This window comes from Bos indicus x Bos taurus, chromosome 22 (genome assembly GCF_003369695.1).
Source record: "Bos indicus x Bos taurus breed Angus x Brahman F1 hybrid chromosome 22, Bos_hybrid_MaternalHap_v2.0, whole genome shotgun sequence".
Classification (NCBI taxonomy): domain Eukaryota; kingdom Metazoa; phylum Chordata; class Mammalia; order Artiodactyla; family Bovidae; genus Bos; species Bos indicus x Bos taurus.
The window spans coordinates 13922245-15075677 of record NC_040097.1 but is presented as its reverse complement, the minus strand read 5'-3'; the positions used below and the strand labels follow the sequence as shown (position 1 = coordinate 15075677).

The 1153433-nt window shown below is 42.0% G+C and overlaps 2 protein-coding genes, 2 long non-coding RNA genes, 1 other non-coding gene and 1 pseudogene across 10 annotated transcripts; 3 read left to right on the top strand and 3 right to left on the bottom strand.

Annotated features, from left to right (window-relative positions):
• Positions 1-72653: 72653 nt before the first annotated feature.
• LOC113880944 lies at positions 72654-81862 on the bottom strand. Its single transcript, XR_003507889.1, has 3 exons — positions 81705-81862; positions 73823-74010; positions 72654-72973 (listed from the first exon to the last, which is right to left on the bottom strand). It is a non-coding gene; the product is annotated as an uncharacterized LOC113880944 (long non-coding RNA).
• A 117245-nt stretch (positions 81863-199107) lies between these two features.
• CACNA2D3 (calcium voltage-gated channel auxiliary subunit alpha2delta 3) lies at positions 199108-1103054 on the bottom strand. 3 transcript variants are annotated; one of them, XM_027522771.1, is made up of 38 exons: positions 1102818-1103054; positions 1102065-1102146; positions 919548-919664; positions 822786-822845; positions 702587-702749; positions 650590-650721; positions 644795-644855; positions 644550-644700; positions 630241-630315; positions 601075-601164; positions 592752-592865; positions 495457-495535; positions 480717-480850; positions 440068-440085; positions 417746-417817; positions 416416-416496; positions 408992-409066; positions 382060-382143; positions 377115-377186; positions 376792-376853; positions 375351-375418; positions 371596-371641; positions 371340-371437; positions 369128-369221; positions 366119-366214; positions 362672-362793; positions 358500-358580; positions 295252-295313; positions 293953-293997; positions 287773-287835; positions 284495-284565; positions 268385-268460; positions 265790-265842; positions 264077-264132; positions 256272-256383; positions 214102-214214; positions 213804-213886; positions 199108-199288 (listed from the first exon to the last, which is right to left on the bottom strand). In XM_027522771.1, the coding sequence occupies exons 1-38, from the start codon at positions 1102937-1102939 to the stop codon at positions 199268-199270; spliced, it is 3204 nt and encodes a 1067-aa protein (XP_027378572.1). In that variant the 5' UTR covers positions 1102940-1103054; the 3' UTR covers positions 199108-199267. The 3 variants fall into 3 exon arrangements, with proteins under 3 accessions (XP_027378572.1, XP_027378570.1, XP_027378571.1); XM_027522769.1 differs by lacking the exon at positions 199108-199288 and adding an exon at positions 205290-205702; XM_027522770.1 differs by lacking the exons at positions 199108-199288; positions 440068-440085 and adding an exon at positions 205290-205702 and having other exon boundaries at positions 1102818-1103050.
• On the top strand, positions 333933-343537 carry LRTM1 (leucine rich repeats and transmembrane domains 1). 2 transcript variants are annotated; one of them, XM_027522772.1, is made up of 3 exons: positions 333933-334650; positions 337085-337681; positions 342974-343537. In XM_027522772.1, the coding sequence occupies exons 1-3, from the start codon at positions 334590-334592 to the stop codon at positions 343405-343407; spliced, it is 1092 nt and encodes a 363-aa protein (XP_027378573.1). In that variant the 5' UTR covers positions 333933-334589; the 3' UTR covers positions 343408-343537. The 2 variants fall into 2 exon arrangements, with proteins under 2 accessions (XP_027378573.1, XP_027378574.1); XM_027522773.1 differs by having other exon boundaries at positions 333936-334699.
• Positions 511068-511171, top strand: LOC113881066 (annotated as a pseudogene).
• LOC113881071 lies at positions 991026-991132 on the bottom strand. Its single transcript, XR_003507926.1, has one exon. It is a non-coding gene; the product is annotated as a U6 spliceosomal RNA (small nuclear RNA).
• Positions 1103055-1106566: 3512 nt separating the features above from the next.
• Positions 1106567-1151777, top strand: LOC113880744. 3 transcript variants are annotated; one of them, XR_003507813.1, is made up of 8 exons: positions 1106567-1107354; positions 1118443-1118641; positions 1119349-1119571; positions 1122281-1122397; positions 1123367-1123436; positions 1125610-1125810; positions 1145515-1145713; positions 1151662-1151777. It is a non-coding gene; the product is annotated as an uncharacterized LOC113880744 (long non-coding RNA). The 3 variants fall into 3 exon arrangements; XR_003507815.1 differs by lacking the exon at positions 1123367-1123436; XR_003507814.1 differs by lacking the exons at positions 1145515-1145713; positions 1151662-1151777 and adding an exon at positions 1134435-1135118.
• The last annotated feature ends 1656 nt before the right edge of the window (positions 1151778-1153433 follow it).

Genomic DNA, 1153433 nt, shown 5'->3' with positions numbered 1-1153433 from the left:
CCTCCCTGTCCATCACCAACTCCCGGAGTTCACTCAGACTCACGTCCATCGAGTCAGTGATGCCATCCAGCCATCTCATCCTCTGTCATCCCCTTCTGCTCCTGCCCCCAATCCCTCCCAGCATCAGAGTCTTTTCCAATGAGCCAACTCTTCGCATGAGGTGGCCAAAGTACTGGAGTTTCAGCTTTAGCATCATTCCCTCCAAAGAAATCTCAGGGCTGATCTCCTTCAGAATGGACTGGTTGGATCTTCTTGCAGTCCAAGGGACTCTCAAGAGTCTTCTCCAACACCACAGTCCAAAAGCATCAATTCTTTGGTGCTCAGCCTTCTTCACAGTTCAACTCTCACATCCATACATGACCACAGGAAAAACCATAGCCTTGACTAGACGAACCTTTGTTGCCAAAGTAACGTCTCTGCTTTTGAATATGCTATCTAGGTTGGTCATAACTTTTCTTCCAAGGAGTAAGCGTCTTTTAATTTCATGGCTGCAGTCACCATCTGCAGTGATTTTGGAGCCCCAAAAAATAAAGGCTGCTTAGGAGCTCACTAAACTCCCTCTGTTCCAACCAATACAAAGTAACCCAGTGTGCATGTACACATCAGCCAAGGAGTGCTTGAAATGCAGATCTCCAGGCTCCACATGGGGATTTTGATTCTGTAGGTCTGGCAGGGTCTGGGAATCTCGAATCCCTCGGATCCTGCAGGGATTCCTGTGTAAGTGGTCACCAGATCCCCACTGGGTGGGTCATGAAAACCATGACATCATGAAAGTCACAATACCTCCCTTCAAGGACTGCCATGAGCATTAAATGATGTAATGTGCATTAAACCCTTCACATAGTAACTAGCACTTGGTACCTAGTAAATGCTAAAGTCATGTCAGAGGCTGCATGTCAGTAACATTACTATATCGATGAGGAGATACTTTGATTATTTCCTCTCAGCCCTAGATCACCTTAATTTGAAAACACACTCCCTCTCACTCCCAGCATTCCTTTATTTCCTTCTGTTTCTTTAGGATTCATTAGTATTGCTCACCTCCTAAAACAGCCTTGCTACCAATTATTTTTGCGTGGGTTCCCTGCTTCATCTCTAAAAGGTTTATCACAGCTTATCTTCACTGAGCCCTTTCTAGAACATCAGTTGGCTGGGGGCACGGACTTGTGTGATACACACAGAAACTGAGTCGACCAGCCTCTCCGTTTTCCTCACCTGAGGCCAGGACTTTGCCTTTGACTCAAGCCGAAGACTGATCCTGACGCTTCCCAGGCATCTACTGCTTGCTCTAATCCCCACTGCCTGCAGTGGGTGACTGTGTCCACAGCTGCCTAAATTAGGGTACAGGTGGGAATAGCTCAAGACTTGATGACATCCCCCAATTCCAAAGCTGAGTGTGTGACAGCACCTCCTGCCTCCATCTGTCTGTTGGCTTCTGGAGGGAGTGGTTGGTTTCTCTGTCTAAGCAAGGGTCCAGATAGCGGCTGTGGGGGGTCCCACAGATCCAACCTAGAGCTCTCCCATCCTCCTCAGCTTCCACAAGTGGGTGTCCCATTGATGGGGACCTTCGCATCCACACACCCTCCCTTATCCTCTGCCCTTTGTTCCTGGCGCCTGCGCTGCTTCTTTCACTGAAGTGCCAACATTAGTCCCAAGGTTTAGCCTTTCCAGCAGATTGCTGTTTGTCCATTTAGACAGACCCACTCTAGGGGTTTTTCTCAGAACTCAGACTAACTCTTGAGGACTCTGTATTGAATCTGGAGACCAGAGATTCCAAAGAGTAGGGCTGATTTGTTTTGCTCTCTGTGGTTGTAAGTAAACTTGCACTTTCCACCCTCCTACCTCTGTCCTTTATGCTCCATCTCATTTACCGTGAAGTGAAAGTTGCTCAGTGGCGTCCGACTCTTTGAGATCCCACTGACTGTATAGTCCACGGCATTCTCCAGGTCAGAATACTGGAGTGGGTAGCCATTCCCTTCTCCAGGGGATCTTCCCAAACCAGGGATGGAACCCAGGTCTCCCACATTGCAGGCGGATTCTTTACCGTCTGAGACAACAGGGAAGCCCCTATATAAATGATCATGCTCTTCTATTTGTATGCTTGTTTAATGCTTCTCTTCCCTCACAAAGCTGTGCACTCCATGAGAACTTTTGCTTTTTTATTTTGCTGCTGTTTTACCACACAGAACTGGACAACACACACACATACATGCACTTATTCATTCATTTGCTTATTAATTTTGAATAAATAAGTTGGTGAAGCAAGAAGGCAGGATTATACATCTATGAATTCCCTGGCCAAATGCCTCACCTACACTAATATCCTACTATTCCTTTCCTACAGGGATTTTATGCAAACAACCTCCCAGAATGAGCTGTGAGGACACCCCAGTCTTCCCAGGTAGATACACCCACTTCCCCCGGACATAGAGAACCGTGTGTTCAGGGGTGAAGCTGGTGTGATTGGAGGAACACCAGGAAATGTAGTTGATCCTCAGAATAACTTCCCAACCTTTCTGAAAAGGGGAAACCCTTTCAACTACAGACGGAGAGAAAACCTTATCAGGAAGAAACTTCACAGACTTGAATTTCCACCACCGAACGGGCGATGGAGGGCGGTTTTGAGATGGAACATCTTGGACAGCCAGATTTTCAGAGCTCATGGATGACAAGGAGAGGGTAGTGTTCTACTCGGCAGCGGCTGGAAAAGCGCCCCCGGTGTGAGAGGTCTCTCCGCACTTCACATGCTGCTTGTGTGACAGAACCATCCCTCGCATGAGCCTGCTGACTAAACTTTGAATTTACATTCCAGGCAAGCAAGAGGCCCAGGGTCAGACCCTGGCTTGGCTCCAGCCAGCAGCCGGTTTGGGCACTGGCTGCGAGTGTGGGAAACTGGGTGCCGGGGATCTCAGACGGTCCTGGGGGCCCCCAGGTGCAGCGCTGGGATGTGCTCCACTTCCCCACACCAGGGTCAGTGCGGAGGCTTGGGCTCCATTCTAAGAGATGGTGCCCAGGGGTGGGGCGACAGGAAGGAGGCTTCCCCCAGGCCTGCAATGGGGGGCTCAGTTTATGGGGCGCCTGTGGCTTCGCTTGTGGGTGGAGAGGGAGCCGTTAAAAGCACTGAGCTGATGTGGACAAAGAAAGATTTCTTTCTGAGGCTCCTTGTGTGTTCTTCGTCCCCAGCAAGACCACCTCCCCTGGGTGAGCCTCCTCCTTGCCCCACAGCGGCCACTGCGGGGTTCTGAGCACAGAAAGCGCTTGCTGTAGAGGTGGGCATCCCACGGGCTCCATGCGCCACCTGTGACCCCTGCCCAGCTGCAGAGATGAACGGCCTGAACACACGGAGCTAAGCACAGCGGTGGTGGAAACCCCGCAGCGGTGTCGGGTGTGCAAAGGGAGCCGCGTTTGCTGGCGCGCACAGCCCAAGACCCATGTTTTACAAGGTCGAGCTGGGCTGAGAGGGGCCTCCGTGTTTTCCTACTTCGCCTCTCCCACACTTGCTGCGGCCTGGTGGGCGGCTTTCACTTTAAAGTCAGAAAACATTCCAGCCGGTGCCCGTTCGTGTGACTCCTGATACGCCTCATAAACTATTCACAGAACGATTCCTGCCCAAGGTGCTACCCCATCTTCCTCCTCAAGGTTTAATTCCCACTCACCCAAGCCCCCAACTCCTTGTGCCTGTTCCACCTTCGCGGTTAATCAACGGGGCCAGGCAGCCTGATGCGGGTACTGTGGACCCAGCTCCACGCCTTCACGTCGGCCCTCCCGCCTCCTCCCCTGTGACTTCTGTCCTTCCGTACAAGCTCTGGATCCTCCCCTGCCCCTGTTCTTCAGCAGCAAGGGCATCTGAGAGGCTTTTTAGCAGGACTGCCTTTCACTCTGCCTCCGTGTCCCAGACATTTAGGGCCTGGGAAGGCAGCCGGCTGTGTGTCCCAGGCCCCTCCTCTGCCCACGGAGACAGATAGTGACTTTTAGAGAAAGGTCACTGGTGATGACTCCTGCAACTGACACATCTCCCTTGAAGCAGCTGTAATTTGGTGATGGGAGACTTTGCAGCAGAACCCGGGCTCAGAGCCTGGCTTGGCTACATCCTTGCTGGATGGCCTCCCTCAACCTTAGCTTCCCATCCACGCCCCTCCTCTTCCATCCCCTCACCCATCCACCTGATAATTAATGAACACCTATGATGGGCCAGGCCTTGTTTTAGACCCTGAGGACTTGCAGGGGATCAGCTGATGAGTTTCTGTCCTCATGGAATTAGCAGCCTAATGAACGAGGAATACTGAGAGAACCTACCTCACAGATAGTAAGCATAAAGTATCGTTAGGCTGAGCCATACGAAACTGCATTTTGGGTAGTAACCGTTCTCCATGAATGAAGTCAACAGTGAAGTATCTAGCACATAGTGGGTCCTCAATAAAGGGGCAGGAAGTGAACATCTCACGCACATGGGGGTTAGGTATTCTTCAGTGAGAACAAAACCATCTTCCCAATGTCTAGCTCATTTGATGAAAAGTGCAGTTGACATCAGTTATTATTTACAGCTGATGTTTTTTTATTAAGTGTTATGAGCCCATGAAGTCTTGAGAAGCAGCTGACAGGAAGTAGCTTGTTGAGTTTTGCCATGTTTTAATGCTCCCGTCTGCCAGACCATATGACCAATATTTCAAAATATGCTGATCCTTTTCTTGAGTAAATCAGCAGAGCTTAAAACAGACTTTGCATTATTCAAAGCATCCGCAGGGGACGAGCGGGGGAGGAAGAAGACCCTGTGTTAAACATTTATGTCTCACCACTGAATCACAAACGTCACCCATCTTTACTAAAACCTCTCCAAATGGCTGAAATAAATTTCATACAGTCTATTTTTCCACCTCCAGAAAATATACAAAAGCAGGTGTCTAGACTTCCTGGTGTGTAGAAAAATCTTGGTTTTTAATGTTTACTTGTTTTCAGGTGCAGTTAGGATTATTAAGAAAACACTGACAAAGCTTCCCAGGGACTCATGCTGCTGTGGTGTTTGGCTTTCCAGGACTTTGAGACAGTCACCAACTGTTACTCCTATGACTCAGTGATTAAGAGCACGGGGCCTACAAGCTCTCCAGCCAGAGGACCTGCCTTGGACTCTCAACTCGCACATTTTCTTCTTTGACGAAGTTCTAAGCATCATTCTTTTCATTTGTAAGCTGAACATACTGATAACACCACTGTTGGATTGGCTTTGAAGAACAAGTGGGAAGGGGCTTGTAAAGTATTTATGAAAGCAATGGACACACACTAAACAATCAACTATCGATAGCATTAATAATGGTACTAGGACCAGTGATAGGAACTCTGTTAGTATTTGGGATGGGCATTTTTTAGCATCCACCTCTCTCATCAAGACTCAAAAGCTATGTAATAGATACAGAACGTTTCCAGGACTCTGGATGGTTCCATTGGATGGTCCACTTCCTAATCAGTACTCTTCCTAGTAACCACTCTTCTAGTTTTATCACCATTGATCAATTTTGCTTGAGTGTGAATTTCTTACAAATAGAGTAATAAAACAGGTACTCTCATATCTGGTTCTTATTCACCATAAACTGTGTTGTATAATTGTAATTTGTCCTCTTTTATTGCTGTGTAATATTATTTGTATGAACGTCTGACAAACTTTGTCTATTCTCCTGTTGGGTGCCATTTCAACTGTCTACAGTTCGGGGCATTTATAAATAGAGTAGTTGTATTTATAAATACAGTAGTTCAACTGTATCTCGTACGTATTTCTGGTGGACATATATTTTTATTTCTCTTGGATTATACACCTAGGAATAGAATTGTTGAGTCATAAGTTAGACTTAGGAGAAATCATGAAATCTTTTTTTTTTTTCCTAAAATACTCCATGAACTTATGCTTTCATCAATATTCTGTGGGTTTTACTTGTTCTGTATCATTATCAACACTTATCATTGTCAGGCTTTTATTTTTTAGCCATTTTGGTAGGCTGATGGTATCTCACAGGAGTTTTATTTTGCATTTCCTGAACAGAAATGATGCTGGGATTCTTTTCACATGCTTTATTGGCCATCTGGATGTCATTTCATGTGAAGTCCCTGTTCAATTCTTGCCTATTTTGCCTTATTCTGCTTTCTGACTTTTTCTTATTGATTTGAGGAGTTACTCTACATGCTGAATGTAAGTCCTCTATTAGATTTCTTTATTTTGTATATATTTCCCAATTTTTTTTCACTATCTTGGTGGTATCTTTTGATGAACAAACATTCCTATTTTCAGTAAAATCTAGTGTATCAATGTTTTTATTTTACATTTAGTGCTTTTTGTGACCTGGAGAAGGAAATGGCAGCCCACTCCAGTGTTCTTGCCTGGAGAATCCCATGGACGGAGAAGCCTGGTAGGCTGCAGTCCATGGGGTCGCACAGAGTCGGATATGACTGAAGTGACTTGGTAGCAGAAGCAGCGTTTTGTGACCAGTTTAAGAAATCTTTGCCTATTCTAACAATTTAATATTTCATAACTTTCTGTCTTGCTACCCTCCAGAGGGATCACAACTATAACAGATTACACATTTTTCACACTATACAGATTCTATCACAGGTCCAGACCCTTTGAAAGACCCCACGGTCAATGATTAGAAAGAATTACATTTAGAGAAGATGATAGAGAGAGGCATGTCCATAGGCAGAATGGAATAGAGTGTATTAACCCAGACTCTGTCAGCTGTGTGTGATGGGACTTGCATACAACTTTTTAAAGAAACAGGGTATTAGTTTAGACGGCTATACTGTGTTAGGGGCAGGAATGGAGCTGGCTGGCCTCAGAGACTATTGGAGTCAAGGATTTAGATGACCTAGAACTGTCTGATCTTTTTTTCTTTCACTCTGCATGTTAGCTCTCTCCTTCTGGCAATTTGGAGGAAGGAGGGATGGAAAGATATGGTGCTTATTTCCCTGTGTTAACATCCTCACAGCTCAATGAACAGGAAGAAAATTCTGGGAATAACTCTAGCCTGACTCGGGTCATGAGATCACAGAAAAACCAATCACTGCAGTTGGAATGCTCGAGTAACACGACTGGCTCAGCCTGGTCATGACCTCACCTCTGTGGCCAAGGAGGGAGGCTCTGTTCCAGAGGAAGAGGCACTGAGCAGACTGAAGTGATACCATGGGTAGAGCTTTCAAGAAAGAGAAGCCTAGTCTGGGCACTGAAATGCTGAGCTATCCCATTTTTCTTTTAATGGGCCAGTGACTTAAATTCCTGAACAGAGTTTTAGATTTCCCTTGGATGACCAGTCCATCCCTCCATCTTGTCCACCCATCCATCCAGTTAGAGCCTCATTGATTCCTTATATTATTTGTAGCTTAATACATAAATGCATACAAAGAGATAATTATCAAATAAAAGCAAAAATAGGTAATCAGGTCCAGGAACAATCTGAAGAGACAAATGATAATGGTTAAGTACATAGGAGACTCAATTCGTCAAGGACAAGTAAGGCATCTTTTCGTCTTAATTCCTGGGCAGAGCCTGGTGCCCTGTGAGAATTTATCTCTAAGTGAAAAATTAAAATAACTAGAATCTGTCAAAAGCCTCCTTCATCCTAGGTATTTCACATACATCATTTTTCATGATATTTCCAGTATTTTCTTTAGGGAAATTTTCAAATGTTTGGAAATGTTGAAAACATAGTATAGTGATCAACATAGTCACTGACTATGATAAATAACTGGTAAGAGTGTTCATGTTTGACTTTATGTTATACATGCCATTTTTAATCAATGCAATAATTTGTTTTGTGGCAGAGACTATTACTCCCATTTGACATATGGAGAAATAGAGACTCTGCAGAAAAAAAAAGTCATACTGCTGTAAGTTGCATCAGAGGGATTTGAATTGAGGTTTCTTCAACTCCTGACCTGTGCATTCTCCATATGCAATATTGCCTTTCACTGAATAAGCAAACATAGATTCCGCCCCTGGCCAGTGATCCTTTTGCCACATCTGCCACCTGGCTCCAGGCTTAACTTCCTTTTCCCTCTCATCCTCCACACTCATATTCTCAGAAGAGAAATATGAGTCCTGGAATATTCTGGAGTTTAGAAAAGGCCACTGAATATAAATTGGTGCAGCCACTATAGAAAACAGAATGGAGGCGCCTCACAAAACTAAAAATAGAGTTTCCATATGATCCAGCAAGCCCACTCTTGGGCATACACTCAGATAAAACTATAATTCAAAAAGATACATGCACCCCTACATTCACAGCAGCATTATTCACAATAGTCAAGACATGTGAACAACCTAAATGTCCATCAACAGATGAATGGATAAAGATGATGTGGTACATATATCCAATGGAATACTACCCAGCCATAAAAAAGAATGAAATCATGCCATTTGCAGCAACGTGAATGGACATAGATATTATTATACTAAGTGAAGTGAGTCAGAAAGACCATCCCATCCCATACTCTATGGTATCACTTATAGTGAAAGAAAGTGAAAGTCACTCAGTCGTGCCTGCCTCTTTGCGACCCCATGGACTAAACAGTCCATGGAATTCTCCAGGCCAGAATATTAGAATGGGTAGCTGTTTCCTTCTCCAGGGGATCTTCCTAACCCAGGAATCGAACCAGGGTCTCCTGCATTACAGGCAGATCCTTTACCAGCTGAGCTACCAGGGGAGTCCTATCACTTACGTGTAGAATCTAAAATATAACACAAATGAACATATCTATGAAATAGACTCATAGATACAAAGAATAGACTTGTAGTTGCCAGGGGATTGTGGAGTAAGGGAGGGGAGGACAGGGCGTTTGGATTTAGCAGGTGCAAACTATTTTATATAAAGTGGATAAACAACAAGGCCCTACCATATAGCACAGGGAACTATATTCAGTATCCTGTGATAAACCACATTGAAAGAATATTTATATACATAACTGAATCACTTTTTTTGTACAGCAGAAATTAACACAACATTGTAAATCAACTATACTTCAATAAAATAAAATTTAAAAAAGGCTACTATGCCAATCTTTTATCAACAGTGTCATTAGGACCTCAAGCTAATTTGAACCCAAAGGCAATTTCTCTGTCTCCCCTAGTGCCTATCACATAGCAGGCCCTCCTAGACGTTTGTTTGCTGAAAGGAACAAATCTGGTCCCAGACAGGACCACCGCTAAGTCTCCACTGTGTGTCTGACGACTTCCTGCAGTGTCTCAGGCACCACGATATGTGCCCCATCACCTGAATCTTCATCTAGGCTTTAATCTACATGTCACTTCTTTGAACAGCCTTCACTTTGGCCTCATCACTTAATTCTTTCACCTTTCCTTATTTTTTGCCACAATTTTGCAAAGTATATATATTTAGTCTACTTGTTTTTATCTTTCTACACCCCCACACATACTATAAAGTACCAGAGCAGAAACGTCATTTGTCTATCCCAAATGCCTACAGAAGTAACCATAAACAATAGGTGCTCAATAAATATTTGGATTGTTTATATAGTTGGACTATTCAGATTTTCTCTGAACTGGTAATGTGGAACCCAGAGTCCTCTGCTAAGCACTTATTATATGCTAGGCACTGTGCATTTACTACATGCTACATACTAAGCAAATGTAGGTTATCTGATTTGTAGCTCAAGATAACCAATGAAGGTAGGAATTATCATGCTTCACATTTTGTACTTTAGGAAAATAAGACACAGAAAGGGTAAGTAATGTGCTCGAGCTTGCACAGCTAGAAGTACCAGAGATGAAGCATAAGACAGGCTTGTACACTCTCTACCCACATGGACTCTGGCTTCTGTTCCTCAAAGCTCTCGATCAGGTAAGCCAAATATGGCTAGTTGAATGCCAAGAGAAGTTCCCACTGCATGATTTGTGGGCCACTGTCTTTCCTAACGTTTGAGGAGAAGACAGGTCAAGAGGAGTCACCATTTGTGATCATTCTAGGACATCCTGGCAAGAGGCCCAAATCAACAGGAATATAGTAGGGAACAGAGCAAAGGCAAGGACACCAAGTAAGCCCAAGGATGGCCACTGGGGGCCCTTTCCAGGTGCCATTTGAAGAGAGAACCCCTGCAGGAGCTGGAGAGCTTGGGCTTGACTTCATCATTTTATTCCTGTGAACCAGGGCCAGGTTCCTCACATGTCTAAGCTTCAGGTTCCTCATCTATACAATGCAGTGTAATAATCCCTGCTACATGATTATCACTCAGTATCAGTCCTTATCTTCAATGTTACTACATGAGTTTAACTACTGATACTAGTGATATTATGCCTGTAACAATGCTTAGTTGCTAAGTCGTGTCCGACTCTGTGCGACCCCATGGATTGTAGCCCACCAGGCTCCTCTGCCCGTGGAATTCTCCAGGCAAGAATACTAGAGTGGGTTGCCATGCCCTCCTCCAGGGGATCTTCCAACCCAGGGATCAAGCCCAAGTCTTCCGCATTGCAGGAGGACTGTTTACCAGCTGAGCTACCACGGAAGCCAATTATTATGCCAACAATACTAATAAGGAGCATTGGATAGGAGACGAAATCTTGGCCCTGGGCCTTTATGTTAATGCTTAACCTCTTGAAGCCTAAGAGGCTTTATCTGAAATCTGGGCTAATCAGCACCTGCCGTGTAGGCCAACCTTACAGGATTTCAAAGGTGCTGAAGGTATTTCGATGAGGGAAAAGGGAGAAATACACGGAAAGCTTGTTCTTTTAAGCATAGTTGATACGCAGGATGGGGAGAAGGCAAGAGAGGACAGGGTCTGGAAGCTCTTTGCTTTGGTGGACTTACCCTTGGCTGCTTGGTGACCTGTTGGGACCTGTCGCCATTGGAAGGGAGCAAGTCATGATCCTGTGTATCAAGGAGCATTGCCTGAGGGGAGTGACTTGAATTTCGTGATCTCTGGTAGAACCAGCCAGTTCTGAGAGGCTGCCTGCTGGATGTAGATTATTTTTGTTCTGGCAGTCCCAGGCCTGGATTGATAAGGCAAACAACAGATGAGCCTTTGGACCAGTACCGGAAGAACTTCTGATTGAGAAGATGGCGTGGAGTGGAGCTGGCACCACCGGTGCAGAATTTTTCTTTAACATCCAGTATACCTCTTGTTCAAAATAGTAATTGAAATATATGCTGTTTATTACACTTGCATATGTTTGTAATCAAGGTACAACTCCCGTGGATGAGAAGCAAAAAGCTATAATTTGCTGCTTAGCATCATAGCTGTCGTACATTCATTTAAATAGCTTTATTTATCTTCTTCTCCATAAAGAACCTTCCATATTGCAAATTTATTGAATGGTTAATGGCCTAAAAGTATGGGGTTCATTACAGAATGATGTATTTATTGCAGTGTTAATTAAATAAAAGCATTGTAATCTTTCCAAATTGAACAATTATGTTCATTTAAACATTTTAAACAGAAAAATCTTTTATATACTAATTGAGTTGCATAATGAAAAGCATGTGTAATGGAAATTTAAATCAAAACAAATACTGAAATAATTTGAACAATTTTTTTTTAACAATATAAAATGTCTACCTCTATCTTTATTAGAGATACTCTAACGGCCAGCTTGCTTTCAGAACTCGTGACCTCTGAGCAGAGTATATGGTTTCAGAGCCCATTGGCCACCCTCACGAGCTGGCCAACCCTTCGACATCAAAGTTCTGGTTGGCTACCAGCCGCAGCCCCTGACACTCTGGCTGTTAGCCTGGATCCTGACAGGCTGGCTTGAGGCCTGTAGGCTGAGCTGACAGCCTTTTCTGCAGAGTCTGATGAATGGTTTCTGGCAACGGATAGCTATGTTCTGACTGCCTACGAGAGCAGTACCCCATCTGAAAAATGTATACTGTCTCTTCGGCTTGCCTGGGGTCGAGGCTTCACAAGTGCCTGGGGCTGATGATTTTTTACACCCAAGAGGGGTCTTTATTTGGTCTTGAAATTCCCACCAACTCCCCATCTCTGTCAGGCTCTGAGAGGGTGGTGACAAAAATGGTGCCATCGTCAGCATTAAAGGGATTAGCTTGATTCGGGTGCTCCAGCAACGATTTTTCGCTGCCTATATTTTGTGGCTCTATCCCATGCTTCAGTTATTTAGGGCTAAGTCTTAAAGTAACATTGAGATGGTAGGAAGGGGTGTGGAGAGAGAAAAACAGGCACATTTTTCAACTAGATGCTCATTTCCTGGTTCCAGAGAAAGATTTATGTGGGATCCTTGGTTTGCCCACGTCTTATTCTCCCGTTTTGAAATGGCCTTTAGTTTAGCTAACTTCCATTAATGCAATGTCTTGGATATACGGCAAAATGCAGGCGGCTTGCCTTCCATTTTCTGACACCTAGAGTTGCTGGGATTATCGAGAGGCTTAAGAATAAATCACTGTACTAAAACCTTCAATTATTAAAAGGTAGAAACAGTAAGTTGCTTTGGAAGCAAATTCCTGCTTGCCTTATCCTTAGGATAAAGTTTAGAAACAGTAATATCTAATAATAATCCTCATACTGATGAAATACATTAATAAAAAAGGCTTATGGCAGCATAAATGAAAAAATATGTATACTCTGATTAGGCATGTGATTCAGGCATATTTACCACTTGTCTCATTCACGAAAACTTGCTCAGAGTGTCACTCAAGCTGAAAAGATTTAAGTGGATCCCAAAAGAATGGAAAAAATTCCTAAGGTCAGCTTACTATGGCCAAGGTTATAGTGGTGATGTTGATTAAAAGTGTGTGATACCGGGAGATTCATCTCTGGCTGAGTCAAAAAGTATCTCAAGGTTGGAGCCTGTTCCTTAAGAAAATCTAGTCACTGGCCTTGACTCCAAAGATGGGAAGAAAGAGACCATTTAAAGAAGAATCGCCTAAGCACGTCCTCTCATGCTCCCCTCTCAAGCGAGGGTCAGCCAGGTTCAAACTTCTAGTGTCATCTTGGGGAGGGAGTGAGGTCTGTCTTGTTGACTGGTGGGAGTGCTGCCACTTAGAAAAAAGGTTTCTATCCTTTGACTAACTTCTTCATGTTTTTCACAGACCAACTGCTGATGCCTTGAGCTCACTTTGTACATAACTTCTTTTCATATATTTTGGTCAGATTCCTAAAAATCATTGAAAGAAACAGTTGGGCAGAAAGTGATACAGAACCAGCTCCCGGTTGAAGATGGTTTAGAGGAAAGGTCCTGAGATATTTAATCAGAATCTGACCCATATTTTATCCCCAGTGGCATCCCCATTTCAGCTGTGAGATTATGCCTGAAATTTGCAGAGAAAGCTCTCAGGGGGCGTGAGGAGTAAAACTAGTGACAACTGTAGTGATAAAAGCAACAATCACAACCTACCTCAGGTCAGACAGCTAGTAAACGGCAGAACTGGGATTTGTGCTTTGCTAGTTTAGCTCCCAAATTCACACTCTGCACTATTCTATGCTAGTCCTATATCATGCTAGTTATTTGAACACCAACTCTGTCCTGAAGTTATTATTATTGATGATGCTGATGATGACATGAACAGCTCCTTACGGACCTACAGTGTGTCATACTTTACACATTCTGGCTCATATCTCGTGGTAGTCTCAAAACAGTTCAGGAAGGTTGATATTTGTGTTGCTTTTTAATGAATGGGCACACTTAGGCTTGAGGAAATTACTGGATTTATTCCCAGGTCATATAACCAGTAAGCGGTAGGTTCAAGCTCGGGTCTGAGATTCATAATGTGTGTAATGTTCCCCTAACCATGCCTAATTCCTCTCCTTTCAAAGGGAGAATGGATGGATTTAGTAAAACTGAAACCCACCCCCATTGGTAAAGATCATTGGTCACAGCTACATAGGAGTCGGTGATTTTCATCCAAACAGAATGGGTGTCTGAACTATTTGCATTCAGGATTTCCAGAGCAAGAGCAGTCCTCTATTGAAAGAATAACTGGAATATGACCATATGATTCTGAGAAACAATATAGACGCAGGTTCCTTATGAATGTAGTCATGCTTACTATGTACCTTCTAACTCTAGAATACAGTCAGAAACACCTACCTCTAAGGCTAAGGACATCCATTCACCCGTTTGTTCAGTCACTCAGCACATTTTCCTGAGCTCTCACTAGGTGCTAGGCACTGCTCAGGGTGCTGTTGACACTATGGTGTCCAAAGCAGGATGAAAATGGCAACTGGCGTCTGAGGGCTCACACTCCAGTTGGGGACACAGACTCTAAATCAACCAAAACTACAGCAAAAGAATATTAGTAGCCTCCAGTGAAACCACTCAGGCACAAATACATTTCCATCTTGAGAACAGGAGTAGTGATCCCTGCTTAGTCTGAGTAATGTATCTAATCTGTGTGCCAGGCAATGCACTCAGTGTTGGGGATAAAACAGACAAGATCCTTCATACCTGGACTCACACTTTGAGTGACAATAATAATACATGGGTAGTGTAGAAAATAATTATAGACTGTGATCAATCTATGGAATAGTAGCAAACATCTCCTCTAAAGGGCCAGGTAGTAAATATTTTCGACTTTGGAGGCCATATGATCTCTCTCCCATTGCAGAGTGAGAGCAACCACAGATGATGAGTAATCGGCATGGCTGTGTTCCAATAAAACTTTATTTACAAAAGCAGGTGGCCCACCAGACTTCACCCTTGGGCCATAATTTGTTGAGCCTGCTCTAGAAGATAGCAAGGTGGGCACCACTCAAGACAGTCTCCAGGGATGTGTTCTCTGTGAGAGCTGCCATTTAAATGGAGCACCGAGAGAGAAGCTGGTCATGAGACAAAACATTCGAGGTAGAGGAACAGCGAACCCAAAAGTGCTGAGGTGGGAAAGAGGAAAAGGTCTGGGGAGTGGCTGAAGGCTGAGTGGTAGGTTTGCCACAGGTGTGAGAGGAAGAGGGATGTGAAGTGACTGAAGACGCGTGCAAGGACCCAAGAACAGGGAGCTTTTACGCCCCCCATCAAAGGCAGAGACCTCTTATATGTCTATGTAGATTGGGAGATGGGGTATGAGCATCTCCTTCCAGAAAGGGGATCCCCCCAGAGCAGTCATTCTGTTTGTCTGAGGTTGGTGGGGCATCTCCTTTACTCTTTACAAAGGTGATGATGCAGAAGAGGATGCCCAGGGTCAACCACATGAAGCTGACTTCACCCACAAATCCTTGCAAAAACCCCAATCAGTGTTTTGGGCCGCTTTCCTTTCAACGACGGCTGTTACTTAGAGCCGGTAATTGTGCACAGCTATTATTACCCAGGATGGGGAAGCCTTAGCAGTTCACAAGTTCAGCTCAGATAAGCTGTTTAATAGTTGGTTGCTTAACCTTCCCTTATGAGTCAACACGATACCCTCCCCTCCCACCTTCCCTAGAGCCCAGGGCCTGACCTGCAATCCCCCAGCCTCTGGACGCTGATGTGGCCACTTCTGTGGTATATTTCCCACTGTAGCTGCTCACCAGGAGAGCTTCTGCAAGACCCCAGATGGTTTGGTCCTCCCCCTGCCACCCTCCCTTGAGCTTGCTTTTCTACAGGTAGCTTCCTGCTGTGGGGAGTGGTTTCTAATCATGGGATCACAGGGAGAGGTGTTTAGAGCAATACAGAAGGTCTCAAAGCCTCTGAGAACTTCCTTTATGCCTTGGATACCGCCAAGATTTTGCTTTCCTGCCTTTATGGAATTTCAGGGGACGATGAAGATGCTTTCAGCGAACCTTTTCCAGCCTCACGTGTCCCATGATCGTGACATCTGTCTTCTGTTGCCTGTGTATATTTTTTCTGGATTGGATAAAATTTTCAACGAAGATTTCTGCTTTTATTTCTGGAAATCTTGTGCGTCACTGTAAATCATATGTAATTATGTGTATAAGAACCAAAAAAGCAATATTTGCGTTGGAACTCTGAAGCTTTGATTTGGCTACTTTAACCAGTTATATCCAATTGAATGGAGTCATTTTCAATATTCCCCTAAAGGTAGTTAAGTAATAGTAATGGGGCTTTCCCAAGGGGATCTAGTGAGAGTCAGTTCATTAGCAAAACAAACTCATTATCTTTAGTGGATGGATTGGTCCATGATAGCATGATGCAAAAAACTTTCGTTTTTGATGAAATGGTCGAAGTAGTTGCTGTGTGTGTGTGTGTGTGGAGGGGGTGGATATTTTCATTTGAGTCATCTTTTAAACTGTTTGCAAGGAGATACCCCACACAACAGGCAGGCGATGTTGGGAGGTGACTAGATTCAGGCTGGCAGGAGGGCAAGTTTTCCCTAAAGACATAACCTACCACCAGTTTTTGCCACCGACGAGACTGGTTATCAGCTCCACGATGTTGTCTGCAGTGGTTGAAACTATCTCAGTGCATGTGGAATCAGAGCATGTACAGAACATTTCTTTCTGAAGCCTCTCAGTTAGAAGTATTGGTTGCTAGCAATGTAAACTGGTTTTGGCTAACTGAAACCTTGGGGCATTTATTCAGAGGCTACTGGGGACTCACAGAAAGAAGACTGGGAAGCTGTCAAGGTGGACAGGCACCAAGGGCCGGTGGGAGGGTCAGGAAGATGGGAGCAGGAAGGGAACTGAAGCCACAGTCAGGTCAGCCTGGTCAAACAGGGTTGCTAGTCTGAGGCCTGACCCCTGAGAACAAGGTTCAAGGTCCAAGAAAAGAGCCTGGCCCAGTCTATGCTGGATCTGGGAAAGGTGGGCCTGGCTCTGGCACCTTAGACTTCCACAAAGGAAGGTGGTGATGGAATTTCACGTAATTGAAGGCACCATAATGTGCCCATAGGAAGTAGTGACTTCTTGGTAGAATACTAGTTTTATTTTCTTGGACTCCAAAATCACTGCAGACAGTGACTGCAGCCATAAAATGAAAAGATGCTTGCTCCTTGCAAGGAAAGCTATGACAAACCTAGACAGTGTATTAAAAAGCAAAGACGTCACTTTGCCAATAAAGACATCTAGTCAAAGCTATGGTTTTTCCAGTAGTAAGGTACGGAAGTGGATGTGAGAGCTGGACCATAAAGAAGGCTAGACACCAAAGAATTGATGCTTTCACAATGTGGTGCTGGAGAAGACTCTTGCGAGTCCCTTGGACTGCAAGGAGATCAAACCCATCAATCCTAAAGGAAATCAATCCTGACTATTCACTGGAAGGACTGATGCTGAAGCTGAAGCTCCACTACTTTGGCCACCTGATGTGAAGAGCTGACTCATTGGAAAAGACCCTGATGCTGGCAAAGATTGAAAGCAAAAGAAGAGGGCGGCAGAGGATGAGATGGTTAGATAGCATCACTGACTCAACTGACATGAATTTAAGCAAACTCTGAGAGATAGCAGAGGGCAGAGGAGCCTGGCGTGTTGCAGTCCATGGGGTTGCAGAGAGTCAGACAGGACTTAGCAACTAAACAACAACAATAGGATATCAGAGTAATTTGTAAATTAGAAAGAACATAGACAGTGAGCAAGCAGGGAAACGAAGAGTAAGAAGGGAGAGAGTGCAGAGGGTGGCTTTGGCACTCTCTTTTTGTTAAGAGAAAAAGTAATAGGTAGGAGCTACTGACTGAAAATCTCCCATCTCTACCAGGACCAGATTCCAAATTCCAAGTTTCTTATTTCCTTTGTCACTCAAGGGTTTTCCCTTCTGCCTTGTGATACTGGCAGTTGGAATTAGGGGATTAAAAGGAGAGGCTGGGGGACACAGACAGGAATAGTTTGGTCACATTAAATCCTTGAAAGATAAATGCATTTCATGCTAATATAGCTAGTATTTTCACACATATATTTTTTCTCACAGCTCTCTGGTTCATACACATTAATGAAATCACTTATTCTTCACTTTTATTTTCTATGGAAGATGTACTGAACTCCGACTTTGTAAAAGGTGATTTTCTGATGTTCTTGAAAATGGGGTCACTAGGGATCCATGAGTCATGTCCTAAGTAGGATGTCAGATCTCCAGTCACTGTGATAATAAAAAGCAAAGTAGAAGACACAGCAGAAGTCATAAGAGGAAGGAGAGATCATGCTGGTTGTAGAGAAGCAGGAGAGGTTCCCCAGGAGAGGTAGCGTTGGAACCAGGCTTTGGAGGATATATAAACATACCCTTAAAGCTAAGGCGTCCAGACATAATACTGACGCTACCACAATAGAGAGGTAAATATGGGCAGGCCTGTGTGCCTGTGCATTTGGAGAGTGACAGTTAAAATTTTAAACTGGTACAGCAGGGCACTTTGAGTACTGACCAGTTAGAACCTCCACTGGCCAGCCAAGAACCCCAATCTGTAAGAGTAACCAACAGCCTTGCCTATGAGCGTATCAATGGGATCCCCCTTGTGCATGCTCAGTGTAGTCAAATGGAACCAAACCCACCCAGATCAATTCTGGGTACCATTTTCTTCAGCTGGGTTATTCCTTGAATGGTCATGCATTGGGAAAAAGGAATCTGGTGTTTCCTTTCTCTGTTCTAGTTCCCTAGTGTATCTCCTGGTACAAGCATCTGCCTATTTAAAAATACAGCAATTCTGCTATTGAAGTATCTATATTGTTTGAACAACATGGCCCTTAAATCCAAGCCAAGCACTTTCTGGGGTGCTCCACTGAAGGAATGGACACTTCTTTCCTTACTGGTGGGCAGGCTGGTGTGCTTCCCTCACTGACAGAGGGACAGTCTGCATGTGTCAGCTTCACGGACGCAAAGGGCAAGGTCAAGTCTGGTCATGTCTGGCCTTGCAGACTTTAGAACTAAGCCCCCTGACGCAAGCCTTACCGTATAAAGTGATATCCAGGCACGCGCGTAGACATAGAACAGGACCTGAGTATGAAAGAAATGCAAAAAAGCAAAATGGCTGTCTGGGAGGCCTTACAAATAGCTGTGAAAAGAAGAGAAGCGAAAAGCAAAGGACAAAAGGAAAGATATAAGCATCTGAATGCAGAGTTCCAAAGAATAGCAAGAAGAGATAAGAAAGCCTTCCTCAGCGATCAATGCAAAGAAATAGAGGAAAACAACAGAATGGGAAAGACTAGAGATCTCTTCAAGAAAATTAGAGATACCAAGGGAATGTTTCATGCAAAGATGGGCTCGATAAAGGACAGAAATGGCATGGACCTAACAGAAGCAGAAGATATTAAGAAGAGGTGGCAAGAATACACAGAAGAAGTGTACAAAAAAGATCTTCACGACGAAGATAATAACAATGGTGTGATCACTCACCTAGAGCCAGATATTCTGGAATGTGAAGCCAAGTGGGCCTTAGAAAGCATCACTACGAACAAAGCTAGTGGAGGTGATGGAATTCCAGTTGAGCTATTCCAAATCCTGAAAGATGATGCTGTGAAAGTGCTGCACTCAATATGCCAGCAAATTTGGAAAACTCAGCAGTGGCCACAGGACTGGAAAAGGTCAGTTTTCATTCCAATCCCAAAGAAAGGCAATGCCAAAGAATGCTCAAACTACCACACAATTGCACTCATCTCACACACTAGTAAAGTAATGCTCAAAATTCTCCAAGCCAGGCTTCAGTAATATGTGAACCGTGAACTTCCTGATGTTCAAGCTGGTTTTAGAAAAGGCAGAGGAACCAGAGATCAAACTGCCAACATCCGCTTGATCATGGAAAAAGCAAGAAAGTTCCAGAAAAACATCTATTTCTGCTTTATTGACTATGCCAAAGCCTTTGACTGTGTGGATCACAATAAACTGTGGAAAATTCTGAAAGAGATGGGACTACCAGACCACCTGATCTGCCTCTTGAGAAACCTGTATGCAGGTCAGGAAGCAACAGTTAGAACTGGACATGGAACAACAGATTGGTTCCAAATAGGAAAAGGAGTACGTCAAGGCTGTATATTGTCACCGTGTTTATTTAACTTCTATGCAGAGTACATCATGAGAAACGCTGGGCTGGAAGAAGCACAAGCTGGAATCAAGATTGCCAGGAGAAATATCAATAACCTCAAATATGCAGATGATACCACCCTTATGGCAGAAAGTGAAGAGGAACTACAAGCCTCTTGATGAAAGTGAAAGAGGAGAGTGAAAAAGTTGGCTTAAAGCTCAACATTCAGAAAACTAAGATCATGGCATCTGGTACCATCATCTCATGGGAAACAGATGGGGAAACAGTGGAAACAGTGTCAGACTTTATTTTTGGGGGGTCCAAAATCACTGCAGATGGTGACTGCAGCCATGAAATTAAAAGACGCTTACTCCTTGGAAGAAAAGTTATGACCAACCTAGATAGCATATTCAAAAGCAGAGACATTACTTTGCCAACAAAGGTTCGTCTACTCAAGGCTATGGTTTTTCCTGTGGTCATGTATGGATGTGAGAGTTGGACTGTGAAGAAAGCTGAGTGCCGAAGAATTGATGCTTTTGAACTGTGGTGTTGGAGAAGACTCTTGAGAGTCCCTTGGACTGCAAGGAGATCCAACCAGTCCATTCTAAAGGAGATCAGCCCTGGGATTTCTTTGGAAGGAATGATGCTAAAGCTGAAACTCCAGTACTTTGGCCACCTCATGCCAATAGTTGACTCATTGGAAAAGACTCTGATGCTGGGAGGGATTGGGGGCAGGAGGAGAAGGAAAGACAGAGGATGAAATGGCTGGATGGCATCACCAACTCGATGGACGTGAGTCTGAGTGAACTCTGGGAGTTGGTGATGGACAGGGCGGCCTGGCGTGCTGCAGTTCATGGGGTCGCAAAGAGTCAGACATGACTGAGCGACTGAACTGAACTGAGTATGTAAAAAGGAACAGTCTCCAACTTATGCCCCCCATTCGGTTGTGAGCCATTCTGGACACTCTGGCTGCAGCTGAGTGGAATCACATGGCATCCCCGCTTTGTCTTCTCATTCCTCACAGTCTGGAATCACCCTTTGGCTTCTACCAAACCCTCCTCTTCAGTGATCCCATGACACCTTGCCATGTTGGTGGCAGACAAAGACGAGAAGCTGACCTTCTGTGGCTCTTCTTCAGGGCTGAGTCCATGGCAGTCTCTGGCTCTCCTCCCTTCTACACCTTCTGGCTGCCTTCTCAAACTCCAAGTCCTATCAACTGAATGGGTGTTCCCTATTGTCTTGACTGCATATTTGCATCAGTAAGTGAAATTTAAAAATTGGTCAAGATTCTTAAGATATATAGGTATGTTTGTTTGTTTGTGTGTGCATTTCTTTTCTCATTGCTCAGTGGAGTCAAGTGGTAAGAGCTTGGACTCAGAGCTGGGATTTGAGTACTGGTTCCATACTTTACTGGCTGGCACCACAAGCAAACTAAAAAATACAAGCCCCCCCCCCCAAAAAAAACAAAAACAAAAACAAAAAAGCAAACCTGTGTCGGGTTCCTCAGTGATGACAAGTGTAGAATTATAGCATCTACGTAAAAGGACTGTTTTGCAGATGTAATAAATCACTATTTGTGAAGTGCCTGGTACAAAATCAATGCTAATAGGTCTTGCTTTATTATTTAAGTCATGGTGGGGTTCACTGCCAATGATTAGGAAACTGGGGCGTCACTGGTGCCAGAGGTTTGGGACAGCATGTTTCTGGTAATGTTGTGATACTGGAAAATTCATCCCAAAGAAGTCCCAGTGAATATTCTCATGGAGACCTTGTGATGAATGGAGGTTAAGTGCCAGCACTCTCCACCCACCAGATTTTGTGGAGATATGGAGTGGGAACCCAGACAACTCTGGCCATTTTTCCTGGAAAAATGTACTTCACACTCTGCCAATCAGCCTACCAGGCAAGACATAGTGTGACCTCAACTATGGTCTCACCTGGGAAGGTGTTTCTAGAGATCCAGAATCAGGGTGTAGGAAGCAAAGAAAGTATTGATAAAACCTTCTGTCTGAGTTGGCAGCAGTCAGACCTGGGTTCTCAGGCCTGCCCAGAGACCCTGGCTTGAAGTGAGCATGACCTGGACAGAGAGAGCGTATCCTCTGAGAACTGTTATTTGGATAAAGTGAGAGACAGTAATGAACGGGCCAAGCACAGAGCTGGGGACAGTAGCCTGACTCCACCGCCCAGTACGGCATCTGGAAACGGGGGGTAGGCAGTCTGGGAATTCACTGACACTAGAAGCAACTTATTTGCACGTTTGGGTCGCACCTCTCAAAAATGGTTAAAATCTATTGTTGAGGAAAACTGCAAATTTAAGGCAGGGCTCTCTTTTAAGGCTTAATTTTTTAATCTGTAGAGATTAGAATTTATTTTTAAATTATAAAATAACTTTGGAATATTGTCACCCAGAAGTGAAATTTTAAATTTTGCACAGAAAATGTAAAAGACCCTTAATAGCCAAAGTAATCTTGAGAAAGAAAAATGGAACTGGAGGAATCAGGCTCCCTGACTTCAGACTACACGAAAAGTTACAATTATCAAAACAGTACAGGACTGGCACAAAAATAGAAATGTAGATCAATGCAACGGTATAGGAAGCTCAGAAATAAACTCACACATATGGTCAAATAATCTGACAAAGGAGGCAAGAATATACAATGGACAAAAGTCTATTGAGTATGTGGCACTGGGAAAATGAACGTGTGAAAGTGAAAGTAGAACATTCTCTAATATCTCACACACACACACACACACACACACACACACACACACACAACAGCAAAGGAAACCATACATAAAAACACAACCTATAGAATGGGAGAAAATATTGGAAATGAAGAAACTGACAAGGGGTTAATCTCCAAAATATACAATCAGCTCATATGACTCAACATAAAAAACCAAACAACCCAATCAAAAACATGGGGAGAAGATCTGAAAAGACTTACTCCAAAGACATACAGGCAGCCAAAAAAATTCACCACATCGCTAATTATTAGAGAAATGCAAATCAAACCTACAATGAAGTACCATCTCACACTAGTCAGAATGGCCAACATCAAAACGTCTACAAACAATAAATGCTTGAGAGGGTGTGGGAAAAAAGGAGCCCTCCTACACTACTGTTGGGAATATAATTTGACATAGCCACTATGGAGAACAGTATGGAAGTTCCTTTGAAAATTAAAAATAGAGCTACTGAATGATGCAGCAATTCCACCTCTGGGAATATTCCAGAGAAAACCATAATTTGAAAAGATACACACACCCCAGTGTCTCTGTAGCATTATTTATGATAGTCAAGACATGTACCCCAAAGTTCACAGCAGCACTATTTACAATGGCCAAGACATGAAGGCAACCTAGGAGTGGCTATCAAAAGATAAATGGATAAACAAGATGTGGTTTGGGTATACACACACACACACACACACACACACACACACACACACACACACAATGGAGTATTACTCAGCCATAAAAAAGAATGAAATAATGCCATTTGCAGCAACATGAATGGATCTAGAGATAATCATACTAAATGAAGTAAATTAGAGAGAGGAAGACACATATATGATGCTATTTATATGTAGAATCTAAAAAATGATACAAATGAGCTTATATACAAAACAGAAATAGACTCACAGACAGAAAAAAACCTTATGGTTACCAAAGGGGTGGAAGGGAGAGGGATGTATTAGGAGTCTTGCATTAAAATAGACAAACTATTATATATAAAATACAAAACCAACAAGGACCTACTGATAACACAGGAACTATACTCAATATCTTGTAATAAACTCTAATGGAAGAGAATGTAAAAACATATATATAAATATAGTCTTATATATATATATACACACACATAGCTGAATGACTTTGCTATATATCTGAAACACGACATTGTATCTCAACCATATTTCAACAAAAACTAAAAACAAACCCCAAACTCCACCAAGCCCCAATTTTTTTGCTAAAAATACAAGAAAAAAAGGTACATACTTTAGGAATTAAATAGTGTCATCTCAATATTGTTCAGGCTATCATACACCAGTCTTCAATCATATACCAGATAGTGTGTTCTTCTGGCATAGAAGAAAAATGTGTCAGTTCCTATGTTGCAATTTCTTCTGGAATTCAGCTTTAAAAGACAAGCATTTATCTTATTGGACTATTAACACCATTTATCTCCAATTTATGAAATGTTTTCCTTTATCTAACTCCCTTCAACAGTCATAGCTTTCACCCCACAAAAGCACACATATCACAAGCTGAGCTGCTAAATACAGTGAGACAAAAAATGTCTGGGAGTTACAGGGTATTTTATCGGAACACTTCCCCATTGCCTCTTGAGCATTTCTTACTATCTGGTTATTATATTTAGTGGTCATCTAAAATGACAGATCACTAGAATTGAAGTAATTGCCTACACAGAAAAAAATCAGAAATCATTAGGAGGTTTCAAATTTCATTTGTATCCATGTAATTGAGTGAAGTCATATGAAAACAGAGACTAATTGTATGTCCTCTGCCCCTCAGTGTGAACACAGCTCTGGTTTCCAAATAGAAAAGTCCTGCTTCAGAAACAAGTCAATGGTTTGATAAATACTTGATTCAGAAGCTCAGCTTGAACCTCAAAGGGACTGAGTGTACTGAACAATTCTGATGTATTCAGCATGTCTCCAGGTCACCCCAGGGACAAGCTGTGTCCCTCGCAGGGAGGCTGACCATCAGGCTTCCAAGTTCAGCTCTCATCTCTCTCTGTGAGCAATCTGGCTTTCCTGTGTTTGCCACAAAGTATTATTCCCTTTCTCAAATGCAAATTCACACTGTTTCGAATCCAGGTGAATACTCAGCACACCGAATCACTGATTCCAAGGCCAGGCACAGAGTAGCAACCTACCAAGTGATGACATTTTTTAGATGTATTGGGTCCTGAAAAGGTGTTTGAAACAAGAATCAAATTAAAAAATGAGTGGTTACATATGTGTAACCGACTCTGTTGCAAGCCATTAAAATGGAATGTGTTGAGGATGCCATTTCCCTCAATTCCAGAGACCCTTTCTCTGCGAGCTTGAATGGAGGCTGGGCCATTTTCCTGACTGTTCGGGGAGGTTACTGCCTGCTCTGTTTGAACTGGGGGCAGGACTCACCTTGGGATCCCAGTCCAGGGTTCCCATTTGTGAGAAACATGATCGCAGGGGTAATGATTTGACTGCTGAAATATTGCTTTTCAAACACAAGACCTGCCCCCTCTTTAAAAAAAAAAAAAAAAATCTATATCTATTGTATCTGAACCAGCAGTAGTCCTAACAGCCATCTCTCTTCTCAGGGAGAAACGAGCTCTCAGCTTTTCTCAGGCTTGAGCATTCTCCCACCTGTCCTCAATTTAATGCACAAATGAAAGCACATAAATCTTTGTGACATTTTGGCATAAAGCACCTACTTCAGATGACTCCTTTAGGAAACTCTGAACCCAGGTGTTTGGTTTTTGCATAAACTTTGCAAAATGAGAATTGTAACGCGACTGTGTGTACACACACACATACACGCACACCTCCCCCCGAAAGGTGGCTGCATATGAAATGTGGAGGTGAGTGGGGGTAGGAGAATAACATGTGTGCAAACCTAATATATCTTTTCCTCACCTTACGTTGGGCCCAGACAGTTAAATTATAATTACAGCCCCATCTGGAGGGGGAGCAAGTACAGTACGCCAGAGCGCCAAACCTTTCAGCCATGGGTACTTTGTCAGGTAAAATAAACACACGTCCTGTGTTCAGCCTGGGGTCAAACTCAACAAAAGCTCTGAAAGATGGGACACTCATCAAGAACCAAGCTGTGAAACGGTCAGGGCAACAGCAACAACAGGAAGAAGGAATGAAATGGTTGGTTACTTCCCTCCGGCCAGAGGGCTCAAGAAGGCTGCTCAGGGCTTACCTTCAAGGGATACAAATCCTCAGCAAGACTTGCGGTGGGCTGGTGCCGCTGCCGAGTGTGGCGGGAGAGTGGGAAGCAGCCCTCCTCTGGCCAGAGAAACTGGTCCCAAGGAAGGCAACGATGCAGGCCGGGCCTTGCCCATCCGTGGAGTGCTTCAGGGCAGCGAATCATCTCTCTGGTTGCAAGGTGGTGAGGCTGTACAAGTAGAAGCACTTGGTGCCTGTGTTCCCTGACCAATGAAAGAAGCTCGTCTTGTTGGCTAAGAGAACGCAGGTGATGCAGGAGGCGGACAGAGAGTGAGGGTCCTGAGTGCATTTGAGGCCCTGGTTGCTTTCATTCTTGACGCCGATTCATGCTATCTTTTCCAGTTTGTTCCACACACAAGTAGTTTCTCTCCTTTTTGCCTAATCTAGCTCTGAGATTCTGTCACTTGCTATCAAAAGGGTTCCATCTGACATATCAATTGTAAAATGAAATTTATAAATGGTTTACTTTGAATGGTATCAATGCTATTAATAATTGATAACATTTATTTAGGACTATGTGCCATGCCCTGTCCTAAGAATGTTCTGTATATATTTTCTTCCATTTAATCCTCACAACCCCATGAGGCAGGAGCAGTTCTTGTTTCCCTTTTAACAGATAAGAAAATTGAGGCACAGAAAGGTATAGAGACTTTACCAATATCTCTCAGCTAAACCCAGAGCCCAGCGTTTTTATGACCCTTATTCTTCCAGTATAGGTTCTGATAACTGTTCTTGAGTGAGAAAGTAGAGTTAAAGCCAACGTGTTTAGAGTTTATGCCCAAGTCTATAAACAGTTGTATTCATACCCCTGCGAAGAAGACAATTGTTAGGTAAAGCCCAGATGGCTGTTTCTGACTTGGTTTCTGATCTGATGGGTGTGAACGAGACAGCATGCCTTTCTAACAAGTTTACAGGTGATGCTCATGTTTAGGTCTCAGTGCCTTTACCATTGCCATCAACTTGTTTGTAAGCACCTATGAGGCATCCAGTCAATTCAATAAACTAAATCAGCCCAAACTGATGACTTAGCCACAATGCTAATAGATTAGCTTGACTGGTCTGCGTTCCAAAATGGCCAAATCAAAGTCAACACAATTTAGAGGCTCTGAAATTAATAAAATGGCACACAGAAATATCATAACTTTTCCAGGCAAGGAAATAGCAAACTACAATCTTTTTTAAAATAGTATATTATATAAAAATAACTTGAAGTGATGTGTTACTCGTTGTCTAAAACCATCACAGCTCTTTATCACTAGGATTCGTTGCCTAATGGGACAAGTATGCCTCGATGAAAGTGTATGCTTGCTTTTACCTTAAACTTATCACGAGGATACAACGAGGGGGTACTTCCCTGGTGGTCCAGTGGTTAAGAGTCTGCATTCTAATGCAGGGGACACGGGTTCAAACCCTGGTGCCAGAAGATTCCACACGTCTCAGGGCAACTAAGCTCGTGTGCCACGACTGCTGAGCCCACGTGCTGCAACTACGAAAGCCTGCGTGCTCAGAGTCCCTGCTCCCCAACGAGAGAGGCCGCTGCAATGAGACACCCGCGCACTGCAGCTGGAGAGTAGCCCCCGCCTGCCACAGCTAGAGAAAGCCCGCATGCAACAACAACATCCCAGCACAGCCAAAAAAAGGATACGACTGGGAATGACCTCACTGTTATCATCATTTATGTTAGCAGAGATCTGTCACGCAAGTAAGTTCTGAGCTGGGCTGATGTCATTGTACTCTCTTAATTTTAATTCTTTTCTTCTTTTTTTTTTTTTTTTAAAAAAAATGTCTGCCACAGCTCACCGTCGCCCGGGCCGCCATTTGGCGCCCGCCATCTTGAACCCACAGCTCTCTGTCAATTCTTTTCTTTAAATAGACCAAAAGATAGGTTTGTTCTACAAAGAGGAATTACGGTTAATTTTGTTCTCGGGTCACAAATATATTCTTTGGTGGAACTGGGTAAATTGTAGACACCTTCTCTTTTTATGCAAGATTTCAGTTTAAAAAACTGAAATATTTCTTAGAGTCATTATATGTACTTACAAATTAGTCTAACTGAACAAAATAGATAGGAACCCATGAAATTTCTTAGAAAATTTTTGCTTTTTTAAAGAAATAATAATCATTTTTTCTTTATGAGAAAGACTGGCTGAAAGTTTTCTTTTCTCGTCGTGGCTTTGTAGTGTTTTGGTGTCACAGTTATGTTGACCTCACAGAATGCATTTAAAATTTTCCCCTTTCTGTAAACTCTGAAAGGGTTTAGGTAAGATTGCTATTATTTCTTCTTAAATGTTTAGAAGACTTCACCAATGAAAGCATTTGTGATTGGGGTTTACTTTGTGTGTGGGTGTGGGGGAAGGTATTTAGTTTGAAAATGAAAAGATTTCATTTTAAACAACTTATTTTTTCTTGTTAGGTTTTTTTTTTTTTGCTTCTAATTATAGCTTTATTCAATAGTCAATTCAAAAAGTTATTCTACACATCATTGAACTCATCCTTGCATCTTTACAGACTGGTTTTTTTTTTCTTGTGTTAGTTTTAATAAGTTGTGTTTTATAGAGGATGTACCCATTTCATCTAAGTTGTTTAATTAATTGCATAAAGATGTGTGGATCAAAACAAACTGGAAAATTCTTAAAGAGATGGAAATAACAGACCACTTGACCTACCTCCTCAGAAATCCATATGCAGGTCAAGAAGCAACAGTTTGAACTGGACACAGAACAACAGACTGGTTCCAAATCGGGAAAGGAGAACGTCAAGGCTGTATATTGTCACCCTGCTTATTTGACTTATATGCAGAGTACATCATGGGAAATGCTGGACTGGATGAAGCACAAGCTGGAATCAAGATGGCTGGGAGAAATATCAATATCCTCAGATATGCAGATGGCACCACCCTTATGGCAGAAAGTGAAGAGGAACTAAAGAGCCTCTTGATGAAAATGAAAGTGGAGAGTGAAAAAGTTGGCTTAAAGCTCAACATTCAGAAAACGAAGATCATGGCATCCGGTCCCATCACTTCATGGCAAATAGATGAGGAAACAATGGAAACAGTGAGAGTATTCTTTTGGGCTCCAAACTCACTGCAGATGGTGACAGCAGCCATGAAATTAAAAGATGCTTGCTCCTTGGAAGAAAAGCTATGACCAACCTAGACAGCATATTGAAAAGCATATATGTATTTATATGTATAAATACATATAAAAGAAAAGAATATATGTATTCTCATATATGTATTTAAAGCTACCAATTTGCCTCTAAATACTGCTCGAGCTGCATCCCACACATTTTGATACGTCATATCTCATTTTTGTACAGTTCAAAAAATTTCATCTTTTCCATTTAGTTATTTCAACTCATAGATTATATAGAAGTAGGTTATTTAATTTCTAAGCATTTCAAATTATTTTCTAGTTATTTTTCTATTATTGATTTCTACTTTGATTCTACTGAGTTGAAAAACATATATACTCCTTTAAAATTCATTGAGATTTGCTGATTGGTCTAAGCATATGGTCTATTTTGGCAAATGTTTGACATACACTTTTTTTTTTTAATTTTTGGCTGTGCTGGGTCTTCACTGCTGTGTGCAGGCTTTTTCTAGATGTGGAGGGCAGGGGCTACTCTCCAGCTACAGCGCATGGCCTCTCATTGTAGTGGCTTCTCTGGTCACAGAGAACAGGCTCTAGGCTGCACGGGCCTCGGTAGTTGCTGCATGTGGGCTCAACAGTTGCTGCTCCCAGGCTCTAGAACGCAGGCTCGGGAGTTGTGGCACATGGGCCTAGCTGCCCCACAGCAGGTGCGATCTTCCCAGACCAGAGATTCAACTGGTGTCCCCTGCACTGCAAGGCAGATAACCAATCACTGGGCCACTAGGGAAGCCCACAGATACTTTTACAACATTTTTATTCAGTGATTATGGAATGTAGAAATCTAGATATGTTCAAGCAGTCATGTTAGTAAGAAATTATTTTTTCAGAGAAAAAAAAAATGAAGTACTTTTCAAAGTTTAAAGGGTAAGAGTACCACATTTAACTAAGTGCTTTCTTCTGGAATTTTGACTTTTAACTCCTCAGTAACAATTTGTCTCGCCTCCATATGACTATTCAGCATCTCTATTTGGATGTGTAAGGAGTATTTCAAATTCATATGCCCCGAAAGGAACTCCTGGTTTCCCCTTCAAATCTGCTCCTTTTCCCATCCTTTCATCTCAGTAAGTGCACCTCAGTGGTCATGTTGAAAATATTAGAAGTTGTCTCCAATTTCTCTTTTCCTCATATTTATATCTTTTCCACCTGAAAAGTTCTATTCCCACTATCTTAAAATATGTCCTAATCTGACTGCTTCTCACATCCCTTCTACTACTTCTCTGACCTAAGAGCCTGTCACTTCTTTCAAGGGCACTATTTAGTCACTTCTTAATGGATCTGTCTGCTTTTCCCTTTATTCCTTCTCTCCCTCCTCCATCTCTAGACTCTGCCTTCTACTGCAACAGGGCACACAGATTTTGCTCCTCTCATAACAGAGTCATTAAAAAAATCAGATCAAATCATTACCTCATTAAGAAACAAAATAACTCAAAGGCTATCTCTCACACTTGGAATATATTATAAAATTCTCAGTATGATCTCAGAGGCCCTTGGTGATCTGGCCCTTCCCCCCTCATGAATCTCCGTGTTCATACTTGTCCCCTTGCCCACTGCTCCAGCCACAGTGGCCCTCACTATGTTTGGAAAGTGTCTAGTTCATTCTTGTCTCTGGGTCCTGGAACTTGCTGATCCCTCTGCCTAGAAAGCCCCTCTTCCAGATCGTTACACAACCCACTCTTTCATTTCATCTCAATTCACATGTCATCTCCTCAGAGAGGCGGTTGTGACCATCCCATTTAATATCCCATCTTACCTCCACTGTGCTATCCCTTGTCAACTTATCTTGAGTAAAATGTCTTCACAGCACTCACCAATATCTCATACTACTTATAAATTCATTAATTGTGTTTAATCTGTCTTCTGCCCTGGAGTATGGGTTCCATACGCACTTGGTACGGTTCATTGCTGAATTCCAACCAGGTAAACCAGGGCCTGGAACACAGAAAACACTCAATAAATATTTCTTAGTTGAATGGATGTATAGATTGACGCAGAATGGATGAATGTTTAACTGAACAAAAACAATTGTTTTACATCCATTTATATGAACCAAGTAAGTTCATTCTTTCTAGGCAGTACTATGCTGTTTTACTTTTAATTAGAAGGTTGGTTTACACATTATGAAAGGTTGCTGCTGCTACTGCTGCTGCTAAGTCACTTCAGTCGTGTCCGACTCTGTGTGACCCCATGGACTGCAGCCTACCAGGCTCCTCCATCCATGGGATTTTCCAGGCAACAGTATTGGAGTGGGGTGCCATTGCCTTCTCCCTATGAAAGGTTAAGCTTCTCAAAATAACCTGTAGATTCTAATGTCACTAACTTGGAATGGAGTTGTCACCAGTTACTGGCGTTGGTTTGAGAATGCAGAAACTCCATGCACAGACACGGCATAAACAGCAATACAGAATCACTCCATGTAGCACCTAGATTCTGTGGTCATTCACTGGAATTTGCTAGTCAAGCTGAGGATCAGGTCCCTACTCTGACATGTGTTTTATTTTTTATTTTTTTAATTTTTTTACTTTACAATATTGCATTGGCTTTGCCATACATCAACATGAATCTGCCATGGGTATACATGTGTTCCCCATCCTGAACCCCCCTTCCACCTCCCTCCTCATACCACCCCTCTGGGTCATCCCGGTGCACCAGCCCTAAGCATCCTGTATTCTGCATTGAACCTGGACTGGCGATTCGTTTCACATATGATATTATACATGTTTCAATGACATTCTCCCAAGTCATCCCACCCTCACCCTCTCCGACAGAGTCCAAAAGACTGTTCTATACATCAGTGTCTCTTTTGCTGTCTTGCATACAGGGTTATCATTACGATCTTTCTAAATTCCATATATATGCATTAGTATACTGTATTGGTGTTTTCCTTTCTGGCTTGCTTCACTGTATAATAGGCCCCAGTTTCATCCACCTCATTAGAACTGATTCAAATGTATTATTTTTAATGGCTGAGTAATACTCCATTGTGTATATGTACCACAGCTTTCTTATCCATTCGTCTGCTGATGGACATCTAGGTTGCTTCCATGTCCTGGCTATTATAAACAGTGCTGCAACGAACATTGGGGTACACGTGTCTCTTTCAATTCTGGTTTCCTCAGTATGTATGCCCAGCAGTGGGATTGCTGGGTCATATGGCAGTTCTATTTCCAGTTTTTTAAGGAATCTCCACACTGTTTCCATAGTGGCTGTACTAGTTTGCGTTCCCACCAACAGTGTAAGAGGGTTCCCTTTTCCCCGCACCCTCTCCAGCACTTATTGTTTGTAGATTTTTGGATAGCAGCCATTCTGACTGGAATGAAATGGTACCTCTTGATTTGCATTTCTCTGATAATGAGTGATGTTGAGCATCTTTTCATGTGTTTGTTAGCCATCTGTATGTCTTCTTTGGAGAAATGTCTGTTTAGTTCTTTGGCCCATTTTTTGATGGGGTCATTTATTTTTCTGGAATTGAGCTGCAGGAGTTGCTTATATATTTTTGAGATTAATTCTTTGTCAGTTGCTTCATTTGCTATTATTTTCTCCCACTCTGAAGGCTGTCTTTTCACCTTGCTTATAGTTTCCTTTGTTGTGCAGAAGCTTTTAAGTTTAATTAGGTCCCATTTGTTTATTTTTGCTTTTATATCCAATATTCTGGGAGGTGGGTCATAGAGGATCCTGCTGTGATTTATGTTGGGAGAGTGTTTTGCCTATGTTCTCCTCTAGGAGTTTTATAGTTTCTGGTTTTACGTTTAGATCTTTAATTCCATTTTGAGTTTATTTTTGTGTATGGTGTTAGAAAGTGTTCTAGTTTCATCCTTTTAAAGTGGTTGACCAGTTTTCCCAGCACCACTGGTTAAAGAGATTGTCTTTTCTCCATTGTATATTCTTGCCTACTTTGTCAAAGATAAAGTGTCCATAGGTGCATGGATTTATCTCTGGACTTTCTATTTTGTTCCATTGATCTATATTTCTGTCTTTGACTTGCATTTTAAATATTGGTTCTTAGGAATGTCAGAATAGGTTACACGATTCTCACACTTGGCTTCTACCAATTGCTGGTGTTTGACAGAGGCAGACCTAAGAAATGCCTAGAAATGACCATCTCTAAAGTGCTGTGATGGTGCTTTCCTTCCAACACAGAGGATGAAATGACATTGTGAAATAGACTTTTCTTAACTGCTATGGTAGGGCTTTCCTGATTGCTCAGGGGTAAAGAATCCACCTGCAATGTAGAAGACAGAGGAGTCGTGGGTTCGATCACCACATCAGGAACATCCCCTGGAGTGAGAAATGTAACATCCTCCAGTATTCTTGCTTGGAGAATCCCATGGACAGAGGAGCTACAGCCCATGGAGCTGCAAAGAGTCGGACACGACTGAGCGTGCACGCGCACACCTAACTGCTGTGTGACGCATCCCCTCTCCCAGGATCTCCTTTTAAAATCGATGGTGCTGCCTGTCTTACTAACAGAGTCAAAAGTAGCAAGGGAATTTGCTGGAGAAACTCCAAAGTGACCAGGCACATGCATTTTGACTACCTGCTGTTTCTGACCATGCTTATTTAGGTCCTAGAAAGGCAGCCATGAATAAGATCAAGTCCTTGCTCTCATAGAGATGCCTTTAATCTTGTCTGAGAAAAAGACTGTTTTCAAAAAGAAAAGTATAATATTTAGGGTTAAGCTGTTAAATCGTATATTCTTACATAGCCATAGTTTTAGCTAGAGAACTTGTTCCTAGGTCATGTGCTGGAAAAAATGGTATCAGTGTTTCCTGGGGTTATCCAGAGAGAACATAACTTCCAGATGTTCTTTCAAGGTGCATGTTGGGGAGCATTCATGTTAGGAATGGGGGTCCCCTAAGCCCCGGCCTCCAGTCTGAGCCTGGTGGTTGGAATCCATGATGTCTACCCCACTATGGATATTTTACCTACAAATTCCACCAGCCCCCTGTTGCATGTGTTCGTTTACTCAGCCTGTAATAAATAGCTTCACATACAGAGATTCCATCTGAACACAAACAGTCCCAGCCTTTAGAAGCCTCTCCAGCAAAGCTCTTTGGGAGTGCGTGTGTGTTTCGGGGTAATCAGCTCCAGGCAACCCTGGTCGGTCATAGAAGTTGTCATTGCTGTCATCTTCCTATGAAATTCTTCATCCTTTTGAATGCTCATAAATGGGTATTTTCATGCAGAGTTCATAATTTTGAAATGAATTTCAATAACTCCTCCAGTGGCTGCCTGCCAGCCTGACAATGTCCGTCCTTGTGAAACTAGCCTCATGAGTGTGTTTGGAAGCATGCTGGCTTTGGTTTTAGCAACAGACGAGGCCGAGTCCAGAAAATATTTTGTGATATTTATTTTTATAGCATGAATGAGCAAAACATTCAAGAAAGTGCTGATGGGTCTCCAAATCTCAAACTCCAACTTAGAAAATAGAAATTTGAATTTCCTATTCCACCTCTCAACCCCACCCCCATTCTCCCTTTTTTCCAGTGGGGGCTGACCTTGCTGGCTTTGGCAGAAGCAGGGATGTGTTGAAATGTTGTAAATTACAGTTAATGTGATATGATTCTGTTTATCCTTGTCCAACACTGTTGAACCTACCAATTTTTCCCTTCTTGGCTTTCCATGAATTAAGGCAACCAGAGAATAGCCAGTTGGAAGACTGGACCATTTTCCTTTTCAGTCAGAGTAAAAGACAGGCACAGCTGATGAATGCTGGCCCTAAAGAAAAGGTTTTGTGCTTTGACAAGACATTCAGAAAAAGCCCAAGATACTGCCCTATGTACTGCTGAAGACAAAAGGATTATATTCTGGGATGTAAGAAATACAAAACATGATTCAATTTCCTAAAGGAGAGTCACACCAACAATGTTTAAATGAAAAATGTCATGAATTTCATAAGAACTGAGTATTAAAGAGGCAGCTGCCATCTTTTGGTTTCTCTTTCAGAGCTGGAAAGGTTACCTCAAGGATATAGTTTCTGAAAGGGTCTTATTGTCCTAACCATGACTCACTCAAGGGTATCTTCACAGGCAAGCCTCTTAGATGCAAGGGACTCAGGCAGCCTGGCTATTATGGTGCAAAATGACCATAATATGGTGCAACGAAATTGTTCATGGATTTGTTGGGAAAATATGGTAAAGATGATGCTGTGAAAGTGCTGCACTCAATATGCCAGCAAATTTGGAAAACTCAGCAGTGGACACAGGACTGGAAAAGGTCAGTTTTCATTCCAATCCCAAAGAAAGGCAATGCCAAAGAATGCTCAAACTACCACACAATTGCACTCATCTCACACACTAGTAAAGTAATGCTCAAAATTCTCCAAGCCAGGCTTCAGCAATATGTGAACCGTGAACTTCCAGATGTTCAAGCTGGTTTTAGAAAAGGCAGAGGAACCAGAGATCAAATTGCCAACATTCGCTGGATCATGGACAAAGCAAGAGAGTTCCAGAAAAACATCTATTTCTGCTTTATTGACTATGCCAAAGCCTTTGACTATGTGGATCACAAGAAACTGTGGAAAATTCTTCAAGAGATGGGAATACCAGACCACCTGACCTGCCTCTTGAGAAACCTATATGCAGGTCAGGAAGCAACAGTTAGAACTGGACATGGAACAATAGACTGGTTCCAAATAGGAAAAGGAGTACGTCAAGGCTGTATATTGTCACCCTGCTTACTTAACTTCTATGTGGAGTACATCAAGAGAAACGCTGGGCTGGAAGAAGCACAAGCTGGAATCAAGATTGAGGGGAGAAATATCAATAATCTCAGATATACAGATGACACCACTCTTATGGCAGACAGTGAAGAGGAACTCAAAAGCCTCTTGATGAAAGTGAAAGAGGAGAGTGAAAAAGTTGGCTTAAAGCTCAACATTCAGAAAATGAAGATCATGGCATCCGGTCCCATCACTTCATGGGAAATAGATGGGGAAACAGTGGAAACAGTGTCAGACTTTATTTTTGGGGGGTCCAAAATCACTGCAGATGGTGACTGCAGCCATGAAATCAAAAGACACTTACTCCTTGGAAGGAAAGTTATGACCAACCTAGATAGCATATTCAAAAGCAGAGACATTACTTTGGCAACAAAGGTTCATCTAGTCAAGGCTATGGTTTTTCCTGTAGTCATGTATGGATGTGAGAGTTGGACTGTGAAGAAGGCTGAGTGCTGAAGAATTGATGCTTTTGAACTGTGGTGTTGGAGAAGACTCTTGAGAGTCCCTTGGACTGCAAGGAGGTCCTACCAGAACATTCTAAAGGAGATCAGTCCTCGGTGTTCTTTGGAAGGACTGATGCTAAAGCTGAAACTCCAGTACTTTGGCCACCTCATGCGAAGAGTTGACTCATTGGAAAAGACTCTGATGCTGGGAGGGATTGGGGGCAGGAGGAGAAGGGGACCACAGAGGATGAGATGGCTGGATGGCATTACCGACTCAATGGACATGAATTTGAGTGAACTCCATGAGTTGGTGATGGACAGGGAGGCCTGGTTTGCTGCAATTCATGGGTTGCAAAGAGTCGGACACGACTGAGAGACTGAACTGAACTGAACTGATGGTGTCTGCCAGATTTCTATTAGAAGTCCAAAAATTAACAGGGTTTTCTTTTCAAGTAAGTTGAGGTTTTAAGAAGAGAATGTATTAGGGGTGTGGAGTTCTTTAGGGAGGAATTTTTAAAAATCCACACACATGGTTAGAAATAATAATCATGAATAATTGGGAAAAAAGGTCCAAATTGACCTTTTTCTGATCTGGCTTGTTTTGAATATTGCACAATCCAATTTTGCTTTGGTTAGATGAGCCAGAGTGCCAAGTAAAGGCTTTAAAGAACGGTAGAGAGCAATTTAAAAAAAATCCATTTTATCTCACAGTTTATAACTGATCTTAAGCAATGCATAGAAGATGATTAGGAAAAATGTGATGTGAACTTAAAACAGAGATTGATGAGCATTTTGTTTTCTAAAGCAGACACAGATGATGTCTTATGTTCATGTAGAGTGAAATGACCCCTCGACAACTCTCTTCTACCCTACATTCAGTGATGAAGCTAATAACTCAATTCCTTACATTTGCCTAGAGTGTTGTATATTTGTATATATTCAATTAAAAGTCAGAGAACTTAAGTGATTTGCCAGATACTATTCTAAGCATTTTGCAAACATTAATCTGGCTAAACCGTCAAGACTAGCCCATGAGTTAGATACTCAGATTTTCTCCTTTTCACATGGGGAAATGGAAGCATCTGGAGGTGAGATAATTTCATTCATCCATTTAACTTTTCATTGACTCACCACACACTTACTGGGCCCTTACCCACATGGACGCTGTCCCAGAAGTTGGAGAAACAAAAAGGCTGTGCGTAGTCCCCACCTTCAAGGCATTTTTGGAAAGGTAGAGAAGACAGACATCTAAATAAGAATTCACAATAGAAAATGGTAAGCAGAGTGACAGAATGATGTATAAAAAGCTCTCCCTCACACAGCATTACCTCATTTCACCCTGAGACCAATCCTACAGTGCATTCATTTCTTCAACTAATACCCACTGAATGTCAGTCCTAGGAGGGGTACAGTGCCCACTGCTCTGAGATTAGAGTCAATGAGACTGACACTCATTAAAAATATTACAGGGACTTCTCAGATGTCCAGTTAAGACACTGGTTAAGACATTGCGATTCCAATCCAGGTTTGATCCCTGGTGGGGGAGCTAAGATCCCACATGTCATGTGGCATGATCCCCCCCCCCAAAAATTACAAAATACAAGTGAGATAGTACAACTATTGCAAGTGGTATTAAAAAGTGATACAGAGCTGGAGGAGTGAAGAGTGGGGGGATGTGACCTCATTGAAGAAATCAGGAGAGGCTTCTTGAGAATGTAGCCACATGAGGATGAAGAGGAATTAAGCAGGTGAGACAGTAAGTATTCCAGCCAAAGGGAGCAGGATGGTGTATGGAGAATTGGATGAGCTCACTGAAAGCAAATCAGGAGAACGAAGTGTGATATGAGCAAGGAGAGGTCAGACCCAGAAGGTCCTTACAGACCACGTGGGGTGGAAGGCCCTCCTCACTATGGCCCTGAGAAGCCACCCTGAGAGCATGTAGCATCTGATGGGTCATAGAGCTAAGTGGCATTTCCTAAGATGACTTTGATTGCTTTGCAGAGGATACATTATGTGGCCCAAAGGTGGGAGCCAGGAGCTCAGATTTCCAGGAAAGAGATACCAGAGGGCTGGTTGTGGAGCAGAAAGGTAAAGAAGGAGAGGTACTGCAGGGCTTAAGCTAACATGATTGTGTGTGGTGGATACGGTAATGGTTAGAGAGTGCCCCATTTTACAGATGGGAAGACAATGGTCAGAAAGAAGTTGAGTAAACTCTTCCAGGGCCTCGTGGTTGGTAAGAGAATCCATCTTTCTTACACCTCTTTGAGTGTTGAGCAAGCACTTTTACCCTCTGTTCCAGGAGAACAAAGAAAGAACTAGGAACCTTGGTTGAAGAAACTGAACATAATTCTAAGAAGGAAGAAAAATCGGGTTTTGCAGAATGGGTGGGAGACAAGAAACAGGGACACTTTGGACAGAGGAAGTTGTGTAAAAGTGAGCAAGATATGGAGACTTTGATGGGTAAAGGAAACTGCCTATCTTGACTGTGGTGGTAGTTACAAAAGTTCATACATTCATCTAAGTGCATTTAAAACGGGTCCATTTTAACGAGCATACCTGGTTCCCAGGTCTTGATCTCTGGTGCCTTTGCCCACCAAGAGGAACAGGGCTCCTCAAAGAAATGGTTGCTTCTGGGGCTGCAGCAGGTTTGCACAAGATGAGCCGGGAACATTTTGTTGTGCCAGAAAATAAAGAAGTGACAATGATAACAACTACAAAAAGACAAGCACATCACAAGGAAATAATAACCAACTTGAAGGGGTTCCCATTGGCCAAATCTTGGAAAATGTGGGTATCAAAAAATAGTGAAAGTGAAAGTCGCTCAGTTGTGTCCGACTCTTTGTGACCCCATGGACTGTAGCCTTCCAGGCTCCTCCGTCCGTGGGATTCTCCAGGCAAGAATACTGGAGTGGGTTGCCGTTTCAAAAAATAGTAATAAATTATAAATCATTGAGGAAAAACAAATTATGAGTCTATACTAATAATAAATGCAAAAATGGGGGAGAAGAAGAGATCTTCATTCTTCTGTAAAAGGCTAAATGTGGACTGGTAAATGCGGAAGGAGTGCTACAGTTGGAAAATTATCATTTTTGCATTCATTGTAATAAATGGTGGATAATGTTATTACTTATAATATTACAAATATAAATATTGAAAAATGATATGATATTATAAAATATTTAATATAGTCTAAGTCTCAGGTAAATCCATGAGAATAGTTTAATAAGGGCCAGGATACCTGAATGATCTCAGAGAACCTTCCCATAAATTAGTTGCAAGGGACAAAGTAGTAACTAAACAGTGGAGAAACTGGGCAATACTTTGTGTGATCAGCATCACCAATGGGCAGGATGGCCACAGTGTATCTCCAAATGTAATATTCTTGTCTGTACTTCCAGTTGTTAAAATAGGATTAAAGCAAAGGATATCGAGAGGTTAAGTCTTAGAGAAAGAGGAAAAACATGGCTAATAGGTTTATAAAGAAAAAACCAAAAAACTCACCTAACAATCAGGAAAATGCAATCAAAGAAAGGCAGTATTTTGATTTATCAGACTGATATTATTAAAATGATCAATGATTTGGCAAGGGCATTGAGAGAACCAGACAGTTTTATACTGCAGTTATCTCCTGCTACATAGCAAATTACTGCAAAGCAGCAGGTGATTACTGCAGCTCAGGTGGGCCCTCTGCTTCTGGGTCTTTAACTTGAAGGTCATCTGAGACTCCAGTGGGGAAGGATTCACTTCCAAACTCGCGTGGTGGCCTGGTGGTTAGAGGCTGCCCTTAGGTCCCTGCCACAAAAGGCTTTCTTTGGGTAGCCAGAGAAAGAATCCACTAGCAAGAGGCAAAGTTACACTCTCCTGAAGCTAATCACAGAAGTGACATCTCATCATCTCTGCTTTATTCTTTTGGTTAGAAATGAATCATCAAGCCACACCCAGGGTGAGGCAAATATATGGGGGCATGAATACCAGGAGGTAGAGATCACTGCAGACTGTCTTAGAGTCAGCCAGCCATGGCGACCCACATGTTATTAGAAGGACAAGGCTGAATAATTTACAGTATCAGCACACCATGGTAAAGACCTCAGTAGTTAATGAAAAATGATGTACACACGTGTGTGCATGGACTTGGGACCATTTCTGAAACTATTTCACTATTGTTGAATGAATAAAGCAAACAAGGGTATTCTGCAAACAAATGTGACACCATTTATGTAGAAACAGAATATTTTTCCAAAATGGAATACATTTATGCATATACATACACATTCAAATACAAAGGAAAAGGCGTGGGAAGAGACACAGCCAATCCACTGATGGCAGTTACCACCGGGAAGAGATGCAGGTTCAGGGTGGTGGTGGGGAATGATGAGCAACTTTCTCATTTTATTCATCATACTTATTCTTTGCTGTTATTTTTTTTTAACAGTGGGAATAGATTTATGTACTGTACATTTGTTTTTTAAAATAGGACTTGAACAGGGAAACGGGGCTGTGTCCAAGAGTGTTAGCTTTTGAAAGTGTAGCATGGTATCCATAAATGTGTCCCAACAGGGCCTTCTCATTGTCCATGTTTTAAAGGTCCACTTGGTTTTCCATCCCAGCTTTTTCTCAGATGTTTGTAACTGTGCTTGGAACAAGGAAGCTGCAAGGGCTCTGTAGTCCCAGACCCAGGAGCTGCTCTGCACACACACAAGGAGGGCTGCGGGGAGCTGGCAGCTGGATCCTATCGAATGCTGGTCTTTCTCAGACACAAAAGAAGAACCTCAGTAGTAGCCACCCAGAGCGGAGCCTGGTGCTGCAGGGCGCTTCAGGGAGGCCACGGGATGGGATGTGGCACAAACAGGCCCTTTTGTGGTCTTTTTGTCAGTTGCATGGCCCACTTTATAATCAAAAATGAGCCCAGGTTCCCATGGCTGGAGGTGCAGTTCAAGATCCCCCACTGGCCAGTGAGCTTGGGCCAGCGGCCTCGTCTGTGACATGGTGATGGTGATCACACTGCTATCGGGGGCTTCCTGTGGGGATTAAATGAGCTGATATGTCTGAGGCACTTGGCTTAGTGCCTGGGACATATTAAGCCCTCCAGGAGCTTAGCAGCTACTGCTGTTGTTGATGTTATTTATTGTTATCCACAAAAGTTGGCGTTCACTAAACCCTTAACAGTTTCCTGATCCTGGCTTTGTGATAAGTGCTTTATATTCGTCATCTCATTGAGTTTGCTCAACTTTGCAGAGTGGAAATTATTCCTAATCTTCCCATTTCATGGACAGGAACTCTGCGGCTCAGAGAGGTCAGGTTTGCTCTCCAAGTTCATAAACTGGGAAATGATGGCCGAGATTTGAAATCAGGTTTGTGTGTCTCTGAAGTTTCTACTCTAACGATACTCACTTGCTTCCTGGGCCTTCACACCATGTTATTTTGCTCTCAGGCTGTGAGGAAAGTATTGTCAGGCTTTAGAGGACTTGGCAATGGACCAGAACACCCAGGAGAGGATGAGACCGTAGTTTCTGCTGTAAAGACACTACAGAAATGGATGAATAGACAGTCAGTGTGGGAAAGTGTCCACGACTTCCTCAGAAACCAACCAACCAAGGAGATCAAAAAATAAATATGTGAAGATAAATTGCATCTGACATACTTTTAACATGCTTGACGTGAGTGTATATAAAAATCCTTATACTCAACAGAGTTCATCTATTCTTGTCACACGTGTGGAATATTTATAAAAATTAATCAAGAATTCCCATTCATCTGCTGGTGGACCTGGAGGCACGGCCACAAAAGTACAAGACTTCTGGGAGAACCATTTAAAAGAAACTTTCTAGAAAGTCTGTTGCTTTCATTCCACATAAGCTTCTAGACAGGTTCACATACACGTGCCTCATTTCATTTAAGGAATAAGAGAAATACCTTTTACCTATGAGGCAATGAAGGGTCAGACAATAACCTGCCAAAGGTGCATCATCTGTAAAGCAAGGAGCTAAAAAGGAAACCACAGGGGCTTCATCATTCTCAGGCTCGGCAGCGTCTTCCCGCTAAGATGCTGTGTTTGTTCAGAACCTCGAGGTTCAATGAGAGCTTTAAGGAAAAAGTTTCTTGAGATAAGTTTTCTAGATACTCTTCTTTTCTTCCAACTTGTTTTCTGAAATAAAGCTTCAGATTAAGGATGAAAGCCTGAAAAGCAAAAAGACAGACAATGACAAGTGTTGGCAAGGATATGCAGAAATTGAAACCTTTTCACATTGTTGGTGGTATTGGTGCAGCCATTTTGGAAAACAGTTTGGCAGTTCCTCAAAATGCTAAAGTTACCATATGACCCAGAAAGTCCACTCCCAGGTCCTCAAGAGAAACGAAAACACACGACTGTGCAAACACACGCACATCAATGTTCACAGCAACATTATCCACCATGGCCGAAAAGGAACCAACGCAGATGTCCAGCAACTTATAAATGGATAACAAAGGGAGGGACATGCACGCAGAAGATAGAAAGGAGTGAGGGCCTGCTACGCTAGAACATGGAGGAGCTTGAAAATATTAGGCTAAGTAAGAGAAGTCAGTCACAAAAAGTCATATACTGTACAATTACATTCATGTGAAGTATCCAGAATAGGCAAATTCATAGAGTCTGAAGTAGATTATATGGTTGCCTAGGGTTTGAGGATGGGTGGGAGGGGTGGCTGCTCGTGTGTGCTGGGTATGGGGTTTCTTTGTGGGGTAATGGAAATCTTCTAAAATTAGGCTATGATGATGGTTAGACAACAGTAAATACATTAAAAGGGACTGAATTATTCATTTAAAAGGAGTAAATTTCAGTATATGTGAACTACATCTTAAGAAAACTGTTTAAAAAAAGAGTCCAAGTCTGAATTGCCAAGATGCTCTATTTTGAAAACTAAATGAACCTGATATTTGTTATTTCTCACATGAAGGTGAGAAGAACCGGGGGAGAAGACCTTCAGTAGAGAAGTAAAGAAAGACTGGAGAATGAGGCACTTAAACCTTAAAGGTTGAGAGCCTTCAACTGTGCCTTAAGGAATGAAACAGACTCAGCATATATAGGAAGGTTATTATTCTAGATGAAAGGAACAGTGTGAGCCAAGCTCCAAGAGTTGAAGAGGCAGGCAGGGAAAACACTGACCAACATTGTTTGAATTAAACAAAGAAATCATACTGTACTTTTTAGCCATGCTAACAAATACTCTCATATATATATATAGCTTTTGGATAACAGAGTAGAAGTGAAAAGAAAACAAAACAGTTCATTGAAGTTCACTTTACAAGATATGTTGGTAGGTAACCTTTATTCTTGCAAGCAGAATGCATCAATCATGGCTTCCATTAAGAAATTAAACATGGACCTGGTAACATTGGTAGCTGCTAGTAACACTTTATAAAACATTAACTGAAAACTTAAGCCTAGCACAGACCCATTTTCAGTAATCATCCGACCTCTCTCTTCAGTTGGATGGCTGGTGCAGGGTGGTCACAAGCCAGCCAGACTTCGGCTGATAAAATGGCAGGTAGGGTTTTTATTACTAATAGTAGACATTTCCCTCTCAGTGGAGAACCTCCCCATGGGCAAGTAGCAGGAACGATGACTGTCTTAGAGTCTTTGGTGGAGATGATTCATTTCAAGCCCAGGGCAAACCAGACCCTTTTACAGACAGATATATTAATCTGCTTTCCAGATCTTCTCGACAGACATGTATTGGCAAGCCTAATGTGCTATACATTTTCTGCTTTTGATCCTCTGCTCAAAAATTGAATGGTTTTCTTTGTTGACTCACTAAAGGCAGTGATGAGGAGTATATCTCACATTCTCCTTAAATTCCTACGTCTACATAAGACAAGATTAAAGTAAGGAATGAATTCAAGTTCATCATGGATGAGTCCTCTTCTTTCAGAGACTGAATCCGGAGCGAGACACAGATACAGCCACCAGTGAAAAAGACATCGGAAGGTAACTGAGGAGATAATGAATGATAATAAGCTTCCAACCTGTTATCCTTGAGGTCCCCTGGGGTGCTCCAGGCAGAAAAGCGTGAAGATATTCCAGGAGTGCAGGCAAAGTGAGAGCACTGGGGCATGTAGATGGAGGCGGAGAACAACAACAGAAGACCCACAGCTTTTCACAGTCAGTCTTCGCGGGAGCAGAGGTGTATGTGAGCACGTGTGCGTGTGGGAGGTGTGCATGTGTGTGTGTGTGTGTGGGGGCGGTCAACAGAATACCACGTCCTTGTTACTGCTTAGGGTTTCTAAAAGTCACCGTGTGCCTGGAGATTCCGCTTCTGGTGCTGCTCTGTGAGCAACATCACGACTGCCGCTACCACCACCAGCAGTGACAATCTGCACTAACAGGGATCTCCCCAAGCCCAGTCCCGCTCACACATCATCTCAGAACATCAGAACCAGCCACCAGCTCACACTGGCTGTAAAAACCCAATTCACAGCTAAGGAACATGAGATTTCTGGCCCCCACTGTCGTGGGGCTGCAATTATTCACACCCAGTGATGCCGGACACCAAAACCCCACTCCACGCCGGGCACCGGGACACGATGGCAGAAGGGTTTACTGAGTTCTTTGATGGTAGAGAGGTGAAGGGGACCCTCAGCCAGGAAAGGCTTGAAGAGCCATATTGGATGGGAAATCTGTACTAAAGGAGTTCTATTTGTTCTGTGCTTGAGTTCCACAGCTGGGCCAGTGGGCTTGAGAGTTCCTTCTTTCACAGTAGCTCAACTGCCCAGAGCACATAATAGGGAAGAGGAACGAGGGAGGCAAAGTCCTCCTCAAGCTCACAAATGAGAGAAAGATGGTTTTTCCTGACTCACACAGACAGGTTCCCGGGGCTATCTGGGGATGGAGCCTCCAGGCAGGCTGATTTGAAATGCTTCCAAACGGATATCATGCTTCAAAGAGTTGGCCCCCATGGGGCAGGAGCTGAACCTGAGTGTGGGAAGGGGATGGGAGGTCTGGAATTCATGCTGTCCTCCCACCCCCACCCCAGGCCCGGGAGGGTTTGTTTAACCCCTCAGGGGTGCTGTGTGCCTTCCTTGTCGAGCTGGTTTGTGGCTTAGTGAAGCGATATTTATAGAGTGCTCTGTGATTCTTGGGCGAACACTCGTTTTATAAATGAATGATCAAATTTATTAGCAATGAGTAACTAACCCTTCTACATTTATTTTGTTGATAATACAAATTTACAAGGTTTTAATTGCCAGTTTTAAAACCCCCAAAACCCATACATAAATACATCGGTAATAAAATATCTTCTCGCTGTGCCTTTGACTTCTGTAGTTACATTATGGCTTATGAGGAGGGTCTGAAGGTTTTAGATGGAATCACGAAACTTGCCTAAAAGGATTTGGGGCCAGAAAGAGTCTAATTCAAACCTGGTTGGTGGTAATTTCATGAGTTTTAATCAAAATGCTCTTCCCGATAATAATTATTAATACTTTTCTTTATAATGCTTATTAACACTGCTGCTGCTGCTGCTGCTAAGTCGCGTCAAGTCATGTCCAACTCTGTGCGACCCCATAGATGGCAGCCCAACAGGCTCCTCTGTCCCTGGGATTCTCCAGGCAAGAATACTGGAGTGGGTTGCCATTTCCTTCTCCAATGCATGAAAGTGAAAAGTGAAAGTGAAGTCGCTCAGTCGTGTCCGACTCTTAGCGACCCCATGGACTGCAGCCTACCAGGCTCCTCCATCCATGGGATTCTCCAGGCAAGAGTTCTGGAGTGGGGTGCCATCGCCTTCTCCGTAATCATCTTTTATTTCGATTGTTATCTTATATAATTCCCCATGAACTTACTACTCTGACTGCGGTCCCCAAACAGCAGCATCATGTCACCTGGTAGCTCACCAGAAATGCGTGATCTCAGGCCTCATCCCAGACTTGCCGTCAGAACTCACATCTTAACAGGATCCCAGGCGATTTGTCTGCACATCTGACTTTGCTGTTGGCCATGTCCCGAGGCGGTTACGGCTTCTCCCATTTCACAGTCGAAGAAACTGAGCTTCTGAGAAGTTCAGTGTGCCGCCCACAGTCCCACGGTCAGGCCGAATGTGAATCTGGCCTGCGGCGGTCAGCCGTGAGCCAGATGCCGCAGGTGTGCAGAGTCCACACAAGCATCCAGAAGCACGGACCTGCGAGGACAGTGATGACAGTTCTGGGCCCCAGAAGCAGTGACTTCACTGGGCTCTGGTCCACGACTTGTATTCTCAGCTGTTGGTGCCTCATCCTGTAGACCTGGTGTGGGGGGAGCTTGTGATGTCCAGTGTTTGCACGATGCACCTGAGAGAGACCAAGAGTCATCTCGAGGTTGGGACCAAGGTGGTCTCACATAACACTTCCTTTCAATGGCAGAAATGACGGTTGACTTACTGCTTAAGAAAAATAATCTATTTTAGAACAGTGATTTGAATCCCAGAAAGTCAGGGAATGTCTGAGGCCAAAGTGGAGTGGTATATTCATTAACAGTAATTTCACAAATACACACAGCTCTCTGTATTCACAGATGCAGGACCATGAGGGCAGACTCTAGGACTTCCACTTCTATAGACTTTGGTGTCCAGGGTAGGTCCTGGAAGCACAATCCCCCATGGATACAAGGGATGACTGTATTAAATGAGTGTTTACTAGGTGTCAGAAACTATTCTGGATGCTATGAAGAGAGTGAGGCAGAGAGGAAAATGGTTAACAATGAAAATGATTTGAGCCATCCCTGGATCTAAAAGGAAATCAAGTAACTTTTCTGCCTTAAATTTTGAGCTGATAGATGCAAAAGTCAACTAGAGCAGGATTCATGCATCTTACCCAAAGTACTTGTGCTGTCTCACTCTTTCCCTTTATTATGGTGGTCACAACTTAATCTGCTCTCACTCTGAATGCATCTATTTTATCTAAGACAAGAAGTCTCCATTTGTTGGGCTGAGCACCTTTGATGTTGGTCAGTCTCAGATTCTGAGCATAGAGAGAAAGAGCAAATATTGGGGTCCATGGAGCCTGGCCAGTTGGGCATCTCACTTACAAGGTACTCCCCTGCACTGTATTCACCAGACTCAAGTGTGCCTATCTGTCAAATAGGTAGATAAACATCCTCTCTACTGATGCAAAAAGGTATATGACTTGGGTGACCGGAAAATATGTGGGTGGTTTAGGAAGTAAATTGGCCTGTATTCCTGCATAGACCTCTTCTTTCTGAAATCTCTGGTGGAACATTTTAAAAATAACCATCTCCTTCTGTACTTTATTGAAATCATTCAGAGTACCTTCTGAGACCAGGGCCTTCTAAATTTATGACCTGTCATCTGGAACTTTCCCCTAAGGGCAAAGTTCCTCAGCAAGGAACGCCCTTCACTGAGTGCCATTTTCAAAGAGCTGCATGAGGGGCTGGAGGAAGAAACCCACTCTCCCAATGGAACCACAAACAATGGGATTTACATGGGCCAAACCTCATCCAAAGCTCCGAAAACTGCCCCTGGAGCTTGTCTTTGGTGGGGGTGGGGCAGACAAAGACCCTTTACAATTGTCCTTTGTTTCTAACTTTATTAGAAATTATCTCAGGATTATTGAATGAATAAGCATTTAGGGAAGTAGTTTCATCTTTCTGGGTGTCCCCTTATTAGATTCCTAGAGCCTAAACCAAATGCAGGCCACCCAAAGAACAAAACCTGGATGCGTGAGTCACTTCCTAGTTCTGTCCATTCACAGATTTCAAACAGCCACTAATCACAGTTGCTGGATTCAAAAATGGGCAAGTCCATGGGATTCCGCCCTCAAGATACCCTGGATAAGACAACTGATGGCAAATATTAAGCTCAGACAGTGAGGATGGACTGTGAGGATGGTTCAAACAAGGCCATCTGGTCTACACTCAGGCATGGTGGTTCATTCAGCATGTACATGGATTACCTGGGAAAAGGAACCACTGGGACAAAGTAGATGCCACAAAGGCTGTCTAAGAATATGGTTTAGAATTTTTCACACAAAGAAAACAGATACTTGGTTTTTTGTATGTCTTTTTTTCTCAAGCAGTGACAAGACATTGTCCATACTCCCAGTAGAGCTTTACCACATTTAGGTAAGAGAAGTGGCATAAAAACAAAAAATAACACATTGTGAAATTTCCTGGAAATGACCATGATACTGTTTTCATGAATGTTTCCTTGTTTTTTTTTTTTACTGAAAGTTGCAACTTCCATGTATGTAAATTCCCAGTAAGTCCACATCTTCAGAGAGAAAATACACTCAGAGAAATAGGGGCATCAGTGTGACAGAGAAGAAGGCAGTTGAAGAAAACAGAGAGGAAGACCTCTCTGAGGAGGTGGCCATTTGGTTGTGACCCTAAAACTCAGATCTTAGTCATGAGGATCATGGGCAGCAGACTGACAGGTCTACAACAAAACAAATCTGAAGGCCTTAAGTGGAGCCAAGGCCCAGATGTTGTCCAAGAACTGAAAGGTCAATGAAGCTGTAGTGCACTGCAGGGAGCGAAGGAGAATGAGTTGAGCTGATACTGGAAGGGAAGGGCTAGATCCTGCAGGTTATGTGGCCCATCAGTGAGCCACTGACATGATTTGTTTGAAGGTTTAACAACAGTCCTCTGGTATCTGTATGGGTGACAGAGCTTAGTAAGCACTTCAAAAACAATTGAAACAGTTGAGACCAAAGATGGCCCAGGTCCATAATGATGGAGCTGAAAAGAAGAAATTCTGGGCATTAGAGTTCATAGAGTTTGTTGACTGGTTAGCTATTAGTGTATTTTTCAAGCATTCTATCACATTTTTAGTTTGAGTTCTTGAGTGGATATGTGGATCAGTTTTCTAAGGTTAGCTAAGATTAAAGGAGGATCTGATTTAGGGGGAAGAGGCAAAATAATAACTGAGGAACCACCATCCTGGAGGCATGACTACATAGAAAAGCTGCCCCTGCCAAGATGTTACTGTTGCTCTGTTTTGGGTCATCAGGAAAATCCCAGCCTGAGTGATGACTGATGCTTGCATGACCACGGTGGAGGAGTTATGTCCATTTGTTGGATGTTTGTCATTCCAGCCTTACCAGATATAGGACAATGCCCAGCTCACAGGGCTCGGCCCGTTGGCAGATCTGTGCTGAAGCTCTTGCCAGGCACTGTTCTAGACCTTGTCATGGCATGCTGAATGACGAGCTGACAAGAACCAATTATAATGCTTTCCTTCAAGTTTTAGTGCGAGTATAATCAATGGATTATACAAAAATCCATTATTTAAAAAAAAGCATTTTGTCTCTTTCAGAGTAATGAATGTATACTATTCTTAGATGATACACAGATGTCCTCAGGTGGGAAGACTAGGCTTTACTCTAGAGTCTGAAATTTTATACACCTGGCAACTTCCAGTTGAATGGATGGCCATGAAAATTTGCAACAACAGGATAAATATTCTATTCACAAATCTATTTTTTTCACCATTTTAAAACATGACCAAAAAAAAGTCCTGATTTTTGCAGGTTTAAGGTCTTAGCTGTGGAGGACTAAGGTCACTGCTGTTTCTGATGAGAACAGGACCTCAATTCCAGAGTTCACTGCACATAACATTGGGTCCAAGGCCAAGTGTCTTGTGTCACTGGCCGGTCAAACCAAACTGAGAATGCCCATTACAGAAAGATCTTTATTGCGTTTTATCTCTTTAAAGCAACAACCCTTTTCTGGCAGCTGGAGCTGCCTTCTCTGGATCCAGTTAGTTCTGTGAAGGAGGCTCAGGTTTCTGGCAGGCAATCAGAACACAGGTGGAGCTGGCCTGTGGACCCCAAGAGCTTCCTGGCCTGTGGACCCTGACAGCCTCCTGGCCTGGGCTAAATGGGGATTTAAGCGAACCCCCTTGGGATTCATCAGGAGGGAAAAAAAATCACGTTTCGAGTGGGAAGAAATAAATCCAGAATCAAGGAAGGGAGAGGCAGCTTATAATAATAGTCTCTTATCTCTGTACTGGGTTCCACAGTTCACAAAATATATGCATTATTTTATTTTCTTCCCCCTCCAACAAATACTGTGAATTATATATTGTTAGCCTCATTTTACTGATTTGGATACCTAGGCTTATAAAGAAACTAAAATTTATCACATTTTACCTTGGGCCAGGCACAGTGCAATCCTGGGGCTGAGGGAAGAATTAAATACGTCTTACAACTTCATTTGTTATAGCTGATGCTATTTAAGGCATGATGCTTAAAACAAACAAATAAATATAAACCAATGTCACAGGGATTGAAATGGATCCTGGAATTTACATGTGGCTCCTTCATATTCAGTGAAAATACGAGAATGATTTAGAGCTCTAAATCAGGGGGTCAGCAGACTACAGCCCACAGGCCATATCTGGCCTCCTGCCTGTTTTTATAAATCACAGCTTATTGGAACACAGCCACGCCCATTCGTATGTAGTGTCCACAGCTGCTTTTGTGCTTCAAGGTCGGGACTGAGTAGTTGCATCTGAGACCCAAGCAGCCTAAAAAGTTCACTATCTGGCCCTTTATGCAGGGAAAAAAAATGCTGACCTCTGATTTAGAAAACTTTTCTCATCTTGACTTGAATCATGGACTCATTCTTTAAAGGCCTTTTAAGACAGGAATTATAGTGAAAGGGTAGATTACAAACTGGCTAAAATATATAAATTTAGTAGTAAAGTACTTGGATAAGATCTCTGGATGTCCTCTGGACATGAAGTGAGGGATACCAGGGGACACGGCATATGTGTTTGAGGACAGGATAAGATAATTTACCCACAGGCTATTTCATTAGAGTTACCTGCCTAGTGGTAACTAGGTAGGTAACTAGGTAACCATTCCATCCATGGAGCAAAGAAGTTGCTATAGACTGTGTGTGTCTCCACTGAATTCCATAGGTTGAAATCCTAATCCCCAGGGTGATGGTGTCTGGAGGTGGGGCCTTTGGGAGGTGATGAGGTCACAAGAGCAGAACCTGCATGAACTGGATCAGTGCCCTTATAAATGAGACTTCAGAGGGCTCCCTCATGCCCTCTGCCACATGAGGACACAGTGAAAAGATGGTCACCAGGTCACCAATGAATCAATAAGGGAGCTCTCCTCGACACTACATCTGCCACGCCTTGACCTTGGACTTTCCAGCCTGCAGAATTTTGAGAAGTAAATATTTGTTGTTTAACCCACGTAGCCTGTGGTATCCTGTTATAGCAACCCTAAGAGACCAAGACAGGAGTGTGTCATTTAGGACTGGTTTACTGTGTAGAAACAGCCCATGTGTGTATCGGTTCTTACCTTTCTTTCTCGTGCCAGTACGGGGAGCACCATGCTCCACAGAGTCGTGCAGGAGTCCAGTTGTCTGCATCACGTGGCTCCACCGTCTTTGGTGCCTCACAGACCTCCACTTGGGCTACACAGGTAGCCAGCGGGAAGGCAAGGAGCAAACGTGGGTAACAGGGCAGGTTTTAGGGCCATTTCTGGAAGTGATGCACATCCCCTCTGCCCACATTCTACGGGGTGCTCCTCGCACGTCCTTACGTGAAATGCGAAGTGCACTTTAGGAGCAAGCCGAAGATGAAGCGAAGAGGGATACTGTGGAGAACTAATCAGATTCTGCCTCATGATCTATTTAGACCAGATACAGCATTTTTGTCTACAAGCCCCTGGGCTACAGAGTCTCCTTCCTTCCTCTTTTTCCTTCTTCCCTCCCTTTATTATTTGTTTATAGTCTTACATGTATAGCTCAGTCTTTGGTCATCACATCTACAAAAGAAATGTTAGGAACCAGTCCTTATCCTGTGATCTATGCTTTTAATTCCACCGAAATTGATAATGGAAAAAATTAGCAACCAGTAAAATGCAGGAATCTTATCACCATCACAGAACAGGGATGGAAGGGAAAGCTTGGACACCAGGTTTAAGAGCGGACTGGATTGGGAACATTTGGCTTCTGCATGTGTGAGTTTAAAGTGGTATTTAATTAAAAAGTTGCAAGCTCATGAAACAAAGGGTTTTGTTTGGCTCTCCTTTGTATAATCCCAGTTTCTAGGAAACAATAACTTGTGATTTATGGGCTCCCTTTTCACAGAAGTATGGAAGTTATATGTAGCTCATGTTCAAATGAGGAAAAAAGAAATTCCCTGATGGTAACTCATTATCTGTCTAGCTAACAAAGGACAAAGGACAAACCCTGGAACATCTTTCTTTGCCATTTCATATTTACGACACATCCTGTTGGTAAAACGTTATCCTCAAGGCAGTCTCTGGAGTTTATTATTTTTTGTCTTCTCATTCTTCATGACTGCATCATTTTTTAAAAATGCCAGGCCAGATGGAAGTTTTCTTCCTTTTGGGTCAGGGGTGGAAAAGAGACTGTGTGAAACTGGATGATGATTCCTACAGTATGTGACCCACTTTTAAGAGGAAGAAAGTTGTCACAATTCATGGGCTTTGCATGACCTTGTTGGAGTTTATTCTGAGGAATGTTCCAGTCAGGAGGACACATCGTTGTAGAGGTACTTGGAGCTCCTCGGAGAGTCACTTTACCACCTTGTGGCTATTTCACCATCTGAAATTCTTATCCGTGGTGTTGGGCAGTGTGGTTGTCTGCATCTCCTCCAATGAACCTGTGAACTCTAACCTCTGATAACCTGGCTCATCCACTGATGCCTTCCCAGTGCCTAAAATAAGACTTGGTGCATCACGTCTGCTGCCATGTTAGAGGAGAGGGAGAAGGAATGAATGAGCGAGTTCACAGTGGTAGGGGATGGATGACAGGCACTTCTTACCTACCACACCACTGAATCTAGAGGTGGAGACAGATACACCCTAAGACCTTGTGCCTTCCCTTGGCCAAGTGCAGTCACCTCCCACTGATTGGAGTCCATGGATTTGTCTTCACTAATCATTCTGGAAAATTCCCACCAGGGTCAAAATGGTGTTCTATTGACCAAAACACTAATGAGGAGAAGCATCAATAAATTCCTAATTTGTCTCTCAGAGAGAAAGTGCATTAAATTATTTTTTCAGAGGCCTTTGTTACTATAATCCAATTCTAGTTGCAGGACATTGGATCTCTTTCTTGGAGTGCTGTGGGGAAGAAAATATTTTCAGAAAAGTATTTGTTCTTCCAGATTTCACTTGTGAGATTTCCTTCTTAACAGGAACCAAATCAATAAAACGCCTGAGAACAAACATTTCACTACCCTCCCAGCTGCTTTTAGGAATATTAATTCATCCCGGCACTGATCTGGTTTCTGGGAAGCACTCAGAAGAGGAATGAAAATCTTTTCCTGCTCCTGGGAGTTGGTGATGCTCTGCTTGGCCTCCCTGTGCTCATTCCTGGATGTGGGTTACCAACTCAGTTCATGGCAAGAGGCCTCCAGATTGGAGGAATTTCAACACATACCAGCTGTAGGACCTTGAGCAGAATTCTTAACCTATGATGTTGGTTTTCTCATCGAGAAAGTGAGGATAATGGTAGCCTTGAACCTCGTAGATTGCTGAGAGAATTAGGTAAGATAGTGCTTTGTGAAGAGCTTAGCATAACATGTAGCACACGGTAGGAGACTTGCCCATGTTACTTACCATTGCCATAGTCATTATTCCAGCCCCGTGAGGAATCCCAATGATGGCTGGATTCTTCACAGACTATTTTAGAAGAAGCTGAAGTATCGCATCATAGGTTGAACTAGATAAACTAGGGTTTCTTCAATCTATAGACGTCTTTTTGATTTCCTGTCCCACTTTAGACACGATTTTACTAAAAATTATGCAATTTAAAAATCCCTTTTCTTGCCAAGTCTGAACACACATGACTTATTATATCTATTACACCCAAAGGCATTCTTGTAAATCTCTGCAATTTAGAGGGTCATCATGGCCTAGGGAGGACAAGAGATCTAGTGCGCGGTAGCTGACACCACACATGCAAAGCACAGAGCAGGGATTATGAATGGATCCGGGCACTCGCACTGCCAAGCCTAGACTCAGCCATGCATTTGACCACATCACCCCAGACTCTCAGTTGACTAGATAATGACACGTGTTTCCTTCCTAAGGAAGAAGGCCATGACAAGCACAGGCTCTGGTTCTGCTTGAACCATTTACCAGCTATATGGCATTTAACTTTGTTTCACTATGTTATAAAGCTCAAACATTTCACTAAAGTGCAAACATTTTATTAAAGCTCAAACATTTTTCCATACCCCTTACTTTGGGAGATTGATGGAAAGGAACAAAGTTTTACAGCAACTTAACTCGCATGGAAGTGTCCTTTAAGCTCTAAAGAGAATTGGCTCAATATCCTCTCATGACTTATGTGTCTACTCCTCAGTTCAGTTCAGTTCAGTTCAGTCGCCCAGTCGTGTCTGACTCTGCGACCCCATGAATCGCAGCACGCCAGGCCTCCCTGTCCATCACCAACTCCCAGAGTTCACTCAAACTCACGTCCATTGAGTCAGTGATGCCATCCAGCCATCTCATCCTCCGTCGTCCCCTTCTCCTCCTGCCCCCAATCCTTCCCAGCATCAGAGTCTTTTCCAATGAGTCAACTCTTTGCATGAGGTGGCCAAAGTACTGGAGTTTCAGCTTTAGCATCAGTCCTTCCAAAGAAATCCCAGGGCTGGTCTCCTTCAGAATGGACTGGTTGGATCTTCTTGCAGTCCAAGGGACTCTCAAGAGTCTTCTCCAACACCACAGTTCAAAAGCATCAGTTCTTTGGCGCTCAGCTTTCTTCACAGTCCAACTCTCACATCCATACATGACCACTGGAAAAACCATAGCCTTGACTAGACAGACCTTTGTTGGCAAAGTAATGTCTCTGCTTTTCAATATGCTATCTAGGTTGGTCATAACTTTTCTTCCAAGGAGTAAGCGTCTTTTAATTTCATGGCTGCAGTCACCATCTGCTGTGATTTTGGAGCCCCCCAAAATAAAGTTGACACCGTTTCCACTGTTTTAAGAGCCTCCAAAATGTCTGTGATTCATGGCAAGTCTTTTATTCTCAGTCACATTTATCTCACTGCTGCTTCCACTTCATGTTCACGTCCACTGCCCCACGTGGGGCCCACTGACTGGCTAAGAATCCTCCTAGCCTTTTTTTCTAGAGGAACACCCTCTTCCCATGGCACATGGCCTTTGTGAATGTAGTAAGTTTGGGCAGGGGCAGGTGAGTGTATATATTGGCCATTCTTGCTCTATAATACAAATCCATTTGGCTCCTTTATCATTTATGTATTTTTTTCTATCCTTCCATTCTCTTCCCTTTCCCTCCTTCCCCATCTCTCTGAGTTTTCTGGCCCCTTCACATATTATTTTTGCCTATCTTCTCCTCACTTATTGTCTTCTTTCTTGGGCACAGCAACAAAAGTCAGAATCTTCTCATTTGAAATTCAGTCCTACTTCACACCTGCCTTCTTTCTCTAGATCCTGACTTAAGCCCTATCTTCTCATACCCAAGTAATGTGTCAGGGTACTTAGTAGTAGCAGTCCCTTCTCTAAGAATAATTTGGTAACAGTTATTAAAATTATGTACGCCTGTGCTAGTGTGTGCTTCTGTGTTGCCTCCTAATATCCTATCCATTCTCCCTATTAATAAGGACTGTGATTTAGCTGGCTCATTACCACCTGGGAAAAAATTACAAAACAAACAAAAACCCTGCTTCCTTGAGCTTGAAAGTGTGAAAGTGTTTGTCAAGCAGTCATGTCTAACTCTCTGCAACCTCAGGGACTATAGCTTGCCAGGCTCCTCTATCCATGGAATCCTCTAGGCAAGAATACTGGAGTGGGTAACCATTCCCTTCTCCAAGGGATCTTCCCAACCCAGGGACTGCACCCGGTTCTCCTGCATTGCAGGTAGATTCTTATCATCTGAACCACCAAGGAAGCAACTTATCTTGTCGTTTTTGGAAGCCAATGACTAAACTGGAATTTAGACAGCAGTATTGTGTGGCTTTGCAAGGAAGTGTCCAAACAAGGGAGGAAAAGTTTTTCTCTTCTCCTTCTTTTAATGCTATTTGGAATGTTAATCAGATGGTTAGAACTCCAGCAGTCTTCTTGTACCATGAGGACAAGAGCGTATCCTAGGGTAGGGTTGACAGAATAGTGTCTCATAACTTTGTCAAGGTGCCTAGACTCTCTAGCTTGCAATTTCTTATTTAGAAGCTCCTTTTATGCAGGTTTAACTGTTACATTAGAATACAATTCATCGCTTTTACAGTTTGTTTCCTCATGCCTCTCTCAACTTTTACTCCAAAGCATCAATGGAACATATCCCTCCTAAACACCCTCTTTTTTATTTATGAATGGGGGAGCTCTATCATAACAGACAGACGGGTTGAATGTGAGGCCTTTGCTTTCCGATCGTAGAACAGAGGTGCTCCGGTGGGGCACAGGGACATGGGTGCTGCCGAGATTCTTCTGCCCTGAGCCACACTGCTGACCCAAGCCAAGTAGCTTCAGATGGTTTCCAGAAGACAGTGGCGGGCAGGGATTCCAGCACTAACGTCAACCTTATAAAGAAGACAAATGAATGTGGTACTGGGGAAGGCGATGAACACCATTATTCCCATGATGGGCTCCTGGGGAAGCCGCAGACAGTTTTGCGGTTCAAATGACAGACGTCACCCAAAAGTTGAGGAGTTCACATTAACTGAAGTGCCCATGTAAGAATAATCAAAACATAAAACAGATGTCAATATCAAAATACCGAGTGTGTAGTCCCCAAATTAAAGTCAAACATGAAAAATAAGTTGCACTAAAGCACGCATTCTTTTCTTGTTCAAATATTTTACTGCTTTTTCAAATGAGAAGAGGTTTGGAAAACCTAAGAAATTTCCAATATTGTGGTAGAGTTACCACCACCTGGAGCCACACAGGAGTTTCCTGTTGGCTCTTTCATCTCTGAGAAATTCTGACCATTTAATGCCTCATAAGAACTGTAGTTAATTGATTTTGTATTTCTCTTTGGATAATGAAAACTCAGAACAACTTTCTGGATTTGTTAAATCTAGACATGTCACTTTGTGAGTTTTTGGGCATTTATATGAACAAGCTTACTGTTCTTATTTTAAGTTTGATAAACACTGATAATATATTGATCATAATCATACCACTGCAATCTGAATAATGCAAATTCTACCTTTATTTTCTAGCACCCCCTTAAATGTCAATTATACCATGCCCTCAACCACAGATCATTTCAACATTTTTCAGAAAATAACTTTTCCTGATTAAAATAATCAGATATATCCATATTAAAATTTCAAACAGTACAGAAAAATAAAGAAGAAAGTAGAAATTTCCCTAAGTCATATTAAATACAGACGACTCCTATTCATACACAGTGACCGTCTTCCTTTGTCATGTTAACTGATTACTGCTGTTCAGTAGTTCAGTCACGTCTGACTCTCTGCGACCCTGTGAACTGATTAGTGGTGGTTTAACTTTTGTTCCAATGTCTATGAGGGCGGGAACTTTTTCCACTTTATTTACTGCTTCCAACCACATAGTCTAGATGGGTGTCTGGCATTAAGTAGGTATTCAAATACCTTATTTTGAATTTATAATTTCGCATTTACATGATTCTTTTTGCATAACATATTGTAGACATCTTTTCAAGTCAGTTACAACATATTTTTTTTAAAGGCATGCATTTCACTGGACATAAAATATGTTTTGCTGTTTGTGCCATACGCATGAATGCGTGTGTCTGATTATCTACTTAGAACATATCTCCGTGCGTGAATCTATTTGGTCAAAGGCTACACACACTCAAAAGTTTGACAAAGATTACCAAGATGCTTTTCCAGGAAGTATGTATGAATTTCCACACTCATCAAGTCCAGAAAAAGAGCCGTTATCCCCCATCTTCCCCTAAGCTGAACGGAGACATGTCTTTGCCAGTCTCATGGCTATAAATACTATCTCAGTGTTGCTTTGAAATCAGAATTAATGTAGTTATTTGTTAGCATGAATATCTTTCCATATGCTTGTTGATTCACAATAGTCTAAATTTGTGGTTGATTTTTCTTTCTCATTACTCCTTACTAATTAGTAATTCTCATTACTAATTTTGAGTATTGAGCAGTCTTGCTTTTGGTCATGGATTAGACCAGCTACTGATTTATCTGTTTTACTATGTTTTCAAAGAACCAAAGTCCTTCAGTCTTTTTCTTTCTGTTTTCTATTTCATCCATCTCTGTTACCTTTATGGGCTTCACAGGCGGCACTAGCAGTAAAGAACCCACCTGCCAATGCAGGAGACCTGGGTTCGACCCCTGGGTTGGAGAGATTCCTTGGAGGAGAGCATGGCACCCCACTCCAGTATTCTTGCCTGGAGATTCCCATGGATAGAGGAGCCTGGCGGGCTGTAGTCCACAGGGTCGCAAAGAGCCAAACACAACTGAGAGACTTAGCATGTAAATACACGCTACCTTTATGACTTCCTCCCTTCAGCTTCCTTATTTTTGAGTGTTTTCACTAGATTTTTTTTTGAGAAAATGATCATCTTACTATTGCTACACTTCTATTTTAGTAACAAATGTGTGTGAAGGTGAATCTGTACCTTGTTAGTTTGTGCCATATCCTAGAGATTTTGGGGTGAAATATTCTCATTTAGTTTTCCATATGTTTTGCATTTGCGGTTTCGATTTCTCTTTAGCATTAGAAATGTCGAGATTCTTTTTTTTTAATTTTCGTTTGCTGGGCAGGGAGTTTGCTGGTAGCATTTGTTCTTTTATGTATTTTGTGTTTTGCTGCACATGTGATTAAAGCGTTCAGCCTGTACTATTTTTACTTATTGGAATTATTTTTGAAGTAGTTTGGAACATTTTCGTAAATGCCTCTTAAACTCACTAATATATATTCTTGGTTGTGAGACATAAAACAGATATTTACTTAACTGATTATGTAATTTAAAGCCACTTCTGCCTTGTTGACTTCATTTTCTATTTGACCTAACGAGGACTAGAAAGGTAAATAAAGTCACCATCCCCATTATGTTTCTCAGAAATTCTTCTTGTAGCTTCTTACATTGTATATTATGGTGCCTTGGAGGTGATTTCTTTGACTTTCATATTTTGATAGGTGTTCTGTCTTATTCCTCTTCCTGACCTCTCTGGAGTTAGAAAAGCATGCAGTGGTTAATTTTATGACAGGGTCCTCTTTCCATAGAAATGAGGAAACTGAGAACCAGAAAGTTTAAATAACCGGCACTAGGACAAGGTCACACAGCAAAAGAATGGCCAGGCCAGGCGTGCCTTCCTTAAAGCCCCTTAACCTATGGCTATCATTATGTTCTGGTCACTAATGCTATGAGAAATCCAACCTGGCCCGTCTTATTTTCTTAAGTAACTTGCCTATTTTATGTAGATACTTGCAGAATGCTCTCTTTATCACTGTAGTACAGTATTTTTACTGATTTTCTCTCAGCACTGCTTGATGCTTATTGATTTTTTTTCAGGCTCTGTGAGCCCTTGTAGTGTGTAGACTCAGGACTTCCTCATCTGAATATTTGCTTTCTTCTAATAGAAATCTTAATTTTCTTTATGATCACCAATTATCCATTTGTCAGATTAGAAGTTCATATAACATTAAAGTATTATTCAACATAATATATGATATAGAATACACGTATCTATATATATATTGTCTTTATCTCCACATCTACCACTCTTGCTTTTTACATTATTAATTTGTCATGATATGCTACATTTCATGTATTTTTCAAATCTTGTTTCCTGTGGCAATGGTTCTGCTCCGTGCTTTGATCAATGCAGCTTTATGTTTCTAAAAGCATTGCTTTTCTCCTCAATTGCTTTCCTAAGTTCTGCTAAATCTCCATTCCTTGTATCATGTTTTCTTACCATATTTTGGCCATCTTTTTGTCCATGTGCTTTAGAATTTGAGAATTCAGTACAGTTGTCATGTTTGTTTTCAGTTGAGATTCTTTTAAAATGAGCCTTCTTCTCTCACTCTTCCCCCTACCTGTCCACCCTTTCTCACCCCTTCTTTCTGGTGGTGGGGGAGGGAAAAAAGGACTGGGGACAGAATTTTCATGCTTGAAACATGCCAATTCTCTTGCCTTCTTCTTTCTCTTGTTCATTTTTTTAAGGTAGTCTGTCTTCCTGAAATAATGTCTACCTCAAATGTAGACATTATGACATGTCTCTTACAATGTGAGATTTGCAGTGAGACGATAATCTCTCAGCTTCCCAAGAAAGGCAGCCAAGGCCATTTGCCAGTTTGCTTCTGTTTAATTCATCTCCAGTATTGTTGGAACTTCAGTGGAACTTCCAAAAAACATCTCAATGAAGCGGGAGAGGATTCCATCTCCATGGGTGGGTATCCTTCAGATTTCAGGTCTTCCTGTCTGGTGTGAGTGGACTCCTGTATAGATTTCTAGTTTTGGAGACACCCCCTAGCTAGCAAGCACTGGGTTTGGTGTGGCTACAGGCATGGTCCTCCTTTGAATCTACCTCATTTGTCGCCAGGCCTTGGTTGAGACACTTGCTGCTAGGCTATCATTACTTACTTGCCTTCTGCAGTCCGCTAGACTACAGAAAACCATTATCAAATTTATTTACCCCACCTCAGCTCTGTGGCATCAGAACATTGTTTATCTGGTGAAGAAAGATAGCTCTAGCAGGAACACGGAGCAACTTACTCTGGGGTCTCCCATGTCCGCAGAACCAATCCTTCTCTGGTCTGAGGCGTTTTTGTAGTTTTGAGAATCTCTGGCTTGTTTTCAACCATTCTGTTCATTTCTTCCAGAAACTCTGTTTAGATTTCCAGATCTTCTATACGTTTGGTCCCAAGTTTCATACCTAAATGATATCTCTGTATATTTAAAGTATGACAAAGTTTAGTTCATCATTCATCATAAGGAGATTATTTTTCCTCGTAGTGTCAATAATAATTTGTTTCTTTTTTTAGTTTGATGAATTTTGTTCAGTTTGGAAAGGGGAAATTTGTGACTTCTCAGGCTTTCTGTGCTTTGGCACCCATCTCTTTCAGGATCTTCCTCCTCCTATTTGTGAAAGTGAAAGTGTTAGTTGCTCAGTCATGTCTGACTCTTTGCAACCCCATGAACTGTGGCCTGCCAGGCTCCTCTGTCCACGGAATTCTCTAGTAAGAATACTGGAGTGGATACCCATTCCCTTCTCTAGGGAACCTTCCTGACCAAGGGATCAAACCCAGCTCTTCTGCATTGCAGGCAGATTCTTTAACCATCTGAGCCACAAAGGAAGTCCCCCTCTTTAACATTAAAGTATTTCAGCTTTTTCATACATTTATCCTTGCCTGTCTTATATTAATAGTTTAGTCATGTGTATACATTTTACCAGTGCTGCTGAAACTGTAAACAGTTAAGGACAAGTTGTTTTTTAGTTTTTGACCTGTTGTAGATCCTTACATTTATATAACATAATTAGTACTGAAAACGAATTAAAAATGAGACATAAAATGCAATTTGACTTATATCAGATTCAACAGACATGACATTATTTGCTGTACAAGTTTACTTTTTCCTTCTTGTCCATTTGGAGGGTCACAAACAACCCCTGGGTCAGGCACAGTCCATGTAGCCCCCTCTGAGTAGCTTCAGAGTAAGCCCCTCGGGGTCAAGGGCAAGGTCTCGTTAACCTGTGTGTCCTCCTTAAAGCCCACCTAGCACTATGCCCCCAAAACAGCATCTACTGAGAAATAACTGTTGACTATATGAGTAAGACAATAATACTCTAAGTAGCAAGTGCCTCTTGAGGTCAAAACTCTTAAGTTGGTTCCTGACCATCACAACTTCCTCTCGCATTGGAAACATGCAGGTGCTATTATTTGGATTTATAGCAAAGGTTCAGAGAAGAATGGGTCTACACACAGGAGGACTTTTTATCCATGCTGTTTTATTTGACCCAAGGCATTTTGCCTCATATGCTGTTTCATGTCTCTATAGGGAGTACAAAGCGTGGTGTGAAAGACGAGGCAGGATATTAACCGGACTGGGGCCTGGACCAGGTGTGAGCATTCTGTCTTCTGTCCGTCACTTTATTTATCATCCTTCTCTTGAGGACTGTGTGAGGACCCTCTGATTCCCAGTCACACCAACAGACTCTATGCTTGAGGAGCGTGTTATGATGAAATGCGTATTAGGATTAATACTGGCCCTGAACTAAGAAATGATGGTCGAGCTTATATCTTCTACTGTATTCCCCTCCAGGGCACTGATTTACCAATTTAGAGAATGGCTGAGGAACTACCCTAGTTAGGATGGAAGCTGAGAGGCAAAGACCATCAGTGGGAAAACCACAGTGAATACGATGCATAAAAGGTGTCTTACCTACTGGTGACATGGAGCCTGACACTAGTCCTGAGCATTGGTAAGTGTGCAGAGAGTAGAACTGCCCCTGGGGATGTGCAGAGATGGGTAAACAAGGGCCCACTCTTGACCAGTGGGGAAGAAAAACACAAAGAAAGCTCTTGGTTGGGAAACGCAGCATGTGTAAAGGCCACAGAAGACGTGCCTAAAGTGCTAACATGATGCAGAAGAAGGAAAGAGTAATTCTTAAGGGCAAAGGGTCACTTCCCAGATTATTCAAATTTACTATCACCCTAAATTGTAGATGTGTCCTCTACATATGTCATCGGTTGACCTCCTCTGACTATTTAACATCTGTCCTTTGCCTTCCCAGGTGGCCATCTCATTCTGCGTGTATTTCTCTTGTATTTTGCATGATTACATTTACAGTTTCCTTGCCTATGTCTAATGTTATCTTTGGATCAAAATCGCTGCTGGTGTGTTGCTCGTGCAGAAGAGAATCTGGCAAACCACAGGCCTTCCATCAGTGATCTGTCCTTGTTTCTGGTTTTTGGATGCCGCTATCTGGGGAAAGGCTGTCAGTGATGATAACTGCAAAGCATCAAGGTGAGTTCCTGTTAATACAGAGATGAGGAAGCGAAGCCCTAAACAGGCAGGATAATTGGGTCTTGATTAAACTGTCCAGAAACAGTCCAGAAGTTGGCAGTTTAAAAGCATCATTACACTTTTTCTTTTCTTTGAGACAGAAAAGGGATTTTACCTCATGAGAAACTTCAGGAAAATCTCTCCAAATTCTATGATCTGGCATATTGTTTAATAAATATTTGTTGATTTAATGAACAAACCTGAAGAAGTTGTTCTCATGTATGTCAATATTTCCCCCAGGGAGCCCTTGGGGTGGTTGGATTCCATGAGTTTGGATAGTTGAGAATGAGTTGCTGAACTGGCATCAGGATTAGGGTACCCATTTCAAGTCTTTTGAAAGCACAGCTAGCCTGGAGAGCATCAAGGTAGCTTAAACTGTATTTGAAGAAGGTTTCATTTTATAGCTAGACATGTGAGTTACCACCAGTGGCTGGGGGTGATTGTGCTCCCCACAGAACATCTGGAGACATTTTTGATTGTCACAGCTGGGAGGAAGAGGGTGATGCTACTGGCATCTAGGAGATAAAAGCCAGGGAGACAGCCAAACACCCCAGGATGCATGGGAGAGCCCCTGCAACAAAGCATTTGCTGAGAGTTTGAGAAAATCTTCCTTAGACAGATTTTCTAATTAAAAGGGCAGCTGCAGGGAAGTTATTCCAAGAGGCTTTCCATTGACAGTTATCAGTTCAAAAACCCTTTGGACTCAATTACCTATGGGGTTAGAGGCCCCGTGGACCTTCCAAATACATCTTTGTTACTGTACTTGCAGAGCTGTAGGACCCAGATTCTAAGCCCCTCCTCCACAAACAAAGCGGGTTCAGGTCAAGTTCTTCAAGTCTCCTGCCCTAATGCTGCTGCTGTTCAGATGTTGCTGAGCCTGGTGTGGTAATGAGAGCCCTGATCTGATTGGTCCCTACTCTGGGGGTGTGTGGCGGTAAAGCAGACAGTGAGAGGGCAGCAGGTACATTGTAGGAGGAGCCTGTTCTCTTCACCAACAGTGCTTAGCTCTCCTTCCCCGCCCACTTTGCCGCCTTTTGACAAGGGATTAGTACCCAGGGATTCTACAGCACAGCTGCTCCAATAGAAGCTTGGAGGTTTCACTTTTGCCAACTTGCAGAGTTCCTGGCCTTGGCAGACCAGCTGGACAGGAGCCCTGGGAGCTCCAAGAAGACTTGCATAAACAGATTTGGGGCTTTCCACAACCGTCTCTGGGATGTGCGCTTCAATTTTGCTCGAACTGAACTGATTCACAACACGGCAAGCAAAAGACAGATTTTCACAATCACTGTAGCTATTCTGAGACACGACAAAGGTATCACCAGGACGTACTTTAACCGGTGTGCTGGTGTCAGTTGCATATACTGGGATGATGTGAGGTCATCCCCAGGAGTATATACCCTTCAGTTTACACCCTCGGTGTGTGAGAAGCGTGGAACCTTTTAGCGGTTCTAGTTCAGCAGACACTGATGGGCCTTCTGCCACTTGGCAGGAACTCACAGATCCAGCCTGGTGGGCAGCACAAAGCATGGCAGAACCCACAGAGCAAAGGAGGGGCACTGTGCTCAGCCTGCGGCAGACGCAGGAGGCGGGAGAAAACTTGCCTGTGAAGAGTCCGACTGGCTCTGCTTTCCCCTTTGTACCTTCGCCCTTCCCCTTTCTCCCTTCTTTTTGCTCTACTTTCTCATCTTCTTTCTTCTTGTTGGATTTAGGAGATGTTTGGAATTAGGAGATGTCCGCACCAGCAAGACCCAAGCCTCCTCTGTTCTAATTCTCGGTAACAGAAGTGGTGTGGATGTAAATCCTAGATCATCAAATATACAGAACCTGTAAAATAACAGACACAATTCAGTGAAATAATTATCAACTAAACAGGACAGCTTCCCCAAGTAAAGGAAAGACACATGCATTAATATTCTTGTCAACATTGCAATTCCAAGTGCGTATCATGGACCAGGCTCTAAAGGAGACATTTATGGACGTCACCTTTGACTGTCACGCCACTCTTTAAGACACAGCCGATTCTTTCCATTTAACGATAAGACACTGAAACTAAGAGATTAGGCACAAGAAAGAACTAGAGAGACACTGGCCCTGAAATGTCTGGAATGGAATATTTGGTAATAGAATTAAGATAAAACATTTTAATACATTTATTTGCAGCTTTAAGGGTGATTGTCATAAAAAGAGAAAATTTTGATAATAACTGATACCATTATAGCTGCATAAATCACATATCTTGCATGTGAAAGCTTCATATATCTCATCCATCTCTTTGCTTAAAAAAATGTATTATAGCCCAGGAGAGGAAAGGAGACAAGAGATAAGGAAGAGTCATAAGACAGAAGATCCAAAGACTGCAGTAGCTGTAGCAGCCAGATGAATTTCTTCCTGTGGAATTTTCCAATATAATCAAGTGACCTAGGGTCTCACAGTCAGTATTTGTCTTTAAAGTTGGACTTGGATGAGTTGGAAACTTCTTACATGGTCTCCCTCAGCTATTCCTATTGTTATTAATTATCCTTAGTATTAGTTATTATTAAATATGTAATTTGGGGGATTATACTTAACTTTCTGAGCCTTATTTCTCTATTATGAAGAAATATAGACGAAAAGTATAGTGACTTTATAGATTTGACATAAAGACTAGATAAGAATGGACATAAAAATGCTTAGCATTTTGGCTGGCATAAATTTTCCATGTATATAGATATTATTACTGAAGCTTGTCCTTTAGTAACTTGCTCACACCAAGAGAAATATATTTTCTCTCTCCATGCAGGAAATTCTTTAATTTCTTTCAGAAAGGTAAAAGTCATACAATTCCAAGTTATACTCAGCTATAGATTTGAAATTTCCCCCTTCCAGCAAATTCAAATCAATTTTAACATTAAAAAAATAGATTATTCTGATAATTAATATCACTGCCTGCCTTTCTATGTCCCTCCTCCTTGAACTCACCTATCCTGCCTCCTACCACTTCCACAGGTTTACTGTGGTTTTCTGATTATTCAGATATAAAAGTATTTTATTCCTGTTTTGTTGGCATAGAATTCTTTTTTTTTTTTTTTGCAAATAAAGTCTTTTTCAGAGAGCTAATATGTAAAACAGACCAACACAGATCTGCTCTATTTGTAATGGGGTCAGGGCCTGCTTGTATGCCCTCCCCTCATGTTGATATTTGTCCCTCTGCATTCCAGGGGAATCCTGAGATATTCCCAAAGGAACCTTAGGATTGCACTGAATGTATCTTTTCTTAAGAAAAACTCATCCATATGAATGACATCACAGTTTTCTCCCCTTCCCAGGAGGATTGTAGAAACAGTCCTGGCTTAGCTGAGGGTGGAGGGAGGAAGTGGAAAAGGATGAACTTCCACGTGGTCCCTGTAGTACCCACATGTAACGCATGAGATAACATTCCCCGGCCTGGATCAGGCTGTACGGGACTCCAAACATCTATGTGGAAGCAGAGCATGTAATTTGGTCACCCATATGTCTCCAAATATTTTGATACTTTGGTAATTTGACATCATCCCAACTGTCCAGCCATTCAATTCCCCTTACCAAATACAGAGCACATTTTCCATCACCATGCCTTTGTACTCAACGTTTCCTCCTCCTGGAATAATGCCCATCCTTCCATTTCTGCCTGGCTTTCTGACTCAGCCCTCCTCCAAAGCCTTCACCATGAGCTCCTCCCCAATTCCTAGGGCCAGAATTCACCTCTTTGGTGCATTTCTTCACTGTTGCCTCCCCCACATTCTTCTATCTCCCTCACATTCTCATCTTGCCTGGGGCACTGTCTTACACAGAACAGACAGGGGAAATGCTCACTGCATCAAACTGAATAGATGCTGTGTTGATCAGGTCTCAGGTCAGCCGCCTGTGTTTTCCACTTGGAATCACTTCATTAACACTCCCTTCAAAGTCCAACTAGGGAAGGATCATTTCCAAAGAAAAGCCAAACCTTTTCATTTCTAATTTCCTTCCCTTTTGGTGTCAAATGGAAACTGGGCAAGATATATCATCCAGTTCACTCCTTCAACAACCCTACTTTCCCTCTTGATCTTGAACTTCAGCTGGCGTCTGTAAAATTTCTCCTTTGAGTGAGACCATTTTCTTCTTGGTTCTCAGTAATAGTAATAAACTCTTGGCCATCTGTTTGTTCCCTGAAAATCAAACTAGCTGGTTTTGGTGACTCTTACCTATTCACAATCCTGCAGATTTTTAAACCCAATATTTCCTGTGCAAATACTTTGTTTTGGATATTTCAACGCCTCTTGCTTGAGTGACTGCAGAACTGATGCAGAACTGTTGTTTTAATCAGGGGCGGTGCTCATAGAAACTATTTTAGTGGGATAAATTATATCCACAAACAGTTATTGGTAAGCACTGCAATATACTGCATACAATGCTGAGTATTAAGACAAATACAAAAACAAATACTATGTTCTAATTAGGGAGACAGAAACCTTGTCCTCAAGTAGCTAATCAAGTTCAAGGCAAAAAAATGCTGGCACATGACTAACTAGAAACATTCTTTTGTTGTTTATAACCAGCTCTGTGTTAGGAATTTGTGGCATCTTACAAAGAAACATATAGTATGTAAAAAAAAAGAAAACACGAGGATGAAAGATCAGGGAAATGGAAAACAAAGCTAACTAGCACCACAGTGGAGGTCAGTTCACAAAATATACCCCCTGGAAACTGCAGAAAAGCAACAGCCATCTCTGCTGTGTGCACAAGGATATTTCCAACGAACGGCACAGTACCTGGCGCATGGGAGATATTGCGTAAACAAAGGATATCATGGACACGTCTTCCATTTTTAAGGTGGTTTTTTTTTTTTTTTTTTTTTTGTAGTACCTCTATTAACTACACTAAAACCACATTTGAAAAATCCAAAATTTGGATTTACTGGCTCAGTGGTAAAGAACCTGCCTGCCAAAGCAGGAGACACAAGAGATGTGAGTTCAATCCCTGAGTTGGGAAGATCCCCTGGAGTAGGAAATGACAACCCACTCCAGTATTCTTGCCTGGGAAATCCCCTGGGTTAGAGGAGCCTGGTGGGCTACAGTCCATGGATTTGCAAAGAGTTGGACTTGACTTAGTGACTAAACAACAACATATCAAAAAGTCTGAAGCTGCCATATTGACAGCTGCACACCGATGGCTAGGCAGGTTCAGAAAGCCAGCATAAAGAAAAGTCAGCACGGGGTGTGTTGTCTTATCATTCCATCAGAGTTCTGTGGCAACGTGAATCTAGATTTCTGTCATACCAGATTTGGACTTTGGGTAGTGGAAATAAAGACCAGAGTATCAGGAGAAAAGGGGATGTGATATAAAAGTCAAGGATTAAGAGGATGCTGGGTACAGTTTTTGATGGAGAATATGGAAGGAGAGAGAAAAGGGAGAGGGAGGGAGTTTTCAAGCAACCAGGGGTAAAAAAGAACCGTAAGCAGGATAATGTTAAAAGTAAAAGCACAGAGTATACATTAGATCTTAAACATGTTCTTTAAGAGAGACAAAGTCAGATACACGTTTTAAAAACTGTTGTTAATTTTGGTCTTGTATCATGTTTGTTCAAACAAGAAATCACGTTAGGATTAGATCACATGTGACCAAGGAACTAGTCAGGTGACAAAAAGTGATGCCTTTTTACTTCAAAACACACACTCTTGGTTACACCAGCCACAATTACACACACAGTGATTCAGGAAACCATGTACCAGGAAGGAGTAGAACAAAGAAAAACTCTTCACACATTTATTTTTTTTTTAAAGTAACTTTAAAGATTTCCCTGTTGGTTCAGTGATTAAGAATCCGCCTTTCAATGCAGGAGATGTGGGTTCCATCTCTGGTGGGGGAACTAAGACTGCACATGCCACAGGGCAGCTAAGCCCACATGCCGCAACTACGGAGTGCGTGCTCCAAGACTACAGAGCCCGAGCACAGAGCCCCATGCTCTAGAGCGTGAAGCAGAGACCACGCACCCAGCGGAGACCCAGCACAGCTGGAAAACTCTAACTTTAAAGCCTAAAAAGTAATATGTTTCATTAGTAATTAAAAAAGTGATGGGAGAGAATTTTCATCAAGCAAAGCAGCTAATATTTTAGAAAGTATCTATCTACACATAGGAAGTGAATTCTGGGTTGCTCCCCAAATTTAAAAATCTATAAATTACTTGGTGGGACTATAAACTGAGTCAGAGTTTTTGGAAAATAACATAGCAACATGTATCAAGAGCCTTAAAATTTTTTGTACCCTTTGGTGGAATAATTACCTTAAAGGAACAATCAGAAATGGATTCAGGATATGGCATATTATATACTTATTAAAATCAGGTTTTAATAAATATGTAAAAAAGTATATATCCATATCTATAAAATGACTTCGATTGTGTAAAAATATGTATACTATACACTCACACAGACAAAAGCCTGGAAGGAAATACTCCAAATGTCAAGCGTTATAGAACTGTTAGAGGTAGGAATGAGTTTGTTTTTTTTTTTTAATGTTACTTTTAAAAATGAAACTTCTATGGGTGGGCGTGGGTTTAATAATGTGACAAAAATAAACACTTATGGGAAAAAAAAAAACTAGTTCATAACCTAAGCCAGTCTCTTTCACTTTGCCTAGCAAAGGATTTTGCTAAATTTTCTACCAAAAAAACTTGACATGCAGACCTATCAAATAGATTTGTCACTGTCTCTTCAAAGGAGGAAATTCTGTTTCAAATTCATCCTTAGCCCAGAGCAGCTAATTTGATTTTATCAGTCATCAGCAAAGCCCTTACATTAAATAATTTATGCATTTTTTAGCTCCATCCCTACAGGGCAAGATTCAGGGCTTAATGGAAACCATCACACCATTAGACTGTTAGGGCTCATCTAACATGTTGGCTTTGAGAAGCCTCAAGCCTGAAGTATTGAGTGGTCACTTAGAGCATGTTTATTTGATCTGACAGCACTCGAGAGGAATGCAGAGGTGGAAATGAGACAAAGAAATCACGAAGTGCACGTCCCAGCCATGGGATAGAAGGTCTGGGAAAAGATGCAATCACATGAGTGGCAGAAGCAGGTGTAAAGACGCTTTTCCAGCGAATGTCCATGGAGGGGATGTTTTCACAAAAAAATTAACTAATTGCCAGCACCGAAGTACTCTCCTGGCTGCAAGACATTCCCGGATCAGCCTTCTTCTCCCGGGCATCTGCTGTCTGCAAAAGCCTTCCACTATCTGTTTTTCATTAACAAACTCATCTCCAGCCTTATCTAAAATCATACCTGGGCTCACTCTTCTGCACCTCTTCATTTTGCCTTCTTTCTGTTCCTGGCATTAGAACTGAATTTAATTTGTTCATCGTTAAAGGGCTTTTCATCACTAGATTTCTCGGGAAGTTCCGACACTTGGTATTTATTCCCCTGACAAGTCGGTTTTGAGGATGAATCGGATGTAGCTTGTCAGGCGCTTTGAAAACAAATCTCCTTGCAGCTAGGGAGTTGCCATGAGTGGTGTTCCCGGCTTTGTTTCAGGATTCAGTATAATTCTGAGACAGGTAGCGAAACAAGGAGCCATTTTATTTCTAGAAATATCATTTTGGTTTCAAATCTGTTGGCGACAGTAATAACAGTAAACACACCACAGGGATACCTTAGAAATACAAGGGCTCCAAGGATTCAGGCGATGGTTTGTATTAAGAGAGATTTATAAGAAGCTGGGATAAAATACAGATGCTGGAATAAAACCTTTCTACAGAAATGGCAGAGAGGAAAGGGTCCATTAGATTCCTTAAAAAGTCATTTCTCCGGTTCATCTAAACTCTGTTCATCTACACTTACCAGGAAGTAAAAAATCAATGAAGGAGAGGATACAGGCTTCTAGATGGAAGATGAAGCTCTGGGAATCTAACATAGAGCGTGGTGATTATAGTTAGCAATAACATATTATATTCTTGACAGCTGTTAACTGAGTAGAACTGGAATGTCTCTAACACAAAAAAAGGAAATGGTAATTATGTGACATGATGGAAGTATCTTGCTTACAGTGGTAATCATTTTGCAATGTATTAATTATATCAAATCAACATACTGTACATCTTAAACATGTACAATGTTGTATGTCAATTATATCTTAGTATAGCTGGAAAAAAATTTAAGTGAAGAAGGTGAAATCCAGTGCTCTACAGCTTTTATCTAGCTAGAACAGGCAGAGACGGCAGGCTACAATCTCATGAGCAACTTACCACTTCTTGAACAGCCTGTACCAGAAGTCACACTGTATGTAGAATATGAACAAAAGCCACACCCAACAGGTAGAGATGAAAAAAAAAAAAAGCACAGAATCTTTTCTGTTCTAGAAATCCTCAACTTTCAGACATCTTCAGGTGTTTCTGAAATTGACAATCCACCCGGCCTTCCCTATGGCTTTGCCTACTGCTGGCGGAACACGCACTGCCCTCTAGTTCTGTGATCCAGCTGTGGATGCTCAGCAGAGCATTCATCTCCACCCCATGCAGCTTCACCCAGGGAGACCAGCCCAGGGGCACATGTTGGTAGCTTATATTATGTCTTATTCATTCATTCATTCATTTGCTTGGTTGTTTAGGGTGGAGTGAGGGAACCACCTTATTCATGATCTTTAAGAACAATTTTACCCAAGCCATGGATTTGGGCCAGATAAGTAGTTGATGGGCTCTCTAGTGAGCTAACCTTAGTGATGGTGCTACTCAAACATACTCCGTCACCATGGCCATTACTACAGGTGGGTGGCATCCTCTGCTCACATCTCAGTGCAGAAGCTTTCTCCAGCTTTGGTGTGCAGCTCAGTCAATGGAGGCGTGTTAACAATGTCTGAAGTCAGGTGCAATGATCTGGACTGTGACAGGATTCCCAGGTGATTCTAATGATCTCCTTAATTCATTCCAGCACTGGCAGAGTGGTTTTAAAGTCAAAGAACAGGGGATCTACCTTCCATGGTTCTTATTGTTTCATTCTGAGTGCATCTCTCACACTCTAACTTTGGTGCCTCAGTCCTCCAGGGCACTTTCAGCAATCACTGTGCTCCTCAATCCTTGGGAAAGAGCTGTCTTTTCCCTCATCTGCAAGTGGCATTTGTCAAGACAGGTTGTGCCCTATATCTCCTTTCTAGTACCACCATGGCCCTTCAGATTTCTTATATTAAAGGCAAGAAAATTAGGATCAGAGAGTCCTGAAATCAAAATCCAGCTTACAAATTATTTTCTAGCCATGTGATTTGGGCAAGTTCCATAAGCTTTTCCTGCTTCCCTGTCTGTAAAATGGATGGTAACATCATGGAGTTGCAGTGACCTATAGAAAGAGTGTGTGTGTGTGTGTGTGTGTGTGTGTGTGTGTTCAGTTGCATCCGACTTTTTGCGACCCCATGGACTGTAGCCCGCTAGGCTCCTCTGTCCATGGAATTCTCCAGGCAAGAATACTGGAGTGGGTTGCCATTCCCTTCTCCAGGGGACCTTCCTGATCCAGGGCCTGAACTCACATCTCCTGTGTCTTCTGCACTGTAGGCAGATTCTTTACTGCTGGCCACTGGGGAAGCCCATAAAAGAGTTAGTGCATGCTTATATTTGCTGAATGAATACAAGTTTGGCACAAGGAAGACTCCATATGCTAACTAATCATTTTCAATATTCTTGTTGTTTAATTCAATAGGTGTGCATTGTACTTTCACTATGCTTATTATTGCTTTTGAATTGCCCTTTAGGGGAATTTTTCATTTTCTTCCCAGACAGAAGTGTTTTTAGCTTACATTAACATTTCCTCTTGCCTTAATGTCTCCCTTTTGGATCATTGTAAGTTGTTTCCATCTTCTCTCATAGCTTTTCCTTTAAACTATTTTGCTAATATTTTTGCCTTTTTTTTTTTCTTCTTCCAATTCGACATATCCCAATTCTTGCCACAGGTGCTGGAAAGAGAACAGTAACCTTTAGTAAGCAAGTGACTGTGACGTGTATAAGGTACATTCTTTCCTTTCAATTAAAGGGCACTCAGCTAGGGCCTCCTTCTAATAGGGAGGTAAATCAGCCTCGTTTCTGAGAAACAATTAGTTACACTTACATTTTCATTGAATTTTCACTCCTCCAGGTTCATATACGTTGTCTGCCACTTTCTTTTTTGTTATCTTGTGCTTATGTAATTCCCCCCACCCCCTTTCACTGTTACCTTCTCTATTGATTAACATTAAGCTTGGTTGGTATTTCTTTGAAAAGAAAACACAAGCTTGCTGGGTTGGGAGGTTTTTCCAAGGCCTCTCTGCTCTAGTAAAATCCTATATATGTAGGTTCTGCAAACCAACATTATTTTTGCTGTACAAACACCACGCGCGTGTTCTAAGACATGAGCCCTCTGTGTAAGATCTTTTCGCACATGCAAAAACAGCTGACATGTCAGCACTTCCACAGAGTGAAAACAAGAGGATCCTGGTTCAGAAAGGTCAGGGCTGTTCTCTGCAGCCGGTGCCCCGTGTACCTTGACCTTCATCCCCAGCAAGAGCAGTATGATGCTGGGTGTTCCAATTTTATACATTCTTATTCATAGTCCGCTCCCAAGAGTTTCCTCAAATTCTGAATTCCTCCAATGGGACAAGTGTTAGTTTTCTATTGTTATGTAATTATACCACCGCAAACTTAATGGCTCAAAACAACAAATGTATCCTGAAGTTTCTGTTTGCCAAGACTTCAGGCATGGCTTTAGATGGATCTTCTGATTAGAGTCTCAAAAGACTTCAGAGTTTTGGCTGGGGCTGTGATCTCACCTGGGAATTGTCTGGGTAAGGATTCACTTCTAAGCTCACTTAAGTTGTTGGCAGAATTCAATTCCTTCCTCTGATAAGACTGCACGCTTCTTGCTGGCTGTCAGTCAAGAATGTCATCAGTTTCAGGAGACTGCCCACAGTTCCCTGCCATGTGCAGTTCCCCAGCAAGGTCTCCTAACTCTTCAAAGCTAGTGAGGCAGAGACAGAGAAAGAGAGGCAGAGAGAATAAATGAGCTGTATGCTAACAGAAGCATATACAACTCAAATGCTGTATGATTTCATCAAAGTGTGTTTCAGCAGAAAGGAAATACGAATAGAAGATCATACTTTCAGTACTAACAGTGTGGACATATCTGGGTGATAAAGTATGAATAATCTTGTTTAAATTTTTACATATTTTTACATTCTAAATGTTTCCAGGAAACATGCAAAAGTTTTGATTTTAAGTTTAACATTCAAACTAATAGATGCACATATTTTAAAAAGTAAAACAGCACCCCAAGGTTTTAAGATAAAGACAGTAGGCTTTTGCAGCTCCCCATCTCATCCCCAAATCCCACTTGCCACAGAAATAATTTCTTCTGGTGTTCTAAATAAGATAAATATAAAGCTATTTTTTTTTCCATGCTGCATATTATCCATTGAGTTTTTAGAGAGATGAAGATTTAGTTCTCCTTTTCCAGTCACCCCATTTACATGCATATATTTCTCTTCTCCCCAAATCTCTAATACAGTGTAAATACTTATGCACAAATACATTTATTATATTATTAATGTTATTAAGTGCTCCTCATTGATAGCACATGCGGTACTATGATTATGTGTTTTATTTTCTAGAGAATTCTGTTTTTCTTAGAATTGAAAAGCACCTCACTTTTATCTGTTGTTTCTTATCTACCTAGCAACAATTAATCCTCAAACTCTCTAAAAGAACACTTTACCTTCTCTCAACGTGGCCATGCATATCAGCTAAATTGATACCTAATCCTCCAATGCTGCTTTCAGAAGACCAATGCCATTCTGATGCCTGAATCTTGACATAAGACCCATTATTCTGTCCAGAAGCTTGTAGGATGTTTTCTTTATTGTAATGTTTGAAACTTCATGATAATATCCCTTGTTATGAGTTATTTTGTACTCGTTTGGTTGAACACCAGATGTCCCTTTCAATCCGAAAACTCATTATACAGATCTAAGAATTTTTTCATATTGTTTTGAAAATTTCCCCTCTTACTTCTCTCATCAACAGGCCATAAGAGTTTTTGTTTATTTAGTTGGTTTGATTTAGCTTTGTTTTTACTCTTATAGAAATGTGATAATGAACAACCTTGGCCATACTTCCTTGTACTCATTTGTAAATTTTTTTGTACAGTAAATACTGAGATGCAAAGTAAAATTTCTAGATTATAGAACATATATTTTCAAAGTTCTTGCAAGAAATGTACACTTCCAATATGGATAATTAGATCATTTTTTTCATAAATGAATATTTTCAGTGCTTAATTACAATATGTCCACATGACAATATCACATTTTGCTTTTAATAATGCTCACAACTTCAGTTTTTATACCCTCCCCAGCCAGTTTCTGAGTCTCTCTTGTATGGAAGAAAAAACACATAGAACCAGTTCATAATCTCAGCTTTACAACTCTGTAGTTGCAGGACTTCTCAGCAAGACCCTCTCTGGCCTCAATTTCCTCATGTGTAAAATAAGGAATAATATCTACTTCCTAGTAATATGGAAGGATTAAGTGAAATGCAAAAGCACAGTGCCAAGCACACGAAAGATAATAAAAACAATATTACCCCCTCCCCTTAATTATCATCCTATGCATTTAGAGACAATGAGATACAACTTAAATCCACAGCATAACTATAACTGGAATTTATAATGATTCTGACTATACTCAAGTCTACATTTCAAAATCCAGATATTCCTCGAAGGTTATCTGGGGCCTGCCCCAAACCCTATCCTAAGAAGTAGAGCCTGGCCAAGTCTTTTAATGTGGACATCCCACTTTGTATATCCTAGCACCCTCCTACTCCTGGGAGGGGTTTGACATTGCTCCTTTTCTACATTGATAGACCTACATATATTTTAGATGCAGAACAGGGGCTCATAGATAGGAAGAATGACTTACATTCCATAATTTCTTTTCCTGTCTCATTATCCAATCCATTTTTTATGAAGTTTCATGGCATAAAGTCACAGTGAACTAAATGATTCTTGCGTCTTTGATTATACCACAACTCAGGTAACAATCATTGCTTGAGTACATTACTTGAGCTTGACTTTGTAATAGTGGGTTTCCCTTCCTCCCCGCTTTTTCCTCCTTTCCCCACCTTATGCTATTTATTGAATGGCATGCATCCTTTGCTTTGACTCTAGCTCTCTGTCCCATGCCAGTGACAGGGGACAAAGCCAAGAGAGCCAAGAGAGTACGGGGGCTTTTTGTCTATTCACTACTCATGTCTCTGTATCCTTCCCTTGACCTTGCCACCCCAGAATGTCCGTATGGAGTCTGGCAAAGAAGCCAGCTGCCCAGTCCTGCATTACGACCTTCATTACTGACTTATCCTCATGCTCAGGAAGTCTGACATAAACAGGCCAAATCAGAGCAATCCCTGCAGGAGCTTTGGGCAAGATCACAGGTTACATAGTGAGAAGGGGTGCACAGTGACATTCTAGAACTGATTTGATCATATCCCAATGTTCCAGAATGTCTTTTTGTTCACTTGTGTTTTTTGGTTTGACAAGAACAGTGGGATAACCTTACTATTTCTACTGGGTATTTCAGAAAGCAGTCAAAAAACATTTGGCAAGTGAAGATCAGTCTCAGCTCATTGAACTGAAACACCTGATCTTTGTGATTCATCCCTTGAGAGAAATTCACCGAACACCTCTTACGTGTCACGTGTTGCCCATGGGCTTGAGAGACTCTTGTCCATGATACATTCCCCTCCCTGTCTTTCTCAAATCCCACAGACATGCCTATTTCTACTCCAGGGATAAAGCTTGAAGTTCTAGTTTATAAACTAATAAAAGTTATCATTCATTGAGCATTTAGAATATTCTAGACACTATACCGAGTACTTTGTCCACTTAACATACATTATTTCTTTGAATCTCCATTTAAGCCCCTTGAGATGGGTACTTTATCTTCATTTTGAAAGATGCAGAAAATGGAATATAGAGAGGTTGAATAACTTGCCCACAGACACACAAGGAGCAAGTGAAGATGCTAGGAAACGTGCATTCAGCTTATCCCTGTGACTAGCACCTCATTCTCCTGTATCAGGGGTTGCATCTCTCTTCAATACTGAAATAATAAGGATCCTCTTAATCTTAGGAATTCTCATCTCTTTCTAAGTTCTTCCTGAGAGACACATTTCTTTCAGAATCCTGATGTTTCTAGATTTCTTCTTAGATCCTTTTCCCATCCTTGAGTTCCTTCTCCAAACCATCTCTTTGCTAAAACACGATGCATTTTAGTAACTCATGGGTAATCTTTTCCTTAACAAATACCAGGATGGTTCTTAATATAGGATTTCCAGGAACTGAAGAACATTCTTTTGCTAATCAACTTCTTGACCACAACTGGTTGTGTAGATATGCATTTTTAAACAATGAATTGTCAGTTCAAAAAGAGCTTAAATCAAATCCCATACAAGCAAGTATAGTTTTAACTCTAGAATCATTCTTTTGGGGTCTGTCCTCTCTTGGAACCTCAAGCTTGGGGTCAGTCAGTCAGTTCAGCCACTCAGTCATGCCTGACTCTTTGCGGCCCCATGGACTGCAGCACGCCAGGCTTTCATGTCCATCACCAACTCCCGGAGCTTGCTCAAACTCACCCTCACACAAAAGGACGACACCTGAATATCACTCTGCTTCTTCTTCATCCTCTACCTTGCTTTCCAGGTAAAGAGGGTGAGAAAAGAAGAGGAAATCATCATTGATCCACTGATTTGTTTCAATGCATGTAGGCAGAAAGGCTGGACTCCGCCCAAGTATGGGACAGACTTAAATCTGAAGCCTAATCTTAAATCTGATAAAATGGCACTTCTACACTCATCTGTTTGTGAGGATAACAGTCCATCGAGATGCCCCAAGGAGGTGCACAAATTCTCTGAGGCTGAAAGTAAGAGAGAGTTTTTTTTTTTTTTTTCCCCCTGTCTAGCCTAGCCTACCCTGCCCTCCCATCAAAAAACAAAAGAAAACCTCACAACAGTTCACTTGCTATTCCTGGCTCCATTTATTTATAGGACAGCTTGTAGCAAAGACAAGTTTTGCCTGGTTAATCATATAAAGGCTACTATATTATTTTCTTTATGAATTTAGTTTTAAAGCACTTGTCCATCTCCGTGGAGCCTCTCACTTTGTCTAATAGCTTTTGATAGTTCCAGGTCACAAGGCATTTTATTTCCAATTTTTTGCATTATTCTTCCATCATGGTATAGGAGGGACATCTATAGTCTTTGGAAATTAGCTGCCTAATGGAATTCCAAAGTGTGTGTGTGTGTGTCTGTGTGTGAGGATGTGTGTGAGTGAGTGAAAATGATTTTCTCCACCCAATAGCATAACATCTTAGTTTAATGTTACCCATGGAGGGAAACAGGAAAGAAATTAATGGATGAATTTATTATCATAGTTATTATCAAGCAACCACAAACCTAGGTCTAGTTTCATGACCAGTACTGAATCTATACTTGGCAGGGCTTCATCACTAATGGGAAATCTGACAAGCAGGCAGAGAGACCAATAGGATTCTAAAATGTTTTTTGAAATACCTTCTCAATATTCAAAAACGAGTTTATCTAAAACATAGCAAATCTTATCTTCTGTGCAAACTTGTACTCATGACTTATTGCCCATACACGTGGTGAATTAGCAAAGCATGCTCTACATTCGCTGACCTTTAATAAAGATAAATTCTCCAGGGGGGATAGATTGAGCCCTCCTTTGAAAATCTACTCCTGGGTTACTCCTGACCTGGGTGCCTCTCACATTTACAGGCAGTTGTTTGTGAGGGCCCCTAATCATGAAAATAAATCAAAGGAGGAAGTCTTATATCTTTATAGAGAGACCACTGAATTAACATAATGCTATACTTACTAGGAAAGGAAAACATATTTTTCCTAATTTTATATGTGTACGTGTGTGTATATATACACATGTATATATATATATTTCTTCCCCCCAACCCCATTGAAGTCTGGCTGAAAGATCTCCTTACACATTGAGTGAATCAAGTGGGGAATTAGTCCAGCTGGAATGCTTGCTAGAGTTTTGATAATGAAACCACTGCTGTGGCAGCGTTTTGCGAGTTTCATGTTGGGTTTTCAAACTCACAATAGGCCACCTAAAGAATTAACTTCAGGGCTAGTAAAGTTCAAGAACCAAAGGGCCCACAAAAGGACTCAGAGCTTGAAATCTGCAGGATATACTTGCACTAGTTGTTACGTTTGAGTTTTATGTCACCTCTCCGATGCAGATGCCACAGGAATTGTTTTTCATGTTTTACAAGGGAGGAAACTGGCTGCTAGGGGTCGACTGGCTTGCTCCAGGCCAACTATACCAGTGGTGACAGAATGACAGTTAGAACCTTGGTCTCACATCACAGATGTTTCGAACACACAGAAGAGGTCTTCGCAATTCAGCAAGAGGGACAATCACCTGTCTAATGCATCTTAGTGTCCCCAGCTTGCAGTCTGGAATAAGTTACCAGAAAACCAGTTGCTCAATAAATGAAAGCAGCAGCAATTTGCAAAAAGGAGAATAAAGTAGTTATGGCCATGGTGTGCCATGTTCTTAAGTCTCTCCCCCACCTATTGCAATGTAACTCATCGTCACTCACATGGCCAGTATTAGGAAAGCATGACCGCCCTGGTGTGTTATGGGCTCTGTCATAAGTCATAGGCCGGCAGTTTCTAAACTTCCTTCCAAAGTCCAATTCTCAGGCTTCAGGCACTCACTCATGTGTACTGCAAGTGAACCATCAGCGACACTGATGGGGGCCAAGCTGGGAGCTGTAATACTCATCAGCAGTTACTTCCAACAGTATTAGCATTCAGCCAAACAGAAGTGCTAAAACACGTTCGCACCTAAGTGACTATAAGTCCATCAGTTAAATGTCAACAGGAAGTATCTGACAGGGATTAACATATTACAAACCCTAAGCAAAAAAATCACTCAGATTTCAAGAGACCTCAAGGTGGGAGACACAATAGCTATTCTCTATTTTTACATACAGCTCAAGAATATGTGATACATGGTGCCATTTCTTGAAAGGGCCTCAGGTCAAACACTCTGGAAACTGAACTCGGTGCAGCAGGCACTGTCAGTCAGTTCAGTTCAGTTCAGTCACTCAGTCGTGTCCGACTCTTTGTGACCCCATGAATCGCAGCATGCCAGGCCTCCCTGTCCATCACCAACTCCCGGAGTTCACCCAGACTCACGTCCATCGAGTCAGAGATGCCATCCAGCCATCTCATCCTCTGTCGTCCCCTTCTCCTCTTGCCCCCAATCCCTCCCAGCATCAGAGTCTTTTCCAATGAGTCAACTCTTCTCATGAGGTGGCCAAAGTACTGGAGTTTCAGCTTTAGCATCATTCCTTCCAAAGAACAGCACTGTAATTGGCCAGAATTTTCTTTACTAATTATTTCACGTGACAGGATGGAAGTTTGAAGCTCTTTACCTAACGCTGGTTCATTTACATCATTAGTATATCGCTAACCCCATTACCTAAGGGTAATGCTATTAGCTAATAAACTATAAGGTAAAGGCGGGTTGTACAAATACAGAAAGGTATCCTGGGATGAACTATTCTTACGTTTAAATATAAACTGAAACAATCCACTTCTTTTTCCAACCTCTAGACCATAGTCAAACTTTTTTTTAAAATGACTTGTAACAAAGATTATTTTTAATAAGCATGTCGTTTCTCGTCAGTCAAAAGCTTTGACTGTACCACCCATACATGCTCAGGCCCCAAATTCCAGGCATGAGCTAAGAAAATTATAACTCACAGACAAACCTCTCCCTTGCCCACCATTAGAATTTTAAGTCCCAGGCGAAGACTAGGTCTCTAGTTGAGTACAAATTTCAGTGGGATTTGGAAAAATCCTTTAAATAGATTTTTATTGGTTTTTAAGAACAGGGTTATTTTGTGTTAATAATGGGCATACATTAGGCTTTAGATAATTGCTTTATGTAACTTGGAGTTTTGGCTTTCAGCTAAATAAACACGCTATGTGTTCACAGGTGTATTGTCCTCAAGGGCACTCCGCTTTTAAGGGTGGCAGCTGTTGCCAAGGTGTTGCTGATACAACTCTGCGTATAATTTATTGGAAACAGGTGCTAGCTCATGATGAAGATAGACAGGAAACTAAAGCAGACAACATGTTTAACCACCATTAAAAAAGTTCAGGTTCAGAGAGACAATGTGTCTGAGATATTTGGGGGATGTTGCCAGCATCCCAGAGCAAGTTTAAAAGCTCCTGCGGATCAGCATAAGGAAGAAATTGTACATGAATTTCAAGCAGCCCAGCCTAATGAGTGCCTGATGCTATGCTGCCAGATTTAATTGATTACATGAAAAATTTTGAGTTTGTGTAAGGCTAGCAAAAAATTATGAAATACTTTCCTAAGCTAATTGTTAAAAATTACTTTCAAATGAGGTAATAACTGTTAGTTTTCAATGATCTGGACAGTGGATTAGGCTGTAATGTGTTTTCTTTATGCTCTGAGTATTTACTTTGGATTCTGTGTGGAGATCCTGCAGTGTTGGGACGAGCCCAGCATTCGTGTCCACGGGGCACTGGTACAGGTTAGGGCAATGAGACGGGAGACAGGATTTAGAACCGTGAGGTACAGATGCTCACCCTCCTTCTTTGGACGTTACTTGGCTATGGAGTCAGTCAGCAGGCTTGGGGACAGCTCCCATCTTCAGTCTTCTAGCACCGTGGATGAGTGGGAATAGCTGAAGTGGCCTCACTTCAGGACAGAGCCCTGGTGACCGAGTGTGCCGCGGGCTACCTTTTACTCCCTAGTAAAAAGAGGAGACATATCAACTCATGCTCTGAGAGACATTCTCCTCCTGTGAAGAGGCGTTTGTATATTTTCCCAACTAATCTCCAGTCTAATCGGTGTGCTACATAATACACATGTGAGATAAATATGCATACTAAGTGTAGCTGAAAAAGAAGTTGTTAAGAGTGCATGCACGGTTCTTCAACCTCAAAAACCTAAATATCTTGGCCATTTACATGTTTAAAAAATACCCACAGGCATTAGACCACATTACGGACTAATGGCCTGCCAAATTTCATTTTTGGGAAAAGATTCGATGTTTGAGTTACAACACACGAGTGCAAAAAAAGCAACTGAAACAACAAAGTTTGGTTAAAAACATTTCTTGACCCCCAGGCTCAGACCTCGTGTGCCAAAAATGCTGACAAAAATTTATACCAACACCAGCGGGCATGCACAGTTTAATATCTACTTTATGTGAAAAATCATTGACAATTTAATGCTTGCATTAATTTGAAAGAATTTTATGCAGTAGGTAGAAACTTTTACATTACCATTCCTAATCTCTACCAGCCGTCTTGTTCCCTTCTCAAAGGTAAAGTGAATGACAGGGCTGGAAAAACCAAATCTGCTGAAGGGCCTGAGCTGCTGCTTTTATCACCCTCCAACAGCTCCATCCCGACCAGAAAAGCAGGAATTCGGCTTGTACGCTGCTCAGAGCCTTCAACTGAGGTTTTAGCTTAGGAAAGCAAATAGCTGATGTGAAAATAAACCTTTATTAAAAAAAAAAAAACTTTATAAGGCCCCTTTATTTAGAGGGAGAGTCATTCAAATAAATACACCGTTAACAAACTCCTATACTGAATAATAATATATACTGTAGCAAGTGATGAAACGGAATCCCACAAAACAAGTGCTGAAATCCGATGATTGATTATCAAACCTACAAGATAAATAAACTTTCTTCAATTAATAGCTAGTCTCAGGGATGAGTTTCCAAAGAAAGGTCCTGCAAGGAAAAGCATCAGTTGCAGAGAGTCAAATTCTGAATTCAGCCAGACTGGCTTGAAACACAGCTCTTTCCAGTGTCTTTATGAGCTTGAGGTCATAGGGAGATGAGTAAAACTCACTGAAGGAGAAATATGCTTTCTCCATCTGAGCTAATGAATTATCCTGGCCATTTGGGACCCATGGGTCTAAGTATCAGAAGAAGCTATTTTTCATTTATGAAAAAGGGAATTGAGAATCAACCTTGTTTCCTTGAATGCGTTTCTTGCCAACAAACCAATGAAAGCGCCCATTCAGAAAGTTTTATTCTCTAGCTTTGGTTTTCTAAGTTTGCATCCTTATTCTTCTTTCCAAGTAGATACAGATAGCCCAGTCAAAAGTCTCTTATTGATTTCGGAAGGAAGCTGACTTCTTGTTTGTAACCAGCCATGCTCTGGTGTCTCAGTGGCAGAGTTACAGGGAATAACAAGTAATGCGAAATCCCAGATGACCCGCCGTGCTCCTATAATCTCCGTCCATATTATTTGTCAGGGTCTTCATTTTGAAACAGTGAAAGAAATATCTATCCAAGGGTTGCATGAATGCTGCTTTGTGACTGTGCTTTATCCCTGATCTTCAATAGAGACATTTCCACGGAAACAACCATACTGCTAGACTAGAGTCATGGGCGTCAGGAGACTAAAGCTTACATGTCTATTGGTCCATCTGATCATCCATCCATCCATCCATCCACCCATCCATTCACCAAACTGTGCTCTCTTTGCTCAGTTTCATCTTACAAGGACACGCTTAAGTCTACTCTCTTCTAAGGTGGTGTATTAGGCATGCCTTTTAATTTTGATTCTCTCACATCTTGGGGCCTCGTTGACACTGGAACAGACTGCTCCTCCATGGGTTAGATAATCCCTAGATACTTTAAACAACTCATAAGGACACCTTTATATGCAAACCAACCAGTGTGAAGCCCTTACTTCAACCACTTCTGTCACACTATCCTCCTGCCCTAATCACCCCAGGGCCAAGTACCAGACAACTAGGGGCAGTCCCAGGGCCCTAGGGCTAAACCAGAATTATTCAAACCCACTTAGCTTCCTTACCGTGCTTCACCCACTCCTTCCCATGGACACCAATCAGGTTTCTTGCCCACTTTTTCTTCTTCCTCCTTCTGTCTCCTGACGGACTCCAGTGCTTCCCCGTGTGACCCTGCATGGTGTGGGATGTCCCTCCTCTTGGGAACTATAAGTAACAAACTATCTTTTCAATGGAAGCTGTATCCTGATCTGTTTGATTCGTTATACCTGAATAATAATGAAATCTATATTCCTAAACAGGGGGGATAAATAAGTATATTTACGTAAATATATGAGCTTCCTTTGGAGCCTCAAGGAATTCTATTAGAATAAAACTAGCCCTGGAATCAGAGGTCAAGAAACCTAGTCCTGGCCACATCATATGCATCACTGAGTGGTTTGGGCCAATGGACAGGGAAGCCTGGTGTGCTGCAGTTTACGAGGCTGCAGAGTCGGACACGACTGAATGACTGAACTTGGGCCAAACCCTGTGACCTTGGCTGAGGTTTGGTTTCCACTGTCATCAACGTGGACAATTTCTATTTTTCTGGAGTCTTACAAATGTCACACAGATATGCATACATGAAAGATGCAAGTATGTGATAGGAACAGAGTTGAATCTGTTACTATTCCCTTACATAACCTGTCCTTTCTTGGTTAAGTTTTATATACACTGCCTCCCCACTGAAGACACTCCCTGAGCATGATCCCCATGTTGCTGGTGGGGATCACAAGGAGGCCCATTTTCATGCTCTGAGTAAGTGGTAGTTGAGGGTAGTGGCTGAAAGCAAAGACAGTCCAGACAGATTCCTTGAGGTGACTGCTCACCTCACTGACTGGTGATCATCGAAAAGTTACTACGGTTTTCTGTGCCTTGGTTTCCTGATTTGTAAAATGAAGATAAAATTCTCTACTTCAGGGAACTGTTTTGAAGATAAAGTGAGTCACACAAGGAGCAAATAGTTGGTGTTCTTTGAATACGAGTCTTTATTTTTCGGGGCTCCAAAATCACTGCAGATGGTGACTGCAGCCATGAAATTAAAAGACGCTTACTTCTTGGAAGGAAAGTTATGACCAACCTAGATAGCATATTCAAAAGCAGAGACATTACTTTGCCAACAAAGGTCCATCTAGTCAAGGCTATGGTTTTTCCTGTGGTCATGTATGGATGTGAGAGTTGGACTGTGAAGAAAGCTGAGTGTGGAAGAATTGATGCTTTTGAACTGTGGTGTTGGAGAAGACTCTTGAGAGTCCCTTAAACTGCAAGGAGATCCAACCAGTCCATCCTAAAGGAGATCAGTCCTGGGTGTTCATTGGAAGGACTGGTGCTAAAGCTGAAACTCCAGTACTTTGGTCACCTTATGTGAGGAGTTGACTCATTGGAAAAGACTCTGATGCTGGGAGGGATTGGGGGCAGGAGGAGAAGGGGACGACAGAGGATGAGATGGCTGGATGGCATCACCGACTTGATGATGAGTCAAACTCACTGACATGAGTTTGAGTAAACTCTGGGAGTTGATGATGGACAGGGAGGCTTGGAGTGCTACGATTCATGGGGTTGCAAAGAGTCAGACATGACTGAGCAACTGAACTGAACTGAACTGAAGTTAGGAATAGGAGCAGGTATGGAGTAGTAACAGTCCCTCAGGTAAAAGTACTAGCAGAATGCTCATGATGGTAAATCTGGAGGCACCATCATAGTATGCTCCTGTTGTAGCCAAGATGTTGTGGGTCAACTGACTTCCAAGGAACCGGGCAGCTAGTTTAACCAGGCTACTTTTGACATAGACAAGACACACCTCTTAGCTAGAACTAGACCTCAAAGATCATATGGTGACACAACTTCAAACCTCAACAATTTTACTGTTATGAATGAGATTTAAAAAAAACAGTACTAAGTCCTGTAGGTTTATGAAAGGATGACACTGGAACATATGAACAAGTTTTAAAAGAAAAGCAAAAATGTGATATCTGAGCTGACTTTAACTGAGGCTACTTTGAGCCAGACTGTCCTTCCATTTGATTATGAAAGCTGAATGGCTTTTCCTTTGTGCACTGCTCAATTCCTTCTTTACCCTGTCAAGAAACTTTCTCCTGGCAGACATTTTCAATTATGATGGGCAAAATGATAAATAGTTCTCACAGACACTAGAATAATAACCAACAGATAAACGACTGAAACGTGTACATGCTGATATAACAGAAGCACTTGGACTTCAGAGTTAATCTGACCTGCATTTGGATTTAAACTGGTGGTGCTTCTGAACATTTGCCTTCCCTAAGCATTGTGTCTACATCAATAGGACAGTGGTGGCTTGCAGGGTTCTAACCTCTGGCTACATAAGAACAGCAACCATGACAGTTAATATTCACAGAGCACTTACCACTAGCCAGACACTGTAATCTCATTTTAACCCAAGCAACAACCCTAAGGTGGTTGTTGTTATGTTATTACTATTACTATCATCGCAGTTTACAGTGGAAGTTCTTGAAGCACAGAGAGCTAAGGTGACAACTGCAGCCAGGATTTGAAGCCAGGAGGCCTGGTCTGGAGCCTGTGTCCTTATCTAAATTTTGTGGTCTCCCAGGAATATCTCTCAGAGCGGTCAGTGCACATTTTTATTGATTGCAATTTTCTTTGGGGCCCCTCTAGCACAGGGAGTGTGAAGACCCCTCCTATCCCATCCCAACCTTTTCCTCTCATGGCTCCACTGCTGCCCACCCTCACTGCTAAGCCCCTTCTGTCACCAGCTCATATCTCTGGAAACACAACACTCCCTACACTTTCAAATTCAGACTTCAGGAGCTGGTGGAAATGGGGGACTCCGAAAGGGCAGAGAGGGGGCCGGCTGCCTAGTGAAGGGGCCCAGGGAAACTTGGAAGCAAGGCCAGTATGAGTCAATCAGTCAGCAAGTATTTATTTAGTGCTAGGCAGCTTGGGGGATACAGAGAAATTATAAGACGCCATCCGGTCCCTGGCTGGATTTCTGGCTGGGTTCCCCGAATAAGAACCAGGCCCGGAGCTGGGGCCTGCTCAGCCCATGGAAGGCTGCCATGGCCTGTGGGGCGGTTTGCCCTGCAGAGCAGCCCCCAGTGAAGGTGAGAGCAGGAGCTGGGAAGAGAGGGCCAAGGAGTCCCTGCCCCTGCAATGCCACACACCAGGAGCGAGTCATCTCACCACTCAGGACCTCAGTTTCCACAGATGTAAAATGAGAACAACATCAGTACCTGCCCAGTCAGGTGTGGCCAGGTGTGAACAAACTGATGCATAAGAAGGGCCTGGCATTGGGTTGGGCACACAGCATGCTCAACACAGGCAGATTCCTACTGAGAGGCAGGGATTGCATGAGACAGTACCAGTCAGTGCCATGGCAGCCACTCAACCAAGGTGTGCCTGACAGCGCTTCTCTCTGGGGGCTCCCCTGACAAGACAAGGATGTTAGTGGCACAGACTTTAAACGTTTGGGAACCCTTAACCAGCCGGGGACAGAGCTGGTAAAGAAACACTCCCCCTTCCATTTTTCAGGCAGACAATCCTGAGGTGTGTTCAGCACGACAGCTCTAGGGGTTGGACTGAATGGGATCAAGCCCTGCCATGCAGGCAGCTGGAACACACCCTCTGGTTTGCTTTTCCCCTGCCCTGGTGTACTCTCTCTGCTCCTTGCGCATTTCCCAGGACCACTCTTCACAATGAATCCTTTTCTTCAGACACTGCTTTGTGTGGGGGAAGATGGAGGGGAGTGGCTGTGACTTCACAGTACAGCAAAATGGTCAAGAGCTGGGATGGATATGGGCGGGGCCAGACCTGCCTCTCCTCGGCACTGGCTGTGTGACAGAAACCAAATGTCCCTGATCCTGTGTTTTGCCATTGGTAAAATGCAGCTATGGGTAGTCCTGACCTCAAGCCATTATTCTGAGGGTTGGAGGAAAGAATGCATAGAAGTGCTTAGCCTATGCCTGCTGCAGAGAGCTGGGTTCCCATTCTGTCTGGGTTTCCAGGAGCAGAACTTGAGACCAGGTCTCATGGGAAAGTGATCATCAGGAGCAAACAACATAGGAACGTGGAAGAGGGAGGGAAAGGAAGCTGAGCAAAGACATCAAGCAGAGCTGCATCAAGGGTAATATTGACCAGATCCCTCGCGGAGCTCTGGAGACAATGTGGACACGCCTCAGAGGGAGGCGGCATCTTAGTGCAAGTGGCCAAGCGCTGAAGTGGAAGGTAGCGTTGACAAAGAGGCTTGAGTGCAGGTTTGGGGATGTACACGGGACACTGTGTACAGAATTAATAAAAGGAAGGGATGATAACAGGATCCAAGGAAAAATGGTGGACACCGATCATGTCTGCCACAGCATACTAGCGGTGGTGATGTCAGGGTTATTATACTCCTGTTTTTTGTAGAAAAGCCTTCTGGATTAACAACAGAAAAGCCAGGCTTTAGAGCATGCGCAGTGCCAGTTTCCCTCAGGCCTTTTCTTCCTGGAACTCATCTTCCCTAAAGTTCACAGAGTAATGGCCTGTCCTCTGAAGCACCAGCCTTCTGTATGGGTCTCCTGCCATATGTCAATGGAAGCTCAAAGATTTCCCTGTTCCCCAAAGCATGAGGAGGGCTGCCTCGAGATGCCTGAGGATGGGAGCAGTCATGCTTTCTCTCTCTCTGAAGCTTCACACACTCAGGATTCTCTCTATGTCTCTGCTGAAAACTGGGTGGGAGGTGGGGAGAGGGAACGGGCAGGAAGTGCAGCAGGGAGACCAGGCTGGAGCTGGAGGGTGGCTGCAGTCTTTCAGAGAAGAAGTGATATGGTCTGGACACAGGCAGAGGTGGGAGGAAGTCAAGTGGGCAGACCTGAAAGTTATTCACTGATTGGCTTGGTAGGAGGGGATGAAGCCGACAGGAGGTATTGAGACGGATGCCCTGGCCACCATGTTTTACATTTGAGTAACTGAGTGACATTCACCAGGATGGGAAACCAGAGGATAAGCAGATTTAGGGTTGAAAGGCAAGACCAGTTTGGGGCCCTTTTCACTTGAAACGTATGAGACACACAGGCAAATAAAACTTTCGTTAGACAGTTTTATAGTTTTATAGCTCTGTAGGTCAGCAGCTTAGGGAAGACAACTTGGTAAAACTACAGATTAGAGTTCTGAAAAGAGTCTGGGCTGGGCCCTACCACCACAGAAGAGCAAGTGAGTGGTGTGGCCCGGCCCATAGTGGGACCTAAGGGATGAGCACACCTGCAACATGTCCCATCTCTGTAGGTGAGAGCTTGGACTTGCTCTGCATTGCTCCCTTCAAAGTCCTTCCACAATCTTAATGCTCCTGGCAATGGAGTATCTGAAAACTATTGCTGACAAGACATCCCTTTGGGAGAACATGCTCAGGGAAGGGTGGGGGGCTACTGCTCTTCCTGCTCCCCAAATTCTCCCTCCACCACCCTCCCCCTGACATTGCTGGGGAGAACAGCCCTTCTCGGGTCTCTCTGGCAGAGAGCTCAGGTACTGCTTCCCTTCATGGAATGAATGCTTTCAAATTCTTTAGTATCTCCATGATTCTCAAGACCCAGTCAACCTCTTTTGTTGCTCTCTTGAAACTCTAGTACTTTCTTAAAATCACTGATCTCAGCTCATGCTTAATACTTTCCTTCATCTCATGACTTGCCCACCTTGACTACCAAATTCAAAACTCTGCATTTGTTCACCATCAGATCCCCAAGGCCTTACGTGGTGCTTTCTGGCATGGGAGAAATTCAATAACTATTTATTGAATGAACGAGTCTCTCCTCAGTCCTTCTCTACTCTTGAAAACTTAGGTCCCAAACTAAGAATAAGTATTCTCAACAGTATAAACCATCCTGCTTCCTTATTCTTCTAATTAAAATCATACGAAGCGCATCTACTACTTCTCTTCCCTGTTTCTCTGTTCAGCTGTATGTGCCGGGCCATTCTTGGTTTCCAGCGTGTTCCAAGTTTCCCGTTGGGTAGCTCTGAGGTCCACCTCTCCTCAGGCAGCATTATTAAGCCTGTGGGATTTCTCAGTAGCTTCAGATATGGACAGTCAAAAGTTAATCCACTGCTCAGGTGTGTCAGAGCCTGAAGAAACTTTAATTACAGAAAACATGAAGATTACCGAAGGTGTTTCTAAGTTTTCCAAATGATGTATCTCATCTGGAAAATTTCAAAAAGGCTGTCCACGTGGTATATTCCATGTTACATAACCCATGTCCAACACCCTTGCTCATGTTCCCAGATACTCTACAGAAAAAATGTTCCAGGACATTTTTACCCCAAAGTATCTGGAGTCCTTATGGAAAATCTTCTCAAAATGTTCGTGTTTATGCCCAAATTTGACATGTGAACCTTTTCCTTCGCTTCACTCTTCAAACATGCTTAGGCTTATGCTGTCTGAAGATTCCTTTAGTCATTGGCCTGCCCCATGTCAGGTGGTAATCACTACTTTAAAACATTGAGATTAGTGCAGTAAAAAAGATTTATGAATATTAATTCATTTTATAGCAGGTCATAATGTGAGCCGGAGAACAAACAGAGTATGGTTTCATTCCAATGTTTTACTGCAAACAAGAATGAGATTGCGTGTTGTGGAAAATATTAGCTGGAGATGCTGGTTTGAAAACCAATTTGTTTAGAGGCTTTGGCTGTAACTTGCCAGACACCCTGAATTTGTGGAGAGTCTGTTCTGGAGAGTAAGGATCGTGAATTTTATAGCTGTCATGTTTTTCATAATCAGCAGCATTATCCAAAGAATTTAAAATATATATATTCTTACACTGCAAGCCACAGAACACTGAAGTGGCTGGGATTAAAGGAAAGTCCTTTCCAAAGTTTCTAGAGCTGTAGTGTACAAGACTGCGTTGTCTTGCTAGCTGATCACTTCTCCACAAGTCAGCACACCTCCACTACCAAAGTACTTGCAAACGTCACTGAAGTGTTGCATTCAATGGTCTCTCCTCACCCTTGCAGTACCTGACATCCTTGGCTCTTTTTTCCCCTAACTTGCTTCCCTTGGCATCAGCAAGGGAAATCCTAAAAAGCTGTGTAACCACAGTTAAGGGAATAGATTTTGGATTTGGCCAGGTTATCAGGGTTAAAATCCCAGCTCTACCCTTTACCAGCTACATGACTTTAGACAAGTTTACTAACCCAGTGTCCTCATCTGTAAAATGGGTTAAAAATAGTACTCAAGACGAGTGAATGATTCAAGGTATATAAAGTACTCAGAACAGTGCCTGATACATAGTAACTGCTCAATTAACAGTGCCACTGTTTAACTGATGATATCACAGGGGCAAGAGTAAGTCTGACCCCTGCCTGATAACTCTGTCTGTGATGTAATTTCGAGGGGAAATCCTTCATTCAGGGCCATGGATTTATCTCTTTAGGGTTTATGTGTTGGAATCTGGATTAAGAAGCTTCTCCTAACTCAAGGTTGTAAAGATTTTGTCTACATTTCCTTCATTAATTCTATACTTTTAACATTCAGTTTAGTTCTTCCTCCATGTACAGATTATTTTATTTGGTGTGAGGAAATAATTTAAAGTAAAATTTCCGTGGAGTGATGCTACTTTTCCCATGCTCTTTACTGAATACTCAGTCTTTTCTCCCAGTGTTTTGTAATGCTTCTCTGTAATATGATGCCCTCTGTCCCAAGGGTTTCAGGAGTCCATGGGATGCTCTAATCTCCTCCCTTGGTCTACTCTTCTGCTCCTGTTTTATTGCCATACTGTCTTAATTACCATACTGTCTTAATTACTATTGCTTTTTAATATGTCTTAATAGAGGAGAGTGAAATAGTTGGCTTTAATCTCAACATTCAGAAAATGAAGATCATGGCATCTGGTCCCATCACTTCATGGGAAATAGATGGGGAAACAGTGGAAACAGTGTCAGACTTTATTTTTGGGGGCTCCACAACTACTGCAGATGGTGATTGCAGCCATGAAATTAAAAGACGCTTACTTCTTGGAAGGAAAGTTATGACCAACCTAGATAGCATATTCAAAAGCAGAGACATTACTTTGCCAACAAAGGTCCATCTAGTCAAGGCTATGGTTTTTCCTGTGGTCATGTATGGATGCGAGAGTTGGACTGTGAAGAAAGCTGAGCACCGAAGAATTGATGCTTTTGAAGTGTGGTGTTGGAGAAGACTCTTGAGAGTCCCTTGGACTGCAAGGAGATCTAACCAGTCCATCCTAAAGGAGATCAGTCCTGGGTGTTCATTGGAAGGACTGATGCTAAAGCTGAAACTGCAATACTTTGGCCACCTCATGTGAAGACTTGACTCATTGGAAAAGACTCTGATGCTGGGAGGGATTGGAGGCAAGAGAAGAAGGGGACGCTGATGCTGGGAGGGATTGGAGGCAAGAGAAGAAGGGGACGACAGAGGATGAGATGGCTGGATGTCATCACCAACTCGATGGAAATGAGTTTGAATGAACTCTGGGGGTTGGTGATGGACAGGGAGGCCTGGTGTGCTATGATTCATGGGATCACAAAGAGTCAGACATGACTGAGCGACTGAACTGAACTGAATATGTGGCAAGAAGAATCTTCCTACCCTCCTATTTGAAAATATTCTTTGTCATTCAAGAAATTTTACTCATCCATATATATCTTAGAGAGTATTTTCAAAAAAATGCTTGAATTTTTTTATTGGAATTTCATTTATTTTCAAACTAATTCAGTGTATATTGATTGGTATCATTTCAATATTTACTTGACCCAAACCTTAGGCATGATATACATTGACATAGGTCATTGTTACCATCTTAGAATAAAATTTAAAATCTTTCCAGAAAGAGCCTATGCAATCTTTATTGTATTAGCTAGTAGATAATTCACAGTTTTAGTTGCCATTATAAATTTTCTTATTGCATTTTCTAATAGGAATTTGCTTTAGTAGGTGCCCACTAAGGGTTTTTATAATTTAATCTTGTTTCTGGAAAGCTTGCTGAACTCTCTCACAAATTCTAAAGGTTTTCTTCTGGTTCCTGTGGATTTCTATGTAAAGAATATTTTTTCTTGTCCTTTCCAATTCAATATTTTTGTTACTCATTTATCTTATTGCTTTTCCAAATACTTGGAGTAGCAGCTGTTACAGAGGTAAGTTTTATCTTGTTCCTGACTTTAAAAAGTGCTTATAAAATTTCTTTATTAAAATGATGTTTTTCAATGGATTTTTGGATGATAAACTTTATCACATCATTTCTAGTTTTCTAAGATTTTTTTTTTCAGAAGTGGATGTTGGTCTTTATCACATGCTTTTTCTATTTCTATTGTGACCCTGCAGTCTTTTATTCTGTTTTTTAGAGTGAATTATATAGCTAGTTTTTCTTATGTTGGGCCATCCTTGGATCATCTTAATATACTTTTGGAAATAAATAGGTAATATTTTATTTAAGATTTTCAAAATTAAGTTCGGATGTTAAATTGAATTATAGTACTTTTTTTTTACTCTTGAACTCTTTTCATCTGGTTTAGCTATTAAAATTATACTCGCCTCATGAAATGAGCTGCCCAGACTGCCCCTATTTTCAAATTTCTAAGATAATGTGTATAAGTTAGGAATTGTGTATTCCTTGCCTCATCTATACAGCTTTCTGCAGCTGCCATTTATCTTCATATTGCCATGTTACTTGTTTCGTTGAAACAGCTCTGTTGTCCTTTTCCTCCCGTCTTTAGAGGATCATTTAGCTTATTTATTTTTCAATCTTCTTTATTTTCAGAAGGTATTCAGAGCTAGACTTTGCATTCTCAGAACTGTGTTAGCAACACCCAGCAAGTGTTGGCATGCGCTACTTCCATTTTATTTACTATAGAGTTACCCCTTTTGTTTCCCTGTTTCCCCAAGTTCTACCTGACAGTAAATTTTCTGTCTCAGTTTTTCTTACTTTATAAATACACTGATTCATATTTTTAGCTAACTCAGTTTTACTTATTTTAAATTTTATTACATTGTAGTTAGAGAACATTGTCTGATAATAAGAATTAGAAATATATTGACATTTTCTTTTTGTCTCTAGTATGTGATTTCTTTTAATGACCAATCTGTTCTTTAAAAAGTATGCAGTCTATGTTGGGGTGCAAACTTTAATATAAATTTATATGCATGTCAATTATTTTATTACTGTCTTGTATATTTTAAATATTTTACATTTATTTTTTATATTCTAGTCCATTCTTATTGAATTCAATGATCAGTTTCTGTGAGCAGTAATTTTTAAATCTCCAAAAACTTTTTAACTCTCTCATTTTTGTCATCTTTGCCTTATGTACTTTGCATGATTGCATTTTGCTGCTGGATATATAAATTGTGGTGCTGGAGAAGACTCTTTGAGAGTCCCTTGGACTGAAAGGAGATCAAACCAGCAATCCTAAAGGAAATGAATCTTGAATATTAATTGGAAGGAAAGATCCTGAAGCTGCTCCTCCAACACTTTGGCCACCTGATGTCAAGAGCCTGCTCACTGGAAAAGACCCCGATCCCAGTAAAGATTGAAAGCAAAAGGAGAAGGGGCCAGTAGAGAATGAGATAGATAGCATCACCACCTAAATGGACAGGAATTTGAACAAACGCCAGGGATGGTGGAGGACAGAGGAGCCTGGCATCCTACAGCCCATGAGGTTGCACAGAGTCAGACAGGACTTAGCAACTGAACAATGACAACAACAATATATCTATATCTATATAAATGCAATCTCTCTCTCTCTTCTTTATGATTTAAAAAACCTTATATTGTTTCTATTACACTAGGAGATAAATCCAAAAGATACTGCTATGATTTTATGTCAAGGAGTGTTCTGCCTGTTTTCCTTTAGGAGTTTTATAGTATCTGGTCTTACACTTCGGTCTCTAATCCTCTTTGAATTGACTATGCCAAAGCCTTTGACTGTGTGGATCACAATAAACTGTGGAAAATTCTGAAAGAAATGGGAATACGAGACCACCTGACCTCCCTCTTGAGAAACCTATATGCAGGTCAGGAAACAACAGTTAGAACTGGACATGGAACAGCAGACTGGTTCCAAATAGGAAAAGGAGCACATCAAGGCTGTATATTGTCACCCTGCTTATTTAACTTCTATGCAGAGTACATCATGAGAAACGCTGGGCTGGAAGAAGCACAAGCTGGAATCAAGATTGCCAGGAGAAATATCAATAACCTCAGATATGCAGATGACACCACCCTGATGGCAGAAAGTGAAGAGGAACTAAAAAGCCTCTTGATGAAAGTTAAAGAGGAGAGTGAAAAAGTTGGCTTAAAGCTCAACATTCAGAAGATGAAGATCATGGCATCTGGTCCCATCACTTCATAGCAAATAGATGGGGAAACAGTGGAAACAGTGTCAGACTTTATTTTTGGGGGGTCCAAAATCACTGCAGATGGTGATTGCAGCCATGAAATTTAAAGATGCTTACTCCTTGGAAGGAAAGTTATGACCAACCTAGATAGCATATTGAAAAGCAGAGACATTACTTTGGCAACAAAGGTCCATCTAGTCAAGGCTATGGTTTTTCCAGTGGTCATGTATGGATATGAGAGTTGCACTTTGAAGAAAGCTGAGCACCGAAGAATTGATGCTTTTGAACTGTGGTGTTGGAGAAGACTCTTGAGAGTCCCTTGGACTGCAAGGAGATCTAACCAGTCCATCCTAAAGGAGATCAGTCCTGGGTGTTTATTGGAAGGACTGATGCTAAAGCTGAAACTCCAGTACTTTGGCCACCTCATGCAAAGAGTTGACTCATTGGAAAAGACTCTGATGCTGGGAGGGATTGGGGGCAGGAGGAGAAGGGGATGACAGAGGATGAAATGGCTGGATGGCATCACTGACTCGATGGACATGAGTTTGAGTGGACTCCGGGAGTTGGTGATGGACAGGGAGGCCTGGCATGCTGCGATTCAGGGGGTCTCAAAGACTGAGTGACTGAACTGAACTGAACTGATGGTGTTAGAGAATGTTTTTATTTTCACTCTTTTATAGGCATCTGCTCAGTTTTCCCCAAACCACTTTTTGAAGAGAATGTCTTTTCTTCATTGCATGTTCTTGCCTCCCTTGTTATAGATTAATTGACCATATGTGTGTGCATTTATTTATGGGCTTTCTATCCTATTACATTGATCTAAATGTTTGTTTTTTGTGCCAGTACTGTATGGTTTTGCCTACTGTAGTTTTGTAATATATCTGAAGTCAGGGGGCCTAATTCCTCAGCTCTGTTTTTCTTTCTCAAGATTGCTTTGGCAATGGGTCTTTTGTGTTTCCATACACATTTTAAGGTCTTTGTTCTAGTTTTGTGAAAAATGCCATTGGTAATTTGATAGGAATTGCACTCTGTAGATTGCCTTGGGTAGTATAGTAATTTTCACAATACTGATTCTTCCAACTGAAGAACATTGTAATCTTTCCATTTGTCTGTGTCATCTTCGATTTCTTTCATCAGTGTCTTATTAGTTTTTGGGATACAGGTCTTTTGCTTCCTTACGTAAGGTTATTCCTAGATATTTTATTCTTTTTGATGCAATAGTAAATGGGGTTGCTTTCTTCATTTCTCTTTTTGAACTTTCATTGTTAGCATATAGAAAGCAACAGGTATCTGTGTATTCACTGTGTATCCGACAATGTTACTGAATTCATAGATGAGCTCTAGTAGTTTTTTGGTGGATTTTCAATGCAAAGTATCAGGTCATCTACAAGCCATGATGGTTCTACTTCTTATTTTCCAATTTCAATTCTGTTTCTTTCTTTTTCTTCTCTAACTGCTGTGCCTAGGTCTTTCAAAATGATGTTGAATAAAAGGGGTAAGAGTGGATATTCTTGTCTTGTTCCTGATCTTAGAGAAAACATTTTCAGCTTTTCAACACCGAGTATGATGCTAGTTTAAAAGATGTTCAACATCACTGATTATTAAAATAAATGCAAATTAAAGCTACAATGAGGTATCACCTCATACCATTCAGAATTGCCAACATCAAAAAGTGTACAAATAATAAACGGTAGAGATGATATAGAGAAAAAGGACCCCTGCTACACTGCTGGTGGGAATGTAAACTGGAACAGCCACTAGGAAGAACAATATGGAGGCTCCTTAAAAAATTAAAAACAGAGCTGCCATATTTGGCTTTGTTTTACTAAATAATTTACCTGGACTGAATTGGTTGGTTAAGACATATGGGTTCACCCAGACTTGCTATATTTCCCCCACTATGCTTTTCAGGAAAGGGCTGCCCAGCCACTTGCACACTGCCCTGCCCAGCAGGCCTGGTTAGACCTCATGATTCAGCTCTCAGAGCTTTATTTCCTGAGTCATTTTACAGTGGAAGGCAGTCTGGAAGAGACCACCCATCCATAATGACTGTCTTACCCATTTAATTTAAGATAATTAAGGACAGACACAATCTAATTTCATAAATTTGAAAGGGTAAAGGAGTCATACTATCTTCAATGATGACGAAATACAAGAAACAGAGAAGAAACACTAGTTTACTCAACTACAGAAATGACAGACAAGTAACCTTAGGATAAAATGCAATGTAACGATCCATTAAAAATTGTGGTGTGGTGAAATATTGCTAAGACCCACCATTAGAAAGGAGAACTTTCAGGAACACTTATACAGAATAATCATTTGTGACTAGAAAGAAAAAAAAAAAACTGGCTGCAAAAAATGAGTTGAATCTTCCTCACATTCCTATGGTCTGCCTGTCTCTTGAAGTTAGCCTTGTGATAGAGTCATGAACCTCATACCACTTTTTGATGGTTTCAAATTCATTATGTTTTAAGTGTGAGATTCATTTCAAGCAGGGTTTTTACTGAAATCTTGCTCCTAGGTGACAGACCATTTATAGGTCACTGGAATCCCTAAGTTTCCTGCCTTTACACATATGATCACATAGCACCTCTGGCATGAAAACAATTGGCTGTGAGATCTGGTGAGCAGATTTTCTCAACCACAGCATGACATTTTGGGTATGTGCAAGTGAAAGTTAACTTTGAAGGAAGATCAATAAAAAAGTCCTGATAAACTCATATGTTAATTTATAATCAGTGTTTTGTTTATAAAAATTGAATAGATTCCCTAAAGCACTTACCTTTGTCTTCACTCCATTAATAGAGAATTACTTAAATTTGTCTAAAATTTATATTTAATTACAAAAAGGAATATATATAACACTAATATGTATAATTTTATATACATTAGTGTATATTATACTAATCTATAGTATACAGAGTGGAGAAGGCAATGGCACTCCACTCTAGTACTCTTGCCTGGAAAATCCCATGGATGGAGGAGCCTGGTAGGCTGCAGTCCATGGGGTCGCTAAGAGTCGGACACGACTGAGCGACTTCACTTTCACTTTTCGCTTTCATGCATTGGAGAAGGAAATGGCAACCCACTCCAGTGTTCTTGCCTGGAGAATCCCAGGGACGGGGCAGCCTGGTGGGCTACTGTCTATGGGGTCACACAGAGTCGGACACGACTGAAGTGACTTAGCATAGCATAGTATACAGAGAGGGAGGCCTGGCATGCTGCAGTCCACAGGGTTGCAAAGAGTCAGACACAACTGGGTGACTGAACAACAACATAGTATATGGAAAATACTTCAATACACACAAATTATTTATTGATCCAGTATCTATATATTCTTATAAAGTCAAATTGAAATACAACTTATACTAATGCTGTACCTTGACCTTGTTATCAACATAACGTATTTACTGTTAGAAAACCTTAAATATCATAGAGCATATGTAAGAAAGTGAGAGGGAGAAAAATTGATTTACATACTCTCCAGAAAATCATATTCACATCCTTTCTTGGAGGTCCTTGATCTCTACAAACCCATGTTATCTGTCCTCTGTCCTCCAAGCATGTGGTCACTGGCTGTGGGCGGGGTCTATACTCTGGGTTTGTTTTGATGAATAAAGAGTTGACTCAGATTCCACATGTGACCTGGCTGAGACTGAGCCCTAGAACCTCTGAAATTGTTAGGGTGGAGTGAGGGGTATTGCTAGGCGTGGAGAAAAGCAGCCATAAGTTGCCAAAAGGTTTCTATTTCTATTGTTGAAACTATTAATTCATATTTGGTAGATTGTATTTTCTGGAGGGTGTGGATTAATGGAGATGGAATCATTTCTGAGTGCTGCTGATTCTTTGAAATTTGCTGAGTTGTTTCAGGAAATAAAGAACGAATTAGAGGTCCAGGTAGCTGAGGAGAGTCATTTCTCCTAATCGCCTCCAGAACCCAGCTCCATTGCGTCACCTCAGGGAGCAATGACAAGGGGACATCAGGGCCAGCACCTCTGGCTTGGGCTCTGGTGACTTAATAAAGAGCACACTGTGCAGTGACGGTGAAGGGCAGGAAAACACGGTGAACACTACAAAACAGAGGCTGCTTCCTAGAGACGGTCTCAGTCGGACCATGTTGTGAACCAAAGGACAGCAACTGGGGAAACTTGGAAGCACTTCGGGGATTCCAGAGGGGCAGAACTGGCACCCAGGTGCTACACTACTTGGAGTCAGGATCGTGGGCATTTGGGAATGAAACAAAATTATGACCCCACTTTATCATCATTGGCTGATGAGTTTTGATAATCTGGTGTAAGACTACATACGGTTAACTATTTTTCTAGTAGCCACAGTATTTTCAGAACTTTACAAGCAGTAACTGTAATCCTTATAAAACCTTACAGAATAGATATTGTTCCCATTCTAAAAATAGAACTATGGAGGGAGGCTTTGCATGAAGTTACTCAGCTACTTACATGGCAGGTCTCTCTGTTTTCAAAGGCTGGACTTCACTGCCTCACTAGTTCTACACCAGATTTCCATTTCTGGGCTTGATTTGAAGGAACACGGGAATCTGCAAATCAATGGGCATATCACACTTTGAATCTCACTTAGATGTTCACCCAAGGGATGGCTCTTGACTCAAGCTGGCCAGTCATCACATCTCATGATGTGATGGCTAAGAGGGTAAGGCTAAAGAGAGGAGCTCTTCTATGAAGTGAGGGAGGAAGAGTTTCCTAAGGATGGTGATGGTTTGGGCAGACAAATTTATACCTGTCCACTGTATCTTCCTACCCGAGGAGAAGTGACATGTGAGCTGGGACTGGTGGGGTGGGTGGGGCGGGGTCTTATGGGTAAGGAAGACTTCACTGCACCCATGCAGAAGCTTCTGCAGGCTTGCCTTGAAAATGATTCATTGCAACTATTTCCAGAGTGTGAACCCTTGAGATGGAGATCACCGTTTCCCTGACAGGAATAGATAAAAACCTTGCTTCTCTCCAGACCTGACACCTGAGACCCATTCAAACTGACCATTCCTTTCTTCCCCTGACCTGGAAAACAGTCCTCATTGATGGATAATGTGATTGCCAATTTCAAGGACACTGATTCTAATCTGCCTTGTCAGTTTAACCCAGACCAATTTCTTTGTACAAGAGCTGCTCAGAAAATTGATTTCTTCCAACAATTGTGTAGCAAGCATTTTCTATTCCCTTAAAAGAAAATGCAATAATAGAAGTCAGCGAATGGGGATCTACATAATTTTTACTCCCCCTGTTGTAGGCAGTAAGAGACAGAGATTGGGCTGGGGTGATATACACTGTTCATTGCCTATGTAGAAGTGGCAAATTTCATTTAGCTTGAAATAAACGGTTAGCATTTATAATTAAACTTTCAAAGGGTTGTCCGCTGATTGAAAAACATTATCCCCTGCTCTTATTTCCAGCTGTATTTGGAGCTGATTGGCTAATTTAGGGGCAATATGCCTTTGATATTTGAGTCTGTCCTTCACTCTAACCTGAAACAGACATGCTGAGAAGAGGAAGTTGGGTTGGTGATGTGTTAATTCTTGTTTGTGATTTACCCCGAGGTTCTATAAGGAACCTGCAACTCGTACATTAAGGAATGAAACTAGAGACAGTCACATCTGGTTTGGTGGAAGCCCTCCTCCCCTTAAAAGAAAATAAAGCAGTAACCAAAAATGCTTAGGCTAGATAGTTTGCTTATGATGGATAGTTTATCATGGATAGAAGGTTGGAGACTCAAGTGTCGCAGAAAGAAAAGCCGAGGAGATTTCAAGAGGGGTTATAAGCATCAGTGAGTCACTGGAAATAGAAAATGATACATAATGGAGTTTCTCAGAAACAATGTAGCAAGATAAAGCTTTTACAATTCATTCATGTTTTGCAGTTGAAAGGCCAAGTGGCTATGAACTGCTGTTGGACACCCTGTTTGGTCCTGAGGGAGAAGCGGAGATGTGTTGGAGGTAGGAAGTAATCAGCTTCATAAGGGCCGTGTCGTGACATTCATGGGCCTCCTTCTCTGTTAAAAAATATTTTAAAATATGTTTTTGTCTATGTTGGTATAAAGACAACATTAAAAAAAAAAAAAAGACAGCGCTAAGCCGTGTCCGACTCTTGTGATCCCATGAGCTGTAACCTGCCAAGGCTTCTCCGTCCATGGAATTCTCCAGGCAAGAATACTGAAGTGGGTTGCCATTTCCTTCTCCAGAGGAACGTCCCAACCCAGGAATTGAACCCAGGTCTCCTGCATTGCATATTTATATATTAAAACATTTAAATACATTTAATAATCAAAACACACACTATTTTCATGTAATATTTGTTAAAGAATCAAGACTAATGCCTAAAGCATCCATAATGAACAAAATACCAACATGTTAAAGAACGACAGGATCGGTTGTACCTTCAAGCTTTCTGGAGCTCCCTGTTGCATCCCCGGACTTCTAGGCAACATGGATGAGGTGCAGGAGGGAGGCCGGTGGTGTGGAGGGCAAGGTCTGGAGTGGAATCCTCAAGTCCGGGTCAGAGTCCTGCCTCTATCCAACACTCAGAGGTGTTGGATACGGTCCAATCTCTTTCTGCCTCATTAATAAGCAACATTTCTGAGCAGTGATGGAGGACTATATTCTTACCACTGGCAGAGCATAAAAGTTAATGGTAGGTGGCACACAGATGAATTTTTTTTTTATTGTATCATTTTTTTCATTTATTTTAATGTGTGTTTAGTTTCTTATATATTAAAAAATCTGAAACTAGCACATCAAAATCATAGTTTCACAGATATGACAGTTGAGGATAAGAGTAAATAAAAGGAGAAGACAAAAAGTGAGTTAAAACAATTAACAAATCAATATCTCTTAACAAAATTACTGTCAGAAACTCTCAGAGCATTCTCCTAATGACTGCTCAGTAAGAACTGCCTGGATGGGACAATGACTGAGGCAGGCAGGTTAAGTCACACCTCTGGCGTCCGAGCCTGGCTCCCTCTCTAATAACTTTGTAGCCTAGAACATGTATATGTAACATGGGAGGGGGGGGTGCGGGGCTCAGCGTCCTCACATGTAAAAGGAGATCCCAATTGATGGTACCTACACTGTGGAGCTGTAAAGATGAAATAGCTCCTCCAAGGCATGTTGCCCAGACCTGGCACAAGGAAGGAGCACAACTCATGTGAGCTCTGTTATCATCACTGCACCAACATATGTACGGACTTTGCTTGAGTGAACCTAAATTTGCCCTTATAGGGAGAAATGGAAATAAAGCTGTTTTTAACCCCTTTCTCCACTACTAAAAATTGAAATGCATAAATGGTAAGCCAAGGCAGTGGGTTAGATTAGAAAGAACATGGGCTTTGGAATCAGAAGTGTTTGGTCTTGACTCTGCCATTTGCTAGTGGGTGTCCTTAGATGAGACAGATAATTTAGCTTCTGTGACCATCTAGAAACTAAGCAAAGCACCAGTGCCTAAAAGAGACCTCTGAATATTGCTGATGTAAACCAAGTTCACTCCGTGTGGTCAACTTGACAAATTCGTATTTCCCTCCTTTCTCTGCCCTTCCCTCCTCTGCCCCTCCCCTCCCCACTGCCACCTCTCCTCTCCCATCATCTTCCCTTTCCTTTCCTAGGTTTTGGTTTTGTTTTTCTATAACATTCTACACAGTTTCTTATCCCAGCCACCTCAATGTCTTGTCTGCTTTATTTTTTTCTGTTGCCTTTGAGATGCTCCTTTGACTTTAATTAAACTTGTGAGCCTGGAAAATGTATTCAGTTCGGAAAAAACAAACAAACAAACAAAAAACCCCACATAGACAAGGCCATTTTTTTCCCTTCAGTTTCTATACTTTTTTCAAGCTCTCAATGACATAATCTCTTATTTCATACACTTTTTCCCCCCATAGTCAATCAACTTGGCCTCTAGTCAATTTGACATTGATTTTTTTTTTTTTAATGCTACGGATGAAGAGGCTGATCAGAATGAAAAGTATCCAGTGCCCATCACAATGAATGGCCCTACATTTTAGCCCTTCTGAAAATGATTTTTCATTTAAGAGATGCTTTTGACTCTAGTCCAGAACAAAACAAAGCAAGGTCAAAATTTCCTGAGAATCACCATGTAGTGAAGCCTGGGAATTATCGGGAAAAATCTCTCATGATGAGATTTCCAGTTCATATTTCCAGGTGTGGAAAGCATTTTCCCAGAAGTTTAATGACAGAGCCAACAGGGTAGATGCTTGCCTGATTCAAACAGGTAAATAGATTTGTGGTCTCCCATCACACGTGGGTTTTATTGATTCTACTGTTGTTAGTGACATGGGATTAAGAAGATGTTGAAATGAACTCACCATGCGCAGATCCTAGAGAGAAAATCTATGACTCACATGGATGAGTCTTGGTGAATGTGCTTGGCTACAGGATTGTGTACCTCCTGGGAGCCTCAGAGCTTGGAAAAGAAGTCATTCCTAAAGAATGGGGCAAACCATTGATGAAAACCCCAGCCTTCATAGGAGCACAGGGGGAGACGGTGAGGAATAATGAGAAACAAAATGGATAGCAAAGGGAAGTGAGTTTCCACTGCGTGCCGGGCACATCACAAACAGCATCTCATTTAATCACTTCCAGAGGTCTCCAAGGAAGGTATTTTCTCTCCTCATGACCTACCACAACCACCAGCCATTTCACAGATAAGGAAACTGAGACAGCGAGTCTAAACATTAACTTGCCCAAGTTATACACACCATCTAGCTAGATGGTGATGGCTACATTTGAGACCAGGGTCTGAGGCTTAATAAATGTATCTTTCTACCATCTAATGCAATATACATATATACTGAAAAAATATGTTTTTAATTATTGAAGGTTTTTTTCTGTTTAAGGTCAGGAAATAAAAACAAGACAAATTGGAACTTACAATTTTACAAAGCATTTTGATTATAATCTGGGTGGAAGATACTGTAGACTAAGGCAAACTCTGGTTCAGTTGGGGTTGTGCCACTTAGGAGTTCTGTGACCTTGGATAAGACAGTGACCTTCATGAAGCTCTGTCTCCTCATGCACCCTTCTCGGTTCAGCATCACAACTGGCATAGCAAAGTCCTTCAAGGGGACTTAGCAACATAGAGATGACATCCATCACCCCTTAAATGAAAATAAACCAGGGAGAATTATTAACTATGGCAATATCACGTGTGTTGTATCTAATTTAGAATTCACCAGAGACTAAAACCACTGTTTATAAAAATACTGTCTGGGTGCCAAGTACTTTCAATGAGATTCTGTATGTGCAGGAAAAATACAAAAAGCATGTTTTTCCATTTGAATGCCAAACTGGAGAGTTACCTTGTTAAGAATCCCAGTTCCCTTGTTTATATAAATGTCAGGTGTTTATAAATATAATAATCCATAAATATTGTTTCTACTGTAATCATCTCTTGCTCTGCCGATGTCTTTAACATGGTACCAGGAAAAGTGTCAGAACTTGCAAAAACATTTTGAATCTAGGATAAAATATGGGCATATTTTTTAACCAATATAAACACGTCTGAGAACAATGGAGACAAGCCAGAAAAATGGACTTGTCTTTTTAGGAGCTTCCAGTGAGAAGGAGAATCCCCCAGAGGGGCTCTGAACTGGGAGAAAAATGGTTGAAAATGGAACCAAAGATTAATTGCTTCTCCAGGAGCCAAGCCAAGGCCTGGAGGCAGTCTTTGAATCTGAGCATCTACTCCAAAGGCCCCTCAAGACGTGTGAGCTAGTGTGATCCTCTCCCCTCCTGGAGTGTGTCTGCACTTCCTGTGTCTCCCATTCCCCTCACCCCAACTCTAAATGCACCTGTGGAGTGGGACAGGGGACTCCCTTTCAGAGCCAAGTTTTGGCCCCAAGAATAAAACTGTGTAAGAAGAAGATAATTCTAGACTTGTCTCATTAACAACCTAATGGGGTTCCCAGGTGGCACTAGTGGTAAAGAATCAGCCTGCCAATGCATGAGTCATACGAGATGTGGGTTCAGTCCCTGGATCGGGAAGATCCCCAGGAGGAGGAAATGACAACCCACTCCAGTATTCTTGCCTGGGAAATTCTATGGAGAGAGGAGCCTGGTGGGCTGCAGTCCATGAGGCTGCACAGAGTTGGACATGACTGAGCACAAGCAATAGTTAGAACTGGACATGGAACAACAGACTGGTTCCAAATAGGAAAAGGAGTTTGTCAAGGCTGTATATTGTCACCATGCTTATTTAACTTATATGCAGAGTACATCATGAGAAACGCTGGACTGGAAGAAGCACAAGCTGGAATCAAGATTGCCGGGAGAAATATCAATAACCTCAGATATGCAGATGACACCACTCTTATGGCAGAAAGTGAAGAGGAACTCAAAAGCCTCTTGATGAAAGTGAAAGTGGAGAGTGAAAAAGTTGGCTTAAAGCAGAACATTCAGAAAACGAAGATCATGGCATCCGGTCCCATCACTTCATGGCAAATAGATGGGGAAACAGTGTCAGACTTTATTTTTTGGGGTTCTAAAATCACGGCAGATGGTGACTGCAGCCATGAAATTAAAAGACACTTACTCCTTGGAAGGAAAGTTATGACCAACCTAGATAGCATATTCAAAAGCAGAGACATTACTTTGCCAACAAAGGTTCGTCTAGTCAAGGCTATGGTTTTTCCTGTGGTCATGTATGGATGTGAGAGTTGGACTGTGAAGAAGGCTGAGCACCGAAGAATTGATGCTTTTGAACTGTGGTGTTGGAGAAGACTCTTGAGAGTCCCTTGGACTGCAAGGAGATCCAACCAGTCCATCCTAAAGGAGATCAGCCCTGGGATTACTTTGGAAGGAATGATGCTAAAGCTGAAACTCCAGTATTTTGGCCACCTCATGCGAAGAGTTGACTCATTGGAAAAGACTCTGATGCTGGGAGGGATTGGGGGCAGGAGGAGAAGGGGACGTCAGAGGATGAGATGGCTGGATGGCATCACCGACTCGATGGACGTGAGTCTGGGTGAACTCTGGGAGTTGGTGATGGACAGGGAGGCCTGGCGTGCTGCGATTCATGGGGTGGCAAAGAGTCGGACACGACTGAGCGACTGAACTGAACTGAACTGAGCACAAACACATTAACAGTCTGCAAACTAAGCCTGATCCTGTCTTCCAGAATAGAGAAAAAACTGGAGGGGAGACTGAACACCAACCTAGTTCAATGGTTCTCAAAGTGTGGTCCCTGGACGAGCAGTACTGACATCATTTGGGAGTTTGTTAGAAATACAAAATAGGGGGCCTCAGACTTAGTGAATCAGATACTCTTGCGTGGGGTCCCACAACTGTGTGGTGAGAAGCACTCCAGATTATGTGATGATGCTGATGCCACTGAAGTCTGAGAACCACTGGCCTGCTTCATTGGGTAAACCCCAGGGCCGTTCCTGACTGACCCTATGTTTCCATTTATGGAATGCTTACTACCCTTTATGTACTTCATTTAGTCCTTTCTGCAACTTTTGTGGTTGGCACTAACATTTTTCCCGTTTTACAAATGAGGAAACTGACATCACAGAGGTTAAAGAGATGACTCAAGATCACTCAGCTAGGAAGTGGGAGGGTCAAGGTTTAAATCTACATTTGTCTAGACTACTCCTCACATGCATTATGGTCCACTCAGCACTGTAACTCCCGTCCCATTAGAAATACCCACCTTGTAAAAGGGAACTGGAAGAATAAAGTAAAGCCTAACAGAACATCAGATTGCAGACATAAAACTTCAGTACTCACCCTTAAACTTATGTATAAACTCTTGACAGCAGTGTTCTCCAAAGTGTGTCCTAGCAACCACTGGTTTCACAGAGTATTAATAGGTAGTTTTAGTTCCACAGCAGTTAAGTTTAGTAAATAGTGGTTTAAATTTTCCCAAATCAGTTTCTTAGCAGCAGGGCTTAGTACTGCTGAAGAATGTGGTTAGGTACAAGGTGACTCTCCAAGGACACAGAGTCTATGGCATGTCTTGTTCAATTAGGTATGGAATTCTTTTCTGCTGGAGCATTTCTTGGGTCTAGAAGGTCACACAACAAGACATCAGAAGCCCCACTGTGCAGTATGCTTTGGAAAGCAGCATCCAGGTGACTCTTGCCTGCAGGTTCTCACGGCCGAGTGGAAACCCCCCCTCACTGGCTTTCTGCCATTGCTACCGATGCTTTCTTTGGCAGGACTGAGAGACACCAGTCCCTCTTCCACATCTTTGCTGTCTGGAGATAGGAAGACCAGTTCTACATTCCCTACAAAGACTTGTTTCTCCAGGATTCAATTCCCAGGGCTTCCAGACATGCATCCATGGCTCTACTGCCATCCCCTTTAAGCTGGACTGGTGCAGTAGCCTTAGAGCTGGCCTTTCCCCTTCTGATCTGGTTCTTCCTCTAACTCCACAGCAGCCAAAGCAAAGATACAGATGCTTGTTCTCTACATCTGTGTCTCCATTCCCACTTTGTAAATAAGACTGTGTACACAAATTCTTTCAGCTTTCACATACATGTACTAATATATAATATTTGTTTTTTTCTTGCCTATTTACTTCACTCTGTGTAACAGTCTCTGTGGTGGCCTAAATGGGAAGGAAATCCAAAAAAAAAGAGGGAATACATGTAGACATAGAGCTGATTCACTTTGCTATACAGTAGAAATAACATAACACTGAAAAGCAACTATACTCCAATGAAAACTTAAAATATATATAACAAAATATGTATATATATAATAAAATATGTATATATATGTGTATGATAAAATGCCTTTAAAGCCAGAAAAAAAGTAAAGATACAGAATGACCCTATCTTGTCTTGGCTTAAAGTCCTTCAAGGGCTCTTCACTAAGCCTGGATTGAAATCCAGTCCCTAAACTGGCCTAAATGCCCTGCGGCCTCTTTCTCCTCTTTACTCCAGGCCTCTGCCTTTCCTGTTCCCTCTGCCTTGATTGCTCTTCGTCTCAGTTGAAAGGCTGCTTCCCACTGACCTCTCAGGTCTGAGTTTCAAGTTTCTTTCTCATAGGCCATTTCAGAGATCCAGTCTAACCTAAGAATCCTGTTATAATCTACATCATCACTGTGTCCTTTCCCCTCATGGCACAGGCCTGATTCCATGTTTGTGTAATCATTGATTTGGTGTTCGTATACCCTGCTCAAAAGTAAAACCATTTGCATATCCAACAAAGACCATTATGCCCTGTACATGGTAGGTTCTTAAAATGTTTGGATCAGCTGTTGATCTCCAGACCTTTCATATCCTTTATTTCCACCTTCTCAGATCCTGGTGTGTTCTTCCTGGGGTGGGTTAAATGGAACTGTCACCTCCCATGCTCTGGATATCATACTTCCAACTAATGTGAAGCCAAAGACCAAATTAGCTTTTCCAGTGGCCGTCTCCACACTTGGGCTCACATCAGACTTACATTAAGTCTTCAGACACACCCTGCTCTTTCCATATGTGTTCTCCTGTGGTATGATGTTCCCAGGCTAAACATATGCTCTAAATCCCGAGGCCTCAGCATATGTCCTCCATCTCAACAGCTGTCATGCACTTCTCTTTTTTTCAAGCATGAAGTCAGGGCTCACACCTATCAGAGTCACTGATAACTTGCACAGAAGTAGGTTGAGGACTGGGCACTAGGGCCCTGTGACCTAGGTCCTCGGAGGCATCCCGCGAGCTCAGCACCATCCTTTGGTGATAGTTCTTCTTTCAGCTGAGGGCTAATGGTGGTGTTTCAGACATTGTGTGGTCTGATGAAAGGCGAGCTATTAGGGCAGACCATCTGCATAGACAGACACTGACGGGCCTGGTTTGAACTGAGAAACAACATCCCTCCACCATCACTGGCACTTTCATTTCACCCATTTTGGGTCACACATCTCCTTTTCTGCTGCCTATCTTGGGACATATATCCTGATCTGGACCTTTCTGAACTAAGTGGATTTTCTTCTTTCTCATAATCTTTTTTTAAATTTAAAATACTCTCTGCATTGCCTTTAGTATTTATCATAGGAACTGGATTAAACGGAAAAGGAGAAATATAGTATGATAGCTAATGATTCATACTTAAAATTGTCATTTTTAGATCCAAACAGAACTGGGTTAGAATTCTGGCTTCATCAATCATGACATGTGACTCCAGGGAAGGTATTTAACCTCCTTCAAGCCTCAGGATCCTTATATACAAAACTATCAGTTCAAATGTACCTTTCAGAATTGAGGCAAGGATTGAATTGGCACTGTGCTTGGTGGGATAAAAGGAGGCTGGAACTGTTGTTGTTTCTTCTTATTATTCCTGATTGATCTTGGATATGTCTGTCTTCCATGGCTATGCTAAGAGTCAATAAACTTTCTGTGGAAGTCAAGGGCTAGTAAATATTTTAGGTTTTATGGGCTATACTGTCTCTGTTGAAACTACTCAACTCAGCCAGTACAAGACAAAGACTTCTACACACATCACATAAACAAATGAACATGTCTGTGTTTCAGTAAAACTTTCCTCACAAAAGCAGGATGCAGGAGGAATTCGGTCTGCAGGTTGCCAATCCCTTGCCCCAGGACATGACTTTAGTTGCCTATCTGATTGCTTTGGAGACTGGGACTCCCAGCTTCCACACGGCTTGACCTTTGGCGTGGGGGGAGGCAGGAATCCCTGTCACCATGATCATGCAATTTTCAGTTTTAACAGATGAAAGCTCTGTGCTGTTGGTGGCAAAGCATGCAGATAGTCCAGGAAGAATGACTCCAGTCAGCCAAGAAAATACCCTTCTTGGGAAATATCACAGAGGCAACAAAACCAGTCTGTGGAAGGAGGATAAGAAATCTGTCCACTCGGTTGAAATGATAAGGTCTTGCAGCAAATGCAAATTAGAAGATACTCTAACAAGTAGCAGTTTGTGAAGAGGAAGAAGTCTGATGTAGCTTGTTAGGTTTCTTGGTGGCTCTAAATTCTCTTTATTAATAATGAGGGTTACCTTTGGCTGTTTGTAGCTGAAATCTGATTATAGCAGCTGAATTGAATAGAGATTTAATGCTGATAACCTAATGGGAAGTCTGGATGTGGCAGCCCAGGGAGGTATAGCTGGACAAAATTTCAAATATCTTGGCTCCTCCTAGCTTCCTGTCCTGTGATCCTTAGAATAATGACTTCATAGTCACAAGAAGGCTGCTGTGCCTCTAGGCATCAACTGAAAATTCTAGGCTGGAGAAAGGAAAAAGAGCAAGGAGCAAAGGCCTGTTAGAGCTGTCTGCCCCAGGGGCCTTGTGCATGCGGCAAGGGAGTCTGGAGCAGTGGCGGATTCTAACTAGATGCGCTGATACCTCAAACAACTCTAGGATTCGCCTAATGAGGAGAAGAGAAGGGTGAATTTGGGGAAGACAACAGCAGATGTTTGTCAAGTTCTCCAAAATGGCAAGTCTGGGCAGCCTGGTGGCCAAGAGCATGGCTTTAAAATCAGGTTTTCTCGACCAGGTTTCCTCATTTCCGAAGGGGAATCACAGTATCTCTCTTATAAGGTTGTTCTTAGGATTAGAGAAAACAATTCATGTGAAATACCAAACATTATTATCATTATTAGTCATTTGGCTACTATCCCACTGCCCTAAAAAAATTTCATTTTTATTTGAAGTAAATTGTCTGCTTCTATCATAGCCCACCTATGAACCTATTTAAGGAGACAGTACTGTCACCACATAACCTCTTAGCTGTTATGACTTTCAATATGAAACAATAGAGAATGTCTGAAAGCACTGAGTAATTCTGTTTACAAGAGACTCAAGGAAACACTTGAAGCGGGTTCTGAAAAATGAGTAAGAACTTGCCAGGCAGAAAGGAGGGAACCAGAGAGAGCATTCCAGAGAAAAGGGAACATCATGTGCAAAAGCCTGGTATCAAAAAGAGCGTTCAACTTCATTCCATCACCAAGTGGCAACCACTTCTAACTGCAGTGTCACTGGACTTTTCCCAACGGTCCCAAAGGCATGACTAGAGGCTTATTAGGCAATTACACTGTCTCTGCGATCAAAGATGAACTCTTTATGAAAGGCTTATGTTTGTCAAATGGAGATAAGCATAAATTTGGGGCCACCCGTTCAGAAGCTTTTAGGCTGCATTTTATTCTGCACTTGTTATTCCTGTCCTGGAGTCGGTTCTCTACAATTACCTTCACGTTGCGCCATCCTGATAACTTCTGAAGTAGGTGTTATAATCCCCATTTCATGTGTGAGCAATCTGGAGTTCAGACAGGTTAAACCATTGCCCAATTCACCCAAGTAAGAGCATTTGAACCTCTGCCCATTCTCTCAACCACAGATCTGTCATCTTTCCAGGCAAGCCACCTACCCTTCTGTCATCATTTTTCTATCTTTGTGTAGGAAATGGAAGCAAGGTTTCTCAAGATTTAGAACTTCAGGGCTAGAAGAGCCCAGAGCTGCCCTCTCTAATAGGATGGCTAACTAGGTACATGTGATTACGGAGCATTTGAATGTGGCTGTGTGGCTATTCTAATTCATGAGCTCAATTTTGAATTTCATTTTAGTAAATTTTAGTTTAAAAACTGACACTCATTTCAGATACTGGAAAACTTTTAAGTTTGGAATAACCTGGGTATAGGAATCTACTTTTTCACCCATAAAATTTATGAAATTAAATATATATAAATATGACTGAAGAAAATTTAGCCTCTGAATTGAGGTGTGCTCTAAGAATAAGACACACCCTATATTTCAAAGATGTAGTGCAAAACATAATGTGTCATTAATAAATTTTACGTTGATTCCATGTTGAGATGTTAATGTTTGGATATATTGGGTTAAGCGGAATATAATATTAAAATTTTTTTATCTATTTTTTTTACTTGTTAAAATGTGACTACTAGAAAATTTAAAATTACTTACATGACTTCTACTATAATTCTATTTAGTAGTACTGTTGTAGAGAATATATCTCACTTTTCAGGTGAGGAAACCTGGCTTGTCTCTGTTTCAAAGAGAAGTTGACCCCTGGACAGGAACAAACTCCACTCACACCTTTGTCTCAAACAGCACGACCCTAGGAAAGAAACCATGCTTCCACGGACCCACTTCTCAAAAACTGATACACTCCAAGTGTCTATGATCCATGAAAATCTTTAGAGTTCCAAAGATATTAATCATCACAAGTCTACATAAAGAAAGTCAGAATTTAAGACATAATATAGAAAACTGCCTGGTAATGAGTTATGCTAGTATTACAGACTTGATTCAAAAGCTAACTCCATTATTAATTATCCTTATTTGATACACACACACACACACACACACATATACATATTACATATGACTCTATTCTTATTTCTGCATCTTAGACAGGAAAACTGATTAACTTGCCTATAGTCACTCAGATAGTAAGGGATAGGGCTGGGACTTAGGCTGTAGCTGTTTGATCCTAAAGGCTGTACTGGTACCAGATACCCTGTCATGTCAGCAAGAGATCCTACATAGCAAGCCTCTTCAAAACACCCTTTCCTTTTAGTATTCAGCTGTGCACCAAAGGACCACGACTGGGTCTGTGCCAACATGAGTCTGGATGCCCTGAAATCTGTACAACAAGGTTTCAGGGAATTTCGAGGTGGGAGGTTATGAATTAGCCTCTCAGACCAAAGGGAGGGCTGCCCATTTGTTAATTTGATTTTGTTTAGGTTACTGAGCTATGATTCATCCTTAATTGCATTGTTTCGAATGACTAAATTGTCTAAGTATTAACCAACTGCTAAGTGGTTGCCTAGCCTTAGTTTAACTAGGACATCTTCAGTTTAGGAATTATTAAAATCAAAACACAGTTGGTACTGGGTAATCTGACCACTGGCTGATGGCCCTGGAGCCTCAGGCAGCAGAGCTCCAGCAGACAAGGAATGCATCCTTTTGGTCACTTTGGGCTCCCCCCCCCTTCATCTGGGGTTGAAGATTCCCATAGAAGGAATGCCAGAGGACAAGCTTATATGATTCAACAGCTAGACCTTCCTTTGAATTGTGGACATTTGCAACATGCTTCACCAGAAACGTTTGAAACATGATAAAGCATAGCTAGAGTTCCAGATTAAAGGTACTCTCAGAACATACTCTACTGGGCCTCGGATTTCTTACTTATCAAATGGGAATAATGAAGTTAGCTCTACCATTTACGCCTCAAAGTATATGAGCAGATAAACTGAAATAATCTCTTAAAATGGGCTTCTGAAATGTTTTTCAAACAGCTTTTCGAAACAAACAAAAAATATGATTGGCTGAATACTAGTCTTCTTTAGCACCTTTGTAGATATCAGTCTTTGAACATGGAGTTCATCTATGTTCAACTCCATATCACATTTCCAGCCCTATATTTAAAACAAATAATTTCAAAGTATCCCAGCAACGTGTTAAAGACTATCAGGAACTGAGAAAGGATGTAAACTTGGGCTCCATTTATGGTTAAGTTTCCAGAACACATGGGTTAAGGGGAAAGAAGTTATCATGGGAATGATGGTACCAGATCAACAGGCAAGCTTGGCTTTAACTACAGTTTGAGAGGATGGCACACCCCACATCTTAGATTAAGGCTTCTCATACTTTATTGTTGCTGTTCAGTCACTAAGTCATGTCCAACTCTTTGCAACCCCATGGGCTGCAGCACACCAGGCTTCTCTGTCCTTTACCATCTCCTGGAGTTTGCTCAAACTCATATTCATTGAGTCAGTGATGCCATCCAACCTTTTAATGCTTTTAGCATGCATGAAGAGCACCTGGAGAACTTGATCAAACAGATTGCTGGGCTTGGTGTCTGTGAAAAAAGTCACAGACACAGAGAAAAGTCAGGATGATTATGCCATCGGTCCTCAGACTGTACCTTGGATAAGACTGTTCCAGGTGAGTTATTCTAATCAGCCTCGGACCATTTATCTACCTGGACAGCTGGCTAATGCCCCCCAAGGTGCTCTTATCCCAGAAATAGCCAAGCTCAAACTTCTCCCTTTTCATTTATCTCGAGTGAGTGCAACGGCCCCTTGAGTAATCTCCCTGTCTGTATGCTCTTACAACCACACATAAATTTACTTAAAAATAAGCACAGGCGTGAACATGCAGGAACCCATCTAACAGGAAGACTGACAGATTTCAGAATGATGCCCTTGTACTACAAATACTCCCACCCCAGTAAGGATTGTGGAGGGCTTAGAAAGGGAAGCTGGGATGGGAGTCACAGCTGTGAGCAAGAAAGGGAGACAGCCTACATCACTCCACCGGCTCACAATCTTTCGCCCGCACATTGTGAAAGGGCAGTGAACTGAACGGCGCATCTGTGAAAAGAGCCCTTTTGACTCCTTCCACATTCTGACTCCTGAGTCAGACGGCTGTGCTGCAGACACAGGACCATTCTTAAAGGTCTGAATTCTTAAAGGTCTGAATGGGGCAGGAAAGGGACTGACCACATGTCCGGGTGGCCTGCTCCAGCTGTCTCGTAGGATTGAAGAGATTTCCTTCTGGAACATCACAGCAATCTGAGCATGGTGCAAAATGAGTTTTATTTTGAATCTGAATACAAGTAAATGTCCTTAATTTAAGTTGGAAACATGACTTGCCATCAAAAGACTATGACAATAAAACTTGAGGAGGAGGATGGCATCTAGGAGACATTGCAGTAAATTATAACTGTGTTAGCAACATCAAGCAAGCTTGTGGTGGAGCATTTGGCTATTGGTTGTTTTAATCCAATAAGCACTAATATGCATATCGAAGTTCATTCACTCCCCGGATTAGTGCAGTATCGGATTAGCCTAATACAGCACTAGACTAACTTAATACAGAAGTATTAACTCAGGGGATTTCTTTCAAGGCGAGGTATATATCCATCACAATTTAATAGGTTATTGGTCTGAAACAGTGAATGTGGCACCAATGTGCTACCCTCCCAAAATGCACCCTAATAAACATGTGTTTCTTTGAGTCCTGCTATGGATGCAGGGCAGCCATTGGACAGACAGCGGATAAAGTCTTGGTCCCCCACAGATGAAATATTCTGTGTCTCCATCACTGTCAAGCCCCCTGGTATTGTGGATGATCTGTTTTGCATACCTTTCTCTCTTGCCCAAGGGGAGTCAGATGGAACGGTTAAGGTCCTTCCCAACTCCCAGAGTCTAGGATTGAAAAAAGCTGTAGTGTGCCCATTATATTCCAAGACAGGAGACGATTTCACCCTTCTGGGCTCCCTGGAATACCTGTGGGACTAGGCTTGTGTCTCAATTAAGTGGAAAAGGATAAGCATGACTGAAAGGAAAATGTTGGTCAGGGTCAAGTCAATGTCAAGGTCCTAGAAGAACGCAGGAATCCAATACAGTTTTCCTAAAACAGAAGCTTGCTGACCTGTTCCCTAGAAGGCCTCTGCCCTTCTGCCCCTATGAAAACACGGTGTGAGACTGAGCCTCAGAGAGAGGCCGTGCTGGCCTTGATGATGAGACAAGGCAGCTCCTGCAGCACCTGCCTCCTGCCGGCTTCGTCTCCCACACAGACCTCTGCACATCTCCTTCCAGGCCCCTGCCCCTGACCTTGGTCAAGCCTTCATCAACTCCTGCCCAGGCTTTTGAAGTAGCCTTTTGATTAGGTGTCTCTTCCTCCAGTGCTTTTCCTTACAACCCAGTGTCTGCCCTGCTGCATAATAACCATTTACTAAGACAGTTCTGTATTCCATATATGTGTGTTAATATATGATATTTGTTTTTCTCTTTCTTACTTCTCTCTGAATTCTCTAGGTTCATCTACCTCACCAGTGTGTGTGTGTGTGTGTGTGTGTATGCATGCTCATTTGTGTCTGACTCTTTGCGACTCCATGGACTATAGCTCACCAGGATCCTCTGTCCATGGAATTTTTCAGGCAAGAATACTGGAATGCGTTGCCTTTTCCTCCTCCAGGGGATCTTCCAGACCCAGGGATTGAACTTGCATCTCTTGTGTTTCCTATGTTGGCAGGTGGGTTCTTAACCACTGAGCCACCCGGGAAGCTCCCCCACCTCACTAGAACTGACTCAAATTCATTCTTTTTAAGGCTGAGAAATATTCCATTGTGTATATGTACCACATTTTTTCTCCATTCATCTGTTGATGGACATATAAGTTGCTTCCATGTCCTAGCTATTGTAAATAGTGCTGCTATGAACACTGGGGTACATGTCCCCTAATTAAAAATAAATGTAAAAAAAAATGAAAATATAGTTTTGAACATCTTCCTCCACTCCAAAGCTTTCCATGGCTCCCCACTGCCTATAGAATGAAATCCAAATCTTTATGATTTCTAAGGCCCCGATTATGTTTCCAGCTCCCTCCTCAGCCTCTTACCTCCCTCTAAGATACACACTTGTTCTTCCACTTTAGTAATTCCAGAGGTCTTCCAATGTGCAAACGACCTGACCCATGTCTGGGCCTTTGACTGTCTTGGTTCCAGCCACCAAAGAATTTTGTCTTGTATGCTGATGGATCACTATTCAAACTTCAAACCTAAATTCAGATTCTCTCTTCTCCAGAATATTTTCCCTATGCTGCCCTTTTAGAATTAGTCACTTTCAGCCCTCTATTCTGCTTACATATGTATTTGTCTGGCCTGCCCCATAGACTCTCTGCTGCTGCTGCTGCTAAGCCGCTTCAGTCGTGTCCGACTCTGTGAGACCCCATAGACAGAAGCCCACCAGGCTCCCCTGTCCCTGGGATTCTCCAGGCAAGAACACTGGAGTGGGTTGCCATTTCCTTCTCCAATGCATGCAAGTGAAAAGTGAAAGGGAAGTTGCTCAGTCATGTCCGACTCTTAGCGACCCTGTGGACTGCAGCCTACCAGCCTCCTCCATCCATGGGATTTTCCAAGCAAGAGTACTGGAGTGGGGTGCCATTGCCTTCTCCACTTAGACTCTCTAGTCTTATGGAAAGGGCCTTGTCTGGGTCATTTCTCAGTAAATCTAGCACATAAAAGGCTCACAGTAAATGTATGGAAGTACAAAGCCCTATATCTGCTTCCTAGAAATTATTCCTACATGCCTTGTATGGGTTTCAGTTACTTCCCATGATCTCCTGGACATCATCTGTGTTGAATATCAAAATCAATTAAGGCAGTCCCTGATGGCTGTTTAGAGGTATTCAATCATGGTTAGGCAGAATCTCTGAGATTATGAAATGAAAAGTTTTCTGTTATATAGAAAATACCTCAGGATAGCTTCCAACATGAAAAAGGCTTTATGGTCACTGTGAATTTTTATTTATTATCAAAACATTGACATTTGACTCTATATGAGACATGACGGCAGTGTAATATTGAGGCGAATACTGAAAGCTAGGTAGGTCATTCCCAATGAGACTGCCTGACGCTGAACAACTTTGCCATAGCATTCTACCTATGCGACCTTGGCCAACTTATTCTACCTCTACAAGCCTGTCTCCTCATTTTAAAAATGGGGCTATAATAGTATCTCCTTCAGGAGTTTTTCCGAGGAGTAATGACATCATGTATACATAAAACAGAAGAGGGCTTGCCACCTAGTTGATGCTAAATACTAGTTGTTGCTATTATTGATTATTACAGCTATCATCATTACTAATATTTTCAGCCCATTCTAAACTGATGCTCCACACATATACGACTATCTTAGTGTGGATAGTTACAATTAGAAACATCCCCAGTGGGCAGTTTGCTAAATATCACACCACTTGATTTATCTCTAGCCTCTCATACCACTTAATTATCTACAGTCTTAGTCTTTCATATATCTGTATCTTTGAAAAAGTTATCAGTTGTTTCCAAATAATACTTTTGCCTCCACCCATACAAGTTAAGTGAGAGGAATGTTAGCAACACTTAGTAGTGAGTGTAGGAGATGGCATCTGGCCCTGCCTCCCTCTCTGTACCCAAGGCAAATACTGATAATCAATCGTGGTGCCCTTTCCAATGACCCCACATGCAACTTTCCCATCCTTCCAGCCCAGTGCGCATCAGTCAGAACTGACATCTGTTTGCCATCCCCTTTCCAGTTCTCAGGGCTTCCCAGGTGGCGCTAGTGGTAAAGAACCCACCTGCCAATGCAGGAGACAAAAGAGATGTGGCTTTGATCCCTGGGTCGGGGAGATCCCCTGAAGGAGGGCATGGCAACCCACTCCAGTATTCCTGCCTGGAGAATGCCATGGACAGAGGAGCCTGGTGGGCTACCGTCCATAGCATTGCAAACAGCTGGACATGACTGAAGCAACCGTGCACATTCCAGTTCTCAGCCCTCACGTTCTAGTTTCCATCCCCTTCTTTTTTATGGCTGGCATTGCACAGAACTTCTACTGGTGGCCCTTGGCAAAGGACCATGATGAAGGCTGAAGTTTTCCCTTCTCTTTTAGAAGTCTTCAGTAGCTAAATATAATAGATTGGAGTTTCAACAGAAGACTGACTTTCTTCTGTTGAGATGATATATCTATTTCTCCTTTAACTCAGAAAACTCAGCTCAGAATCTAGTTCAGCCACTTTTCTTCACTAATGGGTCCAGAAGGAGATAGTTTGGGCTCATTTACAAGTTTATGAGATTGACTTGAGCCCATAAATGCCATCTTAACTCTTAAAACACTGGCGATTAGGCAGCAGAGTTTCCTCCCTGGGTATGAAATTATTATGTTTCTGATAGAGAAAGAAGCCTGTTCAGAAGACTTTTACACAAATGTTCCTTATCTTTTCTGAAAATTATATCTCCATGTGCGGAAAAGCCCAGTGCTCTGAAAGAGTCACTGATATCTCCAAGCGCCCGTCCCCACAAGTCAGAGCCACCAGGAGGGCTGGGCACACTCACTCTTGTGCTGTTGCCTCTGAAAGTCTCCATGAAGCCAAGCTCTTTCAGACAACATGATATGAGTGAGGCCAAAAAGAAATATTCTCCCAAATACAGATATGCAACCATGACCTGTGAACTGGGCTTAGACGATTCTAGAAAATGGCTTCCCTTTGCTTTGGCAAACTAGACAACCGTGAATCACACTCTGACTTCACTCTGTTGATAAACACTACGTTGATTCATGCTACTTGACCCTTTCAAAGCCGGACAAGGTTTACGTGCTGGAAATACGGCGATGATTTGCTCTAGAGAAAACCCCGTCCGTGGAGAACCATGCACTCATGGAAATGAATACATGAGTAAGTGACATTCACATTCAAGTTTTCCAGAGAAGTACAAAGATGGAGGGATTCTAAAACCACTGCAATATTGCTTCCCACTGAGGGTGAATACAGGACCTTCTCTGCAAGCACATTGGTTGGGTTCTCCCTTCCCTTCCCTTCACTCACTCTGGCTCATCTCTAAAAGTCACTCCCTTCATACCTCCTCCATGTCAACTCCTCTGTTGCTTCTTGCTTCCCAAAACTGGTAAGTGAGCTCTTTTCAGCCCTATGCTGCTTCTGCTGCTAAGTCGCTTCAGTCATGTCCAACTCTGTACGATCCCATAGACGGCAGCCCACCAGGCTCCCCCGTCCCTGGGATTCTCCAGGCAAGGAAACTGGAGTGGGTTGCCATTTCCTTCTCCAGTTTCCAGCCCTATCAGATCAGATCAGATCAGTCGCTCAGTCGTGTCTGACTCTTTGCGACCCCATGAATCGCGACACGCCAGGCCTCCCTGTCCATCACCAACTCCTGGAGTTCACTCAGACTCACGTCCGTCAAGTCAGTGATGCCATCCAGCCATCTCATCCTCTGTTGTCCCCTTCTCCTCCTGCCCCCAATCCCTCCCAGCATCAGAGTGTTTTCCAATGAGTCAACTCTTCGCATGAGGTGGCCAAAGTACTGGAGTTTCAGCTTTAGCATCAGTCCTTCCAAGGAAATCCCAGGCCTGATCTCCTTCAGAATGGACTAGTTGGATCTCCTTGCAGTCCAAGGGACTCTCAAGAGTCTTCTCCAACACCACAGTTCAAAAGCATCAATTCTTCGGTGCTCAGCCTTCTTCACAGTCCAACTCTCACATCCATACATGACCACAGGAAAAACCACAGCCTTGACTAGACGAACCTTTGTTTGGCAAAGTAATGTCTCTGCTTTTCAATATGCTATCTAGGTTGGTCATAACTTTGCTTCCAAGGAGTAAGCGCCTTTTAATTTCATGGCTGCATCACCATCTGTAGTGATTTTGGAGCCCAAAAAAATAAAGTCTGACACTGTTTCCACTGTTACCCCATCTATTTCCCATGAAGTGGTGGGACCGGATGCCATGATCTTCGTTTTCTGAATGTTGAGCTTTAAGCCAACTTTTGCACTCTCCACTTTCAGTTTCATCAAGAGGCTTTTGAGTTCCTCTTCACTTTCTGCCATAAGAGTGGTGTCATCTGCATATCTGAGGTTATTGGTATTTCTCCCGGCAATCTTGATTCCAGCTTGTGCTTCTTCCAGTCCAGCGTTTCTCATGATGTACTCTGCATATAAGTTAAATAAACAGGGTGACAATATACAGCCTTGACGTACTCCTTTTCCTATTTGGAACCAGTCTGTTGTTCCATGTCTAGTTCTAACTGTTGCTTCCTGACCTGCATACAAATTTCTCAAGAGGCAGATCAGGTGGTCTGGTAGTCCCAGCTCTTTCAGAATTTTCCACAGTTTGTTGTGATCCACACAGTCAAAGGCTTTGGCATAGTCAATAAAGCAGATGTTTTTCTGGAACTCTCTTGCTTTTTCCATGATCCAGCGGATGTTGGCAATTTGATCTCTGGTTCCTCTGCCTTTTCTAAAACCAGCTTGAACATCAGGAAGTTCACGGTTCACATATTGCTGAAGCCTGGCTTAGAGAATTTTGAGCATTACTTTACTAGCGTGTGAGATGAGTGCAATTGTGAGGTAGTTTGAGCATTCTTTGGCATTGCCTTTCTTTGGGATTGGAATGAAAACTGACCTTTTCCAGTCCTGTGGCCACTGCTGAGTTTTCCAAATGTGCTGGCATATTGAGTGCAGCACTTTCACAGCATCATCTTTCAGGATTTGGAATAGCTCCACTGGAATTCCATCACCTCCACTAGCTTTGTTCATAGTGATGCTTTCTAAGGCCCACTTGACTTCACATTCCAGGATGTCTGGCTCTAGGTCAGTGATCACACCATCGTGATTATCTGGGTCATGAAGATCTTTTTTGTACAGTTCTTCTGTGTATTCTTGCCATCTCTTCTTAATATCTTCTGCTTCTGTTAGGTCAATATCACAGTAGTCCAAGTCTATGCCCCAACCAGTAATGCTGAAGAAGCTGAAGTTTAACAGTTCTATGAAGACCTACAAGACCTTCTAGAACTAACACCCAAAAAAGATGTCCCTTTCATTATAGGGGACTGGAATGCAAAAGTAGGAAGTCAAGAAACACCTGGAGTAAAAGACAAATTTGGCCTTGGAATACGGAATGAAGCAGGGCAAAGACTAATAGAGTTTTGCCAAGAAAATGCACTGGTCATAACAAGTACCCTCTTCCAACAACGCAAGAGAAGACTCTATACATGGACATCACCAGATGGTCAACACCGAAATCAGATTAATTATATTCTTTGCAGCCAAAGATGGAGAAGCTCTATACAGTCAGCAAGAACAAGACAGGAGCTGACTGTGGCTCAGACCATGAACTCCTTATTGCCAAATTCAGACTGAAATTGAAGAAAGTAGGGAAAACCACTAGACCATTCAGGTATAACCTAAATCAAATCCCTTATAATTATACAGTGGAAGTGAGAAATAGATTTAAGGGCCTAGATCTGATAGATAGAGTGCCTGATGAACTATGGAATGAGGCTCATGACATTGTACAGGAGACAGGGATCAAGACCATCCCCATGGAAAAGAAATGCAAAAAAGCAAAATGGCTGTCTGGGGAGGCCTTACAAATAGCTGTGAAAAGAAGAGAAGCGAAAAGCAAAGGAGAAAAGGAAAGATATAAACATCTGAATGCAGAGTTCCAAAGAATAGCAAGAAGAGATAAGAAAGCCTTCCTCAGCGACCAATGCAAAGAAATAGAGGAAAACAACAGAATGGGAAAGACTAGGGATCTCTTCAAGAAAATCAGAGATACCAAAGGAACATTTCATGCAAAGGTGGGCTCGATAAAGGACAGAAATGGCATGCTTACCCCTTATCTGAAGACTCCTCACTCTCCCTGAAATAGCACCTGTGCAGCACCGGTCCTGCTGACTCTTGTCACTCCATCACTAATGTGTTGCTGCTGAAACACTGTAATTGCTCAATAAATAAACTGTTGCTGGGTGAATGACTTGAATGAAGATACTTAAAGATAACTTGAACTTTGGGGGAAAATACTAGCCGAGTGCAGATCATCAAAATATCATTCAATTCCATCTCTTTGTAAAAGAAACACAACACAGAAAAGAAAACAACTTAGAAATACTTTACTTGAAGTTCTTTCAGAACTTTACAACATGAATCTTGTCTTATTGCCCTTGGTCAGAATTATCCTTTCATCTTATACAGTTTGTCTGGTCATCTGTACCAGGTTGTGGGTTCCTCAAAGTCAGGGACTGAATATTTCATTTCACTCAGCACCCTCTGAAGCGAAATGATCACATGTCTTTGGCTACACAGTTCCTGCATCGCTCTCTCTCCCTGTCTGCACAAGGATCTCAGTTAAAAAGCAAATAAAACGTGAGCATTCAATCCTCTGGCTGGACCTGCTGACTATGTGGTGCCAGGCAAATGGCTTGGTGGTTTTTCAGATTGGTTTTGTCTTTTGTTCTCTGAATTTAGCATCATGTGAAGACAGAGCATAGCCTAAAGGTGTACTTAAAATGTCATCCTGTTCCTGAGCTTTCTCAGACAGGCAATAGAAAATGGTACCCTTGATAATTAATGCCCTTGAGGAAATTTAGCAGAGGCTAACAACTGTAAACAGTAAGTTATTAGTCAGGGAACATGCTTACAACATGAGCATGAAATTCCCATGCATCTTCAGAGGGCAGGAAAGGGAAAATGCAAGATTTTCTGGATAATTTTTATGACCATTTTTGCTTAATTATTTTATATATAAGCAGACTGTTCATCACCATCACCCCAATCTCTTTTGCTAGCTTGAATTCCTCAATTCATTTATAAAACAAAATTGGAGTGTTGACTGCAACCTTTAAATTAGGTCCACATCTTTAATTACAGATTCTGTATAAACTATTCTAGAATTACTGATGGTACATAAAGAAAGGATAAAAGATTATTATCTTATTAAAATGTCAATTAAAAAACGTTTTAAAAAATGTGCATTTATATCATGGAAAGAGACTAGGTTGTAGTTGCCCAAATTCAACAAATGTTTTAAGAATGATGCCACTGTATCTGTAGAACGAAAAAGACAAAACTGGCTGAATTTGAGTCTTAGATGTGAGTGCTTGAAATATGGCTTAATTTTTTCCCCTTCTAGCCCCTTTCCCCCTCTTTGGAAACTGATGAAAGATTTTGTATTTTCTAAAGAAATTGACCTCATTTTTAGTTTATTTTCTAGAAATAGGGATGTCTTTACATGTGTTTGAAAGCATGTCTGTCAAACTTTGGAAGACTTTTTAGAACGAAGAAACCTACAGTGCATATCCTACCAAATTGTTTGGGGATTTTCTGCTTTTATGTGTTTGGGCATTTTTCCCTCTTAAACATCAAAACTTAATAATCGTGGTGGAAGGTTAAATATTTTCCATACTTTGTTTCTGAAATTTATTCCTTACAAAGAGCATATGGAGGGGAAACGTACATACTCAATCAATTACTAATGGTTACCTTTGGGGTCAGGGAATAGGATTGGGTTTGGGGGCAATAGAGGAGGGCTCTTACTTCTTTCTCTATTTTACTAACAGTGAAAACATACACATGTGCCATGTGTATAATCTTTACAGCTCTTAAAACGAATAAAACACTGTATTTAGAGAAAAAATAATACTTACATGAGTAACTTAAAAAGTGACATGGTGTCCTAGGATTGAATACTGCATATAGGGTTCCAGGTTGGAAAGAGTAGAGAGGAATTACTATCTGCTCTGCCGGTAGCATTCACCCTCTAGAACATTTCTGTACAGACAGATTAAATAAAAATGGAGACAGGGAAGTGAGCAGAAGCAGAATGAAAAAATCTGATACCCAGAATGGAAGGTTTCTATTGGGGAAAGCTTTAAGAATTAACACTTTGATTAGTTAGACTGAGATCACATTGAATTCATTTTCCCTAATGCTCATTGGCTTTAACTCAATATCATTAAATGCCTTTATGACATCATCAGTCTGTTTCTTGCGGCTTTAAAACAGAAACTTAAAGTCAACATGTCACAACCAAAATTCTAGAGAGCACCTTATTTAAATTCCCAAATCTCTTAGGAGCTAGGAATGAAATGTAATGCTAATTTAATTTACTAACTTGTTCTCTTTCCACCAGAACACACAGTCATTGCTTGTGAACGCCTCACCCCCTTCCTTTCTCTTTTCGTCAGTCTGGGATGGGATTAAAAATTGATTTGAAGAGCAAAGTCCTAGTGGTGTCCCAGACCCTGGTTTCCAAACATTCAGGGTCAAGGGACATTTCATGACCATGGTGTACCTACCATTTTATTTTCCAAACATGATCTGTGGAGGCTGAATGGGGTGGAGCTCTTTATTCTGCCAGGACTGAAAACTATACATAAAGTAAGCAGTTGGCACAAGTCTTCTCTGTGCATGTGTGTGTTAAAGAGGAAAGGTTGGATCAAATGAGTGATTTCCTGTTCGGAGCAGGACATTTCCATGAAAGGAAATATAATTGGTTCCACTTCCAATTAGCACATCAAGAGGACAGCCGGTAACTCACTTCTTCCTGGTTCCAGCCTGGGGATGATGTGACCCAGGGGAAAGGGACCCTTCAGCAGGCCTCGGAAGGACCCTGGCTGGTAGGGAAAGCACACACCCCCATGGCCCCCTTGCCTTTCAGGGTCCCCCTGGAGCCTGTCAAAATTTGAGTTCTGTCCTTTCTCCGCTCTTGGGAGGACACACGATGTCCCTCCAGGTCCTACAGTCTGGGTTTGATTAAATAATTATAACCTCCCAGCAGCAGATCTATCATTTATGTTCCGAAACATGCCAGCATGTGTCTTTTGTGGCCATGCCAGCCAATCATCAAGCCACTCTTGTTATTGTCACTGAGAACACAGTGGTTCAATGTTTGTGCTAGTTCCTGGATTTTGGCGATAGAATGTTGCCCAGCAGTGTGCTGCTGGTGCCAACATCGCTACAGAACTTCATAATAAATCCTTTCTATATTTACTCAGTCCACCACTCTGACACTGAAATTGCCTTTTATGAGCTTACGATCAGAGGCTCCCATTTTCCACTTCTAACTCTGGGTGACTATATATTCTAATAGCAAAGACATCAAGGCCTGTTGTCTGTATGTGCAGCGTGGTGCAGTGCCTGCTGCCTGGGTGGGGAAGGTAGGAGCCTGGAAGTATGGGCTGATCGTTCGTCCCACACAAAGGAAGCACACAGACTATCTCTTTAGTCTGCTGGGTTAGCATGTCTAAAAATTTCCACTTCCTCCACAGCTAAAGTCCAAAGTAAAGCAGCAATGTTTCATATTAATATGTTATCTCCTACAAATGCACAAAGAGAGGTGGGTGACCCCTAACTGTTTTTAAAGGATGTTAAAGGAGATATTTTTGACTCTTTCCTTAATTGAGCTATAAATGATCTCTAAATTACCCTCTTTTAGAAGGTATACTATCAGCCATCACTTGAAAAATAAACACCTGATTAGGAAGTCTCTATTTTATGTATACATGAATAATTATACTAGCAATAATTTCCATGGCCAGAATTCCCTTTCTACCCCACTACTCCACCAATGATAACACAAGGAGCTTCTAGAAATGATGATGTATACAAAATTAGTGATGAGCTATGTTTTGGAAATGGAAAGATGTGTCTTCTTTCGTTTGCATAATTCTGTTCAGAGAGGTCAGAAAAACACTGATATGCATGTCTCATGGGTGTTTTCATCTTTGAAAAGTGGTCAAAGTCACTCATCTATTGAAAGGAGTACAATGAGATGAGATAATAAAGATTAGTGAGAAGAAACTGCATAAACCGAGGCAAGAGTGCCAGAATCACGAAAGCAAACTCACCCATCATGAGTCCCTCAAAACTGCTTTTCCTTTGCCTTTACATGTCCTGAAACGCCCTGGACTTGATTCGTACATACAGCAAATGTGAATCTTAAAAGAAGACTCACTTTATCCAAAGGTAGAATCGACAGAGGGTTATGTGCTTTTTGTTTTACTGCTTCCTTTTAAAGGAAGATGTTTCCATTTAACGCAGAAATATTCTGTCATCACAAGAACAGGAAATGCTTCAAGTATTTAACTTTTTCAGGGAATGGATTTTAGGAAAATATTAATACAAGATATTTTAAATATGTACATTTTAACATCATTTTCCCTAATGAAAAGTCCTATTTTAAAATATATATATTATATATATATATAAATTGTTATTGTTACTTTGTTATGAAGATTTGAAACGTAACATTTTTCAGTGATTTAATTCTTGGTGCTATCACGTTCACCTCCATGTTCCTCAGATAATGATTTAGTATTTTTGAAAATGAAGCAAATTATTCTTTTAAGTATACTTACACTTCAAAATAGATTATTTCCAAATACAACAACTTAAACTATGCTACCATTCAACAGAGGCAAACTCAGATTGGAGAAAAAGTGGATAATGAAGGCATTCCACTGTGAAATATGTAGTAATATATCATGACAAGTTCTTTGGGTGATAGTCCCTGGAGAAGAGAAAATGGTTAGGAAGAAGCAAAACCTTCAGACTAGTAGTCAAGAGAGAAACAGAAATATGGTTTTGTTCTCCCTTAGCTTTATGCAGGAGTTCTTATGTTTGTAAACACAGAAAAGACAGAATTATTAAAAGAGACTAAATATTTCAACTGTAGAAATTTCAGCCATTTATGAGAAAAACTGGTTTTTAAAAGTGCTTCTGACTAATAATAGTGCATAGATAGAAATGCAGGACTGTTTCTAGTTAAGCATTTTGGATATGCTGATGAGGGAGAAACAGAATTGGTAACTGGCCACTAGGGGGCCTTCCCAGTGGTCCTTCTTTAATACAGGGAAAGTAATTAATAATAAAACAAACTGCAGGATGTACCACCAATATTTTCTATGATACACATAGAAAAAGCTGGCTGGGAAGTAAAAAAAATCCCATAATATGGCTATTCAGATAGTATTAGACTATTGATTGATTTCCCCTTCATGGAACAGGAACAGACTTTTTTTTAATCAACTGCTGGGATTTTGTTTTTCAGGTCAAATAATGGTTGTTTTATCACACTCAGACTTTGCGGTGTCACCTGTAATGTGTGGATGTTAACAGTGTCTGCTCCTTCTGCCTCACCAGATTTTGGGAGGGTCAAATGAAGTGATTTATTCGAGAATCCTTATAAAAGGATATTCAAAAGTCATGTGATTGATTGCTCCAAACAATCAAAAAATTTTGAATGAATTCTTGACTAGAGCACTTTGATGGATAGGAGGCATTCTTGTCACCAGGTTTTAAAATATATAATGATTTAGTCTGAAAAGTGTTTCAGTAAATTAAATTTAAAAAGTTTTTGCAAAACGGTATCTTCTTTTATATTATTTGAGCAAACTCCAGGATATAGTGAAGGACAGGGGAGCCTGGCATGCTGCAGTCCATATGGGTGCAGAGAGTCGGATGTGACTTAGTGCCTGAACAACATATGCATAAGAGGGTTGGCAAAGATGCAATCCAAGGTTGCTATTGCTGTTTAAATTATGAGGATTTTAATTTTTCCCTAACTTTCTTACTTCTTCAATTTCTATGACTTCTGGTTTTCTGCAGTGATCCTGAAATATTTTACAGTAAAATAATATTGTAATAGTTAAACAAAATAGTAGAGAAAAGGAGATATTGCTAGATTGGTGGAAAAATTCCATTTTCAGCCAATGTGAAATTTTTCCTAGTAAATATTTTGTTAAACATTCATGTGAAGAGACTTTCATTAAAAATATTTAGATAATTTATAAATCCCCACCAAAAAACATTAGTATAAAAATATTTAAAATATTTAAATGGAATTATCTTTTTATAACATAAATATATCTTTCACTTGTCTATTTACTCCAAAAGGGAAATTTATAAAAATAACAAGTTATTTTCCATTTAAATATGTATCTATTTGTTGGCATCCATTTTAAAGCATATTACTTTAAGATCTGTATTTAGAATAGGTAACTCTTCCAAATGACTCTGCTTCTACATGGCATTTGGTGCACATTAGGGTGACTTCTGCTAATTTTTATCACTTTCCAGAGTACCTTTGAAAAATGCCCTCAACATTACCCTTTCCACATCTCTCTGATCTTGTTTTAAGAGGCATTTTGTGCGTTTCCACCCCGCTTTCATAAGCCATGAAACTTTGATCTATTTCATTTTCTGTTTTAATTCAATTCTTCAGATGGCTTGAGAATTCTTTGACTTTCTACTTTTTTGCTTATTTTTAAGAACATGAGTACTGAATTAATTGTTTGGTTGTTAAAAATACAAATACATCAGATAAGCTGAAGTTTATTCCCTCCATTTTATTCTCTTCCCAGAGACTGCACAGTCGTCAGTGTGTTTAATAGCCTTTAGAATGTTGCTGCTGTTGCTTTTCTGTGTATTCACATTCAGAGATATATACCTAAGGAAACAAATAATTTGGAGGTTGCTTTCTTTTTAAAACAACATAAGTGGGATCAAATTATAAATACAGTTTCACACTTCCTTTTTCTCAAGATTGTATCTTAGAGATTTGTCTCAGGACATATAGATCTACATAATTTTAAAATATTCTTACATTTTAAAGACTAAATCCTTAGCCTTCTTGGGGTAGCTCAGGTTTGTAAGGAACTTAACTATTCAGTGATCAAAACATGCTGTTTCAAATTACGTCAGAATATACTGAACTCCCTGCTTCATGCAGATCCTGAAGGGAATTAGGTACTATCTCTGCCCTTGAGAGGAATCCAGGGTATTTCTTACAAGCAGGAAAGAGGTAATAAACCCTAGAACCATTCATTCTTCTGCCAGATCATACATTTCATAGTAGAGAAATAAGTAATTCCACTGAAGAACAAAACTTAAACACGATGCTCAAAGCCCCAGAAGCTGGAAGGGACTGCAGAAGAGGATCTGCAGTCCTCTGTATTTAGACACCCAGGATGGAAAATTAAGTCTCAGGAAAAATGAACACCCAGGTGAAACTAAGCACACAGCCCACAGGAATGTAATATGTTGCCACAAAATCTGTTATTCTGTTGGTACCATGTCTTTCTTCTGTATGTGTTTGGTATCTTGAATTTTCTCCATAGCTTATGTAAAGAAGAGTCCTGTGTTTTCCAAGAAAAGGCATGGTCAATATCAACCAGTAGCAGGGAGAAGGATAGGGAGTTTGTGGAAATATCTGTTAAGAGTTAGAAGCTTTTGTGCTGAGAGGCCAGGCAGGGCAAATGCAGGGTTGAGACCTGCCTCACAGGGACTCAGCTACATGCTGCCACAGTTTTAGAGATCTGAGGTGAGTTTCCACTTATCCCTTTATCTGAGTCTTCTGTTCATCCAGGTGTTCACATTTCTCAGAATACTGGGCTTAGTTTTCACTGTGTGTGTGTGCTCAGTCATGTCCAACTCTTTGCAACTCCATGGACTATAGCCCACCAGGCTCCTCTGTCCATGGGATTCTCCAGGCAAGAATATTGGAGTGCGTAGCCATTCCTTTCTCAGGAAGATTCTTTACTGTCTGACTCACCAAGGAAGCCCTGCTGCTAAGTCACTTCAGTCGTGTCCGACTCTGTGCGACCCCATAGATGGCAGCCCACCAGGCTCCCCCATCCCTGGGATTCTCCAGGCAAGAACACTGGAGTGGGTTGCCATTTCCTTCTCCAATGCCATGAAAGTAAAAAGTGAAAGTGAAGTCACTCAGTCGTGTCCGACTCTTAGGGACCCCTTGGACTGCAGCCTACCAGGGTCCTCTGTCCGTGGGATTTTCTAGGCAAGAGTACTGGAGTGGGGTGCCACAGATGGTGTCTACAGCAACAAGTTCGGCAGAGATTTTTGAAAAATCCGTATCATTTCTCCAACAATCACTGAGCTTCAACAGAATGATGACTGGGATAAAGGAGAAAGTTTTCTCCCAGAGTCAATGAAAGCAAAGTTTTAATAAGACGGTACTATCAAATATGTTTAAAATACAGCATATCCTAGTGCATTGGATCACAAACGTCTGAATTACACAAGCATAATAAGGACTTCTATTTTTTATTATTAAATTCATTTTTGATACAAGAAGATGAGTTTTTTGGGGAAAAAAAAAAAAGAAACATCAGGAACTGATTATTGACATCACAGAAAGATCTCCCAAGGGTTGCTTTAAAACATAATATCCCACTGATGCTCTTATATTTTTATTTAACTTTTAAAAAGTCTGCGCTTTTTTTTCCAGTTGTGTTTAGGAAAATAATTTGTCCTTAGGATCTCTGAATCATAAAATATTAGGTTCTGTGGCAGGGATGTAACAGGACATCTTAATAGCCCTGGTAATTTAAGATATTTTGTTAAAACACTTGTCAACTAATAAAAAGAGGGTAGAATCCATCTCGGCTGAAAAAATTATCTGTTAATCCATTTTTGTTTTGTTTTGTTTTAATTTGGACTTTTCTATAAGCAAGCAACATTTTTAGTCAATGTCATACGATTTGTATGCATAGTTACATTTTCGTCCTACACCAGAGACATGAGAAATCCTAATAAAAACCATGCTTTAAAGCTTGCTGCGGCTCTCTTGCTTATCATGGCCCTTATTTCTGAGTGCAAATGTTACACAGACCTACTCCAGCTTCCAGTCTATTCATACATATAATATGTTTTATCAAAATCAATTACTCTAATTTACAAACAATAGTATTTTTCATTTTAATTTATAAGCAGATGGTATTTATGAATTAGTTATATGCAAATAAAGCATTACTAAAATTTTACTCAAAAGGGACAATAGTTCGGTGAATCAGAAAACTTTTACCAAAATCATGTCTGACAAATTCATTGGAAAATATGACTCTCCTTTTAACAAATCAACCCTTCAAATCAAAAATTTACAAATATGTCAGTTTGAATTTTAGCAAATTTTAGCACCTCTTACTTTGTATGTAACTCACTAAGAATTTGTTAGATACAAAACATGTTCTTGAAACAATTTAGAGTTTAATTTGAAGCAACTGAGCATTTAATCTGCATCATTTTTCAAGAGTAGGGAGTGAAGTGTTAAGTGATTTTACTCCCCAAAATGCCAATGGGGCTTTCTTTAATTTGGGCTCAGCTTACCTCTCTCCGGTAGTGACCTAAGAGTTTGGAGCACATATCTGTGCTCACACCAGCCACCCCCTGAGGAACGGCACAGAGCCTCAGTTTTCCAAACCTGAGTTGCAGCCCTTTGGAGATTCACACGGTGCAGACAACGCCCAGGGGACCTTGTCCAGCAAAGGTGTGATGGAGCCCACATGCACTGAACCGCAGTCCAGGCCAAGTGCCCTTGAGGGAGAAGGGGTAGGACAGGACTTTGATGGCTGTGGAGAATAAAGCGTCTGGAAAATGCTTTGGAAAAGAGCAAAACAGTCTACAAAGATTTGAGTTTTATGTGTGTTTAGGAAAGGCCAGACAGGATGTAATTTCACATTCAGATTTAATTCTGTTGCTGATCTGCAGCGTTGGGAACATGCATCCTGGAGCATCCAGTGTCACTGGGAGCTGGCTCTATGCGAGAGTCCTACTAGCTTAGAAGAGATGACCTAGCGAAACAATCCGCTGCGCTTTCCTACCCTGGGTCTCAATGAAAACATCATAGCAAGTTGCCCGATAAAAGACTGCAAGGTTAAAAAGTACATCAACCTCGGTTTCTGCCTTATATCTACCACTGACTAGCTGTGTGACCTTGAAGAAGAGATCTAACTTCTCTGGTCCTCTGTTTTCTCAACTACAGCATGGTATTGTTATTAATAAAAATGGCCTTTTTCATGAAGAGTTTAATACATGCCAAGCAGTGTTCTAGAAAGATATATACTAACTCAGGCTTCACAGAAAGTTTTTGAGTTTAAAATCTCTATTATCTTTTTTGTCCAGTTGAGGAAACAGGCTTGAATGGGTTAAGTAAGTGACTTCAAGGGCTTCCCTCATAGCTCAGTCGGTAAAGATGTAAAGAATCTGCCTGCAAAGCAGGAGACCCAGGTTCAATCGCTGGGTCAGGAAGATACCCTGGAGAAGGAAATGGCAACCCATTCCAGTATTCTTGCCCAGAGAATCCCATGGACAGATACAGTCCATGGGGTCGCAAGAGTCAGACACGACTTAGCAATTATATGTATGTATGTATGTAAGTGACTTCAGCTCATATAGCTGGAGTGTGCATGGTCAACCTCCAGATGAAGCTGCCTAGATCCAGAAACTGTGCTCTGAACCCCAACACTGTGAGAGGCAGGCGAGTTTCAGGTAAGGACAGGACCCTGGTCCATCAGGTCTCCATCACTTACCACCATCACCTTGCCAAGGGGCAGCCTCGCTGTGCCTCACAGCACCCTTCCCTCCCCATGTGAACAGGGAATAAGGTTTACACAGCATCTGCCTCTTGGCATTATTGTGAAGATTCAATGAGTCAGTATTTGTTAAAAACTCTGAACAGTGCATGGTAAGGACCAGATAGGTGCATGGGTGCGTGTTAAGTCACTTCAGTCGTGTCCAACTCTTTGTGATCCTATGGACTGTAGCCAGCCAGGCTCCTCTGTCCATGGGACTCTCCAGGTAAGAACACTGGAGTGGGTTACCATGCCCTCCTCCAGGGGATCTTCCCAACCCAGGGATGGAATCCAGGAGTCGAGGCTAAGTATCCTGCCCTGCAGGCAGATTCTTTATCCACTGAGCCACCTGGGAAGCTCCTCGCTAGGTAGTTTAGTGCTATTACATCAGGACGCATACTCTTCAATGATGTGGACTGGAGCAAAGATTAAACAATATGCATAAATTACCTGCCTGTACATAATAACCACCAAATCAGTATTCCTTTCAGGAGATTTAGTGCCAAGTGTGACGTGACTTAGGTGCTAGAGAGAGGTGCAGAGGGTAGGGCACATGGCCGCCTATCACAGAGCTCACAGTCTAGTGGAGGCAAAGTTTAGTTTTCTCACCTCCAGGCGTCAGAACGTTCTGTCTTTAAGCAGCTGGCTATACCTCATTTCTCACCTGTCTGTGATAATGGTTCATGTAACGGGATAAATGGGCTGAGAAGTGTTCATAGGTCCATCTTCCATCTCAGCCCAGGGGAGAGAATCCTATGGTGGGTCCTCCATTGCTCCCCACCAGGCATCCTCTACGAGAGAACAGAAATGGAGTTAGTAGGTAGAAGAAGCCGAGTCACTCTCTGTTATAAAATGCCCAGTGTAGGCGGAGGAGGGGTGAAAAGAGGTGCCCCCTCAGTGCACGGCAGGGGTGTGGACACCTGTGCGGGCTGGATGTGCGTGTGTTGTGCCCGCATGCGTGTGTCTGTGTTGTGAGTGTGTGTTTGTGTGTGTGCTGGCGTGATGGTTCTAGTGTAGCCGCAGGGCCTGGGGAGGTATAATAGAAGACAAAAAATGGGATTGTAGTAAGTCCTATAAGGACTTGCATCTTCTTATTTTCAAAATACAGGAGTAAAGGAACTCTGTTCCTTTTTTTTACTTTGGATTCATTCATTGTGTTTGTGCAGCCATGCCTCTTGGAGACCAAATGGCCATGTGGTTTTATGGGGCCTGGAGCACCTCTATTTGCCAGGAGCTGTGCTGGGTCCATCGGTTCAACAGAGGCAGTCAATTCCTGCCTGTCCTTGGACCTGCCCTCATAGCCAATATTCCAGGCCTGGCTGGCCCGGTCTCAGAGAGGCCACAGCCGGCAGCCAGAAGGACTGGCCAGGGAAGGAGGGGAAAAGCCTGACAGAAGAGCGCTCAGAGCCTACAGAGCTTTCCTTGAAAGTCAGGCTTCATCCTGTGCTGTCTGGCAAGGTCACATGGGGCTCCCTCCGGGGCACGGTTCTCCTGGTAAACGCCAAGCGGGAGTGAGGCGGCTTCTGCTGGCTCTTTCCAACAGAGACGTCACTCGGAATTGGAGCAGGCTGACCCACAGGAGCCGATGGGCTTATTACGGACAGTGGTCCGTGGAGAGGGTGGAGGCTTGAGGAGGAAAAACAAGAGGACAAAGCCAAGATAGAACCAGTCTGACTGGCTCCTGACATGACCACCTGCCACCTCAGATTGAGAGGTGAAGACTGCAGCACGATGAACGCTGCACTCGCGTGGCGCGGTGAAGACTGCAGCACGATGAACGCTGCACTCACGTGGCGTGGTGAAGACTGCAGCACGATGAACGCTGCACTCGCGTGGCGCGGTGAAGACTGTAGCACGATGAACGCTGCACTCGCGTGGCATGGTGAAGACTGCAGCACGATGAACGCTGCACTCGCGTGGCGCGGTGAAGACTGCAGCACGATGAACGCTGCACTCGCGTGGCATGGTGAAGACTGCAGCACGATGAACGCTGCACTCGCGTGGCGCGGTGAAGACTGCAGCACGATGAACGCTGCACTCGCGTGGCGCGGTGAAGACTGCAGCACGATGAACGCTGCACTCGCGTGGCATGGTGAAGACTGCAGCACGATGAACGCTGCACTCGCGTGGCGCGGTGAAGACTGCAGCACGATGAACGCTGCACTCGCGTGGCATGGTGAAGACTGCAGCACGATGAACGCTGCACTCGCGTGGCGCGGTGAAGACTGCAGCACGATGAACGCTGCACTCGCGTGGCGCGGTGAAGACTGCAGCACGATGAACGCTGCACTCGCGTGGCGCGGTGAAGACTGCAGCACGATGAACGCTGCACTCGCGTGGCGCGGTGAAGACTGCAGCACGATGAACGCTGCACTCGCGTGGTGCGGTGAAGACTGCAGCACGATGAACGCTGCACTCGCGTGGCGCGGTCGCACACTGACTGGCTCCTGACATGACCACCTGCCACCTCAGATTGAGAGGTGAAGACTGCAGCACGATGAACGCTGCACTCGCGTGGTGCGGTCGCACACTGACTGGCTCCTGACATGACCACCTGCCACCTCAGATTGAGAGGTGAAGACTGCAGCACGATGAACGCTGCACTCGCGTGGCGCGGTGAAGACTGCAGCACGATGAACGCTGCACTCGCGTGGCGCGGTGAAGACTGCAGCACGATGAACGCTGCACTCGCGTGGCGCGGTCGCACACTGACTGGCTCCTGACATGACCACCTGCCACACCACCTGCCACCTCAGATTGAGAGGTGAAGACTGCAGCACGATGGACGCTGCACTCGCGTGGCGCGGTCGCACACCTGGAAACACCCGTACCACCCTTGTCCTGTGCTATTGGCACAAGCACGCCACAGGCCTTGACCACATTCAAGGTCACAAACACCAGGAATGAGGGTCACGGGGTCACCAGATGAGTCTGTCTGTCATAGCAGTGGTGGCCAACCGGTGGGTCTGCTCAGCCCCCAAATCACAGTCTTTCTCTAAGAGCAGTCTGCCTTGGCAGCCATGTATTCCCAGGGCAGTCGTGCCCTGGGAAACGACACCCTGACAACACTGTCTGACCTGTAGGTAGAGATCTGGCTCCAGGCAAAACAATTCTATTGTTTCCAGGATTTTGACATTGGGATTTACAGACAGCCAGTGAGTCCGGCCTAGTTCCTTGCAAGGAAGAGTGAAAGTGTTAGTCACTCTGTCGTGTCTAGCTCCTTTATAACCCCATGGACTGCAGCCTGCCAGGCTTCCTTGTCCACGGAATTCTCCAAGCAAGAATACTAGAGTGGGTAGCCTTGTAGGGGATCTTCAAACCCAGGGACCAAATCTGCACTGCAGGCAGATTCTTTACCATCTGAGCCACCAGAGAAGCCCCTTCAAGGAAAGGAGAGATTTATTAATAGTTCTTGGGTGGCCTTTTTCTGACGTGTGCATCTGGGACAGAGGAGAATGAAGCTGAGCCACAGGGGGAAGAATGGAGATAGAGGTGGAGGAAAAACACTGTCTGGTTCTCCAAAAGCTATTTAGTTGCTGGTTCTTTATTTTCTCATGTCACCCAATGACTTTCAAGTTTCAGAGTTCTGCTGCTATCCTGCCCATAAATTCTCTGTTTTGTGTAAGTTTGCTCAAGTTCCCTCCTGTTACTTGTCAAGGTCAAGACCACAACCAAGTAGAGACATCAGGGTGGGTTTTGTTTATTCTTCACTCAGAACCTCTGTGTCATCCTTCCATCAACCTGCCATCCACTAAACAGTATTTCTCTGCTTTCATCATGCACTTATCATCCAGGCACTGTCCTGGGTGCTAGGCTAGACAAGCAAGCAAGATTCAGAGTCCCCACTCTCACCAAGCCACAATCCACGGAACCACTGGGCATATAAACAGTTACAGATGGGAGGTGTCGAGAAGCACCAAAAAGGGCATACACATGAGCCTGGGAAGAGGCCTTCCAGGAATGCTTCCTGGAGAAGATGTCCAAGCTGAGATCTAAGAGGTAAAGAGGAACTAACCAACTGCAGGGGAAAAGAGAGAAAACTATTCCAGACGGTGGGAGGGGCTGGGAGACTGACAAATCTGAGCATCAGAGAGCCAAGTGTATGTGTAGAGATCTTTACAGAGATGGTGAGGAAGCTAACATTTTACAGGTCTGTCCCTGAAACATTACCTTCGTGAAGCTAGGGGCTGTATTTTTAAATTATTATTTTGAAAATCCAGCTTGGCACTTGGGGATTTATTAATTAAAAATTGTGTGGGGGCACATTATTTATTTTTTATTAATATATATATTAAAAGTAACTCTATTATGTATACAGCTATGACTTTGACAAATGCACAAAGCTATGTGTCCACCACTACTGAATAGGTCCATCTTGATTAAAAATATCCTCATGCTTCCATTCTGTCATCAACACCTCTCTCTACCCTCTTCCCTTACAGGTATTCTCTATGTACAGTACTTTGTTTAATATTTGTACCCACCTACAAGATGTATATACTGATTCTTCCTTCTTTTTCCGCTTCATTCAGGAAGTTGAGCAATTCATGTGTGTGAACATAAAGCAGCCCATTCTCTCAGATCACCACGTTAAGACACTCAGGTTTCCCAGATAAGGCACAGGAAAAATCAATTCAGTCCTGAAAACCATACCCTGCTTCCCAAGACTTGGGTTCTGTGCTGAAAGGATATAAGAACAAAAAAACAGTGTTATCTGTGGGTCAGGTCTGCCTTTCCTGGCCTTTTGCTAAGGGGCGAAAGGCACAGGTTTCATGGAGCCAATAAAATGCACCTTCTCAAGAAATGTTACGACAGCTGGCTTCCAGATCCTCTGATTGTTATGTCTTTTTCAAGAGGGATTCATTAATTATTTTTAATCATGTCTTGATTTTACCAAGAAGGCCATGATTTCCATAGGCAGCTCACTGATAAACTGGGGAATGTCTTCATGCTGTGTTTTTCCTGGGGTATGGTGTAACTTTCTTTGTCATCAATGCATACGTCAAAGCAGGCTAACCAGAGTATTTCCACAGACACAGCATATGGTTGGGTCATGCACATGGCCATCATAAATCCTCAACAATGGCACCAAATGATATCATGACCTGGTCCTGTTGGAATCCAGATTTATGAAGATCTGAATGTGAAAACTGAGTGTTAGGAGCATGGATTTTTAAAAATGTGCCACGTGAATAGGTTTGTCTCTTATATGGCTACTTGCCTCCATATGTGGCAAGTGAATGAAAAAATACATGCAGAGGTAGTTGAAAAATTCTTGAGATGCCTCAATAAGCTTGCCTAGAGCCAGTGCAGAGTAAGCACCCAATAAATATTCATGAGTGAGTGGACGAACGGATGGATGAATGAAGTGGAACTGGAGTGAGTTATAAAGTCATCTCATTTTTCTAGAGAGCAGCTCGTCCTAGGAAGCCGTTGCCTTTCCAACACCTTTTTCCCTTTTCCACTTGTGACTACATGTTTTGCTTATGAAACCCCTGGAACCTCAGCCCCAGGGGCAAGTCCATCTTACTCCAGTCAATCAGAGAAAGGGACATTTCATGGAGATTGTGATTAGTCTGGTCATAGGCACATGACCTTTTTCAACCCAATCAGACTGAAAGGGATGAGTTTAAGTTCGTGGCATGGGGAGAAACTGTCCCCTTCTTTTGACAGAGATGGGTGAGGATGCATGTTACTCTATCTGCTGCCCTAGTGTCTTCCCTTCCCTGCCAGGGCTGCCCTACTTATCTTATGAACTTTTGAGGGGACTCAGCTTTGGTTTGATGCTCTACAAAACAGAATGGGCAAGCATCTCATCCTTGACAATACAGTTGAGCTCCTGGATCTTCCTGGAGAACACCCAGATTCCAGACCACCTATTATTTGATAGTCATTTCATTCTGGCCTCAGTCACCTTGAGTCAGGATTTCTTCTGCTTTCCGTTGAAAACAAAAACAAAACAAAATAAAGTAAAAGTCTGAAGTTGAGAAGAGAATAATAAAGAAGGATGGGCTATTTTGTGTTGTTTCCAAAAGCAGTTAACACCAGCCTTTGCACGCAGAGCACACGTGAAGATCACTTCTAGATCATGTCTTTCAGTGCATGTACCCTGGGGGGTAAGTATTGTGATGCTGGTTTTACTTGCTCCCTTCAGGTAAAATTTGCCCATCTGGCAAAGAAGTCCTCTTCCTTGCCCAGTTGGGGTAACTTTGCATGTTCTTTCCCTTACTGGTTTTGCCTGGTTCCTCTGGTAACACAGATACAAAGAGCTTTCTGTTGTCTCATATTCCATGACTCTCCATATTTTCAGCCATTCATACCATTGCCCTTCTCATTAGTTCATGAAATTTGGAAAACACCTTAGTGAATATTCCTTTTACAGTTACTGTAAGCAGGGTGCCAGGCAAGTTACACACATAAAATATAAAATAATTCTTGCCTCCAAAGATCTTATCCTCTAATTGGAATGCCAGAGAAGAGCATTTCAGACAGTGATAAGAGATCTGAAAAAAAGAGAAATACCAGACTGTTAATCATTATAAATAGCATGTCATTAATTCTTAGATGAGAGGTATATAATAATAGCTCTCAAACCCAAACATTTTCAGTCCCTTTCCTCAACACTATCTTTTGCCTAGAGGGTTGTGGTAGTTTCCAGATCTACCAACTTCTACCCTGTGTAACATCTGATCGAATCTCTGCATTGAAGCCGAGAGGGCTCATGTAGAAGAAAAACAGACCCTGACATTCCTCCAATCTTTGTTCGGTGCCTAGAAGACCTATTCACCCTCCTTCCAATTTCAGCTCAATGATTATGTCCTCGGAAAAGTCTTTGCTGCCTTCCTCACTGTGGTAGGAGAAAACCCACCACGGGCTCTCAGAGCACAGGACTGTTTTGTTTGTATCATCACTGAAATATCACCTGTATCCCCACACACCTCTAGGTGGGCAAGGGTTTTATCTGTGGTCACTCTCTATTGGATCTCCAGGGCTTGATAAGGTGTCTGGAATGTGGTAGGTGCTCAATAAATACTTATCGGAAAATGACCATAGGCACCATGTTATGAACCTAACCACATTGTCATTTACTTCTCAGAAACACCCTCGAGAAAAGTGCTATTGTGTTGTCCCATTATACAGTTGGAGTACATATTTAGAGAGAGAAAATAACGTGGCCAAGGTCACATACAGGTGACAACGTAGGGGTTCCAACTAGGCATGTGACATTAGAAACTGAACTCTTCATCACTGGCCACTACCATGTCTCATAGATGAAGAAAGTTCTGGAAGTTCAGAGGAGGAAGAAGCTTAGTGAGTGAGCAGGAGTCTGGGCTAGGCTCATAAGACAAGATGGCTTTGGCCAGGGAGGTAATAAGCAGGAGGACGGGCATACAGGGACACTGCTGGCATAAGGCACCTTTGAGAGAGGCCCCCCTTCTATACAGAGAGTTATGAAAAAGGGCCCTCCCTCCCTGTAGACATAGCCCAGCACCAGGAAACAAGCATGGTAAGCCATGTTGGTAAGTCAAGCACTGGCTCAGCTTCCCATCTTACTTTCTCCTCAGCTGGGCAATTTTTGTCACAGTGCACAAATCACATGGCTGTATGCAGCACCCTGTAGACTTGAAGGTTTAGAAGGAAAAAAGCAAGAGGTGAAGAAATCCATTTGGTTGGAGCAGATGCTTTTGGAGGGAAATGCAAAAGTCTAAGACTTGCCCTGTCTAATACAACTAGCTGCCTGTGATGATTTAAAACTAAACTAGTTAAAATGAAATATAATTTACAATTCTGTTTCCCAATCATACTCCTTTTTCAAGTGCTCAGTAGCTACATGTAACCAGTGGCTACCATCTTGGAGAGCACAGATAGAGAACATTTCCATTATTACATAGCACGGGTCTAGAAAGCAAGCTGGAGCCACAGTTTGTAAAAAAAAAAAAAAAAAATGCTCAGTCTTTATGCCACGGAGAGTCATGAAAGGGTTGTAATCTGGGAAGTGGTGGTGCTAGGAGTAACAGTTAACGTTTATTGAAGAATTCAGATGTGTTTGGTAGTGTACTAAGGCAATATCTCATTTAATCTTCACAAGGGTCTTACAGGGGAATAACATTCTTATTATCCCCAATTTATAGGAAAGAAAATTGAGGTCCAATGAGGTTAAATAACTCTTACAGCTTCAGGTCTGTCTGATTCAAGAGGTTTTACTTTATACCATGCTCTTTCTGCTCTATATCCAAATTAGCCTGATGATGGGAGTAAATTATTCAACAAATCACAGACTGAGGTCAGGGAGGCCCGCTCAGCAGCCTCAGAAATATTCTAGGCATGAGATGATAATGTCTGCCACTGGAGGGTCAGGAGCTTCCTTTGCAGAAGTCTTCAGAAGGTCCTTGTTCTCTGTCCCTGGCCTGCAGTTTGCCTCCCTTCCTGCCTAACCATTCATCGCAATGGGCCGCGTTTTCTTTGGAATCATCTTTGCTTATCTTTTTGCTCCTTGTGTTGGTCTTTCCAGAGAAAATTGTGTTTGCATTAGATTTTAACCTAATAAATTTTTATCCCTGGGAGGACATCTCCCGCTTCATCCTGCTGCTAGGCCTCCCTCTAGAGATCTCAGGACACAGCTGGAGAGCCTGTGTGGGCCCCACTGCAAGCCAAGCCCAGAAATCCCATCTGGAAACGTACGTGGCAGAAGTCTTCCCGCTTCTCCTCTGGTTAATGGAAATGCACCGAAGGATCCCACTTCCTGCTGGGATATGGTTTCTTTCTGCTTCTTAGGCCTCCTGGTGTTAAAGGTAAACTTTTCCTTGGAGCACTTCTGTCTACACTGTGAGCTCCAGCAGTCTGAGTCTGTGGCTGATTCAGCTTTAGGTGAAGCCTGTCAGGCGATGGAGATGAACTGACCCTCCCTCAGTCTTGTAAAGAAAACTGGTCTCCAGTATGTGGTTTCATGACTTATGGACAAGTGGACCCCCACTGACTCCCCTGAGGAAGTCTGTGAAAGAAACCAGTGACTACTGGTCTGTGTGTGGCAGCTGGGGAAACTGAGGAATGGGAGGATGGAGAGAATTTCACATGGGTCAGAATTAACTAGAACAAGAAAGAAAACCATGACAGCCAGGTTGCCTGGTCATGCTTTAACCACAACCCACACTTGCCTATTTAGTTACAACAAACACAAAAGAGATAAACATAGATGGAAGTTAGTCTAAACAGCAAATTTTAGAAGTTTTTCCTCTGATGTCTAGTCAGCCATCCTGACCTTTATTGGAGGATAAACCAGCTCACAACAGCTGTGGACAATTATTTACTGTAAGTCAGAGACGAAAGAGCTTGGATAATGAAGGGAATTCCGCATGAGAAGGAGAGCAGAGTGCTTGGTACCAGAAAGTTATCTTTTAACTCAATTCTTGAATTCCAAAGATCAAGCTACCAAGCTCACAATAGAAGAGGTCCTGGAAAAGCCTAGGGTGTGTGGGGCGGTGGGCTTTGCTCACAGTCAAGGGGTGTTATGAAAGTGCACAGCCACACCTGGCCCTTCTTCAGACTCGGACGGTCCAGGAAGATACTCCACGCAGATGCTACTGAGATGACACGTCCCTTGCCGTCCATTAAAGTGATCTATAGCTGGCTGTGGAGTCACCCAACCATCTTGGCTACTCAATAAGAAACAGATTTGGGTTCCCTCACTCAGGCTGTCAGATTTTACAGCCGCTGGATGATCTCCGGCAGTGTGGCCTCTCAGCGAGACACTGCTGAAGCAGGCTCGGAAACATTTGGCAGTCAAGAGAGGGACAAAAGCTTTGCATAATTCAGGAGTGAGTTCAAAGCCAGTAACATTTACACTCTATGCCAAGAAAGCATTTTAAAGACAGTGAGGTGCCTCTAAGCCAATAAGGTGTTATTACCTTTAAGCATATCCCTTTCAACCCTTTGATAGTAAGTGCTGTTTTAACATATTTGAAAATACCATCCTCAATTTAAAACAGGATATGTCACCTCTACACTTTGAACTTCCAAGAGGACAAGAAGCCTTGCTTGAAGATGATGCACTTTATTACAGGCGCACACACACACACTCCCTCTCTCTCTCCTTCTCACCTGTGCTGCAAAATATGGTATCTGGCCACCTTGAGCGTGACAAGATCAATGAGACTAATGAATGAATTTCCTCTCCAGGAGTCTCAGGCCTAGAGACCCACCCACAGTACAGGGGAAAATTTTCTGTAAACACTCCCATATTTTGAATGGGAGTGATGCTTTTCAGAGCAATCTCCCATCCTGAAAGAAGAAAAGCTGAAGACTCTGTGTTCTAGAATTTTAACTAAACAGACCACAAAACCCACTTGCTCCCAAACTAAATTCTAAGTCTGAATCTGAGAACAACTGCAGTCCTTAAAATACAAATTAACAACAAGCAGGGAACGTTATACTTGTCCCTGACAGAACTGTTGGGCACAAGAGCATAGAGACAAGAACAAGGCTTTAAAAAAAAATAAGAGCAAAACCTAGGACTAGATGGCTTGGGTTCAAATACTGGCTTGGCTATTTGCTCAGTATGTGACCTTGAACTTAATTTACATGGCTGGTGAATCCTTGTGGCTTGAAATTGTGACTCAGAACTGGAAGAACCCTGGAGACCATCTTGTTCAACCATCATCTCACTAGTCTTACCCAGAGACTCCAGAATTCCCAATTCTCAGTCCTTCATTACTTGTATCAGAGAAGACCACGAAGGCATCTGCAGGCAAAGGAAGAGGAAAGACAGGAGGTCTACTGAGTCTTTTGCCAAATATCTTGGTCTCCTTTGGAAAATACCTGAGAGTTGCTGAGGTTTTGAGAGTGGACAATAAAACTTAAAGCTTAGGAGCTCCGGAGGTTAACTTACAGCTAAGAAACTGCTTATTATTCTCCACTCCTCCCTCCCCCCTCAATCCAGGATTCCATCCCCTGAAATGACTCCAGGTCATCCATGCTATTCCTTCCACTTGCAGCATCCTTTCCCCCTTTCCACCTGGGAAATCTCTACTTATTACCCAAGGTCAAGGCCAAGGTTAACTCTCCTGTAAGGCTTTCTCAGACAGTATCACTAATTCTAACGATAGAAAAGTTGAGTATCTACTAAGTGCTGAACACTGTACTCAACACTTTCCATGATGATCTTATTTCATTCAGGAATCCTCACCACTATTCTATGAAGCAAATACTACTGTGACCCCCATTTTAAGATGAGGAAAGCAAGTCTCACTAGAGTTAAATAACTTGCCCAAGGACACAGAGCTTGTTAGTGGCAGGGCTAGTTTGAAGACCAGATCTGCCTGATTCCATAAGCAAGCTCTTCCCCATCTGTCAGTGCAACTTCCTCAATGAACTCATGTTTTGGCTACATCACTTTCCCCATTTAACTTCACATCTTTTTCCTTCTTTACTAGATTAAAAGTCAGGTGGTGGGTTATTCTGCTTTAAATCTCTAATAGTTAGCTCACTGCTTGGCTCACAACAGATGCTTAACATAAATGTGTATACGTGTGTTGAATGGAGAAATGGATAGATGGATGGGTGGAAGGAGGGAGGGAGGAAAGGAATCAAGGAAGACATTCCCAGCTTCCTCAAAGGTGAATATTCTAAACAAGCTAATCTCTTTCAAGTACACCAAACACTGTGTTCTATGAAGAAGAATGTTAGTGCTTTCTGAAAAATGTATCTAGTCAATACATATTTCACATTGACCCTGGGCCTTACTAATGGCAGAAAATTCAAAGGAAAGTCAAATCTCTACTCTGTACACCTATGGCCACAGAAAAGAAGCCTGTAAATGTTGGACAGAATAGAAAACATCTGGACCAGATCATAACCTTGAAGAATGAAGATATATGCTCTCTGAGTTCAGTCTTTTTACTTAAAAACAAAACAAAAAAAAAAACAAACAAAAAAACACAAACCTTACATACTTCTCATGACTTCACTGCCTTGCTTTTTGATATGTCCTCCAAGGAAGAAGTCTCACCCACAAACTTCAAATAGGTAAGCCTACAGCTGCTACAAATTCAAGTGTTTAGACTACATCAACTTGCATTTATTAGGGATGCATTAAAAAAATCTAGAGAAAATGAGAACAGATCTCAGCCTTGAGCAAAAATATATAAGGCGCCAAAAAGACACATTAGGAGAGGTTCAGAAGTCAATACTTGTGGCTCAGCATTCAAACTGGCCTGTCCAGAGTGCAAGTCTTTCCTCAGAGCACATGATCCAGGGTGGTCACCATTTGGTATTTTCAAAGCCTAAAGGATGCAACCTGAGAGGCAAACATGAGTTTCCATGTAGGAACAGAAGTAGAATCCGAATCCTGGGTGACATGTTAAAATACAGTCTCATGGTCTGCAAGGTCTAAATGCTTTGAAGCAGCATCACGGTTGGGACCTCACAGTCAGGCTGTGATGGGAGAGCATCCCAGGGCCCTCTCTCAAGGTGCTCTCAGTGCAGAGAGGCTGGCTGCTTGCATGATTGGTGGCAGAAGGAAGGTTTGGAAGCTGGATTAAGTGAAAACTTCTGCCATCTGTCTTTGATCCCAAAAGGCTAAATCCAGATGAGCTTGTACAAATAACTCAATGATTTCAGTTTTGCAACCCCTGTAGGTATCTCAGCAAAGGCTGCTTTAGTTCTAAGCAGATACTCTTGCTTTGGGTGGACATCTGAAACTGTTTTCTACGTTGATTTTGTCCAGTTTCATGTTGGAAGAAGGGGCTTTTATACATTAGGGTGATGGCCTGTATGTTTCCACATCCTAAACGTGAGAAACAATCACTGCTTCCAGTCCTGAGGTGATATTAAGTGTAAGAGACTCTGATATGACATTGTCTCATTTAATCCTCACAAGCAGTCATGAGAGAGAGGTGCAGGTTCAACTGTTCTATGGTTAGGCTCATGAACCTTTTTCTGGTTATTTCACCACAGACAGGAGAATTACTTGGGGGCTTCCTTTCACACCCAGCTCAACTCCTGTGCTGATCAGTGTGCAATGCTACCCAACTTTTCATGGGGATTCGAGTCTTCCCTAGGTTCCTGATGCCTGGAACCGTGTTTCAGTCTCTTGTGGGCATCACAAAGTGCAGTGGACATACGAACAGCTAAATGAGTTGAACAAACTTTTTTTAATGAAAAAGACACACAGAATTTTTCATGCACTGAGTCTAACAGGAATTAATTAAGAGAGGAGTGATGTCAACTGGAGAGTGGAAGACTCTTGGGTGCAGCTGAGGTTGGAGGGACCATTTCATATCAAGATAGGGTGAACCTGGGAGCCAAACAAAGGGTGTCTGTTGCTGGAAGATAAATGTTCTGTTTACTCAGGAACGAAGACCACTTCAAAGACCATTTGTTGGCTTGGTGAGAAGCTGTTGCCAAGGTGAAGAGTCCCTGTGTCCCAACTGCCCATAAACATGTCTTCGAACAGCAGGAAGGAGCTGCACAAAATGGCTGTGGTTGCCAGAGCGGGGAGCAGAGCCTCAGGAAGCGGATGCGTCTCCCTCAGTAGCACCGACAGAGGCAGGAAAGGTTCCACGTGCCAATCTGCCAAGACAAACACGGCCCAGCACTGCCGGGGGTGGGAGGGTGGCCGGGCCGAGCAGCTGAGCCACCACAGTCACGCAGCCTCTCGAAAGCCTGTGGCTGCAAGAGCGCAACCAGGGCCTGTGGTTTCCGGCCACCTCCCTGGTACACAGCTCGGGCTCTCTGTGACTCATGGCCAATGGTGTGCCAAGACTTCACGTCCCATCTCCAAGGGGGCTCGACCCATGCAGGGCCATGGCGGTTCCCACTGTTTCATCCTCTCAAGCAGCTTAGTGGGGGATTAATGATGACCAGGATGTGAGTGGACAACTTCATAGGAGCAGCCGGCTGTAAAGGCATCCTGCCCCGGCACACGAGGACACAGCAGAGGGCCAGGAGCCGTCAGCTGTGCTGAGCTAAGGCTGCTATGTCTCAACTCTGCTGGTTGAGAGTGTGTATGTGTGGGGAGCGGGGGGAGAGGACATCAGAGGGAGGAAGAGAAACTAACATTTATTGATGTCAGGCCTCTAGAGAGATGCTGTGGTTGGGTGGTTAAGAGTGTGGGCGTCGGATTGCATCTGGCTTCACCACGCACTAGATGAGTGATCTTGGAAAGCAGCTCAGTCCTCTGAACCTCAACATTCTCATCCAGAAAAGAGGGAAAATAGTAGTAATCCACCCCATCCAATGGTTCTAAAGATCAAATGGAGATTATAATTGTAAAGTTTGGGAGATATTAGCTTGGTAGACGTTAGCATTTATCATTGTGGAACTAGGTGCTGGAGCTGAAGAACAGAAAGAATTGTTTCAGAGGGAATTAGTGCCCATGAGTAAGTAAAATGCTTTGCTTATGGAGGTTGAACACTGAGCTCCAGTTCTAAGCTGCCCGTATAGGGTGCATTCTGTAGACGATGAAGCTTAAAGACCCTTCAGGATCTATATGAAGAATATCATCTATATCATGAGAAGAAGGAGACGGATCAGAGTGACCATCTTTCTCCCCTCTGGCACCATCATTAATAATCCAAACCCCAAGCAAACACAAGTCAACTATTCAATTATGCCAAAACATACTGAAGAATTGTCACATGCCAGACATTGCACTGGGCACTGAGGTGAGGGTTGGGAGTAAAACAGAGAAGAGTTGAACAACAGTCTGTTCTTGAGACACAAGTGAGAGAGACAGACATGTGTACACTCAGGTAATACTAGGGCAGGCAGATCAGCATTCTGGTGCTGAGACAAACCTCACAGAGGGCACATGCAGGAGAAATAGATGCCAAGTGGGTTACCTATGAAATCTTTGGGAGGTGTATGCTTTTATATAAATCTCAAAGGTTGATATTACGGGAAGGAAAGCTGTAGAGAGAAAGGGACCATATTTTGCAAAAGTGGTAGCTTAGAGTGAAAGGAACAGATAAACTGGAAACTAAAGTTGGAAAAGTGGGCTAAGACCACTTTTTGTAGCATTTTGACTATCAGACGGACATTTCTGTTGGGAAGCAACTTGGAAAGGGAATGTAAGCTCAGGCACTGACACTCAAATGAACTTGAGTTGTGGCTCTTCCTCTGATCCAAGATGTGACCTTGGAAAATACTTTGCCTGTGAACTTCTGTCTCCCCATTGTAAAGTGGGGATCATGGCAGTGGCTGATTCACAGTGTTGGGTTATTCACAGACTGCTCAGAACTGTGCCTCAACACAGTGCATGCATGCGTGCTAAGTCAACTCAGTCATGCCCAACTCTCTGCGACCTTTTGAACCATAGCTCTTCTGACCATAGGATTCTCCAGGCAAGAATACTGGAGTGGGTTTGCCATTTCCTCTTTCAGGGGGTCTTCCCAACCCAGGGATTGAACCTGTGTCTCTTACGTCTCCTGCATTGGCAGGTGGGTTGTTTACCACTAGTGCCGCCTGGGAAGCCTACCTCAACTAGGCTTTCATAAAAAATTAGCTATTGTTATCATTGTCAGCAATCAAAAAGCTGTGACCATAGTGAGAAATAATGAGCATCTGAACTAAGAGAGTGGAAAACAAAAGGAAGGGATATGTGTACCTTGAAGAGGCAGAATGGGGAAGTTAAGAGGGTATTGCATGTAAGAAGCAAGAGAGGAGGAGTCAGTGATGTCTCCAGGATTCGGGCCCAGGAGACGAGTTGGGATGAGTTGGGTGTTACCAAGATGGAGTCATGGAAAATGGTCTCGGTTTTGGGTGTAGTGAATTAAAAGTGGCTGGTAAGTTTTTCAGTTTGTTCTTTGTCAGAGGAGTTTCATATGCAAGGACTTAAATTTCAGTACAATTTTTAGGACAAAAGACTCAGATTAGGGGATTATGTATATCGAAGTGAAAGTCAAGCCTTTGGAATGACAGGATGGTCCTCTAAAGGTATTTATAAGCAATAAAGTTTCTAGGAAGTAGACTTTGAAATGTGTATTTACAAAAGAGGGTAGAAGAAGGGAAACAGAAGAAGAACTAAGCAGTTACTGTGTTCCAGAAACATCATTTGATGGGAGTTTCAAAAAGGTTATGGTGGTCAGCTCTGGAGACAGAGATGCAGTCACTAGTTTAATGATGACCATGACCATCTCTTGAAGTAGAAGTCCAGGCTAAATGAAATCTTAATAATCTAACCTACAAAAAGAGAATGCCCAACCCAGAGGAGAGGCTGGGCTCCAATGAGACAATCTATGGGCCTCGCTTTGTAAAACTGATTTGTAATTAACTAGAGTTTATTATTTTTCTTTATCATATTTGTTCCTAAATCTGTTTTTGGAACTTTGTCTTGAGTTCTAAAGTTTCAGAACTTTGACTTGAAGAGACAATGATGTCTATCTAGGACATGAGAAAATGGGAAGTGTGTGCTGTGATTTATTTGTGCTGTAAGTACACAGTATATATGATGTAGAAGAGACCAGGACATATCTGGAAGTCGGCCTCTGTCAAGCGCTCTGAGATGTGCCACTATAACCTTGGGGTGGGGGAGGGGTGGTTCATGGACTTTCCACTAAGAAAGGCTCCTTCTCCCTCAACTTTTTCCAGTGATGTCTCCAACATGGTTTTGAATGACTCAAGTTTTGGGCCTCCTACCACTTCCCTTGTTATGCACGTTTGCCATTTCCCAGATTTCATCATTAGGGCATTTCCTGAAATTCAGCCCAATGCGTTCTTTTTTTCTGATTTCAAAAAGGATTCTGTTTCAAGCCTCAGCTGTCAAATGGGGAACCCAACTGTGAACAGTAGCGAATTTGACTGTGACATCAGAGTTTCCAATGGGAACCCGACTTTCCACCCTGAGTTCCAATTTCCCTCTTGGTTCAGGATTTCAGAATAATGCAGTCTTCTCCAGACCTCACCGAGGTGCCACTGCTTGAGCCAATAGCAGCAGGACCCCAAATTGCCTTTGGGGCTGGCAGCCTGCAAGGACTGTCTGCCAAGAACCCCCTTGGAACCTCATCACCTTTCCAAGACCCTGTTTTTAAGCAGATCAAAGTACTTTTCTCACACTGGTGAAAGCCAGAGGTCCAGGTCAAGGTGAATGAGTGTGGGATTCTGAAGGAAGCTGGCAGAACATCAAAGAAAGTTGGGCGGGGCCTGAGTCCTTTCTTTGAAAACTCTTTTCCATTGTTTCCCAGACTTTTCCAGTTTGACACATTACTGAACTTGCCTCTCTGTTCCCACCCCAAGTCCTTTTAACTGTCCATTAGTTCAATCATCAGATGATTACATCCCTTTGGTGCTTACATGTTCCAAAAGCCAATAAACATACATATGTATTGATCTATATATGTGAATAAATGTCCATGTCCACTTACTAGTCATCTCATCTTAAACCCTGAATTCACAATTAAACTTTCTTTCTATTTCATTCTGTGCTTAGTTGTAGCCCCATAGCTCTGTGGCTCCCTGCCAGCCTGTGTACACTCTGAGGACAGCAGCGGTGTCCTCCTAGTCATCTCTGTGCTATTCCTCAGGCCTAATGCAGGGCCTGCCAAGGTTAAAATACTTGAAAATGGCCAGTGATCACCACAGGTAGTCTCAAACTTCCTCCCAATTTTAACAAGTATCTGTTTGTACCACAGCAAGGACTTTTGGGGAGCTGAATTGTCACTCTTGAAGGGCCAGAAAAAAGATATATTCAAGGTCATCCCTTCTTAACCTAGATGGATACAAAAAAACAGGCAATATGGATACAATGAACAAAATAAGAAATACAGCCCTCAGAGGTGCCATGCACTGATCACTGACTCTGTGTCACACACGTGCCTCGTGTGCTCTGCTCTGTGTCATCTCATTTGGCTCTTCACACTGGAGCATCCTGGGCTCATTCGATTTTCACCTCTTCTCTGTCGGCAGTCCCCTTGGTGATCCCACATGTCAACCATATGCCACTAACTCCCAACTTCTCCAGGCCAGACTTCTCTTCCAAACCCCAAACTCACATACCCACTGCCTTTGGATGTCACAAACTCAGCACGTCGAAAACTCTCTCCTGATCTGCCTGCAAAAGCTGCTCTACTTTCCACCTTCCCCAGATCAGCCTTCCCTTTGATCAGGCCAAAATTCTTTCAGTCACTGGAATTCGACTCCTTCTCTTGTACCCCACATCCAATACATGGGAAAGCAAATTCTGCTGACTCTCTCTTCAAGACAGATCCAAAATTCTGTAATTTCTAACTTTCCCTCCATTCTAGTCAAAGCCAAGACTAACTCTTTCTTAGGTTGGAGCTCTGGCCTCTAACCACGGCTCCCTTCTACCCTGTGCCCTATGGTGTGATCCCAACAAAGTAACCAAAGTACATACTCTGTTAGACTTCAATGACCCTCCCTCTCAGAGAAAAAGCCAGTCTTCCCATCATCTGCCGTCTATTCTCTGACCCCATGTCCTAATGCTTCCCCACTGCTCTCCTGACTTCTGCCGCATGGTGCTCCTTGCTGTTTCACAAATGTGCCAGACCCACCTCTGGGTCTTTGCTCCAGCATTCCCTCTGCCTGAAGCGTTCTTCCTGCAGGTACTCTCGTCTAATCCCTCAACCCTCTCAAGTTTCACTTAGGTTTGCCCAAGTGAAAGTGAAAGTCACTTAGTCGTGTCCAACTCTTTGCGACCCCATGGACTATACAGTCCATGGAATTCTCCAGGCCAGAATACTGAAGTGGGTAGCCTTTCCCTTCTCCAGGGGACCTTCCCAATCCGGGGATCGAACCCAGGTCTCCAGCATTGCAGGCAGATTCTTTACCAGATGGGCCACAGGGGAAGCCCAGGTTTGCCCAAACTACCTTCTGAAGGCTACCACTTGCTCACCCTCAACACTCCCAATCCCCCTCACTCTGCTCTACCTGTTTTTGTCCACAATGTTTCTCATCTTCTACGATATTACATAAAGTTGGTTACATATGACTTGGTTATCTTTCTTTTCCTTGTATAATGTAAGCCCATGAGGGTACACTTTTTGCCTCTTTAGTTTGGAAAGATCTTGTTCACAGAATAGGTACTTACTGTTGAATGAATGAGTAAGCAAAAAATAGATGCTCTTGGAATCAAGATATTCAAGCTCCCTGCCTCAGAGCTCCCAGTGGCTTTAACAGCCCAAGCAGAGTGCATTCTTACATCCATCATGCTCCATCTCAGACTCAAAGCCCTACATCCTCCAGTCCTCTAAATTCCCTCCCCGGAGCCTGACTCTCTGCCTTGAGCACCCATTTCCACTTGCCAGAGAGTGGCAAGGCACCATCCCATTTGCTTGAAACTAAATCCAAGTAAGGATGGGGAGCCTTCTTTGTGACAAATAACTTCTTGGTGAGTAGAAGCTAATAAAATATGACCACCATGGGCAGCTCCCTTGGCAAGCAGTTCCTTGAAGAGGGAATCACAGCCTGGCACAGCTCCTAGTAAGTGGTTCTCTTCAGCTCCGGATACTCACTGAAAAGCATGCTGGGACCTGGGGTGGGCTTCCAAATCTACCAGGGTCATGATGGGAAAAGGATGCTTACTTGTGGGGAGCATAAAGGAGTGTTTCCACTTTTGAAAAGAGGGACTACCCCCTATTCTAGTAACTAGAGTTCCATTAATTGGCTATAATAGTTTCTAGCAATCTTGATTAAGTCATATCAACTGAACTCAAAGACTTTAAATTCATTCGGGATGAGAATCTTCTCACAAGCTTCCCAGTAGCCTCAGAGACACTCAGCAGCCAAATTCCAAGATGAGAAAATGCCAAACCTCAAGTGGAAAATTCCGAGGTGGCTGCTATTTCTTGCTTTCTCTTCTCCTCCTACCTGCCCCTCCCCCAATCCTCCTCTTTCTCTTCTTCTTCTTCCTCTTAATACACCTAAGCATTGGATATTATCATCCCAGTACCTTTCCTGAACCACCTGGATAGACTGCAGGGGAATTATGCTGACTTTTACTAAAAAAGCCAGTTTTAAAAGTTTGCCCATTTAGTTGCACGTCACTGTGAATACACTTAGTGCCACTGAATTGCACACTTCCTAAAGAATGGTCAAGGTGGCACATTTTATGTTTTCCATATTTTACCGCAATACAAATAATTAAATGTTACATATTATATGCTTCCATTTACATATTCTTAAAATGGCAAATGTGTAGATATGCAGAGAAAATTAGCAGTTGCCAGGAGTTAGGGAAAAGGAGGAAAGGAGGGAGGTGACTGTGGCTATGAAAGGGTAGCGCCAGGGATTCTTGTCATGCTACTGCTCTTTATCTTGATTCTGGTGGTGGCCACACAAATCTCACAAGTATAAAATGTCATAGAACAAAGTAACACACGCACAAGCAAGCACAAATGAACGCGCATGCAGCTGGTGAAATCTGAATCGGATCAGTGGATTTCATCAATGCCTAGTTCCTGGCTGCGGTATTGTCTGTAGTTGAGTAAGATGCTACCACTGAGGGAAACTGGATGGCGGGTATATGGGATGTCTTTGTTCTGTTCCTTACAACTGCATGTGAATATACAATTAGCTCATAATAAAAAGTTAGGCAACAACAACAAAGGATTATGTCTCACTTGTGCCACACGTCCCACTCGGTATGGCTGGGGTTCTAGTCTATGTGGGTGGCACAGGCTGTTAGAGCTTCCACCATCTGGAATATCACCCGTCACCTTGTCAGGGGAAGGGAACATAGCAAGTCTCTCCCTGGCGCTTAAAGGTTTCCACCTGGAAGTGACACACCGTTCCCCCTCATGTCTTGTTGGCCAAAGCAAGACCTTTGATTTCACCAGCTTCCAGGAAGTAGGGAAATTCAGTTTTGCCAATTATGTGGAAAAAGGAGAGGCAAAATATTGGTGAGCAGAGTGATTCTTTAAGAATATCTAAATAGTTAAATATTCACAAAGTATTTTGCATTTACCTCAGCTTCCCCAGTGGCTCACTGGTAAAGAATCTGCCTGCAATGCAGGAGATGCGGATTTGATTCCTGGGTTGGGAAGATCCCCTGGAGGAGGGCATGGCAACCCACTCCAGTATCCTTGCCTGGAGAATCCCATGGACAGAGGAGCCTGGAGATTGGGTTGCAAAGAGTCGGACAAGACTGCAGTGACCAAGCACATACGCATCATCATGTGACCAAGGAAGTAAAGGTCTCCTGCTTGATTATAAATCAAATACAGGAAATGCAAATACAAATATTGCACAGTTCATTGTGGACAAAACTTTGCACTGGACCTGAGTTTCACTTTTTAGAAAGAGTGAGAGCTTACCGAAGGGATAATTAAAATGCTGAAGTATAATTTTAAATGCATTCATGTAATAAAAATGATTTCTCTTTGGCTTTTGTTTTATTACCAAGTATACATGGAAAATTGGAGAAGGAAATGGCAACCCACTCCAGTATTCTTGCCTGAAGAATCCCAGGGACAGAGGAGCCTGGTGGGCTGCCGTCTATGGGGTCGCACAGAGTCGGACACGACTGAAGCGACTTAGCAGCAACAGCAGCAGCAACATACATGGAAAATACCTGCCTATTAAATTTTCATGGAAGTAGTGCTTGCAAATAACCTTTAACTTTTCTATCTGAAGATACAAATAGCCAATTTAAAATGTAACTCAGGTGTGCATGAAAATTTCTGCATATTAAAGGGAGGCCATGGGGAAGGGTAGGCACAGGTGGGCAGACTGATAGATTTCAAAGGACATGAAGTGTGGGAAGAATACCAGAAGGGCCAGGAATTTGCTAAGAAACAGGATACCATTAACCAAAAAATGACCAGATTACCCAAGGAATGACCAACTGAATGTGTGGTTCTTAAAAACTAAATCAGATATTTGCTACTTGAAAATATAGAGAAGATATAGCTTTTAACTTGTACTCTGTAAGAAGATAATTATTTTGATCAGAGTTGCTTAGAAACGGAGACAAGGGTTAACCTACCCTGTTGAGCATCTATTACATGCCAGTCCTTGTCTATGCCAGTCACCTTTAAGAGCACCATGCTCTTGCACTCTTTTAACCATTATTAGCACCCTATTTTACAAATGCATAAAGAGTTAGAAATGTGAAATCATGTATCCAGAGGGGCCATTTGTGCCCAGGACTGCCTGACTGCAGAGGGTGGTTCTCTCTGGTTAACTGTACTGTATCTCTCACTCATCAGTAGCTTCCTTGGGGTGGGATGGAGTCCATCCCATGACTGGACTCCAGCCCCTTTTTCAGATTCTGTTCTACTGACAGCACAGACCCCTAAGCTCTAGCCAGAGAACATGTGTCACACCTCCCCAAGTCCAACCTTCAGTGTCCAACCTCTGTGCCTTTTCTTCCTGATCTCTGTACTCAAAATTTACCTATTCTGCAGGTGCCAGCTCATCTGCTTGATCCTTCAAGTCTTCCTAGATCATGGACTTAATATCTTTCAGATACAAGGCAAGAAAAGAATGACTACTTATATGAACTGATGAACAAATGATATCTGCTCCATTCTTTCTCTCTTTCCATTGCATTTATCATTCTTGTTATAGTTTACCAGAGGTTGGTAGCTATTTCTTTTCAATTCAGAAAACACTGAGTTCTTCATATCACAAAGTTCATGCCAAGTAGGGTGGGGAATACAACAATGGTTAAGACCCAGCCCAGCCCCAGCCCCTAGGTGCTCACAGTCATACAAATAATACAAACTGTTTGTGAAATGAACTCAGATACACACGCGTTCCCCTGCCAGACTCTCAGCTCTTTGAAGGAAGAAGCACATTTTCAGAGTGGGGGATATGACTTCATGCCTGTTCGAAGAGAAGTCTGACTCACACCAACATACTTCATCAAGAGCAAAGCCCAGTGCAGAATGATCCCGTTTCTGGCCAAGGCAAGACCCACCAGGCTCCATGATGGATGGCCTCATCAACCAGGATTGCAAATGCAGCTCCAGCTGGTCTGAAATGATAAGGTTAGGAAACCAAACGATACTGTCCTGAGCGTTCATAAAAATAAGCAGAAATTAGAGACACTTTAGAATTCTTAAGAATTATCACTTATTATTATAACCTTGTTTGTTTCAAGAGTGATCCCAGAACATTAAAAAAAGAATTATGATAAAATAAGATGGCAATATAATACTACTATTTAAAAGCATAGATTAATACCAGAAAACTCAAGACTATTCCATTTAACTTCATGTAGGGGAGTCTTTGAAATTAAGTTAAGTGACTCCAGGCTTTTTATTTACAGAAACGACTTGGATGTTGGTCTGAGAAGTGAGATATCCAAGTTTTCAAATAAACTCAAGTCATAGAGAATTGTAAATAATGAAGAACCATGAGGATGAAAAATAAATCTTTTAAATACCCTGTCTAATTGATAGGAAAAGCATTTTATATTAGATAAAACCCAATAAAAAATTTAAGGACAGGATGTAGAAATTACACACATACACACAAAGAATCACAAAATCTGCACAACCGTTCTATATCCTGAGGGGGAAAAAGGAAGAAAAAAAAGCAAATGGGAAAGACAGTTGCATTGCTACGATAAAAAGAAGGAACACCCCCTCCCCCCAAAGAGGGACTATAGAAATGAAGCCGGAGCCTGGCTGCGTGCCCGGCTAGCCAGTAGCGTTCCTTTGTTTGAATAAGCAAAAGGCGCCCCCTCTGGGTGGATGCAGCATCTTGAGCACATGACTTGGCATGTGAAGGGCCTTTGTGCTGTGGAAAGGTGCCTGGCCTCCCGAAGAATGCAGTCTCATTCAGGGACTGAATTTCAGCTCCCACTCCCTTGTGGTAGTGCATACACTGGCAGCTGACCCTACCTGCCCAGCAGCATTCTGCATAAATCGCCTGGGGAAAAGGCATTGAGTTGTAGTTCCTTCTAGTTTCTGGGCTAAACGTTACCTCTCTGAGCTCAGTTTCTTCTGCACAGAGAGAAGGCAATGCCCACTCAGACCTTTCAAGCAGGGATCAAATGAACTTACTTGTGGGGAAAGACTGGCTGAGCTGCCCCTCATCAACACAGGAATAAAACTCTCCTTACTACATAAGCAGTATCCCATGTACCTTTCAGGGAATGAAATATTTTCCCCTTTCACCTGCTAATGTATTCTTATTTGACATTTTGAAGTGTATTCATTTTCATATTTGCCTTCATTTATATTTCTTTCTTCAAGTAAAAATAATAATTATTATTATAATAGCAATGAACCAAAACCTTTAAATGAGTATCATTGACTGACTACTCTCCTGTATGCCAGGCATTGTGCCAAGCACTTCCTATACCTTTATGGTCTCATATAATCCTCACAAGTGGGAGTGTCATTTCCTCCACTGTATAGATGCAAAAACAAAGAACCAAAGGTTAAGGAATTTAAAGAAAACAAAAACAGCACAACTAGGACTTAAACCCATATATTTATGATTCAGAGCTTCTTGGCCAAACAAATAATCTCTCAATATATTTATTACAGACAATTTGAAAAGAGATAAACAAAGAAGGAAATAACAATCACCCTTCCTCTGTCACCTATCTATTAACATAATGCCATTCATTCTCGTGATGCTGCTCTGATGTTGGAGGATGAATCAATAGAAGAAATTTTTCAAACATTCAAGGATATGGCTGTTAGGAGCAGATGCAACCACCAGTTTAGGAAGAAAGGAAAAGACTAATATTGTCTGCACTATAATTGTTTGCTCTTAGCCACTCCAAGTGCCATTATAATTCCTAATATCATCCCTTGAATCATTTATTCATGTTAATAATTGCAGCAATAACCATTCAGAATCTCTACAGCTTTAGTGAAAACAGTCATGGAAATATACAGTACATTTAATTAAATCTCTATTGAGAGTAAGTGGAAGGTACTTAATCATGTTCATAGGGCTGTAACTACTCTTTCTTATCAGAGACTCCACTCAGGAGGCCCTGTAAGCTCCTTACAACTGACAGGCTGCAAAACAGGCCCTGAGCTGCACTGCTGCTGCCTTTGACAATTATCACCAGCTACTTCTGCACACCATGCCTCCAAATATGGACTGCATTTGTGGAATCCATCATGTACGGTTTGTCCTGATTTCTGAAAAATCTTCCCATTATCAGAACATTGGTATCCATCTTGAGTTGAAAATATCTGATTCCCAGAGGTGGGAGCAATGCAAAAAGCTACTCACCCAAAAGCCAAAATGCTTCTCCAGTGTTTTGTTTTGAGTGGTGACCAAGAGAATTTTTGAGAGATGATGAGGTGCCAGGTAGTGGATGCGGTATTTCAATTATCCCTTTTAATGCTCAGACTAATCCTATGAAGTAGTCAATACCCTCATTTTATAATTAGAAAACAATCAGGGTGATTAAGCATTTGTCTAGAGTTCCATTTCTCTTAAGCACATGAGAATCCTAGTTGACTTGACTCTCGCACATTTTGAAATGCTAAATACTACTACCTCCCAGGTTAGACATCAGCCCCAAAGAGAAATAAATAGCAGAGCCCCTCCTCAATCATACCCCACCCTCCAGTGAACACTTGGACTCCACTAAATAAAAAGAGCACTTTCCCAATAGCATTTTCCATAGAAATGGGATAAACAATCCTAAATACGCATGGAACTACAAAGGAACCTGAATAGTCAAAGCAATCTTGAGGGGAAAAAATAGCAGAATTGAAGGCATCTCACTTTCTGATTTAAAACTATATTACAAGGCTATCATAATCAAAACAGCATGACACTGACATAAAAACAAACAATGGAATAGATCAACAGAACAGAATAGAAAGCCCCAAAATAAAACCCCACTTTGTTGTTAATTAATTTACAACAAAGGAGATAAGAATATATAATGTGTAAAAGATAGTCTCTTCAATAAATTATGTTAGGAAAACTGTATCTCTATAGCTTAAACTTTTAAACAAAAGTCAACTCAAAATGGATTAATCACTTTTCAAGTGATTAATCATTTTGAGTTGACTTTTGCCTGAAACCATAAGACTCCAAGAAGGAAATATAAGGGGTAAGCTCTTGTCACTGTCATTGGCAATGATTTTTCAGAGTTGACACCAAACGCAAAAGCAACAAAAGCGAAAGTAAACAAATGGGACTACATCAAACTACAAAGCTTCCGTATTTGTAACCATCAAAGGAAACCATCAACAAAACAAAACGACAATCGACTTAATGGGATAAATATTTGCAAATCATGTATCTTATAATATTATGGTCAAAATATACAGAGAACGTATTCAACTCAGTAGAAAAAGAACCTGACTAAAAAGAGGTCAGAGGAGTTGAACAGCCATTTCTCCAAATATGACATAAAAATGGCCAACAGACACATGAAATGGGGCACAATATCATAATCATTTGTTGGTGGTGGTGTTCAGTTGCTAAATTGTGTCCAATTCTTTGCGACCACATGGACTGCAGCATGCCAGGCTACCCTGTTCTTCACTATCTCCCAAAGTTTGTTCAAATCCATGTCCAGTAAATCAGTGATGCTATCTAACAATCTCATCCTCTGCCACCCCCTTCTCCTTTTGCTTTCAGTCTTTCCCAGCATCAGGGTCTTTTCCAGTGAGTCAGCTCTCTAAATCAGGTGGCCAAAGTATTGGAACTTCAGCTTCAGCATCAATCCTTCCAATGAATATTCAGGGTTGATTTCCTTGAGGATTGACTGGTTTGATCTCCTTGTAGTCCAAGGGATTCTCAAAAGTCTTCTCCAGCACCATAGTTCAAAAGCATCAGTTATTTGGAGCTCAGCAAAAGAATTTGGTCCAACTCTCACATCCATACATGACAACAGGAAAAAACATAGCTTTGACTATATGTACCTTTGTTGGCAACATTCTGACTGTTTTTTAATATGCTGTTTAGGTTTGTCATAGCGTTCCTTCCAGGGAGCAAGGGTCTTTTAATTCCATGGCTGCAATCACCATCCACAGTGATTTTGGAGCCCAAGAAAATAAAATGTGTCACTGCTTCCACTTTTTCCATCTATCTGCCATGAAGTGATGGGACCAGATGCCATGATCATAGTTTTTTGGATGTTGCGTTTTAAGCCAGCTATTTCACTCTCCCTTTTCATCCTATCAAGAGGCTGTTTAGTTCCTCTTCACTTTCTGCCATTAGAGTGGTATCATCTGCCTATCTGCAGTTATTGATATTTCTCCCAGTAATCCTGCTTCCAGTTTGTGATTCATCCAGCTCAGCATTCCACATGATGTACTCTGCATATAAGTTAAATAAGCAGGGTGACAATATATAGCCTTGTTGTACTCCTTCACCAATTTTGAACCAGTCCATTGTTCCATGTCTAGTTTTTTTTTTAGTTTTGACTTTTTTTTTTAACTTTACAATATTGTATTGGTTTTGCCATATATCAACATGAATCCACCACAGGTATACACGTGTTCCCCATCCTGAACCCTCCTCCCTCCCTGTACCATCCCTCTGGGTCGTCCCAGTGCACCAGCCCCAAGCATCCAGTATCGTGCATCGAACCTGGACTGGCTACTCATTTCATATATGATATTATACATGTTTCAATGCCATTCTCCCAAATCACCCCACCCTCTCCCTCTCCCACAGAGTCCAAAAGACTGTTCTATACATCAGTGTCTCTTTTGCTGTCTCGTATACAGGGTTATTGTTACCATCTTTCTAAATTCCATATATATGCGTTAGCATACTGTATTGGTGTTTTTCTTTCTGGCTTACTTCACTCTGTATAATAGGCTCCAGTTTCATCCACTTCATTAGAACTGATTCAAATGTATTCTTTTTAATGGCTGAGTAATACTCCATTGTGTATATGTACCACAGCTTTCTTATCCATTCATCTGCTGATAGACATCTAGGTTGCTTCCATGTCCTGGCTATTATAAACAGTGCTGCGATGAACATTGGGGTACACGTGTCTCTTTCAATTCTGGTTTCCTCAGTGTGTATGCCCAGCAGTGGGATTGCTGGGTCATAAGGCAGTTCTATTTCCAGTTTTTTAAGGAATCTCCACACTGTTCTCCATAGTGACTGTACTAGTTTGCATTCCCACCAACAGTGTAAGAGGGTTCCCTTTTCTCCACACCGTCTCCAGCATTTATTGCTTGTAGACTTTTGGATCGCAGCCATTCTGACTGGCGTGAAATGGTACCTCATAGTCCAGTTTTAACTGCTACTTCTTGACTCACAAACACAATCATTAGGGAAATGCAGATCAAAACCACATTGAGATACTACTTCAGACATGTCAGAATGACTTTATCACAAAGGCAAGAAATAACAAGTGCTGGCATGGATGTGGAGAAAAGGGAAGACTTGTGCACTGCTGGGGGGAATGAAAATTGGTGCAGCCACTAAGGATAACAGTATCAAGTTTCATCAAGAAATTAGAAATAGAACTACCGTACAATCCAGCAATTCCACTTCTGGATGTTTATCCAAAGGAAAGGAAATTACTAACTTGAAAAGATATCCGTAACCCTATGTTCACTGTAGCATTATTTACAATAGCCAAGACATGGAAACAACCTGATTGTCCACTAATGGATGGATGGGTAAAGGAAACATGAAATACACACACACACACAGATACACACATACATATAGAGAATGACATATTATTCAGCCACAAAAAGAAGGAAATTGTGTTATCTGTAACAACAGGGATGGAATTTGAAGGCATTACACTGAGTGAAATAAGTCAGAGAAAGACAAATACTGTATGATATTACTTATATGTGGAATCTAAAAGAAACAAACAAACAAAAAATGAAGATCATAGATACAGAGAATAGATTGATTCCCAGAGGCAGGGGGTTGGGAGTAGGGGAAAATGTGTGAAAGTGGACAAAAGTTACAAACTTCAAACCATAAGATAAATAAATCTTGGGGATATAATACATACAGCATAGTATAACAATACTGTATTGTATATTTAATAAAGTTACTAAGAGGGTAGATCTTAACAGGTTTCATCACAAGGAAAAATGTAACTACGTGTAGTGATGGACATCAATTGAATTTATTTTGATAATAATTTTTCAAGATATACATATACCAAATTATCATGTTGTACACTTCAAACTAATACAATAACATATCAGTAGTAATTCAATTTAAAAAAAAAGTCACCAAAAAAAAAAAAAAGTCACTCTCTCCAAACACATATTACTCTATTAGTTGAGTCCATTATCTTGATATATTTCCATTCCAGATCTGAGCCATAATTCACTCTTCTGTGCCACACTCTGAAGGCATTTCAGGAAGTAAGTAGGATTCACAGAGCAATTGCAATCAACACAGCATGGGTTGTTGAACAGGTAAAGGACTTCGAAATTTGGTTTTCTGCTTCCCCTCTTCTACAGTTCTGTGCTACTTAGGAACACCTCCATAGAGCAGGTACAACTCTACTACAGAAAAGTGGCCCCTGGCACCATTTTTCACCCTGAGAAATTAGAGTTAGCTTCTGTAACATTCTCACTTGAGCTAATTCCAAAGGGGACAACTGGGAGACCAGGAGGTTTGCTCGTGCTTGCCTGGTCCTCCTAGAGGCAAGCAATGCTTGAATCCTTGCAGGGAATTCCAGTGCTTGCAATTCCAGCTGTGCAACGGATGTCATTCTCACTTTGTCTTCCATCAGTGTAGGATAGCTGAGGAAATGCTACACTCGTCATCCTTACTTTCAAGGGAAAAAATATGTCTCCGTTACAAGACCATCTATGGTTTTCCAATGTTTTCTCAAAGAAGGTAAAGGGGATGTGCTGAAAGACACGGCTGCCTGTGGACACTGCTGAGTAAATTTTGGCCAGTTTAGCATAGTCACAAGGCTCCAACAATAGTTTTTTTTTCCTGGTTCAAGAAGAGAAGGAAATAGTTCTCCCACTCTACTAAAGATGTGCTTGACTTGACAAAGGGGAAATCTATTCTTGCCCTTTGCTCTAAAGTGTTTCCATAAGCACAGTTCTGGGTGATTTTTAAGTATTATGCTTCAACTTAATTCCTTACATTCAAATTTACATAAAAAATGCCTGATCTCGGCAATGGAAAATAATTAATGCATCAAACCACTGTTGAATATTCAATAGCAAAGATCCATTAGCTTGAACGTTAATGCTTAATTACAGTATTGTTAGGTCTGCAATAATTTTTTTTTTTTTTAATTTGGAAGGTCACAAAAGAATGACCGAAATTCTAGGGATGGGATGACCAAATAAGCTCCTGTCCTATTTCACTCTTTAAGCTCCGTGCCTTTATATCCTGCCCTTCATCTTCCCTAGTACTCTTCTATCTTGTGAATGAATTGATTTTGCCAACTTTGAGGATCCTCATTAGTAATCTATTCAATATGTGCATTCCCTTTGAAAGAAAACCAGTAGTCCTGTGTGCATTTCCTATCTGCTCTTAATTTACTATACTGTGAATTATGTCATCTAGTTTTCGTGCTGTTACCTCTGGGAAAAGGCTGTCTACATCAATTTGGTCAGACTGCCTCATACCCCTAGAAACACCAGTTGGATCACCACAACGTTGACTCACACCCAAGAAGACCAACCCCAATTTCCTCTACCGTTTCTCATTGTTTAAACACTTAGCCTTCAGAAGGCTCTTGGATGAGTCATTTGACTCACAATGCTTCATCCAAGATCTAATACCACGGCGAGTCAGATCTGTACATACCTTGCAAAAGCAATGGAAACTGCTGAGATACTAAATCTAGGAGATCTATTGTGGTTATGGAGAGTGGATCTTGACCTAGGTGATATTTTGATCCTCACCCTTCTGAATTTCCTCAGGGCACCTTCAGATGAAGTAGGAAACTTGTGATGTACAGGTTGAAATAATTAGGTAAGAGGTAATATAATGCTCACATTTACAAAGCAGGGAGGAGTAAAAATACTTTCACATTAGATTACCAGGATAATTGCTTCTATTATTTAGTTTGATATCCATGGGCAAAGCACACACTATGAAGATTTTAAGAAGTATTTTAACCAAAATCTTGTACTTTTGGTAGTCTCTAGCTGAGGGGACAAAAGACTGATTTACAAAGCTTCCTCTGAATCGAATTTCCTAAGCAGGCACATTCACAAGCAGTCACACCATCCATGAGAGAAACTCTGACTGCAGGGGTATGAAGAGAGAATGTTCAGACACACTTTGGAGATGAAAAGTATTTCCTTTTCTATGTCTGTCCTACTCTGCATTAGTCATTCAGTTGTGGATAGAGGTCCATTAAACACTAGACTCATATTTTTAAGTTTTTGAAGGAGGAGGGGGAGAAACATATTTGGTTGTCCAACAGGAATTCTGGAAGCTGGTAACTGCCACTCCAGTCTGGGGAGGAGAGGCACAGATATGGCCTCTTCGTGTGCAACATGAACAGCCAGCATTCCTTACACCTCTGGTTCCCAGAGATCCAGGGATGAGAATCCTGCAATTCCTGTGCCCAGACACTCATTACAGAAGCTCCTATCAATGTTCTGGTCTCAGAAACCAAATCTAACGCAACGAACAACTATGGTCCCATTAATTTAAGGCTAAAATCTGCTTTCATCTGGAATTACTGGACAATCTTAAGTTGCACCTGTGACAAGAAAAAATAATTTGTTCCTGGACTGTTGCTGAGCTGTGATAAATGAGACCCAATGATTGAGTTATTTTACTTAATTATCCCTAACACCTAGTTCTATATACCTTCTGTTCTTGTTCTCAGAGTCTCTTGGTTACCATCAGGAATAAAGATATTCAGTGGCTAACACAGAGTTAATTCTAGAACCATCAAAGATAACTATCTGCATACACCAGATGCCCCAGTGCACATAAAAGATGTGAGGTGCCCCCATTCAGAACCATCATTGTCATTTTTTCCCCCAGTTTAATGAGCAGTTGATTTGCAATTTGCAGGATCATAATGAGTAGTGTAGAATAATAATAATATCAAAACCATTCAATATTAGGAATGAGAAAATCTTGGTCCCTGCCTGTGGTAGGCAGAATAATGCTCCCCTAAAGATGGCCACACCCTCATCCCCAGAACCTGTTAATTTGTTACTTTCACAGCATAAAGGGATTTGAGGATGTGATTAGAGCTTTGGACCTTGAGTTTTGGAAATTATGCTGGATTCTGCAGGTGGGCTTAGTCTAACCACATGAGTCCATAACAGTGCAGAGCCTTTTCCAGCTTCAGACAGAAATGAAACATGAGAAGGACTGGCATTTAGATGGAGGAAGGAGACTACTAGTCAAGAAATTTGGAAGTCTCCAGAAGCTGAGAAGACCACCAATCGAGTGATAGCCACTAGCTGTATGACCTCAGGAAACAGAATTCTGCCAACAACCCACATAAACAAGGAACAGGTTCTTCCCTGGAGCCTCTACAGTAAGGCAGACCTAGCTTAACAGTGTTAGACCAGTGAGACTCTACCAGACATCTGACCTACGAGATGCAAGGTAATGAGATCTGCGCTGTTTTCAGTCACTAAGTTTGTGATAATTTGTTACAACAGCAATAGAAAACTAATGCACTGCCCTCATGCAGTCTAAAGGGGGAGAAGAAAGAAAATTATCAGTGACAGTAGAGCAGGGTATAGCTTATGGAGTACAAATGTTTTGACCCTGGCTCAGCCTCAACTCTAAACTTGGTTTTGTTGCCCAAATGATGATATATGGCCATTGCATTACCAGTATAATTGTGTATATTAAATAAACCAATTTAAGTTTCAATGAATGATTATGTTAACATTTTGAAGCAATTCTTTTTTTTTTTTTTTTTTTTCCTTTTTTGACACACTGTAGATCTCAGACAGCATGGTCTGAGACACTCTCTTGATTTCTTGGCATCCATCACGAAGGTGTGGCTCTGAGGCATGGGAAAGGATGCAGGTTTGAAAGGAGCTGTGTGGAGGCATGTTGACAGTATCTTCCACAAGAAAGGAACGCCACATGCTAAGGTCAGTGGTAAAGACAGAAGTTATGGGCACAGAGGGTCTGAGCAGAGACCACAGCGTCTGGGGCAGTAATAGGGCAAGGAGGCCTCAAGGTGCCTGGGGAAGCAGGGAGAGCTTGTTGGTGTGGTCCTTGGGGGCTGTGCTGCGAGTTTGAATTTCACGTTATGAGCATGTTATGGGAAGTTGTGACAGGTTCAAGGAGTGAGGGGAGAGGGAGCTTATGTAACGGACACATTTAACTGTGGCCCTTTTGGCATTACTCCCCAGCTCTAAGATGTGTGTTCCCATTATCTGTCACTTTCCTCTCTGCATCTCAATCCTCTTCTGGAAAATGCTCTTATTTTTTCCAACTGTTTTGACTTTTTAAGACTCAGACAAACAGAAAAGTAGAGCATGAAATAATGAACATCCACAAACCCATTTTCTATATTTAGTAATGTTAACATTTTGTAATTTTAAGTCATTTTTTTTCCCCTGATGCTAAAGTAAATTATAGACATCAAGATGTTTTATCCTAAAATAGCTCAGTATGAATCCCAAAGAAGACCATTATTTTACACAACCGCAAGTCAGCATCACAACCAACAAGATTAATAATTGCCTGATATCATCCAAACCCAGTCTTTGTTTCCACTTGTCTCATCGTCCCCGAGTATCTTTTAAAATTTTTGGTTCAGTCAAAAATGAAAAACTCATACATTTTATTAGATTATTATTTCTTTTGAGTCTCTTTTCACAGATCAGGCCTTTATCACCATCCTTACTTTATTTCCCTAAGGCAAAGAGGCCAAGTCACTTGTCTTTTGGAATGCCCCACTTCTGGATTTAATTGGCTCCGTAGGCTGTTGATGAACTTGCTCCTCTGTCTCCTCTCCCCGTTTCCTAACCTTTGTGTTAGAATCCCAGTAGGTTTTTTTTTTTTTTTTTTGGCATGAATACTTGGTAGTCGAGGCTAGGTACTTCCCACTGCCTTCCATGAGGGACATGTCATGCCTGGTGCCACATATGTCACCACCACATATGTCAAGATCAATGTCTACTTAAGGTCATGACAGTGATAGGTTTTTATTTTATGAGCAATACATATCTGTAGGATCATATATTAGCCTCATTTGTGTATCTAGTACTTCATCAGTAGTCTGCCTAAAGATTTTTGTATTTATTCTTAATTTTTACCCAAATAGGGTTACATAGGCATTGCAAACTGGTCATTTGCTTTTTGATGCATAGAATGGCTAAACCATGAGGGTGATCAAATTATTTCATTTGGATCAACCAACATGGAAAAACTCTAGTGTCCCCTACTTCCCTTTCTGCCTCTCTGGGTGTCATCCGGAAGGGGCATGTTCAAGGCTGTCAGACCCCGTCCCTCCCTGCACCCAATGATCCCACACATATCACATACATACCAAGCCAACAAGTGAGGCTGTCTTTCAATTATTGACAGAATTGCTGTCAGACAGCCAACTTTCAAGAGCAGAAAGCGTCCGAGGTGGCAGGAAGCATGGGGCCCCCAGAGGGCCTCCTTTTGCATGCATGGCCTGTCACGAGGGTAGCCAATTGCCCATCTCCTGTTTGTTTTATGGGAATCAGCCAGCCAAGGAAGAACAGCAGTAAGACATCCATTCAGCCTCAAGGTTACAGCAAGGAAGGAGGTCCTAATTTGAGACTGGGGAGATTTCTCATGACAACTAGAAATATTTCCACTGAAAGGCAAAGAAAACTGAACTGACACTTCTTCTCTTACTGGACTCCTCACCTAGTCAATGTCCTTGCTTCTCCTCCATGACACAGGCTCTTGGCAGAGCTGCTCAGCACTTGTCTTGTGAATGGAAACTGTTAATTAAACACCGCTGTGCTTCTGGGAGACAATTTCTAGGCAATTACTGACCCCCCATTCAACCCGGTGGAAATGTCCCCACGTTCCTGGGAGACCTCCCTGAGATGCCAGCCTTTCCCCCAATCTTTTTTCGCTTTTTTTTTAACCTTCCTTGTACATTTGGATATTATACAATCCTCTAATAAAACTGAAATGAAAATAATTATGTTCCTTGGTGGTTTCAAGTATTTGTTCATTTCCAAAAGTGGAGACACTTTATAGTATTGGCTGCTTTTATCCTCTCTGTAAATTTAGATGTTGTACCTATTGGCTATTATTTTCTCTAGTCCCCAACCACTAAACAGTTAAAAATACAGGGATGCAGCTCATGGGGCTTTCATGTGGCTCTTTTCTCTGGAAAACCACTGGCTTGGCATCCACTGGCTCAGCATGTTGGTCTAATATTCTGTCTGCTAAGGTAACATTGTGGTTTAGCAAAGGGAAGGAAAAAAAAATATGGGCGGAAGTGGAATGCCACACTATGGTGTAAAGACTTGTTTTGAAAATCATTAAAGATACATCAAGGTTCAGGAGGTCTTTGATTTCAGAGCCATGAACGGGGGTCAGATGTCTCACAAACCCCTAGACATCATATACACTGTTTTGTGGGTCTTTGCATTTGTACAATTTCCTGAGAAGAACAGTCATGACTTTCACTGGATCCTTGGAGGGGTTCAGTAGTCAACAAATTAATATGATTTTCAGTGCTCAAAAAGACACAGAGAGTGGGAAGGAATTAAAGAACAAAGTGAGCCCCACCACGTGGCCTTGTCAGACACACTCTACATTTAGCCAGTTGCCCAGGCATCGTGAGTAACACATCCTTTCACTCTCTGCAGAATCCTCCTTGGGATGGTCTCCCTGTATAGAACCCTGGTCCCCATGCTGTCGGCCTAACATTCTCATTCCCCTCTGCAAACCACTGACACCCCCCTTTTCCAAGTACATCTGCTTAATGGGAGTTTTAACTAAACACAGGTCATGTCTTTTTGGCTAAAATTGCCTGTGAAATAGTGATAATGCTACAGATTATCAGATTACGAAACCTGCAGGGTGAGTTGGGCTCAGGACCTGGAGCACAGACAGGATTCTGGGAAGACTGTTGTATAATGCTGTCCTGCCCAGAAACCCTCTAGTGCTGGTGCAGGTCAGGCCTGTCTTGGAGCAAGTGAGAAGCAGGGATAGGTCAGAGGGAAATGAGGACTCTGGACAGGTCTGCTATTGTGCCACATTTAGACCTTTACCACCATTTCCAGGGATAACCTTGGAGGCTAAAAGGGAAATGCAAGGGACTCTATGATTTCCTTTGCTGTGCAAAAGCTTTTAAGTTTAACTAGGTCTCATTTGTCTATTTTTGTTTTCATTACTCTAGGAGGTGGATCAAAAAAGTCTTGCTGAGAATTCCCTGATGGTCCAGTGGTTAGGACTCTCTGCTCTCAATGCTGAGGGCCTGGGTTTGATCCCTGTTCAGGGAACTAAAATTTGACAAGCTGTGTAGTGCAGTCAAAAGAAATAATAATAATAATAATAATAATTTATGTCAGAGGGTAGTGTGCTCCCTATGTTTTCCTCTAAGAGTTTCATAGTATCTGGTTTTACATTTAGATCTTCAATGAATTTTGAGTTTATTTTTGTGTATGTTGTTTGAAACTGCTATACTTTCATTCTTTAAATGAAAAGACAACCCACAGAATGGGAGAAAATATTTTTAAACAAAGCCACTGATAAGGGATTAATCTCCAAAATATACAAACAGCTCATGCAGCTCAATATCAAAACGACAAACGATCCAATCAAAAAAATGAGCAGGAGATCTAAATAGACATTTCTCCAAAGAATATGTACAGATGGGTAAAAAGCACATGAAAAGATGCTCAACATCTTTTGCAACAAAAATGCAAATCAAAGCTACAATGAAGTATCACCTCACACTGGTCAGAATGGCCGTCATCAAAAAACCTACAAGCATAACGGGAAGCTGCTGTATAACACAGGAGCCCAGTCCAGTGCTCTCTCAATGACCTAGAGGGGTGGGATGGGGGTGCGGTGGGAGGGAGGGTCAAGAGGAAGGGGATGCATACGGCAGAAACACAACACTGTGCAGCAGTTATTCTCCAAATAAAAAATAAAGAAATAAACTTGTAAAGAAAAGGGGAAAAAAAACTACAGACAATAAATGCTGAAGAGGGTGTGAAGAAAAGAGAACCCTCCTACCGTGCTGATGGGAGTGTAAACTGGTACAGCCACTATGGAGAACAGTATGGAGTTTCCTTTAAAAACTAAAAATAGAGCTACCATATGATCCAGCAATCCTACTTCTGGGCTAAATCTGGAGAAAAATCATCATTCAAAAAGATACATGCACCCCAAATTTCATCATAGCACTATCTACAATAGCCAGGACATGGAAACAACCAAAATGTCCATCAACAGAGGAATGGATAAGGAAAATATTGCATATATACAATGGAATATTACTCAGCCATAAAAAAGAATGAAACAATGCCATTTGTAGTCACATAGATGGGCCTAGCGTGAAGTATACTGAGTGAAGTAAGTCAGACAGAGAAAGACAAATATCACATCACTTACACGTGGAATCTTAAAAAGTGGTACAAATGACACTTATTTTACAAAACAGAAATAAACTCAGAGATGAAGAAAATGAGCTTCTGGTTACCAAGAGGGATGGAGGGGGAGGGACAAATCAGGAGACTGGGACTGACACACTACTATATATAAAACAGATAACCAATAATGACTTACTGTATAGCACAGTATCTGTTCAATACTCTATAGTGACCTATATGGGAAAAGAATCTAAAAAAGAGTAGGTGTATGTATAACGGATTCACTTTGCTATACAATAGAAACTAACACAACATAAATCAGCTGTTCTCCAATAAAAATAAACTAAAGAAAAAAAAAGAGAGAGACTATGAAAAGTTCTCAGGTGCCATGACAATCTTTTTACATTTCCAATATAAATGGAATCTGAAAAAAATGAAAACATCCCAGGTAACGCTCAACCTCTGCAAAGCCCAAGACCCAAGGTATTTATTCACTTAGCCACTCAACAAATATTATTAAGCATCTATGATGTGCCAGACACTGGGATTATATTGTGAGCAAAACAGATTCTGAGTCCTCAGCCTCCCAGAATTCATGGTTTGTACTAGTACTCTTGCCTGGAAAATCCCATGGGCAGAGGAGCCTGGTAGGCTGCGGCCCATGGGGTCGCTAAGAGTCGGACACAACTGAGCGACTTCACTTTCACTTTCACACACTAGAGAAGGAAATGGCAACCCACTCCACTGTTCTTGCCTGGAGAATCCCAGGGATGGGGGGAGCCTGGTTGGCTGCTGTCTAAGGGGTCGCACAGAGTCGGACATGACTGAAGTCACTCAGCAGCAGCAGCAGCAGCAGCAGGGTGTAAAGAGGGGCTTTAGAGGTGCCTCCTGAAGCCAAGGTCCCAGAGCATTGTAGGCATTCACTAGATGGTCATTATTGACAATATGTGTTCATGAAGTTAGCACAGACTGACTCATTACTTTGAATAAACAGGCTAGTATTGTTTCTTTTATTTTTATGATCAATAATAACTGATACTTAATTACTGATGTCATACCTTTTAAATGAGAATTAGCATAGAATTACAAAGGATTGTTTTTGCAATTGCTATAATGATATATTTAACAGGCTAATTTCCATCCTTTGACTATTCGAACAAATTAGGCATTAAGAAATTTCCTTTAATACATATAAAAAGTCAACCTCAAACACACACGTACACATGCAAAACAAGAGAAAAGAAGGAAAGTCAGACACCCACAAAACATTGTTGTAATTCTCTTAAAGAATGTTACAGTTACTTAAAAGAACTGACAGCCACTATCATCAAATACAATAATTCAAGGATTTCACCCGATTTTGTTAGAAGTAACTGAGGCTGCTTAATTTACCTTCACCTTTTTAAACCAGAAGTGTCATTTTGAAAAATGGATGGACAAGGTTTTTGAGAGCATTATTCCCTGCAATTTATCTTTCTCTTTGGAAAGAGTCACTTCAATAACAAACCCAATCTGAAACGCGTTGTCTGCACTTGGTGAAAGCACTTTGGGGGGGCCACAGATTTCACAACTCTCTAATCTCCTGGAACTGCAAGATCTTTCCCAGCCCAGTGTGATAAATCAAATTAATGTCTCCAATTACAGCCCAGGAAAACAAGAGACAATTGCTTCAGAATGAGCTGGCCCCTTTGCAAATCACGACCTTTTTATTTATTGTGTATATCATGCTTGCCTTTCAGGCGTTTTTATTTGAGGTGACTGTAATTAATGATATGGTTCATTAGTTGGAGAACAGCTCGGGCAGCTTCACAGCACAGTAGTTCACAGCATTGTGGGATTTAACTGATTCCACATGGCCCCAAATAGCTCCCTAATAGGGCCGTGGTGGGAATAGCTTGATGTGTGCATGGCAAATGATGTATTTCCAACCAGGAGTACACAGCGGAGGCATGGTGTGCTGAACGGTGTTATTTTTGGCTGATACATAATTAATATCACAGGCTCCTTCTGTTCCATAGGCTTCTCCCTGCCTTTGACTTGTATCAAACTCAGTTGATACAGCATTTTAGGTTCTTGATTAGAATGGCTTTGTGCTTGAGTTTCTGGTTAATCTAATACCTGCACCAGTATGAGAGGTTTCAGTTAACTGTTTTCCTTTCTACTAAAATGTCCCCTGACCAGCAGGAGGAAAAAAAAGCCCACCCAGGTGTCATGCTGTGAAAGATCCATTTTTCTCAATGAATCCCAGCTCTGCTACACATGAGAATCACCTACAAAGTGCCCCCAAATACACCTCATCACAGAGATCCTGCTTTAACTAGTCTAGGATAGGGCCCAGGCATCGGCATGAACCATCTTTTTAAAACATTAGTTGGATTAAGCCTTGATGGCTTATCACGTGCTCCTGAGACTCTGAATAACCCAGTCCCTGACATGTCTTCTAACTTGGCTATATCTTCCATGAAAGAAAAACAATTTATTACCCTAGAGCTTTGAAGAAATTCTCGCCCCCATCTCCAGGTACCCCTGCAGTCCTGAGTCTACCTGAACATTATAGTAAAAATAAGAATTATCCTTCCTAAGAATCCATGGTTCTATCAGAAAGGTAATCCATACGCTTGTCAAGGTTTTCAGACGTGTTTGCTGACTTGCATTACCCTCCCTCAGAGCTGGTACAAGCTTCCTAGAGCCCAGTACAAGGCTGACCCTACACTAGAAGTTCACTGTTTCACAGCCTCAACTTAAACAAGTGGCGAGTAGGCTTCGGTCTTCTCCAGCTGGGAAGAAGTGAGCAACCCTAACTCTGGTCAAGTCTCCTACTCAGCTGGCACAACCATTAGCACTCACATAGTATTTATTTTTTTCAGATTTGAAATCTAGACTGCCTCTGACTCTCGTCCTTAGCACAGTAAATAAGGTTGCTTTATCACATCCTCGAGTTTCTGTGATGTCCCCACACTGGACGTGAATAGTGGTCCTCTGTTTCAAGTTTCCCCCTGGCTTGAGTATTGATAATTGTAGGGCTGCTTCTTTAGGCATTATTAATGGCGATTCGCTGTCATGGTCCCCGGTGTCATTTATGACCCGCTGGCCCTCGATGAGTCTCTCATTAATCCTGGGGCCTTTCTTTTCAGGGAACAGGGTTGCTTCCATTGCCCCTGTAGGCATGGCTTTACACCCTTGTGGGAAAGCTGGTCTTCTCTTTCCCTTTATTTTGGGGTCTTTCTCTTTCGGCGATGGTAATCCTATGATGAATATCTTCCTTTTGCTGAAGAAAACTAGCTTCTGGGCATGTAGCATTTGTCTCTGTTTCAAGGTTCCCCACCCCTTTGCAGTAATCTTTTCCAAGTGAATTGGCAATATTCTTATCGTCAATGAAAACAACAAAGATTAATCATTGGTCCCTTCGTGGTCTCTGGTCGATCATTAATCATCTGAGCTTCTGCATTGTGTAGCATCGTTGGATCCAACCTACGTATTTCCATGGGACAGATCAATCACTGCTGCTCAGTGAGAGCGTACTCGATCTTCCACAACAATGTAACTCACATGTAGCCATCTGCTCTAGGTCTGACTCTAATCTGAACAATCTCTTTCATATAAACATTCACTTGCTACCTGATATATCCAATAGAAAGAGCGTGCTTTCGGAATGAATGAATGAGACACCTTTAGTAGTGTCTGGCACATGCTGATTTAATTTGGAGTTATGTGTCATCTACGTTAGGCTTTAAGTCTTCTTAACTTTTAGACCAATTCTATTATTTTCAACAACAAGAATAAAAAGAGGTCCTAAGGCAGGGCTTGCAACCTGCCCTTCCTCTACATACACATGTTACATTTGTTTCTGTTTTTCATAGCAGTCCTATGAAATGTGCACCACTGTTGTGTCCAATCCGCCTAGGGGAAGTGAAAGTTATGAAGAGGCAACGTGATTTTCTCCAGATCATGGAATGAGTAGTGTTGTATTTAGTTGTTATTCAAACAACAGTGATTCACAAAGCATTACCACTGAAGTTGGATGTTCCGTGGATTAATCCACATGATTAAGGCAATGCAACCCACTCCAGTACTCTTGCCTGGAGAATCCCATGGATGGAGGAGCCTAGTAGGCTGCAGTCCATGGGGTCGCTAAGAGTCGGACAGGACTGAGTGACTTCACTTTTCACTTTCATGCGTTGGAGAAGGAAATGGCAACCCACTCCAATGTTCTTGCCTGGAGAATCCCAGGGACAGGGGAGCCTGGTGGGCTGCCGTCTATGGGGTCGCACAGGGTCGGGCACGACTGAAGCAACTTAGCAGCAGCAGCAGCAGCAGTGCTCTCATGTATTCCTCACCACTCCTCCCTGCTTCCTTCCTGAAGCTCATAGAAATAGCTCTTGACACTCTCCTTAGTCTTGATGGATATCACTCTTCTCAGCTAAAGATACTGACCTAGCTGATTCTGGGCCATATACTCATGAAATTTTGTCTACTGCATTGGGCAGGGAACTTACACAAAACTGTTTCTCAAGACTTTAAACTTCATAGAATGTAATGAACTTCAAGGCTCATTTAGAGCAGCTTTGATCCAACTGTTCATATACAATTAATGCTGGAAACGGGCACCAGTCCATGAGTGCTGAAAAGCTGAGAAGATGCTTATGTGGCTTTCTTTAACCCTTTTCCACTAATAAAATTTTTCATCTGTGATCAGTTTAATACTGCCATTTTTCCTTCCTTTTTTGCAAAGTAAAACTGGTAATAAAAAGCTGAAATGTCATCCAGACAATAAACTCTTTGACCAGTCTTCAAAATCACCCAGTAAGTTAAGGAAACAGTTAATGTATTAAACAGAGTGTAGGAAGTGGACATAAATTAACTAAGCTTCTGTACTTTAACTTTAAATGATATTATGAAGGCTGTAAGCACCCAGGAAAGAAAACAGCCTGGTGAGGTCCCTTCCCCTCTATCAGCTCTGAGACCTGGTCCTGGGAGAACTTAATTAAACCCTTTTGTGTGACTCTCGCAGATGCTGCTTCCACCCTGACTCTGTTGAAAGAAGTTCTGCCCCAATGGTGGGTCAAGGCATGAGCAGGCATAAATTAAAGGGTAAGCCAGCCCTGGGCTCCGGAGCCTGCATTCTTATCTCCTCCTCTGAGATCTCTACTGCTTCCCATGAAAGGCCATGGCATTCCAGGTAAAGTCAGCACCTGGAGGGGAAATATAGAGCTGGGGGACACAAAGTGTGTTTGGAAACTGGGCCTGCAAATCTAGAAAAGAATGGCAAACACCTGATATTAGGCTGCCACACTCCTTCCAGGCCACATGGCACTCTTGCTTCTGAAAAATGCATCAGTCCTAGACACCATCTCAAAACTTCCCTCCAAATAGTGCAAATCAGAAGTTATGTTATCCTAGGACTGACAGAAGTTCTTCACCTGAGTTTCAAAGATTTCCTGGGTCCATGTTTAGAGTTGATGATAAGAATATGCACTTGTACAAATGTGTCATTCTGGGGAGACATTTCATGGCTTTCATCAGACTCTCAGTAAGATCCCTGGTCTAAGGAAGATCAAAACCACTAGTTCGAAACACTGGAGAAGGTATGGTGGAGAAAAGGGACACTTCCTATACGGTTGGTGGGAACGCAAATTGGTGCAGCCACTATGGAAACCAGTATAGAGGTTCCTCAGAAAACTAAAAATAGAACTACTGTATGATCCAACAATCCTACTCCTGGGCACACATCCAAACAAAGCTATAACTCAAAAAGATACATGCACCCCTATGTTCATAGCATCACTCTTCACAACAGCCAAGACATGGAAACAACCTAAATGCCCACCAATGAATGAATAGACAAAGAAATGGTTTTGTTGCACGGGGTTGTCATGTTGTATGTCATCGTTAGGTAGTATGGTCTGTATCTGTTTTCGTCCCATAGAATGGTGTTAGCAATTGCCCGTTCCCAGAAAGATATCACATAAAATTGCAAGGTGTATGTTTTGGTTTATATCTGGGACAGGGCAATGGTTTCTTCAAATGAAATGGTGGTACCATCCAGCTGGTGAGATAAGGAACCATCTCAAGCTGAACCAAAGTCAGAATTATGGAGGCAGAAAACTCTGTTCCTTCTGAGCCAGAATGATTGCTCATGCCTATCTGCACTGAAGCATGTGAACAGAGGTTCATGCAGGCTTATGAAAGAGACGAGAGGCAATGCTTTCTGAAAATAAGTCAGCTGTCTATAGCACTAATATGAATACATAAGATGGTGGTATACTTATGAAACAGAGGAAAACATAGGAAAAACACTCTTTGATATAAATCACAGCAAGATCTTTTTGACACACTTCCTAAAATAATGAAAATAAAAACAAAAATAAACAATTGGATCTAACTAAACTTAAAAGCTTTTGCACATCAAAAGAAACCATAAACAAGATGAAAAGACAACCCTCAGAATGGGAGAAAGTATTTTCAAATGAAATAACAGACAAAGGATTAATCTCCAAAATATACAAACAGTTCATGGAGCTTAATATCAAAAAATAAACAATCAAATAAAAAAAATCGGCAGAAGACTGAAATAAGACATTTCTCCAAAGAAGACATACAGATGGCCAAGAGGCACATGAAAAGATGCTCAACATAACTAATCATTAGAGAAATGTAAATCAAAACTGTACATTTTAAATCAAAACTGTATATTTTATCAAAGGCTTTATATCCTCACCCTGCTTATTTAACTTAAATGCAGAGTACATCATGCAAAAAGGTGGGCTGGATGAAGCACAAGCTGGAATCAAGATTGACGGGAGAAATATCAATTACCTCAGATATGAAGATGGCACTACCCTTATGGCAGAAAGTGAGGAAGAACTAAAGAGCCTCTTGATGAAAGTGAAAGGGGACAGTGAAAAGTTGGCTTAAAACTAAGATCATGGCACCTGGCCCCATCATTTCATGAAAAATAGATGGGGAAATGATGGAAACAGTGATAGACTTTATTTTCTTGGGCCCCAAAATCACTGCAAATGGTGACTGCAGCCATGAAATTAAAAGACGCTTGCTCCTGGGAAGAAAAGCTATGACAGCATATTAAAAACCAGAAACATTACTTTACTGGCAAAGATCCATAAAGTTAAAACTATGTTTTTTTCAGTAGTCATGCATGGATATGAGAGTTGGACCATAAAGAAAGTTGAGTGCCAAAGAATTGATGCTTTTGAATTGTGGTATTGGAGAAGACTCTTGAGAGTCCCTTGGACAGCAAGGAGATTCAACCAGTCCATCCTAAAGGAGATCAGTCCTGGGTGTTCTTTGGAAGGAATGATGCTGAAGCTGAAACTCCAATACTTTGGCCACGTGAGATGAAGAACTGACTCACTGGAAAAGACCCTGATGCTGGGAAAGATTGAAGGTGGGAGGAGAAGGGGATGACAGAGGATGAGATGGTTGGATGGCATCACTGATCAATGGACATGAACTCCCAGAAAGCTCTGGGAGTTGGTGATGGACAGGGAAGCCTGATGTGCTGCAGTCCATGGGGCAGCAAAGAGTCGGACATGACTGAGCGACTGGACTGATCAAAATAAAAACTACAATGAGGTATCACCTTACACCAGCCAGAACAGCCATCATCAAAAATCTATAAACAATAAATGCTGGAGAGGTTGTGGAGAAAAGGAACCCTCTTACACTTTTGGTGGGACTGAAAATTGGTACAGTCACTATGGAAAACAGTATGCAGGTTCCTTAAAAAACTAAACAGAGAGCTACCATATGACCCAGCAATCTCACTACTGGGCATATACTCTGAGAAGACCATAACTCAAAAAGATACTCGTACCCCAATGTTCACTGCAGCAGCACTATTTACAACAGCTGGGGCATGGAAGCAACCCAGATGTCCACTGACATATGAATGGATAAAGAACACGTGCTACAGATACAGAATGAAATATTACTCAGCCAGGAAAAGTGGAAGTCAGTTGAAGTAATGAGTAATGAGTAAATTGAGTCAGTTGAAGTAATGTGGATGAGCTGGTCATATAGACTGAAATAAGTTAGAAAGAGAAAAGCATGTATATTAACACACACTCACATATATATACATATATATACATACATACATGGAATCTAGAAGAATAGTACTGATGAACCTATAGGCAAGACAGGAATAGAGGAGCAGATGTAGAGAACAGACTTGTGGACATGGGAGGGGGGGAAAAATGGGGCTGCAAACTGAGAGAGCAGCACTGCCATATACACACCACCAAGTGTAACACGGGCGGCTAGCAGGCAGCCGCTGTGTAGCACAGGGAGCTCAGCTCAGCGTTCTGGATCCACATGAGTGGAACGGGGGAGTGGGAGGGAGGTTCAAGAGGGAGGTGATGTATGTGTACCTATGGCTGATTCACGATGTCATATAGCAGAAATTAACAACACTGTAAAGCAATTACATTCCAACTAAAAAAAAAAAAACACTTGGCTTAGAGCAATAGTAACGATTTTTGATCAGGGTTGCATCCATTATATAGATCTTTAATATTAACCTCTGTAAATATTGAGCCATCTGATCTATAAAATGTGTATTACTCAAGTTATTTAGACCTCCTTTGACTTACGTAACATTTTATGATTTTCCACGTGGATATCTTGCCCGTTGTTTACTTCCCCTGGCGTTGGATGTTTCTTAATGCTACTATAAATGTAAAGTATTAAAAATTCCTGTAAAGATTGTTTTTGTTTGTCTGTTTTGTGGGGGTTTTTTGGCCTCTCCATGAAGCACGCAAGTTCTTAGTTCCCTGACCAGGAACTAAATCCCTGCCCCTGCAATGGAAGCGCAGTCTTAACCACTGGACTGCCAGAGAAGTCGCTATAAAAGTTTTAAATGTTTTTTTGGTAATTTTAAAAATTACTTTGCAAAGTTTTATTTTTTTCAGTATTTCAATAATTTTAGATAGAAAACAATGCATTTCTTTCCTATTTTCCTTGTATCCTGTAATCCTGATAAATTTTTCTAACAGTGTGAACAATAGGTTCTACTGGATTCTATATAAGTACACATATTTCATCCAGAAATAATAAGATTTGTTTCTCCTTTCACTCATTATACATTTTAGTTTTTAACACTGCCATTTTCCACTGACCAGGACACTGTAAAGAACAAGGATACAGATAAAGTACAGTCCATTTACAGTTTGATAGATTAATTCCCAATTACTAAAATGAGTGGGAATTAATCCTGTCTGGCTAAATCCCACTCATATTAGGACTGGTTCATGCTTCTCTACTCTCATCTTGCCAGTTATTCCTCTTTTGTAGCACTTAGCACTATTATAAATTTTAGATATATATGGGGGTTTCATTGATTAATATGCATTTTCAGTGCCACCTTTATGCATTAATACCATTTTAAAATAGGCCACAAGGATCAAGAAGGCAGCAGCTGGACTGTGGAGCCCATACTGTATCCTCTTCTAAATTAGCACATGACTTGCAAAATGTATACTAAATACCAAAGGAGTGAAAAATAAAAATGGACATATGGCCAACCATGTGAGGAAGGTACCATCATGTATTCCCATTTTTCAGATGACAAAACTGAGGCTCAGGGAGTTTATAGAGCTGGTCAGTGATAGCTCTGCTATCTGTTGTATTGTAAAACCATTGCTCTTGGCCACAGACTCCTGCTGCCATGAGGGCATTTCAGGGGTTATGTATTTGGTAAGAAGGTCTCACTGTTCAGGGTGGGCACTTTCATATTAGGCTCATTTGTGGATTGAAATTGGATCTTTATGAGAGATAAGATATTTCAACCACTGCTGACCTAACAACCACTACACAAGCCCTTTGAATGCTTCATTTTGTTTTGTGTAGGCAATACCAGCTAACAGATAAACTAGATTTATTACCTTTGTGTCACAGGGGGCAGAAAGTGGCCAATTTGTTATCTCTTTCTTCTTTTTGACTCACGAACGATTGCATGTGGCAGAGGCAGTTTACATTCAGAAATTTCCCTTTCACACCTGTCAGGTCAGTTTCTCAGGGTCATTAATCCCTACCAACCCACGGCAGGCACAGCACTGACTGCTCACTGGCTCTATTCGCAGGATAAAGTTAGTGGGGGACGCGGTGAGGATGGCCACAGTGTGGCCTGGCTGGCCAGTCAAAAGTTGATAGAGCAGCTCCCTGGCCAGGCCTGATCCGAAAGCCGCCCTGACTGAAATATTCTTTCAATGAGGTTTGGCTTTGGAGTCAAAAGACCAAGCATGAGCTGTGGCCGTGCCTTTTACCAGCCAGGAAACCTTGAGGAAAGTTACTTAATCTCTCTGAACCTCCATGTTGTCAACTGTAACACTGGGATGGATGATACCTAATCCATCAACTTCTGAGGGCTAATATACAGAATCATAAAACATTAAAGTTCTGGGTCTGAAGGACTGCTATTTTAGCCTAACAAGCATCAATTCTCTCTTCTTCAGGGAACAGTGTCCCCTATTTCCTTGGGGAGAAACACTATTCCCTGACACTCAGGCTATGGGTTTCAGGTTGGCCTCCTTCCATGGCTCCAAGGTAGAATATGTTTTGGGCCTGGCCAATCAGAAAATCCCATCAGCCTGACCACATGCTAAGGTGATTGCTTCCCAGACAGGCTTGTGACCAAGTATAATCAGAGTGAATCCCGGACTTAAAACTCAAAAGGATGGAAGTGGGGAGCTGCTGTCTGCCATCTTGTGATCATATGGACTCTGGTCATGAAACCAGGGGAGATGACAGAGAACTTGAAAATGGATGGCATCAGGTCCTGCTGAACCAATTTAAATCCCCGAATTAACTAACACCTGAAGGCAGTACCTGGACTTTGATTTAAGCCAAAAAATGCTCCTTCTCAACTAAGTAGTGCTAGTTGAAAATTTTCAAGGAAATGAACTGTTTGGTTGGATGTAAAATATCCATTTTAGAAATGACAAAATGAGGTTCAGAGATGAGACATGTATCTAAGCGTGCGGGGAAATGTAAAGTTCCATATAACAGCCGACTGCATAATAAAATTGCCTGCATGTCCAAGTACCTCTGTTCTCTCTGGCACCCTGTCTTGCTTTCCTTTTCTCTTTGTTCCTCCAGTTAAATCCACCCAGTTGTCTAAGTTCAATTCAAGTTCTATTCTCTCAGGATGTCCTCACTGACTTGACTTCATGATGTGTCTCATGCAGATCAGCCTTTTCCACAAATGCACAGCTTTCTCCCTGACCTGTCCCTCTTTTGAAGTCTTGGTGTCTCAAGGGGATGGCCAGTCTTGCTCAGATATATGAAGGAGATATGGACACTATAATTCCTGACTTTTCACGTTCACATCAGGTGCCGTTTCTTGCTGATGGATCAAAATAAATCAGTCACTAATGTTAAAGTGATTCTTCATACGTCCCTGGTGGTCCAGTGGCTAAGATTTTGTGCTCATAATGCAGGCGCCCTGGGTTTGATCTCTGGTCAGGGAAATAAATCCATATGCTGCAACTAAGACCCAACACAGCCAAATAAATAAATACATAGTTTTCTTTTTCTGCTAGAAAAAGAAATGATTGGACACTGTCTTGCCTTTTGGACTTTGAAATTCCACAGAAATTTAAGAATCTTGCCATTTTTGCACTTAAAAAAATATTAATGGCAAAAAAAAAAGACTCAGGTTAATTGAACTATAAAAAGAAAGTTTTTTCAAAGATGGAAGAGATAATGATGAACCTCTGGCCTCAGGACAAAGGAAGTTTTCCTCAGAACAGGGACATATATAGAAACTACAGAGAAATGTTGAATTACAAAGAGGTGTATATGACCTCAGATTTTTAAAAAATGCTATAAGCAGAAGTAAATGACAATTGCAAACATATGTGAAAAGTGAAGAGTATAACTTTCCAACCAATAAGTTCTCTAACAAATAGGTGAGGAAAATAAAAATGAAAACAAAATTTACAATAAAGGGAGGCTATCGATAGCCAACACACAGTCAAAACATGTTCATTTTCATGCGGATGCTGGTGAGGCAATCAGAAAGACAACGTGTAGTCTTTTTTTTTAACCTCTAAAATTGAGAAAAATATACTAAAATGACATCTTATATGAATACCAAGGAATGAACCCACAGATAAGTTCCTGGTACAAACTGTGAAGCGTAAACGTCATGATCAAAAATGTGCATTCCCTTTGATCCTATAATCCTACAGCAATTTATCCTGATAATATAACCAGAAAAGATTACTGCACAGGAATTTTACTTTCCTTACCTCAACCCTCCATAATACCAACACTTGAAAGTAACTTAGAAGTCCACCAGTTGCACAATGCTTAATTAAATCAGGATAAATGGCACGTTCAAATGACAGACACAGTTATCAGAAGTGATGAAACGGACCTATATTAATTGACTTAGAAAGATGTTCACAATACCTTAGTGAATGAAAAAAAAAATCCCCCAGTAAAACAGATAATGAATGAGAATCTACTGTATAGCACAGGGAACACTACTCAATGCTCTGTGGTGACCTAATGGGAAAGAAATTGAAAAAAAGAGTCTGCATATAGACTGATTCACTTTGCTATACAGTCAGAAACTAACACAGCGTTGTAAAGGAACTATATTCCAAAAAAATCAATTTTAAAAAGAGCCCCCAAATCTGTAGGATCTCAGAGTAAATAAAGAACAAAAAAGCCTTGTGTTAAATATTTGGAGAACAGTGGAAACAGATAACAAGATGATAATAGCATTGATCTCTGGATTGCAAGATCAAGTGGTGATTTTTTTTTTTTTTTTTTTGCTTCTGTATTTTCCAAACTTCTGTAATAAATATGTAACACAAAAAATGAGAAATATTTTAAAATTACAAACAGCATGCCTTTATACTTATCTTCACCAATGCATCTGATGCCTGTATCTGATCGACAGCATCCCCAAGAGGATTTATGTGCCATTGGGTTTGAATCATATGCCAGTATATGGACCACTTGGACCTCCTCTTTTTTACCAGGACTGGTATGTTTCGGCACAAAGAGAGATTTGTTTACTACCTACTCCATCCATTCACCAACAGGGCGCAGGCACCATAAACATTGTCATTTCCCAAATGGAAGAAGGTATGGCTTTGAAGAGCGGAGCCTTTAATCAGACAAAACATCTCACTTTGCCCCAGTCATTAAACTGACTTCAGAGACAAAGGCTCAGGGCCTTCCATCTGTTTAGTTTGTATAAAGACAGTCAAGTGATGCTGAGCACTGGGGATACCGTGTGTTTATATTAGGAGTAATGAACTGAAAGCAGGGCATCTAATCCTTTCCCTAGCCAGGAGGTACTTCCAACATTTTAAAAGTCTTTTTTAAAGAGTAATAGAACTTTATAAGCATATTGGTCCTTTCATCTCCAAGAAAGTATACTCAAGGCATAATTCAGACCTTTACATTAGATCATATTAAGCCTAATTTGGTTCTTCAGCTCAACAAAGAGCCTGGGGGTCTTTAGGAAGTCGTAAGAGTCATAGATGTTAAAGAACCTGCCGTTTTAAACAAACATACATCTTGCCCATATGATAACGAATGTGTTGAATGTGCTGCCTGGGCGGTCTTGCCAACATACAGAAGGGTGAGTAGTTCCAGCAACAAAGGGGTGGAAGGGGAAGAGCACACCCAACCGATGTCTCCCACTGAATTTCCATTCTTCTAGAAGAGCTCATCTTCCTCCTTTTAAGTTTAGTTTCTAGGCAGCGGTCATGCTGAGGCTGCTTTTGGTGAGCCAGTATAGGGAAACTGATGGCCCCCAAATCCTCATTGGCTTGCTCCAGGGACCTGACGCTTGACTCTTAAACCAGGATGCTTCCTTTCATAATTTTGGTTTTCAGCCACATCTGGGATCACAGATGATAGTCGGGATTCCATTCTTTAAAATACAAATTTGATGGCACAGACCTCACCAATCGATACATCATGTGTGGTACAGTGGGCTTGAACTCTGTTCACAGGCCTTTGTAAACCCCAGTACTACCATTACTTAGTCTGGGACAAGTTGCTAAGCCTCTCTGAGTCTCAATTTCCTAATCTCTGAGGGGAGATGGGAATACTCACTCAATGAGTCTCACAGAGTGGAGATAAACGAGATTATGAATATGGAAATACCATGTGAACTGTTAAAAGCTATGAATCATGATGAGAGTGCCTGAAAGTGTTAGTTGCTCAGTCGTGTCTGACTTTTTGTGATCCCATGGACTGTAGTCCACCAGGCTCCTCTGTCCATGGAATTCTCCAGGCAAGAATATTAGAGTGGGTTGCCATTTCCTTCTCCAGGGTATCTTCCCGACCCTGGGATCGAACCCAGATCTCCCACATTGCAGGTAGACTCTTTACTGACTGAGCCACCAGGGAAGCCCAGGTTTGTTGTTTTACCAGCTCTTATGCAGTCAGGTAGCTTCAAGTCTCAGAGGCTGGAAAGTAGCCATGAATTTGCCAGAATGATGCTCAGATCTTAAGGCTGGGAGCCCTCAAGAAGTGTCTCAAAGTATACAGTAAACCTAAATCCCACCTGCTGTTTGAAGTTATCAGTCGATTTCCAAAGCAGCAAATTCCTAGGAAAACACGCCCTGTTGCATGACCTAGAGTTTTGCTGCAGTAACTACTGGTCAAGTCCACAAAAGCCAGCTGCTCCTCTAGGACAGGGAAACCTCAGAGATATTCTGCTGGCTAGTGGGACCTTCTCAAGGGGTTTTACCAGCAGTCACCTTCCTCTGCATCCCCTCCCCAGGCTGACATGGCCTCTACCAGCATGAAGAGTGGAGAACTGACTGGGCTCATATCATCCACAAGGTAGCTTAGCTGCCTTGGATCATCTCTCTAGTGCACATATTCACAAACCCAAGGGAGGGAGGGGGGGAGGGTTGCCATTCTCTTTTCCAAGGAGGTCATCTGCCCTGTCTGCAGCTTGGACATCTGGCTGACCAGGTCTCTCACCACAGGCTGCATGGTAGCAGAGAAGATAGCTTTTCATCTAGAAGTGACAGGTCAACTTTGGGCCTTCCTTCCCAACTCTGTGTTCTGTTCTCTTGGGCTATGATCTCTGTTTAAGCCGAACCCTTAACCCCCAAAAGGAGGCACCTTTCTTGGCTCTGAGATGGTCTTCCCCTGTATGGGCCAGCAAATGTGTTTTCCTTTATAGCTCATTTTGAAGCTTTGTTTCACATGCGGTGTGGCTCACAGAAAGCTTTTCTTTCACTGATGGGGCCACCTGTGACTCTCAAATGAAAATGTAGATCTAAATGAATGGGATGGTCAGCTATGGAACCTCTGATGGTGCTACTCAAAAACAATGGGTAGAGCCTCACAGCCCCTACCCTGCATGGCTCACAGACATTGCTGGAATTTTTATTTATTCACTTAACTCACACCCACTGAACACTCTATACCGGCACACTTCCACATCCTGGGATATACAAAGCATTGAACAAAAGACTAAGTTTCAGCAGAAATGAACATGCAATCACACACACACAGAAAATTTCAGGTGCTAGTTGGGGCTGTTTGATAGGAAAGAAGGGCAGGGTGGCACAACTCCTTCAGCTAGGGATCAAAGCTGCCTCTGAGAGGGAACAGAGATCCTAGCCCAAAGGTGAGAAGTTAACCATGCCACTGTCTACAGAAAAGCCCAGCAAACACAGAGGCTCCAGGGACTGACAGGAACAGAAAGGAGGTGTGTGGGTATGCGTGGAAGCAGGGCCCAGTGGGGAGAGCTATACTTGGAAAGGTGAGCAGAGGCCCCACCATGTTCCTGCAATCTACAGTCAGGTGCTTGCGTCCACTTCTGAGTGGGAGGGGACAGCATCTCGGGGTTTAGAGTGGACTTATCTCTTGTTCTAAAGAGATCACTCCGACCTCTGCAGGGATCATAGCTTTAGGCAGGCATAAGGGGAACAGGAACTCCAGGAAGGGATTTGGCAAACACTATGACTGAGGATTTTACACCTAATTTATACTAATTTAATTAACTTCATATTGTGAAATGCTTTTCCTTTTCCAGGACTATGTGAGTAGGAGAGATTGATAGTTTAAACCAATCTAGGCTTGCTCCTGGATTTTAGAGTTGAGTCAACTTCCCATAAGCTACTAGGCTGACAATGGGAGGGAAGTGGTTTCTCAAGGAGAAACTGGGATATTGTTTTAACAGTAAAAGGTGAATGAACTTTAGACAAAAAAGATAAAGTAGGGGTATGTTGCTGCTGCTGCTAAGTCGCTTCAGTCGTGTCCAACTCTGTGCGACCCCATGGACTGCAGCCCACCAGGCTTCTCTGTCCATGGGATTCTCCAGGCAAGAACACTGGAGTGGGTTGCCATTTCCTTCTCCAATGCATGAAAGTGGAAAGTGAAAGTGAAGTCGCTCAGTCGTGTCTGACTCTTAGTGACCCCATGCACTGCAGCCTACCAGGCTCCTCCATCCATGGGATTTTCCGGGTATGTTACATTAGGATGGATACAGATACTACTTTCAAGGAATTTACTGTATTTTTTTTAAAAAGTGTTGACGCCAGATCATGGACTGTGTCTAGCTTGTTAATGGCTGTACCTCTAGTACCTAGGAGGTATTTAGAAAACATGATGGAAAAACTAAAAGACTAGGAAAATACAAAAAATTAATATCAAAAAGTGTTAACAATCCCACGGTCCAAAGACAATCTTATTACTCTTAAAATGTTGGGATCTTACCTTCTCTTTTCTCTTCCTGTGTAAATATGCCTTCAGTCATCTATACTTGCCAGTACGTTTACTCACACGTTTTACCTTGTTTTCACTTTTCCACTGAACATTGTATCATATGGATATCTCAAGTCATCAATATCATTTGAAAACACAATTTTCAACAACCGTTTAATGTTCAATCCTAAGAATTTCATGTAATTCCTTTAAATAATCCTTGATTAAGAGGCATTTAGTTTGCTCCTAAAGTTTCACTATGATAAATAATGCTGCAAAGAACACTTACTGACTAAATCTAATGTGTGTGTGTGTGTGTGTGTGTGCATGAGTGTTTAAGAAATGATGAGTGATAGGTGTACTTTTTTGTAAGCATTCATAGCCTTGCCTTCACCTTGCATTCTAAGGTGTTCACGGCTTGATTTATTGTTCTTATGAGGATAATAGAGAAAATATTTAGAAGGAGAGAAAACAAATAAACTAATTTTTAAAAAAATTTAACTTCTGTAAAAAATAACTAAAAAAAAGAAAAGTGGCCACTCAAGAGGGAAAGTTGGGAGGAGTTGGCTGAATGGAGACATTGGTTTTTACAGAAGATTTGGGTGTGAGCTGCTAAGATGGATGCCCAAAGGGGATTCATAAGTTTTGATGTGTATTGCATAGTACAATCTCCCCTTTTCCATCTGTCCAAAAGGCTTGAAAATAGCAACACGTTACAATTCAGTGTTTTTAGAGATGAGCTTATTTTTCTTTTGGAAGTCTAAATTTGGCCAGAAATGAGTAAAAGATGAGAAATCACCCTCTCTGGCCCCACCTTTTCTAGTCTGATTTCAGTTTGGTACTGTAGGAAGGGTGTAAAGGGTGTCTCATTAGAAGAAAATAAAAGTGTGTTGTGTGCTCTTTTGATAAAAGCTCTTAACATTTTGGGAAAGCAAATACCCATGTGAATTTCTTTCCAGGCATTCTGGTGTATAGGATGGATTTTACTGATGGATGGTAAACACTACAGTAGGGCAATCACATATTTCTTCTAAGTCTCACTCATCTTGGTTTGGGCCAAGATCAAGAAGGAATGTCGAGAACATATTATGGCTTCCATAGCTGATCTGAACCTGGACTGCACTGCCTTACACACTTGGGTTCAACTACTTTTATTTCTTGGGGACATTCTGGATGCTTTCTCTAAGAAGAACCACGTGAAAGCAGCTTTGGGGAGGTTTTTCCAAGAATACAATATGGATACATTCTACCAGCTGTTCTCACAGTGAGGATGCAGGAGGAGGGCTACGGGGAAAGTCTCTCCACCTGCTCAGGGACATTGTATCATGAGTGTGCTGGAGCTTAAGAGCACAGTGCATTCTCTGAAACAAAGGCAACCACAGAAACATCCTGAAAGTTTACCTTGACTTATTTTTCTGTCATTTCCATCACCTGCTCTTAAACCCAGCACACTCAAATGGCCTGATGACACCTACATATCCTCCCATTTTTGGAAAAGGCCGAGCAAAACGATATGTTCCATTTTGCTGCCTAGAACATCTGCGTCATTAAATGTTTTTCTAAAGTAAAACCCAACTAGCAATGTATATGGCTTCTAATCTAAAACAGCTTCAACTCAAGGCTTCCATCTTGAAACAAAACGCTTTGGTGCTCCTGGAGCTCTTAATCAAGGCTCTTCTTCCTGAGTCTGCTTCTGAGCCTTGCTTACCACTAAACGCTTCTTGTAAAATATGGTAAATGTAGGGCCTCAGAAATGTGTTCCTTGGGGAGGGGAAAAAAAAAGTGTTGTGCAAGATAGACAGCTGAGCACACATAATGATTGCCATATGTCAAAGGATTTCAAACCTTTAAAATGGACTTGGGCAGTACTTTGCTAAGTGTTCCCATAAAACAACTGCTTTTATAGGTTTCTGAGGTCTTAGCAATGGAAAACGGATTCCTGGTCTTTCTGTATCTCGTTTAGTTTTACCATTCTTTTGTTTCAAGGGCTTGGGGACTATCTCCCTTTGGCATCAAGCAGAATCTGATCTGCATCTTCCAGTAATGGCTCCTGAGTTACAAGGAAGCATTTTTCTCATGATATTCTCAATTTTAGTTAGCCTTTAAAATGTAGGGAAAATAGCCCTTTAAGTGAACCTCAGAGCCCTGGGACAAAGTTTGATTAAAGTCATGAGCAAATGAACCGTTTATCTGGCTTCCCGTGTCTCTCTTCTCCTTTTAGTGGGAAAATGAAGGGATTAATTTGATAATAAGGCAAAAATCCTTAGGTAGGGGGAATGTACATGAATTAGTAACTTCCTCTGTATCTAATTCTTAATCCTAGAAAATTCCCCATGAAGGCCTACCCACAATCTAACTCAGGTGGCTTCTGTATCTTAGAAAGGAGCAAAGATTCTTTCAAAGGCCCCAAGGAAGAGGTTTAAGTTCTTCAAATCAAGGAAACTGGGCACTCGGAGTACCGCCAAGCTCTCTCCACATACCTCTTTGCCCGTGTAAAGTGCAGCTTTCCACGCAACAAAGACTAAGCCAGGTTTTGTGTGTGTAAGAGAATCGACAAAGTCCTTGTTATCCTTATGTCCTGGACTCAGAGATAGAAATCAGAAAGTAGACCAATCAGATTCTTATCTCCTTTACTAAGTGCTATTAAGGAGAAAAACTGGAGGTTGTGTAAAGGGTGATTACAGGATGATGTGGAATGGTCATTGGCAGTCCCTTTCAGAAGCTCATATTAAACTGACATCTGAAACATGAGTTAGCCACAGGAAGAACATTCAAGGCAGAAGGAACACAAGGACTGAAGTTCATAAAGGGCTTGGTGGGTATTAAAGAATGCCAGCTTGGCTATAGCAGAGTGAGCAAGGAGGAAAAGCATAAGATGAGGACAAAGATGCACAACTGTGGGGCTGCTGGTGAGACCCTGATGGACTTGCTGGCCGTAGAAACAAATCTGCATTTCACCAAACTCTAGCTAACATTAAAGGCTTCAAGGCAAACTGAATCCAGTATGGATCTCTGTGTCTGGGATTTAGAAAACCAGATGACAATAATGTAAATTTGCATCACAAGAGGTGTCAAAATTTTGAGTTTGCATAAAGAAGCAAAGGCATAACACAAAAATACCATTTAAAATTCTCCCCTCTTACACAGTGCTCTCTGTTTAACATCAGCTCCTGCCCCAACCCAACCAGTCAACATCTTTGTCGGTCTGTCTCATGTTGATTGTGCAATATAAACATTGGACAACACGAAACATATACAAGGCAAATTGATTAGAAAATGAAATTGCAAATTTGACAAAGGATGCAAAATTTCCTGGAGTCCTGGAAAGTTGAATCAAGTTAGCTATACTCAAAGCCATGGACAAAGGAGGATTGGGCAGAGTTAAACCAAAAGAGAAAATCACTGAGTATATAATTGGAGCTTTAAGTGAGAATGATTTGAATATCAAAGAGTGAGAGAAACCTTCAGAAAATTTGTAAAATCCTTGAATAATTTTGAGAGAGATAGATACTTTATGACAATATTACAGAAGTTCAAGGAAAGCTGAATTTTGCTATTAAACAATTTTGTCAGAACTGAAAAAATATTCGATTCATATTTATATTTTCTGAGAGAGTACAGTTTTAATCAAGCCCTCTCTTTTGATCTATTTTGTTAAATATTAAATAAAATAAGCTTGTTTTCATAACTGCTATCTTTGTTTTTAAAGCCTCAATGTTTTTTACAGTTTATTTTGAAAATCTAGTCCCTATTTTTGATGGATTTATGTTAAGTAGTAGTTTTCCAGCACAGCAACAATTATCTTTGGATAATGAAGACCTCCTGTGCACAGTTAGGAATGTGCTGTCTCTGCATATTAAGATGACAGCCCTGAGTCACTCACCAGTGCTCGAGTACCTTGAGTTACTTCTTAAAGAAGGAGATGACTTTCCTAAGTATTCATATTCTCCTCTGATCTTTCACCTTGTGTGAGGAGTTGTCTAGGAAAGGAAGAAGGCTGGGTCTAAGATCCTTTGGCTTCAGCCAAGTGAGTTAATCGACCATAGTCCAACCAGCAAATGAAAGCACTTACCCCCAACGGAGGGATATTTCCGCTAAGCAAGAGCTTTCAGAAGCTACATTAAAAATGTCCTTGTCCTAGGAATTTTCAGATGTCTGGATAACACTGTAAAGACTTCCAGATGGAAGATGTACCCCATTCAAGAATGACAAGTATGATACAAGTACTCAAAATTCTTTCCAACACTGCCTTTGAGAATGTCTGTCTGTGGATACCTCTTCAGAAACTTCCTCAGGCAGAGCCAAGAGCTTGCAACATCATGTCCAAGAGACTTGGAACCATATTCAGGTTTCTCTCCTTCCTATTTGTGTGATCTTGGACAAACAGATTTACCATCTTATTTATCTCAGCTATGAAGCTGGGCATAGCAATACTAACCCCCTGATAAGGCAGACGTAAGAATTAAGGTGGACAGTGCATAGAAAGTACTTAGCATTCTGCCTGGTCAAGAGTAAGCCCACAGCACATGTTCTCCAGTGGTTGCAAAGCAACAATACCTTGAAAGAAGTTAGACCTGACAATTCTAAACTCAGTGTCACATTTTGAAAAGTGAAGGTATAAAACCACATCTAGGATCTTGTGCTCACAGTAGCTTTTTCTCAGCTTATATTGCACATCATAAAGTGCCTTATGTACCAAAGAAATGCATTTCAATTTTATCCAATAGGTGAGAAAAGCCTTGGTAAAGTTTTAATTAATGGTTTAAAAAAAGACTTCAATTGCAATAATAATAGTATCTGCCACAAATGCTTATTACATTCCAGCAACTGTTTATACCATTTTACAGATAATAATTCATTTAATTCTCACACAACCCTGTGAGGCAGGGACTATTACCATTCCCTATTTTATATATGAGAAATCGAGGAACAGAGGTCAAATGAAGGATCTAGGATTTGAATTAGAAAAGCATGATTTCAGAGACAGTAGTTGTAATCATTAGTGTCTCATTAATCATTGATTTTGGACTTAGAAGGGCCAACCTAGAAGGCCAGGATATGGATCTAGCCATTAGAGGGTCCAGAATAGACTCAATGAAAACAGGATCTAGACTTTGACAGCAGATGACCAGGATTTCAAACACCTGGCTGCAAGCAGAAATGAGACATTACTTAGTTCACAAGAGGACCTGAGGTGGGTAATAGGAAAGAAGATTTAACAGCTTAGTGTCTGCCTTGGTTGACCAATTGGATGAATAGGAAAGATGTTCAAAGAAGTAGATCTGGGATAAGGGAAAAGAAGATATGAAGTTCAGTTATGGACAGGACACAAGAGGTCTGAAATTCTTGGAAACATCCACAGAGAAACAAGGAATCATTTTGTTAGCTGGACAGATGCCAGAAATTTAAGAGAGGAAACAACATAATTTACCATTTAAAAAAATTTAATACAACCCACAGATTGTGAGAAAATATTTGCAAATTATTTCTGTGAGAAAGGATTTGTATCCAGGACATATAAAGTATTACTGCAATTCAACAATGAAAAGACAAATAGTCCAATTTCAAAACTGAGCAAAGGATCTGAATAGACATTGTTTTAAAGAAAATATACAAATGGCCCATAAGCACATGAAAATATGTTCACCGTCATTAGCCATCAGGGAACTGCAAATCAAAACCACTATGAGATACCATTTCACATCTACTAGAATGGCTACAATACTATTTAAAAAAAAGATAATAATAAGCATTGGCAAGGACATGGAAAAACTGGATTACTCATCCACTGGTGAGAAAGTAACATAGTGCAACCAATTTGGAAAACAGTATGGCAGTTCCTCACAATGTTAAATGTGGTGTTACTATATGATCTACCAATTTCACTCCTAAGCATCCATCCAAGAAAAACGAAAATATATGTCCACATGAAAACTTGTACACAAATGTTCACAACAGCACTGTTCATAATAGATGAAATGAAGGAAAAAACCAAATGGCCATTAATGGATGAATGAATAAATATGGCCAAGTCACACTGGAATATTATTCACCAAAAAAAAAAAAAAAAGAAGTACTGCTACATGCTATGACGTTACTGAACCTTAGAAACAATATGCTACGTGAAAGAAGTCAGACACAAAAGATCATATATGATTCCATTTATATGAGATGATTGGAAGAGACAAATCTAGAGACAGAAAGTAGATTAGTGGGTGCCTAGAAATGGGAGCAGAAACAGGAGAAAAGAGAAGTGACTGCTAATGAATATGGGATTTCCTCTGGGGTGATTATATGGTAGTGATAATTGTACAATTCTGTGAATATACGAAAATGTACTGAATTGTACACTTTAAATGTGTGAATTGCATAGTATGTGAATTAATATTTCAATGAAGTGTTTAAAAAATATTCATCGGGTCCAAGAGTAGAACTAAAACAGCATCTACGTGTCTAACTGAATTACGGTGCTTAGACTTAAGTTTAATCAACACACCAAGGGCTAATTTTATTTCATCTTTTTTCCCTTCTATTATCACCTACAGTCAACTTTTGTTTTCAGCAACGGGTATGTTGAGTTCTACCCTATAGTTTTTCCAAATAAATCCTTTAAAAGATTCATGAATGATATGTATGATTACAGAGAAAGCTCCAACTCTCGTAAGTTGCTGGCAACTAGCAAGCAAATAAGTCAAATTAATTTTTAAACTAGCAACTTCAAATATTTACAAAGTTGGTCTAATTCCTGTCGTGTTTGGAAGTCATGTTACGAAGGACTTACTGAGTCATGATTGCATAATGGACCCAAGTTTTAGGTTACTGGTAACTGGAAAGGATTCAGTTTGAATTAATTCTAAACCCATAATCTTATAAGTTTACAAACAAAAGGTTGCATTTTAATTCTGGCAGGTTTAGGCATTTTCTTCCAAAGGCCTTGTCCTTTCAAGAATAGCAACACCTTTCACCTTCCCCACGCCAGCTGATTTTCTATCATCAGCTCTTACAATAATTTTGTCCTTTCTAAAACCAAAAGCAGTTCTAGTTCCGAACTGCAATTCATCAGGGGAGGGTCCATGGTGCTGGTCAAAGCCTGTTGCACTAGCTTTCACCCAAATGGGTTTCATACGCTTCCACAGGGCAATGTCTGCATTCACTGAAGATGCCTACCACACGGCTGGGAATTTTTACTTGAGATTTGTGAAGGGAGCAATGTGAGACTCAGACAATCGCTTTCTGCTTGCACTTGTGTCTGCAGGAAGCAGGGATGGGTAGCACAAGAGCTGCTTCTAGGGTGAATCCTGGCAGGTTAAGGTGAACGCGAACATAATTACATGCTAAGATTTTTGAGTTTTATTTGGTGAGTCCAAGGAAGTCCCTTGATGTTTTCAAACTGAATAAAATGGAATGCTCCAAGATAGTTGTTAGTAAAATTCATGTTAATTAAATCAAGTCTACACCATGACTTCAAGTAACTGATGATATTAGTGTATGCTTCCTGTTTGCCAGGAACCATCTTTACACTTGACCTACACAAAGACATTTACTGCCAACAATCACCCTTTTATTATCCCTGTTTACAGGCGAGGAGATTACATTTCAGACAGGTTAAGAAACTGACCCTTAGCTACTCAGTTGACTCTCTTTCTCTTCACCCATCAAGCCATCTTCTACTTTTATGCATTTTGAAATATGTTAGAGCTATCAGTGCACTTCCAGTGAAAAAAATAAGCAAAGTAACAAAACTTGAAATGGATCCACGGTAGGAGGTGGTGGTGAAGAGCAGCACAGAGACCTCCAAGTAGGCTACTTCAGTTGTTCTGTAAAGAGAGTCTCAAGGTTTGTACTAAGGTTAGTGATAGAGATAAAACACTGTAGGAAGATTTCAAATCTGTTTTGCAGAGCTAGTCTTCCTGGGGGACTGGATGTGGAGTGAGGAAGAGAGGAGTCAAAGTGTCCATATTATTTGGATTACACCACTGGATCACGGTGGTGGGGCTGCTGAAGCTCTTGACCAAGATGAGAAAAGAGGGAGTACAGGTTGGAGGGGAAAATACAGAGATATATTTGGAGTATATCAAGATTGAGATGCATCTAATACATCCAACTGGGATGTGAAATTAAAGTAGAACACTGTAGGTTAAGCTATATAAATACCTTTTTTTGGTTACATTTACAGCAAGCACAAAATGACTCAATCACAGATTGTCTGTTATAAGTAGTAATGTCTAAGAATTACCATCATTAAAGGTAACTTAGGATAGAATGGTATAAAGTCGTGAGCAAAAGAAAGAGTTAAAATAACCATGTCATTATCATGTTAGTCACTCAGTCGTGCCTGCGACCCCATGGACTGTAGCCCACCAGGCTCCTCTGTCCATGGAATTCTTCAGGCAAGAATATTGGAGTGGGATGCCATTCCCTTCTCCAGGGGATCTTCCCAATCCAAGGTTTGAACCCTGGTCTCTGGCATTGCAGGCAGATTTTTTACCATCTGAGCCACCAGGGAAGCCCCAAGTTACCATAAACAATATTAAAGCAGAAGAAACCAGAAGATATCAATGCAGCATAGGATAAGATGACAACTTGCTTTTATAAAACTGGTTCAAACAGTTGATAGCATATTATATAGTAATATTATTTCTAAGTAGCTTACTAGTAGTATTATTGTCAGAATTAGCATGCAGTATTAACGTAATAGTACAAATAATTAAAATAGTAGTAACTAATAATTATTCAAATCACATCATGTTTAATTCAAAGTATTCCTCATTTGGATACTGTCTCATTTAAACCTAAAGGCAATACTGTGAGTTGGGTTCTGTGATTAGTTCCTTCATACAGGTGAAAAACTTGAGGCTTGCACCTACCAGGTATTTTGAGCAAAATCACGTAAGGATTAAGTTGTGAAGCTGTAACTCAACTTTATGTGTGATTCTGACTTCAAACATTGTGCCTTATATAATAGCCACATATTCCTCTTGGTAGTGTCAGAGAAATACGCTAAATGTGACCTACTGTAGTTATAGCAACACTAAAACTAATACACTGAAAACCAAAGTAATACTGAATTTTCAGTACTTTAGTGTTATTGTTACAAGTTAAGAAACAGTACACGTTATATTTTACCGGTAGCAAACTGATGCTACATAACTGCAAAACAGCTCTGACTGTTTCTTTAACTGTTTGTTGATATACATTTTGGAGATAAGAGATTTATTATGGTATTAATGTTGGTTCTAGATCTATGGGAATAAAAGAAAACTTAGTATAGATTATTATTTACCCTGGTATTAGAAAATTATAGAACATTATAACATACCTGATAATAATGTGAAACAGTGTAGTGCTCTTAGCACGGCACAGCATTTATGCATTATTGAGCTGTGGTTACATGCACTATATCTTACATGCACTGCATCTACAATAACAAAGAATAATAATATGTGTGATGTTAAATATTGGCAGCAAAGTATATGATACTTCTTTAAAACTACAAATTACAAATATTAGGACTCACACTGTGGTGTTGGAGAAGACTCTTTGAGAGTCCCTTGGACTGCAAGGAGATCCAACCAGTCCATCCTAAAGGAAATCAGTCCTGAATATTCATTGGAAGGATGGATGCTGAAGCTGAAGCTCCAAAACTTTGGCCACCTGATGTGAAGAACTGACTCAGTGGAAAAGACCCTAATACTGGGAAAGATTGAAGGCAGGAGGAGAAGGGGCAGACAGAGGATGAGATGGTTGGATGGCATCACCGACTCAATGGACACAAGTTTGAGCAAACTCTGGGAGTTGGTGATAGAAGGGAAGCCTGGCATGCTGCAGTCCATGGGGTCTCAAAGAGTCAGACACAACTGAGCAACTGAACTGAACTGAACTGAAAATGTATGGTCTTTCAGGATATTGCTTTATTACTGTGCTAAACCAAAAGACATTATGGTACCTCAATTCTATAAATATTTGTGCAGTGTATCTCTTCAGTGAATACTTACTATTTAAGTGCTAGACTGATTGTGTACTTTGCTAAAATTATAGACATTACACACTAGTTATTGTAGTGGCAGAATTGCTTCCGAGTTGGAAACAAGTGTGACATGGCTTAGCAATAATATCATAACAATGCTAAAATTATAGTTCTACCATGTAGAGTGATGCAGCAAAGAGACTGTTCTCAATATCAGAGCTGGCACAGAACCCAAGTGGTCGCCAAGTGGGTTGGGGAAATCACAAGCTTTTAGTGATGTGAAATGAGGAACTGTGATTTCCCGAGAAGCAGGACGCTTCCTTGACTACTTCTCTGAAACCCTGGCAGTCGCAATGGCGGTTTTCCGGATGTGGGTTATAGTCCTGTATAGACCGGTTTTCCGGATGTGGGTTATAGTCCTGTATAGACCACTGGGCTCCCTATGAGCGCTTGTGTTGTTGTTGCAACTACAACTGCAGGCTGCAGCAGCTTAGGAGCTGCACCGTCGTCATAAACTACAACTGCAGGCTGCACCAGCATAGGAGCTGCACCGTCATCATAACTAGCAGCAAGGCAGGAGTATGGACAGGAGAACAGCCCTACTGTTAGAAACATACGTAGAACATAATTGTGTTACTGTGACTGAAATGACAGAAGAGTGTCACTGCTGCACCATATTGTGAAATAGCTATACTGTCAAATTTCCTGTAAAGACAGTATATGGGATGATGCAGGAGTGATGCTGGAGCCAGCATTACCAACAGCATAATGCAGTATGGCTGGTGAAACTGTTCTTTTCTGGGTCTCAAGAATAAGCATGTGGCAGGAAAAGAAGTGACAAGGGGAACGTCAACAAGGTGGCAAAGTGCACGGGGCCTTCCTTCTCCATCACCACCTGTGTGACTTAGCCAAGTCATCTCTGAACCTCACATCTGTTATATACACTGTGCCCCCTCTCACAGCATATTCTGCTTTACTACATATAATTATGGGAACAGAACTGATCATATGCTGTGCTGAACTGCATTATGTCAGCCAATACTCTCCCCTTACAATCTGAGAAGCACTAATGCTCGCACACTATCATGAGTTATGTTCTTTTATGTCTTTAGTTATATACATATAAAGGCATTAGATTATACTCAGGTACTTCCAATGTGTTAAACGGTGCTAGGCTGTGTGACGTGAACAGTCAAAAATCACGGGGGCATGTTTGTACTATAGAAGCTCCCATATTGATAGTGCTGACACCTTCTAGCATGCATGCCTGGAAGCTGCGAGGAGATTCCTGATTTATCACATTGTGAGAACCTTAAAAATTGGCAGCAGCAATCTTCTCAATCAAGGGATTGACCAACTATGGTCCATGTGTCAAATCTGGCCCACTGCCTGTTTTGTACAGCTTTCAGGCTAAGAGCGATCTTTACATTTTTAGATGCTTGAAACTTCTAAAGAATAATAACATTTTGCGACATGTGACAATATAAGAAATTCAGATTGCAGTGTCCTTTAAAGAAAGTTTTAATGGGACACAAGAGGCTTTTGTGCTATGCTGGCAGAGTTCAATAGTTGCAACAGACACAGACGACATGGCCCACAAAGTCTAAAATATTCACTCTGGTCCTTTACAGAAAAAACTTCCTGACTCCTGGTTTAAATCATCCTGCATCACCTAAAATGTGTGTATGAGTAGGAAGTACTGTATTTTCAATATACGACAGATGTAGCCATAGTGCCATATTACTCTGCTGTTTCTAACCATAGTTAACAAAAAATATCACTATAATCTACTATCATATATTGCCTTTAGTGTGTCCAAATGCTGCTGAATTATAGTATCCCAAACTAGAAACTACTGCCATCCTGACTTCGTACCTGTCTGAGGGGACCAGGGTCTGCCGCCATGTGGGACTATAATACATTGTACTGATGCATATGGTACATAGTATTGTAATGGTGAAGGCAGAAGGCCCTGCCTCTTAGTGGCTCTAGCAATCTGGGTAACTTGCTTGTCAAGTCCAGTTTCCTCATCAGTGAAATGGGAATAATAACAGGTGTAGGAAATGATGATGGAAATTCTCTGCACAGTAACTTGTAAATAGAAGCTCTCATAAACAGAATCATGGAAATGGTTTATTCATTCTGCAAACACTTGCTGGGTGTCACTGAAATTGAGAAGCAATTAAAAGCATGGGGAATTCAGACAGTTGAGCTCCCTCCTACAAGGTATAGGAGGGGAGACTTGAGAGTGAACAGGGAAAATGCCAGAGCCCTGTGAATACCTTGCTCTGAAAGAAACCGGCAGGTGGAGAGCGAGGATTCCCTGGTGTTCAGTGGAAGACTGCTGAGGCCTGAAGGACAAGAAGGACCCCATCATCTGAGTATTTTAAGATATGATATACAGGGATTGCTACTGAATTGAACCTGTACATTAGTAGCTTACACTATGTAAGGGATTCCTAGCATGGTGGAGCAAAGGTACACAATTTAGATGTCACGTGGGGATCCGGAATGTCTGTGGCATCTATTATTTTGTTTTAAACTTCCTCTTGCCTCAAACTGTGACAACCTAAAAATGTTTCCAGATATTTCCGAACGTTCTCTAGTGGGCAAAGCTGCCCAGGATTTGTAATTACTGGATTAGGAAACATATCCTAATGGAAATGATGCCTGCAAAGTCCCTAGTAGGAATTGCAGCTGCTAAGAGCTAGATATATAAAACAAAGTCACATGAGTAGAAATGCCCCTGACAGGCTCCCCAGCATATGTGTGCCAATTAGAGGCATCTTCACAAAGCTCCCGAATCACACACACTGCAAATGGCCCTCAAGGGTCTTCTAAATTATTATGACCTCTAATATTGAGAGTAATAAAACTGTGCTCTTCTGCCTATTATTTTAATATTTTATTAAACTATACAGACTCTTAAAACAAGAGAAATATTACCCTCTGCAGTGCTATACTTAGAGAATGTGGTCCACTGGAGAAGGGAATGGCAAACCACTTCAGTATTCTTGCCTTGAGAACCCCATGAACAGTATGAAAAGGCAAAATGATAGGATACTGAAAGAGGAACTCCCCAGGTCAGTAGGTGCCTAATATGCTACTGGAGATCAGTGGAGAAATAACTCCAGAAAGAATGAAGGGATGGAGCCAAAGCAAAAAGAATACCCAGCTGTGGATGTGACTGGTGATAGAAGCAAGGTCCGATGCTATGAAGAGCAATATTGCATAGGGACCTGGAATGTCAGGTCTATGAATCAAGGCAAATTGGAAGTGGTCAAATAGGAGATGGCAAGAGTGAATGTCGACATTCTAGTTATCAGCGAACTGAAATGGACTGGAATGGGTGAATTTAACTCAGATGACCATTATATCTACTACTGCGGGCAGGAATCTCTCAGAAGAAATAGAGTAGCCATCATGGTCAACAAAAGAGTCCGAAATGCAGTACTTGGATGCAATCTCAAGAACGACAGAATGATCTCTGTTCGTTTCCAAGGCAAACCATTCAATATCACAGTAATTCCCAACCAGTAACGATGAAGAAGCTGAAGTTGAATGGTTCTATGAAGACTTACAAGACCTTTTAGAACTAACACCCAAAAAAGATGTCCTTTTCATTATACGGGACTGGAATGCAAAAGTAGGAAGTCAAGAAACACCTGGAGTAACAGGCAAATTTGGCCTTGGAATACGGAATGAAGCAGGGCAAAGACTAATAGAGTTTTGCCAAGAAAACGCACTGGTCATAACAAACACCCTCTTCCAACAACACAAGAGAAGACTCTACACATGGACATCACCAGATGGTCAACACCGAAATCAGATTGATTATATTCTTTGCAGCCAAAGATGGAGAAGCTCTATACAGTCAGCAAGAACAAGACAGGAGCTGACTGTGGCTCAGACCATGAACTCCTTATTGCCAAATTCAGACTTAAATTGAAGAAAGTAGGGAAAACCACTACACCATTTAGGTATGACCTAAATCAAATCCCTTATGATTATACAGTGCAAGTGAGAAATAGATTTAAGGGCCTAGATCTGATAGACAGAGTGCCTGATGAACTATGGAATGAGGCTCATGACATTGTACAGGAGACAGGGATCAAGACCATCCCCATGGAAAAGAAATGCAAAAAAGCAAAATGGCTGTCTGAGGAGGCCTTACAAATAGCTGTGAAAAGAAGAGAAGTGAAAAGCAAAGGAGAAAAGGAAAGATATAAACATCTGAATGCAGAGTTCCAAAGAATAGCAAGAAGAGATAAGAAAGACTTCTTCAGCGATCAGTGCAAAGAAATAGAGGAAAACAACAGAATGGGAAAGACTAGGGATGTCTTCAAGAAAATCAGAGATACCAAAGGAACATTTCATGCAAAGATGGGCTGGATAAAGGACAGAAATGGTATGGACCTAACAGAAGCAGAAGATATTAAGAAGAGGTGGCAAGAATACACAGAAGAACTGTACAAAAAAGATCTTCATGACCCAGATAATCACGATGGTGTGATCACTGACCTAGAGCCAGACATCCTGGAATGTGAAGTCAAGTGGGCCTTAGAAAGCATCACTACGAACAAAGCTAGTGGAGGTGATGGAATTCCAGTTGAACTATTCCAAATCCTGAAAGATGATGCTGTGAAAGTGCTGCACTCAATATGCCAGCAAATTTGGAAAACTCAGCAGTGGCCACAGGACTGGAAAAGGTCAGTTTTCATTCCAATCCCAAAGAAAGGCAATGCCAAAGAATGCTCAAACTACAGCACAATTGCACTCATCTCACACGCTAGTAAAGTCATGTTCAACATTCTCCAGGCCAGGCTTCAGCAAATGTGAACCGTGAACTTCCTGATGTTCATGCTGATTTTAGAAAAGGCAGAGGAACCAGAGATCAAATTGCCAACATCTGCTGGATCATGGAAAAAGCAAGAGAAAACAGAAAAACATCTATTTCTGCTTTATTGACTATGCCAATGCCTTTGACTGTGTGGATCACAATTAAGTGTGGAAAATTCTGAAAGAGATGGGAATACCAGACCACCTGATCTGCCTCTTGAGAAATCTGTATGCAGGTCAGGAAGCAACAGTTAGAACTGGACATGGAACAACAGACTGGTTCCAAATAGGAAAAGGAGTATGTCAAGGCTGTATATTGTCACCCTGTTTATTTAACTTCTATGCAGAGTACATCATGAGTAATGCTGGGCTGGAAGAAACACAAGCTGGAATCAAGATTGCCGGGAGAAATATCAATAACCTCAGATATGCAGATGACACCACTCTTATGGCAGAAAGTGAAGAGGAACTCAAAAGCCTCTTGATGAAGGTGAAAGTGGAGAGTGAAAAAGTTGGCTTAAAGCTCAACATTCAGAAAACGAAGACCATGGCATCCGGTCCCACCACTTCATGGCAAATAGATGGGGAAACATTGGAAACAGTGTCAGACTTTATTTTTCTGGGCTCCAAAATCACTACAGATGGTGACTGCAGCCATGAAATTAAAAGATGCTTACTCCTTGGAAGGAAAGTTATGACCAACCTAGATAGCATATTCAAAAGCAGAGACCTTACTTTGCCAACAAAGGTTCGTCTAGTCAAGGCTATGGTTTTTCCTTGGTCATGCATGGATGTGAGATTTGGACTGTGAAGAAGGCTGATTGCTGAAGAATTGATGCTTTTGAACTGTGGTGTTGGAGAAGACTCTTGAGAGTCCCTTGGACTGCAAGGAGATCCAACCAGTCCATTCTGAAGGAGATCAGCCCTGGGATTTCTTTGGAAGGAATGATGCTAAAGCTGAAACTCCAGTACTTTGGCCACTTGATGTGAAGAGTTGACTCATTGGAAAAGACTCTGATGCTGGGAGGGATTGGGGGCAAGAGGAGAAGGGGACGACAGAGGATAAGATGGCTGGATGGCATCACTGACTCGATGGACGTGAGTCTGTGTGAACTCCGGGAGTTGGTGATGGACAGGGAGGCCTGGCATGCTGCGATTCATGGGGTCGCAAAAAGTCGGACACGACTGAGCAACTGATCTGATCTGATCTGATCTGCTGCTAAGTCATGTCTGACTCTGTGCGACCCCATATACGGCAGCCCACCAGGTCCCCCGTCCCTGGGATTCTCCAGGGAAGAACACTGGAGTGGGTTGCCATTTCCTTCTCCAATGCATGAAAGTGAAAAGTGAAAGTGAAGTTGCTCAGTCATGTTTGACTCTTAGCGACCCCATGGACTGCAGCCCACCAGGCTCCCCTGTCCCTTGGATTCTCCAGGCAAGAACACTGGAGTGGGTTGCCATTTCCTTCTCCAATGCATGAAAGTGAAAAGTGAAAGTGAAGTCGCTCAGTCGTTTCCGACCCTCAGCGACCCCATGGACTGCAGCCTACCAGGCTCCTCCGTCCATGGGATTTTCCAGGCAAGAGTACTGGAGTGGGGTGCCATTGCCTTCTCCAGAATAATAATGCTACCGTTCCTTATTTTGCAACTGCTTCATATATTGAATAGTACTTTTTACCACTGCCATTACTATCTTATTTTAGTGTCCTATGTCATCTTAGTCTAATGAAGTTATAGCATATGGAGTTGCTCTTTTGTTATTTTAGGACAGATAAAGGCATCACACAAATATTCTCATCTATACTGTGATTTATTAGTCTAACCTCAATAACTATTGCACTTGTTCTACTATATTTTTGTGAATGTTCACATATATGAAAGCTTTCTACAGTTTAGGAAGAATACTGCTACAGTTTAGGAAGAATACTGCTAGCTCCAGGTGACTTCTGAATCCATTAACTTATTATATGGAATGTCAAAGCTTATAATTTTAGTAACTGTACCATACAGTTAGATTTAACTGTATCACTTTAAAGTTTATCTTAATTATAAGTAGCAAACCAAACATTTTAATAAAACTTTCTGTGATGAGATCCCTTTGGAGACAATTGGCATCAATCATTAGTACTGTCAGTAGAAGTTTTCAAAAACTGGCAATGGCAGGATAACAGAGGATATTCTATTACTCCATGCTCTCTCTGTAACGCTGACCCTCCCACACAGCGCTATAGCATGGGGACAGGTAGACACAACCGCCCTCTATGCTGGAACCGCAACTCTTGCTACTACCGTCACTTGCTTACTTGCTTAAATGTTTACTGAGGGTCTGCTCTGAGCTGGATACTCTACTCTTCTCTCCTTGGAGACGAGAATACAGCAGTGACAAAATAAAAAACAACAAATAAAATCCTTGCCTTCTTGGTGTTTATATTCACCTGGGGAGAGACAAACACTAAACAAATCCAGTGGTGATAACTGCTATGGCAGAATATCAAGCAGGGAAGAGAGAAGGGGTGAAGGCATGTGCAAGTTACAACTATAAACAAGGAGGTCAGCGTGGACTGACACAAAAGAAGGACCTGAAGAAGGTAAGGGAGGAAAGCATGCGGGTATCTGGGAGAAAGAGCATCCCATGATGAGGGAATAGCAAGTGCAAAGACCCTGAGGCAGGTGTCCACTTAGCATGCTTGAGGAGTAGGAAGACTTTGTGGGTTGGAGAAATAGTAATTGAAAGAAGCAAAACAATGCAGTACTATTATTCTTATAAATACTAGAATCATTATAGTATAAAGTAGTATGATAACATCAGTTTTTCTAAAGTATCAATAGGATAATGCAGCCTTTAAGAGTTTGATTTCTCCACGTGACTTTTAGATGTTTGTCCTCTAAAGAAAGGCATTCTCATTTCTACCTAGGCGCAGAAATTATTCCACTTGGAATGGTTATTTTGGAATCACAATCCAGTGGAATCTATTTTCTTTGGTTCACGATCCAGTGTTTTAATGCTTACAGGTCTGAGTAGTTTCACATTCTGTAACATATAAGACCGAATTTCATCTCTTGTTTATGAGGAAAGCTAGAAGCCAAATTCTCAAGCAATAAAGTTGAGTCATTTGTAGTCACCATTCTTTCCTCCTTCAAGTCTTCTCAGAACAAATTCCTAGGGTTTATGACTTCTTTATTTCTATTCCCAAATACTTCAACACTTAAATATTATGGAAGCTTGTGTTCTCATCCAAATTATGATTTCTATTGAAGTTTTGTTCAACAAAATTCAGGGTTCTGTGCAATAAATTCTTCTGATGTAGATGATATTTTGATTTACTTCTGTAAATATTTTTAAAACAGAGTAGAGCATCTAAACAATTGTTAAATGTTTGTCTAGAATCTGCTTTAGAGTAAAGTCTCTGCCAACAACCATTATTTTCTTGCCGTCTGGAATGGGTGACTTTTTCATGCACTTTTCAGTCTGTTTTCTCAGCAATAAAATGATAACAAAACCCAAACCAGGAGATTATGATTTTAACATACTTTATTTAAAAAGTACACAGTTTTAAATTGGTTTCAATGGGTTTCAAGCAGAAGGGATGCTGCCCACTTGCAGTCCCGTTTCTGATGAAGGATGATAATAATGTAGCAAACTCACATTTGCATGACTGGCAAAGTAAAAAGATAACTTTTCTGTCAACATATTTTTAAGAGTTTGTATCACGCACAGTTTAAAATCATGAGATGCTGATGGTTGGACTATATTTCATGTCTCCTATGTCGCACCATAGTTTGGTTCACAGTTTATCCATAATTTAGCATGCCAAGAGAACATCTCCATCAGTGTCACCTTGAGAAGAGCATCAAAAGCAGAGGGAACAGGATCAGGACCATCTTGGCCTTGAGATTCGGTGCACCCCCACACTCCCTTGCATTCTCCTACAGGGAAAGGCAGGGTTGGTTAGAGCAGAGACAGATTCCAAGATGCCTTAAACTTCCCAAGGTATGTGGCGTCCCCAGATCTCTCCCTGCTCTTCAGCATATGAACAAAATCATTTGGAATCTAGATAATGTCCAGGAAATGGACTTGTGTACATTTCATCACATTAGTAAAGACAATCTCTGACTTCACTTGTCAATGCATAAAATATGCAAAATGACTTCTTGCATACTACAATGCAGAACACTCAAGAGGTAAAGGACTGTTGGTAGAGATGTCTGTTGTGATTATTTTATAAAAGCAAAATATTGACCTTCTAAGTAAATGATCACATCTCAGATCATTTCAGAGACTTGGCTATGGAAGGTTTTATTAACACGTGTGACTTCTTTTTAATTTCAGGGAAGGGAGGTTCTGTTTTACAAAAATTAAATCATATTATTTACTCCTTTCTGTACCATGATTTTCATCTACTAATTGACAGAAATTTCTCCATGTTCATTATTGTAAATTTCTTTTATTCATTCTTTTTTTTTTTTTCTTACTGATGGTTGTTCATCTTCTCAGGTGTTCTCTACTGTTACAAAGAGTGTTGAATGCAAGTCCTTCGCCAAAATTGGTATTTGTTCCTGCTCTGGCCTAAGGTAAAGATGTCCAGGAATAAGAGTGAAGAGCTAAAGGATATTTTTGCCTTCAATGGCTAGTGCCAGATACTTCATTGGTGCCTGTATTTTCTGATCATCCAATGACTTGTATCTTTCATGTCCTTGGTTAATTGTTTTTTTTTTTAAGATCTTTTTTAAATATATATAGTTCATTTTTAAAGTCTTTACTGAACTTGGTACAACATTGCTTCTGTTTCTTAAATTTTGGTTTCTTGGCCATGAGGCATGCAGGACCCCAGTTCCCCAGCCAGGGATTGAACTTGCACCCCCTGCAGTAGAAGGCAAAGTCCCAACCACTGGACCTCTAGGAAAGTCTCAGAGCTTGGTCTATTTTTAAATGCAGTTTTTCTTCATTAATTTAAAGAGCTCTTTATGCTTTCATTTATAAATGTTCTCAGGTTCTATAAATTGGATACTGACTCTCAGTTATCCTTTTTACCAAAGGTTATAATTTTTATATAGTTAAATAAATCTGTTTTTCTTCCATTTTTTCTGGTCTTGGATAGGAAGGTCTCTCCAATACCTAGAATTTTTTTTTTTCTTTTAGAAATGTCATTGGCATATAATTGATCTACAATGTTGTATTAATTTCTGTTGTACAACAAAGTGTACTATATATATATGCATATATATGGTATGCATATTTATGCACATATATGCATAAAATACCCATTTTATTTTCCATTATGGTTTATCACAGAATGAGTAAAGTTCCTTGTGCTATACAGTAGGACCTTGTTGTTTATCCACCCCATTTATAATAGCTTTCACTTGTTAACCCCAAATTTCCAATCCTTTCCCCCCACCTCTATATCTGTCATTTTGTTTCTGTTTTGTAGATATGCTCATTTGTGACATATTTTAGATTCCACATATAAGGGATATCATATGGTATTTGTCTTTCTCTTTCTGATTTAGTTCAGCTAGTATAATAATCTCTAGGTTCCTCCATGTTGCTTCAAATGGCATTATTTCATTCTTTTGTATGGCTGAGTAATATTCCATTATATATATATACACACACTACACATCTTTATAGATTCATCTGTTGGTGGACACTTAGATTGTTTCTATGTTTTGCCTACTGTAAACAGTGCTGTTGTGAAGACAGGGGCGCATATATCTTTTCAAATGATATTTTGGTCTGGATACATGCCCAGCAGTGAGATTGCTGGATCATACGGCAACCCTACTTTTACCTTTATGAGGAACATCCATATTGTTCCCGTAGCGGCTGCACTAATTTACATTCTGATCACAGTGTAGGAGGGTTCCCTTTTCTCCACATTCCCTTCAGCATTGTTATTTGTACACCTTTTAGTGATGGTCATTCTGACTGGTATAAGGTGGTGTCTCATTGTAGTGGTGATTTGCATTTCTCTAATAATTAGTGAGGAGAAGGCAATGGCACCCCACTCCAGTACTCTTGCCTGGAAAATCCCATGGACGGAGGAGCCTGGTAGGCTGCAGTCCATGGGGTCGCTAGGAGTCTAAGTGATGATGAGTATCTTTTCATGTGCCTGTTGGTCATCTGTATGTCTTCTCTGCAGAAATGTCTATTTAGGTCATCTGCTCATTTTTCAACTGGGCTCCCTGGCTTTGTTTTGTTTTTGAGTTGTATGAGCTGTTGTATATTTTGGAAATTAAGCCCTTTCAGTTGCATCATTTGCAAATATTTTCTTCTACCCCTTAGGTATTCCTTTTGTTTTGTTTATAGTTTTCTTTGCTGTATAAAAGCTTATAAGTTTGACTAGGTCTCATTTGTTTATTTTTACTTTATTTCTATTGCCTTAGGAGAATGACCTAAGAAAACACTGGTACAATTTATACCAGAGAATGTCTTGCCTATGTTTTCTTCTAGGAGTTTTATGGTGCTATGTCTTGTATTTAAACCTCTAAGGCATTGTGAATTTATTTTCGTGTATGGTGTGAGGATGTGTTCTAACTTCACTGATTTACATCTGACTGTCCAGCTTTCCCAACACCACTTGTTGAAGAGGTTATCTTTTTCCCATTGTATATTCTTGCCTCCTTTGTTGAAGATTAATTGACATAGGCGTGTGGGTTTATTTCTCGGCTTTCTATCCTGCTCCATTATCCATATGTCTGTTTTTGTGGCAACGCTATGCTGTTTTGATTACTAGAGCTTTGTAGCACTGTCTTAAGCCTGGGATGGTGATGCCTCCTGCTTTGTTCTTTTTTCTCAGATCAGCTTTGGTGATTCTGGGTCTTTCATGGTAACATATAAACTTTAAGATTATTTGCTCTAGTTCTGTGAAATGTTGTGGGTGTTTTGATAGAGAATCTATAGACTGCTTTGTATACTATGTCCATTTTAATAATGCTAATTCTTCCAATCCAGAAGTATGGGTCCAATCCCTAGAGTTTCTTATGAGACCATCATTTACCATTCAGGTCCATTCTATGTTCTCCCCTTCGAACTGAACTTCTGTCATACGTAAGAGTATCTATTCTTTTCCACTGACTTCATCCTACTGGGTCTAGAACCTTAAAGAAAAAAACAGTGTTTTTTTTTTTTTTGGTCATTGTTGTTGCTCTCTTGTTTTTTAGTGTTTATCATGTATCTAGTTTCCAAAGCAAGTTGTCTTATTAATTTTAAAAGATTTTTACTCTTGTGAATTTAATGCTAAGTATGCAGTTCCACCAGGGACGGCTGCCGGGAGGAGCAACCCAACGTCCAAGGTGCGGTGGCTGCCCGTGCGCAGGAGGGCCTAGAGGAGCTATCCAACACTGAAGGTCAGGAAGGGCAGAGGTGAGGAGATACCCCTGGCCTGAGGTAAGAAGCGGTGGCTGCGCTTTGCTGCAGCAGCCGTGAAGAGATACCCAACGCCCAAGGTAAGAGAAACCCAAGTAAGATGGTAGGTGTTGCAAGAGGGCATCAGAGGGCAGACACACTGAAACCATACTCACAGGAAACTAGTCAATCTAATTACACTAGGACCACAGCCTTGTCTAACTCAATGAAACTAAGCCATGCCCGTGGGGCAACCCAAGATGGGCAGGTCATGGTGGAGAGATCTGACAGAATGTGGTTCACTGGAGAAGGGAATGGCAAACCCTTCAGTATTCTTGCCTTGAGAACCCCATGAACAGTATGAAAAGGCAAAATTATAGGATACTGAAAGAGAAACTCCCCAGATCAGTAGGTGCCCAATACGCTACTGGAGATCAGTGGAGAAATAACTCCAGAAAGAATGAAGGGATGGAGCCAAAGCAAAAAGAATACCCAGCTGTGGATGTGACTGGTGATAGAAGCAAGGTCCGTTGCTGTAAAGAGCAATATTGCATAGGAACCTGGAATGTCAGGACCATGAATCAAGGGAAATTGGAAGTGGTCAAACAAGAGATGACAAGAGTGAATGTCGACATTCTAGGGATCAGCGAACTGAAATGGACTGGAATGGGTGAATTTAACTCAGATGACCATTATATCTACTACTGTGGACAGGAATCCGTCAGAAGAAATGAAGTAGCCATCATGGTCAATAAAAGAGTCCGAAATGCAGTACTTGGATGCGATCTCAAAAACAACAGAATGATCTCTGTTCGTTTCCAAGGCAAAACATTCACTATCACAGTAATCTAAGTCTATGCCCCAACCAGTAACGCTGAAGAAGCTGAAGTTGAATGGTTCTATGAAGACTTACAAGACCTTTTAGAACTAACACCCCAAAAAGATGTCCTTTTCATTATAGGGGACTAGAATGCAAAATTAGGAACTCAAGAAACACCTGGAGTAACAGGCAAATTTGGCCTTGGAACACGGAATGAAGCAGGGCAAAGACTAATAGAATTTTGCCAAGAAAATGCACTGGTCATAGCAAACACCCTCTTCCAACAACACAAGAGAAGACTCTATACATGGACATCACCAGATGGTCAACACCGATATCAGATTGATTATATTCTTTGCAGCCAAAGATGGAGAAGCTCTATACAGTCAACAAAACAAGACTAGGAGCTGACTGTGGCTCAGATCATGAACTTCTTATTACAAAATTCAGACTTAAATTTAAGAAAGTAGGGAAAACCACTACACCATTCAAGTATGACCTAAATCAAATCCCTTATGTTATACAGCAGAAGTGAGAAATAGATTTAAGGGCCTAGATTTGATAGATAGAGTGCCTGATGAACCATGGAATGAGGTTTGTGACATTGTACAGGAGACAGGGATCAAGACCATCCTCATGGAAAAGAAATGCAAAAAAGCAAAATGGCTGTCTGGTGAGGCCTTACAAATAGCTGTGAAAGAAGAGAAGTGAAAAACAAAGGAGAAAAGAAAGATATAAGCATCTGAATGCAGAGTTCCAAAGAATAGCAAGAAGAGATAAGAAAGCCTTCCTCAGCAATCAATGCAAAGAAATAGAGGAAAACAACAGAATGGGAAAGACTAGGGATCTCTTCAAGAAAATTAGAGATACCAAGGCAACATTTCATGCAAAGATGGGCTCGATAAAGGACAGAAATGGTATGGACCTAACAGAAGCAGAAGATATTAAGAAGAGGTAGCAAGAATACACAGAAGAACTGAACAAAAAAGATCTTCATGACCCAGATAATCACGATGGTGTGATCACTGACCTAGAGCCAGACATCCTGGAATGTGAAGTCAAGTGGGCCTTAGAAAGCATCACTACGAACAAAGCTAGTGGAGGTGATGGAATTCCAGTTGAGCTATTTCAAACCCTGAAAGTTGATGCTGTGAAAATGCTGCACTCAATATGCCAGCAAATGTGGAAAACTCAGCAGTGGCCACAGGACTGGAAAAGGTCAGTTTTAATTCCAGTCCCAAAGAAAGACAATGCCAAAGAATGCTCAAACTACCACACAATTGCACTCATCTCACATGCTAGTAAAGTCACGCTCAAAATTCTCCAGGCCAGGCTTCAGCAATACGTGCACCGTGAACTTCCTGATGTTCAAGCTGGTTTTAGAAAAGGCATAGGAACCAGCAATCAAATTGCCAACATCTGCTGGATCATGGAAAAAGCAAGAGAGTTCCAGAAAAACATCTATTTCTGCTTTATTGACTATGCCAATGCCTTTGACTGTGTGGATCACAATTAAGTGTGGAAAATTCTGAAAGAGATGGGAATACCAGACCACCTGATCTGCCTCTTGAGAAATTTGTATGCAGGTCAGGAAGCAACAGTTAGAACTGGACATGGAACAACAGACTGGTTCCAAATAGGAAAAGGAGTATGTCAAGGCTGTATATTGTCACCCTGTTTATTTAACTTCTATGCAGAGTACATCATGAGAAATGCTGGGCTGGAAGAAACACAAGCTGGAATCAAGATTGCCGGGAGAAATATCAATAACCTCAGATATGCAGATGACACCACCCTTATGGCAGAAGTGAAGAGGAACTAAAAAGCTTCTTGATGTAGTGAAAGTGGAGAGTGAAAAAGTTGGCTTAAAGCTCAACATTCAGAAAACGAAGATCATGGCATCTGATCCCATCACTTCATGGGAAATAGATGGGGAAACAGTGGAGACAGTGTCAGACTTTATTTTTCTGGGCTCCAAAATCACTACAGATGGTGACTGCAGCAATGAAATTAAAAGATGCTTACTCCTTGGAAGGAAAGTTATGACCAACCTAGATAGCATATTCAAAAGCAGAGACATTACTTTGCCAACAAAGGTCCGTCTAGTCAAGCCTATGGGTTTTCCAGTGGTCATATATGGATGTGAGAGTTGGACTATGAAGAAAGCTGAGCACCGAAGAATTGATGCTTTTGAACTGTGGTGTTGGAGAAGACTCTTGAGAGTCCCTTGGACTGCAGGGAGATCCAACCAGTCCATTCTAAAGGAGATCAGCCCTGGGTGTTCTTTGGAAGGAATGATGCTAAAGCTGAAACTCTAGTACTTTGGCCACCTCATGCGAAGAGTTGACTCATTGGAAAAGGCTCTGATGCTGGGAGGGATTGGGGGCAAGAGGAGAAGGGGACGACAGAGGATGAGATGGCTGGATGGCGTCACTGACTCGATGGACGTGAGTTTGAGTGAACTCCGGGAGTGGGTGATGGACAGGGAGGCCTCTCGTGCTGCGATTCATGGGGTCACAAAGAGTCTGACACGACTGAGCTACTGAAGTGAACTGAACTGATGCAGTTCTGGGAAGAAGGAAACAGCAACCCACTCCAGTATTCTTGCCCAGGGAATCCTGTGCACAGAGGAGCCTGGTGGGCTGTGTCTGTGGGGTCGCACAGAGTCGGACATGACTGAAGGGACTTAGAATGCATGCATGCACTGGAGAAGGAAATAGCAACCCACTCCAGTATTCTTGCCTGGAGAATCCTGGGGATGGAGGAGCCTGGTGGGCTGCCGTCTATGGGGTCGCAGAGTCAGACACAACTGAAGCAACTTAGCAGCAGCAGCACCATGCAGTTCTGGTTTCAAATGAAGTGGCTTTATTGTTTTGGGACAATCGTTCATATTTCTATTTTACATAGACCTTTTACTAGAGGTGATCATTGGATTTTATCAAAAGCCTTTACAGCATATGTTATCGAACTCTCCCTTGAACATAGAAACAAACATTCTCAATAAATTCCAAATTCTTCTTAGCAGTACACTGACTTTAAAATATTTTGTAGTATTTGGATAGTTTAAATAACATTAAAATTATTTGGTATTTACAGGTGACATTAACACTCAGTGGGCTACGGTGGCATTTTACAAAAAACAAATATCCTCTCAGTATCCCTATAATAATTGGTCTAGGCCAGTTTTCTATTTTTCAAGATGGAGGTGGAGTATTTTTAAATTGTAATTTTGTTACTATATTTAAATTTTTTTGCCTACAACTTTGAAGGACATAATTCACCTACGTCTATAAGTTTACTTTTTTACTACAAGCTTAATTTTTCCTCTGATCATCACTTTTGGTGTAAATGTAGTGCCTTTATAGTTGTGACCTCACGTGTTACAGGGAGTTTAAAGGCTTATCATCCCACATTTAGATACTGCGACTCTTGATCTGACATTAGTATTGTGACTTTTGCTTTACATGATTTTTTTATAAGTAAAAGGCTGTCTAAAAGTAAGCAAGGGAAAATAACTTTAACTACAATTTGAAATAAGTAAAACAAGATGGTCAGAGCCACTTTATGTGTAATAGTGGAAAGTGGTAAAACTATAGCACATTTGTAAAAGGGAAGATAGTAAAGAGGCTTTTAAAAATATATGTGAATATAATAAGAAAAGACTATTAAGTAAAGACTAAATAAGAAGGCATTGAGAGGCTGAATGTAGAATAGCATTAGCCTTCCAATATATTATTTCTTGGTTTGCCTGAAAGGGATGATTTTCTCAAGAGTAAACTTTTGAGCTATAGTTCTCTGATGGCTGTGAGATCCTCATGGAGAATCTGATGGTAAAAGAGTAGGAGGGGGTATCAGATTACCTCAGGATGGAAGCCATGACAAGATTCCGGACGCCTTCTGATCTTCTGGGCCTTTAAACGTTCACACTTAAGCGATTCATTATGTTGACTGTAGTTAAGGCATATTTCCAAGACGCTCCTTTTCCTTATTCTGCATTTCAGATGTCAAAACTTGGCACTTAGTTCCCTTAACACCTGCTCTCTAACAGTGGAAAGAATATCATCTCTCCCTCTCTGAGATTCCTCCCCTGGGTTTCCTACTGTTGCTCCCCCTTACCAGCTTCATCAGTCATGACTGGACTGACACACAAAAGGATATACCTGATTTCAATGGGTGCCATGGTGATGGGGGCCACAGACTCACAGAGGCAGCTGCTGTCCACCACCACCATGAACAAATTGCTGCTCGGGATCTGCTGGATGACAAAGGACCTGTTGGAACAAGAGGCAGAGAGAGAGTGAGTGGTCATTTACCATCCCCCAAGTTAATAGCCATGAGGAAAACTTCCTCCAGAGTGGGACAACTGCTATAGTATTTTGGAAAACAAATTTCAGAGACTGGTTTACTACTCAAGTTGCCTCTTTCCATGAAGCTCTTCATTTCAAATCCAAAGCTTCACTAAGAAGACAATAGCTATGTCCATACGTAGCTCACACAACTCATCTTGGAAAGACTAGACTTTATGTGCATGAAACAGGAGAGTCAGAGTTGGCTAAATTACCTCAGTTTCTAAGCTCTAAGAGGTTATGCTTTTCCAAGACTCATTTTCTCCTAGGGCTTAAAAACCATTGCAAGTTGCATTTGATGTTCTTCTGAGTGTATGTTTCTCTCCTCCTCACCTCAAGGATAGACTGAAGCCATGCCATAGTAATTATAAAAGAACATGAACTTCCTAGACCTTTCCCTCAATCACTTTGCACAATGTCTGCCCATAACAGAGGTATATTGCTTAGGATGAAATCAAGGCTAGTTGGTTAAGGAGCTCCAGTCGTCTCAGAGACCAGGTCATGCTGGCACAAAGGCCATGCTACTCATGATTTTGGTGTTCTCGCAGGGGAAGATGAGCACACACATTTCGACTCTGCCATCTTGGGCATTCCGTCCTCACTTTTTTTTTTTTAATCTTCTGGGCCCATATGTACACTTAGTCCAACATAAGTAAGTTTAATGATACCTCTTTCTCATCTGGCCCACTACACGAAATGACAATCATCATAATAATACTCCTTGAATCAGAAATACCAGCTCTTTGGAGGAACAAGTTGGAGAACAAATCCCATATTCTTCTAGAGCAAATAGATTAACTGAATATTTACCCCCAAGTCCAGAATCCTGTCACATAAACTTTTCATGATATTTTCACCAAATTCAGTTTACTCAGTTGAACTAGACTATAATCTTAAAAAAATGGCCAATTTCTCTATAAGTTATCTTTATTCATCTTCCTCTCAATAAATGTATTCTATTCTTTAGAGTATATGTAGTATAATAAGATATGAGATGAATTTTTATGATCATGATGTACAAGCTGATAGAAATACCAAAAGTATTTGATGGACACATGACTTATTTATTAATAAAATTGACAGCAAAAACTTTACAGACCTAAGTAATCCAGAATATGCTATTTTCAAATGCAGGGAACTGCAACACGTTCCAAAGAGCAGAAAGCATCAATTACATATTCTTTTAAAGTTGGATAAAATTAGAAATTAATAGCAAAAAATATAAACAACGGAAATTAATAGTTAAAAATACATCCAGTTAATCCTTGTGAATTTGAGAACAGCCCAATCTGTGCAGTGTGACCTTAAATATTTTTTATTGGGAAAAAAATCTGCAAATAAATGAACTGTGTTTTTGAAACAAGAAGCTGGAAAAGTGAGAACATAAACCTGTACCTGCATCCTACCCTCAGTCTCCCTTGTGGTATACTGGGACTGAGGACTGATGCCCCTCTCCAGAGTCCAGCCCCCAGGCTCCTGCAAGGATGTGACTGATGGACGAGGAGAGAGGTGATCATTCGTATATAAGTGGTTCCTCCTGTCTTTCTAGCCATTCTCTTCACTTTACACAAACTCCCTTAGCTTACCTTTAGCTACTACCCTGTTTCCCTGTCCTCATTTACGGTACAACTCCTAAGAAGAGGTACTGACAATCGCTCTCTCTCTCTTTCATTTTTTCTCTTTCCCTCTCTTTCAGGTTCGCTACTTCCTCACTTCTTTCCTTTCACAAATCTACTCCAATAAGGTTGTTGTCCTTACCACACTCTTGAATCGGTTCTTATCAAGGACACCAAATAAACAACCACACTGCCTTTCTTCTCAAATCTCTTTGCCTCCACTTTCTCCTTACCTGCTCACTGTCTGCCCCCTGACAGCAAAGTGTGGTTTCCATGGGAAAAAAGCTGCTTGTGTCTGCCCATGGTGATCTTTTATCCCCAGCACCTAGAGTTATGCCTGGGACAGAGCAGATGCTCAGTAAATATTCACTGAGCCAATGACAGAATGAATTTATAAAGATAAAAGAAGAAGAAAATGCAAGTAAAAATGTGAAGATAACTAGAAGAATCAAACTCAGGCTTAAAAGAACAAGGACATAAGTCTACTTCTGACACTCCTGATCAAGAAAAAGAAGTTACAAAGTTACAGTAAAACCCAAAAGAGACAGAGGCATTGTAAACCTTTGAGTATTATGTATATCATTACAAATAATTTGAAAACTTAGAGCAAACACACGTTGGAGGATAATGTATAAATTATCAACATTTGGTCAGGCTATAAAAACACAAGCAAACCAACTGCATGAAAAAAATCTGAAATGCTCATTGAGAATCTACCCACAAATCAAAACTACCAAATCACCCAAAGAACAGATATCACTGTGTTTGTAGAAAATCCATATGAACCCACTGACCAACTATTAGAACACAGAAAAGAACCAAGCAAGTTAACCAGTTACATAATCAGCATATAAAACCACAGTCTTTCCTTGACACTGGCAATAACCAATGAAAAAATACTTAAGAAATAAAGAACCATTGATAGTATCAATAATTACTGTGAAATGCCCAAGAGTAAATCTAGTAAAAGATGTTTCTCTATGAAGAAAATGATCAAACTTTACTAAACATTAAAAAAACCCTAATTGCACAGCGGTGGTGAAAGAGAACAGTTATATATTAAAGGTGTCATTCTCCTTCAAGTAATCTTTTAATTCAAAGTAATCCCAATAAAATCCCAACAGGAATTTTGATGGAATTTGAGGTGATGATCCTAAGATTTCATATAAATATAGTCTGGACAACTGTATAAAATTGAGTTTATAAGAAAAAAAGAGAGAAGAAGGAAATTGTTTGCCCCTAATTAGTATTAAAACCCATGAGATAATTTACAGAAGAGGAAACACAGATGGACAGCTGATATGTAAAAGGGGTCCAATCTCACTAAAATTAAGTATGTGTAAATTAAAATGAAATTGAAATAATCAAACTCATTTTTTACCATCAGAATGGCAAAACTTTATGGTAATATCAAATGACTGAGAGTTTGAAGAAGTGACTATTATTTTACACTGTTGGTGGGAAAGTAAACTTTTATAGGCAATATATGAATAATTTGTTACTGTTTCAGTGAAAATGATTTAGATCCTACTTTTCCAGTAGTTTTACTTCTCAGTAAGAGAAATTATTGTTCAAGAACCCAAGACGACATATAAAGATGCTCTTGGTAACCTTGTTCATGGAGAGGAGGAAAAAACAAAAGCCATCTGCAAGTCCATCAGTAGAGGAATGATTCAATAAGCAACAGTGTATCTCTTCCATGGTTTACTTGGCAACACTTGAAAGGGTAAAAGATGTCTATGTAGTGTTATAAAAGATATCCAAAACATAGTAAGTGGGAAAATGATGTTGCAAAACTATACACAAATATTTTTAGGAACATTTCAAAATACTCATCTCTCAGTATTTGATTCTGCTACAGAGAACAGGAAAAATAAATGGGATGGATAAGATTTATCATTTGCGTTAGGAATAACATGAGATAACACAGAAGGAATAAATGTTCAAAGCAAGTGGAACACGTGGGTAGAACACAAAAAAGATCAGAACATATGATGTGTCTTTCTAGTGATAAAAGAAATGTAAGGACCAAGTGAAATTAAATATTTTTTAAGGCACAAATCATGTCATCTCCAAACTGACAGCCATCATCTATGTTCTCCTTCAAGTCAACCCATTGGCAACTCCCTTTCTCTACCTGAGACACATAGATAGAAGTCATGGCTGCTCAACAGATTAGAGGTAGTTTACAAACTTGACCTTTCATCTCTCCAAAAAGCAAGCATGTATCGCGTCCATGCACGTTCTGTCTACTGAACCCCCATCCCTATCCTCAAGTTTGATCCTCCTATCATATCATCAGTGGGAGAGAGAGCAAGGGAGGAGGAGATGGTGGGGAGAGAACAGGATGGCAGTGGTGGAAAAGAGGAGAAGACTGGGAATAATTATCCATGGAAACGAACGTAATCTATAACACTGGAGTTCTCTATAAGGAGAATGTATACAGGTATTCTTCAAACATTTATAAAATGGAATATTGTGCTGGGAGCAAAGAACATTGATTTTCTTATTTCACAAAAGAGAAAACTGGGACTCAGAGAGCATAAGTAAACTTCTATAGAAGCTGTATGAAAAAAGACGTGATTGTGGTCATTTCAAAGATGGGGAAACAATAGATTAAGTGACTTCCCAGAGAAACACAGGCAGAGCTGCACACCTCTGGAGCCCAGGCCTGTTGTGGGACTGCAATCATAGGCAACCAGCTTTCTGTCTTGTACTGGAATTATTAGTGCTCAAGACCCTTGAGGGCAGACCCAGACTCAATATGGATGCTTAATGACGACCAGTATAGGACATTATTCCTTTTAACACATTACCCCATAAGGTGAAGACTTCCCAAGTGTGCTCATGAAGCTCCACAGTAAGCCCCACTTATACCTCGAGTCCTAGGAGATGAAAATCTTTGCAGGCAGCTATTACTGCAGTGGAGGAAAACAACCCCCTATGAAGGATTTGCCAGCGGAAAGATTAACTGCTTTTCCATATTTTAAAGACTTACTGTCTGCTTATTAACATGGTTCTTTGGCGGGGTCTGGCCAATGTTAGCTGTACATTTATGTGCACAATGTGTATTTATGGCCCAGGGTGCAGGGCTGAACTTCATAAAACACACCTCCATCCAGCTGGGCCCAGCAGCCAGACTGACATCACTGTGGAGAGGACTGTGGCCTGGGGGGTTGGCCTGCGGGCCAGAAAAGGCGGAAGGGAAAGGCCTCAACAGAGAACCACAGCGGTCGTTTCAGCAGAGATAGGTCAAAATGCGTGAAATAAATTAGGTCCTCAAGGGACACAGAGTAGGGAAAAGGGAAGCAGTTTTGATGTGTCCATTGCCGGAACTGAAATAACCCAGTCCTCCCTCTTCCATCCACAGCAGACAGAGAAAGAACTACAGGAAAAACGATGATGCAATTTTAAGACAGCCTTCTTTGACAAGAGGGAGTAACTATCTGCCAAGGGGGCTTTGCTACCCCGATGAGGAAAGTGGTTGCACTGCTCCCCCCCAATGCTGCCTGGACAAGTTCCCAGAGGACCCCAGGATGCACGCTTTGGGAACTTTTAATTGGGTACAAAATAATGGCTTAAAAAATAATTGGGCAGGACAGAATCTTGAAACCTTTTAAACTTTTTTTAGCCTTTATCAATTTTTATCATTTACAAATTTTCCATATTTTATCCAAAGATAAAGGACAATGAGTAAGTCACAGGGAACTGATTTGAATCTGACAATGATCATGTTCTGGGTTGTAGTATTCTCAGAGTGGATCGGGTATGGATCTCAGAGTGGCTCTCCAAAGGACCCTACTCTCTTTGGAGGTGGGGAGATGCTTGTTTCTCCCAATGTGCCCCTAAATGTCCTACACTGACCCAGGCCCATAAATTGTGGAGAGCAAGCACTGCATGACAAATGGCTTAAATTTAAACTAGAAATTAAATATGGAGGCTGTCGTCCAAATCATAGCCATGGTATCCTGTGGCATGGGAGAAGTAAAAGGGGACACCAGCGCTTACTCATGGTTCAGTTCAAACAAGGTGAAAGAATGAACAGCAGGGCCTCCCCTGCTCACACTCGGAAGTGTCGGGGAAATTTCACAGGTGAATCACATTAGCGTGTCAAGGCACATGTAGTTCTAAAACAGTTAAGCTGCTTCAGAGCACAGAGAAAGAAGAAAATACTTTGAATGCCTTTTATCAAGGGCCTTGATATAAAATCTGACCAGAAAAGAAAGGAAAGCTATAGAATAATCTCTTTTTATGAATACTGATGCAAAGATCTTACATGAAATGCAGCAAACACACTTCGGTAGGATACTCAAATATAGCACAGGGCATGAGGATTAACCCAGGAACGCAAATAAACAAGCTTATTGAGCTGTCTCAGAGTAATAGAGACAGCAACACGAAACAAATTTTTGGGCAGGGGGGGCACATGGCACATCTTGTGAGATCCTAGTTCCCTGATCATGGATCGAAGCTGGCCCTCAATGGCAAAAATGCAGAGTTCTAGCCACTAAACCACCAGGGAATTTCTGAAACAATTTTTTGTCTCTATTTTCAACCCCACTGTATTGAATTCTTATTTTCTCAACTCGAAATGATACTGTGTATAGATTCTCTAACTTTCTGACCACTTGAGGTTAATAAAATTAGTCCAATCTAGTTTACTGCTTTAATGTCGTATCTAGTTTGAAGCTCTACACTTGTCATTCCTTCAAGGTTCTATTTTCTAGCTCCTTCAGTCATTTGGGATGGGGAAATGGAGCGGCAGAGAAGCAAGCTTTTCCTACCCACCAGGCCTTGGTGCAATCTCTCACCACAGCTTTTGTAACAGTTTGGCCTTTGGTGTCCTCCATGTGGCTCAGCACCCCAGTGCTGGCTTTTTTGTGAGGTTGTCGTGGATTCCCCTGAGAACCTAGAGCTCCTCAACACAGCTCCAACACGACCATCCATACAGTTCTTGCCTTCAGCATTCGCCCGACAGCCTCTTGCCCTTAGTGTGTACCTCACCTGGAGAGCAACCCTTTGTTGAGTTTAAGCAAAATGCCGACAATCTTCCATACTGTCCACCTGGCCCCTGGGAAACAGGTATCTTTGCTGGCCCAGCCGTAGGCCACTTGCTCTTCCCCCAAGCCTAGGCCTCTCTCTCCAGATCTCTTTTGCTTAGATAGGACACATCATCACATCTGACCCAGCAGACATTTGGCCAGTGCTGGACTTGCCCTCTTTCAGATGCTCCCAAAACACAGAAGACTCTTAGAGAATTTCCCACCACCCACCTGGACCCTAGCAGGAAAAAGTATTCCCTGGAGGAAAACACCTCTTTCTATGAACCCCGATCTTGCTAGGCCCCTCACTCACTTCTTGTGGTAGACTAAAGATGGACCAGTTGTTAACCTTCAAATAAACTTGAGGGTGGGGGTTAGGGGAGGGTTTCCAATTCTAAATTCAGTTCAGTTCAGTTCAGTTCAGTCACTCAGTCGTGTCCGACTCTTTGCGACCCCATGAATCGCAGCACGCCAGGCCTCCCTGTCCATCAACAACTCCTGGAGTTCACTCAAACTCACGTCCATTGAGTCGGTGATGCCATCCAGCCATCTCATCCTCTGTTGTCCCCTTTTCCTCCTGCCCCCAATCCCTCTCAACATCAGAGTCTTTTCCAATGAGTCAACTCTTCGCATCAGGTGGCCAAAGTACTGGAGTTTCAGCTTTAGCATCATTCCTTCCAAAGAACACCCAGGGTGATCTCCTTTAGAATGGACTGGTTGGATCTTCTAGAGCCAGCTAAATGGTTTTTCCCTTTAGAAACTGTGGTGCTCACATCACTTTGTCCTCAGTCTGGGGCTACAAGAAGGCCCCACTTTACCTTTTCACATCCTTCCAGGAAATGTACTCATGTAAGACATCCTATCCAGAGTTGGAAAAGAGCCAGCACTGTGGGATCTGTCTAATAGATGCCTACAAGACATTTGACAAAAATTCCACCCCTGAAAACAGTCCTCAAGAGAACAGAAATAGGCACTTGATTGTGAACCAAATTTAGCATCGTACTGCAGGATAGAACACTCAGAGCTGTCTAGAATCAGAAGAAGTCATGGAGGTTCATTTCCCCCTTTATTATTTGCCATTGTTTGAAAAACATCAACCTCTGCAATTAAACCAGAGAAATGAGCGATGATTAAATGTTGGAACAAAGGAAGTATTCATAGGTACCTAAAACATGCCCTTATCCCCATTTTCAATAATTATTCCTCCTGGTTTCCTTTATCTCCTACTGGTGCCACCATCTAATGAGTCACACAAATTAGAGATCTTGAAGTTATTCACAGGGCTTTCCTCTTTAACGTCCCATGCCCTGATTTGACCATTTCCTCAATACCTCTCAAACCCACCCTTTCACGTCCCATCCCCAGGGCCAGCTTTATGGGCAAGTGATCAGTACAGTTACACAGGGAGAAGTGACAGAGCAGTTACACTTAGAAGGCCTGCCCACTTCGGGTTTACTGCTCTGCAGGCAGGGCTATCTTGAATTGTTTAATCTTATCTTTGAATTTGTGTTTTATAAGTGAAGTCCAAGGGAGAATGGGGCATGCGTGAGGGGTATGAAAGGTGAGAGGTCCTAGTTGCCTGGCTCCTGCCCTGGACCACCAACCCTATCACCCTCCAGCCCTGGTGAAGTGCTGGGTGCAGGAATGGGGAGCATCAAGGCCTGGAGGGTGCGGAGGGGAGGGGGCTGTACCATAGCATTCATACATAGCACCACTGCATTTTCAACCAGAGACCTAACAGGAGTAAACCTCTCACTTACCCCCTTCTCCAGGTACTAAGTGTGTCTTGATGCTAAAATGCAAAGCCACTGGGGACTGACCATCCACTATGAGATGCAGTGGTAGAGCCATGGGGGGGAGACTGAGTCCTCTTCTCTAAGCAGGACATGACAGCTCAGTCCTGTGCTTGTGGAAAGGACTCCCAGCACAAGCTGCACATCCCACTGAGCAAGAGACAGAGTCCAGGATGTCTGTGAGGACCTGCACCTACACAGTGAATGTCCCTGTGCCTGAAGGAGCAGGATATTAAATAGGTGATTAAAAGTGTCATGACAGGTCAAGAAAGACCACAGAAAAAAGGAAATGCTTTTACCTTTCAGAACTTTAGTAACACCATTTTTTTTTGAACAAGCAGCCCATATTTTCACTTTGTTCTGTGCCCCATAAATTATGCAGCTGGCCCTGCCACCCCGCTTGATTTGTAGCACACCTTCCAAGCAGTTTCCCTGACATAGCCTCTTCTCCACTCTTGAGGTGGTGGAATCCTTCCCCCTCTTCCCACCTACCATGGCCCCTCGCACTGAGTCCATGGTCTACAGTGGAGTGAAACAAAGCCCTGCTTGATCCAGTGCACTCTGTCTCCATCCCCACGTGTTCAACTGCCCTGACATGTAAGCTAGCATGCTCCTTCCCAACGACCAGGCTTGCTGACCTACCATGGGTCCTCGAATGCACTATGCTTCCTTTCCTTCAGTACTGAGACTGAAGCAAAGCTCTGTTAGGCTGGGTGGCTTGCTGGAATTTCCTGGGGGAGCTTTTCACTTCACTTTAAACGCATGCCTAGACTGCACCTAAACCAAATTACATTAGAATCCCTCAATGTAGTACCAAAGCTTCTGTATTTTTTAAGCTACTTGACTGACTCATACTGGCCTAGATAAGCATTCCTCAAACTCACCATGCTACAAATGACTTAAGGGTCTGGTTGAAATGCAGATTCTGTTCAGTAGGACTAGTATGACACCCATGATTCTGCCTTTCTCATCTGCTCCCAGATAATGCTGATGCTGCTTGCTCAGGAATCAAAAGGCTGAGTCTTCCAGTCACTTCTTTCCAAACCCCTGGAGAACCCAGATTTATTTCTAAATGACTGACTGTTATTTTTCCCATGAAGTGCTCCTTCACACAAAGAAGAAGGTCCTCCTTCGTTCTCCCATGACCTGTTGCAGGTACCTGAATAACCCATACACACACACTTCTATATGTATGTGGAGTGGAATCCCCTTTTCCCCCTCTTGTACTACCACACCCAAAAAGGCTGGAACATCAACATCAACACTCTAGGCTACATTTAGAACCATATGAACACTGTAAGTTATGGAAAATTCTCTTTTGGTAATTCTGGCAAATACATGGAATTGTTATGCTATAGAGTAAGTAAAGATGAGGTTCAACAAGAGGCCCCTCTGGGTGTTGGATAGGAGGCATTCTGGTTAAAAATGCATAACCTGGACCTAAGCATGGATAACATCAGACAAACCCAAACCCAAAAACATTCTACAAAATGCCCAGCCTGCAGATGTTAAGGAAAAGTGAGGCATCTACTCTTGATGGAAGGAGTCTGGAGAGGTGTGACAACTCAACGCAATATGTGGTCCTGAATTGGACCCTCTAGTATGAAAGTCATTCCTGAGACCATTAATGAAACTTGAATGGAGTTTTCACAGAAAGGGTATACTGGAGCTCTTTGTACTGTCCTTAAGATTTTCTGCCTTTTGAAACCATTTCGGAATAACAGTATCTGGGGTTGGCCAAAACTTAACATCTTATAGAAAAATCCAAATGAACATTTTGGCCAACGCAAGAGAAAGGAAAAACAATGAAATGTTTAAAAAAAAAAAAAAAAAAGCCATGAACAAAACAAAGAAGAAAACAAACAATGAATCCCTATTATAAGCTCAAATCAAAAGTCATGACGACAGATGCTTCAAATTAGTTGGCCAACAAGCTGCTGCTCCCCTATGGGCCCCATGATATAGTTTATTCTTTTCTAAGGTTCTCCTGGAGTAGGAAATGGAAACCCATTCCAGTATGCTTGCCTGGGAAATCCCATGGACAGAGGAGCCTTGCGGGCTACAGTCCATGGGGTCTCAGAGCTTCAGACATGATCTGAGCGACAGAGCACACACACAAACACACACAAGGTCGGTGACAGGAGGGGCTGATTTACTTAGCCATACAGTAGGTGAACAAGCCAGCCAGAGTCTTCTCTCCTTCCCTCCCTCCCTCTCCTTCCTTTTTCTCTTCCTTTCTTTCTCCCTCCCTTCCTCATTCCTCCATCTCTGTTCATAACCAAAGGTACCTATTTTTTTTTAATTTAGATAATTTGGTGTCCTAGAGTTCTGAGAGTGAGGCATAGATGTTCATTTTTGTTTTCTATGCATCAGCTCAGTACTAAAGCTTACTGACTAATGATGGAAAAAGAATGAAAGACAAAAATATAATCCAAAATAGTACAGGCTCCGAGACAAGTGAGTTCTGCAGAATAAACTACAAGGTTTAGCAGACCAGAACTGTTGATTTGAACAATTGTTCAAGATCCAAAACCCCTTTACTTCTAGCTGATTTCAGAAAAAAAAAGAGGTCCCCGCCCTACCCGCTAGAGCAGTTTTCTTTGATATTCAATCTCCCTTCTTTGGTACCAATACCCTACTCTTTGTGCAGGAATCCACCCTTCCTCCAGGCAGCCCAGGTGCTTCTGAGGAGCTAACCCTGCCCAGACATGTTACCTGGGCCTGAACTGACTGGGACAACTTCTTCCCCTGAAAAAAGTAACTGGTTCAGAGGTGGGCACTGGACCGAAGGGACTCCAATCAGACTGAAACCCTAAACGCTTTTATTTCTACTCTCAACACATAAGAACAAGGAAACTTTCAGCCTTTGGAGAAATGGGCAGCCTTCTTACGCTCATGGTTGGAAAAAAGGCAAGGAGACAACCTGGGTCTTGGTCCTAACCTGTGGGAAGCTGCAATAAGCCTATATCTTACTTTTCTGTTGAAGCTTGCTTGAGATTAATCTTCTGTTATTTGTAAATGAAAGGATAATAGATAGTACACTCTTAAATTCCTTACGATGGTCATTATGTTGCCTGATCAAATTATAATTGGAAAACTTAGGCGTTAGGGAACCGAGCCTCAGCACACTTGATGGCTTCTGCCAGGTGTTCCTCAGATGGCCTGCCAGGAGCCAGACTGGCTCAGGCCTTTCCTGCATCATTCACTAGAGTGGGAAATGTGCTGTATTTTCATAGTTAAGAGCTGAGATTAAATGGGACAAGCATATTGTCTTTGTTATACTTATTTATTCAAAAATGTATATACAATGGACATATTACGGCATTCCATTTATGAGTCGCTGATGGGAAGTGCACACAAAGAACTCAAATGATGCTTTGTCTGCAAGGCAGTGTCCCACGGTGGTATTTATTATACTGTAGACAGAATGAGTCCAAAAGACCCATAATAATGACTTTAACTCATCCTCAGCCCCACCAAGGATTTGTTGAGATTTATGGTGCCAACTCAGAGCCTGAAAATCACTTGGGCAGGAAGTGATTCTTTGGCATTATCAGCCCAAGGCAGGTGGCAAGGAAAGCTATTTTGTGTTTGAAATATGGGGGAAAGAGCCCCATAGAAAGAAAAGCAAAAAGGACTCAATTTGCTTTTCTCATCTCAGAAGAGGAAAATCTCAAAAGAGCTGACAACAAAAGATATTTTAAAAACTTGGCTATTATTTTAGCTTTTTGGTCTTTTATTTATTTATTTATTTTTTTGGTACTAGCGTCTTCAGTAAATCCTCTTAATTATGACATGAGCCATTCTCTTCTAATCCCTTAAGAAGAGTAAGGAATTTGTTAAATATTTTCACTGGAACTATTAGTGTCTTTTCTTATAAATAATGAGAATAAGGGCTAACATTTATGGAGTATTTATCTAGTGCCAAGCACTTATCTGAGCAGTTCCCTTTTAATCTTCACACTAACTCAAAGAATTATCATCTTAAAGATGAAAATATATATGCTTTGATAAGTTAGACGATTTCTCCAAATCCTAAAACCCATCACATATCCAAGTATCAAAACTCTATACAACCAAACCTATTTGACTCTAAGCCTTGATTTTAATGATTACACTTTAATCACCATCATCATCATCCCTACTGTCGCAGTCATCACCATTTACCATTTGTTGAGCCCTTACCGTAGCAGTCATTGTGTGAGCTTTTTTTTTTTTTTTTTTTAACCTAAAACTGGTTTATTTCACAACAGCTCTAGGAGGCAGGTCACACCTAAGATTTAGAGAACATGAGTAATCTGGCCCCATCTTGCTTTAAGATAGCATAAATAACAGGTATCAGAGCCCAGTTCTGGATTTAAGCTATCAGACTTTATTCCCACCATGCTGCTAAGTCACTTCAGTCGTGTCCGACTCTCTGCGACCCCATAGACGGCAGCCCAACAGGCTCTCCAGTCCCTGGGGTTCTCCAGGCAAGAACACTGGAGTGGGTTGCCATTTCCTTCTCCAATGCATGAAAGTGAAAAGTGGAAGTGAAGTCACTCAGTTGTGTCCGACTCTTAGTGACTCCATGGACTGCAGCCTACCAGGCTCCTCCATCCATGGGATTTTCCAGGCAAGAGTACTGGAGTGGGGTGCCATTGTCTTCTCCGACTCCCACCATCTTACCCTATAAAAATCAAACATTACATGGAAAAGTATATTGGGCAAATTTCACTGATAAACTGAGAACAGAGAACCTGTCTCTTGATTGAAGGATTCAAATCGACATTACCTTGGATTCATAGTTACAGTCTTCCACTTTCTAGCTTTACACACTATCTTCTACAATCTTCAGGTGAATGGCTGGTTTCATTCAGCAAAATAGAGCAACATCATAATGAACTATGAGGAGGTCTAAATAGACTCAGAAATAAAAAGAATTCATGAGGGAGTTAAACATCTAATTTTAACTGGAAAAGTCATATTTTACCATTAATAATTGCTTTCTAAAATGTTTGACATCTCACATTACATGGATAAAAAGCATCTTGTCTGCCACATTATGTTAAGAGAAAATAAAACAATGAGGCTAAGTATAAGTCTTGCATAGAAAAAAAAAGCCTGGAAGCAAATACCGTCATTGTTATTTAGTTGCTAACTTGTGTCCATCTCTTTTGTAACCCTATGGACTGTAGCCTGCCTGGCTCCTCTGTCCATGGGATTTCCCAGGGAAGAATACTAGAGTGAGTTGCCATTTCCTTCTCCAGGGGATATCCCCAACCCAGGGATCAAACCTGCATCTCCTACTTGGCAGGTAAATTCTTTACCACTGAGTCACCTAGATACTTTTACTTATCAGAGGTTTGCAGATGAAGGAACTAGGTAACTTGCCTGAAGTTACTAAACTGATAGACATGGAGCTGAGATTCAGATCCAGACTCTTTGGCTTTAAAGTGTAAGCACCAACTTCTCTGCCTCAGTTCTCAGTGGTGAAATTGCAAGTGATTTTTACTTCATTCTTTCTGAATTTCTCTACTGTTCAGTTTTCTGCAATGAGTAGAAGTTACATTTAATGGGAACCAGAACCATGGAATAATAGCTTTCTATTTTTTAGACTGCAGACATACATATTTAGAAAACTAAATCTCAGTAATCAGCATCTGCTTTACAATCTCAGTTGCTAACAGAAAAACTAAAATCAGGTGAAATTCCTCCAAAATGATTAACTGAAAGAACACAGAAGTACCTCCTTAGTGGTCTTGCCACTCTCTTCTGTGTGACCAATTTGACTATATATCCTCAAGGTAAGCTCCCATCAAAGAACCCTCTCTGAGCGACACTATAATATCATCTTTAACACTGCCTGATTTACAACTGAAACTCAATATATTTTCACGGACTGAAATAAAGGCTGAACTCATGCTTTCCTCCTCTGATGCTTTCTGAATAATATATTTTGTAGCATTGAATCAGTTTCCCAGGGAGTCAGACAAATCATGTAGTTTGGTATACTTTGAGACCTGACTTCTGGAACCAGTGTTGCCCATCAGTCCCATCACTATTAAATAGTTCCTTATCACAAAACAGCACACTTATTCATTTTGAAGAATGTAAGCACTGAAGGTAGAGCCATCGGAAAATTCCAAGAGAGAAACATGTAATTCAGAAACGTTGTAGCAAATGCAATGGTGTAGGTTTGAAAGATTAGTGTTCACATAGATTTTTGTGACTACTGGTGAGATACTCCAACACAGAAGAATAAAAAGGTGTCCCAGAATAAAAATGAGAACTATTCTCCCATATCCACATAAAAAATATCAATGTGGAATAGATATGAAGAATAAAATGAAGGAGAAGAGAAGAGCAGAGGGTACTAGAAAGCTGACTGGTTCAAAAATCAGTGGAGTTGAATCAAGCTCCCAGAATGAAATTAATAAGAAAACCACCTTGGGAATTATTCCTTTTCCTCTCTCAGCCTAGTTTTTCTATCTTAAAAGTTATTTCTAAGGTACATTCCCAATCTAACATCTGCTAAAGTATTTGGCTTTCACATCATTGATTCCTCCTTGCAGAGAAACTCTGACATTTCTCTAAGCTGATACAACAGACTTTGATTATTTGTCACTATCATCTTTTCTTTTGTTTAGTTCCCTCCACTGTAAAAACCAAAATGAATTACATCTACATTTCTTTTTTATTAAAAAGATGTTTAGTTAAAATCCAAAAATTCTAAATGCTATATTAACCTAGGGTGACACTTATGATTCTAACTAGTGCAGAGAAATTCTATACATGTTAAAGGTAAAAAATTTTAATGAATAAATACTACATTCCAGGACTAGGGGTAAAGATGAAATAGACTAACCTACTAAAACCTTAAAACCAAACCTCCCAAAGAGCAAAGTGATCCAATGGTAATAATTTACATTATAATGTACAATCAAGTTTTATTCTCCAAAGGAAGATAAGCAAACTCCAGGGCATGTACAATGTACCATCCACAATGCTGTGTGAAAAAATAACTCTCTGTGTGTGTGTGCATGTGTGTGTGTGTGTGTGTGTGTGTTTTAATTGCTCAGTCTGACTCTGCAACTGTAGCCTGACAGGCTCCTCTGTCTATGGAATTTTTCAGGCAAGAATACTGGAGTAGGTAGCCACATGAAGAAATAATAAAACATGACAAAACATTCAGGAGAAAAATCAGTTAATAAAAAGACCAAGATATGACTCAAATGTTAGAATTTATAAATGTGTAGATGCAAAAATATATTTATTTTAATGAACCTAAAACCATAGGTATATTGGGCAAAGGAATGAAGGAATTCCAATGAAATAGGAAAACTGCATAAAATCGCCAAATATAAATCCTAAAGCAGAAAGAATACAATACCTGAAATCTAAAATACAGTGAATTTTAGCTGATAAAGATGTGGTTGATATATACACATATATAAAAGAACATTAATCAGCCATAAAAATAATGGAATTTTGCCATTTGCACAACATGGATGGATGATGGACCTGGAGAGTATTACACATAGTTAAAAAAGTCAGACAAAGGCAAATACTATAGGTCATCACTTACATATGGGATCTAAAAATAAAACAAATGAAATGAATAAATATAACCAAACAAAAACAGACTCAGATATAAAGAACAAACTAGTGGTGGTTATCTGTGGCGAGACAGAAGGCAGGAGGGGCAAGATAGGGGTAGGAGACTAAAAAAGTACAAATTACTATACATAAAATAAATAAATAACAAGGTTATATTGTGCAGCACAAGGAATATAGTTGATATTTTGTAACAACTACTGAATCACTGTGTTGCATACCTGAAACTAATATTGTAAATTAATTATAGGTCACCACCTCCCCTTCACTACCATGGTGGTGGTTTAGTCACTAAGTCATGTCTGACTCTTGTGACCCCATGGACTGTAGCCCGCCAGGCTTCTCTGTCCATGGGATTCTGTCTGTCCAGTGGGCTGCCATTTCCTTCTCCAGGGGATCTTCCCAATTCAGGAATCAAATCTGGGTCCCCTGCATTGCAGGCAGACTCTTTACTGGCTGAGCTATGAGGGAAGCCAACTATACTTGAGTACAAAAATAACAAAATAAATTAAAAACTGATTAGGCACAATAGAAGAAAAGATAAATAAATGTCAAGCCAAGTTAACAGCAACCACCAAACTAGAAAACAAAAAGGGGGGAAAAAGATGCAGGCAAAAACGAATAGCACTTCAATAAGCAATGACACAATACCAAGCAGTGTAACAGACCAGAATTTGGAATCTCAGCAGAGTAAAGAGAGACTGGGCCAAAAAAATATAGATAAAAATACCAGGTTGCTTAAAATGAGAGAGAAGAATTGGGAGTTCATTTTCATAAGGTATGTACATCACACACGAAACAATATTATTTGAAGATAAACCATGACAAATTAAAGATGTATTAATGTTATAAACCTTACTATATTCATTTAAAAAATCTACTTGAAAACCATGTAATAAACCTGTAGCAGGAAAAAATGGAATCATAAAACATTAAATATAAAACAAGGTAGGAGAAAAAGAGGAGAAAAGAAACAAAGAACAATAAACAGAATACAACTAGAAGGATGGTAGCTTTTAAGCCAAACATACCGACAGCTAAATTAAAAATTAAAGACCTCAACGTTACCAATTAAAAGAAATTGACATACTGGAGAAAAAAGTGAGATACCTCTATACACTGTCTACAAGAAACCTTGTAACTATGAACACATAGATAAGCTCAAAGTAAAAATATTAAAACAGGTATACCATGAAAATACTAATTGAAAAAAGGTACAAAGACTATATTAATATAAAGAAGGATATCACAGAGAAAGTAGAAAGTTAATTCATTAAAATGTGTAATAACATATATACTAAATGCTGTTAGGTATATACACATTTAGGATTATTATGCATGAAGCAAAAACTAATACATCCTGAAAGGAAAAATAGACAAATCCACAATTATGCTTGGAGACGGAAACAGTCCTCTTTTGGTAATCATACAGATAGCAGAATAAGTGGGCAGAAAATTGTTCAGGATATAGAAACAATTTTACCTAACTGACATGTATAGAACACTGCAATTAACAAGAACAAAATATACATTTTGAAAGAATGGAAACCCTCACCAAGTTCAATCATGTTATATAGGTCATAAAGCAAATCTTTGCAAATTTAAAAGAACTGAAATTATACAAAGAATGTTCAAACCATAATGAAATTATACCCAAAATAAATTATAGAAAGATTTCTGGAAGACCCCCCAAATATTCTGAAATTGAACAACATATTTCTAAATAACCTGAGGTCAAAGAGAAAGTTCCAGAGAAAATAAAATCATTATGCTATACACCCAAAACTAATGTAATGTCATATGTCAATTATATCTCCAGTTTTAAAAATTGGCACAACAACTAAATAGACATTTCATTGAATAAAATATATGGAGGGCAAACAGGCATAAGAAAAGAAGTCTAAAATCATTATCCAGTAGAGAAATGCTAAACTATAATGACATGCCAGTGTGCTGTTCTCAGAATGGCTAAAATAAAAATAAATAAATATAAATGACAATATCAAAAGCTGGCAAGGATGAAGGGCAACTGAAACTGTCATACACTGTTGGCAAAAAGGCAAGATCGTACAGCCATTTTAAAATTTAATTTGGCAATTTCTTATACATTTAAACATACAGTCCTGAAATTCAACTCCTAGGTATGCATTCAAGTGAAATGACAACTTAAGTTCATATAAACGACGTGAATGTTTACACTGGTTTTATTCATAATCATTAAAAATCCAAACAACCCAACTGTCTGTCAACTGGAGAATGGATAAACAAACTGTGATACATATGCTGGCCTACTATTCAATAATAAAAAGGAATTAACTGCTGTTGTAAGATGTAACAGGCTTCCCAGGTGGCTCAGTGGTAAAGAACCCACCTGCCAATGCAGAAGACACAAGAAATGTGGGATTGATCCCTGGGTTCAGGAAAATGCACCGGAGGAGGAAAGGGCAACCAACTCCAGTGTTCTTCCTGGGAACACCCCATGGATAGAGGAGCCTGGGGGCTACAGTCCATGGGGTCACAAATAGCTGGACACAACTGAATGACTGAGCACACACATAAGATATAACACGACAAAATCTCAATTGTATTACATCAAGTAAAAGAAGTCAGACTTGAAAGGCTACATTCTACATGATTTAACTTATGTGATACTCTGGAAATGACCAAATCATGGGGACAGAAAACATCACTGTTTGCTAGGAACTGTGCTTTGGGGATGGTGTTGACCACAGTTGGGTATCTCAGGAAGACTTTCTAGGGTAATGGCCGCTACTGCTGCTAAGTCACTTCAGTCGTGTCCGACTCTGTGTGACCCCATAGATGGCAGCCCACCAGGCTCCCCCATCTCTGGGATTCTCCAGGCAAGAACACTGGAGTGGGTTGCCATTTCCTTCTCCAATGCATGAAAGTGAAAAGTGAAAGTGAAGTTGCTCAGTCGTGTCCGACCCTCAGCGACCCCATGGACTGCAGCCTACCAGGCTCCTCCGTCCATGGGATTTTCCAGGCAGGAGTACCAGAGTGGCGTGCCATTGCCTTCTCCGCTAGGGTAATGGAACTGCTATTAATATATCTTAACTGTGATGCTACATATACAACTATAAGTATTAGTCAAAATTGATAAGATTCTATGCCAAAAATAACAAATTTTATCATCAGTTGCAGTCTGTCAGCTTAGTCGCTCAGTCGTATTCAACTCTTTGTGACCCCATGGACTGTAGCACACCAGGCTTCCCTGTCCAATTTTATCATATATAAATTAAAAATATGAACAAATACAATGAATTATATCATAAACTTTTATGCAGAGCACATCATGTGAAATGCCAGGCTAAATGAAGCCCAAGTTGGAATCAAGATTGCTGGGAGAAATATCAATAACCTCAGATATGCAGATGACACCCCCTTACGGCAGAAAGTGAAGAGGAACTAAGAGCCTGTTGATGAAAGTGATAGAGGACAGTGAAAAAGCAGGTTTGAAATCCAACATTGAAAAAACTAAGATCATGACATCCGGTCCCATCACTTCAGGGCAAATAGATGGGGAAACAATGGAAACAGTGACGGATTTTATTTTCTTATTTTCCAAAATCACTGCAGATGGTGACTGCAGTCATGAAATTAAGACACTTGCTCCTTGGAAGAAAAGCTATGACCAACTTAGACAGCATATTAACAAGCAGAGACAATAACTTTGCCAACAAAAGTCCATCTAGTCAAAGCTATGGTTTTTCCAGTAGTCATGTATGGATGTGAGAGTTGGACCATAAAGAAAGTTGAGCACCAAAGAATTAATGCTTTTGAACTGTGGTGTTGGAGGAGACTCTTGAGAGTCCCTCGGACTGCAAGGACATCAAACCAGTCCATCCCAAAGGAAATCAGTCCTGAATATTCATTGGAAGGACTGATGCTGAAGCTGAAGCTCCAATACTTTGGCCACCTGATGTGAAGAACTGACTCACTGCAAAAGACCCTGATGCTGGGAAAGAATGAAGAAACAAGGAGAAGGGAATGACAGAGGATGCAATGGTTGGATGGCATTATCAACTTGATGGACATGAGTTTGAGCAAGCTCTGGGAGGTGGTGATGGACAGGGAAGCCTGGCATCCTGCAGTCCATGGGTCATGAAGAGTCAGACATGACTGAGTGACTGAACTGACTGATACCATAAACAACATCAAGAACAAAAAGAACTAAAAAGACCAAAAATGTATGCTGCTTCCACAAGGTGCACTTAAAAATAAACACACAGATGAGTTGAAAGTAAAAGAATGGTACAAGATACAACATGCAGAAGAAATCTGGTTTGGTACATTAATATCAGTTAAAGACTGGTAATATCACCAGGGATTAAGATAGCCATTTCCTAATAGTAAAAATAAGATAATTAATCAATAGGGCATAAAAATCCTAACTGTGTGCACCTAAAAACAGATCTCAAAATAATGAAACAAATATTTATGGAATAAAGGATTTTTATGGAATATAAACATATAAATCCACAATCATAGTTGGGAGATTTTAGCAACTCTTTCTTAGCACTTGATAAAACAATTAGACCATAAATCAGGTAGGACATAGAAGATTTCAACAACGTTATCAACATCTTGACCTGACTGACATTTATGAAGTACTCCAACCAACAAGTGCCAAATACAAACTCTTTTCAAGTGCATGTGGAATATTCACCAAGATGGCAATATATTGGGATATAAAATGTTTCAGTGCATTTAAAAGGACTTAACTCATACAGAATATGATCTCAAGCTGCAGTAGAATTGAGGTAGAAATAAAATATATTAAGTAAACCATAAGCTTTCCAAATATTTGGAAAATTAAGCCACACGCCTTCAATAACACATAAGTCAAAAAATAAATCACAATTTATATTATAAAATATTTTTAAACCAGAAAACAGTAAAAAGGCAGCATATCAAAGTTTGTGAAATATATACTATTATCATTCTTAGAAGAAAATTTATAGATTTAAATGTTTATAGAGAAGAAAAATTATTCAAAAATAATGATTGAGGCTTTTACCTTAATTAGAAAAAATATAAAACCCAAAATAAACAGAAGAAAATATAAAGTTAAAACAAAAATCTAAGAAATAGAAAATGAACAGTAAAGGAAATCTGTAACAAAAATCAAAGAATAATTCCTTGAAAAGTTAAAAGGCAAACTCCAGAAAATTATTTGCAACATGTTTTATTTAAAAAGACAGTATTTCTAAATACAGGGTTCCCCTGGTGATTCAGTGATAAAGAATGCACCTGCTAATACAGGAGATGCAGGTTAGATCTCTGAGCAATCAAAACACCTCTCAGAAGTAGAAAGTCCTGGGGATAAACTCTCATACATCCATGCAGTAGCACACCATGAAGCTGTGATAAAGAACAAAGACAATCTCAGTCCCCACTCTCCGCTGCTTACCACGGTGTCTGCCACCACATGTGTGCAGAGAACAAATAATCTCATAAATAAATGCATTGAATAAACTATACTTACTTTCATTTAAAAATAGCACTGTCATACTCCATAGTTTTTGCTTTAAAATGTATTTAATGCTAGAAGAGGAAAAAAAAGACTGCTTCAAAAGGAAAAAAGTCACATCACAGAAGACAAATTATAAAAAGAAATAGGATATATAATAAAATGAGAAGAAAAATGTATGTCATGACACACTCAACAGTTAGTTTGCCTCATTCTTTAAAAATCACTATGGTAGTAAACTGGAGAACTTCATTTCTGTTTATTTTCTCCCCTTTCTAAACTGATGGCAGTAACTTACTGCATGCATCTTAGCTTCTGTTCATAGTCTGGCACACCTTCTTACAGGGAGGTATTTATTACCTGCTTTCTCCAAAATTCTGTAACACAGGCTCTGAAATCTCTCCTCCCAAGGTACTAGTGATGCCTGGGTGGATTCTGTTCAGGTTTTCCCGAAGCCTGATTCACAGGTCATGATCACTCATCCCTTTTTAACTGTCAGTCATTTTCCATAAACTCAACTTGCAATACTGGGATAGCCATTTTTCTCTGAACCTGGTTGAATTAGAGCCACACCTCCCTGTTACAGCCCTGAATATGCAGTAGGGACACACCGCCGCGAATAACCTCTGAATCTTTGGGAAGGAGAGATGCTCAAGTAACTTCTGGCATTGCCTTAACCTCAGTTTTCTTCTCCTTTTCTTTTCTTCTTAATTATTTCTGATTTCTCCCCCAAGTTTATGCCAGTAAACTTGATGCCGAGTTTATGCTTCTGGCAATGAAGTCCAGGAAAGTCTCTCTCATCTGGAGAATCTGGCCAAAATAAAGATTCCCAGACCCTGTTCCTGGAGCCTGGGAATCAGTAGGTGCAGTGTGAGGCCCAGGAACATACATTTTCACAAGTACCACCAGCTGATTCTGATGAGCCTTGTCCTGTGTTTAAAAACAACTGCTAAATATTCTGACAGAGAAAACAAAGTAGAAAAATGACATCTTTAAAAAAAATCAAATTCCTTTGTTCTCGTTGATTATCTTAAAAATAAATCACAGGATCTTCCTGTTGGTCCAGTGGCTAAGACTATATGCTCCCAGTGCAGGGGGCGTGGGTTCAATTCGTGGTCACGGAACTGGATCCCCACATGTTGCAACTAAGAGCTCACATGCCACAACTATATTCCACATGCCACAACTAAGACCTGGCACAGCCAAAAGTAAATAAATAAATCACAAGGGATATTCTAATAATCTAAGATGGGAGGTCATCACAATATGGCTAGCTGACTACATGGTTAATAGTCTAAGTCATGGAGAAGGCGATGGCACCCCACTCCAGTACTCTTGCCTGGAAAATCCCATGGATGGAGGAGCCTGATAGGCTGCAGTTCATGGGGTCGCTAAGAGTCAGCCACGACTGAGCGACTTCCCTTTCACTTTTCACTTTCATGCATTGGAGAAGGAAATGGCAACCCACTCCAGTGTTCTTGCCTGGAGAATCCCAGGGACGGGGGAGCCTGGTGGGCTGCCGTCTCTGGGGTCGCACAGAGTCGGACACGACTGAAGTGACTTAGCAGTAGCAGTCTAAGTCAAATGGTTTAATGAAGCTGCCCACAGCACAGGTGGCAAAAGAATAGCCATTAACTTGACCCTAATTAACTTTTTAAACCAACTTGAGATCACAGTTCAGGAAACACCTGATGTGACCGATGCTGTATCTACAGAGCAAGGTTAGGTGCAGAATTTAAGCTGATATGTATTTGAGACCTTTCTTTTGAGTCAGCTCTATCACTGGCACTAACATATTTTAACCTCTACCTAACCCATCTTTAGTAGACAGTTATCTGAATTCACCACTTTACATAACATGTAGAGATCTAGCTTGAAAGTACTGTTAGAATTATCCAAAGTAACTTAACTGTACAACAATTCCTTTTCTAGCCTGCACAGTTTGAAAATATAGAAAACAAGTCTCTGGTTTTTTTCTCCTCTTTCTTAAAAAACAATTCCATTTTCAGAGCTTCAGAGGCATGCATCTGAATGGAGAAGTGGACATAAGAATAGATGAATAGGCCAGTCAGGAAATGTTTGGAATCAATAGTATTAACATAATTAACTTGAGAGATTTACTCTGGACTGAGATCAGCATTCTGGAACACACAGACCTGCTAGAGAACTGTGTGACTTTATACATCCTGAGACTTTATCCTGTTTTAATCAGCAGTCATTAATCTCAACAATTTTTCATATTGTTTTAATTTTCCTGAACAGTTATATCCAAGCTCACACATTCAAAATGTGTTTCTGAAGCTCATTTTTCTGTGACTCTCAACAAGCCCATATGATGTCATTTCAAATGTTGCTTATTATTAAGTTGAAATAATTAACTGAACTTAGGACCCTGCTAGAAACTAGCAATATCTTTTGTTAAAACTGAACTTTCAAAAATAATGTGAGGAGATTTATAAATAACTACTAACAAAAGCACTAAATGTATAAACCTATCACTAATGTATTTTCTATTTTTCTTATGTCTTAGGTTAAATTACAAACAGGCTTATCCTATCACCTGAATATGAGAAATAAAAACTCGTACCACTTAGGTTTCTACCCTCAGTTGGTGTCATATCTTCCTGAAGGAAGATTTTCTTGAAAATAATTTCTACCTATTATCTGTTCTTCATAAAAGTTATAGCTTTTGTCCAAAAATAGTCAAGAGAAAAAGGAATCAAAAGAAAAATAAACATTTTTTACTTACACTATGAAACTGATTCTTATCAAGTTTTATTTTAACAAAGAATGGTTCTGAACTATTTTATTGTACTTGTAGGAATTGATATTAGAATAAATTGTTACATAAATACATAGAGTTTTAGGAATAAAGATATTCATGTATGGTGGCATTTCTTATAAAGCAAATATTACAAACAGCCTAAGTGAGGTTGGTTTAAAAAAATAGTAAATTTATATACTGTGTGGCTATTATAAAAATTGTGTTGCAGAAATATGTAAGGGCAAGGAAATATGTCTATGATATTTCAGGAAAAAAAAAAGCTATGTCATCAGTGTTTAAAGCATAATTATGATTCCAAAAGTGTTTAAAACATAATTATGACTTTTTAATGCAATACATAGGATAAATAGTTACTCTTCTTACTATATAAGCTCAATACAAAAGAAGAGACCAACAACATAGGACTAAAAACTTAAGAGAAAAATAGAAGGGGGTGGAATTGATACATATATATATATATTGGCTGTGCTGATTGCTTGTGGGATCTTAGTTCCCCAACTAGGGATTGAACCTGGGTCCTCCACAGTGAGAGCATGAAGTCCAAATCTCTGGACTGGCAGGGAATTTTAAACAGAGGTAAGAATATACTTAGAGTGTATACAGAAAGGGAAATATAAATGGCTTTAAGACATATGGAATGTATTCAACATACATCATTAAAAGAAAACCCACAATGATATTCCATTTTTTGGGTATCAGAATGGCAAGGGGTGAAACATTTTGATAAGACACTATGTTGCTAAGAGTATAATAAACATATATTCTCCTAAACTAGTAGAAATACAAATTGGTTTAACATATCCAGAGTGCATTTTTGCAGGATCTATCAAAATTACATAAACTTTGACCCATTGATTCTTCTAATAATGTACCATACATACAAATAAATTACTTATTACCCAAGAATATTCGTTTCTACACTGTCTCAAGTAGCCAACATTTTGGAACAACCTGAAAGTTCAATGAAAGTTATATGAAAACATCCTCCAAATTGGAATCTTGGGTAACCACTAAAAAAAAAAAAAAAAAAGGCAAACCTATAAAATGACATGATGATAATTTCCAATCTAGCAAGTGAAAAAGGTGAGGTATTGTATGTGTAGTCAACACTGTCATTCCTGTAAGAAATGAATGGCGAAACATCTAAAGTACCTGTGTTTCTCTATTAGGTTGCTGCAAACGTCATTGCGGTTTTGGACTGTGAATTTTAAATCATTACAAGTAGGCGCAAACACTTCTTTATTACGCAAAACAGGAACCATTACAATCCACACATTTTTACCAACAAGAAATACGTTTGTTTATTTCTTTAGTGTAAAAATTCATCCCTCAGGATTTGAAGAACTCTTGGAAAGCATTTCCTGCCTCCTGTGATTGTGGAAGCATTTTCCCTGCAAAAAGTTGTCAAGATGCTTGAATAAGTGGTAGCTGGTTGGCGAGAGGTCAGGTGAATATGGAGGATGAGGCGAAACTTTGTAGACCAGTTCATTCAACTTTTGAAGTGTTGGCTGTGTGACATGTGGTCGGGTGTTGTCATGGAGAAGAATCGGGCCCTTCCTGTTGACCAATGCTCGCTATCGGCACTGCAGTTTTTGGTGTATCTCATTGATTCGCTGAGCATACTTCTCAGATGTAATGGTTTCACCAGGATTCAGAAAGCTATACTGGATCAGACCAGCAGCAGACCACCAAACAGTGACTATGACCATTTTTTGGTGCAAGTTTGGCTATGGTAAGTGCTTTGAAACTTCTTAGTCCAACCACTGAGCTGGTTGTCACAGGTTGTCTTATAAAAACCCACTTTTCATTGCACGTCACAGTCTGACGTGCGTGTGACATTGCACGTCACAATTCTATGCTTCATTGCTGTTGCATTGTTGCTGTTTTTTGAGGCAGGGCTTCCCTCCTGGCTCAGTGGTAAAGAATCCACCTGCCATGCAGTAGCCACAGGAGACGCAGGTTCTATCTCTGGGTGGGGAAGATCCCTTGGAGGAGAGCATGGCAACCCACTCCAGTATTCTTGACTGGAGGCTCTCTTGGACAGAGGAGCCTGGTGGGGCTACAGTCCATAGGATCATAAAGAGTCAGACACAACTGAAGCAATTTAGCACATGCAGCTCACAAGGCACCCACTTAGTCAAGCTTTTTCACCTTTCCAATTAGCTTCAGATGTCAAATGATGCTGAGTTCATCAGCAACTTCTCCTGTAGTTGTAAGAGGGTCAGCTTCGATGATGGCTCTCAATGGGTCATTGTCAACTTCCGACAGACAGCCACTATGTTCCTCATCTTCAGGGCTCTAGTCTCCTTTGCAAAACTTTCTTGAACCACCACTGCACTGTATTAGCAGTTTCTGGGCCAAATCGTTGTTGATGCTGTGAGTTATCTCTGCTGCTTTATGACCCATTTTGAACTTAAATAAGAAAATCACTCGAATTTGCTTTTTGTCTAACATCATTTCCCTGGTTTAAAATAAATATAAACAGCAAGTAGTAAGTCACTAGCCAAAAATAAATAAATAAAGCAAGAAATGTGCATTAAAATGATGTTCAACATAACCACATTTACTTATGAATATACCACAGTATCAAACAGCAAATTCAACAATGCAAAAATCGCAATTACTTTTGCACCAATCTAATATTTGCATATGATAACCCTGGAGGAATACATTAATCTCTGGAAATGACTGTCCCCTAGAAAGACTGCAAAGGGTCACTGGTGGGAGAAGATTTAATTTTCATTGCATGTCCATATGCACTATTTGATTTATTTACCAAGTTTGTGGGGACTTCCCTAGTGGATCTGTGGTAAAGAATCTGCATGTCAATGCAGGAGACATGGGTTAAATCCCTGGGTTGGGAAGATACACTGGAGAAAGAGACGGCAACCCACTCCAGTGTTCTTGCTGGAAAAATCTCATGGACAGAGGAGCCTGGCGGGCCATAGTTCTAGGGGGCTGCAAAAGAGTTAGACACTACTTAGCGACTAAACAACAACCAAGTTTGTGTATGATACTTTGTATCATTATTTATTTCACTTATGTATGTACTTAGTTAATAGTTATTTTTAAATTATCAGATATGGAGAAGAAACACTGATGGAGAGAAAGATTCCTAAAAGGATCATAGGGCTTTGAATCTGGCATCAGCAGCTCCTTCTCCGTGGGACCTTGGCAAAGGACTCTCCTTACTCTGGACCACCTTCTCTTTCCCTAAAGAGAATCACAGAGTTCACTCTTCACTTGTGGGAATCTGAGTTTCTAGTTGTTTTCAAAACACATACTTGTTTTCAAATATCACACAAAATAACAGGTGTCTCAGCTACCAGAATTACACACATCCTCTCCCCTGTCACTCACACTTTACAAGGCTATTCGCTTGGGAAACTGTCTCAAGCAACAATTTTCTGAGCACTGGTTTAAACACAAGGCTAGGTTAAGTACTAGAAATATAAGAGTATAAGACATCCCAGTTATTGAATGCCAACTAAATGCCAGGTGCTGGATGAGGTGTTTTTTATAATTGTATCTTGCGATGTTCACATCAACCCAGTACCCTGTAGGCATTATCAGTATCTTCATTTTTACAAATGAGCAGGTGACAACTAAGAGGGATAACTTACTTGCTGGCAAAGGTCACCCAATTAAGAAGCGATCCCACTGAGAGCTAAAACCCAGTCTGCGTGACACCAGGCCTGAGCTATTTTTCACCATAATTCCAGCCCATGGCACCTGATTTGCTGGGAGAGGAAGACAAACAGATGCTTGATCAGTAATGGGGTAAGTACTGTGAGAGAACCTCCAAGTAGGTTTAATAGAGATTTGCATGAAGGTGGCACTCAGGAAGCATATTGCTCTTTTCCAGTGGGATGTTTGTAGACTTCTTCCCATAGGTCAAGTGAATGGTGAAACTGCCAATTTTCAAAGCAAACCTTGACCATGAGATGAACTCAGTCTGAAACGCGGCTACACAAGTGACTTGGTACCATGACAGACAGCCACTCAACTGGATGCCACAGGAATCTTCTCTGAGGTTTCAGAGTCAGGGAGACCTTGACTCAACTCACATTTGGTACTCAGTAGCTTTGTAATACCAGTCTGGAGACTTAACTCCTCTGAGCCTCACGTTCCTACTTGGTGAAATGCATATGAAATGAAAAAATGTAAAGAAAAATAATGTGGAAAAATGAACATGAAGCTCCTGTCATAAAGTAGGCATTCAATAAACAGTCATCATATTCTCATATAGGCTTGGATCTATCAAAATAATCCAAGATTGCACAGGCGAGTACTTCAGTAGAAATGGAATCATTGCGAAATGCATAATTTGTTTCCTGAAAGTCAGTGTATCCGTGTTTTGAGAAACATCTGATATAATGCTTATAGCCTGAGAATTTCTCCCACTTCCTTCAGACTTTGATCATTTACACCTCCAATAATTACGGATCATGAGTGATTCTTAGCCTCATCTTGTACCCTCTCCACCCATTTTTCTTTCAAATGCACAAAGATGCCAGGGGATGCTGTGTTTGCTAAGGTTCTTGGGTGACCTCTTCTTAGGCATGAAAACTATATCGAGGTGAATGCCTTTCATCTTATGTCGCCAAGGGGTCTTGTCAAAATCATAAGCAATCCTAAAATGAGGGGAGTGGAGGTCACCTGAGGAAAAAGAGAAAATCCAAGTCCCAAAGAAAAGCTGATAATTAAAAAATGAATTTCCTTCTTGAGTGTACAATATGTCTCTTGAAAAAGTGATTTGTGTCTAGAAGTTTTATGTCTACATTCAATAAGCTGCATTTCAAGCAGCATTTCTTCTTCGATCCTTTGAGCTCCTTTAATACATCAGATGGGTTTTTAATACCCACAGGAATATATAAACTCTTTCCAAGCTAAACAAATGGAGGGCAAGCTGGAGAGTTAATAAACACACATCTATAGGGGTTTGGCAACTTGCTAAGCCACTTCAGGTGCAGCACTGGGAAGCCCAAGGGAGGAACACAGACAGCCCTTTGAGGTAGGGGAGGTGGGCGTCACAGCAGAGACAGCCATCAGGATGGAGACAATGCACCGCAGAAAGGCCGCTTGCAAACGTCAAGTGTGGATACAGCTCTGCACTCCTCCATTCCGCATGCAAATAAACATTCTAAAAATATTCTTTGGCTCTGATGGTCTCCTACCCTCCAGCATGGAAGAGGAAAGCCTCACTGTGCTCTGAGCCCAGACAAACTTACATGTGCTCCCACCCAGCTTTCCCACACATTAAGAAACATACAAATGGGAAATTGTTGTGAGACTAATTCACGTCAGGTAGAGACCTGCCTAGTCATTACAGACATGTGCCCCTCTCATTTTGCATCATGGACTCTTGAGGGAAAACAGTAATTTACAACATTTCCTGTACTAAAACCTCTCCAAACATGGCTTATCAAAGGGCAAGTAAAGATAGTAACATCTACACAACAATGACCGTTCTATCTGGAACCTCAAAAGTTGTAATCATTGTTGCTTTTGGAAATAGGGCACTTTTCCCTCTTTAAGTATTTAAGAAAGAGAATCAGAAGTCCTGTCTCCAGTAAAGTGATTTACTGAACTGAGACTCAGAAGAATTGGTACAAAAATCAATCAGAGGTTTTAATCCCAATTATTCTAATGTTTTGGGACCACATTTTCATCTTCTGGCAATATTTCAGAAATTCAAAATAAAGCTATCAAGATAAGCATTTATTTCTCCCTCCTCCCTTTAAAATTTTAAAGCCAAGATGTTTTTAGCAACCAAAAACATACAGCACTAACTAAGTTGTTCACTCTAAGAGCTAATATTAAATGATTCAAGCCTAGGTCCATACCGTAATATGAAAAGAAGGTAGCGCTTTATTAAAGGATGAGTGGCAGGTCATCAACATTACATGACACACTGGTGAAAACTTAGACATGATAGAGTCCTATTTTAAGTATTTGGTGATGGAAAGAATCACATCCTTTTAGAATCCAGGAGTTATTCCAATATACCACCTTCTGAGATGCATGGACTTGACACTGTAAAACTCAAAGACAGAGGAACGATTTTGATTTCGCTGATATATGTTCTGCACATTGCCAGCCAACATGGTGAGATCTAAGCGAGTAAATGACACCAAGAGAAAACCTGGAGAAAAATAAAGGGCATTACCCTCAGTCTTCAAAGGAAAGAACTTGACCCTTGGTGTTAATTTCACTGTAGAGTAGGAAAGTTGTCTTGTTTGGAACTGAATTAAAGCCTGCTTAAAAGGGTCGATGATTATTTCATGGGAAATTGAATCACATTTATTTACACATTTAAAACAAGATTGAGTACAGTAGTTTGGCAAGAATCTATAGAGCAGGAGATACAAAAATATTTCAACAAATTAGTGTATGCTTACAAATTAAGTGGTTAAAAACTGTTACATTTTAACGCCTACAAATTATATTATTCATGACACTAATGTACTCCCACTGGCAAAATCTGTATCTAATTTGTGTAATGAAGTATCTGATCACTATTGAATATGTGTAGTCCCTAATTCAGAATTCCAAATTTTTTATGAGCCGAGAGCTCAAGTAGATCCAAGAAGTGGCAAAATTCCAAGATCTACTTTATCTAGGACTGTCTCGTTGGAGCAAAAAAAAACCTCACCAACGACTTTTCCTGATTGAAACTATTAGTTTTACCTTCCAGGCTAAGAAATCTGGAAGAGGGGGCTGACTGGAGTTCTGTGGTTTTCCTACAATGCTGTCAACACAGATGGGTGTGCTATAAAAATATCTCCCATTTATGAAGCATTTACTCTGGGCTGGGCACTGTGATAAATATGGGGGCTACAATTTTTTCTTTTTTTATCCCACATACAGGTCCTGTGAGGCAGGTATCATAGCCCTTTCAGAGATGAGTGGACTGAAACCTACAATACTTATTGGTTAAAATCTTTGCATGCTTAAGTGCTGCAGCCCAGATGATATCCCAGTCCCAGAATCTATTCTCTCAGTCTTTACTCCAGGAAGACACCATGCCCCCCTTGTGCAGTGGGTGCATTTTACAGGTTGTTTCCAGAAGACCCACTTGGTAACAACACCTGCAGGGCATTGGCCGAGAACAGTCTGAAGAATTTGCGGTAAATCGCCCACCCAGCCTAAGACCTCAACAGGAAATTGGATTCGTTTGTAGGAAAATGGAATCCCTGAACTATGGTTCTCTGAACTGTAGCCCACGAAACATGTCAACACAGCTTCGAGACCAATTACTTTCTTTCAGTTTAGCGGACAAATGAAAGGCGCATGGGGAGATGTGATGAGAGAAGAAAAGTGTAGCCACAGCTTTTGGGGCTTCCAGGAAGATGAGCAAAACTTGTGTGCAGATCCGAAAGTGAAACTGATGGCAACATAATTCTTATGAAAAGCAGTGAGTAATATTACCGCATAAAAAGGACAGACACACACAGAGACACACAAAACAACAATATAAAAATCTAATTTGCCTTAGAAAGTAATATCTTGCCAGCACTGAAATGTGACAAGGGTTTTAAAGCTCTGGCATTAAATATGTGACACATGTTTAATTTCATCCTGATTAATTATTTTTTAAATTGTTAAAATATTTAACTCAGCAATTGATTCCCATTCCAAGGGAACCTTTGTGGATCCCTTTCTCATCAAAGGATGAGGGGGTATCAAGAAAAACAGCAATGTACTGGAAAATAGTTAAAACATCACATTCTTTTCGATATTCAATTTTGTTAAGCTTGTTGACAGTCACAAATGCCCAGAAAATATGGGTTGAGTTGTTTTAGATTGCTGTTTGAATAACAGATTAATTTAATAATCAGTGGGATATTGAATGACGAAAATTATTGGTTAAAGTAGCCAAACCACCAACCCTAATGACATTCTTATGTAAATTCTTATTTTCTTTTAGGCTCCTGCATTCTTAATAAACCCTATATTTTTGAAAATCCTTTTTTAAACATCACATACTGCCCCTCTGTTAAAATATATCTGTCTATGCTATAGACAGATAAATGTCCACTTTTGGAGTTGCCAATGTGATGGTTTCTATTTAGAGCAACTGAGTCACCTCTTGATGGTTTTTCCATATAAAACCAACAAGGGCTTCTGGAAACAGGACACAGAGACTGAGCTGGGAGCAGCCAGTCTTCAAAGACTGTTGGAGACCAAAAAGACTTTTATAATATGGCTAGAAGCACCTGACATGGTTTCCTGAGTTTTATCAAGATGTGTAGACACCAGGGTTATCTGATGCCTATAGTTAACGACAGCCACCAGCAGACTGCCGCATGAAGCACGATCCCGTGGGAAGCGCGCAGTGCTCTGGTTGCTCTATGGTTTGCCATTGCTTGTGGAGGAAAGTAATCGCTGCCTTGAAAATGGTTTGTAATGGACACAGTTTTGTATGTTCCATTGCGGGAGGCGAGATGTTTTTCTTTGAAAAAGATCTTAGTGCGTAATTTTTGAAATACTGTAATTTTCACCAAACTCAGTTTCCAACTCACTCGTCGCCAAATGCTGTAGAATTGTGTTATTTTTGAATGTCACTGGCGCTGACCTGAAGTTACCTACAAAGCTAGTCAAAAATTAGTAACTATTTTAGAGAACTCGTCCTGCAAAAGCTCATTCTTTCCAAGGCAAAAGTTGAGAAATTTCTACACGCATAGAATGTAAAGCAGATGGGCAAATTCAGCTGCCTGTTTGCCACCAAACCTATTGGCCATTGTACTGAAAAGTCTACCTGCTGTCACAAGGGACCGTCACCAAAAGCCAGATAACAGTGTTTCTGTCATTGACATACTGCATTTCAAGAATACAAAGCTCATACAAAATGCAAAATGCTATCTTCATTCTTTAATAAATACATACATCTTCTAATAAATTCCACTTCATAAAATGGAACAAGGAAAGACAGAGAGAATGAGACATGCAAAAACAAGAAAAAAAGAGTTTAATCCTTCAAAAGCTGTCAGTGAGACTATTCTTTATGAGTCTATTTTGATGTGATAAGAGCATTGTATCAAAAATTTGTAACAAAGCCTCACAAAAATTTTTGGATTAGGAAAAAAAAAAAAAACAGTCATGAATTGACTTTTCATTCAACTAGTCACCCCAGCCAACTTGTTAATTTCTAATCCCTAAAAAGAGGAAGAGGAGAATGAAGAGGCGGAAACAGCTGAGGCGGCTCGATGAGAACCAGGCTGTGTGTGTATGTGCTGGGGGGCTACATTCAGAGGTGCAGCACACGGCCTGTCTGAATCAGAAGTTTCTGCTTCAAAGGTTGGTCTAGCGTCACCGTTACTGTCATTTCTCCCATCATCTGAAATCTGACCATTTTTCCTCCCTTCCTTAAAGCTTCTGTGTTAGTCCACACTGGTGTCAGGGTAGCAGCTTAAGTCCTTAAAGGACTAGTGCTCTGTGACAGGGTCAAAGGGGCCACGTGACTTGGGCCTTATTTGCCTCCTCTCGTCTCACCTCTACCTCTGTGTCCCAGCTTCCCTTGTAAACATTTGTTGAACAAACCACAGTTTTTCTTGTCTCCATGAGTCTCTTCCATCTGTCTGGATACTCCTACTTGCTAACTTCTCCACACTTGGCGTTCTTACATTAGATGCTACTTTTATCCAGGAAGCCTCTCTCTCTCTTTTTAATTCTATACTTTCTTCAGGTAGCTCTCTTTTAAAAGAAATATGTATGTCTTTGGCTCCGCTGGGGCCTTGGTCGTGGCACATGGGGTCTCTCTGTTGCAGCGCATGGACCCTTTAGTTGTGGCACGTGGGTTTAGTTGTTCTGTGGCATATGGGATCTTACTTCTTTTACCAGGGATCAAACCTGCACCCAATGCACTGCAAGGCAGATTTCTAACCACTGGACCATGGGGGAAGCCCCAGGGAATCCGCTATTGACCACTCCAAGCCTCCCTTCCATGCTGCTGTGTGAAATTTACTCTCTAATCCTGGCATGAAGCATGGGGGGCTGACACTGCCTAGTTACTTCTTTGTAAACTCCATGAGGAAGGAATCATGTGTGCCTCATTCATTGCTAACTCCCCACAGTGTAGCCCAGTGTCTAGGATATAACACAGAATCAAGAAATGTTCACTGAAGTTCTAAGCTAGTTTTAATTTTTTTCCTAAAGTCCTATTTTTTTCCCCCAGGCAAATTTCTTAGAAACCTCCTTTAAGGTAATTTATGTATCAGCTCTCATATTTTCAAAACTAAATTGTCATTTCACAAATTAAGAGTTTCTTGACAGCAAGATCAAACCAGTCAATCCTACATGAAATCAACCCTGAATATTCACTGGAAGGACTGCTGCTGAAGCTGAAGCTTCAATCCTTTCACCATCTGATGTAAAGAGCTGACTCATTGGAATAGACCCTGATGGTGGGGAAGATTGAAAGCAGGAGGAGAAGGGGAAGACAGAGGATGAGATGGTTGGACGGCATCACCGACTCAATGGACATGAGTTTGACCAAGCTCCAGGAGATGGTGAAGGACAGGGAAGCCTGTGTGCTGCATTCCATGGGGTTACAAAGAGTTGGACATGACTGAGCAACTGAATAATAACAACAAACTAGATATTAGAAACAGGCAAAACCAGTCTATGATGTTAGAAATCTAGAGAGGGGTTATCATATGGTAAGTGGAGGTTGTGCACAGAAAGGGAGAGGTTTAGGACCTCCTGTGAGGCTGGTAATGTTCTTTCACTTCTTAGCCTGAGTGCTGGTTACATACATGTGTCCCCTTTGTGAGAAAACTAATCAGCTGGCAAACTTATGGTTTGTACACTTCTCTGTATTTGTTCTAGTTAATAAAATTTTTAGTTAAAAAGAAAGAAAAGGGACTTCCTTGGTTAGCCAGTGGCTAAGACACCCAATACAGGGTGCCTAGGTTCCATCCCTGGCCGGGAAACTAGATCCCACATGCTGCAACTAAGTCCACATGCCCCAACTATTAATAAAAGATCCCCATGCCACAGTGAATATTGAAGCTCCCGAGTGCTGCAACTAAGAATCCTGCTGCAGTCAAATACATAAAAAAATAATTAATTTAAAAAAGAAAAAGGAAAAGCACAAGTCCCTGTTTCTCTCCTCACTCAGACCCCAGAACCTTTACTGTGTTTTGCCTCCATAGTTTTTGACAGAGCTGCTGGGCAGTAGCCTTGAAATAAAGCTTTGAAAGCAAAATCTTATCTTTTCATTGCTACCAGCAAATTGTACATGACCTTCTCAACTTCCCAACCTCCTGTGAGTTTTCAACCCACACTCCTGCAAGTGTGGAATTTACACTGTGAAACAGACTAGTCATGGGAGGTGTCAATACCTCAGCATCTACTTCATTATCTTATCCGTCCTTGACTTTCCTAAAGCACCCTACACAGATTCCAGGATGTAGCAAGAACACATTTACCTCCCAGTGAACGAAAGGTGGTCTTCTGTTTAGTTTGAAATCTTGATTTTCATCAAGCAGCATTCATCTCCTTGGTTTCTAACTGCAAGTCAACAAGGAAAAATACTGATTGCCCTAGCAGTTGTCCATCTTGGTTCTGTTTGTTTTCTCACTTAGAATGGAAATGAGAAAGTTAACTTACTCCACTGAGTATGATCATCTATCATCTGCTAAGAGATATTGGCCACCTCATGACTGGAGAGAGGATACCGCTCTGCTCAAAAGGTTTCATGAGTATTATAAAACCAAGAGGGTCTCTTGACAGAGCCACAGAGCCATGAATAGTCAACAGTACTTAAGTTATACATGAACTGGTCATCTGAGAGACCTCTTTCTCCAGGGAATTCTATAGAAGTGAACTGATGGTAGACTATGAAAAGGCACATTCACATTTCAACAGAATGGTTTCTGGAGGTTAAACATTGTTTATACTAAGTTGGTATGGTATTATACTTGTGTTAAGTGTGGCCATGGGCTTCTCTGGTAGCTCAGCTGGTAAAGAATCCGCCTGCAATGCAGGAGACTGATTCGATTCCTGGGTTGGGAAGATCTGCTGGAGAAGGGATAGGCTACCCATTTCAGTGTTCTGACCTGGAGAATTCCATGGACTCTATAGACCATGGGGTTGCAAAGGGTCGGACACCACTGAGTGACTTTTACTTTCAGTTAAGTGTGGCCGTATATTGAGTACTTACTCTCTTCCAAGCATTATGTCAATTCACAGCATAAAATTTCCCACTTACATCTTACAAAAAGCCAATGCTATGCTCACTATTATTATCCCCCAAATTACCCAGGAAGAAGCTGAGTGTCAGAGAGTTTCGGTTTTTACTCAAGGTCACACAATTTGCATTTCATGACACTAGGGCTCACACTCTGAACCCTGTGACTCCACAGGCCCTGCACTAACCACTGTGCTTCAGGGCTTTCCTGTGATGGTTCTAAAGTCCTCGGCGGCTACAGTAGACTATAAGATGGTGCACTGGGCAAAGATAGACGCTGTTCTGTTCTAAACACTCAGAGATGCTGGATGAAGTAATAAAACAAAACAAGTGTGTTTAAATGCAAAAGAACTTACAAGAAAAGACACTAAAAGCCCACTTGCACATTTATAGGCTAAGTGTAAAATCCTGGTAATCTGCTGCTGTCCAGGACTCTGAATGGGATAAAGAATATTAGTGTGAGAAAACTTTAAGCCTAAACTACATGCTGCTTAGGAAAAATATTCATTCTAGTTATACAATGCAGGGCCACCTAAATACAAAAACTTACATAACAATTATTCCCAGGCAGTCAATACCAATAGGACACACAATCGAAGCCCAAGTGTAAGTCTATTATGAGAAGAAACCCAGGTTCTAATCTCTCCCCACAAAAATAATAAATAGCAAAGATCAGTTCACAGTCAAAAATGACAAAACACATGAGAAATGATCAACCAGGAAAGAAAGCAGACACAAGAAACAACAGGATTGGTACCCTCAGAAAGTTAACTATTAAAATAATCTTAAAAGGCCTTTACTATTGTGTGTAGAAACTTGAGATTAAGGCTCTATGTAAAAAAACACAGATTTTAGTAAAAGCAAATAAAACTTCTAGAAACAAACAAAAAACAACCTTATTAAGATTGCAATGGATTCTCTGCACACCTGAAAATAATATAAAATTGTAAATCAACTATACTTGATTTTTTTCAAAAATGCAATACTTAAAAAACAATCTCAATGGACACTTTAAGCAGCAGACTAGACACAATCAAAAGGAAATTAGTGAACTGTAATATGCTTAAGGAAATTATATAGAATAAAGTACACAAACAGAAATACATTTAAATCTAAATACACTTCAGTGATACATCAGAACATTAAAGAGACACACTTTAAAAACCATCAGAGAGGAATGAAAAGCCAGACTACTTACAAAGATGCAAAACTAAAAGTCATAAGACAATGGAATAGGATTTTTAAAGTATCAATTTAGATAGTATGAAGTTAAACTATCACTGTAGAGTACATATTAAATAAGAATTTAAATAAAGAATGAGATAATTTGTCACTCCCAGATCATTCTTGAAATCAATTTCTAATATACCGTAGAACCAAAAACAATGGTTTTAAAAAAGGCAATGGTAAGTAAACAAAGCAGTAAGCATCTCATTTACTATAGGCAGCAATAATAATAATAATATAGTTGGTAGGTTAAGAACACAGTAGAACTAAAATGTTAGAAAATACTACACGAAAGAGATGAGATATAATCCAAGTCAAAGGTCCTAAGGCCTTGTTTGCTCTGGAGGAACAGATCTTCCTGGAAGGAAGAGATCCTGACCAACTGAAACAGAATGTATACTTTACTGGAATACACTAGTATACTAATAAGGGAAACAAGGGAATGGAGAAAACAGAATGAATATAATAGGCGGCAAAAAAGAAAGAAAAAAGAAAAGAAAAAAACATGGGGAAGAAAAAACATAAAATGATAATAGAAATGCATCCAAACTTGCTGGTAAGCACAATAAATTTTAAGATTAAATCTGTCAATAATAGAGATAATAAGATTTTAAATCCAGCTACATTCTATTTATAATTGTAATGCATAATGACAGAAAAGTCGAAAATGTATGTGTGTGGGGTAAATGTGCCTAGGAAATATTATCTAAAGAAGAAGTCCTAATCCTATGCTATTAGCAAACAAAAGAGGCATTAAAGCATAAAGCACTTCCATATAAAGAGAGTTATTACACAAAAGATAAAAGGAATGGTTCATTAGGAAGCTATACCACTCTTGAACAGAAATGTCCATGGTAACATAGCTTCACAATATAGAAAGCAAAACAAAGTGAATGACATGAAAAAATGGAAAAATACATAAGCCTGGTGAGAGCTTGACATCTAAAATAGACCAAGAAAAGAAGTTTGAAACACAATAAACACACCTGATCCAATGGATACATATTAATCTCTACACTCAGCTTTTAGAGAATAAAACTTGCTTTTAAAACCACAGAGACAAATACTAGAATACAAAGCAAATCTCCACACATATTAAAACACATTTGTTATATAGACAACACTGTCATTTAGTTAGATATCAATAATAAAATAAAAGATAGCCTCAAAACCCATAGATTAGGAAATCTTAAAACACTATTTAAAAATTTACAGATCAAAAAAAAAAAAGTGAAAGTTAGAAAACTTAGAGCTGAATAACAATGAAACTATATTAAATTTACAAAGATAAGCTGGAATGTAGAGAGAAATCATATATATATATATATGTATGTTTACATACAAATGAAGCTGAAAAAGTTAAGTATCAAACTCAAAATGGTAGAAGAATTAAAAAAAAAAAGAGTAAGTCCCCAAAACATAGAAGATAATGATACACTGAAGAAGCAAAATAAATGAAACAGAAAGTCAGAGAAACAGAGAGAATGAAGCGAACTCAATGATGATTCTTTGGAAAGAAAAACAAAATAGACATATCTGTGCCAGTGTGGAGAGGGAGAGAGAGAGGAGAGGAGGAAACACAGGAGGGACCGAGGGAAGGAGACAGGGGAATGAGAGTGATTTAAAAGGGGAAAATCACAAATAAGGTAACATGTGTAATAAAAAGATACTATTTATAAATGCATGCAATAAACTTTAAGAGTAAGATGCAATAGGTGATTTTCTGAGAAATATAATCACCAAAATCATCTAAAAAACAAATGGAAATTCCAGAGAGATATCATGCAACCATTAAAGAAACTAATGAGTGAAAATGTACTCACACAAAAACAAACAAATAAGCAAAAACCCATCAATCACTGATAGTTTTATAGGTTTTACTAAATCTACAACAGGCAGATAATTTAATCTTACACAAAATGTTACAGATATTAGAGGAAGAGGATAGACTCTTCAAGTAAATTTGTGACAATAAAATGACCCTGATAGCAAAGTCAAATGAAAGGAAGGAAAAGTACAGGCCACGCTCCTTTATGAACACAGACGCAAAGGTTCACAGCACAGTATGAGCAAATGAATCTAGTGATATGAATTTTGTCCTCTGTTTTTTGTAATCAAACAATGAAAGTCAATCCTGCAAAAGCAAGTATGTTTCATATTACATAACCCACTACTATTAAAGACATTTATAACATATATGATATAGCTCATGATTTAAATTTTTAAAAAATTATATTGGTGAAACACATATTAAAAATTAAAATTATTTTAGTGATGATGCAAAAAATTTATTTTCATACATTTTATCATCCACTCAAGTTTCATACAGTAACAACCAGAGCAACAAGTACACTCGAAGAGGTTTTCTTTAACCTAATAAACGGTTACCAAAAACTCATAGCAATTTAGAAGATGGATAATAATTAAGGTTGCACAACACTGGGAATGTGCTTGATGCCCTTGAATTATATACTCAAAATAGTTACAATGGTAAATTTTATATTATTTATATTTTCCTACAATTTAAAAGCCCTATAGCAAACATCATACTTAACATGGAATTATCAGAAGTGATTCTTTTAATTAGAAACAATACACAGTTTCCTACTCTCATGGCTTCTATTCAACAAATGAATCGGAAGTCCAGCACAATAAAACAATAATTAAGTGTGGAGATTAGAAAGGAAAAATTTTACAAATGATATTAATATGTATGAGAAAAAGTCCAAAAGAACCCATACACAAACTATTAGATCTAAAAGAGCAGTTAGCAGCTGGGTACAGGATATATAATGTTCAGAAATCAGTGAGATTCTCATATGTTAGCAATTACCAATCAGATAATATCGTATTAAATATATGCCATTTCTGAAAGCAAAATCTCATAAGCTGTTTAGGTATAATTCTAACATAACATTACAAAACTGTATTGAGAAGCATGTAAATAAATAGAGATATTTAGCTTATAAGTGGGAAGGTCTAATATCATAAAAATAGCAGTTATCTACAAATTAATTTATAACTTATAGTAATTGTAATCAAAACCCTAGCATAATTCATCAAAATTAATTAGCTGGCTCTAAAATTAATATAGAAGAGTAAAGAGGCAAAAACAGTTAGGCTGACTTAAAAGAAGAGTAAGAGAAACAGATTTTTTTCCTCCTGGCTATCAAATCACATTACAAAGCTATAATAATTAAACAGATATGGTGTTGACACAAAAACCATAAAACCTAAAAGCAGAGCTGCACATAGATGGGAACCCAGCCTATAACACAGGTGTCATAATAAAGCTATTGGAAAATAAAAAAATACCAAGTAAAAAGTGCTGGTTAACAGGCCAACTATATGGAAAAGGATGAAATTAGACCTCTAAATCATGAAACTCACACAAATAAATTCCAGAGGCATTAAAGTTCTAAGTGTGAAAGGCAACTTTTTAATGTGTTCAGAATAAAAATATATGAGAATATATGTATTACATTAGGGTAGAGACTAGTTTCTGAAACAAGGCACAAAATGCACAAATCAAAGAAAAAAATAATAAATTTGACCACATGAAAATAAAAGCAAGAGAAAACTTACATGCATCTAAAGATGCCTATAAAAAGTGAAAAGACAGACCAAGGAATAAGAAGACACATACAAAGCACAGAACTGCAAAGAAATCATATCTGGAACACAAAAAGAATGTCCAAGTCAGTAAGAATAGACCCACCGCCCAAGAGAGAACTGCTAACAGGAAAGAAGAAGCCAGAGACTCCAAATGATCAATAAAACCAGTGAAAGAGGTCTAACTTCATTAATAATCAGGGACACTCATATTAAGCCACCAAGAAATAATTCCAAATATGTCAGATTTGGGTGAATCCTGAAGGCTTGGAGCCTTCAACAAAAACATCTGAGAAATTTCCCCCAATTGGTGAAATAAATTGCCAACTGTTAATTGGGATAAAAAACCAATTAGGACTTCTTCCAACCATCTACAAACTGGGCTAAAAATCTCTTATATTCTAGGACATATTTTCATACATTTGAATGCATCCCAAACTCTAAACGATCCCTCTAACAAAGCCAAGTGGTGCTCCTTCCAAGCTGATGAAAACAGTTCCTCACACAAGAGGGCAGCCATGTTTCCAGCTCTCATCGTAATCCTGGGCATGGCAGCCGCACTGGCCCATCTGGGAAAGGTCTCTACCAGACAGAAAGAGGCGGGGGGATAGGGGGAGGGGTGCTTACTTGGAGCAGTCTTCACAAGCAATGTTCCCTGAGGTTTCCTTGATGGTGCGCTCAGAGACGAACGCTGGATATTCAGTGTCACAAGGCTCCAGGGTCTGTTTCAATTTCTGGGCTGTAGGGATAAGGGGAAAAAAAAAAAAAAAGATAAAGAATACAAGGCACTGGCTTTGTTGTGACTGGCAGCCCACAGTAACTCAGAACACAGTTCCGCTCCTGCTGCTCTGTGATTTTTCTAGGCACAGCATAATGCATTATTTTCTAATTAGTCAAGTGATTTCATCTGCCAAGCAACTCTATAAGCTATAATTCCTCAAGCAGTTCTGTTGGCGTGATCAACTATCATTTATGCATCTCAAGAATTCTACTTTCTGGTACAACATCACTCACTGGGTCTCTGGCCTCAGACTTACGTGACCTTAGCAACAAAAACACACACACACGTATACATCCGAATAAATGTATAAAATATAAGCTACACTGTATTATTTAGGGTGAGATAAAGGTCATAATACAATTACACGGTTTTATTACAGAAACAAAATTGAAATACGGAATAGTAAAATACGTAATGTCTATGAAACACAGCCATGAACCTAATCCTACTATTGTGAAGTTCCTTGTGTGTAAAGATAGTACTAAATAACCCTGGTACATGGGTAAATACATAGTAGGTACTTGGTAAGGACTTGGTGGTCTACTAAATAATTTAAACAAGTTATGTCCAGTAGGCAAATTTCAAAACCTGATATTTTAAATTTTTAAATTGGGCATGATATAGTTCTTCTATTAGAGGTTGATTTGAGAACTCATTTAAACAATATATGCTGAGTACTTAGTGCAATACTTTTGTTTAAAAGACAAAAATAAAGCCAGTATTCTCATGAAGCCATTAGTGATGATGACAATGATGATAGATATCATTAGCATAGTAGTTAAAGGTAAAGTCAGAGGAGTTCGGAGTGCAAATTCCTGCTTCACTACTTTTAGCTAATCCTCAGTATTCTCACCTGTAAAATGGAGACGCTAGCAGTACAGGTACTCTTCACAAGAGGTTTACTCATGAACATTTTTCCAGTAGAACATTTACTTATAGATTCCCAAAACTCAAACTTCCTATGAAGTTAACGTGGATTCCCAGAACGCAAACTTCCTATGATGTTAATGTGGATATAAACGTATATTTGTAACAATCTCTCCAGGTATATTCCAAATGCAACTGGTTTGGATGTCAGAACCAGCATTAGATGTTTCATAGAATGTCCATCTGGGAGGCTGCCAGCACTAACAGGCATCACAGAGTTACTGAGTGCAAAACAACTGTTTGGTAACAACCAGGTAATTGTTGGGTGATCAGAAAGCTGTGTTTTAAGTGTTTATATCCTTACGTGATTCTTTTATATACAGGCCTTTTTAGTGAGCTTTAATTATTCTGAGGAAATTGATTGGGGGTTTGGAGTTGAAGCATAATACATTGTAGTTTTTCTTATTTAAAACAAAAGGAAGTAGACTCAATCAGCTTTTTGTGCCAATCGTGATTTTAGGAACTGGTCACTGACATTAAGTGGTGATTCACATACTAACTCCCAGGGCTGTTCTGAGGAATGAATAGACTGATGCATGCATAACTCTGAACAGAGTGAACACAAGCGTCTTTTCACATACATTTTTGCCCCTCTCTCCCCGCCTTCATGTTACTACCTACATACCGTCTTCCTGTTACTCTACATGCTAACTGCAGAGTAGCTAACAGCACGAATTCTGGGTGTTGTGAATTCTGCTGCTGCCGTGTGACACTAAGTGGGTTTTTAACTTCTCCACACTGTAATGTTTTCTGCAAAATGGGAAGAACAGAACCAAGTCCAAAGGGTCGTTTGGGGATCAAACAACTTCATCTATTGAAAGTGGCTGGTACACTGCCAGCGCTACTTAAGCGTACGCGCTTACAGCCACCACCACTTCTTCTGGGAATGCTATTTCACTGAATCCTGACTGTCAGCCTTACTGGGCCACCACTGTCTGGCTGGATGCCTCCCTGACCCTGACAGCAGGGAGGGTACCATGCCGGTAGCCATTGCACCTGCAAAGGGCCAAGTTCCAGACACCGCCCATCCCCTGAGCCTGCAGTACTAGCTCTCAGGAAGTGTCCTCACATGCTTGCTGAGCAAATAAGCAATTCTTTTGAATGGTGTTTTTCAGGCAAATAAAACAGACATCTGCCCCTAACGGCAAATGGCCTGCCTTGAGTGGAAGGCAAGGGGATTTCAGGTGGCGCACATGCATCAGTAACAACACAGAGGTGGTTGGTTGGAACATCATTCTCTTCCCATTTCTTTATCAATGTCCTTGATTCTTGTCAGGAAGATGACTTTGTTTGATGCTAGGCAGTTTTTACCTTTTTTTTTTTTTCTTTCTTTCATTTGTTCTTTTTCTCCTTTATTCTAGGGAGGCCAAACATGAAGCTCAGAGGAGCTAACTATAATACAGTTTATTTTCAGGGTTATTATTTTTACAATTGATTATACAGCAAACCGGAGAAGGCAATGGCACCCCACTCCAGTACTGTTGCCTGGAAAATCCCATGGACGGAGGAGCCTGGAAGGCTGCAGTCCATGGGGTCACTGAGGGTTGGACATGACTGAGAGACTTCCCTTTCACTTTTCATTTTCATGCATTGGAGAAGGAAATGGCAACCCACTCCAGTGTTCTTGCCTGGAGAATCCCAGGGACAGGGGAGCCTGGTGGGCTGCCGTCTATGGGGTCGCACAGAGTCGGACACGACTGAAGTGACTTAGCAGCAGCATACAGCAAACAGGACTAACTTTTAATTTGGGAAGCTGCATTTTAATATTTAATTTTCAAAAAGTCAGCTTACTGAAATAAAGATTAAATAAAAGCACAGATTATAAATTAATACAGTGCAAGCATGCAGATGGCATATAACGATGGTAACAGCTAAATTTATTAAGAAATTACTATATGCCAGATGTCATTCCACTTTATACATTTTTATCTAGTACTACATTACAAAATTTAAACAAATCAGACTATGAGATAGGAGAAAGTGTTCATTCTGTTTTGTAAATTAGTGAATGGAGGAGAGGATGAAGTGAACTGCCTAAATTCATCCAGTGAGTATGTGGCAGGGCCAAAATTTGAACTTGGACTATCTGGTTCCCACACATATATATTTAACTACTGTATGAAGTTTGGCCAGTGAGAGAAAGGAAGAAAGATCTCTGGGGGGCAGGCTGAGATAGGCAGCACACGTGATTTAAATAACCCTAATAACTGCACCATCTCTAATTGTCTGGGCCCAGTTACAATGGAAAGAGTCCAAATGTCTCAGTGGAGAGACTCATTTGGCTTTGATCCTTTCTGGAGATAAATTCTTATTCCTTTCATAACTCTAGGTCACCCATACTGATGTGGTAATAAGCCCTTGAGTTTATTTGAAGTAAGACTATAGATTGGCTGGAAGTTGCTTGGTGCTTTTGGGAAATACATGAATTATCATATAAAACCATGGCCACATTTAATCTAAATAGTATGGTTTATTATGAAGATGTTTGTTTGTCTGGAGTGCTACAGGAAAACATCACATATATTTGCCAGTTTTTAATGTTTATTTATGGAATTTCAAACCAATAACTAAGGCTGCCAGTCATCTGATGGGTACTGTTTTAACTCTCAGGCATTCAAAACTCATCATCTTACAAAGGTGTTGGAGCTCAGCTAGACTGATTCTTTTTTTTTTTTTTCCCAGAAGAGAAAATTGAAGTTCAGGAAGTAGACACAGCCTGCCTTGAGCCCCATAGAAAGTGACTGATCATGATCGTCATTTACCTAAACAGCAAAACCACCTTTGCAGCCAATACTCACTAAACGCCTGCATGCGTGCGTGCGTGGCTGTGTGCTAAGTGGCTTCAGTTGTGTTCAACAACTTTTTGTGACCCCATGGATGGTAGCCCGCCAGGCTCCCCTGTCCAAGGGATTCTCTAGGAAAGAAGACTAGAATGGGTTGCCATTTCCTCCTCCAGGGGATCTTCCCAACCCAGGGATCGAACCCATGTCTCTTACATCTCCTGCATCAGCAGGCAGGTTCTTTACCACTAGCGCCACCTGGGAAGTCCCACTAAGTGCCTAGTACAAGCCAAACACCACACTAGATCCTTTGACGGATTGCATTCTCACCCTCTCATGGTGCGCACGGCCCTGCTGCTACCCTGTTTTACAAATGAAGAGACTAAAACTCAGAGAAATGAAGTGAAATGCTTGCCTGTCACACCATTGTATGCTCTGAAGCCCAAATGCATATGCACGTCCTCGTCACATCCTGGAGCCTTCACTCTTGGCCATCACCCTGTCTGCTTCTCACCCCAATTACACTGGACGTCTCAGGCCGAAGCCGCCAGGACCTATCACTCACTTACAACGAGGCACCCAGTGGAGCATCCACACAATTGGATTTCTTTAATTTTCCCTTAGCAACAAATGTCCCTGATGAGAATAACTGACTTGGGTTCACAGTAATTATGTGCAGACAATCAGGAATGAATAGAGTTGCCGTTTGAAAAGCTTTCCTCTTCTTTTGTCTCTGCGAATGCACCCTCATTCATAACCGGGTGCCAGCAAGCTCCATTCTCTTTGTGCAACTTCGCCAAAATGATACCTTTGTGATAATCAAGCAGAAATGGCCTTCCACAGTCCCCTTCATTAAGGAAATGAAGCAGATAAACAGTGTAATTATGGATTCCATTTTTAGCTAAACAAAGATGTATGTCTCAGCTCAGGGTCTTTATCCAGTGAGAGAAGGGTAAATTTAGAATGCAGAAACCTCGCAAGGCAATATTGTTATGGTGCTTGGAACTTTTCCCGGCTTATACTGGGTCTGAGATTCACATCCACATCTAACAAAGATTCAGATGATAGCAGCTCTGTGGGTGAAAGCATTCACCATCGGAATCAGTTTCTTTATCTATAAAATGGAAAAAGTCATAGCCATGCCCAGCAGAGGGCTGCAGGTCCGAATGAGACAATCAATCCACGTGAGGCAGCCTGCTCCACACAGGACTCACAGAGGGCCAGCTGCGTCTCCCGATGCCCTCCAGCGGAGGTGGCCGGTTTTGGTTTACGGTTGAGCTTATTTTCTCCTAGCTGCCTTACTTAGGTACCTGGGAGAGGCTCAACGACACATTCCAGCAGTCCCCACCTCTCAGGTGTGTAAAAGGGATCTGAAGAGAACCCAGTGCTGGCACTCTGGAAGGGAAAAAGTGCTACATACAGGCACAGCACTTGCAGATGATTTAACCATCTGACAAGGCCTTTGTGCAGTCTGTCAGTGGAGTGAGACAGTTTGGAATTACCTATTAAGAGTTGTTTAAAAAGTTTCTAAGACAGAAAACACAGACCTGAAGCATTACATCATTTCTCTTAGCTAAAATTTTAGCTAAGCTGGAGGAGACAGAAGGGAGAAGAAAGGTGAAATTTCACAATGAGAACCTCCACGAGTTTCTGAGTGCAAAGATTGTGCCCCCCTTCATAATTCATCTCTCCTACCCTACACCCCTCAGTCTACATCAGGATTGCTCAATAGTGGCACTATGGACATTCTGAGTCAGATGATTCTTTGTTGTGAGGGGCTGTCCCATGTGTAATAGAGTGTTTTGTGGGCATCTCTGACTTCTATTCACTGGATGCCAGTAGCTCTCTCCCATCCCCAGTTGTGACCAAAAATGTCTTGACATTGCAATGACCCCTGGGAGGCAAAATCACCCCTACGCTGAAAGTTACTGGTCTAAGCAGATATCCTAGTTCACAGAGACTGGCACTCAGAAGTAACTCAACAACGAACTGTCCCTGTCAAGGACCAGCACAGGAGTGAGGGCAGATGCCTGTAGCAGCAGGGAAGGGAAGCCAACCAAGGTAAGACTGCGGTTAGTGGCAAGGAAGGTTGGCACTCACCACAAAAGCCTGGTGGGCAGGGTGGGCAGGCCATGTGGATATGAATAGGAAAGAGAGGAACGCCAGAAAGTGAAGCACTGAAGACCACCAGCCTGCTGCCCCAGCACTGAGCACACTCCTCAGAAGGAGCCAGACATTTAAGCCAAAAGGGACACCAGCTCCCAAAACAGGAGCCCCACCGCCCACGCATGGTGACTTGCCCTGTGCCACACCTTGCGTGTGGGCTTTGCATCATGCATGGTTGAATCCATTGCTCACAGCCGTATCACATCTTATCTCTGTTGACAAGCAAGGAAACCAAAGCTCATAATGACCAAGCAACTTGTCCAGAACTGCACAGCCCGCAAGTGGCAGAGGAAGGCTGCCTGACTCAGAAGTCAGGTGCTTCGTCTCTAGGTGAAACAGGGCTCCAAGCATGACTGGGAAAGACTGAGATCTGTCCCAAGGCACTGGTGCCGCAGGAACAGCAGCCGTCTGACCAACTACCATCCACTCGCTTGGCCTCCACTGATCATTTTCCTTCCTTTTCTCTCATTTAATTTCAGGGACCTTTTTTTCACCCCTAATAGTAAAAATCTGGACATGCTAGCCAAGTAAGAAAAGTGACTAGAAAAGAGATAACAAGTACCCATTAGGTAAGTTCCTTCCCATCTTCCTTTTTCAAACCATCTACAATTTTAAAAAAAGCAGGTTCATGTTATAGGTAAAATTTTCTTTGGGGTATCTGAGGGTCTTCTCTTCCTAATTCATATTCTGGTCCCTGTTTATTGACTCCCCAGTGCCCTGACTGCTGATCCGAGTTAATTCTATATCCTCCTTCTCCCCAGTCATTGGGGGTTTGGGGAGCATATACAATTTTGCATATTGTTTTTCTTGCTAAATATTACTAAGTTTTATAATTATTTCCTATGGCTTTCTGTGAATGGACTGTCATTTTTTGGTAACTGTAACTTTGTTTCCTATTTTCTGTTTCTGTTTTGTATATAGATTCATTTGTATTAATTTTAGATTCCACATATAAGTGATGTCATACAGTATTTGTCTTTCTCTGTCTTACTTTACTAAATATATTCTCTAGTTCCATCCATACTGCTGTAAATGGCAATATTTCATTCTTTATACAAGTCAACATCATCACCATTATCATAAATTAATTACAGCTACCTTTTTGAAGGCTTACTATATTCTAGTCCTACATTCAGTATACACCATGATTTAGCTTACCATTAAATACACACATACACACAAACAATAAATAAGAGATAAATATTATTTATTTATTATTTTCTTTATTTAGCTTACTGTGGGGAAACTGAGCCTTGAAGAGATCAGCTAACTTGACAAAGGCCAATCTCAGAGCCAGAACTTATATCCATATTAAACTAACTCTAAACTCAGGCCTCTAATAGTTTCTACTAGTTACTGATCGAATCATTGATGGCGTTTTCAGCAATGAAAATAATATGATCAGATTTATATTTTATGAAAGGTAATAGTAAAAAGGTAATGATTGTTCATTCATTCAGCCTGAGAAAGGTGATGCGTCTATGACCTTTAGATTTCAGCACTGCCCACTAGCTTCTGAAGAATTCACTTGTGCAGTGTATGACCTCAAAGCCTTAGTTAAGAAAACAGGTCAAAGTGTATATTCAACATGAGCTGTGGACTTTCTGTCAGCCTGAACGGCACTGCCCTCAGCACAAAAGATGCCTTCCGCTAACAGAAAGGAGAAATCACCACTTTGTCCTGGGTAGTCGTATGCGAGCACATCCCTGGTAAAAAGTAGCTGGTGGATCCCGGGCTCATCACTCTGAGCAAGGAAAACGAAGACAGCTGCTCCTTACCTTTAGCTGTCATATCTGAGTGCCACCAACTGCAAAGGTTAAATTCCACCAGAAACCTAAGCAGGGAATGGAAAAGCCAGGGTTACTTGGTTACCCACACCCTGAATGGAAGAGTGACATTCTGTGTTATTCAACATCACTCACCTCATTTGAAAGAATAACATCATCTGATATCTGGATATATCAACATGGTTCATTCAGTTACCACTGAATTTTCACTAGGTTTTGTCTTACTTGTAAAAGACTGTTTTATCACCATTGCCAGCCAAACCCTGAAATCAGGTTCACTTAAGACTCAGGGATTCATTTGAGAAATATCATGCTTTATAGGGAAAACTTTTTTTCTTATTATAGTCTGAGTCCACAGTAAAAAGTCCACATTCAAAGGGCTTCTCCTACCTTGGTTCAGAAATACAAACGGAATAGTCTCTACTTAGACTATGATCTGCAGTATAAAGGATACTTTCAAAATTTACACTGTCACACATGTATTTGAGTGTGTGTGTGTGCGTGTGTGTGTGTGTGTGTAGGGCAAGGTGGTGAGGACAATTGGAATAAACTCCTTTTTAGGAAATTATGTCCCAATGCAACTTCACAAAAATCATAATTTCTCAATTGCTAGTAAAGAATGCCAATGCAAGTGAAAGTTGCTCAGTCGTGTCTGACTCTTTACAATACCATTGACTACACAGTCCATTGAATTCTTCATGGCAGAATACTGGAGTGGGTTGCCATTTCCTTCTCCAGGGGATCTTCCCAACCCAGGGATCAAACCCAGGTCTCCCACATTGTAGACAGATTCTTTACCAGCTGAGCTACCAGGTAAAACCAAATGGAAGGAAATAGATCAAAATCTAGTCATTTCCTTCTCAGGCTCATGGCTGCTATCACTCGCAGCTCACAATGAAAATCCCACTATTACCTGTATCTTCTGTCTCTTATATACACAAAGAACTTACTCTCCACGTGAAGTTATACTTAATATAGGTTACATTAAAGCAATAAATAAGACATTGTCCGTTCGTGAAATAACAAGAAATCTGCCTTAAACACACAGAACTAGAAATTTAATGGGAAAATAAGAATGAGAGTCTGGTGCAGCTTGAATGAGCTGGTTTCCATGCTGGTCCATGGAATTCCTTCCTTCTGTGTGACACAGGGTTTCTGTAATGTGTCCAATATCTCATCTGGAAGTCAAGCCTTTCATCTTTGTGCCATTTCAAGTTTGACCTAAGTCACAGATGCATCCAGCAGGACTGTAATTTGACAAGGTAAACAATTAAATCACACCTGAGAAAGCCCCTGACCCATGACTGCACAGGCCCCCACGCCTGCACATGCCAAGACATCCAAAGCAGCACGGTGGACAGCCCTGGCAATTTGTTCTTCTGACCACAGCCCACCCAGGCTGCATTAAAAACAGCCAGACGTCGATGTTAAATTTAACAGTAACCACAATAAATAAATTTGGTTTGTGTACTGCAAGCTGTTAGTCTGCTAAACAGTGACATAAGGGCATAAGCAGTGGCCACGATTCACCTATTAAAAGATGATCTTTTGGACTCTACATTCAATATTTCGAGATGTTCAGTGAGTTTATCAGAGTGTGAGGAATCATCTAATGGTTATTGGAAGCATGAAGCACAATCTCTCAATTCACTTTAGAACACAGAAAAGTAATGCTTTTTTAAAAACGCAGCAAATTGTACTTACAAGACAAGTTCTGTCATTATCCATTTCACTGCAGCAAGGAAGGCATTATAAGGCTGCAGAGAAGAATTCGGTTCATTAAAAACAATGTATCACACACAAAATTTGTAGTTTAACCTAAGGCTTTACATAAAGACAATGTTATTCTTCTAGAGAGATTCATATCATGTCAAAAAACAGTGAAGCTCTCCCTTAAAGACGAAAATGGTTGGATACTATATCCCAAAACTAACATTTTAAAACTTTGAACTCCCCTGTGGTACGATGTGATTTACAAGTCAAATAAACATGATCTAATACAGGGGTTATCTCTGGGAGGAAAAAGGAAGTTCAGCAAACGATGCTTAAACCTTTACCCTCTGGGGGCTAATATTTCGCAGCCTAATGCTGAGCGGCAGGAATCATATAACTAATTTCAAATGGTAATTCTCAGGGCTGCCTTTTGGAAAGGTGATTCCCTGTTCTCCATCACTGTATGTCATTCATTGAAATAAGCAAAAATTGCACATACTTGATTTTAATGCTGCCCATGAATTATGTAGGATTTAAGCTGCCTTTTCTCACACTCACATATTCGGACTTGAAAAAAAATGATAACCATATAAACATGTGATTTTATCCTTGCAGAAAATCCCCTTCACTCTATAAAAGAAGGCATTGACAGGCTAATCTTTATTTCAGAATATTTTAATTAAAAAAAGCAGTGGGATTGTTTACCCTGTGATATTTCCTATGTGGATAATTCAATTTCCTGAATTCTGGAAAATACCAGGTCTCCCCCTCAGTCAGTTCTTTGTACCTAGGTATGCCAGATATGTGAGCGGTGGGTGGACTTGAGAGACAGGCAATGACACTGGCAAAGCCCGGGCCCCAAGCTGCAGGTCCAGAAAAGCCTCAGAACCTTTTGTGGTTCCCTTTAGGTAGCAGGGAAATGAAATACCTAATCCTGGTTTCTGATGTGATGGCTGCTTAATCCTACCTTCAAAGCATTTTGCTGATAAGGACTAGAACTAGGAATGGGAGGATTATCCAGTTTCAAATAAAACAAGAACAAATTTATATACCCCTGAACATTTTTAAAAACATCCCTATTCAAGCCAATAAGCAAATGCACAGAACAACAGTCCGTGGGGGTTACTCCCAGCCCACCCAGATGGCAGACTGAATCTCTGACTCTGACTGAGTGTGTCTTCATCACTCCCTGAACCACAGGGCTTTCAGAATTAGGGTCATCTAAGGATGTGAATTATTAACTATTTCCTAAAACCAAATGCAGCCATGCAGTCCTGTGGTTCTGCCATTACACTTCTTATGGCTTGAAAAATAACCATCTCTCTTTCAGACCATAGGACAGTTCTGGATCTTTGTACCCACTGGGATGGGTAGTGACATTTCAGTGTGGGAGGAGAGAATTAATAGAGGGATTAAGGATGTTTTGGAAGTGAGGAAGGGGAGGCACAGGGGCAGGATACTCAAGGATTCTCTGTCAGATGCTGGCTCAATGCAGGGTAAACAAAGGGATTATATAAATATGGGATTAAAATTTTAAATGCACATTAACATTCAGAAGGGCAAAGCCATTGAGCTTTTAAGCCTAATGATAAAAACATATCTTGGGAACATTTTAAGTCTGGAAATACTTATGCTAAGGTTAGGGAAACTGGGTTAGGAAATATGTGTTGATTCTCATTCTAAAAAGTGGTATTTTTCAAATCGTCCCATTTTTAGTTCCAAGTTGCCTCTCAGAAATGTCCCAGCTCAGAATCATTTCTTGCTCCTTTAGTCTAGGAGAACCGTGTTAAATATTTGGTTTTTAAATAATCCCCTTGCAAGATCTTACATCTGCAAATGAGAAGGTGTGTATTTATATTTTAAAACCAAAATGGTTCTTAAATTTTGTGTTTCAAACCAAATTTTAGGTTGACTTTTGGAATTTACAAAATGATAACATGTAAGGGTTATACTTACACCTATATGCCAGACTATGTAGAAGTATCTATGTCTGCTTTTTCTGTGTTTTCAAGTTATTGGTGGCCAAACTTACATTGCTTGCACATTGCAAATTATATTTTTAAACCAAGGGTAAATTTTAAGTTAATTTCTGGTGATCCCAGAGCCAGTTCCTAATGATACAAAGTTATGTTGATGGATGCTCAACTGTGACACCATGGATGGATCAGCTCCAGGGAAAATAATGTTAAAAGCAGCAACACAATTAGAGTGGAGAATCTGATCAAAATGTGAATTTGTTCACAGGCTAGCAGCTCTATTATAACCAAAAAGAAGGTTTCTATTGAACCAAACCAAAGTCTCTTTTATTTGAGAATAAGGAATAGACAAAACTTCTCCCCTTTTCTACCCATCAAAAGGGGGGTTGCCGCATTAATCCATCAAAGGCTTCAGGTCTGTTTGTCATTCCGGAAATCACTAGATTTGGATTTAACAGAAATAACTTTTCTTAACCGATGAAATCAGGAAGCACATTTAAATATTCATTATTTTGAAACATAAACTTGATGGGTCCAAGGAAAACTATATGCACACACAGAGACAGGAAAAAACACACAGCTGTCTTCTGAGTGACTGTACTGTACTTACATCCAGAAGACCGTGGGCGCCGTCACTGCTCTCCTTGTTGGCCCTGCACATGGCTTGATAGTCATAAAGGGTAATTCTATAGAAGAGAAGGGAAAGGAGCTTCACTAAATGGGAAGACGTGAGAACCACATGGTGCTGCGGACCAACCAGCAGGTGAAGAGTCACTAACCACCAGCCAGGGCAACAGTGAGAAACGCAAATCAAGGCAGGCCTAACAAGGGTGTTGTTTCCCAGACGGCTCAGTGGTAAGGAATCCATCTGCCGATACAGGAGACGTGGGTTTGATCCCTGGGTTGGGAAGATCCCTTGGAGAAGGAAATGACAACCCACTCCAGTATTCTTGCCTGGAGAATCCCACGGAAAGAGGAGCCTGGTGGGACTACAGTCTACGGGGTCACAAAAGAGTTGGACACGACTTAGTGACTACACAACAAGAGTGACAAGCACGGGACACAGCAAAGTCCAGGGCTACAGACACAGTCATGTCACGCTTGGAACTTAAAGAACAAGAGAACAAAGGTGATTAGCGGGATGGAAAAGGGGAGCAGAACCCTCCTCCCCAAAAAGCATGATAAAATGGTTATTTTGGCTTGAACAAGGATGACTTGCATGGACAAGGATACGCCAAAGGAATACGCTGTTTTAAACTGAATCCTGGGCCTCTGCTGGAACCCACATGGACTGTCTCCAAGGTTGAGAAGAGCTGGGAAGGGTCACTTTGGGTTAAGAAATGGCAGGATCCACTGTCTCGTTTAGGCACTAAGAAATAGGCTCAGACCAAGAGAAGGCCAGCTCCTTGACTGTTTGTTGAAAACCAGCTGACTCCTTGGTTGGAACCCCGCCCCTCCCTTTCATTCCCATAGTAGTGAGTATACCCTTACTTTTGAAAACAGTACAGTTTATGAAACAAGAAAATGGATGTTTTTTCCTGCCTTGGTGATAAAAATATAGCTCTTATTCCAGTTATGACCTTTATTCAGTTGCAATGATATTTTACTTTCAATTTTTTTCCAGACATTTTATTTTCTTATTAACACTTTTACAAAGTAAAAAGAATGGCAATTTCCAGTAGCCAGTTACGAGCTTTAAGATGGAGCAAATACTTTATCCCACACATGCATTTCATCCCTCCCCCCAGTTCCTCTTCCCACTATTCCTGGCATCCCAAAGGAGACACACTTAAAGTCCAACCTGAGTTATGTAACAGGTGCCAGATGACACGTTAACACTGTAATACATGAACTTCTAAATAACTGGAAGGAATTCTCCCTCCAGGAATCCCTTTCTGAAATCAGGCAGTGCTTAATGTGAAGCATACTTAATGTTGGGCTGGGAACGTATGCCAGAATAAAAGTTCCATACTACAGGACTGGAGTTGGATCCGTTTCACACCTAGCACAGCACCCAGCATGGAGAAGGTATTAATATTCTGACTTAAAAGGTAGAACGCATGAATGATCATCTGATTGCCTGAATCTTGAATAGTTGATGACGCAACCGAAATGGAAGAGATCAACTGCAAAATGTGATGTGAAGGCTTCCTGCTTTAGAAATAAATTAGAGAGATTACACACCCAGATTAACCAAAGAGCACCTATGCGCACCCAGAAAAAAATTGGCCACTCTGACCACAGTGAGATGGAAACCAGTTCCTGACAAGCACCACACAGGCATCCATAGGCGGCAGAGCCAAAGTGGGTACCTGTGCTGCACAATCTCCTGGCAAGTCCTCCAAAGCGCCTTCCTCTTCAGGACATTTTTAGTCTTGCTGACTGTCCCCTGACTTTTTCCCTCTCAGCAGATGCAAGCAGAATCAGTGTATATTGAGAAAGAAATGAAGCCCATGAACCATCCAAGCATCTGGCTTGGGGAACTCCCTGAATAAACTTCTCACAGAAATACTCATCAGCCACAGAATAAACCATAGGCCACAATGCTGCTGCTGCTGCTGCTAAGTCGCTTCAGTTGTGTCCAACTCTGTGCGACCGCATAGATGGCAGCCCATAAGGCTCCCCCGACCCTGGGATTCTCCAGGCAAGAACACTGGAGTGGGTCGTCATTTCCTTCTCCAAAGCATGAAAGTGAAAAGTGAAAGTGAAGTCGCTCAGTCGTATCCGACTCTTGGCGACCCCATGGACTGCAGCCTACCAGGATCCTCCGTCCATGGGATTTTCCAGGCAAGAGTACTGGAGTGGGGTGCCACTGCCTTCTCTGATAGGCCACAATGGACAATGCTAATTGGCCCCTGACTGGCCCACCACACCAGTCTGCATCCTCAACAGGGGATTTCTGCCGGTGACCCTGGAAGGGTTTTCTAGGATTTGACCAGAACTATTATTAGCTTTATCCTTTTCCTACTACCCAACTCTGTCTCTGCAGCTGGAATCTGGATCCGAGCTGGTGAAAGGCAGCATGGGTTGAGTGGAACATGGCTGTGCTTGGTGTCTTACAGACATGGATGAAGTATGGCCTTGGCTTAAAAGGTCGGTTCTGCTGTTTATCCAGGGTGCAGTCATAGCAGGTTGCTCACCTTCTTCTGAGGCTTTATTTTCTCACTTATAAATAAACTTCCAGAGATGCTCTGAGTTTAAATAATCAGGCATGTGGAAGGATACTGAAATACACCATGCATCAATGCTAGTCTCATTATGAGTCTTACAACAGAAGGCCTGATTATGTTTTGCTGGATTTTAGACTCTTCAGTTCAGTTCAGTTCAGTCGCTCAGTCGTGTCTGACTCTTTGCAACCCCATGAATTGCAGCACGCCAGGCCTCCCTGTCCATCACCAACTCCCGGAGTTCACTCAGACTCACGTCCATCGAGTCGGTGATGCCATCCAGCCATCTCATCCTCTGTCGTCCCCTTCTCCTCCTGCCCCCAATCCCTCCCAGCATCAGAGTCTTTTCCAATGAGTCAACTCTTCGCATGAGGTGGCCAAAGTACTGGAGTTTCAGCTTTAGCATCATTCCTTCCAAAGAAATCCCAGGGCTGATCTCCTTTAAAATGGACTGGTTGGATCTCCTTGCAGTCCAAGGGACTCTCAAGAGTCTTCTCCAACACTACAGTTCAAAAGCATCAATTCTTCGGTGCTCAGTTTTCTTCACAGTCCAACTCTCACATCCATACATGACCACTGGAAAAACCATAGCCTTGACTAGACAGACCTTTGTTGGCAAAGTAATGTCTCTGCTTTTCAATATGCTATCTAGGTTGGTCATAACTTTTCTTCCAAGGAGTAAGCATCTTTTAATTTCATGGCTGCAGTCACCATCTGCAGTGATATTGGAGCCCCCAAAAACTTAATGATTAACAATCTACCTTTGAAGCCAGTGACCTAAGCTCAAATCATAACTCATCTACATATTACAATGATGCTTTAATTTAACCCTCATTGTGCTTCAGTTTTCTCATCTGTAAAATAGTGAGAGCAATGGCTTCCTTATAGGGCGGTCATGAGAATTAAATGAGGTTATACACACGCACTGCCTTTAGCACAGTGCCTAGTACAGAGGAGGCATTCAGCAGAAGGCAGGGCTGCAGCTGCTGTTGTAATTTATTAGTCTGGTTTTCATTGCCATTATTAATTAATGGGGGTGGTGTTAAACGCATTGGGAATTGACTCAGGCTTTATCCAGCTGGCTGGATAGGCCTCCTGGTTTTCTTAGCTCATTGGCATGTATGATGCAGTGTAAAATTCACACTTGTTACTGCAGTAACAGACACCTTCAGAAGCCATGCAAGGGTTATCAAGGGATCATGTGGCAGCTTCTGTCCATGAGCTTTATAGCTGGAGACCAGGGTAACAATAGCTGATGTTTACTGAAGTCTGTTTAGCAACTATCAGCAAGGTACTCTTCTAAGGATGTCCCTGCGAGAGTCTAATCATCCCCATTTCACAGAGGGGCAAACCAAGTCTCAGCCAGCCTAAAAATGTGTCCAAGGTCACATACCTAACAGGTACAGAGCCAGAATTATATGGGGGCCACACTGAATCCACTTCTCTCTGCCTTCTGCTCAGCAGCAGGTTCTGACAGGTCCTAGGAAATGTTTAGAATTCAGCCCTGTGCCCCACCCCAGAGTCTTACTGGAATGTCACAGGAAAAGCTACCCAAGATAAAGTCTCATAATCAATATCCAGAATCAACTTTCATCCCAAGTTGAGGGGCTGTTATGGGGTCACCAGGCTAGGCTGGACCAACTGCCCGGGCTAGTGAGACCCCTTTTCCCTGGTAACTGCCCTGACAGGCAGATGGTTGGAAACTCAGGACTCTACTGGAATCATTTTCAAAGGCTCCAGTTTACAAGTTGGGGTCAAACTCAACTGCTCTGGGGGCAGCCTCTGGGTCAGGGTCCCTGCCTTTCATTTCATAAGGAAGCTTTCCTGATCTGATTACCATGGAGGAGGTTACAAAATAAACCTGCTCTGTCTTCTCCACACTTAAGACAGCTTTAACTAGATGTTGCAGAGAGACTTCCAGATTGTGTGATTTTGTTACTGTTTTAAATAACTCCATTTTGTGGCTACCTGTATCCTGTTCGGCTGATTATAGTTAAAGAACGTGATAACGGCCTGCTTTCATTTGGCTCTAAAATAAGCCCTGAGCGTCCTGCCCAGCCCAAGATTGGCGCTGCACTGCTGCACTCAGCAGCAGGGGTTTATTCTCATTACAGATAACATGCCTTAATCTTCATGACATCACCACCAGGCCACAGCAACCTCGGGCTGCTGGGGAGACCTTATCATTAACATCTCTGTGCTCCCCAGATGGGTCTCTTTGAAACTTTGCCGGAAGGCAGATACAGTCTCTGAGGAAGAAACTCAAAGCAACGCAAACCAAGCATGGGCAACCCTATGTGTCCTATACTGGGTGCCTGGCTTGCAACATTAGGATTTACTTAAAGCCGTTTTCCTGATTCTGCTCTTTTCCAACAAGACAAAAATTATGACCAAGAACACAATTTCTTCTAAAAAAACAAGGCTGAATTTCAAAGACATGAGTGCAGCTAATTTAAGGTCATTACTAATGGTGGACACCAGCATTTATTAAACACATACTATGTGACCGTGAGGCCAGGCACTTTACCTGCAATGACTCTAACTCACTTTGGCTAAAAATCTGCCCCCAACCCAGTCTTGAAACAGCTTAATGTTTGCAAATATGGCCCTAAAACCATAAGGACCCACTGAGGGTCATATTTAAACAATTTTCAATGAAAAAGCAGGAAAAGCCAAGTGACTCACTAGGGCAGCATGTAAAAAATATGTATTCTTTGTTGGGCTATAAAATGTGTTCTCTGGAGCAATTTTCAACTTCCAAGTGTCAGGGGAATAGAGCAGGAACATAGGAAATTCTAAACAAAGGGATTGTCACCAGGAAGCCTTACTCTTTCTTAGACCTGAACAGCCAGGAGAGGGAAAGCCCCATCTGTTGATCTGAATGCTAATATAAGATCCAAAAGGAGCTTTTCCTTCTTTCTTTTCTGCCTAGGTGGCCAACTCATCCCATAGCCTCTTCTTATAGAGACTGTACTATTCTTTAAGATCAACAGAGCACATCTAACACAGCAGAGGTGGTGAGTTGAAGCTGCCTTTGAACCCTCTGATGGAAAATCACTAAAACCTACCTAGTTAATGAGCACGCATCATCAGAAGAGAATAAGTGCCCCAAGGCTGCACCAGCCAGAAGCCCAGTGCACCAGGTATCCGGGCCCCTCGGGGTCGACAACAGAGCCCTGAGGGTGAGCCTCACTCTTTTATAGATTAAGCAGAGGGTTGATCAGCCTCAAGTGATTTTCATCAACTGGTGCTGAGACTACAAAAAGAAACAAAGTCACAGACACTGGTCACATCAGCATCTCACCCAGGTAATAAAAGCAGTAACAATAAGAAATAATAAATTACTTTGTGCCATCCAAGTGTTATCTCGGATGTTGGGGCATGGAGAGGAAACTAACGCTCGAGAGTGAAGTCCCTGTGGCTCTGGGAAGCAGCCACAGCTGCTTCAATCCTGGGCACAGGATTGCCCTGTGCCTAGTAGGTCCACCTAGCCAGTTGCTTGTCTGCTCATTCAACTGGCCCATGAAAATTAGCCTTCCCTGAAACTGAAGGGGGAAAATGCAATCGTGATTAATCCCGTGTAGAAAAGGTAAAATTTCTTTTGTTTCTTTGAGTAAGAAATAGAAGGAAATAGTTGAATTCTGCTTGTGGAATGAGTAAACGCCAAGCCCGTTTGAGGCAGGAAACCTGGATTCTAGAGGAGCACCCTTGGGCCCAGCCAGGTTCCTGGAGCCGTGTGCACATCTCCCAGCAAGGGCACCACGGTACCGCCTGGGCCGTTCTTGGCACGCCACGGGGCACATGACCGAGGCTCAGGATGTCAGAACCTAAGGATACTGGTGTTGCCAGTGTCCTTGATATTAGTCAAACCCAACATGTGTTATTGAATGCTCCTGCTTTCATTGCCTGGGGTCAGACATCATGGACAGATGTGCTACATGGTGGCTATGACCAAGTGTGTTTAGGACTGCACTGGGCATGTGGGATATGGAGAAAACTAGGAGTCAGGAATACAGCTTCATCTCTGGAAGGGCTTCAGAGTGAATATCACAGGAAGTAGGATTCAATATTTAGAGGACTTCCATACTCTTTAACCCTTTGATATTCTGGAACTTACTATTATTTCTAGTACAACCAAATAACTGATATTCTATTCCAACTCTGAAAGACTTCTTTTACTTTCTCTTGAAACAAAACAAGCAGGAAGATGAACAAATATCTTTCCAGAAAATACTTTAGTTTTCTCCAACTATGGGAAAAGATGAGTGATGAATAGGAAAACATGGCCTGGAATTTCAGAGACAAGAGTTCAAATTCCATCTCCCAACTCACAACTTTGAGCTGACTGTGGCTCAGATCATGAACTCCTTATTGCAAAATTCAGACTTAAATTGAGGAAAATATGGAAAATCACTAGACCATTCAGTTATGAATTAAATCAAATCCCTTACAATTATACAGTAGAAGTGACAAATAGATTCAAATGATTAGATCTAACAGACAGAGTGCATGAAGAACTATGGACAAAGATTCACAACACTATAAAGGAGGCAGTGATCAAAACCATCTCCAAGAAGAAGAAATACAAAAAGGCAAAATGGTTGTCTGATGAGGCCTTACAAACAGCTGAGAAGAGAAGTGAAAGGCAAAGGAGAAAAGGAAAGATATATCCATCTGAATTCAGAGTTTCAAAGAATAGCAAGGGGAGATAAGAAAGTCTTCCAGAGTGAATAAAGTGAAGAAATAGAGGAAAACAATAGAATGGGAAAGACTAGCGATATCTTCAAGAAAAGTAGAGATACCAATGGAACATTTCATGCAAAGATGGGCACAGATCAGATCAGATCAGATCAGTCTCTAAGTCATGTCCGACTCTTTGCGACCCCATGAATTGCAGCACGCCAGGCCTCCCTGTCCATCACCAACTCCCAGAGTTCACTCAGAGTCATGTGCATCAAGTCAGTGATGCCATCCAGCCATCTTATCCTCTGTCGTCCCCTTCTCCTCTTGCCCCCAATCCCTCCCAGCGTCAGAGACTTTTCCAATGAGTCAACTCTTCGCACAAGGTGGCCAAAGTACTGGAGTTTCAGCTTTAGCATCATTCCTTCCAAAGAAATCCCAGGGCTGATCTCCTTCAGAATGGACTGGTTGGATCTCCTTGCAGTCCAAGGGACTCTCAAGAGTCTTCTCCAACACCACAGTTCAAAAGCATCAATTCTTCAGTGCTCAGCCTTCTTCACAGTCCAACTCTCACACCCATACATGACCACTGGAAAAACCATAGCCTTGACTAGACGAACCTTTGTTGGCAAAGTAATGTCTCTGCTTTTGAATATGCTATCTAGGTTGGTCATAACTTTCCTTCCAAGGAGTAAGCATCTTTTAATTTCATGGCTGCAGTCACCATCTGCAGTGATTTTGGAGCCCAAAAAATAAAGTCTGACATTGTTTCCCCATCTATTTCCCATGAAGTGATGGGACCGGATGCCATGATCTTCGTTTTCTGAATGTTGAGCTTTAAGCCAACTTTTTCACTCTCCACTTTCACCTTCATCAAGAGGCTTTTGAGTTCCTCTTCACTTTCTGCCAGAAGGGTGGTGTCATCTGCATATCTGAGGTTATTGATATTTCTCCCAGCAATCTTGATTCCAGCTTGATTGAAAGATGGGCACAATAAAGGACAAAAATGGCATGGACATAACAGAAGCAGAAGATATTAAGAAGAGGTGGCAAGAATACACAGAAGGACTATACAAAAAAGATCTTCATGACCCAGATAACCACAATGGTGTGATCACTCGCCTAGAGTCAGACATTTTGGAGTGTTGAAGTCAAGTGGGTCTTAGGAAGCATCACTATGAACAAAGCTAGTGGAGGTGATGGAATCCCAGCTGAGCTACTTCAAATGATAAAATATGATGTTGTGAAAGTGCTGCACTCAATATGTCAGCAAACTTGGAAAACTCAGCAGTGGCCACTGGACTGGAAAAGGTCAGTTTTCACCCCAATCCCAAAGAAAAGCAATGCCAAAGAATGTTCAAACTATGGCACAATTGCACTCATCTCACATGCTAGCAAAGTAATACTCAAATTTCTCCAAGTGAGGCTTCAATAGTACATGAACTGAGAACTTTCAGATGTTCAAGCTGGATTTAGGAAAGGCAGAGGAAACAGTGACCGAATTGCTAACATCCACTGGATCATAGAAAAGCAAGAGAATTCCAGGAAAGCATCTACTTCTGCTTCATTAACTACGCTGAAGCCTTTGACTGTGTGGATCACAACAAACTGTGGAAAATTCTTCAAGAGATAGGAATACCAGACCACCTGACCTGCCTCCTGAGAAATCTGCAGACAGGTCAAGAAGCAACAGTTAGAACTGGACATGGAACAACAGACTGGTTCCAAATTGGGAAAGGAGTATGTCAATGCTGTATATTGTCACCCTGCTTATTTATAATTTATATGCAGAGTACATCATGTGAAATGCTGGGCTAGATGAAGTACAGGCTGGAATCAAGATTGCTGGGAGAAATATTAATAACATCAGATACGCAGATGACACCACCCTTATGACAGAAGACGAAGAGGAACTAAAGAGTCTCTTGATGAAGGTGAAAGAGAAGAGTGAAAAAGCTGGCTTAAAACCCAACATTCAAAAAACAAAGATCATGGCATCCAGTCCCTTCACTTCATAGCAAATAGATGGGGAAACGAAACAGTGACAGACTTTATTTTCTTGGGCTCCAAAATTACTGCAGATGGTGACTGCAGCCATGAAATTAAGACCCTTGTCCTTTGGAAGAAAAGCTATGGCCAACCTAGACAGTGTATTAAAAAGCAGAGACATTACTTTGCCAACAAAGGCCCGTACAGTCAAAGCTATGGTTTTTCCAGTAGTTACGTTGGATGTGAGAGTTGGACCGTAAAGAAGGCTGAATACTGAAGAACTGATGCTTTTGAACTGTGGTGTTCGAGAAGACTCTTGAGAGTCTCTTGGATTGCAAGGAAATAAGTCCTGAATATTCATTGGAAGGACTGATACTGAAGTTGAAGCTCCAATCCTTTGGCCACCTGATGCAAAGAGCTGACTCATTAGAAAAGACCCTGATATTAGCTGGGAAAGATTCAAGGCAGGAGGAGAAGGGGATGAAAGAGGACAAGATTGTTGGATGGCATCACTGACTCAATGGACACGAGTCTGAGCAAGCTCCGAGAGATGGTGAAGGCCGGGAAAGCCTGGCATGCTACGGTCCCTGGGACCGCCAAGAGTGGGACATGACTGAGTGACTAAACAACGACAACAACTCACTACTGTGGGTGAACTTGAACAAATTACTAAAACACTTAAAGCCTCCACATCCAGTTCGTCTTTTGTCAAATGACAATAGCTATTTCATGAATCTGTCACAAGGCTTAATTAAGGTAATGCATGTAAACTATCTGGAATGCCTTGCCTGTATAGTTGACCCTTGAACCATATAAGGGCTGGAAAGCTGATCCTCTCTGCAGTTGAAAATCTTAGTACAGCTTGCCCTGTGTATACAGTTTCTCCATAACTGCAGTTCCATGTCCATGGATTCAACCAACCACAGACTGTGTAATACTTAATATACTGACTATTAAAAAAAAAAATCCATGTATAAGCAGACCTGCACAATTCAAACCCGTGTTGTTCAAGGGCCAAATGCAGTTAGTACTCAATAAACAAGACATGCTGCTGTTAGGATGAAGATGAGTGGCTATTGTAATTGTTGTAATTGGGGATCCTCAAGCAGCAGCTTTGGGATTTTCAAGAGCAGTTCATTGGAATCTCCGTGTCTCTGCATTCCAGAAAATTTGGCCCAGAAACACACTTGTCCAAGCCAATGTGACTTCTTGTTCCCTTCAACGCCACCTCTGACAAACCACTTCTGTGGACATGGTCAGGTCAACAGGAAGCCAAGAAGCCATTACATTCCTAACATGAGCTGCTGAGTATCAAGACGTCGGTGGGGCAGTCGGCGCTAGGGAGCAGGCATGCAAACGTAACAGACTTCTCTTCTAACACTCTCTGGATTCTGGGGCCAGGGCATTCGCTGAAATGTAACGCAGTCACCAAAGCCAGGGAAAGTGCCAGTCGCCCACCATGGAGCCCAGAGCAGTTTCATCATATAGAGATGGGGGTAGAAACCGTATAAGTCTTCAATCTACCTGGTGGATCACCTTTTTAGAAAGGCAATTTAGAAAAAGCCACCAGAGTGAATTCTATACAAGTCAACTATGTTAATGAATGTGTGTATGTGGTGGCAGGGGCCGGGGCGAGGGGAGGAGAACATGCACCGGGCTCTACGGGGAAAGTTAAACATGGTCTTGGAGGGGTGAAATCTCGGGCGTGCTGCACTACGCACAGAAAACAAACAAAGAAACAAAACCAGAACAAAACAGAAAAGACACAACCAAGAGACTCTCCGTAGACTCAGTAGCTCCAAGGCAAAAACAAACTACTAGTGCTGTGTGCTAAGTTGCTTCAGTCATGTCCGACTCTTTGCAACCCTATGGACTGTAGCTCACCAGGCTCCTCTGTCCATGGGATTCTCCAGGCAGGAATATTGCAGTGCGTTGCCATGCCCTCGTGCAGGGGATCTTCCCAACCCAGGGAACCTGTGTCTCTTCTGTCTCCTGCATTGGTAGGCAGGTTCTTTACCACTAGAGCCACCTTCATTTCTCTGCAAGCCAAGGGCCAGGAGTGCCTACTGGTCTTCCCTTTCTTGAGCTTCCTCTAATACACAGAGAACAAAGGAAGACCCTTAAGGAAGACCCTTTGGCAGAAACCACAGGATCTTTGGTACAAGCATGCGTTTATTCCATTTAACTCTCACTGCAGGAATAAAAATCATTCTTTTGATTTCATTTTGCTGTAAAAAAAAAAAATAATAAAGCCAAAATTATGGAGCTAAATTTGCCAAGAGTCAGACAGCTTCAAAGTAGGTAGCACCTAGACTCGAACCCTGGTGCACTAAACTTAGTATTTCTTGATCCTGACAGTACCTGCAAATCACATGGATGCTCCATCCCCAGACTAGTTTAATACGAACCTCGAATCTCGCGGGGGCACAGCTGGAGCAGAGGTGTGTTCTCAAAGCTCTCCAGGGATGGTGGTGGAGTTCACGCCTACAGACCCACCCCAGTGCTGTACTGTGAGGCCACTGATGTGCAGTGACTACTTTGGGGGTAGGGGGTTATTAGTGATTTTAAAATGGAGAGGAGAATATTAGAAGAAAAAAAAATGTCAGATATCTGGAGATCTTATCCAACAGCTGATCTTTTACCTCCTACGTGTAGTAGCTTTGCAGTTTGCAAAGCATTTTTATTTCTCTTATTTTAATTGAGTCTCACAAAAGTCCCATCTCACTGAAATTCTTATTTTGCTGACGAATAAACTGAGGCTCAGAAAGTCTGAGGAATCTGTCCAAGTCCACACAGTGACCATTCTGAGGCTCAAACTGAAGTCTTCATGGTTCAAGCCCCATGTATCAAAGAAACCCTATCAGAAATCTGGACTCTCCTATGATCGGCTATATATATATTTTTCTCACTTTCCCCTAGATATTTGACACTGAGTTTGCATCACTGGGGGCAAGAAGGGGTGGAAATAAATGAATTCTAATAAAAATATTTTGAAAGCAGATATTCTTTTAGTAGTTTTGAAAAGGGCAATGTCACTGCCATGGAGTGTGGCTTCTGAGAAACAGGAATACAAGCTCTTACTGGATACGAACTTGGGTTAAAAGAAAACAGCTAAAACGAAAAGCCCTAAATGAGTCAGGGCTACTTAGGGAGTTCATTTACTCTCCATGATAAGAATAAAGAAATAAACACAAAAAGCTGACCAGGAATATGGTATCTTATGAGAAAATATGTGAAGCCTGGGAACATGACTTGGTTTAATGATTTATCAACTTCAGTTAAAAGAAATCTGGGTGATCTTATCATTCGGCTGGCCTCCCTTCCTGAAAGTTCTGCTCACCCAGATAAGTTACTGCTGAGCCAACATCCTCCTTGGCTATGCTTCACTTTGTCTCAGACAAAACTGAAGGAAGCTCCATGCACTACACAATGCTACTGTATACAGAACCAGGTAAAAAGCAGAGGCTAGAAAATTCTCCTGGTGCTTGCTTAGACTGCAGGATGTTTGAATCCAGTTCTGTTATCACTCTGTTATATGGAGACAAGTTCTTAACCTTTCCAAGCTCCACTTTATATGAAGGGAATGGCAACCCACTCCAGTATTCTTGTCTGGAGAATTCTATGGACAGAGAAGCCTGGTAGACCACAGTCCATGGGGTTGAAAAGAGTGAGACATGACTGAGCAACTCACACACACACACGTATACACATGTAGATCCAGCTTCATGGGCATGTGGCCTGTGTAACTGCACAGAACCCTACCATTTGGAAGGGCTGCATGCTTTGTTTACTGCTCTGCTCTTGCTGTCATGAAATTCTCAGTAATTTTTGAGCAAAGTCCCCCATTTTCATTTTGCACTGGACACGGCAGATTAGGCACTGGTCCTGTTTACACCTGTCTCTCGAGTTGCAGGAAAGGACTGCAAGAGTTAAGATCTGTTTGCAGCCTAGGCCTGGTATGTGGTAGGTGCTCCTGGAAGATAGCTACTGCTACCTGCATCATTCTCATATTGCTGAGGCCACGTATGTTATCTGGCCCTGAGCACTATGCTTTCTATAAGCTGAGTGGATAGAGTTGAATCAAAGACTCAGCCTAAGCAACCAAGAGAGACCACCATACCTCTTAGACTGCTTGCACGTGAAACTGAAGAACCTTCTCAAAGCTCCCTCAAGTTGGTAATTTGTTTGCACAGATCAGTGTCTTCTCTTCCTCCCACATGGCACTGCAGACCACAAGCGGATGCTCTTTCCCTCTGATGGCACCACTAAGTAGACTAGCCATCAAGACACCTGGTAAGTGGCCAAGCAACCAAAGAAAGAGTCCGTGCCAAGTAGGCAAGCATCGTTTTGCTTTAGAGAGAGAGGCAGTGACTATGGATCACTGGGGAGAGATAAAAGGAGGTTGATAAAGGGAGATGGCATTCATTCTTCACTTTGAGCTCTGCTGTTCTGAAGAAGATGGTTTGCAGGCTCTTGGGTATGAAAGGAGTTTCTTTAGGACTGGGTATGAGTAGACCAAACGAAGAAACTTTGTGCCAGGGTGCACTGTCCAAGATGCTGAGATGGCAGGTCAACTAGGTGAATGGACCTTGACCTTCACCAGGGCTCAGCCGTGTCACCAAAGCAACTCAGCCTCCATACACCCTGTATTTGGGAGTGGGGTGCAGTTAAATACGGTGCCTGACATCACACCATTATTTTCAGCTACATCCTTTCAGGGCTTCTGAAATACAGACTTTTTCTGATAAAAAGGACTGTCAACCTTATTCTCTGAGTAAGCATGCTGGAAAAGGCAAGGGCATGAATGTTTGAGTTCCAAAAGGACGGCAGTACCCCAATACTGGATGGAGACCCCATTGCCAGGTGTCATGGGAAGCCTGTTGTGAAATATGTGAATTAAAAAAAAATCATCTGGTGCAAGGTAAAAAGGAAAATCAAAGATCCATAGCAACAAAAATCATAGCAGCAGCTAGCAATTACGGAGCCTTTAATATATGCCAGGCACTGCGTCAGAACTTTATGCTTATTGTTATCTCCTTAACTCTGACAGAAACCTTTGCAAGTAATTATTATTAGCATCTTCATTTTTCATGTAAGGAAACCAAAGCTTGGGGTGGTAACATGACTGACTAACTCTGAGCCATGCAGCTAGAAAATGTCAAGAACCTGGATTTGAACCCAATCCATCTGACTTGAAATCTCAAACTCTAATTTCTGTCCTGGCCTCATGAGGGGCTTTTCAAAGAGGGCTAGGAGGTTTGTCAGGTAATTCCTGGATGACAGCACTTGCTGTTAAAATCGAAGAGAGAGTCCCAACCTTCCCCTTTTCTCAGATGTTAGCCACTTTTGTAGAAGAAAGCTCTAAATTCAAGTTGTTCATACTTCACCCACAGTAACGAGAAATCTAGGAACTTAAAATACTGCTTCAACCTTCCCTCTCTCCCACCAAACTGTTTGAAAGGAATATCCAAGAGGGAAGAGGGGGGAAAAAAGTAATTTTGTTAAAAAAAAAAAAAAGTTGAAAAATATGCTTTCAAATGAGAAACACGTGTGTGATTATTCTCCCTCTTTTGTCTCTCCCTACCCCCACCAAGTTGAAAACAAGCTAACACAACACAAATGTACACATCCATGTAAAGACACAAGAAGCCGGGGTGCCTCGGACAGCAGACAACCCAGCACGGCAACCCCAGGGCACCTCCACGCCCAATTTTCAAGCTTATGCACAATGACTCCTGGCAAAAAATGTACTTGAATTTTAAAGAGGGAATTGAGCAGGGGTGAACACTCAGGCAGGCTGGAAAGCAAGTGTGTCAGAGGTTGCAGAAGTGCTGGAGTTATGTCATTTTAACATATCATTTCTTGTTTCCCTCTTTCTGGCACAAACAAGCTACAGAATCTCAAAAATTGGGTCATCATTTTTGAATTCCCTGCTTTCAGCACAGCGCTCAGTTGGTCTTATTGACTAGCTTAAAAGTCTGATTTCCTGAGCTAAAACTTCCTGTCCATTCAGCTGCAGGGGAGTAATAAACTCGGGGACTGTCTTTCCCACTGGCAACCACTGTGCAATAGCTCTCACAGGCGAGCTGGGTTCCATCCTTGTATTTCCTGATATTATATATTTAACAGCATCAAATATGTCCGCGAAAGTACCACTTCAGAGGCCACCACTCTCCCTGGGAGGCTGAGGCGAGGAAGAATTGACTTCTGGGGGGCATCACTGGCATCCTGGTCGCGCAGGGCAACGTCCCTTCCCATCAGCTCTGGTGTTCCCACAGGTATGGCTGGCCTGCCCAAGAGGGACACGGGGCTGTGCGCTTCACTCAAGAGTCAAAAGGAGCCCTTGCAACTCAACTGAGCAGTCCCTACCATGAATTCTGAAACCTCTCGGCTGTGTTCTAGCAGCAGACTTAAACTTACCTCTATCTGGGAGCATGTTTTGTGAATTTTTACTTGCTTTCCTAAAATTGTATCGAGTCTCTAAACATCACTTTCCATCCCTGAGTTCCAGATTTCTAGCAAGTTTCACCAGTTTGTCAGTGTGAGACAAGACACTCTCTTCCTTTTTTGACCAGATGAAAATGTTTCCTACTTCTCTGCAATCACTTGCTTCAGACCAATATAATCTCCTTCCAGTGCAGGCCCTGACTTCAGGACCAGCCTCTAGTAAATGCTATGTTAGGGGAACAGGGAACGCATTGTGAGCTGAGTTTCTGAGACTCTTAACACTCATGCAAAAGGCATCAAATTTCAGGAGATCTTCTGGAGCATGAACACAGCCATGGGGTCAAGTCTGGGCTTGCTTTATTTGACCTTGGTTTGTTTTATTTTATTTAGGCAACCTTTCTCGGGAGGGAGGGGGCAAGGAACCATAAAATCCTTACCTTTTAAAGGAGCCCATTGTTAACAATTTGTTCATCACAGCTCCCTCCACCTCACCAAAAAAGTCTCCAGTCTGTGGGGAAGAAAAGACGACCCAAGAGGAAGTGTAGATAAATAATGCGCCCAAACACCAGAGAAGAAATAAAAATGGACACAGTTTGTGTCCTGGAGCTGACAAGGGCAAAAGGAGGTTTTCAGGACTACTGTTACATAAACATGGAAAAGGTCTTAATAGTCATGAGAAGTTATGGGATTACAGAGTGAACAAATAAGCAGATGCGGATGTTTCAAATACATGGCAGGGGTGGGGGGTGGGGTAAGAGTGGCATTGAATAACACGTGCTAAGTGCTGGAAATAACACACACATGCACACGTGTGCACATATGTGCACATACACGTGCATGTAGGAGCACATGCACACACACTCTTGGAAGGAGGCAGTAGGCATTAATCTGCTCTCAATTCCTTGGGAATAAAACACTACTTCATACAGACAGAAACAGACTGTGAAAGGGCTTCCTAAGCAGTAAGAAAAAGAATTGTTTGTAATTCCTAAATGACCTGTTTAGGGATATACAGAAGGGATATACATCCCTTCTTCATCGGCTCTATAAATTTGCTACAGTGGAGAAAACATCCTTTCTCTAAGTCACTTTCTGAGGAACATCTTCATTTTGTCCATAGGCAGCTAATATGTTGACCAAGAATAAAGCTGTCCAGATCTGGGAAGAGAAGGCTCGGCCAATCAGACCTCTAATGGCTGACTCCAGCTCTGGGACTATCTTCAGGGCACTCCCCCAGTGCTAAGCTTCTGCTTCTGCAAGTCTAGTTCTTGGTGTTGGCCAAGATTTGCAAACTCTGAATGGTGGAATGAAGGATTAACATCCTCGGGCATCCCTCCAGACTCCTGGAGCCAAGGGGGAAGATGTACCCAATATGGCAGAACAGAGCTTGGACCAACAACCTTCCTCTGCCAACAGACTGGAAGGGGCCAGTGCAGACCAGTAGAGAATCCCCATGTCTACTGTGGGTGCTCTCAGAATTTGTATCTTATGTGGCGGAGAGTAGAGGGCATTACACTCAGAGCCCAAATCACATAAATTCCACATGTGTGTATGTGCTCATTCATCTCCAACTCTTTGCAACCTCACAGACTGTCACCTTTCAGGCTCTCTGTCCATGGAATTTTCCCAGCAAGGATACTGGAGTGAGTTGCCATTTCCTTCTCCAGGAGATCTTCCCGACCTAAAGATTGAACCTGTGTCTCCTGCACTGGCAGGCATATTCTTCACTGCTGAGCCACTGGGGAAGCTTCTACATAAAGTCCATAGACTTTGTATTAACTAAATCCTAATTTCCTTGTAATGGTGTGACCTCAAGTAGGCTCTTAGGAGTTTTCAGGCAGAAAGGCACATACAGGCTTTGCCAAAAAGTCAGAAAAGAGGAGGAAAGAAGGAAATGACATTTCACTGATTGAAGATTGAGCATTGCCTTTTTCACTCCAGGGAAACTTGAACTTTTGGCCAACTCTGTGGGTATGTGCTGCTGTTGGGAGCAACAAGGACATGAGCATTTCCTGTGTGTAAATATGCCAGTGTCAGTGGAACTGGTTGTTAGATGAAGAAGAATTAACCTAATTGGGGTACAGAAACCAGACATTAAAGAAGCTGGGGCAGGGCAGGCTCCGTGGGCTATTCCACCCATGAGTAAAGGAGGGAGCAGAGGCCACATGTAGTGGCTATGGCTTAGGAGAGGCCACTATTCCAGTGGCTCATTGTGTTGGCTGGTCCAAGACTCACCACTTAAAGACATCTGCCATGTCGTTCCCCCCCAGGATCAGGTTCTCATCTCAGCCCTCCATGATTATGGCAGGACGACAGAGCTCGTCTTCACAGGGGATTAATTTGGGTTCTCACTCCTCCCAGACACAGGGGCACATTACCATAGGCCTATGGCCATTCCTGCTCCCATGAAACTGACCACATCTCATGTGCTTATCCTTCCTATCTAATGTCCATCAACTGTCCAACATCTAGTGACGTCCAGCATCTGAGGAGACCATTTGTGAGCAGTTTGAGTCTCAACTATGTAATTACCATCGACCAAAGGTACATTTAAAATCCCACAACATTCTCATAGATAAGAGGGAAAACTGAAGCACAATTCCACATGTTACCTGGAGCCAGAGTTCACAGATTAACAAGCCACTGAGCTCAGACCCTAAGGAGCCATACTTAAGGACAATTAACTAATTTATTAGGCATTAATGGGTCTATCACACTGCTGACTATTGAAACATTTTAAATGATGTAAATGAAACCTCATTATAAAATGCTAGCATCCTCAAGTATTAGAGTAGAAGAAGACTTCTGCAGTCAACCATCCTCCGTTCATAGACCCCACCAGGAGTCCCGGCAAGTTAAGGGATGTACCCAATATTCCAAATCGAGTTAAGGAAGAGAGCTCACATCAGAAACCATCTGCCTCCACCTCTGGTGTTTCTTTCCTATACCATATGGCTAAACTGATTTGGATTTGACTTTAACATGCTAATTTCATTAACTGCAGAGAAAGCTTTCAGGCACCAAGTTTTAAAGGAGAAACTCATGTTTCTCTATTACAATGCTATTGATTTTAACTCTTACTTTGATTTCCAAATAAAAGTGGAGCTTTCTTTGCTGAGCACCCTAGCTTGGTTTCTTTCCATCTCTCCCTCCTGCCCCGACACTGCACACGGCTGCATCAAATGAAAAACATTCTTCAACTATATGTGGATTCTTGGCCCTCAGTGTTGAGAACCCAACTTAATCCTTGGACTCAGATAACTAAATTTTAAAAAGGAAAAACCAGAAAGAAAGCCATAAAGAATAATTATGTTGACATACATATATACATATATTTGTGTGGATGTATAAATTATATATAAAGATAAAATATCAAAATATTAAAAGGAGGAAACCTCCTTAAAATTAGCCGAACTCTTTCAGGCACCTCCACACTTGAGGTAAAGAGTTCTATAAATGGAACATTTTATGTGTAAGAGAGCAGAGCCTGGGCTCGGCACCCCTCCTCTCCTCCCTGGAGGTAAAATCTCTTTAGGGCCTGCTGAGAAGTAGGCTGTGACATTCTTAAAGGGGTGGAAATAAGGTTTTATAATCTCCTGCTATTACCTCTCAAATACAGATCATTGTCTCAAAGTTTCAACACCATATTTCACTTCCCTTGACCCAAGCACAGTCTGGGATCCTTACTGTAAGTAGGTAGAAATTCCTCACTCACCTGAGTGTAGTCTTCAGATACCAGAATAAATCCATTATTGTCTATGAGGTAACAATTTACAGTCTAGAAAACAAAAACACCACAGTTTCAACTTTGGGTCCTCAGACTGCTTTTACATGCAATGATGTACTTCCAACCTGAGAGACACCTATTGTAGGCTGTTTTGGGGGAACTGGAAATGCCAGCTGGCTCTTGGAGTTAAGCACAAAGTTAGGCTGACCCCAGCACTTGTTTTGCAAAACTAACAAATAAACTTTAAACACTAAGCAAGCCTTGAACATCCCAGATTGGGATAAAAAGAAAATGCATTTAAAAATTATTCATTACAGTTTGTCTTCCTTTTTAAAAGTTTATATGACCTGAATAATATTTCCCAGGAACAAAGTGTCCAGAGGCCTCTGAACCTGTATTAACAGTGGCTGAAGTGCAGGCTGTTTTGAAAGCAAAACGACAGCACAATGCCATGACTCTAATGATGTATTAATGAAAACACCGTGTCAGCTCAGAAGACCATCAGGGGACCAGGTAATATTTTTTAATTTGTTCATAGACTTAGGCAGGGGGGAAGGGGCAGACTTCTGTTAAAGGGGCCCCTCAGGCCTCCTAAAGGTTTTCAAACTGTGTTTTTAATTGGGAGCTGGATTTGGGGGCAGGGCTGTTAGCTTTTGGTAGCTCAGACTTATAAATTGTAGCAAGGTAAGCCCAAACCTCTGCTTCCCCCACACTACTTTAATCTCAAGTGAATGATTTGCTACAGGCTAAGTTTTAATTACAGTGCTGTGGAGTTTAAATTTAAGGTTTAATTCCGTCCTTGATGTAACTCAGTTTCTATTTATTGCAGCTTTACATACCGACTGCAACATTTAATTTGTAACATATCTTTACCGTGAGCTAAAGTCCCCTAACTCCAGGCCACTGCAGGGCTGCTTTTTTTCTGGGACATTTACTTATCCACAGAGTTGATTCTAGCGAGACACAGAAGTACAGCAGTAAGCTAATTAGAAAGACGCATCCTTTATTAGTCGGCAATGGTGGAGATTCAGCAGGAAATTAAAAGCCTTGCTAGCACCTTTCAGAAAAGAACTGGCTGCTTTGGTGAGCAAGTTTCTCTCGGTTATTCAAAGGGGCCAGGTGAAGGTCACACTCTTGTTCTTCAGAGAAGCTCTTGGCTGCATGGACGCTATATTGGCCCAGCTGGGAGTCCTGACAGACGTTCCCCTTTTGTAGGAAACAGCACTGTGAAAGCACTCACAGAGCCCGGCTGTCCAATATGGCAGCCACGAGGTATGTGCAGATTTCAATTTAATTTTAAGTTAATTGGATCATATGAGACAAATTGGAGATATAGACCTTGATGCAAAGGGAGCTTAACCTCCATTCAATCAATAAAACTACCTGCTGAGCATAGGAGTGGCCTCCATATACTGACTCTCCAAATCCTTACAATTGTGTAGAGAATCCAAAGTCATCCTAACTTACCCTCCATCCCTAACTATAAAATAAATTCCTACCCAAACATCCCTAGTCAATCGGTATTACTGCTATTAGACCTATAACTTTGTGGTCAGTCTTTCTCTGCAAATATTAGACAACACAAGACAAACACAAGGCAACTGAAAATCTTGGGAAAGAAGCAATATTTCCTGAAGTCCATGAGGGTGATACTGGAGATCAGCTCCAATCACACATGAAACCACTGGCACATCAGTACCCACAAGAGATAAAACACTCAGGAAAAACAAAACATCACCACCAATAACATGAAAGATGCTTCCAGAGAGAATGATTTCAAAAGGAAGAGAATAAGAGAAGCTCCCGGGGAAACTGATTAAAGTCCACTATATGTCACCTCCCTTGTGATCACTTTGAGAAAATCAAATATAAAGTGAAGGATTAAATATTTTGATTTTTATAATTTTATCTGAAATATTATACTCCCCACTCCCAAACCAAACATGTTCTTTGTTAATAGAATCAGGATATGACTACAGTTACAAATTTATTAAGTTTAAATTTGTTAAGTAAAATAAAATATATTTCACCATTTCCACTCTATTTAGAGATGAAGCTTCAATAAAATGTTTCATAATTTGACATAAATATTTGGTTCTTTCCCCACCCTCATTTCTTGGAAATGATGACCTCAGCCCCTTATAACAGACAGCACTGCATGGAATCAACGTTGGACTGGGCATTAGGAGATTCACTTCACAGTTATCAGCCTCTGTTTCCACTCTCATCTGGTATGGAAGAAACAGAAGTGACAGTATGCAACAAAGATTGTCAACCTTGCAAGGATGTTGTGTCACTGAGGTAGAACTGGGTCCCTTAATCTGAAAGGTGTCATTTAGTTTTCATTACAGGCAATATTGTTACATTAGGGATATTCAGTCACTGTGATGACTTCATAAACATCTCCCTGCCAACAAGCACTTGGATTAAATTATTGGGAAGTACGGTGGAATGGAGTAAGGCCCCTGAAGTTAAGTGAGCAGAGTGCTGCGTTATGAAAGAATCAGAGTAGAATTAGCCAGATTCTAGTCTGGATAAATTGTTTTCTCTATGTCTCTTTACAGTAGTTAATTGCCTTCTCCATTCTCCCTCCTCCAGTAAAAGGAAATAGAAGAGATATTTTGTCAGCTTTCCCTCACTATGCTACTTCTGCCCCAAATTAAGCTGAACTTCTCAGGAGTCTGTCCATCCCTTTGTGACAAGGGCAGAATGACAGGCTGAAGGGCTTGGGCAAAGCAGGAACTCTAAGTTTGACAGACATGGCAAGCACCCATTCCACAGCCACCTGTGACAAAACATTCAAAGATGAAGTTGTCTGGAAAAGGCAGAAATAAAGAGCTGGTGACGGTTGCCTTAAAAGGCAACTTTCTTCAACTCTTTGTTGCCTCAATATTGTTCAGAAAGTCTGATTTCTGGTCTCAAAAGCAGGTTAGGTAAGATACCTGAGGTTAGAGCCCCAAACCAGGCCATGGTAGTTGGGCTGTCACAGATAGTAAGGAAAACTGGGGAGGAAGAATATGGAAGTGAGAAACATTAGCACTAAGCTGTGTTACCTGGAAGGTGGTATTAGCTCTGAGGCTAAGATACTAGCTTGAGAACCAGAGACTTGGACACTTGGAACCAGCATGACTTTGAGAAAAGCCTTTTAACACTCCCAGTCTCAGTTTCCTTATCTGCATGATGGAGACAGCAACAACTATTTCAAAGAGAAGATTAAGTAGGCCAGTGAGTGCAAATTGCTGAGCATGGTGCAAGGTGCGTTATGAGTCCCCAGAGAACCATGTTTGTGTCTCTTCAGCACCTGCTGTGTGCCCTCTTTATGAGTATCTTTTGGAGACAGAAGTTGTCACACAGTTTGTAGCAAGAGGTTGTGGAGGCAAGTCAGCTGATAAGCACATGTGCTCATCTCCCCTTCTAACCAGTTAGCTCCTGGAGGACAGGGTCTATCTCTGACTCTGCATCCCATTGACTCCTGGGGGCTGGAGGTACCAGGGATGTCAGGAGGGCTCAATAAATAGGTCCTGAAGGAAGAAGTCAGTGTGAGACAGGTTGCCTCTCAGGTTCTGAAGTTAACAGTCCCTTGGGTGGAATGAAGCTCCTTAAAGTCCTCAGTTAGGCCCATGGCCAGGCCCTCCATGAAGAGGTATCTATAAGCTTGGAAGACATCTGGCCAGACTGACTCCACCCAGGAGCCCAGGACACTCAAGTCAAGGGCCCAGGGAGGCCACTGCAGGGGGAGACAGAGGGACTGGATCAGATCCGAGGCAAAGTGTGTCTGATAAGTGTGTGGGAGTTGCGCCAGGTCTTCAGTAGAGAAGAGAAGCCAGAAGCACGTGAACTTAATGAGCCCCCACAGCTGTTTTTAATGGGGACCTGATCACTTGAGGGCAGTTGGAGGAGTGGAGGGACATGGTCTCAAAGACTTAATTAAAAGCTATGAAAGGGAATGACACATGGAAAGAGTCTGCTGAAAGGATGGAAAGGAGCCTGGCTTTTCTTTTTAAAACTATGTCAACTAGGTGCCTGAAGCCAAAACTTTAGAATCAAAATGGGAAATGGATGATAGCTTTAAAGTGCAAAATGGGGATATTTGAGCATCAGATCAAGTTCAGCGATCCAGCCTATGCCACACTTAATTTTCAAGGTATGAACCTTCAAAATGATATCTTAATGAGGCTCCATCCCCAAGGCTATTAAAGCAGATATTAGTACTGAGGAAGGTATCCTACCTTGTGCTTACTATGCCCAAGGGACTAAAGTTTGTATGTGGCTTCCACCTGAGGTTTTAGATTCAGGCGAACCAGTACATGTGTCTGCAGACATTTTCATTTGATAGCTAATGTTTATTGAGGGCTTACCACAGGACAGGAGCTGTGCTATCAAGTTTCCATATATTATCTCATTCATCCTCACCATGACTCTGGGGTGTTTCTATCCCCAGTGTATAGCTGAGGAAACTAAGGCAAGGCTTATTACTTTCAGAGCCACAGTTGGAAGCTACTCTGCCTGCACAGCCTGTACGTTTAACCGCTGTGCTAGACCACCTGTGAAATGAGTCACTGGACAACTAACATACATTGCACTTTTCTAGCTCTAAGTGGGAATCCATTTCCACTTATTTTTATGTATGAGAATGCACAGAGGCAGTATTAGGCTGTGGGAAGATGACCACCTCTGACTTTATTCATTAAATTGTTCAACCAACTGTTTGTCCATCCAATCAATCAACCAGAAACCAGTCAGTCAACCAACCGACTATCCAAAGCACCATCAGTCCCACCAGCCAACCAACCATCCATCCAGTCACGCAACCAATCAACCAACTGTCCTCCGTGCTTCTAACACAATTTGGAGTTAGTAGCTTAACACAGGGCCTCGTAACACTGATTAATCAGTGCTACTGTTGAGCTGTGTGGTCTTGAACTGAGCATTACAGTAAGACAAGTAATGCCTCAAAAACAGAGGAGAGGTTTGAAGCCACTTGACTAGCCTATGAACAGCATTCCCAAACTTACTGAAAGGGTACTGGTCATAAAACATCACAGGGTACTCTTTCCTTTGGGAAAATTATTTTTGATCTAATGGTCAGGAAAAGTCAGGCTTTTGCTTTTACTCTTTGAATAGTAGTAACTCATACAGCTATTATGATTCTTTTTTAACTGCCGGATATTTAAGGACTGAGCATTTTGTACTTTACCTTCAGCCCATACTCCCTCTTTTATATTTCTTTACTTGCCTTTTGTTTGCCTATTTTTTTTTTGAAATATACTTCTAATCCATATTTTCTGTGTTGGAATTATGTTTGGTTAGGACAGCAGCAGGATTTATTTAATCCCTGTGGTAACTAGAAGGAATGTAAATGAGTGATCATTTATAAGCTCCACTTTATGTATTGACTAATGGTTTGGCTGACTCAGAGAGAGAAGGCTGCCTGAGCCAAGGTGAAATGCTACTTCACATGTGGTTGATCTAAGATGTGGGGCAGAAGGTACATGGGACTGGATGCTATAAAAACTTAAATCTGATGGTCAAACTTGGGACAGTGGTATATCTTTTTTATTCTACTGCTCATGTGTGGAATTCAAATTTGTCCTCCCAAGACTGAGGGAGTGAGATAAGGAAAAAGAAAGAAGGGAGGGAAAGGGAGTTGTAGAAGGGAAGCAGTATGCTAGAATGCAACATGCTGAGTTTTCAACGCTTAGATTTTTAAGCTTCTTTATTACATGAAATTAAGCAAGACATTTAATTTACCTGATGCTCAGTTTCCCCCTTTGCAAAGTGGGACATATATTCCAATCCATTTTACTAGGTGGTTAAGAAGATGAAAAGAGGTACCACATTGGTAGAAAACTCTGAGAATTGTAATGAGAGTTTCAAATGTCAGTAATTTGTATTGTGTTCTATAAAACGCCAAAATCCCAACAGTGCTGTTCATGGGACATTTAAATTATACTTTCCCAGCTCTCCAAAACTATCTGATTGGGAGAAGAAAGAGAAAGAAACAAAGCAAATGTCCTTGGGTTTTTGGAGACTGGTTCACAGCAACCTCTTAGATCTGGCTCTGTGAGACATTCCCCCTGTGAGAAAGCACCCTCAGTCATTCCGCCACCACCCCACCCCCTGCCCCAACTTGATCAGAGCAGAGACAGGCCCAGGAGACCATCATACCTCGTCGTCACAGCTGATTGAGCATTTGCCATCCAGAGAGGCGCACTGTGAGGTGAGGCGGAAACAAAAGGAAACATGTCATTTGGACACACCAGCATCTGCTAAGGCCGCCATCAGGTTACTGAAGGGCAGCCCATCAGAGTCCTCGCCTGTTTCATCCGAAGGGAATGCTCCAGGATGAATCTGCCCATCCTCTCTAGGATGAGTACCAGCCCCAGACAGTAATATAAAAGCTAATCTGGGGGACTTCCTTGGCAGTCCAGTGGTTAAGACTTCGCTTTCCAATGCAGGGGTTGCGAGTTCAATCCCTAGGTGGGGAGGTAAAACCTCATATGCCTTGCAGCCAAAACACCAAAAACATAAAGCAGAGGAATACTGTAACAAGTTCAATAAAGAATTTTTTTTTTAATTTTTAAACTTTATTTTATTTTTAAACTTTACAATAGTGTATTAGTTTTGCCAAATATCGAAATGAATCCGCCACAGGTATACCTGTGTTCCCCAAAAAGACAACTTAGGAGTAACCTGGTTCTTTTTCATTTTAATTTATGTTGTCCATGTTAATTTATGCTTTATTCAATAGTGATATCTTTTTAAGACCTCAAATCTTTCTGTAACAAGAAATATAATTAAGTATTTATTTAATTTTAAATTATTTCCCACTGACTTTTTAAAAACTTCTGTGTTCTTGATGCATAAATTCCTAAAGTATTTTCATTTGAAAAACTATATACCATCTCAACATATAGACTTGGACAGATGGAAACATCTTATGTGTTGCCATTCCTGCTGAGTTACTGAACAAACACCACTGATATTACTTCGTACAGAATACACAGTGCAAGTAAAGAATGTTCCCAGATTATCCAAGGCAGAGAAGCCCTTGGCCAAAGAAAGCAGATGCATGCTTAGTATAACCCAGCTATGCAGAATCCTTCAAAAATGAAATAAAGAGACTCACAAATAATTGGGCATCATAAGATTTTTGAAAAGTCACTATGCAAATTCACAAAAGTCCCTGATATTTAGAAGAAAAAGTTCTCTTTACGGTGGTCACTATTTTGATCTCACAATTACAGCTGTTTTCAGGAGCAAACTCTCTGCTTTCTCAGCATGTGGTGTCTCACATGCTGTCAGTCCTTTACTTTGCACTGAAATGAAAGGTAACCTGAGCAGCCCAGCAGTTCATTTTACAAACATTCATCGGAAATCTGGCACTTTTAGGCTCTGGGTACTCAAATGTGAACACCTGTATAATAACAGTGTTGCTAATGCTTCAACATGCTGATTATAACTTACCTGTCTGCTGGCAGTCCAGAACTTCCTTTGGAAAAATTCAAGTTTCATCTGAATGCCTACAGCTGGGACAAATTATAAATGAAACAAGGCATTAGAGATCTCTTTACACAATTATTTAAGATTATCATAGAAAATTATCTGTCAAGGCAAGATGCTGATGTAAGCATATCAGATAAGAACACTTAAAAACTAAATTTACAGTGAAGCATACAACTAAGACATTTTATTGTTCAGGTAAGGAATGCTCAAGGTTACCTACACTCATATAACTTTTGACAGGACAGACTGAGCACAGTGCACATGGCTCTTTGGAGAGATGTTACTTGAGTGTTTCTAAAATTCATACACTTGTGGTCAACACTCTGCCCAGCACAGCTGAAAACAGGAATAGAAGTAAAAAGGATATTCAGAGGATCATGGTTTTTTCAGAGTTTCTGTTTCTGTCATTAATGCATAAACTTCTGTACCTAAAGGTATATTCTGCAAGTGTTTTGAGATATGAAATTTGAAAAGTTACTTGTCATGGGTTGATGTTTGCAAGTGAGTCCCTTGGTCATGATGTGACTTAGTTTAACTGGTCCCCAGTATCCACATCTCAATGATCTTCTCTCCCCAGGAACTCTGTGGAATTATATAGTTCTTTGCTTGTCTGTTAAAAGTTCCCTAAAGCAAGAGTGAAAGCTACTTCCAGTGAGAGAAAGGTACAGAAATGGAGGAGGTTAAGAAAGTGCTTTGAGATTTTGGGAAGAAGAATTCGAGGGAACCTTAGAACTATGCCATGAACAAGCTCACAATATTTCTCTCTATGAAGTCAAGACAAAGCAACTCTTACAACCATTAGGAAAAGTACTCAAGTCAGAGAAAAAAGTTCATCAGATGGCGAGAAAACTCTAGAGGAGATGGAAAGAAAAAATGAGATTGTCCTAGAAACACTATACTCCCCACAAGGGGCACCATTTAGCCCTGGGCAGTTATGCAAACTTCAATCCATGCACATAACCTTCCCAATTTTTGCCATATCTGCACACCACCATGGCTTCCCTGGTGGTTCAGTCAGTAAAGAATCTGCTTGCAACACAGGACACCTGGGTTTGATTCCTGGGTCAGGAAAAACCCCTGGAGAAGGAAATGGCAACCTACTCCAGTACTCTTGCCTGAAAAATCCCCTGGACAGAAAAGCCTAACGGGTCACAGTCCATGGGGTCTCAAGAGTTGGACATGACTTAGCCACTAAACCATCACCATCACAGTATTGTTATTTATCTTTCCACACTTTTTTCTTTTGCTGAAATACCTACAGTAACTTCAATCCACATAATGATATCTAGTAAAAGAAATACATGATTACCAAGCCCCCCAAAATTCACTCATATACTTTTACCTTGCCACCGTGTTAGATGCCCCCTGACACCTCCCACCTTGGGAAAACATTGCTGTGCTGGCTTCAGGAACTTGAAGATTCATGAAGACCTTGGGTTGTTACCCTTGTTATTACCAACTGCATTTCTACTTCCTAAACAAATCTTTGAAGCAAGACCTGAGAGTCATATTTAACTATGACATGTACACTTAGACTTATCTATCTTTGCACTCAGAATTTCAAGTTAAGCATAGCTGCAACACACAGAATGGAATTCTCTGAAAGGTACCATGTCAGTACTCTGGGTTCATCCTGCTTTGCCTTAAGTGACTACCTTCTGGACCATAAGCTCCCTAGGGACAGGGACACGTTCTTATTCCCCACTGGATCCCTGCCTCCAGCATGGGGCCAAGCACATAGATGGCCTATTGGTAAATGCTTGCTTTTTTAGAAAAACCATTCAGGTGATAGCATAGTCAGTACCTAGCTAGCTAGCTAGATAGAAGAGTAACATCAGTGTGAATTATAATCATACCCAAATAAAGGTTTTTCCGTGGCAGTTCTCAACACATTAGAACCATATGGGGAACTTAAAGAAAATGTTCTGATGCCTGGTGCCTTCCCCCTCCACAGTGGGGAAAAAAAAAAAAAGTGAAAGTGTTAGTCACTCAGTTGTGTCTGACTCTTTGCAACCCTATGGACTGTAGCCCACTAGACTCCTCTGTCCATGGAATCCTCCAGGCAAGAATACAGGAGTGGGTTGCCATTCTCTTCTCTAGGAGATCGCCCCGACCCAGGAATCAAACTCGGTTCTCTTGCATTGCAGGTGGATTCTCTAACATCTGAGCCACCAGGGAAGCAACCCCTGCCCTCTAGACCGTTTAAATCAGAATTCCTGGAAGTGGAGTCTAGGCACAGCTATTTTAAAAAAGCACCCCAAGTGATTTGAATGTGCAATCAAATTGAGCACGGTTACTCTACAGGTCTTACTAAAGAGAGTAAGCTGTCCATGGAGGAACTACCACAATATGGGCCATTTGGTCAGACTACAGCAGAAGCTGCTCTTCCTAACTCTGGAGAAAATCTCAGAGAATACCTGTAGGAAGCTGATATTGAAGCCTGAAGATAGTCACTGCAGTTTCAAATGAATCTTGTCTTCCAAAATGCCTGACAAGCCGTATCACTACTGGAGACGAGCCAACTGAGGAAGCTGTAAATCAAGGTGCTGGCTGGGTTTCTGGTCAGATCCACCAGCAGGCAGGGGTGAGAGTGTGCCCTGGATTTAAGAAGGGGCTTGGACCAAGTATCTCTGGTTCTACTAAAGATAGGGAGGGATGGCAGAAGGCTGACTTCCATGCAGAAGGCCTCAGGACTGTTGAAACATTCAATGACTGGTACTTAATATTTTCACAGGCCCAGGTCAGCAGTCACAGCAGGCTTCGAGACTCCACAGGATAAAAGCAGAGGCTTCCCTGAAAGAGTCACCCCACGGTGACCTTTCCATGATGTTTCTAGTCCGAGCAACCCAGAGCTGCCCCTGGCCCACCCATCGTCTACTGAGTTCCCCTGTCAGTCACCCGTGCCCTTTCTGAGCACCCTTCCCATTCTCTGAGGGAGGCCCCATTTTCACCTCTCTAATGAAGCGAGCTGCTCCCTCCTGGGTGTTTATCCATCTAACATACTTGCAGCCTGCTATCATCTGCCCCTTTCGGTCTGTACCCCAGCTCCTCAGAGTGCTTTAATCTTGCCTCATGAGTCAGTCCCTCCATCCCATTAATCATGCCTGCTGCTTCTCTCTGATCTCCCTCCAGCAGGCTGCATCCTCTCCCTGGTCCTGATGCCCTAAACTAGACATTGCTTCCCTCACTCCTCATTCACTCCCTGTCTGGGCCATGAGGTCGATGCCAAAGGACTCCCAGACAGTCCTGACTACAATGGATCTGCACTGTTTTGCCCTGGCTGTGTTTTTGTTGCCCCTTCCAGCAACTGTGGCCCATGGTTTCCCCCTTCTGAGTCTGTAGTTTGTTCACCTACAAGTTAATATACTCCAGTACTCTTGCCTGGAAAATCCCATGGATGGAGGAGCCTGGTGGGCTGCAGTCCATGGGGTCGCTACGAGTCTGACTGAGCGACTTCACTTTCACTTTTCACTTTCATGCATTGGAGAAGGAAATGGCAACCCACTCCAGTGTTCTTGCCTGGAGAATCCCAGGGATGGCGGAGCCTCGTGGGCTGCCGTATATGGGGCCGCACGGAGTCGGACACGACTGAAGAGACTTAGCAGCAGCTTGGATTAAGAGATTCACAAGCCCATGGGTGGGCCAACTTCATGACCAATTGTTCAGTGGCCTTTACACCAAGATCTAAGCTGAGTAATAAGGGGAATGAGACCACACACTCCCTCAGAGTCTACCTGGGGAGTAGTCACATGGTAAAAGCAACATCAGAGGCTTACACAGAGGACTGTGGAGCATAAAGAATGGGGCAGACTTGGCCTGGAGGAGCTGACAAGAACTTTGTATCAGATAAAGCATGGAGATCTGACTCATAGGAAAAAAACAGAGGAAAGATGGGACTCAAGTGCAGAAACAGCACAAGCAAAAGGGTAGAGCCTTTTAAAAAACCATACTGTCTTCCGAGGCTTCAAAGAATGGGAGTGGGGAACTTGGTTGTGCAGGCTGAGGTCAAATGGAAAATGTCCTTGAATGTCAGGCCAACAAACCTGAAGAGTACCCTGTAGGTCAGGAGTTGGTCCAAGGGCCAAATTCACCTCTTTTTGTCAATAAAGCTTTATTGGAACACAGACAGCCTTATTTGTTTATACACTGTCTAGTACAATGGCAGCATTGAGTGGTTGCAACAGGGGCTGAATAGCCAACATAGCCTAAAGTGCTTACTATTTGGTCGTTTACAGAAAAAGTTTGCTGGCACCTGCTTTAGGGCTGGAAGAGCCATTAAAGATATTTCAGTAGACAAGTGAAAGGATCTCAGATCCATATTTTAGAAAGTCCACAATGAACGCCTAGAACAAGAAGTACTGGGGAAATGATCTGGACAGTGGGAGATGAGAGCGAGATGAGTTGAGTTATGCAGCCACAGCCACTGGCTGCATCTGGCTAGTTATTTAAGTACAAACTGATTTAAAGCAAAAAACAACAAGCAAACAAACACCAAAAACCCTTTAAAAACCAGAATAAAAATTCCCCATCACAAACAAAAATGCTTAAGGGCATCCCATGCCAATTTTATTCAGAAAAACAAATATAAGCTTTCACAAACATAAATTTAGCTTCTCACTATTTTCATTTCTTGTTCTTTTTTTTCCTTTTTTCAACTTTTAACTTTTTCAACTTTTACCATGTGACTACTCCCCAGGTTAACTTTTTAAAAAAGAATCATAATTATTTTAGCAAGTCCCCCCCTTCCTCCACCCCCACACATCCTAAATGGAACCTGAGATATTTGTCATGCCCATCTATCCTGTTCTTTCAACATTTCAAACCATAATGGTATATTCTGATTCAAGTCAATCTTGCTAATTTAATAAGAAAAACAAGGACTGAAACGGTTTTAGCGAAACCCAAGTCCCAAAGAGAATGCAGAAAATTAAAACACCATTCCTGGAGTTTGAAATCTTTTAGACAGTCCAGAAAACCATCAACATATTTTTCCTGGAATTCATGGTGCTCCTAACTTCCATCTGATTGCAAAGGCTCCATGGTTCCCTATCAGGAACTTTCAACACAAGGATGGAGACAGAGTTCCCTTTCCATAAAAGCATCTGGTGGTTCCTTATTCACCTCCCAGGGGCAGAACACACCTAGAAAAAAAGTGTTCCTTAAGATCCTTCCCAGCACCCTAATATTGTGTAAGTGTCCTAGGTCAATGACCCTAAGATACTGGGATGGTCTTTGGAAATAACAACATAGCAAAGTCATTTTTACGAGAAATGCCACCCCAAAGAGCCCCAGAGCCTTTCACGTGAAATATTCATGCATTGACAGCACTGACATTTCATAATTTGGCTTCAATTAGTCGGTTACTATTCCTTAACACACCTCAATCCTCTAAAGAACACCTGGGTACTCATTTTCAGCTTAGCGATACAGACTACAGAGCTTCCATGTAACCTTTCCATTCAGTCTTCTTTTTTCCTCAACTTTCTAACATCCTTTCTATCTATTTTTCCCCTCCTTCTCTTCCTCCCATGTTTTTCAGAAATCAGGTACAAGCTAGGTGGTCAATGGATTGAAATGAAGACATGAGGGATGCAACAGCCAGGGATGGAGGCCTGGGGAGGGTGGTCAAATCACTGAAGAAAGGTTCACCCTTCAGGATGCTCAGAGCTGACAGACAAGAGCACAGAGCATCACTCAAACACCCGCACATACAGGCACTTCATTTGCAGAATGTCAGTGATTGTTGCTCACTCACTAAGTCACGTGTCTGGCTCTTTGCAACCCCACGGACTGCAGCATGCCAGGCTTCCCTGTCCTTCACGGTCTCTCGAAGTTTGATTAAATTCATGTCCATTGAGTCGGTGAAGCCATCCAACCATCTCATCCTCTGTTGCCTCCTTCTCCTCCTGCCTTCTGTTTCCCAGCATCAGAGTCTTTTCCAATGAGTTGGCTCTTCACATCAGGTGGCCAAGTACTGGAGTTTCAGCTTCAGCATCAGTCCTTCCAATAAATATTCAGGGTTTATTTCCTTTAGGATTGACTGGTTTGATCTCCTTGCAGTCCCAGGGGCTCTCAAGAGTCTTCTCCAACAGCACAGTTCAAAAGCATCAATTCTTCAACGCTCAGCTTTCTTTATGGTCCAACTCTCACATCTGTACATGACTACTGGAAAAACTACAGCTTTGAATATACGGACCTGTGTCGGCAAAATGATGTCTCTACTTTTTAATATGTTGTCTAGGTTTGTCATAGCTTTCTTTCCAAGGAAAAAGTGTCATTTAAATTCATGGTTGTGGTCACCATCCAGTGGTTTTGGAGCCCAAGAAAATAAAGATTGTTAATGTTTCCACTTATTCCCCATCTACTTGCCATGAAGTGATGGGACTGGATGCCATGATCTTAATTTTTTGAATATTGAGTTTGAAGCCAGCTTTTTCACTCTCCTCTTTTACTCTCATCAAGAGGCTTTTTAGTCAGTGGTTTAGTACACTGGAATTGGGACCAATTGCTGACCTCAAAGGCTCTAGTCCTAATTGTCCAAATTGGTGGCCACTAGCTACATATAGCTATTTAAATAAAAATTAAATAAAATTAATTATTTAGTTCCTAAATTGCATTAGTCACATTTTAAGTGCTAAATAGCCACAGGAGGCTAGTGGCTACTGAGTGTACTGGATCCAACAGACCCAGAACATATTCATCACCTCAGAGAGTTTAACTGGAGAGTCATCACTGATAACAGGAACACAGCAGAGGAACTGAAGACTGGTTTCCCTTGAGAATTAAACATACATTCCCCACAGATCTGTCCAAGCTACCCACTCCCTGGAGGTGGAAGAAATGAGGATGACTTATGTATGAAGGATCTAGAGCAGACAGACCTGCCCATGTGAGAAGACCTGGATTTGCAAGGGGAAGCTGGTAATTAGTTTGAGAGAAGCCCAAAGAAATCAACGCAATACGCTCAGTGTGGCTACCACCCCCAAGATTTATTTATTTTGCTTTATAAAATTTGAGAATACAAATTACATTTCCAGTGCTATTATATTCAAATGCATTCAAGATGAAATCATGCATGCATCTCATATCAGGTTAACAGACATGCATTCAAGTGTAATCCGAGACTCACCAAAGAACAATGTTACATGTAAAATTAGAAATAAAATAACTTTTTCATATTGTATTCATTTAGAAATAATTTTCTGTGGGCTTGGCCTCAACTTGCAACATACTCCTAAGAGCACAAATCTGGTTTGTAAAACAGTGCTCACCATGCTTGGCACGCAAGCTCACATAAACACCCCTACCTCCGTTTGCCCAGTTCCCCAGCCATGTGATATATTCACATACAAATCCAGGAGACAGAAAAATAATCCTACTGCCATCAACAAATTATAAACAGGAAAATATTTACCAAGAGCTCTTGTTGTGAACCCTGCTTCTAAGACAGCTAAGTACCCTTGGATACATCACTTCACTTCTCTGTCTCTACAAAGAAAGTCACATGAACAGGACTTCTGTGGGATGGGGATAAATAATACAAAATAAAATTACCTGTATCAAAACTCTAAAGGTTTGACAGTGTTGTCAACATTCATATGATGATTTAGTCCTAGTTTTAACCCTTTATGTATTTCATCATCAAGTACACTTTTCACCCCAATATATTGATACTCAACAGAAAATTCAACTACAATAAATTCATATTATCCACTACTACCAAGGTCCTTGAGGATGTAATGTTAGGGGGTAAACAGTTTTTCCAGTGGTCATGTATGGATGTGAGAGTTGGACTGTGAAGAAAGCTGAGCGCCAAAGAATTGATGCTTTTGAACTGTGGTGTTGGAGAAGACTCTTGAGAGTTCCTTGCACTGCAAGGAGATCTAACCAGTCCATTCTAAAGGAGATCAGCCCTGGGATTTCTTTGGAAGGAATGATGCTAAAGCTGAAACTCCAGTACTTGGGCCACCTCATGCGAAGAGTTGACTCATTGGAAAAGACTCTGATGCTGGGAGGGATTGGGGGCAGGAGGAGAAGGGGATGACAGAGGATGCGATGGCTGGATGGCATCACCGACTTGATGGATGTGAGTCTGAGTGAACTCCGGGAGTTGGTGATGGACAGGGAGGCCTGGCGTGCTGCGATTCATGGGGTCGCAAAGAGTTGGACACGACTGAGCGACTGAACTGAACTGAAACAGTCTACAAAATTATAATACATTTGTAGGGGGTGAAGGGGAGGGCCATGTGAGCACTGGCAAAAAGAAGCAAAAAACAGAAGGCAAGGATTCTTTTTCAGCTGAGTAAGCCTGAAATGGACTTTCTCCCTTCAGGATTAATGAAAGATGTGGTCCACTCTTCAAATACTATCACTCACCCTTTTTAGAATTGCAATTACTCGTGCATTCTCAGGACAAGGTTAGCTAGATTAGCATACAGAATCCAAAAGAGTTACTGTCCCAACACTGCCACTGTCCGCTCCATGTGCTCCTCAGCCAGGTTACCTGGTCACAAAGTTTCCCAAGCGACTTGCTACTGCTGGCAGCATGCGGCCAGTCATTTCATCCCGGTGCTCAGGCAGAACATCAGGTTCCAGAGCTTTTCTGGGCTGGCTTGGCCCACACACAGGAGTGTTTTCTCCTAACTGATTCCAATCCATGGGTAGGGATATGGTAGAGAACTATATTCTTATTAGAGAAAATAAAACTCGAATAAGTTAATAAATATGTGCTAAGGATTTCCTCTGTATTTCATCACTTGGGAGTGAAACAAGTTTTCTTAAAACCCAAATTCTATAAGTAAATACTGGCCATACATTCTCTCAACCAGAAAAAGAGCTCCTGACTGGTCGTATTCCTCAAGCAGGGTAGTGGCTCTTCTTACACGTTGTCCTCAGCCCTCCTCTGACAAAGTCCCTGATCGCCCCTTCCTTTGTGCCCCACAGCAATGATGACTAGCAGCGACAGTAACAAGGCATGGCACATTTGGATTAAAACTCGCCTTAATTAACGGTCAACTGTCATAGATGTTAGCCAAGCCACATTTGTTTAAATGTTTTCTTCTGTTTGTTTTCAAAATAGTTAATTGCAAGTAGAACTAACAATGAATCTGAATGTCATTTTTTTGGAATATTTCATGATTAAGTGGGGGTTTGGAAAAAGGCCACTGTCCTGCAGTGTTGAGGAAAAGAAGCCTAACCTTGCTTACATCAAATACAAGCCCATTCCAGGGGTCTGCTAATGTCCAGGATAAATGACTTACCACATGAATAACCATTTAAAACTGTAATGTGAATTATGACATAACTCATCTGTTAAATATTTCATGTGAAGATTTTAATGAATTGCATGATGGAATGTTGGACAAAAAAGACAACTGAAATCCTGGGACTAATTTGGGCGAAACTGAGAACAGAGTATTCTCGTGGAAATGAGGGGGAAGAAAAGGCAGCTGCATTTATGTCCCCCTGGGTGTCAGACTGGCAAGCCCAAAGGCTTTCTTATAAGATTATAGGGAACCAAGAACGATCAGCAACAACCTTTTGAAAAATATTTAGATCAAAGCCGTATTTGTTTATTATAATCTTGATAAAGCCCAAACATTAATCTCCAAGGTATGGTATTATTTCAGAAATTAGGGGGGAAAAAAACATTCTCACAGCAGCAGACACACCTCACATTTTAGCCTATGCCAAGTGAAGAAATACAATGATAAAAGGGGAGGAGGTATTTTAAATATAACCCCTAACCGATTGCATATTTCACTTCTGAAGTACACGCTGTGGTGCTGGGGTGGACGGGGGCAATCTTTCTTTTACATGCTTTTAAGTAACAAAGAGCTACATGATGTATGTCTGTGGTGAGAGAGAGGGAGGGGAAACAGGACTCATTATCACTCGATTGACAACGTGATAGCAGAGGACTGTCTTTGAAGACTCATAGCTGCAGAGGCCTATTTTAATCTGGAACCGTCCCCACCCACTGTCCGTGACTGACTTCTGGGAATGTGTGTAGGAAGGCCTGATCCTTTCGCCTACACATTTCTTTCGTAATCACTTTGTTTTTGTCCTGTCAGAGCTTCTTGGGAGCAGTCACCTTCAGTAAAGTATAATAAATGACAATTATGAATGTTTCCTCCATTTAGATTCTAATTACTTGACAGAATCAATGTTGAAAAGAATTAGCAGGGCCGTGGAATGGAATAATAATTTTCTTTTCACCCCTGAGGTAATCTGGAAGCATTTTTCCAGACCTCATCTAAAGAAACTTATATTCCCTCAGCTTTCTAAGGCCACTGGAGCTGGCATCGAATAGTTTTTGTCAGATCATTTTATGCTCACAAAACTCTTTGAATAATATTATTTCAATAAGGTTTTCAAGCCAATACATTTTTAAAGTCAATTCCCATCCTTTCAAACTTTCAGAATAAAACATTTAAGCCTCAGGCTTCATTGTATTTTAATCAGGGTTACACAAATCAATGTCCATTAAGAAAATTATAAGTTTCCAAATTATAGCTCCCTAGTTAATAATTTCTTATTAGGTCACCACCTAATAACAGTTACCAAAGAGATTATAACAAAATCAGGGGTCAGATTTCCAAACATTTCAAAACCCATAATAGAATGGTCACAGATATTTGCCAAACACCTCTGACCTGGATGTTGATGACTGTATTTAATGCAAAGCAGCACTAAAACATCCATATGGGAATGTAAATTGGTGCAGCCACCATGGAGGCTCCTTAAAAAACTAAAAATAGAGCTACCATATAATCCAGAAATTCTACTCCTGGGTACACATATGGACAAAAAAGAAAACACTAATTTGAAAAGATACATGCATGCTAATGTTCATAACAGCACTATTCACAATAGTTAAGATATAGAAACAATCCAGTCCCATCAACAGATGACTGGTTTAAGATGTGGTGTGTGTGTGTATATACACACACACATACATACATGCAATGGACTACTAGTCATAAACAGAATGAAACATTACCATTTGCAGCAACATTGGATGGACCGAGAGAATATCATACTAACTGAAGTATGTCAAACGCAAAAGACAAACATTAAATGATATCACTAATACTAGTTTTCTAGTAGAATCTAAAAGGTAATACAAATCTACATACAAAACAGAAACAGACTCACAGATATAGGAAATAAACTTATGATGACCAAAGAGGACAGGGGAGACAGGGAGGGATAAAATAGGAGCATGAGATTAACAGATACAAACTACTAAACATAGATTAAATAAGCAACAAGGATTTACTGTATACCACAGGAATTACATTCAATATCTTGTAATAAACTACAATGGAAAATAATCTGAAAAGAAATATATATAACTGAATCACTTTGCTATTCACCTGAAATTAACACAATATTATAAATTAGTTAGATGGCAATAAAAAAAAACCCACACGGATGGTTCATGGAGCTGGGTGGGGGGAGGTTTCCAGTTACTCAGATTCTCCAGCTCATGTTTTAGGGCACAGAGAAGGAAAGAGATACGTCCTGGCACACCAAGCTCATCTTAGGAAGTTCAAGTCCATTCCAGACTCCCTAAAACTCAGATCCCTTCAGGAGTGGGTGGAAACTGTGGTGAATGAGAGCCCACACGGTGCTGGTGTCAAGGAAGCAGCTCAATTCAGTTCAGCTGATGCCCTGTGGGAATATCTTCTGGATACTGCTAGTTATTCTAATGCTGCCTGAGAAGCTGAGAATCTAAATATAATACACAGACAATTCACTGAAAAATTCACAGCACTCTGATAGGGTTACCAGATAAAATATTTCTGGTTTGCTAAGTCTGGCAACCCTACACTGAGGATCACATGGCACATCCCAGGCGATGACCTGGGGTGGCCTCTGTTGCATGTTTAGACCTGAGAGCACTGAGATAGCTTGCATTCTGCACAGAAATATCAGGACCGGAAACCAAGGTTGCCTCCATCAATGAGACTTTCATGATTTTACTATTTACTTCAGAAAATTCTTGACCAGAAAGATAAGGCTGGTGCTACTGCTGTTGCTAAGTCGCTTCAGTTGTGTCCGACTCTGTGCAACCCCACAGACGGCAGCCCACCAGGATCCCCCGTCCCTGGGTTTCTCCAGGCAAGAATACTGGAGTGGGTTGCCATTTCCTTCTCCAATGCATGAAAGTGAAAAGTGAAAATGAAGTCGCTCAGTCGTGTCTGACTCTTAGTGACCCTGTGGACTGCAGCCTACCAGGCTCCTCCGTCCATCGGATTCTCCAGGCAAAAGTACTGGAGTGGGGTGCCATTGCCTTCTCTGAAAGATAAGGTTATAAACCAGTAAATGTACTTCATGATTTACTTGAGAACTTCCCCTAAATCAGCGCATCTCAACAACAGACTGATTAAGAACAAGAGAGGGCTCAACTAGGGAAACTGCTCACTTATCAAACAACTTTTTTGATTTATCAAGACTTGAGAGGTACACCATTCTTAAATTAACCCAGTCCCAATCAGATCCCCACACTGAGAGACCCACCCAGACTCCAGAACCCTATCACTTGCCCGACTTCCCTTTCTGGGATACCAGTAAGACCCTGTCAGGAAGGTGATCTTCCTGAGATAGGGAATATGGCTGATGTAGCTTGGTCCATGGACTCTTCTGATGGTCTTCTTGTCAACAGTCAAACTGACTTTATGTTGGTCAAAGCATTAATGTATATTTGGCATTAAATTATACTATGTATTATTTATTGTGTTTTATTCCTAATTGGCTAGTGTTAAGCTACTGGAGGGTAGAGACTGTTTGTTTACATCTTTATTCTTTGTAACTAGAGAAGTACCCAGCCCAGGTAGGCACTTATGATACAAGTCAAAGGTATGAACAGGCAGTTGGGTTGATGCTGTGCTGATGGTGACATCAACTATTTTCAGACACTTTTCTCTCCTAGGAGACCTACCTCTGCCATCCAGGTATCTTTGGCTCTGTTCCGAGGGAAATGAAGACCCATGAACAGCTTCTCATAAAAGCATGGACATGAGATGTGAACAGATCTGTGTGTAGGACATATCTGCAGGTGAGGGAGGTGGGCTCTATAGTTTGTGTAAGGGACTGGTTAGGAGCTGGTAGCATTCATCCAACCAGGTGAGAGATGATGGACTTCCACCCAGAAAGCAGCACCTGGGATCAGATGGTGTGGTGTATTCTTGTTTCTAATCTCTCCCGACTGAGTGAAGCCTGGAACCTTGAGTTTTTGCACTGTCACATAAACTTCATCTGTGTCTTGCCAGATACCATCCAGCTTTTCAATCTCAAGGGTCTATCATTTCAGTATGGTAAATTTCAGCATGTTTTGATTTTGCCTGTAAATGAATCATTTCATGAAACACGTTTCTCTGCTCACTAATTATGTCTTGGAATTACGGAAGACAGTATTAGGTAAGTATTCAATTAAGAGGGAGAACCTATAGGGTGAAAATCTAGTGACCTGGTGAGGGTGGGAAAAGCATTTTAGGCCACATGCAAAGTTCCAAGCTGAGAATAAGCTTGAAGTGTCTGAGATCTGCATGTCCAGTGCAAGTGAAAACAGCACATTTCCTCTATCTTTATCAGATAGCAACCAGGACCAAACAAGGAGGGTCAAACAAAATTCAGTGATCATTCTGGGGACAGCTCCTCAGAAGCAGAATTGCCCTCTTGATGGTGGGTGGGTCAATAAGACCATTATCCCAATCACTGTTCAGTGGCTCCATTTCATTTGACATGGAAAAGACAGCAACAGAAACAGTCAAGGGAAAGACCATGTGCTTATGAGCGTGCTCATGCAGGAAGGCAGCCTGGAAAGGCAAGACCAGCACACCCCTGGGCCTGGTTCCCTCTCTCTATCCAGACACCCATTCCAAAGTCAAATACGTGGGTGGCGATGTGCTCAGCCATGGCCGACCTAGACAAGGTCCTCCCACAATAGCTGCACACAAGGTGACTATGAGCAGGGAGGGAGAAGCGAATGGGAAGTATTAATGAGCAGGTTGGACAGCATTTTGGAGTAATTAAGCATTTTTTCCCCACTTCAACCTCTTGGAATCTCAAGAGCTTGGAATATTTGGGAATTAGACATGGGGTTAAGGATACCAGTTTTGTCCCATAATTTAATCAGGCAGATGTTGAGGATGGAAAAATCATCTTCTGTCATTAAATGATTGCTCTCAAACACATACTTGGCAATACTCGAGTCTCTTCTTTGGGTTCCTGAACTGGCTTTTCAGAACAGACTGCACTGATCATGTTCTGGTGCGGGGGCAGGGTGGACCATGGGGCAGGGCGGGTGCTTCCTTCTCTGACTTGGCAGGAAGTTCAAATCTGTCTCAGCAGGGTAGATACCACTGCAGAGGTCTTAAGGGTGAGCCAAGCTGCCTGACCTCAGTGCCCCTCTACTCAGGGATTTATCCCTTCTCCAAAGGTTCCTTGGCACCCAGTAGCTCTCAGTAAAGGCTGACTGACTGACTGGATGACTGAACAAGCAAATGCACTGTATTCCAGGCACTAGGCAGTTAATCAGTTGCCTCTCGTGCTTTCTTTGAGGGATAACACTTTGAAACACAGTCGTTACCAACATTCCTCCCAGAGTTTCCTGGCACCCCCTGGCTCTTCTCCATTCCCTCAGCTAAAGCATTCCATGCTTAGGGCCTCGGGGAAGGGAGGTACAGAGGAACCCAGAGAACAAAGGAGTCAATTCTGGATTTTTGAGTCCCCAAAGCTGAGGCCTAGAGGAATCTCAGAATTGAAAGGACAATATGGCAACTGCCTGGGCCAGTTCCTCCTCACCACCTGCCTCCAGCCCCTAAACTGACTGCATGGGAAAGACGATCTGACTGGAAAGTGAAGAGACTCCAAGGGAAGCCAGAGTGCTGGGGGCCCAGGGGAAAGGGCTGTGCGGGGATGTCCTCACAGGGGTCAGCCTTTCCCACTAGTACCCCGGGACACTGGAACTCAGTCACCACCACCCCTGCTACTGCCACCAGGGGCCACAGACAGAAAGCCCAGCCCAAGGCTCCCTGATGGCTCGTCAGTAAGGCCCAGAGTGCCGCAGACTGACTCCAGGGCCGCCCCGGGCGGCCATGAGGGGGTCATGCAGGGTGCTGGCCTGCAGCTGAATCTCCAAGACTGATACATTGTTCACCCCTCACCAATCTGTCTGCTAAGGAGCTGCCATCCCTCTATCAGAGGCCCCAGATTAATTTCATTTCCTTGTCTGGACTCCTTATAGAATCCAAGTTACCCGCAAGGACCCTGGGCTTCAAACCACTATAGACTGTTTCATCTTTTTTGATAAAAGTTAAAGAAGCTGGACCTGATGTAATCTTAACTACCCAGAACACTATGAGGATTTGATAAAATCCTCACAGGGAGATATTATCACTATCACCTCTGTTTCAATTCTGAGGACATGAAGGTTTCTGAGTTGTTAACCTAGAGGACATGGTAAAAATATTCTGATTTAGAAGATGGGAGGGACCCTGGGGGAATAAGATCTGAACCCAGATCTTCGTGACTTCAGAGAAGTTAAAAAAAAAAAAAAACCTAAAACAAATGACTAAAGGGAACCCCCAAAATCACTCAAAAAGAGTATGTATTTAATGAGTGTACATGCATGCTAAGTCACTTTAGTCATGTCCGACTCTTTATGACCCTGTGGACTGTAGCCCACCAGGCTCCTCTGTCCATGGGATTCTCCAGTCAAGAACACTGGAGTGGGCTGCCACGCCCTCCTCCAGGGGATCTTCCCAAACCAGGGATCGAACCCGTATCTCTTATGTCTCCTGCACTGGCAGGTCAGTTCTTTACCACTAGCGCCACCTGGGAGACCCTTAATGAGTCTATCCCTGTAGGAAAGATTAACATCTGCTTAATATGAGATTGGTAAAACTATATACTTTCTCATACATTTTACTCTATATTTTGATTTTTCTTTCTGTTTCCTGTGAACTGATCAGTTTCCTGCAGGTCAGAAAAGAGTTTCTCAGGTGCTCCTGGCAACTGTCAACACCTCCAGGTGAAGAAAGAAGACAGCAGAAGTGGCTCCTTGACAACAACTCAGTGGCCAAAGGAAACCTGTACCCACCGCAGCGTGGAGACCACAGCCTTGTTTCTTAGAAGGCTGATGATAGGAGAAATGTCCCAGGACACGCAGGGCTGCAGGAGCTGGTCCCAGTAACAGAGGACACACACTCTGAGCCAGGCACCCGACAAACATTATCCCACTTAACTTTTCAGCAATCTCAAGGAGAAGATTTTTTTTTTTTCTTCCATTTTAAAGACAAGCTGCAGGCGGTTCAGTGACTTAACTAGGGCCACACAACTGCTCGGACTTGATGGAACTGGGATTTGAGCCCACAAGCCTGACTCAGGAGCCTGCTGCCTAGTCTCCTCCAAGGTTCTCCACAGGACTACATCACCCCCTAGGGGACTGTTTTGGAAGTTTGCAGTTTGATTGTCACAATAACTGGAAGGCCTACAATTCTGGAGACAGCCTGCAACAAAAAATGGTTCCAAGCCCCTCAGACTTCAAGTGCTCTGCCTGATAAGGATGTGCTTGGAAAGCACGATCTGCAGCTGGGCCTTGAACTGAATTCTGTTTCACATCTAAACGCAAAGTATGCCTTGCACATGAACATTTTTACAAATGCAACCTCAGTCCTGTGAAAGAGAGAAATGAACACCCTCTGTCTTGCCTGAAACTTGACTATTTCAGAGAATCCCATCACCAAGGAGGCACACTTTGTAGTTAAGAGGGTCATAGAGCAGCCACTGCATTCACAAAGATTCCATGCAAGCTTCCAGCCTCTTCCTTCCATCTCTTCTTATAGTTCTGCCCAAATATTAACACACTAAAATGTATCTTATCCTCTTAGGAACTACTTTTATTTCTTGATATTATAGTGGGAACATTATATAGATTATTTGGTGGGCAGCATGTAGGAAAACAGGTTATATTCTCTATCTATCTCATTTGGGGACAGTAAAGGAATATTCCAAACTATGATAAAGAAGAATCCTTGGGTGAGATAGAACTGATACTATCCTGGCTTCCGTTTCTCCTCTGCTACTGAGTCTGGTGATTATTTCTCCTTTTCTCTGTATACTTCCCCCGCCCCCATCCAGCCACACAAACTGCTTGCTTTTGTCTGTGGCCCCCCTCTCTTGTTTTGCCTTGAAAGCATAGATTTGGCTAGGCCAAACCTCACATATCGCCGTGGCTTCCTCTGTGTTTCCCTTCCCGTTTATTTTGGCCTCGATCAAGGTGCAAGATATTGGTATCTGAGGCTCAGCTCAACGGATGAATTTCCCATCTTGGAGGCGGGCAATAAAGGAACAGTTCCTTCTGTGGGTGAGAGAATTGAGGCCCTAGATAAGGAACTGCTTCTCTTAGGGTTGCTCTGCTTGAGCCTGGAGCTGGGCGAGTGGGCTCTGTTGCTGGTAGGCTTTCTTTTATCAAGCAGAACTGTCTCTGAATTCCAGGCAGGCTGTGCAAGGGAATGAAGCCGTGCAAACTGTTCTTTCTTGCACAAAGCATCTTAATTATAATTATTGTCAGCACTTATGTCATTGCCTTGGGAGATGAAGAGGGAAGGAGGGAATACACTGCAATTTCACAGCATACACCAGTTTTCCCTAGAATGAGGAGGAGGGTTTCAGAGAGTAAAAGAGCAAGGCACAGAGTTCCCAGTAGATTAAAAGAGGCCTTTGTAGTGGCTGCATCTGTACATTAAAATAAATCTCTCCTAGCACTAAAATAACATCTACATTCATTTGGGCCGGTGCCACGTTCAGCATTGAAGAAATTTGACAAAACACTGCTTGAGCATGTTGAAGTTTGCCAGCTCACAACAACACAAGAAAGCTACCTCAGCCTCATGGAAATACTTCTCTCGGTTCCCTACTTTCACTTATGACTCCCATTTTCCGGCTGCACTTAAAAGAGAAAGACTGCCCTTTTTTCAGGTGCCAACCACTTAACGTGGCCCTGAAATGGGCAGCAAATTGCCACTGGAGGTGGTAAACTTCAAGAGGAATCTTTTTTTCTTTTCCCCTAAAGGAAAATACTAGAGAGGCTTCATGCATGATAAAGTCTTTAATAGCTAGAGAAACATTACTTGGGGTAGCCCTCAGGTAGACGAGACATGAATAAAGCCTCGTAAAAACAATTACTTCTACCCAGAGCACAGTACGGCGGATGAGCTTGGCGGGCGCCCTGTTTCCAAGAGAACTGCAGGCAAAAGAAATCTTCTATCTACGAACCATCCAACAGGATGGATTGTCTGGGGCAGAGACCACGGTTGCTTCTGTGGAGGGTGTCCCTTCAAAATCCATTCTGAATTTCTCTGAGACCCCAAACAAAACCACTGGGCCATTTTTTTCAGACTGCTTTTTGATGCTTTACAGCATACGGAGGCCTAAAATAAGGGGCCCATCCATTTGTTGAGAATGTTGCTAACAGATCCTGATCCCAGTGCAGTGGCACAGATGGGAAGATTTGCATAAATTTATAGCTGGAATGGTGGAGTGGACCATTGAACCCAACCTACTTATTACACAAATGAGTAACTGTAAGTCCAAAGAAGCTAGCAACTTGACTGAGATGATTCAGAGATGGCCCACACTGATTCTAACTCCAGCTGGGCTGGAATAACATAAAGCTGCTGCTTTTGCCAGCTGGAGATGTGTGTCCCTTTGGGGGTGAGGGGTTGCAGAGCCCCAATCCACTTACACACACCCACTCCCCTTTCCTTCAGGGACATGTCTTGCCTCCAATTTCAGTCCATATGGTTTACATAGGGATTGCTCCCCACCCCACAGACACAGGAATGCATCCTCCCCCCGACCCCTGCCACAGCGAACAGCATCCACCCAAGCTTTGCCAGTGAGAGCTAGCCCCAAGACTTTAGACTAAAACTTTTGGGAACGAGGGGCTTTTCTCCACTGAGCTTGCCAAGCTGATCAGATGTGTGCTGGAAGCACATGAGGAGGGTCTGCTTGAGAACAATACTGACACAAGGACAAGTGAAACAAGAGACTAAGAACCCTGGTGACTTCATCTGAGCCCTGGATCCAACTCTACCTGAAGCCAAGTATGTTAGTTGCTCAGTCATGTCTGACTCTTTGTGACTCCATGGACTGATGCCCGCCAGGCTCCTCCTCTGTCCATGAGATTTCCCAGACAAGAATGCTGGAGTGGGTTGCCATTGCCTTCTCCAGGGGATGCAGCCAGACACAGCTTTCAATTTTCAGTTAAAAAAACAATGAGTTTCCACCCATCCCAACCAATCAAATAATCAACTTCTTTTAATTTACTAACGTTGCTTAATGTGATACTGAGTGTGATTTTTGCTGCTTGCAATGGATGGCAGTCTGACAAATACAGCTAGAGTCTAGCTTGTTGTGTCCTTCTGATGGGAGATGGGCAACTTATCTTCATGTACAGAGATCTAGCACATAAGCACCTCCATGTAGACAGATAAATACAATCACCAACATAGAGGGCAAATCTGTGACACCTATGCTACCGTTCCTGACTTCATGTCAAGAATAACTAATGAATCCTGCTACTCCTTCCTATGGAACCTCACCGGGCACCCAGTGAAACTCCCCAGGCAACCATGGCCACCATTTGAGTGGTTCCAGGTCAGCATGACCATGCTGGAGCTTGTAGTATAACCCTTACAGGAAAACATGGTCCCTTTTCACCGACCAGTTAAACAGTCAAAGTCCTTTAACTGCTCTCAGTAACCACACTGGATAATGAAGAAGGCAAAAACATGCATGCTCACTAAAGGCCTGGTTGCTAACTTTTCAGGAGTGCCCTTCTTCTCATGGACAAGTATCAGGAATCTTGCAGTTTTAAAACTCTGCCTCAGTTGATACAGTGAGAAAACCACTCAGGTTGTTGGGCACTGAGGAGGTCACCTGGAGTGGACCCTAGGCTCACACCATACCTAAGCTTTCCCAGGTAAAAAATTTCCTATCTTACCCCATCACCAAGACAATCAAAAGAAAAAGAAAAAAGTGGGCATGTGTGTCTGGAGCCGGGGAGGGTGGTGGTACAAACAGAATGGCACTGTAACTTGAGGTCACAGGAAGGTCCAGGGTATTGACGGATGATATTCATCCATCAAGGGATGATACTTCAGTTGGCATCACCATCTCCTGCTTAGGAGGCTTGTCCTGCATTGAAGAAGAAAAGCTAAGTCTGCCTTTCCCAGAATCTCCCCCATGTGTGACTCTGGATTAGTGTTTGTCAACCAGAAAGTGAAAGCTCGGTTTAGAAGGCAGCGGAGAGACAGAGGCCAGGTGGCTTTGGAGGCAGTTGCAGGCAGATGTGCTGGAAGATGTGCAGTTTGAAGCAGCTCCCATGTGAATTCTTAGAGCCATCTGTATGGATGCTTCTTGACCCTTATCTCTCCACCCTTCAGCAATTATAAAAGCTTCTGATTCCCTGTATTCAAGTCCCTTGGACTACCTAGAGAAGCTTCTGATCCTAGGACCAAGTCCTAACTGATAGATGGAAGACTTTGTATTTTCACAGGGTACGTACAGTCAGACCTTGCACACTGCTGGGTCTCCGCCACCTCCACACCGTGAGTAGGGTCCTTCCCCAGGGCACCAGACCATTTGGGGGATACTGAGCACTCAGGACGCTAGGATCCATGCTACTATCCCATAGACACAATATTCTCCTGCATATCTTTGGCAAAAATGTCCCAGTCCTACCCTGCACGGGCAGCCCAGGCTGACTTTGCAACTCCTTTCCTTTATCTCCATCCAGCAAGTCCCAGCTACAGCCTTCGGGGCTCCTTGTCTTCTGTCTCTTAGGTTTGTCTTAGCACTGCTTGGAAGATTAGTCCACCCCTTTCCTGTTCCTTCAGTCGACTGAAAAAATCAAGAGGCAATACAGAATAATGGTGGACTCAGGGTTAGAATTCAGTGTTTAACCTCCCTCGGCTTCATTGCAAAAGCTGGGATGATAAAGTTGGATCAAGCACAGCATCTGGTGCATAGTGAGAACTCAAGAATCGTTAGCTTTGCTGTGATAATAACCCTTAGAATGGAAGATCACTCTCCTTATGGGGCTCCAAAAAGGATTAATGGTGACCTATTTGCCAACCTTTTACTGTCCTCATCCCAGCAACAGGTTCTCAGATCCACAAAGTCCCCTTTGAACTCTCTCTCTGTATCCCTCCCTCTCTCCCTCACTCTCACAGACTGATCCTATAACAAAACACTGAAATCCTGCTTGAATTGTCACTGCTTAGCGCAGGCAACAGCAAAGAGCTGCCTATTCCCTGCCTAAGGCTCTCCAGGTAACTCTAATCATCTTAAATGCTCTACGGTCACAGGCAGATTAATTTTTCACAATGCTTAACTATTTTTATCCATAGAGTATTACAATTACAGCTGAAGATCATTCACCCTAGAGCTCTGTTTCTTAGGAATAATCTCAGCTGGGGACTAAACAGTCCCAGGGAATTTTTTATAAACTGCATCTACTTCCAAAGCTGCATATCTTACCTTTTATCTGTTCCTTTCTTTCAAGTATTTAAGAAAGGATTGGATTCCTTTCATTCATCTGAGAGGACAGCAAAGCAAAGTGTTTTTTCAATGTTGGGCAGAACTCTTGAAGGGAGCCAGTTCCCTTGCAGTCACATAGCTGTTGCCATTACTTTTTTTTTTTGGTATTCTGGAGCAAGGTATCACTGCACGTGAACCTGCTATTCTTCTCTGCTAAATTACACGTTTACTTTCTCTTATCCACTGTATGACTTATGTTCCTGCTGTCAGTTGATCCTCACATTGCTTCTATCCCTTACATTGTCTATACTTTCTTCTCTTCTGTACCCCTCTTCATTCACCAGTGAGCCTTAGAGTTATTAGAATATTCCCATTTCCCAAGTTGGCTGGGTCCCATTGATTCACCCAACAGTAAAGTCCATGGTTGGGGAAATTCTCAATCCTCATTTTAGTGCCTTGCTGCTAAATGAGAATGAAGGCCACACATAATTGTGGGGAGTCTTTAACATGAAAAAAGAAAGACAAAAATTAACAGAAAAAAATGAGTTTGAGTTAATAGCACAAATAGCAGGAAAAAAACAACTTTAGACAATATACTCCAAAAGATCAAAGAAGGCACTGTGCCCTTGGACCAACAACAAAAAAAGGCTGCTGTAAAAGAGGACTCTTGGAAGTTCAAAAGTGTCAAAATAAACATTTAAGAACAAGAAATAAAAAGATGGAAAAAGAAAAATATCTCAGAAAAATAAAGGAAACAAACAGACTTGGAAAAAGAATAAAAGAAGATTTCCTAGAACTGAAGAACATTAATTTCTAAATCTAAAGAGCTTACAAAATGCCCAGCACAATGAATGTGGTGGACCCACAGCATTGAGGTATTTCAGGATACTACAGACCCAGAGGACACTCAGAAAGTTTCTAGGATGAAGGCCGGGCAAACCTGGTCATATTAAAGGAATCAGAAAGGCATCAGGCTTTCTAACAATAACACTGGAAATCAAAAGAAAATGGAGCAATGCCTTCACAATTCTGAAGGAAAATCATCTCCAGTGCAGAATTTTATACCCAGCCACATGATAATTAGGGCTTTCCAGGTGGCTCAGTGGTAAAGAATCTGCCTGCCAACACAGTAGATGAGGGTTCAATCCCAGATGAGGAAGAGCTCCTGGAGCAGGAAATGGCAATCCACTCAGCAGTGGCCACAGGAAAAGGTCAATTTTCATTCCAATCCCAAAGAAGGGCAGTGCCAAAGAATGTTCAAACTACCACACAAATTGCATTCATTTCACATGCTAGCAAAGTAATGTTCAAAATTCTCCAAGCAAGGCTTCAGCACTACATGAACTGAGAACTCCTAGATGTCCAAGCTGGATTTAGAAAAGGCAGAGGAACCAGAGATCAAATTGCCAACATCCGTTACATCATCAGAAAAGCAAGACAATTCCACAAAAGCATCTATTTCTTCTTCACTGACTATGCTAAAGCCTTTGACTATGTGGATCAAAACAAACTGTGGAAAATTCTTTAAAAGGTAGGAATACCAGACCACCTTATCTGCCTCCTGAGAAACCTGTAGGCAGGTAAAGTAGCAACAGTTACATCTGGACATAGAACAATGGACTGGTTCAAAATTGGGAAACGAGTATGTCAAAACTGTATACTGTCACCCTGCTTAAGTAACTTATATGCAGAGTACATCATGAGAAATTCTGAGCTGGATGAAGCTCAAGCTGGAATCAAGATTGCTGGGGGAAATATCAATAATTTCAGATATGCAGATGACACCACCCTTATGGCAGAAAGAGAAGAGTAGTTGAACTAAAGAGTCTCTTGATGAAAGTGAAGAGGAGAGTGAAAAAGCTGGCTTAAAACTCAACATTCAAAAACTAAGATCATGGCATCCAGTCCCATCACTTCATGGCAAACAGATGGGGAAATAATTAAAACAGTGAAAACCTTTATATTCTTAGGCTCCAAAATCATTGCAAACCGTGACTGCAGCCATGAAATTAAAAGACACTTGCTCTTTGGAAGAATAGCTATGACAAACCCAGACAGGGTATTAAAAAGCAGAGACATTACTCTACCAACAAAGGTCTGTATATTCAAAGCTATGGTTTTTCCAGTAGTCATGTATGGATGTGAGAGCTGGACCATACAGAAGGCTGAGCATCAAAGAATTGATGCTTTTGAACTGTGGTGTTGGAGAAGACTCTTGAGAGTCCCTTGGACTGCAAGGAGATCATACCAGTCAATCCTAAAGGAAATCAACCCTGAATATGCACTGAAAGGACTGATGCTGAATCTGAAGCTCTATTATTTTGGCCACCTGATATGAAGAGCTGACTCACTGGAAAAACTCTGATGGGAAAGACAGAAGGCAGGAAGAGAAGGGGACGACAGACGATAAGATGGTTGGATGGCATCACTGACTCAATGGACATGAGTCTGAGCAAGCTCCAGGAGATGGTGAAAGACAGGGAAGTCTGGCATGCTGCAGTCCATGGGGCTGCAAGTCAGACAGGCCTGAGCAACTCAACAAGTACAACAACCAAGTCATAACAGGCATTTGAGAGATCTGATGAAGCACATGGGGGAGGAAGGAATAGGAATGGGTTGAAGGAAAACTAAGCAAATAAAAAGGCACAAGGATTTTTCAAAGCAAAGTATCACACAATAACAAATAAGAAATAGTAAAAAAGAAAATAGTAAAAAAATAGTAAAAAAAGAAAACACACAATAGTAAAAAAGTCCAGAGCAAAGTATCACACAATAGCAAATAAGAAATAGTAAAAAAAGAAAATAGGAAAAAAGAAAACACACAATAGCCTATGATTTAACCTTGTAAGCAACAAACATAGATGGGCCTAATAATATAATCACTAATTAATCTGAAACTCTGAGACAGCTTTGCAGCTGTGTTGGTGGAATAGTGAGAAGGCAAGAAGAGCTGGTGTAAGAAATACAAAGTACCTACTATTAAAGGAAGTAAATGGATCAGTTCAGTTCAGTCGCTCAGTTGTGTCCGACTCTTTGCCACCCCGTGGACTGCAGCACCCCAGGCTTCCCTGTCCATCACCAACTCCCAGAGCTGACTCAAACTCATGTCCATCGAGTCAGTGTTGCCATTCAACCATCTCATCTTCTGTCGTCCCCTTCTCCTCCCACCTTCAGTCTTTCCCAGAATAATATCTGATATTAAATAAAACTCAGTAATCTCAATTTGCCAGTGAGAGCTGCTAAGAGAGGTGGAAGCCATTGTCTCTAGGAAGTGGAACTAGAAGTTGGGACTGGAGGGGGAGTGGTGAGTCAAGGGCCAGCTCTTTCTCTTTATAAGCTTCTTTTCAGTAGTATTTAATTTTTAAAAACTGTGTTCATACATGACTTTGGTATAAAACCAAATTAATTAGAAATTGAAGTGAAATGTTAAGGGGAGTAAATAATCAGCAGATATAAGCTCCTGGCACAAGTCTCAGGTCTGACCTATTTCTATCATTATTTATTCCCCTCTGTGCCCAAATAAAAAGAGGTGTGGGACTTCCATGGTGGCCCAGTGGTTAAGAACCTGCCTGCCATTAGAGAGAACATGGGTTCAGTTCCTGGTCTGAGAAGATTCCGTATAACTTGGGTCAACTACTGAGCCCACACAAGGCAACTACTGAAACTCCAGTGCTCTAGAACCTGTGCTCCACAACAAGAGAAACCACAGCAGAGAGTCCCAAGCGTGGCAACTGGAGAGTAGTCCCAGATCACTGTACCTAGGCAAAGCCTGGGCACAGGAACAAAGACCCAGTGCAGCCAAGATAAATAAATACAAAGGTTTTACTCTTAAAAAAAATAAGAGGTGTGTACATCTGGAAGGCAGAAGTGCTCTGGGAGGTGGATGGGAGAACATAGGGAGCAGTCAGTCCCTGCACCTTAGGTCAGCGTTAGAATCTTGGAGCTCTGTCTGACTCTGCTTAGCACGTCTCTGTCCAGAAAGTAAGCCTCAGACACATTATAACCTCAGAACCCATGCCCCACACATCAGGGGACTACACTGATATTGGATATATAGACATCACATGTTCAGGGGTGCATTTGCAGGTTACTGCCTGGTCACATGAAAAGAGCCTTTCCACAGATGCGCTAGAATGCCAAGCTAAGGTACAAATGATTGCTAGGCTCTTGTTAACAATCAGATGGTAAACCCCATTTGAAGTTCATACATGACCGAGGACATATTTTTTGAGAAGAAAACAGATCCCACCAATGCCACTTGTGATTGTCTCGAGGTGGAACGACTTCCAAATAAATCAAATAGGTTTGCTGAGAGACAGCTGTCTTTGCCATGGCACCAGACTGAAGTTTATCCCATGGTGAGCAGTTTCCATTTTTACTACAGCCCAAACAGGTGCAAACTGAGCTGTGGAAGCCTGTGGTGGGGAGGCCAGGGCATGTCCTTGAAGTTTCTGCCCGGGGTCCCATGGACACTTAACCCTTAGCATGAGGTCCTTCCTTCTAGATATCAAAGCCATTCATTTGAAGCTGAATCATTAAAATTCAGTTAGAACAGATCTTCTACCAAAATGCCATTAGTGGGAAGAAATTACCTTAATAAAATCTAGTCTCCTAAAGGCTCACAAGTGGTTAAACATTATGAGTTATCTCCTTTGTCACAAAACACGATGAAAACAATATGCAGTGTTGTGTGGGGAGCAATGATACATATTAAAAACTCCAAATGTCATCAAGACTTTATTTACTGCTCCCCCACATAATCCCAGCATTAAAAGAGTGATGAACAATGAATGAAGAGGGGAAAAATCCGACAGACAAAAACAGCTCTGAACGCTCTCTATCCCTGCACCAGTAGTAGTCTGAAAATAATGGCCATCAGGATCCGTATGTTTTCTGCATGTGTAAGAACACTCCTGCACAGGGGGCTTACTTCATAACTGAGATTCTTTTTCATTTAATTCAGTCATATTAGATTATGGGGCTGATTATGATCATATCCACAAATCAGTATTTTAACAGAGTTTCCATGGAAACACTATATGCCCCTGTTTTTTAACTTTTTGGACAAGGCTTTGCCTGTTTAACAACTTGAACAAGTTTGACGAGGACAACATGTTTTGTTTAAGTTACATTAACTGGGGCCAATATTTCCTAATTGCATTACCAGGAGAAACATTCACAGCATTACTCGTACCATGGAAAACCTCCCCTAGTCTCAGCGTTCGATTTGCTTTAATCACAGGAGAACAGGAAACATACCAGGATCGCCTTGTCTTATCAAGTTTTAAATGTGTTAACTGGTTTTAAATCTATGAAATAATCTCCCTTATTAAATGACAAAGTTAGTCTTGTTAAGAGGATCGGCATTTATGGCTATATCCATCAATTTTGAAAAATGCAAACATATTAGCTCTCTGCTAGAGAGCTGATCTCATTGTGCATAAATGCATACCCTTATTTGCATATGGTTTCAGAAAAATTTCATTCTCCCAAAAATGCACACCCCCTAAAATGGTGAAAACATAATAATATCAAACAGAATATACGCAAAAGTGATGTGCAGAAAACAAGAACTTTTCACAAAAGCATCTTTTTTGGTCTTTTTAGGTATTTACACTCACACAACCAGAGACGTTTACTTCTAGCAGTCCACAATTTGTGTGTAGCCTGTAGCAAAGTTTTTGAAAATGCTGTGCTATATAAAGATATGGGGGAAGGGAGCTTTACAGACTAAAGTCAGAGTTCACCCTGACAGCATATAAAACATGTGGCCTGAAGCTCTGTGAGATGTCTGCGTCTGAAATGCTGGTGGAGCTTAATAAAATATCAGGGAGGAATAGTTTAATTTTATAGCAATAGGCACCGAAGCAGTAATTTGAGTGGGGCAAACTGTATTTTAATACATCAAAGTATACTATACTACAGGGAAGTCGAATATATTTTTAAAAGACAAATGTTCCCTATTAGAATTACTTGACTTGAAAACTTTTCTTTCTGAAGGAGGGTAAGTAGAAAATAGTCCTAGTCTCCCCCAAGAGCTACCTGTCTTACTTTTTCAACTCTGGACACATCTCAGAAGTTAGCTGATCTGTTTCCAAGTGAACACCTTTTATTCGGGGTGTGGAGTTGCAGATGGACGCTGTAAACCACAGTGCTGAGTGTGTGGTTCCTTCTTGACCCTGGAAAGCCAGCTGTCCAGTGGTACAGTGGTCAGGTCCCCTTCACCCTCTCTGTGCTCTTTCTGATCTGAGTCCCAGTATCCTCTCCTCTGCATGACGACTGAGAATCCCTCAGTGTGAAGGCAGGCTGTGCTCCTCTGTGAGTCTGGATGTTTTAAAGCCAGCATGGCCCAGGAGATTTGTTCATGTGGCTGCCTAAACCATTGCCTGGTGGAGGGGCAGGAATAAGCCCATGAAATGCCATGCTTTTCTTGCTACCGGTCTAGAGATCAAAGACAGTTCTCCCCTTCCTGCCCAGTGATGAAGAGAGGGCGGGACTGTGGGGGCGGCTGCTGAACAGTGGAGCAGCCATGACAAATACGGCTGAGATCTGTCTGATAGCACGGTCCTGGGGATGGACCAGATTAGCACTAGCTCCATGCACAAAGTGCCCTGTTTTCTTCACCTCCGGCCCCAGGATGCTTTCCCAGCCCAAAGCTAGAGCAGACAGACTGGCCTCTTCTCTTGGTGGCCCTTGGCCCCAAGAAGCAATGGGCAGTAGGGAACCACAAGGGCAGAGGTCTTGCTGGGTTGGGGTGAGCAGATTATTTCTACCAAGTCCGTTGTGTCTGAGCTATGACTCTTTTAGGACCCTTCATTTGCTGATGAAGGGTAAGGGGCTGGGAAGAATGCAATTCTTTAAAGGCTTTAAAAAAAAAAAAAAAGAATTAAAAGGCTTTAAAATCAGGCAATGCAGGCTCAAGTCCCCACTCGATTACTCACATACTTATCTCTGATGAGTGATTCACCCTTGCTAAGATTTAGGTTTTCATTCAGTAAGATGCAGACGATAATAGTTTCACTCCTGGAATGGAGGAGGAATTCACGATGGTTTCCAGGTAAAGTACCCTGTGCCTGTGACTTTCTGAGTCTTCTATGAGTTTTAGATGTTTCAATTCAGCTCTGAGAATTTAGGGACTTACTGTGTCAGTCAGAGCAACCTCACTTCTAGACAGAGGAAGAACGAAACACAGAAGCAGCTGCTGATTTAAGTGTTCTGTCACCTAACGTGATAGAAAACACTGAGAAATTACAGTCACAGTTTCCTCTTGGTCCGTTTGTTGTCTGACCTTTGTTACCCTTTCAGATGGACTTCTTTAGGACCAGGTACGTCATTTTCTTGGGCACGGGACCTTCTGTGCTGGGAAAGTCTCAGCAAGATAACCCACATGAGCCCAGTCTGACCTGCCACTCCCCCAGACACTTGGCAATCACAGGGAGCTCTACCTTGGGACCACCTACATACTCAAATGGAGAAACAAAAAATGCCTGTGCCATCCCCTGGCTCAGTCATATTTCTGGTGCACACCAGAAGTTTCTGTGCAAATGCACAGAACACAGCCTAACTTTTGTTGAAGTATGCCCTAATATTTTGTCTTGAGAGATAAAATATTTTGAAGTCTCTTTTAAAAAATAAAGAACTTATTTTTATCACTGTAGAAAAATTGTTGTATTCACAAAGTCAAGAAGAAAATGTCAAATTTACAGCAAGATGTAGAAGCTGGGTAGGTGGGCCCAGTTAGTAACTTCCTACGGGGTGATTCAAATTCTCCCCTCAGCAAACTGGCCCTTGACTTTGGATTCCACACTTATCAGTCACTTCTGCACATGCAAGGCTCTGCTTCAGAAACAGTGACTAGGATTATGTTCCCAGGATGCCACTGGTTGTCTGCTGTTTGTTTCGACCACTGGGCTGGAAAGGATTCTGAGGCCACGCTGGGCTCCACGGCTTTGCTGGGTGGGACCCCACCTGGGCCCACAGATGTTAGTTGCCTCAAGTACCTATTTGCCACCCCTGGACTGCTGGCTCTCATGTCCACTTTACTCAGGAGGGAAAGTCCTGTTCCACGAGCGTGGCTTCAGCACCCTAGCAGGGCCAACTCTTCCTCGACTACTTGTGTGTGTAGCTGACGGCTCCATGCTGCAGCCCCTCAGACACGTGTGGGATGGATTCACCCACAACCACAATGTGTAAGTAAAAGATTAGGATTTGATACACATGTGCTGAGATTTCACCGCACTTGTGAAACTGCAGTCCTCTCTACCTCTTCCCAGAAGCACATGAAGGACAGCAGGAGGCATCTCTCCAGTCACAGCGAGAGGTGGATTAGACAAAGCACACAGCCTGTGAAGTGACAGCACCTCCCAACGTATGTTACAGGGCTTAGGGCTCAGTGCACAGCTCAAATCCCAACCCCAACTTCAGAAAGCACCATTCTTGCAAAGGGGTGTGTGGAGGGCAGGGAGAGAGAGCTTCTCAATATCAATACCACAGCTATAATGGGAGATGGGGGCCTGGGGGGCCACCAGCTTCTTCACCTCTTCTCCAGCACTGGCTTGCCTGAGTTTCCCCTCACCCTCTGTGCTGAGCCACACTAGGCCCCCAGTAGCTCCTAGACGGCTCCTTTGGGCTATCTGTCTGACCTGTTCGCTTTACATGTGACTTTACCTTGTCACCCCTTCTCTTTCTTTTTCAGTAAAAGTCTAGCCCACCCTTCAGATCTCAGCTGGTTAAAACATCCATAGGAACGGCTGCCCCAATCTCCAAAGTCAGGTACCCTGATGATATTCCCTTGCAATACCATGTACCTCCTCTTCCTAGCACTTTCATATATTTGAAAATATGTGTATTTCCCTGTGAGACTGTAGGGTCCATCTGGATTGTAGGACTATTTATTTTTCTGTCTTATTTTCATGTCCATAATATCCTCAAACACAGAGATTGACAGGTAATGAACACTCAATAGATGTCTCCTTAATAAATAAATAATATATAATGAAATTTACAGTGGACTTTCAGAGATGAGATACAGGGCACAGTGAGAGTCCCTCTAACATACTCTGTTTTTGTAAAAGGGTGATTTTACCTCAGGAAAATTTGAAGTGCCAAGAAGTAAAGCAAGTCCAGTCTCTAAGAAACAAGCACCTACATTGCCCATTCTCAGTAATGTCCCAGTAGATTTACCCATCTCAGCTCTTCATCACACACAGCAGCAGCATGCAGCTGTATTTCCAAATGCCTTTGTGGTAGGAGCAACTTGGGGCCATGGATAGAAACTTATAAACATCAGCTATAGCAGTGGAGAGCAGTACACTGAGTTTATTTTCTCCTTGGCCCTAATTAGAATCACAAATGAAATGCTGACAACACATGAAGGAGCCTGCTTGTTGAACACAAATGTTTCCACTCCTATCAACCTCGAAACTCTGATAGTCATGCTTCATGATGAAAGCTAAACAGCCCTGGGGAGATGACTGCATGTTTTCTCTAATTACACAAGGATGGGAAAAGGGCCTCCTGTTGAGGACAGACTGACTAGAGGAAAGATTGGTAGGTATACCTTAAAAAATAACAACACATAGTAGGTAACCCAATATGGGCTTCCTGGATGAAATGAAAGGATGAGACCACTACTGTGGCACCAGAATGGGAAATTACTATAAAAACTGACTATTATAAACATGGCTGGCTGCTGCATCAAAGTCAACGCAGGCCCTTTATTTTGTTAACAAAAGTCCCACATGAAGGTTGTAGTCACACGACATCAACAACCAACTTTCTTTTGTTTGTTGAACTATTTTGATGACAAGCAGAGATACGCAGAGCACAAATTCACTTAGATTGCAAATGATTCCAGGCAAATACACACACACACATAGATGCATGCTTTATAACCCTAAAAGATGGTGAATGCTGTCACAGAAGCACCTTTGCATTTAACTTGCTTATTTTTGGCCCAAACAGATTAGTGCAAGTAGATACAGCTTACGTGCCTAGTTGATCCATGTCATACAGACACAGTAATAGAAAATGTATTGCTATGTGCAAGGGCAATTTTTATTATGATTCTTGCATAAAAATAATATTTAACCCTCCCTGCAAATCTTCCAGTTGGGTTCCTTTGTACAGATGATGAAATTGAAGATCACAGAAATTAAATAACTCACTCATGGTCACAGAGCCAGTAAATGTAGAAGGTAGTATTTGAATCTAGATGGTTTCACTCCAGATTCCATGCTTTTAACAGGGATGCCAGAATGAAATGGTGGGACAGATGAAGGCTGGAATAATGAAAAAGATTCCTAAAGTTTGGAATCTTTAACTGGTGAGTTACAATCCTGCCTGAAACAACTGTGTTTTCCAGAACATTTTCAAGCCAACATAGAGCAAACTGTTTTAAAGAGAAAACAGCAAGAAACACTGATTCATTATTTCATCATAATATACATACACTAAACACTAACTTGAAAATATGAAGAACGGACTGTCATCTATTTCAGAAACTGGATTATTACGTTATAATAAAAGTACAAGAGCAAATAAAAATTTACCAAGAAGAGCTGCACAAAACACTCATTTTATGTGTAACATAAGTAAACAATCAAACAAGAACATAAATTTGATTCCAATTTATATTCTTGGGGCAGGGACAAAAGTAGCCAGTCAAAAGATTTAAGTAAAACAATGTGTCAGTGTGAGGCCTTGGCCAGGCTTCCCGAGCTGCCATATTTCTTGATCCTTTTGTTTCTTTCACTAGCTTTGTATCAACCAGCATCTGCCTATGTTTATTTCACCAGCTGCATGAGCTCGCTAATTACTTTTAATCATACTTATCTGAAATGCATCTTTATCTTCACATACATCCTGTATGCAGGCAAACCAAGTGCTGGGTGGCTGAGGTTGGGAAGACAGTGGGATGGAGAGTCTGTACTTCCTCTAACCTTGACAGAGCGGATGGACCAAAAAAAAGCAGCATCTAAGTCTGTCTCTGCTATTAGCCGAAGGACTTATAAGACCTGGTTCTAAGACGACTGGGCAGTGTCAGTGTCCAAGCAAGTCATACGCAATCTTTACAAAGGTATAACAGGTGCAAGGTGATGAGATGATCAGCACTGCTTTTGATAGAGTAAGTAAAAATTGCAAAACACCCTCCAAACTGCTAAGTCTTTTGAAGACCAAGAGTCAGACTGCTATGTCTTTTCCAGTTCCCATGGCCCTAGCTCAGACCCAGGCTCACTAGAGAAGTGGATGCGGAGAGGTAGTCTCGTGCATTTTGGCCTCTCTCTGTCTTCCTGAGCTTTAGGGAAGTTGGAGGTACACATTTCATATTCACTACTCCTCTGATTTTATCAATCATCTCAAGGCCAGAAGAAAGGAATTTAAACTCTATACATAGTCATATAAAGTAAACTGAATGCCCCTAGGTAGTCCTTGAACCTGAATTTTTAACTTATCCAAAAGGCAAGAAAGAATGAGGAGGTACACACATCTTTCCCACTTTTGTACTAGAGAAACCATATGGTAGCCTTGATTCTCCACTGAATGGCTCAAATGAAAACCGTATTTTTATCTTCTGAGTTAGTTAGAGCTTCCAGATGATAAAATTTGTAGCTTACCATAAAAAAGAATGGATTACATTTTAAAAAAAGATCTTAAGACATAAAATACATAAAACGATAGGTTCCCTGAATATTTTACTCAATATAGATGCTCACAATCCATGTGTTCACAATAAATACTCTGGAGACTTTGAGCAAGTTGTTTAACTTTTCTGTGCCTTAGTTTTGTCATTCATTCATTTATTCAGTATTAATTTAATATGCATACTACACAGTACTAGAGAAACTAAGGGAAGAAACAAAAGCCATCTTAAGCTTATAGACTAATGAGTTATTGTCACCTGTAGGTGACAGAATACAAATAAAATGTGGAGACTACTTATGCTCTTCAACATCTGTGAGTCCTCTTCTTACAAAACACACAGCTACATTATATTCCTCAACGTCCTTTGCTATTAGATATGATCATGTGATTTTATTCTGCCCATGGAATTCTCTAGGCCAGAATATCGGAGTGGGTAGCCTTTCTCTTCTCCAGGGGAGCTCCCCAAGCCAGGGATTGAACCCAGGTCTCCCACATTGCAGGCGGGTTCTTTACCAGCTGAGCCACAAGGGAAGCCCAAGAATACTGTAGTGGGTAGCTTATCCCTTCTCCAGCAGATCTTCCTCACCCAGGAATTGAACCAGGGTCTCCTGCATTGCAGGTGAATTCTTTACCAACTGAGCTATCAGGGAAGTCCCTTATTCTGCCCAGTGGAGTATAAATGCACTGATAAGTACCATTTCCAGGCCTGGCCAATGTCTGGTCCTCGTCTTCTTCTTTCATCAGTCAGCTGATGGACAGAACTCTGAGAACTAAGAGGAAGGTATAGTGGCAAGATAGAAGGAACCTGAGTCCCTGAGTGGCTGAATGGGTATCTGGCCCCTGTCAACCTGACCTAGACTGTGATAAGAACAACAAATGAGTAGTTGTGTTCAGCCACTGAGATCTGGAGGTTTACTTGTTACAGCACTTATTACATTAACAATTCATAAATTACCTATTATAAATCCTTACCAATATATGGCCCGCTGTAAGCACTAAATAAATGATATGATCATCATTTAAAATGTATATTCCTAATTCTCTTGTTGTATGTTTCATAAGACCAAAAAGAAAAAGAGAAACAAAGAAGGAAGGGTTAGGAAGGGAGGAAGGGAGGAAGCACAAAATAATACTGAGGTCTTTTTAAAAGCTCTGCAAAAATTTTATACCTAGGTGTAATTTGGTCATCCACAACCCTAGGGAAGTATTTTCCAAGTACCAAACCTCTCTTAATTATTAAATGAAATTTCTGCGTGGATCTGTGGTGCCAAGGGCCTCGTCCAGGCTATCCTGAGCTGCAGCTGTCCCTTGGCTTGGCTGCCTCGCCCGCATTGGAGCCCCACAGCACCTGCTTTGGATGGGGCTCACTGACAGGGAATGGGGGGGCACTTTGCCAAGATTTTACCAAAGCAGACATTAAAACTGGGAGAAATGCTCCTATGAGTTATAAGGTCTGGTCACATGTGGTGATCATTTGGCAGAGAAAGACAGGTGTCACTTTGGAGCTAATCTTCCTGGAGTGAGAGGAAGTAAACTCTAAGGATGCTCTGTTTACACACATAATACAGCTAGTTACTGGGGGATAAGCCATCTCAAACATGCCAGTAAACAAAGCGAACCTCTCCTTGCTATTTAACAAAAGTCAGCTTTTTTTTTTTTTTTTTTTTGACTGCGGTTCTGCATTGCTGGAAGGTCTTTACTTGCTGGGAGTGGGGCCTACCGTCTAGTAGAGGTGTGTGGGCCTTTCACTGTGGTGAAAGCATGGCTCTAGGGCTTTGTGGAGCATGGGCTCTAGGGCACGCGGGCTTCAGTAGCTGCAGTGCTTGGGCTTAGTTGTTGCGGCTCCCGGGCTGTAGAGCACAGGCTCAGTAGTTGTGGCACATGGGCTTAGCTGCTCTGCAGCATGTGGGATATTCCCAGACCCGGGATCGAACTCATGTATCCTGCATTGGCAGGCAGATTCTGTGCCACTGAGCTACCAGGGAAGCCAAAGTCAGCTCTTCTCCTTTGCATTTTGAAAATTACAGCTGTACTACGTGGCTGTTGTAGCAAGTTGAATATGCAGAGGTAAAAAGAGAAAAAAATTTTTCTTCTCTTTCTTCTTGAATCACCCTGTCCCCTAGATAATCAGTATTATCAATATAGTGTCTATCCATCCCCTACTTACTCAATCTTCAGACAAATCAATGCACATTTTTAATCTTCCCACCTCTCACATTTGTTGTTGTTGTTGTCATTTCAACATAAATGGGACTGTACAATGTGCATTCTTATTCAAATTGCTTTATTTAACCTAACAATTTATTATGAACATCCTCCTAGGTGGCTATATTTAGCTCTAACTTATTCTTTTAAAATAGCTGAACAATATCACCTCGGAAAAAGAGCTATTACACATTTGCTGGATTTTAAGACATCATCCATTTTGTGCTATGCTAAGTCTCTTCAACCATGCCTGACTCTTTGTTACCTCAGGGACACTGTAGCCCACCAGGCTCCCCTGTCCCTGGGATTCTCCAGGCAAGAACGCTGGAGTGGGTTTGCATTTCCTTCTCCAGGCGATGGTCCCGACCCAGGTTATCAAACTCGCATCTCTTATGTCTCCTCTTTACCACTAGCTCCATGCCACATCCATTTTAAATGTTAATTTTTTTTGGAGGAAGGTGAAATGTTAAATAGACCAATTTATATGAGGAAATTTTCTCACTTAAAACAAGCAAAAAAATATAGGGAAACATTCTGACTTAAAATGAGCAAAAAAATATAGGGAAGCACTCTCACTCAAAATGGACAAAAGTGTGTAGGAAATATATGTATATAAAAATATACAGAAACTAGGAAGTTCTTGAAATTGCAGTGTGATAGGAGCCACCATATTCCTTTGAGAGTGTGTCCGAAGCAAGTTCTGTGCAGAGAACCGGGCTCTCGACTAGATCCTGGTACCGGGAGCCCCTCAGAGTGCCTGGCCTCACCCGACCTGTGAGTCTTTTGCACACACAGTTGTCTTACCACGTTTCTGGGCTGACTTAGGGAGGGAGGGACAGAAGTCACTGCAGGCACTAGCATGCCTATCACACAGCCTCTCTGTATTCTCTGGGCTGAGGCCAGGTGGCATAAACACTCAGCCTCTGCATCCACAGCCCTTCTAGGTCCAGGAGCCCCTTCCACTCCAAGTGTGCACTGCCATTTTGAATCGCCGTTAAGAGTCAGCAGGAGTAAAACTGAACCAAAGAGCTCCTTTGGGCAATAGGCCACAGCTCCCAGGAACCCATCAGTTGTGGGGGTTTACCGTGTGTTCCCAGGGTATTCACATATATGAGCTGGGAGCAGTGAGTCAAGACCCTTTGAGGTCTGCCAAGACATACTACTTTACAGGAGACACCACTTCTGATTATCTGCTCTACCAGACCTGTGCTGTGAATGCAGCCCTTGATCCTCTCTGCATCCTGTGAGGCTGGCATTCCACAAATGAGGAAGCTGAGGCTCAGAGAAAGTGAACGATTTGCCTAAGATCATACAACCTGAGAGTACAAGCACCATGAAAGTGTGCTTCCTCATTGAGCCACACAGGCTGGCTCTAAGGTACGGTCAACTGCCTACCGTTTTCCTGGAAGTGTCCCGGTCCCTTATACCCAACTACGCCATCAATGGATACATTGTTTTCAGACCTCTGAGTCCATGAGACTTGGACCCTAGCTGGGCTCTGCAGGACACCAAATAGATCTGCTGCAACCCAAAGAGACACCCAAATTCTTTATCTGTCCAAGCTCCCCATAAGTCTGTAAGTACAAAGCCTTTCAACCCCACTCAAGCATTCTACCAGAATGACAAAGTTTTGACATAAGAGGGCGCTAAAGATCCTCCTCCTCAGCCCTCTCATTGTACAGACAAGGAAATGGTGGTGGATATGCCCAGCGGGGTGGTGGCAGTGGGAGTATGTGACAGCTAGCTGTGGTGGAGCAGTGACAGTAGTGGCTAGACAGTGGGACAGAGCAGGGTTTCACCACTATAGCCTGTGGGTCCATCCAGTCCTCCACCTGTTTTGTTTTTGTTAATAGTTTTCCTGGGGCTCGGGCACACCATTTGTTTCCAGATTGTTTGTGGTTGGTTCATGCTATAACCTCAGAGTAGTTGCAACAGACACTGCATGACGATAATGTCTTAAATATTTACCATCAGCGCTTAACAAAAAAGTTTGCTGGCCCCTGGGAAAGACAGAAGCACACAGCTTGTAAGTTATTAGAAGCTGTCCAGTTCTTAGAATGATTGTTAGGTTCACAGGTGTTTGTTGTATTATGACCCACTGGTGACTGACTGCCCCACACAGGCCACTGACAGTCCTGTATCGTACAGGAATATTATTAAATCCTGTGCGCCTGAAAGTAGACAGAGGAAAAGGAGAAAGAAAGGAACCCTTTAGTCCTTATGAAGATTTAAAGGCCTCTTTATTGCCTATGCTTGACTTGACTGCATTGCTTTTCAGATGCTCAAAGACTGTTGGAGAGAAGGACTAAAGATGACAGACTGAATGAAGCAGATTTTCAGGAAGGAGGCAAGATGAGTATCTTAGGCTCCAGGAGGCTGGAAGGAGCTTGTCCAAAGGAGCAATGGGATCCCAAACAGCAGGCCATTAAGGATAGTCTCAATCCAGTTTTTCACTTCATTCCCAAGGGTCCTCTTCCCTCGGTACCACCAGAGTGGCATGAGGGGCCAGGCCTCCGGGACTTTTGTCAGGACCCGCCTCCTGCCTCCTGAGTCAAGGGCGAGTTGAATGCTAGCAGCATAGAAACCTTGGAAAGCACTCTTGGGTAATTGTGACCGTTTATTAAGGTACAATATTAATGCATTGTTTCACGAAATCCTGAGAGCAATCTTATAAAAGAAAAACTACTGTCTTTCTTTTAGAGATGAAGACGAGGGGTTTTCAGTGGGCAAGTTACTTGCCCAGAGACATCAAGCTAGTGAATGGTGAAGCCGAATTCAAATCCAGATCCAGCTGATTTCAAACCCCAAACTCAACTGCTTTATTACACTGCTTTCGGCCAGGGACTCCACTTCATGCTGCCTCAAGAAAAGCATGGCTTTTGCCTTCTTTACATGAGTTGCTGGAGGCACGTGGGACATTTTGGCATGCTGAAGGGCAGCTTTGACACTGAAATCCCACCTCAGCAAATGGCAGGGCATTTACACATTCAAAGAAACATTCCAGTCCCTGGTGGGAAAGCTTCCAGTGGCTTCAATTACAGAACAGTCACAGTTCATTGACGCCTGATGCTCATGAGGGCAGCTTTATTGTTTTATATGTGAAAAATGAGGAAAGGGCCAGAACCTCAGCATTAGGGAAATGATGAAAGATTGAGAAGTATTTCCAAAGGCATGCAAACTGAGAGGTCAATTCAATGGGGGCGGGAGAGGGGGGACGGTGGGAGGAGAACAAGCAAAGAAGCAGCTGAGAAGTATTTGCGGCACCAGGGAGAAGAGGTTGTGATGTCCACGAAAGGAAACCATGGCTATGAATTTCAGGGCATCGAGACCCTGTCAACACAGCTAATCCCTACGGATGTTGGCTGAATAAGCCTTTGGTGACCAAACAGTGCACTGTGGAAACCGTGTCAGCCTCCAGCAGGTCAATTTGTCCTCATATTACACACTCTGCTGGCTCTGTTGCTAGAACCCCAGATCGAGGATCCACGGCGAGCATCTCCCAACTTGACATGGGTTGACACAGCATGGTTAATAAGTCAACAGAATTCAGAAAACAGGACCGGATTAAGAAGGCAGTTTTATTTTGGTGCCCTGGACTTCAAGCAGATTAAATAATCAAAAAGCCGGAGCCATCGGGGTCATGTTTGAATGCTACAGCTGTTCACTGAGGTTTGACAAACATTCTTTCTGTGGCCCCTCGTCTCAATGGGAAAGGCAGCGATGATCCTGGGAAGGGCAAGGCTTTAAGAAAGAAGGAAGGAGCACAATCAAAAGATCCTCTTACGGAAAACAATCCAGATGGAGACAGGGAAAGGGCTGCTTAAATAAGTGGTCTCCCGAAAGCGACAACTGTTCCCTGTGCTGAAGAAAAGCACTGGCAGGATTCAGAAAAAAAGTGAATGAAAACCTGGACTTGGAGTCTGCCATGGCCTCGATGTGTTGATCTGCAGATTAATAAAGGTGGGCTTCGGGTTCAGCGGGTAAGCCGGTGGAGACTCAGTCATGGAAGGTGAGCCATGATTAATCCCCTCACGCCTTAGAAAGCAGGACCCTCCCTGCCCCCCCAACTCAGGAAGGTATCTGTGGGAAGTTGTCTTTCTCAAAAGAACAAAAGATGCTAAAAATGTCTCATGTTTGTGTCATGCTGGGTCAGAGGAAGAGAGAGTGGACAAACGTACCTAGTCATGAATGGATATGCAGTTGGCCTGTTATGGGCCATTTCAGAGAAAATACAGTCCTTCAGGTTGGAGTTCATATATCATCTACTTGCGGGGGGGGGGGCGGGGGCGGAGGGTGGGAGTGGCACGATTTTCTGCAGTTAATGAATGCTTGGGTGAGGCACAGCTAAAGTGAGGGGTGGCAACTCTCCTCTGATCAGAAGCTTCTTTGGCACTGAGATGTATATTATTTGCAAAATTATAGAAAAGAAAACAAGGTTTTTCTCTTTTACATGCTGCAAGAGGGAACTGGACTGTAATGCTTTGCATCTCTTGAGCGAAACTAAACTGAGCCTCCTTCAGAAGGCTTTCCAAATATCTTCCCTCTTGCCCTAAAGAACTGTTCACAGCATCAGAGAAAGGCGGATTCATTTTGATATTTGGCAAAACTAATACAATTATGTAAAGTTTAAAAATGAAATAAAATTAAAAAAAAAAAAAAGAAAGAAAGGACAAAGGGGAAAAGGCTCCATGCATTTGACAGCCACATTGTACATTTCCCTAGTTAAGGCCAAAAACAGACAGACAAACCGAAAATCTCCTCTCAAGAACTTTCTTTACAAGTAGATAATCATCTTAAGTTTTAAATATTATTGCCTGGCCCTGTGAATTCCTCTACCAATTTAACAAAATGTCCTTGATGGGTGTTTGCCATTTTGAAATTCAAGTCTCAGGAAAAAAGAAGGGAGTGATCAAGCTCCCCTGGAGATTGACCTAGCAGTGCCTGAGAGAATATCAACTCAGCATCCTCTTCAAACCTGGCAAGGAGGCACCTATTGAATCTAGAGCCCCCGTACACATTTCTACAGAGCCAAGGAGCCCTGTGTAAGGATGCCTTCTGCTGCATCATTGGTCCCGAAAGAAACTGCAACAACTCAAATGCTCGTCAGTACAAGAGTGGCTAAATAATAAATCTGGCAAGGCCTCACCATCAAATACTCCACAGAAGCTAGAAGGAATGAATGAGCTCTCTATGCATCCCTGTGGATGGATCAGTTTTGAGTGACTAAACTGCAAAATGAAACATACCAATGATTATTTAGCTTTTTAAAAAACCACTATGCAAAACATTCTATAGTATGTGTATGTGTGTGTTATGTATGTATGTGTGTTATGTGCGTGTATGTAAAAATATTTACAGGCAGTAAAGCACAGCAAGTAAGAACCCTGATAGACTCTGAAAGCAGACTGCCTGGGTTTAAATCATGATTCTACTACTTCTGTATGACCTTGGACAAGTGATTTAGCTTCTCTGTGCCTCAGTTTTATCACCTTTAATATGTGCATAATAAAAGACCCCGAATTACAAGATTAGGTGGGCTAAATGAATTAATATATATAAAGCACTTCCAGTGGTGCCTGGCTCAAAATATGAGCTATAAGGTTATTTGTGATTTTGTTGTTTTTAAAAGGCCTGGTGGGATGCAATCGTGATGGTAGGGAAGGCGGTGGTGGGGAGCAGTTCCTGCTGGAAAACATGATGTGGGTGCTAATCAAAGGGAGTTTAACTTATCAGCATTGCACTGGTTCTTTGAGTTAAGGGAATAAAAAGAGATGAAGCAAACATGGCAACCTGTGAATAACCGACAGAACTTTGTTACAGGAACATGAGTATTTATTATGTTATTTTAATGCTTTTGTTTTAAAATCTATTGAACAAAAAAGGAGCAGAGACAATCATCACTCATGGAAGTATGACACTTGAAAGACGGACATCAATTTGTAAGAATGCTTCAGACCTGTCCCATCTAATATGCACCACTAGCACCATATGGCTATCTAAATTTTAACTGATTAAAATTAAATGGAAATAAAGATTCAGTTTCTTGACTGCAGTAGTCACATCTCAAGAGCTCTGAAGTCACATGAAGACTATCATATTAGACAGTAGATACAGATCACTCCCATCACCATAGAGTTCTATTGGACAGCATGGTCTGGAGCATACTTTTGAGAAATGTGAATATCTGAACTCCTCTCATGCTCCTGAAGTTCTGGTCCTAGATAATTCTGCTGCTTCATACAAAGGGCACATGCCCCCCCAAATATTTTTTTCACATTTTTACTTGATAACCTATGTCATCTACCTTCTGGTTACCTGTGAACTTAAAGCAGAAACAAAAGCTGATACCACTTACAAACGGGTTCCTATCTCAGGTTCTTTCTGTTTGTTGTAGGTGAACTGTTCCTGCTTTCCAGTATGATTTTCCTGCTCCCGGTGGTGTGTGGCTGCCCAGAGAGATGCCGCTGTCACTCACCTTCAAATTCTGTAGACTGCAGCCGGCAAGGTCTGGCTGAAATCCCTTCCGACTTGCCTCCTCAGACTCTAACGCTGCACTTACAAGATAACCAGATCCACCAGCTTCCGACTTCTGCATTTAAATCAGTGCCACATCTCACAACCTTGAACTTGTACAACAATTCTCTTTCAAATCTGACCCCCGGAGTTTTCCATGGACTTCAGCACTTGCAGGTCTTAAACCTAACTCAGAACTCCCTGCATTCCCTGGAAAGCAGACTATTCCATTCTCTCCCACAGCTGAGGGAGCTCGATTTGTCATCAAACAATATAAGTCACCTTCCTGCATCCCTAGGTGAGTCTTGGGAGAACCTGACCGTTCTTGCGATCCAGCAAAACCGGCTTCGGCAGCTCGATCGAGCCCTCCTAGAATCCATGCCCAGAATGAAGCGGTTATTTCTCAAAGACAACCTCTGGAAATGTAACTGTCACTTGCTCAGTCTTAAACTCTGGCTGGAGACATTTGTCTATAAAGGTCAGTAACTAATGCCTATCCCCCCATCTGTGTATGATCAACTTAGAAGAAACCTCAATGGTTCTCTGCATTAGAAGGGATGCTGAAAAGTGTTTGAGGGATCTGTGTAAGCTTTTGCACACTGATGTCATTTCACGGTATGGTAAAAGAGGCAAGTGAGTCATTAAGGGTGACCTGATTTGAAAATCAGGTATTTAAATTCATCTACAGATACGATTCATGGAAACAACTTTCCACTTTTTTCCCCTCTCCACCCCAACTTTCCACTTTTTGATTAATACCACCATTAAGTTATCTGGAAACTGTAGGCCCTTAAGAAAGAAAGAAATTCAATCCACCTAAATATTGGGTTGGCCAAATTTTCACAAGAAAAGCTTGAACGAACTTTTTGACCAATCCAATAACTACTTAACTCTGAAGTGACAACAAATTCTGATTTTCAAGTGTGATCCAACTGGGGGTATGGTATTTCTCCTTAGGACTGCCCCTCCTTCTTTCTCTGCTTCTGACCATTTGACAGCTATGAAACTTCACTGAGATTACCCATTCTGCTTTAGGAGACACCACTGTTACTAAAACTGAATACAATACGGGTCCCTCTCCAAAGGGAACAAGTATTTCTTTAACCAGATGTCAAAAACAAAGCAAGAGATTCCAGAATATTAAAGATGAGGGGTTCTGGAAATCACTCATGGGTCAGCAAACTATATAGCCTAAGAGCCAGAACTGGCCCACCTATTTTTGTAAATAAAGTTTTGTTGGAACACATTCACATCCATTTATTATTTACTGTCTGGCTGTTTTTGCATTAAAAGGGCGAGGTTGAATAGTTGGGGCAGAGACTATGGCAAGGCTTAAAAAATGAACTAACTGGCTCTTTATAGGAAAGTTTGCCAACCTCTCCTAACTCAAAGCTAGTCTATTATCAATAGGAAATGGACGCCTGAAGACGTTTAGTGACTTGATGAAGATCACAGAGTAGAAGCAAAGACAAGAGTAGAAGGAGCAGCTTTAGGTCTTGGCCCTACATTCCCTCCTCTACATCACAGTGCTTTTTTCCTCCTACCTTTTAAGTGTCATTCATTCATTCATACTAAACTTGAGTGAATTTTACATGCCATGGACATCTCAAGGTGCTGAGAAAAAATCAGTGAATAAGAAAATCCCTATCATCACGGGCATTACATTCTGACAGTAGAAACATGTTAAATAAGACAAATATATGTATCTATGTTCAGAGAGCAGTTAGTGCTAGAGGCAGCATGAAGGGAGAGAGTGATGGAATAAGGGTTACATTTCAGATGTGAAGGACAGGGAAGGCCCCTGCAAGGATGTAATATGGGGGAGCAGAACTGGAATAATGAGGGGAAATGAGCCATGAGATAACTCAGGAAAAGGACAGTAGTTGCAAAGGACCTGAGGTGGAAGTAAGCTTGGCTTCACTGAGGGACAGAAAGAGGGACAAACGAGTGGCTAGAGCAGATGAAGGGAGTGAGAGAGGCTAAGACAGCACAGTAGCCAGGTCATGTTGAAATGTGCAGAGCCGGCTGAGACATTTGGGTTTTATTTTAGGCAAGATGGAAATATCTTGAAGAATTTGTCAGGCAAACAATATGATCTCATTACATTTAAAAAGGTCACTCTGGTGACTCTAGGGAGATCAAACCAAAGGCTGCAGAAGAAGAATCAGGGGGATGAGGGAGAAAGTGATTTCAGTTTTCCAGGGAAGATGACGGTGGCCCAAACTAGGATGATGAGAAATGATCAACTTTGGGAGATATTTAGAATACTGAACTGATAGAAATTACTAATGGGTCGGAACTGGATATAAGGAAAACAGAGTGTATTACAGTAAATACAATTTTGTTTTGTCCTCCAGGAGTAAGCAGATAAACGGTGATGCCAGTAGCTGACAAGGGTCAGGCTGTGGAATGGGGGAAATGGACGAGTATGTGTGGGAGGTGGTATATCAAGAGCTCAGTGTGGGGCATGTCAAGTTTGAGATGCCCATTACATAGTCAAGGAGTGCTGTCGAGTTGATGGATGTATATCTGAGCCCATAATTTTGGAAGATATCAGAGATCCAGACATGGCTTAGTGAATCAAGAGACTCTGGATAGTTGCAGCAGTTATACAGAAGGAAGTGGAGGAGAACACATGGGTTCAAATAAACACTATTGATTTAAGAATCTATTGATTTAAGAATCTCTCTCAACAATATAATAGTCAATAACTTGTCATTAACCAGTTAATTTTCAAGTTGACCTACAACAGAGGTCATATGATCTGACAAAAGTCTTTCTTAAGGAGGCTTAAAATAAAACTGTTAACATCTAGAGGTGAAGTGGCTTTACCTACTGTGTTCTGGATGAGATAGTAAGCATAAGGCAAACCATCATAGAAAGATGCTTTTCATCAAGGGAGAGTATTTCTTGACAAAAATGGTTCTCAGGTCCAGGAAACTAGAAGCAACATAGGGAGGGATATAGCTCCCCCCTACTCTGCCACAAACTCACTGGTGATCTTTGGGCAAATTAATGATCCTCACTAGCCCTCAGTGTCACCAGGTGGAAACTGGCAGTGTTAAGCCAGGGAGTTCCTAAAACTGATTCTGGTCCTCAGGCTCCATAATGCAATTCAATACTCCCTCGTGGCACAGCTGCCCCACCCAGACAACAGCCTTTCTCTGAAAGAAGGCAAAACTGATCTGGGATAACAAGACCTGGGTGTCAAAATGACTAAATAAAACCAGCAAATAAATGCAAATGTAGGAGACAATCTGACTACTGATGCATGGAATAAAGGCAAAATAAGGTAACAGCTATTGATCAAGACCTTACTTCCCTCCGAGGGGGAACAAAATACATGGAGGATGAAGCAGGGGATTTTGTAGCCTGGAAGTGTCATTCACTGGTTCCACTGGCTAGAATTCAGTCAGGTGACTCCAATCTGACCACAAAGGCTGGGGAAATTTCATCTTCCTCTGGACCCGACAATCAAAGGAAAGAAAAAGTGCTTTGATGAGTACTTAATAATGTCTCCTTCAAGAACATGCACATAGAATTTCTAATTAGCATTCCTCTCTCTCCGTTCATAAGTTAACAAATTATCTTTATGCCAATAGTTAACTGTACTAAACATTTATTCTGGGCTAGGAACTGTGCTAAACAGTTGACATACTTTATTCAGCTGAATCCTCAGAGCAATCTTGTGAAGTAAATTTCATTATTACCCTGGTCTCTCACTTTCCAGATGAGCAAGCAGACGCACAGAATGGTCAGGTAACTTGCTTAGGGTTGCAAAGCTAAGTAGTGGTCAGACGCAGGATATGAATCTCGTTTCACCTCAAGACAGGGGTTAAGAGCTGCTAGCTGCCAGATGATGGATAATGAGAGTGTTTGGAAAGCTGAAGCTTCTTGAATTGTCAGCTTCCATGAATCCAGAAGAGATTGAGGCTCTCAAGCTGTCGTTGGCAGATCTGCTTTCTGGAGGGTGGCTGAGGAGATGGTGGAGGAAGGCTGGGAAGTGAGTCCTGGCTGAGGACACAGGACACCATGGAGCTCTTGGTGGCCACAACCCTGGCCTTCAAGCCACATCCCAGGCTCTAGTCTATGTATTCTCTTGGCTCTGGGTCCTGAGGCCATGCCTCCCACCCTAACAGTTAAAACAGGAAGCTGGTAACAGGAGAAACGAACTTAACCCTGGAGTGGCTAGGTGAACCGCCCCAGTTAGGTCTAAGTCAGCTAGTGGAATTGCTGGTTCCCCGGGTTCAGTACTGAAACACTCCCTGAGATGGAGATCTTCAATCATAGCCTGTTGGCACCTTGGGGTCATCCAGAGCAGGCACCCTGCTCCTCTGGCCTGTTGTACCTCAGCTCGAGAAAGGAGAGATTTCTATTATCATTTTGCTTTAGAGTTGAGGTTCTTGCCTCAGAGGATCACTGAAGAAGCCAGATCAGGCCCAGGAGACTCAAGGCATGAGTGTTGAATTTCGTCATGGCCACCAACCCCAGAGTGACCTGGGCCACAGCAACCCTTGAACTGCAAAATGGCCCTGTCTATCAATAGGTTATAAATTCAGTTAGAATGGATGTGAGGACATTCCCCAAGTTGTGAAGTGCTGTTATAAAGGAAGGTTCTAAACACTGAAGTGACAACCTCCTACATGGGAATTTCTGGTATAGTTTCATAACCCACCATGTACAAAGAAATCTCCAGTCTAACTAAGAGTAGTGTCACAATTCATGGAGGTAAGGATCTCCTGAGGGTCACTGTGTTAATTCCATGGATTTCACAACATTCCAGAGAGAGAGAGGATGGGAGTATAGTGGGAAAAACTGGGATCATAGGAGTGGGCCAGGTTTCAGTGTTGATCCATCCACTTTTAACCTGAATGACCCTGGACAAAAATTACCCATTTTAGCAGAGTTGTGAGGACTTGTCTAACAGTACTTTGTAATCAAAACAGATACAAGTAAGGTGTTTTTGTGAAAATTACTCAGAGAAGTTTATCTGTCTGAGGTCAAATAGCAAATTGGTGGTCAAATTTGGCCAGGATAGAATCTGTTCATCCACTGCTCTTTCTAGAAAAGGATTTCTAAAGTTCCTGAAATCCCTCCTGTAGTCCACACACCTGAGGAAATCAATCCCCTTACACAGAATGGAAATTGAGTCTTAGAAAGTTTGGTACTCAAAATACTAAATGTTTCAAGGTCTAAAGGAGGCACGTTAATTGTACTTAATCCCATGAATGTAATACATATTCCTGTCAAACCTTCAGATACACAAAAGACTCGCAGGACCGCCGACTTCCCCATTTGGCATCACTGAGAGTGTTGGTAGAGACATAGGGTCTTTGAAATTAACACATAACATCACAAGAAGAGACATTTGTTTTCATTATTTATTTCTTAGGTCTCCAGTGGTGATTTGGCACAATAGATTTCTTGTGTGGCAGGGCTCATTAGGGCGTGCGACAGTGCCCTCGGCTGGCCTCCAGCGCCCCTTCCTGTCAGCTTTTGCATTGTTTCCCTTTGGCATTTATAAGGTAACGGTGACCTGGCTTCTAATGAATTCTTGCTCATACATAATTGCCCATTTAGTGTGTGGCATTTTTAGCATGTAGCCAATTTAGAAATCTTAAAATCATAAAATATGGCTGTTAAATTCTTTGACTCCAGGGGGGGAAAAAGGTGTTTTATAAATTCCATCTGCCTAAGTTTTGCAGGCTGAGGATCTGGGAATTTGGTTACATCAGGTTCTGCTATCATTCTTTGTTTTTGTTTCTTAAAGGGGGAATAACGGACAACATCATCTGTGTGTCACCGGACGCCTGGAAGGGAAAGGACCTCCGTGAAATCCCTCACGAGCTGTACCACCCCTGCCCTTTTCCTTCTCTACACCTGCAGTCCTCACAGGTGCCGCAGCTAGGTGCTGCCCGCCGGGCTGTCCCCAGGCTCTCTGACAGCCACAGCACAGGGGAGCGAGACCACCGGGAGTGTGAGATCAAACCCAAGCCAAGGCCGGCCAATCTGCGCCACGCCGTGGCCACCATTGTCATAACAGGGGTGGTGTGTGGGATCGTGTGTCTCATGATGCTGGCGGCCGCCATCTACGGCTGCACCTACGCAGCTATCACAGCCCAGGACCACGGGGGACGCTTGGCTCAAACCAATGAGCCCACGAAGACAGAAGGAAAAGAGCTGTTTGACAGCTCACTGGCCTGAGAACTTTCATCTCAAATAGGAATAATCATTTTAAACCAGAAAACAGTTTCTGAGTAGGGCTGATGGGTCACTGTTACTGCCTCATTTTCTTTTTCCAAAAGGAAAAAAAAGATGTGTCTGTAAAAAAAAATATATATATATATATATATGCATATACATATATATTTAGACTTCCCTTGTGGCTCAGCCAGTGGGCGTCCCTTGTGGCTCAGCTGGTAAAGAATCTGCCTGCAATGCGGGAGACCTGGGTTTGATCCCTGGGTTGGGAAGATCCCCTGGAGAAGGAAATGGCAACCCACTCCAGTATTCTTGCCTGGAAAATCCTCATGGTCAGAGGGTCCTGGCAGACTACAGTTCATGGGGTCACATTTATATGTATGCATATATATATTTGTGGAAAGAAATTTATGTTGAGATTTTTAAAAAATTTATTAATACCATAGTTGAAATAGATATGATAACTTGTGCTCTGTGCCTGAGAAGTTATGACAATTATTCTACGTGGGAAAGGCTGTCCGTGGAGAAAGGGAAGGTACATCTCTTTCAAGGTACTCTTCCCCGCATTAAGTTGCTTTAACAAAGCAGCTGAAATACAAACACACACGGCAGTCAGCATGCCTGGGAGGTTTATGGTCCACTGGAAAACTGCCCAATTCTGAGTGCCTGGGAAGAAGCTGGTGATCTTACCCACGGGGCAGTGAGTGCTTCTATAATCCAAGTTCATGCTAGACCAGTGATACTTTTAGATGTTAGGTATGTTACCCATTTAGCGGGAGTGTCTGTTGGTTGGGAATTTTTGTAGCTTGCCACAAGAGTCAGATTCTATTTAATTTTCTAAATCAGAAAACCATTTGGGGCTCTCTAGGCCACAGAAGAAGAAGAGGGCTCCACGAGTGGGTAATACGACTCAGGCGCAAGGTCTGGGGAAGTTTTCTGATGCAAGGGGAAATAACACATAAACAAACACAAAGAGGACGGGGTGGCGGAATTCAGGGCACGTATCACCGTAAGGCCATATCTACCCCGCGATTGGAACCTTCCTTTTATAACTCTCACAGCAGGAACGAATTTAGGGTGGGCTGAGAGCGAGATAATGGCTTATGTGTATCTGTGTCTACGTACAGAGCGCGCAGAGTGCATAGGCTTGTTCAACCACACCCACACATAAACACAGCAATCAGTTTACCCACTAATGAAATGCAGCCGCAGCAGGGTGGAAGCCAGCAGCTGCTGACCACCACCCAGATTGTCTACTCAACACTCTGGGAGAGGAAGTCAGAGGAAGTCTGAAGAGAGTGGGAATTATCAAGAGACTTGAGATATGTGGCAGCAGCCATCCTGAACATTATTTAGGCCAGGGTTTAAAAAAAATCAGGTGTGGCTTGCTTAACTCCACAGACACGGTCCTGAAGACTTGCATGCAAAGGAAATTTTTGTAAATTGAATCATCATTTTAATGCAGTAGGGGAGCTCGCTATTTAAAGGAACCTTTCATGGAATCTTTCTGTAATGGCAATAATTGATTCCAGATTTATGTATTTTGTAAATTTGCATTTTCTCAGGCTAGGATTTCTTAAAGTAGATTCTACCTGTTCTTTCTCTTATGATGCCCCATCTCATATTTAGAGTCACCTGTTAGTATTAAAATCATTACACAGAGGAGTTAAGGACTCAGCAAAAGAAGAGAACAGGGTGAGTTGTCCCTCCAGAGGCCTTGACAGACATCACTAATCAATCCCAGCATTCCTCCCCCTGAGCCCTGATGCACCACAGATGCCTTCTTAAGACAGCACTGTAGGCAACCAGAACTAATCAACTGGAGTTGGTTCAAAGGATAAAGCATATTTGCCACTCAGGGTACTGGCTCTGCATTCACTTCTTCAGGGCATGTAACAGTGTTTTGGATCTTAAATCAGTAGTCTATTCCCTAACCTGGTACATGAATGGGAGGGCCATACAGGCTGGAATACTCTTTCCCTGTCTGATGCAGCCAAAGCCTTGCCCAGCAGTGTAAAGAGGTCAGGGGAAAGACAGATGGACCTACCCTAGCCTACCCCGTGGGACTCACACATCCCAGAGAATATCTATACCTCCTCACAGTGCTTCACAACCACTGTGCCCCCACCCCACAAGTTAAAGATGGGCCAACTCGCTGGAACAGCAATTTTGCTAAATGATTCTTCTGGGGGAAAACATTTACATTTGATGCTAAATTTTTTTCTGAATATTAAAATAAGTCTGGATATGTTAGAGTAGACTGAAAAATTACCGTGGATTTTTAAGATCAAAAGGAGATCTCAGGGAAAGCTGGCTTCTGGGATCAGCTCCATCCCAAGCCTGGTGCCCCCTTTCTGCTCTCTTCATGCACTACTTTAGTGGTGAGACTAAGCATCCCATCTAAGGATGGAGGGATTACTTTCCAGGTAGAAAAAAATCTTCCTTGCCCTGGACCATGAGTCCTTGGCCAAGAAAGCAATATGAGAAACGAAATTGAGGAGATCTTTTTATACATTGTCCTCATTTCACCAAATGTTTTGAGAGTTCGTGCTACATACCATGCATGGTGAGAGGTGTGCTCATGAACATTCATGTAATCTTGGCAACCAACCCGTGAGATACTTGAACAGATATTACATAACCTGGAAACTACTGAGACCAACATCGCGTGCTTCTTTCACTGCTGTGATTTTTTTTTAAATGTATTGATTTATTTGTTTTCACTGCTGTGATTTAAGACATCCAGTGGACTACGTTCTGCCGGAGGTCTGGTGACTGTGCAAGTCGACCCCATCCCCCTGCCCACAGCGATTACATGTCAGAGCTTCCAATCCACCGCAGAAAACCCCGAATGTGGCTAGAATCCTCACTCCTTGACACCCATGTCCTAAAAGATTTCTAGGCACAGATGATAACTTGGGCAAATAGATTCCTGCTTTACGAGATGTCTTTAAGGAAAATTATTAAAACGATACCTTCTTATATTCAGATGTCTATCTTTTGCCTACAGTTACCACAAAGAGAAGTTGGCGATGAAAATAATTACTTACCCTAAAATGTCAACAAGTCTCTCAGCACAGAAAAATATAAATCAAATTGTTTAGATTAACAAATGCAGAGTTATCATTCGTTAATAGGAGAAATGAAATGTTTTCTCTGTAAAAAACTTGCAGATGAAAGACTCAATTTGCAGGGTATCCTGTGAGAACCACAAATTATCTTTCACAACCACTACAGCTCATGAGGGGTAATTTGCAAACGCCTCATAGATTATTTTCAGCTGTTTATTGCTGCTGTCATATTTATAGATTCTCCTATAAAATGCCCTTCCATCATAGAGCCTTACTGAAGGAATACTGTGAATAAATATCACGTTTATTGTTGATTGCTCTGAGAAAATTTTGTAAAATATAGTTTTTTCATTATATTTAGTGGCACAGTATCACTATTTTTGCTTTGCCAGAGGTCACAAACTCACAATCAGTTCAGTCAGTTCAGTCGCTCAGTCATGTCTGACTCTTTGAGACCCCATAAATCGCAGCATGCCAGGCCTCCCTGTCCATCACCAACTCCCGGAGTTCACTCAGACTCACGTCCATCGAGTCCGTGATGCCATCCAGCCATCTTATCCTCTGTTGTCCCCTTCTCCTCCTGCCCGCAAACCCTCCCAGCCTCAGTCACAATAGCAGGACCCAAAAATGTGAGGCATATAATGAGGCTGTAGAAGGAATCTCTGCCACAGAGATTGTGGAGAAAGAAGACATAGTGTCAAATCTATACCTGGAAAGCTTTTAAAATTAAGGCAAATATCCCTGACCTTGCAGGAATAATCCTGTGCTTCAGATGATAAAACGTCCATGAACAATGGATGTTTCATATTTTTTCTTACAAAAATGGAAGACTTAAAAGTGAATCACAGGATTTCCTCCTGAAGGCTCTGAAATCTCATTATTCAAGTTAACCAAGTTACTCCAGAAATTAGACACTTTTATCTTAGATCTAAAATATAAAAGGAAGCAGATCAATTTCTAAAATAATCTATCTGTAGCATCGATTATCATAATTATACAACTAACTGTTAGAAATCTGTAACTTTCTATTGCAGGTCAGGAAATAACCATTTTCACTTGGGTCAAACCCACCAGTGTATCCAATGATAATGCTACTAGACAGAAACCTACCAGCAAATGATATTCCAACCCCACATGGTGTTACTGGGTGTGGCTTACACACAACTTCAGGGAAATACCCTGTTTTCCCTTATGATGAAAATTATTTATTTATTTATGTTCAAACTTTAATAAGGTCTCAAATAAACCTCCCTCCCATTGGGAGAGGCAGGACTGCAATCCCTCACTTTCCTTTCAGAGTCTTGACTGGAGTATCCACATCTAATTTTCACTCTAATGACACTGAATATTCATTTGGATGGATAGGATGTTACCCAGTTTCAAAGGCTTACCAAGAAGAGAAGATAAAGAACCAGAGGACTGGGAATTGGGAAGGTCCTTTGAGAGCAGTTAGTCTAGGTGTTGCAAATTTCAGAATAGCTGTGACCAGCTTCCCTACCTGCTTCAGACATTACTAACAGATCTCAGCAAACTTATCTATTGACCCCAGTCAAAGCCTCAGAATTCTTTTAAATCTCTTTTCTAAGTACCTACTCCTGATCAACTGGAGTTGACTTATGTTTCATATTCTTGTTTTACAAACAGGAAATAGAAGAGTGGAAAATGAAAGGAATTTTTCCAAAGTCACACAGAAAATTAATTGCAGATCTGATAAATGCAGTTACAGGAGCAAAGGGTTAGCATGTATAATACAACCCAACCTCTGCCATTATTCTCTCATTCTGGGGAACCACATTATAAGAACTACAGCATTGTTATATTAATTATTTGGATAAGAACAATAATAGCACTGCCATCAACTTTTATTAAGCACCAGGTTGTGTGCCAGTTGTTTTTAGTGTAATATTTTCATTTTTGTCTAAGTCTCAAATTAAGCAAAACATGAGAGCATTTTACTGCCATACAACAGATGAAGATAATTCATTGGGTTTGGGTAATTTGTTCAAAGTCATGTCATTAATGATTAGTGGAGAAGGAATCTGAATGAAGGATGCATGGGTTTCCTTGGGTTTCTTCTCATGCTTCTATTTACATTTGATTATATTCAGTATTATCCATAATAAACACTTTTTTTAAAAATGACTCCTAACTTTTTGGACTGAATAACCAGGTAACTACAACAAATTAAGCTTGGAGTCAATTGCATTTGATGGGCTTTTGGGAATGAGATGTTTTTGATGGGAGAGGCAGAGACACTAATCAGACAAGGAAGAGTCAAGGGAAAGAGGTCTGGCTTAGGAATCATCACCTCCTAAATGGTGTTAAAAGCCTTGCAAGTGTACAGGAGCCCTGGGGCCCTCCAACATGCATAATCAAGAGATGAACAAAATCAGCAAAGGAGACCTAGAGGGGAGGCAGTGAGGTAGGCGAAGAAGCAAATAAAGAGGTTTTCAAGGAGAGTGTGGTCAACAAGGTCAAGTGCTGCTGATAGACCAAGGAAAAAGCACATCTGAAGTTCAGTTTTGGATCTGGTAATGTGGGAGCTGCAAACAACCTTGATGAGAAATGATTCACTATGGGTGAAACCTGGCTGGAGGGGTTCCAGAAAGCATCAAAGAGAGAAAGTGAGAAGAGCGCAGAAAAATAAGAAATAACACAAAATAACGTAATAACAGAAATAAGTTTGGCTTAAAAGAATCTTACTATATCAGCAAAAACATGGAAATCGGTCGAAGGAGGCTAGTGAAGTACAAGTATATAAAATGCCATGTGCTGTGTTTTCATTCTGAGCTTTCTCTTTTATGTTTTAAGACAATTGTACACTCTAGTCTGCCTAAGCCTGGTCACATATAATTTGGTCTTGAAGTAGGAATGACATTCAGACACTGATCTTGACCTCATGCAGATCTTTTCACCCAGAATAGAATGTGGGAGTTCTTGGTGAGTGCAAACTGTGGGAGGCCATGGGAATAAAGAGCCTTTGATCAGCACTGTCCCTTTCCCACCACAGACTAGCAAAAGCATTTTCCATGCGCAAGAGTCCGCAGACTGAGCCTCCAATCATGCCCTCTCTTCCCAGAGAGGGGAAATGCATGTCAGCTCATTTATCCTCTTTAGCCCTTCACTTAGCCTGAGTCATATATATACTAGTTTTAACCAAGATCAAAATCCCATTAAGGTCACTAGGAGATTTGCCTGGATAAAGGCAGCTAAATAAATCCCCAAATCTCTCATGAGTTGTGTTGGGTGGGGGGAAATCCCAGAAAGTGTTTTCCACCAAAGCATGTGAGGGCATTTCCAATGTTCTATCAAGCATTACATTGATTACACTGTTCAGAGGTTTATAAACTAAAGTGAAGATTAAGCAAATCACTGTCTTGACTGACAGTGAGAGCATATATTTTTAGAAAGCCCAGGACCTTTGATTGCGATATCTCTATAACCACATATACAAAAATATTAGGCACAATGATGGATACCTTCTGATACAGGAACTTCTGTCTTCAACATCTACTCACACACCTTTGGTTTAAATATTTTCTTCATTTTTATAAGATAAAAATATGGCAAAATAAGTGAGTGAACAAATTAGCATTTTTGGTATTTTTTTTTAAAACAGACCACGACATATTTTTATCTAAAGCAGAAGTTGGCAAATGGTTTCTCTCAAGAGTCAGACAGTAAATATTTTTGGCTTTTTAGTCCATATGGTCTCTACCCAACTACTCAGCTCTGCCATTTGCGCAAGAAGTTGTCCACAGAAAATATGGATAGGGATGTATTTCAATAAAATATTATTTATAAACATAAGTGGTAGGTATCTGACACGGTACTTGCATCCAGTATATATAAAGAACTTATGTCTCAACAATAAAAAGACAAATAGCCTAATTTAAATACAGGCAAAAGATATGAGCAGACATTTCCCCAGTGAAGATATGCAAGGAGCTGGCATATACATGAGAAGATGCTTGGTGTAGTTAGTTATTAGGGAAATGCAAATCACTTCATTCCCACTAGGATAGCTAAATTGAAAAAGACAGAAATAGCAAGCATTCGTAAGTATGAGGAAAAACTGGAAGCCACGTACAATACTGGTGGGATTGTAAAAAGCTGCTGCTGCTTTGGAAAACAGCTTGTCAGTTCTTCAAAATATCAAATCTAGAATTACCTTATGACCCAATAATTCTATTCCACTTTCTACCCAGGAGAAACTATAACATGTACCTGAACAGAAATGTGTACTTAAATGTTCATATCAACATTGGTAATTATTACCAATGTTTTTGTTTTGTTTGATAATTATTACCAATTACCAAAATTATTACCAATGTTAATAATAGTTGAAAAGTGAGAACAACCCAGAAGTATCCACTAACTGATAAATGGATGAATGTTATACATGCACACAATGGGGTATCATTTGACAGTTTAAAATGCTAAGGTATTGATCCTTGCTACAACATGAACCTTGAAAGCATCAAGTTCAGTGAAAGAAGTGAATCACAAAAGGCCATATGTTGTATGATTCCATTTATCTGCAATGTCCAGAGTAAGCAAATCCACAGAGACAGAAAGGAGATTAGTGGGTTTCCTTGGGCTGGAGTAGCGAGTGGGATATAAAGAGTGAGAAGGGTATGTGGGTATGGGGTTTTTTTTTGGGAGAATATAAAATTGTTCTAAAGTTAGACTGTGGTGACAGTTGTACCACCTAAAAAATACCAAAACCCAATAAACTGTAGACTTGAAATGGTGAACTTTATAGTAAATGAAATATACCTCAACAAAACTCTTAGAAAAAAAAAAAGGCAGCATCCTAAATTTCGTTCTGTGGATTAGAGTTTGTCAGTCTCTGTTCTGAGGAATAGGTACAAGAAAGTGTGACTTTCAAACTTTACTATGAAACATTTAAAGATACTCTAATGATATCCCCTATGCAAGTTTTCACAGGGAACAGCACATGACAAAAAGCACTGGCTAATGAGTGTGGCCGGTGTAGCATGTATCATTCTTAACAACAGCAGTGATAATTTACCAGCTAACCATTATTGAGCACTCAGCTCTAAGTATTCACCAAGCACTTTCTTTATATAAATTATTTTTCTCAAAAGGAACTAGAGGGGTCCCCCAAAGCTAGGCTGAATCTGGGTACAAGAAATAGACCATTATTGGTTAATTCTTTTCCTTTTCTATGATGATGAAACAAATCTCTATATTTAAAAACTAGGCAATGGCACCCCACTCCAACCCTTGCCTAGAAAATCCCATGGACGGAGGAGCCTGGTGGGCTGTAATCCACGGGGTCGCGAAGAGTTGGACACAACTGAGTGACTTCACTTTCACTTTTCACTTTCCTGAATTGGAGAAGGAAATGGCAACCCACTCCAGTGTTCTTGCCTGGAGAATCCCAAGGACGGGGGAGCCTGGTGGGCTGCCATCTATTGGGTCGCACAGAGTCGGACAAGACTGAAGCGACTTAGCAGCAGCAGCAGGCTGCTAGAAATCCAACCAAAGCACCAATCAACCTCGTTTTACAAATGTGAAAATTCAATCCCAGAGCAAGAAGGGGGAAATGGCCCTGTGCTCACTGCTAAATCCTTGGCTTACACTGGCTTTAATGTCCAAATCCCACCATGACCTTGGAAAGCGGAGTTCTGCCAAAACAGAACTCAAAAACTGGGTATAAGGACCCATAACTCCAAAATTCTGCTGCTGATTTGGGGGTGGAGAATGTGTTGGGGCTTTTGGTAAGGTTTATAAAAGGACAGTGGCTCATGGGAGTGAGTGTCCTGGAGAGTGAGCACAGATTCAGTTTCTCAAAACTCTGGGCTATTTTTACTCCTGGAGCAATGATCCTCAGTGTGCCTGTCACTGTCTACTGTGGTATGCAGAGCAGCTGTTCTCTGTGGCCAACTCTAACTCAGATTCTCTTGCAGACTTGAAATAAAGCATAGTTGGTAGCTACATCACTAGTCCACGTCTCTGAAGTTTGTTATTGTCATTCCTACAGCTTAGAGCCCCTTCTGCCCCTGCAGTGCATTTGTAAGTCAACTTAAAAAAAATTAATGTCAAATACATAAAAAGCCCCATCTCATAGCTGACATGTAGACCACAACTTGCCTTGGGTTCCTCACTTCTCCCTGGAGCATCTGCCCATCAGTCATGCTTTTAGATCCTGAGAGACTCATTTGTGTCTCAGAGAAACCATCGAGACACAACATGTGTGAGGGATCTCACTCAAGATTCCTGGAGAAGTTTGTTCCCTCTGCTGGAACGTTCTTCCCACAGATCTTTGCATAATGGCTGTATCTCATCATTCCAATCTCTGATCAGGTCACCTCCTCAGGGAGGCCTTCTCTGAGTCCCCATCCTCCCTCAGTCTGGAGAAGCACTGCCTCTGCCACATGTAAGTATGAACATGAGCATTCTTCCCTGCCTTTGGTACTCCCAACCACACTTCATTTTTCACAGAGCATCAGCCGCGGCCGGAAATCCCCTCTCCCCCTCCTCCCTTCCGCCCTTCTTCCTTTCTTCCTCCCATTCCTGCAAAGCTTGTCTGCTGTCTGTACCTCCCCCACAAGTGCAGGCTCTCCCCCGTTGGCAGCAGTTTGGTCGGAATGATTCTTCACTGGTAGCTGCCACCCCAGCCTCAAGGCAGGAGAGCCAACAGTGCCCTCTCACCGCATCAAACATCATCCCCCAACTCGCTCCACAAGGCCCTCCGGGGTGCTTGTTCTCAGCTGTATCCCCGGCAACAGGAAAATGGTAGGTGCTAGATATATATACTCATTGAATGATTTAATGAAACAAATGAAGATACGAAATAAGTGCTTTTTGTAAATAAGCCTACACGGGAAAACACTGAATTTGAAAGCACCAAGAGTGAAGTTTGCCTGTCAGGGTAATCCATTTCTCCCCCCACCTCTGCTGAATTTCGGACCAGATGACACTGCATTGCTGTGGGCTGTCCCGTGTGATGTCGGACATTCTGGAGTATCCTTGATCTCTGCCTGCTGGATGTCAGCAGGACACCTCCTAACCAGTCACAGCAATCAAAAATATGTCCAGATGTTGTCAAATGTCTCCTGGGGGTCAAAACTGTCCCTGGTTGAGATCAACTAGCGTGATCAGTAAATATTAACTTCTGCTATAATAAAACATTCCCTTTGCTCACCTATAAACTAGAAGTTTATCCATGGAGACTTGACACATAATTTCTAAATACTAGTTAACTCATATATACCACATATATGAAATCCTACCAAAGAAATGTTGATGAGCTGAATATTTGCCTGTAACATTTTGGCACCATTATTTACCCAACTGTAAGGAAAGCTGTATATTAAATAGTACACTCAGTTTAAATAACACGTACCTGACAATAGCTAATGGTCAATGATGTTCAGCAACCTCTTTCTTAATCAACTGGTTAAAATGAGATCTTTTGTCCTAACATCAAGCATCCTCCTTCATTATAAGGCCCAAATTATGCAAATAAGACCACTTAACCTACATTTTCCAATTTTCCCCATGAATGGATCTAACATGATCTGTGTTCCTTGCAAAGGAATAGTCTAGGAGATCAGAATCTCCCAAAATTTACTAGAAATCCTTAAATTTTACACTTAATACAGGTAATTTTAGGTATATAAATCATTCACGTCTCAATAAACCTGTTAAAATATTCATTCCTGTAACCAATGCCTTTCTTTCTGTTGCTGAACACTTTAGCTACCCTAAGCATCAGGTTAGATGCTTGGACCTCGAAAAACTATCTGCTAATGCAGAGACAACTACTGTGCCAACAACAGTTGCCATCAAAATGGGACACCAGACAGTGTTCCTACTCCTTAAAATATCCATATTGGTCTGCATCACTTCACTGTGGTGTGGATTGGAAGTTTAGCTGCTGAGCGCCTCTCTCAGAGTTTTGGTCGAGTTCTGTGTTCCTACTATTTGGTCAGTAAACTTTGCAAGCATGTGTGCCTATAAGCGTTAGTCGCTTAGTTGTGTTCAACTCTTTGCAATCCCATGAACTGTAGCCTGCCAGGCTCTTCTGTCCATGGAATTTTCCAGGCAGGAACACTGGAGTGGGTAGTATAGAGAACAGGTAAAAATGAACCCCACCTTTCTCAAGTCACTTAGTCAATATTCTTGACATATTTACCATATCAATTCTTACCTCGGCACTGGGAATAAAAATATAATTGGGATGGCCCTTGCCTCTGCAGAGAAATTATTTAGGAAATGAAATTAGAATACCTTAGAAGAGATTTTAGATTTTGATATGTTAAAGTTTACATTTTAAAGCAAATAACTCGGAATTTATTATCTATTACTTTCAAAATTCAGAAATAAGAGCTTTTCAAAAATTGAGATTAAGTATTTTATATTTGTCAGAGGGACAGTCTAGAAGCATAGGGAAGTCAGAAAACACTCCATGGAGGGGAAGAAGTTCCTTGCCTCCTTATACCTTCCAATTTTTCTGAGCTCCTCCCATCTATGTATTTATTTTCTTCTCCTGGTCCTGTCCACCCCAGCATGATGGAAACAGTGCCTATGACTCTTGGTTTACTGGGCCTGGTCTCTTCATTGAGAGTGTAGTGTAGAATTAACACCACGATCTACGTAACTTACAGAACTCAAGTCATAACCACTAAGGGCAAAATGGCTTTCTGTAAGTTCAATCCAATTTATAGAATCCTTATTGAGTGTCTACTATACTCCAGGGACTACACTGGGTTATGCTGTGAAGGACAGAAGATGAAAAGTAGGAAGTCTGTGATCTCTAGGAGTTTCTAAATGACTGTTCAGCTTTTCAATTCACTTATCCTGTGCAGACATGGCTTTAAAAATAGCTGCTATTTTAAAGGTCTCGGGTGGGGGGCAGCGAGGATAGGGAGTAAGGGGAGAGACTGTCAATCACAGGGTCTGGTTATTATTCATTTCTATTTAGAGGGCTGGCAAAAGAAAGAGGTCAGGAAATATTTATTGAATAAATGAATGAATGCAGAAGTATATTGCCAATTTGAAGATAAAAATAGGCCACCTCAAATCCTGGTAATTTTTACTTCTTGATATTGATGTTTTTAAAATTTATTTCCTCATTTTATCCCCAAATCAACCCAGAGTAAGGTGAGGGAGATAGTAATCCCAACCTTATTTTAGATAGAACTTCAGGGACCCAAGACCACACATTTAGCAAGTTACAGAGTGACTGACAAGACTATGTGGACCTTACAATCCCAGGTTTACATTTCCAATAACAACAGAAAAATGGATTAGGGGCCTGACACACACAGCAGGTTCTAGCACTCTAGAGAGACTTGTTGGGCCAAAGAGAAAGTCCTACCACTTCTTCCTGTGCAGTGGGAAAGCAATTAAGAAAATTTAGCATGCTAGTGGCAGCTGGAGAGTTGGCAAGTTCCTCAAGAAAAGGACTGTAAGCAACGTCAAAGGCCAAGAAGATGGATGGGGCCCATTTATGCTCTGAGGCTGACGTATATATGGAACCCGGCCCAGTTTGACTGCCCTTTCTTCAAAGATGTCATTGACAGATGAGTATCTAAATGTTTTTGTTTGAAAAAGAAAACAAAAAAAGAGAGAAAGAAGAGAATAACACACACACACACACACATATAAAACCAAAACAAGAAACTCTTTCTATCGCAAACAGACACATGTAGCCGATGAACATGAGAACACCAGACCAGATCTGGGAGCACTGCAGGCTTTTCAAAGTAGTCCTTGATAATAAACTGCAAAGGTGCACACCTTTCTTTTCAGATAAATTTCAATTCAGCACAAGGATTTCACTGAAATCCCAAATTACTGCCAGTTGGCTGTATCCCATGTGCCGTTGGAGGCACACTGGTTGGGGGACAAGCCTGCTCACATATTCCTCTTCATCTGCCAAAACAAGGTTTCTTCCCCAATTAAAATGGGCTTTTTAATTTTAAAGCAGTAAACAATGTCTACTTAATTTGTCGAGAACACACAGAAGAAAGTGGCCGAACCTAATCATCCAGTGACATGACGGGTGAGTCAGAGCCAGTGAAATGTGGGGAAGTGCTGAGGAGGCCTCTCTGCTTTTGGAGACATACAGGTTCTTTTGAGGTCACTGCCTTCATGATGCTGCATCCATGTCAGCCTTCAGATCAAATATGAGCAATTCTGTTTTATCTTATGTCTACTCAATATACTTTAAAAAAGAAGGTTCATAATCACCAGATTTAAAAGGTAATGACTAAATACCATTCTCCGGATAACCTTGTTTTTCGTCTTGCTCTGTAACAGCCTCCTGAAAATGGGCACCGGCTGACACACATTGAATTGTAGTGACCAGGAGGATGTCTCTTCCACCCACTCAGGGTGGGCCAACCATGTCTCATGACTTGCCTGTGGTCTCTGGCCAACATATAAATAAACAGTAGACAAGTACACCATTTGGAAAAGTCACGGTCTTCTCCAGACTGGATACACAGTGCCCAGGCTGAGTCCACGTTTCATCCATACTCAGCCAAATAGACATTTATGAAATGTAAGTCATTTGGAAACATTTGAACATGGTTTGTTAACTTGGACAGATGTGGCTGGGATGGGCACAGCTATCTCAGAGCCAAAACAGAGCATCCTTCATGGTGACTTTATGAGAAATTCAAGGAAAACGTTTTAGAAAGAAATTTCAAACAGACAATTTGATTCAGACCATGTTATCAGCTGGTGCATGTGGCCTCAACTCCAGAGAGATAACATGCCTCCAGCACTAGCTGGCTGGGTCAGGCTGGAGGTGAGTAAGGCTGACCTTCAAACAAAAATAAATCTTACTGAGTTAAATGATCCTGTCTCCTACTTTCCTCAAGGAACATGAGACACTAAGAACAAAATGTGAAGACAGCAGCCCTGAATTTTCACAGTCTTTATCTCCTGGCTGATTAGTTATAGGTCTGCCTAGTTGAAGATGAGCTACCGGTCAGATATATATGACCGTCTTCCTTGTCATATCCAATAACCCAGGAATAACCAGGGCAATGGTCACCAAATATTTCAGTCCTGCTAATATTTAATACAATTATGATGTACAGGCTATGTCAGAAAATAAAGCCAAAGAACAACCACTTCAAACATGTCTGATCCATTTCAATTCCATCCCACAGTGTGTGGAGTCACAGAAGTAGATATTCAAAATCATCCTATGGCACAACTTACCAAAAACAAAATGACCCCCTTTGGTAAATCTAGCCAATTATTAGGATGATACTTAGACAGTCTCACCCACTCATTAACCAAAGGGTCCAATAATTATTTATCAGAAACAAACAATGTGCCAGACATACTCTTAGGCTCCATTTTCTCAGCATCTGTTCCCAAAGGAGGGTTTATGGCAGTTTCTGGCCCTATAGGCAAAATATCACCAATGAAAGCCTCCAGTCAGTCAAAAAAATCTACTGACACCCTTAAAAGTGAGAGGGATGGGGAAAGCCAGATACAGGGTTTCTTTGACAATTTAAAACTCGGTCCTGAAATGGCTTTTCCCCTGGTCCCAAACCCAGCACCTGCAGATACATCTAACTCTAATCCCCAGGGGGATTAGGGTGATTAAAATCCCAAGTTCTCCAGAGAAGGGCACATTTCAGCTTCTTTTTGCCAAAAATAAACCCACAATTTCCTTGCACGGCCCCTGTTATCCCAATGACAGAGAGTGGGAGATCTGAAGCTTACTTTAAATTGGCATGGCATCTACTGTCAAGAAATGATCTTCTGCACATACCAACAATTTCCTACTGGCTCAGATTCTATGGATAAAAGTCCTGGGAAATAGTTCTGCTTTCATGTCAAATTCAACCAGCTGTCAGAACCTTAGGCTGGAGGAGATGATGCCAAGCTGAAGAGTATATAGTTTTTTTTTTTTTTTCTTTTTTTTTAACCTTTCAAAGCCAACTTTCTGATACATGGAAGTAGCTGATGAATGATGAATGGACATCATGCTCATTTTATATTCATTGATTGAAATACATCATTTACCTGCCACCACGGGAGATTTCCGTTCATCCAGAAGCTGGATGGAGGTACTTGCTGTCACCACATTGCTTTTGTTGACTGTTCCTGTAAGAAAAAAAAAAAAAAAAGATTAGTCACCAATTCTGCACCAGTTCTCACTTCCCAGAACTCAGAGTGGATCCGCCCTGTTAGGCCCAGAGTGTGGGGTAGGCAGTCCTCTCAGCTTAAGAAATCAATGCACCGAGTTATGACACCCGCACTGGGGAACATCTAACCACTTCACATCAAAATTATTAATCACCACAGAGGGACCACATTTTAAAACATTTGTGGTTACTAATATCAGTGTCCCAAAGAAAGGCAACGCCAAAGAATGCTCAAACTACCGCACAATTGCATTCATCTCACACGCTAGTAAAATAATGCTCAAAATTCTCCAAGCCAAGCTTCAGCAATATGTGAACCATGAACTTCCAGATGTTCAGGCTGGTTTTAGAAAAGGCAGAGGAACCAGAGATCAAATTGCCAACATCCGCTGGATCATAGAAAAAGCAAGAGAGTTCCAGAAAAACATCTATTTCTGCTTTATTGACTATGCCAAAGCCTTTGACTGTGTGAATCACAATCAACTGTGGAGAATTCTGAAAGAGATGGGAATACCAGACCACCTGACCTGCCTCTTGAGAAACCCTTATGCAGGTCAGGAAGCAACAGTTAGAACTGGACATGGAACAACAGTCTGGTTCCAAACAGGAAAAGGAGTACGTCAAGGCTGTATATTGTCACCCTGCTCATTTAACTTATATGCAGAGTACATCATGAGAAATGCTGGGCTGGAAGAAGCACAAGCTGGATCAAGATTGCTGGGAGAAATATCAATAACCTCAGATATGCAGATGACACCACCCTTGTGGCAGAAAGTGAAGAGGAACTAAAAAGCCTCTTGATGAAAGTAAAAGAGGAGAGGGAAAACATTGTCTTAAAGCTCAACATTCAGAAAACGAAGATCATGGCATCTGGCCCATCACTTTATGAGAAATAGATGGAGAAACAGCGGAAACAGTGTCAGACTTTATTTTTGGGGGCTCCAAAATCACTGCAGATGGTGACTGCAGCCATGAAATTAAAAGACGCTTACTCCTTGGAAGGAAAGTTATGACCAACCTAGATAGCATATTCAAAAGCAGAGACATTACTTTGCCAACAAAGGTCCGTCTAGTCAAGGCTATGGTTTTTCCAGTGGTCATGTATGGATGTGAGATTTGGACTGTGAAGAAAGCTGAGCGCCAAATAATTGATGCTTTTGAACTGTGGTGTTGGAGAAGACTCTTGAGAGTCCCTTGGACTGCAAGGAGATCCAACCAGTCCATTCTAAAGATCAGTCCTGGATGTTCATTGGAAGGACTGATGCTAAAGCTGAAACTCCAGTACTTTGGCCATCTCATGCGAAGAGTTGACTCATTGGAAAAGACTCTGATGCTGGGAGGGATTGGGGGCAGGAGGAGAAGGGGACGACAGAGGATGAGATGGCTGGATGGCATCACCGACACAATGGACGTGAGTCTGCATGAACTCCGGGAGATGGTGATGGACAGGGAGGCCTGGCGTGCTGCGGTTCATGGGGTCGCAAAGAGTCGGACACGACTGAGCGACTGAATGGAACTGAACTGAATATCAGTGTTCACTGTGTCAGTTATCATACTTACATTGCCTTTCTAAACACAGCCATAGACAGCTGCTTGAGATAAAGTACTGAAACTATTTTACAGTGAGTTGAGAACTTTAGCTGTGATTTGTTGGTTAAAACTTTACTGAGATATAAAATTTTGATTTCAAGCCAAGTTTTTCTGAGCAAAACTATTCTAAATAGGGACAGAGCTGGAATGAAATCCTTACCCCATACTCTTATTAATGTGGTAACAATATGGTATTAGTATAAAGAGATTTTTAATTACTAGTGATGGTTCTAATACTTATGCATTAAAAGACACTGAACACAAATTCCTAATGCCCATAGTTAATAATTGTTACTCCAGTGGCTGCCTTATAAAAGGTTCAGTGAATGTGAGTTGAATGCAATCCAATTGAATTTAGAAGCAGGGAGAAGGCAGATCTGAATTTAAATATACTTATGACCAAAACAATTAAGAATTTTCTGGCCTGAGTTTAAGCCGTAATAAAAACCAGCTTCTTTCCCAGTGTGTATAGGTATTCAATACACAGGAGAAAAACTGAGAGAGCTCCACCATAACACTTGTGTGCGGTGATTTTTAACATTTTCTCCAAATCTAAAGGGGCCACAAAATCTCCTAAGATATTATGTCATCCATAACTTTATCATGAATAAGGTAAATTCCTTTTTATTATGTGATTTCATTCAAAGTTCAGTGAAAACCCCACTTGCCAAAAACCAATTAGACAACAGCCTTAATTAATCAGAATTCTTTTCCAGACATAATTCTTTATAGGAAAAATGGTGAATAACAACAAAGCAAACTGAACAGAGAAGCCATTACACACACACACACACACACACATAGACGCACACACGTGCAACAACTTCTGGGAGACGTTCTCATTACCCACAACTCCTCATCCTTGCCCAGGTTTGGGAAAATCCCCTTCTGGATAACTTAATGGATCCAGTCCAGATCTTGAAAGCTAAGTTTTATTTTTTTACTTCAGAAGACTACAAAAAAGAAAGTATCATGGAACTGCATGAAAAAATAAGACAGTATTATTGATAGGTTTGCAGAATTAGAAAGTCCACTGCTTCTTAGTTGGTATTTTCAACAATAAAATGTGATACAGATAAACATAAAGAAATTCTTAGTACCTGGAAATTTATATTTGAGAACACATACATGTGCGTAGGTGTGAGTTAACACAGACTTGTCAGCAAAGGAGTATAGACAGACCCCAAGAATCTTGCTTCTTAAAGGAATCTAACTGATAATCTCCTCTAAAATCCCACCTAGGGAGGGAATTTCTACAATAACACTCGGTCTTTTTTTTTTTTTAATATCTTCATTAATGAGGGACCCTCTTCCTAATGAGTTCATTCAACTAATTATTAGACAACTCTTATCAACATGTCTACCCAAATTTTTGAAAACTTTATTTTTATAGATGTTTCATTTATGGAAACAAGCAAGTGCCAAAACTCAGGGAGGAGCTCTGCCACTAAAGCATTAGAGAATCCCCATTAGGGGTGACAGGAATGCTTGTAAGAGATTAATACAGAAGCCTCTAATATAAAACATAAGCATATACTGAACTGTCCAGAGCAATCCAAGTTTCTAGTACTACTTTTCATCCCTGAAGCTTTTACAATGCACAATATAGAGCCTTACACAGAATGAGCACTAACAATATCAGACGCATGAAACAAGAGACGGTAGGGTGGCATCACCAACTCAATGGACGAGTCTGAGCAAGCTCCAAGAGATGGCAAAGGACAGGGAAGCCTCGTGTGTTGCAGTCCATGGGGTCGCAAAGAGTCGGACATGACTGAGTGACTGAACAACAACGAGACAAGAAAAAGCCAAGGACAACTGAAAAGCCTTTCCAGTTTCTCTTGCTTCTAAAACTGGTTGAAATAAGGTACTGTTCAGTTCTCCTTTGGAGGGAGGAGACCCTAGCATTTTTTTTAATAATATCATAAAACCTAAAGACTGGAAGGATCATTGGCTACATGCCTCTCATTGGTCACTGCAGCTCCCTGTTAGGAGAGCATGAGGCTACACAAAATCTTAGTCATTACTGTGTGTTGGTTTAAATCAACTCTGATGAGGAATTGTGAGCCTCCAAAGTGATGTGACTTGCTGAAAGTTCTGGCAAAAAATGTTATGGCTGTGTGAATTTTCTCTAAGTAGGACCGTGACCACATTTTAGATTAAAAAAAAAACATCTGCTGAGAAGTTCGTATGCAAATTCTATATGGTATAAAATAACAGCCCTGCTTCCTGGCATGTGTTTTGTAGAGTATGGTCAAGTAAAAATTTCCTCGCACTTGGGGTAGCAACACTTACGGAGCTGGTCACTCACTGGTTCAGGGCTAGACCAATATTCAGTACTGGTTCTCCTGGCTGACTTTGGCTCTCTTTAGCCTCCAGGATGCTCCCTCATACCCTGCATGCAATGCTCAGGCCAGCAGGACCAAAGGGACAGAGCCAGCCTCCAACAAGGGCACCCACCTGTGCTGAATGGGATCGAATAGACGAAGCTCCCTGGAATCTGCTCTGCAGCTCTTCGGTACCAGAGAGGGAAATGGTCTGCATTAAAGATGTTCTCCTTGTCTCCTGCTTTCAGGAAGTCCCTTGAAATAGAATAGAATAAGAGCATGGCACCACTGAACAAGGAAAAGCCAGACACAAGTACATCCCAACAACTTTTGCTGGGTAAAAACAGTGTTGCTTTTAGAACCCTGACCTGATTTTTCTCAGTATAGAGAGGACCTGTGCAACATGCATCCCAGATTACTCAGAAATATTTTGTATAACCCTGCAGTTAGACTCCCAGTAGGTGAAATGATTTTCCTAGTATACCTAGTGAACTAATAGCCTTAGCTTCTGAAGCAAGCAAATAAAGTCTCCAGAAATCCTATCAGAAGACCAAAGGCTCAGAAAGCTTTGTCTTGCCTTAAAATCCAGACACATAGATACATATTTTGAGGGGATCAACATCTTAAATAGATCTCACTCTTCTTAGAAAAAGTGTAAAGAAGGTAAACTGGGTCTATGTGAGGATATTTGCTGCTTCTTTCCTTCCCTCCCTCTGTATTGCGTGTTAATTGCTTGGTCAAGTCCAACTCTTTGCGACCCCATGAACTGTAACCTGCGAGGCTCGTCTGTCCATGGGATTTCGCAGGCAAGAACACTGGAGTGGGTTGCCATTTCCTTCTCCAGGGGATCTTCCCAACCCAGGGATCAAACCCGGGTCTCCTGCATTGCAGGCAGATTCTTTACCACCTGAACCACTGGGGAAGCCCTTCCCTCCCTATTCTCCAGCAAACAGGACTGCACCTACTTCTGGATATGAGGGACTGCTGTGGTGTTGGGTGAGACTCGTCTAAGTTTTAGGCAGAGCTGAATGATCTTGAGCGAGTTACTTGGGTTAGTTACTGAGTCTCTTAGCCCCATTTATTCATCTACAAAGTGGGAATAATAATATTACACTTACTGCAGTACTATCAGGATTATATAACACCATGTGTGAAAGGACTATGTAAGCTGAAACAATATATGGCTAATATTGGGGATGATAGCAGGTTATAGGGGCCATGAACTATAATAGATACACTTCCAAAATCAGGTGGTGGGGATAGGAGATAGAACCTCAGTGTAGGAGCCTGATGACACTACAGGTTAGCTCTAGCATGGGCACTTTATATTATCCAAACTTATTCCCAATACTTTGAACTCTCTTTAACAAAAACATAGAAATTTTAAACTCTTTCTAGCTCTGGCTAATAGTGTATCCAAATAGGGGGGTATCAACAAATACCATTTGATTGGAGGGGGTAGCAGATACAAGATCCCAAGACAATGCAAGCCAAGGTGCCTCTATATGAATCAGTGATACGTGTTTCTTGAAGACAGATATTTCATCCATCCAGATATCCAATGATCATTAACCCATTTTTCAGATGCAATGAGTGAGGTGAGCCAGACCGCAGGTGAGCCAGCAGTCTTGAGTGTGGTCCTGCCATCTTTCAAATCCATCACAATCACCTGACTATGAGATTAGCAAGGTGTTAGGGTATGTCGTTGTTAGTGCTTTCTTGTTTATCTATTTGTATCTCAAAACACATAACAGGTTTTCCTTCTGAGGATTAGAAAGTCTACTTCTGTGTTGTCCTTTGCCTCTCTGGATCCTAAAATGAGAAGAGGATGTGTATCCTGACACTTTTAGTCCTTCCGAGGAACTTGCCATCTGTTAAAGTATTTGTCTCAGGATACAGGGGCTTTCCTGGTGGCTCAGTGGTAAAGAATCTGCCTGCAATGCAGGAGATGTGGTTTCAATCCCTGGCTTGGGAAGATCCCCTGGAGTAGGAAATGGCAACCCACTCCACTATTCTTGCATGGGAAACTCCAGGGACAGAGGAGTCTGGTGGGGTGCAGTCCATGGGATCGCAGAGTGAGACACAACTCAGCGACTGAGCACGCAAGCACGCATGCATGCGTAGGTGTAGAGAGGACTTCAAAAGAGTCAAGTCATGACTATAGTCAACTTCATAAATGACAAACTGAGGAGTTGAGAAAGAAAGAGCCTTCACGTGGGAATTAAAAGCCAGTCCACAAAACAACCAAAAATCTATGGATCTGCCACTTACAGATGTGGTTTTATAAGATGACGTGGTTGGTGTCCAGGACTCATCTAAGAGACACATGAGCACAGCTCAACTGGACTTAATGGTACATAGTGCTCCTGACAGGCCAGCCCCTCTCAAATCACTGGATACCCAGTGCCTCCATTATTCCCACTGTCCCTGAAGGTCAGGATTTGTGAGGCTCCATGGTAACCTCTGGAATCACAAACACACACTTGGCAAACTGTCCCTCAGACTCCACTCATCCCTGGCTTAATAATGTCTCTTACTTCAGAGAAAAGAAATTGAGAAAATTTATTAATAGGCTCAGGAAGGACTTCCCAGGCTCATACCAGCTCTGGTCAAACACCAGTTTAAAGAGTTAAGACCCTGGGGCTCTCTGAAGATACAGGGGTTGAACAGTGTTGGTTTAAATGGCATCTGGGTACTGAAGTTGGTGACACTCAGCCCACTGTCCATCTGGTCTCTTTAGAACATGGCAACAGCATCAAAGCAAGGGCCACCAGAATGCCCAGTCCTGGCTGTGGGGCTCTACAGGCCCTCAGACTCTGAGCTGAGGCACAGAGGTTCACTAAAATGTACACAAACACGCTCAGAATTGAAACACTGCTTCTTGGACAAGCAGAAATTCCTCAGCAGAGGTGCAAGACGGCTGAAAGCCCTCTGGTCATCTGTCAGGAGTTGAGTGAGTCCTCCCTCTGGCTGCTCCCCCAGTAGCCACACTATCTCTAGCGTCCTTAAGCGACCCAGAAGGGTGGGAGAGGGCTCCAGGACAGAGGACAGATGCCAACAAGTGTGAAGAACAGAGTTGTGGAAAGGTCAACAATGAGCAGGTGAACACACACACATTTTATATTTTGCATTTAAAGTCGCACAGTTGTGTCTGGCTCTTTGCAACCTCATGGACTGTACAGTCCATGGAATTCTCCAGGCCAGAATACTGGAGTGGGTAGCTTTTCACTTCTCCAGGGGATCTTCCCAACCCAGGGATCAAACCTAGGTCTCCTGCATTGCAGGTGGATTCTTTACCAGCTGAGCCATAAGGGAAGCCCAAGAATACTGGAGTGGGTAGTCTATTCCTTCTCCAGGAGATCTTCCCAACCCAGGAATCAAACCTGGGTCTCCTGCATTGCAGGGGAATTCTTTACCAACTGAGCTATGAGGGAAGCCAAAAACACACACACTGTGGTCCCCAAAGGAGAATAGAGAGGAAAAATGTCAACAGGTCTGAGTTTTGTTTCCACCGCTGCTGGAATCAATGAATGATATAAACGCCCCTTTCATTATCCTGCTTCAGGAGCTCCCTACTTACTGATTGGTGAGCTGCTCTGCCCCAACAAACAGGTTGATTCTCGAGAGGCCTGTGCGAGTGCCAAGGAAGGCTACCTCCACGCCCTTGTCCGAATTCCTAAAACAGAGCAGCACAAGTCAGGGGGATTCTGCCAGTCAGCCAGCAGATAACAGCTTCTGCATTTTAAAACTCATGGAATGTTGTATGAAATAACAGCATTGAAGCCTGAAATTTTGGTAAAAATTATAGAAACATACACACACACAAGTACATACAGGATGCTGACTCTGATCCCTTACAAAGGTTTTCATGGTAATTTTTGCCAGAAAAACTACGAAGTCCATGACCTAGTTTGGTGGGCATAAGAAAGTGCACCCTGCAAGATAAACACACCTTTATCTCAAGCTTCTGGGTGCAAGCTCAGAAAGACCAGGCCAACTTTGAGGAGAGGAAGGAAAGCCTTAGAGCTAGCTTTCTGCACTGATGCTACCAAGTCCATTCTCGGTCCTGAGATCGTTAGTGAAATCTGCCGTTAGCAAAACCCAGCAACTTAGCCACTGATTCAAGTCTGTAGTATCCCACAGCCTGAAAATGTTTAGGACTTGAATTCTTCACCATTTAGGAGGCACCAACATGGAAGGTTTACCCTCACCATCAACCCCAGACAGATGAGTAATGAAATGACTTCTGTAAATAGTCCGACAGGAGGCCATGCACAGGAACTCTAAGGAAGGCCTTAGCAAAGAAAACTCATTTGAAGATTCACCGAAGGTTTTTTTCAACAGTCAAGGTAAATTTTATGTTTGAACATGTTCTTCAGGGTATTCTCAGGGCTTACTTCTTCAAAACAAAGCAAATAATCTTTTGCCAAATATACAGTTTTATGCTACCAAAAAAGTATGAAGAGGATACTGATTCTTGAGTTTGCTTCCCTGCCCTAGATGCCAGTAGCAATCTGATTCAAAGCTTTATCCATGTCATCTTCAATATAAGATCATTTAGTTACTTGATCTCTGATGGTTGTCAAAGTGGTCAATACTACTTCCAAGTACTTAAGGGATGAATAAAAACCAACACTATGTATTAGTTTCTGTTCATAGCCTACACCAAGTAGGAAAGCCAGGCTGCCCAATCAGTAACAGATGTGGACTACAAAGCAAGCTACCATTTCGGAAATCTCTAGCATCTGTTAGGGGTGAATCAGCAATCTTTGCACCGGATTTTAAGTTTCCCGAGAACCTAAAAGAAACATTCCCACTAGAGAATGCAATCACAGAAAAGGTTGACTCTTTCCAGATCTCCCAGGGAATAAGATGCATGCAGGTAAGCAGTCCAAGTATACCCCTCAAATATAATGAGAGTAGTTAGTCATAACTTTTGGACTCCAGATTCACATATTAAACTACCTACCTTACATTTTTTCTTAGGAGTCATTTTAACCTTAAAATGTCTAGAAAAGAATTCTGTCCATGTCTAGTCCCAAGGTTGTTCTTGCTTCCTTGTCTCCGGACCGAGGAAATAGCATGACTATCTACATAGGTATTCATGCCATAAACCTGAGAATGATTCTTGAAAGCTCAGCCTCCCTCCCCTCACACCGTGAACTCAGCACCAAGTCCTGGGGGTCTTACTTTCAAAGCATGTCTCTAGTGCATCTCTTCTCTCTGTGCCCACAGCCACTGCCTTGGTCCCAGTGACAAATCCCTTGAACTGCTACCATAGATATATATAGATAGATAGATAGATATTTACCCTCATTACACTCTACTATTTACATATCAGCAGAAGGATTTTTGTAATGCAAATTTGATCATCTACTTCTTAAAATCTTAAAATGTCCTTAAAATTCTTCAGGGATTTTCCAATATTCTGACTATAATGTCCGAAATCTTTAACCTGATTCCCAATGTTCTAAACCATCAGGGCCCAATGAACCCTTGTCTCCTGACATCTTCCAGCCTACCCTCCACAATTCAGCTCTGCTGGCCTTCTTTAAATTCCTCAACTGTCCAAATAGCCTCTTACCTCAGGGTCTTGCACATGCTGTTCCATTTCTCTGGAATTCTCCTACAGAATACTTGAACTAGTTCCTTGTCTCAAAAGCCTTTCCTTTCTTCTATCTCCACTCTAGGTCTCATTACAGTCTACATGTCTAATTTTCCCTTCATAATTATCACAATTCTCAATCACACTATATATCACAGGCACCACGATGATAAGGACTATGTTTGATTGAGTTATTTCCATTTCACCAATGTCTGGCCCAGTGCTTGTCACATAACAGACATGCAATCAATATTTGATGAATGAATGAATGAAAATGAGAGCAGAGTGAATGACAGACCCAATAGAGGAGAAGAGACAAAAGGGAAAATAAAAGAAGGAAAGGAGCGAATAAAGAATAAAAAAGGAGGGAGAACTGAATAATATATGACATGAAGGTAAAGGACAAAAGGAACTTTTTAAAAATTTTTAATCATTAACATGCTACTTAAAGTAGTAAAATAATAATAATAATAATAAGCTACTGAAGCACTTCTCACCCTAGTCTTTGACAACTTTCATTGGTTGCCCCCCTCCCCCTACATACTCCACTTCAGAAATGAAACCGCAGGGTTATATTTGACACCTTAATGAAATAGAGCTCTCACTTTCCTGTCCTCCTCACAACCTAGCCTGGCCCAGATCCCAAGTTCCCCCCAGACTGTGAAGGAGAGGGAGCCATGGCAGGGCAGGAAGCAAAATGCTCCTTCCGCCTCCCTCTCTCTCTCTCGGAAGTGTCACCCTACTTCAACAGACCAAATTTCATGTAATGTTAAAATTCAAACAAATTGTATGTCAAACCCAGGAGCTTGCCATCCAAGTCAGAGCCGCTAATCTGCTCTAGCTCTTGTGGTTTGGAGCTTTGGGGAAAATTAAAGAACTTTAACACCAGCCTCCTAAAGCAACTTTAGTTCTTTAAACCATAACTATATTTCGGACGGCTTGTGGGGAAATGGCCATGAAAAGGGGACATGTGCAACCACTTACTCAGATTTGTTGAGGGCAAGGCTGGTCCAATAGGCTTCAATGGGAGCACTCACCACGGCATCAAAAAGGACTTCCTGTATCAATTCTTTATCACCTGTTGGGAAGGACAGACTTGAAAAGATGGCTTTGGCTGGACCCCAAACTACAGCACGAGAGGTGCTCACCAGGCTCATTTTGCAGTATCTGCAGGCTACTATCTCCTATGGTGTGTTGCTGTGCTAACTGCCTACCAGGTGAGAATATGAAACAGCTCTGACACCTGATACACCATAAGACAAGGGCCCCCAAAGCATCTGGATAAGACGATAGTAAATTGAGAATGCTGGGTGTCTCACACTACAAGTTTTCACTTTCCCTCCCCATCGAGTAAGTTGATGCCATAGACCAGCAAGCCAACTCTGGGACTTGGAGACTAGAAGGCAGCACTCCTCAGAAAGTTTTCTCTTTTCATCCCCATTTCTGCCCTCTATCAAAATTTGCAATTCTTCAGGGCCCTGATCTTGATTGTAAGGGAGAAGGATATGATAGCTAATTATTTCTGGGACTCTTATTTTGTGACTTCTTCCATCTAAGCTTTTATTTATTTATTTATTTCCATCCTAAAGTGGGACATCCATCCTTATCCAGATGAGTTCTTGATAGAGCTCTGTGGAAGAGGATGAGAAATCGGGAGGGTATCATGAGTCTAGCAGAGGCATCCTAAAACACTCCTGCTTTATCACCTACAGCAGCCCAGTCCTCACCGTGGCTGGTGGCCAAGAAGATGGTGCAGCTTTGCTGTAAAAGCAAAACCTGGAAACAACTCATCATGAAATAGACAATGAATAAATTGAGACATAGTTACATAGTAGAATACCACATAGTAATTCAAGTAAATGCATCAGAGCTAAATTATCAACACAAATCTCAAAAATATAATGTATGATGAGTGAAACGTAGGTTGCAGGATAACATATACAATATATATAAATTTTATTATACAAAGTAATGAACATAATGGCGTATAATGGATATGGATACATAGGTATATATGTATATATTTGGTGTATATATATATATATATATATATATATATATATATACACACACACACACAATGCATGGGAATGATGAATAAATACAGGGTGGTAATTCTCTCTGAGAGGTAAATGGGATCACATAGGGGGCACTCAGGGTCTTCAACATTATCTTTGATATTTCATTCCTTAAAAAGTACCTGCAGCAAATATGGCAAAAAGTTTAAAATTTGACAAAGCTGGATGGTAAATGTAAGTGCTTCTTTGTATCAGTGTTCCACTTTTGTTTCTTAAATATATCACTCAAATAGGCAAATAAAATGAAAAATTGAGTCCACATGATGTCCATCTGATGCTTTCTCTACTAGAGCATATCCCAAAAAGTAAATCCATTTCATGAAGATGTGGTTTGGATGTGAATAATCTTACACCTCTCATAGGGCTGTTAGGGTTTTCTGTAAGATAAGACGTGCAAAGAACTTCTCATGTCACTAATAAGTAGTATCTGCTAGGGGTAGGGCTGAGTGCCATGCTCATTTCTGGTGAGTCCCTTGTGCCCAAACTTTCACTACTGGAATTAATCAACATAAACCTGTGTTTGTCCAGGGGACTCGTCTTACGCTTGGTGAGCATCAGGCCTGCTGCTGCTCTCTCCTTGCCCCACTCCTTCTCCCCCTGCACCAGCTACTGGCCATTTGATTCACCGAGCTCCCTGAGAGGGCACTTGGTGGGAGGAGGGGCAGCAGAATGTACACTGCAAGAGGCAACATGTCACAGTGGCAGTCCCACTCTGGACAGAAACCAGGAGACCTAGAGTATGGCCTTGGATGAGACAAGTCTTATTTTCAGCCCTTGTGCCTCATTTGCAAAATAAGGGAGTAGCTGTTGGTAGTCTCCTTCCAACTGTAACATTTTCATTCTACTCGGGTGCTTGACTAAATGGTTTGGTAATAGGACACATCCAATGTGAAGGGTTAAAATGGGATTGGGGATCTGCATGACTCTTGGCAACCCACATTCTTTCTCCTGTTCCCATAGGAAGCAGCCACTTGGCTGGATTTCTTGTGACTGATCACCTTTGCCAAAGCAAAGCTTCCCTTGAAAACTAGAGAAAGTATAGTTTTGAGTTCATCCACACCCCCCTCCACTACCCAACCGCCACGTGCACAAACATGTGCATTTGAAAGCACACTCACATTGGAGCAGAGGTTCTTTGCCTTTGAGGTAGAGTTTAATAGCTTCTAGCTGAGACAGATGACGGTGCTCTGGGTGTAGGTCAGTGTTGCAGTAGGACCTAGGAATGTGACATGGCCCAAAACAAGAATGTGTACATATTTACAGCATCACTTTCTTTTGCCTTTGAATCAGGAGAACTGGGCAAGGGAGTACAGGCAACTTGAAATCAAAGAGGACAATAAAGACCAATGCTGAGAAGGACTGTTTCATTCTTACCATTCGTCTGCCAAGGACACATCAGGGTGTTCTAAGTCATGCAGGCCTGGAGGTCAAGAAGAAGGGCGTCATGAGTATGTATCATCTGTGTGGGGCACTGACTCCCCGCATTCTCTTCTATGCTTCAAATGTTCTGGGGTTAAGGCCATGGGGATAGGGGGTTAAGAGTAGGCATCAATCCCAAAGACATCTGCCTGGGAAAAGGGACTCTGCACACAGGAAATATTTTTATCTCAGGCAGAACCTTCCCCCAACTTCCACTTCATTCAGCCACTACTGCAACTTCCCCAGAGTCTCCCAGAAACTTAACTCCTTGAAGATAAATGATGCACCAGTGAGTCCTGGGAAAGAAGCTTAGCACAACAGTGGAGACACCAACTTTGGAGGCCCATACAGTACAGCCTGAGTCAGGAATTTGAGTGAGCCCCTAAACTCCTGTGTCATGTCAGCAGGTTGCTTTACTTTTCTAAATGTCAGTTTCTTTTTGTGAAAAACATAATAATAATCGTCCCTAAGGGACAGGTGATTTTGCAGGTGAAACTATAGGTTGAATGGTATGAGACTGCAAAAACTCAACTGTTTTTAACCAGCAAAACCTGCTAGGTGATACAGGATCCTAAGTAGAAATGAGTTGTCAGTCTCTGAGAGGTAGTTAGGAGAACAGAGGCTTGCAGGGAATTGGAGAGTGTTTATAGAATGCTCGAGATGCCCTAAGTGTACGAAATCACTCTTTCTCCTTGTGTCTTTACGTGACTTCACTTTCATGGGTCATCAGCAGACACACACTTCTAAGTGACCACCTCAGCAACTCCACTAACTGAGAATGGCAGTTTCCCTCATGACCAATGATATCTTACTGCGCTCAGGATTCCAGTATCCTCCTCAAACACAAATGTACAAAATAAATAGCAAACTACTAGAACTAGCATCACATACTCCTGTTTGATTTCATAGTTAGTTGGGAATAAATTATATAGAATATCATCCTATATGACACAAGTGGCCACATCCTGGCTCCAACACCTACTGGCGGAATGAGATTGGGAATGTCACTGATAGTGCCAAAGGTCATAAACTACACCAGAGGGTTGAATGGGATAGTGATTAGTCCCTAGGGCAATCCATGCATCAATCCATGCTTTCTTCCCTTTCTTGCTTCTTCCACTCCTCCCTCCCTCCCTTCCATTCTTCCTTCAGTTTATTTATGGAGCATCAACTATGAGCCAGGTACTATTGTAAGTCTGCTGCTGCTGCTGCTAAGTCACTTCAGTCATGTCCAACTCTGTGCGACCCCATAGACAGCAGCCCACCAGGCTCCCCTGTCCCTGGGATTCTCCAGGCAAGAACACTGGAGTGGGTTGCCATTTCCTTCTCCAATGGATGAAAGTGAAAAGTTAAAGTGAAGTCACTCAGTCATGTCCAACCCTCAGCGACCCCACAGACTGCAGGATTTTCCAGGCAAGAGTACTGGAGTGGGGTGCCATTGCCTTCTTCGATTGTATGTCTACGGCCTTGAAAACATAACAGAGACCAAAAGAAAAAGCACTAATTGTCTCATGATATTTACTTTCTAGTGGCAGAAAAGAGATAAGAATATAAAGTTAAAATACATAGCTTATCACTAGTGAGGACTATGAAGTTAAGGGAGAGAATGAAGCAAGGAGAGAGGGTACCAAGATATGGGGAGGGATGAGGGGGTGTCAGTGTTAACTGTTGGAGTCCAGGATGCTTCACTGAGACAGTGACTTTAAGCAAAGACCTGCAAGAGGTGAGGGGAGAGCCAGGGAGTAACTGAGGTGCTCGCGGCAGAAGGAATCACAGGTGCAGAGGCCCTGAACTGGATCTCGCCTTCCTGGAATATTGGGTTAATGATATCAATTCTATATATATTTCTAGTTTCTGTTCTCATCAGTCTTCATCTACAAATCTCTCTGCCTAGACCCTAAAGGGAAGATCTTTTTGATTGCTTCCTCTCTGAGCTCCTAGACCACCAAGGAAATATGGCTGTTTTCTAACTCTCTCACCTCCAATTTAGAGACTCCTGACAAAATCACATCTCTCTTGATTGATAATGCTGACAATAATAACATTAGCTCTAACTGACTGAACAAGTACTGTGTACAACATATCTGTATCAAGATTGTGTGTGTGTGTGTGTGTGTGTGTGTGTGTGCGTGCATGCACAAGTGCTCAGTCATATGCTCTTGGAGACTCCATGGACTGTAGCCTGCCAGGCTCCTCTGTCCACGGAATTCTCCAGGCAAGAATATTGCAGTGGGTAGTCATTCCCCTCTCCAAGGGATTTCCTGACTAAGGGATTGAACCTACATTTCCAGCATTGCAGGCAGATTCTTTACCATCTGAGCCACCAGGGACTGTTCTGACCATAAGCTATTTCCTCACCTTGACCTCAGATGGCTTAGATGTGAATTTTCTGTCTTCATGTGCTGGACATCTACAGAGTCACACGTAGCTCATGGAGCCAGAAAATTAAAGAAATTTTTAAAAAAGACCCCTGAGAATACATCCTGTTGAGTATTTTGCTCAAATCACAAAGTTGCCTGTTTTTTTCTTGCCTGTCTTTAGGAAGAGGGAGGACATACTTGATTGCCTCTGCAGTGGGGACACTCTGAGCTTTGTCCGGGTCAAAATGACCCACATTCACTCTCCTTCCCATTCCTTAAGATCTCACCATCAGTTGAGAGATAAAACCCAAAGTCCATGAAACATCGTGGGGACACTGGGCAGTAGACAGAAGGCCATATATGGAACCTGCCATTTCAGGGATTTCCAGTCTCCTATTCCTTCTCTGCTACATCACTGGAATGAATCACAAAGTAGTCCAGCTTCTGGAAGTTCATGACACTCATTTGTAACCAGTTCTAACCCATAAAAGCTGGATTGTAACTGACCTTCCCACTCTTGGCATGCTCCCTGAGGATACCCAGGATACCCACACTCCCTGAGGATACCCAAAAAGAACACCGGTCTGGTCCAGCCCCTTCTCTGTCAAGATGCAAAATTTAACACCTGGGTAGGGCCACTCTGGGAGTGAAGCCTTTCACAGGCTAGCCCCAGCGTTCCTTATGAGCTGGTGATACTGGTAAAGATAACTTCTCTGAGCTACTGGGTTGTTGGAAGATGTAAAGGACAGTATGGGGGAGACAGCAGTTTTAAAGATTAAAGGGCTGTAACAACTGCTACCATTTCCTGGGAGTTCCCAGTGCACTGGTGCTTTATGAAGACAAGAAGAGCTAAGAACCTCAAGATGCTCCTTATTCCTTTTGACTTAGATAAATCATTTGAATGATCACATTTCCCTTGGACCTAGGCTGCCTCAAAACACAAGGGAAATTTGTAGCTCAATGTGGAGAAGACTAAGGCTTGCCTACCTTTGTTTTCCTTTTCCTGGGCTTGAGTTTTTATGCTAATTCATATTTTTCTTGGTACTGATTTTTATGTATGAGAAGAATACAGCCGGTAGATGGATGGTTCCTATGAGTTGCCTCGACAACTTTGTGGATAAAAGCATCACATAAATAAATGAAACCATAAGGAAAGCCCCCACTATCTGGGAGTCCCAGGCATCTGAAACAGTCTAAGAGAGCAAGGTAAAATCAGGGCGGGTAAATGGTTGAGTCAAACGTCCATGAGAAAAAGGGCTGGATAGCTGAGCAAATTCTTCAGCTAACCCAATGGCTTCAGGGCTTTCTTCCCACATGAAAGGATTAAGATGGATAAAGACAGCATCTTACCTTCTTCAATAGTTACATTCCCTCGGAAGAAATATTTCCCATGGCCTCTGGAGAGCGCCACACCTAAACTGTGCAGAGAAACAAAGCAGACCTTGAAATCCATAACATTGACTGGAACAGCCTTGTTGGCTAACTTTCTATTTTCCATTTTCACATTTCCATTTCATGTTCTGTAAGCAATTTTTTTTTTTTCAGAAGTTTACTTTCAAAACCCCACTGATTAGAGTTGGTGCTGGTCTTTCTTAGATTTGATCAGCTGCTTCAGTGTAATTTCTGATCGGAAGTGCAGCAGCAATGGGTGGCTCTCGAGTATGTTTAAAAGAAGTGTGGCGGCTGCTACAAGCCCTTGAGCAAGCCTTTCTCTTAGATGCTTTTGTAAGAGCTACATACCCTAATAATCTTCATTACCGCTTTATGCATCCCTACATTTAGCCACACCAGGGTCTTTCCAGACTGTAGAGTTTGAGATGAGGGAAAATTAACCCCTTTCTAATGGCAAAAATGAACACTTTTGCTGTCACTTGAATGTAGCCACATGACTGTATGGTGGGTTTCTTTGCCCAACCCTCTTCCTTGTCTGATAGATTTTTCACATTCTCACACTCAAAAGTCTTGATTTAAGCTCCTTCCTTTTTCATCTAAAGTCAGAGAATATGTTTTGATAACACAATCTCATCGTTTGGCAAACCCACTTAGCAGTCACGTGTTTCCTCAAGTGCTCTGGTTCCAAATGGAATTCACCCAAGATCCCTGGCCATATACGACACCACCACCACAGATTTTATTAAGATGGATCCAGAGTCAGTAAACTCTTTTTTCCCCTGAGCTTTGTGAGGCATCAGTTGAAGAACACAAAGAAGTCCTACCAAAATAACTTTTTACAAAAAGCATTATCACACTAAGTTAATAGCGGGAAACTTTAGAATGCTACATAAGAAAGCAGGCAAGCGGGCAAGTGCATTTTTCAAGACTTTTACAAAGAGAAATAACAGGATTGAAAGGCAGACAAGCACAGAGGAACAGTACGGAGAAATTAAAACCGAAGCACAACACGTAGGGATGAATATGCTGCCTCGAAGTGTGAAGGATTGCTTTTTGATCATGGAAATAAAGGGCAGCAAGTTAGATGGTTAAGGACCCTGGTAACCCGCTGAATTTATCTCTCCACCCTTAGTTGGAACCCCAAAGCTTATTTGCTTGATAATGAGATGCAAAGCCATGGCAAATTGAATGAGTTCTCCTAGGTGAGCCTGAACCATTTTTCCCCTTATGGAAAACAAAAACAAAAGCAGCCTGGGAAAAGCCCCTTCCTCACTCTTTCCAGCCTTTAGGCAGGATGTTTGGTTATCTTCAGATGATGAGCTCTGAGAGTGTCAGCAGGTTTTGTACAAACACAACTGATGGGTCTGATGGAATGTCCATGTATTATGGTCAGCTCTACCTGAAAGGAGTACCCTTGATGTCTGTATAATAGTAGTCATTTGTCATCACCAAAACCCGTTTCTAGATTGAAAAAACAAAAAAAGGTCGTAGAGAAAAGAAAACATGGTTAGTCTGCTAGGTGAAGTTTTCAGAAATAAATAAAAATAAATGGACACACTATGATCAGGTTAACAGTACTACATGAATCTTGTTTGAGATAAGTAAAGACAAGAGAAAAATGAGCTCAGTGAACGATATTTACTCCAGATAGAGCTTTCAAAGCTAATTTTTCACAGTGGTTTGTTTTAAATTAAGCGGCAAGAATGTTTGAGAAAAATGTACCCCTTTGTCCACTGTCTTCTTCACCTCCATGGAAAACTTCCCGGTCTTTCTATTCACCATGGCATTTCTTAACTAAAATGATAAAAAAAATTGGGGTTAGTGCTTCCCAGGGTTACCATATTGTCTTGGACACCTTTTACCATCTAGCTTGAATGCATCTTTGGTGGCTTGGGTATGCAGGGCTGGGTGTATACACAGCTTGGTGTACTTTTGCAGTAAGTCTAAATACTATTCTCAGATCTCTGAAATGGGGCTTTGGAAGAATAAACATCCAACTGCTCTTGTCTAGGGGGAGAGAGGCTAATAAAAATAAATAAAGGACCATCAACCTCAATTTGGGGTGTTCATGTAAACCTCAGGGCAACAGTGGCCAAAAAAACCTTTTCAATGTTAAATCCTGAGAGTCAGGGAACGAACCCCCAGCAAACACTAAAATACTCATGAAGCTAGGAAGTCTCAGGGCACAAGTTACATTTTCACAAAGGGTATTGGTTTGTTATGGAGAAAATCATTTTTCAAAACACAATCAAGTTAAAGATATTTTCCTATATAGTAGTTTTTTGTTTGGTTGGTTGTTTTCAAAAGCCAACCATCTGGAAGATAGGGATTAGCTTTTCACAGCATGAACCATCTTCAAATACTCTCTGAGAAATCTAGGCCACTGAAAAGCCTGGCTGAGACTGATGGGCAGTGAACGGGGCAACCCTGCATCTGATTTTTGAAGGTCTCATCTGGGAACCGTGAGCCTCCGTCCCTTCCCCCACCCCTGGCTGATCTCTGCTAATTACTTGTGGCCCTTCTGTGAGTTCAGAGAAGGACAGCAGACACAGTGATGAAAGATGTGCCATCATGGGCACCAATAGGAGACGACGGGAAGGCCATTTAATGAAATAGGAGCAAATGCTGACATGCCACAGCCTGTCAGGAAAGGCTTTTTCCCAGCCCCGTGCTTGTTTTTTTTTCTTTTAATTCTTTCCCCTCTTTCCTCCTTTGAGGAGCTTGAATAAGATCTGGCCGATAGAGAACTGCAGTGCTTGCAAGCAACCTAAATTTGATGCGGGGCCTGTCTAGATTTGGGTTCACATTCCCATCTTCTGTGCAAGAGAGTAAAAGCATAATTTTTAGCTGGAGGCATGTATAAAATAAAACATATATTTTACTCTAGATATTTTTTAACAACACATAATGGGCATTTCTGGAAATATTTTCCCATTTTAACTTTTGTGGTTTTGGATGGGGAGAGCTGGTCCTAATTAAGTCTACTTTCTAACTCTTAAGAACAGCTCGATTTATCTTTGACATGGTTTTCATTTTTCCTCTTTCTGGTGCCTGCCTAAAGCCATTTGGGACCTGCCCCTCTCACATTCCCCAGGCGAGTCAGAGATTAGGTAAGCTTCTCCATGCCTCAGCGCCGCCCCACCCCCAACTCCCAGTAGCTAAGGATGATCCGAGCCAGGACCTGGGAGGGTCCAAGGCCAGGGTCACTAATACTTTCTGAAGGCAGATGCTTAGATGATTAGTCTAGTCTTTCCCTTTCCTTTGGGCTTCCCTGCTGGGTCAGATGGTAAAGAGTCTGCCTGCAGTGCAGGAGACCTGGGTTCAATCCCTGGGTAGGGAAGATGCCCTGGAGAAGGAAATGGCAACACACTTCAGTATCCCTTGCCTGGACAATTCCAAGGAGGAGGAGTCTGGTGGGCTATCCTCCATGGAGTCACAGAGAGTCAGACATTGAGTGACTTCACTTTCTTTCTTTCCCTTTCCTTCAGTTATAATAGGGCTTCCCTGGTGGCGCAGAGGTTAAAGCGTCTGCCTGTAATGTGGGAGACCTGGGTTCAATCCCTGGGTCGGGAAGATCCCCTGGAGAAGGAAATGGTAACCTACTCCAGTATTCTTGCCTGGAGAATCCCATGGACAGAGGAGCTTGGTGGGCTACAGTCCACGGGTCTCAAAGAGTTGGACACGACTGAGTGGCTTCACTTTCACTTTCAGTTATAATGGAAACAGATTACACTTACTGAACACTGAGGCAGGACAGCACTGTAATTCAGAAATGGACTCTGGAGCCAGAAGTTTGAACAGATCACTTACCCCCACTGTGCCTCAATATCTCTGCGAAATGGTATTAATGATAGCACATGTCTCATAAAGCTGCAGTGCGAATCTGACGAGCTAGTATGTAGAAGAGTGCCTCGTACACCCTAAGCATTCATAGGTGCAAGCTGTCCTCCACGGTCATCCTCAGCAGCAGCAGCATCTTCATTATTATCCCCCTCTCTTTTCTTTCATGTCAGACTCCTCTCAATAGCTTAAAATGTTAGGATTCAAACTCAAGTTTGCTTGACACAGATATGACCTCACATCATTTTTGGAAGCACATAGGGTCTATGTTATAAATGTGGTCATGAAATTAAACAACAAGCCTAGCTGCCAAAAGAAGTAGGATGCTCCTTCCAAGAATTTCTCCACAGCTGGGCAGACACATGCTGCTTCTTCCTCGACTCTGCCTGTCTGGTGCTTTCAAGATCTTGACTTAAACTGCCCTCTGCTACATATGTGCAAACCCCATTGGCAGACACATGGGCACGTGGGATCTTGTGTAGCCTTCACAAAGATGCTTCGCATAGATTCCAGAAAAATCTAATCAAGGATGTGCAAATTTCTAGGAGAGAAATGGTAACTTGGGTTTTCACAATCAAGCACATTGAGAGTGAAGGAATTCATGTCTCAAATGTACCTTCTTTTCAAGCAGACGAGAGACCCAAATTAAACACGCACAACCAGAGACTTACTGGTGAAGAATAAGAGCACTGACTTGCTAGAGCTGTGGGAACTCTGAAGGCAGACACAGAATCCAGTTCTGGCAATCATATTAAGGTGAGGAACATGGCCAGGAAGCCAATGACAAAGGACAAAAAGGGCAAGGCAACAGAAAGCATCTGTCAAATCATTGTTAAAGGTGATATCAGCTCACGGAAAATTAACCTGGGCACAGGTGATGATGACTCGACAACTGGGGTACAGATGAGCCAAGTAATAAATCCCTTCAGGAAACCTGCAAAGGATAAGTGCAGGTGTCAGCCTAGTGTTTAACGAGCAGAAGGCCAGCTTCCTGGATGTGGGGACTCCCCAGTAAGAATGAGCGTCAAGTTTGCCTCCCGTGTCAATTAAAATGTAAAAAAAACGAAGGAAGGGATGGAGAAGCATGCTGATGACAGGGTTCAAAACTTCTTGGAAAGAAAACAAAAAGATGCAGTGAAGTCAAAATAAAACAACTGATGGAAAGGGAAGAGAAAGCAAACTAATGGAAAGCACCCTTTAAAATTACATGATACAGTTTAGCAACAGACATACATTAATAAGAAGGTTATCTGAGGGTTGATAATGCCAAGAATAATACTAGTAACAGCTACCACTCAGAATGCTCATAGTGTCTGAGCAACAATGTTGACACTTCTGTATCTTTCAATATAGTAACACACTAGCATTCACAATGGTTCTGTGAGGTACTACTGCTATCTTACTCATTTGACTGAGAAAATAGAACCTATACCAAAATTGAGATGTAGAGAAAATAATGGTTTGCCCGAGACCAACAGCCAGCAAATAGCAGAGGTGGGGCTTGAAACCAGGCAGGCAAATGCCTGAACTGCATTCCTCAGGACTGCGTAGCCTGCTTCTTGATAGGAGCAGGTTGAAAGGATAGGACATGTACGTTAGGTGCGGTATAATCAAAAGACCCAGACGTGAATTCTGATGATGATGTCTAAAGAACAAGAAGATATAAAACTATACCAGGTCACTGAGCTGACATGACGTCAGGTCACCAGCACTTGGGAAAAGAGAATGGATGAAGAAATAGACTTTTTTTTTTAATCAAACAGCAAAGATTTTGTCTGAATTGGGGTTTAAAAGAGATAGCCCAGATGAAGAAGGAAATAGGGTAAATGTCTAAAACAGATATGATTCTTGCATTTTACAAGCAAGGAATCTCAGAGATTTATGCTAGCTAAGTAATGTCCAGGTTGCAGAGGATATGAAGAGAGGAAAAGCAAGCAGCAAGGGGACCATGATCCTGGCTGCATTTCTGAAAGCACAGGAACCCAGCCTATGCGTTTCAAATGGCTCCCCTCAACATCCCTTCGGAAAGCAAAACAGAGGGAGGGGTAGAAACAATGCTAACTCAGTGATGAAGCTCAGAAAAGGACCTCAGACAAATCAGGGAGGTACAAGCAGAGAAACCCTGCCTGGGCATGAAGGCTCCAGATAGAAAGGGAAGAGCAAGTGTCCAGATGTGGACACCCGGGAAGTTAGGATTTAATTAAGGACAGTCTGCCTGGATTCACAAAAGATGGTGTGTCTAACAAATCTGATTTACTGAGGAAGGAACAAGAAGACTGCTGGGGCTAAATCGTGGGCATGAGGAAAACTTTTGATACAGTCCTGAAGGCTGAAGCTGTCTGGGAAACAAGCATGTGTTACTAAAGTGTGGCCTGGAAAGGGGAAAGGCTGGGATGGCCCTGGAAACAGGGTGGTCAACCAAAGAGGAGGAAAGTGGGTCTGCCAAGCCCTGGGTGACATCCTGATAGGTAAACTCTGGCCCTGGCTGTGCAGCTGCCCCGTTAGGCTCTGGCCAGGCTCCCCTTAGGGTCACAGGTCCCATCAATGGCACTCAGAAAGAGTTCAGATTGATCGGCTGCAGAAGGAACCAGAGCCCAAATGCAGATGGTTTTAGACTACACAAAGCAGGCAGGGTGGCTGGAAACCCATTTGCAAGTGGACCTACCAGAGGAGAGTTATAAAACCCCAAATGCATACAAGGGCGCATGGTCTCTGCATCCCTCTGATGGCCAGGTGTTTCTCTGGTGGGCCTCTCTTGACCAGCTCCCAGGCAGAGGAGGGTAAAATGGAGCGTCCATCTCACCAGGCTTGAAATCAAATTGCTTACCACATCATCGCGGTCCTCCCACTCCACCTCAGACAGGTCCACACTACTGTAGTTGGGTTTCCTCCGCTTTTTTCCTTCTTCGTACTGGCAGAAGAGGAAGAGAAAGAAAGCATATGACAAACGAAGAAAATATTTCCGTGAGACCACTGGCCAGGGCAACCTTCACCATCCGAATTCCTGATTCATGCCTGAGGACTGTGAATGGAGGGTACCAGAGAGAAGCAGAGGGGCACTCCTGGGTTTTCAAGATCAGGAAAGCTGAACTGAGTCACTAGCAAACATATGACCTTCCCAGGTGGCACAGTGGTAAAGAATCTGCCTGCCAATGCAGGAGACGCAAGAGATGCCGGTTCAATCCCTGAGTCAGGAATATTCACAGAGAAGGAAATGCCAACCCACTCCAGTGTTCTTGCCTGGAAAATTCCATGGACAGAGGAGCCTGGCAGGCTACAGTCCATGAGCTTGCAGAGTTGGACACCGCTGAGCCGATAGTGAACTGTGGTGTTGGAGAAGACTCTTGAGAGTCCCTTGGACTGCAAAGAGATCCAACCAGTCCATTCTGAAGGAGATCAGCCCTGGGATTTCTTTGGAAGGAATGATGCTAAAGCTGAAACTCCAGTACTTTGGCCACCTCATGTGAAGAGTTGACTCATTGGAAAAGACTCTGATGTTGGGAGGGATTGGGGGCAGGAGGAGAAGGGGACGGCAGAGGATGAGATGGCTGGATGGCATCACTGACTCGATGGATGTGAGTCTGAGTGAACTCCGGGAGTTGGTGATGGACAGGGAGGCCTGGTGTGCTGCAATTCATGGGGTCGCGAAGAGTCAGACACGACTGAGCAACTGAACTGAACTGAACTGAACTGAGCTGATAGAGGGGGACTAAGTATACAAGCCAATTCTTTTTTTCACATGAATTTAGCTGGTAGACTCCTTACCTCTAAACATGCCAGGTGCAAAGCAAAGTTTCCCCTCTCCTTGGACATTCTATGTGTGGAATGGAGCCTTTCTCGTCTAATCTAAAGCTTTTATAGCACATACCTTCATGATACAGGATAGGGAATCTTACATAGTCTGTATTCTGATCTCCATATTTGGCCTCAGCATCCTGGTAACATTTCTCAAACACATGGAACCTTCCACTTGCTATCACACTGGCCATAGCAGTGCTGAGATAAGCAGGGCTACTTAACCCGAAGAGCATGGAGACTGGGAATCACTGCCAGATTTAATGGCCATTAGCACATCTCTCTGGAAAAGCTGATGAGTGCATTAATATCACAGGAAGTTTTTTGAGTTTTTTTCCCCTCCTAAAGCACTGGTGTTACAGTCACCTGGCAAGCCTACTATTTTATCAGACAATCCTGTGTCTGGATATTTCTGTGTCTCGGGACTTTAATGCTGTATTTATAATGTAGGAAAGTCTGCCCTCTGCTGCAGGCTCAGGATAAGCAACCCCTTTGCCAGTTCAAAAGATATGGCTGATGGCATACTGGAAAAAATACATATGTATGTATAGCTTTTATTTTTCTTCTTTCCTTTTGTTTCTAAATTAGCCAGCTTTGGATTTAATGGGCAGGATTCTAATACAGCATCACTCTAGGTGTTTTAAGACTACCATTTTGGATGCTGCTCAGTTACTATGGAGACAGGTGCTGAAGGCACTTGGTGTGGAGGAGAAAATCACCGCTGGTGTATGGGACCAAAGAGGTCCACACTGGCCCCGCAGTGGAATCTAGGAGAGAGAGGCCAGGCAGGGCAGATCTCCCATCACTGCGGGGCCAGATGGGCTCAGCAGTTTTCCTGCTAAGTTGTTTTCCCTCTGCGCTGCATTTCAGGGACGCTGGGGTGTCCTGGGGTGTCCGCCCGTACCACCCAGGAAGGCTGCCCCAACTCTAAGGGGGAGCGGGCTCTGATCACATTGGGCCACCGGCCTTCTACTCCCTTCTCTCAGGTTTTCAATTAACAGACAGTCACGGTCAGTTTTATGACATCAGCTCCACTCCAGATGAAGAGGAAGGGAAGTGGTTCCCTCAGAAGCCGCTGTAAACGATAGCAGATTCACAGTTGGATCCTGTTATGGAAAGTTCACTATGTTTGGCCCTCGAGAGAGTCGGGCTGGGGCTGAGCGGGTGGAACAGGAAAGAAGGCTGTAGGGTGGTCGCCTCTTCTCAGGGTGAGGAGGTGGGATGCAGGAGGGGCACACGATGCTAAGAAGCCCTACAGTCAGACATTCTCGGACCTCTGTTACCTGTACTGATGGTCCCCAGGTTCCATATTGGTAAGGATAATTCCTGGGAGCCACTAGGCAGCCCAGAAGTTTCTGCAGCTCAGCTTCTGACCAATAAAGGTAAAACTTTAATGGTTTCTTGGGGAGTCTAATGCTAGGTATATTCTGTCTTTTGGAGGAAGTTCTTCCATTGATCACTTCAAAATCCTCCTTTAATCACTTTGTCAACATACAATTATTGGACACCTAGCAAGCACAAGGTCCTAAGAATATAAGTAAAGACAATTAAATGGTGCTTCATTCTTTCCCAAGGACTTGTTTGTGGTTTATCACTCTTAATTCTGCCTACCTATAGTCAATTTACTCCCCATGGTGCCTACAGCAAGTTAAATAAGATCACATAGCCAGTATATCACATACCCCCAGCCCCTGACCAAATTTTCACAGCTAAGCCTCATGCTATTTCAACTGCTACTAAAGAAATTTTAGAAAGTGAAAGTCCCTCAGTCGTGTCTGACTCTTTGCACCCCCATGGACTATACATGTCCATGTATACAGTCCATGGAATTCTCCAGGCCAGAATACTGGAGTGGGTAGCCTTTCCCTTCTCCAGTGGCTCTTCCCAACCCAGGGATCGAACCCAGGTTTCCTGCAATGCAGGTGGATTCTTTACCAGCTGAGACACGAGGGAAGCGATTTTAAAAGGCCACCAAGGTCCTTCATCCTCAGAGAAAGCGTGTCCCTGTCTTTGTTAGAAGAGGTGAGCACAGTGGTTCTGCTGCTCACTGAGCATGTGACATGAAGTAAGGCACTCAGCTGCTCCAAGCCTCCTTCCTTCCTTGCTCAACTGCAAAATTATGAAAAACAGTAATACCTCCGTAGCCAAGGTACGCTGAAACAATTAACTAGGTACTGTATGTAAGGTGGCAAGCACACCCCAAGTTCAGTATGGAATAAACCTTTAATATGCATGTGGCTAGCAGAAGTCCTGGAAAAGTAATAACCTTGGGAAGACACTAGCTCACGGCAAACACATGTCTAATACGTCATTTCCTTGACATGAAGGAGACCCACTGAATAATTTGTTGGGTCACTGTTGTGCAGACATTAGGCAGGAAGAAGATGTTTGTTGAAGATGATGGTGTCATATAGTCACCCTCATATGCCTCCTCTTCATGTGTAAGATACTTACATACTAAATAGCAGGCTGGGACTGGAGACTCTCCTGGCAGAAAAGTTCATACCTGTGCTAAAGAACCCAAGTCCTTTTAGATGATACCTGGCAAAAGTGGAATCCACAGAGATGGATCCCATGACTTTTGACCATTCCTAGATATCTTCTTTCATTGTTTTAATCAAACCATTCAAGAAATTCAGTACACTGCACTGTTAGTATTCAAGAAACTAGCAGAGACTAGAGAGTGAGGGGAGGAAAGGTTTCCCAGTGTGCTGGCCTGAAAGTCATCATATTCCAGCAAGTCTCTAATTTAACTGCATTGAAAGAAACAGACGGGACCAGGGATATACCCTTTGGAATGCTCCTCTACAATGTCTGCTAAACCAGTGAAGTAGGTATGAAACAGTCAATACTTTCTACTTGAGTCTTCATTAATGGCCGAGTCTCTTAAAATACAAACAGAAATCCATACAGTAGTGTAGCAGAGTGACTACTTTGAGTAACAAACGAAAAAGTCAACGGGCTGTTGCATAGATAAAACAGGTCAAGGACAATGAGTAAACTTCAGAATGATGACCCTAAATCCACTTTATCTTTTCTCTTGGTAAAAGAATGCTGGATTCCCTGGTGTTCCAGTGGTTAAGAATCCACCTTGCAATGCTGGAAACACGAGTTTGATCCCTGGTCCAGGAAGATCCCACATGCTGCGAGGCAACCAAGCCCGTGCAGCACAACTACTGAGCTCATGCGCTACAGCCCAAGAGTCACAACTACTGAGCCCAACACCTGCTGAAGCCCACGCACCTGGCGCTCATGCTCAGCAACAAGAGAAGCCACCGCAACGAGAAGCCCAGGCGCTGCAGCTAGAGAACAGCCCCTAACTGCCACAACTAGCGGAGAACGCGATGGCACCCCACCCCAGTACTCTTGCCTGGAAAATCCCATGGACGGAGGAGCCTGGTAGGCTGCAGTCCATGGGGTCGCACAGAGTCGGATACGACTGAAGCGACTTAGCAGCAGCAGCAGCTACTACTAGAGAAAGTCCTCACAGTAACAAAGGCCCAGTGTAGCCAAAAACATAAATACATAAATACTTTTAAAAGTTAAAAAAAAGAAAAAACTTATTACTCAGCTAGAGAATAGACCTCCATTAGGAAGATACCTGGGCTGTGGACCACCGCCACTCATCCCCCACATATTTCAGGGAAATCTCTTTGGTTTTCCTATAGGGAATCTCCATGGACCTCACACTCAGTAAATGCAGTTCCAGTGATGGCAAGACCATCCTGGTTCGGAAGGAAGCCAGTGAAGGACCCGAGTATGTGAAGGAGACCCACAACTCTCCAGGACATGGTGAGTAGCTCAGGATTGGGGACACAACTCATACCAACCCAAATGAGACTCAATCTGGATGCTTTCTTGGATTTATCTGGAAAAAGTAGCTCTCTGTCTACTAGGATCACTAAGGCAGGAGGGGAACTTGAGTTCCTCGTAGCCAACTCTGCCACTGCTTGGAGACAGCTTTCCTGAGAATGAAGCCAGTGCAGGGAAGGCAGAGAAAAGACATGAAGAGAGTCCTGAAAGCATGGTGTACGTGCCTGGATCAAGCTTCACCTGCAATCTTTATACTCTTGGGTGTTTCATGTACCAACACATTCTCTCCACATTACCCTCCTTCTCTTTTTAAAGATTTTTTTTTAAAGCTGTCTTAGGTTTCAAGCATAAGTAGTCATCAGTTTCAACCTGGATATATTTAGTGTCTTTAGTTTTTTTTTTTAATGAACCATTTTTTTAAAGTACATTTTAAATGAAGTGTTCACAAACTCTGGTACTTTAATGACTATTTAGAAACTTGTGATTTGTAGAACACCTCACTGCTAATGAAGACAGTCCACTGTGATTGAGCATTGCTGACCCTCTGTACCTGCTTTTCCCGAGAGGACATGTGCGTGGCCATGGAGTCTGAGAGTGACTAAAAAAGCACTAAACCCTCGAACCTCTGACTCCCAGGTCCGATCTCCCCTCTCCCATGGGATCTGGCCTGGGGTGGATCCCAGGTCCCCCAGCTGCACTCCTCCTTCCCCTTCGTGAGGATCTCGTTACTGGGGCTGAGGCATCGGATATGGCATTTGTTAGTGTATCTATAAACTGTAACTTCCTTTGAAAATGTGATTAACGAATTGCAAACGGTTTCCAAAGGTTTATAAACAGATACTTTGAGAGCCACGGGTAGGTTTGTAGTTTTTGGTGCCTGTTTTATGAAAAAAATATGTGGGGGAGAATTTAATAAGGAAAGATATTCTGTGCTATGAAATACTTTGAGGTGGAGTTTCAAATAAAGGCCAGATGTGGTGAACACACCAAACCAGCCTGTGGCCTAGAAGGACGGGGGAAGAAGGGCACCCATCTGAGGAGCCAGCCGGAACCACTGGGGGTCTGCCGTAAGTGCCAGAACCTTCCTGGCAGCGTTGAGCCGTCTGGACGTGAGTGCCCCTTTGTGTTACCTGCAGATAGATTGTGGAAGCAGAAAGGGACTGGCTAAGGTGATGGCCATGTTCGCGTGGGTTTGAACGAAACAAGAATGCCTTTGCTTTTCTGTGTTCTTTTGGGAAAGACTAAAGGAAGTCAGCTACACACATCCATGCAGCCTTTGTGAAACAAATATTATGTGTGCTAATAACTGATAAACAGTTCGTGCTACTCCACGCTGCCAACAGGAAGGAAGGAGATGGGGGTGAAAGGCCCACAACTGGAGCGGAAGAGGCCTTGCCCAAACCCTGCGCCATCTGGAGAAGGAGTGTGGCCAGGGCCTGGGAGCCAGCCTTGTCTGGGAAAACGTTTCTCTCCGGAGGCAGTCACGGTCCTCAGCCAGTGGATACCTTCACCACCTCCTCTGAGGCCCTGGGTTTCCTCTTGTCTTAGAGGCTAAGTGGCTGTTTGAGAAGGAAGGGCAACACGTCTTTCTCTCCTCCACGCACAAGAGAGGATGACCTAGTGGCCACTGGGCACTTCTTTCCTTTACTCCTTCCTTCATTCATTCATTTGTCCAATTCACATATCCAAAACCACTGTTCAGTTCAGTTCAGTTCCGTCGCTCAGTCGTGTCCGACTCTTTGTGACCCCGTGAACCACAGCACGCCAGGCCTCCCTGTCCATCACCAACTCCCAGAGTCCACACAAACCCATGTCCATTGAGTCGGTGATGCCATCCAACCATCTCATCCTCTGTCGTCCCCTTCTCCTCCTGTCCTCAATCTTTCCCAGAATCAGGGTCTTTTCAAAATCCTGTTGGATGCTGATTATTCATCAGGCCTCGAGCCAGGCCCAGGTGAGCCTTCGGAAAGCACTCAGTCAGAAGCTGTGTGTGAAGGATCACCTTCTGCCCTCCAATTGCAGGTCACAATTCACCAGGCCAGTTAGGAGAACAGGGAAAAGTCAGGGCCCCAGAGGGAGACTGTGGTTTGACCCAGGTCTGCACCTACAGGCTGTGTGCCCAGGGCTGGCCTGCATTTCTCCCAGCACACCATGCTCCTTTGCAGGACGGAGGGAAGATCATTCAACACACAGGGCTGCCATGAGGAACAAATGGGCATAGATTCGGTTGAGCACGGCAAACATCCTGACAAGCAGAGCTGGGACAATAAGCTACTGGGTCAGCAGTGGGAACTGCTCATGAGACACTGCAGCCCACCTCATCACGCCTGTCCCTAGAGATGACCTTCATGGGGTAAAACGGTTCTTCACAGTATAGTGAAAGTCACTCAGTTGTGTCCAACTCTTTGCAACCCCATGGACTGTATAGTCCATAGAATCCTCCAGTCCAGAATACTGGAGCGGGCAGTAGTATTCTCCATGCAATCTTCCCAACCCAGTGATCAAACCCAGGTCTCTCTCATTGCAGGTGGATTCTTTACCATCTGAGCCACCAGGGAAGCCCCTTCACAGTATGGCTGTTTACTAATTTTTCTAGTCCTTTAAAGAGGCAGTTCAACCTGGCTTCAGGGCCCAGTCTTCTCAAGGTCAAAAGGAAGGGTCTCAAACAAGGACATGGTCCCAAGGGCAGGTGGCCAGAGGGGCCTGTGACACAGTAATGGTCTCTTCCCCCTAGAATTTGCAAATCAAGGTCTCTTACTGTCATAGCATGTCCTGCCCCAGAGGAGGTGCCCCTAGGGAAAGGGAATCCCAGGGGTCTGTATCAGTCCCTGCTGTACACGCTACAGTCTAAACAGAACATTTTTTTAAGCCCCCCCTAACCCCCACCCCTTGCTGACTCGCCCTGGCTATACATGTAACAACTGTTCATTGTAGAAATTTGAAAATAATGAAAAGTGTAAGAAATGAAAAAAGATTGTCCTCGCTACTACAACCCAGGAATCACCAGGGGACACTCTATTATCTTTCCCAAAGGACAAGTATTTTGAAGCGGTTACTGTTTTCAGTTTTCTAAGTTCATTGTTTCTCCAACAAGAATTTATAAAATGTAGCAACCAATCTGTTATGCTTTCCAAGTGACTGCTTTCAGGAAAAACAAAAACAAAAACAAATTTGTTTCTTTTCTGCTGGCTAGCTTCCCCCTCAAACCCCTATCCTTCTTCCTGAAGAGGGTATGTTTCCGGTGCTAGGTATGGTGCTGAGTGCTGTACCCATCTCCTGTTAATTCTCACAACTCCACGAGAGGAGTAACACAGAGACCAGGGGTGCTGGTCACACAGTGACGTGGCTAACAGGCAGGGAAACGGGGACTCCTTCCCGACTCTTCACCACCCTCTGCACTGCCTTCCTTACGTGGTCCCTTCTCACCAACTCCAGGCAACCACGGACAGGATTCATGTAGCTGGCACGTGAATGGTTGCAGAACCGCCTCGGGAGTCCAATCCCATGGGCCATTCATGTCTCTGTTAACAGCCAACTCACAGGGGCTGCCTTGAAACTAACATTGATGGCCAGGGGTGCGAGAATCAGTTTTAGGTTAAGAACAAGTACAGTATCATGCCACATGTCCAATGTATGATATCCTATTCACATGATGCCTGACAACCAAATCCGACTCGAGGCCTCAGAGAAGCCTGGCAGTACCTGATGGTATTGATAAAGGGTTTCCATCAGAAGTGGGACCCTTTGGTCGTACAATTACACAACAGCTCAGAGAAGACACATGGCTGGATGTCATAGGCCCTGTGGCAGAAGAGAAATTCCAGTGAGCACATTCAGAGCTGAACTCCTTCCTGTTCATGGGAAGATGAGACAACCAGATATACCAAGGGAAACAGGGCCTTGGGGGTGAGTAAAGGCAGTCGGAGAGTGGGAGAGAGGCAACAAGGGCATGTCGAGACAACAAGCTTTTCCCTCTTCCTAAAAGGTACCCTGCTCTTATTAATTAATGTTTTTAAGTGTCTCAAAGATGAAAAGTTCTACATGTTCTTCTAGTGTGATTACAAAATCCTTTTGATCACTCTAAAACTGTAACAGCACTGGTATTTTTTTTAAAAAAAAAACAACAATTAGCCGGCCGCTTTGAAAACCCAGCTGACCTTTATCTTTAGTGTCCTCTGAATCACTGGGAATGAGTCACACGCTGTGTGTGGGGAGGAAGTGGCCAGCCCCACCATCATCTCTTCTGCGGGTCAAATGTGGCTTACTACCTGGTGACTGGATTTAAATTCTCCTTCTCAAAAAGCCAGTCTGTCTTGTAATAGTAAGTTAGTCATAAAAATGAACATCGTACTGAGTGCTTGGAGCGGGAAGAACATTTGTGGCCAGCAAAGGAACAGGGACTAGGGGACTCTGATGGAAAACAGAGAGGTATCTTCAGGTCCGCTGACTCAGGTGAGAGGGTGATGCTGAGGAAAGACCACCTCTCCAGAGAAGAAAGAAGGGTGTACATGAAGGCTACATACAAAATAAAGATGCATGTGGGCGCCTAGAAGATGGCTAATCTGATAGGTTAGAACATTTTTGAGACAGAATGCTCTCTAAAGCTTCCTGGGCAAAGGTTAGATGCAAGACAGGCTTAACAATGAATTTCAAAATTCAAAGACTTGCACTGAATTCTTGAGCATGAAAATGTGCCATATCCCAAACCTGATTTTACATAAAGACTTCAGAGACCACTGAGTAATTAGGAGATAACATCTTGGGTAAAAAGAGGACCTCTATAATTTGAGAATATGTCTGTGGCTTTTGACAAGCAACTTTTTTTTGGGGGTGGGGCATTTACAGAACTTTATTTGGCATTATTCCTTTGAGAAGTTAATTATATATCAAAAGACTCTTGGGTTTGTGGAACCTGTCAGACCATTTTGAACATGGGGTACAATTAGGCACCGCGAATTGATTCCAGTTTCAAAACAGCAAAGACAATGAATTTCCTTATTCACTCAAGTAATATCACAAATTAGTATCAAGCAGCACTGCCATGCAGTAATGGGTCAGTCTTCAAATGACGCTACAGCTAACTGTTCACCACGGGGTGGGTTCTCCATGGTGCTGGCTTTTCTGCTGTCCTCTGTAACATTCCTAGTATCTGTAACTAGCTCAGTCACTGTGAAAAAAAGCCCCAGTCTCATCCCTTGGTGGGGCGATGTATTCAGAACAGATATCTCTCATTTTCAAGGTCTTTGTGTTTTTTGACATGAAGGAAAATATTCTGCAAGTGAAGTAAAAAGGAGGCACAAGAGAGGGAAAGGAATCGTTCCTTCCAAGCCAGCTGCCATTGCTGTTGCCTCGGGTTCCTACGTCACACTGCTGAGCCTTCACTGTATGTGCATGTGTGAATGTTTGTGTGTAATCTGGGGAGCTGCTTGGCAGGGGAGCTTTATTTTGTTTTTGCTTTTTTTCTGCTAAAGATTTTTAAGGACACTTGTAAAGAAGGAAAAGACATGTAGAAATCCATTTTTGTGGCCACATCTTCCATGGAAGTTTCTCTGATCCTTCCAGCTAGAGTCTCTCTCTCTTCTCACTCAGGAGGGATCCTGTTCTGCACCTCCCTGAGGACACAGCGCTTTGCACCATTAAATGCACATGACCATCTTTTCCACTCACCTCCTCTCTATCTTTGCCATGTCCTAACACCAAATTCCAGAGAAGGCAATGGCACCCCACTCCAGTACTCTTGCCTGGAGAATCCCAGGGACAGGGGAGCCTGGTGGGCTGCCGTCTATGGGGTTGCACAGAGTCGGACACAACTGAAGCGACTTAGCAGCAGCAGCACCAAATTCAATAGTCTTATCCACCACTGGTCCACCCAGCCCACTGGACTGGTGACTGAGCAAAATGTTTAGTTTTAATTTTTTTGTATGTGATTCTCAATTATACTAATATATATTTTTAAAAGTGTTTCTGGATGTATGCTGGTCTGAATAAGCCCAACAGTCCTCTAATGTTGTTCATAACTTATAGGAAAACCAAAGGTCCCCTGCAAGGCTGACTGAGTCCTCTAATATTCGCCTGTGATCATGGAGACATGGGTAAAGGCTGGAATAGATGATTATCATAGAGGAAGAGGCCAGCGGGCCAGGCAAAGTAGCCAGATTCATCAAACGACTGTATCCATTGCTTCTACCAAGTGTCTCCTAGAACTGATGGCATCTTTCTATCCCTCTTGTGCTCAGCTTGGTGTCGGTCGCGGTGATACCTCTCCCTTAATGACAGTGCATGTCTCCTAAGCACCACTGCCTGGATGGACTCCATTGTTCAATACATTTTCCCAAGTCCAGCCAGGGAGGTTCGTCTGTAACCCTACATATTACCATTCAGCCTTCAATCCTTGTTACATCTCATGCCCAGCAGGATGATGTCCAACATTCCAGAATGCCGTACGTCCCCATCACACCACCTCTGCTTGCTCCTCTGGCCTCTGGCTCCGTACTCTCCAGCTAGACTGTGCTGACTCCAAAAAGTGTCATTATCATTCCTGCCATCAGGCCTCTGCACATGCCACTCCACCCGCTCCCAATACGCTCCAACCCAACTCAGAGTCGCCATTCAGCACTCAGTCAAGACATCAGCTCCTCTGGGAAGTCCACACTGGCCTGGCCCCAGTCGGTTCAGGTCCTTCTTGAGTCCTCTTCAGTTTCCCGTGGTATCTCTATCTCTGTGACTACCACACTGTACTGCTATAGTGCAAAGTTGTTCCTTCCTTGCCTGTCTCCTTCCCTCTGTCCCATGCACCTTTGGGAAAAAAGGTATTTCTTATTCAGCTAGCAAAGTAATGCTCAATTCTCCAACCCAGGCTTCAGCAGTACATGAACCGAGAACTTTCAGATGTTCAAGCTGGATTTAGAAAAGGCAGAGGAACCAGAGATCAAATTGCTAACATCCATTGGATCACAGATAAAGCAAAAGAATTCCAGAAAAACATCTACTTCTGCTTCATTTACTATGCCAAAGCCTTTGACTGTGTGGATCACAACAAACTGTGGAAAATTCTTAAAGAGATGGGAATACCAGACCACCTGACCTGCCTCTTGAGAGACCTGTAGGCAGGTCAAGAAGTAACCATCAGAACCAGACATGGAATAATGGACTGGTTCCAAATTGGGAAAGGAGAATGTCTAAGATGTATATTGTCACCCTGCTTATTTAACTTATATACAGAGTACATCATGTGAAATGCTGGGCTGGATGAAACACAAGCTGGAATCAAAATTGCCGGGAGAAATACCAATAACCCCAGATATGCAGATGACACCACCCTTATGGCAGAAAGGGAAGAGGAACTAAAAAGTCTCTCGATGAAGAGGACTGGATGGAGGATGAAGAGGATGAAAGAGGAGAGTGAAAAAGTTGGCTTAAAACTCAGCATTCACAAAAGGAAGATCATGGCATCTGGTCCTATCCCTTCATGGCAAATAGATGGGGAAACAGTGGAAATAGTGTCACTGCAGATGGTGACTGCTGCAACAAAATTAAAGGACGCTTGCTCCTTGGAAGAAAAGCTATGACCAACCTAGACAGCATATTAAAAAGCAGAGACATCACTTTGCCAACAGAGATGCACCTAGTCAAAGCTATGGTCTTTCCAGTAGTCACATATGGATGTTAGAGTTGGACTATAAAGAAAACTGAGCACTGCAGAATTGATGCTTTTGAACTGTGGTGTTGGAGAAGACTCTTGAGGGTCCCCTGGACTGCAAAGAGATCAAACCAGTCCATCAAAGGAAATCTGTCCTGAATATTCACTGGAAGGACTGATGTTGAAGCTGAAACTCCAATGCTTTCGCCACCTGTTCCAAAGAGCTGAATCAATAGAAAAGACCCTGATTCTGGGAAAGAGTGAAGGCAAGAAGAGAAGGGGATGACAGAGGATGAGACCATTGGATGGCTCACTGACTCAATGGACATGAGTTTGAGCAAGCTCTGGGAGATGGACAGGGAAGCCTAGCATGCTGCAGCCTGCGGTGTCGCAAAAGAGTCAGACATGACTGAGCAACTGGACAACTTATTCAGCATCAAACCTGCAGTGCCTAAGAGAGTACTCGTCAAAGAGTAGATTCTTCATGAATATTTGAGGAATGAGTAAACAGAGTGAATGAGCAAATTATAATGGGTCTTTACTTAATAAGCATGTACAACACCTACCATATGTCTGGCCTATTCTAGGTATTTCGTGAACATGAAGTCAGTTAATCCTCATAGTAATTCCATGCAGTAGACACTATTTTTGTCCTCATTTTTCAGTGGAGGAAACTGAATGGAAGGTTGAGTAACTTGTCCACAGTCACACAGCTGACAGCAGCAGAGCTGAAGTTGACCCTGGACACAAAGCCTCAGGCACTATTCTGCTCCACTGAGAAGTGTGTACCGGTGAACCTCCCATATACAAACCTGAGGTTGCTGCTGGGTGCCTGCCTGAGATGTGCCCTTCTAGGGTACAGTAAGTTGATGATGGCAAAGTGACCTGTGGCTGTCCTCAACGAGCTCCCTGGAACTCCACTTGAGTAGAGCTGAGTTTCAAATTATTACCTCTCAAAGGAAATTTTCCATGAAATATATATGAAAGTACAATTTATACTTGTGTTTGAACTTGGATGAAATAGGTATTAGTTAAAGGCATCCAATCCACAGTATTCTCAAACCTGCTGCAGTACTGGGAGTGAAATAAGCACTTTACCTGTCACAGTCACACCCAGATTCTCTTCCTGGAGTGTAGCAAGAAACTTAGAAACTCCAGAGGAAGCTTTTCTGGGGCAAGGAGCAGGCATCTGAGAGAAATAGAATATTTCAACTGATTGTAATACCCAGGATATACTTCTGAAATCTCTCTGGTTCTATGTTGGGGAGAGGGGACAGTACTCCGTGTGTGATGCCTGTCAGCTTCTGAATGTCCCAGATAAAGGATTTTTCTCCTCTTTCCTCTGTTTATCCTTCCCAATCCCAGGAAATTAAGCTTATCTCACTGAGCATTTCTTTCTTTTGGGGTACATTTCTGCCAAGTGGGGTCCTTGTTTATTTAAATCTGCCTTGAGCACTCCTAGCAGAAGGTTTTTCGGGCTTTTGATTTAATTTGGAGTGTGTGTGAGTGTGTGTATGTGTGTGTGTGTGTTCCTTTCAGATGTGTTCTAAATTTGTCTCCTGCAGAGTCTGGCCTCCACTGTGCCTGTGGTAAGATGTGTGCCTCTATCTGTGGGATGTTGGTTTTGTAGTCACTGGGTCCAAAAAGAAGCCACTGTGACAATGATGAATGTCCCCTGACTTGCTCCTCAGGTGGTCTCTGTCCTTCCAGGGACAGACAGGCACACAAAGCATCACATTTCAGACTTGAACCCAGAGCTCCCTGGGCTGTGGCTGGCAGGCTAGCCTGTCATTTGGGATCTCTGGCCCTGGCCAGCTGAGGCACAAAAGCACTCGATCTTATGAAATCCCCAGCCACAAGCCAAAGAAATGCCAGCTATTGGTATGCTTGTGGGAGTGGGGGTGGGGTCACCCAGGTCCTGTCCCAAAGAGAAAGGGGTAAGTGAGAATAATGATCAGCAAAAGCCCTGTCTGGTTTAGCCAAACTGAATATCTCAAATGCATTCGTGTTTCCCTTTGCCCTGAAAACATCCGCAGAGTATGTGGAAATGGCAGCTGGGAAGTGTTCAGAAACACACGTGACCTGTCACATGATTATAAAAGTTGAGTGAAGTGCATAATGGTCTGGGCACCTCCTCAAAGAAGGGCAATGGTCAGTTTAGGGGTGTGGTGGGGAGTAAATGATTGTGCCCCAAAGCCCATGCTCTCAACCTTTTTATTTGCATTCTTTGCGTCTTATCATTTAGGATTATGTAAAAATGACAGCTGCTTATAATTATTTGGAGGTTTGAGTTGCAATAATTAAAAACATCTGCCTTTATCTTACCGCTACCAGACTTAACCCCTCAAGGTTGGGTCTACTGAACTTCAAAGAGGGAAGCAAAAAATAAAAGAAAACTCCACACATTACTAACAAATTTCTAGTGATTCATTTAAATGTATAACCAGCTATTCCAACAGCCTTCAAACCTTTAATTATCTTTTAAATATATATAATTTGGGACTGCTAATTAGATAGCAATTTAATGCTCTCATGGGGATTCAGATGCACTGTCTTTCTAAAATGTAAACTCGCGGAGGCATCATCACTGGCATTCAAATGACTGAATTCTTCAGTTATTCAAATGAGTGTGGGCCCTTATACTGTTGAATCATTTGAATATTCTGCTGTCAGCTCAAGCTGCAGGTTTTACAGGGCTCCTCAGTACATTGGGGGTAAGGCTAGGTTTCTCCCAGTCCAACTATCTGGAGAGAAACCAGTCTGAGTCCTCCCCAGGGAGGCCTAACCTCACTCACCAGCCCAGTTTGGCCTTCTCTTGGATGCAGATGGCTCTGTTTGCCTGTTTGAAGGAGGAACAAACTTTCCTGGAATTTACAGTTATAAAAGCTTTAATGCTCACTTCCCAGCATTCTTCATGCTGGCCTGCCTGCTATTGTCTGGACAGTTAACATTTTAATTAATAACTCGCTCCCCACAACAGGCTGCTGCAGATGGAGGAGGTGAGGGTTTCACTCTGCCTTGAGCTTCCACTTCCTGTGTATTCCTACCCCCATGGAGATGGCCCTTTAAATTATATAAAGATGTGCATCACATGGAGAGAAGCAATTGATCAATTAGATGACACTGGACGATGATGGAAGCCAGCTCTTCCATCTCAGCCTCACAATGTGGCTAGGCTTTGCATTCCTGACTCCAGGCTAGTAGCTAGCAGCTGACACTCATTTCCCCCATGAGGGGAAGGAGGTGCAGACAAATCTATAGGAATTTTTAAGAGATCATTATTCAACACATTGCCTGTAATTACATTTTGATGAGCCTTTTATTGCTAATTCATCATCCAAGATGGGGCACTCTAGATATGAAATTAATCTAGTAAAACAAAGGTCAGAGTGTGTCCAGTGTAAAGAAAAGCTCTGTCCTCATCAAATCCTTTTGCAAAACAATAAAGTAGCAGAGAATCCTATCTCTAAACCAAATTCCCTTAAAGTGCCTTCTCCATTATTAACAGCATAAAGCTAACACTCCCTGGTGCTTCTCAGTGCAAGCAGGCTGATGTGAGGTGAACACATGCACAGCCCCCAGAAACAGAATGGGAAACGTGCCTGATCCCAACACTTTAAAGCAAAGGTCTATACGCACACAAAACTGTATTTGAAGCAAATCTATTTTTGCAGAGATGTATCAGTCCACTGGGATCGTGGCGCAACTCTCCTCTGAAGCAGATCCTAAGGCCAGGATTTAAGGGCAAAGTTTTTACTTTGCCAAGAAATGCCTGTAGGAACATGGCAAACTGACTCAGAGACAGAGACAACAGGCAGGCAGCCAACACAAGTTGCATCATGGAGCATGTGGGCACTGTGGGCACCTCAAGCTGAATCCCACTGCAGGGGTCCAGAAGCCAGTGTGCAGCAGGTGCCTCCAGGGAGCCCACCGGGAGGTGGGAGTGCTCATCAGTTTTTGGTGGAAGGATGCTAATTCCCCGGCACCCCTTGCCCACTGTGTGCTTGAAAGGAGTGAACTCCAGAAGTCACAGAAAGTCTTCACTAGGGTTTTGGCAGCTGCAAGCCAGGCTGGAACCCATGGAGGTGAGGGCTGAGGGGGCCTGGGCGGGCCATCCACAGAACTATTGCACTAAGCATATTTCCAAATAGGAATTTACCAACAAAACCTCAAGGCACTTTCCCTTGGTCTTTGGAATTCTGTTCTGAATCTACTCACAGATTCCAGACACATCTTAGGTCTCCCCGCGCCTCAGGGTCTTTGCATACATGGTTCCTCAGCCTAAACTAGTCTCCATTATCTTGGCACAGCAAGTTCTTTTCCCCCTCAGGGCTATAGAGTTCAGCGTAAAATGTCATCCCCAAGAAGGGTTCCCCTTGACCATTCAACTAAAAGTAGGGCATGACCCTAGTGTACTGTTGTCTCAGATCCTTCCTTCCTTTGGAGAGGTTATCCAAAATGGGTTAATACTTTTTATTTGCTTACTTATGAGCCTAAAACAACATATCTTATCCATGACCACATGAAGGGGGAGTTGTGTCAGTCTTGTTTTTATCCCTTGATCTCCAGCATATAAAAGAGCGCCTGGCACAGAGAGGTGTTCGATAATACATGCCAGATGAGAGAAGGAGAGGTGAGAGGGAAGGTGGGCTCCGGCAATGCACATCTAGTGTCTGAAGGGCCCTTTGTTGTTTCCAAATGTGCTGGATTGGATCACAACCTGTGAACTGAAGCTTACAGGCTGCAAACTAGCTCCCTGCAGAGTTCTCGAGCCACCCCTGTCACAGCTGGACACCACGTCCTTTTATAAATTCTTTCTTGACAGTATTCCCACTCTGGTGCTTAATAATATACTGTGTCATTGTGTAATCAATTACCTATCTGTGGGTCTTCTCTCCTGTTTATTATTCCACTTCCTCTCCTAGGTATTTTACCAGGCCCTGGATATGCAAGGGTGAACAAGACACTGATTGGTATATTCAGGCTGCCTGCAGTGCAGTGAGGGGACAGATGTGTCGAGGGATTTCTGTAATGTAGTATGGAGCCCAAACTCAAAGACCTGTGCAAGAAGTCCGGTGGGCTGAGGGCACAGAGTGGTGTGGAGAGGAAGGTTTGGGGGTGGGAGTGGGAGGCAGCGGGGGACGACAGGCTGTGTGCTCCCTGAGAGCAGGGGTTAGAGCCACACCCAGCAATGGTTCCCAGACTCGGGGATTCCACAGCTGCATCAGCCAGGCTGCTCTGGTTGTAAGCAACAGATACCAATTCTTAATCACTTGAGCAAAGAGGAATTTAATAAAAGTGTATTTGGAAGCTCTGTGTTCCCACCACAATGTGAGATTAATGAATATGAGTGAATGAATAAATAAATGAAGGACAGGATGGAGGGCCTTTTCCTCTTGCTTTTTGTTTTTCTTCCTTCCTTCCTCCATCTTTTTCCTTTTAATTCTTCCTCTTTTCTTCCATTCTTCCTTCTTCCCTTTCTTCTTTTTCCTTTATTTATCCCCCCCCCTTTTTTTTTCTAGTAAGCACTTAAGAGAAACAAACCTTCCATCTAACTCTTACCTTTGTATCAGTCAGGACCCCAGCAGGAAGCATATGGCATCGTCAAGCTGGCTAATTAAGGAAGTTTTAATAAAGGGCCTATTGTAAGAGTGGGGCAGGTGTAGGGAACTATAAGAAATGGTGTAGTGCCCTGAAGTCACAAGCAGTGGGGCCCTTCTCTTCCACTCTGCATGAAGGGACAGAGGAAGGAAGAATCACAGCAGCCCACAGAGAACAAAAGGCTAATGTGGCTTTAGACTGGGTGCAGCCAGTGCCAGGGGACACAGGGCTGAATATACAATCCACTGCACTCTCCTCTCGTTTCTTCTGGGTGTGAGTTCCCCACCAGCTAAACTCCATCCAAGGCCAAGATCAAAGATGCCACCCTGAGTGCCATGCAGGTGGTGTGCAGGAGCAGACAGCAGAAGCAAAGAGGAAAATTGTCTGCAGAAGCCAAGAGAGGCCCACCGCCCAACTCTCATTTTATAAAAGAGCCTTATAACACTGCTTCAGAATTAAGGAAGTCTGTTCAATTGAAGAGGTTTAACTTGATGGAAAACCACACTGTCCATAGTTGTCTTTTTTTTTTCCCTCTGAAGACTGAGTCAAAAAAAAAATAAATAAAAAAGACTGAGTCAAATTTGCTTTCTGATTGACACAGTCCTTGGCCTAGGCATCAGTTAATCTCTCTAAAACAAGAACTAACACACAGGATGCTACGAAGACTTAATGAGGCAAAACACACAAAGATGATAAGCACACAGCATGGTTCTTAAAACTCTACGTAACAGCTGCACTGTCACTGCTAACCCACTCTCTGCTAAATCCTATCTATGCCCTAGGTGCCCCTGTACACACCCGGCCACAGAACTTGGGGACCAAGCAGCTATAGAGTTCCTGAGGTTTGCAGGACAGAAAGTCAGGCACCCCTCTAACCTGCTTCATCCTGAAGCTCACGAGGTGTAAGCATTCCTTGCTCAGGGCTGCCAGTCTTCCACTCAAGTGTCCAGACTGGGGAGGCTCCAACCGTTGCTCTCAGCATTTCATCAAGAGAAAAGCACGCGAGGCTCTGTTTTCTCTTTCACCAAAGGATGTATTTCAAAATTACCAGGCTCGCTCCATGGGGGTCACACAGTCTTGTTTATTTTTTCTCCAAGAACACACTCCTCTGAGCAGATACATATACTAAGCATCCGATGATTCTTTCTTTTAAAATAAAACGGGATGGATTCAGACCCGACATAAAAGGATTGTGTTTTGACAATGTGCTCAGGGAGCGGGCACACGGCGGTGCCCGTGCGCCACCTACTGGCCAGTCTCGTTCAGTTCCCAGCAGTCTGAGCAGAGAACAGAGCTGAAGACTGGAGATGGGATTCCAGTCTTAGAAGCCACAGAGTTATATAAACGATGACAGGTTCCCACCCGCTACACCCCAGCAGGTTGGGGCCAGCAGAATGTATGGTTCTGAGACCAGAGACAGAAATCAAAAGCAGTGCTTGGTCCAGCATGAGGACAGAGATCTCAGGAAGTGTGTGGGACCCCTGCTGAGTCTGGAAAGAAATGTCCCTCACAGTAGGCTGTGGATGAAATTGGTGTGCACGCCACCTCTTCTGGGAAGCCCTCCAGCATCTCAGGGTGCCTTCCTCAAGAAAAGCAGATGCCTCCCCCGCGAGCACATAACTCTTCTTGGCAATGAGCTCCTTGTGGGCAGAGATGCTGTTCTACCTGCTTCTCTGTCTCCATCAGCTAGCACAGTGCCTAACGTGAGGAACATCTCATGAATGTTTGCAGTCCAGCAGAGGCAGGGGCGGAAAGAAAGGAGAACTTAACCAATTACATGAGATTTAAATTTTGCATGTGATGAAGCAAAGACTCAGTAAGTGTTTGATGGGTAAACATGTGGCACCTGCACTTCTCACTTATTGTAGAAAATTGGTACCCAGATATTTAGTCATCAGCATCCTTCAAACGCCATCAAAATCTACTGAGAAGTATCTATCAACCACTCCCTCGGTGCAGCAGCAAAGTCACAGGAATTCACAAGGGATCGTGTGGGAGAGGCTGAACACACAGACCTTTCCCAAGAGTGATAAGTGATCAGAGGAAACTGAAATATGGGGTGTGATTGGAAGTGAGGGAGGTGTGTGGCTCCTTTGGTCAGAGAGCAGGGAGGCTTCTCTGTGGAGGTGACATTGAGATGAGACATGGAAGGTGGGACAAAGGCAGTCACAGGTGTATCGGGAACAAGATTACAGGCAGAGGGAAGAGTAGGCACAAGAATCTGGACCGGAGAGGAGCTTGGGGCTTTTGAGGGATGGACAAAAGGGCTGGAGTAGACTGAAGGAGGGGTGAGCACAGCAGGCAGCCACACCACTCTGGCTGGCCAGAGAGGTCAAGTCAGATATGGTAGGGAGCTGGGGCCACGGCCCTGAGTTTGGGTTTTACTCTAGATGCCAAGAAAAGCCAGATCAACTGAGTGATGCCTGTGAAAGCCCACGTTGACTGCTAAGAGCATAATGCTGGGGTGAAGGGGGTACAAAAACAGGTGTCCAGAGCAGGGCTGAAAGGGAACGGAAGTTATCTAGGAAAGCCAAGACAGAGAGGGCCTGTCAAGAGTGACAGAGAGAGGGGAGTAGACTTGGGGTGCATTTTGGAACCAATAGGAAATGACAGTGGATGGTGTGGGGAGTGGGGCAGAAAAGGGCAGTGGTGAAGGCCACACCCACACTTGTTGAACTCAGAAGAACCCTTAGCATTTGCATTGAGCAGGAAGGAGAAATGAAGGAAGACTGAGGCATTCCTCAGTCTGCTTAGCATTTAGCATATTTACATAAGTCCATAGGATGTCCATTTCATTCCATATGAGAGGACAATGGTGTAAGAATATTTAATTTGTCAGAATGTCCATGTGTCAATCTGTGTTTTCAATGACCTTCTGCCAGAGCCAATCTATAACCCATGTTCAATAGCAAAAAGGCATGGAAAAACGAAGTGGCTGGGCATCCGTAAGAACAAAGAAATGGAATCAACGTTTGGAGTGGGATGGGGACAGTCAAGGAGTCCATAAGGACTGACTGGTGACATCAAGCAGAACTCAGCCTGTGGGAACAGCAAGAACACTGACTTCCAGAGGGAGTGGAGAGATTCTGGAACAGGAAGATGTCATTGTCATCTGCAGAATCTGGACCCGTTGGAGAGTTCACCTGAGTTTGACAGAACAACAGAAATGGCCGGGGTCTGATGGAGATAGCCTGATGGCTCAGGCTTCCCCTCCCCACACTGGCCTGGGCTGTACAGCTTGGTTACCTACTTCCTTTTTAGATGTAGCTACTAGAAAATGTTAACTTACACAGGCACCTCATGATTGTGGCTCATATGACATTCTTCCTGGACAGTACTAGTCTAGGCAGAAGCTCACTGTAATTGCCTGGTGATGACCCTGTTATTCATCCACATGGCTGCAAAGATCAGGTTCCCACTCTGCTTCCTATTTCCTGAGAATCAGCCAATATAGAAGAGTGAATTTAGCGCATCCAAACTGATGTGGGGGCTCCTGGTTCTGACTCTTTCCAGTCATTTAACCACTCGATTACTTGGTGCCTCAGATTCCTGTACGTAACATGAGGATATGCACTGCCTCACGGAGATGCTCCTGGTGCCCGTGGTTGTCCACAATCTGACTCCAGATTGCCTTCCAGACCCACCTTCCACACAGGCCTGGCGTCCGCACACCCTTTCTCTGAGCCTCTGAGCCTTTCCATTGTTTCTGCATCCTAAGCTTGCTAGTGAATTAGTTAATGATCAAAAGCTTTAACCACTTAAAACACTTTGAGCAGTGTCTGTCACATAAAAAGGGATCAACAAATGTGAAACAAAGTTTACTAAGACCTACAACAATAACAGATACAAAAATGCATTTTCCCTAGTTGGATCTATGGCTACTTCTCCACCCTACATATCAAGTCTTATCTTCCCTATTTGATTCTGAGCTCTCCGTGTTGGAGCACTTCTCCGCAGCCACTCTGGACAGCTTGCTTAGCCCTAGAACATAGTAGCCATCTAGCCAATATTGAGGGAAGGGACTGAGGGTTTTCCCCATCTCATCTACCATTAGCCCAGCGGCCCATGGGACTGGCTAATTTTTCTCCAGAATAGAAACTCTTCAGCATCCTTCCCCATCTTCTGGGCTTGCAGACACAGAGCAAACAGCTTTTGGCAAATGTCAACGTGGTTTCATGGAAACAAGTCCTAGATTTTGTCTGCCCCAGGCTCCTCTGTGGAGCCTTGCCTGTGCTGTGGCTGCTGGAAAGGAGCCTTTTTTGTGTTCTCTTGGTGGTTTGACGAGGTCCACATTCCAGGCCTCCATGGGGAAGGCAATCAACTTAGATGTCCCTTTTTTCTAAAACGGAGGGGCACATGGATTACCAAAATCTCAAAAGAAAATCAGATCATGTGAAAGGAGGTCCCTTCCTAGTTTTATTTCCCTCGATGCTTTGTCGGGCAAAAGAAAAAAGATATATTAGGGGTTCCACATTTTAAGAAAAATTCGTAAAGCTCTCAAAGAACTTTATGAGAAGAATAAAGTGCAAGAAAAATCGATCTAGACAGTAATTCTAAGTAACCATGCTTTGAAATAGTTTTAACCTGAATGTTAAAAAGGGGCAGAGACCAAGGAAAAAACTTCCAGATGTGTAATAACAACTCAAAAATCATTCCTCAAGGTCTGACTTGAATCCTTCTTGCTTCGCTATTGTCCGAGTCCCCACCCATGAGATGGCCCCAGCCCACGTGTTCCTTCAGCCCCCATTCTAACACATGGATCCCAGCATGCTGGGAACCACATAAATGTTGAATCAGCATCAGTTAGTCTACCAGAAGTCACAAGCCGGTGGCAAGGACAGAGTGACTGAGAAACACTTGGAGAAAGACTACAGACAGCCCAGCTATCAACAGAAAAGTCCTGCTTGAGCAGCTTTGCCAATTAAACCAAAGCCAGTCTGCTGAGTAAGGCTCCTACATCTGAGCTGTTTTTGGAGACACTTCATGATTCACACCCAAATCATACAAGATGAAAGAAAATACTGGATAAATCAAGCCAAATATTAAGTTTGGGGGGAAAATTTTATTGGACAAATTAGAAAAATATTGGTATTGTGCTTCAGGAAACCCACTTCTTTCCTCTGGCTGCAGGGGCAGAAACAACCTCAGTGGCAGATGGAGAGGGAATAGGAGTTATTTTAAGTGAGTCGGCTCCGTCCCCCATGCTGGCCACAATCTCCCACTCACACCCACTGTGCTAATCTGGCAGCCTCGGCCAGAACCGAGGGCAACATCCATTTGTAACAAGGATTTAACTGTATGACTGGGCTTGGAGAAGGCCTGTCAGGTTGGAGTGAGGATTCCCTGCTAGAGCTGGCCAAGCACGCTGCTGCTGCTGGTTGTCCCCAGCTGTGGGTGAGGCTCTGACTGGGTCCACAGACGTCTGGTGCAGACACCAGGTTTCTGGGGGAAGTGCCCTAATTACATAACATTATCCTGAAGGATCCAAAGTAACTGGAAATGAAACAATGACTTTGGAGGATTCTTTCATTCCTTCTCCTTCAAAGTCCCTCCTCTGTGCTGAGTGACTGGTGGTTAGGGAGAAGGAGGGAGTCAGTTTTCTGCTTTTGTTGTTCAGGTGAACAAGACAGAGACAAATAAACTACCTGTACGCGCCGAGCTGGGCTGTTCCCCCATGCGGACTGATTCTCAACTGGCATACTTTAGCTACCGCAGCTGCTAGCATATCCTCAGTGCTACTTTAAAAACAGACAGACAACAGTAACAAAACACTTAGGTTCCCTGGGCTCACACAGAACCTCCCAGTACAGCTACGGTTTGCTTTTCTTCTAGCTCAGAGCTGACCAAGAAAAATAAGGGTGTGAATGTGTGAGAGACAGACAGACAGAGAGACAGACAGAGCGAGGGGGAGAGACAGACAGGCACAGACAGGCGTAGCTGAGGTTGCACAGACTAAGTTGATGTCAAGTTGAAAGTAGAACTGCATGCAGACTGCATGATCCCAAGGACTCTGTCTGTTTACTCATGTGTGTGTGGATACAATCCCTCACTGATGTTTATCATGATAACCTGAACAAGGTGAATAATTAAAAATGTTCTTTAAATCCAGCCCCCACCCCCGCAAGCATCCACCATCACCGAGTCCTCGCAATCTTTATAGCAGTCAATAAAACATAAACAGAATGCCCACAGAACTGCCACGGTCCCCACAATATCCTGGGGCTTGATTTGTCACACAAGGCTCTTTACTTGTATTATCCCATTTACACTGACAACCCATAATATTATACTTTTTAGTTATGACAAGATTACAAGAGAAAATGATGCTCAGAAAGGCTGTGTGACTTGCCCAAAGTCACACAGCTGGTTTATGATGGGACTAGGAATCAAGGATAACCTATGTACTGCTGAAGTTGAATTCCTTCCACTTCACTGCTGTCTTTTTCCCAGCAGGAAAATACAAAACTCAGGGAGGGTTAACATCCACTATTGATTATACAGATGGGTTAGTTCACAGAATCCTCAACAGTGGGCATCACACCAAACCTCTTCTAAATATGTCATGGCCTCAGTGTCACAGATGGAAAAAATGAGATAGATGGTCCATTGACCCGGCCACTCCTGATGTTCTTATTGTGGGTCAACTTCAAAAAGCTTCATCTGGTTTGGGTCCTCAAAAGTGAGATGTGCAGCATTTGCTTGGGCCACCGCATTTATGGGAATCTGACCCTAGCTGCCATTTCCAGTGAAATCATTCATTGCAGTGTTTCAACAGAGAGAACAGAAATGACTTGGATCTGTGGGTATTTGCACTGTCAGGAGATGATCAGTGTTGACTGGTTGGCCTATTCTTCTAAGAGCCTTTCAGCTGCCCTCTCAGCGGCTACAGTTCTGAAGTCCATGAGATGGATTATTTGCAAACAGGCCATTTGCTGCATGACCAGGAGATGTGAAAGACCAGAAAGTCTCTGAAATGACTGCACAGATGGGAGCTGCTCACTTCCACATTATAGAGAAAGGGAAGGTACCCTGGTGACCCTTCTGACATCTGGTTCCATTTTATTCCTTCTTTAAAAGCTGATAAATAGGAAAGTTAATTCATTCACTGGCAGAAGATCCAGGTTTGATTACTTCATTTACTCTGATTCACTCCAACTTGGAATAAATAAGCACTAGGAGCCTACTGTCAGCCACATCAAACATATATCTCCTACCACCCTCAACAAACAACCCCAACTGCAAGACTTAGAAATGGGTACTGTGCTAAGCTTTTTAAACTTAAATACACTTTTAGACTTAAATATCCTTAAAAAGTTAGGTAGGTTTTTCAGTCAGACTTTTCAGCAATTCTGAATTAAGTTTGGAATCAGCTAACCAGTTAATTCAATCCTTTTTTGATAAAAAGCTTGTTGAAGTCAAGTATTACCTTAAGTTGCATCCTCAAGCATGCATATGGGATCCATATGATGTGGCCATGACTCCATTAATACCAGGGCGATTAGAGCAAAGTTGGATGGTGATGGAGCTAAAACACGAACTTCTTCTAAACAATGATTCAAGGGAGAAGCAAACTGGTCCGCAAGATGTTTCACAAATAAACGTTTGCATAGCAGGCACTGCTGATATTTTCTAATTTTGATGAAAGGAAAAAAGACATGTGGAGTGGATGGGTATGTGTGAGTGTGTGTGTGTGTGTGTGTGCATGTGTGCACAGCTATAGGAAATGAACTATACTTTCTTAACATTCAAAAGCAGAGTTTACTTTATTACTCTTTATACTTTTATATCTTCTTTAAAATTGGCTAACCACAGACCAAAAGGGATGTCTTTTTGTCAACACATTGCAACTAGATCAGGGGTGCAAACATGTGGTGCCCTCTCTGCCATGCCCCTCCAGAATCCACAGTGCACCAAATCTGGCTGCCCTTCAGAATCCTCCTAAACACAGTGCTCCAGGCAGCCTCTCCCCAGGGATCAGAATGGACCATGCTATTCTGGGCTGTCTTGGACTAGGCCTAACTCCACTCACTTCAAAGAGAGCTAAAACGATGCTGAAAGAAAATGGTTACATGTCAGCTCACTAAACAGTGCTACTGGATACAGCATAGGCAGGACAAGGGGGAAAATCTCAACGGTTTCAATGAAACACAAAAGATGTTGTTGAGTATCTTCAAACCAGCAGGCACCGGGCTTGGGTAATGTTCCAACTCCATCATGATGAATTTCCAGGGATCTTGACTCTTATTTGTTGTATCAAATGTAATTTTCAAGAAGTTGGTCTCAGGACTTCCCTGGTGGTCCAATGGTTAAGAATCCGCCTGCCCATGCGGGGTACACAGGTTTGACCCCTGGTCTGGGAAGACGCCACATGTCACGGGGCAACTAAGCCCGTGGGCAGCCACCACTGAAGCCTATGCACTCTACAGCCGGTGCTCCACAGCCAGAGCAGCCACTGCAACGAGAAGCCTGCGCACTGCAGCCAGAGAAAGCCTGTCCGCGGCAGTGAAGGCCTAGCAAGTTCCAAAATGAATAAATAAGTAGATAGTTTTTTCTTTAAGTTGGTTTCAGGCTGGAGGGTGAGAGATCATTTGTTTCATAAAGCTACCTATTATGATGTATATTTCAAACTGAACAGAGTTTAAAAATTTTACATATATTGGCAAACATGAAATAAATAAGTTGCAAGACATACATGGATTTATATGTAAAAACATGATAGCAAATATATTTACCCTATATTATTTGCATATGATATGTCAAAATGCTAGTTATAAACTATTAAAACAGCTTTTCACAGACAGTATTATGAATTGAGCATTTCAAGTGAAAACTGCAAAGTGTCTCCACTGTAGAACTGAAGAAAACCTTTAAAATCATAAAGGAGAAACACAGAAATAAGTATTTCTCTTACCAGTGGTCTGAGTTCTGGATGTGTCAGGATATATCCATTATTTGTGATTGCAAAGGCATAGCCATGAATCCCTAACTGTAAGAAGAAGTGAGAAAGAAACCTTCATTAGCTTGCTCCCTGGTGAATTCACAAAGCAGAAAGCAGCCCGACATTTAGTAATTTACAGCTTAAACTTGGCATTCATAACCCTTATCAGCACAATATTTCATTAAAATGAATGCAAGGCACTGATCCTTGACATTTGGTGGAAATGAAGACCTGTCACAGGATAAGCTCAGCAAATAGCACAATTTAAAATGTCACAGACCCATGTTGGCATCCAAAGACCCCACTTTGATTTATTTAAAATGAAAACAATTATAATTTTTAAAAAGCAAGTGGCTAATGTTTCTGGAGACTCTATGTCCAAGTGAACAGAATTTTGTCAACCTGGGTGTCTTTTCTCTACCTGAGATAAGTAAGGCAAGAGGGGCCTCCCTCTGATGCACCCTAGGCTCCCGACAATTCCATACCCCCAAGGCCATCTCAAGCATGCATTCTCCTAGGCAGTCATTTTCCGTAATTCTTCAAGGAGAAAAGTGTCCCCACAAGCCTATATAGGAGCCTGCCAACCCCTTTTACATCCTTTCGTCTTTAAACTGTGAGGCCGCCAAGCTTTTCCATGCATGCTTCCATCGACACAAAGCCTGGGTAATTTTCTATGCAGAGCCTCACTTAATTTATGTTTTCTGACTAAATAGGACTATGGGAAATAGTTTGAGAGCAATGAAATGTTTTATTAGCTTTAAAAAGTATGTAATCAAATTTAACACTGCACTTATTTAAATAATAATCCCAGCTTTTTGACAATATTTCTATTACACAGTTGAATGCATCCATTGGCTACAATAAATTTACCTACAAATCATTCATGTATTAAAATGGCCTCTGGCATAAAACCCATACTGATCTCTCTCTCTGAAGAAAGAAAATGTAACCCACTTTTGCCGGAGCAGTGAAAGGGGAGAAGAAAAAAAAATCCTTTTTCCCAATGAGTTATTTCATAGTCCTGAGCCCTCACTGTTATTTTCTTTAAAATTCTCTGCTGCTCGCATTCTTGAATATGATACTATTAAATGATCCAGACAACAGAGTTTACAAACCAAGAATGACCCTGTCTGCTTGTTAGCTTAACGTCAAGGTGATGTGAAATTAACTTCAGAGAATTTAACACCGGCAATTAAAAGTATTCCTTGCATTACAAAAAGCAAATACGCACGTGGTAGTCAAGGGCAACAGACATTTTCTTCTGGAGTTACCTTACACAGCAAGTCTTAATAAGATTCTACTTGATTCTAATGATAAAAGTATATTTCATTATGCTGTGAAAGATAAACCAGAGATTTCCTATCCTTTGAGATGTATATCGTCTCTTTTCATCTTGTCTCTTGGAAAAATGTCAGACACAGTCAGCACTGCATTAATTACCTTTATTATGTCCCTGTTTAATACAGACTGAGGAGTCAAAACGGACTCAGAGAGTTTGACTTTTTCCATTAAAGGCAAAAGTGGTCTTTGGTTGGAAATTCAAACTCACGATGAGACCAAACAAATGATATTTTATAGTCAACTAATATATTCAGTGGCTTCTAACGTACATTCCTTCACTTCTTGGTTTGCCTGTAGGAAGCAATACTCCAAAGAAAGTAAAACTCCATGCATATGCCCCCTCCAAGCTCTCTACTTTTCTTGTGTAGCACTTATCTAAGTGATAATCAATTATTTGTGAGGTTGACTATAAATAGTCAAGATATCAGTCAAGGCCTTTGATTATTTAAAGCCTATCTCCCTGCCAGAATATAAGTTCTGTGACAGCCAAGGTCATACCATGCAGTTATAGAGGGATGGCTAGGATGAAGGGAAGAGGGGTCAAGAAAGGAGGAAGCAGGAAAGGAGGAAGAAGGGAAGTAACAGAAGCTGAATTGAGTGCAGATCCTACAAAAGTATCCTGAACTCTCTGCTTCTTTCCTGGGATGCAGAGACTGAGGTGACCTTCCCACCCAATGTCCTCCACTCATTGTTTAGCTGCCATCTTGCTTCCTTGTTGCTCACTCACATTTCACTCTCCCAGAACCTGCCTCTGTCATGCCCCCTCGCCCACCAAAATGCCACCAGAACTCCTTTCTCTACAGTTGCCAGTGGCCTCCTAATTGCCAAACCATATAGAATGTACCCTCTTTTCCTGGTTGTCTTAGCCTACTGACCCCTCTTCCTTGACACTCTAATCCCTCAGTTTCCAGGCCCCACACTCCCGGATTCCCTCCCTTTCGTAGGATCCTCGTCCTCTACTCACCCTGGAAGCAGTAAGCTTCTGTCCCCAGTGCTCCTTGTCTGCTTTAGCTCCTTCTCCTCCAGCATGATTCATCAACCACCTGGATGCTGTTGACCTCCAGATCTGTGCTCCAGCTTTGGCCTCTCGCCTCAGTGGTAGACCCCAGGGTTCAAGTGTCTCTACCTGGACATCACACAGGTGCCCAGACTCGCCCAGTCCAACGTGGGCCCCTTCCCTTAGTGCTGCTCTCCCTGCACTTCTCTCTCAGTTGGTGGCACCACCAACCACCCACCCAACTCTCAAGTTAGAAACTAAAGAACCATCCCTAGATCCCTTTCTCTCTTTCATCCCCAACTTGTTGACCTAAGTAATCACTAAGTTTTTCTCCAGAAATCATTTAGATTCATCTCTGCTTCCCCACCTTACCATCCATGTAGATTTAATATAGCAGATTTCCACCATGGTCCTACCTGTTCTTTCTGCCTCAAAGCTTGGCCCCAACAAAGTTATCCTTCAGATTAATCAAAGTCAAAGGTAACTCTGACTCTGTTGTTCCCCTTTGTAAAACCCACTAAAGACCTCTTTTATGTGTAGAAAGTTAAAGTGAAAGTCTCTCGGTCATCTCTGACTCTTTGTGACCCCATGGACTACACAGTCCATGGAATTCTCCAGGCCGTAATACTGGAGTGGGTAGCCTTTCCCTTCTCCAAGTGATCTTCCCAACTCAGGGAGTGAACCCAGGTCTCCTGCATTGCAGGTGGATTCTTTAACAGCTGAGCCACAAGCAAAGCCCCAAGAAAACTGGAGTGGGTAGCCTGTCCTTTCTCTAGTGGATCTTCCTGATCCAGGAGTCAAACTGGGGTCTCCTGCATTGCAGGCAGATTCTTTACCAACTGAGCTAAGCCATCAGGGAAGCTCTCTTTCACTTTCATGTGTGAGATAGAATCTACGGGTCTATCCATCAGGTCTCCCTGGGGTCTGGCCCCTACCTACTTACCCAGCATTTCCTTCCTCCACTCATTGCCTCTCAAGAGCTCATGACAGCAACAATAAACCCCCTGCAGCTTTTTTCTCCCACTGAGACCTTTACTCAATGAATGCAAGCTGTCCAGAGCACTACTCCTTCCCACTTCTCCCCAGCTATGAGCTCAGCCTCATGATCTTCTCCTATAAACATGTCTCTCCTGTTGCGCCCTCCTTTCCATATCATGTCTCCATAAAACTCTGAGAATTTTTCCATTACTACCTTCACCTTAATGCATGAAAATGCCACACTTCCTTTTCTGCCCGCTTCTCAACCCTAGCTGGATGTCTTTCCTTCATCTGCCTTATTCTAGACACTCCCCCATCAGAATGGGCTCTCTGTGGGAAAGGAAGCCTCTCATTCATCTTTTGACTGTTCCAGCCTCTAGCATAATGTCTAGCACACGGCAGGTGCTCCAGTTAAGGTCTGCATGTATTTAAGATAGTCATCACTTTACCCAAATATTACCTCGTTCATCTTTAAAATTTGAGCTAGAGTAAATATCGAACGTAAGCTGAAAAGGAGAAGCTGATTTGCTATGGGTGGTACATAGTCAGTCCTCCTCAAGCCTGTACCTGAGAAAGTCTTCTTGACATTCAGAAACTATCTGGTTAAAATCCTTCCCAGGAGAACAGTGAGAAAATAACATCAGAATGTTTTGTTGGTTCGTTGACTGCAAATGGATATAACCTAATGTAGATGGAAGAAGAGAAACTTAGCAAATCTCAAAGCACACTCCCCATTCTGTGGATGAGTCTCTCAAAAAACCTAAAACTTGTAGATGGCAATGTCCAACATTTGCTTAGGGCCTCAAATCAATATACAGATGAAATCTCTAATTTTTGTTTCATCTGAAATACAACTAGCCATTCTGTCCATTCTAACATGCAGTCCCGTGCCGCAGTCAGAGAGCAGATGGGACACAAGGCCTCCCGGCACTTGGGGCTGCCAAAGGGGCCCCCATCCTGAAGCACGCTCTCCTGGTGGCCAGAGGCCTTGTGGTGCAAAAGCCTGGGGAAGGAGGTGCTTCCCTTCCAAGTGCAGAGAATCGGGACTAATGAAGTGAACCCAATTATAAAATGGCTCTTTACATTAACAGAGGCTGTGGTGTCTGGAAATTATTGCTGGGGTGTCTGGAATTCTTAATAAAAATTACAGGAAGTCTGATTGCTTGTGGGAAAATCTATGAAGCTAATGGAAAAGAAAGAATTCTATCAATATCTTCTGGGAAAACCACACGAGCCAAGAGCTGACTCATCTTTACAAGGTGTTAATCAAGAGAAAAAGGTGTGATCTGCACTCTGATCCCTGGAGCTCTCCTCTCCTAGATGAGAGAGCCCCATTCACCCACGGTTCACTCCAGCTGCCATGGACACCTCTTCCCACAGCTCTGGTGGGGACCAGAGGAAGGGCAACTTAGATTAAGGTATGCCACCTGGGTCTCGGGTTCCCAGACCCTTTGGGGAAAGCAGCTAATTTTCTTTAGCTGATCTTCTTCTTATCCCCTTATTACACTTTGTTTCCTTCATCATTTACTTGCTGAGTTATAACGAGAAATAATAAGAGTTATTTCACATATCTTCATCTAAAAATGGGACCAAGTGGTACTTGTTTCATGGGAGTGTAACGAGGATTCAGTGGGAACAGTGAATATAAAGCACTTTTACCATACTAAACACACAGTGAAAAGTTCAGTGAATGTCTTATTGTATTATTTTAGCTACTAATTTTTTTAATATATTTTAACTATTACTATTATTGTCCTTTACCGTTTCTTATGGCTCTAGGCTTCAGTTCAGTTCAGTCACTCAGTTGTGTCCAACTCTTTGCAAGCCCGTGGACTGCAGCATGCCAGGCTTCCCCCATCACCAACTCCCAGAGCTTGCTCAGACTCATGTCCATCAAGTCAGTGATGCCATCCAACCATCTCATCCTCTGTCGTCCCCTTCTCCCACCTTCAATCTTTTCCAGCATCAGGGTCTTTTCCAATGGGTCAGTTCTTCACATCAGGTGGCTCAAGTATTGGAGTTTCAGCTTCAGCATCAGTCCTCCCAGTGAATATTCAGGACTGATTTCCTTTACGATGGACTGGTTGGATCTCCTTGCAGTCCAAGGGACTCTCAAGAGTCTTCTCCAACACTACAGTTCAAAAGCATCAATTCTGCAGCACTCAGCTTTCTTTATGGTCCAACTCTCACATCCATATATGACTACTGGAAAAACACAGCCTTGACCGGATGGACCTATGTTTACAAAGTAATGTCTCTACTTTTTAATATGCTGTCTAGGTTGGTAATAGCTAAAAGCATGCACTGCTAGTTTGAGACTTGGCAAGATATTTAAATTTTCTGAGTCTCTTGTTTCTTTAGCCAAGGATAGCAGTGTCTACTGCATTAAGTGAGATAATGCTATAAAGATCTTAGTACATTGTCTAGTAGAAGAAGCTTTGAAAAACAAATTCACAGGGTAATTGTTACCATTTCCTATATGTTCTGGGCTCCCAAGGTGGCTCAGTGGTAAAGAATCCACCTGCCAATGCAGGAGACATGCATCCCAGGGTCAGGAAGATCCCCTGGAGGAGGAAATAGCAACCCACTCCAGTATTCTTGCCTGGAGAATCCCATGGACAGAGAAGCCTGGTGGGCTATACAGTCCATGGGGTCGCAGAGTTAGACACAATAGAGTGACCAAACACACACACACCACACCTGTATGTTCATCCTTTCTGGATTTACTGGGCATATATTAAATAGCGGCCCTGTATCTGGGCTTCTACATCTTATTTGATGCTAGAGGCTTAAGAGTGGTAAAGGTTGGATGCTCTTTCTTAAACAGTGAGCCAGCAATTCTGGGCCTCTAAGTCTAAGGATTTCAATAAGAGTAAAGTCCACTATCTTTATAGGCCTCAAATAGCTCCCTAACCCCCTGACTTTCCACCTCTAGGGAGCTAAACAGTTTTCAACATGTGCTTTTGTGAGTTTGGGTCAACCAGATGTCATATTACACTCTGGAAACTGAACTCCAAATGGAAAAGCCCTTTTGGTGAAAGAACCCGGCTGTCAGAGCTCCAGGGTGATAGCGGGAAGAAAGACCTTTGTCATCTCAGTAAACCCAATCAGAAAATTTATTTTGTTAATGAGGCCACCTTTTGTAGCCTGGATACCTGATTTTAGCTTAGAGTTGATTTCCTTTGATTATGAAGGTAGCTTTCTAATTTGATCACCTAAATGGAATCAGCACATGGGAACAGACACACCTTGCTTATTCAAAGAAGTTTCCTCTTCTAGGAGTGGATCAGGTCCTAAGGCCCATCTAGGAAGCACTGGGAAGAACTTGACCTTATGGGTTCTCTGAGAAGCCTGGGCCAAGAGGTAGAGGTGCAGCATGGGCTTATGGAAAGTGGTGATGTGCTGATGTCCACAGCTAAGGGGAGCCTGAGAAGGCAGGGGTTCACACCTTAAGTCCGAACAGTCCCCTATGGATCTCACTCCTCAGCTCTCTATCCAATCTTCGCATGACATATTATGCTTTCTTAGGAAAAACACCATACAGTGAAATGATTTCAGGTGGCATGTAGACCCTGTATTTAAGCTTTCCTACTGCACCCTCTCAACTGTCCCCAGAATTCAAAACAAACTTACACTTCTCTTACTGCCATAGGTTTAATGTAGCACTAGGAAAGGAATATTAATTTGTACCCCATTACCTTTCAGGATAAAGGGAATATTTATTCAGTAGAAGCAGGGACCACTTTTATTTGTGCCTCATTGGGTTTCTGTTAAGAAGCAACAGATTTTAGGGGGTCCTCAGATTGGGGTAAGTCAAGACTGGCTTAGAAAATCATCAGAGGTGTAAGACCTGTATAGTCGTCCTGCAGACTTGTGTAGACTTTCACAGGCCCATACAAACCTGGGTGGGCGCATGTAGACCTAATTAGATCTTCCTGGACTGTTATTATTCTACCAAAACAAAACAACACAGAATCCGCTAGAAAGAGTGAGTTTCCTTCAAGCTTTTCTTGTCACTATGGCAGGCTGCGAGATTATCTCGTGCATCTGGCTCTCGACTCTTAATTAAGCGATGCATTACCTTATATTTGGGGATAGTCTTCAGAAGTTCTTTCACTGGGACATCTGTGCCGACCACACCGAGAAGAATGCCTTTTGATCTCTATTGAAAAGAAACATTAAACAATAAAAACAACAGAATGTTAATTTGGCAGAATAAATATAATGTCCTGAAAAGTCACACACCATAGGCACTGTCTGGAGCCTTCTTCAAACTGAGAGAAATTGAAGCTTAATCCAGATTTGCAAGAGGTAACTTCTATTCCCCACCCAAAACATTCCTAGGACAGAATGGGAGCTTCTCAGGCCAAACATTGCCTATTATAACCCTCAACACACACCCTAAGAACCATTTCCTTTTCTCTCCTGAGAATTAAGAATCTGAAGAGGCCAAGGAGTTTCAATCATTAATCAGCTTCTCTTACAGAAACTTTTTACAGGAAACACTTAGCATGTTAACTATGTTCTCAATTTATACTGCCATCTGGCGCCCAGGAGAAAGAGACTAAATAGCCAGAGAAAGATGCAAAAACCCTAACATTTTTCCAAACAGTTGGAACCAAGGAATGGGGTAAAGGAATAGGCCTCTAAGGTTCCAGGTCCCAAGGTCAACGTGATGTGCTATACTTTCTGATGTCAGAAAGGGCCTTCTAGAATAAGATACACATTGCTACTATCCTGCCTGCTGTTTCACCCCAATGCAACTGCCCCCAGAACCTCAGGCCACGTTCCTATTTGGAAATAGGGTCTTTGTAGATGTACTTAATCAAGGATCTCAAAGTGAAATCATCCTGGATGCAGGATGGGGCCTGTATCCAACAATTTGTGTCTTTATAAGAGGAAAGGATACAGAGATAAGCAGAGAAGAGGGCCGTGTGAAGACAGAGGTGGAGACTGGAGTGGGCAAGGAAGGAGTCTCCCCTACAATTGACTTCTTAATTTTAGACTTCTGGCCCTTAGAATTGTTAAAATACACGTCTATTGTAAGCCATCCCATCTGTAACACTTCACTGTCATAGCCCTGGGGATCTAATTCAAGGTTGGGACCTATAAATGAGAGTGAGATCATCCCATCACAATCAAGGATTCTTTCTGGAGATTTCCTTCCTCTGGTCATTTAAACACTTCAGTTTTGGAAAAGTGGTGCATACTGTAAAAAGATGCCTGCTTAAATTCCTCTCATCTATTCTTGATTTCATGATTCTAACAGCAGGATTAAAAGTGAGGAAAAATTATACATCCTCCATCCTTAAATTAAATAAGTAAATAAAGGTCACCAGAACTTGAGTCAGAGAGGGTCTGAGTTAACGACCCCCTTAGCATCAAGAAGGAAATCCAGTCACTGTACTCACAGTCTCATTCTGCTTACTAAACACAGGCATGGCGACCGTGGTCATCAGGACGGGGCCCTGATCATCAGCAAGCTGGATGGAGAAAGAAAAGCCAGTTACCTGAGAATAGTCTGGAAGAAACAGTGCCAGGGGCCATACCTTTTCACTGTCTCATCCCTTCCTGACCAGGGGCTGTTGGAAATGGACCAGTGTCCACTCAAGTCTTTATAGCTTAGGTGGGAGGACAATATTCCTCTACCTGGATGTGCTGATGAGGATCCTAGCTTCTTCTCACGGGTGGGGGAAACAATGATAGCTACCATCAGTCACTCCAGCTGATCTGTTTACTGCATTCAGCCATTTGAGTTCAAATAAAGCCCTGTTTGGATCCTAGTGATTCATTTTATTTTATTACTACAGATTGATTTTATCGTTTTACTTTACAGACTTTATGTTCAATATGTGCAATATTAATGCTTCTCCTTAATGTGGAAATTGAGGATCAGAAAGCATGAACATAAGGGGTTTTATGAGTTGCCCCTGCTGCAAACAATGGAATCTGGAAGCATTTATTCTCCCCAAGGTAGCTGAGTCATGGCCCTTTTGAATCTCTACATATATCTGCATGCCAGTCCCAGATGGAAAACAAACAAAATGAAAAAATAACTTATCCATTTCATCCCTGAATCACTGGTAACTGAAGCTGAACATTCCTCCTGGAAGAACAACCCTTGAATTTGGCCCATAGTATACTTCTGTAACTCACTGAACTGCATACAAGTGCACGGAGACCCACCATCATATCTGTCTTTCACAACAGTGTCAGGAGAAAGGTATAAACCCCTACTTGCTCTGTGAGCAAATGGGGAAACTGAGTCTTAGATAACAGTAGGCTTTGGTCCAAGACAAACCTGGTTCTAGTTCTCAGCTTTGAATCTTTATCTAACCCTTCATGTTCTCATATAAAATAACACCAACTATTCCTCAGCATTGTTGCCATGAAGATAAAATGTGAAACTGTCCATCAAAGTACTTGGCATCTGCAAGTGCTCAAAGGATGTTAGTTTCCTTTCCCTGCCTTCAAGATCACATGGCTAGCAAGTAGCAGAGTCTCCAGGAAGATTAAGGCATGTGGCACTGACGACAGGGACCAAAATTGGCCAAAATTGGCCAATCAGTAGGAGAGGTTTACTTCCTGGTTTCATAGTCTATTCAAGCTTCAAATAAAGCAACCTGTGAATGAGAATCCACTATCTTCAGGCTGGAGTGTTTTCTGATGTTTGGGCACTTTTGCGTCACTTTTAATTTCACAGAAAAGAAGGTGTTGTTCCCTCAGTCTTTTTTGAAAAGACTATTATAAGCAGACGATCCTGAAATCTAGAGGGTCCTATGGACTGAGGTCCCCATGGACTGGCAGGCCTCCTGAGAACAGGTCATTAAATTTGGTCAATATTTTACCAGTCTTCTTCTTCCAATAGGTTATTTGAGCAATAGGACAGCATTTCTTGTGATGTAGTATGAAGAAGCGGCAGCATCTTCAGCATCTGAGTGCCCTGCTGCTGCTGCTGCTAAGTCGCTTCAGTCGTGTCCGACTCTGTGCGACCCCATAGACGGCAGCCCACCAGGCTCCCCCATCCCTGGGATTCTCCAGGCAAGAATACTGGAGTGGGTTGCCATTTTCTTCTCCAATGCATGAAAGTGAAAAGTGAAAGTGAAGTCGCTCAGTCGTGTCCAACTCTTAGCGACCCCATGGACTGCAGCCTACCAGGCTCCTCTGTCCATGGGATTTTCCAGGAAGAGTATTGGAGTGGGGTGCCATTGCCTTCTCCAATCTGAGTGCCCTAAAAATGCATAATTTCAAACCTCCAGATTCTCTGAATCTGAATCTTTATTCTAATAATTAGTATGCATATTAAAATTCAAGAAGCACTGTTAAAAGGAAATCCTTTCCACCATCAATAATGATGACAGTTGAAGAGAAACTTATATGAGTTGGGAAAACCCTTAACAGAGACAGAGAAAACCATGTTTTTATCCGTTTTACCTGTATGTCAAGATGGGCCTATTCCTCCATGACAAGCAAAACAATGCAAGAATCTCATGATCCCTCAAGGACTGGAAATTCATGATGTGACAGTAAATTTTATGTAGCAACCTGATTAGGCAATGGTCATTAGCTCAAACAACAGCGTAGATGCTGTAAATGTATTTTTTAAATGTAATTAACACTTAAACTAGTTGACTTTAGAGATGGCCAAAATGATGGAGTAGGAAGACTCTGAAATCACCTCCTCCCGAGGACAAACCAAAATTACAACTACTTACAGGGCAATTATCTATGAGAACAACCTGAAGACTAGCAGAAAAGATTTTCTACAACTGAAGACATAAAGAAGGAACCACAGTGTGATGCATAGGAGGGGCGGAGTCGTGATAAAGTCGAGACCCACACATCCACGCCAGCATTTACAAATGGAGGAACACCATAACTGTCGAGGCACTCCCCAAGGAGCAAGTGGTCTGAGCTCCAGGCTCCTCAGCCCAAGGGCCCTACACTGGGAAGTCAAGACCCCTGAACATGTGGCTTTGAAAATCAGCAGGACTTATCTTTAGAGGAGGCATGGAGTTATAGGACATGGAGATTCTGCTCTTAAAGAGCACTCGCAAAATCTCACACTTTTCAATTCCCAGCACAGAGGCAGTAATTTAAAAGAAACCTAAGTCAGACGTCTTACTTATCCTCGGAATCTAAAACACAAAACAAACAAGCTAAAATAAAAACAAATTCACAGATGAACAGACAGATGACTGCCGGAGGGGAGGGGTGGAGGGTGGGAGTAAAATAGGTGAAGGGGCTTAAGAGATACAAACCTCCAGCAATAAAACAAGTAAGCCATGGGGATGTAATACACAACATAAGGAATGTGGTCAGTAATATAATAATTTTGTACAGGGACAGATGGTTACTAGACATAGTGATGATCATTTCATAATGTTTGCAAATGTCAAATCACTATGTAGTACATCTGAAACTAAGATAATATTATAGGTCAACTATATTTCAATAAAAACTCAGTAGACTTTGATAAAGCAGATTACTCTCCATAATCTGTGTGTGTTTTAGCCAATCAGTCAAGGACTTAAGACAAAAACAGTTTTCCCAAGGAAAACGGAAGGAATTTTTCCCAAGGAAGAAGGAACTCTTCTTCCAGACTGTCTTCAGACCCAACACTGTAAAACCCCATTCTGCTGGAATTTCCAGCCTGCCGACCTGCCCTACAGCGTTCAGATGCGTCAGTCCCCAGCACGTACGTAAGTGGCAGTTGCTTAAAATCTCTCTCCCCCTCTCTCCTTGTGTGTGTACTTATCTTACATTTAAGGAAAAAACATACACACGCATCTCTTATGGTTTTCTTTCTCTGGAGAATCGGGAGTAATACACATTTAATCATGTAATCTATTATTTGTGGCGGCCTAATTTTGGTACTAGTATAAATAAACAAACTATATATAATATTAATAACCAAATAATATTAACTATGAGATAATACTGACAATCACTGTTGCCAGGAACCAAGGCAACCAGTATATAACAGTTTCTGGAACCATGGTTCCAATACCTTGCTAAATATACTTAAAGTATACTATGGCCAACAAGGTGGGCATGCAATGCCATTTTCAAAGGCAGAACCAAGCCACAATAAATAATTCCCCCAGAATCAGAAACCTTCCCACATTCTGACTCCTTGATTAAACCTTAATGCTACACAGAAAACTGATTTGAACTGATCCATAACCCTGGGTAACTTCCACTCTGGAGCTCAAATCAAAATTTCAAGCAATGCCAATATGTACCATGGATGAAGTAAAAACATAGCCACTGACAATAATGAGAAATGAAACTTTTTCCTGCAAACAGTAAAAATCAGTTATAAGTCACTGGTAATTGTCCTGGCCCAAATACAAGATCAGGGGAAACTAACTTCTAAATATTAAGCCAGGATATAGTATCAACTTCATTCAGGGGCTAATTCCAAATATAATTAATGTACCATTACTTAAATTAAAAAAAAAAAAACCATAATATTGCATTTGCACAGAAACCATTCATTTTTAAACAGCCACAGGTAAACAAAGGAGATGCAGTGGGCTCAGTCTAGCCACTGCTATGAGCTCACATGCTCCTCTTTCAGGGACCGTTCTGGCTCAGATGTGCATTGGTTTGGCCAGAACCCTAACCTGTAGTCCTTCCGATCATACACCAACTCATCAGTATGGCCATGAGGGCTGGCAGCACTCCGGAAATAACACTTGCACAGCGTGAAGATGCTCTTCTGCACCCACCAGTTCCACCTTTCCTACTTTCCAGTGGGTCTGGGTTCTGCGAACCTTAAACATTTCGTGGAGAAGGAACATCAAATTGAAAGTTAATATGCACAGTAAGCACCTTTCGATTGAGAAGCATTCTGTACTCCTGCCACAGGAAAAAGCAGCTTGTGGCAAAAGGTTTTTTTCTTAAGACCACCCATCAAGAGTTACGCAGCCAACCACAGCCAGACACCCTCTGTCCCCACACCACACTAGAGGGTCCCTGCTTTTCTGTGGCTCCCTAACCTGTAAAGGCCACTGAGGCAAGAACACTGCCTATGATTCATAGACACGTCTTCCAAGAAAAATGCAGACATAAAGTCAACATTCATTTTCCAAGGTTAGGAATGGGAGAGGGGGGTCGCAATGGTCCATCTGGGCAAAATCCCATTAACTTAAGTCCAAGTGTGAATCCCAAAATGAACTGCCATTCAATTACACTTGCCCAGGCTTTGAACAGGCCTCTGAAATGCTTGGTTGTGGTATTCAGCTGTATAAAAAGTGTATATTATTCCATATCCTTCATTTCCTATGCTACATAATGGAGACCATTCTGGTATCAAAGGAAATGATGAATAATAATACCGAACATCTGGTTTATAAAACACAAACTTGCTCAACAGATTGACTGCTTCCTGTCAGCTTCCCAAGTTAATCATGCATGTGGGCTCATATGAATATGCATTTAGATTCATGTGCGAGGTACATGCAGTGATGCCAGGCTTCTCCTCCTAAGGCCTGATTAGTTTCCCACTAACGGCTGTAGGGTGCGGCCCAGATAGGATAACAGCAGCGGGTTTGTGGTCTACCGATTTTGCTGCAGGTCTAGTCATTATTATTCATCGATTCCCTTGATAAACATTCCCTGAGCATCAGCTATGTGCCAAGTTTCATGCCACGTGCTGGGAAGACAACCAGGAATAAGACACAGGTCTTACCCCTGAGGAACCACAAGTCCACCAGCAGGGACAGGAAAGAATGAGGCAGAAAGGGAAGAGCTGGCTGGGCCAGGCACACTGGCTCCCATTACATGAGCAGAAGGCTATCTTCTTCATGACCAGCCTGAACAAAAATAAAAATACTCTTCCGGCCTTCTTGGACCAATTCAGAAGCTTTCTGAAAACCAGGTTAACAACACTAGCAACAAGTTATCTGCTGCACAGCAATTTCATCAATTACTTTACTTAAGAATATTTGCAAATGGAACAATGCAGGGTAGACCTTTTGAAAAAATTGCCTAGCACTTCTTTTTTTCTTCTGTTTGCAAATACCAACCCCGTCCTTTAGGGAAATATTCTTCAGCCTTTCCATACACAGTGTTTTATTGACAGTTAACTTCTCCCACCCTGCACATGTGGCTGGGCATCCAACTCAGGCTGTGCCAACCACAGCCCTTCACACACACACACACACACACACACACACTCACTCAACTCTCTCTCTCTGCCCAGGTCACACTGATTGCTTTATTAATTAGACACATGGACTCAAAGTAGGCTATTTGGGGACTTTTCCTTTTTTCCATCTGGAGTGAATAAGAAAAACTCTCTACACTGCTTTGTGTGTGGTTTTAGGAATGTAAGCCTGATAGCCATATCCCCTCTTCACAGAGAAGCAATTGAGAAAATAAAGTCAACCCAGAAAGATGAGGAGAGATGAGTGTGTGTGTGTGTGTGTGTGTGTGTGTGTAATGAGGGAAAAGCAGAAGGAGAGGGAGGGAGGGAGGAAGGGGGATAGGATGGGAAGCTACCAGTCCTAAAAGCCTTCAACCCTAAGATCAACTCCATCCATGCTTTCTTCTATTGGGATAAATTGAGGCAGTTTTTTCTCTTTGCCCAAAAGGACATGCACTGGACTTGTGACTTTTCAAGGACATCTGCTATGTTGCCTTCTTTCACGTCTCCATTCAGAGGATGCTTGCTAGGGCCAGTGGCAGAATTCTCTGTTCATCCTGTAGCTGGAGGGCCCTGGTGATGAGTGCCAAGCCCCAGAGAAAGGAGGTAAGCAGGACTCCTGGCTCTGAGAAGGCATCTGAGTGAGTCAAGGGCGTCAGGCTCGGCAGCTCATTTGAGGGTTGCCAGGTGGTTTTCAGCAGAGCCTCCTGCCATCTGCTCAGCCCTGGAGGTTTGGGCCGAAAGAGAAGGTTGTGCACAAGTGGGGAACTCAGTTTGGGAAGAGAATGGCCCTAAGCCAAGAACAAAGGCCTTCTCTCCACAAATATCATATTTCTTCTATCCTTTCTCCTATGTTTATACGTTTTACTTTCTTATTAAAGTTGATCAGCATATTGACTGTTAATAAAATACATCATACAAATGTATAACATAATACAGAAATACTTTATATATGTGTGTACATAATTTGTGAGTACACAGCTGCATCTCTTGTCTTCCTTCCAACACCTAGCATGACATGAACTTGCACTCCAGAAAAAGACACTGCCACCATCTAGAGGCACTCAGGGTGAATTGCAGGCACAAGGTCCTGGGCAATAAACCATTTACAGGCCTTACCAATAAAAACGCATTTAAATTGTAACCAGTGTCACTTAGTTTCCCATCAAACTGATATCAACTATTACTTCTGCCAATAACCTTTGGGGGAAATATGCAGCTGTGTACATCTTTAAATATCAGATGAAACATTTTGAAAGGAGAACCACTGATTCTTAAAAAAAAAAATAGTGTTCATGATCTGAGAACATGATGGGAGTATGCAGGAAAAGGGAGGGTTCTTTCCCACCCACTTTCTCAAACACATATTTAAAGATGGCAGATGTCATCCATGTTCTCCAGTTTCCACACCCCATGGTGAACAGAAAGCTGGAGAGTAGAAAGTTAACAGAATAACACTCTGTACAAATTAGTTGGTGAGATAGCACTAAGGAGAAGATCATGGAAACATAGATCTAGTAAAGAGGACATGTGTAGAGTATGGAGATATATAGAGTCCCTCCCACCCACCCCTCTGCCCCCACCGCACACACAGAGAAGATCCCTGGACCTTTCCACCTTTCCCAGACCAAAAAGGTGCTCTGCTTATTTCCCCTCCCCAGAATGTCCCTCTCTTTCTACCATCACAACATCCCTTATCGTCAATGTGAATAGAAGTAGCAGGGTAAGAACCTGGTAAGAACCATACTCAGTGATCTGTCTTAAATTTCTGTACTGGGTATACACAGAAGGACCTTTTCTTAGGAGAAACATATAGGCCCTCGTCAGAGGTAGAACATACGTGAAAAGCCACTGAAACACAGAAACTAAATCCTATTGGTGTATTTTTAAGCCTGAAAAGGAATCTAAGTATCAATCCACACTGTCTGCTTGGCTAATATTAACATTATCTGACTCTGGTTGTGAATTTTAGACTGCCACAGCTATTAGTGATGATCATGAAATTTGCTGGCTGTTTCAACACTGGCTGATTTTAAACAAGAGGATTTACATACACAGGCACAGTTAAAAATTAATTTACTCAATAATCTAAGAAGTCATTTTGAAATGAGAAGGGAAAGCAAGTATAGCTTGCTTCAGCAATAAAACCAAAAGATTCTTAAATCACTACTCTGTGTGTGTATCTTTAAGTGCTTTCTAAAGAATCTCTCTCTTTTCTGTATGATTGAAAATTTTAATAAAAAGAACATTCCATAAATTCTCACTTACAGAAAACATTTTATAAATAAAACCATTGAGTAGAATATGCTTGAAATGAATATTAATGTCTTAAACTAAGTAAAACAAATAAATAATAATAATCCTACTTAAATCCCTTTTTCCATAAAGATCAAAATAGTCCTTTATACAAACCATGGTAATACTCTGATATGGAAATGCTATCAGAATAACTTTTTATAGTCTAGGTTAAACATATTTGATTATCAGTATTTTGGATATTTTTTATAACAAGCTATTTAGAAAAAGCAAGGATTGTTATTTTTAATTGAGTTGATTCTTTCAGTGTAAGCAATATGAATTGTCTTTTATAATACTACTCAGATGATTTGTTTTCCTTTTAAAATCTAGACAAATTAAGAACACCAACCACTGTCTAGACTCCCATTTTGTACTGGCATTTTTCAATATTCTTGTAAAATGCCTGAACCCTAAATAACTTAAGGCATTAAGAAAGTAGCAGTGAAAAATAATAAAGAAGAAGCAAACCTTCTAAGTAATATTTCCACCTTGCTTTGCATTTGATTGTCTTAATTGTCATAACTCAATCCTTGAAATGCTACATAAATGACACAATGCTTTTAAGCCAAGACTTTTCCTCTTTTTACAGAATCATTATTACCTTCATCTGAGATCTGGAGATTCTGAATTTCTATGGGATTCACTGTATTTTAAGTTGCCTAAATATAAAAGTAAACAGATTTCCCTCTTTGAACTTTAACTGCATCTTGTATGAACTAAAATGTTGAATTTGTTTGTTCTCTTTTTCTCTTTTTAACAACCTGAGGACAACTTTGTGAATGATAATGCTAGATACTGTTAGAACATCTGAATGAGAATCTCAAAATAACTTTTTTCTAATAAAGTTGTCTCTACTCAGGAAAATTTTTTTGCTCTTTCTCCCCCCACCCCACCCCGCCCCAGTGTTTCAAAGATCTAAGTCATTAAGCAGGGACTACATTTTATGGGTAAACATCTAGACAGGAAGGATGCAGTCTTTGACCAGGGACATATATATAAGCAAACTCATGCACAAGAGAATATTACAGAGTAACATATCTGAAAGCTGTCTTAGGGAACTGCTTTACAGTATACAAGAGGCTTATTTCAGGAATCCTCAAAATAAGGAAACAGGAATTATTAGGGGCATTGGATTTTGGCTAATATTCATGATCAGCTATGCCACATAACTGAACACCACCACCCTCCCCCACCCCCCAACTGTGGCCAAAGATTTGTATTTTTACAAACATGGCTTAGACGTCTCCCTAATGCCTGAAAACACAGCCAACAGTCAGGGCTTCAAGGCCCTGGGACAAACTCTTTCCCCTGTTTAAAGACCCCCTGAAATGCTGCTTCCTCCATAAAACCTTCCCTAACAAAGTGGAAATGGGAAACATATGTTCTCAAACTTCACTTGTTGTTCAGTCGCTTAGTCGTGTCCAACTCTTTGCGACCCCATGGACTGCAGCACACAAGACCTCCCTGTCCTTCACTATCTCCCAGAGTTTGCTCAAGCTTATTGCCATTGAGTTGGTTATGCCATACAACCATCTTGTCCTCTGTCACCTCCTTCTTCTCCTGCTCTCAATCTGTCCCACCATCAGGGTCTTTTCCAGTGAGTCAGCTCTTTGTATCAAGTGACCAAACTATGGGAGATTCAGTTTCAGCATCACTCCTTCCAATGAATATTTCTGATTTACGATTAACTGGTTAGATCTCCTAACCAGTTAATTAACTGGTTAGGACTCTCAAGAGTCTTCTCCGGCACAATTTGAAAGCATCGATTCTTCGGCACTCAGCCTTCTTTATGGTCCAACTCTCACATCAGTACATAACTACTGGAAAAACCATAGCTTTGACTATACAGACCTTCGTTGGCAAAGTGATGTCTCTGCTTTTTAAAATGCTGTCTAGGTTTGTCATAGCATTCCTTCCAAGGAGCAAGCATCTTTTAATTTCATGGCTGCAGTCACAGTCCACAGTGATTTTAGAGCCCAAGAAAATAAAATCTGACACTGCTTCCACTTTCTCTCCAACTATTTGCCATGAAGTGATGGAAATGGATGCCAGGATCTTAAGTTTTTGAATGTTGAATTTTAAGACAGTTTTTTCACTCTCCTCTTTCACTCTCATCAAAAGGCTCTTTAGTTCCTCTTTGCTTTCTGCCATTCAGTTCAGTTCAGTTCAGTCGCTCAGTCATGTCCGACTCTTTGTGATCCCATGAACCGCAGCAAGCCAGGCCTCCCTGTCCATCACTAACTCCTGGAGTCCACACAAACCCATGTCCATCAAGTTGGTGATTCCATCCAACTATCTCATCCTCTGTCTTCCCCTTCTCCTCCTGCCCTCAATCTTTCCCAGCATCAGGGTCTTTTCAAATGAGTCAGCTCTTCGCATCAGGTGGCCAAAGTATTGGAGTTTCAGCTTCAACATCAGTCCTTCCAATGAACACCCAAGACTGATCTCCTTTAGAATGGACTGGTTGGATCTCCTTGCAGTCCAAGGGACTCTCAAGAGTCTTCTCCAACACCACAGTTCAAAAGCATCAATTCTTCAGCACTCAGCTTTCTTCACAGTCCAACTCTCACATCCACACATGACCACTGGAAAAACCATAGCCTTGACTAGATGGACCTTTGTTGGCAAAGTAATGTCTCTGCTTTTGAATATGCTATCTAGGTTGGTCATAACTTTCCTTCCAAGGAGTAAGCGTCTTTTAATTTCATGGCTGAAATCACCATCTGCAGTGATTTTGGAGCCCCCAAAAATAAAGTCTTCCACTGTTTCCACTGTTTCCCCATCTATTTCCCATGAAGTGATGGGACCAGATGCCATGATCTTAGTTTTCTGAATGTTGAGCTTTAAGCCAACTTTTTCACTCTTCTCTTTCACCTTCCTCAAGAGGCTCTTTAGCTCCTCTTCACTTTCTGCCATAAGGGTGGTGTCATCTGCATATCTGAGGTTATTGATATTTCTCCCGGTAATCTTGATTCTAGCTTGTGCTTCTTCCAGCCCAGCGTTTCTCATGATGTACTCTGCATAGAAGTTAAATAAGCAGGGTGACAATATACAACCTTGATGTACTCCTTTTCCTATTTGGAACCAGTCTGTTGTTCCATGTCCAGTTCTAACTGTTGCTTCCTGACCTGCATACATGTTTCTCAAGAGGCAGGTCAGGTGGTCTGGTATTCCCATCTCTTTCAGAATTTTCCACAGTTTATTGTGATCCACACAGTCAAAGGCTTTGGCATAGTCAATAAAGCAGAAATAGATGTTTTTCTGGAACTCTCTTGCTTTTTTAATGATCTAGTGGATGCTGGATTTCTGCCATTAGGCTGGTATCATCTGCATATTTGAGACTGTTGTTATTTTTCCCAGCAATCTTGATTCCAGCTTGTGATTCACCTAGTCCAGCATTTCACATGATGCATATAAGCTAAATAAGCAGGTTGACAATAGACAGCCTTGATGTACTCTTTTTCCAATTTTAAACCAGTCCATTGTTCCATGTATAGTTCTAACTATTGCTTCTTGACCTGCATACAGGTTTCTCAGGGGACAGGTATGTTGATTGGGTATTCCCATCTCTTTAACAAGTTTTCAGTTTGTTGTGATTCATACAGTCAAAGTTTTTCATGCAGTCAATGAAGCAGATGTTTTTCTGAAATTCCCTTGCTTTCTCTCGGATCCAACAGATGTTGGCAATTTGGCCTCTGGTTCCTCTGCCTTTTCTAAATCCAGCTTGTACATCTGGATGTTCTCAGTTCACATCCTGTTGAAGCTTAGCTTCAAGGATTTTGAGCATTACCTTCCTAGCATGTGAAGTGAGCACAACTGTATGGCAGTTTGTACATTTTTTGGTACTGCCCTTCTTTGGGATTGGAATGAAAACTGACCTTTTACAGTATGGCTACTGCTGAGTTTTCCAAATTTGCTGACATACTGAGTGCAGCACTTTAACAGCATCATCTTTTAGGATCTGAAAAAGTAGAGCTGGATTTCCATCACTTCCACTAGCTTTGTTTGTAGTAACGGTTCCTAAGGTTCACTTGACTTCGCACTTCAGGATGTCTGGCTCTAAGTGAATGATCACACCATCATGGTTATCTAGGTCATTATGACCTACCTTTTTCATATAGTTCTTCTATGTATTATTGCCACCTCTTCTTAATCTCTTCTGCTTCTGTCAGGTCCTTGCCATTTCTGTCCTTTATTGTGACCATCTTTGCATGAAATGTTCCCTTCGTATCTCCAATTTTCTTGAAGAGATCTCCAGTCTCTTCCATTCTTTTGTTTCCCTTTATTTCTTTGCACTGTTCACTTAAGTAGGCTTTCTTACTCAACTGAATGCAGAGTTTCAGAGAATAGCAAGGAGAGAAAAGAAAGTCTTCAAACTTTGCCACAAAAATAATCATAAAAGCAACCTAAGATATAATCTAAGACCAAATTCGTGCTAACGGTTAATACAGCAAAGTCACTGAACCCCAGGGCTGGAAGCAAAGCTGGGGTTTCTGTGGAGCCTGTGAACTCTAAGGGCAGAGGCTGGGAATGGTTCCTCTCTTTATCTACAGCAAGGCACAGGGAGCCTGGTATGTAAGAAGTGCTCAGCAAATGATCTTTAAATGAATTTATTCTAATCCTGACCTTTTATTTATTTTATAAATGAAGCTCAGAGAGGAGAATGAGTCACTGAGAATTGGTACCGGAATCTGAACACGACTCTGGGCTAGCGTTATCCATTTTATATTGTGCATCCTCTACTTGCTCTTGCCATCTTCTCTTAGGGTATCTTGCCTGTGATAATGAGGTCAAACTTAGACTGTAATGAGGGTCTGGGAGGCTGGTACCTGTATGCTGTTGCTGCTGATAGGGGCAAAAGTTTTATGACATCACAGAGGTAAGGGGATCAGATCAGATCAGATCAGATCAGTCACTCAGTTGTGTCCGAATCTTTGCGACCCCATGAATCACAGCACGCCAGGCCTCCCTGTCCATCACCAACGCCCGGAGTTCACTCAGACTCATGTCCATCAAGTCAGTGATGCCATCCAGCCATCTCATCCTCTGTCGTCCCCTTCTCCTCCTGCCCCCAATCCCTCCCAGCATAAGGGTCTTTTCCAATGAATCAACTCTTTGCATGAGGTGGCCAAAGTACTGGAGTTTCAGCTTTAGCATTATTCCTTCCAAAGAAATCCCAGGGCTGATCTCCTTCAGAATGGACTGGTTGGATCTCCTTGCAGTCCAAGGGACTCTCAAGAGTCTTCTCAAACACCACAGTTCAAAAGCATCAATTCTTCAGGACTCAGCTTTCTTCACAGTCCAACTCTCACATCTATACATGACCACTGGAAAAACCATAGCCTTGACTAGATGGACCTTTGTTGGCAAAGTAATGTCTCTGCTTTTCCATATGCTATCTAGGTTGGTCATAACTTTCCTTCCAAGGAGTAAACGTCTTTTAATTTCATGGCTGAAATCACCATCTGCAGTGATTTTGGAGCCCCCAAAAATAAAGTCTGCCACTGTTTCTACTGTTTCCCCATCTATTTCCCATGAAGTGATGGGACCAGATGCCATGATCTTCATTTTCTGAATGTTGAGCTTTAAGCCAACTTTTTCCCTCTCCTCTTTCACTTTCATCAAGAGGCTCTTTAGTTCTTCTTCCCTTTCTGCCATAAGGGTGGTGTCATCTACATATCTGAGGTGATTGATATTTCTCCCGGCAATCTTGATTCCAGCTTGTGTTTCTTCCAGTCCAGCATTTCTCATGATGTACTCTGCATAGAAGTTAAATAAGCAGGGTGACAATATACAGCCTTGACGAACTCCTCTTCCTATTTGGAACCAGTCTGTTGTTCCATGTCCAGTTCTAACTGTTGCTTCCTGACCTGCATACAGGTTTCTCAAGAGGCAGGTCAGGTGGTCTGGTATTCCCATCTCTTTCAGAATTTTCTACAGTTTATTGTGATCCACACAGTCAAAGGCTTTGGCATAGTCAATAAAGCAGAAACAGATGTTTTTCTGGAACTCTCTTGCTTTTTCTATGATCCAGCGGATGTTGGCAATTTGATCTCTGGTTCCTCTGCCTTTTCTAAAACCAGCTTGAACATCAGGAAGTTCACAGTTCACATGTTGCTGAAGCCTGGCTTGGAGAATTTTGAGCATTACTTTACTAGCGTGTGAGATGAGTGCAATTGTGCGGTAGTTTGAGCATTCTTTGGTATTGCCTTTCTTTGAGATTGGAATGAAAACTGACCTTTTCCAGTCCTGTGGCCACTGCTGAGCTTTCCAAATTTGCTGGCATATTGAGTGCAGCACTTTCACAGCATCATCTTTCAGGATTTGGAATAGCTCAACTGGAATTCCATCACCTCCACTAGCTTTGTTCGTAGTGAGGTAAGGGGAAAGGACTTTTAAAAAATAGTTTAGTTGAAGCCTATGATTTCCTTGAAAAGAAACACAGAGAGGAGAAATGAGCTACAGAAGCAAATAGGCCTGAATTATCTCTGAACAAATAACTCGAAATTGTTGAGTCATTTTGTATTTATTCATCCTTCCATCTATCCATCCACCTATTCACCCAGTGATGTTTTATTTCCAAACTTGTCTTGCTATTACTGAACACTGCTTTAAACATTTAACATCTCTATAGCACTAAATTTAACCCTGGTGAAGTGTCTACAAGCCATCTTACAGCTGAGTCAATTAAAGATAAAGGGGAAGGTACCTTGCTCTAGGTCACAAAAGGCAGGAGGGTGCAGGTTTGTGCCTTGGCCTACCTGAAACTACAGTCCCTGAGCAAATCATTCTGCCCTCAGCCTCCTGTTTTCAGGGTACAAAGACAAATGATATGTTTTGCCTTAAGGATCTTGGAGTGTGGTAAAAGAGGCAACCAAGCAACTCATGTCTAAAAGGAGTAACTCCAAGAGTTTGCGGGAGGATTAAATAGAATTATGGATGTAAAGCACCTAATACAGTGCCTGACACATCCAATAAGTGCAACTGATCTCATAACAACCATGCTAGGTTAGGGAGAGAAGTCCTTAAGCTTCTCTGAAATCCATCCACTGCTCTCCCAAACTTGAACGTCATCTATCTCTGCATTCAAATTACATATACAAAATTAAAAAAAAAAATTCTCCTTTATCCCATGACTTAGATAACATGCTTTAGAAAGTAGTTCAAGGTGGTGGTAGTTGGCACTGCAAATATTAAAGAAGGTAGGGAATGATGCACAATGGGAAGGAAATTGTTAGAGAGGAAGGAGGTCAGGAACGAAAGGAGAGATGCTTCAGAAGCACCCAGCCAAATCATCTAATGTGTCCCAGCCCTGGGCAAACAAGGATGGGTCCAATCCAAGCACACAGGGCTCATGATTCAGCGAGTGGTTCAATTCCATTAGTCATCTCTGGAAAAAGAAAGTCCATACCATGGCATTAGTCCTTTGCCTGACATTTTTCTACCTCATGAAACTAGGATGGGTTTTCCAAAATCCTTCCAGCTAATTTGAAGGGATAAACATCTAACTTTCTGCTTTTGGACTTCTCAGTAGTTTTGCTGTACATGATTGCACAATTGCTCCAGTTTACCCCAGAGGGTCATTTCAGTTGAATCCTTTGGCACGAGATGTGTGGAAGCTTGTACAGAGCCATCCCTCCAGTTCTCACGGAACTGGGCTGTATTGGATATATACCCATTAATTGGGGGTGTGACCTGGGACTAATGTGACAGGAAAAAGGATCAGGGGGCTGAACTATGATCAGATCAACAGATACGTGATTTTAATACAAAAAACTGAAAAGGCAAACCAGTTTTCCAACTTTAATATGCAGAAACAATAAAAGTAGACAAATTTTGTTGGTGCAAATTAGAATTGTTTCTATCAAAAAATTATGCCAAAAAAGTGACGAAGATAAAGGCTATGCCTGTGAATACACAGCGCAAGTATAGGTTTTCTCTAGAGTAAGTCATGAGAATGACCTACTACACCTGCCACTCAGGAAATCCCCTAAAGTGAAGAACTATAGAGTCAGATTAAAATCACTCATGGTGATTTGCCACTGATTTAATAAAGATTTGACTTGGATTTATATGTTGACATAGATTTAGCTTTCAAATTAATCACAGAATTATATTGATTTTGCTTAGTCCTGTGTTGAAATGCTGTTCATTGAGTGTTCCCTTTCTCTTCCTAGCCTCTCTGAGATAATGGAAACATAGTAACACAATCAGAAAAAAAAAAAAAAAAAAAGTGTTCTGGCTCAAGTTCACACATTCTAGTTTGCTTAATTCTTTACTTCATTAAGCTACTCCATACAGCTGTCCTTTAAATGATACACTTTTCCAGGGTCTTGATCAATAAAGTGTAGATTTATTTACTGATGTTTCAGGAAATACATCTCGTATATAGTGATAGACACTGGTGTTCTAAGTCTATCAATAAATACAGGGGTAACCTCAAAATGTCAGTCCAGTTTTGAGTTCAATATCAATTGAGGATCAGTAAGAATGACCTACAGAATTGCATCTAGAAGCAAGGAAATCAGAACATCCAGTGTCCAGGAATATCCTCTCTAAGATTAATATGGATTATGCTGACATTAACGGCACAATATTGCCATTCACTGGGCTTTGTAAAAGAAATTTTCTCAATCCTCTGCCTTCCTTTCTATATGGAAAGAAAGGTATATAAATTTCTTTGGGGGGGATGTAGGAACAATTTAAAATAAGTTTTAAATCCCACTATTTTTATTCAGATGTTTTTTGACTTTCAAAAGAAAAGGCAGTTTCATTTTAGCAATGTTGTGAGTAGAGTTTGCATTGTTTCAACACCTCAAGAGAATCATATTTTATAGTTGTGCTTGATTTAAATAAATGATAGAAGACATTCACATCTTAACTAAAGGAGGATTTTTTGAAAGAAGACTTTAAATTTCTAAGACACTAAAAAGTAAGTCTGGGACTAGAAAGCGCTGATATACATATGGGATTTTAAAATCAATTCTCAGGTTTTTTACTTTATAATATCTAGTCTTTTTTTAACACAAAGTATACCAGTGTTTTAAAACCATTTCTGCTTTATTTGTATCGAATGTGTCTCTATTGAACAAGGCATGGACTAGCATTAGCAGCAGTATTTCACTGAGTTAAGCGCTCATCATGGGTGGGCCCTGGAAAGTGCTGCTCATGTACTTCTCTGTTGTCACTTTGTTCTCTTCCTTATTATAAAACAGTACATAAATGCTATAAAAGTTCAAATATATCTGAAAACGGGTACAACTTGAACACTTTTTCCCAGATACACAAAAAAGATATATTATAAAGTTGTTTAAATTTAACAAATCATTTCCTCTAAATAAGAAATGCAAATAGCATCCTGCTCCCAAAATAGAGCTCTTTGGTCCCCACTTAGCCCATATGGGGCTTCAGCCAGAGCCCCAGTGCACTCTTCTGAGGGTCATCCCGCCATCAGGAAGCCATGCACTTGTAATCTGAGGGTTTTGCATTCATTTCTTTATGGTCTCAAACACACAGTTTAACAGGGCCAGTGGGAAAGGGACTGGCCATGATTCACATAAGAGCTTCCCAGGTGGCTCAGTTAAAGAATCCACCTTCAAAGCAGGAGACACAGGAGACTTGTGTTTGATCCCTGGGTGGGTAAGAGCCCCTGGAGGAGGAAATAGCAACCCACTCCAGTATTCGTGCCCTGAAAAAGACTCACATGGCTGTGAACCTTGCAAAGTTTACCTCCTGCCATAGCAACAGGGCAGCTTCTCTGGAATGCCATAGATACGCTCGTACAGAACTACCACAAAGAATAAAATGCTCAGTTCTGTGATCATCATTGTGGTGGAACAATATGTTGTAACTGAGGTCTCCACAGACTCCATCACTCTGACCACGGGGGGAGCTGAAGTGATTGAGCTTGCTCCCGTTTCTCCTTCCCTTGCCTTATCCACAAAATAAATCTACTAGTTTAAGTCATAGCTCATTGTACTGCTACCGTTTTTCCGACTCTTGGGTTTAGTCAGTTTTAACAGCCCCAGCTCGATAATGCATATAAAAGATGCCTGCATGTGTTCTTATAAGAGTAAATGATGAGGGAGAAAACAGAATCATCAAAACAAAATATAATAGCTTACACAGAAAGCCAGTCAAGGTAAAAGCAAATGAGTCATAAACCAGACCCAAACGTAAATAGCTATCACCTCTCCATTTTGCACTTCATTTGCATCCATTTAGCCGCTTATATAACTGTAATGAAACACTAAAATCACTAGACCTACAGTTCTCTGAAAACAGCAGCTTTGCAAACTTTCAATTTTCTATTTTCAACAAGTCAACATTTCAAAGTGCAGAAGTTAAATGAGACAAGGAATGATAAATGATGCTCCACAATTGCTGAAATCTGATTACACTGAGATAAGAGCTGGCCAAATTCTACTCGCATGAGTTTATACCTGAAGAACAAGAAGAAAGAAAGGAAGGAAGGAAAGAAGTCTTTAGATAAATGATTGCTTCCATTTATTCCTCCTAAATATAATATAAACAAGGATATAAAGAAAATGCAAATGGATTCAGGATCCCATTTATACTTAGGGGGAGAGATTAATAAAACAGTCCCATCCTGAAAGAAAAACCAAAAATCGACCTCCATTTAAGAAGCTAATTTATGCACTCCTGAGTCCTCATACAAGTTAAGCAGCACAGAATATCACAGCAGGCATAGAACAACAGATCTCAAACCCTGCTGTGTTTGTTCAAGAAGGCAAGTGAAGCTATTCCTAACAGGAAACAAAACACATGGTCTGGCTATTAAACAGGGATCGTTTTGCCATACTGTAGAGCTCTGACTCCATCAATTGCTGTTCCAAACAGGATTAGAGATGTGTTTTTCTTTAACTATGGTTTTGAGAAAAATGCTTATGCCTGCTCTGAATTTTCAAGCCTATATTAACTAATATGATGCCAGGCAAGACACAGAGTACCTTCAAGACCTTCAAGACACTGTCTTTGAGAAACTCCAAATTTGTGTAAAGACAACATAAAATGAAGGGAAAGGTGCACCTGTATTGAAAAGTTAAGCACATAAACAGCCAAATTTGAAATGCCCCAAAAGTGTTTATTTTCTTTTAAGTATTCAAGGCTCCATGTTACAGAGATTAAGTTAATCACACAGTGAACAACTGATGTCTAGTTCCTATAGACAGAACCTACTTAGATGAATATGCAGTTTGAAAACTGGACTGTTTTTGTGACTACTGAATATACATTTGCAAACAACTCTGGGCAATTCTGTTATTATTATAAAATGGAATCTCCCAGACATTTTCGTAGACGTCAAGAATCATATAAGAGAAAAAAGGCAAACTGTTGTACTGTTCTACAAAATATGGACCTTTCTCCATTATTGAACTCAAGAACAATGTATCCAAAGGAGAAAGTGGTTCAATTTTCACTAAAAAGAACAGATTTGTATTGGCCTGAAGGCTTCAGGTCTGTATTGCTACAAGTTTTTTAACCAAGACTTCAGAACACTGCCTATGTAATTGGTGAAAATATTTATTGATCAAGTGTATAACCAGTTAGTATACTATCACTCCTACTTTGTATTAAGGGTTAAAATTTATAGAATCTAGAAATTATCTCAGAGGTGTTTAAGAATCAAAGGAAAAATAAAACCTTTTTTTTTTTTTGGTGCACACCATTGTTCTAGAAAATAGCCAAAAGGGTTAGAATATTTGGAAAACTCTCAAATTATTAGAATCACAAAAATGATAATTTATAGACAACAATCATTAATTACTGCTACACAAAAGAGGGATATCCAAATGGGACATTTTTAGTTGTAGATCAGCCAAGAGATTAAAATAAGCATGTTTACAGAGACATAACTATTTAAAATATTTATAGAGAAAACAGTTGCAGATGATTCAAAGAGAGATTCCAACAAAAACACAGCACAAATGTAGACACCATATGGTTCAACGTATGCACTCATGACCTCATGTGAAAAGCCGGCCAAAGACACAGCAGCTGGAGATACCTCCCTTTTACCCACAGAACAACAAACTCTTGGGTTTGGAAGGGACTAATTATAATCATGTACATGGATGAGTGAAATCTATGGGTAATGTCAAAGTCTTCGGGAAGAAATCTCTCAAAACAATTGTTTCTGAAAGCCTTTGCTTTGTTGGGGTTTCAAATTCAGTCTCCCTTTCTTTCTGACTCCATCTAGGCAATTCAGGCAGGTGATACACAGTTTTAATGAAACAAGAGAAGCATCACATTCTTTCTGGGCTCTTTTGTCATATCTTGATAATTCATTAGCAAGATAATTATTTGAGGGGAACTGATGCTTGTAAGAACTTTCTATCAAAAGCCTTTGGTAACACTGGGGAGGGGAAGGGAAGGAACGTGAGGGGCAGGGATGCTCATACATCATCTACTGAGACCAGTGGTCCTGAGGGGAATGCTTTCAGTCTGCAATGTGCCTCTCCTCAAACCACCTCAGCTTCCAGCCTAGATCCCCAAGGTTTACAGTCAAACTCCTCCAAGAGCTGAACTGCCCAGAAACTATCCAAAGAGTTCTGAAATCATTTCACACAAGACCCCTCTAATTTTTTGTTTAAAATAAACACCTTTCTCTATCTTAATTGAAAGAAGACAATTTGTAGCCACAGTGAGGAAGGGAAGGCAGGGTTATTTTTTGTCATCCAGGGCTGCAGAACAAGTCTGTTGGGCAGTATAACATCTTTGGGACAGAGGAAAAGCCACTGGAGCATCTTCCTCACTTTTGAACTTTCTATGACCATAAATAATAATGTGCTTCACTTTGCAGGGCATGTAATGTGAGTCAAGATATGACGATAGAAGAAAAGAGTGATGAGCTAAGTGCTATTGAGAACTCATATGGCCCAGCAACATTTGTTATTACCATATTCTGTGCTGGTTTGTTTTGAACTTTGTTTTAAAATTCCATGGCTGATGACACTTCAAATTCATGAGGAATCTTCTATAACAGAATGCTTTTGTCTATGGATTAGTGGAAATTTGATGAACACGTACCAGTAAGTTGAGGCCAGTCCATTTTTAGATACTCAGTTTAAGTCTTTGCAAAGAAATTTCTAATGTGGGCAATTAAGCAAGCATAACCTATCAAAGATGCCAAGCCTTCCAGATAATGTGGAATTCTGACCATATATTTACCCTGGAAGCTCTTGCTCTACTCAAATACTTTAACTTTTAATGAAGTGTTCAGTCCTTTTGTGATGGCACTGAAGTGTAATCAAACATCACCACAAGCCAAGTCACACACTAGCATGTCTTGCCTTGTTTAAATATCTCAAACGTATTTGAGTAACTGTGTAATGATGTCTAGGCCTCTGGTTGTCCATATGGTCTGAACAGACTGTCTTTGGTAGAGCAGTTGTGCTATCTTAGTGAGACAAAACCAAATCATCTCTGCTCCAAAGTGGAGAGCTTAGGAGGGTCAGATTAAGTTGGTGCCTTACCTCAACTCTTGAAACCAACTCACATCATAGCCCCAGAAATTGCTCTGTTGTCTGAAAATCTTGCTTGCATTTGTGAAATACACAGGAACCACACACCAAGCATCATGTGATATGTACTCTGCCACAACTGTCCTTAGGATGCAGTGACAAGCCATGGATGATACAACAAAGCCAGCACTGCAACCACACGTAATCGTTCTGGACAGCAAACACTCTACATGGTGGCACCACTTCATCTCAGACAGATAATGAGGATCAGTGAAAGGGTCTGACTGTTGGCAAGAACTCTGCTCTAATGCTCTCTGGGTGGTATGGGTATTCAGACAAGCAAGGTAGCTGCTGATTTTTCAATTAATGAAACTTAAGGGGAGTTTTAGGGATTTGGCTTAAGAGCTCAGAAACTAAAATAATTACTGGGCCTTAATAATTATTCACATTATCTCCCGAGGAAAGTATCCCAGGGACTATCTGAAATGTTATGTTGGAAGGAATGTGACAAACTTATTCTTCAGCTATTATTTGCGAATTCTTAGCAAAATGGTTGAGCACAGATTCATCCCCAAACCAAAGGCCACCAAAGGGCTTTCTGGTGGGATTCATTTGGCAAAGGGCTAGTGGACAGTCAAGTCTGTGGGTCTTTCTGCTCCTGTCCAACTTCAGGCTCCTGAAGTCCTAAGAGGAAAACCATTTCACTGGTCATGAACAACACCGAACACACAAGACCATGGAGGCATGCATGATTCGTGAGTTCTGGGGATGACTGGAATGTGATGGAAAAGAGTTTTACCTTTTGTGCCTGAGGGAGCTGAAAAATAAGGAGAAAAAAGAAAAAAAAAATCATTATATAAGAAGTGAAGATTAACTGTAAAACTTCATTGGCAAATGGAAGGACCAAAATGGGGAGGAAAATACCAACCAAAGCCAAGTCATTTCCCCACATAAAGTTATGGTGTTGATTATTTCACCTGCTACCTTAAGTCTTAGTGTCAAGAGATAATCTGTGACTTTGACAGTGCATGTATTGGGTAGTTTTTGGTAGCCTTCTGCAAAGCTGGACCTGAGGTTCTTCTGTCCGGTGACCAAAAGCACTATGAAAGTGCTTCCATAGGAACAGAGAGCAGTTCCTTCTTCCTGTATGCCAACAGTTCCCCATTGCTGAGGACTGTCCAGAGACATGCGGGGCTGTCAAAACCTGGGGCCGGGGAGGGAATAAGAGCTACTGGCCTCTGGTGGGTAGAAACCAGGCATTCTGCTAAACTTCCTAGAATGCACAGAACAGCCCCCACTACCATATGTAGTGGTAGAATTACACGGCCCATACGCCCACCGTGCCAAAGCTGAGACGCTCTGCTGTACACAGAGGCAAGACCATTTGAAGAACGTCACTTAATTTAAAGCCAGTTTTTCTTGCTTTGCAGCACAGTAACTGTTCCCTTTATTGCTGGTTAAGGAAGCATGCACAAGAATCCACGCATATAAAGTAAGGCTGATACTCTAAGAACAATGAAAAGGCAGTCAGTCAATAAATAGAATAAGACATAATAGCTATGCCAACAGCACAGGGAAGGGACTGAGATTATAGGTATGCGGAAAAAGATTGAATACTTAGGAGACGTATTTATCTATTTTTCTACAGTGAGACTTTTAAGCTGTGGTTTAGTGTCATGGTGTTTGTAATTGCCATTACAGCGTGCAGTGTTTTGAAAAGCAATTTTCTAATCTGGAATGGAATTAACATTATCCATATATTAAATACCAAATGTAAGAATTACATCATTTTCAAGTCTTTTCATAGAGACTAACAAGTGTGAACTTTATCAAGTGTGAACTTGTCAGCCGGCACAGTGTTAAGACCTTTATTTGCATCACCCCCCTAAGTCACAATAACCCAATACTAGGTTCTCTTTATTATCCTCATTTTACAGGTGAGAAATACAATGACATTGAGACATTATGTAATTATATGATGTTCCATAGAAAGTAAATTTGAGGAGGGGCAGGTATCTGACTTTCAGTCAGTTCAGTTGCTCAGTCGTGTCCGACTCTGCGACCCCAAATACTGCAGCACACCAGGCTTCTCTGTCCATTTGACTTTAGAATGTACAAATTCAATTCAACTCACATGTTAAAAATGGCCACAAACACTTGGGAATTATGACAACAAACTCTCTATGTCTCTAGAGTTTGTAACACTGGAACTGCCAGAATATGAAAGATAACGAAACCAGGCATCCTATGGTCTGAACCTCCTTCCTGCCTTTCCCATTCTTTTGTCCCTGTGAAGAATACTCTGTCTTCACAGACACTAAGACTGGGGCTTTCTTGAACCTATCATATGGCCCTGCCCCGTGGATGGAGCCCAATAAAAGATCGAAGGGATAAACTCAAACCAACAAGGTGTCTTGTATGTCATAGATGCTCCAGAATGGTCCAGAGAATGTCCTCAAAAGGCAGACCCCACCCACCCAACAATCAATTTCCAAGCACTTTCATGCTGAAAGGTCTCTCAGTTTAGGAAGACAGAAATACGAGCATGATTTCTTGATTCCTTCCTCCTACTTATAGCTGCCACTATTAAAAAGGAAGCTCACATGTTTCTCCAGCACTTCTCAAGAGTGCAGAAATGTATCAAGAGGTGAGAAATTGAGCCTAAAATGAAGAGTCACTTAAATAAGAGTCTTAAATATTAAATATCTTTTCACAACATAAAAGAAACTTTGGAAATGCAAACATTAATAGCATGACAGATGTATGCTTCCTTGGGAAAGAATCTGTGTTGAATCACAGATGATATGAAATGCATTGGACAGTGATGAGAATTATAACTGTTTGATGAATTAAATACCAAAGTCAAGGCCTGCACAAATCGTGGGACTTGACAGGCCTCTTAAAAATGAGAGCTGCCCTTTCTCTCCCTCTCTCAGGTTTATCTTGGTGGAGCAGGAAACTCTTCATTTTGAGTCACCCATTTAAGCACAAGAGAAGAAATCCTGGGCAGGAAAATGAGAGACCAAGTTTTTGTGGTGATGTCCTCAGTTTGAGGCTGCCCTCAAGTTCTCCACAAAACATATATTTTCCTTAAGAAATAATTCATGAGAACAAAGAACAACTTTCCTACCAGAGCTTTTAAATAACATAAATTATAGCCTGCAATGCCACACACAGGTTGGACCTTGGAAAAGAAGCCTCAGAATAGAACACAGCAAATTGAGATGGGCTCCCTGGCAGCTGCAGATGCTACTGACTGGGAGTCCACGCTCTTGATGACACACGGTTCCTGCAACATTCACACTGTGCAGTGCTCTGACCCAGGAGCCAGACCAGTGGGACACTAGACTCCCTCAGCCTCTAGCTGGAGTCCTGAGGCACATGCATTTTAGCCTTTGGTCAGAGTGCTTATCTGTATAAATGGATGATCCAGGGAGGGCTGGGGAATGGGCCAGTTCTTAGATGGCAAAAAAGATTAGCTTCAAGAGTCACGTCTGACAGATTGGTAATGTATTTCCATAGGGCCATGTTGAGAGAGATTTTGAAGTTATATTTTATGGAAAGAATGTTATAACCAATTAGCAATGTCTGTAGTGGGCTCAAAAAACAAGGAACAGCAAAGGATACTCGGGGACACAATGGTCTCTAAAGGTCTCATTGTACTTTTTCTTTGTAGTTCAGAGAATATCTGCAATATCTATGTAGTTAGTTTAATGTCTCTCCTCTGCTAGTTCACAAGCTCCTTGAGGACATGAGGGAACCTGCTCTGTGTGGCAGTCTCTACGCATTTCTCTGTGACTGTGACTGGTGCCCACCTGGTTAAAGAAAGTACCTTATTACTCGGGTATGTCCAGGGTGGATGCCAGGAAAAGACAACTGGGTTAACTGACTGCAGTCTACACCTTCACAAACACATACACCACGTTGATAATCCAAGACAATGGCTTACAAGAGAAAAAGGAATATTTCTGCCAGAGGATAATCCCCATACCCTTGGTACAGACATCTGCAGATATGTACATTGTCTCACTGACCCATGGATGTGCAAAAAACTAGCCCAGGAATTTCCCATCACCACTCAGCCTGAGGCAAGGCAACTTCTCTTTCTCAAGACCTCTTCTTCTCCAAAGTCACTTTGTCAGGCACTGTCAACCAGGCTCCACCTCCCTATGTCTGTTTCTTCACTTACTATTAATACATCAGGATCTGCACAAACAGCTTCAGATTCCTTCAGACCAAATGCCCCCTAACTGTATGACTTTATAACCAACTATTCACATCCGCTAGTCATGTTTTTAAAGGAAGCATAAAGAAAGAAAGAAGTTATAGTATATGGTAGGCTCGCACATTCCCAGGGAAAATTCTTGGGATGTGGAATGCATTTGTAGAACACTTCACATTCAAATCCGGAAAGACTGAGAATGTGTCATTCAAGAGAGTGACAGAGATAAAGGGAGAGTAACAGAAACAGCCTCTCTTGAGTGACCACTCTCAATGCAGCAGTACTTGGCTAAGCACTTTACATCTTGAGCAGCTTTGGTCCCCAAAGCTTTGGGTTATATGTTAGTTATATGTTATATATATGTTATATATATATGGGTTATATGTTAGTATCAGTCTCATAGATGAGGAAATAGAGAATACTTAGTATGGCTAAGAACTTTGCCAGTGTCACCCAGTCAGGAAATGCCGGAGCTGAAAGTCAACTCAAAGTCATATCTCTCTGCAGGCCTCACTTCTGCTTTAACTGTCAGGCTCAAAGTTTTGCTTCTCATGCAGACCAAAGGTGTTAGCACCAACCCAAGATCTCGGGGGGCCTCTCAGGCCACTCCATCTGGGAGTCCCCCATATAAGGAAGGGGGAATGAGAAATTCTGGCACCACTCCTTACAGAAAAGTCTGGATGGAGAATGTAGCCTACCATGCTTCGCAGCATGTGGTGTATGATGTATGTGTGCTGGCTAAGTCACTTCAGTCATGTCCAACTCTTTGAGACCCTATGGACTGTAGCCTGCCAGGATCCTCTGTCCATGGGATTCTCCAGGCAGGAATCCTGGCGTGGGTTGCCATGCCCTCCTCCAGGGAAACTTCCTGATCCAGGGATTGAACCTGCATCTCGCGCCTCCTGCATTGGCAGGCAGGTTCTTTACCACTACTGTCACCTCAGAAGCCCATGATGTACGGTGCAGCACAAGTATTTACCTTGCCTTCTCCTATCACAGACATACTTGCCCTTCCCTCATTTCAGAATGCTCCCTCCTACCCTCCCTCCTTGTCCAGCGAACACCTGGTTGTCACTGTCACCTGGCTGTCACTGTCTCAAAGAAGACCCCGTCTGACCTCTCATATCAAATGTCATCAGCACACCACATACTGCCTATTCATAGCATAGTTAACTGCTAGTTGCAGTAACTGCCACACTGCCCTTTTTGGGTAATGGAAACCCAACTGTTAGCCAGGCTTAGCTAAATGACGCTATTAGAACTTGGTGGGATTCAATTGTGGTCAGTGAGATAGCCATGCGTGTGGCTTTTCCAGATAGTACCCTTAAAAGGACTCCTATCCTGCTGCCAGGAAGGTAGATGTCATTGCTGGCGCTTTACCCGTCATTCTGGGCCATCAGGTTGTCTTGGATGGAAACCACATGCTGCAGTGTAGACAACAGCAGCAATGGCAGTTGTAACAGCCATGACTTACTATCCCTCATTCTAAGTGCTTTGTGTTTGCTTGTGTGCATGCTCAGTTGTGTCTGACTCTTTACTGAAAACTCACGGAAACTTTATTAGGTAAGTTCTATTTTCACCCCAGTTTTCCATGAAACTACAAGGTCACATAACCAGAGAGCAGCAAAGATAGTGTTTGAGTGGGGAGGCCAGTGAGAAGACTGCTGAATAATCTGAATGAGAGATGAAAGAGTTAGTGCTGGTAGTGGAGGCAGCAGGCAGTGGTCTGATTCTAGATCTGTCTGAGACGTGGGATGATGGACTGGCTGATAATATGAGAGAAGGAGAGACATCAAGGTTGCATCTAAGACCTTTGGGCCAGGTAAATTAAAAAATAGAGCCTTAATGAGAAGATGAAAACTGTTTGAGAAGCATATTTGAGGGGGAAAAAAAAAGGTTCCGTTTTGTCTAAAACTGACAACTTGAGGATGTCTCCTGGACTTGCAAGCAGAGGTGTAGGATAGACAGCTTGAAAACGAGATTACCCAGGAAGTGAGTGCAGGGACCGAACTGTGGGGCAATTTTAGAGACCTGCATGCTAAGGTGAGCCAGGGAAAACAATTGTAAGGAGCCCTACTAGAAGTGGAAGAGATCCTAGTGGGCTTTGAGTCCCTAATGGTAAGTAAATGTATTTCAAAACCAAGTTCCTGCACTGAGGGGAAGGGGATGTTTTTGTTTTAACTTTTCTCATTTACTTCACTTACATCTCAGAATCCCACTTAAGAGCCACAGCGGCAAGTGAGGGGACATTCATCACTCCAGCTGAACGGACTTCTGGAGTTGAGTGGACTCTTTTTTCAAAAATAAAACTCAATTAAAGATCAATTGATCAAAACAACACATTTACTATGAAATATGTAAAGACCAAATGGGACATAAAGTATTTTTCTGCCAACTGTATAAAAGAAAATGAAAAAAGCCTGCATATGTTTATTTCATTTGTGAAATTGGCCCCTTGCCTGGGCTGTTATGAATGAGTGACAAATCCTTGTTTGCTGCAAAGGTTCCCTGTGTTTGCTCGCTTCCCCCTCCCCCACTCTGTGCATGATGTTTACATTTATAATCCTCCATTCTTCCTCATTAAGCAATGTTGGTAAAGATTCCTACTCTTCTACATATCCGAGGAAGTTCTGTTCACTGGTTCAAACTCCAAGACCTACATGAGAAGCAGGTCTCTGATGAGCTAGGATACAGTGGTGGAGGTTCTGTCCACTTTCGCCCATGTCTGCCACCCCACGCTAAGCCACGTTTGTTGCTCATCCATCTCAGTTATACTCCTTCCCCTGATCTTTCCTCTACACTGCGCCTAGAACAATCTAAAAGTATTATCCCGGTGCTTTGCTGGCCCTGCTGTCTAAGCCTCACTCACCTCAAAGCCTTCAACTGGTTTTCTTCTGATTGGCTGAGGCTCTCCCACCATTCAATTTCCTGACGCCCGCTATTTTTTACCCATCTGTTAGATTCCAGCTCTGAAGGCACCTCCTCTGACAGCAGTTCCTATCTCAACCCCAAGTCTTTCTATAAATGAAAAAGTGAAAGTGAAGTCGCTCAGTCGTGGCTGAGCGACCCTATGGACTGTAGCCCACCAGGCTCCTCCATTCATGAGATTTTCCAGGCAGGAATACTGGAGTGGGTTGCCATTTCCTTTTCCAGTGGATCTTCCTGGCCCAGGGATTGAACCTGGGTCTCCCACATTGCAGGCAGACTCTTTACCGTCTGAGCCACAGGGAAGTCCTGTAGTCTTTCTATGAAATCATCTTATTTATTCCAGTCTTAAGATTTATTGCATTCTATAATCTTCTTTATTATTATTTTACTTCTCTACATAAGAACCCAAGATCCATCTAGGGACCACATAAATTAAAAATTTATTCATCATCGTATCACCAGGAACTAGACCTGTACCATACCTGGCCCTTAGTAAGAATTCAGGAAGAAGTACTTTTTGGAGGAAGATAGGGAAGGAACCGGAGAAGGCAATGGCACCCCACTCCAGTACTCTTGCCTGGAAAATCCCATGGACGGAGGAGCCTGTTAAGCTGCAATCCATGGGGTCGCTAAGAGTCGGACACGACTGATCGACTTCACTTTCACTTTTCACTTTCATGCACTGGAGAAGGAAATGGCAATCCACTCCAGTGTTCTTGCCTGGAGAATCCCAGGGACGGGGGAGCCTGGTGGGCTGCTGTCTATGGGGTCGCACAGGATTGGACATGACTGAAGTGACTTAGCAGTAGCAGCAGGGAAGGAACAAGGAAAGAGAAAGGAAGGAAGGAGGGCCTTAGAGTTTAGGAGATGCGGTTTCCAATCCTACTTTTATGTCTTATGAGCCATAAGAATTTAGGCAACAATGTATCATCTCTGAGCTCTGAATTTCTCAACAGAGAAATCATAGTATGTACACGTGTACTAAGACACTTATGTCCATGTGTACTAAGACATTTTACTCGTGTCTGATTCTTTGCGACTCTAGGGACTATAGCCCTCAGTGGCTCCTCTGTCCATGGAATTCCCCAGGCAAGAATACTAGAGTTGGTTGCCATCCCTCCTCCAGGGGATCTTCCCGACCCAGGGATCAAACACACGTCTGTTACATCTTACATCTCCTGCAGTGACAGAGGGGTTCTTAACCACTAGCATCACCTGGGAAGGCCCCATGACCTTGTGAGCCCTAGAATTCTCAGGAGTGCCCCGACCTGATGGTGTGTGAGAGGTATACTAATAAACAAGGGCCTCATGGCCCACAGATAAACCCACAGACTGGAGATCACAAATCTTCTCAACTGGCCATCACCTCTTCATACTGGGTTACATGAAGAAGTGGTAAGGCCTGAATAAATGTCCTTAGGTAGTGTGTGACTCTTATGGTGGACGTGTGTCCCTTTGCTCTCACCGTTAACCTCCTTCTTTCCTAGTAGTTCCCCTAGTAGGAGGGTAAGGTTCTACTCCAAGTCCCATGATGTGGGCAGTGCCCAGATCTCAGTCAAATAATTCATCACTGGCCCCCAAAACTAGCTCAGGGTGGACATGTGACCTCGCCTAGTCTAATTAGGACTTTTCTAGAAGTAACCAAATATTACACCACCTCCATCTTTCTCTCCTCCTCCCTTTCCCCTCTCCACTAAAGTCTGAGAGGATGTGCTGCTGGGGACAGACCATCAGATGGAGCCTGAGAGTGCAGCCAGCACGGTGGAAGGCAGTGCAGTGAGACCGACAGAACTCGCCACCAGTCATGCCATGGGAGCCCATGTCCATCCACGAGATTTGGCTTCTAGAGGCTTCCAGCTCAGTATGAGCCATGGGGGCATCCTTAGTGAACTGAGTTGTTCTCATTATTCCCATAGATACTTGCAGTTAGCCATCTCCAGACATAAACCATGGCTACTCACAACTACATTTCACTCATACAAATCAAGAGATTTGTCAAAATAATTCCCTACCATTTGCTCAGCTTAAAAAATACTCAGCAATAATTTCCTCAAAAGATTTCCAAGGGTATGTATATGACAAGACTTCCCTGGTGGCTCAGACGGTAAAGTGTCTGTCTCCAATGCGGGAGACCCGGCTTTGATCCCTGGGTTGGGAAGATGCCTTGGAGAAGGAAATGGCAATCCACTCCAGTACTATTGCCTGGAAAATCACACAGGGCATCATATTTTTCCAAAGACCAAAAGCTATCTTGGCCTTTCTGAGCATATTGCATAAGTCAGAAGACAAAGGGTGTCTCTCAGAGTCTCCTTCTTAAAATCTCCCCCTCCCCAGGCTTTCTCCTGAGTGTTAATTTGTTCCTACTGCTCCATATTCTTTCTCTAGCTCCTTAAATGTGTACACTTGGTTGCTCCCTCTATAATCCCTAGTCCCACGGCTTTATCTAGTAAAACCTTGTCATAACAGTGGTGAAGGAGGATGAGGAGGAAAGAATAGGAACAGAGGTAGAGATAGGTAACCCTGCAGGGTGGAAGACAAGAAGAAAAACAGGATCAATGAAAGAAGATAAACATAAGTGACTTTTCTACTTCAAAATAATTTTTAAGTACCCAATCCAATTTTCCTATCATATCCTGTAAGTTTTTCAAACCTTGTTGGAAAGATCATGAAGAGAATGGTATGTATGTATTCCAAATTATCTTACTTTTATTAGTTTAGGTAATATCTTGCCTGACTATATATAATTTAATAGTGATTTCTCAACATCTAGTTTGGGATACAGATGGAACATTAATTTTTCTGTCCAACAGCATATTTAAAGTCAAGAAAAATAAAGACAGAAAGACCCTTCTTTGCAATAAATGTGTTGTTTAAAATGTCTCTTAAAAAAATCACACAAGAAATGCATGTTTCTTATTGTTTAGTTGCTACATCACGTCCAACTCTTTGTGACCCCATGGACTGCAGCTCTCCAGGCATCCCTGCCCTTCCATATCTCCAGGAGGTTGGTCAAATTTATGCCCACTGAATAGGTGATGCTATCTAACCATCTCATCCTTTGTCAACCCCTCTTCTTTTGCCAGCATCAGGGTCTTTTCCAACGAGTCAGCTTTTCAGATCAGCTGGCCAAAGTTTTGGAACTTCAGCTTCAGCATCAGTCCTTCCAAGGAATAGTTGGGGTTAATTTCCTTTAGGATTGACTGGTTTGATCTCCATGCAGTCCGAGAGATTCTCAAGAGTCTTCTCCAGCACCATAGTTCGAAAGCATCAATTCTCCAAGCATTCAGCCTTCTTTATGGTCCAACTCTCACATTCATACATGACTACTGGAAAAAACACCTCTGCCAGCAAAGTGATGTCTCTGATTTTAATGTGCTGTCTAGGTTTGTCATAGTTTTCCTTCCAAGGAGTGAGGGTCTTTTAATTCCATGGCTGCAGTCACTGTCCTCAGTGATTTTGGAGACCAAGAAATTAGATATCAAAGACAAGCAAAAGAAAACATCTAAAACCAATGATGGTACTAATATCCACTGTTGATTTCAGTTAATGTTAATTATTCAATTATTTGAATATAAAAATATTACTTATCAAATTCCTTATCATTAGCTATCTATCACCTTGTCACTAAATGGATGACTCTGTAATAAACATCCTACATACACTATCTACTTTTCAAGAAGTTTAATTATTGATCACAGGGCACTGCATATTCCTGATTTATACTCTGACCAGGATTCTCTCTTTCCAATGTCAGTTTCAACACTCCAAACCAACATTCTAAGTATTATCATCTTTAAAAATCTCCCAGCAATTTAAAAATACAGATTATAAGGATGAGTCTTTTCCATGTTCCAAAAGAGTTTAAGGCAGATAAAATATTAAACTGTAAAATGCCTAGAGGGTCAAGAGCTTGCTGTGTTTCAGGTTTCCAGAGAACACTGTCTTGACCACTGTATACCAGCATACTCAGGTTATTTAGTAGAAAAGATGAAGACTAATAACTGAGGGTCAGGTTTTTCAAACCTAATTTTGAATGAAAAAATCCAGTGTCTTTTTTTGCAGCAGTAGAGCTCTGATTAGATGAAAAGCAAGCCTGCATAAATTATTCATTTGATGGCAGATATTTCTGGGGACATGGAAAATGTGGATTATTAATGGGCAGACCAGAACAATTCTCACATTACATATAGCTGAGGACTATCGGCTGGGGGAAAGCCCCAGACATTTTTGCTTGTTACCAAGTTCTGAAAATTCTCACAATAAGAAGTCATTTCTCATCAGGCTTGAACCTGCATTGTACTGGAAAAATACATTCCTAATTAAAATTGTCATTCTTCAGCATTATTATGGGTGGCCATTTTGCTGAAAAATTATCTGGTGTTCTGGCAATGTGGGGAAGTCCAAGGCCCTGCTGGTTCCCTATGAGAATACGGGGTTGGTAGAATCAAAAGGAAATCTGGCAAAGTCCAGATAAAAAGCCACCACCATGATATGGATATATTTCCTGCTTGGAAACCACATTGTTCCACATGGCAGGCCAGGGATCAGTGTAGATTAAGGAGGATCTGATAGGGAAGGAAGCTCTTTTCTGCAGGATTCATTTTGGAAATATCTGAACAGGATGCAAACCCACTCAGACCTTCTCCTGAACTCCCACCCTACCAGTGTCACTTTTCAACATTGTGACTGCTTCCAGTTGGATATTCTAGGCTGCTGGTTTTAATTAAAACTTAATTTGTGAAAATGTTTCATAATTTATGCATGTCATGTAATTCCTCTGAGACTATGAACTTGTAGCCAACTCAGAGCCATATAAGGAGACACTGTACTGAGAAGGACGGGGGAGGAAAGGGATGTAGAAAGAGAAGTACCAACAGGCTCAACAGAGGAAAGTCCTAATAGTTTGCTTCAACCTCCCACCACCTAGATCTGCAGCCGCCTGGGAGAGACATGGGCCGTGATGTCTAAAAGTAGAGAGCCGTTTGGCAGGTCATAGACTCAGAGAACCAGAACAGTCATCAATGACCAGAATGGCCCTCCAAGACAGGCCTTACCAGTGGAGATGGTGAGCCAAAAAACTTGAAATCCTCCAAAATAGATGTCTCCACAGAAGGAGACAAACAAAACAAAACCCTCAGAGGAAAATTAATGAAACTCATGAGTCTGCAATGAAACCATTACTTCACTCAACAGATGTCTTCAAGAGAGCTTGCAAGGATCTGCCAAACTGCTGGACCACAAATCTGTGTAGCAACTAAACTAGAAATATCGGGCCCCCAAGAAAGACAACCTCCCCTCAACACACATCCTTTATTAATTGCAAAATGAATTATCTCAAGTTACCCTCCATGTCTACAGTGGAGAGAGTATATAGACAGTATTTAACATTAAAAAAAAAAAGAGAGGAAACAAATGGTCTGCCAGAAATAAAGGTAAACAAGTGTTCTGCATACTCACAAAGGAGAGACCATGTCAATGGTATACTTTTTAGTGGCCAATCTGTTAAGTCATACATTTCATGGATAGATTTATTTCTATCTTTATTTCTCTCTCTATCTCCATCTCAGGGGCTTCCCTCATAGCTCAGTCAGTAAAGAATCTGCCTGCAGTGCAGGAAACCCGGGTTCAATTCCTGGGCCAGGAAGATCCCTTGGAGAAGGAAATGGTAACCCACTCCAGTGTTCTTGCCTGGAGAATCCCATGGACAGAGCAGCCTGGTGGGCTACAGTCCATTGGGTCACAAAAGTCAGACACGACTTAGTAACTAAACCACCACCACCACCATCCCTATCTCAAAGGTTCAGCTTGGTCCTTTCCATTTCCTGTCACCTATGAAAAACTTAATAAGCTCTTAAGTAAAAGCAAGAGATAATACAGTTCTTTCATCCATCAAGCCTGTATCTTACAGAAGTGGATACAGTAAAGGGTAATGGTATGAGCTGTGGGTGACAGTTGAACCTGTGATGATACTGTTAGGGGATTCTTCAGGAAACCCCCAGCTCTGTGATTCTAGTCTATGAGAAGTTTATTTCTATGCAAATTTTCTTTTTCTTATATATTGCTCTCACCTTAGCCCATCAGTACATATTTTTATGTTTACCTGCACAAACAATGGCCAAAGCCACCTGTTGAATAATATTGGCTCTCTTTTTGCATATAAGCACTTCTCAAGTCAAGATTGGATCCTCTTCACTAACAATGAGAGCAGGTACAGGCTGAGCATTTATGCTAAACCAGGGCTAAGTGCTCTGAATGTGTCCTCAGGAAAAATCCTCAAGACCACTGTAGAGGCCAAATACAATCACCTACATTTTAAAGACAGGAAAACAGACTGACTCTAAACTCCATTTTGTTTGTTTGTTTGTTTGTTTTTGAAATGAGTTAATAAGTCAAATAATCCAATTAGTCTTTTTCTAAAAACTAAGAATAATCTATTAGTGCATAATTAAGAGAATATAAAGTAAACATAACAATGAAGTGGCCTGCTTGCTAATGGGGTAGAAAAGAGCTTTGTCGACTAATCAAGCCTGCTGACATACTGATCACCATACTACTTCAGGCTTCTTTTTTGCATGTTTAGAAAAGAAGATCTATTAATATACTGGGACTGCTAATCTCTCAAAATACACTTGCTCCCCATCCCCCCAAATCTGGCGTTTGGCAATCTTTAAGTACATTTTTCCAAACACATGTTCCTATAATACTGAAGTCTGTGTGTATTTCCAGTAAAGCTTTTCTTATGGTCTTGACTGACTTACAGTTAAATCATAAAACAGAGTAACTCATTGAATATCTTCATTTCCTAGCACCTTTATTGTTCCTTTTATTTTACAAAACAATTTTTGTCTTACTTAAGAAAGTCAGGTTCTATCACTGCCACTTTGGTTCAAATCTCAAAGAGCCTAATATACTTCTCAATTTCATCTTTAAGAACTGCTGCTGCTGCTGCTAAGTTACTTCAGTCGTGTCCGATTCTGTGTGACCCCAAAGTTGGCAGCCCACCAGGCTCCGCCATCCCTGGGATTCTCCGGCAAGAACACTGGAGTGGGTTGCGCTTTCCTTCTCCAATGCATGAAAGTGAAAAGTGAAAGTGAAGTCGCTCAGTCGTGTCCGACCCTCAGCGACCCCGTGGACTGCAGCCCACCAGGCCTCTCCATCCATGGGATTTTCCAGGCAAGAGTACTGGAGTGGGGTGCCATTGCCTCTCCACTTAAGAACTAGAGGAATACAAATGCCAAAAACTGACCTATAAAAGTTTGCCATTCACACCGAATACATGTCAGGCAACATAATAAAGAAATCAAGAGAAGCATAAGAAAGGCTATTTCACAATTACACTGACTTAGTATAGTATCATATTTAAATAAAAATTACCTCAATGTCATATCCAATAAACTTTCATTGTCTTTAAATGTTTATAAGATAAGCATTATTATTTGGTAAAATTAATCTAAAAGCAATATGCTTTCAGTCTTGAATATGAATAAATAAATAGAACAATTTAATTAAATAGTCTTAAAGGTAAAACAAACTAATATTCATGTCATCTCTTATTTCTATGTTTCTACTGTGGTTGAAATGGGATAACTTATACTGCATTAACCCTCCTGTCACAAACAACAAGATAACTGGATATAGTACAAAAAAGAAACAAATGTCCTTTGATATTGGTCAATAATCAGCACTGACTTTGTTTCTTCAAAGAAGGCAAAACAATAAGGTGAGACTCGTGATCACTCTAATACATTACCTGGAGTCATTTGCAAGACCCCAGAACAGGGAAGATAATGACGATTAGAAATTAGAAGTTACACCTAATTGAGGGGGAAAGAATCAAAGCTTATAGAGGCTGAGGTGGCTGGCATTTGCAAGGTAGAGCACTGGAGAGAGAAAGCATTGAGTCACTTTACAGTTAGGATACCAGATGTCCTGAAGTAAAGGGTAAGTAAGCCATTTTTGATACTCCCTGTCCAGACTCCTGACGCAGCATTCAGAGCATATGAAAATTATTGTTCCATACCACTATATTTGGGGATGTTCAGTAAGCAACAATAGTAACAGATGGTAAATATCATGATCCTTGTTTTAAAAGGAGAAAACTACCTCATGAGAGTGACTTGAACAGATTAGCGCGGGTGGCACTGACAGAGCAAAGGTATAAACCTACTTTATCTGCAAGTCACTGCACACCCTGATCTAGACAGAAGTCCCTATTATGATACCACTTCATTCACCAGGGTTCTAGCTCAGGGCTGTAAGAGGCTTTGGCCCCTTCATCACCAAAATGATGATCTGCTCCCGTAACTCTCTTCTCTCAGGAAGATACTTGAGGTCAGGGTTGATATGCATGGGTTACAGAGCCAAAACTATCTCATTACTTAAACCTTTAGCAAAGATATATACCCAACGTCTACACTTACAAAGCTCAAGCAGCTCAATCAGCCATGAATTCTGGGCATTTATACAAGAGTTGGTTGAAACGTGAGCTTAAAAAAATTCTAGCCAAACAGCTGCAAAGAACACAGGAAGTAAAGGACTAAAACCTATTAAGAGTCTTGGCTCCCCCTTTGGTGCAGTCGAGGGATTTCAGGGGGTGAACCAACAAGTATTTATGATAACAGAGCAAAAAATAATTGAATCATTTCCTTCCTAGAAAGATGACTAACTCAGGACAGTTGAGATGGGTTGGCATTTTCTACTTTCTGTTATCTTTTTTTCCCTTTATACAATACCAGTTTATTCTCTGCATAGCTATATGTCTTATCATCAGAACTGAACACTGTCTTTGCAGACGCAGAAGTGTAGCTGGATTTGCTTAGATTCGTAGGCTATAAGATCTGGAAGGAAGATGGACAGAACAGCGTTTTGTCTGAACAAAATTTGTCCCTTCTTCTGGTAATAGCACCACATTTTCCTGTGAGACAAAACCTGTCCCCTACACTCAGGTCTTGTGGCAAGACTGGGGCTGACTCCTCTTATCCTCTAAATCCAAGGGAGACATGTGACTCATGCCTGGTAAATCAGAATGCTCCATCCTGTTGACTACTGTGATTGGCTCAGAAAGAGATAACACACGACTGAAGTCATGAGAGTCGGCACTAGGGTCTCAGCTAGAATCATAGACTAAAAAGAGATTATTTTTTTCTTCTGAGGGAAAGGGGTTCCACTGGCAAAATATAAACCTGGAGCCTGTTGGTGACAGTCATCAAACCACAGGAAAGGAGAATCTCACCGGAGAATAAAGCTGCACAGAGGAAAGTGGAGCCAAGAGATGGCAAGAGGCAGACTCCTGACTGCACTTGGGCACTTGGGTCCAGCCATGCCTGAGGAGATCTACACTATGACATTTCAGTTTTATGGTTCAATAGATCCTCCTTAATCACACAAGTCTGACTGAGCTGGATTTCTGTCATAGTCAAAGAGATCTGATTCACTAAGGCAGTGTATTATCAACTGTCTACATACCAGTGGTTCATGAACTCTGCTTTGTGGAACCTCCAAATTCTGTGAACCAGAGGCCCTGACCTCAAATTAATCAAGGCCACTCTTATTTTAATATGATGGCTGCTACGATTTTATTTGAATAAATTAGTTGTGCTAATTAAGAGGAAGAAGAATAAAAGAAGCTATTCAATTCAACTACCTAATTTTAGAGGTCTAGAAAAGCCATGTGGCTTTTACAAAGCAAGTCTGTGACGGGAGTATGCCTGGTCTCTACCAATCCATCCAGAACACAACCCATTATCCCCAAATGCTGCCAGTACTTCTCACATCAGCTTTGGGTCTTGCTTCTGGAATGGAAGTGGATCTATGGCTTCCAGTCACTACACCCAAACACATGGGAGGATCCAGCATGGACTTCCAGCATTGGGTACCTGTATACCTTTAGGACAGAGCTGCATACCTGCCGTGCTCTGATCAAACAGCCCAGGTGTCACCCTTGCAGAGTGTATGAAGGGACCGTAATCATTTAGGGAGCCAGCTGCTGCTGCTGCTGCTGCTGCTAAGTCGCTTCAGTCGTGTCCGACTCTGTGCGACCCCATAGATGGCAGCCCAGCAGGCTCCCCTGTCTCTGGGATTCTCCAGGCAAGAACACTGGAGTGGGTTGCCATTTCCTTCTGCAATGCATGAAAGTGAAAAGTGAAAGTGAAGTCGCTCAGTCGTGTCCGACTCTGTGCGACCCCGTGGACTGCAGCCTCCCAGGCTCCTCCGTCCATGGGATTTTCCAGGCAAGATTTAGGGAGCTAACTAGTGAGTAAAAGACAATAACAACCTGAAGTCATGGTAGGCTTCATTGAAAGAGTCTCTTTAACTACAGTGGAAATGGTGTCCCCCAGAAAAGCACCAAGCAGGCACATGTTTTTGTATTTTTAAAGATCACAGCACTGGAGAGCTTTGTTTAGAACTATCTTCTTTGACTCATTCTGGGCTGGTGAGGAAGTCCCACTTGTTTGCCAGGGAACAAATTTATTTCTGTACCCACTGCCTGTCAGAGTAAAGGGTAGAACTTCTTTTCAGTATTCTGAAATAGTGGTTTGGTTTTTGAAAAGACTTGTGGAATCTATCATCTTTAAAACTTAAAAGAAAGCAAAATCTTGTCACTTTTAAGACAAGTCAATTAAGTCCCATCTGTCTCAATGTGGCTGCCCTCTATTTTGAAGTGGAAAAAAAGAAGAGAGAGAGAGAAAATCCAAACTGGCAGTAATGTCCTTTTTTAATTGAATAAACCAACAGTTTTCTCATTCTAATGAGCATAAACTGTTTACAGAAAAGATTTTATTTAAATTACCCAGAGTGATTACTTTAAATGCACAGTTTGGTTAAAACCTACAGTCATAAATAATTAATTTCTCTTTTTAAAAGAATTATGCAAATTTAAGCCAGAAGGCTAAAAATGGAAAATGTCTAATTGCATGTGAACTGAGCTTGCATTTCTCTTCCTTGTTTCTTCGGCCTCCATGTTTCTGTCTTTGTACTTGCTCTGAACACAAATAATACCTACCCTCACACTGCCCTGCTCATGGTCCTGAGTGTTCCTACACCCTCTAATTCTTTATATAATGAGACCAAGAAATGGGTGTGAACAGCTTTGGGTCATGCCCCAAATAATGCCATGTGCATGTGAACAGTAGCAGATTCTTGATAATGGAGAGAAGACAGAATCAATAGATCAGAACATGTTTCCTAAGCATCTATCCTATGCAGCCATTCTACTGAGTGAGCAGAGCTCGGAGGAATTAATTTCATATACGACCTATAATAATAATAAAAAAAAGTTAAATAAAACTACAAGGATAAAGATTAGATAGCAAAATCTTCAAGTGCCCAGAGGCAACGGCTGGTTAACAGTGCACAGTGAGAGACACCAAAGAAGCCAGGATTCTGAGCACTGAGTGGGAGCTTTCAAGTCAAACAACCTGAGAATCCTTGGTCCTTTTCACCTTTCCTGCCACTGTCTAGCAACGGAGACACCTCTGAACAAGCCAAGTAAGAGAAGTTCTTTCTAGACAATAGGCTGCTGTCTCAGGACCACAGGACACACAGAGCAGCGCCAGCTCAGCACAGCAGTGGGAGCACAGTGGCAGGCAACGCCAGGCTCCAGAGGTGTGAGCACTGAGGGACACGAAGGGTGGGCTGTAAGTGCAAAGCTGGAGCTGTGCTGCGCCCACTCTCACTGCCAGTCATCGTGTACAGGAAGGAGGTGCCCTCAATAATTATCTTCAATAATTTGAGGAGGATAGCAGAAAGGCAGGAGGTGAGGGGCAAAGCAAATGTTGTGAATGACATCTGTTGTTGTTCAGTTGCTCAATCATGTCCAACTCTTTGTGACTCCATGGACTGCAGCACACCAGGCTTCCCAGACCTTCACTATCTCCTGGAGTTTGTTCATACTCATGTCCATTGAGTCGGTGATGCTATCCAACCATCTCATCCTCTGTCGCCCCCTTCTCCTCCTGCCTTCAATCTTTCCCAGCATTTGGGTCTTTTCCAGTGAATGACATAGGTATAAAGAATTGCCAGCCCCTACCAGTTTATGCCCGTAGGGTATCATCTGCCCATTGGCTGTCTGTAAAGTTTTGAAATGAATACCTTCAGGTTGTACGTGCATGTTCTAGGTCACCACACTCCCCCAAACACAACCATAATTTTCTTCTACTCAGAGTTCTCTATGCACTTACTTCACCAACCCAGCTCCTGAGATCACTTATAGTTGGCATGGATGATCAATAGCACATGGATGTTAAAAGCATTGGCTTGCAGTAGCAGTGGAGAACCCTTTTTCAGCTGCCACAAAACTACCCATGAGAACGGATTAGGCAGGCGCCTGGAGAGGACACTACAGCAGTGATCCCTACGACATCCCGCTGCGGCAGAGTCTATCATTGTCCTCCTGTTATATATGGTCGAACTAGAGGCACTGGAGGGTTAAGCAAATGGTCCCAGTGACACGGCTGCTAAGTGGCAGAGCCGATCTGAACCAGCCCCTCACTCCATCCCTGTGTCTTCAACCAGCATGGCACACCCCTGCTGCTTTTGTAAGTGACACACACACTTTACAAGGAAAGAAAAAGAAGACATTGCTCATTACAGTCATCCTTCAGTATCTGCAGACAACTAGTTCCAGCCTCCAACCCCTCCTCCCACCACACTACCAAACTCCTAGGATGCTCAAGACCCACATGTAAAACGGCATAGCAATTTTGTATAACCTGCACACAACCCTACACTTTGAAACATCTCTAGATTGCTGATAATACTTCATACAAATGCAAATGCTAAGGAAAGAGCTGCTGGCATAGCAAATTCAAGTTCCGCTTTTTGAAATTTTCTAGAAAAAATAATTCCATTATTTTCAATTTGAGGTTGGTTGAATACATAGATGCAGAACTCATAGATAAGAAGGGCCAACTGTATACAAAAAAGTTTGAATCTTTCTCCAAAAGCTCCATTTTTGCAATTCTTTGGGAGAATGCATTGGGTGGATCTCAAAATGCAGAGCAACAGGCTGGGCCTGACACAGCCTCTGTGCCTTCTCCTGCTGGCCTCACTGAATGTGGGCATCACCCACTTTGGTTAGAGGAGCTTTAGAGAAAGAGCTAATAGCTCATACAGCTAGAGCTAAATAGCAATTTAATGAGCAATGAGTAAGTGAATCAGATGCACAGATGAAATTTCCATCCAAATAACCACAGGTTTCTCAATTAAGAGGAGAGAAAGCATGCTTGGCAAAACAGTTTGGCCATGGCCACGTGGATTTTCCCAGCCCACTTTCTGAATATGGCAGTGCACACAGATCCAGGGGTGATGATAATAATTTTACAGGACTCTCCACTTGCTTATCATAAAGGAATTCCAACACACCGCTAGATGTTTACATAGAAAGAAATTCAAATGAACTAGTCTCTTTATGAGAAAATAAACACAAATCTAATTTTAAAAGTAAATGTGTAATTATCTTATATTTTATAATGATAATAATGAAGGAAAAGACATAAGAAAAAAAAAAGAAAGCAATCCAGGGGGGTTCAGGCACAAGGTGAGTGTCTTAAACAGACAATAAATTCATTGGTTTTATTTTAATGCACTGCATTCTATTGAAGAATGGACAGGTGTTGTTTCTTAAAACAAATATCTCGTGTGATGTGATGGGGGTAAGGTGGCAGGACACTCCTGACTCAGGCTGCCAACCTGGAAGCTTTCCAGTAAAGCGGATTCTGGTGCCTTCTCCTCAGACCTCGTGGAGGCCAGCTTTGTTTTGGGAATGGTGCCAGTAGGGTTTTTACCCCCTAGTGCCTACTGTGTGCTGAGCACTCACGCTTCTTACCTCCAGGCCTCCCTGCACCCAGGAAGGTCCTCATACTTTTTCCATTGGAAGACACGGGCCGGGAGTCACCCAGGCATGCCAGCCTGAAGGCAAAATAGACAGGAAGGACCAGTGTCTTCCTCTTCCTTGGTTTACTTCCTTGTTTGGATGAAGAACATCCTCCAGGAGCTTCTTGAGAAAGAGTGCCTAATTCTGATTTTGCAGTTGAGCTATTTTGATTCCTAAGACTTTGAATTCATTCCTACTTTTAGGACTTTCTCTGTTATCTGTGATATAGTTAAAAAAAAAATCGCAATATATCATCATGGGTCATTTTTTATGGCACTTGAGAGGTTTTTTTAAGCTAACAGTATTTTTCAAAATTGGTCCCCAAACCAGCACCACCAGCATCACCTGTGAGAAGTGTTAGGTGTGTTAGGAATACAAATTCTAAGCCCCACTTCACATCTACTGAATCACAGACTCTGGTGATAAATCCCAGCAACCTGTACATTGTTGTTGTTTTTGCTGAGGAATAACTGACATGTAATGACTTGATATTTATATATCAAATGCACTGTGAAATGATCACCACAATAAGACTGTTAACATCAGTCACCATACATGGTAACAAAATTATTTTTCTCGTGATAAGAACTTTAAAGATCGACTATCTCAGCAACTTTCAAATATGTAATACAGAATTCTTAACTACAGTCACCATGCTGTAAGCTATATCCCCCTCACTGTTTTGTAACTGGAAGTCTGTATTTTTGACCCCTTTAACCCATTTCTCCCAACCCCCAACCCACGTCCCAGCCCCTGGCAACCACCAATCACCTCTGCATATGACCTTAGGTTTTTTCACTTTGTTTTTTAGATTCCACATGTAAGTGCAATCATACGGCAAAACCAAAACCTCCCCCTCAAAAAAAACCCCTCCGAATATCTCTATGGGTATTTTCAAAAGTTATACAACCTTTCTGCCTGGAGAATCCCAAGGACGGGGAGCCTGGTGGGCTGCCGTCTGTGGGGTCGTACAGAGTCCGACACGACTGAAGTGACTTAGTAGTAGTAGTAGTATACAACTTTTCAATGCCTCGGTTTCATCATCTACAAATTGACATATCAATAGCACCTATCTTGTAAGACTGCTATATATTTATACTTAATAATATATTTAATTTTACATTTAAATATGACAATGAACAGAGATTCCCTGGTGGCTCAGTGGTAAAGAATCTGCCTGCAATGCAGGAGACGAGAGTTTGATCCTGGGCTGGGAAGATCTTCTGGAGAAGGGAATGGCAACCCACTCTGGTATTCTTGCCTGGAGAATTCCATGGACAGAGGAGTCTGGCAGGCTATATTCCATGGGGTTGCAAAGAATTGGACACAGCTGAACTACTAACTCTTTCACTTTCACAATATCAATGATACATTATTTTCAGATAATTTGACATATGTCAAATTCTCTGTGTCAAGTTCTCTGATGTGTCAAGTTCAAGTTCTCTGATACACTGAGCCCATGGTAAGTATGTAATAAATGTGGGTGCAATTATTATCATTATTTTGGCTGCTCAAACAGTACTGCACAGACCCAGCGAATGGTATTTTTTTTTTTCACTCAACAGTACTTATTAAGTGTCCCTTTCATACCTGATACTTAGAAGTGATCAAGGAAACTTTTAAATAACTGGGCACTCTTTCCAGAGGCAAATTCAGGCTATGGAGTCATTAATGGAATGGCTATCATAATGTGACTATTTTTAATATCCACTGTAACACTTTACGGAGAAGGCAATGGTACTCCACTCCAGTACTCTTGCCTGGAAAATCCCATGGATGGAGGAGCCTGGTGGGTTACAGTCCGTGGGGTCGCTGAGAGTTGGACACACTGAGCGACTTCACTTTCACTTTTCACTCTTATGCATTGGAGAGGGAAATGGCAACCCACTCCAGTGTTCTTGCCTGGAGAATCCCAGGGACGGGGGAGCCTGGTGGGCTGCCGTCTATGGGGTCGCACAGAGTCGGACACGACTGAAGCGACTTAGCAGCAGCAGTAGTAGCAGTAGCACTTTAACTTCATGTTACACATTATAGTTTATGTAGCATATAGTCTAAACAGCAGCCAACCCTTATGAGGTTGGAAAACTGAAACTCAGGAAAGGGAAGTGATTTACATAAAGGTACATGGCCAATGAGGAGTAGAGCGACGACCTAACCCTCAGTCTTCAAATTCAAAGTTCAGTGATCTTTCCTCAATGTCCGTTCAGTTGTTAGGGGCCTCAGAAAGTTTTCAGAGTGGACTCGGGGAGCACAGTGCTGAGAAAGGCAAAGGTCAGTTCTTCAGTAACTCCAGGTTTCCCACCCCTGCTCATTTGGAGAATTTCAAGTGACTTTTTTGAGGCACACCTGATTCTCCAATGGATATTAACAGTAAGGCAGTCACTACAGAGCCACTGGAGTCTTGAGGGCAATAAAATATCTTGGCACCCCAACAAATGTGCCCCCACACTTAGACAGAGTACTTGGGTGAAGGTGGGACCTTCCTGAATCATCAGGCAGGAATAAAACTCACATCGTTCTTTCAAACAACAACGGTTTCCACAGCTCCACATTAGAAAATTTGGAAATCTAATATCATAAAAGCAAGCTGAAGTCATATATTTATGAACTAATTTACTCAGTCACACAGTGAACACTGATATGAGTACTGGGTACACAGCACACATACAAAGATAAAGAATCTACATGCTCTTTGAGATATCACTACCTTGTCCCCAGTTTTAATATTCCATACGTAAACTCAATCGGTTGCACTTTTTTTTCAAACCATGAATGGATCAGATGGATGCAAAATGAGAAATTGTTTATCCACTGGATTATAATTAAGTGATAAACTCATTACATTGATTTTTTTTTTTTTTTTGGTACTTTTAAACCTATCAGAATAAACAATGCCATTCTCTGTTTTTTATTTACCTACTAAATATCTATTAAGCATCAGCCCCTGGGCCAGGGAACATAAAAGATTTAATTATTACTCTGTGCTGGGATGCTACAAATGGGAGAGATATAGGAATTAAATAAAGATAACCACACTATATAACTGGGCTATGAAGTGAGAGCAGGAAGGAATCCCTAGAGGAGGCAGTACTTAAAAAGAGACTTTAAGAATGGAATTAAGTGTTAGGCAAACAGATTCAACCATAATCAGAATCAACTCACGTTCCTTCAAGTGGAGACTATTTTACCTGAATCAGAGTATACCACCCCGGAATATGACACCTTGGCATATGGATTATTTTGAACTTGAAGGCAATTGACAAATAGCAGATGCAGGAAAAGCTCTATACCCTCCTTCTTTGTGCTTAAAGGCGGGGTATAAATTTCCTTTTGTGAAGGTATCTCTCTTTCCTCTTCCACATCAGGAATAGGAAAACAACTCTTTATCATGGGAAATGTTCTTATCATCGCAGAGACTGCATGAGATTGAATCTGCAAAGCAGACCTTACTAAAGTAGTCCTTGTCTTCCATTAGTTTTCCTCCATAAACCTACCTTCCCACAATTTACCAGCTCTAGAAGCCCAAACTTCTGGGATCAGCCTCGCCTTTCGGCTAGGCTGCCGTGCCCTCTCTTCTCTCAGGAAGCAAGTCTGCTTTTTCACTTGTCCTATTTTCTTGTACAGAGCAATTCTGTTCTGCCCCTCTTTCATCTTAGGCTCTGCCCCTGGGCCTCTCTTTCACTTCCTAATGGTTCCAAATCTTCCCTGAGGAATTCTGATGTGAAGGGGAACATTTGGCAGTGATTGGGCCTAGAGGGAAGAGGTTAAATGTGGTTGCCTTCCCTTAAAAAAGAAAAACAGAAGTTGATTTTGGGAGGTTAGAAAAAACAGAGTTCAGTAAAGAAATGCCTGACAATGTCAACTGCTTTCCCTCCTGGCCTTGTGTAACGCAGTCTGTGAGCAAAGGTTCAGACAAGGTTTTTGAGAGAGACAAACTCTTAGCCCCAAGGCTAATTGGAGAGGCTCTTAAAAGACCTCCAGTGCAATGTAGGGTCTCCTAGATTGCTCAGTTTCCTAAATTCCAAGGTTCAAATGCCCTGTCATTGCATGCTTTCAGGACACTTTGTTTAGTTCAGTTTTGTATTTGAAGTTTTGATCTACTTAATACATCACTTAATACTCACTGCTTGGCTTGCATGACTACCCATCAAGGTGGCCAGACCTTCCATTCAAAGCCATGAATAATGCCTCTGAGGAGTTTGATTCATGTCGCTTAATTTCCTTCAGAAGAGAAGCTGTATAGATCAGGAATAGCGTATCATGATTTTTGACACAGTGACAGCAGTTGGTGTTATATAAATTATAGGATATGATTACAGCATTTGCTGTGATAACACCATCAAAATCCTTTTGTGATGTATAACACATTCAAAATGCAAATTCCAGGATATTTAAAAGCCCATCAAATAGAATTGTTATGACTCCAGATTTAAACCCAGGAATGCTGTGGTTTCTTGTACAAGTGTGATGAGCTGAGTTTTCCTTCTGTCATTTAATACAGCACAGAAAACTCTCCATGTGAGAGATACAAGTTACAAAATTTAAAGTTTCCTATCTTGGGTTGCCAAACTACGAGAACCTAATTCAGGATAAATCAGGCTCCCTGTCTTCATATTCCAAAGCGGTTCTGTGAGATTTTTAAAATTCAGTAGAAGCAATGTAACTCAAGCTTGTGGGAATGGGAAAGACATTTCTAATCTCACATCAGGCATTTTAAAGACTTTGGCATTGCCAATGTAGCCATTTGGGCTAGCTCTTCATCAGAGCACATACATACCTGTGAGATACCCCCCACCATGTCCCATCAGAGAGAAAAGGCCTTGCCAACAAGGAGGCAACCGAGTCCTGAATCCACTTGTTCCACTAATTGTCCCATCTCCTTGGGCACATTCCTCAATCTCTCTAAACCTAGGCTTCCTCACGGGGAGGATGGAGATAATAAGGTCCATCTAACCAGAATGCAAAAGCACTCAGTACAGGGTCTGGGTGCATTTTAAGTGCCCCACACCGAGGGCTCTAGAATTCCAGTTATTCTAACTGTGCTGCTCAAATAAGGCCTAGCTAACTGCACTGTTGGGGAGGATGCTCCTGGAGGTCACCATCAGTTTTCACAGCTCAGCTTTTCCTCCTGAATTTCTTGATCCATACCTGCCAGCCATAGCATGAGATTCTAGCATAGTAATTACGTCTTATTCTCATTGTTTCTAAATGACACCATCATAAAGATGTCTGAGACAGAGAGGGGCACTTTTTTTCTCTCATTCTTAAGCACAGAATGGAGCTTCCAGGCAAGACAAGCTGGACACACCACTTAAGAGTAGGGATGTCGCTGCGAAGAGTGAAGGTGACTGCCTTCTGCTGGGAAGGGAAATAAATGCATGACCAATTCTCTCCCCTTTCTTTTGGAGAATGCCAAAATTTGGCAGGTCTCAAATAAAATGAAGGAAGAGTTCATTTCATAAGACTCTATGTATGGAACAGTAAATAATGCTATTTGGAATTTCCAGATAATAATGATGACCATTTATGGAATTCCTGCTATGTATCTGACATGGTACTAAGCAGTCTTACAATTTTAATCTTCACTCTATGAGATCAGCACTATTATTATTCCCATTTCACAGAGAAGAAACCCTGATTGTATATAATATATCACTGCTATGTGGTGTGCAATTTATTTAAATTTTATTTATTTATTTTTGGCTGTGTTGGGTCTTCATTGCTGTATGGGCTTTCCTTTAGTTGCAGTGAGCAGGGGCTACTCTTGAGTTGCGGTGCTCAGGCTTCTCATTCCGGTGGATTCTCTCGTATGCAGAGCACTGGTTCCAGGACACCTGGGCTTCAGTAGCTGCAGCATGCGCTTGGTAACTGCAGCTCCTGAGCTCTAGAGCACTGGCTCAGTAGTTGTGGTACATGGGCTTAGCTGGTCTACTGCATGTGAAGTCTTCCCTGACTAGGAATCAAACTTTTTTCTCCTGCATTGACAGGTGTTTTTTTTTGTTGTTTTTTGTTTTTTTAATTATCACTGAGCCACCAGGGAAGCCCTGTGGTATATAACTTACTATAGAATACTTCAGCATAGATGGTGTGATATAAATGTGTATCTCACTGCAATCTATATCTCAGAGATAGTCAACTGCCCTAATCAGGACTATACAGTCCAGCTAGTATATAAGCAAAAAGCAATGTATCTTAGTTATTGATTTCTAATACCAGAGGTTTCGTCAATTACCATAACAGGCGTTAGAAATTATTTTATTGCTAAATTAGAGGTATCCATTCTTTGTGGATTGGTTTCATAGACTGCCAAGGCTCAGCCTTTCTCTGCTTGAACCCACATAAAGGCTTTGAGAGCTTGACAGGCTCTATCTTTAGGAATAGTGCCCCATGCCTGATTATTAAACAGTCTTGCCTCCAGTTGCTGACTCCAGCTTTTCAGTCACCTGACTCCAAACAGAAGATTAAACTGACTTATGCAAATAATGTATTTGTTCTGATGCAAGATGTCTTCAGAACATCTAAAAGGACACAGAGCTGGGACTTGAACTTTCAGAAGTTAGCTGGCTTTTGTGCATGCTTCCAATAAATGTTTCCATGGGCGGAAGAATTTGTCTGAGATCTGTTCTCACCATAACCTAGAAGATTGTGAGAGGACAAATATCCCTTGCCCTTAAATACTGAAGGTGGCTTCCCAAGTGGTATGGTAAAGAACCCGCCTGCCAATGCAGGAGACACAAGAGACGCAGGTTAAATCCCTGGGTCAGGAAGATTCCTTGGAGTAGGAAATGACAACCTGCTCCAGTATTCTTGCCTGGAAGAATTCCATGGACAGAGGAGCCCAACAGGCTACAGTCTATGGGGTTGTAAAGAGTCAGACATGACTGAGCACACCAATCACTATGAAAAATAATCTAATAAATTTTAAATTACCTAATAGACTGGGATTGTTCACTGAAGGGATTTAAGCCATATTTCCTAAAAATGAAAGCTGTGACACAGTAGTGCCCAGTATAGGGACTGGCCCTCAACTTAATAGGTGTTTAGTCAGTGAACTAGGTAACCAAATATCTGGTTCCATAAGTGTCCCTAGAATATATGGCCAGAGTAGATGCTCTTATTTGCTAACAACTACAGAGAAGGAGCAATATAACTGATAAGAGGGTGTAGGGGAGCAAAACTTGCCGTGCTAAAATGCCTCATTGGCATGAGGATTATTTTGAGCTGAAAATAATAATAATAATAATATTCATGTTAAGTCGCTTCAGTCATGTCCAACTCTGTGTGACCCCATAGACGGCAGCCCACCAGGCTCCGTTGTCCACAGGATTCTCCAGGCAAGAACTGGAGTGGGGTGCCATTTCCTCTCTAATAATCAAGCCCCAAATGACTCAGAAAGAAACTTTGACTTTCCCCCTAACTGCCAGAAAGAATTTAGATAGACAGCCTGTTTCCAGAAGAGAGCTTCATGAGAGATACAAAGAATATGGACTAGGTGTGGTGAGGAAAACTCTTCAGAGGACCGAGCTACTCTATGTCCCTTGTCTCTATGTGGCGCAGCTAACATTTATTTACCAAACGTTTCCTTTTCCATCTCCATGCTCCTTGTTTTCCTCCCCTCTGAAATCCCAAACTACTGCTCACCATCTTTTTTGTCTTTAGCTGAAGATGATATTTAAGGCGAGAATTTCAGCCATTGTGGCAAGATACTCAGTTTTCCTAGGGTCTCTCCTATGCATCCCTATTTTTAAACTTTTGTTTGATTTTCTTCTATTAATCTGTCTCATGTCTGTTTAATTCTTACACCCGCCAAAAGAACCTAAAGAAGAGAAACTTCTTCCTCCCAACAAGGGCCATAAAGTCCACACATTCTGAGTGCTCCTAATTCAGCCCTAGGTTGGCTTATCATCGCAAGAAAAATGGGAAATTGACACACTTCGTTTAGATTCCATGAAGTCTGGGGAAATCAACAGACCTTCAAAAATGTATGGTTCTGCCAATATAGCAAAGGGCCGCTGTGAACCTATGTATTATGGCCAAAGATACAGCCCTCAACACATTTTTGCATTTCCAGCCACCAATTTTCTTTTCCAAGTTTGTTCTTGTTTGCATTTAGTTGTACTTGGTTGAAAAATCTGTTCTTAATAATATTAATAGTTAAAATTAAGATTATTTTAACCTTTAAATAACTTCAGTTTAACAAAACCACTTTATTTTCGAAGTAAAATGACCCACATATTTTAATAACAAAATAGAGTCAGTAATCTCACTTTAAAAGGAGAGCTTTTTTAACGCAATACAGTTTTGTTACATATGTATTGTCATGCAGTGATCAATATTTCTTAACTTGAGAATTCCATGCTTTCACATAACAGAAAACTAAATAAGAAGCAGATTGTCAAGTGCTATGATGGCAAACAGCTGCCAAAAAGCTATGATTTTTTTCCCCCTCTCGTTCCCTTAGTATTCTGTTGCAAAAGTTAAATTGAAATACTAATTCATTAAGCATTTCTCAATGTCTTCAGAAAACATACTACCATTCTATCATATCAGACTTTCTGGGAATTTTCCTTTCCAGTCTGGCCCAGAGTAATTAACTTGGCCTGAATCAGGACAGTAATTTAAAGCAGACAGCATTTATATTTTGAAGGAGAATTGACTGTTAATGCTAAAGGAGTTCCACGGACCTGAATATTTTTGCCGGCCTCTCCCAATATCAAGTTTCTTTGGAGTCCACCTAAATTATGATGATGCCTGACCAAAAAAATCACATTCCATTCTTCATCCATAAACCATATCTTTAGCAAGAAAACCACCGTTAGGAACTTTTCCATCAGACCTAAGTAATATAGTATAAACAATATGCCTCAAGCAATCAAGCCTTTCCCCAACATATTGCTTTTAACAACACACATAGAAAGGGAGCACTGCAGAAATCTGGTTTACTCCCAGAAGCTCTCCGTTGTTCCATCTAAAGTCAGTGACTGCCACTGAGTACCTTAAGCTGGCATTCAGAAAAACCAGCTGCTTTAGACCTAAACTTGATCATTCAGCTAGGTATTCAAAAGGAAAGACAAGTATGACCACTGTATTTCACGAATAATACTTGAAACTCTGTTTTGGTACCACCATCTACTTTGTAGTCAATATTCTTTATTATTTTTCCCTAGTTCTTAGTGTCTCGTTGTACTTTAGCGTAGAATGGAAGAAACAAACTCTAGCAAGTAGTAAAAAAGAGACTGGTGGTGTGACTAAAAATAAATCTCGTATTGGTTTCCCTGAGCTAAATACTGAGTGTGTGGTCCTGTGTGCCAGGCAGAGAGCTAGGCTGCAGGGATACAAGACAGACTTTGCCCCAGTTCTTACATTATCATTGGGAATGCCAACCAAAAACAATTTTTAAAGAGGGAAAAAATGTCTAGGTGCTTACTTAAAATAATTATAATTATAAATGATCACACTTTCTATGAAGAAAATAGATAGGAATCTGAGATGGAAGGTCAATAGGCATATGATGGGGACATTTTAGCTGAGACATAGAAAACGGGAATAATTTTCCCCGCGGTAAAGGAGCAGAATGGGAAGGCAGTCTTTCCAGTTCAGAAGAAGATTGTTCAAAAGCCAAGAAAAAGGAGACAGTCTTGGGGGATTCAAACAAACAAACAAAGGCAACCAGTATGGCTGATGTTTTGAGAGTGAGGGAGAGAAGTCGGTGATGGTGGGGTTCTGTTGATAATGATCTTCATGATCAAGTGTCTTCACTTGGAGGTAATGTACAGGAAACTAAACTGAAAATCAGGAAATGCAAAACTCATGTAAGACATTATTTGTAAGGACTTCCTGAATACTCACTATATACCCAACAACCAAATATAATTCTGGCAGTGCCAAAACCTTATTTTAAAATTATTTTGCATTTTAACAGTGGGTAATGTGTAAGGACACCTCTACTCACTAAATTCTTCCATTGGAACATCACGGGAGGTCAACTGATGAATAAGCAGGGCACCTGAATCCTGTCCTTCTCAAAGGAAGGATCCTTCCCATGGAAACATGTGCTCCTTAACAGTGGGAGAGAAACAGACTGTGGGGTGAGAGTACTCAGCTTTGCTTCATCTCAGGCCACCTCTAATTTGATCACTCAGAAGAGAAATCAATTAAAAGAGTGATTAATAGTTGTTTCCACCCACCAGCAAACATGTTGATGTTCCAGATTTTTTTATTAGACATAATGGAAATTGATCTGAAAACATGTTCCTTTTGCCTGAATAAACTATTGTCTTTGCTTCACCCCCCCCCCCTCTTTCTTTGTTCAAAAGAAGAGAGAATTTCCCCTGAGGAACTAGCACAGAGCCTCATGCTTGGTCTGGACATGTAATAGGAGGGCATATCATCAGCAGGTTAAGACCGAAGGAGCTCCCAGGTGCCACATTGCTCACAAGCAGGTGTGATAGGCCAGGAAGGAATAATTTTTAATGGTAAGAGGAAACAAAATAGTGGTTTTCTGACACTATTTAACAGAAGCAGTTTAAGAGCCAAAGTCAGTTGAAATATTCTTATCTACAGTATCTCTGAGGCATGGCCTCATAGAAAATACATTTATATTTGGCACAGCAAACCTGATGTTTTAAGAGTAAAAGAATTAAATATTTTACATGGGGGAAAATCCTGTGTATAGCAAGAGAAGAGAAACTGGCAGTTAATATCAAGCCACAGGCTGACTCTCTGGGATTATTTTAATTGTTCTTCATGCTGGTAATAAGAGGAATGTGTTCATTTTAGCTTAAAGCATGAGAATCAGCTCTGAGAATCTAAGCTGCCCAAATATCTGGGCTGTGAAGGGGAAAAAAGCAGTGCAAATTTGGTTGTGGTGGCCAAAATACCCTCCTCAGCTCTCCCAAAGCACAAAGGAGAGAGGTTCCTACCACCCACATAGCAGGATGGTGGATGGAGAGAGGGCAGGGTCAAAGATGTGGGAGGCAAGAGAGGACTGGGGATATCTGTCTGGGCAACATGGGCTAAAATGAAGCCATGAGTCTAGGAATAAAAGAGGAAAGGAGACATGCTCCCAAGAGTTAGTATTAGAGCCCAGTTGGAGATGCAACTTATAGAAGACTTAGATAGAAAGACAGAAACTTAGAAATGCCAACTTTTTGACACTCCAGTAAGAAAGAGATTTCTTTTAGAATCTGCTATTCACAGCCTTGTCTGACTTGTTTCTATCACGTGACCTTTTCTCATCCCTGGTTGACTGGATGGCAGACATCTGACCTCAGTGGAACCATGGGCTAGAGTAAGTTACACCCTTTGCTCTAAAATGAACTTGGATACACAAACACAGAGCTCCTCTCTGTTGGGTTTGACCTAGGGCACCGTGTAAAGTACTACAGCTTGGAGAAGACTATGTTTCACCCATGAATGATGGTTTCCCGAAAATATGAAAATAGTATTTGGTTTTATAATAGAACCGTATTTACAACCTTCTAATCTTTCCTAACTGGACCCATCCCAGTACCCTGTTGTAAAGGCACAGTACATTTTCTACCAAAGTACTCTGTGTCTATATGCCTGACTTATCAAGGATCCATGGAAACCTTTGATTAACGTAGATAAAGGGCTTCAGTGCCTAGAAGCATGTAACCATGATGAATACCATACCACCATACCTACCAATGGGGTCGCAGAGTCGGACATGACTGAAGCGACTTAGCAGCAGCAGCAGCAGCAGCATACCAATGGGAAATGTGATCTGGTCACAGATTAGTTTTAGACTCTACAAACAAGCCACATGCAGGACTCTATTATTTCTCAGTCCTTCCAGTATCAATTCCCTTTGGGACTGTTTTCTCCCCCACTCTGTGATATTCAGACCATCAGTGAGTAGCTCCATCTCTCCTCTCAGTATGGGGTTGTGAGTCAAACAATCTCTTACAGGCTTGACACAGAAGCTGGAAGGAAAGGGACTATAAAGATGATGAAAGTTAGTGGATGGTACAGACCATCTTTGTTACCCAGTAAAGAGAGCCTGCTGGGAATAAACGAATCAGAGTCAAGGAACAAGTCAAAATAAACAGAATTGATCCCTAAATCTAGTCATGCCTCAAGAGAGAACTACATAGATATCTTGACTCTAGATCAACAAATCCCTTTATGACCTTTACTGCTTTGAGTTGGTACTGTCACTTGTAAACAAAGACTGCTGAATAATCTATCATGCTAAATTGTTATTCAGACTTAGTGATTTTGTTTAAGGGTTTATTTCCAGAAGCTATCCTTTCATTACAGATAGTTGAAAATTATTATACCATAATAGCAGAAACAACAGCAAATCTAAAAATCTAAAAAAAAAAAAAGAAAACTTGAAATCTACACAATTTTGTTTTCATTTTCAGCCCCAAACTTTTCTGCTTGTTGACAGTCATCCATACAGGGTGTTAGAACATCTTTCCTAAATAAAGAAAATAATTTTATACCTTTGGTTCATAGTTTTGTAACACCAATTCAAAGTAGAAAAAAAAAAGTTGACCTAACAACATTCTATTTAATATAAAAATTTAGAAATATATGGAAGAGAATATTTGGATGAATATAAATAGCACCAGAAATCAAGAATGCACTCATTTTTAACATCACCATCCCTAGCAAAAAAAAAAAATTATAATAGTAATCTGTTTCAATGGAAATAAAGTACTGTAATATTTATAGTCGATGCCAGAATTATAATGACTGTAGGGCCAGAAGTGAAGTGTCACAGCATGCTCTGCATGTTTTTAACACGGTTTCTAAAGGCTCTGGAGGCTATTAAATTTAATGAACCCATCTGCTATGAAATAGAGGTCCCAACGTAATCAGTTTCCTCCATGCCATGTAACGCAGATGGCATTCTCTGTTCCACAGCCCAGCAGGACGGTTTATGTTTCTCTTGACGTGTGTCTTTTTGCTTTGACGATTTGAACTTCTTTGATATGCAGTGGTGTCTTGGGAAAAACACCGTATATTCAGCTTCTAAGCCCCAATAACTTCCTTATGATGGCTTCGACCCTCCGAGTAATTGCTTCTAGGCAGTAAGATATTGTCGCCTAAAGCAATCACCCAAACGACTCCTAAATGGCCTAGGTGCCATTCTGAGATGGGAAACCAAACTAAATGTGCAATTTATCAAATGCAAAGCATTTTCTCCAAGTTGGACTTAGTAGGGGGTGAGGAGGAGGGATACATGTCCAATTTGCAAACGTAACTAAATTGGTTTGAAAGTTCCTACAAATTTCATACAGAATTGTATTACCAGCAGAGGGGAGGGACAGGGGGACTTGGTAATGAATTCTCATTATTTTAAATGGTCACTTTCCCACTGTTTTCTGAAAGATTTCTTTGCTTCCCTTCTGAGTGTCACTGTGGTCTGTGCAAACTCCCCTGGAGGGGTTCATCAGGAATGCTGATGCTTCCTCAGTCTGATGCACAGCAAGTTGGGCAGCATCCCCAAGGTGATTAGGACCCAACTGGAAAATACAAGTCATCTGCTTACAAATGGAACAAATCCCACTGTTAATGCTTTTTTGCTCTGCACCTAAGAGATAATGACTATGCCGCACAACTTGTATTCCAATGAGAAGCCCATGAATTTCAGAATTCTAGTGTTTGCTGTTTTGTCAATTAATACATGAGATCTTATTAGATTAAACATAATTAATGTTGCTAACATTAATTCATTTATTTGGGCTTTACCACGAGAGCAAATTGAACAGAACAGCCAGGCAGGAAACAGAATATTTAATCAGACCAGTGCTAACAGTCAGGGAGAATGGATCCTGAAAGGAAAATTTTGTCCATCTTGATTTTAGATCAGGCTGGATTAATTGCAACCCTGGATTCTCATGCATAAAAATCCAAACTCAGCTTCTCTTCACAAACTTTTATCTTGATCTTGTCCAGACCCAGAACTGTATAAATTCATGTATAATTAATAAGGAGGGAAAGCACTATCCTCACAGGTCATTTCAAGCTATTCACTTAAGTATTAAATCAATTATATTATTATATTTGTTGCTGCAGGGTTTTCAACCATAACCGATGAGTCAAGCAAAGAAGGAATTATTTTTGCCTTCACCATAAGATGACCAAACAGAAAGAAGATTTTTAAGACCATATTAATTAAGCAAACTTGTGGGATCGAGTGTTCAAATTTACTTGATAATCAACGAGTACCTACTTTCTTAGTATTTGGTAAAATGATAAATAAATCAGTAGGTTCACAAGTCCTAATGGAATCAAAACCACCTTCAGACTACAATGTCACAAGGAGAACCAGGCTCTTGGAGACACTGCTGTTTAGCAGAAATGTTATGATAAAGAACAGATGTAATTTTACCATAATTATATAAATTAATTCAACCTTATTGAAATTCTTATATTATGAATATAAAAAGAAAATTGTTATTCTGTGACTATGTAAATAAATGTCTTGGAAAGACTCTAAAGAAAGTTGCTAAGGTAGATAATAAATATGTTCAAATATCAAAAATAATTCCAAAGCACTTTATTAAAATGGGGTCACCAGGCCCAGCACCAAGTGCTCCTGAGTTTGGTCTCTTTTATTACCACAAGCTGGGACATTAGGGTAATCCTGGATTGAGACTGTCTTGGATGGCTCAGATGGTAATAAACTTGGAATTACTGATTCCCATACCCTCTTCATCTACTGGTTGGTTCCAAAGTTGGTGGCCTCATCTTAGAATTGACATTCTGCAGGTGAGTTTAGCATATGATTCCAATGTTGACTCCATGCAAATAACAAAGGGAATCTCCCCTTGCCCTGGTTGTTATAGGCCCAGAGGACTAGTCTGAAGAGGTATTGCTTCCTTGGCCAGAGAGGCACCTGTTGGAGCAGTAGCTGCTTTCTCCTCAACCAAACAGGCCAAGAGGAAGATGGCATTCTCAATGTCCTTCCTAGCTCAACAGGTTTCTCAAAACCACCAAGATGATAAAGAACCTTCAGAATATTCTACTAGGGGATTAATTTATCAGGGTTATTTGCAAAGAGGAAACACAGAGGCAGTGCTGAGCTATCACTTCAAGGATAAGCGTATTCTGGGGGTTTAGTTTTATGTCCATCAAAATGTTCTTGAAGAGACAGAAAAAATGAGCTCGGTCATCTTGACCTAGCATTTTAATTAATAATGAGCCACTTAAAGCATTATTTTATTTTAAAGTAAGTAAAGATGATCATGGCACAGAATGCAAGTTTCATGTAAATGTTTAACATGAAGCACAAGACTTCAAAGACAATGTCTCTGCACTGTTTGCCCAGAGCTGCTTCCAGACCTTTTTCTCTGCCTCTTCTGCCAGTTCTTTAGTGGAAAAGCAGCAGTAGCAGGGGTTTTCCCTCTCTCGTAACTGCTCCCAATATATAAACATATCAGTTCAGTTCAGTTCAGTCGCTCAGTCGTGTCCGACTCTTTGCGACCCCATGAATCACAGCACGCCAGGCCTCCCTGTCCATCACCAACTCCCGGAGTTCACTCAAACTCACGTCCATCGCGTCGGGGATGCCATCCAGCCATCTCACCCTCTGTCGTCCCCTTCTCCTCCTGCCCCCAATCCCTCCCAGCATCAGAGTCTTTTCCAATGAGTCAACTCTTTGCATGAGGTGGCCAAAGTACTGGAGTTTCAGCTTTTGCATCATTCCTTCCAAAGAACACCCAGGGCTGATCTCCTTTAGAATGGACTGGTTGGATCTCCTTGCAGTCCAAGGGACTCTCAAGAGTCTTCTCCAACACCACAGTTCAAAAGCATCAATTCTTTGGCGCTCAGCTTTCTTCACAGTCCAACTCTCACATCCATACATGACCACTGGAAAAACCATAGCCTTGACTAGATGGACCTTTGTTGGCAAAGTAATGTCTCTGCTTTTGAATACACTCTCTAGGTTGGTTGTAACTTTCCTTCCAAGGAGTAAATGTCTTTTAATTTCATGGCTGCAATCACCATCTGCAGTGATTTTGAAGCCCCCCAAAATAAAGTCTGACACTGTTTCCGCTGTTTCTCCATCTATTTCCCATGAAGTGATGGGACCAGATGCCATGATCTTCGTTTTCTGAATGTTGAGCTTTAAGCCAACTTTTTCCCTCTCCTCTTTCACTTTCATCAAGAGGCTTTTGAGTTCCTCTTCACTTTCTACCATAAGGGTAGTGTCATCTGCATATCTGAGGTTATTGATATTTCTCCCGGCAATCTTGATTCCAGCTTGTGCTTCTTCCAGCCCAGCGTTTCTCATGATGTACTCTGCATAGAAGTTAAATAAGCAGGGTGACAATATACAGCCTTGACATACTCCTTTTCCTATTTGGAACCAGTCTGTTGTTCCATGTCCAGTTCTAACTGTTGCTTCCTGACCTGCATACAGGTTTCTCAAGAGGCAGATCAGGTGGTCTGGTATTCCCATCTCTTGAAGAATTTTCCACAGTTTATTGTGATCCACACAGTCAAAGGCTTTGGCATAGTCAATAAAGCAGAAATAGATGTTTTTCTGGAATTCTCTGGCTTTTTCCATGATCCAGCGGATGTTGGCAGTTTGATTTCTGGTTCCTCTTCCTTTTCTAAAACCAGCTTGAACATCATGGTTCACGTATTGCTGAAGCCTGGCTTGGAGAATTTTGAGCGTTACTTTACTAGCATGTGAGATGAGTGCAATTGTGCGGTAGTTTGAGCATTCTTTGGCATTGCCTTTCTTTGGGATTGGAATGAAAACTGACCTTTTCCAGTCCTGTGGCCACGGCCGAGTTTTCCACATTTGCTGGCATATTGAGTGCAGCACTTTCACAGCATCATCTTTCAGGATTTGGAATAGCTCAACTGGAATTCCATCACCTCCACTAGCTTTGTTCATAGTGATACTTCCTAAGGCCCACTTGACTTCCCATTCCAGGATGTCTGGCTCTAGGTGAGTGATCACACCACCGTGATTATCTTGGTCGTGAAGATCTTTTTTGTACAGTTCTTCTATGTATTCTTTCCACCTCTTCTTAATATCTTCTGCTTCTGTTAGGTCCATACCATTTCTGTCCTTTATCTACCCCAACTTTGCATGAAATGTTCCCTTGGTATCTCTAATTTTCTTGAAGAGATCTCTAGTCTTTCCCATTCTGTTGTTTTCCTCTATTTCTTTGCATTGATCTATATATGTGTGTAACTATGTATGTAGGTATGTGATTAGTAAATCTAGAGGAATTTATTTAAATAATTAACATTATCTAAAGCTAGGTGTTACATTAAGACAAAGCTCTATCCTCTTCCTCCCCAGGATCTTCAGGTTATGTAACCCCAGCCTGGATACTCTATATGTGTGATGCGTCCTTCACCAAAGGCACGATGTCCATCAGCCTCTCATTGGTGACACTAATTTGATGACCCAACTCAAGATTTTGCTGGATTCTCTCTCACTGTTTTCCTCCCCTCCCAACAAGTCAAAAATCTCTAGGGAAGCACTTTGAAACCATGAAAATATCCCACCCATCATCAAACTTTCCCCTAGGCTTAGCATCCTTGGATGACTACTGCCCTAATCATTCTTTACTAAAATGGCTGTCCACTGGTGATTTTCAGTCTAATGACTCCCTCCCTCCACACCCACCAGGCAGCATTCCATTGCCCACTGGACACTCCACTCCTTCACACACACTTCCATCATCTATGTAATTCATCTGTCTGAAATGTGTTTATTTATCTAGAACACATGGATTTCTGTTTTATTCAGGTTATAGTCCATTATTCTACTTTTTTTTTTAATTTTGAGGTTTAAATTGTCCCGGAGCTGACTACTGAGAGCCCATTCACGCTGATTCCTGGGCCTTTTGACATGACTTTAGTGTCTGGTAGGCTTTTTTTCTGTTTTATTTTTAACAGTAAGACTCCATTACATCCATGTACCAGAGTTTATGCAATTGATCTCTTATGGTTGGGGATTTAAGTAACTTTCAATATTCTGAAAGTGAAAATCAGTCAGTCGTGTCCAACTCTTTACGACCCCATGGACTATATAAAGCCCACAGGCTCTTCTGTCCATGGAATTCCCTAGGCAAGAATACTAGAGTGGGCAGCCAATCCCTTCTCCAGGTTCAATATTTTGAAATTACAAGCAATTCTGCAGTGAACAAACTTGTGCATATGTATTTTTGGATTGTTGGAGGTTTACTTTCAGGGTTAATTCCTAGAAGTAGGATTCCTGGGTCAAAGGGTGAATGTACATCTTCCTTCCTAGAAACGCCCCATTCTATCATCCCACAAGCAACATATGAGTGTCTCTTTCCCACAGCTGCACCAACAAAGTTAAGCTTTTCATTTTTGGTACTCTGATAGGTGAAAGACATGGTATCTCACCATGCTTTTATTTGCCTTTTTCTTACTATGTATAAAGTTGCACATACTTCATATTTTAAAAAACTATTTTTATTATTTTTGTGGGAATTGTCTGCTCATGTCTTTTGTTCATTTTTTTTTCTATAGGAATTTGGGGTTTTCCCTTTAATTTTTGAAAGTTCTTTACATATTAGAATTATTCTTTATATGTGCTATACATTGCATATATTTTCTCCTATTTTACCATTTGCTTTTTGACTTTGCTTCCAGTGATTTTTTTACTTAACAAAAGTTGGGTTTTGTTTATATTAGTAGTCAAACCTATTTTTCTTTATGTTGCATCTGGATCTTGGAGTCATTGTTAAAAGCCTTTCTCTGGACTCATATTATAGAATAACTCACTAAATTTTTGTTCTACTGCTTATATTGTTTCATTTTTGACAGTTTAGGCCTCTGATCCCCTTGGACTTCTTTCCTGGGCATGATGTGAAGAAAATAACTAATTTTATCTTTTTCTCAATAGCCATCTAGTTTCCCCAAAAGCAGTTATTAAGCCCATCCTAGCCCCACTGGTTAGATATGGTGCCTTTATGACATAAAAAATTTCCATATGTAGGTAGGTCTTTTTTTTGGAACTTTGACTGACCTTTCTATGTATCCAAGTGATGGTCCCATAGAGACTCTGTTCTATATTTTTTAGATGGATGAAACAAGATGACAGACCCAACTGGCTGTTCAGAGTTTGTACAAAGAACCACTGAGTGTCTGGATCACTCTGATCCTGGCTGGCCACCCTCCTCCTCTCCTCTTCCCCGGCCTTACTCAACCACATGTACAAGGAAGAGATGAAACCATCACCATTGTTATTCTGTTATTACTGCTAGTATGATGCTGACGCAAATGGGGTGGCTTAGTTATTTCACTCTATGATTCTAAACCAAACTAGGGTCAGACTCCGGACATGATAAAATCCCACAGTCTCCCTGGTCTCTCCTACACAAGAACTATTAAATTTTTCAGCTTAAGACCCATCTCTGCTCAGGGTGATTTCTCCTTGGAGAGGGCTACCCTTTCCTGACCAGTTCATATTTCCAAGGTCCCTTTGTATGCTTTAAAGCTTTGCGGGGGGTGGGTACAGACTGCTGTGCTGTCCCCAAGGATGGGTTCTCACATGCTGCTCCTGCCCTGCATTTGCCTGCAGCTGTCAGAAAAGCAGCAGGAATGAGAGAATTCATGGAGAGAAAAACCCAGCCCACAGCAGCCGTTGAGATCACTCTTGAGGATGGCTGTGTCTGGGTTATAGTGATTGATGTGATGTTAATCCTGACACAAATGATGGGAGAGGGGCCCTCTGAGAACATTTACAATCAATAAATGAAAAAATGCTACTCCATCAGACTCATTATCACTATGAAAAATCACGCAGCAATTATACAAGAAACTCAGCCATTGAGGCATTACTTGATGATTGGCAATGCTACTTCCTTTAAACTAATTCAACATTAGAACCTTTTTTGCTTGGAATTTAGCTTTAGAATGAGCCCATGGCCACAGCTGCAATAACAATTGCTACTTATACAGTCACCAAGGAAGCATCTTCTCACTTGTCCATGGAAAGAAAAGGCAACTGTGGTCTCTACAGTGGCTCCAATTCACTATCAGAACTGAGCTTTGGTTCCACGTTCCCAAGTTGAGACCCAAGATTCATTCCTAGGACTGAGCTTCTCCGATGACGGTGAGGAACTGAATCTAACATGTTTGTTATCATTGCCACAATGACAGAATTTGTACACTTGTGAGATAGGAAACAAAGTAGAGAAGACAGAAGCCAAAAGTGAGTTTTCTGTGCTGACCAGACACCTTCCAGAAGAGCCTCCTGCATTCTCAGATATTAAGATTTGTTACCAACCTCACTTACCAAGAGACCAATGCACACTGTACAAAAAGAAAGATGTCATTAAACCTGTTATTAAGGAGAAACAATACAACCGCCAACTTTCAGAATAAACCCAAGGAAACTCTCCTATGCCAGGAGGCACCCTCCGGCTGTCCCCTGCGGCCCCCAGGTACTCACAGTGCTGTCAATGTACGCTTCAGTCCACACCACATCGTGCTCCTGGTCGATGACTTTGGGCCGGCTGAGTACATGGAGGTATTCCATGACATTTTCCTGCACGTCAGCCAAGGTGGAGATCTGGGTGAAAAATCCTGCCAATGGAGAAGCACCTTCAGTAAAGACAGGCAGATCTACAACTGAGGAGCAGGCCCACACTGTGTCTCCACAGCAGTATCATGTCTCCTCTCTACCATCGCCCACTTCAAGCACTGTGTTCATGTTAGAGAACAGTCAAGCAAAAAGAATAAAATAAAGAGCAACCACAGACTCATCTCCCAGAGTGAAAGTCACTCTTTGCCCGACTCTTGGCGATCCCATGGACTATACAGTCCATGGAATTCTCCAGGCCAGAATACTGGAGTGGGCAGCCTAACCCTTCTCCAGGGGAGCTTCCCAACCCAGGAATCGAACTGCGGTCTCCTGCACTGCAGGCAGATTCTTTACCAGCCCAGCTACCAGGGAAGCCTCTATCCCTCAGAAGAATCCCCCATTAATCCACGGAAGAATTTCTTTCTGATCTTTTCTTTTTGTTGTTGTTTAGTCAAACCACGCTCAACAGTCGCTCAGGCTGTTAGTCGCTCAGTCTATACATACATGTATACACCTTCTCTGGTAGAAACCGGAGTGAGTCCTCTTTACATAAAATTTTGTAAACCCCTTCCTAATTTCATTTTAGTGTATTTATTTCCAAATAAATTACTTACAAATTCAGGAAAAACTACAAAGCACAACACTTAAAGGCTGTTATAGTTACATGTTGTTATAAATAGTTATAAATAATAATTATAAATAATTTTTTCTTTTTTGAAAATTTTTATTGGAGTATAGTTGGTTTAAAATGTTGTGTTAGTTTCAGGTGTACAACAAAGTGAGTCAGTTATACATACACATATTTCCACTCTTTTTTAGATTCTTTTTCCATACAGATCATAACAGAGTACAGAGTAGAATTCCCTGTGCTATATAGTAGGTCTTTATTGGTTATCTATTTCATATATAGAAGTATACATATGTCAATCCCAATCTCCCAATTTATCCCTCTCCCCTATATTAATTTTCTAAGGTGCACAAAATTTGCTAAACACTTGATAAGCTTAGCCTCACTTACTCTTGACCACATGATGAAGTGTATCCACTTTAAAGATAAGAGGACTGAGGCAGACCAAGCATAGTTTTTCACCCATATTCTCACAGGTGTCAAGTGGCAAATACTGAAGGTGAATCAAGCTTAAGTCTCTTAATCTATGCCTTCTGCTTCTACAGAATTGTTCCCTTTGTGAGTTTGAGGTTGAAACTCCAGCTCAACTCTCATGTGGTACAAGACCTACCTTTTGAATAAGCTGGGTGGACATGATTTCTCAGTAACATAAAAAGTTCTAAACATGCTCTCATCCTGAGGGTGAAGAGGCCATTCTACTCAGCCACTGCTATGTCCCTGTTCAGCTAGGGATCCTGCTGGCTTTGCTAAGGGTTAGGAAATGTTAGAAGAAAAGGGCTGAACAGAGCACAGGTCTGGATCCCAGGATGGGGCCCTTCGTTCAAACGTCTTATGCAAGGCTGTCTTGGTGCCTAGCACTGGTGGAGCAGAGGTCACCTAGACGAGCCTGACCCCTGCTTCCTGGGGCCTGTGAGGTCTGTGGAAGCTGACAACTACAAAGTAGCAAAATCAACATTATAGAAAAGCACACAGAAGAGACAGAGTCAATCACTTGGCTATCCTAAGGAAGGCTTAGTGCAGCTGAACCCTGAAGGATGAGGACCAGTTAGCTAGAGAAAGGGGGGTTAAAGACTGTGTCCGGCAAAGCAAGGAATGTAAGTAAAGGCTCAAAGTCAGAGTTAGATCCATTCCAGGAAGTGAAAATAGTTCAGAAGGGCTGGAGTAAAAAGCTGGGGGAGAGTGATGAGAGGTAAGGTGGTATAAGATCAGAAGAATGGGCAGAGGGATGGTCACATAAGATCTTGGGAAGAAGTTGAGATTTTATCCGACAGGCAAGTGGTCACAGAGGCCTTTTAAGCTGGGGGACACTGGATGGACACAGAGTCATGCTTCCTCCCCATGCCTCTAAATAAAGACCCTTGTAATTAAGTTTATGCCAGCTTCTACTTGCCAACAAACAAGAGAGAATATGTGTGCCTCTGAAGCCAGATCTGTCACAGCACTGCCTATACTGTTTACAGAACCTCTTAGTGTTTAATACAGGGCTCAGGGTAAGGAAATGCCAGCCCTTTTGTTATCCAGAAAGGACCAGGACCCTCCCAGGGCATTTCCAAACAAAAACCAGCTGGTTTAAATTTGGTGTACCAACCTCAAACCAGGTTGGGACCATGTGGCTTCTGGCTTCCTGGTGACCGTTCTGAACAGTGCTAATTAACATGCATCGTCACTCCTGTCCACTCCGCCCTCCTGGCCAAGGCCAGAGACTCACCCATCCCAGTGGAAACTGAGCCCCAGTGACCGATGAGACTGTACTTTAGCTCAGGATTCTGAAGCGGGGCCCATGTGCACCGTGGCACTCCCTCAGAGTTCAGGCACTACCTACAGGGAGATCCATCCAGATCACTGTTTATGCAAGGCTTCCAGGTGGCTCCTCTTGGAGGCACAGTGGGAAAAACATGCTTTAAAGAAGATTGCTGGATGACAGCAAGCATCCACAGTTACCATCCCTCCATAAACCATGACTGTAAACAGTGTCTGAATAGGAAAGAAAACATTTCATCTCTTCTCTAGTAGATAAACCTTTGGCTCTGCATGAAGGGACTTACAGAGACAAACTCCACAGAGGACAAACCAAGAGATGTGTCGCCATGTTGAAAGGAAGAGGAGAGAACTCCATGGTTCTAGATCAAGGGGATACCCGCATGAGCAATTCACAGTATAGTACTATTCCTATTTTGGGTTCCTGTACTAAATGTGCAGTAAAGACAGCCTCTCTTGGGAGGAGTTTTTCTCGGTTGTCTGTGTTTTCATTCTGATCCTCAAAGCCAACAGTAAAAATCCCTGATTTGGGCTTTCCAAAATAGGGCCAAGAGAAGAGAGGGAATAAATAGAAAGAGGGGGATGGGAGAGACAGATTCTCAGTATAGAGGGGGAGTGAGAAGGAAAAACAGTCACACATTTGGAAGGAGATGGAGCTGAGGGATCATCCTCACTTGGCCTTGCTTATCATAATCAAAGTTCTGAAAAGTTACAAAAAGCTGGCTTCTCCCCAGAGCTACAGACTCATAGCCAACTGTATACCTGACACCTCCACAGGGATGACTAGCAGGATTCTCAGACTGAACTCATCCAAAGCCAACTCCTGATTTCCTTGGCCAAACCCATTCCTCCCCCATGGGGTCCTTTCCATTTCAGCCGATGACGCCACTGTCCAACTGGGCCAAAAACTTAAGAATTATCCTTGACAGCCATCATTTCCTCAACCCACCCCATCGCTAATCCACCAGCATGTTCTTCTGGCCCTATCTCTAAAATATGCCTCAAGTCTAATTCCCCATCTCCACTGCTCTGGCCCTATTCCAGACTCCACTCTCTCTCCCTCAGGGTACAGCAACAGGCCCTGGCTCCACAAATCCCCTTCCTTGTTATCTAGACTCCTGACAGCAGCCATAGGAGTCTCATAAAGTATAAAGCAGATCATCTCCGTGCCTAAAATTTTAAAACAGCTTCTATTTAGAGTTAGCATAAAATCCAGATTTCTTACCTGACCTCTAAGACTCTTCCTCAGCAGGCCCCCGCCTACCTGGGTGACCTCATCCCCATCTACTATCCCACACGAAGCTCATCCACTTAACCCTCCCCAGGCACTTGCACTTGCTGTACCCTCTGCCTGGCACACCATTTATCCAGTTTTCTAAGGATGGCTCCTTTGACCATTCAGGGGTCAGCTGTCTGAACTCATTTCCTCTCATATCACCTGGTCTTTACTTTCTTCTTAAGATTCATCCATATAGAATTCTGATTTATTTGTTTATTTTGTTCTCTATCACTGAAATATCGGCTCCACGAAATGTTACAAAAAGCTGGTGCCCATGTTATCCAGAGCAGTATTCCCAGAACCAGCAGACAGGTCTGTGACAGCCATCACTGAAGCGAGGACATCCACCAATGTCTTACTGAGATTCCCTTGCCTCTACACTTGGGTAAGACAACAGCTCAACGTGGGTGCACACTCACTGTATAAGGAGGAAACAGAAACAAAAGAATTCAGCTATTTGTCCTGGATCAATCTGAATCCAGATTCATTTGCTTCCGAAGTCTTTGCTCTTAGCAACTGAACACAACGCCTTTTCCTGTAAAGGGAAGGGACTTCATAGCTGCTCAGAGGCCCTCCTCTGGAAAGATACCTCTAATGGGTTGTTTGTATCTCTGTGGCTGGGACAGGTTGAGGATGGGGTAGGGAAGTATATGATTGCCCTATGAGGTTCCTGGCAAATGCACAGAAGTTAGCACCAGCAGTCTACCCAAAACAATGCCAAAGTTCTAACTTATATTTCAGTATACAGACCAGGGATGCAGATGTAGAAAAAGTAAGAAAAGCTAGAACTATACAAATAATATGAATAATGTATACTGCAAAGCTTAACGCAAATCTAATCGCCTAACCTCAACCCATTAAACTGCAAAACTTTTGTGAAAGAGTCTCTTTTGTTTTCAAATGTTTTTCATAGAAGTTTTAGTTAACAAATGTACATTTTGATGAATAACAGGAAGTCACTAAGGACTGGACTCAGGCTGTAACCAGAGATGCTTCCCTCGTTCTCCTTCTGCATTCAACTGGCCACTTTTCCTCCCCTTCCTCCACCCCTTTTTATTTCTTTTAAATCCTAGCTCTTGAATGTTTATTCTCTTCTTTAGTGCCTTTTTGGACTTCATATATCATGTAAGAAAACAGAATCAGCAATCATTTGGTAATTACCAAGGAGTAATTAATGCTGAAATTAGCCACCTATTACAAATGGTCTGCTCATTTTTCTCCATAACATCAATTTATTTACCTTATTCTCTTACAGAGCCTCCTGTGAACTCTGGGTTACAACTACTCAGTGTGATAAACCACATGCAGCCTGGTGCTTTATATTTTACTACCCTTACCTAGAGATTTCTTAAGAGTTCCACGTCTAAGAGGTGCCTCTGCATGAGATGCTACAAAAGCACATCACTGAACACTCCACTTTGCAATGACATCAGATCTGAGGGACCCCAGAGTCTGGTCCTTGGTGGGAAACCATGGCTGTCTACTTCGCCAGGTAAGGTCCTAGTTCTACCTTTGGTGTGAAGGAGTACTGCTCCCTTCGAGTCTTTTCAAAGACTCGTTTCCCCTCTGACATAAGACAGGATGAAAACAGGACCAAGTTCCAGCCTTCTCAGGGCAGTAAGGTAGGCAGTGATGTTGTTGGTGTTACCTGGTGTGCATCCCCTTAGGGAGCAATGGTGTTCTGGGAAGATCCTCACAATAGTCTGTCCCATCTTCATCCTCCTTATCACTACACACTACTGAAAAATCACTTTTTTTCTATAGAAAAAATGCAGTTTATAACAATTTTCTACCTCCGTATCACCTTGGAATCTTACAAAGAACAGTCCAAGGGCCCTGAGAGGTGAAGGGCACATGTCTGATGAACTGGAAAGGACAAATGAAGGAAGAATGACCACTATGGCGGGGAACCAGGGTCCTCAGTGGGCCTGCGGCATATGAAGAAGAGGGCTCCTAAGTGTGAAACTACCAGTATCAGCCAGAACCTCTGATTTGGGAGCAAGCCTTTTTGTGTATGAATAATATGAATTCCAACCCAGGCTTCAGCAATACATGAACCGTGAACTTCCAGATGTTCAAGCTGGTTTTAGAAAAGGAAGAGGAACCAGAGATCAAATTGCCAACATCTGCTGGATCATGGAAAAAGCAAGAGAATTCCAGAAAAACATCTATTTCTGTTTTATTGACTATGCCAAAGCCTTTGACTGTGTGGATCACAATAAACTGTGGAAAATTCTGAAAGAGATGGGAATCCCAGACCACCTGACCTGCCTCTTGAGAAACATGTATGCAGGTCAGGAAGCAAGTTAGAACTGGACATGGAACAACAGACTGGTTCCAAATAGGAAAAGGAGTATGTCAAGGCTGTATATTGTCACCCTGCTTATTTAACTTCTATGCAGAGTACATCATGAGAAACACTGAGCTGGAAGAAGCACAAGCTGGAATCAAGATTGCCGGGAGAAATATCAATAACCTCAGATATGCAGATGATACCACCCTTATGGCAGAAAGTGAAGAGGAACTCAAAAGTCTCTTGATGAAAATGAAAGAGGAGAGGGAAAAAGTTGGCTTAAAGCTCAACATTCAGAAAACTAAGATCATGGCATCTGGTCCCATCACTTCATGGGAAATAGATGGGGAAACAGTGGAAACAGTGTCAGACTTTATTTTGGGGGGCTTCAAAATCACTGCAGATGGTGATTGCAGCCATGAAATTAAAAGACGCTTACTCCTTGGAAGGAAAGTTATGACCAACCTAAAAAGCATATTGAAAAGCAGACATATTACTTTGCCAACAAAGGTCCGTATAGTCAAGGCTATAGTCTTTCCAATGGTCATGTATGGATGTGAGAGTTGGACTGTGAAGAAGGCTGAGCGCTGAAGAATTGATGCTTTTGAACTGTGGTGTAGGAGAAGACTCTTGAGAGTCCCTTGGACTGCAAGGAGATCCAACCAGTCCATCCTAAAGGAGATCAGTCCTGGGTGTTCATTGGAATGACTGATGCTGAAGCTGAAACTCCAATACTTTGGCCACCTCATGTGAAGAGTTGACTCATTGGAAAAGACCCTGATGCTGGGAGGGATTGGGGGCAGGAGAAGAAGGGGACGACAGAGGATGAGATGGCTGGATGGCATCACCGACTCAATGGACATGAGTTTGAGTGAATTCTGGGAGTTGGTGATGGACAGGGAGGCCTGGCGTGCTGTGATTCATGGGGTCGCAAAGAATCGGACACAAGTGAGCAACTGAACTGAACTGAATATGAAAATTTAATCTCAAATTTCATGTTTGAAAACAATTTAAAGGATCACACTGTGGAGCTAGGAATGCTGGTTTGCGTGCAGCCCCTCTTGATCTCCTCAGACAGCCTTAATGTCTCCATTTGTAAAATGTCAGAAAATGGACCACGTGCCTACACAAGCTGAAGCAGGACTATTTCTGGAAGGCTGGGTATAAGTCCCAGCTCCAGTCTTTATTAGCTATGGACCATTAAATTCCTTTCTCAACAGCTACATTTCTTTTTCTAGAGTCTCTCAAATCATGGGAAGCATTCTTCTATGAACCACAACTTTCATTTCCCTACAGGGAAACAACCTCACACCCTGGTGAAGAGTTAGGCTCAGACATCAGACCAATTGGACCTGAATCCGGCTCTGCCACCTGCTAGCTGGCAACCTGGGGTAAGCTGGTAGTCTCTCTCAGTCTCAGTTTCCTTTCTTTTCATGCACTCTATACAGCTTTCAGTTCAGTTCAGTCACTCAGTCATGTCCGACTCTTTGTGACCCCATGAATCGCAGCATGCCAGGCCTCCCTGCCCATCACCAACTCCCGGAGTTCACTCAAACTCACTTCCATCGAGTTGGTGATTCCATCCAGCCATCTCATCCTCTGTCATCCCCCTTTCCTCCTGCCCCCAAACCCTCCCAGCATCAGAGTCTTTTCCAATGAGTTTACTCTTCACATGAGGTGGCCAAAGTACTGGCGTTTCAGCTTCAGCATCAGTCCTTCCAATGAACACCCAGGACTGAGCTCCTTTAGGATGGACTGGTTGGATCTTCTTGCAGTCCAAGGGACTCTCAAGAGTCTTCTCCAATACCACAGTTCAAAAGCATCAATTCTTTGGCGCTCAGCTTTCTTCACAGTCCGACTCTCACATCCATACAAGACCACAGCTTTAATAAGAGTCGAAAGAGATAATATACAAAAAAGTACTCCACACTTTTCCTGGCACTTACTAAGCAGTTGTCATCCTTAGTTGTTATTAATGAGAGTAGCACCACCTAAATCTTCACAACTCTTACTCTTTCCACTGTAATTCTCAAGTTCTATGGATGTACACAAAAATGTCTCTGCTAATGGATAAATGAATAAAAAAGGTACTGTGAGTACATGCACACACACACAAGAATATTATTCAGAATGAGAGAGAGAGAAATCCTGCTATTTGCAACAACATCTATGGACCCTGAGTCTATCTTGCTAAATGAGACAAGTGAGACAGAGAAAGACAAATACTGTATCCTATCACTTAAATGTGGAATTTTTAAAAAGTGAAAATCATAGCAACAGAGTCAAAAGAGCGTTAAGCATGGGCTGGGAACTGGGGAGCTGGAGAGCTATTAGTCAAACAGTACAAAAAAAATGAATTACACAAACGTATCAGAATAAATGCCAATTGCCTTCTTCTACCTTTTCTGAAATAGCAAAACAAATTTAATTGCCATTTTTCCCTACTCTAAACTATCATTCTGGTTTCATAAATTTAACACTTGGAAATGTAAGTGAGGTTAAGAGATTTCTAGTGGAAAAATGCTATGGGTCTGAACTTCCAAGGAGGGCTCGGCCACCAGTTCTCTTTCAAACAAGGAGAGAATGACCATGAGCTTATTAAAAAGGGACAGGTTAAGCAGACAACCAAGAGAGACTCATGTGGAGTTTCCATTTGACCTAATGATGACGGATAGGTTGAGAACCAAACACAGAGACCCCTCTTTATTTGCACAGCTGGAAAACACTCCATTTACCATGAGTTTTGAAGGAGAATCAGGCAGTGCTTATTTAAAATCTTGGCACACTGAACATTACGGAAGGTCATCGAGGCTTTATGGAGTATCTGGGCTAGTTGGCCCCTCTTTTCAGTTTTCTCAGTTCACTTGTTTATCCAATAGTGTGAACGCAGAATTTTAAATCACAATAAGCCATTCTACAGTGGCAATGATTGTTTTAATGTATTTAAAATGGTTTGCTGCTTTGCCTCATTAGGGCTGGTTCCCTCAAGATAGGACATACTTATGCTTAAAATGAGACAAACCAATGAGTTCCAGGCCTCTCTGGATTTTGCTATTGCATTGGAGGAGGCAGAGAACTCCTCTAAGGGCTATGAATATGCCCAGACGCTTATTTCCAGAGGTCCGCTGACTTGAGAACTGTCTCGTGGCTTCCAGACTTCCAAAAAGGAAGCTTTGCGCCATAGCCGGTCCTTGACCTGGCCCGGGGACACTGTGCTGGCCGTGACAACTCCCGCTCCTCCCTAGGGCCACTCTGGCCAGTCAGCCAACAGACTTCTCTCTGGGCTGCCCTGTATCTGCTCTGGTCCCCAAATGCTAATGTTTCATTTCACTGAAGAACTTGGCTGAGTCAGGGCAAAAATATGTGGTGGGTGGGGAAGAAGCCTCCCTGGACCTCATGTCACTTGAGATGAAAAATGTTATGCTGCCTCCATACTATAACAATCTGAGAGTATAAACAATGATTTAATTAATGACCATAGAAGAATACTTGCTCACCGACGTTACGTGGTCTAAACCTCATAACTGACGCAACACAAAGCCGATGTTTATATGGGCACAGATGACTGGAACCTGACATTTTGATGGCAACTGCTACTTTGAAAAGTGGCAAACAATGGCATTTTATTCCCAAGGACCTTTAGAAGAGAAGCAAAGTAGGGAGGTGGGACTATTGTGAAGGACTGACTCTGGCAGGGAAGGAAACAACTGGATTTGGACAGGAAGAGAAGGAGAATCACAGCAGAATCAAGCGGCTGGGCCAGATAAGCAGCTACTATTACCTCCTTGGATTTTCCAAGTGCTGCACTCAGAACTTACAAATCTATATGCTATGGCTGGGCCCTGAAATACTCTGAGCTGACTAAAATGTCTTCAAAAGGATGCTTCAAGGATTCTTATAAACAATGACTAAAACTAAATTATGGTGTAATATTAGCTGATTAAGACAAGACTTCAACTTCAGTAATTTTCATCAGCTGGACACAGACAGTGGTAAAAACAATATCCCATGACTAAATGCATACTCGCTGATGGGAAGAATTGCAGTCTGATGTGGCAGAAGTAACAGGAAAACTTTTAAAAATTAAAAAAATAATGGAAAGGAGTTTTTTTTTCAAGACCACAAAATCAAGGAAAAAATGGGGAAAGTGTAGCTCATTCAAATGCCAACAAAGTTCCAAAAATTATTCAGTGGTCTCTTTACTCAGAGGCAATCTAGGATCCATGCAACCTTCATCTCCCTGTGCCTACTTTCTTTCTATATTCCCCCCTCAAATGAAGTCAACTCTGAGACAATCAGAATTACTAATACCTTTGAGTGAGGTGGGCCGGCCAAATTAGCTAAAATAATTTAACATGTTATTCTAGAGATTCAAGGAAATGTTCAAATCTTTCAAGCAGAGTTCCACTTTTTAGTTAAGGAAGTTGAGACTTGCTTCAGGTAGAAGCAGATAATTAAAGACAATGTGAAGCAAAGAAAAGTGAGGCAGAGGTTTACTTGCTGGGCTATACACATATATTCTGAGAAGTTTCCAGATCCATTTACCCTCAATGCTGAGTCCTGCAGAGCATGTTTGTTAGTATTTTTCTTTGCAAGCTTATCTCTGCCTATGCAATTCAGGATGGGGAAGACCTTGCCCAATCTGGGTATCATAATTTTGTGGGGGGTGGGGGGTGGAGAAAGAAGGAGGACTGAAATCAGAATTTAGAGTTGCTAATCAGTTAGGATCAGAGAAGGCAATGGCACCCCACTCCAGTACTCTTGCTTGGAAAATCCCATGGACGCAGGAGCCTGTTAAGCTGCAATCCATGGGGTCGCTAAGAGTCGGACACGACTGAGCGACTTCACTTTCACTTTTCACTTTCATGCATTGGAGAAGGAAATGGCAGCCCACTCCAGTGCTCTTGCCTGGAGAATCCCAGGGACGGGGGAGCCTGGTGGGCTGCCGTCTATGGGGTAGCACAGAGTTGGAAACGACTGAAGTGACTTAGCAATCAGTTAGGATATTAAGAAGAGGTGGCAAGAATACATAGCAGAACTATGCAAAAAATATTTCATGACCCAGATAACCAAGATGGTGTGATCATTCACCTAGAGCCAGACATCCTGGAATCTAAAGTCAACTGGGCCTTAGGAAGCATCACTATGAACAAAGCTAGTGGAAGTGATAGAATTCCAGCTTTACTTTTTTAAATCCTAAAAGATGATGTTGTTAAAGTGCTGCACTCAATATGCCAGCAAATTTGGAAAACTCAGCAGTGGCCACAGGATTGGAAAAAGTCAGTTTTCATTCCAATCTGAAAGAAAGGCAATGCCAAAGAATGTTCAAACTACTGCATGATTGCACTCATCTCACATGCTAGCAAAGTAATGCTCAAAATTCTCCAAGCCAGGCTTTAACAGTACATGAACCGTGAACTTCCAGATGTTCAAGCTGGATTTAGAAAAGGCAGAGGAACCAGAGATCAAATTGCCAACATACGTTGCGTCATAGAAAAAGCAAGAGAGTTCCAGGAAAAACACTTACTTCTGCTTTATTGACTATGCCAAAGCCTTTGACTGTGTGGATCACAACAAACTGTGGAAAATTCGGAAAGAGATGGGAATACCAAACCACTTGACCTGCCTCCTGAGAAATCTGTAAGCAGGTCCAGAAGCAAGTTTGAACCAGACATGGAACAACAGACTGGTTCCAAATCAGGAAAGGGGTATGTCAAGCTGTATATTGTCACCCTGCTTATTTAACTTATATGCCAAGTACATCATGCAAAATGCCGGGCTGGATGAAGCACAAGCTGGAATCAAGATTGCCGGTAGAAATACCAATAACATCAGATATGCAGATGATACCACCCTTATGGCAGGAAACTAAGAAGAACTAAAGAGACATTTGATAAAAGTGAAATAGGAGAGTCAAAAAGTTGGCTCAAAACTCAACATTCAGAAACAAAGATCATGGCATCTGGTCCCATCACTTCATGGCAAATAGATGGGGAAACAATGGAAAAAGTTAGAGACTTTATTTTTTTTTGAGCTTCAAAATCACTCCAGATGGTGACTGCAACCATGAAATTAAAAGATGCTTACTCCTTGGAAGAGAAGTTATGACCAACCTAGACAGCTTATTAAAAACCAGAGACTTACTTTGTCAACAAAGATCCGTCTAGTCGAGGCTATGGTTTTTCCAGTGGTCATGTATGGATGTGAGAGTATCAAGAAAGCTGAGAGCTGAAGAATTGATTCTTTTGAACTGTGGTGTAGAAGACTCTTAAGAGTCCCTTGGACTGCAAGGAGATCCAACCAGTCCATCCTAAAGGAAATCAGTCCTAGGTGTTCATTGGAAGGACTGATGCTGAAGCTGAAACTGCAATACTTTGGCCACCTGATGTGAAGAACTGACTCACTGGAAAAGACCCTGATGCTGGGAAAGATTGAATGCAGGAGGAGAAGGGGATGACAGAGGATGAGATGGTGGGGTGGCATCAGCAACTCGATGGACATGAGTTTGAGCAAACTCTGGGTATCGGTAATGGACAAGGAAGCCTGGCTAGCTGCAGTCCATGGGGTCACAAAGAGTCTGACACTACTGAGTGAATGAAGTGAACTGAATCAATCTCAAATGGAGATGATATAAACTCATTTTTTCACACAGGTGTTATATGAATAGATGAGTATGATAGGCATGGAATAGCTATTTTTGATAGGCACATGCCCTAGCAGAGAAGGTCTATCTACAGACAAGAAAAATGCCTTAGAATATAAAAAGAAACCAAGAAGAAAAAGAAAAACAAAAGCACAGCCCCCTTGTCAATCATAAGATACACGAGAGTTCCTTCCCGCTCTAGGTTCTGACTCACTCTCTTTTCTCCAGAAGACTCTTTAATTTCAGGGAGCAACTTTGCTGGCTTGCAACTAAAAGAACTTTGTCTTAAGTTCACCAAAACTAAAGCTGAGACCTGCCAGCCCTCCCTTGAGTCCCCTCTCTTCCACTAACATACACTGGAACTTTTATAAAGGATGCCTTAGCAGGCAATGTACAACTAGACTACCCATATCTACCAAAACCAATTTACTGTACAGCAGGACACAGCTTAGTACAGTTCAGTCGCTCAGCTGGGTCTGACTCTTTGCGACCCCATGGACACATCTTCCTTTATTAGTATTGATAGTCTATGTACTCATTTTTAAAACCTTAAAGAAGCAGCCACTCTATGTACAGCAGCAGACCAGGGTCTGTCAGAGTGCTCAAGAGGAAATCAGATTGACAGGCTGTTCTCAGGGACTGTGTAGCATCACAGATCAATACATCACCAGGAAATCATATGCAGCATTTTTGTGCCAGACACTGAGCTACCAGCTTTACCTGCATGGCCTCATGTCAGGCTCACAGCATGTGTCTGGGGCAGGTATCATCATTACTCCTGTTCTTTAGGTGCTATAACTCAGACTCAGGTAGGTCTGGTAACATCCGCTACCATAATTAGTGTTTGGTAGAAGCTGGATCTGAACTCAAGGAGTCTGGGTTAGTACTCAAGGAGTCTAGATTCCCCCACCTATCTACCTCCTATGTTTTGCCTTCTATGGTTGTATGTAGAATGAAAAGAAGCCCTTTGTAGATTGGAGGCCCTATTCCTTCCCTCCCCGTGTCTTTCCCAAAGCTCTGCTTCCAACACACATCAGGGGATCATTCATCAACTAACTTATGAGTGTAGAAAAGTCAACCATTATTGAGCACTTTCTATGCCCCAGCACTTAACTAGGCACCTCATCTATACCATTTCATTTTTTTAGCCCTTATATTCAATAAGAATCAAAGGAAAAGCTATTACTACCCTCTCCACTTGGAAAATCAGACCACTGAAGCAGGCTACATAACTAAGTTAGTTATGTAGGCTAAGTTATGCTATGAGAACATATCAATCTGGAAATCTCAGTGGCTTAACACAAAGGTTCATCAAACAGACTTTATATCCATCACAGGTTGGCAGATGGCAGAGAGTGGAAAGGCATCTGCCCCATGTGGCCACTCAGGAACCCAGGCTATCTCATCTAGCCCATCATGTCACTTCAGAGCTCACAAGAGCAGAAGACAGTGTAGACACCACCACATCAGCCCATATGTGTTTTAGCTCATAAATGACCCAGGTTGGATTTGCTTATAGCCTACTGGCCTACTGAACTAGTGCAAGGTGGCTGGGAACGGTGAGCACATGGATATTTCAGTTCAGTTCAGTCACTCAGTTGTGTCCGACTCTTTGCGACCCCATGAATTGCAGCACGCCAGGCCTCCCTGTCCATCGCCAACTCCCGGAGTTCACTCAAACTCATATCCATCAAGTCGGTGAGGCCATCCAGCCATCTCATCCTCTGTGCACAGTAAATCGTTCTGCCATAGTAATTCTCCCAAGGTCACTCAGCTACTAAGGAATAGAGTGGAAAAGCTTAACCATTCCACTTTACTATAACCTCAACATTATAAATACATTTTTGGAGAAATCTGTTCCAAATCGATCATAATCATTTAGAAACATCCAGACCTTATCTAAGAATTCACAGCCTTCTGGTAGAATTCTCCACTTCCTCATGACTATCTCTATTTCTGCACATCCACAAAGAAGTTATTCAGAACTGAACTCATCAGGGGACCTACCTTTGTTGGCACAGGCCATCCACTTGAGATTGTCTGCAAAAGCAGCCTCTCGTCCAATGAGGTACGTGAAGATGCGAACCTAAGAGGAAGAGGAATGCACGGATCAGTGGCTTTCACTTTTCACCCTCCAGCCCAGACCATAAGCATGGCTCACACACATGTGGTTTACCTCTTTAATGCTCCATGCCCCCATCTGTAGAAACATATTTAAGACATTTGAAGTACAGTCAGCTAGAAATATATTCAAAACTGGGGTCTTTGATCTTTTAAACCATGTGGCACTGGTGGTGGTTGTTTCTCGGTGTGCAACTTGCAACAGAGGAAAATAACTTGAAACAGGAGACTGGCAGCATTGTGGGCCTGGGTTTGCTATACACATATGGACAGAGACCATTCAGGTCTGGACCAAATCGGCAACCATTTTCCTCATCTGTACAGGAAGTATAAAGTGTGCTCTTCTTGGGAATAGAAACATCACTGAAAGACCCTCAGCATGCCCCCCTCCCTCAGTGGTGAGGACAGGCTGCAGACACTTTCTTACCATCTGTTGTGGTAATTAATTGGAATGAGAGGCACAGCCTGTAGCCAGGAGACCAAAGCAAAACCCTCCCTAGCCTTCCTAAAGTTTGGCTCCTAAAGAGCCAAGAACACATGTAAAACCTTGAATCTCTCATTTTCTACTGCCTTCTCAAATCTCTCTCATAAGGCCAGAATTCTTTGAAACAAAGCACAACCCACTTCCCAAAGTTGCACATGAGGGTTAGATGGAAGAAAAACAAGAAATAAAAAGGGTTACAATCCTCTAGTTTAAACTTTGGGCTTCCCAGGTGGCTCAGTGAGTAAAGAACCAGCCTTCAATGCAGGAGCATGCCAAAGATAGCGATTCAATCCCTGGGTTGGGAAGACTCACTGGAGGAGGGCACGGCAACCCACTCCACTTGCCTGGAGAATCCCATGGACAGAAGAGCCTGGCGGGCTATATTCCATAGGTCGCAAAGAGTCAGACACAAGTGAAGCGACCGAGCACAGCACAGAGTTTACACTTCAAATGGTACGTGGATCAGCACCACACAGTCCAAACAAAACTCTCCCGGCAGGTCAAGTCAGTCCTTTGAACAACAGTTTGTGACTGAGTAAAATTCAGACATGGTATTAAATGAATTATGTTCCATGTGTGGCCCCAAAATCTTTCCAGGTGATGCCCCTTCCACTCAGTCAGTCTGGGTCAGGAATCCCTACGGTTCCTTCAGAACCTTCACTGCGACTATAGTGAACTAGTATCTCATGCGCTTACATCTGTGAGGTTGAGCTCCACTAGACCGTCCAGCTGACAAGGAAAAGGGTGGTTCTGCTTTGATGGGGCACAGAGCTTGGAACATTACAACTCAGTACATGAGTGGATAAAAATGTAAATACTCATAGCTGACTGTGAAAATGTAGACTGTTTTAGTTACGAGTACCCTCTTATCTGAGACATAACTTGAAGACTAGTTCTTATGGGATGGTTTATTTCCAGCTTAAAGAGATGCTTATATACACATTATCACTGTGCTGCCTTAGTCTTTTCTCGTCTATGTTCAGTGAGGCAGTCATTTCATCCATCACAGAACCTGCAAGGGGGCTTCCAGGGCATGAGCAGACACACAGGCCTTTGCCTCTTCCGTTTTCTTAGCTCTTTTGGACACTATTTCCAATGGAATCACACAGGGAGGAGGGATACTGGTTTTTTTTGTTTGTTTTTTTAAATTGGGAGATTCTCACCCTTTGGGGGAAAAACAAAAATAGAAGATGCAACCTCATAGGCCTCACCTAGCCCTAAGTGGTTACCACTGACCTTTCTATACAGAGCTGTCCCCTGCTCACTTTTCCTGCCTGACCACTGTTATCTTTTAGCTGAAGATGACTGATTTGGGGGAAAATTGAGACTCAATTAAGTAAAGTGACTTGCTCAGTTTCATCAAGTCCTGATATAATGAGAGGTCTTCCAAGACCTCAGGATAACACTGAGGTCTCCTCTTAATTTCCTGGAGATGCTGGTTCTGTTACCCCAACCAGCTGCAAGACCTAGAACTAGCACCCACAGGAGCTGAACCAGCCCCAGGCTTTTCTTTTTTTAAAAATAAATCTTCAGCTTTCATTTCTAATTCAAGTTATTTAAAAGGAAAGCTTCAGACTGATAAAAAAAAAAAAAAAAAAACTGCAAAAGCAAGTTTTTAACAAAGCAGAAAGCACAAGAGATAGCTCCAGAGAACGAAGCTATGAGTCTGTCTCTGCAGGCAAAAGGCAAAGACCTGACACAAAACAGCCTATTTGCTGTGAGCGAAGGCCCTTGAAGGTGCCAAACCTCCTCTGCCATCCAGGTGAAGAATCAGAGAATAAACTGAGTTCTCTCCTGGGGGCATAGTTAAAACCCTGAACAACGCTGTGAACCATTAGAAAAACGCCTATAGTTTCTGATTTTAAAAGATCGCAGCACATCTGGAAAACCAGTAGGACTGCATCAAACTTCAGATCAGACATGACTGTGCAACAGTAATTGAGCTAAAACCACAACCATGAAAACCAGCACCATGAACCCCTCACCAGCACTGTCGGCCCTACTCCGACACTACTGTGGCTTCTCTAGTCAGCACCATCCCTTGGCTCAGGTGTGTGCAGAGATTTATAGCATTATACTTGTTTGGTTGGTTTGCATTTGATTGCTTAAGAAAGAAAAATCAGGATCATGTTAAATATTTCCATTTACATGCAGTCTTTGGCTTTCAGTGTACTGGCCCCCTTATTTGAGTTAGAAATGGCATGGAAATGACTCGTCTCTCTGCCTATAAAATAAACATAATCAAACAATACTGGGTTCATGCCCTGGATTTCTCACAATAATGCCTTTCAACTGGCAACAACATAAAGGGACTTTACTCCAAAATAAATATTTTGGAGAGCAATGTAACAACAGCATTTTATATTTGTAGTTTTTTCAGACTGAGTAATTCTACTTTTAGGAATTTATCTTATAGTCAGGATAACATATAAAATGCCTGTGGGGGCCACGCAGGTAACAGGGATGACACGAAGTCATAGGAGTATGAAGAGTTGTACAGTGCATGTCTTCTTAAAGCCCCATAATTTGGTTTTAGACATTTTCACAAATACACAAAATTGTACAAGGATAAAGATATTCACCTTTATTATGGGCTGTAGCCTACCACGCTCCTGCATCCATGGGATTTTCCAGGCAAGAGTACTAGAGATTTGTGATGATTAAAGCCTGCTAAATCCCTAGTTTCTTTTGATAGCCAGTTGGCTAAAAAGTCTTGGGACATTCATGTAGTGGAATATCACATAGCTATGTTCTCATGAGAAACACATCCATTATAAATTAGCAAGGGGGAAAGCAAGTTGTGGAATATTGTGTAGCACAGAATCCTGTTTTTTCTAAAAGGGGACTTTCACGTTTTACTCTGTAAACTTCTATATCCTCTGAATGTTTTTACAAATGAATAAACATAGCTTTAATGATTGCAGATCATTTTAAATGAAAATAAAGTAATGACTCTGCTACTTCCTGAACCATTCTTCAAGGACATAGGAAGAGTAAATGTACCAGTGAAAATCAAAAAGGAGAAGAGATGATATATGGAAATTAAGTTCTGTCCTTGCATCTTGCAGAGTGGGCTGCCTTATTTCCACTGCTCAATGAAATGAATGCAAAACCTCTGTGAGTAACAGTCAAATTGCTCATTTCTGTCTCTAGCAGATTCTGTAACCTGATGGATTTTATTTCCAATAATTGGAGATTTATTTCTTAAGAAGCTCCATCTTTAAACTTTAACAAGTCTGCCTTGAGTCCAACTACTTTTACAATATATGGTAAGGCTCCTTAGCAGAGGCAAGAGGGGTAGTTCTGAAAGCCAGGTTCACAGCACTGATGCCAATGGGGAGGGTCCATGGCACAGACCAGACCAGACCAGGGAAGTTATCAGGATACACCAAAACACACCAGAAAGCCAGGTCTTTGTGTTCATCATCCACAGCCATGAAGGCATCACTTTCAGTACTGCTGCAAAAAGGCAGGAGGGGAGAGGTCTGCATCAACCTATTAGTTCATTCTGATCTCCCATTTGAGTTTGGATGGTCTTTAAATGTTCTACAAATCCAATTAAGCTCAATAAACTGTTAGGATGTGGCTATTTCAAAGTTCAAAGTCACTTAATCTACTTAGTATAAAGTTTCCCAGATCATATAAAGAACTCAGTCCAGTTTTTCCAAAACAGACTGTTGCTTCTTGCTCATATAGATGCAATTCTCTCCAAAAACACAGAGGGGTGCCATTCCTCTCTACCTTTGGTGAACATAGGGTAGCTTGACTTTGTGAAGATGTTGTTGGTGAAAGTGAAAGTGAAAGTCCCTCAGTTGTGTTCAACTCTTTGTGACCCCATGGACTATACAGGACATGGAATTCTTCAGGCCAGAACACTGGAGTAGGTAGCCTTTTCCTTCTCCAGGGGATCTTTCCAACCCAGGGATCGAACCCAGGTCTCCCGCATTGTAGGCAGATTCTTTACCAACTGAGCCACCAGGGAAGAATGGTGTGGGTATTCCACCAAGAATACTGGAGTGGGTAGCCTATCCCTTCTCCACTGGATCTTCCCAACCCAGGAATCGAACAGGGGTCTTCTTCATTGCAGGTGGACTTTTACCAACTGAGCTATCAGGGAAGCCCCCTTGTGAAGGTAATGAATCAAATTATTTCCTTTCTACAGCCATTAAAAGAGGGGAAGGAAAGTGGCTGCCAGTATAATGGGGCAATTGCACAGCCAGGAAACAGGCTGCTGCTGCCCTCACAACTCACTTCAGTGTTGAAGCCCAGGCTTATGAGACAGTCTAAGAATCCATCATCCATCTGTCACAAGTAACTTCTGAGCACCAACTATGTGCCAGGGCCCATTCTTGGTGTTGGGGATATAATGGGGGAAGGGGAAAAAATCTCTCTGTCCTCAGAGAGCATACATTCTCATGAGAGTAAAACAGATGATAAATGACAGATTCATATGTAACATTCAGGTAATTGTTGAATTAAAAAATAATGAAGAAATAAAAGAAGAAATAATTAGGCAATGGACAGTGATGATGGCTGCTATTTCAGAAAGGGAGGAAGGGAAGGCCTCCCTGATAAGGTGATACTTGAGCAAAGATCTGGACAAAATGTGGGTGGAGGTAGGGGAGCAAGACATATGGCTATTGGGGAAGATTATTCCCGGTGAAGGTAGTTGAAGGTACAAAGTCTTGAGATAGGGCTACTCAAGGAATATTGACAAGACAGTGTGGATGAAGTGAAGTCCGGTAGGAGAGAGTGTACGGAACGAACTTGGACAGACAACAGGTAGCTAATCATGTGGGCCTTGCAGCCCAGTTAAGAAGCTGGGCTTTTTCTGTAGCAAGAACAGAAGCCAGAGGAGGAACTGAGTAGAAGCCTGACAAGAACTGACACAAAATCCTGTGAAAGGGTCATTCTGCAGTGTGGAGAACAGGCCTTGGAGAGTTGTACTCAGTCTGGCTGTCCATTCCCATTTCCCGTGATGTTCTTACAATTTTGAGTGCACAGGGCCCATTCAAGACAATCAAATCAGAACCTCTGGAGGCAAGGCCCAACTTTTAATCTCCCTGTGGACATTATAATGTGCATCCAAGCCTGAGAACCATGGCCACAGGGAGATAAGAGAAGCAGAGCCACTAAGTAGGAGACCACCAAAACACTGAAAGTGAGAAACAGCAGTGGCTCTGGCCACCGGGGTGAAAGTTTTCAGACTTCACTGGGCATTGGAATCACCAACCCCAGCACCTACTTTTCAAAAACTCAGATTAAGTTGGCCAAGGGAACTATGTTTCTTAGAAGCACCCATGGTGGGTCTGAAACAAGTAACTGGAGCCCAGCACTTCACAAAGATACCAAAAAGATAAGCCCTGAACAAAAAGAAGTGGGAATGCGAATTGAGAAATCTTTGAAGTTGTTTCCAATAAAGGTGTTTCTACATACTGCCAAGGATTGAGGCTAAACTTCAAGGAGTTTACAATCCACTGGATGGTTTAAAAACAAAAAAACAGAGAAGCTGGATCAAGATGGTATTTTTAAAGAAGTCTGTGTCACTCCTACAAACAAGAATATCAGACACCAATCAGATTGGATAAGAGATTACAATTTCTTCTTTTCTCAAGAAAAAGCAGATCTGTACTAAGATGTCTATAGCTGCTGAGCTTGGTGTTCACACACAAAACATTGCTTCTTGAAATTACAATAACCCCACTACCGCATCCAAATACAGAGGGAAGGGCTGGACAGGGCACTGAGGAGCCTTCAAATATACAGTCTTTATTCTTATTTTTAGAAAGGAAGGCAATCTTTTACTTTAAAATAGCATTTAACTACAAATCCAGTATCCTTAACTATAAAGACATGCAACTTATATGGATTAGAAGTATAAATAAGATTTGCTAAAAGAATCATCAGTACATATGGTTGCCCACACCTATGTGTTCCATATTTCCATTCAGCTAAGCAGCAGCCTCTGTAAAACAAGCATGTGAACTCACCTTCACATCTTCTCACCTACTCTTATCCCTTTTGACTCACTGCCCAACTCAACTATCCCCTAAAATATCCCCAGGATTTCAGAAAAGTAGTACACAACTTTGGCTTCAGAAAGAAGTCATCTGACATCTTTGTGTTTTAAAGTCAATTTGATATTACTATATACTTAGTCTGTATCTTCATAAAAAATAATCCCAACCAACTTCTATTGCAATTTGCTCATTTCTATGATTTCTGATGCAGGGAAGCATTTCTGAATAAAATCTTTAATCTCTAAGCAGAAAATGAGAGCTGGAACTTGATTAACCACAAAAATGCTTCATAAATCACTGCCAATATTTGTTTGCACGAAAATTCTGCAAAAGTAGAGGTGGGCTCAGAGATGGTTGATGCCAATGAAAACAGTTTTATTGAGCAGGCTGCTTTAATCTAGAAGCCATCATGCTTATAATAAAATAAGAAACATCCTTATCCAGAAGGACAAGAGAGGCAAATAAGGTAACAGTGCCCTGAGCAGCAATAAAATGGGATAAACTGAATTAAATTACAAAAGTAATAAAATTTCAACAAATGAATATCATAGATCATTTTGAAAAACGGACTGTCATTTTGGGGATGCTCTAAGAGTCTGTAAAATCGCCTTCCTCTCAAGCACAGTGCCTCATATCTCATGTGAGGTATTGAAAATATCCTAATTTAGAAAAAACTGCCATTTGTAATCTTCTGGCCAGGGATGGAAATCCAGTTTTATAGCCATGTATTTTGCCAAGTGAAAGAGACGGCTGTCTCAGGGTAACCTAGAGACTGTAACCTAGTTTAGCATACTAGAAAAGAGATTACACACCACTTCACTGAGCAGTAGGAAGTCAAGCTACAAACATCCTCAAAAGTGGGTGATACAATTCATTAGATTATTCAGCTTCATTAACTTCATTCACAGGGTATTTTTGTAGCTCTGATATCTGGGGCCTTATAGTTCTGGAGAAACTGTCCATGCCAGGGTTAGCCAATTTTGGAAACAGTAAACAACTTGCCTTCAAGTATACCTTTGATATGCAAACCAACCAACCCAAACCCCGTTGCCCTCAGTTATCTCTTTTTATCAGGTGTGCATACCCTGGGCCAGTATCCACCTGCCCTAATCACTCCAGGGCCAGGCAGGTAACAGACAACTAAGGGTAGCCACTACATTTCCAGAGCCAACTGAAATTATTCAACTTTAAGTTTGTTTATCTTGTTTTGCCTCTTTCTTCCCAAGAAAACCACAGTAAAGGCTTTAGTCCACCAGTCCCGCCCCCACTCTGGTCACTCATTTTATATTGGTGCTTCCCCATGAAGCTCTGTATAGTATGATATGCCTCTTGCTTCCAGGGGTCAATGAGTCTTTCTTCATGACATTCATTTCCATGTCTATATGGCTTAGTATATTTGATTAAAACAAATACTGAGTACCCTTAAAATGGGTTGGGAATCAGGAGAATTGGGTTACAGGTGAGTCCCAAATCCATACTTACTATCTTGGCAACCTTGACTAAGTTAGTGAAACCCTCTGAACTATGCTTTTTCCACCTACACATGAATCATCCATTAATTCATTTATTGTGATCAATGGTAAATGAGTTAATAAACGAAAAGACAAGTCAGAAGCAATGAGTTCCAGTCAGCTAGGGTTGCATTCCACTTATGTTTCAGATGATTGTTACATTAAACCAAGTAAGGTGAACCCAGGACAGCCAAATCCCCTATTCATGGATGTCTCCCTAACCGTACCCAGGGGTTTGGCTGAAGAGCAAACTGACTTTCATGAGTGAAGATTTTTTCCTACAAAAGGGTTTTGACAAGCTAAGGATAATTAGATTGGCAATTCCTAACACAATCAGAATAACACTAGAGGTATAACAATTAAATCTTCTATTAACTTTTGCAAAGTCATAAGATCCACCAAGAATCTGGCAAGAGCTATGGACTTTCTCTCCACAAAAAATGCCCCAAAGATGAACATTCACATTTCAGATAAGGTTTATGATGTTTGGGGCATCTCCTCCATCGAAGTCTAAACTCAGGTTCTCTGGGAACCTCTGGATTCCAGTTTTAAAAGTGTTGTTTTTATATACTTCTCATATTCTGCACTATAAATTTCTCAAGAACAGATTATGTTATGTGGACAACCAAGATGGGTACTTTCAACTTAAGTGTTTGCCAAATTGAGAGGGAGGTTCATTCATTTATATGCTCATTCTTTGCTGATTTAGTGAGTACTAGATACTGGATATCCATTATCAGATCCAGAAAAGTCACATGAGGAATAAATCCTCAACATGGAGAAACAAGACATCAAGAGCCCTGAGAAAAATGGGCATCACTGTAAACCCTGAGTTCCTATAGCGACATCAAATCATGGAGCCTTTGAAGGAATGAATTTAAAGATGCAGGAATGGAATGGACAGACAGACATGACTCCTGTCTCATTTGTTTCTGAATCCATAGAATCCAGCACAATGGTTGGCAAAGAGTCAGCACGCAACCACTTGTTGACTGGCAATGACATAAAAGTCACCTTCGGCCGACTCCTGAAACAAACTCATCATGGATTTGTGTGGCTGGGAGGTCCCTCTCTGCCTCTCTTGCCCTCAGACTCAGAGAGAGAAGGTGGTGACAGTTATGTGCTCACAAGTGTGCCCATTCTTCCAAGAAGACTTACAGATTCAATAACATAAACAAAAATAAACTCATGTGTATAAGGCTGATAAATTATGCAAAATATCAGAAAATTTGCTTATGGAAAAGAGAAGCTAATTGTTCCACAAATTGGGGTGGCAATACTTATGAGACATCATGGGATTGTGTGACTCCCTGAGTTAGAACCCCCCAATGTCTTTCTACTGCACTTAGGATATATTGCAAACTCCTATCACAGCTGGATATCCTGGAAGATATGGAAACACGACAAACTCCTTTCAGCTTTAGAGTCTTTGCCTTCAGCTTTTCCACTGCCTAGAATATTCTTCTCCTCCACTTTCATGGCTAACTCCCTCTAACCCCAGTTCCCCTCCTTTGGATCTCTCCATTTGTCTCCTACATGGTGCTTGGTACATTTTGCAGCTATCATTATGATTTGTTTGTTTACTTGATTTACACCTATTTCTCGCTCCATCAGAAATGTAGATGTTGCGAGAGCAGAATGAAGCAACTGTGCCCAACTCAGCATCCAGCATATAGTAGACTTCTAACCAATCCACCCCTCTCCATTTCTTTTCACAAATTATGGAAGTCGAAAGAAGTCAGCATGGGATATAATAGAATTTGTCAGAGTTAGAGCCCTTTCCTTCATTACTAACTCCATTTCAAATACTTGCCTATTTTTCCAAACTTGCCTGCTATCAATCAGCTGAAGTTTCACCTTCCCTCTGCCTCGTTTCCTTGTTTCTTTTACATTGAAGCTCAATGATAAAACAGGAAGAAATGGAGAAATGAAAAAGCTTCTGGTCTTTGTTATTACAGTCTCAACTTCTGGGGCCATAAAATGGTGTTATATCTAAGGCCTTCCATGGGTGGATGATCAGGTTTATAATATATTTTTCCTAGGTTCTGCCGCTTGATTCTAGATGAAAACCATGCAAAGATCGAAGCCAACTGTATTTTAAATAACTGCCTGCTTCAGAGATTACCTAGCATGGAAAAGACCACATCTTAAAATAGTGATGTGACACTTGCTGTTCCTAGCAACTCTGAGTGGAATTCTCTCCTTTTCCCCCATACTTTGTGACAGTTTGGACAGATGGCATCACTTCATGAAAAATAGAGATGACTGGGTAGGCAGGTTAGCAGAATGCAGTGGATACAAGAAAAGGTTAAGAACTGGGAACTTGGCACATCTCATTTTAGAATCTGTCTGCTCTGAAGGAGCTGAAAATCTTCGAAACCTCCTTTTCCTTACTTGTAAAGTATGATGGTGTTAACAGGACCCACTTGGCAGGACTGCTGCTAAGTGAAACAAAGTAAAATAGTAGGGGCTGGATGGGGAGGTAATCCTGCAGAAGTGTGTGTGTGACAAGAGATTCTTTCTAAGAGAAGACTTCCAGTGGTGCTCCTTGCCTGGACCCTAAAGAGAGTTAGACCGGGGAAAAGCTCAGGAGGGCAAAGCTTGAAGACCTGACCTAGGACTGCCTCTCTGGGCCTTAGAGAAAAGCTCCGTTTCCCTTATTGTCCCTCCCCGCAAGTTTGTCTTCCTTTGCCTTCCTCTACCTCTGGACTGGGGAGGTTCCAAGAGCCCAAATCAGGGTATGGGACCAAGGCCCATTTGGCCTTGATCACAAGTGTTGCACTTGTGTGTTCTCACTGGGATTTGTGACCCAAAGCCCACAAAAGCAGCAGCATGATGCAGAGAGAGCGCCCCCTCTACAAAGCATCCTGGTCGCTCAGTGCAGTGGCAGGGTACAGGTCAAGGATTTAGGAGTCTGGAATTCTGCCCAAATCATTCTCAAACTCATTACAACCAACAGCTGCTGTGAATGCTAAGCTAGCACAGTTGTTTTCTCCCAAGATTCTTGTCACTTCTATTTTCCCAACCAATCCTTCCTGTCACTAATAATTAGTCTAAAATAGCAGCTTCCGCTGTCATCTCACCTACTGCCTTCTGGGGCTTAAATGTCAGTAAGAAAAGTCAAGGGCTTCTCAGACATCTGCAAGGATATTGTTGAAGACAGTGTTCATTCCATTTTACCTGTGATTCTCCAAGAGGCAGACATGTAGGAACCTGGCTCTTGGGGACAGCTAAGGAATGTGTGTATGTAAGAATAACCTGTAGGGTTCTGGCAGTATATACGTGTTCATTATCTATACACCAACCTCGGCCCTCTCCAGAGGTTTCAGTGCACCCCAAACCTAGAACTTCCACTGAGAGAGCAAGTCCCCAGGTGCTGAAGATCCTACCCTAGAGAGCCACTAATTTGACATAAATATGAGTATAGGCCTCATGTGGATGGGAGAGAAAAGTAAATTAAAGTTCCAGAGGGATTTGGAGGGCCATTGTCTTCTTCTCTGGAAGGCCACTGTCTTCTGAGAAACTCCACAGGAAATTTATTGTCTTCAATCAGTAAGTTCTATTTTATTCTAAGCAACTGTTAGGTTTTAAGTCTTACAGCTGTCCTGGGTTCCCTCAAGAAGAAGGTTCCATTCTCAGAGATTAGGTGTTTTGGGCTCTACTTTTATAACCCTCACTTTGACCTTCCTCAGATCAGATCAGATCAGTCGCTCAGTCGTGTCCGACTCTGTGACCCCATGAATTGCAGCACGCCAGGCCTCCCTGTCCATCATCAACTCCCGGAGTTCACTCAGACTCACATCCATCGAGTCAGTGATGCCATCCAGCCATCTCATCCTCTGTCGTCCCCTTCTCCTCCTGCCCCCAATCCCTCCCAGCATCAGAGTCTTTTCCAATGAGTCAACTCTTCGCATGAGGTGGCCAAAGTACTGGAGTTTCAGCTGTAGCATCATTCCTTCCTACTGACCTCTAATTTGTATTACCATTTTTGCTTTATATTTCCCATCCACTCACCCTCCTACCTACTCTTCCTATCGAGTATTAACAGTGCCCGTGGGTTAAGTCGCTTCAGTCATGTCTGACTCTTTGTGACCCTATGGACTGTAGCCCACCAGGCTCCTCTGTCCATGGGATTCTCCAGGCAAGAATACTGGAGTAGGTTGTCATGCCCTTCTCCGGGGGATCTTTCTGACCCAAGGATCGAACCCAAGTCTCTTATGTATTCTGCAGGGAGGAAAAACCCATATGGTCTCCACTCTCACTGAAGTTGTAAGTTTTGAAAATACTTTTTATAGAACAAGGAAGGCAAAGAAATATAAAGGGAAAAAGAGAGGGAGGAGATGGGACTGCTTTTCTGTTACTATTTCCGACTTCACAGAAGTTACTAGTTGAAGATCCTCCTCATTATTTTACACTATTTCTGTCCTAACTTTGTGACCAAGATGGGACACAGATTTGTTTTTCTCTCTGGTTAAGGGGACCACAGTAGAGCCCCAAAGAGTATCATCTTCTTTTAAAACTGCATCATTTCTGCACTTTCTCCCCCAAACATCTTGGTTCCCTGAACAGGATGCAGGCCATCTTGAGCTCTGTAGCCCAAATGCTAGTTGATAAAGAGGAACTTGTGTGTGTGTGTGTGTGTGTGTGTGTGTGTGTGTGTATTTAATTGGAGTGTGATTACGTTACAGTGTTGTGTTAGTTCCCGCCGTACAGCAATATGAACCAGCTATGAGTATACATATATCCCCGAGCCTCCCTCCCACCCCTTCTATCCAACCACTCTAGATCATTACAGACCACCAAGCTGAGCTCCCTGTGTTATACAACAGCTTCCCACCAGCTATCTGTTTTATACATGGTAGTGGATACATGTCAATGCTTAAAGAAAGGTACATTTATTTATTAATAAATGGATAAAATAAGCATTTTAAAAACATTAAATTATTTCCTCCTGATTTCTTGAGATATAATTAGTGCATGGTCCTGTATATGATGATTTAATATGTGGATATATTGCAAAATGATATCCACAGTAAGGTTAGTTAACACATTCATCACCTCACACAATTACTACTTTCTTTTCCTAGTGAGACATTTATTATTTACTCTGTGCAACTTTCAAGTATTTGACACCAGAGCTATTAACTATAGTCACCACGCTCTAAATAAAATTCCCAGAACTCATTTATATTGTAACTAACTCCGCAGTCTTTGACAAGCTCTTCCCCATTCCCACATGCCTCTCTCCACAGCCCCTGGCGACACCATTCATGTTTATATAAGCTTTGTTTTTGTTTTGTTGTTTTCAGATTCCAGATATAAGTAAGATCATGTAGTACTTGTCTTACTCTCTCCAAATTGTTTTACTTATCATTATACTCTCAAGGTCCATCCACGTCACAAACGGCAGAATTCCCTTTCTTATGACTGTGTTACATATATTAATATATATATATCTCATGTATATATATCATGTAAGGATACTACTCATGTAAGTATACTTACTCATGTAAGGATACTACTCATGTAAGTATACTTACTCATGTAAGGATACTACTCATGTAAGTATACTTGCTTATGTAAGTATACTACTCATATATATCATGTAAGTATAGTACTTACATGATATATATATACATGATATTTCCATTCATATATAGATGGACACGGGTTGTTACTATGTCTTGGCTATTGTGAATGATGCTGCAATGAACACAGTGATGCAGCTGTCTCTTCAAGATAATGATTTCATTTCCTTCAGAAAAATTCATTCCTTCAGAAGTGGGTGTCTATTGCCAGATTACTGAATTACATGGTAGTGTACTTTTGATTTTTTGAAGAACCTCCATGCTGTTTTCCATTAGTGTAACTGTACTAATTTACATTCCAACCAACAATGCACCAGGGTTCCTTTTATCCACACCTCTACCTCTGCCAACACTTGTTATCTATCTTTCTAATAATAACAATTCTAATAGATGTCTTACCATAAAACTTTTACCCCTGAAAGTCTCTCCCTCTTAAAGTTATCTAAAATAAGCCCCCCTTTTATTATATGTCAGTCCCTACTGATTTTCTGCATAGTATTTGGTGCAATTACAGTTATATTATTTTTCTGTTACTTAGCTATGTTCTGTTCCCTACACACATACACAGAAGTATAAGTTTCATGATGAAAATAACAACGTGTTTTGTTCACTATTGCTGAACTTCTAATCTAGCACCTGACCCATAGCAGATCCCCCTAAATATTTGTCAGATAAATGAATTAATGTGGTTACTGCAAGCAATTAAAAGATATAAACATAGGTTAAATGGGGATAATTCATCATGGCATATGGAGTAGGAATATGCCAAGAGAAATAGAGGGATTAAATGAGTACTGATGAACTAAAACTTGAGGATGCTGAGCACTGGCCCTTTGCCAGATACCACACATAGCAGGACTGCAACGGGAGGGCACCAGCATTATTCTCATTCAACAGATAAGCAAACTGAGGCCTAGAGAGGGTAGGAACATGTTCCAGGTCACATAGCAGTTAAGTGAAAGCTATTGGACCCTTTTAAGGTATGTGGGACTCCAAAGCTCATTTTCTTAATTGCAACACTATGATATGAGAACACTAGCAAAAGACATGAACTGCCAGATCACAGAAGAGGAAATACTCATGGCAACACAACAAAAAACAGATCACAATGTCCAACCCTACTTTTATGCATAAATACAAATATAAATTAAAATAAAAATAAGAGTTTTGAGGTGTTATTTTGGGGGGTTTTGCTATTAAATTGGAAATGATTTGTTAATGACAATAAAAATATTAGGAAATAGTCTTTCCACTGGTGGGAATATAAATTGTTATAGCTTCCTGAAAATAACTTGGCCATATGTTTCAAATATGTGAAATGCACATGACCTTTGACATGGCAATTCCATTTCTCGGAAATCACTTCTAGGAATTATTTTTTTACCACCAAGTTGAATTTTTTTTTTTTATTTTGCTAAAATGTTCAGATAGAACCAATGTAACAATCCAAATTCCATGGCATCTAAACATTTAGCCACTGATGATTTCAGGAAGATAATGTTGTCCTTTCAATCTTAGAAAAAATGTAGATGCCTTATATTCTGTGAAAGCATGAGTTGCCTTCCTTTCTACCCACCAAATTAATTTGTCTTTTCAGAAGCTTTAATATGTTGGATATCATCTTTGTTTATCTCTCCATGTTGCCCAAGGACACCATCAGAGAGTGAAGCAAAGATTTTCCATAAAGGACATATGTTCATTAGAGAACACATTATTGGAAAACACTGTTCATACTAGAGAAAAATTACAATCTAGACGTGCCCACAGAAGGGGGTTGTAGTATGTTCACTCAGTGACTTTAGTGAAGCCATTACAAATAATGGTGAAGTTGACCACTTAATGACTTGAAAAGACATCACTAAACAGACAAAATAGGTTCCAAAATACCATGGACATAGCTTCTCGGCTTTATGGTTAAGATCCAGTGTAGTATCTGTTCTTATCAAAATGCCATGGACAGTCTTATCCAATCTATAAAAAATTAAAAGTATACATACATAGAAAAAAATAATGGAAAGATGCATGCAAAAAGTATCTAATACCAGTGATACTTCTTTCCTATTAACTGCTTTTTTTTTTTTTTTACAAATTTTCTACAGTAAATATATAATACTTTTGTTAAAAAGAAAATATTTTTCAGTAAAAGATAAACAGAAATGTCCATTCATTTTCATTCAGCAGATATTTACATAGCATATACTATACATCAGGCTTTATATGAGGCACTAGGGGTTCAATGTTGACACAAGACCGGACTTCATACAGATGACACTCAGGTAGGAAAATGCACAGTTGAGGGCTTACATGTTAGAGATGAAATGTTATGAAATAGGTCTCATAAGTATGTTCCACTGAATATTGGAAGCAGCATCATTCCACAGGTCATCAGAAACAGTTTGGGCCAATGGCTACTTGAAGGATCATCCAGAGCTGTTGAGAACAGGCAAGCCCTGATTTGTGTGAATATTTGCAGCCGAAAGCTTATTTCCATGGATATTCAAACATCATTTCAGTCTATGGTTCTCCCTTTTGGAAACTGTAAGTGCCTGAGTCACTGTAGCAGAGCCTCCCAGACATCATGCCCACCATCTACATTTCTTGTTCTAAGGGAACTAGAGAACAAAACCTAGAATCCCAAGAGGTGTTGGGAGGGTCCACCAAATTCTATGACTACTGAAGACTGCCCAGTAGGTATACCTGCCATTAAGAAATCAGACAAATGAATAAATAAGTCAATACAGCTTTGAAGCTGACCATGGTTAAAGCAGTATACTTCAATTTTCTTTAGACGTGGAAAACAGAGAAGAAATGCTGGTGGGCTATTTGTCCATCTCCGTACTAGGGCAGAGAAGGAATGGACCCAGTGGCTTATAATAGTTACAACCCAAGCCTTGTATGCCCAGGCCTGAGGCCAGACTCCTGCCTCAGCAGATAATGAGTTTGGCAATGTCTGACAGTCTTTTCTGGATGCTAATCCCCATCACAGAACTTCTATAATGCATGATATAATTTAATACACCTGGCAGACTCACCACCAGTTCATTCTTTTGTTATGTAATAGCCCAAAGAGAAGTCGAGAGTGGTTAATGCTCTGACAACCAGCTATTATCCCCAATAACAGGTGATTTTCAAAGGATTATTGCCATCAGAAACCATTTTATAATAACTGGCAACTGGAAGCCAATGTAGCAAAGTAAGATGGTCGCTGAGAGTTGCCATTTATTTTACACAAATCTGCAAAGATGTTTCAAGCATCACCCAGATGAAATAACCGCAGTTGTGATGGGATTCACCGGCCATGATAAATCACCTCCCTAGACAAGTTAGAGAATTGCTGCCATAGAGTTACTCTTTGGAATCTTTCTATTTTTCAAAGACTTCTCATCATTTCCCCTCACGGTCACCCTTTCACAGTATTCTGGCATCCTACCAGCCTGCTTCTGGGTAAGTTACAAGAATCCTGGGAGCTATCCTATGAACGGAGTGCACTCTGAAGATGCTTTGCCCTTGTGTCAGGCCCTGGAGAAAAGATCAATCATGGGATTGGATCTGAGGGATTTCTTTTAGATATGCACGTCCTGACTTAATTGAATTTAACCTTAGGAAGATAATTTGGATCAGGTTATGACAAGAGAAGAATGACCTATTGTCTTCAGCATGTAGGAGTATCAGTATCAGTTTATGGCAAAGTCAGACTTTATTCCACATAATGCAGTCCCATTTCCATAGGGGTCCTGCCTCATAGATTCCTCTCAGGGAGCAATTTTATTAGACAAGCATCCTTTCTTAAAAGAAACGCCTATGAATGATATATCTCCTTAGGATGGTTACCAAACACACACTCACTCAAACTCAAAATCCAAATTCTGAAAATCCAAAAGGTGGCTTTGTTATGTCACTGATATGATAGAAATCATGGAATTCTTTGTACTTTACGCAGATGGCATAAATCCCAGTTGTTTGAACTTGAGAAACATGTTGAGTGATGAAATTAAATCGACATCATCTTCCTTTATCTTGACAGTTCAGACAGCTAGAAGCAATTGCCACTCTGGCTGTTGGGTTAGGATCATCAGTGTTAAAATTATTATACTGCCTTTAAGTTTATCTTTGATTAAAAATTAAATTTCACTTCTCTTTATCATTTTCCATACCTCAAAATCATGCATGTGTTCTCCAAGTTAAATCAAGATGGACTAAATATTTAATTCCCTGTTCTAATTAGCTACAACTGTTACCTGATTTCTCTCTGTAAATGAATGTGAAAGGACCCGGGAGGCCTAACGTTAACCTTCATCCACTCTCGTTTTAAGAGAGAAATTACGGGCTCTAATTAGATGCTTCAAATTTGCAAAGAAATAGAATTTTCATAACCAGCTTATTAAAATCCTAGGGCCCCTTTGGGATAGGGCAAATTGCTTCTACTCTGATCTGCTTATCCTGGTACAACACCATACAGAAGACTCATGTTGTCTGCAGTACACAGCTCATATTTCTCCCACATTAATGAGTACTCAAATTATTCCAGCTGCCCTCTTGGCACAAGGAAAAATTGAAAATCTATAGCTGCCAAGTGACGTGGATAACTCAGCTGCTAAATAAAATATGCTTAAGGGGACACAGCTGCTGGGGTGCCTATTTACATTAAAATTACTAAATCCATGAACAGAGAACAAATGTCCCAAGACAGCTAAACAGGGTTTAGCACTTGGATTAAGTCTTTTACTGGACCAGGACCCTCAAGGTGCAAGGGTGCCACACAGTATGACGGAAACAGGAAGTTTTCACCAGATGCTGCTTTCCCACCAGGATGAGTCCCTAAGCATCCCAGTGGGAGAACCAGTGAGTCCCCACTTCCGGAAGTTCTAAAAAGTTTTACTTCCCTTGATGTTTTCATACCAGTCAGTTCAAGCTTTTATTCTTACTGAAATTGAACAGATCATACATTTGTTCAACTTTGACATTTCATAAATCTTCAGTAAGATTCTCTCTTCTATGCTCTGACCTCTTGATTATTTAATGAGTCAAACAAAACTCAGATGACCAAGACATGGAGGTCATAGGAAATGATGCCCCAACTGCCGCTATGAAAAGTATTTCAAACTGAAGTACTCAGTCATTTGGGCAGTTTTAAGTAGGCCCCTGAATAACCAATTTAGAAAAAAAATGCGACATCATGGGAGAGCAATAAAAAATAAGAACAAAGAATGAGGGGAAGTGACCCGTGTATATATTCATCACTTGTTAACATGAAATTAATATGACCATCTATCACTGTCTCAAAATTCCAAACACTAAGAGATTTTATTCAAATGTCTCCAAAACCCCTGATCGTTGATATTATCAATGACCTAGTCCAGATCAAAACTGTTAACACAGTGTTCAAAGACTGAACCTCCATCCAGATCCATGTTTGAACCATACACAGCATACAGTGTAATGAAACACCCCACAGAAAAATGTATCAGTTATGACCATGTTCTCTGGTTGGATTTAGACATCACCTGCCTTTGTAAGTGTATTTTTCGAAAAAGAATTACAAGCTATAGCCTGGGTTCTCTGGCTAATGACAAAAACACGTTCTGTTTACTGTCCTGAACATTCTACCTATGCACTTTGCATTGTCCAAATCATGTAAAATTACAGAATGATGTCATCAAATAGATCAGGCTCAGAGGAAACAGATGAAGATTCTATAAACACTTTTCACCCTTAAACATGTAGCCTAAACATAATACTTCCTCCCTATGTAAGAGAAAATGGCAACAAATGAGATTTGAAAAACAGAATGGGGACATTTGAACATTAACTGAAAAACACTTGAAGATGATTAAGGAAATATAGACCTAAATGAAGATAAGACAGAAAATGCTGCTTTCAGAAGGAAAAAGAAAGAGCCTTGACACTGAAAGAACCCAATACAAAGTCAGCTGCAATTACACAGCAATGTTTTGATCCATGCCATTGCCACATAGACTTTTGCTTATACCAAAATGTTTGCCTATATACATGAGTGTCTCCATAGAAGACATCACCTGCCTTTATAGTTCTGCCTCATCTATAATCTAAGGACTTGGCCATTTTTACAGTCACAGAGTTCTGGATCTTGCACCAAAAAATTTGGAGATGTGGGTTTTGCAGTTATTTCCTTAGGATACAAGTCACATTCCCCATCAAAAGACAGGATTTTCTAAAATCCTTCATTGTTACTCTCAGCGTGACACTTCTGATTCTTCTAGGGCCACTATGAGCCCTGGACAAGTTCTAGATGAAATGCAAAGTCAGCACGCACAGTGTGACCCTGAAGAAAGAGCAGAGGAGTCATGTCTGTGACATAAAAAAGCATATTTACATTTCTATCTTGCCTTTGACAACTTACAGCATAAACACAAAAGCAGTCCTCAATAACTTTGGGGGTTACATAGAATCTTAATAAATGGATCTGATATATGCGGTCAGGCAAACTTAGTAAATTAGAAAGACAAAATCAAGTGTCATTTATCCACACTGATAACAGGAAGAAAACAATGGATAGTATTAATGTCAGAAATTCTATGTGTCCATTTCAAAAAGCAGTATGACTTGCCAAAAGGTGTATCTTTCCTAATTATCTAAGAGCCAGTCTAGGAATGTGAAAACAAGGTATGTATACACAGGTGTATGTATGTCTATATATGCAGTCATTTGGATGTATAGCTACATAAAACCACAGGACAGATTTACATGCACTCACTAATTTGACTCTTCAGATTCTTTATTTTTTTGCTTATTTGACTCAGGATAATTGCCAACTTAATTCTGTATGATAGATCAAATGCACTGATAGTGTTTAAAGAAGAGTTCCCTATCTTTTGATATAATGACACTGTTATTTGATCTCTTGACAGTTTCAATTTAGAAAATCAAACCAAAAGATGTGTTTAAATAGAACTTATATTAACTTTATTTCAGTAATGCAGCAATGCTTGTTAAAAAGTATGACAGTGCATAGCTAAGAGTCAGACTCACTGTGCTAAGTTATATATACTGTTTCAATCTGATATATTCCTTGGAGGAAACAAAACACTCCAAAATAACCATAGCTATTATATACTCTTTCATATCTACATGTTCCTGCTAGCCTTTGAAAATAGTCAGTAACCATGGGAAGCAGAAATAAGGTCAACAAGATGTCCACAGAAACTAGTCTAACACAGTGTTCTACAAACGTGTTCCATGATGGTGCTCCTACTGTGGATTTCACAGGACATTTCAAATTTCAATCCCCCCAAAGGATGTTGTTCATTACTTACTCTCAACATCTAGAATAGCAAACCTGAATTCATAAGTGTGAAAGATGCTGGTCTACACATTTTTTTAACATTTGTTTTTTGTTAATTTGGCTGTGCCAATCTTTAGCTGCAGCATGTGAACTGAGTTGTGGCATGTGGGATCTAGTTCCCTGATCAGGGATCGAACCCAGGCCCACTACATTGACAGCAGGGAGTCTTAGCCACCGGACCATCAGGGGAGTCCTGGTCTATGCGTTTAATATGCTAAGACTATGAAGCAAATTTGTTTTCAAGTGAAAAATGGGGCTTTTAAAGCTTTCCTAAGCTGCCTACACACAGTTAAAAAAAAAAATAAAGCTTCTATGAAGCTTCTATTAATTTTAAAGACGTAGAGCACCTTTAAGATTAGCATTCATAGAACTTCATATTTTAGGAAGAAGTAATTCAGGACTGAATTGAGATAAAGGTAATATTCCTACCAATAAAATATGAATCGAAGGAGCAGGTGTCTCTGTGCTGATCATTTCATCAAGAAAGCTGCATCTGTATGCTCACCACTACTTTGTAACTCTGTACATAATCAAATACCAATAGTAGATTGAGTACAGCTTCGTGAATGAAAGAACTTTTACAACTTTTAAATTAAAAAGAAAGTGTTAACTGGGGAAATTCTATTTCTAGCTATGATAAACTAGCTACTGTAAGATGAATCCTAACCCTGAGAACATCTACTAAGACAGGCTGAATTACAAACAAACATTTGGAGACATCAGAGAAAAACAGGTGGAAACAAGGGCTTGAATGTACTAGATCCTAGAGTGAAGAGAACTATAGGGAGCAAAGTTCTATATTCACTGCCATTTCTCTCATCATGGTATTTCCCAATTCAGGAAGCAGGGCATGTAAGCCAAACAGAAAAGAGAAATCCAGAGTTAGGGACAGCCTTACCAAGCAAAACTGTGTTCCGGTCTAGTGGCTAGGATTCAGCACTTTCACCACCGTGTCCCAGATTCATTTCCAGATCAGAGAAGTCTCTCTTTTCGAGCTTCCCTGGTGGCTCAGATGGTAAAGAATGTGCCTGTAATGCAGGAGACCCAGGTTTGATCACTGGGTCTAGAAGATACCCTGAAGGAGGGCATGACAACCCACTCAAGTATTCTTGCCTGGAGAATCCCATGGACAGAGAAGCCTGGCAGACTACAGTCCATGGAGTCACAAAGAGTTGGACATGACTGAGTGACTAACACTTCGAGCTGCCCTGGCAGCTCAGTGGTAAAGACTCCGCCTGCAATGCAGGAGACCCCAGTTCAATTCCTGAGTCAGGAAGATCCCCTGGAGAAGGGATAAGCTACCCATTCCAATATTCTTGGGCTTCCCTAGTGGCTCAGACGGAGAAGGCAATGGCAACTCACTGCAGTACTCTTGCCTGGAAAATCCTATGGATGGAGAAAACTGGTAGGCTGCAGGGGAGCCTGGTAGGCTGCATTCCAAGGGGTCGCTAAGAGTCAGACAGGACTGAGCAACTTCACTTTCACTTTTCACTTTCATGCATTGGAGAAGGAAACGGCAACCCACTCCAATGTTCTTGCCTGGAGAATCCCAAGGATGGGGAGCCTGGTGGGCTGCTGTCTATGGGGTCGCACAGAGTCAGAGACGACTGAAGCGACTTAGCAGCAGCAGCTGCAGCAGTGGCTCAGATAGTAAAAAATCTGCCTGCGATGCAGAAAACCCAGGTTCAATCCCTAGGTTGGGAAGATTCCCTGGAGAGGAAAATGGCTACCCACTTCAGGATTCTTGCCTGGAGAATTCCATGGACACAGGAGTCTGAAGGGCTACAGTCCATGGGGTCGCAAAGAGTCGGACATGACTGAGCGATTAACACTACAAAGAAAGTCATAACATAAGGGAAAAAACCCCAAAGAAAAGGAGACCCTAGAGAAGTAATTACATATTCAGCAGGAAATTTCTCCTGAATTAAAGCACTTGATGGAGCAGGAAATGGCAACTCACTATAATATTCTTGGTCTGGAAATCCCATGGACAGAGGAGCTTGGTGGGCTACAGTCCATGGGATTGCAAAGAGTAGGACACTATGGAACGACTGAGCATAACAAAGCATTTGCTAATTCCTAAACTGTGCATGTGTTAGATAAGACTCCACGAAACTAAGCAAAAAAGAGCTGAAAAGAGATTGAAACATTTAGTAGAGAATTTTGAAGCTGCAAAATGCTAGGAAATAAAAAATAGACGTTACGAGTTCAGCGGGAGGTAGAAAGCACAGACTTGCAGGTAAAACCTCTGAAAAAGCTATTTCTCCAAAGTAAAGACAAATCATAAATAAACAAGTTGTAATTGGTTGAAGGTACTCAGTCTGCATTCTATCTGCCTGCCAAAGATTTTATTCCACTCAAAAGGAAGAGTCTTCAAAGCCTCAAAAATTTTTCGTATACACTATCAGGCAAACAATCAAAAATTGCTAGGCAAGTCAAGAAACAGAATCAAATAACTAAAAATGGAGGGAAAAATAGACTTATGGGTGATCTAGATACTATAGTTATCAGGCATGGACTCGAAAATACCAATGACTAATAGCAAACATCGGGCTTCCCAGGTGGCTCAGTGGTAAAGAATCTGCCTGTAATGCCACAGACATGGGTTTGATCCTCGGGTTGGGAAGATTTTCTGGAGAAGAAAATGGCAACCCATCCCAGTATTCTTGCCTGGGAAATTCCTGGGACACAGGAGCCTGGCAGGCTACAATCCATGGGGTCATAAAGAGTCAGACACAACTTAGTGACTAAAAAACAAAAATATTAAATAAATGAAAAGATGAAGCATTAAAAAGAATCAAATGGAATCCCTAAAACTGAAAACAGTGACTGAAATTAAGAATGCAACATATGGGATTAATAGAAGACAGACACTGTACAAGAAAAGATTAAAGTACTGGAAAATAAATAAATAGAAAATACCCAGACTGAACTGCAGAGAAGAAGATGATGAAAAATAAAGAAAAAGTAAAAAATAGATATATGATGTGGACAAAAGGTCTGATATAATTGGAATGTCAAATAAATTAAGAGAAGGAATGGGGCACTGACGATATTTGAAAAGAAAATAAGACAAACATTTTATAAAACTGATGATACACATCCAGCCATAGATTCAAGAATATATGTGCACAGCAAGTGGAATGATTACAAAATAAAAATATGCTTAAGGACATATCATAATGAAAACTGTAAAAACTAAAGATAAATATCTTTAAGTCAGATAAAGGAAAAAAAAAAGACACTACTCTCTAAGGAACAATAATTTAACTGACTACTGTCTTTTCAATAGAAATAAAAGGCAGAGACAACAGAACACATCTTTAAAGGGCTGAAAGAACCTAAGTATCAAACTAGAATTTCATGTTGAGGAGAAGTATCCTTTAAAATGACAATAAAATCAAAACACGTTCAGAAAATTTGTTATTAGCAGAATTCAAAGAAATACTTTAGGCAAAAGGAAAATTATCCCAATAGAAAGCATGATAATGCAGGAAGGACTTATATTATTAACAGAAGAAGAAAAGCTGTATGAGTAAATCAAAGTAAATATTATCTGATTAACATTACAATAATCATGGTTTGGGGGTTAAAATAACATGAAAGACATGAGAGGTTAAATGGAGCTAAACTGTTTGAAGGCATGTGAGTTATAGGAAAGAAGTAATAATTTAAGGTAGATTATAATAAGTTAAGGAAAAGTATCTTAATCTCTAGGGTAACAACTCCAATATATAATACAATAATTTACTACTAGCAAGCTAATACAGAAGAAAATTGGGTAATGAAACATTTTTGCCTTTTTTTTTTTTCAGATTAATCAACTAAAGAAAAAAACAAAAACAAAGAATAGGTGGGGCAAAGAGCATCATGATAGGTGAGCTCAAATATATTAATAATTACATTGAATACTGACTATATTTTAGTACCTTTTGCCTTATCAAAGGTCTTTACTTTCAAATCTTGTAAGCACAAGATTTGTAATCTTATAAATAATACTATATGTCTTTAATAGATATAATAATAAAAAGGTTAATTCAGCAGGAAAAATGCCAACCTGAAATATGTATACCAAAAATAGGAAAGACCTAACAATATATAAAGTAAAAACTGACTAAATTAAAAGGAGAAAAAGAGAAATACAACATCACAGTGGGGCATTTTGACACAACTCCCTGTAACTGATAGAATAAGGAAACAAAATAAGAAGTAGAGACCAAGAATATCTGAAAATTACTATTAGTCAATTTGATCTAATTGACATGTAGAACACTGTATTCACCAAATGCAGAATGCATTTTGTTTACAAGTACTCAAGGGTTACTGACAAAAACACGTCATATGCTTGCCTACAAAATAATTCTAGATGAACTTGAAAGAATAGAAATCATAGAGAAGTAATTCAATATCTCAGTGGGATAGGCTAAAAATCATAAAATATTAACTAGAAAATTTGGAATCCAAATTACCTCCAGATTAAATATACTTTAAATATTCCCTGGGACAAAGAAGAGCTACAATAAAAAACTAGAAAATATTTTTTAATTAATAATAATTAAAATATGATATTTAAAAGCATGCAGGACATTACTAAAGCAACTAAAAGGAAATTGATAATCCTAAATGAATTTAACAAAAAAATAGGAAAGTTAAAAAATCAGTGATCTAAGGTTGCACTTTAACAACCTATAAAAATGTCAAATATAACCCAAAGAAAGGAAGGAAATATAAAATAATAGAAATCAAAGACACAGAAAATGGATGCACCATGCCAAAAATTACTTCCTGAAAATTCAATAAAACTAAATCCTTAGTAAGATAGATTAGGGAAAAAATTAGTGAAAATTACCAGTTCATTATATTAGGAATAGAAATTGGAAAGGTCTGTAGATCTATTATATATTTTTAAAATAAAGGGACTTTATAAACAATTTTAAGCTAACAATAGAATCTTAGAGATATGGACACATCCCTTGAAAAGCACAACTTACTAAAGCTGATCTACAAAGAAATTTTAAAATATAAATAAGACTCACATACATTAAAGTCACTGAATATATTACAACTACAACAACAGAAAGCTATCTTCAAATTCAACTACAATTCCTTGTGGCCTCAATGGTGAATTCTTACATACAATTAAGGAAGAGATAACAATCTTAGATAAATCCTTCCAGAGAACAGAATAAGAAAAAAATACTGCCCAACTCAATTTGAGGCCAGCATACTCTTATCATAAAGCTAAAAAAGGCATTACAAAAAAAGAAACGGCATTACAAAAAAAAAGAAGTAACTTTCCTGAACAAAGACTCAAAGATCCTAAAATCATAGCAAATCAAATTCAGTGAAATGTAAACACTTAGCATATTATGACAAAGTTGTCTTTATGCAATGAAAGCAAGTTTAGTTTAACAGCTGAAAACTGAACAATGTAATTCACAGCATCAAAAAAACTAAAGAAAAAATATGATCATTTCAATAGATGCAAAATAAGCACTTGATAAAATTCAACAACCATTCAGCCAAGTTCTTACCAAGCTACAAACAGAATATCACTTCCTTAACCTAAATCATTAAAAGTGTTTATCCTAAGATCATAGAAAACTACATCAACTAATCCTTATCCTTCAATTATACTGGTGGTCCTAGCTTGGTAATAAAAGAAAAGTATACAGATTATAAGGGAAGAAATAAAACAAGTCATTATTTAAACAAAAGTGATTTTGCACACAGAAAATAAAAAAGGATATAAAGATTATTAACAATTAGAGTTTATTAATAGGTGAACTTAGTTAAGTCACTGGACACAAGGTCGATGTAAAAACTATTTTGCTTTCATATATTAGCAAACAAAAATTTAAGACTATATTCTAAACGATTATCAATTTATAATTGCAGCAAATCCCTCAAATACCTGTTGGTAAATTTTAAAAAGATATGTGTAGGACTCTCAACAAAAAAGACACATCTATTAAGGAAAGAAAATTGAGAGAAAGGAAGGAGCCAGTACATGGATTGGAAGACTTAATAGTTAAAGATGTGTCAATTCTCCTTTGGTTGATTTTTATACTCAACTCAAGTCCAAAGTTCAAGCAAATTAGTTTTAGAAATCAACAGACTGATTCCAAAAGCTTTACAGAAATCTAAACAACTAACAAGAGAAAAGACAATTTTGAAGAATCAAAATAATATTAGAGGACTCACGTTATCAAATAACAATACTTATAAAGCTCAAGTAATTAAAACAGAGTAGAACTGATGTAAGCTTAACTACAAGAAGATCCAACCAGTCCATTCTAAAGGAGATCAGCCTTGGGTGTTCTTTGGAAGGAATGATGCTAAAAGCTGAAACTTCAATACCTTGGCCACCTCATGCGAAGAGTTGACTCATTGGAAAAGACTCTGATGCTGGGAGGGATTGGGAGCAGGAGAAGGGGACGACAGAGGATGAGATGGCTGGATGGCATCACCGACTCAATGCACATGAGTTTGAGTGAACTCCGAGAGTTGGTGATGGACAGGGAGGCCTGGTGTGCTGCGATTCATGGGGTCGCAAAGAGTCGGACATGACTGAGCGGCTGAACTGAGCTGAAGTTTAGACAAACAGATCAAGAGCATAAAATCAAAATATCTTTCTTTTTAAAAAGAACTACTACAACACAATGAGGAAAACTGTGATTTTATAAATGTTGCTGGATCAACTGACTATACATATGGGGAAAGAGTAAATTTAATCAAATGCTAGATGAACCTTAACAAAGTGTAATAATGAAACATAATAATAAGGCTTCTAGAAGAGAACATGGAGAATATCATCCATCTTTGTCACAGGAAAATGTCTTAAATTGTACATTAAAAACAATCATTCATAGAAGAAAAGACTGATATAGTAAACATTACCAAAATATCTCATCATAAGAGAGAAAAAGGAAGACATGGAGTGGGAGAAGACACTTGCAGTATATACATCCAATAAATGATTATCATCTAGAATATATAAGGAACTATTATAACAATCAATAAAAAATGACTAATTTTTAAATGGGCAAAAAAATCTTCTTCACATGAGGATATCCAAATAGACAATAAACATATGAAGAGCTCATTAATACTAGTCATCATGTAAATACAAGTTAAAATCACATACACACACACACATCAGAATGGTTAAAAATAAAAACATTGAGAATATCAAGTGTTGACAGAGAGGAAACAGAAATCCCATTGCTGCAAACACTGTGAAAGTCTTCTTGGCAGTATCTACTAATGCCTGCTGCTGCTAAGTCCCTTCAGTCGTGTCCGACTCTGTGCGACCCCATAGACGGCAGCCCACCAGGCTCCCCCGTCCCTGGGATTCCCCAGGCAAGAACACTGGAGTGGGTTGCCATTTTCTTCTCCAATGCATCAAAGTGAAAAGTGAAAGTGAAGTCGCTCAGTCGTGTCCAACTCTTAGCGACCCCATGGACTGCAGCCTACCAGGCTCCTCCGTCCATAGGATTTTCCAGGCAAGAGTACTGGAGTGGGGTGCCATTGCCTTCTCCGCTACTAATGCCTCGTAACACTCAAAATTCTCCAGGCCAGGCTTCAGCAATATGTGAACCATGAACTTCCAGATGTTCAACCTGGTTTTAGAAAAGGCAGAGGAACCAGAGATCAAATTGCCAACATCTGCTGGATCATGGAAAAAGCCAGAGAGTTCCAGAAAAACATCTATTTCTGCTTTATTGACTATGCCAAAGCCTTTGACTGTGTGGATCACAGTAAACTGTGGAAAATTCTGAAAGAGATGGGAATACCAGACCACCTGATCTGCCTCTTGAGAAACCTATATGCAGGTCAGGAAGCAACAGTTAGAACTGGACATGGAACAACAGACTGGTTCCAAATAGGAAAAGGAGCACATCAAGGCTGTATATTGTCACCCTGCTTATTTAACTTCTATGCAGAGTACATCATGAGAAATGCTGGGCTGGAAGAAGCACCAGCTGGAATCAAGATTGCCAGGAGAAATATCAATAAATTCAGATATGCAAATGACACCAGCCTTATGGCAGAAAGTGAAGAAGAACTAAAGAGCCTCTTGATGAAAATGAAAGAGGAGAGGGAAAAAGTTGGCTTAAAGCTCAACATTCAGAAAACTAAGATCATGGCATCTGGTCCCATTGCTTCATGGGAAATAGATGGGGAAACAGTAGAAACAGTGGCAGACTTTACTTTTGGGGGCTCCAAAATCACTGCAGATGGTGATTGCAGCCATGAAATTAAAAGACGCTTACTCCTTGGAAGGAAAGTTATGACCAACCTAGATAGCATATTCAAAAGCAGAGACATTACTTTGCCAACAAAGGTCCATCTAGTCAAGGCTATGGTTTTTCCAGTGGTCATGTATGGATGTGAGATTTGGACTGTGAAGAAAGCTGAGTGCTGAAGAATTGATGCTTTTGAACTGTGGTGTTGGAGAAGACTCTTGAGAGTCCCTTGGACTGCAAGGAGATCCAACCAGTCCATTCTAAAGGAGATCAGCCCTGGGATTTCTTTGGAAGGAATGACGCTAAAGCTGAAACTCCAGTACTTTGGCTACCTCATGCGAAGAGTTGACTCACTGGAAAAAACTCTGATGCTGGGAAGGATTGGGGGCAGGAGGAAAAGGGGACGACAGAGGATGAGATGGCTGGATGGCATCACCAACTCGATGGACATGATTTTGGGTAAACCTCAGGAGTTAGTGTTGGATAGTGAGGCCTGGCGTGCTGCAATTCATGGGGTCACAAAGAGTCGGACACAATTGAGTGACTGAACTGAACTGAACATACATATATCTTATAAGGCAGCAATTCTACTCCTAAGTATATCTTCAACAAAAATGCATACACAGGTATGCCATAAAAGACATGTGGAATAATTTCTATAGCTACATAATTTGTAACACCCCAAAGAGAAAATAATCTATGATATAGCCAAAAACAGAGTACAACACATCAATGATAAAAACAAAGTACTTATTGGCACACAGCAACCTGGATGAATATTAGACATAACCTCAATCAAAAGAAGCCAAACATAAAAGGGTATATACCAGACGATTCCATTAATATAAAGTTCAATAATTAGTAAAACTCATCCATGGTGATAGAAATCAGAAAAGCAATTATATTGGGGTGACCAAGTAACTGGACAAAGGCATGACCAGGGAAGCTTGCAAAGTGCTGGTGGGTTCTACTTGAACTCGACAGTATTCACATAGGAGGGGTCACTTGGTAAAAAAAAAAAAAAAAAATCACAGAACTGAACACATTTCTTTTTTTACCATATCATAGATACTTTGAAACATTCCATAGACAAGGTCTTAAAAGTTAGCTGACTTTTGTTGTTGCTGTTCAGTCGCTAAGCAGTGTCCAACTCTGAGACCCCATGGACTGTAGCATGCCCAGCTCCTGTGTCCTTCACTATTGCTTGGAGTTTGCTCAAATTCATGTCCATTCAGTTAGTGATGTTATCTAACCATCTCATTCTCTGCTGCCCTCTTCTCCATTTGCCTTCAGTCTTTCCCAGCATCAAAGTCTTTTCCAATGAGTTGGCTCTTTTTATCAGTAGGCCGAAGTTTTGGAGCTTCAGCATCAGTCCCTTCAATGAAAATTCAGGGTTGATTCTTTTTAGCATTGACTGGTTGGATCTCCTTGCAATCTAAGGGACTTTCAAGAGTCTTCTCCTGCACCACAATTTGAAAGCCATCAATTCTTCAGCACTCAGTCTTCTTTATGGTCCAACTCTCACATCTGTACATGACCAGTAGAAAAAACACAGCTTTGACCTTTGTCAGCAAAGTAATGTCTCTGCTTTTTTAATACACTAGTCTAGGTTTGACATAGCTTTTCTTCCAAAGAACAAGAGTCTTTCAATTTCATGGCTGCAGTCACCATCTGCAGTGATTTGGGAGCCAGAGAAAATAAAATCTGACGTTGTTTCCACTTTTTCGCCTTCTATTTGCCATGAAGTGATGGGGCAGGATGCCATGATGTCAGGTTTTTGAATGCTGAGCTTTAAGTCAGCTTTTTCACTCTCTTCTTTCACCCTTAGCAAGAGGCTCTTTAGTCCCTCTTCACTTTCTGCCAGTAGACTGGTATAGTCTCCACATTGGAGGTTGTTGTTATTTCTCCTGGCAATCTTGATTCCAGCTTGTGATTCACTCAGCCTGGCATTTTGCATGATGTAGTCTGCACAGGAGTTACATAAACAGGATGACAATTTACAGCCTTGTTGTACTGCTTTCCCCGTTTTGAACGAGTAAGTTGTTCCATGTCTGCTTCTAACTGTTGCTTCTTGACTCACATACAGGTTTCTCAGGAGGCAGATAAGATGGTCTGGTTATTCCCATAATCTCTTCAAGTTTGTTGTGATTCACATAGTCAAAGAATTTAGCATAGTCAATGAAACAGAAGTAGATGTTTTTCTGGAATTCCCTTGCTTTCTTATGATCCAACAGATATTGGCAATTTGATCTCTTGTTCCTCTGCCTCTTCTAAACCCAGCTTGTACACCTGGAAGCTCTCATTTCACGTACTGTTGAAGCCTAGCTTGGAGATTTTGAGCATTACCTCGCTAGCATGCAAAATGAGTGCAACTGTATGATAGTTTAAAATTCTTTGGCATTGCACTTCTTTGGGACTGGAATGAAAACTGATGTCTTCCAGTCCTGTGGCCACTGCTGAGTTTTTCAAATTTGCTGGCATATTGAGTGTAGCACTTTCACAGCATCATCTTTCAGGATCTGAAATAACTCAGCTGGATTTCCATCACCAGCACTAGCTTTGTTCATACTGATGCTTCTTAAGGCCCAGTTGACTTCACAATCCAGGATGTCTGGCTCTAGGTGAGTTATCACACTGTTAAGGTTATCCAGGTCAGTAAGACACTTTTTGCATAGCTCTCCAGGGTATTCTTGCTACCTCTTCTTAGTCTCTTCTGCTTCTGTTAGGTCCTTGCTGTTTCTGTCGTTTATCATGCCAATCCTTGCGTGAAATGTTCCCTTGATCTCTCCAGTCTTCTTGAAGAGATCTCTAGTTTTCCCTATAGTATCATTTTCCTTTTCTTTGCATTGATTATTTAAGAAGGCCTTCTCATCTCTCTTTGCTATTCTCTGGAATTCTGCATTCAGTTGGGTATGTCTTTCCCTTTTCCCCTGCCTTTCACATCTCATCTTTCCTCAGCTATTTGTAAAACCTCTCAGTCAACCACTTTGCCTTCTTGCATTTGTTATTCTTAGGGATGGTTTTGGTCCCTGCCTCCTGTACAATGTTATGAACCTCTGTCAGTAGTTCTTCAGGTACTCTGTCTACCAGATCTAATCCTATGCATCTCTTTGTCACCTGAATAGCCTAGTGGTTTTCCCTAGTTTCTTAAATTGAAGGCTGAATTGTGCAATAAGGAGCTCATGATCTGAGTCACAGTCATATATGCCTATGTAAGATTATATCACTAGAGGAAGTTGGAAAAACATACATGGGAATACTCAACACTATTTATGCATTTTTTTGTGAGTCCAAAATTATTTTAAAGAGTTTTGGTTTTTTAAGTTAACAGTCTTTGTGATAACCCAATGCTTACCATCATCCTCATGACAATAAGTACAAATTATTGAGAGGTAAGAAGCTGGCCTAGTGAGGAAAGAAGATATGGTTACAATATTTTTGCCAAACCTTGTGAACATATCTGGGCATCTGTAAAAATGGGACTAAATCACAGCAGCTCAAGGTCAAACCTGCCAACCTGTTCAATTTCTACTTTTCAAGCATGGCCACTGTTCTTACCATTATAAATCTAAAGAAGCCTGGGGTGCCCCAAGCCTATGAAGGAATCCTGAGTGTGGCTAAGAAGCAGAGAAAGGTGAATTCTAAGGCTTGTTCTCTAAAAGTCAGCTCCTCAGAGAGATGCCTTGGCCACTGAGCACAGCACCACTTCTCCTTCATCTCAGAGTCAGTACAACAAGCTCATCAATGAAAGAGCTTCAGCTTTGAAGACTTTCCCTCTGAACTGTAATCTTGAATAAATTAATGCCACTGTTAATCTCACATGGATGAACAAAGGCTGTCTGCAAAGAATAGCACTCCTGTATCTAGGCCTAGAAGCATTAAAATATCATCTTGTCTTTTATCATGTTTATCTTTAGTTATTCCCACTGTAGGATGAAAACACCCAAGACGAGAGATTGCTGCATTCAGAACCTGCAACATATCTCTTTCCAACCAAGAAATCATGGCTCTCTACTGCCTGTCTCTCAACCCAATTGTCATAATATACCTCAACCAATAAATCCAGCCTTCAGCCCACAAGGAAGATTCAAAAACCATCAAAGCACATATAAAAATTGAACAATGGCTACATTCATTCTCTAGACAATATTTTCATCTCCTAATTACATATCATGCAATCTGGGGAGGGACGTTTAATGGAATAAACATTACTCTAACATTTAACTACATGATAATAGGCTTTTTAAGACAACATTCTGAATCCTGCTAGTTTGGTCCCAGATTATCAAGAGAATGGCTGTCCCAACTCCAATTATTTTCAATGAGGTCCTTAGTGCATATAAAACATGCCAGAGCTATTCATATCTAGCATTTACCGCCAGACCCTCCCTGTGGCAAGCATTACAGCTGTGTTAGCTCATCCTGTGTAAGGTAGGCATTACTTTCTCCACATCTGTCACATGGGGAATCAAAGGCTTGAGAACTCCCGGCTAGTGAGAATAGAAGAGAAAAACTCCAACTCTAGTGTCCATTATCTTAACTACGCCCTGGACTCAAGCTCCATCACAAACTAATAAACTGTGATTCCAGGCAGGGCAGTTCACCTTCCTACTGTTCACTTTTCTGTGAGTATAACACTATCTATTTGGATCTTGTCCAGTTTATTTCATTCTTATGACTCATAAAATTGGCCGTGCACACACCATATGCTTTCTGAAGAGAGGCACATAATTCCGAGGGCGTTTCAGACCTTGAGCTTTGGCTTTGGAAAGCAAAGTGCAGGACTCAAGGAGCAATTGGCTCTTATTCTTATATACATCCTTTTATCATCCCTTCCAGCAGCGAACAAGGTAGCAGATTCTTCCTCAAGACAGAACCTCCAGCACTCTGCCCCTCTGCAACACAAATCCAGTAAGCAGTCTGACATAACGGGGTCATGTCTGACATTTGCTGAGCATTTGCTTATGTGACTGGCACTGTTCTACGCCACTATGAGAGTCATCTCATGTAATCATCAAAACATTCCTATGGAATAGTGTAAGGAGGCAGAATAACACTGCCAGCCCATCCCCACATCATGTCTACATTCTAATCTCTGGAATTTTTTATTATGTTGTTACAAGACAAAGGGGACTTAAAGTTGCAGACAGAATTAAGATTGCTAACATGCTGATTTGAAAACATACCATCTTGTATTATCCCCTATCCCCCTGGGCCAATGTAATGACAAGGTTCTTTAAAGTGGAAGAGGGTAGCAAGAGTCAAGAGTACTGTGATCTGAAAGCAACTCATTTGGCCATTGCTGGCTTTCCAGATGAAAAGGGGAAGTGAGCCAAGAAATGGAGTAGTCTTTAGAAACTGGAAAAGACAAGAAAACAAAGTATCTCTGACAGTCATCAGAAATGATTACAGCCCTGCTGACATTTGGCCCAGTGAGGGCCATGTCAGATTTTTGAACTTAAGCTGTAAATTAATAAATTTGAGGTATTTTAAGTCAATCTATTTGGGTAGTAATGGTACTTTGTTACAACAGAAAAAAAAAAAAAAAAAAACTACTAAAGGCAGGTTTTATTATGATGATGATCTTTATTTTACAGATGAAGAAACAAGCACCGAGAGTTTTAGAATCTTGTCCATGGTCATCTAACTAGCAAGTACAAGAGTCAGAATTTGAGCCAAACTGTCCAGAGCTCTTGCTCTGATTATACTATGCCTTCTCTCCAAGACAGCTCCTCCTATCAAAATTTTCCCTATTATTCCTTTCATTAAAACAGAGGCTCTGTTTAACAAGTTTAATACTTCTTGTCTACCATTTGAAAGGGAACAGAGAAGACAGAAATATTCCAAGTATTTAATCTCCTTAAATTCATTTCTAAATATTTTATTCTTTTTTAAAAAAAAATTAATTCCTTTTTTGGCTGAGCCAGGTCTTAGTTGCAGTACACAGGATCTTCGATTTTAGCTGCAGCATGTGGGATCTTCAGTTGTAACATGCAGATTCTTAGTTGTGGCATGTGGGATCTAATTGCCTGACCTGGGTCTCCTATATTAGAAGCATGGAGTTTAAGTCACTTATTAGGGAAGCCCCTAAATATTTTACTCTATTTGATGCTATGATAAATGGATTATTTTCCTAATTTTTTTATCATATTGTTACTGCATTGTTAGTGTATAGAAATGCAACTGATTTTGCATATTGATTTACCAACTGATTTTGATATTGATATATCCTGCAACATTACTGAATTTATTACTTCTAACAGTTTTTTTTTTAAGTCTTTAGAGTTTTATACATATAATATCATGTCATCTGAAAACAGAGATAATTATATTTCTTCCTTTTGGATTTGAATGCCTTTTATTTCTTTTCCTTGGCTAGTTAGTCTGGCTAGAACATCTAGTTCCTTGATTAAAGGCAAACTTTTCATTTACTCACTATTGAGCGTGATACCACACAATTGCACTCATCTCACATGCTAGCAAAGAAATGCTCAAAATTCTCCAAGCCAGGTTTCAACAGTACATGAACCGTGAACTTCCAGATGTTCAAGCTGGATTTGGAAAAGGCAGAGGAACCAGAGATCAAATTTCCAACATCTGCTGGATCATCGAAAAAGCAAGAAAATTCCAGGAGAAACAACTACTTCTGCTTTATTGACTACATCAAACTCTTGGACTGTGTGGATCACAACAAACTGTGGAAAACTCTTAAAGAGATGGGAATACCAGACCACCTTACCTGCCTCCTGAGAAGTCTGTATGCAGGTCAGGAAGCAACAGTTAGAACCAGACATGGAACAACAGACTGGTTCTAATCAGGAAAGGAGTACGTCAAGGCTATATATTGTCACCGTGCTTATTTAACTTATATGCAGAGTACATCATGAGAAATGCTAGGCTGGATGAAACACAAGCTGGAATCAAGATTGCTGGGAGAAATATCAATAAACTCAGATATGCAGATGACACCACCCTTATGGCAGAAAGCAAAGAACTAAAGAGCCACTTGACAAAAGTAAAAGTGGAGTGAAAAAGTTGGCTTAAAACTCAACATTCAGAAAACTAGATCATGGCATCTGGTCCCATCACTTCATGGCAAATAGATGGGGAAACAATGGAAACAGTGACAGACTTTATTTTTTTCAGCTCCAAATTGACTGCAGCTGATGACTGTAGCCATGAAATTAAAAGACACTTGCTCCTTGGAAGAAAAACTATGACCAACCTAGACAGCATATTAAAAAGCAGAGACATTACTTTGCCAACAAAGGTCCATCTAGTCAAGGCTATGGTTTTTCAGTAGTCATGTATGGATGTGAGAGTTGGACCATAAGGAAAGCTGAGCACCAAAGAATTGATGCTTTTGAACTGTGGCATTGGAAAAGACTCTTGAGAGTCCCTTGGACTGCAAGGAGATCCAACCAGTCCATCCTAAAGAAAATCAGTCCTGAATATTCATTGGAAGGACTGATGCTGAAGCTGAAACTCCAATACTTTGGCCACCTGATGCGAAGAACCAACTCATTGGAAAAGACCCTGGTGTTGGGAAAGATTGAAGGCAGGAGGAGAAGGGGACAACAGAGGATGAGATAGTTGGACGGCCTCACCAACTCGATGGACATGAGTTTGAGCAAGCTCAGGGAGTTGGTGATGGACAGGGAGGTCTGGCATGCTGCAGTGCATGGGGTCACAAAGAGTCAGACACAACTGAGCGACTGAACTGAACTGAACTGAACTGAGTATATTAGCTTTGAGGTTTTCATATAATGACTTTATTATCTTGAAGTATGTTCTATACCCAATTTGTTGACAATTTTTTTTTTAATCACTACATGGTGTTAAATTTTGACAAATGCCTTTTCTTTATCTACTGAGATGATCATATGATTTTCATTCTTCATTCTGCTAATGTGGCATGTCATATTAATTCATCAAGTTAATAACTTATCCTTGCATTCCAGGGATAAATTTCACTTGACCATGATATATAATTATCTTATTGTGCTGCTGAATTTGGTTTGCTAGTATTTTGTTCAGGATTTTTCACCAATGTTCATTAGGAATACTGTCCTATTGTTGTTTCCTTTTTTCCTTCTGTAACCTCTGGTTTTGGAATCAGCATAATGCTAGCCACATAAAATCAATGTGGAGGTGTACATTCCTCTTCATTTGGGGGGAACAGTTTGAGAAGAACTGATGTTAATTTCTCTTTAAATACTGGTAGAATTCACTAGTGAACCTACTTGATCCTGGTCTTCCTTTGCTGGGAAGTCTTGGTTACTGATTCAGTCACCTTACTATTTATAGTTATTGGTCTGTTCAGATTTTTGATCCATGATTCATTCTCAGTAGGTTGTATGATACTGGAAAAGGATCTGTTATGATCTTTTTTATTTCTGAGGCATCAGTTGTAAAGTGATCTCTTTCATTTCTTTTACTTAAATCCCTCTTTTTTTCCTATCTAGCTAAAAGTCAATTTTGTTTATCTTTTCCAAAAACATAGCTCTTAAAAAGTTTCCAAAAACCAGTTGCATTGATTTTTTTCTTCAGATTCTCTAGTTCTTCTATTTCTGCTCTTTCTTTTGGTAACTTTCAACTTAGTTTCTTTTCATCCCTCTAGTGAGCGACTTCCCTTTCACTTTTCACTTTTATGCATTGGAGAAGGAAATGGCAACCCACTCCAGTGTTCTTGCCTGGAGAATCCCAGGGGCGGGGAAGCCTGGTGGGCTGCCATTTATGGGGTCACACAGAGTCGGACACGACTGAAGTGACTTAGCAGCAGCAGCTCCTTGAGGTGTAAAGTTAGATTATTTATTTCAGATCTTTCTCCTTTTTTAATATGGGCATTTAGCATCATCAACTTCCTTCCTAGAACTGCTTGTATTGTGTCCCACAAGTTTTGGCATGTTGTATTTTCATTTTTGTCTCTAGATATTTTCTAATTTCTAATTTCTCTTTTCGTTTTCTTCTTGGAACCCACTGGTCATTCAAAAGTACGTTGTTCAATTTTCATATATTTGTAAATGTTTTCAGTTTTCCTTCTGCTATTTATTTCTAGTTCCATTGCACTGTGGTTGGAAAAGATACTTGGTATGATTTCAATCTTCAATCAAAGACAACACAAACAGATGGAAAGATCTACTATATTCTTGGGTTGGAAGAATCAATGCTGTCAAAATGACTATACTATCCAAGGCAATCTACAGATTCAGTGCAGTCTATACCAAATTAACGATGGAATTTTTCACAAAACTAGAACAAAAACTCTTAAAATTTATATGGAGACATTAAAGACTCTGAATAGCCAAAGCAATCTTGAGAAAGAAAAACTGAAGGTAAGCAGGCCCCTTTACTTCAGACATACTATAAAACTATGGTAATCAACCAGTATGGTACTGGCACAAAAACAGAAATACAGATTGATGCAACAGGATAGAAAGCACAAAAATAAACCCATGCACCTATGATCAATTAATTTATGACAAAGAAGGCAAGTCTACATAATGGAGGAAACACAGTCTCTTCAATAAATGATGCTGGGAAAAGTGAACAGCAACACATTAAAGAATGAAATTAGAACACTCTTTAACACCATACACAGAATAAGGTCACACTGAATTAAAGACCTAAATGTGAAACCAGACACTATAAAACTCTTAGAGGGAAACATAGGCAACACACTCTCTGACATGCTGCTGCTGCTAAGTCACTTCAGTCGTGTCTGACTCTGTGTCACCCCATAGACAGCAGCCCACCAGGCTCCCCTATTCCTGGGATTCTCCAGGCAAGAACACTGGAATGGTTTGCCATTTCCTTCTCCAATGCATGAAAATGAAAACTAAAAGTGAAGTCACTCAGTCGTGTCCAACTCTTAGTGACCTCATGGACTGCAGCCCACCAGGCTTCTCCATCCATGGGATTTTCCAGGCAAGAGTACTGGAGTGGGGTGCCATTGCCTTCTCCGAATCTAGAGATTAGTCCCTTACCTTTACAAACAGCCCATGTGGCTTAATAGCATTGAAACAAACAAGAAAATCAAGAAATGACCAGAAGATCTAAACAGAAATTTCTCCAAAGAAGACATACAGATGGCCAAGAGGCAATGAAAAAATGTTCAACACCATTACTTATTAGAAAAGTGCAATCTAAACGACATTAAGATATCACTTCATATCAGTCTGAATGGCTACTGTCAAAAAACCCACAAACTATAAATGTGGGGGAGGGATTGAGAGAAGGGAACCCTCCTACACTGCTGGTGGGAATGTAAATTGGTATAACCACTGTGGAGGACAGTATGGCGGTTCCTCAAAAAACTAAAAATAGAGCTATTATATGATGCTACAATCCCACTCCTGAGCATATATCCAGAAAAAAAAAAAAACATGGTCTGAAAGGATATATTCACCATAATGTTCATTACAGCATTACATAATATTCATAACAATAGCCAAGACAAGCAAGCAACCTAAATCTCCACTGACAGAGGACTGGTAAAGAAGATGCAGTACATGTACACAACGGAGTATTATTCAGCCATTAAAAAGAATGAAATAATGTGATTTGTAGCAGCATGGATAGAAGAAGAGAGTCATACTGAAGTAAATCAGATAGAAAAAGTGAAATATCATATGATATCACTTATATGCATAATCTTTAAAAAATAACGCAAATTTACAAAACAGACTCACAGACTTAGAGAACAAACTTAAGGTTGCCACGGGGAAGGGATCGTTAGGGAGTTTGGGACTGACATGCACACACTACTATATTTTAAATGGATAACCCACAAGGTCCTACTGTATAGCACAGAGAACTCTTCTTGATATTATGAAACAAATGGGGAAAATAATTTTAAAAAGAATAGATACATTATATGTAAAAAATATTTTTAATAAAAAATTTTAAAAAGGACTGTTTCCCAGTCTTACTTAGGTTGGGTTCATGCGGTTCGGTTCTGGCAAATGGAATATGAGCAAAAATGATATACCCACTTCCTAGCCGCTCAAAAGCATGACTGTGTAATACTCCTCAATCTATCTCTCCCTCCTCCCAGGAATATGGAGACAATATTTTAAAACTGCAAGTACCAACGATGGAAAGAAATTGTACAGTCACCTTCCAAAGAATAGTCAATCTGCATCATATAGGAATGTGAAAAGAAAGAAACGTTTGTTTTTGTTAAGCCATTTATTAATACATTTATTATTATTATAGGAACAAAGTCTAGCCTAACCTTATTAATACAGACTCTATCATCAAAACATTTACTTCTCCTGCATCCACTATCACAGTTTGTGATGAAATGTATTTGGAGTTTCCTTGTTTATTTCCTGCCTCCTCAGTAACCACTGTTCACCTATGTTATCCACTGGCTGGGTGCTAGTTCAGTTCTTGGTACAAAACAGATGCTCATTAAACAAATACTTGTTTAATGTATGACTAAAACGGATGTGAGAGCTGGACCATAAAGAAGGCAGAGCGACAAAGAATCTATGCTTCTGAACTATAGTGCCAGAGAAGACTCCTGAGAGTCCGTCGGATAGCAAGGAGATCAAACCAGTCAATCTTAAAGAAAATCAATGCTGAACACTCATTTGAAGGACTGATGCTGAAGCTCCAATACTTTGGCCACCTGATTCGAACAACCAACTCACTGGAAAGGACCCTGACGCGGGGCAAGGTTGAAAGCAGAAGGAGAAGGGGACGACAGAGGACGAGGCGGCTGGATGGCATCACCGACTCAATGAACGTGAACGTGGGCAGCGTCCAGAGATGGCGAGGGACACAGAGCCTGGTGTGCTGCAGATCATGGGGTCACAAAGATGCAAACACGACTGGGCAACTGAACAACAAAATGGATGTGTAGTAAGTGGATGAATCTACTTCATGAGTTCTGCTCCCATATCTCTGCCCATTTTGTGTGTGTGAAAACCAACGGTATATTTTCTTTTTGAAAGAAAGCACCTCTCCCATGTGCTAGGCACTGGCCTTTCATTTTTAAGATAAGATCCAAAAAGCAGTCTGCAATTGGAGTTTAAAAACTGAGGAAAGGTATACAGAGTCATATTTTAGTGCTGACAAATAGATGTAAATAATACTTAAAATTAGTCTTATCTTATTATTGCAAGATTAGTGGAAAATTAAGAGAAAACATGTCTTTTCAATTACCAAAAAAAAAAAAAAAAAGGAACTTAAGACCCAAGATTTAAGTCAAAACCAACCAGGGCTGGTAGAAAGTAAATGAGTAACTAGAAGTCTATGTAAGCTTGTTGGGACATCACTCATCCTACATGAACTCAGGTACTGGAGGAAATTCTAGGGTCTCCTGGGATTTGAACATTTAAATTATGGCCTAACTTATAAATGTGCATTTGAAAGCTATTTTCTCTTTAAAAAATTTTAAGAAAAACTTAGTTATCTTTTTTTCCAAATAGGCCCAGGCTTTTACCTCCCACATACTTGGACCAAGACTGGGGGTAGTCAGCTTTCATGTGCCTCTGCTCAATCAACAGGTACCTATTATAAACAAGCCAAAGTCCACTTCGGGAGTAATCCCAAGGTTTCCAATCAAAAGGATCTTATTCAAGTCTATCCTTTCGATAAAGTGCTTACTTGGGTTATTTTTCTGTCACTTTGTCTTTGGTAGCTCTATGGACTGTTAGTAATATTAATAATCTAAACCTTAAAATTTATCCCACTGAATCAAAACTTTGATTTTTTAATAGAACACATGGGGAAAATAGTGTTGGCCTGCCATCAAATTAGACAGTACCTTTGCATATATAATGTGATATTGTACAATTCTCACTCTCAGAGATTATAGATCAGTGAATACATTATTTACTTGCAAACCCAGAAATGTTTCACTTGATGGTTTTATATGTTCTTTGACTCAACTGAGGCAAGGAATATAAGGCCCCTGAGCTCCTTAAATTATGTCTCCTACATCTCTGACTTTTGGCTTCAAATAAACAATTAGTTTTTCAGGCCATAAGTCTTGTTCATTGTTCAACATGAACAGTACTTCAAAGCTTTAAACAATGCGTATCTATAGCCTCTCTATGGATACAAGATGGACTTAAAGTCACACACCCAAGGCTTGATAATTATAACTGGGATCGGACTCCAACAGAAAAGAGGAAATGAAAACAGGATTTGGAAGAGCCTTTCCATCAAATGAATGGTTCCTCTGATAGACAAATAGAACATGCTACTCACTGTTTCTCACTTCCCTGCTGAAGTTAGACAAACAAATTAAAATTCAACCAACAGCATGCCCCAGAATTCCCCATTCCCTCCGCTATCCCACACAGTGAAATTCTGAGATGAGCAGACCATGGAAATTCAATAGGTCAGCAAGAATACTACAGAGGGATGCTTTTACTCAGAAGACTTTTTTTATAATACAGCTTCCATGTAAACTTTGGAGACATGAGCCACACCCTAATACTATAACTGCAAAGTAAATTTCCCAACTGAGTCAGGATTCTTTTCTGGCCAAATAATGAGCGTCAATCTTAAGCAGGTCTCTTTCCCATTCAAACTCTAGATTGCTCTGTGAACTGTTTCCATATACTGGGACAACTGTGTAGATGTCTTTTGCACCAGGGCACTGGATTGATAGTATAATGAACCTGAGTTGTCCAGTTGATCTGACCTCTGTCCAGAAATTAAAAGGCAATGGGTACATCCAGTGAATGTAATAAACGAACTTAAATAGAACATATGGGAAACACACATGACAAGCTTCAAATAAAATCTCTCCTCTGACCTCCAAAATGCCAAGAATGCCCTCCTTAGAACTGGGCTGGACCATGGCCAATTAGGTCTGAATTCATTACATATGTTTTGGGAGTAGGGTTTTTGCCTGGACTCACCCTAATGAATCACTGGGCCTTCATGGAAATGCTCTAATGATAACAATTTTCAGGAAGTTGCTGGCTTTTGCCTCTTTTCACTTGTTACCACGTAATACACCTTCTATGCATTATTTAGATTAAGAACTTTGTAAAGGAGGCCTTTGTGAGAGAAATAACATGGGCAATAGTGCAGCAGAGCATGAAATCCCAATCTGGATGGTTGGCTGCTTCATAAAATGTGCCCAAGGATGGAGAAGCCAAAAACAGAGGTAGAGAACAGAGCGATAGAGCTCACAGTAGCTGACGGAGAGCTTCCCAACCATATCATGACAGTTGGCTTGTGCAGGGCTCTGAATGAAATCCATTATGCTGCACACAGAGCATGGGATTCTGGCATAGTTAGTGCAAAAATGTTTCCCTCTGTGAGCTTTAAAACTTATCAAAGCCTCCCACTGCCCCTCACCCTGAGAGTAAGGGTCTAAAACTGAAGATCGTCAGTTCCCACAGTGCCCCTGAAAAGCAGTCACAAGAACATATTCTAAGGGAACCAAACACACAGCATTTCGGGAAAATGTTCACTCTCGAGACACATTGTCACTCAAGGGCAGCTGGTCTCAATGGCAACCTGCCAAGGGTCATGGGAGATTCGGAACTAACAAAAGTCCAACCACCAAAGTTTAGGAAAATATAATATGTTAAATATAGACAGATTTTAATCATACTAGTAATAATGCCAGCCCACTCACCTGCATTTGAAAGGATGTTCCTGAATGGAAAGACAAGAGATGACTGGTTTACAAACTTAGGCAAGCACTGGCATGTTTCAAATATGGCAATGGCTTGCATTACTATGGACAGAGGTTTGTAACACTGTACAAGAGGCAGTGACCAAAAGCATCCCCCAAAAAAGAAATGCAAGAAGGCAAAGTGGTTGTCTGAGGAGGCCTTAAAAATAGCTTGAGAAAAGTAGAGAAGTGGAAGGCAAAGAAGAAAGGGAAAGATATATGAACTGAGTGCAGAGTTCCAGAGAATAGCAAGGAGAAATAAGAAACCCTTAAGTGAACAATGCAAAGAAATAGAGGGAATCAATAGAATGGGAAAGACTAGAGATCTCTTCAAGAAAACTGGAGATACCAAGGGAACATCTCAGGCAAAGATGGTTTCAATAAAGGACAGAAACGGAAAGGATTTAACAGAAGCAGAAGAGATTAAGAAGAGATGGCAAGAATACACAGAAGAACTGTACAAAAACGGTCTTAATGACTCAGATAACCATGACAGTATGGTCACTCACCTAGAGCTAGACATCCTGGATTTTGAAGTCAAGTGGTCCTTAGGAAGCACTGCTATGAACAAAGCTAGTGGTGGTGATGAAATTGCAGTTGAGTTATTTCAAATCCTAAAAGATGAAGCTGTTAAAGTGCTACACTCAGTATGCCAGCAAATTTGGAAAACTCAGCAGTGGCTACAGGACTGGAAAACATCAATTTTCATTCCAATCCCAAAGAAGGGCAATGCCAAATAATGTTCTAAGTGTGAAAATGAAAGTGTTAGTTGCTCAGTTGTTTCTGACTCTTTGCAACCCCATGGACTGTAGCCCACCAGGCTCCTCTTTCCATGGGATTCTCCAGGCAAGAACACTGGAGTGGGTTGCCATTCCATTCTCCAGGGGATGTTCCTAACCTAGGGATCAAACCCAGGTCTCCCACATTATAGGCAGATTCTTTACTGTTTGAGCTATCACACAATTGTGCTCATTTTGCATGCTAGCAAGGTAATGCTCAAAACCCTTCCAGCTAGGCTTCAATAGTATGTGAACCAAAAACTTCCAGAGGTACAACCTGGATTTAGAAAAGGCAGAGGAACCAGAGATCAAATTGCCAACATCCACTGGATCACAGAAAAAGCAAGGGAATTCCAGAAAAACATCTACTTCTGTTTCACTGACTATGCTAAAGCCTTTGACTGTGTGGATCACAACAAACAGTGTAAAATTATTAAAGAGATGGAAATACCAGACTACCTTACCAGTCTCCTGAGAAACCTGTATGCAGGTCAAGAAGCAACAGTTAGAACTGGACATGGAACAATGGACTGGTTCAAAATGGGAAAAGAAGTATGTGAAGGCTACATATTGTCACCCTGCTTATTTAATTTATACGCAGAGTACCTCATGCAAAATGCCAGGCTGGATGAATCACAAACTGGAATCAAGACTGCCAGAAGTAATATCAGCAACCTCAGATATGCAGATGATACCATTCAATAGCAGAAAGTGGCAAGGAACTAAAGAGCTTCTTAATGAGGGTGAAAGAGAAGAGTGAAAAACTTGGCTTAAAAATTAGCATTCAAAATACTAAGATCATAGTATCTGGTCCCATCTCTTCTTTGCAAATAGAAGGGGGAAAAGTGGAAACAGTGGTAGATTTTATTTCCTTGGGCTCCAAAATCAATGTGGATGGTGACTGCAACCATAAAATTAAAAGACCACTGCTCCTTGGAAGAAAGGCTATTATAAACCTAGACAGCATATTAAAAAACAGAGACAACACTTTGCTGATAAAAGTATGCATAGTAAAGTTATGGTTTTTTCGGTAGTCATGTACAGATGTGAGAGTTGGACCATAAAGAAGGCTGAGTGCCAAAGAATTCATGCTTTCAAATTGTGGTGTTGGAGAAAGCTCTTGAGAGTCTTGTGGACAGCAAGGAAATCAAAGCAGTCAATCCTAAAGTAAATCAACCCTGAATAGTCACTGGAAGGACTGATGCTGAAGCTTCAATACTTTGGCCACCTGATGCAGGAGCAGACTCATTGGGAAACACCCTGATGCAGGGAAAGATTGAGGGCAGGAGGAGAAGGAGGCGACAGAGGATGAGATAGTTGGATGGCATCACCGACTCAATGGACATGAGTTTGAGCAAACTCCAGGAGCTAGTGAAGGACAGGGAAGGCTGGTGTGCTGCAGACCATGGGATCACAAAGAGTTGGACATGACTTAGTGGCTGAACAACAACAGAATGCATTACTTATTTCATTGTTGAAGGTGTGTTAAGAACTGCCACTTCTTTAAGAAGAAATATCTTCTTTGGGGGTGAAGTACCCTATGCTAACCTTCTGCTGACATATCAATCCCAGAAACAAAACAAGGGCATGGTTTCACTCAACTTCCATGATAGCTAAAGAAAAGCTTCAACTATTAAAAAATCTTCAATGTATTAAATCTCTGTGTATTAAAAGATTAACTTGGATTGAATGAAATGATGCACTCCTGGGTCTTGCTAAGTCACTTCAGTTGTGTCCAACTCTGTGCGACCCCACAGACAGCAGCCCAACAGGTTCCTCTGTCCCTGGGATTCTCCAGGCAAGAACACTGGAGTGGGTTGCCATTTCCTTCTCCAATGCAGGAAAGTGAAAAGTGAAAGTGAAGTCGCTCAGTCATGCCCAACTTAGCGACCCCATGGAATGCAGCCTACCAGGCTCCTCCATCCATGGGATTTTCCAGGCAAGAGTACTGGAGTGGGGTGCCATTGTGGAGCATGCTAATAGTCAAAGAACCACTGGATCCCTGGAAGAACTAGACCTAAAAGTGCAAATGAGGATCTAGTTGATATGGCTTTACAGTGTGTAATTAGCATGGTGCTGAAAACATACAAATGAGCTGGTGATGCTTTCATGAAAGAAGCAGAGAAACCAGAACAGGTCAGTCTACTCTTTCCTTAGAACTAGGTGATGAGAAAAGAGGCTGTCGTCATCATCTCATCATCACTTTATCAAGGGTGAACTTCATTATTACTGAAGTACTTGTTAAGGACAATGTCCATTTTCAGGTTCAAGCAAGACAATAGTTTCCAGACACAAATCCTTATACCAAATAACAAATTCATTAAATTAGGATTAGCATATTACTTGAAACAACTTACATATTGTATCCAGGAAGATGTCTGATTATTTTATAATTATATTAGATAATCCAAACAGGATTAATTTGAAGGTTTTAGCTATAGAAACATTATTTGGGAGGCTCAGACTGTGGAACTCAATCAATCTATGATTCTATGCTAAAGCTCTCATTAAAAGTATTGGTCGTCAATGAGAAGAGAGACTGCCTATGTGTCCTCTGAAATTCATATGTTTACTGATTTTTCAAAATCCAAGTCATCTACTCGCTCAAAACAAACAAGAAGCAACAAAAAGAAAAACTCACAAGGGCCAACTGCAGGGCTAACTATGTCACTAAGGGGAAGGGATACAAGCTGGAAAAGGCCAAATTTGTTTTCAAGGAGTGTGGAATCTGGAGAGGGCTAAGGAGAAGTTATCTTATAACACTAGCTCAACAATATAACTCCTAAGACATTGATACAATAAAATTTGGCAGCACTAAGAGCTAACTTTGCCTGGGAAAGGAAATAACATGACCTCCACCCCATCCCAAAGGAGAAAGGAAGTGAGGACTTAAAATAAGGCCAAAGAGCTGAAACAAATATGGCAAAATGTGAATATTCACTAATTTCAGGTAGTGGGTATTCAGTACCTTTGAAATATTCCACAGGTTAAAAACAATGAATTTATCATTTGGAGAATGATCCATATTTATTCCTTATAAATAGAAATAAACAGGTAGGAAGACCTGTACACTGTACAGGAGACAGTGAAGTTGTTGTGCCAGAGTCCATGATAGCCTTGTGCCCAGAAGAGCACAAACAGCCCTTGACGCCCACAGGAAATGCATGTTGCCTTGACTTCAATTCACTTTCCACTCTCTCAGGGATGTTTTCCCTTGAAAAATATCTTCCACTTGGCTCAAGAAAATAAATGCCCAGAGGTGGGGTTTGGAGGGGACTACCATCCACATCACCAACAACCAGACTTGGGTCATTTCTTTGTCAAGTTGGTGAAATAAGAGATTTTAAACAAAGCAAAGGGAGTCCTATGGTTGAGTCACAGCCTTACATTGGGTGAGTTCTGTTTGTGTCTTCTGGCCTAAACATCTCTTGTAAAAGGGATTCCACTGGAATACAACTGTATGCTATTTCTGTTCACCAACAGTAGGGTGATCAGAAGACTGTTCTCTACCAAGTCAAAAAAATAAATAAATAAAAGACTAGTTTAACCAATTTTTATCAAGACACACAGTTCATGGACATCACTGAGCCTGCAGCAAGCAATAGAGGGGAATGGCAAAAACCCACTTACCAGGTATTGAAAAGTAAGAAAAAATAAAGAAATAGAAACTATTTATGGACTGGGGATCCAGCATCCTCCTCAACAGAAGATTTTAGCTGTCCTTACAAGTCAGTTAGAAATGTTTAAGGAACATACTTAGACTGCAGCATTTCTAATGTGGCTGTCACACTACATTTAATGCAGAAAAGATGTATTTTTAAATGATCCGGTTACTCTGAGGGCCTTGGCTTATAAAAGCCTTTTTTTATTGAGATTCTAAATTCCAGTCTGAATAACCTTTCAATTTGTTCCAGTAATTTTTTCCCCTCCTGCATTTGCATTGGCAATACAGCTGGAGTAGTTTCAAAGCCCAGGCCCTGAGCACTGAGCCTTTTGTATCAAGTCTCCCCCCTCAGCAGAGACGGTGGGTGCCAGATTTGACATTGCTATGAAGCTGTTTGCACAAGAAAACCACTTGCTTTTCAAAGATCAAGATTAAAGTGAGCTTAGGGAAAAAAAGGGAACATGTCGCATTTTTCATCACTCTTGTGATTACCTGGGGGTTGAGGCAGGGGTTTGAACCAGGAATTAAGTCACTTCAAGATTCCTTAAGTAGTTAAAAGTGCTGCAAACAAATGTGACTCTTGGCTAATATCTCCATCTACATCCCAATGCCTGTATTTCCTTATCAAACCAGTGCTTTCCTTTGGGGTCTTTCCTGAGCTCTCTGAACTGAACGTTTCCTGATTTGCAGTGTGAGTGACACTCAGGACAAAACTTCAGAGATGTGAATAAAGTGTGACCTCTACTGCTTTTCATGTGGTGAAATGTGAAACTTGCTCAGTCATGTCTGACTCTTTGTGACCCCATGGACTATGTCCATGGAATTCTCTAGGCCAGAATACTAGAGTGGGTAGCCTTTCCCTTCTCCAAGGTATCTTCCCAACCCAGGGATTGAACCCAGGTCTCCCGCATTGCAGGCAGATTCTTTACCACCTGAGCTACCAGGGAAGCCTTAAGCCCTTTCATATGGTACCTTCTTCCTAAACACCAGCAAGAAAAATAGATCCTTGCAGTGATGGGAAATTTGCATAGAAATTCTAGGTAATTTCAATCAAAACCTGGTCAGAGGATAACAAATATTTATTAAATCCCTGCTATATGCCCAGGCAATGCCAAAGAATGCTCAAACTACCGCACAATTGCACTCATCTCACACACTAGTAAAGTAATGCTCAAAATTCTCCAAGCCAGGCTTCAGCAATATGTGAACCGTGAACTTCCTGATGTTCAAGCTGGTTTTAGAAAAGGCAGAGGAACCAGAGATCAAATTGCCAACATCCGCTGGATCATGGAAAAAGCAAGAGAGTTCCAGAAAGGCATCTATTTCTGCTTTATTGACTATGCCAAAGCCTTTGACTGTGTGGATCACAGTAAACTGTGGAAAATTCTGAAAGAGATGGGAACACCAGACCACCTGATCTGCCTCTTGAGAAATTTGTATGCAGGTCAGGAAGCAACAGTTAGAACTGGACATGGAACAACAGACTGGTTCCAAATAGGAAAAGGAGTTCGTCAAGGCTGTATATTGTCACCCGGTTTATTTAACTTATATGCAGAGTACATCATGAGAAACACTGAGCTGGAAGAAGCACAAGCTGGAATCAAGATTGCCAGAAGAAATATCAATAACCTCAGATATGCAGATGACACCATCCTTATGGCAGAAAGTGAAGAGGAACTCAAAAGCCTCTTGATGAAAGTGAAAGTGGAGAGTGAAAAAGTTGGCTTAAAGCTCAACATTCAGTAAACGAAGATCATGGCATCTGGTCCCATCACTTCATGGGAAATAGACGGGGAAACAGTGGAAACAGTGGCAGACTTTATTTTTCTGAGCTCCAAAATCACTACAGATGGTGACTGCAGCCATGAAATCAAAAGACGTTTACTCCTTGGAAGGAAAGTTATGACCAACCTAGATAGCATATTCAAAAGCAGAGACATTACTTTGCCAACAAAGTTTCGTCTAGTCAAGGCTATGGTTTTTCCTGTGGTCATGTATAGATGTGAGAGTTGGACTGTAAAGAAGGCTGAGCGCCGAAGAATTGATGCTTTTGAACTGTGGTGTTGGAGAAGACTCTTGAGAGTCCCTTGGACTGCAAGGAGATCCAAACAGTCCATTCTGAAGGAGATCAGCCCTGGGATTTCTTTGGAAGGAATGATGCTAAAGCTGAAACTCCAGTACTTTGGCCACCTCATGTGAAGAGTTGACTCATTGCAAAAGACTCTAATGCTGGGAGGGATTGGGGGCAAGAGGAGAAGGGAACAACAGAGGATGAGATGGCTGGATGGCATCACTGACTCGATGGACGTGAGTCTGGATGAACTCCGGGAGTTGGTGATGGACAGGGAGGCCTGGCGTGCTGCGATTCATGGGGTCGCAAAGAGTCAGACACGACTGAGCGACTGATCTGATCTCATATGCCCAGACTGAGCTTCACACTTTCGGGAATATTTCTGTCTAAAATTAAACACCTGAGTAACAGGTAATGATTACAACTGTGGGGACACTATAGTTAGTTGGAAGAAAATTTAATACCACTATCACCCAAGAATCTAGGAACTATTTTAATATTTAGTTTGTTGGAGTAGGATTAAGCCTATAAAATTCTTAAAGATAAATTGTAGCCCCAAATGGCTGACATGAATCTTGGCATGTTAGTAAGAATAATGCAAATTCCATGGTACCATGTCCAACCAAAAACTCTTAAGTGACTTTCATGAGGAATAAATGTTTATTTTTTACAACATACAACCCAATCCTTTAAGGCCATCCTCAAGCTAGGTACACTGGGTATGGAGAGAATGGGAGAGGAAATCCAGCAGAATTCCTATAGTATTTTTGCAAACAGTTTTTAGGCTTCTTGCACAAAGTTGGGCTCATTTTATTTTCATTAAAATCTGTGGTTTTAGAAACCTTAATGATACAATCAGATTTTCCTATAATTTGTCTCTGATCCATTTTTGAACATCAGATGATCTTTGTTGGTGGACTGTCCACATTTCACTGGTACTGATAAAGACCAGTGATGATTTTTAAAGCCTAGAAGAAATTTCAGCTCAGTTGCCAAGTTGGTTTCTTTCAGGAACCAGAGGCACTTCAGCATTATAAAAAGAACCTGACTTCTTTCATCCGCTTTAGCCCGATTCCATTTAAATTTAGAATAGAGAATTCTGTAGCCTTGGCCTTTAGAATAATTACTGACAATCCACACTGTTTGAAAACTTGCTATGACTTCTGGGGGAGGCAGGGCAAAGGACAAGTGTGGGTAGGCCCATGTTTCTCCATTAAGAGCAGGTGATGTTTCCACCTCGTAAAAAGGGGCTGGTGATAACTTCTATCGCAATGGACTACCACGAGAGTTACATAAGTCAACTCCTAAAAAACACTTTAATGAAGCCTAACACACAGTATACAGTCAACTAAATAAAAATGTATAGTGTAACTACTATTCTTCTAACAACGGCTTATTCAATATCTCATAAACGATAAAAACTAAAACTATGTACGTTAGATAAAAATTCAGCATCATAGCCATTATTTATTGAAAGTAGACCATGGAGCAGCATTGTCTGATAGGATTTTTCTACCATGATGAAAATATTATACATTTGAGCCAATATGGTTGCCATAAGCTAGATGTAACTATAAAACCTTGAAATGAGGCCAGTACAATCCAGAAACTATATTTTGAATTTTGTTTAATATTAGTTAATTTAAATGTGAATGTAAGCAGTCATATGTGGCCTGTGCCACCGTATTAGACAGCACACTCATCCCTGGAGTGAGAGAAAATAGGCTGAAGAACATAAATTGACAAACAAATACCAGTGGGAAAAGTGACATTTGAATGACAATGATTACTTAGCACCTACCCAGCACATCCGGGGGATCACAGGGGTTTGAGCAGATGAGGGTGAACTGGGAGTTACAATTCTGGATCTGTCACTCACGGGTTGTGTAAGACTGGTCAGATCTGTGAGATCCTCTGACCCTTGGCTGCCCACAGCTATGCTGAGGTGTTGGGGATAGAAAATAAAGGCCAGAAATGGGTTCTGCTACAATCGGGAAACCCATCAGTGACAATCTTGTATGTGTCTGTGTTACACACAGGTTATAAACACACAGGCACCCATGTAAATACACAATGTAACATCATGGTTCATAGGACGGTTTGCTTATTTTTGGTCATTCATTTACCAAGAGTCTAAACTGTCTAATAACCACCCTTGCTGGCTGGTGGGATCTACTGGGACAGAGTGAAAGTTCAACTAACATTACTCAGCATACACTAAACACATGCACAGCTTGAGGTCGATGTTGTAACCTTCATTTCATGGAGACAATAAACTGAGGGATGAAACAAAGGCACAGAGGAGAGCAGGAACTTAAATCCAGCTTGATATAGTCTCAGTTCAAAAGAACCACTGCCAAAACCTACAACAGTAAATGGAGTATGCCTATATAATAAAACGTTGCTGGTCTAATGAGGGTAAGACAGACACAGTGCACAGGAGAGGAAAAGAGGCCACAAGGCTAGCTTCTAGGTAACGTGGGTGTGGAATAAACGGCCAAGAGAATAAGCAGGTTGTTTTCCAAGGAATGGAATGCTTGTGGTTCTTAACAGCAGAAACGGGACTTTCTGCCCTGTTAAGCCCGTGTCCGCCCCCTTCTGCCTTGCTCCTCCAGCACCCCGCCCAGTGTTCTCTCCTGGTCCTCTCCCGCCTTATTTCTCAAGCATCCTATCACTGTCTTGTTCTATCAAAGACTGGCTGTCATGGGCTCAAAAGGGAAAAGTCAAACTGTAAAACTGGCAACCAGATACCATCAACTACCTATGACTTGAGCTACTTTTTTACACCCTTCGATTTTGTCATTTCCCAATGCCTTATTTATCTTAGAAAAGAGAGAAGTGACATAAAGCAATATAAATATAAAATACCTTATATTTATCTTAAGTCTTTTGAGCAAGTTCAGCATCTTTTATGTTTCTAATAGAACACACTGTCAAATTCATTTAGTAATCATTAAATGATAACAGTAATTGCACCCTAAATACCTTTCAACGGTCTCAATAACCTTTCACATCCCAGTCTTGCTGAACTGCCTGCACTTACATGGTTTTGGTGATTTGTATAAGCTTTCACTCACTCTCCCAAACATTCTTGTATTTGTATAAACAGTTATATTTTTTGGAAAACACAAAGGGTAGGAGAAGAATATATGTGGGCCATTGCCCATGTATCAATTTATAAAATGCATCATAAGAGATGAAAAGTGTTAGGCAAATGTTTTTCTTATTTCTATGCTGTTAACATTTTCCCCAGTCATAGTACATCTCCTTCCCCAAATGTTCTAATCATGTTTTATTCTGACTGTAAGAATTCTGCTTACTTGAACATTTTCATCTCTTCAAAGATGATGGCAAGCAAGAGGCAGAGGTTTTGTTTTAATCTTTTGCTTGCCCTCTTGAATGTCAAGTATTTGTGTTCAGCATTTTAAAAATCAATAGGGACTGAAAACATATCAAAATTAATATCAGATAGTTCAGAGTAGAATATTAAACATGTCTTATGTTTTTCTAAGACAACTTTTAAAAACAGGACTGTCAACAAAGCAAGTAGAAAGTTTATGAAAATGGACAACTCTCACTGTATTCTATTTCTCTTTGTCTGGCAGCCAGTTCTTTTTAAAGAGTTCAAAGGAAAATAGGATTGTGACTCATCTTCTAAACAAACACCACCATTCTGGTATGTCAATAAGTTAAACTTCCCCATAGCTCCTGATGTCCAAACTTATCCCCCAGTTTGCTATTCACATTCCTGAGACTGCTCCTTGGTTACAACCTCCTATTGTTGCTATTTAATTCTGCATCCACAAGGCAGTTTCTTGGGAAGCACAGTGAGTAATCAATTGTCACTGTGATCTGACAACAGCTTGAAAATATTGTTATGTAGATTGTTTGCAGTTGACTGTTTTAAATGACTGTGAGGAGACAACAGCAACCATGACAGCAGAGGGTCAAAAGGGATAAACAACATAATTTTCTGTTTGCAGAAAGCGTTGCTAAGATAACATATTGATTGTGCGTAATTAAAAAAAATAAGAATGAATGACGTGCCAACAACGCAGATCACCACGCCTACAAGCAAAATGAGACTCTGGAAGGAAAAAAAATAAGTTTGGCAAAGGGAAAAAGGCTAAATGAATGACCTGTTGCAGTGTAAAGATATTTAGCAAATATCCCACTTTCTTTCCTCCCTTACCCTCTTCTCAGCAGTATCTTTACTGTTCATTAAAAAGAGTGATTTGAATTCATGGAAGGTAGTTAGAAAAGGCCTAGAAGTATCTTGCCTACAGCACTCTTGCTGCAATGTCCTCTCTCTGGAATGCATGAAAAATCGGTGTGCGAACTGCTCCATTCCCTTCCCAGACAAGGGGGAGTGGGGCATCATGTAGCCAGGGGGAGGGAAGAAAAGGAAAGAGGAGTCCAAGAAAGGGTAATGGACATGTATAACTGAGAGCAAGATCTCTATACAAATGGTTGGAGAGGGACTGTTCCCCACAAACTCAGAATCTTTACTTGTCCCTTGAAACTGGTGGGATTAGGGAGAACTGATGCTATTGTTACCAAGAGTCCACCTTGGAAGAAAAGGTTGTTATTCCCAATCATACTTCGAGGAAATACAACTGAGGCTGTCAAGACCCTCCCTGGAAACACGAAGACTCTTTGAGTCTCACAGAGGGATGTACGGAAGATGCAAGGGGTCAGGCTCCCAGAGAAGGTGCTTCCATCACTTGTTAAAATTGGAGCCCTTACTCCTGTGAGCCTCAAGTCCAATGTTCTAAGGCAGTCCAGGTGGGCTATGTGAGAAAGAAACTGTACTGACCAATTAAGCTTATCCATGTAGGCACCATGCCCATGAATTGGTCCCTTGACTTCTTTTATGGTTCTGTGCATGCGTGCATGCTAAGTTGCTTCAGTCGTGTCCAACTCTTTGCCACCCTATGGACTACAGCCTGCCAGCCTCCTCTAGTCATGGGATTCTCCAGGCAAGAATATTGGAGTGGGTTGCTATGTCCTCCTCTGGGAGATCGTCCCATCCCAGAGACTGAAGTGGTGTCTCTTACTTCTTCTGAATAGGCAGGTGGGTGCTTTACCACTAGAGCCACCTTGTGTAAATGCTGAAAAGGAGGCATGAAGAGCCACATGATCCCAAAGTGCCCCAACCCCTAATTGCCCATACATCTTTCCCCTATGTAAGGGAAAAGCAGGACGGTTACACACCAGCTTCAGGCTGGGATGGACGTGAGTCTGAAGAAGGGGCCAGTGAAGTTACTCCAGAGGCTGGAGAGGTCCTGCTCTTACCCACATAATCTTCATGAAGACATGAAGGTGAGGAAAACCCTGGAGTTGATATAGCTGACCCTGCAGTGGTAGGCTGGGGAAGGAAGGGCTGGCTAGCTCTCTATGCAAATGAAACGGCTTCCCTAAAGCAGTGGGTGTCCCCTTTACTATGGATAATTATCACCTTGGGTGCTTGTTACAATGCAGATACCTGGGACTGACTCCAGATACAGAGTTAGAAACTCTGAGCCTGGGGCTCTGATTCTGATTTTCAAGAGAGCTCCAGGAGACTCCCAAGCCAGGAGGTTTCAAAACAGGTTCAGAAACACAGCTTCTTACCAGTGGGTTTCGCAAGCAGAAGAACTCTGTGGACACCCCTGAATTTGTGGAAACCAGTCCAAGAGATAATGAAAAGTAAGAAAGGATGATTTTCATCACAATCTTACTGGCTAATTTAGAAGACTACACTTATTTTAGCATCCTTTAAAAATGCTGTCTGGAGAGTTTAGTCCTGGGGCAGAGAATCAGAGATTTTCATGAAGTGGAACCACAGAAAGACTGGGTGTGCAAATAATGTGGTGAGGATAGGTACATGAATTCAACCCGTGAAACAAAAGCATCTCTGAAGGAAACATCCTATGACAAGGAAAAGCAAACAATGTGAATTATAAAACCAGCTGATGAAGGACAGCAAATCAAGCCTCATAGGCATCTAGAAATAGTTTCTGGATGTCAGTGTAGCAGGAAGTAACCTCCTCCCCTGCCAGGCAGAATGCCACTGTGCTCAGAATGGGGACCTTCTCACCAACCACCTCCAGATGAAACGTGAAGCCTGCAGCAGTGCCCTGCTGACTCAGGGAGGCACTGGCTCAAAGCACAGGTAACACTAGTAATTATTTGTAAAGTTACAGCTGTCAGCAGCTATAATTGAAGTTTTGAAGATTTTTATGTTTATAATGATGGAGTCACTACAAGCTAGAAGCACGGAGATTTGAAAAGGAGCAATCTCAAAGCAGTGGAGGAGTCAAACCAGGGAGAAAAATGGCAAGCAGGAAACACACCTGCTCCTGGACTTGGCCCTGCCGTCCACCTCTCAAGCCAAAAGTGAGGAGAGAAAAGAGAATGAGAGGCAGAAAGAAGAGGAAACATGAGAGCAAAGTCCTTTTCAGAAACTGTAGCCAAAGCAGAAGCCATAAAGGAAATAATTGATTTTCTGACATCACAAAACTTTTAAATTTTGACATGGCAAAAGCCACCATAAAAATCGAAGGCAAACAAAAAAAAGTGAGAAAAATCCCTGTGGATGATGACAAAGGTTAATATTGTTACATAAAATGGCCTCTTACAAACTGGTAAGGAAAAAGATGACTTTCTGGATTTAATCCCTTGATTTCAAACAAAAGGAGGCAAAAAGTTTGATAAGTCATTCACAGAGAAGGGAAAACTTATGACTGTACAGAAACATATTAGTAATAAAAGAGCTGCAAATTAAGAGGAGGTTTCACTTATTCTGCAATTGGATTGGCTAAGAGATTGTAGTTTAACAGCTTTATTGAAATATTGATATACAAAAAACTGTGCATATTTCATATGTAAAATTTGATGAGTTTGGACGTATCCAAACACCCATAACGCTATCCCCAAAATCAAGAATAGACAAATTCAACAGCTAAGGTTTTTTTTTAAAGCTGAGGTTTCATCTCTAGGAACAGCTGGTGGGCAATAGAAGGTGCCCATAGAAAGAAGGCTAGGAAACTACATCAGGATTTTGGCTAATTAATAAGGGAGCAAGCATAAGAGGGAGCTGGAAGAATGGATCCTCTTAGACAGAAGGTACCAAAACCCAGCAAGAATAACCTTGGATTCTTTCTTAAAGTAACTCCTTGAGTCTGTGAATTATGGTATTTTGAGTATAAAGCATCCCCCAGCCACTCTGTCATAGGATCTGAGCAGTGGGCCGACAGAATCCTCTAACTCATTCTGCAGCCACTGAACAGTACCAGGCAGGGCAGCCAGTCTGCAAGAAGACATCTACAGCAGTCCAAGGGATGCAAGGAAAATAGCAAGAGCATACAGAGTTTTCCAAAAAGTTGAAATATATTTCATTCAAAGAACTGTCTTGTATTATGATATAGTGTCCTGCCTACATTTTAGTGCTAAAATGTCCATTCTTCTATGAGATGATAGATAGACAATGGTTATTCTGTTTTGTTTTTCTTAACATTCTGACTAAGTCAAATAAAACACTGCCAATTTTTCTTTTCTAATCTACGAAATCCAGATATCTAGTACACAGCTGTCCAATCTATAAGTCTTGATTAAGAAGTGTCGGCAATTTCATTTGTGGGAGCAAAACCTTAACAGCTTTTTCCTTCAGGCCCTTGCTGGGTAAATTCTCAGCAGAGGATGATAAAAAAAACTGCCTTAACATTGAACCAAGAAAAGACATCTGTGAAACAAGAGCAACTCTTTCCAAAAAGGGCGTCACAACACAAAAATCTACCTGCAGAATGAGAGAAACAGGTAACTGGGCTATAGCGCGTCCTGCTTGTTGGTGATTTGAAACAGGTAACCGAGCTGAAGTCCATCTTGCTTGTTGATGGGTTGTATCAAGAGCTGAGACCTAGGAGTTTCAAAGAAATGCGGATAGGATGCACATCTGAAATAAAAGCCCAGTTCTAACTACACTCTGGAGCGGCATCTGACCCTGACCGAGGAAGAAAGCAAGCAGGGAGCTTCTGAGCCTGCAGCCCTGCACGCAGGCTTGCATCTGTTCATGTCTGCTGCTCCCCCTGCAGGCCGTGCTGGTAGTGCAGGTGGAGCAGGACCAGGGAGGTGGCGCTCTCCTGAAACACTCTCCTCGACAGAAGGGCTTGGTTTAAAAGAAATTCTTAGAAGGGCAGAAGGAAAACACATCTGACCAGGGGATCAACAGAAATGAATCTTACTAATTTAACTAATTATCAGCTGCTGTGATGACTGGTGGCAGCTTATTAAAAGATACAGAAAGATTGATGGAGACCTCTATTGCAGTCTCACCCAAGGACCAGCTCTTGAGGCCTAAAAAAACTCCTGCTCATATGAACATCTTACTAAGCACACAGTAAATAAATGTAAAAGTGTAAATGTAAAAGTGCTTCCTACACACAAAGGAAGCAACACCACTTGCTCACACACACCCTAGAACTGCCCCCTCTCCTTACCACCTGGGTCTGAAGGAACTCAGAATTTGCTCATTTTCATGTTAATAAACTAAGGACTTTAAGCTAGAGATTAGTATAATTACTTTTCTTTCTAAGCTGTCTGCTGGGAATGTACTTTTGGCCCCCTCCTTTGGAGTTCTGATAACCTCTTCCTAGCCAGGCAGGCTGAAGGCAGCCAGGCCTCCATCACACACTCCTCTTTCTTCCCCTTGTTAAACTGAACAATCCTACCATTTGTGACTAGAAGCTAATCAGCTAATGTGCTCTTTTGCTGACTGTATAGTCACGCTACTTGTGTGGCATCTTGGAGCTCTCACAACATCACCTGCCAGCAGAGTGCCCAGCTGCTGCTGAAATCTGGACAGAACACCCCGTGGAGGGGAGCAGAAGAGTCAGCCCAAGATGGGACCACACTTTAGCCAAGAAGGAGGCTATTTCCGTGGCCTGACATTTATTCACGAGTATTTCAAAGCCCTGTGATGCAGCTCCATTTTCTTTTCTTCAGAGGAAGCTATTACAAGGCTACAGAGGGCTTTGCATGGTTAGAACCCAGTCCCTCTTCCTAAGAACTGGCACAGCCCAAGCCATTAGGATAGAAGGTTACAATATTTGTAAGTTCAGTTCAGTTGCTCAGTCATGTCTGACTCTTTGTGACTCCATGGACTGCAGCACGCCAGGCCTCCCTGTCCATCACCAACTCCTAGAGTTTACCCAAACTCATGTCCATTGAGTCGGTGATGCCATCTAACCATCTCATCCTCTGGCATCCCCTTCTCCTGCCTTCAATCTTTCCCAACATCAGGGTCTTTTCAAATGAGTCAGCTCTTCGCATCAGGTGGCCAAAATATTGGAGTTTCAGTGTCAACATCAGTCCTACCAATGAACACCCAGGACTGATTTCCTTTAGGATGGACTGGTTGGATCTCGCAAGAATCTTCTCCAACACCACAGTTCAAAGCATCAATTCTTTGGTGCTCAACCTTCTTTATAGTCCAACTCTCACATCCATACATGACCACTAGAAAAACCATAGCCTTGACTGGACAGACCTTTGTTGACAAAGTAACGTCTCTGCTTTTTAATATGCTGTCTAGGTTGGTCATAATTTTCCTTTCAAGGAGTAAGCGTCTTTTAATTTCATGGCTGCAATCACCATTGGCAGTGATTTTGTGGTCCCCCCAAAATAAAGTCAGCCACTGTTTCCACTGTTTCCCCATCTAATTGCCATGAAGTGATAGAACTGGATGCCATGATCTTAGCTGTAAAGTCATCTTTTATTTTTTAATAAAACACATCAAAAAGCAAAGAAAAGCTTAATGGAGAAACTTTATACTTTCTTGTCATTTGTAGGCCATGCAATATCATGAAATAGAATCAATCACAGAGTAGGAAGGACAGGTCCTCAAATGAGTTGGGTTTTGCTGTATTACTCCTAAAAGGTAGCCTTCTCCAGAAGACAAGCCAAAATCCTTCCAGAGATTCTATCTTAGACGCTGTGTAAATGAAAAAGCAACAAACAACAGAGAAGTGTTTTGCCATACACTGATCAATAATGCATGAGAAAAAGGAACGGAGGAAAGGCTGCACAGAGCAGAAAAATTAAGAGGCCTGAGCGCCCTGGCAGCCAAGTAAAGAAAATAGCTCAAGGAGGGGAGAGAGCAACTCTGTCAAGTGCTTCTGCGAACAGAAGGAAGAGAAAGTCACCAAACTGCATGGTTTAGCAACTATCACTACGATTATTAGCATGAGGAAGAGCAGCTATGACTTCTGAGCGACTTCTCTGTGTCAGGGGCCCTGTCACAGGCCATACATCTGTGACCTCATTCAGCCTCTACAACAATCCTTAGAACCCATTCTACTGTCACCATAATGCAGGCTGAAAGCTGAGGTCTGAAGTGCAGTGTGTGTGCAGCCAAGTAGGAGAAAACAGAGATACAAACCTCACTGATTCCAAACGTGGCTCTCTTCACAGCCATGCAAACTGCCTTCCTCTTTCTTTTCTTCGATCCTTCCCCCTCCCTCCTTCTTGTTTTTCCTGGACATCCCCAGGAAAGAAGACAAAGGGAAGAAGGAAAGGAGAAAGTAAAAAAACGTAACCAAAAAATGAGTATGGAAAAGAGGGAGGAAAGAAAGAAATAAGAACGGGCTCTTTATTGATACAAATGGCTTCTATTTGGGCTAACCACAGCAGGTAATTTGGAAGATGCAGGATATTTATAATGAATATCTGACCAATTAATAAAAAGTAAGGAATAAGAGCTCTGTGCTCTTAGGGACAAACAGCCATGTAAGGCATTAATTAAGGATTTACCACTAGCCCTTGTCTTCTATTTTTAAAGGCCATGGTTATTATTATAAACAATAAGAAAATATGTAACATCAGAAGTTGCTTACATAACATGAAAGATAATAAAACTAGGAGGGAAATCAAAGTATATCATTAAATTAGAGCAATCTAGCTAATGGCAACGCAAAGACAAAAAATTTCACTGAGTTATTCTTATGGGTTAAAAAAAAAGCTGTCAGACAAGGTATAGAGACAAAGGGTGCCTATAGGCAGAAGAATCATTCTCAGTAGAGGTTTTCTAGTGATTACATGTGTCTAACACCAGTATGGGAGAAGGCAATGGCACCCCACTCCAGTACTCTTGCCTGGAAAATCCCATGGGCGGAGAAGCCTGGTAGGCTGCAGTCCATGGGGTCGTGAAGAGTCGGACACGACTGAGCAACTTCACTTTCACTTTTCACTTTCATGCATTGAGGAAGAAAATGACAACCCACTCCAGTGTTCTTGCCTGGAGAATCCCAGGGATGGCAGAGCCTGGTGGGCTGCCGTCTATGGGGTCACACAGAGTCGGACACGACTGAAGTGACTTAGCAGTAGCAGCAGCAACACCAGTATGACTTCAAACGCCTTCTAGGTGCTCCGCCAGTGTGGAGGAGCAGCTTGTAAAGCACTGCTCCAAGTATCTCCTTGAAAATCAAATTCAGCTGAGTATGGGGTGTAGGGGCTTCGCTGGTGGCTCAGAAGGTAAAGAATCTGCCTGCAAAGTGTGATACATGGGTTTGATCTCTGGGTCAAGAAGATTCTCTGGAGAAGAGAATGGCAACCCACTCCAGTATTCCTGCCTGGAGAATTCCATGGACAGAGGAGCTTGGTGGGCTGTAGTCCATGGGGTCGCAAAGAATCGGACACGACTGAGCAACTCACACACACACACACACACACACACACACACACACACACAGAGGGTATAGGGCTTCCCAGGAAGCGCTAGTGGTAAAGAATCCACCTACAACATGGGAGAGAAGTGGGTTTCATCCCTGCATCAGGAAGATCCCCTGAAGAAGGAAATGGCAACCCACAGAACAGTCTGGTGGGCTACAGTTCATGGGGTCACAAAGAGTCAGGCACAACTAAAGCAACTTAGCACAGCACAACAGATGGGGTATAGGAGACTCATGGCACCTAGAAAGTCAAGTTGCTTTCTGAAAATGATTCCCACAGTGACTCCTGCAAACACACGCTTTTCTGCTCAGTGTCATGGCTCCACATACAACAAGCATTAAGTTATTATTTATTGATGAATCCAAGTGATTCCTTTTGGTTTAGTTAATTCTTTCCAAAATTTTTAGACATATTAACCAGCTAATTTTAAGTTGATCCATTTCCTGTTTTCCCTTCTATCTACCACAGTTCTGATTTCCTTAAAAGAAAAATTTTTGAAGTTGTTTTCCCCCAGAAAAGTCCCACTTGAATATCAGAATATATTGAATGTTTCTTCCTAGCATTTATAAAGACTATCGATCAGAGATGCCAAAATCTTCTCTATTCACGATGAGCTTAGGTCAAAAGAAAAAAAAAATTCTACTATTTTCATTTATTAAGTAGTTATATCCCAACAACTTAATAGACATTGGAAAAATAATATTTTATATCACTCTTCAACAACTGTATATTTACTTCTGAAGAATCAGGCACAAGTTTGCAAGTCTTAAAATCACACTAGGTAGTAACACTTTCATTTCCTTGATTTTCACATGTGAAAATACCATGTATTTGCTTTTTCAGGCACAATAGCTGCCAAAAACCCACCCTCACAAAGGTATGACATCAATGAAAGGAAAGTAGCATGACCCACTGAAGCTGACCACTCCAGAAGTGTCAGAGTTGACTGTCACTGTGTGTCGTTTGGAAATTTAAAATATCCAGCAGAGCTCCTGAGATCACGCTGCCATGCCTTGAGATGCCATGGCACACAGTTTGGGAACTGCAGCCAAATACTAAGCTTAACTTTCAGTGTGTCTGAAAACCAATACAATGTAAACTAGGAAGACATTTAAACCTAAACCCAGTAATGGAAACTTTCTTTTATCCCCTGCTGGTCTGTAGATTCAATCTATTACCTTAACACTTGACTATGAATTTTGTTATTGGCAGACAACTTTATATCTCTCTGTATATAATTCTCAAGTACTAAGTCTGAACCACCTGCAGTTTAATGGCAGTTTAAGTGTTAGGGTACTAAGGAAGTGTTAGCCTGAAGTCAACAAACTTTCTCTGTAAATATCGTGGGCCTAGAGGGCCATATAGTCTCTATCCCAACTACTTAACTAAGCCGCTTTGTGAAAACGCAATCAAGGACAATGTATAAATGAACGAGCATGGTGGTGTTCCAATAAAATTTTATTGACAAGAACAGGTGGCAGTCCACATTTGGCTCATAGGTTGTATTTTGGCAAACCCTGGTCTAGCTAGATAGGGAGACAGCTCTATTTCCTGATTTGAAGTAATACAGCCCTGCTATGAGAAACAGAACACTTCATACCTTAGTAAGAAGTGTTTCTGTAACAAACAGGTAATTAAGCAAGTACCTGCTGATTACTACTTGGGGCAGAGGGACAGGAGGGCTCACCTTGTCCTCTAGCATCCCAAGACTATAAGGATACCCACCAAGTAAGATGACAATTGTAGCATGAAATCAGAGAAGAGAATGTAGTGATTTCACCTGAAGAGGTAGAGGAAGCAACTGAAAAACCCCCACAAGACAGAAAATGATCCAAAGGGTGGTGATGACAAACAAGAAGTCATTCTGAAATTGTCTATAGTCACAGCTAACTGCCAACAATTATTGGGTAGTTATAATGAGTCAGCCACCATGCTAAGCATTTCATAGGCATTATATTATCTTCCCAGAGGAGAAAACAGAGCTTACAACTACTTTTCTAGTCAACAGCAATGGCAGGATTTGAACCCTGGTGTTCTTTCTCTAGAATTCATCTCCTAATTACTGTACTGTATAGTTTCTAGAAAGCAGTCCATGGAATTCTCCAGACCAGAATACTGGAGAGGGTGGCCATTTCCTTCTCCAGGGGATCTTCCCAACCCAGGGATCAAACCCAGGTATCCTACCTCCCAGGAGGATTCTTTACCAGCTGAGCCACCACGGAAGTCCAGGTGGTCCTAGTGGTGAAGAACCTGTCTGACGACGCAGGAGACATGAGACATGTGGGCTCAATCCCTGGGTCAGGAACATCCCATGGAGGAGGGCATGGCAACCCACTCCAGTATTGTTGCCTGGAGAATCCCATGGACAGAGGAGCTTGGCAGGCTATGGTCCATGGGGTCGCAAAGAGTTGGACATGACTGAGCGACTTAGTACATGCACATAGTTTCTAGAAAAAGGAAGGAAATAAGATTCTAGGTAGCAGAAGAAAACAATAGGAAGTAGCTTCTAGAAATCAAAAGGAAAATAATCAAGTTGACTGATTCATCCTAAGGGTTGGCAAACTGTGGCCCATGAGCCAAATCAGGCCCACCACCTATTTTTGCAAATAAAGTTTCCTTGGAATACTGCCATAACCGTTTCTTTACATATTACGTATGGCTGCTTTCGTGCCACAACATAGAGATGAGTAATTGTAGCAGAGACTATAATGGTTCAGAAAGCATAAAACATTTACTATCTGGCATTTTGCAGAAAAACTTTGAGGATCTCTGATGAACTCATTCAATTCAAGGATTTTGTTTGTTTGCTCGCTTACTTGTTCACTTCAGCTGTTTCAGTTCTTTCTCATTTTTGGAACCAGTGCATGACCTCTCAGTCTCCCAGAGTCCATCCCTATTTACTTCCAGCTCCTGAGTGGTCCACAGGTCTTTGTGCTCCAGGACATCATCATTTTCCACATTTGGCCCAGCTACCAAGACACACATGCAAGAACTGATAAATCATAAGGTGACATTTATTCAAAATCAGGGCTTTCCCATCTTATTGACTTTGAAGGTGAAAAGAGATCTCTTCAGATCCCTGCACTCCAAGCAGGTGGACAGCATTCATCACAGCCAGCAAAAATAATGGACTGAAGGGCAAGTGACTTTTCAGACCTCCTCTTATCTGGCTGAGACTCAGGCCATGCAGCTAATGCTCCCTCTTATCAGACTGAGCCCACTGGACTGCTCTCACCATTTCTATGATCAGTTGAGAGCTGTTCAACAGAGAGGAACATTTTTGAACATGACAAACATTTAATAATGGTTTTGAATTTCACACGATGTCTCCCGGGCCTCACAGGAAATGAGGAAGGTAAGAGTATCTCCTGCTGTTTCATCAGGTATCTACAATAGCTACTGAAACCACAAAATGCATCCAAGGAAAACAAGACAGAACAAGTCTCATGAAGCAACTGCTAAGGAAATGTTAACACCATTGGCAAGGTCCACTCATGTGCAAAGAGAACAAGGTACAGCAGAGGGCAAAGCAGGTGACTTTTGAGGATGTGACAGATGAAGTCAAGGCTCTCTTGGGTCTAAAATTAAGATATGGTTTGTTGCTTGCTAAGGTATGTATTTAGCATACCTTTTTGGTGTGCTAAAGTCCCAAACCCTGGTACCTGTGGTCTTGGCCTTTGTTGAGATTGGGGTCTTTGCAGACATAATCAAGTTAAGATTAGCTCACATTGGAGTAAGGTGGACCCTAATTCAATGAGTGGTGGACAAAGAGGGAAACTTTGGCACAGACACACTCCAGAAAGACAGCCACATAAAGGCAGAGGTGGAGACTGGAGTTATCCTGTCACAAGCCAAAGAATACCAAGGATAGCTGGCAATTTCCAGATGACAGGAGGGAGGCATGGAACAGAGTCTTCTCTAGACCCTTCAGAGAGAGCATGGTCTTGCAAACACCTTTATTTTGGACTTCTAGCCACCAGAACTGAGAGAATAAATTCCTATTGTCTCAGGCCGCTTTGTTCGTGGTATTTTGTTATAGATCCTAGGAAACTAATAAATGTTGATGACGGCTGTGGCAGTCATAAAACTGGGAAAGGAGGAAGAATGTCAGTAATCATTGAGGGAGAGCTTTCCATGCCCCAAACACCATGCTAGGTACACTGTGTGCGTTATTTTAATCCTCACCACTTTTGAGATAAGTTCAGGTTATTTCCACATTCTAGTTGAAGAAATTCCTCCTGGAGTGCTTGTCCCTGGTCTCTGGGTTAGCGAGTAGCAAGGTCTAGATTCAAATGCTAGTCACTGGACTCTGAATCCAAGCTTGTAACCCATACATCCACGTTCACATGGAAGGTTTGGTTTGTGTGTTTGTTTCTATGATTTTTATTTGGGACCTAGCAAGCTAACTGACACAGAGAAGCTCTTTCCAAGAGCCCTTCCCCAGGGGAACAGAGGGCTTAGAACTCCTCTTTGTAAGGAGTCCACATTTCATGCAAGTTATTGTCCAGCAACTTTAGGCAGGAGTAGGTGAGTGGTATCTAGGAAACGCATGGAGAAATCTGATGCTGAGTGTTTCATTTCAGAAATGAAATTCTAGTTCTTCTTCCTTTTTATTCATGTCAGAGAAAAACTTTCTAGAGAGAGTGCAAAGGAAGGGGATACAATCTATATTGGTTTGTTTATAAGAACCTTTATCTAGTTGCCTTTGCAAGATAACTAGCATTCAATTTTCACTTTTTATATTTTCACAGCACTGCCTTGACATAAACTTAATCAGCTCAGATGCTAAACTTAATAGCCAGCTTCAAAGATGTCACCAGGGCTGACCCAGCTGTGCAGAAGGCAGTGGGCCTGGAGGCAGTAAGTACGCGTTTAGTGTCAACTTGGTCTCCCCAAGCAGAGACCAGTCAGCTGGTCACCTCTGGCTCCTCCCTAATCCTGCTGCTTTGGAATAACTACTGACAGTCTTGAGAGAAGAAGACACATCTACCTTCTCAGGTTTCCAGGCACAGTTATAAAAAATGGCATATTAATAGAACGGCCTTCAGTTCAGTTCAATTGCTCAGTCGTGTCCGACTCTTTGCGACCCCATGAATCACAGCACGCCAGGCCTCCCGGTCCATCACCAACTCCTGGAGTTTGCTCAGACTCACGTCCATCGAGTCGGTGATGCCATCTAGCCATCTCATCCTCTGTCGTTCCCTTCTCCTCCTGCCCCCAATCCCTCCCAGCATCAGGGTCTTTTTCATGAGTCAACTCTTCGCATGAGGTGGCCAAAGTACTGGAGTTTCAGCTTTAGCATCATACCTTCCAAAGAAATCCCAGGGCTGATCTCCTTCAGAAAGGACTGGTTGGATCTCCTTGTAGTCCAAGGGACTCTCAAGAGTCTTCTCCAAGAACTGCCTTAGGACCCAGCAATCCCACGGCTGGGCATACACACCGAGGAAACCAGAATTGAAAGAGACACGTGTACCCCAATGTTCACCACAGCACTGTTTTAGTAGCCAGGACATGGAAATAACCTAGATGTCCATCAGCAGATGAATGGATAAGAAAGCTGTGGTACATATACACAATGGAGTATTACTCAGCCATTAAAAAGAATACATTTGAATCAGTTCTAATGAGGTGGATGAAACTGGAGCCTGTTATACAGAGTGAAGTAAGCCAGAAAGAAAAACACCAGTACAGTATACTAATGTATATATATGGAATTTAGAAAGATGGTAACGATAACCCTGTAAGTGAGATAGCAAAAGAGACATAGATGTATAGAACAGTCTTTTGGACTCTGTGGGAGAGGGAGATGGTGGGATGATGTGGGAGAATGGCATTGAAACATGTATAATATCATATAAGAAACGAATCGGCAGTGCAGGTTCGATACAGGATACAGGATGCTTGGGGCTGGTGCACTGGGATGACCCAGAGGGATGGTATGGGGAGGGAGGTGGGAGGGGGGTTCAGGATGGGGAACATGTGTACACCCATGGCAGATTCATGTTGATGTATGGCAAAACCAATACAATATTATAAAGTAATTAGCCTCCAATTTAAATAAATTTAAATTAAAAAAAAAAAACAAAGACGATCTCACATGATGTATGTAAGTCAAATCATTATGCTATACACTATAAACTTATCCAATGCTGTATGTAAATTATATCTCAATAAAACTGGAAGAAAAAATTTCAAAAAAAAAAAGAAACTTAAAATCCATTAGCAAAGGCAATTCAACATCTCAAGAAAACTTGTACTAGGCACAAAACTCTTTTCTGGGGGTCCACTTTCCATAAAACCTCCTTATCCCATTCTGTACCCATTCCTTTGCTTCTCCCATCCTGAAATTGCCACCTGTCAGTCAGAACTACTTCGTTTTCCTTCATGAAATTCGATTTCATTCCTCACACATTCTTGAATAACAAGTCATACATTTTCCTTAAGCAACCAAGAACTGACTTTTATATTGGCATTCTATAGATTGGTGAACATATGTATCAGTGATAACACCAAAAAAAAAAAAAAAGGCATATTTAAAGTCCATTCTGAGTGCATTAACAGCATTTGTTTTTTGAACTTCAAATGGTTTAATCCTATTCCTTATTGATTGCATTCTCTATGTTCTAACAATATAAAACATAGAAGAGCTTTTGGTCCACACACATAATTATGCTTCTCCATTATCTTATATCTTATATTGCATGAAACAAGCTTCTTTTCCATTAATATATGATTAGGGTTTGGAGGGTGTGTGTGCTGTTTTTGTTCTGTTTTGTACAAACAAGACCTAAAAAGGAGGCAGTACAACACAGTAGAATGTCACACTCTGCAGTCACGCCAACGTGGATTCAAATTCAGAGTCCCCATATATTAGTGCTATAACCTTGGACAAGTCACTTAATTTCTAGGTCCCTAGAATTTTATGAACTAGAACACATGGGGTAAATTTCACAAATAAGAACTTCACATAGCTGTAAGGTCTGTGGCAGGGGGAGCCATTAGATAATAAACAAACAGACAGAACAGACACGTTCTCTCTCTTGACAGCAAAGCTCTCCCCCTTGGAGGACCGAGGCACCCACACTTCCTCTGGGCTGTTGCCCTATGCCCCTCGTGGCCAGCACAGCTTTTGGACAGGCAGGGAGTGCTCACTACACTTTGGAAGAGTAACTAACCCAGAGGAAGGGCTCCCTCATCTCTACATCCTGTAGATTATAATTCCATTTTTAAGATTTAATAAAATGGTTATAACTTCCCTAAAATTCCCAAGCATTCAAAGGTCCTGACTGTAATTTGTAAATGAATGTTTTTTTCTGTAGAAGATGGCATAATGAGATGCACACTGAGGATCACTTCTGCTGTGTCAATTTTTGCCAACCAACAGGAAAACCATCAAGAATAAATCCAGTGTCTTGTGGTCCTGCCACTAAATTCCTAAATGTCATTTTTCCCTTTTCAAATATTTTAATTATAGTAGCATATAGAGGCACAGATTAGGGAAATGTGAAGGATACTAAGACAGTAGAATAAATTTCCTCAGATAAGACCCAGATTGGGGGTAGGGGGCAAGATGAAGAAGCTTAAGCACATTTTTACTATCTGAAAGCTACATATAAATTCAATAAAAACTCCATTCATCAGCACAGCCTCAGAAACTTGCAAACATATAAACACACCCCAAAAATTAAAAACATCTGTGCAGCCAACAGAACAAAACCTTAAAATGAAAAGAATCGTTGTTGACCTATGTAAGATTATCAGCTTCTCCTTTTCCACAATTATGTGAAGGCGTATCTTTGTGAAAGATATCTATACATTTGATCCAGTGATATAACTGAGTTTTTTTTTTTTTTCTGGTAAACAATTTTGTAGTCTCTAAATGAATTTTAGAGGAGGATATTTTAAAATTCCAGCCTCCCCCATTCAGGCCTTACAACCTACTCTTACAAAAGCAATTTGCATAATAAAAGTATCTTTTGTTCCCACATGAAAGATGGACTAAAATATCTCTTTACACTGGTATCAGTGTTCATAAAGTATAGGTTTTAGAATTTAAATTAACATCAATAAAATTTTTCACTCATATCTATCACACTGATTCAGGGTAAGAGAGGCAATAAAAGATTTGATTCTGCAGTTTAAAAGTTTCAAAATTTATATTAAGACTATCCCTATGTAAAGAGGCCAGAATTTAATTGGGTCAGACTGACAAGCAATTATTTCCCCAGGGCATTGGAAAAACTAATAATTTTCAAATTTGGCAATTGCCCAATAGGTCATTTTACTCACTACAGGAAGTATTTAGATTAGAGTTGCCAAATTATTTAAAAATGAGTAATGGTTTCTCCTTTGAGTCCAACTGATCTTCTCAATGCTGAGCAAGTCTGTTATTTTGCTGACCTTGAACCCACTATGAAACACACTTTCAAGGAATGGTCTACGTGGACTTCTAAATCTAGTTCTTAAATAGCAATTGCCAGCACCAAGAGTTTTCTAGGCGAGAACTTGTAGGATGAATAGGAATTTGAGAGAGAGAGATTAGGGATCATCCTAGGCAGAGAATATGGCATTAAACAAATATTTGGAGGTACATCACATTTTAAGAAACCAAAGGGATTTGATCATGGCTAAAACGCTTTGCTACTCCAACTCCCTTGGGACTGATTCATGTAAAGTGGCTCCTCATCCCATATTTGGAGTCCTCAGTCTCTGACTCAACAGTAGTTGAACTTCCTATTTCCTTGGCCTCTCTCCTTGGCTATCTATCTAAGGTAGGATAAGAAGAGTGCACTTTAAGAAGACAGAGGAAGAGATAAGCCTCTTTGAGTGTAACAATACCCAGAAACATGCTGAGAGCCAGCCAGTTCTGGCAGTCTTATGGGTCTGATTATTTATACCCACAGGAGTCAAAGGGTCCCAAAGCCCCTCTGCTTTCACTGTGGAGTTTAAGAGAACATTAGGGAGGCTAAATGGAGAAGGAAATGGCAGCTCACTCCAGTATTCTTGGCTGGGAAATCTCATGGACAGAAGAGTGTGGCTGGCTATAGTCTGCTGCTACTGCTGCTAAGTCGCTTCAGTCGTGTTTGACTCTGTGTGACCCCACAGACGGCAGCCCACCAGGCTCCCCCATCCCTGGGATTCTCCAGGCAAGAACACTGGAGTGGGCTGCCATTTCCTTCTCCAATGCATGAAAGTGAAAAGTGAAAGTTAAGTCGCTCATTCGTGTCCAACTCTTCGAGACCGCATGGACTGCAGCCTACCAGGCTCCTTCACCCATGGGATTTTCCAGGCAAGAGTACCGGAGTGGGTTGCCATTGCCCTCTCTCTGCTATAGTCTAAGGGGTCACAAATGAGCTGGATGACCAAATGTTTTAGCAACTAAAACAACAACAGGGATGGTAAGAAAAGGACCTAAGGGGCTCAAGTGGAGGGCATCCCAGAGACAGGAGAGACTTGGTCCCTACTGGAGCTTGGGTATATTCTCTACAGAGCATAACTGGCAGGTAAGTCTTGGGCACTTTAACCCATCTTCTCAGCTCTTAGATTCAATAAAGCGTCCTTCATCCTGACTCATGCAACTGTCCACTACGAAGAGACTTATACTTGAACTCTCAATACTTATATTTAAGAGCCAGTTTGCTCAGGATTCCAGCACAGTCCCTTACTTAAGCCACCACTATATGTTTTCCCCATCTGATCGTAATGTCAGTGTCTTTGTCTTCAATTCCCTGGAACATTATTATTAATACTTTTAAATGTGAAGAAAAAGCAAATTTTCCCAAATGGGGAAATCTCTATGCAGTTAATTAACTTGTTCATTTACTCTTAATTTTGTTCTTTTCCCTCATGTATTATTGGAGTTCTGGGATTTCCTCTTTGTCCCTCCTCTCTTATTAAACGCTCTCCCTCTTGAATTCTTCAATGGTAGTCTCCCTTCTCGGAGAAGGCAATGGCACCCCACTCCAGTACTCTTGCTTGGAAACTCCCATGGACATGGGGTCGCTAAGAGTCAGACACGACTGAGCGACTTCACTTTTACTTTTCACTTTCATGCACTGGAGAAGGAAATGGCAACCCACTCCAGTATTCTTGCCTGGAGAATCCCAGGGACGGGGGAGCCTGGTGGGCTGCCGTCTATGAGGTCGCACAGAGTCGGACACGACTGAAGCGACTTAGCAGCAGCAGCAGCAGTCTACCTTCTTGCTGCCTTATTTTTTTTCACAAACAGCAACTTGAAATCACACAGTCACTGAATCTTACAGGAGAAGGCACTTTAACTTCTGCTATGGTCAGACCACTTTACTCTTAGAAGTGAAGTGATAGTTGCTCAATTGTGTCCAACTCTTTGCAACTCTGTGGACTGTATCCCACCAGGCTCCTCTGTCCATGGAATTCTCCAGGCAAGAACACTGGAGTAGGTAGCCCTTCTCTTCTCCAGGGGATCATCCTGACCCAGGGATCGAACCTAGATCTCCTGTATAGGCAGGCAGATTCTCTGTGGTCTGAGTCACCAGGGAAGGTTTCACTCTTGGAAATCTCTAGCCAAATCAGAAGGGCCCATCTAAAATAGGAGGCAAACCTACTGTCCTAGGGCCCCCTTGGACCCCTCCCCACAATGATCTAAGCCATGAGACATTTTCTCAGATCCCTCAGATTCAGATAATCATATTAAATAAACATCTTCAAAAAACAGGCCCATCTAGATCTACCTACACCTACTCCTTCCTTTTTAAAAATCATTTTTTTTTTTCTGAAAACCGGAAATTTTTACATCTTGCTTCATTTCTTTCTCTCATCACAAATTTATCACTGAAGAGTCTAAAGGTAACTGAACTTTCACTTCTAAATACTGTGGCCCATCATTCTTACTCTATCTCTGATAAACATCTATTTTTATTAATAAGACTAAAATTCCTCTCTCTTCTCCCCTTGTTCCAAGGCTTAATCAACTCAACTCTCCCACTGTAGTGTTGGACACTGTAACACAATTCCAATATTCACTTTGGTTCAGAGACTTGACTTTTTCCCCTCCCAAATAATGAATTGACTAGGATAAAAGCTACAGTATTTCATAATAATAAAACGTGATTTTTAACATATTCCTGGGACAGAAGTGTAAAAAGAAAAACCTCTGGATACAAAAGACAATTCTTCAAATATCATTACTATAATTGTTTCAGCCATTAATTGAATTTTCATCTAGTCACACTATATAATCCATAATTAATAACACATCGCTTTTGAATTTATGTTAAACCTTGACGCTTATTTGAAGTAAATTTACATCCATTTGTCTTGAAATAGAGGCCAATTCTTTTTATTGACGATCATGGTTTGTAAGCTCAGGTGATGAGAGCTAAATTTTTCTTAGTTCAAATGTCAAATTAATCTTGCCATTTATAGCTCTTGGCCTTGAAAAAAGAGGAAAACTTGGACGATATCATATATGCTCAGGTCTGCCTTTCCTTTTTACTTTCTCCTTTTGTAGAACCACCAAAAGTAAGTTTCCTTGTATAAAATAAGCCAGCTGAATTTACTTTTTGGCAAGTGGCTATAAGGCTCATGATAACCAAGTACTTTTACTATTTTCCATTCAAGAACATCCAACATTTCAACAGTTTTAAGTTTAGCATGTAAAGTTATATATTTAGGGGTACAAAAAAGAAAAACCAAGTTTTATATTTGTCCATATTCACCCAAAGTAGATCAGAAAAGTTTTGTTCTTGGGAAAACATATATTTATTTAACCAGGGGGCTGTGTTCAAGGGCATGCATATGTATGTGTCAACTCCTTTCTACCTCAAAGATCACACATCATTTGAATTTAAAAAGCAAAAACAATTCCATAACTCCCTAAATGTACTGAACCAGAACTAATGCAGTATGGACATTACCTACCTAATGCCAAAAGCCATTTCTCATTTTCAGGGTCATTTTAAGGGTCACAGTTAAATGCAAGGGAGAAGGCCTCAAAATTCTTAGCTCTGGCCAATCTATCTTCCCTCCACCTACAAGAGCAATTCCAGTCAAAGTTTATTTTTAGTTTTAATTAATTCACTCTGCCCTCTCTTTGGCAGACAGCTGGCAGTGCTCCTCTGACCTTCTTTGGTTAACAGAATGTCAGGAGTACTCCTTGGAGAAAATGAGTTGGGTCTCTGCTCATTGGAATTCCTGCCAGCCCATGGATCCCAGTGACCTAGACATTGAGATGAAGCAAAAGGTCATTTTCCCAGATTTCCACTTCCACCTGGCTCATTTATTTGAACTCCTCTGTTCTGCAAACAGTCCAGCATGTAGGTCCCAGCACACACCCCTGTTCACCAGCCTACAACATACATCCTGTTGCAAGAGGTTCAGAGCAACCCTACAATGCCTAGGTATAGAGTCAGCATCTATCAAGGTCACACCAAGACTTAGGCACAAGTTGGCAATGAAACCAATGCATCCATTCCAACCTCCAATTTACTTTTCCTTCAATCAGCTCTATAATGTGTAAAGAGCACAGTTCCTTTAAACTGGTTCTATGGAAGAAAGAAAAAATGAATCAAAGTCTAGGATGTACGCATGGGAGTAGGTGTTGGAAGTGGAGAGAGGAGACCATCTTTGGGAGGGATGGTGTTAAGGAATTCAGAAACCAGATGATACAGCTATGTGGATGTCAATGTCACCAAGAATGACAACAAAATGGCCAGAAGGAGGCAGTGAGCCCAGTGCCAAAGTATTCATGAGTGATGAGGAGGTCAGGAGATGGCATCAACAAGAGGGCACATGAATGGTCCAGGCTGATGAAAAATCGTTGCCACTGTCCATACTTGATCACTGCCAATACCAAGTTACCTCCAAAATCTCAATTTTGTGTATTCAACCCTCAGACCACCAGCTCATCTCCCTCCACTGGGCCCCAAACAGCTGATCCTCCATTGTCTATCACCTGTCTCTTACCCTCACTTCCTTCTTACCCACCTGAGATTCCAAAGCTCATTTCCTTTGAATCCGCTCTCAATTACATTAACTCTCTTTCCATCCAACTGGCACCTCAACCCTGATTACATCCAAGTTTCTACCTCCTCTGTGTTGCTAAGCAAGCAGCTAAATACACCTGCAGAAAAATACACAACTGTGTTGACCAGTCTCACTTTAATTCAGTCACTAAATATCTCGCATGGAATCCTATCCTTTGATGGCATCCTTCCACTTTACTCTTGGTCAATTATTCGTCCAACTTTCCAGAGGCAACAGTTGCCCCCGTTTCTTTCCTCAAACCTCCATCCCTCTAACCTTTTCACTCTTCACCTCTAACATTCCCTTCTCTTCTTATTCACTCTGGGGAAATAACTCAGCAGAATAAAGGAACACCAGTGGCCATATCTATGTCCCAAGCACATTCGAAGGTTTTGCTTACTAAAAGAGACCAATGACCCACAGTCACTGCATGGGATTATTGCTACCAAAATATTGTTTTCAACAACGTTCAGGGATAACATGAAAGTGAAAGTTATTTATTAATGAGAAATCAACACAAACCTTTAGATTTCCAGTGTCATCATGGCCACTTCTCTTGCTATTCCTCACCTACCATGGAAGACACGGTTGCTGGCCTGGCAAGTGTAAAGACAGACTGGGGCTTTTCTTTGCCTCTTGGGCAGCCTAGACAGGTTGAGTAGGCAAAGAGAGTATGAAGTGGAGAGAAGAAAGTGCAATGTCAATCTGTAGACAGGTCGTCAGAGCAGACCACTCCAGATAGGAATGTCAAATATTGAGAAAGAAGTGACTGAGCTGAAGAGTGAGCCAAACCCATCAGAATGATTTCCAAATAAAGTTGAGATTCTGAATGAAGAGTTTATAAATGTTAAGGATTAAGGCTTTCCCAAATATTACCTTTGGTATTTTCCAAAGTTGTTTCAAGCCATGAAGAGTCATCATTTAAATGTGGTTCTTCAGAAGGAGTTGCATTTCAGTGAAGGTGAAAAGTTCATGGTGGGGAAAAGTAATCATTAAATTATCTGAACACTTTCAAGAAAACTGATCTGGCCTAACCTTCTCATGTTACAGGTTAAAAAAAATAGGTCCAAAAGAGGTGAACTTATTCCTATATTACACAGCTATTTAAGGCAGCAGTGAAACATCAGTGATAACACCATCAGCCTTGATTCTCTCTCTCATTAAGCATATACCCCTGACTTCAGTGTTCTCTCACTGAACCCATACACAGTGTTAGAATATTGCTCAACACAACAGAAGATGGCATCCGAAGGTAAAATTATCTGTCACCTGTAAACTAGCTTCCAGGGCTTTGGACTCCGGTTTTCCAAAGTAGCAGTGTTGTCACTGTCCTTGGCAACACAGGTATCATCTATTGAGTAGTCACTCTGTGCAAGCCACCATGCCATGGCGTTACATGCATCATCTGCTTTAACCCTCACCGTAACTCTGGGAGAGTTAACACAGCCATCCTTATTCACACACAGGAGACCAAGGCACAGATGCCTTATGCATTTGCACAAAATCACCCAGTTTGAAAGTGGCTTAGCTGGCATATTGGCTATGCAAAGCTGTCATCTCCAGGACACATCCACAGTCCTGTCCAAGCCATAAATGTGATGTTGAGTTACAAAACCAACATGCTCAGGTCTAGGATAGCATAGACTATTCCCAACAAACCCTTTGTACCCTTCATTTGTATTCTAAGGTGAGGCCAGAGTCCATAGCAGCGCATTTTAGAGACTAGAAATGTGATATATGAGCAAGTTTTGGTATCTGTTCAGGATCTCAGGGGAAGAAAAAGCCCTTTGTGGGGTCAGAAGTTGCATGGTAGGGTTAGAAGATGGCAGTGGGGGTGGGGCACTGAACCGAGTGTTTTCTGGGTGTTTTCTCAGCTTGGCCTCATCCCCAGGGACACACAGCATTGGCTCTTCTCTCTGTAGGCTTCTTACTAAGAGCTACCAAGTGGTCAAGAAACCAATCAATAAAAGTGCCACTTGTTCCAAGAGCAAAGGTGCTAATTACCTGCTACGGCTCAGTCGTTTCAAATGGAAACCATAAAAAAGAAAAAAAGCAGCCACGTGTGTTCAAAATCCTGTACCAAACGGGGTCTCCTGATATGGACTCAGCAGTCCCAGAGCCAAGTCACAGGCAGAGCAGGTGCCTCATTTGCTTCTGGGATCTTTATAAAGCAGGACGAGATAACTTTCCACTTACCTGGAGACTCCCTCTGAAGGGTAGGCTCTTTTTGCCCTCAGCAGAGCCCAATCGCCTCAGTCAATGCATTCATGTCCTTCTGTGACCCCATCAAGTCTCACTAACTTTCCCATTACAGCAGAGCAGATGGGCAGACTCATTTGTAGTCAGTTACTGACTCCTCAAGGATTTGACTCTCTCCCCGAGTCTTGGGGAACTGGGCATTGGCAACCTCCGGAATTGCAAGCCGCCCTTGGCACTGAGTCCACATTTTCAGGGCCTCTTTAGCTAGGGAGTGACTTTGCCTCCTTGCATCTTCCTCCCTCCCTCCATGCACCGTTGTGTAATTCTGCTGGGAGACAGCCCAAAATATTCCCTGTGCCTGTCCCTTGCAGCTGTATTTCCATGCAGAGTCGGTGAACCCCACCTGACCATCTGCTGGGGAAAACTCTGGAAGGAAGGTGTTACGTAAATATGAGGGGAGCTCAGCTGATGGAGGAGCTCTGTTCTCCTTGTCACTTCTGATAAATCGCGCACTCCCTTTCCTGCTTCTCCTCTGCCTTCCCAGCAGCAAAGTGATTACTTAAGAGGCACCAAGCAAGTCTTTGTGGAATAGAAATAGCCAGATATATTCCCTTCCCCAAGGGCTTCCAGAAACCTCTCAGTAAACACAAACAAAAAGCTCAGGCACACCCAAAACTCCTCCACATCCCTGCAAAGGGTAGGAGCTCAGATCAGCTAGGGTGGAAAAAACAAGGTAAATTTTCCTCCAAATAAAAAGAAATTCCAGTTACTAGAAACAAAGGAAATGATAGATAGATGAATGAATGATAGATATTTTCTTCCAAAATGGAGGATTGGGTTCTCTTGTGAAAATGCATAAATGATCAAAAACAAATCCCTCACTTATTTCTAGGCACTGTTTTTAATGTATAAAACGGGGATGCCTGCCATCATATCTCCCTCTCTGTTTTTTCGTAATACACCTAGTAAACCTCCACCAGAAACAAGCTGATTTCCTAATCACATAATTAATAATAATTTTCATATTTACTTGGCTTTCATCACACATCTTCTTGCACTGGCGAGGGAAGGCAGAGAGAGACAGTCATCTCCCCTTACTCTGCTTGGCAACCATTTCCAGTTACCTTAAAGGCCACCCTATTAAGATAACAGGATGTACGTCAAAGTGAATGGGCCCACACACCATGCTGGCTGGCGGTGTGTCTACTTGTATGGCTTCAAAACATCCAACAGGTCTGGAAATTCAGTGTGAAAAATCAGTGAAGACCCAGAGCCCATCACAAGAAGGGAGAACAGGACCCTGACAGTCCAGTTAATGCCTATAATCACAGTGATAAAGGTTCATAAATGGCTTCATTCCACCTCGTCACTCACAGTCACCCCTTGCTCTTGCTACCTGCAGTGACCTTTGTCATGCTTGAGCAAATGGCTCCCGCTGTGAGTTCTCTCTTACTGAGTGGCCAGATGGGGCGGTTTTGCTCCATTATTTGCTTCTGTAAAGGGAAAATGCTAACAGAAAGATTCATTATGGTCCAGCCCATCTCTGCAAAGCTTCTCTGATTTATTAGGGCATAAACTGCTGTACCGGCTGTAATGAGACATAAATGTTCTGGAAGGCCTATGAACTCCAGGAGGAAACGCCTTGCCATCACACTTCTGTGCACCTAATTTATTAACAGCTTGTGCCCGCACAGCCTGGAAAATCCTGCCAAATCTGCAATCTGCGGCAGTCACCTATGGGGTGGGCAAGGGAGAATGGAAAAAACGTGTCCAACTCAGACAAGTGACAGAAAACTTATGGGCACACTGTATAAAACAGGGATGCCTGCCATTTCTCCATGAACTCCTCAGCAAACATTTGGCCAAGTTTGCTATATGGGAGAGCAAGATCTCCCCAATTATGTGATGCAAAGATCAAACTGGACTTTTTTAAAATTATTATTTCAGGGATTTCCTTGACCTTGCATAGGGGAAAGCATTATATTTACCACACAATAACCCCAGTCACTGTTTAAACAAACTTCCTCCATCATTGAGGGATATTTTCTTCAATGCAGGGTTTGTCCCAGCTTATTACAGCACTCATTGCAAGACAATTAGCATTTTGGCTCTCTAAACATCACCCTTTAAATTCAAATATAGAACAAAAAATTAACAACAGACCAGCACGTTTTTATACTTCCTTTTATATAATCAATTTTTTCTTAGATCATAATATGCATGTCTTTTAAATTCAATTTTGGTTGCATTTGCCAAACTTTATGAAAATAATAAGATTAAGTAGTGAGCTGCCAAGGAAATATATAGCATCCTGACTTGATATTAGGTATTAGGCATTTTATACTGCACACACTAATGAGAGGAGACCATCTTTTGTCACTGAAACATTCCTTTACAAAATATGTGTTGAGCATATACCACATGCTGGAAATCTGCTAGAAACACATGGCTCCAACCCAGGACCTTCCATATGATTTGCAGGGCCCAGTACAAAATTAAATTGTGAGCAGCCTTGTTCAGAAAAGCATAAAGGATTTCAAGATGGTATAGTAGAGCATTACAGCCATTCTGAACGAGAAGCCCTGAGCAACTGCCAGTCCAGTAGCATGCCCATGAAGAGGGTCCTGCTGTTCCGTGTGGAACATATAGTTTAATGAAGGAGTCAAACAGTAAGACAGTTTCACTGATAAGAATCTAAGAAACAGACATTAATGCTCAGAAGGAAAGAAACACTGCCCTACATAAAAGCAAGACAAAAGAATACAAACTAGGACACATGTTAAAACCTCTTTATCTCCTGAGATGGAGTAGTATCTGCAAATGCCCTCTTAGGAAGAATGAGAGGTGTCTTGGCACAAAAAAGGCCAGGTTTGCAGTGAAGTCTGGGAGAGAAAGATGCCAGACCCCTTCAGGGTCTTGCAGCCCACGGCAGTCTTAAAAGAACGTTAACAGCAAGCACACAACGGAGTGGTTCCTTATCAATGGTATAAGTTCCCTTCCGGGGTCCTCCTCACTGCGTCAAGTGGCTCAAATGACCACTGCAGCAATCTGGGCAGGTTTTCAGAAGATACTTATGTTTGTAATATCAGAAGAAACAGGATGATTTTGTTTGCAATCTAAAAGACAAAGAACTTCCTTTTAATGCAAAGCAAACGCCAAGAGTGAGCTCAGAGTACAACTCTATACCTGAGAAATAAATCTCAGTAAACAGTGACTGAGATTTTGCCACTGTAATTCAAAACAGCAAAAGGCTGAGGATGCCTCCTTGAGAAACGGTGGAGCCATATCCACATCCTGACTTTATGGTTCTCCATCCCCAGAATGTAGGACCAAACACCCTAGAAGCACTCCTGCTTGTAGATCCTGGCCTCCTGAACTCTTCAGGCTGTTCGCACTTGATTAGATATTACTTTTAGCATTTGTGTGTGAAGAAAGAATGAAGACTAGGGTATTTCCCCTCTTAGTCACATGCTGATGACTCACCATGAAAAAAAAAAAGGAATTCAAGGTATTCTATGTTTAATTGACCCACTCTATTTTTTAATTATACCTAATTTATTGCTATAAATTCCCTCTTTTTCCTCATAATTTTCTCTAACAATCAAATCCACGATAATATATCCAAAAGTAGACTTTTCTGAGTTAGTTCTTTTCTATCTATATCCCTTCCTGATTAAAAATGCATCCATCTGCTCAAATACACATTTGCCATCTCATCCAACCATCCACTCACACACCCATCTATCTATCCATCCATCTCTCCAACTCTTTTACTAAGTATTAATGTTACAGATAATGAAATTCAGAGTCAAATAACTTATTCCCTTTGGCCTTTTCCCTCTGTCTCTGGCAGTTTTTGTGGGATTATGAACCATAGTAAGGCACTGGGGAAGAGGGTGAATCAATGTTTTGGGATTACTACAGCTACTTTACACATGGCTATTTATGCAGTATATAAAGCTAAGGAAAACTGATTTTCTTACAGGGAAAAAAAAGAAGTACATGATAAAATAAGTTTGTATTTCACTTCCAAGTTCTGTGGCTGTAAATAAAGCTTCGTTGGTCGAGCTAGGAAAACCCCAGAGGACTGATTCAAGAGCTCAGTACTGAGCGACAGACGGCTTGCCAGAGAGATGAATGCATTTCATTATCTTGTGCTTATTCCATAGGCATAATTAGAACTCCTTTGAGAAGTCAACTAATTATGTAACAGCCAACAAAATATGTGAGGATTTCACTTTGGCATTAAGCTGAGTCTATCAAGCTCTGTTTTAATTTATGATTTCCCATTAGAAAGGGACCAAACTGGACAAGCTGTTTCCACAGCAATGGTTTCTGATTAGTATCACTGGATAACATAAAGGTAGAGTATATATCTTCCCCTTGGGGCCTCACTGGAGAAAAGGCAGCTTAGATTATCCTGATATATTATTAGATGTCCCCATTGTCCCACAGAAACACAGCTGCAGGTATATTATTTCTGGCCGGGGCAACAGTAATATGAGGTATCAGCAGAGACATCAAATGAACAACCTGTACTAGCTGGCTTACTTTTTTCCCCTTTCTATACATTGTCTGTATGAGGCAGGGAGATCTGGTCCCAGCACCAGGGACTCCAGCTGAAGCCTCACACTTCCCAGCGTACAGCCAGCACCTCCATCTCTAGCCAGCCCTCCATGCTGCGCTTTCACTCTGATAAGGAATATCAGCGATCTTGCTGTCTCCAGGAGAAAGCGTCAGTTTCTGGACCCTCTTATCTGCCTTTTCCCATCTAAAGGGGATTGCATCTCCCAGTCCAGGCCCAGGAAATGACTTTGGCACTTTTTTCCAAAAAGCAAGGTAAGGAAAATAATGTTGCATAACTCTTCAAATGGCAACCCAGAGTGTTTCTCAAGAAAGGGAAAAATGGAGTAACAAAGACATTTTTCAACAAGAGGAAAATGAAAGGCACAACCTCTCATTTCATTTGCAGGTAACTTATAAAATGAATGTGACATTTTCCCCCAAAGCCCAAGTTACTCCTGGATAAATTAGCTTCAGATGATGCTTTAAAAAAAAAAAGAAGGTGGGGAAGTAAGTCATCCAGCTGCTATGTGACTGCCAAGCAGCCAAAAATGGTTCAATAGACTTTTGAAATTTCTAATGACAGTCTATTTTGGAACATGTAGATACAACTTTCCAAGTCCAGAAAGGAAAGGTAGGGCCTTTGGGATACAAAGAAAGCGCAAAGGAAAAGGATGGGGGACACGGCATGGGGGCCACCACTGGCCTCTTGTGCACAGCAGCCTGCCCCCTGGTCATGGCCCTGCCCCTTTTCTGGCCAGATGGGCCCATGCCACCCTTCTCTGCTAGCAGGCCACAGAGCTGCCTCCAAAGGCCTACAGCTGGCCCTTGACACAGAACCTCCTTGCCATCTGGGATTCAGCACAGGCAGCTGGAGTGAGTGAAAGAGTTAATGCGATTTTCCACTCTCCCCACTTGCTTTGAGGGACTCTAGTGAGAACTGGCCTGATCAAATCACCTTTAGGAAATGGAAAAATCTAACTCACTACAGAGAAAGGCAAGCATAGTAAGGAATGCTGGAGATGAACCAAGGACTGGCTGAACAAAGCTGCACCATTAGGGCCACAAGAAGGGGAAACACAGACCCAGAGAGAAAAAAAGGTGGCAGCGAAGCAGCATCCTCCTGTGTGTAGACAACCCCCTCTCTCACATGTCCACCTTCCCATCCTCGGGGTATGGAGTTCGAGGCCTGGCATGCACATGGCAAGGAGGGGGCTCAGCCGCTATTACCTTATGCATCTCACAGATGTGTCAGCTGGTATGAGTTAGCCAGGCAGTGACCACATTTTGGGGAGAAATCATCCATTGATTTATCACAGGGGGCATAAATCATAAATGCATTTAGTTGTCTTCATCGCCTTTCTTGTCATCCTGCCCCTCTGAAGTGAAATTAAGAGGCAGATGTATTATCTGGGATCAATTCCAGATCCCACTAGTGTTTGTAAAAAAAGGAAACCAGGACAGGTTTCACACAAACCCTCTGCCACAGGTTGATCAAAGTCCCAGCAGCTCGAAGGCCAAGTCACTGCACAGAGAATGTGGAGAAGCTGGGTGACAAGAGGGGTGGCTAAACCAGTTCACTCTCACTCCTCAGTCTCAGCTAGGCTGAGGACGACAGCAGACCCTGCACTGTTCCTGCAACAAGCCAACCCCTTCATGAGCTCGGGACTCGGGCTCACAGAGCTCTCCTGCCCTCCATGAACTGGCAGATCTCAGAGGCAATGGGAGAACAGACAGTGGTTGGCTGCAACTACAAGTTTTTTAATTAAGTCAATGAAGACAACGGCCACAACAAAGCAGACAGACACTCTTCAAGAAAGGTCAGGAAGACTCATCTCAAACACTTTTGCATTCTGATGTCTCAGGTCCTATTTAGATCTTTTCAGGGATCCTGTCTCATTCGTACTGCCTTCCTGGAGAAGTTTGTCCCATTCTATTCCACGGACCATAAGGAATTGTCACATGCCTGTTCTAATGGTTCTTCAAAAAACGGGAAAAGAGCTACAACAATCTACAACAGCTACAAAGCTATTTTATAAACTAGAAGCTTAGAGAGTTCCATCTCTTTCTCCTGATGTCAGAGGGCCAAATGTTCATTCCTAGATCAAGATTACTTTCACTGGATTTTTTTTTGAAGGGCTAGTTCCCCTTTAAAGTATATTTTTTTGTTGTTGTTTTTAATGAGAAGAGTGCATAACAGGCCATTTCCAAGTCAGAGGAAGGGAAAAGATCAGTACTTTCAGGAAAGTTGAGACAATTATTCTGTGGGAGGAAAAACACATTTCAGTATCTCTTTGGCTCATATAGACATCCTTCCGTTTGAAGTATAAACTGGAAAACTCTCCTTCAAAATTCTAAAACCATCACTTCTTGTCTCTGTCCCATTGAGGTACAGAAACAAATCACCTGAAAGCAGAATTAAAATGATCCAAATCTTAAAAGCCATGAGTTCTGAGGATCAGATTCACAGAACCAAGGATTGAGAGTGCCAAAAATTCAGGCTCTGACCCAAACAGCTCCAGATCCCTGCCCCTTACCAGGTTCAGTTCAGTCTCTAAGTCGTGTCCGACTCTTTGCGACCCCATGAATTGCAGCACGCCAGGCCTCCCTGTCCATCACCAACTCCCGGAGTCCACTCAGACTCATGTCCATCGAGTCAGTGATGCCATCCAGCCATCTCATACTCTGTCGTCCCCTTCTCCTCCTGCCCCCAATCCCTCCCAGCATCAGAGTCTTTTCTAATGAGTCAACTCTTCACATGAGGTAGCCAAAGTGCTGGAGTTTCAGCTTTAGCATCATTCCTTCCAAAGAACACCCAGGACTGATCTCCTTTAGGATGGACTGGTTGGATCTCCTTGCAGTCCAAGGGACTCTCAACCCTCTTCATATCAGAAGGCACCATTCCAGGGCTTGATGTGGTCCCAGAAGGCTGTGAAGTCACGTAGCTATTCTTCCCTGTACATCTCCAGTCCTGTTGGCATTCCAGTGCGATTTCCACTTAGGCCTCTTGGCTTTCTAATAAGGCACATCAGGCAGCAGACTTCCTGCTAGACAGGTAGCATGCAGTTTATATAAGTCTGCCTTATCAGTCACCATCATCAGCTGTTCTGTTTTGTAGATGAGACTCTCCAAGGAGTGAAGAAGATAGGACCAAATCTTTCAATGTGAAGACCTTGGGAAGGAGCAGAAAGGCTCCTACAGAGGCTCTGAGCCAAGAGAAGGTTCTAAAGAGCAGGGTTGTAGTGATGGGACATATTCACTAAATCCTATAAATCTCCTCCCATTGTACTTTTTATAGAAATGATTAAGGTAGTCAGACAGATGGGCTTGCCTGGTGGCTCAGTGGTAAACAATCTGCTTGCCAATGCAGGAGACACGGGTTCAATTCCTGTGTTGGAAAGATGCCCTGGAGAAGGAAATAGCAACCCAATGCAGTATTCTTCCCTGGGAAATCTCATGGACAGAGGAATCTGGTGGGCTACGGTCCACATGGTCGCAAAGAGTTGGACACGACTTAGTGACTAAAACAATAGTCAGAAGGATAACAGGTCAATGGCCAAAATCATTTGGCATTGGGAATCTCAGGTTTTATCCCCAGATGTTTGAAGGGGTAATGCAAGGGTCAGCCAATGGAGAATATTGGATTTCAAAGAATCTACTGGAAGAAGGAGTTTCATTTCTGAGTCATAAAGGTGATTTCTCTGTATCAATAGCTAAAAATGCAAAGGGCTCCTCTGGGATAACGACCTATCAACATAAAACAAGCAAAAAGTACCAGGAGGTACACGGCTCAGGCTCAGGTTTGGGATTGAGAATTCTTCCTGGTGAGTTTTGGGATCAAGTTCTGCTTCTGATGGATGGAACAATTCCCACAGTTACTTCATTTCCTTGTGATGTTTACCTAATATAATACAAGATGAAAAACCTATCACTGAAAGGAAAGCAGTAACTAAGACTGCTGGAGTTCACGGCCATGGGTAACTTTAAATCAAGTAGTCAGGGTGGCTCTCATTGAAAAGGTATGTCTAGGCAAGGACATCATGAAAGTGAGGAGTGAGACAATGTGGAAATCTGGGGGCAGACTGCCCCAGGCTGAGGGCACAGGAATTGCAGACATCCAAAGGCTGTGAGCAGGGGGCTGTGTGAAGAAACAGAGTAGAGCCGAGGTCACAATGAATGGGCATCCACCAAACCAGGCCTTGAGGGACTCTACTGGCACTCTGGCTTAAACTTGGCAAAGAGTGGGGAGCAAGCAGACATTTGAAGCTTCACTGGCACAATCGGCCTCCAGTTTCCATAGTGTCTGGCTGCTGCGTAGACAATAGGTTCTGGAATGCCTACTTCCAGTGAAACCAATCTACCTGAGGATTAAGAAGAAATGTCGTTTGACTGTAATTTATATGCATGTATGAGAACAACAGGGGTGGATAAGCATGCTGGCCACCATGCCGCGTCACCCCTAATCCCAGCACACCAGAGCATCTCTTTTTGATGTTGCTAAGTGCCCTTCCTGGCTCAGCCTATAAAGGAAATGAAGGAAAGTGGGTAACAGCTCACGGGTGAGCTGATGAACAGGCAAGATGGGCTCAACCTGGCCAAAGCTTCCCCAGGACCCAAGTATCTCCAAGCCAGTGTGTCCTCCTCAGAGGCCTGGTCCCAGCCTTCTGAGTCCTTTCTTCCAAGTTTCTAAGTTTTAATAATGACCTTCTCTTCCCCTTCCCACTCCTCTCCTCTCCCACCAGCCAAAGGGCAGTAGTGATTTCCATGATACCCTAAACTGTTTGCCTTTTCTGCTTACTAATTCTTAACGTTAAATGCTCTCTGCTAAAATAACTGGGGATTTCTATTCCTGATTGGACCCTGCCTGATCCACTGGGCACACAAACCAGGTAAGTGGCATTTCTCAGTGGGCCCAGCTTCTCAGAGCAGAGGCGGGTCTATGAGCCACCTATCAAAATGCCAGTCCAAGAGCTGGGCCTACAGAGAACGGAACCAAGGAAACATTTTTAAAGTTCCCCCAACCACTCAACCCTCAGTTTTCAAGTACAGGTGTGAACAATTTGATGTAGATGATGATCAAGATCCCCAGCTTCAGAGTGGTAGGCTCTGGGGCCAGTGACTTAACCCCTCTGAGCCTGCGATCCCTCACCTATGACATAAGGATGGTAATAAAGTGTGTCTACACATAGGGCAGAGCTAAAAATTAAATGACAAAACCAACTGAAGTGTTTGAGTCTGCATTCAGCATGGGGAGCAGAGATGGACTACCTGAAGAGTAGCTACAGGACAGCCATTTTCAGGAGGGTGTGGGGGTCACTCGGGAATGTGCACTGACTGCCCACCTGCCTTCTGAAGACAGTAGTGTCTGGGCGGAGGCCAAGGTCCCCACCGGAGCCCACACAGAAAAACAGCACTGGTAGCAGCAGGGGAGGTGCCCACACAGCTGTTCTGAGTCCCCGACAAAAAACGCTTTTGCGATGGCTGGCAGCAGGCACGCATCACTAGACTTGGTTCCTAACTTGTCTCATCGTGTTCTTGCAGGAATCACAGGATGTCTAGTACCAGCAGAAGTAATTAAAAATAAACTGGGAGACAGTGAACCGTTTCGACTCTCCCTTCAGCAGTGAGGAGGGCCTGCATGAGCTCTCACCATGGTGACTAGGAATGTCTTTCCCTGTCATACCACTGACTGACCACGAGAAATGAATGGTCCTGCTATTTTCCCAAGACAGCTGTAGGATTGATCACCCTTGAGAAAATACAGCAACGACACAAACTCACCCAAAACGTTCAGACCAAATGTGACTTTAGTCAGGGAGGGAGGGAACAGAGAAATGTAACCACCCGACTAAGCCCTGAAGTGAACAAGCAGTAAGAAACAGGAGCAGCTGGGGACTTCCATAGGAATTTTTAAAAGTCGACTACCTTCATGGACATCCACTCACATTATTTATGGTGAAGAGAGCTGGTACCCAAGCTGCATGCCCAGCCCATGTCCACGCCTCATAGACTGACTCCCATACAGTAGCCAGAGGAAGCTTCTGAGGACAACCAGAGCATGTCTCTCCTCTGCTCAGGAGCCTGCAATGACTCCCCACTGGCCTTGCAGCACAATCCCAACTCTTACTGTGCCAACCACAGGCCAGAGGAGCTGGCCCTGACTTGTCCTACCAGTACCCCACCAGCTCTGACACAGCCCCAGCCCACCAGGCTCTAGCCAGCTGCTCTTTACCCAGCTTCTCACACACACACACACACACACACACACACACACACACACACACACACACAACTTCTCCTCATCAGGGCCTTTGAAACTACTGTTCCTCTACCCTTCCTACCCAGCTCCTTTCCCTATATGCACTCTGCTTAAAGAGGGCTCCCTTGGCCACCCCATTACTCTTGTCTCTGGCCTTTGTTTGTCTCTTCAGAATATGTCTAATTACTGGTCTTCTCACTTTTTATCTGTAATCTGTTATTTGCTCTCTGAGATCTCCTTGGAGCTATCATGTCAGCTCCATACTTCTGGGCTCTGGTCCACTGGCCTGGAACACAGAAGGTCTTCAATAAAAATGAACTGCTGCACCACTCCCCCGCCCTCCCCAATATGGCTACTCCCTGTCACTTCCCCTTCGAACAGCCCCTTGCCACCCTAAGCCCCCACCTTAAGTGGTTCTATGGGATAAAGAATGACAGAGCCTGAGTGCCGGTGGGGTGGGAAGAGACTGTCGAGACCCCTCCTCTAAGAGCAGTGGGATTTAACTCCTTTCCCAGTTGCCTGTGGTTTCAGGAAAACCCCTGCTCCTCTTAAAGGCTCAAAGGAAGGCAAAAACAGATGGGAGGGGCTTTGTAAAATCATTTGAAAGTCAAAGGGAACAAAGCAGTTTAGGAAAAAGAAAGAACAAAACCTTCCTTCCAAATCACTTAAGATTATTTCAGGGCTGGCATTCTTAAAGGGATAAGCCCTCACTCTTCACTCAGCTCAGGAATTCTGCTCTCCAGACTGGCATCTGCCCCCCACCCCCACACCCCAAAGAGGAGAGAGGGATTCCTGAGCTTTCCAAAACCACCCCAGAGGTACTGAGGCAGCTAAATCCTTCAGCTCCTCCAAGGCCACTAGGACCCATCTGGTTGATGCCTTAGCTCCCAAATTATGCCAAGGGAGGGAGGTCTGGGGCAAAACTCCCAAGAGTTCCAGGTGATAGACACGAACTCAAAGAATATGGATTTCCAACAGTTTTCAAAAGTTTTCCAAAGCCAGGTCCCTCCCCAAATCATTTTATGATCAAGGGCCTCCCTTCACCAAAAGCTCAAACCAAAAGCTGCTTGTGCCTATACCTCCTTGTAGCCCCATCAGGCATCCTCGAAGGACCTGGAGTCCTGGCTGTCTCTCAAGGGGCCTCATAGCTACCACCCCCACTTTTGTTCTGGTAAAAAATAAAACACATGACACTCATAACTGAAGTAGCATCCACATTTGAGGTTGCCCTGTGCTTTCAGAAGAAGAAAATCATTTAGGTAGTACACCCAGACAGCCTCTTCTGAGGCTGCACAACTGGCCCTGCACTTACTTTCTGCCTGAGGCCCCAGTGGGCTCGGAGGTCCCCAAAGCTCTGACACTCTGCAGATTCTCCCACACTTGGGGATGGGAAGGCCAAGGAGACAAACTCATTGCCCTGATGACAGAGTCCTCAGTGTGGACAACTCTTTCTCTGACATGAGGACATTTTGTTGTACTTTTGCCTTCAAGTTGTGTGCATCCTGGTTAAGGGCTCAGCCTGAGTGTTCAACTGCTGGGTTGTCATTTCAGCTCCATCAGATTGGTTATGGAATCCTGAGTTAATTATGGAGCCTCTTGCTGTCTCGGTTTCCCCCAGTTTTGAAAACAGGATAGGAACAGAACCTACCTTACGGGGTTTCTGTGAGAATTAAGTGCACAAAAAGTATTCAGAGTGGTACCTGAGAGCATTCAATAAGAATTCATTTTGTTTTATATATTTAAGCACAGGAAATTGGTTTAAAACATTCTCTTATTGATGGAGACCTGGGAAGGGGAAGTAAACTGAGCAACCTGTGTTTCTCATCACAGACTCACATGACAGATGGCATGGTGACACCTAACATGTACAGAAGGGTCTGCACTGCACACCCAGGCAGGGTTTCACAGTTTACCTACAGCAGAAGGGAGTTAAGACATGGTTGTTAGGTGACAGTTGCAGCCAAATCTTTCTCCCTGAAGAATAACACAGAGCAAAATAAGAGGTGTGAAACCAGAGTGGGTGCATTCTGACCCCACAGTGTCAGGGATTCCATGAATTCCATTTCATTTGGATTCAGGGAGTCTCTAGTTTCCTGGGTCTCGGTAAAAGGGGAATCTGATCCTCTCTAGGGTGTCTCCTTTGTTGCTTCAGTGACCAAGATGTGACACTCTGCCATGTGCCATGTCACAACCAAAAGGGGGTTTGAGGGGCAGTTACATGTCACGTTTATGAAGATCTGACATTCTGGGCACTGGGTGCAGCCCCAGGCTGTGTACCCGCCACTGCCTCTCCTTCTGAACCACCAGATCACGGTGTACTGTGCCCCAGCCCTGGGCAGCACTGAAGGAGAAGTCAGGAGCAAGGAAGGACAGAAACAGCCTCATGACAGAAAAGAAAGGGGCACATCACATTTGGGGGAGAGATACCTACAGCACAGAGAGAAGTATATGCCATCAACTCTCCTATCAAGTGGCTCATCTATTTATTTGAGTAGAACAAAAGCAATGGAAAGGCAGGAAGAACTCGCCATTATCATCTTCTGTTGAATTCAGCCAACGTATATACTTCTAAAGGCATCGCAATGACTCTCAACCATATACTTGCTGGTCTAAATTTCCTCAAAGATTCCTTCAGATCAAGGGTTGGAAAACATATTCTTAAAAGGCCAGATAATGACTATTTCAGACTTTGCAGGTCAGATGGTCTCTGCCACAGCTATTCAACTTTTCAGCAACAGATGATTGTGTAATCAAATGGGCATAACTCTTACAACAATATTTTTTTACAGATAATAAAGAGTTAATGTCATATAATTTTCAAAAATCATGAAATATTCTTCTCCTTTAGTTATTTTTTTCCCATTTAAAAATGTGAAAATCATTGCTAACTCAAGAACCTCCCAAAGCAGGCAGCTGGCCACAGTTTGCCAACCTCTTTTTCAAATCACTAACTCACCATTTTCTTACCTGTCCACTCTGTCTTATACATCATGGGAGGTAATGACTAATAATTCCATGACTTTTTTCTTTTTTTTAAAGTTCATTTGGAAGAGCAACTACATAGATGGCAGGCATAGCCATTTTTCTAATTTAAATGTAGAAATGTAGGCAGCTTTATTTCTTGAGCAGATCCTGGAATGAGTCCCTTTCATACTGAAGAGTTCATATTTTATTCCAAGCGTGTAAAGCTGCCATTCAGCCACTAACCAATGGATATTAGCTAAAAGTAAATGGCATCCAATAAGTGGATAAATAATTCCTCATTTCTGCTTCCAGAAATAACACACTGGCAAGGGACACATTACGTAGGCGATCATGATGTTGCCTTCATAGACTTAAAGCTAAATCACCATTAATGCCTTCCTTCTTCCAATTCATCCTATAATGTTTTACTAAGCAGTTGCCTTGCACAAGGCCCAGGTTAGGAAGCATTCAGTTCAGTTCAGTCACTCAGTAGTGTCTGATTCTTTGTGACCCCATGAATTGCAGCACACCAGGCCTCCCTGTCCATCACCAACTCCCAAAGTTCACCCAAATTCATATGCATCGAGTCAGTGATGCCATCCAGCCATCCCATCCTCTGTGGTCCCCTTCTATTCCTGCCCCCAATCCCTCCCAGCATCAGGGTCTTTTCCAATGAGTCAACTCTTCGCATGAGGTGGCCAAAGTATTGGAGTTTCAGCCTCAGCATCAGTCCTTCCAATGAATACCCAGGACTGGTCTCCTTTAGGATGGACTGGTTGGATCTCCTTGCAGTCCAAGGGACTCTCAGAATCTTCTCCAGAACCACAGTTCAAAAGCATCAATTCTTCAGTGCTCAGCTTTCTTCACAGTCCAATTCTCACATCCATACATGACCACTGGAAAAACCATAGCCTTGACTAGACGGACCTTTGTTGGCAGAGTAATGTCTCTGCTTTTCAATATGATGCCTAGGTTGAGCATTAAAACATGACAAACACAAGTGCATCCCACTTCTTTTTGCTTTTCTTTCTTGGAATCTGACTGCCATATGGTAAGCAAGTCCAGGATACTGTACCGAAGAGAGAAGACTCACAGGGTCTCCTGGAGGGTCAGACATAGCATGGAGAGAAAGCCTTTGGAGAGGAGAACCAAGGCAGCCCTACCACGCTCACAAATTAACACAACTTCCTCACTGACCCCACCTGACACCATGGGGAGCAGAATCACCACCTAGTTAACCCACAAAATTGAAAGGAATGATAGATTGCTATTTTAGACCATTAAGTTTGGGGATGTTTCATAGCACTGCTACCATGAGATGATTCTCTTTCCTTTCTCCCTTCACCTTGCTTCTTCAAATAGCTTTCTATTACTGCATAATAAGTGACACACATGCTGTGGCTTAAAACAGCAAACATTGGTAATGTTACAGTTTCTGTGGGTCTGAAGTCTGGGGATGGCTTTGCTGAATCTTCTGTTCATCATTTCATAAGGCTGCAATCCAGGAATTCATCTGGAGGCTCCAATGGGAGAGAATCTGCCTCCAAACTCAGCCAGACTGTTGACAGGATTTAATTCCTTGTGACTAACACTGAGGGCCCAGACTTTTGCCGGCTGTTGGCTAGAGGCAGACTGCCCCCAGTTCTTTGACACACAGAATTCTCCTAACAGCTGTTTATTTCATCAAATCAGCAAGGAGTCTCCTGCCCTTAGGGAGTGTCCAATCTCTCTCTTAGGGGTTTTCAATAAAGTTAGGCCTACTCCTGACAATATTCCTCTTAATTAGCTAAAAATCAACTGGCTTGAGACCTTGATTATATCTGCAAGATTCTCTAACCTTTACCATATTCTCTTGTTTAGAAACAAGTCACAGGTCCCACCCACACTCCAGGTGAGGCGCTCAGACAGGGCATAAACACCAATGGGCAGGAATCATGAGACTACTCTAGGGACTCAATGCCACACTTCAGCAGGGACAGAATGGAGCACAGTGATGGGACTGGTCAGAGATCCAGAACCTCTCCTCAAGGACTTATCAAACCAACGAAGATGAAAAACCAGGCCCAGAGGTGATTGCAGTGTTGGATTTGAAGCTATACACACCCCTTTTTGGTTCTGAGGGAGGGTGACGTGTAAAACTCAGGTAAAGACAAGATGGCATCTGGCTACAGAAGAGAAGGGAAAGTTTATGGCAGGCCTAAGAGAAAGAAACAAACAGCTAGAGGCTGGGTAATCTAGACCATGCCTGTGCTAATCCAGAGCAGTGGTCCAGAATTCTGTACCTATGGGTATGTAAAGCAGTCAAGTGAAGTGGGCTGAGAGGAAATAATGGAGCATGATGAAGACCACGGCCAAAAGAACCAGACATTTGCCATTTGATGGGGCAGCCATTCTTCAATTCCAGTCATTTTTTGCCATATGAGAATGTTGACTCCAAAGTGCCATGTGTACATCTTTGTGAAACTAAAACTTTAATAGTATTAATATTACTATTCTGTCTCCAATTTTAAAATGATAATCAGTAACTGACAATTTTTTAAACAAAGTATGAGCCAAGAAACACATACCTGTGCACTGGATTTGACTGAGGGAATAGACGCTTGTGGCTGGATGAATCACAAGCTTTAATAAAGATTGCCAGGAGAAATAGCAACAAATTCAGATATACAGATGATACCACGATAATGGCAAAAAGTGAAGAGGAACTTAAGAGCCTCTTGATGAGGGTGAAAGAGGAGAGTGAAAAGGCTGGCTTAAAACTTAACATTCAAAAAACTAAGATCATGGCATCCAGTCTCATAACTTCATGGCAAATAAAAGGGGAAAAAGTGAAAGCATTAAATAGATTTTCTTTTCTTGGACTCTAAAATTACTGAAGTGGTGACTGCAGCCATGAAATTAAAAGACACCTCCTCCTTGGAAGGAGAGCTATGATAAATCTAGACAGTATATTAAAAAGCAGAGACATCACTTTGCCAACAAAGGTCTGGATAGCCAATTTCCAGTAGTCATATATGGATGTGAGAGTTGGACCATAAAGAAAGCTGAGCGCTGGAGAAATGGTGCTTCCGAATTATGGTGCTGGCTGGAGAAGACTCTCTGAGAGCCCCGTGGACTGCAAGGAGACTGAACCAGTCAATCTTCAAGGGAATCAACCCTTAGTATTCATTGGAAGGACTGAGGCTGAAACTCCAATACTTCGGTCACCTTTGCAAAGAGCCAACTCATTGGAAAAGACTGTGATGCTGGGAAAGATTGAAGGCAGGAGGAGAAGGTGGCGACAGGGGATGAGATGGCTGGATAACGTCACTGACTCAGTGGACATGAATTTGAGCAAACTCTGGGAAAAAGCAAGAGAGGACTGAGGACTCTGGCATGCTGCAATCCATGGGGCCACAAAGAGTTGGACACAACTTACTAACTAAACAACAACAAAAGGTAAACACAGGGAAGCAAAAGTGGCAGAGCCCACCAAGTAACCAAACCCTATCCCTTGGGCTATTTCTACAGCACTAGTTCCCCAGTGCGGTTTGCCCACCAGTACCATTCACATCACCTGCAAACTTGTTTGAAATGGATGTTCTCAGGCCCCACCAGCCCAACTGAATCAGAATCTCTGGAGCTGGGGGTGAGCAATCTATGTTGGAACAAGCCCTCCAGATGATTCGTATTCTCACCAAAGTTTAAGAATCACTATGTTATAGGAATCAGGTTCCAGCCTTAAGATCATTTTACTCTCTCCTGAACCATTTCCTGTTTCTATAATTTTGAAGATAGCAAACAACAGCACAACACAACCCTCTACTAAATACCTAACATTCAAAATAATAGAGAAGGATGACCGCTTAGACATGATGCAGCATCTCACTTTAACACAGTAACAAATCACATTGCCATTTTATACAAATGTATTACCTGCACCTTCACAGAGAAGTCATCAAGAAGATGAATGTATATGCATATGAATGTCATGGAATGCTCCAGAATGGAGCAGGAGGAGAAGGATCCTGCTATTAATTTCTAATCATAGATTAGAAAGGCCCTCTTGCTACAGAAAGTCTGCCTCTGCTTGATAATGCTTCATAAGTAGATCAAACTGCTTCATGGAAGGCTGAAATTTGCAGGACCCTGGTTCTAATTAATCCAAGAAAGTACCTGGCCTGAAGTCAACACTGTTTCTTTGGAAAGATGATGAAATTCCTTTTTTGTCTGAAGAGTTACAATTTTGCAGCCTTCATCCTATGCCTCTTCCAGCAAGTAAGGATAGGATGTTTAAATTTCAATATTCCTGCTACAGCTATCCATCACTTGTCACCAAGCAAGAGGGATTCATGTGATTTAGCATATAAATCTCACATGTTAATACATTTGCTGTTAATGGAGCTGGTTATTAAAAGGCCCATTTACTTCATTCTTTTATTTAAGATGGTCCCAAATAATGTAAACTACCCTTCAGCATGGCGTGAGATGTCATGGCACCTGTGGACAACTTATTTGAGGACGACGCATCCGCAGCCCCACCACGTTTACTGGCGCTGTGCCCCCAGGCTCCTCAGTCACGCGGCCACGCCTTAGGGCTGTGCATTACTAGGTAGTGGCCACGTGCTCAGCAACGTCATGCGCTGTGGGTGTGCAAGTGTAAACAGCATGCCCCCTCCTCGGCATCATGTACATTTATCAGGAATTAACTCTGTCCTCTACCTTTCCCTGGAAATCATCACCTGAAATATCTCTTAAATCACTTTCCAACAGTGAACGTCCGTCTTATTCAACTACTGAACTCTAAAGTCAGTGTTTATTATGAGAGCTGCATTCAGCCATACTTATTCCTGGATATCCCTCAGGCAGGTGCCAGGCCAGAGGCCCCCCTACTCTCAGCAAGCCCCGAACAGCTAGTTTTCTCTCCAGCTTCAGAAATAACAGCTGTCTCTAAGGCTGAGCAACAAGGGAAGGAGATGTTACCCATTTGGGGAGCACATTCTACAAAACATATGCATCTTAAAGCACCAGAGCCGTGCTTGGTGAGGTGAGACGACTGTGTTACCAAAGACGACCGAGAACAACTAAAGGAACAAGGAGTGCCAACTCACAGTGCCTCAAGCGTGCATGCTTTCCCGATACAGTTGAGTGCACAGTTGTCATTCGTCTTCTGTTTCTTTCTGCTGTGCGTGTGGTTAGCTCAATTCCCAGAAATTAAACATACAAAGTTGAAGAAGCAAAACAGACTTGGTCTAAACAGTCTCATGCCCCTACAGAGACAGTCAGAGTCATGCCACTGACACGAAGGATAGGAAAGGGCCTTTGTGATACTTACAGGCTAGCGCCCTCTCTGATGAACCTCTATTTCTTGCTCAGACTTCACCATTTAGTTGAGATAGTGATCACCAGCTACCAATCTGCTGACTGGTGTCTACCTGAGGTGCTTAATAAAAACATGGAATCCTGGGCCACATCCTCAGAAATTCTGACTCTGTAAGTGTACAACAGGATCCATAATTTAAAAGCTCTCCATAGGGAATTCAAACTGGCTAACAGCTTGAAGAACCTCTGGGTTAAGGCACTCAAAAGACACCAAAAACATTGATATCTGTCACGGACATCCTAACATATGGGTTTATCAAATAAATAAATCTTAACTTGAAAATAAAAAAGAATTTGAGTAGAGAAGAGACAAGCTTTGACAAGAGTAAGCAACGGCACTGGGGGATGAAGAGGAGATTCTGGATGGCAATGAGGGTACAGGAAGGAACTACAGGAACATGGAAACAGAGGAAGTGGCTACAGGGCCACACGGTTGCCTTCCCCATTCTATAGGTGCTGGGTTCAGCACGCAGCTCTGGCTCCATGGAAAACACCAACAAAGAGAAGCACTGTCCATCATGGACACAGCACACCTCACAGTGACTCTTTTCACTGAACACATTGAACACTTCTACATGGGTTTCTTCTCGCTACCAAAAAAAGTTTCATTTTGAAAACAAGGAAAGCCATAGTATTCTGTGTTGGTCAACCAGAAAGCACAAGGCTGAGAAACCATAGGCCATTATGAGATGAAGTCCACACGGGGTACTTATCCATGGACAAGCTGGAGGTAATAATGCAACAGAGATCCTCCACAGATGATGGTACCATGATGTCATCAACATCGACTTACCTTTCGATCTGGCCAGTTGTACTTGGCAAAGATCGTGTCATAGGTGTCCACTGCCCCGTCAGTGATGAGCATAATGGCCTGGCTGCAGATGCTTCCTTGTCCAGTGTGGTTGAACTGCGGAAAGAAACAAGTACAAACTGAAAAACACCTCAGAGGGCTATGTGTACCCACGAGACTTCAGAAGCATGAGATCTTAGGTTCAGGAAGCCTCTTAAAATGAGAGTTTATTCTGCACCACCAGAAAGAACCTATAGGATAAGCTTCTGCCCACTTATGGATCTCCATATTTACTCTGAGAAATTGAAACTAAATACAGACCACAGAAGAGATTTCCTAAAAACACACACAAGGTAGGCATGAGATTCTAGGATGGTCAACCTCTCTTACCTTCAAACATGGATAGTGCTTCCGAATATAAGCCCAAAGGAGTTGGCAGAGCAACCTTTTACAAACACAGTTATGGGCAACAGAATATGTGATGAGTAACATCTCTTTCAAAATCTAGATGAATTTAGTTTGAATGAGTCTAATGGATACAGATTGTGCTATGTAATAAAATCAAGGAGGTTTTGTACACATGGAGAATAAAGTCAGGAGCATGCCAATTCAGAATATACTGTAAGCACTCTTTTTAGGGTTTGTTTTAAACATCTGCTTGTTAGCATGTAACATTATATACTATGTATGTTAGTATGTACAGCTTGCTGAAATCCCAAGATTGTGCCCACTGTGATACCAATTCTGTACTTCAACTTTCAGTTTTACAGAGCATTTCAAAAGTGCCCAGCCTTTGTGAGTGGTAGCTTGGCTGACTAGATGACAGCTATCAGAGATTTGTGTCCTTCCCTTGAATCATGGGTGAAGAATCTCCTTAATGAATGCTATTAATGCTACAAATTCAAAGCAGTGTCCTTTAAAAACCCTACAGTTACATACCAATGAGGAACACACAAAAGATTTTAACTTTCAGTAGTGAAAACTCCCACCACTACAAACTGTGAAGTTGCTTTTTTTTTTTTCATTTATTTTAAAATTATTGCTAAGTGCCCACACAGTGCTGAGGATGAAACACAGAATAATCTCTTCCCTCATGTAGTTTATATTCTGTTTGATGAGATACCAAGGTAAAGGAGTAAATTATGTTTTATGTTTGATAATGTCGATGCAAAGTTAAAAAAAAAAGTAGGGGGATAGAAAATGCAGAGGGGTAACTTTAGAAAATATAGTCTGGGAAGCCATTAATGAGGTGGTGACATTTGAATAATACCAGAAGGAGGTGAGCATCCGGGGCAAGGGCCTTTCAGAGAGGGCAGAGAGCATGCACACAGGCCTAAGTGACAATGTATAGGAGGTTCTATCTACTGACCATGACATGGGGGAAGGACAATGGCCACCCTTGGATTTGCTGCTGACTGATGAACCAGAGCTACCAGAGCACTCACACTGAAGTGTAATGCCCAGTCTCCATGAACTTAGATTTCTAATGTGGAGTTTGAAGTTGCAGTGACTTTAGAGAAGAATGGATGAATGGATGAATGGATGGAATGGATGGCCTCGTGGTCATATTAGGACAAAGTAAAACCAACTCAGAACACGGATGGAATACCATAGTATAGTGGAAAATATTCGATCTTATTTCAGCACCACAAACTGGTACCTAGTATAAATTCTCTTTTGAGAATATTTTTTCTAGGGACTAGCTCGGTGGTCCAGTGGCTAAGACTCCACACACTCAGTGCATGGGGCCTGGGTTTGACCCCTGGTCAGGGAACTAGATCCCACATGCCATACCTAAAATATCCCGGATGCTGCAACTAGAACCAGGTGCACTCAAACAAAATTTAACAATAAGTAATAAATAAATATTTTAAAAGAATACCCTTTTCTTCATTTATAAGATGGGAACAACATGCTCATAAGGTTGTTACAGCACAGATTGTATGCCCATTATAGGCTGGGCTACAAGTATGAACTTACTGAATCTCTACTAGTCTCTGAGGTACGTACTATCATTATCCCCATTTGACCAGTGAGGAACACAGGCACAGAGATTAGCTAACTTGCCCAAAGTCACACAGCAACTATCTGCCATAGCTGAGATGTGAATCCAGGCAGTCCAGCTCCAGAATCTATTCTCAGATTCAGTACACTCAGCCGAAGGCCTCGCAATCATGAGATGACGCTCCTCAATCTGATAGCTCCACAAGTGTTCATTTCCTTCTCCTGTTCTTCCCTGTTCTATTCTTTCTAGTGTTCCAGGGTCACAAGGCAGACACCAAGGTCACTACCCCGAGAGCGACTGCTCCTTAAATTCTGGGCCTTGAGACTGTGGCTCACTGTAGTCCTGACCCTGGCAGTCACTCCTGCAATTCTGACTGGGCAGAGTGTCTTTAAATTAATAAACACACAAGGCACGTGATACAGTATCAGTAGGTGGAAATACCTGAGAACTACCTAAGACCATTGGACCACAAAACTTTTCACATAACTTCTTTTCTACTATCTTCATTGACGTAACTTACTATTCTAGAAAACTCCTGCTAAAGAAGGTGAAAACTGCAAATAACTTTAGTGCTTATTCCAGGAACTTCCTAAAAGACCCATCAACTCTTGAACAGAAAGCATCAAAGGACAATTTATACCCTGAGACTCTTTGAACCTCTGACCTCAAAATCTTCCCTTGCTGCATCCACCAATCGTAAACTATAATTTAGGATTTATATGGTCTTAACGAAGCATTTTCCTTCTCTTCCACCCTGAGGACCCACTTAATAGTCTCAATAAATGACTTTGCCCTTTCCACTCTGAGATGCTACTAAGATTCTATCATCATAGCGCAACAAGAAAAAACAGTCTTGCAGCCTTGTCTTATCAACAGGTTGCTCTGGAGATTTTCTGGAGAGCCTGTGATTCAACACAGCCTTCATGTCACTGGATAAACCCAGTAATGTGCCACCGAATACAAGTGATCTGTTCATTTGACCACAGAGGCTGCAGAAGGGAAAAAATCAGGACACCTCGAAACCGTTGTTCATGTAACTCATTTGAAAACACCCAGGAAAAACTCTCCCTAACAAAAGGCAAGAAAGAGAGGGAAATGAAGATATCTGAATACTGCACACTGGAAGAAGGGGCTGCCCCGAGCTGTTTGTTTAAATCCATTACTTTCTTCCATGGCTGAGTCCCTGGTTTTCTCTGCAGCAATCTGCAGTTGGGAGAATTTTGAAGAATGCAATTAAATTCAAATGCTTTGATGAGTAATATCTCTTCTCTTCATATTTGTCTAGAACTTTTTTTTTTTAATTGAATAGCGGGAGTGATGAAAGTGTTTTCCATAATAATAACAATGACAAGGGCCTGATGATGAACTACAATTAGCTCAGTGATTCATCAGTTAGCAGCAAAAATTTCAATGCATCCTGACATTTAGAGCATTTGGTTGTGATTAACAGTCTTTGAAATGTCACCGAATTTTATTTAATTGGCTAAGAAAAATTTTTAAAAGGTAATCACTGCAAAGATTGTATTCATCGCCAAAAAAGATAATTGCAGTTGTCACATGACAAGGTAGATGCTAACTACTGTAGCAAACCGGCTCTGTGTTCTTAAGAGAATCTAATGAATGCAGCAGAGATCAATAGCTAGAAGGGTCTTAGAAGTTTATTTGAATGCTCCTTTCAAAACCATTTGTACAACAACTGCAAGCCTTTAAATCATCTGAGCAAACGCTGAAACTGAAATGCAGGTAAATGCAAAACAGAATTAACTTCATTTAGTTATAGGAACTTCTGAACCATTCTAAGCTATAACCACAATTGGCATTTCAATTGTGTGTGTCTAAGAGAGAAAGAGTGTATGTATATGTGTTTGTGTGTTCAAGAAATAGCTTTTTATTTCATACTGGCTTGCAAAAGCAGACATAATACACAGGAAGAGAATTATATCACTAAAGGTCATATTGATGAAGTGGAAAATAGCTAAAGCTTCATTTTCATGGGAGATTAACCATCTCTGCGTTTTTCAAAGTGTTTGGCTATTTAAAAGCCCCATGGCAAGAAATGGGATGGAAATGTTTTTCTCTCTGGGATAAATGTGCACTCAATATGGTGCCAACTGTCAACAAATCTCAGGCAGGGACATTTTGAAACACTGTTGTTCCTTCCATTTCTTACTTTCTGGAATTTACACTCGACCCCTCAGATTTTCTGACTGGCCAGACCTCAAAGGGCTTTTACGGATAAAGGTAGATCAAGCAGGTATGTGGATGGTTTCCCTGGTTCAAAAATGCTTCTCTCACTAGAATTCAAGGGGAAAAATCCACCATGTATTGGTGATTTTCTGGTTCTTGGAGGTGTTGGAAATACTACACCCTCTTAAAGGATAAAAAAATATTATGCCTGAAGGTGTGCCTGGGGACCTGTGGGTTCTACAAATTCTATCCTGATGTTATAACATGATGCAGAGTTCCTGGGTCGATAATTTGAGTGCTGGTATAGACATATTTTAAAAGGTCTGTTCACTGCAGGACTGCTAAGGCCTCTAGTAGCAAATGAACTGTGAGTCTCCAAAAGGAGGAGGGCATCCCATACCTTGACCACAACACCTATCTTGGAGCCTTGAAGCAGACAGCATTCCACTGGGCATTCCAAGGGACCACTGGCTTAGGAGAGTTTTAAAACAAATTTGGTAAGTGAAAGGCATGGGGAGAGGAAAAAGTACCAGGGCAAGGAAAAGAAGAGATGGGGATGAAGGGAAGCAGAGATTCCTGAGGATTTGGGCAGGGAGTAGGACCAAAGCATTAAGGGTAGGAGCTGCTTCTAGAAACCTCAGGCAGCCTGGGAAAAGTTGAGGCTGCCTAATGTCTCTGTGGTCATGGTGATGGCACTTCCCACCCAGCCCAGCATGACTGAGAGGGAGCTGGCGCCACTGCCTCATGCTGAATCCTCAACCCCCACCCAGCATGGCCGGCTTCATGACATGTGACGTACATAGCTATACAGGGCCCCACACTTGGTTGAACACTCTGGTATCACTCTCCTAAAATTCTTATTAACTTTTGAACAAACACCTGCATTGTCAATTTGCACTGGGCTTCACAAATTAAGTGACCAGTGTTGGGTCTATTCCTAGCCTCATTTTAAAGATGAGGAAAATAAAGGTAAAACCAAGCAGAATTTTTTCAAGGTCACACAGCAAGCTCTGAGTGGGTCAGGCTTCTCAACCCAACCTGCCTGACTCCAGAAGCCACAAACTTTAACACAAGAAGCATCTCCTAACTCTTTACTCCTTCATCACCTCTGTCAAAGAGCAGGAAAACAGAAATCTGCAAGGTACATTTCCAAGCAAGGGACTCCCTCCCCCCATCTCAGAGTAGCCTCCCCCTGCACTAGATACCAGGTTTTTGAAATGAAGAAAGCCAGTTTCCCAAATGTGGCAAGTCCTTTCAATATCACCCTCTAGAAAAAGCCTGCTAAACTGTGGAGATCAGCATCTCCAAGCCCTACGAAGGTGCCTATTCAGGGTTCAAAGTGTTAGTCACTCAGCTGTGTCTGACTCTGCAATCCCATGGACTGTAGCCTGCCAGGCTCCTCTCTCCACGGAATTCTCCAGGAAAGAATATTGAAGTCAGCAGCCATTCCTTTCTCTAAGGGATCTTCCCTAGCCAGGGAATGAACTCAGGTCTCCTGCATTGCAGGCAGATTCTTTACTATCTGAGCTATGTCAAAAGCTACCCAAGGTTCAAAGTAGAATTTAAAGATGTAGCTTGGTCTTTGGCTCTGATCAGTCATGTTTATTAATTATTAATAGGTATGTGCTGTCCCAAACACTGAGTTGTCCATAAATGCTAATTATCTGTAGCCAGGTGAGTAGGAAACGCCTCTGGTTTGTACAACGGAAGCTGAAATGACACCCTCCCTCCTTATTTTCCTCTCCTCTGCACTGATACACGATACTGACTCAGGACTGAGATGTAAATAGCCTTCTATGTGCCAGCAGATATTATTGGTAAAAAAAAAAGAGTCCCAAATTAGGACCTATCCTTGGCTTGAGAGCCACTGTAGCTTAGTGGTAGAAGCTCAAGCTATGGAGTCAGACATAACTGATCACCAAAACAAGCCACACAGGGCTAGGTGAATGCTCACCTGGAAGCCGATGGCTGGCGGCCTGCAGAGCTACCTGGAGGAGAAGCCTTTGAACATCCAGTTGCTCCAGCTCTTTCGGAACTTAGACATAGCTGTCACCCCATTCAGGGCTTGCTTGCTCTCAGCTCCACCCCATACTTTTTTTTCCTGAAAATCACATTTCCCAGACTGGGCAATAGTTTTGACAAGTTTTGTCTTCAGGTGAATACTGAAGGACTCAAGGGAGAGGCCAAGGTATTTCTAAGCCATTTCTCCTTTTCTCTCTGCTTTGGGGGCCTGGGCATTTTCCAGCATTGGCAGCATCGCCTCCAAGGCACTAGCTTCCACAGGACAGGCCCTTCCCTAGCACTGCAGCTCCTGCTGGGCAGCCTCCTCAGTGGTTTTGTTCTGCTCTGGTCGGCCATAGTGATGAGGCTCTGATGGCCGCCCTCCCTCCTGTGGTCCTTCCTGACCCAGAGAGGAGCTGCCTCCTGCCGGTGTTAATCCATGGATTGGTTCATTCTCTGTTTGATTTCTCAGCTTTTCCATCCCCTGTGCAACCAACTTCCTGAGTTCAACTCCTGCTGTTTGAAATACCTAGAGTAGCTTCTATTTTTCTGCTTCTTAACATCTAAATCACTACCTCCTTGGTCCAAAGCCACCACTGTATGTCACTCAGATAATGGCCTTCCTGCTATTGTCTTTGTTTATCAATGAGCAGCCAGCGGATGCTGTTGAAATCCAAGTTGGACTCTGTCATTCACTGCTCAGACTCCATGACTTTCCACCCCACACAGAGGAAGAGCCAAAGTCCTCACTGGGTCTATTAGGCTCCACAAGATGCTGCTGCCTCTGCGACCTCATTTCCTAGTACACTCTTTCTTTCCTACTTGCTCTTGTCATGCTGGTCTCCTTGCTGTACCATAAATATGCCCTCCCTCAAGGCCTCTGCATTTCCTGTTCCTCTTGTTGAAAACTTGTTCCTCAAGGTACCATATAACCGCTCCTTCACTTCCTTCAGGTCTGCACTCCAACATCACCTAATCAGAAAGCTCTTCCCCCAGCCAGAGAACTCTTGACCTCGTTGTATAAAAGGAACAAGCCCTTATCATTTTGGAACAGTAGAATTATCGTTCTCCATAAGACTACTCATTTCATATGTCTCCCATCATTAGAATTTGGGTCAGCAAACTTCTTCTGTAAAGGGCCATGTAGTAACTGTTTCAGTGTTTACAGGCCATATGGTATCTATTGAAAATAATTCTGCCACCGTAGTACAAGAACAGCCATAGACTATATGTAGTCAGGTGGGCATGGTTGTGCTCCAATAAGACATTATTTACAAAAACAAGATGGAGGCTGATTTTTCTCTCAGGACATAATTTGCAGACTTTTTCACTAGGATGTTAGGGCCATTAAGGCAAATACCTAGTCTATTCTGTTCACTGGTGTACTATTCCCAGTGCCTGACATTTAAAAAGCATGCAACCTATAGTAGTTAAATAATACAGAATCTGCATTAATAAAGACAGTCATTTATTATCCTACTGCCCTCCCAGAGTAAAAAGAACACTGAAGTTGCATGATGCTTTAGCTTAACACAATTGCATTCAAGGGGCAGAATCACCAGCCCAAAATTCCACAACATATTTCACAGGATGTTAACAGGTGCTATTAATATTTGAAATTCTCTGTTCTGCAAAGCAGGAGAAATAGTAGGTACAGTGGGGTTTGCTTTTGCAGGACTTCCCGAAGCCTCCAGTGCACACTGCATATTGCTCATCTCCAGGGGGCAAGAGGAAGGTTGGGATAGGGAGCGCCTGTAACACTCCCTGAACATAGCACACAGAGAAGCCCTTCTTCCTCTGAACATTCCACAGGCAGGGATTCAGTGTGACTCACAATAAGGAATCCACTCCATGAAGAAACTGAGAGTTTCTCAGAGGGAGAGAAATCTGTGGTCGATGGTGCTCTAGTATTAAGACACTGGTGGCCCCAGAGTCAATGATGGTGGCAGGTGAGTCCACTGACCAGACTGTACCATGGACTCTGCCCAGCAGGGGGCTGGGTTGGCCTCCCAAACTAGACCTGGTTCCCCAGACTTACCCTCTTATCCCCTGCCTGACTAACAATAATGCTGGCCCACGAAAATCCCATCTATTCTCTTAGAGGCGAGAAAGGCAAATCAAAGAGGAGCTTACATCACTGAGAATGTTGAAGGCTTCATTCAGAGCTATATCCAGCATTCCGATTCCTTTGGCAAAAAGTTTGTCCAGATGCTCCCTGAAGTGCTGAAACAACAAAGCAAAAAATACATTAGCATCTGTCCTGTTATATGAAATACCAACCCTGAACGAACAAGCACATGCCAAGGCAAAACCCATTATTCTCAGGCCCCAATGGCCATAATTCAGTTTTTGCCTTCCAAATGCAAAACATAAGAACTTAATATAAAATTTACTTTCCATATGTATTTTTTTTAGCTTTGATTGCATGTTAGGAGAAAGGAAGTTAAGATTTTGGTGAAAAGTTTATAATTTGTTGAAAATGTCTGCCTCCCTCTCCAGTTTCATCTCCTGTGACTCTCCACTCTTCCAGGGAGTGCTATGAGCTCCACCTGCCTCTCCCTTCCCCTATTTTTCCACTCAATCAGTTTTTAAGACTCCACACATGCTCCCCCTCCACACTCTCCATGCATCTTCTGCCTTCCCCTTATCTGCTTCTCTCTTATCTTCTCAGGGCATGTCCGTTTAGATGGACTCACCCCTGCTTGCCCTAGGAAGCCTTCCCAGAACACCCACCCCTGAGAGCGTGGAGTGCTTCCTTGCAAGCCCAGGCTGCCATACCAGGCTCGATCCACCGTGCACTTAGCACTCCAGGTGTGTAATCACCTGATTAGATTCTGTCCCCACTCAAGACTGTGATGTTCTGACACATATACTTGGTGCTCAAAAGCCACCTCCAAAGAGCCAAAAGTGAAAGTGAAAGTTGCTCAGTTGTGTCGGACTCTTTGCAACCCCATGGAATTCTCCAGGCCAGAATACTAGAGTGGGTAGCCGTTCCCTTCTCCAGGGGATCTTCCCAACCCAGGGATCAAACCCAGGTCTCCCGCATTGTAGGCAGATTCTTTACCAGCTGAGCCACAATGGAAGCCCCCAAAGAGCCAAAGAGTGAGGCTAAAGACTGGATCACAACATGAGACCCATGACTATGGGAGGTAGATCCAGGCAACAAATAAGGAGGGCTTCGAGGAACAGACAGATGGGAAAGAGGCTCTTCAGGAGTAGCCCCAAGCCTTTCCACCATGTCAGTTCCACAGAAGCCCAGCATCAGCTGGAAAATAAAGGGGACAAAGAAACTCACTGTGAAACCCAAACATCTCTGCTTTCCAAAAAGAGACAGGAGTGGGTCCAGGCCCATGCCCAGGTACACTGATCCTAGGATAGGACTTATAGTTCTAAGATGCTGTTCTGCCTGGAGCTTCTGGTCATCAAGATGGGCTGCAGATTTGCTGGCAAACTGGACTGGAAAGCTTGAGTGGGATCCTTATGGCAATCAGCTTTAATGACATCCAAGCCGAACATGAATCAAGGCTGGATGTGAAGCTGGTAAATCACCCTGAAGATATGCGTACCAACCACAAGACCTTTTCCCTGGGCCACCCCTCCCTTACAGCAACCACACTCTGACTCTCACCAGAGCAGCCTCGGTTCTAGAAGCCTGCTCGATGTTAGGTTCTGAACAAAAACTAGTCAACTGTGTCCACATAACAACCCTGTGAAGTTCCATCATTCCACTCTGCAGAGAGTAAGACTGACGTCCAGTATTGCACCTGAATTCACATACCTCCAAGCTGCCCAGCCCAGGTTCTATCCAGGCCAGTTTCAGCAGCTCTAATTCTCTCCTTTCCACTACACACCCACTGCTGTTTATTTTGTGTGTGTGTGTGTGTGTGTGTGTGTGTGGTGGGAGAGGGGGAAACCTGAATGCCAGGCACTGGCTATGAACTTGACTTAGACCTGGCCAGTGTGTCTCCAGTATGCCGGCTCTTAGTTTCTGCACTCAACTGAGTCTACAAGTGATTATCAAGTGGCATGCTGAGGGTCAGGGAACTAGGCAAACTACACAGCCAGGAACCAAGTCTCCTGCTTCTCTATTGTTGCTGCTCTTGACTTGGCAGCAGGATGCCAAACTCATGGCATAGCCTCTATGAGCACTCAGTGGATAAACCCAGAAAGTTGACTGAATCTAGGAAACTCATGGGTCCCACTGTGGGTAGGCAAGTAGTCAGAGCAAATCAGTCTGTCTTCTCCAAGAAACTCCACCCTTGGAAACTGGACTGGTGAATGAGTGGTGACCACCAAGAAGACTTGGGCTTGGTAAGTGTCACCCCAAGGTGGACCCAGCCCATCTTACAGGACACAAAGCAGGATGGCAGGCCGATCACAGACTGTGGAGAGTGTGTTCCTTAACCAGACCCAGGTTCACATCACAGTGGCTGGGCTCTGCCTCAGCAAGTTCGTTCTATTCATCTGATGTCGTTTCTGTCAACTGCATTTAGTTGTGCTCAGTCACACAAGTTTACACGGGACGTTTTTTATAACATAGCAATTCTTCTTTTAATCCATGTATAGCTGCATGTCACGTGCAGAATGATGTTTTAGGCAACGTCTGCTTTTATTGTTGTACACTTAAGAGCAAAATGCAATAATATGTCATGGAATTCCCCTCAATTTGCTATTATAACAAGGTCAACTGGGATTTTGTTTCTTCCTGATAGAAACTGAGTTCATACATGAAATAGAAAAAATATTTCTTCATGTTAAAGGTTTCTAAATGATGTCACAGATGAAGGATTCTCTCTTTGTTTTTTCTTCCCGGTCCTCTCTCTCACATTCAAACCCCCTTTCCTCCTACTCCACAACCTAAACAACTCAACTTGATCATCCAGGTCAACCAGCCTCTGCATTTAACTCTCAGTCCAACTCTCCTCCAAAGTGGGGACAGGGGATCCTGCCTTCCAGGGAACTAGTGATGTGACCTCCACTAAGAGCTGCTCTGCCCTTTATAGTAGTCATGAGCTACATGTAGCTATTAATATTAAATTTAATTAAAATTACCTAAAATTAAAAACTCAGTTCCTTGATCACACAAGCCACATTTCAAGTTCTCGACAGCCCAATGTGACTAGTGGTCATTGGACTGGACTGTGAAGATTAAATAATATCTCCATCATTGCCTAAAGTTGTGTTGGATAATACTAACCTGGAGACGCAAGAGCTAGACTAGTCATTCCTCCTTACCAAGCCATCGCCTGATGGTGAGTCAGAGGAAACTCTAAGGCCAGTGGGTATGTATGATTTCAATGAAACTAAGCCATGCCGGTGGGGCAACCCAAGACGGGCGGGTCATGGTGGAGAGATCTGACAGAATGTGGTCCACTGGAGAAGGGAATGGCAAACCACTTCAGTATTCTTGCCTTGAGAACCTCATGAACAGTGTGAAAAAGCAAAATGATAGGATAGTGAAAGAGAAACTCCCCAGGTCAGTAGGTGCCCAATATGCTACTGGAGATCAGTGGAGAAATAACTCCAGAAAGAATGAAGGGATGGAGCCAAAGCAAAAACAATACCCAGCTGTGGATGTGACTGGTGATAGAAGCAAGGTCCGATGCTGTAAAGAGCAATATTGCATAGGAACCTGGAATGTCAGGTCCATGAATCAAGGCAAATTGGAAGTGGTCAAATAGGAGATGGCAAGAGTGAATGTCGACATTCTAGGAATCAGCGAACTCAAATGGACTGGAATGGGTGAATTTAACTCACATGACCATTACATCTACTACTGCGGGCAGGAATCCCTCAGAAGAAATGGAGTGGCCATCATGGTCAACAAAAGAGTCTGAAATGCAGTACTTGGATGCAATCTCAAAAACAACAGAATGATCTCTGTTCGTTTCCAAGGCAAACCATTCAATACCACAGTAATCCAAGTCTATGCCCCAACCAGTAACGCTGAAGAAGCTGAAGTTGAATGGTTCTATGAAGACCTTTTAGAACTAACACCCAAAAAAGATGTCCTTTTCATTATAGGGGACTGGAATGCAAAAGTAGGAAGTCAAGAAACACCTGGAGTAACAGGCAAATTTGGCCTTGGAATACAGAATGAAGCAGGGCAAAGACTAATAGAGTTTTGCCAAGAAAATGCACTGGTCATAACAAACACCCTCTTCCAACAACACAAGAGAAGACTCTACACATGGACATCACCAGATGGTCAACACCGAAATCAGATTAATTATATTCTTTGCAGCCAAAGATGGAGAAGCTCTATACAGTCAGCAAAAACAAGACCAGGAGCTGACTGTGGCTCAGACCATGAACTCCTTATTGCCAAATTCAGACTGAAATTGAAGAAAGTAGGGAAAACCACTAGACCATTCAGGTATGACCTAAATCAAATCCCTTATGATTATACAGTGGAAGTGAGAAATAGATTTAAGGGCCTAGATCTGATAGATAGAGTGCCTGATGAACTATGGAATGAGGTTCGTGACATTGTACAGGAGATAGGGATCAAGACCATCCCCATGGAAAAGAAATGCAAAAAAGCAAAATGGCTGTCTGGGGAGGCCTTACAAATAGCTTTGAAAAGAAGAGAAGCAAAAAGCAAAGGAGAAAAGGAAAGATATAAACATCTGAATGCAGAGTTCCAAAGAATAGCAAAAAGAGATAAGAAAGCCTTCTTCAGCGATCAATGCAAAGAAATAGAGGAAAACAACAGAATGGGAAAGACTAGGGATCTCTTCAAGAAAATCAGAGACACCAAAGGAACATTTCATGCAAAGATGGGCTCGATAAAGGACAGAAATGGTATGGACCTAACAGAAGCAGAAGATATTAAGAAGAGATGGCAAGAATACACAGAAGAACTGTACAAAATAGATCTTCACGACCCAGATAATCACGATGGTGTGATCACTGACCTAGAGCCAGACATCCTGGAATGTGAAGTCAAGTGGGCCTTAGAAAGCATCACTATGAACAAAGCTAGTGGAGGTGATGGAATTCCAGTTGAATTATTCCAAATCCTGAAAGATGATGCTGTGAAAGTGCTGCACTCAATATGCCAGCAAATTTGGAAAACTCAGCAGTGACCACAGGACTGGAAAAGGTCAGTTTTCATTCCAATCCCAAAGAAAGGCAATGCCAAAGAATGCTCAAACTACCGCACAATTGCACTCATCTCACACACTAGTAAAGTAATGCTCAAAATTCTCCAAGCCAGGCTTCAGCAATATGTGAACCGTGAACTTCCTGATGTTCAAGCTGGTTTTAGAAAAGGCAGAGGAACCAAAGATCAAATTGCCAACATCCGCTGGATCATGGAAAAAGCAAGAGAGTTCCAGAAAAACATCTATTTCTGCTTTATTGACTATGCCAAAGCCTTTGACTGTGTGGATCACAATAAACTGTGGAAAATTCTGAAAGAGATGGGAATACCAGACCACCTGATCTGCCTCTTGAGAAATTTGTATGCAGGTCAGGAAGCAACAGTTAGAACTGGACATGGAACAACAGACTGGTTCCAAATAGGAAAAGGAGTTCATCAAGGCTGTATATTGTCACCCTGTTTATTTAACTTCTATGCAGAGTACATCATGAGAAACGCTGGACTGTAAGAAACACAAACTGGAATCAAGATTACCGGGAGAAATATCAATCACCTCAGATATGCAGATGACACCACCCTTATGGCAGAAAGTGAAGAGGAACTAAAAAGCCTCTTGATGAAAGTGAAAGAGGAGAGGGAAAAAGTTGGCTTAAAGCTCAACATTCAGAAAACGAAGATCATGGCATCTGGTCCTATCATTTCATGGGAAATAGATGGGGAAACAGTGGAAACAGTGTCAGCCTTTATTTTTCTGGGCTCCAAGATCACTACAGATGGTGACTGCAGCCATGAAATTAAAAGACGCTTACTCCTTGGAAGGAAAGTTATGACCAACCTAGATAGCATATTCAAAAGCAGAGACATTACTTTGCAAACAAAGGTCCGTCTAGTCAAGGCTATGGTTTTTCCTGTGGTCATGTATGGATGTGAGAGTTGGACTGTGAAGAAGGCTGAGTGCCGAAGAATTGATGCGTTTGAACTGTGGTGTTGGAGAAGACTCTTGAGAGTCCCTTGGACTGCAAGGAGATCCAACCAGTCCATTCTGAAGGAGATCAGCCCTGGGATTTCTTTGGAGGGAATGATGCTAAAGCTGAAACTCTAATACTTTGGCCACCTCATGCGAAGAGTTGACTTATTGGAAAAGACTCTGATGCTGGGAGGGATTGGGGGCAGGAGGAGAAGGGGACGACAGAGGATTAGATGGCTGGATGACATCACTGACTCGATGGACGTGAGTCTGAGTGAACTCCGGGAGTTGGTGATGGACAGGGAGGCCTGGCGTGCTGCGATTCATGGGGTCGCAAAGAGTTGGACACGACTGAGCGACTGATCTGATCTGATCTGATCTGATGTATGATTTCTCCTATCCAGCATCCTTTTCCCTTCTGCTGATTTTCCCTCTTCCCCAACACCTCATAATTTATATGAATCGAACAGTGCTAATCTCTCTCTCCTTTCCCAGTCAAGGGTTGGGCCCCCTGATCAGCCCTGTTCAGTCTGTGAATTTTATCCCATCAGCCATAGTTGGGCTTCTACTGAAACATGATGAAGAAGATTCTCTCTCCACTGAGATTACTGAAAAGTCAGGGAGGCAGGCTGGTGCTGCCAGCGGCCATGAAGCCACTGCACAGGAAGAACTCATCTGAATAAATGTAACAGCCAAGGAAAACAGAGCCCACAATGCAAGGGGGCAAGACAGAGTCATGACAGCGTGGCTTGAGCCCCTAGATCCAGCCATGCTTACTTTTCTAGGATAAGTGAGCCAACAAATTTGATTCTTTGCCTGACTAGATTTAGCTGTATTTGGGCCACTCAATTTAAAGGACGTTGATGACCATGCCCATCACATAAACCTGACTGAGGCAATATAACCCTAAAGACCTCCCTGCATTACAATGACCTTTCTCATCTCATCTATGCCCACTCTTCCTCTTCTTAATCACTGTCATTTCACTACCTGATTTACACATTTTCTGAGTGCCCATGCCGGACAGAGCCAGGCATTTCATACACAGCACACTCCTAGTGCACATGGGTGGAACATCCACTGCTTTCCCTCCCCATGGCCTGTACTAATTTGTTGAAGATGAACTCTAGTTGTGTGCATTCCAAGGGTAGTGTCCGAAAGGGAATGAAGGAGCCTGGCTGATTGCCCTGCAGCCTCCTGAACAGATTTTTTAAAACCTATTCTCAGGTATGGCTGCTTACTGTAAGATCAAAAATGTTTATATTTAATGCAATCATATTATATTAATACTTGTATGTTAGCAACCAGTATACAGACCCCATGGACTCTGCAAGAATAAAACTGAACTAGGATCCAAGAGACTGAGCCCTAGTTTTGGTTAGACTGCTTACCAGCTCTGATATCCCAAGACAAGTAGCTTTGGTTTCCAGGCCTGTTTTGCTACCTATGAAACGGGGGTGAGAAAGCTTCTGTTTATTTGGTAAAAAAAGTGAGAGCATCCATGCCTTAGAGCAGCAGGCAGGAGCCAGGTGACTTGAAGTCCAAATTCCACGCTGCCACTCACCCTCCCTCTATAAGCCTTAGTAAGATACTTCCTTCATCGATGCCTTCTTTTCTGACTTAATTCAAAAGGCATCAAGCTGACTTCTCACTATTATTACAGGAAAAAACAAGACATCTGAAAGAACCATGATGACAGAAACATGTGAGCATATTTTAATTTCATATTTGCTAAAAGAAATACTTGAAAACACTCCTACAAAACTTCATGCCTCAAACACCTATGCCAACTTCCTGGTTTGCAACTTTACAATCTGATCCATCTTGAAAAATGACTCGTTTCACCTTAAAGGGCTAGGTTTTATTAAGTGGAGAGACATGTGGTTGATTTTACTGACACCAAGGCCTGAGTGTCTCCTAGAGAAAGCTACTGAAGGACAGTATTTGGCTCAGAATTAGCTGGGCCAGGAAATCGGTCCTCAACAACTGCGTGCCAGGAAGTGGCCAGTTTCCATTATTTTTCTAAATTAAAATAAACAATTTATTGGGAATGGTGACAGTTCCATTTTATTATTAAACTTCAATAAAGGAGGAGGAGGGTGGCTTTTTATCTTTGCTTCAGGCGCTCATGCAGCATATGTTGCTGTCCGGGAGAAGGCCTCCCTTCCAAAGCAATTAGTGCAGCTTAATGCCTGGGGAGATGAACCAGCACGAGCGCCGCGGCTGCCTACGCCCGGATGCCAGCAGGCACAGCGAGGCCGCTTATCTCTGTGAAACAGTCACAACATCCAGGCCAGTGGAAGGTCCTGGCGACACAACCCTCTCTCTCCACCAGCATTTGATTTAGTTGAATCAATTCTGATAACTCTGGGATAATAGCAATCATGTTTTTTCCTATGTAATTATAATGAATGTCTGAGTCCTCCCAATTAAAAGCAAGGGATTAATATAAAAAGTGGACATCAGGAGACAAAACAATCCCCCATCCACGGAGTTGATGAGAGTTGGTGGTTCTGGCTGGGGTTACTTGGGGGAAAGGCTAACAGCTACCTGTCAGTGATGCCCATTCAGGTCACTAGAGTTCAGCAGACCTGTATTTTGTGCCCACTACATCTGGACAAGGGATTGCTGCAGCCACAGGAAGGCTTTCAGAAACTGCCTCACCCAATTCCTCCAAAGGCAGCCAACGCTGGCTGGATGATAACTGTATGCTGGGCACTGGGTACTTTCATCCATAACTTCACTCTATCTTCCTAAACACCCCTAAAAGGTACTATTAGGTTCCTACTTAACACACAGGCAAATGGAGTCTTCGAATGGTGAAATATTTGTCCAGGATGGCAGAGCAAAGTATGAGGAAGGTGGGTTTCAAAGTGCAGAGCCCCATATTTAAATCCATATTCAAACAGCCCTTCTAATGCACAGGGTGCAGCTCTTGACATCCCTGATTATGCAGCATACAGAGCCCCGAGGGATCTCACACAGGCCTGGTTTCAGGGGCACAAGACGAATGCAGCCACACAGGGCCCTGTGTTCAAAGGGCCTGTGCTTGGTTTAATACTATGTTGTCACTGCCTGGAAATTCTTAATAATCTTACTGTGGAATCTTTTTTTTTTTCTTTTTCAAATGAGATCCAATGGAACAAGATTTCACATGTGAGCAAAGAAGATAGGGGAAGTGTGCAGACCCCTGTTCCTTGCTGCCTGGGTCACACCTAGCATCTGGCAATGCCCATGAAGTGCAAAATTATGATATACAGCTACAGAGCAGGTGTTCATCAAACATGCCTGGCTGTGTTAGGCTGTTTTGTACTGTGGTCATCAGGTAACAGACTAAAATTAAGGAGCTAAAGGTAAGAGCGCCCTGTAGAAGTTCTCCAATCATCAGCACTACAAGTAATAAGACATGGTACCACTCACCTTCTCCTAAAATAGTGACACTGCTCACATCAACATAAAATCAGCCTGAATCAAGAAGCAGTGTCCCAGTGATCTTGACTGCCTCATTCTGATGTCTAACTCCTCATAGGAATTTCCAAACATGCCTTTACACATCTCAATGGTTCCATTACTATTGAGCTATAAACCCAAACTGCAGAAGCCCATTTGCCAGAGACCCAGATGGCCTCCACACCTGATACTAGGCCACAATATGATTTCATATAAATATGGCCTCTTCATCATGATATAGTTTCTCCTGGAAACAAACCCTCCTTCACCCTCATCTCTGGGATAATTCTCTCATGCTCCAGCAAAGTCTGAGAAATCCCTTGGCTGAATTTTACACCATCTTTTGGGCATATATGTCATGGATCTATGGCATGAGTGCTCAAGCCAAGGCTGGTATACAGAAAGCATCTAATAAACACTGTGGCCGTCAGTATCACCTTGCCTTGTCTTGGGAATGCTCTCTCTGCTAGGCCTCAAGTGACCCCCATGGACTACCTATTTTCTAGAAACCTTTTTCTATCATGTTAGGGGCACATTGTGATTTTTTTTCCCCTGGGGAAAGCTCCCCTGTGTCTTCTATCTCTTCACTACATGCGTTTCCCTTCTACATGCTGCAGAGAGAAGCACTTTGTACACTTCTTATGACACCACTATACACTTCTTATGACACCACTATCTCAAAGTGAATCAGACTGTGATTAGATTTTGTGGGGAAGGCAGACTGTGAGATGGTGTTTCTCAAATGTGAAAACACAATGACCCAAGAAAGCTGGTATTAAAGAGGCAGGTCCAGATGTTTGCAACTTTTGGGGAAAAGTACAGATCTGACAGAACTGTGTCTGAGTCAGTCCCCGTTTGTCCTTAATGTTGTATATTACAAACTGAAGTGTCTGAAGGTAGCAGATGTTTAATGCTAGTGCCAAATTAGAGACCAGATAGATCTCCTGGATGTGAACAATGAGTACTAAGTCATACTAGGAAGTCGGCTGCACTATAACCTAATTTCAATGGCAGAAGCACTTATTGTCCCATGTTAAGATGAGTCCAAAACTGATGATTCTCTCTGATGTGGAAATATCTGAAGTGGAACTGGTGCCTCCACAGAAGCTTTGCACAGTGGGACAGGGCAGGGTTCAGGAGGACTCTCTGATGATCTAATCAGTTCATCATCCTCCTGTGAGGCTCCTGAGGGAGCCAGGTCTGAGAACCTTCTAGCAACTGAGGAAAGTCACAGTCCAAATGCTACTTATACAGATGTGCCTGTTTTGTGTCTCTCCTGGCAAGATGCCATGTGTGTAAACAGGCAGGTCTCACCCTTCACATTTTTCTGGTATTTCTGAAGGTCCAAGTCCATTCTTCATAAACTTTATAAAAACCTTGATTTGACTCAGGTTAGCTTCTTTGGAGGAAGGAGGCTTTCATCAGCTCCACTACATGAGAACAGATACAAGTCACAACTTTAGTTCATTCCAAACACAGTGCCAAGCTCTGGAAACTTCGGCTACAAAGAGATGTATATTTATAGTTGGCATCTCCACGAGAGAAAGGAGATGTCTCATTTCATCTGTCTCGCTCACATTATGGCCCCAACACCCTTATGGGACCTAGCCAACCCAAGGCAAACACTCAAATACTTGTTGAATCAATAGATAAACTAAAATATATAAAAGGCCTTACATTGATGCAACACTTAAATATGATTTGACCCATTTCAATTGTATGAACTTTTTATAGGGAATTAATCAAGCAAATACTCAAATATTTACACAGATGCTCATCACTGTACTGTTTATAAAAACAGAGGAAAAAAAGGAAACCAAACTGAATTTTCAACAATAAGAGGTTGAAATGTTTTGTAGTCATCTGAAATATTTTAGAAGAATATTTCAGGGACTAGAAGGGTTATCACAACTTGTAATAATTTTAAAGGACATTTAAAGAAGTAACAATCTATTTTTTTTTTAAGCACAATTATCTGATATAAGGGCCTTCCAGATAAATACAGCAGTACGGTTGGTTCTTTTTGTTAAGATTACATGCAACTTTAAAAATTTTCTTCCTTTTGTTTATCCATATTCTTTATTACTTGGTATAAAAAGAAATGTTAAAAATGAAAGCATCATTAGACAGACAAAGACTTACTGCTGTAAATGAATTGTCTCTTCCTAACATGTCCATATTTGTAGAAGAATTTCAAATTTGGGGATCTTAGCCTCAAAACCACCTTTCAACTTGCAGAAATACCAGGTTGCTCCACATGACAGACGAGACATGCTATCAAGTGGCCACTGGATGCCTGACTCTGGGCCTGGAGCACTGGGGACAATGGAAGAAGAGAGAACCCGTGCCTTGAAGGGAACCAGAAAGACCCACACAATGACACCTCAGAGGGGCAGGCCCTTGGAAGAAGAGAGTGGAGAGATGAGGCAGAGAAAGCCTGGAGGGCAGTAGGAATTCCTGGAAAATAAAAGAACTGAAAACAGTTGGTTGGGTCAACTAAGCAGTCATGGAGCCTCGTTTATGATAAGGCCAGCGATAGCACCTATTCCTCTTGGTGGAGCCAACAACCCACACTCTCCGCCAGCGGGGATGGCAGGGCCAGCGCTGTCTCCCAGCCCAGCTCCCTAATTGATTCTGCCTGTGCTACAAATGCAACCGACTCGCCAATTACGGCAGAGCTGATTGAAGCTTGGCTGCATCTGTGGTTATTTCTTCTTTCCACACGTTTGTTGAGAGTGACACCGAACAGAGAGGGACCACCCACAAAAACCTTCAACTTCAGATAATGGAAATGTCTAAACAACAGCCGACACTGCACTGCTTCAACTCCAGTTTGCAATCTCAGATTATGGGGCTGGTGTTTTTTAAAAGGTCCCAGTGGAAGCTCCTTCTGAGGTGGTAGTAAAGAAGAGATACCTTCTGTAGAAACAAATTTAACACTGGTTCAAAAAAAAAAAAGAAACACTAAAACTCAGCTACCTATCTCAAAAATCTCTACAATAATTCAGAACTCTTTTCTCCTTATTATTGTCTGAATGTTCTTTTGACGTCATCTTATAAAGAGATAAAAAAGAGGAAATATTCATTTTCAGAACTAAATAATTTGAGACCAATTCCAGGGACTGGCTTTGCATAAGAATACATGTTTGGAAGGGCTCAGATTTAATGATCTGATGACACCATCTGAAATTCTTACATTTTGGACAAGTGGCCCCTCATTTTCATTTTGCACTAGGCCCTGTAGATGATTTAGCCAAACCTGATGGCAGCTGTGGCTTGGGGCAGACACAGAGACAGGTACTTGGCACTGTATTGGAAGACTGTCTCTACTCACAGACTTTTGTCTCTACATAAATGTCTACTCATGTTCATCAATGCCTGGTTTTATTTCCCAGTGTCCTAAAAGGATAAAATAAGAACACAACATTTTATCCTTAACTTAGAACTGTACATGGAGTCCTTCACAACTATTAGTTTGATACGCTAGGTATTAAAATCATCTGGTGTCAAATATCAGGAAAAAATGAAGAGATTCAGAAGGCATCTCATAACCACAAAAATATTTAATATATGAACTCTAAAAATAACTCAAATATTTAAGTCAGGGTCCCAAGGTTTAGAATGGAAACAGTAATGAGAGATCAGAAGACCCATGCTTAAGAAGCTTCCGCATTCAAACGAATCCAAGAATAGCTAATTTCTGTGGGGTGACTCAAGCAAAAGTTTTGGGGTTGTACTAGACCCCAGTGATGTCTAAATAATATGCTCATGAACAGACTGCAACAGAAGTACCAGCAACTTGTTAAAAACATCCTGTGGCTCCAGGCTGACAAATTCTAATCCAGTAGATCTCCAGTGGGCTCAGGAATCTACACATTGTTTAATACCGTTCTTGGGATTCTTATGCCTAGCTGCCAAGTTTTAATCATTCACCACCCCGATGACAAGAATGGGAATTTCGAAATTATTTAAGTTGAAATGCTTTTAGCCAAACGTGACCAGTCTCATCCAACATGATGTGTCCATGATAAAAATTTGAGTGATTGATTCTGGTCAGCTACTCTGGATCACACAAAACCAAGTGTAAGACCTCAGGCATACAATCTGGGCATCATCAAAAAACAATAGATAGATAAACATTTGATTATCAAGGAAAATGAGTCCCAAGTGAAGAAACACATCAACACATCAGTTGTGACTCCTTAATTTCCAAAGCCTCATCTTCTCTCTCCTTCCACTTGATCATCGCTGATTCTGGGACAGGAAGTCTTACCCTGCAATCTCATATTTTATTTTGGACAAAATGAATCCAGAGCAACTTGATCAGAATAAAAAGCTATTATGAGCAACCTTATTAAATTGCTATTTTTGTAGGCAAAAAGTGGTCTGATAGTTCAGCATTTCACTGATTTATTATGGACAGTGGCAAGGAGGTCCAGAGCAGCATCCAGGGAGCAGAATGACAGGGAGGGCTCCAGACTTTGTGTCAGAGCTGCACTCAGTGAACTGCCCCTTCTAAGACCTGCAGCTTCCACACATGGCTCATTAGATGTACACACAGTGAAGTCAGGGTATGGAAGGCTTATGCAGCTGGCAAGGAAGGAAAGCCAAAAACAAGTACAGCAGGAGGCTCCGTTTATGAGTTAGCTCCCTCGGTGCCTCACAGCACATCCCATTATGTTGGGTACTCGGCAGTCTGTAGTCCCTAAAACCAAACCAGTCCTTGAGAAAAAGCCAGGCATGCAGCTTTCTGACTTCCCTAGTGGAATTATCATGAGATAGCAGTTTCAACCAAGGCACACTGATTTGTGCTAGATACTCCCCTCCAAGATCCAGCGAGCTGCTAAATGAGGTCAATCCAGCTCAATCCAGTAAGAGTTTACAGCAAATACTCTAGAAATCTGCTAGACTTAAAGCAAATCTTTTTAAGTATTACAGATGGAAGAACATCTCTCTCTAAAGATAAGAGGCAGCTACAGAAGCAAAAACACCTTCCGCTTTGTGCACTGAATGCCTTTAATGGAGAGGAGTGCTCTCGAATTAGCAACAGGGCACACACAATGTGTGAAGCCAGCTCAGGGGGCTTAGGCTGGAGGGAGTAAGGCTGCAGAAGCTTCCTACTGTTAGTTGTTGAGTCCTCTAACCAAGTGTGCCATTGTACCTCCCCCCACACACACCCCGGGAAGGGACAGGCTGCATCAGACAATGACTGACGATGCAGAACTGAAGTCAGATAACAGCTCCTTCCTGAAAAATGCCTTCAGTGCCGATCCGATTCCAAAGCATTTCAGGCAACTAACTGGCTGCAAACTCGAGGGTTGCACACAGCCTGTGCCAGCTGGCTTTCACCGCCAGGGCCTTGGCAGGCAGTGTGGAGGCTCTGGGCCTGGCATCTGGATGGTCCTCCCCAGGCTCAGTGGTGGCAGCTGAGGCAGAGACCCTGGCAGCTCCCTACTGTCCGCGGGCTCTGCCCATGTGGCCAGAGTGCTAGTTAATGCTTGGATGGCCTGACATCCACACACAGACTTAAGGAACATGACAAAGTGAAGTCACACGGCTTTAAGACTTTCAGGAGTTTCTCATAGGTCATTTTAACCAAAGCTGGCGAAAGTAAGAGGTTTAATCCCTCAGAAATAATCTTAATTAGAAAGCAGACTGAAGGGCCATGTTTCACACTGCTGGGGTAATCTGCATATGAAAGTCCATTGTTCTGACTGCCAGATTGTTTTTGTTTTTTTCTTATTAGTTACTTTATTTGCATCTAGGTTCCTGTACAGTTAATTTATACAATTAATAGTGATTAAATGAATCAGCGGCATGACCTATTGGGAGCAGACATGCTAATGGGGTACACCTAGTGCTGCAGCCCAACTAACAGGCACTGTCCATAATAAATCAGTGAAATGCTGAACTATCAGACCACTTTTTGCCTACAAAAATAGCAATTTAATAAGGTTGCTCATAATAGCTTTTTATTCTGATCAAGTTGCTCTGGATTCATTTTGTCCAAAATAAAATATGAGATTGCAGGGTAAGACTTCCTGTCCCAGAATCAGCGATGATCAAGTGGAAGGAGAGAGAAGATGAGGCTTTGGAAATTAAGGAGTCACAACTGATGTGTTGATGTGTGAGGGAGGCATGGCTGGGTTCCCATCACCCTGACATTCACAATGTTCTAGTAGGTTACAGCAGAATAGCTAAGGTGGCTGCACTTGCCACTCAACCAGGCAGGGTTTTACAGTGTGCCGTAGGACCTCGTGCCATTTGTACTTTCTTTTCTATTTTCACATCAGCGACACTTAACATAAAAATAACTTCAGTTCAGTTCAGTTCAGTTGCTCAGTCGTGTCCGACTCTTTGCGACCCCATGAATCACAGCACGCCAGGCCTCTCTGTCCATCACCAACTCCCGGAGTTCACTCAGACTCACGTCCATCGAGTCAGTGATGCCATCCAGCCATCTCATCCTCTGTCGTCCCCTTCTCCTCCTGCCCTCAATCCCTCCCAGCATCAAAGTCTTTTCCAATGAGTCAACTCTATGCATGAGGTAGCCAAAGTGCTGGAGTTTCAGCTTTAGCATCATTCCCTCCAAAGAAATCCCAGGGCTGATCTCCTTCAGAATGGACTGGTTGGATCTCCTTGCAGTTCAAGGGACTCTCAAGAGTCTTCTCCAACACCACAGTTCAAAAGCATCAATTCTTTGGTGCTCAGCCTTCTTCACAGTCCAACTCTCTCATCCATACATGACCACTGGAAAAATCATAGCCTTGACTAGACGGATCTTTGTTGGCAAAGTAACGTCTCTGCTTTTGAATATGCTATCTAGGTTGGTCATAACTTTCCTTCCAAGGAGTAAGCGTCTTTTAATTTCATGGCTGCAGTCACCATCTGTAGTGATCTTGGAGCCCCCAAAAATAAAGTCTGACACTGTTTCCACTGTTTCCCCATCTATTTCCCACAAAGTGATGGGACCGGATGCCATGATCTTCGTTTTCTGAATGTTGAGCTTTAAGCCAACTTTTTCACTCTCCACTTTCACTTTCATCAAGAGGCTTTTTAGTTCCTCTTCGCTTTCTGCCATAAGGGTGGTGTCATCTGCGTATCCGAGGTTATTTATATTTCTCCCAGCAATCTTGATTCCAGCTTGGGTTGCTCTATTTACGATGACGCCCCAGGCCATATGTCTGCCTCCAAATGCTGACCTGTTTCTGTGCCACTTGGCAAGGTACAATTCCCATGATTGTTGACTAAATATTTGTGAAATCCTGGACAGCACATTCTAGCTTAACCGTTTGAGTGTTCCCATTAAAAATGTCAAAAGGTGGATAAGCTTGGTGGTATGTATGAACATGAGAATTTCATGCAGAATGGCCAGTTGCTCTGGGGGAGATGCTCTGGGAAGTCACTTGTTCTGAGAACCGCAGTTTACTCCTTATATACTCTATCTTTCTGTATGTTAAAATGTGGGGTAGAAAAACTTAACAAATCATTAATAATCATTATTACTTAAGTAAATTATCAATTACTCCAATTTGTTAAGATGCTGGCCCTGCAAAACACCATAATGCCGTTCTCCCATTAAACCTTCCCAGAATTCTATGTGATAGTACAATAAGGAAGGGGACAGAGGATGCTCACCTGTGTGACACAGGTGAGGTGACGCACACACTGCCTGACAGCTGCTCACTGTGGCCAGACTCACAGCCACATTAATTTGGTTTTTAACAATTAGGCATTTTTACCTCTAATACTACTTCTCTCTCCAAAATAGAGACTATGGATCTGAACTTTAATTCACCCCAACAACTCAACACTGTCATGCTAAATAGTAAGTCTGGTAGATGTAAGTATACTGCTCTAGCTTTTATCAAAATCCTAGACACTCCAAGCTGTTGCTTATATACTCTCAGCTGTTTTCATCTAAACCAGCTTTGGCCTTTTTTCCTTGCAAAATCAAGCTATCAGTTTCCATTTTCCAGCTGTCAGTTTGTTTTCATCTGGAGAAGGCAATGGCACCCCACTCCAGTGCTCTTGCCTGGAAAATCCTATGGACGGAGGAGCCTGGTAGGCTGCAGTCCATGGGGTCTCGAAGAGTCAGACACGACTGAGCGACTTCACTTTCACTTTTCACTTTCATGCATTGGAGAAGGCAATGGCACCCCACTCCAGTGTTCTTGCCTGGAGAATCCCAGGAACGGGGGAGCCTGGTGGGCTGCCGTCTATGGGGTCGCACAGAGTCGGACACGATTGAAGTGACTTAGCAGCAGCAGCAGCAGCTTTTTCTTTTACTCTCAAGACCTAAGACTTCATTTTAAACTATAGCAGGATGAGAAAATGAATACTTCTTTCTCCATTCATTCACCTGTTTAGTCAGTAATATCTGGGCACTTGGCCAAGAGCTCCTTATAAGAGATTCACCAGTGACCAAACACAGAGTGTGAGTGTCCACAGAGTGGTCTTTCAGGCAGTGAGTGACAGACGAATGAACAAGTAAATAAAAAGAAAGGAACATCTGTCACAAGGGCACACATGAGTCAGAGTAAGGTTACATGGAGGAGGGGTCAGAGAAGGTGACCTCTGGACTAAGATCTAACCAAAAATGAATGCTTCTTCTAGGAGGAGGAGTTGGTGCTGAGGCCCTACTGAGGTGGTAATGGGCATGGTGTAAAGTGTGATGACAAAGAAATCTACTCCATGCCCTGAGTGGATGAAGAAAGAGCACATGATGGTCAGGAGGCACTGCACTCACTATAAAGGAGGTTAGGTTTCATTTTAGATGGAATAGGAAGTCCTGGAAGGGCTTTGATCAGGAGACTGACTTGATCTGATGAATCAAGTGCTACCTCCATTCAGTGCTCTCTATGGATGGCCTGGCCCTACGCTGGATGCAATAGAAACAGTGGCGAATACAACATCATCAAGAAGACTCTGGCCACTGGGAAGGGAAGAGAGAAGCCAGATCACCACATGGCCTCATGGGGAAACCACAGAGGGCACTGTTATTTTATCTGACGTCAGACGGGAAAAAGTTAACTGGGCACAAGAGATGTGGGAGAATAGGAAGGGGAAAAAATCTGTATGTTCCAGATGGAAAACAGAACATATGTAAGGTTTTAGAGGGTTCACACTGACTTCTAGGCTATAGAGATTTTAATATGACTAGAACAGGAAAGAAAGAGGGAAGGAAGGAGGGAGGGAGAGAAAGAGATGATGGAGAACAGGGGTGGGGGTAAATGTCATAATAGCAAGAGAAGAAAATGGATAGATAAATGAGAGGCATGGGATGGAAGACAATAAGGAGGGGATCAATAGTTCAGCATTTCAAGACAGGTTCTAGAGATCTGCTATTCAACATCATGCTTGTAGTTCGCCTAACTATAGATTAGACCACGGCCAGTCTTTCGTGGTAAAATACCTAACCTACCTTATTCTTGTTCAGAGCTGCACGTGTTAAGTTACACTAGATCTAAAAATGTTTGCTTCCATTTAAATTATTTTGAAATTTTCTCTGGATTTTTAATGTACTATGACATTTATAAAAGCAATGCAATTCTTACTACCTTTTATTAACTCTGAATTGAATAAAACTGGCTTAGTGTGTGTTTACTCTTCAATTTTCTCTCCCTTGGTGTTTGGGCAGCAGGGTTACTTTGTACTTACTGTTCATAACATACCCCTCACTCCCATAACATTGGCAAATTTTTACAATGGACACCCACTTGTTCACTGGATGCCCACAAAGCCATGAGAAGTGGGAAGTTTCAGAATCCAGGATACCTCTTTTGACAAAGTTCAGGCTGACAGAAACAATATTAGGGAAAATTCAGCAACTCTGATGTGTGTTTTTGTTAATTCACATAAGTTCAGTGTCTCCTGATCCCATGGGAAAAGATCAAAACTTTGGAGAAAGATGAGAGTGACATGGGTTTCTAAGATCAGTTGATTTAGAAATAAATAGAAATGCATCTTAAACAGAGCCATGAAATTCAGTGGATTTCAGAACATCTTCATTATAAAACCAGAGAAAAACCATATCACTAATCTTCCTTCCCATTCCGGAGAGAGACCATAGGAGGTTCATTTTAAGGTCTGATGAATGGTTCAGAAGGCCTGAAGTAGATCAGGACAAGAATTTACTCATTTGAATGTTATATTTAAACTCCAGGCTCACCCAATTTGTCATGGTTTCTCTTTCCTTAAAGAAAAAATATTTTAGTTATTTCGTACATAATGAAGCAAAAGAAAATTCTCTCTAGACAGTAAACAATGCCTTTAAAAGACAAAAGCTTAATAGAACCTCAAGATCACTTGTTCAGGGATGATGTGTCATGGGCCGTGTCAAGCAAAATCACAGGAGATCTGTGAAACAGGACTATTCAGTCTGTCAAAGGCCAGTGTTTTTGCTATAACATTTTCTTTTATTTCAAGACATCCAGATGCTCTCATTCCTCTTTTAAATTTCTGAAGTGAATTTTATCAAATACTGCTTTAATTAAAATTATCCAGTTTTGATTTTTTAGGAGGTCATCTAAATATTTGGAAACCAGAGTTAGCTGTCAATGGACTAAAAGTACATAACGTAAAAATCCCAGGTGTCACCTTGTAGAAGCCCTTTCATTACCTGCAAGTAGCATTTCAGTGGCCATCAGGGAAACAGTCCACAGATGACAAGGTAAGAAAGAATCTGTTATTTCACTGTCATGAGAACTTCTCAGGAGGTAAATGGAGTTTTGGAGTGAAGAATGAAATATTCCAAAGGATTTGACACATTTTATTCAGAATTACTGAACTAACAGGATGGAAGGCTAGCATCAATGTGTATGCACAATGCCAGTTATACACAGTTTATACGGGCCATAATCCCAATCCCTATTTCAAAAAGAACAAGAGAAAATGGCATCAAAGTTGCCATTCAGGGGATTGGACTGAACCAGACAGAGTAGTAAGGAATGTCAACCCTGGAATCAGATCATTTCATTCACAATCAAGTTCAGAATGTTCTGATTATATTCAAATGTAATTCATTTCATGCTTTTGTTCTGAACATTTTGTGGATCTTCTATTGAAATGAAAGAAAAATTATTCAACGAGAATCCTCTCCCAGGTAGCTTATCTATTCATTCATTCATTTATCCATCCATCCATTCATTCATTCATACTTCTACTGAGCATCAACCTCATAGGTACTGGCCTAGTTGCCCAGTCTTTTCATTCTGGAAAACCAAGCAGATCTGTCCAACACAGGCCTGATTCCTTCCCACAGCTGTAGACACCCAGACTAGGCTGCTGGTTGGGCTGTTCCACCCACTGGAGATGCAATTATGGATCCAGAATGGGCACCTGACCTTGCAGAATCAAAGTCTACAGAAGACACACAGGGGAGGCACTGGGGACAGTGAGGATGACTCTTTCTTCCTTCCTTTTCAAGACTGTTTATTATGTTAGGGCCTTTCTGTGCAAACTTTAGAATCTCCTTGTCTATGTTTACAAAAACCTCGCTGAATCTGCACTAAACCACAAAACATTTGGGCTTCCCTGGTGGCTCAGCTGGTAAAGAATCCGCCTGCAATGAGGGAGACCTTGGTTTGATCCCTGGGTTGGCAAGATCCCCTGGAGAAGGGAAAGGATATGCACTCCAGTATTCTGGCCTGGAGAATTTCGTGGACTCTACAGTCCATGGGGTCGCAAAGAGTCAGACACAACTGAATGACTTTCACAAAACATTTACTGACCAATGTTTTGTTCAGTAAACTTAACTGACAATGTTAAGTTCACCATCTTAAGTGGGTCCAGTTTGTAGCATCACAGAACAATTAGATTACTAATATCAAAGATCACTGATCACAGATCACCATAACTTGGTAAAAACAGTACCAACACTTACTTGATGCAGGGTTGCTAAAACTGCAATATTATGACAAAGTGCAACCAATTGAAGCAAAATAAAATGAGGTATACCTGTAATTGATTTCTGTTGTTGTTGTTTCGACACTCAGTTGTGTCCGACTCTTGCAGCCCACTGGGCTCCTCTGTCCATGGGACTTCCCAGGTAAGAATATTGGAGTGGATTGCCATTTCCTTCTCCAGGGGATTATCCTGTCCCAGAGATCAAACCTGGGTCTCCTGGCAGAATATTTTTGCTCTTTATTATTTCTTTCCTTCTGTTTGCTTTGGGTTTATTTTGCGCTCCTTTTTCTAGTTTCTTTCAGTAAAAGTTAAAATGTTATTGTGAGGCATTCCTCTTTAATGTAAGAATTCAATGCTATAAATTTCCCTCTGGATGTTCTTATAGCTTTGTCCCACACATTTTGATATTGTCTTTTCATTTTCATTCAGCTTTATATTTTAAAAATCACCTCCAAGATGTTCTCTGTGACCCATGAATTATTTAGCAGTATATTGTTTAATTTAGAAATGTTTATAGAGATTTTTCTGATGTCTTTATGCTAATGATTTCTAATTTGATTCCATTATAATCATAAAAAATACTCTGCATCATTTTAACTCTTTTACAGTTCCTGAGGTTTGTATTATGACCCAAGGTCTATCATTTCTCTTACTTTTTTGGCTGTTTGGCATGTGGGATCCTAGTTCCCCAACCAGGGATTGAACCCAGGCCCCCAGCAGTGGAAGCGCAGAGTCTTTTACCTTTTGAGTTTTGGCCATGGCCTATGGCATGTAAGATCTTAGTTCCCTGACAGGGGTTGAACCCGTACTCCCTGCACTGGAAGCATGGAGTCTTAACCCCTGAATTGTCAGGAAAGTCCCAGAAGCCCAGAGTCTTAACTGTGGCAGTGTGTTCTAAGTCATTTCAGTTGTGTCCGACTCTTTGCTACCCTCTGGGCTCTAGCCCACCAAGGTCCTCTGTCCACAGGATTCTCCAAGCAAGAATACTGGAGTAGGTTGTCATTTCCTTCTACAAAGGACAAAAGGACCATGAGGGAATTCTCAGGATCTCTTTTATCTTGGCTAATGTTCAATGCTTATTTGAAAGAATACACATTGGACTGTTGTTGGGTAAAGGATGCAATGAATGGTAGCTAGATCTTATAGATTGATAGTGTTGCTCAGTTCCTCCATATCCCTGATGATTTTCAGTTTAATAGTCTAGTAATTCACAAATGTGAAGTGTACAAGTCCCCAATTATAACTGTAAGTTTTTCTATTTCTACTCTCAACACTTAATTTTTGCTTCATGTGTTTTGAAACTCCATAGTTTGGTCCAAACATACATAAGATTATTCTTTCTTCCTGGTGGATTGACACTTATCATTATATACTGCCCTTCTTTGTCTCTAGTATTTTTCTTTGCTTTGAAGATGACTTTACTTGATATTAATATAACCACTTATATTTCTTTTAAAGCTTGCATACTGTATCTTTTCCCATCATTTTACTTATAACAAGTAAAATGTATTAGAAACAAATTTCTTGTAGTAAGCATATGGTTGGCTCGTATTTTTTCAGATCTACTTGGCCAATCTCTATCTTTTAATTGGTGTGCCTAGACCATTCACATTGGAGAAAGAAATGGCAACCCACTCCAGTGTTCTTGCCTGGAGAATCCCAGGGACGGGGGAGCCTAATGGGCTGCCATCTATGGGGTCGCACAGAGTCGGACACGACTGAAGTGACTTAGCAGCTTAGCAACAGACCATTCATGTTTAAAATAACCAGTGATATGTTAGAGATTGAGTCTTCCTTTTTATCTTTTTTACCTGCCCATTTTTTCTTAATTTCTCATCTCTAATTTTCTTTTCTTACATTTTTCTGAGCTACTTTTTTTAAGAAAAATAACTAGCATTTTGAGATATAAATATAAACCTTTTGATTTTCCTAAAAGAAGCAGCTCACTTTTGCAATACAAAATACAACATAACAATATTTGTGCAAGGGATATGTTAAGATTAGAATACCATCTTCTGAATTGCACCAAAGCATGAGAAATTTGACAGGTCAATATTCACATCCAGTTTCTTGCCCCCTGAAAATGCAATTTATTTATTTATTCACATCCAGTTTCTTGCCCCCTGAAAATGCAATTTATTTATTTATTTATTTATCAATTTTTAATTACTTTTTAAGTATTCCTCATTTTATTGTTTTCACAATGGTTGCTCTAGGTACTATAATATAAAAATGCAATTTATCACATTTTATTGATATCAGCATTTACTACTTCCAGTGAAATGTAGAAATCTTATTTCTAATTAGGTTCCTTTACCTTCCACACTTGCAAAAATAACTGTCTTAAGAATTTCCTCAACAGATTTTGGGCACCACATCAGATGAAGCTATAATTCTTGTTTCAACTATCAAATATGATTTGAGAATCTTGGAAGGTGTGGAGAAAGGCAACCCTCTCACACTGTTCGTGGGAATGTAAACTGGAACAGCCACTATAAATAACAGTACGGAGGTTTCTCAAAAACTAACAACTGAGTTGCCATACGATCCAGCAATCCTACCCCTGGACACATATCCAGATCAAAGTATAATTTGAAAAGATACATGCACCCTTTGTTCGTAGCAAGACTGTTTACAATAGCCAAGACAGGGAAACAACCTAAATGTCCATTGACAGATGAATGGATGAAGAAGATGTGATACACACACACAAAACAGCTATTCGCCGTTAAAAATAATGAAATAATGGCATTTACAGCAACATGGATGGCCCTAGAGATTATTATACTAAGCAAAGCAAGTCAGAAAGAGAAGGACAGGGACTTTCCTGGTGGTCCAGTGGTTAAGAATCTGCCTGCTGAGGCAGGGGACATAGGTTTTGATCCCTGGTCCAGGAAGATCTCACATGCCACAGGGCAACTTCTGAGCCTGTGTGCCTGGAGCCTGTGCTCTGCAACAAGAGAACCCACCGCAATGAGAAGCTCACACACCACAACGAAGAGTAGCCCCTCCTCGCTGCAACCAGAGAAAGCAACAAAGACCCAGTGCAGCCTAAATAAATAAATAAAATTTAAAAAACAAAGACAAAGACAAATGCCATGCGATATCATTTGTGAAATCTATAATACAATACAAATGAACTTATCTACAAAAGAAAAACAGGCTTACAGACTTAGAGAACAGATTTGTAGTTATCAAAGGAGAGGGGGATGGGGGAGGGAAGGATTGGGAGTGTGGGATTAGTAGATGCAAACTATTATATATAGGATGGATAAATAGCAAAGTCCTACTGTATAGCACAGGGAACTATAATTCAAAAATCCTGTGAGTAAACTATAATGGAAAAGTTTTCATATATATATATATATATATATATGTATAACTAAGTCACTTTGCTGTACAGCAGAAATTAAAACAACATTGTAAATCAACTATTGTTATTGTTGTTTACTTGCTAAGTCATATCTAACTCTTTTGTGACCACATAGAGTGTAGCCCACCTGAATCCTCTCTCCATGGGATTTCCCAGACAAGAATACTGGCCATTTCCTTCAACAGGGGATCTTCCCAACTCAGGGATCCTGAACCCACATCTCCTACTTGACAGGTGGATTCTTTACTACAGAGCCACCAGGGAACTTCAATAAAAAAATTTTTTTAAATCTCCTGAGAATTAAGATACTATATTATACTTACTCCTATATTTAACCAATTCTTTCCTTTCTGAAGTTTCAAGCTTTTTTTCTGTTATTTCCTTTCTGCTTGGAGAAATTCTCTAATCTCTAATGGCAGGTTTGCTGGCAAGAAAATTCTCATAGTTTTCCTTCATCTGAACATGTCTTTATTCCTCCATTCATGAACAATTTTTTCACTGAATACAGAATACTGGTGGACAGTGCACTTCTTTCAATATTTGAAAAATGCTATGGCAATTCCCTCCGGTCTCCATGATTTCATGTGAAAAATCTGCTGTTATTCAAATTGGTAATTTAAATAATATGTCCTTTCTTTCTGGCGGATTTCGCTTTTTTCCCCTTATGTAGGATCCCTGGATGGGGAAGATCTTCTGGAGAAGGAAATGGTAATACACTTCAGTATTCTTGCCTGAAAAATTCCATGGACAGCAGAGCCTGGTGGGTTACAGTCCATGGGGTCACAAAGAGACACGACTGAGGTGACTTGAGAGAAAAACATCTATTTCTGCTTTATAGACTATGCCAAAGCCTTTGACTGTGTGGATCACAACAAACTGTGGCAAATGCTTCAAGACATGGGAATATCAGACCACCTAACCTGCCTCCTGAGAAATCTGTATACAGGTCAAGAAGCAACAGTTAGAACTGGACATGGAACAACAGACTAGTTCCAAATAGGGAAAGGAGCACATCAAGGCTGTATATTGTCACCCTGCTTATTTAACTTCTATGCAGAGTACATCATGAGAAATGCTGGGCTGGATGAAGCACAAGCTGGAATCAAGATTTCCAGGAGAAATATCAATAACCTCAGAGATGTAGATGACACCACCCTTATGGCAGAAAGCGAAGAAGATTTAAACAGCCTCTTGATGAAAGTGAAAGAGGAGAGTAAAAAGTTGGCTTAAAGCTTAAGATCATAGCATCTGGTCTCATCATTTCATGGCAAATAGATGGGGAAACAGTAGAAACAGTGACAGACTTTATTTTCTTGGGCTCCAAAATCACTGCAGATGGTGACTGCAGCCATGAAATTAAAAGACACTTGCTCCTTGGAAGTAAAGTTATGACCAACCTAGACAGCTTATTAAAAAACAGAGACATTACTTTGCCAACAGAAGTCTATCTAGTCAAAGCTATGGTTTTTCCAGTAGTCATGTATGGATGTGAGAGCTGGACCATAAAGAAAGCTGAGCACCGAAGAATTGATGCTTTTGAACTGTGGTGTTGGCGAAGACTCTTGAGAGTCGCTTGGACTGCAAGGATATCCAACCAGTTCAACCTAAAGGAAATCAGTTCTGAATATTCATTGGAAGGACTGATGCTGAAGCTGAAACTCCAATACTTTGGCCACTTGATGCGAAGAACTGGTATTGTAAGTAGTTAGCAGGCAAAATGGCAACAATTGAGTTAGTAGATCTATCTCTTTATTTTCTCCCAATACCCGTCTGTGAAGTTTATACTGTTACATAATCATTTCCAAGTGTCATGAATCTCTTTAGCTTGAAGAGCTACTTATCAAAATGTAAATAACTCTTGTGAAGGAATGGATCTTAACTATATGTTTGATATACTTTAATTAACAATTAATTAAATACATGGAAATCAGTCCTGAATATTCATTGGAAGGACTGCTGCTGAAGCTGAAACTCCAATACTTTGGCCACCTGATGTGAAGAACAGACTCATTGGAAAAGATCCTGATGCTGGAAAAGATTGAAGGTGGGAGGAGAAGGAGATGGTTGGATGGCATCACCGATGCGATGGACATGAGTTTGAATAAGCCCCAGGAGTTGGTGATGGACAGGGAGGTCTGGTGTGCTACAGTCCATGGGGTCGCAAAGAGTCAGACAAGACTGAGCGACCAAACTGCACTGAACTGAGGTGACTTCACACACACACACACACACACACACACACGATTATATTTAATTATACTGTCTTCCCATGCATTTAGTTGGATTCATCCAATTTGTAATTTGCTCAGCCTCTTGAACATGCACTAATTTGGGGAAGTTTTCAGCCGATATATTTTTAAATATCTATACAGTCTCACTCTCTCATCTCCTGAGATGTTTATGACATGAATGCTAGCCCTCTGCTGTCTCATGTGTCCCTTAGACTCTTGTCATTTCATTCCAATCTATTTTCTCTCTGTTGCACAGGCTGGATAATTTCTATTGATCTATCCTGAAGTTTACTGATTCTATCTTCTGTCATCTCCAATTGAGCTGATCCAGTGAGCTTTTTATTTTGGTGACTGTATTTTTCAGTTCTATAATTTCCATTTGGCTCTTTTTTATAATTTATATTTCTTTTTGAGACTTTATATTGTTTACATTTATTTCAAGAGAATTCCTAACTGCTTTAAAGCATTATTTTTTAAATTTAAATTTCAACATCTGATTCTTATTAATACTGGCTTCTGTTTGTGTGATTTTTGTCGGTACCTGTTTTGGGCAAAGGCAGGAAACTCCTACAGTTCTCTATTTGGGGTACATGGGAATCAATAAGAAACCCAGGGAACTTGTCTTCATGTCTTTAAGACTGGGAGTTCACCTTTTTTCTACCTTGCGTGTCTTCCTATATTCATTGGTGGTGTTATTGCCATGGTTTTTCAGTTGCAAGGGGAGGGATCTGATTAAAATATGGCTACTCTATACCGGCAGAATCAAAAGTCTGGGTTAATTTTAATAAAAACTACTTCAAATGTCAACATTCAAAAGTTCAAAGGCAATTTTAAGTGAAGTTCTTTTCTCACATTCTCTAATAATTTTTTCATTCATAAGACTTCATATCTCCAAACATCACACTGCCTGTGTACATCTAGGAATCCACCTGAAGGAAGCATTTTAAGCATCTTTTCTATTTATTGTTGCAAGCACCATCACTGGACACCTTCTTAAGACTCTGGAAGAAATTCCAATGCTACAAAATTGGTAAGTGGGTGAACTCTAGACCCAGGCAATGGCCAACAAAAGAGAAAGTCCCTAGAGAAATTTGGCTGTAAGTTTATTTTTTCCTACCTTACCCTAAAAAATTACCATAAACAAACAGTCCCTGGATACACTTGTTCTTTGAACTACAAGGTACTTCCTTCTCTTTCCTAAAAGCAAAGCTTATTATAGTGTGCTTCTCCCTCAGACTGAAGGTTGTATATTAACTCTGGTATAACTTCTCCTCTCACTCTGTGCTTCAGTTGTACTGAATTTCTCCCAATCCTCTAGGCTCACTCCCTCAGCGATGCCCACACTTCTACTCCCTGCATCTAGCATAGTACCAATAGCACTCCCTCCCCATCTGGGCCAGCGGTTCTTCCTAGCACATGCATAGAACGTCACAGAGTGCTACCTTGCCCACTGCCTAAGCCATACTTACTCTCTAGGGGAGGAGCATTATTTTATTGTACCCACATAGCATGTACAACCAAATAAAGTGAGTGATGGCAGTGTTGAGTCCCAGGAGGTATGATATTTTTGCAGCCACAGCTACACTTTCAACCTAAATTGTCACCTGGCCCTGTGGAGGTAACTGGAGATGGCTGTGATGGTGGCACTGACATATTTAAAGGTGGCCAAAGGAAAACAGATTTTCAGAGAAATGTATCTTGGAAATTTTCCAAGAATGCTCCAATTGTAAAGGAAACTTTTATTCAATTAACATACCTTTATTTTGTTTCAGACAATATATTTATGGAGCAGGCAATTCTCAGAGCATTAAGGATACAATCAAGAGTAACATAGTCCCTATCCTTGTAAAGCTTACCTTCTAATCCAGGAAGTTACCCCAATATTTCCCAACAGTTACTTAATCATTTTTACTAAGTGCAAGAAGAGATGTAGCAAGTGGGTTCAATTTTCTTTGAAATCTCATCAAGAGCTATATGCTTTCATTGGTGTCAATATGGGTGAAAATCACAACACAGGTTGTGCTTAGAGCAAAAGAAAGAGAAAATCAATGTGAATGCTTCATAACCAGTGAGCATAACTCAATATGTTTCACTGCTATGATTTTACTTAGGTCTCTTCGTAAATGTTCTACACACTTGGGTTCCAAGGCCCTCAGTGAAAGGGCAGTACATTTGATGAGTTTCTAAAATCTAGGACAGAACTATTGCAAGTGATCACTGTGAGGGAGGTGGGTGTGCCAGGCACCTGCCCAGCAACAGGCCTTACCTCTTTGTTTGTCCTGTCAGCTTGCACCAATGTCCCATTCAGGCAAGGTTCCACGTAGTGAAGCTCCTCATTATACTGCGAAGGGAAGAAACAGTCAAAAGTAAACAATTAAGCATATGAAGGGTACTCAATAATTTAAAGATAACACATACAAACAAAAAAGCAGCATGATCACAGGCTGAATTCCTTTCTGTAAGGTGACTTTATCAGTTGGTGGTCCTATTTAAAAAATTGTGTTTAAGCGCAAAGACAGACTTTATTCATTTCTTGTTTGAGTGGGGAACTTGTAGAGCACATGTTGGTGGGTGACAGTGACCAGAGTGTACACAGTTAACTGATAATCCTTCAGGGGTGACTCCAAACACAGGGGTTCCCGGGGTATGGCTGACAGCACGTGGTCCAGCTGAGATCTAAATAGTGTTCCAGACTTGGGTGGATATGACTCTAGCTCCTGCCTTTGGTTTCATGGAGCCAAGGAACCCATATGCAGGTCAAGTATGAGTGACGACAGAAGGTTGGAAAGCAGAGATCTTGATGTTCCCCTACAGGAGGCTTTGCGGTATTAGTCAGCGCAGTATACACGTGTAGTGACACCACTGTCCACATGAACCAATTCCAGGAATCATTTTTGATTCCAGAATACCCAGATAATAAAGCTTTGTTTTTGTCCAAAGCTCGAAACTAGGAAGAAAACATTTGAGTGTTCTTATTTTAATTTTTCTCATCAAGCATGGTACTCTGCACTGTAGCTAGACTGGAACACTTCAAAACACAAATCTAATCATACCCTCTCTTGTCAATGCAATTCAGAGCCCCCCTTGGCTCTGCAGAGGAACATTCCTAGGGCTCGGCAGGGCCCTGGACACTTGGCCCCATTAACCTTTCTATCGTCTTCACCATTAGCCCTCCCCATAAACTCAGCACTGCTGTCACTTCAGTCGTGTCCAACTCTGTGCGACCCCATAGACGGCAGCCCACCAGGCTCCCCCATCCCTGGGATTCTCCAGGCAAGAACACTGGAGTGGGTTGCCATTTCCTTCGCCAGTGCGTGAAAGTGAAGTTTCTCAGTCGTGTCTGACTCTTAGTGACCCCATGGACTACAGCCCACCAGCCTCCTCTGTCCATGGGATTTTCCAGGCAAGAGTACCGGAGTGGGGTGCCATTGCCTTCTCCACATAAACTCAGCACTGGTCAGCCCTAATTCCCTTCCTGTCCTCTGAGATGACCCATCTTTACCTTCAGGCCTTCCACCACTGGGCCTCCTGCCTGAAGTTCTCCTTTGGCATCTCCCAAATGGTGCCTATTCATCCTCTGGGCCACCTCATTCTTACTTCCTCTGGGAAGTAGCCTCTGTTGACTGATTTGGTCTAAGGTGATGATATGCCCATTCCTAAAGTTTAATTTCTTTTATTTTTGAAGCATAATTTTTCTTAGTCAATCACAGGTATTTGGTCCCCCTCTGTTGGATACAGAACTTCATAACATGTCTTGCAACTGGGAGTGATCAATTAATCAAATCCTAGCCAATAAAACACAAGAGGTAAGTTTTCTGGGCAGTTTCCATAAACTTTTTTTTCTTTCCACTAAAGGAAAACTCAGAATTCTATATCCACTGCCTTCTTTCCCTCTTGGGATGCTACTGTGGAGCTGCAGCAGCTATTTTGTAACCATGAGGTTGCAAAGGTTGACAAGGTTAAAAATGGACAGCAAGGCCCAAGGAAGACAGAGCAGGAAGACAGATCCAGTGTGGGTCCTTGTTACACTGTTGAACCACTGTACCAAACTACAGTTGCTCTCCTTGAGGCCTCTCCATGAGATTCTGAGATATCTATATAATGAAGCAACTTTCATTCAGTTCTGTAACTTACAGCCCAAAACTTTTCAACTATGTTTTCCAGGTAAAACTTTATATTTCCAGGTAAAACTTTTCTAGGTAAAACTTTATATTTTGCCTGAAACACATTCACATATTGATTCTTGACTTCAGTTCAGTCACTTAGTCGTGTCCGACTCTTTGCGACCCCATGAATTGCAGCACACCAGGCCTCCCTGTTTATCACCAACTCCCGGAGTTCACTCAAACTCATGTGCATCGTGTCGGTGATGCCATCCAGCCATCTAATCCTCTGTCGTCCCCTTCTCCTCCTGCCCTCAATCCCTCCCAGCATCAAAGTCTTTTCCAATGAGTCAACTCTATGCATGAGGTAGCCAAAGTGCTGGAGTTTCAGCTTTAGCATCATTCCTTCCAAAGAAATCCCAGGGATGATCTCCTTTAGAATGGACTGGTTGAATCTCCTTGCAGTCCAAGGGACTCTCAAGAGTCTTCTCCAACACCACAGTTTAAAAGCATCAATTCTTCAGCGCTCAGCCTTCTTCACAGTCCAACTCTCACATCCATACATGACCACTGGAAAACTCATAGCCTTGGCTAGACAGACCTTTGTTGGCAAAGTAATGTCTCTGCTTTTGAATATGGTATCTAGGTTGGTCATAACTTTCCTTCCAAGGAATAAGCGTCTTTTAATTCCATGGCTGCAATCACCATCTTCAGTGATTTTGAAGCCCAAAAAAATAAAGTCTGACACTGTTTCCACTGTTTCCCCATCTACTTCCCATGAAGTGATGGGACCAGATGCCATGATCTTCATTTTCTGAATGTTGAGCTTTAAGCCAACTTTTTCCCTCTCCTGTTTCACTTTCATCAAGAGGCTTTTGAGTTCCTCTTCACTATCTGCCATAAGGGTGATGTCATCTACATCTCTGAGGTTATTGATATTTCTCCCAGCAATCTTGATTCCAGCTTGTGCTTCTTCCAGCCCAGCATTTTTCATGATGTACTCTGCATATAAGTTAAATAAGCAGGGTGACAATATACAGCCTTGACGTACTCCTTTTCCTATTTGGAAACATTCTGTTGTTCCATGTCCAGTTCTAACTGTTGCTTTCTGACCTGCATATATGTTTCTCCAGAGGCAGGTCAGGTGGTCTGGTATTTCCATCTTTTGAAGAATTTTCCACAGTTTATTGTGATCCACATAGTCAAAGGATTTGGCATAGTCAATAAAGCAGAAATAGATGTTTTTCTGGAATTCTCTTGCTTTTTCGATGATCCAGCAGATGTTGTCAATTTGATCTCTGGTTCCTCTGCCTTTTCTAAAACCAGCTTGAACATCTGGAAGTTCATGGTTCACATATTGCTGAAGACTGGCTTGGAGAATTTTGAGCATTACTTTACTAGCATGTGAGATGAGGCATGAGTCAGAACTCTTGGGTCCAAGTCCTGACTCAGTCATACACTAATTGTGTGGCCTTGGGGAAGTCACTAAACATCTCTGATCCCAGATTCTTATGTATAAGGTGCTAATTCACCTTCTGTTAACCCTCCACAGGCCCCTGTGAAGATCCAACAATGCAAAATACCTGAAATTGCTTTGGTATGTAAAGGCCTGAATATGTGGGGGGCCGCAGTGGGGGCTTACAAGTAAAGAAGACCAAGAATTTCTTGCCCTCATCAAGGAGGAACATGTGCAGTAATCAAAACCATGCTCACTGTCACTGTACAAGTCGTGGCCACAATGGAGGAATCTGCTCTTCTGAACCCCTGCCAGCTTGTTAGTGGCATCATCCGAGCTTGCAGTTAACTAATTTCCCTTGACTGCATCAGGACAAAACTATGCTGAGCAATCTGGACTGTATCACCAAAGGGAGCTGGGCTCAGCTGTCCGTGTGAAGGGACAGCACACACCAGGCGGCTGTGCCAAAGAGGCCCATGGGCTGTGCATGATCATCATGCTACCCAGCACTCCTCCAGAGGGGGACACCAAGAGCACCCTGTGTGTAGAGCTGCTCCCAGGCTCCCAGCAGCTCTCCATTTGGAAAACTTTCCATTTCTACATTTTAATGGATGTCCCCTATATTTCTACTTTGTGAAACAGTGATGTGAGATGGCCGAGTCGATTTACGATAAAGATCTGGTCACCTCCACTCCTAAGGTACAACGGCTTCCTTCAGTTCTCCATCATCTCTACTTAAACAATTAGATATCAGTGGTCTTATAGAAAAGGATGCAATGCACATAATCATTGCCTGCATGCATACTAAGTGGTTTCGCTTGTGCCTGACTCTATGTGACCCCATGGACTGTAGACCTCCAGGCTCCTCTGCTCATGGGATTTTCCAGGTAAGAATACTGGAGTGGGTTGCTATGCCCTCCTCCAGAGGATCTTCCCACCCAGAGATTGAACCTGCGTTTTCTGCGACTCCTGCATTGCAGGCAGATCCTTTACCACTGAGCCACTGAATAAGCCCATATAATCATTAGCCAGATGCAATAATGTTCAGCCATTTGCTCTGGCTCCCTCCCATGACTAGGAGTGAACTCTAGGGAGGCACTCAGCCACCTCCCTTTCTCCTCAAACTTTTTAGTCTTTCCTCCAAGTTTCTGGAAAATGGAAGGAGTCTCTTAGCAGGATAGGATAGAGTCAAGGCAGCCCAGAGATGGTCCAGCCAGCCCACTAATCACATGGTGAGAAGATGGACAAAGAACGTTCACTCTTTAAAGAGCTTAGAATCTGCCACACAGATGCAAGGTATCAGTCGCTGTCAGTTTCCTTCTTCCTTTTGCCTGCCAGGTTGGCTCTTCTCTGATTGACACAAGGGTAGAGCATAGAGCTAAGCAACTGGGGCAAACAGGGTGGGTTCAAATCCAGGCTCAGACACACACCAGCTAGGTGATCTTCACTAAAGCATCTCTGCTCTTTTAGTCAGTGTTCATATCAGGGGAATGGGGATTGTTACCAACTTCTCTCATGAACTTACTGTGAGGATGAAATGAGATGGTTCAGTGAAGAGTCAACACAGAACTCTCATGGAAGAAAGAGAAAGAAAGTGTGTGGGTGCATGAGACGAAGAAAGACAGAAAATATATATATGTGACTGTGCTGTGTGCTTCATAGAAGACTGACAGATAGACTATATAGGAGGTGGCAAGTAGGAAAGAGGTGGGGCAATGACCATGACCTACTCTTGGAAACAGGGCTCACATGCCCCTGCCCTCTCCAGAGAGCACAGACACCGTATTTGGTGGAAAGAAGTACTGCTCCACACCCACAGGTGACTCAAAACACTTGAGACAGAAACCACCACATTGTGCAGCTGCACGCTGCCCCACTCCTTGCCAAACTCTGAACCCTCCCTGAACCTGGGTCTTTGGCAGACAGGGAGCCAAGACAGTGCTGGGGGCCTACTGCCAAATCCCCTCGTAGGAAGGTATCTGCCATGAAATCCTTCATTCGTTTCCCTCCTGAATAAGCATTTGCCATGTGTCACAGATATCAAACACTGGCTAAATTTGCCCATGATCATTACTGTGGGGTAATCATGGAAACACTTCCTCTTACTTTTATTAGTAAAAGAACATGCTCAATAATATATACTTTTCCTTTTCACCATAAAAGGTACTTATCTGTGATGTCATAACTAAGTAAGTGTTAGTTGCTCAGTCGTGTCCGACTCTTTGCGACCCCATGGACCTGTCAGGCTTCTTTGTCCATGGGATTCTCCAGGCAAGAATACTGGAATGGGTTGCCATTCCCTTATCCAGGGGATCTTCCTGACCCAGGAATAGAACCCAGATCTCCTGCACCACAGGCAGATTCTTTACCATCTGAGCTACCAGGAAAGTGCCCATGGTCCACTCAAAAAAAAGGCAGGGGGCGGGGAGGGTTGCTCAAAAGAAACCCATGTTATTCTTCATATGTCAGGCTACAACCCACTACTTTCTCTTCAGGCCAACCACCAAACTCTATACTCTGGCAGCAAGGTATACATCACTATCTGCCTTTTCTTTCCTTTTTACCAATCTCTGGAAGTACTCCCAAATCTCTCATTTTAAGGACACAGCAAAATCCTCAATGGGAATTTTAATGATGATGTAAAAGTGGAAAGCCAAGTTTCATTCAATGAATGGCCAGAACTCTGGGGAGAAGAATCTAAAAACAAAGAATAAATGGGTTGGGTTCACCAGCTAAGATTCATGGAAGCTTTAGCATTGGTGCAGAATCGTGTCACATGCTGGCTTGTGTAAATTTCAGCCCAGAGACTGGAGAGCAAAGGGCAGGTTACTGTGGGCTCTGCATGATACCGGGGATTCAAAATCCTGCTTAACGTTGGAAGCTGGAGATGATCAGTGAAAGCAATGCATCTCTCAGGCCTAACAGAACAAGATGATCAGCTGCCTATAAAAGAGACTGAGGAAAGGCCTCATGAAGAAGAGAGAGACTTTAGGGAACATGTGGACACGTCACCCTGCAGCTCAGACTTCTTTCCTCTCTTCAGCAGATGTACTAGTTCCTTTACCTGGCTGAACACACAGATTGATCTGGACCGGCCCTCTCAACCCAGTACCATTCTTTTCCGCATCACCCCCACTCACCAGTTCTCTCTGCTTCCCACATTCACCCCCAGTCTACTACATCCAGTCACTGAACTCCTTGCAGCCAAGCCAGCCAGGTCTATACTTCCTGGGGGTGGGAGAGGATTTATTACAATTTCAAAACAGCACTTTCCTCCTCAATTGTTTGCTATTTTTCCTGCCCTATCTCACTGCATACTCCTGGTTAATGCCCATCTGTCTTTACGTGTTCACTTCATCATCGCTTATTCCAAGAAGCCACCACTGAGTCCTAGCTGGCTGCATGGCCCAGCTCTGTGCGCTCTCAGCCTCCACACTATCCTGCCCTTTTCTGAGACTGCTCTGTCTACACTCGACTGCGAGCACCTTCTTTCTTCCTGGTTGCGTCCATAGCCAACACATACAAACCCCAAACCTTTAAAGCTCATGTGGGAAGAAAACCTGTCTTCCTTACCTACCAAAGCAGTCCCAGTACTTAACTCATAGCACTCAATAGCATTTGCTGAATAAATAAATAACCAGAACAAAGAAATGAAAGGCAAAATTAAAGATTCCCGATGGAAAAGATTAGAAACAAAGCCTAAAGAAGAAAAAAAGTTGACACAAAGACAAAAAAATAAATAAAATAATATGATGAGAATCTCTAGCCTCTTCAAAAAACAGATGATAAAATGCAAAGGAAGTAAATCGGTACATTTTAGAGAATCCTAAGTGGCAGAAAACAAAAACCAAAAAAGGATAGAGTTAAAATACTGGTATGATTATACAATGCAAGAAAGTGATGCAGAACTGCTGGAACTCTATTAAATACTTTATGGCTTTATTGATGCACTTTTGATTAAATAACCTTTAGAATGAAAATGTGTAGAGATTATGTAATGAAGCAGATGAACCCACAATATTTTCACCAACACAAGGCATCCCAGGGATCTTTTGCATTACAAAAGCTTCTTGTGTAATTTGAAACACAACTGGACATAATTAGCAATACAGAACAAATGAGCACCGAAAGAAAATACCATCCTTATACTTTTAATACGGAATCGATTACTTTAAAAAGCAAATCCACAGCAGGCAAAGCACTGGAGAAACAGCTCTGAAGAAAATCTGCAAATTAAAACCAGGGCACCAGAAAGTTCTGAGTTGAACTAACAAATGACGCTCTTCCCTATTCAACTCTGCACAAACACAGCCTACAGGAGGCATTTAAATTGATTTAACAATATCAGCCCAGTTAATACTGTGTTCATTTAATGCATGGCTTAGGCTTCTGTAAAATCATTTTTCAAATTTCAGCATGGAACAGAATTAGCACTCTTATTTTTATGATAATATTGTTAATTTAATGCATGGCTTGGAGTTAGACTTCAAAGTGAATCAGAAAAATACGGCTTTTCTCTTGTCAGAAACATCTCTCTTCATGCATCAGTGGTTTGACCTTAAATTTTAACTTCAACTGCACAAAATCACTCTCATATTTCAACAATTTTTTCATAATTTAATCATTTAGTTCATTGATCTTAGATTTTGCAATATCCTGCTCAGGAAAACTAAAACAAGTTTTAGCATTATCTTTTCATTTTTATTCTCTGGAAAGATCTGGAAAGAAATTTTCAGTATAACATATAAGATGCACTTAGCAATGAAGGTAATATAAACATGCAAATATGTAAAATGGCTGGAATGGGCAAGGAAAATCTTTTCCACTATTTAAATTCCCTTCCTTCCTTCCCCATTATGGCACTGAAAATCAAATGGCAAGGATGAATTAGAATTGTACAACCAAAATGCCTACAAAGTACAAAAGCTTCCAACATTATTAAGATTGTATTTTTTACTTTCTCCCCAGAGGTTAGTGACACTGTACAGGAGACAGTGATCAAGACCATCCCTAAGGAAAAGAAATACAAAAAGGCAAAACGGCTGTCTGAGGAGGCCTTACAAATAGCTATAAATAGAAGAGAAGTGAAAAGCAAAGGCGAAAGCAAAGATATACCCATCTGAATGCAGAGTTCCAAAGAATACCAAGGAGAGATAAGGAAGCCTTCCTCAGTGATCAATGCAAAGAAATAGAGGAAAACAGTAGAATGGGAAAGACTAGAGATCTCTTCAAGAAAATTAGAGATACCAAGGAACATTTCATGCAAAGATGGGCTCGACAAAGGACAGAAATGGTATGGATCTAACAGAAGCAGAAGATATTAAGAAGAGGTGGCAAGAATACACAGAAGAACTGTACAAAATAGATCTTCATGACCCAGATAATCACGATGGTGTGATCACCAACCTAGAGCCAGACATCCTGGAATGTGAAGTCAAGTGGGCCTTAGGAAGCATCACTATGAACAAAGCTAGTGGAGGTGATGGAATTCCAGTTGAGCTATTTCAAATCCTAAAGGATGATGCCATGAAAGTGTTGCCCTCAATATGCCAGCAAATTTGGAAAACTTGGCCGTGGCCACAGGACTGGAAAAGGTCAGTTTTCATTCCAATCCCAAAGAAAGGCAATGCCAAAGAATGCTCAAACTACTGCACAATTGCCCTCATCTCACATGTTAGTAAAGTAATGCTCAAAATTCTCCAAGCCAGGCTTCAACAGTAAGTGAACTGTGAACTTCCAGATGTTCAAGCTGGATTTAGAAAAGGCAGAGGAACCAGAGATAAAATTGCCAACATCCATTGGATCCTTGCAAAAGCAAGAAAGTTCCAGAAAAATATCTTCTACTGCTTTATTGACTTTGTCTAAGCCTTTGACTGTGTGGATCACAACAAACTGTGGAAAATTCTTCAAGAGATGGGAATATCAAACCACCTGATCTGCCTCTTGAGAAATCTGTATGCAGGTCAGGAAGCAACAGTTGGAACTGGACATGGAATAACAGACTGGTTTCAAATAGGGAAAAGAGCACATCAAGGCTGTATATTGTCACCCTGTTTATTTAACTTATATGCAGAGTACATCATGAGAAACGCTGGACTGGAAGAAGCACAAGCTGGAATCAAGATTTCTGGGAGAAACATCAATAACCTCAGATATGCAGATGACACCACCCTTATGGCAGAAATTGAAGAGGAACTAAAAAGCCTCTTGATGAATTGAAAGAGGAGAGTGAAAAAGTTGGCTTAAAGCTCAACATTCAGAAAACAAAGATCATGGCATCTGGTCCCATCACTTCATGGCAAATAGACGGGGAAATAGTGGAAACAGTGACAGACTTTATCTTCTTGGGCTCCAAAATCACTGCAGATGGTGACTGCTGCCATGAAATTAAAAGACACTTGCTCCATGGATGAAAAGTTATGACCAACCTAGACAGCATATTAAAAAACAGAGACATTACCTTGAGAACAAAGGTCCGTCTAGTTAAGGCTATGGTTTTTCCAATAGTCATGTATGGATGTGAAAGATGGACTGTAAAGAAAGCTGAGCACCAAAGAACTGATGCTTTTGAACTGTGGTGTTGGCGAAGACTCTTGAGAGTCTCTTGGACTGCAAGGAGATCCAACCAGTCCATCCTAAAGGAGATCAGTCCTGGGTGTTCATTGGAAGGACTGATGCTGAAGCTGAAACTTCAATACTTTGGCCACTTGATGCAAAGAGCTGACTTACTGGAAAAGACCCTGATGTTGGGAAAGATTGAGGGCAGGAGGAGAAGGGCACGACAGAGGATGAGACGGTTGGATGGCATCACCAACTCAATGAACATGAGTTTGAGTAAACTCCGGGAGTTGGCGATAGACAGGGAGGCCTGGCGTGCTGCAGTCCATGGGGTCTCAAAGAGTGGGACATGACTGATCAATTGAACTGAACTGAACTGAACTGAAAACACTGAAATGTCTTCTCAAACATCTACCCAGCAAGCAAGAGAAAACTGACAGTGTAATGAAGGGTGAAATGATAATGTCCCCTCCCGTAAATGGAATCCAGTCAACAAGAACAATGCAGTCAAACAGATTTGCAGGGCATCCTGGTGGATTTTCAAATATCACAGCCCCCTATACTCATAAGAGCCTGCAATGCGTCTTCCTCTAGACAGCCAAAGACCACTTTAGACAGACAAAGGAAAAACATACCACATATTCCTAGAGCAATTCTGCCACTGTAAAAACTGGAAAAGGAGATAGAGGAATAAACCACCACACAATTTGTCAAGGTAAAACTGGTGAAACACATTTAGGGTTGGAAGAGGTGATTTAAGGACATGCAAATGAAGACTTGCCAATTACAAATCTAGTGATTAGGACCCTCAAAATACTGTTGTTATGGACTGAATGTTTGTGTCCTCCACTTAATTCATATTTTGAAGCCCTTAATCCACAGTGTGATGGTATTTGAAGATGGGACTGGTGGGAGATATTATTATGGCCATATATAATATATAATTACAGTTAGATGAGGTCAGGAAGGTAGGACTCTTGTGGTGGTACTATGCCCTGATAACAGAAGACATGAGAGAGCTTGCCCTCTTTCTCTTTCTGCATAAGCATAGGGAGAAAAGGCCATAATGTGCAGACCAGAAAGTGGCTATGTGCAAGCAAGGAAGAGAATTTTCATCAGAAACTAAGTCCTGCCAGACCTTGATTTTAAACTTTCCAGCCTCTGTAACTAGGAGAAAATAAATTAATGTTGTTTAAGCCACTCAATATTTGGTATTTAGTTATATCAGATGGAGTTGACAATACAATTTCTAAGTATGTAAATATTATACCCTACTTAGTGGATATTCTGATAATTCCTAATTCTGTGCAGACTGTCCTTCAGTGTAGCAATTTAACTTACAGAGTTTATTCAACAGAAGCATAGCCAGTCTTACAAAAATATATTCACGAGTCCATGGATTGTAGCACTCTAATGTAGAAAAGAGATTACAAAGGCGGACTGGTTAAAAAATTAAGGCAAACTATAGAGGATGGGACTCTGTTCTGCAGATACACTTGATATAATATGAGTATAGAAGCAAGTTGCTGAATATTCTGTAAAAAAGGATTCGATTTTTGTGGGGAAAATATGTGTTCATATAGATAGAAAAATTTGAAAGAATATGTGCCAAAGGAAAGGGAATGGGAACATTACAGAGTTGTTTAAAATTTTTATATATGTTGCCTACATTAAAAGCAATCAGTATGTTAAGAGTTACTACTAATTAGTGGTTCTTTTTATGACCTCAGGCTTTTAAAATTAATTTGAACATATTTGATCCATCCCCTTATCCATTAAGGGAGCAGAGTTCATGATTTTACTATAGAGTCTTCAAATAAAAAAGGTCAGAGAATCCTTATAGATGTCAAAATAATTATGTAAATAGTCTTGAAGCTGATCATTTATGTTGAAAACTAATAAACAGATGTACAGTGAGGGTTAATGGGCCCTCTAATGGGTTTCTTTATATAAGCGACCAATTTGGGGTAAAAAAAAATAATTTTTTTCCTTAACTGTTCTATAATAACTGGCATGTCTACTTTTAACTGTCTTAATCATCCTCTCTTCATTATTGAGCTGACACTGTTTGTATATCTTAATGAACTTACAGAGATTATTTCAATCGATTGGTTTTGTTAACAGAACAATAAATCCTGACTGATAAAGGATTCACAATGTAATTAGTTAGCTCTTCTTATTATGCAAATTTCTGATACTTCTGTAATGAGTAATTAAAGATTAATAAGAAAGATAGTCTCAAATTAGCTGCTTCTTATCTGTAAATGCTTCAGGATGTGTGAGGATCAGGCCAAGTTTGCATATTCATAATGAGACTGGTAACCAAAGTAACTTTTCTTGATTTGGAACCCCAACTGCTGCTGCTAAGTCACTTCAGTCGTGTCCAACTCTCTGTGACCCCATAGACGTCAACCCACCAGGCTCTCCTGCCCCTGGGATTCTCCAGGCAAGAACACTGGAGTGGGTTGCCATTTCCTTCTCCAATGCATGAAAGTGAAAAAGTGAAAGTGAAGTTGCTCAGTTGTGTCCGACTCTTAGCGACCCCATGGACTGCAGCCTACCGGGCTCCTCCATCCATGGGATTTTCCAGGCAAGAGTACTGGAGTGGGGTGCCATTGCCTTCTCCGTGGAACCCCAAAGTTCCATCTAAAAAATCTTCAAAGAGCTATGCCTGAGGCCATACAGTTTCACAGTAAGATGGCTGAGTGGTTCAACAACATTGGCTTCATTTCTGCTCAGGAAAGAGGATGTGGGGTACCTGGACAGTTTTTGAGTCCTCACTGTGTCATTTTCTGGTACCTCTGTCTCCACATCAAGCAATACAGAATTGGGGTGAAGATCCAATAACATCATCTACATGGGGACACTTAGCAGTGGTACTCCATGGAAAGAAAATGCTGATATAACTCACTCAACAAGGATTTAAACTACTATTTGCCAGGTACTGTTCTAGGCACTAGGGACAGTTCAGTGAATAAATGAGACTAACCTCTGGTCCCATGGAATTTATTATTCTCTTTGTTTTCCTTTCGCTTTTCAGGGTTTTTTAAAAGCTGAAGCTATTAAATCATGGTGCCCTGTTGTTGTGCCTTTCTGCTCCAAGCCTCGTCAGAAGCAGGCAGGACACTAATCAGGCAATCCCTTCTGCAAGCTCAGAGTCACTTCAACACCTGTGCCCTCTGGCCAGCAAATAAAAGTGGATGTCATGCCCATGCAGAAGACTGCCCAGAAACAGGGTTCCATGATGACACACTCTGCTCAGGGGCCCAGAGAAGCCACACAGACACAGCATTAGTACTCTTGGGAGCGTGTCCTCGTGGCTCACTCTTCAGATAGCAGCCCTTCTTTAGTACCCCACCACTGGCTTCCTGCACCAGTGCAGGTTATGTTGGCAGGGACCCTGTGGGCAATGAGACTGCACCTGCCACAGCTACAGGCTGAGGTGCAGACTCACAAGGTTCATCCCAAGACATGCCATGTGTGTGCCACAATTAGGGTTCAAAACTAAGTCCCAACTCTGAAGCCAAGCTCTGTGCCCCTCACCACACTGCCCCCAAGCCTGCTGCATCCACTCCGTGTCCCAGAGAGAGATGATTCAGCAAAGCACAGGTGCCCACCACACAGGAGCTCCTAGCTAAGTATTCAAGTAAAAGAATCAGGCGCATGTGGCTGTCATCTTTGGAAAAGAGTTGGAGGGAAATAAGGGGTGCATTTATATGGCCCTTAAAAAGACTCATACCAGAGAACTGAGAAGAGGAAAAAGAACTGGAGATGGACTCCTGAATCAGTGCTCCTGCCCAGCCAGCATGTTCCTAACTGGGCTTGCTTCCCAGATCTCTCACTTTTCAGCTCTGTGACCTCTACCAAGATACAGACACACTCTCAATCCCTGCAATTTCACCTGAGAAAATGTCAAAACCACCCCCTATTCCTAGAGCCCCTGTGAGGAATGAGGATAATGCAAATATGAAACGTAAGCAAATGGCACACAGTAGGCACTTAATAAGTACCGTTTTTGTTTCTGAAGCTAGGATGGAGTACTCTCTGAGCCTTACCCTGCTCTCTACATTTTCAATATCTTATCATCATGATTGCTATCACTGTCATCACACAAACCTAGCTTAAAATTAATTTCCACATAAGAAAATCTAGTAGTTTAAAGAAAATCTCACTAAGTCTAATTCCCTAAGGTTCTAAACGGTTTGGTTCCCAAATCCAGTGCTGCTCTTCCAGATGACAAAGCCTGAGTGCCAGGTGAGAAAAAATGTGCCCAACTGCTTTCCCAGACCCCGAAACCCCTCCAATATCCTGATTCAGGGAACTCACACGGGACTATCGGGCTCTCGTCCTAGGGCATCTAATGTTGTGTATACAAAAGCAAGGAGAATGTTAACTGCTTGCTGCTAAAAGATCAAGTGAACTTAAAGTGCAAAGAAAGCACAAAACAGCTGCACTCACAGCAATTATGTTGAAGAAGTCGTCATCCCCCAGCGTATCCAAAATAGACGAGACTGTTTGCTTTGCGATCGTCATGCGGAGCCCTTTCATGCTGCCACTGACATCCACTAAAATGACCACGTCTTTTGGAGAAGTCGCTGCCTGGATGTACCTGTGTCCGAGGAAAATTAAGCAAAGATCAATTCTGAATCTCTCTGCAAATTTTCTCTTTTAAAAAATAACTAAGAGGTTTGACCATTTCCTACCACTTTCGGTTCCTGCAGTCAAAGGCAATGACTCCATTCTCATCTGGTTCCCATTTAATCCCTAGAAGAAAAATGGAGTTATGAGAAACCCAGAAACTTCAAATATTTATTCATAGCATTTCAAGGCTGTTCTGCTCTGCTGATTGAATGAACAGGGTGAAAAATCACATGCAAAGACCAACCCTGGGGCTCATCACATGCTCCATCACCAGCTCTGGGAAGGTGCTTTAGGGTTGGAACACGGCCTCAGCCCAACTGCTCCAGGATCTGCTAGAGAGTGGTGACATCTTTAGTAACCCGCTGCCCATCAAGAAAGGACATGGCTGCAGTTCCTTCCTAAGGCTAGTTAAAGTTTGCCAAGGCCACGTCTCACTGTCCTACAAGTTGCTGGACCTGGCTGCATCATTTGTAGATCTCTGGGCAGAGTCATGCCCTGTTCCTGGACCCAGACAGGTAATGCCTAGAGCATGGTGGGGGCGGAGGCATTAGAAAGTACTCGGTATGTTTCCATCTCAGACTATACACAGTCTGTTCTCTTGTGAGCCCTGTTTTGGCTTGGCTTCCTACATTGAAATGAAATAAAATGGCCCTAATTATGCTGCATAATAGAAGTTGAATTTCAGTCTTTGAAGCCTGGAGGGTTTTCCCCTTACATAAAATGGAATCCAACATCCTTAGCCCTGTGGCTTGCAGACTGGTCGAGATACATCCAAACTTCACATTCTCTATTTAAAACTTAGTTTTTAAGAATAAACTTTCATTTAAAAAGAAAAGTGTTTGCTGCCTAAAAGTAAGATAGAAAATCCTTGTTTTCAACCATCGGTGTTACTCAGGGATGGAGGATTTTGCAGTTGAGAAAATAAACACATAAAAATTATTTTCACAGGAGAAAGGCCTGAGACTGTAGTATTGAGATTCTCCTTTCCAATTAATAAGTGCCAGTTCTCTGGACTACATTGGGCTGATAATAGGTATGTGCGTAAGATAACACTGCTAAATCATTTCAGAAATAACTATGAGATAGAAGTTTGTAAACTGAAGAGTCATTTTATTCTATTCTCCTTGTATCTACATCTCCCTCCCACAAATGGACCTAATTTAAAGATTCTCTGTAACAAATCAGAAAATAGAAGTAAGAGAAGCCACTGCCAAAGGAAGGTTATTAGGTAATGAAGATAAAATAAAAATGACATGATATTGTACACTAAAGGAGAAGAATATAGTTTATTTTAAAAACATCTGACATACTGCATTTGTATAAAGCCAAGTATAGCTAGGTTGACAGTCTTGACACATAAAATGAAATTATATCCATAGTGAGGCTAAGTATTACTCCAATGTATAACTCCACCAAGAACTGGCTTGAATCCAAATAAAAAGAATTATTTTTAATGTGTTGACCCATAGTCGACATTCAGTGGACATTCCTGGACTTGAACTGTGGCCAGTGTTCTGAGGCCATAACCCTACCTGCTCATCCTCCACCTCACCCTCCTCTGCCACCCTTCCTTCATCACAGCCTCATCACTATGTGCTCCGCTGGAGAAGAAACAGGCAATTCTGTTTTACTGTCCCAGCATTCAGGCCAGGGCCTAGGGGAAAGTAATTAGTGATACTCTATATTCTCCTTTTGGATTGAGATCCTGTCTCAGAAAATGGGCTTGTAACTCCACACAGGCAATGCTGAAATTGGTGCTTTTCAAAAAGGCTCTAGGGAAGAATCTTTCCTTGCCTCTTCTTAGCTTCTGGCAGATCCCAGTAACACTTGGTGTTCTCTGACTTGTAGCTGCATAATTCCAATTTCTTCTTCTGTCTTCACATGGCCGTCTTCTCTCTGTGTCTGTGTGCCCTCCTCTCTCATAGGGACACTTGCCACATGGGATTTAATGCTTATCCAGTAGGATCACTTCCCAACTATATTAGATCTGCAAAGATCCTATTTCCATGAAAGGTAACAAGTGAGGCTCCAGGGGCACATGAATTTAGAGGGACATTATTTAACCCACTACATGTAAAACATGTAGGACTTGTAAAATAAACGTGAAGAGTGGCCACAGGGCAAAGAAGATTACCCAAGGCAGAGAGAACCCTGTCTGCCAAAGTCTGAGAAGAGCACGTAGAGTCCAGGGAACCAAAGGCAGGCCAGAGTGGCCGTGCAGAGAGGTGTCTACACTGAGGAAAGAGCTGGGTGACAGTGGGGACCCAGAGACACAGGCTTTTGCTGGTTAGGAAAGGAGATACACACAGAGGGGATGAAGACAGTACCTCAACACAGTTCTACACACAGCTGCCCTGATGTCACAACAAAGATAATACCTTGTCTCAAAATCAGGGCTAGATGGGCTCTGGAGGATGATCTTACTCACACTTGACCTTTGAGCCCAAATCATCATTTCAAGGCAGGGACTCCAAGGCTCTCAAAGTTTAACAGGTTTTCCTGAGATTTCCAGTCAGGACTATGACTTGATCTCCCAAATTCCATGCTACCATTCTCTACCTTATACAGGCAGTGTAAGGCAGTTCCATGAGAATTTACTGGATGTTAGAAAGAGTTAAGTGAATAAAAGTAAAACTGGTTTCTACACCATGGGAGGAACATCTGAGGGTCTTTAATCTGCTTAAAATTAATTTTTAACCTCTGCTGCTGGGAAAGCAAGAGGCAGCAGTTACCAAATTAATTTGAACATTGAGCCCTTCTGTTCCCAAGAATCTCACAACAAAATGTTTTAGGAGACAAACTTCAGGAAACCCTGTCCCAGATGGGTACTACCTCTCCTAGGATATTTCAACATTTTAGTATATTTTTTGTACACAGCAATATTTTGAAAATGTTCAAGTAATCAAGTAATCTCTTCAGAGGAATAATAGGTGGTTCATCTTACATCTTTGAGATCCAGGGAATTGTCACTTAACCAAGAAGCACCTGTAGGAACCATATAATTTCTAGAAGTGTCAATATGCCAACGAGATCCCACCCAGGCTGGCTGGGGCATGCACCTCAAGATAGAAAGAATGGTGCTGTTCAGCAGCAGATTTCACTGCCATGCAGCCTTCTCTCTGTGGCACTCTAGACTTCACGGCCAGCATCAGCGATGCCTAGCCTACCTTCCTCAGCTTTTATAGGACTATGTCCCTAGAACATACAGTATATCCATAGGAGAAACTGAAAATAATGCTGAAACCTCTTCGGCAGATTCAATCCTCAAATCCGATTAAATGTTAAAATATTGTCAATATTCCGATATCCTATTGTTTCTCTCCCAAAGGTATTATAAAGTAATATTGGAGGGAAATTAATTTCATCTAACACAACACAGTCTTCTTGCCACATGAAAATGAAGAGGAGGGCAAACAGGGCAGAGCCTAAATCGGGCATCCTCCGAAGGTCAGAAGGTTCAATGAATGTGTTCCCTGCTGGAGCAGGTTGGAGCTGAGTTTCTCTCACTGGTAACTAAAATCTCTGATGAATGCATTTCCCCACAAGAGGGAGCTTCATGGGGGAGTGACTTTTCCCCTTTAGCTCACCATTTTATCCTAAGGGCCTCACATGGGGCTTAGAACAAAGCAAGAACTCAGGACACACTTTGGTAAGAATGAAGAAACATCCTTTCTGCCTAAGGGCAAGTACATTTACCACTGGTTCATTCTATGGTACCACTCTAAACATGAAAAGAAGCATCCTAAAAAGAAAAAAGGATCCTAGGGAAAAAAAAAAACAAAACACGGATTCCCTCATCTAACATCATTTTACGTTCAGGAGACAAGAGGAGTACTCTGTTCAACACCAGGCACAGAGTGAGCCCTGACGTGTATCAGGGCAGTGAAGCCCTTTGGAGGACTGTGACACACGTCTTTATTCACACAGAAAATATGCAGAATTTTACAAAGTCAGAATTCTGCCACAAATGTCATAAAAGAACTATAAGCGTTTCTGTGTCAACTATTCGGATTGTGACTGATAAAAATCTTGTACACAAATTAATCTCTCCTAAGAACATGAATTTGAGCAAACTCTGGGAGACAGTGGAGAACAGAGGAGCCTGGCATGCTGCAGTCCATGGGGTCACAAAGAATCAGATGCGACTTAGCGACTGAACAACATTAGATAAACCCTTTATGAAGATTTTCTTTTGTTATGGACTGAATGTTTGTGTCCAGCAACATTCATAGGTTGAAGAACCCCTATGTTCTGATATTAAGAGGTAACTGTCTTTGCGAATAGGTTTGGATGAAGTCATGAGACTGGAGCCCCCATGATGGGATTAGTGTCCTACCAGAAAGAGTAAGAAAAACTAGAGCTTCTTCTCTCTCCCATGTTAGGACACAGGGAGAAGCAGCCATCTGTAAGCCAAAAAGAGGGGTCTCATCAAGAGTCAAATCTTCATCTTGGTCTTCCCAGCCTCAGAAACAATGAGAAATAAATGTCTATTGTTTAAATCGCAAACACCTCGTCTGTGGTATTTTGTTATGGCAGTCCAAGATGACTAATACATCTCTATTATCAAATTTCAAATTAGAAACTTTTGAATTCAGTTTGAAGACTTCCTGCTGGTGGAGACAATAGATAATCTGTGTTTTTTTCTTATTTACTCCACCTTCATTCAAATGCTGCGTATGCCGCGTTAAGTTGTTCCTGTGGCTTCCTGATGGATCAGCCCCCCACCATGCTCTATTTTCACATCTGCATTAAATTTACTCGCTGTTGAGTGTATCAGAGCAGATTGCAATTTGGTGACACTGGAACTTTAATAGACCACTGTTTATTATAATGTTATCTTTAATAGGATGCTTATTGTTTAAATTTCTGTGAGCTCCAGGAGGAACCATGCATGCCCTGCTGAACACAGCTCTTGGGAAATGTTGACTAATCTGGCAAAGCAGGCACTCGGCAGGCAAGTCCCAGGGGACAGATGCTGTGCGCAGGGCAAACAGCTCCTGCAGGCGGAGGCTGGCAGTCTCAGAGCCTCAAAGTGAGAAGACATCAGGTGCCTAGTCTTACTTAATGAAAACATAAAAGACTCTACTTAATTGCTCCAAGATTATGCAGGGCATTTTTTTTTTTTTTTCCTTCTTTTAGGTTGAGCTTGTTAATTTCTACAGCTGTGATGCTGGCACAATTGCAGCCTCCAGTCCTGTTTCACAACTTGTAAGCAAAATTAAAACTTCCTTTTTTTTTTTTCTTCCTTTTTTAATTACAATTTAAACCTAGCCAGTATTACATTCCTATTGCAAAGCAGAGGCCTGTGAAGGCCACAGAAGGAACACTTGTTCCCAAGTCATGGTGGATTGTCTGCGGGTGCTCTGGAGGCACTGACATCAGTAGTGCTCTGGCCATTTCAACCTCTTCCTCTTAGCCGTGGAGTGGGGAAACCTAAGCTCAAATGTTTCCATTTCTTACATTTTTCAGTTGGAATTCAACTCAGCTGATCACGGCTTTCTCCTTTCCCTGGTAATAACAACGATAACAGTAATAGCAATAAAAGCAATCTCTTGTGCAGAAAGATCAAGTATGGTATGTTTCACACCCCAGTTCCTCACTTTTGGTGGTGAATCTATGAACTGCTCTATTGAGAAAGACGCTGAAATGACATGTAGGTCCTTATGTGGGTGTGCACACATATGCAGATGCCACACGGCATTCCTGTCCTGTACTCTGTCAACAGATGTAAAATATTTGAATTTAATCTTTCATTTTCTCCTAAGGGAAGAGAAAAAAACTTTTAACCCTGAACCCTAAAGGAAAATAACACAGAATCAGTAACTTGAATTGTAATTCTCAATGCAGGGACACTCACCTGGATACTGCCTAAAAAAGCCCTTTGCACTTCCAAAGTACTGCCATATGAGACTTGGGTCACGATCAAAGTTATCCACAAAAACTTTGTTTAGGGATTCGGACCAGTAAACTCCATTGACAATTGCTGGATCTGGAGAAAAACAGAGGTGGAAGAGAGAAAGAAGAGAAATGTTACGTATGCCGCATAACCAAGGTGAAACTGAACCCAGATGGCATTTCATACAGCTGACAGATATCACCACGGGGGCTATCCGGCAGGAAGATGTGAAGAAAGTTAAGACCTCCCAAAATGGTTAGCTCCTAGGAATTGCATACATTAGGGCTTCCCCATCCTGCTTGAACCTGCCAAGCCACCCAGGAGCCTCTGTTTATAACTCCTTGAAAGGCACATCCCTTTTTGGGTAACTTTGAATCTGGCTGAGCAAATAGTTCCTTAGAAAGAAAGACAGACCTTAGCACTCTGCTCTGCGTTTTGGCTCCTGAGTCCGAACTCAGCATTAAAAACAGGAAAAATGTGTTTTCTGTCACTGCTATCACCTAAGTCAACACAGTCCTGTTTCAGTTCTCTCCACCTCTAACATAAAAGTTTGTTTCAAAAATAAATAAATTGGAATTACACAACTAAATCTCTCTACTTCTTCTGTTCAGCAGATTATGAGCTCCATAAGGGCAGGAATCATCTTGCTTTGGTAGCCTGCTGCACACCTTTGACCAGCACATGGCAGAAACGCCAGAAATGTTGGATGGATAAAGAAATGAATGGATGGATGAATAAAACAAAGGTTGTTCTCCAATTCCATACAGCTGTCTACTCTTCTGCCCTGTGAATCCATGAGTAAATCTCTTTTCCTCATCCTTAGCAGTCCAAAGATAACCCCTTGCCTTTTGTCCACAGATGAGAATTCAGAGTGAAGACAAAGACAGAAAATAAGCAAATATTTCTTGTATTTCTGATCCAACTGAGGATGCTCTTTAAGTGGACACTTTTCTTTAACTTTAGAAGATTCTATTTCAAAATGATGAAACACTTGGCAGAATTTTGTTATAAGAGAATAGATAATTGTCCACTCCCAGTATAATGCGGGTTGCTGCTAAGTCGCTTCAGTCATGTCCGACTCTGTGCGACCCCAGAGATGACAGCCCACCATGCTCCCCCGTCCCTGGGATTCTCCAGGCAAGAACACTGGAGTGGGTTGCCATTTCCTTCTCCAATGCATGAAAGTGAAAAGTGAAAGTGAAGTCACTCAGTCGTGTCCAACTCCTAGCGACGCCATGGACTGCAGCCCACCAGGCTCCTCTATCCATGGGATTTTCCAGGCAAGAATACTGGAGTGGGGTGCCATTGCCTTCCCCATAATGCAGGTTAGGATTAGGAATTAAGCCAGTGCGCCACAACTACTGAGCCCATGCTCTAGAGCCTGTGAACCGCAACTACTGAAGCATACCTAGAGCTGTGCTTCACAGCAAGGGAAGCCCACGCACAGCAATGAAGAGTAGCTTCAGCTCATCACAACTAGAGAAAGCCTGTGTGCAGTGAAAAAGACCCGTAACAGCCAAAAAATAAAATAAATAAAATCTTAAAAAAACCACAAACATTGACAAAAATGGATTAATGGCGACTGACATTCATAAAGCCATCAGTGGAGCTAGTCCATTGCCCTGGAGTCCAGCACCCTCACCAGAATCCCTGTGGGACTGTGAATCACAGCAACCCCACTGTGGCATCCTCATTTCAAAATCCTTCCATACTTCGCAGACAATGGGAAAGGGGACAAATTCTATCAGTCCAGTCAAGTCACACAGCAAGCCAACAAGCAAAGCAACTCTAGAAATGCTTATATAAATTACGCACACTGCAAGACAGCTCACTGTTGGTATTGGTACTCACCGCTCCTCCGCCCCGGCTGCCTGCCTTTGCCAGTTGATTCCCTCTAAGAGGTTGAGGGCAAGACACAGCTCAAGATATGAGTCTAACTCAGTGGACAGACATGGCACCTTGTCTTACTGTCTCACCTCCAGCCTGTCTCATTCTTTCAGACCACTTACCCAGATTAAACAGGCCATTGGGATTCTAACTTTCATCTCAAGGGTAAATACTCTAACTCTTGTAAACTATAACAAACCACATCCTAGACTGAGAGTGAAAACAATCAACTTTTTCCTGCAAGGTAATTTTGAGTAAGACTTTATCCTCACCATTTTGGAAAATGTGGTGCATTATTGTTCTTGTCCAAGCTTGACAATAATTACTGTAACTCACTCCTTGCTGTGAAAGCCACTTAAATTAATCCACAAAGGTGCAAATACAATAATGACATTGAAAAATCCACAGTTCTTTGTCTCATCCATCAATGACCTCAATTATAAAACCTTCCCACAAATTAGAAGCAAAAATTCCATTTCAGTAGCTCTCTGTGTTTCAACATGTTAAGGAGTTCACCATCTTCCAGTTAGACCGTTTTTTCTTGAGCATGGTTTCTCTGGTGGTAGTAAAAGGCTTCCCGTGTCTCCAGGGGGCCCTAGTAACCTAGTAAGATTGCTCCTCCCTCTGGGAACTGTGAGCACCTTCAGAAATGCAAAAAGAATTGTAGTATCTGAGGATCATTTCACCCACTTCATCTGACCACCACAACTTGCACCGAACTTATGCCTCTTTAAGAAAAGGGGGCTTTGGTTTTCCAAGGGTATGGTGAACAATGGGAGTAGAATCAGTAAAAAAAATATAGCCTCGTTAAAATAGAGGCTGTGTTACACATACTGTATGATCAAATATTTGAAAGAAGACTTCCTCGGGCTTGTGAAATAATCAGTGTATTGATTTTGCAAGCCTGTTTAGCAAGTAATTTTAATAGAAGGGAAAATCTAGAACTGCTGTCCATTGCTACAGTCATCTAAGAGATGAAAAAAAAAAAAAAGGAAAACTGTGACATTATTAAATGGAGCCTTCATCTAAATATTTAGTTTTTTAAAAAAGACAAGTTAAAAATGATTTTCTCAATAGCACTGACTGACAGAAAGTGAAAGTGAAGTAGCTCAAAGGGTCAGTGCTACACATTGTACCCTGAGTACCCAGGTCCCCAGATCCTTCCACTGTCTACAGAGGAGGAGGGGAACACTACACTGGGGTGCGGACCGGCAGCCTTTCAGATGTTCCCTCTCTGGGTGCTGATCAATTTGCTTTCTCATGGCCGCCTGTAAAAGTGACGGCATCCTCCTAAGCAAGCAGCTTTACCTTTTCCCTTGTTTGTGCTTTGTTTCAAAATTTGTTAAAAGTTCCCTCTGCTTCAGTTAGGATTCTTCAGGAGTCTTAGATTAATCTGAGTTTGAGGCTTTACCCTCACCCCTAATTTATAGGGTTTAATGGACTGTATTAATTTCCTATAGCTGCTGAAAGAAATTACCAGAAATTTGGGTGGGGGTATGGCAGGGGCTTAAAATAACAGAAATCTACTCCAGAGGTCAAGACTCCAAAATCAAGGTGTCTGCAGGGTTGGTTCCTTCTGGAGGCTTGGCGGAGAATCTGTTCCCTGCCTCCCTCCCAGCTCCTGGTGGTAGCCAGCAACCCTTGACACTTCTTTCCTGATAAACACATAACTCCAATTTCTGCCTCCATCTTCACTTGGCCTCTGCAGGTCTATTTCTGGGTCAAATCTCTTTCATCTTTAAGAAAACCAGTCACTAGATTTGGGGTCCACCCTAAAATTCAAGATGATCTCATCTCAAAAGCTTTATTTTAATTATATCTGCAAAGACCCTATTTCCAAATATGGTCATATTTGCAAGATGTACCAGAGGTTAGGACTTGAACATAGAGGCCACCTTTAGAGACCACTATCAATACACTGCCTGTCCTCACACTCTCTTAATTCTCCTATACAACATACCCATATTCCATGGTTGTTAATGTACAGTTTTTAACATCTGAGTTTGATACGTGCAGTCTTTTTTCCTAGTGAAGGATGTTTAAGGGCTTTCTCCCTTTTCCTCTTTATGGGAACGATTCAGATTTTCATGTCTGCATTATAATTTTACGGGCTTACAATTCTTCCTGACCTCTTTCAATGGATCCTACCTGTAGTGTACCAAATTGGATTCAAATCATTTCCCTTAATGTTTAGTGTTGCGTCAATGCCCAGGCTCTTTACTCAATACAGTGAATTCCACATAACATGTTCATTTTCTCCAATGTCCCTGTCCATTCCGTACCGATTTAAGACGCATACTGGTCAATATCAACTCCAGCAACAGCAGTTCCTCCTCCTGTTTCCTCTACTTTCTGAGAGATTAAAATACTTCTGATGCCAGTCAAAAATTTATCAGCTGCTCAGCTTTTAGTAAAACAGACTACTAGCAGATGTTTAGAGAGTAACAGTCCCACACCACACTGATCAATTTGAAATTTGTATCTGAAAAGCATTCACACATCCCTGGTCTGTCTTTATAATGTATCATACAACCTATCAAAAATCATATTAGTAGCTTCCTTTTTTATTTCCCCTAAATAACTGCTCTCATAGGCGCTTTCCTCTCAAGCTTGCACATTGCTACATAGAGGTCACCTCATGTTGCAGATGGCTTTCTTTCTGCACACTCCCCTTACACACACACACACACACACACACACACACATACACACACACACATTTCCTTTTAGTTCCAGGTCTGTAAATGAGTAGCCATCACATTTCAGTCCCAAGTTCCATCTTCCTGTGCCCTAAGACGATCAGCCTCAAGCAAATTCACGTATGTACAGCACTTAGCACAGCAATTGGCACATATAGAATACTCCATAAATAGTGACCAGTATTTCCTCCATGTCTTAGCAAACAAATAAGGTTCTGAGATGACTCCCAACTTTCCTCCCTGTTCTCTGCAGTGTGCCTGTGAGCAGTACTGGTGCAGTCACCAGCCTGGAACTCAGACTCTGGAGCTGGAATCTCAGGTTTAAGACCTCACTCAATACTTGTTAGCTAATGGCCTGTATCTGGGACTTAACTTCCCTGAGTCTCAGTGTCTTCATCTGTAGAAAGCAAATGAGAGCAGGCCTCCCTCAAGAATTGGTAATACAAAGTGCTCAGCAGCAGGAGGGCTCCGAAACTGTCAGTGGGTACATCATCAGCTGCAGCTCGGTGGTGAGCCCCTGACACCCCACCCAGGGTAGTCCAGCTGTCCTAGGACCACCCAGGTAAGGTTCTACCTATGTATCTTCCTCCCTTCCTCAAATTATCAGGGCCAGGCACTCTTGATGACTCTTCCATTTGTTCAGTCAATGAATATTTATTGAGCATCTACTATCTCAGGTATTCGGCACTGAAGCAGACAGATGATATAGCTAACATTTCAATCTGAGGAGGGGAGACAAGGAAAAGGATATAAGAATTCAAAATAGAAATTGGTGTGATGAAGAAAATTAAAAGGGATGGTAGAGTTGAGAGTTACCTTATGTGATTAGTCAGGGGAAGAGGAGTTACTCAAATTGGGTGGTCAAAAATGACCTCTTCAAGGAGACACCTGAATGCTAAAAAGGAATCAGATCAAAACCTCCTTGGGAGCAAAAGCTCTCCAGGCAAAGGGAATAGCAAGTTCTAATGTTCAGAGCAGAGAAGAAGCCTGTGTCTTGGGGAGCAAAACAATAAAGCTAGGAGTGTTGCTGGAGACTTGGAGCAAAAACGAGAGTACAGGATGGGATGGGAGAGGTGGGCAGGCTGTGGTGAGGATTTCAGCAGCTCGGTAAGTTTTCTGCCAATTGTACATTTTCTAACAGACATAATCTGTGCGCCACCAGTGCCAAGGCCCATCATGCTTTTATTTGTGGTTCCAAAATCAAATTTCTTTTCTTCTAAAATCTATAGCCAGCATAGCCTTTGTCCTTTTTTCCAGGACACACTCCTCCAGCAATCAGGATCTTTATGGATGCCTTACTATTTGAGTTTCCTCTCCAGACTTCAAAGTTACCTGATACTCCCTCCATCCTTTTTTTCAGTATCATTTATTCTACAGTGAATCAGCAGTACTGTGTGAAACTTGCCATTTTCTACCACAAAATATGGGTCCATTTCTAGAGAATCTGAGCATACATGAACAGTTAGAATTACAAACTACTTTTACCCAAAAACCATTGTTAAAAAGAAAGGGACTGAATTCATGTTCAACTGTGTTTCTAAAGTATGGCCCTTCTAAAGAAGGTATTTATTTCCTGCCTTGAACAAGCTGGAAGAAGGATTTGGGGCTTTCCTAAAGGTCTTTAAAGGTGTGTGACTCCTGGATATGAAATTATACCAGCAAAGGAACTGCCAGGGGCACTAAGTCCACACAGCTTTCCTTAGCACTGCATGTTAGACCAGATTCAACAGGAGAATGGCTGGAGAGGTTTCATGTCTCCCATTTCAGCAAGCAAATGACATCTTTGGTTCATTCTAAATAGATAAGAGATTAAATAATGAATACTTTTGATGCTAATTATCAAGCACTTAATGTGTACTGGAAAATAGCCCTTAATGTGTGTTGAATTATAAAATAGATTTATTAGCCAAACATTTATCCTTCCTCTAAAACTTAGATGTGTTACAATATTAAATGCAGCCTGCTTTTCACAAATCTGGAGGCATTTCCTGGCAGTCCTGGGATGAGATGGATAAGAAAGACTCACGGTCCAGGGCTGAACCATCTGGATGGAGTTGGGGAGCAAAAAGAGTTGGGGAACCAGTTTGGCAAAACCTGAACTCTAGACTTGCAGTCTGTTGTCCTGCTAGACTTCAGGGCTCATTCCCCAGTGGGATTTCACATTAGTGACTGAAATTGTTTGTTAAATATAGCAACTTTAAGTAGTCCTCCTTCAACATATTTAAATTTTGTGGAGAAATTTGTGTTTCTTCCTCCTTGTCACTTGTTATCCCCTTGGAATAAACCATTCCCAAGTCTTTGTCAGAGATACTAAGAAAAAGCAAATTATGAAATAGAAATATTATGAGATAGAAATCAAAGTAACAATGATAAGGATGGCAGCAGAGACTGCCAGGTCTGGCACATTTACAGCATGCCATGCACTGTGCTGAACAGTTACAAACTCTTTCTAGTTCCATTTTAAAGATAAGGAAACTGATTCTGAGAGTCCTGAAGTCCACTGTCCCAGTACATCACCTGCTCAAGGTAGAGATCAGCTAAATTCCGTGTTGTATCCAAGCTATTAAATGGAAGAAGAGCAGAAAGAGGCCTTGAACTCTATTTACTACCCACTAGACAGTATGAGGTGGAGAGGAAGGCATGAGAGGTGCGTCTAGACACCAGGCAACACTGAAGCACGGAGCAGGCTGTCTGCCCCCAGCTCTCACCGAATAGATGAAGTGGGCAGTTCCTGGAGGAGGGGGCTGGGATCAGGCTTTCTTGGGGGCCCTGACAAAATATCGTCATACCTAGTGCTCCAGGCATGTGAGGGAGTTGAAGAGGACGTGGTGGATGAAGATAAGGTAGAGTTCATCTGCAAGGGTCCTCCAACGTGTCCCCCTTGGGGCCTCTGCTGCAGAGCCACAGTGAAGCTCTTTCAACACCATCAGCATTTGGATTTGGGGGCTGCTTGCAGAGGGGATGTTTACAAGGCATAAAATCTTAGATAAGACACTCCAGAGTGAAGCTAAGCATATCTTGTGGGACTTTGGATTCTAAAGTCGCATCTGATAAACTGTAGTTAAGCTGGTATTATCAATGTAAAACACCTCATTTGATATGTGATCTTGTCCCATTAACTAAGTCTCCCTTGAGGCCTCTAACAAAAAGCTGAAGATTTGCTCTGATTGGAAAGGGAATAAAATTCACCTCAGGTTCAGAGACAGGGTGAACACTGTCACCCCTTGCCCACCAACAAGTACTAGCATAACACCAGCCTTGCAAGAGCCTTGCTGCAGCTCCCTGGAACTTGGCATCCTGATTGCAAATCTGTGCTGAAATCCAAGGCCAGATCGTACAGCCTGACCCAGAAGTTTCCGTAGTTTCTGCTAATCCATCACTCAGAGCCTACATCTCACTGCCCAGTGCTCTAAGATGCTCTAGCCTGGCCCAGGAGCCCTTTCCAAATCCAGTTCCCCTTCAGCTCCCAACATATACCCACACCCTCATCCTGAACAATCTTACTGATGCTTTTTCTCTTGTGACATTTATAGAAGCTGTTCCTACTGCCATTGGACAACCCATTTAAAGGGTATAAATCATGTCATATTTTCTAACATTCTCCAAAGCATTTAGCTCCTGTACTGGATGCAGTATGCACTTATTCATTCATTAATTCATTCATTCAGAAAAAGGTGGTTGAATGACTACTATGTGCCAGGCATTGTGCTAGGATTTGGGGACAAAGCAATGGGGGAAACTAGGCAAAGCCTTAACTCAGTAGCAAGTATAGTCCAGTGGGGAAAACAAAGAATCCAATAATTATCTAATTAAATATAAGATTATAGTCATGATTAGTATCAGAAGGGGCAAAACATGATGCTAGGGAACATATTCTTAGGCAAGGTCTCCATAGTATATCATTGATCAAGCTGGAATTTGAGAAATAAATAGGCACTAAAAGGGGAAAGGGGCAGAGTGGCCCTGCCATTGCCAACTGAAATTTCAATACCTGGAATTCAGAGGACAAAAAGCTAGTGAGGGGTTGGGGCAGTTCGGGATGAGAACCTAGCAGGACCTTGAAGACCCTAGGCTGCAGTCTGTTGGTCATCTCAGGAGCAATGGAGGCCCCTAGAAGGTCTGAAGAGAAGGCAGGCACAAACTACTGCCATTTAGAAAGCAACCAAGCAGAGACAGGAAGGTGGGGGTGGAAAGGCTGTGTAGAGGCTTCTGCTGCCCTTCCAGGGGCACAAGATGATGCCTGCACTAGGGTGGCAGAATGGCAGAGTGAGAGAAGCCACTGATACAGAAGGACGAGCTCACCAAACATGTTTTGTGCTCTGAAGCCAGGTACTTATCCCAGAGGTAGAAGCTTTCTTCTGCATTGTCCCAGCATCCAAGCAGGGAGTCCTCAACAGCAGGAAAGCTGGAGGACAGTGCTCCAGAGCACTGCATCCTGGGGGCATTTGCCCCAAAGGGAGCCAGCATGTTCTTTAGTGCACAAGTGGGAAAAATCTACTGATGGAAACAGGGAAGAGTTTGTCCTCCAGCAGATGTATTGTCACAGATATGCTAACACTGATTTCTTTGCTGCAACAGTCCTCAGACTGCACATCCCTGCTAGCCATTCTTGCAGCATGTCTCTAATTGATAGAATTTATTCATAAGAAGCATGGAAAAGAAAAGGAAGAAGCCCTGGGCCACGCATTTGGGTTTGGAAACCTTCAGCAAGACTCTTTCTGGGCACTGCTATAGGCTGCTCTACGTGCCTGTGCCTTATGATCACAGCTCCTGGAAAGGCACATACTATTGCTGAAGAATGGGAGAACCGAGGTTCTCTGAGGGGAGAGCTACACCGTCTGAGATGGGCTAGATGGTCCTTTTCACCTAAAGTGTCCCTCAGCGGAGGCGGTGCAGGGGATGCGGGTAGAGGGTAGAGTGGGGCTCACAGACACTTAGTCCTGGGCCTCTGTCCCAAATACACATTCTCCGCCCCCTCCCCGGCAAAGTAAAGCCAAATAAACTTATCCACTCAGTCAACAAGCATTTAAAAATACCTAGGGTACTTGAATTCTTATTCTATGTTCCATGGTGGGGGGTGAGAGTACAGCAACACAAACAATGCTGGAGAAAACTGATGTTAAAACAAATCACACATGATAAAAAACAACTCCCAACTAGAGAACAGAATATACAGCTTTCATCATCTGGTACGAACCCATTCCTGATTTTCAGTCAGAAAGTCTCCTCTCATCCCAACCTTTCAGAAGAGAGAAAGGAATTTAAAACATACTTCCTTCCTTCCATCTTGTGGCTCCCAGCAAAATATGATTTTGTGAGCCTGCCATTTGCACCGATGCTATCAGGTTTTTATTGATATTTAATATAAACACAGCCCTGAGGCTAGCAGGTACCCTGACAGGGTCTGAAATATAATTGCCAGGGAACTGTACAAATGTGTGTAGCAATTAAGGAGCTGTCAGGGATATTGCTGGTGTGAAGACATAGAGCTGCAGGATGGACAAAGGAAGGCGCTGAATCAGAGGCTGAGGGAGCAGAGGCTGCAGAGGAAACACGGCCGCATATCACCAGGCAGTGGGTCCAGAAGCCACAGGCAGGCAGGCAAGTGGATTGCGGACACTCAGAAAGGCAGACAGAGCCAAGCCTAACTGTGCTGTTTGTTTGTAACCTCCAAAGGCAGAGAGCTGACTCTCCTGCATTTGCTTAGATTTATATGGAGAGATGACAAGCAGTCTTGAGTTCGGCTTCTAAGAGAGGCCCAGATTGGGGCATAGTAAGGAATTAATAATCTGCACTGCTTTTAAGACCTGTCACAAGGTACCAGCCTGAAAAGCTAGCTTGTGGGTAGGAAAGATGGAGGTGAATATGGATGAAAGATGGAGGTGAATATGGATGAAGGATGAGTTTGAGTGAGGAAGAAGGAAATATGAGCCTTCTGGGAGACAAGGTACAGCAGAAGGAAGATTTGAGCTGAGCCCTGAGGAGGACCATAGAATTTCTCTGAGCTGCATTTCAGTGCAAGTCCTGCCCACATCTAGGCTGTCATTGATTTAAGATGCCACTCAGTGGTAGTGGGGACGGGAACAGTCAAGATAATGGAGGTGCACACACACTCTCCTCCCTTTACCAGGATCACATCATCCTTTGAGATGCTGGAAACCGGGGTCTTTATAACTGGATGAGGCAGGGTGAGGAAAGAGGAGGTGGGGGGTGGGGTTTAGTTAATGCCGGGGTTTGAAAATCAGAATGACCAGCTCTAGTAATACAATCTTTTGTGCCTTCATTTATCTTTAAATTCCCAGGAGAGAGCACCCTGTCTCAAATTTGAAATGCTACTGCTACATATCAGAGCTACATATAGCCACTGAAAGAGCAAAATAAAGAAATTTTAATCTCCTTTTTTTGAGCCATGGATGGGAAGGGGCTTATGCCTTGCCCTCAGCTCCTTCTCAAAACAACACACACCATATGCCATCCCAGGTAAGTGCTTTCAGGTAGAAGACAAAGAAATCTTTAAAGACTTTGGCCTTTGTATATTTTGTTACATCAGAGTAATTTTAAGCAAAACATCAAACCCATGGATACACAGATTATTACTCGGAACAAGGCTAAATGTATTTAGATAAAATAAAGAGAGTCGGTTTAAAGATAAGCACTAAGTAATCAGACAGGCACTGGGCAGAAACAGATGAAGATGTGAGTACAGCCCATGAACGACTGGGACTGGGGAAACGTAGCTCGGGTGGCTCAACGCGGCCATGCTCATCACCTCCCAGCTTCCTGCCTAGACAACTCTCAGCCCAACCTTAACAGCACCTACACCAGAAGGGTGACAGGTGACCTGTGAACACATTTCTTGTATAAAGAAAACTGTGGGTTTTCTTTAAAAATATATATATATAAATGATATATCCTCTATGTCTTCTAGCTCTGAAACTGACAAAATCCTGAAGGCATTCAGCCCCAAGAATAAGAAAATATAGTTGTGGTCACATAACCAAGGGCATTTCTAGCTTAACACTGCTAAAAGTATATAAAAAGAAGTCAGAAGTAGGCCTGAGAAAGGGCAGAAAGATGCTCTAAGACGCAGACAATGTTCTCTGCAAATAAGCTGCAGGGACGATCCACCCCCTCAAGAGTTCCGTGGAAGAAGCCAATTTCATGCCAAGGTGGTTTTGATGGATATGGCACCAGGGAACTGGGTTCATATGGCTAAAACATTATAGGAATTTGCTTTTGATGCTCAATTTCATGTGAAGATACTCAGGTCATAAGCTCCCTTCACTCCCACCCCAACCCCTAACATTGGAAGTTCAAACTTGTCCCAAAGAGCATGATATCCACTAGGAATAAAGCCAGCTTCTAACAAAGCTGGCCAAGAATTAATAACAAGGATGTACCAGCCATCTTTCCACCAGACCTCATTCACCCCACAAATGCTGGTATCAACTTTATTTGTTTATTTATTTTTTTGGCTTGTTGAACAACAGCAGTGGGCCCAATTAACTAATACCAAATGACTGAGTTTATGATCTTCAGAGGCTAATACACACTGCATCCTGAGTGGCAGGGATGGGTGCTTGATGCTGCCCTTCTCTTGTCACATAAGATTGTAAAAAATCAAAGGCTGTAGGTTTAACTCTATTTCGTGATTTGTAACTAGCATGAGCATATAATTATCCAAACTGGATCATTTTTGAGAGGAACTATTTTTATTAATGTATAGAGATGTGTAAGTATATTGTCAGCAGGACATAATGGACAGACACTCCATTTATAACCCATCCCATTCCACAGGGAATGGAACTCAGTGACTCCGTATGTGTGTGTGTGTGTGTGTGCGCACGCACAAGTGTGTGTGTGTGATCTCTGATGTGATCATGATGTGCACAATCAAAAAGGATTGGATCAGGAATCATTTTATAACAATACATCAAACATCTTCTTTTAACACTTAGCCAATCATTGTATATAAAACCATGGCCTTTTGAGTATCAGGAGCAGATGGCTAGCTGTGAATGTTCAGCCAAAGTGATTTATTGATGGGAGGAGAAATGGAGAACATTAATTAATCCACTAAATTGCTTAACTGGATGCTACTTAAGACTGTTTCTACTGTAATTATGTCAATATATCCTCTACTTCTTCAAGCTGGGAATCTCTCCAATTTAAGGAACCAAATAGCCAAATTAAAATACGTTTAAAAATTCTGGCCCATATAACTGCTTAGGGGTACAAACTGCTTCAAGGGTAGGTTGGTCATCCAGAGATTCTCAATGGTTTCATAAAGGTTCTGGTTTCTGTCTTTCTATTCTGTATCTCACTGGGCTGGCTCTATCCTCAGACCCTATTTATCACACATCCTAGCCTTGTACCCTGCAGCCCTTGTCCCAGCATCTCCAAGCTTTCCTCTGATGGGGCCAGAGAATTGGTGGGGCACTTAAATCATCAACATTTTCCCACCCTACTCACAGGTGGAATGTGAGATTTTCAAATGTCTTACTTTAATTGACTTTGACCACTGTACGCCCACCCCTGAGCTAATCAAAAACAGGAAGGGAAAGGGGGAGTGGGATGAACTGGGATGGACATACATACATTATTGATACTATATATAAAATAGGTAAGTAATGAGAACCCACTGTATAGCTCACGGAACCCTACTCAGTGCTCTGTGGTGACCTAAATGGGAATGAAATACAAAAGAGAGGGATATATGTATACATACAGTTGATTCTCTCCACTGTACAGTAGAAACTAATACAACATTGTAGAGCAACTATACTCTAAAAAGTTAATTTTAAAAAATAATAAAGTGCACTAGACATTAAAGGGTTAAAAAATGGAAAAGAAAACTTGGAGAAGAATGAGGCATACTGATCAAATCTGCTTCAACACACTAAGTCTTGGGTCTGATTTAAAGCCCAGCAGCCATGAAAGATGGTCAGGGTGGCACTGCCAGGAAGAGGAAAGACAGGGTGCCAAACCAGAAATAGCTCCTCCAAGTTTTCAATATGGTCACAAACACCCAAAGAGTCATCACAGAGGCCACAAAATCATGTGACTTGGGATTTCACCAAGCACTAATTCTGTTAAATAATTTAAATCTGGCAGGATCATTCCCCAAGTGAAGCATTTTCATACCACACCAGGGTACAAAAAGTTTGTTCACTGTTCTAAAGGTTCATGGCGGACAGAAGAACGATAATCAGGAAAGTTTAATGCAAATGATAGATCTCTTGAGATACAAGGGAAAAAAAAAATCAAAGACGGGAGAAAGAAATGCTTTGTGGGAAATAATGCATCAAGTTCAGAAGATCACATGCTACAAATAACAATGAAAAAGAAAAAAATGCTATTGCTACTAAAATAAAACCGACCAGACCATACATATTTAACAGCAATTTCACCAAGGAAAAAGCCAGCTGCTACAAAAATGATGTATGACAAGGACAGTCTTCAGAAATGGAAGCTGATCGCCAAAGCTTTCAAGGACAGACCTACTTACAGATTTTAGTTGGAATTGTTTTAATAAGAGCATGCTTTCAAGTCAAAGCATGAAAAATCTTTTCTTAAAAATTTTAGTTGTCCAAACTTTATTATTTTCTTATTTGTGGAAATATTTATTCAGGAAGGTCTTCTAGCAATAAAGATGCTAAAACTTTTATATAGCGATGGTGGTTTATTTAATCAGTTTGATTAAACAGTTTCAAAATATTTTAAATTGCTAGAAGTAGAGTAAATTAAAACTCCAGTAACTTTTTGGAGTCCTAATACATTTGATTATAATTTTAGTATAGAAGGTAAAAAGAGAAGCCATCTATGCAAATACAATAGAATTCAGCTTTCTTATTTAATCTACCATGATTTCACCCTTTGGTCTGTTTGATCATTGTTAAATAGCTTGGTTCTATTTTGTATGTAAATTAAAGGGGATGCAAATATAAAGCTGATGTTATTTCAACAGCATTTACATGATTAGAATATAACAAAGTATGTGTTAGAACTGAAAGTCATGTTATTCATGGAATGTCCCAAAGCAAGGACCATCCATGATGCCAGGTCAGAATTTACAAGATCAAAACAAAAAAAGGCTACTTTGAGACTTCTCTGGTGGTACAATGGATAAGAGTCCATCTGCCAGTGTAGGCGATATGGATTTGGTAACTGGTCTGGAAAGCTTCCACAAACCACGGGGCAACTAAGCCCTTGTGCCACAAATACTGAGCCCACGCCCTAGAACCCTCGAGCTGCCACTGCTGAGACCATATTGCTAAAACCACCGGAGCCCGTGCGCCTAGAGCCTGTGCTCAGCAACAAGAGAAGTCAGCACGATAAGAAGCCCAAGCACAGCAACTAGAGAGCAGCCCCTGTTTCCCGCAACTAGAGAAATCCTGTGTGCAGCAACAAAGATGAAGCACAGTTAAAAAAATAAATATAAATATATAAACTATGTTTTTAAAAAAGGCAAGCCGGTCACTGTGAGGTCATGAGATGAGTGGACTCCACAACAAGAATAAGAAAAGATGTGAAGAGAGGATAATAAAGTTTGTTTCAGAACAATAGTTTATCATCAAATATAGAATTATTTAAGAGAAGACATGTTATTCAAAGCAAATATTTAATTTAATTTCAAGTTGTTCAATATTTGTTCTCTAAAACATATTATGTATTTACCATGTATATATGGAGATCTTATCTCTCATAATTGAATAAAGAATAAGACATAGTTAGTTAGCATATGGAATCAATACAAATTCCTACCAGAGGGTCAATCCAATCCTTCTGAATAATACAATACAGTCTATATAAGAAGAAAAGGAAAGAAAAGAAATACAAGAAAAAATGGGCTCTTGTGTTTTGAAAGTAGTGGACTACAGGGCACTTAGGAGTACAAAAAAATTAATAACTTTCTGAGTCCTTAACTTTCTCCAGACACTGTCTTTAAAACAAAGGAGAAAAAAAAAAGGTTCAAATGTTTAAAATCTCTCCAAAACTATTAGCAAAAACAATATGGAAATACATAACAGATGCACAAAGGCATCTTGGGATGAATATATTACAGACCCACAGCTACAAATTCTAAAATCTACTTAATTGTGCCAAAGAGAAACATACGAAAGACCTTTTGATAAACAAAATACAGACAGAGTTTCAAAAAAAAAATTCTTGAGGTCTTGAGCCAAGGACTATTCCTCAGTTGGATATTTCAGACTCTGACTAGACCACCAAAACAGGCTCTGCTGTCACTCTGGCCACCTCTGAGAACAGTGAAACAGCCCAAGCCTTGGTTCTAGTTGGTGAGAGAGTGTAATAATAAATGAATTCTATAAGAAGATTCCACTTGGGGCTTTTAATCTTAGACCAAATATAGAGTTATTTTCTTGGGGAAGAGAATGGAAATCATCAGTTTTATTCTTTCTCTTAAAAAATAACTTCTCATAATTAACAAAAATATACTCAATATTTGAAAAAATCTTAGGATCAGAGAGAAAACTGAAACCACTCTAATTCTGTTCATAACCACTGCTGACATCCTGATGTTAAAGCCATCTATTCCCTTCTCTGTACATTTTGCTTGTATAAACTCTAATTGTGCTGTATGTACTCCTTCACAACTTAAACCCTTCCTTTTTGTTTCATTTATCAGTTTACCAAGACATATACACCACCCTCATCTGTAATAAAGGACAGCATTCCACTGAAAATGGGGAGAAGTAAAGAAGTCTGTTTTCCTGAGTGGTATTTTCCATACCTAGAGTCTTTGGAGGGATTTGCTTTAAGATAAATAACTTCCTCACAAGTGTAAAAAGAAAAGTGTCAGTGTACAAAAAAACAAAGCCTATGTTTTCACTACAGAAATGTACACGCATAAGCAAGTTCAACAGCTCGCTGTTCTTGACATGTCCAAAATGATTCCCCCAAACCTTTCTCTCTCATCTTTCTCCTATAAACAAACAGGATCACTGTTTCAACTTTTCATTATTTTCAATATTTTTCAATACTTTTCAATACTTTCAGACTTCAAAACATTTGCAAAAATTGTGGGAAAAAAAGAATCCCATATACCCTTTATGTACTTTACCAAACTTCCCCAAAGGTTAACCTCTTACTAAACCACAGTCCAATAATCAAAACCACACCTCATATGATACTAGCACCTCATCTACAGATCTTATTTAAATTCCATCCACAGTCCCAGGTCCAATCCAGGACCACACATTACAACAGCTGTCCTGTCTCTTTGTGTGCTCAGTTCAGTTCAGTCACTCAGTCGTGTCCTACTCTTTGCGACCCCATGAACCACAGCACGCCAGGCCTCCCTGTCCATCACCAACTCCTGGAGTCCACCCAAACCCATGTCCATTGAGTCGGTGATGCCATCCAGCCATCTCATCCTCTGTCATCCCCTTCTCCTCCTGCCCTCAATCTTTCCCAGCATCAGGGTCTTTTCAAATGAGTAAGACTTTCGCATAAGGTGCTCAGTCGCATCCAACTCTTGGTGACCCCATGGACCTTAGCCCACCAGTCTCCTCTGTCCATGGGATTTTCCAAGCAAGAATACTGGAGTGGGTTTCCATGCCCTCCTCCAGGGGATCTTCTCAACCCAGGAATCAAACCCAAGTCTCTTGTGTATCCTGCATTGCAGGCGGATTCTTTACCGCTTGAGCCAACAGGGAAGTACATTCAGTCTCTTTCAGTTCAGTTCAGTTCAGTCGCTCAGTCGTGTCCGACCCTTTGCAACCCCATGAATTGCAGCACTCCAGGCCTCCCTGTCCATCACCATCAGAGTCTTTTCCAAAGAGTCAACTCTTCAAATGAGGTGGCCAAAGTACTGGAGTTTCAGCTTCAGGATCAGTCCTTCCAATGAACACCCAGGACTGATCTCCTTTAGAATGGACTAGATGGATCTCCTTGAAGTCCAAGGGACTCTCAAGAGTCTTCTCCAACACCACACTTCAAAAGCATCAATCCTTTGGCACTCAGCTTTCTTCACAGTCCAACTCTTATATCCATACATGAACACTGGAAAAACCATAGCCTTGACTAGATGGACCTTTGTTGGCAAAGCAATGTCTCTGCTTTTTAATATGCTGTCTAGGTTGGTCAGAACTTTCCTTCCAAGGAGTAAGCGTCTTTTAATTTCATGGCTGCAGTCACCATCTGCAGTGATTTTGGAGCCCAAAAAAATAAAGTCTGACACTGCTTCCACTGTTTCCCCATCTACTTTCCATGAAGTGATGGGACCAGATGCGATGATCTTAGTTTTCTGAATGTTGAGCTTTAAGCCAACTTTTTCCCTCTCCTCTTTCACTTGCATCAAGAGGCTCTTTAGTTCCTCTTCACTTTCTGCCATAAGGGTGATGTCATCTGCATGTCTGAGGTTATTGATATTTCTCCCGGCAATCTTGATTCCAGCTTGTGTTTCTTCCAGTCCAGCGTTTCTCATGATGTACTCTGCATAGAAGTTAAATAAGCAGGGTGACAATATACAGCCTTGACGTACTCCTTTTCCTATTTGGAACCAGTCTGTTGTTCCATGTCCAGTTCTAACTGTTGCTCCCTGACCTGCATATAGGTTTCTCAAGAGGCAGGTAAGGTGGTCTGGTATTCCCATCTCTTTCAGAATTTTCCACAGTTTATTGTGATCCACACAGTCAAAGGCTTTGGCATAGTCAATAAAGCAGAAATAGATGTTTTTCTGGAACTCTCTGGCTTTTTCCATGATCCAGCGGATGTTGGCAATTTGATCTCTGGTTCCTCTGCCTTTCCTAAAACCAGCTTGAACATCTGGAAGTTCACAGTTCACGTATTGCTGAAGCCTGGCTTGGAGAATTTTGAGCATTACTTTACTCAGTCTCTTTAGTATCCTCTAAAGCACATAGCTCCTCAAGCTTTCTCTGTTTTTCATGATGTGGATACCTTCTACCTCCCCCTGCAGTCCTGCAGGAAACTATCAGGACTCAGAGAAGCCCTGACTAGTCTGTTGTTTAATACAGCTCCCATAACAAAATCCTCCAACTGAGCAGCTTAACACAACTCTTCTGGGGACCAGAAGTACAAAATCAAGGTGTCAGCAAGGCTGTTTTCTTCTGGAGGCTCCAAGTGAGAAACGGCCCCATGTCCTTCCTCTATTAACATCATCTAGTGATTACTGGCAATGGCACCCCACTCCAGTACTCTTGCCTGGAAAATCCTATGGACGGAGGAGCCTGGTAGGCTGCAGTCCATGGGGTCGCTGAGGGTCGGACATGACTGAGCGACTTCACTTTCACTTTTCACTTTCATGCATTGGAGAAGGAAATGGCAACCCACTCCAGTGTTCTTGCCTGGAGAATCCCAGGGACGGGGGAGCCTGGTGGGCTGCCGTCTATGGGGTCACACAGAGTCGGACACGACTGAAGTGACTTAGCAGCAGAAGCAGTGATTACTGGCAATCCCTGGCATTCCATGGCCTGTCTAAGCATAACTCCAATATCTATTTTGGTATTTATATAAATACCCTCCTCTATGTTTGTCTCTGTGTACCTCTTCTCTTCTTAAGATACTGGTCACTGGATTTAGGACCCATCCTAAAATCCAATACAATCTCATCTCCAGATCCTGCAAAGACCCTCTTTCCAACTGAAGCCACACAGTCTGAAGTGGACATGAATTCTTGAGGGAACATTATTCAATCCACTAAAATGTTCTTCAACTCAGTTGTTTAAAATGTATTTTTTGGACAATGACTAGGTTAGGAGTCCTGTTAGATAATTTTTCACATTATCTTTTTATGAGACAGCATGAGTAGGTGAAAAGGATCATTTAATCTCTTTTTCTTTCTCTTTTTTTTGGCCACAGCATGCAGTTTACAGGATCTCAATTCCCTGACCATGTATTGAACCCCAGTCACAGCAGTCAAAGTCCTCAATTCTAACCACTAGACAATCATGGAACTTCCAGGATCATTTAATTTCTTAAAATAGTATCAAACAAACTCAAAACACCCTTGGTATCTTGGGAGTGATAACTTCAAATTATATTGTCTTACCTTTGGTATTTGAATTATAGATAAAACTCAGCAGCAGCTTCACAGTTCACTAATGTTTGTTACCCTAGGTGAAAATGTACTCATAAACAATCTGTTGACTACAGGAGAAATGTGCAAACACTTCTGCCCATGAAGGCAACAGGAGCTTGAAGCTGCTACTAAATTGGATGTTCTTATATGAGGTCATTATTTCCAAGAACTGCCAAGACTAGCTCTGCCTCACAAGCCAAGTGAAAAGGACAACTGGGACCATCGCCATGCTCAATAGCCCAGCTGCCACTTGATTACAGACAGAGATGAGGTTCACTTGCAGGATTTGTGCTCGGCAGAAATTCACCAGGGGAGAGACAGCAGCCTGTCCTTTCCAAGATGACTGCAAACTGAGTCAGTGGTAATTTCACTGCTACCCATAGGGTTTCCAGGCGCCACTCTTTTACTCCTTCTGAGTAAAACTGATAGGTGTTCATCTCTTTCAGTCTAGCAGTGGAGCTGGCTTCTTGCAGGTTGTTTTGTGCTGAGATGCCTGGCCACCAACTGGTGAACTCTGAGTATAGTCCCTAACAATCCTCATCTCACTGGGCTCACAGTTTAATGTATTTCTTTCTTCACAATTACCTTAATCAAAACGAGGAGACCCCCTCATGAGCTGCCTTCCCCATCATCAAGTTTACCAATTTCAAAGAGATAAAGCTTTGGAAATATCCAAAGCATGCACACACACTTAACCCATGTAAGCACTGTCCTACCTGTGTGACTGCATGGAAGCTATCTTGGATTGAGAAGTCTTTGGTTAGGGAAGGCAAAGAGATGCCCAGTCTTCATATGGAAACAGGGTACAAACCACACAAATTCCCAAATAGCAAAAGAAACCATTTCACACACCCACACACATCACACACACACACACTCCCTCACTCTCTCTCTCTCAAAATACAATATAAGCAATACTGATGGTCCTGGAAAAGCAACCATAAACTGTTCATCAGAAAGGCTTCTCAGATGGCTCAGTGGTAGAGAATCCACCTGCAAATGCAGGAGACGCAGGACTCATGGGTCTTTTTCTAGTCTAGAGTAATTCAGTGGAAAGCCCACATTTTTAGATGGAATACATAAAGCACAACCATAAATACTCATGTGTAAATAGCTCTTAGCAATGAAATCTCTAAGAGAGTCTCTGTAAGTTGAAACTTCTAATTTTCCAACAAATAGCCTTTGCTTTGGCCATTCTGCCTGGGAGCCACTTCATCTGCTCTCCAGACAAGAATGAGTACAGAGCTGACAAAGACAAATTGATCAGTAGAAGTCCTGTTCACAGCAGACATTAGTCAACAATCCTGGCAGGTGACCTGTCCACCTGCCTCTACTGTTAGCTGGGCAGTGAGGCCTGACATAAATGTTGACTTGGGTCAGTTAACCAGCTCAGAATGTAGTCTGCCATCGTATATTCATTCAACAAACTTATAGCAGCACAAAGTGATACCTCTGTAATTATTCATAATTTGGAGCTACCAATATTTTGTTTCCCTACTAACAACCTTACCAGAAAGGCAAATCAAGGTGGGATATACCTTTTAGCTTCTGCATAAAACAAAGTTGGCAACTATGTCAGAGAGAATAAAACCATGTATTTTAACCCTGAATCCTCACAAAGTCCAAAATTAAAACAATGACATTGTTATAATGAAAATGTTTTATAGAATAAAATTTTAAGGTTCTAAACCAAGAAGGTAACAGAAAGTAGACATTATAACACAGATTGGCACTGATATTTGTTAATTTATTTTAATATTTCTTAGCACTTACCTTATGTGAGGCACAATTTGAAAGCAGTGATTTTCAAACTTTAAAATGCATCAGAGTCAATTGGAGAACTTGTAAAATATAGATTTCTGCTCCTTCTCCCTGACCTCCATATAACTGATTTAATAGATCTGGGAAGGACCCAAGAATCTGCATTTCTAACAAGTTCCCACAATATTGATGTTCCTATTCTGGGACCACAATATAAGAACCACTATTCAGGTTATGAAAACACAGCAGAGAATAAATAAAACCCCATCTTTCCTGGAGCTTACATTCCTTTGGAGTGATGACAGTTCAGTGTAAAAAAATTTCATTATCATTCTCCCATGAAAAATAAAGTCAAGAGAACTGAGAATAATGGAGGAAGTAGGGATCATTTTCTAAAAGAATATGGTCAGAGAAGGCATCTCAGAGGAGGAAACATTCAAACAAATGAAATGGATGAAGAGAGGAGAGTCCATGAACAGAGAAGAGAACAGAATCCAAACAAAGGGAGGATCTCATGGAAGAATCCCAGGTGGTAGTGAGTTTTCACTGCTTCAGAACAGCAACCAGTGAAAAAAGAGAAGAGAAAACATGGAAGAAGATGAATTCTCAGTAGGCAGAAGGGCAGATTAGATTGATAAGATTTTATTTTTTTATTGGAAGGTGATAAATGGAGAAGTGTTTTAAAAAGAACCCCTTGGCTATTTTGAGACATGGATAAATACTGTCCAATAAAAAGATGGAAGCATGAAGACAAGTTAGATAGGAGGCAATCAGAGAAGATGGCAGCTTGGACCAGGCTGGTGGTGCCAGATCTGGCAAGGAAGTGAGAACGGAGGACAGGATGATCTCCTAAGGGAGCAGACAGACTTCCTGTGTGATGGGTTGTGTTGTGACAGGGAAAAAAGGCTCAAGAATGACTACAGTGTTTTGTCTTATTTTTATGGGGGGTGGAGGGAGTGGTGGCAGGTAGAAATAAAACATTTGTTTAGAAACATTTTCAAGCCTACAGAAAAGTTGAAGGGATAAAAAGAACATGAAGAATACCTGTATTCACTTCTAGATTCTCCCATGGCTAACAATTTATCCCACTGCTTTAACAACTTCACACTTTCCCTACAGAGATACACACAAACACAATACACACACATTTTTCTTTCCAAACCACTTGTAGACAAGCAACACACAACACAGTCCTTCCTTCCTTAATATCTTAGAACTACAATGTCCTGAGCTTGATATGTCTGTTCATTCTTATGCAGCATCTCCTTTGTGTGGTCGTAACACTGAGCTCTACAGAACACGCAGCAGCAGCCCATGACATGATCTAGATAGGAACCAGTACCACGAGAATGTGGAGGTGATGGAATCCCAGCTGAGCTATTTCAAATCCTGAAAGACGATGCTGTGAAAGTGCTGCACTCAATATGCCAGCAAATGTGGAAAACTCAGCAATGGCCACAGGACTGGAAAAGGTCAGTTTTCATTCCAATCCCAAAGAAAGGCAATGCCAAAGAATACTCAAACTACCGCACAATTGCACTCATCTCACACACTAGTAAAGTAATGCTAAAAATTCTCCAAGCCAGGCTTCAGCAATACGTGAACTGTGAACTTCCAGATGTTCAAGCTGGTTTTAGAAAAGGCAGAGGAACCAGAGATCAAATTGCCAACATCCGCTGGATCATGGAAAAAGCAAGAGAGTTCCAGAAAAACATCTATTTCTTCTTTATTGACTATGCCAAAGCCTTTGACTGTATGGATCACAATAAACTGTGGAAAATTCTGAAAGAGATGGGAATACCAGACCACCTGACCTGCCTCTTGAGAAATCTGTATGCCCGTCAGGAAGCAACAGTTAGAACTGGACATGGAACAACAGACTGGTTCCAAATAGGAAAAGGAGTACGTCAAGGCTGTATATTATCACCCTGCTTATTTAACTTCTATGCAGAGTATATCATGAGAAACGCTGGACTGGAAGAAACACAAGCTGGAATCAAGATTGCCGGGAGAAATATCAGTAACCTCAGATATGCAGATAAAACCACCCTTATGGCAGAAAGTGAAGAGGAACTAAAGAGCCTCTTGATGCAAGTGAAAGAGGAGAGGGAAAAAGTTGGCTTAAAGCTCAACATTCAGAAAACTAGATCATCGCATCTGGTTCCATCACTTCATGGAAAGTAGATGGGGAAACAGTGGAAGCAGTGTCAGACTTTAATTTTTTGGGCTCCAAAATAATTGCAGATGGTGACTGCAGCCATGAAATTAAAAGACGCTTACTCCTTGGAAGGAAAGTTATGACCAACCTAGACAGCATATTAAAAAGCAGAGACATTGCTTTGCCAACAAAGGTCCATCTAGTCAAGGCTATGGTTTTTCCAGTGGTCATGTATGGATATGAGAGTTGGACTGTGAAGAAAGCTGAGCGCCGAAGAATTGATGCTTTTAAACTGTGGTGTTGGAGAAGACTCTTGAGAGTCCCTTGGACTGCAAAGAGATCCAACCAGTCCATTCTGAAGGAGATCAGTCCTGGGATTTCTTTGGAAGGAATGATGCTAAAGCTGAAACTCCAGTACTTTGGCCACCTCATGCGAAGAGTTGACTCACTGGAAAAGACTCTGATGCTGAGAGAGATTGGGGGCAGGAGGAGAAGGGGACGACAGAGGATGAGATGGCTGGATTGGCATCACTGACTCGATGGACGTGAGTCTGAGTGAACTCTGGGAGTTGGTGATGGACAGGGAGGCCTGGCGTGCTGCGATTCATGGGGTCACAAAGAGTCAGACAGGACTGAGCGACTGAACTGAACTGAACTGAACTGAGCCACCAGAATGACACAAATGTGGTCTATACATACTAATAACATTCAGTCAGTCAGTTCAGTTGCTCAGTCATGTCCAACTCTTTACTACCCTGTGGACTGCAGCACGCCAGATCTGCCTGTCCATCACCAACTCCCGGAGTTTACTGAAACTCATGTCCATTGAGTCAGTGATGCCATCCAACCATCTCATCCTCTGTCATTCCCTTCTCCTCCTGCCCTCAATCTTTCCCAGCATCAGGGTCTTTTCCAATGAGTCAGTTCTTCATATCAGGTGGCCAAAGTATTGGAGCTTCAGCTTCAGCATCAGCCCTTCCAGTGAATATTCAGGACTGATCTCCTTTAGGATGGACTGGTTGGATCTCCTTGCAGTCCAAGGGACTCTCAAGAGTCTTCAACACCACAGTTCAAAAGCATCAATTCTTCAGTGCTCAGCTTTCTTCACAGTCCAACTCTCACATCCATACATGACTACTGGAAAAACCATAGCTTTGACTAGATGGACCTTTGTTGGCAAAGTAATGTCTCTGCTTTTTAATATGCTATGTAGGTTGGTCATAACTTTTCTTCCAAGGAGCAATGTAACAATAGTCAGCCTTAAAAAAGGAAGGGAATTTTGAATTATGCTACAATGTGGATGAACCCTCAGGACATTTTGCTAAATGAAATAGTCTACCACTAAAAGAGAAAAACTGTACAATTTCATCTACATGAGGTAACTGAGTGTATTCAAAACCTTAGAAAGTTTTTTAAAAGGTGATTGCCAGGCTTGGAGGAGAGGACATGGGGAGTTATTGTTTCACAGGTAAAGAGTTGCAGTTTTGCAAAATGAAAAGTGTTTCTGAAGGTGCATAGAGGTGACACCAGTGATGGGGGTTAAAAAAAATATGAATATTCTTAAACATTAAATTGTACTCTTAAAAGAGTTCAGATAATGTATTTCGTGTTATGTTTACATTTATCACAATAAATAAAAATTAGGAAAGAAGTCTTTAAGCCCTGGATTGCATGAATCCACCAACAAGCCATATAAGTTCTCTGAGGAGAGGTCATCAGGATAAGGGAGGCTTTCAGGATCATGGCTGAGCCCAACAGGAGGTGAAGTGGCTTTGCAAGTAGACAGGATGTAGACAGACAGGACAAAGCATAGAGGAGATGCCAGGCGGGGGAGACTACTCTGCATAGACCATAAGGAGAAAATGGGTATCTTCACAGAATTGACAGAACATGCCACCCTGTACTGGGAGGAACACGACGGCTGGGGTAGAAAATGAGGTCAGAGAGGCAGGATGGGTATATCTGAGAGAAGGGGCTCCGGCAGCCCGAGAACAGACTGACAAGGGAGGCAGCTCAGGGTCCACTATTTCCATGCATTCTGATCACCTGTGGAAGGATCTTAAGTTTTGAACAGGAAAAATTGACAGAGACAACATATCAAACAAGTGGACCAAAATTCCCTTTTGTACATTTGGCAATGTTGCAAATTTCTAATATCATCTCCTCTGCCTCAAAGCCTTCCTTGACAGGGATCCACCTCAGCAATTTAAGTTTTTTTCTCAGTGACTAGCCAACCCTTCTGCATGCATTTGAATGATGACATCTGATATTCCCACCTTTGACTTCCCAGAAATGCACTCAACTTTGCTTCCCTTGAATTTTGCAGCACAGCAAGTGATGCTGTCTTCCTCTGAATGACATTTCCAGAGCCTGACTCTCACTGCCAGGCTCAGAGACAAGCTTATTTCAGTTAAAGTTGACAAAGGCTGGCAATAATCCAAAGTTTTGCTTGCCGGGGTTGGGTGGTGGCGGTGGGTTGCGGGCGGGCCGATTCTTCTGAGGCTACAGAAGCAGCTCCAAATGAGATTGAAGAGTGATGAACCACTGCCATTTTTTTTTATTAAGTAGGGTTTTTCACTTTGCCACTTACAGGGAGCTATGAATATCCTTCTATCATATACCCCTATCACCTTTGTCCAAGAGGCAGTTGGGCCAAGTGTACCTTTAATTCTGAAGCACTGGAAGTCCCAGCCCAAGTTTATCCCAGTGGGTATGCAGAGATGATAATCTACCACAAGCAGGTATGTAAAAATCTTCTGGAAGATACAAAGCACAAAAATCAGAATCAGACAAATAACTAGAGCATGTCATCTGTTTCCACAGCTTCTGATAATCCATCCTTGACAAGAACACAAAGCAGAACAAACAACATCTTGAAACCACTGCAGCTGCCAGCCTCTCTCTTCTGTACACTTTCAAGGGTTTTAATTCTGATATCTTGAACGCTATGTTATATAAACAAAAGGGGCTCTATCCCCTCAGGATTATACACAGGAAGAAAGGATACACTGGCTGGTTAAGCCTACCTGGGCCCATCGAGGCAGTGCTAGCATCTGTGTCTGAGAGATGGACCATAAAAGGACACATCTATCCTGTTCTCAGCTCAGTCAACCCAGAACAATTTTCCAGGTGTCCATTTTCCACAAAGAATTGCACATACAGGCAATAATACATAGGGTGAGTACATCATGGGGTTGTGCAACCCTGGAAATTTGCTCTATGTTTCTGAGCTTCATTCTTTATTTTGTGATTCAGTTTTTATTTTCAGATTACACTCCATTATAGGTTATTACAAGATACTGAATACAATTTCCTGTGCTTTACAGTAAATCCTTGTTGCTTATCAATTTTATGTATAGTAGTTTGTATCTGTTAATCCCATTTCCTATTTTTTTCCTACCTTTCTACCTCTCCCATTTGGTAACCATAAGTTTATTTTCTAGGTTTGTGAGTCTGTTTCTTTTTGCATATAGATTTATTTGCATAATTTTTAGATTCCACATGTAAGTGATATCATGTAACATTTGTCTTTCTCTGACTTACTTAACTAAATATAATATTTTCTGGGACCATCCACATTGTTGCAAATGGCAAAATTTTCATTCTTTTTCATGGGTTAGTAATATCCCGTTGTGTACATACATATATATCTTAAGGCAATAATCTGTTGATGTGTATTTGGGTTGTTTTCATGTCTTGGATATTGTGAAGTGTTACCAGGAACACTGGGGTGCACATATCTTTTCAAATTAGACTGTTCATTTTTTCAGAAGTGGGATTGTTGGATTATATGGTAGCTCTATTTTTAGTTTTTTATGGAACCTCCAAAACTGTTTTCCATAACAGCTGCACCAATTTATTAATACATTCCCACCACAGTGCACGAAGATTCCCTCTTCTCCATACCATCTCCAGAATCTTCATCTATAAAATGGGGATTAAAACCAGAGCTGATCTTCATAGGGTTGCTGTGAAAACTAAAGGAGATGTATATTCACCTGGCACATAGTAAGTGCTTCTAAAATGTTAATATCAACTGTTGGACATGTAAACCATCTTAGTCCTCCTAGATATCTATGGGAGGGTTACTGGAACCATGAAGAATGTCTCCTAGTCTTCTACTCCTCTCTCTCCACTGAAACAACATTTGATAAAGACCCCAAATAATATTTTACCATGACACACAATGAGTCTTTTTTACCCCTTTTTACTTGGCCTTTCTCTTTTTCTAAAAAAGTGCCTGCCTTTTAGCATAAAAGTCACAACAATTATTTTTGATTTCTAGGTAGTAAGTTGGAGAATGTAGAAAAAGAAGACAACATCCAGATCTTCTAATGTGCTTTATGAATATATCATACATCTTTATTTAGAGCTCCTTGGCTAGAACTAAGTCATGAAGACCTATCTAGCTTCAAGGAATTCTGAGATATAAAGTCTTATAGCTGGTGACAAAATGCTTATGGAAAGAATGGAGTTCTGTTATTAAAAAAAATGTTAAATGACTATTTTGAGGTTCCTTTCAGTTTCTGCCAAGAGATTATGTTTGATGTCTTCAACTGTCTTATAAAATAGTAAGTAGATCATAACTACTGAACACAATGGACCTGAGTATGTGGACAAAGGATGTGATAACATATCTTAGATTGCTAGCTTTACGAATAAATTCACTATTCTTTGTGCCCCCTTCCCAGCCAAAAAAAAAAAAAATACTAGAAATGCATGCACTAAGGAAACATAAAAAAAAAGAAGAATTTCACCTATATTTTTAAGAACCCAGCCCCAGCCTCCTCACAACTTCATCATTTCAACTTCCACAATACTGTAGTCCCCCATCTTGGTGTTTTAATTTTCAACTCTGACACGCCAAAACATTATAGATGTGTTCAAAATCTTTGCTTTACTTTTTGGCTGGCACTTCCCTGGCCCCAGGTGTCTCTGCACCCCCATCTGAGGCTGGACAAGCCCACAGTGGCCTTGATTTAAGCCATTCAATGCCAGCACATGGTTACACTTCTCACCAATGAAGTTAATTATCATTCCCCCTTTAAAATAAGATCATGGTCTTTATCCTTTGTCAACAGAGCATTTGACTTCAATTTCTGTCAGCTAAGCTAGTATAAACCACATGCCTGCAGAGATAGAGTATCTTTGAAACAATTCCTCCTAGCTTGGCCATCCATTATACAGAAACATATGCCACAGGCCTGGAAATGGAAGATAAAGCTCTTTCTGGCACAACCTGAAAGTGTATTGTGTGCCTCCTATGACTAAGCTGTTTATTAAGAAACAGGGACACTTAAAATGGGGAAAGCATATTATCTCTGCTGCTGAGTTGTCTGAAAAGGGGCCAGAGCTCAGAGCAGACTCCGTTCAAAGGTCTGACTTCTTCACCCGCAAGTCGCTCTGGTGTGGTTCTGCTGGTCTTTAGATTTTGATTCCATGAAAATTTTGATTCCGTGATCATGCCTGCCTTCCAAATGCCGGTATGTATGAACAAGAGCACAGTGAGATCCTGGCGGATGCAGGGAAGTATCCGTCTGATTGTATCTGGGCTGAAGGTAGGCCAGGTCCAGTCCCATCTCTGTGAAGAATGCTTCTTACTTGGCAAGAGTCACTGCTGTTAGCACCTGGAGATGGACCTCTAATTTATTACCTGGTCCCTGAGGACCACTTTTCTTTAGTGCTGAACTTGGTGAGTGTGCAACGACTCACCATCACAATAGACACACCGCAGATTGTGTTGGTATCTCTTTCTCACTACTGATCCTGCAATGAAAGCTAGCATGCAGAGGTCCCCATGCAAACACTCGGGGAGCCACTCGCCACCCTGTCTTCTGTGAAGGCAGCACTAGGGCCCCCACATCTGTGAAGGTTCATTAGTTTTCCACTCTCATCCCCCAAGTCATTTTCTTTGCTCAAGTGACAACATACTTGTTAATTCCTAACATCAGCTAATACATGTCATTTTCAAATATTTTATGTGACTCTGAATGTGAAAGATGAAGATGGCTTTTCCTATGTAAGTAAAAAATAAAAATGAAAGAAGAAGAACCACCACCAAACCCCCAGTCCTGCTTCCTTTTTTATTAACTCAAGTGAGACCTGGGAGGGAGGGGAAAAAAGGTGAAGAGGTGTCAAAAGATATTTCCTAATTTGACAGCTGAAACAGCTTCTAGTCAAATCTTTTTCAGTGAACTCCTGAGAATGAGGTACAGGGGGAAAGAAATCCAAACTCTACAATGAAATGTGTCAGGATAAGTAGAGAGTGTTTCTGGAGTCAGGTTATCAGTATTAGCAGCCACAGAAGGAACTGGCCAGTGGCTGAGGCCCAGAGGAGTCCCTCCCTGCCCTCCACCCCTCTTCCCTCCTTGCCCTCCCTCCTCTGTCCCCATCCACTCTCTCTCTCACCTTCCCTGTATCAGTCTTCTCCTGGCTCCACCCTACCATTCTTCTCTGTTCCTCCCCATTTTCCCAGGTAGCTTCTCCCATCCTGCCACTGGGATTCCACAGACCTGACAGATGACTAACTCTCACAGAGGTGAATGAACTGGATCAGTCTGACAGTCAGCAGATGTAGGGGTGGGGACTAGACCCCAAGCCTTCACTCAAAATCCCCACGGATACCCCTCAGCCTTAGTCCTGGCTCTACACTGGGCAGTGAGAGTCTACACAACTCCCAACCTCACCCACCTCGGTTTAAAACAAGTCTCCACAGAGCCAGTTACTTCCTAAAAAGATTCTACCCAGGACCATCATGGAAGCCTATTGCGTTTTGTTAGAAGGATGTCAGGAATTTCTACCCTCCCTCCCCCAAAATGAGAACCCCAAGGATTCTGAGGGATACAAGGCTGGGGTGTACACAGCCATCTTCATTGCTCTCTGCTAGGATGTCTGGGGCAACCCTATGCTCATTCCTGGGCCAAGTGGGGTCCTGGCCCACTGGCCATAAGAAAGCCCCAGAAGGTCTCCTCAGCCAGCTCCCAAAGTGTGCAGACCTGGAGTGGCAGAGCTGGAGAAATATAGAGCTGAGGCCATGGAGTGAATCAGGAGTGAGAAGACAGAAAGCCTGTGCCCACTGTGAGGTTCTCAGGATGCAGCTCAGAGGAGAATCAGACCATCAGGGGGCAGACACATTTACCCACTCTGAGGTCACTGCCTTGTTACATTATAGCCAACAGGATGCAGCACTAGGCAGTTCTTAGGGTCTACAGCCTATATGGCACATGCTGAGCAGCTATTATGCACACCAAACTCAGCCCCCCAGTAGGACCCACCTACAACGCCAAACTCTTAGTTGTGAGGAGATACTGGGGTGGACAAGGGGCACTGGGGAGGGGGCCTTGGAGCACTGGCTAGTCATCAAGGAAACTCGTTGTTTCAATATTTCAGCCCCTGATTTAGCCACACCAATGCTTCCTAGCTGGAGGGTGGTCTGGGCAGCAGGAACTGCCATTAAGAACTAGCCATGGAGACTTTCTAATCAGGTTATAATCAGGCTGACCCTCATCGTAAATGAGGAACAATCTGCGTGCTTGGCTTCTCCCAGGACCCGTCTTCTGGGAGGCTCTCGTTGCTCATTAATAAGGCAACTGTCATGGGAATCAGGCAGACCTGGGTCTGAATTCAGACTTGGATGAGTAACTTAACCTCCCTGAGCCTCAGTTTCCTCATCAACAAAATGGGTGAGCAATGGAAATAATGGTGACTAAGACTTTATGAGCCTTCTCTATGCCTAAGTATCTTTCTCTCTCTAATCAAGCACCCTCCTCTAAACTCCACCTGTTGAGTTGGGTACAGTTATTCTCCCCTGAGACACGGAGTGGCTAAGCATTTTGACTGAAATCACACACAGCTGAGTGGTGGCACTCTGATTCTAACTCAGGCTGTCTGGTTTCAGAGCCCATCCACTGACCCCCCAGATTTGACCCTTTCCTGCTCATGGGGGTGCTGAGGGCATACAGGGAGACCGTGAGGATGAAGCACTCACCACTACACCTCCCCAACCTTTTTAAGCGCAAACACAACGGCTGCTGTTCTAATTAATTACTGTTATCCTTTCAGAGACATGAATGTCTCAGTGGATTTTATGTTAATATCTGCTGGGTTTTTCCCTCAAAAAAAGTGAACACAACAATCTCTGTGAGTTTAGTGTTTCTTACTCATAAAACTGACAGTTCTGTTATTTAGCATCCTTCTTTTCATTCAACACAGTAGCCCCACACTATACTAAAAAAAACAGTGCCTTTAGGATGAAAGAATATGATTATCACTCAGCTGTTTGCTGGACTCAGTACACAAGAGGGCAGAGCAAGAAGGACAAAAGAAGAAAAGACTATCTGGCCTGGTGTGGGGGCAGGAACAATGTTGATCTGGCTTCCTTCAGTATACCCATTCCAAATCTCCTTTGAAAGGAGAATAAACTGGAAAACAGGAAAAGAATAAAATCCTTATAAATTAACATATAGGGATATTATGTCTCAAAAGAGAGATATTCCACTGATGAGTGACTAATGGGGAAGGATCTTGAGACAGGTGCTAACAACAAAACCGAGGAAACTACAGAGACAAGCTTTTTAAAAAGAGACAACAAAACAACAACACTACTCTGACAGCCTTCACAAGCAGGCACACAGAGGAAGCGGTAAGCCCTGGCGAGTGAGTGCCCCATCCTCGCAGACCCCTGCCCTGCCAGCCACTCTTAGGTGCTGGAGACAAGCCAGGCATAAGGAGGGGGCCTGAAACAGGGGGCAGAGCAGAAGGGACCAGACGCCTGAGCCTCGGGCCTCCGGGAGACGACCCCTCACCTCCAGAGGGTCCAGTGAGGCTCAGGAACAGCTGCTTCATTGAAACCCCCTTGCAAGGTACCAGAGACTGCCAATGAGAGCACAGCAAAAGTACCTGGCCGCCTGCCTTTGGCTGGAGACTAGAAAACCTAACTTCTAGTCATGCTTTTCCGTGTAACTCCAGGAAGCAGTGACATACTCTTTTCCAAGTGCAGAATATTCTCCATAGTTGAGGTAGGGCGCCCCCATGTCTTGATACCCAACAGCAGGTGATTGGAGCATCATGGAATCCCTTTACAAGGAAACGGATTCTCTTTTTCCTGGCAAACACCATTTGTATGAAAATAACTGCTGTCACCATAAGGACAGATGACACTAAATACCATCTCCAGTGAAGACAGAGTCCACTTTCTCCATGGTCCTCCCACCTTCAGCAAAACCACTGTCAGCCACATCCACAACACGCTGAAAGGACTGACAACTGGAAGGCCATCAGCAGTGAACACACGGATGTGCTTCCTTTCATTGAATAGATGTGTGCCTGGAAAGCATTTTAGATAAGTGGCTTTTGTGAATCAAGTTCGTTTGTTCTTTTAATTCCTAAAAAATCAACACATTCATGACACTACATTCAAACTGAACAGAAGGGTAGCAAGTGGAAAGTAGGCACTTCAGCTTCCTGTGTATCGCTCCAGAAGTGATCAGTATACTCAGCATTCACATGTGCCCTTCACACACACACACTCATGCAGTCACTATGTATCTTCTTTTTCATCCTCACCTTTTCCTCTGTCACGTACTGGCATATCTTGGAGGCCGATCACCGGAACACACGGAACTACAGTTCTGAGTTTTTGGGTCCCAGAAACAACAACGCCTTCTGAAAGGTTAGTGGCTCTTCTAAGATAAAAGGACACCCTAATCAAATAAGTTTGGGCAAAGCTGTCTCATACTATGAAACAGCTTTCTCTCTGATAGAAACTCCAGTTTCTTGAATATCTCATGGACACCATGGACTGTCAAGAGTGACAGATTTTACATAGCACCTCCTTCCTGTATTTCATTCTAAAACATTTTTTCCAGGACTGCTTACCTACATCCCGTGCAATGTGATCTCTTTGTGTGATATTCCCAGCTCGCCCCAGCTCTAGGCTTAAGTATTTCCTACCCTTCCTCAGGCATCAGACAAGCTCATGCTCCTCAGGAAAACATCCTCTGACCGTGGCTGCCCCTCACACCTGGTTCACCCCTGGCACAGGCTGAGATGCTCTGGAACATACTCTCACTGGACCACAGCCCTCTCCACTTCATTTCTTCTGGTTGCATTAAATCCTCAGTGGTGTGATTGGTCCCCGTCTGTCCATAATCATGAGAGCACGGGCAGTGTCTGAACATTCATCACCACCCATAATGCCTATCTCTGCAACACCAGAGGCGCTCTATGAACATCTATTAAATAAATGCATGATAGTGGTGTCCCTAGAATCCAGCTCTGTGAATGCCAGTCCGGTCCCTACAGGGGAAGAATTCACTTCTCCTAAACCTACTGCAGTGACCATCCTGCTGAGACAAAGAGCCTTTTTTGCATGTTGAACCACTATCTCCTTACTCACTGCTCTCTTATGTATTTTGGTACTGCAGGTTTGCAGGATTAAATGTGGAACTGCCTCATATCTGACAGAAATATCCTCCACATGAGCCACTGGGATGCATTGATATTCTGATGCAGAATATGCTTTATATTTTTAAAAAGACTTCCTGCTGCAACATTTATTCTGATCATGGGAAGAGACTGAGAATTTATGCAAAATAAGGTAAGTTTTCATTTATGATAGATTTTCATGCCGTGGGGAGAAAATAGCACCGTTTGGCAAAAACAGGGCTTTCCATTTGCCTCACATAAGAAGTGTGTATATAAGCAGGTCTGACACAGCTATCTGAACATTTCGGCACAGCCACAGGGCAGTGGATACAGCAGTGGCATGAAGGACAGTCTAAACAAGCAAGGTATCCAGGCAGGGCTAAAGTCAGTGTTAGGGGTGCAGTGCTGACTTTCCTGTTTTGTGAGATGAGTCACGATAAGCAAGTCTCTACGCCTCAGTTTTCTCATCTGTAAAATTGGAATAATAATTGTTTCTACTTCACTGAGTTGTAGGTAGAATTGTATTGTATTAGATCATACTGTGCTTACAAGTCATAACCACCACAAAGAAAGGAAACTGAGAGAAAGGGATATAGGTGGACTAATACACAAGTGAGTGTCTCCAAGGTCAATGTCTGGTGTGTTCTGGATAGAAGAATCCATAAGCTTGGAGCTAGGAAGAGAGGAAAGAAAATGAGAAGTGAAAAGGAAGATTTCCTTTACTCCCCCCTCCCCTACAAGAGGAGGCTTACCAAACAGCTGAGGCCCTCCAACACTTCTGAGAGCCCTGGGCCCCATACATAAGGAAAGCAAAGAGTGCTATTTTAAACACTACAGCATTTAACTGACAACACCACCAAGGCTCTCAGCAGCCCAGCAGCAGGGCATGAACACAAAGAGCTGTCCCCATCTCAATCCAATCATGACGAACACGGTGAAGATATCAGGGATTGGCTGCCTGCAGAAGACATTCATGGGCTTCCCATGCCCAAGCAACCCTGGCTCCACTCAACTTTCTGTTCATGGAGTTTCTTGGTGTAAAACTCCAGTGATAAAAGAGTTTCCAATGTGCAAGAGGAAAAAGAATGTTAACTTTGTTCATTCTCATAGCTACTCCCAGCCATAGTCTATGCCATTGTGGGCTTTTCACTTATAACAGGACTAACAAAGGTGGCTCTTAGGAAGCTCTTACCACACATTACCCACAGGGCTAAAGATTTAATACACATCATTTCATTTCATTCTCATAAACCCTATAGATAGTTGCTACCATAATGACACCGTAATGGCTGCTTGACAGATGAGCAACAGCAAAGCCTAAGCCCTTGTGGCTGTACGGGTCAGCATCAAGGCAACAAGCACATACCACACTCACACTCAGACTCCAGGCCCTTGAACAAGCCCCCCCACCAACCCAGCACACCCTGCCAAGAGCTGCTGAGGAGGCCTGGGGTCAAATGCAGGACTGTCTGCAAGTCTCCCCTATTTGCCCAAAATTGTGAAGCCCTATCTGCATTCCCTCAGCAAAGCAATCCCTTTCTTATTTTGAGGGACCTATGGTATAACAGTTCTTAACTATTTTCCTCACTGGAACACATCTGACTGTCAGCCCAGGCTGCAACATTCACTGCTGTCATTTCCAGAGTGCTGAAGATGGTCCCTCCCTCCCAATCAAAATACAGATCAGAAAGGAAGTGCCTACATGTGATGTTAGCATGGGAATGACCTTCAATTTCCTCTAAATTATCAAACAGGAAAAGAATAATACATCACTTACAAACTCTGACTCTCTGCTATTTACTGTGACATTTCACAGATGTTGACAAGACACCAGGTTGGAAAACAAAACAAAACACTGTTACTTATCATTTCTACATTATCTTTTACTGCTCTGGTCCCTCGTTTTAGAACTCTTCTAGCCTAGACTCAGCAAGGAGATCAAAACAGTGAATCCTAAAGTAAATCAACCCTGAATATTCATTAGAAGGATGGATGCAGAAGCTGAAGCTCCAATACCTTGGGCCATCTGATGCGAAGAGCCAACATATTGGAAAAAACCTTAATGCTCAGAAAGATTAAGGCAGGAAGAGAAGGGGTCAATAGAGGATGAGATGGTTGGATGGCGTCACCAACTCAATGGACATGAGTTTGAGCAAACTTCAGGAGAGAGTGAAAGATAGGGAAGCCTGGCTTGCTGCCATTCATGGGGTTGCAAACAGTTGGACACAACTGAGAGATCAAACAACAACAAAGCCTAGAATCAACTTCTAACAATTGCGAGCCTCCAGCCTCATTTATGGGCTTCCCTGGTAGCTCAGCTGGTAAAGAATCTGCCTGCAATGCAGGAGACTCTGGTACCATTCATGGGTTGGGAAAATCCCCACAAGAAGGTATAGGCTACCCACTACAGTATTCTTACACTTCCTTGGTGGCTCAGCTGGTAAAGAATCTGCCTGCTCTGCAGGAAACCTGGGTTTGATCCCTGGGTTGGAAGATCCCAAGGAGAAGGAAACGACTACCCACTCCAGTATTCTGACCTGGAGAATTCAATGGACTGTATAGTCCATGAGGTCACAGAGAGTTGGACACAAGTGAGTGACTTCACTTTATCCTGATTTCTATTATTCTGAAAGAAAAGACACTAAAAAATAAAAACATACTCAAAGATCCTATGATCTCTGGTTCCTCTGCCTTTTCTAAATCCAGCTTAAACGTCTGGAAGTTCTTGGTTCATGTACTGCTGAATCCTTGCTTGGAGAATTTTCTTTTTTTTTTTCCCCATCCTGAACCCCCCTTCCTCCTCCCTCCCCATACCATCCCTCTGGGTCGTCCCAGTGCACTAGCCCCAAACATCCAGCATCCTGCATTGAACCTGGACTGGCGACTCGTTTCATACATGATAGTATACGTGTTTCAATGCCATTCTCCCAAATCTTCCCACCCTCTCCCTCTCCCACAGAGTCCATAAGACTGTTCTATACATCAGTGTCTCTTTTGCTGTCTCGTATACAGGGTTATTGTTACCATCTTTCTAAATTCCATATATATGTGTTAGTATACTGTATTGGTGTTTTTCTTTCTGGCTTACTTCACTCTGTATAATAGGCTCCAGTTTCATCCACCTCTTTAGAACTGATTCAAATGTATTCTTTTTAATGGCTGAGTAATACTCCATTGTGTATATGTACCATAGCTTTCTTATCCATTCATCTGCTATGGACATCTAGGTTGCTTCCATGTCCTGGCTATTATGAACAGTGCTGTGATGAACATTGGGGTACACGTGTCTCTTTCCCTTCTGGTTTCCTCAGTGTGTATGCCCAGCAGTGGGATTGCTGGATCATAAGGCAGTTCTGTTTCCAGTTTTTTAAGGAATCTCCACACTGTTCTCCATAGTGGCTGTACTAGTTTGCATTCCCACCATCAGTGTAAGAGGGTTCCCTTTTCTCCACACCTTCTCCAGCATTTATTGCTTGTAGACTTTTGGATAGCAGCCATTCTGACTGGTGTGAAATGGTACCTCATAGTGGTTTTGATTTGCATTTCTCTGATAATGAGTGATGTTGAGCATCTTTTCATGTGTTTGTTAGCCATCTGTATGTCTTCTTTGGAGAAATGTCTATTTAGTTCTTTGGCCCATTTTTTGATTGGGTCATTTATTTTTCTGGAATTGAGCTGTAGGAGTTGCTTGTATATTTTTGAGATTAGTTGTTTGTCAGTTGCTTCATTTGCTATTATTTTCTCCCATTCTGAAGGCTGTCTTTTCACCTTGCTAATAGTTTCCTTTGTTGTACAGAAGCTTTTAAGTTTAATTAGGTCCCATTTGTTTATTTTTGCTTTTATTTCCAATATTCTGGGAGGTGGGTCATAGAGGATCCTGCTGTGATATATGTCAGAGAGAGTTTTGCCTATGTTTTCCTCCAGGAGTTTCATAGTTTCTGGTCTTACGTTTAGATCTTTAATCCATTTTGAGTTTATTTTTGTGTATGGTATTAGAAAGTGTTCTAGTTTCATTCTTTTGCAAGTGGTTGACCAGTTTTCCCAGCACCACTTGTTAAAGAGATTGTCTTTAATCCATTGTATATTCTTGCCTCCTTTGTCAAAGATAAGGTGTCCATAGGTGCGTGGATTTATCTCTGGGCTTTCTATTTTGTTCCACTGATCTCTATTTCTGTCTTTGTGCCAGTATCATACTGTCTTGATGACTGTGGCTTTGTAGTAGAGCCTGAAGTCAGATAGGTTGATTCCTCCAGTTCCATTCTTCTTTCTCAAGATAGCTTTGGTTGTTCGAGGTTTTTTTGTATTTCCATACAAATTATGAAATTATTTGTTCTAGCTCTATGAAGAATACTGTTGGTAGCTTGATAGGGATTGCATTGAATCTATAAATTGCTTTGGGAGAATTTTCAGCATTACTTCGCTAGCGTGTGAGATGAGTGCAATTGTGCGGTAGTTTGAACACGCTTTGGCATTGTTTTTCTTTGGGATTGGAATGAAAACTGACCTTTTCCAGTCCTGTGGCCACTGTGAGTTTTCCAAATTTGCTGGCATATTAAGTGTAGCACTTTCACAGCATCAACTTTTAGCATTAGAAGTAGCTCAGCTGGAATGTCATCACCTCCACTAGCTTTGTTCATAGTGATGCTTCCTAATGCCCACTTAACTTCAAACTCCAGGATGTCTGGTTCTAGGTAAGTGATCATACCATCCATGATGGCATGGCCCAGGGGTAGGCATTCAAGAAGTCAAGTCCTGGTCTCATGAACTAGAGGAGGAAGAAAAGGAAGGCCAGTGAAAGAGGGCAGGAACCAGCATCTGTTTGTGAATGTTTGCATTTCTTCCTACAAACACTGCTGAAGGGAAGGGCATGTGTGTGCCCGGCTTGGGCAGAGCCTCATGGAAATTCCAGTCCTCTCCCTCCGGGAGCAGGGAGTTGGAGATAGTTTGGAGTAAGAAGTCAGTGTGTGCCAATCAAGTGTCCCAAGGTCCAGGCGCTGTGCTGTGCCTATACCATTATCTCCTCTAATGCCCAAGAAGACTGTTCACACCTTACAGATGGGGAGACACTCAGAGCATGAAATGCTTTTTCCCAGTCCACTGAACAGGCACTCACAGAAGTTCGAAGCAAGTCCAAGCCTGCCACACTCCAGCGCCTCCTTGAGGGTTCTGGAAAAAGCCTGGAGACAAACCAGGGAAGGGATGATGGGGACTATACAGGTCAGTACCAGGGTGAAAGGGAACCAAAGGGACAGGAAAGTGTTTCAGAGAGTCTTAGTTGGGAGGTATAAACTCCTTCTCATTTGTTTTGCAGGAAACCATCCACCAGCACCAATAGTCATACATTTGAGTTTCACCCCATTTAACATGCTAGACCTGACTCTAGAACGGAGTGTGGGAGATTGGTTTTGGAATTGTCTCACAGGAGGTTCTGAAGGATGGCAATCCTTACTTGCTGACTGCAACACATTGAGTAGTGGTGAGATACTACAGCTAAAACGCTCAGTGCAGAACATGCCTCTCAATAAGTAATCAGCTCATTCACTCCATTCGTTCATTTATTCATTCAACAAGTGCAACATCTGTGTGGAACATAAGCCTAAAGAGAGGGCACAGTGAGCTAAAGGACATCCTTCTTTCACTAACACCACCTCTGAGATGATAGGGATTAGAGAGACCCCACCTACGTGTACACATGTACACATCTTCACAGACCTGTTTGTGCTATGCACACACACACATAGTCAGAACTGTGAAGAAACTGCCAAAAGAACCTGAACTCAACCACCACCCAAATGGTGAATTTTAATACAGAGATAGTTACTCTGTGACATAAAAATATAATTTCCAAACCAGAAGAGAAAAACAATGAATACTTTTGAATGACAACTGTGGGGTTACTTCAGTAGCATTATCTTCTGTGTATCTGGCCAAACACTCTTGTCATGCTTGCACTGATGACACAGGGTTGGGGACATTCATTTGGCCTGCAGGGGACTGCAGATACCAAAAGGCCACGTGATGTCCTTCTTGCGAATGAAGCAGTGTGTGTAGTGTATGTCTGATCTTTTCATCATGACTCTTATGGCCACAGGACCATCGCATACAGTTAGTGCTGGAAACAGATGTAAAAGCAGGAGTCTAGCCTACTCCCAATGTTCAGCTCTGAATTCCAAGGAGAAAACAAACAATTTAGGAGTCCATATTTGTTTCTGATAGCCTGGAGTCACTTTCCCTCTTTCTCTCTCCCTCCCTCTCCCTCCCTCTCTCTCACACACACACACAAGCAAAGGGAAAAGAAACAAAAAAGAAAGAAATTTTAAACATAGGCTTTAAAAAGGTTCATAAGCCTTCTTGCACATCAAATTTCTCCTAGAAAACATCTTAATGATTTCCGTGTAAACGAATCAGAAACATATGGATTAAATTTCCCTTAAAATATACACATGTAATTAAGGGGGAAAGTGCTTGGCAAAATGCATTTTGCATTTTATCAAATCCAACATCTGAAAAATAGGTTGAGACATCTGACAAACGCAAACCCAGGAATCCTGCTCATCCCTATGGCAGCCCTGGACTCATGTCCACTGGGCGAGACCTTCCCCTTCCCTGGGCTTTTCAGAAGAACCTGCTGGATTGTAACAGACTAGCTGGTTTCTCAAGCTCTGCAGTGACAGTTATAAGTCTCCCTTTTCCTGGACCTGTGTTCATTTTCAGGGGCCAGGCCCCCCATACAGGGGAGCTTACAGTCCATGATGCCCTCACTGGGCAATCGCTTAGGATGTCTAGACAAGGAAAGCCCCGTCCTGCCATTCATACCTCACCCCACCTCTGCCAGCCAACGACTCTCTCCCAGGCTCTCCATCACCAGTGGAGGAAAGGGAATCGAGACTGAGAGCTATTTCCAGCATCTTTTCTTCATCTGTGCAAGAACTAAGTGAGAAGTTTTTCTAAATTGCTCCCTTCATTCATTTGCTCACCTGGAAATAAGTATTTATTGAGAACCTACTAGGTGAAAGGTACCATGCTGGGGCTGGAAAGTCACCAGAGAATACTGAGAAGGTCTCTGCCCTGGTGGAGCTGATGGTCTTGCTGGAGGCTCATTCTCTGGGGCCTCAGACCCGAGGGCTTGCATCTTCACCATCCATTCTGGGCTGCACACCATTCCTCTCCCTTAGGTCTTCTCCAAACCAGGCCCTGAACTCCTCCTCCTCGCCTTTATTCCCTCTCCCTCAGTGTCTGAGCCTAGTATTCCTCCACAGACCTCTTCCCAGAAAAGCTCTCAACCATAGTTTACCTGTCCCAGTTTCCACAAGCTTCTGATGACTTTCACCGCCTCTCACCACCTAGCCAGCCCTTTCAGACCCCATAGCCTAATGTTTCTGACTATTCCCCACAACAAACCCAAAAGACACCACACTTTCTCACTGTTAGTGTCCAGTCCCCCAACTCGCTGCCCCCCTTGCCCCTGCCAACACCTGCTCACTGTTTACTTCTTAGGCTGGACACGCTTCCCTCCCAACCATGCCCTGCCTGCCTAATTCCTTCCTCTCTACCTCTTCTCAGGGAGGCCCTTCTTGAAGCTGCAGGCCCAGGCCCAGCCCCTGCTACAAGTCACTGAGTATCATATCCTGCCTTGAATTTACCTGATCATGACTTGTTCAGCATCCATTTCTCCCCTTTGCTCAAGGAGCAGGGCCCAAGTTTGTCAAGATATGTTGTGGACATATCTCTAGAGCTCAGCACAGTCAACATTTGATCAATGAATGAAATAAGAAAAGAATGAAGGAGTAGATGAGCAAATACTTACAGGCAATATTCTGCCTCTCCTCCCTGCTATGTCCCACTTTCTGACCCAAGAAGATGACCAGAACCTTTGTATTTCTCGCATCAAGGATATGCAGGGCTGATATGCAAATACTAGGTGAGTCAGCACCTCTCCCCAGCTCACGTGGGGACCTTAGCTCACTGGAACATGATACTGAGTATTATGGAGAGAAGAGGAAGCCTGGCCAGGGAAGGGTCTGGGTTCTCATTACAGGGAGCAGGGCCCAGGAAGAATCCGAGCTTCAGAAGGAAGGCTGGTGATGGGTCCAGGATTGGAGCCTCTCAGCCTGGGCAAAAGTTCCCGGATCCCAAGGTGACTCAGAAGTAACTGAGTCCCAGAAACCTGTGAGAATAAGTTCCCATCCTCTTAGAGCTCATACTCAGAGAGGAAGCCAAGTAAGGTGAACTCCTCATCAGAAAATCCAGGTCCACCTTGGCATGGATCTTCCTATCTATGGGGCTTGGCCTCCCTGACCTTTAGTTTCTTCATCTGAAAAAGGGAGATGAGAAAATCATCTAACCTCCCTCATTGGGATGCAGAGGGAAGAAAATGAGGCCAAGGTGGTAAAATGATACCAAAGTTTAAAGGAGATCAGCCCTGGGTGTTCTTTGGAAGGAATGATGCTAAAGCTGAAGCTCCAGTACTTTGGCCACCTCATGCGAAGAGCTGACTCATTGGAAAAAGACTCTGATGCTGGGAGGGATTGGGGGCAGGAGGAGAAGGGGACGACAGAGGATGAGATGGCTGGATGGCATCACCGACTCAATGGACGTGAGTCTGAGTGAACTCCGGGAGATGGTGATGGACAGGGAGGCCTGGCGTGCTGCGATTCATGGGGTCACAGAGTCGGATACGACTGAGCGACTGAACTGAACTGAACTGAACTTCTAAAATTTGCATTTTTCCTATATTAAACCTAAAATTGCTGGGAAAAAAATGTTACCATCTTTGCCTCTTTTCTGCTTGAGTGTAAAACACTGACATGCTAGAGGATTCTTTCCCTCCCCTCTCACCCCCAGCCACATTATACAATCTTTGGTGTATGATGTTATCTATGGGCGCATTTCTAAGCCATCACCTCTTTCTTCCACTTTTATCATGTCTTTCCTCTGTCTTGATAGCATCATGATTACACCACAGTATGGGGAGGAAGGGGCCAGAAAGCAAAATGGAATAAGAAAATGCAAGAGTAAAATGAAAGTGTAAGTCGCTCAGTTGTGGCCGACTCTTTGCAATCCCACGGACTGTAGCCCTCAGGCTCCTCTGTCCATGGACTTCTCCAGGCAAGAATACTGGAGTGGGTAGCCATTCCCTTCTCAAGGGGATCTTCTTGACCCAGGGATCGAACCCATGTCTACTGCATTGCAGACAGATTCTTTACTATCTGAGTCATCAGAGAAATCCAATAAAAAAGGAGAAAACCCTTTAAAAAACACAGAATCATGGTAACTGCCCAATCATGTTCTTTAGCAAACACATGAAAAGATACAAGCAGACATTTACAATCAAAATTTGGCCTATTTCCAGTTTTTGGATCTCAATCACTTTAAAATAAAAATATTTGGAAGCCAAAGTATTGCCTTTTTCTTGGAGTACAAAATGAATCAGGGCAAAGGCTAACAAAGTTTTGCCAAGAGAACACACTGGTCATAGCAAACACCCCATTCCAACAACACAAGATATGACTCTACACTGGACATCACCAGATAGTCAATACTGAAATTAGATTGATTATATTCTTTGCAGCCAAGATGGAGAAGCACTATACAATCAGCAAAAACAAAACTGGGAGCTGAGTGTGGCTCAGATCATGAACTCCTTATAGCTAAATTCAGGCTTAAATTGAAGAAATCAGGGAAAATCCTGATTTTAGACCATTCAGGTCTAAATCAAATCCTAAATCAAATCTCTTATGATCGTACAGTAGAAGTGAGAAATGGATTCCATGGATTAGATTTGACAGACAGAGTGCCTGAAGAACCATGGACGGAGGTTTGTGACATGGCATGGGAGGCAGAGATCAAGACCATCCCCAAGAAAAAGAAATGCAGAAAGGCAGAATGGCTGTCTGAGGAGGCCTCACAAATACCTGAGAAAAGAGGAGAAATTAAAGGCAAAGGAGAAAAGCAAAGATCTGAATCTGAGTTCCAAAGAATAGCAAGGAGAGATAAGAAAGCCTTCCTCAGTGATCAATGCAAAGAAATAGAGGAAAACAACAGAATGTGAAAGACTAGAGATCTCTTCAAGAAAATTAGAGCTACCAGGGCATATTTCACACAGAGATGGGCACAGTAAAGGACAGAAACGCTATGGACCTAACAGAAGCCGATGTTAAGAAAAGGTGACAAGACACAGAAGAACTATACAAAAAAGATCTTAATGACCACATAACCACGATGGTGTAATCACTTACCTAGAGTCACACATACTGGAGTCTGAAGTCAAGTGGGCCTTAGGAAGCATCACTATGAAAAAATCCTAATGAAGGTGATGGAATTTCAGTTGAGCTATTTCAAATCCTAAAGATGCTGCTGCTAAAGTGCTACACTCAGTATATCAGGAAATTTGGAAAACTCAGCAGTGGCCATAGGACTGGAAAAAGTCAGTTTTCATTCCAATGCCAAAGAATGTTCAAACTACTGCACAATTGCACTCAACTCTCACGCTAGCAAAGTAATGCTGAAAATTCTCCAAGCGAGGATTCAACAGTACATGAACCGCGAACTTCCAGATGTTCAAGTTGGATTTAGAAAAGGCAGAGGAACCAGAGATCAAATTGCCAACGTCTGTTGGATCATAGAAAAAGCAAGAGAATTCCAGGAGAACATCTACTTCTGATTTATTAACTATGCCAAAGCCTTTGACTGTGTGGATCACAACAAACTGTGGCAAATGCTTCAAGAGATGGGAATGCCAGACCACCTTACCTGCCGCCTGAGAAATCTGTATGCAGGTCAAGAAGCAACAGTTAGAGCCAAACATGGAACAATGGACTGGTTCCAAATTGGGAAAGGAGTATGTCAAGGTTGAATACTGTCACCCTGCTTATTCAACTTATATACAGAGTACAATATGAGAAATCCAGGGCTGGATGAACCACAAGCCAGAATCAAGATTGCTGGGAGAAATATCAATAACCTCAGGTAGGCAGATGACACCATCCTTATGGCAGAAAGTGAAGAACTAAAGAGCCTCTTGATGAAAGTGAAAGAGGAGAGTGAAAAAGTTGGCTTAAAGCTCAATATTCAAAAAACAAAGACCATGGCATCTGGTCCCATCACTTCATGGGAAATAGATGGGAAAAAAATGGAAAGAGTGAGAGACTTTATTTTCTTGGGCTCCAAAATCACTGCAGATAGTGACTGCAGCCATAGAATTAAAAGATGCTTGCTCCTTAGAAGAAAAGTTATGACCAACCTAGAGAGTATATTAAGAAGCAGAGACATTACTTTACCAAACAAGGTCTGTCTAATCAAAGCTATGGTTTTTCCAGTAGTCATGTATGGATGTGAGAGTTGTACCATAAAGAAAGCTGAGCACCGAAGAATTGATGCTTTTAAATTGTGGTGTTGGAGAAGACTCTTGAGAGTCCCTTGGATGACAAGGAGATCAAACCGGTCAATGCTAAAGAAAATCAATCCTGAATATTCATTGGAAGGACTGATGCTGAAGCTGAAGCTCCAATGCTTTGGCCACCTGATAGGAAAAACTGACTCACTGGAAAAGACCCTGATGCTGGCAAAGATTGAAGGCAGGAGGAGACGGGGATGACAGATGATGAGATGGTTGATGGCATCGCTGACTCAATGGATATGAGTTTGAGCAAGCTCCTGGAGTTGGTGATGGACAGGAAAGCCTGGTGTGCTGTAGTCCATGGGGCTGAAAACAGTTGGACACAACTGAGTGACTGAACTGAACTGAACTTTGACCTATTTCTAGTTTTTGGATTTCAACCACTATTTCAACCAATATTAAAATAAAAATATTAGGGTGGGATGATTTGGGAGAATGGCATTGAAACATGTATAATATCATATATGAAATGAATCGCCAGTCCAGGTTCAATGCAGGATACAGGATGCTTGGGGCTGGTGCACTGGGATGACCCAGAGGGATGGTACAGGGAGGGAGGTGGGAGGGGGGTTCAGGATGGGGAACACGTGTACACCCGTGGCAGATTCAGGTTGATGTATGGCAAAACCAATGCAATATTGTAAAGTAATTAGCATCCAATTAAAATAAATAAATTTATATTTAAAAAATAAATAAATAAAATAAAAATATTTGGGAGCTAGAGTATTGCCTTTTCCCTTTATAGACAACCTTGAGAAAAATGGCTCACAGACCTTCAGCCTAGACACTGGGGTGGCGTGTAGTCCAGAAAGGACAGTTAATGAAAATGCTGGGTTCTGATCCTGCCTCTACCAGCTGGGGAACATGTAACCTTTTGTTACTCCCTCTTAGTTCAAATCCTTCCTTTGTTAATCATCACTGCTTACAAGAATCAAACAAGCTAATGTAGTGATAATCACAGTAGAAAGCACTGGCCTTCATCAGATACAGACTCTCTTCCTGTGCTATTTGACTGTGACACCATGACATGGGTCTTATTTCCCCTCCAGCAGGTGACAAGAGACAAGGTCAGTGAGCTAGCCACTGCACCCCAACCTACACAAGCATTATTCTTACCTCATACATGATAATTCTATCAGCTCAGTACTGTTATGCCTAAGGATGCTGAGGACTGGAGGAAAAAAAGAAACTTGCCTAAGCTCAGGTACTGGGTGGCCTTCTAAATGTTAAATCATCACCACAACCCCCTAAGAAGGTCACTGAGATTATCACCACTGGTTTCTGAATGTGGAAAATGAGACACAGCCATTTTATGCAGTCACAGACACATGGGGTCAGCCATGGTGGCAGGTGGTCCTCACCAGGCTGCCTCTGGGTGTGGCTCTGGCCCCTGGCTGTCCTCTCACACAACCACTGTCTAAAACTGTATTCTGTAGCCTTCTGGGAGAGTCTGGGAGACACCCAATGTCCTTTCAAATAGTATCTTTTCCATGTAAGTTAGCCAGGGTATGTCTCTGCTGCTGGCAGATGCCATGAGAACATGGCAGCCTCGGGGGCATTCCCTCCCTCGCCCATTGAGGAAACTCCACCATGTAGAGAGCACAGTGCTCAGGGCAAGGGAGGGCACCAGGCAGGCCAAATCAGTAAGGCCCCTGCCCTCAGAGAAGTCCACATGCGGAAGGAAAACAACGTGTGGAACTTACTTCTGGAACAAAGGACCAAAGTCACCTACAAAAGAGTGAAGGAATTAAAGAGTTTGTACTGAGCTGATTCTGAAGAACAAGCATTTGGAAAAGCAATAAAGGAGGAGGCGGGGATAATAGAAATGGAGTGAATTATAAGATATAATGGAGGAAAGAGAAAGGCACACTCAATGAATGAATGGGGTTCTCAAGTGGGTAGACAGAGGTGAGAGGTGGGGATGTGTCAGGAAGCATTTAACAGGAGGCTCTTGTGTGCTGTTTGGATCTGTCAGGAATTCTCTGTTCCTTATTAATTCCTGAATATTCAGGAATTAAGAGGAGAGGCAAGCCTCTCCAGGGGGCTGAGGAATCCAGGCATTTCCTTCATTGGTGTTTCTATATGGTGATAAGTACCCTCTTCCTTCTTGTGAACCATATGGTATAAGTGATTGTTTACAACTCTCTCTCTCTTTAATATGGATTGCCTATGTTTTGTAAGTCTGGAATTTTAATCTTTATCTTTGCTGAGAATAACTACCTTGTAAGACAGTATATATGCCCACATCATGTTCATTAAAATACCTTTGCTCCATCAGAGCTCTGGTCCCCTTGTCTTTCTTTCTCTCTCTCTCTCTCTCTCTCTCTTTCAGGCTGATCCCCTGGAGTGCAGAGGCTCTCTGAGTTCACTTTCCTGCCCAGGCTTCTAAGACCCTCTAGAGAAGGTGCTCTGCGTCTTCACCCCATCGAGAGGGCGCCTGAGGCCTCCGTGAACAGAGCAAGTCCCATGTCAGGGGCTTTATTGGCTTTCTGTGTAAACCAAGGAATATCAGCCTCTTTCTCTCTCCTTTACTTTCTTATTGGTCCACTCCAGACCATCAGGGTCTGGTCCATCAAAGGACCTCAACAGGGATGAAGGGGTAGTTTACCAGCAGAGCATATTTCTTTCAAATACACATATACAAACACACATACCCAGATACACACACACGTATATATTATGTAATAGGTACGTATGTGTACACGTACCTACATATGTGCTTGTGTAAATTTTATACCACTTCAGCCCAGAAATTACTTACAAGAGTTCAGCTTTATCTGAATCCACTGTCAAATTATCCTCAGTTCTCACAGAAGCATCCTTCACCCTGCTTTACTCATAGAGGATATGGAGTTCTTCAGGGCTTTGAAAGGCAAGGGCAGCTAGTCTCCAAAGATGTCTTGACAGGTATAGCCAGACTAGTAGGCTGGAGATGCCAGAGGAGCCATTCAGCAAACATCGGCTGAAGAAGTTTCAGGAAGAAGCTGTTGCACATTTCTAAATACTTCAGGAATGTGGCTCTTTGAATTCTCGTGGCTTGTAGGTCAGTTTACTGTCATGTCAGCAGCTTTGAACCTGCACTTTCTATCAGTGCCTTCGAGAAAGGCACCTCCAGCACAGAGGTGAACAATGGCCTGGCTGAACAGCCTGGTCGCAAAAGGCCCAGCCCCAGAGGCAAAAAGAAGGCCGACCACAGAAAAGAGGTGGATTTCACCAGCAAGTTTCATCTATGCCTAGAAGTTATGCCCAGGAACACAGCATACAGCAGTGCATACGCAAGTATTGAACCACTCTGCTCCATGCACATGGGGGTTCAGGCTGCCAGGAGAGCATGGCCCCCTGTACTGGTTTCCTTCAGTGGGGCAAGATTTCTAACCCAAGAACTTCTCAGCTAGTGACCAAGCTTTGAGCATGTGTTTTTTGTACATGTCATCAATAACTAGATCTGAGCTGGAGGGCACTCTAAACATGAAATACATCTCTGCAACATGAAAAGAAAAATGACTATTTGGGGCTGGTTTGAATTAGGTACAATGAGACAGGAATTTTCCCGAAGTCTCCTCTTCTGTTTCTTGGGCAGCTTACTCACTGCCTGGTGGAAACAAGACACAGGGAACTTTAGTCTATGACCCACAGCCTAGCTGGGGGACCACTGAATCTGAATGCTGGTGGTAGGCAGACACCATAAGGGCTGCTGAGGATGATTTTAAACAAAATTATATACCTCCATGACTCAAGAATCTGACTGTCTATTTGGATTCTGCCTAGCAAGCCCTGCGGTCTGTGTGATCAATGACAGCGCTAGTCCCTGATGTGCTGTCACCATGGAAAGGTACAGTAATACCTTTAAGGCTCAAGGTGCAATTAAATATCTATAATGGTGCTAATAGTTCAAGCAACCTTCAAGCAGCTGCCGTATTTTAAAAGATCATTCTGAGCTGTTCTACGTCTGGAATTGCTCTGCAAAATCTGAACTTTTCCTCTTCCATTGAGAATGCATTTAATGCTGACAGGATGGTTCCCTTACAGCCTCATTGTACAAAAGGTAGTTTCCTTCTCAGCTGGCAGGATGCCTCTGAAGGATTAAACTCCACCTAACAAAGCTAAGCTCAATTCTCTAAGGCTTGCATTCTTAGGAATTTGCTCTCTGAGGAAGAGTCCAAAGTGAAGATTAGGTCACAGGATATAGTTCAATCCACAGCCCACTGAAGGCTACTTGGACTGACATCATTTTCTATAAGAGATAATGAAGACAAATTTGTGGCTGCTCACAGGAGCAAATGGTCAGGCCCCCTCTTCAGAGCTCCCACTGTCTTGGGCTTTTAGTAACTGTGGCCAGCAGATGACACACAGTATCCTATGATCTCTTTACCCGTCTGGTCCCTAAGTTCACTGTGAACTTCTCAAGGAAGGGGCTGCACCTGGTTCACCACAGAGGCTCCATTAACCATCAGAATAATTAATGGGACTTCCCTGGTGTCACAGTGGATAAGAATTTGCCTGCCAGTGCAAGGGATAGGGTTAGATCCCTGGTCTGGGAGGATTCCACATGCCATGGAGAAACTAAACCCATGAACCACACCTACTGAGCCCCTGTGCCACAACTACTGAAGCCCATGCACCCTAGAGCCTATGTTCCTCAACAAGAGAAGCCACCACAATGAGAAGCCCATGCACTGCAACAAAGAGTAAGCCCTGCTCTCTGCAACTACAGAAAGCCCATGCATAGCAACAAAGACTCAGAGCAACCAAAAATAATAATAAGTAAACAAATAAATAATTTAAAAAATTAATGGATAGGTTATTGCCTCACAGAACATCAAGGATGGATAACAGGTCAACTAGGAAAGGGAGATATTAGATATCGAACCTCAAACGACAGGCATGAGAAGAATGCTTCAGAGATGCTGAGTGGGAAGTTCTTTAATCACTGACCACATTCTTTAAACAATAACCTAAAACAATTTAGAAATGTATATTCATGTTATTTCCCAATAATAATGATGACAACTAAGATGCAATAGGCACTTTCTATGAGCAACAGCTGAGCTGAGACTGCTTAGGCATCATTTCATATTCTCACAATAACCCCCCAAAGGAGGCAGTACCCTTATCCCTATTTTACAAAGAGGGAAACTGAGCCTCAGGGAGGCAAAGTTGCTTGCTGAGGATTATAGAGCCAGCAAGAGAAAGAGCAGGATCCAAGCCTTCTCTTCACACTGCATTCCTGAGATACTGAAACCAGATCCCAATATTTCTGAAATATCAATGGGACATAACACAGTCGATTTTTACTTTAAAAATGCCATGGCTTCCTGATTTATTTTGGGGGGAAGACAGTTCTTTGCTTAGGCTCCTCCTTGGTATGACAAAGCAGAGCAAACTCCTGCTCAGTAATGGTGAAGATGAGGAGGGTGATATCCTCAGTTAACCCCTTTGGACACATCATGCGTTTCATCCCTACAACACCCCATGATGTAGACACAGTTATTATCCATATCCTAGATACAAGGAAACTAAGGTCTAAAGAAAGGAAGTGGTCTCAGCCTTTCAAGGTCACAGCCAGTAAGAAGTGGAACTCAAAGTCTAACCAGCGGTCATCTGTTGCCAAAGCCCAATCCTTGGCTACTATTATCCCAATTCAAAGGGGCATATGGGAATTTGGGGAAAAGAACTCTAGAATCTATGAAAAAACTGGATTTGAGGAACACAGGCCTGGAAACATGGAGGTTCATTAGGATTCATTCTGCTTTGTACTCTAAGTGAAAGTCACTCAGTCATGTCCAATTCTTTGTGTACCCATAGACTATGCAGTCCACGGAACTCTCCAGGCCAGAATACCGGAGTGGGTAGCCATTCCCTTCTCCAGGGGATCTTCCCAACCCAGGGATCGAACCCAGGTCTCCTGCATTGCGGGTGGATTCTTTACCAACTGAGTCACCAGGGATGCCTAAGAATACTGGAGTGGGTAGCCTATCCCTTCTCCAGGGGATCTTCCCGACACAGGAATGGAACCGGGGGTGTCCAGCATTGCAGGCAAACCACAACTAACTCCATGGCAATACCAGGAGCTCCAGACCCTCAAAATCATCATAAGGAAGGGAGGAAGAAGAGAAAAGGTCTGTACACTAGAAACCGCAGGTCCAATGTAGCTAACTGGTTTTGTAGCTTAAATGTTTTCTGAGAACACAGTCAATTTATATATTATCTACTGATTTACATATTACCTATGGTTGCTTTTGTGCCAAAACAGCAGAGCTGAGTAGTTGCAACAAAGGCTTTATGGCCTGCAAAGTCTAAGTAATTATTAATTATCTGGCCCTTTAAAGAAAAGTTTGCCAATCTATGGACTACAAGTTAAGAGGGCCTAATGCAACACGAACCAGAAAGCAAGCCTAGAGTCTTCAAGCAGAAGAGGCACACACTTCACCTATACTGCCAATGCTTGAAACACTGGGCTTATAACCGCATTTTTCAAAAAAGCACACTATCCCAAACCAGCCACCCCTGCCCCTCACACCCTCCCCTCATCACCCTCTTAAAAGACCAGCAGCAGTAAGTCTTACCTTTGTTGTACATGTTTGTTGGCACTTGGACGTCACTCAGACTGATGTTCACAGGCAGATTATTAAAATGGTCATTTGGGGCTAAGATGAATTCCTTCCCCAGCTCCAAAAAGTTCCCATCTTTGTCCCTTTCATTTATTAGCACGGCATTGAAATATTCATACTGAAAGAGAAAGTAAAAAAACAAAACAAAACACACAACATGTGGCTTAGAGGAGAAGGCTGTGAACTCAGACCTGAGTATGGCTGACCTGGGTGGGCCATCCCCTACACTTGTGAATCTTAACTCTAGTCACAGAATCTCTTTAAGCCTTTCACACCATCTATGGCTCTTTCTGCACTAGTGTAATATGGTAGCACTAGATAAATATTTCCCAGTGTCATTAAGTACTTTTGAAAAACAAATTTAAGAAGCTTCTCAGTATTTCCTTATATAAATATAGAGAAAACTGCACAAAAACATTTCAATTCTTTAAAGTTTGAAGACTGACTCTGCCCTTAATAACCCGAACTTTAAGTAGAAGGAGACTGGAAAACAACAAAAATTAAGTAAATATATAATATGCTAGATAGTCATATTTGCTTGGAGAAGGCAATGGCATCCCACTCCGGTACTCTTGCCTGGAAAATCCCATGGAAGGAGGAGCCTGGTAGGCTGCAGTCCGTGGGGTCGCTGAGTCGGACACCACTGAGCGATTTCACTTTCACTTTTCACTTTCATGCATTGGAGAAGGAAATGGCAACCCACTCCAGTGTTCTTGCCTGGAGAATCCCAGGGACAGAGGAGCCTGGTGGGCTGCTGTCTATGGGGTCGCACAGAGTCGGACATGACTGAAGCAACTTAGCAGCAGCAGCAGCAGCATATTTGCTATTCTAAGTGCTTCTCATTTGTTAACTTATTCACTTCTAACAACTCTAAGAACTAGGTTTTAAGAGTATTTTCAATTCACAAGTGAAGAAATTGAGGTAGAGAGAATTTCTGTATGTTGTCAAAAATTACACCACTGAGAAGCAGAAAGAGAATTAAAATACAGATAGTCTATTTCCAAAAACTGGGCACTTATCTGCTGCACAGTATTGCAAGATGGTGGATGGCAGGTGTGGTCATAACTATCAGATCAGCAATTTAAAACAAATGTAATTAATATGCTAAGGGAATTACTGGAAAAAGTAGAAAACAGGTAAGAAGAGATAGATAAGTAGAGAGACAAATATTCTAACGAACTATCAGAATGAAATGCTAGAAATCAAAAATACATAACAGAAATGAAGAACACTGATGGCTCACTTCCAGCTGAGACACAGCTGAGGAAATAATTCAGTGAGCCTGAAGCTATATCAGTAGAAACTTCTCAAACTGAAAAGCAAAGAAAAAAAAAAAAGGAAAAAAATAACAGAATCTTCAAAAACCATGGAACAATTACAAAAAGTATAACAGATGTGTAATGGGAATACCAGAGGAGGAGAAAGAGAAAAAAAGAACAGAAGAACTATTTGAAGTAATATTTCTAAAATTAATGACAAACAAGAAACCCAATCCAAGAAGTCCAGGAAACATCAAGCATATGAATATTAAAAACAAACAACAACAACAACAACAAAAATACTATACCTGGACATGTCATATCCAAACTACAAAAACCAAGAAAAGAAACTACTAAAGAAAGCCAGAAAGGGGGGAAAGCCGTACCTACGGAGGAACAAAGACAAGGATTACATCAACACTTCTGTTCAGAAAAGCAAGAAGAGAGTGACATGAAATAGCGTTTGAAGAAAGACCTACCAACCTAGAATTTTGTGTCCAGCAAAATTATTCTTCAAAACTGAAAAATAAATAAAGACCTCTTCAGACAAATAAAAATTCAAGAAATTTTCTGCAAACAGACCTGCCTTGCAAAAAATGTTAAAAGCCCTTTAAAGGGAGGGAAACTATATACATCAGAAACCCTGATCTACATAAAGAAAAGACTGTTTTACAGAAGAAATAAATAAAAGAAAAATATTTAATTTTCTTATTCTTAACTGACCTCTCAGATAATAGTTTGATCAAAATAATAATGGCAACAAATTACTGGATTATACAAATTCATGGATAAGTGAAATGAATATCACAATGCTGAAGCTGAAACTCCAGTACTTTGGCCAGCTCATGTGAAGAGTTGACTCATTGGAAAAGACTCTGATGCTGGGAGGGATTGAGGGCAGGAGGAGAAGGGGACGACAGAGGATGAGATGGCTGGATGGCATCACTGACTTGATGGACGTGAGTCTGAGTGAACTCTGGGAGTTGGTGATGGACAGGGAGGCCTGGCGTGCTGTGACTCATGGGGTCGCAAAGAGTCGGACACGACTGAGCAACTGATCTGATCTGATCTGATCTGATGAAGAATAGGAGGGAGATATTGGGACTATTCTATCATAATGTCCCATACCATAATGTTCCATCCATGAAATGGTACGAGGTTATTTGACAGTGGACTTTTATTAGTTATAAATGTAAAATGCAAGCTATAAAACAACCTCTAACCCAATTTTTAAAAAGGAGTATAAATACTTAGGAAGAAAAAAAATACTAATATTATACTAAAAATATGATATGCTCAATTAAAACCAGACAAGGCATAAAAAGAGTAGAAGACAAAGAAAAGGGCAATGAATACAAAACAGTTACAAACATGGTACATATTAATCCAATCATATCAATAATCACTTTAAATGTGAATGGTCTAAACAGATTAGTTAAAAGAGACTGTCAAAGTGGATAAAAAAATAAAAGCTGTCTACAAGAAACTCACCTTAAATATAAAGGACAAGTTGATTAAAAGTCAGGGGATAGACAAAAATTTACCATGCTAACATTAATCAAAAGAAAGCCAGAGTGACCATATTAACTTCAGACAAAGCAGACTTCAAAGCAAGGAAAATTATCAGGAAAGAAACACTGGCATTACATAATGACAAAGGGGTCGATTCTCCAAGAATCGACAGTCTTTAACATGGATGCACCTAACAGAATATTAAAATATGTGAGGGGAAAATGGCAGAACTACAAGGAGAAACAGCTAATACTGAGCACTATGAAACAAGCAGTACTGAAGTTGAAGACTTCAGCACCCCCTCTATCAGTAACTGACAAATGTATCAGGCAGAATATTGTTAACAATTTGAACTGAACAGCACAACAACTGGACCTAACTAACTATAGGCTACTTCATCCAACAACAGCAGAATAAACATTTTTGTCAAGCTCACATAGAACATTCACTATGAAAGACCACATTCTGAGCCATTAAACACACTTTAACAAATTTAAAAGAACAGAAATCAGACAAAGTATGCTCTCAGATCACACTGAAATTAAACTATAAATCAACAACAGAAAGATAGCTGGGCAAATCCCCAAATATTTGGAGATTAAACAACATATTTCTAAATAACACATGGGTCAAAGAATAAGTCTCAAGAAAAATTTTAAACCAAATTAAAATCAAAATACAACTTCTCAAAATTTGCAAGATGCAGCAAAAGCAGTGTTTACAGGAAAATTTCCAATATATTTATTAGAAAAGAAAACAGATCTAAAATCAATCATCTAAGCTTCTTCTTTAAGAAAGTAGAAAATTAAATCCAAAGCAGAAGGAAAAAATATTTGTTTTAATTTTCCTAAATAGAAATCAATGAAATTGAAAATAGGAAATCAATTAAGAAAATCAATGACTCTGAGAACAAGATGGCAGAGAAGTAGGTGGATGTGGAGTAAATATCTCTCCATGGATACATCAGGAATACACCTTCAGACATAGAAGTGCATGCAGAACACCAGCTGAGAGTGGACAGGAGTACCTGACCAGCAGAAAAGAATACACAGACCCATGCAAAACTTTGTAGGACGAAGGAACTAGGGGAAAAAACAAGAGTGTTCGTAGGACTGGACCTGCCCTTGGCCGGTGGGGGAACTGAAGCAGGGTTCCGATCCCCACACTGGGGCAACTGTCTGAGTCAAAGGAGACACATTTAAGGCTGAAAATGAACAACTGATCTGCGGCAGCCTAAATGGAATGAGAATCAGACAGTCCTTGCTGCAGCCGTACACACCCCAGACAGGGACGCAGATCCCCTGGAAAGTGCAGTGCCTGGGAGCTGGAGTTTAGGAATTATGGAGCAATTCCCAGGCAAGGGCTGCTGTTGACTGTGGAGAGACGGATCGAGGGAATGTGAGGGAGGAGACTGGTGGGAAATGCCTGTGGAGGAAAGCTGGGCAGCTATGGAAGCAAGGTGATACTGCAGAATCACGCATAGCGGGTGGAGCCATCACCATAGCCTCTCTCCCACAACACACCAGCATTGAGCACTGAACAATAGAGAGGCTGGCCCATCAAATGCCTGACGCACTGAACTACAGAGTAGGACCCCAACCAAGGTGCTCCTTTAAGTGACCGATGCAAAGAACTGCAGAGTAGGATCCCAACCAGGTGGGCCCCGCTATGTGCCTGATGCACTGAACAGCAGAGAAGGATCCCAGGCAAGGAAGCCCCCTAAGTGCCTGAATAGGCAGAGATACGGAGAAAGACTGGCCAAAGAGGCCTTCTGATCGCCAACTACAAGAGGCTTGAAAAAAGACTCTGATAGGGCCATAACTCCTGCGGTGGAGGCAGTCCATGCCCTTGCACACTTGGCATCGCCAGGGTCCCCACAAGCCCAGCAGCTGCACCACCTTCACGTTCAACTCACTGGGGCAGAGCTGCCACAGGCTAAAACAGTCTTGCATGGGGTTGCTTGGGTAGTAGCCGACTCTGCGACCCTGTAGACTGTGGCCTGCCAGGCTTCTCTGTCAGGGAGGTGGGGGTTTTCTAGGCAAGAATACTGGAGCATACTGGCCAATTCTGGTTGCCATACCCTTCGAGAGCACAATATTTCCTGCTGTCCTAGCCGCCAACTCCCCTGAGTGCCTGGTGCTGCCAGAACCCCTGCGACCCAAGCAGCTGCACCACCTCCACACCTGGCTCTCACAGGGGCAAACCCAAGTCCTCCAGGGCAGCCTCAGGAGCAAACCCCAGTGGACAACTCACATGCAGAAGTGGGAATAAAACCACAATTGAAACCCAGGGGCAGACTAAGGAAGAAGACCCCAAACCCTCCCACCACTGCACAAGCTGCAGATTAAATCCACAAGATCAACTAGTCAGACTCTGTGTCTATGGAATATATAAAAGGTCATTGAGAGCTCCCACAAAAGAAAACGCACTAGTTCTGATAGCTGTGGACATTGGAGGCAAGAACACAGAGGAGTAGAACCAGATTAGAATCTGAGCTACCCCCACAGCAGGTCCAGAGATCAGCACAGTGTCAGAGGGTACCCCAGGGAAGTGAGGCAGACTCTGACTTCCAGCGAGGTACAGGACTCTGAAAGCAGTGACTTAATAATATGTGACTTAATAATGAAATAATAAGCATTTATTATTCTTATGTTTTGACTTGTTCTGTAGATTCTTTTGGAATCTTTTTTCCTTTTCACCCCACCTCTGTTGTAGTTGTCAATTTTATTGGCACTATGAAGTCTAATTAAGCTTTTGAGCTTTTTTTTTTCTTTTTTTTCTCTCTCTTTTTTTTTTTTTATGTCTTCTTTGGAGAAATGTCTATTTAGTTCTTTGGCCCATTTTTTGATTGGGTCATTTATTTTTCTGGAGTTGAGCTGTAGGAGTTGCTTGTATATTTTTGAGATTAGTTGTTTGTCGGTTGCTTCATTTGCTATTATTTTCTCCCATTCTGAAGGCTGTCTTTTCACCTTGCTAATAGTTTCCTTTGATGTGCAGAAGCTTTTAAGGTTAATTAGGTCCCATTTGTTTATTTTTGCTTTTATTTCCGATATTCTGGGAGGTGGGTCATAGAGGATCCTGCTGTGATGTATGTCAGAGAGTGTTTTGCCTATGTTCTCCTCCAGGAGTTTTATAGTTTCTGGTCTTACGTTGAGATCTTTAATCCATTTTGAGTTTATTTTTGTATATGGTGTTAGAAAGTGTTCTAGTTTCATTCTTTTACAAGTCGTTGACCAGATTTCCCAGCACCACTTGTTAAAGAGATTGTCTTTAATCCATTGTATATTCTTGCCTCCTTTGTCAAAGATAAGGTGTCCATATGTGCGTGGATTTATCTCTGGGCTTTCTATTTTGTTCCACTGATCTATATTTCTGTCTTTGTGCCAGTACCATACTGTCTTGATAACTGTGGCTTTGTAGTAGAGCCTGAAGTCAGGTAGGTTGATTCCTCCAGTTCCATTTTTCTTTCTCAAGATCGCGTTGGCTATTCGAGGTTTTTTGTATTTCCATACAAATTGTGAAATTATTTGTTCTAGCTCTGTGAAGAATACTGTTGGTAGCTTGATAGGGATTGCATTGAATCTATAAATTTTTAATTGTTGTTACAAACCTCTGCATCTATGTTGGGTTTTTGAAGTTCTGGGGAGTTTTCCTCTTTTTTTTTTCTTCTCTGTTTAATTTTAATTTTTAATTTCTTTTTTTGATTTTAATTTTTATAACCTATCATTATTTTTTCTACATTTATTACTTTGCTTGCTTTTCCTACTGTTCTTTTCCCTATGCAGTTAATCTTTAATATATATAAATCTTCTTTATCTACTTCTACTTAACTTTGCATATCTATTCTTTTTTCCTTCCCTCTCAACATATTTGTTAGTTTTATTTTCATTGCTTTATTCCACAATTGGCATCTTGCTTTAGTTTTGTTTTCCAGTTTGTGCTTTAGTTAGTTTTGTTAAGGTAGACATAACTTTTGGTTCCTTTAGTTTTGTTCTTAACTGATAAATATAATTTTTTGATTTCCTTTGTTCACTGGGTCATTCTACTGTACTTTACTTTTGTAGGACTGTATTGACTTTGCCGATGGGTGTGTATGTATATGTGAATATTCTATTATTTTAATTATTATTTGCCTGATTTTGTAACTGCCAAAAGTCTGGGGTTCATCTTTGGTTTCTCGTTCTTGGATATTTGTTTTAATCTCACTTAATGCCATAAAAAACCATTTGTGGAACCTTCATTCCTGACCAGAGATCAAGCCCTAAGCCTTTGCAGTGGGAGCACTGACTCAAAGACCCTAGACTACCAGAGAACTAACCCTAGGGGGTATCAAAAAGTGAGAACTCACAGAAACAAAACTACTGGAATACAAGACCCAGCATCACCCAACCACCAGTAGCACCCTATACAGGATGCCTCATCTAAACAACAAACAAAACAAAATACAAACACAATTATCAGCAGACTGGATTACCACCTCACTTAGCCTTGCCCATCAGAGGAAAAACAAACAAACAAAAACTCAGCACAAATCTCCCCCTATAGGAAGTTTACACAAACAACTGGACCAAGCTTCAGTTCAGTTCAGTTCAGTTCAGTCGCTCACTCATGTCTGACTCTTTGCGACCCCATGAATTGCAGCACGCCAGGCCTCCCTATCCATCACCAACTCCCGGAGTTCACTCAGACTCATGTCCATTGAGTCGGTGATGCCATCCAGCCATCTCATCCTCTGTCACCACCTTCTCTTCCTGCCCCCAATCTGTCCCAGCATTAGGGTCTTTTCGAATAAGTCAACTCTTCGCATGAGGTGGCCAAAGACTGGAGTTTCAGCTTCAGTATCAGTCCTTCCAATGAACACCCGGGACTGATCTCCTTTAGGATGGACTGATTGGATCTCCTTGCAGTCCAAGGGACTCTCAAGAGTCTTCTCCAACACCACACTTCAAAAACACCAATTTTTCCATGCTCAGCCTTCTTCACAGTCCAACTCTCACATCCATACATGACCATTGGAAAAATCACAGCCTGGACTAGATGGACCTTTGTTGGCAAAATAATGTCTCTGCTTTTGAATATGCTATCTAGGTTGGTCATAACTTTCCTTCCAAGGAGTAAGCGTCTTTTAATTTCATGGCTGCAATCACCATCTGCAATGATTTTGGAGCCCAAAAAAATAAAGTCTGAAATTTCTTCCACTGTTTCCCCATCTACTTCCCATGAAGTGATGGGACCAGATGCCATGATCTTAGTTTTCTGGATGTTGAGCTTTAAGCCAACTTTTTCTCTGTCCTCTTTCACTTTCATCAAGAGGCTCTTTAGGTCCTTTTCACTCTCTGCCATAAGGGTGGTAACATCTGCATATCTGAGGTTATTGATATTTCTCCCAGCAACCTTGATTCCATCTTGTGCTTCTTCCAGCCCAGCATTTCTCATGATGTACTCTGCATAGAAGTTAAATAAGCAGGGTGACAATATATAGCCTTGACGTACTCCTTTTCCTATTTGGAACCAGTCTATTGTTCCATGTCCAGTTCTAACTGTTGCTTCCTGACCTGCATATAGGTTTCTCAAGAGGCAGGTCAGGTGGTCTGGTATTCCCATCTCTTTCAGAATTTCCCACAGTTTATTGTGATCCACACAGTCAAAGGCTTTGGCATAGTCAATAAAGCAGAAATAGATGTTTTTCTGGAACTCTCTTGCTTTTTCCATGATCCAGCAGATGTTGGCAATTTGATCTCTGGTTCCTCTGCCTTTTCTAAAACCAGCTTGAACATCTGGAGGTTCACAGTTCACGTATTGCTGAAGACTGGCTTGGAGAATTTTGAGCATTAATTTACTAGTGTGTGAGATGAGTGCAATTGTGCAGTAGTTTGAGCATTCTTTGGCATTGCCTTTCTTTGGGACTAAGCTTAGGAGGGCAGAAACCAAAAGGAAGAAAGAATTCAACCTTGAAGCCTGGGAAAAGGAGACGTTAAACACAATAAGCTAAAAAAAATAATAATGAAAAGGAAGAGAAATATTACACAAATAAAGGAACAAACTAAAAAAACACAGAAGTCCAAATAAATGAAGAGGAAATAGGCAAACCACCTGAAAAAGAATTCAGAATAATGATAGTAAGATGATCAAAAACCTTGAAAAAAAATAGAGAAAATGCAAGAATCAATTAACAAAGACCTAGAAGAATTAAAGCGGAGAAGGCAATGGCACCCCACTCCAGTACTCTTGCCTGGAAAATCCCACGGGCGGAGGAACCTGGTGGGCTGCAGCCCATGGGGTCACTAAGAGTCAGACACTACTGAGCGACTTCACTTTCACTTTTCACTTTCATACATTGGAGAAGGAGATCAACTCTGGGATTTCTTTGGAAGGAATGATGCTAAAGCTGAAACTCCAGTACTTTGGCCACCTCATGCAAAGAGTTGACTCATTGGAAAAGACTCTGATGCTGGGAGGGATTGGGGGCTGGGGGAGAAGGGGATGACAGAGGATGAGATGGCTGGATGGCATCACTGACTCGATGGATATGAGTCTGAGTGAACTCTGGGAGTTGGTGATGGACAGGGAGGCCTGGCGTGTTGCGATTCATGGGGTCACAAAGAGTCAGACATGACTGAGCAACTGAACTGAACTGAACTGACATTGGAGAAGGAAATGGCAACCCACTCCAGTGTTCTTGCCTGGAGAATCCCAGGGACGGGGGAGCCTGGTGGGCTGCCATCTATGGAGTCGCACAGAGTCGGACACTACTGAAGCAACTTAGCAGCAGTAGCAGCAGAATTAAAGAATAAACACGCAGAGACAACACTATTACTGAAATTAAAAATACTCTAGAAGGAATTACTAACAAAATATCTAAAGCAGAAGAACGAATCAGTGAGCTTGAAGATATATTGGTGGAAATAACTTCTGAAGAGCAAAATAAAGAAAAAATAATGAAAAGAACTGAGGATAGTCTCAGAGACCTTTGGGACAATATCAAACTCACCAACATTTGAATTATAGGGGTCCCAGAAGAAGAACAGAAAAAGAAAGGGTATGAGAAAAATCTTGAAGAGATTATAGTTGAAAATAGTCAATCTAGTCCAAGAGGCACAAAGAGTCCCATACAGGATAAACCCAAGGAGAAACAAGCCACAACACATATTAATCAAACTAACCAAGACTAAACACAAAGAAAGAATATTAAAAGCAGCAAGAGAGAAGCAACAGGTAACATACAAGGGAAACCCCACATGCTTAACAGCTGATCTTTCAGCAGAAACTACAGGCCAGCAGGATATATTTAAACTACTGAAAGGGAAAAATTCTACAACCAAGTTTACTCTACCTGGCAAGGATCTCATTCAGAAGTGATGGAGAAATCAAAGTTTTTCATATAAACAAAAGTTAAAAGAATTCAGTACCACCAAACCATCTTTACAACAAATGTTAAAGGAGCTTATATAGTCAAGAAATACAGAGAAGAAAAATATCTACAAAATCAACTGCAAACAATTGAGAAAATGGCAATAGGAACATATATATCAATAATTACTTCAAATGTAAATGGATTAAATGCTCCAACCAAAACACACAGACTGGCTGAATGGATAGAATAACAAGACCCATATATATGCTGTCTATAAGAAACAGACTTCCGACCTAAAGACACCTTAGATGGAAAGTAAGAGGATGGAAAAATATATTTCATGCCAATGGAAAGCAAAAGAAAGCTAGAGTAGCAATACTCATATCAGACAAAATAGACCTTAAAATAAAGATTAAATGCGATAAGGTAGTACACTACATAATGATCAAGGGATCAACCCAAGAGGAAAACATAACAATTGTAAATATCTAAGCATCCAACACAGGAGCACATCAATACATGAGACAAATACTAACAGACATAAAAGGAGAAATTGACAGTAACATAATAATAGTAGGAGACTTTAACACCCCAGTCACACCAATGGACAGATCATCAAAACAGAAAACAAATAAGGAAATACAAATCTTAAATGAAACTTTAGATGAGATGGATCTCAATGATATCTTCAGGACATTTCATCCAAATGCAGAAGAATACACCTTCTTCTAAAGTGCACAAGGAATATTCTCCAGGATAGACCACAAATCTCTTGGGTCACAAGTCAAACCTCAATAAATTTAAGAAAACTGAAATCATATCAACATCTTCTCCAACCACAATGCCATGAGACTAGATATCAATTACAAGAAAAAAACTGTAAGAAACACAAACACATGGAGATTAAACAACACATTTCTAAATAACCAACAGGTTCCTGAAGAAATCAAAAGGGAAATCAAAAAATTTCTAGAAACAAATGACAATGAAAACAGGACTACTCAAAACCTATGGGATGCAGCAAAGGCAGTCCTAAGAGGGAAGTTTATAGCCATACAATTCTACCTCAAGAAACAAGAAAAACACTGAATAGACAACTTAACTTTACACCTAAAACAATTTGGAAAAGAAGAACAAAAAAAAAAAAAAAATTAGTAGAAGGAAAGAAATCATAAAGATCCAAGTAGAAATAAATGAAAAAGAAATGAAAGAAACAATAGTAAGGATTAATAAAACTAAAAGCTGGTTCTTTGAGAAGATAAACAAAATTGACAACCTTTAGCCAGACACATCAAGAAAAAAAGAGAGAGGAATCAAATCAATAAAATCAGAAATGAAAAAGAAGAGATTACAACAGACAATGCAGAAATGCAAAGGATTTTAAGAGACTATTATGAACAACTATATGGCAACAAAATGGATAACCTGGAAGAAATGGACAGATTCTTAGAAAAGTACAGTCTTTCAAGACTGAACCAGGAAGAAATATAAATTATAAACAACCCAATTACAAGCACTGAAATTGAAGCTGTGATCAAAAATCTCCCAAAAAACTAAAGCCCAGGACCAGATGGCTTCACAGGAGAATTCTGTCAAACATTTAGAGAACAGCTAATGCCTATCCTTCTAAACTTTTTCAAAAAATTGCAGAGGAAGGAACACTTCCAAACTCATTCTACAAAGCCACCATCACCCTGATACCAAAACCAGACAAAGACAACACAAAAAAAGAAAACTACAGACCAATTTCACTGATCAACATAGATGAAAAAATCCTTAACAAAATTTTAGCAAACAGAATTCAGCAACAAATCATAAAGCTCATACACCATGATCAAGTTGAGTTTATTCCAAGAATAATATACACAAATCAATCAATGTGATACACCATATTAACACACCGAAAGAGAAAAACCATATGATAATCTCAATAGATGCAGAAAAAGCCTTTGACAAAATTCAGCACCCACTTATGATTAAAACTCTTCAAAAAATGGGCATAGAAGGGATTTTCCCCAACATAGTAAAGGCCATATATGATAAGCCTACAGCAAACATTATTCTCAATGGTGAAAAACTGAAAACATTCCCCCTAAGATAAGGAACAAGACAAGAGTGTCCATTTTCACCACTATTATTCAACATAATTCTGGAAGTCCTAGCTACAGCAATTAGAGAAGAAAAAGAAAAAAAAAGGAACCCAGATCAGAAAAGAAGAAGTAAAGCTCTCACTGTTTGCAGATGACATGATACTGTACATAGAAAAGCCTAAAGATACGATCAGAAAATTACTAAAGCTAATCAATGAATTTAGCAAAGTTGCAGGATACAAAGTAAATACACAGAAGTCACTTGGATTTCTATATACTAACAATGAAAAATAAGAAAGAGAAATTAAGGAATCAATCCAATTCACCATTGCAACAAAAAGAATAAAACATCTAGGAATAAACATACCCAAGGAGACAAAAGAACTGTACACAGAAAATTATAAGACACTGATGAAAGAAATCAAAGATGACATTAACAGATGGAGAGATACTCCATATTCCTGGGTAGGAAGAATCAATATTGTGAAAATTACTATACTACCAAATGCAATCTACAGATTCAATGTGATCCCTATCAAATTACCAATGGCATTTTTCACAGAACTAGAACAAAAAAATTCAAAATTCATATGGAAACACAAAAGACCCCAAATAGCCAAAGCTGTCTTGAGAAAGAAGAATGTAACTGGAGGAACCAGCCTTCCTGACTTCAAATTATACTACAAAGCTACAGTCATCAAGACAGTATAATACTGGCACAAAAACAGAAATATAGACCAATAGAATAAGATAGAAAGCCCAGAAATAAGCCCATGCACCTATAGGTGCATTATTTTTTTAAAAGGAGGCAAGCATATACAATGGGGCAAAGACAGCCTCTTCAATAAATGGTGCTGGGAAAACTGGACAGCTACATGTAAAAGAATGAAATTAGAACACTTCCTAACACCATATGCAAAGATAAACTCAAAATAGATCAAAGACCTAAATGTAAGACCAGAAACTATAAAACTCCTAGAGAAAAACAAGCAGAAAACTCAAAGACATAAATCAAAGCAAGATCCTCTATGACCCACCTTCTAAAGTAATGGAAATAAAAAAAAAGTAAACAAGTGGGACCTGATTAAATGTAAAAGCTTTTGAACAGCAAAGGAATTATAAGCAAGGTGAAAAGACAACCCTCAGAATGGGAGAAAACAATAGCAAATGAAACAATTGACAAAGGATTAATTTCCAAAATATACAAGCAGCTCATACAACTGAACACAAGAAAAACAAACAAACCAATCAAAAAGTGGGGAAAAGTCCTAAACAGACATTTCTCCAAAGAAGACATACAGATGGCTAAAAAAACATGAAAAGATGCTCAACATCACTCATTATTAGAGAAACACAAATCAAAACCACAATGAGATATTACCTCACACCAGTCAGAATGGCCATCATCAAAAAGTCTACAAACAATGAATGCTGGAAAGGGTGTGGAGAAAAGGAAATGCACTTGCACTGTTGGTGGAAATGTAAAGTGATACAGCCTCTATGGAACACGGTAGGGAGATATCTTTAAAAACTAGGAATAAAACCACCTTGTGACTGAGCAATCCCACTCCAAGGCATATACCCTGAGGAAACCAAAATTGAAAAAGCCACATGTATCCCATTGTTCACTGCAGGACTATTTACAATAGCTAGAACATGGAAGCCGCCTAGATGTTCATCGACAGATGAATGGATTGAAACATGTATAATATCATATAAGAAACGAATCGCCAGTCCAGGTTTGATGCAGGATACAGGATGCTTGGGGCTGGTGCACTGGGATGACCCAGAGGGATGGTACGAGGAGGGAGGTGGGAGGGGGGTTCAGGATGGGGAACATGTGTACACCCGTGGTGGATTCATGTTGATTTATGGCAAAACCAATACAATATTGTAAAGTAATTAGCCTCCAATTAAAATAAATACATTTAAATAAAAAAAAAAGAAGTTGTGGTACATATACACAATTGAATATTACTCAGCCATAATGTGTTCCCAAAAGGAACACATTTGAGTCGTAATGTGTTCCCAAAAGGAACACATTTGAGTCCGTTCCGATGAGGTACATGAATCTAGAACCTATTATACAGAGTGAAGTGAGCCAGAAAGAGAAAGTAAATATCGTATTCTAATGCACACATATAGAATCTAGAAATATGGTACTGAAGAACTTATTTACATGGCAGCAATGGAGAAATGAACATAGAGAATAGATTTATGGGAGGCGATCCTAAGATGGTGGAGGAATAGGATGGGGAGACCACCTTCTCCCTCACAAATTCATCAAAAGATCATTTGAATGCTGAGCATATACCACAAAACAACTTCTGAACACTGGCAGAGAATACCAGGCATGCAGAAGGGTCTTCGATCAGAGGTTCAGGACAAAATATAAAAGATAAAAACAGAGACAAAAGAGTTAGGCATGGAGACCTGTTCCGGGGAGGGAGTCATAAAAGAGGAGAAGTTTCCAAACACCAGGAAGCCCTCTTACCGGCGGGTCTGTGAGGAGTTCTGGAATCTCAGAGAGCAACATAACCGGGAGGAAAAAAAAAAAAAAAAAAACCCCACAGATTATGCGCCTAACTGCAACTTCCAGCAGAGAAGTAGCCCAGACGCTCTCTCTCATTCGCCACCAGCCAGAGGGGGCTGAACAGGGAGGTGCGGGCTGCATTGCTTAGGGTAAGGATGGGGCCTGAATGCCCTGAGGACAATCAGAGAGAGAACTTTCCTGCAAAAAGCTCTAACCTGAGGCACTGCTGGGCCACTCACAGAACAAAGGACTGAGCCAATACCAGAGGACAGCTAGCCTACAGTGCACCGGCCCATCCCCTGCAGGAGGCGGGCAACAGCCAGATCCAGAAGGTGAGGGGCAAACTCAGGCCCAGAGACGGCATCCTCTACCAAACTGTGAGGAGGCTTCCAGATGCTAACCAAGTCTTCCTGGGATCCTGGATGGTTGACATCCGCCAGGAGGGTCGCAGCCAGAGATCAGCTCCCCAGAGGAGACACGGCACACCTGAGATAGTGCTCCCACTGTACACCCAGGAAACCGAGTGGCTGGGACAAGGGAGGTGGTAAGATGCACCACCCACCTGGGGAGTGTGCACTTGTCAAGCACCTGGTCGCCTGAGGTGCTCGGACCTGGGAAGTGCATGCAACCCAGGGCCTGCTTTAGATAGTTCCCCTGCAGAGCAACCTGGAGCCTGAGCAGTGTAGACCAGGAAAGCACACACACCATGAACAGAGGCAAACCCAGTGTGGCCCAGACACTGTGAGCACTCCTCACACACGCCAATGATATTTGTTGCAGTGTTCCTCCCTCCCGCAGCACAATTGAACAAGTGAGCCTAAATAAATGACCACCTTTGCCCCCCTTGTGTGAGGGCGGAAATTAGACACTGAAGAGACTTGCAAACTGCTGCTGCTAAGTCGCTTCAGTCGTGTCTGACTCTGTGCGACCCCATAGACGGCAGCCCACCAGGCTCCCCCGTCCCTGGGATTCTCCAGGCAAGAACACTGGAGTGGGTTGCCATTTCCTTCTCCAATGCGTGAAAGTGAAAATTGAAAGTGAAGTTGCTCAGTTGTGTCCGATTCTTAGTGACCCCATGGACTGCAGCCTACCAGGCTTCTCCACCCGTGGGATTTTCCAGGCAGGAGTACTGGAGTGAATTGCCATTGCCTTCTCCCAAAATAAACAAAGAAGAGGGAATTGCTTTGGAAGTAACAGGTGCAACAGATTAAAACCCTGTACATAGCATTGACTACATTGGAAGGGGCCTATAGACCTTGAGAAGAAGTATAAGCTGGAACAAGGAACTATCTGAAACTGAACTGATGCAATACTGCCCTCAACAGCTCCAGAGATATTCCTAGATATATTTTACTACTATCATTTAAAAAAATTTTTTTTATTTTTAAGTTCTTTATTACTCCTTTAATTTTCATTTTTAAAACCTACTATTACCTTGCAAAAAAAGACCCTATTTTTAAAGCAAATTTCATATATATTTTTTTTAATAATTTTTGTGGTTTTTTTTTAATATTGTATTTTTGAGAGTTTAACGTCTACTCTAGATTTTTAATCTTTGCTTTTTGGTATTTGTTATCAATTTTGTACCTTTAAGAATCCAATCTTCAGTACCCATTTTTACTTAGGAGTGTGATTACTGGCTTGATTGCTCTCACCCCTTTTGACTCTCCTTTTTCTCCCCCAGATCACCTCTATCTCCTCCATCCCCCTTCTCTTCTCTACTTAACTCTGTGAATCTCTTTGGGTGTTCCATGCTGTGGAGAACACTTAAGGAACTGATTACTGGCTAGATTGGTCTCTCTCCTTTTGACTCCCTCTCCTCTCCGCCTGGTCACCTCTATCTCCTTCCTCCTTCTTCTTTTCTCTATGTAACTCTGTGAACCTCTGTGAGTGTTCCAGACTGTGGAGAGCAAACAGGGAATTGAGTACTGGCTAGACTGCGCTCTCACCTTTTGATTCCCCCTCTTCTCCTCCTGGTTACGTCTATCTCTCTCCCACCTCTTCTCTTCTCCATGTAACTCTGTGAATCTCTCTGGGTGTCCCTCACTGTGGAGAATCTTTTCACTGTTAACCTAGATGTTTTATCATCAGTGCTGTATGGATGGAGAAGACTTGAGGCTACTGTAAGAATAAGACTGAAAGCCAGAGGAAGGAGGCTTAAGTCCAAAACTTGAGAACACCAGAAAACTCCTGACTCCAGGAAACATTAATCGACAAGGACTCATCCAGAAGCCTCCACACCTACACTGAAATCAAGCTCCACCCAAGAGCCAGCAAGTTTCACAGCAAGACATACCAAGCTAATTCTCCAACAATGTAGGAACATAACCCTGAGCATTAAAATACAGGTGGCCAAAAGTCACACCAAACCCATAGACACCTCAAAACTCACTAATGGAACTTTGTTGCACTCCAGAGAGAAGAGATCCAGCTCCACCCACAAGAACACAGACACAAGCTTCCATAACCAGGAAACCGCGACAAGCTACTTGTCCAACCCCACCCACAGGGAGGAAACTCCACAATAAAGAGGAACCACAAACTTCCAGCATACAGAAAGGCCACCCAAAACACAGCAGTCTAAACAAGATGAAAAGGCAGAGAAATATTCAGCAGGTAAAGGAAAATGATAAAAGCCCACCAAATCAAACAAAAGAGGAGGTGATAGGGAATCTATCTGAAAATGAATTCAGAATGATGATAGTAAAAATCATCCAAAATCTTGAAAACAAAATGGAGTTACAGATAAACAGTCTGGAGACAAGGATTGAGAAGATGCAAGAAAAGGTTAACAAAGACCTAGAAGAAACAAAAACGAGTAGAATAACAGAGGCAGAAGATAGGATAAGTGAGGTGGAAGATAGAATGGTGGGAATAAATGAAGCAGACAGGAGAAAAGAATTAAAAGAAATGAGGACAACCTCAGGGACCTCTGGGACAATGTTAAACGCCCCAAAATTCAAATCATAGGAGTCCCAGAAGAAGAAGACAAAAAGAAAGACCATGAGAAAATATGTGAGGAGATAATAGTTGAAAACTTCCCTAAAATGGGGAAGGAAATAGCCACCCAATTCCAAGAAACCCAGAGTCCCAAACAGCACATGGTGAAACACCCCAAGACACATATTAATCAAATTAACGAAGATCAAACACAAAGAACAAATATTACAAGCAGCAAGGGAAAAACAACAAATAACACACAAGGGGATCCCCATAAGGATAACAGCTGATCTTTCAATAGAAACTCTTCAAGACAGAAGGGAATGGCAGGACATACTTAAAGTGATGAAAAAGAAAAACCTACAACACAGATCACTACACTCAGCAAGGATCTTATTCAAATATGAAGGAGAAATCAAAAGCTTTACAGACAAACAAAAGCTGAGAGAATTCAGCACTACCAAACCAGCTCTTCAACAAATCCTAAAGGATCTTCTCTAGACGGGAAACACAGACAAGATTTATAAACTCGAACCCAAAACAATAAAGTAAATGGTAATGGGATCATACTTATCAATAATTACCTTAAATGTAAATGGGCTGAATGCCCCAACCAAAAGACAAAGACTGGCTCAATGGATACAAAAATAAGACCCCTATATATGCTGTCTACAAGAGATCCACCTCAAAACAAGAGACACATACAGACTGAAAGTGAAGGGCTGGAAAAAGATATTTCACACAAATGGAGACCAAAAGAAAGCAGGAGTAGCAATACTCATATCAGATAAAATAGACTTTGAAATAAAGGCTGTGAAAAGAGACAAAGAAGCACACTACATAATGACCAAAGGATCAATCCAAGAAGAAGATGTAACAATTATAAATACATATGCACCCAACATAGGAGGACCACAATATGTAAGGCAAATGCTAACAAGTATGGAAGGGGATATTAACAGTAGCACAATAATAGTGGGAGACTTTACTACCCCATTCCCACCTATGGATAGATCAACTAAACAGAAAATTAGCAAGGAAACACAAACTTTAAATGATACAATGGACCAGTTAGACCTAATTGATATCTATAGGACATTTCACCCCAAAACAATGAATTTCACCTTTTTCTCCAGTGCCCACGGAACCTTCTCCAGGATAAATCACATCCTGGGCCATAAATCTAGCCTTGGTAAATTCAAAAAACTGAAATCATCTCAGGTATCTTTTCTGATCACAATGTGTTAAGATTAGATATCAACTACAGGGAAAAAAAAAACTATTAAAAATACAAATATATGGAGACTAAACAACACACTTCTGAATAACCAACAAATCACAGAAGAAATCAAAATATACATAGAAATGAATGAAAATGAAAACACAACAACCCAAAACCTATGGGATTCAGTAAAAGCAGTGCTAAGGGGAAGGTTCATAACAATACAAGCCTACCTCAAAAAACAGGAGAAAAATCAAATAAGTAACCTAACTCTACACCTAAAGCAACTAGAAAAAAGAAGAAATGAAGAACCCCAGAGTTAGTAGAAAGAAAGAAATCATAAAAATTAGGGCAGAAATAAATGCAAAAAACAAAACAAAAGAGACCATAGCAAAAATCAACAAAGCTAAAAGCTTGTTCTTTGAGAAGATATATAAAATAGACAAATCATTAAACAGACTCATCAAGAAAAAAAGGGAGAAGAATGAAATCAATAAAATTAGAAATGAAAATGTAGAAATCACAACAGACAACATAGAAATACAAAGGATCATAAGAGACTACCATCAGCAACTATATGCCAATAAAATGGACAACTTGGAAGAAATGGACAAATTCTTAGAAAAGTATAACTTTCCAAAACTGAATCAGGAAGAAATAGAAAATCTTAACAGACCCATCACAAGCACAGAAATCAAAACTGTAATCAGAAATATTCCAACAAACAAAAGCCCAGGACCAGATGGCTTCACAGCTGAATTCTACCAAAAATTTAGAGAAGAGCTAACACCTATCCTACTCAAACTCTTCCAGAAAATTGTAGAGGAAGGTAAACTTCTAAACTCATTCTATGAGGCCACCATCACCCTAATACCAAAACCAGACAAAGATGCCACACAAAAAAAGAAAACTACAGGCCAATATCACTGATGAACATAGATGCAAAAATCCTTAAAGAAATTCTAGCAAACAGATTCCAACAACATATTAAAAAGATCATACATCATGACCAAGTGGGTTTTATCACAGGGATGCAAGGATTCTTCAATATTCACTAATCAATCAACATGATACACCACATTAACAAATTGAAAGATAAAACCCATATGATTATCTCAATAGATACAGAGAAAGCCTTTGACAAAATTCAACATCCATTTACAATAAAAACCCTCCAGAAAGCAGGCATAGAAGGAACATACCTCAACATAATAAAAGCCATATATGATAAACCCACAGCAAACATTATCCTCAATGATGAAAAATTGAAAGCATTTCCCCTAAAGTCAGGAACAAGACAAGGGTGCCCATTCTCACCACTATTATTCAACATAGTTTTGGAAGTTTTAGCCACAGCAATCAGAGAAGAAAAAGAAATAAAAGGAATCCAGATTGGAAAAGAAGAAGTAAAACTCTCACTGTTTGCAGATGACATGATCCTCTACATAGAAAACCCTAAAGACTCCACTAGAAAATCACTAGAGCTAATCAATGAATATAGTAAAGTTTCAGCATATAAAGTTAACACAGAGAAATCCCTTGCATTCCTATACACTAACAATGAGAAAACAGAAAGAGAAATTAAGGAAACAATTCCATTCACCATTGCAACGAAAAGAATAAAATACTTAGGAATAAAGTAAAATAATAAACCTCAAATAGTCAAAGCAATCTTGAGAAAGAAGAATGGGACTGGAGGAATCAACCTGCCTGACTTCAGGCTATACTACAAAGCTACAGTCATCAAGAAAGGATGGTACAACAGAAATATAGATAAATGGAACAAGATAGAAAGCGCAGAGATAAATCCACGCACCTATGGACACCTTATCTTTGACAACAGAGGCAAGAATATACAATGGAGAAAAGGCAATCTCTTTAACAAGTGGTCTGGGAAAACTGGTCAACCACTTGTAAAAGAATGAAACTAGAACACTTTCTAAGACCATACACAAAAATAAACTCAAAGTGGATTAAAAATCTAAATGTAAGACCAGAAACTATAAAACTCCTAGAGGAAAACACAGGCAAAACACTGTGACGTAAATCACAGCAGGATCCTCTATGACACACCTCCCAGAGTAATGGAAATAAAAGCAAAAATAAACAAATGGGACCTAATTAAACTTAAAAGCTTCTGCACAATGAAGGAAACTATACACTAGGTTAAAAGACAGCCTTCAGAAAGGGAGAAAATAATAGTAAATGAAGCAACTAACAAAGAATTAATCTCCAAAATATACAAGCAGCTCCTGCGGCTCAATTCCAGAAAAATAAACGACCCAATCAAAAAATGGGCCAAAGAACTAAACAGACATGTCTCCAAAGAAGACATACAGAGGGGTAACAAACACATGAAAAGATGCTCAACATCAGTCATTATCAGAGAAATGCAAATCAAAACCACAATTAGGTCCATCTCACGCTGCTCAGAATGGCTACTATCAAAAAGTCTACAAACAGTAAATGCTGGAGAGGGTGTGGAGAAAAAGGAACCCTCTTACACTGTTGGTGGGAATGCAAACTAGTACAGCCACTATGGAGAACAGTGTGGAGACTCCTTAAAAAACTGGAAATAGAACTTCCACACGACTCAGCAATCCCATTGCTGGGCATACACACCGAGGAAGCCAGAATCAAAAGAGACATGTGTACCCCAATGATCATGCAGCACTGTTTACAATAGCTAGGACATGGAAGCAACCTAGATGTCCATTGGCAGACGAATGGATAAGAAAGCTGTGGTATATACACACAATGGAATATTACTCAGCTATTAAAAAGAATGCCTTTGAATCAATTTTAATGAGGTGGATGAAACTGGAGCCTATTATACAGAGTGAAGTAAGTCAGAAAGAAAAACACCAATACAGTATATTAACACATATATATGGAGTTTAGAAAGATGGTACTGAAGACCCTATATGCGAGACAGCAAAAGAGACACAGATGTAAAGAACAGACTTTTGGACTCTGGGAGAAGGCAAGGGTGGGATGATTTGAGAGAATAGCATTGAAACATATGTATTATCATATGTGAAACAGATCGCCAGTCCAGGTTCAATGCATGAGACATGGTACTCAGGGCTGGTGCACTGGGATGACCCTGAGGGATAGGATGGGGAAGGAGGTGGGAGGGAGGTTCAGGATGGGGAAAACATGTACACCCATGGCTGATTCATGTGAATGTATGGCAAAAATCACCATAATATTGTAAAGTAATTAGCCTCCAATTAAAATAAAGAAGAAGAAAAAAAGGATATGTTCCTCCCAGGGGAAAAAAAGAGAGAGCGAGAATAGACTTATGGACATGGGGAGAGGGGAGGTGAGTGTGAGATATATGGAAAGAGTAACATGGAAACTTACATTACCATATGTAAAATAGATAGCCAACGGGAATTTGATGTGTGGCTCAGGAAACTCAAACAGGGGCTCTGTATCAACCTTGACGGGTGGGATGGGGAGGGAGACTCAAAAGGGAGGGGATATATGTATACCTATGGCTGATATATGTATACCTATGGCTGACTATGCCAAAGCCTTTGACTGTCTGGATCACAATAAACTGTGGGAAATTCTGAAAGAGATGGGAATACCAGACCACCTGACCTGCCTCTAGAGAAATTTGTATGCAGGTCAGGAAGCAACAGTTAGAACTGGACATGGAACAACAGACTGGTTCCAAATAGGAAAAGGAGTCCGTCAAGGCTGTATATTGTCACCCTGTTTATTTAACTTATATGCAGAGTACATCATGAGAAACGCTGGACTGGAAGAAAGACAAGCTGGAATCAAGATTGCTGGGAGAAATATCAGTAACCTCAGATATGTAGATGACACCACCCTTATGGCAGAAAGTGAAGAGGAACTCAAAAGCCTCTTGATGAAAGTGAAAGAGGAGAGGGAAAAAGTTGGCTTAAAGCTCAGCATTAAGAAAACGAAGATCATGGCATCCGGTCCCATCACTTCATGGGAAATAGATGGGGAAACAGGGAAATAGTGTCAGACTTTATTTTTCTGGGCTCCAAAATCATTGCAGATGGTGACTGCAGCCATGAAATTAAAAGACGCTTACTCCTTGGAAGGAAAGTTATGACCAACCTAGATAGCATATTCAAAAGCAGAGACATTGCTTTGCCAACAAAGGTTCGTCTAGTCAAGGCTATGGTTTTTCCTGTGGTCATGTATGGATGTGAGAGTTGGACTGTCAAGAAGGCTGAGCACTGAAGAATTGACGCTTTTGAACTGTGGTGTTGGAGAAGACTCTTGAGAGTCCCTTGGACTGCAAAGAGATCCAACCAGTCCATTCTGAAGGAGATCAGCCCTGGGATTTCTTTGGAAGGAATGATGCTAAAGCTGAAACTCCAATACTTTGGCCACCTCATGCGAAGAGTTGACTCACTGGAAAAGACTCTGATGCTGGGAGGGATTGGGGGCAGGAGGAGAAGGGGACGACAGAGGATGAGATGGTTGGATGGCATCACTGACTCGATGGACGTGAGTCTCAGTGAACTCTGGAAGTTGGAGATGGACAGGGAGGCCTGGCGTGCTGCGATTCATGGGGTCGCAAAGAGTCGGACACGACTGAGCGACTGATCTGATATGATCTGATGGCTGATTCATGTTGAGATTTGACAGAAAACAACAAAATTCTGTAAAGCAATTATCCTTCAATAAAAAACAAATTAAAAAGAAAAAAGAAAGGAAAAATGAAACTAAAAGTTGGTTCTTTGAAAAGACACATTACAATGAAAAGATATGAAGAAACAAAACCATTAAAGGAAAAGAGACACATGTGACAAAGTCCAAAAAAATCCAGATGCAAGCCTTCAAGATTTCTCTCCCAATACAATTACATAAGATGTAAAAATTCTTCCAGCAATGAACTGTAACAACCCATTTGAAATGTTGCCTACCAGGGAGGCTCAATAAATACTGAGTGTTAAGGATTTTTACTGGGTGTTGGTCATGTAGCAACACTATTTACCAACTTAATACTAACTGAATTTCAGGAGTTCCACACGTAACAACTACAGAGCACACCTTCTTTTACAGATGATAAAAATGGGAATTCAGTATCTGATAAAGATACAAAAAATATCAAGAACATCTAAGAAAAGATAATGTTTAGAAAAATCTTAAAAGATTTTGAAAGTATCTTAATACATGTGTAATGGAAGAAAATGACAGAAAAAAATTGTAAAATATTTTGAAATAAATAATAATAAAAAATAAATATTTGTAAGATGCAACTAAGAAATGAGAGAAAATTTTATAGATTTTAAAGTTTATAATAGAAAAGGAGAAATTTTTAAGATGCACAAAGATACTACCTTAAGGAAGAAAATAGAAAAAAAACCTTAATGTTAAAAAGAAGAAATAAAACAATAGAGATAAAAGCAGAAACCAATTATACAAAACAAGTAACAGGGAAAAAATCAACAATCTCAAAAGCTGGTTCTATAAAAAGATTAATGAAATCATAAAACCCTACCTAGACTGATGAATAAAAAATAAGAAACCACAAGAGACTAGAATCAGAAATAAAAGAGAAAACATTACTAAAGAGCTGATGGATAATGAAAAGAGAATGTTATAAACAGCTTTATATTACAATTTTATGTAAAGTTAAAATTTTGTGTAAAGTTACAGTTAAATTGCTTGAAAAACTGAAATTACCAACATTGACACAGAAAGAAATATAAAATATGACTGGCTCTAAAAGAGAAATTGAATTCACAATTTATAGTCATGATAAAACAAACAATTCCTTGTTCAGATGCCTTAAATAATGAATATTATCAAATACATAAAGAAAAAATACAAACTATCTTACATGAAGTGAAAGTGAAAGTTGTATCTGACTCTTTGTCACCCCATGGACCACACAGTCCATGAAATTCTCCAGGCCAGAATACTGGAGTGGGTAGCCTTTCCCTTCTCTACGGGATCTTCCCAACCCAGGGATTGAACCCAATAAACTCTTACAAAAAATTAGAGTAAGGAATATGTCCCAACTTATTTTATGAGGGCAGCATAACACTGACAGCAGAACCAAAAAAGAACACATTTTGGAAAAATTACATGCTAATTTCATTCACTAACCTAAATGAAAAATCTTAACTTTAATACTGCATCAAATCCCCATAGCATGACCAAGTTGTATTTAACCGGGAATTCAAGGTTGGTTTAACATGTCAAAAATCAATCAACACAGTTCATCATATTAACAGAATTTTCCCTTAAAAATCTTATGACCAAATAAATGCAGAAAAACATTTGAAAGAGTACAGTTTTGTTCATCATAAAAACTATCAGAAAATGTAAAATAAGATAAAAAGTGCTCAATGACAAAAAGTATCTATATAAAACCCACAGCTAACATTAAACTCACAACAAAACAGTCAATATTTCTAAGATCAGTAAAAGGCAAGGATGTCTTCTCACTTCAATTCAACATTGCACAGGTGGTTCTGGCAAATACAGTACTGCTGCTGCTGCTGCTGCTGCTAAGTCGCTTCAGTCTTGTCCAATTCTGTGCGACCCCATAGACAGCAGCCCACCAGGCTCCCCCGTCCCTGGGATTCTCCAGGCAAGAACACTGGAGTGGGTTGCCATTTCCTTCTCCAATGCATGAAAGTGAAAAGTGAAAGTGAAGTCGCTCAGTCATGTTCGACTCCTAGCAACCCCATGGACTGCCGCCCACCAGGCTCCTCCGTCCATGGGATTTTCCAGGCAAGAGTGCTGGAGTGGGGTGCCATTGCCTTCTCCAAAATACAGTACAATGAATGAATAAATAAATGAGTGGAAGAATGCCACAGGTATTGGACAGAAAAAAAAAAAACCAAACAAACCTATCTTTTTTGCAAACAACATGACTTCCTATATAGAAAACCCTAAGGAATATACATAATCTGCTATAACCACTGAGTTTGGCAAGGTCACAGGATATAAGATCAATGTACCATAATCAATTATATTTCACTATACTAAGAATTTTTCTTGCCTGAAAAATTCCACGGACGGAGGAGCCTGGTAGGCCACAGTCCATGGGGTCGCAAAGAGTTGGACATGACTGAGCAACTTCACTTTCTTTTCCTTTCTTTTTATACTAAGAACAACTGGAAGAACAGAGTATTTACAATAGCATAAAAAGTTGGAAATACATACTTTGGTATAAAATTTAAAAACATGTGCAATATCTGTATGGTGTTGATGGCTTAGTCACTAAGTCATGTCCTACTCATTGAGACTCCATGGACTATAGCCTGCCTGGCTCCTCTGTCCATGCAAGTTCCCAGGCAAGAGTCCTGGAGTGGGTTGCCATTTCCTTTTACAGGGGATCTTCCTGACTCAGAGATCGAATTTGCATCTCCAGCATTTGCAGGTAGATTCTTCACCAACGCATTTGCAGGTAGATTCTTCACCAACTGAGCTACCAGGGAAACCCTACAGTATCTGTATGCTGGCAACTATAAGACATTGCTGGCAGAAATTAAGGAAGCCTTAAATGAACTGAAAGAAATGCCTTGTGCTTAAGGATTGGAAAACAGTATCAAAATGTTATTTCTTCCCAAATTGAATCAAACCAAAGAAATCTCAATCAAAATATCAATAGGCTGGCTGTAGGAATTATTAACTTTAAATTTTATAAAGATGAAAAGAATTTAAAATATCAAAAATAATTTTTAAAAAGAAGAAAAAGATCCAAAGATTCACATTTCCTAAATTTAAGTCTTACTCTAAACTTAATTATTCAAAATGGTGTGGTATTGGCATTAGAGCAGAAAAACAGATTAATGGAACTGAAGAGAGTCCAGAAATAAAGCCACGTATATACAGTCAATGAATTTTCAATAAAGGTGCTTAGATAATTCAATGGGGAAATGATTTTCAACAAACTGTGGTGGAACATGTGTTCAACCAGAGCTTCCCTGGTGACTCAAGATGGTAAAGAACCCTCCTGCAATGTAGGAGACCCAGGTTCAATCTGTGGGTCAGGAAGAGCCCCTGGAGAAGGGAATGGCTACCCACTCCAGTATTCTTACCTGAAGAATTCCATGGACAGAGGAGCCTGGAGGGCTACAGTCCATGGGTCACAAAGAGGCATGACTGAGCAACTAACACGTATGATCAACCATTTGAAAAGGACATCCTCAACATCTTTTACACAATAAACACATATTCATTCAAGATAGATGAAAGACTTGAATGAAAAGGATATACTTCTGCAAACATTTTTTAAATGATGAATACCTTTTGCTGCCTTCAAGTAGGCAGTGATTTCTTAGGTTATAGAAAGCACTTGCAATTTTTGTACTTTATGATAAGTGAAAACTTCTGATCATCAAATTCACTATTATTAATAGTAAAAACACACAGTAAAGACATCATTGAGGAAAAAGTATTCAAAGTACACATATCTGACAAGTGACTTGTACCCAGAATATGTAAAGAACTCCTATAACACAATTTAAAACACAATTAAACTACAAGCAAAAATGTTAAACAGACACCATAAAAAGGAAAGTATACAAATGTCCAGTATGCAAACCAAAATTTTTTCAATATCATTAGTCATCAAGAAAGTGCAAAATAAAACTCCATCATTGCTATCAAATGCAATTTTATACCCACTAGAACAGCAAGTATTAAATTTTCAGACAATATTAAATGTTGGTAAAAATGTGAAGTAAGCAGATATACCATATTTTTCAAACACTTTGGAAAACCATTTGCAGCTTTTTGTAAATTTAAACATACTCTCTGATGCAGCAAATTTCACTTCTATGTATTTATTTAAAAGAAACGAAAACATATAAATTAACAAAGTCCGAACTGCTTGGCTAAAGCCAGTGCCATCAATGTTCACACACAGGCTCTCCAAAGGCAGCTTCAAAACTGCCATTTAATTGAATGACTTGCACGACCTAAAATGCAACCAAAGGAAGGATGAAAACATAACGCAGGATTTTGCTCAATGCTGCCCCGTTCTTTACCACAAATGACTATGTTCTGTTTCTCCTCCCTATATCCATTTATCCTCTTTGTATTGATTTTGAAAAGGCTGACTCTTTTTGAGTATATCTGATCACCTACCAAGTGTGATGCGGCACAAATGAAACTAATCCAGAGGATGAAATGTGGCAAAGAAAACACCAGGGACAAAATGGTAGGTGTGCTATTCCCCCAAATTTGGCTTGACACCAACTTAGGATGCAGCAGCCCAATGTTGTTGTTGTTGTTATGTTGTTGTTGTTCACTTGCTAAGTTGTGACCGACTCTTTGCAAACCCATGAACTGCAGCAGGCCTGGCTTCTCTGTCCTGCACCACCTCCTTGTCCACTGAGTCAGTGATGCCATCCTACCATCTCATCCTCCGTCACCCCCTTCTCCTCTTGCCCTCAGTCTTTCCCAGCATCAGGGATTTTTCCAGTGAGTCAGCTCTTTGCATCACGTGGCCAAAGTACCGGAGCTTCAGTTTCAGCATCAGTCCTTCCAGTGAATATTCAGGACTGATTTCCTTGAGGATTGACTGGTTTGATGTCCCTGTTATCCAAGTAACTCTCCAGAGTCTTCTCCAGAAACACAGTTTGAAAGCATCAGTTCTTCAGTGCTCAGCCTTCTTAATGGTCCAACTCTCTCAGCCATACATGACCACTGGAAAAATTATAGCTTTGACTATATGGACCTTTGTTGGCAAAGTGAAGTCAGTGCTTTTTAATACACTGTCTAGGTTTGTTAAAACTACTCTTCCAAGGAGCAAGTGTCTTTTAATTTCGTGGCTGCAGTCACCATCCTCATTGATTTTGGATCCCAAGAAAATGAAATCTGACAGTTTTTTCCACATTTTCCCCATCTATTTGCCATGAAGTGATAGGACTGGATGCCTTGATCTTAATTTTTGAATGCTGAGTTTTAAGCCACCTTCTTCATTGTCTTTTTTCATGCTTATCAACAGGCTCTTTAGTCCCTCTTCACTTTCTGCTATTAAAGTGGTATCATCTGCCTATCTGCAGTTGTTGATATTTCTCCTGGCAATCTTGATTCCAACTTGTGATTCATCCAGCCTGGCATTTTGCATGATGTACTCTGCATAGAATTTAAGTAAGCAGGATGACAATATATAGCCTTGACATAATCCTTTCCCAATTCTGAACCAGTCAGCTCTTTCATGTCCAATTCTAACTGTTGCTTCATGTGGCTCAGATCATCAGCTCCTTATTGCAAAATTCAGGCTCAAGTTGAAGAAAGTAGGAAAACCACTAGGCCATTTAAGAATGACCTAAATCAAATCCCTTATGATTATACAGTGGAGGTGACGAACAGATTCAAGGGACTAGAACTGGCAGACAGAGTGCCTGAAGAACTACGGATGGAGGTTTGTAACATTATAGAGGAGGTGATGATCAAATGAGTAAGTATCTAAAACTGATTCGGTGGGCAGGAGTAGGCACACTTTTTCTGTAAAGCGTCAGACAGTACATATTTTAGGCTTTACATGCTATACAGTCTTCGTTACATCTCTTCTACACTACTGTTGTAGTATGACAGTGGCTAGACAATATGTAAAATAATGGACCTGGCCGTGCTCCAGGCAAACTTTATTTACCAAAGATTTACAAAATTGCAAAAAGGATTTGGCATGTGGGCTGGAATCTGTCAACCCTTGTAGGAGGGTGTTATGAGATTTTCAATAGACAGAAATAAAAACCCTCTGGCTAGAAAGAATCAAGCATTATTTTCACTAAAAAGTATTTGAACATAATATTAAATAAGAACAAAAAAATTGAAGGAGTGATGCTACCCCACTTCAAGACTTCCTGATATCAAGACAGTGCTGTACTGGTTAAAGAATAAACAATAGAGAGCCATAAATGGATTCCCCCATAAATACAGTCAACTTATCTTAAAAAAAATAGATACTCTCTTACCAAATGGTGGTGGAACAACTAGACATCCATATGCAAAAAGAAATAAATCTAAACACAAATCTTTCATGCATGCCTGCTAAGTCACTTCAGTCATGTCTCACTCTATGTGACCCTATGAACTGCAGCCCGCTAGGCTCCTCTGTCCAAGAATACTGGAGTGGGATGCCATGCCCTCCTCCAGAGGATCTTCCTGACCCACAGAGTGAATCTGCATCTCTTACATCTACCTGAACTAATAGGTGGGTTCTTTACCACTAACACCACTGGAAAGCCAAACACAAACCTCACACCCTTCAAATTTAACTCAGAGTGGATCATAGACCAAAATATAATATGTAAAACTATAAAACTTGTAGAAGACACCAGAAGCAGAAGAGATTAAGAATAGGCAGCAAGAGTACACAGAAGGACAATATTAAAAAGGTCTTTATGACCCAGAAAATCATGATGGTATGGTCACTCACCAAGAGCTGGATATCCTGGAGTGTGAAGTCAGGTGGGCCTTAGGAAAGCATCACTATGAACAAAGCTAGTGGAGGTGATGGAATTCCTACTGAGCTATTTAAAATTCTAAAAGATGATACTGTTAAAGTGTTGTACTCAATAAGTCAGCAAATTTTCAAAACTCAGCAGTGGCCACTGGACTGGAAAAGGTAAGTTTTCATGCCAATCCGAAAGAAAGGCAATGCCAAAGAATGCTCAGACTACCATGTAGTTGCACTCATTTCACATGCTAGTGAGGTTATGCTCAAAATCCTTCAAGCGAGGCTTCAGCAGTATGTGAACCAAGAACTTCCAGATGTATAAGCTGGATTTATAAAACGCAGATGAACCAGAGATCAAATTGCCAACATCAGCTGGATCACAGAAAAAAAAAAGAGAATTCCAGAAAAACTTCTACTTCATTGATTATGCAAAGGTCTTTGACCGTATAGATCACAACAAACCATGGAAAATTCAAGAGATGGGAATACCAACCACCTTACCTGTCTCCTGAGAAGAGTCAAGAAGCAACAGTTAGAAGCAGACATGGAACAACTAACTCGTTCAAAATTGGGAAAGGAGTCTGACAAGGCTGTATACTGTCACCCTGACTATTTAAGGTATATGCAGAGTCCATTAAGAAAAATGCTGTTCTGGATGAATCACAAGCTGGGATCAAGATTCCTGGGAGAAATATCAACAACAACCTCAGATAGGAAGATAATACTAATCTAATCACAGAAAGAGAAGAGGAACTAAAGAGCCTAATGATGAGACTGAAAAAACTAATTTAAAACTCAACATTCAAAAAACTAAGATCACGGCATCTGGTCCCATCACTTCATGGCATGTAGAAGGGGAAAAAGTGGAAGCACTAACAAATCAGTGTTTGACAGGGATAGGTGGGGTGAAGAATAAATTGCCAGAACAGAGAGGTTTTATTTTGGTAGGACCATGAAAATAGTCTGGTGATATTATAATGATGAATACATGTCATAATACATTTGTCCAAACTCAGAATATAAAACACCAACAGTAAACCCTAGAGCAAGTGGGTAAATCATGGACTTTGGCTGATTATGTGTCAATGCAGGTTCATTCTTGGTGTGTGTGTGTGTGTGTGTGTGTGTGTGTGTGTGTGTGTGTGTATGTGTGTGTGATGTAAAAGGAAAAAAAAGCACCATTCTGGTGAGTGATACTGGTAAGGTGAGAGGCTATGCATACACAGAAGCATATGAGAAATCTCCGTATCTTCCTCTGAATTTAGTTGTAAACCTAAAACTGCTCTAAATAAAGTATTTTTTTAAAGTTTTTGAGTAGCATCTCATTCACTGATGTCATGTGTACTACCTATCAACTATATACTAACATGTACATACTATAAGGGGTTTCCCAGGTGGCTCAATGGTAGAGAATTTGCCTGTAATGCAGGACACAAGAGTTTGACTCCTGAGTGGGGAAGAACTCCTGGAGAAGGAAATGGTACCACACTACAGTATTCTTGCCTGGAAAATTCCATGGACTGAGGAGCCTGGCGGTCTACAGACCATGGGGTCACAAAAGAGTTGGGCATGACTTAGCAACTAAGCAACAGCACAGTATAAAATAATGTCTAAAAATTAGAATAGAAATAAAATGTATTCCTCTTGAGCACCCCAGTGGCTCATTTTGTGTACCCCTGGGTGCAGCACTTCTCCAGTGTCCCAAAGTGGCATTTCCGAAGTATGATCTGTTCAAGAGAAAGCCATTCCATGGAATACTAACACGGGGTAATTTTTTTTTAATGTGTGCCATTGTAAAGTTTTGGGGAAAAGCTGGGGTTTAAGAAAAGGCAAGGAGATTTTTCATTTCAGGAATACTCGGGGCTTTTAATTCATTTCGAGAGTACCCTATGTGCACTCTGAGTATCTCAGGGGAAGGGTGTTATACACAACCTTCCTCAAATATTGCTGCTCATGTAGCTGTCCTTCTCGGCATCTACTGTGGGAGCTACTTGACAGGTACTCACAATGCAACTTCCCTATGAGATTAGCTCTGCAACTGCAGGAATTGTGTCTCTCTCTACTCACTTTGTACCCTCAGCCCCTGGTACTTGTTGGTTAACTAACTGATCAAAGGACCAATATCCAAATCCTTGTGGTTAGCTGTATTCCACAAACCTATATTCAAAGTTAACTCTTCAAAGTCTTGTGGCAGCAGGAAAAGTTCCCAACAGGTTAGAAAGGTCATATTGTTAGCAGTGTCTCCTATGGCTTGGAGAAGGGAAGCTGTAGGAGATCAAGATCTTATTATTACTGCGTGATCTCTGTCACAAATCCAGACAAATGACTGCATCCAGAGAAATGGGTAAATGGGCCTCCAGAAGTGGCTGGCATTGCTGGTCTGTGCTAATCACCTTAAGATGAAGAATACACGGCAGGAACTCTGTGATACCTCCTGGGCATCCCCTTGCCATGAACTCCCTCTTCTTCAACACCACTGTCACAGAATGTGTCAGTCTTCAGTTCTGATAGGAATGCTACCAGGGAGAAGAATTCACTGCTCTGCCCCTCCACCAACTCTAGAATCCAACAGCTCAGGTCTTCTCTATGACTCAGCCACTCTACTGTCACCACACAGGTTAAGCTCCAGATTCAAAAGGAAATATCAAGGGATGGCAAAAAGTTTCAGTCTGTACCATCCTTAATTGATTGGTGGTGACTGCCTATATGTGTTAAGACTTCTGAGGTAATATCTCAACCTAAAGAACAAATGAATGCTCTCCTTTGAATGGTGGCCAAGCCTCTCCCACATCACCCACATTCTTGAAAACTCATCACTTTCTGGTTAGTGGTTGGCAAACTGTTTCTGTAAAAAGCTACGTTAGGTTTTGCAGGTGAGACACTTTTTTTCACAACTTTCAACTCTGTTGTTTTAGCCAAAGTAGCCAATACAGATATGGGTGTGCCTGTGTTCTAATAAAGCTTTATTTACAAAAACAGGCAGCTGACAGGAAATGTCTGCAGACCTTGTTTTCTGAACCCTACCCTAGTTTCCTCTTTAACTCTTTTCAGGTTAGTGAGTGAGTGAGTGAAAGTTGCTCAGTCATGTCCGACTCTTTGCAACCCCATGGACTGTCCATGGAATTCTCCAGGCCAGAATACTGGAGTGGGTAGCCTTTCCCTTCTCCAGGGGATCTTCTCAACCCAGGGATCGAATCCAGGTCTCCCGCACTGCAGGCAGATTCTTAGGTGAGAAGCACCTAATTTCACAAATCACGATGTCTTCCGGCAGTGCTTTCCGACTCAGGCTGCAGAGCTTCCCAACAACCAGATGCCCACATCAAACCTTGGAACAATTAAATCTGAATCCCGCAGTGGTATTTTTTCAGCCTCCCCCCAGTGATTCCAATGAGCAACCCAGGCCAAAGACACTATTTTCATAGACAACTTCTGCTTCCCCTTCCTGTTGGGTAAGCTGCATAAGAGAACTGCATGGCTCCACCACAGAGGTCTTGCTTCATGGGTGGGAAGGATCTGCTCCACACATTTTGGCTTTAATGAAATCCTGCCTGTGAAGTTATCTAATTGGGGTGTGTGTATATGTGGGTGTGTGTGTGTGTGTGTGACAACCAACCTCTGTGGCTTTAATGAAATCCTGCCTGTGAAGTTATCTAATTGGGGTGTGTGTGTGTGTGTGTGTGTGTGAATTGGGGTGTGTGTGTGTGTGTGACAACCAACCTTTGTGGCTTTAATAAAATCCTGCCTGTGAAGTTATCTAATTGGGTAGTGTGTGTGTGTGTGTGTGTGTGTGTGTGTGTGAGACAACCAGCCAACTGTGAACTTCCCAGGAGGTGGGCCTGTGCTCTACTCGCCTAACTCCCCAAAGGACCCAAAGACACCTCTGACTTGGCAAATATAGCCCCAAGTGTTAGATCCAGAACATACGAACATTTACTGAGTAAATTGATTATTTACTCAGTATATAATCAAACTGGTCAGAGTTCTCCAGAAAAACAGATGAGGGAGGAAGGGAAAGAGAGATGTATTCTTGACTATTGATTAGAGGAACTAGCTCATTTGATTTGGGGGACTGTCAAGTCCAAACCTATAGGGTAAGATGGCAGACTGAAAATTAGGTAAAAGATAACATGGCAGTCTTGAGTCCAGTTCAACAAGGCTTGCCAGGCAAGCTAGAAACTAAGGCAGGTTTTTCATGCTGCAATTTCAAGACAGAATTGCTTCTTCCTCAGGGAATGCTTTTGCTCTTAAGGCCTTCAGCTGACTGCTAGATACCCCCTCATTATGGAGAAAGAGCTCCTTTACTGAAAGTGTACTGCTTGCGTATGTTAATCACATCTAAAAAATACCTTCACATGGCAACATCAAAATTGGTGCTTAAACTCAAAAAAGGGCACCTGGGGTTAAGGGCTCAATCCCAGATGCAAGGCCCAGGGCTCTCCCATTTCCTGGAAGCTCTTCTCTCCTTTTCTGTTACCCTGCCTCCTCTGATCTCCCCTCTGCTCAGAGAATCAGTGGGTTCTTTGACCTTTTCCATCACGGTATTCCCTCTCCTGGATCCCTTAGAGGGCTTGTTTTGGATGGTAAGCCACTCTAAAACAAGCAGACACTGATGCATTCCTAGATTTCAGGAGCATGGGTCCTTCCCAGAGACACTATGCCTTTCTTACTTCCACATCCCTGGCACTACGCACAGTGTCTGGAGGTCTTCAGTCAGGTGATAGGATAAACGAATGTATACATAAATCCTTGTCTGTACCACTTAGGGAGAAGTTTCATGTTTCACCACCAGCTGGGAAAAGTCTTCCCACTTCTTGCCCAGAAGTTAGTTCTAAGCCAGGGGAGGAATCTGGGTGGGCCTCCTGATTTCCAACATGGTACCTCCCTCTGCCTGGATTTCACCCTGTAGAGAGCTCCATTCATGAAGCAAGAAACCATCTGGTATGGCAATGAAAAGAGGGGCTTTGGAGCCCAATGCCCAGAGGGGCTCTGTGCTTGCTTCCTAATGGCACCCTCATGTCTCTGTAACTTCTTTCTCTATGAAAAGGGGATGGAGATGCCTATCTTTCTAGGTCTTTTGGAAAACTGAATGGGATAAATGTACAAAACAATGGGCACAGTGCCCAGAGCAAGCTCTTAATGTGTTCTGGTTCTTTCCTCTTGTCCTTATTTTTCCTCCTTCCCTGCTCTGGGATGATAGCCAGCTTTTTATAACTTAGATTAAAAAATAAAAATTAATAGGAGTATTAGTTTCAAATGAGCCAAGGAAATACCAAACTCCCCATGCATGTGTATCCTGTGGGGAAGTGACAGAGATTGCTACTCATATATGCCCCCTTCCAAAGGTCTGGTGCTGTCTGGCTACTACTTAGTAATCTCATTTTCTCCTAATATGTGAAAATTGATTTTTTAATGATCTGTTTCAGAATGTTTCTAGGTATTAATGTTATATTAACTCATTTATAATTCCCCAAGTGTCACAGTTCCTTTAAAAACCCAGATAATGAATATCCCTCTCCCTGCCATCTGGAATCTCTGGCCTCTGAGAATTCTCAAGTCTGAGTATTAAAGGCCTACTTAATAAGCTACTTATGCAGGCCTCAGACTGCAGGTCCCTATAGGGCTAGCTGGCCACTGGCATTCCTTTTTAAGAGCCATGGAGAAGAGTGCTTAACTTAGCATGCTGGGTTCAAATCCATAAAATGGGATCACAACCACCCCATAATGCTGTAGTCATCATGAGGAATAAATAGATAAGGACAAAAAGAAAGAAAAAAGGACTCAGTTTATTCCCTGACTCATAGTATTAGGTTGACGCATATAAGGTTGTTCATTTTGTAGGTCAAAATGGTTGTATATTGGTAATTTCCTATGGTTCTACCTAACAGGGTTTTGACAAATGGTAATGGCCACTACTGAGGAGGAACTGATGCATACAGATGGTAGAGAGAAACATTTCAAAAGACAAGGCAAGATGATCATCTTCCACCCACCAGTGGGGGTTTCCTCAGCACCCACCTTCCCCACACCCCACCAACCACAACATCACCTCCATCCCCTCCACCCAGCCCTTCCTGATCTCTTGTTAGTTCCTCCACTGCTCCTGATGCCCGGTCCATGTGGCCTCCAGCCACACTGTTCTCTCTGACCGAACACTTTTTCCACCTGCCACCTACGGAATCCTCATTCCTCCTTAAATCCAGCCCAATTACCACATCTTCAGGGCAGCGACCTCTGACCTTCCAGACTGAGGACATCCCTAACAGGTACTCCTGAAGTATCATGGGACCCTGGTGCAGAGCACTTACCAAAGGGGTCATCACACACTTATCTGATTATTTGGTTGACACTGCCTCCACTCACAGTGTGGCATACATGTCTTCAAGGATCAGAGATGTTTCTTCTTGTGCCACTGTAATCCCAGCACCTAATACAATTCCTAGCATACAACAGTATTCAGTAAAGATAAATGAAGGATTATGAACAGATGAATATGCCACTGCAGCAGTGCCTGGCACTGTTTCCCAAGACATGATAGGAACTCAGAGAGGCTGAAGGCAGCCAATAGTGAGCCAAGCTGTGGCCTAGAGAGGAGGGTATGATGAGTGTCTTGGCTTTTCTGTGGCTTATCTAGTTGATTGTTCAGTCAACCACTAGAATAAAGGACCTCTCAAGGCAGCTGGGTACCCCCCTGTAGGTTCCCAGACACACGGACACACCAGCCTGGCTGGGCCTTCCATCAGTCTTTTCATGAATCAAATGATTTCTGAAGGCATACTAAGTGCTACCTCTAATCTTGCCACCCAACCTCTTTATCAGCAGTCAAAACTATTCTTTAGAAATTAAATAAAGCTGTCAATATTCTGCTTATTAGGCTATGCCTTCCCATTAGCATAGAATAAACTCCAAGGTCATACTTGATTTGGTTCTTTTCTGCCCCTCCAACTCATACACATGGGCCATCTTTGGATCTTCACACAGGTCAAGCTCATTCCCATCTCAGAGTCTTTATATTTACTGTTCACTCTGAGTGGAATGGTATTCCTCAAAAATTCTGCATGGATGGTTTTAGGTCTGAGCATAAACATCAGCTTTGCCCTAAATCCCTCCAGCTATAACTTTCCCTGTCTCTAAAGCACAGTGTAACAGTACTTTGTGTAATAATAGTCATCTTCTATATCTGTACTATCTAAATGCAGTAGCCATCAGTGACTTGTGGTTATTGAGCACATGAAATGTCACTAATGTGACTGAAGAACTGTTTTTTTAAATTTTATTTCATTTCAATAAATTTTAATTTAAATAGCCACACATGGCTAGTGGCTACCATACTGGACACCACACCCAATGCCCTGTGGTACCTTCTTTATTGTACTCAATATATGAATTCCTTTTATTTGTTCATAAATTTGTGCCAATTATCCCCCATTAGAAATTTGAGCTTCATATATGACAGAGGCTTTTCCTGTCTTCATAGCTGGAACCCTAGTGTTTACAACAGTGCCTGGCTGTTAGGAGGCACACAAATGTGCTTGAATAAGTAGGCTTGTATCAAAAGATGTGTTGATGCAATTATCTTCATAACATCCATTTAAGACCAAGCATTTGTGCCCCAAGCAATAATGAGATGTGTCATACTTGTTACTGCCAATAGTGGAAGTACTCACATTTGCAAAGGACTATCTTTTCTTAGTCATTAGAGTATATTTAAGGTTGTCTGAATAATAAGCTCATACCCAATCATTTGCATCCAGATTGATTCTCTTAAGTGGGAGAGAGAATAGGTGATTAACAGCTGCTGCTGCTGCTAAGTCACTTCAGTCGTGTCCGACTCTGTGCGACCCCATAGACGGCAGCCTGCCAGGCTCCCCGTTCCTGGGACTCTCCAGGAAAGAACACTGGAGTGGGTTGCCATTTCCTGCTCCAATGCATGAAAGTGAAAAGTGAAAGTGAAGTCACTCAGTCGTGTCCGACCCTCAGCGACCCCATGGACTGCAGCCTTCCAGGCTCCTCCATCCATGGGATTTCCAAGGCAAAAGTACTGAAGTGGGGTGCCATTGCCTTCTCTGGATTAACAGCTGGAAGAGCAAAATTACAATGAAAACATCAAAATTGGTGCTTAAACTCAGAAAAGGGCAACTGGGGTTAAGGGCTCAATCCCAGATGCAAGGCCCAGGGCTCTCCCATTTCATATGAGCATCACCTGTCATTTCCACTCTAGAAAAAAAACAGCAAATATTGGTGAATAAGATTGCTTTGGCCTGGTCAGCATCTCTTCTCCTTTGGTAATGGAACTCCAACTCTCCCATACAGGGGAAGATGTCAATCAAGGAGGGGAGGAACTGTCAATCTAGGCAGTCCTGTTAGTCACATTCCAGCCTGTGACCCAGGTTGGCCAATCAGTCCTTTTTCAGGCAATGCTGTGAGTTCTAGGAGATAGAGGTTCTTGTGCTTTTGGTCAAGGATCACAAGTTACAATGTTCCTGCTCTGGGCTGCCAAGGGTCATCTTGCCCCCAACATAGAGATCCCTCTTCTGAAATCAAAACTTCATAGAAACAGACATAGCTGATAAGTAAGGATGAAGTTTGATCAAATGACTCTGGGCAAATTCTTGACTCTAGTAAAGCTTAAAGGCAGAGTCACACCTTGAAATGCCCAGATTGAGTCAAAAAAAATCCCTTTTGTTTTTTATTCTAATTTGCCTTGGGTTGCTGAAGTCCTGACCAAGAGATCAGACACTGCCAACAACATTTGCCATAAGACTGGCTTTCTGGAACTTCAGTGTTTTTCACATGTGAAAGAGAAACAAAAACTTCTACTTCTGTTACTTATTAGTCTAGAAATGATGAAATTTATCCCAAGATACAGAAGTGTTTGATGGAATTCAAAGGACTGAAGGAAGCCAGGCCTCAGGAAAGGCCTGGTACCACAATCAAGAAGCCTTCAGGATCCTGGGCCAAGTTTCCTCACTTCTTTCCGTTTCTTTCTCAGTATTTGTACCAGTGTCCTCTCTACAGGCTGGCTCTCTTGGCTCACTGGTTCACAGAACAAAGAGAAATACCAGAGGTTCTCCATAAACTCAACAGTGGCCACAGGACTGGAAAAGGTCAGTTTCCATTTCAATCCCAAAGAATGTTCAAACTACTGAACAATTGCACTCATTTCACATGCTAGCAAAGTAATGCTCAAAATTCTCCAAGCTAGGCTTCAAAAGTAAGTGAGCCGAGAACTCCCAGATGTTTGAGCTAGATTTAGAAAAGGCAGAAGAATCAAAGATTGAATTGCCAACATCCACTGGATCATAGAAAAAGCAAGAGAATTCTAGAAAAACATCTACTTCTGCTTCATTGACTATGCTAAAGCCTTTGACTGTGTAGATCACAGCAAACTGTGGAAAACTCTTAAAGAGATAGGAATACCATACCATCTTACCTGCCTCCTGAAAAACCTATATGCAGGTCAAGAAGCAACAGTTAGAACCAGACATGAAACAATGGACTGGTTCCAAATTGGGAAAGGAGTACATCAAGGCTGTATATTATCACCCTGCTTATTTAATTTGTATGCAGAGTACGTCATTAGAAATGCTGAGCTGGATGAAGCACAAGCTGGAATGAAGATTGTCAGGAGAAATATCATTAACCTCAGATATGCAGATGACACCACCCTTATGGCAGAAAGCAAGGAGGAACTAAAGAGCCTCTTGATGGAAGATGAAAGAGGACGGTGAAAAAGCTGGATTAAAACTCAATATTCAAAAAACTAAGATCATGGAATCTGGTCCCATCACTTCATAGCAAATAGATGGGGAAATAATGGGAACAGTGAGAGACCTTATTTTCTTGGGCTCCAGAATTACCGCAGATGGCAACTGAAGCCATGAAATTAAAAGACCCTTGCTCCTTTTTTTTTTTGTTGTTCCAGTAGTCATGTATGGATGTGAGAGTTGAACCATAAAGAAGGCTGAGCACCAAAAAACTGATGCTTTTGAACTGTGGTGTTGCAGAAGACTCTTGAGAGTCCCCTGGGCAGAAAGGAGATCAAACCAGTTTATTCTAAAGGAAATCAACCTTGAATATTCATTGGAAGGACTGATGCTGAAGCTCCAATACTTTGGCCACCAGAGGGGAAGAGCCAACTCATTAGAAAAGACCCTGATGCTAGGAAAGATGGAAGACAGGAGGAGAAAGGGATGACAGAGGATGAATGGTTGGATGACATCACCGACTCAATGAACATGAGTTTGAACAAACTCTTAGAGATGGTGAAGGACAGAGAAGACCAGTGTGCTGCAGCCCATGGGGTCAAAAAGAGTTGGACACAACTGAGGGACTGAAAAACAACAATTCAGAGATCACGCCAAAATACACTGAAATTTTTGATCCAATTCCCACATGCTAAGAGAGGGAATCTAACTGGTTCACCCTTTGTGAGAAGACCACTGATGATCCAAACAATAAGAATAGGGAAGGTGAAAGGGTATTGGGGTTAAGTTGTACAGATACTGTTCTTGGGCCCACTCTTATGAATGAAGGAGCTACAGAGCATTTTTATATGTGCTTTACTGAGCTAACATACTGGATATGAAGTCATCAGTAAGAAATAATGGATGGTTACATGGTTCACACTCAAGAACTATAAGTTGGATCTGAACACATGGCCTCTGGGTACAAACGAGAAAGCCAACTTATAAGACTAACCATTCTATAATGTTCTCCTTTTGCATCTAATAATGAGACTCACTTGGTTCAAGTAAACAAACCCACCTATGAATTTGAATCCATAAATAAGTGGCAAAATGTGAAAGGACAAGTCTCAATTAGGGCACTAGGGCTTTAAAGCATACTGCTTTATACATGACAATATCCCTGACCCTAAGGCAAATCCAGATTTTGGATGCTACGTATTAGTAGTATTAAATTATATTGAAAATAATCTACCCAAGTTGTTCTTCAAAGGGAACTCACACAGTTCCCAATAGACTAAAGGCTAAATAGAATAAATAAGCTTCTTCACAAAGCCCGATTTAAGAAATAAATCACCCCCTAGTTTCTACATCTTAATAACTTTGCCATTCCCACTTAGAAGAGTTAAGAAGCAATTAAAAGATAGAAACAGACTACTTGGACTTATTATCATGATTATTACTGCAATTTAGAATGTTCCAGCACTTAATACTGCAGTGGTCCAGTTGCTCTAGTGATTTACTTCTTCATTTCTCACAGGATGTTAATTAGGGGAAGAGACATAAAGGCCACAGCATACACCACACAAAAGGAAGTGACATCTATCTCCAGTTACCATGGTAACAAATTACACTAATATCTTTTCTATCATTACCTAGCATCTTAAGACACAGAACTGCTTCTCTGACAAAACAAAAAAGAGCGATAACTAAACAAGTGTTGTTACCAGTATTGTGTCTACTGTGCAATGCTAGATTTCCCAAAGGCTAACTTATTACATGCTTGAAGTGGGGGTTACATGTACAAGGTAGAAAATGGAACAGAGAAGAAATATAAGCTTTTCTAGATATATCAAGAATATCTAGAATTTTTCAAAATCTAGGAAAATGGTATTTAATTTTCAAAATACAGTTAAGTTTTTTATCATTTCATAAAATACCAGTGTTATTTGAAGGTACATTGAGGGTGATGTGCTCAGGACCTGTACTATTCTCTTGCTTAGTTCTTACTCCAGCTCTCTTTCCCATCTTCCTCTACGAGGACGCTGCAGCTCAGCATGATTAAGGAACTGTCTGAAGGTCCCAGCGAGGAGGTGGTAGAATCTACACTGGAAACCTGATGTGAGCAACTCCAACACCTACTCCACGTTTGGTTGTTCTCGGCTGCTTTCCAGAACTGTAGCTTCACCAGATATAATGGAAAAGCAGTCATCTATTACAGCATACCTATATAATACATTTTCTTGCATTTAGTGACTGTTCTGAATATGTCTGAGTGAACTGACCTATTATCTAAATCATACAAAGGTATAGAAATGAGATGTCATGAATTAGGAAAACAAAAACTAGAGATTAAATGCAATGATATTCCGCAAGGATTCTGCACCAACTACTCAGGGATGGATGGGAGACTGTGAGACTGTGATCTTTTTCTCATTCAGCATTCCCTATTTATTTTTGTGTCCTTGTTTTGACTTCGTATGACAATAAGTGGGATAAAAAAAATTAAACATCAAGAGAAAAAAGTAATACAAGATGGTAAATTCATTTAGTGCCCTGACACCTTATTTGAGATAATGCTCTGGAGAAAATGGATAAACTCCTCTGTGCTGACAATACAGATTTGGAACTACTCTGTGGCAAGAGGAAACGACTTCAATTTTGTCTTGTCAATGGAGGTTAACCTCCTCTGTAACCTTAACAAGGTCCATTCCCACTATGCACACCGTGAAGGCTCGGCAACACTTCATTTAATCAACTGCAAGATGCTATTTGCTTTAGAGGCCTTTAAGATCAGAAAATGGAAATTTTTAGGTTCCATGTGTCAGGACTTTGAAAAAAAATCACTGTGTGGCATAGTACAGACATCTAGACTTAAACCAGTAACAAGCTCTTACAGCTGTCAATGATGTAAATATACATAAAATCCCTCTAAGTTTACTTTTTTCTTATAATTTGGCTGTGTGGGATCTTAATTGCAGCATACGGGATCTTTGTAGCAGCATGTAGAGTCTAGTTCCCTGACCAGGGATGAACCTGAGACCCCTGCATTGGGATGGTAGAATCTTAACCACTGGATCACCAGGGAAGTCCTGAAGGTTAATATTTTAAAGTCATTTTCAATCCCTCTTCTATTAATTTAAAACAGTAATAGCATTCTCTGAGTGCTAGGCTGTTTAACATGATTTATCGTTCATTCATTCTTCAATATTTGCTAGGCTCCTGCCATGTGCTGGATAGTCAAAGTAGTAGTGTGAAGTATCCCATGTAACCCCCAAATTTTTAGCATCCCTTATAGCTGGAGAGAGATGGGTAACTAATTTGTCATGGGATATGAGCAGAAGTGGTATGTGTCACCTTCTATCCAAAGTCTTTGAGAAGGGGCTTTGAATACCCTACACTGTCTTCCCTCCTTGTAGCAATTCCAGAAGCCTTGCAGCAATTACAGAAGCAATTCCAATCTCCTCCCTGTCATATTCCACATGACAGAATGGAAGATGCCTGGGTCGCTGAGTCACCCACTGAAAGAGAAATGCCCAGGAAAACTCCTGGTTCCAAAAAGGCATTTACACAAGCAAGAAATAAAGTATGTGCTAATTCCCTGAGGTTTCAGGTTTGTTCCTTATACTGACTAAAGCAATTGGGCACTGGGCTAGGCATGTGAAAAGGAGAGAAATAATACAAAGCCCTGCTTTAATTTATTGAAATCAAAGAAAACTGAAGATAAACATATAAATTATGGATAATAGTCTTTTATAAAAATGTTTTCTTAGATTAGTTTAAACTACCTCAATTCACATTCAGATCTCCCTGCTCACTAGTAATGAAGGCATTCTATTTGGTTGAAAGCCTTCCATTAGTTTAAAAGCTCCAATTGTTGAACCATCAACGTCTATAAGAATGTAATAAAGGACAGAATAACTAAGTGTTATGTAAGCGGAAACTATAGCCATATTAACATTCATGAGTTTACCCACCACAGTACCATTCAGTCAATTTAGAAATACAAATACAATAATAAAAATTTCAACTTACAAAGAAACCAAATGCTTCCCCTCCTTCCCCTCCCCACTGGCCCCCAAACAACAACTAAGTCTGGAATATCAGTTTCTTTTATGACATGTCAATTTGGCTCTAATTATTACAGGAAGAAATACTATTAGAGGGTTACCAAACACAGCAAATGCAATTTGTTGGGAACTGGAATTGTAACTTACATGCTATTGATATAAATTTCTCCCAAGGGTTACCCTTAAAAGAGAAAATATATTTATCTGCCAACACAACCCAAAGAAACATAAGTATCTTACTGTTCAAAAGGAAAAATTCATTTTAGAAATCCCCATGTGTTTATTTTAGCATCACTTAATGAAAATTTTGTAAACTAATAGAGGCAATATGGTAACGTGCTGCGAGTATGTTTTCACCCATAAAGATCCATTTATATAAGCTAACACTGCTTAACCCCTCAAAGCATAACTTCTCTCTCCTTAGAAAGCTACACATCAATTCAAATTTATTCACTTCAGAAGGTCTAGGCAAATAGAATTCAGATAAACTCATCTAATGATAGAGCTGCCTGTAGTTTGGAGTGGAATAAAATGAGAATGTCTATTAGCTTTTCAACTGCTCCAGAGAATGAATGCCATGTACAATTTTCGGAAAAAGATGTAAGGCTGGGCTTGCAAGAACATATCACTGTGGAAGAACCAAGTACAATTACCAATCATTTAACATGCTCAGACTGTTTTGAAGTCTTTGATCTCCCCCAGAGAAGCCACTGGAGAAGGCAATGGCACCCCACTCCAGTACTCTTGCTTGGAAAACCCCATGGAGGGAGGAGCCTGGTAGGCTGCAGTCCATGTGGTCGCGAAGAGTTGTACACGACTGCGTGACTTCACTTCCACTTTTCACTTTCATGCATTGGAGAAGGAAATGGCAACCCACTCCAGTGTTCTTGCCTGGAGAATCCCAGGGACGGGGGAGCCTGGTGGGCTGCCGTTTATGGGGTCTCACAGAGTCGGACATGACTGAAGCGACTTAGCAGCAGCAGCAGCAGAGAAGCCACGGAAGCCAGGTCACCAAGAAGTCACCCTAAATTCCAGGGACATTGTGAAATATTAGCCCAGGTTTTCCAGAGGGTGATTGTGGAGATCACACCACTTACCCATCTGCTTCAGGTTTCCGAGAAATCTTGCAGGAAACCTAGGAACACACTGAAAACACAACTCCACTTTGACTGTGCATCCAAAATATCAAAAGGGAGTGAAAATTTGGGGGAAGTTGAGGATTATCCCAAGGTTTTGGAAGAAAAAATGCATATGTGACTTCTCACCAAACATCCTTCCTTTCTGTTTCATTACCCAAGGGCTGTGTGGCTCAAGGCCACCCTTTCATGTTTGACCTCTACATTCTCTTCCTAGAAGCAATGGCAGAAGTGCTGTCCATCTCCAGGGATCCTGCATTCCAGGAGGCCATCAGGACATGAGCATCTTAGGACTTTGCTAGTTCTCCACAACAAAGCAACACACAGGGTCAGACAGGGTCCCAGGTGCCAGGGACTCCTGTAGTCATCAGAGCAAGGAATGATCTCAGATCTATGAGTCAGAAGGCCTGGATTCTCTCCTATTGATTGTTTTTCCACCCAGACAATTCTCCAACTTTCAGAGAATGGCCTCTGTCTCACCATCTGTCAGCAAGGCATTTCCACCAGATGACCCAAGAGGTTCCCAACCAGCTTCCATAAGCTTCAGAATCTGGAGGTTGTTCCCAGGTTTTTCAGGCATTTAACACCATCCATCACACTAGATATGGAAGCACAAGTTCACAGTTTCCACTTAAGTGTCCCAAGTGGAGAAGAAATTAAAATATCCCTAGAAATCAGGAGCAGTCCAAGCTGTCCAGCCATAATCATTAAATTACTGAAAGCTCCATGTTTCAGCTTACCTTTTTCAGGCACATTTTATATTCTATAACTTATCTCTCTGTGGCCCTGAATTCATTTTTTCTTACTATAAGACCCCACATTGTCACAATAGGAACAAGGATTTACTACCATCCAGGAACTGGTGAATAGTAAACACTGATGGTGGGCCAAAGCAGTAAAATAGGAGGAGAAAGCATAATGAAGTGACCCAAGGAGTAGAAAAATGATTTTGACTGTGGGATGCAGGCTTCATGACTGCAAATCCACATGGCTCTGTATCGAGCGACAATTTCAGAAAAAAAAAATTTTTTTATCTTCAAAACTCCAATAAGAGGAAGGATGAGAAAAAAAAAATTAACGCATGTTTACAGTAAGAAATTCTTAGCGCAACTGTTTCAGGAGGAGCACCTGTATATAACTTTAGGATTTAGCAGGAAGGTCTAAGCCCTATTATAGACTCTACTTGTATGAATCTGTACAGGTATGCAAAGTTTGGGAATGAAGTTTCCTGTGATTCTCAGAATCTGGTGAACAATTGAAAGCAGAAAAAAATTCTCCTGGATTTTTATAGAATTAACTCCAAAAGGATACAGCCTGTTAAGCAGTGGTGGGTTTCCCAGATTCTAAGGATAGTATGATGTTCAAATGAATAAATAACTATAAAAAGCTTAACAGCTTGCCCACTGAGCATGTATTACTATAAGATCTTAAAATACATCATCTAATCATTTGCTTTTAAGTGTCTAACCACATGTTTTATAACACTGCTCAACTTCTTTTAATGAAATTCTTTAGTAAAATAATGCCTCTCAATGACAGTTCTGTGGCTTCATGACATGTGGAGTAATAGTTCTGCTATTGAATTATGACATTCTCCAAGGATGGCAGGAGAGAGAAGTAGGAGCCATCTCACAGCTCAGGACTCTGTCAATTTCAAGAAACAAATTCAAAATGTAGGAAATATGGGAGAACCAAAGCTAGCAACATAGGTAGGGAGTGGGTTCCAAAAAAATTCTATAATTAAGGTTTCCCAAGTTCCAGTCTTTTTTGTGCCATGAATTTTTACTTGCCTATATCATCTGTTATGTTCACTAATTAATAAATTGTACAATGCTGTTATTTTAAATTTTAAATATACTCCTTTTAAAATGTAACTCTGTATTGCTACTATAACTGAGAAAACCTATCACAAGCCATAGAGTAGAAAGAAACCAAAAAATACAATAAAAACAAGAAGGGGTATTAAATTCTAGTTAACCATAACCGCTTGCTCTCTCTTGGTTAAAAATTGAGATAGTCAAAAATTAGAAAGATGTTGAACATATATTAATTCTAAATTGAGACTTTCTTCCTGAGGTTGTCAGGGGAATTAATTGAAAAACAATAACAATATGATTGTTGGGCCAATGTCCTTCCCTATGAAAGTCTATTCAAACTTCTGTTGGGTCCCACCTATTCAGTGATCACACATAAAAGGGGACACTATAGGAAAGACCACTCTGTGTCATTGGATGGAGAATCCACTGAGGAGTTTTAACCTCAGAAAGGGTCAGATCTGAAGTCCAAAACTCTCAAGGGACTATGTGAAGATCAGACTGGAAGAAAGACAACTACATGACCATCTAGAAGACAAACAAAAATCCAGGCAAAAGACAATGAGACTTAAACGAAGATAGTGGCCATAGGGATGGAGAGAAACAGACAGATGAGGATGATCCTGGGGGTGTGAAATGTGACAAAATTTGATGACTGGTTGATGTGGGGAGCATGGGAGGAGGCAAGTCAAGGATGAGCCTCATATTTATGGTTTACGTAAATGAGCTTTCCTTGGAGAGAGGAAGCACAAGAAGAGAGCGGGCTGGGGTGGAGGAAAGGACCTATGCTTGGCACCAGGGTATAATGGGAGACAGTCTGCCATGGTGGATAACCATGCACGTTCAAGAGTCCAGATGTCTGGCCTCAAAACGCAGTTTTGCCACTTCTAGATTTTTTTTTTTTTTTTTTAATGGCATTGGTCAAGCTACTAATCAGTTTGTGCCTTTGTTTCCCCATCTCAAAATACTGAGGATAGCTCTTCCCTCATAGGATACAGGTACAGGTACTGTATTCCAGGTACCTATCTAAACACATTACACAGGAACCAATCAACACCCTTTGAGTATCAGCTGCCTGTCTCATTCCTAGAAGACAAATTTACCCTGATAATGCTGATCAACAACCATCCCTAGAGCAATCAACGTGAGCTAGGCCCTTGGCTAGTACCTGCTGAACGTGTTCAACAGGTCCAGCTGACCTGTACTCTCTAACGAACTTATCCAGGCACTAAATCGTCATTCTATCTACTGCAGACTTGAGAGGTGGTCATGTTCCTATTTACTACCCATTTATATCTGGAAGAGAGAAAGGAAGAGTTGTTGAGTCTTAAAAATTATGAAACTGCCCTAGATTAAATTCAGATACTGATGATCATGGAAATGTGTTCTTTCCTTTGTAAATGACAAAGAGGACAGTCACTCCTGAATATCAGGGGCAAAGTTCAGCACTGAGCAAGGCTGTTGCTCTTTAGTCACTAAGCCATGTCTGATTCATTTTCAACCCCATGAACTATACAGCCAGGCTCCCTTTTCCATGGGATTTACCAGGCAAGAATTCTGGAGTGAGTTGCCATTTCCTTCTCCAAGGGATCTTCCTGACCCAGGGATCAAATCTGCTTCCTGCTTGGCAAGCGGATTTTTTACCATTGACCAGGAGTAAGGCAATAAGGAGTTCATGGTCTGAGCCACAGTCAGCTCCTGGTCTTGTTTTTGCTGACAGTATAGAGCTTCTCCATCTTTGGCTGCAAAGAATATAATCAATCTGATTTCGGTGTTGACCATCTGGTGATGTCCATGTATAGAGTCTTCTCTTGTGTTGTTGGAAGAGGATGTTTGCTATGACCAGTGCATTTTCTTGGCAAAACTCTATTAGTCTTTGCCCTGCTTCATTCCATATTCCAAGGCCAAATTTGCCTGTTACTCCAGGTGTTTCTTGACTTTCTACATTTGCATTCCAGTCCCCTATAATGAAAAGGACATCTTTTTTGGGTGTTAGTTCTAAAAGGTCTTGTAGGTCTTCATAGAACCATTCCACTTCAGCTTCTTCAGTGTTACTGGTTGGGGCATAGACTTGGATTACTGTGATATTGAATGGTTTGCCTTGGAAATGAACAGAGATCATTCTGTCGTTTTTGAGATTGCATCCAAGTACTGCATTTAGGACTCTTTTCTTGACCATGATGGCCACTCCATTTCTTCTGAGGGATTCCTGCCTGCAGTAGTAGATATAATGGTCATCTGAGTTAAATTCACCCATTCCAGTCCATTTTAGTTCGCTGATTCCTAGAATGTCGACATTCACTCTTGCCATCTCCTGTTTGACCACTTCCAATTTGCCTTGATTCAGGGACCTGACATTCCAGGTCCCTATGCAATATTGCTCTTTACAGCATCAGACCTTGCTTCTATCACCAGTCACATCCACAGCTGGGTATTGTTTTTGCTTTGGCTCCATCCCTTCATTCTTTCTGGAGTTATTTCTCCACTGATCTCCAGTAGCATATTGGGCACCTACTGACCTGGGGAGTTCCTCTTTCAGTATCCTATCATTTTGCCTTTTCATACTGTTTATGGGCTTCTCAAGGCAAGAATAGTGAAGTGGTTTGCTATTCTCTTCTCCAGTGGACCACATTCAGGTATGACCTAAATCAAATCCCTTATGATTATACAGTGGAAGTGAGATATAGATTTAAGGGCCTAGATCTGATAGATAGAGTGCCTGATGAGCTATGAAATGAGGTTCATGACATTGTACAGGAGACAGGGATCAAGATCATCCCCATGGAAAAGAAATGCAAAAAAGCAAAATGGCTGTCTGGGGAGGTCTTACAAATAGCTGTGAAAAGAAGAGAAGCAAAAAGCAAAGGAGAAAAGGAAAGATATAAACGTCTGAATGCTGAGTTCCAAAGAATAGCAAGAAGAGATAAGAAAGCCTTCTTCAGTGATCAATGCAAAGAAATAGAGGAAAACAACAGAATGGCAAAGACTAGGGATCTCTTCAAGAAAATCAGAGATACCAAAGGAACATTTCATGCAAAGATGGGCTTGATAAAGGATAGAAATGGTATGGACCTAACAGAAGCAGAAGATATTAAGAAGAGATGGCAAAAATACACAGAAGAACTGTACAAAAAAGATCTTCATGACCCAGATAATCATGATGGTGTGATCACTGACCTAGAGCCAGACATCCTGGAATGTGAAGTCACGTGGGCCTTAGAAAGCATCACTACGAACAAAGCTAGTGGAGGTGATCGAATTCCAGTGGAGCTATTCCAAATCCTGAAAGATGATGCTGTGAAAGTGCTACACTCAATATGCCAGCAAATGTGGAAAACTCAGCAGTGGCCACAGGACTGGAAAAGGTCAGTTTTCATTCCAATCCCAAAGAAAGGCAATGCCAAAGAATGCTCAAACTACCACACAATTGCACTCATCTCACACGCTAGTAAAGTAATGCTCAAAATTCTCCAAGCCAGGCTTCAGCAATATTTGAACCGTGAAATTCCTGATGTTCAAGCTGGTTTTAGAAAAGGCAGAGGAACCAGAGATCAAATTGTCAACATCTGCTGGATCATGGAAAAAGCAAGAGAGTTCCAGAAAAGCATTTATTTCTGCTTTATTGACTATGCCAAAGCCTTTGACTGTGTGGATCACAAGAAACTGTGGGAAATTCTGAAAGAGATGGGAATACCAGACCACCTGATCTGCCTCTTGAGAAATTTGTATGCCCGTCAGGAAGCAACAGTTAGAACTGAACATGGAACAACAGACTGGTTCCAAATAGGAAAAGGAGTTCATCAAGGCTGTATATTGTCACCCTGTTTATTTAACTTATATGCAGTGTACATCATGAGAAACGCTGGGCTGGAAGAAACACAAGCTGGAATCAAGATTGCCGGGAGAAATATCAATAACCTCAGATATGCAGATGACACCACCCTTATGGCAGAAAGTAAAGAGGAACTAAAAAGCCTCTTGATGGAAGTGAAAGTGGAGAGTGAAAAAGTTGGCTTAAAGCTCAACATTCAGAAAACGAAGATCATGGCATCCCGTCTCATCACTTCATGGGAAATAGATGGGGAAACAGTGGAAACCAGTGTCAGACTTTATTTTTCTGGGCTCCAAAATCACTGCAGATGGTGACTGCAGCCATGAAATTAAAAGACACTTGCTCCCTGGAAGGAAAGTTATGACCAACCTAGATAGCATATTCAAAAGCAGAGACATTACTTTGCCAACAAAGGTCCGTCTAGACAAGGCTATGGTTTTTCCAGTGGTCATGTATGGATGTGAGAGTTGGACTGTGAAGAAGGTTGAGCGCCGAAGATTGATGCTTTTGAACTGTGGTGTTGGAGAAGACTCTTGAGAGTCCCTTGGACTGCAAGGAGATCCAACCAGTCCATTCTGAAGGAGATAAGCCCTGAGATTTCTTTGGAAGGAATGATGCTAAAGCTGAAACTCCAGTACTTTGGCCACCTCATGCGAAGAGTTGACTCATTGGAAAAGACTCTGATGCTGGGAGGGATTGGGGGCAGGAGGAGAAGGGGACAACAAAGGATGAGATGGCTGGATGGCATCACTGACTCGATGGATGTGAGTCTGAGTGAACTCCGGGATTGGTGATAGACAGGGAGGCCTGGCATGCTGCGATTCATGGGGTCGCAAAGAGTTGGACACGACTGAGCGACTGATCTGATCTCTCTGAGGAGTAAGGCGATGGCACCCCACTCCAGTACTCTTGCCTGGAAAATCCCATGGACAGAGGAGCCTGGTGGGCTGCAGTCCATGGGGTCGCTAAGAGTCAGACACGACTGAACGACTTCACTTTCACTTTTCACTTTAATGCATTGGAGGAGGAAATGGCAACCCACTCCAGTTTTCTTGCCTGGAGAATCCCAGGGACGGGGGAGCCTGGTGGGCTGCCGTCTATGGGTTCGCACAGAGTCGGACACAACTGAAGCGACTACTCAGCAGCAGCATACACTGCTCTTGGCTCTCAGGCTCCAGTGGGACACTCTCTATCTCCTGAGTTTATTCATTCATTCTCAACTTGCATGCTACTTAAGGGGATATTTTACTTAGATTTCAGTTCCCCCAAAGTCTGAAGAGCTGGCTTTGCTCAGAACTGGAGAGAAAAGTTTGATGCCAACATCTTTGCAAACAAAAAGCCTTGTGGTTACAAAATATTTCCTAGGCTCTCTTAGTATTAACACTGATTACAGAGACATCCTGTGGGCAACCTTAACCAGTTTCTTTCTTTCTTTTTTTTTTTTTTTTTTTTGATGCTTTTATTTTTTTATTTTATTTTTTAAATTTTATTTTATTTTTAAACTTTACATAATTGTATTAGTTTTGCCAAATATTAACCAGTTTCTTAAAGCTTCAAGAAAAGGACAGAGAAACCTAGCATCTCAAATGGATGTAAGCAACAGTGTTCATCATGGAACTCAACTTTACTAGGACAATGAAATATTTCAATTTGAACTTAAATTATTCTTCTAAGTAAATTGTATCCTGGTGATCTAGAACACTCACTCTCCTGCTTCTGTCCACATCTAGTAGTCTCCTTCCCTCTCTTCCCTTTCATCCTTCTTTTATTTCTTTCTCTGCTCTTTCTTCCTTTTTCTCTCCCTCTCTTTCCTGATTCATTCAATTACAGGCAACTTTTGCTAAGTAGTTGTATGCTGGGTGCTCTGCTAAATGCTTTTTTTTTGCATCATTTAATACAATCATCCAACAATAAGCAGTACTGTCTTGGTCCATTTAGACTGCTGTAACAAAATATGTTTTATAACATCAGGTGGCTTATAAACAAAAGAAATTTATTTCTCACAGTTCTGAAGGCTGGGAAGTGCAAGGTTAAGGTGCCAGTAGATTCAATGCCTGATGAGAACTCACTTCCTAGATGACTCTCTTCCCACTCTCATATGGTGGAAGGGGTAAGGGAGCTCTCTGGGGTCTCTTTGTGTGTGTGTGTGTGTGTGTGTGTGTGTGTGTGTGTGTGAAAGTCACTCCGTCATGTCCAACTCTTTGTTCTTGGCTTGAACAAGACATGAGCAAGTTGTTGTGAGACTTTGGGCAAGTTGTCTTATCTCTTAAATTCTCGTGTCCTCATCTTCAAAATAGAGATAACAACAATTATAGTAATCTCTGATGTGGACTGATATTTGTGATCAGCCAGGATTCATCTATTGGAATCTAATTCCCACATATTTGGAGGTGAGGTCTTTGGGAGGTTATTAGATCATGATGGTAGAGCTCTCATGAATGGGATTAGTGCCCTTTTATAAAAGAGACCCCGGGCTTCCCTGATGGCTCATTTGATAAAGAATCCACCTGCAGTGCAGGTGACCTGGGTTCAATCCCTGGGTTGGGAAGATCCCCTGGAGAAGGGAAATGTTACCCATTCCAGTATTCTGGCCTGGAGAATTCCATGAACTGTACAGTCCATGGGGTCTCTGACTGATCAAAAATATTCAGTCCACATCAGAGATTACTATTATTGTTGTTGCTGTTATTGTTATCTGTTTTGCAGATGAGGACACTCGAGTTTAAGAAATAAGGCAACTTGCCCAAAGTCTCACAACAATTTGCTCATGTCTTGTTCAAGCTAAGACCTGAAGCCTAGGATGGCTGACCTTTTAACTCTTACTTCTCAACCACTGGCCTCTCCTTTCCTTACCTCCTCATTCTTCCCTGCCACAAGCCTATGTGGGTTCAGGCAGCACTGAGGTATTTCCAAGCCTCCTCCCAGATTTACAGTTAATGGCACAGAAGGGAGCCCACACGGGTTGTCAGCCCACAGAGTTGGTGCCTCCTGCCAGATCCAATTGGTTAGACCCTCATTCAGATGCCATTTGGTGCTTTGTTTTGAACATATTTTCCTGGAGATGGATCAACTGAGGCAGTGGTCTATGTCCTTTTGCCAGTCGGGACTCCTATTGTTATTTATTTGATATGGGGAAAATCCCATCCTGGACCACTCAATCTAAAACAACACACGCAAAAATATTTGCTTTTCAATTTAAAAGCTAATTAAGGTTGATTTTTTACCACGGAGAACTTTATGGTGCTTCCAGCAAATAGACTACAAGCCACAGTGTGGCAAAATCCACCACAATTCTCTGAACTTTTCTTCTTGGATGATCCTGGTTTTTAACCCAAAGATAACACCACAAAATGATGAAGCAAACCTTTCAACACTGGATTGCCTACAAAATCCCAAGCAACTGTCCTAAACTTTTCAAGAGCACCCACTTTCCTAGTTATAATTATAGTATTGGGCAACTAATGAAACTCAACACGGTTGAGAATCACAACATTATAATGAAGTGGGTCACTTTTTACAACTGTTTTATATTGATTATACTTCCCTTCTTCTTTTAAACTTTTCCACATGTTTAAATCTGTTTTTTTAAAAGTAACTTTGTTGCCCAGGACCCCAAAAGAAATAAACACTATATATGAATAACACTTGCAATGTTACTGAGCAGTGCCAGCAATTGAGGGGAAAGAGTTGGCCAGATCAGCAAATTTCTCTTTCTTCCAAAAATAAAAAAAGCAACAACATCAGCATAATTACTGGTTGTTGTTTTTCTCCTATGTTAGATTCTGATTTTCTTATTTACAACGATGGGCAGTCTAACCAGAGTAACACTGATAGAATATTGAAGGAATTCTGCAATTAGCAGAGTAAAACTCAATTAATATTTTATTTAAAAACTTACTATTTTTTTCTTGATTCAATACCAAAGTAACAGTAATAATAATGATAATAATAATATGTACACAATACCTACTATGGTAATCAGAATTTTAAAGATAGTCTAGTCCCATCCAAAATTCCTGTCCCTGATTATTCAATTAAACATTAATCTGGGGGTATTTTGTAGATGGAATTGAAGTCTTGAGTCAGATGACCTTAAAATATGAGATGGGGCCTAATCCAGACAGGCAAGCTCTTAAAAAAGCAGAGTTTTTCCAGTTTGGCAGAAGGGGAAGTCAGACAGATTCAAAGCACGAGAAGGATGCAGACCCCGATGGCTTTGAAAAAAGAGGGGCCATGTATAAGGGCCAGAGAGCAGCCTCTAGAAGCTGAGAGCAGTCCCCAGGGACAGCCAGCTAGGCAGAAGGGACCACAGTCCTACAACCATATGGAAATGAACTCTGCCAACAACTTGAATGAGCTGCAGAGTGGATTCTTTCCAAAGCCTCTAGATAAGAACCCAGCTCAGCTAGCCCCTTGGTTCAGCTAGCCTTGTGAGACCGAGAAAATCAGCCAAGCCTACTGAGGTTTCTGACATACACATCTGTGAGATAATAAATTGATGTTATTTTAAGCTGCTAATTTGTGACAATTAATTATGTAGCAATAGACAAGTAAGCGCCTACCATGTGCATGGCTCTGTGCTAGAGGATTCCAAGATGAACTGTACACGCTTTGACTGGTTAATCTAAGCAGTTTTCCTCCCAGAACATATACTAAGAGCATCTCTTCCTTCTACAGTCCAAAGAGCCATTTGGCATAAAGTTCTTTAGTAAAGTTATGATAAGATAGACACAAGCATTATGTCTTGAAGTTAATGAGAGAGGCCAAAAGCAAATGGACAACATGAAAAGGGCCATTTAGTTGATAACAAGCACACTGAAAACCCTCCAGGACTCTTGCAGATTGGAGGATGAAAGACTATTCTGGAAGAGTGACTGTTAATTGAACAACCAGTGTTAGTCAGGCACAAGAATAAAAATTAATTTAATAGATCTATTTTAAGGATTAAATGAAAATAAAGTTGTATCAGTAATTAATAAGAATCAGAACTTATGGGTCTAACTGGCTTAAACGATAGAAAAATGTATATTAGGTGACATGACAGGAAGTCCCAACCTAGGGCAGGAAAATCTGGTTCATTAAGTAATGACTCTAAGGACCCAGATTCTGTGGGTCAGATTCTGTCCATCTCTCTGCTCTGCCAATATGTGTTGATTTTGTTCTCCAGTTGGTAGTAAGATGGCTACAACTGCTTTGGTCTTTGGATTCAGAAATGTTGCTTTGCAGGGAAAGAAGATTATAATCAAAGGAATATTTTCCCAGATACTTCCTAGATTTCCTCAAATTTTATTGGCCAGAGTCTAGTCTCATACCCAAGCCTGGACCACATGTGCAAGGAGGGAGAGAAAGGATAAGCTTCTCCCAAAGAGAAGAGACTCTTGGGAGTGCATACAGGGCTTCTTGGAGAAGGAATAGATTCCTGAACCAAATCAGAGTCCCATTAGGATGAAAGAGATGGGTAAGAATGCTGGGTGGGCAGCCAAGTATCTTCTGTAGAAGCTCTGGGTCTGACACAAAATACACACTCGAATGTTGGCCATAACATTCATTATTTATGCCATATTCCATTTAATGTTCACAATGATTTTAAAGAAATATTATTATTTACTATTATTGAAAATATTAAAGATAAAAAAAACCAAGGTTCAAAGAGACAAAGCTATTCATCCAAGGAAACACTCCTAGTATGTAGCAGAATCAGGATTCAGATCTGGGATGAAGGGATAGTAATTCAGAAAAAGTGCTTGCTCTGCTGAAAAACTAAGAGCCTAGTGCAAATTTTCCCAGCCTCTTTCAAAGAAGTTGAGTGACTGTGACATAAATCCGAAAGAGGATTAGGACTACTAAGTGGGGACAGGATTTTCCTAGAACCCCTCACATAAGCCCAGCTTCAGCAGGAGAAAGTGCTAAAATGACTGAAAAGGGAAGAAGTCAACCTTTGTGGGCACAAATCACTCCCAAGTGGAACCCTAGGGCTTCCTCAGACTACTCCCTTGACCCTTCCTTGTTGTGTTGTTCAGTCCCTCAGTCAGGTCTGACTCTTGGCGAAAACACGGACTGCAGCACACCAGGCCTCCCTGTCCTTTACCCTCTCCTGGAGCTTGCTCAAACACATGTCCATTGAGTCAGTGATGCCATCCAACCATCTCATCCTGTTGTCCACTTCTCCTGCCTTCTATCTTTCCCAGAATCTGGGTCTTTTCCAATGAGTCCGCTCTTCACATCAGGTGGCCAAAGTATTGGAGCTTCAGCTTCAGCATCTGTCCTTCCAATGAATATTCAGGGTTGATCTCCTTTAGGATTGACTAGTTTGATTTCCTTCTTGCCCTTATATTAATAAATACGAGATGCAAAGTTCATAGTACCAGATGTTTTTCTTTCCCCACCGATGTTTCAATGTTTCTTAAAAGCAATTTTATAGCTTAAACTACAGACTGAAGCAAAAGAAATTTTTTTCTTTAAAAGGCTTGTGTCTTATCTTAGAAAGTGGTTAATTTTCTCTTCATTAACAGGATGAACCAAGATAGAAGATTTTCTATTGTTTCGATTAAAAAGAATGCATTCTCACAATATTTTTGGTTTTGATGTCTGTTGAGTCATATTTTAAATAACTAATTTCCGGAGGCAGGATCATACACATATCTCCTTGGGATGGCACTCTATAGCAGACAGGAATGCTGCCCTTGTGACAGGAAAAAAAAAGTTCAACTGGTATAAGCAAAGAACAAGAATGTACTGGCTCATGTAACTGAGGAGTACAGAAATAGGTCTGACTAGAGCTGGATATAACAAAGACTCATACAATGTCATCTGGATTCTGCCTCACTCTCTCTCAGCTCTACTTCCTTCCTGTGAGGCTTTGTCAGGCTTTCCCCACAGAGCAGAAGATGGGATGTCACAGCCCTGGGCTGACATCTTTGCTATAGAAGACAACGTCCTTCCTGACAGATCCAGTAAAGGCCCAGGGTTGGGCTCTGACTGGCTCTGACAGGGTTGTGTAAATCACATTTTGATTGACCAAACAGATCAAAGCATGCAAACCCGGTGGGCTGAGCTGGGGTCAGTGGGTTCCCAATGAAGATCATGAGTAAATTTATAAAAGAGGAAGAAATGCAAGCTGGCCAAAGAAACCATCCTCAATATGAGATTTCTGTCCTACAGTGATAACCCACTCCTCCAGATCACCACCAGCATGGATGACAACCCAAAGTGCCATCACCAAGCGTGAGGCCACATGAATTAAATGAATAAAAATCACAAGGGACAAAGAAGTTCCATACCAAATTCCTTATGCACTAACCATTGGAATAGTCTTACTGTTATCAGATTGAACATTGAAAAGGTATCATTTTTCATAGGTTAAAAACTACTGACATCAGAAATTGCACATGATTCATCCTAAAACGAGGAAAGGCTTCTGCCTAATTTCACCAAGCCCATCCACATTAATAAAAGATAATGCTTACTTCCACTTGTAAGTAAGACCTTTAACTCCAGTGCTATAAATACTTTAATAAATTATAATTTTAAAAAACCCCTATGCAGACCTGCAACATTAGAAAACAGATCAGTGGTTAACAGGGTGAGCGACTACAGTGACGAAACTATCAAGGGGCTCAAGTGAACCTTGGGGGTGAAGGAAATGCTCTCTACAGTGATTACGATGGTCATTACACAATGGAATGCATTTGTCAAAACTCATCGAACTGTGCACTTAAAAATCAGTGAATTTTATTGTACAGAAACTTCACCAAAAGTTGGTCATCCAAAAAATTAAATTATGAATTTAAAATTAATTATTTAAATATAAAATTTTAAATTATGAACTTAATTTAAATTATGAAGTTATGTTTTACTGACAAAGAAACTAATGCCATCCTAGGCATCTGGCCAAGAATTAGCAGAGGGTGTATAGTGAGATTCATTGCAAAGTCAGAGCTGAAGGGCCCTTAGAAACCTGCTAGGCCCCTTAGTGTGCTGACTGAGATGGACACCTATCTGTGTTTGCCTGGGAAGCACTCACCATCCCCTCTCCCCACTTTTTGGTAATGACAGGTGTATTTCTGTGATCTCAGCCCAAGTATAATGATAAAAGATGTACTTTTATCTGAGACATCAGCAGTTGGGAACCTAGTGGGGACATATACAGCATAATCTATGTGAAAGTGAAGACAACACAACAAAATAAGGAATTGAGAAGGAGTTAAGAGGGTACAGGTCCTGATAACATTGTTTGAATCCCTGGATGCGGCCATACCTGAAATCTGAAGTAGCCAGAACTATACATCAGTTATGAGAGACAAATAAGCTCATTTTGCCTAAGCCAGTTTGTGTTTTCCATCATTTGCAATTAAAAAGATCCTATTTGTATAAAGGTGGAAACCAAAAAGTCTCAGAAGGATAGCACCGTGGTTGTACCATGTCCCTCAAAAAGGCATGCTGAAGGGGGGGGAAAAAACCAAAAAAAAGGCATGTTGAAGTACTAATCTCAGGTAACTGTAAATATGGCCTTATTTGAAAATAGGGTCTTTGCAGATATAATAAGATGAGGTCATGCTGGATGAGGGTGAGCCCTAAACGGAACATAACTTGTGTCCTTAGAAAAAGAAAAGACACAGAAATGTGGACCAATACAGAGAGAAAATGGTCATGTGAAAACAGAGTCCAAATTTGTGGAGTAACGCAGCTGCGAGCCAAGGAACGCCAAGGACTAACTACAAAAAGCAAGAAGAGGCAAGGAAGAAGTCTTCCCTAGAGCCTTCAGAGGGAGTAAAGCTGTGCCAACATCTTGATTTCAGACATCGAGCCCCAAGAGTTAAGACAAAATAAGTCCCTATTGTTTTAAGTGATCAGTTTGAGATATTTTGTTATGGCAGACCTAGAGAACTAAGAGCTTCTGCTTCCAGGAAGAGGAGTACAGCTTAATAGATTCATAAAACAGTGGAAATGGTTTGTTATTGGGTAATGGGTTATGGGTGGAAGAATTCAAGGCACATGATACAAAAAACCTAAGACTGCCCTGAGGTGACTGCTCGTGGAAACATGAAAAGCAATTCCTGCGAGTGGACTCAGAAAGAAGAGAGAATTATAGGAAAGATTCCTATCATCTTAGAGAATGCATATATCATCATCAACAGAATGTTGCTATAAATAGGAATGTCAAAGGGGACTCCCAGTAGGACTTTAAATGGAAACCATGAACGTATTATAGATACTGGAGGAAAGGTGATCATTGTTATAAAGTGGCAAATACTTGGCTGAACGATGTTCTACTCTTGGGTGGAAAGTAGAATTTGCAAATGATGGACTTGGATATTTACCTGAGGAGACTTAAAAGCAAAGTGTACAGGATGTGATCTGGTTTCTCCTTGCTACTAACAGAAAAATTCAGGAGGAAATAGATAAAATGAGAACAGAATTGTTAAACAAAAAGCAACCAGCACTTGGTGATTTGGGAAAATTTTAAGCTATCCAGATAACAAAATCTGAGAAAGCAGGCTTTAGAGGGAAAAGCAATAGTGCAGGCTGGACAAATAATAGCTGGAGAGATAATGTGTGTAACCCATGGACCTAATCAACCATCTAAACAGAAACAGGAATAAAGAAGAGATTATTGAGGAATCTGTGAAGAACCATCCTGTCTATTGTTGTGCACCCTCTTGACATTCTTGTAAGACTGACAAGGTTTTGAAGATTGCTATACCAGTAGACATACCAGCTGTTCTCAAATGAAAAGAGACAGACCTGGGATGAAATGAAGGAAAAATGACTGAGCCACATCTGCAGAGGCCACAGAAGGTGGAACCAATACAGTGGGGTTGTTACCTGGGGGCCAGACGGTGGAGTCTCAAGCCACAGAGTATTATTCTCAGGCCTTGAAATCTATGGAACTTGCACTGTTGGGCTGTAAACTTGCTTGGGACTCATGACCCCTTTATTCCTTCCTATTTCTCCCATACAAAATGAGAATATCTTATCTTATTCCTTGCCCACCTTATACTGCTGGAAGCCAAGAATCTGTTTCACAGGTCCACAGAAGGGAGGGGATTTTGCCCAAGGATGGAATATACCTGGAGTCTCATCTATACCTGATTTAGATAGATTAGAATATGAGATGTGGGAACTTTTGAACTGATTTAGGTGAGATTTTTTATATAGAGTTGATGCTGGAATGAGTTAAGATTGGCAGATGCTGATATTAAAAAGAGGTGGCAAGAATACACAGAACTTTACAAAAAAGATCTTCACAACCAAGATAATCACGATGGTGTGATCACTCACTTAGAGCCAGACAACCTAGAATGTGAAGTCAAGTGGGCCTTAGGGAGCAGCACTATGAACAAAGCTGGTGGAGGTGATGGAATTCCAGTTGAGCTATTTCAAATACTGAAAGATGATGCTGTGAAAGTGATGCACTCAATATGCCAGCAAATGTGGAAAACTCAGCAGTGGCCACAGGACTGGAAAAGGTCAGTTTTCATTCTAATCCCAAAGAAAGCCAATGCCAAAGAACACTCAAACTACTGCACAATTCCACTCATCTCACACGCTACTAAAGTAATGCTCAAAATTCTCCAAGCCAGGCTTCAGCAATATGTGAACTGTGAACTTCCTGATGTTCAAGCTGATTTTAGAAAAGGCAAAGGAACCAGAGATCAAATTGCTAACATCCACTGGATCATCAAAAAAGCAAGAGAGTTCCAGAAAAATATCTATTTCTGCTTTATTGACTATGCCAAAGCCTTTGACTGTGTGGATCAAAATAAACTGTGGAAAATTCTGAGAGATGGGAATACCAGACCATCTAACGTGCCTCTTGAGAACCCTATATGCAGGTCAGGAAGCAACAGTTAGAACTGGACATGGAACAACAGATTGGTTCCAAATAGGAAAAGGAGTACATCAAGGCTGTATATTGTCACCCTGCTTATTTAACTTATATACAGAGTACATCATGAGCAACGCTGGACTGATAGAGGCACAAGCTGGAATCAAGATTGCTGGGAGAAATATCAATAACCTTAGATATGCAGATGACACCACCCTTATGGCAGAAAGTGAAGAGGAACTAAAAAGCCTCTTGATGAAAGTAAAAGAGGAGAGGGAAAAAGTTGGCTTAAATTAAAGCTCAACATTCAGAAAACTAAGATCATGGCATCTGGTCCCATCACTTCATGGGAAATAGATGGGAAAACATTGGAAACAGTGTCAGATTTTATTTTTTTGGGCTCCAAAATCACTGCAGATGGTGACTGCAGCCATGAAATTAAAAGATGCTTACTCCTTGGAAGGAAAGTTATGACCAACATAGATAGCATATTCAAAAGCAGAGACATTACTTTGCCAACAAAGGTCCATCTAGTCAAGGCTGTGGTTTTTCCAGTGGTCATGTATGGATGTGAGAGTTGGACTGTGAAGAAAGCTGAGTGCCGAAAAATTGTTGCTTTTGAACTGTAGCGTTGGAGAAGACTCTTTAGAGTTCCTTGGACTGTAAGGAGGTCCAACCAGTCCATCTAAAGGAGATCAGTCCTGGGTTTTCATTGGAAGGACTGATGCTAAAGCTGAAACTCCAATACTTTGGCCACCTCACGCGAAGAGTTGACTCATTGAAAAAGACCCTGATGCTGGGAGGGATTGGGGGCAGGAGGAGAAGGGGACGACAGAGGGTGAGATGGCTGGATGGCATCACCGACTCGATGGACATGAGTTTGGGTAAACTCCGGGAGCTGGTGATGGACAGGGAAGCCTGGTGTCCTGAGGTTCATGGGGTCGCAAAGAGTCGGACACGACTGAGCAACTGAACTGAACTGAACTGAACTGATATGGAGTTGAAAACATTTTGTACATGAGAAGGATATGAATTTGGGGAAGGGGTTAGGGCAGACTTTTGTGGGGTGAAATGTGTCCCTTCAAAATGTGTTGAAGTCTTAATGCCAGGTATCTGTGAATGTGACTTCCGTCCTACAGTACCATGAGATAATAAATTCTGGTTGTTTTAAGTCAGTTTGTGGTACTTTGTTAAAGCAGTTCTCAGAAATTAATACAGGTAAAGGCTCATCCAGTTGCCTTGAGTCACAACGGCAAAACTGTGAACAGTGAATCTGATATATAGATTCATTTAGCTAACAAATGGGAACGAACAGAAATTAAATAAATAAATAATAGCTATTTTTCCACAAATAGTTGTTCCAATTACTGCATTTATAGATAGTATGCCCAAGAGAAAGAACAAATATTAGAGCTTGTGGGTGTATATTTATTTAGAACCAGAGAGACATAAAATTGGCACTGAGGTTATTACTTTTCCTTAATATAAAGAAAAGCAAATTTGAAACAAAACTTAAAATGCAAAATTTGCAAAACTTTTTACTGAAAATATGAACATATTATATTTATTAAATAAAGTGAATCTGACTTGTCCTATATATTCAACTACACAGAGAGATGAATTCCTATATTTAGCCAATTCTTCAATATTAGCTAAGAAGAGCAATTCTTTCCTTTTATACTGTTTATATCAAACAAAGCAAGAACTCTCTCTCCTGTGTTTTGCACGATCCACTATATAAGAAATATTCACTGACTATGATTAATAACAGAACATGTACTGATTCTTGGATCCAGCTCTTCTGCTCCACGTTATTCCAATGTAGCAGGCAGAACTTAAGGATTCAAAAACACAATTTAATTATGACATTAAAAAGTAGGGTTTTTTTTTCTTGTTTTTCATTGAAGGATTGATTGAGTGATATTGACCACTTTAAAATAAATAAATACAAGATGGTGCCTCACGTTTCCAAAGAGCCCATTACTAAATTCATTTTCAGTCAACTGAGACATAAAGAGACAAAGACGAGTCAATCTCTGCAGACAAAATGGAAGGACATAGGTCATCTTGCAGTTACCAAACTAAGACACTGTACTGATGATGTACCTAATACAAAGACCAGAGTTCTGGGCAAGATAAACAACTGAGTCCATCTAGTTCACAAACAAACTAAAGGTCTAGGGTGGTTTGATACAGGGTTCAGTGGTGACCACAGAGGTGAAGAGCATGAGGACTTGTTAGTGCACTGGTACTAATGCTAATCCGTTACACTAACTGGTGTAACGGATGTCATGAGATATGGGTCTTTCAAGCAGCCCTAGTTCTACTTCTAGTGTTACCCTCCAGGACCCTCCAGGTGTGTGGTGGAACCAGACTTCTCCTACTTTTTTTGGGGGACCTGGCAGGGACATAACTTATCTGAGAGTAAAAGACAACATACAGGAAGAAGAAATCAAAATATAGGAAAAGTTTCCAAGTCTTGATGACACTGTTTGAACTCCCGGATGGAACAAGGTCTAGACTATGGATCTGGAGGAGATGGTTTCTCCTGTTTCCAGTGAGAGGCTCCCAATCCAGGCCTCAGCAACTGGTGCTCAGTGATCAGCTTAGATTGGGCATGTGACTTAGGCTGAATTTGTTCAGCGGATTTAGGATCAAAGAATCTCAGTTTTGAGACCCTGGTGTTGAGCTTCCAGGGAAGGAGATACTTCCCTTTCCATTTCGCTTTCACCCTGGTAAGTAGAGTTGGTGCTGTGGTGCCTCAGCCCACTTGAGACTGGCTTAGGAATATGGGGACTAAATAATGAATACATGGATGTAGGATTCACGTGTTCTTATAACATCATCTGAGTCCGTGTATTCATCCTTGCTTGAAGCCAGATCTTCCCTTGAACCTTTTTGTAAATGTCCTTGTTGCTATGTTACTTTGAGTTTGGTTTTCTGTTATAACTAAAATAGACATAATAAAGTCTTTTTTATATTGTTAAATTTGGTATGAGCTGATTCTTTCTAGAACTCTCTTCCAGAGGTATTATTGAAGGACTGAATCAATTTACTAAGGACTCAAAAAGATTAGAATGATCTATCCTCACATGACCAGAAACATCACCTAAAATAGCTCAAAGGTAGGTTCATAGGACTATGTGTCATTGTAAAAAAGACTAATCCTTATAGCTATCTTCCACTATTGCCAAAGCACCATTCGTAAAAGAATAGGGAACTTGGGCTCCCTGGCTCAAAACTGCCCTGGTATCTAACTATGACTTAGTAAGAAGACACTTACCAAGCAGTGTCTTGCCTGAATGTCAGTAGAAGAACAGATGAGCACCCTCGTGTCATTGTTCAAGGCCAAGAAGAATCTAAATAAACAAAAGCTCTATACTACTTGCCAGCCACAAAGGCCCCAGCACACCACATGAGATGGAGAGCCTTCACTTCTGTGGTCTGGCTTACAAACCCTGTGTATTCTACAATTGACTGACATGAAAACAAAACACTCAAAATAGCTCATTTTCTGGAAACTTCTTCTTACAGCCATTTGAGGCTCTTAGATTTGAACCAGTCAGGACCCCTCCTGAAATAGCCTTTGAAGTTACTGATGTGCTCCTCAGACAAGTTGCTTTTAAAGGATTTCTCTTTTGTTTTCATACTTTCCCGATTTTAATCATCTTGGCAAGGAATCCATTGTTAATACTTTCACCCAGCATAATACAATTTCTCAGATTTTTCCCCCCTCAGATAATTTTTAAGAAAAACAAAAACCTACAGCTGCCATTCATGTGGCGGTTTTAATCTATTTAGAATTGGAACAGATTAGCACTCAGAAAAGTTGTGCAATACTGATCAAAGGAAAATGAGCTCAGAATGTCTGGTTCACAATACTGGAAAACAAGGACAGTCTTGTTGGCTGAAAAGTGTCTATTGTGTAATTAAGCAAGATGTCAGCACTAGGCTTGAAAAATGTTTCTCCTGGGGTGCCCTCCTCCCAGATCCCACCTTGAAGAATCTGGAATGTGGAAGAAGCCTCATATGTGGAGCAGACAGTTCAGAGACACCCCATTCCAGGAGAGTTGAAGGTGCAGAGAGCCCTCGTTCTCTGTTGAGGGGGCTGAGGATGGAATGCCAGGGCAGACGTGTCAGACTGCTCATACTGCAGGCGCCCCAGTGCTGCAGGAAAGAGAGAAAAGTCATCCACAGCCTAAATTCTGAGATGGCTTGGACATCAATGCCATGATGCTTCATTTTTTTTTAAAAATCTATTTTTACTGTATTTATTTAGTTGTGGCACACAGGATCTTTAGTTGCTGCATGTGAACTCTTACTTGTGGTATGTGGTATCTAGTTCCCTGACCAGGGATCAAACCCAGGCCCCCTGCATTGGTGGTGCAGAGTCTTAGCTGCTGGACCACCAGGGAAGTCCCCATGATACTTTCTTACCTATCATCATTTAGGAATTCCATCATTAGGACTATATACAAATATGATTTGATCAAAAAGATGTAGTACTCTGTAAGGACATGAAACAAAAGAACACCCCAGAATGCGAAAATTGACAGAAAGTGAGCATTCATTCATTCTGAGAGATAATCTTGGTGTTTGTCGTATTACTTACTGTTCTTTTCTCAAAGTTTTTTTTTTTTTTTCTCAAAGTTTTTAAAGACAAAGTATTAGCACAGTATGGAAGAGGCCTGTCTGGGCCCAGACGCCTGACCTCTCACCTCTTCCCTCCCCCTCACCACCTGTGGGGCCTTACTTAAAGCAGCTACCTTTGACACCTCACTGTTTCATCTGTGCAGAGACAGCTCTTTCTTCTCTATGCTCTATGGATTTGTCCCTCGTGAAACTTTTTAATCAAATTGGCCAAAGTTTAGAAACTGAGAATCTGAATAATTAAGGCATTGATTCTGAATGTGTGTGGATGTCAAAAGAAGACGGCAGATTAATCAAAAGAGATGAAGGGTGTCAAATTTGAAGCATCCTGTCAAACTGTACACTGGCAAAGCAAGACATAAAAATGTCCCTCTCTCATGAACACAGGTAACAGGTACCACAGTTGCCATGAACACATGAGACACCAGCACAACCCAGCACTGAGGCAATTATACAATTAACACAGGAGGTCCAATCCTGTTCTGAGGTTTGTTACCAGAGCTGCTTCTATCAACCTACTTCACCACTCACTCAGTCCACTCAGTGCAAATATACTGACAGTCACCTACAGGCTGGGCAACTTCTAGGGCAGGCACTGGAGATGAAACCAAAATGAGATTGTTCTTGCCTTCAGGGAGCTCTGAAATAAGGATGAGCAGATTTACAAGGCAGTTGCGGGCGGCTCTGACCGGTGCACTTAAGCGCGGTGGAGAGGAGCTACCCCAAGTCCGAGGTCAGGGGCAGAAGCCAGGAGGAGCCCATGCCCGAAGGGTGGTGGCTAAGGGGCCACGGCCGAGAGGAGCTACCCCACGCCCCCACGCCCCAGGCCAGGGGCATCGGTCGGGAGGACCAACCCCACGTCCAAGGAGTGGTGGCTGCACAGGCGGAGGAGGGCCTCGAGGAGCTATCCCACGTTGAAGGTCAGGAAGGGCGGCGGTGAGGAGATACCCCTTGTCCAAGGTAAAGGAGCAGTGGCTGCACTTCGCTAGAGCAGCCGTGAAGAGATATCCCACGCCCAAGGTAAGAGAAACCCAAGTAAGACAGTAGGTGTTGCAAGAGGGCATCAGATGGCAGGCACACTGAAACCATACTCACAGGAAACTAGTCAATATAATCACACTAGGACCACAGCCTTGTCTAACTCAATGAAACTAAGCCATGCCCATGGGGCAACCCAAGATGGGCGGGTCATGGTGGAGAGATCTGACAGAATGTGGTCCACTGAAGAAGGGAATGGCAAACCACTTCAGTATTCTTGCCTTGAGAACCCCATAAACAGTAGGAAAAGGCAAAATGATAGGATACTGAAAGAGGAACTCCCCAGGTCAGTAGGTGCCCAATACACTACTGGAGATCAGTAGAGAAATAACTCCAGAAAGAGTGAAGGGAGGGAGCCAAAGCAAAAACAATACCCAGCTGTGGATGTGACTGGTGATAGAAGCAAGGTCCAATGCTGTAAACAGCAATATTGCATAGGGACCTGGAATGTCAGGTCCATGAATCAAGGCAAATTGGAAGTGGTCAAACAAGAGATGGCAAGAGTGAGTGTCTACATTCTAGGAATCAGCAAACTCAAATGGACTGGAATGGGTGAATTTAACTCAGATGACCATTACATCTACTACTATGGGCAGGAATCCCTCAGAAGAAATGGAGTGGCCATCATGATCAACAAAGGTCTGAAATGCAGTACTTGGATGCAATCTCAAAAACGACAGAATGATCTCTGTTCATTTCTAAGGCAAACCATTCAATATCACCGTAATCCAAGTCTATGCCCCAACCAGTAACGCTGAAGAAGCTGAAGTTGAATGGTTCTATGAAGACCTACAAGACCTTTTAGAACTAACACCCAAAAAAGATGTCCTTTTCATTATAGGGGACTGGAATGCAAAAGTAAGAAGTCAAGAAACACCTGGAGTAACAGGCAAATTTGGCCTTGGAATACGGAATGAAGCAGGGCAAAGACTAATAGAGTTTTGCCAAGAAAATGTACTGGTCATAGCAAACACCCTCTTCCAACAACACAAGAGAAGACTCTATACATGGACATCACCAGATGGTCAATACCGAAATCAGACTGATTATATTCTTTGCAGCCAAAGATGGAGAAGTTCTATACAGTCAACAAAAACAAGACCAGGAGCTGACTGTGGCTCAGATCATGAACTCCTTATTGCCAAATTCAGACTAAAATTGAAGAAAGTAGGGAAAACCACTAGACCATTCAGGTATGACCTAAATCAAATCCCTTATGATTATACAGTGGAAGTGAGAAATAGATTTAAGGGCCTAGATCTGATAGATAGAGTGCCTGATGAGCTATGGAATGAAGTTTGTGACATTGTACAGGAGACAGGGATCAAGACCATCCCCATGGAAAAGAATTGCAAAAAAGCAAAATGGCTGTCTGGGGAGGCATTACAAATAGCTGTGAAAAGAAGAGAAGCAAAAAGCAAAGGAGAAAAGGAAACATATAAGCATCTGAATGCAGAGTTCCAAAGAATAGCAAGAAGAGATAAGAAAGCCTTCTTCAGCGATCAATGCAAAGAAATAGAGGAAAACCACAGAATGGGAAAGACTAGAGATCTCTTCAAGAAAATTAGAGATACCAAGGGAACATTTCATGCAAAGATGGGCTAGATAAAGGACAGAAATGGTATGGACCTAACAGAAGCAGAAGATATTAAGAAGAGGTGGCAAGAATACAAAGAAGAATTATACAAAAAAGATCTTCATGACCGAGATAATCACGATGATGTGATCACTGACCTAGAGCCAGACATCCTGGAATGTGAAGTCACGTGGGCCTTAGAAAGCATCACTATGAATAAAGCTACTGGAGGTGATGGAATTCCAGTGGAGCTATTTCAAATCCTGAAAGATGATGCTGTGAAAGTGCTGCACTCAATATGCCAGCAAATGTGGAAAACTCAGCAATTGCCACAGGACTGGAAAAGGTCAGTTTTCATTCCAATCCCAAAGAAAGGCAATGCCAAAGAATGCTCAAACTACCACACAATTGCACTCATCTCACATGCTACTAAAGCAATGCTCAAAATTCTCCAAGTCAGGCTTCAGCAATACGTGAACTGTGAACTTCCAGATGTTCAAGCTGGTTTTAGAAAAGGCAGAGCAACCAGAGGTCAAATTGCCAACATCCACTGGATCATGGAAAAAGCAAGAGAGTTCCAGAAAAACGTCTATTTCTGCTTTATTGACTATGCCAAAGCCTTTGACTGTGTGGATCACAATAAACTGTGGGAAATTCTGAAAGAGATGGGAATACCAGACCACCTGATCTGCCTCTTGAGAAATCTGTATGCAGGTCAGGAAGCAACAGTTAGAACTGGACAAGGAACAACAGACTGGTTCCAAATAGGAAAAGGAGTACGTCAAGGCTGTATATTGTCACCCTGCTTATTTAACTTATATACAGAGTACATCATGAGAAACGCTGGACTGAAAGAGGCACAGGCTGGAATCAAGATGCCGGGAGAAATATCAATAACCTCAGATATGCAGATGACACCACCCTTATGGCAGAAAGTGAAGAGGAACTCAAAAGCCTCTTGATGGAAGTGAAAGTGGAGAGTGAAAAAGTTGGCTTAAAGCTCAACATTCAGAAAACGAAGATCATGGCATCTGGTCCCATCACTTCATGGGAACTAGATGGGGAAACAGTGGAAACAGTGTCAGACTTTATTTTTGGGGGCTCCAAAATCACTGCAGATGGTGACTGCAGCCATGAAATTAAAAGACGCTTGCTCCTTGGAAGGAAAGTTATGACCAACCTAGATAGCATATTCAAAAGCAGAAACATTACTTTGCCAACAAAGGTCTGTCTAGTCAAGGCTATGGTTTTTCCTGTGGTCATGTATGGATGTGAGAGTTGGACTGTGAAGAAGGCTGAGCACTGAAGAATTGATGCTTTTGAACTGTGGTGTTGGAGAAGACTCGAGAGTCCCTTGGACTGCAAGGAGATCCAACCAGTCCATTCTAAAGGAGATCAGCCCTGGGATTTCTTTGGAAGGAATGATGCTAAAGCTGAAACTCCAGTACTTTGGCCACCTCATGCGAAGAGTTGACTCATTGGAAAAGACTGTGATGCTGGGAGGGATTGGGGGCAAGAGGAGAAGGGGACGACAGAGGATGAGATGGCTGGATGGCATCACTGACTCCATGGACGTGAGTCTCAGTGAACTCCGGGAGTTGGTGATGGACAGGGAGACCTGGTGTGCTGCGATTCATGGGTCGCAAAGAGTCATACACGACTGAGCGACTGAACTGAACTGAACTGCTGGTGTAATAGAAGAAACACAGCATTATCAACCCCGAAGTCTTCTCCTCCCATTTTAGTTGTATTCCTTTTTTTTCTGACTACCAAGGCAAGATGTTTGTCACCAAACAGTATTTATACATGAATAGTGTGTATGCATGTATACATTGTATGTATATATACACATACATATATAGATAGCTAGGACTTCCCTGGTGGCTCAGACGGTAAAGCGTCTGCTTACAGTGTGGGAGACCTGGGTTCAATCCCTGGATCAGGAAGATCTTCTAGAGCAGGCAATGGTAACCCATTCCAGTACTCTTGCTGGAAAATCCCATGGAAGGAGGAGCGTAGTAGGCTACAGTCCATGGGGTTGCAAGGAGTCGGACACGACTGAGCAACTTCACTTTCACTTTCATATAGATAGCTACAGCTGTATCTGTGTCTATATCTATATACAGATAGATGTAGATACATTCTATGCATGATCTTTTGCCAATTGTTTTTCTCTATAAATTACTATTGCTCAAGTTTGGTTCCTTAAAAGTACAGAGGTCAAGAATTCTTGATACCCCAGGCTAATATTAGTCTGCAGGCATATTTTGTTTGGCCCAAGTAGTGAGGTATGCACAATGTTTTGAATTTTAATTCATCACCAACATTTCTTTTTAATGGGATGTTTACGGCAAAACACCGATTTCCAGCTCTGACAACAGTGGGCCTACCTTTCCACATGGCAGTAGCAACTGGATAAGAGCAGTGGAGACCTAATGAGGGGCAATGTGTTGTACTTCTCCCACTCTCTCCCACTCCGATACAAGACTTGGAATCACTACTGTTTATCATTTGACACCTGGCTTACTAGACTTCTGCTCCCTGCCTGGCTCAGATGGGTTCTGGAGTTTGCAGTCTCTGGAACATTTAGTTCTAACTCATTCACAGACAGCAGAGGTTCACTCTGTTCAAAGTAGGGGGAGAGGGATGAGGAGAGAATGATTTCATGGACAAATAAGAAACTGTGAAAGTCCTTTTCCTTCCCAATCTCTTCTATGTTGCTTAAGACAAGAGGTGGCAAAAAACAAACATGAAGGCTGAACACAGTGTTACTGACTCCACAAGGAAAGGATGCTGTATATGGAGAGCAGAGCCCTGTACCAGGCTGCCTGTGCAAGATGTGTCTGCTTCTCATGGTAAATACTGGGTGGACATGCCAGGTGAGGAGAAGAAAGCACCTCCTATGCTGGTCCTTCCCCTTCTCATCTGCCTACTTCTTCCTAGCCAAGAAGTCTCAAAGAATTAAAAGCAATAGACTGGGATTCCCTATATGACAACCCAGTATATGGAAACTGGAACCTACCAGTCATGAGTCTTGCAACAAATTAACCATAACGTAAGACACTGCCTAAAGGGAACTGTGCCTGATTATCATGCCCATTCCCTGGCCTCCCCACCACACAGACACACATTCACTGAGACAACAAAGCTAAATAACAAGAGAAAAGGCAGACAGCTGGTGATAGAGAAGAATTCCTGGTCTAGTCTGATTTCCCCAGATTCGGAGATGGTTCTGGTGTACAAAGATGCCCCTTCTCCCCCTCACTGTATGTTGTCTCTTTCACCAATAAAATAAGAGGAGTTCATTCAAGGTGCTTTTCTTCAACAGTTTTTCTTTGCTTTCTTCCCCATGCACCTTCATTCATCACTTCTGTGTACCAGGACAAATATTCCATCTTTAAATGTTTCAAGCAGCCCTTCTCTATCACATCAGATCAGATCAGATCAGTCACTCAGTCATGTCCGACTCTTTGCGACCCCATGAATTGCTGCACGCCAGGCCTCCGTGTCCATCACCAACTCCCGGAGTTCACTCAGACGTCCATCGAGTCAGGGATGCCATCCAGCCATCTCATCCTCTGTCGTCCCCTTCTCCTCTTGCCCCCAATCCCTCCCAGCATCACAGTCTTTTCCAATGAGTCAACTCTTCGCATGAGGTGGCCAAAGTACTGGAGTTTCAGCTGTAGCATCATTCCTTCCAAAGAAATCCCAGGGCTGATCTCCTTTAGAATGGACTGGTTGGATCTCCTTGCAGTCCAAGGGACTCTCGAGTCTTCTCCAACACCACAGTTCAAAAGCATCAATTCTTTGGTGCTCAGCCTTCTTCACAGTCCAACTCTCACATCCATACATGACCACAGGAAAAACCATAGCCTTGACCAGACGGACCTTTGTTGGCAAAGTAATGTCTCTGCTTTTGAATATGCTATCTAGGTTGGTCATAACTTTCTTTCCAAGGAGCAAGCATCTTTTAATTTCATGGCTGCAGTCACCATCTGCAGTGAATCTGGAGCCCCCAAAAATAAAGTCTGACACTGTTTCCCCATCTAGTTCCCATGAAGTGATGGGACCAGATGCCATGATCTTCGTTTTCTGAATGTTGAGCTTTAAGCCAACTTTTTCACTCTCCACTTTCACTTCATCAAGAGGCTTTTGAGTTCCTCTTCACTTTCTGCCATAAGGGTGGTGTCATCTGCATATCTGAGGTTATTGATATTTCTCCCGGCATCTTGATTCCAGCCTGTGCCTCTATCAGTCCAGCGTTTCTCATGATGTACTCTGTATATAAGTTAAATAAGCAGGGTGACAATATACAGCCTTGACGTACTCCTTTTCCTATTTGGAACCAGTCTGTTGTTCCTTGTCCAGTTCTAACTGTTGCTTCCTGACCTGCATACAAATTTCTCAAGAGGCAGATCAGGTGGTCTGGTATTCCCATCTCTTTCAGAATTTCCCACAGTTTCTTGTGATCCACACAGTCAAAGGCTTTGGCATAGTCAATAAAGCAGAAATAGACGTTTTTCTGGAACTCTCTTGCTTTTTCCATGATCCAGCAGATGTTGGCAATAGGCAGGTATTAACAGCCATTTCTACAGACAAGGCAGGGTCAGAGAAAAACGGATCACATTCAAGTTCCCAAGCAGTCAGCAAATATAGGGATGGTTTCACATCCACCAAAAACCCAAGCCCTTTCCTTGTTCTGTCTGTGACCTTCATCTCAGCAACTCGTAAAGTGCCTGACCACAAGTAAGATGGGCACTCTGTTTCTCAGAGGACTGGCCCAGTTCTGCACACAGAGTATGCCCTTGCCCTGTTCATATATATCAGATGGGCATTTAAATGTCTGATCAGACTAATGAAGGATGGGTTCATGGGTGCATAAATGCTGATTCAGGGAGCAACTGAATTAAGCTATTTTAACCAAGGGGCATGATTCTTAATACTCTTCAGCTAAAGAATTGGCACTGCTGTGTGAATGTCAGTTCATGACAGTGCATTCAACTCAAGGAAAAAAAGAGCCACTCAACAACAGCTTAAAAAAAAAAAAAAAAAAAAGGTTTATGTCTAGAAGTAGGCAGGTACATCTATTCAAAAACATTCTTTGAGGTTCAGCTTCTCCCATCTTGCTACTCTACCATCCTCAGCTGAAGGCTTTCATCTTCATGGTAGCAGTATGCCTGTTTCAACTCCAGGTATAGCATCAGTGTTCCAAACAGGAAGAAGGCACAAGGGGAGAAATTCTTTCTTCACCCATTTGTTTAAGTGATGGAAGAAATCGTCTCTAGGAATGTCTGCCAATATCCAATTGGGCAGAGTTAGGTGACATGGGCATTCAAAGATGAAAGGGAGTCTGGGAAATCAAGGAGAGGAAAACAAGGGCAAAAAGGGTTGAAATAGGCTCTGTGAATTATCCTCTAGTGTCTACCATAATGGGTTCATTATATAAACCATCAATGATAATTTAAGCAGATTCAAGCAAAAAGAATAGTTCTTTGTGATTTTCTTTGTTCAAGAGCCAGTATAAAACAGAGAGAGGCAGCTTGAAGACAGGAAGGAGGAGTATGAATAGGGTGAACTTCCTGAGGAGGATGAGGATTGATCTGGACCTTAAAGAAAAACATCTCCTGTACTCACATCACTTCTACCACCACTATCAGCCCCAGGAACAGAGTTCAGATAAGACTGCTCTTCACATCTATTCCTCAAGGCTCACTGAAGGTATAACCCTTAAACCCAGGTCCACTTGAGCTGAGCTGAATCTCTGGAACTGGAGAGAAGAGAGGTGGGGGCACCCCAGACAAGGAGAACAACAGAAGCACATGTCCAGGGTACGGTTAAGAAAAGGGAAGGTCACAAGCCAACCCTGCTGGGTTTTGGGGAGGTCAAAAGCCCACAGAGGAGTGAAGACAAGGCTGGCCAGGGAAGATCTGAGGGCCCTCTGAATACCAGGAGGTCTGGATTTGCCAGTATCAGGGTATCAGAAAGACCCTCATTATTAAGTGTTAACAGTGATGTGATGCAAATATTACACTGAAGAAACACATCAGACAGTTGTGTGGCAGGAAAGAGGAAAGGGGCAGATGGGAGGGGAGGAAAACAATGAGGGAGCTGGTTCCCTTTTTCCTGATTTCAGAGGAGTATTTGGTCTCCCTTGGAGAGGAGAGCATATATCCCAGAGGTAAAGGCACACTGACTTAGGGAGTTTGCCAGCCACCAGTCTTCTCTAACTGCCTTGCTTGATACATGTTTTATGACACAAACTTGTCCCATGATCATGGCTTATTGAACCAGAAGTGGGTACATGATGAAAACACAGTTTCTCCCTCCTAAGAAATTGGGATCAGGACTCAAACTCTCTAGTCCATTAAATGCCAGCACTGGCCTCAAAAATGCACATCAATTCCGGTGTGGGGCTCATGTCCCTACAAAGCAGAAAAACCAGATCTGCAAAGAGGGTGAAAAGTAAGCAGGAGATACCAGTGGGTGGGAGAGAGACTGCCTTGTTTGCTAAGAACTCTCCTCTTCCCTGCCCCAGGCATCCTTGAGTCCTGGCTATCTTGATGCCCTTGGGTTCCAAAAGCTAATTCTCTATCCTGATTTACATAAAAATCAAACAAACAAAAACTCCTTCACACAAGCTAACTTGAGTGGGTTTCTTTCACTTCAAGCATAGTAGTCCCAATGGAGACAGATATTTAAAAATAAGACATGAAATGAGCTGAACAAAGGTGACCCAGGCTGCAGGCTGTTATATCCAGAAGGTAGAAGGTGAGCAACTCCAAAGGCCATAAGATCAATACGATGGGAGGCACCAGGGAGAGTGATGAAGCTGCTTCAAAGCTACTGATCTTGACACAACGGCAAGGTTTCTCTACCATGCCAGGTGGAAATAGGGCCCCAGCCAGTCAATGTGACCACCTCATACCTGGTCAAAGATTGGGTACCGGCATCCCCAAGTTTCTAGTGCAAAGTTATACAACAGGCACAAGCTGTATGCTTGCTCATTCATTCCAATATTCAGTTCTTAACAGAAGCTACCAGAAAACTGAAACAGGAGAGCATGGCAGCTCCCAGCCTTTTCCCCACATCTTGCCCTACACATCTCTCCCATCTGCCTGCTCCAGAGTTATATATCCTTTCATAATAAATCATTTACAACTCTGTATTATACCAGCTTCAAATCTCCTCAGTGAAAAACTTAAAATAATGGGCATGGAAGGAAGCAGTTTTTAGCAGGAGCAGGTCTCACCTTCCACAAAGGGTTCAGTCAATCAGAAGTAAACTCGGACTGGAGATGTAACTCGGACCTGAACAGAGTCCCCGATATCCGGCTCAGAGACGGCACTGACAGGTCCAGGGCCGCGCCCCACCACCGGGTGCCTCAGACTCAAGATCCGTGCCTCTGGCGACTCTGCGACCCCTACGAGCCCGGGACAGGAAGGTCGCTCCTCAAGTGACTCTGAGGAGCCTGGGACACGACGCCGGCCCTCAGGCAACTTCCAGACCCTGAGGAGCTCAGGCACGACGGGTGCCCTCAGGTGACTCCGCAACCTCGAAAAGCCAGGAACAGGATAGCCGACCCTCAGGTGACTTCGTGACCCCGAGGAGCCCGGGGCAGGGCGGCCACCCTCTGTCGACTCCAAGGAACCCTCTACAGGACAGTAGCCAGAGGAGGGATTGGAGACAAAATGGTGGAGAAGGACCTTACGCTCATCGCAAGATTATCTCGCGAGAACACCAGAAAACAAAACAAAATGTATTTTACCAAAGTAAAAATGGCACATTAATCTTTTCGATATTATATAAAGCTTAAATCAAGTACATCATTTTTAAAGATGATCACCAATCTACTAGTGCCTCTCTTAATGACTGTTAAATTACCCCTTTAATGGATAATTAATGCATTTAATATCTCTCACTATTATGATTTCTTTTATGCAAATTTAGAATGATAATAGCTAACAAACACAATACTCCCTTTATCATAATTTAGCCATCTAAATGCCCTTGCTAGGAAAGACAGGTCACCTTAAATGCTTTAGTAATAATTCAATTCAATCTTTCTTTTTAAACAAATAAATATGCATTAATTATACACTGATTTTTCAAAGACTTGTCCCATCTCCCAGGGAGTTTCACTGAAAATCAACAAGAGGTCATCCTGATTTCCTAAAGCAAAATTTACTTAGGATGATTTTCATAACTGAAAATTGTAAGTCTTCATGTTCCTTATTTGGAGGCTGATAAAGACAAATCACTTATCCTAAGGAGTATCATAAAACACAAATTAGTAATTAAAATCCCCTACATGTCAGCTTCCAAATTATTTTTCCACCATATTTTGGAAGTAACCCACAAGAAAGTTAAGGGGGTAAAAAGATTTACTTAGAAACCAACAGATTTTCCATACTCAAAGAGCATTAGAAGCAGTAAAGGAATGATTCTTCCCCTCTTCCTACTACCCTTCCCATGGACTTAACAAAGCCTTTCTTGTCCTCAGAGAAATTTTGGTTAGCCATTTGATCATCAGTAATTTATCATAATTCCATTTATCTCTAATATTTTCCTTAATACAACCCCTACGAAACTCATATTTATAGTGTGTGTACATCTATATCTCTTTCCCACACCCCACCATTATGCTATCAAGCATACACAATGTCTGTCTACTTCTGGCCAGTGAGTGACAGTATACCAACCTGCAAACACCCTCGGGCAGAGATCATCTGTCTCCCTTGTCACCTGAACACAGTGTTAGCACCTCTGTTATTCACTGGGCTTCCAGACTACCTGAGTTTAACCATCTTAAATGACCAAAGAGATGCAAGGATTCATGTCCATCCACTCTGTAAAAATCAAGGAAGAAAAGAATGGAGCAAGTTTTGTACTGGCACCAGGAATCCTCAAGGAAACCGATCTGTAGGCAATCAGGGATCCTTGAATACAACGAAAAGATTTCTTAAACATCCGTGTGGGCTGGAAGGAGTGATCAGTAATGTCTGAATTCCTTGGCTGAAGGCATGTCGTGATGCAGGAGCACATATTCTGATTCTCTAGAGCTTGCATTTCCAGGAAAGCTATCTCCTGCAAAGTGGGGTCTCCAAGAATCTGATTTAGTCTGTGGGCGACTATGAGCCAAGGAAACAATACAGGGGCAAATACTCAAGGGGTTTCATTTCAATTAGCAAAATTCAAAAACAAACACAAATGTACTCAAGGAACCTCCAACAAGCATGACCATTATGCACTGTTTATAGTGGCTAAAGCCAGGAAAAAAGTCTCTCAGTAAAGGAATAGAAAACTAAAGTGGTGCATTCATATCTAACACAGTGAATACAAGCAATTATCGTAAAAAAAAATGAATATAATAAAGCAAATTACAGAGAAGGGGGCAACAGAGGATGAGATGGTTGGATGGCATCATCAACTCAATGGACATGAGTTTCATCAAATTCTGAGAGATAGTGAAGGACAGGGAAGCCTGGCATGCTACAGTCCATAGGGTCACAAAGAGTCAGACATGATTGAGCGGCCAAGCAAAAACAACATGCAAAATCCTAATAACACTCTGAATTTTGTAAAGTATGTGTATGGGCATGTAATCATGTTTTGAAAAATGCCATTAAGGAGAACCACCAATTTAAAGAACTGGTTGTTCTAGGTATTACAATATAGATGCATAATTTATCACAGTCTGCTGATAGAGATGTTTATAGTGACATGTAGAAAGTTTACATGCATTTCAGATCAGATCAGTCACTCAGTCGTGTCCGACTCTTTGCGACCCCATGAATCGCAGCACGCCAGGCCTCCCTGTCCATCACCAACTCCCGGAGTTCACTCAGACTCACGTCCATCGAGTCAGTGATGCCATTCAGCCATCTCACCCTCTGTCGTCCCCTTCTCCTCTTGCCCCCAATCCCTCCCAATATCAGAGTCTTTTCCAATGAGTCAACTCTTCGCATGAGGTGGCCAAAGTACTGGAGTTTCAGCTTTAGCATCATTCCTTCCAAAGAAATCCCAGGGATGATCTCTTTCAGAGACTGGTTGGATCTCCTTGCAGTCCAAGGGACTCTCAAGAGTCTTCTCCAACACCACAGTTCAAAAGCATCAATTCTTCGGCACTCAGCCTTCTTCACAGTCCAACTCTCACATCCACACATGACCACAGGAAAAACCATAGCCTTGACTAGACAGACCTTTGTTGGCAAAGTAATGTCTCTGCTTTTGAATATGCTATCTAGGTTGGTCAGAACTTTCCTTCCAAGGAGTAAGCGTCTTTTAATTTCATGGCTGCAGTCACCGTCTGCAGTGATTTTGGAGCCCAGAAAAATAAAATCTGACACTGTTTCCACTGTTTCCCCATCTATTTCCCATGAAGTGATGGGACCGGATGCCATGATCTTCGTTTTCTGAATGTTGAGCTCTAAGCCAACTTTTTCTCTGTCCTCTTTCACTTTCATCAAGAGGCTTTTGAGTTCCTCTTCACTTTCTGCCATAAGGGTGGTGTCATCTGCATATCTGAGGTTATTGATATTTCTCCTGGCAATCTTGATTCAGCTTGTGTTTCTTACATGCATTTAGGCCCCTTTATACTCCCCAATTTGTAGCTATAATTGTCTTGTTTTTTGCTATATAAACGGAGCACCACATTAGGTTTTATAATTTTTGCTTCAATGATAATACATGATTTAAGAAACTTATAAAAAGAATAGTCTATTATAGTCACCTCTATTGTCATCCATTCCAATGTTCTTCTTTCCTTTCTGAACCTCTAAGTCTTCTGTTATCATTTCCCTACTATTTAGAGAACTTCCTTTAGCCATTCTTTACAGGGAGTAAAAGATTCTCTTATCATTACTTACCTGAGAATGTCTTTATTTCTCTTTTTTTGCTGAGGGATATTCTTTTTACAGTTTGAGTACTGAAAAAATATTATACTACTTCCTCTGGCCTCCATGGATTAAGATAAGAAATCTGTCATATTTCAAGTAGGTGTTTCCATATAAGTAACAAGTTCATTTTTTTCCTTTAGTTTTCAGAAGTTTCATTCTGATATATCTTCATGTAAATTTCTTTGGGTTTATCCTATTTGGAGTTTACTCAGCTTCAGCTTCTTGGATCTGCAGTTTGTCTTGCATCAAATTTAGGAAGTTTTCAGCCATCATTTCTTAAATACTTTTTTAATCTCACTTTCTCTTCTCCTTCTCGATCTTTGATGATATGAATGTTAGGCCCTTTTTTATTATCCCACAGATTCTATACTCTGTTTATCTCCACTCTACTACTAAGCTCATCCAGTGAGGTGAGTTTTTCTTTTATTTTGGTGATTGCGTCTTTCAATTCCATAATTTCCATTTTTTTATAACTTATTTTTCTTAGTTGAGATTATCCAATTTTCATTTGCCTAAAGAAAATAAGTAATTGTTTGTTGAAGTATTTTTATGATGGCTTCTTTAAAATCTTCATCAGATAGTTTAGATAAAATCCAACATCTGATTCATTCTTGATTCGTGTTGGTTGTTCTCTTATTCAACTTGGGATTTTTCTTGATTCTTGGTATGATGACCTATAAGACCTTTTAGATCTAATACCAAAAAAAAAAAAATTTCTTTTCATCATAGGGGAATGGAATGCAAAAGAAGGAAGTCAAGAGACACCTGGAGTAATAGGCAAGTTTGGCCTGGCAGTACAAAATGAAACAGGGCAAAGACTAACTGAGTTTTCTCTAGAGAATACACTGATCATAGCAAACACTCTCTTTCAACAACACAAGAAATGACTCTACACAAGGACATCATCAAATAGTCAATACCAAAATCAGACTGATTATATTATTTACAGCCAAAAATGGAGATGCTCTTTACAGTTAGCAAAAACAAGAACTGGAGCTGACTGTAGCTCAGATCATCAACACCTTATTGCAAAACTCAAGCTTCAATTGAAGAAAGTAGGGAAAATCACTAGGTCATTAGGGTATCATCTAAATCAAAACCCTTATGATTATACAGTGCAGGTGACAAATAGATTCAAGGCATTAGATCTGGAAGACAAGAGTGCCTGAAGAACTATGGACAGAGGTTCATAAGATTGTACAGTGATCAAAATCATCCCCAAGAAAAAGTAATGCAAGAAGGTAAAATGGTTGTCTGAGGAGGCTTTACAAATAGCAGAGGAAAGAAGAAAAGTAAGAGGAGAAGGAGAAAGGGAAAGATATTCCACACTGAATGCAGATTTCTAGAGAATAATAAAAAGAAAGAGTTCTTAATGCAAAGAAGTAGAGGAAAACAAAGACTAGAGATCTCTTTCAGAAAATCAGAGATTAATATGTCTCACTATGATTATATATATTTTTATTTTTCTTTTCCCTTATATTTCTTCTGACCTTTGCTTTATGTATTTTTCTTTGTTGTTAGGTCTCTAATGATTTATAATGTCTATCTTATTTGTGAATAGTACTTTTAGCATTAAAAATATTCATCTTTGTTTCATTTAAAAATTAACTAATTAATTTTTAAAAGAGATAATTAGAGATACCAAGGGAGTATTTCATGCAAAGATGGGAACAATAAAGGACAGAAACTGTTAGGACCTAAAAGAAGCTAGAGATTAAGAAGAAGTGGCAAGATACACAGAAAAATATACAAAAAATGTTTTAATGACCCATATAATCATGATGGTGTGGTTAGCCACATAGAGCCAGATATTCTCCAGTGTGAAATCAAGTGGGTCTTAGAAAGCATTACTAAGAACAAAACTACTGGAGGTGATGGAATTCCAGCTGAGCTATTTAAAATCTTAAAAGATGATGCTGTTAAAGTGCTGCACTCAACATGTCAGCAAATTTGGAAAACTCAGCAGTGGCCACAGGACTGGAAAAGGTCGGTTTTCATTCCAATCCCAAAGAAAGGTGATGCCAAAGAATGTTCAAACTACCACACAATTGCACTCATCTCACACACTAGCAAAGTAATGCTCAAAATTCTCCAAGAGAGGCTTCAGCAGTACATGAACCAAGAATTTCCACATGTACAAGGTGGGTTTAGAAAAGGCACAGAAACCAGACATTAAATTGCCAACATTCGTTGGATCATAGAGAAAAGCAAGGTAATTCCAGAAAAAAAATCTACTTCTGCTCCATTGACTACACTAAAGCCTTTGACTGTGTGGATCACAACAAACTGTGGAAAATTCTTGAGATAGGAGTACCACACCACCTTACCTATCTCCTGAGAAACCTGTATACGGGTTAAGAAGCAACAGTTAGAACTGGACATGGAACAATGGACTTGTTCAAAACCGGGAAAAAAGTACAACAAAGCTGTATATTGTCACCCTGATTATTTTATTTATATGCGGAGTATATCATGTGAAAAGCCAGGCTGGACGAATCACAAACTGGAATCAAGATTGCCAGAAGAAATACCACCAACCTCAGATAGGCAGATGGCACCACTCTAATGGCAGAAAGTGAAGAGGAACTAAAGAGCCTTTTGATAAGCATGAAAGAGGAGAGTGAAAAGGCTGGCTTGAAAATCAACATTCAAAAAACTAAGATCATGGCACCCAGTCCCATCACTTCATGGCAAACAGAAGGGGAAAAATGGAAACTGACAGATTTTACTTTCCTGGGCTCCAAAATCACTGAGGACAGTGACTGCAGCTATGAAATTAAAAGATGATTCTTCCTTGGAAGGAAAGCTATGACAAAGCTAGGCAGCATATTAAAAAGCAGAGACATCACCTTGCTGACAAAAGTCTGCAAATTCAAAGCTATGGTTTTTCCAGTAGTCATGTATAGAGGTGAGAGTTGGACCATAAAGAAAGCTGAGTGCCGAAGAATTGGTGCTTTTGAATTGTGGTGCTAGAGAAGACTCTTGAGAGTCCCCTGGACTGCAAGGAAATCAAACCAGTCAATCCTAAAGGAAATCAACCCTGCTTGGAAGGACTGATGCTGAAGCTGAAGTTTCAATACTTCGGCCACCCTATGGAAAGAGCTGACTCACTGGAAAAGACCTTGATGCTGATAAAGATTGAAGGCAAAAGAAGAAGGGGGCAGAAGAGGATGAAATTGTTAGATAGCATCACTGACTCAATGGACATGAATTTGAACAAACTCCAGGAGATAGTGAAAGACAGGAGAGCCTGGCATGCTGCAGTCCGTAGAGCTGTGAAGAGTCGGACATGATTTAGTGACTGAACAACAACAACAATGATGGGTAATTTTCAATTTTATCACTGGACATTTGTATATTATGAGACTCCAAATCCTATTCATTTCCTCTCCTTTAGCAGTCTCTCTCTCTGTTGAGTTGAGCAGGAGAGCTGGGGTGAATGTGTATGTAGCTTTCCACTAGGCCCTGCCAACAGCCAAAGTGGCACACCGAGTCACATCATCTTATTGCATTCAGGTGGGATGGCAGTTCAGCTCTGTTCTCAGCCCTGCTGATATCTTCCCAGTGAAAGTGGGGCTCCAATCCAATTCACTTCATCTTTTAAGCTCTGTGTAGATGTGTAAGTTTAGCTTCCTGTTGAGCTCCACTGCCACCAGAGGAGTGGGCAATGAGAGATGTGACATAGTGTTTTATTACTGCAGACTGGACAAGGAAGCCCAGCTCCCCACTGGGTCCTACTAACCCCAAGGGAGAGGAGAGGAGAGTGCTAACTGGTCCAACTCCCACACCTTCCTTCCACTTTGTTGTTGTCAGTGAAGGTGAAGGCTCAGCTGCCCTCTGAGTACACTCACAGGGACTGGGGAGACTGGAGTGCCAACCACCGCACACCAGCTTCACCAGTCTCCCTGATGCCACAGAGGACCCCGTCAGCACTAGTGGTGTACCAGGGTGGGCCAAAAGCCAGAGGGCCAACTAGCTCTGCTTTATACCATCTCATTCAGCATCATCGCTGCTGTGTGGGTGGGGAAGTACAAGGTCAGCTTCCCGCTGGGAAGGGAGAAAGGAGAACACTGATGAGCCCCAACTTGCACTGCCTCATTTAGTCATTTGTTTATTTCTTTCCCCTCCCCTCCACACCATGAGGCATCAGGGGTTCCCTGACCAGGGATCCAACCCATACCCCCTGCAGTAGAAGTGCAGAATTGTTGGGGGCCAGCGTGAGGCACTCCGCCCATGGCAAAGGTCATGAGGAAGGAGGCTCGACATATGCAAAGGTGGGATCGAGCCTCAGGAGTCCCCCTGGAAATCCTCAAGCATCTACCCCCATAACCAGAGCCTGCCTACTTTACTACTTTGTGCTCTCACCTACACCTCTGACTTTACGGGGGGCTGTCCCCCACCACCTCTTTCGGAGAAGGAGTTAACTTAGAGCTCCAGTTAATAAAAACTCCTGGGCGTGACAAGAATGTTTTAACCTACAAACTCCTCTGAAGGTTCTCTAGCCTGCCTGACAGGCTTGTCCAGCCACATGTGATTGCTCACAGCCTCCCAACCGTGAGAGGCACGAGATGCTTTAAACCTTCTAAAATCAGGTTCCTTAGAAAAGTTAGAAAACCATTAGTATAAGTATAGTGGGCTGATTAGAAATTGTATTGGTGAAGGGTTTTCCATTTGTTGAGCCAATGTTTGTTGCTAAGTCTCCACATCCCCTGCCCTTACACACATTAATGAATATATAGAAGAAATAAGTATTAACCTTTGATATTAATCACATTAGACCTTAGGCTAAGTAAATTCTTTCCTTAATTAAAACCCACTACACCCTCACCCTATAGGAATGTAACTTTATCTGGTACCTTCGGAAGGTGGAGTCTTTTTTAAGAATAATCACCCCTGGAGAAATAAGTGTCCTGGTAGACTGATCGCTGTCACAAGGAGAGGGTCATAAATTGTCAGCAGGCCCCCTGGCCAGAAGATGATGTAACACCCCTAAGACCTCTGTATACATTTGTATGAAGCACCTGACTTTGATAAAAGTCAGGACTGCTGATCCCACATGACTTTTGCATAACATCTCAGTGTATAAAAGTAGACCATGGAAAATAAAGAATTGGGATCAGTTTCTCGAAATACTGGTCTCCCCATGTTGCGCTCTCGCTCAAACTCTGGCTGCGTCTCCATCTGGAGCGCGGAACCCACCAAGCTTACTAATTATGCCTGGGCTTCTAAGATCCGACCAGGGATGCCTCAGTGTCTCCTCTCCTTCGGGAGGACGGAAGGACGCCTGCGGCCTACGTAAGTGGTGCAAGCTTCTTGTCTTGAAGTTTTATTGGTTTCCCGCGTAAACCAAGCTACTCAGCCTCTTTTCTCCACTGAATTTTCCTGCTGAGCTATCCTCATTCTATTACTCTTTACATCTCTAATTAATATCTAATTGAAGCTATTGTATCCTGATCCTCGCTGATGCAGTCCCCGCTTCAAACTCCCTGGATCAGCCGGGGCTGGACCTCGGCACTTAACCACTTGACTTAACCACTTGACTGCCAGGGAAGCTCCTTCATTTAGTCTTGTTGACACAGGGCAGTGGTGGGGGCTCAGCTCACTCTGGAATAGGAGCACTGCCTGTGTCCCCCAGCAGGGCCGGGAAGCTCAGCTTCCCATTCAATCACACAAATACCACACAATGGGTGCAGCTATCACTGCCTGCTTCAGTCACACAGTGAATGAGAGACCAGTTTCTTTCTTAGTTCTGTTCACACCACCAGGTGGGGGAATTGAAGTTCTGCTGCTTGATTATACTGGCTGGGAGCATGGGGTGGAAGATCAGCTCTCTGCTTGCCCCTGCTAACTCCATGGGGGGCAGGACAGGGCAGGGTGGGGTTGAGGGATTGTTTTTTTCATAGGTATTTGTCTGGTATAGAGTGAATAAAAGGATTTTTTGCTCTTAGGCCATTCTTTTTCCAGTCCTCTGTCTAGGGGAAGAAGATTTTCTTGTAGTCTGTGCTTGTTGGCAGTCCAGGTGGGAGGCTTCTGGTATGCTCTGTTCACGATGTATGAGAAGTAATGAAGAAACCCAGGGGACTCACAGCCATGTGGTTCCTCAAGTCTGAAGGTCCTCAGGCCATCTGTCTTCTTCCTTCTACCTTTCAAAGTCTTCCTAAGCTCATTCTTTATGTGATGTCTAGAGGGTTTTAGTTGTAAGTGGGAGGATCTGGATATAATGAGACTACTCCATCTTTCCTAGAACTGGATGGATCAGTAATGTTCCAACGTTTTTTTTTTTTTTTTAGGAAGAATGGTTTCAGTATTACTTTGTACAATTCAAATATTACTTTTATAGAAGCCTGAAGAATATTTGGGCAAAGGAAAACTAGCTCCAAAACAAAGTATCTGAAGACAACTCTACCATGTCCAGAACACATTCATTCATTTGATATTTATCTATTGAGCATATACTAAGTTACAGGCACTGGCAAGTTGCTGGAGTTACAAAAACCAAGAAGATAATAGACACTGTCTCCATTCTCACATAGTTTACTATTTGAAAGAGAGATAGACATTGAACAAGTAAATAAATACCTGGCTACTCACAACTGTGGTAACTGTCCCATAGAGCTATATTCACTCCTTCCCTTTCCAACCTCCAATGCTCAACACAAAGTCATTTTATTATCCATTTCACAAGAGGATGTGTTCATTTTTTGCTTTGAATCAAAACAACAGTTCTATAATATTTTGATAAAAATGTGCAGCCTACCTAAATTAAAACATCTTTATTATTTTTAAAAAGAATTCCACTACTTAATCAATTCTGCCCAAGCAAAAGGCATGGTTAAAAAAAAAAAAAAATACAGTGTGAAGCAATACCCAGTAATTCCTGGTCATTATTTGCAACTGGAACTCAGAAGATACAATGCAGATAGCATGAATGGGGAATTTCCACACTGTCAACTTCTACTATAGCCTCATTTTATATTTTAATTAAAATAAATTAAATCCAGACAAGCTTCCTTCAAATTAATGCCTGGAGCCATTTAGAAAAAAAAAAAAATCCCATAGTAAACAGCAACAGCAATATGCATATGCTGAAAGCCTCACAATCCTAATATATTTGTAATTTTCCAATAAAACCTTTACAGAATCCTAACCAAACCTCATGAGAAGAAAGACATGAAAAAGTGATTTCAATGCTTTTGTTTTCAGGGCCAAATTCAGAGATAAAGAGCATGTTTTTACTTTCTCCTTTAAAATGAAGTTCAGTATTTTGAAGAATGGTATTGTATTCTAGGATCCACTTTGCTACAGAAATGCATCTGCATTTTTTGCTCTAGCCACATTTTCATATCAGCATCTGAAAACACACAATAAATGGAGAGATCCAAAACAAACACCTTTGTTTGCCTCCAATAAGAAAAGGGTTTCCTTATTTATTTTCTGATAATAAAAATAATAAAATTTCATCATAAAAATTAGAGGGCACAGAACTATCAAAATTTTTAAATAGCTATACCTCTACTATTCTAGTGATAAATAGTCTTTTACATGATATCTATGAACACCCACATTTGTAAAAATGGGACCACAACAGTATGAGAGCATTCTGCAGTTTCTCTTTTATTTTGTTTGCCTGAGAATGTAGCATGGCCGTCTTTTCACAGTAATGAATATAGACCTTCTTCATAGTTTTGAAGACTATAACTTATCTCAATCCCCTACAGGTAGACATTAGAGCTGAACAACCAACTTTACCAATACACTTTATATGTACATATGTTCATGAAGCTACAAGACTGTTTAGTTGAAGGACATAAATTTATAGTATATGCATGTAATATATTATATATTAATATATTTAATACATATATTATATGTATATTAACATATATAATATATATTATGTTGTACTATGTGTAGTACTGCACATATAATTACATATAATATTGTACTCCCTATTGTAACATTATTGTTGTTGTTCAGTTACTCACTAGTGTCCAACTCTTTGTGATCCCGTGGACTGCAGCACACCAGGCTTTCCTGTCCTTCACCATCTCCCAGAGCTTGCTCAAACTCATGTCCATCGAGTCAGTGATGCCATCCAACCATCTCATCCTCTGTCGTCCCCTTCTCCTCCTGCCTTCAATCTTTCCCAGCATTAGGATCTTTTCCAATGAGTCAGTTCTTCGGATCAGGTGGCTAAAGTATTGAAGTTTCAGCTTCAGCATCAGTCCTTCCAATGAATATTCAGGACTGATTTCCTTGAGGATTGTCTGGTTTGATCTCCCTGCAGTCCAAGGGACTCTCAGAGTCTTCTCCAACACCACAGTTCAAAAGCATCAATTCTTTAGTGCTCAGCTTTCTTTATAGTCCAACTCTCACATACATATGTGACTATTGGAAAAACTATAGCTTTGACTAGATGGACCTTTGTCGGCCAAGTAATGTCTCTGCTTTTTAATATGCTGTCTAGGTTGGACATAGCTTTTCTTCCAAGGAGCAAGCATCTTTTAGTTTCATGGCTGCAGTCACCATCTGCAGTGATTCTGGAGCCGAAAAAAATAAGTGTCTCATTGTTTCCATTGTTTCTCCATCTGTTTGTTGTTGTTCAGTTGCTATCACGTCTGACTCTTTGAGACCCCATGGACTACAGCACGCCAGGCTTCCCTGTCCTTCACTATCTTTGGGAATTTGCTCAAACGCATGTTCATTACTGCATCAAAGAATTAATTTTCAAGCAAATTTCCACAATAATCAAATAAATGTAAAGAAACCCTCCACTGATGGTATCTTTATAGATTTAAGATTATTCACTCTAGTCTGCAAGTGCTGATTGTTGAAGTCATTACAGTCTGGTCTGGAGGAAATTCAAGAGGAAAGTTGGTTTCAGACTTTACTGCAGGGTAGACCCTGAACAAATGTGAGAGATCCACAATTTATCAGTAGACCCTGAACACACCCCAAGACCTATCAGGAAATCAAACCATGTTCAGGACTAGGCGTACTTCTGAGAATGTTGAGTTGGAAAAGGAGCTTTAATCAAAGATATAAAAAATGGTTATTTGGTAGTTTAAATTCTAAATGTTGGCTCTGGGACAAAGAGTTATAAATTACAAAAGTCAAACAATTCACTGGGGATCTTAATAATATACACACAAATAATTCTAAATGAGCCCAACAACTCGATCAAAATTATATTACTGATCCAACCTCCAATACTTTTAACACTTTGATTGAAGGGGAGGGGAAATATTTGTAATTTTCCAAAAGTGAAAAATAGCAATACTGCATCTTGGTAAATCTGCAGAAGCTATCTAGCAAATAACAAATCACATATATAAGCTCATTGTAAAACTTGCTTGGGGCTTAGAAATGTTTTCACATTTTCCCACAATTTACACAGGAAGTTGTTGTGTAGCAAGGACACAATTAGTATCAAATATGATTAATTCATACTGTGAGGAAACTCAGGAAGTATTTTATGTTTTGATACAGCATTGTGGCTTTTTTCTCCCGAGCCTCCATCCACAGTACAGTAAAGTAGACATTTAAAGGGTTTTCATTCCTTGAAATTCTAAACAGAATGTCAGATTATAATCAGGAAACTTGGGCCTTTTTCTTCCAAAGGCTGGGAAATCTAACTTTCTTATGATTACATTATTCTTACTTCATGGATGTTACATTTTCTGCAATATAATGAAACCCAAAGAAGATTATTTTAAAAAATTAACTCAAGCAAGTGCTTCAGTCCAAGAAAAGTCCATGGCGAAAAAACCAACCACTTCATATTTTAAGGAGCTTCAGTTTGCTGGGTTTGAAGGTAGGCATGGAAAATGAGCAGGAAAGCCTGGCAAAGGGCCATTCACTCTGCAGTTGACAATAAAGCACCACCACAGTGTAACCCACAGGATATCTACTAGATCCTTTCAACTCTTGCTGAAATCCCAACTACAGTTGAGAAGTGTAAGACCACTCTTGCAGAAGATGCTATACCACCAGAGCTCCTCTGTGTTGAAAACAGGATCTAGAACAAATTCCCACTCTAGTATTGGGCTCTAACAACTCTCCCAATATACACATCCACACCAGGTGGTTTGTTGTTTAAAAAATAGGAGATTTTCTTTCCTCTTTAATGAAAAAAAGAAAGAGAGAAAGAACCTTTGCCATTGTAATACTTACAAATTAACTTTCCATGAGTCTCAAGCTTCTCTGAAAACCAGTTTGATGATTTTGTTGTTGTTTGATTAAAGCTATCCTAACTCCCTTTTAACATTGCTTTTTAAAATTTGACGATCTCATCCCCTATTAGCCATGCTCTGGGGGAAGAAATGTAGCTCATTAGGAGTGGAAATCTACAGCAGCTGCCAGTCTTTCTGCTTTTGTTGTTATTGTCCAGCTTAGAATTTACTCTGTATACCAGAGGGCTTGGCTTCATTACCTCCACATCCAACTACCCTATCTTTCTCTAGGAGCATCCTTCCAGCTTGAATCCTTAAGTCAGAATGACTGACCAAAGACTCAACCTCCTTGGACTACAACAATCATCTAATCCCTCCTATTGTCAGGGGCAAACAGCCAGTGGTTAAGAAATATTTTTTTTTTCCATTTTCAAAGTAAACCAAGCATAGATCTGTAAAAGGCACATCAACTTCACTGTCTTGAGGAAATCTACAGAAACTAGATAAGTTGTGTTAATACACACTAACCAAATTCATCAAGGAGATGAAGTCTGAGGAGTCTCGCAAAAATTAAACAAAAGCAACCTACACAAAGAGTGAGATGGTTTAAATGAAAGAGCCTTCCTTAACCTCTTCACTGTCTTTTGCTAAAGGGAGAGAGAGATCACTGAAAGGAGAAAGAAGATCCATTTGGATGACCACAAAGAAAATATTAAAAAGTAAAAGCTAAAAAAAAAAAAAAGAAATACTTGGAAGCTGCAGATTTTTAGCTCCGGCTTGACATTTTTAGGGACTTTTTTTAACACCCAGAAATGGGCTCACAGTTGCACTGGTGTGAATCATCAGCGACATCTAGTGGATAGCAATATTGAGGTGTCTGACTATAGCTTCAATTCAAATCAGATCTCAGCCCTCAGGACCTCACCCTATCTTAACATTTTTCGTTGGTGAGGGTTGGGGGTAGGGTAGGGACACACACACACACACACACACACACACACACACGTATGTATATATAGGTGACCTCCACTTACTTTAATTCAATAAGTCTGTCTGAGTTTAGTCTGAAGATAGGAACATGGAAGAAACTGTTAAGTTGCTTAGTCAGCCTGGCAAGGATCATGCATAGGAAGAACCGGAGAAAATCTGACTGTTGTACAGGCTGAGACCTGGGTTTTAAAAGGCTGCATAGCTGCTCAGATTGATTTAATTCGAGTGGAAGAAAAGAGGGCTGCACGGTAAACAAACACCGAGGTAGTAATTACGTGACTATGGCCAATGCTCTTTCACCCCTGTCAAGCACATTATGCTTCAGACATTTTTCAAAATGACTTGACATTTTTTCTGCGTGACATGTTTCGGGTTTGATACAGTGAAAACAGCTGGTTGCCTCCTGCTGCCTGTCCGATCCAGCAGTGGAGAAGTAGCCTTGAAAACTCTTCACTTTCCTGCAGGATCTTTTAAAACCTGAAAAAGGAGCTCACTGATATCACATGCTAGTTGGAAGGCAGAAGGGTGTGGGGCAGACAAGGTACAGACTTTGCAAGGTCGAAGGATCTAAGGAGCTGGTCCCGACTCCCTGTTTCCTAGTGCACCCTGCAGGTCCTAGCTGTCTGACCTTGGGGATGTTATTAACCTGTTAATCTTCCCCTGTAGACTGGGAAAGCACTACCCACCTCCCAGAGTTGTGGTGTGTGATAAGTAATCAACTGGGTGCCCGAGCTTGATAACCTGGTTGTGATTATTGGATGAGAAGCATCGTGCAGGCAGGAAGCATGTTCCACGTGTTTATGAATACAAGCAGGGTTTTCAGAATAACAAAAACACAGCACTTCTAGTTACATTTAAATTTCAAACTCAACAGGGTGTTCTATATTTTATCTGGCAATCTTAACTACCCCTTTGCCTGGAGTAATCTTGGTTTACAACTCTTGTCCAAGAGTATTTTAACAAGCTTCTCTTTCACTTTTAAAAGTATCCTGATTTGAGCAAAACTACTTTTGGATTCCTAATTCAAGCCCACCAAGCACAATGCCATGGATGTAACAGGTCCTGACGCACATCTTAAACAACCAAAGGAACAGTTATTTTCTGGAAAGGAAATCCAAGAGAAGCACATGTGCCCAAGATGTTTGCTAATTTAAAATCCTCTCTCTGTTACACACTTTGAAAAATACGCTTTATGAAAAAATCTTATTAGTCTATAGATATGTATTGATAACCCAAAAGTATCAGGACTCTCCGACGCTCTATAAAGCCAAGTGACCAGGAAGAAAGCATTTCCAGTTCATCCTACTACACACATCCTACACACATCCTATGTGTGTACTCAGCACACACATAAGCCAACACTTTGAGTCCTGACTTCTGGTAACACATTTCAAAACAAAGAAAGGGAAAAGATAATAAAAAGGACGGAAGGAAAGGAGAGAGGGAGGCAGGGTGGGAAGGAAGGAAGGAAAAAAGGAGTTAAGAGAGGGGAGAAGGGAAACATAAAGCTGGGGGCTTGGAGAGACAGAGAAGAAAAGGAAAAAAGTCAAGAGTAAAGAAAGATACAAAAGTAGTAGACAGTACAGACAGACATTAATAAGGAGATATACAGCATAACATCTTTGAATCTAAAAAAGGATCCTCTGATTTAACAGAATGGAAAGGAATCAAAGGACAAGATTTTGCAAACAGACATCACCACCAACTGTGGTTACAAATTATTTTGTAAAATGGGGGGGGAGGATCAAAGAATGTATTTTTATACAAAAACAACTATTGAGCATGCAGATTTGACAGTTGAGAAAATTCAGTTGCTCCACACAGCATCGACTCTTTATCAGCTGCACATACATTTCACTCCTGAACTGATTTCACTTCTGCACACTAATTGGGGCTGGTATTTATGACAGGTTCATAACAAAGACAGTCAGGAAAGCTGAAACACTATCATTAATATCACTAGGGAAGAGTAGCTCAGCAGAGGTGTGCATCATAATTAATGTCACCTAAGAAATTATTTTCAATATTCAAAATATTTAAGTAAAGAACTGATGCTACATTTAATATGAGAAACAAAAGCACTGTGTAATTGATTCCAAAATATCCTGACCCACTAAAATGAGTGGAAAGGCAAATATTATGACAGACATGTAAAGTGCTGCTGCTGCTAAGTCACTTTAGTCGTGTCTGACTCTTAGCAACCCCATAGACGGCAGCCCACCAGGCTCCCCGTCCCTGAGATTCTCCAGGCAAGAACACTGGAGTGGGTTGCCATTTCCTTTTCCAATGCATGAAAGTGAAAAGTGAAAGTTAAGTTGCTCAGTCCTGTCCGACCCTCAGCGACCCCATGGACTGCAGCCTTCCAGGCTCCTCCATCCATGGGATTTTCCAGGCAGGAGTACTGGAGTGGGGTGCCATTGCCTTCTCCATGTAAAGTGCAGTTGGTAACAAAGATGGAAGGCTTGAAAAGATCACAACAATTTGGAACTATACAAACTATTGATATTTTATGGCATTTTTGAAACATAAATATATTTATATAAGAGTTTGATGCCTGAACTAAACTTTGTACACATCCTGTATCTTTAAAATATAAATAAAAATGTGTCTACCAACTCTCTCCAACTAGAAAATCCATGATACATACATGTTCCTGGTTTCTTCTCTTGCCCACTATAAGCCAGAGACCAACATCTATCTTAAAAGTTATCCAGGATACACACTTAATAATCATTAAATTCAGTAATCATTAGACTGAATTGTCTGAGTAGAAGAAACTAGACTTTCACTTAAACCAACCAACTTCCTTGTGTCCTAAGGTGGTTGAAGCCTTCAAGGCAAAGAATACTCTGGTTTGAACTGCTCAGATGACAGCTGGACTTCAAAGATCTCATGTATCCATCTCCAATCTACATTCATGGAAGAGCATCAAGATCATTCAATGAACCAGGTCTCCCAAAGGTTTTGAAGTAAAATGTCCAACTTTTTGCAACCCTATGGACTGTAGCATGCCAGGCTCCTCTATCCATGGAACTCTACAGGCAAGAATACTGGAGTGGGTAGCCATTCCCTTCTCCAGGGGATCTTCCCAACCCAGAAATGGAACCTGGGTCTCCCACAATGCAGGCAGATTGTTTATCATCTGAGCCACCAGGGAAGCCCTCCAAAGGCTTTACTCGATGCTAGTTAACAAGGCAGAGCTATGAGATGCTCACGGACTGAAACTGGCCCTTCTTTGCATCCTCAGTGCCTGAAACGGGCCTGGTACCTCAGAGGGACTTGCAGCTCAGTACTCATTCCCTGAAACCACAGAGAATGCGGAGGCTCCCCAAATGATAACGGAACATGTGTAAGTATATTAACTTTATCTGCATTTCAGAGGAAAATCCAAGCCCATTCTTCTTTGGCCATTTCTGGTATCCCCAGAGCTGTTCAGATGGGATAGAACTGAGGGTGGGAGAGGAGACAACAGGGAAGCCAGTGGAAAATCCCAGAAAGAAGAACAGCAGCAGAGTGTGAAAGCGCTTAAACAACCCTGAGTCTAGTGCCTTAGATCCCATTTCCATATAATCCTCCACTTGTGGCTCAAAGCAGCTAAGCAACTTGCCTAAAAACTTACCCAGCTATTAAATGGCCATGGTGGGCTTTGAATTTAGACCTTACTCCTAAATCTAAATTCCTTTATTAGCTAAACTGCTTTAAGGAGGAGAAGAAACAGCTGTGGGTACTTCTCATCTTCTCCTCCTGTATGGCCAGGGCCATCTCTGAACAAGACAAAAGGGATGCAGAAGTACAGGGGTGTGGGGATGCAGAGATACAGGGATGTGGGAGATGCAGAGATGCCAGAATGAAGGGATGTAGGGATACAGAGATGTAGAAATTCAAGGATGTGTGAGGTATGGAGGATGATACGAGGATGTGGAGAGAGAATGGAAATGATGAGGAGAGTAGTGTGGAGAAATCCAAGTGCTATGGACCACAGCAGACCAAAAGCTGCTGGACATGTAATAAAAGCTGCCTCCTGGCTACTTGCTCCATTACCCAGAAAGCGGAGCCCACCAGAGATCCTGGCTCCATACTCAGGATCTGACTAACTGAAATGCAAAACAGTCGTCTACCAGTAGGATAAAAACTTCCTCACCTTCAGCAGTCAGTGATAACCTCCCTTCACAGAACGCAGGCCCATCAGGAACTGTGGTCTAAAGTGCATTCAGGCACAAAAGGAGGAAGTTTTTGTTGCCCTCTGGGCAAAAACATAAACAGAATACAGTGGTCTCCTTTAAGGAACTTGAAAGTCCACACTGTTATAAAGAGCTGCTTTTGTAGCTGGAACATCAGAACCATGTGCTTTTTGTGGAGCCACATGCCAGAATCTTCTCCTCCCATCAGTCTCCAGGGTTCTCACTAGCTCTGAAGCTGGTCCTGGATCTACTGCTCTAAGCAAGTCAGACTAAAGCCTCAGGCGGGAAGGGCTGAGGCCTCTCTCTCACACAGGCTGAGGGCCATTCTGCTCAAGGAGACAAGTGGAAGCTTAAGGAAAACCAGAGCCTGTGTACAAGGTCCAATTGGAAGCTAGGGCACCTCTGAATGTAAGGCAGATAATAATCTATCACCAGCTGCATGCCTGTAGGCAGTCAAGAAAGCACTCCACACCAGATCTCCAAGTTTAATACCAACTCAAAGCACATTTATTCAGTGCCAGCTTCATACCAGGCAATATGCTTGGGGCTGAGGATGGAGGAGAGACCAAAACACATGGTCTCACTTAATCTTCACCAGAACCGCTCTGGGCTTGATAAGAAAATGGAAGTGAGTGGCTGCAAGCACCCTGCTGTGGGTGGCTCTGATCTCTGCTTCCCTCTATGGAAGTCAAGTAGCAGACCTAATGGGTACTTACCCACTAATTCTTCTCTTCTTTTATATATATATAAAAAAAACTCTTATAAATTCAATTTTAATCATCCCAAATAATTTCCATGTAAAATCAGAGAAGCATCCCAGAGAAGAGTCAGGTCCCCTTTGACCACACTGCTAATGCCAGGGCCTGCCCCAGGTGCTACCAACAGACTTTTTCCTCTGTAGTAACAGATATACATAGACATTCACTCAATATCTTAAGATCATTTTCTTTCTAACCTAAACAAGATCACGTTGTACAATTAATTCTAAATTCTGCCTTTGCTTTTTAAAGTTAAAAATATGTTTTGGGCATCATCCTTGCCATTACCTGTCGATGGGTATCATCCCTTTCGGCTACTACCTAGAATCCCACTCCATGGACACCACTGTTTCATGAGCCTTTGCTACACAGGCAGACATTCAGGCAGTTTGTGGACTTTTGCTAAATGATACAACGCTGTATTCTGGGGCACAGGTGCTAATGTTTCTGTAACCAGGTACAACATGTGGAGTTGATAGTTCCCAGGGTCTGTGCATTTTCAGCTTCACAGGCTTCTGCAAAGCTGACCTGCGGTAGGGCTGGACCAGTGGAAACCCATTTCCCCAGGTCTTACCAATAGTTGATATTTTTATCATCACCATCATCGTTATGATTTTGCCACTTGATAGGTAAAAACAGTATTTCACTGCTTCAACTTCCTTTTCCTTGATTGCTAGTGAGACTGAGTATCTTCTCTTCATCCACATAATTCTACTCCTCCTATCAACTAACTGTTCATATCCACTGCCCATTTTCCCACTGCTTTTCACAGTAGATTGAAATGGAGGACATTTTACTGTGATATTTTGGTGACTGCTATGGAGGAGTTCTGTCTCTAGCCTAGACACTAGTCCTTTGTCTGTCGCCTGTATTGCAAATGTTTTATCAAACATTTCAAAATTGAAAACATTCTCTTCAAAAGTCCCTAGCACCAGAAACCAGACTCAGAAAGGATCACTAAAAGGACTGCAGTTGGGGTCTGCAGTACACAAATTTCAATCTACTGTTTCCCTGGGGAAACCCTAGGTGTACTAGCATGCGAGATGCTGGAAAGCCCTATGAAGGACGATGCCTGGGGACCAGGACCGCCCCCAGAGATTTCTGACAGTAATCGTTACCAGGTCCAATTAACTGCTTTACAAAAGCAGGCTCATTCCCTCTCTAACCAATGAACCCTGACATGCTGACACTACAATTAGAAGCAAAGAATAAATTAAAACCATGTCCTTACTGCCACGTGGGATAATGCACACAAGGACAGCCTTAATCGCATTTTTAAAGCTGTAAGTGAATTGTAAAAACAAAGACAATGGACAAACCTAAGAGGTGATTTATAAGGCTCCCGGCAAGGTGGACCCCCTCCTTGCTGTGGGAAACATTAGTCAAGACACATCTCATCTCAATGCCCCTCGAACATTTTTCCTTCTATGATCCCCTAAAATCTACTCCCATAAATATCTTACCATTCTGAAATGGGAAGTGGCCTAGAGCAATACTCTGCTCAGTGGCTTGAATCTCCTCTTCTCATATGTATTCATTAAATCCTTATTGTCAATACGCCCTGTGTTCCCAACCCCCCAACATGATAATCATGCAGCAGGAAATGGTTACCTCTCTCAGAAAAGCAAATCCACCAACAACAGCTCTCCCTCCTGTGGAGTCCAGGTGAACTTCTCAAACCCAGAGCTAATTTCTGCCACATTGAAAGAATAGACATCAATAACTTAAATCCCATCTGCAGACACTCCCAAGGGATCCCTAAGGCCCTCCATGCTCAAGACCAGGTGTCACCTGCTCTGCCTTTCCCCATCTTTTGTCTACTAAACTTAAAGAGAATAGAAAAAGGCAGAGGAAGCAAATAAAGAGAGCACAGCATTTCTGACTCACTGTACCAGGCACCTTCAATTGTTGCTGATTTCTTGGCCTCTGTCCCAAGTCTCAGGGGAAATATTCTAGAATCTTTACTTTGCAGGTAGATCCAAGAAAATAGTGAATAATGAATAAATGAATGAATGAGTACTCAGGACCATTAGTACAGAAATGCTGCCGATGACAGACGATCCCACACCACCGCTAAGCTCACTGTAGGATCGTCTTGCCAGAGGTGCTTCTTTCTTCATCTGGAAACAGAGGCTCTGACCTAGAAGAGCATTATGTGGCTTGTAAAGGGTGACTTCAGAAAATATAGGAATAATAGCATCAAATATTGAAGGAGACAATGCTGTAGCCCAATGAGACAAGAAAATAAAAACAACAGCTACCTGACAACTGGATTCAACCTGCACCTTTGGTAATCTGCTTTCCAAATTCCTTATAATTTCCAACCCCTCATCAACACCAGGTCAAAGAAAGACCTGTAAAACAAATATTCATAAACAAATTTCTCTGTAAGGCATAAGCTGTTCATGGAACCAAAGCCAGTTAATTTCTGATCCTAGGGTTCATCTTGCCCCTGCTGTGTGGAGGTAATTTATTTAATTTATTACAGTAATTTATTTAACTTCTCTGAATGCCAGTTTTATCATTCTTGAAGTGAGGGTTTCATAGTACCTACCCTTACAAGACTGGTATGAGGATTAAATCTGATGGTCTAGATTTTAAGGCACTCCTTTTAATTTTGAGTCAACGTCTTATAACTCCTCTCAAATAATAACCTGAGACTGGATGTGGATCCAGCAGAGATGTGACTGAGATTCAGAATCAGAACCCATGTTAGGGTTGGGATGTATGAGACCTATAAAGTGTAATGTAAGTGGCTCCAAACCAAAGAGAATTTTGCTGATTTTTAATCTGATAGTTATGCTGTCTTTGAAAGTGAAATGAATAAGAAGTCCAGACTCCAGACACCTGCCTCTGCTAAGACTTTCTAAGAGCATGGTGGTGCTCCTGGAAATTTAAATGGGAGGGCACGCTCCCAGGACCCTGCTTTACAGTTCAATGTTATAAATTCAGAAAGTCCCAGAAAAAATGGCACACAGAGTCAAAAAGAAGTGTAGAATATAGTAAATAGCTGGTATTTAATAGTGAAGACAGAATGCTTAAGGCACTCACAAGACAGATTTCCTTTAAAACCATTAATGAAATTGGGAGAGGAATACAATATGTCCTAACAGCAGTCTTTTATTTATGTTTGTCTTCTGACAGATAAAGGAACCTAAAAAAAAAAAAAAAGTGAAAGCAAAACTGAACAATTAGCTAGACCAGTGCTCCAAAATCGGCTGATGATTATGAAGGTCTTTCATTCTGTCTACTTAGATAGGGGCCTCTCACCATCTGCCACAGACACTCAGAGAATGAAGGCACAGGTGCGACCAAAGAGGGTTTGAGTTCAGCCCCTCCATAAATACAGAACACCCAAGCCTGTCACCCACCAGAGTCCCAAAAAGGCTAGAAACGGTTCAGGCTCTGGGCGTGCACAGCCCTCCTGCTACAAAATTACTACCAATTCTTCCAGCACCACCACATTTATTTTTCTCTTAGGCAATTCTTTTAACCTCCTTCCTATTGGGGATCTAACTCTTGAGATGATGCTTCACTTTTTTCCCTTTAGTGATTTAGGCCTTCTTCAAATATTGATTGAGTGCCAGCTGTGTGCCTAAGCTCAGATCAAAATGCTGACAACAGATGTGGCCCCTGCCCTACAGAACTCACAATTTTCAAAAGAGGCAGAGACTAAATATGCAATAACAAACATAATCAACTTCGTTGTACTTCAAGAGTATTGGTCAAAATAATGATCACAGTAATGATAATGTTTCCCCTGAACTGGGATCGTGACCTGTACCAGATAGTGTGCTCAATACTTCATGCAGATCAATAAGCCCATGGAAACTGGACATCCTTACAAGAAGAGTATCATCACCCAAAATATAGAGAATAAGAAACTGAGGCTCCAAAGGGCTAGGATATTTGCCATGAGTCTCACCACCAGTAAGAAAAAAGAAGCCAGGATTCAAACCTGTGTCTTTCTGTCTTCGGAAAACATTCTCTCATATCTACCTCATCTACCTCATCCAGAATATTAATCAGCAAATATAAGCAGACATAATTGAATCCTTTTGTATTTCCTTGCAATCAAAACAGCATTTTGACCAGACAAAAGCTGTTTGTGGTCCACTGTTCTGACCTGTGCTTTAGAAAATATTACTAAGAAGCTCTAATTCCACCTCCTCCTATCCAATCTCACTCCTTTTAGTCAGAACAGCCTCTGCATTGCAGCCACTCTCATGTAGAATGAAAGGACAAAGGACTTTAAAACCTAAAGAAAAAAAAATTTCATGGTGTCTGTATGTTCTCAGCCACTTGAAATCTTTCAGGAAGAAGGATCAATTATTATTATTACTACATGCACACACACAACATAATCACTGCCAAATAAAGGGAAAGGAAAGCTTTAACTTAGTCCTGAATTTCTTTAATGGCACAGAAACTAAGATTTGGAGCCATTCCCATTTCAGAGTTAAGTTCTTATAATCACAGACACACACACACAAAGTTCTTTATATTATTTGAAAGAGCCCCGTTAAATCTAAAATGATAAAATTATTTATAGGCAACTGTGAATGATCCAATCAAGCAATCTTTCCTTGAAATTACCCTCTTTCAGCTTTAAAGTAGAAAGTTCATATCTATTTGTGAAGAGGAAAGAATAGAGAGAGGATTTTCTTCCCAGAGATATTTCCCTTAGGACAATGCTATGTCTGTAGAAGTTACTGGATTTCCTAAAATAATACCCTCATACTCTATGGAACAATAACTGCTATACTTTGCCTGTAAAAAATCACAACCTTGGGGATTGCCTGGTGGTTCAGGGGTGGAGAGTCCACCTGCCAATGCAAGAGACATGGGTTTGATCCCTGATCTGGGAAGATCCCAATATTGCAACTAGGACCATGCACCACCACTACTGAGCCCACGTGCCCTACAACCCATGCTCCGCAACAAGAGAAGCCACCACAATGAGAAGCCCGAGCACCCCAGAGAAAAGTAGGCACTGCTCGCCACAACTAGAGACAGCCTGTGGCAGCAATGAAAATCCAGAGCAGCCAAAAATAAAAAATAAATAAAAAAAAATTTTTAAACATCACAACCTCACAGACTTAGGCAGTTCTAAACTAGGCAGGAAAAGCAAATCAGTCCCATGCCTCATTTACCCAAGGTAGCCTTCAGTACGAAAGGAAACTTGACTTTCTCAAGGTCACACAGTTGATTAGTTAAACTTCAAGGCCCCTAGTTATTTACCACACTCCAAGGAGAAAGTTACTTTTTTCCCCCCTCTATTAATGCCTGGTGGCTTGGACGGTAAAGAATCCACCTGCAATGGGAGAGACCAGAGTTCGACCCCTGGGTTGGGAAGATCCCCTGGAAAAGGGCATGGCAACCCACTCCAGTATCCTTGCCTGAAGAATGCCCATGGACAGAGGGGCCTGGCAGGCTGCAGGCCATTGGGTCGCAAAGAGTCGGACATGACTGAGTGACCAAGCACGGCACCATGAGAAAAACTGTCTTATTTTGAAGACTGTCTATTTATTTTGTTGTTGTTTTATTTTGCAATGAACAAATGAAATGTAAGATTGAGGATTTTCAGTAAGGGACTGACCTTATGGCTTTAAAGGTATTCTAAGATGATAATGTTAGAAGTTCGAGTTTTGGTAAACACAAAGACTCAGATATGACCTCAAGTCACAACCATTTTTGCTGTCAAATACTCATTCCTAGAGGATGATTATGTCTCTTCCAAATTCCTACTTGTATTATAAGAGGCTACTCCTGCCACAGACATAAGGTGTCTTTGCTCTGATAATGGGAGCTGGGAAGGTGGATGGGGACCTGCCCAAGAGAAACAACTGAGTTGGAAGAGCCTGTTTCCCTTCTGAGTTCTCTCTTTCCAATTTCAAATATGTTTTCTCTATAAGAACATACCTGTTTAATAAAATAACAATAAATACTATAATATTCATTAAATATGACTAATCAATTATCTTGTTTATAATCAGTATACTAATAAATTTGTAACTGCACATTAAACAGCAGAAACATCTCATTTGGATGAAGAAAGTTAGCCAAGTCATGAATTTATTGCAAGTAACAGCAAAAGCCAACTGTTTCAATAAAAACTGCTATTAACATACAAAAACGTCTGAATATTATAGCAAAAATTGAATCATTTCTGGTCATATCATAAATATTTATTTTAAGAAAGAATTAACTTTTCTAATTGAAATAAACAGATGAAAACTTCATGAATTACTAATGACTCTGGTCAGCTATCATTGTATCTAATAGAGTTTTGCCAAGAAAATGCACTGGTCATAGCAAACACCTTCTTCCAACAAAACAAGAGAAGACACTATACATGGACATCACCAGATGGTCAACACCGAAATCAGATTGATTATATTCTTTGCAGCCAAAGATCAAGAAGCTCTATACAGTCAGCAAAAACAAGACCCGGAGCTGACTGTGGCTCAGACCATGAACTCCTTATTGCCAAATTCAGACTAAAATTGAAGAAAGTAGGGAAAACCACTAGACCATTCAGGTATGACCTAAATCAAATCCCTTATGATTATACACTGGAAGTGAGAAATAGATTTAAGGGCCTAGATCTGATAGATAGAGTGCCTGATGAGCTATAGAATGAGGTTTGTGACATTGTACAGGAGACAGGGATCAAGATCATCCCCATGGAAAAGAAATGCAAAAAAGCAAAATGGCTGTCTGGGGAGGCCTTACAAATAGCTGTGAAAAGAAGAGAAGCAAAAAGCAAAGGAGAAAAGGAAAGATATAAGCATGTGAATGCAGAGTTCCAAAGAATAGCAAGAAGAGATAAGAAAGCCTTCCTTAGCGATCACTGCAAAGACATAGAGGAAAACAACAGAATGGGAAAGACTAGAGATCTCGTCAAGAAAATTAGAGATAAAAAGGGAACATTTCATGCAAAGATGGGCTTGATAAAGGACAGAAATGGTATGGACCTAACAGAAGCAGAAGATATTAAGAAGAGATGGCAAGAATACACAGAAGAACTGTACAAAAAGGATCTTCACGGCCCAGATAATCATGATGGTGTGATCACTGACCTAGAGCCAGACATCCTGAAATGTGAAGTCAAGTGGGCCTTAGAAAGCATCAATATGAACAAAGCTGGTGGAGATGATGGAATTCCAGTGGAGCTATTTCAAATCCTGAAAGACGATGTTGTGAAAGTGCTGCACTCAATATGCCAGCAAATTTGGAAAACTCAGCAGTGGCCACAGGACTGGAAAAGGTCAGTTTTCATTCCAATCCCAAAGAAAGGCAATGCCAAAGAATGCTCAAACTACCACACAATTGCACTCATATCACATGCTAGTAAAGTAATGCTCAAAATTCTCCAAGCCAGGCTTCAGCAATATGTGAACTGTGAACTTCCTGATGTTCAAGCTGGTTTTAGAAAAGGCAGAGGAACAAGAAATCAAATTGCCAACATCCACTGGATCATGGAAAAAGCAGGAGAGTTCCAGAAAAACATCTATTTCTGCTTTATTGACTATGCCAAAGCCTTTGACTATGTGGATCACAAGAAACTGTGGGAAATTCTGAAAGAGATGGGAATACCAGACCACCTGATCTGCCTCTTGAGAAATTTCTATGCAGGTCAGGAAGCAACAGTTAGAACTGGACATGGAACAACAGATTGGTTCCAAATAGGAAAAGGAGTACGTCAAGGCTGTATATTGTCACCATGCTTATTTAACTTATATGCAGAGTACATCATGAGAAACGCTGGACTGGAAGAAGCACAAGCTGGAATCAAGATTGCCGGGAGAAATATCAATAACCTCAGATATGCAGATGACACCACCCTTATGGCAGAAAGTGAAGAGGAACTAAAGAGCCTCTTGATGAAAGTGAAAGTGGAGAGTGAAAAAGTTGGCTTAAAGCTCAACATTCAGAAAATGAAGATCATGGCATCAGGTCCCATCACTTCATGGGAAATAGATGGGGAAACAGTGGAAACAGTGTCAGACTTTCCTTTTTTGGGCTCCAAAATCACTGCAGATGGTGACTGCAGCCATGAAATTAAAAGACGCTTACTCCTTGGAAGGAAAGTTATGACCAACCTAGATAGCATATTCAAAAGCAGAGACATTACTTTGCCAACAAAGGTCCGTCTAGTCAAGGCTATGGTTTTTCCAGTGGTCATGTATGGATGTGAGAGTTGGACTGTGAAGAAGGCTGAGCACCGAAGAATTGATGCTTTTGAACTGTGGTGTTGGAGAAGACTCTTGAGAGTCCCTTGGACTGCAAGGAGATCCAACCAGTCCATTCTGAAGGAGATCATCCCTGGGATTTCTTTGGAAGGACTGATGCTAAAGCTGAAACTCCAGTACTTTGGCCACCTCATGTGAAGAGTTGACTCATTGGAAAAGACTCTGATGCTGGGAGGGATTGGGCACAGGAGGAGAAGGGTGCAACAGAGGATGAGATGGCTGGATGGCATCACTGACTTGATGGACGTGAGTCTGGGTGAACTCCAGTATTTGGTGATGGACAGGGAGGCCTGGCGTGCTGCAATTCATGGGATCGCAAAGATTCGGACACGACTCAGCGACTGAACTGAACTGAACTGGTCAGCTGTGAATTTTAGTGATTATACCACCATATGAATTTCAATTAGTTCTAACAAATATTTGTGGACATATGACTAGATGTCAGATGCCTGCTCTTATGAGGCTTATGTTTTGCTGGAGAAGGCAGAAAGTAAACAAATCCTACTGGGGAGCTTTAAAAACAGAAGGATTAAGCCAGGAACCTGCAGACACGAAGGAAAGGAAAGTAGCTGCTAATTCACCTGTAATCTTGAGAAAACTGTGTGGCACTCTGTAAGGTATGTGGGGTCATCCAGACTTTGTTCTTAGTATAAGCAAAGTGTAAGTGTAAGCAATAAATAACTTGTGTTTTAAAAAGCTACAATGATTACCATGTAGAGAATAGACCCAATTGCCAAATGAGGGATGTCTCCCTTATGTTCATTACTAATAATGTCAGTAAAGTGGTGCTTAGTTATTTTTACTAAATCATTATATCATATTAAGAGGTTTTTTTTTTATTACTTAGGCTTATGGGTCAAAACTTACCATTCTAGAATTTGTTTTTGTTATATTTGATAGACCTTTTTTTTTCATATTAACCCATGATAACTTGCATCTTAAATTTCTTTTTAAGATTCTGTCCAGTGCAATTGAAAGTCAGTGTTAAAATTTGTGATTCCACAAGGCAACATTAACCGATTGGTCATTGGAGCCAAACAGTCTTGGGTGTGAATTCTGGCTTGTTCTCGCACCCACTGTCGAATAACCTTGGCCCCTCATTTGGCCTCTCAATCTTAGTTTGTCCTTAGGGATAAATGGAGATAGTAAAGTTATCTATCTCATAGGATTTTGGGGAGAAGAATTAAATGAAATAATGCCAGGGAAGCATTTTAAGTCAGTGCCTATACACCTAATACATTTTTAATAATTGCACCTACTACTCTCATCATTGAACCTATATTCTATTAGTATTAATTAACCAACAAAGAGAACTATCCTAAAAATATTGGTCACAATTTTTTTTTTTAATTTGAAGAATTAGGTTTACTACACCAAAGGCATGAATTTGCAGTTATTTATATTGTGAAGATTTACATCATAAACTAAACTGAAAGTGGGAAAGGTGAGAATTAATTCATCTCTACTTTAAGCTTTCAGTTCAGTTGCTCTGCTGCTGCTGCTGCTAAGTTGCTTCAGTCGTGTCCAACTCTGCGCCACCCCATAGACAGCAGCCACTGGGCTCCCCCGTCCCTGAGATTCTCCAGGCAAGAACATGGGAGTGGGTTGCCATTTCCTTCTCCAATGCATGAAAGTGAAAAGTGAAAGTGAAGTCACTCAGTCGTGTCCAACTCTTAGTGACCCCATGGACTGCAGCCTACCAGGCTCCTTCATCCATGAGATTTGCCAGGCAAGAGTCCTGGAGTGGGGTGCCATTGCCTTCTCTGTTCAGTCGCTCAGTCATATCCAACCAACTCTTTGTGACCCCATGAACTGCAGCACGCCAGGCCTCTCTGTCCATCACCAACTCCCAGAGTTCACCCAAACCCATGTCCATCAAGTCGGTGATGCCATCCAACCATCTTATCCTCTGTCGTCCCCTTCTCCTCCTGCCCTCAATCTTTCCCAGCTTAAATGAGATTAAATGAAATTTTCTGCTGAGTTTCTGCATTGTCACCAGATTCAAGTTTTACCTTAAAAATTCAATAGCAATGGGCAAATTCCTAGACCATAGACCCCTGGTGAAAAATCAGCAACATAAGAGCATTCCTAAGGTTTTCCAAAGAATTAGCTGGACAAAGATCCCAAGGTAACTTCTGAGATCTGCCAATGACCTCCACAGTCAGCCGTCTTAATGAAACACACTAAATTTTCTGGAAATGTACTGTGGGAACTCTAATATTATGATTAACAGAACCACAAAGTGTTTATCTAATGTAACCGCAGATATGCCAAGAGGGCCCTGATATCCCATAATGTCCCCTTTCCAAATTGGCAGATACCTGAAAGATGACAATCACACTATGTGTGTGGAAACAACAAAACTAAACTTTAAAAGTATTTGTTTAATTGGAATGTTTAACAAGTTTGAATTGGTAGTGCTCTTGCTGTTGCTGAGTTGCTAAGTTCTACCTGAGTCTCTTGCAACCCCATAGACTGTAGCCCAGCAGGCTTCTCTGTCCATGGGATTATTCCAGGCAAGAATACTGGAGTGGGTTGCCATTTCTTTCTCTAGGGGATCTTCCCCACCCAGAGATGGAAACAGCATCTCTTGCGTTGGTAGGCAGATTCTTTACTACTGAGCCACAAGGGAAACCTTAGTGTTTTACTACGTTTAAAATACATTTGAAACAAATGCTTCTTAAAAATATTTATTTTAAATAAATATTTCTAGTTTTGAGAAAACCAATTATGAAATTTCAAGATTAAAAAGAATCATAAAAGAATTTGAAAGGAAAAAAACAGCTTTCTAAAGCAAAATGTCAGATTTGTCTAGCCACTATTACCTAAAAATTAAGCCATACATAATCATGATAGACAAAAGACTGGTGTAGCAAGAAAGATTAGACAAAGAAGAAAACACATAGGAGTTTTACAAGATTATTCATTATTGATAAAAGTTAAAGACCCAGGGCTCCTAAACACGTAAGTAGTAAAGGAAAAAAAAAGGGTCACTAATGTGAAAATGTTGCACAAACAGATAAATGGCAACTCTGGGAAGAGAAAATAATGTCATTTTCCCCCCCTGAACTATGAAGTACAGTGACTATTCAAACAAAGCTAAATCAATTACCACTGCCATAAAATGGCACTTTTTGTCTTTATATTTGTTAATATTAAAATCTTTTTCTGGATTGAGAACAGGGAATTAAGCTGCAGAAATTATAACCTTTGGTAAAATAATGTTTGTAGTCTGAGATTCTATAACAAAAAAATGCATTTTTCTGTTTCTTTTAGCTAGAAGATGGCCTTGTGGTATTTTTGGAACAAAGAAGTCTATGTTGTACTCACTATTTATGTTGTTAGAATGCAAAAGATCAAGCCACTGGAGGATTCTGTATTATGTATAGTTTATCATTCTCTTCTCTTCGTCTCTTTAATAACGGTTTCCTAGTTACAACTTAACGGGATTCAATAAACTTGGTATTTTTAGCACATCTACTATACAGAAGGAACTATACTAAGCTACACTGAGGAATTCATAAAAATCATTCAAAGACATAATAACAATGCCCAAACTACCAGAAAAATTGTGTGTGTGCTCAGTCATGTCAGACTCTTTTGGACCCCATGGACTACAGTCCACCAGGCTCCTCTGTCCATGGAATTCTCCAGGCAAGAATACTGGAGTGGATAGCCATTTCCTACTCCAGGGTATCTTGCCAATCCAGGGATCAAAAGCGTGTCTCTTACATTTCCTGCACTGACAGGCAGATTCTAAATCAGACGTGTGAAGAAGCAAAAAAAATTAAGAGTTCAAAAGGAAAATAGTACTCAACAGAAACAGAAAGGACCTAGATGTTGGAATTAGCAGAGAAAGAATCTGAAACAGCTACTGCAGGCAATATTTGAGAAATCATGAACATAATGGATGTGCATAGATAGGGAGTTCAGCAGGAAATGAAAACTATTTTAAAAGATTTAATAAACAATAAGGTCCTACTGTATAGTATAGGAAACTTAAAACCTATAATGGAAACGAATATGAAAAAGAATTTATATGTATATAAAAATATATATATCACTTTGCTCTACACCAGAAACTAATACAACATTGTAAATTACCTATAATTCAATTAAAAAAAAAAAAAAACAACTTCAGTGAAACTTTTAGAGCTAGAAGTACAATATATGAAATGAAACATTCCCTGGGTGAGTTTAACAGTAGATTGGAAACTACAGAAAAAAAGGAACTAATAAACTTGGAGACCAATTAATAGAAAATACATTGGAAACAAACCAAAACAAGAGCCACAGTAAAATGTAGGATGATATTAAGGAATAAAATATAGATGTGACTTAAAAACTGTAAAAGAAATTTTCCAGAAAAATGTAAAGAGAATGCTGCTGTTCTTGTTCAGTTGCTAACTTGTGTCTGACCCTTTGAAAGCCCATGGACTGCAGCAAGCCAGACTTCCCTGTCTTTCACTACGTCTCAGAGTTTGCTCCGATTCCTGTTCATTATGTTGGTGATGTTATCTAACCACCTCATACTCTGTCGCCTCTTTTCCTTTTGCCTTCAGTCTTTCCCAGCATTAGGGTCTTTTCCAACAGGTTGGCTCATCACATCAGATGGCCAAAGTACTGGAGCTTCAGCATTAGCATCAGTCCTTCCAATGAATATTCAGGGTTGATTTCCTTTAGGACTGACTGGTTTGATCTCCTTGCTCTCCAAGAAACTCTCAAGAGTCTTTTGCAGCACCGCAATTTGAAGGCATCAATTCTTCAGTGCTCAGCCTTCTTTATGGTTCATCTCTCACATCCATTGGGCTTCCTTGTGGCTCAGACAGTAAAGAATCTGCCTGCAATGCAGGAGACCTGGGTTTGATCCCTGGGTTGGGAAGATTCCCTGGACGAGGGCATGGCAATCCACTTCAGTATTCTTGCCTGGAGAATCCCCGTGAACAGAGGAGCCTGGCAGGCTACAGTCCATGGGGTCACAAACAGTCAAACACTACTGAGCGACTAAGCACAGCACAGCTCACATCCATCATGACTACTGGAAAAACCATAGTTTTGACTATACAGACCTTTGTAAGCGTAGTGATGCCTCTGCTTTTTAACATGCTGTCTAGATTTATCATAGCTTTATCATAGCTATCCTTCCAAGGAGCAAGTGTCTTTTAATTTCATGGATGCAGTCACTGTCCGCAGTGATTTTGGAGCCCAAGAAAATAGTTTGCCACTGCTTCCACTGTTTCTCTTCTATTTGCCATGAAGTGATGGGACTGGATGCCATGATCTTAGTTTTCTAAATGCTGAGCTTTGAAGCCAGCTTTTTTTCACTCTCCTCTGTCACTGTTAAGAGGCTCTTTAGTTCCTCTTTACTTCCTGCCATTAGAGTGGTATCATCTGCGTATCTGAGTCATTGATATTTCTCTCAGCAATCTTGATTCCACCTTGTGATTCATCCAGCCTGGCATTTTGCATGATGGACTCTGCATGTAAGTTAAATAAGCAGGGTGACAATAAACAGCCTTGATGTACTCCTTTCCCAACTCTGAACCAGTCAGTTGTCCCATGTAAGGTTCTAACTGTTGCCTCTTGACCTGCATACAGGTTTCTCAGGAGACAGGTAAGATGATCTGGCATTCCCATCTCTTTAAGAATTTTCCACAGTTTGTTGTGATCCATGTAGTCAATGGCTTTAGCATAGTCAATTAAGCAGTAGCAGATTTTTTTAAAAATTCCCTTGCTTTCTCTATGATCCAACAAATGTTGGCAATTTGATCTCTGGTTCCTCTGCCTTTTCTAAATCCAGATCTCTGGATCCTCTGCTTTTTCTAAAGAGAACTGGGCAGGTAAAATTTTGAAGAACTGATTGTTAAAAAAAATCTCAGCAAGCTCCAAGCAGAATTAATATAGATAAAATCACATCTAGTTACATCCTGAACCTATCATACTATATAATATACTGAAAATCAAAGATAAGGAGAAAAAATATTCAAAGCAGCAGAGAAAAATGACTCCCTGTATCCAGAGGAAGAAAGATAAAAATGATGGCTGACATTTCATCAGAAACATTAAAGATCAGAAGAGAATAGGATTATATCTTCAAAGTGGTAAAAGAAAAATAAACTGTCAAGTAAAAGTTCTGTATCCAGCAAAATTATCCTTCAAGAATGAGAATGAAATACAGATATTTTTAAATAAACAAAAGCTGAGAGAAGTCGCTGCTACCAGACATTCAATGCAAAAAAAGAAAAGAAAAACAGAATGAATTTCTTTAGGCTGAAAGGAAATGGTAACAGAAATCTTTATGAAAGAATAAAAAGTGCTAGAAATGGTAAATGTGTGGGCATATACTACCTTATTTCTTATTTAATTTTTTAGAAGACAGCTGTTTAAAGGAAAACTAAAACAAAATTTAAAACATCTTATGGCGTTTATAACACATGTAACAGTAAAATATATGATTACACAAAGAATAGTGGTTGGTAGACATATGGTATTCTTATTTCAGTAAGAGTGATACTTTGGATAGTAAAGTAACTCAAGATAAACTGTGCACTTAAGTTAAAGATACCTATTGTAATCCTTAAAAGTCACAATTAACAAAGCATTTTAAAAGGGAGATTAGAACTTTCTTGAAGGATGAGGGTAACATCTCAGTTTATGGAAGTCCCACAACCTAGAACAGGGCCTAACAGGTGCTGAATTCTGAATAAATTTAAATTAAGTAACAAATATAAGTTCAGTTTTGTTCAGTCAGTCAGTCATGCCTGACTCTTTGTGACCCCATGGACTGCAGCATGCCAGGCTTCCCTGTCCATCACCATCTCCCAGAGCTTGCTCAAACTCGTGTCCATCGAGTCAGTGATGCCATCCAACCATCTCATCCTCTGTAATCCCCTTCTCCTCCTGCCTTCAATCTTTCCCAGGATCAAGGTCTTTTCCAATGAGTCAGTTCTTTGAAGCAGGTGGCCAAAGTATTGGAGTTTCAGCTTCAGCATCAGCCCTTCCAATGAATATTCAGGACTGATTTCCTTTAGGATGGACTGGTTGGATCTCCTTGCAATTCAAGGGACTCTCAAGAGTTATCTCCAACACCACAGTTCAGAAGCATCAATTCTTCAGTGTTCAGCTTTCTTTAACTCTCACATCCATACATGATTACTAGAAAAACCATAGCTTTGACTAGATGGAACAGACCTTTGTCAGCAAAGTAATGTCTTTGTGTTTTAGTATGCTGTCTAGGTTGGTCATAGCTTTTCTTCCAAGAAGTAAGCGTCTTTTTAATATCATGGCTGCAGTCACCATCTGGAGTGATTTTGGAGCCCCCCTCTCCCCCGCCAAAAAATAAAGTCTCTCACTGTTTCCATTGTTTCTCCATCTATTTGCCACGAAGTGATGGGACCGGATGCCATGATCTTAGTTTTCTGAATGTTGAGTTTTAAGCCAGCTTTTCCACTCTCCTCTTCCACTTTCAACAAGAAGCTCTTTCAGTTCAGTTCAGTTCAGTTCAGTTGCTTAGTCGTGTCTGACTCTTTGCAACCCCATGAATCGCAGCATGCCAGGTCCCCCTGTCCATCACCAACTCCCGGAGTTCACTCAGACTCACGTCCATTGAGTCAGTGATGCCATCCAGCCCTCTCATCCTCTGTCGTCCCCTTCTCCTCCTGCCCCCAATCCCTCCCAGCATCAGAGTCTTTTCCAATTCTTCACTTTTTGCCATAAGGGTAATGTCATCTGCATATCTCAGGTTATTGATATTTCTCCTGGCCATCTTGATTCCATCTTGTGATTCATCCAGCCCGGCAGTTTGCATGATGGACTCTGCATATAAGTTAAATAAGCAGAGTGACAATATACAGCCTTGACGTACTCCTTTTCCTATTTGGAACCAGTATGTTGTTCCACATCCAGTTCTAACTATTGCTTCTTGACCTACATACACATTTCTCAGGTGGCAGGTAAGGTAGTCTGATTTTCCCATCTCTTTAAGAATTTTCCACAGTTTGTTTTGATCCACACAATCAAAGGCTTTGGCAGAGTCAATAAAGCAGTAGATGTTTTTCTAGAACTCTCTTGCTTTTTTAAGAGTAAGAGTATATATAAACATATGAATAAAAAAAGTAACAGGATAGGCAGTGATAAGCACCATAAAAGAGGGAACAATAAAGTATCATCAGAGTTCAGAGGTGACAAAGACTATATTATATAGAAAGCAGAAAAAATCATTGTAATTTTACACTTAAGGAAAAACACAGGTATTATACGTTCTCTGTTGTTACACACACACACATAGATACACTGTGCTATCCTTTTTGTTCCCCAAGCTAGAACATTGTTACTCTGTGGAGAGGTTTCTTCTAGCTGTGGAGGAGGTGAATCTAGAATCGCCACTCCATCAACACTTCCTCTATCCCCATTAGCAGTCACTCCCCATTTCGTTATTTTCCTGTCCTGGTAACTACTACTCTTCTTTCTGTCTCTACAGCTGTGAATATTCTGAATGTTTCATATAAATGGAATCAAACAGTATGTGGCCTTGGATTTGAAAGGAAGTGGGTGTGGCTACAAAGGACCCATGAGGGATCTGGTTGTGATAAGGATGTATCGTGTCTTGATGGTGTCAGTGTCAGTATACTGGTTGTGACTATGTATTACAGTTTTGCAAAGTGCTATCTTTAGAGGTAACTTGGTAAAGGGTACATGGCATATTATTATCATCCTATTTCTATGTTACTTCTTAGAACTGAATGTGATTCTACAGTTGTAAAACTTGTGCTAAAAAAGACTTAATCTTCAGGGATTTGTAGCAAGGTTCCTTGAGCTCGCAGACTAAGCAAAGTCTCCTTGTCCTGAGCTGTGGTAATATCTTGTACTTCTGTTTCATGTCATTCATCGTGATCAAAATTTGAAAATTATTTCTGTTGTCATGGCTTTAACATCTGTCACTCTTATTAGATAATCTCAAGTTCCTTGAGAACAAAGACAACATCTGTCTAGCTTGCGGCCATAAGCCTAACCTAGTACCTGACCCATAGGGCATCACTAATAACTATTTGTTGAATGAATCCTGGCACATCTTAGAAATCATCTAGATATTACAATTTGTCTTTTTTGGATAGGCAATCAGTTATTTGAACGTGTAAATAGTCCAGTTGGACCAGAACTATCGGAACTTACTTTTTCAGACCTCTAGACCGAAGTACTCTCTGTAAAAGTTATAATGTTCTAGCCAAATACACAAAAAAAGACAGTATGTGTAACAACAGAGAAATGACTTTGACTTTTAAATGCTCACACTTAACAATTCCTCAGAAACTATTTACACATCAGTCTTGTGAATAAATGACATGTGGCAAGTCCTAATTAAGAAACATCTAATGTAAGACCTTAAAAGGCAGAAGACCGTGACCCTTAGCCAAGCTAATAAAAAGAAAAAAGAAAAGCATGCTCTGATAAATTAAATCAGAAAAAAAGGTGATTATAAATTTCCTTCTCTTTTCATCTATTTCTCCTCTAGATGTGAAATGAACCTTATCTCTCTTATTTAGTGCACCAAAGTTGATGAGTTATCTTTATAAAAACTTCTAATTCCAATCCTATTTCCAATTCTGGGGTCTGGGTCTTCTGTGTTCCACCCTGTTCCTCAGAAAGGAGCTCAATACCTCATTCTGTCCAAGAGCACAGAGATAGATTGGGTCTTGACAGAAACACGTGAGAAACCCCGCAAGGACAGTCATTTCCTGCACTCAGGAAGTACTTCTGCTAAGCCTGTCCTTTGCTCTCCTTCACAGCATACGGGTTTCCCCAGGGCAAAGCCTTACTTGCCAGCAGGGAAACGCTGCTCTGGTCTGCTGTTTGCTGGATGCCCGTCCTAACCCTTCCGAGAAAGGCTTCCTTCTCCCAGTGGCTAAAGTTAGAAGTTCTAAAGGGGACTCTGGGCCTCTGGAGCCACCCTCTCTATTCCCCGGGGTCTCCTTCAACACAAGCTCCCAATGCAACAGGCAGTGGTAATGAGGTGGAAGAAGATGCGTTAGCAAATATCACAAGCCATCCCCAGCCCAAGATATCCCATTAGTGGTCTGTACAACATTTCCAATCCACACCCCTCACCCTTCTCTGAAATCAGGACACTGTGTGTGCAAAACAGGCAACAGCAGCTTGGCAGTGACCAGGAAGGCATCTCCCCAGTTCTTTCCACTTACAGTTTGTTATCCTTTTGAATGGCAACAGGTTTTTTTTTTCTTCCCTGTACTACTTACAAAACAATAAAGAAAAATTATTATAGAAAACTTTGTAATCAAAAGTTTTCCACAGGATACACAATTCAAAACCACAATTTTTTTTCCCCACTGTGCAACAGCTCTGTGCAATTGGCAGTTACTTAAGACAGCTTTCAAAGAAAATATGTTTGCAGTTCAAAGATAAGTAAGTTTTTAGTAAACTGTCAAAAGGACTTTTTTCTTCTTTGCTGCTGGTGGAAAAATCCAAAAGAAAGAGTAAGTAAGAGGAGAAGGCTTCTCTCTGAATTATACTACACCTGAAGACCTAGATTGCCAGAAATTCATTAATAACGAGAATAATCAGGGCAAGCGGCCATTCCTCACCATCCCACCCTTGTCCTGAGTTAGGTTTTGCCATCAAAATAATGAGAATAAAATGATAAAATTATCATATGTGATTAATTATTAAACGGCTTTCTTATAATTTTCAATCTCATACAAGCTTTACATTAAAAATCTACGTTAATTCAAAGTATGCAATTAAAAATAGGGAAGATGCCATTTCAACAAGGCCTCCTTTTGCATCAATTCTAACTGAAAAGTGCCCTAATGGCAATATCAGGCAACAAAGAACAAAACCAAGAAGCCAGTCTGGAACCCATAGGACACCCGATAGTGGAGCAAGCTCAAGGGCTAAAGCAGCACTAGCGTCCATGAGAAAGCTTTCCAGCTGGTGCACCCATGCAGCTCTGGTTTGTGTGAAGGACACTGCACTGTGGGTTGCTCACATATGCCATCCTTTCAAGGCTGTATTTTGCCTGTTGCCCAACATAATTTTTGTGAAGAACTAACAATTCAGTGCCACATTTAAGGACCTACAGAAGGGATTACCAATGTCAAAGCTGTAAGTCCATAAGGAAAGGATCAAACCTTTGCAGAAACTGTAAAGAGGAAATTTAATGACAAATAAAATTACAAAATGATAATTCTACAAATGAAAAACAAATTATTCACCTTTAAAGCACAAGATGGTGCAAAGACATGAAGACTCCAACCTAAAGTGAAAGAAGAGGCAGATCCAGCATTTCTTTTTCATTTTGGAAATGGAGTGGGGGAATAGGGGCTAACATTACAGAACCTGAAGCTGCACCATTTAGGAAATTTCACAAAAACACTTTTTTTTTTTTCTGTAGGAAAACAGACTCCCAGCTCCTTCTACTCCCCCTTAGTTAGCTAACAGCACGGGAACCTCCTCAGCATTATTTCATGGTGAGCAGATGGTAGTCTGAAATTTCTTTGATAAAAACAATCTACTGGCAGGGGTTGGAGAGAGGTCAGCGGAACCCAGATTAACAATTGATCAGCTCTAATGAACCGTCATAGCAATAAACTCAGAGCCCGTACACAGACAGACCTGCTATTCCAGGAAAAGCAATGGGGCCGACATCCAAGCTGTTAACAGACTTGCATGTAACAGCATCAATGTTTCAGAGCTTCAAAACCTTCATCTAAGCAGACATACATTCTTGGGTGCACATCTATTTTCTCAAAGTCTTCTCTCTTCCACTTTTCCACAAAAGCGCATGTGATTTACTCTGACCTGGAGAACATTCCGTCATGGTCCAGATACTGAATGACACTCTGTAATATTGACAGATTATTTCAACATCTACTCTGTGCTCAAACCACAGCTGTAGCCTCTGATATTCGTCTTGTACTTATACGGAACAGATGACAATGGGAGAGGAAAAGCTGAGCCCATCATCTTTGTTCCCAAGAGAACAAAAACTAAAAGAACCCAGAGACCTATTCTCTCAGTCTCTATACTTTCGGAGAGAGACGCTCATGTTGCATCCATGTTTCCATCGCCACGTTTGACAAGAGATTCAGTATGCTGCCCAGAATTCTATTGTAAGGGTTCAATCATAGGAAGGAAGTCAGAGCACTCTTAGAAAATCACAACTGCTTCAAAAGCACAAAAAAAAAGAGAGAGAGAGAGAGCTCTTGTTAAACTAAACCACAGAACATTTTCCTCTCCTGAAGGAAAAACAATTCTATAAATCAATTAAATCATTCCTTCACTCACCCAATTACTTTTTGAAGACAACTGATCTCAAAATAAAATTGACTAAATCAGTCATAAACACCTGATTTTCCAAGAGTCCTGAGTTCCAATAATCTTTTTCAATCTCTTACAAACTTACTTCTTCCTCTGGGACCAATGAATCCAAATGCTCAACCTAGAAAAACTCAAGAGTAAGGACATTCTCTTGCATAAGCACCATACAGGGGTCAAAAATGAAGAAATTCAAAATTGAGACAACATTAATGTCTAAAGCACAGTCCATATTCAAATCTTTGTTTCTGGTTCCAGATCTTATTTAGGATCATGTGTGTTTGCATTCAGTTGTCACGTATCTTTATTGTCCTTTAATGTTCCTCAAGCAAAATTTTGATGATATTTTATCATAGTTAGATTCAGGTTATCAATTTGAGACAAGAAGTCTACACAAGCAATATTTTATTTTTCCTGGCTATCACATCTGAAGGCACTCTGTCTCTTTGTGCTGTTACTGATATTAACTTTGATTACCTGTTTAAGATGGTGTCTGCCAGGATTATCCATAATAAAGCTATTTTCCCTTTTTAATTATTAATAATAAGCAATTTGTGGACAAATACTTTGAGATTATCAATGTCCTGTTCTTCATCAAACTTTTACCTGCCAATTTTAGCATCCATTGAAGATTCTTGCCTGAAGCAACTACTAACATAATTTTATAATGCCATCATTTTTTCTGTATTCAGTAGTTGACAATGTACTTACTATAAGGGGCTTCCCAGGTGGCTCAGTGGTAAAAAAATCCACCTGCCAATGCAGGGTTGGGAAGATCCCCTGGAGGAGGAAATGGCAACCAAATCCAGTATTTTTGCCAGGTTAATGTTCTGAACAGAAAAGCCTGGCAGGCTATAGTTTATGGGGTCCCAAAGAGTCAGACTGGAGAAGGCAATGGCACCCCATTCCAGTACTCTTGCCTGGAAAATCCCATGGACGGAGGAGCCTGGTGGGCTGCAGTCCATGGGGTCGCTGAGGGTCGGACACGACTGAGCGACTTCACTTTCACTTTTCACTTTTATGCACTGGAGAAGGCAATGGCAACCCACTCCAGTGTTCTTGCCTGGAGAATCCCAGGGACGGGGGAGCCTGGTGGGCTGCCGTCTATGGGGTCGCACAGAGTCGGACACGACTGAAGTGACTCAGCAGCAGCAAAGAGTCAGACATGATTTAAGTGACGGTGCATGAGCACAACTGTATTCTAAGACAGGGGTCTCCAACCCCCAGGCCATGCATCAGTACTGGTCCATGGCCTGTTAGGAACCAGGCTGCACAGCAAGAGGTGAGCAACAGACAAGCAAGTGAAGCTTCATCAGTATTGATAATGATCCCCATTGCTCACACTGTCTCCTGAACTCTGCCTCCTGTCAGATCAGCAGCAGCATTAGCTTCTCACAGAAGCATGAACTCTAAATGCAATGCACTTAAATCACACCGAAACCATCCTTCCACCTCCCATCCGTGGAAAAATGATCTTCTATTAAACCAGTCCCTAGTGCCAAAAAGGTTGGGGACCACAGCTAAAAGAGCTTTCCCTTTTCTGTTATTTATGTATTTGTCTATTTACCCATCTGTTTGTTTATTTGCGCTTCCCAGGTGGCGCTAGTGGTAAAGAATCCGCCTGCCAAAGCAGGAGACACAAGAGATGTAGGTTTGATCCCTGTGTAGGGAAGATCCCCTGGAGAAGGAAATGGCAACCCACTCCAGTATTCCTGCCTGGTAAATCCCACGGACAGAGGAGCGTGGTGGGCTACCATCCATGGGGCTGCAGAAAGTCAGACACTACTGAGCAACTGAGCATGTGGATTGTTTTTTATTTATTATCAGCTTGAACTCACAGATTCTCATCAAATTAAGTTGATTTGAGTTGACTTTCTGTCAATTACAACCAGAATATTGCTGAAAAATCTTCTGGAACTCCCAAGGAGAGATAGAGAGTTTCCTTGGCAAGGCACTGAAAAGGTCCATACAATTGTCACACTTGCAAAGGTGCTTCCTAATGCTTTCATTAAATCCCTTCCAGTCCACTCTAGGAAGTTCAAATCCTTGAAGAAGAGGCACACTTCAGACAAATGTAGCCAACAAATGCCCCCTGGTTCTTCTTGGAGCCACCAAGCAGGTAAGGCTATAGGAAGACAAGGTGCTTCTTGCTATTTTCAGCTGACTCTGCCCTGTGTAACTTTGCTCAAAGAGCAGGGCTGTCTGCCCCATTCCTCTCCAGGTGTTACCGACAATCCCCAAGGCTTTTCCCACCTCTTCCTGGAGCCTCTGATGCTTAACTGCATTCTTGGTTCTATTTGCTTCATACATTCAGTGTTATGACTCAAAATGACTGTTTCCTCTCCAGACCCATTCTTCAAGCTTTTCCACCAAAAGTCTCAGAAACTCTGAACCAAATCAACTACAGCAACAGTTAGGTTCAGTCAACGGTGGGTTACAGCGAGAAATCAGAAGACTAGAGACAGTTATTGGAGGTATTCTTTCCCCCAAATTCCACTCTTATCATCTCACCATTTCTCTACCAAGTACCCTTTCCATACAGCTACCATCCCTGGGTTCTAGAAACCACTCCCTCCCCTTGCTCCTTCAGGACAGGTGTGTGGCTTGCCCCAAGAATATAACACCATTGCTTGTTGGTTTCTTTTTACCATGCATTTGCAAATATTCTCATTATTAAACTTGCCTCTATTACTCCATTTGAGTGGGCATTCTTTATCCACAAGGCAAAAATTATAGATGGAAGTGATGACAAGAAGGACACCCCAGGGACAGAGACACAGTTAAAAGTTATCTTTGGTATCAACATCTTTTTCTGTGCTTGAAGATTTATCTTTTCCATATGAATGAAAACATGGCAAAATAAACACTATTTCCTAATTGTGAGCACATGGCACTAAAAGAAGTATGTATGTTCTAGCAAAGCACAGCCTTAAGGAGTTAAGATTCACTCCTGTTTTGCCAGCAGTGAGGAAAAGTCACAAACTCAAAATGACAATACAGATAAAATTTCCTTCTGGAATGACCCAAAGGAACCTCAAAGTATTATTCAATTCACTCCTTGCCTTTTACTATGTTTTCTATATACATGGCAGCATCGAAATCCTTCCCAACCAGATACATGTGTGCAATGATTAGATATGAGATTCAGTATAAGAAACTTATTAAGCAGATGTTCAAATCCAGGTCTGTGAATGATGTAATTTTAAAATATAATTAACAGTAAATTCAAGGTTAGATCCATATGTTCTTTCAGTCACTTAAAATGAAGTCATGGAAGAGGGATTTGGATATATTCTGCCATCTATCTTACCAATTTATCATTGAAAGCTCTGGCGATTACTGTCAGTTGACTGACTAACTCCCCCAGAATTAGGAGTTCACTGAAACCTCGTTACATGCGTGTAGTATGCATTATCACCTGTAATTTACACAGTGGAAAACGGTTGAGGATCATTGTCCTGTCTTGTTAAGAAATAGGTACATTTATTTCAACTCTGTACCATACTCTAAAAATCCTCCTCCCCAAACATCTGAACCCTGGTATTTCCAGTATACCTAGTGTTTCTCCGTTAGCAGCAAGCACAAAAAGCAGTTTAACTCAAACTCTAATCAGTTACCTGTAAGTCGGCATCAAACTCATGTTTCAGGTGCGCCTCTTCTGCAGCCTCCACAAGACGCTGGAAAGACAGAAAGCAACCCAGAGTCAAAAGTGTGACCTGGACCCCACCTCAACATCGTGAAAACACTGACATTTCTCCACTGCCCCAAATGCCAGGTCATATCATGGCATGGAAACTGTGACCTGCTGCCCATGCTCCCACGAAGCTGAAAATAACATCAATGTCGAAGTCCAGTTTCTGCTTTCATCACCCAATCATATATGTGCATAAATGCACACATGTTCTGTATCCCTTTCATAAAAATTCAAAGACACTGGCTCTTCAGGCCAGATAAGGACTCTGAAACCTACCTAGAAAAGTATATTCCTTAAGCATAGAAAGCCCACGGTCAAGATTTATTGAATTGAACAGAGTCCAACTCTAAGTGGGCTTTCTTCCCCAGTGGTATGGAAATGGTATTTATTTTAATTCCCTCAATCATTTAAGGTCAACTCTTTCTGCACCCAGCTCTGGTGCATAATTATCAGGTAACATTTATTTGAAGTTAATGGTACATCAATGCCATCTTGACAATCTGCATCCCAATAAGAAAATCACTAAAATTAAATCAATAACTAACAACTATAAATGCACAACTGTTGTTACTCTTCTTTGCCAATGAAATTAAGCCAATACATATTGTTATGAAACAATTTTTATAAAATTCCATTTAATGCCAATCATTTACTCTTTAATTTAAAGTTACCAACAATAAGTTATTTCTACCCATGAAAATGTAAGCTACAGGATATTGCAGAAAACTCCTTTAGTGAAATAATATTTCATTGAAATTTTATTGAATTTAAAGAAAAACTTCAGATCCAGGTAAAAATTAAACCATTTATATTTTTCCCACAGTTATTCTTGTAGCCTATGCTGTCTTTAGCTTGCTTTTTGGACATATTATAGAACTGAGTTTAACAGGCCATGTTTCAAAAATTATGACATTAGATTAATCTCTAAATGATCACAAATCGACAGAAAAATGTTCCATGAATAATTATTAAATTGGACATGGGAATACAGAGGCTGAAATATATTTGGGTAAGTTGGGCACCAGTAGAAGCCCTAAAGCCCTCTCTCTCCAGAGGACATTTAAAGAAAGTGACAGGTCAGCCAGAGATAATGCTGCACACAGAATGGAAACTGGGAAGCGTGGCCAATCTGGTTTCCCACACTCTCTTCAGATAGTTGGGAAGAAGCTTCTCCTTCTCTGCTCAGTCAAAGAACAGATCCCAGGAAAATATTACAGGGCCAGAGCCAGAAGATCCAGTGCCAATTCTAGGGAAGGTACCTACCCTACCATTGGGAAATCTGGGCAAGCCCTTCCCCACTCTAATTCTTGGGATGGTTTCCTCATCCCAAACATCTGAAAAGACAATCCCAGATCAGTGGTTCTCAAAGCGGAGCCCCTCACCAGCAGCATCTAACCAGAGAACCTGTTAGAAACTCACATTTTCAAGTCCCATCCCAGTCCTACAGAATCAGAAGCTCTGGAGCTGAGCCCAGCAAACTTTTTTTTTTTTTTTTAACATCTATTATTTTTATTTATTTGGCTGCACCAGTAAGTGGGCATGTGGAATTTAGTTCCCCAACCAGGGATAGAACCTGGTCCCCATGTGTTGGGAAGCATAGAGTCTTAGCCACTGGACCAACAGGGAAATTATCCTAGCAATTTGTTTTAACAAGCTCTCTGGATGGTTAAGAAGCTGTTAAAGTTTGAGAGCCACTGACTACAAATAGCACTCATCCCAGATCCCCTTGTAATGAGCGTCACCAACCTTCTAAGGTTTCCCCAACCTCATTTATATTTTTAAAAATCTGTGTGTGTCTATATACATATACATATAGATGTCTTTTCACTATAAGACATAAAATACTTTATAGGAGAGAGGCATAAAGTAAAGATGATGAGAAATGGAGGAAAAGAAAGAGACACAATCTACATAGACTGGACACACTGGCCCAACTTTCAATGGGCCTTGGTCTTTTGGGAAACATCCTGGTCAATGAAGCTTATTAACATCCTGTGATGATTTGACACAATTTGCAAATGTATCAATGTAGACTCTGAAAGATAAATGACTGACAGTGATTTAAGAAATCTGTGTTTGTGTGAGCTTATTTTTTTAATCATCGTAACAGATTTAGAATGTATATGCATGTACCATGAAATCATTTACAAACTGTTATAAGGTATGTGTAATAAATATTACACATTTTTAAACACTTACACATCAAAAAAGCCATTCATTTTGACTGTGTATTTACAGTCATAGAAGTTGTTTTCTCATGGTGTCTAAGTACTTTGAGAACCCAGAAAAGAAACTGCAATGAAATGGACAAATGATCAAAAAATAAAAACAAAATAAAATTTCTTAATGAATGAGACAGATAATATTGAAAAAAGCAAAGAATTGGAAACCCAAAAAACAATAAAGCAGTATAGGACCAACAAATAAGAAACAGGCAACTTGAGGTTATCATGAAACAACATAGCATAAAACGCATTTCATATAATGTTTTGTTTACATTTATATTTATGTATATCTCATACATGCCATCAGAGAAGGCAATGGCACCCCACTCCAGTATTCTTGCCTGGAAAATCCCATGGGTGGAGGAGCCTGGTAGGCTGCAGTCCATGGGGTCGCTAGGAGTTAGACACGACTGAGCGACTTCACTTTCACTTTTCACTTTATGCACTGGAGAAGGAAATGGCAACCCACTCCACTGTTCTTGCCTGGAGAACCCCAGGGACAGAGGAGCCTGGTGGGCTGCCGTCTATGGAGTCGCACAGAGTTGGACACGACTGAAGCGACTTAGCAGCAGCATACATGCCATAAACAAATTTGTGTATAGAGCTTCCCTGGTGGCTCAGTGCTAAACAGTCCGCCTGCCAATGGAAGAGATATGGGTTTGATACCTGATCTGGGAAGATCTCACATGCCACAATGTAGCAACTAAGCCTATGTGCCACCACTATTGAGCCTGAGCTTTACAGCCCAGGATCCGCGACCACTGAGCCCACATGCCACAGCTACTGAAGCCTGCAAGCCCTGGAGCCCGTGCTCTGCAACAGAAGAAGCCACTGCAATGAGAAGCCTGAACAATGCAACTAGAGAGTAGCCTCTGCTCGCTGCAACCAGAGAAAAACCCACAGAGGAACAAAAACCCATTACAACCAAAAATAAAGTAATTAATTAAAATATCTTTTAAAAAATCTGTGTATGGCATAACATGAGATGTATTTCAACTACAAATACTGCAATACAAGCCACAGGGCACAAGAAAATAACACACTAGAAACAATTGTATAATACTGTACAAACCACTGACACCAGCCTGAACACTGTTCTTTGTGTGCAGCAGTTGAGTCCATGAGAATTTGAATCCTGCTGGCTGGTTTTTACATTCATTTTCAAGTTAAATCTGTGGCATGCCTTTTTTAAACTCAATTTATCTCACACATTTCTTGTTTCCATAAAGATATTTTCCCATCATGCTCACTACAGAGCTTTAGGAGAAATGATTCAGAAAAAGTTAGTTAACTGGCCACCACACATAATACTGTCTCATGTGAAGCATGAAAGTACTTTGGAATAGGGCTCTTGGAAAGGACATATCCTTCTTGTGATGGAGTTATCTCAGTCTGCACTCTGATGCCAACAGGAGACAAGCCTACATTACATGAGAGAATTCAGGGGAACCCCCGGCCTCTCCTGCACCAACAAGAATAGACTCAGTTGCTACACACAGTGATAATGACAAAAAGCACATCAAGAACCATGATCACCTTTTGGAAAGAACAAAACATTGTCAATCTTTCTCAAAACACTAGTATAAAGATAAATGAATTATAAGAAATGTTATTTAAGAAAGAAATCATGTGCCATAAATTTACCTAAAACAGAGCAGTCCTGGAGACAGTGTTCCCATTGTTAATAAAATAAAAATAAACTGAATCATCATTAACAAAATCAAAACCACTCAACTTCCAACTCTTGCTTACCAGCAGAAAATAATAGCCCAGAGTGTCCTTTTCTGAGCAAATATCCTTATCATCTAAGTCAAATTAAGTATGTTTTTAAAATAATTTTGATTATTACTTGCAGGCAAGGAAAATCAATTTAAATGTGCTAATATTTCAGTTATTGTATAAGGAACTGCCACTGAGCCTGAGGAGAACTGTTACTCTATCATATCTATTAGAAAGGCAGTGTTCTTTTAATAATAAGTTAATTTTCTCTTGTATGAATTCCTCTTTTGGCTTTGCAGATGGGACTACAGAATTGTGTTTTTTTAATTAAAACTACACACTGGAAATAAAAATGGTTTTGAAGACTGGTATTCAAAATTGAGATCTGAGAAAGCAGCAGTTTTGTCCATAGGTACACCTTCCCCCTTAATAACCAAGCATTTCCTTACTAAATAAAAATGATAACAATATAGCAGAATATACATCCTGGCCTTGAAACAAAGCACCTACAAGCTAAAAACTTGCAATTCATCAACTGATACATACTACACTGACTTTTAAGATTTCTAAATAATTCTTCCTTTTTAGTGGAATAAACACAGAAGTTAACTTTATATATATAAAATGCTAGAAGCCATGGACCATAGATAGTATTTATAGCTCTGGTGAAGGCAAAACTGCCAAGGGGAACAGCAGGGGTATTAAGGCATTTCATTTAAAACCACATCTTATTTCTTGCTACAATGACTCCACATATATCATGCAACAATACAGAATGCACAGTCTCCCCTCTCCTCCCCTGAAAACACTGAAATCAAGGCTAGCGTTAAAGACATTGGAGATGTCACACTCTCTGTCATGGTCCAGAAGGGGGAAAATAGGACACCAAGTCAAAGTAAAAATTGGATCAGAAGAAGAAAATGATTTTTTGTTCTACTTGTATTTCATTTTTTGGTTCCAGATCTTTTTGGCTTAAAAGGAGAAAAGATGGAAAGAAATACGCAGTGAAGAGTGGGGAAAGTAATGGAAAATACAATTCCACAACCAAAGTAACTTATTACTGGAACCCTACTGATTCTATCAGGTGAACAAATTGTGCACAAGTGAAAAAAGTTTTTAATAAATATCCCTAAAATTGGAGCAGGGACAATTATGGCCAAAAAGCCTTTAAACAGAAACATAAAAACCATATGTAGGACTTCCCTGGTGGTACAGTGAATAAGACTCTGCCTGCCAATACAGAGGACACAGACTTGATTCCTGGTCCAGGAAGGTTCCACATCCCGAGGAGCAACTAAGCCCACGAACCACAGCTATTGAGCCTGTCCTCTAGCGCCCCTGAGCTGCAGCTACTGAGCCCATGTGCCACACTACTGACAACCATGCACCTAGAGCCTGTGCTCCGCAACAAGAGAAGCCGCCGCAACAGGAAGCCCACGTACCGACTGGAGAAAGTCTGAGGGCAGCAACGAGGATCTAGTGCGACCAAAAATAAATAAGTCAATAGGTTTTTTTAAAAAACACATGAAAAGCAAAGAAAAATGATACTTTTATTTCTCATATTAAAGACAAAAAGCTTTGGCTTGTAAATTCTATGATCATGGGATACAGGAATTTTAACAAAAATTTCAAACTATTTAATATGTCTAGTGATTTCACTTTGTGTTTTACAAAGACATTTAATGCTTGTATTGGGTTTTTATTGCCCTTTTTCTCTGAAATGAGTACAAAATTCTTTCTCAAATAATGCTTAAATTCAACTGAAGGGATGCTAAGGAAGATCTGTGGTCATTTAACATAGCGCTAGTTATTAAATTGTCTTTAATACCAGAAAAAAGATCACGTGACTCTTCCTTCAAATCAACAAGAGCTAAACTTGCAGAAAAGCAGCTAAATGGGGCAATCAAAGAGAAGCAACAATCGCTGTCACAACCACACCCAGCGTGATATGGTCTATCTTTTCCCGACACAAACGATCATCAGCTTTTGTTTTAGGGACTGCCAATGAGTGTGATGGAGTAAAAGTTACATGCTGTGCCAATCAGTATGTACAGAAGGTGATCATTATCCTAGTACCATGTTACGATCATGTCTTAAACTTGACATACTGACCACCTGAAGAGATAAGGACAGAGGAAACCCAGGTTCTCTCTACAGTCACAGATTTCAAACTCAACTGGTCCTAGAAATAAAAATGAAAAATCTCTATTCTCATTAAATGCCATCAGTTCATCAAAAGATCTGTCCAGAAATCTGGACAAAATGTGACTGATTTGTCCCAGGATTAATTCTAAACACTCCATCCTTGTATGAAGAGTCAGAAACCAACAATTTAAGAACTGTCATGTTGGGGGGAAGAGTAAGATATTTAAATTTACATTTTCACTCCATCTGTTGTTAATCTCTTCTCTTCTCCAATCTGGATATAGTTTTTATCACTCTGTAACAGTATAGATTAGGGCTCCCCAAGAGACTTAGTGGTTAAAGACTTCACCTGCCAATGCAGAAGACTCAGGAGATGTGGGTTCAATCCCTGGGTTGAGAAGATACATGGGAGAAGGAAACAGCAACCCAATCCAGTATTCTTGCCTGGAGAATCACAGGGACAGAGGAGCCTGGCAGGCTATAGTCTGTAAGGTCACAGAGTTGGACACGACTAAGCGCACAGGCAACAGTGTAGATTAATCTTTGACGCTTTTGTAGCTAGAGTAATTGAAGGACTTGTATCACCAGTGAGCCATGGAACATCATGAGGTGGTTTACAGAGGGTGGAAGACATGCATAAAGAAAACAGCTATTTCCCTATAAAGAACTAAATGAAAAATCATAGTAACAATAAGCCACAAAGCTTCCCCCAAAAAATTACATTTAAGTTGAGCTCTAAAGGAAAGTGGGACGTTGCTAAAAGAGCGTTCAGCCCAAAGAAACATGGCAAACAAAGTTTTGGAGGCAAGAATAATTTTGGGACTTTGTTCTAGAAACAGCTGGATATCAGAGACCTATGCAGAGACCACATTAATGGCTGGATTACCATCAGGTAGTGAATCAGGGCAAAAGGAATAACCTGGAGAGATGGACACCAACTAGACAAGAAATCCAAGACGTCTTTCCCTCCTACTCTGAAACACTGAAGCTGAAGTTAGAGTCACATCTGAGTCTAATAATATTCAGTAATCCTTATTGATACGAATGTTTTTGCTTTTCAACTCAATAGAAAAAGCACATATAAATCACCAGCTATCAAGATGATCGTTCCTTTAGAGAAAAACAACTTTTAAGGAGCCTTCATTATTTCTTTGTTCCTGTACAAGAAATAAGCTTTGTTGCACACGAATGAACATTTTGTATAAAATGACCTTCTGCTTGAAAGCTGCAAAGATTGCTTCTGCTTTAAAAACAGCAAACATTTCAAAGTAGATTATAAAAGCTAATCTATAAAGTTTCCAGAGAAAGCAGGTAACAGAACAATAGAGTAAACACATCGTGTGTATGTGGGGAGAGTTTTCTTTCCTTCCTCCACCCCATCTCTTCCTGTCTCCTTCAGATTGCATAAGGCTACACCAACCTTTTACAAGACAAAATAAGCCTAGAGTTTACATCAGAAGACTGGATCACAATCAATAACAAATTATCTTTGTTTCCACAGGAGATACCTGTTATCAATTTGAGGCTGATTCGATTAATAACTGTTATCAACATGAGTGGCCAATTTCCAAACCAAAGCTATCTCATTTTACACCTAAGGCTGCATTTGCCAAAATGTAACATTTGCAAAACTATTGAACATGGCAACAGCCAAACTGCTCAAAAGGCTACCCAAGGGCCAAAGCAGCTGGGAGGAGACAGAAAAAAAAGACAGTCTTACATTTCAGCCCCAGCAAGTTTTTCCAAATGATCCAGCATTTTAGAATGTGGTCTTCTATGTAGGTATCCTCCTGGCAGTGGTTTATAGAGTTGGATTATCAAAATCAAGGCTATTTAACCATGAACCTTGCAAAGTTCCCTCTGAATCCTTCAGTTTTAAGATAACTGAACTCTTCCCTTCATGGGCAATGGAACTGTCATTAACTTCCTGAGAGGGTATAAGTCCAGTGTGAAAAGAGCTATGATATTAAGTCGGTTTAAGGATAAACATATCCCACAATGGAAATTACCTATCACTGAGGCCTCTGACCATGTTGAACAAAATTTTGTTCCAGCCCTTAATTACATCTTTCCAGGGCTGACTCAGAGGTTTTGACCAGAATCCACAATGGCAGAGCATTGAGGATACTGTCCAACTAGGTAAGGAAGATGGGAGCATCTGCCTAAGAAAAGAAAGATAAGATAAGGTGCAGCCAAGTTAAGAAGGTGATAGTCCTGGAGAGAATGTCTACGGTACAGAGAGTTTCCAATTCTGGCTGTAACAACAAGTTCCCATAACTTCTGTTCAATTTAGTTTAACAAGTATTTGTTGAGAACCTATTAATCAGAACAGCAACAAGAACTGAGTGGGACACTAAGAAGGAGATGACTTAATCATGGCTCTAAGCTTTTGGCCTTTTAAACATTACAGCTCAATAGAATTAAAACAGTCTCAGAGCCCAAGGACAAAGGTTTGAATATAGATCTTTCCACTCAGTAGCTACTTGACTCTGAGAAAACCTTAACTTCTTTGAGTCTTGGTTTTCTTACCCTGTGAACTGAAATAATACCATTTTTAGTCTGTATTTCCATGTGTGAATTTGATGAGCATGTACATGCAAAACATTTCCTGAAGAATTCCACACAAATGTAATTAAGCTATCATGGTAATGGGGCAGGGGAGGAGACAAAATTTTCAAGCATAACACAGTTTGACTGAACAAGAAAAGACCAGAGTCTATGATTCCCATGGTTGGCTCCCATGTGGGGAGAACTTGGAACAGCAACACAAGTTCACAGTTACATGGAGGTTATGTGAAAGTTAATTCTGCTGCCAAGAAAAGGACTCCAAAATCTGTGTTCTCAAACACAAGGCTGTGCGCCTGCTCCTTAAGGACTGGCTTTCAGAATCCACCAGGCTTTTTTTAGCTTCAACAGCAAAATCTGTGATCAGTCGGGTGAAAATGGAATGAGGCAAGGGCCTTTATAAAGTTTTGACTGATGTCCTCAAAATGGCACAAACACAGAAATTAAGCTGTTTGCCAAAGCAAGCTCCTTTGATGGATGGTACCAGTGCGACACAGAACAGGACAGCGACTATGGCAGGCAGCTCCCCACCCCTGGGCCCTAACTATAATCAGAGAAGGAAAATTCCCTTTACCCTTGAAAACAGAGAAATACTGAACAATTTCTGTGTCTAATAGATTTTACCTACTCAGATGGATTTTTATGTAAATATGATGCAGGGGAAACGCTATTTCAATTCTGTTTCTATTCTCTCCTTGTATCCACCCATCCAGATGTTTACCAGGCAACTTCAGTTTGAAAGGGAACATATTATGTTGGTCCAAGAGTAGGCTCCGGGGTCAGACAACCTGACTTGAATCCTAGCTTGAGCTACTTCATTAGAGTACTCTGGGCAAAAGCTCTTGGTACCTAATGAACGTCCATTAATGTCAGCTCTTATTATTGTTGATGATGATAACAAGACAATGCTGATGATAATTAAGTAAATGAGAAGAATTACACTAAAAGCTGGGCCATGAGGATGACCAACACATTCACAGTTCAGCTCTGAGGAGAAGCAAGTATTTATAATTAGACAGTGTAGTGTGGGCTCTTACAGGAGGTCCCACAAGGAGATAACAGCAAATTATTTAGTTCCACATTTCCTATCCCAGGGCCAAACTGTTCTAACTACTTTAATCAATTAATCCAGTTAATCCTCACAGCCATCCTATAAAGGAAAGCACATAGCTTTATCCCAACTTTACACATGGTAGAACCACAGAGCAAAGAGGTTTAAGGTGTTATGACAACTCAAAGTAAGGAACTCAAAGTAAGATATCTCTGCCAGGGAATGGGGTACCAGTCTGGGGAAGGTTTCCTAAATGATGTGACAGTGAGTTTGAGTTAAAGGCTGAGTGGAAGTCAGCCAACTGGTTAAGAGAAGTGATGGGAGACTGAGCAGCAAAGGCTCCAAGGAAGAAGCCTCATGAGTCTGCAGTCTGTTGGTGGTTTGGGATGGGGAAGGCCAGTGGTATGGGGAGAAGGGTACAAAGAGGCAGGCAAGTGGGGTTCAAATGAGCAAGGGCAAGAAGCAAGGCCAAGGAACACTATGTTCTGTGCACTATAGTCAGGGTGAGGAGCAAAGAGGTCTGATTGGGCATAAAAGCAACATGATCAATTCTGAAACTGAAGTCATCTTTAAAGTAATCTGGTAGCAATGATTTAAAAAATAGATTAGACTCCTATATCTAGATGGATTTGAGGCAAACCAAGAAAGGAATGCAGGGTGAAGGAAGGTTTTAAGATGAAAATACGCTCACACTCTGTGAGCAGTAATAAGCAAGAAACAGTAATAAGAACCATCATGAAAAGCTCCCTGCAGGCCCAGGTCAGGGCAGTATTCAGATACTTCCTGAGGACCAGAAAGCCATCAGCAGGCCTCCAATTCAAAGAGCCTTAAACTTAGACTTCCTGCATTAATCTCCTAAAGAGAGCACAGGTATAGTCACAGAGAAACCATAGCACTGGAAGAAGATGCATCTCTTTCCTGGACCACACAGCCTATGGTGCATACAATTTTTCTTACTGTATCCTTTACTTCTTAAGAAAAATTCAATCACATTGTATAAGCACTCTCTGCTTTAAAAAAAAAAACAGTAATGTGTTAAATGCAAATATTTAAAATATATCCCAGTTCTCAACTCTGTTTTGTCATTAGGTCCGTATAGTCAAAGCTATGGTTTTTCCAGTAGTCATGTATGGATGTGAGAGTTGGACCATAAAGAAGCTGAGCGTCAAAGAATTGATGCCTTCAAATTGTGGTGCTGGAGAAAACTCTTGAGAGCTCCTTGGACTGCAAGGAGATCAAACGAGTCAATCTTAAAAGGAAATCAACCCTCAACATTCATTGGAAGGACTGATGCTGAAGCTTAAGCTCCATTACTTTGGCCACCTGATGAGAAGAGCTGACTCAGTGGAAAACACTCTGATGCTGGGAAAGATTGAGGGCAGGAGGAGAAAGGGGTGACAGAGGATGAGATGGTTGGATGGCATCACCGACTCAATGGACATGAGTTTGAGCAAACTCTGGGAGACAGTGAAAGACAGGGAAGCCTGGAGTGCTGCAGTCCAAGGGGTTGCAAAGAGTCAGACGTGACTGATCAACAACAACATTTCTTAACAGACTGGGAACCTTGAAAAATGAAAACGGCCTGGGTCCCTCTTGACTTTTGAAGGACCCTGAGTTAGCAGACCGAGTTGGCTTTTACTTTTCTAAGGTAAAGTCAACCACACATACATATGTGTGAAGCTGACTTAAAATGAAATCAAGAATAAATAGTGAAAAATAAGACCATTCCCGTGATCTTGGTCCCCAAACATTTTATGTAAGTCCCTTGCTTCAGTGTGCTCAGAAAAGGCCCTCCTCCAGCAAAAGAAATAAGATCCTGAAGCCAGCATTCTACTGGCTCTATTCAGGATCTAAATAAGATCCTGAACCCTGCCTGATACTTTCCCCAAAAATGACTGATTCAACTTAAGATACTGGGCAGCAAGGGGAGCAATCCTGGAGGCAGGATCCTGTCTGTATATGAGCCATACAAAAGCTAAATATGAGCTTTTAAGTCCACTGGAAGCTGAGTAAACCATGGGGCTGGTTCTGAATGAAGTGTGTGTGCCTTCAACTCATCTTCTGTTCTCTTTCCCTTCTAATTCTTATATGCCCCTTTTGTATTCAAGGAATGACATTTTCACTGTTTGGAATCAGGCTTGCCATTTTAAAATTCCAAGGATGAGGAGCCAGCTTAAAGGATAAGCTGGCTTTCCCTTTTTTAATGCCCAGGTAATGAACTGAAATTACATAGAAGATTTGAATTTTATAGAAAGGTATTCATATACTTTATTCTCTCTGCTTCAACTCTCTTTCTCCTCTGTCAACTTTTAATTATAACTTTATTTCAAAATGACAATCAAGTAAGCAGATATATGAACACATGCTAGTGGTAAAAGATTGGAGGATTTTTTTTTAATGAAGAAAAGACAGAACTAACAAAGGGCTGATTCCATAGTACCAAAAAGTAAACTAAGACCAAAAACTTAAATTCTTTCAAATGTTTATGAAATTCATTTGTACACCAGGCTTGCTTTTTTTTTTTTTTTTTTTTTTATGGAACATTTTTTAGTCTTTATTGAGATTGTTACAATATTGCTTCTGTTTTGTCTTTTGGTTTCTTTGGCCATGAGGCATACAGGATCTTAGATATCTGACCAAGGATTGAATCCGCACTGGCTGCATTGGAAGGTGAAGTCTTAAACTTTGGACTGCTAGGAAAGTACCATGGACCTGCTTTTGACATTCATTATGCTTTGCTCACACATACTCCCTCCTGATTGGTCAGGCCTTCAGTTTGGAGTCTTGTAACTTTCCGATGCTCTTACAGGACTCAAACAAAACAGACAACACACTGACAGTCTATGTTTGCCTTTCTCCAAACACCCAGACCCTAGACACACACAGCTGTAGTAAATTCAACCACATGAAATGTCCACTCTGTGAATACAAAGCAGTTAAATCTCAGCAAGTCTATGCAGTTTCAGCAAATACATTTGGACTTTAGTAGGCTTTAAATTCCCTTAAATAGTCTAAAGGAGCAAAATTATTTTGAGCAAATTTAGAGTTTGACGAAGACACAGAAGATGGGAATGAATACAACAGAGGCCCTTCTTTGTGCCGAGCACTTTACACTGTTTGCGCACTTAGCCCTTGGGGAACTATCCTTATCACACAGGTGAGAAACAGTTTTAGAAGATGAAGGGACTACCCCAAAGTGATCCAGAAAATGAGTTATAGTGGTAAGAATGACACTCATTTTCCAGTGACTATGAAGATGGGGAGATCCCAGCTGGGAAAAGGATGTTGGATTTCATTATCTTCCCAGTCTTTTGACCCTTCCCCAAAGCCCTTCAATAAAATGGCTTGATTCCCTCCCCCAACAAAGAAACTCAGGACACTCCCACTTGGCTAAACTGCTATAAACACTTGGATCATCAGTGCCAATGTGGACACCCTCTATCGTGACATGGATCCTTGGAACCATGGCCACTAGCAGCTGCCTCAACTGGTCCTTAAGCAAAGACTTAAGTCTAACAAACAAACAAACTGATGACATGATGTCTTGATTGGATCCTGACTGTCATGACTATTAAGCTTCAAAACCAGGTAGAAAGAGGCATAAGAGCTAGACTGGAGGAAATGATACACCCTCATATCTTTTGCACTGTATCAGAAACAGTGCCTGCCATCTAATTATCTGACGAAAGAAAAACAGACTGATGTCCTGGTCACAACTTTTATCATGCCCCAAAACAGGGATGCAAATCTATCACTGAGGGGAAAAAAACACAATCCGATGGGTGACCATTACCTATTATCTCTCACGGCTCAGTGATCCTCCCTTTCAGGTGTGCAGACCTTTTAGAGAACTCATCTCCATGGTGACAAGGATTTTGCACAAGAGTCAAGACCAAACATCTAGTTTTTGATGTGATGGGAGAGGCAGTAATCTTATGCGGTCTGATAGCAGCTGCTCACATGTGTCCTTTAGGCCAAGTTCCAATTGATCCCCATGGGGAGCCGAGCAGAATCAGCTCAGTAGGAGCAAGACACTGAGCAGGAACAGGCTGCTGCACCTGGAAAACCCAGTCCTTCCACTGCACTGTCGGTGCCTCCTGAGCACGAACCAACAGACAGGACCCCAGCCTTCACGGGCTTATGTTGGAGGAGACAAAGAGAATGGATGCAAACAGGGGAACAGATGCCGTAGGTCACATCAGGTAAGAATGAGGGTCATAAAGATTATAAAACAAGGTGGCACGGTAGAAAGTGACAGGGGCAGGAATGTTTGCGGTGCTCAGAAAAGAGATTCCCACAAAATCAACATGTACCTGAATTACAAGAAGGAGCCCAAAGGCCATCTGGGGAGGAAAACCAGCAAGTGCACAGGCTCTGAGGTGCTGGCTACTTCATTCAAACACAGACCCACAATCTGAAAGCTGTGGTGCCAGCTGTGCCTAGCTCAGGATTATTTGAATTTTAGAAAGGTAAAATGATACACATATCACACATTTGTTACAAATCACCCCCAGTGAGGGCTGAGGAAGTACCCCATAATCAAATATTAATACGTCTATAATAAGACATATGATTATTCACATTAAGGAGAACAAACAAATATTATACATAACCACCTGTTAATTCCGTTCATTTCCACCAAATGAGTTATGAAAAAAGTTTCAACTTTCAGAGCTATCTGTATTACAAACTTGGAGTATGAGTTTCTGAACCTACTCAAACTTGAAAAAATTTAAGTTCATAGACATTTCTCAATTCTATGTTGCTGCTGCTGCTGCTAAGTCGCTTCAGTCATGTCTGACTCTGTGCAACCCCATAGACGGCAGCCCACCAGGCTCCCCCGTCCCTGGGATTCTCCAGGCAAGAACACTGGAGTGGGTTGCCACTTCCTTCTCCAATGCATGAAAGTGAAAAGTGAAAGTGAAGTCGCTTAGTCGTGTCTGACTCTTAGCGACCCCATGGACTGTAGCCCACCAGGTTCCTCCGTCCATGGGATTTTCCAGGCAAGAGTACTAGAGTGGGGTGCCATTGCCTTCTCTGCAACTTTATGTTAGCCACAAAGTATTCTCAGCCCTTTAGCTTGGCTACCACATGAGCCAACAAATCACCAAATTAAATGAGGAAGGACAGATCAAATAAATGCAAATGGAGGAGAGATCTTATTGGAGTGATGCAAATGCATACACAATGTGATGTGAGTTATACCTCAATAAGGTTGTTAGTAAACACCCTCTTCCAACAACACAAGAAACAATATAGCAAACATCCTCTTCCAAAAATACAAGAGACTACTTTACACATGGACATCACCAGATGATCAATCTCAAAATCACATTATATTCTTTGCAGCCAAGGATGGAGAAGCTCTATACAGTCAGCAAAAACAAGACCGGGAGCTGACTATAGCTCAGACCATGAACTCCTTATTGCCAAATTCAGACTTAAACTGAAGAAAGTAGGAGGAACCACTAGACCATTCAGGTATGACCTAAATCAAATCTCTTACAAGTATACACTGGAAGTGACAAATAGATTCAAGGGATTAGATCTGATAGAGTGCCTGAAGAACTATGGAGTAAGGTTCATAACATTGTACAGGAGGTGGTGATCAAAACCATCCCCAAGAAAAGGAACTGTAAAAAGGCAAAATGGTTGTCTGAGGAGGTCTTACAAACAGCCAAGAAAAGAAGAGAAGCAAAAGGCAAAAGAGAAAAGGAAAGATATAGCCATCCGAATGCAGAGTTCCAAAGAATAGCAAGGAGAGATCAGAAAGCCTTCCTAAGTGACCAATGCAAAAAAATAGAGGAAAATAGTGGAATGGGAAAGACTAGAGATCTCTTCAAGAAAATTAGAGATATGAAGGGAACACTTCATGCAAAGATGGGCTCAATAAAGGACAGAAATGGTATGGACCTAACAAAAGCAGAAGATACTAAGAAGAGGTGGCAAGAATACACAGAATTATATAAAAAGATCTTAATGACCCAGATAACTACGACAGTGTGATCACTCACCTAGAGCCAGACATCCTGGAATGCAAAGTCAACTGGGCCTTAGGAAGCATCACTACAAACAAAGTCACTGGAGGTGATGAAATTCCAGCTGAGCAACTTGAAATGATAAAAGATGATGCTGTGTAAGTGCTGCACTCAATACGCCAGCAAATTTGGAAAACAGCAGTGGCCACAGGACTGGAAATGATCAGTTTTCATTCCAATCTCAAAGAAAGGCAATGCCAAAGAACGTTCAAACTACCACACAATTGTACTCATCTCACATGCTAACAAAGTAATGCTCAAAATTCTCCAAGTGAGGCTTCAACAGTATGTGAATCGAAAACTTCCAGATGTTCAAGCTGGATTTAGAAAAGGCAGAGGAATCAGAGATCAAATTGTCAACCTCTGTTGGATCATAGAAAATGCAAGAGAGTTCCAGAAAAATACCTACTTTTGCTTTACTGACTATGCCAAAGTTTTTTATTGTGTGGATCACAACAAACTGTGGCAAATTCTTCGAGAGATAGGAATACCAGATCACCTTACCTGCCTCCTGAGAAATCTTTATGCAGGTCAGGAAAGGAAAAAGGAAAGTGAAGTCATTCAGTTGTGTCTGACTCTTTGGCGACCCCATGGACTGTTGCCTACCAGGCTCCTCTATCCATGGGATTTTCCAGGCAAGGGTATTGGAGTGGGTTGCCATTTCCTTCTCCAGGGGATCTTCCCAATCCAGGGATCGAACCTGGGTCTTCCACATTGCAGGCAGACACTTTACCGTCTGAGCCACAGGGAAGTCCTAATGCAGGTCAAGAAGCAACATTAGAACCGGACATGGAACAATGGACTGGTTCCAAATCAGGAAAGGAGTATGTCAAGGCTATATATTGTCACCCTACTTATTTAACTTATACGTGGAGTACATCATGAGAAATGACTGGCTGGATGAAGCAAAGCTGGAATCAAGATTGCCAGGAGAAATATCATTAACCTCAGATATGCAGATGATACCACCCTTATGGCAGAAAGTGAAAAAGAACTAAAGAGCCTCTTGATCAAAGTGAAAAAGGAGAGTGAAAAAGCTGGCTTAAAACTCAACATTCAGAAAACTAAGATTATGGCATCCAGTCCCATCACTTCATGGCGAATAGATGGGGAAACAATGGAAACAATGAGGGACTTTATTTTCTTGGGCTCCAAAATCACTGCAGATGGTGACTGCAGCCATGAAATTAAAAGGTGCTTGATCCTTGGAAGAAAAACTATGACAAACCTAGACAGCATATTACAAAGCAGAGACATTACTTTGTCAACAAAGATCCATATAGTCAAAGTTATGATTTTTTTACAGTAGTCATTTATTCATGTGAGAGTTGGACCATAAACAAAGCTGAGCACTAAAGAACTGATGCTTTTGAACTGTGCTGTTGGAGAAGACTCAAGAGTCCCTTAGATTGCAAGGAAATACAATCAGTCAATCCTAAAGGAAATCAGTCCTGAATATTCATTGGAAGGACTGATGCTGAAGCTGAAGTTCCAATGCTTTGGCCACCTGATGAGAAAAACTGACTCTTTAGAAAAGACCCGGATGCTGGGAAAGATTGAAGACAGGAGAAGAAGGGGACCACAGAGAATGAGATGGTTGGATGGCATCACCGACTCAATGGACATGAGTTTGAGGAAGCTCAGGGAGTTGGTGATGGACAGGGAAGCCTGGCGTGCTGCAGTCCATTGTGTTGCAAAGAGTCAGACATGACTAAGCGACTGAACTGAGGTGAAGATTGTTATAACATCAACGAGAGAAACTCAGAAATGTTAATTAATATACTCACAAGTCTGTAAATGTAGAAACCCTTTTATCTATAATGTGATCCATTTTCTCACAGTAAAAGTGTTCCCAGTAATGTAAAATGATACACCTATTTTGGAAAACAATCTGGCAGTTACTAAAAGGTTAAACACAGACTTACCATACAATCCAGAATTCCACTCTTTCATTTTTCAAGAAAAATGAAAAATCAAGTTTACACAAAAACTTACACACAGATGTTCACAACTGTGCTTTTAATAATGGCCCCAAACTGGAAATAACCCTAAAGCCCAAGAGCCAATGAATGGATAAACAAATGCAGTATATCCATACAATGGAATATTAGTCTGCAATAAAGAGAAATGAAGTACATCAGTACATAACACGGATGGAACTTGAAAACAGTAGGCTATGTGAAAGGAGTCAGTCACACTAAATCACATATTATATGATCCCATGTATATGAAATGTCCAAAAAAATGGAAATTCACAGAAACAGAAAGCAAATTACCAGATGCAGAGCTGGAGAGGATGCTAAAATTGAAGGACAGGAGCTAAAGTTATCGGATTTCTTTCCAGGATAATGAAATTGTTCTAAACTTACTTGTGGTGATAGTTTTACAACTGCAAATATTTAAGATTTAATATATTTATTAAATATATATAAATACATATGCTTATGTAATTTAATAAAAATGTTGAATATCTTTAGTATATATTAAATTTAATTTATATAACATTTAATATATATACTATATATTAAATATACATATTTAGTATATATATTTAATTTAACATATATATTAATATATAAATACATATATGCTAAAATTCAGAGTGAATTTACACTTCATATGGATAAACTACATGGTATATAAATTATATTTCAATAAAACTATCACCAAAAAACACTGTCTTTGTACATTAGGGTGGAATTAAATATGCATTACTGTCTGATGTTCCTCAAAGCACAAATGACTCCATGACATCTGCCAGATTAGTGAGTATAACCCGTCTTCATAAAACGTGACCTGTGACTGCCAATCACCATTAACAGTGGGAAAGTTCTTGCTTTCCAACTATGACATTGGACAAGTCTGTGAAGAGATTTAAATCTCCTTTAAAGACTTACTTATTTACTTGGCTCTCAATTAGGATCTCTTATGCACCTTTAGCACAACAGCGCATTTCAGATTAACTAAAGTATTATCATTTGCAATAACTGTGACAAGAAACAATAAATATTATTGAGATAAAAATAAGTTAAGTATATGAAGTGATCCTTAGAAGTGTGTTCTAATGTGAACATTCAACCACAGCAATCTAGAAATTAAAACTGATGGTACCTAGGAGGGGCTTCCCCAGTAGCTCAGTGATAAAGAATCTGCCTGCAATGCAGGAGCTGCAGGAGACGTGGGTATGATCCTTGAGTCAGGAAGATCCCCTGGAGGAGGGCACAGCAACCCACTCACTCCAGTATTCTTATCTGGAGAATCCCATGGACAGAGAACCCTGGCAGGCTACAGTCACAGCGAGTCAGAAATGACTGAAGTATCTTAGCATGCACATACACCTAGCAGGATTCTAGGTCAATACAGAGTTATCAAACACATAATGCTAACTGAAGTTTTTCTTGCTTCTTGAAAAAGTAAACACCAAATGGAGGAAAAGCTCATAGACTGGCAACAATATTTTGGAAGGCTTATAATAATGTATTACTATTTATTTATATCTCATTGCACTCCAAATAGATTTTCTTCTTTTTAGTATGACACATCAAGAAGAAAAAGTGAAATAAAATCTCTATTATTAAATTAATTTAGAACATTTGCTCTTAAGGAACATTAAACCAGTTAGTCAACAAATATTTATTAAGTATCGACTATATACAGAAAACAGGGCCAGACACTGAAAGGACCTACAAAATATTTATGGTAGTTTCTGCCCTCTAGGAATTTGTGGTATTCTTGCAATAATAAATAACAATCCCTAATGCTATTTGCCAGATTTCAAATAATGTCTCCAGTTAATAAGAGGTGTAAGAGATGAATGGAGTGATGACACCCAACTTCTGAGACCACCAAGAGACTGGAGATGAATTCTGAACTAACTTTAAGAGGTGTAAAATGTAGGCAGGTTCCAAGTAAAGAAGGCAGATATCTTAAATGGGTAAAGCTGTGAAAGGCCAAGGTGCAGTTTTGGGAATGGAGGGCACATCAGTCTGGGCAGTCAGGCAAGGACACTGTGCACAGCTGGAACCAGGGTGGGGCAGAAGCCTGGACTAATCTGTGTGACCACTGCACTTCATCCTAAATCAGTTCAAAGAGATGCTAGAGGAAAAGTGACCCAAGATATTAGGGGCCAGGGTCCACTGGGGATGGCAACGGAGCAAAGGGGAAGAGATATGAGAAAGCAGAGGGCTTTGGTTCGTGCATGCCAACCAACTGAAGCAGTGTGTACAGCACTGAGCACCACGCAGATGGTCCCCAGGACATACATGGCCCCATCACTGTCAAGCTTAATCACACCTAACAACAGAACTTAGTCTTATTCTCTATCAGTATTTTTAAAAAAGATTTGTGTCTGTAAATTATTTAATAGGTTTCTTTAAAAAGAGAAATGTTCCTTTGTAAAGTCTTAGGTCAGGAGGAAATAATAAGACAAGCTTTTCAGTGACCTTCTATAACCGTGGAGTATTGATATATCATATGTACACATATCTAAAAAGATGTATCAAAAAAGATTTTTTCTTTTATGTTCACTAAGCTTTCACAGGGGGCGAGATGAAGTAAGAGTGATTAGCATATCAAGTAAAACAAAAATGGAACTACACTTGAATATTAACTTCAGGACACATATGCTGATTATTAAACTGGATATATCAGATATGCTGGTTATATGCTGAAAACAAAGCTTATATGAACCAGAAGCAATCAGGGACTCGTCTTGGTTTTCTCTCCCTCTCTGTCTGTCTCTCTTTCAAAAGAAGTTAAGTTCAAATATTATTTAGTAAGTAAAGATTAATGAGACACAGTCCTCCTCAAAGACTGCACAAAATAGTAAAGGAGATAAATATGTTATGAAATCACTGCTATTTAATATGATGAATGTTATATGTAAGTCAGATTTGATATCTTTAAAAGAAGCACTAAAATAATACCTGTTAATATAAAATCAAAAAAAGAATACCAACTCGTGTCCAGGTATTCTAATAAAATCTTGCACCTTATATAATTTCCTTCATTTACCAATATTCCACTAAGACAAACCACTTACTTAATGCTATCTAATAGACTTGTTAATATGCAGGTACTCAATGAAAATCATCAACAATGCTTTTCACTTTGATGATAACTAATATTGTAAGCAATAGGCAGACAAGGGGTGGGGAGTCACAGGACACACCACCAGCAGAGGTAAGGTGGGAGGCATGTAAACTCTGCAGATGGTAGGTAATGTTTCACAATCAGGGACACGGAAGGGGCAAAAGAGCGTCACAAAGGCCAGAGCAGCCAGTGGGCACGTAATCCAGGATACTCTGGGAAAACATGACAAAGATCCTGAATCAATTAAGATAAGTTTATTGGGAAGGCAAGTTGCAAGGCTTAAAAAGAGACTACTACAGGCTTCCCTGGTGGCTCTGGGGTAAAGAATCTGCCTGCCAAAACAGGAGACACAGGGTCGATCCCTGATCCAGAAAGACCCCACATGCCATGGAGTAGCTAAGCCCCTGCGCCGCAACTACTGAAGCCCGCGTGCCCTAGAGCGCATGCTCTGCAGCAAGAGACGCCATCGCAACCAGAAGTCAGAGCACCGCAACTAGAGAGCAGCCCCCGTTCCACCCAACTAGAGAAAAGCCCACACAGCAACAAAGACCCAGCACAGCCAAAAATAAACATTTTAACAGAAACACTGGTTAGTCCTATGAGTTTCAAAAACTCTAAGCAATATGACTGGACAGCTATTAGAGAGGAAACATTGGAAAACATAAGTTAGTACTTTTCATACTGTTCACAGGGTTCTCAAAGCAAGAATACTACAGTGAGTTGCCATTTCCTCTTCCATTGGACCACATTTTGTCAGAACTCTTCACTATGACCTGACCATCTTGGGTGGCCCTGCAAGGCATGGCTCCTAGCTTCATTGAGTTATGCAATCCCCTTTGCCACAATAAGACCGTGATCCATGAAGGGAGAAAAAGTCAGTTTTCATTCCAATCTGAAATAAGGGCAACACCAACAATGTCCAAACTACCATACAATTGCACTCATTGAACAGGCTAACAAGGTAATGCTCACAATCCTTCAAGCTAGACTTCAGCAGTGCCTGACCAGAGGATGTCCAGATGTGCAAGCTGGGTTTCAAAGAGGCAGAGGGACTGGAGATCAAATTGCCAACATCTGTTGCACCATGGAGAAAGCAAGGGAATTTCAGAAAAACCTCTACGTCTGCTTCATTGACTATGCTAAAATCTTTGACTGTGTGGATTACAGCAAACTGTGGAAAAAATTTTAAAGAGATGGGAGTACCAGACCATTTTACCTGTCTCCTGAGAAACCTATATGCAGGTCAAGAAGCAACAGTTAGAACCAGACATGGAACAGTGGACTGATTCAAAACTGGGAAAGGAGTACAACAAGGATGTATACTGTCACCTTATTTATTTAACTTACATACAGAGTCCATCATTCGAAATGCTGGGCTGGATGGATCACAAGCTGGAATCAAGGTTGCTGGGAGAAAACAAAACCTCAGATATGCAGATGATATCACTCTAATGGTAGATATATCACTTCTGATAAGGGTGAAAGAGGAGAGTGAAAAAGCTGATTTGAAGTTCAACATTCAAAAAACGAAGATCATGCCATTTGGTCCCATCACTTTATGGCAAATAGAAGGGGAAAAAGTGGAAGCAGTGACAGATTTTATTTTCTTGGGCTCCAAAATCACTGCAGATAGTAACTGCAGCCATGAAATTAAAAGATGCTTGCTCCTTGGAAGGAAAGCTATGAAAAACCTAGACAGCATATTAAAAAACAGAGACATCACTTTGCTGACAAAGGTCCATCTGGTCAAAGCTGTGGTTTTTCCAGTAGTCATGTAAGGATGTGAGTGCTGGACCATAAAGAAGGCTGACTACTGAAGAACTGATGCTTTCTAATTGTGGTGCAGGAGAAGACAATTGACTGCAAGGAATCAAACCAATCAATCCTAAAGGAGCTCAGTCCTGGGTATTCATTGGAAGGACTGATGCTGAAGCTGAAACTCCAATACCTTGGCCACCTGATGAAAAGAGCTGTCTCACTGGAAAAAAAAACAACAACAAACTTTATGCTGATTGAAGGCAAAAGGAGAAGGGGGCAGTAGAAGATGAGATGGTTAGATGGTATCACTGATTCAACAGACATGGAGCTGAGCAAGCTCCAGGATATGGTAAAGTACAGAGGGGCCTGGCAAGCTACAGTCCATAGGGTCCAAAGAGTCAGATGTGTCTTCACAACTGAACAACTACAGCAAGTTGGTACTAAGAGAATTAGACCTCACAATTTATCAAATATGAACAGGAGAGGATGGATGAATTCTCAAAAACCATTTTATCACTCCTAACAACTTCCGCCTGGATTCCTGCCACAATATTTACTTGCAAAATATGTTTGTTTTGTTAGCCCTGTTTTGTTTGCTCTCTGCCTTGAATCTGTAGCACGCTTCTGTTTTGAGACTGTTTTTTTTCCTTTTTAATTCTTAGCCCCTTCTAAGAATATTAACCATAATTATAAGATCATGTAAAATAATGCAAATATGTATGGAGTTAAACAGCTGCCTTTTTCTTATCAAGTAATCTGGGAAAAGAAAGAAAAGGAAGGAAAGTTAAGAAAAGCTCAGTCTAAAATACAGACAAAGAACACAATTACTAAAATTAAAAATACTCTAGAAGAAGCCAATAGCAGACTATCTGAAGCAGAAGAATGAATCCATCAGCTGGAAGGTAAAATGGTGGAAATAACTTCTGAAGAGCAGAATAAAATAAAAAGAATGAAAAGAACTAAGGATAGTCTCAGAGATGTCTGGGACAACATCAAACGCATTAACATTTGAATTATAGGTGTCTCAACAGAAGAAGAGAAAAAGAAAGGGTATGAGAAGATTTTTGAAGAGATTATAGTTGAAAATTTCCCCAACATGGAAAAGGAAATAGTCAATCAAGGCCAAGAGGCACAAAGAGTCCCATACAGGGCAAACCTATAGAGAAACACACTAAGACACATACTAATCAAACTAACAAAGATTAAACACAAAGAAAGAATATTAAAAGCAGCAAGGGAAAAGCAACAAGTGACATAAAAGGGAAATCCCATATGTTTAACAGCATATCTTTCAGCAGAAACTCTGCAGGCCAGTAGGAAAGGCAGGATATATTTAAACTACTGAAAGGGAAAAGTCTACAACCAAGATTACTGTACCTGGCAAGGATCTCATTCAAGACTGATGAAGAAATCAAAAGCTTTTCAGATAAGCAAAAGTTAAGAGAATTCACCACCGCCAAACCAGCTTTGCAACAAATGTTAAAGGGACTTATACAGTCAAGATACAAGAGAAGAAAAAGATCTACAAAATCAAACCCCAACCAATTAAGAAATGGCAATAGGAACATACATATCAATAATTACTTTAAATGTAAATGGATTAAATGCTCAAAAAGAAAAAAAAAAAAGACAGACTGCCTGAATGGATACAAAAACAAGACCAATACATATGCTGTCTACAAGAAACCCACTTCATACCTAAAGACACATATGGACTGAAAGTGAGAGGATGGAAAAATATATTCCATGCAAATGGAAAGCAAAATAAATCTAGAGTAGCAATCCTCATATCAGACAAAATAGACCTTAAAATAAAGACTATCACAAGCGATACGGAAGGACACTACATAATGATCAAGGGATCAATCCAAGAGGAAGACATAACAATTCTAAATATCTAAGCAAACATAGAAGCATCTCAATACATAAGACAAATACTAACAGACATAAAAGGAGAAATCGACAGTAACACAATAATTGTAGGAGCCTTTAACACCCCACTCACACCAATGGACAGATCATCAAAACAGAAAACGAATAAGGAAACACAAGTCTTAAATGATATATTAGATGAGATGGATCTCATTGATAATCTTCAGGACATTCCACCCAAATGCAGAAGGATACACCTTCTTCTCAAGTGCATGTGGAACATTCTCCAGGATAGACCACATCTTTGATCACAAATCAAACCTCAGAAAACTTAAGAAAATTGGTATCACATTAAGCATCTTTTTCCAACCACAATGCTATGAGATCAGATACCAATTACAAGGAAAAAATTGTAAGAAACAAAAACACATGGAGATTAAACAATACGTTTTTAAATAACCAACAGGTTACTAAAGAAATCAAAAGGGAAATAAAAAATTTCTAGAAAGAATAACAATGAAAATGTGACAACTCAAAACCTATGGGATGCAGCAAAAACAGTTCTAAGAGGAAAGTTTATAGCAATACAATCCTACCTCAAGAAACAAGAAAAAAATTGAATAAACAACCTAACTTTACACATAAAACAATTGGAAAAAGAAGAAAACACCCCAAAATTAATGAAAGGAAAGAAATCTTAAAATGAGAGCAGAAATAAATGAAAAAGAAATGAAACAATAGTAAAGATTAATAAAACTAAAAGCTGGTTCTTTGAGAAGATAAGCAAAATTGACAAACCTTTAGGTAGACTCATCAAGGAAAAAGGACAGAAGAATCAAATCAAAAAAATTAGAAATGAAAAAGGAGAGGTTACAACAGACAATGCAGAAATGCAAAGGATTATAAGAGACTATTATGAACAACTATATGGCAAGAAACTGGATAGCCTGGAAGAAATGGACAGATTCTTAGAAAAGTTCAATCTTCCAACACTAAACCAGGAAGAAATATAAATTATGAACAACTCAATTACAAGCACTGAAATTGAAGCTGTGACCAAAAATCTCCCAAAAAACTAAAACCCAGGACCAGATGGCTTCACTGGAGAGCTAATGCCTATCCTTCTGCTGCTACTGCTGCCGCTAAGTCGCTGCAGTTGTGTTCAATTCTGTGCAACCCCATAGATGGCAGCTCACCAGGATCCCCCGTTCCTGGGATTCTCCAGGCAAGAACACTGGAGTGGGTTGTCATTCCCTTCTCCAATGGGTGAAAGTGAAGTCACTCAGCCATGTCCAACTCTTAGCGACCCCATGGACTGCAGCCTACCAGGCTCCTCCATCCATGGGATTTTCCAGGCAACAGTACTGGAGTGTGGTGTCATAGCCTTTTCCAGCCTATCCTTCTAAACTATTTCAAAAAATTGCAGAGGAAGGAACACTTCCAAACTCATTCTGTGAGGCCACCATCACCCTGATACCAAAACCAGACAAAGACAACACAAAAGAAGAAACTACAGGCCAGTATCACTGATGAACATAGATGCAAAAATCCTCAACAAAATTTTAGCAAACAGGATTTAGCAACACTTAAAAAGCTCATACACCATGGTCAAGTTGGGTTTATTCCAGAGATGCAAGGATTTTTCAATATATGCAAATCAATCAGTGTGATACACCATATTAACAAATTGAAAGATAAAAACCATATGATAATCTAAACAGATGCAGAAAAAGCCTTTGACAAAATTCAGCACCAATTTATGATTAAAACTCTTCACAAAACGGGCATAGAAGGAACCTACCTCAACATGTTGTTTAGTCATTGAGTCATGTCCAAATCTTTTGTGACAGGTTCCTCTGTCCATGGAATTTTTCCAGCGAAAATACTGGAATGGGTTGCCATTTCCTTCTCCAACCTCAACATAGTAAAGGCAATATATGATAAGCCTACAGCAAACATCATTCTCAATGGTGAAAAATTGAAAGCATTCCCTGTAAGATCAGGAACAAGACAAGGGTATCCACTTTCACCACTATTATTCAACATAGTTTTGGAAGTCCTAGCTATAGCAATAAGAGAACAAAAAGAAATAAAAGGAATCCAGATCAGAAAAGAAGAAGTAAAGCTCTCACTGTTTGTAGATGACATGATACTATACACAGAAAACCCTAGCAATACTATCAGGAAATTACTAGAGCTAATCAGTGAATTTAGCAAAGTCACAGGATATAAAATCAATACACAGAAATCACTTGCATTTCTATATATTAGCAAAGAAAAATCAGAAATAACTGCAACAAAAAGAATAAAATATCTAGGAATAAACTTACCTAAGGGGACAAAAGAACTGTACACAGAAAATTATAAGATAGCGATGAAAGAAATCAAAGACACATTAACAAATGTTTATGTCCTACCAAAACCATAAACCATTTTCCTGGGTAAGAAGAATCAATATTGTGAAGATGACTATACTACCAAATGCAATCTACAGATTCAATGTGATCCCTATCAAATTACCAATGACATTTCCCAAAGAACTAGAACAAAAAGTTTCACAATTCATATGGAAACACAAAAGACCCCAAATAGCAAAAACAGTATTGAGAAAGAAGAACGAAGCTGGAGGAATCAACCTTCCTGACTTCAGATTATACTACAAAGCTACAGTCATCAAGATAGTATGATACTGGCACAAAAACAGAAATATAGACCAATGGAACTAGATAGAAAGCCCAGATAAACCCATGCACCTATGGGTACCTTATTGTTGACAAAGGAGGCAAGCAGACACAATAAGGTAAAGACAGCCTCTTCAATAAATGGTACTGGGAAAACGGGATAGCTATGTGTAAAAGAATGAAATTAGAATATTTCTAACACCATACACAAAGATAAACTCAAAATGGATTAAAGACCTAAATGTAAGACCAGAAACTATAAAACTCTTAGAGGAAAACATACACAGAACACTCAATGACATAAATCAAAGCAAGATCCTCTATGACCCACCTCCTAGAGTAATAGAAATAAAAACAACAGTAAACAAGTAGGACCTGATTAAACTTAAAAATTTATGCACAGCAAAGGAAACTATAAGCAAGGTGGAAAGACAACCCTCAGAATGTGAGAAAATAATAGCAAATGAAACAACTGACAAAGGATTAATTTCCAAAATATACAAGCAGCTCATACAACTCAATACCAGAAAAACAAACAACCCAATCAAAACATGGGAAAAAGACCTAAACAGACATTTCTCCAAAGAAGACATACAGATGGCTAACAAACACATGAAAAGATGCTCAACATCGCTCATTATTAGAGAAATGCAAATCAACAGTACATGAGATACCACCTCACACTGCTCAGAATGGCCCTCATCAAAAAGTCTACAAACAATAAATGCTGGAGAGGATGTGGAGAAAAGGGAATGCTCTTGCACTGTTGGTGGGAATGTAAATTGATACAGCCACTATGGAAGACAATGTGGAGATTCCTTTAAAAATTAGGAATAAAACCACCTTATGACCCAGCAATCCCACTCCTAGGCATATACCCTGAGGAAACCAAAATTGAAAAAGACATATGTATCCCATTGTTCATTGCAGCACTATTTACAATAGCTAGAACAGGGAAGCAACCTAGATGTCCATTGACAGATGAATGGATAAAGAAGTTGTGGTACATATATACAGTGCAATATTGCTCAGCCATAAAAAGGAACACATTTGAGTCAGTTCTAATGAGGTGGTTGAACCTAGAGCCTATTATACAGAGTGAAGTAAGTCAGAAAGAGAAAGACAAATATCAGATACTACAGAGTCAGACACGACTGAAGCAACTTAGCAGCAGCAGGAGCAACGCATATATACAGAATCTAGAAAAATGGTACTGAAGAATTTATTTGCAGGGCAGCAATGGAGAAACAGATATAGAGACTAGAAGTATGGACATGGGGAGAGGGGAGGAGAGGGTGAGATATATGGAGAGAGTAACATGGAATCTTACATTACCATATGTAAAAGAGATAGCCAATGGGAATTTGCTATATGGCTTAGGAACCTCAAACAGGGGCTCTGTATCAACCTAGAGGGGTGGGATGGGGAGGAGATGGGGAGAGCTTCAAAAGGGAGGGTATGTATGTATACCTATGGCTGATTCATGTTGAGGTTTGACAGAAAACAACAAAATTCTGTAAGGCAATTATTCTTCAATTAATAAATAAAATTCAGGAACTACGTCTATTCAAAGTTAAGCTAATGGTTTCTGAGGTGAAATGCATAGACACTTCTATAAGAATTCTTAGTTTTTCAGTTGTATTGAGAAACCTTACTCTACTTTATGGGCAAAATGCCTGTATCATTTCCAAAAAAATAATCCAGTACATATTGGGAGTTGGCATATCTTCTGTGAATCCAATTTAAATCCCTAATCTTTGCATCCTAATGGATTTAAACATTTTCTGACCTGGGAGGGGAAATGTATTCAACATTTTCCTTCCAAGATTCAGAGTAAACTATTTTCTAGCCCAAGGGTTATTGTCAAAAGTAAAGCCTAACTCCTCTTTCATTTCCAGAAGCTTTCTAGATAAAGTGCAGCATAGTAGAGAAAGTAGTTCCCATGCCAAAATCATTGAATATTACACATTATCTAAACCAATAGCGGGCAGGTACATCTTTTCCATATATGGTGTCTCTGGCTAAACTCCTTTCAACCCTGCCCAGCAAGCTTCTATTCTTCCGTCAGCACCATAATCAAATATCCCCTGTACTGTGAAACCTTTGTTAAACACTCCAAAGCAAGGATTCCTTACTCTGTGGGGGCGAGGGGTGGGGGCAGACCCTTTTCACCGTAATACTTGACAAACTTGAATTAAGCAGAGAGCTATGCTTCATCTACACTGTATTGTAAACATCACCCACAGGACAAATACTTCCCTGGATACTCTGGGCTTGTCCACAACCGTATGCATAGGGCTTAGCTGAGTACCCCTTCCATGACGGCGCTCCCCCAGCATCTGTTAAACAAGTAGTTATACTTCTCATATTTCCTGGCTCATCCCTCTCCCATTAGGCTGAACTTGAGGATGGTGCACTGTCTTATCTACCTGTCTTTTTACAACCTCTAGCACAGTCACTGCCCAGTAAATATGTGCTAAATGTATCAGTGAATGAATGAATGAACAAAAGAAAAGCAAACAGTGCCCAGTCCCCTTCAAACATTCAGCACAGTTGTTTAATTAATGGTTCCTTTCCTAGAAATTCCTTATCTGTGTATCCTTCCTGTCATGCCACGTTTTCTACCTTGTATTTTGTAGGTTCATAGACACACTTCTTATAGGTTCACACACACTTCTCCTGGAATGAAAGCTCCCTGAGGTCCAGAACTTGCTCAATTTCTCAGTGAACACAGTGGAGCCTATTGAGCCCAGAAGTTACTCACATGTCTGTTGCACAGTCAGTCAGCAGAGACTACATGGGATTATAGAACATCTGAGGTGACTCTAGTTCACTCGGTGAAGGTCCTTCTTCTGAGGCACATCAGTCTTATCAACATAAGTTGCTGAGTTGAGCTCAGTTTTCAGAAACACAAGCTTTACTAATTCCAGACCACAAACCTCTGTGATTCCTATCAGCCATTTCATTGACCCATTCCTCCCATATCAGACTGAAATGACATAAAGTGTCTTCAACTTCCTATAGAAAATAAAAGGGAATGAGATGGTGCATATGAAGAAATTTGAGTTTCTCTGACAAGAGAAGTTCAATAAGTTATTAGTCAAATACAGTGCTTAGAAAAGCTAAATATAATTATTTATTCAATGCTTATTCACTGATGTCAAAAAATGCTACTTTTCATTCACTTCCATCCTCACTCTGTTCCCTTGCACTTACTTTTAGTTTAGAACAAATGCAGTCTGTGAATTATGATCTATATTGTAATAAACAGCTGAAAAGACTAACTGTAATCAAGCAAAAAATAATCAATATTGGGAAGTGCAATGGTCTTACTTCAAAAGTTTGAAAATTGTTGTATAATTGACTTTCCTCCATTTGCTATCCGTTTTATTCACATTTTTTTCAACTGAAGGAGTAACTTGACCTACATGTGTTAAGAGGAAAAGAAATCACTTAAGTAGCAGCAAATGAGATACTATTATCACAGTTCAATATAAAATTGCCATCCATCATTTAAACAATTTGATCTGTGGCAGGGACAGGAAATTTCCAAAGACATTCTTAAACACTACAAACATTTTTCAAGCTATCAAATTAAGAGACAGGAATAATTAGACATTGCCCAAGGTCTTTCTATTCTGAAGGGAGAGATTTTTCAGGAAGATAAAATTGTTTGTCTCTCTTGTTTTGATATTTGGTCTCAATGAAAACAGGGTCATGTTTTAGACAATGATTGAGCTACAAAGTGTCAAGAAGGCCTTCACTAATTATTTTTTTAGAAAGCTAATCAACATACGGTACATGTAAAGAATGTTAATGTTTCCCCAAGGTCTACAGCTTGAAAAGCAGAGACATCACTTTGCCAGTAAAGGTCCATCTAGTCAAGGCTATGGTTTTTCCTGTGGTCATGTATGGATGTGAGAGTTGGGCTGTGAAGAAAGCTGAGCGCCAAAGAATTGATGCTTTTGAACTGTGGTGTTGGAGAAGACTCTTGAGAGTCTCTTGGACTGCAAGGAGATCCAACCAGTCCATTCTGAAGGAGATCAGTCCTGGGTGTTCTTTGGAAGGAATGATGCTAAAGCTGAAACTCCAATACTTTGGCCACCTCATGTGAAGAGCTGACTCATTGGAAAAGACTCTGATGCTGGGAGGGATTGGGGGCAGGAGGAAGAGGGGACAACAGAGGATGAGATGGCTGGATGGCATCACCAACTCGATGGACATGAGTTTGAGTAAACTCCAGGACATGGTGATCGACAGGGAGGCCTGGTGTGCTGCGATTCATGGGGTCACAAAGAGTCGTACACGACTGAGCGACTGAACTGAACTGAACTGAAGGTCTACACATGGGTCCGTTTAAAAGGCGCCCAGCAGCATCTGCCCAGCCCACAACCCCTTTCTCTGAGAACTGCAGAAAATCCAGCTGAGGGGCCCAGATGCCACTTTGTACTCATCTCAAGAGTGGATATCCGAAGAAACTGGGGTCCTCAGACACTCTTCCCTGAGAATTTGGAACTGGAGGTTGAATATGTTCATCAGCATCTATTGGACCTTAGAACTAAAGCATGTGAGCCTGGGAAAGATGTGGTAGCCGCCATCAACAACAGTGCGTGGAGGCCCCGAGAAAGCCCGGTGCTGACAGGAGAATGCAGCAGGAGGGAGGCAGCAGGGGTGAGAGGCAGGGCAGTGGCCTCGGCTCCTCCTCACTGCCAGGCCCCAACCCTCTGCCATGCTCCGCCACACACCTCTGCAGTTTCTCCAGCAAATCCTCACTTTCACTATCAAATCCTCATTCTTCTGTGGGTTTTGGTGACTTGTCACCAAAAGAACCTTGGGACAACCTTGTTAACTCACCTTGACTGCTTGGCAGGCCAGCCAGACAACTTCTCTTCAAACTCTAAAAACGATGACACATTACTGACCATCAGGGGCTTCTGAACATTCTGATTCGCAAGTCACTGCAAAAATCCTTGGAAATTCAGTGGGAGTATTTTTAGGTTTGGCTTCATAAGAAACAATGTGCTAAAGCAACTGACCAGAAAAAGTTGTCATAGATCTCAGCTACTATTTTAGCACAAGAGGCCAATGTAGTCATATTTCCCAGGTGGATTCTACTCTTCGCTCTAGAACAAGAGGCACTGGGCCCTATTCAATGACAGTAAGATTGATAAACTATGTTCTACACCAGGGCTTCTCATACTATAAATGGTGAAGGTTTTATTGGTTTTGTTTTTATTTTGTTCTGTATATGTTTTCCAATTTATTGGAGTGCAATACTTTTATAAAACACAGAAGTAGTGTGTTTGATGTCACACCAATGTCATATTGTTATATATAATTCTTAACACTTGCTCTCAATTTCTGTTCATATTTCACTGCAACAATAAACAGTTCCTAAACCACACCAGCCCTTGGCCCACACTTTTAGAAGCTCTGGTCTACACTACAGCTGTCTCAGCACTCAATATACATGGCTACTCAGTTGTCTCCACCCAGGACTTCTCTTGAAGACACTGTGATAGCCTGCTGCTGCTGCTGCTACTAAGTCATTTCAGTCGTGTCTGACTCCGTACGACCCCACAGACAGCAGCCCACCAGGCTCCCCCGTTCCTGGGATTCTCCAGGCAAGAACACTGCAGTGGGTTGCCATTTCCTTCTCCAATGCATGAAAGTGAAAAGTGAAAGTGAAGTTGCTCAGTCGTGTCCGACTCTTCACGACCCCATGGACTGCAGCCCACAAGGCTCCTCCGCCCATGAGATTTTCCAGGCAAGAGTACTGGAGTGGGATGCCATTGCCTTCTCCGTTGGTACAAAATAGAGGTACATCCTACCTGGAAGGCTGGTAATAATCAAGTCCCTGCTTGTAATACTGGCACTGTGATTCTGAGCTAGGAATGTAACCTCTCTGAGAATGCCTCTGCAGTTGCAAAATGTGAGTATATGGTAGGCAAAATTCTAAGACTGCTCCCCAAGTGTATCCATTCTCAGGCAGTACACCTTGCAGAATTCCTTTCCTTTGAGTGTGGACAGGGTTTGTGAATATGATGGGATAGCCACTTCCTCGATGAAATTACATTGTATAAGATGTTTTATAAGTAGAAATGGGAGAGACTGATTCACTGTTGGGTTGGGGGTTTTTTGTTTGTTTGTAATACTTGTTTATTTATTTTGCTGTGCCAGGTCTTAGTTGCAGGAGTTGAGATCTTCAGCTGCAGCATGCAGGACCTAGTTCCCTGATCAGGGATGGAACTCAGGCCCCCTCCCAGCCACTGGATTACTGGGGAAATCTCCACTGTTGGTTTTGAAGAAGTAAGCTGTCACACTGTGAGGAGGCCACATACCTAAGACCTGCAGGTGGTGAACAGAAGCGGAAAACAACCCCTGGCCAATGGCCAGCAAGAAACAGGGTCCTTAGTTCACTTCCCCTCAAGGGACTGAGTTCTGTCAACAACCTGAATGAGCCTGGAATAGAGCCCTGAGCCTCAGACGAGCACACAGCCCCTGAAAACACTTCTGTTTCAGCCTAGTGAGTCCTGAGCAGAGAATTCGGCTCTGCTCTGTCCAGACCTCTGGCCTATAGATAATCATACTAAATGGCTGTTGCTTTGTTATGCAAGAACAGAAACTATCACAGAGTGCCATACCTACCAATGCTGGGGTTGCTGCAAGGATAAGAAATAATTTATGGGAAGCGCTGAATATGCCAAAATCATTCAGTGCACAGTAGCTATTAAGCCCATGTTGGTGATTAGTTTTCATAACCCATTTAGGCCTGGTTTTAAAAAAGGCAGAGGAACCAGAGATCAAATTGCCAACATCCGCTGGATCATAGAAAAAGCAAGAGAGTTCCAGAAAAACATCTATTTCTGCTTTATTGACTATGCCAAAGCCTTTGACTGTGTGGATCACAATAAACTGTGGAAAATTCTGAAAGAGATGGAAATACCAGACCACCTGATCTGCCTCTTGAGAAACCTGTATGCAGGTCAGGAAGCAACAGTTAGAACTGGACATGGAACAACAGACTGGTTCCAAATAGGAAAAGGAGTTCGTCAAGGCTGTATATTGTCACCGTTTATTTAACTTATATGCAGAGTACATCATGAGAAACGCTGGATTGGAAGAAGCACAAGCTGGAATCAAGATTGCCGGGAGAAATATCAATAACCTCAGATATGCAGATGACACCACCCTTATGGCAGAAAGTGAAGAGGAACTCAAAAGCCTCTTGATGAAAGTGAGAGTGGAGAGTGAAAAAGTTGGCTTAAAGCTCAACATTCAGAAAATGAAGATCATGGCATCCGGTCCCACCACTTCATGGGAAATAGATGGGGAAACAGTGGAAACAGTGTTAGACTTTATTTTTCTGGTCTCCAAAATCACTGCAGATGGTGACTGCAGCCATGAAATTAAAAGACACTTACTCCTTGGAAGGAAAGTTATGACCAACCTAGATAGCATATTCAAAAGCAGAGACATTACTTTGCCAACAAATGTCCGTCTAGTCAAGGCTATGGTTTTTCCTGTGGTCATGTATGGATGTGAGAGTTGGGCTGTGAAGAAGGCTGAGCACCGAAGAATTGATGCTTTTGAAGTGTGGTGTTGGAGAAGACTCTTGAGATTCCCTTGGACTGCAAGGAGATCCAACCAGTCCATTCTGAAGGAGATCAGCCCTGGGATTTCTTTGGAAGGAATGATGCTAAAGCTGAAACTCCAGTACTTTGGCCACCTCATGCGAAGAGTTGACTCATTGGAAAAGACTCTGATGCTGGGAGGGATTGGGGGCAGGAGGAAGGGGACAACAGAGGATGAGATGGCTGGATGGCATCACTGACTCGATGGACGTGAGTCTGAGTGAACTCCGGGAGTTGGTGATGGACAGGGAGGCCTGGTGTGCTGCGATTCATGGGGTCGCGAAGAGTTGGACACGACTGAGCAACTGATCTGATCTGATATAGGGACTAAAGTATATGCATATACAAACACACACATTGACACACAGAAAATTCTAACAGCCTTCATGAGTCCCCCTACAGAGAACAATCTGCCTATCGTTTTTAAAAACTGGCTGATATCTGTTGGGTCCCTCTCATATCTCTCTTTTGATAATTGTCATAAGCCCGGGAAGTCAATAAGGTAACACCACCATTTTCATTACACCAGAGAAAAATCTGATGCTCAGACTCCACCCAAAGTCACATAGCCAGTTGGCTCACAGCAGAATCAGATCATAAGCCTATCTTTTCAAAATAATCCACAGAAGTCTCATTTTTAAATGTAAAGATTTCTTTCACTTCAATAAGTCACCTCCTATGGTTTCAAAAAGAGTTTTTGCAAACATCACAGATGTTATTGATTACAACAAGGTCTCTGTCCATCTTAAATCACACTGCAAACTGTATTTTCTGGTTCTGAAATAAAAAAAAAAAAAAAAGTAGATATTCCCATAAGCAAAATCTGGAAATTGAATTGGACCTAAAATTCCTAATTTTTAGATATAGCTTTTTGCCATGAGAATTAAAAAGCAGACCAACTGTGTTGGGGATATGAAGACACAGTGCACTGGTCAGATCTGTTCTCTTTGACCTGCACATGACTTCAGAGCTGCTAGCTAGGGACACAATGTTTTCAGCCCACTTTACAGGGTCCATATCAACTTTTGCACTTCAGTTACGACCCCCTATTTTATAAGCTGTGGAATTCTTTTCTGGTACTTAACTTTCCATAAAAGCAAATATTCAAATTATGATTGGGGTGAACATTTTCACTAGCAGGTTTCACAGCTAAGAAAGATTATATTTTTTATGTTTTGTGTGCAGCTCTCTGAAAATATAGGATTCTGTTAAACACTCACTACCACAAATAAAGTGGCATATATTAGCAATGCTTATATATCTTCCCATTTCCCCGCTTAACTTCAGTAGATTCTCAAAGGCATCCACACCACTGAAAAATACATTTTCAGATTCTTGGACAGTTGTATGGATGATACAAAAATAAAATAAAACATACTGGGTGTTGGATAGTCCAGGCCTAGCCTGGACCACATAAGTCTGTCCTGTGGGAGGAATGGAGTTAAATGGCTCCACTCAACCTTTTGGGGCAACCACATACTTTATCATCACAAGACTTCACATTATAAATGATGTACAAATATATGTGCCCCAAGAAATATGTGTAGAAAGTTGCTCTCCATGGGAGAGAGGAGACAATGTCTGCCAGTATCAACAGTGTGTGCAGGAAACTGGGCTCAGAGGAACCAGAAACTGCAGCTGGATTCCAAGGGAGGTGTGACACAGACTGAGGCAGTGCCAAAGCTAATGATGGAGAGCTTACAGCGCTCAAAATCCGAGGACTCAAGTAGCCTCTTGATGAAAGCCCCTGCAGTCTGGGTCCCACCATGGAAGGGGTAACAGCACCAGATATGAAGGCAGGTCTTCGGTTCCTTCAGAGATGAAAAGGCAGGTGACAATCACAGTCTCTGCCACTTGTATTCAACATTTGAGTTAGGGCTAATTCCTAGAATTTAATATTTGAGATTTTGAGTTTGTATACCTTTGTTCATTCATCTGTTTGAAGAAACTAGAACTAAAAAACCCAGATAGTCCTCTTACGCTGGAAAGACTGAAACCAATCCAACCAACCACCCAGATCAGCAGTCAACAAACATTTCTAGAAAGGGCCAGATGATAAATATTTTTGGCTTTGCAGGCCACATGGTCTCTACTCAACTCCCCAAAGTGCAAAGACAACAACATGTCAGGGAGCGGGTACGGCTATTTTTCAACATCAGCTCAGTTTAGTCGCTCAGTCGTGTCTGACTCTTTATGACCCCAGGGACTGCAGCACACCAGGCTTCCCTGTCCATCACCAACTCCCGGAGCTTACCCAAACTCATGTCCATCGAGTCAGTGATGCCATCCAACCATCTCATCCTGTGTCGTCCCCTTCTCCTCCTGCCTTCAATCTTTCCCAGCATCAGGGTCTTTTCCAATGAGTCAGTTCTTCACATCAGGTGGCCAAGGTATTGGAGTTTCAGCTTTAGCATCAGTCTTTCCAATGAATATTCAGGACTGATCTCCTTTAGAATGGACTGGTTGGATCTCCTTGCTATCTAAGGGACTCTCAAGAGTCTTCTCCAACATCACAGTTCAAAAGCATCAATCCTTTGGTGCTCAGCTTTCTTTATAGTACAATATATGTTCCAACATACACTTACTTATAAAAAACAGTTGGTGGACCAATCAGACTGGGCCCATGGGTTGTCATTTGCAGACTCCTGACTTAGGTCTCAGAAAACACAGCCACCAGGTCCCTCATAATTTCTGCACTGGCACAGCCTTCGGTTTCCTGGACAGTGTTCCAACACATGTCCCTCCTCCCACTCCATCCTCCAGCTGCCTCCAGATCCCTATCCCAGAAGTCTGAGCATGCCCTTCTCCTGTTAAACATTATGTGCCTCCCACTGGCTAGAGAAGCACCCCAAATCTACACCCAAAATATTCTGGTGTTAGTCCAGATACTCGTGAGTGAGTTATGCACAAAAGGGTACTACTATCTTCAATACCATTTGTACGAGAAATGCCCACTTCAGCTTTGACAAAGTTAAGGAGTCCTTTATTGAAGGACTTCTGAGGACTGTACACTAAGTGTATCAGGCAGTCATCAGGGAACAAGAATAATTTCCCAAACACTTTTGACCACAGAACCTTTCATTCCCACAGAGGATCACTTGGAACTTGCATCCCAGGGGATGTGCCATGGGAAATACGCCCACGTGATACGTTCCTTAGCATGACATAAATAATCCTTTATAATCTAGCCCACATCTATGCAGAGTTCCCATTTGGCGCTTGCCAGGACCCTTTTAGTGTGTCCTCCCCCCGTTTCACTGAGCTGCATATTAAGGTTTTTTTTTTTTCCACATTAAGGTTTTTTATCTCTCTTTAGCACAACACATGCTGAAACACACCCATGCTTGACAAATTCTATACTGCCAGGACCAGCTCAGTTTTTAAACATTCTCCCCCATAAAGTTTATTCCCCAGGCCTTTGTGCCCACAGAATATTTGAATAATAACTCAATTATTCCATGCAGCTTGGTTTATTCTAAACCTGGTGCTAAGCAAAAGAATCCTAGAGGAAGCTAGACTTCCCATTTGAACTTGTGACCTTGGATGACTAATTTGAGGATAGACCCTGAATCCTTTCCTATTAGCTTCTCAAAGCTGGTACAATACATTTAGTTTAATAGAAGGTTATTTCTCCCATAAAGCATATGTCATGAATATACTAAATATATTCCCCTATCTCTCTCTACCCCATATTATTTAATGGGGATTCTTCAGAGAGCATAAAGGGATGACTGAGAGGAAGGATACAGGGTATGTTTATGAGAGGACAGGAAAAGAGGGCAGGAGGCAAGGAAATTTTCCTAAAACATATCCCACAAAGACCAAGTATAAACCATTAAAATTAATCATCTTATTAGCTTCCCAGAGTTTTCCTTCTATCTTTTTGACTTTTAATAATTGAACATTGGTCTTCTTACTTGCTTCTGGTTGATACCCAATTTGCCGTGTTGTTGACTCGACTCATATGCAATTTCACACACTAAATATCAACACAGGAATTACTGAACACCAGGGCTGGAGGGAACAACGCGATCATTTTTCAGATAAGAAAACCAAAGGACAGCAGGGAGGTGCCTCGCCCCAGCAGCCTCACATTTCAGGAGACTGTTGAAGGGCCACGAGGCACCCCTCTCATGTTTCCAAGGGCCTCTGATTTTATGTATCCTCAGGCATTATTGTCCCAATTTTACAGATGATGAAACCAGGGCAAGGAGAAATTGAGTGGCCTGCCCAAGCGACTCACTTGAACACTGAATGTTTTTTTTTTTTTTTCCTGAACACTGAATGTTAATGCCACAATGTCACAATCTGTCCTTCTTGCAGCTGTGGCCTCAGAGGAAGAACATTTTCCTTAGTTAAACAAAACCACATATTCTTCTTCACAAAGAAATAATTTAATGAATTCTGGCTTAGACATAAACAATACTTTAAAAAAAAAAAAAAGAAAAAAGGCATGATCAATTCTCTCCTTGCAACTTCTTATGTTTCTAGAGCATTTTATGTTTTTAAAGGTAGATTTTATTCTTTAGAGAAGTTTTAGATTCACAGAAAAAAGGAGAGGCAAGTACAGGGAACTCCCACATATCACCTCAACCCCACTCCCAATTTCCTATATTATTAACTGCTTGCATTAGTGTGGTACACGTGTTATGACTAATAGGCTAATACATTATAATTAACTGAAGTTCATAGTTTACATTAGGGCTCATTCTTTGTGTTGTACCTTTTATGAGTTTGGACAAATGTGTGATGACATGCATCTACCATACTGTATCTTACAGAATGGTTTCACAGATCCAAAAACTCCCTGCACTCCATCTATTCATCCCTCCCTCTCTGCAAAGTCCTAGTAATAACAAGATCATTTTACTGTTTCTATAGTTTGGATTTTTCCAGAATGTCAGAGCTGGAATCGTGTGATATGCAGCCTTTCCACATTGAATTCCTTCGCTCAGCATATTATACATTTAAAGTTCCTCCATGCCTTTACATAGCTTGACAGCTCATTTTTAATCACTAAATAATATTCCACTATATGTATGTATCACAGTTTATCCATTCTCTTACTGAAGAATCATCATTGCTTTCAAGTTTTGGCAGTTACAAATAAAGACGTTGTAAATAATTATGTGCAAGTTTTAGTGTAGATACAAGTTTTAAGCCATCTGACTAAATACCAAGCAGCATAATTTCTGGATTGTCCAGTGAGAGTATGATTAGGTAAAGGAGGAAGCAACTGTGATCATCTTTCATGGTGAGCCCTCAGTCATGCAGCCCTGAGGACAGGGCCCTACATACATCGCTAGGATGACAGAACAAAGGGCTTACACTCCTCACAACTGTGTTTTTGAAAAGTTGCCAGGAAGAATTTGCTCTGCCAGAAAATCAAGGGAGAAAAGTGACAGAAAAACTTTAAATAAGGAAGTGCTGGCTGAGGTTTCTGAATCAAGAGTGTATATCATCCCTGAAAGTGTTCTGACTAACACAAATGCTGCAGGAATGCGATTTTTTAACATTAATACCACTGTTTTAGACTTTTTAGATTCGTATAGTCCACTTTAAATAAACTGCACCAACAATCATTTCTCAATATTTGAGGGAGGATATTCATTGACATTTAGTACTGAATCCTCTTTCTATTTTAAGGCTACCATCCCATCCAACCCCTATTCTTTAACAATACTCACAGACTGTTGTGGTGGCACCATCTCTGAACCAGTTCACATTATTACTTACAAAGGGTTTCACAGGGACAGGAGAACAGTGCCTGAGTGGCTGCCAAGGCATAACTCAACACATTGTGTCAAGGTTAGATCTCGGTGCCAATAAAGATTTATTGGGTTCAAAAAACTGAATCAGCAGTGTCTTTGCAGTGACCTGAGCACTCATGTTGGCACAGGGTTCTGGCAGTTCTCAGTAAAGAGAAAAAGTGAGACTAAAAGACAGCTTTTCATTCTTATACAATGCAACAAAGGTAGAGAATAGCAGCCTAAACACAGATGACCAAAAAAGAAAATGAAAATTATTTTAGGAAACACCATTACCTCAGCTCAGTTCTCTTCTATGAGCTCTCTCTCTGGGGACAACTAACATACATTGTATTTATCCTAACTTTGGAACAAGCTGACCAGATTTCATTCTGGGACCTGCCCTCCAGATCTGGACACTGAGGGACTGTCATCACACAGCACATCAGAAGGGACCACTGCAGTCTGTCAGGAAATCATACAGGGATAACCCAGCCAGCCCTTGTGGACCTCCAAATATTCTACTGACCAACAACAAAGCAATTCCACAGGCACTGGCCTTAGCCTTCAGAGCAGTCAATGGAAGGAGAGCAGTGAAGAGTCTGGGTACATGTATACTTGTAAAATGGAGTTTCCAGTCTAACCAGGGTTAATGAGGTAAAAAGGATATGTAGACTAACTGGGTCCTTTTCCTTTTTCCTCCAACCATACACTCTTCCCAGTCACATGACTTAATATACACCTATATGCCAATCAGCCCAAGCCTCTATCATCAGCCCAGACTCCTGCCCTGGGCTTAAGCCTCATAGAGCCGATGGCATCTTTTACATCTCCACTTGCGTGTCTGACAGATATCTCAAACTTGGGTGGCCAGAACAGAACAGGGGATGTAAAACAAATTCTAGGGGTTCTCATTTGTTTCTCTCCTTCTCTCAGCGTTCCCACACAAACTCCCCCAGGGCCAATCTATGAGCAATTTCCAAAGGCACCAACTTCAAATGTACTCTGACCATATCTCTCTCCATCTCTACTGATATAACCCCATTCCCACACTGCTTTGCTGATGAATGTGGGCATAAGTTCTCAACACACTGAAAGCTGCGGACCATAGGAGCCCTCTAGCTAACCTAGTTTCCACTCTCACTCCCTCCAGACTAGTCTCCCCACAGCAGCTGGCATAATCAAAATATAAATCAGATCACATATCTTACTCCTTGAAATCTCTCAATGGTCTCCACTTGTACTCAGTAAAATCTACCTCCGTCTGCAGAGCTGTTTATAGCCCAACCCTTGTTTAGCTCCTCAACCTTATTCTTCATAAAGATCCTGCTGTCACACTATCACATCTGCAGAGACCATCCCTGGTCCCCGTTGAGAGACTACCACCCAATCACTTTCTCATAGCCTGTTATTTTCATTCTCCTTATCATAAATGCTGGTACACATGTGCATGCACATATGCATAAACACCTATAAAGTTTGTTTACAACAATATCTCCACTGCCCAGATGTATATCCAGGACAGAGAATGTCCTCAATAAATACTCTGTTGAAGAAATGGAAACTGATAAGCCATATCTCAGTAAGCACAAGAGAGTCATTCTCCTCTCTGCTTTGGCAAATGATTTTTGTTTGAGTTTTTGCTGTAGAGTAAAAGATTAAGTAATTGACTTAATTTGTGGACCATGCTGTACAAAAGATATGTATCATTAAACACCAGAATCCCACTCAAACTCAGGGAGAGGCATGTGAGAACCATGTAGCCCGAGGACACAGGTCTTAGATCTCACATTCTAGCCACTGAGGAGAATGACAAGTGGAATTAAATGTAATATTTAAATCTGTTTGCCCTTTTTTCTCCTTTCGGCTGATTTTTCATGAGCTAAATTTGCTCTGTTGAAAAGCAAAAGCCTTGACAGAAACCCTGAATGCATAATAATGAGACTCAAAGATACTTAGGAGGGGCTCATGGATAGAAAACACTGGAACCCCACTAAACTTGCAGCTCACCACAGCACTGTTTTTCATGTTTTATTATACTTGGTTTTAGGCCTTAAAAAATATCCTTCGTAGTTTATAAGCTTTAAAGAAATGGAAACACTAGTCATTGTTGACTTTTGCCCATGCCTCAAATTCAATTTAAAGAGATATCATCAGGGGGGCTAGAAGGCCCTGTGCTGTACTTAAAACAATAGTAAACTGGATCATGTCTCCTTAATTCCCTGTGTGAATATGTTTGTGGCAGACTTATAAAGTGCACACAATGCCAATAATTCTAAAGAGAAAAATTCCTCTATTTCCATGATCCAATCCAAAGCAAACACTGCACAGCACGTTTGGGTAGGTGTTGAAGGGCTGGAAGGCTGAGATTTATGTGCAGAGATGAAAAGACCTTGAACATGTATAGCTTGGCTAAAGAGACACGATAAGTGTCTTTAAACAACTGACAGAGTAAACACCGAAGAGCAAAGAAAATAATGGCCCAAGCTAGACAAAGGAGGCAATCAGGGGTAGTGGGAATCTTGGGCCAGGGTGATAAAAAGCATCCTGGCAGGAAGATTTCTAGATGAAAGAACAGTTCTTCTTATTCCAGGATGGAGCACTACCTGGAGAGGCCTTTTCTGGGGTCCCCACCACCTCACCTGGAGCAAGACGAGTTGGCCTAACTTTTCTACCAGGACAAGATGGCAAAAAGCCCAAGTCTGGGGGAAAGTGTCTTGGCCAATGGCTCCAGCATCTCATCACCCCACTCCACAGCCCTCCCTGAAGCTTTCCAGGGAGAAGGGAATATTTCCAAAGGGTCATTTCAGGTTTTGGAGCTGAGGTGTCGTCTTCAGACACCACTTGGGGTCTAATGCATTGCTGGGGGAGAGACAGTGCTAGGTTACTCACCGAAACGCCCTGCCACTGAGATCGCCTCTGTTTGGAGGTATCCCCAAACTCAGCTGATAATCAAAACCACCTGGGAAGTAGGGGCAGGATGGCAACTTTATAAAAACACCATTCCTGGACCCTCCCCATGCCCATACCTGCTCTACCAGGACCACACCACTGGTAGGGGCAGAAGTGAAGTGAAGTAAAAGTCACTTAGTCATGTCCGACTCTTTGAGACCCCATAGACTATACAGTCCATGGAATTCTCCAGACCAGAATACTGAAGTGGGTAGCCTTTCCCTTCTCCAGGGGATCTTCCCAACACAGGGATTGAACCCAAGTCTCCCGCATTGCAGGCAGATTCTTTACCAGGTGAGCCACAAGGGTAGGGACAGAGGTGCAAGTCAAACCTACACCAGGCCTGGCTCCAAGACTGCACTCAGCTACTGGTCACCGTCTGGGGGGGATGCTGGGACCTTAACCAGCAACTTCACGTATCCATTTCTGTGTTTCTTTCAAAGCTACAAAGAAATGCTGCTGCTCTCACTGTCCAACTGTTTCTGACTCTGAGGAAGCAGCTATATCAGTAAGTTAACCATATGACTTAAATGAGGTGACTAGAAAACCACCAGATTTATTGGCCAGAACTTATTATGATTTACTACCGCAGCTGTATTCCAAAGCTTCTGGAACTTGCTGTTTCTAACATTTATGGATACCTTTGAGCAGAGTACCACTGCCTTCATACCCGCTCACATTTGAAAGTGACATATTCGGGAGATATACAGTAATTTCTGGAATAACACCACATTGCTGGAGCTGTGTGCTAGTCTATCCAGGGTGGGCTCCACTGTTGCCCCAGGGACACGGATATGCCTCATTTGGTTGGGAGGAACCTATAAAATCTTTAGTAGTCACTAATTTTGTTTGTGGTCTTTCCTCATGTTGGCTTATGTGTTAGTGACCCCATAAGTTACAGCAAACGTTTCCCAGATTTTTTTCTGTGATTGGCACAGACCAATTTGTTCAGATTCAAATCACCTTAACAAGTATTGATTGAATATCTTGTAGAAGTACAGTAATATTAATGCTAGGAGTAGTAATAATCATACGATCACCAGTACCACATCCTATCTTTAATTGTACTGACCTTGGACTCTATCCTTACAGCTATCCTAGTAGGGAGGTGATACTGTCTGGCAAATGGCTCAATAGTGGCTCATGAAAATGAAATAGCTTACATAGGGAGGGGCAAAGAGGCAGAGGCAGAACTAGAAACCAGGTGCCCCTGCTGTGCTCTGACCCCTGTGCTGTATGACCTTCCATTACACCAAGTGCGAGGGCGTTACAAGAATACAGGAGAATGCCCTGGGCTCATACAGGGCCTGTCCTCAACTGGAGAAATAATAACAGCATATGTATCCATGTATCGATGCAGTACAGGTCATCAAAAGCAAAGTGCCAAGAGCCATGAGGACCAGGGGGAAAGAGACTAAGCTCCAGACTCTGAGAGAAGTGCAGCAAATAGGAAATTAGACTTTGAAGAGGACAGAACCCCCATGAGTTAGGGTGTATAGGATGAGTACCTGGAGACCACACTGTAGGAAGCTGAGAGGGGGCTGAGCAAGGAGGGTGTAATCAGGATGTGCTGTAGAAAGTCACCTGGCAGCAGCTATGGCTTTGAATGCAGGGTGCTGGACAGGAAGCCAGTGCTCAGTTTCCAAGGACTGTCTTCACAGAAATGAATGTGCTCTTGCTGATGAGAGTGAGTCCAAAAAGGAGGCTACAAATTGGCTTATTGAAGGAGTTTCTTACCTTGTAACACAAGGTAGAACCACACAAACTGCTGAGATTAATTACTTTTTAATGTCATTATATCCCAGCTACCACTGGTTACCTAGAATGTTCAAACATGGAGACAAAGCTGAGAGCTAAAGGGTTGTACACAGCAGGGAACATAAATGTGTGAAGATCTTTTAACTTTTTGTTTGAACATCATTCTAAAAAAAACAAAATGGCAGAAAGAGCAGCAAGAAGCCACCAATGACTCTGACAAGAAAAGAGAACAGAAAAATGTTTAAAAATCAAACTCATGAACTCAAAATTCATACCGGTCCAGAAACTTTTGACCCAGAAGCAAACAACCTTGGTCTGCCTTACAGAATGATTACGTCACAACCAAGGGGTATTAAAAGTTATTGGTGAGACCACAAAGGAAATATTAAATTATAATACCGTGCAGGTAGGCAGATAGGTAGAGAATACATTCAAGACAGAGGTCCCACAAAATTCACAACATTTTACAAGGCTTGATGCTTCAAGGAAGTGGAAAGCTCTTTCCTGCAGATCATTTACCTGGGATGTGAACAAGAAGATACAAAAGGCTAGGCTGAAAACAGGAAGTTCAGGCTTCATTGGTAGCTCAGCTGGTAAAGAATCTGCCTGCAATGCAGGAGATCCTGGTTCAATTCGTGGGTCAGGAAGATCCACTGGAGAATGGATAGGCTACCCACTCTGGTACTCTGGCCTGAAGAATTCCATGGACTATCCATGGAGTCACAAAGAGTCGGACACGACTGAATGACTTTCACTTTCAGGCCGAAAACAAGTGTTGAGTCAGTTATTCTGAAGCTTTTAGATGTTTCTGACTGTGCTCCAAGAAAGCAGGCACAAAATGTGAATTATTTTTCAGCTTTGCTTGAAAGTGAAAGTGGCTAAGTCATGTTCAACTCTGTGACCCCATGGACTGTAGCCCACCAGCCTCCTCTGTCCATGGAATTCTCCAGGCAAGAATACTGGAGTGGGTTGCCATTCCCTTCTCCAGAGGATCTTTCCAACCCAGGGATCTAACCTGGGTCTCCTATATTGCTGGCAGACTCTACTATCTGTGCCACCAGGGAAGCTCAGCTTAGTTTAGAAGAACCTAAAACGCTCTACCCCTCTGCGGCACAGCCTCTGTAGACTTATCCTAATGTCATAAATAACACTGAGTCCCCAAATACCCAGACCTTAAGCTCAGTGAGGGAAAGATCATAGCTATCTTGTTTATTTCTCTATCTCAGGGCCTAGCATGGCATCTGAAGGATAATGGATGCTTAATAAAGGTTGGATTAATTTTTTAAATGAACAGAAAAGTGATAAGCTTCAATCAGGAAAATACGACACTTACTGGAACCACCTACTGAAACAAATAAGATAAGAACTAAAGTTAAATTGTGCAACCAGAAGCCCACTTGGAGCTTCTAGCAAGAGTGCAGTTATTTGAACACCATTTTTAAAAGATTGGAGGGGGTTGGGGGGAGAGGGCAGTCCACTTTCCTTTCAAAGGCCTTTCTCTTCACTCTCTCACTGAAAAGTTGTAAAGACTGAACAAGTGTGGGGAAGGGAACCTGGCCTGGGCAGATCTGTTAACTCTACCCGGATGGGTAGTCAGAGCTGAAAGTACAACTGAAGTCAACTACTTTGGTCATAAGATATTAAAAGCTGCATTAAGAGCCAAAACATAAGACAAGTGCACAGGCAATTTCCTAACCCAAGGGCTCTCTGTCCGGGGACTGTGTTAAAGGGAATGTACATCACGGTGGCCGGCAGTCACAGACACTTCTCCGAAGGCAAGCGCCTGAACAACGGGTAAAGAACAGAGGTTCCTGACGCTGAGATGCAGGAAGAAGTACTGAGGTTGGAAGTGGAGGTTAGGATTTAAGGAAGACATGATTAAACAGAAAGGGACGTCCGTCCTAACAAAGAAGAGACTCTGGGACAGGGCAGAACATCCCTTAATAAAGCCAGGCTACCGGCTGCCACGATGGACGCCTGGGTGGTATGATTTTCCAGGAAGCTTTGTGGACAAAAGAGGCTTAAATCTAATTAAAAAGAAAAAAGAAGCTCATTGATGATTTTAGAGATAAGGAAGCGAATAATGAGAAGTTAGACAGACAAAAATTAAGGGAGTATAGTGAAATAAAGATAAACACAGCAATGCTCTGGGAAGATAAGAAGCAAACAGCTTGGTGCAGAGTCAGGGGAGCCATTAAGGGTAGTGGGGAGGAGGAGTGACAGATGGGCTGGTACTGCTGATGGGCTCCAGGACGTCTTTGCTTCAGAATTCCTAAAAGGAGTTGCCTCTGAGGAACGTCTCTTAATGAGAGATTCCTAATGAGAAAGCGCAACGTTCAGAACGAATGGTTGTGGGAGGCCAGTCCTGGACAGATTCAATCCACAGGCTCAGTGGGCTCAGGGTGTGGGCGCTTCTTGCTCTGCTTCATACCATCCTCCTAAGTCCCTCTTCTTTAGTTCTGCAGTGTGACTGTGGAAATGAGAGTGCCAACTGTGAAACAGCTCAGAAACTCAGTCCCCTGCTCCCTGAACTGCCTTTCTTTCTGCCCCGCCCCATCACCCCATCCTCATCACCACCCCAGATCCATTTTTTCTCCCCCTCCCTGGGACAGAGCCACAAGCCTCTTACTTCCTACTGCGGGATGCTAATCGAAAAAGCCACAGTGGCAATTAGGTGTGTTTCTAACACAAAAATCTCTCTTTTTTAATAGAAAGAGGATGAGCAAATAACTTTCATGCCATCTGCAATATCCACAGAATGAGAAAAACTTGAGTATGGGTAAAGAAGTAGAAGCGTTTCTTCTGTGAACAAGAGAATCCTGATAATGTGCCTTGAATTTCCATTTAAAAGGAAATAAATGTCTATGAGTTCAGAGGATCAAGCATTTTTGAACTTAAGCATAATATTGTAGACATCAGAGCACTGGCAATAAAATTACCAGAAAATTATCCACTTTGACTTGTATATGGCTGCTGCTGCTGCTAAGTCGCTTCAGTCGTGTCCAACTCTGTTCGACCCCATAGACCGCAGCCCACCAGGCTCCCCCGTCCATGGGATTCTCCAGACAAGAATACTAGAGTGGGTTGCCATTTCCTTCTCCAATGCATGAAAGTGAAAAGTGAAAGTGAAGTCACCCAGTCATGTCCGACTCTTCGTGACCCCATGGACTGCAGCCTACGAGGCTCCTCCATCCATGGGATTTTCCAGGCAAGAGTACTAGAATGGGGTGCCATTGCCTTCTCCGGACTTGTATATAGAGATTCTGTCAATTAAAAAATATTTTATCTTGCAGTTAAAATGTTTCAATGAATCACGATCACAGTTCTTTTGGCCACAATGCCGGCTAGTAAAATAAAAAAGAACTCCACCAAAACGTATCACTACTTACTATGGGAAGGCCAAATTCCAAAACAAACAGCTGGCTATGTTGAACCCATTCACAGGCAGCAAAGGGATCTATAGTTATAGGCCTGAGCTACAGTCAAGATGCAGATACTGGTTGACACCTTGGGTGCTCCTGATCAATCAAATTTTGTGCTGCAATCAGCTCATCACTCCAATGAACCCAAGAGGAAAACAACCCCAGAATTTTCTTTCAAGAAGCATTAACTTCTTGGCACTGACATATGAGAGTTGAATAAATGTAAGATGTGACTTTGTACACACAGGCCTGCTTTGACAAGCATATAGCCCTTTATTTAATTACATTTATTGACTATACCTTTCCTAAGTGCCCACAGTATACCATGCCCTGAGAGAGGTTCCTGCTTTCTAAGAGCTGAAAGTCTGGGAGGGAAGGTGGGCCCACAGACTGGTCAGTGCATGGAATGGCCCTGAGGCCATCTGTGTATGCACAGTGGTCCCCAGGCAAGGAAGTAGTGGCTCCACCTTGGACAGGGCAGAGGGAAGCCTTGGGGGATCTTACCAGATCCATGGGGCCACCTGGTAAACAGACCGCAAAAGAGCCTTCTACAAAGAAGTTGGTGATTTTAAAAACTCAACCAAAAAATTTAAAAAAATAAAAATGAAAACCCAATCAAAACAAGTTATTTCTGATTTTTTATCTGTGCCCACCAAACTTCTGATGTTTAACATAGAAATGAGCAGGTTCTGTGTTAAGGGTGTTTATTACAAGGCATATATGAAATCTGATAGAAACATAAGCAGCAGAAAAACTGAAGCATCTTAAGTTATCCTCTAAAAAACTTATTAATAAGGCAGAATAAAGATCTCTATTTCAGCTGATCTCCAAAATGAAAGAGAGTGAGTATTACAGCTCTCAGAAGAGCATTTAAATCACTTCTTCATCTAGAGCCCATGCCAGCAGGAAAGTGCACTGATGAAGAAAGGGATCTTTGGGCTTCAGCAGAAGGGGATTTAATCCGATCTTTGCCATATGCAGGCTCAGCTACTAGCCTCCCTGCCTCTCCTTCCCTATGTGTGTTTTGGTGGGGAGAGGGATTGAAGGTGATCCCACACGGAAAATACACAGCAAGGCTCTCCGTCGGTGGTCAAGGCTCCACCAACACTCCACATAAGAGCAGAAGGCACAGGGCTTCAGAGACACAAAATCAAGTAGATTTAACCTCAGTTCAAAAAAAAAAATTATAGGAAAAGACAAAACTATAGGGATAGTAAAAAGATTGCTGGTTGCCAGGAACCCAGCAGATTTTTAGAGGAGTGAAACTATATAAAATGGTAGATACATTGGTTAAAGCCTGCAGAACTGTATGGTAGGAACAGAATGCTTGTATCTACAAAATTTAGATGTTGATATCTAATCCCCAATGTGATGGTGTTTAGAGGTGGGGCTTGATGAATGATTAGATCAAGAGGGTGGAGCCGTCATGAATGGGATGAGTGCCTTTATAAGAAGAGGACTGAGAGCCAGCTTTCTCTTTCCGTCATGTGAGGATACAAGACATCAGACTTCTGGAGCCAGGAAGAGGACACTCATCAGAACCTGACCATGCCAGCACTCTGATCTTGGATATCCGACCTCCAGAACTTGGAGAAATAAACTCCTACTGTTTACATACCTGGTAGTTGATAGCACCTTGTTATAGCATCCCAAACTGAGACCCTGTACAACACGAAGAATGGACCCCAGTGTAACTATGGACTTCAGTTAAAAATAACGTATCAATATTCATTAATTGGTTTTAACAAATATACCACACTAATGCAAAATGTTAATAAAAGGAAATACTGAATGGAGTTAGGGGGAAGGAAGAGGCATATGGGAATACTCTATTTTATGTTCAATATTCCTACAAATATAAAACTATTCTAAAAAATATAGTTTCCTTTCTTAAATTTTTTTTTATTTATTTATTTTTGGCTGCATTGGGTGGTCACTGTTGCTGCTTGAGGGCATTCTCTAGTTGTGGTGTGGGGACTTCTCACTGTGATGACTTCTCCTGTTGCAGCGCACAGGCTCCCGGGCACACAGGATTCCATAGTTGTGGCAGCTGGAATCTAGTGTGGCTCCACAGTTGTGGCACACGGGCGTAGCTGCCCTGAGGCAGGCTGAATCCTCCCAGACCAGGGATCAAACCCGTGTCCCTGCATTGGTAGGCAGATTCTTAATCACTGGACCACCGGGAAGGGCCAAAAACAAAGTTTCTTAATTTAAAAAGATACATGAGGAGAAGCCTTGAGAAAGTGTTCAGGAAGATAAGTCCTTAGGAGGGGGAAGAGAGTATGTTCAAGGCAGAGTGTGTGTGTTAGTCGCTCAGTCATGTCCAACTCTTTACAACCCCAGGGACTGTAGCCCACCAGGCTCCTCTGTCCATGGGATTCTCCAGGCAAGAATACTGGAGTGGGTTGCCATTTCCTTCTCCAGGGGACATGCCCAACCCAGGGATGGAAACTTGGTTTCCCACATTGCAGAGGAGAATAATAGGTACCAATTATTCAATGGCGAACCAGTTCACAGAGATCCCAAGTACAATTAATATCTAAATATTATGAACAGGAAACAAAACTGTGGCAAAGGTCATTTAGTATTCTAAAGGAGAAATCAGTTCCACGATGTACTCTTTTATGCAACTATTCTGACAGCCCCAAAGGATCTTCGGATGCCGTCGTCCCTGGCGTCTGGCCGGACCAGATGTTGGATGAGACGTGTGATGCCTGTTACTCAGCCCTCTGTGTCCTGTCCTCTCTCCCCACTGCCATGCATTTTATCATCATCTGAAAAAGTGACACAAAGGGGTCACTACAAATCTGGCCTAAACTAACAGCAGCCCAACTTCAAGGCAGAGTCCTCAAACCTCTTGAGCCAGGATACAGCTTCCCCCTCCTCCAAGATGGGAACATTTATTTTAACCCTCCTTAGCTGGAGAAGGCAATGGCAAGCCACTCCAGTACTCTTGCCTAGAAAATCTCATGGACAGAGGAGCCTTGTAGGCTGCAGTCCATGGGGTCGCTAAGAGTCAGGAACGACTGAGCGACTTCACTTTCACTTTTCACTTTCACACAATGGAGAAGGCAATGGCAACCCACTCCAGTGTTCTTGCCTGGAGAATCCCAGGGACGGCAGAGCCTGATGGGCTGCCGTCTATGGGGTCGCACAGAGTCGGACACGACTTAAGCGACTTAGCAGCAGCAGCAGCAGCCCCCAGCAAGGGTCTAAGGAAGGAGGTCTGTTCAGTCCACAGATATAGGGAAGCATCCTATAAATCCTGCCATAGGAGGACAGATGTCATGATATGAGTGGGATCTTTCCAAACCCCTGTACTTATTTAAACTGAAAACAGCTGGAAGAAACACCTGGTTTCCTGGGAAGCTATGATTCAAACACTAAACATGCAATTTTGGGGGGGGAAAAAAGGCAACATGAGAGACTCAGTAACTAATCAGTTCCTAACTAAGGTAAGAAAGGCCTGGAATCCTGGACTCCTCCAGGGTCAGAGGCAGAGGCCAGTGGGGGTCGCGTAGGGATTCAGGTACTTTGGGAAGTAACAGTAGGTAGTCACTAGACACCGTATTAAATAACACTGAACCTCAGAGAGAGAAAAGTATTTCTTTTCCAACTTTCCTTCCAGTCTCGTGACTGAGACAAGGAAAAGGGAAGAATCAGCCCAGCATTCTGAATCTCTAATGCCTTTCCAATGTAGACTCATCTCCCTCTCCCCACAGGGTCCTGGCTCCAAGCCCTGCAGATCAAAGCAGTGAACTAGAACTGAGCAAGGCTGTTCCAGGGTCACTCTACTGCCTTACGGAGAAGGCAATGGCACCCCACTCCAGTACTCTTGCTGGAAAATCCATGGACAGAGGAGCCTGGTAGGCTGCACTCCATGGGGTCACTAAGAGTCCAGAACGACTGAGTGACTTCACTTTCACTTTTCACTTTCATGCATTGGAGAAGGCAATGGCAACCCACTCCAGTGTTCTTGCCTGGAGAATCCCAGGGACAGGGGAGCCTGGTGGGCTGCCATCTATGGGGTCGCACAGAGTTGGACACGACTGAAGCGACTTAGCAGCAGCAGCAGCTACTGCCTTACATGTCTTCTTTTATGGCCAGTTGGTTTTATTCCAATGCTAGTGATTTGAAGGCAGCTTTTTAAATAAATTTAAGGAATTCAATATAAAGGAAAAATACAGTTCAACATTTTTATAGGTGATAGTCAGATGCAAAAATGATGAAGGCAAAAAAAAAAGAATCCCTGGAATTTGGGTCACTCCAACTCCCTTATCTCACTGATGGCAACACAGAGACACCCCTCACTCGCTAGAGGAGAAATAATTTATATGAAGGTTACAGCCCAGTCAGAACCCAAACCAGGTCCTGTGAGTCTATGCCTCCATCCAAAGAGAAGCTCCCTAGGAAATAGAGACGTTCTGGTCAGATGGCATACTAGACTGAAAAGAACTGTATGGGGGGAAATCGTTTCTCTCTGCCAAAACAGAATTCGCTCTTGTTAGCGGTTCCCACTGGGCTTCCCAGGTGGCACAATGGTAAAGAATCTGCCTGCCAATGCAGGAGATGCAACAGACTCAGGTTCGATCCCTGGGTTGGGAAAATCCCCTGGAGGAGGAAATGGCAATGGACAGAGGAGCCTGGCGGGCTACAGTCTATGGCGTTGCAAAGAGTCAGACATGACTGAGCACACACACGGTTCCCATCATGTCAAGGACAGTGACAGAAAGCAGGGAATAGAGTCCTTCCCTTCCTCTCATCTTCATATAGTTACCAAACACTGGAGGACCCAGATACTGTGGTAGACCCAGAGAAACAACGCTGAATAAGGACACACTGGCTCTGCCTTGGCTCTGCCTTGGAGGAACTCATAGTCTAATCAGAGGGCCAGCCACCAGGTAATAAGCACTCCCTGGTAAAATCACAGGGAAATGGGCTCCTGGAAACAGAGAGATGAGTGAGAGTGAGAGAGAGAGAGAGAGAGAGAGAGAGAGGCAGGGCACCTTAATAATAATGCTTATTATTCACTAATTATAAGTGAAATGTAATACTCTGCTACTACTTCCTCTAATTACCTGTGACACACTAGGTCTGGTCTATTTCAGCAATATAAACCCCCCAGATTTCCTTTAAACTGTCTGGATTTTTTCACATTCATATTCTTAGCAGCAAAAAAGTTATCACAAATCTGCAAATAGGTACATTTATAAACAAATTATATAAATATTACTACTGTGTACATTATCTTAGTGTACTATTTCTCTACTATGCACATTATAAGACATACACAAAAACAGATAAAAGACAGACTCTAATATTTCCTTCCTGAACAGTAGAGGTATATCTGATATACCCTCCTTCAGAAATTTCTGCTCTGGCTAAAGGCTTTTCAAAATAAGATTCCACAACCTCTCTGGCAGGTGGAGGTGGGAAGGAGAGGTAGGGATGGTTTTAAAATTTCAGCTCCCCAGTCCTCCTCCAAGTTTACCAAATCAGCCCTCCAAGGAGGGCCCACGAATCTGCATTTTAAAAGCTTCTCAAGTGAGCCTTAAATTCACTGAAGATATGGAAGTACTTCTCTAGATTAAACACATTTTCCCAAGAGGAAAAAACAATTTAAGAACGCCTTTAATGCAATAAATCTGTTTCAAGTGCTCACTATCCAAGAACACTCACTCCAAACAGCATGGACAGTAAATTGTTCTGAGGTGTGCAGGCGCCTGTGAACACACAGCCACACGGGGCGGAGGGCTCCCCAGACCCACTCCCACCCAGGCCCCAAGGCTTCCTGCTCAGAGCCCCAGACAAACAGAGAGCCAAGGCCGGGTGCCTCCTCTTCCAAGCAGTTTCAGCCCAGATTAGGCTTCAGAGGCACCAGGTCTGCCCAGAGCCAGGTACCCCCCTTGTCAGACTAAAACCAGTGCTGGTCAGCCATCTCAGACACTCTCTTTACTGACGTCAGTTTCACCTCCTGGGATCCAGGCGGGGTTTTAGAAGTTTAAACTGCTCAGTAATTTCTTCAACTCTGTTCTTACCAATGTTTTGTCATCTAACCTACAAGTTAGGAAGGAACACAAGGCTAGGGAGATGTCCCCTCCTAAGCCATTGATCACATGGTTCTCCCTTTAATTCATCTGCCTTTTCCACCTCTTCTCAGAGCCCTCTCCTGGCAGAGACCAACATCAATCACCATCTCCTATACATTTCTACAGAATTGTATGTCTCTATTATAACACTCAGTCCACTTCACCTCATAGAACATCTTTGTGCATAGATTTCTATTGCAACTGTCTCAGATTCTGAAGATATCCGCCCATCTTTAATTCTCTCTAATACCTATCATTTACACTTAAGCATGGTTCAGTAAATATACAGTGCATAAGCAGCCTATGACACTCTTGTTATAAACATTCTAACATATCATTAGGGGACAGAGAAAAAATGTACAACTACTGTATTATTTTTGCATATTATTAAAGTAAATATTACACAAATATGGATAAGCCCAAGTCCGGCTCTTCCACTTACTAAGTGTGTGATTTCTGGCAAGTCACTTAACAGCTCTGTGACCTAGTTTCTTCATCTACAAGTCAAATAAATATTACTAACCAGTAACAGGCAAATTTGGCCTTGGAGTACAGAATGAAGCAGGACAAAGGCTAATAGAGTTTTGCCAAGAGAATGCACTGGCCATAGCAAACACCCTCTTCCAACAACACAAGAGATGACTCTACACATGGACATCACCAGATGGCTAAAACCAAAATCAAACTGATTATATTCTTTGCAGCCAAAGATGGAGAAGCTCTGTACAGTCAGCAAAAACAAGACCAGGAGCTGACTGTGGCTCAGACCATGAACTCCTTATTGCCAAATTCAGACTTAAATTGAAGAAAGTAGGGGAAACCACTAGACCATTCAGGTATGACCTAAATCAAATCCCTTATGATTATACAGTGGAAGTGAGAAATAGATTTAAGGGCCTAGATCTGACAGATAGAATGCCTAATGAACTATGGATGGAGGTTCGTGACATTGGACAGGAGACAGGGATCAAGACCATCCCCAAGAAAAGGAAAGATATAAACATCTGAATGCAGAGTTCCAAAGAATAGCAAGGAGAGATAAGAAAGCCTTTCTCAGCGATCAATGCAAAGAAATAGAGGAAAACAACAGAATGGGAAAGACTAGAGATCTCGTCAAGAAAATTAGAGATAAAAAGGGAACATTTCATGCAAAGATGGGCTCGATAAAGGACAGAAATGGTATGGACCTAACAGAAGCAGAAGATATTAAGAAGAGGTGGCAAGAATATACAGAAGAATTGTACAAAAAAGATCTTTACGACCCAGATAATCATGATGGAGTGATCACTCACCTAGAGCCAGACATCCTGAAATGTGAAGTCAAGTGGGCCTTAGGAAGCATCAACGCAAACAAAGCTAGTGGAGGTGATGGAATTCCAGTGGAGCTATTTCAAATCCTAAAAGATGACGCTGTGAAAGTGCTGCACTCAATATGCCAGCAAATTTGGAAAACTCAGCAGTTGCCACAGGACTGGAAAAGATCAGTTTTCTTTCCAATCCCAAAGAAAGGCAATGCCAAAGAATGCTCAAACTACCTCACAATTGAACTCATCTCACATGCTAGTTAAGGAATTCTCAAAATTCTCGAAGCCAGGCTTCAGCAATACGTGAACTGTGAACTATGTTCAAGCTGGTTTTAGAAAAGGCAGAGGAACCAGAGATCAAACTGCCAACATCTGCTGGATCATTGAAAAAAGCAAGAGAAGTATAGAAAAACATATATTTCTGCTTTATTGACTATGCCAAAGCCTTTGACTGTGTGGATCACAAGAAACTGTGGAAAATTCTGAAAGAGATGGGAATACCAGACCACCTGACCTGCCTCTTGAGAAACCTATATGCAAGTCAGGAAGCAACAGTTAGAACTGGACATGGAACAACAGACTGGTTCCAAACAGGAAAAGGAGTACGTCAAGGCTGTATATTGTCACCCTGCTTATTTAACTTCTATGCAGAGTACATCATGAGAAACGCTGGGCTGGAGGAAGCACAAGCTGGAATCAAGATTGCCGGGAGAAATATCAGTAACCTCAGAAATGCAGATGACACCACCCTTAGGGAAGAAAGTGAGGAAGAATTTAAGAGCCTCTCGATGAACGTGAAAGAGGAGAGTGAAAAAGTTGGCTTAACGCTCAACATTCAGAAAACGAAGATCATGGCATCCGGTCCCACCACTTCATGGCAAATAGATGGGGATACAGTGGAAACAGTGGCTGACTTTATTTTGGGGGGCTCCAAAATCACTGCAGATGGTGACTGCAGCCATGAAATTAAAAGATGCTTACTCCTTGGAAGGAAAGTTATGACCAACCTAGACAGCATATTTAAAAAGCAGAGACTTTACTTTGTTAACAAAGGTCTGTCTAGTCAAAGCTATGGTTTTTCTGTAGTCATGTATGGATGTGAGAGTTGCTCCATAAAGAAAGCTGAGCACCGAAGAATTGATGCTTTTGAACTCTGGTGTTGGAGAAGACTCTTGAGAGTCCCTTGGACTGCAAGGAGATCCAACCAGTCCATCCTAAAGGAGATCAGTCCTGGGTGTTCATTGGAAGGACTGATGTTGAAGCTGAGACTCCAGTACTTTGGCCATCTGATGCAAAGAGCTGACTCATGTGAAAAGACCCTGATGCTGGGAAAGATTGAGGGCAGGAGGAGAAGGGGACAACAGGATGAGATGGTTGGATGGCATCACCAACTCAATGGACATGAGTTTGGGTGAACTCCGGGAGTTGGTGATGGACAGGGAGGCCTGGCGTGCTGAGGTTCATGGGACTGAGCAACTGAACTGACTGACTGACCCCCTTAATATTGTTATGAATATCAAATAAATTTACATGTAAACAGTCAATAATTGTTACTTATTATTCTATTAATTGAAAATTATCAACTGTTATAACTGACAGTTAGAACTGGACATGGAACAACAGACTGGTTCCAAATTGGGAAAGGAGAACATCAAGGCTGTATATTGTCAGCTTGCTTATTTAACTTATATACAGATTACATCATGGGAAATGCTGGGTTGGATGAAGCACAAGCTGGAATCAAGATTGCCAGAAGAAATATCAATAACCTCAGATACACAGATGACATGACCCTTATGACAGAAAGTGAAGAACTAAAGAGCCTCTTGAGGAGAGTGAAAAAGGTGGCTTAAAACTCAACATTCAGAAAACTAAGATTACAGCATCCGGCCCCATTACTTCATGGCAAATAGATGAGGAAACAATGGAAACAGTGACAGACTTTATTTTGGGGGGCTCCAAAATCACTGCAGATGGTGATTGTAGGCAGGAAATTAAAAGACGCTTGATCCTTGGAAGAAAAGCTAGGACCAACCTAGACAGCATATTAAAAAGCATAGACATTACTTTGCCAACTAAGGTCTGTCTAGTCAAAGCTATGGTTTTCCCGTAGTCATGTATGGACGTGAGAGTTCCACCATAAAGAAAGCTGAGCCCTGAAGAATTGATGCTTTTGAACTGTGGTGTTGGAGTAGACTCTTGAGAGTCCCTTGGACTACAAGGAGATGCAACCAGTCAATCTTAAAGGAAATCAGTCCTGAATATTCATTGAAAGTGAATATTCATTCACTGATACTGAAGCTGAAACTCCAGTACTTTGGCCACCTGATGCAAAGAACTGACTCATTGGCAAAGACTCCAATGTAGGAAAAGACTGAAGGCAGAAGGAGAAGGGGATGACAGAGGGTGAGATGGTTGGACGGTATCACCAACTTGATGGACATGAGTTTGAGCAAGCTCCAGGAGTTGGTGATGGACAGGGAAGCCTGACCTGCTGCAGTCCATGGGATCGCGGGAGTCGGACATGACTGAGTGACTGAAGTGATGATTGACTAAGGCCCTATGCTACATAGTTAAACTATAAAAACAGAAAAACAAAAGAAAACAAAAAGGCCTCACTGTAGCTTGGAAAGCAGAGATAGTACAGATAAATACCCTATACAAGTGTCATTTCAAGAGCTAAAACAATGTAAAGATATGCATCTATCTGAAGGATCCGCAGATGGATGAATGGAGAAAGTGCTCCGGACCTACTGGCTATCAATTGCTGAAGAGGCTCTTAACATTCCCAGATTCTCAGCACTTTGAGCTCTTACAGAGGGGGATGCCAGTGGCAATAACACCAGGTCCCTTCCCCAGACTTTATATTCCTGCCATGTCGTTCCGTGTGTGTGTGTGTGTGTGTGTGTGTGTGTGTGTGTGTGTGTGTGTGTACACCAAATGACAGGGTGAACCAACCTTAGGGGTCCCTTCAGGTCAGAAGGAAGGTTGTGCATTCTAGCTCTGAATTTGTCTCTACATTATACTTCTAGGCACACCATCTCTCTGCACAGCCTCCCACCAAATCTCCATTTAGTTACCTGGCTGGGAGCAGACAGGCACTGTAGCTCCAACTTAGGCCTATGTCAAGGATCCACCCCAGGGCTCTACTGCAGGGACCAGCCCCTGGTGAGTCTGGAGTGCTAGGACCTAGAAGCAGAGTGAGAAGAAACACTGAAGGAGCTTGAACAAAAACAGCATTCCCATCTGTACTTCTTTACCAGCGAGGAACAGAAATCTAACTCAAAGGTGCTTACACAAGGTAGGGTGTATTAGCTCTATTAGCTCATGTAAAAGAGCCAGAGATGCTATCTTAGAGAGGATGACAGGGAATGCTTCTTTCAGAACTGACATCTGAACTGGGACCAGAATGAAGTACAGGGCAAACCAGGTGGCTGTCTGAGGAAAGAACAGGTCAGGTGAAGGAGACAACAGATACAAAGGCTCAGAGGTGAGAAGTGGAATTCAGTGAGTGAAGGAGAAAATGGCAAGACGTGAGGTCAGGGAGATCATGAGGCCAGAGCACCTTGGATTTTATATCCTGTGGTAAGGACTGTGCTACCTACTGAATAGACAAACCAAGGCCTCATACTCAGGCCTAGAATCTCCTCCATCCAAACCTTATGGACTGAGAGTAAGGAAGGGGCAGATTTCATGGAAAATCAGAGAGTACTGGGAAGTAGATTAAAGGATGTTGCATAGAAAGAAAGGTGGGGGAGAGAGGGAAGCACAACATCTATTATCAGAAAATCACAGACTGCTGATAATAAACCAACTTCATCTGGAACAAGTCCCACTTTCCCAATCACATCACATTTTACAAGTGAACAGCCGGGTGATGATTCGAGGGTCTTGGAATCATAACGCTAACACAGCTTTCCCTCTTTGGAATGCAAATCTGAATGAACCAACTCCAATGCCCAAAATGGAAAACACATACACACACAGTCTGACAAAAATGACTTGATGAAAGAGACATTAACAAGACCACACAGTGATTCGCTCACCGCTTTGTTCTTGCATGCTTTTAATTACTTTGCAACCCCCTTATAAAGGACTAGGAAGCAACACATATTTATGTCTATTTCAATTTAGGCACTGTTATGAAATGATCTGATCATGGCCAAGCTTCACACTAGAGACTGGAAATTAACAAGTGATTTTGTTTGTGATCTGAGCCTGAGGCATCAAAGAGGAGTAGGTTGGTTGGTCAACAGTCACATTAGCTCAGTGTTTACAATGTAGCCAGGACGTATAGGAACCTTAAGCAAGTTCTGAGGCCAAGGTGGCCTGTGCCGAGGACATCGTGCAGGTGAGGGTCAGGAGACCTCTAACTTTTATGGAGCTTCAATCAGCCAAAGCCCAGAAGTAAACTCTGAAAGTAGAGGGAGGAGCTATTTATTCATTCAAAGTAGACTTAATTCCCGCTATGGAGAGCTGACAGTTCTATAAGGTACTGAAGCAAAGGGTGCCAAGTCTGCTTTCAGGGGGTTACAGCCCAGATGGATACCAAAAGGGAAGGTGGGGTGGCAGTGCCTCAATGCAGAAACATCTAAGTCCAAAAGAGGTGCCCTGTGGTAAAACTATAGAATGGGCTTGGGTTCTTGGTTTTTTAAATGAGTTGTGTGTAAGACACACTTGGGACAGATAGAGCAAACTGGTTTAACTTAAAAAAAAGTGGGAGGAGAGAAAACTAATTGGCACATAAATGTAAAATGCACAGCCTAATGCCAGCTGTAGCACAGCAGGATTCAGAGTATCAACCTTGTCACCATATACCTCCATGTCTATATGTGTGAGCCTGAACGCATGGCCTGCATCACTGATGGGCTTTGTTCTCAGGAAGCACTCCCGTTATGGAGCTAAGGGAACATAGCTGTGGCATCTCCACAGTATATCCCAGCAGCTGAGCTACACTAGCTGAGCTACACTTATTTTTCTGACAAAAGTCCCTAGTGGGGCTGACCCAAGTCAAGCACTCATCCTGAGATAAACGACTGTCAGGGAGAGAAACTCACAGACTGTCCAGACCTGGGTCATGTGTCACCCATCACCCCACCCCACTGTGGCCCGGAATGAAGAAAGAAAGGCAAAATGCAGCTGCCTGAGCTGGGGAGGTGGATACTTGGAAGGCAGAACACAGCGGACATCCATGCCAGAAGGGGCAGGTGTCCTTTGAGCTCAAATCTGTCCAAACATGCATTAACCTGATTATGCAGGTCTCACATGGAATCCTGGAGAGCCCTGGGGGGTGGGAGCAGGGCTATGAATGATTCCACAGGGCTCCAGGCCAGGCAGTCCTTCCCAGTAAACACAACTCCATGCTACATCAGTCCATCATTTCCATTTTATTCTTCTGCACTTTGGAAAGATTCCCATCCTTGGCCCCTTAAGAGACCACTGGAAACATACACTTTGCTGATGCATCATTAGATAAGCTCATTTTCCACCAGTCATTCATCCATCCACCCAAACATACTTGTTTGGTCAGTGCAAATCTATTCAAGTTCAATATGACAGGATACAAGTCATGGATTTTAATTCTAAACATTTCTAATAGCAAAAGACTACCATTTGTATCACCAAATGACACTAGAATACCGTACACATTCCATGAAAAACTACTGAAGTGGCTAACTACTTCTCTCAACAGGCCAGGTATAGAATTATATGTATAAAATTTCCTACTAGTAAATACACTTGTGCTTATTGTTGGTATCCCTGTATAGCAGAGGCTTGTAGCCCAGGTACTTCATTTCCCAGTATCCCCTAGGTAGGGTACAGGTTGGATTCAGAAAGTGAGAGGCCTTCTGGGAGACATGCAAGAACAGGAGAAGCAGAGCAGTCATACTGACCCTACAGCAATGAGCCACAGGTATCTGAGCTTCAACTGGAGGCTTTTTCAGCTGGAGGGCAGAAGGAGACTTTGCCAGAAGCTTCCAGCATGTTCTAGCAAATCATCTACCTCAGTACTGAAGGCAGCTGAAGTTATAGGTGGTATATCACCTGGTATCCCCAAACTTCCTGGTTTCCTAAAAATAAGAGTTGGCTTTCTCTGGTATTGCTTCCCTTAGCCTTGAATTCTCTGTGTTCAGGCTCTTCCTGTTTGAAACACCTGAAGAGATTTCTGTGTCTTTCCTTACACTTTCAAAAGTTTAAAATCTGTCAGCAGTCTATCTTTCTAACATAGTGCACATGATAAGAGCATATCATTTCAAACCTAAGGAAAGAGCCCAGAGAGACTTTGGGTTCTGCTTAATTAGGTTGAAAACCTCACTAAACTTCACTTGGAACTTTTGCATGCAAAATGTTAGACTTAAATATCAACCCAACCTCCATAAAGCATCTTTCTTTTCCAATGAAAAAATGGATTGTTAGCAATATGACCAAAAGCCTACAATTTGTTTTGAAATGCACCAAAAATAAGATGTATTAACAGATAGGATGGGTGGAAGAACAGATATGGGTGATAAGTATACAGATAAGTATAGTTTTGGGGGTAAAACTTTCAATTTTTCTGTATGTTTGAACTTTTTCAAAACAAAATGTTGTTGGGGGAACACTATGAGCTCAAATTAAAGAATAACATTGGTGGAAGTAATATTTCTAAGTATTTTTTAAAGTGAATAGGATTTTGCACGCCTATAACCTAAATGTTCTAACATCATTTCTCTTGCAATATTGTCACTTTGCTTTGTCCCTTGTCACAATCAAAAACGAGTTGAGCACTGTTACTCATCACCCTTGGGGAAATCTTTCCTCCAAAAAATAACCCTACAGTATCATTAAAAACATGCATGTAAAATTCATAATTAATTATTCAGTAAATATTTACAGGTCATCACAAATTATACTCTTTAAAGCCATGAGAAGATTAAGGTTTGACGATTATAGTGCATATTATTTTCCACCCTGTAATTCCCAGGAACCAGTGGTGTCACCAGTAGTTTTAATTCTACCACTAGAGTGCATCTTACAACTCACTCTCAAAAAAAAAAAAAGTTATTTCTACTAGTTTAAAAGGTTATTAATGAGGATTTAAATTGAGTTTCCAATATTTTCATAGGTAAACTATTCCAATCTGGTCTCCTGCACATCAGCAAACATTCGTTCCTCATTCAAGGGATGCTGCTGCTGTTGCTGCTAAGTCGCTTCAGTCGTGTCCGACTCTGTGCGACCCCATAGACGGCAGCCCACCAGACTCCCCTGTCCCTGGGATTCTCCAGGCAAGAACACTGGAGTGGGTTGCCATTTCCTTCTCCAATGCATGAAAGTGGAAAGTGAAAGTGAAGTCGCTCAGTCGTGTCCGACTCTAGCGACCCCATGGACTGCAGCCCACCAGGCCTCTCCATCCATGGGATTTTCCAGGCAAGAGTACTGGAGTGGGTGCCATTGCCTTCTCCGATACCTTTGATTTATCTGCACTATAGACAGCACTATCCTAGGTGAACGGGTTATACGTTCTTCCTCTTGGGGCTTAAAATCTGGTGAGGAAGAAAACAAATACCAGATACATTAAAAGATAATTTCAGATACTGATGAATTCCATAAGAAGAGGCATAAACCAGCAATGAGAGGACAATCGTTAGGCTGGAGAGTGAGGGTGGTGTTTTGCATAGGATAGGAGCAGATTCTATCTTAGGCAAGCTCACCAAGGAAGGCTGCCATAAGAAGGAGAATCTGAGCTAAATCCTGAATAAAAAAGGGGAACCAGATCTGCCAAGGAAGATTCCACTCAGAGAGAACCCCACAAGAAGGGGCACTGCAGAGAGAACTGGGCTTGGTGAGTTCATAAAACAACCAGAAGGTCTGTGTGATAAATTGGCAGGAGTGAGGCTGGGAAAGGCGGGTAGGACCAGGATCTTGCAATAGCCTTGCCAATGAATGGGTTTTGGTTTCATTGTAAATAAAATGAGAAATAATGGAGGGTGATAAGCTCTCTGCAATAACAAAATGAACTTCCAGAGTTAACACAGTTGCTTTTATGTATAAATTCTAAAGACAGCAACATAAGGCCAGCACAGCCACTACAAAGGGATGCCTGAAGATCTGTGGTGATGCTGCTAATCCTTGCTGCTGCTGCTGCTAGACAATAATAATGAGAAGAAACAATTACTAAGCACTTCCTGTGTGTGCAGAATTGGAACACATGCTTTACAGGTCCCCAAGTATGACGTTAACTCCCTTCTCTCATATTGCAGTTGACGATCCTGAGGCTCAGAGACAGAAATGAACTTCCCTAAATCACCTGGCTTCTGGATTCAGGGCGTTCCAAAGTCCCTCTTCTTCACCACTGAATCAAGTGATGCACCATATACAAGCCCTTTTAATGGCATGCTTGGGAAACTTGAGAAAGACAGCATCTGTAAGCTGGTCATCACTGAGATGATATTGCTCTCTGGTTTGTTTTGTCCTAGCTCATCCTAGCCTAAATAGATATAAACACATATACACACACACACAGGTTGGGGGAGGAAGGGAGAAGGAGAGAAGATACGGAAAGAAGAAAAACATAGCTGGAATTTGTCTTCCAGTCAAGTTTACCATCTCTCCCTGTGGCAACAGCAACACACTCATAGCCTGTTTAGTACATAAAAGAAAAAGAGAGTGTTCCCTTGCAGTGGGCAATAGTTCATATTTTCCTTTCTGGCCCACGGTAAACAGGTTATGGTGTTTTATTCCTGCACACCCATCACTCAAGCCTTAGAAGAAAAACATTGTTCCCAAATGTTTTCTTACTGCAGCGCCTTTGTGCGCTGGTGATTGCTGTAATTTAACCTCCGTAATAAAAGAGTCATCAGTGGATGACAATTTATAGCACAGTTTCAGAACGGTTTACTTCTTTGCTTGTGCTGCATTGTGAGTACGATTTACCAATGTTGCCTGCCCTAGGGGTGCGCTCCCAGAGCCCTGCCAAAAGCCACTAGGTCTGACAAGGCTCTCACTTAAGGCACCAAACCCTTTGGAAGCAAAAGCCAGACTACATCTTAATGACCAGGATGGGCTTCATGTGAGCAGTAAAACAAATTATAAATCATTCCGGGTGATATGGCTGCCCACTGTATAGCACATCTTCCTGGTAAATTACTTTGAAGACACACATACAGATGTCCAATGTTATATAACTATTTACCTGGCTGACTCATGGGACGGTGGGAGGGGGTGGGGTGCAGGGGATGACATTGGGACAATACTGCAAATGACAAAAAGATAGGAAAAGATAAAACAATAAGACTTGGGACTTCAGAGGCACAAAATCAAGTTACCAGAAACAGCAAAAGGGCTGTGGCAACAAATCTTCCTCCACCCAAAAGATCTAACCTAGTCCTCCCCACAGGGCCTTCAACTTCAAACAGTGGGGAATTAGCTCTGTTTTCTGCTAATGCAGAGACCGCACAAGTCAAGCAAGCAGGCACTAATCAGTCAGGCTGTTAAAGGTACACCCACTTAAAAGGAATTCTTAAACTAAAGAGAGTTGTACAGCTACAGAAATGACAGACAGGGGCTTTGTCAGTTGTTCAACTCTTTGTGATCCCATGGACTGTAGCCCTCCAGGCCTCTGTCCATGGGATTTTCCAGGCAAGAATACTGGAGTGGGTTGCCATTTCCTCCTCCAGGGCATCTTCCTGACCCAGTGATTGAACTGGTGTCTCCTATGTCTCCTGCATTGGCAGGTGGATTCTTAACCACTAAGCCACCTGAGAAATCCTATATGTTAGCATACCATCATACTATGCAATTTCTCTATCATCCTGTGGACAGATATATGTGTGTGTGTGTGTATGTGTGTGTGTGTGTACCTACAATTCAGACTGAAGGTTGAGTTACTCATACTCCTATCATATGATCATCATGCAAGGCCCCCTCTTGATTTATACTTCCCCCTTCAGCTCTGACCCACATTCTTATCCCCTGCCTCCACAGACACCCACTCTAATGAATATGATAGACATCCTTAACTGTGTGTGTGTTTATGTAAAATGCATGTTGTTTTACATGCATTTAATTTATACAAATACTATTGTATTATGCTATAAGTCTTGTTCTATTTCTTATGCATTGTTTCACACCAAGTCAGCATGGGTTGCTCTGTTTACATCCAGTACATCTGACCTGTTCCCTTCCCTAATGACAGGGTCCTAGAAAATCTACAACCACCACCCCCAAATTATGCCACATCCCATCTCCTCATCTCACCTTTCCTGACTGTATTTCTTTAAATCAATGCACATAGCTTAGATAAATTAGTTTTAAAGGGCAGTTACATCTGTTCTATGAAGGATTAAAATATACATGTAACTATTAAAATTGTCAGGCATCTATGTGTGTGTGATTCCTGGACTCCCCTCACTTCATGACAGGCTAGCCTAGGATTGCCCACACTGGACACCAGCCTATAGTCTGCTAAAAGTCTGGAGCTGACAAGCTCAGGTTACCAACAGTTTTCCTCCCCAAATGTTCTCTCTACTCTGCATCCTTGACTTCCCTCAGACAAACCAGGGCTGCAGGAGGACCAAGTGAAACCTTGGAGCACTGCTCACTGTCTCCTGGGAGAACACTGCAATGCCAGGCATGATCCACATCACCTTTCTTCTGCAAGGAGATGCCAAAGGGGTGGGTCGGACACCCCAAAGTCAGACAATCCAGAACCAATTCATCTGCTAAATGTAGCTGAAAATAAAGCAATGCTCTTGGCTTCGTTCTCTCCAGCCACCAACAGCACAGTCAGCTGCAGGAGAGGGACAGAGGACAAAGGAGCCAAGCCTCCCACTGAGATCTGGAGGAGCCCTCTCGCAGAAATGCTTCTGATTACTGAAAGGGCTGTATACTTTTCTCAGGTAAGGGTGGGTGAACATAAATGAAAAACAGAGAAAAGTGGGTAAGACGGCAGAGTTGCCCTCCCCACAAAGGGAAAGGTAGACAGCAAGTGAAAGTGATGCAGAGACAAAAGTGCAAACCCTCCCGCAGCTTCCCGCATCCTCAGGAGGACACTCCAACCTTTCAGCGAACACCTACTGGATCCTCAAGCCAGGTAGTGAGCTGCTGCGGGAAGGCGGGGAGCAAGATGGACCCAGGCATGGCCCCAGAAGGTGCGTATCAAGAGAAGCATTTCAAATAACCACACAAATAGATGACATTTATCCCACTTCAACAGGCCTGTGCTGCCCCATCACCCCCCAGATCTCCCAATGTTCCCTCGACTTGTTCCCTGAAACCCTATCCCCTATTTCATCTTTCTTTCAATGTCTTCAACTTGCCATGTGCTCTGCTCACTCTCCACCCTCACACGTGCTGTTGCTCCTGCCTGGAGCCCCTTCCCTTTGCCAATTCATGGGGCACAGCTCACAGTCCACAACGGGAGTACGATGTTAAAGGATCCGGGGCTGAGGACAGACACAGCAGGCGAGATGAGTACTCATACTCACACACAGGCCACACAGGTGGCTCAGGCAGAAGAGAAGACAAGTAAATTGAGCCCCTACTCCCAAACTTTTATTTTCTTCTCCTTGAAATCATAGGAATTCTCTTAAGAAATGAGTGTTTCATCCTACTCTCAACAGACATTAGCTGAAAGCATAGCTCACCCTGCCCTTCCCAGTTTCCTCATAAAGTAACCTGATAAATGAGAGAACATGAACAAACTTGATTTAGAGGGACTGGGACCCCACATCCCAATTCTGCCAAAGCAGCAAGAAGTGAATCCCTGTGCCCAGGCCCCATAGGCACACCACAAGAGAACAGAGTCCTTGCGTGGGGAGGGCTTGGGAGGGGTTCAGCAGACCAGGGGCACAGGCATTGAATGACCCTCTCCAAGGGCTCCTTGAGGAGAGGGGACATCACCCACTTCACTGAGGGTCCCTTACAAACTGCCTTCAGAAGGGAAGCCGCTGCGAGGTGTGGACGCAAGAGTTAGAAGCTGGACTTAAACCTGAACTAAAATTCCAGCTCTTCTACTTCGCAGCCGCGTGACCTTGAGCAAGTCAGTCAGACTCTGGAAGCCACCTCTAAAAGACTCAAGTGACTACCCCTGGAGCTCACTGCAGGATGAGATTACCCTACTCAGGCTGCACATTAGAATCTCCTGGAGAGTCTATGAAAACTCTCCCTGCCAAGGCTACACCCTAAACCAAGTCAATGAGAACCCTGACAGAGCAGTCAGCCATATAAGTATTTTGTAAGCCTCCAAGTGATTTCAATGTACAGTCAAGTTTGAGAAGCAATGGGTGAATCCCTTTCTGCCCGAAATGTGGCCCTTTAACCACCAGCAGCAGCAACAACTGTGAGCTCATAAGAACTGCAAACTCAGATGACTGAAACGCCATCTTCTCCCGGGTTATTCTGATGAACTTTATGCTATGAAAAGTGCTGAGATCATTCACTTTAAGTGCTTAGCATAGTTACTTGCCCCTGGAAGCCACTGTTTATGGGATCTTATTAAACTGAGGACAGGCAATATAGGACAGAGGTTGCAAAAAGCCTGTCTAGGTCGAAATCTCAACTACCTACAGCCGATAGTATAATAGGTTTCTTATAATAATAAACTGAGCCTCAGTTGCTTTACCTAACACATGGGTTAATAACTGGTAATAACACTGCCCAACTCAGAGAAGATTTTGAGTATCAAATCAGATGACGTGGAAACATAGCTTGTCAGATAACATCGCTTATCAGAGTCAGCAGCCCTGTTGTGATTACAGCTGTAAGGATACAACTCTTTAGGTGATAGCGGTGGGCAGATTAAATGTCACAGCTGAAAGGAGCTCACCTTAAATCGCAAGGATACTTTTAAACAAATGATGGTGGGACAACTGATATTCACATGAAGAAATGAAGCTGGATCATCACTTCACATAAATCCAAAAGTTAACTTAGAATGGATCAAAGACCTAAATGTAAGAACCAAAACTATTAAACTCTTAGAAGAGAACACACACAGATCATGGATTAGGCAATGGTTTCTTAGATATGATACCAAAAGTACAAGCAACAAAAAAGGAAAAATAAATAAATTATACTTTGTCAAAGTTATAAAGGACTATCAAAGGAAAGTGAAGTGAAAAGACAACCCACAGGATGGGAAAAAATATGCTCAAACCATAAATCCTGTAAGGTACTAGTATCTAGAATACATAAATAACTCATTAAAAGACAACACCATTTTTTAATTGGCAAAGGATTTGAATATAAATTTCTCCAAGGAAGAAACACAAATAAGATATACAATAAGCACTTGAAAAGGTGCTCAACATTATTAGTCATTAGGAAAGCGCAAGTCAAAAGCACAATGAGATACCACTTTACACTCACCAGGATGGCTATAATCAAAATGTCAAATAACAAACAAGTGTTGTCAAGGATATGGGGAAGTCAAACTCTCATACACTAGTGGAAGCAATGTAAAATTACACAGCCACTGCCGAAAAGTCTGACAGCTCCTCGAAAGGTTAAACATAGAGTTATCATGTGAGCCAGCAGTCCCTTATATACACACTAAAGAAATCAAAACATATGTCTGTATAAAAATGTGTACACAAATGTTCACAGCAGTATTACTCATTATAGCTGAAAAGTGGAAGCAACTCAACTGATTATCAACTGATGAGTGAATAAACAATGAACGGATGTGATGTATCCATATGGTGGGTTAATACTTCACCATAACAAAGAAGGAAGTACTGATACTTGTTACACATACTATGAGTAAACCTCGAAAACATCATGCTCAGTGACAGGAACCAGACACAAAAGACCACACATTATTTTATTCCATTTACATGAACTGTCCAGAATAGGTAAATCTATAGAAATAGAAAGGAGAATAGTGTTTTGAGGAAGAAAGAATACTGATAATGGGTACAGGGTTTTCTCTTCGGGCTGATGAAAATCTTGGGGTGATGGGTGTGCAAATTATATGAACATACCAAAAAAATTTGAACTGTATACTTGAGGTGTGTGAATTGTATCATATGTGAATTATATCTCAGTAAATCTGTTAAAAAAACTGCAAAAGCAACTGGACACTGTGTTTTGGGGGGGTTGAACCAATGGTTAGATAACTGTTTTTGAAATGCTAACAACTCATTTATTAAAACAAGTTATACACATGACAAACATCAGAGAGGAAATGTGAGAATCTAATTTAAAATCATTGACTATGCAAATGTGAAATTTCAAAATATGCAAATGAACCACACCGTAATAAAATGGAAGGATACATGGGGCTAATTTCTTCCTGTTAATTCTGCTAAAATAACTTCTTTATTGTTCCATTCCTGCCATGGTGAGCTCTTGTTGTTGTTGTTGATGAGGCTTAGTACTCTTTTTTCTTGAACAAAGTCTGATGAATTATTTTTTCTATAAGATGCCTGCACAGAGAGATAAGTGCTCCATATTCAAATGTAAGCACTTTGAACATTTTTCACCCCCTTCTTCATGTGAGATATTATCCCAGTCATCATTCTAGTAGCAGGGTGTGTGCTAGGGGGAGGGGATTTAGGGAGAGAGGGTATCATTTTGATTTCTGTTTCCTGATTCTGTGAATGATACCAGATCAGGAATTTACATTGCTTTGAGATGAGAGAAAAGGCACGATGAAACAAACCCGATTCATGGCTAAGAGCCCAAAACAAAAGCTAAAATTAATGTTAAAGGTGAAGAAAATCTCAGAAGCAGTCCCATCCAGTCGATCACAAACTTGAAAAAGAAAATCTTCGTCTCCTTATAGGGCTTTCTTATCCTCTTTCCTCTGAACAATCTTTCTTTTGCCTCCAGCCAAGAATTTTTTTATTAATCCAAAACAAAACTGTAATATTTAAATGAAATAATAGGTATAGAGCGTAAGAGACATAGAGAATAGATAGCGGCTTAGCAGAAGAGAAGCCCTTCAAACTGTGTCAAATGACAGTGACTCCTGCTTACTTCTTGCACATTAAATTGTAAATGCTGCAAATATCCCACCTATAAGTTTTCAGACCTCATACATTCAAACACTCTGCCATGTTCCCTAAAAGAGGCTGTGGCCCTGATCTGACTGATCCAAGGGTTGCAAACTCAACTCTTTGCAGGGGGCGGGGAGGGCGGGGAGGGAGAGTGGCGACATAAATGACAGGGAAGCAGCACGGAGGTCAACCAAATGGACGTTCACGTGCACTGTGACTATGTGGGAATGGGGCCTCGGGGGGCTGCACCTCTCAATTTTTCAAGCTTTAAATCTGGAAAATTTTTTTATCACTTCATATCTCTATATGTGATTTCATTTTTTTCTCAAAGCCCACAAAGATCAAGTAAAACCTATCTATGACCTTCCCTGTTACCACAGAAGCAATTCCTATGACTGTGAACAGCCACCCACTCCACTCTATGTTCATTTTGCCAAAAGAAAAAGGCTAAGCACGCTTTTCGGAGAAGGTGATGGCACCCCACTCCAGTACTCTTGCCTGGAAAATCCCATGGACGGAAGAGCCTGGTGGGCTGCAGTCCATGGGGTCGCTGAGGGTCGGACACGACTGAGCAACTTCACTTTCACTTTTCACTTTCATGCATTGGAGAAGGAAATGGCAACCCACTCCAGTGTTCTTGCCTGGAGAACCCCAGGGACAGGGGGGCCTGGTGGGCTGCCGTCCATGGGGTCGCACAGAGTCGGACACGACTGAAGCAATTTAGCAGCAGCAGCAGTAAGCACACTTTTCTACAGTCAGTTCATCTCTACCATGTCTGATTTCCCCATGCGATGTAGTCTATGGCCACCAAGATTTCAGTGACAGACTCTCAGCACAGCAAGAGAAAAGGTTCACTGAGCCCTTTGTTGGGGGATGTGGGGAAGTTCTCAAGAAGACACGCTGTTCGACTCCAAAAGCCCCATACCAGAGGCCACCATGTAGCCAGCCAAACAGCTGCCTACTGGCATCGCCCCCTGCAAATCTGCCTGCGCTGCTGCCTGGGTGCTTCCACCTATCTGCTCACCTCGATCTGCTTGCTGACGCCACCATGTCTTCTGGGGTCCCTGGAGAAGTCCCTCTCTACAAAACCATCAAACACCCTGATGAGGTGATGCTTGGGAATCACCAGGTGTACAGCGAGGGAGGCCTCATAAGTATATTCCCAAGAATATGATTTGACTTCCCAACTGACATGCAAAAACATCAGTTAAAAACCACACACACAAAAATCCCCGTTCGTCCTTGATTGTACTAAGCTCTATTTGTCTCTTCAAGCAGCCTGTACAGCTTGGGATGGGCAATCAAGGATATCCCAGCTGATTTTTAACAAAGACTCTGATTATTTGAAAGGGCTGTCAACCCTCCCCTGAATGCATTGTAAATGAAACGCCATTGAATTCCTAACTACCTTTTCATCTTCCCTTCATAACCTAATTTAGAAAACGTAAATAACTTCACTGTGTTTACGGGACCAGCTGCTCCTTACCTCCATATGGAAAACTGAGCAAAAAACGAAAAAAGACAATGGATGCTGGCAACATATCCCCAGTTAAACATCCTAAATACACATTCAAAACATTCCTGAAAACCTTTCATTCACTGCCAGTAATTTATACAATTATAGCTAGTGGTCTTTTATTATTGTTATTACTATTATTGCTTTGTTCTGTCATTCAGATATATTGATGGTGACACTTCAGTGATTCAACATAATTTCATCCCACCCACAAACCTTTTAAGATTTCTTTCACCTTGCCTGGGTATAAATTAAGTGGCATTATTTTCTACCTGGTCTGTTTTGTTAGAACAACCATGTAATATTCCAGAAAAAAACAGAAGACTTTTGATGCAGTACTGTTGTGTTCAGCTCTCCCTGACACATCCACTTAGCTTCAAAGGGTCAAGCATGTCATCCACCTGCATACGACACCGTGTTCTTCTAGCTGCAGTGAGCAAGGCAGTCAGAGCACTGCAGGGTGAGCCCAGCATCTCCACATGGGCTCCCTGATGGGGTGTAATTGCTACTTGGTTAACAGAAGCAGCCAGCACTGTAATTTCACACAGGGTCTTCGTAGCCATGAGCCCCTCTTCTCGAGGCTGCTTGACCCACTGGGTCTTGACCATAGTGACAGGAAATCTTCCAAAACCGATTTTGCAAGCAGAGAATAAAAACAGGCAATGAAAACAGGAAACATGATTTTGAATGACATTTTACTTTGGATGCGAAAGGAAAAATTTTTTTTTCTTTGTCGTTATTAAACATAATATAAATCATGCACAACATAAACCAAATTCAAATGTCATATGTGAGGCAGAGGAGAAATGGATCACTTGGTGGGGAAGAGAGGGCAGGGAGGGCACAAACACACAGCAAAGGCTTGAGACCTTAGCCAGCCCTGTGTCCTGGTGACCAGATACTCATCCCAAGCTGGAGGCGCTGACCCCAGTGGCAGCATTATTATCAGTGTGACCAAGTCATTCATTCATAGACACCCAGGTCCGCTGCTTGGGTCCTGAAGATATAACAGGAAGCATGAGCACGAAGGTCCTTGTCTGCATGACGATGGGGTTCTACAGTGCAGGCTGACAATACGCAAGCCAAAATCGAGATACACAAAGCACAACTTTCAAAACATCGTATAAAAGAATAAGCAGGACACTGTGACAGCTAGCTGACAGGGGTGGGGCAGGGCTCTAGATGGGTGCCCTGACCCAGACAGGCTACATACAGCTGGGACAACAAGTCCAGATACAGGAAAAGAATTTGGCAACTGCTTTTAGCGTCGCTCCAAATTTTCCTTCATGACATCATTCTCTGATTTATGAAAACCCTCTTGAACTTGCTCACATCAGTTTGTTCTGTTTCTTGGAGGTAGTGAGCTGCTCATGTTTACCATCTGCTACATGAAGAGAAACATGTGCTGGGCCTGGAGGCACACACCCTAGTTCTAGCATCGAGCCTGTGCATTACAGCCAAAAGCTCCTTCAGCCAGGCACAGAGAACACCAGGGAAAGCCATGGTTTTCCTGTTAAGTCATGGCCTCACAAGATTCACTTTCTTCTTGTCTTATCCAGAAACCAAGTCTTCCTTCATCAGATCCAACCAAAAAGGAAGGAAAGAAAGAAAGAAGAAAGGGAGGGAGGGAGGGAGGTGTGGCCAAGATGGCTGAGCTCACCTTCTCCTACAGGCACACTAAAATTACCACAACTTACAGAGAAACTATCTACAGTGACCTGAAGACTAGCAAAAAAGATTTCCCACAACTAAAGACATAAAGAAGGCACCACGATAAGATGGGGAGGAGAGGCACAGAAGAGTACAAATCAGTATCACACCCCCAGATAGGTTACCCACAAACAGGAAGATAATCATAGCTGCAGAGGTTCTTCCAAAGGACTGAGGAGGCTTGAACCCCAGATGGGCTCCCAGGCTGAAAGTCCTGCACCAGGAAGGTGGTCCCTCGGAACAACTGGCTTTGAAGCCCAGTGGGACTCGTGTACAGGAGAGTCAGAAGGCTACAGGAAACAGAGACTTTGCTCTTAAGGGGCATGTACAGAATCTCACATGCTCTCAGTCTTAGCATGGAGGCAGTAGTTTGAAAGGAGCCTGAGTCAGAACCACTTGACTTGGTTCAAGAAATCAATCCTGAATATTCATTTGAAGGACTGATGATGAACGTGAAGCTCCAACACTTTGGCCACCTGATGCAAAGAGCTGACTCATTAGAATAGACAGTGATGCTGGGAAAGATTGAAGGCAGAAGAAAGAAGGGGACGACAGAGGGTGAGGTGGCTGGATGGCATCACTGACTCAATTTGGACATGAGTTCGAGCAGGTTCTGGGAGATGGTGAAGGACTGGGAGGCCTAGCGTGCTGCAGTCCATGGGGCTGCAAAGAGTTGGACATGACTGAGTGACTGAACAACAACAACAAACCAATCAATGTGATACATACCACATTAGCAAATTAAAGAAGAAAATCATATGATCATCTCAATAGATGCAGAAAGCAAATATGACAACACTCAACATCCATTTATGATAAAAAACAAAGTGGGTATAGAGGAAACACTTCAGCATAATAAAAGCCATATATAACAAACATAAAGGCAATATCATATTCAGTGGTGAAAAGTTGAAAGTATTTCCTCTATAGTCTGAAAAACGTAAGACATTGATGGAAGATACCAGTCGAGTGCCTAGCACACTTCTCTGTGAGATGATGAGGGACTGGCATGCGGGCCTTCTCTGTGTTGTGGCTCTGCACCCATTCTCTGTGACTCTGTCTCAAACCTTGATGCAGCGCAGGAAGGGAGCCAGAAAGGACGCACCATGCCAAATGTTAGTTGTCAAAGAAAATAAAGTAAAATGAGATACTGCTTTTTGGTTGTGAGACTGACCAAGACCAAAAGACTAACTTCCGATAAAAACCCATATATGATCGATCTTTCCAGCAGTCATGTATGGATGTGAGAGTTGGACCATAGGAAGGCAGAGCACTAAAGAATTGATGCTTTCAAACTGTGTTGCTGGAGAAGACTCTTGAGAGTCCCTTGGACTGCAAGGAGATCAAATCAGTCAGTCCTAAAGGAAATAAACCCTGAATACTCATTGGAAAGACTGAGGCTGAAGCTGAAGTTCCAGTACTTTGGGCACCTGATACAAAGAACCAACTCATTGGAAAAGATCCTGATTCTGGGAAAGACAGAAGGCAGGAGGAGAAAGGGATGACAAAGGATGAGATGGTTGGATGGCATCACAGGTTCAATGGACATGAACTTGGGTAGACTCTGGAACATGGTACAGAACAAGGAAGCCTGGCGTTCTGCAGTCTACTGGGTCGAAAAGAGTTGCACACGACCTGGTGACTGAACGACAACAAAAACAGAGAGGAAAGTGGATAAATAGTACCTTTCCGACCACACAGGTGGGAGCACAAGCATGAGGGCAGTATCTGGAGGACAAGCTGGCAAGACATACCAAAAACCTTGATTTATGCATCCTAATAAATGCATCAAATAAATGGAAGAAAAGTTTCTCTGCAAAAGTTTATCATATTATTGCTTGTAATCCTGAAATGTTACATGACATCAATGTTAGCTGAGAAAACTCCTTGATTGATATCCACAAAGCAGATGATGATACAATCATCTGCTATAAAAATATATATTCATTAATATGGAAAAATGTCTAAAACATGTAAAATTTTTTGAAAATCTGGTTTTAAGAAAGAATAAGCCAGTGTTTTGGAAGTTTATACACACACACATATTCATATACACATACAGGAAGAAAACATCTAGAACCACAGAAATTAAGATATTTAAAAACAAAAGATACTGAAAGATGTCAAATGCCTTTCGATACCCCCTGAGGCTGTGACATCTAATTTCTCCTTTATATTTTCTGCACATTTTTTTTTTCCAGTGAACACATACAGTTTAATCAGTAAAATACAAAGCAAAAAAAAAAAAAAAAAAAAACCTAAGAAAACCAACATGGTGACATGAGCTACATAGAAAACCTAAATCTAAGTCTTTCATAAAGCTTTGAAAAAAGAGGCCTTAAGTTAAATATTTGGGAACAAATAACCATGAAGCTGGGGAGGGTTTGGCACAGTTCTTCTACCCACAAAGAAATCTTTCTGCAGGCCAACAGCCCCAGAATACACAGGAAAGCTAGGATGCAGTTCACCAAGCCACCCAACTCCCCATACAGGCCTGAGAAAAAATGAAAGGCTTGAGGAGTCTGGAGGGCAAACGACACAAAATGCCCGGCCATTCTCCTTCCATCTCTTTACAAGAAGTGCATCTCCCTCAGGAGACTGGCTGGTGGCTTACTCTCAATGTGGGCAGGAAAGCAGCCTCCTGGGCCTCTCTGTGAGGCTCAGGTTGATACAGTCTGAAGTATGTTAGAGGAAACCCCAACCCAATTTGGGGTGAAACCCATGAAGACCACGCAGATCCATGTGGTTTTGCCCTCAATCATTAAACAAGGATGGTTCGCTGACCTCATCAAAACTGATGAATCCAGACTGTTGCTATTTTTTAAGTTTCTTCTGGTTTGAGGTTTCTGCTCTAAATTTCCTTATACATGTGCATGGAATTTTGCAACCCAGTTTGCCAAAAACAAAAGAAAGAATGAAGGAAGGAAGGGAAGGAAGGAAGAAAGGAAGGAGGGCAAATAGGTCACAAAATCAAAGTGAAAGTGTTAGTCACTCAGTCGTGTCCAACTCTCTGCAACCTCATGGACTGTACCCCACCAGGTTCCTTTGTCCCTGGAATTCTCTAGGCAAGAATACTGGAGCGGGTAACTATTCCCTTCTCCAGGGAATCCCCTGACTCAGGGATCGAACCCAGGTCTCCCTCATTGCAGGTAGATTCTTTATCATCTAAGCCACCAGGGAAGCCCAGATCACAAGATTCAACAACAGCAACAATAAAATAATAGTCTTCTCCATTTCCATTGGTGACTCAAAACATTTTTTTTTTCCTGAAACAAATTCACTCCTTTTTCAAGGAACAAGTTTTAAAATTCTGAGATGAGATCAGAAATGAACACAAGACAGAAAAATATTTTTAGATAGGTACAGCTACCTCCATCGGTTGATAACTAAAGTCCATCTTGGCAATGTTTGGCATATTCAACTCCTAAGACCTCAGCCAATTTTGGACTTAGCATCTAAAGAGTCTTTATGATCTAACAGTCATTTTATACAGGGAGAATCAGTTCTGTCTTAATAATCTTTCCTTAATTTAGAAATCTGTAAACAAAATGGTTGATTTCATTTCCAGTTTAATGGGTATGCTTTTGAAAGCACTCCTCACCAACAATTTTCACAATACCTACCAATATAGGTGAGTTTTTACACTAAAAGTGTTCGCGTAGCCCCTGTAGATATGAAATGCTTCTGCAGCATATATTTTTGATACATAGCATGTCTCCCTTGGGTGTATCCTGCTTTTCATACCTCAGTGTATGTATTTGCATAAAAACATACATGTGTTTTATGGTCATACACATGTAGACATGCACCAGTCAAAAAAACAGCTAGAGGAAGTCACTTTAATAGTACCCTCTGGCTTTTTGGAAAACTGGCATAAATCTCTTCTGCAAGAGAGAAAAAAAAATCCATTTTTTCTGAGAAGGTAAATGTTTATTAAATGCAAATACTGATATGCGTTACCTAAGAAAAATGTCTTGCTGCATGTGGAATTTCCCGATAAAAAGCTTTCAAGTCCCAGGTTTCTCCAGATAAGCCCCTATCGGTGAACTGATGCGTGAATGCACTGAAATTGAATTACTGTACAACAGCAATTACTTTCCACAGCACAGCTATAATGGGAATCAGTTCCGCAATGAACAGCAGGTAGCTATAGGAAGGGGAAAAACCTTAATATATAGTCTAGTCTCTTTTAGCTTTTCCCAAGAAGCACAGATGCTTATTTTTAAGCAAAACACTCTTTTTCAAGGGCCCCAGTTTATCATTTTATCAATATAAAACAGAAAATAAGAGTGAAACAGGATTAAATTTATTTGCAGGTATGAGCATCAGAGTATAAATGTAATATTTATACTTCACAGTATAACATAAATTTTAAAGTTTATGAAATAGTTACCCAAAGTTTGGAAACAACAGACTCCTCACTTGGTAAGTTTAGCTGCAATTCGCTTGCCGTGTCTTCTCACAGTTCCCAATGAAGTTTTTTCATTTAATTCTAATTAATTGTGTGGGGGAGAAAATAACTTTAAACAGCAAATAAAATACTTAATGCCTTGCCTAATGTGCTACCAAAATAGATACCATCCTAGAATCCTTTCTGTCTCTTTGAAGTGTTTGAGTTTGTGGAGTCCCGAACTCAGTACATCCCGGCAGAGAAAGCCATGTGGATCAGAACCCAGAAACACTAGGGAAGTCAGAAGAATGTTATAATTTTGATACAAACCAGTGTGATAACCCCAAAGTTGTGCCACACAATGAAAGAAAAAAAAAAAAACCATGCTGGGGAATTCACCCTTAGAAAATCGTTCTGGAGAACAATAGTATAAACTCACAAATTCTCTGAGGAGTCATTCTTTTTGTCATTTCTTTGCTTTACCTACATTTTTCAGGGTGTGCTGCTCATCCAGCCTATATGGACCGTATGGAAATCAGAGGATCGTTACCTCTCCCTAGCTGTGTTGGAATCTGTCCTAAAAGTCTGTCTCTATGAACAGAGATGCCCACAGTTACTCAGATCTTCTTTCTACAGATTCTCCTCCAACCGCGTGTTTTGCTGTGCCTGCTTCAGATGATCCTTCCAGCCGTGTGATGGTTTGTGCTACTCCTACTGGAGGCTCAGATTTAAAGATAAAGGTGGGGCAGCTGTCTGCATCACCAGTGCCACGGAAGGCATATCCTTTGCCTTCTCCCTTTCCTCAACAGAGAACAGAGTTTGCCACCATCAGCAGGAGAAAGGGAAGCTGTGTCCAATTTGCCTCCCATCAGATGAGCTCTGACTTGTGACACAGCCAAGCATTTCCAGGTGTCACTCAGGAACAGACCAACAGGAGTACACAGCTAGCAGAGGACATATCACTTCTTCCATGTCCAGCATATGAAATATCTCTCTCGAAATGCTAATGAACTGAGAACAAATTGATTCAATTTCTGGTCCATTCATAGGGACTTAAAACTTGATAAAGTGCTCAGCAACATTAACCGAGGGCTTGGTAGCACAAATATGTTTGAACAAAGAAGCTGGGAAATGATTCTTTGGGTGTAATCTTTATACACAAAAGCAAAGAGCAGCATCGCTGCATCAAACCTATGTGGCTTTATATTAAAACAACCTACATCAAGTCTCTGAGTGGAAACGAAAAAATTATTTAAACTACCAATGGCATTAAACAGTGCTAGAAAATATTAGTTACAAAATGCTACCATAATGATGGCCCCATTATGTTAATGGCAATTATTAAAGCTAAGGTTATTTGTAATTTGCTAGCCTGGAAAAAAAAAATCACATATAATCCATTACCCACCAGATGACAGAGGTTATGTAATGGGCAGGCCACTTTGGGTTTCACATTTACTTCAGACATCTGACGGGGAGAAAAATGGGTTTTCTGTGATAGGATAATTGCATAGTGGAGAGTAATTCAAATAGGGGATGAGTATGATAAAATCACTCTGATTCAACTAATCATTGGGAAAAGTGATGGGGGGAAATGATGAAATCAAGTCTGGAGAGAAAGAGAAAAAGATCAACACTGTTTAACAGCTAAGAGGTGACAGACATGTTAAAGGACTGGGTTACTGTAGTACTTTTTTTTCCTCCCAGCACTAATTGAACCTCTCTCCATCAGACTAAAGGTATTATTGCAGTCTTCTAAATTGCTACTGCCAGTCTCATAAATATTTTATACACATCAATGGAAATTTTAATAATCAACACTGCTTGGGAGCCAGTTTTATTCCTCTGTGTTCTTGAGTCCTCCTAGCCATCCACCATCGATGAGCACTTGGTGGTCAGTTTTGGGCGGGAAGGCACTAGAGGAGGCTCTAGAATCCCTGACCTGACTTGGCTTGATGGGGATCAGGGCTCAAATGGGAGGCTGCTAGGCATGGCGCATCACAGGGATGGAGCAAATTCTAAGATCCAGTGTTTCCCTGGGACATTTGAGAAGGGACATTTGCTCATTGGGTGGCATGGACTGGAAAGGCAGATCCCTGGTGCGCAGTGGTGCATTCTACTGCAATGTGGCAAAAGACGATTCCACAGCAAATGCACTGGCAAATTAGAATCTGAAGTCTTTGCACTTCAAATGATCACAAGTCTCGTGGGAAATAACAACCTTTCCTTTTCGAGAAGAGAGGTGTCAGTGTAGTGTAAAAAACAGTCATACCCAGTGCTTCCCTGGCCTTAACATAAACCAACATCTAAGAGGCCTGTCAGTGGCCACCTCATCTCATTTCAAATGTCACATGGTCCATGACTTGTTAATAGAGAGGCAGAGTTCACAACAGGGACTAAGCTGATCTCAACAAAGAAACTGTCTCCAAACCAAACCCAATTTGACATACAAGCCCTCTTTCCCGTTTAACAATTGGGAGCAAGGGAGAACCACATATTGCTGGGCCAGTTACCCTAAATTTTATGGCATCAAGTATGCTTACAAAGGCCCTTGTCCTCTATTTTAAACTACATAAAACACACAGTTCTGGATAGCTTTACTCTGGGAGCATTTCAATTCAAATAGAGCAAAATAGTTTTTTCCTTCTCCAAGGAACCATATCAATCATATCAGTATTTTTTTTTTCACCGCACTAATTTACAGCAAAAAAAATTCAAACTTAGGTTCCCCTCCTGTCAACATCCAGTGACTTCCTGAAGCTACAAGACTGATTATTAAATGTTCACAAACTGAGAGGTCCTGTAATCAGCAGTAACAGCAAACATCTACTGAACCTTTACTGTTTACCAGGCCTGTGCTAAACACTTGACACAGATACAAACAGTCCTACGGCCTGGGCGCCAGTGAAACTCTACTGAGCCTGCCCAAGTGACCAGGGCCAAGCCTGTTGGCTCATCTCTAAAAATATGATAGTAACGTGTCTCATTCTCCAAGTTGATTTAAGAATGAAATGCGATGCCATGTGCAAAGTACTTAGCACAGGACCAGGTGCATTGTTTTTGTTGGTTAGTCACTAAGCTGTGTCCAACTCTTTTGTGACCCCATGGACTGTAGCCGTCAGGCTCCTCTGTCTACAGGATTTCACAGCCAAGAATACTGAAGTGGGTTTCTGTTTCCTTCTCCAGGGGATCTTCCCAATTCAGGGATCTCGCATCCCTGCATTGGCAGGCAGATTCCTTACCACTGAGCCACCAGGGGAGTCCAGACCTGGTGCACAGTGAACTCAACAAACATAAGCAAGCTGTTAGTAAGTCACCGGATCCTAAAATCTCCAGAGCAGTGAACAAGAAGACCTCGACTGCACTTACTCTGCTTTTCTCACCAGTTGCACACCTTGGGACAGAACTGAGATTCAGAACAGTTCTCTCTACTCCAGAGCCCATGCCTCACCCAGCACGTGGGCTCCTGCCTCTGAGGGCCTAGGTCCAGGGTCTGGTGCTGGCTGGAACTCTATATCATGGTAGCATCACCCACAAGTCTCCCCGCCGCCCCCATATCCCTGAATGCCAGACACCAGGCCTTCCTTGTCTGTCAATTGCAGAGACAGAACCTAAGGATACTTATTTTCCTCTTTCACTCCAAAATTCTGTGATTCATGAAGAAATCCAATTTGGGACAATAATAGCATTTCCCTCTCTCAAGAGACAATGTTGTTACTAGTATTTAAAACAAAATAAAACATTAATATTCGTTTGTCGAGGATTAGGAGAATGTGCATTTACACACTATTCCCGCTGGAAGGACTGTGGATTGGCATGACCTTATTTGGACAGAAATATTTCATAGGCATACAGAGCGTTAAAGACCAGTTCAGAGCCTCGGAACTGTCTCTGCGTTTGGGAATATATCTTAAGGAAATCAGCATACACTGAAGGCTCCTGAGAGCATGGTAGTGATGAAGCAAGTGGACTCTGGGGTCCCTGTGCCTGGGGCCCATCCCTCAGTCCCCATGTGACTGTAGGGAAGTGACAACTTCTGTTCTGAGTCTCTTTTTTTGTAAAATGAGGATACTAATAATACTTCTACTGTCGTTTTTGTTATTGCTAATTTGTGTCCAACTCTTTGTGACCCCAAGGACTGCAGCATGCCAGGTTCCTCTGTCCTCCACTATCTCCCAGGGTTTGCTCAAATGCATGTCCACTGAGTCAGTGATACTATCTAACCATCTTATCCTCTGCCACCCTCTTCTCCTCCTCTGCCTTCCACCTTTCCCAATATCAGGGTCTTTTCCAATGAGTCAGCTCTCCTCATCAGGTGGCCAAAATATTGGAGCTTCAGCATCAGTCCTTCCAATGAAAATTCAGGACAGATTTCCTTTAGGATTGACTGGTTTGATCTCCTTGCAGTCCAAGGGGCTCTGAAGAATCTTCCCCAGCACACAATTTGAAAGCATCAATTCTCTGGCAATCAGCCTTCTTTGGGCTCCAATTCTAACATCTGTTCATGACTACTGGAAAAACCACAGCTTTGACTATACAGGGGCATTACCAGTATAAGTGAGTGTATGTAAAGTCCTTACAAAAGCACCCAACACACAGTGAGTGCTATGTCCATGGATCTATTGTTAACATCTAAGAAGATTTACTGCAGCATTAATTATTTATATCAAAGCTTACAAACAACTTAAAACACCCAGATAGAGAGGAACACTCAAATCAGTTGTGACACACACACCCACAGATTGGAATATTATGTAGCCATTAAAGAAAATCACGAAGGCAGTCCCAAGATGGTGGAGGAATAGGATGGGGAGACCACTTTCTCCCCCATAAATTCATCAAAAGATCATTTGAATGTTGAGCAACTTCCACAAAACAACTTCTGAATGCTGGTGGAGGATACCGGGCACCCAGAAAAGCAGCCCAATCTCTTCTAAAGGAGGTAATCCAAAATATAAAAGACAAAGACAAAAGATTTAGGGATGGAGACCTGTCCTGGGGAGGAAGTCGTGAAGGAGGAGAAGTTCCCACATAGTAGGAAACCCTCTCACAGACATGTTTGTGGGGAGTTTTGGAATTTCAGTGAAAGTGAAAGTCGTTCGGTCGTGTCTGACTCTTTGTGACTCCATGGACTATATAATCCATGGAATTCTCCTGGCCAGAATACTGGAGTGGGTAGCCTTTCCCTTCTCCAGGGGATCTTCCCAACCCAGGAATCTAGTCCAGGTCTCCCACATTGCAGCCAGATTCTTTACCAACTGAGCCACAAGGGGAAGCCCAAGAATTCTGGAGTGGGCAGCTGAGAATCTCAGAGAGCAACATAACAGGGAGAAAAAAAAACTCACAGTGAGACAGTCAATTCCTAGGCAGGCTGATAAGAAACCCAGGGTCTCTTGAGAAGGAGAAATGGGTATGGGGCTCTTAAGGAGAAGATAGGGGTCAGAAATTTTAAGTAGGAGGAAAGGACAAACTTTTTTTTTACATTCCTTAATCTTAATCACAAAAAATGTTTTTTTCTTTAAGCTGATGATTACACAACAACACAATTCAGTTTAAACTCTGTACTAAGGAATATATTCTCCAAGCCACGCTTCAGCAGTATGTGAACTGTGAAATTCCAGATGTTCAAGCTGGTTTTAGAAAAGGCAGAGGAACCAGAGATCAAATTGCCAACATTCACTGGATCATGGAAAAAACAAGAGAGTTCCAGAAGAATATATATTTCTGCTTTATTGACTATGCCAAAGCCTTTGACTGTGTGGATCACAATACACTGTGGAAAATTCTTCAAGAGATGGGAATACCAGACCACCTGACCTGCCTCTTGAGAAACCCTTATGCAGGTCAGGAAGCAACAGTTAGAACTGGACATGGAACAACAGACTGGTTCCAAATAGAAAAAGGAGTACGTCAAGGCTGTATATTGTCATACTGCTTATTTAATTTATATATAGAGTACATTATGAGAAACGCTGGGCTGGAAGAAGCACAAGCTAGAATCAAGATTGCCGGGAGAAATATCAATAACCTCAGATATGCAGATGATACCACCATTATAGAAAAAAGTGAAGAGGAGCTAAAGAGCCTCTTGATGAAAGTGAAAGAGGAGAGTAAAAAAGTTGGCTTAAAGTTCAACATTCAGAAAACTAAGATCATGGCATCCGGTCCCATCATTTCATGGGAAATAGATGGGGCAACAGTGGAAACAGTGTCAGACTTTTATTTTTTTGGGTTCCAAAATCACTGCAGATGGTGACTGCAGCCATGAAATTAAAAGACACTTACTCCTTGGAAGGAAAGTCATGATCAACCTAGATAGCATATTAAAAAGCAGAGACATTACTTTGCCAACAAAGGTCCGTCTAGTCAAAGCTATGGTTTTTCCAGTGGTCATATATGGATGTGAGAGTTGGACTGTGAAGAAAGCTGGGCACTAGAGAATTGATGCTTTTGAACTGTGGTGTTGGAGAAGACTCTTGCGAGTCCCTTGGACTGCAAGGAGATCCAACCAGTCCATTCTAAAGGAAATCAGTCCTGGGTGTTCATTGGAAGGACTGATGCTGAGGCTGAAACTCCAATACTTTGGCCACCTGATGTGAAGAACTGACTCATTGGAAAAGACTCTGATGCTAGGAGGGATTGGGGGCAGGAGGAGAAGGGGACGACAGAGGATGAGATGGCTGGATGGCATCACTGACTCGATGGACGTGAGTTTGGGTGAACTCCAGGAGCTGGTGACAGACAGGGAGGCCTGGTGTGCTGCGATTCATGGGGTCGCAAAGAGTCGGACACGACTCAGCGACTGAACTGAACTGAAGGATTATATAACAACAATGTATCCTGCTTGAGGACGGTTTCTCCTTCTTGAAAAACCTTCTGACTAATCCTATTATCTTAAAATGTATATTATGGGAGTGGGTCTGGTAAAATCTTTCTATTGTTAGTTCTAATCCTATTATCTTAAAATGTAAACTGTGGAAGTGGGTCTGGTACAATCTTTACAACACTGAGACATTCTTTTGATTTATTGTTATAACTAATTAAAAAAGTACATAGCTCCCTTGCCAAGACTCAAGGGGGGGCATGTTCCATCCCCCTCCTGATGTCTACGTCGTCAAAAGCTTGCTCTGTCCCGTTTCACACTTTCATAAAACTCTGCTACACAAAAGCTCTTGAGTAATCAAGCCTGGTCCCTGGTCCTGAAGCTAAATCTTCTTCAGAGATCAGGAATCTGACATCCTTCACCTATCATGGTAAGCTATCAACAGAACGCCTGCCTAAAACACAACTGCAAGCTGAGACAGCAAAGTGATGCAGACGCTCAGGTCCGCCACCAGCAAGTGGGGGTTGGGCAGGGACGTGTTTATGCTGCATTTAAAGTACATTTAAAGTTCTTATGCTCTGGTTGTTAGTAATAATTTAAGAGTTAATATATTTACTTTTATACATCCCACATCTTTCCAAAATAGGTATGAAGCAGTTTACAAAAAAATATTTAAATAAAATAACATATTTTGTGTTGTGTTGCCTTGTCAATTTCTTGATTTCTTGTGACAGCACAGTAAGAATTGTTTACTAATAAATGTTATATTAATAACAGTTTTGAAAAACATGCCCTATATCATTTATAATTCTGTACAATGTATTTCTAAAATGTAAAATATAATGCTAATTTAATAATAAATGATAAATGAAGTAGTTGCTTCTTTAATGCTAATTTTCTTCTTAATGCTAGTTTTCATTTTATTATCTTTATAAGTGGGATTTTATTTTAGGTACTGTCTCTTAATATTCACTGCATCATCTGTCCTTAGGGTAAGGACCAGGGCTGAATGCCCTGAGGACTATCTGAGGGAGCTAATATGAGATAGCAACCCAAACCATGGGACTGCCAGAGAGACAAAAAAAAAAGAACTTTGCCGCAAAAGGCTCTAATGCAGTGAGCCTTGGCATGCTCACAGAACAGAGGATTGAGCAAATACCAAAGGAGAGCAAGCCGGCTGCCATACGGGGCCGGCCCTCCCTGGAGGCAGAGAGGCAGGCTTGTGACAGCCAGAGGTGGAAGGCAAGGGCCTGCTGCAGTCTAGGCCCCAGACACCACATCTTCCACCAAACTTTGAACAGGCTCCCATTTGCTAACCGTGTCTTCCTGGAATCCTGGACAGTTGACATCTGCCAGGAGTGGCACAGCCTGAGATCAGCTCCCCAGAGGAAACATGCAGCACACGCGGGACTGTGCTCTTGAGGCACACCCAGGAAACTGAGCGGCCGAGACCGGGGAGGTGAATAAGATGCATGGACCACCTGGAACAGTGCGCTCACCAAGCACCTGGTCACCTGAGCTGCTAGATTTGGGAAGGGCACAAAACACACAGCCCTTCTGGGCCTGTGCCCCTGTGGAGCACCCAAGAACCCGAGCGGCTTAGGCCTGAGAAGGGCATGAAATGCAGGTCCACTTGGGACAGTGCCCTTGCAGAGCACCCTGAAGCCTGAGCACTGTGGACCCAGGAAATACATGCTGCCTTGGGCTGGGGCAAACCCAGTGTGGTCCATCCATTGTGAGCACTCCCCACACATGCCAGTAGTATTTCTTTGCAATGTCCCTCCTTCCCCACAACACAACTGAACAAGTGAGCCTAAATAAGTGGCTACCTTCGCCCCCTTGTGTCAGGGTGCAGATTAGACGCTGAAGAGACTTGGAAACAAAGGAAGCCAAAAGAAACAAAGAAGGGGGAACCACTCTGGAAGTGACAGGTGCAACAGATTAAAACCCTGCAGTGAATGCTGAGAATGTGCATTTGAGTGGCACCTCTAGACCTTGAGAACAAGTACAAGCCAGAACAAGGGACTATCTGACATTGAACTGACCCCACACTGCCCGTAACAGCACTAGAGGAATTCCTACAGCTTCAGTATTTTTAGTATTATCACTTTTCAATTTAAAAAAAATTGTAGTTCTTTATTACTCCTTTAACTTTCATTTTTATAGCCTACTATTACCTTTCCCCAAAAAACCCATTTTTTAAAAACAAATTCCATATATACTTTTGTAATTTTTCTAATTAATTTTGTTCTGTATTTTTATACAGTATTTTTGGGAGTCTAACCTCTATTCTTCGTTTTTAATCTTTGCTTTTTGATATTTATTATCAATTTTGTACCTTTAAGATTTCATTTAGGGACTTGATCACTGGCTTGACTGCTCTCTTGCCTTTTGACTCTCCCTTTTTTCCTCCAGATCACCGCTATCTCCTTCCTCCCTCTTCTCTTCTCTACACATCTCTGTGAACCTCTCTGGGTGTTCTGGGCTGTGGAGAGCACTTAGGGATTTGATTACTGGCTAGACTGCTCTCTCCCCTTTTGACTCCCCCTCTTCTCCTCCTGGTCACCTCTATCTCCCTCCTCCTTCTTCTCTTCTCTCTGTAATTCTGTGAACCTCTCTGGGTGTTCCTGCCTGCTGAGAATTGTCTTACCACTAACCTAGGGGTTTTATCTTCTGTGCTGTATGGATAGAGAAGTCCTGAGGCTACTGTCAGAGAAGGACAAGAAATCCAGGAGGCTTAGCTCCAAAACTTTAGAACATAACAGAACTCCTGACTCCAGGGAACATTAATAGACAAGAGCTGACCCAAAAGTCTCCACACCTACAATGAAACCAAGCTCCACCAAAGAGCCTACAAGTTCCAGTGTAAGACACACCATGCTAATTCTCCAGCAAAACAGAAACACAACCCTAACCATTAAAAGACAGGCTGTCCAAGGCCATGTCAAACCCATAGACACCCCAAAACTCACTACTGGACACTTCACTGTACTTCTGAGAGAAGAGATTCAGCACCACACACTAGAACACAGACACAAGCTCCCCCAACCAGGAAACCTTGATAAGCCACTAGTCCAGCCCCACCCACAGGGAGCAGACTCCACAATTAAGAGGAACCACGAACTTCCAGCCAGCAGAAAGGGCACCCCAAACACAGCAATCTAAACAAAATGAAAAGGCAGAGAAATATTCAGCAGGTGAAAGAATATGATAAAAACCCACCAAACCAAACAAAAGAGGAGGAGACAGAGAGTCTACCTGAAAAAGAATACAGAATAATGATAGGAAAGATGATCCAAAATCTTGAAAACAAAATGGAGTCACAGATAAATAGACTAGAGACAAGGATTGAGAAGATGAAAGAAATGTTTAACAAGGACCTAGAAGAAATAAAGAAGCGTCAGTCAATAATAAACAATGTAATAACTAAGATTAAAAGCACTCTGGAGGAAATCAACAGTAGAATAACTGAGTAAGAAGAGAGGATAAGTGAGATGGAAGATAGAATGGTGGAAATAAATAAAGCAGGGAGGAGTAAAGAAAAAAGAATTAAAATAAATGAGGACGACCTCAGAGACCTCTGGGACAATGTTAAATGCCCCAACATTCGAATCATAGGTGTCCCAGAAGAAGAAGACAAAAAGAAAGGGCATGAGAAAATACTTGAGAAGATAATAGTCGAAAACTTCTCTAAAATGGGGAAGGAAATAGCCACTCAATTCCAAGAAACCCAGACAGTACCAAACAGGACAAACCCAAGGTCAAACACCCCAAGACACGTATTAATCAAACTAACAAAAATCAAACCCAAAGAGCAAGTATTAAAAGCAGCGAGGGAAAAGCTACAAATGAACAAAAAGGGATCCCCATAAGGGTAACAGTTGATCTTTCAATAGAAACTCTTCAAGCCAAAAGGGAATGGCAGGACATACTTAAAGTGATGAAAGAGAAAAACCTACAACCAAGATTACTTTACCCAGGAAAGATCTCATTCAGATATGAAGGAGAAATCAAAAACTTTACAGAGAAGCAGGAGCTAAGAGAATTCAGCACCACCAAACCAGCTTTTCAATAAATGCTAAAGGATCTTCTCTAGACAGGAAACACAGAAAAGGTTTATAAAAACGAACCCAAAATAACAAAGTAAATGGTAATGGGATCATACTTATCAATAATTACCTTAAATGTAAATGGGTTAAATGCTCCAACCAAAAGACAAAGACTGGATGAATAGATACAAAAACAAGACCTCTATATATGCTATCTCTAAGAGACCCATCTCAAACACAGGGATGCATACAGACGGAAAGTGAAGGGCTGGAAAAAGATATTTCATGCAAATGGAGAGCAAGAGAAAGCAAAAGTAGCAATACTCAGAACAGATAAATTAGACTTTGAAATAAAGACTGTGATATGAGACAAAGAAGGACACTACATAATGATCAAAGGGCCAATCCAAGAAGGAGATGTAACAATTATAAATACATATGCACCCAATATAGGAGCACCTCATTATGTAAGGCAAATGCTAACAAGTATGAAAGGGGAAATTAACAGTAACACAATTATAGTGGGGGACTTTAATAGCCCACTCACAGTTATGGATAGATCAACTAAACAGAAAGTTAGCAAGGAAACAGAAGCTTTAAATGATACAATAGACTAGTTAGATGTAATTGATATCTATAAGGCATTTCATCCCAAAACAATGGATTTCACCTTTTACTCAAGTGCACACGGAACATTCTCCAGGACAGATCACATCCTGGGCCATAAATCTAGCCTTGGTAAATTTTAAAAAACTGAAATCATTTCAAACATCTTTTCTGATCACAATGCGGTAAGATGAAAGTGAAAGAGGAGAGTGAAATAGTTGGCTTAAAGCTCAACATTCAGAAAACTAAGATCACGGCATCCTGTCCCATCACTTCATGGGAAATAGATGGGGAAACAGTGGAAACAGTTGTCAGACTTTATTTTGGGGGCTCCAAAATCACTGCAGATGGTGATTGCAGCCATGAAATTAAAAGACGCTTACTCTTTGGAAGCAAAGTTATGACCAACCTAGATAGCATATTCAAAAGCAGAGACATTACTCTGCCAACAAAGGTCCGTCTAGTCAAGGCTATGGTTTTTTCTGTGCTCATGTATGGATGTGAGAGTTCGACTGTGAAGAAGGCTGAGCACCGAAGAATTGATGCTTTTGAACTGTGGTGTTGGAGAAGACTCTTGTGAGTCCCTTGGACTGCAAGGAGATCCAACCAGTCTCTGAAAGAGATCAGCCCTGGGATTTCTTTGGAAGGAATGATGCTAAAGCTGAAACTCCAGTACTTTGGCCACCTCATGTGAAGAGTTGACTCATTGGAAAAGACTCTGCTGTTGGGAGGGATTGGGGGCAGGAGGAGAAGGGGACGACAGAGGATGAGATGGCTGGATGGCATCACTGACTCGATGGATGTGAGTCTGAGTGAACTCCGGGAGTTGGTGATGGACAGGGAGGCCTGGCATGCTGTGATTCATGGGGTCGCAAAGAGTTGGACACGACTGAGTGACTGAACTGAACTGAACAGGAAAAAAAACTATTAAAAATACAAACATGGAGGCTAAAACAACACACTTCTGAATAACCAACAGATCATGGAAGAAATCAAGAAGGAAATCAAACTATGCATAGAAACAAATGAAAATGAAAACACAACAATCCAAAACTTATCGGATTCAGTAAAAGCATAGCAACATAAGGCTGCCTCAAGAAACAAGAATAACACCAAATGAACAACCTAACTTTATACCAAAAGCAACTAGAAAAAGAAGAAAAGAAGAACCCCAAAGTTAGCAGAAGGAAAGAAATTATAAAAATCAAACAGAAACAAATGAAAAAGAAATGAAGGAGACTATAACAAAAATCAGCAAACTAGAAGCTGGTTCTTGGAGAAGATAAATAAAATAGACAAACCATTAACCAGTCTCATCAAGAAAAAACAGAGAAGAATCAAATCAGTAAAGTTAGAAATGAAAATGGAGATATCACAACAGACAACACAGAAATACAAAAGATCATAAGAGACTACTATGAGCAATTATATGCCAATAAAATGGACAACTTGGAAGAAATGGACAAATTCTTAGTATAACCTTCCAAAACTGAACCAGGCAGATATAGAAAATCTTAACAGACCCATCAAAAGTACAGAAATCAAAACTATAATCAAAAATCTTCCAACAAACAAAAGCCCAGGACCAGATGGCTTCACAGCTGAATTCGACCGAAAATTTAGAGAAGAGCTAACACCTATCCTACTCAAACTCTTTCAGAAAATTGCAGAGGAAGGTAAACTCCCAAGCTCATTCTATGAGGCCACCATCACCCTAATACCAAAACTAGACAAAGATGCGACACAAAAAGAAAACTACAGGCCCGTATCACTGATCAACATAGGTGCAAAAATCCTCAACAAAATTCTAGCAAACAGAATTCAACAACATATTAAAAAGATCATATATCATGACCAAGTCGGCTTTATTCCAGGGATGCAAAGATTCTTCAATATTCACAAATCAATCAATGTGATACACCATATTAACAAATTGAAGATTAAAAACCATATGATTATCTCAATAGATGCAGAGAAACCCTTTGACAAAATCCAACACTCATTTATGATAAAAACTCTCCAGAATGCAGGCATAGAAGGAATATGCCTCAACATAAGAAAAGCTATATACAACAAACCCAAAGCAAACATTATCCTCAATGGAGAAAAATTGAAAGCATTTCCTCTAAAATCAGGAACAAGACAAAACTGACCACTCTCACCACTACTATTCAACATAGTTTTGGAAATCCTAGCTATAGCAATCAGAGAAGAAAAAGAAATAAAAGGAATCCAGATTGGAAAAGAAGAAACAAAACTCTCACTGTTTGCAGATAACATGATCTTCTACATAGAAAACCCTAAAGACACCACCAGAAAATTACTAGAGCTCATCAATGAATATAGTACAGTTGCAGGATACAAAATCATTACACTGAAATCCCTTGCATTCCTATACACTAACAATGAGAAAACAGAAAAAGAAATTAAGGAAACAATCCCATTCACCATTGCAATGAAAAGAATAAAATATTCAGGAATAAATTTACCTAGAGAAACAAAATATCTATATATAGAAAATGATAAAACACTGAAGAAAGAAATGAAAGATGACACAAATGGAGAAATATACCATGTTTGTGGATTGGAAGAGTCAATATAGTGAAAATGAGTATCCTCCCAAAACAATCTATACATTCAATGCAATCCCTATCAAGCTACCAATGGTATTTTTCACAGAACTAGAATAAATAATTTTACAATTTGTATGGAAACAAAAAAAAACCTTGAATAGCCAGAGCAATCTTGAGAAAGAAGAATCGAACTGGTGGAATCAAGCTGCCTGACTTCAGATTACTACAAAGCTACACTCATCAAGACAGTACAGTACTGGCACAAAGACAGAAATATAGATCAATAGAACAAAACAGAAAACCCAGAGACAAATCCATGCACCTATGGACACCTTATCTTTGACAAAGGAGGCAAACATATACAATGGAGAAAAGGCAATCAATCTCTTTAATCAGTTCTTCTAGGAAAACTGGTTAACCACCTGTAAAACAATGAAACTAGAACACTTTATAACATCATACACAAAAATAAACTCAAAATGGATTAAAGATCTAAATATAAGACCAGAAACTATAAAACTCTTAGAGGAAAACATAGGCATAACACTCTCTGGTGGCTCAGACGGTAAAGTGTCTGTCTACAATGCAGGAGACCCAGGTTCGATCCCTGGGTTGGGAAGATCCCCTGGAGAAGGAAATAGCAATCCACTCCAGTACTATTGCCTGGAAAACCCCATGGACAGAGGAGCCTGGTAGGCTACAGTCCATGAGGTCGCAAAGAGTCAGACACGACTGAGCGACTTCACTTCACTTCAAGATCCTCTATGACCCATCTTCCAGAGTAATGGAAATAAAAACAAAAATAAACAAATGGGACCTAATTAAACCTAAAAGCTTTTGTACAACGAAGGAAACTATAAGCAAGGTGAAAAGACAGCCTTCAGAATGGGAGAAAATAATAGCAAATGAAACAACTGACAAATAATTAATCTCCAAAATATACAAGCAGCTCTGCAGCTCAATACCAGAAAAATAAACCATCCAATCAAAAAGTGGGCCAAAGCTAAACAGACATTTCTCCAAACAAGACATATATACAGCTAACAAACACAAGAAAAGATGCTCAACATCACTCATTATCAGAGAAATGCAAATCAAAACCACAGTGAGGTACCATCTCATGCCGGTCAGAATGGCTGCCATTTTAGTGTAGAAGCAATAAATGCTGGAGAGGATCTGGAGAAACTCCCTTACACTGTTGATGGGAATGCAATCTAGTACAGCCACTTTGGAGAACAGTGTGGAGATTTCTTAAAATACTGGAAATAGAACTGCCATACGACCCAGCAACTGCACTGCTGGGCATACACACTGAGGAAACCAGAATTGAGCGAGACACTGTCTGCAACAGCTAGGACGTGGAAGCAACCTAGATGTCCATTGGCAGACGAATGGATAAGGAAGATGCGGTATACATACACAATGAAATATTACTCAGCTATAAAAAAAGAACACATTTGAGTCAGTTCTAATGAGGTGTATGAAACTGGAGCCTCTTATACAGAGTGAAGTCAGAAACACCAATACAGTACATTAACACATATATATGGAATTTAGCAAGATGGAGGAACACATGTACACCTGTGGCTGATTCATGTTGATGTATGACAAAAAACATCACATATTGTAAAGTAACGAGCCTCCAATTTAAAAAATTAATTAGTTTTTTAAAAAAAGAAAATCACAAAACACAGGGACACAAGATAATGCTCACGCTATTTTGGTATAAAGAAGTAAAAAAAAGCGGGATACAAAAGCAAACAGGCAATATAGTTACTAATTTGATAAAAACACACACAAGGATATGCATATAAATGTAAAGAAAAAAGACTAGAAGGAAGAAAATCTAAGAAAATAAGTGTTGTTTTCCTGCTAGGTAGTAGGAGTTTTAGGTGACTTTTTTTCTCTTTTTGATACTTCTCAATACATTCTAAAAGTTCCAACAAAGAGGGTGTTCATTTAATAAACATAAAATGGTAATTGTGTTTTTTAAATGTTTACCTCAGGGTTCTCTGACTGCCATGCTGCAATGTCTGTGAAAAATAGAATACAACTTGCTCTAAGGTACTGACATAGACACCCCAGAGGCCACCATGCAGCTCCCAGGAATGGCAGTCAGTGCAGTATGTCTATGGCACATAAAAGCACTCTTTTTCCTTCTAAGGCACTTGAGTTTCCACCAAGAAAGCTCACCTTATTTAAATTAATAACCATAGTAGCAGCAGAAGTTAACTATTCACTAAGCACTCCTCATGTGCCAGGGTCTGTGCTTAATGGCTCAAAACCACAACTGTGATCTTTACACTCTCTGTGTGAGTTTTTCCCATTTTACAGATGAGGAAATGGAAGCTCATGAAGGTTGTTCTGCTTGACACTGAACCCAGGTCAAGCTCATGCTTCTACCTAAACTACAGTCCCTTCTTCCCTAAATCAAAATAATACAAAATATTTTAGAAACAAGGAAATGTATGGGATTATAAGGTCTAAGGTAGAAATATCTTGTGGCAATTTGGTTTGGCCAATTAAGGATGAGAAAAACTAAACTAGGAAATGAACTTTTATAACAAAGTCATTCTGAAGATAATAAAACTAAAAGGTAAGTAAACTACACTGCAAGATCCAACCAGTCCATCCTAAAGGAGATCAGTCCTGAGTGTTCATTGGAAGGACTGATATTGAAGCTGAAACTCCAATACTTTGGCCAACTGATACAAAGAGCTGACTCATTTGAAAAGACCCTGATGCTGGGAAAGACTGAAGGCAGGAGGAGAAGGGGATGAGATGGTTGGATGGCATTACCAACTCAATGGACATAAGTTTGGGTAAACTCCAGCAGTTGGTGATGGACAGGGAAGTCTGGTGTGCTGCGATGGGGCTGCAAAGAGCTGGACATGAGTGAGCGACTGAACTGAACTGATCTGAAAGTAAACTACAAGTTAGAAATAAAGAACTCTTTAGATCAAAATTCTTTCCCATAATCCTGTGCCAATGTAGTATTAAAAAAGGGTACTGTAACATTTACATGTCCTAAATCAAGAATTCAGATGCCCCATTTTGTTGGCAACAAAGTATAAAGTCAGAGGCAATCTTGGAAATCCAAAATAACACCACATGCGCACTGCAGTTCCATTCTTCCTGCTAATACAACATTTCAGGGATAATGGCCTAGATGGGAAAAAAATCTTAAAATGAGTGGATATATGTATGTGTTTAACTGCTTCACTTTGCAGTACACCTAAAACTAAAACAACATTGTAAATCAACTATACTCCCAAAAAACTTTAAAAAAAAGATTTCAGGGAGCTCTTGCCAGTCAAGATAAACATTATAATTATAGTAATATTCCAAAAATAGTAAAAAGAACTTCAGACTTCATCTAGACTCATTTACTCCATGGAGATTTTCAATTCCATATTTTGGTAAACACTGATTAACTTTTTTTTACAACTGCTTAGTTCAACCACAACACCCCCTTGAATGTACTTTGGCAATTAATTAGGCAAACAATTAGGCACTTTGTTTGTCTGGCAAACAATTAGGGACACCTCCACTGAAAGTAGACTTCCCTGGCGGCTCAGACGGTAAAGCATCTGCCTACAATGTGGGAGACCAGGGTTCGATCCTTGGGTCGGGAAGATCCCCTGGAGAAGGAAATGGCACCCCACTCCAGTTCTCTTGCCTGGAAAATCCCATAGATGGAGGAGCCTGGTAGGCTACAGTCCATGGGATCGCAAAGAGTCGGGCACGACTGAGCGACTTCACTTTCCACTGAAAGTACACTATCGTAAGACAAAAACTAGCAGCTAAACCCTAGTTTACCCCAGAAAAGGGGTGACTGTGCCCCTAGCACCTGCTTATCTTCATTAACCAGACTTAAGAAATTATGTATATATGGGTGAGTCAACTTTTGATTTCTGAGAGTTGGGTTCATCAACACCAGTTGCCTTTGTGTCTTTGGGCAACACAGAGCAGAAACCAGAGACACTTACCCGCACTGCTTCAGACTTCTTGTGAAACATCTCTTCCATGTTCTTTGCCAGCTTTTTCACCAGCTGGAGCCCATCGATTTCTTCTATGGCAACATCCTTCTCATACTCTTTGTATTTCTGTAAGGAGGATGGACAACATTAAAGACCCAAGATATCATAAAACACAATGCCCATGATGTCAGAGCACATTTATTTAAAAGGAATAAGTAAAAATAAAAATTTCTGTTGGATTTGGGGAGATTGGACTGTATTTCAAAATTATTAAACTAACTAAAGAGAAATGTGAAAATTGGCTCTGGCTCTCTTGAAGCTTAACTAGTATCCAGGAAAAAAAAAAAAAATAACCTTAACACAATCAAAGTAGAGCACCTTATACACATTTTATAGTGTGAGAGTACTTGCTGTCAATTTTTAGTATTTTGATTCAATTCAGTTACTGAGGACTTCCTAAATATCCTTAAGGAACTCGCAAAAAGAAGCATGTACACAAACAACAGTAAAACAGCAACATGTATTAGGATAACCTTAATTTCATGGTTTGTGAGTGTTCATAAGCAACTAATTTGTCCCACAGTATACTCAAATTCTCAAGGACAACTTGTCATTTCAAGTGAAGGCAAAGTGTTAGCTGCTCAGTTATGTCTGACTCTTTGCAACCCCATGAACTGTATGTAGCCCACCAGGTTCCTAAGTCAATGGAATTCTCCAGGCAAGAATATTGCAGTGGGTTGCCATTTTCTCCTCTAGGGAATTTTCCTGACCCAGGAATAGAACTCAGGTCTCCTGCATTGTAGGCAGATTCTTTACCGTCTGAGCCAAAACCCACCGAATAACTCAGAAATTTATCTGTCTAAACCAGCAATTCTCAAAGTGACCCTAGAACACCTGTATGGTCCCTGAGACCCTTTTTCCAACAGATTATTTATATGAAGTCGTATCTTCTTACTTGATTTTAACAAATCACAGTAGATTGAACACAAAAGCAAATAAGAAAATCTACCTGTCTTCTCTAAAACCAAATCTTGAAAAGATATGCAAAAATGAAAAAAATGCCACTCTTCTAATTTGTTTTTTTTTTAAGTTATTTTTAATAAAATATGTTATGTATGTTAACATGCAATGAGTCTTTTTATTTTGAACTTGTTAATTTTTAAATTAATGAATTATTGGTTTTAATTTCTAATGTGGCAAATATTCATACATACAACTTGCATAAGCAGAAGCTCTTAAGGGTCCTCAGTACTTTTTAAGTGTGTAAAGGGGTCCTGAGGCCACAAAGTTTGATATAACTAAACATTTAATTTTGTTCCCACGGAAAAGAAATATTGCTTATTAATTTAAAAAACTTCCAAATGGAGCTCAAAATACTGTTAATGTCAAGAAGAATCCTTCACATTTATGTAGCTATCAAAAGTCTAGAGAACTAAAAATACTGGGGGCCTTACATTTTCCCTCTTTTGGATGAAAAACCTGAATCAGTTACTCACCCTACCAAGTTTCTACTTAAGGAAAACATAAGGATCCACATGTAATCTGGACTATAGAGACTTTAAGAGTAATTTCTGAAATGGAAAATAAACCAACTTTTTAATGCAGGATAATTTCAAGATACAAATTTCTATTTTCTCTCTAGTCCTCTCCATCTCCTTCAAAAATGTAAACCAGGAGGAGGTTCTGTCTTTCCTTGCCCCAAGGAAGGGAGTGTGTGTGTGATCTACTACTACAAACGATCTACTACAGCATTCAAAACATGCTCTGAGAGCTCTGCATGGTCCTACAATACAGGGGTCCCCAACATCCAGGATCTAACGCCTGATGATGTGAGATGGAGCTGATGTAATAATAATAGAAATAAAGTGCACAATAAATGTAAGGCCCTTGAATCACCCTGAAACCATCCCCCCACACTGGTCCATGGGAAAATGGTCTCCTACCAACCAGTCCCTGGTGCCCAAAATGGTTGGGAACCACTGCTATAATGGACCGTGAGTTGTAAGTGACTTTCTTCTCCCTGCTCCCTGAAAATGTCCATAAAAATCTTAGATATTTGTGTTGAGTCCTTCACTTCCTTGGAAAACCATCATTTCTTCTTCTAGCCTTCCCTCGCTCTTCGACAAGGCTCTCCTCATTTCCCAAACAAGAAGGCTACACCTTCCCTCCAGGTTCCCAGAGAATTCTGTGCTCACCTCTCCCTCACCTCTCCTGGCATCAGAGCTTGTGTGGTCCAGGAGTTAAGGACAATCCCCGGGCCCACAGCAGACACTCACATAGCTTCTCTGGATGAAGCCTGTTGCAGCACAACTGCAATGCTACAATACAAGAAAGATGCAATAAGGATGCAGCTGACTGATGCTCCTGGAAGGGTGACCTCCCCACTCCTTGGGAGGTTGGCTGGCTTGGCCCCTGCTGTGGGACTCCAGCCAGCCCACGCCTGGCTCAGGCTAACAGTGTCTTCTGGTGTATGAACAAAACTTCAATGACAATCACTAGAAACTTTCCCTAAGTTCAAATGCAAGCCAGTGACATCTTTGGAGCCAAAAATTCTGGGGGTTCTCTGCTGCCTGCCAGATGTGCTCCAAAAGCCAAAAGCCAAGCCAGCTTAGACACAAGGTTGATTCACTACCCAAAATACAAAGTTTAAGAAGCGAGTCAAACAAAAAAAACTAAAGTCAGTCTAATATTTACAGTCAGGGAAATAAATCTCCATTGTAATTCTGAGCCTAAAGGTGATCTAGAGGCTTAAGATAAAAAGAAAATGAATTTCATAATTAGCCTTTACCTAAATCTTTAGTTTTTTACATCGAGTCCCATTATTTTGATCATATCTGTCACTTTCATGTTTTTTCCTCCAAAAGACTTCTAGAAGGGAACCAGTTTATACAACTCTGACTATCTACCAAGTTCTCAATGAGACCTTCCTGCATGCTCTCTTCTTCTGAATCTGCTCCGTAGAAAGGAAGCACTGATTTTATGAAGGTCTGCTGGTGTCCCAGGATTCCTTGGGCCTTGTGACCTAGCTAACTAAGCTCAACATGAAGCTCTGTGCCAGCCAAGGATTTCAGATCTGGGACGAACTCAGCAGGTCACTGATTCTATTCCTCTTCCAGCATAAGCTCTCTCCCCTCGGGACATGTGGCAATGGGTCCTCTCTGCCAATGAGCCAAGTCTCATACTACTTTCTCACTACCCCAGGGAAGTAATCCCATAAGCAAAAGCATTCTGCTTTTCAAGATGTGCTCATGCCTGTTGGAATCAGGTCAGAACAATGTACTGTCTTCCTCTCTCTAGGAAACGTTACTCTTTGCTGGAATCCAAAGATTTTGAATAACAGAGAGAGTAACCAAGTGATAGTCATTAATCAGCTTCAAACCCTTAGCAGCTCAGAATGGTGATATACACCAAAAGCATCAAAAACGTACCTACGGTATAAAACCAAGCAATATGACCTCTGGCAACTGAACCGAGTAAGCTACAACAGTACAGCAAATTCCAAATTGTGCAAAAGAATGTAGGAAACTAGTATACAGAATGTTACAATTGGTTACAGATAGTAATTGGTGACTTTTTGCTTTAAATTACTAAACTGCCTATACATACACACACACACAAACACTGTGAGGACAGATGCCAAATGCTCACAGCTGGCTGCACTATTACAAATAATTATTTTTCTTTCTGCTCACCTGTATTTTCTAATTTCTGTCATGAGCATACTATTTTGGAAACTAGAGAATGTATACGAGCCATACTTATATGCAGAACAGAAGATGGGCACTTACTAACAAATTTCTGTAGGGGAATGCAGCCCCAATTAGAATCTGTGTAGTTAAGCAGCATGTCTTCATTAGCTGAGCCTAAGGAAGTTAGCAAAATTAGTCTTCCATGTGTCACAAGCCCAGCACGGCTCCAGGAGCTTTTCATGTATCAATTTGTCTAATCCTCACAGCTACCATCTGGGGCAGGTGTCATCCCCATGTTGCAGATGGGGAACTGAGGCAAAGAAAGACAGTCATTGTTGAAAGTCAAATGGTTAGAGAATGAGTTTTAAGCTAAGCGAGGTCTGACTTCAAACTGCTTGGTCTTTTGAAATTAGCAGGTAGAGGGTGAAGGGCTGATAATCTAAATACTTGTGATCTTGTTTCAGAGGGCCCATCTTACTGCCATCACAGTGCCTGTTTCATTGATTGGTAGCTTTTAGTGGCCTAAGCTAACCAAGAGACTCAAATACCTAAAGCCAGAGACATCATCAGTTAACAAGGGTGGCAGCTGTTTACAAGTCTCTTCCAGGTGAGCAAAAGCCACATGGCCAGGGCTGGCTGGATGTCACAGGAGAAGATGCTATCCCTCAACTTGGGGGATGAGCTTAGAGCCTGTCCCCAGAGAAGCAGACACAGCTCTTGACTCTTGAAAGAGGCCCAGAAGCCTTAATTGTATTGTGTCTGTGTGTGGTCAGTCACATCAGTCATGTTCGACTCTGTGAGACTTCACGGACTATAGCCCACCAGGCTCCTCTGTTCATGGGATTTTCTGGAATGAGTTGCCATGCCCTCCTCCAGGGAATCTTCACAACCCAGGGATTGAACCCGCATCTCCTGGGTCTCCTACACTGCAGGTAGATTCTTCACCACTGAGCCACCAGGGAAGCCATCTTAATTATATTGGGTTGGCCAAAAACCTCATTGGTAAGATACTATGGAAAAACCCCAACGAACTTATTGGCTAATCCAATATATTACTCCTTGGCTGTGTTTTGGCTACACATTGTCCTATTCTCCAAAGTATCAAGAATAACCTGAAGCCACACAGCTGTGACGGCAGTAACACTTTTATTTTCTATAGCCTCAAGGGTTGCTCTGGCAATTACTTTGTTTTGTGTAAAAAACAGCTATTTTTCAACTGGGTAAAGGAATCTGGAAAGTACCAGCACATCTCTGTCAACACACAATGAAGGCAGAGGGGAAGACCAAAGTGGAAGAGACACTATGCCACCTGATCAAAGATTCAGGCCAGTTTGGATTGGACCTCTGACTCCAAAACTCCATTTATTTTTCCACAAACATCTATTTTGTGTCTCTGGTATGCCAGGCAGGGGTGGGGTACCAAGCACAATATGATGAATAAAGCAAAGCTGAAGAAAGCTCATGGTCTAATGGTCAGGAATGTTCTGATGACTAAACCAGAAAAGAAGACACAACATCATCATAACCACCCTGATGGGGTGGTCAAGGCAGTCACTCCAACTTTCTGGACCCGTAAAGGATGACTAGGCTAAGAAGAGGGGAGATGAAACAGGGGATGAGCAGAACAGTAGGTATGGATATCCAAGACAAGAGGCTGCCTGGAACACAGGGAACTACCCCTGTTCCACTTCCCTGGTGCATGGATGGCCAGGACAGGGGAATCTGGTGAGAGACGAGGTCAAAGAAGTGAGCAGGGCCAGGCCATCAAAGGTAGTATGCTAGAATGAAGAGTTTGGACATTGTCTTGACATGGGTAGGAGGCTGAGGGTATGGATTCAAACAACAATCAGAACCACTGAAGGATTTAAGGGTAGGAGGGACCCAAGACCAGATTTATGGTTTTGAAAAATCTCAGTGTGCAGAATGGGAATGAGGAACATAAAACTGGCAAGGAATTGGGAAACTGAGATAACCAGGACTTGGGAAACAACTGGAGAAAAGAAGAGTCAGGGAATGAGAGGTGGGCTCCTTGGGAGACATCAAGAGGTCTGATGGCCAGACACAGCGGCACAGTGCCCACATAGAACAGGCCACTCTAAATCTCCGTGTTCTCCTGTTTTGCCCTCTTTGAATTTCTGCTATAGAAGATTCTGGTACATGTAGTATTTTCATACGAACGCCTTTCTGAACTTCTGATGCAGGAGACAAATTCCAATGAGGTGGTTGATGACGCTGATGTTCTTCACTCTGCCACCTCTGACCATCCTCTGGGGCTCCCTCTGGCTTAGGGAAGAAGTTGCAGACACCTGAGCAACACAGCCTGTGTGCCTTTAGCCAAGGCCAGGGTCGAGGCAGAACACAGCCCTTCACAAGAGCACCTTTGAGCACTCATGACACAGAAGGAAGGCAGTCCAGGAAACTTTTTATTCCCTCTGTCACAGGAGAACATCTGAAGTTTCCATTCCTTCTGTTAGCAGAATCAGCATTTGGCAAAAAATCTTGTGATGAGCCAAGAACATTTATCATTTGAGAAGGGAGACACAGAAATGCATTATTTCTGTAGCATCTATTTTGCCAGATCATTTCACACAAACATCAGGAAGAGAAAAGCACTACTTCACTGTCAGAACACTTAATGTTGTTCATACCTTTGGGTCATTTTTTTTTTCCTACGTGATAACTGCATATCTAGGAGTAAGCCACCTGGAATAGCCCCCGGAGAGAGGGCTTCAGGAAGGAGGCTTCTGACCAATCACAATCACTTAGTATAGCAGCCAAACACTGAAGAGGAGCTCTGTGTGTGCTTCACATCAGAAAAAAAGACCCTCTTGCAGAGGACGGATGCAGGAGTACCATTAGCCAAGAGCTGGAACATCTGAACATGGTCTCTTGGCCAAATTTTCTCATCACAAACCGAAATTACATTTCTAGAGTCAGAATAATTAAATCACTAGATGAGGGTTGACAGACAGTCCAGGGGAGAAGATGGTAAAGCAAAGACCTGCTTGTCCCCAAGTGAGAATCTGGAGACGTTGCCTAAAAGACTATAACTTGAGAGAAACTGGCCTCTTCTTCATCCCACCCCTAAGCCTCCAGCACTTCCCCTAAAAACTCCTGTCACAGTTTCCCAGTAAACTCTGTTACTGGGAAAGCAACCCACACAGGTTAAGCCCAGAACCCTTCAAAGGGGCTTGTTATGTAAAAGCAGAAGATGCCTCATGTTCCTACCTTAAGATTCCATTTTTGGTCTAATTCTCACTCCTTCAAGCTCTGAAGTAGACACAGAACAGCAGATAAAGTCATTAAACTATTTACATAAAGATCACACCAATATTAGAAAGGAACCTAGACTGAAATTACTGCTATTTTCATTCATTCAACAAATATTTACAAACTGCCTGCAACCCAGGGATTGAATCCAGGTCTCCCACATAGTAAAGAATCTGCCTGCAATACGGGAGATCTAGGTTCGATCCCTGGGTTGGGAAGATCCCCTGGAGAAGGGATAAGGCTATCCACTCCAGTACTCTGGCCTGGAGAATTCCATGGACTGTATAGTCCATGGGGTCACAAACAGTCAGACACGACTGAGTGACTTTCAAAAAACCACGTTCAGGCAGGTGGTGGGGAGGGGATGGGGAGCCACTGACAAATATACATATTCCCTTGGATATGAGAAGGCTAATTTTTTGTTCTGTTTATTAACAATAAATAATAAATAAGCTGGAGCAGAGTCACACGAGTTCCTTCAATCAAAGTCTGAGCTGTGATGTTATATGTGTGTCTCCTCCCAGGGTCACACCTGTCTGCCGTGCAGGTATGTCACTTCCACCAGATGTGGGGAGAGCATTGTGTATCCTCTAGTAAGTGCAGAACAGTCTGTAAAGCACAGACATGTATTCCTCCCTGAGTAGGGAAGGGTGAGTAGCAGGAAATGTGGGCAATCCAAACTGATTTGTAAACACTGAAAAACTGGCCAGGAACAAGAGTGACATGACAGTCAACAGGGAGGAAGAGGGTCTCGGGAAAGAATGTAAAATAATGAATTGTCCAGGGGTTGAAGAAAAGATGATTGTGCCACATATGTAATTCCCTGGCTGCGGGGAGATGAAGTTTACAAAGTATCCTATTAGTATAATGAGATGGCCATGAGCCATCACAAGGATCACCAGGTAGCTGGCCAATAGAGGCAAGATGTCTGTGACCAGCGCTTGATGAATGCTGGGAACGGGGGTGGGGGACAGGGGAGGGTGGGAAGGGAGAGTCTCTTTAGACTGCACGTGAGCTTCTCACGCGTCCCTCTGTGCTTATGCTCTGTTACGCAATCATGTTCGGCTCTGCAACCCCGTGGACTGTAGCCCGCCAGGCTCCTCTGTCTATGGGATTTCCCAGGCAAGAATACTGGAGTGGGTTGTCATGTCCTTCTCCAGGGGATTTCCCAACTCAGGGACTAAACCTGTGTTTCCTGCACCAGCAGGCAGATTCTTTCCCACCACTGCACCACCTAGGAAACCAAGGTCATCACCACCCATCCATAATCTCTTCTAATAAAATGCATGTAAGTGGGAAGATATAATATTAAATACTACTCTGTCATTCCGCAATTTTAAAATGACACATGCACACATGTTAAAAAGGTACACATGTTAAGTAGATACTGTTTAAATATACATATTAAATAGATACACATATTAAATATTTTTTAGAAACTGTAATTTTAAAAAGCGTTTTAAAAATCAACATCATTAAAATTTTTGGTTTATAAATATAACCTTAAATGCAGGGCGTCAAGAAGCTTAAATAACTATGTATTATGATGGTCAGCGACATATAAGGTACATATTCTTTCAAGTTTAAAGTACCTCTCCTAAGAATTGGGCTAAGGTTGATTCTTTATTTTAGTTCAACTGGAATAAAATGATAACAGGAGTATTTTCCTGTATAGTACAAAAAATTATAGGCTAAAGGCCAAGCAACCCAGAATTTAATAAATATTGAGAAGAATCCAACAGTTAATAATACCAAATCCTACCCAGCATCTAGTTTTGTGCAAGTTTAAGATTATCATATAGAAACTTATTCTACTAAAAGAATCCTACTAGAAAGAGAAGAAACTATAAAGAAACAGACTGTTAGAGATCCAGGTAAGTGCCCACCTTTTACAAATTAGAGACTGAGACTCAATAAGTAACTTGTCAAGGACACATCTCAATGGCAGCACCAGGTAGAATCACCTCCAGTGAGGAGAAAGTAATGCAGTTCCTGTTCTGTCTCCTCTGTCTTATGGGATGGGTGGGAAAGAATCTGCATGGATTTTGCTGGCATGTTATTGATTTGGAGCCTGATAAGCAGTATTTACTTGGCTTAGAATCAGTGGCCAGGGTTCAAGTCAGAGGAAAATCAACAATGTGCATCCCACTTGTGAGGCCATTTGGCGTTGGGCTAAGACCAAGGGTTCTCCATTCTGATATACTAAGTGCAAGTCCTAGCAATGTGACAAGTTGCTTAGCCCCCATCGGCCTCCTTTCCTTGAATAGTAGAGTGAGGGATACCAGACCTCCTGCTGTTCTTGGGATGGTCAAATGAGGCCGAGTGTGAAGACCCCAACAGGACGCTAGGGACACAGAGTAAAGCACGCAAATAGTGTCAGTGGTCACTGCAGAAGTGGTAATGAATGCCAACATTTTTTCTTTCAGGCTTCCCTGGTGGTTCAGACAGTAAAGAATCTGCCTGCAATGCAGGAGATGCAGGTTTGATCCCTTGGTCAGTAAGATCCCCTGGAGGAGGGTATGGTTCCCTGCTCCAGTGTTTTTGTCTGGAGAATACCAATGACAGAGGAGCCTGGTGGGTTACAGTCCATGGGGTTGCCGAGTCGGACATGAATGAGTGACTTTCACTCACTTCACTTTGTCCTTTAAGTTCTGAAAAATGAATTCTCTTACCTCAAGACAAAAACTTCCAACCAAGGTGCAAAACCTAACAGATGAATTACCTTTGAATGCTGCTGTGGGCAAAGGTATTTTTCAAATACATTCCCAAGGCCTAGGGGTTCTTCAACAGTAACTCTTTGGAGATGGTTCCCTTCTGGCAGAAACTGAATGCTAGAAGTCTTTATTTGTGTAAAGCGTGAATGACAGTTTTCAGATATGTTACTAAAGATGTTGCAATAAAAACTAATCATCTACAATTTCTGGATTCTCTCCTTATAGGCAGTGTCATTTTCTTATTATGACATAAATGTACTTAGTATTCCTCTCAATTCAATTATTGCATGTGGAAGTGTCACTTCAAATACAACACTCCAAAGCAATTATGTTTCCAAGTAAATATATTTCTAAATCCTTTAAGCTGATGTTAGAAACACTTCTTAACTATAACAACAAACCTAGTTGAATTCATGAAACTCAAGGTCACAGGAGAGTATTTTTCTACTGGAAAATGGAAAAAAGCATTTTGTACAAATCATTCTGTTTCACAGAGGTATTCCAATCAAGTGTCTCCAAGGTCAAAAAAAATTTTTTTAATGCAGTGCTCTTCCAGATCTAGTTAAGTCTGAGGAACATTCTTGAAGAATGAAGTTTTTCTCTGTCAAAATCATCAGAGTAAGAGATAATTTGCACGAGAATTAGAGGCCCTGTTTAGGGATGACAGAAAAGAAAGGAGGACAGAGCACCAAATTACAACCAAAAAATAAGCAGAGAGGAGGCAGAGAGTGGCTGGACTCTGACTTCTTCGGGGCTGCAGGAAATGGGGACCACTTGAGGAGTGTGGAACATCACCTGGAGGCAGTTGTTTCATGGGGTGAGAAGCACGGAAATGGACCACCACTCAAGGCAGTGGTTTTCCTCAACCACTAGAGGGTCTAACTTCCAGCTAGAGGGGCAGGGGAGGCGGGTGGATCAGGGGAAAGAGTGGTATGATCTAAATTACTCCTCAAGGTACTCTCTGATATTCACCTCAAGAAAGCACTGTCACAAGAATTATCAGGGTCCCCAGCCCCAGTGGCCCCGGAGCACTTGTTCCCAGTTAGCTGTCTGGAATGTCCTTCTAAATCAGAGTTCCAGAGAGACTGCTCTTCAGAGCAGCTGGCTCTGCTGTGGGTGGTCTCTGACAGATTTCTACTACTTTCAGATTGTGAGGTCCTGAATTAAAGATGGATATCTCTTCTCTCCCTGTTTTACTATCTATACTCTTTTTGAAAAAAATCCTGATAAGTCTCATAAGCTTTTACTGTTCCACACAGTCAACTGGACAAATGCCACTAATAAATTTTAGCTCTATAGTGATAAAACTGAGTGTTAATGCTGCATTAGATTTTTTATACAAGGGATGCTGTTCTATACAAGGGAAATTAAGTCAGAGGCAAGCTATTAAACCTGCTGTTGATACAACTATCTCTGTCCTAGCATGGGAGTGTAACATACTGCTTTAAAATTGGGAAATTCATCTGTCTACTGAGCAAACAAACAAAAATATGGTTATATTGCATATCTAAAAAAAATTAAAACTCCAATTTCTGGGTGTTTTCTGGATTACGTCATGGGGATCTGAGGCTACGAAATATGAATATTTATGCTGTACATAAATCTACACAACATGAAAAGCCAAAATAATGATTATAGATCCATGTGTGTTAGAGAAGAAAAATCCCAATGTATGCATTTATGAGTGTGTTTTATGTATGCCAACAAATTTAACTACAGCCAAACTGCAAATAATAAGCTATTACTTTACAAAGCCTGGACCACTTGTATAGATTATTTCCTGCAGCTTACATTTTCAAACACATTTTTCTGATGTTCCAATTTAAAATAATTCATCCTTCCTACTCCCTAAAGATCAGTGGGAACAATAACAACAACAATAATAATTTATTATTAATCATAGCAACAGCATTTATCGAGTACTTACTTTGGGTCAGGTAGATATTATCTCCTCCCCACCCCCTTTTTACAGGTTAGGGAATTGAGGCACAGATAAATAAGGTAACTTAGCCATGGTTGGACCATGAGCAAGTGGTTTTATTAATTCAGGAAATACTAGCTACTATAATAAAAATATCCCAAAACCTCAGAGGCTTAACACAATAGAAGTTTACTTCCTGTTCATGTAACCCTCCCAGGAGCAGGTTCTTTGTCACCAGTCTTTTTCACATAGTGATTCAGGAACCCAGGATCCTCCCATCAGCTCCTCAGGCTTTGGAGTCTTTCGCATTCAGCCATGAAACACAGGGGAAGGGATGGAGAAGATGCACCTGCTTCTTGAACTCCTTAGCCTGGAAGTGACATGCATTAGCTCTGCTCAGGTTCCGCTGGCGGTAACCAGCTCCCAGCCCAACCCAAAGTAAGAGGGCTCTGGAAATTGAACTGGTGGCTGGGGAGCCATCTCTAGGCTTGAAGTCAACACGGTAGAAATGGGAGCTTAAATCATCAGGGGAGTATTAGCTGTCTGGATTTGAACCCAGGCAGCATTGTCCCAGATTCCATGTGTATAACCACCACACTTTAAATGCCTGATATAAACCGCTGCTAGATGAAACTTCAGATTAAAACTTGGCTGGGAACCATCTGCAAGATGGACACTTTAGAGTTGGTGCAATCAAGTCATAATCTCCAGGAAGAATAATATGACCTGACCACTTGTATGTGTAATTATGGTCAGGCGCCGATGGTAAAGGCCAAAATCGTACACACAGAAAGGAACACATTATAAACAATTCTTAGACCTCTTGTCCAATTTCTTTAATCACAGCTCAAATAAAACTGCTATTTGAATAACATCAATGACCTTCTCCAGTACAGGATATTCGTTGCCCAGGCGCCACGGAAGTTAATTGGCTTACCTAAAGTCTTTTTAATTCTATATCCGAGATGTCCTGGAAATCGAAGGCAATCAATGGATAAGTCTGCAAGACCTATAACAAGCTTAGAGCTAATACTATTTGCAGCTGCTCAAGTGGTTTCTGTACTTACAAAGTCAAAAGCTGGAAATGAGTGTTAGGACTCTGCATCTGAATGAACCTTTAACTCCGTCAACTCCAGACTAACTACAAACTGAATATGGAGATGATGACTTATGCCACAGGTGAATCCTAGCCTTTCTTTGGTGAGCGTAGAGAACCATGGTGAGGTGGCACTTAATAGTTAGAAAACCACCCTCCCTCCTGTTGAAAGGAAGAGATGAAGACTTGGTCTCCCTTTTCATGTTTAAACCTTCTTTTGTAAAAAGATTCTGGTGTAGAATTCCCTGCCACTAATATCAGAGACTAAGAAAAAGGACCCATCGCATGAGCATCCTTCACTGAAACATCACCTTCCTCCACCTGCCCAAAGGTGCTTCAGGAGTTTGCAGTAGGTGACTCCCTCCAATTTTGCCCACCATCAACAAAAGTGAAGACATTATACAGGGCCTTCCCTATGGTGAGTTGCAAAAACATAAAATGAGCCCTCTAAAAATTTAGACGTCACCAACTTCAGATTCAAATGATTTTCTGACATCTTTCATCAAGTCCAACACAAAGGACTTTCCTCAACAGCCTTAAAGACACAGTGTTAGAATCCAAAAGGACCTTAGGAATAATCCATTTCAGAAGCTATAATCTGAATGCCTCCAGAGGCCAGATGGGTCATATCAAGTGAAAGACTTGGGCCAGTCTGGAGCCTGCAGTGAACAGCAGAGCCTCTGTCTCATCCTAAATGGTGGCCACTTTTCGGCTCCTGCTCATCTCTGTGAGGTAAGGGGCACACTGTGGTTATCCAGTCTTCCATTTGTTAAAAGAAGCCAGAAATCTATGTTTTTCTGTGAAATCTCCCACTGAGTTCATTTCCTTGAACACTGTGGGGCCCAGATACAAAATGTCTCTAAACATCTTCCTCCTCATTCATCTTCACATGAGGAGACCGAGACAGAATAACACAGTCTCATATCTCCCACAGGGCAGTGATGGGCTGGACACTGTGTGGAAGGTTTCCAGGCATCTACTGCTAATCCTTGAAGCAGGCACTGCTATAAGCATCACCACCATGTGAGTCTAAGGCATGGAGAGGGCAGTAGCCAGCCCAGGTCAATAAAGAGACAGATGCTCAGCAGGGTCTCAGTCAGTGGAGAAAGAGCCTAGGCCCTCTTTACCATTTGGGGTTCCCTGGCTATGCAGGGGCTGAGGACTTGAGGATACCCTCCCCTAGAAACCCCAATGTATAACCAAAAGCACTTTGACTCCTCACGCATTCAGAGTTGCTAGGCATGGGATAAGACTCTCAAGTTGAAGAATCTATAGGCATGTTGAGAGAAGCCCACACATTACTGTTGAAATGGGGACTGATCTACATCAGTTTGAAGAATTCTAGAGTCCTAAGATGGAGAAGGCAATGGCACCCCACTCCGGTACTCTTGCCTGGAAAATCCCATGGACGGAGGAGCCTGAAAGGCTGCAGTCCATGGAGTCGCTGAGGGTTGGATAGGACTGAGCGACTTCACTTTCACTTTTCACTTTCATGCATTGGAGAAGGAAATGGCAACCCACTCCAGTGCTCTTGCCTGGAGAATCCCAGGGACGGGGGAGCCTGGTGGGCTGCCATCTATGGGGTCGCACAGAGTCGGACACGACTGAAGTGACTTAGCAGCAGCAGCAGAGTCCTAAGAAATCTTAAATAATGTTTCTCTCTCTGCCTTTGTCCCTGTCTCTGTCCCCGCCCCCCTCTCTCTACATACACACACACACACACACACACACACACACACACACACACACACGGTCATAGGCTACCAATATTTTTCTCCTAAAGTGTATTTAGGAAAATAGAAGGAAATTAATCAACACATTCACCTCACTCTTACTATTCTTACAGACATGCTATGTTATGACTATAAGATGAGAATTTGTGGGTAGGGGGTTTGGGTAGTGGTACAGTCCATGGACCCCCACTTCTCAAAATATTTTCAAATGCCAAAAAGAAAACACATAGGAAAGAAACCAATAATATTGAAATTCAGTCTTCAAAATGTTTATAATATCAATTTGTGACAGGGTAATGCAGATGTTTCTTCATTAGCACATTAAATAATAAGAACCATTGCTGACACTATAGCTCTCACAGCCATCCGTGTCGAGGAGAAGCATCAACAGCAAAGAGATGGCTGTGTTGGCTACGACATGACACGAGAATATCTGTGATTTCTGTTGGTGACAAAGTCACAGGAACTGTTGTGGTTTGTTAACTACATTTGTAAGCTAAAATGATAAATTTCAGTTAGAGGTTAGTGAAAATAAAAGGTGCTATTTTTTTCCCCACCTAAGTTCACAGCCCCCTGAATTCTCTCCATGGTGTGGATACAGGTGATGATGGACAGGGAGGCCTGGCTTGCTGCAGTCCATAGGGTCGCAAAGAGTCAGACATGACTGAGCAACTCTCAGTCTCACCCTATCTACTCCCCAAGAGTTCTCAGGAAAGATCACGCAATGTGTGAACAGTGATAGGGCCTCTGTCCCGGATGCACCCTCACTGAAGGGACGGACAGTGCTCATTTTTGACTGCTGGTGAACATCTCAAGAACTGTCTGATCATTAGCTTATATTTACAATCCAATGTAAGATGTATGTACATTAAACATACACACCAAATGATAGAAATTTCCTGTAATAATTAATTCTGGAAGATGGTTCTGCTGTCCATGTAAGCATGGATTAGAACTTATGAATTTCCCTGGGTGCTCTATCAATAAATGATGATTTCTCAAATGGGTTAGGGAAGGGTAAACATCAAACTGGAAACAGTATTTATCTCAGTCCCTGGTACTCAAGCAGAGCTGAAAAGAACTACACTGTTTTCCTTATGTAACCACTGGGTTATTAGAATTCTTCACAAAGACCATATATTCATGTATTATCTGTATGATGAAAAATACATAAAGTGTCAAGTTCAAAGAAATTTAGTAATCATTGGTATAAAAAAATAATAAATGCCCCATAATGTGAAAAGAGGAATTGACTGGCTCAGAAGCCTTATACTTGATAAATGAATTAAACAACCCATTGAGCAAGCCTGATCTTTGTCCACAGCCACTAGATGACTGTGTCAAAAAATATTTCGCTGCATACTATTAGAGAACTCTGCTCATGAAATATTGCTAAGTGAAGTACATTATGTCTATAATTAAAACCATGTAAAAACATAGAGCAAAGGACACTGTGAGGGACCACAATAAAATTCAAACCATGGCTGGGTAAGTCAGGGTGGCAGAATTTTGGATGAATTTTCAACTTTTCTAAGTGTGTTTTGCAAAGTTCCTTTTCAAATCGCAAATGTAAAGTCTAAGATGTAGAAAAACAGAACAGTAAGGCTGGAATTCAAGTCCAGGCAGGCTGGCTCCAGAGCCCATGCTTTGACTTCCCCTAAAACTCTCCTAAAATTCAGTTCAGTTCAGTTCAGTAGCTCAGTCATGTCCGACTATTTGCAACCCTATGGACTGCAGCAAGCCAGGCCTCCCTGTCCATCATCAATCACAAAACTCATGTCCATTGAGTTGGTGATGCCATCCAACCATCTCATCCTCTGTCGTCCCCTTCTCCCGCCTTCAATCTTTCCCAGCATCAGGGTCTTTTCAAATGAGTCAGTTCTTCACATCAGGTGGCCAAAGTATTGGAGTTTCAGCTTCAGCATCAGTCCTTCCAATGAACACCCAGTACTGATCTCCTTTAGGATGGACTGGTTGGATCTCTTTGCAGTCCAAGGGACTCTCAAGAATCTTCTCCAACATCACAGTTCAAAAGCATTAATTCCTCAGTGCTCAGCTTTCTTTATAGTCCAACGTGCACATCCATACATGACCACTGGAAAAACAATAGCCTGGACCAGATGGACCTTAGTTGACAAAGTAATGTCTCTGCTTTTTAATATGCTATCTAGCTTGGTCATAAATTTCCTGCCAAGGAGTAAGTGTCTTTTATTTCATGGCTGCAGTCACCATCTGCAGTGATTTTGGAAAAAATAAAGTCTGCCACTGTTTCCACTGTGTCCCCATCTATTTGTCATAAAGTGATGGGACCAGATGCCATGATCTTAGTTTTCTGAATGTTGAGCTTTAAGCCAACTTTTTCCCTCTCCTCTTTCACTTTCATCAAGAGACACTTTAGTTCTTCTTCACTTTCTGCACAAGGGTGATGTCATCTGCATATCTGAGGTTATTGATATTTCTCCCAGCAATCTTGATTCCAGCTTGTGCTTCCTCCAGCCCAGCGTTTCTCATGATGTACTCTGCATATAAGTTAAATAAGCAGAGTGACAATATACAGCCTTGATGTACTCCTTTTCCTATTTGGAACCAGTCTGTTGTTCCATGTCCAGTTCTAACTGTTGCTTTCTGACCTGCATACAGATTTCTCAATAGGCAGGTCAGGTGGTCTGGTATTCCTATCTCTTTCAGAATTTTCCACATTTAATTCTGATCCACACAGTCAAAGGCTTTGGCATAGTCAATAAAGCAGAAATAGATGTTTTTCTGGAACTCTCTTGCTTTTTCAGTGATCCAACGGATGTTGACAATTTGATCTCTGGCTCTTCTGCCTTTTCTAAACCCAGCTTGAACATTGGGAAGTTAACAGTTCACATATTGTTAACGTTGAGCTTGGAGAATTTTGAGAATTCCTTTACTAGTGTATGAGATGAGTGCAATTGTGTGGTACTTTGAGCATTCTTTGGCATTACCTTTGTTTGGGACTGGAATGAAAACTGACCTTTCCCAGTCCTGTGGCCACTGCTGAGCTTTCCCTATTTGCTGGCATACTGAGTGCAGCACTTTCACAGCATCATCTTTCAGGATTTGAAATAGCTCAACTGGAACTCCATCACCTCCACTAGCTTTGTTCGCAGTAATGCTTCGTAAGACCCACTTGACTTCACATTCCAGGATGTCTGGCTCTAGGTCAGTGATTACACCATCATGATTATCTTAGTGGTGAAGATCTTTTTTGTACAGTTCTTCTATGTATTCTTGCCACCTCTTCTTAATATCTTCTGCTTCTGTTAGGTCCATATCATTTCTGCCCTTTATTGAGCCCATCTTTGCATGAAATATTCCCTTGGTACCTCTAATTTTCTTGAAGAGATCTCTAGTCTTTCCCATTGTGTTGCTTTCCTCTATTTCTTTGCATTGATCGCTGAGAAAGGCTTTCTTATCTCTCCTTGCTATTCTTTGGAACTCTGCATTCAGATGTTTATATCTTTCCTTTTCTCCTTTACTTTTCGTTTCTCTTCTTTTCACAGCTATTTGTAAGGCCTCCTCAGACAGCCATTTTGCTTTTTTGCATTTCTTTTTCTTAGGGCTGGTCTTGCTCCCTGTCTCCTATACAATGTCACGAACCTCCGTCCATAGCTCATCAGGCACTCTATCTATCAGATCTAGTCCCTTAAATCTATTTCTCACTTCCACTATACAGTTATAAGGGATTTGATTTAGGTCATATCTGAATGGTCTAGTAGTTTTCCCCACTTTCTTCAATTTAAGTCTGAATCTGGCAATAAGGAGTTCATGATCTGAGCCACAGTCAGCTCCTGGTCTTGTTTTTGCTGACTGTATAGAGCTTCTCCATCTTTGGCTGCAAAGAATATATCAGTCTGATTTTAGTGTGGGCCATCTGGTGATGTCCATGTGTAGAGTCTTCTCTTGTGTTGTTGGAAGAGGGTGTTTGCTATGACCAGTGCGTTGTATTGGCAAAACTCTATTAGCCTTTACCCTGCTTCATTCCATATTCCAAGGCCAAATTTGCCTGTTACTTCAGGTATCGCTTGACTTCCTACTTTTGCTTTCCAGTCCCCTATAATGAAAAAGACATTTTTGGGGGGTGTTAGTTCTAGAAGGTCTTGCACATCTTCGGAGAACCATTCAACTCCAGCTTCTTCAGTGTTACTGATTGGGGCATAGACTTGGATTACCATGATATTGCATAGTTTGCCTTGGAAATGAACATAGATCATTCTGTCGTTTTTGCAATTGCATCCAAGTACTGCATTTCAGACTCCTTTGTTGACTATGATGGTTACTACATTTCTTCCAAGGGATTTTTGCCCACAGTAGTAGATATAATGGTCATCTGAGATTCACCTATTCCAGTCCATTTTAGTTTGCTGATTCCTAAAATGTTGATGTTCACTCTTGCCATCTCCTGTTTGACCACTTCCAATTTGCCTTGATTCACGGACCTGACATTCCAGGTTCCTATGCAATACTGCTCTTACAGCATCAGACTTTGTTTCCATCACCAGTCACATCCACAACCAGGTATTGCTTTTCCTTTGGCTCTGTCTCTTCATTCCTTCTGGAGTTATTTCTCCACTAATCTCCAGTAGCATACTGGGCACCTACCGACCTGGGGAGTTCCTATTTCAGTATCCTATCTTTTTGCCTTTTCATACTGTTCATGGGGTTCTCAAGGCAAGAATACCGAAGTCGTTTGCCATTCTCTTCTTCTAAAACGGTTGAAGGTAAAATGAAACTATTCGATATTCTGTTCTAAAAGCTAAATGTTCTCACTGTAGGAAGTGCAAACAAAAGGTGGATATAAGCAAATAGAAGAAAACAAAAAACCCCAGTCCCACTATCAAAATACCAGGGGCTATCCTGTGATTAAGATCCTTACAGATGTGTGGCATAATCTAAGAAAGCATTCTAACAGAATAAACGTTCTCAGGTTCTAAAACTGCAAAAAAAAAAAAAAATCCTTACAGCTATTTTCCATTTTTGAAATGTAAGATCATAAGTGGAATTGTTTCTTCACACACACAGTGAGACCATCCTATACATGCCAAGGGACCACATTTTCAAATTGTGTCCCCAGGAAGCTTAGGTACAAAACGGTTCATCCCTTAGGCCACCAAAATAAATACTGAGAGAAGAAAGAGGTCTGGCAGCCTTTTTATAGGATATACACCATTCCACGTTCATCAGCGTTTCACTGCAGGCATAGCTTCACGGGGTGAAAACCAGCAACAAAACACTTTCAGGTTTCAATTACCAAATATTTATCTTCCAAATAAATCTCATGTCTTCTAACCCTTACAGAAAATCAATTTGTTAATTCACTTCTATTTCATTCTATAATGTCTCCTTTTGTTAATCCTCTTTCCCTAGGGGACTCTTTTCAAATCTTGTCACTTATCCTTTACTGAAAAAGTTCCCTTTTTTGAATTCAAGGTGAATTGTACTTAATAAACAAGCCTTGAATTCACGTGCCTTTCCTTGCCTTCACTTTGTGTTCTGTGGTCTCTCTCATTAATTGAAATGCTTTTTCAGCTGTTCCATTTCCTCATTATCAACACACTGCCTTTAATTCATTCATCTTTCATTAAATACTGTGGTGGGCTACAAAAGGTTAACAAGAAAAAGGAAAGGAAAAGGAAATAATTGGGACAGCAACCAAAAATGGAAAGAGAGAATTATTTAATAACTTTAAAAACATGATGTACATATTAGTTGAAGAAGCACCCAATGAAGGCACTTACTTAGGCCAACACTCTTCTTGAAACAGAATGTGGTGGGGGGCGGGGGCAGTGATTCCATAGCCCTGTACTAGGAGTGTGGTGCATGTCTCTTTAGCCTCATTCTCACTGCTACGATGTTTCAGTTAGGCTATAAAGCATTGACTTAAAAAAAATATATGAAACCATATATTTTAAGATAAAGAAGCATGAACTTCACAGTGAAACATCCAAAGGTACCTGCCACAAATGAAGACTCTGAGAATCACAGAGGCTACCAACTAGCCCAAGCTCAAAATTCTGCAGCCAAGAAATTAAAAGACGCTTGCTCTTTGGAAGAAAAGCTATGATAAACCTGGACAATGTGTTAAGAAACAGACATCACTTTGCCAAGAAATGTTCATATAGTCAAAGCTATGGTTTTTCCAGTAGTCATGTATGGAGATGTGAGAGTTGGACCTTAAAGAAGACTGAGCGCTGAAGAATTGATGCTTTTGAACTGTGGTGTTGGAGAAGATTCTTGAGAGTCCCTAGGATTACAGAGATCAAACCAGTCAATCCTAAAGGAAATCAACCCTGAGTATTTACTGGAAGGACAGATGCTAAAGCTGAAGGTCAAATACTTTGGCCACCTGATGCACAGAGCCGACTCACTGATAGAGCCCCTGATGCTGGGAAAGACTGATGCCAGGAGGAGAAGGGGATAAGAGAAGATGAAATGTTTGGATGGCATCACCAACTCAATGGACATGAGTTTGAGCAAGTTCTGGAGAATGGTGAAGGACAGGGAAGCCTGGCATGCTGCAGTCCATGAGGTCACAAAGAGCTGGACATGACTGAGCGATTGAACAATACCACCACCACCAACTGGCCCAAGTTTCTTCCCACGAGTAGCAAAGTCTGGATCCAGTCCCAGATGGAGGACTTCAAAGCCCACTCATACACTTTCCTTCTTAGCCCCAAGGAATCAATCTGAGAGTTTAGTCATCTCTTTGCAAAGTGGTAATACCTCTGCATCTGTTTTATGAATCCCCATTTTATATATCAGAGTTTGGGAAGCAAAGTGCTCCTATGCTATTCAAAAATTATTTCACATGACCCAAGCACATGTCCTGCATGAACGCTAAAAATGACCCAGCGAATAAAAAGTAATAGCAGCAGCTCATACGATCTTGCCATCATGGGCTTTGTACATCCAAAGCCCATGGATGTACAAAGCCTTTTCTTTTAGAAGCTCGTCCCTCCCCATATTTGCTCCCACCCATCCTTCTCCCCAGCCAACTCCTGATCCGAAGTCAACACCTGATCAAGAGTCACCACCTATAGGAAGTCCCCTCATTCCCCCAGGTAAGCCTGGTCCAACTGGCTTATCGATCCCTCTTCCAAACAAGTGTGAGATACCACAGCACTAGACATGGTTTAGTACACACGTGAATCTCCCAAGGGGAGTTATTACAATGCAGATCTAGAGTTTTGACAAGATTCCTCATGCTAATGATGCTATTTGTCCCTGAACCACAGAGGGAGGTCTAAAGGAAAGAGGCTCTGGGTTTCATCTCCACATTCTCCATGTATAGAGGTGCAGGAGAGGACGGGAGGAGGGAGGCTCACTGAGGGAATAAAGAATCCCTACACGGGTAGGTCGGGAAAGCTGTGATGCTGCCATTTGTCCAGCCTTTTTTTCTTTTTTTTTGAAACATTCAGCATAAATACACAAAGTACCCTGATTTGAGAAGATAAAACTTATGAACGAAGGCCCCAATTTAACTTCGAAGTTGTTTCCTATCATATTCAGTAGATTCAAAATATGACACCATCTTCAGCATCTCAGGGAGTTCAGAAGTTAAAAACAATAGGTGAGAAAACACAACATTCTGAGAGAAAATAAATGAGGTTGTCAATGTTCTTTATAATTTATGGCTCCAACATGCTGGCTCCCTTCCCCTCACTACAGACTGGGTTATAAAATAACAATCCTACGTCCGTCCTAACCCCTCTGCTAGGACTCTCCCTCAGAGGCTAATAGTAATAACCACAGAGGTTGCAGCAACCCCACGCTTAACTGGGCACTCACCCATGCACTAAGTACCTCAGATAAAAAGTGAGTATTTTAGCCCCACAAAAGGAAGGTACCATTATCACCTTCATTTTACCAAAGAACAACCTTGGTTTATGAGGAATAACTTGGTTTGCCCAAGGCCACAGAGCCAGTTCACAGTGGGTAGGATGGAAACTTGGACTGTCTGCCTCATAAGCATGGTGTCTGAGAGACATGCTGCCAAGGTCATTTCAAGGTACGGTGAAGGAAAGTGTGACCCTAAGACAAATTCTGAGATCTGGATCACAAACTCTGGATGGGAAGCAGCAGAGGGATTCCCCTTGGGATGTGCAGAAAGGGTCCCCCTGACCTCAGAAGATGCTGAATTCAGCCCAGATACAAGCTTGGCTCTGTCAAGTTGGCCTGATCACTGGGCATCCACTGATCTCCCATTCTACGCATTTGCCCTTTATTCTGCATGGAACACATTCCTCTCCCTTTTCCTCACAATACAATTTGTCTCTCTCTCGCTTGGCTTTTTAGTTAAAAACAAGAGAGATGAAGCCTGAAACCTAATTAAGGAAATGGCCCATGTACAAAGAAAACAGCCAGGGATCATTATTCAAACGGCAGCCTCTCTCTTTGTTTCTGAGGGAAACCTAATGACTGCTCTGCAGCCCAGTGGCCTCTGTATCATATCGTGTACACATCCCGTTATTAGAGGGTAATGCCAGTGATTGGAAAGCACGCCAAGTAAAAGCATGCACAGATCCTTCTTCTCGCTTAAATGCTGTTTTGATGATTTAAAATAAAGACAAATGTTATCCTGGGAAATGCGCAACTCCCTGTGGCCAAATCCATTCATCTTATGTTAGTAAGATTCCCTGTCCAGCAGACCTGGGTCCATGCAGTGGGGGCCAAGGGCAAGAAATGAGAACAGCAGTAGAAAGCAGACCTTCCTGTGAAACTGCTGTAGCAGGAAATGCGAAAGGAATAGGAGGGGGAAGGGAAAAGTCAAAGAAATTCTCTGAGAAAATCTGGTTGGATCGTTCCCTTGGATTTTTTAAAACTGGGGTACAGTTACTTTACTGTGTTGTGTTAGTTTCTGCTGAACAACAAAGTGAATCAGCTATAAGTACACATATATCCCCTCCTTCTTAGACCTTCCTCCTGCCTCCCTCTCCCCCATCCCATCCACCCAGTTCACCACAGAGCACCAAGCTGAGCTCCCTGAGCTATACAGTGGGTTCCCATTAGCCATGTGTTTTACACATGAATTTTGCTGAAATCTGTTCACTTCCAACCATCCCAACCACTGTCCAATTCACACCCACTCTGCTACCTTGATATTCCGGATACCTTTCCAATAACATCATGCACTCAATGGATATGAATCTGAGCAAACTCCAGGGGATAGTCAAGGTCAGGGAAGCGTGGCATGCCGCAATCCATGGGGTCACAAAGAGTCAGATATGACTTAGCAACTGAATAACAACAACCTTCCCAATATGCTAACTAAAAACAATAATTTGTATTTGGCACACGCCTGCCAGAATGTTTTATACCCTCCTGTGTGTGTGGGTACATCTTTTATCTACATACTCCTTTATGATCTCTTTTTCCACATAGCAAGAACACTATTAAAGTCAAATATATTCAACTCTATCATTGTTACTGCTGCAAAGCATTCCAGGATATTGAAGGGTCTTTATTTATTCAAGCAATCTCTTAATTTGGAACATCTTTTACTTGTATAAATAATGCTGCAATGAACATGCTCCTCTGATTCTGACTTTAGCAAAACTGCTGAGGCAGGCAATCTGATGACCGTTTTTATTAATAAGCTCAGATATTGAAGGAGCTTTCTTTCAACCAAATTGACATTTTATACTCTATATTCTCACACTGAAGTTGGTTATCAGCACTGAGATGTTTACTGTTGAGTACATTAGATATCATCATTACAGTTAATATATTTTAATAAAAAAATTTCCTAATTAGGTTTATTTTGAAATAGTTCTAGATTTACAGTAAGTTACAAAGGAAGTTGCATTCCTATAGACCCTTCACCCAACATCCCCAAAGGGAACATTATACCTGACCTGGCACATTTATCATAACTAAAAATTAATATTCATACAATGGACTTTAAGGGTCTCTTTCTTTTTTTTAATATAAATTTATTTATTTTAATTGGAGGTTAATTACTTTACAATATTGTATTGGTTTTGCCATACATCAACATGAATCCGCCACAGGTGTACACGTGTTCCCCATCCTGAACCCCCCTCCCACCTACCTCCCCGTACCATCCCTCTGGGTCATCCCAGTGCACCAGCCCCAAGCATCCTGTATCCTGCATCAAATCTGGACTGGCGATTCGTTTCATATATGATATTATACATGTTTCAAGGCCATTCTCCCAAATCTTCCCACCCTCTCCCTCTCCCACAGAGTCCAACAAACTGTTCTATACATCTGTGTCTCTTTTGCTGTCTCGCTTACAGGGTTATCATTACCATCTTTCTAAATTCCATATATATGCATTAGTATACTGTATTGGTGTTTTTCTTTCTGGCTTACTTCACTCTGTATAATCGGCTCCAGTTTCATCCACCTCATTAGAACTGATTCAAATGTATTCTTTTTAATGGCTGAGTAATAACTCCATTGTGTATATGTACCACAGCTTTCTTATCCATTCATCTGCTCATGGACATCTAGGTTGCTTCCATGTCCTGGCTATTATAAACAGTGCTGTGATGAACATTGGGGTACACATGTCTCTTTCAATTCTGGTTTCCTCAGTGTGTATGCCCAGTAGTGGGATTGCTGGGTCATAAGGCAGTTCTATTTCCAGTTTTTTAAGGAATCTCCACACTGTTCTCCATAGTGGCTGTACTAGTTTGCATTCCCACCAACAGTGTAAGAGGGTTCCGTTTTCTCCACACTCTCTCCAGCATTTATTGCTTGTAGACTTTTGGATAGCAGCCATCCTGACTGGCATGAAATGGTACCTCATTGTGGTTTTGATTTGCATTCCTCTATCTCTTTCTATTCTGAAGAAGAATTATAACTCCAGAAAGGGAGAGATTTGTTCCAGGGAGGTCAAAATAGAATTATACCTGCCAGAATCAGAACTTGGGACAGCTGGACTATTTTTTCAGCTACATGGCTATGCCTTCCCTATTAATTCTCTTCGGACAAAATTTCTTCTCACGAAAACCATGCAATTTGTATCCTATAATTATAATCACATTTCTAAGTCCTGATAGCTCAAAGTCCAAATCACTCTCTCCTTTTTTTTAAGGTAAAAAGTAACCTTAGTGTCACATAAAGCTACACCTTCCAGCACAAAACTAATCACAAGGTAAATTTGCCTTCAGAAATAAAAACCTATTTCTCATGTACATTGTTCTCTGTTTGAAAATAGACTTTAATTTATAAGCACAAACAATGATATCATGACAGGATTTGTGATCCTTCTAATAATAACTGTATTTGATTGAAAAAGTCAAAAGTGACAATTTATACTCATCTTAGAGGCTAATTCCTAGAGAAAGTGATGTATTTTATTCTATCACCTTGCAATCTGTTTTTCATAACACATCACAATTTTTAATGCTTCCATATGTATTCATTTAATGTCTTTAAATCACAACAGTACACGTATGAAGGTATAAATGAGCACTGCATCCTCAGAGTCCAGGGCATAGATTGATGACTTCAGATCCCTGAGAGCAGTACATCCTGCACACAGTCACTCGTTTCCTAGGTCACTTTAGACATCTAGAAATGTACGTGATGTTAACACAAAGATGCTGAAGCTTCTATTCCTCATCTCCACAAGCAGGTATGTCCACTTATCATGAGGGAACTGGAGCCCCAGAATGCCCCACACAGAACCTCTGTGACCCTATACTGATATTTCTATTCTTCACATCTAAAGGTTTGTTACTTAAACCAATGACTACTATCCAGGAAGGTGATTACTATGGAAACCTAGTCTTAGAGGTGATCTAAAGAGCTCATTGCTGTTGCTAAGTTGCTAGGTCACGTCCAACTCTTTGTGACTCATGGACTGCAGCATGCCAGGATTTCCTGTCCTTCACTATCTCTAGGAGTTTGCTCTAATTCATGTCTGTTGAGTCAGTGGTTCTATCCAACCCCATCTCATCCTCTGCCACCCTCTTCTCCTTTTGCCTTCAATCTTTCCCAGCATCAGGGTCTCTACCAATGAGTCAGTTCTTAGTATCAGGTAGCAAAGTATTGGAGCTTCAGCTTCAGTGTCAGTCCTTTCAATGAATATTCACAGTTGATTTTCTTTAGGATTGACTGGTTTGATCTCCTTGCAGTCCAAGGGATTCTCAAGAGTCGTCTCCAGCACCATAATTTGAAGCCATCGGTCCTTCAGTGTCCAGCCTTCTTTATGATCCAACTCTCATATCCGTACATGACTACTAGGAAAAAAACATAGCTTTGACTACACGGAACTTTATCGGCAAAGTGATGTCTCTGCTTTTTAATATGCTGTCTGGGTTTGTCATAGCATGAAGTAATGGGACCAGACACCATGAGCTTAGTTTTTTGAATGGTAAATTTTAAGCCAGCTTTTTCAGCCTTATCTTTCACCTTCATCAAAAGGCTCTTTAGTTCCCCTCACATTCTACCATTAGAATGGTATCATCTGCATATCTGAGGTTATTGATATTTCTCCAGTAATCTTGATTACAGCTTGTGATTTATCCACTCCAGCATTTCTAAGTAGGGTGACAACACACAGCCTTGTTGTAGTCCTTTCCCAATTTTAAACAGCCTGTTGTTCAATGTTGCTTCTTGACCTGCATACAGATTTCTCATGGGATAGGTTAGGTGGTCTGGTATTCCCATCTCTTTAAGAATTTTCCATAATTTGTTGTGATTCACACCGTGAAGATCCTCTGGAGAAGGGAAAGGCTACCCACTCCAGTATTCTGGCCTGGAGAATTGTATAGCCCATGGGGTTGCAAAAAGTAGGACACAGCTGAGTGACTTTGACTTCACACAGTGAAAAGCTTTAGTGTAGTCAATGAAGCAGAAGTAGATGTTTTTCTGGCTTTCTCTTTCTTTCTCTATGATCCACTGAATGCTGGCAATTTGATCCCTGGTTTCTCTGCCTTCTCTAAACCCAGATTGTACATGTGGAAATTCTTGGTTCACATACTGCTGAAGCCTACCTTGAAGGATTTTGAGCATAACCTTAATAATAGGTGAGATGAGCATAACTGTATGGTAGTGAACATTCTTTGGCATTGTCCTTCTTTGGGATTGGAATGCAAACTGATCTTTATCAGTCCTGTGGTCACTGATGATTTTTCCAATTCTGCTGATATATTAGTGCAGCACTTTAACAGCATCATCTTTTAGGATTTGAAATAGTCTCAGCTGGAATCCCATCACCTCCACTACCTTTGTTTGTAGTAATGCTTCCTAAAACATACTTGATTAAACATTCCAGGATGTCTGGCTCTAGGTGAGTGACCACACCATCGTGGTTATCTGGGTCATAAAGGCCTTTTTTGTGTATTTCTTCTGTGTATTTTTGCCATCTATTCTTAATTTCTTCTGCTTATGTTAGGTCCTTGCCATTTCTGTTCTTTATTGTGCCCATCTTTGCATGAAATGTCCCCTTGGTATCTCCAATTTTCATGAGGAAATCTCTAGCATTTCCCATTGTATTTTTTCCTCCATTTCTTTGCATTGTTCACTTAAAAAGGCTGTTTTCTCTCCTTGTTATTCTCTGGAAGTCTGCATTCAATTGGACATATCTTTCCCGTTCTCCTTTCCCTTTTGCTTCTCTTCTCTGCTATTTATAAGGCCTCCTCAGACAATTATTTTGAATTCTTGCATTTCTTTTTCTGGGAATAGTTTCAGTCACCACCTCTTACAGTGTTATGAACATCCATCCATAGTTCTTCATTCAGGAACTCTCTCTATCAGATCTAATCCTTTGAATTTATTCATCATCTCTACTGTATAATCATAAGGGACTTTATTTTATTTACGTCATACCTGAATGTCCTAAGGGTTTGCCTACTTTCTTCAATTTGGGCCTGAATTTTGCAGTAAGGAGCTCATGATCTGAGCCACAGTCAGTTCCAGGTCTTGTTTTTGCTGACTGTATAGAGCTTCTCCATCTTCAGCTGCAAAGAATATAATCAACTTGATTTCAGTATTAACCTGGTGATGGCAATGTCCATGTGTAGAGTCATCTCCTTTGTTGTTAGAAGAGAGTATTTGCTATGACCAGTGTGTTCTCTTGGAAAAACTGTTAGCCTTTGCTCTGCTTCATTTTATACTTCAAGGCCAAACTTGCCTGTTAGCTCTAAGTACATCTTGACTCTCTACTTTTGCATTCCAATCCCCTATGATGATAAGAACATCTTTTTTGGTGATAGTTCTAGAAGGTCTTGTAGGTCTTCATAGAATCAATCACTTTTGGCTTGTTCAGCATCAGTGGTTGGGGCATAGACTTGGATTACTATGATGTTGAATGGTTTGCCCTGGAAACGAACTGAGATCATTCTGTTGTTTTTGAGATTGCACCCAAGTACTGCATCTCAAACTCTTTTATTGACTATGAGGGTTACTCCATTTCTTCTATGGAATTCTTGCCAACAGTAGTAGATATAATGGTAATCTGAATTAAATTCACCCATTTCTGTCCATTTTAATTGACTGCTTCCTAAGATGTTGACATTCACTCTTACCATCTCCTGCTTGACCATGTCCAACTTACCTTGATTCACTGACCTAATATTCCAGGTTCCTATGTGATATTGTTCTTTACAGCACTGGATTTCACTTTCACCACCAGAATCATCCACAAGTGAGCTTCATTTCCACTTTGGCCCAGTTGCTTTATTCTTTCTATAGCTATTCATAATTGCCCACCACTCTTCCCCAGTAGCATGCTGGACACCTTCTGATCTTGGGGGCTCATCTTCTGGTGTCATATCTTTTTGCCTTTTCATACTGCTCACACTTAATTCCAAAGTCTCCTTCTCTATATCTCTATCAGTTACTAAACTAATAAATGTCTATTTTAAAAATTACAAGTAATAAAAACAGAAAATTCAGTGATTATTTCCTCAACCCACTGCTGCTGCTAAGTCACTTCAGTCGTGTCTGACTCTGTATGACCCCATAGACGGCAGCCCACCAGGCTCCCCCTTCCCTGGGATTCTCCAGGCAAGAACACTGGAGTGGGTTGCCATTTCCTTCTCCAATGCATGAAAGTGAAAAGTGAAAATGAAGTCGCTTAGTCGTGTCTAACTCCTAGCGACCCCATGGACTGCAGCCTACCAGGCTCCTCCATCCATGGGATTTTCCAGGCAAGAGTACTAGAGTGGGTTGCCATTGCCTTCTCCGATCAACCCACTAGCCCCACCAAAATATTTTTAAAAACTTAATATTTTGGTGTGTGACCTTAATTTTTCTCTATGCTGAAACATATTTTAACAAATTCAAATTGTACCATATATGCCATTTTATGGAAGTGTTTTTATGCATTACGTGATGAAAAGCTTTCTATATCAATACGCACTTTTGTTGTAAATATTATTATTGTTAATCATACTCTGATTTGCTGAGACCACCTAAGGAATCAACCCTTTTTAATATTATAAATGTTGAGAGAGTGATTAGTTGACATTAAGACGTGTAAACAAGCCTCCATCCAGTGATGTTTGGTGAGCAATGTTAACTCAGGTCAGGATGACATGGTAAAATCCTCCTGTCAAACAGTCACATCAGACACACTGGGACTGTATGCCCTCCAGAGGCAAATACCCATTCCTAAGTGACAGGAGTAGTGCCATCCATTGATTGAGACCCACTTCACCTCCTAAAAACTGCTATAATACAGAGCTGAAGCACTTCACTTGGAGCTTTACTTTACACAACAAAATAGAATTCATTTATTCCCAGAAAGAATCTGCAGAGGAGGGGAGACATCAATAAAACACAGCCTCACCAACTGGATGTTTCATGGGTTCTCTGAGTGTGTGAGGTGCCACGTGACCACCATGGGCACACACCTGTGCTCTTCATGCTCAGCAGTCTAAGGGATGAAGAATCACCTCATTACACAGCTGCTATGTTTGAGGGAGCTCTGGGGTCTGGGGCCTGCATTCCTCCTCAGTGCTTGGCCATTCCCTCCCCTCAGAGTCCGCCATAACACGGGATGGGAAGAGGGGCAAGCTGGCCAGGTCTGCCTGCATGTCCCCTGCCTGGTCACACACAGTTAGGTCACCATTCACCTTTTGGCTACCCACATGCACAGTGGAAAAGATGAGGAGTTACAAAATGTGTGAGAATCTACACAACAAAGATGATGACTTCCTTTTTCAGAAATTGTGCAACATTCCTACCAGTTCCAAGCCAGTGGGAAGGGCACTGTTCTTGATGCTGTCTTATTCTGCAGGGCCTTCCCATCCTAATTGAGATGGGGAGCTATAAGCATGCACTGTTATACTTCCTGCTGCCCCCTGGGAAGTCATCTTTCTCCTCTCAGCTCCACGTGTTTCAAGAGCCACACAGCCTAAGCATGCCAGACACTCAGGGTGGCCACCAGAAATAGAGGAATGAATGAGATACCCACAGTCCTTACCCTCCTTGAGCTCACAGTCTCACAAGGGGGAAAACAAGAAAGCAGTGTGCTCAGCTTTCTTGATACGGGATGTAGAGGATGTACAATCTCTGAGAGAGGCGCCCACTGCAGACTAGAGGATCACAAAGTGCTGTCCTAGGAAGGGGACCTAAGGTGAGACCCAGAGGATGAACAGCAGTTGGCTAAGAAAGATGAGTGTGAGAGGGAATGAGATAAAAATGCACAGGGAACAGCAGTGCAAAGTCTAAAAGACTAGAGACTGGAGGCCACAAAAGAGAAAGTCATCTGGGAGGACAGTTATCTGGGAGATCAAGGGGGAAGTGGGCAGTGTGAAGTTGTAAGGTAGGCATAGCCCAGAAGGGAACTCATAAACTTCTATGTCACCTCCTCTCTGAGGCCTACCCTGACTACCCCCACCTTCTCTTAGTGCAGGGTTCATGGACTTCATAGCACCCCACAGTTGGTATTTACCCATTCACCGGTGTGCCCCACCACTAGATTAGAACTTTCATGAACACTAAAATTTCTGTGTATGTCCTCACTGCACACCAGCACCAAGCCTGGGTCCCAAGAGGCCCAGGTGTTCAACAAACATGTCAAATGAACATGCAAGTCATATCTGTTGGTTTCATTTATGCCTCATTGTTCTACTATTGAAATTGTTGAAATACTCTGCGGGTGGAGGCAACACTGCATTGCATCTACTACTGAAAACTCAGAATATAAACTGGAATGTCAGGAACCTTTGCTTCTTGTAAAAATGACAGTGCAGGCCACACCAAATCCAAAAATTAAACAAATAACTAAGTCATATGCTGATCACAGCCCCCTGATCTCTGTGAGCAGTCAAGGAAGCTACTCAAAGCACCAGCTCCCCCAGCCAAGGTCCTCAGTCCTTGATTTGAAGGACAGACAGTTCTGTATACAAGACACTAGGGCTCAAAAGAGTTTCAATCATTAGCACTAACCCAGAATTTCACACCTCTATGTGCAGTGTTGCTTGCAAATGCATAGTGCTCTCCAGTAGCTAAGACAGCAAGATGGAGAAGGAAAGTTCTAGAAAACCAAACATCTTCATGCCACATGTAGACAAGGCCTCTTGCCAGGTGTGAACTGAGTGCAATCTTGGCACAGCCCAGGTCATCTCTGGGTAGGCACACTATCAGAGACAGGCGGGGACAGGGCTTGTCAGGATTCCAGTATTTCATAAATCCACTGCTCCTCAGCTCAGTTCAGTCACTCAGTCGTGTCCGACTCTTAGTGACCCCATGCACTACAGCACACCAGGCTTCCCTGTTCATCACCCACTCCGGGAGCTTACTCAAATTCATGTTCATCAAGTCAGTGATGCCATCCAACCATCTCATCCTCTGTCATCCCCTTTTCCTCCTGTTTTCAATCTTTCCCATCATCAGGGTCTTTTCAAATGAGTCAGTTCTTCATATCAGGTGGCCAAAGTATTGGAGTTTCAGCTTCAGCATCAGTCCTTCCAATGAATATTCAGGACTGATTTCCTTGAGGATTGACTGGTTTGGTCTCCTTGCAGTCCAAGGGACTCTCAAGAATCTTCTCCAATACCACAGTTCAAAAGCATCAGTCCTTCAGTGCTCAGCTTTCTTTATGGTCAAACTCTCACATCCACACATGACTACTGGAAAAACCATAGCTTTGACTAGATGGACCACTGCCCCCGGCGTTCCTATAATAGATGGCCATCCCGTTTGGTCCACCCTCATGCACACACGGGAAAGCTCATCACTACCTGCCTGCAGTCTTGGTTGGGAGGAGCTGAGAAAAGGGCCTGTGATGTTTCAATTCCTTAGTCAGAATTCATGCCTCACCCTTGCCTTGGACTTGTACATTCCACTCATGTCTCTGGAAATTAAGTGAGTCATCAAGGTGACATAGCCAATCTCTTCATCACTGGAGCCTCTCCGGGGAGTGAACGAAGCTTTGGGGAATGAGGAAACAAGTTCATTTATGGTGGTGAATTAGATATCTTTCCAGTATCCATGTACATTAAAGAATGCTAATTTGATTCTGTCAGCTCTGTAGCTGGGCTGTCAATACCAGCATGTTTGAAAGAGGTAAGGAAAGTGCCGACGTCTGTTAAAACGGCAGTGGCACAGCCCTGCAGGGTGGATTTGTGCCAGGGCATGAGGACCTGAAAGAGCAGGTACAGGAAGCTCCCCGGGGACACCCACTTGGTGTGTGTCTCTAAGCACCACCTCCAAGTCGTGGAGCTGGCCACGATACCCCAGGGTTGGTCCACAGAAATAACCACAGTACAGACCCTGTTTTATTGCACGGCAAAGCTGGTCTCTGTGTGCCTACCTCGAGTGCAAGATGTGTTATCTGACTAAACTGTGGAGATCAGATATGAAAGTGATTGAGTGAGACTCTGCACAGGATGCCACTCAGTGCAGTGTGCAGGAGACCACAGTCTACTACATAAGCCTGTCTGTGGTAGGGGGCTTCCCCCAGTAGTCCCATCCTGCCTCCTGGTATGTGTGCCTTTGTGTAACATTCTTCCCATGAATGTGACTGAAGCAGGTGACATCTTTCTGTGGATAGAATATGGCAAAAGTAAAATGACGCCACTTCCACAAGATCATAAGAAGTTTGGCTTCTCTTTTGCTTGCCATGTGGTAAGCTGCTCTACAGAGAGGCTCACATGGCAAAGACCCAAAGGAAGCCAACAGCCAGCAAGGAGCTGAAGCCCTCACTCCAACACCACAGGAGTAAACTCAGAAGTGGACCCTCCCCCTGTCAAGCCTTCAGTTGAGGCTACAGTCAGGCTGATATTTGGCTGAAGCCTGTAGGAGATCCAGAGGCAGAGGACTCAGTTAAGCTGGGCTCCAGTTCCTGACCCATGGTGAGATAACCAATGCTTGCTGTTTTAAGCCACCATGCCTTGAGGCAATCTGTTATATGATGACCCAGACCACACCCAGTAATGAGCAGGAACACTTAACATTCTATGGATGCTGAGGAAGACTTTGTATCTTTTAGCTGGGAGTGATTGTACAAAAAGGTATCTGAAGATACTTATACTTGAAGTGGCCTCAGGAATGAGGATATCACACAGACACTCAAATTCATCAGTTTAAAAAAAAGTCAAAAGAAAATGACACAAAATAATTATAGCCAGGTGATAAAACTTAAAGGGTTTTTCCTTTCTACCTTATGCTTTTCTGTATTTCCTAGATGCTCCTATTAGATGGAAATAATTCAACAAATACAGGAATATATCTTTCTATATTTTCCAGACTGTCTAGAATTTATACATCCTGCTTTATATGAGATTTTTTTAAAGAATGGGGAAGGTTTTAGATTTGGATGTTTCAAGAGAAGGCCTTTTCCAGTAGACTAAATATCACAAACAGAGGAAGAAAGAAGGAACAGAAAGAGATGTAATTTATGTGGACAACAGGAAGCTTGAAAAAAACAATGGGAAATAAATCAAGGAGGCCAGAGTGGGATCGGAGGATAGAGGGGTGTGTGTGTGTGTCTGTATGTCTATGTGTCTGTGTGTGTGTGTGTGTGTGTCTGTGTGTGTGTGAGAGAGAGAGAGAGAAATCTATTTTTTAACTTATGAACAGTTGAGAAAAAAAAGGGGGCCCAGCAGCCATGAGTAATGAGACGAATCCAAACCCTTCTCTCCAGCCAATAAGCACAGCTGGATGAGAGGAAAGAACAAACCTGAGACCTTCACAAATTCCACAAGTTTCCTCATCAAAAGATATTCTCATGTTGGGCATGTGCAACCACAAAAATCTGCTCTCCTTTCTCCATAGTGACATGTTTACAATGAACAAGACAGGATGAGAACTGAACTCATGATGAAGAGAGTCATATGCTAATGTATTAACCAGGAAGAGAGGCTGGCTCTGCTCACAGCCATAGAAGGACTCAGAGCAAAGGAGTCCGGGGCCTGGCTTTAACTTCTCAAGCACAGAGCTCAGATTAAACAAGCCTGGGAACACCGAGGTCAGAGGCACTGGAGCCACTTCTTCCCCATCATCCTGCTTATCCATGCTCACCACTGCCCATTGGTGAGGGTCGGTCCACTGGCATTTGGCTGACTTTCCAGCATGGTGGGGATTCCTGAGAATGTCATGTTCCTCAAAACCAGCTTGGTGTAAAGTACTGAACACCTCTGTTGTCAAAAAAAAGTGGGCAAAAGGCATAGGTGTGTGGAATAGGTGGGTAGAAGAATAGACACAGCCCCAAGCCCTGGGAGGAACAAGGAAAACAGAAAGTCTCCCCATTGGCTGACAGCAGCTTGAGCAGAACATGGAGAGCTGGCAACCTGCTCAGGACTTGCAGATGGGATGATTAAATGCAGAAACTACTCAAAAGGAATCAACAACTGCGGTAGCTCCTGGTAATGCTCGCCTGACAGCCACGTGTCAGTCCGTACACATTCACATTATTCAGCTCCCTGTGGTTGGCTGGGTTCATGTGTCCATCCCTGGCCAATGGAAATGAAAAAGTATGGGTCATATCCTGACCAATGACTTTAAGACCCACCCAATGACCTTCCAGCTCTCTCTTCCCTGCCTGGGTGACTAAAAGTTTCATACTGAAACAAGACAGAAACCACTAGTTCCTTGACCACTGTACAGGTGAAAGATGCCCTGGAAAACTGCCCAAGTCACGGAGGACTTTGCAGACCGAGAAAATAACTCATGCATCGCTCAACTCTGGAGGTTTATTTGTTAACCCAACCTTTCTTGAACAAAATCAGACAAACGTTAACAAGGATGCTGCCACAGATGCCATCACAGGCAGGTGAGAGTGAAGTACCAGCAGCCCTCCACCTCCATGCCTGGGCTCTACATGGGTCCATGGAACTTAGACACAATGCCTCGGAGAGTCAGAGGGTGTACCCGGACTTGACTGAGATTTCATTTCAACAACTTGACAGAATAGGGGCTCAACCTAGAAACGAAGTTCAATTAGAGGGAAAGAAAGTGCCTTTTCCTGCACACCTCAATTTGTGGTTTGAAAACTGAAACCACTCCCCAGATGTCTGTATAACAAGTAAAGCCAAGGCCAACTGGCTCTTCTCTGGCTGTCTGCAATTTGGCCAAGGGAATTGATAATTTCTCATTTCAGAGAATCGCGGCATTTAGGGATGAAACAGGAACTCCAAGTGCTGAGATGACACACACGTTTCACCTCCAGTGCCAGCTCCACTGGACTGCTGGTGACTTCCTGGAGGGCCATGTCAAAAGGATTCTAGGACTGTTTCCAGGCTCAGTGGGGAAGATGGATGGATGATTAATGAGAGCTGCCAGGGGAAGGCAGAATGAGAGCATGTGAGCAGGGAAAAAAAATAGGAAAAAAGAAAACTGAGCTGACCCTAAGAGCCCAGCTATCTCATTTTACAGATGAGAAGTCAAGGCCCAGAAAAATGAGCCCAAAGCTCTCCGGATACATGGTCTCAGAACCAAGACTTGAATCTTCATCTCTGAATTCCTATTTATTGTAGTTCTATTATCACCAGCTGTGGCTTAGAAAGAATTGCTTCTAAAAATGCAAATGAGATGCAGCCCTCCTGCGCCTTTCTCCAGTGTCTCTTGGTAGCTCATTGTTTCTGATCTTACATAAAAACAATACATAAAACTAAGTAACTTCTTAAAGGCAGGAAACTTTTTCCAACTGATGACAAAGGGAAAGTCAGAGACTGGAAGCTTGAGAGGGCCTCAAGGGACCACCGCTGTCTTTGAAGATGAGCAGCCTTATCACGCTGGAAAATGTCTACGCCTCAGAGACAGCCAACAGATAGAGACTTCAGTCCTACCACTGTGAGGAACGGAGTCCAGTGGACAACCCGACTGATGACGGAATATTCTTCCCGGAGCCTCCAGATCGCAGCCCAACCAAGACGGCATCTTGATTTCGGTCAGTGACATACTTGAATGTAGAACTCACAGACAGACTGGACCGCTGACCAATGAACTGTCAGATCATCAATGGGAGTGGTTTCAGTTGCCAGATTGTAGGTAAACGGTCATGCAGGAATGGAAAGCCAGCCGAGATGGCAGCTGAAACATGTCTCCTGTGGGTGACTGGCAAAGCTGCATTTGAAGAATGAGGACTATCAACATGTTGTGGAGTAGTGGCAATGGTAGAAAGAGACTGACACGGTAACTCAAGAAAAGCACCAAGGTAACGGCTGGACCAGGTCAATGAACTCCTGCAACAGTCACTATACAATATTTCTATATTTTACATTTAAATAAAACAAGATTTGTGTCATAACAACAGCGAAAATAAAATCATCTCCAAGTAGAGGCTAAACAAGCCAGAGAAAAGAAATTCTTTTTTTCATTCATATTTGCAAATTCAGCACAGGAAAGTTTGCTGAATGTTGCTTTAAAAATTAAATCTGCAGTATACTTGAGGAGAATGCTAAATACAGGGAGAAAAAGGTGCTTCCAAGCTCAGGATACAAGGTCTGAATTAAATTGTGTCCACCTATGGCTCTGCCCACCTTCGAACTCAGACCAGTGGCTTCCAGTTCTGGTACAATACTTCAAAGAAAGTTTTTACTTGTCTGTTTGCTGGGGCTAAAATCTAATCAATACTAATATTTTTTACATTTTTGATTGAGGTATAATTGATTTACAATGTTGTGTTAGTTTCAGGTATACAGCAAAGTGAATCAGTTATATATATACACACATCCACTCTTTTTTAGATTCTTTTCCCATAAGGCCATTACAGAGTATTGAGTAGAGTTCCCCGTGCTATACAGTAGGTCCTTATTAGTTATTAGTTATCTGTTTTATATATAGTAGAGTGTATGTGTCATCTATCTCTCCCTCCCCTTACCTTCTAGATGTAGAAGATACTAATATTACTATTACTAAACAAAGACAACATAATAGATACCATGTATTAAGGTCTTTCCTCACGTGCCAGGCACTTTCCTAAATATTTGACATATTTAGGAAAGTATCCATTTATTTCATCAAGCAAATTCAAGAAACCTAAAATGATTTCAGAACCAGTGCCTCCAAGGTTACCATTCCCAAGCACTTTGCTTCTTCTATCTTTTTATCAGCAGTTAGAATACAAAGAGAAGCCTAGGTTCGAGTCCCAGCTCTGACATTCACCAGCTGAGTGACCTTACATGAGTTCTTTTCCCCTTCTCCAAACCTTGGTTTCCTCATCTCTAAAATGCTGACAGTAAACTGTCCCTCCTGCATAGAGCCATTGTGAGGGCAGAGTGAGATCAGACACACATCTCAGGGCAGTGACCAGCAGGCTCTCCATACTGGCAGCTATCAGCCATGACACCAAAGTGACGTGACCCCTTGAGTGGTCACTATGTGAAGGCTCTACCACTCAGGATAGACTAGCAGTACTTCTTACACATGGGCAGCAGCTTATTTCCCACTAAAATTTTGTCCTATGAGCTCTTTCTATAAACTTTACCAAATTCTCATGCCACAACTCAGAATATCAGAATATTAATACTTCCTGATTGCCAAAGCCAGCATCCTGTTCTGATTCTGAATATAAATAAATACCAACCACAGGTTTCAGACCATCAACTTCCTTCCTTTTCCTTCTTTTAATGTTATCGTTTCTAACTTGGAGCAACCAAGGAGATTTGTATTTTAAACATTGTAAAAACATCCCCAAAACATCCTTGCTCCCAGGGTGAAACCTTTTTGTGCCATCAGCTTAAGCCCAAAAATCATTATATGAATGACATGCAAACCTCTGAAAATCATACCTGCTTGGGATGGAAAAAATAACTCAGAGCCCTGGGCTCTGGAATAATCACTTAGAATACCTTGCCCCACTGACACCAAAACATTACATGTTACCTCATCTTCTGTATTTCAGTAGGATATACATTCTCAGGTTTAAGAAAAGCTTGAACCAGCTAGGGATTGGGTGTTCTTTGCCCTGAACATCAGCCTTCAATGTAAGAAGCATCATATGATTTTACACTCATATCCACCTCTGACCTTCTGAAAACAGTGACTAAATTCTGTCTGGTTCAGAAAGGATTCTTTCAATTCTCTTTTTTAAAAAAGTACTGAGTATCTGCTATATGCTAACCATGTTGCTGAAACTTGACAAGCTCTCATCCCAATAACTATGGGAGAGAGTCTACCCTGCACCTCCCATGGAGACTTATAAATGTCTTAAAACCACATTTTTTTGGTGGGGAGGGGGTTCTTTTTTTAGTTGTGTGGCACGTGGGATCTTAGTTCCCTGACCAGGGATTGAACTCATGCCTCCTGCAGTGGAAGGTCAAAGTCTTAACTACTGGGCCACCACGGAAGTCCTAATACCATATATTTAAATAGGCATGAATAACACAGCACTCGAGGTCCTAGCTTGTCATTGCCTCCACTGCAACTCCTATAAGTCACTGTCTTTAAAGAGTATTCATGGCGGGTTATTTAAGGAGGCTGAGTACACATTCCACACCAATAATATCACTTCGCAAGACCTAAGCTGTGAGAAGTAAAGATACACAATTGATTATCAGTGAGTATGCAAAGACAGTGCTTCCTAACTTCCACTATTTGAGTTGCACTGCCACAACTGAAAAGTCTGAACACCGTCTGCAACACCTGTTTTTTAATAAACGCATATTTTCTTCTTACTGGCTACTTTAGCCTTACCCTTAAGCCCAAATGACAGTGACATCATGGTTGTGCTAGTTATTGTTTTCACATTAAGATAAACACCAACCCATCCTTGGTCCATGCTCAGAGCAAGGCTGAGATGAAGTGTATAAAGGACCAGGCAGAGCCATTGAAAATAAAGCTGTGGACTCTCTCCACACTCTTCTTCTAAGGGCTGTTCTGTCTGTTCTCGTGAACCACTGAAACCAAGTATCTGCTGATTGGGTGACTTGGTGCCAACAGCCCCTGACATGGCAGTGGAACAAGCCAGGCACAGATTCATGGTAGGGAGAGCTAGCAGGCAGTCTGGTCAGCTGCAGGTCACCCATGTAACCACCCTGCCCTTTGCCAGTGGTGGTTCTTCCCAAACTGGAATCTAAAATAAGGGCTTACACTGACTCAGCCAACATTCCTCGCTCCAGCCTTGAATTCTGTTCCTTATCGGTGCCATCACTTAGTCAGTCACCTACTCAGTCATTCAGCCAGTACCATTATTACACGAAAGACCTTTGTGTGAGAATGGAGACCCTGATGGCAACGAACTGGCCATAATGCCCTGTGAGATGCATGTGTAAGATGTTTCACTGGGCCCTTGTGTTTGGGTTCCTAAAGAGACAGCCAACTGTGAGCTGGCGATGCAACAACAGGGTCCTCTATTCTTCATAACTATAATCCAAAACCTTTAGCCAGGAGGCAGAGTAACTTCAGGTAACATTAAACCCCAAATCCAAAACCTATGAATTCAGGAAACTGGCGTTCTTAGGAAAGGTTAAAACCCTCCTTGATGTCTCTCAACCTTAACTCCATCTTCAGTTATCTGGAATAACAGCCAGAAAAATATCATTAAATACATTATTGACAGCAGCTAGAGGGCTATCCAATTCCAATTATAAGAAGTATTACTGAGATCTCATGTTCCAACATCTCTCAGATTCATTTCATGTATCATAGCGGTGGCTAAATAACTTTCCGTTTCTGTAAGGCTCAGACCAAACCGAACCATTTTCTGGATTTGGCAACAACTGAAATTTTCCAGGAGTCACTGATTTAAGCCCCAATTCTCTTAGACCTAAAAACTTTTTCCACTGTTTTCAACATGATTATATGTAAGAAAAAATGGCTCATATTTTTCTAATTCCAATGTCCTTCATTCATCAAATGCTTTCACTGAGAACTTTTTGATATCTAAGAAGGTACTTTAGTTTTTTATAAGCCTTTAAATTCCACTCCCCCTCCTTTGAACTAGGAAGCTGCCTTTTTTGCTAAGAACAAACCAAACTTGAACCTTATAAGGTTTTAGGTCGGTCTGAAATTTAAACCTCCTCAAAGTACAAGAGGGTTCTAACCCAAGAGAAAAATTATGCTTTCTTCTCTTAAGTATGTTTTTTCCATTTGTCCCTCTTCTGCATATCAAAATGAGAAAGATGCTGTTGAGAAAGATGATGCAGCTCTTAAAAATGTGCTCTTTAAGCAATGAAATCTTCAACAGACTAAGAAGTAGAAGGCCGTAATTTAATTTGCCCAAGTGTTCCCAAATAAAGATTTAAATAACAGTCATGTATCTCTCATAGCAGCTGGTATAAATCTACCAGCACATTGAGCCCATTACAAACTAAAACACTGGATAGAAACTCTGCTCAACATCACCTATAGGCTTCTCTTCCATTTCACTGTTAATAGGAAAAAATCTGAAAAAAAAAAAAAAAAAGACAAGGACGAGACATTAAACCTTTTCCACTCCTAAACTGAAAGATTATTCTAGGTCCAAAGAAAAAGATGAGTATGCCCCCTTCATATCTCAGCCTGTGGGACAATTAATGTGTCTTAGCGTTCAAAGCCAAGTGACTTATACTTCATTCTGTCCTAAGCGGTTCTGATTCTCAAAGAAAAAAAAAAATCACAGGCATCATGATTATTCTTCATCATTACACATGACACACTAAATAGAATCTTTCCCTTGCTTCCTTTTCCAACACAAGGGCAAAAAGAAAAAAAAGCTCAAAAGTGATAGGAGGACAGGAAGTAAGAGCAGTTTCCCAAAAAGCTGGAACTACAATCTTTGTAATCAGCTGAGGACAGCACCCACCACATCTGGGTAGGCACCAGAGCCGATGACGCTAATTATGATTGAGCTGGATGAATAGCAAATCTGTTACATTGTGGCTGGGCAGCAAGTGGGTGAGAAACACCAGCATCCAGGACATGCTGCTGGGTCCTTTCCTTCTGTCTGTACAGATGTAACATAGAAGGAAGGCAGTGACGTCACTACAGAAAGGCCAGTCTCCTACAAATACGCCAACGGATTCACGTTAATAGCATGATTTAACAAACGTCAGGTAACATGCAAGACAATTACAAAACAAAAGCAGGGCAAACACCATGTAATGCGACAGGGGACAAGATTCCTGCTCTACCAGGCACATGTATCATACATGCCTTGCACACATGGTCACTCAGTGTCATCCTGATCTCCGCAAGCTTCATACGGCAGGGCTGTGTCCTCTCTGTGCAGTTTCTGGGGACTCGCATAGAAGGAATCAACAGGTGTTTGCTCAGTCTATGAACTGGTGAGTGTGAAAACCACCCTCTCAGCCCCAGTGAGTCGTGTACCATCCTGTCACATCCTGCTTCATTGACTGAATTCAGCACCTAAAGTCCTAGAAACCACAGGTGCTCAAGAGAGCCAAGAAATCTCAGTTGCACTACCTGGCTTCTAATCTTGGCATCAGTTCCTAGTTGTGTGGCCTGAGACAAATTACATTCCCTCTCCATGCCTCAACTTCCCTCTCCTGTGAAATGATGATAAAAACAGCACTTAGCCCACTTAGATGCTCTCATAAATAACTGAGATAATCTATGTGAGACTTAGAACAGTCTGGCAAACATGAAGCACTCAATACATGCAAACTATTTCTATTTCTTTTACTACTCTGGGTCAGCAGACAGTCACCAACCTACAAGCTTCCAAGAAGAGGCACAACTCTCAGTAACTAAAATTAACCAACCACATTCTCAGGGATCAATATGAACTCAGGTAAAAATAGTCTATGGAATAAAAGAAGCAAGCAGCATGAAGATATATGCATAGCATGTGCCGCATTTGTGTCAGAACAATAGTAGTAGCTCACACACAGGGTGTGCACACATGTGGAAATACAAGAAAAAGTCTGTGCAAAGTCAAATTTAACACAATGGGACTGGAGCCAGGGAGGTCTAAAGGAACTTTAGTGTTATCTGTAATATTCTAAGTATAAAGCAAGTGAATTCCTGAATTGTTTTCCTAAATTATCATTAAAAAGTTAAAACAAACCTTTAACATATATACCAAAAATAAAAACGAAACAAAAAAGAAAAATTGCTTCCTATGGCAATACGACTGCAAGGGAGCTCTCCACGTGGTTGCTGGAGTAGGGAGTTGTAATTACATGGATAATGACTTCTTCTTGGCTGTATCACAGGCTCAGCCTGGCAAGGAATCTTCCTGCCTTGTCATTAGTCTTGTGTCCCCAGCACTGATCAGAACTATGCACAGAGTAGGTGCTCAGCATGTGTCTATAGACTGAAAGACTGCGTTTAAAACTAATACAATTATGTAAAGTTTAAAAATAAAATAAAATTAAAAAAAAAAAAAAATGTTTTGCCAAAAAAAAAAAAAAAGAAAGATTCCAAAATCCTTTCAGCAATTTGATAAGGTCTTTCGGTTTTCAGTATCTTTTTTGAAAGCTCAAGTGCATTTAGTTATTTAACTTTCAAAGTATGAGTTCTGATTAGTCAAGAGTTTAACCACTGCATTTAAATCATAGATATTTGGGAACTCTCCCTGCCAAAACAGTGTTCCTTTTATTATGCACCTCCCCCCATCTCACATCGTGACCTTGAAGGCACAATAAATAGCCTTCTTTCCCTATCCCATCAAGGCCTGAGATTGTGACATGATATGCAGACATGGTCGACCGAGTCTTGCGGGCTGAAGCAAACACGTCAGCAAAATCTACCCATCGTTGCTATAGATTTATGTCAGTCCAGCAATTATACAGGCTGTCATGGGTTCTGGGAACACGCTAAAGTGAAATATAGAAGAATTCCTTAGAGAGCAGCAGCAAAAAATCGAAACTTCTGCTTCCTTACACCAACCCTCTCTCCTGGTCTAAGGTCACAAGTCCCAAGTAGACCCCTATGGGCTACAAAGAGCCACCCATCTTAACTGCTTATTGCTGCTGCTGCTGCTGCTAAGTCGCTTCAGTCATGTCCGACTCTACGCGACCCCATAGATGGCAGCCCACCAGGCTCCCCTGTCCCTGAGATTCTCCGGGCAAGAACAAGGGAGTGGGTTGCCATTTCCTTCTCCAATGTATGAAAGTGAAAAGTGAGGGTGAGTCATATTCAAGCACCATGAGGGATCTGTGCAATTTCTATGGGGGAAGAACAGGACATGTCATACATTACAGCATGTTGTCCCTTAAAGCATTTTGGCCCATAGACCTGATTTTCCCCCTCCTTAAACCGAGGGTAGAATGGTGCTAACTCTAAGAACCAGTCTCACTAAACACACAAGACAAGGGAGCCTTCTGAACTCACGCTGCCTATGCTGGTGAGAAAGACTTCACGTTTTCCTCAACTCTTGCAAAACAGGTGAGTGAGGAGTTTTTAAATACTCTTCCAGCCACAGAAGGACTTTTGTGGTTGAAAAGTCCTGTGCCCAGACCAGGCGGAGTAAGGGTTCCTATCAGGAACCTTTCTCCACCCTTATCATTAGGCCCCACGACGTGCCTCGAGTACCCACTGTGTGCCAAGACTTTTGCAAGACTCAGAGGCTTCAGCAGGACAGGCTAAAGGGTCCAACAGAGGAGAAAGACAGCATACGTGAAATTAAAAATTCAGCTAATTCCCATGGTAGCAAGTGCCCAGAAGAAATCTAGGTGCCAAAAAACGAAACCAGACTCGAGCAGTAAGTAAGAAGATAAGCTTGAGTTGTGTTGGTGCCTAAGCCTTTTATAAGAATTAAATGAACTCATTAAAGCATCCAGCTTAATGTGAAGCCTCAAACTTGAATATCTCATTCCAATTCCCCCTCTAGACCAGAGAGCTGGAGAAAGATGCTGAAATAAACTGCTTAACTTACTTGAATGAGCTCACTGCTCAGGGGAATGGGTAAATTACTAAGCCATTTATTCTTCCTAGAAATAAAACTGAACATCTACTATGTGCCAGGACACAGGTGCCAATATTATGCCCTCCCTCATGCCGCTTATATTCTAGTGGGGAGACAGAATGGGAAATGAGTTCGGGTTTCAGATAAAGTTACTATGAAGAAAAAGATGGAGAGTTTCATGATATGGACTTAGTCACTAGGCAAAAGATACAAGATTGCCTGGTCAGTGCAAGCTCCTTTACAGCGATGACATATGAGCTGAGAGCTGGGTGTGAGCCAGGTTGGGGAGAAGAGTGGTCAAGACAGAGGGAATATGAGAGTGAAGGTCCTGAGCAGAAAAAGGTTGACGCATTTAAGGAAGGAAGAAGAGTGTGGCCAAAACCTTGCCGAGCAAGAGGGAGAATGAGCAAGAGACATATTCTAGGAGCTTTATAAGCCAATGGAGGAATTTAAGGCACTCAATTCTAGGTAACTGGTCCCCAGAGGAAAAAAAGAGATCAACGTGAAAGGTTCCAAAGAGTGACATCTCGGCACAGATATGGTAAATACAGTTTCTGTTAGAAGACAGACAAGTTTGTCACGGGCTGGTTCCATATAAGAAATGGCTCAAGCAAGTCAGTAAATGCTATTGGATTCAGTTCTTTTAAGAAGTTAGGGCAAAGACCCAGGATACTCAAAGAGGACAGGGAGAGAACATATTCATTCAAGACCTCTTTGCCCATATATTACTGAATCTAAGCAGAGCAGCTGGTCCTGAAACTTTCTGAGCACTGCAAAAGCTGAGTGGCTAGAAAGCAGCTCTTTGCTTAAGCAGCTGCAAATTTTGTCTTTTCTCAGAAGACCCTGTTCTGTAGCTACATCAACGTATCGGCAGGCTTCTGTTTTACTAAATGGACTTATAATTTTGTATGTTTCCTCCACAGAAAGTCTTTATGATATATATTCATGATGCTGACATTATAAAAGTTACTTGAGAGGACTCTCGCAGTCACTGCAAGTGCTTCCAAAGGCTATGGCTCAGGCCTCATAAGGCCTGAAAACAAGCGGCTGAGTTTCAGCTTAGCTATTCCCTCTGGGAGGACATTCTGCAATCACACCGCATAGTAAAAGCACTTCTGGAGCCAGCTCTCTGCACAGCAGAGATGAAATCTCACTGATGTGGCTCAAGTGAAAGCACATTTCAATTTTTTTGTTTTGGATGATTTTTTTCCCTAATAAATCCATATACTGCTCTAAACAAGATAACCGAAAGAACCAAGGACTCATAATTATGGATTGTGTCTCCATCTGCTGTGATTGTTTCTCTTTCCATTACAGCTTTCAGCTCTGCCTGATCTCCCTCCATATAAGTGGGCCATTCTGGTGGCCTATTAGGTCCACATTACCATGCCAGACTCTATCCCATCAGCTTATCTACAGGGCAGAAAGGATATCTTTGTCACCATTTTCAGCACAGAAGTCCAGGGTAGGCTCTGATTGGCCTAGTTTGAGTCACAAGCCCTTTTCCGAGGCAATTTCTGTCTCTGGGGAGATCTAGAACCTTGGTAGACCAAGCCTGGGCATTCTTCCCATTCTTTGGCTGGAGCTTAAAGGGCTCCAGCATCAAAAGGAAGAAGGAGATAATCCTCCAAGAAATGCAAAGCTAGGAGGCAGGAAAGCACAACAATCAGGTTAATACTTGAGTCACTTCAGTTCACTGCAGTGGACTGGTTGACAAGGTTATGTGCTGCATCCAGCGGAGAAGGCAGTGGCAGCCCACTCCAGTGTTCTTGCCTGGAGACTCCCAGGAACGGAGGAGCCTGGTGGGCTGCAGTCCATGGGGTCGCTAGGAGTCGGACACGACTGAGCAACTTCACTTTCACTTTCATGCGTTGGAGAAGGAAATGGCAACTCACTCCAGTGTTCTTGCCTGGAGAATCCCAGGGACGGGGGAGCCTGGTGGGCTGCCGTCTATGGGGTCGCACAGTCGGACACGACTGAAGCGACGCAGCAGCAGCAGCAGCAGCTGCATCTAAACACATGCAGCTGAGTCCTGTGGACTCCTCCTCCCTAGCCAGCTTCACCTGGAGCTTTGCGATTCTCTGAGTTTTGCTTTCGTAGGTTATTTATTATTAATCTCTCCTCTCTCAGGTGTTAGAAAAGTGTTCAATCAATACTTTCAAATCCTTACACGACCGAGCAGAAATAGAATCACTTACCTCTAAAGCCATCCGAAACATTCTCAATCAGGTATTTTATATTGGCTCTTTCTCCTGCACTGAATGCTGATAGCATAAAATCTCCTCCTTCCAAGTGTAAAAGGAAAGCCCTGCTACTCGACTGTCTCAAAGGCAAACCAAGTTTAATGGTGAAGGTGAATTCAAGCCATGAGCTGGGTTAGAGTCTAACCTACCTTACTTACTCTTTCTTGACCTTGCAATTCAACATCATTTGTTCCTTCTGTCACCTGCCATCCCAAACACTGTCTGACATATTTGAGTGTATACTCCTGCCTGTCTTCCCAAGCTTTCCATGAAAGTATAAGCTTCAGAGGTCCAGGAGCTCATGTACTTGGGCAATCCCAGTCCCAAATAATGCTTATACAACACAAGCACTCAATATATATGGTTTGGGTATAAGATTAGTTGTCTATAGAATCCCTGTTTCTGTAATCAATTCCTGTAAGATCCATATCGGAATGCTATAATAAACAACTATTAAATTTAAAAGCATTACCATGCCTAGAAGTACTAGCTTCTGATTTATCCCTGGAATCTAAGAGATTTCCACCTCCAATGAGGATATCTAACTAACCAGGGTTTCAGAAAGTCCTTGGAGCCATGAAGGTTACTATGCTTGGATGCTCCTATTTCTAAGCACTTTCAAAGTCCTGCACCCATTATAAACTTATGCACTTGATTTTCTCATAAAAATATTTTATAACACTTCCCTCAGGTTGACTAAGAACACTCCTTCATCCAGCTACTGGTCAGCTGGTTGGTGAGGACTGAGCGACAAGCCACTGTTGGGACAGGCCTCATCTTCTAATTTCCTCAAGTTGTCCTTGACTTCCTTTCTGAAGTGCTCTAGTCCCTTCTCCTGTTACACCCTTTTGAAGTCAAGCTTTTGTATTCAGAAAAATCTCCGGAAAATCTTCTCTCTTCTTAAATTAGCCTATTGCAACCAGAGAGGGACAGGAGATCCACTTTCATTTACCTAATTATGTTTACACAGTCATTGAGATGCTTTGAGGTCTTTTTGTTTTCATGTTGGCCAACAAACCCCTCTTTTTGTAAGCAAGCTTTTCATGTAAGAAATTTACTCTAGAAGCAGTCAACCTTTCTAGAAGGAAACTATTCTCTCTGACGTGACAAGACCCACTAAAAAAACAACAGCAGCAGGAACAGCAGCTATGCAACATTGCTGCTATCTAACAGAGTAGGGGGAAAAGATAGCTGGTAGGGGAAAAACTAAGTCCATAAACATTGCAGAGAGGCAAGGCTCCCCCAGCTCTCACACTACACGCGGCAACCAATTACTCTCTCAAAAGAAGAATGCGGGTCTTACATGAAGTGGAACAATTAATTTCACGCTTGTCATCCTGGCCTCAATAGTAAGTTGATTTGAATCAGATATTCGCGGTACATTACAGCTTGCAGGGGACAGTTCTGGTGCCTCCTGAGCTGATGGACTGCCTTGATGGCTACCATTGTAAAACAATCCATCAATAAGAGTAATTATGGTATTGATCAAAGTGGTTGGCTGCTTCAGATGGGAATCAATTCTCAGGAGTTGCTGGGAACTGAAATGTCTAATGGACTATTCCATCACTAGTCACTGCAGCAACTGAAACAGCTAATATTCTGGAAAGTTCTTAATAATTACTCATTGAAACTGCATTTCTGCTTCGGTGGTCATAACTAGACCCTGTTTAGTGTAGCCTGAAAGTCACTCCAAGTGGAAGAAGGAAGGGCCAAACACAGATTCATAAAGTGCCAGCATGGGCCAAAAGGGGTTAGAATAAATAATGTGGAAAGCTACCTTTTTTTTTATCTTTCCTTTTCTGGCCATGCCGTGCAGAATAGCATGTGGGATATTAGTTCCCCGACCAGGGACTGAACACATGCTTCCTGCTTCGAGATCACAGTGTCTTAACCACTGGACTTCCAGAGAAGTCTCCAAATACTTTTATTAATTTTACTGTCCTGTTAATCAGAGAAGCTCATTATTGCTGCTATTTTTTATAGAATTTCTGGGTGAGAGGTGCACTGAGAAGAAAACAGCTTATTTAACAGATGCTGCTCTTACAGGAATGCCTGACAAGAGAAGAAAATGCTGCATTTCAATGTTGACGCCATCAGTAACAAAGAGTACAATGTCACTGATTTGAAATTCTCATGTATGTGTTATTCACTATATTCTAGTTTATGTGGAGAAATTTTGACTCTCTGGGAAGCAGAAACTTGGGAAGACCAAAAATAGCACATAAGCCTAATAAATCCACTCTCTTTTCCCTCATTCAAATGCCCACTGATTCACAATCAGGCTCTATACTTAGGGCAGCCTCTTCATGGAAACCCTTATCTCCTTGCTTGGACTGCAAGGAGATCAAACCAGTCAATTGTAAAAGAAATCAGTTCTGAATATTCATTGGAAGGACTGATGCTGAAGCTGAAGCTCCAATACTTTGGCCACCTGATACAAAGAACGGATTCATTAGAAAAGACCCTGACACTGGGAAAGACTGAAGGCAGGAGGAGAAGGGGACGACAGAGGATGAGATGGTTGGATGGCACCATCCATTGAATAGACGAGTTTGAGCAAGCTCCGGGAGATTGTGATGGACAGGGAAGCCTGGTGTGCTGCAGTCCGTGGGGTCGCAAAGAGTCAGACACAACTGAGAAACTGAACTGAACTGAACTGAACTTCATGGACTAGGGACTCAGAAGCTGCCACATGTCACATCTACCCTTGATTAGAGAAAGTGTAGCTATTCAGTCCTAGGACTCAGCAGAAGGCTTCCTACCACACACAATAGGGGATCCACACTCCCCGTGACACCAAACCTCAAGCTTAGGGGTTTCCCTTTCCAGGATACAGGAAAGAGTATATAGTCCCTGAGGAGGCCTCACAGACCCTGTACTTGACAATGACCTTCTCTTCCCAACTCTGCTTCTGCATTTCATTTCTTTTTCAGGAAGTAGTTTGTTTCGCTCTCCAGCTCGGACACTAAAGACATGTGTAACCTGGCCTAAGTTACTGAACTTCTCTGTGCCCCTATACATCCCTTTCCACTTCAGTAAAGGAGGAGGAAATGATTAATTTTGATGGTAGAGTGTCTGGAAAAGGCTCCTAAAAGACATTTGAAGGGACTTGAGGGATTCCCCAAGTGCCAGAGTGCTTGGCAATGGAGGTGGGGAAGTGGTCCTCAGGCACAATAAACAACTTTAGCAAAGGCTTCGAGGATGAACAGAGAGTATACAATGTTAACCACAACACAGGAGTGCTGGGGGAGAGACGGCCAAGTACTGTGGAAAGCAGATAGGGAAGGACGTGGAACACAGAGCTCCAAGGTCTATGCTTCATCTGTCGACAGTGGGAGCTACCCTGGGTTTCTCAGCAGGGAGTGAGCTGAAGGAAACACTTTTAGAAAAGGTATCCCAAGAATCATTTTATAAGATGAATTGAAGGAAAAAGGAGCATGGAGCCCCATTAGGAGGTCGCCACAATCATTCAGAGGACAGACGATGATAAAACACCAAATTCTTCCTAAATAAGTCTTCTGTAATTCAGACGTTATTTCAAACAGCAGGTTGATAAATACTTGTGTGGACATTTGCTGATGTACATCTTTATGCCAAGTTTCATTTTGTTATATGCAAGCTGCAAGAGTGGCCACAATGTTATTAGGAATTTACAGGGTCATTAGCTGTCCTTCTCTTATATATCAAAACTCTATAATGCCTGAGCAAATTCCAAGCTCAGTTTGGAGAGTTTGAAGATAACAAAAATTTACTGAAAGGCTTAGAAGGTTTTAACATCAGGATGACTCAACTCTCCTTAGTGCTTGAAGCACAGCCATTAAGTCAAACATGATTCCATTTTTAAAAGGAAAAACTGAGTTTAGATAGTCTTTAATCTGAGAGAAAAATACAGGCAATAGAAACCAAAGAAATATTCCAGAAGGCAAAAATGTATGGATGTTTGTCTTCCTTCAGCAACCAAATATTAATTTCACTGATGATGAGATTAAGGAGGCAGACAAGAGTCAACTGAGACTACTCCAGTGCTTTTATCTGCAACTGACAGCACCTTTGAGCTGAGCCTGGAGCACAGGCAAATGTCCTGGCAATGCTCTACACAGCAGATGCATTGATAAAGCCTCCACATTACAGATAAGGACCACGATTATTCCAGATATTGCACCGACGCCCTTAGAGCACCCCAGCCTGCATGCAAAGGGTTCTCCCAAATCTTTCCTATTGACACCTATGAGTTACTGACAAAGAAGATTTTTCACTTTAATTCCAATAAAATAGCAACAAAAACAATAATACTAACAGCAACTAACTCTTATGTAACATTTATTACATATGCTAGGCTCCACTGCTAGCATTTAATCTTCCTAACAACCTGTGCACTGGGTACCATTATCATCTCCATTTTCAAACAGGGAAACTGAGGGTCAAAGGGGTCAGGTAATTTGCCTGAGTCTTATCTTCTCCTCTTAACACTAAGACACATGCACCTATCACAGCCAAGAAGCTACCAGAAGACTATATCATTACACTCCTCTAAATACACTGTATTGTTCCAAAAGGCAACAGTAGTTGATTAGTAGCTAACTGACAATTCTCAGTGGTCACTAAGTGAGCCCCTAGAAGGGGAAAAGTACAGGTTGGAAGAAGCAGTGAACTGTGAGATAAAGATGCCATTAATACCAATTTCCTCTCTGAAAGTGGAAAATGACTTTTGAGAGACTTGACACATCCCTGAAAACCAAAAACTATCATTTTATGAGTGAGCATCCCTCCTCAGGGGGATGCTCACCTTTCAAGTGACTCTACCAGCATCATCTAAGAATATGGAAAAATTCATATTCTTGAGCCCAGCCCAGACATAGCCCAGTGCCTCACTGTGAAGAAACAGGAGAAAACACATTTAAACAAGATCCCTGTAATTTTAAGGGCTTCCCTGATGGAAGAATCTGTGGTAAAGAATCTGCCTGCCAATGCAGGAGATGCAGGTTCAATCCCTGGGTTAGGAAGATCCCCTGGAGAAGGAAATGGCAACCCACTCCAGTATTCTTGCCTGGGAAATCCCATGGAGAAAGGAGCCTGGTGGGCCACAGTCCATGGAGTTGCAAGAGTCACTCATGACTTAGTGACTAAACAACAACAACCCTGTGATTTTGTAAAGAATCCCTGGATTAGAGACTGAAGTTATCCCCATCCTGCCATCCACGGAATCCTCCCAAAGGCCACATACAGATATACAAACTCAAAAACGCTTCTTCCAAACCAAAACATGGGATAACAGGAATAAAGAAACCCAGCCATAACCTTTAACTTTCAAAAAAATGAACACACAAGGCTTGCTGAGCTGAGCAAAGAAACACCATAAGAGCACAGTGTTGTTATTGTATTTCAAAATGTCACACCAACACGAAGATGCTCTGAGCAAGAGTGCCTGAGAGAGCTGGTCAAATCCAGGGCAGCTTGAATCTTTCATATTAAAAGTCCAATACCAGAGCTGTGTGTAAATCAGAAAGGCACAAAACTATTCAGGGAGAGTTTTAAGTCAAATCTGACCTTAAAAGACCAGCCGAAACCACAGGGTCATAGAAAAGGGGAAATTTGTGTGCCAACCGAGTCTCTGGAAATGTGGACCCAATCCTGAGGCCAGGAAAGGATTTAACATAAGAACCAGGACTGATGCCTGGAAGTTAATCCACTTTGTTTTCTTAGGTCCAAGTCCTCTTACTGGCTCTGCTTTCCCCGATACCCCCAGATTTCTCCAATTCAACAGCCCTCTCATGGAACCTTCGGATGACAGCAGACTCTAGGATGAAAGATACAGGAAGCATCATTCTCACATCCTGGCACAAATGAGCTGGGGGGTCACTGACATCTGGTAGGGGTCAGCTGGCAAATGCCTGGTCCCATGAGAACAGAGTAGAGAGCAAAGAAAGGCGGTTCTGGGTCCCAGGCTAGGCAGCCTGCACAGAAAACACCAGAAGGAGCAGAGGGACAATAAAACCCGGTGCAGAGTGTGCAGGACTCCCAGACGGAAGAATGTGTAAGGAACTGTAGCCAAGTCCTAATGACAGTCTCTCTCCAGTTACGTCTTTACAGAAGCCCCTAAAACACCTCTGAGATAAAAGAAAGAAAGTAAAAATTAAACCTAGTGAATATGACACAACCAAGATTCAAGTCTACCGCCCTGACCACACAACTGATCCATAAATTCCATCGCATTTCTGTAACAGGCAGGGTTGACATTATCTACTAGTAAGTCTATGTACAACAATACCATGATTAAGTTTTTCTCAAATAATTTTTAGTGTGATATCCAATACAGAGGCTCAGCCTAAATCCAGAGCTAGTTTTCCAACAATTTCATCACCAGACCATCCTCTAAAAAGGCAGAGAATTATCCTGCAAGGATGTGCTTGTCCTTTAGCAAAAGGGAATTTTTGTTTAAGAAATGAAATAATCATGCCCAAAAGGCAGCTTTGCAAAAAGAGAAACTGAAATACTGGGATCCAGACATTTTACACAGAGGTATCTTAGGACCTCAATTAAGGAGAATATCTGGAGAGATCACTGCATGAATAAAAAATTTCAAAAGCTGCTAATAGTAAGCAAATACTGGAACCAAGCAGAGTTTAACAGGAGAGCTCAAACAGTAAAACACCAGGGTCTCGCTCTAACTCTGTGGGTCCTCAAACTTCACAGTATTGTTCTGCCTTATAAATTAAATTCTTTTATGAAATATCATTTTGATATTTATCTAATTAGTCCCTTGGAGCCAGGACATTCAATACTAATTCTGCTCCATATCAGTGTCATACCTATGTTCCAAAGAAACGGTACTCATTTGGATTTAAGAGGTCCCAAGTGTTGGAACAGATGAAAGGCAAACGTGGTTCAGGGAGGCAATACCGCTCCTCTGTTTCCAAAATTGCTTGAAGAGATGGACAAGATGGGATCAGGGTAAAGGAGACCAAAACAGGTGAACATTTGAAATATATACTTACTCTCACTCACTACAATGTGAGTCTACAGATTCTAAATAAACAGTGGCAGGGGGCAGCAATAATCTTCCACAAGAAATCCTGGGATGGTCACCTTATTCCATTCTAAATAATCTATGGTTTGAAATTAAGTTGGTTATGCAGATATACTCAGTATCTGTTAACTCCATAATGCAAGGATATTGACTTGCATTGAAGAGTTGTACCATGAGGTACGGCTAGCGATACTAAAATATTATCACATAAATGTTAATACATATTATGCAACATGACAAGGGGATAACAGAGGGTAGAAAACAAAGATATTTGCTATACACATATATTCATAATAGAATAAGCAGGAAATTCTCAGGACGATTATGGTCCTCATTTCTGTAACCAGTCTCAGGGTCATACCTGGTATTTGTAACTACCTTCCTCTACCTCGTCTGTATTCCTTTCGCCTTCAGCAAACACCTTAGCTGGTGGTGGTTCTTTATTTGATGGGGTGACCCAAACTTTAAAATCTGTATTAGTCACCTAGAGTTGTCCTCAAAAAAATACCACAGGCTGGGTGGCTTAAACAACAGGAATTTATTTTCCAATAGTTCTGGAGGCTGGAAGTACAAGGTCAAAGTGCCAGCACAGTAGATTTCTAGCGAGGCTCTCTCTTTGGCTTACTTATGGCCACTTCCTTCTGTGTCCTCGCATGGCCTTTTCTCTGTGCCTGAGGATCCCTGGTGTCCTTTCCTCTCCTTAGAAGGATATCCGTACTATGAGATTAGGGTTGATGCCCTCATTTAATCTGAATTACCTCTTTAAAGATCCTATCTCCAAATACAGCCACATTCAGGGTTAGGGGTTCAATTCATGAACTGGGGTGTGGAGGGGGGACACAATTCAGTGTATAACAGCTTGTGATAATATTCTCAGTCTCAGCCAGGATAATATACAGCAAGTAATAATTAAGGAAAATAAGATTATCACATTTTCTAGGCATTTTAGAGCATCTTTATTTTATTCACCAAACATGAATGCATTTGGCCAACTGTCTGAGCACCATCTATGCACCAGCACCGTTCTGAGCATGATGGCAGATATAAGCAATGATCATATAAGACACCAAAGTATATCTTGGGTGTTGGTCATTGTAGGCCACTCTTTGCATGTAAGAAGTCCCAGCGTGGAACTTCAAATCTTTTTCATTTGAGGTGATTTTTCTTGAAATATAGTTTTAGTGTTAGTTCTGTCCTTTGATCTAGTTTTCTTTTTCAGGGGCTCCGATTAGTTATATGTTAGATCTCCTTTGCTTCTTTTCAATGTTTGTCCCTTTCTATTGAATTCTTTTTTCTATTTTTCCTGTTTTAAATGTTCCTAATTTTCACCTTTTATTTGTTTTAAGGCATTATCTGTGTGTGTTCCTTCTAATTTAATCTTTCTTTTTTTTTTTAATTTCCAATGCTTTCCTCACTTCCGTCACCTCGTTTGGTAGATTCTTCTATTTTGGTTTATGCTGTTCTCTCATATCTTTGATCTCTTTCTTAATGAATTTGGTTCATTTTAACAATAATAAGACAGTTCTGTTCGATGAGCATGTCTACTTGGTGAGCTGTGTGTAGAGATATTACTCTGCTCCTTACTCTTTTCATACTTTTTTTTTTCTGTACAGGATTTGAGAGGGTAACAGGCAGGAAGGCCAGGGGTCTCCAAATAGAGGAAATAGCCTGCAAGTGTCAGACATTTTTATCTCTCTTCAGCGGCAGGAAGAAACAAACTAGCAATATTTTTTCCTTCTCTATACAAATTTAAAGGGAGGTTTCTCTTAAAATACTGTGTTGCCACAATGACACCCGGTTTCGCCTGAAGTTAGCTATTCTCGAGCCTACAGATAACCAATGCCTTTTTCTTATGGAAATGTTTGTCTTAAGCTATGCTAATGTACTATGCCTTTACCCCAAACTCTGTCTCCAAGTCGGTTCGCCTCTTGGCCCAGAAACTACTTGACAAACCAGTATGGATATTGTTCCCCTAATCTATGTAAATGAAACTATTTGTATGGTGGTCTGCCCTTCTTCAAGATTCAAGTTAATCATTTTATGGCCCAGGATAAACCATTTGGTGCCAAGATTATCCCAAAATGCATCTTATGGGTGAGGGGCCTGGTGCCATTCTGAATTTTAAGACATTCCTTTCTTTCATTAACAGACTGCTAGTGACTATATAACATCCAGCTAAAGACTAGCAGGGGGGTACTCTTTCTGCCCCCTCCTGATGCCTATGTCAGAAGCTTTCTCTATCTCCTTTATACTTCAATAAAACTTTATTACACAAAAGCTCTGAGCGATCAAGCCTCGTCTCTGGCCCCGGATTGAATTCTTCTCCTCCAGGGGCCAAGAATCCTGGTGTATTCGCGTGATTCAACAACAACCTTTCAGATTTTATCTCCATTCTTTTCTATGGCTTATATTTGTATGAAATTAATTTTCCTAAACATTCAGGGAAAAGTACAATTCACAATAGTTTTTCTAACTTCAGGGCTCCCTCTTCTGTTGTTTTCATGTAGTGTTTAAAAACACATTGGTTGCTTTCTAAGATTGTTGTTATCTAGTCACTACGTCATGTTCAACTCTTTGTGAACCCATGAACTGCAGCCCCCCAGGCTCCTCGGTCTGAGATTTCCCAGGCAAGAACACCAGAGTGGGTTGCCACTTCCTGCTCTAAGGGATCTTCCCCACTCAAGGATTGAACCCACATCTCCTGCACTGGAAGGCAGATCCTTTACTACTAAGCCAAAGGGGAAGCTTGCTTTCTGAGATTTTCTGGCTCCACTTCTACCTCAGCAACCACTTTCATTACTAAACCTTAAGGAGAAAAAAAAATTTTTCGAGCATATGAGAAAAAAAAAAAAAAAAGTAACTTGTAAGGGAAAAGAGTATTATAACTAGACTTTGAAAATAACAATTTTTGCAAAAGAAAATAGAGTAACATATTAAACTACTCAAATGAAATATGAGCCAAGGATTTTGTACTCAGCAAAATCATTTTGAAATATAAAGGACACAAGTAATATGTAGGAACCTAGGGAATATTGTTCCCTTGAGGCATTTCTGAGAAAAATATAAGAGAATAGATATCAGGCATCAAAATGGCTATTGAGCAGAGATTAGGACTGGTGGTAAAGATTAAATACACAGATTTGGGGGAAATTAAGACTAAATGAAGGTTAAAGTGAGAGTATAGTGTGTAATGGCTATATGCTTCAAAATGTAAATATGGTAAAACTATTTTTAATAGGGATAATTGGAAAAATTTGCAAAAGAAGTATTTTAAGTATTTCTAATAATCATATTCATAGTGTTAATATTAGTCTGAAATGTTTTATACATAATGTGAGACCAAGCAAATGATTTATTATGAGTTCTGAGATACTCAAATTCTGAAAGACAGAGACACAGATACAATACACAAAGGAGTAAAAACTATATGGTTTCATATTTAAATTGAAAATATCAAGATGAAATCATAAAGTGCCATATATGTGTGTATACATATATGCCTCCAGATTCATGCCTGTTTCAGGCTTGAACTGAATTTATTAATCCAGTCAGGAAAGCTGGGCAGGCATCATGATCCATACTGAGAGCTAAGGAAAACTGGCTCAGATGGATCAGTGACTTGTTCATAGTCACATTGCTAAAAAAAAAAGTAGGAAAGCTGGAGAACTTTCTGGTAGGCTTAGTTTAAAGCCTAGAGTGTGGACTCAGGTAATTTACAACTTCTGAGGCCCTGCCTCCCCAAGGGGTGCTTTATGTGTATGGGAGGGGATGTTTTGCTTTGATTTTGCTTCTCCCCTTTCGATTTTAATTTACCAATCATTTTAAGGGAAAACTATCAACTGCTTCTTTGACCTGAAGCATGAGGTTATTTGCACAACATAAAAGACACACACAGCTCTCTGTGCAATAGAAATAATTCCCAAGCCTTCTATTTTTGTCCTAACCCAAACACAGCTTTCAGACAGTGGAGATGGGTCAACACCTTGACTTTAGGAACAAGAAAGCAGTGAAAAATATCAAGGACTTCCCTCAAAAAAAAAAAAAAAAGAGTGCTGAAAATAAAGTGGAACTAGGTAAACTTACAATAGAAGACTAAACACTGAATATAATTAAAAGAACCCATTTAATTTCTTAACAGATTCTTCTGGCATCATCTGCCATTTGCCAAGCATCTCATGGCCCCCTAGGTCTCGAGTCTCCCCACACCCCCGCCCCTTGTCTTCCCAGGTAATAAACCCTCCCTCTCAGCAGCCTTGGGTTTCCAGGTGTCCACAAGGTCACAGGATGAAGGGAAAAGCATTGCTGAGCTATAGAGCAGAGAACTGGAGGCAGAGGACACAATCCTGGAGATGTGGAACCAGAGGACACTTACTTTATGATCTAAAATTGGGGTTCGGGCTAACTTTGACTGCAGTTCACCTAGAGCCCAATCTCCTCCAGTATCTCTGATGTCAGGAAAAATGTTTTCCAAAGAGCATTTCCATATTTTGACAGTGGGTGGAAGGTGCTTTATTACTGTCAGTTATCTTCAGAACCCCTCCCCCTTGCCCTAGGACCAACAACCAAACAAAAGCAATCACATCCACCACCGACTGCAAACTTACTCGTTCCATGCCCTATCATGACATACAGCTTTTACTCATTTCTCTCTCACTAACCTCAAGGCAGCCTTAGTTCATAGGTTTTTTTGTTTTGTTGTTTTCTTGCCTCACTGAACAGCTTGTGTGACTTCGGTTCCCCAACCAGGGAATGAACCTGGGTCCTCTGCAGTGCGAGTGTGGAGTCCTAACCACTGGTCCGCCAGGGAATGCCCATTCATAAGTATTCTTATTATCATAGTTTAGATGGAGAAACCGAGACTTAAGAAGTTGATATAACTTCCCCAAAGTCACACTGGAAGCAAGTGTTAGAATTATTGACCAACTACCACCACCAACACTCAGCATTAGAAGCTGGCTGTGTGGTCCCCACAGGCCAACCTCTTAATTACTGACCCACATAGAACCTTCCGAGATATTGCCACCTGCCATCCACTCCATCCACCTCCCACCTCCAAAATAGCCACCAGAGCAGCACACAGGTCTTCTACCAGCTTAATCCAGCCTATATCAGCCTAATTGCTTGTAATCTCATAAGCAATTAAGAGCTGGGCATGCCCAACTGTGTCTCCATAATGACAAGTCGGCTCAGACCTTATCCTGCAGGCTATTTCTTCTTCTAAAAGCTGCCTGTAAAGCCTCTTTGTGATTAATATGCTTTCTTTCTTAGACTTTAAACTCTGGAGCCTGGTGGCCGGGGGCTGAAACCTAGCTCCATCACTTAGGAATTGCGTGACCTCGGACCACATGTACAGCCGCACCGTGCTACTTTTTCTCACTTCTTACGTAGGTACTCACGAGAGTAATGAGACCGACCTCTCAGTATGCTATGAGAATTATATGAAGTTCTGCTTGTGAAGAGTTTATATTAGTGCTTTAGACAGGCAGGAAGCCCTCTGTCATGTTCCCCTAGACAACAACCACGTGAGATTTTCTGATTAAATGTTTAGATTTCTCTTTCAAATTGAATGTTTGGAAGGAAATAAAAGCAGAAATACCAGAGTTATTCCAAGGGGGCTAGATCTTAGTCGTTGGGTCCATTTGTCACTGGATTCAAGTTCCATCTGAGGTCACCCAAAAGACAGCAGAAGTGGGCAAAAAAATATATATATAAACTCCAAACTTTATTTTTTGATAGCTTTCTTTCCAGGGGGTTGGATGATAACAACTGGCACTGGGTTTTAAGGTCATTTTTTTCTCTGCACAAAGTTATTTCCAATGAAAGGACCTCCAATGTTTCAGAGAGAAAAACCCAGCTTTCTCTTTGCTGTGGTTTTTCCCAGCACCTCTTTAAAAAATCAGCAGTGAGAATTAAAAGCCTGAAATCAACGTTGAGAATCACATCATGAACCATAACACAGGTAAGTCACATTCTTCCTCCTATTTCCTTTCTTGTGTTCACTCACTAGAGAGAAATGCATCTCTCAGCTGCTGATCCATTTTCCTTTTACTTCACCTAATTAGCATTCTGCTTGGACGCCTCTCACAAGGAAAACCATCCTGCAACTTCTGTCGTTCTGATTATGCTGAAGCAGCAGAGGGTTTTCAGTAACCGCTTTTGACAAGCATGATTATATCTAGTAATGACTGTTCTCTTGGGTAGGTTGGAACAAAACGGACTTGCTTATCATCACTGATCTTTCAACACAAGCTGCTGGGCTTCTGACCTGCAACAACCGACCAACAGGATCTGCCAGTACCCTTGGTGGCCCCTGTCTAGAGCCACTTAATAAAACCATCTCTAGTTAATTCCTCTCGCACATTTTGATGTGTTGAAAATTCCAAATTCACTCTTACTTGGAGAGTTCCTCCAGCATCTTGGAACGCTCAAGGTAGTTGTGGACAGTTAGCATAAATGCCAACAGAATATCTCATATTAAAAATTAGAAATTAAGTCATTTAACAATATGTTTCTATTTCCTATTTTGTATTTCTATTTTCTATTTTTGGCGCCAAATAAGATTCCACAGGTGTTGTTACAGCAATTCTCATAGCAGGTGATGTTTCGTGAGACTTTACCAAGTACCTGACATGGTATAAAGGGGTTTTATTTTTGAAGTATTTTCTGACTTTATTCTTAGAGAAACTCTGTTGGTAGTTATTATAGTTGTATTATATTTTCACTATACCTATTTTAATGATGAATAAAGTGAGGATCAAAGACTGTGACCCCATGGACTATATAGTCCAGGGAATTCTCCTGGCCAGAATACTGGAGTGGGTAGCCTTTCCCTTCTCCAGGGGATTTTCCCAACCCAGGGATGGAACCCAGGTCTCCCACATTGCAGGTGGATTCTTTACCAGCTGAGCCACAAGGGAAGCCCAAGAGTACTGGAGTGGGTAGCCTATCCCCTCTCCAGGGAATCTTCCCAACCCGGCATAGAACCCAGGTCTCCCACACTGCAGGGAGATTCTTTACCAACTGAGCTATAAGGGAAGCCCAAAGACTCAAATAAACTGCCCCAAATGCCACCTAAGTTAGACCTGAAGCCCTGACATTTACCCACTATACTTTATCACCCCCTATGCCAATATTTTGAGCAGGACTCAAATTTTCTGCTTTTTCAGGAAGTAACATTATAATTCTAAACCATGGCAGCTAGTAGAATCACATTTGTCCTCCCAAACCTCTTCCATACATGATGATCTTTCTTCTGACCCAACTCTTTAGTCTGGACTACTCATTTGGCAACTGAGATCACAACAGACACAGTAATGCTTTTCAAACGCAGTTACGGAAAAAAATATCTGGGTGCCTCAGCATTCTTTGATCCTAGCACTGGCAATGAACTCTGCCACTGAGTTTATGTCTTATCTCTCTAAAGGAATTGCAAAATCACTAAAGACTAAAAGGGTTGGGTTTACTGCTCTGCACCCTTCCCTTGGCGTAGTGGTTACCCTATAAATACCTACTGATTTATTTCCACATTTAACTAGTACAATAACTGCCTTCTGGCTTACAGGGTTGAAACCAAAGCATCTCAAAAATTCCCTACATAAATTCCCACTCAAAAAAAATCCCTACATTTTCCTGTTCTTCAAGAGCCTTTCAAAGGTCTTGATCCCACTCCAATCAAGTCCTTCCCCCAGAGCCAAAGTGTATGGTGATTTTACACTTTATTTACTTCACTGACTTAATAATTATTGTCCAATACTTCCTTGAGTCCTTTACTTTAGCCACAGGGCCAGATGCCCACTCCTTTTTGCATAACAAATAATAACATTTTAACAAACATTCGAAAGAATGACTGATAATGGATGTATAAGCCTCACATCCTCAATATGTTTACACTTAACAACAATAAACACATATGTTGGTTTATATGTTGCTAATAAATAAAATACTCATAACAATCTAAAGACTTCAAATGGGTTTATTAGTGCTGTGATTTACATTCTGGTAAGCATTTAGAAGGCCTAAGAAAATTAGTATCCTTGAACCACAGGAAGAAAGAGTTGATTTGTGCCATGTCCCAGCTGACCCTACAGGGCAGCTCAGACCACAGCAGAAAGGCAACTGCCAAGTGTTTTAGGGTCTTCGTCTCAACAGCTCTTGTAAAACCCTTTTTACATTATTTAGACTTAAATCAGAAATGATCGTTAGTGTTTTTCCTTCTTATGAAAAGCAAGATATATTTGCTCAGTTGTATCTACTTCCCTACCAGGAACTGTCACATATAAAAATTGACATCATAAAAACTGCATGACTTGAAATTTACTCTTTTGTCCTTAACAGAAGATGCTTGATGAAGATGGAAAGAAAATATCTAAGCAAGTGGGACTGCCACAAGAAAACAATTAAAAGACTCAAATTGGATTTTTTCATGATCATTTGAGGTGATCTGCTCTTCCTCTGGGTTCAGCAGCAATTTAATTATGCCTCCTTAATATGCATAGGTGAGTGACAATTCACTAATGCCAGTATAGGAGCTTATGTGACTTAAATAAAACCTTAAGTTCTATAGAGGTTCAACTATCCTATTTTTAAAATTACATACATATATATGGAGGAAAAATTTAACAGTGTATAAATCATGCTACAGATGACCTGTGGACATAAACGAAGACTGACGAAGGCAAAGAAATTGAAAAAAAAAATAGCATAAAACAGTGTTTTTCAAATATGCACCTCCAAGCACTGTTCCCTCAGCATCAGGCCCCAGAGACACTACAAGGAGGCGAGTTTCACAGGGGCTTGGAGGTGAGACCATACACAGTCTTAGAGACTCTCAGCGCACATCACGGAAAAGTCCTGCAGTAAAGAAACTTGCTTAACTTGGATTAACTCTGTACAGCTGTCCCTCAGCACCCCCAGAGTTTCAGAACCCACAGGCTTCAGGACATGTGCAGATTCCCAAAATCCACAATCCAAGGGAATTGTGCTCAAGTCCCTCACACAAAACAGTGTTAATATTTGCATACAACCTACAGCATAGTCTCCCATACGCTCCAAATCACCTCTAGGTTACTTATAATATATAATATCTAATGCAATGTAACTATTATGTAAATAGTTGCCAGTGTGCAGCAAATTCAAGTTCTGCTTTTTGAAACTTTCCGGAATTTTTTTCAAATATTTTTCAATCCATGGTGGTTGAATCCGAAGCTATGGAGCTCACAAATACCGAAGGCTTATTTCCTAAATCCATCTATGCATGAAGCCATTTTTTCCCCACTTAACATCTATTAAACTAGCTAAACTCATGTAGCTTTGGGGAAATTCAGCACTGGAAAGGGAAAAACACTGGGAAATGCAACGGAGGGGGACTGAGCCAAAGCCCTCATGCTATGCTGTGGCACATGTCAACTGCAGAAATACCGGCGTGTTCAATGGGCATAGAAGATGTTGACATAATAATTCCTGAGAGGCAGGAAAAAAGGGAATTACAAAGTTGAATCCATTAAATGAAGTCTTGGTAGGTCAGCTAGCGTTCCTCTTCATAAAAGTCAAGTTCCAGAGATCAAGTTGCTTGGGTAAAGATTAATCTGTACCGTGAAAATGTGTAAAAATGCTGTTGACCTACATTTCATTTGTACAACTTAGATAAATCAAAACTCCATGGATACTTAGATTAGCTAGGGATATAAAATACTAACTTCCTCGATAAACAGCAGCAGGGCCATTGCTGGCAGATGTAGGTGGATTTGGGAAACAAGCAATGGGGCTTCAGCCTCACTCATTTCCCCCTCCAAGCCCCTGCCCTGAAAGTTCTAAGGCTCTGGTGCATCTGTCTCCCCTGCAAAGCAAATCTTGTAAGCCCTTTCACACCAGATGTGTTATTCCTCCTAGGGCCATGAGCAGCTTGAAAGAGATATGGTAATGTTTAACACAAATTATTTAACATAGTTAATTCTCCCAAGGGGAAATAGAGGTGTTGACGACAGATACTTTCTCATGATTAAAGTGGGGTTTATGGGTTTGGGGGAAGAAGTGCCACTCTCATCACATTACATGACTTAATCACTGTTGATGTTAACCCTGATCATATGACTGAGGTGGTAATTGTCAAGGTTCCCACTGTAAAGTTACTCTTTTTCCTTCTCCCTTTCCATATTGTATTCTTTGGAAGGAAGTCACACAGCGCACAGCTAAAGAGTGGGAGTTGTGCTCCACCTCCTTCAGGCCACAGTAGCTATACACATGATTTGGAATTCTTCTGCTTGGGAGATTTTTTTTTTACTTTATACTTGGGGTTGTAATACAATACCACTTTATTTTGTTATTCAAATTATTCCAGTTTGGCCACTGGGAGCCAACAGCCAGTTGATTCCTGTGTCTCTTTGGCATATACTCACCATTCTATTTTTATTGCTTTTTTTTTTCTTTGAGAAATCACTTACTACTTTCTGACATTACAAATGTTCTAGGCTCATCTTATAAACTCCCTGCCCCAGTCCTAAAATCTACCATTTCTCCAAGAAGCCTTGGTTCTTTCCACTGGGAAATTAGAAACCAAGATTCAGGAGAGTAGGTTTTTTCTTTCTTTAATGTTCATAAAAAGCTGCTTGGTTCTATTTTTACCAACAGTCAACCCATCCTTAGTCTTTTAAACAGAATCCACTCCTGTCTAACGTGACCATACAAGACAACTGAAAACAAACTGTATGATGAGCAAATAGAGAATTTAAGTCCTCCACACCTAACGATTCTCAACTTCCCTTTGAGTTGAGAAAGGATCCAGACCTCTTGCCCGCAGACAAACCTTCCTTGGGTTACGCTGTCGAGTAGCTCACTGTGTCCAGGTTGCTCATTCCCCCAATGTTGTAAGAGTCTTGTCCCCAGAATGAATGTTCCCTCACTCTTTCTGAAAATGGAGCACAAAGAGCCACTGTCCTGCTTTTTCAGTGCTGTGTCACTGGATGTGTTTCCAAAGGTACAGAAGGCCACACAAGTCAAGGAGGCAGGGTAGTCTCTTTAAAAATACACACTCAGGTACATTCATCTGTGGTATCCTGAGACACTGTGCCTTCGCATAAGCTGCTCCTGTGGCCTGACAATCTCTCTCCCCATCTCTGTGTGAGACTCACACTTGTCTAACCAGCAACTTCTTATGTACGGTCCACAGCCTATGGATGACTGCTCTGTGGCTCCATCTATCATTCACTCATTCCACACTGTACCAGTGTAGTCCAGGCCCTAGACCTGGGATACGAGAGTAAGCGCTATAAGACTAAGGCTCTGTTCTCACAGAATGGATATTCCAGGGGATTGCAAGGGGGACAGAAAAATATCAGATGGTGGTTACGTGCTGAGAAGAAAAGTGGAGTGAAGGGGACAGCTAGTTTTTGTATGAGTGCCTCCTCATCAGAGGGATCTTCCTGAGCATGCCCCCACCACTCACCCTCAGCCGCTGTATACATCTTTCTAGCACTATCGGGTCATTAACTATGTGAATATAACTATTTGTCTGTGTGTCTGTCTCCCCTAGTAGACAACTCCTTGGGAGCACAGATAGATTCGGTTTATCTCATCCATACAGCATTACAGAGAGCCAACATCCACAGAGGATCCATCAAACCCCAAAGCAACTGACTGGCATGAGATCCTGCAAACAAAAGGGGCATAGATTGTGACATGGTTTTGTCCCCTAATTCCATAATTTGAAGTCTGCTTCTTGCGCTATCATCAATCAAAGTGTCCATGTGTTCTACATCTGCATTTCGAGGAATGAGCTATTCAGTATTAGGAAGAGCCACGCAGGGAAAAATTCAAACAATGGGTGTAAAAGAAACAGGTCTCGAAAGCATGGTGGGGAAGGGGAATATATACAATTTGGGAGTGGTGGTCAGAGACTGTCTGAAGATGAGATTTCTCTTTTTTTTAACTAATTAATTTCTTTTAATTGGAGGCTAATTACTTTACAATATTGTAATGGTTTTTGCCACACATTGACATGAATCAGCCATGTTTCTTAAAAGGAAGCTCTTGGGGTCAAAACAAAGAAACACAAATCATTGCCTGTGACACATTTCCCTTTGGACTTCAAAACCCACGTCAGTATCGTTATGAACATTTAGAAAGATTATATGCATAAGAGTAATAGGCCAGGACCCAGCTCCCAGTAATCCCAGTCAGTACCACTGGTATGAAAGCAGCAACAAACAACACTCACTCACACATCCAAGCACCCAGCACGCTAAAAGCTTGCGGACACTGACTCGTTTACTTGCTCCCAGTAACCCTACGAACCGGGTGCTCGCACTCCCCTCCCTGCAGCTGAGAACCCAACGGATGACCCAGGATTGCACCCACGGAACTGTCTGACTCTGTAGCTAAGGTCTTCATGTCAGACGGACACACACTCGTATGTGAGTCTACACAGCGGAGGCCACGCTACCCCAGCACAGAGGGGATCATTCCAGAGAATATGCCTGTGCTTGGATAACAAAGTCATGGACCCGAAAGTAAGGGGCAAGGGGTCACATCCAGTGCCCAGCCTTGGCACTACCACCTGAGTTCTTGTGAAGCCCCTCCCACCTGCCCTAGGACCACCCCTGCCATTCTTCATGCAGCGGCTTCACTTTAGGCAGCTGCCTGAGTCTGTGGAATACAGTACAGCAAATAAGCCTCTACAATCATGAAACCGATAACCCTGACCTTGACAAAACCACATACTAATAACTACAATGCTTGTGCAAACTATCCATTCATTCAGTTAATCATTCAACCAATTTTATGGAACCATGAGCGCATGCCGGTACTTCTTTATACACTAGAAATATACACAGTGACCAAAACGGACAAAATTCCCTTTCGGCTCCAAGATGGCATTCTAGTGGTTTCTAAAAGCACTCTTACAACTCAACTACATGTTAGTTACATGAACGTGTGGGCCTCCTGCTCACAAGGCTGGTCCAGACAGGACAGGGTCTACATCTCCAGAGATGCACACAGAGTATTTGAAGAATCAACTAACACAGTAAATCAATTAACATATTAACTAGCACACTGCTTTTGATTTTTCAAGAAACCTTGACAATCATCACTTCCAAGGGCTCTGTACATTTATCCTTTAAAGTAATACTTTAAGAAAAAAGTAATATTGCCCCTACCTTACAGATGATGGACAGTTCCATGTGGTTAGCTCTCAGAGTAAGGACCAGAAAATGGGCTTTCTAATTCTTGCTTAAGAACTTCATCTACTGAACCAAGGTACAACATCAGATTTCAACAGAAACCCAGATATTAGACAGCTATGACATTTGTGTCACCCATTCCCAAAAAAGCCAAAACCCCAACCACTAAGCATTCCCCTTTGTCATCTCAACGTGGTGGCACCCCAAAGATATCAGGCAAAAACCACTGACTGCTTAGTCCTGGGTGACATGTTGGCAGAACAGATATTTTTTCTAAGCCACAGCCTGTGGCCAACATACTCAGGCAGAAGCCAGGGATGGAATCTATCCAAGTCACCATGTGTCCCTATCACCATCTATTGTGTTTACCAGAGCTGGATATCTTTTGGCAACGAATTCAACATACACAATTAAAAAGAAGCTTGGAAATTTTGGATCATTTAATTAATCTTTATGTATTTTGTTCTATTAAGCAGCAAAGAAAATGTTTACAGCTCAATTGAACGAATTAGCATTTAAGATTCTTCTTTTTTGCAGAGAGATTTATTTATCTATATCTATCTATATAAAATATTGTAGAAATTAAAATGTCAAATCTAGATTCTTTGGCAAGAATTTTATACGACTGTGGAGGTGACATGTGGCCTGAATAATCTCTCATACAAATGTACTGAATTTCTTGAGCAGTAAGTATAACGTGTTTAATGAAGCTCAGCATTTGCAACCTGTCTCCCACAGAGTCCAGCAGAGTTTGCCTTTAGAATCTCCTGTGTCTAACTGTGGCTCAGAGACGACTTGCTAAGATGAGTTCATTCACAGATGACAGGACATACTCCAGAATTATCTAGAAAAATCATTATGCCTTTTCAGATATTAATGACCCTCACAATATACTAATTTAAACATGTACTGGCTTAGATAATTCTTACGAGATTTGAGAAACATTTTCTTGAATGTGAGTATGGTTAAGTCTCAGTCAGTTTGGGCTGCTGTAACAAAATCCACCATAACTTGGGCAGCTTAAGCAACACATATTTATTTCTTACGGTTCCAGAGATTGGGGAGTCCAAGATCCAAGAGCCAGCACAGTCAGTGAGGGGTAAGGGCTCTCTTCCTAGTTTGCAGGCAGCACCTTCTTGCCATATCCTCACACAGCAGACAGAGAGACCAGCTCTCTTGGCCCCTTTTATAAGGGCACAAATCCCATCATGAAGACTCCACCCCCATGACCCCATCTAAACCTAATTACCTCCCAAAGATCTATCATACTGGGGGCTAGGGTTCTGACATACAAATTTCCAGGGAATGCACAATTCAGGTCATAGCAGTCAGAAAAAAAGAATTTCATAAACTCTTGGATCTTCATTTTTTGTGGTGTCCAAATAGGCTAGAAAATACTCCACTGAGAAGAATGGAGGAAAAAAATGAAATCTGGAAATTTTCCCTACAATAAAACTACTGTGGTTGTTGTTAAGTTGCCAAGTTGTGTCTGACTGTGACCTCATGGACTGCAGCACACCAGATTCCTCTGTCCTCGAATCTCTCTCAGAGTTTGCTCAAATTCATGTCCGTTGAGTCAGTGATGCTCCTAACCATCTCATCCTCTGCTCCCCCCTTCTCCTTTTGCCTTCAATCTTTACCAGCATCAGGCTCTTTTCCAATGATGCTCTTTGCATCAGGTGGCCAAAGTACTGGAGCTTCAGCTTCAACATCAGTCCTTCCAATGAAGATTCAGGGATGATTTCCTTTAGGATTGACTGATTTGATCTCCCCACAGTCCAAGGGAGTTGGACTCCCCACAGTTCAAGAGACCTCTGAAGCACCACAATTCGAAAGCATCACTTCTTCGGCACTCAGCCTTATTTATGGTCCAACTCTCACATCCCTACATGACTAGTGGAAAAACCAAAGCGCTGACTATATAAGCCTTTGTTGGCAAAGTGAAGTCTCTGCTTTCTAATACACTGCCTAGGTTTGTCATAGCTTTCCTTCCAAGGAGCAGGCATCTTTTAATTTCGTGGCTGCAGTCACCATCAGCAGTGACTTTTCAGCCCAAAAAAATAAAATCTGTCACTGATTTCACTTTTTCTCCTTCTATTTGCCATGAAATGATGGGAACCGGATGTCATGATCATTGATTTTTTTTTTTTTAATGTTGAGTTTAAACACAGCATTTTCATTTTCCTCTTTCATCCTCATCAAGAAGCTCTTCAGTTCCTCTTCACTTTCTGCCATTAGGGTGGTATCATCTGCATATTGTAGGTTGTTGATATTTCTCCTGGCAATCTTGATTCCAAATTGTGATTCATTCAGCCAGACATTTCACATGATGGACATTGCATATAAGTTAATTAAGCAAGGTGATAATATACAGCCATGTCGTACTCCTTTCCCAATTTTGAACCAGTCCATTATTCTATGTTCAGTTCTAACTGCTGCTTCTTGACCCATATACACGTTTCTCTGTAGACAGGTAAGGTGGTACACCCATCTCTTTAAAAAGAGTTTCCATAGTTTGTTGTGATTCACACAGTCAAAGGCTTTAGTGTAGTCAATGAAATAGATGTTTTTCTGGAATTCCCTTGCTTTCTCCATGATCTAACAAATGTTGGCAATTTGCTCTCTGGTTCCTACACTAAACAATGCTACCTCTTAAATTCATGTCTGTTTTTAAGACCAGAAAATACAAACAGTAATAAATTGAAAATACTTTAAACTACAAGGCAAAACAGACAAAAATTTTTATAGTCAACACTGTGACTGGGTCTGATTTTACTTACTTATTTTTAACTATTTTGTTAAAATTAAACCCACCTTTGGCAAAATTTCCAACTTGCATAATACTTTGTCAAGATTGATGCTTCTTCTATCCAGGTTATTTAGAAGCATCTTAAGTTGAAGTGGCAAAGAATACATGACAGTCTTATCAAGATGACAATGGAAGCAAGATCTCTGTAATCTGCAGCCATCCAAAAGATTAAAATTCCCTCTCTCTTGAAATGAGTGCTCTGAATAAGATATAACAAAATGGATCCAAGAACAGTAAATTTGGTGCATTATATGAAAAGCCTGCCAAGGCAATTGATACTCAGGGGGAAAATAGGAGTTTTTATAACTGGGTAAATGCCATGTGAGCAAAACAGAGCATAAAAAGGAAAAAGGCAGAAATGAATCCAGCAAACTTAGGGAAGGATTCAAACTTCCTTAACTTACACAAACTTTCAAATCCTGAATAGAAACCACTAGCCCTTCAGGCCTTACAAACATCAGATAAACTAGAATCATCTGTTCCATCCAGTTCAGTCACTCAGTAATGTCCGATTCTTCCACATCATGGACTGCATGGGGTCAGCCCCATGGATGCCAGGCTTCCCTGTCCATCACCAACTCCCAGAGCTTACTCAAACTCATGTATATCGAGTCAGTGATGTCATCCAACCATCTCATCTTCTGTCGTCCCCTTCTCCTCCGGCCTTCAATCCTTCCCAGCATCAGGGTCTTTTCCAGTGAGTCAGTTCTTTGCACTAGGTGGACAAAGTATTGGAGTTTCAGCTTCAGCATCAGTCCTTCCAATGAATATTCGGGACTGATTTCCTTTACGATGGACTGGCTGAATCTCCATGCAGTGCAAAGGGACTCTCAAGAGTATTCTCCAACACCACAGTTCAAAAGCATCAATTCTTTGGCCCTCAGCTTTATTTATAATCCAAATCTCACATCCATACATGACTACTGGAAAAACCATTCCTTTGACTAGATGGACCTCTGTCAGCAAAGTAATGTCTCTGCTTTTTATTTTTTAGTTGTTGTTATTTTTTTTAATATAAATTTATTTATTTTAATTGGAGGTTAATTACTTTACAATATTGTATTGGTTTTGCCATACATCAACATGAATCTGCCACAGGTATATACGTGTTCCCCATCCTGAACCCCCATTCCTCCACCCTCCCCGTACCATCCCTCTGGGTCGTCCCAGTGCACCAGCCCCAAGCATCCAGTATCCTGCATTGAACCTGGACTGGCGATTCGTTTCATATATGATATTATACATGTTTCAATGCCATTCTCCCAAATCATCCCACCCTCTTCCTCTCCCACAGAGTCCAAAAGACTGTTCTATACATCTGTGTCTCTTTTGCTGTCTCACTTACAGGGTTATCATTACCATCTTTCTAAATTCCATATATATGTGTTAGTATAGTGTATCGGTATTTTTCTTTCTGGCTTACTTTACTCTGTATAATAGGCTCCAGTTTCATCCACCTCATTAGAACTGATTCAAATGTATTCTTTTTAATGGCTGAGTAATACTCCATTGTGTATATGTACCACAGCTTTCTTATCCATTCATCTGCTGATGGACATCTAGGTTGCTTCCAAAAATATGGAACACTTCAGGAATTTGCATGTCATCCTTGCACAGGGGCCATGCTAATCTTCTCTATATCGTTCCAATTTTAGTATATGTGCTGCCAAAGCAAGCACTGTCTCTGCTTTTTAATACGTTGTCTAGTTTGGTCATAGATTTTCTTCCCAGGAGTGTCTTTTAATTTTATGTCTGCAGTCACCATATGCAGTGATTCTGGAGCCCAAGAAAATAAAGTCACTGTTTCCACTGTTTCCCCATCTATTTGCCATGAAGTGATGGGACCAGATGCCATGATCTTCATTTTTTGAATGTTGAGTTTTAAGCCAGCTTTTTCACTCTCATCAAGAGGCTCTTTAGTTCCTCATCACTTTCTGCCATAAGGCTGGTATCACCTGCATATCTGAGGTTATTGATATTTTTCACAGCAATCTTCATTCCAGCTTGTGCTTCATCCACTCCAGCATTTCTCATGATGTACTCTGCATATAAGTTAAATAAGCCAGGTGACAATATACAGCCTTGACGTACTCCTTTTCCAATTTGGAACCAGTCTGTTGTTCCATGTCCAGTTCTAACTGTTGCTTCTTGACCTGCATACCGGTTTCTCAAGAGGCAGGTCAGGTGGTCTGGTATTCCCATCTCTTTCAGAATTTTCCACAGTTTGTTGTGATCCACACAGTCAAAGGCTTTGGTATAGTCAATAAAGCAGAAATAGATGTTTTTCTGGAACTCTATTGCTTTTTTGATGATCCAGCAGATGTTGGCAATTTGATCTCTGGTTTCTCTGCATTTTCTAAATCCAGCATGAACATCTGAAGTTCAAGGTTCATGTACTGTTGAAGACTGGCTTGGAAAATGTTGAGCATCACCTTGCTAGCTTGTGAGATGAGTGCAATTGTGCAGGAGTTTGAGCATTCTTTGGCATTGCCTTTCTTTGGGATTGGAATGAAAACTGACCTTTTCCAGTCCTGTGGCTGAGTTTTCCAAATTTGCTGGTATATGTAGTGCAGCACTTACACAACATCATCTTTTAGGATTTGAAATAGCTCAACTGGAATTCCATCGCCTCCACTAGCTTTGTTTGCAGTGATGCTTCCCAAAGCCCATTTGACTTCACACTCCAGGATGTCTGGCTCTAGGTGAGTGATCATACCCTCATGATTATCTGGGTCGTGAAGATCTTTTTCGTATAGTTCTTCTGTGCGTTCCTGCTACCTCTTCTTAATATCTTCTGCTTCTGTTAGGTCCATACCATTTCTTTCCTTTATTGTGCTCATCTTTGCATGAAATGTTTCCTTGGTATCTCTAATTTCTAATTTTGAAGAGATCTCTAGTCTTTCCCATTCTATTGTTCTCCTCTATTTCTTTGCACTAATCACCGAGGAAGGCTTTCTTATCTCTCCTTGCTATTCTTTGCAACTCTGCAGTCAAATGGATATACCTTTCCTTTTCTCCTTTGCCTTTCACTTATCTTCTTTTCTCAGCTGTTTGTAAGGCCTCATCAGACAACCATATTGCCTTTTTACACCTTTTTCATGAGGATGGTCTTGATCACTGCCTCTTGTACAATATCACAAACCTCCAACCACAGTTATTCAGGCACTCTGTCTATCAGATCTAATTCCTTGGATCTATTTTTCACTTCCACTGGATAATCGTAAGGGATTTGATTTAGGTCATACCTGAATGGTCTAGTGGTTTTCCCTACTTTCTCCAATTTAAGTCTGAATTTGGCAATAAGGAGTTCATAATCTGAGCCACAGTCAGCTCCCAGTCTTGTTTTTGCTAACTGTATAGAGCTTCTTCATCTTTGGCTGCAAAGAATATAATCAATCTGACTTCACTATTGATCATCTGCTGATGTCCATGTATAGAGTTTCCTCTTGTGTTGTTTCAAGAGAGTGTTTGCTATGATCAGTGCGTTCTCTTGGCAAAACTGTATTACCCTTTACCCTGCTTCATTCTGTCCTCCATGGCCAAATTTGCCTGTTACTCCAAGTATTTCTTGGCTTCCTACTTTTGCATTCCAGGCCCCTATAATGAAAAGGACATCTTTTGGGGGTGTTAGTTCTAGAAGGTCTTGTTGGTCTTCATAGAACTGTTCAACTTCAGCTTCTTCAGCATTACTGGTCGGGGCATAGACTTAGATTACCATGATATTGAATGGTTTGCCTTGGAAATGAACAGAGATCATTCTGTCGTTTTTGAGATTGCATCCAAGTACTGCATTTCGGACTCTTTTGTTGACTATGAGAGCTACTTCATTTCTTCTAAGGGATTCTTGCCCACAGTAGTAGATATAATCGTCATCTGAGTTAAATTCACCCATTCCAGTCTATTTTGGTTCGCTGATTCCTAAACTGGTGATAGAAGCAAGGTCCAATGCTATAAAGACCAATATTGCATAGGAATCTGGAATGTTAGGTCCATAAATCAAGGCAAATTGGAAGCAGTCAAACAGGAGATAGCAGGAGTGAACATCGACATTCTAGAAATCCACGAACTAAGAAGGACTGGAATGGGTGAATTTAACTCAGCTGGCCATTATATCTACTACTGTGGGCAGGAATCCCTTAGAAGAAATGGAGTAGCCATCATAGTCAACAAAAGAGTCCAAAATGCAGTACTTGGATGCAATCTCAAAAACAACAGAATGATCTCTGTTTGTTTCCAAGGCAAACCATTTAATATCACAGTAATCCAATTCTATGCCCCAACCAGTAATGCTGAAGAAGCTGAAATTGAACGGTTCTATGAAGACCTACAAGACCTATTAGAACTAACACCCAAAAAAGATGTCCTTTTCATTATAGGGGACTGGAACACAAAAGTAGGAAGTCAAGAGATACCTGAAGTAACAGGCAAATTTGACCTTGAAGTACAAAATGAAGCAGGGTAAAGACTAACAGAGTTTTGCCAAGAGAACGCACTGATCATAGCAAACACCCTCTTCCAACAACACAAGAGAAGACTCTACACATGGACATCACCAGATGCTCAATATCGAAATCAGAATCATCTGTAGTGGAACAAAAGTCCCAAACAAGACAGAATCATGTCTCCCCAGACTGGATGCCAGCAGTGTTGCTAGCTTAAGAAATGTCTGATTCATTCCTGATTCTTCAGTACTACACAAAGGAAGCTCTGACTCCGTGGGAGCAACAACTTGGAGGATTCCCAGACTTATAAGTCTGCAGAAGCACCTCGCCTCCAGAAAGATCTCCAGGTCTTTCATGAAAATGAATATGATCTCCCAGGGGAGAGAATAGAATCACGAGCACATGTATCTAAATCAACACACTCCTGGTACATCTGAAACCCATACATGAAAACCCAAACTCCACTCATGAAAATATAGGCAATACTGTGGCACCTCTACCCTTATCTGTGAAACAGCGATTCTTCTATCTCTCAGTTCAGATTATGAGGATATTATCTGGTCACCACAGTGAGCATCTTCATAAAGACTGGTAAGGACCTACTGAGAGCAATAATTGGGGCAGAATAAAGCTGCAGGCAAAACAGGTCACAGGTCCTTGTTCTCAAGGTTCTGACTTCAAGGTCTGAACTCAATGTGTGAAATAAAAGGACTTCTAATAAAAGATCAGAATCTCTAGGAACCTGCTAGAGAGATCACTGCCAGACTGTGGCCACCTCCTCAAAGACAGGGACCATGCTCCCACCAAGGTGTCTGGCCAGTGTCAACAAATATTAGATCAGTCATTTTAACAACACTCAGTAGTATTGAGGGGTGGGTGATTTATATACACTGAGTCTAAATCTCACTAAGAGGCAAGTGTTATTCCCAAGGTACAGATGATGAAATCAAAACTCAAAGAGATCAGATCTCTGCATAAGACCCCACCCAGTTAAGGGCCAGAGCTAGGTTGTGAATCCACGTTTCTGCCACCCCAATCTGCTAAGGAAACCAAACTGAAGACCAGTTAAGACTTGAGATATAGACTTCCAAACAGGTCTCAGTTTTCTAATCGGTAATGTTAAGAGAATGAATCAAGTCTCTTCTGAAAGTCCACTATTTGACTGTCCCTGGTGTCTGAACTACAAAGGAGAAACTAGGTCATGATCACATCCCTCCTCTGATCACAGAAATCTTAAATTTAAATAAAGGAGCCCCTACAAAAAGTTCCTGGAACAAAGTGGACCCAAGAGCATGGAAGTCACTTCCATTGTATCTAAGATTCACTGGTTCAAAAAAAACAACTTCTCTCAAGATTGGTAAAAGGAACCAGAGGAGATGACCAAAACAGGCCTGGGCAACAAGTGATTTGTTTGACTTGGCTTTGCCCCCATGCAAAACTCCAGCCTGAATAGTGTGTGTATAGCACTGACTCAAGCCAATGAAAAGCCCTTTTGGAACCAGATGTCGCATCTGAGAATGGCTTGATTTTCTAAGCTAATCATTAACCATTCTTTTTTGGCTACAAGAGTATCACAGCTTTTGTAAATTTAGCAACATTTTGGTAAATCTTCATTATTTTAAAAAATCTATTTAAAAAGTCCTCTATAAAGGAAATGTTAGACAATAATTGTGTGCCTAATTAATGAGGCTTTACCGAAAACCTAACTGATAAGAGCAATTATGTACCAAATATGCTTGCAATCTGTGTGATGAAAATACTATTCCTATCAGAGGACACTGACTGAAAACTAGGTTGGAAGAAACATTCGCAGCAGTCACCAGGAAACAATTAACTAAATGTGGACCTCAGAGGGGAACACCGTAATTTTTTAATATTTTAGATAGCTCACTGCATGAAAGGTCTTGATCAAAAAGCTGCTTGAAATTCCATTAGAAAAGAGAATAGCAAACAATTTCAGAGATTCGAAAGACAGCATGATAAAATGACAAGTGCAAAAACAGGCTTCGGGATTTGTTAGAATATTTACTCAATGGAGAATCTTTCAATTATTAAGGAATGACATTTCATTAAGCAAATTCTTTAATTAACTGCCACCGCCTTGCCAGGATGCTTCAAGATGCGCCATATTCTATGGATCTGGGGATCACCAAGGAGCATAATCACCAAGCTTTCAGTGGGACTGCACACATCCATCAAAAGTCAAAATGCTACGAGGGATACATATGGTCCCCTAACAGTGGAATTCAGAGGAAATAAGGCCAAAGTGCTTATGGAGGGAGAAGGTCATCTGTTTTAACCTGGCAATTATTTATTATTTCCCTTGCTCAAGAAAAGGAGAATTGTAATGCCAGCTAGAAATGAGAAAAAAAAAAAAAGATTCCTCTGAAAGAAGGAAAATACAAAAGGAACATGTTTATTATCCAAACCTATAAAGTTCAAACAAGTGTTAATGATGGCCCCATACCAAGATCGCCATAATTTTTGCTATTCATCCATATCCATCTTCCCAAATGTACAATGACAATCCATAGAAAAATAAAGAGGGTGTCCCCAAAAACAGGAATCTCAGCCCAAATGGACAGGTTAGGGGAGGAAGATAGGAAACCATGAACTGCAGCAGTTGATTTCCATGGTGTAATCATGTAAACTCTACCCTGGCTGATTCCAAGTTACCTACATAAAGTCACTAAACACGAAACCAAGAAAAGATACTGCCTCTTGAGATCTGGTATCAGCCAGCTCCAGCACAAGCTAGAACGGATGAGAGAGACAAGGTAGCTTGGGATTTCTGATATGCAGGGCGTGCAAATGGAAGGCACTGCAATGGCCTCTCAAGAATGTCCATATCCTAAAACCCAGGACTTGTGAATGCCTTTGCTATTGTTGTTCAGTCGCTAAGTCATGTCCAGCTCTTTGCGATCCTGTGGACTGCAGCACGCCAGGCTTCCCCGTCCTTCAATAGTTCCTGGAGTTTGCTCAGATTCATGTCCGTTGAGTTGGTGATGCTATGTAACCATCTCATTCTCTGATGCCCCGTTCTTCTTTTGCCTTCAATCTTTCCCAGCCTCAGGGTCTTTTCCAGTGAATTGACTCTTCTCATCAGGTAGCCAAAGTATTGGAGCTTCAGCTTCAGCATCAGTCCTTCCAATGAATATTCACGGTTGATTTCCTTTAGGATTGACTGATTTGATCTCCGTGCTGCCCAAGAAATTCTTGTCTTCTCCAGCACCATGATCTGAAAGTATCAATTCTGTGCTGCTCAGCCTTCTTTGTGGTCCAACTCTCACATGCCTACATGACCACTGGAGAAACCTTAGCTTTGACTAAGCTGGACAGGGCAGGGAACAGATTTTCCCCTATAGCCTAGAGCAGGAACACAGCTTTGAAAACTCCTTGATTTTAGCCCTATAAAGTCTATTTTGGACCTTTGACCTCTAGAAATAGAAAATAATCAATATGCATTGTTTTAAGCAGCTAGGTTTGTAGTCATTTGTCATAACAGCAATAAGAAATTAACACACTGACTAAAACCCAGTCAGACCCTTACAAATGAGGGTGGAAGTTAAAATGGTAACTTCTGGGACAAATAAACGCTGTAGGACAGAAGTTACAAAGCAGACCCCTTCACCTCACCCTGTAGTCAAATCAGACCTGCAAGCTAATATGCTTGAGCCAGATTTCAAGGCCAGGAAATTCTGTGTTTAAAAAAAAAATTTAGGTGTTTTTCAGGTTTGTCCAGGAAACTAGGATGTCTGACCCCACTGGCCCACATCCCATGAGGCAACATCAGCTGAGGAGCAGTGCAGCAGTCCCAGCCTGCGCCAGTCCAGGTTGCCAAACTCCCATCCCAACCGCCCTCATCCATAGGGTATGGCCAGGCTGGCTGCTGGACATATGAGAGTGGACAATCCCTGCTCCAAACTGAGCTCGGCTGTAGTGTAAAAGAGTGGGGATGTGAGCAGGCAGTCTCACAAGGTTGGAGGGTGGTTTTTCCCCACCCTCCTTCCCCCTCCATCACCACCCACCGTGCTGGAGTTTTGGGAGGTCCAAAGAAGAGAGGTGCTAACACCCCTCCATCCCTCTCTCCTGTACTAGGACCTGCACTAGCTTTCTGCGGCTGCCACAGCAAATTACCACAAACGAGTGGCTTTAAACAATAGAATTCATTCTGCCACAGTTTAAGAGGCCATAAGTCTGAAATCAAGATGGTCCTCAGGAGAATCCATTCTTTTTCTCTTCCAGTTTCTGGTGGCCATTGGCATTCCTTTGTGTTCCTCGGCTCTGTTTTCACCCTCTCCTCTCCTCCAGGTGTCTGTACCTGCCTTGGCCTCTCTCTGATAAGGAGACTTGAGAAGGCACTTAGGGTCCACTCCAGTAATTCAGAATAAACACTTTATCTCAAAATCCTTCCCTATGCTTGCAAAGACTGTTTTTCTCAACAAAGTGATGTTTACAAATTCAAGGGATTAGCACTTGGTCTCTTGGGGTGGCCAACATTCAATCCACTTCCATTTCCATCACCAATTTCCCTAGCCCAGGGCACTGTCTGGGGCAGAAAAGACACAACAAGAAGGGACCCCAACACTGACCGGGGCTGTAGTGGGTGCGGGACACTCAGAGGCCATACTTTCTGCGCCCTGCAACCCCACCTGCCCTCTGCATCACTGCCCTACTGAACAACCCTCTGGTCTCTTCCCCAGTGCATCAGAAAAGAAACCCACCTGTCTCTCAGACTCCAGGGTCACCATCCCCCTGTGCCCCAACCCCTCCTCCCAGGCAGCCCCCTCTGACTCCCCAGCAGGGCGGGCTCCTCCCACTCCCAGCCCAGGTGAGACCTCCTTCAAAAGGCCTTCTCCATTACCTGACCCAACAGCATCACTGGCTCACCTTCCCTTTTTCCAGGATTTGTCACTTCCTGAATTACTCATTTCATGCCATTTCATTCTCCTTCATCTCCCTCCACCAAACAGAAGCTCCAGGAAACCAGGGAGTTTTGCTGGACTTATTTCCACAGCATCTTCAAAGCCCACAGGGCAGGTACTCAGAAAAACCATAGCTAACTGAAAGCTTGCCCCATTTCACAGCGAGGATGATTTTAAGTCCTGGCTGGACACTGCTTTCTTCTACCTGGGCTTATTTTTGACAAACATGAATCAGGTAATGCATTTCTCTCCTGGGTTACCTTCAAATGTACTCTGTTAAATCACTGATGTTAAAGAAATTTTCTAAACAGACAACTATACTGTGCTGCCTTCCAGCTGGAATTCAAGGAGCCATTATATTTTCTTTAAAATGCTTTTTCCTCACCTAATTAGTTTAAAATGTTGATAGTAATCCAGAAGTTTAATTGCAGACTGAGCACTTTGGTGCTCCAAGCCGACCCCCACACACTTGAGAGAAAACCTAGATAACAACCTGTTCATGCAAACTTAGGGTATCCCAATAATTATATGGATACCTTCTGGTTTTTATTATATAAAGTACATATATATGGAATATTTAAACATTTTCAAAACATAAATTTTTCAAAATCACTGAATTGCAAAGAACTGTATTTTTGAGAGAAGATTTCTATTAAAAAGCCTATTAGTTCGGAATACAGAGATTTAATCTTTCAAAGCCTCTGCTTCATCAGTTGTAAAATATCTTCTGCAAATGGTGCGTGCTGGCTTCTTAAATCGTGCCACCTCCCTGAAACTCAAAGTGGGAGCCTAGGAACAGAGGCCACAGATCCCCAAAGACTCTATAACCCAAAAAAGGAGAGGACCGCCTAATCTGAGGGAGCAGCACAAGACTGTTGGGTTTTTAACAAAGTAAGAAAATTAAAGAGGGAACAGCCACATATGTGTGTGTGCACACACGCGCAAACACACACACACACACACACACTCCACCATCTATTACCACAGTAAAGGATATTTTAAATCAAAAAAGAAAAGCAAGCTCAGAACAAAAAAGCATGGCCCTTGAATGGAATATATTTATGTATATGAACACCTCCCTGCACTGTTCTTCTTTCTCTTTGGTCAACTGAGATCAGAGTAAATAAATTTAACACCCACAGACACTGCAGTATGGACCCAAGTTTGGAAATCATATGGGAAAGATGAAGTGACATATGAAAAGCAAAAGAATATGTTGGCTCACCTCTTACCCTCACCAGATTTACTCACTTGGAAAAGAGAAAGTTCCCCCGGGCAAGGCATGGCAAATCTAGCACACAAAGACAAGATAAATCTTAGCTTCTAAAATCAAAAGGTCAAGTTCACATACACAGAAGAAAATCTGAAGGGAGATGAAGTGGGCCAGAACCTTTCACTACCCCATCAGTCCAAGGCCTCTGCACTCCATGGCTGCTCTGAGGAGCTAACCTCAGCTGAGAGAGAGGAGGAGCATGCTTGGGCAGGATCCCACTTGAGGGGATGGGATGAGGTCACAGCCGTGTCTCAGCTGACAGACACTTGGCAAGAGGTCACATATGAGGACACCTTCTCCAGGGCACTGTGTTTAATGCAGGACAATATGCTCCCATCAGACTTGTAGGAAAGACTTCAGCCAAAAGACAGAGGATCTGGGTCCTGCACCACAGCCATTGATGGTGTCAAGATCTGAGTGTCGCAAGATGAGAACCACGGTAACTACTTCTCACGCGGTCTCTGATATGATGTTCAGGTATCATGAGACCCTGAAGTACTAGTGCCAGGATCTTCATCTGGTCCTGTCACCTTTAGAATGGGACATGAATCCATCAGAGCTGCTTCTTCCTGACTAAGCTGGCTCAGCCTCTCCACACCCTAGGTTGCTTCATGGCCACAGAACCGTGAACTGTTTAGAACAAGAACATTAACCATACCTTTCAGCTCTCATGCAGACATCTTGAGTAGCTCCATATAAGCCCTGCAGTGGAAGCACTCCATCATCCTCGACAAAGCCACAGCACATACATCATTCACATGCCCAATTCCCCTTTGGTGGCAGCACACTGGACACTGACCAGTACTGCCTCTCAGCTCCAGATCTGGGCCCTTAGAGACCAGGGAAAAAGAGCTCCCCACTTGTCTCTCTCAGTAGCTGTGATGTAAAGGTGAATTTTAGATCTCCTCTGTGTTTAGTCATCAAAATAAAGGCCTGCAAGATGTTAACAAATACTTGGAAATACTTGCTAGACAAGATGTTAATAGTGGATGCTTAAGGCGTGGTAAGTGAAGGGTCTAACAAATTAACTTGGAGTCTTCTGGAATATGAGAATTTCCCCAGGAGACTTTTTGAATGCCAGTTTTGTTTCTGCCAGAGGCATCTTGAGTCTTTATGAGTCGTCAAGAGGGCCCCATTCCCACAAGGCTTGAGCTCCAGGGTCCAAGAGATCTCAGTAAATGCCTTCATCCCAGTATTTCCATGCGAAATGCCAAGGCTCTGAGCATCCCCAGCGTGGCAGGGCCGCCCCTGTGGTAGACCAGTTACTCATCTGACTCTTGTACTGAAAGAGCTCTATCAACAGCAGGTGCTGGAGAGGAACTCAAGGCCAGAGGCATCAAACCTTTAAGCTTCCTTTGGTCCCCTGGCTGTGTGTGTGCTCATTGCTCAGTCACGTCTAACTCTTTCCTACCCCGTGGACTGTAACCCAGTAGGCTCCTCTGTCCATGAAACTTCTCAGGCCAGAATACTGCAGTGGTTGGCCAATCCTACTCCAGGGGATCTTTCAGACCCAGGGAGTGAACCCAGGTCTCCCGTGTTTCCTGTATCGGCAGGCAGATTCTTTATTACTGACTCACCTGGGAAGCCCTCTTTTGCCCCCCATTCCTATCCAAATCCCTCAACCCAAGTAGACAGCAAGATAAATCCCACTTGACATCATTTTTACTTCTATCCTAATGTCATCTGCCATTATCACATGTCCTTAATTATTAGAGGAAAGCATGCTATTTGACTCTAGCTACTATTGACTCTGTGGTGTAAAACAAGCCTGGGGGTTCTATATCCAATCCCTGCATTTGGCAGCCTGAAGGCAGCAGGCCACCCCTTAAAGTGAGCAGTAGGTCACAAGGAATTCCTTAATTCAGTCTCCATCCTCTGAGCTGTGAAAGGAAACAAACTATCCTCGGGGTGAGGACCACAGAAGAGAGAGAGTGCTGTTATCTTGCACAAGCAGACACTGATGGAGGCATCCTGTGAAGAATGAACTACAACCCAGGACAAAGACCGAGGTAGCAATTGTTCCCATATTATCTTGGGGCAGGGGCAAGGGTCTTGGGGCAGGAGGGGGCCATCATTGACTCAAACCCTCGCTAGTAAATAGCTACTTTAACATAATAGCAATGTACTAATTAATACAGCCAGAGAGGACCAGAAGAAAAGAGGTTTTATTATTTCTATTAATATTTAAAACTATCCCTTAACCTTTCAAAAGGGTGAAAAATGAGGTTTTCAGGAAGCAAACACCTGAACAGCTTCCTAAAAGAAGGAAATGTGACCCAGTTTCAGGGACCAGGAGCAGTTTATGGAAGCACTGTTAGCTCTGCACCTTCGTCCTGGCCACCGAAGCAGGTTATCTGGAGGCTCCACAAGGAACAACTGACAGTGGATATCCAGACCTTCGATCCTCACAGGTTAAAGGCTGTTTGGAGGAAACATGAAAATATTTACAAGAGTCACGTGTAAGGAGGGGTAAGAAGGAGCCGTGGAGGGCCTCCAGAGCCCAGGCGCTACAGGTACTACGTCACATAGCATCTCATTATTCCGAGTAGAATATCCTAGGAGGACGGTATCATGCCTGTTTCACAGGTGAAGAAACTGAAGCCTTGAGCCAGAGGCTGAGCACTCCATTCCCTCCACACCTAAGTACAGAAAGACACTCAACTTCAAGCCCACCTATCTCATGAGTACTGCTGAGGCTTTCCTTCATTCCCTGAGCCTTAAAAAGTAAGGCCTCAAAGTGTCTGAGGGATGCCTTGGCAAGACAGAGGTGCATGGAATCGAGATTTTCATAACATCCCTTGCAGTCTTCCTAGCTAAATAAATTCAATTCAGTTTCAGTGGTGCCTTTGCTTCAGAGCACAGCTCAGCCTCTCTTTTTAAAAAACAAATCTAATATCAGAAAACCAAAAATGTAAAAGAATAGAAAAAATGAAATCATTTACATCCTCTGAATTTAGTTTTCAGAAAACAATTTGTAAGTATCTCTAAATAACAGAATCTCTTTCATTAATTAGGCATTAATTCATAGATGACCATCTACTGTGGTAAGGAAGCTAATGACAGAGAAAATTAAAAGTAAATAATTGAGTTGCTGCCAACCAAGACCGCAGTAAGTACACCTACACAGGGGGAGGGAAGTATTTGGTTTGTAAACAATAAAATGGGTCTGAGTTTTACATACAAAGACAAGGAAGACATGCAGTACACACAGCAGATCATGGTTTCATCCAGGGATGTGGTTCCCAGGTGCTAGTAACCTGCTCTCCTGGGAGATGCAGAACACTGAGAAGCTGGCAATCCAGGAGGTACAAGGCAACTCAGGAAAACTGTCCTTCTCAAAACTGCATCTTCCCTGGTGGTCCAATGGCTAAGATTCTCTCTGGGCTCCCAATGCAGAGGGCCAGGATTTGACCCCTGGTCAGGGAACCAGTAATAGATCCCACATGTCACAACTAACAGTTGGCAGGCCTCAACCAAAAAGATCCCGCATGTCAACAAAGATCAAAGATCCTGCATGCTGTGATTAAAACCAGGCGCAGCCAAATAAATTAATTAAAATAACTATATCCTTGACTTCCCTGGTGGCTCAGACAATAAAGCGTCTGTCTACAATGCAGGAGTCCCGGGTTCGATCCCTGTGTTGGGAAGATCCCCTGGAGAAGGAAATGGCAATCCACTCCAGGACTATTGCCTGGAAAATCCCATGGACAGAGGAGCCTGGTAGGCTACAGTCCATGGAGTCGCAAAGAGTTGGACACGACTGAGTGACTTCACTTTCACTCTTTCACTTTTTATCTATCAGGTGAGCAGAATTTCACTAGCACCTCATCCTGGCAAGACTGTGGGGGAAACATGGTGTTACAGGGAAAAACTGACTCCATGTTGGATCTGTTGCTTTTAACTTTTGCTTCCCACTGTTTTTGTTCACTACAAGGATACTGTCCATACATAATGCCCTGTCTCGGGGAACCTGCCCCTCTGCCTAAATGTTAAACCAAGTGCCTTTGTTCAGGACCATGTCCACCTGTGGATGGCTAAGGGAAGAAAGAAATTACTACATCTTGCCCTCACGCTTGCCATTCCAGGAGATATCTGTAAGATTAATGGCCTTTTTACTTTACTTCTTCACCTCCCCAATCTCTGTCCTATAAAAGAACCTAGCATCCAGATCCCATCAGTTCAGTTCAGTGGCTCAGACTATCTGACTCTTTGCAACCCCATGGACTGCAGCATGCCAGGCTTCCCTGTCCATCACCAACTCCCAGAGCTTGCCCAAACTCATGTCCATCAAGTCAGTGATGCCATCCAACCATCTCATCCTCTGTCATTCCCTTCTTCTCCTGCCTTCAATCTTTCCCAGCATCAGAGTCTTTTCAAATGAGTCAGTTCTTCACATCAGGTGGCCAAATTATTGGGAAGATTCAGCTTCATCATCAGTCCTTCCAATGAATATTCAGGACTGATCTCCTTTAGGATTGACTGGTTTGATCTCCTTGCAGTCCAAAGGACTCTCAAGAGTCTTCTCCAATACCACAGTTCAAAAGCATCAATTCTTTGGTGCTCAGCTTTCTTTATGGTCCAACTCTCACATTCATACATGACTACTGGAAAAACCATAGCTTTGACTAGACAGGCCTTTGTCAGCAAAGTAACATCTCTGCTTTGTAACATGTCTTGGTTGGTCATAGCTTTTGTTCCAAGGAGCAAGCATCTTTTAATTTCATGGCTGCAGTCACCATCTGCATTGATTCTGGAGCCCAAAAAAATAAATACTCTCACTGTTTCCATTGTTTCTCCATCTATTTGCCATGAAGTGATGGGAACAGATGCCATGATCTTAGTTTTTTGAATGTTGAGTTTTAAGCCAAAAAAGTTTTTTATTTTTTTAATTTAAAAAAGTGAGTTTTTCACTCTCCTCTTTCACTTTCATCAAGAACCCATAAGATGGTTATTTTGAGACATTAGCCTGCTATCTTGTTGGTCAGCCAGCTTTCTGAATAAAGTCGTATTCCTTGCCTCAACACCTTTTCTCTCAATTAACTGGCCTGTCATGAGGCAAGTAGAGCGAGCAAAAACTGGGTAACAGATGGATTATCATTCATGGCTGATGGGGGTGTACAGTCATGTACGCCACTGGTACAACCACTCTAAAATTAATTTAGCAACATCTATCAATATTATCTGGAGAAGGAAATGGCAACCCACTCCAGCATTCTTGCCTGGAAAATTCCATGGACAGAGGAGCCTGGCAGGCTATAGTCCATGGGATGGCAAAGAGTCAGTCAGCCACGACTGAGTGACTGAGTACACATGAACATTACCAACGCGTACAGACGTTATCCTGACATTTCTGTTTCTAGAGATTTATCCTCAAAGAAGGTGCCCACATGTAAAATGATGTCTGTGCAAGGTTTTATGATAGCAGGTGGGAAGAACAGCAAAAAGAATGGTCTCTGAAAAGGACCTGGCTAAAATTATAATGATCCAGTCATAAAATTCCCTACTGTGCAGCTGTAAAGGGAAGTGTCTGTAGTCTAATATGGGAAGATTTCTGAAATATATTCATAAATTAAAAAAAAGTAGGGCTTGCAGCAGCATATATAACATGCTGGTACAAATGAACGTATTTACAAAACAGAAGTTGAGTCACAGATGTAGAAAACAAACTTATGGTTACCAAGGGGGAACAGGTCGGGGAGGGATAAACTGGGAGGTTGGGACTGACACAATGGCACCCTACTCCAGTACTCTTGCCTGGAGAATCCCATGGACGGAGGAGCCTCGTAGGCTGCAGTCCATGGGGTCGCTGAGGGTCGGACACGACTGAGCAACTTCACTTTCACTTTTCACTTTCATGCATTGGAGAAGGAAATGGCAACCCACTCCAGTGTTCCTGCCTGGAGAATCCCAGGGACGGGGGAGCCTGGTGGGCTGCCGTCTATGGGGTCGCACAGAGTCGGACACGACTGAAGTCACTCAGCAGCAGCAGCATACACACTACTCTATATAAAACAGACCACTAATAAGAACCTACTGGATAGCAGAGGGACCTCTATTCAATACTCTGTAATGACCTATGGAAAGAGAATCTAAAAAAGAGTGGAAATGTGTATATGTATAACTGATTCACTCTGCTGTGCAGCAGAAATGAACACAACATTGTAAATCAACTATACTCCAATCTAAATATAATATATATATATATATATATATATATATATAAAACATGCTATCACTTATATAAAAACGAGGGAAACAAGAATATACATTTGGAGTGACCTGTATCACATAAACATCTATCTAGTTCTATTAACACGTTACTGACCAGACGATTTTCGCAGAAACTAATGCCTGTGACTGGCAATTTGCTATGGAAGTGAAAATTGAAATGTCTCTAGTCAATAACGTCCAGGTATCAAAAGACATATTAATTAACACATCTTTGGTCAATAAGTTGTTAACATATCCCTTCATTAAATCATTAGTACACAGCCCCCTTTCTCAGGATGCATTCAATCATCATTTACACCCTATCGAGAATGAGTGGAATTCACTGCCTCCCGTCTCTGCCTGACCCATAGCCTTGGCACAGAGTAGAGACAAGACGGCAAATCTGATGGAGCTGTGTCAGGGGGGTAGGCAGGCCTGGGAAGAGGACACATGAAGGGAACAACGGGCAGTAGACAGCCCTGGAGACAGGAGCCTGATGGGTTTACTAACTCTTCCCCCAGCAGCTGATGTGAATTACTGTGAATCCCACGTGGATTCACTCCAGATGGAACCAACGACAATTCGCAGAGGCTTTTCGTGTCCATTTATTCCTCCAACACCCAATCCATGTCTGACAGAGGAGAAAACTGAGTCTATAGTCTAATGCCCTTATCAAACTGACATATAACATGATATAAAAACCCACAGATCTTTTTTAAGCCAATATGAGCTTTCTTACACAGTGAGACATGTATTTTTACATAGTATGCAAAATTTTAAACCTTATTTGTTAATTTTCCTACAAAGAAACACTCTAAACAGTCTTATTACCTAAGAAACAATAGCTGTTTAGGTAAAGCTTACAAGACAGTTTTTTAAAAGTCTACGTCTTGCTCAAAACCATTTCTCAACATTCCAATTTTACATAATAGAACATGAAGGGGTGATGAACTGGGCTGTAGGTGACACCGCTTCATAGTACGCTTCAATGCTCACCACCCCTACATCCCAGATACTCCTAATCTTCCTAACCTCTCTACTTTTTTCCATATCATATTCTAACAAACTTTATGCTTTTCTTATTTACTATGTTTATCTTCAATGTCTGTCTTTCGCTTTCTAGACTATAATCCCCACCAGAGGATGGATCCTCTTCTGTTGGCTGATGAATCCTAAGGGCCTAGGAAGCGCATGGTGCATAGTAGATGCTTAATAAATTCTTGCTGAATACATCTCCGATTCAGTAATTAAAAATCCCCATAGAGTAAAAGAGATATACATGCAACATTCATCTCCAAGGGACTTTTGATTTTTTTAAATAAACTGCTTAGATATCCAGTGAAGTGATGGAGGCAAGAGCACAGAAAACACAGCAAAATAAAAAGTTTAAGATCAAAGATACTTAGAGAGAACTAACATACACTTTATTTTATCCTCTGGAGAGGTCTATTAAGGTTACATTCCATTAATATAATCCAAGAGACTGCTGGAGTCCCAGTTTTTAAAAAAAATCTTTGTTCTTAGAACAGACGATGAGATGAGAGATTCTACTATTACTGACTAAGGCTCCTGTCTTTCTTCCATCAGAGTTAAAAGCCTTTCACATTATGCTTTCTTTAAATAAAGTTGTAAAGGAGCATACATTGGAACAGAGTACTGAAAATGTAATTTAATGGGTGAACTCCTTTCAGCCTCTCTCGGTATATAATGGATACAGGAATAATTATTTTTGACCTCTATTTTCATTAGCTAAAAGTTCTGCAGAAAGTTCTTTCGTATCCCTTGAGTCACAACCCCAGTCAGAGTTTTAGTATGCAGGAGGACCATCAGGCGCAAACAGAGGGACCGGAGGGCGAAGCATAATGGACAACCGGCCTTATTAAAGGGCTTTCCAAGGGCCAAAATTATGTCTTAATATTATTCTGCTACATCCTCAGGGCTCTCCAATTATTTCAATGCATATCTTGAATTCTCTAACATTTCTATGAATCCTTGGTTCAAATATCTTGGGTTAATTAGAAAAAAAAATTTTTTTTCAGTATCACCCACACAGTGATGCTCTAAATCAAGGAAAGGAAGCCTAGAGAGGGCAGAACTGATACCCCTCTCCAAAAATGAGGCAGCAGCACTGGAGGCACCAAAGCTGCTGAGAACAGAGATGCTGGTGACTGAAAGGGGCCTGGCACTCTGAGACTAGGACCAGATACTCCCAACCCAGAGGCGAGGGGAGGTGGAGGTGGCACTGGGTCCCTGGACAGGACTGCAGGCTACCCAGGACCTAAGGAGAGGCCACTCAGAGCCCAAAACCCCACACACAGCAAGAGCCTAACCAAGCCACTACTTGGGCCTGCTGGGTACCCAGCTCCCCTCTAGAGGCCCCTGGAGCAGACCAACATATTGAAGGGCAGTTGGCAAACAAAATGAACCAATTAAAAAGTTCCAGAGTACACTAACTTCTCTAATTTTTAGGAAAAAAGTAGAGAAAAGGCATCACCAAATCGAGTCAGTAACGCTACAAGTAACCCCAACTTAGTGGGCCTGTGAGTCACTGGACTGGACTGCCAGGATATGTGCTAGACAGGCGCTCGGACGCTGGGCTGCAGATCGCTTTCCCGAATAAGGGTAAGTGTCGTGAGAACAGATGCACCCAGGGAAGCGAACCCAAAGTAGTCTTGTGGAAATGCTTTCTGTCGAGCAGCTCCATCCAAGGCTCCCATGATGAAGTTACAGACAGAAGAGATATCCCTTTCCCTCACGCCATCAGCACTGTCCTCACCATCTAGTGGCCACGGTCCGTGGCCTACTCCACATATGGCACAGTGTGCAGAGGGTGGGCACTCACATTCCAGAGGTAAGGCAAACAGATATGAGTCCCCCCTCTCTGCTGGGCTGGAAGATTGCCACCAGGAATCTTACGCCAATTTCCACTCATTCCGAAAGGTTAGCAACAGGTTTGTGCAAGGGAGAGAAGTACCTAGCTCTAAGCCTTAGACACAATATGGAAAGAACATTAGGATGGATCCAAGAGAGATTTTAAACATGATATTAAAATTGCTCATGATGTCCCTTCTTTTTAAATAAATGATTAAAATGCAAACAGAGGACCACTCAGGATACAGTGGTACCAGACAATGGGCAAGTCCAACTCTCCCACTTGCCAGCTGTGTGACCTTAGTAAACACAGTGTCTCTGAATTTCACTTTCTTGTTGAAGAAGATGGGAATCTTAGAACACATTTCCCAGGATTTGTGAGACAGTGTATGTATATGAATGGCTAAATATGTTGACACAATTACAGTGAGTTCAGCACACAATAGCTCTTGTGGCAGACACTGCCTTCAGACTCACCTAGAACCCATTCTTTTCCCTGGGAACTCAAGAAGATTACATCTTCCAGCCTCCCTTGCCATGACAGAGTCACAAGACAGAATTCTGGCCAGTGAATGGGAGCAGAAGTGATGTACATCACATCTGACATGGCCCCTAAAACAGGCTCTCCTACCCTGCGTCCCTGTTTGCTCGTGGCTGGCTGGCAGAGTGAGTCCTGTCTGCTCTACAAGTTCTGCGGGACAGAGGAGCCTCCGTATGAGAGGAGCCCAGGTCCCCCAGTCACTCCGGGGAAGAGAACTGCACTAGATATTAAGAAAAAGAAATAACTTTGTTATATATTAAGGCCCTGGAATTTCTGGTTTACTTCTTTCAGCTGCTGCTGCTGCTGCTAAGTCACTTCAGTCGTGTCCGACTCTGTGCAACCCCATAGACAGCAGCCCACCAGGCTCCCCCATCCCCGGGATTCTCCAGGCAAGAACACTGGAGTGGGTTGTCATTTCCTTCTCCAATGCATGAAAGTGAAAATTGAAAGTGAAGTTGCTCAGTTGTGTCCTATTCTTAGTGACCCCATGGACTGCAGCCTACCAGGCTCCAGCTATTACATGGATCTTTTCTTTTCAGAATCAACTGAAAATCCATACCTAACCAGTATAGCTCCACCCAAAGTGGTGCTGCAAAGCCCAGCATTACTTTTATACTCTCTCTTTGCTGGGTAATGGCTGAGTTTCACTGTTTTGTTTTCAAGGCCAATCAATGTACCTCAGAAGAATAAGAAATAGGGAGAGGAGAGCCATCACAATTTGGAAACATTAACAGGAATGAGACCTTCCTCACAGGACAAAAAGTCTCTAATGCTCTTCTAATGCTAACACAGTCTCAACACAGGTAGTTTTCATCTTCCTCAAGGTGACCTTGTAAGAACCTTGAGCTGAGCTGAAACTTTGCCCACGGTTAAGCCTCCTTGACCTCACTTCCCAGTACACAGACAGCCACCCGTTCTCATGCCCCGCAGCTCTCAGAACATGCCTCAAGGCATGTACATGCCCCAGTCAGCACCGTTCCTGTGCTGAGTTTCTCTGACTCCTTCTTTACTCCTCAAATGAATATATTGTTGTTGTTTAGTCACTCAGTCGTGTCCGACTCTTTGTGACCTCGTGGACTGTAGCCCACCAGGCTCCTCTGTCCTTGAGATTTCCCAGGCGAGAATATTGGAGTGGGTTGCCATTTCCTCCTCCAGGAGATCTTCCTGACCCAGGAGTCGAACTCAGATCTCCTGCATTGCAGGTAGATTCTGTACTGCAGAGCCACATATATACTTGCAGTAAAACAATTCAGATATGAAAATGAAAAAGAAGAAATCGAGGTCATTCCTCTTTCCCAGTGACACACCCTAGAATCAGCTACAACTGAGTTAGACGCATCATCTTCAAACCTTTTGTTATCTGTATATAATTATATATTCTATGTATTGGGTTGGCCAAAAAGTTAAATTTGGGGTTTTTCAACCCAATATTTTTATCAAGCTAATACATACACATAACCTAGGGTTGTCTGATTAAGCAACAAAGAATACAGCTTGTCTAGATACACTTGAATTTTTAAATTTTATTTTATTATTTGTTTGTTTGGCTGCCCCGGGTCTTAGTTGCACCACTTGGGATCTTTAGCTGCAGCAGGAGAACTTTTACACACAACCTAAGAACTCTAAGTTGTGGCATGTGGGATCTAGTTCCCCAACCAGGAATTGAAGCTGGGCCCCATGCATTGGGAGCATGGAGTCTTAGCCACTGGACTACCAGGGAAGTCCCTACATTGGAATTTTAGATAAACAATGAATAAATTTTTAGAATAAGCCCATAGCAAATATTACATGGGCATACTTATGCTTTAAAAACATTCAGTGTTTATCTGAAATTCAAATTCAATTGAACAGTCTCTATTTTATGTGATAACCCCAACATAGCAATGTTGCTTATTTAATAAAAAAGATATCCTCCATCACAAACCTCCATACCTCCCTTCCTGTCTCCTGCCCCATTCCAGCCCCAAAAGCAACTACTGTCAACTCTTTGAGCTTTTTTACTCTGGCATTTTCTTCCATGTTGCTAAACACCAAGAAGTAGCAATATAGACACATTATCAATTACAGACATTATCAGTTGATGACCCGTTGTGACAAAGATTTAGCTCTCATCACAATCCTCTGCTTTTTTTCCCTCCCTCCATCCTCCCAATAGAGTCATCATAATTTTGAAAACAGTCAATGATGTAAACACTGACCCTAAGCATACAAAGCTAAGGATGTGCCATCATCACATGTCCTCTCTTGTGGAACATCGTTTTTCCTAATGTATTAGGAAAATACAAGCTGCCTTGTATTTTCATTTGCTGACTGTATATACTCCCATCACCTCAGATGATCTACTGGCCCTGTTTCCTTTTTTCTTGGAGTCCTCACTCTGGTTCCCCCCTTTTGCTGCTCCAGCAAAAACAGAGCTTCCTGACCAGTTGTCATGCTGGGACTTTCCTGGGGTGCACACTGGATTATCTGTGTCCTACACTGGATATCTCCCACTTGGTGAAGAAGAAAAAGGAGGAGCCCATGCTCTAGTTAGTTCTGAGCATCATTTCTCTACTCTTACTCACGACTGAGAGTTTGTCAGGGCACCAAAGTCTAGACCGGAAGTTACAGTTGCATCTGAACTGTCTGCTAGCTGCCACCATTACTGCTGAGAACTTTGATGCCAATTGGATTCCTCATTCTTCTTCTGGATGCTTTAGGAATGTCTTGGGCCTGGTGTTCCCAATCTCACTATGTGCCTAAGTACGGGCTCCCCATCTATGCCATCCCCTACTCTGCTAGGTGAGACTTTTTCATCTTAAGACTCCAGTCTGCAGTTCAGGAAAGCTGTCTTATATTTATGACAATTTCCTCCCTTCTATTCATTTCACTGTGGAGCTGTGGTTAGTCAGATGTCAGACCACTGAGGTTAATCTCCTGGCTTTCTCTTCTTCTTTTACCTGATCCTATATCATTGCTATTTTCGCCTACTGATGGGGATTGTTTTTAATTTTATCCTTCAAACCATCTATTGAACTTATTTTGGCTATCACTTTTCATTTCCAAGTACTTTTCCCTTCTCTTCCATATTCTTTTACAGCTTCCTACTCTTACTTTTATCTTCAATATATTCTTTTCTCTTTGAAGGTACTGTAGGTTTCTTAAATGTTTTCTGGTCTTCCATTTCTGCATTTCCCTGGGATTCCTTCTTTCTGATTGGTTGGCCTCTCTCTTGCATACTAGCGCCTGGTTATCCTTGGATGCCTGTTCCTATAGGACTGGGTGTGTTACTGCCAGGTTTCCCTAGAGCCAGTCATTTTCTCCAAAGAACAACTCTTCCATCTCATATCTATTAATATGTGTTTCCTCCCTGCACTTAATATCCACACTCCCCTAGGCCTAGCTTGACCATGTAATTTCCTATAAGAACAAAGACTCTTTGGAGAATAAAGTTTGGGAGAAGAGGGACATTATTAATAACTACAATTAATAACTATTAATAACTACTGAGACATCAGGCACAAATTGGGATTGTCCTAGGACATACAGTCTTCTTAACTACATCCTTTTCCCTCATCTTCCTGACTGCTCGCCAGGAACTGAAGAATCAGAACTCTCACTGTGTACATATTATTCTCTCAACAAAAATGAACCTGTGTATTAATTGGATAATTAAAATATGTGTTCTGATTAAGGCTGCTTTTCTATTAATGACAGAAACAAGATTCATGAATTTTAAAAGATGGTACAAAGAAGGTGTTGTAACTGGGACCTGGGGCTGGACTCCTCCCCTCTGATAACTGCCTGCACCATGAGGGAGCCTTGGGACACACAGGTGCCCCACAGTCCAGGAGGCAGAGATGAGATGCAGGGTTCATGGGGGACAACTAGTTGAAATCCTTTTTTCAGGACAGTCGGACCCCAGGATCCTCTCCACCAAGACCAGCCACGTAAGTACTTAACTCCTAGCCTTCCTTCTCCTTCTGCATAATGGGGGTTGGGATTCCTGAGGCTGGGTTTGCCAAATAAAACACAGGATGCCCAATTAAACTAGGATTTCAGATAAACAACAAATTTGTTTTAGTAAAAGTATGTTCCAAATATTGTTTGGGATGCAATTATACTAAAAATTATCTGTTGTTTATCTGAAATTCAAATTTAACTGGATGTTCCATATATTAATGAACAGAAAACTGGCAGGGATAAGGCCAGCTAAATTCACTGAACTCTTGTGTCCATAAATGTGGTATTCTGAACATTGTATCTCAGCAAATCAGAAGTTTAGAAGAGTTTCCTGTTTTACAACTGGCTTGCTCCAACTTTTTAATTCTATTAGATTTCTTTTAAGGAATAAAACTAGATTTCTCTGTGATCAATCTCTTCCTTTACAATTTCTTCTACTGCTTTTATTCTGAAATCAAATAAACATTTGACTAGATGATGCTTTAGTTCTTTTTTATAGTTTCATTTCCTACATTTATTTTCTCAATCTACCTGGAATTTACTTGGGGGTATAACTTGCGACCCCATGGACCCCCATGGATCTTCAGCCCATGAAATTTTCCAGGCAAGAGTACTGGAGTGGGCTGCCATTTCCTTCTCCAGGGGGTCTTCGCAACCCAGGGATTGAACCCGGATCTCCCGCACTTCAGGCAAACGCTTTACTGTCTGAGCCACCAGGGAAGCCCATAACATAACATTAGGTTCAAACTCAAATTTTTTTTAACAAATAGTGAACGAATTGCAGATTGCTTATGAAATAATCTTACATGGCTCTAAGCAATCAGAGACCACCTTTACATTTACTCAATACAAACCCTAGAGTTCGTTTCTAAGCTAGATGGTTTGTTCCCTCAGTTGATGACTGCTGAGCCAATGCCCATTCCTTCCAGTACCGCAGCTTCAAACATTATAGCAAGTCTCCAGCATCAAATAAATCAAGCTTCCTTGTTATTGCTCTAATTGTTCAAAATTTTCCTTAATTATTTTCACCCTAAGATACAGCACTTTCCAAAATAAATATATAATTACACATATAAGTTTAAATTTTCTAGTAGCGACATTAAAACATAAAAAACAAGTGAATTAACTTCAATACTAAAGTTGGCTTAATCCAAAATACTATATATCCAAAATACTATCAACATATTATCAATATTTCTAAATGATGAGATATAGTACATACTCTTTCACTGTATTTTCAAAATCCCATGTTTATTTCACAGTAACATAGCATCTCCATTGATACCAGCCACATTTCAAGCACTCAATGGCCAGATGAGACAATAGCTATCAAATTGGACAGTGAAGTTCTAAGTAAACCACAGAATCATTTTAGCAAGTTGCCTATACCACAAGAAAATAATAATAATAATTTTGAATTATAAGTAAAGAACACTATTTTCACCTCAAAATCTTAAAACCTCAACCAAAAAAAACTTCCTATTTTCTTAAGCACTTGTCTAAAATGCAGGAAAATGGGAAACATCAGAAAAGTCTACGGGTTGATACAACCTCATGGCTATTTGACCCTAAGTAAATGAACGGTACAAACCATAATAACATCTGTGCCTGTAGCACTGCCCCTACTCTGACCATTATAACAGAAATGGATACTGAAATGAGAAAAGCATAAGTATCTGCTAGAGAACTCTTTCACATTTTACCTTGATGCTTTCCTCCCAGCTAGATATTTGCCACTAAAGCCAAAGATTAAATTGCTATCCTGAGTAAAGTCAGCCTTGTAGTCTATGTTAAGAGATCTTCAATCTATTTTATTTGGTAGTAAATTACTCAACTTTAAAAATATTCTTTTCATGTCTTTGAAATTGTCTCCCAGTCATTAATAATTTGAGGGGCTACACAACAGCAACCTTATACAAAGCATTTTGTGCTACATTACTAAAAATTAGAAATTACTGAGCTCTGGAAAGAACACTGGTCCAGTGTGAGACCTGGAACCAACGTGAAACGCTTAGAGATGTGAGCGCAAGTTCTGGAGCAGCATGTTTTAGGGGGAAACCCCAAGGATGGAAGGCGGGCAGAAGCAGCTACAGGCTGGACTTACCACTTCCCAGCGTGTGGCCCAAGGCAAACCTCTCCTCCCTGGGTATTTGTAGCTCCATCAGCTACAAAGCAAGAAATTGGGTCTGATTGACATTTCTCAAACTTTAGCCATTCATGTGCCAACATACGCTCCATCCACAAACTTCCTATTCCATGGATCAGCAAACATTTTCCCCTGAAGAGCCATATAGTAAATGTCTTCTACTTTGTAGGCCAGACAGTCTCTGTCACAACTACTCTACTCAGCCATTGTCACACGAAAGCCGCCATAAATAATATGCAAGCAAATGAGAAAGGATGTGGTCCAATATGACTTTATTTACAAAAAATAGGCAGTGGGCCAAATCTGGCCTCCAGTCTTAGTTTTCTGACCAGTGCCCTATACTAATACTTTTATTTTAAAATTGATTCACTTTACTAACGTTAGTTCTATCACAGTCTATACTGTATTTTGAGAAATACTGCTTTCAATGACCATTAACAGCCTCTGAATAATCAAATTTCTATGATGTTCTCCTTTAAGAGTCTTTTGTCTAAAGGAAAAGTCCTTCTCTTAAAGACACTCACTGAAATACTGAGAGAAAAGATGATATGATGCATGAGAACTGCTTCAGAATAATCCAGGGGGCCGTGGAACAAATTCATAGATACAGATGAAACCAGATTTAGCCAATATTTGGTAACTGTAGAATTTGGATAATCTTATTATTTTGAATACATTTAAGGATGTCCATTTTTAAAGTTTTCAAAAAAGAGAGAAAAAGACAGTATCAAAATAGAGAATATTGGGGTTTTCCTGGTGTTCCAGTGGTTAAGAATTTGCCATGCAATGCAAGGGATATTGGTTGAATCCCTGGTTCCAGAAGTTCTCACACAACACGGAGCAAGTAAGTCCATGCCCACAACTACTGAGCCAGCGCTCTAGAGCCCGTGAGCCACGACTACTGAGCCCATGCACTGCAACCAGTGAAGCCCAGTGCCTACAGCCTGGCTCTGCAACAAGAAACTCCAGCACGAGAAGTCCACACACAGCAACCAAGAGTAGCCCCCTCACTGCAACTAGAGAAAGCCCATGTGCAGCAACAAAGACCCTCCACAGCTAAAAAATAGTACTAACTAAATAAATAAATCTTAAAAAAAAAAAAAAAAAAAACATAAAAGATAGAGAATATAATCCTTAGCCCTAGAAGAAAGGAGTCAAGGACAGGCTGAGGAAGGAAAATAAGAACAGCAGAAATAAGGGCTTAAAAGGGAAGAAGAGAGGGGGGAAAAAGAAAGCATAGGAATCCAGGAATAAGAGAAATTAATAAATTTTATGAAGCCCATAGCTTTCTATTCCATAGCAAAAGTAAGGAACCAGGCACAAAGAAGCAAATGGCAGTAGCCATCATTCAGCACAGCAAAGTCAACTGAAGAACAAAAGCCTTGGTGAATGACCCGCGCCACCCAGATCTGTGCACTCAGGGTCCAGATGCAGGGAGTCCTCACCGCGCCTGGGGCTGCAGATGATGCCACCAGGTAAACGCAAAAGCCCATCACCACTCAGGGCCTGATGAGCAAATCTATAACCTTGAACTGACAGCTGGCTATGAAACCCTGAATTCCACTGGGCTCCCAAGCTAAGAGTCTTCCCTTCACACAATTCCACATGAGGCTCAGTGCCAAAGCAGAAGAACAAAGCCATTTAATGTGCTACAAATGGGCCAGTTTAATTTTATTATCCAGACGTACTGGAACTAAAGCATTAAAAGTGGGCAAATAGTATAAATTAGCAAATAGAGCCCCACAGAGCATCTGGCCCATCAATGCTCTATGGAGGAAGCCTGGCCAGCAACTTCCAGCTGGTTTATAGAAATACTCTGTGCCATGGGAAGCCAGAGGCTCTGGCCTAACATCAGGCTGCTATCCCTAGATCATCCACGTGAAGAGGGTTCAAGACACATTAAAATCCCCTTGGAAAGGCTGAGTTGACACACAAAAGTCAGGCCTTTCTGGCAATGGCGGGTTCACTGTGTCAGACCTCTGGGGGTCAGACTGGCGGAGCCACAAGGAGCCTATTAGGCTGGGGGCTCTTTTAGATATTTCAAAGACAAAGACACACAAAGAAATACAAAGACAGTAGCTTGCCCTCGTCTTTGTTATGCACAGGTAAAGAACAGAGCTAGTCTTTTAGCTCTTTTAGGTCAAAAAAAGAAAAGCCTGATAAGAAGGAGGTATCAGTTTAGCTTCTGACATCTTCCTTTCCTTGGAACTTCACACATGCTGTTCTGACTTTCATCGTGAGTGTGTCCAAAGATACAGCATCACTTCACTAATCAAAGCCCAAGCCCAAGATTTCTCTCTCCACACAGAGAAAGCGGTTCCCAAGGGTATCTCCAACACCCAAAGGCTAGAAACTTTTAACATCAGGTTGGAGATAATGAGGAAATGGAGAAGGAGGAAATGCAGACAGCGTTCATCAAAGAATATGCCAAGAAATGGAGGAATGAATATGGAAAGGATGGCTAGTGACCTTCTCCCGTTCAGCCCTGTTCCCTCCAGGGCCTGCACCCACCCACAAGTCAGCTCCTCCCAGCAGCCAGAGGATCAGAAACGCTCACGTATAGAAGCAGTTCCGACACTCTAAGATCTCAAACATTATGAGATCACACAATGCCTAAGACATTATGTGAATGGCACCCCACTCCAGTACTCTTGCCTGGAAAATCCCATGGATGGAGAAGCCTGGAAGGCTGCAGTCCATGGGGTTGCTAGAGTCAGACACGACTGAGCGACTTCACTTTCACTTTTCACTTTCATGCACTGGAGAAGGAAATGGCAACCCACTTCAGTGCTCTTGCCTGGAGAATCCCAGGGATGGGGGAGCCTGGTGGGCTGCCATCTATGGGGTCACACAGAGTCGGACATGACTGAAGCGACTTAGCAACAGAAGCAGCCATGAAAAAGCAATACACACAACTCAAGAAAGGAATTTTATCTGTGGGCTCATTCTCCTTGCTTCCCTCAAGAGATCAGTGTAAGACCAAAGGGAGGGAAAAAATGGCAACAGAAAAAAAAAAAAAAAAAAAACCCACTTCTGAAAAGTTTTGATCAGGAGAAAATGCTGAAGGTGGATCCATACTGGAGTTAGGCATTACATACTGTCCTGAGAATCGAGAAGGGATAAAGACATGCTGTAGATAGCAACTCCTTCCCACAGATGCTCAAATAACCATGTCCAGGATGAGAAGACGTGGGCCACAGAAGAGGCATTTCCTGCCAGCCCCAAGTTCAGCTTCTCCTTGACTTTGCTCAGGCCCATACAACATAGGCACATAACATTTTGAACAGAACAGCTCATAGATAAAGAGGAGGAAACCTGGGCTAGAAATGCCTTTCAAACTTGGCCGATTATATAATAAATTTTAACACTGTTTACTAACAAGTCCTACAATGGCTTTTATGTAAACATGAGTGGGGGAAAAGTGAAACGCAGTTTACACTGGATCTTATAAATAATGCAAAAGGTCTAATTTACCATAATCACGTCTGGCATTTTATCTCCAGTCAATAACGTATCGGGCACATGCACTATTTTATATGGAAGCAATTGCAGGGTAGTAAGCCTGCCTGTGTGTTTGGAATCGGGTAAAATCCAATGCCCCCCGAGTCCAAGTGTGAAAACTGCTGTCTCTGAAGACATTCACCTAGGCAAAGGCTGGAAATGTCATTATTTTCTGTGGGAAATTAAGTGAGAAATTACTGAAAATGCAATTTAAATGAGGAATTTTTTTTCCTCAGACATAAATATTCATAACTTGCAAACCGACAAAGCCCTGCAGATACCATAGGAACCACTTTATAAGAAGAGCTGATTCTTCCAGATTTCGTTTGTCAGTGACAAGATAATTTTCCTAGCAACAAATTAACATCTCAAAGAAAACCGGGAGGGCTGTGATATGTGGGCAGGAGGCAAGTAGAGGTCTAGCAAAGGTATTCCAGACTCAAGCTTCCTTTCGACAACTTTCCTGTGAGGATCCATCCATTAGGTTTCCCTCCTGAGAACTCGTTGCCCTCCCACCCCTGAACAGGTTTGATTTTGTAGAGCAGTGGTTCTTCACCTGATGAGACTAAAGACTCTTTTTAAAGCAATCATTTTGCAAAGTCGCCTTTATTATCTTAAAACGAAACTCAGATAATATCAACTTATAACATTAAAAAAAAAAAAATCAGCATACCTGACCTATAATAGAAAATCAAAGGCAAGTGGTTTGGAATAAAGTAATAGGTACTTCAGCAGATAAAAACTTAGGCACACCTGCACTAAAACATAAACAGTCAGATGTCCATACCTTGACACAGAATCACTGAAAATGCCACAGCTACAAGCACAAGCACACACAGGTGTGTTAAAGTCTATTAACACTGCCCCTGGTGATGTGGCTTTTTCAAAATACTGAATAACTCTGATGACTTACAAAGGTCATGCTCCAGGAAAATTCAGTGTTTATTAAAACCATGAAAACTTTAAAACCATGTGTTTAGATTAGATTCTAGGCTCAAATCACAACGGTCAGGTTTGTCACCGGTAGGAAAGGCCAGCGAACTGCCTGCTGCTGAGCTGCACTGTAAAGCACGCCGGACTCCCCGAGCCCTGCACTCTGCGCCAGCAGCCTCCTCCAGCCACTGCGGTCTGGGGCAACCCGAACGAGGGCCACGAAAGCCCAGGGGAAGGGCCCCACACACATCCTGCCAGGACCTGGCCTTCTCCCCTGCTCACTGGCCACCAGCCCCGCAGCAAAGTACCCAGCTTTCCCACACCTCACTTTCCACATCAACCAAAGTGGGGACAACATCTGTACTGACCTCACAGGGCTATGAGGAGTAAATGCTCAATATATGTAAAAGCTTCCCCAGCATATGATGAATCTTCAGTGAGCGAATACTAGATATTATGATGATTATCTCTGCCACTATTTCTTCATGTTGGTCCCTCTCAAAGCTAAATCTTAAAACACAGAAGCCAGGTCAAAAGGGAAGCAGGGGCAGGGGACAGAGTGGGCGGCCTAGTAGAGACTGAGAAGCAGAAATCAGCCGGGCTGAGGAGGCAGGTAAAAGAACCTGGACTGATTCTCACAGATCACTGTTTCAGTCCAGATCTCTCGGGCCAGAACCACCTGCGACAACAGCCCGACAGCAGATTCCTGGGCCTAACTTAGACCCACTAGGGTGTGGGACCCCAGAGTATGCATACTAATTGCTTCCTCAGGTGAGTCTAACGCCTGTGAGACTCAGGAACAGCTGACTGTAACTGACTGGGAACACTCGGGACTCTTTAGCACAGAAGTGACCAGGTCAGGCGTGCTCTAAGCAACCTGGGGACTATGTGGGAAATGGAACACCAGACACAGGAGGCAGCCGTCTCAGAGGAAGGCATGGGGCAATCCCAGGGAGAGGAAGGAAGCCAGGAGAAACACTGCTTAGAAAGACAGGGAAGTGGAAGAGAGGCAGGAGCAAGAACTGGTTTCAGTGTCTGGGTTCAGTGACTGGGGGATGGTCCCACCTCACATCCTTGCTTCTCAATTGTGAAATTAATGCTAGCTCCCAAATTCTATAAGTTGACTATGGGCCAGACCCTGGGCTCTCAACGTCCCAGGGAGGTAGATACTCTTCTCCTGTCTTACTTTTATAAAAGCAACAGGCACAGGAAAACAATGACTTGCCCATAGCCACATGGTCTGTAAGTGAGGGAGCCCAAATTTGAACCCAGGTCTCTCAGGACATGGAGCTGATGCTCCCAGCAACACCCTAAATCAGCCCTGATGAACATTCTTCCTGCAACAAAATCTCCCAGGTTGGGAGTCCCTCTCAAGAGCACACAGCCCAGTGGTTATGGGTTGGAGCTCTAGACCCAGGCAGAAGGTTAGATGGTCACCCACTGGTCCCAAGATGGCAAGCAAGTTACTCAGTTTCCCCAACAGGAAAATGGGTCTAATCACAGTATCTATTTTTTTGTTTGTTTTTTTGTTTTTGTTTTCTTTTTTTTTTAATTTTTTAATTTAAATTTATTTATTTTAATTAGAGGCTAATTACTTTACAATATTGTATTGATTTTGCCATACATCAACATGAATCTGCCACGGGTGTACACGTGTTCCCCATCCTGAACCCCCCTCCCACCTCCCTCCCCATACCATCCCTCTGGGTCATCCCAGTGCACCAGCCCCAAGCATCCTGTATCCTGCATCGAACCTGCACTGGCGATTCGTTTCTTATATGATATTATACATGTTTCAATGCCATTCTTCCAATGCCACTCTCTCCCACAGAGTCCAAAAGACTGTTCTATACATCTGTCTCACATATAGGGTTATCATTACCATCTTTCTAAATTCCATATATATGCGTTAGTATAGTATATTGGTGTTTTTCTTTCTGGCTTTCTTCACTCTGCATAATCGGCTCCAGTTTCATCCACCTCATTAGAAGTGATTCAAATGTATCCTTTTTAATGGCTGAGTAATGCTCCATTGTGTATATGTACCACAGCTTTCTTATCACAGTATCTATTTCATAAATCAAATGAGATAATGTTTGAAAATTCTTACAACAGTGCCTAGAAACTAGGGTTCATATATTTATGTCTAGAAACTAGGGTTCATATATTTATTATCATTATGTCATCTGATGCCATCATTGGAGACAGAGGAGAAGCCTTAGCTAATATCAGGAAAAAACTGGACCTTGGAAAAGGCATGGGCTACAACACACCATTTGCAAGAAGATATACAAAGGCCCCACTGGCTGCTTTTTCACGTTTGACTGTGGACAGCGCAACACTCATTCAGAGCAGGCTTACATGCCATGGCTTCAGTTCCAGCATTGAGGCCAAAGACAAGGATTGCAAAATCCTACCACCTGGGCTGGAACCAGTCTCCCCAACTGACCTCGTGACAGGGAATGTCACTTCACCCCTCCAAGTCCCATGCCCTCACCTGAGAAATGGATTCCATGAGAAGAGCCCCTCCCTCAGAGGGTTGCTGTGAGAATTAAACATGAATCATTTAGCACAGTGCCTGCCAAGGTCATGTGCAGAATAAAGGTTAACCAGGATCACAAGCAGTCTCACAAGCAGTCTCCTCAGCGCAGTAACAAGAGAAAGAATGTCTGAAGGACAACCTACCCAGCCCTAACAGCGCTGCAACTAACACTGTTTCATTGCCCCTAATTCTCAGATTGCTCCTCCCTATCACGGTTCTTCTACAATGACAGACTCTGAGTCTCTCTGAGGCTCCATAATACTCGCTCAATTAAAAGTCGCTCTCCTTTGCACCAGCTGGAGAGCCATCAGTATGCATCTGCCGTCACAGCTTCACTCCCACTGAGTTACCTGGAGATCCGCATCAACGGTCCCCAGAGGACAACCCATAACCAACACAGTGTGTGCACACATGAACACGCGCGCACACACACACGCACACAGAGCCCTTGAACGTGGTGGGAACAAGCAGGTGGGGAGCTGAGGCTGCTTCGTGTCTCCTGTGCGACTTTACTGAGAAAGAAACACACTCAGAGGAGAACCATTTGCCCTGGACGCCAGAGCAGCGGCAGCACTGGGACCTGGTGTTCAGACAAATAAAAGCGTGCACTCCCTGCGGGCTGCTGGACCCCTCCTTCAGGGGTTTTTAAATGGTTTTTAAATGTCCCAAGAGCCTGCTGGAGCACTGCTGTAGTTTTGACGTTTTTAGCAAGGATGAATGGGCCTGTCACACCAGTCCTGCCTCAGTCAGGAGCTATCTTCACAGGTGGCATGGGGGACTTGGTGTCAATGCCCTCTTTGCAGAAGGAAAAATAAGCCCAGTTTGTAAGAGCAAGCATGTCCCCTTTAGCATAAACTTACCACGGTGATATATTTTTGTCAAAACACATCATTTGTGGTAAAAAGAAAAGTCTTCCCCTCCACCTTCAAGCAATCTTTAAAAGAACTTTCTGGAAGTGGGAGGATGAGGGGCCACCCACTCTTGAGTCACTTGGCACTGCTGACTGACAGGGAATTAAAAAAAACACTGCATCCCAGGTTCTGTCATTTTAGATGGCAAGACATTCTGAAGAAAACTCACAGGGAGAGCATGAATGCACAAGAAGGCAGCTGGCAGATCCCAAATATCCAAACCTCCTCCAGACAAATCCAATGTCAATATATCTTAGGATCCTCCACTTCCAAGTTCAGGACAGAAACAGAGAACTAGCTATTCCGGCAGCAGCAGCAGCTAAAACCCACAGAGCCCTCCCTCACCTGCCGGCTCTGTGTTCTTCATACATTCTCAGTCTTCAGCACTGTGGAACTGGGTACCACGATCCATCATTTTCCTCAAGTATCAGAAAATGGAAGCCCAGAGAAGTTACACAGCTTACCCCAAATAAACAGCCCTGACACCCAAACTCCACTCTGCCTGACGCCAAAGCTGAGCTTTTCCAAGGCAACCATCCACAGAGGGGCTGAACACGCCACCCACTCAGCTGCCGCAGGGACAGAGCGCACACTGAGAAACTGCACATGCTTAGTCAGCTCAGTGTGGACACAAGACAAAAAACTGCCTGTCTCCTTCTGAGGAGCTCCCAGGCCACCAGACTATGAAGTCCATTCAGCAGTTTAGACTGCTCGGCAAGGCTATAAACCAAAAATACTAAGCTGAGTAGTCTGATAATGATGATGATGATGATGTTGGTGATTAAAAAAAAAAAGGCATTAGAACATTAAGTACAGCCAGAAGGCAGAAAAATGCTCATTTTAAAATCGTTAATCTGATGAGATCTCCCATTACAAAAAGACATTGAAGATTTCGTTTGTCCCCAAACACTGCCCCTGCTCCTTCAGGCTGCCCAAGTTCTGCTTCCTTTTTAGAGGATGGAAAATGCTGTTCCATCTAAGCCTCAAGGTGGTCCTCCATTTCTTCAGGGAAGGATGCCTTCTGGCTCCATGTGAGTCCTTCACAACTGTCTTAGAGTGAGTTCACCATGACTAATTAAGATAAATCCAACTCAGCAAAGGGAAGGGTTTCTTCAGCTTCCACCAACACTGGTCAAAGCAGCAACCACACCAAACACCATGTCAGGCTCTGATATGTACCCCCTTGGGGGGTCCCAGTGACAGTCCTTGGAGAGTTTTTCCCTTCTTCTTGTTTCAGACAGAGATTCACAAGTTACAGATGGGAAAACTGAGGCACAAAAAGGTTAACTGTTTTGCCCAAGATCATATGAACACTGAGTGGCAGGGTCAGGATTCAGCCAGCTCTACAGATCCCAAACCTATGTTCTATCCACAACACCTTAACAGCTCTGCAGGTGCAACAGGATGGTTGGAAAATATCTCTAGAATGTTGTATTTATAATCCTATATAATCTTACAAGGAGCATTAGAAGAAAGAGATTCACTTTCCCTGGAAGAAAAATGGCTTACTGCCAGTGCCGTCATTGTGAAAGAGAAGATGAGAAAGCACACCAGAGGGATCGCTTTGAGCTTCACATTCAAAGGTTTCTATAGACAGAAACTCTGATAGTGACATGCTTAGAGATTTAAGCTGAAGCTAAAAATCAAAGGTTACAGGGATGTGAGGTTTTAAATCTCTAGATTTCAGGAAGGGGGAAAGTTGCAGTGTGCACTGATGGCAGGGCAGGGAGAGGTGTCACTTGTCTGGAACATAATCTTTTAACTGTCAGCAGTTGGTCCTAAATCCTATATTCCCCCATTATCTCTTTGCCTTCTACTCAGGGAAGAGGTTTTAAGAAACATACCTCCCTTTCCCTGCTGCTAACACTTGGTCATAACCCTGTCTTCAATGCGGAATAATGGGGAAAGCATTTATGAGAATGGATTGTTACACATGAAGACTAAAAAGGAGAAAATTGTGTGTTTTCATTAACCTTAATGACATAAGAATTAAAACTTTACTTTAAAAGAATCTAAGTTGAAGGCACAAAGGGCCTAGAATCAGCTGACAGGGCAGAGAGGCCTGGGTGATGCCTCTGGCTAACCCTGCCTCTCCTTCATGCCCATGGGGCTGAGAAAGGCCTTTCAAGAAATCTCTTCAAACTCTCACCGCTCCAGACAACTTCCTCCTGAAGCTGGGCGAGAAACATCCTGCATCCCAGTAACTCATCAATCCTACACCCAGAGGTGTCCAGCCTGCCAGCTGCTCCAGCTCACTGAGGACTTCAATCCAGCCCCACCCAGCAGGGCTCTGACCCCTCCTCACTGCCTCCTCACTCTCCATCTCAGAGGACAGGTTGGGGGCTGGGACAGAAAGGGATCAGTCTGCTTGGACAGACACAAGGCCACTGACTGTCTTTGTCTTTGACTTTGGTTCTGTCCCTCACTGGCCTTATGCTAAAAACTATCTACCACAGAGGATGGTTATGCAACCTTTATTAAGGAACAGAACATTTATTAAAATCCCTGCCACCTTCTGTAGACTCAGAACTCCTCAGGTCTCTTAAAGGTCCACATACTTTAATTGCTACACTCTTCGCATACTACAGTATGCCCAGGACCAGCTATGTAATTTATGGAACTGAGTCCAGAATACTAATGTGGGGCCCTCTGTTAAAAAATTATAAAGAATTTCAAGAAAGTGGCAACAGGTCACTAAACCAAATGCAGAGCCTTCTAAGCTGTGTGACTGAACGGAACACACACACACACACAACGCTGGTCCCGGTTACGCCAGGACCAAAGTTCCATGAGCACAGCTAACTCTAGTAAGTATGTTTTGAAATAGTCATATGAACATTTTTAAAAAGAAACCATCTCTTTCAGACCAGAAACATCACACACATGATCAGTGAGCCAGTTCCATGCAAAGGCCCTTCTTAATCCTTCTAGCTATGACTATACATCTTCAGGGGGCCAAGCCCACACACCAATGTTTCCCAGTCAATAACTTGGCTAAGAGGAAGTTAAAAAATCAGGACTCAACACCACAAAACCCAAGAACTCCTTCAACAAAGCTGAACCATCATTTCAAAAGTAAATGTAAAGGGGTTATTTTAATGCTTCCAATACAATATGCATAGTCATGCTGGGGGCTTAGACACCTCAGCTTCACTTCTGGTTGAGGCTGGAGTATTGGGGGGAGCTGGAGAAAATTCTATTGACTTGTTAAAAGTCAAAGGCCAAATTCATTATCCTGAGTTGCTGAGGGACAAATACCACAGATGATACTGGGGTGGCCTGCCAAGTCCTAAATGAGTGACTTTCTATGCCACATAATTTGGCAGCTTATATCATCACTAATGCCACTCTACTGATAAACAGAAAAACAAGCTATTCTGGAAATGTGAGATCTAGGGGTCTATTAGAGAAGGGGCCCTGTGTTCATAACCTATGACCTGGAAGACGTGGAAATTTCACATACAGAAGGAATTGAAAACAAAATTATAACCTTGAGCCAACTGTCTGGCAGAAAACAGCAAGCATGTCCTTCCACTTGTTTCAGGAGCAGAACCCTTGCGATCTGATCCCAACTCCAAGGGGTCTGTCTATACAAGGGAATGTGGATTTAGATACCAACAGAGGAATATCACAACCTAACCTATGACAGGCAATCAAGCTTGACTTGGGTGAAGCCCTGAGGGCACAGTGAATACAAACTCTGCAACGAATGCCATTCCTTATCACATCCAACACCAGTGAATCAACAACAGAGGAGTTAACAGGTCCCGGAGCTGGACAGGCTGCATGTCACTGTCCTTGGTGCTGAACCATGACTGCTTGTCTCAGCAGTGTCATCTGTTCAGGGTGATTCCTGCAGTTTCTCCTAGATACTCAGTTTTTCTTGGTTCATCTTTTATACTTGATAAATGCAAGTGTAACAATAGAAAAGATTAAATAATCACAACCATGACCTATGTTTAGCAATCTATACCATGACTTCCATGTACATATATTCTGCAGCTAGACAGTCTACAGTTCAGAGCCTCTAGCTGGAAAAAAACACAAGTTCATGTTATTCTGCTGATGCTGTGTCTATGGACCTGATACTTATTGGAGAGTTCTTCTTTCTTTATGAGGAATGCTCAGCACCCTGGCCCTCTATATGGTGAATACCAGGTCATCCTTAAACAGCTAAATCCACCATGACTCCACTTGGGAAGCCCTTCCTGACTGCATGGTGCCCACTTCAGACAACCAGTGATGCCTTTCTCCACACTCCCACAGTGCCTTACAAATGCTATTATGCCCGAATCCTGAAGTTCAGGGTATGTGTGTTCACTTCTTTCACTTAGATATGAGCTCCTAGGAGAAAGGACCTGTGTTTTAATGAAATAAGGAACAATCAGGAACACTTTAGTGTATCCAATTATTTCAGTTGTCAAGACTTTGAAATCTCTGGTGTTTCCTTCTTATAGCAAGGAATCTCCTATAAGATTAAAATAACAAACAAGTATGGTGGTATTTAATATTCAACTGAGTACATGGAGGTTTATTTGTTAACACTGAAGACAACCCAGGAAGCCAATCGATCACTCTAGACACAAATGGAGTCATCTGGAGAAGACCAAGACATCAAGTGACTGTCCCAAGGTCACCCCATTCATCAGCAGTGGCACTGAGTTAGGAGTACTCTGCCTGCCAACACTCTGAAAGTCACCACAGCCTGCAGCAACCTCCGAGACAAACTGCTGAGAGAGTCTCCGATGCCCAACAGTAGACTCCGGGACAGCCACAACGCCTTTTCTAGATGAAAGGTGCCTCTTCCAGGGTCTTCTTCAGTCCCTAAGAAACATCAGTCCAGCCTTTCTTTTCGTCCTCTTCAGGCCATCTCAGAATTGTGGCCACCCCTGGAGCTTAGTGGGGCTTCCCATCAGTAAAGGCAGGTGAGAGCAGGGCTCTCCTGGTTTCAGAGATAAGGAGCCCAGCTGTTCAATGAGCGCTTGGGTTGGATCTGAGATTTTAAAGGCTCATTTCCTTTTAATTCACCTATTTTATTTTAGTATTAACTCAGTTACATTTTTTTTCAGGAGTAAGGAAGGAGAGATATCATAAATCCAGACAGAGCAGAGAGCACATTAAAAATGCAGTTCTATTATCTTAAAACTAGAGATGTAATTAGAGCAGTCATGTAATATGAAGAGAAATTACCAGAAAAAAATATTTTAAAGGCCTGGGTGAAAAGAGGAAAAGGTCTATATCATTTAATCTCTAATACATGGAGAAAGAAGGAGAAAAATACGCCTTCAGATCTTTCAAATACTTCCCCATTGCCCCCTAAATTATCATTTTCACTTGGCTTTTCTGTTCCACATGCATAATTTACCACAGTTCACAGTAGCCTCATTTCTTCCTTTACCCGAGAAGCATATATCCTGGGAAGATGCAGAATTCATCTTCAGATTCATCCAAATGAGCCCTATCTTTGGGAACGTCTGAAATTTTTATTTGGAAAGAGCATTTCCTCTTGCTGTATCTACTATTAACTCTAAGAATTCATGCAAACAAAGCAAGATGAAACACTGTATCAGTCTCCCTATTCATCCAACAAGCTCTCAGTGAGAGCCTGCTGAGTGTCTGCTACATCCTCCATGCTCATGATCAGAGCTGGAGACACACTAGAAATGAGGTCTCTGTTACAGAGCTTGCTGTGGGGGCAGGGTAGGGGAGGAAACGAGTGATGGCAGCACACTGCTTAGGGGCAGGAGGAGGGGAGCTATGGGAGGACAGAGGAGCAGGTGCTCGAGCTGTCCCAGGAGTCCAGGACTAGGAGCTGCTGAATCAAAACATGTGTTACAGCCAGAGGCGATGGCACAGAACCTCCAGCAGACTGATCTGGGGACCAGGGACCTAACACAGGATGGGCAAACTATGACCCACAGATCAGCAGCCTACCATCCATTTCACTAAAGCTTTATTGCAACACTACTGTGTCCATTCATTTATGTATTGTCTCTGCTTTCACAATACAGTAGCAGAGTACAGTAACTGCAACAGAAACCCCACGGTCTGCAAAACCCAAAATATCTACTATCTGACCCTTTAAGGAAAAAGTTTACTGATTCCTGGTATAAAGGATTTGGCCTTGAATCTGCAGACTATCTGTCCATGAATAGATGTAATGTAACCTTTAGATGTCATACTGTAATCTTTAGATGTGAGATTGGCCTCTAAGAACCTAGAACTCCATTTCTAGAAGTGTGCTATGGGCAAGTTAAAATTCAGGGTGCTTTAGGTAGAACTGGACATGGAACAACAGACTGGTTCCAAATCGGAAAAGGAGTAAGTCAAGGCTGTATATTGTCACCCTGCTTATTTAACTTATATGCAGATGACACCACCCTTATGGCAGAAAGTGAAGAGGAACTACAAAGCCTCTTGATGAAAGTGAAAGTGGAGAGTGAAAAAGTTGGCGTAAAGCTCAACATTCAGAAAACGAAGATCATGGCATCCGGTCCCATCACTTCATGGGAAATAGATGGGGAAACAGTGGAAACAGTGTCAGACTTTATTTTTGGGGGCTCCAAAATCACTGCAGATGGTGACTGCAGCCATGAAATTAAAAGATGCTTACTCCTTGGAAGGAAAGTTATGACCAACCTAGATAGCGTATTCAAAAGCAGAGACATTACTTTGCCAACAAAGGTTCATCTAGTCAAGGCTATGGTTTTTCCTGTGGTCATGGTATGGATGTGAGAGTTGGACTGGGAAGAAGGCTGAGCACTGAAGAATTGATGCTTTTGAACTGTGGTGTTGGAGAAGACTCTTGAGAGTCCCTTGGACTGCAAGGAGATCCAACCAGTCCATTCTGAAGGAGATCAGCCCTGGGATTTCTTTGCAAGGACTGATGCTAAAGCTGAAACTCCAGTACTTTGGCCACCTCATGCGAAGAGTTGACTCATTGGAAAAGACTCTGATGCTGGGAGGGATTGGAGACAGGAGGAGAAGGGGACAACAGAGGATGAGATGGCTGGATGGCATCACTGACTCGATGGACATGAGTTTGAGTGAACTCCGGGAGTTGGTGATGGACAGGGAGGCCTGGCGTGCTGCGATTCATGGGGTCACAAAGAGTCGGACACAACTGAGCGACTGAACTGAACTGAACTGAAGGTTGCAAAATGCCATTAAGGTTGCTAAAATCAAACAGGCTTCTTTCTCAGGCCTGCTCAGAACCTTTAGTATGCAAATACACAAGTGCCAAAGGAAAAAATGTTGAATTTTTTAAGACAACCATTCTGCATCCAAAAGTGCAGAATTTCACAAAGTTATTTGTTCAAATGACTTTGTGAGGAGACTCTCTTCTGTAAGAAAGTCATTTAATTCTAAGGTAAGTATTTCCTTTTGTATCCTCAAAAGGTCAGGATAAAGCAGAGCTTGAAAGCCTCTAGACTCTGTGAGCCCTTTAGAAGAGCTATAGTCTGAAAAGTACAAGAATCCTAACTTTGTGGTGCTAAAATAGGTTTTTCCATGATTTCACCTTCTACACCAATGGGCTCATCACTGCTCTGTCATCAGAACAATTCCAACATTTATGAATAGAATCTACAGGAAGTGCAGACAAACCCCTCCTGCTGCCACTCAGGCCCTCTGGGTAATAACACAATGTGACTGAGTTCTCTCTTAGGGCTACTGCCTTAGTCACTGGTAACTTAGAAGTCACTCTCCTCCCAGGAACCCGGCTGTGGTTGGGATTCTCACCTCAGAATGTTGCTGACAGAGACAAACTCTGCAGCCTTCTGCTATTAACTCTGGAAAACTTCAGAATCCAAGTTCCAGAGAAAACCTTCATTTCGCCCACATTCACTACTCTGAATCAAAGGAAAAACAGAAATGTGAGCCAAGAATGCAGCATGGTTAGGAAAGGAGGCCACCTCCCAAAATGAGTTCAAATTGCTCAGGTTTAATAAGAACCTGTGTAAGCCATAAAGGGCTTCCCTGTGTGATGGCTTGTCGGCCAAGAGGGCAAACAAAAGATGAGGTGGGGAGGGGGGACGAGGGATGGTACACTGTACTGGGGGGCTCTAAAGTCCTGTGCTCTTATTGCCAGTGCTAAGCGCAACCTGGAATGGGACTCTGGGCTGGTGACCTTGGGCAAATGACACACACTCTTAGACCTCATTTTTATGCCTCTAAAATCAGAGAAGGGAGGTCATAAGGCCTTAGCACAGTCAACAATCACAGAAGTGGATGGTATTCACTCAAATAGGTCATGAATACCAACCATATCCTGGGGAATACAGCAAAGACCAAGGCAGTGACAAGGATTTGACAAGTCAAGGATTTGCCAAGTGTGCAGCAAATGTTCAGACAGAAACTTTTAGGGCCCAGGCTTTTCCCTACTAGCCTGAACCTCTGATCGTTCTATTTCCCCAGCTCCATAAAAGCACTTGTTTTCTGCACTCAAAGAGACTGACAACTACATCCTCTTGTTCTCATGACAACTATACTGCCTTTGAACTTGACCTCTGACAGTTGAGTCTCATCTAAAAAGTTGGTCAGAAACACATGGGGACAGGTGCCCTGGAAAAGGCAGGTGACAGTCGAGGCAATTCCACGTTCCTTAAATGGAAAGGAAGTGAGTCCAAGAGGACAGAAGGGCGCCCCACCGGTCACTCACTGCTCAAATCTCTGTTGAAGAGACATGTATTTTATGGCTCCTCTTAAATGCAAGCAAATATGAATCGACAAACCAAGAAGCCTTCCAGAAAGAAAAGTTCCAGAGAGGCAAAGGGCACGTTGGCAAACAGTTCCCTGAGTACAGGGTCCAGGACGCAGATTCCACCTGAACCAGCCCTGTGACTGTCAACAGCTTGCCTCTCTTCCTAGGCTCCAGGCTCCTCTCAGCCACACCAGGGCAGGCCCGCCACAAACTCCACTCTCAAAACAACCCATGCTATGAAACAGAAATGCGTGCAAACTAATATGAAATTATGCGGTACCCCAGCATACCCTTCAGTATATTCATTTTTTGAATAGCAAAAAAAAAAAAAAAAAACCTCATTTTTATCCCTGATTCTCCCAATTCTCCCAAACCCAAATTCACTTTCTTGCTCACTGCTAACTGTAGTAAGTTTTATTCCAATTTTGTTGGGGTCAAGTGAATCACATTTCACAGTGTGAAAAATGTTTTTTGAGGAGACAAGGTCAACTTCAAGGGGGAAAAAAAAATAGTCCAGCTTTATCTCTGATTATTTCCCAGGAGAACATGTAGATTATATCTTTTAAGTGGAGATGAATTGTAATTTAAAGAAATGTCGTCATAATATGCTGTGAAATAAACTCAGAAACGGGCTTTCCATCCAGTGCCTGACAGATGAGTTCTTCTGTTTGTTAACTGAATTTGTGCCTGAGCTTTTAGTCCCTGCTTTGATTGCTATTTTCAGATTGTCATCTGAGCTGTATGGTGCTTCCAGGATTTATTCTCTGTCCTGGGCCACGATAAGCAGATTCTGCCATCCCAAAGGAAGCCCACAGTGCGGAAGTGATTGCATAGGGCCCTTTCTCAGTGATTATCCACTGCGTGACTAAAGCACTCAGCCACAGCACAGTGAAACCCAACCAAAATCAACCGTCCAAGTTATCTAATCGTAGCCACTCTAAATCAAATAAGGCAGGAACAGTCATTTCAGTTTCTGGATTTTCAAAGGCAGCATCAAATTTCTCCAAAGTTACCATCAGTACCCTCTGCCTCTCTGTCCAGTAAGAAGGGACGTATTTATTTATGCCAAATGACAAGCCGACTTCGAGCATCTGATTTCATTTATTACACCATCTCATTGCAGAAAGCTGTTTGTTACCTCTCCTTTACACTTTTAATAAAGGGTGACAATATTTATCAGAAAACTCATTATTATGTGAGACAAAAAGCTAAAATTGGATTTTCAAAATAAAAATAGCAGTCCAGCAAAAATCTCATTTAAACAAAACAGACTTTTCCACCCGGACAGGGCTGCTGAATGCTGATGAGTTCTCCTCCGTGAGTGCTGGAAAAGGTAGCACTGCTAAGTGGCTTACCCAAAACACCCTCATTTGTCATCAGTCCTGGCATAGAAAACACAAGAAATTTCATTAAAATTACTTTATAATTTCAGCTTTGGGGCAAGATAAAACTTAACCTTGATAAATATTATTGCCTGTAAACACATTTCCAGAGGGTGTATTTGTCGATCTTTAAGCCCACCAGATTATTTAAGGCATTAAAACCAGCTTCCAAAGTTAAGATATTGGCTTCAAACCACTGAAGATATCATTTTAAAAACAGCCTATGTATTAGCACAGTATGTGCCGGACTCTGCAGCCAGGACATGCACAGTTTCACTTCCCCCACAACCGTGCCAGGAGGGATACCTGCCACAGGAACACTGGGGCAGAAGAGAATCCACTCCACAGCCTGCGTCCAGACAACCCCTTTCCTCTTCAATAAAGTCACGTGGGACTTGGTCCAGCCCACAAGAACTGTCTAAAAAGCAAGTGACACTGTTCATGACAAAGCACTTGAAAAGCATTTTGAAGTATAGGTGACAGGTTCAAATTTTAATCCTGCTGAAGCAGCTGTGACCCTGGAGCGAGTGACATGAAAGAAGCATTCTTTATTTAGGAGAGGTCTAGATTATGACCTATTTTAATAAGAGCATACATTTTAAACCCAATAATTTATTTAGAATTAATTGAAAGTAATTAGCAGTGTCTCCTTCTGTTGGTATGCCTAACCGTAACTATTGTTTAAATGCAGGGTTATGACTAAGTTTTTAAAAAGTCTAATTGTAAACAGCCAGTGTTCTTACTCAGGAGTTAATCTTCAAATGGTATAATTCATCCCTGGGTAAGTTTATAGACTTTTACAACCCCTCATGGTAGCTGTTACTGCTGAAAATGAATATCTTGATTAATAGCAGCAATGTAACTAGTGTCCAATATGTATTCATCACCACAGCTCAATTTCTTCATAAAGTACCTCCTTATATAATAAATAAGACCTTCATGTTTTACCTGACAGCTAGATTAACAACCCTACAATCAAACCCTTTCACACAGTGAGTAAAGAGTGAATACTGTAAGTGTCAGCTGTTCTGCTGTTTCCACTCAGGTTTGAACCATCATCCACTGTTCTCAGAAAAGAGAGCAATTCCAGGTCTACAGCCTATGGGATCCTAGGAGTGCTAGGAAGCCTTCATTATTCATCACTACGGGGTCAACCAGATGATCTGCTAGCTCACAGAATCCATTCAGCTAACATCTAGAGGGTACCCTCCTTCCACAAACATCTGCTGAGCACCTGCTGGATGCTAGGGCAGAGGATGCAGCCCTGGCCCTCAAGGATCTGCTAGGCTGGGAGGTCAGACACACAGTACAGACCCAGTGCATGCAACACACCCAGCACTGACCAAGCACATCCCAGGACACCAGCAGCGGAGCAGTCAGGCCTGCTGAAAGTCAAAGGGTTAGCCACTCAGCCATGTCTGACTCTTTGCCATCGCCTGGACTGTAGCCCGCCAGGCTCCTCTGTCCATGGCATTCTCCAGGCAAGAATACAGGAGTGGGTATCCATTCCCTTCTCCAGGGAACTCAGGGATTGAACTCGGGACTCCTGCATTGCAAGCAGATTCCTTACTGTCTGATCCACCAGGAAAGCCCTGCTGAAGCAAGAGGCAGACATGGTTCTTGCAAGACTCTACAGATGAAGCAACATATACACTAGGCCTCCAAGGATAAGACAGTTACTACACTGAGAGCTACTAACAAAAAGAGCAGCAGCTGGTGGTCAGCAGGCCTGGCTCCCAGTCCCCTTGAACTGAGGTAAGAGTTGGGTGAGACTCCAGCCCAGCAGCGTATTCAAGTACTTCAGTGGCCGTGGGGCTCTGAGGTTCATAGTGCTGGGCTGTCACCAGTCGTGAGCCTCAGATTCGCTGTCCGTGAAATGCAGATAGTAACTGCACTACTCACTCACTGGACAGATCTTTGCCGCAAGCCCACTCAGCATCATGGCAACTAAGCAAGGTCACTTGGTGTCCCACCAGGCACAAAGCCAGCATGCACACATGGGTTGTGCATGACTCCACCTGGTAAACTAAGGGCCTCATGCATTCCCATCCACCTCTTCACATGGTTGGACTAGCGTCTCTGAAATGCAGTCGCTCCATCAAGCTAAGGCTGTTCTTCGTGTTACACTCATTTCTGGAAGATTTTCCTTTTTTTCCCAATTATGGCTTCACAAAAAAAAAAATTAGTGAAAACACAGAATTGGGAAAAAGGGGGGGTGGGGAACATCTTTCAGAAACTAAAGCTAGGAACATCCAAGGCACAGAATGAGATAGTCCCAGCCATAAAGAAGTCAATTCTGGAGGATCTCAGCAAAATCCCACCAAGTGAGGTACCTCCACCATCAGGCAGTGGGGTGGAGGTGCAGGTAGCTCAGCCAGACACCCTCAAGAGTCAAGATCAAGCCGGGTGAGAGTTGAAGAACAGAGGACAGATACCCCAAGGGCAGCAGCAGGATGTCCCTTAAAGGGGCTTCCCCAGGGAGTGAGGCTGCCTGAAGGCCTGGCTTTCACATCTTTCTCCTCATTGGTAATCTACATCCAACTACTGAGATGCCAGCAGAAGACACAAGTGGTCACATTCCCACTGTGGGCCAATGAGCAGAATCTTCAGTAAATCCTGGGTTATTTCTCATTCCCTTTTTATTCTTTTGAAATAAAAACAGTGTGAATCTCTGAGGAGGGTCCTGACCTTCCCAGGATGAGCTATAGCCTCTCAGGGAGAGTGTCAAACCTCTACAGGTACCATCGGCCACCAATTCAAAGCAATCTGGTGCTGAAGTTTAAGAGACATGCTGTCTGTGCCAGTGAAGCTTCAAGACCAGCACCTGAAGTACCTCCCAAACAGAAACCTGGAGATTCTGGAAACCAACTCCTCCCCAGGCAGCCTCAACCTTTCCGGTCCCACACTCAACCCAGCACCAAAAGCTCTAGGTCCAGAGGGGAGAAATCCACTCAAACATCCCGTTTTATTTTCATTTATTTTTAAACTATTTTTTTCAAGAGACATCTTCTTTTATAAACAGATTATTTATGTCAATAGTATCAGTCATCTTCTGACCAACGTTTCTGGTAAAAGTGCAGACTGACTAGATTTAGGTAAAAGCAGGCCAAGAGGAGATACCCCACATCCAAGGTCAGGAGCGGTGGCCGTGAAGACATACCCCATGTCCAAGGTCAGGAGCGGCGGCCAAGAGGAGATAGCCCACATCCAAAGTAAGGAGCAGCAGCTGCACTCTGCTGGAGCAGCCGTGAGGAGATACACCACGTCCAAGGTAAGAGAAACCCCAATAACATAGTAGGCGCTGAGAGAGGGCATCAGAGGGCAGACAGAATGAAAACCACAGTCACAGAAAACTAGCCAGTCTGATCACATGGACCACAGCCTTGTCTAACTCAATGAAACTAGGAGCCATAACGTGTAGGGCCATCCAAGACAGACGGGTCATGGTGGAGAGTTCTGACAAAACGTGGTCCACTGGAGAAGGGAATGGCAAACCACTTCAGTATTCTTGCCTTGAAAACCCCATGAACAGTATGAAAAGGCAAAAATATAGGACACTGAAAGATGAACTCCCCAGGTCGGTAGGTGCCCAATATGCTATTGGAAATCAGTGGAAAAATAACTCCAGAAAGAATGAAGAGTCCGAGCCAAAGCAAAAACAACACCCAGCTACAGATGTGACTGGTGATAGAAGCAAGTTCCAATGCTATAAAGAGCAATATTGCATAGGAACCTGGAATGTTAGGTCCATGAATCAAGGCAAATTGGAAGTGGTCAAACAGGAGACGACAAGAGTGAATGTCAACGTTTTAGGAATCAGGAAACTAAAATGGACTGGAATGGGTGAATTTAACTCAGATGACCATTATATCTACTACTGTGGGCAGGAATCTCTTAGAAGAAATGGAGTAGCCATCATGGTCAACAAAAGAGTCCGAAATGCAGTACTTGGTTGCAATCTCAAAAACAACAGAATGATCTCTGTTCGTTTCCAAGGCAAACCATTCAATATCATGGTAATAAGTCTATGCCCCAACCAGTAACACTGAAGAAGCTGAAGTTGAACGGTTCTATGAAGACCTACAAGACCTTTTGGAACTAACTCCCCAAAAAAGATGTCCTTTTCATTATAGGGGACTGGAATGCAAAAGTAGGAAGTAAAGAAACACCTGGAGTAACAGGCAAATTTGGCATTGGAGTACAGAATGAAGCAGGGCAAAGACTAACAGAGTTTTGCCAAGAGAACGCACTGGTCATAGCAAACACCCTCTTCCAACAACAAGAGAAGACTCTACACATGGACATCACCAGAAGGTCAACACTGAAATCACATTGATTATATTCTTTGCAGCAAAAGATAGAGAAGCTCTATACAGCCAGCAAAAACAAGACTGGGAGCTGACTGTGGCTCAGATCATGAACTCCTTATTGCCAAATTCAGATTTAAATTGAAGAAAGTAGGGAAAACCACTAGACCATTCTGCTGCTGCTGCTGCTAAGTCACTTCAGTCGTGTCCGACTCTGTGCAACCCCATAGACAGAAGCCCACCAGGCTCCCCCATCCCTGGGATTCTCCAGGCAAGAATACTGGAGTGGCTTGCCATTTCCTTCTCCAAGGCATGAAAGTGAAAAGTGAAAGTGAAGTCACTCAGTTGTGCCCAACTCTTAGCGACCCTATGGACTGCAGCCTACCAGGCTCCTGCGTCCATGGGATTTTTCAGGCAAGAGTACTGCAGTGGGGTGCTATTGCCTTCTCCAAGACCATTCCAGTATGACCTAAGTCAAATTCCCCACAGTGGAAGTGAGAAATAGATTTAAGGGACTAGATCTGATAGACAGAGTGCCTGATGAAATATGGATGGAGATTCATGACACTGTACAGGAGACAGGGAGCAAGACCATTCCCAAGAAAAAGAAATAGGAAAAAGCAAAATGGCTGTCTGAGGTGGCCTTACCAAGAGCCGTGAAAAGAAGAGAAGCGAAAAACTAAAGAGAAAAGGAAACATATATCCATTCGAAAGCAGAGTTCCAAAATATATCAAGGAGAGATAAAGAAAGCTTTCCTCAGTGATCACTGCAAAGAAATAGAGGAAAACAACAGAATGGGAAAGACTAGAGATCTCTTCAAGAAAATGAGAGATACCAAGGGAACACTTCATGCAAAGGTGGGCGCAATAAAGGACAGAAATGGTATGGACCTAACAGAAGCAGAAGATATTAAGAAGAGGTGGCAAGAATACACAGAAGAACTATATAAAAAAGATCTTCATGACCCAGATAATCACGATACTGTGATCACTCACCTAGAGCCAGACATCCTGGAATGTGAACTCAAGTGGGCCTTAGGAAGGATCACTACCAAGAAAGCTAGTGGAGGTGATGGAATTCCAGTTGAGCTATTTCAAATCCTAAAAGATGATGCGTGTAAATGCTGCACTGAATATACCAGCAAATTTGGAAAACTCAGCAGTAGCCACAGGACTGGAAAAGGTCAGTTTTCATTCCAATCCCAAAGAAAGGCAATGCCAAAGAATGTTCAAACTACCATACAATTGCACTCACCTCACATGCTAGTAAAGTAATTCTCAAAATTATCCAAGCCAGGCTTCAACAGTACATGAACTGTGTACTTCCAGATGTTCAAGCTGGACTTAGAAAAGGCAGAGAAACCAGAGATCAAATTGCCAACATCTTCTGGATCATTGAAAAAGCAAGAGAATTCCAGAAAAACATCTATTTCTGCTTTCTTGACTATCACAATAAACTGTGGAAAATCCTGAAAGAGATGGGAATACCAGATTACCTGACCTGCCTCTTAAGAAATCTGTATGCGGGTCAGGAAGCAACAGTTAGAACTGGACATGGAACAGATTGGTTCCAAATCGGGAAAGGAGTACATAAAGGCTGTATATTGTCACCCTGCTTATTTAACTTATATGCAGAGTACATCATGAGAAACGCTGGACTGGAAAAAGTGCAAGCTGGAATCAAGGTTGTGGGAGAAATATCAATAACCTCAGATATGCCACCCTTATGGCAGAAAGTGAAGAGGAACTAAAAAGCCTCTTGATGAAAGTGAAAGAGGAGAGTGAAAAAGTTAGCTTAAGGCTCAACATTCAAAAAACTAAGATCATGGCATCTGATCCTAGCACTTCATGGCAAACAGCTGGGGAAACAGTGGCTGACTTTATTTTTGGGGGGCTCCAAAACCACTGCTGATGGTGACTGCAGCCATGGAATTAAAAAATGCTTACTCCTTGGAAGGAAAGTGATGAACAACCTAGACAGCATATTAAAAAGCAGAGATGTTACTTTGCCAACAAAGGTCCGTCTAGTTAAGGTTATGGTTTTTCCAGTGGTCATGTATGGATTTGAGAGTTGGACTATAAAGAAAGCCAAGCACTGAAGAATGGATGCTTTTGAACTGTGGTGTTGAGAAGACTCTTGAGAGTCCCTTGGACAGCAAGGAGATTCAACCAGTCCATCCTAAAGATCAGTCCTGGGTGTTCATTGGAAGGACTGATGCTGAAGCTGAAACTCCATTACTTTGGCCACCTGATGCGAAGAGCTGACTCACTTGGAAAGACCCTGATGCTGGGAAAGATTGAGGGCAGGAGAAGGGGATGACAGAGGATGAGGTGGTTGGATGGCATCACCGACTCAACGGACATGAGTTTGGGTAAACTCCAGGAGTTGGTGATGGACAGGGAGGCCTGACGTGCTGTGGTCCATGGGGTCGCAAAGAGTCGGACATGACTGAGCGACTGAACAGAACTGAACTGAACTGGGAAAACCAATTTCATAATTTCCAGGCAAATAACCAAGACCGCCCTCAGAAATAGCAAAGCAGGGTTCATGACAAAGCCACTCAACCTTGCTTTTTTGTTCCTGTGTCTGCTTACTAAAAGCAGATAGAAGATCTGAAAGCTCCTGCCAGTGTATGGACTCAGGGAGACTGAACTGGCAGACAAAAACCAGCTTCTGCCCACTTGGGAGATCGGAGCTACCGAAATCACCAGGCGATCAATACCTGATTGTCTCAACTGCTTTAGAGGCAATGCCAAGGAGGAGGCAGGGGTGAGTGTCCAGGAAGGCTGAATCTGTCTCTGAAGATGATTCTAGAAGGCAAAGTGTGGAAAACAAGAGAGCCTCCCATCTTAGGGCCAAGGTCCTTTTCTGAGTATTAACCTCTGACCTTCCAGAAAGCACTAGCATCACAGAGGGTTCCTAAGCAACCTGACCACACTGTAATCTGCAGGGCAGAGTCTGGACCACAGTCTACACGGCACCTCACTACTTTCTGGAATCCTTTGTACCCTGTCTTCACCAGCGTGCTTCCATCTCTATGGAAACCGGAGTGGGAATCAGGAGCCAGCCCTGAAAACGCTTGTCAGAAACTCCTAATTCTATTTCCATGGAAACAGATGACAGATCAGTGGAAATAAGGTAATGTTTTTAAATAAGGTAATCCTTTCTTTAAAAAATTCTTCCTTACCTAAATTTTCTACCAATTTCACAGAGCTAAAATTTGAGCATACATTGCTCATGAGCTACAACAGCAACAATATTCTCTTGAGGTTACAGATAAATGCTGGGGACAAAGAAGCAAGAATACAACCATGGGAAACCAGGGAAATTAAGATGAGTTCGTCTCAGCAGCAATCACAAGAGCCTGAAGTAGAAGGTTCCATGCTCAGCGCACAGGCTTTAGCTTAAGCCCTTCATCAACTCCTATAATAGCACTACCACCATGTGATGATGGTTTTCACTGAGGGAAGATGCTTCCTGAAAACTAAACTCTCATGGAAGGCTTCAAACAAGAAAGATTAAGTGTAGGGACAGGATTAGAGTCTGAAACCAAGAATTCTCCAAAGCTAATTGTCCCATTAAAAAAAAAAAAAAAAAATGCACAAGGAGCCTCCACTGTCCAGGAGGATTGAAAAAACACCTCCAAGGTGACCAGAGCAGCAAGCTGGTTGTGAAATATACCTGTTCCACCTACCATTCTGTTACAAGGCATGAAACTGAGGAAACTTAAGACATGCCGCCAAATCCTTCTTGTGAAATAACTGTGGATCCAATATCCAAAATAGACAGCCACAGATAAAGCACCTGAATTTGCAGGATTAAAATATAAAGAATCACAGCATTTCAGGTTGGAAACAGGGCTTGTGGGAACTGGCATACTCAGATAGATGGTATTTCTTCTTAAGCAGAGGGGCAGGGATTTACGCTGTGGAGTAAAGAGAACAGATTCGTCCATCTTCCCCTTGTTATCATGGTAACAGCTCCTGAGTTTGGGGACGGGCTCTCCCACAGGCATATGCAAGACGTTTTACATTCACGGGATACAACCCCGTCTCAGGGAGGCACTATCATTCCCATGTAGCAGAAAGGGGCCTGAGGTTCGAGAGTCTGGCCTGTACTGGATATCCAGGCCCCCTGACTCCTGCCTCCAAGCCTCCTAAGCCTTCACGAGGCTGCCCGAAATGGTCCCTGCAAACACCTCCAACCAAAGGAGAAAGCACAATCTCCATGGAGCTGGTTAATAAGCAAAGTCCATGTAAATGAATGGAGGGAGACTTCTCTCATGGTCCAGTGGTTAAGAATCCTCCTGCCAATGGACTCAAGTTCAATCCCTGGTCTGGGAAGATCCCACCTTCCTCAGGTTTATGTACAGAACTACTGAGCCCACACTCTAGAGCCCAGTAGCCACAACTAATGACGCCTGAGCACCATAGAACCTGTGCTCTGCAACAAGAGAAGCCGCCTCAGCGAGAAGCCCCTGCACCGCAACTACAGAGTAGCCCCCAGCCTCCGCAAGTACGGAAAGCCCATGCGCAGCAACAAAGACCCAACACAGCCAGAAATAAATGTATTTTTAAAAATGAGTGGAGGAATATTTGTTGCCCATAGAAAGCACTGGTTAAATGTTTTCTGGATGAAAGATAAAAATACAATGGAAAGAAGAAATTAAACAACAAAAATCAAAATTGAAAATGACAAAAAAGACAAGCAAAACATAAATTTCCATACTTAAAAAATATGTAAAAGCCAAGGTTTAAAAAAAACAATAAACAATAATGAACAAGAGAAGGCTTTAAACCACCTTTTGATAAATGACTACAAAGTAGTTTTCAAAGTGGATATAAATGTATCCAAAAAACTGTTCCTCTATTTGATAACAGCGAGATGACGATGACATTACAAAGCTACATAAGCTAATGGTGCCACAATATACAGACACAAACCATGTGGGAAACAGATTTTAAGCCTGAATCAAAGAGAACCGTTCAGGTGTGTGCGCCGTTATGTTTGCAACGTAAGCTAGAGTATGAGCATAACTGAATTAAAACATAAAATGCACAAATTGGCCACCATCATTATCCCTTCAAAAGAAACCAGAAAATAAGATAATAACAAGGAATTGCTGTGACACAAAGAAGAAAGCCTTCAAGGATGTGAACAGAAATACACTCTGAAAGCAGTATTAGTTGGTGCATTCATGGCTGTGGTCCAGAGGAACTATTTCTTCCTTAAACACGTAAAAAAATTTCAAACTGAGCAAACCATTTGGAAAAACAGAATACTGGAACCAGAAAAGCAGAAAAACTCATAATCTGGCTGGATGTCCGCAGTTAGGACGATCGCACCCCACACCAAGTGTAACGCAACAAAGCATGGGAGCATGCGTTCTCTAACGCTTAGTTTTCCAACCCCTGGAGAACCGGGCTCCTTTTCACTTCAAAACCCTTTTAAAAGCAATGAAAAATTAGCTACAAAGAATGTAATACAGAATGTGGCATTTGAAGACTGCAAGAAAAACTCAAGTCACTGAACTTATCTGGACTCCCAAAGACGAGTTCAATGTTCTCCAAAGTCAGGGCATAGAGGCACAGCCCGCTCTGAGGATGGGGGCCTTTGGGCGACTCCAAAGGCCAGGCCAAAGAGACAGAGTAGGAATCCAGCAAAAAGGGCCTAAACAACAAGTAGAGCAGGAAAAAAGAGGGGAAAACAGCACCTCTCAAGCCAGCCCCCCATCACCACTAAACTTCCACCCCTTCCTTCAAGAAAAACCTGAGGCTTTCCCTCAAAACAGGTTCAAGTCCATCAACTCACTTCTCTTCTAGCTACCAGATCAGGATGGAGATTCCAACCCATTTTAAAACTCATCTCAGCAACTATGGTTGTCAGGAGAACCACTTACCACTAAATCATTCAAAACTCACTCTCTCCCCACCCCCGGCAAAACTGTCACCTCCTTTTGCCTTTATTCAAGCTGGACTGAAGGAGATACCTGGAAACTTGGGTGGTTTTTTAGCACACATGCATTTGAAAGCTGGAATCTCATTAAATAGGCAGGACTATGCAGATCCTACAGCAAGGGTCAGCAAAGTACAACCCAAGGGGCAAATTCGACCACTGCCTGTCTGTAAAGAGTCTGGAACACAGCCATGGCCATTATTTTATGTATTGCTTATGGCTGCTCTCACACTGTGTGTGTGTGTGCTTAGTCGCTCAGTGGTGTCCGACTCTTTGCAATCCTGTAGACTGTAGCCAGCCAGGAACCTCTATCCATGGGAATTCCCCAGGCAAGAATAATGGATAAAGTTCAAAAGCCTAAACTACTAATGACCTAGCTCTTTAAAAAAGTTTGTCCTGTCCTAGAGCAAAGTTAACACCAGTAAGCAAACATCAGACTTAGCTGGAGTGCTTGTTACAGAATCAAATTCCAAGACCAGCCCAAAACATTCTGTTTCAGAGGATCCGTAGAGAGGCTGAAATCTGCATCTTAACAAGCTCAAAGAGGGTCACCAACCACTCAGAAACTCTATAGGCTTAAGAGATGTCTTTAAACATTTAAATTTAAAAAGCCAATTACCATAATATTAAAAGATGACTTTCCCTTTTGAAGTAAAAACTCCAAGCCTCAGCCAGCTCAGCTCTATCCAAAATAAAATTTTCTAGGGCTGTGAAGTGCAAAGGCCAAGAAACACCTGTTCAATCTTTTAGGCTTACCTGTGCTTTGCAAAGATTAATCGTTGCCACTGAAGTTTACTCAGCCATGCTCTCTAATTATTAGCAAAGCGCTGTTCTCAGGCAGGGGAGACGGTTTCCGTTTCCATAACAACTTGGTTAAGCCTTCAGCGCAAAAAAAAAAAAAAAGCACTTGCAGAAAGAGGTGCGCAAGTAGCCAGCCTAGCTCCATGTGCATCAGCCAGAAAGTATAGCCCTTTGGTACTTGCAACCCCCCAGAGCACATTAGCAACCCTTCTGAAAAACCTTTTCATCTCAAGGTTGCATTATTATTAAATTTTCTTGTGATGGGCTATTTTGATACTAATTGTCGCCCAAATCATGGATAAGACTAATAATATATGGTAATAATATGCATTTTAGCACAGAGAACAGTGCAATTTTCCCCAAAGGACAAAGAGGGGAGCACCCTAAGATGCTTACAGGATGTTAAGTGCACAGAGTTCCCAGATCAAGTAAGTTAGTAAAATCCTGGTTGCACAAATTAAACAGCTTTCTCTGCTGAAACTTCCCAGAGCCTTTATTTTTCTAATGTGTTTCTTGCCTCTCCCAGGATAAATGGGTGGGCTTTCTTTCCAGTCCTAAACTTCTTTAGCTCTTTCTTCTTTTTTTCCCCCACAGAGCCATAACTACCACTCCCCATCCCCCTACCTCTGTGCCTTACCATAATCTAGTCCTAGTTTGCTCAGGACTTCCAGTGTTAAAGTGAAAGTGAAAGTGTCACTCAGTCGTGTCCGACTTGTCGGGATCCCATGGACTGTTGCCCAACCAGGCTCCTCTGTCCATGGAATTCTCCAGGCAAGAATCATGGAATGGGAATCTTCCCAACCCAGGGATCAAACCTGGGTCTCCCACATTGTAGGGCAGACTCTTTACCAAGTGAGCCACCAAGGAACCTTCTTCCAGTGTTAAAACTGGGGCAAACCAAAACAACTGGTCACTCCACCATGCCCTCAGCACACGGGCTTTCCGTAGTTCACCAGACATTTGTGTTAGAGTTGGTTGAGTTTATCTTCCTGGATAGAGGACAGAGAACAGACTCAATGTCGCTTTGGAACCCCAGCACCTACCAAAATCCTCCATAGGTATGTCTTGAATAAATGAATTAAACAGAAAGTAGAGAGTCCTTCCAAACAGACCCACTCCTTTTCTTCACTCAAAACTACTATGAAATTGCCATTTTTATAGGTCAAAAATGGTCAGATATGGGGAATTTCATGTTTTAACCTAACATGTCCCATCACGTCATGGGAAATAGATGGGGAAACAATGGAAACAGTGTCAGACTTTATTTTTCTGGGCTTCAAAATCACTACAGATGATGACTGCAGACAGGAAATGAAAAGACGCTTACTCCTTGGAAGGAAAGTTATGACCAACCTAGATAGCGTATTCAAAAGCAGAGACATTACTTTGCCAACAAAGGTTCATCTAGTCAACGCTATGGTTTTTCCTGTGGTCACGGTATGGATGTGAGAGTTGGACTGGGAAGAAGGCTGAGCACCGAAGAATTGATGCTTTTGAACTGTGGTGTTGGAGAAGACTCTTGAGAGTCCCTTGGACTGCAAGGAGATCCAACCAGTCCATTCTGAAGGAGATCAGCCCTGGGATTTCTTTGGAAGGACTGATGCTAAAGCTGAAACTCCAGTACTTTGGCCACTTCATGCGACGAGTTGACTCATTGGAAAAGACTCTGATGCTGGGAGGGATTGGGGGCAAGAGGAGAAGGGGACGACAGAGAATGAGATGGCTGGATGGCATCACTGACTCGATGGACGTGAGTCTGGGTGAACTCCGGGAGTTGGTGATGGACAGGGAGGCCTGGCGTGCTGTGACTCATGGGGTCGCAGAGTCAGACACAACTGAGCAACTGATCTGATCTGATCTGATACTTTTATTCTAGAAGCAGGGTTTGCATATGCAAAAATAGAGGGTTGGTAGCCACCTTCTCCATTTGGTCAGGAGTAGATACCCAAAACCTTGCTTAACTATGTGTGAAGTCTAAGAAAGTGAAAGTGTTAGCCGCTCAGTCCTACCCACTCTTTGCCACCCTGTGGACTGCAGTCTGCCAGGTGGTCCTGTCCCTGGAAGTCTGGATTGCCATTCCCTTCTCCAGGGGATCTTCCCAACACAGGAATGAAACCCAGGTCTCCTGCATTGCAGGCAGATTCTGTACCATCTGAGCCACCAGGAAATCCCCACCCAACCGTGTGTACATCGTACATCACCTTAACCTATATTTAAAGGGCCATTCAGACAGCGAGACCCACCTTCCTACACAGGAGAGAAGGGGCAAGGGCACAACCTTGAAAAAAATGACACAGCCCCTGAGGATACCACATAAACTGCTTAGAATCAACTAGGCCCCAGATATGGCAGGAGAGTCACTTCCAGTAGACCTCAAGCCTCATTATACCCTCACAGCAAAACATGAGCTCCATGTCACACCCACAGGCACTGAGCCAGGTTTCCGGCAAACCCTAAAACGCCAAAAAGTGGACAGTGACCCAATTTCAGGAAATCCCAGACCCTTCCCCAAAACAGTTGGAAAAACCCTCCCACTCCTTAGCCCATGAAATTACCCAGCCCATAAAAAATAACCACCACCCACAACTCGAGGGCCTTCTCACCTTCAGAGATGGTGCACCATCTGTCTGCAAAGCGAATTTCTCTCAGGGCGACTCTCTTGCCCTCCGAGGCTTTCACACTCCACAGAACAGGTTTCTCTCAGGGTCCCTGCTGCCACTGAGACGTGCACACTCTGTTGAGGGAGTTTCTCTCAGGGCCCCTCGCGTCCCCTGAAATGTCCATTCCATGGTGCAAATGCGCCTCTCAGCGCTGTTCGGGACATCTGAGATGTCCACACTCTATGGAACACAATTCTCTCAGGGCTGCTCTGGACGTCTGTCACTCTATGGAATGCTTTTATTTCAGGGCTGCTCTAGACATCTGAGATGTCCACTCTATGGAACGCGTCTCTCTCAGGGCTGTGCTCACCTTCTGAGATGGACTGTGTAGCTCTCTAAATAAGCTGGCTTCCACTTTACTGTGGGCTTCCCTGGTGACTCAGCTAGTGAAGAATCTGCCTGCAATGTGGGAGACCTGGGTTCAATGCCTGGGTTGGGAAGATCCCCTGGAGAAGGGAACAGATAGCTACCTACACTAATATTCTGGAGAATTCCACGGGCAGAAGAGCCTGGTGGGCTATAGTCCATGGGGTCGCAAAGAGTTGGACAGGACTGAGTGACTTTTACTTTCAGTTTACCGTGGCTCACTCTCAAATTCTTTCCTGAGTGAAGCAAAGGACCCTCACTTGGAGGCTCATCAGAGGGACTCACCTGAGACCTGGGACATGACCATCCTCCCTGGCTCCATTTTCTTGCAACACTTTCACGTACAAGATATGGAGAGGAGCTCTACGTTTAGAATCCAAAAGGGAAAGTCCCACAATCCTCCCATATCCAAGCTGTGCAGAGCACTGCTGTGTGTAGGACCAGGGCTTGCCAAAGATTGCATGTCAAAGACTCAGCAGAAAACACACGCGTCCACTCAATATGAATAACATGTTTTCTGCCAGCTGAAATGAACACCTTTCCATGTGGGCTTATGCTGGCAGCCCAGGGAGAAGAGACAGCATTTCTGTGTTTGGAAGGGAACAGTGGAGGTGGCAGATGCCTGGAAAGAGACACAGGGAGGGCCGAATTTCAGGATCACTCAGCTGTGCAAAGGCATGTGGGCAGTAGGGATGTTAGACAAGGCCCTTTCTTGAAAAAGAGGCCATTCATGAAAGAGAGCTTTCTGACTACCCATGAGAGGATACAGGACAGAAGGGATGACAGAAGATGATCTGCTTTGGACTCCTGGTGAAGGAGGAAGGACACTAAGACAGAAATGGATGTCACAGGAAAAAGCAGGCAAGAAAAGCAGAAAAGAGGGAGATGGAAAGAAATTTTTGAAAAGGAGGAGCAGACAATAGATGGAGAGGAAGAGAGAGAACCAAGGGTTTCAGCCTAGAATACTTCAAAGTTCAATGGAAAGTAACTTGTACTTTCCATTGAGCGTGGGAGTAACGTCCCATTTCTCCAACAGCCAACCATGCGTGGTCGTGCCAGCCAAACACTGAACTGGAGCCAAAGGGCACTGGCTGGCAGCTTGAATAGGTTAAGCTTTCAAGTGACTGGAGTCCCACCTTTCCTAATCATTTGTTCTTCTAATTATCAAGAGACCTGAATTTCTTTGATCAACCTTTATTTTAGATGATCATATCTCAACAGTTTAGGACATAAAACATTTCCTGTCTGGAATGTGAAAATTTGTTAACAGTCTGTGCTTTCGCTCAGATAGCAATGTGTGCATATGTCAGAGAGGCTCCTGAGGGCTTGGAAGGCGTCTTGGTGTGAACCATCCCAACGCCAGGGGGCAGCCCTGTCCCCAAGAAGTTGCAACCATGCAGATTTCAGGACCGGCCAGATTGTAAACCAAGAGCCTACAGTTTAAGAATCACCAGATATCTTCCTTGGCACCTCTCACTGTAACTCATATAGATCACTTTAGCACAGCAGACAAGTTGGTATCTCAGGACAAATATCAAAGTGATTGTTATAATACAGTTACAGAATTCAGAAAAGCCCTCAGCTAGCAACTTCATCACTTAGCTATTCCTAAGAAATGTTTATAATCTCTAAATTAGAGTTTGTTTGTTTAAAAAAAAAAAAAAGGCTCATTAAACAGTTCTATGAAGATGCCTAAAATAGAGAAGCCTCAACGTTCCAGACTGTACCATTCTTTAGTAACATTCAGTCCACACACCACCCTCTCTCAGCCCAGCCACACTGTCAGATCACTTTTATAAGAGTCTTTCCAATAACACACAGTCTCTGATTATTCAGTCTAAGGACTTTTTTACTGTATAAAAATTATTCCATCTATATTTTTCATTTAAAATATCTGACAAAGCCTATAGAAAGGCTGAAATCTCTTGACATGGCAAACATAAAATTTACTCATCTTTCCAGCTGAGTTCAAGTTTCACAAAAATTAGGTTTCTTAAATAGAAGCTTTAAAATGTAGATGTGCCAGATCTCATATAGAAAGGTTCTACTGAAGAAAATTGATTCTGGTAGAAGACAGATTCACTCACTGATCTGCCTGTGGTTAATACTGCTGAACTGCAAGGACGGAGGGAGGGTGGAAGGGAAGTTTCTTGACTCCCTGGGGAACAAGTATCAATACAGAAGTGAAGTGTTATTTGCTTACCCTTGTCCGACTCTTTGTGACCCCGTGGACTGTAGCCCACCAGCCACCTCTGGTGGAATTCCACCTCCATGGAATTCTCCAGGCAAGAATACTGGAGTGGGTAGACATTTCCTTCTCCAGGGGCTCTTTCTCACCCAGGATCAAACCTGGGTCTCCCACATTGCAGGCAGATTCTTTACTGTCTGAGCCACCAGGGAACCCCCATCAATACAAAAAGATCCACAACTGTGATATTCTGAAATTTCAAACTGTGCCCCGGAGTGTCCTAAAATCTGACCATTAACAATTATCTGAATAAGGAATGTTTTTTCACATACATTGTTTAACTGCTAATTGTGCTGTGAATTTTACTGGCTAATCTGTTTTGTACTAGAAAGCAGCAAGCTTCTGCTTCTAATGGACCTGATGTGGAATCCTCTACCTGAAGGGCAAATTGTCCTGGTTCCCTCCTCACAGGGTCTGTTGGCAAAGCCTGTTGCTGAGCTGGCTTATTCCCAGGCCATTTTTCCCTGGACTTTTTATCTGGAGAGCTCATTCTCCTCACTCACTTCTTGGCTGAAATGTCACATCCTCAGACAGAAGTCTTCTTTCATTGCCTTATATAAGAAATATTTCCATGCTCAACACCACTAATTATTAATATTAGAAAAATGCAAATCAAAATCACAATGAGGTACCACTTCACACTGGTTACAATGGCCATCATTAGAAAGTCTACAAATAATAAATGCTGGAGAAGGTATAGAGAAAAGGGAGCCCCCACCCACAGTGTTGGTGGGAATGTAAATTGGTGTAATTAATAAAGAAAACAGATAAGGGTTTCCTTAAAAAACTAAAAACAGAGTTGCCATATGATCCAGTAATCCCACTCCTAGGCATATATCTGGAGAAAAGTCTAATTTAAAAAGGTACATCCACCCAGTGTTCATAGCAGCACTGTTTACAATAGCCAAGACATGGAAACAACTTAAATGTTCATTAACAGATGACTGGATAAAAAAGATATGGTATATATACTGGTATATATACTAATATATGCACAATGGAATACTACTCAGCCATAAGAAGAATGAGATAATGCCATTTGTAGCAAAACGGATGGATCTAGATTATCAAACTAAATGACATAAGTCAGACAAAGAAAGACAAATATATGATATTGCTTATATATGGAATTTTTTAAAATGTTACAAAAGAACTTATTAACAAAACAAAAATAGACTCACAGACATAGAGTTTGGTCCAAACCAAATTTATGGTTACCAAAGGGGAAAGGTGGGGAGGAATAAATTAGGAGCTTGGATTTAATAGATACACACCACTGGCACCCCACTCCAGTACTCTCGCCTGAAAAATCCCATGGACGGAAGATCCTGGTAGGCTACAGTCAATGGGGTCGCAAAGAGCTGGACACGACTGAGTGACTTCACTTTCACACTACTATATATAAAATAGATAAAAAGGATCTAATGTATAGCACAGGGAACTATGTTCAACATCTTGTAACAACCTATAATGGAAAAGAACCTGAAAAAAATATATATATAAATATACATATATAACTGAATCACTCTGCTGTACACCTAAAACTAACACAACATTGTAAATGAACTATGTACCTCAGTAACAATTGCTTAATTAAAAAAGAAAAAAAAATTAAGAAATATTTCCCCCATCTACCACACACACACACACACACACACACTCCCTCACACACACACACACCAGCCCACACGCACACTATTTTTTATCACTGTTTCCTGTTTGCATTATTGCATTTCTCACCATTTCATTTTTTATTTATTTAATTATTCTTCCTTTTCTGTTTCTCCCAGTAGACTGGAAGCTCCTTGAGGGCAAGTGTCTGGCACAAAAAAGTACAAGTGCAATAATAAACTGAAAAATAAACGGAGGAAAGGCCGTCAGAGATGAGAAGCTATGGCCCTCCCACAAAATGTAACCTGGGTCCCCATCCCATTCCAGGGACCATGAGGCATTACTTTCAGTCTTACAAATGGACCTGACTTGGTAACATTTGGAGTCTAGGAAAAAGTTCCTCCTGCTAAAAACAAACGCCCTTTCCTTGAGCTGGGTGTGTCTGGCCTCACCACCCAGAAGGCACCACTATTTTCTTTATAGGTTCAGGGTCAGAGCTTGATGATTTTTCCACCTGGATATATTGAAAGAAATTTGAAGAAATGTATTTCTGTTTGCTTTGCAGCTTTTCAGCTTTATGTTCTTGAGACCACCCCCCATCCCTACTCTGGGCGTCTCTTTCAACCACACCCTAACAGCTCACCGCCAGTCTCCTACAGTAAGCAACACCCCTGTCTGCCGGTTTTGAAGTTTATTCCTGATCATATTCCTGGTCATCCTCAAATGTCCATTTCAATCTCACAGTCTTGGGCACGACTCAGTGCAGACCCAAACTGGCAGGGAACTTCAAGCCAGCGGACAGAAGAACGTTCTGGCAGGATGGTGAGTGTTCAGAATGGAAGCTCTAGGCTGCAATACTTACAACAACAGATTTCCTGGCACTCAGTAAAGTTAGGGAAAGCCCCAGAGGGTGCTCTCCTGAGCCTCCAGGCTTCATGGAGCTCGGGCCCAGGCCATCCGAAGGGGACTTCCTTTTGCCTCTCATATGCATCGATTTATGCATTTATTTGCATAAGCAAACTCCAGAAAGTCAATAATAACACTCTGGAGTAAGGCCTGAGCAAGGTGCCCCAGGGGCAACAACAGTAATAGAGACAGGAGTACAGAAAAGGCTGCAAATCCTCGGCAAAGATGCCTGGAATCACATCCAGATGGTAAACAGAACTCAGCCAGGCTTCCCAGAGGAGCACCTTGGCAGCTCCCATCGCGACCTGGGAAGAGAGCATCCTCAAATTCCAAACCAGCCTCTCCGTGTACACCTGCACACAACTCCCAGCCCAGCTCCTCCTGACTCCTTCAACCTCACCCCATAGGTTGTTCACTCATCCTCATATTTTAAGACACGAGTACCTCAATCTGGGAGAAATCTCAATGGATATTTTTGGATGATTTAACAAAACAAAACCTACTCACCATTATGCAAATGCACAATGAGGCTAGCAGAAGTGGATGAAAGTTACTCCCTCATTCATTCCACCAGCCTTTCTGGAGAAGCCCCAGTGTCCCAGATTGTGTGGGGGGGCTCCCACTGACCTCATTTTCCCCACTCGTTCTAGCTCTTCCTCTTCTCAAAACCTATTCCTTCAATCAGAAGGACTCAAAAATAGCCGTCCTGCATTTGTTCTATTAGAGGGCTCACTAAGAAGCAAATATAGGAAAGGAGAGAAAGTAAGAGTAATAGAGGTAAAAAATAATGTAGAAAGGCGTGAAAGAGAGAGCTTAGGACAAAAATGAGGAGAGAGAGAGAGGACTGAAGAAGAGGGTCGTAGGAAAAAAGGAAGACAACAGGGAGACTATTTAGCGAGGGGAGGAGCAATGAAGCATGTGAAGCATGCAAAGCAATGAAGAAAGTGTCAACTACAAATGGGCACTTGCCATCTCCCTCTCCAAGGGTTATCATGAGCTGCTGCAACTGCTGACCTTCAACACCCCCCTGAAAGGACTTCAGGGTGGAGAGCAGAAATGAGGCACTCTGTGTTTAGGGAAAAACTGGCAGGACAGGTCTTCAGAGAGTTAGATATTCTCAGGAGCTGATTTTATGAGCTTAATTCTTATATCTCCATATCTAGAAAAACACTAAAATCCTTCATGGTGATGACTGTTCCCTGTGACTAGCAGAAACCTTCTGGAAAAAAATAAATGCTGGATTGCATGTATTCCCCCTTCACCAAAATCACATATTTGGTGACCCGCCCCCTGCCTCTTAGGAGCGTCTCTCAGAGTCATCTGAGGTGCTGTCTACCAGGCTGCAGGCCTCATTTTGCCCCAGATAAAACTTAACTCACAACTCTCACGTTGTGCATCTTTTTTAAGTATTTCAACAAATGTATAAACCCGGCACTCATCCCTTAATCAGGCAAGACTGGAGAAAATTGTTTAGAATCTAAAGAGCCATTTAAGTTCCTCTCCTCTAAACTCTGCCCCCCACACGGAGTGCCCCCCACTTCCAGGATACAAAGGCTCCCAGAACAGTCCTTACCAAAGGAGCTTCTCTTCCTGTGCCTCTCCAGTGGAGGCAGTTCCACCTCCCACAAGGCGGCCCTGTCCACCTGAACTACAGGGGGCATTCACTCCCCTCACAAAAGGCCCAGCCCTGCCCCCAATACCCTTTAGTTCTGAAAGTTGAGTCTGCACTTAATCAACTTCCCCCGCCCCCGCCTGCCCTGCAGATTTGGAGAGAATGGATCCATGTATCTGTATGGCTGAGTCCCTTTGCTCTCCACCTGAAATTTTTTATAATTTAAAAAAAATTAAAAATTATACTTCAGTCCCCCCTAAAAAAAAAAAAACCTGATTTGAACATGGTCCTCCTCAACCTCACCAAGGCTACTGCAGCCCATCACCTTGAACTTACTTTCTCCCACGGTTGAGCTGTCACTGACCATCTTCACAGACACTGCTGTGTACGCCAACAATTCATGGTCCAGGGGTGTATGGAACCCACTGGAAGATGCTGTGTCTTAAAGAGAGAAAAGCAGAAAGCTTGGGGGTGAATAATCAGAGTACGAGGGTATCAGGTCCATTCTGATGGCCGGTGCACAGCAGTGTCTCTGCAGGACTAAAGAAATCATATTCTTCCCTTTGACAAACCTTTACTGAAAACATTCTATAGCCAGTCATCTATACGCCCCATTAGGAGACTTCTAAACACCCAATGCTTTGGCCACCTGATGCGAAGAGCTGACTTATTTGAAAAGATCCTGAGGCTGGGAAAGATTGAGGGCAGGAGGAGAAGGAGACGACAGAGGATGAGATGGCTGGATGGCATCACCGACTCAATGGACATGAGTTTGGGTAAACTCTGGGAGTTGGTGATGGACAGGGAGGCCTGGCATGTTGTTCATGGGGTTGCAAGGAGTCTGAACGACTGAGTGACGAACTGACTAACTGACTGACTGACTGGCTGAAACACCCAATGGACAGCTTATGCCCTAGTGGGGAACACTGTGCTCAGTCGCTAAGTCATGTCCAACTCTTCAACAACCCATGGACTGTAGTCCACCAGACTCCTCTGTCCATGGGATTTTCCAGGCAAGAATACTGGAATGGGTTGCCATTTCCTCCTCCAGGGGATCTTCCCCACCCAGGGATCAAACCCAGGTCTCCTGCATTGCAGACGGATGCATTACTATTGAGTCACTGAGGAACACAGTTGTCTCAATAACTCAGACATTGGAATAACTCAATAAGTACACAAGGCAGAAGGAATTGACTGAAAAACACACAAAAACTGGCACATGCTGTGTCAGTAGAAATTCTTCTATATATATATAGAAGAATTTCTGTATATATATTATATATATATAGGTAATGAGAGAAATTTCCCCTAACACCCAAAGACTGGATCACAGTCCTTTTCCCCAAAACAATCTCAGAAGCCTTTTTTTTTTTAATTTACGAAAACTGTTATCCAGGTAATATTAGAACTCTTAAAATCTTCCACAGAGTGTTAACTTTCAGCAGGATATCTTTGATAAGAGAAATGATGTAAAATCTCTCATCAGTCAAATGTAAATAAAGACATCAGAATTTTTCAGACCATTAAATCAGCAATCTTCATCTCTCTGCGCTAAAGAGATACACAAAATATTGTCACAGAAAGTCTCATAAAAACTCATTACAAATGTTCCCAAAGGTTCATAAAATTACCTGATGAAGGCAACAAACTCTTCAAAATTCATCTTCTATAAACTGAGCACCAAAGAGTCAGAAGCATCACTAACATCTTTTTAACTAAGACGCTTACAATGAAAGGTACAGGCAAAGAAAGACAAGCCTTCCCCCAAATTAGCAGGTTTAAATAATTTAATTAGATGAACATCCAGGGATAAAATAGAAATAAAAGGGGGACAACAAACTCCCATATCTGTAAATTAATGGCACTCTCTGTGCTCTTCTGCCACATATTCAATTAATAAGGGGCTCTAGGACAGTAGGGCAATTTTCTTCTCTATTCACAGGATTTCAAGGTGAGAAGCTAATAACTTGCAGTAAGTTGCTTGCTTAAGATTAATGGTATTCAGCAAGAAGCTTTATAATTTAGGACTGTCAACCTCTGGAGAATAAATGGGCAAAGGGACATGATGGACTCGGGCTGCCAATGGCCCTGGGGACCACAAAGCACCAGCTGGAAAACAGAGGTCCACCAGGGTCAAATTTCCAGCCTTGGACTTTCTCTCTGAAATGTGGAGACAGTCTGAAAGGAAATGCAGCCAGCTCCACAGGGATCCATGCTGCAAATCTTCAGGCTTTAAACAAAGCCCCTGTCCATCTGGATGGCTCTTGGCAAACAGGGAGACAAGAATTCAGGAGCTCAGCAGGAGTCACCATGCACTGGGATCCTCTCTTAGGGCACTCAAGGCACAGTTCTTTTTCTGGGGGACAGACTTCAACCCTCCACACCCCTGGAGGTCAAAGGTATTTCTGGTGGCCACCATCCCAGGAAGGCACCATAGATCAACTGCCAAGAATGTGAGTAGGAACCACAGAGGAATCCTTAGAACAAAATCAGGTTTGGTTTTCACTTGTTAGAAACACTTTCCTTCCTCCATGCCTGTGGGAGCCAAGAAGCTTCTACATCGGAGGAAATTAAGCGATCTCAGAATCACAAGGGCAGAGGGACCCAGTGAACAGGTCCTCGTCCAACCACCCCGCAGGATTCTCAGTCCATCACCCACCCCAGGTCAGACAGGATTAAAATTCAGGAGGAGTTACTGGTTTAGTGGTTTTCAAGTGGTGGCAGTACCATCACCAGCTCTCAAGGACATTTAGAAATATTTGAGTCTTCACCATGCAAGGGAACATTGAGTGTGGACATACACCAGAATCTGTGTCAGCAGATACGGAACGATCCTTCCCCAAATGCCATTCAAGTTTCTATTTAAAAAAACTGATTTCCTTCATTCATCTTGGACAGAAAAGAATCATAATATTCAGAGAAGCGGTGCATCCTGCCCTTGCTCACCTCTCTAGTTAAGAGGCAGAAATCCGAGGTTCCTGGCTTCTTCTCTCCACTCTACCATCAGGAAGGTGGAAGCAACAGGAACAGAGGTGATGGGTTATTTACTATTTACTGACTATTTACTGAGCCTTCGCCATAGCCCGGGCCTGGGTTAAGGGCTTTGCATACTTTCATTGAATCTGCACAAGGAGCCTGATAGGAATCTAGGTCTCAGAGAGGGTAACTAACTTGCCAGAAGCCACACAGCCTGAAAGTGGCAGGCTATGGCTCTCACTGACAGGCCTGCTCTGCCCAGAGCTGGGCACCACAGTGTTCACCACACAAAGGAACGATGGACAGAGGCGAAGGATAACACCAGACCACGCCTCCCTCAGCACAAAGTGCCCACCTCCTAAGGCCCTTCGGGAGATGCGTCAAGGACCAGAAGGTCACCATGCGTTCCCTTCCAGAACTTTCAAGCGACCGGAAAACTGACCCAGAGGAGCATCACTGTCTGTGACTAGAACCCCTCCAGGATATCTAGGGGTCAGTCTGCCTCAGAAATGGCCATGACCATGAAGGTGAACCCAGATTATGAGCCCACGAACCTCTGTGTCCTTGGCTGGGAAGCTATGACAACACAGTGGCTCCTCCCTGAGGAGCAATCATCGCTATCTTAATGTCGGGGGTGGTGACAAGACCGGGAACCCCTCCCCGGCCGGCCGTGGTTCAGCCTTTGCTGTATTTCCTAAAGGAGCCTCTGGTCAAGGCGCACAGTGGAAACAGGACAGCAGCAGAAGAACGATGTTTTTCACATCATGATATCCTTCAGGCTGTAAGCCTGCTGCCTCAGTCATTTCTCACATCATGAAAACAAAGGGAAAGGCACAGACATTTGAACCACTTCTTAAGGTCCCGGGGCTGAAACTTTGTCATCAGTAGCTCTTTTATTCCCTCTTAAGCTGCAATTTGACCAGCACATATGACATTCAGTTCCTAATTCCTGCACTGAAGCAGAGGTTGATTAACTGTGAAGCAAAAGAGACCCAAGGGACGCCCCTGGTGGTCCAGTGGTTAAACACGCTGTGCTTCCACTGGAGGGAGCACAGGTTCAATCCCTAGTCTGGGAACTAAGATCCTGCATGCTGTGTGGAACAGACAAAAAGAAATTTGATTTAATTAAAAAAAAGAGGGAGACCCAAGCTTCAGGACCCGTCCCATGGATCCCTCCCAGGGACCCAGCATTGTGTTCACATGCAAATGTTTTTGTCAAAATAACAAAAGTGAAATATTTTAACTTCAGTTGGTTAAGACCACTGTCTCCTTCACTTCAACTTGCCCTCTGTCACACTTATCTCTCTGTCGGGGGACACTGGTGGGTTGGAGGCTTGTTAGGGATGTAGTAAAGGGGAAGCTAGTTGGGGGGTCCATTCAGATGGGGTGTAAAGGGGTGTGCTGTGCTGTGTTTAGTCGTTCAGTTGTGTCTGACTCTTTGCCATCCCATGGGCTGTAGCTCACCAGGCTCCTCTGTCCATGGGGATACTCCAGGCAAGAATACTGGAGTGGATTGCCATGCCTTCTTCCAGGGGATCTTCCCAACTCAGGGATCCAACCCACGTTGCTTGTATTGCAGGCAGATTCTTTACCATTTGAGCCACCAGGGAAGCCCGTAGAGGGGTGTATATACCTTATTTTCCTATATTGTCAATGTTAGTTCATAATTAGCAATGTTTGGGATTCACACAAAGCTTCACGCGCCTCTGAAAGGAGTTACCCCAACGCTCCTGACCCCTACTGTAATGGCAGGCGTGCACCCTCCAGCACTTGCCAGGAGAAGGCACTCTCTCCCCTGCCCCCAGGATCCCTTTCCAGTCACCTCGCCCATGGCCACCCCACCCCCCACTGCCCTCCTCCCACACTGGCCTTGCTGGCTCCACCTCACCTCTGCTCACTTGCCTCCTTTGGCTAAAATGGTCTCAATCACATTTCCTGAGGTCATTTAACTTCCTACTCCTTTGACACAAACTACTGATCTCAATGAAAACCAGCATAAATCTCATTAAAATGCCTGAAAAAACGAGGACACCAATGACAAACTGGTTAACGAGTGTCTTCAATTCAAAGGACATTTAAGATTAGTCACTGCACAGAAAATGTGAAATGCCCCGAAGTCTCACAGCTCCAGTATGAAAGCAGTCTGATGGGAGTTTTCCCAGATTTGACACACCTAAAAATATACATGACAATACCAGTCACAAGGAGTGAAAGTTTTCTACACTAGCAATAATAAAAGTCAAGTTTCCATTCTATTCCAGGGCGGTGGTTCTCCCCCAGTGCTTTTATAAAAGGCAAATGGCTGGGTCCCACTGATACTGATTTAATTAGCCTGGGAGCATCCTCAGCTTTAGGACTGTAATAGTTCCCAGATTATTCTACTGGGCACCCCATGGGCAGGACCACTGCCAAAAAAGAATGAGTCATCTTTCTATTTTTTCCATAGAAAATGATATTACAAAACCATCATCATGTGAAAAGCAGATCAATGAGCTTTCAGCCAAAAACTGTAGGAAAAAAAAAAAAGAGAGATTTGGGAACATGGAACATGTTAGGCAATGAATTAAAATAATAATAACAGTAATAATAACTTTATGTTATTTTCTGGATTTTGTAATGTTTATGGTATGTTATGTAAATGATACAACTTTTAAATCATGTGCTGTGATTTCTTTTCTATTAATAATTTTGTGTTCATAAAGTGAACACAAAAGTTCATTAAACAACCATAATTTTGTGTTCATAAATTTTGTATTCATAAAGAAGACTCCCCAAATGTAGAAGCTTGAGTTCTCCCCTGGGAAAAGAGCAAATTTTGTGTGTGTTTTTCAAAATAGGTAGATTCCATTAGCCAAGGAAGGCAAAGAACTTGGTGGGTAACAAATCCAAGGAGATTAAAGATAGCATCAGCGTTCATCAGCACCAGCCCCACAGAACTTGATAATTCTGTCATATTCGCCTCCATGTTCAGCACAAGCCTGGTACATGGGAGGTATTAGTGAGAAATTTGTCAATTTTTTTTACTTATTCCCTCCTTGACTACAGCTATGAAAAATATAGGGTTTTTTTTTACGATTTTGATGTTTAAAAGTTTTTCATTTAAACTTTTATTTAATCCTATTACACAATCATTAAAAGGAACTATTAGGAAGAGTGTGTATTAATAGCAAGAAGGGCAAAGGACATAAAACTGTACATCCCAAATCACTGAACTCAAGTTAAAAAAAATCTGCACTGAGCAAGCAAAAAGTCTAGAAGAAAAAAAATGACATGTTAATAGCAGCAATACTACAAATAAAATTATGGATTTTTTTTCACCTCTTACTATCAGTTCAGTCGCTCAGTCGAGTCCAACTTTTTGTGACCCCATGGACTGGAGCACACCAGGCCTCCCTGTCCATCGCCAACTCCCGGAGCTTACTCAAACTCATGTCCATTGAGTCGGTGATGCCATCCAACCATCTCATCCTCTGTCGTCCCCTTCTTCTCCTGCCTTCAATCCTTCCCAGCTTCAGGGTCTTTTACCATGAGTCAGTTCTTCCTATCAAGTGCTCAAAGTATTGGAGTTTCAGCTTCAGCATCAGTCCTTCCAATGAATATTCAGGACTGATTTCCTTGAGGATTCACTGATTGAATCTCCTTGCAGTCCAAGGGACTCTCAAGAGTCTTCTCTAACACCATAGTTCAAAAGCATCGATTCTTTGGTGCTCAGCTTTCTTTATAATCCAACTCTCACATTCATACATGACTACTGGAAAAACCATAGCTTTGACTATTTGGACCTTTGTCAGCAAAGTAATGTCTCTGCTTCTTAATATGTCATCTAGATTGGTCATAGCTTTTCTTCCAAGGAGCCAGCGTCTTTTAATTTCATGGCTGCAGTCACCATCTGCAGTGATTTTGGAGCCCCAAAATTATAACATCAGCCACTGTTTCCATTGTTTCCCCATCTATTTGCCATGAAATGATGGGACCAGATGCCATGATCTTAGCTTTCTGCATGTTGAGTTTTAAGCTAACTTTTTCACTCTCCTCTTTCACTTTCATCAAGAGGCTCTTTAGATCTTCTTTGCTTTCTGCCATAAGGGTGGTGTCATCTGCATATCTGAGGTTATTGATATTTCTCCTGGCAATTTTGATTCCAGCTTGTGCTTCATCCAGCCCGGCATTTCACATGATGTACTCTGCATGTAAGTTAAATAAGCAGGGTGACAATACATAGCCTGAACATACTCCTTTTCCTATTTGGAACCAGTCTGTTGTTCCACCTCCAGTTCTAACTGTTGCTTCCTGACCTGCATACAGATTTCTCAGGAGGCAGGTCAGGTGATCTGGTATTCCCATCTCTCTCAGAATTTTCCACAGTTTATTGTGATAGTCAGGAAAGCAGAAATAGATGTTTTTCAGGAATTCTCTTGCTTTTTTGATGATCCAGAAGATGTTGGCAATTTGATCTCTGGTTCCTCTGACTTTTCTAAAACCAGCTTGAACATCTGGATGTTCACAGTTCACATACTGTTGAAGCCTGGCTTGGATAATTTTGAGAATTACTTTGCTAGTGTGTGAGATGAGTGCAATTGTGCGGTAGTTTAAACATTCTTTGGCATTGCCTTTCTTTGGGATTAGAATGAAAACTGACCTTTTCCAGTCCTGTGGCCACTGCTGAGTTTTCCAAATTTGCTGGTATATTTAGTGCAGCACTTACACAACATCATCTTTGAGGATTTGAAATAGCTCAGCTAGAATTCCATCACCTCCACTAGCTTTCTTCGTGGTGATGCTTCCTAAGGCCCACTTGACTTCACATTCCAGGATGTCTGGCTCTCGGTGAGTGATCACACCATCATGATTATCTGGGTCATGAAGATCTTTTTTATATAGTTCTTCTGTATATTGCTACCACCTCTTCTTAACATCTTCTGCTTCTGTTAGGTCTGTACCATTTCTGTCCTTTATTGTGCCCACCTTTGCATGAAATGTTCCCTTGGTACCTCTCATTTTCTTGAAGAGATCTCTAGTCTTTCCCATTCTATTGTTTTCCTCTATTTATTTGCACTGATCACTGAGGAAGGCTTTCTTATCTCTCCTTGCTATTCTTTGGAACTCTGCATTCAAATGGGTATATCTTTCCTTTTTTCCTTTGCCTTTTGCTTCTCTTCTTTTCTCAACTATTTGTAAGGCCTCCTCAGACAACCATTCTGCCTTTTTGCATTTCTCTTCTTGAGCATGGTCTTGATCCCTGCTTCCTGTACAATGTCACGAACCTCCATCCATCGTTCTTCAGGCACTCTTTCTAACAGATCTAATCCCTTGTATCTATTTGTCACTTCCACTGTATAATTGTAAGGGATTTGATTTAGGTTATACCTGAATGGTCTAGTGGTTTTCCCTACTTTCTTCAATTTAAATCTGCATTTGGCAATAAGGAGTTCATGATCTGAGCCACAGTCAGGTCCTGGTCTTGTTTTTGCTGACTGTATAGGGCTTCTCCATCTTTGGCTGCAAAGAATATAATCAATCTGATTTCAGTATTGACCTTCTGGTGATGTCCATGTGTAGAGTCTTCTCGTGTTGTTGGAAGAGGGTGTTTGCTATGACCAGTGCATTCTCTTGGCAAAACTCTATTAGCCTTTGCCCTGTTTCATTCCGTATTCCAAGGCCAAATTTGCCTGTTACCCCAGTCGCACAGAGTCGGACATGACTGAAGCGACTTAGCAGCAGCAGCAGCAGCCAGGTGTTTCTTGACTTCCTACTTTTGCATTCCAGTCCCCTATAATGAAAATGACATCTTTTTTGGGTGTCAGTTCTAAAAGGTCTTGGAGGTCTTCATAGAACCGTTCAACTTCAGCTTCCTCAGCATTACTGGTTGGGGCATAGACTTGGATTACCATGATATTGAATGGTTTGCCTTGGAAACGAACAGAGATCATTCTGTCCTTTTTGAGATTGCATCCAAGTACTGCATTTCTGACTTTTTTGTTGACTATGAGGGCTACTCCATTTCTTCTAAATGATTTTTGACCACAGTAGTAGATATAATGGTCATCTGAGTTAAATTCACTTATTCCAGTCCATTTTAGTTCACTGATACCTAAAACGTTGATATTCACTCTTGCCATCTTCTGTTTGACCACTTCCAATTTAGTCCCCATTTTCCAAAATGTCACGAATGATCATGTACTAGTTTAATGATGACTGAATCAACCAGGACCGCAATATAAAATAAATGACAAAAGCAAACTGCAATAATCTGAAGAGTGTTTGGTTACGAGGGATGATTTAAAATGGAGGGGTTGACAGCTTTACCCTCTGAAACACTGCAGACGCAGGGTGAGCAGAAACACGACTCTCACAGGATTCTTGTGCCAGAAATGACACATCTCACCTCCACTCATATTCCATCAGCCAAAAGCAAGCTACATGACCACACTTCAACAGGATGGGAAGTGTGATTCAACATGCACCCAGAGGGAAGACAAAGGAAATATTCATGAACATCACTAGCGACCATCACAGGGGAAAGATCCAGACAGCCAATTTTCTTTGCATTTTTGCAAATGAGTGAGTCTGACCCAAAGCTCCAAGCAACACGAGGTCAAAAGGGCATGCTGGCTGAACAAATGAAATCATTGCCCCAAGAGGAAGTACTCTGTTTCCAACACTTCAACACAGAAACAGTACGGTGGGTGAAACCATGTGGGATCTTAATCAAATCCTCAAAAGGAAAGACAGAGGAAAAACCACCATGCCTTGAAAACTAAGTATGACCATCCAATTTCAAGAAGTCAGTTCTTCATTGACACTCTTTTTATTCAAGATTTGATGTAAGATGAATGGATAAAAATGATGTGATTGATATCTATCTATCTATATACACACACACAGAATGGAATCCTTGTTGTTTAGTCCTTAAGTTATGTCTGACTCCTCTGCAACCCCATGGACTATAGCCTGCCAGGCTCCTCTGTCCATTGGATTTCCCAGGTGAGACTACTGGAGTGGATTGCCACTGCCTTCTCCAGGGGATATTTCCAACCCAGGAATCCAACCCTCGTCTCCTGCATTGGCAGGCAGATTCTTTACTGCTGAGCTACCGTCGAAGCCCAGTGGAATACTACTCAGTCATAAAAAAGAATGAAATTTTGCCATTTGTAGCAACATGGGTATACTTGGAAAGCATTATGCTAAAAGTGAAATGAGTCAAACAGAGAAAGACAAAAACTATATGACATCACTTATATGTGGAATCTACAAAATACAACAAATTAGTAAATATAACAAAAAAGAAGAAGATTCACAGATATAGATAATGAACTAGTGGTTTCCAGTAGGGAGAGGGAAGGAGTGGGGCAAGACAGGTGTGGGGAAGTGGGAGGTACAAACTATTGGGTGTAAAGTGACAGTCAAAGTGTTACCCACTCAGTCATCTATGACTCTTTGTGACCCCATGGGCTGTAGCCCACCAGGCTCCTCTGTCCAGGGATTCTCCAGGCAAGAATACTGGAGTGGGCTGCCATTTCCTTCTCCAGGGGATCTTCCTGACCCAGGGATCAAACCTTGGAGTCTCCCACACTGCAGGCAGATTCTTTACCATTTGAGCCACCAGGGAAGCCCCAGTTGGGTATAAAATAGGCTCAAAGATGTGTTGTACAGCACTAGGAATATAGCCCATATGTTGTAATAACTGTAAATGGAAAGTGACCATTTAAAATTAAGTATTTTTTTTTAAAGATTTGATGTCCAAAGGGAAAGCCTGTTTGTTCTGGAGAGAAGATACCACACAGGATTCTGCCTGGGAGGGGTCAGATGCAAGAAGCCCACCCCACAGGGCTCTGGAGGCTCAAGCTGGGCTCCTTCTTTCCTGGCAAGCAGTGAACTCCAGGATATTGCTCAAAGACAGAATCGATACTGAAAACATTTCCAAGTTGGTCTGGAACAAAATTTCCACAGAAGGTATCTGAAATAGAATAGCTCACCAAAGGATCTATATTAACGGGTAGGTGGATTTCTGTAACTGCACCCAGGATAACCTCAAAGCTGCAACTGGAAGAGACACCCCCTAGAGAGCCAAATAGAAGCCCACAAAAATAGCAAGCCAGGGGGCTCCTAATAACATCCCCAGCCCCTGCAAAGAATCACAGAGCTGTAAGCAGGCAGACTGCAGGAAGCAGAGATTACAGACAACACAAAGACAGGACAGTCTCGGCGCGGCACGGTGGAGCTTTGATGCCTCCAGCCCTGGCTGGCAATTTCCTTCTGAAATAGCACAGAGCCTTTTAAAATTATATGTTGCTTCTCCCCAGCCTCAAAGAACTTCTGAATGTAATGATTACAAGGAAGTTGCTACATGAAAAGAGCCGCTGCACGGAGAATTTATCCTCTTTCTTCTCACTGTTCCCACTCAAGTCATCATCTTTGTGCAACACATCCGTCATTCCTCACTGGAAGAGGAAATAACTCCAGCAGAGGCAAAGCGCTTGAAGGCGTCATTGACTGTGTTAGTTACATACTGCTGTGTAACAAGTCACCCCCAAAACCTAGAAACCTAAATGTTAATGGTCACTTCTTATTTCTCATGGTTTCTGTGGGGTGGGAACTGGGGAAAAGCTCAGCTGAGCAGTTCCCGTATGGGGTCTCAGAAGTGATTACTATCAAGTCTCGGCGGGGATGGTATCCTTGAGACCAGGTTCAAGGATCCATTTTTTATTCCAGTGGTGGCGGTGTGCTTTATTTATTTATTTTTAATTTTGGCTGTATCTCGAAGCATGCAAGGTCTTAGTTCCCTGACCAAGGATCAAACCCATGCCCTCTACAGGGGAAATGCAGTCTTAACCACTGGACCACCGGGAAGTCCCAGAGGATCCATTTTTAAAGTGGCTCACTCACCTAGCTAGCTGAATCAGTGCTGGCTCTTGGGCAGGGATCTCAGCTCCTGTCCACATGGGTCCCTCAAGACATGGCAGCTAGCTCCTGCAGAGCAAGGGATCCTAGAGACCAGGACAGAGACCAAGCCTCAGAAGTCACAAATCGTCAGATCTGCCAGGAAGGACCAGCCCTGATCCAGTGAAGGAGAGGACTATACAGGAACATGAAGACCAGGAGAAATCCTGGAATGTGGTTCCCAGGGAGTCTAAGACACTGACCATTAGGTGCCATGGGGTGGAGCAGATGACCTGATGCCCCCCGCCACCTTCCAATCTGGCCGGAATTTCTGAGGATTGAGTGCCTCCCAGGAGCAGCCCCCCTCAGTGACTGATAGACCTCAGTGTACACAGAGACCAGATCCCTCAGGCTTAGAGTGGGAACCCAAAGTGAATTACACTCCAGTTGCACCATGGCAGCTGGCTTAACAAAAACACCCTTTCTCACTTCCCCACTCCCCAGATGGTGTTTCCTGGGTTCATCTCATACATAAACCATATGCACTGAGATTACTAACTCAGGTTCTGCTTCTGGGAGCCAACCGAAGGCCAGGAGGGCACTGACAAGCTTCCTGTATTCATGGAGCTTTCATTGAGTTGGGAGGCAAAACATGTGCCTATAAATCAGACTTCATGGCCTCAAGAACAAGCTATAAGCTAATAATTAGGTTCTTAAAGAAAACACTACGTTTGGCAAAACCTCAGTTGGCAAGATCACAAGAAAAACAGAGGAGTGGTGGGAAAACAATGAAAGTGGCGTTCTGTGTATTTTTAAACTACGGTAAACAGGGACTTCCCTGGTGGTCCAGTGGCTAAGACTGCACTCCCAACGCAGGTTCAATCCCTGGTCAGGGATTTCACATGCCACAATTCAGACCCACTGCAGCCAAATAAATAAATTTTAAAGTAAATAAACTACAGTAAATAAAGCTTCCGGAAGGCATCTACAAAAGCAGACAAAATGTGTTCAGGTTGACTATTTGCTCCAAGAAATGGCCCTGCTCCTAAATGATCTTCCTCACTTGCCCCACAATCATGGCTCTGGTGCTGGGACCTGCTGATAAGTTTTTTAATAGACTGGACTCAAGAGATGATCTCACATGAAATAGTGTTCATCCACACTATGAAGGAGTTCTCTCTACAACTTGCTTTTCATGGATCGTGCTTGCTTTTCCTTGGATCACATTAAGAAAAAAAGGAAAGAAACCTCAATGCTGTGTTCAAGGTTATCTGTAACAAAACACGCATTGATCCTCTTTCTCTCCCAATGTCCCTTGCCCCTGAACTGAGCCATATAACTGCTTGGAGGTTGATGGCTGTCTTTGGGAGAAGATTCTAGAAGAGAAAAATTGCAGAGGTATGTTGGCTGCAGTTCGGGGAATAATAATAAGCTGGGGGAAGAAACAGTAGGAGGCATTCAGTATACTACTTGAGATGTGTTAGCAAAATAGGACGACGGTGAAAGACACAGGTTCGTAAACCCAAGAGTTCTGGATAAGAACTTACCCAGCCCTTGATCTTGGGCACGTTACTTTACCTTCCTAGGCTTGGCTCCCATTTGTGAAATGGGGATAGTAAGAATAATCAGGTTATCAGGAATATTAAAAGATTTTTTACCCTAAGTGCTTAGATTAGTACCTCATATTGGATTAGCCAAAAAGTTCATTCGAATTCTTCTGTTACATCATATGAAAAAATCTGAACAAACTTTTTGGCCAGCCCAATGCATAACAAATGGTACAGAAATACAGGCTATGTCTTTTTTTTTAAACCTGGTACAGGGTAGAACCTTAGTAAACTTGTTTGATTTAGAATGAAAGAAAATAATGATTTGTATGGGGAATAGCATTCAAATTAGCTGGCTAGAGCAAAAGAGCCATTTTGCTCAACTACCCTGGAGATTTTTTGTAAAACAGGTACCATTCCAATCATATTGGAATATACATATCCTGATACAAATCCACATTGTTGTTGTTGTTTAGTCACTAAGTCGTGTCCAACTCTTTGCAACTTCATGCACTATAGCCTGCCAGGCTCCTCTGTCCATGGAATTCTCCAGGCAAGAATACTGGAGTGGCTTGCCATTTCCTTCATCAGGGGATCTTCCCTACACAGGGATCGAACCCATGTCTCCTGCATTGGCAGGCAGATTCTTTACCAATTAGGCACCAGTGAAAAAGTGAAAGTCACTCAGTCGTGTCCAGCTCTTTGCAACCCCATGGACATATAGTGGGGTTCTAAAGGCAGAATATTGGAGTAGGTAGCCTTTCCCTTCCCCAGGGGATCTTCCCAACCAAGGGATCAAACCCAAGTCTCCCGCATTGCAGGCATATTTTTTACCAGCTGAGCCACCAGGGAAGCCCCCAAATCCATACAGTTTTCAGCCAAAAAGCTGTGACTAGCTCTAGAATTCAGTGTTTGACTGTCTTCCACCACATTACTTAGCCTCTCGTTCTTCACTGGCTGAGTGCCCATGCTGCCCCAAATGGAGGTTCTGAAAGGGTGTTAGATCACATTTCGCTTTATCATAAGGACACACCGGCCAAGTCTCAAATCCCAGCAGAAAAAATCTCGTTCTACAACCTTTTTCAGGCTGCAAGTAATAACAAGGCAATTGTAAGAAGTAATATAATTAATTTAGTGGGTTGGAACTGCCATTTTTAAATAAGCAGAATGAAAAATTCAGTGCAATGCACATGTAAGAAAAAAACAATTGAAACACACACACACACACACCACTCTGCCATGTAAATATATTTCTTACTGTGAGTCATGTTAAAAAGTTCAAAAGATGGACTATAGCTCCTTTATGGTTTCTTTCATTATATCTATTCCTTTATTCAGCATCTATCCAGCCAGAACCCCTCAACCACATTCTCTGAGACCACGTTTGTCTTATTTATTGTTCATAAACAATAACACAAGCCCAGTGCCTGGCACACAGCACATATTCAATATGTTGATGAGATTTACGTTAGTCTACAAGTCCCACAAACCCCGAGTCCACTCATTTTTCAGCAAGTGTATTTATTTTGCCTCCCAAGTATCATGTGTGCATTTCTCCTTTCCTATTTCCTTCCACTGTCTTGAACTAAGGGACTGAGGTAGGCTGCTGGCATTGACTAGTTGCCCTGCCAACTATGGTCAGTGGCCAGTGCTTACATATGTGGCCCAAACTTTCTCAGGAGAACATGTTCCTCTTCTTACAAATATGGACCCTGAGACCCAGAGTAGTGACTTAACCTGCTCAAGGTCACAGAGTTACCACATGTCACTATAACCTGACACGCCTGCCCTGCAAAGGCTGTGGATACTCAGTACAGAGGAACTTGTCTACATTCTCCTCCAGATGGAGACTGGGGTCCCAGGGGACCTCTGACGCATTTACCCGATACAGTGAGCTCACAGGGAACTGAGTGTGGTGGCCCTCTCCCACGGTTCTCAACTCCTGGCAACAACACCAGAGTCACCTATATGGGTCCAGCTGAGATAAAACTCCTTCCCAGGAGACCTCTGCTTCTCCAGCAAGTCTGTAAAACAAGAGGGGCTGTCTCGGCAATCTGGTCACAATAAATAAGACTGGAGTCACACAACCACACACTTTTTCTCACACTGAGATAAAAATTCTTCTGGTATTAAAAAGATCAATCATAGCTTGCGCTTCAAAATATCTATAAATGTCTCTTTAAAATACTTCACCCATGTGTTTTTGTTCTATAAACACTATTAAAAATTAAGGAAAGATGGAGCAATTACCTTCTGAGGTTTCATTCTGCCTTTGCCTCTCCCCTTTCTGGGGCCCTAAGTGAGTCACTTTTTTCTCAGTTTGTCCGTTTCTTGGGCCACAGTATGGACAAATAACCAACACCTAAGAAACATGCATGTATTCCTTAAAAAATATTTGAGTCACCTACTAAGTGCTAGACTGTGTGAGACTTAAGTTCACATGCATTTAATCAGAGAAGGTTTTGAAAAGAAGCCAAACTCTCTCGGGGACTGTTTTTTAATTAAATGAATGACTGGATGAATGAGTGGATGGAAGAATAAGCACCATTCTAAAGTCCTACCAAATAAAAGAATCTGTCAATAGAAACACAGCTTTTAAAGAAAGACGCACAAGCTCAATGGCCAAAACATTCCAGGTGTGGCACTGGGTATGAAGTCCGCTTCAGAATAATGTCCACTCTCCTGAGATGAGAAACTTCCATTTAATATCATTTGCTTCAAGTATGGAATATTAACCACAGCCATCCTCTCGTGTACTCATTCATCCATCCATTCACCATCGATTCAACAATCCATCCATTCATCCACCCAGTTACCCATCCATTCACCCATTTCTCCATCCATCAACCTACCTACCCAATCATCCATCTACCCATCCTTCTATCTAGTCCTTCAGCCAATCAACCATCCATCCCTTTATCCAGCCCTCCCTTCCTTCTTCCCTCCCTCCATTCACCCAACCACTGATCCAGTCCATTCACTCATCCCTCCATCCATCCATCCACTCATCCATCCATCCACTCATCCAATCCATCCATCCATCCCTCCATGCACCCATCCCTCTTCCTCTTCCTCTTTCCATCCATGTATCCATTTACACAGCATGCATTAAGCACCAATTTCACAATTACTTCAGGAGCTGTCTCCCCTCAGAATACTCCCTAATCCTGGCTGAATTGTAATTACCATTTTGTTTATTCCCCTATGATGGTTTTAACACATGACTCATGTCTTTCCCTGGGAAATGTGACCACAGCTCTACCATTTAAGAGAATTAAGTTTGAGTAATTATAATAGAAATAACAATGATGTTATCATTTGTTGAGAATTTACTATGTCTAGATTATTTGACAAAAACTCATGATGGCTCCCAGAGATACCAGAATCACCCCCAGCTTAAACTCCATGGACACACTGCTACAGAAACAAGGCCAGAATGGCAGGTGCAGGCCTGCCCAGACCCTGCCCCTGTTTGCAGGAGAGGGGAGGGGTCTGGGGAGGGATGCCTGAGCCTCATTCAGTCCCATTCTCCTCCTGCCCCTGGAATAAGACTACCCCATCTGTCTTTCATTTTCATTTTCCCTTGAAAAGCCTCTGAACATCTCCCAAAGTTTAAATCTCTAACCCCTAAAGTAAAAACTAAATGGGGGAAACTGGAAAATGACAAAATCAGTTCCAAGTAGGTGAGCTGCACCTAGACTCACTGGAGTTTTAGGGGCTTTTTCTCCCCAGGAATAACCAAAAACTTTATTTGCCTCCACTCTGAACTCAGTGATGCCCGGCTGCCCCCCAGCCTGGGAAACAGCCTCTACTTGACAAATCTGTTCCTGCTGCCAAGTCCTGGATGCTTCCACAGGGCTCTCCTGTTTTGAGGTCTCCTGCACCCCAGGATGTCATTTAGTCATAAGTCATGTCCAACTCTTTGTGACCCGATGGACTGTAGCCCACCAGGCTCCTCTGCCCATGGGATTCTCTAGGCAAGAATACTAGAGTGGGTTGCCATTTCCTTCTCCAGGAGATCTTCCCCACCCAGGGATCCAACCTGTGTCTCCTGCACTGCAGGCAGATTCTTTACCGCCGAGTCACTAGGTACAAAGTGCTGACTCATTAGAAAAGACCCTGACGCTGGGAAAGACTGAAGGCAAACGGAGAAGAGGGCGGCAGAGGATGAGGTGGTTAGAGGGCATCGTCAACTCAGTGGACATGAACTTGAGCAAACTCTGGGAGATAGTGAAGGACAGAGGAGCCTGGCAGGCTACAATCAATAGGGTCGCAAAGCATCGGGTACAATTTAGCGACTGACACAAGCAGCCCCAGTAGACTGAACCAGGTGGCCACCCTCTCTCCGGGGCTGTGGTCTGTGCCAGGAGGGGTTGCTGACCATCCTGAAGTTTCGTTCTGTGTCCAGCTGTCCTGCTGCACCGTGAGCCCCTAGCTTCAGCTCTGCCTCCCAGCTCTGAGTGCAGCACACGGCAGGGCCATGAGGATGGAGGATGCATCTGAGGCTGAGAGTCCCTGGGCACCTCAATGAGCGTATGTAGAAGAACCACCCAATCATAACTTTTCCTGTGAAACCTTTGGAAAAGCTCGCCTTGGCCCTCAGTCAAGCAGATGGTCAAGCCGGACAATGAAAGCAAACGTTAACCCAGTCCCCCCCAGGTGTCTTGACACTGTAATCCCCACCAAAATCTTAGTTATCTCCACTTCACAGATGAAGAAACAGAGGCACAGAGAGTTATGTAACTTGCCCAAGATCACACAGAATATGGAAGAGTCAGGACCTGACCCAGTCTGGCTCCAAAGCCTGTTGTCTCTTCTTCCATACACCACCATGGACTGCAGCAGAGAAGGATAAAGAAGAAGAGTCCGTTTTGTGCTCTCTTACCAGAAACTAGTGGGAAATTCTCCAAGCAAGGGCTTCCCTGATTCCATTTACCCCCTAACGCTCTGTACACCAAGTTCAGTTCAACCATTCAGTTGTGTCCGACCCTTTGTGACCCCATGAACTGCAGCACGCCAGGCCTCCCTATCCATCACCAACTCCTGGAGTTTACTCAAACTCATGTTCATTAGTCGGTGATGCCAACCAACCATCTCATCCTCTGTCGTCCCCTTCTCCTCCTGCTTTCAATCTTTCCCAGCATCAGGGTCTTTTCCAATGAGTCAGTTCTTTGCATCAGGTGGCTAAAGTATTGGAGTTTCAGCTTCAGCATCAGTCCTTCCAACGAATATTCAGGACTGATCCCCTTTAGGATGGACTTGTTGGATCTCCTTGCAGTCCAAGGGACTCTCAAGAGTCTTCTCCAACAAGAATCAGAGGAGCTAACAGTTCCTTTGTCCCAGGCACTGTGGTGATTGCCTCAAATGCATGAGTTCCTTGCTCCTCACAATGGCCTCATGAAGCCAAAGCCATCATTTCCCCATTTTACAGATGGGAACACTGAAGCCCCCAAAAAGTGACGCCACGTGCCCAAGCTACGGAGCAGAGTGGATTCCTAGCTACACCCTCATTCCCAGCTCTTCCCCTCACTTATTTGTCATCTTTTTGGGTAGCTGTGCACGGGTTCTCCTGGCAAAGTGTGGGGTTTTAATGCAGAAAGAACCAATTAGAAATCAAAGTATATTATTAGAATTATGCACTAAAGAGGTGAAATTTTCATTCCTCGCTGAACTGCCACGCAGGCAAGAAAAGTCCATGAGTGACGCTGAGCTTCATCCGTGGCCGGGCCAGGGATGTGGTAGAGATGGGTCACTCCTAAAGCAAGGAGGCACCCAGCCGCAGCCTCGCATCTGACTACTTGCTGCCACCTTGTGACGAACTGATGCAATCGCAGGAGGGGAACACGGCGCCCATCCGCGGGGGCGAGGACAGCTGGGGTCCCCAACAGTGATTCTCAGGGAGAATCCCTTAGGCTTGCCCTCTGAGAGATTCAGAAGCCCAGGGGGATGGGACGTGGCGCCAGCCCCCAGGGAAGTAGATCCCAGTCCTGAGTGAACAAGTTGGTGGCCAGTGGGGTGTGGGCCAGGAAGACAAGAGGGTGACAGCTCCAAGGCAGCCCTCTCCTCTTCTGCTGGGGCACCAGCAGGGGACAGGCTAAAGTGTCCCCTGAGGGGTGACATCCCAAGGCTCCCGGGAAGGATCCTGGGTGCACAGCCAGACATTCTGCCCGAGACCTTGGAGACCCCGGGACTCCATCCCCTTCATCCCCTGGGGAAGCGAGGAGCCCCCATTGCCCTCGCAGGGGAGGTGGTGAGCACAGAGCTCCTGTGTCAGTCGTGGTCCATACGTTTTTGGAAGCTGTTCTCTTACCATGCTCTTTCTTAAATATACTCTGGGCTGTGGGTTTATTTTTCTGGGAGATGAATCAGACTGTGTTTCCTTTGGAGTCAGAGTAGTAAGTCCAGAGCCCCCAGGGTCAGGGAAACATCTCGGGTGTAGACCCCAAAGAAAAGAGTGGAGGGGCTGAAGTTCCAGGCTTGGAGTTGGATGGATCTGAGTACAAATGGCTCCCATGGATCGTGCCCTGTGTGACCTGGGCCAGCCCTTCCCAAACACAGCTCCTGTCTGTACCGTGGAGATTATCACACCTGCTCCCTGGGTCCTCAAGAGAATTCCATGAGAGGAACGTGGGCCCTTCTACGAGTGCTGAGCAGTCAGGGGCTTCAAATCGTTTGCGGTTACCGAATTTACTGTGTCTCCCTCAAATCCTCACGCTCTCGTTGCCCTCTCCCCTCAGAATCACTCAGTGATGGTAGGACCTCGAATAAGTTAGTTGGCTGCTTGTACTTACAACTCACCATCCAGAAGACAGGCCAAACAGGAGCACAGCTATCTCAGAAGGATGTGGTGAGGATTAAACCAAACAATGTAAGCTCAGGGTTGAGCGCACTGCCTTGCCTGGAGAAAACTCTTCATAAACGCTACCTCTGACAGAGAACGCTTGCCCTTGCTGAAATTCAGGATGCTGGAGAGGGGTCCGGGGTGGGGGGACCCCTGCCAATGGCGGAGGAAGAGTTTCCGGCCAGAATTTCTCTGTAAAGGAAATGGGGCTTCAGCTTCATGTTGGCTCCAAAGGGGCTCCCACCAAGCTGACAATGGGGTCCTCGATTTGTCCTCAGCTGGAGAAAGGAGAGCAGTCTCCCTGCCAGGCTGTAAACTGTTGCAGCCCGATTCCCTTCCAGTGGAGAAAGGGATTTACATAACCGAGCAGCAGAACATCGGTGGGCAGAGAGACGAGTCAAAAGCGGATGCAGGCAGCAAAAGGCATCAGTCACCTGGAGGGACCACGGGGCAGGAATCCCAAGAGAGAGGAGGGCCCAGCATGGCTTTGCCCGTACGTCTCCTGCTCTCCTGGTTTCTGATGCTTAATCCACGGCAACAGTATAAATACAAGCCACCCACCCTGAGGGTGGGTGTTGCCGGTTCCAGTTTGCAGGAAAGGCTAGGACTCTGAGCATGATCTGGGGAGCCTGGGGCCACCTCCAAGCGTCTCCTCAGGGCAAAGTGGCCACTCAGGTCCCTAGGAGACAGCATGGTTGCAGATCTGCACAACCACCATGAGGTCTGAGCCCCCCAGGGCAGCTTATAAAATACCACTGTGAGCTGTTTCATCCTGCAGTGACCCCCTTCCAGGCAGGTGCAATATCTTATTCCCTGAGATCGGGGTAAAAAGGCTGAGAGATTCAGTAACTTGTCTAAAGACAGACCCCACCCTCCAGGATCACTGATTGCTCCCTGAGGTCATGCTGGATGCTCAGAGGGCAGCGTGGTGCATGGAGCTCAGCATGAAGAGGGACCATTTGAAGGGACAGCATCATCACCTGACCACTCTCCCCACAGCCTCACCCCTGCTGCCTCCTAGGGAAGTCTAACCTCTCTATCGCTGTTCTCTTGCTCTGTTATGTCCATCTCTTCCCTGGAGAGTCCCTTGAGACACAGAAACATTCAGTGTCAGGATGAGAGTTTGCTGTTTCAGACCCTGACACACACACTCAGAAAGCCCCAGGAATTGTTCCTCTTCTTCCTTATATGTTCTAACAATATGAAATGGATAAGGGGACAACTCCTCAAAAGAAAACCACAATTCTTAACAGTGTCTAGAGCCCCAGTTTTTCAAGTGAGAAGTAAAGAGTCTAGTTTGGCAACCAGGATGCAGAAGTCCACGTACACAATCCCAGGTGTTGTCTTTTTCAAAATGCAACCTGGTATTATGTGCAGCACAAGTTGCATCTGCAAATATCTCCACTTACTCCGGGGTTGAAATACCGCTGCATAATTGGCAACACACCCCATTTTATAATTAGCTGTTGGTAATTCCTATTATTACTGTTACCCTTAATTTATTTGACTGCAAAAACAGTTGCACTAGGGAGACTACAGAGGCAGCTTGTGTTCCCCCAGCCAACACTCAGCTCCTCATCTGTCTTTTTCAAGCCAGGCTTCTTAAGAGCCAATCCAAAATTTCAAACTCTTTTAAATTAACATCTGACACCCTAAGACCTCCCGCTAAACTACACAGAGACCAGCTAAAACACACACAACTGCTCTATAGAATATTCTACCTATTTGTACGGACAGTAGCAGTTTAAAAATGAATCAAATTCCTATAGCCCTGAGGGATGAAAGTTGGAATAAATAGTAAAAATAATAACATTTGCTGTTACTGAGCCCTTATGATGCATTCAATTCTATGCTAAGCACTTGACATGTACTATTTGATCTAACACTCCTAATAACCCCCACAAGTAGATATCATTTTTCCCTTAGCCCACTGAAACTCAGGGAGGTCGGATAATTTGCCTCAGTCTGCACATCTAGTAAACAGCAGAGCCTTGATTGGAACCCAGGGACACCTGATCCCTGAATCTTGCTTTGAACTCCACGTCAACTGTCTTGCACATGTAAAGAAAAGTCAAGGCCATTTAGTCCAATCAATGTTGTCTGCTCTCCCAGGCAAGACTGAGCCATGGAACAGAGCTGGACACTATGGGAGAAAGAAGGAGGGCAGATGAGCATACAGGTGTGCACGCACACTCACACACACACACACACCCACACACACACAGCAGCAGCAATAGGAAAGAGGTGTGCTTACACACTTCCCATCCTCTGGCCCGGAGATTCTCGCGGTGAGATTGGCTCTGAGGGACGTGATCAGAATGGAACAGAAACAGAAAGGGGTGTGCATCAAAGCCTTGTCCACACCACGGGGCAACTTGGGCTTCAATCCTCCTGTCCGACAGTGGAAGCAAGGTGACAGACGTCACACTACACCCACATAGTGAAATGTTTTGTACAAACAAATCATTTTGAAGAATACTTAATAAAAAGGGGACACGTTCATGAGATAAACTTAGGGGGAAAAACAAAATAACTTCATGCTGACAGTTTGAGTCCAATTTCAAGCAGCCCAAAGGAAATGCCACAAAATTCTGATGTGGTTATTCCTGCATCATGGGTTTCCCTGGCGACTGACTCAGTGATAAAGAACCTGCCTGCAATGCAGGAGACACAGGTTCTATCCTTGGGGTGGGAAGATCCTCTGGAGAAGGAAATGGCAACCCACTCTAGTATTCTTACCTGGGAAATCCCATGGGCAGAGGAGCCTGGCAGGCTACAGTCCAAAGGGTCACAAAAGAGTCGGACATGACTTAGCGACTAAGTAACAACTCCTGCATCACAGGATTAGGATTTTTTTTCTTACTGTGTCATTCGGTACTTATCAGTTTTTCAACTGATTTTATTTTTCACAGGAAAAAATAATTATTTTAAGTGGTCCCTACCTTGCCAGAATCCACTCTGAGATGTCTTATAAAATAGTTTGTACAATATGATCTCATTCATAAAAAATAAATATACATATGTGCATATATATATACACACATATTCAAAGGAATAAACATACCAAAATATTAACAGTAAGCAGGCCAAGATAATGCGATAGCAGTTTGTCTTCACTTTCTTTTTACTTTTCCATATTTCCAAAATTTTCTACAGTGTTATAAATAGATAACACTTGGTAATTTTAAAAACTATAGTTTGTCACAACCATTATTTCTTCCCAGGTGGTCATCGAAGCGTCTATGTTCGAACCCTGCGATGCAAGGCCATTCTTATCTCTGTGCCTTTTGAAGCCCATGTGTTCACACAGAAAACCCGTACCTGTAATAACGAACTTGGCATTTCTGTTGAGGGGAAGTCATTCACATGACAACTTGGACTGGTGTAGGGACTTCTTCAATCCTGGGAAGAAAGGAAAGAAGGGGAAAAGGACCTGCTCAGAGCCCAGCAGGGCTACTGGCATGAACGGTGTGCACATCAACCTCGCTCCCTGCCTCCTGTGATGGAAACAAGCTCTAAAGTACAGAAGGCGGCTCACGACCCTGCCACTCCTGCTATCTGAAGGACGGGCGTCAGCCCGTCATCACTCGGGGCTGCCGTACGTGTGCACAGTCTTGGAGAGGGCTGGGCTGTACCTGTCAGCATTGCACACATACAGCTCGGCTACTGCGGCCCAAGCCAGGAAGGAAGTGTGCTGCAGTGGTTACCAATCCAGACCCGGGAGTCAAAAGGCCTGAGCGAGAGTCCTCTGACTTCCTAGCTAAGTGAGTCTTGGGAAGTCACTAACAGTCTCTGGGCCTCAGTGTCTTCATTGGCTAAATATGGATAATAATAGAGTAACTTGCTCTTGTGGGTTGTTGTGAGGATTAAATGAGCTAATACGTGTTAGGTGTTTTGAATCTGTCCGTCTCTTGGTAAACATTGAACAAGTATCTCTGTGTTGTCATAGTCATCATCCCAGGGCTTTGCCCACCCAAGGGAGCCACTAGGAACTCGAAGATGATAAAGACAGAGGGCTTCAAACAGCTTGTGGAGTTGAGGGGAAAGGCCTAATGAGGGTACGACAAGAACAAGAATCCAAGGTCAATCATGGTGACCATCACTTCACTTCACTTGCTCAGTTGTGTCCGACTCTTTGCGACCCCATGAATCGCAGCACGCCAGGCCTCCCTGTCCATCACCAACTCCCAGAGTTCACTCAGACTCACGTCCATCGAGTCAGTGATGCCATCCAGCCATCTCATCCTCTGTCGTCCCCTTCTCCTCCTGTCCCCAATCCCTCCCAGCATCAGAGTCTTTTCCAATGAGTCAACTCTTCTCATGAGGTGGCCAAAGTATTGGAGTTTCAGCTTCAGCATCATTCCTTCCAAAGAACACCCAGGGCTGATCTCCTTCAGAATGGACTGGTTGGACGTCCTTGCAGTCCAAGGGACTCTCAAGAGTCTTCTCCAACACCACAGTTCAAAAGCATCAGTTCTTTGGTGCTCAGCTTTCTTCACGGTCCAACTCTCACATCCATACATGACCCCAGGAAAAACCATAGCCTTGACTAGACGGACCTTTGTTGGCAAAGTAATGTCTCTGCTTTTGAATACGCTATCTAGGTTGGTTATAACTGTCCTTCCAAGGAGTAAGCGTCTTTTAATTTCATGGCTGCAGTCATGATCTGCAGTGATTTGGGAGCCCAGAAAAATAAAGTCTGACACTGTTTCCACTGTTTCCCCATCTATTTCCCACGAAGTGATGGGACCAGATGCCATGATCTTCATTTTCTGAATGTTGAGCTTTAAGCCAACTATTTCACTCTCCACTTTCACTTTCATCAAGAGGCTTTTTAGTTCCTCTTCACTTTCTGCCATAAGGGTGGTGTCATCTGCATATCTGAGGTTATTGATATTTCTCCCGGCAATCTTGATTCCAGCTTGTGCTTCTTCCAGCCCAGCGTTTCTCATGATGTACTCTGTATATAAGTTAAATAAACGGTGACAATATACAGCCTTGACGTACTCCTTTTCCTATTTGGAACCAGTCTGTTGTTCCATGTCCAGTTCTAACTGTTGCTTCCTGACCTGCATACAGGTTTCTCAAGAGGCAGGTCAGATGGTCTGGCATTCCCATCTCTTTCAAAATTTTCCACAGTTGATTGTGATCCACACAGTCAAAGGCTCTGTCATAGTCAATAAAACAGAAATAGATGTTTTTCTGGAACTCTCTTGCTTTTTCCATGATCCAGCGGATGTTGGCAATTTGATCTCTGGTTCCTCTGCCTTTTCTAAAACCAGCTTGAACATCAGGAAGTTCGCGGTTCACGTATTGCTGAAGCCTGGCTTGGAGAATGAGATGAGTGCAACTGTGTGGCAGTTTGAGCATTCTTTGGCATTGCCTTTCTTTGGGATTGGAATGAAAACTGATCTTTTCCAGTCCTGTGGCCCCTGTTGAGTTTTCCAACTTTGCTGGCATATTGAGTGCAGCACTTTCACAGCATCATCTTTCAGGATTTGAAATAGCTCCACTGGAATTCCATCGCCTCCACTAGCTTTGTTCCAGTGTTCTTTTGTACTTAGAAAGCAGTGATACTTTCTAAGGCCCAATTGACTTCACATTCCAGGATGTCTGGCTCTAGGTGAGTGATCACACCATCGTGATTATCTTGGTCATGAAGCTCTTTTTTGTACAGTTCTTCTGTGTATTCTTGCCACCTCTTCTTAATATCTTCTGCTTCTTTTAGGTCCATACTATTTCTGTCCTTTATTGAGCCATAGGGAGGTATAAAAGGGAAAAGAGGTCAAGATGGGAGAAGGCTTCCCAAAGGCAGCCGCAATGGAGGACTGAGCCCCTGGCTTAGCAGAAGCTCAACAGCCACTGGCTGAATTCAAGAAGAAAGCTGTGAAGACTGAAAACTCAACAAGCCGCTCTAGGGACAAGGGTGGGAGTTTAGAGGAGTGGGAGCAAGAAGCAGTAAAGGCTGAAAAGAAAGTAGGGAATGACTTTTGGGGCCAAGAACCTATACAAGGAGCTGAAGCATGGGCCCAGGCGAGGCAGTGAGACTGGACAGGATCCATGGTCCCCTCTTCTATCTCTCTGTCATGTTAATTCCTGCCATCCCTCCGCTTTCTGCTGAAGCTCATCCCCTCAGCAAAGCCCCCTCTGGCCCCGGACCAGAGCGGCCCCCAGCCACATGCTGTGGGTGCACTTTCAGAGCACTGCAGGGACACGCGTACACATTAGTCTAGCTCTTCGTGGAATGCCTGATTCCCGCACTAGACCGTAATCTCCACGAGGGCACAGGCTGTGTCTCATTTCCCTCATCCTCTACCCCCAGCCCACTGCAATACCCGGGACAAAGTAGCAAGAGGCAAAAATGTTTGTTGGATAAATGAATGAATGAATAAACAAAAGAAACCATCAAATTAAGATTTTTCTCGTGCTCCTGCTAAGGACCAGCCACGGTCCAAGCAGCAGTGAGCTCTCTGGAGATACTCTCTACCTCCCTCCTACACATGAAATGGAGAAATGGAGAAAGAAAGTGTTATTGATATATTTTGACATCCTGGACTAAAAGCTGTTATACAAGAAGCAAAGAATTAATAGCCATCATCTCTCAAATTTATACTGCACTACTCAAGGGCTGAATTCAAGGACTTTTTAAAAACAGCATCAAGTACTCCTCTTCACACTTCAGCCCCTCTGCCTTTCCTTCTCTTCTTCTCTTAACCTAGCAATCTTGCTCACAAAATGGATCTGAGAAAGAAGAGAAACAGTGGAGCTTCACAGCCCATTGCAATGAGAATCTTAGGGGCTTGGGGGTGAGCTGGGAGATGTAAAATCACCATTGCAACCTACAAGAGAAAGATGACAGCTACACATGGAGCTCTAAGGGACAAGCTTCCCCTTCCCAAGACCCAGAAAAAGTACCTCTAGTGTGGCCTTGACGGGTATAAACTATGTCAACAGTCCAGTGAGACTTTGCAACATGTCAGAACATAAGAGCATTTAAGGAGTTTTTCCCCAAAGAGCAAAGGGTTACCAGTCTGCTATTTTGCCCCAGAATGAAAATGACCAGTTAGTTTCTAAACAACCTGGAGGCTACATCTAATACGACCTATCTTCTTGGATGCCGTCCTGGAAAGTGAGCACGCGCACACACACACACACACACACTTCACCTTTAGATCACTGGGAATGAATGGGATAGTTTCCAGGAATTTAGGTAAGCATCAAAGAGTGGAGCCGTCAAATCACCAGTAGCTTATGGTCATGGCTGAGGACACAGCAGAGCTGGTGGGAATCTCTATGCTGTCCCTTATGATCCAGCCAACCTCCCTGAGCCTCAGTTCTTTCCACCTGCAAAGTTCATTCATTCCCTGCAATCATTCATTTATTCCACAAATAGTCACTGATGGAGATTATTGTGGGAACCAAAAATAGAGCCATGAACAAGCCAACAGTCTTTGTCTGGAGAGCTGATGGCCTCCAGATCAGGCAATGACAATGACCTCAGAGGGTGGGTGCGTGACTCCAAGGCAGTAAGAATAATGATGGCTGCCATTCATTGGATTCCTACGCCTGCCAGACCCCGAGCTCAATTTGAGATTCATGATCTAATGGAATCTTCACAACAGTTCAGTGAGATAGAGATCACTTAAAGAGGGAGAAAATGTAAAATAAGAAGCTAAGCAGCTCTCAAGGCCATATACTAGTCACAGGTGGAGCCAGGATTCAAAGCCAGAGCCAGCTTCCAGTGCCATGAACTTAACCCTCAGCCCCACTCTATGTCTAGCCCAACCAGCCAGCATTCCCAGGATGTACAAGTCCCTTTTCCTGAGCTGCTCAGGTTACATCCCAGCCTTCTCTCCCCTAAGACACTTCAGCTCTTCTTTCCTGGCTTCAGCCAGAAAAGATCACAGCACACTTGTTGAATGAATGCTGGCTTACTTTTTTTTTCCAGTTTGGCAATTTAAAGTAATTAACGTCATTTAGTCAGGCATGTTATTAAGTCAACATTCAAGGGAGGGTGGATCAGGGGAAATGAATATACCCGGTTATATAAATATCAATTTACTCACTGACTAAAATATCACAGAACTTCATCATATGTCAAATATTTCAGTCCCTTTTATTTTTTCTTTTTTACATTCAAAGATGACTCCATTCCTGACACAAGTAGAAGAACAAGTCTATGTACAAAGATTCCTGGGAAATAACGTTAGCAAAGACATAGGGGAGAATTAGCAAGATGAGATGTACTTTCTCCCTGCCCAGCGCGGATGCTGCTCTGTCTTCTCCTGGCCTCGTGGCCAAGTCTGCCTTGTCTTTTCATGAGTTTGCCCTCGCTGCTCCTAAGAGACTCTAAGGACCTGCAGGTGGAGGCAGCAGTGTGCCCCTTCTCCCTCTACTCCAGCAGGGGCCTGGTTCAGACAGAAGAGGGGTAACAGACATTGGGAGGACGGACGCTCAATGGCAAAACGGTAGGAGTACCGCCCCTCTCATGGTGGAGCTGACAGGCAACGTGTAGGATGGGCCATCCTTTGGAACCATGCTGAGTCTCAGCACCAAGGGTCCTTGAGCTCTGTGGAGCACAGCAGGCTCAGGGAGAAGCAGATCCCAGAGCTCAGCAGCATCAAAGCCAGAGCTGGAACCTGGACCTCAGACTCAAGCCAGAGTCCTGCCCTCTCTAGACCTGTGACTCTCAGGCCCTGCCCCATCACACCCAAACAACCAGAAAAAAACCAGGAAACCAAGTCAGCAAACCCACATCCAGATGGTAGGAAGATAAGTTCTTGGAAGGAGGTGGGGTCACCAAATTGACCTTCCCAAAAAGAAATAAATGTGAATGGAACAGTCACTTTTGCATCTGGGAGTCGGGCTGGTCCTCCACCTGACTGTCCCAGCACTAGCTTTGAGATCTTGGGCCCAGGTTCCTCACATGCAACACAGGACGGAAACTACTCAGGGCCGGATGTGAGGATTAAGTGAAAGGGTCTCTTCATGCACTTGCTCATTCAACAGATGCTCAGGCGGCATCTCCTCAGGCCAGACACTGGGCATGCCGAGAAGGACCAAGGCCTCATTCCTCCCCTCTGAATGATGACTCCTGGTCAGAGAGGAGATGAGAAAACGAATAACTGCCCGCTAGGTATAATAACAAATACCAGATGCAGCGGCTGCTCTAAGAGGAGGAGACCCAATGTAACACAAGTACAAATATTCTTTGCAAATTCTCTAAGTGCTAAGCAAGAGATCAGGTATTTTGAAGACTGCTGCTCATCTGTGCTTCCCAAACTTCCCTCTCCCGCTTGCCTCCCCTCCCTCCCCTCACATGTCCTCCCCATTGCCCCTATCATGCCACCCCTATATTGCCGCTAACTGGGTTTCCCATGCCAACGGCAACTGCTGCTGCTGCTAAGTCACTTCAGTCGTGTCCAACTCTGTGCGACCCCATAGACAGCAGCCCACCAGGCTCCCCCGTCCCTGGGATTCTCCAGGCAAGAACACTGGAGCGGGTTGCCATTTCCTTCTCCAATGCATGGAAGTGAAAGAAAGTGAAGTCCTTCACTCGTGTCCGACTCTTCACGACCCCATGGACCGCAGCCTACCAGGCTCGTCTGTCCATGGGATTTTCCAGGCAAGAGTACTGGAGTGGGTGCCATCGCCTTCTCCGGCCAACGGCAACACTTGGGACCAAGTAAGGTGGCCGATGGCAATAGGAAGAGGCAAATGCAAACATGGGTAATTAAGAGGCAGGGGTCACAGTCAGATGGCCCTGAGATCAAGAACCAATGCCACCACTTATACTAGCTTTGTGACCTCAGAATCTAAAGGTCCTCATCAAGAAAATGGGGCTCTCAGAGCACCCATCACATGGGGTTCTTGAGAAGGTGAAATGAAATTTACACAGAGACCTTGGCATCAAACGAGGCTGATGGACATTAGCTGTCACCATCTATCATTGTTATTGTGGAAAACACAACTTTAGTCTCAAAGATTAATGCTACACATTCCAGAACAAAATTAATTCAGCCAATCATTTACCCTGGTTACCACTTTTTTTCCCTTAACACATTTATTAGGTTATGAAATCAATTTATTGCTCACAGCCAGCCCTCCAAAATGAATAGAATAGAATAGGTTAGGGTAGTCTAGATTAGAGTAGAATAGAATAGAAGGGAATAGAATAAAATACAGGAGGGCAGAGTGCAGTCAAATCAAACAGACCACACTGCACTGCCAGAAATAAAGCTTAGTGGATTCATAAAACTGGTGTTTCCCATGCGAAGTTGTGCAGAATGGGTTCATTGAACCATGTTTTTCTCACTGTGGACCATGGCCAAAAAAGTTTGAAAGCCACTGACTTAGAAAAAATGCAGTTGTGTGCCGAAGGAGCCCCCAGGGGAGCAATTCTTGTACCAGGGCGATTAGGAGTAGCCTTTATGGGAAGCAGATGGCATCTTTCATAGTGATGTTCACCAAACAATTTTCTGTTAAAGGGTTGGTAATCACAGGTCCCAGGAACCTATTTGGTAAGAAGAAAAACCATCATTGACAGGTCAACAAATTTCTCCCCATCTTACAAATTGGAGAATGGCTGCTTCAACTCCGCTCAGTGATTTATAAATAAGCTGCTTCAACAATCAGACATGCTCCTGGGTACCTTCTGACTTAAAAGGTAAAATGCCTGACAAAGCCCCCATATCTATTGCAGAGAAAATCTCCAGTCACGCCATGCACGCCAAGGAGGGCTGTGCCCCGTGCCAGCTTTAGGCTGGGTTCAGAGGCTGAGGACCACCGGCCCAGGCCCAGGATGGAACAGACTCCATGTGGACACACAGACACGGAAGCAAAACGTGGCGGAAAGATATGTGCATTTCCTCCCAGCAGGAAAGAGAGGGAATAACTGGATCTCTAGGGAAAGCCAGAGCATTCCCGCGGTGGCATACAATAGCATTTCTCAAAGCACGGTCGCCGTACCCCATCAGAATTAACTAAGACACTTGTTAATGCAGATTCCTGGGCCCCGGACCAAGCTTACTGAGTCCAAATCTTTTGTGATGGCTCCCTCGGAATCATACATTTTAAGCAGCTCCCCGGGTGATATCTCTGCACACCGAAGTCTGACATCCTCCAGAGTCAGGGCTCAGCAACCAGACAAGGACAACAGGGTCAGCCGTGTAGACGGTTCGAACGGCCTGGGCCGAGGCGCAGAGGCGTGGCCCAGCCTGATGCGTGTGGGACTGTGTGCAGTGTGCTGCCGCTGAGCTCTGGGGTAAGGATGCCAAAGGTGGCCACAGCAGCAAAAGCGACTTTGGCACCCTGCACAGCCCTACATACCTCACCGAGTAGTCCACGAATGCTTGTCGAAGCAGGAAGGAAGGGATGAGGTGAGGAAGAAGCAAGAAAACATTCCCAACATTTGGTCAAAAGCCAACAGGTTCTTATAAGTCTGTTAACACAGCTAATGATTTTCCCAAACCATGAGACTCTCCCCCAAAAGAAGCATTTGGTCCTGTGAACCTCTCTTGTGGAAAAGGGGAAGGTTGAGACCTCAGGCTTTCAGATGGATTTATTAGTAATATATAAACACTGCCGGGCTTCCCGGGTGGCTCAGTGGTAAAGAATCTGCCTGCCAATGCAGAAGACGAAGGTTTGATCCCTGGGTCGGAAGATCCCTTGGAGAAGGAAATGGCAATCCACTCTAGTATCCTTGCCAGAAAAATGCTATGGACAGAAAAGCCTAGCAGGCTACAGTCCATGGCGGGCTAAGTCCATGGGGTCGCAGAGAGTCAGACACAATTGAGCAATTGAGTGCACAAACACAAACACTTGATTAACCATTCAGTTTCCTACTCACTTCACCAGTGTAGATCCCGTTCCTAAGGGGGCCATTCCCCGCTGATGTGCTGGGACAAAATATTTTGGCTGTTAAAAAAGAGAGACCTTGGGGGAACAGTTTCTCTAGGTGAAAGTCAGGCTTAAATGTGATGTAATTCAAAGAACTGTTACAAAGGCCCCTCTGCCTGGAGAGTAGAAAAGACTTCCTGTGGAGGGCGGCAGGGGAGCTTTGAAAAGCTGGGGCAGGGAGGGGAGGGCATGGGGCTAGAGGCTGCCTCCCCCAGTCCTGGGAGAAGCCAGCACAGGGTCATGACGCCTTCCTGGCCTCTATGCCTCAATGCCCTGATCAACACACAAGCAAGAGGGCTGAGAGGAGAAATGTCAGCTGTCACACGTGGCCTACTCCTGACGCACTGTGACCCCTGGGGCATGCCACCAGGTTCCAAGCACATACCCCCAGGTTGGAAGGGCTGGGCTGGCTCCCACAACCTGCCCTAACTAGGAGATCCCACCCGCTTCTGGGTGAGGCTTCAGGCTCAGTAGGAAGGTAGGAAATGGGCACCGAATTCTGATGACTGTGGGGTGTTGGTGTCGTTGTTGTTCAGTTGCTCAGTCATGTCCAGCTCTTTCTGATCTCATGAACTGTAGCCCACCAGTCTCCCCCGTCCATGGGATTTCCCAGGCAAAAATACTGAAGTGGGTTGCCATTTCCTTCTCCAATGGATCTTCCCAGCCCAAGGATCAAATCTGTGTCTCCTGCTTTGCAGGCGGATTCTTTATCACTGAGCCACCACGGACCACATAGCAAATTCCCGGTATGATATGACACGGACGGCTCCACAGAGCAAAAATCACCCAGCAAGCTTCAACAGACTCCATAGACTAACATGCCAGGGAGGAGCCAGACTCAAGACTCTTCAGGAACCTCAAAATGCCATACTGTTGGGCCTGATACTGGGAGGAGGCGGGGCTGGAGCTAAACATCCCCCCATTAAATCCATATCATTTAGTTCTCTCCTCCCAGCCAGATGCTCCAGCTCAGCTCAGAGGGGCTGTGCTGGGTGCAGATTCTCAGCATGTCCAGGGGCCAGGCAGGAGGAAGAGAAGGGACAACTGAGCTGGCACGATACCAATGCAAATCACCTAAGCTTGCTTTCTGGCTTCTCACAAGGTCTCATCCTGGTGGAGGTGCTGGAAGGAGCCTATGCAGAGAGGCCACCCAGGAGCGGGGAGCGCTGCACCGTGGATGCTGCAGCGTATGAAGACGCAGCTCCCGAACGCCTGCAATGCGCAGACTCAGAAACACTGTCCCCAGGATGTACAAAATAACCAAACAAAATACCCAAACACTCGTAAAACAAAAGGAAAGTGCGCAGGGAGGTGACATGCTCAGCAAGCACCGTGCAGCATCTTGAGGCCAGCAGGGCCCCGAAGCAGGCCAGGTAATGACCCCACGCGAAGGTGAAATTCAGGGAGGAAAATTAAAATTCACACTTCTCCCTACTGTCACCAGGAACGTGGCGTTGGAGCACTTCGTGGAATTAGCTGCAGCAGCTTCCTAATTGCCTTTGCCGAGTTGCCGCCCCCAGGTTGATGGCGGCGGCTGCGGCGGCCCCATCAGTCTCGCTTGGTGCTCCTCCGGCACTGCGGCGCTCCTGCCGCAGCTGCTCAGCTTGGCGCTGCGGAGGCGCAGCCGGGACCCCTCTGCTGGGCTGGGAGGCTTCAGAGTGGGGAGACTCGGCCATGTTTTCAGAGGGCTGATGGAGATGGGCTGGGATGCTCCCCAAGGAGAAGAGAGAGGGTCGTGGGCTGGAAGTGAGGACCAGCTGGCTGGAAGGTCTGGCAGTTCCTGCTGGCACCAAGCAGGCTGTGGGCAAGGGACCCATCCCCAGGGCTTCAGGGTTGGAGAGCTGGAGCTGGGAGGCAGCCCTGACTTTTTGCAGCATCTGCACCTGATGATAGGGGCTCAGAAAACCCAGTGTTGGAGGGTAATACAGAAAGGAATGTGAAGGACCTTGTTTTAATCTGTGCTCAAGAGCACTGTTCCCATCACTGGCGAGTGAGCACCAGGAAAAGTCTCCTTTGTTTATCTGCACATTCATGCATTCCACAAACAGCCCCTGAAGCCCACCCCAAAGGCAGCTCTGCACTAAGTGCCAAAGGAAGACCCTCTCCCATCAGAGAGAAGGAGCCTGCCCTGGGAGATTTCAGGTCCAGCTTACCTGCCTCCTTCTTCACATCCCCACCCCCACTGAAAGAGATGAGGGTCCTCAGGATATCTCACTTCCCCAGAACTGCCTGGGCTCGGACAGATCCGCCAGACTCTTTCCATGCAAAATACAACTGCCCTATGGGCCCAAGGGCTGGAGCCTTCAAGTTAGCTGTCAATCATGCAGAAAAACATGCATGATTCTCTTTTCAGGAGAGAAAAAGAAAAAGAAGCTCCAACAAATATCCAGGAAAGACAGAAAAAGAGTGGGGATGACAAAAAACGGGAAGCTAACATTTACTGGGCACCTTCCAGATGTCGAGTTCTGTGCTTAGACTGTTACCACATATTGACAATGCTCACCATGATCCCATTTTACAAATAAGGAACCGGAGGCCCAGAAGTGAAACTCACTAGAGCCAGGCTGGATCTCAAAGTCAGATCCATCACGTATTAATACCCAAGTCCCAGACAGAGCCCAACCTGGCTCTTCCACAGCATGGGATATACACAAAGGAAAATTTAGCCAAATTCAATGAGATTCTCAAAACGGCTTCTTAAGAGTCAGCCCTCAAGAGGGGAGGGCTGGCTGACCCTCAAAAGAAATCAAAAGACAAGCAATATTGTTTTAGTACAAAAAAAATGGAAAAGTATAGAAACCTAGAGGGTGGACTGGGCTCACCCCTCTTTCCAGCTCCTTTTTCATTCTGTATTATGAAAGCAGATGACAGTTCACCAAAAAGACTAAGAATTCTGTTGGGGAAAGGATTAAGAGCATAGAAGAAATTGCCACCAACCACCTTGATGAGTCACTAGAAGGCCAAGTCCAAAGCATGGGGAACATTTCGTCCTGGGAGTACCCAGATGTCCCTCCTCAGACCCCACCCCAAGCCAGACAGCTGAACAGGACTCAGAAGACACAGTTCCATGCCTGTCTTGGTCACCTGGAGCTGGGCATTCTTGGACCAAGGAATATTCTCTGTTTTGGTTTCTGCATCTCTAACCCAGAGATGATGACAGAACCAAACACAGGAGTGGTTGTGAGAAATTAAATGAAACCATACAAATAAAGCACATGGAACCACATGCAAACTACCTGCAGCATTATTATGATTACTGCCTCAGAAGACCTTGTGGGGCTCAGTGGTGGGCAGCTCTGGCAGAAGGACTGCCAAGTGGCCTGATATAGTTTCCCCCTCCGTGCACAAACTACTGTTTTCAGCAGCCAACCTGCCCTGATACGTGGAAGCAGCTCCTGAATAAAAATAATAACAACAGCAGCAGGCGCCCACCTTTTGTAAATATTTCCTCTGAGCCACTTATCGTCAACCATCCTGTGCGCATCTTCTCACTTGCATCTGTCATCACCACCCTAGAAGTTAGTACCATTGTGCCCATTTAACAGATAAGAACACTGAGGTTCAGCAACTGACTTGTCAGGGGTCTGAGACTAGTCAGCAGTAGCACTGGACTCTACCCTGAGGAGGTGGGTCTCAGATCCAGACTTCTACCTGTACACCGTTCTGCCTTCCCTAGACCAACTGCCTCACTTTAAAATAAAATGTAAAAAATCCATAATCCTCTAATTTCTTTCTCAGTTTATATATTTTTCATATCACTCATAAAGCATTTGTTTCATGCAAAAGTAACTGAAAATCTTGTTGTTTAAATAGGAATTCCAACTATGTTTCCATAATTCTGAAATTCCTGTTCCAGGAAATGTGTCTTGCTGGTTTTTTTCAATAGATTAGTGAGCTGTGAGCCCTTTACTGAGAGAATTACATCTTACTGTGGGGTGACCAGATGATTCCTGATGTTCTGAAATACTGGAACCTGGCTACAGACCCTGGAATTTGAAAGTAGTTACTAGTCTTTAACAAAGGGAAGACAGCCTGTGTATATCAAAACATGCCAACACACACACACACACACACACACGTCTTTTACTGGTTGCCTGACGATGATTCCTTCAACGTGTGCCCCCAAAAGCACAGCTTTCTGAGAGAGGCCCAGGCCAACATCAAAAAGAAATAACATTCGAACTTGAGCTTGAGGGTCCCAGAAATCAAACAATCACCACTGACATGACTGCATGCGTGCGTGTTCAGTCGTGTCCGACTCTTTGTGACCCCAAGCACTGTAGTCAGGCTCCTCTGCCCATGGAATTTTAGGGACAATGCTTGTCTATTCTTTAGGCAAGAATATTGGAGTGGGTTGTCGTTTCCTACTCCAGGGGATCCTTCTGACCCAGAGATTAGACCTGAGTCTCTTGCGTCTCCTCATTGGCAGGCAGCTTCTTTACCACTCAGCCACCTGGGAAGCCCCTTCATTGATGTCAAGTGGGGCACAAACCTCTGCTCACTGAGCTGTTTGGACATGCTGCAGTATATTGAGTTAATGGAAATTTCACTGATGATGGAAACGGGTAGGAGTAAAGCCATATGTTACGACTCGTAGCCAAAGATTACCTACCTCCAATGGGTTTACTGCCCCCCACACCTATTGTTCTTCTAACACTATTTCTCCGCCTCTGCCTTGACAAAACACAATGGAAACGGTATTTCGGATGGCGCAGGTACAAAGAGCCAAACGCCTGCCCCGTGTCTCTCTCACTTTGCTTTGCAAATTACAGTACACAGGGATTACAAGAACAAAAGTGACTTCCACAACTGCCCACCTGTTCTGTACAAGGGATGGGATGGGAAGAATTAGGAAAAGAAAGCAAAAAAAAAAAAAAACCAATCCACCTCCATGGAAACATAATGAATACATCTGTTTGCCTTTGTGCCCCTGTCAGATTAAATGTGCAAGACATATATGGCCTTAATCCTATGAACTCATTGTGGGATCAAAGTGACTAAAATTCCAGAAGTTTCTCTTGCTCTTCATTAATAACGAAGTAGAAACCATAAGTGAGCGTGGCCCCGAGAACTAAGGCTTCCCAGGTGCCACATACTGTTCAAAGCTACGTCATCTATGTTCTACCATCTGGCCCTCCCCCAAATCCTATGATACAGGAGCTTTTATTGTTAAGGTCCAGAGAGATAAAGTTAGTGACTGACAGAGTGGAATTCAAACCAAGGCCCAGAGAGATAAAGTTAGTGACTGACAGAGTGGAATTCAATACAAAGCGCATGCTTTGGAAAAAAAAAAACTCTTCAGGGTCTTCCCTGGTGGTCCAGTGGTTAAGAGTCTGCTTGCCAATCCAGGGGACACAGGTTCAACCCCTGGTCCAGGAGGATCCTACACGTCGTGTCGCAGCTGAGCCCGTGTGCCACAACTACTGAGCCTGTGTGCCCTAGGGCTTGTGCTCCGAAACGAGATGCCACCACCGTCAGAAGCTCACGCGCCACAAGCAGAGAAAGCCAGGTGCAGCAACAAAGATCCAGTGCAGCCAAAAGTTAAAATTAACAAAATTTTAAAAATAAATAAAGGTTTTTTAAAAATCTCCTTTCAGCTGTGCATGGCTCACCACAATAGAAATCTAGACCCTGCTTATTTAACTTATATGCAGAGTACATCATATGAAATGCCAGCCTGGATGAAGCACAAACTGGAATCAAGATTTCCGGGAGATATATCAATAACCTCAGATATGCCGATGACACCACCCTTATGGCAGAAAGTGAAGAGGCACTAAACAACCTCCTGATGAAGGTGAAAGAAGAGAGTGAAAAAGCTGGTTTAAAACATTAAAAAAGACTAAGATCATGGTATCCAGTCCCATCACTTCATGGCAAATAGATGGGAAAACAATGGAAACACTGACAGACTTTATTTTATTGGGCTCCAAAATCACTGTGGATAGTGACTGCAGTCATGAAATTAAAAGACACTTGCTCCTTGCAAGAAAAGCTATGACACCGTATTAAAAAGCAGAGGCATTACTTTGCCAACAAAAGTCCAGCTAGTATGGTTTTTCCAGTAGTCATGTATAGATGTGAGAGCTGGACCATAAAGAAAGCTGAGTGCCGAAGAATCGTTGCTTTTGAACTGTGGCGTTGGAGAAGACTCTTGAGATTTCCTTGGACAGCAAAGAGATCAAACCAGTCAATCGTAAAGGAAATCAACCCTGAATATCACTGGAAGGACTGATGCTGAAGCTCCAATACTTTTGCCACCTGTTGTGAAGAGCCAGCTCATTGGAAAAGACCCTGATGCTGGGAAAGATTGAAGGGAGGAATAGAAGGGGACGACAGAGGATGAGATGGTCGGATGGCATGAGCCTGAACAAACTCTGGGAGATGGTGAAGGACAGGGAGGCCTGGAGTGCTGCAGTCCGCGAGGTCACAAAGAGTCAGACACGACTGAGCAACTAAACAACAGATTCTTTCCTGGAAGCCCAGAATTTCAAAGAAGGAAATGCAAGGTCAAGTTTATAACATTGGGGGGCTGAGGGGGGGGGCGGTTCTCAACCTTGGTGGTATTTCCAAGGGCAAATTTTACCACTGATTCCATTTTAACACACAACACTAAAGTCTTGGGAAAAGGAATCAAACCATCAGGTGTGAGAAACAGACCCTCAGGACACAAACTCAGGGACCTGAGCAAACAGATAAAGAGCAGGTTTGACTTTTGGAGGAAAACGTGATGGGAAATGCTCCCTACTTTTTGCCGAATGGCTGAGGCCTTGTGCCTTAGCCGAGACTGAATCGTGCTCAGGAGCTCCGCAAGGTTATTCTTTTCCTTGGCAGCTCTGGTTGAGCAGGTAAGGTACTCAACAGCCCCACTTCTGCCCTGGCAGCCAGGGGCCCTCCAGTCAACCTGTCCTGTCTCCCTTAGGAACCATTCTTGGCCCATCATGGCACAAGCTCCCATGGAATGAGGGAAGTCCTTCCCCAACTCGTGGGGGCCCATCGCCCACAAAGTCAGTCTTTGCTGCCAACAGAAAATCTCCTAAAAGCCCACCCGAGGAAGCACATCTAGGGGAAATAAACCAGAGAGGCCTCCAGCATCCCACCCATCCGGCCCTTCTCATCCTGCTGAGGTCCTGACGACCCCACTGAAGCAGGTGCTGAGGCGGGAGCAGCCCACATAGGTGACACACACTGCAGAGAAAAGTCAAAGGCTTGGGGGTCAGAACATTCCCATCTGAGTCCAGCCCCACCACGTGGCAAGCGCTCCATCTCCCTGAGCTGCAAGCCACTGGTGACAGGTAGAAAACAGGCCACCTCCCAGTGCAACTAAAGACCCCAGCAGACACTTTGCATTATCTACTTTAATACAAAGAATGCTTGGCTCATTAAACTCTCCCCAAAAAAGTCCATTTCCTTCCTGTCAGGTCCCACTGAACAGTCTGTTCTCCTGAGCCAGTTAGAATCTTGGTAGAATTTAAGAAGCCTCCAGTGCAGTCAGACTCTGTGGTTCCATCAGTCCCGGGTACCAGTGGTTTGGGGGTGATTTTCTAAACTATATGGCCCTTCCTCAATTGATCCACCACCTGCACAGCAGGGCAAGCCAGGAAGGGGGTACCAGGAAGCCCCTGAGGTAGTTCTTCAACCCCAGTGTCTCATGTGGGCATCACCCCGACTCTAGGAGAAAGTGAGCCGGCTTTCTCGGCTGGGTCTGGGCAGAGGCTGGGTCCACTGTGGTCTCCTCCTCCCGCTCTGCAGTGCCTGGCTCCTCAGGCTCCTCCTGTCAGGCGCCAGGTGGGACCACCGTCCTCCCTGTCGGCACCTGGCACCCACTGCCCCCTTCAGGCACTTGTTCATTTGCGTCTATGGAGCTGGCCCCACAGATGCTCAATGACGGTTATCTGAAGAGCTCGTCTCTGTCTCACGCCACCAATAACGACTTCCACAGCTCAATCGCGGAAAGCTTCTACGTGCCAGGCACCGTGCTAAGTGCTTTACGCCTTTTATTTTATTTAATGTTCATCACAGCCTGTAAAGTAGAAGATCCTGGCCTCCTCTCACATTGGAGGGAGCAGGTTCAGAAGCGTCATGCTGCAAGGTGACCCAGCTAGGAAACGGCAGATCTGGGACTCAACGCCAAGTCCATCTGATGCCAAACCCTGTCCTCTCAGCTGTTTTCTTGGGTTCTAATTGTTTTCGAAGTAATTTCCCAGATGTTATCTCATTTAATCCTCCAAAACACCCACAAAGTAGGGTAATGCAGGTATTACTCACATTGTTTTCAAACAGGAAGGGGGGATGAGAAAAGGTCACACAAAGACAAGAGAACACAGCAGCAGTGCGGCCAGGCAAGCAGACTCCGGAAGCCCAGCTGGGTCACCTGGGGGCAGCTGCTTCGTTTCCACAAGCCTCAACTTCCAAATCTGAAAAATGGGGTGACTGGTAGTGCCTGAGTCATCAGGTAGCTGAGAGAATCCAGTGGGATGACACGTCAGGTGTTTATCTGGTACCTGGAATGTAGGAACTCCTGAGGGAATGCTACCTGTTCTTACTATCAGATTAGACCGTTTGCTCAAGGCCACTCAGGAAATACCTACAGAAAAGACAAGAAGACAAACATCACAGCTTTTAGACTCCTAAGCCAGTGACCTTTTTCTATGCTTTAACAGCACTGCAGCTTCCAAGATGTATGTCTCTGAAAACGCTCCAAGCTCTGCACCTATTACAATGATGAAAAAAGATGGGCAAAGGACGCCTCCCCAGCTGACTGTGGCCAGAACATCAAAATAGAATGAGAGGATGAGCTACCCAGCAGGGAAAAGAAAAAGCCAAAATGAGCACGACCTGTCCTGCAGGGAGCTTCACCCGAGTTCCAATGGGCCCCCTCCTTGCTGTGATGCCCGGCTATCATCATCTTGAAATTCTTCATAACTTTTTAACAAATGGAACTACATTTTGCTTTCCCACTGGGTCCCACAAATTATGTCAGTGGTCCCCAACCTATCTGGCACCAGGGACCCTTTTCATGAAAGACCATTTTTCCATGGGAATGGGGATGGGGTGGATGGTTTGGGGATGATTCGAGTGCATTACATTTATCGTGCATTTTATTTCTAGTATTATTACATCAGCTCACCTCAGATCATCAGGCACGAGATCCCGGAGATTAGGGACCCCTGATGTAGCTGGTCCTGGTCTCAGCAGGTCCTCCACTGCAGCTGCCTATAATGTCTCAGATGCCGGACAAACCTGAGCCTGGCGGACTGGATCATTTGGCTCTGTCCTAACACCCCAGTTCACCCCCTCAAGCCGCACTTGCTAGCAGCCCAAGAGGACAAGGACAACTTTCCCCATCAGCAGGCAACATCTGGCACATTCTGTGATGAGCAGCCTCCGTTTCTACTGGCATGCGTGCACATGCATGCACAAACTTAATAAGTGGTAAGGACATGTACCAGCACCAAATATCATCTGGCAGTTGCTTCACTCAAAATGAATAACCAGAAGTCTGGTCTGCGAACCCACAGCCATACATTAACCATGTCCAACTTGCCTGTCCGGATTGTTTACGTGGTAATAGCTCCCTTAACCTTGGGAGGGTACTGTTTTCCAATACTGGATGCCAAGATAAATACACGGCAGGGCACAAAGTGAAGAAAGAGGCATCTATTTCTTGTCAAGAGATAATGCTCTCCTTTCCAATATGGCCTTGAACTGCCCATTAATAGGTGGCTACTGAGTTGTTTATTTCCATAATCTTGAAGTGGGATAACTGAGAAGCTCAGCAGCATCTAACCATGATAAACCTTATATGTAATGCCTTATTTAAACAGCCTTGGAATGAGCACCCAACAAGTGTTATACCATTTGTTAAATACACCCTGCACCCTTTGCAAAGTTATGCCTGTAAAATGACTTTCTCCTGAAAAGTAGACACGCTGGCTACACAGAGAAATCCCTTAAAATACATCAGCTGAGCAGATGCCTCACCTGCAGAGGGTGAGCTGAGGTCCAGGTCGGACTGTCAGGAAAAAGTCTCTGAGGCTGGCTTCGCATTTCAGGGACCACCAGCTAAATGTGCTGGCCACTAAATACTCAGGGAAATCAAGCATCCTCCCCTTCTTCTCCATGTTCTTCTCTTGAAGGAGAAGCTCACTTTTGCTTAATGGACCAGAGAGGGCTGATGAAGATTCTATCGATATTGCCAGGATCCTGACATGAGGAACTTTCCCTCTCGCTCCATGATACACAAAAGCCTCACTGCAGCCACTGGAGATGAAGCAAAGGCCATTATGTCTCTTGTATAAAAATCACACTAAAAGAGTAGTGGGGGAGGGGGACTCTCATACGCTAATTCATAGGCTGGCATTTTCGATATCTATTTCATTTTTTCTCAGTCTCGGCCATAGCAAATCTCTAAGTCCAATCAGAGTGTCCCAGGGAACATGCAAGCTGTGAAAAGTCTCTGTCTGGAGGACACTGTGGATCTCAGTTTGGGAGGCTGTTTTGACAAGCACTGTGACTGCAAAAGATGGGGACCCCTGAAATAAGCACCACTCACTTCTGACAGAGGCTGTATACTTGGATAAAGAAAAAGCCATGAGTTGGTATCTGTAATGAGAGATCCGGAATAATGACAGTCCAGAAACAAAGGATCCTTGAGAGAATGTACACCTCTTTCTGGAAGCCCGACACAGCAAGTCATTCACTGCTCCAGGTGTGCAGGAGCACTAAACACCTGGCGAGGGCGGATCGATGACAGAAAAACCTGAATCCCCACACTTGACTTCCACAAATGTGTGCTCCAAAGTGCAGGATGATGAGATAGCCGGCAAGGTCACAGGTGCCCAAGGTACTGTTTCACATTTCTTTTACTTCTGTTCATCCTGATACATGGCTAGTGTGAGTGGGTGATAGTTGCTCAGTCATGCCTGACTCTTTGCAACCCCATGGACTGTAGCCTGCCAGGCGCCTCTGTTCATGGAATTCTCCAGGCAAGATTACTGGAGTAGGTTGCCATTTCCTTTTCCGGATACATGGCTATGTCTTCTTCAAAACTGGAAACGTTATCTGTGCTTGCCCCTGCCAGACAGACTTTATGAGGTGGCTTGGTACTCGTGTGTTTGCCTAAAAGCACATTGGTGTTAGAATAAATAAGACAAGATAAAACTAGCCTGAGAGCACCAGAGAAATTGATCAAATGTAATAACTACATTGGATTAAAAACCTGAAGTTTACCTCCGATGAGAAAACCATGCCTACATTTTCACCTCCCTTAACTTTGACTAGCAGTTGTAAATCTGAGCAATGCAGGCTGCAGCAGCTCCTAATAAGGGAAAAAGCAAAGCAGAAATATTTCTGGCAGAAAAGAAACTTTGAGAAAAAGAAGGAAAAAAAAAGAAAAGAACAAAAGAGGCTCAGACTTAACAAAGTCATACAAAAAGAACTTTATCTGGTCAGCAAGTGACCAAGCATGAGTGTATAAATGCAATAAGATATATACGTGGGTAAGATGCGGGAAATGAATTCTAACTGGTTTAGCCTGCTCTGCTGATGTCCTGGTGATTAAGCTAATGAGACCAATAAACTGCCCTGAAAGACTGAAAACTGTCATTTCCAAGATTTTAAGACTTTGAAAAATAATCTGCCAGGGAGAAGTCCAGTAATTGAAGTGGTGCCATGAATTAAAACGTGGGCAGCATAGGTTGAATGCATTAATCTCGCAGGATGACAAATAACTGTGTTTATTCAACAAAAATGTTCAGCCAAGTAGCGCCTCCCAGTAAAAGCAATCCATAGTGTCAGGCTTCCTATAGACAGTACAGCGCTGCTACCTAATTCCTGATAAGTGAATACTCCTATTTAATTATTTAAAAGACCATCGATTTCCACATTGATGAAAAGTCATAATTATCAAAATGGCATAAAGACCCAACCTTTCACTCTGCTGACTCTGTCCTGTGGAAAGAGATATCACATTCATGTATTAAAGCCGCCCTCTCAATAAATAGTTGGTAACGCAAAAAACTGGTTATGCATTCCAAGGAGAGCACATTTGATAAATGCGGCACGAGGCGTCCAAGGTAAATGTCAATTCTTTTCTAGCATTAACGGCAGAGACACACAGTACCTGTATTTCTGCTGTGTATTTATCACCATGATTCTGGAAAATGTAATTAGAACCCTTCATTCCCATGAACATACATTCCCTGAATGCAGAACTACATAGAACGACAAATCCAGCTCCGACCAAATTCTCCCAGAGAGGGACGAAATGAGAATCACATCAGTTTAATACCTTTTATTGTGAATGTTAGGGGTGTGGAGCCCATGCATTTAACAGCCTAGGTTACTGGACCTACTAGAATGCTTCTCACTGAATCCCAAAATAGAAAGGTAATGAAACTGTGCCTCTCCAAGAGAACCCACACAAAGCGCATTCTCTGGGGAAAATGAAGCAAGATAGAGGCAGCTGAATATTGGCATGAATATGTCAAATACGAAAGTTAATTAAAAGTTGAAGTGAATGGAAACCCCTGCAGTATCTGCCAGCTAAAGAGGGCAGGACACAGGCACACAGCCGCATGAGAGCTTCGCTTTCAGGCGCCCAAGGTCCTCTAACAACCAGAAAAACCTCTCAAAATTGACTCCAACTCCAACATTCAAGTCCCACGTTCTTCCATTCTGCGTTGGAAACAGTCTACTTTGCTAAAAAGCAGATTCTTTTTTTAATACAATCAAAAATATCCTCTTTATAAAGAACTAATAGATTGCTATTCCTGCACTAGGCAAAGAAAACAAAAAGAGAAAAAATAGGAAGTCTGGCAGTGGATATCAGATACATTATTGTAAGCTAACACCATGGTAATGAACAAAGAGACAACTAATTAAATATTCTCCTTTCTAAATCCATGACAATGAGGCACATTATTAAATACCTATATTTACATTGATAAAATCAGTGATAATACTGCTATCTTGAATTATATTATCTAAAAAAAACCTGTTACCCTATTACGAAAATGGCAGTTTTCCCAGTCTCCAAACCCCTTAAAATAGGTGGCCTATTATTATTGAACTTACATTCACAATAACTATTTTGCAAAGTTTTTGCCTTGGTTCAAAAATTAATAAACTTCCATTCTAAAATGAACACCTTGCATCAATTCATAACATTAAATGTCAATTAGAAAAATCACATAGAGTACATAGAATTGTTCAGTGGTATACAATATACCTTACTTAACTGAAATCAAGTTTAAATGTCTATGCCTTAAAAGTATAATTACAATCTATCATGCAACACCCTTGAGTCCTCTTACTGCAGTGTTAATGTATTGTTCAATCAAGTTTCCAAATTCGTTTCGAGAATAACTTAAGTGTCAAAGATGCAATGATGTGACAGAAGGGTACAGAAAGTTTTGACTCAGAGTAGTAATGTCTCATGCAAATGGCCAGAAACTTAAAAAGAAGAGAAAGGCAACTGTCTGCTTGCTTTTCCAAATGATGCTACACCTCCCCACACTCTGAGCACCTCGCATCTTTTCTCATTCATACTCTGAGCTCTCTAAATCAGTCTTCTTTGTTGATTATAAAGATACAATCATATTGAAGGGCAACGGGCCAAGACAGCCCAAAGATATCTCCCCAAGTTGTCTACCACACCCTGCTCCATGGAAGTCCTTGCCTAGCCAGAGAAAGCCATGAGTATTGGAGGGCGTCATGGTCGGTGATTGCAATCCAGAGCAGAAGAAATGCCCACCTCAGCACCTAATGCCCAGCAACACCTCACCTTCCCCTTGGTATCAGATTACAGAATGCCAGGCAACAGTAAGAAATGACAACAAAGACATAAACAGCTGGAAATAATTACCTAATTGTCCAGCTGTAAACATGACAAAAGCAAAGTAAGGCTTGTGAATGCAGTATCAGAAAGGATGCTGATGAGAAGGTAAGAGAAGGATTTTAGCTTTCTCCAACTTGCTGTCAGAGAGTAGCCAATAATATGCTTGGCTGAAGGGATTTTGGGTGGTGTGTGTGTGTGTGAACTTCAGAGAGAAGGAAAAAATATATTTCATGGGCTCCTACAAAATATGAGTATAAGATATGTAAGCACAATAAAAAAAAAAGTGCTCACAGGCTCTGAGGAGATACTTTCAGAGTTGCTATAACTAAACTACAACAGGCAGATGAAAAATATTTCTTTAAAGTTATACAAAATATCCTCTTTTTAAAAGCATAAGCTAAATACACAGGCAATGCAATAGGCCAGAACTCTTCACATAAAACATCTGACACACAGGCAAAATGCCAAAGCAGGGTACAGACTGGTCCAGATTAAAAGAACACAAGCAAAAGAAGCGACTCCTATAAACTGAGAGGCAGGTCACAGGTATGTGAATTATCATTGTCCATAAAGGCACATCATAACCTCAAGCTTTTATCAACTGCCTATAATTCAACGAACTCCGTCCCCAGATAACAGTTGAGAAAACAGTCTTTCCAAGGTTTCAGAGAATATGGCTACTGGCAGTTTTTAAGCCAGGCTAACCTCTGTCATTCCATTGTGGGATGATGTTTCATTACAATATTTAGATTCCATGTGACAAACTGTTTCATACAATGTCCCCCAAAACGCTACTCTCTACAGCAGAATGCCATAAATAAAATACGTACTTGGTTACCAGGCAGCATGCATGATACATATGTTACATTGGCCCAAAAAGCACAGCTTTAAATGCTTAAAAGTTAACTTAACAATTTAAGCTGTTTGTACCCATTTTCAGAGAATTACCCCTAAATGCCAATTTTATTTTCTATCTTTGAGAGAATTCTTGGATTAACCCTATTGATTTGTTAACTTGAAATTCTTTTTTATCTCCTCTAATCTCTCCTCCCCAGCCTATTTCCCCTTGCCCCCTTTTTTTCCCTTGGAGGGGAGTGCAAAGGACTGTATATCTCACAGTGTAATTTTAAGCATAATGCTGCCTGTTTGAATTAAAATTGATGCAGCTTCTGATAAAAGCCTAATAATCAATTCTCCATTCTCATTACTCTCCAGAATATATGGACGCGGACCAACGTCTTAAGTTTGTGGACTACTCTCATAGGTTATTACCCAGCAGTGCAGCTGAGTGGAAAGATAACCACATTCATTCTCCTTATCTGTAATGATGTAATGCATGCTAGCCCTGGGTCTAGATGATTGGGGAATAATGGGATTGTACAACTGCAGGGATGACAAACAATAGTGCAGCGTCTTTCTCTGATACACTGAACCCCAGCCTGCAGCGTGGGCAAGGTGAAAGGCATCATAACATGGGCACTGACGCTGCCCCTTGCACGAAGTTAGCGTTTTTTGACCAGAGGAGCATCTGCTCTCACACTGAAACAGCAATCCCGACACTGAGAGGAGAGCCATGCAAAAAACACTCAGTTTCCGAGCCTCGGCCAGGACAGTGCCACTGAGTATCCTGCTTTTCTTTGTGTATCGAATCGAGTGTCATCTAAAAATAACCGGTTGGTAGGGAGAAGTCACCGGCACAATATATTGCCAAGAAACCGGGGGATCAGAGACACCTCTGATAACTGATGCTGCTCTGGGTTCACGTTTGTTTGGAAAACTAAATCTGCCTCCATTTTCTGTGCTGGAAAAAATCATCGCTTCCTGCCACCACAGAAACCTTACCTTTTGCAGAAGCTGGGAGCCGGAGTACTTCGCGGCAATAGATTTTATCTCTCCACCAAAAGCAGAGGCCCAGAGCTTCACCCTAGAGGGAGAAAGGGCACAGGAACAAATGTAACACCGTGTCACAGTCAACACGCACGCACACGCACACACGGGGACTGTGGCTGAAGGAGCCGGGAGGTATAACATCGGAGGAAAAAAAAAAAAGAAAAAGCGCCTTGGTAGAAACTGCCAGCACCAAACTGCAGAGCGCACCGCGGGAGGGGGCTCGAGGGGGGGTCACATAGTTCAAAATGCGCAAAGTGCCCCCAGTCTCTCTGGAAAGATCACTAAATTTTATTTCAATCATTGCCTGAGAACTTGACCACCCAAACGGGGCATCACCTGGCAAAGATTAGTCGGAAGAAATTCACCCGCCCTCCCCCGCCCCGCAAAGAAGTGAGACGGCAAGATAGCAAAGAGCCCGGTAAATAAACGGCCCATGGAAGTTGGATGTGGTAAACAGGCTTCAAAGTTCGTGCTGTCACTGGCGGTGAGCCTCTCCTGGTCTCACTCGCCAGCCCGGGGAGGGGGCGAGGGACTCCCACCCCAGCCTGGCCGCCCCACGCGGGTGCGGGCCGGCAGGTGCGAGAGACGAGGCCGACGACCGCGGCAGGTCCTGTCCGGCCGCACCTGCAGGAGCCCAAACTTGGGCACAGCGGGTCGCGGGCGGCCGGAATCCCCTCCCGGGGCGGTGCAGGACCCCGCACTTACACGGAGAGAGGGATCTGCTGCTCCGAGCGCACCACGTCCCCCAGCGCGGCGTAGAGAAGCGCGGCGGTCAGGAGCGCCCAGGGCCCCCGGGACGCGCGGCGCTGCCAGCCCAGTCCGGCCATGCTGGGCTCCCTCCGACGCGCCGGCAGCAGCGACAGAAGCGGCCGTGGGGAGCTGCGCCGAGCGGGCGGTGGGCGAGCGCGCTGGGCTGCCTGCTCCGCGCCGCCCCGCCTGCCTCTCGCGCGCCGGGCGCACTTGGGGAGCAGAAAAAGGAGCGGGGCGGGGGGGTGCGGGGGGGGCGGAGGGCGGAGAGGAGGAGGGAGTGGGGAGAGGTGGAGAGGGAGGCAGGCGGGGGAGGAGGCAGGGAGACGCGCCTCTCGCAGCGGCGGCCGCCCGGCCCCGCCTCGGCGGCCCCGGGAGTCCGGCGGGCCGCGGCGGGAGGGCGGGAGGCGCCGCGCGGGCGGGGACTTGCAAACTCGCGTGTCCTTGGCCGCGGCGGAGCGCGCCCTGCCCCGCCCGGCCCACTGCGGCCGCCGAGTTCTCCACAACTCCGCAGTCCGCCGCCGCGGGCGCCACTCTCGGGCTGACCCCCGGCCGGACCCAGTGACCCTGCGCCCCGAGCTGGCTGGAGATGCGGGTGGGTGCGGGGGGAGGCAGGCTGGAGGACCCTGGCTGGGTCACAGGGTGCTGAGGAGCGCAGAGGTGGCGCGACCCCCGGCCCCGCCGCGCAGTTTTCCGGCGGGCAAGGGGTGCGAGGAAGAGGCCAAAGTCTGAAGAAGAGGCCGGGGCTCGCGGCGGAGTACTGGGTCGCGCGGGGTGGAGTGCGATGGGGATGGCAGGGGGATGACAGCGGGGCTCGGCGGTCAGGCGCGGGCACTGCTGCGTGGCCGCCTGCAGCCGCTCCTCCGGTCGCGGCGCCGACCAGGGAAGGCGCGGAGGGCGGCGCTGCCGGCGCGGCGCGGGCTCACGAGCGCGGGGCTCCGGGTTTCGGGCCGCAGCTGGGCCGGCTCGGCGCGCCCGAGCCCGGGCCGGGCTCTGACCCGCGGAGGCCCGGGGTCCGCGCAACTGCAGCGGCCGGCGGGGCGGGGAGGGGCGGCACTGCGGCTCCGGGTCCATCCTGACTGGCGGACTCCCTGGATTTCGGGAATGAGGGAGTCCTCCGAGGCTCGGGGATTCACCGTCTCCCCACTCGGACCCCCACCCGCTGGGTGGAAGGCGCGGTCGCGCGGGCGGAGGCAGGAAGTCGGGGAAGCCCCGGGCGCCTGAGGAACCAGGCTTCCCCGCGGCCTCTCCCGCCGCCGCCCCCAGCCCGGCACCCGTCTCTCGGAGCCCCGGCTCCGGCTAGAGGTCTGGGTGTGTGACTGGGAACTTTGTGGAGCCCTCGCGCCAACCGGCAGTCGAGACCGACCCGAGCTGGGCTGAGTCATCCTTGACTCGCCGAGCGCAACTCGACTGACCCCAGGCAAGCCGCGCGCTCCTGATACCGCGGGGTCTCCCGGGGCGTCCGCCGCCTGGGTTCGCCTGGTTTGCGGGACTCCCCCTACAGGGCTCTGGGCTCTCTTTCCCGTCACCCGCCTTCAGCCTCACCGCCCTCAGCTCTCTGGGGAGAGAGCGAGGGTGGGCTCCAGCTTCCGCCTGGTGGTGTCGGGCGAGAAGCCAGGCGGGCTCTCCTGCTCAGCACCCCCGCCAAAAGTTACCCCTGCAGACGTGGGTCTGGATCTCACAGTTGGCTACGCTGGGAGAAGGACCGCGCAGGGGCCTTTGGTGTCTGCCGAGTGCGGAGGAGCCCCGGCTCTCGTGGGCGGGTCGTGCCCCCACCTCGGGGAGCAGCTCAGGGAACAGGCCCCACCCTGGAAGCGCCAGGTGCTTCCCGCCCACGGGCAGCGTCTACAATCTCCACGGATGACTAACCGGTTATAATGAATTCTCCGCTTCTGTGCACACCTCCGATCTATGGAAGTGTGCTAGCAGTTCCAAACCGAGATGAGCGCGGCCTGACCCCAGGGAAAGGGTCCGGATGGCTTTGCCGCTCACACTGGGGGCGGGAGAAAAATAGTTTTCCTGTCATATCCCAGGCGCCTTCTTTCTAAATGAGTAAGTGTGTAAGTGAGTGAAAGCATACTAGCCTTTATTTGTAAGCCTACAATCCACTGCCACTGTAATATCTATATGATAATGGCCTTCAGGCAGTCCCTCATTCATGCAGTGAATAACTGCCAAGCATCTGTGATAGGACCGTCGAGTGTACCAGGGACCCGACGGTGAACGAATCAGACACCTCCCCTCGAGGATTTTATGCGCTATCAAAGGAAAAAGGCTTTACTCCAAAAGCCATAATGATAAATGCATAATTATATAGTTTGACAAGAAGTCAACTATAGTATGCATGAAGAAAAAGTACCTGAAACGTCCATATTATTGCTATCCCTATTAACTTGGGAGAAAACTGAGGCACCCTAAAATAATACAGCTTAGTCAAACAACCACTAGACTGCTGGACTATATTGAGGACCACTGGGGCACCAGGGTCATGACAACAATTTATGATGAAAGCCAGCCGTATGCAGGTGAACATTGCAGCCGTTTCAGGGCAGCTAGAGATGAACCCGGAGAGGAACCCTGGCACAGGAATTCACAGCCCCCCAGAATCATAGCGTCTTAAGCATTTGTAACTTACACACGGACCATCTTAAACAGAGCATTGCATCCAATGCATTTAAAATAGATCCCACTAAACACTTCCTGCTGCTGCTGCTGCTGCTGCTAAGTCACTTCAGTCGTGTCCAACTCTGTGCGACCCCATGGATGGCAGCCCACTGGGCTCCCCTGTCCTTGGGATTCTCCAGTCAAGAACACTGGAGTGGGTTGCCATTTCCTTCATGAAAGTGAAAAATGCATGAAAGTGAAAAATGAAAGTGAATTTTCACTTCATGAAAGTGAAAAATGAAAGTGAAGTCGCTCAGTCGTGTCCGACTCTTAGCAACCCCGTGGACTGCAGCCTACCAGGCTCCTCTGTCCACGGGATTTTCCAGGCAAGAGTACTGGAGTGGGGTGCCATTGCCTTCTCCGAAACACTTCCTCAGATCAGATCAGATCAGTCGCTCAGTCATGTCCGACTCTTTGCGACCCCATGAATCGCAGCACGCCAGGCCTCCCTGTCCATCACCAACTCCCGGAGTTCACTCAGACTCACGTCCATCGAGTCAGTGATGCCATCCAGCCATCTCATCCTCTGTCGTCCCCTTCTCCTCTTGCCCCCAATCCCTCCCAGCATCAGAGTTTTCCAATGAGTCAACTCTTCGCATGAGGTGGCCAAAGTACTGGAGTTTCAGCTTTAGCATCATTCCTTCCAAAGAAATCCCAGGGCTGATCTCCTTCAGAATGGACTGGTTGGATCTCCTTGCAGTCCAAGGGACTCTAAAGAGTCTTCTCCAATACCACAGTTCAAAAGCATCAATTCTTCGGCGCTCAGCCTTCTTCACAGTGCAGCTCTCACATCCATACATGACCACAGGAAAAACCATATTCAAATCCCAAAGAAAGGCAATGCCAAAGAATGCTCAAACTACCACACAATTGCACTCATCTCACACGCTAGTAAAGTAATGCTCAAAATTCTCCAAGCCAGGCTTCAGCAATATGTGAACCGTGAACTTCCTGATGTTCAAGCTGGTTTTAGAAAAGGCAGAGGAACCAGAGATCAAATTGCCAACATCTGCTGGATCATAGAAAAAGCAAGAGTTCCAGAAAAACATCTATTTCTGCTTTATTGACTGTGCCAAAGCTTTTGACTGTGTGGATCACAATAAACTGTGGAAACACTTCCTACTCTCTCTCAAAAAACAATGTTTAAACTATCTGATATTGATAAGAATTGGAGCTCAAAGTGTCATAAATTTGAAGTCCTGTTGGTTTCAACTATCATCTTCAAACTCTATCATCCTTTCCAGAAACACAAAAATTAATGCCAGCTGTCTAGTCCCATACTCTGATTTAACAGAAGAGGCCCAGAAAGGTTTAGCCAAGTATTCAAAGACACACAGCCACTTAAAGGAGGGTCTCCAGACCAAAGCAGAGGGTTTGTGCAGCTACATCAGGACAAGGGACCAAGAAAGGCTTCAGCTATGCCAAGTGCAGCCCCAGGCATCAGGTCCTACTTGTCATTTTCGCCCAAAAGCCTATATTTCCACACCCAACTCTCCTTGAAGCTTTGAATCTAGCCAATAAACATTTCATTGACAGACTTCAGACTCTGTTTAAGGAGAGTTTAAGCAGAAGTGGAACATGATGAAATATGAGAGGTGCAAGTTTTAGAAATGCTCACCCAATCCTGGTCTAAGGAATGGATTCCAGAGGAGACCCAAAAGCAGCTGTTCTCAGAGCCAGAGAGGGCCTATTGAATGGTTGGGACTTTCTCTATTTGTCACAGTGACTTGGAATCCTACTGGCACTTCTTGGATGGGAACAGGACAGTCCCATACAAGGAGGAATTATTCCGTGTCCCATTGGACTCTCAAAGGACCCACTGGACATTCAGGTAGGACAAAAATTTGCTTATAATCACCTGATTCTAGAACTTATTTATTTTATATGTAAATATAAAGGAGTTTTTACATGGTTTTAAAAAACAGTGAATTTTCCAGGAATGCAACTGTAGTATAAATAAAAAGAACATTGTCTTCTATTTTGTTCAGAATCTTAGCAAGAGGGCTTTGGTTAATTGTTTGTTTGTGTTTTACCATTTTGGAAAAGCACTTCTCCAACTGTAGCTGTGCTCAGGGTCCCAGGTCACCAGTAGAGCCCCTCTATGTCAGTCTACACTTGGGGTGTGGAATTCCTAACCAGCCTGCATATAGGGGCAAGTCCATGAGCACTCATAGTGAAATGCTTTTTATTTTATTATAAATACTTTTATTTTATTATAAATACTTTTATTTTATTTATCTCTGATATTACAAGATGAAGCATCATATAGATTTTTTAAAATAATTTTATGTATTTCTGATTCTGCTGGGTGTTCATTGCTGTGAGCTGGCTTTCTGTAGTTGCAGCTGGTGGGGGCCCCTCTCTAGTTGCAGTGCACAGGCTTCTCATTGCAGTGGCTCCTCTTGTTGCAGAGCATGAGCGCTAGGGCACGCAGGCTTCAGCTGTTGCAGCCATGGGCTCTAGAACACAGGCTCAGTAGCTGTGGTGGATGGGCTTAGTTGCCCCACAGCACATGGGATCTTCCCCAATCGGGGATCAAACCTGTGTCCCCTGCATTGGCAGGTGTGCTCAACTACTGGACCACCAGGGAAAACCAATTTTTTTGTTTTAATTCTGACCTTGAGTAGGTTATATTGTCTCAGAATTTCATATCAGAATGGTAAAAGGGGGTGAAGATCTACTACTCTATATTAGAAACACCAGTGAAAGGCTATGATGTTGCTGGTCAGGATACAAAATGGTTCACCTTGAAGAAGCAAAATGACAAATGCTTTAACCTTTGACCCAGCAGTCCCTCTTCTGGAAACTTGTCTTACAATTGCTAAATGATGTTCATATGAAGTTATTCATCACCACATTATCTCTAAAAGCAGAAGTCTGGAACCAACCCAACTGGCTATCAGTACATATTTGGTTAAAGAAACTGTGCACCCACACAGTGGAATATTATGCAGTTTTAAAAATGAGAAAGCTTTCTACATGTAAATGTGAAAAGATCTTGAGTATATTAAATTCTTTATAAAAAGCAAGGAAAAAAGAAAAAGCAAGGTACATAACAACATGTATGACATTGCCTTTCTGTAAGAAAGAGGGAAAATAAGAATACATATTTTTATTTGCTTAAGAAAACAATGGAAGACACACAAGAAACTACCATTAGTTACTCCCTGTTGGAAATTAGGGACAGAGTAGATGGGGACAAGATTCAGAGTGGCATTTCACATGCTTATCACTTTAAACCATTTTGATTTTTGAGTCTTGTGGATGTATTACTTATTCAAAGCAGTAAGAAGACAAATGTTAATAGCTCTTAAAACAGTTTAGACACTGGGGCCAGGGCTGGAGTGGAGCAAGTCATTGTTGGGATGGAATGTGAGAGACACTTAGAGTCCGTGATGCCCTCCAGAGGTGGTTCTCAAACCCTCAGAGATTGCGATTCAGTAGGTTCAAGTTGGGTCAGTAGGTAGAGGAGGATCTTTGTTTCTAATAAGCCCTTCAGAGGATTCTGACGCTGATGCTGGTGGCCATGGACCACCACTGGCAAGCATGCAGTTTCTTTTACAAGAAATGTGTAGAGCCTGGTGGCGTTATGGACTTCGGGTTCAAACAAACCTATGTTCAAGTCGTGACTCACCCTCACATAAGCAGTGAGAATTGGGCAAGTTACCCAACCTCTCTGAGCCACGATTTCTCAACCACAAAAGATGGATAACGATAGCACCAGAGAGCAGACCTCACACAGACATAAAGATGCAGCGGGACAATGCAGCTAAGAATTCAACAAATGTTCATTACTGCTTCCACTCTGCACATACAGCAAGGTTTCCACACCTGGGCTATTTTCCTGGCTTACCAAAAAAGTGTGCCTTACTCTTAACTCAGAGTGCCAAAGCTTCCTGCTTCACCATCACCATGCACACATATACACTCACACAGAACCCACCTCTCCATTGCCACCACACTGCCCAGCCCACCCTGCTCTGCCCATCCTCCATAAAGACGTTGCTTCCCTGCACCCCTCTCAAATACACTCCTTCTTCCCATGGTAGCCAGAGCCATCTTTTCAAAAACAAAAATCAAACCATAGTCATTCCCCTGCTCAAAATCCTCCAGTGGTTTCTGTTTTTAATTAAAATGCAGGTTGCTTGCCAAGGCTCGCACGGTCCTGACAGCTGCCCTCCTCTCTCAGTCCCACTTTCATCTCTCTCCCCATTGCTCACTGGGCTCTAGCCCGTCTCCTTGGGGTGACTTTCCGTCTTGGGCCTTTGCATATGCTGTGACCTCTGCCTGGATGAGCTTCCCTTCTGGCTCAGCTGGTAAAGAATCCGCCTGCAATGTGGGAGACCTGGGTTCAGTTCCTAGGTTGGGAAGATCCCCTGGAGAAGGGAAAGGCTACCCACTCCAGTATGCTGGTCTGGAGAATTCCATGGATGGACTGTATAGTCCATGGGGTCGCAAAGAGTTGGACACGACTGAGCAACTTTCACTGCTTGGATGACAGTTTCTCACTGTATTCAGGTCTCTGCTTAAATGTCACTTTTCTGGGGAAAATTTTCCCTGATTCCCCCACCCCTATAAAGGAGAAACACACAGAGAGACACACCCATCCACACACACGTCCCCATCCACACACACTCGTACACCTCTGTGCTCTTACCTTGCTTCAGTTTTCTTCCTAGCGTTTATTACTAATGATGGAGTGATTTATTTGTTTACACAGTGTCTGCCCCATGGGATGGGACATGCCCATCTTTATCATTAATATTATAATGATGTCAGCAAGGACTTTGATGTCATGAGGGCTCAATATACATCAACTAAATGACGAGAACCTGTGTCAGCTTGAAATTCCTTTCTCCCTGTTTCCTTCTTCCTCAAGCTCTTTCATCCACCTCACCCAAGACAGAGCCTTTGAAAAAACGCAAGGTTTGCTAAGGAGAGCATCACGGAAACTGTTTCTCTGGGGAGAAGTGCTCAGTCACATCTCTGTGGGAGGATACTGGTTGGAGGAAGAAAATAGAGACAGGAAGACAACTCGAAAGTTTAAAAACACTATGAGAATGCCTTCCTGAATGGTGTTTTTTAAGCTATTAGAGGAAAGAAATGTACTTGTCATCTTCAAAATTCTATTTACTGTACACTGGTGACATTATTTCCAGCTTCACAATGGTGTTCAGGGTGTAGACATGTCCCAAGGAGAACACCGTGAGCCAGAAGCATTCCACTCTTAGAAGATATATTCTGAAAATGCCTGAAATGCAGTCCTTGAAAAAGATAGCCCCGAAGACAGTGTCGGGTTCACTGTGCCAAACCTCCTTGCATAGAGCAAGCATTAAGGCAGCTTCTGGTGAATCCCACCAAACTAGATGACCCTTTAAAACATTTCTAACCCTTCCCCTGAATTGAAAAGAACTCTTGGATTCCCAACATAGAAGGCAATGGGTGTGTATGTGGGTACTTTGTGATAAACATCTCCTCTCTAAGATCTGTCCCCAACTCTGAGAAGGTTGTCCTTGGCCAATGGCAAGGACTATCCCAGAGGAAGGACCTGGAAGGACCAGCTGGCCATTGAGCAGCTTCCCCAAACCTGGCGAGGTTCTGGCCCACACACGTTAGAAGCGGCTGTTCCCCTCCTACTCGGGTGGGGACTGAGTTTCCCTCTTCAGTAAGTCTAAGTTTCTTTTCTAAGTCTGTGGGCCTGTTTTTGTTTGTACAGTAGTTCATCTGTATCAGTTTTTTGATCCCATCTATAAGTGATATCAAGGACATTTGTTTTTCTCTGTCTGACTTACTGGACATAGTGTGATCATCTCCTAGTCCATTCATGTTTGCTACAAATGGCATGATTTTATTCTGTTTTCTGGCTGAGTGATAGTGCATTGAGTATATGCAGCACATTTCTTTCTTCATTTATTTGTCGATGGAAATTTTGGTTGTTTCCATCCCTTGGCCATTGTAAAGAGTGCTGCAACAACCCTTGGAGTGTGTATGTCTCTTTGAAGGATCATTTTCTCTGGGTATATGCCCAGGAATAGGATTCTCAGCCCCTGTGGTAGCTGTATTTTTCATTTTTTAAGAAACTTCCATACTGTTCTCTATGGTGTCTATTGCCAATTTACATTCCCCCCAACAGCATAGTAGGGTTCCTCCAGCCCTCCTCTGCCCATCCTCAACCCCAAGCCCTGGCATGCTGGGAACCTCAACTTGTTGTTCAGGAAAGCAGGGCAAATGTTTATTTAAATGATTCCGTGTTTTGTTTTTTTTTTCAGTTGAAGTATAGTTGATTTGCAATGCTCTGTTATCCCACAACATTTTATTGAATAAGTGATTCTCTATGTGTATGTGTGTGTTCATGTATATATTATAAATATATACAAATTATATACTTGTATTGAGACATTCTGCACATATATACATATATATACATTATGACCATATATATACATATGTATATGTATGTATATACATACTGGCACATGTATGTGTATATGTGCAGAATATCTCGATATGAATGTATGACTGTGTGAGTGGGTGGGTGTGCAAGCCTGTGTATGTGAGTCTGTGAGTGCCTGCATGTGGAAGTGATTGTGTATGCAAGTGTATAGACGTGATGCTTTGTGTGTGTGTGTGAGTGTGACTGTGCATATGTGTGCGTGTGAGTGCAGCACTCATCACATCACAGTTATCTGGTCTGCAAAAGAATCTATCCTAAGGCAAAGCAGATCTGGCGCTCAGTTAAGGGGATTCCTTAAACCAGCTCTGACTTGGTCCTTGGCGAACAGTGGCCTCACACCCACACTCACACACTCAGTGACACAGCTTCTCGGCAACTATTCTCCAGGCAGAAGAATGCTTGTGTGCAATGAAGAGCCCTTAAATGAACAGCTGCAACATATGCCAAGCCTACTATTCTGGTTTTGTTTTACATTTAAAACATCAAGCCAAGTGGAGAAAGAGCAGAAAGTGTTCACACATAGCACACCTTCTAATTATCTGAATCTAAAGTTGCCTATTTTCGGAGAGGGCAGTGCTGCCTTCTGGGGGTTAGAGACGTAGGACAAGGTCCTTCCAGGATTGAATTCATTTCTTTGTGAATATCTTAAAAACAAGGTTTCTAAGTGTCCATCAAAGAGAACTGGTTAACTTAATCACAGTTCATCACATAATGGAATTTCATAAAGCCATTAAAAAGGGTAAAATCTGACTTCCATGTACTGCCATGCCCACATGGCAAGTGGCGCATAACAAGTGAAAGTGTCAAGTGGAAAAAACCAACAGGTTGTAGAACAACATGTGCAGTATAAACCCATTTCTGGTTTTTAAAAATATGTGGCTGTAAGGTATAGGTGTAAGTACGTGTGCATGCTAAGTCACTTCAGTCGCATCCTACTCTGCAACCCCATGGACTATAGCGTGTCAGGCTCCTCTGTCTATGGGGATTCTCCAGGCAAGAATACTGGAGTGGGTTGCCACGCCCTCCTCCAGGGGATCTTCCCAACCCAGGGATGGAACCCGAGTCTCTTGGGGCTCCTGTATTGCAGGTGGAGTCTTTACTGCTAAGCCATCAGGGAAGCCCCCTAGGTGTAAGTGTAGGTATAAGTGTACCTTCTCAGTGTGTACGCATGGAACAAACTGGAGAGTCATATGCTACACTAGCAACGCTGGTTCCCTCTAGAAGACAGGATTGGGAAGTTGAACGGAAACATTCCGCTTTCTACTTTCAGCACTTTGGTGCAGTTTGAATCCCTACAGAAAGCCTGAGAGCAGAAGTATGAGTAAGGAGAGTGTAGAAAGTGAGGGAGTATGTCTGGAAGTATTAGCATAGGCAGCATCCGAGCAACACAGATGTTCCAAAAAGATGATATGCATGTCATCACCTTTCTTTTTTTCAGCTGGGTCTTCATGGCAGCACACAGGATCTTTTTTTAGTTGTGGCTTGAGAACCCTTAGTTGCTGCATGTGGGATCTAGTTCCCTGATTAGGGGTCAAATGCCAGCCTCTTGCATTGGCAGCATGAAGTCTTAGCCCACTGGACCACCAGGGAAGTCTCACCCCATTGTTCAAAATCATGATGTGGTAGGAAAGGAAGATCCATCAGTGCTAATGAATGAGCGTCTGGTGGGGGCAGGTGGGGAGGGAGGTCACTCCTCAGAGCTGGAACAGATATCAAATCAGGAGGAACTGATACATGTTTTCTGAGTTGAGAAAATGACCACATTGGCAGGACCAGATGGCAGTGTGGCCAGAGAGTGGCCCCCAATGCTCTTACAGCGAGTTCATTTGTGGCTTTCCCCTCATTCAGTTGTTTTCACTGATGACAATGGTTTTTAAAAATGTTGAATTGCAGTTGTGTAAATATCTCTCACATGTTAAAACATTTATTTTCATGACTGTGTTTGGGAGATAAAAGGTATATAAACTCTGAGTGCTGCTGCTGCTGCTAAGTCGCTTCAGTCGTGTCCAACTCTGTACGACCCCATAGACGGCAGCCCGCCAGGCTCCCCCGTCCCTGGGATTCTGCAGGCAAGAACATTGGAGTGGGTTGTCATTTCCTTCTCCAATGCATGAAAGTGAAAAGTGAAAGTGAAGTCACTCAGTCATGCCTGACTCTTAGGAACCCCATGGACTGCAGCCCACCAGGCTCCTCCGTCCATGGGATTTTCCAGGCAAGAGTACTAGAGTGGGTTGCCACTGCCTTCTCCCATAAACTATTAGTATCAGTAATTAAAAAGTAAACGGTTTTCTGCTATGTTACATATTAAACATATTATTTAAAATTTTGCATGAAATAATCAGGTTTCAAATATAGTAAACTCTCTGCTTGAAGCCAATTTTTGGATGATCCACCCTCAGTTTCTCATCCCAGGTCAGCTTCCCCCAGTGCCAGTCAGTAAGCTCTCACAGTATTCAATAAGGTACACTTTGGAAAATAAACTAACTTTTAAATAGGATAAAAGTCATTTAGGTTCATATTGTGTGTGGGCTCAGTCATGTCCTATTCTTTGTGACCCCGTGGACTGAAGCCCGCCAAGCTTCTCTGTCCATGGAATTCTCCTGGCAAGAGTAATGGAGTGGGTTGCCATTTCCTTCTCCAAGATTCATATTGGGTTGACCAAGATAGTCCATGGAGTCACAAACAGTCAGACACAACAGAGTGACTTTCACTTTGGGGCTACCCTTGTGGCTCGGCTGGTAAAGAACCTGCCTGCAATGCAGGAGACCTGGGTTCAATCCCTGGGTTGGGCAGATCCCCTAAAGAAGCGAAAGGCTACCCACTCCAGTATTCTGGCCTGAAGAACTCCATGGACTGTTATAGTCCATGGAGTCGCAGAGAGTCGGACATGACTGAGCGACTTTCACTCACTGGGTTGGCCAAAATGTTTATTTTATTTTTTTTTCGTAACCCAAATGAACTTTTTGGCCAAGTCAATACTCGGTCTGTTTAAACACACATACATTCCAAAGGCAAATGTAAGTGTGGATGAGAGTAGCCGCTGTCTTAAGCACTCTTTGTCAATGGTTCTCTGCTCTCTCACTCTCACCATGCACTAGAGTTGGTAGGAAGCACTGAACATAACTTCCTGTTGAGAATGGAGGACTCTGCATCCTCGGCTCATTTAGGGAGTGTAGGTGGAGGTGGTTTAGTCGCTAAGTCATGTCTGACGCTTTGCAGTCCCATGGACTGTAGCCTGCCAGGCTCCTCTGTCTGTGACATTTCCCTGGCAAGAATACTGGAGTTGGTTGGTATTTCCTTCTTCAGGGGAATCTTCTCGACCCAGGGATCAAACCAGTGTCTCCTGCGTCTCCTGCTTGGCAGGCAGATTCTTTACCACTGGGCCAACTGGAAAGCCCCTAGAGAGTATAGAGGTCCCTTCGTTGGATGACTGTTTCGTTCAATCATGATTTTGCATCTACGTATTTCCAGTTGCATGGACTGGTGAGGAGTGGGTACCTCATCAGGTAATAGCCTAAATAGTCAAATACTCTAAGTGGTCAAATAAACATGGTCAGTTTTTCTGTAGTAGATTTTTACAAATCATATATTTAATGTTTGAAGTTAAGGAGCATGAGACCTAATCTCCAATGAACTTGAATAATTAACATTAATTTGACAACATTGAACATTTTCCCCCTCAACTGAAATGAAATATATGTATATGTAAAATGAATTCACTTTGCTGTACTGCTGAAACTAACATAATATTGTAAATCAACTATACTCCAATAAAAATTTAAAAAGCAGTACATTCATATACTGGAATGCTACTCAGCACTAAAAATGAATTACTAATATATGCAACAGACAACATGAATGGACCTCAAAAGCATTATGCTTGAATAATATACAAAACAGTGTACACTATAATGATTCCAAAATATGGAAAAAATAAAACTAATCTATCAGAAAATGCTTGCCCAGCCATGAGGCATTGGGTAATTGTCTAGAAAGGGCACAAAGACACTTTCTGGGATAATGCAGATGATCCACATTTTTGTGTTGAGTGGTGTTTGCATAGGTGAATACTGTTGCTAAAACTCATAAAACCGAGTGCTTAAAACCTATGCATTTTATTGTGTGTAAAGTATGCCTCTATTTTTTTTAAAATATATATAGTTATTAGATGTTTCTGTGCAATATTGTTGCCCAGCAATGCTACTGTTATTATCAAGAGATGCTGATGGACTATGTTGCATTGTTCATAACTGCCTTTTTGTATTATAACTATTTGTAACTTTATGAAATCTTCATAAATATGATCAACTGCAATAATAAAGTTATGAAACACTTAAAAATGACAACTGGTGGAGGGAAGTATTTCCAACTCATCTCTCAGATAAAGGGCTAATCACCAAATATATATGGGCTTCCCCGATGGCTCAGCAGTAAAGAATCTACCTGCAGTGCAGGAGACCCAGGAGACGAGGTTTTGATCCCTGGGCCGGAAAGATACCCTGGAGAAGGAAATGGCAATCCACTCCAGTATTCTTGCCTGGAAAATCCCACGAACAGAGGAGCCTGGAAGGCTAAACAGTCCATGGGGTCACAAAGAGTTGGACATGACTGAGTGACTGAGCACTCATGTATATGAGATTCCTTAAAAACTTATTTTAAAAATACCGTAAGCTACTAAAGTAAAGATGACTTTTTTTTTTCCACAGAGTGAAGTGCTTTAGAGTAGAATCCACACTTGGATGAAGCCACTTTTCTTGTTTCTGGTTTTATTTCCCCGTCTAATGGTGGTTTGGGAGAAAGGGAGGGAAAGAGTGAGAAAGAGATCAGCAAGAGAGCAGGAAGGATGGGAGGGAAGAAGCAGATAGGTACATACCCATGCTCAGAAAATGAACTAGATAGAAGTATATCAACATGTTAATAACAGGCAGTGAAGCTGTGGGAGATTTTTCTCTTCTTATGGATTATCTGTGTTTTTTACAATGACTATATATTACTTTCTGTACGTTTATAGGAAATGTTATCATGCAAATGAGAACTATTTCTGCTGAACCTATTATACTTACAAGTACTTTAAATAATTTCCATGGAACTCAATTTATGAGTTGCAATTTTTTTTTCCTTCAACAGGCAAAGCTTTTATTATTCATTTATCCCCACCCACCCACAGAATATGGGTGAATTAAGAGAGCTTCATGAACTTTTACTTATAAATGCTGCATAATTTTATATTCCAACAGCAGAGAATATATTTTAAAGCTAATTTAAATCTACCTGACTTATATTTGGAGTTTTCTTCTATAGTTTCCATCAGAGATGGTGCCCATATTGGTTTCTTAAAATAGATGTAGGAAAGGAATCTGCTGACAAGTTATTTGTCCTTCAAAAAAGCCTTTGTATTATATTTCAAACATGCATTAAAAAATAGAGAATTATTTAGTGAACCTTATGTAACCATAACCTAGATTGAACAAATATCTTTGCTTCATCATTTTAAAAATAAATTAGTAATCGTGACATTTCATCCCTAAATTCTTTAGCAAGCACTTCTAAAAAATAGACATCTTAACTCAGATGGTAAAGAATCTGCCTGCAATGCAGGAGACCTGAGTTTGATCCCTGGATCAGGAAGATCCCTTGGAGAAGGGAATGGCTACCGACTCCAGTATTCTTGCCTGGAGAATTCCATAGACATAGGAGCCTGGTGGGCTCAAAGAGTTGGACACCACTGAGCAACTAATACTTTCACTTTCACAAAACCACAAAACCATTTTCACATGTAACAAAATTATCTATAATTTCTTAATATCATCTGATATTTAGACCATATTCAAATTTCCCCTATTGATTCCCAAAATGTACTTTTGCAGTTATTTGTTGAACTTAGGGATCCACCCAAGGTCCAACTAACCATTTCTTTTCTAAAATCTGGTCTTTAAATCCAGAACAGTTTCCATCATCACTATTTTTCTTTTTAATTTTTTTAAAGGTATTTTTTGATGTGGATCATTTCTTAAGTTTTTATTGAATTTGTCACAGTATCGCGTGTTTTATGTTCTGGTGCTTTGGCTGTGAGGCATGTGGGATCCCAGCTCCCTGACCAGGGACTGAACTCTCACCCCCTGCATTGGAAGGCTCAGTCTTAACCACTGGACCACCAGGGAAGTCCCTCTTTTTAATTTTTAAAATAATGTTATTGCTTAAAGAAACTTGAGCTATTCCATAAAGTGACAGTTTAAAGAATGATTTGAGAAAACCACCAAAGAACTCACTGCAAAAAGTGTCATCTCTAAACACAATGCCAGATTCATAGTTTAACATCTAAATTTTGCAAATCTTGATCTGGGACATCAAGAACATAATGCATTTGGTGAGGAGGGAAGTGGGGAGAGGAAAGATTGTGTTTAAACCAGCATACAAGTTGACTGATATAGATCTTATTTTTTGTTATTAAAACCTTGATTTTAGGAAGAAAGCTACGTTGCCTTTGGAACCTCTAAAGTCGGGAGAGACATTCCAATTTCCCTTCTGGCCTGGAGGAACACAAGCTTAATGTAGCTTGCAGGAAGCCTGATTTCAGCTAGCTTTAACACCCCCAGAAGGAGTTCAAATGTGAAAGAACAGCACTTTCCCTTTTAGGAGGCCCATCTTATCACAGACAACAGGGGTAAGAGAAAACATTTTAAGCTAATGATGTTTACAGCTAACTAGATTTGGTTGAAGCAATCCAGTGGACACCAGTCTGCAATTTCTTACAAGGTTCATTTATCTTAGAGTGCTCAACCACTAAAAGTCCCCTGCTTTCACATATCTCTGAATATTAAGCTAGACAATGAATTCTTCTCCCAGCTGGTTTAACTATCTTTAACCCCTAAGGCTGCTCCAGTACTGTGTGTGTTAATTCAACCGCATTACAAATTCTCTAATATTGAAAACAACAACAAAAAGAAACAAGTATTAAGCATAATAAAATAAATATTGTTGTTAGGGAGCTTTTTACATGATGCAGCCAAGAAAGTCCTCCACATATAGAAGGCTGAATTCTTAACCCATCCAAAATATAGTAACTGAATGTCTACTGACCGGGTCGTGCACCCATCTCTGCTAGCCTGGAAGAGTGTACTGCTTTCCTTACCATGTCTGGGTCACATGCCCAGCCCTGAGGTCAGAGGTGAAGTCAACTTTGCACGTATGTGCTAAATCGCTTCAGTCTTATCTGATTCTTGGTAAGTCTATGGACTGTAGCCCACCAGGCTTCTCTGTCCATGGGGTTTCCCAGGCAAGAATACTGGAGTGGTTTGCCAGGCCCTCCTCCAGGAGATCTTTCCAACACAGGGATTGAGCGTGTGTTTCTCATGTCTCCTGTATTGACAGACAGGTTCTTTACTGCAAGTGCCACCTGAGAAGGCCAAAGTCAACTTCACCCAAATCTTAATCTGAGACCAGTGAACACAACTTCCCACAGGGAAGATCAGAGAGCAGCGACCAGCGGAAGACGGAATGGATCCCGGGCAGACAAAGCCAACAGATGGGCGTCGATAGATCCAGGACTAAATGAAAACAGGGCTCCACAAACACGGAGAAGGAGTCCTCATTGGTGTGTGTTGTCTCTTTCCATTCAAAGGCCCAGATCACTGATACTTCTGAACTAATCAGCCTTGGCTCTTCTCCTGATGGCAACCCAGTCTCTTAGGACTCTGGGTCCTGCAAGCTTGTTGGCCCACTGGGCAAGTTTCCTAATGTCCTGTCCCAGGCAGACAAACCTTATCTCCAGCTAACTGCATGTTATAAAATCCTTGATGGAATGGCCTTGAGGGAAAGAGTGTTTTGGTCGCAATCCCTGGAAACACATCATAGTCCAGCTATCTAGGCTATTGAGTCCAGCCTTAGTGGGTAAAATCATTCACTTCTTGATTTGGTTCTTCTAGCTGTTGGGAGGCAACAAAAGAAACATTCATTCAGTTTTTCAGTGAAAGATGAAATGAAGACAGAAGGCTTGTTTTTTGTTGTTTTGCTGTTGTTGTTGTTGTTAAGAGTTTGTTTTTAAGAGCAGTTTTAGTTTTACAACAAAATTGAGAGGAAAGTTCAGATATTTCCCCTATAACCCTTGTACCCACACATTCTACCCTTGTACCTCCTCCATTATCAATATCACATGCCAGAATGATAAGGGTTCCCTCTTGGTGTTCATATTCTATGCGCTTGATCTAAAGTGTAGTGCTGTCTATGTGTGAATGCTCAGTCACTCAGTCATGTCCGACTCTTTGCAGCCCCATGGACTACAGACTGCTAGGCTCCTCTGTCCATGGGATTCTCCAGGCAAGAATACTGGAGTGGGTTGCCATTTCTTCCTCTAGGGGATCTTCCTGTCCCAGGAATAGAACCCACATCTCCTGGGTCTCCTGCATTGGCAGGCAGATTCTTTACCACTGAGCCACCTGGGAGACCCATAGTGATACATATCCATCATCATAATATTGTACAGAGTATTTTCACTGCTCTAAAAATCTGTGCTCTGCCTGTTCATCTCTTTTACTTCCCTTACCCCAATACCCCAACGGCAGGAAGTTTTCACATCACAACACAGACACGTCTTTCTAATAAAAAGAAACCCCCCTCAGAGCTTTCCTAGCCCAATGAGGTTACTTGATCCTGCCTTGTAGGTTTTTTTCTTTTTTCTTTTCCCCTGCTATAAGCAACCAAAAGTAGAATAAACATGGGCATAAGACAATCCCGAGAATGCTCTGGCTCTTTCCCAGAGTCGCTTATCAGAGCCTGCCAGTGAGGGCCACATGTGTGCTGAAAGATGAATGGCAAATATCAAAGGATAATAAATAAAAAATAAAAGGAAAATGAGTAACGTTTACAAGTGAATTTATGTTTACACAAAATCTTTGTGGAAACATGCCTTTCCACTTTGGAGATTCTGCTAATACATCACGGTGACACTAATGTTGCAAGAAGCAGATCCATCAGGCGGTGGCGACCATTACTTTTTAATAGACCACTCCATTTTCAGCAATCACACTAACAAAATCAGGACAGAGGCCAGTCTGCTTGCAGGAGATGCAGATTCAAGAATGCTTGACAGATGCCTCCTCCACACACAGAGGGCTTCTTCATGTGTAGTCTAGATGCTGGACAGAAGGGGAAGGTCAAGGGAACATCCGATTTAGGTGGATTCTTCCAGAGCCCGGCTAGCATCTGTGTGCTTCCTGAACAACCAGCGCCGTGTTTTTCATAAAACTGTTCTCATTTTGCCCAGAAGGTTTCTGCTCAAGGCCTGTGTATACGGCCTTTGCTTGTCAGATTACCTGAGATGCTGAAACAGATGATATGGATCATGTAGGCCAGAGTATAGGACTTTACAGCTGCTTACCAAAGGACACTAAGAGAGAGAGTGCTTTCTGTCTGTTTGTTTCTGATATATCTGTGATTATAATTCATTCATTCGTTCATTTGATGGGTACCTCCTCAAGGGTGGGAACTGTCTTAGACTTATGGAATGTGGATATTCATAAATCATGGTCCCTGCTCTCAGATGAGAGGAAAAGGCACAAATGGCTATGCTAAACATCAGAACTAATTAAGTGGGACACCAGAGAATATAAGAAAGGACCTATGGGAGCATAAAGATGTAAGTGATTTATGAAGCCTCATATGAATCCAGAGAAACTTCAGGGAGGGGATATTTTGGACCTTGACATTGAAGATTAGCTAGAACTTATTATTTATTGGTTTTATTTTACTTTTTTGCCTAATTATATCAGTGGGCTCCAAGGATTAGAGCAGTGGAATCTTGGGAGCCATTTTCAGAATTCTTCTTACCACAGTCATTAAAGTGGGGACAGAAGGAAAGAGCATTCCAGGCTACATGAAGAGCATAAGCAGAGACATGAGAATTACAAGGCAACAAGTAATTGAGGATCAGCAACACGGAAACCTGCTTCAGTCTCAGCTGTGGCTGCCTCCACTTCTAACATCCCAGCTAAAACCAGACAAAAGAAAGTGTGTGTGTGTGCGCTAAGTCGCTTCAGTCACGTCCAGCTCTTTGCAGCCCTATGGACTATAGCCTACTAGGCTCCTCTGTCCATGGAATTTCCCAGGCAAGAATACTGGAGTGGGTTGCCATGCCCTCCTCCAGGGGATCTTCCTGACCCAGGGATCAAACCCACATCTCCTGTGGCTCCTGCACTACAGGCAGATTCTTTACCACTGAGCCGCAGGGGAGATCATGAGGAAACATGAAAAACTAAATTATGCTGAGCTGCCTAAATATTTTTCCTTATGTTGCTTCTTTCCCCAGAGAGCAAAGACTTCCATTTATCTACGGAGAGAGAATGATACAATGATATCAAAATGCACCCACTTTTCAGCCATTCAAGAAGGAAAAGATTTGAATGAGAAGTCCCAGTGCTAACTGGTAAAACTGATGTATGGTCAAAAATTGCAGTGTAAATGATACAACTCATTAAGGATACAGATTTGGGCTATGCTAAAGATGTTGATGCTTAAAAATTTGAGGGCAAGAGGAGAAAGGGGCAACAGAGGATGAGATGGTTGGATGGTATCACTGAGTCAAAGGACATGAGTTTGAGCAAACTCAGGGAGAAAGTGATGGACAGAGAAGCCTGGCATGCTGCAGTCCATGGGGTCACAAAGAGTTAGACATGACTTAGCAACTGAACAATAACAACAAAAAGGGTAAAAATATTCATACTCTTTCACCTCACTTCGGGGACTTTATACCAAGAAAATAATTCAAAAGAATTTTTTAAATTATTCAATAAAAATATTCTTTATAGTAATATATATACACTAATATCTATATGCTTTATTTTATCTAAATGTGCAGAATTGAAAAGTGATTAGGTGAATTGGGGTCTCACTATATTCAAAGGAATATTATGCGGACATTAACATTTGAATTGTGAAGAGTAAAATAAAATGTGTATGACCCCTTAAGTTTAAAAGTAAAATGCAAAGCCTTATCTAGCCTACTACTATAATTCTGTGAAAAATTACTTCTGGAAATAACTGGGATTTGGGAGGCAACTTGGAAAATGAAAAAAGTTTGAGTAGGTCTGCTTTTTCTTTCATTTTAATTTATATTAACAGTGCTATAAGGTTGTTTGTGCAATAAAGAACGATAGTAAGCTTTAAAAAAAAATCATTTATGAACTCCTAACAACTCTGACTACCGTGAATGTCACTGCACTCTCACTGGCTTTAAAAGGACCAGAGACAGTTAATCAAACAAACAAAATATGGATTACAAGTCAGGGCCATTGCAAAATGAGCCCTCACCCCTGAGCTCAATGCCTCGAAGCAGCCTGACAACATGGAAACACAAGTACGTTTCCCTTTTATCCCTTTTTCATTTTATTTCAAGGAGAAGAAAAGAACATGTGGTATTGAAAATTGTGTCCTCTGCCTTGAGAAGCCATGGAGGATGTGAGCAGGTAAAGAGAATCAGTACAATTGTGAATTGTAGAGAGAGAGAAAAAAAAAAATCTTGCTTCTTTGCAAAACTGTGTTACAAAAGACCCCTCGTCTACAGAGTTATTAATTAAGAGATGCTTTGTTTTTCATTAATCGTTTGAGTTTGGGAATTCTAGTTAAAAGCATCTCTTAAATGAATTTGCATTCCTAACCTGAACTGGGCAGGCCTTTTATTCAACTGCTGCCCAGTGATTTAAAAAGCTAATAAACCCCCAATCAAGTCCTTTAGCCAAAAGTTAAAATAACCTGCCACATCAGTTGCATGCTATGCTATGCTATGCTAAGTCACTTCGGTCGTGTCCAACTCTGTGTGACCCTAGAGATGGCAGCACACCAGGCTCCCCCGTCCCTGGGATTCTCCAGGCAAGAACACTGGAGTGGGTTGCCATTTCCTTCTCCAATGCATGAAAGTGAAAAGAGAAAGTGAAGTCGCTCAGTCGTGTCCGACTCCTAGCGACCCCATGGACTGCAGCCCACCAGGCTCCTCCATCCATGGGATTTTCCAAGCAAGTGTACTGGAGTTGCATAGACTCCTTTATTTGCAAATACCCAGTCTCACCTGCCTCTTGCCTTCTAAGATGAAATTGGTTTTCATACTGTTTTGCTGGGGATTCGCTCTTTTTCATAATGGGACTTGCACTGTGAAGCCCTGAATCTTGCATGTGGAGGTCCACTGGAGGGGATGACCTGCCAGAGTGGAGAGAAAAAGGCAGTGCCCATTAAGGTCAAAGACTGATCCTTCACCTCTGTGGACTTCTAATTCCCTCCAGTTTAACTTCCATCAAACAAGCAAACATTGTGAGGAAGTAGTCCCATTACCATATTTAAAATTCCTCTGCTAGTCAGTAGCACTCAGGAAGAATTCCTGTCTCAGTTCCAAGGGATCTATTGGAACTCCTTTAAATTGTCATATTATCCTCTCATTTGCTGCTATTTTAGCAAAGCAAATGATTAAAAATTAAACTTTCATTTAGAAGCATAATTATTTTAAAGGATGTCAAGGCTTCATGTTAAACAAATTTACCTCAGCAAATAGAATGAGGATTTGGAATTCAATTGAAGAGTTAATGAAATAACCATAATTTGGTTAGGTGAATCAACCTACATCATCTTATTTATTTAAAAATTTCTCCCCTTCTTTGCCTGTCATGTATATAGTTGTGTTTTTCCTTTAGTAAATGCCTTAGCTTCACAGAGTGAATCTGAAACATTTTTTTCATCAAAAAGAGAATTTTCTGAAATTCTCTGAAATTGCATGAAAATGAGAATTGATTAATGTGATTCCCCTCTGAGAGAATGGGGATTTATAAGTCACAAAAGTGGCGATAATACTAATCTGAATTTCTAATCCTTAAAAATTCCTCCTGTAACATAAAATTTTGTTCTAAGTAACTGAAATGAACCAGTTTAGTGTTTATGAGTTGAAGAAGGCCAGTGCCCAGTGCCTAGAAAACTCTAGACTGAATGAGTGAATGGTCAGAACTAATTAACTGGGAAAGTCAGCCCCTTATTGTTTCCAGTCAGCTCTGCTTTCTGGAATTCATACTCTATGTAATCTCCTCCCTTGAATAGAGACTGGACCTAGTGACTTCTTTCTAAGGCATAGAATATGGTTAAAGTGATGGCATGTCACTGCTAAGACCAATTTTGCAAGAGACTACATCTCTGGCTCACAGGCCTCTTCTCTCTGCCTCTGGTGGACTAAGACTGTTGCCTGGACTATCAGTAAACAGAGGATGCTGCAGCCATCAAACCTGCAGCTGCCCCTAGTGCTGCTCCCTGAGGGGATTCAGGGTGGAAAAAAAAAAAAAAGCTGGATACTCACCCTACACAGTTAAGGTGCGTATCAAAGGAATTCAATGAACCCAGACTCTTGCATCTTCTCATAGGTAGAAAACTGCTAAATTCATTAACTTGAGATGTCTGGTTTTCTTTAATTAACAGTAATCTTTTGATGTTCTGACTACCTGGTTTCTGTTGCAAGACTCCTCTATATCCTGGCTCCTCCCTTACCTCTTCCTAGCGGTTCCTCAGAACTATGTGAGAGGTTGTCTTCAGGGCTTGCGTTCTCAGTTTTGTCTGCCAAACAAAGCACAATTCTCAACTTTTAGGTCATGCTTTCCTTTTTTTCAGTCAACCCTGATCAAACAAGCTGCCCTGGAGACAGACCCACACAGCAAGGAACTAAGGATGTCCTCTAGCCAATGGTCAGCGAGGAGCTGAGACTCTGCTCAGTAGCCCACAGGAAACTGAATCCTCCCAACCACCATGTGAGAGAGCGTGGGAGGCGGGACCCTCTGAATTCCAGCCTTAAGATGACTGCAGCCCCAGCCTGTAAGAGACAGTGAGATGAGACAGTAAATGCTTTTTTGTTTGTTTTTATAACTTATTTATTTTTGACTGTGCTGGGTCTTCGTTGCTGGGCGCAGGCTTTCTCTAGTTGCAGTGAACGGGGTTTGTTCTTCCTTGCCGTGCGCAGGCTTCTCTGGTTGCGGAGCGTGAGCTCTGTGGGCGTGGGCTTCGGGAGTTGCAGCATCCAGGCTCAGTAGCTGTGGTGCATGGGCTCAGTTGCTCAATAGCATGGGGAATCTTCCCAGACTAGAGGTCGAACCCGTGTCCCTAGTATTGGCAGGGGAACTCTTAACCACTGGACCACCGAAGGAGTCCCAGTAAGTGCTGTTCTTTTAAGTCACTGTGTTGTGTTAGTCGCTCAGTCGTGTCCGACTCTTTACGACCCCAGGGACTGTAGCCCACCAGACTCCTCTGTCCACGGAATTCTGCAGGCAAGAATACTAGAGTGGGTTGCCATTTCCTTTGGGGAAATTTTTTTATACAGCAATAGATAACTAATACGCTAATAAATTCATGCATGGCAGAGCATCACTCCCGTGGACATATTCATATTGAAATGTGAGGCTCAGCTTAGCAGGTGACTCAGAATTGTTTCAGATGATATGGTCTCCATGCTAAAATATATGTGCTAATCCAGTCAGCTGTCCAGGCAGTTGGTACCAGGAGCTGGAGGGGAGGAGATCACATTAAATTCACAACGGAAATGCTGTTTCTTTGTCTCTTCCACTTTAAGGTTATACCTCCTGGAAGTTTAAAAGGCCCATTAGGTTTTATTGGGGGCGGGGGATAAGGGGGTGGTGGTAGGCAGCCAGGTTCCAAATGTATGGGTGTAAACCAAGAGTATAAATGGAAGCCCATATACTAAATGTTTACGTATTTGAAAGTTACAATCAACCTACATGTACAGCAAGGCCCATGTTCTCACACAGAACTTCTCCTCTCCCCAGCCACATAGCCTCTTCCCAGGAGCCAAGAGAGTCTGCTCTCTATTTACCCTGTGGGCATGAGTGGGAACATAGGCTGGGGCCATGCAGGGTGGGAGCCAAGCTGGACTCTTGACTCTGGCCCCTCTAGGGAAGGGGAACAACCCAGTCCAACTCCCCTGGGAGCTGGGTCTGGTAGGGCATCCAATCACAGTTCTTACGCTGAAAGACAAAGCAACCAACTGTGGGCTGAAGCTCTATCAGCCCCTGGAGAGATTTATGCAAATCTTCAGCAGTTCTTAGCCTTCCCAGGTGGCCCTAGTAGTAAAGAACCCCCCTGCAATGCAGGAGACAGAAGAGATGCGGGTTAGATCCCTGAGCTGGGAGGATCCCCTGGAGGAGGGCATGGCTTACCCACTCCAGTATTCTCGCCTGAAGAATCCCATGGACGGAGGAGCCTGGAGGGCTACAGTCCATAGCGTCACACAGAATCAGTAGTTCTTAGCTAGAGGAAAGCAGGTTCAATGAGCTTGGTTCATCCTCATAGTCACCATGCAACCATCATCCACAATTAAAAGGCCAAAACTAAGGAAAGCCTGAGAGAGTTTCACCACACAGCAACCAGTTCTTAACAATGCAGAGTACAGAACAGCAGCGTACAGTCTGTTGTGTCCTGCACCTGTCAGACAGGTGTTCTGAAGGACCTATGCTTCCAACCTCCTAAGTACCATGTGCAAAAGTCTACTTTTATTCAAGACAAAACAAGTTTTAGAAAAACAGTAGCAATAGCTAATGTCCACTGAGCACTTACTGTCCACTGTGCTGCCTGCTTCCTCAATGACCTCACCAAGCCCTGGAGACAACTCTGTTGCATAGAGACAAGTACTGTCAGAGGAAGCAGAAGTCCCCAGGGGTTAATTCCTTGTCAGGCGAGCGGCCGAGCAGAGAAGACAGCATCATTCAAGAGTCCTGTGCTCTTGGCCTGCAGACCCCTTTGGCCAACTGCACTTTAGAAGAATGAACTGTCCTTCAGTGTCCTGTCCTTGAATGAAAGAATCTAAACCCAAAGAGAAGTGACTTGTCCTAGGCCACACATCTCCCTTACCTTTGTTCTCTCCACCTATCCTTGCCCTACCTGGGTGACAGAGCAGAGCCTTTGACAATGAGACCACCCAAGCCTCGTGCACAGCCAACCAGCTGAGAAATCCTAGGAAGGTTATTCATCCCCCTTTTTCTTGCTTTCTTATTTATTCATCTGTTTATTTATTTTACATTTGGCTACTCTGGGTCTTTGTTGCTGCACACAGGCTTTCTTAGTTGCAGCGAGTCGGGGCTACTCTCTAGTTGCGGTGCATGGGCTTCTCATTGTGGTGGCTTCTCGTAGCAGAGCACAGGCTGTAAGGTGCGGGTTCAGGAGTTGTGGCAGAAGGGCTTAGTTGCCCCACAGCATGTGGAATCTTCCTGGACCAGGGATCGAACCCGTGCCCCCTGCATTGACAGGTAGATTCTTAACCACTGGACCACCAGGGAAGTCCTGTCTTGTTTTCTAAATCTACCATTTGGGTATGGTGGGATTATGGACTGATTCATCTAAAATGCAAATACAATTGGTCTTTGGTACAAATGTACATTCTCATTTTACAGAATTACTTGTTTTACTTTTGAGCACCAAAAATGCGTAAGATACAGGTTTGAATAAAGTTTCGCCGCATCGCCCAATGTTTAGCATAGGCTACTAGCTCATAATTCATAATATACAGAAGAGGGATCTATGTCAAAGAAGCTAAATCACTTTCCTAAAAAAAATTAACAAAATATATTTTTGTGGGTTTCCCTGGTGGCTCAGTGGTAAAGAACCCTCCTGCCAATGCAGTACACATGGGTTTGATCCCTGGGTCAGGAAGATCCCCTGGAGAAGGAAATGGCAACCCACTCTAGTATCATTGCCAGGGAAATCCCGTGTACAGAGGAGCCTGGTGGGCTACAGTCTATGGGATCGCAAAAGAGTTGGACACAACCTAGAAACTAAACAACAACAAATATATTTCTGTCTAGTATCTGGCAGACATTACGTAAAGACTCAATGAATGAAAAAGAACTTCAATTATATACAAGGATCTATCTAATTAGATTATCTACTATATAGTAAAATATATTTTTTTTATTACTTTTACTATTTATATAATATTTGATTAATATGACTTTCTCAATAAACTCTAAGCTCCGGCAAGAACTATTTGTTTGTGCACCAGGACTTAGAACAGTGCCAGACACATTAAAAAAAAAAACTCAGTAACTATATATTCAAATATTTATTGAATGCCCCTAAATATCAGGCCCAGTGCCAGGCACTCAATTGTTATTCCAATGAGTCTCTCCTTTTCCCAGGAGGAGAGAGTTTAATGAAAAGAGCATTAAGGGTCATGATTCTATTCCTGCTTCTTCACTAGCTCTGTGGCCTTGAGCAAGTTACTTAACCTCTCTGAGTCTTAGGGAGGAAAATTCTTATCTCCAGTAGATCCTTCATAAAGCAGTCTTTCTAGAACCCCCGAGGTTGGATGTGTTTCTTTCACCTCTACTGAGTACAGATAACATCACTACACACGTGGGAAACATACCAAGGGCAGCTGTGAGGTGATTTTAGTGAAAGGTAGGCATGTTATTAAATTGATTATCTTTCAATTCTTCATATTACTTCAGGAGAAAGCCTCATTTGACATCTAATAACTCTCTAGAATCTGATTGAAGAGAGAAGGAGCCCCAGGCTCAATGACTGTAGCAAAGCAAAACAATCAAACGAGAATTTAATAATATGGCTTTACTTTCAATATACTCATTTAAGACAATACTGTTTTGTCATTTATGATAAGGATATTGAATTTCCCTCCATTTAAAAAAGTGGGTGGCTTAAAATAAAATTATTAAGCCTTGACTGTCACTCAGGGGTGGCCTTCTCCCCACCAACCTCAGCCTCTAGTCTCAATATTTCCTTATTTTCTCCTCCAACACTGGGGCCATTACGCTGGACCTGGTCCTGATTGGCTTATGCTGGTCACACTCCCTCCTTGACCCAATACCTTTGGCCAGGGGTGGGATGTACTGATGGATTTAGATCAACTGAGCGCCCCTCCCCCTGGTCAGGATGCTGTAACGTCCATCCCAACCTGCTGGGAGTAAGGGAAGGGAATTCTCCAAGAGAAAATCTGAGGAGTGGTCCCCAGGGAAGCCGGAAGCTATTGCTGACCTCCCTGAGCCATTTCACTCTGACCCTGGGCTGTAATGCACTCCCCTGCAGGAGTGTGGGGAAGACACTAACCAGTCACACTCCCATGGCTAAAGCAGAGTGATAGCTCAGCAGTTCAGAGCCCGTCAGAGCCTGTCGCCCATTAGGTGCTCAGGAAGGACGTGTTCCCTCCATCAGAGAATAGTCCAAGGCTGGCGGAAGTCGCCTTGCTGCCCGTCTCCGCATTTTATGGGGTGTTAACAGCTCTGCCTCTCTTGTAATAAAACCAGGGATGGCGCTTCCAATTCTGGAACTGCTGGGGGACTTCACACACACACCTGCTGCGGGAGCTCCAGACCTAGGGGCGAGGGGCGGGGCCCGGGGCGCTCCCAGAAAGGCTCACTGCTGCCATCAAGGGGCTCCCTGTGCACCCCGTCTCCGGGGTCCTGCGCCCAGCCTGCACGGCAGCCGCAGCTTCACATGTCGGGACCCTAGGGACCGGGTCCCAAAAGCCAGGTCTTCGACCAAATGCGTAAGAGGTGGAGAGAGTCGGGATGTGCCCTGCGGGAGGAGATGGGACATTCCTCCTGGGGTCCCAGATGGCGTGGGGAAGAAAAGCTATTAACGAGGAAATAAAGAAAACAGCAGGTCAATTAGCGCCACTCGAGCAGCCTCAAGGGACCACCTGAGGCTGAGCCCCGCTACCCCTCGGCGTGTAGCCCCGCCATCCGTTAACCCCACACGCTCGGGCGTACTACGCTCGGGCGTACTCGGAGCGCTTCCTCTCTGAGCCCCTGGGGCGTTGAGGATCCGGCTTTTTCTTTTCTTTTTTTGTAAGTAGTAGTCAGCCTGGTATACTGCTCCCCCCACCCCTCCCCTTTTTTTCATTGTTTTTCTCGTTGCAGTCTCCTTGCCCCAACGCCCTCTTAAGTGCATTTGGTTGAAGGAAAAATTGACCCCCTAGAAGTCTCTCTGCATTGTACCCAAGACAGTATTGGAACAGCCTAATGGCCCTAGGAATACCCTTGGGGCCCTTCTTCTCATAAACCAAACCACTGAAGTGGAAGAAAACCGTTTTCCGATCCTGTCAATCGCCTTTAAAACTGAGACTCAACTAGAGGGACAGGCTTGGACCGTCTAGATCATAACTGTGCCTGCAGAGCTGAAACCTGTGACCCCCCAAACCCCGAGCTGAGGGAGGTAAGAGGCAAACCAGCTTCCTTCTGTTGAGTATCTACCAGGCCCAGGTCTGACTAGGCATCCAAATGCCTAGATGCTGTTACTGAACCCATTTTACAGAAAGGAAGTTGAGGTTTGGGCATGAGGGACTTGCCCAGGGTGCCCTCCTTTGTAAGCTGTAGATTTAGGTCAGGAATCTTGGTCTGTGGGTCTTCAAATGCTCTCGAACCTCTTCTCATGCCCCATCTGATTCTCACTGATTATTAGTGATTTTAACCACCACTCAAGTTAATACAATCAGCTACAAACAGAGTGACTGCTGTTTTCTGTTGTGGCTGTGTTAACCCTTTGTAGACCACTTGCAGCTTCTGAAACTCCACCTTAAAGAAGACTGTATTTTATTTACTTGACTAGGCCGTGCAGGCGTGGCACTTGTCAGCTCTCCTGCAGGCTGGTGAATCTAGGTGCAATCTGGCATTCACGTGCGTGCACTTTACATAGAAACGCATCTGCCCACACTGATATCAGAATCAAGAAAGCATATTTCCTTGCTTACATTTTCTGATGCAGATTTTTCTCTTTTTCAGTGTCCTTGGGCTTAAAGCCTTCATAAAACACTGTAATCTTAAGTCACAATGACAATGTGTATTTCCTTTTCAGATGTGAGAAATGAGAAAAGCCATAGTCCTAGATTAATACCGTGGAGTTTAAAATGGAGTGTCTGTCCAAGTCTGAGATTTAGAGCAACATCTTTACCAATTCTCCAGTTTTCCCCTTGAAGAAAATTTTCCATTCTCTTAAGACCTGCTTATCATGTCAGAAGAAAATTCTCCGATTTCTTTAGCTGCATTTCTCCTTTTATTTTGTCTTAATGATGTAGCAAAAACTAAATGTACTAATAAAAAATAACTGGATGTCATAGAAGCAGCGCAAAACAAGAACCAACAATCTAAGTTTTAAAAATTAAATTAAGACCTATGCTTTCTAATTGTTGTTTAGTTGCCAAGTTATGTCCTGCTTTTTTATTACCTCATGGACTATAGCTACCAGGTTCCTCTCTCCTTGGGGTTTCGCAGGTAAGAATACTGGAGTGGGTTGCCATTTCCTTTTCCAGGGCATCTTCCTGACCGAGAGGACAAACCCCATCTCCTGCATTGGCAGGCAGATTCTTTACCACTGAGCCACCAGGGAAACCCCCCTAATATGGAACGCTGCACAAATTTGTGTGTCATCTTTGCACAGGGGCCATGCTAATCTTCCCATATACCTTCTAGGCTGTGAGAAATAGAGCTGTCACCTCTTCCTGTTTATGGAGTGTCTATCATGTGCCAGGCCCAGGGCTAGGCACTGAAAACAAAACAGACTCGGTCCTAGCCTTCATGGACTCACAGAGTCATGGGGCAGACAGGCTTGAGGTCACTAGTTACTAATTAAACCATTCCAGGGAATATGGAAACATAGCAGGAGAATCAAATCTAACCTGGGGCCTAGAAAATTTCCCCAAGGAAGGAAGAATCCCAGCTGAGTTGAAAAGGAGAGAACCAGGCAAGGAGCACTTGAAGCTTTGGAGAGCATGAGTGAGGACCAGAAGACAGGAGAGTCTTGTAGGATGGGAAAACTGAAAAGATTCCAGAATAACTGAAGGGGAAAGATAAGGAAGAGAATGGTGACAGGTGACGTTGGAGAGATGCTAGCATATTACTGAATACAACTTGGCCAGGGAATCTACCCTCAGTGCTATAGACCACATAGAGAATAAGAACCATGAGAACAGGGACCAAGCTATACTTTTAAATATATGTATGTTTATTATTTGGCTGCACCAAATAAATTTGTGGCACATAGGATCCTCTGTCTTCATTTAGTTATGCAGAGCTCTAGTTGTGGCATGTGGGAGCTAGTTCCTTAACCAGGAATCGAACTCAGGCCCCTCGCATTGGGAGCATTAGCCACTGGATCACCAGGAAAGTCCTTTGTTTGCTGAACTTGCTAGCCCATGGCTAGCACATAGGAATTTCTCATAAAACAGCATCGTTTTCTACATTATTGTCTCAAATCCTCATGCATAGTCATCTCCCTTTCCATTTCCTTCCCTCTCTTCAAACTAAATGTTGCTCTCGTTTCTCCCATTTTCCTCTTCCCAATTTGAAGGTCATGGATTCTGCCTTCTATATTCTTCCTTCTTCTTTCTTCTCATTTTGTTGTATAACATATTTAACAATTCCCTGCAGTGCCAAAAAGAAGAGGGAAGTCATCCAGCTAGATTACAAAGGGGAAAAAATCCAGGATGCGCTTGCGTCTTAAACAAATATCCATTTACTCCTGCTGCTGCTGCTAAGCCACTTCAGTCGTGTCCGACTCTGTGCGACCCCATAGACGGCAGCCCACCAGGCTCCCCCGTCCCTGGGATTCTCCTAGGATAGCTCAAATTTGGGTAGGGTTAGTGTGCATTGGAGAAGGAAATGGCGACCCACTCCAGTGTTCTTGCCTGGAGAACCCCAGGGACGGAGGAGCCTGGTGGGCTGCTGTCTCTGGGGTCGCACAGAGTTGGATACGACTGAAGCGACTTAGCAGCAGCAGCAGCAGTGGATATTTATACAATCAACTGGCAAGATAAGGAGGACTTTCTAGTCGGGACTTTAAGAGACAGATAATTTATATCTGAAGGGAATGTTCTGATTCATCATTAAGCTCCTCCTCCTTGATTTCCATGCCACGGCTTTATCTGGCGCGTGGACATTGTTATGTGCCCCGAGTGCCAAATTGGTCCCTCTGGGACTGGAAAAGCATTTCGGAAACCATGTTCACTGCTGCCATACACACAGTTTGAGCTGTCAAAGCTCACCCCTCTACTGTGGCAGAAATCACCAATAACCCTGGCTTCTCAAACAAATTGGCACAATGTACTCTCCAGACATTCATGCGTATGTTGCATTTTGTTTTGTTTTGTTTTCAAGTACTTTGGATTCCAGGAGATCGTCCTGGAAACTTACTCAATAAGCAACTTATCCTGAAGTTGCATTTGAATTTGGTTATTTGAGTTCTTCAGCCTTCTGGGATAGTCACCCTTGGTTTTAATGTCTGACTGAGATGACTTACATTGTCTTCCCACCGTTGGTGACAGGTCGAAAGCTTTCCTCAATAGCTCAAGAGCACATGTTCCTGAACCCTCTTGCTCTTTTTCTTTTAAGATTTTTTGTTTTTGATGTGGACCATTGTTAAAGTTTTTATTGAGTTTGTTATAATATTGCTTCTGTTGTATGTTTTGGTTTTTTGGCCAGGAGGCACACGGGATCTTAACTCCTCGACCAAGAACCAAACCCACACCCTCTGCATTGGAAGGTGAAGTATTAACCACTGACCCACCATGGAAGTGCCCACTTTGGCTCTTGAATTCCTGTCCAGAGCTCATGCCTCCAGCCCCTTCTGCTTAAATGCAAGCAAAGCCACCTCCCTTTCATTTCCCCAGTGCCACCAATCAAGGCTCTGTGTGTGACTGGCTGTTTATTAATAAAATCTGGAGTCAACAGAAAGTAATTGCAGCACAGGGCAGGGGCTGAACACTGGACATGGGTATTTCCCCCAAACCCACCGACTGTCCCTGCCCAAGACTGTCTCTTCCTGGTTGTAGTCTCTTCGGGCCCTTGGGTCACTGGCCCCTTTTATCCAAGAGCTTTTTTCTCTCTCTTTTTCTCCAAATGAATTCCACTATTACCCTGTCATTCAAAAAGCAACTAGACATACTTTATCTTCTCAAATAGCAATTATTTCCTCCCTGTTGTACTTTTACTGGAGACCCTTCAAGAAGAGAAGTCTGCCTTTAAAAGTCAAAACCTACAAGTTCTGTTTCAAAATTAACAGCTCCCTTAGACTTGAGTCTTCCTGTACCTCCATTTCTCTTGTGTGCATGCTAAGTCTCTTTAGCTGTGTCTGACTTTTTGCGACCGTATGGACTGTAGCCCTTCAAGCTCCTCTGTCCAAGGGATTCTCCAGGCAACAATACTTGAGTGGATTGCCATTTCCTCCTCCAGGGGATCTTCCTGACCCAGGGATAAAACCTGTGTCTCCTGCATTGCAGGTGGGTTCTTTACCACTAGCACCACCTGGGAAGCCTCTGCATCCCTTACCCTTTGAGAATGCTATTTCTAATATAGAGAAATGGCCCTAAAACTGCTATTTTATGAGAACTTTCTAGGTACCATGTGCTTAACAAGCCTTAGTTGATTTCATCTTTATAATGGCCCTATATGATTGGCTCAGTCTCTCTATTTTACAGATGATAATCATAATAAAGCTATTTTTTTAACTTATATACAGTGCAAGTTTATCTCTCACAGTTCTGGAGACTAGAAAGTCTGAGATCAGGGCACCAGCAGATTTGGTGTTTAGTGAGGGCCCCCTCCTGGTTCATAGATGTCTTTTCACTGTTTTCATGGAACTAAGATGTATTGAGTGCCTGCTATGCCTCCAGTTCTGTGCTAAGCACTTTGCAGAGATCACCTTGCTGAGTCCTCACAGCTCTATGAAGTTTGGATCATTACCATCCCCATTTCACAGATGAGGAAACTGAGGCTCAGAGAGGAGAAATGATGGGTGTCAGCAGCATCCAAATAAGAATGTTCCCCAGGTCCCCATGACTCCAAAGCTGGATTTTTTACTACACCATAGGTCTTCAGTTTGACTGAGCCCTAAGAGTTGGAGAAAAATTCCTTCAAAGACCATGAGCAATGAGCTTCCTGAACCAGTGCTGAGCCAGCCCAGGGTGTACCTCAGAGCAGGTCTCAATGATTAGTTGTCAAATGAATGAGGGAGACTGGTTCTGGATTCTCTCTGCGCAGACTCCTGGGAGAACACTGCCTGGTGAAGGGGGCTGGATCTTCTCTAGATTATCATTTGGCTTCCCCTGAGGTGGTTCAGTAGAGGGAGTGCCCATCGATTAAGAAGAAACCTCCATGCTGAGAGTGCAGCATTAAATTTTCATGGGAGAAGGGGGGAAAAAGAGGAATTGTGGCTAGAAGAAACTAGGTTTTTTTCCAACAAAGCTTATGCTCTAATCATCCTTGATTTCCTTGTGACTTTGAAAGGCAAGTTGGACTCTGGTGTGATGAGAGTCCGAGCTGCCACTGAGAGACATGGGAACACTCAGTTCTCTCCAGGCTGCGAACAGGACCTGCCTTTTCCCTCCTCCGTCTCCACGTGTGCCAGGAAGCTAACATCCAAAGAGGTCAGAGGAGCACTCTGGGACTGGGACTAAAGGGAGAAGGAGGTAATTCTCCTGGAACCTGAGACTGAATAAATGAGGTCTCTGGCGTCTTTAATTCTAGGAGTGAGGCTCCTAGAGGGAGCACTTGATGTTCTGGTCAGACCCATGTCCTGGAGAAAGGTGTCCTTGTCAGGGAGGTATATGCAAAGGGACAGGAGAGACTAACATGACCTATGCCCCACGCTGTTGCCAAGGCTACACCTCCTTGCCCTTCAGATGGGCAAAAGAGAAGGAACAATGATAACACCCAGTATTGGAGATAGGGTAGAAGGCTGGGCTTTGGGGAGGATAAATACCAGAAGTCAGGCTAGTAATGTGTGTCACAGATCTTCAGAAGCATACATTTCTTTGGACCCAGCAGTTCCACTTCTAGGAATTTATCCAAAGGAAATAATTTTAAATGTGTAATATTTCCTCTGTAAGGATGTTTGTTTCACTCAGTGTTTTTATAACAGCCTAAAACTCTATTTGACCTAAATGTCCATCAACAGGAAATTAGTTCAATTAATTTTGGTTCATCTCTGCAACGGAATACTCAGCAGTCATTAAAACAATAATGTACAACTCTTTGTTGACAAGGAAAGATATGACATGACGTTAAAGTGGATTAAATCAGTATGGTTCTGTGTGTGTTGTGCGCATGTCTTTTCAGTCGTGTCTGTCTCTTGGTGACCCTCCTTGGACTGTAGCGCACCAGGCTCCTCTGTCCGTGGGATTTCCCAGGCAAGATTACTGGAGTGGCTTCCCCTTCCCTTCTCCCTCCCACCCAGGGAGTGAACCCGCGTCTCCTGCATTGCAGGTGGATCTTACCACTGCACCAGCTGGGAAGCCCCGGGTGTGTTAGCAGTGATTATTTCTTAGTGGTAGGATTATGAGAGTTTGCTTCTTCTTAATGTGGGTGTTTATCCCATATAAGTTTTGTGAGAACAGAAAAATTATGATCAGGAAAGGAATCAATAATGATTTTTCTCTTTCTTTAAAAAGACTGTTTATCAAGAAACCTAAAGACAAGAACCAATCTAGGAAGTTCCTGTACAACCTAAAGGATAGAAATCAGTTGGCTGCTGAACACGCAATTTGAACTGAGTTCACACATCTGCTCTTAAACAGGAAAGCCTCCTCTCTTCCACCAGACCACCAGCCAGCCAGCATGAATTATGGGCAGGGGTCCATGATTTCCCACCTTACTGCCTGGAGGCCTGGCTCAGGGGTACAGTTCAACTATTTCTCAGTGTTACACCCTCCACAAAGCCATCCATCCTTTGAAGATTTACTGAGCATTCATCCTGTGCCAGGCGCTGAGCTGAGCATCTGGGACTCAGAGGACAGGAAGATACAGTCCCATGATTAGAAGAGAAGCCTTTCTTCAGTGTGAGCGTTCCCGCCTGGCTCCTTCTACCATATGATCTACATCTCTTGGGGCAGCTTCCCTTCCCACCTTGTTTTACCCTTGTCTTCTGCTTTAGATCCTCTTTCAATCAGGCCATCTGTCCCTTGAGGGCTGCTTCTGGATCTCCCGCAGCACGTAGGAGAGTGAATGGCACATAGCAGAAGCTCAATAAATATTTATGGAATGAAGGACTGGATCAGAAAAGCATATTTCCTCTATTTAGATGTATGTGAGTCTGATGTCTGATACCCTGGGTCAGTTAGACTTCTTCTCAGTTTTAAGTGACAAAAAAAATACAATCCAAATTATCTTAAGCAAAACGGGGGCTTCATTGTCTATCACAGCATGAGGTTTCTAAGCATAGCTTTGGCTGGGCCCAAAGCTCACAAGTGTTGGTCTTCCACTGCTTCTCAGCCCCATCTTATCCTTGTTGGCTCCATGCTCAGACGAACTCTTCTCTTGTGAACCCACGATGGCTCCTAGCAGCTCCAGCCTCTCGCAGATTCTAGTCTAAGGGGAAAAATGAAAGAGTACATCTCTTTTGAAACCCAAGCAGAAATCTCCAGATTGGATGATGGGACTTGACTGGTTGACTTGGGTCATGTCTTCATCCTGCACCAGTCCTTGAGCTGGGGGATACTGTGTCCTCGTTGACAGGCCTGGGTCACACCTCTGTGCCTGCAGCCGCTCGTGCATCTTAAAAATGGGGTGGGGTGGCTCTCTCCCCTGAACACAGTGTGCTGTTACCAGAAGAAGGGAGGGTGAATGGAGGAATAAAAAAAAATCATGTCCATTAAGCTTCCCCTCCTAGCAGAAAGCACATCTTGCCTGTTTCTTGAGCCTAAGTCAAGTCATTCCCTTTTTAGCACAAACATCTTTGTTTTCTCTCCCTGCTTAAGCAGTAGAAATACATCAAATCCACATAAGGGAGAACTGTTTCAAACTGAACCTCCTCACTTCAGCCAGGGGCTGCCCATGGATCTGGGTTGGCATCTCCCAGGGTCATTCTCCGTCAACCCCAGCAGCATATGGGGTCACCTCAGTTGAGGAGAGCTTTCTTTTTTATTATTATTATTTTTTAAAATCAAACTTGTTTTTTATTCTATACAAAATTTTAAAGCTTTTTACTTTGAAATTATTTAGGTTTCCATAAATACCACAAGAACAGCCCAGAGAGTTCCTGAATACTCTCACCCTGCTTTCCCTGTTAAAGGGAAAATGTTACTTGCTCAGTTGTGTCCAACTCTTTGCGACCCCATGGACCGTGACCACCAGGCTCCTCTGTCCACGGGATTCTCCAGGCAAGAATACTGGACTGGGTTGCCATGTCCTCCTCCTGAAGATCTTCTCGACCCAGGAAACAAACCCGTGTCTCCCACTTTGCAGGCGCATTCTTTACCATCTGAGCCACCCAGGACATATATATATGAAGTGATATAACTGCTCCTCAGCTTTTCCTTATCATTCATGACCTTCAGAGGATGCTTTTAAAAGCAGATGCCTGCGTTTGCCCCTGCCCCAGTTCTAATCAAGTGGACTGGGAGGGGGGGTCTCGATGTCATCCAAGCACCACCTCCACTGTGAACTGTAGCGCAATTGAGGAGAGACGTCCTCGGCTTTACATTCAGATGGTACTGAGAGTGCCCTGCAGCCTATGACCCAAGTCATAAGTGGACAAGTTAACTCATCTCTGAGCCTCACCTTCCTTTTCTATGAAATGTAAACTGTTAAAAAAAAAGTTTTCAACCAAGTAAATTTTAAAGGTCTCATTGTCTATATTGAATGATTCATGACTCAGTCACCAGCTCATGTAGCAAGTAGAGAGCCTCAAAGGTGTTGTACAAAATGAAAATTCTTTATAGGCAGAAGGAGGAAAACAGTGGATTGTTTCCAGGCTTAGGAAACCTACCTATGGAGGACAGAAGGGGGCTATGTGGCAGATTACCTTATTGGTGCTGACCAAAGAATTCTAGACTGAAGCGGGGAGGAGGTTAGGTTAGGTTAGGTTAGGATGCAGTCAGGTATTAAGTCTTTAGTCTGCTGTTGTGGCGCTTAACATAAGTGACTCCATTTTAGGCCTGTCGTTTCTTTTTTAAAGCAGAATGATAACCCCTAGTTTGCAGGGATGCAGTAAGGATTAAATAAGATAAGGCAGACAAAATTCTGGCACTAATAGGTGCTGAAAAATTCTTAGATTGTAGGCTCCAAACAAGATTGCCAAGGGGCATTTATTACTCATCAGTGCAGAAGCAAACCTCACTCTGTTCCCAAATAACGTGTTTTTCCAATGCCAGCGACTCATTCTTTGCCTCACCAAGGAAGATCAGTTTGTCAGGATGCTTAATTTAAGAAATCCCTCTTCATAGTATCATAATATGAAAGGATTTTTTTTTCTTAAAGTGAGTGTGTGTCATGCTTAGATAGTATGAAGTACAAAAGAGACATGCACAGGCAAATCACCCTTACAAAAGAGGTGCTCCAAAGACGCTTTCTGAATAATGGCGAGAATGTTGGCTACCCAAGCACCAGGATCTGTCCCGGAAACGTCCAACGTTTATTTTATATATTGTTGACATTATATGAAAGGAAAGGTCACAGGTGCGATGTAAAGTTGTTTTTTTTTTTTTTTTCTATTTGAGACTGTGTTGGATGATCAGCCTCCCTCCAGGAGAGGAATATCTAGGAGTGTTTAAATGTCACTAACAGTCTCAAAATTATTGCAGTGGATTTGCAGCAAAAGGGATGTAAAGGGCCTTTTTCATTAAAAATGTTCTTTGATTTTCAGTTGTAGCTTTGGCAGCGTTATTGGCAAGAGAGCCGTGGTGGGGGAAGGTGTCTCAGATGATGGTGGGGGGACAATGTTGGGGAGGCATTTGCAGCAGATTATACATGAAAGAACTTTCTACTCAAAGAGAAAGTGCCGACCAGCCAGTCGAGTGCACGTGTAGTCATTTCATTAATTTCTATACCGACAGGAGATTGAGAAGAATGCTTTACAGCATTCTCCCCTACAAGAAAACCAGCTTGAAGACACTGCTGGACACCACCTCAGCCTTACAGACTGCACCTGTTGACTCATCCCAGGCTGCAGGGCGTGAGGCTGGTCTAAGGCCCTGAGCATAAGCCATTCTCACAATTCCTCAGGCATGTAAAAGATGGAAGACCCCTCACGTAGGATCCTTTATGTAAAAGCATCCAGTCCAGTGCTGGGCATAACTGAGGTCCCAATACTGCAGAGAGAGGTCTGAATCTGAAGTAAATATCATGTTACTTTATTTTCCTAATCAAATTAAATCATACTCCATGTTCCCACTCACCAGGATGAATCTTTCTCCCAGCACTCTCCTCCCACCAGTGCTATTTGACGGTGCACATCATATTGGTTCTGGAACAGTCAAGGTGGGCCTCTGGCCTTCGGTCACTGTGGTCACTGCTGCTACTCAGGGCCAGGCCAGTATGGTCCGTGGAGGCAGAGGCTGTTCTGCCCCTCCGTCCAGGCTGAGGATCCTATCACAGTGCCTGAGGCAGGGTGAGGGGTAGGGAGGAGAGCACCAGTCTTCCAGGACCACTGTGTGGCCATTCCTCTCTGCAACTCTGTCATTGCCACTACATCCCCAGGGCGCCAGGGGCAAGCTTCCCACTGACACATTCATCTGCTGTAACTTGCAATGGAAAGCTCTTCACCTGGTCAGCCTTTCGTTCCACATTTAATCCATGTCTCCTAATTTTCCCGCCAAATCTCTCATCCCTGCCAAACACAAAGATGCCAGAGTGCACTTTGTCTTCCTATGTCCTGCATCCTTGCCTGCGGGTAACCAGAGTCAGGACAAGCGAGCAACACCGCTGGAACCTGTCTGCCAACCACCTTCCAGGAACTGATGACCGTGGAATTTAGCCAGCCTGCAGAAGAGGCTCAGACTCAGCTCTCTGAGGTTCCTGCTGGGGCTAGTTAGTTGCAGGGGTTCTCCTCCCTAGAAACCACCTTAAGTATTGGCTGAGAGGATGGCAGACATGGGACCGGAAGAGCAGGCTCCATGCAGGATCTCAGGCCATAGGCTTTACGCTAATGGGGGCGGAATTCACATTTACAGAGCACAACCACATGCCAAGCACGGGGTTGAGCCCTCATTCTCACAAACACCTCGTGATGTTAGTGCTATTTTTACCCCATTTTACAGATGAGGTAAAATGATTCTTTACCTAGAGAAGAAGGAGTTTTATGAATATTTGTCATCCTTTTCCCAATCCAGTAAAACTCTGCTCATGTAGCACTATTTTTTTCACTTTAAAAAAGAAATAGGTATTATAAACACATAACCTTGAAAAATGGAATCAATAAAAAAGATCTTTGTGTAAAATGTCCCTCTCCCATCCCTGGCCCCAGGCCCAATATTAACTGAGTACTTTCAAGATGTCCAGCCTGCTGCTAAACTTGTTTCTTTTTTTAATGTTTGTTTATTTTGACTGCACTGGGTCTCGGTTTCAACACATGATATCTTCAGTTGCAGCATGCAAGCTCTTAGTTGTGGCATGTGGGACCTAGTTCCCTGCTACTGCTACTGCTGCTAAGTCGCTTCAGTCGTGTCCGACTCTGTGCCTCCCCACAGATGGCAGCCCACCAGGCTCCCCTGTTCCTGGGATTCTCCAGGCAAGAACACTGGAGTGGGTTGCCATTTCCTTCTCCAATGCATGAGAGTGAAAAGTGAAAGTAAAGTCGCTCAGTCGTGTCTGACTCTTAGCAACCCCATGGACTGCAGCCCACCAGGCTCCTCCATCCATGGGATTTTTCCAGGCAAGAGTACTGGAGTTGGGGGGCGGGGATCAAATCCAGGCCACCTGCACTGGGGGCTCAGACCACCAGTAAAATCCTAAGCTTTTTACATTCTCCATTTAATCTTCAAAACAACTCTAAGTGGCAAGTGGTATCATTCATATCTCCATTGAAGGTGATGACATGGAGGCTAGGATGGTAAGGACAGACCAGGACACCAAACCTAACTGTTGGTCTCCAAAGCCCACCCCCTCGACCTCGTCTGCACGCCTGGCCCCTCCCACTTGAGCCAGGACTTTTCCACTGCAGATTCTGTTTGCAAAAGTTACCCCTAAGCCTCAAAGTCACTTAGCTTCCATGGGTTTATTTCAGGTATGAAAGCAGGCTGTTTCCCAGTGCACCAAAAAGGTACCACCACTCCAGGCTCTTTACTACAAGCTATGTCTGTGCCCTTCCTCACTCAGCAGCATTCACAGGCCTTCCTGTCCACTGGTCCGGGGAACATATTGGTCTGCAGTGATAACTGGGGTCTTGTTCTAAAGCTCCCTCCCACTTTGCTATCTGTACCCACTCCGGCAGCCCAGATGTGGATTTGGGAGATCAGAAGAGGCCAGTTGATTAATATTCTGTGGGATATCACAACTAATTCCATCCCATCCCTTTGGGTAGAGGGGCCAGCAGGTGGAATGCCTTACATCCCTCCAGTTCACAGTTGGTGGGGTAGAGATGGGGTTTCAGCATTGTCTTCTTGGTAGGGGTGAGAGGAAGTGTGGAATCGTTTCCCCACAAAGCCCAGATCATCCATATGCCATCTGCCCTTAACAGCAAGCAGCCCAAGCACCAAGGACTTCTCTAGTGTGCTTAGACAGTGCCTCAGGCGAGCAAGGAGAGGGAGAGAGAGAAAGAAAAGGAGCATCTTGGCTGCTCCATATTAATTAAATTGTAAAGAGTCAAATAGGAATGCAGTAATGATAATAGGCCTGTGGGTGAATCAAGTGTATCTGCCTCTTAGGAACAGGCTAGGAAAGCTTTGCTGAGGAAATTGTATTAATAAAAGGGTGACAAATACAGAATAGCTTCCAGCCTGAGGGCCATGCTGACTTGCTGGTGGAACTGAGCGTGACTCATGTGTTTGCCAATAATGCTCCTTGGGGAAGGCCGCCTTCTCCCAGTGCCTAAGGCAGTGGGGTGCTGGCAAATGTTTCACAGCCAACTCTTGGGGGGAAAAACCTTTATTTGTAACATCTGCTGATTTCTGAGTTATAAATATTCCTGCCATGCCTGATTTCAAGCTACCAACATGAAGTCACTGAACATAGAGTTGGAAAGAGCTTTGCATACCAGCGTATAGCTAAAATAGATGCAGGTAACCTCAAGAGCACGGCTATGGGTAAAATGTGTAAGGTAACTAGAAAGTGATGAGACTCAAGTTTATTATCTTTGTTTTTAATATAACATTTAATTGCAAGTAGTTATAATTTGATGCTTAATAACTGCTTAATAAGTAAAACTTAATAAATAAATAAATGCTTAATAACTGCCTCATGTTGTTTAGTCGCTAAATCGTGTCCAACTCTTTTGTGACCCCATTGACTGTAGCCTGCCAGGCTCCTCTGTCCATGGGACTTCCCAGGCAAGAATACCAGAATGGGTTGCCATTTCCCAAGGGATCCGAACCCACATCTCCTGCATTGGCAGGCGGTTTCTTTACCACTGCACCACCAGGGAAGCCCAATTGCCTTATAGAATTCCCCAAAATCTAACAAATCAGCTCTGACAAGACAATATGAGCCAGCCCAGCACCCCACTAACAGGTCAGGGAAAGCAATTGTATTTGAGCTGCAGCGATTTCAGAGAAGAGTAGACATGAATTATCCTAGAGATGGGGGTTTAGCATAAAGAAGTCCTCAATGGGGACTTCCCTTGCTGTCCAGTAGTTAAGACTCCACGTTTCCAGTACAGGGGCCATGGGTTCAATCCCTGGTGGGGGAACTGAGATCCAGCATAGCATGACCAAAAAAAAAAAAAAAAAGTTCTTAACAAATGGTTTTTGGAACAGCAATGGATCAATGCAGAGCCTGAGACAAAGACTACTTCAACTTGCAAAGACCAGCAGAGTTAGTTCTGACTTTCCAGGAGTCTCTCTGCCAGAGTAGAAATGATATGATCATGTCAAACACAGATCTCATTCATTTGAACGTTTTCTCACGTGCCACCATTTCAGAGATGGAAACAGTGATGCCCAGTGGATCTAGAGATTTCCCCACAAATCACATAGTAAATGTAGAGCCAAGTAGGAGTCCAGATTCTTTAAGCCTTACTATTTTCTATCTCACCAGTTGTACGGTCAGCCATCCAAGGTGGGTATTCTTTTACTTACTGTACATCCCCTGCCTGCTTCACCTACACCCTCCTCACCTGATTGACCTTGCTACATACTCGCCCTGCCCCCCACTAACAGGTGGGCTGGTGATTGTTTTTTTTTTTTAATTTTTAAATTTTTATTTATTTATTTTTGGCTGCACTGGGTTGTTTTTATTGCTGTACACCGGCTTTCTCTAGTTGCCTGAGCAGGGCTACTCTTCGTTGCAGTGTGTGGGCTTCTCATTGAGGTGGTTTCTCTTGTTGGGGCACACAGGCTCTACAGTGTGGAGTTCAGTAGTTGCGGTTCGCCAGCTTGGTTGCCCTTCAGCATGTGGGACCTTCTTAGACCAGGGATCAAACCCATGTCCCCTGCATAGGCAGGGGGATTCTTTACCACTGGACCACCAGGGAAGTCCTGGTGATTGCTCTAACCTTTAAATCAAAACACCAGCACCAGGATAGCTTATCACAGGGGCCCTTGCGGGGCGTGTTTCCCTACTGGTTTCCTAGCAACCAATGAACCAATCAGACATCAGGTCACTTCTGCCTATAACCAGTAACCTTGGCTTGCAGGGTGTGAAGATGGCCGCCGTGTCCATGCTGCAGTGTCCAGAGGCCACCGTTCACTGCACACAGTGGGTTGTCACTCCAGGACCTTGCTTCACATAAGTAAGCTCCCTCTATCCATGAAACCTTTGATGTCTCTGTCACCGACACCGGGCTGTTTCTTCGGTCTGCAAGCTGACAACTACGGGGCTTGTCGGCCTGCAAGGTGAGCCAAACGATTGGTGAAGCAGCTGGGAGACTGAGGAGACTCCCGAGAGTGCCGAGACGTTGGGAAGAAGCTTTGGGGGCCTGAAAGTTAGGGATGTAATCCTGAGGTGGCTGTCGGTTAGCATTTGGGGCGCAGAAGTTGTGGGGGTGATCCTGCGGTGGTTGTTCACTAGTGTGTGAGACTCTGGTGGCTGTCCTTGGTGAATGGCAGCCGCCACGAGAGTACAGGGAACTAAGGCTTTTGTGGTGCTCTTGGCCACAATTACAGTGAGGAAAAAAAGTTAACAGTAAGGCAGCAGCCACGTCTGTGGACTGGCCACTGCTTTTTGTTTGTTTTCTTTTAAAAGTAAAAAATAAAAATGTAATATAATTTTATTAATTATGTTATATTAACATATTTATTAATCTTGTCTTTTTCCCTTTTTCTTAAATTTGAGAGTATTTTCAGAATTTCGCTGTTTTTTTAAATTATTATATAATTGATTTGTAAATGTTTTCAGGTATATAGCAGTAATTCAGTTATAAATATATATACATATGTGTATATGAAATGTATTTTTTAATATTCTTTTCCATTAGGTTATTATAAGATATTGAATATAGTTCTCTGTGTTATACATAGTAGAACCTTTTTGTTTGTTTATTTTATATATAGTAGTTTGTGTTTCTAATCCCATGACCCAGATAATCACGATGGTGTGATCACTTACCTAGAGCCAGACATCATGGAATGTGAAGTCAAATGGGCCTTAGGAAGCATCACTACAAACAAAGCAAGTGGAGGTGATGGGATTCCAGTTCAGCTATTTCAAATCCTAAAAGATGATGTTGTGAAAGTGCTGCACTCAATATGCCAGCAAATTTGGAAAACTCAGCAGTGGCCACAGGACTGGAAAAGGTCAGTTTTCATTCCAATCTCAAAGAAAGGCATGCCAAAGAATGTTCAGGCTACCACACAATTACTCTCATCTCACACACTAGCAAAGTAATGCTCAAAATTCTCCAAGCCAGGCTTCACCATGATTCATGAAGTACATGAATCATGAGCTTCCAGATGTTCAAGCTGGATTTATAAAAGGCAGGGGAACCAGAGATCAAATTGCCAACATCCATTGGATCATCAAAAAACCCAGAGACTTTCAGAAAAATATCTACCTCTGCTTTATTGACTATGCCAAAGCCTTTGACTGTGTGGATCACCACAAACTGTGAAAAATTCTTCAAGAGATGGGGATAGAAGACCACCTAACCTGCCTCCTGAGAAATCTGTAGCCAGGTCAAGAAACAACAGTTAGAACTGGACATGGAACAACAGACTGGTTCCAAATCTGGAAAGAAGAACATCAAGGCTGTGTATTGTCACCCTGCTTATTAAATTTATATGCAGAGTACATCATGAGAAGTGTTGAACTGGATGAAGCACAAGCTGGAATCAAGACTGTCGGAAGAAATATCAATAACCTCAGATATGCAGATGACACCACCCTTATGGCAGAAAGTGAAGAAGATCTAAAGAGCCTCTTGATGAAAGTGAAAGAGGAGAGTGAAAAAGTTGGCTTAAAATTTAACAGTCAGAAAACTAAGATCATGGCATCCAGTCCCATCACTTCATGGCAAATAGGTGGGGAAACAGTGGAAACAGTTACAGACTTTATCTTTTTGGGGCTTCAAAATCACTGCAGATGGTGACTATGCCATGAAATTAAAAGACACTTGCTCTTTGAAAGAAAAGCTATGACCGACCTAGACAGCTTATTAAAAAGCAGAGACATTACTTTTCAGACAAAGGTCTGTCTAGTCAAAGCAGTGGTTTTTCCAGTAGTCATGTATGGATGTGAGAGTTGGACTATAAAGAAAGCTGAGCGCTGAAGAATTGATGCTTTTGAACTGTGGTGTTGGAGAAGACTCTTGAGAGTCCCTTGGACAGCAAAGAGATCCAACCAGTCCATCCTAAAGGAGATCAGTCCTGGGTGTTCTTTGAAAGGACTGATGTTGAAGCTGAAACTCCAATAATTTGGCTATCTGATGCGAAGAACTGACTCATTTGAAAAGACCCTGATGCTGGGAAAGATTGAAGGCAGGAGGATAAGGAGACGACAGAGGATGAGATGGTTGATGGTATCATTGACTCAATGAACATGAGTTTGAGTAAACTCCAGGATTTGGTGATGGACACGGAGGCCTGGAGTGCTGCAGTCCTTGAGGTTGCAAAGAGTCGGACAAGACTGAGCAACTGAACTGAACTGAATGTATTTCTTATAAAAATGAAGTGTCTCAGCCTCCAAATGGTATTGCCAAGATCGCTTTGTGGATAAGCTCTGCTTAACTAGTATAAAATAAATTATGTGCTTAGGTGAATTCTCAGAAATATGAAAAACTGGCCAGAATGAATTTCAGGTTCACATGATCAGAAAAATATTCAGTATTGAGTCTACATCTGGTATTGAAGCTAGCTTAAGCTTGCTGGTTTGATTAATGTAGACGTGTTTTTAGAGTTATCAGGATTAAGTATAATATTGCTGTTGTACGTTGGTTTACTAGAGATCAAATAAGACCTCATTATATCTGCTGCAAATTTGTCAGCAAGGAAAATAACTTGACAGGATGGAACTTTAAGCAAATGTTAAATGAGATTAGAGCTCTTAAATAAGCTCTACTGCAGCCATGAAATTAAAAGATGCTTACTCCTTGGAAGAAAAGTCATGACCAAACTAGACAGCATATCAAAAAGCAGAGACATTACTTTGCCAACAAAGTTCCGTCCAGTCAACGCTATGGTTTTTCTAGTAGTCATGTATGGATGTGAGAGTTGGACTATACAGAAAGCAAAGCTGAGCACCAAAGAATTGATGCTTTTGAACTGTGGTGTTGGAGAAGACTCTTGAAAGTCCCTGGGACTGCAAGGAGATCTAACCAGTCCATCCTAAAGGAAATCAGTCCTGAATATTCATTGGAAGGACTGATGCTAAAGCTGAAACTCCAATACTTGGGCCACCTGATGCAAAGAACTGACTCATTTGAAAAGACCTTGGTGCTGGGAAAGATTGAAGGCAGGAGGAGAAGGGGAACGACAGAGGATGAGATGGGTGGATGGCATCACCGACTCAGTGGACATGAATTTGAGTAAATTGCAGGAGTTGGTGATGGACAGGGAGGCCTGGCGTGCTGCAGTCCATGGGGTCACAAAGAGTCGGACATGACTGAGTGACTGAACTGAACTGAACTGATAGAAATTATTATATTTTGAGAATGTCTATCTAAAAAAATTAGTCTCTCCAGATTTGGTAACTTGAAACTAAACTGTATTAAATGAGAATTCATTGACTATTTGGGTCATTTCAAATAGGATAATATTGAAACATTAATTTCTGAGCACATGTTAGTTTACTTACCTTTGCCTTCTTAGGAAAGGAAGACTAAAACATAAGTTTTCCAGTTGAAAATGCTGGTATGACAAGCAGTGCACAATTACTTGCTTCTTGGTTTTTGCCAGAGGTTAAAGTTTTTAAGGATTAAGATTATAATCAGTCATAATTCTAGTTATTATTACCAAGTTTCTTTATTGGTTACATTGTAATAAGATGTTTAACCAGTTTAAGTCTTTTTGTCATTTATGACAGTTATGTTTGTATTCTGATGCTCTTGCAAAAGTTCTTCATCTTCAAGAAGGTTCATAGGAAGGACTTTTGACAAGTACGGGTCTCTGATAAATTTCAGATCATACTGCTGAACTGAGTAAGAAATTAAAGAATCCTAATGGAAAACCTTAATGACTTCTAAAAAATTAACACAAGGATTGGTTGCTGAGTGAACTGGTGAATATGATAATACTTTTTATGGATTTCATCTGGAATATTACTGGGTTTGATCTGTTTCCAGATATAGGGAAGCCCTTCCCCTCAAATTAGTTATAACTTACAATTTGGTAAGCTTGACCTGTGGGTAGAATTGAAACATTTTTCTTTTCTCTCTGCCTGATCCCTCCAGAAATTGGAGACTCTTGGGTTCTGAGCATCCTTGTCAGGTGAATGGGGAAAAAAAATGGCCTATGCTGGAATCTCCATATTTGGGGGACCTCTGGAAGAGGGAAATTCATTGAGGCAGAGCCTGATGGCAAACTTTTGGCATGGTTTTCCTGGCCCTGAGATGCTTTTGGGGAGTTCAGTCTGAGATTCCTTCTGAGGAGTTCTACCACAGCCAGTTTGGAGAAGCCTTATGTGGCCAACTGACCAGGTTTATTTTGCAAACCAATTAGTCTTGCTTTGACTGTGTTTGGTGGAAATGAGGGTACTTTTAGAGAGATAAAGATTATGGTTCAATAGATATTAAATTCTAGTCCTGTTAATTGAGATCTAGATTTTTGAAAGTTGTGTAGGCCACACTTTTGCCCTGATGTTCTGAAGGAAAAGCAAATTCTCCAGTGAAGTTGTCACAGAGTATAACTACTTGTGATATATGACACTACTTGCTTTAAGTCTATTGCTAAAAGCACAGGTATAATGTTTTTATAAAAGTTTGATATAATTGATCAACTGTATAGCTGCTAAAATGTTTCCCCATTAATGTAATTCTGAGTTTATCTGATCAGTTGTCCCCCAAAGTGACAAATATAAATGCATATATAGGCAAATATAAAGTAGGCCCAGGGCAGGACCCTGACCTTAAGGGACAAATATTTTGGTCCATTGAAAGATTTTCAATCCAAAGGGTAAGTCATGGAAAAATCTTCACATTCTGAGGTATGGGGAAGTCATTCTGGTTTGTACATGGTTTAATGTAAGCCACGTGACAGAGTGGCCTGTGTTGTGGCCTACTGAACATGCATTGTACATCAGCTTTGGCCATTGAGGAGGAGAATGCATTGGAAAAATCAAAATGGAGTAGCTGTGGTTCAGACATCCAACATAAAACTAGGTGGCAGTTATAGACATGATTTTAGATACATTCCTATATTACAGCAAATTTGAGTTAATCAAACTGTGTTGCAGACGGAACACAAACTTCAGGCAGAAGTGGCGTTATCTCAGAATGCAGGCCATGCTTGTGTTTGCTGAATGGTCATGGTCTCCCTGTGTCATGCCTATCCAGTGTCTTACATTTCACCTGTAGCCTGAACAAAGGATATCTATTTGAGGAGTGGGAAGCAAGTGACCTCACTGTGAAATGAGTCTAACTGCTGCATCTCCAGTGAGGTGCTGTTTGTCATCCTCCCTCTAGGCTTGCATGAAAAATAGACCCAACTGATGCAACCATGAGGGATGACTGACAATGGAGGAGTGGCACTCAGCATAACATGGGGTGGCAGACCTGTACCGTGACTGCTGATTCCTGCTAGGCCCCCAGAATGTTTGTTTTAGAGTTGGGGCCTCCCTTGTCCACATAGGGTGGCTCTGGGTTTGTGAAAACCAAGGGTGGCCTTACCTTCCTTGTAACCGGACGGGACACGGCCGCCATTGACTCCCTCTCCATTGGTCTGTTAAGTGCTTGGCTCCAAAATTTGCTGACATACTGGCAAGTGAGTGTTCTTAGCACATTCGGTGTCTTACTCCTGATACTCTTTAGCTGCTGGTGTCTTTATTACATTTGTGGTATCTGGTTGCAGTGCCCCTCTACTGACCAGACCGCAGGGACATAGCAGAAGAGGGGTGAACAAAGATTGTAAGGGTCATGCAGGGTATGTAGGGGTTGGGGTGCATGGTTAGGCCACCCAGGATGGCTGCTCTCTTGCTCTCTGTATATCGTTGGCTCCACCAGAGCCTTCTTCACCTACCCTCTGCTCACATGACTGACCTTCCAACATACTTGACCCTGTCCCAGCTCATTATTGTTCTAGCTTAATATCAGAACATCTTCACTGAGATAGCTTATGTCCTGGTTTCCCTGGTAACTGATGAGCCAACCTGACATCAATTCCCACTGTAACTGTAAACCTCCTCCTCTCTGCAGAAGCGAAGACTGCCACCATGCCCTGCCGAACATCTGCCGCAGCGGTTGGGGGTTGCTCCAGGACCTTGCTTCAGACATGTAAGATCTCCCTATCCATTAAACCATTGACGTCTCTGTCACTGACTCTGGGCTCTTTCTTTGGTCTTAAAGCTGGGCAAGTAGTACAGGGCTTGCAGGCTTGCAGGGTACAGCCCAATACCTGCAACGCGTACAGAGAGAAAGGACAGGATGCTAGATAAAGAGAACAAAAGTTTCCATTAGTTCCAAGTTCCAAGAGAACTTGCCGAATGCCAAGCCCTTGGTTGGGCCTTTTGCATGTATTATCTCATTTAAGCTGTATCACAAGCATGATTATCATTTTCATTGTACTGGTGAGAACTTTGAGGTTCAGAGAGACTGGGTAACTCACCCAAGGTTGCATGGCTGGTCTAGCCTCACCTAGCCTGGGTCCAAGCCTTTGTGCTGTTAACAGCTTGAGAAATGGAAAAGCAAGAGCTGAATGATGTGGAAGTGCCACCTTCAAGGAGGGCACAGGGCCTTGGAGGTGGTGTTCAGATTAGGTTAACAACAGTCGGATCCAAGGATGGCTGGAGAGCAGTAGCTGTGCTGCCAAACCAGATGGGTCAGAATCACGTTGCGCTCTCTCTCTCTCTCTCTCTCTCTCTCTCTCTCTCTCTCTCTCTCTCTCTCTCTCACACACACACAAAAGTGAGAGGAGCCAATCAAACTTGACCACATGCATGTTTTTCTTCTTGATTTTTTTCTTTTCCTACCTTTTTTCCCCCATTGGCTTCTCTCCTGCCCTTTCCCCAATACTGATGGATTCTCATTTCTGAGCTAGGATGGTGGCCTCGGAGGATGGCTCTTTCCTTCTTCCATCTCTCACTTCTTTTTTCAGCCTGTGACTCCTTTGTTTTTCTGGTTGAAACTTAAATCCTGACTTGAGCATCCATTACATTGCCCCTCTGTATAGCCAGGCTCAGCACCTTTCATGGAAGCTCCCAGAACCTTCTTCCCTTTGCTACAGTGACCCTCCTTTTTCACCCCTATCATTGGGAGCACGGGATTTCAACAACCCTTCTCGTCTCATTGTCAAATCCTTACTATTTAGGAATCTTGGTGTGTTAGTGCTGATATGATGGTCAAAACAGAAGCTTGTCTAGCCTTGCATAAAATAAAGTTACTCCAACTTTACTAAAGTGTTTAAGAGGGAAAATGTCCCCAGAGATATTTCTTAGCACAAAAATCACTTTTCTGTATTTAAGAACTTTGCCAGGTCCTTGTGTCTGAAATAGAGCCATCCCTACCCAACGAGGCCGTGTGGTAGGCTGACCCCTTCTAGGATCACATGTTGTTTTGGTGAAGGGGCTTTCATAACTCAATGAATTTATGAGCCATGTCATGCAGGGCCATCGAAGAGGGACGGAGCATAGTGAAGAGTGTTGGCAAAACATGGTCCCCTGGAGGAGGAAATACTCCCGTATTCTTGCCTGGAGAACCCGGTGGTAGGCTGCCAGTGTAACCTGGTTCTGCCACCTCCCACCTCCCAGCAGCGTGACCATAGGAAAGAAGCAGTTACTCTGTGCTGTAATTCTCTCATTTGCACAATGGGGTGATCACGTTTGCTCTCCAGGACTTTATGAGGACGGAGGTGACGGCCAGCACAGAACGGGTTCTTAAGATCTGCCCTGGGGACATCCATGGAGCTCCCGTGGTTAAGACTTTGCCTCCAATGTGGCGGGCGCAGGGTCAATCCCTGCTGGGGGCGTAAG

Bases quoted from the DNA above. Each gene is read 5' to 3' on its own strand.
- LRTM1 (XM_027522772.1), top strand. From the start codon at position 334,590: ATGAAAACCTGGACTTGGAGTCTGCCATGGCCTCGATGTGTTGATCTG. The intron at 334,651-337,084 runs GTGGGCTTCGGG...TGTTTGTTGTAG, and splicing joins TGATCTGCAGATTAATAAAG to GTGAACTGTTCCTGCTTTCC. The intron at 337,682-342,973 runs GTCAGTAACTAA...TGTTTCTTAAAG, and splicing joins GGAGACATTTGTCTATAAAG to GGGGAATAACGGACAACATC.
- CACNA2D3 (XM_027522769.1), bottom strand. From the start codon at position 1,102,939: ATGGCCGGACTGGGCTGGCAGCGCCGCGCGTCCCGGGGGCCCTGGGCG. The intron at 644,701-644,794 runs GTAGGAAATGGT...CCTCGGACACAG, and splicing joins GACTGCAGGAACCGAAAGTG to GTACATCCAGGCAGCGACTT. The intron at 284,566-287,772 runs GTGAGTGAGGAA...TCTTCCCCACAG, and splicing joins TATCTGAAGACTACACTCAG to ACTGGAGACTTTTTTGGTGA.